This window comes from Bemisia tabaci, chromosome 2 (genome assembly GCF_918797505.1).
Source record: "Bemisia tabaci chromosome 2, PGI_BMITA_v3".
Lineage (NCBI taxonomy): Eukaryota > Metazoa > Arthropoda > Insecta > Hemiptera > Aleyrodidae > Bemisia > Bemisia tabaci.
In genome coordinates this window covers 43,987,410-45,080,501 of record NC_092794.1, presented here as the reverse complement: position 1 = coordinate 45,080,501, position 1,093,092 = coordinate 43,987,410, and the positions used below count along the sequence as shown (strand labels likewise).

The window sequence follows — 1,093,092 nt, the reverse complement described above, 5'->3', positions numbered from 1 at the left end:
TTCGCTAAATCCACAACGAATTAATAATATCTCTTCATCCGCAAATTAATGCGAATTTTTTTCTTTTGCATTTGCCACGGAAAAATTGATGACATTCCCAAATGGTGCGCGGGTTTTTTTTCTTTTTAGAAATAAAGGATGGGAGGAGATACTGAATATTGAAATGTGTTGAGCAGGTTTTAATGGAAGATAGTATGGATTCAATCGATATGAATCGATCGAAAAATAATGACATGAATCCATTGACGCAATTCGATCGACAAATGATTAAAAAAACCGGTGAAAATCAGTGAGCCGATCGACACCGATTCAATCGGAAAAATTTGAGCGATTTACGCTTGTGTTGATCGATCTACGGGTTTGTAGATCGATTCACAAGTTTGTCGATCGAATTGTGGATTTGGTGATCAAAAATTACATACAAGATTCCAAACATTTTTTCTTCCGTATAGCCATTTCACATTTTTGGTAGTGCCAAATGATAGTGATCCCTCGCGGAGATCTATTTTCCAAGTTAATACTGGTAGTTACTTGACGCTTGGAAAAAATTTCCTTTTATGATGCTTCCTTAAATGCGTCTTAGATCACAATAAAAACCATATCGACGGTGAAACTACAAAACCACGTACCTAGTTTGCGGGGTTTAAAAATCTCCGCGCTCATTTTATTCTTTTGCAAGAGAACAAATCAATAGCATTTCTTGAAATTTTCACCGCATTTTCTATGCACAGAGGAGAAAAAAACAAGGAAGTTTTCAAGAATTGACATTGACTAGTTTTTCATTTAAAAAATAAAGTATGACAGGAAGTTTACAACGCCGCAAATCGAGATACGTGGTCTGGTATTTTTTTCTCCGTTGATATATGAGGTATCCTTAGAAAATGAACTGTTTAAGGAACGGCTATAAATATGGCCCTATATGTGTGCAAACATGCATTAAAAATCTCCATACATTTTTGTTTTGCACTCCTCAGGGTTGAACGATGCGGAAATCTTGCATTCTTGAAGTTGGAATCGATAAATTGTCGGATGGAGTTTTTGTAAAAGCTCATCAAGTTTTTCCACTGGGACTACTCTGTTAAGTACATCCAATTCTTACCAATAAGAGTGGAATCAAAGACCTGACAGATCATACCATGATAGATTGAACAACGCATGCTTCTGAAGTCACCGCAAGGAATTGCAGGTTGTGAAAGTTGCATTTATCAGGAGTGAAAAAAATTAATCCACATAAAAATTATTAATCGACTAGCATTTTATTTACAAAAACTACAGACAGAACCTAACTTAGGCTGTACACTTTATCGTTACATGTTGGTATGGAAATCACAACAGAAATATGATTCATTCATACGATTCAGATAAAGAGGTTTTACAAATAATTTCAAACTGGCTCGATTTGTGAGGGAAGAAAGAATGATGAAAAATGTGTAAAATTTTTGCACTGTGGCTGAAAGTAAAATTACAATCACCGGCCTATGGACCTCCTGAAAATAGAATTGACTATGGCATAATCATCATATGATAAAATTTTGATGACTGTAAAAGTGTTGGTAAAATGTAAATAAAAAGAATTTTGGATTTATACATCGAATAAGGGGGAGGGGGCTGTAAGAAAAAAAAGCTATAACGTAAACGCAAACTGGATTTCTCAAGTCAGAGAAATGCGTTTTACTTTTCAAGACATCGTTAATTTCATTGAATTTTTTGTGAGATCATATGGAATTCTAATGAAGCATACTCTTGAATAATGGTTTTTTTTTGTAAAGTTAATGGAATATTTTTCGATTTTCGCTTTTGTTTGAGCAGAATTGTGTTTTGATGGTTTAGGCGCAAAAACAAATAAGACTTCTCTAAACGGCAAATTCCAAATTCTGATATTAAAGAAGATATGCTCATCAAATAACACGGCGTAAGAGGCCATCCACCCTGGTAAAGAATACCATACTTTCTTCCACCTTGGTTTTGTGCGTGTTTCTCAGTGCACATGTGTGTATCACTAATTGATGAAATCAATATGGTAGAAACCATTATGTACACCACCGCAGTTAGTACGTCACTACACCATGCTTTTCGATAAGCAACACCTCCGTTAATATTGGACGTCAAAAATTGACGTTTAAACAGATCTTATTATTTTTTGTTAATGTACAAGCTTAAACCATCAAAATACGATTCTGTGACTAGCGCAACTGCGTCAACTCACGTGACGCACCCTTTCTTTCTGAGCGTACTATGCACTAAAATATAACAGACATATGAGCAGTTGCATGATGAGCCCCTGCAAAGTTCAAGGTATGCAATCCGATGTGCGCGTATTAAACAGGGATAGCGGCAGGAACGGCGCGGACGACAGGGACAGTAGGGACATCCCTCTGAACGATGGCGTTGAATCCGTTGACGGGGTCGGCGAAGTAGTTGACGGTCCTGCGGCTGCCGTCGGGTTCAATGAGGCTGTAGGAGCCCTTGACGACGTTGCCTTCCCTCGATTCTTCCTGGACCTTGGAGTCGCCGGTGATGGCGTCTTGGACGTTGTAGGCGAACTGGTACTGCGGGTAGGCGTCGGCGAACTCCAGCTTGGCAGGGACGGCGGGAATCACGGGGGCTGTCCGCACGACGGGGACCGGGGCGACAGGGGCGACGGGGGCTACGGGGGCGGGGGCGACGGCGAGGGGGGCGGCCGTGCGGAGGGGGAGAGCGGGCCCGGCAGGCGCAAACGGGGCTGAGAAAGCTGCGTACGGGGAGGCGAAAGACACGCCGGAGGGATACACCGGGGCTGCAGGGATCACGGCCGCCAGAGAGCCTCGGGCCAGACAGAGGCAGACACATAATACCTGAAATCAGAGACGGTACAAACATCAATTTTAACTTTTCGAGTCTGGAGTTCTCTTGGGGTCATTCAAGTCTACGTCACCAGCTGAAGACTACATCCCCAGGGCTCAGAGTCAGAGCAAAGGCTGCCCCAGGACGGTTTCAGCATTATTCCAGAGTTTAGTAATGAAATAATTAAAATTGTAAATGCAAGTAACTATATAAAGTATTATTAGAGTCGTATAGTCTTGAGGAATATTTTGGAATAGTAGGACAAAGTCTACGTCAGTCACTTAAACCGAGGGTGTGCAGGGATGCAATTTTTCATGAAAAATAAAAACTTGAAATTTCAGAGAAATATGACAAATATTGGAAAATATTTTTCGAAATTAAATGAAAGGATGCTGTTTCTGCTTTTTGGGGTTTGGGTTGCAATCTCATGAAAAATAAAATCTTGAAATTTTAGACAAATATGACGAATATTGACATTTTTTTTTCGAAATTAAATGAAGGGGAAATTAGTGATTTTTCCTTTTTGGTGCTTTTTAGTGCGTGTTGCATACTCAGCCTGTGAAAATGTGTTTCATATCACTTAAAAATTTTTGAAATTTCATGAAATAATTCAGAGAGATTTCTAATCATTGAAATTTTTCATTTCACTTGTGTAACTCTGCTTCAGGGGGAGGGGATGGCCTAAGCTTGGCTTACCAGCTATTACGAGGCGAAGGGGCAGCCCTACGTAAATCTCCCAACGTAGAAAGAAAAAAAGATACTATCAAATTGAAATAATTTGTCAGCTATATTTCAAGCTTTCTGCGTCATTTTCTGAAATAATAGGGAAGCGAGAAGGGGCTCAAAAGGTAGCTTAAGGTGGGAGAAAGGGGGTGGGGGGTTAAAAAATTGCCCTATGTTGCTTACGAAATACCTGAACGGCCCCCTTTGGTTTATAAAAAATGAAGGGTAACTTTGAATGAAAGGGAGTTGTTGCCACCCTTTAACGGTTGTGCGGATTAGATGGAGGATATATTTAACCACACTCAGAGCTGCTTTTGGTACCTAATAGAAAAAATTGTTAAATCAACTATATTGCTTGTAAAACCTGTCTATTTTCAAGGTATCTCTACTAGAAAGATGGGAAAGCCAACTTCATTTCATGGTTGACACCAAGTCTCCTTTTTCGCACTATTTGATAGGGCTGTATTTTTCATTCAAATTTTAGGGAATTTTAAAGACTGCAAATACTAAATGCTTTAAGGGAAGATGATTCCAGAATTTTGTTATTAAAAAATTTTGATCTTTGCAGCAGTGTAAAATGTTTTAATTTGAAGGAGTGTTTTAATATCCAAGTCTTTAAACTGTATTTGCTTAATGTTGTCCTTGGATAGAATCAAGGGTTACTATGATCGTTGGGTAGAGTTCAAGCTAAATAAGTTTACGCACTTTTAGAGTGCTAAAAAAGATCAGTAGCAGATTTAGTTTCGTATTAAAGGTGAATTTAGGAATGAAGGTAGGAATGAATTTAGGATGGACGCATCTTCCGTTTCACTCCGAAAATAAGTAGACTCGTCAGGGACTCTAGCTTTAGAAATTGGATGAAATTAAAAACTTAAAATTAGATTTGAGTTCTTTGTGAAATAATGAACGTACCCAAATCGACTTGCTTATTATAAAAAGGGAGCTCGCCAAAGAGTTGCTCATGAAAACATTTAGAAAGGATGTGCGAGCAATTTCTTGGCATGGTACGAGCGGATTTTAATTTACATTCGAAGACAGTTCTAGTAAAAGTTTTTCAAACTTCCGAAGATGCAACGGGTACAATATTACACAGCACGGTCGGATGGTTAATATATAGTCAGGATCTCTGATTGCTTTCGAATTGAGAATTTAACAGAAGAAAAGGACAATTTTTACTTTTCCTGCCTTCAAAGTCATTCAGTGATATCTATAGCCATTAAAAGTACAATATTGATTGACTGCTTCCTTAAATCGTCAATCATCATTACAAAATTCCTACTTATTACAATTTACCAAAAAAAAAAAACAAAAACGGAGGAATAGTAAGAGTGCTGATATTTTAAACTCAAGCAAACTTGTGTGATAAAAATCGAGGTACGTGATGGAGGTAATTTCTAGAAAATTTCAAAGCTTATACTTACTGCGAAAGAGCTCATAGTGTTAATCCAAATTTCGTTCCTCGGGCAAAACAATAAGTCCAACGCACAACACGATACAAATGCACACCAACACTAGACTAATATGTTGGTTCTGCAAGGATGGGTCGTTTTATAGTCAAGCCCGATGACCGGGCCCCCCTTTGGAGATGACCGAAACACTTTTGGAATATTGATGATAGATTGCGGTCATGCAATCTAATATTATTCAATCTGCGAATCCTCCGACGCAACTAGAGCCGCTTGGACGGCATGACCTTGAAATAGGTACCACGGCACGGTTAAGTCCGGATTTTTGGAACAGGATGCATTTTTGGCTAACTTGAGAGCATAATTTGCGAGGAGCAAGAGGAAGAGAGAGTATACCATTTGGCGCGGTATTTCCGTCGTCTTACTTAGTATGTGATGGAAAATGCAACGATTGGTTCAAGTCGAAAAAAAATTGACCCATATTGTAGTCTGATTAACAGTCACATAATTTCAACCAAACTAACCAATAGCAAAATAATTGTTCCTTAAAACTTCCAGAACTTCCAAAGAGTCGAAAGTTAGTTTCATTTTAGAAGAAAAACATGGATGAAACTAACGAAGAAGAAATTACGATATGCACTATGCGGTGGATGATGTCATGCATGCATGCATTAAGTTTTCGATGGACGGTATTTCCGGTAATATTGGAAGTTGTTTGGGGTGTAAATGGATCTTACTTCTTTTTGCTAATTTATACGATTAAATTATCAAAACGTGATTGATTCATCTAGCATCATCACTTACGAATAGCAAAATGGGCCCATCTTTGACGTTTTTGATGTACTCAACACTGGAAAAAAAATACATTGGATCTACAGTCCAGACTCTCAAAAACATTGACAAGAAAAAATACTCTTGATTCAATCGGATTTTTGCTTGAATCAAAACGAAATCCGCTTAAAATAAGAGGCTTGGTTCTTGATTTAAGCTAGATTCTGATTGAATCAAGAGTACTTTTTCTTGTCGATGTTTTTAAGAGTCTGGACTCTAGATCCAATGTGGTTTTTTTCAGTGGATAAGATTTGTTTAATACTTTTTTCCATCAAATGTCCACTAGGTCGTCTTTATCTCCTGAGTGCGACAGATCCGTCCAATTGAGCAGGCCTCCCAAGGAAACTTAAATGACAAGGTAGTCGTCAATGGGACCGATGGGAGCTCGCTTAATTTTAATGACCAACGAGAGGCATCTGACCCCTGAGCCTGAATCACTCTCAGGTGACATTTGGCGGATAATAAGCGGGATGGCCGTCACACGTTCAGCCGATGATCGCATCGTTAATAATCAATTTGCCACGATCATGTAAATCCTCAAAAATAGGGGAATCTCTCGGAGTGTCCCAAACTTCTTCGAAATTCAACACGGAAAACAATGAAATCGCTGATTCGACAATTTTGTAGTTAAAAAAGTGTCCGACATGTTTCAATGTAGATTTTACAATAAAAAAAGCTAATTTAATCACCCCAATGGTTAAATTAGCTTTCCGCGATTGTAAAATGTACATTTGAAATATGTCGGACATATTTTTTAGCATTTTACTGAATCGTTAAATCAGCAATCCATTTTTTTCCGTGAAAATGTTTAGGGTTCCCCTATACCCTATCAAGGAATTATCGGGGGTCCATGAGACTTACAGATACAGATTGCTCGGTCCAATTTTCGAAAAACAAGATGGCAACATTGTTTTTCCTTCATTTAAATCCATTAAAAATATCGATTTTAGGTGAGACAGCTGTGTCTCTCTAACAATCGATTGTTTTACATTCCATCAAATGGAAGAAAATCGGTGCTGCCAGCTTTCAAGAATCGCAACTCATCAAACATCTACAACAAAAATTTAGTGATCACATATTTTGAGCAGGAGGTCAGTATTTTGGACAGAGATGGGTTGATTTTGGACTTCTATAGGTGTCGATTTAGGTAACTATTTTCTGCACTTTCTGATTTTGATAGAACGATCTCAAAATTATGCCGAGAGCCTCTCATTTTAAAATCAGGACCAACGCTGCGTTTTCGATTCCTAGAGGTCGATTCTCTATTCGTTCCTGCGATCCCCGACCTTGTCCGACCTGTAATAACCCTGAAAAAAAATCTGATACGTGCGATCTGGATCACCCTGTTAAAACAGTTTTAAAGTGTCTATTTCACATGAAACGCATAAATGTATAAAATAAAGATACCCTGCGTTTTTGGTCATGTTTTGATTCCCAATATTAATGCTGTTACAGCCGACAGAGCATAATACTCGATGGGCCAAGGTCATACAGAGGTACTGAATTTTATTATGATTCTAAATAATACTTTCTCTCCTCAGAATTTAGCCTGTACAGCATGCAGAACTGAGATGAGAAGGTGAGGCTTAACAATCAACATACAAACAAGAATAAATTACAATAAATCATAATGGTTACAGAGCACATTCAGGTTTAATCTCTGATCATTAAGCTGTGACTTTTTCCTCAATTACGGTATTTAGGTTTAGGTTCTTTAGAGGTGCTTAATCGACGAAAGTGAGTCTGAAATAATGTAAATGCAATTTTGCAAAACATTTTGACGATATATGCGAGTAAATAAAAATCATTCAAACGAATGCAACAATTATTATCTTTGCACACCAAGATATTTCGGGAAAGTTTTTATTCTTTCGATGCATTTGATTTTCTTCATGAATTCAGTTGATTAGACGATAAATGAGTGTTCAATGAATAAAGCAAATTGGTGCCTCAGAGCGGAAACTCATACAGCAAACCAAAATAAAAAACATTTTCGTCGCTACTTTTCTATTGCTGCGTTAAAGTCTCCGGATTAGGATCACTCGTACCAATACATTATGATGCTTCACATCGCTTCCTTCCCACCGCTTTATGGTTCCGTTTAGCAGAAATACGTCCAGTTAGCGCTATTTTACCCAAAATGTTTATGCACAGCACTAAGTTGTTTTTTCCATGAAGATACTGATAAAGGGTCTCTTCTCGTGCCTGTACGAGGAAGTTACGAGGAACCAAAGAGCACAAAGCCCCTCACTGAAAAAAAAATCTTGGTGTATTTACTAAGAAAAGGGTAAAATTACCAAGAATTCAGGGTTTTATTTGATCCCAGTTTTTTCTTGGTAAAATTACCATTTATGGAATTGGTAATTTTACCGAGAAATCTCGGTAAAATCATTGAACTTTCTCGATGATTTTACTGGACCTTGGTAAAAACGCCAATATTTTTTATCGACTGTGGTAGAATTACCGAGATAAAATGGCAAAGTTACCGGGAATCGACTACCAATGAAAGTGGTATTCTTACCTGAAAAATACAGTAAAAATACCGGTTTTTAGGTAAGCTTAGGCTTACCAGTCTATCTTGGTAAAATTACCAATAATTGGTAAAAAAAAGTGAGATGGTAAAGGTACCAACGGACCTTGGTAAAAAAGCCGATACTTTTTTTTCAGTGTACGAGGGAGTTACGAGGAACCAAAGAGCACAAAGCCCCTCGCTCCTGGAATGACCTTGAGAGGTCAACCAGAGGGAGCAAGTAAAGTAGGATCCGGTCGCGGATTTGTGGGGCGAAATGTGGGTCACTAAAAAACCCCAAATCGGTAGCCGGGCGCACGTAGACTCAATGGGCAATCGATGAGCGATCGAAAGTTAGCGGGTGTTGCTCAAGCTCCGCGGCTCGCGAACGTGCCAAACACGGGCCCGTCTGGCGCAGCTCACTCACAACACGAACACGCCAGGAGGCGCTTCCTTCCCTTGCATAATGCCAATCATTCGGGCTTCGGCTGGTCACTGCAATTTTTTCAGCCACTCATAACGCGGCGCTGCACCTCCGTATTTCACTCATTCATTATTTTTTAAAATTTTATTTTATTTATTTATTTTTTCTTCAAAAAACACCTCTTAGTGGTGCGGAATTATTTTCGAACAGGTGGAACGTGGATGGACCAGTGGACGAGGTAGGAAATCAAGCATTGCAATTCGTGTTTCTTTAGCAAAAAAAACCTCTTGTGACACGATAGACGTATCGGAATTCTAGGTGAAGGTAGCCATCCCGGCCGAATCCTAAAAAACTCCCCCTAAAAAGTTGAAGACGATGGGTGGCTGCTTTATTTCTCAAGGGACCACTAAGCAAGGTGAGGACACGGCATGAAACTTCTGAATGACATGTATCCTCGTTAAAAATTTACGTAAAACATGTTCAACATATCAAAAAATTCCAAAGTATCTCATAAATGGACGTATTTTTGCCAAACGGAACTACGTGCCTTAAGACGTGTGCCCTATTAGGCATGTATTTTTATGAGTCTCAGGGCTCATGTCTTAATGAGCATAGTTCCGTTTGTCAAAAATACGTGCAAATGAGGTATTAAGTAGTCTTTTTAAATTAATATTTGTAAAAGTTGTGTACACTAGAGAAACTGAACAGTAAATTCAAATTTTCGCTCACAAAAAAACTATGAGGAAAGTAGGTTTAATTAAATTAGCCTATAAAGACAACCTGGGGTCAGACAGACCTTTCCGGAAGAAAGTAAGCGAACAGGAAAATTCTTCCATCGAAAAATATTCAGAAATTAGTTAAGAAATTGATTTGGTTCGGGTGGACTTTGGTTTTTTTTTTTGTGAGTGAAAGTGTGAACTGTGAAATTGCATAAAGACGGGAATGCAAGCTGTTCGATGGAATTTATAGGTTTTCTTCATTTTTTTATTTCTCTTATTACTCTTCATTATTTTGTTTCTGTTATCCTGTCTTAATTTTTTATGCTTTTTTTGTTCAGTAAATTATTTTACTTTTAATTTTATTTTTATCATTTTGAAAAGACAAAAAACTTACAACACAAAAATGACGAAACAAATTTTAGCACATACAATTTTTTCTTTTTATTTTATTTTATTGAAGATTGCTCCTCTGACAAATAGGCATTGATAACAAGTTTTGATTAGATTACAGAATATAGAAGTGCAAAGTAGCAAATCTGAGTCCTTCTTAAGGAATTGAATAACTGAAAAAAGACATGAGAATAAAAAATTCTTTGAATTAAGATGAAGGTATGACTAGGAAGGGTGAGAGTTTGGGGACAGAACTGAGTAACTGAAAAAGGTCAGAATAACGGAGCTATAAGGTACTAAATTTACCTCTTGTTTCTTCCAAAAGGACTCTTTATAGTGCTAAAGTGCTTTAACCTGTTATGTCCTATGAAAAGCCTTTCCAAAAGTTGAAACTTTTTTAAGAAGTAATGGATTTCAAACAGCATGTTGTATCTAAAACGGAACTTTGGGAACAAGAAAATTAGAATTTTGGAAACGTAAAATTTTTGGCTGTAGTATAAAGCTATAGTTTTGGCACCGTAACGATACAAAATGAATATAAAATATGAAATAATGAATTACATACGCTCGTCTAATCCCAAGATTCCATTGTAGTCACATGTGTATGAAATTCCCTTGTTCTTACGAAATGTGCGGTAAAAAACTTTTGGGGGAGGCTTTCGCTCTATACGTGAAATAAATAAATTATTGATAAATTAATATTTTCGGAAAATCTACGAAATCTTTCCGCTTTGTTTCGAGTCAACTCAACCTATTACTGCACGACTCATGATTTATATATGAGATCTAATGAAGTGGTGTATCTTCATCGTTGGTGATGGAATAAATGACAACGGTTTTCTCATCTTACCACTAGATTTTCACCCGGTTAAACTTGCCTTTCACAGAGACGATCGGAGGTCAAAAGTCTAGGACGCAAAAGCAACCACCATTCTACCAGGCTAAGGAGGAACGCCGACGCCGTACGATTATTTGAGAGTTGCCAAATTTCACGATAAAATAAGTATTTTTTAGAAAATATATAATATATTTTTCCTTGAGATTTTCAGACATTTTACATTAAATTACGAGCAAAATTTCCTGTAAAATGAGGGGGGAAATCTTCAAAATTTTCCCGGGACATTCATGTCTTACTAGGAAATATGACAACGTCTAAAGACTTATACGACGTTCTTCCTTAGGATGGGGCTATTGCTGAGGTACCAATGGAGGGTTCCTCCTCGTCCCTACGCGCTGATTGTTGAAATTGGTAGATAAAGCGGTAGGCAAAGATGACAAAAAGGATATGGAGGGATCCAATGAGAGATCCCACGAGAAACCCGACAGCTAGTCCATCATTTTCTCCTTTAGTCTATGAGAACCACATATTTCAACCAATAGGATCGCTCCATATGTCTTCTTTGCCTATAGCTTTGTCTATCAATTTCAACAATGAGCCCGCTGGTGTCTATCATGACCGAAGATTCATCTCGAATAGCATATCCCGCGACAGGTCCTCCTGATCCGGGAGTAGATAACTTCAACCCTTAGTGAAGATGGAAGTATGCAGTGCCATGGTGGCCCTCGTGGTGGTGGTGGACGGGGGCGGGGGCGGGGGCGTGGTAGCCGTGGTGGTACTCCTTCCGGCTGACGTGGGCGTTGAAGCCGTGCTTGTGGTCGGCCTCGTACTTGACGGTCCTCACGTGCCCGTCCGGCTCGACGAGGGAGTAGGAGCCGTGGACGGAGTCGCCGTGCCGGGACTCGTGCTGCGAGTGGATGTCGCCCGTGTGGTGGTCGTTCACCGAGTAGCCGAACGAGTAGTGGGCCGGCTCGTGGTGGTCGTAGTGGTCGTCGTAGCCGCACCACCCTTGGCTCAGCATCGCAGCCAGCGAGACGAATAGCAGGCTCTGCAATCGTGATTGTAAGATTAGCCTTCCCGTAATAGTAAGAGTAATTTTTATCTGTCGTTCCATGGCCGGAAGAAAACTCAAGTAATTTTGGGGTTCTATGCTGCCACGCTGAGGAAAAATGCCGTGTGAGCATTTGGGGTTGCTAAATTTCCTCAGATAAAATGTTTATTTTTAAGGGGAGTTATGAATGTTATCTCTTGAAATTTTCAGATAATTTAGATCTAATGACGAAAGAAATTCTCTGAAAAATTGAACGGAGAATATTTATGAGTACTCCTGAAAATTCGTATTTAATGAATGCAAATGTGGCAACCGATGAAGGCTCATACGGTGTTTTTTTTTTTAGCGAGGCAAGATTGAGCTTTTGCATGAGTGAAGTATTTGCGATTTCAGTACTAAGTACTTTACTACGGAGAATTCCGATAGAAACACGATTCTGCCACTGGTTTTCTTTGAAACGTACTCCAAAGCTCAAAAAAAGCTCTCAAAGTTGAGGCCGTAATGGAGCGGATATTCTACGCTATTTTGAGAGTCCACCTCTATGTAAAGTCAGACTCTCCATGCAAGGATACAACATACATACATTACAAGGGCGAATACATTAGGGGCATTAGGGGGAGCGAATACATTAGCAGGGTTGCTGTGGTTCCAACATTGGAGTTCCCAAACGATGTGGCAACCCTTTTAATGTATTTGTTCCCTATCTTGTAAGGAGTGTTTGACTTGAACTTGACATAAAGGTAGGCTCTCAGGGTGGCGTGGGATACACCCTCCATTACGGCTTCAACTTTGAGAGCTTTTTTGTGCTTTGGAGTTCGTTTCAGGGTAGATCAGTGGCACAATTGCGTATTTCTCGCAAAATTTTACTTTTTTCCCCTCTGGAACATAAAGCATTTCCTGCATTCGGCTATGATTAGAATTGTGGGGCACCCAGGTTTTGAACAGACTGCTCTCTACTAAAATTGGGTCTTATTTGTACCTGCTAATGCTGTGTTGTGTAAATAGATTGGTTAATTTAAACATATCCAAAAAAATCTAAAATGTTCCTCAAAATCCAACTTAACTGACTTAAACGTAAAATTAAAGGTGTTGGAAGGTAAGTCTCGTTTACATTAATTATTCCGATGCTATCAGTCACTTGATAAACATGACCTTTTTCACATTACAATTATCCATTCATCGTGCGTTTTTTTCGCTCTGACTAGAATATCATCATCACATAATGATACGTAAGAGCATGAAATTTTGGGGTAGGTAGTTTGAAAAATAATGGAGGAGATGAAAATGTTCACTCAACTATGACGAGAGAACCAAAGAGTGAATTATTAATCTCGGAAAATGTACTGATAACTTCACATCATCCGAGTGTCTGAGTGAATCGGAAAGCAAACGATACATGAATTCCAATAGGGAAATATATAGAAGTTCAATAGATATTGCAAACTATTTGTTTTTTGTTTACGTGGTCAAAATATATTCTTGATCAATTTATGATTGGAGCAAATTATGAAGAGTAACCAAAATCCAAGAGGATCGAAGAATCAAGATATCAATAGATTCAGACGAAGACTTTCCTCAAAAAATATACATTTTGAATAAGGTAGTCATAGGAGTTCAATAACTATTGCAAAATATTTGTTTGCATTTTACGAATTACGTAAAAAAGTATCCATAATCAGTTTATGCCTGAAGCAAATTGTGCACAGACTAATCTGAATGGAAAATATATCAAAATAAAAGCACGATGAATGAATAAATGATAAAGCTTCCTGTAATTATAATCCACTAGATGTACTGAAGTGAGGTAATCCGTTGGTAGATAGCATAATTCCCCCCCAAAAAACGACGAAAGTCAAATTTTCAAACAAAAAAACAGCATCACATTTAAACTAAACAACACTCACTTGAGAGAAATACATGGTCGAAAGCTAATTAGAAAACAAGGAAGAAACACAGGACACTAAGACACACAGCCCGGCAGGTTGGAAACGTCTGATACCGCGCAAATGAGATGGATCTGTATTTATAATAGACCTTATAATTAAGCTTGCCGAGAAGAGAAAATAATTGAGCCCTATCTCCGGCCTGCAAAATCTGCAACACCGAGTAAAAGCACACCCTCTCCCCTCTCTTTTTCCGCCGACGAGATCAGATGTACGGAGAAAGGTAGGATTTGATCAAAGCAGTTTGATCGGAGAGCCAATCTTGTTCCAGTCCCCTGTGACGTCACGCTGGTGCCGCGCATCGATGACCAATGATTTTTCTTGGTGCATGTGAGTGAATTTGCGTGAACTTGGAGCGGGAGATCTCATCAATCATTGCGTATCACGAGATCGGTGCCTCGTGAGTAGTAACCGGCCTGGAGAGATGCGCACGCTAGTAAGTCGGATGGTTAAACTAGATACAAGCTCTCTGTTCTGACGTAATATTATTCAATATGATGCCTGCTTGAAACTACAATTGCTGGAACGAAAAAAATAAACTGCACTCTGAACTGAAACGATTTTATTAAATTTCCTGACGTCGAAAGTCCTCTAGCGAGTCGATTTTGAAATTGATAGACGAGGCGACAGACAAAGAAGACGTAGGGAGTATGGAGCTATCCTGTTGGTTGAAATAAGTGGTTCCTATGGACTAAGGGAGAAAATGATGGAATAACTATCGAGTCCCTCGTGGGTTGCCATTACTTAGTCTATTATCTACCTCCTTCGTCTATTGCAATCATCCGCTTCCACCAATTGGATCCCTCCATAGCTCTTCTGTCTTCTTTGTCTATAGATTTGTCTATAAATTTCAAAAATCGGCCCGCAGACAAGGTAAGAATTGGATTGTATTTTGCAAAAAGGAACCAAGAGCATTCCAATGTTCCTAGGATTGTGCAACTTGAATTATTTGCAAAACATGAAGGAAATCATGCAAAAACTGTATGTCAAATGGTAATTTTTGTCTTGAATTCATAGTTTATTGAGAGTAAAAATATAACTTGTTTAGATGATCAATTTATGTTTGTAAGGTAAAATAAGTTCCACAATCTTAGCGACATTGGAATGATCTTGGTTCCTTTTTGCAAAATACAAATCCAATTCAAGCAATACACCGCATGTTCCCCCTCAACATTTCACGGAGAAAATAAGCTATACGATAGGAAGAATGGAAATTAACTCCTAGACAAGATATAAGTGTTTACAATTAACACTGATTAGACGTTATACAAATGACGCCATTTGGATCATCTAACATCTATTTGATTTGTGTTAAAAACACCTCTTAATATCTCGTCTGGGAGTTGATTTCCAAACTTTCCGTTGCTTGAATGTTTTCTGTGTAAGATTTTACAGAGACATCATATTATACTTTTTTTGTAGTTCAGAATTTTCCCAGTGGCTTTGAGTTGAGATTTTTTCACAGATGGAAATCGAAACACACCAAACGAAGATCCGGCAAAAGTTAGAAGCTCAATATTTGAATAATTAACACCCAGCAAGTCGAATTTCCCGGAAGAATAAAATTCATAAACAACTCGTTACTTCCGTTTGTTTTTGGGACAAAACACCTAAATCAGCTTAATTAAAATCAGACATTGCCATATTTTTATTTGCGTTTTATTTTTCTGATAAAAACTAAGGTATACCCTGACTTGGAATTTGTGAGTATACTCTTTATAATTTGATAGACATTTTCGTAAAGTTTTAAGGCGATAAGTTGTTAAATTTTCTGTTAAAAGAATGAAAGAAAACGAAAATCAGGCAACCAGTAATAGAGTCAGGCTGATTCTGTATAATTCATTCATTTCATGCTTCACAGTAGAAGCACTACATTGGTACGAGTGATCCATCTACGGAGACTTTAACGCAGCGGTAGAAAAGTATAGCGACGAAAAAGTTATCTATGTTGATTTGCTCGATGAGCATCCTTTGTGAGACACCAATTTGATCGACTTATCGTCGAATCAAAATCATTCATCAAGGAGAATAGGATTCATTGGAGGGATAAAACGCTTCCCTAAACTTGTTGTTCCGAGGAAAATACTTGTTGCGTCAAGGAAAGAATATGCGAAAGAAAAACGAAGCACACAACAGAAAGCCTATAGTGATTTTTCGACTGAAAATGACTCAGTTTTGAGTCGAAACGTTTCAGGTTGTTCATTGTTATATATTGTGCCGTGCTAAGGAAGAACGCCGCATAAGCTTTCAGATATTGCCAAACTTCCTTTGTTAAACTACGAATTTCAAGGGAATCCTGTGTGCGATTTTCCTCCAATTGTCAGAGGATTTTCTTCGCTTTTAGATTTAAATTACCTAGAAGTTGCAAGAGAAAATATTCATAACTCTCCTCGAGAATGAGCATTTTATCACAGGAAATTTGAAAACTCTCGAATATACATACGGCGTTCTTTCTTAAGGCGGCATTATCAGCCTTGTTTCCCGTTTTTCCTCTTGTTTCCAGCCGGTTACCGTTATCTCGGGCTACTTCGTAAAAATCTGTATCTACTTTACCGTCCTATTTGTCTGACTCTTCGCCGATTTCCCGATAAGAATCAAAAATTAAAATCTAGAACCAAAATCGATAGTAATGATAAATAAAAACGAGTGAAACACTGGAAAAAAACACATTGGATCTAGAGTCCAGACTCTTGAAAACATTGACAAGAAAAAATACTCTTGATTCAATCGGATTTTTGCTTGAATCGAAACGAAATCCGCTTAAATTAAGAGGCTTGGTTTTTCATTTAAGCTAGACTCTGATTGAATCAAGAGTACCTTTTCTTGTCGATGTTTTTGAGAGTCTGGACTCTAGATCCAATGTGTTTTTTTCAGTGAATTATTCGCTTTTCTTTCATATTCAGTGCTCCTTTTCGCAGAGCAAAAAAATGAGACGAAGTCATAGGAGAGCAGCGCAGGACAAGAAAAACGCGGAGTAATAAATAGAGTGTAATGAAGGAAAAGGAAGCTTGGCGAAGATTACTCACGTATGAGATAGGATTAATGACAGAATGAAACTGGGTCAGTGTATCACTGTATCAGTAATGACTCCGAGACCCCGGTATGCTTCAATCCTATTTCCGCTCCGGGTTTTGCATCGGGGCAAGAACGCTTAGGAGCCGAGGAGGGTTACACAATTTCTCGGAATGAAGGAGCGGGGGGGTGATCAAGAGGCGGTGCAAGATGCAAAAATTATACAAGAGAGGTAAGTGCAGTGTTGTCTGGCGAGCATACAGAATGGCAACATTCGCCCACTTTTGTTGCTTTCGAGAGGTACGAGACAAAATGGAAAATTTGGAAACTTCGGATTATATTTTAATTTCTATTATTTTATGGTTCGGGGGGAGGGGCTAACACGAATCAATCGGTATGTTCGAAGCTTAAAGAGGGTATATTTTGTCGTTTAGCACGGCTGAAAGTTCGGTCTCCTCTTAATTTTGCATGTAGTTCAATGATTGGACGAATTTATAAGCAACGATTGAATCAGCTGAATTTACATCGGACGTTGCTTCATTTCTTCTTGTGTTTAATTATTTTATCTAAAAATTAACTGGAATTCTGAATTGAGATTTTTTAAGTATACCTTTCATTGTCTGAAGAAAACTCTGGCGAAGTTTCAAGACTGTAGATTTATGAATTTGGCAGGTCCAGAGCTTGGTCCAGTGTCCCATTACCAATGCGTTGGGGGACTTCGAAACCGCCAGATTCGGACTCATGGTGTCGATTACTCCTGAAAACACCCTTTTTGGGGGGCCACTACGTCAAATTAAGTGATCGATTTGGGACAAAATTGACCGTAATTTCTCATTCTGATCAAACAATTGGATAAATTGGGGACCAAGTAAAAGCACCGGGAGGGGGATTCGGGATGATTCTTTAAGGTCAATAATGTATTAGATTCCCAGTTTTCCAACATTGTCCGACCGAAATGACTGAGAAAAATACCATATGTATTTGGGTAGTTTGAGACACCCTGTAGAGACCGGCACTGCTACCTTCCCTTCAGTGTAAAAATGACGTACGCGTCAACGCTCAGAGTCGCCTAAGGATGAATGATGACCTAAGAGTTGAGCCATTGGTTTAGCAACCCTAACCTATTTTGCAAAACTTCACCCATTAAAAAGCTCACCCCGACATTCATTAGTCATCATTTGACTTTCATGCTCAACAAATTGCTTATCAATCATCATTAGGCGAAAAAGATTGTTGACCTCCGAACTTCACTTTTGCTTCGCCCGATTAAATTGCTTAGATTGTTATTAAGAAATCTCTATAATATACTTTCTCTGCTTCAAACGGCCAAAATATTGATTGCGACAGTAAATAATTAATATTAATTAGAATCAAGGTTTCACGGTTAACAACGTCCACGTGTATAGTATTCGAAGCAACTCAACAGGAATGATCAACCAGATGCGGTTCACACTGTAGATGGAAGTGTCCAGCTCAAATGAAGAGTGCGACAAATTGACGACTCTATCGCATAGCTGCCTTTTATGACAAACTGACATTCTTGTCATACTCTTGCGTTTTGCAGCCAGAATATAGATACTCCGGTGATATTATGGCAGAGCTTTTTGGATCATCGTGTAATTCTAAACGGGCTAATTTTTGAATGATCTGGATAGAGGCGTGATTAAATTATTTCATTTTATTTTTTATCATTAGGCTCAGTTTTAGGAGTTGAGTTACCAGGGTAGCACTGGGAAATATTTTAAAACCCATATTCTTAAATTAAAACTAAAATCTCACCGATTAAAAATTATTACGATGAGGTAAAATTTCTTTTACATGTAATGGAAAACTTTCTTGAAGTGAAATAGATTTTTTTTTCATAGTCATGTCAGTATTTTTCAATTCAATGAAAGGTTACTATCTTATCGATGAAAAATTTAATTTTCTTTTAAGATGAAAAAAGGAAAAAACTTAGTTTACTGAAGAAAAGTTGCGTATTTCAATCAAAAAAATTTCATTCAGATTAAAAAATTCTAAACCCCAAAAAAAGTACTTTAAACCGCAGAGCATTTTGTTTTAGTTCAAGAAATGTTATTGAGTCGTTTTTTCAATGTATGCAAAGATGGATCTTTTAAAATCAGACACATAAAAAAATTACACGGAATTTGTTGAAAAAATAATTTAATAATTTAGTTATAAAAACGGACGAGGAACTTCATTTTGGTAACATCATTTAACACCTGATAACAACTTGGATACGGGAATAAATACACAGTGGGTTTGACTGCGAGACGACTTTCTAACCTACATAAGAGACGGACTGGTACCTAGGGTAAGCGGCGTAGGCAACAGGAGGATGAACGGCGGTAACAACCGGAGCATGGACAGTGCTGACGACCGGTGTGCGAACGGCTGCTACAACCGGTGCGGCGGCGACAGTGCTGACAACGGGCGAGCGGACAGCTGTGACAACCGGAGCATGGACCGTGCTGACGACAGGAGCGCGGACTGCAGCGACGACCGGGGCATGGACGGCAGCAGGAACAACAGCCGGTGCGTGGTACGTGGTGAGGGGTGCGTGGTAGGCGGCGACAGCAGGTGCGTGGAGGGTGGTCACTGCAGGTCGGACAGCAACGGCAGGTCGGTAGAAGGTCGGGATGCTGGAGGCGTAGGGTGCATACTTGTAGACGGACGCTGGGGGCAGGTTAGCGGGGAGGTCAGCGTGCTCGTCGTTGAAGACGTTGGTGTAGTCTACGGTTCTGGTGAAGCCATCAGGGCCGACGACGCTGAATCTCTTGTCGCCGAGACCGAGGGGCTTCTGGTTGTAGAATCCACCCCCGAAGGAGAAGGAGTTGGAGTCGAAAGACGGGAAGGAGGGGAAGGAGTTGCTTTGGGGTTGGCTCGGGGAGTTCTGACCGAGGGACTGGCCGCCTTGGGGACTCGAAGACTGATCTTGTTGCTGTGGCGACTGAGTTATCGTCTTGCTTCTCGTCTGACTCACCACCGAAGTTAGGCTGCTCTTGCTGCTGGAATGGCTGTTGCTGCTGTTGGAACTGCGGGAATGAGTTGAATTGCGGTGGTTGGAATTGTTGCGTCTGTTGTGGTTGGAACGATTGTGGCGGCTGGGGCTGGAATGACGCCTGCTGCTGCTGCTGTTGTGGCTGTTGAGGCGGAGGCTGGTATTGCTGTTGCTGATCAAAGTTTTGCTGCTGGCCTTGTTGTTGGAACTGGTTGGCGCCCTGGTTTTGGCAGGCGACCACGGCGCAGAGGGCCAGAGAAAGGACAATCTGCCACAAAAAAAAAAATAATTTGTGAATACACAGTGCGGAAGTGGTGAGGAAGATCTATATTAATGCTCGGAAAAAGTGGTTTTTTGAGGGGATGGGCAAGGAGAGTAGATGCAGAGGGTTTCTGTGCAAAACATGCGCACATTATACGTATGATACCTGTATATCTGTTGGTGAATGAATCATAGAAATTTGAATTGATATTTTGAAGAAATGCATAAGTCATTCTGTAAATACGAAACTTACTTGATTTTTTATGGCCTAATGCGTCTGGCAAATTGAAAAAAAAAAGTTATTTGCATTTAGAGGGACCTGCTTACAAATGGTTCTGATCCAAGCTTCAAATAGAATTTCACATACATTACAGATTTATGAATGTTTTACATTGGGGAGATTGAAAAATAATTACAGATTTTTATATAAAAAAAAGGTAAATTAAATAAAATCGAGATTACTTATTTCTCATTACTCTGAGATATTGATATAGAGCCCGTTTCAGATTACTTGTCCAGTTACTTCTTTTACTTTTCTGGGCTCTACCTAGCCGATTCCATGCCTCCGAAAAATAGACACTCCGACATGAATGGAAGAAAATCCGTCTCTCCTCTGACGCAACGGCATATCTCGACTACCGCATGAGCCCAAGAAAGCACGGATTCATATGCGAAACAGAGCTCACGTGAAAACTGAGATACGCTCTTATGCCAGAGAGTCGACAAATTATACTATGCAAGCCGAGTCGTAACAGATCCGTAACAGGAGCGGAATGAAAAATAACACAAGCGGCAGTTACGGGACGACGGAGGATACTCATTAATAGACACGAGCGACACGGGTAGAAAGTAGTGGAACAGGTTTCGCGATACAGAGCTCGTGTGCGTACCTGTACTAATAATACAATTAAGTAAAATCATAAATATTTCAGTGAAATGAAACCTCGCCACTCCGCGCCGCATAGCACGGCGGCCCTTGCGCGCGCCTTACGCCTTACGGACGCGTCATAACGAGCCGTCGCGCGTCGCGCCGCGTCGGGACGAATGTAATCGGTGCGTTGTCAAATGGCGCGGGACTCTTTGATGATAAAAAAAAAAAAAAAAAAAAAACCCGATAATCGGACGACAAAGTTAATTATGAAAATATGAGAGAAAAATTAAGGATTTTAGAATAAAAGCCTCGAAAAATTAGGGAAACTGGTGTTAAGAATGAAGAGTAAGGGAGTCCAGAAACTGTTCAACAGAAAGTACTTAATGATAGAGGGCCGTCCGTAAATTACGTAATGCTCCTAGGGGGGGGGGGGGGGGGGGGTGTGTCGAGGAGAGCGTTACGCCATTTTGTTTTTAGGTGTTAACGACTAGAGACTGACGTTACAAAAACGTTGCATGGGCGGGGGGGGGGGGTTAAAAATGCCAAAAAAGCGCTATACGTAATTTAGGGATGGCCCCTATCTCGTCAAATTAGGGGTTGAGAGTGTTGCGGGGTTTGGTGTGCGTTGTAATCGTTACTTTCGGCAAATTGGAAAAAAAAATCTGATTTGGCGCTTTTCAATTTTCCCCCGGTTTTAAAGTCTGAAAATTAAACGAAAATTAATCTTGATTTTATCTATGCCTGGTAAGGTCGATATTTGTGATATGTTAATGTGAATTGGGCTATTCTTTTATGTGATATCAGTACGATAGCATATTGGTATCAAAGTATCATACTTGTTTTCTCTGGCACTATGTTATTAGACTTAAAATCGCGTGAGTCAGTGTGATATCATACCAAATTGGCATAACATCATACTGATTCAGCATGAAATCATGCTGATCGCCTTCACCAGGGATGTGAATAAACAGAAATAAGCGGAATAAGTGAACTTTTTAAGAGCGATTACACTTCGTTTGCCTCGGGAAACAAATTTGACACAACTTTGTAACGTCCGATAGTCAGGATATTTTTTCTTGCTAATTTTATTTCTAATGTATTTCCTTTGAGCTCATGACAACTTCATGACGGGGGACCGATCCCAAAAAAAATCGAAAATCGAGTTTTTCAAAAGACTAAACCACACACTTATAGACTCACGTGTACACGGCATTGACATCAAAGCAGTGGATACAACTATTTGAACTCGACGGATGGTCGTGTTGCCTACACATTGATTTGAAGGCGCACCGGCTTCGTTTGTGTTGGCGCACCGCGGCGCGGCACAGCACGCTGCATTCGGTCGCTGATACCCCATAGGTTTGATAATCTGTAATCCTACTGTAATCTAATGTACAATATTTTTATACAATTTTCTTTTATGCTTCTGCTTCACTTGGGATTTCCTCAGTTGGCAACGTTTAAGACGGGAGGTGGGACAACGTTGGTGGGCAAGTTTGAATTTTCTACACTTAACACCCGCTTCGAGTGGACGAGACCGCAGACGTCTTGGAGGTCTCGAACGGCACGAGCTTTCCATTTTCACACGCGAGCAAATTGTCCATGTCCACGTCTCCGCGTACACCCGGTGTCCTCTCTTCCTTTCTATCGATCAATACTTGTCCAAGGCGCCTATCTCAGGGAGCCGCTTCCCTTACAACTCAGTTGACGAACGATTTAAGTTTAAAAATTCTCTTTAAATTAATCAAAGTTGAATGGACCTATTGCAAGTGTGGGGATTTGCAATTCAAGTACTTTCTCTTATGTAAAATTTTGCAAGAAACGTGATGGATTCCACTGAAAACAACTCCGAAACTCAAAAAAAGCTCTCCAAGTTGAGACCGCAGTAGAGAAGACATTCCGCGCTATGTCCTGAGAGTCCACCTCTATGTCAAGTCAAACCCTCCATGCAAATTGATAGGGGTAAACATTTAAAGAGTTGCCAGTTTGTGAAGGGATTCAAAAACTGAAAACACGGCAACCCTGCTAATGTTTTGTTTTTAATCTTTGCATAGAGTGTTTGAATTGATGTAGACTTGGACTCTCAGGGTACCGTAGGTATTTCCTCCATTACAGCCTTAAATTTGAGAGCTTTTTGTGAGTTTTAGAGTTTGTTTCAGATAAAAACAGTTGAATCATCGTGTTTCTCGCAAAATTTTACGTAAGAATCAATACATAAATCGTCGTCATAATTTTATACCTACGAAGACAAGGATTTACGAAAATGATCAACATAAATGATTAGGGCACTAATCACTTTTTAATAAGCACGACAATACAGTTAACCTGCCTTCACGATTGTATTACCGATGACAAGTTGCAAGACTTCATAATAATATAACGTAATGGGGTAGAAAAAGGGAACATAAACTCGATTAAAAAAGTAACGAGTTCTCTACAAACGAGGAAATAAAAGAGGAAAATAAGAAGTAGAAAAAGAAGAATGAAAAAGGTAGAAATCCAATTTGAAATCTTGATGACAAATTATTTATATGCTTCTTTGATAATCGGTGCGCAAATTTAGTTGGCAAAAGTATTTATCAACTGTAACTTATACAACCTTTTCTCAACGTATAATTTCAAACTCTTAATAGCTTTTTCACGCTGTCGAGAGAATGTTTGCTTTGGAAACGGAAAACAATCAAAATTGAGAACTGAGGGAGATAAAGGTTTTTTTTTTTTTTTTTTTCTGTTGTTTTATGGCTTTGTGTGAGATAAAGGTTAATACATGGTAGTTTGCTTATGGAGCCTTCTAAGATGGCGAGGAGATATCCAACCTATATGCTCTCGTCAAAACACGTTCAGAAACTCTTTAAAGTCCACACGCGCAACTACCTACGATTCGAGAAAATAAAAAAAGACCACACGCACCCTCAACGATCACAATAGGAAAAGAATAATCAACAATACGAAAAGACAGTAGGAAAACCAGTAATTTTCATTGAACCGGAAACGAGGGCACGTATCTGAAGGGTCAAACGGGTCAAAACTTTGGGGTCAAACAGGACATACACACCTTAAACGCACACATGATGTCGGACGAGGAGACGGTAATCCCTTGATCAAAACTCACGAATGAAGAGGTTCCGAGAATGATAACAGGCTTATATATGGAGGAGCCTCAAAACAGAAATAAATAAGCCCGCCCGGCGCCCATAAATTACGAGACATAAAAATTTGAATGATCTATGAAGAGAGGCGATAATTAGGAATCGATATTTTGAGCGGGGGATCCGCAGCGCACAGTGGGGCGAGTCGATTGCAGAGGTCAGACATGTTGTCGAAACTGCAAATGCCTATTAAATAATAATTTTTAAAGTTTAAAAGTAGTCCGATTGGTTTTCTTGTAAAATTTCCTCAGAGTAACATCCCTAGAAATATGTTATACGACGGAATAAACATCAAAATTTGCGATTGTGGTCGGAAATGTCAAGTTCGACTTCTTCCGATGACTCGCTCCATTGTGCGCCGAGCGGTTAGTCATTGAATGAGGATGTGGGCATCAGGGGTTCCGAATATTTGCACCGTGACAAACAGCCGGCGATTTTGGCGCCGTTGACAAGTTACAAGCTGAGAAAAATAACGAAGGTGTAAGTTGTTCATCCGGCTTAACATCGTGTACTAACAACCACGTTTCACGATCATGATAGTTTCTTAAATACGAAATCAACAATGTCTAAAAATATTCACGGAGTTATAATTACCAAAATCACGAAACTTCGAGGACTTATTGAGTTCGGACTTTCAGGGATTTACAAAAAAAGGTGGGCATTTAGGCATGCCAAAAAGATGGAAAACGAGTGAAAATTTTTCAAGACCGTATTAGAGGTCCGTAATTTATGTATTTTCGCGTCTTCTGCTGTTGTGAAGAACCGGGGCGGCGCGAAATGGAGCGCAATGCGCAACATGCAATTTTTGGTGCGGGTAAGGAATGCTGAGGCGCCTTCACGTTTTTTTATGCAACACGCGCATCCATCGAGCACGAATAGTTGCATCCAGGTTCTGTGATAAACTCTGCCCCTTTCCGTGCATCCGTTGTCTGTAAAAATGAGGGGAAGAAGAAAAATTCTAAGGTGAAGGCGAGATTACCGAAGTAAATATCTCGGTTTGCGACGTTGCAAAGATCCTGTAACATTTACCTTACTAAAGAAAGCCTGATCAACGTTGCTGCACAAGGTTTCTTTTGAATTTCCTTCATTTTTCTGACAGTATTCTCTAGAAATTTCGCACAAAAAAGTCAAGCCGTATTTTCTTGAAAGAATGAAAAACAAGTGAACATTTTTAAAGATTGCATCGGAGATCTGTGGTTTGGTAGTTTCATCATGGTATTTTTTTTTTTTTTTTTGGCTCTAATTATAACAGAAGTAATGAGGAATTGAGGAGAAAAATGAGTTCCATCGATGTTTCAATGCGCGACCACCTTCAAAAACAGCTCCATGAAATTCAGAACACTTTTAATGACTCAATTCAAAAGTTTTCCTCGCAATGTTCTTTTTGTTCTTTCAATCAGGCTAGTTTTACAAGTAACATCCCCTCATCGTTCGATTGAAAAGAGAAGTTCATCCGATTCTCGTGACTTAGAACTGAACGGTGGGTGGGATTGCGGCGAGAGCCAGGAAGTCAAAACGCCTTCACTGTCGTGCATAGGCAACGCACACAGTCACCGAGCACGTATAGTTGCATCCAGGCGCCGTTTCTTCGATCAGTAATTTACCATCGGTCTGGGTTTACCTTCTAATTTCTAATCAGAACCGGGATTTTGGAACTGCCTTCCACTTTTATCGTCAAAATGGCGAGAAATTTTGTTAACAGAGAAAAAACATTTTGTAAATTTTGCCAGAGCACCCAAAAAGGTTTCTTATTTTTGTGATGCACCATTTTATTTGATACGTCTGCAATTTTCGCCTTTATAGCGCTTCTGTGCGCTCTGCGACATGCAACTGCCAATTGCAACGATATTACCAGAGTTTCTTAGGCAAATCGCTCTTCATTTTCTGTTGGATACAATAAAGTATGGCGGGAAGTCTGCAACTTGCAAACGGAGATACGTGGTTTTGCACTATAAACTTAACTATAACTATTTGGGAACTTTTCTTTATTACGGTGTGAAACTAAAACATTGTTTTCCTTTTCGTTCATGGAATTAGCAGAGAAGTTTGTATCAAACACACATTCAATTTTCGATGAAAAAATACTAGCTGGCTGACAGAAAAGTTATCAAAAGCCGTCTAAAAAATCATTATGGAGGAAAAACTAAAAATGTGTATTTTAAACATCCTAGTCTATGGGATGCAAAAAACACAGAAATAAACAGGATGCCTGGGTCTATTTTCGTGAAAACACTTCCGGAGGCGTGATGACGTCATTATGAGTAAGCAGGATGTTGGAGCTGATGTTTAAAGCGGCACCAGCGCCTGTTACATTAATGGCGAGGAGCAACATTAAAGTTGAAGGTCCCAGGCAAGAGAATCACTTGTTTTTCGGGTCCAAGCTTGGCTTGGATCAGCCTCAAAGATCAGCTGATCAGAGTATTCTGATCTTTTCGTCGACCGGAATTCGGAGTCAGTCTCCAACGCAAGTGTCGTAACAATCATTTTTGAAACGGCGAGCCACCGCAATTGAGGTTCTCCGATTGGTTCATGCGACGATTCGCGTTCGATAATATGCTCGCTTCCGAGGGGCGCAAAAATGCGATGGATTCGTTCAACTGTGCAACTCTCGAACATGCGACACTTCGATTGAGATCAGTTTGAGAGGTGTCGTGAAATATGGGCCCATTCAATCCGCGGTTGCTAAGTCGAGTTATAATGAAACGTTCACATGAGAATAAAATCTTGTTGGGGTCAGTCACGAGGGGTTCAAAAACCATTGCGCCCAGTAGCGTGGCGTGAACTGCGATATATCGATTGTTATGCCATTTAAACCTATGGTAAAGAATCGATTATTAAGGCGTTCGCTGCAAACACCCTGTTTATCGATCCTTTTCCATAGGTTTAAATGGCATTACAATCGATATATAGCAAAGCACGCCACGCCACTGATTGCGCCCCAAGTGGGCGCCACTTGAGACGTCATAGCTCATAGGGGCGCCAAAATGTCTCGCATTTTTTTTTTTTCATTTATTTGACTATGCAAAGACTCTCATGTGCGTTTTTCTCTTCCTTTTTCCTCTTCTTTTCCTTCGCTCAATACTTCGTCTGTCTCCTTTTCTTTTCCCTCTTCTTCTCCTTTTCTCCTTTTATTTATCTTCTTCTTCTCATATATCGTCTCCTCTTCCTCTATGTGAAGGATGCAATTCCATGCTTTACTTAGAATACGAAAGTGAGTTAAAAATCTTTAAACCTACTTAACGGACTACATTTTGCAATTAGGAACTACAATATTTGGCTAAGTTTAAAAATAACGTATGTACCATTAGCTTTCGTAAAAACATATGTTTCTTGACACATGAGTTAGAAATTGCAGCTCCTTCTTGCAGGAAGTAGTCCGGTCCGAATGTCTTTTAGTTTTTCTTCATTTGCTTGAAAATGGATGTAAGTTCACAATTTCCTATTAGCCTAGTAGGGCACTCAAAATTCTTCCACCAACAAAATTACTTCAGAACTTCTATGCAGATAAGACTGACTAGTTAGCTTTGAACACCCAAGATTTTTTTCTTTTTTTGTAAACGATTTTCTTTCCACTTTAGCTCTATTCTTCTTGAAACAGGAAGAAAATTACCCTTCCGCTCTTTTCTTTATGACGTATGATGCGGGTCAACTTTGACCCATATGACCATCGTGAGAAGAATAAATAACATACATACTCTGATGTAACTCATGCTTAATTTTCTTGGAACTTACACTGATAAAAAATCAACAACTTGAGGCACGAAACCAGTGACCGCGGCATTCGGAGTTACGAAAAATAATTAACATGAGCACGATTGATATGTTAATATCGAATGGTACTCCACGCTTATATGCTTCACAGCAAAAGAGGCAACGCTTTTTGGCACACTCCTACGTCTGAGTCCGTGCAAAGATTAAATAAACTACAATCCGCCTTTGTCACTCTTCAAGAACGTCCGATTTAACGTGCGCAGGGCAATTGGTGCATAGAGATCCTCTTGGAGATCTGCCTTTTGGTGGCAAATTCTAAATGTTACCTTCTTTGTATTTCAATAGATTATATTTGATACATCAAACAGGTGAGCTTGTATCGATATCGATTGGTTCAAAACATAAACATAGCCTCAAAAGTCAAGCTAGAAATCGGAGGGAACGGGTCTTTTGTAACAGATATTCTTTTGAGTACCAAATGCCAATGCAAATTGAAATTGTTAGAAATTTTCTCATTTTCAGATTTTCCAACTTAAATAGATTAGTTTGAGGTTATGTTCTATTGTTTTGAACCAAACGATACATCGAACCACTATCGAATACGGTCTATCAAAAAGCGTGCGAGCGAGAAAGGAGAGGGGGGGAGTTCAAGTTGAAAAGGAAACACATTTACCCGCACTGGTCAGATAAAGCTGCTGGTTGGACCGATTAGGTCTCATTAGCATAAGACCTGGTTCGAGGTGTGAAACAAACTAGAAATAAGACAGTGCAGCTATGAAAATAATTAAAGCTGCAATCATGGAGCAGTTGTAGGGTTGTAGCCGTCATCGTTTACATGTCTCATAACACCTAGGTGCATGCACATTAACATGTAATATGGCAGTAGCACCTGAGATAGTGGTCACCCTGCAAGCGCGCTCGTACACACTTACATCAGGAATGAAATTAATAATCTGCCCTGATTATTGCGTCAGGCATACTGTTATTCATACTCCAATGCACAGAGGCTCAGCTGGTGCTTCCTTCGCTGTTCAGCGATGGCGATCGAACTTTTAGTGTTAATTACTTCGACCGTGTTTTCAAAACATTTTAGAATGATATCAAGTTCATGACTACCGCTATGCGGACCAAAAACTACGGGTTTAAAAGTTTAATGGAGAGAAACATTTGTAACTTATATAAGACGCTGACTGATAATTACCAAAGCCTGTTTCAGTAATTCTGGTATTTTTTCTTTTAAAAAAAAAAAAAGTCTCTTTCCTCATACGAACGGGTATTTTTTTTCTTCTTTTTTTCTTTTTTATTTTGACATTTTACTGTCACTTTCCCCATACACTAGTACTGAGTTTGTTCAAGAAGTAACCCCCCGTATCCCCCCCTCCCCACTGTTTCTTGAAAAGGCATTTTTTTTGCTCTTGAATGTACAGACTTGGAATTAGGATGGATTTGTTTCTCGTGTTTCTGTTGTTTATGCTTCTATCGTCGGAACAATATTCCGTGCATTACGCATCTGATTCATTGCTTCCAATGGCTTACTAACGTTGTTTACGATTTGCGCATGACATGTATTCGATAGAAATATCACGAATTTTTCTGAAGCAATTTGAGAAGATTGTGAGACAGTTTTTTTTTTTTATTTCTATCATAGCATGTGGAGACTCTTTTCATATATCATTAATAGCCATCTTCAGCAGGCCTGAGATGAATCTCAAGAGCGTTATGAGCTATACTTGAGCTACATTCCTAGAATAGTTCCTGACCGTTAAAACTAAGCTAGTTGCATTTTCTGAGTTCCTGTAACCGGCATCAAATTTGCCTTTTTGGTGCTCGAGCTTGTGCGGTGAACCAGTGTGACGAATAAATCAACGCTTCTAGTTCCTTGGACCGAATTTTGATATAGGTCAATTCCGGTGTGATGTTGATTTCTCACACCGCGCCGCACAGTGGATCGAGTCAATAAGAGAGTTCGGAAAAAAATTGGAAACTTTAAAAACTTATAACTCCGTTAACACAAAATTTTGAGGTTCTAAAAGTGGTTTCAAAGTGGTTCTCTTCTAGAAACACGCCTTGAAATTTAAAATGTGGCGAAATAAACATTAAAATTTGCGGTTTTGGTCAAAAACTTCATGTCGACCTCTCCAATTGACTCGATCCACCGTGCGCCGCTTACTGAGGAGATTAATGATTGCCAACCCACCGGACGGACAAAAATACCAAACGAAACAAAAATTTAGATGGAAATCAAATTCCAAGGTTGGGCTGCGTATGATAACTAGGTGGATATCAGCATTGCCGATTTTTGCGAAGGTATTTGCAATTTTTCTACGAAAACAGAAAGTTTTTCTCAGCGTTCCTTTAGCTTCCTGAAAACTATTTGAAATCAGTGCCAATTTTTCCATGAGTGTATTTGGCCACATGGAGAGGTTATCGACACCAATTTTTGGACTTGCAAAACATGCAATGATAATGAGATTATCCTGAAATCAAACTTATGTAGTTAGGTATTGAGAGAATTCGAAAAATCTCTTGGATAATTTCAAAGGATATTAACTTACCATTATCAGCTTTTTGATTCTGATAGAAATAAGGATCTAAAATTACTTAATCTTAAATCCTAGACAAAAACTTCATAAAAATAAGTTTTTAGTAATAAATGACAAGAAATTAGTTATGAAAAAATGTTTTTTTAAGAAATGTTCTATTCGTCTAAATGTTTTTGTGGAGCAGATATCTTGTGCGTAGGTTTAAAAAAAAAAAAAAAAAAAAAAAAAAAAAAAAAAAAAAAAACCTTAAACAAAAGCAACAATGCCATAAGAGCAATAACCGCGGTCATCACACACCACAGTCCGCCACTCCCTCGAAATTTTGGCCAGCTTGGTCCGATAAAAAGACATCGAGGCCTTAAATAATACTCATGAGATAAAAGTGAAATTTCATGACTGGCGTGACAATGTTTTACGTAATTTTGAAGAGCAAATACATATTTGAAAACTATCATGTCAAAAATTATGTTCCCCCTATTTATTTCTTAATTGTTTCTGTGAGTGTTTCTTAATAAATATCTGCAAGCTTTTACCAATGTGATGACCAAAACTATATACCTGTTATTTAATCCCAAGTTTTCATAGTTTAATCAAGTCCCATATAATTAACTCAAGCTTGAAGCCCTTCTACCTCGACAAAAAGGAGGTAACAGGAAAGCATTATGCGAATCTCAAAATAATTGAAATAATAAATTCAACTTTATCATAATGGGGCTCTAGATTTTTTTTCCTTTCTTTTTTTTTCTTTTGTAGTATTAAAAGGCTATTTTCTATGGGACAGTTAAAAACATAGAAGTTATGTGAAATGAACAAACATCATTGTGTACCTACAAATAAGACATTTTCCATGCAAATCTCCATTTCTTTTCTGCAAAATCATTAGAAGTACCTTGACCTGTATCCATAAAGTGATGATACTGTTAATTAGTAAAATATATTAAATAATGATAACATTCTTCAATGATTTTACATAAAAGGAGAGTTATGCTTAACTGCTGCTCCTTTCTACAAAAATTCGGGAAAAATTCAGACTTTAAAAATAAATAAACAAATAAATAAATAAAAAAATAAATAAAAATAAATAAATAAATAAATAAATAAATAAAAAAATAAATAAAAAAAATAAATAAAAAAATAAATAAAAAAAATAATAAAAAAATAAATAAAAAAAATAATAAAAAAAATAAATAAAAAAAATAATAAAAAAAATAAATAAAAAAAATAAATAAAAAAATAAATAGATAAATAAATAAATAAATAAATAAATAAATAAATAAATAAATAAATAAATAAATAAATAATAATAACCCGGTAACAACAGCAGAACTATTAATAAAACCCAACGTTCCCTATCACAGTATCTATAGGTAAACGGCTAAACGCAGGTGACTGATACGGCAAGTAAAAATCGCCTTCAAACATAGTGGCTGCAATTTTACGTTCATTAAATTAGTTCGGCTCTACTCTCAACCTTACCGGCGCACGATTAAACGTCTTTGCAAAGACTCTGGCTGATTGTGAGCTCTCCGGGTGGTCAAGTTACATTGTTACCCGGATCCTTAGAGAGATCACAGATTGTAAGATTTATACGAATGTTCGAATTCTCGGAATTGCATGCGGATGCTATTTCGTAGAGAATAGTTGGACTTATTTCTGCCAAACGGAACTATGTGCATTATGACGTGAGCCCTGCTGTGCATATATTCTTATGGGTCTCAGGGCTCATATCTTAATGCACATAGTTCCATTTGGCAGAAGTATGTTCAGTCGTGATTTAGAACTCGCATTTCAGCAAAGACTCGTGAGCTTTGATTACTATGATCTACACTGAATTCCGCGACTCAACCGCTTTCACTGTTCGCCGGGGTTTCTGTTTCAGATTTTCCGATGGGATCAAATTTCCTGGACTTTTTCAATGCTCTTGACCGGAGAGTAACGACTCTTTAGGACCTTTAAATCACAAAAAAAGAAAGGCAGGAATAAAAAATACGCACTGCGCGTTGAAGTTTTGATCTGTTTTTGCCTTTAATTGATCCTTTATTTCTTTAAATCTTCGGTTACGAGAGAAATTGTATACAGAGTAACGATGGGATCAGATAAGTGTTAGATCACATGTTGGAACCAATCCTAAGCCAAAATTAAGATATTATTATGAGCTGAGAAAGCACACATTCTAGAAAATATATGCTCAAATGTGTCAAGTCAAGGGCAATTTTTGGGAAAAGGAGGCACAGGTACGTTAAAAAACACCTAAAAATATATTAGGCCGACTAATTTACTTACCGTTCAAAATAAAACATCCATACTTACCTATAGAGGAAGTCGGAAATTCATTGAGTTGATCTGTAGCAATAAAAATGTGCTAATAACATAAGAAACTTCACAAAACTGTAATAAAAACACTCTTAAAGAGTATTGGTGTCGGCCGAGGAAAATACGTTTTTGTCCATTACATTCAAATGTACGTAAGATTTTCTTAGAATATATTTTGAGTGGGTAAGAAGAGCTATTTAGGTAAAAACCACGAACCCACTATGGTTGAAGGCTGAATTTAAGAGTTTACATGAATTTTTAGCCTCTGTATTTGTACCGTAACTAAATTGCAGTTTAGTAAAAAATTACCATCATTCGTCATCGAAAAAACTAAATTTAGTAGGATTGGTAGGTTTCGATAGGACTTTTCAGGGGCCTAGAAAGTTCTTGGCCTTCCCATTTTTCAAATTGGCCACCCCATTTTAAAAACCTCTTCCTCCTCAGTTTCATGAGGATGACTTTTTTTATGGCTCTGCAATCTGCACGTATAAACTACCGTTATTATGTGAAAAGCACGTGATATTTACCGAGTTTTACGAAAAACAATGACGCACATTTTTGAAAAAATACGCAATTTTGCCGGCTTTCCCATTTCAAAACACCGTTTTCGGAGCTTTCCTATTTTCACACGCGACAGTTTGAAACCCGCCCGGTGGCGTGGTCAAAAATGTTTTGCACCCCTGACTACTTTCTGAAAATATTCTGTTAAATAAACAGTGAGGTGTGAAATGCGCATTCTACAACATACGTCATTCGTCAATTCTAAGGAATAATTAGTATAGTCTTTTACTACTCGTATTAAATACAGTGATATGGTAGAAGTGCTAAATTTAAAAAATACAAAGAACCCGTTGAAGTTTTGTTGAGTGAAGGTCCCAATATACCTAATTATTTTAAGGGGTCAGACTCATAGAGAAAAAAAGGAGGTGTTTGCATTTCGGGCATCTTGGAATTTTTGATGACTTGATGACGTAGGTGGGTATAGCGTGAAGGGGACGTCGCTGTACCCAGCTGTACCCACCTACGTCATCAAGTCATCAAAAAATTCCAAGATGCCCGAAATGCAAACACCTCCTTTTTTTTTCTCTATGGGTCAGACTATCAAGGCTCAAACTGGACGTACTTATGATAAAAGTAATGAAGTACATGCGTGATTATTATTGAAGTTGCAGAACAATGCAGGCTAACTTGCGTATGCAAGGGGTCCACCAGGTTTGAATTTCAGCTGCGCATAATAAAGAGACTGCTTACCTGAAACAAATAAATGAATCAACTGTTACACATCAATTACTGAAAAATATTTGTGAAAAGCAAATCAACCAGTAACTGCCATTCCATTCTTTCCACACACCAAGAATAGTATTAAACAGGTACAATTAGAAGATGAAAATTGACCTGAGTCACTTACGATCAACAGTGGTGCTTTTGAGAAGAGGTCACTAGTACTAATTCTCCAAAAAATGTTGCATGCAATCGCGCATGATGACTTTTATTTTTCAAATGAATGAAAAACAGTTTTCTCGAAAATTCTGCCACAGATTCTAGTAAAGATTTCGTAGAGAACACAAGTCATAAATGGACTATATTTTGCAATTAAAAACTATAAATACCGGCCCGGTTTAAAAACAACGCATAGCCATTAGTTTCCTTATGCACATACGTGTTTTTTCAATTGAGACAGAATTTATAGCTCCAAATTGCAAAATGTAGTCCAAATGATGGTGTGGCCAACTGTATTTGTTTTTGATCTATTACATTATCGAATATACAGCGAATCCCCGATTATCCGTCATCGGGTGGGCGGGGGCGGGTTGTTGGATACCAAAAATGTCGGATAATCTGATGTACTTTCCGACTTTATTTCCGAACCTCGAGTTAGGTCATCTCTAACAAACTATTTTTTTAAAAAAAGGATATAGATGGTGACCCTTTTATTGCTGAAATCACAATTCATGGCTGAGCTTAAGGGTTATATTTTATCGGTAGAATTCTCATTCAAGATGCTTTGTCGCAAAAAAGATACTATGTTGATCACATTATTGAATTTTCTCAGGTATGAAACTGGGAGAGATGAGAAATAGTCAGGACTGTATACAGAGTACTTCCTTAAAAATATATTTTCCTTACCGAGGACCCATATGGCTCACTCTGTAACTAAAGGAAATTTCAAGTAAACCTTGATCATGGCATCAAAAGAATGCCAATTGTTAAGAACCACACGTGATTTAGTGGTGAACCTTAAGAAATTGAGCCTCACAAGGGAACAATGATTTTGCTGTGTAAACAATACAAAATACAAAAGGAAATATATCATGCGTTTTGCAAATTTTGAAGGGAAATCCTAACGTACATCACAACTTATCAACATCGTGTAATTTCTTCTTCTGTATATTTCACGCTTGGGGGGGGGGGGGGCATTTTTGTCCCTGGCAAGAATCCATTTCCAACGTAAAGCTGAATTTTACTTTAAAGCTACAAGTATTGTCTATTTTTTGATAAGATGTTAAATGTACCCTTAAACCTCTCTTCATCACGAGTATTTAAGGTAGATATGAGACCTCCCTAACTCGAAAATAGCTGTTTGAGGAGTGACTATGAATGGGGCCCTTAAAGTAATGTCAACGACTCCAAAATGCCCTACCTCCAAAAGTAATTATCCAAGATTATCCAAAAATCCTTTTTTTTTCATTCAAACTTTAAAAAATTTTGTTCTCAAAAATTCATAATTATTTAAAGGGAGAATTGCAATAATTTCTGCACCGAGATACTGTTATACGTTAATATTTTTTGCAAAATGAAGATCGAATTTGAAAATAGGATGTTTATTCCGGTCTGAAGAGTAAAATTCTCAGATACTCATTTTTTAATATTTGGCAAATCTTTAGAATCAAAAGAAGTTTCCATATCCAGGGGTCTAAAAAATTCAAGAAATACAACTAGGAGTATAGGCACCTTTCTAGTTGCGAAATTTCGTGAGAAAATATTCTCGTTTTTGTCATGGATATTGGGATGGTGGGAAAAGAAAACAAACTATTAAAATTAGTGGTGAAATTTCAATAATTTATAAAATCATATTAATTTCCAGGGGCATAGCACAAATTGTGAACAAGCTTCACAAGTTCACTTCGTAAAACTTATTCAATTAAAGTAAGACAAACATAAAAATCATATCAAATAGGAATCTTACGATAGTGAGCAAACGAAAATCACATTCTTATAAACCTAGTTAAATAAAAGTATATAGAATGAAACGATGAATTTCGACTGTGAATACAACTTTATGGCAGAAATATGTGCTAGTTAGAACTTTAATTCTGAGGCTATACTGTAGGAATTGCCCGAGAAAGATTGAATTTTTTCTTGGTGACAAATCACTTCTGAGTAATACGGACTTCCACATGCCGTAAATTTGAAAATTAGTATTTACATCAGATTTGAGCAAAAGCAAACTAAAGTATAGGTTTGAAAACGAAGATACTCGTATTGTGGGTTAAAATGTACCCCTCGACTTTTTAAATTGATAAATCATATTCTTTGGCTGAAAGTTTAAATTCTTAAGAAAAACACCCACTGTATTGCAATGTTGTATAAAAGAAAGATCTATGTATGAGTTTTCAAAAACCAGTTTTTTCTGGTTCCTTGTTCATTTAACCATTTTAATTACGAAATAATCCTAGGGTAACTTTACTATTTATAAAAGATGGCACGCTAGCTTTTTAAACCATAAAACCCACTGACAGGTATTTACCTTATCAATGGTCACGATCGTAATGAAATTCAAGGTGAGGTTGAGGTAAAAGGCACCCATTCGATGGCTAAAAACGAAAAATGTATAATTTTATTGCAACGCTTTAAAATCTCCGAATAAGTTTCATTTTATTCTTTGAAAGAAATAAACCAAAATGTCACTCGGAAAATTTCTGTGAATATATATGAGTGAGTGAATAAAAATTGACAGAAATTTTTAGAGCAATTTTTCGGTTGGTTTTCTTCAAAAAAACTAAAACATGAGCGGAGATTCGCAAAGTCGCAGTTGGACTACGTTTTGCAACAGAGAACTGCGATTTCTGGTTCATTTCAGAAACAATAGCATTTGTGCAAATAGGTGCGTTTGTGGGTGAGCCAGAAATATTAGTTTTTATCTTAAAACGCAGTCCAACTAAAGATACGCATTTTTCTACTTCAGCCATTGATATGTTAAACCATGTGATGATGTATCCACTTCAAGCTCACTCTGAATCCCAGTTTGGTCGTGCACATAGGATTTTCGATTTCGACTTTCGATCATTGTGAACTTTTAGGACTATCTTAACCGTAGATGGTTTTGACTGGTGCAGGGGCGTAGTGGGACGTGTAAGCGACGGGAGCATGGGCTACGACAGGTGCGTGGGCGACGTAGGCGGGTGCGTGGGCAACGTAGGCGGGAGCGTGGGCTACGTAGGTGGGGGCGTGAGCGACGACGGGTGCGTGAGCTACGACTGGGGCATGGGCTACGACGGGGACCTTGGCGGCGACGGGGTGGCCGACGGTGTCCTTGTGGACTACGGCGTTGAAACCGTTGACGGGGTCGGCGGTGTAGTCCACGGTTCTGCGGCTGCCGTCGGGCTCGGTGAGGCTGTAGCTACCTTGGACTACGTCGCCTTGTCTGGATTCGTGCTGGGACTTGGAGTCTCCGGTGGTGGGGTCGTTGATGTCGTAGGCGTAGTTGTAGGCGGGGTTGGGGTCGTAGTAAGGGTCGGCGACGACGGGAGCGTGGTAGGCCACAGGCTTGACCGGGGCGTAGACGGCGGTGGCGGCGGCCAGCACCATGGAGAACACTGATAGCTGTGGGCAAGAACAGGATATTAGATCTATACAATAAGATATTCGATACAATAAGATATTTGATTCGAGGAATTGTTTAGAGTTAAAAGTATACGAAATGCACTGAGCTCCAAAATTGTTCATGAAGGAGATACGACAACTCTACAATGAAAAAAAAAAAATCAAAAAATTAAAAAAAAAATAAGGCGATTTTCATCAGAAATTATGGTGAGTTAGTCGACTTGAATTTGGACACAGTGGTAAGTAAGGGTGAAGACCACTAGACATCTCGCAGCATTTACCATACGATGGTAAAACTGCAAAAAACGCGTAACTCGGCTGCAGAGTTTCAACACCACCGCTCATACTTTATATTTTCAAAGGTGACCTTACCAACATTACGGCTTGAAATGCTTAGAGAATATTCACCACACGGAGGATAAAAGTCACCGAGGTTTGCAAGAAATGGCGTTTGGTAGTCTTTCACGTAGAAAATAAAGTATGACGGGGAGTCTGCAGCGCCGCGCCGCGTCGCATACCGAGGTATGCATTTCTGCAGTTTCACTATCGCATACTTTTGGTGAATGCGATCAAAGTTAGGGCCTTTGCGACCATAGAGTCCGATATTGATGACCATGTATAGTAAAATTACTGTCACTCAAACTATACTTTTTTTTCTCAGTGTGCGGAAATTTCCATTTCAAAAGTAGTACTGTGATAGATTTGTGGTACTCCGAGAAATATTTGAGACGGAGCTGAGAAATAGTCCTTTAAATGAGAAATTGGAGAAATGAAATGATTAAATTAAAACATCACTAATAGTGAAAATTAGGGTTTGAAACTTTGATTCAACCGGGAGACTTTTGCTTCATCTAAGTGTGCTTGTAATGGGCTGATTTCGCGATCTTTTGCGTAGTGTTTTTCTGCAATGGGAAATTGTAGAAAAATAGATTAAAAAAAAAAGGAAATTTGCGACCGTGTGACGTCATCTGGCGGCATTTACCATTTAAGCACATGTACTTTAGCAGATTAGGTTATTTCGTGATATTTCCTCCAATAATTGTTCAATTTAGAAACCAACGATATCCTCGCACTCAGTTTTCCCAGTACTTAGTTTCATTTTACAAATGGAATTGACAAAGTTTCAGCCACGTGAACATTCACCATTCTCCGAGTCCGAGAAACTTATGAATCAACTTGAGAGGGTTACTCACCTTCTACTCGGCAAACATATAAAACTTTTTTCCTTTTTTCCCGTATAATCTTGGAAAATCCCTGGCATCTCGCGATTTTTCGAAAAAAATTGAAATGTATCGCCTTGGAAAAAATTGGATAATCGCCTAGGACTCAAGCAGAATGTTTTCGTTGACAACATTTTAGAACCGTAATCAAAGGTATTTCTTAAACAGCTTCTCTCTATAGGTAGTGCCCATATGATATATGCATTGTTATTCAGGGTGGTTTAGAGGGGGCCTTTAACTTAGCATCATGAAAAGTTCGATTTCTTACGAGCCAAAATAATATTCAACACAATAGCTTTAAAAGTAAATCCTTTCAAATGATCAAAATAAATTTTTTTACTACAAAAATGCAAGTTAAATACAAAGGAAAAATATTTTGGATGTTGAATACTTTAAAGCAGATACTTACATACCAAGAAGTTGATCAAACTCATAGAATTGGGGGGGGGGGGGGGGGGTCCCCACTTTGTCGGATGTCATCATTACTTGGTGACTTACTTTTTGTTATGGTCCGATCCTTTGTTCATGTTTTTTCTGTGATTACACAATGGCAATTTTGAGTGTTCAATAACTCATCTTCAGGCGTAAAATTTCCCGATTCTTACGCATGCCAAACGATAAAACACGAAAAACTGTTCAGTTGGAACAGAAACTTTTTTAAAAAAAACTTTAAGGGTGATTAACCGGTATATTCACTTGTAATCACCTTGTTGTTGATATGGACTCCAAGTTAGCACTTACATTACAAGTCGCATACAGTCAGCATCAACAACAAAGTGATATCAAGTGAATATACCGGTTAATCACTCTTAAAATTTTATAAAAAAGTCCCGTAACAATGCAAACTGTACAGTTTTTCGTGTTTACATCGTTTTAACGTTTGACGTTCGTAATATTAGCGAAATTTTACACTTGAAGATGAGGCATTGAGCACTTGAAATGGTCATCGTGTATAATCACAGGATAAATGTGAACAAAGGATCGGACCGTTACAAAAAAAGTAAGTCAACATGTAACTCGCAGAATTGTTTTGTTGTAATAATTACTTTTTATTCGCACCAGCAAATCATTTCAATCTCTTGTAGGGATCTGTTTCCGAAGTTGTACTGAATGCTACTGAAGGATCGAGAAAAATTTTTCATTAACATGATGGTACGTTTAAGATCTCCTTAAAATCTACTTTGTTCACTTTGTAAATCGTGAGGCTTTCTCAGGAAGAGGAGTAGATTATACAAACGACTCTCGACACTGTTCTAGCTGGTTAAAGACTAATGCATTTGACGCATCATCGTGAGCTGTTACTCCTAGTGCCATAATCACAACAAAATATTCCAAAAATATCTTTAGGGGAGAGAGTAAACTTTAAATTAACTATTATTCAATGATATCGGACATTTATTTTGTTTAAAAAAATACGAATATGGAACTTGAATTCCTCGATATGAAATTAATATCTTTCGTTAGATCTTTCGTAGAGTCCGTTAGATTCGTTTCGAACAATCGCAAAATGCCAGAGATTTTCCATCATTAATACGGAAAAAAAGAAGAAAAAAAGTTTGATATGGTTTCCGAGTAGAAGGCAAGTAACCCTCTCAAGTTGATTCATAAGCTCATTCGGACTCGGAGAATGGAGAATTTGCATGTGTCTGAAATTTCGTCAATTTGACAAAATGACATTACTGGGAGAACCGAGTAAGAAGATATTCTTGGTTTCTAAATTGGAAGAAATATCACAAAATAACCTAATCTGCTGAAACGCATGTGTTTAAACGGCAAATGCCGCCAGATGACGTTACAAAGCGGCAAATTTTCTCTTTTTCCAATCTATTTTTCTACAATTTCCCATTTAAAACAAATTTACAAAAAATACCGCGAACTCAGCCCCTTAAGCACACTCAGATGAAGCAATAGAAACATTTTTGTGCAAATTCTCCATTGCAGTTTGAGCGAACTCGTTCGGAAAAGCACTCGTGGGAATTTAACACAACCCCAAAAAAGGGTAACTGACCGGTGGGTGGTTGCCCACGCAATGCACTTCCCAGCGTATCCGTTATTTCACAGCACTTGCACTTTCGAAAATGATAAAATTTCTCACGAAATTTGTGATAAAAAAATTAGAAAAACACACACTTGACTGAAAGTTAGAGACTTACAGAGGAGAACATCGCGGGATCCGGCGTAATTACTTGGCTGCTCGATAAAATTTGCTGAACCCACAAAAGACTTTGTGGTGATTGCGACCTGTCGCCCGTATATATAGGTGCATAGGGCGAGCCCGTTTAAATGTAACAGTGTCCGTCAAGTGCGGTTCAGCATCATAACACGGTTGCCAACCTTGATAAGAAATCAATCGTCTGTCTCGCGAACAAAGGCTCCCTCGGGGCTCGACTTTCACAATCGCTTTATCAAAGTTCAAAAGCACCTTGGGCCGTACTCACAGTCGTTCCTGAAAAAGCTCCTTCTCTTGAAAAGCTTCATGTGGTTTTTAGTGTGATTAAGGGAGGTTAAAGTGAATCCTTAACATAGCATCATAAAAAGGACAATTTTTACCGACCTTAGGTAAACACTGACAGCGAATGTCATCAACATGTTGTGGACAATTCGCGATGGGTGGATCTTCCCTTGGCCCCATCCATTAAGGGTTCTGGGGAGTATGGATACCTCTCAGGGGTATATTTACGGGTTTTTTGGGGGGAGGGGAAGAACAAGTCCTTTGGATGCATCTATACGAGTAAAACTCAACAATGTAGTTGCAATCAAAATGTCACTGCTCCGCAACCTTGGGTAGATAGGGGTACTTGATTAAGATACTCTTTTTGTCTGGACTTGAAAATTTGAACGTTTGAAGGGTTTTTCAGTCAGTATTGGTGAGTATTTTAGGTATTTTGGAACTCCTCCAACAGCCTGTTTCCACTCCAAAAAATTGCCTCTTGTACAAAAATGCAGCTGAAAAAGACACCACTTATTTGGCAACTTCGGGTGGACAGGGGTACTTGATTAAGTTACTCTTTTTCTGGACTTGAAAGTTTGATCCTTCGAAGGCTCTTTGGTCGGTATCGGTGCACTATTTGAGGTATTGTTAAACCCTTTTGATAGTTTCTTTCTACTCCAGAAAAAAAACTACTCTTGTACAAAATGTTCGTTGAAAAGACGCCACTGTTCGGCAGCTTCCGGTGGATAGGGATACTTGATTAAGCCACTTTTTTTCTGGACTTGAAAATTTGATCCTTCGAAAGTTTTTTGGTCGGTATTGATGCATCATTTGAGCTATTTTGGAGCTCTATTCGATAGCCTCTTTCCATTCCAAAAAAAAACTGTCCCTTAGACAAATATTTAGCTGAAAAAACACCACTGCTCGGCAACGTCGGGTGGATAGGGATACTTGCTTAGGATACTCTTTTTTCTGAACATGAAAATTTGATCCTTTGAACGGGTTTTGGCGGTGTTGATGTATTATTTGAGGTATTTTAGGCCCTCTCCCCACAAGATCTTTCAACTCCAAAAAAATTGTCTCCTGCACAAAAATGCAGCTGAAAAGACGCCACTGTTTGGCAACTTCGGGTGGATAGGGGTACTTGATTAAGGGCGTGACCGTGCTACGCGGGGGGCGGGGGGGTCGTGGGGGGAGGGGGAGAAGCTGGTGCAGGGCCGGGGCCGCGCGGTCAGGTTCCTGGTAATCAGCGGGTGCGTACTACCGCGCTAAACAGAAACCGCCTATCTGCTCGGGAATTGCGTTGGAGTTGCGTGGTTGTGGCGTGACGCACTGAGCTGACGAGTGCACTCGTTGCCACCGTGCTGACGCTAACGGAGGCAGGGATATTTGGTCAATGGCAACTCCATCAGTCGTTGCCACCGTGCTGACGCTAACGGAGGCAGGGATATTTGGTCAATGGCAACTCCATCAGAGTCAATGAGCCTACGTCCACACGGTTGCCAACTCGTGCGATAAGTCCAAAAGGTACCCTAAAAAGTCATCAGAAAAGTGCTATGGCGGCACTTTTCAGTCGAAGACGAGAAAGCTTTGCGACCAAATTACGCCTTGTTCCAACTGTTCGTGCTCAACGGATTTCCGCATTCGGACTGAGTTTATCAGAGAGGAACCAACCCACATTTTCGAAAAATTGAGTTAAGAATGTTTTTGAGTTCCATTAGCCGTTTATTTTCTTCCTGCCGAAATCTGGAGGTCGAAAAAAAAGAAATTAGTTTGTGAAAAGAGGGGTTGAAGTTTTTTTTCTACATTGAGCCTTAGGCAGAGTAAAACTTCAAACCTCTTTTCCTCAGTTTCAACTTAATGTGGGTTGGTTCCTTCCATGTGTGACCCGAACCCTTCGGTATATATCGAAGCACTTCAGATGTCTGACCCGAACTTCGGCAGGTGGACCTCAAGTTTTTAGATACGTGATCCGAAAACTTCAGAGGTCCATATGACCTCAACTTCGGGTCCCATGCACGAAGTTTTTTTTCTCCGTGTGATGAACTTGGTCCATTTCATATTAGTAGAAATGAAGCCGTCTTGGCCTCGTATATCCTGACAACGATGCACGTGGCACCCTGTTATATGTTAACGATACTCCTTCAAATACTTGCTGTAGCATGTATAATACTCTGCTGGTTATCTGACTTTCAAATGGACGTATTTCAACCAAACAGACCTATGTGGAGGTGAGAAATATGGGGTGTGCTCGTCGAAGCTGCATAGGAAGCAATGTAAAAGTGGGCGTGATTCCTTTTGAAGAATTGGAAAAACGGGATTTTACATTCTATCAAACAGACCTATGTGCCAACTGAATGCGAAACTCATGAGCCGCGGGCATGGCAAGAGAGCGTTGTAGACAGGGCTCATGAGTTAAAGTGCCCGACGACGATGTCCCCGCTCCCGCGTCCTCGGAGCTTATCCTCGTTCGTTGCCACTGACGTCACTGGCGCTTTATTATTCTCATTCACTCTTACGCAAAGAGAACTAACGAGCACACCCCATATTTCTCACCTTCACATAGGTCTGTTGTAGAATACTCCAATGGGACGGATCCTATCCTCGGAGAATAAGAAAACGCAAAGCCCAACCCGGAAGAAATGGAGCAAGTTTAACGAAAACGCACCAAAAGCGCATCAAGTTGTAACCAAGAAATTTTGTTTTGAAATTTTCATACTTCCGTAGGACACAATTTGAAGGTCGACGTTTAACAACCATTTTCACGTTCAAAACGTCGTTCATCGATTTTAAATTTCATGAGAAAAGTTACCACCACTTGAATCATGCATCATACTCATTTTTAAACCCAAAATGCGACTTGGATAGCTATAGCTACTGTGAAACTCGGTCAATTGTTTACTGATGGCAAAAGAGCGAAACCACGTATCTCCGTTTGCGACGTTGAAGACTTCCTGTCATACTTCATTTTTTCTTTAAAAAACTAGTCAACTTGATGCCTTGAAAACTTCCTGGATTTTTCTTTGGTGTCAGCAGAATATTCTTTACAACGTTCCAGCTCCAAAGTTGGTTTTTTTCCGTTGATTAATTAAAATAGTAGCAGACATCGTGAAGCATCGAAATGAAGATACGTGGTTTCTCACTTTGGCCATGGATATTATAGTGAGCTAAACGAGGACATTTATTCGATCATTCGATCATTAAAGCATCATGGCGATCTTTAAAATGCAAACGGGACGCTGGGCCTTCAATCAGTGTCCTGCGATGATTAATTGGCAACGCTGAGCCGAACAATTGGACGTATCTGCCAAACGGAACTAAGTGCATTAAAACATGAGCCCTGAGACCCATAAGAATATATGCATAGCAGGGCTCACGTTATAACGCACATAGTTCCGTTTGGCAGAAATACGTTCGATTGCCGAGTACTAATATCGATGTTATGATTATGAGCGGGCCGGTCTAGGCTAGACGCAGTTACGCGACGGGGCCAGTTAGTTTCGTCACGAGACCAAGCCCTTAAGTCCTCTTGTCACTAGCCGCGGTTCAGAGAGGGGGTGTTTTATTGCTCTACTTTTATCACCATGCGTTCGAGTCTCTCGGAAGGATTGAGAAAGGTCCCGCTCCGACAAATGAATGCAATTAGGAAAGCCGGTGTTTGCAGAAACTTTTTCGGATCGGACATTTTCAGCGACTGCAATTGCACATGGGACATTCCTAAGTGCTGCACCAACGGACCACCAACACTTAGACCTCGATACCACAAAACGTTTCTTTATCGAGAATACTTCATGTGGAACGCACGGTCGTCGTACTGCGAGATATTATTTGAGTTAAAGTTTGTATTCAACCCAAAATGAAATCTAGCTGAAAAAATGGGCCTACTGGAGAGTCATTATAGCGCTATCTCTCTCTTACACATTGAGTGAATGGGCGACGCCCGTTATCGTAGTTTCAGGTATTTCACAATGAATCTTAACAAATTTGATGTCATTCTACTCAGTATCAATGCTGCTACACGTTATGGATCAGTTTCTTGCATTAACTTGTACGTAACGATAATTATTACTTCTCAAGGACATAATCTTAATAATCTAAAAACTGAAGTTATCTTTAATTCCACATATTAATGTTTTTATAAACTATTTAGATTTAAATAATTATCATATCTGGATTGATAGAAATTAAAAGTATTGGATTAATGTGTAGCATGGAGATATACCAGCGCAACGCAGTGGCGAATATCTCGTCCCTAGATCACATAAAATCACCTTAGAGAGACTCAACAGAGAGGCAGAAAAGACCGCGTTGCAAACCAAGCACGACTCAGTGAGAAAAATCGAATGGACTTTTGACGCGGTGAATTCAAGTTCAATCGCCTGCAATTCAAAGAACCCGAAATCGATAACTGCTTGAATGTTGGCGTTGTACGTCTTTTGCTTCAGGGCTGGCGCGAGACTGCTCCTCATCATCCGCACGCGTGCTTCAGTTTTGGCTTTCGGACATTCGGATGCGGAAACGCAGGCCTGTCATATTGATGAAAAATAATTAAAAACATCTTGGAGTGCAGAATTTGCAGGGATGCACGGCGCGATGCGACTCCCGATGGCAATCAAACTCTATCCTGTGGATCAACAAGAAAATGACATCTTCTGATGCCCTCACGCAAAAAATGTTACGGGCTGTATAGATAAACCGTCCGTTCCGGGCTCAAATGCCGAAAGTTCCCGCTGGAGCCGTAGCTTCGAGTACTCCGGGTGCTACGCCCGGAACTTTCGGCCTCTGAGCCCGGAACGCGGACAGTATTATGTCTACCTAGCCAGTAAGTACGGCTTTCAAGGCCGGAGTTTCTTTTCAGTGTTTCTTTCTTCACTCTTTGCCGCCCACCTTTTACTCAACTTCCACTATAGGCGGATCCAGACACATAAAACGGGAGAAGGAGGTGGAGGGGGCTTCACTCAGAAGATTTCGAAATTTTAAAACATCCGATTTGCAGTTTGAGTCAATTCGTCATCAATATCTCCCAAATATAAGCGTCCTTCCTTCTTTCTTTCCTCTCTCTTATTCTTCCTCCTTTTTTTGGGGCGAACGGGGACTTGAATCCTCTTATGGTATCTACGCAGTTTTCTTCCGAGAGAAACAAAATCGAACACTTGCTTGGGCAACCGAATGGCAACTGAGGATTCACGTTCGTTGCAACAAATTCCGCTCCCGGTTTCAATCAAAGGAAAAGATAATAGCTCAAGATTTTTCTCGTGTGCTTCCAGTCAAATACAGGGTAATCCAAAAGTTCCGCACCACGCCCATAACCCTAGGATTTTGCCCCACTGTCAGGATGGTCCCTTCAAAGTTATTTGCCCCATTTCTTGGGTGGCCCCTTCGAAGTTATTATAAGTTCAAAGTTCAAAGTTAGTCCCCCCGAAAGTCGTTTTCCTCGACATAGGAGCACTCCCTAGATTCCAAGTCCCTATCTCGATTTGTTACAAGTTACAGGGGTAATGTCTGGTGCTGGTGGTGCGGGGCTTCCGAATCACCCTGTATAAAACATGGTCATCGCTAGTGTCTGTTCTTTTTTTAACTTCATCTGGAGCTGGTTTTTTACATCGTCCTTTACGCACTTCCTTTCATTTTATCTTTGTGGGGTTCTTCGGGTGAGATGTGGCAAGGGCGGAGGAAGACGAGGAGCCGGACATGTCTGTTCTTTTTGTCAAACAGAAATTGATTCAAGGGCGTTCAACTGATGGCGGGCCGCGAGCCACCGCGAGGGAATAAGAGTAATTTTGTCGCGTGCAACTAACGCGATGAGCGGTGGCGTTGAGCCGGCACAACATCACATCGGTAGCTGAATCAAAGATCCGGCCAAATGGACTCATCTTCTCGACTTGCTCCTGCTCCTTGTAGCTCACCGATACGCGATACACCTTCACTGAAAAAAAATTCTCGGCGTTTTTACCAAGGTCCGTTGGTACCTTTACCATCTCACTTTTTTTTACCAATTATTGGTAATTTTACCAAGACAGACTAGGAAGCTTACCTAAAAACCGGTATTTTTACTGTTTTTTTCAGGTAAGAATACCACTTTTATTGGTAATCAATTCCCGGTAACTTTGCCATTTTATCTCGGTAATTCTACCACAGTCGATAAAAAATATTGGCATTTTTACCAAGGTCCAGTAAAATTACCGAGAAAGTTCAATAATTTTACCGAGATTTCTCGGTAAAATTACCAATTCCATAAATGGTAATTTTACCAAGAAAAAACTGGGATCAAATAGAACCCTGAATTCTTGGTAATTTTACCCTTTTCTTCGTAAATACACCGAGATTTTTTTTTCAGTGTTGGAGCGTTCGACGGGACGGGCAGTAGACAGCAGTTTTTAAACTTAAAGACGACCTTTTCACTAAAAAAATAAACTCCGACCGTAGGAGCCGTACTTACGTGCTATGTAGACAGACCGTCCGCGTTCTGAGCTCAGAGGCTGAATGTTCCGGGTGCAGCACCCGGAGCAATCGAAGCTACGGCTCAAGTACCCGGAATTTTCGTCCTCTAAGCCCGGAACGTACGGTATGTCTGTATATCCCAACTTTTTTTTCAGTGTTTTAGAGCCCCGCACTAACGATCTAATCGATGCAATCTAGAGTGCTTTTGAAGGCCACTGACGGATCTATCGTGATTGGCTCAGCCATTTCAGGCTGTATGAGGCTCCCAGGGCCCCAAAAAAGGTAAACTTTGCGTGTAGATGATTCAAAAGTGCATATAATGTGGTTTTACTTGCTTGTGTTACCGTGATATTTACTCAAAACACTGAAAAACAGTTTTAGAGTTTAGACCTATACAGTAGGTCAAATAGCGCTGACTACAGGCAGTGGGGCTGAGCCCTAGATACAGCCTGTGGGGCTGGACCCGAAAGCTGTGGGGCTGGACCCCACAGATTTATAGGGCTGAACCTTTCAGTAACACCCTGATCCATTACTTGTAAGCAGGTTTATGGTACGCTGCGGCGCGGCGTGCTGCCAGCTCGAAATGCACACTGGCGCCTACAAACCTAGAGGGATACTTCAAGCATTGCGCAATGCGTGAAGTAGCCCCTTGGGTTTGTAGGCGTTGTTGCGCGTTTAGTGCCGGCAGCACGCAGGCCGCGGCGCGGCGCTCCCGACGCGGGGGGGGGGGGGTGAACGATTGCGAGGAGAGCTCCCTGTCCGAGAAAATCGTAGGTCGTGTATTTTTTCTTTTTTTTTCTTTTTTTTTAAATTTTCAACTTTCAAAGTTACACACTGGTTGTGAGCAAAATCGAATGCAAAACTTTGGTTTCATTGCCCCGCACTAAAATTTGAGTTGTATTTCCCCGCGCAAAGCAACAGGCTGAGTTTTACGGGGAAATAATCTGCAGGGCATTGCTGTGATACCTTTGGATTCTAGTTTCATTCAAGTTCATTCCTGGCGAATAGTTAAGGGACTGAACGTACTAGTTGAATACGTAGTATATTCTGACATTCGCCAAGAATAAAACTAATTGATTCATAATTATTGGTACCTCCCTCGTTAATTTTTAATATGCATGTGTGCTTTGAAATAAGATGTCTAATGGCACATTAAGGGCGAAACGTAACTTACCCTGGAGGTAAGTATATGACCAATCGGGACCCTCATATCTCATTTGCGGCATTTACGGCGCAGAACCTATCATTAAATAGAACCGTAAATGGCGTAAGTATACAAAAACAAAACTCAGTTTGCGATATTGCGAATTTCCAAGATTCCATCAGTGCGATGATCGGAAAAATAAGACCACAGTAATTCCTACCTAATATAAAGACTAATAGGTGATCATTTTTTGAAAAGTAGCAGTCAAATCAGGATTTTAGTCGGTAATTTTTTTGAAAATTAGCAGTCAGAATCAGGATTTTAGTCGGGGGGAGAATATTTGCCTCGGCATTTGACAGAGTGCCCGATTGGACTAATTGCCTACGATGGATTTACGCGCTTTTTGCGGTTGCGTAGTCGTTATATTCCCTCTGCGATGGTTTGAATGCAGAAGGTCGCTTGAACTTTCATTGATCGATGCTAAATAAACAGACGCAACCAGCGGAGTCCTCCTGCAACGATATATGCGATTGCTCACCGTTTAGGCCGCATTGAGGCGCGTGGACAGTAATTACAATCCGTTTTGAGAAGAAGCGTTGCCATCCTCCGTGCAGCAAATATGTAATGACTAACGGTTCTTCTCCACGTACTAACTGGGGGTCTTAAACTGGTCAATTCTTAATTTTTCGGACTAGTTCTTAACATTTCGACCGATGTGTACAAAATTCTTTGAAAAACTCAGTTGTAGAGTTCAGACTCTTGAAAACATTGAAAAGAAAAAATACTCTTGATTCAATCGGATTTTTGCTTGAATCAAAAGGAAATCCGCATAAATTAAGAGGCTTGGTTCTTGGTTTAAGCTAGATTCAGATTGAATCAAGAGTACTTTTTCTTGTCGATGTTTTTAAGAGTCTGGATCCCTGTTTCATGGGTCTCAAACTGGTCAATTCTTAATTCTCCTGACTAGTTCTTTGATATTCCGACCGATCCGTACACAATTCTTTGAAAAATTCATGATTTGATCTATGAAGTGTCAGAATTATATCAATTACCTTCAGAGACTGTCGGCCTGACGATCTTTGGAAGGCAACAGTCAACAGTTACATCGATGAGCCTATTTGAAGACTCCAGTTCGTGATTAAAAAAAAAACCTTAAAAGAGAGAGATTTTTTTTTTTTTAATAAAACGAAAAGACAGACCAACTGAAGAATGAGCATATTATAAAAAAGTTGGATGGAGAAATGTTCTACATTTTTGCAGATTCGTGTAGTTTACTGGATTTCCTAGGTTTTCCCGGACTGTTCAAAAACTTGTCACCGTGGACTCATTTTTTCGGTTCTCAACATCATCTCCAAAATCAATGAATTTCTCTTTAAATCCAAAGACAATACTAATTTTAGGAGCCCGCGCTTTAACAATTTCAGGAGTGTAATCGGATGGAACAAAAGTAATGTTCGGATGCCAACGCGATACTTTTGGTCTAATGATGATTGATGAGCGGTTTATTGAAAATAGAACTCACCAAATGATGACGGATAAATGTCGGAATGGACACCTTGCTACGCGAGTTTTTGAAAATTAGTTTGGGATTGTTAAACCAATTACTTATCAGTAATCATTGAACAAATCTAAGCGCGAGTAACTTCTTACACTACGCGAAAAAGATGTACCGGGTCTATCAAATACATTTGCTCTGGCTGCTCATGATGATAAGATTATTTATTTATTTTTTAGATAAAAGTGGCAACTCGGATGAAAAGAGTCGATGCGCGGGTCATAATATTGAGAGTTAATTACGGTCGGTAAAAATATGAAGCAACCCGCAGATTGCTAGTAGCCTCGGCCGCGAATGTGACGGTAGCAGTGGCGTGGCGTGAATTGATATATATCGATTGTTATGCCATTTAAACCTATGGTAAAGAATCGATTATTAAGGTGTTCGCTGCGAACACCCTATTTATCGATCCTTTATCACAGGTTTAAATGGCACAACAATCGATATATCGTAATTCACGCTACGCCACTGGACGGTAGCCGATTGATGACAGAACGAAAAACAATCTTTAGTTAGTTAGTTATTATAATTTTGAGACATTCAGCGACTCAGGCTATTAACGTCTTTACAGGTAATTTTGACAATAGGAGTATAAACGAAAATTTAGATTTAACTACATGATATGCACAACTACTTATACGTACGCTACGCATTGGCCCAGAAGAGTAGTGGGACTCGCTTATGATTTGTTTTTAACAAACTTAGTATTTGAGCAAACAAAACAAATCAATACAGATTCGTTTCATCGAGGGAGAGATGAATAGAAGTAACAAAAAAAACGATAATTCTCGGCGAAAATATCCATTAAATTTTGTTCAGAAATAATTTCAAAAGTCGGAAACCACAAAATCCATGAAACCCTGAAATACGTTGACCAATCAGACAACGGCGCTTTTTTTGTAGTAAAAGGATTGAAATGCAATACCTAGTTTCGATACATAAGCTATCTCTTATTTGGGTGATAAAACTAGTGACGATATCTCTCACGCATTTCTGAGGAGACGCGAGAAGCGAAAGTGCCTTCAATTTTGAACATGCTATACGCACATTCATGGAACACGAATAGTTGCATCAAGGCGCCACAAACAACTCACAAACTACCAGTGTAGTATTCGTAGGTCAAGATAATCAGAAATATTCTCTTCAATTTTTGAAAAATTGAGTCGTTTCTGGAGCAATCTTGAGCTATTCTCGCCGATAAGTTTATCGAATCACAACATGAAAGATGCAAGTATGCCTTGAAATTATTTAGAAAAACCCGTCTAATTTGGAAGGGACTGAAACAGAATATTCTAGGAGGGCCAGCGCTTTCCCGTTGGTTCCAGTCATGTCTTTAGCCCAGAAAAAAAGTCATACAAATATGAAAACTCTGCAAAATTGTCTCAAATTCGAATGATCCTAATTTGTGTCATTTTCTACGCGAATAATATGACAAAAGAGATGGAATCTCATTAGTGTTTAACATTTTTGCACAGTTTCCAGAGACTAACAAAGGAACAGGAACACGTTATGGCCTGCGCCACTTATCAAGGAACACGGGGGCACTGGAGCAACGCGCAGATTTACGGGTCGATCGAAATCAGCACAATCAATTACAATAGGTGCAATTAATTCCCGACCATAAAAAATTATCATAAACAAAACATGGGAGGATATAACAGGAGCACGGGAGTGAGCTAAAACAATAATCAAACTAGCGAGCACATTTGCCATATCGTGAATAAAATCATAATAATAAGCTTATAGACCTTGCTCATCTCATCCGTATCATGCAGAGGTTGGTGACTCTTGGCGCATAAGACATGGCTAGAGGTCTCCTTAACTTGAATTAATCGTTTTCTTTTCCTCTTCTTAAACTTTGGTTTTCGTTCCTAAAATCCCCAGAACATATCCTCCGATTCATGCTTAAGTCCGTAATTCTTAACGCATGAAACATGATGAAAGGTTACCGTAGCTTGGGGCACCGATTCCCTCTTTCTTTTTTAGATTTTTTTTAAGTGCTCGGTTTTTTTCTTTTTCATTTCCAATTTTACACACTTGAGGCAAGTAAGGTACCCGAGTCTTTAGCATTTGACCCGTTTTGGGCACCTAGTACCAGGGTAAATTCTGATAAAAAAATATAGATATATCAATGAAAAATTCGAAACATTAAAGGTTAATGAATAAAATAAAAAAAGAAATTAAATAAATGAAAAATTACAAGATAAAGATGAGATAAAGCATAATTTTTGCATTTTAAGTGTTAAATTCAATTGACGGTCAGATTTAGCTTTGCCCAGTGCCCTCCAGTCAACGCACGTGCCTTAGCAGTCCTTAAAACAGTCATAAAAGGAGGCATCCTACGAAGAGCCCCATGGAAAGGGAGCTTTAAAGGCAAGTAATCGATCGCCACCGTCGAGTTGCGGGGTTGCGGACACATCGATATGAAGGCGATTTTGTGCGCGTCAGGATTCCACAAAACGTCGGCTATAAAGGTACTAATTATTTTTTATCACATTCGATAAATTATTTTAATGAAGCTTAAAACCTGCCAATTTTCTCCTATGAGTCCTGTCCGTCGGCCGCAGGGAAAGTTGTTTCGGCGATAAATATTTATCGCTCAATTTCTTAGTTTTTGCTTTAGCCGCATCCCACTCAAGATGTGAACGAGTCATTTCCGGTCTTACTTCGCGGTGAAAAGTCACCTATTTTGGGTAATTTGACAACGCCCGATAAGAATATTAGTCACGTCTGTCTATCAGCGCAGTGGTCCACCTACCGTCGATCCCACAGATGAATCAGGTGAAATGGTTGTCTTGCGTAACCGGTGCAAAGTAAAGCTGAGTTGCCGATGCATTTGTTTAAAATAATTAAAAACGAATCGATTAACCATTAATCCCGCGTTAATCCGAGTAACTCAAAGAGGTAATGCATGGTTTCAGGGAGCCGTTTTGTATTGAGCAGTGTCGAATCGTTTCATTGGTTCAGGCGGAGTAAGATTGATGGGCGTGCATGGTCATATATCGATGGCTAAAGTGCTAGACCACGTATTTCCGTTTGTGGTGTTGCAGACCTGCGGTCATGTTACACTGTTTTTTTGGAAAATTAGTCGACCTAATTTTTTGAAAATTTCCTGGATTTTTCATTTTTTAGAATAAAAATGATAAGAAAGATTCATTTGCGTCTAATTTGAGGGAAATTGGTATTTTGGCCGATTCTTGCTTTCTAAGAGCCAAAATATAAGAAATCCTGCATTTAAAACATGCAAGACTCGCAGGTTTTTAAAAGTCGACAAAAGTCTGGGCACATGTAATTTTTATTTTATTTATTTTTTTTTTTTTCTCGAGCATTATACAAGCATCAGATATAATACAAAAACATGCACAGACTCCTAGGTGGGTCGGGTCTATAAACAGTTTTTTTAACCTGCACCGGAAAAAAACACAATGGATCTAGAGTCCAGACTCTTAAAAACATTGACAAGAAAAAGTACTCTTGACTCAATCGAAATCTAGCTTTAAATCAAGAACCAAGCCTCTTAATTTAAACGGATTTCGTTTCGATTCAAGCAAAAATCCGATTGAATCCAGAGTATTTTTTTCTTGTCAATGTTTTCAAGAGTCTGGACTCTGGATCCAATGTGTTTTTTTCCAGTGCTGTGATGCATTTACAATTATTAAAACAAAATTTATCTAAAATTTGAGTCTCCGCAAAAAAGGAACAGCAATATTCTTCAGGTAGGAACCAAGACAAAAGTCAAAGTGTAAAGAAACAGGCGCTATTATCGCAGCCGCGAGGGACACAAAGGGGGCGAGCGTAGAAAGAACTTGCTTCAAAGGGCTCGGAAGCTTCTCAAAAGCGGGAGTGGGTGGCAGTGAAAGTTCCACGGAAACTGAGCTTTCCTTAAAAGCTGCAAATAAATTACCATCAAAGTCACAAGGCGACTGCGCGGAGTTCAACTCGTCACAGATGAAAGTCGGGGAAAGCTTTGAGTATCAGGGTGGCAGAGGGCAGTAAGCAGTCCTCGGCCGAGGGTGGAAAGCTTGGGTGTAGTACAGTTTCAACCCCTCGAGACCGGCTCCCCTCCCCTCGCCTTCAGCCGACGAAAACTCCGATCGATGAAACTCATTCAATGGGGACTCCACGTTTCGGCGGCCGAGTCCCCTCCCCTTTCTATTGTCGCCAATTGCAATTGAGGGTTGCTATTATGGGGTGACCAGATCGAGACTACCCCTCCTGACTGCTACGTGGCCCGGCCCCGCAAGGCGCTTCTCGGCCTCAAAGGTGCATTTCTTCAGTAAGTTCCTGAAATTACATGGGAAATTCATGGTCTCAAAGCACTGTTTTTCCGTTTAAATGTTTTTGAAAGATGTTTCGTATAAATAAGTGATTTTTTAAATTATGTTTTTAATTTTTTTTATTTTAGTTTATTTTTTTAACTCAAATAATTCAATTCGATTTCATTCATTTTCATGATTATCAAAATGGAATTTTTTAATTTTTTAACACTATTTTTTTATTTTATTACAACATTTCTGATCCAAGCCTTTTTATACTTTATTAAAGTGTATTATTTATTTTTGAATTTTATTATTTTTTCTTATTATATTTTTGCACTAAATACTTCTTTTTATTTTTTTGCTGCATTATGATTTTTTTCAATTTTTACTTTATTTTTGACTTTCATTAATTTTCTTCGTTGGGAACCGTTCATCAAATGTATATAGCATAGAAAATCAGATTTTTTGACACCCCTTACCTCTTCGTAAAGAATCCATATTACATATGTCTGAACTCCCTAGAAAAATTACTGAACATGCACATTGTTAGACCCCTCTTCCTCCAAATTATATAACGTTTCGCGATGAATTTTGGATGGAAAATTGCCAAATCCCGACAATTTTTCATCTACATTTCGATAAATTGGCGCTACGGGCCCATTCTTGTGCTCCAGAACGTCCCCCTTTTGGGACGATGGTCCCAGGTCCCTATCCTTTGATTAATTCGTATCGACACAATGGCGTAACGCGCTCCTCCCCAGAGCGTTACATATTTTACGAACCAAGGTGGATAAAAAATGGTGGTCGCATCTCGTACCCTCTTGATGTCACACGGCATCAGGTACATCCTGATTGAATGGCGAAGCATGTACCCTAGGGTTTGAAGTATTTGAAGAAAGTCTGAAATGTTATGACGACACAATCATCTTCAATCGGTTCCTTTACATGAAAAAGCATACCTAAACCATACATACATTATACCCTCTACACGTTACAACCTTTAAAATGGCGGCTCAACTCAAAATGCGACCACCTTTCTTTATCCGCCTTATTTATGTCCGGCCCCTTACGACCCTTTTGCTCTAAACTACTACACTATCAGGACTTCAGTCCCACTGACTTATCCTGGTAAAGCTCGGGAAAAGGTGAGAAAATAAGAATTTTGGCGTGGTTACGCGGGCGACAATAATGTCATCGACTGGATTGCTAGGCACTTGAAATGCGAGGCATATGGCTCCGCGACAGCGACAGTACTCGAAGAAGTGATCTGGCTGGAATCTGGATGACCGTTGTGAAGCCGGTGTCGCTACATTGTTGTTCCGCTCTGCCGTGGTAGCGAAGCGAGCAGTAAGTGCATGCTGGGATGAGCCCCGAGACACATAACAGCATGTGCTAATCACGGCTCATACAGAACTGCACTTACAGCTCTCTTCGCTATCCCGGCAGCGCTGGACCCGACGCTGCTCCCGGAGCCTGAAGCGCGGTTCTCGTGCCCGTGCGTTACGGCTCGCTGCGGCCGCGGCTCGGCCGGTGGAATCGTCGCGGGCCGGGCGCCTCGCCGCCGCTCCGCGCCGGTGTCTGATTGGCCTCAAGGTCAGTCTGCTCCATGCTCAAGAGTAATGCCCGATGCCCACTGCCCACCGGACCGGCCTGGAGGTGCTGGACGTAGACGACGCTCCCCGTCTACCGATGCGCAATAATCGCGACGCATGAAAATTGAAAATGGTTCGCGGGATCTTGAAATTCCGTCGAATAGGTTAGTCGTGCTAGGAAGTCGTAGAATCGAGTTTTGATGATTTCAGATCGTAGAACAGCAAAAATATTGAAATCTGTTCGAACTTCAAGATCCTACGTCCACGATATTGACCGCCCTCAAAAAACACGGCCAAAGCCGATTTAGCACTCAAGGGCCCGGTGTGCTCGTGGGTATATGGGCCCGCCCATTGCGGGTTGTATACTTCGTGAATCGCAGGCGGTCCACGTTTCTCAGAAAACAAAGGGTCCCAGATGCTCTCACTTCGGAGCCATAAATCCTAAACTTTCACGGCCCCAGGACCACTGAAATCCTTTTTTCAGGGCCTCTTCCACTCTCCAAAAGCTCCAAGACTTTGAGGACCATCGAAAATTTTTGAGGGGACCACTCGCAGAGAAAATATAAGTGTGTATGTATGTGTACAACAGGGGCGGATTGGCCCTAAATTAAGTATGGGGCGGGCCCCTAGGGGGGTCTGGGGGGCCCCCCCAGTAGAAGGGGGGTCCGGGGGCCCCCCCCAGTAGAAGGGGGGTCCGGGGGCCCCCCCCCGGAAAATTTTGAAAATTAGGCCCTTTTAGAATGAATTTTTCGCTATTTTAGACCCTATTCTTTAATATTATTTTTGAAACATTATCCAAAAAGAGACCAGAAATGCAAAACTTAGTATATTTTCTTAAACTGGATGAAAAAATGAGAATCCGTTGTATACTTGGAATTCAACTTTTATTTTCCTCTTCCAACGAAAAATTGTGCCAAAGCTAAATTAGTATACAGAAGATACATAGAATCAAGTAGAATAGTAATAGTGACAGTCTAAAAAGAACACATTCTGAAAAACACAGTTCGGATTTTTTTGTTCGTTTGTTTTTTTTAAATGTACTTTTTAGCCGCCAAAATTGACAACTGTCTTAATTTTTTTTTGAACGTTTTATTGGATCCTTTCTTCGCTCTGCTCATAGAAAAATCAGTGCCGTTTACTAGTTAAATGACGCGTAATGAATGAATAAATCGATCATGCGTTACGGAGGGGGGATGGGGGTAAAAAAATCGGAAAAACTGCTTTACGTATATTATGGACAGCCCCCATTATGGATTTCGCTAAAGGGGGGAAAAATCGCCGAAGGCCCCTACGAAATCCCTTGAGGAAGGTAGGAAAGGTTCCCTACTAGGGGCCTCCAAAGTTCAAAATTGCATAGAAATGCGCCCTCGAGGCCTCTCTGAATCAGTACCAAAGGGCCCCCGGCAAAAAGGACCCTTTTGTCGAATCGGCGATAAAGAGCCCGGTGCCTTGAAGGTCCTTAGAGGCGGTATAAAACCGCATCAAGGCCTCTTCAAATCGGCAATAAATGGTCCCTTGGAAACGGCAAAAAAGGACTCCTTCGAATCAGATAAAGGGGCTCTTTTAAGGTCCTTAGAAGCGGCAAAAAAAGGCTCCATCGAGTCTTCTTCGAATCGGCAATAAATGAGTCCTTCAGGGCTCTTCCGAAATGACAAAAAAGGACCCCTTTGGACTTATTCGAATCAGAAAAAAGGGCTCTCAAAATGCAACGCCCTTAGATACGGCATAAAAAAGCTCCTTCAGGGCGCTCTCCGAATCAGCAATAAAGTGTCCTGTCCTCTCAGGAGTCTCGGGGCCCTTTCTCGAGGACGAACCGAAAAAGCCCTCGGGCGCTTCTTCGAAACGGCGAAATACGGCCCTTCAAATCGGCCAAAAGGGGCCCCTCTGGGGCCCCTTTTGGCCGATGAAAGTGGGGCGATCGCCCCATCGCCACCCCGGCCAGTCCGTCCCTGGTGTACAAGTCACTTTTACGGCGCACTATGGCGCTCTGCGACGCCTTCCTGTCACACGAATCTGTCATGGAAGAGATCCAAAATTAGAAAATTAGAAAATAGACTTGAATATAACAAAAGAAAAACCTATCTAGGGGTCACGAAGTGCACCTCAGCACCCCGGATCAATACAAACGTGTGGTTGTGGGAAATAACCATGGTACTAGCGCAATGGATGTACGCCGTGGTTTTCGATGAGTGATATGTCCGTTGATATTGGATGTAGAAACTAGGTGTTTGGATGGATCTTTATTATTTGCTAATCTATAAGCTTAAGTCATCGAAACGCCATTTTGTGACCAGAGCTTCAAATTACGGCGAGCTTTTTGACGACATAAGGAATAGTAACTTTCTACCCACGAATGTTGTTACATCCACATCATTAGCTGTACGCAGTTAAATCAAAAGGAACTATTTCCATTAGTGACATTAGCCCTGTCATGTATGTACTCTTATGAATCTCTTGGCTCCGATATCTCCAATCACAGATCTACTCCCCTACAATCAACAGAAATACAAACCCACTTACATGCGATGAACCCAATATTACTACCAAAATTCTGAAACTCTTCACCTCTCTTAATTTAAAAATCTAAATTTTCGTATATACTCCCATTTTCAAAATTATCTGTAAAGACGTTAATAGCCTGAGACGCTGAATGTCTTCAAATTATACTAACTAACTAACTCAGAATGGTTATCGTTCCTTTTGATTCGAATGCGTCCAATTTATGAGACAAATAATTTTTAAGATTCAAAAGGAGAATCGCAAATCGGTGTTGAAAGTGGGAAAACACGAATCCTGATTAGCGACGTTGCAGATTTCTTCCCATAATACAGAAAAATTTACAGAACATTTTTGTTTCTCTTGCTATCACGAATAGGGGTCTGAGGGTCTGGATTTTTATAGTTACATATATATTTTGTTTCCTGGTTGAAGAGGGTGTTGAGACCACCCCAAAACGTACCAGGCTTTGTGCTCATTGATTTTCAGCCGTGGTTACTCGTTTTCTTGTGTTTTTTCCTCGGGATATTTTATCTGCGTTCAATTAAGAAAACTAGATAAATTGTAAGTTTTAAAACGTTCACTATTTTTTTTTTTTTTTTTTTTTTTTTTTTTTCCAACGTAATTCCAATATTAACTGGAAATGTCAAACATGATTAGTTTTTCTTGCAAAAAAAGAAGAAAAAACGAAGCACTACAGCGGAGTTTTTGAGTCGGTACGATTAAGACGCGAGTTTTTCGTTTTTCACCCTGATCATAAGATATCGTAATAATGACACAAGGATTAAGGTCTGCCGAATACAAACAGGACGCCAGGTGAATCCGACCAGCTTCTTTCCTCTTCACGCTCGTTAATTTTCACACGCTTACTTTTGGCCCCCACCGGTCCTTTCTGCTTGACTTCAGCTTGTCTTTCACTCGCCTGAATTTTGGGTATAAAACTCGCTGTAAAGCTCTAGATTTTCAGTCATCTCCTTGCTTCAAACAGACATCAATCTCCAGCACTACTCAAAAATGGCATTCAAGGTAAGCTTCAAATTATTCCTAAATTATTCACTCACTTATGTTTACACTCTAGGGAGAGCACCTGTCATAAAATTCTGTTTTACAGCTAGCTCTGATAGTCTAGCTGAAGCTGATAAAACATACCCACAGCTCCGAATTCCTGCGTAGAATATTCTACACTATAGTCATTTGAAAATTGTGGTACAGGACGTCATCCATCACACAAGTGCACACCGTGGTTTCACTCCTCTCGGTCTCATCGACCAGAGATGATTTTTTTTTACTTATTTCTGGACGTCAATAATTAAATAATTAATTAAAGTTCGGATCCACAATGGTCATTCAAAACCTCAAAATCTAAATTTTCTATTTGAATGTCGCTTTGTATCAGCCTTCGGCCTAGCGATTACAATCTTTGGAAATGTTGCCCGAGTTGATTCCTTGAAAAAAATTGTGTATCATTGCCAGGGCCGGATCTAGGTGGTGGCCACATGGGCCGCGGCCCATGGCGGCAAATTTTGCAATTGCTTCAAATGTAGGTATAAAAAAAACCAGATTCAGAAAAAAAATCACAAACAAGAAAAGGCGACAAAATCTCCCATTTCCTGAGAGGTAAAGTACAGTAATTTCTGATTTGTTCGTCTTTCGGTGATACAAGAGACAGCTTTTTTCATTAGTCTAGTTGAGAGAGAAACCAAACACGCAATTTGGCCTGGAGCGGTACGGCGCAGAGAGCAATGATGACGAGGACTTGAGATGAAAAGGAGAAGCCCTCGGCGAGCCGCGCCGCGCCGGTCAGCATGAAACACATATCAGCGCCTACAAGACTGCATGAATACTTCACGCATTGCGTCAAACGTAGTGCGGTCAGCAGCGGTTGACGTGAAATTCATAGTGCCTACAAGACTGCATGAATACTTCACGCATTGCGTCAAAAACAATGCGGTCAGCGTGAACCGCATAGCGCCTACGAGGCTGTTGGGATACTTCACGCATTGCGCCAAACTCAGTGCGATTGGCGCGGTGGCGGAAATTAAAATTATTAAACCACATTCATGATTATACTTTCACAATTTTTTCGTTCATTTCTTATAAATGAAGGGCCTTGTCCACACAGAGATTGATTTACGGAACTTAACTTTCGCGCTAAGTTCCGTGAACTTTGGCTGGTGTTGACAGAGGGCTTTCACAAAAAATGTGCCCAACACGAGTAAACGCGTCTTATACACCCCTCCTCCTCCGGCACGTTTACTTGATGGTTTGTATCAATGTTTCAACACGAATGAGAATGGGGCGGCAAAATACAGGCGGCCCTAGGGCGGCAAGAAGGTAAATTCGGCCCTGATCATTGCCAAAACTTGAATTTTGAAAAACGCCAAAAGGTCCTTATTTCATAACTGCGCCGAAATATCTCCAATGAGTTTCCACACAAAGTTATGAATTATAGCACTGCGCAGCACGTTTTCAAGTGGAAAACGATTCGCACGACGGAGAGTTTGGAAATTAGTTCCTAGACAATTTATGATTGTTTACAATCAACAACAGTTAAATTTTAAAAAATACTTGTCGTCATTTGTGTAATCCAACTTTAATTTGATCTGTGTTAAAAATACTTTTCAATACCTCATTCAATACTTGATTTCCCAACTTCTAGTTGAGTGAATCGTTTTCTACATAATAGTTTGAGGAGAAACATGCAACGATCCTTTCTATTTAAGACCTTGTTTAGTGGCCGATTAAAGGATTCCGACTTTCCGTTAATCTTCTCAAAATTCGTTTTTACAGCTCTTCATCATATCCGCCCTCATGGCCGTAGCAAGCTGCGAATACAAGGCCAGCTCCTCGTCCTACGTGAAGACAGCCCCCTCATACGGCCACGAAGTAGCGTCTCACGGGAGTTACGGCCACGAGGAAGTGTCCCACGGAAGTTACGGCCACGAGTCGTACCACGACTCGCACCCCGCCTACAAGTTCGCGTACAGCGTGCACGACCCCCACACCCACGACGTGAAGGCCCAGGAAGAGACCCGGGACGGCCACCACGTCAAGGGTTTCTACTCCCTCTACGAGGCTGACGGCAGCAAGCGCGTCGTCCACTATGCCGACAACGGACACGGATTCGAAGCCACCGTCCACAAGGAGGGTGGACACCACCCCGTCTCAGCCCCTGTCCACCACCCTGTCGCTGCCCCGGTCCACCACCCCGTCGCTGCTCACAGCCCCGTGTCCCACACCAGCCCATCGCTGCCTACACCCCCGTCTCCACCCCGGTGTACTTCTCTCCGTCGCCAGCCTACGTCATCGAGCCAGCCCATAAACACCACGAATGATGCCCCCTTGGTCTAGAATAAATTGATTTTATGAGTTACACGAGTGATCCTGGTCATTTTATCCAACGAAAGTTGCGGTAAGAGCTCAGTCTTCCGTTTGATGGAAGTTTAACCTACGCAGATAAAGCCCAGACTTTTTAGATACAATGGGCTAGGGATGAATCGTACATTGAAAAATCCTTAGAAAAAACGAGACTCTTTTTTAATGACCCCCAAATACATAACTATGAGTAGATTTTGCAAGTAGGAACTACAATTTCTGGCTCAGCGAAACAACGTATGTAGCATTTCTTTCCCTACGTATATAAAATGGATGAGCCAGAAATTGTAGTCCCTAATTGCAAAATGAAGTCCAATTGGTCTACAAATTGCCTGTTTGTTTTGGTGTTGGAGCAAAGAGGAAGAGAAAGCGGGATATTAAGAAATACATTTTTAGAGAAACAGGTTTTCAATACATTACCACCGCACATGAAGGAAGAACTAATAATTTTAGTTTTAAAAGAAAAGGAGAGGTAACGTAGAAAAAATATGTGTTCAAATCGCCTTAGTAATAAGGTACTTAGAGTACAGGACATACCTTTTTCATGTCTTCCAAATCCATCCATAAAAGTATAGTGATTGCAAAAATATTAAACTGGCTGAAGCTGTGACCAACATAACCAACATTACCAACATACCAACATGACCAATATGACCAATATGACCAATACGACCAACATGATTCGTCTACGGTCATGAACCGTCTCCGAAGGTAATTATAAGAATTTCAAAATGTTCCTCTCTGTTTTTATCATTTTCTCGTTAATAAATACGGTTCAGCATAATTCTGCCCTTTTTCTTTGAATGTTGTGATTGCCATGTCAAATATCAGTAGGTATTCTTTTTGATTCGAGTGACTATGCATTTTCAAGAGCCTAAGTGGCACGGAAAAAAACGGGGAAAAGATGAGCCTGTCTTTATGCATTATTATTGCTTTAGACTCAACAGGAGAGAGTGAGAAAAATCTGACAACATACCCTTGGGATAGGTAAATCACTCCATTGTTGTTTCGATTAATTTGCTATTAATTCCAATTACCCTCCACACTTACCGCTCACGCCACGGTGCGGCTACTTGCGTTACATTGAGTACAGTTTGGTGTTACAAAGTAAATACCTTTTATAAACGGGTTGAAACGGGGCACATATCGGCCCCCAGATAAGAATCATTGTTTTTGATAAAAGGGAATCTATCGAGCACAATTGGAAATTAGCGCCACCGGCCACCGCACCGGTAGCAATAACCATAAAAAGCCCGGCAGTTTATTGGACTTTTGCATGTTCGCGGCCCTCTCGCAGCTAGCTCAGAATGCAGCCGAACGGAACCGCCAGACTGAGCATGAATTCCCTTATTTTAGTTTTTCGTATCGGCATTCCATTGATTCATTCTTGGATAAAAAGGTTTAAGAGTGTCCACACCTTTTCATTAGAGAATATTTGGAATAAAGCCTTATAATTTCCACTCTTTTTTCATGTGATTACCTTTTGAAATCATCTGAATGTAGAAATACCACGAAAAATTTGATGATGTACGTAAATTTTTTCAGAATCTTTTAATTTTTTCCTGATTTTTCCTTCGTAATTTTGTAGTCTTTATTCCTTTTCCGTCTTCATTTTTTTTATGCCGCAAAATAAAACTGCCAGACTGAGCGTAAATGTTTTTATCGGCAAGAATTCATCTCCGTAAACTTCAAAATAATAATAATATAAGTTAAATAATATAAAAATAAATAAGTTTAAAGTCTAAAAAAGAAAAAGTTATAAAGGTTTAAAAGTTTCAGCAATAGTAAATAAAATATAAAGTTTTATAAGAAGTTTTAAAAGTTTTCACAACTTTTGAAAGAACATTGAAAAATGTTTCCAGGGATCATACATACGTGAATCTAAATTTGGGATTTCCGACACCCCCCCCCCCCCCTATTTGTGACACCTCGGTAACGTAGGTACCTATCCTTCAACACATTGAAACGAAATGGCGTGACACTCTTCTCGAACTTTAAGAAAAATAAATTTACAAAGCAGGCACTTTCATCGATGTCCTTACGAATGATTCAACCCTCAAAATTCGATCCTGCCACACCCGCAACTGATCCATGTATCCGAAAAATTGGTCAATAATTCTAATTCTCTCAGAATAGATTATTTTCTCAACGTGCTCTAACAATGCTCCCTTCCATCCATGGTTCACCTTATTTTTAAATGCCTCTTTTCATCATTCCCTCTCCAGCTTGCACACGTCAAAAAAAAGTATAAAAGACTCGCTTCGTTGCCAAAATTTTATGACAGTTATTGACACAGTTCCGGTAAGAGTGTATACAAATTTTGTTCGAGTATGCCTATTTCGGCAACACCACTTTTTACTACAGTGAATGAATGACTTGTCATGCGTTCGATGAGTCATTCATCAACTGCGCTACTCACCGTGTGTCCACGGCTGAATTCATTCATGAATCCCCTCTTCGGAGCTCTCGTGCGCCTCGGAAGGAGGGGAGGGGGGGCACCCCGTCTTACATGTTTCGGCGTTATTTTTCATAAGAATTACGAGTTACAAATAATTCTTCATGCTCCCCCCCCCCCTTCACATTCGCTCACACGTCTTACATCTTTGTAAATTTTCGCGAGATCAAGTTTTGGACTTGCTGGTTTTTGAACCTCTCTTGAGCAGCAGTAAATCAATTTCGCACGCTTCGGGTGTATAATATCTAACTTTTGTTCGGCCGGCAGTTTATTAACCAGATGTGACGGAGGCATTATAAGTACATGCGCAATTGCAAGCCCGTCTTGAACCAAGATTGCGCAGCAAGCTATTCAGTTTTCTGGACGTTTTCTATGGGTAAATTGAGCAGTTACTACGAAAGTGCAAAGTGTACGACATGTAATTTTGTTTTGTTTTAAAATTTATTCGAAAAAAAATTCAGGTATTTTGCCACGAAAAACTGAGCTACACCTTGATATAACCCTGAAAGTATGCCCAGAAAAGATATCGTAGAATCTTTTTGCGATATTGATCCAATACGTATTTTATATCTTTTTCAAAATGTCTCTAGGGCAAACCTTGTACACATATTCCTGACGTCGCATAGTGGATCGACCAATGAGAAAGGTAGGACAAAATTTTGGAAACTTTAACAGCTTATAACTCCGTTCATACAAAGCTTTGAGATCTTATATGTGGTTTCATGAGTTTCCTCGTGGAATCTCCTTCTAGAAACACCCCTTAAAATTTAAAATTTGTCGAGATAAAAATCAAAATTTACATTTTTAGTCAAAAATGTCATGCCCGACCTCTCTGATTGACTCGAACCACTGTGCGTCGCACCAGGTGATTTGATGCTTGGAGGTTCACAGGAAATGTTCTAAAATCCAGAAATCATCTATTGATCGGTCGACTATCGAACCGTTCTCCAAAGTGCTAAAAAAAACCATTTCAAAATTTCATGCAGACGCTTCAAAATTCGATTTCAATTTTCGACGAGGACTTTGAGTGGTAATTCGATCCTACTCTTTAGTCATGTTGGTGCGAAAGTGAAGGTGAATCTCAGTTCCAGTGGGCTGAGCTTTGAAAGAGCTGAGTAACCTCCTTTTTTATTGGCTCGCTGACAATTCCGATGTGTTGCAGATGAGAGATTGTGTGAATCCCTTTCAACGGTCGGAAGCCTCGCTTCAACGCCTCGACGACAATGGCAAATAAATCATCCCAGCCCGATCGTCCGAGCTCGAGTCCATTGTGAGAAAAAATATGTATTTCAACTGTAAATACCCGCTGACGCATCCAGTTGAGAAATTCGAATTCCCGCTCCAAAACAAACATGGGCAGTAAGGACTGCATAGCTGCGTTCTTCAGGTCTAACATTGCGCTTTTCGTAAATAGAACCAAGGGCTGAATTTTGTCGGTACTTTTACTCGGAAATGCAACACGTGTACTAAACCACACCGATTGAAAGCCGATTGAAAGCGTTAGGACTCATGTGTAGTCGTGACTCATCCTGCATATTGTCGCTCCTGTGGCGAAAAGACGTATCTTTATTGCCACATGAGCCCCGAATAGCGTGGATGTAAATGTAGAATAGGGTTCACGTGGAAATTGAGATGCATCCTTACGTCACAGGAGCGACGATATCTGTGACAGGATCTATGAAAATGGATCTTATTTTCAAAAACTTCAAAATTGAGTTATTGGTAGTATGTCATTGAGGGAAAAAATATGGACAATTTGACGAAGTTCGACCCTGAAATATCAAAAATTAAAGGAAATCATATCGCCTTGAAATTCCGAGACAACATATCTTGAGCTACAGGTTTTTAAGTTAAAAATATTAAACTAAAAACCGCGCGTTGCTTGTTCTCGAGGCTTCTAGAGAGCGTTAAAGTTGAGAAAATTGTTAATTTTGACCTTTCAATCTTAAGTTCGGCGCTCCTGGAAGATTTGCTCCCGGGAGAAAAGGTCCCTTTTTAAAGATCCTGTCACATTTAAGTACCGGTAAAAGGACCGGGAATTTTCACCCGCGGAAAGAGCGGATTTGGCGTCTCCTACTTTCAGACCAATGGATAGAAGGGGCTGGACAGGGACACGTAGGTAAAATGATATTCTTCTACAGATCAAAGGATAGAATTATGATTTTTTTTTTGTTTTCTAATTCAGGGTTAGACATTTTGAAATACAAAAAGGACGCGTATGATTGGTTCACAATGAGAATATGATGTGTTCAAGCAGAAGAAGAAGAAGGAGAAGAAGTGAATGGCGGAGGAGAAGAAGATAAGGGGAGAAGGAGGAGGAAGAGGAGGAGGAGGAGAAAGAGAAGACGTAAGAAAAACTTAAATCGAGGTCCACAGCAATGTTGTCACTGAAAATGATATACAATGAAAGAGAGCGACCGATTTGTATGGCGCATTCTTCCTCCTAAACCTAGAGAATGTAAAAGCTCTAGAGGCAGATGCCAATGGATAATGTCACCAACATGTGCGATGACCCATACACTTTTATGTGCTAATTTTTCACCTTCTCTCAGCCTCCATATATTTTTTTGCAACAATGTATACGCACACCCAGCCCTAAGATAATGGATTGTACTCGCATTGATGATGAATATTCATAAAAAATCCGTGTCCATGAGATAAGAGTTAGGTAATAAAGGAGGTATGTGGACTAATTAAGGCGACGCATCACAAATGTCTCTGCCCATCTCTTCAAAGGACGGAGGGAAAGTCGTGAACTTAATTTTTGATAACGTAAACTCTATTTTCTAGTTTCGATGCTACAAACTTTCTAGCGCTCTCAGGAACATTGAGTCAAGTTATAAGCCTTTATTTGCATGCTTGAAGTTGTTGTGAGCGCGGATTTGCGGTGACTCGTTTTTATGACTCGCAAAAAAGCCTACAAAATTTAACAGCGGTTTTCTCAAATTCCTGTCATCTTTCTTGTCTTCAAACTAGGAATTGCTGCAGATGGCAGCAGGTCTTTTTAGTGTCTATGTTGGTGCAAAAATCCTCGACTCCAAAATTAAGCCGTAGTAGAGTCATCTCTTTTTTTTTACCCACCTTTAGGTGCATTTGGACGTATTTCTGCCAAACGGAACTATGCGCATTATGACGTGAGCCTTGTTATGCATATTCTTACGGTTCTCAGGGCTCATGTCTTTATGCACATAGTTCCGTTTGGCAGAAATACGTTCATTTATCGGACTACTTCTTGCAAACTACAATATTTAGCTCATTTTTGAAAAAACATACTTGCCTTGAATATTCCGGTGCAGATAGGTCTTCGTATGAATGGGCCGGAAAAATGTTTTGTACTTCAAATGGGGCCCATTTGACAATTTTTTTTTCTATGATAGCTTCGTCCCCTCTTAAAGTCATTTTCGATACAGACAGGTGAAAAAGAGGCGATCGAAACCTACGGCATGAAGTCGATCCCTCATTCTGCATGTGGGTAATGCGAATATTGAGCCGTGCAATTAGTCGACGTCAATGCTGCTGTGATAGCGAAAAGAGCAGTAAGTCCATTCTGTATGAGCCATGATTAACACATGATCTTATGTGTCTCGAGGTTCACCTCATCATTCACTTACTGCTGTCTTCGCTATCACGGCAGAATGGTCCGGCGCGGCGCGGACGGGCAGGCCGATACACAATAGCCGTATCCGCCAATTAATAAATTATGCTTTATGATGTTGACGTTGAATTGGTGACCTTACGGTTAACACACAATGCAGTGCATTCATCGATGAACAATAAATGCAGTGTGAGAGTGTCGAACCAACGCAAATATGCCACTCCGGACACCTTATGCTGCAAGAGCTTTTAAAACCAGATCACCTAAATCCAACGAGCCACGCAGGCGTTGCCGAAATTTTTTTTTTTTTCTTTTTCAGTGTAACGCTGCATGCTGGGTATGTTGGTGGTCATTGCGTATTTTTGTAAAATCGCGGTTGTTGGTGAATGCAAAGGACGAAAAGCAAGAAAAACTGAATATTTTTTAAGTTAATAAAAACATGTTAATTCTATATGAGTTTTATCAAATTCATTTCTTTCTACTACTTGACTTTTGAAAGTTTTCATTATTAAAATTTGAATGTATTTAAGTAAAAATTGGATACAAGATAGGTAACTTTGAATACAATTTATTCATCTATGAACAGATAATTAAAAATTGATTTTATCTGAAATCAAAAACGTTGTTTATTTCCATTTTTTCATACTGGAATATTAAATTGTTAAATGATATTTATATATTATAATTTATATTGTGTATAAAGATAAAAAAGAGAGAAAAATAAAGAAATAAATAAAAAGGCAATCATTTGAAGGATCTTATGAAAAAGTTGTTTTTCAAATGGAAAGGCATTTTTTGAAGACTAGCAACTTTGTACACCCGTGAATTTTTTTATTAAGAGCACAAGAATTCCGAGATCTGAATCAAGGTGTAAATTTTAAATAAGTTAAATTTTCATGATATAAATGCTACGCCAAAAATTGCTGAATCAAGAACAACGAACGGAAACACACGGGGAATCAAACTTCATTTTAAAAAACCTATAACTTAGGTTCTCATGCCCCATACCGAACTTCTACGTTTATCAGGTAACATAATGGGCCTGTTGCAAACTTTTGCTAGAGCAAAAATAAGAGTTGTTTCTTATAGATAATGCCTCAAAAATCACGATGAGCGCATCGGCAAAGTCTGAAATGCACTCATAACTTCACAGTCTGCGTAAGAAATTTGCGGTTTTTTGAGCTTCCCGCTTCAAAAGCGATACTACGGCACAGGTGAACATTTTGTAAGAGGAGTCGTTCCATCGTCGGCAATACTCATCATGGCCGACGCCAATCCGCCAAAACACGTGTGATGGGACGAGATAATACCTGAACTGGGTTGGACCAGATAACAATCGGCGTGTTTTAACGTTCATGTTTTCCACGCCCGAATTGATTGACCTTGAACTCTCCTCGAATTACGCGCGGAACTGCGCGCAAGTGTCGGCCATGATGAATATCGCCGACGATGGAGCGACTCCTCTAACAAAATGTTCACCTGTGCCGTAGTATCGTTTTTGAAGCGGGAAGCGTAAAAAAACGCAAATTTCTTACGCAGATTGTGAAGTTATGAGTGCATTTCAGACTTTGCCGATGCGCTCATCGTGATTTTTGAGGCATTATCTATAAGAAACAACTCTTATTTTTGCTCTAGCAAAAGTTTGCAACAGGCCCATTTCTAGGTCGCAGAGATGGAATTTCGGTTCAGATGAAAAAAACCTTCAGAATAAAATATGATTTTGATTAGAATAGATTTGCAGACATTTTCTGGGCAAATCTCAGCATAGCGACTAGAAATATTAGTTACCTGAACCTGAACCGCAGTTTTTACAACTAAAAACTTAGAAAGTAAACCTGAAAGTTTGGTGCGCCACAAGAACCAAAGTTAGATTTTTTTTTACATTTTTTTTCTTCACGTCTATTCACTCCGCAACATCCTTATAGCGATCAATTTAAATCTATTACCGCGAATAAAATGACTAATTTCGACTTAAATGACAACGCGGGGCTTGCCTTGAAAAGAGCGTTTGATGCATTGATAAGACAAAGAGTGTGTTCGATCGGGCCCTCTCTACTGCAGATCGCAGCACTGCATCATTTGCGAATGCAATTAATCAGTTATAATGGTTTCAAATGCTATGCATGGGCCATGTACCCTTTCCTTTGGTGAAATAATCCAGACCGAGGACTTTAATAAACTTGACACACCCGTGATGTGGTTTGTGGAAACAGCCCGGCCGGTAGTGCTAAGCAAAGGAGTCCAAGTAGAACTTTCTGTGATACGTGCTGAGGGCGTGTTCTTAGGTGACGAGCGGCTCAAATCGAAAGTGCGAATAGATGGTTTTGTTAACTCCGTACAACTGCATCGGCCTTATCGATCGATGAACCCTATCAGAGAGTGACATTTTTTACACATCGATAGAAACTTGAGGCTGACCTAGAGCCCCCGGCAAATATTGCGGCAAGCCTTAGAGCTGCATTGAAGCAATGGAGAATTTGCACTCAAAAATTGTATTGCTTCATCTGAAAGTGCCTAATAAGCTGAGTTCGCAGTATTTTTCATAATTTTTTTCTGACATGAGAAATTGGAGAAAAATTGATTTAAAAGTGAGAAAATTCGCCGCCTTGTGACGTCATCTGGCGGCATTTCCCATTTAAACACATGTATTTTAGCAGAATCGGTTATTTTGTCATATCTCCTCTAATAATTATTCAATTTATGAATCAAGGGTAACTTCGTGTTCAGTTCACTCAGTAGATTCCTGTTCAACACGAAATTCATCAAATTTCAGACCCTTGCAAATTCTCCAATCTGATTGAATTTCAGTTTGAAAAAAAATGTATCTCCTTTCATTTAAAAAAAAGATACATTATTAATATGGGTGATATTTCATTGCTCCTGTGACGCAAGGGCGTATCTAAAATTCCACGCGAGACGTATTGTTCATATAACTTCACACTTTCCGCGGCTCATCTGGAAATTGATATGCGCCCTTACGTTACAGAAGCGACGATATGGTTAGGATGATTCATGACAGAGGAACAAAGATATGTGACAATTTAGCGTTTCGTGATGTTGTTTTTTCCGAGGAATCTGATTGTTTATATATTCAATTAATATTCGGAGAATCTTCCAAAATTTTCTTTTGAGCTCAAGATACCAGCAATAAATTAAACAAGATGAAATAGAAAGAAACTATACGTCGAACAAACTGAGGGATCGGGAAAGAAGTTTGAAGATGTATTCCTCCAAAAGAGTGAATATTAAATACCTAAAGTTCAACGCTGATCTTCACATTCACAACATTTTTCCTTGACTTTGAATTCTTGACAGGAGAGAGTGAGTAGCCAGTTGAGCTAAAAACTGCTCCTGACTCATTTTTTTCCGACTAAAGGGACATTTTTTTTCTGTTTGAATGTATTTCACTCAAGGCGCCCTAATTCGCCGCAAAAATCGGCAACCGAAGAAGTTACAACGATTTGTCACAGTAATTCGATCGCATTTCCTTCGACAGATTATTGCACCGTCTTCGGTCACCGACCTGCGCGCTTTAAGTGTAATGCCTTAATAACTGCACGGATTTAAGAAAAATGGGCTTAACTACATTACACCTAGTCTAATTTCCTCTTGCGTTTCATTTTTCAACAGAAAATTAAGGAATATATGGACGGATTTAACTGAAATTAGCCAAATTGTATCTCACGTTTCACATAATTGTCTCTCGTGCTCTGTTTTTTCAACAGAGAACTGAACCACTTAACGCCTTTGAACTTTCTGTGATTTTACCTTAAGTTATGAAATATACACTCACAAAATTTCAAGTTTCTGTGTTGCTTTCTTTTTTGTTTGACAATTAAATATCTGAGAAAATTTGAGCAAAGCTGATGCAGTTAGGTTAATTTTGGTTGAATCCGTCCATATTTACTTGAAATTTTCCTGGTAATCGAAGGGAAATTCACGGAGAGTTGCATTGAGTTATTTAACTTATTGTTGGAAGAATGAAACGAGAAAGAAAAACAGGTTACGTCATCTTAAGTTCACAAAGGAAGCTTAACATTGGTGTGAGTGGTCCTGATACAGAGACTTTAACGCAGATGTAGAAAAGTAGCGACGAAAATTGCATTGATGCTGGTTTGCAAGATCAGCACCTACTGCGAGAGACCAATTTCTTTTTTATTCATTGAATGAATAGAATACCTATCGTCTAGTCAACTGCATTTATCAAGGAGAATCAAATTCAACCCAAGAATAAAACGTTTCCCTGAATTCCTTGTTTTGTTGAAGAAATACCCGTTGCTTCTCGGAAATAATACGCAAAAGGAAAATGAGTCAAACAATTAAGAATCTTGAGATCAACTCCTATAAACAAAATATAAACGTTAGCAATTACTCTGGTGTAATATTGAAAATTAAATCTGAGAAGGATATAGGCATCATAAAATGCTGTTGGGCTGATTTTGTATAAACGTATATAATTCTGTCCGCTCCGTGAGCACTGATTTACAAATCGATTACATTTTGCAAAAAGGAACCATTATTTTTGGCCCATTTTAGAAACAACATACATGCTATTGGTTTCCCAATGCAGATATGTGATTTTATGGGAGAGCCAGAGATAGTGGTTCCTTACTGCAAAATGTAATCCAAATATACCAAATCTATATCGAAGCAACCAGCACGGAGCATATTTCAATAGCACGATGAATATTATGCATTGTCTCACACCTAACTGTCTAAATATTGCGTGTGTCCCTGCTGCTATTTAACGTACCAAGTCCTCATGACACTCCAGTTTTTTTTTAGCAGATCATGAAATTGCAAAAGTCATTGCTCTCTTATGACTTCTCGAGTGCGATGAAATTCACGGCATAAATTACTCACCTAACTGTTGCGGATGCGATCCTAATACGGTACATTACCAACACTTTTCAACGCTACGCTTGCCCGCAATCAATCTCAAATCCTGGGAATAAATCAAAGGAGCAGAATCGGGGACCGCCACAAACACCGAGCGCTCTGCTCAAAGGTATCCGAGATGACTCACAACAATAAGACTGAGTGCGTAATTTACGAGGGCTGAAAAAGTTTTGGTAGCGAATCTTCACATCAAGTTGACTGTTGAAATGTTCACGTTAATCATCGTCCATTTTTGTGCAAACTCGGTGATCGAGAAGGAGGCGTGACATTCTCTGAAAATTTGTGTTTGCGTTCATCGGATCGCACCAAAGAGAAACTAGAAGGAACCGTGGTGAGGAGGAGCTAACTCCTCCCCCCCCCCCCCCGATTCGATTAGACCCTTTCAACAGGACCTTTTAAAGGTGTATTTTGAGCAATAACTGCGTTACGATCTTGTCACGTAGAGATTTTATTTCAACAGATTTAACGGAAAAAATTGTACTTATAACGTCTAAGTTTCATAAATTTTCTCAAGGGAGCCCCATTGGGACTGTTTGAATCAAAGGTCTCCGTGTTTTTGAAGTTCCATCCATTTTTGAAGTTGAATTAAGAATTTAAAATATTAAAACAATTTTCCCTCTTAAGACACTATTTTTAAGGTTCAACTTTGCCTTTCAAGTACTTCTGAAATTATTAAATAAAATAAAACGGGTAATGATATTTCAATTAATTTTCAGCAAACATCTGGGACAGTTCAAAAATGTTTCGTATAACGTATATTATAAGGTGAAAACATTTACGAATTTTACTTCTCCTTTACTTTAGCTAAAGTATAGAAACTTAGCCTCATCTTCCTGTAGCTTGTATCTCTTTACAAGCTCCAAATATACGGTCACAAAGGTGTTAATACTTTGAATTTTTGCCATCAGGTGAGGAACAAATGTCTTTGGCATGGGTAATGAACAGTTTCCTTGGAAACTGCGGAAACATCAATAAAAAACGACAGAATTCTTTTCTTAAAGGGGCATGTATTTTTCCCTTTCGAGAACGATGGTAACAAAAACAGTAGAGATTCGCGGAAAACAAAATCTACATCTAGAAAAGAGACGGAGGTAGGGTGGTGAGGAGGTGTAACTTCAGTCAGACTGCGGACATCACAATAAGCAATAAAACTTGCTTAACACCGGAGAGGATCAGAGGAGTGTTAACTTAATATAAGTCAGAGTTAGGTGGGAGGGGAGAGAATTAGTAGACGTAGTTTGAGTGAGGGGAGGAGAAGGAGGTAGAGGCGATGCCGACAGCGGGGCTGTAGGCGGGGGCGGCGTAGCGGGCTACGGGGGCGGCGGCGTAGGGGTGGGCGTAGCCTCCGTAGGCGACGGGGGCGGCAGCGTAGGCGGCGCGGAAGGCGGGTGCTGCGGCGTAGGCTGGGGCGGCGTAGGCGGGGGCAGCGTAGGCGGGAGCGGCGTAGGCGGGGGCGGCGTAAGCGACGGGGCGAGCGGCGGCGACGGCTACTGGGGCGACGGCGGGGGCGGCGACGGTGCGGGCGGCAACGACGGCAGGGGCGGCGGCAGCTGGGGCTGGTGCGACTGGGGTGCCGCTCTTGGAGACGACTGCGTTGAATCCGTTGACGGAGTCGGCGGTGTAGTCGACGGTCCTGAGGGTGCCGTCAGCTTCGACGAGGCTGTAGGATCCGGTGACGGTGTCTCCGTTGCGGGACTCGCGCTGGCTCTTGGAGTCACCGGTGACGGCGTCGTTGATGGAGTACTCGAAGTTGTACGATGGGTTCGGGTCGTAGGGCTCTGGGTCGGCGGCTCTGGGGATGGCGGCGGGGGCGGCGTAGGCCAGGGGGCGGGCAGCCACGGCTACGGGGGCCACTGGGGCGGCCACGGGGGAGTAGGCGGCGTACGGGGCAGCCGGGTAGGCGGTGTACTGAGGGGCGGCCTGCATGCATCCCAGGGTGGCGAGGAGGGTGACGGCGGAGAGAACCTGTGCAACAAAAATTGAATTATAAATGGGACATCCAAAAAGTATTGGGTAAAATGTCAATTGTGTCAAATTAATTTTAGTTGACACTGCAGAGAAAGACATGTGCATTGAAAGACGTAAATAAGAGCCTGGTTTTATACTTTCTGGGATAAGAACCCTTTAGGAAAGCGTCCGACTTTCTTTAACTAGTGTTAGCAACTTATTAGAGATATAAGACGACGACTATGTCAAGAATAATTTGAACGTATTGATGCTGAAAAGAACTATGTTGCACGCAAACTCTGTGCACATAGTTCTTCTTAGCATAAATATGTCCATTTGTGACCCTACGTTTTAAAATTATGAGAATTATGTTGACGTTGAAGAATATGTCAATTGTTGAAGAGTTGCAAAAACTTTTGAAATTGATACCGCGAAAAAGAAAAACTCAAAGTTACTTTTTGCAGGGCAAAATCTTCTTCAAAATTGGAGAAAATTCACCGACAATAAGGCAACTTTTATCAAAGCTCCCCATTTATCAATGCAATAATAAATCCTTCCCTGAAGTTTTATCTGAAAATTCCTGATGCGAGGGGCTAGGGAGTTAGACACCGATTGAAAATAATTGAAAGGGTTAAGTACTACCCCTGGAATATTTAGCTGGTTCTCACAATCAGGAAAAGATACTCGTTGCCGGCCGACCCGCTAGTTTCATGTTTTGTCGTATTTTCCTACTTGCACTATCTTAGACTGGGATAGAGATGGATTAATGGTTAAGTTCCTGTCAAAGCTCCAACAGCTTGCGTGTCATGAATTACAGCTGAGTGGAAGCTGCGGGAAGCGCAGCCGTGAGTAATGAGCCGTGCGTGTGCGCACAGGTCAGCGGAGATGCCGAAATTATGCTCCTTACTTTGAGTCAAAAGGAAATAACTTCATTTCCCCAGAAGGAACAGAGGAAACGGAAGAGGTGAAACTTTGGCGTGAGATGAAAAAGAGGGGCATGGAATCACAAAATAATATGCGATGAGAAGGCAAACGATTGGGGAAAATTAAATGGACTGCATTTTGCAACGAGGAACCACTTTTTTTGGCTCATCCCTTGAGGAAACAAAATGGTGCATTATGTTGTTTCTGAAATGAGCCGGAAATTAAGGTTCCTTTTTGCAATGTGTAGTCCAAGTTCTCAGCCGTTACATGTTGCTCAACGATCGACCAGTGAGCAATTGCAAGTTTTCGGCTGAGTTCAAACTTCGAAAGTAAAAGCCCCCTTCATTGACATTTAAGATGGAAGGATTTCTATCAGATCAATATCGAACAGCAGGATAGAAACTTCAAAAGCCAATTATAGAGTCAAAAACGCTAGCAGCCATCAACTTTACGAAAATGTTCACTACCAAGTGAACTACAAGAAAAAGCTTTTTGACGTAGGGCGACGTCTTTTTTTAATTTGCGAAACTAGATATGAATTTCATTTTGGGATAAGGAACCACTATCTCTGGCTCCCCATAAGAGCACATACCTGCATAAGGAAACCGATGGCAAGAATGTTGTTTCTAAAATGGGACAGAAATAGTGGGTCCTTATTGCAAGCGGCAGATGATAACTACTAATAGCAGCCGCTGATGACGTCTTTTGAGGATCGAGTACGTCTGGATTCAGGAATTATTCCGATCAATCCGAATTTTGGACGAATTAGCTAAATTTTTTTCCTCTCTTCTTTTTTAAATCAATTAATTAACTGAGTTGCTGTCCGCCCAAGATATGAAATATGTCTTTATCGATTAATGAAAAGTTTAATCCCGACGAAACTACAAGTATTTTTAATTTTTCTCAGTGCACCCACCCACGCCTGCGTTCCAACGATTAGCTGACAACACTGCAAAGGAGGAAAACGCCGGGCAGAGAGTATAGCACCGTTGCAATTCGAATTAGATTTGTGTCCCACAAAATTGTATTATCATCCGACTCATATTTCAGACGATCTGGGATCCTCCTTAACCGGAGTAAAGAGATGTTACATAAGTTGTCATTAACTACCTATGGGCTGCTCTCTACGTTTCATAAGTCAGATTCCGTGCTGATGACGCCTAAACAGCCCCGCGAAGAAAACCGCTGCGAAATGTTTTCAAAGAAACCATCATTGATCGATTGAATTAGTTTTGCATGCATGAGTTAACATTAAATTTTGAAGTTAAAAAAATTGATTAATTTTACTAAATTGATAAACATTTAGTTTAAAAATGGCATTAATTTGTCAAATTGCAATTAACGTCAATGCATTCAATCTGGAAGATAAATAATTAATCTGTGGAACGATTATTCAAAAATCGACTCTAAAAGGACAAGAAAAACTCTCATAGATTATTACACTAAGGCAATTAATTAAACAATTCCAACGAAATCACTTCAGAGTTTTATTGATATGGAGAGAAACGCAATTTATGGAGACTAGAAATTTGGAGATGACCTAGAAAATAAACTATTTTATTTTCCTTTTTTTATTGGACAAATTTGTATCGGGGTAAATGTTTCTTTTTTTTCTTTAATGAAAAGTCTAATCGAATGAAATAATTTTTTAAAACTCGAATTGACTTTTTTTTATTCAAAGAAAATGAAATATGTAAACGATGGCAAAGTATAATTGATTTGAATACAGGAAAAAACTCATTTGAATTAAACATTTATCGCCCTCACAAAATTGCTTAAAAAAAAAAAAAAAAAAAAAAAAAAAAAAAAAAAAAATCCTTAAAAGGTTTTCTTTGAATGAGAGAGAATTTTGTGTTCATGTGAAAAGGCTTCTTAACCATTTATTCAGTGCATCGTCAGCGACACTCAAGGCTGCAAACCGACTTTAGTGACGTCATTTTGGATTGAAAATGTTCCTTGTTCAGTAAGGATGGAAATTTTAAGGTCATTTTTTTAAAAGCATCTCGATTTAAAATACTCTTCAAATTTTAATTTAGAAAAGGGTCCTACATTAGCGTCATAGAAAGGCAATTCCAAGTCTATAGAGTATTAATTGGCTTTGAAGTGTGGACTACTTAACTGGGCGAATGTCACTCACTGAGCAATTGTGACATGCGCGCGGGTGGGTAAAAGCTTGATAAGCTTAAAATTGCAACATTGAGACACGACAATTTTTTGGCAAAGTGTAATGGCCAACAGTTCTTGACAGCCAGCCAGGAAAATAATCAAAGATGAGCACCAGATAGCGCTGGCGTGTGTATGAATAAAAACAACCAGATTGTGAATACAATTGAAACGGCAAAAACCACGGTGCAAAGCTCCATGGGCTGAGAAGAAAAAGAAGGAGGGCATCAAGAAGAAGACACAAAATTATACTAAACTGTTGAGGGATTTAATTTCGATAAAATTGAAGAAAATTTAATGAGTCAAGATTACGACAGTAACTGGTTCGTGTTAAGTGCAGCATAACCGACACTAATAGTCTTATGTATGAGGAATAGAAAATTGATTACAAAAGATACATTTTATGGAGGATTACGAATATTTAGCGGTTTCCAATTTTAGAAATTTTACGGACAGGCGATATCTTAAGGTCAACTGGACATGTGACATTTTTTGAGATGACCCCATGAGGAAAATTTTGACATAATTCATTAAACTTTGGTAGCACTAAATTAAGGCTGGAAAATTTTCTTTGGTATGAGGTTCCGTGAATAAGTTTTAAATTAACCTATTTCACTTTTACATTATTAACATACAAATTATTTAGGATCTGGCTTTTCATAATCGTGTTTTATATTAGCCTGCTTATTTTCCTCGCTCGCCGGATGTCTTGAAGAAAAGACGATGGGTCATCTCGATTATGAGAGATCGATAGAAGAAGGGAGCCCGACTGGCTCATAAAATTGTATTTTATGAGCTTGTCTATGACTAATATTAAGATTTTCCAAAGGACAAATATCTATCTCGAATTTTCAGTTGATCTAGCTTTGATTTACATTGTTAATCTACACAAATCGTCGCTCCTCCAACGTGGGAGCGCTCTCTATTTCGACAAAAGCCCTGTGCTACGTATAACTGATCGTAAGTATTTCGGGGCTACAGTGAATATATAGATGTGCCCCTACTTCTGTAGAGCAACGAAATACTACTAATCTAAGCTGTGGGACAGTAAAGTTTATTTTGTCCTGATTTTTTTCAAAGTATTTTTCCTTATGAAACAGTAAAAAAGATTAGCAGAGACAATATGGAATATTTTTCTTCGAAAGAAAGAAGCAAATGAAAATATATATAATCTTAAATTTATGTACGTAATTCACGGAAAAACAGGTTTACTGGTTTTCCGTGCGTTATTGTCGCGACCCGTTCTTTTTTTGTGCAAAAAAATTGGTATCAACGTTGAGAGATATGTATTTTGTTTTTACAGCTGTTTACGTAATAATTAAATGACGGTGAGCTTGCATTCAATAGCGTCTCTACATTTTCCACGATTTTTGTTTATTCAAATCGGGGCACTCATCAAACAAACAAAAAAGGACATCTGAAAGAACGCACTCATTTTCAGTTTGATGTGCTTTCCGGATAAACATCGAATTTCATTGTCACCTCTCTGAACTTCTGCAAAAAGAACTTCCTGCTATGTTATCGTCGTAGCAAACGAACATTGGCTCGGGGGTCTAAAGGGTTGGCTAAGGTAAAAATACTTCTGTTTTTTACTTTATGTGACACCTCGCGAAGCGCTTCATGCGTTGTGCGTTACGGGGAAAAAGCGTCAGGGTTTGTCCCCTAAAACTGTGTTACTACCCCAATTTGTTGGATGATCTGGAAATTCCCACTTAAATATGGTGGTAATGAAACTCAAGTTAGGGTAGTACCGCAACATTTGGGTTACCATCCTAAGTTATTGGGGTCCTTTAATACTCCGTACATAGGGACAAAAAAGGCTCTCATGGGTCTCCGCCCTTTGAAATCAAGGTGAAGTCCCGATTAAAAACATCGCAACACTGGCTTCGGGGGCCCACTAAAGTTCCGAGTAATCGAAGCTGATGACTGGCGCCCTGCCTCCGTTGCGTTGGGGCCTTTGAAATGGACGCTTTTCTGTCAAACGGAACTATGAGCATCATGACGTGAGCCCTGTTACGAATATATTCTTATGGGTCTCAGGGCTCATGTCTTGATGCACATAGTTCCGTTCGACAGAAATACGTCCAAATGACGCTCAGATCTTGGCGAAGATGGAAGAACCGCCCTGAATTTTAAAAGTGCAGCGCGGGACTGTGGCATGGTAATTACAGCGGAGGCACGTAATGCTGCCGCAATAGCGAAGAGAGCGCTAAGTGGATTTCTATATGAGCCATAGTTAGCACACGCCTTTATGCGTCTCAAGGTCCATCCAAGCACGCACTTACTGCTTTTTTCGCTATCACGGCAGAATGGAACCCGCGTTCGTCGCTACAATGGGCTCGAAAAGAGAGCGCTTTGAGCCGGCTGACAGGGTCCCCGTTTATATAATGGCTGACGCGTGTGATTTTAATTGATACGCCTGGTTCAATATTTGCAATGACATAAGCCCTGCTTAAACCGGGAGACTGCGGGAGACGGATTGTAAAGCTGGCATCGGCTCTGATGGAAATAGGTTGGCTTAAAGGTTAAAGGTTAGAGGTCTGGAATTCTTGATTTTTGTGATCCACTCGTGGAGGAAAATGTTTCTGATTGGCTCAAAATTTCATGAAAAAGAAAATAGTAAGTTGGGATTTTCTGGCCAACGTGCGTTGAAAATCAGCATAAAGCTGAAAATCTCAATACAGAGGGAACAAGCTTATATGTGCACAATTTTCCCTCAAAGAGATACGCTGTTTGGTGCAACAGAGTTTTGGGGGAAAATTGAGCTCATATGAGCTTTTTCCCTCTGAATCGAGATTGTCAGCTTTATGCTGATTTTTAATGCACGTTGGCTAAAAAAATTCAACTTGCAGATCCGTGCGTCTGCCGCAATCAGTTTGTGAAAAATAAAATCTTGAAGTTTCAGGTGAGATATCTCATGAAATTTCAAAAATTCATGTAAGATATTGAAAAATACCGGCTCCTTTTCATGTTTCGCGAAAAGTAAAAATTGCGACTTTCTTCTATTTTTTGTTTGAATGCGGGTAGCATACTCAAGTCCCCGAAATATATGAAACATTTCACAGCCTCGTGAAATTTCATGAAATATTTCACTGAAATTGTCAATCTATCTTTCTTTCTCACGTTCCATGCGACCCTGGTTTACAGCACTTAGAAGAAGGGTTCCAAAAGGTAATCCCGATAAGTTGCAATTTGATCAGAGAACGTATCACAATTTGATCGATGTCGCTTTATTGCAAAATAGTACGTTAAAAAATTGCGATTTCATCGACTAAATTTATAATAAAGTCGTGATTTTATCGATTGCGATTTTTTGCAATGTTATCCAAAAACAAAATGTGATAAATTGGGATAAAATGTCGATTGCATCGAAGGTAATTTCATAGAGACAAGATTGCGACAAAACAGAGGATAATTGCTCAGATATTGATAATGCTAATGATTTTGTTGCCAAAAAATCGTGATTTTTTCGTTGAAAAATGCTTCGTGGGTCGATTCTATATTCAATTGATCAAAAGATGGTTTCTTGATTTTAGAACATTACTTCAGAATTTCCGAGCTTCACATCGCGGTATAGAGCGTCAGGTATTTGTACTCAAACTTTGACAAAGAAACACTTTGAAATAACTTTGCAAGTACGTCCCGACGGAATATCGCAAATCGTTTCCCATTTCGATTTGTTAAAAATTCATTCGAGGCTTAGGTTCAAAACTATTTCAAAATTCTCTCGGTCAAATTTTGAACACGAACACCTGGCATACTACACTTTGATGTGACGCTTGGTAAGTGATCTGTGCTCGCAAGTGCCCGAGAGAGCCACTTTAATAATTTACTTCTCGAACTTCATTCTGACACTACCGCAATTCTCGATCTGTTTCTTTTACATAAATCAGAGTCCAATTGGGACGGCGAGAATTCCGCTTGTCTCAAAAGCAATCCGCCCAGGAAATTATTAGCAGGTCGTTCTTGTAGGTAACTATGGAGAAATTTTTCTTCGAGCTTTTGATACATTAAAGCGCGAACGAGTAATTTTTTGAGGAAAAATAGAAGAAGGAGAGAGTCAAAATACATTCGAAGTTGGTGAACATGTTAATTTAAAAGATACTTTTTGAGGTTTAAAAGAGCCTAGCTCAAAGCAACATCGTAAAAATTTATACTGAATGCACACAGATTATTTCATTGTTTTGGCCGACTTCAAAGTTTGTTAAAAAGGAGAGGAAACGAAAACCACTCAGACACAACATTACTTGGGACGAAAGCGTTCATTTGTTCTAGTTTTTTTAGAGCCAATATATTTATCTAATAAATTTTTGGAGATGGAAAAAATTTGGAACGGTTCTTCATAGTGAAATTTTAAAAAATGATAAAATACATGTATTACAGACACGCGGCACTGGCTTTTTGCCTCATTGAAAAGTGAAAAGTATTAAAAAAGAGTCTTGAACACTGATGCATGACAAAATGCCCTAAATGCATGTAGAATCTCAATTAATTTAGATGAAAACGCACGGATTTCAGTGCCCAAAGCCTCTGGTACCGCAGATAGCGGCCGGTTTTTCTTGCTATCCGAGCGTTAAAGTCACTACTGTAAATCGTGCAGTCGCATAATGCGCTGATAGCTTATTGACCGATGAAGCTAGAAAACCTGTACCTGAATTTGCGATGTTTAAAATTTCTTAGAATATATTTTATTATTATTTTTATCTTAAAAAGAAAACTAATATGACAGCCACTTTCATTTTCCTTTTTTTTTAACGGTGGGATTTTTGTTCTACTTTTTTACACGACTGTGCGTCCGTTAGGACTTATGTGTCCCCAGAAGAAATTTTGATTTACCAAAATCGGGGTATAAATAGCTGAGATCAAGAACAGTTTTTCACTCATTAAAAAATGTTCAAAGGCAAGTCTAAGGGAATACTTCGGTACGTTTTATATTAAAAAGATATAACACATAGTCGGAGTTGTTTAAACGGAGATGTGTCCACTCTTTTTAAGTATTATCAAGTCCGCTCTTTTAAAGTATTATCAAGAAGTTTTATTTTTCGCATCAACGATGGAACTGCAAAAACGCGTCTCTCATTTGCGGCATTTCAAAATCATCGATGTCATTTTATTACGTCAAAGGAAACCGAATCATCAACACCACTGCTTGAAATTTCACCAAGTATTTTTCACACAGAAAACGAAATCAGGGAAGTTTTCAAGATACTATTATCTGTCCATTTGGAACAAACACAGTGAAGACAAAGTCAACAAGGCCGCAAACCAAGATTCGCGTTTTCGCATTTTCACCGTCGACATCATGAAAAGCAAACGTTTCAAGAAATTTGAAGAGAAACTAATCAAAAAACAGGCTTTTCTAGTTTCACGAAGTCGCGATAAAATCGGAACGATTGAAAATAATTGCGTGCACTCAATCGATGGAAAACCTCGGGGAAACGTCAGGAGATCGGAAAACGCGAAGACCGAGCGGTAAATTTTCCGAAAGTGTAAAAAAATTACGAAAAACAACAGGGAAATCTGATAAATAGAGCACCAAGAATCACTGAGAAAAACCACGTGAGATGTGTACTGAGCGGTTACCTTAACGAAAGCCATGGCTGGTTGATTGGGGCGAAGGATGTGCAAAGAGGAAGACACAACGAGCGACTAATGCTCTGTGGGATGAAGACTGTGGCTTATATACTCAAGATGACACCGAGGCATCGGGGGATGAGCAGCTCCAAGACCCCCCCCCCCCTCCCCCGCCTGAACATCCACTAAAAAGCCGGCTAAGCAACCCGCAATGCACGGACCGGATCTAGTTTCGGTGACCTTTGCGTAGCTGAAATTTTTCACGCTCCGCAGGCGAGACTACCCGGGTTCGATCTTGCTCCCATTCTTGTGCAGCCGCCGTTTGATCGCATTTTATGGTGTGCTCGGGGAAAAATGCTGAGGTTAGCCGAAAATAGGTTTTTTCGTTGATTCAGCGTAGTTTTTGTGATAAAATGTTAGACTGCCAAACCTTCCTTATTTATTGAGATCGTGACGGATTAAAAACGAATAACCTTATCAAACACTGGAAAAAAAATAGAGTCCTGACTCTTAAAAACATCGACAAGAAAAAATACTCTTGATTCAATCGGATTTTTGCTTAAATCAAGAACCAAGCCTATTAATTTGAGCGGATTTCCTTTTGATTTAAGCAAAAATCCGATTGAATCGAGAGTATTTTTTCTTGTCAATGTTTCCAAGAGTCTGGACTCAAGATCCAATGTGTGTTTTTTTTCCAGTGAATTTTGACGTGTAATTTTGCGATAATTGTTTATCTTGATAATTGTGGATTCGGTTTCCATTCTAGCACAACCCGCCTTTAATGAAATTTGATTGTGTGCGGGGAAAAAAATTTTGAGCCATAGTGTTAAGCATAAGCGACCAAAATGTTTTGATAGAATTCGTTTGGTCCAAGTAACTAAAAGTTAAATCGTTACACCTTTCTTTTCTGTTAAAAATATGTAAAGAGCGTGTGATAAATTAAAACCGAATAACCGTATTAAAGTTTGATGTATCGTTTCGCGAAAATTTTTAAAGTTGATAATCGTAAGTTCGCTTACTTAAATCTTTCATTTGACGAAGTGACCATCACTGTCCCGAGACGAGAGACGCGTATTTTGTACCTAATTCTCGTCAATTTAATTTTTGCTGAATAATAAATTCAACTTGATCTAGTCCAATTTTTAGGGTGCTTAATCCAACAGCCAACTTCATCTTCTTTAGAGCATTATTGACAGAAACTTCAGCATAAATATTAGAAATATTTTGAATTAGTTTAACTCTCTTTAAACTTTATGAAAAATGAGATCATATTATTATGCAAAGCATCAATCTTAGATTTTTCTTTTTGGAGCATGAGCGTTTAGATTTCTTTTAATTTGCAATTTTTACTTTGAAAAGACAAACGGTCAGCTTATTGAACTTAACCGTCTCATATTTGACTTTTTTATTCAAATTACTGAATGCAGGTGAGATGGTTACATTTCAACACGCAAGATTAGTTAGCGCATTATTAGTTAGCAAATTATTTTTTTACGAATAATACTAAAACAAAAAAGGCCCAAAAACTTATTCTTGTTTGTAGAAAGATGAATCTAATCCAGATAAAAAAAGTTTTATTATCTCTCTCTTTTATCCTTACAAATTTGAACCTTAGCATTATTCCACCAATTTTTTTATATGTATAAAACTGACAGCCTGCAGTGATAGAGATATATCACAAAAAATATTTTTGATTTATTATTGAAACCATGCATACCTATGAATTCATCGATGTTTCTTTAGTTTCAGTAAGAAGTCTCTCAAAAAGGTTTTTTCCTGCTTTTCTTTTTCATTTTCTTCGGTCGTTCCTTGTATGAAAAACAAAGTCTTATCCCATATTTAGGAGAATGTCAACCGACTCAGCGTGCATTCAAGTACACGATTTTGAGTAAGCACATTTCCTATTACTTATACATCTGTCAACATATTCATTCTTAAATCTTTAAAAGTTCCCTGTGAAGTTCAAAATACATCGGGTATTTAAGACTAAGAGAATTTGACACGTTTTTTGTTTTGTTGTACTAAGTATCGGAAATTTTCCAAACATCAAATCAGACACGCTCTAAGATTGATGAGAATACAACCTTTGAGTCCTTCAGTTTTAAACATGGTTTCACATTTGCAATTTCATTTTTTTGGTCTCGGACCAATTCCTAGTATTTCATGGCTTTTAATTAATTTTTAAAAATATGTTTCTGATCAAATTGATTGAATGAAAAATTGTGAGCAATTGCGAGAACCAACCCACGTTAAGTTGAAACTGAGAAAAAGAGGTTTCAAGTTTTTCTCCTCCGTGAGGCTCAATCTAAAAAGTATACTTAAACCCCCCTTTGTACAAAACAATTTTAGTTGTTAGACTTTCAGTTTTGTGCGGAAGAATATGTGCGGGTTGTGGAACTCAAAATTATCTTAGCTCAATTCTTTCGAAAATTTGGGTTTGTTCCTTTCTGATAAACTCGGTCCATTTGAAACTTTGAGTTTAATCAGGGAATGTAATGGTCATTCCAGCGATAAGATTAGAACCTTGGGCTTATTGGCAGTCAATTTAATCCATACCTATTTTCATACTGAAAAAAAAAATCAATAAGGGAGTAAATGAAATACTATACAACACTGAAAAAAAATCTCGGTGTATTTACTATGAAAAGGGTAAAATTACCAAGAATTCAGGGTTCTATTTGATCTCAGTTTTTTCTTGGTAAAATTACCATTTATGGAATTGGTAATTTTACCGAGAAATCTCGTTAAAATATTGACTTTCTCGGTAATTTTACTGGACCCCGGTAAAAACGCCAATATTTTTTATCGATCGTGGTAGAATTACCGTGATAAAATGGCAAAGTTACCGGGAATTGATTACCAATAAAAGTGGTATTCTTACCTGTAAAAACAGTATTAATACCGGTTTTTAGGTAAGCTTACCAGTCTGTCTTGGTAAAATTACCATTAATTGGTAAAAAAAAGTGAGATGGTAACGGTACCAACGGACCTTGGTAAAAACGCCGAGAATTTTTTTTTCAGTGAACGTCCTGAATCGCCAGAATCGAGGTAAACGCTTTTTTTATTGCAACATCAGTAGTCTGCGAGTATTTCAGACTTGACAGTTGCATCGTCACAAAAAGGAGCCATTAAGCATCTTTAGAGTTGCGATCGTAATCAAAATTAATGCGAACGGAAAATCAACTCTTCGAGTGGCCGTGGAGACTAGCCCGGTCCGGCGACCCACGCTAACGCACTCACTGAAAATTAGGGAGAAAAACCTAATGCACGCATAATCAAACGCCCATTATAGTGGGCACCTAAGACTTGGATTTGATTTCGTCCTGAGTCAAAACGCATTCATCGATTTTGATGGCGGCTCCTTGATGAGTCTTTAATTTATTGGGAGTGACCGTTGCCCGTTGCCCGTTGCACCACGCTCCTCTTCAAAGTTCAAAAACTCCGCTCTTAATCACTAACTTAATTCCGCGCGTGGCAAACGAGATCTGGATTTGACCCTGGGTTACGGGTTAAGTTCGGTACGTGGTTATTATGAAGCGGGTTCAGGATCACAGGTCTAAATGTTACATTTGTTCAGCGTTTTATGCAATAACTCTATTTCTGTACACAAATGTCGTGCTATTTTCTGCGAAAGAGAAAAAATCCGGTCCCTATTGGACACAATTTTTTTTGGATTCGTGTAATTTAGGTTCTCGGTCATAGAAATCGCACTTTGGTTCAGGTGACTAAAATTTGGCTACAATGCACCCAAAACTTCGGTAAAAGAATATTTTATCGCCTGGTTTGTATCAGGAGACACGTTAATTACATGAAATAGGCCTGACCTTTTCCTTAGTTTTTCATTAAATAATAGAGAAATCCTGAGAGAGAACATTATTTTTTTCCTAGAGTTGATGGCTTATTGAAGACTAGGCTCGACCCTCCCCACCCGCGTCGTAAATTCCTGTAAGGCAAGTGTTCCTCGTCCTTGAGTGGCTTACCTGATACTTGAACGGCCCCTGAAGTTCAATTTTATTTTAAAACTGAATTTTGTTTGCATGGATGCTTCATTCGGCATAATGACCGAACAGCTTGTAAGGTATGATTATGTCAACAGGATGACGGAGGAAAGATTGCCGAAGAAGTTGCTTGATTTTTGCTCCTTCGATGAAGCGAAGGGGACTCCCAGTGAAAGGCTGCCGATGTGGGGTTATAAATGAAATGAAGAAGTGCAAACTCCAGGGGTTTTACATGAAATGAAGAAGTGCAAACTCCGGGGTTTTAAATGAAATGAAGAAGTGCAAACTCCCTGAAGGACTTCGGGAGAACACGGTGCTGTGGTGGTTAGGTGTCGCAGAGTGTCGGAGAGCTCTAAGAGAGTGGCTGCATGTTATGTATAAACTAGAGGGCTCCGCCCCCTGGCCGCTCCGCGGCCCAACCCCCTCGTAGATTCTGTCAATTCATATTGAGAACATCACATTCATTATCAATTTAGCTGTGTTTGATGTGTTTGGTGTGAAGCCCCCAAAGTGTTTGGTGTATTTGATGTGATTGGTCTGTTCGATGTGTTTAACGTGTTTGATTTGCTTGATATGTTTTGTGTGTTTCATGTGTTTGGTGTGTTTTGTGTTTGGTTTGTGTGTTCATGTGTTTGGTGTGTTTTTTGTGTTTGGTGTGTTTGGTCTGTTCGATGTGTTTAACGTGTTTGATTTGCTTGATATGTTTTGTGTGTTCCATGTGTTTGGTGTGTTTTTTGTGTTTGGTGTGTTTGGTGTGTTTGATGCGTTTAATGTGTTTGATGTGTTTGGTGTGTTTGGTGTGTTTGGTGGCTCTTTCCTCAGAGTTGTTACCGCTGGGGAGGATGATAATAATAAATTACTATAAGCGGCAACTCTGTGAGATAGTGGATTACTCGATGGGTAATTAAATTAGCGGAGCGCATCTGCTCGTGAATGAATGAGAATCGTTGACCGAGCGAATAAGTCACTGCGCACGCAGCTCGCACAGCTCACACCCATGGTGATCATCAACGTTACAATGTGCAAAGATGCGTGCAGCTTGGCATCACACTTGTCACCCGAGGTGGTCATTCATTCATAACGAGCTATCAGGGACTCGCTAAACCCTCCGAACCGGCACACAGTGGATCGAGTCAATTAGAAAGGTCGACATGAAATTTTCGACTAAAACTGCAAATTTTGGTGTTTATTTCGTCACATTTTGCATCTCAATGGATGCTTTAGCTAGAAAATTTTACGAGGAAACCAAAAGAACCACTTTTAGAACCTCAAAGTTTTGTATAAACGAAGTTATATACGCGTTTAAAGTTTTCAATATTTTGTCCGACCGCCCCTATTGACTCGATCTACTGTGCGGCATTAAACGCATCACAGTTGCAACGATCTGCAACGCGAGCCAGTTTAGAGCATTCCGAAGTTATGCAGTGGCGTGGCGTGTATCGATTGTTGTGCCATTTAAAATTACGGTAAAGAATCGATTTTTAAGGTGTTCGCTGCGAAACCCCTGTTTATCGATCCTTTTCCATAGGTTTTAAATGGCATAGCGATCGATATATCGCAAAGTACGCCACGCCACTGCAGCTATACTGACTATCGTGTTGAGGAAAAACGTCGTATGAACTTTCAGGCGTTGCCAAATTTTCTTTGACAAAACGCAAATTTTCTGGTCAACTTATGAATATTTTCTTCCCAGTTTTTCAGATAATTTTGTTCGCAATTTCACCTGAAGATTCTGAGAATGTAAAGAAAGAAAATATTCATAACTTTCCTCTAAAAAATAAACATTTTATGGAAGGAAATTTGGCAACTCTCAAATGTTCATACGGCGTTTTTCCTCACCACAGCAGTATACTTTTGCGGGCTGATTATTAAAATTGACAGATAAAGCGATAGACATAAAATACTGATGGGACGATTCTACTGATGGAAGCGGGTGGTTGCAACGGATAAAGGAGGTAAGAAATAGACTAAATAACGGCAATCAACAAAAGACCCTATAGTTAGTCCATCATTTTCCCCCTTAGTCTGTGAAAACGCCCGTTTCAACCAATAGGATCGCTTCATACTCTCTATGACTTCTTTGTCCATCGCTTTGTCTATCAATTTCATAATCAGTCCACGGGCCACGTATATAAACGCATTTGTCCAATGATGTTTAGGATATGTTTTTAAAACATCCCTGAAATCGATACGAAATTCGGAAACGTTTGTTTAAAACAGGGAACAACTGATGAAGCAGCTCAAAATTAACTTCGAAGCGTTTAAGGAAAAAAGTAAGGGTGGCATTTATGCGTTTAGAGAGGTTTTTCCGTAGAAGAGTAGCTATGATAAGACTCAAAAAAATGCAAAAAATTTAGTTAAAATATCTTGCAACATGAGGAAGATATAACACTACTCAAAAATCGAAAAATCTTTTTAAGGCGGAAATACATACACAAGATTTTGAATGACATTTATTTTCGTATTCTACGCCCGTGATCGGTACTCTTCAGTCTTCACACGGTCTCAGGTCTGGGTCCGACATCATGAAATAATGCAATAGAGTATTTTCTTCGGAAAATACACTATTTGAAGTGAAGAATGAGAATGAGATCCTCTGTCTCCGATCGCACGAGATTCTTGGCACCACGAAACGTGGTACAATCACGGAGGCGCTGACCTACAAGTCGTGATCTTAACCTTCCGGAGGCAAGAAGTGAGTCGTGTACGATATAGACTTGTTTCAGCCCCCCCCCCCCCCCCCCCATCCGTGAACGCCAGGGGTCCTCGTGTCCAGAGTTCAAGTGCAGCTTCATTATGCAAACATTTTCAGAATTCGTACCTGTTGCGTTCACATTACTTTGTGCCAGTGTCAATCTTCCCTTAATATTTAGCATGCCTCTTCATAAGGTCCTGTTCTCTGACACGAGCGATTGATCATCTTTACACTGAAAAAAAATTCTCGGCGTTTTTACCAAGGTCCGTTGGTACCTTCACCATCTCACTTTTTTTACCAAGACAGACTGGTAAGCCTACCTAAAAACCGGTATTTTTACTGTTTTTTCCGGGTAAGAATACCACTTTTATTGGTAATCAATTCCCGGTGACCGGCGACGGGCTAGTCTCCACGGCCACTCGAAGAGTTGATTTTCCGTTCGCATTAATTTTGATTACGATCGCAACTCAAAAGATGCTTAATGGCTCCTTTTTGTGACGATGCAACTGTCAAGTCTGAAATACTCGCAGACTACTGATGTTGCAATAAAAAAAGCGTTTACCTCGATTCTGGCGATTCAGGACGTTCACTGAAAAAAAATTCTCGGCGTTTTTACCAAGGTCCGTTGGTACCTTTACCATCTTACTTTTTTACCAAGACAGACTGGTAAGCTTACCTAAAAACCGGTATTAATACTGTTTTTACAGGTAAGAATACCACTTTTATTGGTAATCAATTCCCGGTAACTTTGCCATTTTATCACGGTAATTCTACCACGATCGATAAAAAATATTGGCGTTTTTACCGGGGTCCAGTAAAATTACCGAGAAAGTCAATATTTTAACGAGATTTCTTGGCAAAATTACCAATTCCATAAACGGCAATTTTACCAAGAAAAAACTGGGATCAAATAGAACCCTGAATTCTTGGTAATTTTACCCTTTTCTTAGTAAATACACCGAACTTTTTTTTTCAGTGTAATATTTGGCTCGATCCCTTCCTCCTGTCGCGAAGGGCGCAAAGGCTACCTGATCGCATGGGGCGCCAACCGTGGCAACACATTTTCTCGCATGTTTTCGGCTACTTAATAATTTCCCATGTTTAATCCTCTTCTTCTTTCCCCCGGGCTTCTCCTCCCTCTTTATTCTCGTCTTCTTTTTCTCCTCCTTCTTTTCTTCTTTTCCTTCTTCAGCCTCTCCTTCTTATTCTTTCCCTCGTTCATCAATTGAGGGAGGGGGGGGGGGGGGTTAATTGTTTGCGTGGGTGACAATTAACCCTCGCGACAGTCCTGCCATTAAGTATTAGGCTCCAATTAATTATCTAAAAGCTATTTAAAAAATCTTGAATTCCGTGCCTCGATCTTGTCAGTTACGTAAATGAGAATATTATCTAGTCATTTGCTTACGAGTGCTGGAAACTTGCTGTTTAACTGCGGTTTTAGAAATCATGGGGATTAAGCTGACGGAAAATTTAATGACGTGAAGTTCAAGTAGCTATGCTTGACATTTCACAGAATTCGGTAAAAGGAAAAATTTAAATGAGAGGCCACCGAGCACCAACATATCGAAGCAATGAATGACGCGATGACAGTGAAGTAGCTTACTTTCGTGGAACTTATTATTTCAGTATTTTTCCTGGCAGCTGGGGAGATGGTGATTAAAGAAGTAGTAATTGTTGGAAAAATAAACTCATGCATTATAGTTCAAGGTCGGAAAATGAGATTCCTGGATCCAGGATACGGCCAGAAATGAAAATTCGAACAATATTCAGTACGGTTGTTTCATGATAGAATAATTATTCTTTGCTTAAAAATAGTCCAAGATAATTTTCAAAAAAATGTCTCTTGTTCGTTCGTCATTTTCTCAGACAACACGACGGAACCTGACGAATTGCAAAGGTGCACAATTTACACGAACCATTTAATTATGTTTTTTTTTTCTTTTTATTGGGTTGCATCATGGTACTCACACTTTTCCTTTTTCGCCCGATGTATTTTCGGATGTCAACTGAAAACGTTGTTTTAAGTTTTAAATTGACGACCGAAAATTCATCGGGCGAAAAAGGAAAAATGTGAGAACCATTTAGTTTCTTCTCTGTGTCAACTATAACTTGTGTCCAAAGTTTTGCCGATTTTCGCATCTGGTACAAAGAAAAATTACTGAAATTTTCAGTTAAAATAGCCCAAGAGTTTTTGGGTAAGACAAGAATTTACGAGTAGAAATTCCGCAACGTTGAAATTGAGTTACGTTCTTTCGTGGGAGGTTGGGGGTGGGGGGAGGGGGGCGAGTTAAGACAGGCGATGCAAGCACTTTAAAACCGAATTGCTTTTGAGATACATATCGATTGATCGATACCAAGATGCAAGAAAAATGAATAATTTCCAATGCAAATAGACATCGCTGCCGAGGATCATTGGTCGCGAGCCGAGATAATGCCATTAAGTTTTCCTTTCAAGTATTCATGTAAAACGATTTGAATTTATTTGTAAAAATCTGTTTAAAAGCCATAATCCACCGTCGAATTCAAATGGGACGGTTGCATGATCCGGGAATTACCTGGAAATTCTTGTGCGCGTTCTGGCGAAAAACGCAGTTCAGAGCTTAAAAAACCCAAAACGGAATTTTAACCCCAAAAAAAGAGGCTTCAAATTACAGTGATGAAAAGTGCATTTCTTATTGACCTGATCTAATGACGTCACATGAAGCGACGACCTCGAGCTTTCAACCAAGTTTCTCCCAAATCAATCCCTTCTCCGTCCTTTATGAACAATGGAGGTCAAATATTTACATTTCTAATTAAGGAACTTTTTACAAATTTAAGGAAACATTTCCGTGAAAAAGAGCCTTATCTTCTGAGAAAAAATTGTCCTTAAGTTTTTCCAAAAACTTAGACCATGTTTTTATACGACCTTAGAATTTTTGTCATGGAACTTTAGGACTATACCCCTCAAAAATTAGAATTTCGAGGTCAAATTTGGGCCAAAATATCCAGTTTTTTTTCCTCCATGCATTACCAAAAAGTTTAGAAAAATTTTCGCTCGAAAGGTAAGGCCCCTTTTAACAGATCCGGTTAATTTTTTTCCGATTTATTTGGCAACCCGTCACGAATTAATTTTACTTTTGGACACTTCAAAAGTACAAAATTTACCTAAATATGCATTTTGCGACTCATCACACAAATTGAAGAGGTAGAGGGAAAATTTTGAAAGTATGGTAATGAGATCAGAGAGAGGAGAGAAAATTTTGGATCTTAGTCGTTGGTAAGTAGGCCCGATCACACAACTTGCATAAAGATGGCAACCTTGCACTAATTGCTTGATCTACTCATCTCACTACCGAGTATGAATTTCAAAGATGCTTGCTGAAAACATTACTAATAGCGTAAAACGATAACTTACCTTCACGTCTTTGAGATTGATTCATGCCGTTGGATGACTGTCTCCTAGGATCCATATCAGCTCCGTGGAAGAAGCTCATCATTGTGTTGAACTGAAAGTCACCTCGCGACGATATTTAAACACGCCGGCACAACAATGAAACATCAATATCGGCGAAAAATCAACGACCGGATTCTACGGATCGTCAGAAAGAAGCACTCATCTGCCGATTTACGATGCACACTGAAAAAAAAATTCTCGGCGTTTTTACCACGGTCCGTTGGTACCTTTACCATCTCACTTTTTTTTACCAATTATTGGTAATTTTACCAAGACAGGCTGGTAAGTTCACCTAAAAACCGGTATTTTTACTGTTTTTTCAGGTAAGAATACCACTTTTATTGGTAATCAATTCCCGGTAACTTTGTCATTTTATCTCGGTAATTCTACCACAGTCGATAAAAAATATTGGCGTTTTTACCAAGGTCCAGTAAAATTACCGAGAAATATCAGTAATTTTACCGAGAAATCTCGGTAAAATTACCAATTCCATAAATGGTAATTTTACCAAGAAAAAACTAGGATCAAATAGAACCCGAAATTCTTGGTAATTTTACCATTTTCTTAGTAAATACACCGAGATTTTTTTTTTTTTTCAGTGCAGGGTGCTCCGAAAAAATGTTTCGTTTTAGTTTAGGAGGAAACATTCTTGAAACTTTTTAGAGATTTAAGAGAGTGATGCAATTGCCAAAAGTCGATTAAAACGTTTCACGTCACGTGTGCGATACTGCGGGATCGCGAGTTGACGCGGAGTGTAGTCAGGTGACTCGCTTGAAATTACAAATCAATCGCTGACACGTAAAACCTCGTATCTCCTATTGCGGTGTTTCAAAACGTTCACTCCTATTTTATTTTTGCAGAGGGACAAGCAAATTTTGCGGCTTGAAATTTATACAGAATATTCTGCGAGAAGAAAAATCTAGGGAGTTTTCAAGAAATTATAGAGGAAATTGTCGGCTTTAAGTATTCTTAATCCGATTGGGACTATTTTCTTTTGGATTTTTTGTCTATTTTATTCAGGCCTTTCCTTCTCCGGTCTGCTGGGTATCGACCCATTTGTCAGAACTAGGTTTGATCAGTCAGCCATTTAGTCAGGCCTAGGTTTGACAAAAGAGACCTGGTCAAACCTAAGTTTGACTGAAAAATGGGGTTTCATCATGGCATATTGCTGGATCACTTTCATTGGAAAATTAAGTTTTGGTTAAGTTGGCTTCATCAACCTACTGAATTAGCATGGACCTGGGAACTTTGAACTATTCCAGATATTAAAACTTAACAGGCGAAGATATGCAAGTTTTAATAATTCTAAATCATTGGGGTTTTTGTAAATCGTATTCGCGGGTAATAAAGAAGAAATGAACTCGAGAAAAATATAAATAAAAAATCCGGAGAACCTAAAAAAAGCCAACCGCGAACGGACGAGACATAAAATATCTCTAAGAATTGGCACAGACAGCGTTAATTAAGAAAATATTTTTAATCAGCGCTGTAAAATCCGGAAAGACGGAAAATGTAGGCGCATATAATTGATGATAAGATTTAAAAATTACTCACGCGTCTAGTCATCTTACGACGCCAAAAATGATCCACACAGTCTTACCTGAAACAAAAAAAGGACAAAATTTTGAGTAAAATTGGCGTGCGTACATCATTAGCATCACAAGATAAAATCCTCTAGAAAACGATACTGACAAAAGACATGAATGAGCTCACAGTGCTTTTTGATAACATATTGAGACGCACTCTTGAGGGTTGGAATTAAAAGTTTTCACCGTTTACGATAACACAGGTAAAACATTTCAAAATCAATTGTTTTTCTAAATGTTTATTATTGCTTAGGAGGCAAACTTTCTTAAAGCTAATCCATTGATGACTTAACTTCTTCTTCATTCAAAATGAGCTGAAAAAAGTAGAGGAAAACAGGCAAAAACCCGTCGCTCCGCCAAAATGGAAATCAGCTCTGCAAGATACGTAACAAGGAGGTAAAATAGTACATAGCCAACAATATTTGACGGGGGAACAAGGCCAAAAAAGAGTTCAAAAATTGTAAGTAGAGTCAACAGTTTTGAGCTCTACTTGAAATTTTTGAAATTTCTGGCCTTTTCCCCTGCAAAATATGGTGGCCGTAGTACTGATTTACCACGTTTTTACATACAGTTCGGGCCATTGAGCCACGTTTCTTATGTTTTTTTCCTGTGCGATAAGATTATTGATATGAGACGGAATAAACATATGATCGAGAATTAATTGCCAAGCTTAAACTGATAAAAGACACCAAAAAAACTTTCAGATGTGATAAACAATAATTTAACAGTAAGCTGCGTCAAGTAAGCCGACTTGGATCTAATTGCAATGGTATATAGCTGGCACCAACAAAGTTTTCTTTTATTTGTGTCTTAAAACTCTGCAACGCTTTAAATCTCTTCAAAAACATCGAATTCCAAAATATCCAGTTGAATTTTAAGGTGAGTATACGTAACAATTTTACATAGTTTTATCTCGTGCAGTGATAGTTTGTCGAAAGATTTTTTCACTCTTAGAAACGGGAGTTTTTCATTTGTTGTTCATTCTAGGATGGATAAACTATGCTCTAAGTGCAGCCCAAGTTCCAATGTGAGTCACCGTCAGTGGCCAGAAAGTCATAATAAGTACTTAAAATTCGATTTTCGATTTAGGCCCTTTTTCCGGAAAGCTCTTCAATTGTTTTGTCGTTTCTAGCGTGACCGAGTATTTTGCATGTCACCGATTTACGCACACTAAGGCACTCCGGGTCTCCTTACGCCACACTGCAAAAAACCTCTGGCCGTGGGAGCCGTACTTACGGGCTACCTGTACAAAACGTCCGCGTTCCGGGCTCCGCGCCCGGAAGTTCCGGGTATAGCACCCGGGGCAGTCGAAGCTACAGTTCCAGCACCCGGAACTTTCAGCCTCTGAGCCTGGAATTTGTCAATGTAGCGCGTAACTTTTTTTCCAGTGCAGTTACATGCAACACCTCAGTAATGTATAAGCGGGATTCCGCACGATAATTATGTAGTTTGTTTTGTTAGCTGTGTTCATTGTTCGATGTTTAAAAAAAGTGCACACATATTAGAATTGGTCGTGCGGATCTAGATGATCTTTCTAAAGAATTCGTCGCTGGGCATTTGTGGAAGTCAAGTATTACGATTTCGATAGTAAAGCAACGAGTATAAAAGAGTGGAAATGATATTTTTGGAAACGTTGAAATTTTTGTTATTTGGCCTGAAACTTGTCTCGGAGAATACTTTGACCTTGAGGAGAAATTAAACGCACTTGCGTCATAAGTTTCTTGGCACTTTGTCGACTAGAGACGCATTCTTTCTCAAATCCCGTGAAATATTAATTTCTCCATATCGTCCATCACGCTCTGGTAACAGTCAAGTGTGGTGTCCCTAGCAATAGCGTAGATTGCCCTTTAAACCTATGGAAAAGGATCGATAAACGAGTTGTTCGCGACGAACACCTTGATAATCGATTCTTTACCACAGCTTTAAATGGGGAAATATTGACAATCGATCATTCACTCCAAGTCACTGGTCCCTAGCAGAGGGCGCTTGCAGGAGTTTCTCAAAACGCGGACTCTGACTGACCTTTACTTCCCCTATACTTATAAGTGGATTGCATTTTTCAAAAAGGAACCAAGAGCATTTCAATGTTGCTACGATTGTGTAACTCTTTTTACCTTGCAAATATAAACTGATGGTCTAAACAAGTTATAACTTTAATCCCAATCAACTATAAATTAAAGACAAATATTACCTATTTTGGTCAATTTAATTTTTTGCGCGACTCCAGTAATTTTATCTCAAAGATTGTAAGTTGCACAATCCTAGCAACACTGGCATGGTCTTGGTTCCTTTTTGCAAAATGCCGTCCGAGTAGAAGTCTTGTCCCCTATAAGTCACGTCACGCAATAACGCGGTCGGTCAAACTTTTATCCATTCAATTTCTAAACAGAGAATTTGCAGGTGTCTGAAATGTTGTGAATTTCATGTTAAAAATGACACTGCTAGGACTACTGAGCACGAGGATATCCTTGGTTCCTAAATTGGACAATTATGAAGAAAATATGACAAAATAACCCAATCTACTAAAGTCCATGTGTTTAAATAGAAAATGCCGGCAGATGACATCACAAGGCGGCAAATTATCTCCCTTTTAAATCAATTTTCTACAATTTCCTATGTCAGAAAAAAATTATGAAAAATACTGCGACCTTAGCTCATTAGGCACTCTCAGATGAAGCAGATGATAAATTTATGTGTGCGAATTCTCCATTGGTTGTGGTGGACGCTTCCTCGAATTTCCCTAAGTTTATTTTGGTGGCAGGTCCGAGGATTACAATGGCCGCCAGGATGGGATTTCACCACGCTCTGGCTTTGATGCTCCTCGTGGCGCTGGTAAGGGATGCAGAAAGCAAGGCTTTGCCCGGAAAGCACCCTTCCTTTGCAGAAGTTGGATCGGAGGACTGCCTTTGCTCCCACACTAAACATTTATCACTAGTATGTGGCACTGATGGCCTCACCTACTCGAGCAAAGGGGAGCTCGAATGTATTAAATTATGCGATCAAAAGCCTGATCTTAAGGTCGCTAAACGTGGTCATTGTTAGCCGTTGCACAACTGGCACCAACGAAGTTTTTTCTTAAACGTGTTTTAAAACTCTCCAACGCTTGTTTATCGCTTCAAAAATCATCGAATTCCAGGATATCCACCTAAATTTCAATGTGAGTGTCTAGACGTGCTAATTTCACACCTCTTTTCCTAATGTAATGATACATTTGTCAAACGCTTTTTTTAGGGTGACTATTTTGGACTCGTAATTCAGCGCAAAAAAAGTGGAGTGGACTCTTCCCTGAATTCTTCTTTAAAAAAATAAAAAAAATCTTCTATAATCAGGATGCTTGATTCGAACACCACACTTCAAATGGACTGCACTTTGCAATTTGGAACTATAAATTCTGGCCCGGTTTAAAAACAACATATGTGCCATTAGTTTCCATGTGCACATAAGTGTTTTTTCAGATGAGCCAGAATTTATAGTTCTAAATTGCAAAATGCAGTCCAAATGGTCACTTCACATATCGATGATCGATCATTCACGCCTCTCCACTGGCATTTGAACTATTTGAACGCAAACGCTATGCACATAATTCTATTTGGCATAAACGATGCAATATCTGTTTTATTTAATTTATGTTTCAGAATTGGTTGTCGCGGGCGCTTTCACAAATTTCCCCGAGTTTATTTTTGAATCGGATCCGATGATCACAATGACCGCCAGGATGGGATTTCACCACGCTCTGGCTTTGATGCTCCTCGTGGCGCTGATAAGGGATGCTGGAAGCGCGGCCCTCCCCGGAGAGCACCCCGAATCCCTTCGAAGAATGACCCGCGCTTTGGTCTCGGAGGCCTGCAAGACTTGCTTCATCAACTACTCGTACTCGTATCAACCGCAATGCGGCAATGATGGCCAAACCTACCCAAACCTATCCATATTAAAATGTGATAAAGTCTGCAAAGACAAGCCTGATCTAATGGTCCTTCATCCCGGTACTTGTTAATATTACTCCTCTCCTCGATAGGTATTAAAAAGACCTATTCAATTTACGATCTATTAGCAAAATAGTATTGCACCCGCAGACACATGTACGAAGTGAAATTAATAATAAAAAAAACACAGTGATTAAAACTTATCAAAAGAAAAGTCTAACATATTCAAAACTGATACATGGAGTTCGTATATTATAAATAGATAGTTACAATACATTTTTAATTTTTAATTTTGCTGTTGTGTATATGAAGAAGAAACCCAGACCGAAGCGATGAGGCTCCGTGAATAAATTACTTTCAAATAAAGAAGCGTGAATCTAAAATTGTTAGATTATTTTTTAGATTTTTATTTTTTCCCTTCTGAAGAATACTTAAACGTTACTTTTTCATTCCTTTTGTTTTTATAGAGCAATACTTCCTATCTAAAGGGTATACTTCAGTGCGGATACGGGTTTTCCATCTCGTTAGGGTTGCGTTGAGAGGAGATACAGAAGATCAAAACTACATCGACATTTCATATCCAAGATTTCTAAATTAAAGAAAGCCTCCTTCTCAATTCTTGGGTTTTTTTTTTTGTTTTCCCTTCCTTTTTATCTATTTTGCTCAGTAAATTATCATGTCTTTTCTCTCTTCCTGTCAACTTTATCTCAATTTGTTTTATTCTTCGTATCTACTTCAAACAAATATACCATTTCCTGAAGGTTTCAATACCTCAAGCTATTCCTAAATTAAGGTATGCGCACCTAAAAACACCGCTACCTTGAATAAAGTATTCAAAATTTCTGTTAGAAATTCCTATCCTTTCATTTCTGCGGCTCAATGATCTTTTCCACTGTGATTTTTATGTAAAAAATGAGGGGGGTGAGGTGCTAAAGAATGTTGTGAACATGAAGGGGAAGGGGGCTGAAGGTGTGACTGCGACACAAAAAGATAACAGAAGACAAAAGCAAAAATAGGTTGATGTGAATGGACAGCCCTCCTGCCATAGAAAAAACAGTGTTGTGATCAAAATCAGCTTTGGTCAATGGCAAAATAATTTAGGCTCCACGGAAACTTTTTGCTGATACTCCCCATTCAAGGCAAAGATGAGAGATTAAAGAAATATAATATTATCGTGGAAGTTTCTTGTTTGCCGACACTAGGGCAATTAGACTGCATGGCAATAATCATTGCACATTCCAGTAGCATTGATTGGGCGCGGACTGAGACGGCCACTGATTAGTTATCATAAGTAATACGGATTCCACGATAACTCGCAGATTAAAAGGGCAACCATCACACATATACAAAATTGCGAGAAAAAATACGACAAACTGCGTCAAAAATCAATCTTCAGAAAAAATGTTTTCTTTCCAGAGCCACCCGGCGCTGCGCTTCCACGATTTATCACGATATGAGTGGGCCGAGATGGGCATTTTTTTGCGCTTCGGTCGTTTTGTAAGCCTGAATGACTTCATGAATGATGAACTTTAATACCGAGCAAAACTCTGGAATAAACTCAAATCCAATAAAATTGACTTTTAATGATCGAGCTTCAATTATGAGTACTTACGGTTCTTTACGCCTGGTTGGACTGAAAACTTGCCCGAAAATGTCAAAAGGCGACAATTTTAGTAGGCCTTAACGTTGTGGATTAATGATACGTTCAGCCATTTTGTGACATAACTTCTATTTGCCTCTGTGCAAGTGCAGAGTAGATGGTATAATTATGTAGATAAACCCCTATTGCAACCTACTTCTCTTTTGCTATGCATAACTAATGACTTCATGTATCGTGTAACATCTCAAGTTGCCAAAATCGCTCAATTATTGAAATACTTCATAGAACTCACATGCACTTTACGCTGACCGTATTCGCAAACCCCTCGTTTCTTTCCTCTATAAAAGATTAAAAAAAGAGAACGCCTAGCATGATATTTTGTCGTACAGAAAAATCAGGATATAAACGGAGAAACCTATTGTTTGTCAGAATAAATAGATACGATCCTTATAGCTTTTGCAAAGGCTTTAACAGTAAACCCTTCACCGTGAATTCAGATTCAGTATTTTATTTATTACTGAAAACGAACACTTTGACTTCTGCATTTTTCAAAATTATCAGCCCTTCCCCCTTGGTTTTTAGTTTCTTTTCTCTTGTCATCCTATTTTCGGGCAATGCAATTTGTGTCTTTAAATGGTTTCAAATTTAAACAAATTTTTACAAAAACATGAAAAGACGGATTGATGGAATGAAATAATCGAAGAAAAAGAGTGTTTGACAAACACGACTCTTGATGATTCCCAGAGTTGCAAGAACAATGACTATTCAAATGACCAGGAAAACAAAGGTCAGAGCTTGAAATGGGTGAGACAAAGTTGGAGGCACAATAACTGATGGGACTGAGACGGATGGGCGAAAAATAAGGATGGACAAGAAATATTGATATCCAATTTATTTCGCGGCGGCGAGGCGAGGATGACGATGAGTTCTTTCACAAGGTTGTAACGAGATTACTCAAATTAGTCGTAAATCATTCAATCTTGTTACTTAATACCCTTATTGTTTACTTTGACGACTTAGGGTCAGATTCAAAGCTGCCAAATTTAACCACCAGCTAAACCTTTGTACAATTCCCTATCATGGGGTTGCGAATTTTTTGCGCACAAAAATCCGTAATATGGAATTTTTAGTTGCGATTATACTGAAACTCAGGTTTTAAAATCCCGTGCTTGGATTCATGTGGTACCCCAATTTGGTGGTGAATCCCTGTCCAAGGGATTTGATAAATATATGTTTCACACAAGAACTAAAGATTGCTCTAGTTTCAATCACAGGTATCCATTTGACTGACAACGTTTTATTTTGTAAGCCATTTGCTAAAGTTTTTAAAAATCGCTGCAGAGCCTTAATAATCAAAATCTTGGATGATTGATTAATTTGAAATAGGATGCAGATGAGTCCATCATGGAGATGAGGTGAGGAGCAATGGATAACATGTGTTTTCACCAGAAAAAAACAAAAAAACATGATTTTCAAAATGATTTGAAGTATAGAGTTTTAAAGCCTCTTTTTTCTTCTTTTCAAATAGGCAATGAGGCAATAAAGAGAGAATTTAGTGATTAAATCAACGACAGGGGAAATCTGTTCGGCTAACAATCACCAAGAGAGGGGTAATAATTCTTGCGTACCTATAATGACCGTTCAATTTTGCAAAAAGTTTTAAAATTCTTCTAAATAAAATAAAAAAATCAATAATTGGAAAAAACGGCAGAAAATAGGCGACATCGCCAATAAAAAGGAGGATTTTTTCTTTTATTCTTTCAGCTTGCAGCGAGCTTGAAACCCAAGAGTCTGCCCTCCCGCGTTTGAGATGTGACAGGCTGTGATTAGTTTTATGCCAGCCACAACTTTAAATGATCTGTAAACTATTCCAAACCCGGCAATTCTTTACTTACTAAAAATAAAATAAAGTAAGAAAAATTTTACATTTACACGTTATTTAATTTTTTTATCCTGATATCTCCAACACACCTTAATTCCAACATGAGAAAGTACGTGTTACAGCGTTTGACATTCGTTCATAAACTTGTTCATATTGTTGATGTTTATCACCCGAACTGAGATGGGCACTATTTACTCAAAGTTTTCAACATGAAAAAAAAAATTGTTAGAGAACCTTTGAAAATATACACAATTGCTACGAGCACACTTGTACTTTCGTGCTCCGAATCTGCCCATATCCAACGTAATTTTGTCGGTTGAGGCCCCGTTCTCTTATGCAGTCATTTAATTGAGCTTTAATGATAAGTTTGGGCGGGCACAGTAAAAACATTCAACATTGAGGCTTTGATATTTTCACTGTCAGTTTTAAATTCAGATTAACGCTTATAATATACTCTATGCAATCGTGTTAGAAATTATTTTTTTTGAAAAAAACCAAAAAGAATGGGGATAAAAGTTAACTGCTAAATTGAGTCCTGATTATTTAAATGATCCCCATAAAATCATGAATCTGGTCACGTGTACCAGCTGCAAATACTGTACTGGCCACTACACTTCTCGGGAGGAATATAATCAGGGATCTTGCCTTTAAGCACCCCAATTTTCTCGTGTATTTAATGACAGAGACAAAATTAATTTCAAGATTACTCGGATCAAGAAATGTTTCAAACATGCGAGGTCTTATCGCGAAAGCATCCGAATTCAATTGCGTAATAGGCATAAAAAAATCAACAGATGTAATTTAAAAAAATCACGTTTTTCTTCTGAATCACTTGTAAGTAATACAGAGATATCACAAACTGCAGTGGCGTGGCGTGAATAATCGATTATCAATATCTCGCCATTTGAAGCTATGGTAAAGAATCGATTACTAAGGTGTTCGCTGCGAACACCCTGTTTATCGATCCTTTTCCATAGGTTTATATGGCATAATAATCGATATATCGCAATTCACGCCACGCCACTGACAAACTGATTACGGTAGACGCACGAGTGGTATGGACAATAAATTGGAATTTTTTTGCCAACCCGCGTTAAAATCAGCCTAAAGCTGAATATCTCAATATAGAGGGGAAAAAGGTCATTCGAGCACAACTTTGATCATGAAAAAATGTCGAAAAATTGTGCTCGAATGAGCTTTTTCCCCTCTATAGTTCCAGCTTTATGCTGATTTTTAACACGCGTTGGCTAAAAAATTCCAACTTACTGTGATACTAAGATAAGTATAGAATTTGAATCTTGTTTGAAAGGTATCAATTTCTTGAGAAAGATGCAAAAATGGGCTTCGTAACACCTGAACATCTGACAAGATTACCAATTGATTTGCACATGAGCGTTAAAACTACATCGTGAGACAGAAGGGCAATTTTTACTTTCAACTGTAGAATGAGAATCGTCAATGCTGCGAGGTCTCAACGCAGTAGATCGACGACATAATTGAATGGAAGGCGGGGCGATCCTAACCTCAAAAATCATGATTAAGGATGAAACTGAGACGACCAAACGGCTAATCCACCGATCATCTGCCATCGGATTCGTTTTCACTTTCAACGTTTCATATTGGCCCAATTTCAACGAGTCCGAACGCTTTTAATCTGACACGTTGCAATAACCTAACTCGAAAATAGCGCGCCAAAATTGATTTTAAACAATCGAATCGGTCAGGACTGAGCTGTGAATGGAAGACTATGATGAGGTATAAAAACCGCGCCGGGATCTACGATGGTATCGCTACCTTGAATTGAAATCGCAACAACGGAGGATGGCTCTGTCCCGGATGTGCATAATTCAGTGGTTTGAAATTTGTATGTGGACCATAAGAGCCCAATTGAAATCGAAAGTAAAGAGAGACGGAGAAAAAAAGGTGTGATTGGATCGAACTCAAGGTGGGATCGCGCGAATCACATTGGCTGATCCAGAAAATTGGCAACATCGTCTTTTCTCCATTTAAACCTATGGATTTGAATCGATTCTTGAAGGAGCCAGGTGCTCCGAAAAGAATCGATTATTTAGCATAGGTTTAAATGGAGACAATCCGGTGTTGCCAAATTGCTACATTTGCGGAACTAGCTGTATTCCACTTTACGATCGCCCAATCAGAGTTTCATTTTGACACTGGATCAGGGTCACTGAAAGGGCACATTTTGAGTTCGCGTGGGCGATACCTGACTGATGATTCAGTTATACCCTGATGCTACTTTATTTTTACGTAACAGCTGCTTTAAACGTGGAACCTCTTCGTGATCTGGCTTGGTTCAAACCAGTAAATTTTGAAAAAGTTGGAGTGAGTGGTTGAAAAACTGGTTATTGCATACGATTAGTTTGCAAATAATTTGTGGGCCGATGGAAAACATGTTCAAGTGTTCTGAGAAATATAATACATCTTCAGAAGAAGATCCCCAAAATTATCATCGTTGTGCATAGACGTAATGACAGAGCATGAACACTAACAGAAGGAATGAGTTTCAGCTCCGATAATCGAATCTTGCGGGTGGAAATTTTTCTTTTCAGCTCAAATAAATCCATCAGCAGAGAAGGTCATGCTATTTACGACTTTTTTCCCAGACCGAAACATGGGGCCTCGAGTCTTCCTCCAGAATAATTTATTTTCTCCCGTATACACCTACGAGACGCGAATGATCGATTATCGATATTTTCCCATATGAAGCTATGGTAAAGAATCGATTAATAAGGCGTTCGTTACGAACACCCTATCTATCGATCATTTTCCATGGGTTTAAATGGCAGATCAATCGATGTATCGCAAAGCACGCCACGCCACTGCTCCTGTGCAGCAAAATCTTCCTGATTCTTTCGTCGTGTTTGTCTGTGTCTCGCATTTATGGATCAGGTCATGTTTACTTATCGTTAATCCTTCTTGACTTTCGTCGTGAAATTTTCCATCGGAGGAGAAAATCGTCAAGATCCACTTTTCAGGATTTTCGCAGAAGAAACGAAACATACATTAGATGACTACTCATACAGGTCAAGAAAGACCTACGTGCAATAATGTTCTTCAAAGCAGAGAATGCTTCATTTTTTCTTAGTTTGAGTCTCTAATAGCATGATAGTTTAACAGTCGTTCAGGGTGAATAAGTACAGATGTTCGCTTAAATTCGTATACAAAACCATTTTGCCGAAGAACAGATTGAAAAAAAAATAGACTTGCTTTTGATGACAGCAAAAACATGTAATAAATAATCGATGAAGCATGAGTCATTCGTGAATCCGTTATCAATAAATTAATGACGAGTGCGCACAATATCTATCATAGCTCAGGAGTAGAACCAGTTGCCAAATCATTCCATATGATAAAAGAGGAGGATATATCTTTGAGAAAACAGTCGACCCCGATGATCAGACTGTAAATTGCAACGATCAACAATTAAACTACAGGAAGAAACTCCACTAAAAGCATAATAACGCTTAAAATATGTTTTACTATACACTGAAAAAAATAATATGCTGTCTTAGCATCTAGGATGTAAAAAATGTGTCTGGTGATCCTAATAAGCTGCCTTGATTGCCCACGCAGTTGAATTTGCATTCACAGGATGTAAAATTAACTGCGAGGGCTGTAAAGGCAGCATCTTGGGACCACTAGACACATTTTTGACATCCTAGGTGCTAAAACAGCATATTATTTATTTCGGTGTAAGTACTATAAAGTATAACTGTAAACAATGAAATGTTTCACCAATATATCCTTAAAGTGAGATAAAACTAAGTCATTTCAAAACGACTTCGAAACTTTATTGAGATAAGTTATCGCAACACATATGAGTTTTTTGTATGTTTAAAGTTATTTTCAAATCATTTCAATAAAATTTTCATAATGTTTTATGACCATGAAAAGACATTAAAAGTTTAATGGTCATTTTTCAATATTTTAGTAGAAAATTCCGAAAAGTTTTATGAAGATATTCTTGAAATGCATTACAAATATTTGTGTTTTTTTACAAGTTTTTTTTTTTTTTTAAAAATGTTTCACCAAATATGCTTCCCCCTTCATAAGGGTTCATGATTTTCAAAATCCTCTCAAAATGTTTATAATCCTTATTTTAAAACAAGTCATAAAAAAAAACTTTTTTTGTTTTAAAATTTCAAACAGTTTTACCGGGATTAAGTATATTCAAGTTGTTTTATTGCATGAACACGTTGTTCAACAATTCCCTAAAAACGTGTTCACTGCCGAGAGCGTGAAATAAAAAAAACAAACGTGTTTTTGAGTGTTCTATAAGGGCCGTGCGATAATTTCATAGACATTTGAGTAAAGCCAGAGAATATATTTTTAGAAAGGGCAACGCGGCGCCAAACGCAGGTGATTATTGATACGAATGGGGCGTTTAGACCCATGACGTTGGCGTGTGGTACCCATCAATCGGCGACGTAATCGATGCTCCTTTGATGCGTCCGGCTGGCCCTCGTGCCGCAATGAACTTACCATTGACCATCATTGACCATCACAATGAACCGTTCGACACTGCAACGGGCTGTCTAATAGCTTTCAATCACGACTGCTCGGCCATTTTCCTCGTATCAATCACCTCACAAGGCGGAAATAATTGGAACCTCCCGCATCATCTTACAGTCCAGTGCACTCCAAAAAAGTCGATTAGTCCCGAACTTTTTAGGAGAAGGGAAGTAGATAGAAAGATGAAATATTTTAATGTTCACTCCAACTTTTCTTTTTTTCGCCACCGAAGCTTATTACGTCATTTGGGCTGAGTTTAATAAGCTAATGTAACACGATCAAACCGCGCCATCAATATATCAAGGTCCGGTGCTGTGATGGGTCCAAGTCATCGGATAAGCCAATCACAACACCTGACCTTGAAGATTTGATGGCTCGGTTTGATGGTGTAACACCAAGTATAGAAATGCACCGAGTCGCATCAAGTTTGAACTGAGAAAATGAGATTTGAAGTTTTATTCCCCCATCAAGCTCCGTTTTCTGGCATTCGGCATCAATTAAGTGATGACTGATTTGAACAAAGACAGAAAAACGATGATCCCGCGGTTATTGAAAATAAAATGGAGACTAATATCAAAATTACCGTGATATAACGGCAACTTTCAGCAGACTCCTTCTCTCTCATTAAAGTTACTAGTTCCTTTATGTTGTAATTACTCTTTGTCTTTTGTGTCCGGTCGATTCTTTCTGATCGTGCCTTCAAAATTGGGAATATGCGACCCATCAACACACTTACGTCGAAAACGTTTAAAATCTAGAAAGAAGTTTCCTACATTTTGTTCCGTTTTCATCTTTCCCAAAATTTCTTATCATAGGTTTGTTGCAAACAGTCAGTAATCGCCGGAAATTCGCGAACGGCATAAAGGTTTCATTGCTAAAGAACTCCAAAAGCACGACCACGACTTGGAGCGCCTTCAAATCCATTGATACTGTCCGCTTCGCTAGAAAGTTAGTTTAGTTGCCTATCTGAACCAAACCCAACTAAGATCACGATTTCACTGCACTCACTCTCAAGTGTACTAGCTGGTATCATGCATTGAGGAAGAAATACACTAAAGTTTGACTTTCAAGTAAAATTATCAGTATTTTTTGTCTTACGTTTCTTCAGTTATTTTGTGTCCTTAACTATTATTGAACATAAATAGATTCCGCTTTGCGGCGATTACTAATTTCCTGCGACTTGTTCATTACTAAAGAATCCACGGTTGAAGACTGGCGAATTGAGAAATTGCTACAGCAGGATGCATTAAAACTGTCTCGGTATACACCTACACATAAGAGGGTCTCATCGTAGCGTCAATCGGTTTAATCTATATGCAGATTTAATGACCTTCTGGTTGCACGAGACGTGATTCACCAGACAAATGATATGTAGAAGATTGATTTTGACCCGTGTCTTCCCATCGGTCACACTTAACTTGATGTTAAATTGAGTTAAAAGTCCTTATTTTTGAACTAGATTAAATTGATGAGTATCATTTGTCAATTTTAAATATACAATTTTCCCTATCTTGGGAGTTGTTTTGTTGCGAAATCACTGTCGCAGGAAACTCGACATTTCAAACTGTCAATAGTTGTGACACTTATAACAAGCATCCATACATTACAGAAGATTCACATTGAATATGATTCATATTTTGAATAATGTCGAATGCTGAATTAATATGAAATCATACGTTCCGATCACCAGTTGCTACGTAGACTAAATGTCACGCTAAAATACCGTGGGTGTTTAAATACCCAATATCGTTGACAGAAGTGGCTGAAGAAGTTACGATTTATTTTTGTTTCAGCGCCCTTCAAATTGATTTTAAATCACCAAATAGCGTTTCTCGGTCTCGCGAAATCCCAAGGTCCAAAGATCTAAAAAAAAGTCAAGAGCAAGTCATGTAGGTACTTAAAGGCCAGAGAGGTAATAGAAAATGTGCAATTGCTCACCCTCGTTTCTTTGTCCCTCTTTTGGCAGATGAATAATTCTGCGTTTTAAATCTGAAAACTGTACAAAATATAAAACAGGAGGTCTAGCGCCCCCAAATTATTTTCGATGCGTTCTCTTTAAATAGTGTTTTTATTTTATGTATTTACTACAGAAACATACTAAAAATGAGATGAAAATAACCCAAGACAAAATTCTAATTAATTTTAAAATCTGGGGAATCAAGGTTAAAAGATAGGCATACATATACGAGATTTTTTGCTGACAAATTCGGACACTTTCAATCGTAAAATTAGCTAATGTTTGAGAGCAGCCATCATTGGCGGATCCAGCAAATCGGCAACATTTGTTTTATCCATTTGAACCTATGGAAATGTATCGATTCTTGGAGGGGTCACGTGCTCCGACATGAATCGATTGCTTGGCATGAGTTAAAATTGAAGAAATCCGCGCATGTTACCAAATTGTTGGATCTGCTTCTGACGGCCATTCTGAACAAAATTGCGTGGCAATCTAAATTGAAAACGCCAGAACTATCTGCGGAAATATATAACGTTTTTCGTGTTCGTCTTTCAATCACGTTTTCCTAGATATCAAAACTAACGCTACAGTAATAAGTTAGGTCACTAAATCATTTCACTTGATCAAAATAGGTTACTTTCCTAAACATGTTCTGAACAGGTAAGTTCCTAATGGAGTATCGGGTTGTTTGAGATTTGCCATCAAAGTTTTTAGTGAAAGCATCGGTTTCGGCTCGTTTGTGTGGCGGGTCCAGTCGAAACACTCCCATGCCATTGTCACGCCTTTTGATCGAAAAATTGATTTTTCGCATTCATAAAAACCTAGACACAATGAAACCAATTATTTAGTCCGGTAACTCATGAAACTGTCCATACGCGAGATTTAGTGGCGTGTCGAACAAACGATCAAGACTGTTCAAGGCTAAAATTCCGAGCAAAATATTATATGGGTATAGGGAAACTCTAAAAAAAGAAAAATTAATTACATCTCTTTCTGACGTAACAAAACCTATTATATTCCTTAATTTTGCAAAGAAAATAACTGATCATCATACAAATTGAGACTGAGAATGATTCTTCCCTCTGATTATCGTTGTAGATGTTGGCTGTGATTTTTTCCTGAAAGCTGGGCTCCTGATATGAACAGAGAATGGACTACACTTTGAGGAACACAGAATAAGGAGCTACTATCCCTAAAAGAAACCTTCAGGAGGTTATTGATTAGGGTTTCCTGGATACATCAATTTGGTTCATCTTCGCTCTTTGCTTTCACGCATATTTTCATAAAAACAAACCCAAAAAAAGAAACGATTAATTACCTATTCCAAGCTACTAAAATGATTAAAACTAGTTAAATTAGATGAAAAACTGGGCCGTTCCGAAATTTTACAATATCATTTTCAACCAGCATAGCAGCACAATTATATATAAAAAACCCCTAGAAATACGTAAAGCGAGTATTGCTGGTGTGCTGCTGATGATCCGCTGTTATTACAAAACCGAGGCAAAAAAATAAACAAACCCATTCCAGCAAAACTTCAGAAAAAATCCATTCCATTTCCTGCAATTCAGAATTGTCAATAAAATTGGCCGATTGACAATCAAATCGTTCCAGAAGGAACTATATGACCAGCTTAAAGGTGAATCATCGATATCAGAACTGTTGCATAATGCTGTCGAAAATTCCCACAAAGGAAAAGTCAAGGCTAGATAGCCGAAACTCATAGTCGCGCGGAAATAGTTCTGTGCCATTTACCACCGTTTCCCAGCGGGAGAAGATACCCGGTCGGGTCGGGTCACCGACCTGAATGCCATCTGGTTCTTTTAGATTTCCACATTTTCCTCGTCGTATCGGAGGAGGATATTTTTTTGCCCGCTGTCGCTGCCGTGGAAAACAGGTGGCGCACAGTGGACCGAGTCAATAGGAGAGGTCGGACACAATTTAGAAACTTTAAACGCTTATAACTTCATTTATACAAAATTTTGAGATTATAAACGTAGTTCTATTGGTTTTCTCGTGAAATTCTCTTCTGAAAGCACCCCTTGAAATTTAAAATGTGACGAAATAAACATCAAAATTTGCAGTATTAGTCAAAAATTTTATGTCCGACCCCTCTAATTGACTCGATCCACTGTGTGGCGGAGAGACGCTCGCTTTAGAGTATCGAAAATAACAAGAGACTTCTTTAGGCTGGAAACAATCGGTACAGAGACCAGTCTGCGTCTAACGTGCGTGCCAAGCTCCCGCGCTGAGGAGAAACGCCGTATGAACCTCCAAGCGTTGCCAAATTTCCCATCATAAAATACGAATTCACTGGGAAAGTCGTGAATATTTTCCTTCCAATTTTTCAGACAATATTGCTCGGAATTTAAGCTAAAATATCTGAAAACCACAAGGAAATATTTGCATAACTTTCTTTCTAAATACATTTTTTATTAGGGGGAATTTGGCAACGTTCGAATGTTCATACGGCGTTCTTCCTTAGCACGGCGGCGAGGCAATGATCTCGAAGCGCCTTGACATTCAATCTACGCGGGATGCTCAGCAAGTTACGTTTCCAGCTATGTGAGTATAGATCACGTCGCTTCGTTTTAGCCGCAGGTGACATCATCGGAGCCGTACCGAGGAAAGACTAATAAGGACAAACAAAATGTAACAGGACTGTCACCGAGATGACAAAACACGAAAATGAAATGAGATAAGCAATCAGGAACACTGGGAGTTAGATCTAAACTGTTAAAACTACAGAAGTAAAAAGATTATTCCACTCTCTGTAACTTAATGTTATGTCTAACTAGACTGGTAGTATGAATGGCACACGACATCACGATTTTGCTATAGGGTAGTGGAAAATCATGATATTGAAAATCGTGGAAAATTTTGCCAGAAATTCCAGACCTTTATGAAAAATTATGAAAATAGGATGTCTGGTATGGTCATGTCAATAGGATGACTGAAGAGAGGCTGCCAAAAAAGATGCTTGATTGGGTTCCTCCTGGGAGGAGACGTAGGGGACGCCCAGTGAGAGGTTGGCGACAGGGGGTGTTGAGTGAGATGAGGGAGTGTCAACTCCCTGATGACCTGTGGGAAGACCGAGCTTTGTGGCGATTGGGCGTCGTAGAGCGCCGAAGATCGCTGTAAAAGCGACTCATATGTATGTATGAAAATAGGATCCAATTAGCCGATTATCAGCCCAATATCAGCTAAATAGTGGATCAGTGGGAAGGAATTTTGCAGGATCGTGGTGTAGTTACTCACAGGTGAAGTCGGGAAACCCATAGAAATTATTAAACCGTTCAAAACAGTATTTCCAAGGGCCGGGAAAGCTAATCAAAATGCAACCAATCAAAGCCAACAGACGAGTGAGTTTATCCAATTAATAATCGCCGATTCTACCGCCAGGCTAAGCCATTATCAGAGCCCGCCAAAAATATCGCTTCAAACCGGTCCCATTTTTGGCAAGTTCAAAATGGATCTTATTTGCCATTTAGGGTAAAAAAAAGGCTGCTAATATTGTTCAGTTTACTCATTTGTTTCCCTTGTGTTTTGCTATCGCGGATGTTGGAAGAAAATCAATCATTAAAAGAAAAAACCGTTTTTTTTTTTAGATATTTGTAGGTATTCCACAGTGCTAGTTGCATACCAGCTCCTGCGAATGAATTTTTCATATTTTTCAAAAATTTCACCACCTTGTAACATTTCATCAACTATTTCACGGTAAATTCCCATAATTTTTAAGTTTCTGGCGTTGCATACCGGCATGGCCTATACAGGATGATCAAGGGTTGAACGGCCAGTCTGCAAGAGCCGAACCACCCCCGAACGCCCTCTTTAAATTGAGATTTCGATTTTTGTTCAGATCATTTATGAATTCAGGGCATAAAAGTACGGGGGATTACAAGTTTTCATGTGATTTGGTCCACAACCGTGGTCAAAATTCAGGCGAAAGTTTTACTTTCCGAAATGGGGGGGGGGGGGGTATTTCTAGGACGGAGGTTTTTTTTGTTAGAAAAAACTTTATACAACAAAGAAGTCCTATTTTGACCCATAGAACAGGCTCCTGGAGTATGGCCGTTTAACCCCGGATTATGAATTTCGGTGTGTCTGACGCGCAGAGCATTTTTTCCGTGGCTGCGATTTAGCATGGCTGAACGTTGGGCGATTGAAAACGAAAGTATTGGCCCATTTGGTCGGAACCATGACACTGACTTGTCGTGGGGCTCTTGAGGAGGGGGGGGGGAGGGGGGCACGGATGCTGGGAGCTGGTTATTAGTTGCGAGGAAGGAAACGTGCGTTTTTCGAACTGTGTCGGTCAAGTGCAGTGGACTCGCGGGTTCCTCCCACCGTCCTTTTCCGCTCCTTTCCCTTTCATTTGACCAGTAACCGCATGGGCGGACGTTTAAACAGCTCCACGGTTGCAAGACTGCAGCTTCACCACAAAGTGGATCGAGTCAATAGGAGAGGTCGGACAAAATTTGGAAACTTTAAACGCTTATAACTCCGTTTCTACAAAACTTTGAGGTTCTAAAAGTGGTTCCATTGGTTTCCTAGTGACTTTACCATTCTGAAGCACCAATTAAAATTTAAAATGTGACGAAATAAGCATCCAAATTTGCAGTTCTTGTCAAAAATTCCATGTCCGACCTCTCCAATTGTCTCGATCCCGTGTGCGACATTCAGGATGCAAGAACAGAAAAGAACTTAGTCCTCAGTAAAAATTGAAGGAAAATAATGGTTTATCCTGTAATGATTCTCAATGTATTGAGATATGTGTCCAATTCGCAATTCATATTTGGACCGCGTTAAACAGAAAGGAACCAAGCCACATCAGCTATGGCCAAATTTAATTGGGCTATTCAATTTTTTACATGAAAACGGTTGTGCGGATTTTCGTGCGAATTTCGGATTTTCCGCATAGTATGAAGAAAATTCCTTGAGCTTTTCAAAGGAATCCGCACAAACGTTCTTCCGTAAAAAAATAAATTGCCCAGTTTTTGGCAGTAGCTGATGTGGCTAGGTTTTTTCTGTTTGGGAAAGAACGTATACCACAAAAACGTCTTTTTTTGACGCAAAGAATCGACTCCTTCAATATTCGTATTTAATCATGGGACACCCTGTATAGTTCCTTTTAGCTTAAATACGTCCATTTCTGATCTCGTCGCTCCTCAAACGTAAGAGCGTATCTCAATGCCCGTGTAAGCCGTGTTTTCCGTATAACTATATGATTTCCAGGGCTCATGTGCAAATAGAGATACGCCTTTACGTCTGTGGGACGACAGTTTTACCATGCCGTCAATGGAGATGTTGCATGTGTGAGGAATATGCGATTTGACTGTTGATCCTTATGTAAAAGTTCGCGAGAAACACGATGGTGCTACTGGGTTCTCTGAAATCAACTCCCAAGCTCAAAAAAAGCTCTCAAGGTGAGGCCAAAATGGAGGGGATATCCCACCCTACCCTGAGAGTCCACCTCTACATCAAGACAAACTCTCCATGCAAAGATAGGGAGCAAATACATTGACAGGGTTGCCGTGTTTTCAGTTTTGGAGTCCCCAAATAAAGGGGCAGCCCTATCAATGTATTTGCTCCCTATCTTTGCATGGAGAGTTTGTTTTGATGTAGAGGTGGTCTCTCAGGATAGCGTGGGATATCCCCTCCATTTTGGCCTCAACTCGAGAGCTTTTTTTGAGCTTGGGAGTTGATTTCAGAGAAAACTAGTGGCACCATTGTGTTCCTCGCGAACTGTTACACTAGAATCAACAGGCAAATCGCAAATTCCTCACACATTCAACATCTCCATTCGAGAGGTAGTAATGAGAAGACGCAAGACAACCATGGCTCCGCGCTTCAATGAAACATATTTACGAGAGGCTGGGACGCATCACGACGGATAATAAGCGTTAGGTTTCACGGTGACGCAGCGTAGCCCGTAGCTATCGGCAAAATTCCGAAATTTTACCGAATCAGGCGACCCTCTCTAATGAGCGGCACCGTGACAAGGCTTTAACATTCAAATCATTGCAACATTGATATCATTATGAGTTGCTGTGGACAGAGAAAATACTATATCGTTACGAAGAGCCAACTTCAGCTCATCAGACTTTTCTGTCGTAAGTTTCAAATTTCTGTTATGTGACCGAGTTATTTAATTACTAATGCAAGTATTAGTTTACCTAAAACTTGGATTACTTGAATCTGAATTTTGTTCTTGGGACCATTGATGTCGGTTATCAGGAGCAAAAAAATTGGAGACCCGAATGAACCGAATCACTGGAAAAAAATAATCTTAAATTTGCCGCCAAGAAATATTTCTTCTTAAATCAAGAATTTTGCTGGTTAATATAAGCTACTTTTTTGCTTAACCCAAGCATTATTTTTCTTGAATCAAGAAAAAGTCAGCTTAAAGCAAGATAAAGAAAATTCTTGGCGGCAAATTCAAGAATTATCATGCTTGATCCAAGCTACTTTTTTTTTCAGTGAGTTTTTCTTCTCTACCTAATATTGTGCCGAATAGAAGAGTCTCCCGAAATACAATACTGCAAAATTCTGACATGTTTTACTGTTTGGGTGTGAAAGAACAAAACCAACAAAGAGGAGAAAAGGGAATAATAAAAAAGAGCAAAAAGAAAAAAAGGGAAGAGAAGAGAACAGAAAAACAAGAGAAGCGAGGAAAAATAAGAAGAAAATAAGAGAATAAAATAAAGAAAAAACAGTAAACCTCCCATGAGAAGACAGATATTTATAGACATTAAAATCGTTCCAAGAACACAAAATGTCGTATTTTGACGCTTCCAATAGAAAAGATTTTTGTATTTGTATATTCCCACCCTCCATATTTTCTGTAAAGTCATTGATAGCGTAAGTTGCAGAATATCTCTTATCAAATGGCTAAAGAGCTGCAGCGAATTTCCTCGAGTATAAATAATTATCACTCAGCAGAATACGTTGACACCTTTAAAAATGAAAATACCATGCGAATTATTTGTTCATCAGAGCTTTTTTTGTCATTTTTGTCCAAAAACGAAGCCTACTGAAATATAAAATCACAATTTGCATCAATTGTAAACACAAACAATAATGAATGCTGTTTAGAAAAATTCAAACAAGAATGTAATTGGATGTCAGCGTTGATCAGAGACGAAAAAATAAAGATAATACCACTTTTCAACAAAAAGACACGTATATTTGTACACGAAGGTGAGTATCAAGACTTAAAAACTAACCTAAAAAATTAACAAACTACGTTATCTAACCATAGTAAGGTGGGGCGTAGGGGGCGTATGGGGCGTAAGGCGCGGGGGCAACGTACCTGGGGGCGTAGGGGTAACCAGGGAGTGCAGGTACGGGAGCGACTACCTTGGGCGCCACAGGGGCGACAGGGGCGCCAACAGGGGCGATGGGGGCGCCGACGGGCGTTTTATGAACTACAGCGTTGAATCCGTTGACCGGGTCAGCCGTGTACTCGACTGTCCTTCTGCTGCCGTCAGGCTCGGTGAGACTGTAGCTTCCAGTGACGACATCTCCTTGCCGCGTTTCCTGTTGGTTCTTCGAATCTCCCGTCGTGACGTCATTCACATCGTAGGCGAAGCTGTACGAGGGGTTCGGGTCGTGGTATGGGTCCACCTTGGCGACTGGGGCGACAGGGGCTACGGGGGCTACTGGCGGGTAGGCGCCGGGAGGGTGGTAGGCGGGCAGCACGCCTGGGTAGCCGGAGTAGCCGGGGTAGACCACTTGGGCGGAGGCGACAGCGACCACGGTTGCAATAAGTAGGAGCTTGAAAGGAAATGATCGAAAAAGGATTAAACAACAGTAGCGATGAAGATAAAGAGCAGGAATTAAGAGATCTAATTTAAATTTCTACGGATTTGTCGACTAAGTTAATGAAAATCAGCCGAACAGTATTCCTGGCTGTCTAGGTTCGTCTAGAGTTTTATTTTTTGAACAACGAACCAATATATCACCTTGAAAAGTTTTGCGGATTTCACAAAGATTATGAATACCTGAAAAGAAAACACATTGGATCTAGAGTCCAGACTCTTGAAAACATTTACAAGAAAAAATACTCTTGATTCAATCAGATTTAAGCTTAAATCAAAAGCTCAAATTAAGAGGCTTGGTTCTTGCTTCAGGCAAAAATCCGATTAAATCGAGAGTATTTTTTCTTGTCGATGTTTTTAAGAGTTTGGACTCTAGATCCAATGAGTTTTTTTTTCCAGTAAAGGATATTCTCGTAAAATTTTAAAGTCAGGATTCTGATTAAATTTCTGTTGAAAAAATAAAACATGAGAGGAACTCAGGCGACGTCTGATACAGTTAGGCTAACTATAGTTATTTAGTTCGATGAACACAAGTTAATTACTTTACTGACACTATCTTCACTGAAGTTATCATATTTTCCAGCATGCTGAACCTCCCGTTTCGAAGGGAAATTGTGGGATTTTGTTTTTGAAAAATAACATTTTTAAAGCAATTTAGAGTCTAAAATAAAATTTCAAAATCAAAGTCCAAAACTTTAATGGGACTTTCAACACGTGAAACCAAGGCTTTTCAAAGACTTCTAAAAGTTGCTCTGAGGCTTTCAAAACGTTGAGAAATTTACGGACATTTACAGGCCACCAAAGATGCCTGAAAAGGCAAAGCTTCCTCTCAAGACACCTTTATGTACTGATTTGTATGTGAGAAAGTAGAGCCAAAGGCGGATGAATCTATTTGATTTCTTGAACATCAGCAGTGCAAAAAGAATGAAAATAGATTTTTCGTACTACTGCAGATGGAAGCACGGATGATGTAAAATTTAAGAGAATTCAAATAAATTCAGCATATTTTCAAAAAAGTCAGAATAACCAAGGGATTCAAAATTGGAAAACAAAATGTATATACGCGGATATTATTCAAAACTTTTCAAGCGAGCGTTACAAACGCAAACCCTGAGAGCGAAAATAAATTTGCAACAATTATATGTTTTAGGGGGGGGGGGGGATAAAAAACGCTTCTTATTCTGAGTCACGGTTTTTTCCCAGCCTAAGTAGAATAGTTTTCAAAGAAATGCATTTTGGATTTCTTTAAAATAAAATAAAAAATAGCTAATGAACTGATACTTTTGATAAGGGCATAACTATCTTCGGGAAATTTCGATGATGATAAAAGTTTGGATTTCTCAAAGTTTTTATACATTAAAACCAACCATATGTGCACGTACAAAAAGGCAAGAAGCAAGATATTCGCATTACACACGTGGTGATCAATGCATTCGACCGATAGTGATTGTGTGAAATGATATCTACACAAATTGAAACAGGAAAAATTAAAGTCATCTCACTGGCAGTTTCAGTTTCATGAAATGACAAATTTACAAAAAAAAATTATCGGTTCTATTTTCAATTGATTCCACAAAAATTCATGAGGCATAGATAGTAGTTCAAAAAATAAGCAATTCGAGGTGACCTAGCTCAACATATAGCGCGTAATGTGATGTTGATATACAAGTCTGAAAATGCCAAAGACCTTTACAGCTCATCTGTTCCATACAGAAATCTAGATAAAAATTTAAAACTCGATCGAGATTTTAACTTAAATGTTCTTTCTGCCACGATACCTTGTATGAAAAAAATAAAACTATGTACTGCCGCTTGAAATTCCCGGGATGCCACAGCCTATAAAGTATTTGCAGTGTCATACATTGTTAAACTAGTGAAGGATCAGTGACTTAAACGCAAGGTTCGAATGGAGGGTCCCCTCTCTTTAAAATAACTCACGAGAATTACTGGTCATAAAGAGCCGAACGACTCACCGAAGAATGCACATCGCGCGCCTCCTGAAGAATTTCCAACGAAAATTAGCTCAGAACTTGTGACAATTTATCTAAAAAATCCGATAAATTTATTTGCCCTACAAATTTCTCACCAAAGTCTCGGCTACTTACAATGAACGTATATTCACTTTAATGACACACCAGCAGCGATCGCATTAGTTGGGTCTAGGTTGAACAAAACGTCATAAGTAAAGACGGGCAAAGAAGAAAAAAGAGCCGTGACAAATACCGATGAGAAGGTCAGAGACGTTGATTCCATAATTTCGAACGATTAATTTCGAGGAATCAATGAAAAAGCGCCGAAAATATCAGCAAGTCCAGCAACTCAATTCAAATGGGAGGCCCAGTGTAAATTTTCCGCATCATATTCGCGTGATATTTTAAATAACAACGTAGATTAAGTGGTATTCGTAAGACAATTAACGCACTCAGATGCATTTTTTAATCGGTTCGATGGGACATTCACTTGAGGCTCACTTGGTCCATGACCTCGCATTAAAGTGTCGAGAACTTTAATCCTTGCGTCTTGAGGAGTGCTTTGAACCGTCCGAGCGTTAGTCACCGTCCACTTAAATCACACTTTCCAGAAATAGCGGAGCACTCCGAAACTCAAAAACTCAGATTCGTGGAAATTACGAAAAGCGGAGGACACAACACAAAAACTCACCGAAAAACCACGATTATTAGGAGAGGGATGAATTGGACTGCCGATTGAAACATGGAAATATCATTTCTGACTCATTCAGAGGAAAACAATCAACAAGAGGAAGAAGAAGAAGAGGATAAAGAGGGAAAATAGGAAATACAAGAGGAGAAAGGAAGCGAACAATAATAAGGAATAAGAAGAAAATGAGAAAAACGAGGAAAAATAAGAGGAGGAAGAAGAGGAGGAAAAAGAAGAGATGGAAAAGGAGAGACACGAAAGACAAGAAGAGGAAAACACAGAACAATGAAGAGGAATAAGAAGAAAATGAAAACAACGAGGAAAACTAAGAGGAGGAAAACGAAGAAAATTAAGAAGAAGAGGAACGAGGAGTAGCGGAAGGAGGCGAAGGCAAGGAAGCACTAAGACCACTTGGGTTTTTTTCTAAAATGAGCCCGAATATTAGTTCCTTATCGCAAAATGTAGTTCAACTGGGAGGAACACACGTTCGAGGCTTACCTTGATGGCCATTTTGTAAGTAAACCTGGGTTCGAGAGCTAAAGTACGAAGAACTTTACAAGTGCGTAAAAATGGACGAACAATAAGGCCGAAGAATGACACGAGTTGGTATATATACTGGGGCGGCACACCCCCACCCTCGGCTGCGTAAATAATAGAAAAAGAAGAATAATGGGCGAAGAAGAAGACCTCGAACGGGAGCAAACGCGGGAGTGAGCCGCGAGGACGTCACCACCAGAGGCCAAGGAGGGTCTTTGAGATAATTGCACGGGAGGCGTCCCCTGCAAATGCATTTCCATTACCATTACGGGCACATCTCCGCCTCATGGTTTTAACCTAATACGTCAATTTTGGCGCTTGGACTTTACACAACAGCGCCTCTCCTGCAATACTTCCCCGCTCTTCGCCCTTTTCCTATAGCGTCTGCCGCACACGCAGACGCGCAGCTCGTCCTCTGGAGACTCGTACACTCCGAAATTACTACGAACATGAAGGCACAATCCCAGCATCCCATCGTATTTTACCATTTCTGTGACAAACGTAACTAATCGAAATGTACTAATCTCTTTCCGAGAAATAGGAGGGTGCAGGGGGTAAATAGGGGGCTATGTAGGTGGTAAATGGGGGATTGCGTAGGGGTGATATCTTTCACGTTTGAAATGAATCGATCAATTAGTTGATAAGAATAGCTCAATTGCTCCTAAGAAGACTCAATTTTTAAAAGTTTCCGGGGAACCACCCAAACCCTTTTATAGCGCTAGGAAAATCTCACCGAGCCCCCTTTAGAGCTGGGGAGTCTACTGTAAAAGTAGGAACACGGGTTACGAAGTGAATTTACTGCCAGGTTAGGAAAAAGTCAGCGGATAGTACACGACGGGATACATGCATCTATTCGAGCTTAATGGACATCCGCATTGCATTTTATAGAAATGAAGGCGTATTGCATGCCAGATTGTGTGAGGGTGAGTAAAGACTTTAACGCCAGGTTAGGAAAAAGTCAGCGGACGGTGCGCGACCAGACAAAGCTCACAGACGTCTGCATTATTGGTAGAAATGGAGGTGTCTATGTTTTAAACGCCATTGTGGCGAAATGAGTGGAGACTTCCACAGTCTCAGTCTTGCACTGATACTTATTAGAGTTCATGATGTGACTCGGATTTTAATTTTTGGTATTCCCCAAATATTGCGAGCTCTGCATGATTTTATCATCTGCTTACTTGAAATGAAAAAATGTTGTATTTCAATTGCGCGTGCGCTAAATTTGATCCACTGTGCGGCAGGAGCGAAACATCCTAGGTTCGGGCCTGCCCGAATTCGGTGCCCCCGCAAAGCTAATAGGTTCATTTTAATTATGCCCACAAAATGAATTGCCGAACGCTCATCGTATATTTCGTAGCCTTAATCACTTAACTCCACCATTGCCGGTTTCCTGCTGATCATGTGCACCTCCCATGAACTATCATCCAAAAACACGCTTTCTTCGGGCGATGTCACAACCATGCAGTGCGATACGGACCACGAGTCGGAATTCGATTCATTTCTTACATCGAATGTGCTTCGTACATACAGAGTCGAAGGATCGAAAAATTTGCGATGAATCTATTCATTTCGATTAGCGATAGGTCGCAAGCCCGAGTTTGCTACGGAGTGAAGAAGTTAGCCCTTTTGCTCTTTACTTGTTAAATTGATCTCACTCTCGAAAGAGACCAAAGAGGGGGGCGTAGAGACCCTCTCTTCCTCTTTGCCACCTCTAATTTGAACCGATCCTGGTGCTATTCGGTGTGAAATTGGGCTTGCTGAATTTTGGAAACCGGAGACGCTCGTATAGTTTACTCAAGCGCGAAAATTTAAAATAGTTCTTAGACTAAATTTTAAAAATTTGATTGGTAAGTACATCATATCACCAGTCGTGGTTTGCTATACTTTGATGTGCTAAGTCTCGTTTGGGGTAAGAACTAAGCAGAAAAAGAAATACGACGGAGAATATCACCTTGAGCTCCATCATATCGCTGTGACAATAGAAATTATACACACTGGAAAAAAAAAGACATTGGATCTAGAGTCCAGACTCTTAAAAACATCAACAAAAAAAAATTCTCTTGATTCGATGAGATTTAAGCTTAAATCAAGAACCAAGCCTCTTAATTTGAGAGGATTTCCTTTTGATTTAAGCTTAAATCTGATTGAATCAAGAGTCCTTTTTCTTGTCAATGTTTTCAAGAGTCTGGACTCTAGATCCAATGAGTTTTTTTTCCAGTGATAAAGAGGCGGAGATTTTCAAACTCCGCAAACGAGATATTATGTGGTTGCGGACGAACGCCGTCAATATAGTTCAATAAGGAACTATATTTTCTGGCTTATTCTACAAACAAAGTAAGTGTCATAGGCTTTTATGTGCAGGTGAGTGCTTCTATTGATGAATCAGAGGCAGTAGTTCCTTCATGCAAAATGTAGTCCAATTAAGTTTTCTCAACAGACGTATCGTTGTCGTAAGTCGCCCAGAAACACATTACGGCTCGCATCCACACGTCTAATTATCACTCCATCAGAGCAAACAGTCGGCTTCAGAAAAATTACCTATGTTAATCGACTTTTCCGATGAAAAATTGGAGTTCCGAGTTGCGAGGTCACTGTATTGGACGTATTTTATGCTAAAAGGAACTATGTTGCACACAAACCCTGTGCACCTTCCTTCCTTTCAGCATAAATATATCCTATTGATCGCGGCGCTATCGCGCTCTGCAAGAGTCGCGCTTTCCAGGCAGTCATCGTGAGTTGCAGAAAAAAAGATCTTTTCCGGGAACGCTGACGCGATGCCCCATGCGTTCTATGACGTAGGAAACTATACTTCAGCGCGCTCCTCTGAAAACGTGGGGGCCGTTCATGACATTCGTAACCCTGGTAATGGGATTTTTACTCCCCTTTTCTCTTTACAACGTTTTTGTAACGCAGGTCTACACCTCCCCCCCCCCAAAAAAAAAAAAAAAAAAAATTACGTGACGCATTACTCGACCCCTTCAACACTCAAATTAGGGTTTTGTGATGAATTTTGGATGAACAGTAATTGCTACCTTTCGTCCATCTTTCAGCATAGGTTTACAAACTTATTGACACTGTACCTGTGCAGCAAACTTATTGGTGTTGTATCATAACTTGTTGGAGCAGTACAAATTAGCAGTGCTCCAGTGGCGTGGCGTGCTTTGCGATATATCGATTGATTCGCCATTCAAACCTATGAAAAAAGATCGATTGTCAGGGCGTTCGCAGCGAACACCTTAGCAATCGATTCTTTACCATAGCTTCAAATGGCGATAAATCGATAATCGATCCTCCACGCCACGCCACTGCAGTGCTCCCATTTCCAGGAACTAATTCCGAATTCTGACACTTTTGAGACTTTCCTGCAGGGCCGGATTAAGGGGGTGGCCACATGGGCCGCGGCCCATGGCGGCATAATGTAGGGGGCGGCAAATTTTGCAATCTTTTTGAATGTAGGTCTCAAAAAAAGAGAGAAACAAGTTGGATTCAGTAAATAAATTACAAACGAGAAAAGGCGACAAAATCTCTCATTTCCTGAGAGTAAAAGTATAGTAACTTCTAATTTTCTCGTCTTTCGGTGATACAAGAGACAACACTTTTCGAGTCGAGTTAAGAGAGAAACCAAAAACGCAATTTGACCGGAGCGGCGCGGCGGTAGGCATGAAACGCAAAGCGCCAACAAGACTGCATGAATACTTCACGCATTGCGTCAAACGCACTGCGGTCAGCAGCAGTCGGCATGAAACGCATAGCGCCTACAAGACTGCATGAATACTTCACTCATTGCGTCAAAAACTCTGCGGTCAGCAGCAGTTGGCTCGAAACTCATAGCGCCTACAAGACTGCATGAATACTTCACGCATTGCGCCAACACAGTGCGGTCGGGCAGCGGAGGAAGTTAAAATTATTAACCACATTTATGTTTGTTCTTTTATAATTTTTTCGTTCGTTTTTTATAAATGGAAGGCCTTGTTTAAACAGGGATGGATTTACGGAACTGAACTTGTGTTACTGTTGACAGGGCTTTCACAAAAAATGTGCCCAACACGAGTAAACGCGTCTCATACACTCCTCCTCCACCGGCACGTTCACTTGATGGTTTTTATAGATCGTATTCGACAGATCACACAGGAGAGATTATATTGATATCGATTTGTTCAATATGTAACCACAGCCTCAAAAGTCAATTTAGAAATCTAAGGTAACGGGTGTTATGTGATCGAATTTTTATTCTCTCGAGTACCAAATGACAATGAAAAGTGAAATTGTTAGGAATTTTATCATTTTCAGCTTTTCCGAATTAGATCCTAAAATTTTTGTTTGAGGTTATGTTGTGTATGTATTGTTTTGAACCAAACGATACATCGAACCACTGTCGAGTACGATCCATTGATGTTTCAAAACGAATGAGAAGGGGACGGAAAAATACAGGCGGCCCATGGGCGGCAAGTAGGTAAATCCGGCCCTGCTTTCCTGAATTTTTCTCGGAACTTTTGAAATTCTTGAGAGGTCCCGGATCTTTGGCAATCTTCGGAACTTTCTCGGGGCTTTTGAAAAAATCTAAACAGAATCCCGGGACGTTTTACGGTCATGGAATGAGAGAAATTGAAAAAAAAAAAGTTCCGAATTCCGGAACTTTTGACGGCCATGGGCTGGGAGCGCTGCAAATTAGTCAGAATACAACTCCAACTCCGTTAGCAGTCAATTATTAAGCGATATTATTGAGTCTAACGATGTGACTCCTTGGAAGATTTAACGAGAAAACTTATCAATCAACTTTATGTGGACGTATCGACCATCAACCATGATGGTCGATACACATTTGTCAAACATCTACTATGCACTTAGAGTTTCCTTAATTACCGCCACTCCTATTTTTTTCAAGGTTTTCACACTGCATACCGTGTCAATATTTGTGCATTTATTTGTTTCCTGAATCCTGAAAGAACCACTTGAGTCTTGGGGGACGAGTTTAAAAGTGCGGTTGTTATAATGTTATAACCGCCCAAATGTCACAGAAGAAATAACGGATTATAATTTCATTTTTCTCCATCGGACTTCCTAAGACAGATATATATTCGGTTAATTGTCACGAGAGTCGGCTAAAAAAATGCATAGGTAATTGATAATTTGGTGAAATTCACAAAAATCCGCATGTTTATGAAACTATCTGCAATAACCAGTGGCTCACGAAAGGCTCTTTTAAATTACTTAAAATTTTGTGCAAATTTTGATTTTCAAAAAATGTTGAGGATTATTAAGTCCCTCCTTATCTTTCGAAAGCATACGTGCTTTTCTCCTCCTTGTGTAATGTCCATCATATTTTAATGACGCGTTCTTTTTACAGAACAGTCATGATAAGTGACGTAATTAAGTGTATTTGTTGAATTTTGAGTGACATAACAACCACTAAATACAAGAGCGTCGATAGGTAGCATACTCACAATATTGCAGGCGATTTTTATTCTTGGACGCAGTAATGCCTACCGTGGAGTTGAATTTGGTTTCTTAGACGAAGCTAAATGTGCATCTTCAACACGCCTCTTTTTTATACTGAAAATTATTATCATTATTTTGGTAGGTTTCAAGTTTTCTCCTTTTTTTTAGTCAGTTTTCTGTGCACAAAGCTATTTATGAGCATGTTCCTTATACTTTTTGTTCCTATGTTCCTTTTGCTTCTTAGTCAGTATCTCAAGAGGAAAAAAGAAGAAATAGATAAAAGATCCAATGGTTGATTAGAAGATACCCCACTTGTTTGTGACGTCAGACTCATTAAGTTCATCGACTGTTAAACAAGTCGAGGGTGATTGAATCAGAAACTGAAGCACTGGTGACATAATGGTGACAAGTTGTGAAACCGGTTCGGATAAGAAAAATGTGCTTAAAAGCTCGGCATGGGGCCTGGACAAACCGAAATTGATGGGCTCGGGTTATATTTGGGCTGGGACGTAAGTGGCGGCTGATTTTCGAGCAAATGTTAAGTTTTGGAGATCGGAAACAATCTCCTGAGGATGACTCGCCAGATTGGCAGAAATGCAACGTTGCCAAGTGTGCAGCACTTGGGGGTTTAGATGGCCAAATTTAAGGAGGAAATGTAATATTAGGCCAGGGTGGCAAAATTTCAAGAAAAATAAAATCTTAAAATTTTTGAAATTTATAAAAGATATTGAAAAATCCCGGTTCCTTGCCATGTTTCACAAAATTTAAAAATTGTGACTTTCTTCTATTGTTATGTGTATGAATGCAGGTTGCATACTCTAGCCCCTGAAAAATATGAAATATTTCACAGCCTCGTGAGATTTCATGAAATATTTCTCTGAAATTTCCTATCTCTCATTTCTCTCTAACGTTTCATGCCACCCTGTATTAGCCTCACAATGACTATCATTAAAACACCGAAAATTCCGTCAAAATTGACTGCAAGCCTTGCTTATCTTCACAAAATTTAATCCTTAAAGATGATACTGTGGTTCAAAGCTGATTCACAGCGAGAGAAAAATTGTAGTGAAATGGAAGATGATGATATGCACTTTTTGTTATTGTCATAAAATAAAATTTTGTTCTTGGGATGAAAGATAAAAAAATTCTTAAAAATGACAAATTAATTCAAGCACACAAAACTCAATACGAACAAAGGCACAGATAGAAATGTCCGTATTCACGCTTCCTGCTTTGAGTTCGTTTTCTTGGGGTAGGTCAGAAAAACTGATTTGGTACGCTGAAAAACATTTTGATTAAACGAGGTTTAAAACCACCCAAACTTGCTTTGCAAATCGAAATTAAACTGTGAATTTTACGAACGGATGAGGTGACTTTGACAGTCATTTTAAACAACGTTTCGATGGAAAAGATGGGATACTCCAATCAAGACAAGTCCATATATTCCGCAAAAAATAAAAGAGGTACATGGAATATTAGGAATAAATAAGTCTGATACCTGCTTGTTCGTGTAACTTGCATCCGAACGCTGTGGACTTGTAAATTCATGTTAATCGCGCCTTGCAAGGAGGATTAGGTGCACATGAGGTCGTCGCTGAAAGAGTCAGCAAAAATATAGACTGGCTTAGTCTGAAATACGAGAGGCCTAAACGGTTGGCGACCAGTAGGGCACCAGACACCAGGCTTTATCCTTGATCTTGAGAGGGTGCAACAAAAGCCACAAATTCTTCGAGCCGACTCTTTTTCTGCCATGCTGAGTAAAAACGCCATGAAAGCCTTCAGGCGTTGCCAAAGTTCCTTCGACAAATCGCGAATTTTCGGGAAAATTTATGACTATTTCTCCTCCGATTTTTCAGTGGATTTCGTGCGTAATTTGATCTTAAAGTCTGAAAATTCCGAGGAAAAATATTCATAACTTTCCTTCGAAAATAAATATTTTCCGAGGGGAAATTTGGCAACACTCGAATGCTCATACGACGTTTTTCCTTAGCACGGCAGCTTTGCCGTCATGTCGGCCGCAATGAAGTAGGAGCGAGGCAGCGCGACATTCCGAGAGGCCATGTCTCCTCGTTCGCATGAAAGATATTCCGAGATAAAAAGATAAATAAAAAGTTGGACGCTAATGTGTTATGGGAGCAATTACCATGAGAATCCTCGCAAGCTGTAACCGATTCCGGTGTCTTTTGGGTAAATTAGTTCCATTCTTTTATCCTGGCTTGGTAAAGGCTCGGTGAGGGAGGGTCGAGAGCTAACTGCAATGTGGTTACAATATGACTACGAAGTAATTTTCCCGCCAGCGGGCTGATTGTTGAAATTGATAGACAAAGCTATAGACAAAGAAAACATAGGGAGTATGGAGCTATCCTATTGGTTGAAATGGTTGGCTCCTCTGAACTGAGGGAGAAAATGATGGACTCACCATACGGTCTCTTGCGGGTTGCCGTTGGTTAGTGTATTATCTACCTTCTTTGTCCATTGCAACCACCCGCTTCCACCTATAGGATCCCTCCATATCTATTTTGTCCTCTTCGTCTATAGCTTTGTCTATCAATTTCAACAATCAGCCCGCACGGCTATATGAAGCTCAAAAATTGCTCTAAGACAATAATATGTCTTACATTTTGCCTTTTTTAATTTTTTTAACTATTTATTATTTATTTATTTTTGGGGGACGGGGGAAACAATTTGCACGATTTGGCTCTTACGCGGAAGCTTTTGAGTGGCTAATATTTGCAATGTCGTGCGTCCATTAAGAAAAATTAAGAATTTTCCACCCTTCTTTACTTTGAATTTCTTCATAATTCAATTTGCAGCTTTTTTGAAGACACAATTACGTAAGCACGAATTTGTACGTATGATTTCAGATTTTCGTCAGTTTGGATCTACTGATGACTGAGAATGTTCACAATACAACAAGGTATTAGCCTCTATATTTCGATTTGATCAAATCAATACACCAGAACCAAAAGATACCTGATTCACATTTTTGAAGAAATCGAGTTGGTGTCGTTTCAGATATCTCCAATAACGGTTACGTGTGTGTGAAAAGTTCGGTAGCCCTATCTTACGCCGGTTACAAGATCGCGGGATTTCATAAATTGCGATTTACATCAATTCAACGGGGCCGACACACGGTTTTTGCCTGATATCTTGAATGACTAAAATGGAGTTAGGTGCCTTTTGACTCTAAAATAATGAAACTAAGCACAGGAGAATGCTTCAGGTGGATTCTAGTGAAACTTTGACTTTTACTAAGTGAATAGAAACTTTCTGACCACCTAGTCTATGTTTTTCCGCTCGCACTTTTAGCTTCTGCCTATATGTCGGTTAAATATGTGCTTCATTTAAGTGTTATAGCCTCTTTCGATCTTAACTCTTCTTCTTGTGAGAGTTATTTATTTGTTACTTTGTATCTAAAAGTAGCAATGCACAAAAAAACCTCCATGTACCGTGGAAAAGCGAAGATTAAAAGATTGAAAATTACGTGCAGCCTTATTTTTTAGATTAGAATTTTTCATTTGACTGGAATTTTTAAGTTTCAGCACGCTCCTGACTTTTTCCTTTTATATCGATATACTTTTTTTTATCTTTGTAAAATGGCTATTTTGAAAAATGAATGCCAGGAGAAGCTCGCAAACTTACGAAAAGGGGCTCTGTGTATTAAAGTTACAACATAATCTAGCTAGTCAAACTGACCGCGATTCTAATTTCAAGTCAAGAACATTTCACTGAAAAGTCCCTCGATAAACTTCACGGGAGACTATAAGCTGAAGTCAAATACTGATCTACGGAACACCAAAAATTAGTCGATGAAATAATATTACCTGCTCCTAATATCACCGTAAACTGATTACCGTTTGAGGGTTTTGAAGACTCTGACTCAGGTCTATCGAACGGTTGATTTTAGATACAAAACCAAGACATAAAAATTAATCACTATCACAAACTGCAGACCGCAAATACAATTTTAGAACTGAGTGAGAAAAGTTAAAAAGAGGAAGAACACGAAAAACAAGCGAAGACATGATGGAAAATATGCAAAGCGCACGATTACATTTCGCCGAAGGAGACAGAAAAGTGTTGGAAACTCGAGAGTGCGAAGTTTGCCTCGAAGGTGTATCCATGAACATCCTGCCAACTGCCATGTTAAGTAAAAAGGCCGTAAAAACATTCGAATTTTGCCAGATTTCCCTCCTGTAAAATAGCTATTTCTGCGGACGAATACGAACATGTTTCCACTTAAGTTTTCCGAAGATTTATAATAAATTGCGAATAAAAACTTTCGAAAAAAATTGGACGAACAACATCCACAAGCTTTCATGAAAATTCTATTTTATCAACTAATTTTTGACAACGCCCGAAGGTTCATACAGTGTTCTTCCTTAGTACGGCGATGCAGTTCTTCATTCGTGTTGTACGGTCACACCGCTACAATAATATCAAATGTTCGATCCACATAAATTAGTGCGGAGCAAAGTGGAAATAGGTACACGAATAACGAAAGGTACAAGAAGAACAATAGGCACATAAAACAATACGAACCATCCTGATAAATCAATTCGATCGTTTGCGACTTAAGAAAACCTCATGGGTTCCATATTTTTCTCGTTGAATGAAGAGTTTAGGGATCTGCGGAGGAGGAACCGTGCTCCTGATCTTGGTGTGGGAGTCTAATGTCTTCATAAACAAATGTACCGGTCGCGCTTTATCGAACTTCACCGCTCATTTTTTAAGTGTATTTTCCGAAGAAAATATTTAAATTAGATCCTAAATCTTCTTATCCTTTATGCCCTTCCCTCCGTAGCATCAGTGCGGCACCAACTAGAAAATAAGGCATTGAATAGCGGTGGTGCGTGACCGCCTGATTTTACCCAATGTAGGTGTTGCCTTCGACATACATACGCACGTTTAATGAATATGAGTATTTGATGCAGATCTTTTATTTTATTTAATAATTTCAAATGCACTGGGAAAAAACACATTGGATCTAGAGTCCAACCTCTTGAAAACATTGACAAGAAAAAGGACTCTTGATTCAATCAGATTTAAGCTTAAATCAAAAGGAAATCCACTCAAATTAAGAGGCTTGGTTCTTGATTGAAGCTTAAATCTGATTTAATCAAGAGTATTTTTTCTTGTCGATGTTTTTAAGAGCCTGGACTCTAGATCCAATGTGTGAGAGGACACTGTATCTAAATATTTCTCGTTTTTCTGTATTTTCATTAGTATTATCCATCATAGTTCCAACTGAAAGTGCACCGATAAATTATAGATATTCCTCAAAGGTCACCAGTGCGTAAAGAGACGAAGGTTGATATGAGTCTTGGGAGGCGTTTCTGGGGAGATCAAGTTCAATTATAGGGTTTGAGTTGTCATGTCTGCGCTGCGAGTGTGAAGAATCGACGCAATCCCGCGGCTCGTTTCATTAATATTGGCTTTGTCTTATTACGAGATCTAGGTCCACTCGCCGGCCGGACTTCTCCAACAGTCGCGATGAATCGAACGATCCACCGTTTACACCTTGGAAAAATATCGATTATCGAGTGATCGCAACGGACGCCTTAATAATCGATTCTTTATCGCAGATTCAAACGGGGAAATATTGTTGGTCGATGCTCCACGCTTTGCCACTGCTCTCCAACGCCATTAGTGATCAGCGCTCCACTCTAGATTTCTATGATTAATACTCGCCGATTAAAACGCGAAGTTCAGACTTTATTTCACTGAAATGTTAAAGCGTGGGCATTTGTTGCGACACCCTCGCTTCGACTGCATTCGTCAGGAAAGAGCCATCTTTTCGGGAAGCTCGGGGTAAGATGTTGGGGAACAACTTCAACAAGACGTCCCCAATAACTTAATTTTGACTCCGATAACTGCTACCGAAAAAGTTTCCGGTCTATTCGGAAGTCAAAGTTAGTGGGTTCTTACTGGACTTGTCCGTTAATTTCTCCTTACATCATAGTTGAATCACTTATTGGACCGCGTTAAGCAGAAAGGAACCAAGCCACATCAGCTATTGCCAACTTTAACTTGGCAATTTAGTTTTTTTTTTTCAAAAGAACATTTGTGCGGATGCCTTTCAAAATTTTGGATAATTTGCTTCGTACTGTGAAAATTCACTGAAATTTGCACAAAAATCTGCATAAACGATATCGTGTAAAAAAATTAATGTGCCCAAAGGAATTTGGCAATAGCTGAAGTTGCTTGGTTTTTTTCTGCTTAAAATGGTCCACTCATAAGTTTCCACGACTGATCTTAAATTAACTGAAGGTTCGGTTCTTAAGGCGCAGTCACACAGCGGATTAATTATTGAAATTGACAGACAAAACTAAAGAAAAATCTATTGACAGAACTAGAGACAAAGAAAACAAAGATAAAATGGAGCTATCCTGTGGGTGGAAGCAAGTAACTGGAATGGACAATGGAGATAAGTAATAGGCTAATAGCAACCCACAGGAGACTCTATAGTTTGTTCATCACTCGCTCATTTACTCTATAGGAACCACCGTTTCAACCAATGGGATCGCTCCATTTTCATTTTGCCTTCTTTGATCGGCCTGCTGGTCTACCGCGAAAGTCAGTGACCTACGTCGGTACGGCGATCCTACAAAGAAACTCGATCGGACCTCCTTTGTCTGATTGTAGTGCTCCCTTCGGTCGCTGACTCAAACGGTGGACTTGCGCACCTTAAGTGCCATTCCTTAAGGCAAAATTTAGTTTTGCTCGAAAAAAGCATAATTTCTCGGGATGGATTTTACTGGTTAAAATTCTTCTAGAAATTCTAGCCTCTGACATAACGATGCCGAATGATACTTCTTCCTTGTTAGTTACAGCAATTAAAAAGACTACGTCAATTATTTAATGAGCTCAAACTCGAGGGAAATGATTCATTCCGCAGTTCTGCAAAATCCGAGGGGCATTGAACTAAACTCATCATGGTTATAATGAATTATGAAGTAAAGATCTTGTTGGGAATAGGAGTTTTTGACACCTAAACATTGAAGAAGCATAAAAAGATGCAGTCTCTACTCAGTCAAGGCAATATAAGATTTAACTTTGAATTGATTAAAAGTAAGGTCTGAACATTGATTCTAAAGTGTTTTGCGTTGCTAAATTCGGATCTGAATTTGAAGTTAAAACTTTCGGCCCGAAGCGTTGCCAAATTTACGAAAATTGGTTGTTAAGTTTCTACAGTTTTTCGAAAATATCTAACTCCTCGTCAATTTTTAGCTAAAAGTGGCTCAGTCCAAAATGAAGGGACAAAAAATTGTCAAGACTTCAATAGATATAATTTTGGTTTGTTAAGTTCGGTTAAAATCTGATGAAATAAAATGCCAGTCAATGCAGTGGCACAAACAAGGACAATATTGTTTGTTACTTAGACTGTAGGTCACCTGTAATTTATCGATTACTGTAATCGATTCTAGATGAGGCATTCTGTAATTGGCGATTATTTTCCATACATTTAAATTGACGAAACTCGATGTCAGCAAATTGTAAGAATCACCACGGTTTTAGATTAGGTACAAGATTGAGCTGTTGTTAAACATTTAAATTCAAATTAGACGAAAATCACCCCCCCCCCCCTAAAAAAATTCTCGGATATTTTTAGAAGGGTGTCACGGATCTTCTATTGCTCAGATTCTAGATTCTATTTTCTAATTGTTTTTTTTCTCACGGATTTTTGCTTAAATCAAGAACCAAGCCTCTTAAGTTGAGCGGATTTCCTTTTGATTTAAGCTTAAATCTGATTGAATCAAGAGTATTTTTTCTTGTCAATGTTTTCAAGAGTCTGGACTCTAGATCCAATGTGGTTTTTTTCCAGTGTTATACAGCTTCAATTTTATGGTGAAAAAATTAAAGCTCGCTCACTCAACTGAAATGGAACATTGCCATAAGGTTTAAAAGTGGAGTGGCTCACTAAACGTTTCGTACTTCCATTTGAAATAACTTTGATCCGCAACGAGAAAAGTCAATCAGGCCGCTTAAGCACCTTCTTATCCGGTAATCTGAGGTCTCAATCGAGACGGGCTGTCAAGATAATAAAGACTGGGCTTCACTGACGCTAATGACTAGTTAGCTCTATCGTTTACTCGTCCGACAGAACACCCTCGCCGTGCCAACAGTTCATGACCGATTGACACTCTATTTGTTATCCGAACCGGTTCAAACAATTGATAAACCGGTCGCTCGGAGTCAAAGTAAGCAGACCGAGAAAACAGTGCAACTACGAACTGCATAGAGAACGGTAGGTTGCACGAGGTGACTTTTTCGCTGTTCCCAGCCAAAATTGGGTGGAGGGGTGCAACCGTCTGAAGGCAAAAATTAGCACCGTCATGGATATCTGTGATGCCTACCAGCTTTATTAGAGAGTATAAGTTCGCCAATTATGAATTATTGCTTTTAACCGGTCGTCAAACACCCCCACCTATAAATGTTGTAATTGGCATGGTTCTGAAAACCAAAAGACGAAGCTGATAAAGTTGGTTGAAGTTTATAACTTACTGCCAAACTCCGTTGCAACAAAACGGAATTCTCTCCGGGCGACAGTGCGTCTGCAACATTTGGTTTTCATGCTGGTGTCAATGACGACCGAATCCAAAATTCTCAACCCATCTCCCATCTCCCGAGATTGTAGTTGTTTGTATGTTTCCTTGTTGTCCTTATGTTGTTTTCTGACCAAAATGCAAGAGTATCAAAGAGATTTTTACGACATCTCTTTTGCCACAAAAAATTATCCAAATTAAAGCCTAATATTAGTTTACCAACGTCCTGCTAAGGTCATTAAACTTCAGAAAACCATGAAACATGCCTAATAAGCCGCTTGACAGTATAATTTAGAACACACCGTTAAAAGCTTCCTATATAAAACGTTTACTTAGAAAGCTAAACAAGAAACAGAGAGTTGTAACTCCCCGAGAAAAAATGGATCATTCAAGCTCATTGAAAAATGAACGATCCGGATCATTCAATTTGAATGAGTTTTTCGTCAGCTCATTCAAATTTGAATGATCCAGATCGTTCACTTGATCGTTGAATTTTAATGCGCCCGAATGAGCTTGAATGGTCCTGATCATTGAATTTCAATGAACTTGAATGATCCTGATCATTGGATTTCAACGAGCTTGAATGATCCGGATCATTGGATTACAACGAGCTTGAATGATCCGGATCATTGGATTTCAACGAGCTTGAATGATCCTGATCATTGGATTCCAACGAGCTTGAATGATCCGGATCATTGGATTTCAACGAGCTTGAATGATCCAGATCATTGGATTTCAACGAGCTTGAATGATCCGGATCATTGGATTTCAACGAGCTTGAATGATCCGGATCATTGGATTCCAACGAGCTTGAATGATCCGGATCATTGGATTCCAACGAGCTTGAATGATCCTAATCATTGGATTCCAACGAGCTTGAATGATCCTGATCATTGAATTCCAACGAGTTTGAATGATCCTGATCGCTGAATCCCAACGAGCTTGAATGATCCTGATCGTTGAATCCCAACCAGCTTGAATGATCCTGATCGTTGAATCCCAACCAGCTTTAATTCTCCTGATCGTTGAATTCCAATGAGTCAAGGCCGCGGTCTGATGAGAATCTATTATAAAAAGATGGTAAAAAGTATAGAAGCAAAAGTACTTGGATGTCCATTCTCACTTTGCAGTTTTTCTTCAACAGAAAAATGAAGGGGAAAAATCAAAAAACAAAAAAACATATGATGATAGAAAAAGTTAAAAAAACACAGACTTACCAGAAGTTTATCCAATTCCTCCTGAAGTAAGCTTATCCTCCGCCCTATTACAGCAACAGTGTGAATGTAGGTAGTATAATAAAAGTAGTTTGAAGGTGAAAATTTTTGCTACAAACCATCTCCCACACGCTGTCAAGAATTCAAACCACAAAACAGTCATGATGGGAGAGGCTCGTAGCTTTGCCGCCGAGTTGCAGAGCTGCTGCGAGGATTCTTTCCATCGACAACTGAAAAATTCAACTAAAATGGAACATGTTAAATTAACAGCATAACCAGAAAAATGTTGAATTGAAGAAGTAACCGCGCGTTCAGAATTGCATAAGCAATGTCGCTGTTGCTGTTACTCTGATTTAAAAGAAAGAAACACGCAAAAATTACATTGGGATAAGGGGTATGAAATTGGCTTTGTCTCTGAAATAATTAATTTATCTTAGATTGTGCTTTGAAGTGAAATAAGGCAATAAGTACTTACAATTTTGTGCTTGCGTGTTTGTTCAAATGAAGCATCATCGATGGAGAAAATATTAAAGTAAAATTGTGTCCTCGGAACACAAAGCAGTGCATTTGATGGCTGGAGCACAACTCACAGGTATAAGGTAAGTTCATACTGATAACTTGTTAAACGGACCAGGTAAAAAACAAGAGATAGAATTTAAAGCAACACAGACGAAAAATCTGAGCGGCGACACGCTAATGATACGCAGGCAGCAAGACTGATCAGACCAAGTGGCGAATACCGCGAGCCCTCGGCCGTTACAGGTTCGGGGGTGGAATTTCCATATCTTCCTTGGCTCAACGGTCATCTTCTTTTGTTTTCCTCACGCAGCAAACGAGTGGCGGGAGGCGGGGAAGTAACGGCGTTGCCACATTGCTGAAATATTTTCCCATCCTCCTGTCTGAAGGATTGCTATGATTATGATTACGTCAATTTCTCGTCTCTTTTTTTTATTATTATCATGTAAGGCTCATTTTTTTTACTGTCATAAGGCTAATCTTAAGAATTTTCGGAAAAGCTAGTGAGAGAGAGGCCCTACTTTCCTCGAAAATTGAAATCCTCTGTTCTGTAATTTCTCTTCAATGTCGCTTTAAATTCTATTTATTGTTTTTTCCCTTGACCATTTAACAAGTTATCAGTATGATGTTACCTTATACCTGTGAGTTGTGCTCCAGTCATCAAATGCACTGCTTTATGTTCCGAAGACACAATTTTACTTCAATAAAATTTTCTCCATCGATGACACTTCATTTGAACAAACACTCAAGCACAAAATTGTAATTACCTACTGCCTTGTATCACTTCAAAGCACAATCTAAGGTAAATTAATTATTTCAGAGACAAAGCCAATTTTATACCCCTGTATCCCAATGTAATTTTTGCTGGTTTCTTTCTTTTAAATCAGAGTAACAGCGACATCGCTCATGCAATTCTAAACGCGCGGTTAATTCTTCAATTCAACATTTTTTTGGTTATGCTGTTACTTTTATATGTTTCTTTCCAGTTAAATTCTTCAGTTGTCGATGGAAAGTATCTCTGCAGCACTGCCGTGCTAAGGAAGAACGCCGGATGAACATCGCGAGAGTTGCCAAATTTCCCTTGATAAAACATGTATTTTTGAAAATATTCATTTATTTTTTTTTTTTCTAGACCAGTTCAGATATTTTAGATTCAATTGCGTACAAAATTGTCTAAAAATTTTGGAAAGTAATATTCGCAATTTTCCCAGTAAATTTGGTTTTTATCGGAGGAAACTTAGCAACGTCTGAAGGCTCATATGGCGTTCTTTCTTAGCACGGCAGAGCAGCTTTGCAACTCGGCGGCAAAGCTACGAGCCTCTCCCATCATGACTGTTTTGTGGTTTGAATTCTTGACAGCATGTGGGAGATAGTTTGTAGCAAAAATTCTCACCTTCAAACTACTTTTATTGAAGGTACATTCACACTGTTACTCTAATAGAGCGGATGATGAGCTTACTTCAAGAGGAATTGGATGAAATTTCTGGCGAGTCAGTGTTTTTGAACTTTTCCCTTATTCCTTCATTTTTCTGTCGAAGAAAAACTGCGAAGTGAAAATGGCTACCCATGTGCATTTGCGTCTATACTTCTTACAATTTCTTTATAATAGATTCTCATCAGACCGATACTTGAATATCCGAATCTGCTGAAGTGATCATATCATTGTGGTAGGTCCCAGAGTTTGACCCGATTGAGTATGTATTAAAGTTACATAGCAATTATATTAATGTAGAATAGTGGGAGGTAAAAATTATCCAAGTGACCCAATCAGACGCTGGCATAGTAGTGGCTTATTCAACTTTAATAATCTGGATCGTTGACCTAATAAGCTTGAATGAGCTAGCATGTTGGGCCGTTCAATTTTAATGCTCTTAATGATTCAGCTACGATAAGCCTGATCATTGGCCCAATGAGTTTGAATAAGCCGATTAATTGAATCATTCAAATTGAATGATCCTGATCATACAAGTTGAACGATCCAACAAGTCGGCACATTCAAATTGAACGATCCAACCAGTTGGCAGATTCAAGTTGAATGATCCAATGGGCCAGCGTATTCAAGCGCATTGGGTCAAAGATCCGGATCGTTCGACTTGAACGATCCGGATCATTCAAGTTGAATGATCCAACGAGTCAGCGCATTCAAGCTCATTCGGGATCATTGATGCTCATTGAAGAATCATTCAAACTCATTCAGGATCATTGAAAATCGAACGATCCTGAATGAGCTTAAATGGTCCATTTTTTTCTCGGGTCCTAACATGTGAAATTAGCGCCAATCGAATGGAACACAAATCATACAGATTACGTCATTTGTATTTTTGACACTTACTCTAGGCCAATTGGACCGATTTCATCAGAAAGGAACGAACCCACATTTTTTAAAAAAATTGAGTTAAGAATGATTTTGAGTTCCACTAGTTGGTTATTTTCTCCTGCCAAAAACTGAAAGTCGAAAAAAAATTAGTTTGTGAAAAAAGGGGTTTAAGTTTATTTTCTACATTGCGTCTTATGCGCGAATAAAACTTCAAACCTCTTTTTCTCAGTTTCAACTTAATGTAGGTTGGTTCCTTTCTGACAAACTTGGTCCAATTATACTAATATCTTCTTAAGGGGCGGACTTTAATCCTTCTCGTTAGTAGAATCAGAATTTACATCCTATTTTGAAGAGAATGCATGTAACGAAGGGCTTTAGTTTGTACCATGTCTAGTGACCCGTTCCATCTTTCGGGTTCATATTAACAGCACGGCAATATATCTTACTGAAGTGATTAGATGATCGGCTGAAAACCAATAATTTTCACCTAATATAGACCTTCTTCTGTCAAAAAACGCTGGAGTCTCAGCGATTCAGAGTGGAACCAATTTTCGCTCTTAGCGGAACCCCCCCCCTTCCAATCTATGTTTTGGTTGTTGTTTTTGTTTTGTTTTTTACTACTGTTTCAAAATCGAACGTGATGCAATTCTACTCTCTTATCCGATGCTACCTACGATGACCCTTTACGATCTAAGGCAAATGGCCATTGTAGCATTGACAATGTTGATAATAATGAAAAATATTCTATAATATGTAGGAATATTTTCAAATTAACTTGGATTTAATTAAATTATTCATCTATATACCGTCGCACAGCTGAATATTAAAGCAAAACATGAGTACATGAAATTAAATGCGTAGATATTTGCAAACCTTTACTTATGAGCCTACGGTGACAAGAAGGAAGCATCGCGTAAGATGTTCACCCTCCAATACCGATAGAGGAAGTTATCGTTAGACATTCATTTGTGAGTCCTTGATGTATTTGTTTCTTACCTCCACTCATCGACTTAAATGTTTTTAATATTTCATTGTTAGTTGTCACACAAAAGAAGGAGCGTGAGAGGAAATTATCAGTTGTAATGTCTTAAATTTTCACATACCACCCCTTCAAATGAACATCCTTCGCTTCGGCACTTCTCACGATTGGAAATGTCAAATCGGCCAGTTTTTCATTCTTCCCTTTAGAAGTGTCGTTGACAAAGGAAGTTCAATTATCCTTTCAATTACTCAACTAATTACAAGATTGCAGAGCTCGAGAAAAATTTTGAGTGAGCAGTAGGCAAAATATTTGGAATGTTGGATTAAGAATATCGGAGACGAGGTAGACTAAAGTGAATAACACGTTTAGGAGCTTTAATATGGCATTGCTTGCAGATTACTGATCGTAATTACAATTGCCGTATCCTGATCAGAAAAGAGATATCTCCGCTTAAGATACATGACAGCAGGGAATTCCTCCATTCTCTAAATAGTCTCATGAGGAAAATCTATGGTTAAAAAAATTGGAGAACATTTTCCCTGACTTGTTTATGAAGATTTTACCGTGACGTGGTGATGCGAAAAGATCTAAACATGTCGATTCTTTGTGACAGCATTTTCAAAATTTGCTCGTCTACGCTTTTTGGATAGTAAAGCTCATGTTAAGCTATTTTAACGAGTAGACATTTTTATGCTAAATTAAGTTAAAAGTAAATGAATTAAATCGAGAGGAAGTACATATGTGTAGCATGTAAATCCTATGCCATAGTACCTTTTGATTTAATTCATTTCCGCATAGTCTTGTTCACCATAAATTCGTCTAATTGAAGTATATCACTTGAATGCTTTTAAAACAATTATTTTTTCTTTGCAAATAAAGCAATAAGTGGAAACTCTGAAAAGGATGGCACCGTTACTTAATAAGAGGGGTTGGGACGAATACACTTTTTTTTTAATTTCCAGGAAATCAAAAAATTCAAGATATCATGAAATATTGGCTGAAATGGACAAAAATGATTATAAAGGGAGTAAATGCTTTTATACGCGATAATGGAGCCTAAGGTTGAATATTTGGATGCATTTCTGCCAAACGGAACTATGTGCATCATGACGTGAGCCCTGATATTCATATGTTCTTATGGGTCTTAAGGCTCATGTCTTAATGCACATAGTTCCATTTGGCAGAAATACGTCCATTTGGGGAAACCCTGCGTGATTTTACGCGGTTGATGGTTGATCAATGAAGTTCTTATCTGCAGACAAATGTCCATCATAGTTGCAGCAAAATTATTGGTTGACAAGGAAAACCAGTCCATTGTCGATAGAAAAAGGAGAGGAGGAGAGTTCATTCCGCAATAATAATTCCTATGATAGGATGCGACCACGTTTCGCCTTCAATCAGACGCTACGCAATAAGCTATACACCCAAGGAATGGAGTACGAAAATGGCATTGAAGGCTAACTGTGAAACGTGCCGATGGGCTTGAAAGAGTCAGATCAGTTAGTACCTATACTTACATCTATTTTAAGACTGGCTGATACTGATATTTACTTAAAACGCAACGTGTACAAAAATTGCATTGTTGGGCTAATCGTAATTTGTAGTACTTCTAAATAAAAACCTCTGAATCATATTAAAGTTAAGGTGACGTATCATTAATTCGAAAGGAAAAGCAACAGTCGTTACCAGTTATTATTCTTTTCTTTAAGGGAACTCCTAATCGGATAATGAGTATTAGGCGTATTACAAACGTAATTTTATCGATCTAGTCGATCTTATTGATGGTTGAGGAGGATAATCATGTATTTGGGTTTAATACAGGGTTGTTTTAATCACTTTGATTTGTGTGCAAAAAATATGAGGGACCTGAATCTAAAATTCAGTTATTTTTTTTTCCTATCATTATACAAAATAATCATGCAGTCTGATCCAAATTTTTTAAAAAATATTTTGCACAATCGTCACACAGTTTCATTTCACTGATATGTCCACTTATGATCATGAGTAAGAGGGATGGTAGTTTTTAAAGCAGCTGAAACACCTTGATCGAGATATTTATTCATTTGCGAGAGAAAATCAGGTGAAGAAAACCTAAGACATCTCACTTGAGCTGTAATTTTTGGAGGTAAATATAGGTACTGGGTACTTTGAAATCACCATTCCACCAAATAAAAAAGAAGAGGATTGCACCACTGACAAGGTTTATAAAACAAATGAGAATTTAGCAACAACATTTAATTAAAAAAATACTTTAATTCAGTACATTCCTAAACAACGAATAAATTAGAAATTGTAACCCTATCCTACCTACAAATTTACAATGAGATTCACATGGCCTAAGAGCTGACTGGGGTGGCCCGTTTCTTCAGATACGAGTAAGGCGAAGCGTAGCTCACAACGGGGGCGTGGGCTACAACTGGTGCGTGGGCTACGACGGGGGCGTGGGCTACGACAGGGGCGTGGACTTGGTAGGACGGCACCACTGGCTTGACGACGGCCACCTTAGCGTGGGTCTTCTCGACGACAGCGTTGAATCCGTTGATCTTGTCGGCTACGTACTTGACAGTCCTCACCGAGCCGTCGGGTTCCGTCAGACTGTAGTGTCCCTCGACGACGCCGTTGACCAAGGACTCGGAGGCGGATTTTTGGTCGCCGGTGTGGGGGTCCGACACGCCGTAGCTGAACGTGTAGGATGGGTTCGGGTCGATCTCCTCGTGGGCTACCGGGACGTAGGTCTTGACTGCGGGGGCGACAGCGGCGTAAGAGACTGCAGGGGCGGCAGCAGCGTAGGAGACTGCGGGGGCGTATGTCTTGACGGCGGGGACGGCGGCGGAGTAGGCGACTGCGGGGGCGTAGGAGTAGGCGGGGGCGGGGGCGACGACCTTGGGTGCGGTGTAGGCGACCGGGTAGGAGTAGCTGGCGGCTACGGGGGCGGCTACGATGGGCGCAGCCGTGGGGCCTACGCCGTAGGCGTAAGGGGAGGCGACGTAGGCAGGCGTGACGGCGTGCGAGACGGCCGCCAGGGCTGAGATCAGGACTATCTGCAAAATAAAGGCGGGTGCGATCAGAGACAACATGTTTTAGAGACCCCACACTAACAATCTAACGGGTGTAATCGAAGGAGGCAAAAGTTATGTCCGAAATTTAACGTAATTATAACTCAAATAAAATTCAGCTAATGATGAATGACAAATGTCGGAATGAGCATTACGCTGGGCGAGTTTTTGCAACTTAGGTTGTGATCACTAGGCAAATTGCTCAACTCATTGGCCATCAATCATCATAAGGTAAATTTGAACGTTGACTTCTGAAACTAACGTTTACACTGTAGAGAAGATAGCAGAGCGGGGTCTCTAAAATGCTTTGTCTCCTGGTGCAATGCAAAGTGAAAGTGGGCCAAATGAAAAGCGTTAACCCTCAGAGAAAATTCACCAACAAGGAGGTTATTGAGGAGTGACTCAAAGTTTTGCACCTTTCGCCAGATTTTAGATAAGCGGTACATCAATTGCTCGATCGATCAATTGGACAAATTAAACCAGAATCAACCCGACTGCATTCCGTGCAATTTTATTTCTTCTTCAGTTTTATTATTTTCAATAAAGAACCAAAACTTTAATCATTTCTTAGAATTTTCCTCGCATTCAGGGATTATACACATGGAATTTCAAGTCAGAATTTTCATCAGTATTAGGTTAAAAGCATGAGATAAAATAATTATAGGCAATGTCTCATGTAGTTGGGTTGATTCTGGATGAATCCATCCGATAATGAATTTCAATGATCGATTGATCAACGAACTGAAGATACAGCATTGGATCGTCATACATAAGTGAAAAGCATTGAGCATAAGAGCGCTAGCTTTACTGAGGGAAGATGCTTCAGGAGAAAAATATAGAAAGAGAAAGGGCAAAAATGCCTTAAATTCTACATTTCTGGTTGAAAGGATAATTTTGATTAAAGGGATGGTTGTACTTTAAAGAATCTGTGACATGCAGTAAATAGAGGGTGTACACTGTACCCTTACTATGAAAAGGTAAACAATCCTATTTTTTTTTCAAAGAGAGAGATTTGAAAGCATACGATACTCTCAAGAGGACAGGAAGTCATTCAAGCTCATTAATCTCGGAATATCAGGGCATTTTTAGTTCTGTTCTCAATGATAGTTCAGTGACGATGCTTCTGGGAATTACTACAAAAAACTAGGCTCATTCGATTTTCCATGGAGGAAAATTAAAAACAACATTATCATAAAAATAAAAAAGCCTCTCTCTTCTGAGATTTTGTCCTACAGTGTTTTTAAAACCAAGCAAAATCAAAATTCATCATGCGATAGTGTATTTTAGGAAAGTTACATCACGGTTTTATTTTATATTCCTTTTTTTTTGGGGGGGGGGGGGAGAGGAAAAGGGTTAACTATTTGCACATAAATGGAAAGATTCATCCTGTGAGGAGGAAAAATTGAATACTAGTGAATCGTCTTTTGGAATTTCTGCGATTTTGGTGTTAGCAAGTAGAAACGAAATAAGACTACTAAATCACGCTGTAGTCAATGGACAAGAGAGGAAATGACAAGGAAGAAAAGGCTTGCTCATTGCGTTGGAAATTTACACTTTCGCCATGGCTCAATCATTTAATATTTCAAAACAGGTAATTAATTTCTATTGATTTTTTGCAATACACCAACTCCTTTTCAATTTCACTTCAAATTCTCATTCATTTGTCACGTCGCAAGTGGGTCCGAAAATAATGTCGGGGAATTTTTCTATAAACTAAGCAAAGCTGATACAACCCTTTTCTATACCGTAAGTGATGATTGAATGTTTTTTTGTATGAAAAGGCACAACAATTAGCTGGGAAACGTGTGACAAGAAGCTTAATTCAAACCCTGTACACAAGAGATTACTCAGGTTATGAAAGTCTAAGATTGTCTTGTGTTAACGTTGCTGTCCATCACATTTTGTCCTCTGAATATTTTTGGTACAAAGTTTTGCATTCCATATTAGAATCCCCGAGTCATTAAATATCGAATTAACAGTGTTTCATATTAGGATTTAGTTAAATAATGGTGTTTAATGTCCATAAAGTCAGCCGCTGAAAGACACCAATCGTAACTTTTTCACCAATTCAACAAATCACGTGGAAGCTTTTCCGTGAACTCTTTTCTCGTATATTATAGCGTAATTTTTGCCTCACTCTATCCTACTTCCAGCATTTGACATGGCTTCCAAGTATGCACCAACCTAGAACATCTGGATTACATTTTGCAATAAGGAGCCACTATCTCTGACTTTCCCATAAAAGTACATATCTTCATGGGGAAATCAATGGCATGTATGTAGTTTCTAAAATAAGCCAGAAATAATGCTTGCTTGTTGCAAAATGTAATGCATCTATAAATCATGTCGAGAATGCGGAGATTATACGAAACTTTCATATATGATTGGATTTGGTCAACGTTCATGAAATTCGATGAGAAGGGTCAGTCAGTCAATGAGTGGCACTTGTAGAGTCGGTATACAGCAAATGAAATCACAGATGCATCCTATAGCGGTATTCCACAGGGCGTGTCAGTAGGTGTGTAGAATTAAAAACACAGGTCCAATCCTCAAAGGGTACACACAGTCACTAAACACAGTTAATCGTTCCGTGGCGTTATCACATCGATCACTGTACACAACACAAGTATCACTCGTTTTCCCAGAGACGTCCATTCGAACTTCCGAACGCTACACTTTCCGAAATCGCAGAAAATCCCAAAGATCGAGAAAACGAGAAAAGTGGAGAAAAGTCCAAGAGTATACCTTCACGAACATGGTCACTCGCGAGCAACGGTCAACGACGAACACTGGTGAGCTACGAAAAATTGCTGAGATTTTGCTTAAGTCGCGCTTATATACTGCAATTTGAAATGGCTGTGAAGCGCTGGAAAAAGGCAAGACGAGTCGGGATTATTGTAACGCGATCTGAATCACGTACGAAGCCTTATCGGCCGGAGCGCGCGCCCTTAGCCCATCCCGGGATGCGTAATGCGTAGCGTCGGGCGGCGCGACGCTGGCTCCGGCGACAATCAACGTGGGAAACTACCAAATAGATTCGATCGTAATTAGACGCTATCAATTAATTGCCACGGCCGTAAACGCCCGCACGCCGTCAAAATTGACAATGATCTTAATTACGGATCGACGGTAGCAATATTGCTCTGTCCGGTGTGTCACTTGTATGTGTGATATGAAACATAAAGTGGCTGTAAAAAGCCACTTTCCAGGTGGTGCCAATGCTTCTATAGCACATTCTGAGGATTTGAGAATGAGGTATGCCTTGAGTTAAAATGAGTGGAGACTTTAACGCCAAGTTAGGAAAAAGTCAGCGGGAGATGAGCGACCACACGGAGAGAAAAACTTCGTGCGTGGGACCCGAAGTTTAGGTCATATGGATCTCTGAAGTTTTCGGATTGAGCATCTGAACAGCTAAGGTCTAGCTGCCGAAGTTCAGGCCAGACATCTGAAACTTCAGTTCTTACAATCTGAAGTACTTCAGATGTGAGAACCGAAGTTTTTCGGATGTGAAAACCGAAGTACTTCGGATGCAAGAACTCAAGTTTCAGATGTCTGACCTGAACTTCGGCAGCTAGACCTTAAGTGTTCAGATGCTCAGAGATCCATATGACCTAAACTTCGGGTCCCACGCACGAGGTTTTTTTCTCCGTGCAAATAACGCCTTGATACATCTATATTTCATATAGTTAGTTAATTTAATTAGAGACATTTAGCATCTCAGGCTAGTAAGGGGATTGATCAAGCTTTCTGACGTGGTCGAACTGCCATGAGATATATCACATCGATTAGATCATAAATCTCGGCATATTTTGAATTTTTAGCCAAAATAAAAAACGATAGCCCCTGCGCTTGAGCCTAGAAAAGCACTCTAAACCAAAACACTGGAAAACTGTGGGGAAATGAAAGCAGAATCCTGTTTGGAAAAAAACCTTGCATTTGATACAGAAATCGATTTCTGTATCGAGGGTTTTTTCCAAACAGGAGCAATATTGCTCTGTCTGGTGTGTCACTTGTATATGTATGACATAACACATAAAGTGACTGTAAAAAACCACCTTCCAGTTGGTGCCAATGCGTCTATAGCACATTCTGAGATTTGAGAATGAGGTTCTTGGTTCTTCAGACTACTGCAAAAATAGTAATCGGTCAATTGCGCTGGTCTCAGAATCGCATTTTGATGGTTTAAGCTCACAGATCATCAAAAATTAATACAACAGTTCGGCCTCAACGGATGTCCGCATTGCATACTGGTGGAAATGAAGGCGTTTTGATTTTGTATGCTTGTGTTGGAATGAGTGGAGACTTCAACGCCAAGTTAGGACAAAATCAACGGACGGTACGCGACCAAATAACGCCTTAGTAAAACTTTATTTCATATAGATAGTTAGTTCGTGTATTTCATTACAGACATTCAGCATCTCAGGTCATTAAGATGATTCGTCAAGCTCTCTGACGTGGTGAGACTGGCATGCGATATATCTCATGCCAGTTCGACCACGTCAGAAAGCTTGACGAACTACCATTATGTATTAACAGAAAATATGAAGGGTGAGTGGTAATACAAAAATTTAGATTAGACAATGAAGGCGTCTTTGCTTCGTATCTCCTACTACGATGCACATGGCGCGCCGTTGAGAGTTGACATTAATCCTTTACAAATAGTTGCTATTGCAACTTTGCATGTATAATATGCTGCTGAATATTTGACTGTTAATTGGAGCAGATTCTTTCTTAAGGGAGAGGAAAAGTCTAGCCAAGGGAATATGGACCGACTTAACAAAATGCCCCAAGTCGCAACAAGTTTTAACCAAGAAAAAGAGGTTTGAAGCTTTTACAGACTGTTTGCATTCAAAATAGGAGTGAAATGTGTCAAAACAGGAGAAAATTAGAAATTAGTTGAATTCAAAACTCCTCTCAACTCATTTTTTTCACCGAAATGCAACTTGGTAACTTGGTGCGTTTCTATGAAACTCGAAACAAGTATGTCTGACCGCGCGACCTTACATGTTAACCTAAACACCACATGTGTGTAAAGAAAAAAAAGAAAGAAATTAAAGAAAAAAAGTGTGTTTTTCATGTGTTTTCTTTGTGAGTGTTACATGTTGACCTTAATGTTATCCTAGTTAAAATACATATAAATTTCTAGTAGAACACGTGGAAATCAAATTCGGTGAAAACGTAGTTTCAACGCTACGGTTATTGCAGAATTCATATAAAAATTGCACAATCTTAACAAAGAAATCAAAAAAGGCCTAGAGAAGATTGATAGCCCAAGATGCTGCATGTCTTATAAAATTAACCAACTAACCGCCCATCTGTAATATAGTTGCATTAATGCGTTATTTGGTCGCGTACCGTCCGCTGACTTATTCCTAACCTGGCGTTAAAGTCTCTAGTTATAAAATAAGACCTCCTCTGCAAAACCATGAATGAAAGTTGAGCTGAGATAATTATTTCGGCTAGTGACTAGTGCACCCTGATGAGGCACTAAACTCCGAACGCTTCTCGCTCGTGCTGAAGAATGACACAGAATATCAATAATAACAATTCGATTGCCAAGTTTCCAGTGAGGTGCAATCATTAGTAATCAGTGGCGAGGCGTGAATGATCGATTATCGATATTTCTCTATTTGAAGCTATGGTAAAGAATCGATTACTAAGGTGTTCGCTGCGAACACCCTGATAATCGATCTTTTTTCATAGGTTTACATGGCATAACAATCGATACATCGCAATTCACGCCACGCCACTGTTAATAATCAGCATGCAGAGTGGCGTTCAGGAGACGAGTCGTAGGCATCAATGGCGGGATGAGCGACAGCTAGCTTGTTAGGATCGTGCTGAGAATCTAGCTACCCGGAGATGAGCAGTTGGAGGTATTTCTGCCAAACGGGACTCTGCGTAACAAGAAATGAGCCCTGAGACCCATAAGAATATAGGCATGACAGGACTCACGTCATAATGCACATAGTTCTGTTTGACAGATATACTTCCGATTGTCAAGAGCTCATGTGATGTCCTGCTGTCGATATTGACCGCTGTTGTCGGAATTTGTGGTGGAGCAAGCCTAAATCACTAACTAGCCGCATTGGTGGAGACTTCAAACGCTGAACCGATTCCTAAATTTTTTACTCAATCGAGGGACATCGACGAGGCCCTCAAAGTACGTCATCTACGCGAAGAGGAACACAAAAGGGACCGAGTTTGTCGGAAAGGAACCAACCCAAATTTTCAAAAAAATTGAGTTAAGAATGTTTTTGAGTTCCAGTATCCGCGTGGATTTTCTCCTGCCAAAAACTGGAAGTCGAAAAACATCAATTAGTTTGTGAAAAGAGGGGTTAAAGTTTATTTTCTACATTGAGCCTTGTGCAGGAATAAAACTTCAAACCTCTTTTTCTCAGTTTCAACCCTAATGTGGGTCGGTTCCTTTGTGATGAACTCGGTCCAAATAACCTAAACCTTTGATTGGCTCTGGGTATTCTAGTCTTTACATTATTTTCTGCGCTGGGAAGAAGGGTATTCATAATTTTACCAAGAATTTCGTGTTTTATCGCAAGACATTTGGCACCCCAGGAGGTTCGTACGGCGTTTTTCCTCAGCACGGCAGTACTGTTGTTGGCTCTCTAAAATGGAACGAACGTAGATAAGTAAAAATTGCATCGCCGGCCAATCAGAAGCGCCAGAGCGGTATTGAATGCAGTCACAACTCATCCTGGGTAAATTACGCCCATTTTCCCGACAAAATTTGGTCCCAGGAGCCGAATTTTGCCGGAACATTCACATGGAAATGCAACATCCATCAATGAGCCCAAACTGCACCACCGGCCAATCAAAAGCGCTAGGCCAGACTTAAGTGCAGTCGAGACTCGTCCTGAGTATATTTAAGCACCAGTGGAAGGACCAACAAAATTCGGCCCCGGGTAGCACCTTGTCAAACGATCGATTATATAGCTGATCGAGATGAATATTAGAGGATTAAACATGCATTTTGATAATCGGCACATGGATCGATGAGAATATTTCCATTATGCGGTTCTGTGGCTCTGATTAGAAGCGCAAGTGGAAACCTGTGCACATTGTTGCGAGCGATGGACGATGCTGTTTACTGTTGATTATCGGGGCCGGGGCAAGGTTATCACTGACCTCCTTGCGGCTGCTCCGTTTGTTGCCTCGTTGGCGTCGCCAGTTACATCACTCTCGCTATCGACGAAGCAACGACGACGCTCAAAGACGTCTTTGCCCCTTGTCTTTGCTCTCCGACCATCAACACTCAACACCCCTCTCCTCTACCACCGCCATCCTCTATTCATCAATGGACCGCTAGACAGAGTAAGAATTGAACCTCTTCAAGACATGTCTCTTTATCAAAAATTTACAAGGAGCAAGCTGAAAACGTCGAATATTTCTTGACTTGATCTCTAAGTGCAAAATTAACTTTCGTTGATTTCTTTAGAGTCAGTGAATTTAAACTTCCTGCTCGGGGAAAAAAAAATCAACGCAGATCAAATCGGCCATTGAATACAATATCATCCATTCAGCAAATGATACGTGTTTAAATTCATAATTCTTGTCTCCTCCTAAGACAAATTTAAGATACAGAAAAAATTGATTATTCCATTATTAATTCGTTGATACAATGATATAATAATGACGATAAAGGATGAATGAAATGAAGTATAATGATGATGAATAAAATGCTATTATAATAAGTTTTTTTTATTTATTTTCTGACTGAAAATGACTAGGTTTGAGTCGTAACGTCTTATGTTTTTAGTGTTCTATTTATAGCCTTGTTTCCCGTTTTCCCCCCATTTTTTTCTCCATTTCATAATAATAAGTTGATACGATATGAAATGAACCTCGGTACTTATTTGACTCGAGTAGACGCGTATTTTTATGTGAGCGGAGCTTTTGAATTGATGTAAAAAAAAATCCATAGTGTATGGAATGGGTGGAATGGGTGGTGTATGGGTGGCATTTGAAAATTATGAAAGTGTCAACCGAGCTCTAAATGAAAATTTAATGAAGAAAAATGTGAAATGTCCTTAATTTCATATACTGACTGCAGATCCATTGTTTTTCTGAACCAATTTCAAGGGATTACAACGTAAACGAGAACACCTTCAACATGGCAAAAACTGTTGGGTATGAAGCAGTCTGGAAAAGTAGTGCAACATTGTCACAATAATTACATATTTTTAACCCCTCTTCTTTTACTAAAAAAAGAAGAAGAAAAAAAGGAGTATCGTCAACGTTTATTTGGGAATAAGAAAATACTAAAAGAACGGATTCACATCTGAGTGGTATCAGAGCTACATAGTTGATAGATAATTGCTGATGCGCGCATACTCAGCCATCTTGAAGTGCAGAGACCTTTGAATCAAGACGGGATCTTACGCACCTGCGCAAGTGTGACCTTGGCTACTTTCTCACGTGACAAGTTCATTAGGTGACACCAGTATGACGCAACTCCAGTCTTCGAGAAAGATGAAGGTCCGGGTGGCCATTGCGGCGACGATATGAAATCTATAAATTGGTGGTCAGGTCATGGCGACTAAACTGTAACAGGTCTAGGTGCGGTAGCTGTCACAAATGGACTGAGCCTCTAACGCGGTAAAATGCGTTGTGAGACTCACGGCGATTGATCCCTGACTGATTCCTGATGGAACTTCGATTGACTTCTTTTCAACGGAATTAAATGTGATAGAGTTTGTGAAGAAGGATCTTACCTTCCGGCAGCGAACTGGCCAGGAGAGGTGTATTTAGGGAAGAAACGTTAGAATTGGCGATTTTTGGTCCTTGACAGAAAATGCTCCATAGAAGCACTGGGAACGGATTAATTTTCTTTCTACAGAGCGCGGTAGATGCTCCCTTTCTTTATGCATGTCTGAATTTCTAACCAAAATTCAACTTAAAACTTTAACCTAAATGTTTAACCTAAAACTTAAGAATCTTTAACTTCGAACTTCAAGACGTGATATCTCCCATAATTTTAAGCTAAATAAGCGTCAAAATGTCCAAGTTCTTTTCCTACATGCAGTGATGCCAATAACTTAATTCTGAATTTTTGGAAGGGCAGGCCCCTTTTCACAGACACTCTCGCAAATATTAATGAGAGACAAGATAGGATCAACTAGAAAGAGCGATCATAGACGACTTATACGTATATTAACACGGGTAAAGAGTTAAAAAATGATAGATACTGCGACTCGTAATTAAGTACACGAAACATGTAGGGCTACTGAATCGAGAGTAACCAAGTCCTACCAAGGCGCATTTTGGGGGGAAAAGAGTTGAAATTAGTTTTAAATTCAAAATATTCGAAATCAAGGAAAAATACCAATCAATCGATTTATCTGCCGTGCCTTCATTTCGTTAGGAAATCAGCAGGCTTTTGGGATCTCACTAAGCGATCTATTAAAAGTCAATTCCTTGACAAACGCTGATCCAGTACAAACGTGACAATGAGATTGAATGATACAAACGATCGATAATATCAGACCCTTTTTCTTTTAAAAACAGAAAAAAAAAAAACAAAAAAAAAAAAACACATTGGATCTAGACCAAGCCTCTTAATTTAAGCGGGTTTCGTTTTGATTCAAGCAAAAATCCGATTGAATCAAGAGTGTTTTTTCTTGTCAATGTTTTCAAGAGTCTGGACTCCAGATCCGATGTGTTTTTTTTCCAGTGAATAAAATAATAATAAAATTTTGCTCATCGCATTCCGCTGATAAATATGGAAATCCCAAAGTAGGCCCGCTGCTTCAATATCAAATTCCACGAAGCGATACGAGTACCATCAGAGGAAAATAAGGTTAGTTCCATCTGGAGTTATAGACTTTAGAAAGAAACTGGCCCAACTGGCGCCTTCAGTTTTGAACGCAAGCAAAATATTATGCATCACTACTAGACGAATGCGGGCGCAGTTGAGGTAACATCCGATCGTTAGGTGCGTCGTAGTCGTAGGAGCTTTCAAACTAATTTGCTAGAACGTCTGTGCGCAGTGCACAAATAATTTTCTCAAGAGGTACCCTTGGAAAAATCCTCGAAAATGTCAAAGAACAAAAAGGAACTTTTAGCTTCAAAATATTTGGAACTGTTTTGAGAGACTCTTCGGACCCTTTTTTGAGAGGCACTGTAGCAAAAGGTTATATCAGCATTCAGCACATCTTAAATGCTCGTCATTGAATAAGTCCAAAATCTTTCCGTGTGCGGTGTGGAGGCGGGAAATAGGAACAGTTAACTAACTGGAGTTCATGACTAAAAATTTTTACAAAAAACATAATTTTTAGAGACGTTTACCTTTGAACCATCGACACCCCCCCCCCCCCCCCATGAGAAATTCCTGGCAACACCACTGCATATACGGCTCATTAATATCAAGTGGCAGGCACATGGCTGGGATTTTGGTTTTTTTTTTTTTTGGAGGGAGGGGGGCTTAGCGGGGTGAGGTGGGTTTGAATACAAAGGGCCTAAGACCTCAGAATACGGAAGGTCTAACCCTTCAGAAGAAGGAGTGTCTACTCCAAAATTGTAGAGAAAAATACCCTGATTTGCTATTAGAGGGGCTTGAGTCCCCCTGGCTACGAGTCCGTTAGATAGCAGGTGATGAGTTCTATAGTCGTCGAGCATTTACACGTTAAGTTTCTTGAGTTTTTGATCGTGTTACGAGTCAAGATCCTCATACTCCGGATTCAAAAAAGTACTGCACGTTATGGGTCATAACCCCAGGTTGACTAACTTCATCGGGTGGGCATGTGCGGGCAGGGCGGATGGTTGCAATGTTGTCGTCTACGCCTTAAAAATAAAGCGTCAGCGTGGGGTAAAGAGAATTTTTTACACAATTTGGCAAGGCTGTCCGCATTTGTGGAGATCAACGTCGTCGGATCAAAAACGTGCTGTACAGACGTGAGTACCAACGTCCAACAAAAGGTGCCTAAATGACCTTTGTAACTCCATCTCCTACTTGACGCGGCCTTTGCGGTGTTGGTAAAAACATTTGCAAGTGCGTTGCTCCATCCAGCATTAAAGGCGTCGATAGAATCATCTTAACTGAAGAAATTTCTAATAAAACGGTATATTCTAGAGGTATACTACAAAGGCGAATCCAAAAACTTCAAACGGGGGGGGGGGCATAAGGGGGTAGGGGGGCTCCCCCAAAAATTTTTCGAAATATGAAAGTCTCCCATGCGCAGTTTTCGTCATTTTCGTCATGTATAATTACCAAAAAAATATTCCCTTCTTCTTTCCTACTTTCGTTCCTTCTTCCTTTCTTCCATTTCTTCCTCTTTTTTGCGGCAAACCGGGGAAGGGGGGACGGGACGGCGTGAAAACCATTCTGCGGTGAAAAATACACAGTTTTTCAATACTCGGTGAAAAATACACAGTTTTTCAATTCTCAGTGAAAAATACACAGTTTTTCAATACTCAGGGAGTAATGGTTCGATCATCCAAAAATTGATCTCCTCGTGGTGAAATAGTACGGAATTAAGTTTCATTTAAAAGGTTCTCTCTCAGCGTTTCATGTTTGATTTCTGTGCCAAAATAGTCTTACTTTGAGGCAATTTAATAAAGTCTCCTTTTGGTCGAATTTAGCACTTATCCTCCAGCAAAATATAACAAACCTAGTAAGGGCACTGTCCGATGCGTATACTTTTCTTTTGGGAACCAAAGGTTCTCCAAATGGAAAGTATTCCAAAATGTTGCCTGAAATCACCTCTTTTTCAGGACGGATTTTTGGTATTGGAGAGGATTTTCCCATGCTAACATTTTTGTGTAGGATATACGTATGCATCAAATATATTTGCAATGTTCGACTAAAGTCAAGGTGCAAATGTATTTTGTGTACACTAGATTTTCAATTTTCTTTTCTCGTAAATGGTCAGTCACTTAACGGTAATCGATAGCCAGTTTGCAGCACCCAATAAAAATGGAAAATCACCCTGACGCGCAATACTGAGTACGTCTTCATCGCCTGATTGCGTATAAGCTTAGAAACAGTTTGCGCCCTGACCTTCACCCTATAAACACTTTCATTTTAACATGTTTCACGGTGTCAAATTTTACTATTTCTAGCTTCGATGCTTTTCCACCCAGGCGAGATTACAACTTATTTCATCGCTTTCATTCGATCTTATTTTTTCAGCGAAAAAGACATATGATAATAATCTAGAGGAGCGGTGAAAATAGACTCGAAATAAAGAAAAGAAGCCACAATACAACTCTCTTCATGTAAATAGCATAAAAATTCCAAAGAGCACGAAATGTGGGGATAGAAATGCCCATTCAGGCAACACGGGTCATCTCCTGTAAGGTTGTCGACGCGATTACGATCTGAATTCGTCGCTCTTCTAACGTAACATCGTACTTCAATTTCCATGTGAGCCCTTTTTTACATTTAAATCCATGCTCTCTAGGGCTCATGCAAAAATCGAGGTACGCCCTTACGTCGGCGAAGACGCGAACTCAGCGACGGCACTTAGTCACTGACCAGACGCCAACAGACACCACTGGTTGTGCGTCTCACTCGTATTTTATGCCGGCACACCATAAGTATAATAATAAAAATGGTCATAAATCATACTCGTACAACAAACAAATATTAGGGCCCGTTCCCCCGAGTAAGTACAGTTATTTTTTCGCGTTGCGCCACTAAAAAGTAACCGCGATGCGAGCTTGGATCTGCACGATGACGGTGAGCTCCGAGAAAATTGCTCACATAAAAGATGCCTCAGAGTGCACCATAATTGGGTCGGGAGATCTCAGGTCCGACGAGAATTCACTTTACTTTGTTTGGCACTTGCAGAGTCGGAGTATATTTGCATGTGAGGTTTTAGGTCATAATGCGAGATAAGTGGAAACCACTCGATGCTGGGGTTACTTTGATGCTACCAGGGACAATATGGATCGCATTAAACAGGAGGAAACTAACGCGATGGCAATGATATTAAAATCGTACATCTTCATCTTTATTTTTTTTTAAAAAAAAATTTAATTTCTTTTTTTGAAATCGCTTATATCCCGGGATATTTGTTCAGCTCAAATGTAATGAACGTCGATGTAAGTTTTGGGTTCTTATTTAATTTTTGATAAGGTTAATAATGAAACTGGATACAGAAATAGAAACGATGATGGCGCTTAACGAATCGCTGGCGGTTCCCAATAGTGAACGTAACAATGTCATACGTATGTTAACTTACCGATGATTTATTCCGTTTATTTTGAATTTAAGTTCCTCTTACCTGAAACAAACATAGAAAAAACGAATTACACTTTGAGTTTTTAAACGAATAAACACTGAGATAAATTATTAAGATACGCTGACGCCCCCCTCCCAACCCCCCCCCCCCCCCCCCGTCGCTACCACCCCTCGCCACGAAACTTTCGCATCCCTAAATGGAGCTGTTTCTTATTGTGGTATGTGTTAGCGGACAAATCCATTTTTAGCCAAATTAGTTTTCGGAAAAATCACTTCAACGTCTTCTTCACAATTAAATATTGAGAATCAATGGATGGTACAGAAGTTGCAGTTGCAGAAGTTGCAGCTCATCCTCACAAAAGCGCAAATTAAGTGTTACACAGGTGGAAGGAATTGGAAGATTCATAATGTGGATGAAAAACGCAGTATTTTGTGTCGAATGAGGTAGACGACAAAGGAATTGACTTGACTGATTTTCTTATCCTTGCGTTTGAGTCTCTATTCTCAATTATACGGACTTCATTTCATGATTAGAAACTACTATTTCTGGCTTATTTTAGAAAAATTTGTACATTTCATTAGTTCCCCATGCAAATAGGTGCCACTGGCTGAGGTAACTTCATGAGAGCTATTCTCATTTAGAACTCAAAACGCCAAATTGAACCTTTCCCCCGAGATTTGGTTCCCCTGGACCTTCGCTCCCGGAAAATAAGGTCTCTCTCCACAGATTCTGTCTCCTATGTAGAGCACCGCACATCGACGGTGAAACTACCAAACCACGTATCTCGTTTACGGTGTTTAAAAATCTCCGCTCACATTTTATTTTTTCGAAGTAGACCAAATCAATATCATTCCTTGAAGTTTTCACAGAATTTTCTCCGCACGAAGAGGAAAAATCACGGAAATTTTCAAGACTGGACGTTAAGGAGCTTTTCATTTAAAAAATAAAGTATGGCAGGAAGTCTGCGACGTCGCAAACCGAGATACGTGGTTTGGTAGTTTCACCGTCGATTATGTATGACCGAACTTTGATTCTCGGTGCCGCTTTATGAGCTGAAGTTTATCTCTCCATGAGTGAGATGGCTTGGGATTTCGGGTGATCGGTGATCTGGGAATTTTCCCCGTCTTGCGACATTGCGTGCGGGCTGCTGAAAGGCAGGGACGTGGGACGGGGTCGGTGGAAGGGTGTGGCGGCCGGTGGCTGCGCCGCGCCGCGGCTGAGGCCCGCGCCGCGCCGCGTAGGAGACTATGTTGTCATAGCGGCCTCTGGCGACCTGCCTCGAATCATTAATACGGTCAGTGTGACGCAACCTCCAATCCTCCGATCCACTCTGCCTCGGACTCCGAGCCCGACTCCTCGCGCGAGCTTCCACTTCGCTTTCACCCAAGCCGAGCCGCTCCGATGCCATGCTCGGCGCTGCCATTTTGCAGAGCCACATCTTACGTCGCACCCAAAAGAGCAGTAAGTGTCAAAATCAAGTCCATAGAAAATGCACCTACCCTCATAACTGACTGAAATACAAGTTCGTTTTCAAAAAGTTTTTTTGTTATATTTTAAGAGCAATTTTTAAAGAGGCACTTTAACTAATTAAAATTAATGAAAAGAAGGCTAAAAAACTTCAACTAATATTTTTAAGCAATTTTGGCAAAAGAACAGTAAGTGTCAAAATCCAGTCAATAGAAAATGCACCTGCCTCCATATCACACCTAAAAACAAGTTCGTTTTCAAAAAGTATATAGTATAAGTATATTTTCATAGTTAGAAACAATTTTGAGAGAAATATACTTCAGTAAATGTTTTTAAGCAATTTTAACAAAAGAACAGTAAGTGTCAAAATCAAGTCAATAAAAAAAGGAGCTGCCCTCGTAGCTAACCAAAAAACAAGTTCCTTTTCAAAAAGGTTTATTTATATGTTTTAGAAACAATATTGGAGAAATACTTTAACTAATGTTTTTAAGCAATTTTAGTAAAATAGCAGTAAGTATCGAAATCAAGTCGATAGAAAATGGACCTGCCCTCATAGTCAACCAAAAAACAAGTTCCGTTTCTAAAAGTTGTATTTTCATACGCAGAAACGCTTGTTTGAGAAGTGCCGAAGTAAATGTTTTAAAGTAATTTTAGAGAACAATTTGGACGTTATTAGTTCTAAAAATCCTCTCTCGAACGTTAGTTTTTTGTAAGTTTGTTTGTTTTTGGTTTTAAAGATGAAAAAAGTAAAGAAACTATAATCATTAATAAACGAAAAGCAGTTCTACCGAAAATTTTGAAACGTGAATAAAATACCTAATTATTGAACTACTTTATGCAAATTTTAAATAGGATATTCTTAAAATTTTCAAACGTATTTTTAGAGCCTAAAAAACAACTTTTTGGCAGTATTTTGTTTTTTAAATACTTTTAACGTCTCAATCTATCGTTAAATTATTTAATTCAATAAGCTGGTTCATCATTCTTACGCAAATCCTAAAATTGAAATTGCTATGAGAAGATAAAAATAATAGAAATATATTTATGACGCTGAAATATTTTAAACAAATTATAAAGAGAAGAAATACAGGTAATCAATTTTAATAAATTCTACATTCAAGATCAAAAATACTGTAGAAAATTGTGAAATAAATGCATAAGAAGTGCATGTAAAGAAGTTTCTTAGAAATGCTACTTCTGGTCGCCAATAAGTTATTTTAAATGCCTTTTAAAAATGTCTCCGAACCACACCTAAATGTGACCACCTTCGTTATTCAATTAGCCTCTTTATCGAGGTTTTGGTCATAAATTGTTTAAAAATGGGAATTTGGTATAATTTAATTTGAGGTTTTTACTATGAATGGTTTCGGTTAGACACGTGACTCGTTTGAATAGAGTGATTGTGATTTTCCTCTTCTCCGTCAAATTCAATGCATAAACCAACCATGATCAATTGAGAGAGCAACACATGCGTTTTGGGATTAGAACAAACACGGGTAAAAAAAACAGACGAGAAACGAGGCTGAGCACAGCGAAAAGAAAATTGAAACGTTTTGAGACGTTCGTAACTTAGAGCGGGGCAATCGGGGCATTGAGAGTTCACGCCTTGCGCCAGCGCGCCTTCAATTTCGCAGACGCAAGACGGACATCCATCGAGTACGTATAGTTGTATCTCTGCGCCGTCATCAACGCGCGCCCTTTCCCTCGCTCTATTTCCACATTGCGTTAGTTTCCGTTTGTTTTATTTACATTGGCACTTCGCGAGCTACGTGAGCAACACAACTGAAGATAAGAGAGACGTAATCGGGCTTTGTTTTTTTAGTTTTCCTCCCGCATTTTCGAAAAATGAAAACGTGAACCGATCGACAGTGACTCAATCAACGCAAGTTCGATGGATGGACGGTGCTGTCGATCGTTTCACGAGTTGTTGATCGATTGACGGATTTTCTGACTGATTCACAGGTTTTGTCGATCGATTCACGGGTTTTGTCGACCGATTCACGGGTTTTGTCGATCGATTGACGGATTTTCCGACTGATATACGGGTTTTATTAATCGATTCACGGGTTTGTATAACGCGAATCGATATATCGAATACCGCGAGACTCACATATTTACTAGATCAGTCTGTGGCATCGATGCATCCATTGGTTACCGTTAAATGCGTAAAAAGACGTTGACCTCGGAAGGTCATGATTATCATTAAACTTGACACAACGGGAGGTTTTTTTTTCATTCCGCGATTTACAGCCGCGAGCATCGGTGACGAAGAGTCTACTCATCATTTTCCCGCGTGATGTATTTGCGGGATCGCGTAGCCGGCGTTTAAATTGACAGCTCCACGGCGCCGCACAGTGAAGCGAGTCACTTGGAGAAGTCGGACAGAATATGGGAAACTTTAAAAGCTTAGGTCTTTGTTAACGCGAAGCGTAGAGGCTTAAAAAGAGTTTGATCTGGTTGTTTACAAAATTTCCAGTCAATATAGCACCTCTGAAATTTTATATTGACACAAAGTAAACATGAAAATTCGCGGTTTTCGTGCAAAATTTCATGTCCAACTTCTTCCAGTGGCTCGATCCACAGTGCGCCGTGCACACCACTTAACAACGACGACCTCATCCATGAACTCTCTGGCATCGGAATAGTGGGCGTTCTGAGAGTGAGCGGCGTTTTGACGGTAAAAATGCTAAAGCGCGTACCTCGATTGCGGTGTTTCAAATCTGTGTCCCTGTTTATTTTTTTAAAAAGAGACCTAATCGTCGTTATGGTTGGAAATTTTCAATGTATTTCAATAATCTTCAACCAGAGAAGAAATAATGGATTTCATTTTCCAATTAGGGACTACAGTTACTGGATCATCCGTAAAAACACTTATGTGCGTAGGAAAACTAATGGTACTTGCGATGTGTCTAAACTGAGCCAGAAATTGTACTTCAAAATGCAAAACGTAGGTTCCGATATATGTATCATCGAGTTATTTTATGAATGAACGTTGAATAGTTTTTTTATTAGCGATTTCACCTGTGCAGAGTATATTTATTTGACTTCTTGCGTGCGACAAACTCATTTTACGATGAACGGAGGAATCTGATCATTTCATAAAATGTTTTGCGTGGGCTGCTAGGTTCATTTTCTTCACGCACCATCATTACACTGCTGCTCTCTTTGGTAGCAAGGCAAAGCTACGTACCACAAGAAGAATTCAATCCGGCATCGAACCATGGGTTGTGTTGGACGGTGAATTTATGGTGGTTCGTTGAAAGCCCGTGGTTCGGTGCGTTGGGGTTTGCCAAGTACTGGCTACAGGTCTGCACTGCCGTGCTAAGGGAAAAAGCTGTATAAAACTTCGTCGGTTGCCAAATTTCCTTTAATTAAATGCGAATTCTCAGAAAAACTCGTGAATATTTTCCGTTCAATTTTTCGGAAGATCTTCTTCGTAATTACATTTATATTATCTGAAAATTTCAAGAGAAAATATTCATAACCATCATTAAAAATAAACAGTTTATTGGAGAAAATTTGGCAACTTTCGAATGTATATACGGTTTTTTTCCTTATCTCGGCAGTGCAAGCGTTACCCCATCGATGACAAAGACGTAGGATCGAACAGTGTTCTGTCTGTGCACAGTGTCCTGGCGGGCATAAATAACCCACTGTCAAAATTCAGGCTCTTCTCGAATCACGCCACAACTTATTTTTCAGCACTCCTATTTACACCTGATAGCGAGTGGCTGGCTACAAGCGGCATCGCATTAGGGTATATGTTTCCACCCCAAGTTTCAAATCGAAAAATGCGAGTGTGAAAGTACGGTCAAGAGGTGAAGAAGAAGTGGAAAGTGCAGGGGGTCAGTTGCGCTGGTCATAGAATCGTATTTTAATGATTTCAGAATATTCATCTGCCAAAAATTTTAAAAGTTGTCCAAATATGAAGTTTCTGGTTCAAATTTTAACGGAAATATATACATCGCCCTTCAAAGACCATAGCGTTCTTACCGCGATGATGCATACTATGTTTTCTTGGTTTCTTGGTCCGCCTTGGTTTCATCCGAGTTTTAAGCCGAGCGACCGGTGCCAACCAAAAAATTTCCCTGACGTTTTCGTCATTTTCCCTGACATTTTCAGGTTTCCCCTGACTTTTAAAATTCCCTAACATTTCCCGGTATTCCCTCGCTGTGGCTACCCTGCGGACGTAATTCGATTCGGCGTGAAATAGGGGCGTTTAAATTTGCGGAAAATTTGCGTTTTTTGAACTGCGTGTTCCTTGAGTCTATGTTGCTTTTTTGCATTTTTAATGTGCCCATTGATCTTTAGAGAAATGTATTCGGAAGTCAAGATACGTAAATATGGTTTGGTGACCCATTCCATGATATGGAGAGGACGTATGAGTCTCGCGGGGGAAGGAGAGAAGTTTCGGGTGATGGCGGGGGCGGGGGCGGCGTCGGAGACGGATGAGCCGAGATAGGTCGTCGCGACGTCGGTGGACGCTCCCGGAGCCAGGGTCACGGCGGGTGGCGGGCGGGTGAAAGGTCCCCGGCCGGTAGAAGGGATACGGGGGCATAAAACCCTAGAATCCCGCTTGGCGAACCTTTTTTCGAGTGAAAAGTCTATAAATGTTACTGGCGCCCGGCGCTCGTCTTCCATTCGTGCGCTTGAGTCTCCGCGGAGTGAACGAGGATTCCCCGAACCCGACGCCGACACCCCCTCCCATCATGATCCAGGTATGTTACCTGTCCTTTGTCCTCCCAACAGCTTTCAAAGCTCCGTGAACTTTCCTCATACGACGCCCTGTGGGGAACAGCCTTACGCAGGCGGACTTTTGAGATTGAGATCATGGTGTCTGTAAACTTAAGGGGGAAAAATTTCCTCGCTTTTCCAGGTTTTCCGTCTCTAGAATCATCCAACTTCCTTGACTTTTTCCATGGACAATTGTATCACAGTTAGCAAAAAGGAACCAGCGCAATCACAGTGCTATCAAAATCTTGCAAGTTCTTTTAAAAGACTCAATATAAGTACAGTATTAAAGTTTGCACGATTGTTTTCCTTTAAAATCAGCAATTTTTGGTAGGAAGTAACATAGTTACTTACTATATTGAGTGTATTTCCCAATAATCATGAAGGAGTAACATTTCTACAACATTATAATTGCGCTGTTTCCTTTCTAAATGCTATCCAATAAAGGGGTTGGGTGCGGAAAGGGCATTTTTTGATTGCGGTGTTTCAGAATCTCGACTGCCAATTTATACTTCATAGGGGAAACTGTTAGGTACATTTTCTGAAATTTTTTCGTTTTCAGCATGTAAAATTATAGAGAAAATTCAGTAAAAGCCTCATCGAATTCCTTAAATTTACTTCACATCTTAGTGAATGCGACATTAACGGAGATTCAGAAGCACCGCAATTAAGAAATGTCCTATCTGCATCCGGCTCTTCACGTTGCACGCGCGGAACTGGAAAAATTCCCTCGCTTTTCCCTCGTCAAAATCACGAACCTTCCCTGATTTTAAGCATGGACAATTTGAATGCGTCGAACAGAAAATGAGCCGATTTTGGCATTCATTTTACGGCGCGTCGCCGTCGTGTGACAGAAATATGTGAAGCCTTTTCCGTTCTGGTCTGGTATTGACCCCTATTCACTTAACTAAATAGACCACTCAATATGGTGAGAGAGTAGGCACTACAACACAAAATCAACGTAGGCCAAATTAGGCATTAAAATCAAGCTACACACTAGACAAATAAAAATTGCTTGATTTCATTAGTTCAGTTTAAATTCCCAATATTTGAATTGACCTCCAAAGCTGAGTTAAAAGTTGTATTGTTGCATGCAATAGATGACCAGGAAGCAGCGATAAGCGCTCAACTCAGTCTTTGACTCCTGCTACCTGTTTTGTTTGCATAGTTAGTATACCGTATAAGTCGAATTTCATTAAAAAAAATTGAATGCTATTTGATCGCAAAAATTTGCCTTATTGAGCCTGGCTTTGAATGGAGGTGTCTACTCACTTCAAAGGAAAAAATTCCTAGACTCTTGATGAATTTTCCCTGGTTATCCATCCCAAGGATAACAAAATTTCTCCAAATTTTTGCTAGTGACGGGCACATAAAATGGCAATTTCATCTGCCTAATTTAAAATATTCCTTTTCGTTGTTAGTTTGCAACTCAAAGTTCTCAGTTTCCCTCTCAAACAGTTCAATTTTTCACTTTAATTGTTGGCAGTTGCCAAAATTTTTATTCTTACAGATATAGAACCTCTACAGTAGAGACAATAACGCAGCAAAAGGAAATAATTGACAATACCATAGACTTTCTTTGCTCTGCTTTCCTTCACATACTTGAGTAAAAAATTTTCCTGAACTTTCCTACCGTTTCCCCATTTTCCAGCTCGCTCTGTAGATTAATATCGTGATTCGGTGCTTGCACCTTTGTGATTATTTTATTTTGATACGAACTGTCCTGAACAATCCGAATCCCTATAGTTTTTACGCCTAAAATCAACGAATGTACAATGCTTTTAAAACATGGAGGATGAAGTAACTGAAGTAATGATGCATATCATGGTCTCTCCCGCCATAGTTTCATTATTGTTACTCTTAATGCGACCATTTGGATTACGATGTGAGTGTGCTAGAGGAAAATATGATATGCACCTACACGACGAATGACATCATATTCAAATGTCGTATAAATCATTTAAAATTTAAATGAAAAATACTTAGCTTCTGCCACAAGTCATAATATTTTTGCCGATTTGATACAGTAAATTCAACAGTATGTGAACGATTACGAACGCGACCAACATCATTGACGACTTTGTTGTATTTACATTTCTCAGTGTCAAATCTTCATGATCAACGATCAGAGATTGTGAACGAGATAACGGCAAATTAAGGACGGTAAATTAGCGGCATTAAGGTGCACCTTTTTGCCAGCTACATATGTCAAATCCAACTACGCCAATTTCTTTCTGATGCCGAAGATAAGTATTTCGAAGATGAGGCAACTAAACTCGTTTAAAAAAAGTAGCTTTGTCTCTCTGTAAATTTTGAGTTTGCGCTTTTCAACGACGATCCTTTACTGAAAACCCGATTACACATAAAACTTAATTTCTTTTTCAAGTCTTGAAAAACACCGTTTCCTATGGCATAAATACTTCAAAGGCATCATCTAATGCAGTAAGAGTTCGAAGAAATATTATTTTTGCAATTTATTAAAAAGTAAAGGGTGGGTGGGTGGGTGCAATACCTGACTACGCAAATCCATGGCTGCCGCGATTACACATCCAATTATTCGGCTCCGTATCCCAGCTTTCTCTTCATTTTATTTTGACTGATCTGGTTCTAACGACCCACTTACATTTTTTCGGCAATCCTCTCTAATTTTTCAAAACGAAAGTTTTAAACGAGCAACCATCATTTGCACGACGTGCCTGCACCCACTTCATTTTAACGAGCCTTTTCGTTCACTGTTGACGTCATTAAGATTGGTCGTCGAGAGCATCTCGCCGCGAGATAAGGATCTGGGCGTCTATCGCTGCAGTCTCGTCTTGAATAATAATATACCATTTCCAATTAGGTACGTACAGTTGGTTTGTAACATGCGTCCCTATCGCTGATGCCACAATGAAATGGCAGCAGTAATTTACATTTTACTTTTTGTCCTGGTCGGGGAAAAATTTCACGAAATTAATGCTTATAGGGATTGCACCAATCGTATCGCCGCCGCCCTTCTGACGTAAAGGCGTACCGAAATTTTAACGTGGACCTTGTTTTATATAAGAATCCATGATTTCTGAGGCTAATTTGGAAATATAGGTGCGCCTACACGCTAGGGGAGCGAGGATATGAGGTTCATAGGATCACAACGAGCAATCTACACTTTTAAAGCGTCACCAATCGAGTCACCCATTGAGTCGTTGGGGAATTCTTGCGCTATTCTGGAATATGAAGTCTGTCCGGATCAAAAAATACAGAAGTCATGCAAAAATTCTCGAATTCAGTTCATTCTTAAATTTTTAATGAATGATATTAATATTTAAAAATTTTAGTCGACAATTAGTAGTTAATTTTTAAGTAAAATAATTTTTTAAAAAATATTTGATTAATTTAACTAACAATGTAAATTATAAAATTTGAAGATTTCGTTTTATTCGTCAATAATGGTTTCAAACAACTTTTAAAGTAAAAAACGACTTGGCAACTAATCAGGGTTGGTGAAATCCAAGAATAAGGATAACATCAGAAAATCTACAATTTGTTTTTTAGTTTTTTTGAAAAACCTAATCATTTTTGGTGCTCCAAATTGTAAAAAGTGAAACTTTTTGGAATCTGTTTCAAAGAGATCGATCAACAATCACCAAAATGACTTTTACACGTGATTTTCCGAAAGTTGAAAATATTGGAGATTGCCCGTATTACTCAAATAGTCTAAGATCACAAAATTAATTGAAAATATGGCCCAACGAAAACAGCAGTCCGTATGAGAAATTAATGGTTGGGGAGTCAAATTTATATCCTAGCAACCATGTTACGAGTTCTGCTGGGATGATAATTGATCGAAGTTCTGAAGAGAACAAGTTCATTACAACAACTTACATCAGCCGTTTGAAGTCAAGACCAGTGGCGAGGCGTGAATGATCGATTACCGATATATCCCCCATTTGAGGCTGTGATAAAGAATCGATTATTAAAGTGTTAGTTGCGAACACCTTGATAATCGATCTTTCTCCATATGTTTAAATGACAGATGAATCGATATATTGCAAAGCACGTCACGCCACTGCACGAGACAAGGGCAGGAACGACCACAAGCGAAATGCGCATTGCGCATGCTCCTCTTCGCCTCCTTCGATACAAAGTAAGTCCATCGAGATCGAGAGTCGAGTCGGATTAGTCATTCGTTCAGGGGCGGATCCAGCAATTTGACAACAACGGATTCCCTCCATATGAACCTATGTTAAAAAATCGATCTTGGTCGGGACCTGGCCCATCCAAGAATTGATACATTTCCATACGTTTACACGGAGAAAAACAGTGTCGCCAATTTGATATGTCCGCCAATGCATTCGTTGTAACCCGAGGTCCAAAATTATTCAGGAGGTGGATGGGGGCAGATATGTGATAATTTATGAAATTTATTCAGGTGCGGTTCTATGATTTATTTTGAAATTTTCAGGGATGCATTAGAATGCATAAGAGGGCCAAGAAACAACACGAAAAACAGTGATGCCTGAATTTGGAAACTTTTGCCCACCCCTTCTCACACTTCTGACGGCTCAATTTTCAAAATATAACACACTATAACATTTTTTCCGTCTGTTCTTTATTTAAACCAAAACGCAGACGTGCCCTTTTCTGCGGCCTTTTCATAGTAAAATATACCATTTAGAAACAAAAAAGCTCTAAAATGTCCAGTGACTTTTAGAAAGTTTAAAAACACTTAAAACTGATTAAAAATTCATTTAGAACATGTTAAAAAGGCATATACGTCACTAAAGTCTCTTTAAACGATCAGCATTTTAGAATATTTTTAAGAGTCATACTGCTATTCTTCTGTCCTAAGGAATAACATTGTATGCTAATTGAGAATTGCCAAATGTCCCCGTTTAAAACATATATTTTTAGGAACGCTATGCATATTTTCCCTTGAATTTTTCAGATATCTCAGGTTAAATTGCGAACAAACTTGTCTGAAAACTTGGAAGAAAAAAATTCACAGCTCCCCAATAGATTCGTCTTATATCAAAGAACATTTGGCAACGCCTGAAGGATCATGCAGCATTTTAGGCGGCGTTGGCACGGCGGTATTAGGAATGTATCGAGAGCCACTTTGACGCCTCTCGCCAATGATGAGTACAACGGGGTCTGATGTTCGATCGTTGAATCGATATCGAATGATCCTGATCGATAAATTCCTATTTTAGCAATGCTTTTTATCGATCAAGGTCGTTCGATATCGATTCAACAACCGAGCCGCTGGTGAAGCTCAACAGCGCAGACTTCAGAATACAGAAGTAGTGGGCGAGGATGTGATGCATTGCTCTCAAGAGTTCCGCATGGGTTGCACTCTGCAATGCTCCCTCTGGCCTCCTGACCTAGTGCGTGGAGCCCACCGACTACCACAATCCCCAGACCAGCCCCTCGCTCTGAATAATTTCGGTCCGATAGACAGTGCAACGGCCGTTGCATAAACGCATTCTGGTCTGAGTTGCATGTAATTACACAGGAATTATGATGATAAACGGTCATAAATCCCAGGGCCAGCCCAATCCGATACTTCCCACCACATCGTGAGTCCCCTAATTTCGTCGTAACCGCCTGGGCATTCGATCGCTGGATCGATAGTCTCCATTCGTTCTTATGGCAATCTTCTGTGGAATGCATCGAATTGCATTATGGATCTCTTTCTTGCAATTACAAGCGAATGAGTTTTATCCATTTGGCACGGATCAATTGAGTAACACTGAGTATGAACTGTTTAATATTCATTTCAGCCGGGGTAGGTGGGCAACAGGAAGAATGTTGTGTGGTTCCGACCTAACCCTTAACGCTGTTGTAGGATCTGGGAGGACAGCTATTGAGAGATATAAGTAGGCATGTTTTACGCTATTTCAGTCATGGACTTAGTTCAGAACTTCTTGGTCGAATAAATGCGATATTTTGCGGGCAAAAAAACAAATCAGGCATTCTATCAAATACTTGATAAAATGATCGAAAATTCTTTCCTCGGTTGAAATTCTGATTATTCTTCTAACTGTAGACAAAATAAGCTCAATACAGATTTTGTATGCGATTTTTAAAAAATAATCTCAATTAGAGATTGCAGGTTTTGATCTGTAGTGCCCTAAGATAAAACTGAGTAAATATACTAAAAAAAAACCAATTGCCCACAGAATTTAAGAGAAAAAATAAGTAAATTATTCCTTCGACCTATTCCATTTAAAGTTGGGAATAATTTTAAGTATACAAATTTGAAAGCTATATTTCATTGTGACGTATGATTTTACAACTGTTTTTCGTAAGATTTTGGGGGTGAACGTGCACAAGCATTCATGCAACACTCGTCGCATTATCAGTAAATATAAGCGCAATAAGAGGGCAGTAACAAAAAGCTGGCAAGATTATTCATTCAATTATAGTGTTTACAAACCTACTCTTATACATTTTTATTGACACATTTTTTCTTGAGTTTGTACATTTTATTTATTCAAAGTCAGTTTTTGACTAAGCAATTTTTAAATGAGTTAAATTTAAAAAATCAAATTAGTTACCCTCAAATTTGATAATGACGTGTGGTTTGGCACCTATTTGCCCTATGATTTTGGGATGGGAGTAAAATAAGTAAAAATATGCATGCAATGCAAATTCTTTGAAAGATCATTGAATATAAGAGAAATTGAAAGGCTGTAAAACACAGTGCCACAATTCCTGTCGATTCACATTGATAAGCATGAGATAGAAACATAAATTCACTAAAAATCACGATACCGTGAATATGTGTAAACACGTGCGTGCAAGTGAGTGTGAAAGAGGAGGCAGTTCTCCCGTGCGAAGAAAAAACGCCGTATGAGCTTTCAGGCGTTGCCAAATTTCTTTTGACAAACCACGAACCATCGGGAAAATTTATGAATATTTTTCTCCCAATTTTTCACAGAATTTCGTGGGTGATTCGATCTAAAATATCCTAAAATTTCAAGGAAAAATATGCATAACTTTCTTCAAAAATACATATTTTCTGAAAGGAAATTGGGCAACATTTGAATGATCATATGGCGTTTTTACATAGTAAGGCAGAGCTCGATGTGCATAGCGAGGGATAAAAAAGAAGAAGAAAGACATAGATGTGTAAGGATACCTGCATTGCAAGAGGCCGATTATTGCAACAGACTCGTTGCAATACTGCAATCGATATGTTGTCAAATTATTCGATAAAAAGAAACATTTCCACTAAAAGGTATGAGCATATCCCCTACTTTTCTAAACACCTTAAAATATTTCTGTACACAATTACGTAGATTCCGTAGTGCATAATTACAGATTTAGAAAGAAGGTGATCTCGTCATGGTGCGTTGAAATTGTATATTCGACTGAAATTAACATGATTAAGTTTGGAGGCAAGAAATTGGGAGGTTCCTTGGCCCTGATGATGGGACCAACATGACTACATTTTGCAATTTGGTACTAAAATTTCTTGCTAAGTTTAAAATTAAAATATACATCATTATTTTCCCTGTGATGTGCGTAGGTGTTTTTACGGATGAGCCAAAAATTTTGGTTCCTAACTGCGAAACGAAGTTCAATTGATGAAATGTAGTTCCAGTTGCCTTCCCAAGTGTCGTTACTAAAATTACGCCAAACATAATATCTCAATGTTGAGAACATTGTGCGTGATAGCTTTTTTTTCGCTATCAGGAAAATTTCAGTTACATGCAGTGGCGTAGGAAGGGGGGGGCCAGGGGGGGCCTGGCCCCCCCCAAAATTGGAAATAGTATCATCTGGCCCCCCCCAGAAATTCTGGATGGTGCACTGATTGAAATTTATCACTCTTAATGCACATAGTTTTTACTTAAAATCTCGCGCTCGAACGGTTAGTTTTTTCTTCTCTGTTCATTATTCAGTTGAATTGCTCTAAAAAATCTGGATGCAATCGATTTTTTTCTAATTCATAATTCATATCTTTATTTTTTGGTACATGACAAATGCTCATTCGTTCATAGTTACGTCTTGCTCATTATATTATATTTTACTTTGCATGGGCTTTTCCTAATACAGAACAATGATTCTGGCATTCACTAAACATTTATTTCGCAATTTTCACACAAATGAGTGGTTAAAAGTGAGAAAATAAATGGAATAATCTGTTGAATGCAACAATTTCAAAGTATTTTAACCTTAAAATGCATAAAACTGGGTGAATTTTATGCAGAAATTGAAGGAAGATTAACGCCACAAGTGCCTCGAGATGCGCTCAAATAGAGTTAAAATTTCAAAAATTTTCCGGGGGAGGCCCCCCGGACCCCCCGCTGACCTGGGGGGTATTCCATACCCCCCAGACCCCCCGGTGGTGGGGGCCAGGCCCCCCCCAGCAAAATGGCCTAGCTACGCCTATGGTTACATGTTGCATTACAGATTTTGAATTATCAGAAAAACAGATAATTTTCATGCATAAAATCAGGTTCAGATCAAAATCAGAGCACAAATATAGTGCCTCAGAGAAAGCACTCATCGAGCGACATAAATAACATAAAAACATAAATCATAAATAACATTTCATAAATAACATTTTTGTCGCTACTTTTCTTTACGCTGCGTTAAAGTCTCCGTATGAGAATCACTTGTACCAACGTAGTGCGCATATTTTAGAGGATAGAATGAAATAGTTTAACCAGAAACAGCTTAACTGAATTTTTAGTTGCCTAATTTTCTTTCTCTTTTCATTCAATAACAGGAAATTATACAACTTACCGCCTTGAAACTCGAGACATTTTGAAGAGAAAATCTGTAGCGTGGTGCTTTAATGCTTACCCTGTCTTATGGTCCATTAAAAAAAGGGACTACGTCCAGGGGAAATTTTAGCGAGTCAACTCGGCAACACTGTGTGGGCTTATCAGGGATAAAAATCTCCGTTCACGACGAGGACGAGTAAATCCTCGACTTTCACAGGTGCCAGACTGCACCGGTGAGGCCAGAAACTACTGATACACACAGCGAATTCACTGTACGAGTTGGCAACAGGGTCTACTAAATTCACGCGATGACTGCTGGTGTCGACAACGGCCGTTTTACATGGCACAAGTTATATGCGTCTTGCGAAACGGGTTAAATTAAGAGTTTCATCCCTTCTGACCTTAGTGGCGCTGCAAGAGCCGTGAATTTAATCTCTCCGCGGGTTGGCGATGAGTCACAGGCAAGCTGGAGGGATATATGTGCGACTAGAAAGCGGTTTGTTGTTCTCGGACTATTCTCTGGGTTCAAAATATTCATGTTTCACCACTACACTCCCAGAAGTCTATACACGTAGAAACCATGATTTTTCGGTTTTCGGCTACTCAAAATGATGGAAACAAAAAATGAGCTATTAGCTAGGCCTAAGTCGCAATCATTGCTTATATTTGTAAAATTGGCTAATAGCTCAACTTTTGTTTTTATACTTAGAAATATACCTGGAATGTTGATCAAATCGCACAAGATGTGTTAAAAACAAAGATTTTCTATTAACAGGTGTACAAAAACAATTTTTGGTGAAAAGTAGATTCATTCCTATTGATGATGCATATTGCACAAGATGAGGATATACAATTTGCCGAAAAAGCTCCAGCAGGATCGCTATCAGTGGCAGTTGAGTGTCGCAAACCGCAAGGAAGCGCCATATGCAGAGAGGATATGAGCATTTGCCTCGAAGAATTCGAAAATCCTTCATTTCGTGACGATACTATTTGCGTGACAAAGGTGGCATTATGTTTGCTGACTGGTCCGGCACTCAGAAATGAGAGATGAGACATGTTCATTCTGAGGAATTAGCAATGCTTCTGTCTTGCAGAATGTTAAGGGTTTACTCTATTTACGATCAGCCGTTGGTGTAGAAAAAACAAGGGAAGTGTAACTTCATCCATTTAAAATTACCGCTCGACCAAGTGTGTCTATTTTTTATTATAGCATGCAGGGCCCTTCTTGGTTAATTGGCCTCAATGTACTTTAATATTACGCTAACAGGGCTGTCCGGGACATCAAAGTAATTCATATTTTATGATTCCCAACTAATATTTTCAGCCACCTTCTGTTATGGGAAATTTTTCTCCGTTCTACAAGCGTCAAAAAAAAAAATCTTGGGCGAATTTGTCGTTACCTTGCTGCATCGAAACAGGTTACGTAATTTGGGCTGTCCAAAAGAGAATGCAGAAAAAAGGTGACACGCGAATTCGCAATATTGATTTAATGGTTCAATTCTTATGAGTGGTAATAAAAGAATGAAACACTGGTTGACATACATTTATTTTACTGCCTTCTCGAGAAACGGCGCGTGTCCCTGATCCAAAGTTAAAGTATGTTTTTCGGTCGTGGAACTTTCTTGCATATTCTGCCAACGCATTTTTGAAAATTGTGTGGGATCAAAACACAACTTAATGAAAAATTGCAGAGTTTTTCAAACTTGTGTCGAAATTAAAGAATCCGACGACAATATTACAGTTTTGAAAGTAACATGTTACTGAACGTGTGTCATACGCTTAAAAACTTTCCAATAATCCGATTACCCATTTTGCAATTCGGAACTAACATTTCTAGCTCCGTTTAAAGACAACGTACCGTCGACCGTCAGTTTCCCCATACACATAATTGATTTTACGAGTGAACCAGTTTATTGCAGTTCCTACTTGCAAACTGCAGTCCAATTAGGGATCTAAATTATTATAATTTTGAACACAGGGACATTAAACTGATTGAGTGCTCAATGTGTCCTTTCAAATCGAGAACAAAATTGTTCGAATCGAGCAAGTTCTTGCTTGATAAATACGACATTCTTCTTCTTGATTCAAGAGGGAATTCTCACAGCCGCAAATTTAAGAATATCGCTGCTTGGTTCACATAAATTCTTTCCGAAGTGGATGTTTTCCAAAAACTGAGTATATACCTAATGAGCATCAATAAACTGATTGTGTTGAGCTATCTTAGATTTATCGATGTATCATTTGATACACCGTGGTCCTGGAAATCGTTTGTATTTTCCCAGAAATTGTCTTTTTTAATGATTTCCACAGACATCACCCTCTCCTAATCCCACCCTTCTTCCTCCTGCATCCTCTCTCTTAATTTTCCTCCCCACTTGGAACCCGTTCAGCAGAAAGGAACCAAGTCACATCGGCGATTGCTAAATTTAACTGTGCAATTTAATTTTTTACACGAAAGCGGTTGTGCGGATTTTCATGCAAATTTTAGTGAATTATTTGCATGGTACGGAGCAAATTCCATAAAATTCCCCCCCCCCCCCCAAAAAAAAAAAAAATCAGCTCAACGTTCTCTTGTAAAAAATTAAAATGCTCAGTTGAATTTGACAATAGCGGATGTGGCTTGGTTCCTTTCTACTAACTGCGGTCTACTTTTCTCGACCTTTTAGTCCTTTTATCCATCCCTCTTCTTTCGTCTCCCTTTTCTCCCTCTTCATCCCTGTGTCTCCCATTTTCTCCATTGACTTCCTTTTTTCCCCCTTCCTTTTGTTTTTACCTCATATTTAAAGAAATTATCACTTTGTAAAATTATGGTAATGTTGACCCATAGAGAAAAAAAGGAGGTGTTTGCATTTCGGGCATCTTGGAATTTTTTGATGACTTGATGACGTAGGTGGGTACAGTTGGGTACAGCGACGTCCCCTTCACGCTGTACCCACCTACGTCATCAAGTCATCAAAAAATTCCAAGATGCCCGAAATGCAAACACCTCCTTTTTTTTCTCTATGAGTTGACCGATATTCCAAATTTATTTGTTCCCAGCTGACGATTCTCGCAGCACTGGCTGCCGTGGCGAAAGCAGGAGTGATCTCGCCGTACGCGGGGCACGGCTACGCGGCCGCTCCGGCCTACCCGGCGCCGGCCCGATACGCCGCTCCCGCCCCTGTCCCGGCTTACGCCCCCGCCTACGCCGCCCCGGTGGCCCACTACGCCCCGGCACCCGCCCCCGCTGCCTACGCCGCACCTGTGGCCAAATATGCTGCACCGGTACTCTCACTTTTATTGCACTTTCATTACCGCCTCATCCAGGAACTCCTGTGATCGTGAATCCATTGGAGAATTTGCACGTGAAACATTTATTGCTGCATCTGAGAGTGCTTACTGAGCTGCCTCCGTAGTCTTCTTCATGTCTTTTACCCGATGGGGAAATTGTAGAAAAATAGGTTTAAAAGTGAATCGCATATAGCGAATAGGAACCAGGGCAATTAAAGAGTTTTCAAGATTGAGCAAGATCGAGTGTTTAAGAAGGGGGGAACCCTTCTCAAAAATACTTCATGTATGTACAAAATGTTTTAATACTCTGGGAAATTTTCTTAGACAATTATGAAGAAGCAAAATTTTTACAATACTGTAATCGCACTGGCTCCTTTTCGCTAAATGCGATTCAAGTGAGGAAATTTGTCGTCTTGTGACGTCATCAGGCGGCATTTACCATTTAACGAATGTATTTTAGAAGATTAGGTAATTTGGTCATATCTCCAAATAATAATTGTTTATTTTAGAAACCTGGGATATGCACATGCTCAGTTCACTCAGTTTTCTCTCAAACCAAATCCTAAAATGTCTGACACCTGCAAATTCTCCCGTGGTCGTTTTTTGGACAAAAAAAATGTAACTACATTTCGAGAGAATAGTTTTCTCTCCCGAGAGAATAGTTTCCTCTCCCGAGGGAATAGTTTTTTTTTTCTCCCGAAAGAATAAATTTCTCTCTCGGGGAAGAAAAGACTGCAAGATTTCCACTCTGATTGATAAGCTGATCTACTGACCATTTTCTTTCCGATTACAAAGTCACCCCCTTTTACTCTGGTGCTTCATTTCACCGGTTATTCCCAAATACTTACATTCTTCATGTTTCCAGGTATACGCCGCCCCGGCTGCCAAATACGCGCCCGCCTACGACGCGGAATACGACCCGCACCCCTCCTACAACTTCGCCTACGACATCCAGGACGCCTATACGGGCGACTCCAAATCCCAGCACGAGTCCCGGCAGGGCGACGTAGTCAAGGGTAGCTACAGCTTCATCGAAGCTGACGGTAGCCGAAGGACCGTCGACTACACGGCCGACCCCCACAACGGCTTCAACGCCGTCGTCCACAAGGAGCCCGCCGGCCACCCCGTAGCGCCCAAGCCCGCTTACAAGGTCGCACCCGCCCCTGTTGCTTATGCAGCCCCCAAAGCCTACGCCTACGCGCCCGTCGCCTACGCACCCAAGGCCTACGCTGCCCCGGCCTACGCCTACGCCCATTGAGGGCACCCGGCACCGACCACACAGATGATCTCTCCTCGATGCTTCGTCCTGAGCATGGTTTCCTCCCTTAGGGGGAAGCGGGTTTAAAAGGGTGCATTTTCCGATAAGGAACTACTTCTGGTTTATCCATAAAAGAGCCATTAGAGAACTGGACCGTATTTTGCAATTAGGGTCTACTTTTTCTGGCTACTTTTAGAAACAACAAAAGCAATTCGTTTCCCTATGTGGAAGAGTGATTTTATAAAGGGGCCAGAAATAGTAGTTCTTTATTGCAAAATGTGGTCCGACTGCTGCATTTTTTGCTTCGAAAATTAGCCAGAAATAGTAGCTCTGAATTACAAAATGTTGCCCAAGATATTTATGCAAATTTGACTTCGGCATTTAAGGCGCCTACCTTCAGAAGAAAACTTTGGTGCTTTAAAATGAACTAGAAATGGCCTGCATTTTGCAATTAGGGACTGCAATTTCTGGCTCATTCGTAAAAACACGCATGTGCATAAGAAAACTAATGGCACGTACGGTGTTTCTAAACAGAGTCAGAAAGTGTAATTCTCAATTGCAAAATTTAATCCAAATAGTAGTTCTACATTGCAAAATGAAGTCTAATTAAAACGGGTCTACTTTGAGGGTGTTAACATTGTCCTACCCCACACAAAAGAACGTAAATTTATTTCAACGTTGCAAAATTTCAAAACGCAATTTATTTTTTCGTAAGAAAACCGTCGGGCATCTCTGACTGAAAATTTCACTACTTTTTTCTGACTGCATGGCAGAATCTTGAACAGTTACTGTACAGTCATATTCCTGTGAAAAAATTAAAGGTTCGTGTCGGTTTTGCAAACTTGGAATAAACGTACCTTCATTCGTCTGGAACTTGACAACATGGTGAACGTGAGAGCGATTTCTTCAGAATGACGAATAGTTCAACTGTTACTCCCATGTCAAAAATTTTTAAATTATCTTATGGTAGCGTTTTTGGCGATGCGTACCAAAGAGGAACTTAATGTTGTGTTGCGGGTTAATTTTTTTTTTTTTTTCTTGGATGAAATCATGCTCATTATTAGATTTAAGTGTCACTGTTCTCTACAAGAATATTGATGTTTTAGATTTTAGTTATAATTTCTTATTTCTTAAGCTGGTTTGTTTATTAGCTTCAATACTTTAAGCGTTTTCGATAAATAAGATTGTTTAGCGTTGAAAGTTGCACAAACATTATGTATTTTCTTATTATATTGTTTGTAAAATAATTTTTGCTGCTGCGTCACGTATGCATGAAATATATTTAAAAAACTGTCCACTTCGTAACCCTCTTAATGAACTCTGGACCGGATTTTATGGAGCTGACCACTCGGTTGGAGTGACCATAGTTTTATTTTTTCCCCTTGGACAAGCTTGAGCTAATTTGCGTGCAAACATGCAAAAAACTTACAGTCATTAACAAGCCATACCAGTCGTTAATCTTATATGACGATAAACCTTCGATACAACATCTGCGTTAAATAAGGTGCTTAGAGAACATGAAATATGATAAGTTTATTTTTCGGCGACACTTAAGCTACCATAACTTCTTACTTTTTGAGTTCGAGAAGAAAACAAAAATAATGGTTCAAAAACGGATATAGAAATGAAACAACTGAAACAGTTACCTTTCAAATATTGGCTTAGGTTGAAATTGTGAGTCCCAATTCCGGTATTCAGTATTCTTCAATCCCTATAAACATCTAAAACTAGAGAAGTACATGCTCTTATAAACACAGCATGTTTCGGAGAAATTTGGTCGTCACCATGTTTACTAAGAAGCTAAAAATGGCATTAAGAATCAATGCAACACCCAATGCGATTGCTTCCATCATAACTCGGGGCCCTTATGCCGAAATCCTGCTGTCCACAGATCTAAATCTAGTCCACATGTTACGTCAATGGTCCAATGTTTTCAACCCAGTGTTAGGTACGTTGTCCCCCTGCACAATAAACTGGTCAATTTTACACGGGTTCTTCATGAAATGTTTGGTTTAAATTGAAGTTTGACATCACTGTCACATTATAATCTATTGCAGTTGAGCTTCCAATCAGCCGTGTAGAATTGATCCGATGTGCTTCAACGAACCAAAGTTTGAGAGTAAACGCCTTCTTTTTCTCTGCTACGGGGAAAAGTTGGAAATGGGGAAGCGAAGGAGCTACTAAAACTCGATTGCATGCACAGTTTTAGACATATTATACATCCGTTCTCACGAGTCACAACCTTTGCCAGGATAAAAACTTTTTAAGGAGAGGCGACGGACCGTATGCTTGGAATTTCCTCATACATCTTATTTCCTTAGGGACGGATTACATTGTGACCAAGGGGACATTTAAAATTGCATCCTAAAAATAGCAATTTTTACGACTCTCCAATTAAAGTCAGCAATATAATTTTGGAAAAAGATCCTTACACGAGATCAAATTGCCATTACAGCAAATTAAAAAAAAAATTCGAATTCTGAAAATCAAAGGCTTTTACATTTCATGCTTTGTGTTTTTAGTATTGTAAAATCATCGTAATCCCTTGCAAAGACTTATTCCCGAGGTTATAGTGTCCAATTTTACTCAAGAGTCATAAAAATTGCCTTTTTCAAAATGCTATACAAACATTCTACAGAAAAGGACGTAACATTTTTAGAAATATCAAGTTATTTGTATTTTCGACATATCTAGTGAAGGGTGTAACATAACGGCTAGTCCTTATATGCAACACCCGGCTCAAACGTATAGGGTTTTTCACATACTTTTATAAAAGTCGCTCCTACAAACGCTCTCGGCGTTCGGCGAAACTCGAACGCCACATATACTTATCTTTTCAAGGGTTAACGGCCATCTAACCACGCAAAAAGGTTTTTAATTTTCAAAATACACTGCAGGCGATGGAGCCGTCACATTGTTTCTCTCTGATTTCTCGGATTAGTAAAAATGCTGGTACGGTTCGGTGGCCCTAAACTAGCTACAGATATGGAGCCTTCTTAAGGACAATTTTGCTAAGGATCGATTATGAATACAGCTCTACGTATACTGTCATGCTAAGAGGAACGCCGTAAGAGCCCTCAGACGTTGCCATATTTCTTTCAAGAAAAACCAAATTTACTGAGAAAATTGTGAATATTTCTTCTCAAGTTTTTCAGTAAATTTTGTTCAAGATTTAACCTAAAATATCTGAAAATGTCAAGGAAAAATATAACAACTTTCCTCAAAATACATGCTTTATTATGGGAAATTTGACAACTCTCGAATGTTCGTACGGCGTTTTTCCTTAGCACGGCAGTATATGATCCTGTTGATGATTCAGTTACGTTTCTTTGTCCATTTTGAGGAATGCATGGCAACGTGGCTTCGAGACTGCACGCGTGAGAGAAAATCCAGGGCGCCTTCAATACGTCTTAATTAACTGCCGGATGGATTAGCTCCAGATTGACTCCCTGAAACGCTCGACAAGCATCAGGCCGGCGTCCGAAAGGGTCTTGCGTACTGCACTGCCGTGTGAGGGAAAAACACCATAGGAGCATTAGAATGCTGCGAAATTTTGTCTTTGAAAATGTTTATTTCTGAAGAAAGTTTTGAATATTTTTCCTTGAAATTTTCAGAAACATTAAATTCAACTTACGAACAAAAATCTCTGAAAATTTGGAAGAAAAACATCTACCGATTTCGCTGAAAATTCCTGATTTGTACGAGGAAATTTGGCAACGTCTGAAGGCTCATACGACTTTTTTTCAGCACGGCAGTTCAGGATTGTGAGGATTCAGGCGGAAAAAATCCTAAATCCTCAGGGTTTCAAGAGAGACGCACGGCCGTTGACCAATAACGCGATGCTGCGCCGCACAGTGAATCGAATCAATTAGAAAGGGCGGACGTGAAATTGTTGACTTAAACTGCAAATTGTGATGTTTATTTCATCATATATTGAATTTTGAGAGAAATTAATGGTTGCAAATTTCACGAGAAAACCAATGGAACGACTTTCTGAACCTCAAAGTCTTGTATAAATGGAGTTATAAGCGTTTAAAGTTTCCAAATTTTGTCCAACCTCTCCTATTGACTCGATCCGCGGTGCGCCGGCGCACAGAGAACGAGTCAATGAGAAAGGTTAAACATCATGTGGAAACATCAAAAGCTTATATCTTTATTAATATTAGACATAGGAAATTAAAAGTGATGGTATCGATAGAAATTTTCGGAAAGTTTTAAGGCGGTAAGTTGTTAAATTCTCTGTTAAAAGAATGAAAGAGAACGAAAATCAGGCAACCAGTAATAGAGTCAGGCTGATTCTGTATAATTTATTCATTTCATGCTTCACAGTAGAAGCACTACATTGGTGCGAGTGATCCATCTACGGAGACTTTAACGCAGCGGTAGAAAAGTAGTGACGAAAAAGTTAGGTTAGGTTGATTTCCTCGATGAGCATCCACTCTGAGACATCAATTTGATCGTTCATTGAATACATACTTATCATCTAATCAAAATCATTCATCGAGGAGAATGCGGATGTCTCTTAAAAAATTCCTTCAAGAAGCATCCTTAAAATTTACAATAAGATGGAATGAACTTGAATATTGGCTGTTTTAGTCAAAAATTCCATGTCCGACCTCTCCAATGAATTTATCCACCGTGCACAGCACTGGCACGAAGTGCGCGGGGACACGATTCGATCCATGAACTCGTTGAGAGGAGGAAGCTGATTATGAGCTGATAGAATGGAGACTGAAATTCCTGGGTTATCTTTTGATACTCAAATCCGTTGGACCGTTCATGGCATATAAATGGCGAAACTAGAGAGGCTTATGTACCAATTGGACGTATTTAAATCAAAGGAACTATATCCATTCTAACATGAGCCCTGAGATCCATGAGACTACATGAATGACAGGGCTTATGTCAAAATGGATATAGTTCCTTTCGATTTAAATGCGTCCAATCGCCCCTCATAAACATATAGCCACCAGGATCCATTCGTGATTGACTTAGCCATTTTAGGCTTTTGTGAAACTATTGCGACACCCCTCCCCCCCTAAATGGCGGAAGATGCATGCGGATGATTCAGATGATTAAAGGTTACTTTGCTTGTATTACCGTGAACTTAATCGAACCACGCACAGGGTGCTTTAAGAGTCCCTTCCACCCCCTCTAACTTTTTACCTAATTTAGGTAAAGATTTAATTGAAACTTGGTCAATGTGCCTGGGTCAGAATGAGCTATTTTTTGGTCCCTCCTAAAATTTTCAGGGAACCCCTTGGGGGGACTTCAATTTTTTTTATATGAAAAAAAAAAAAAAACTAACTCCCAAGATATCTCGTTCGAAAGAACGTAAAAATACAATTTTTCGCGCAAACCCGAAAGCATTATCTCGACCCGTTTTAAAAAGGCGGCTAATTAAAGTTCAGGTTGACCGAAAATGATGCACCGATATCCCTTTGAAGAAACTTTACCAATTACTGTCCCTCAACATATTCGTAGATCTTATTCCTTAAAAACATATCACGGAGTGTTTTTCTTATCAAATTAATCTTTTTTTACCTCCCTTCTGCACCTTCCCTCTAAAAATATTGTTTTACCTTGCAGCGAGAGTAAATCATATCATCTCCGATCGAATTCTCACCTGCAACAAAAAATGATAAATAAATTAGCTATTGAAAATAGTCAAGCTCAAGTTGAAACTAAGCGAGTAAATGTGGATTTATTTTTTACTTAGAGCATTTCCTGACTGTAAAAACAGATTATCAGGTAAAGTGGTAATTGATAAATTATGTAACAAAAAAAACCATATTAAATAGGACCTAAATAAAGATCTCATTTGCATAGCAAACTTTAAATAAACAAGATAAACTGTGTCTATAAGTAAATTGTAAAGTATTAATTTAAAATGGAGTGGTCCAAGGCAGAGAAATATTGTTTTCATGGCACAAGTCATTTAAAACTTTTCAGAGAAGTTTGTCAAAGTCACTGCAAAGTAACAGATCATGTTATATCTTTGTTTTTACCATTTTTTTTTCAAAAATTGAAGCATTCGAACCTATTGCAGAAATCGGCAAGGAGTGAAAACCTGATCACTCCGTTAAAACGAGATCCACATAATATTCCTCTTTTATTAGCAGCTCACCATTTAGGTCAGGGTCATTTTGATGAATGGCACAGTCGCAGGCAGTTATTGAGACAATGACCCGCCTCTCGGAAAAATAAACAAACCTTCCAGTGGCGAGGCGTGAATGATCGATTATCGATATATCTCTACTTGAGGCTATAGAAAAGAATCGATTATTAAGGTGTTCATCGATTCTTCACACACTGTTCATCGATTCTTTCCCATAGGTTTGAATTGCAGGTAAATCGATACATCGCAAAGTACACCACGCCTTTGAAACCTTTCCGATTGATCTGCATTGAGAGCGTGCCGGAGGGAAAATGTGACAAAAAACTTGTGCTTGTTTTCAAACATACACCTGAATGGTCGGCATTAAATCTTCGGCGCCGTTCAATTTCCCTGCTCTAAATACATTGTTTTGATTCCTCCGCAAAAACGATAACAGACGGAGAGAACCTCATTTATGAGTGTTTAATAAAGCGTTAATGAACTCATATGCGAGATCTTAATCGCGAGTGACGGTCTGAAAAATAAACGAAAGGCCTGTCCATAAATATTGCACGAATAGCCTCTGGCTGGGCTGCCATCAGTGGCGTGGCGTGCTTTGTGATATATCGATTGATCTGCCTTTTAAAATAATGTGAAAGGATGATTGTTAACAGGGTGTCCGCAACGAAAACCTGAATAATCGATTCTTTACCACAGCCTCAAATGGGGAAATATCGATAGTTGATCATTGGTGACAAAGAGCCAATTTTCTGGGAAACTTGAAACCTGGAATTTTATTCGTAATTTGATCTAAAAAGTCTAAAAATTCCAAGATAAAATATTAAAAACTTTCTTCACCCATACGTATTTTCCAAGAAGAATTTTGGCAGCGTTTGAATACTTATACGGCGTTTTTCTCATTGGCGTGGCGTACATTACGATATATCGATTGATGTGCCATTTAAACCTATGAAAAAGGATCTATAAACAGAGTGTTTGCAACGAATACCTTATAAATCGATTCTTAGTCAATGGGCAAATATCGAGAATCGATCATTCACGCCACACCACTGGTTTTTCCCAAGCACGGCAGAATGTTCGGCGGATATAATTATTTTTTTAACCATGTTTTGAGTGACTCTAGCAAGATCTCCAACTTCTTCCTCAAAAAAGTAACCAAGGAGTAAGAATTTTATCCAAGATTGAAACGTGAACGTCTTGGAACTCATGCACAAGTAAGTAAGCATTTAGGACACTACATTCAAGCCTAGCTTCTTGAAGAGAGACTAACATAGCGAAGTAGCCTTGAAAATTGCCCGAGCTTTCCAAAGCGGAGGGTAATTACATCGAATCAAACCCAAAATTGCGCACCGAGAGGAACTGTTGTGATTGCACACCTGTGGAGGACCCATAAAAACACACAATTCCTCCGCTGTGCGCCGCAACGGTGCGTCATAAATTCATCAACTAAGAGGCTGCGTCAGACAGTGGTTGCAATGGGTCATTCGATGGCCAAAACATTCGTTGTAGATTGAAATAACCCGCTCGTCAAAACACCAACACTAACGTGCGACAAACCAGTCATTGAAAAAGAACCTACACGTTGGAAAAATAATTGGGAACTGGTTTGGCACAAATTTTTTAAGGCACCTCTTGTGTTGTTAAAAAAACAGAAAAAGAAAAGAAAAACATTAGAAAAGATAAAATCATTCCGTCAAAAAGTATATCAGCTAGAGATCGAGTGATCAAGGTAAAATTGTGTGGTAAAATTGTACATCCACAACAGGTCTCTTCTCCGCTGACTTAGAGACTTTAACGCATGAGTAGAAAAGTGAACTTTGGAAAATATTTAAATGAGACGAACCACGTGATACAACTATTTCAACTTTCAAGTGGGTAAAATTGCCTATCAACAAATATTCAGGAGAACTCTGCCTCTTTTCCGCCGAGGCAGAGACTTTAACGCAAAGTAGAATTTTCCAAAAAGATCGATTTGACTCGAATTTAGTCTATAGTGAGCGGTTGTAAGTTATTGACGTACAGAAAAAATGCAACTGTCTCACTTATGAACCGAAATTTGAAAATTTCAATGAGTCCAATGTCTTGCACGTATTTAGGACAAATATACTGTAAGCCTGCACTTCGTGCCCTGTTCATCGTAGGAATTTCATAATTTAATTTTGATAGTTTAGCTTCCCTTTCTGAGTCTAATATCATTCTTTTACCTTTCCAAGATTAGAGATTTGTACATAAAATCGTTGATAGACGGATGCAAATCTCAAACCGCAATTGCAAATGCAAGTGGCCAAAACCCATACAACATGAAGAGCTTTCCTTTTGAATAATAAGAAACAATAAATATATGAACAATTTTAAGCATGTTTCTGCTCAAATTCGATGTGTGCAGCACCATCTATCGATGTTATATCATTTCATGCTATGGCAAAGAATCGAGTATCAAGATGTTTATTGCAAACACACTGATAATTGCTCCTTTTCATCAGATTTTCTACTCAAAGTTTTGGCCGTCAAAATTGCATAATTTATCCACTAGGCGCTGTACGTGGCTGCGTACACAACTTTCAAACTGATAATTAGTATGCGCTGTCATGAGAAACAGTTCGGCATCCATTCTTGCCATATTGTACAAACACGTCTCATCAATTTCGAGATAGTAACTCCTTTCAAAAGATCTGACAACCCTTTATATGGTGTAGGTGTAAGATTCGATGTCAAAAAGTTCCTAGCAATAAAATGTGACGTAACAAGCCGAAAAGCTCTTATATTTGTGAACTTACGATCCATTTGTTCAGTCCAAAGTACGTCTAATTACGATGTTAATAGATGTCGACGATGAAAATGCAAAACCACTTATCTCGTTTGCGGTGTTTGAAAATTTTCGCCCCTTTTTCATATTTTTGAAGAGGAGTAAATCAACGTTATTCTTTGAAGTTTTCACGTAATTGTCTTCGCACAGAGAGAAAAAATCAAAGATGTTTTAAAGAATTGGTCCATGAAGTCTGCAACGCCGCAAACCGAGATACAAGATTTGAAAGATTCACCGTTGACACGAGGCTTCCGAAGGAAAGGAGCTATTGAACACTGAAAAAAAATCTCGGTGTATTTACTAAGAGAAGGGTAAAATTACCAAGAATTCAGGGTTCTATTTGATCCTAGTTTTTTTCTTGGTAAAATTACCATTTATGGAATTGGTAATTTTATCGAGAAATCTCGGTAAAATTATTGAACCTTCTCGGTAATTTTACTGGACCTTGGTAAACACGCCAATATTTTTTATCGACTGTGGTAAAATTAACGAGATAAAATGGCAAAGTTACCGGGAATTGATTACCAATAAAAGTTTTATTCTTACCTGAAAAAAACAGTAAAAATACCGGTTTTTAGGTAAGCTTACCAGTCCGTCTTGGTTAAATTTCCAAAAATTGGTAAAAAAGTGAGATAGTTAAGGTACCAACGGACCTTGCTAAAAACGCCGATAGTTTTTTCTCAGTGAAGGAATGTACCACTAAGAGTCTAGAACAGAGCTTTCCTGAGAAGAGGAGCTTGCTGAGGAACGACTATGAATGTTGTCCTTACTCTGATTACACGGCAACATTGCGTAGGGGCCGCGTTGTGAAAGAGCAAGCTACAATTATGTTAAAACTTAGTTCGATTGAATACCGGTTAATGGGTATCTGGTGTTTTTGTGTGAAAACCGAGCAGGCTTGATTCTCCTTGTCCCTCGTCATCACAGCAGAGTTGCCACTTCGACCGTGAAGCTACTAAACCACGTATCTCGTTTGCGGTGTTGGGAAATATCCGCTCCCGTTTTATTTTATTTTTGAAGGAGAACAAATCAATATCATATTTTGAAATTTCCACAGAGTTTCCATCGCATAGAGAAGGAAAAACACGGAAGTTTTCAAGAATAATTAACGGCGCACTGTGTTTGCCATTATAAAATAAAGTATGATGGGAAGTTTGCAACATCGCAAACCGATATACGTGGTCTGGCAGTTTCACCATCGATTCGCATCGCGATGGATAAAAACTTTTCGTGAGAAAATTCGAATCCTTCAAACGGCAACAGCCCATGCACGCTGAACATGAACGGGAAGGGGCTATCGTTAAGTATTGGAAATTATATTGAGAAAATCATTCGTGCATTGTGTTACCTCCGACTAATACGGGAAGCGAAACACAGAGGAACCCAACTTTTTCGACGATTTTAGTGCAAATTTAGGCGAATTCTGATCAGAAAACAATGGAAAACCGAAAAAACCAAAATCAACTGAAGATTTATGCACAGGCGAATACAGGCATTTCGAACGAGAGTGGTGGAAAGAGGGTTCAGGGGGCTTTCCCCGAAACATTGTCGACATTTTAAAGTATCTAATAAGCAGTTTAAGTCAATTACGTCATGGATAATTACCAAATATATAATATAAGCGATGAGCGTCCTTCTTTCTTTTTTCTTCCGTTCCTTCCAGCTTTCTTTCTTCCCCTTTTATTCCCTCCTTTTTCCGGTCAAACAGGGGAGGGGGGAGGAGGAAAGCTTACAACGCCTACGCTCCTTTCCTAGGATCCGCCACACTGGGGAAAAAAACCACAAAGGATCTAGAGTCCAGACTCTTGAAAACATTGACAAGAAAACGGACTCTTGATTCAATCAGATTTAAGCTTAAATCAAAAGGAAATCCGCTCAAATTAAGAGGCTTGGTTCTTGATTTAAGCTTAAATCTGATTGAATCAAGAGTATTTTTTCTTGTCGATGTTTTTGAGAGTCTGGACTTTAGATTCAATGTGTTTTTCTTTCCAGTGCAATAAATTTCAGTTCTGTAGGTGCCACTTTTCATATTACCCATACTTCTCCAGTTTTTCCCCTCTGTGTACAAAGCGGTCTCATTCAAGTGCTAGACTGGTTGCATACGTTGGAGGGCGCTCGGATTTCCACGGTTGTGAAATCAGTCGACGGGGTGCAACTGATTTGAAGAGAAATCAGGAAAGATGTGACGGCGAGACAACGATGTTCCTGCGGCTGGTTGATGACTAATTACCATCTGGAAGCGAGTGGCAGACAGAAGCCAGACAAGTAGGCGCGCGGATTATCTAACGCCAGGGATTCGGTATTCAAATACCACACTCCACCACACCGCGACTGCGCCACGCTGGTTGGAGTCCCAAGATCTCAATCAGTTGGCACGGTCTTCCTCGTTCCTTTTAGACACGTCAACGTTTGATCTCATTTGGAGAAAAATGAAATTCATTAGAACCGTAAAACTGTGACTGGCTGTCAATTTTTGCCTTTTCAGCACTAGTCCCACTGATCTCATTGGCGGATCCAGGGAATTGGCAGCATTGTTTTTCTCCGTTTAAACCAATGGGAATGGATCGATTCTTGGATGGGCCAGGTGCCCCGACAAGAATCGATTATTTAACATAGGTTTACATGGAGAAAAACAATGCTGCCAAATTGCTGGATCTGTGACTCCCGCAACTGAATCGCTCGCTCAGTAGTGGTTTCAATTTATAAATGAACGTCATCCGATTTCAGATACCTGTAAATTCTGTATTAAGTAGTCAGCTGTGCTGGTCACAGAATCGTATTTTGATGCTAGGTTCTTGCATTCAAGCAAAAATCAATAGGATCTGCCCTAACAGCAACCTTCTACGTTCAATATTAACCGAGATATCGCCCTTTGAAGAAGTCGGGTTTTTGACGTCATCCACCGCAGTGGTGACACTCTTGGTTTCTCCCACCTTGCTTTCATCAGTTCGTAAGACGCACATTTGCTCTGTTTCAATAACGTGAAACTCGGATGGAAGCAAGGTGTAAGAGACCAAGGGTGCCACTGTCGCGGTGGAGGACATCTAAAACACGACGTTTTACAGGGCGATATCTCAGTTATTAATATTGAACGTAGAAATTTGCTGTTCAGACAAATCTTATTAGTTTTGATCTACAAGAATTAAGCATCAAAACACGATTTTGTGACCAGCGCAATTGACTCATTTGAAAAGTGGACAAATTCCATAACTCATTCCAAATCTTTTCAGAATTGTAAATTTTCCCCCGATAGATTCAAAGCCCTATGGACACTGGCTACACCTGAGGAACACGCAGCACTGCACTTAAAAGCTCCGCATACAAAGTACAAACCGGTCGGGACGGGACCGAATGACGAAATTGGAGACAAGGGACATTAAGCGAGCGACTTAGCGCGGCCCTTGTCGGCGGCTAATTGTAAGGCCGCAGCCGGCGATGAGATTATCAGACCGAAAATGCTGGATAAGTTTAGTGAGCTCGGATTACGCATTTAATTGAGTGCGCTCCGAGTTCACAACTGGAGCATCGCGAACGCGTCCGAGCAGCGCACCGGCGCGCCCGCGCGTGTACGGATGTGTGCGTTGCGGTCCAGCTTCTCCCAGCCGCTCGCTCGGCCACAAACCAAAGGTGTTACGCAGCCGCCACTGGATGAATCGATGCCAAATTGCATCAAATCCATCATTCTGCCGTGCTAAGGAAAAACGCCGGATGAACCTTCAGGCATTGCCAAATTTCGGTTGGTGAATCACGAGTTTTCGGGAAAATTTGAAAATAATTTTCTTTCAATTTTTCGGATAATTTTGTTCGCAATCTTACCTAAAGTTCCGGAAAATTGCAAGGAGGAACATTCATAACTTTCCTGAAATATAAACATTTTATCGAAGGAGATTTGGCAACTCTCGAATGTTCATACGGCGTTCTTCCTTAGCACGGCAGCATTGCTTCCCGTCTCTAATAGCACACGGAAAATCTAGTTCGTTTACGAACGTAACACATTTTTAGGAAATAATTAAAACGTATTTTTAAACAAGTACAGAAAACGATTTGTGCATTATTTGGCCATTGAAATCAGTGACGGTTTACTTCATCGCCACAATTGGCAACTCCGCAGTGGAACGAGCTAACATAAGAGATCAGACAAAAAATTGTGGGCTATAATTCCGAATTTTGATGTATATTTTGTCACGAATTCATTTTAACTGGGTGTTTCTGAAAGGAAACTTTACGAAAAAACTGCTAAAGTCACTCTTAATTTTTTTTTTCATATTTTTGAAAATATGATTATTAAACGTTTTCAGATTTTGTCCGACTTTTCCCACTGACTCAGTCCAGTGTGCGCCAGAATTACTTTAAGGTCCAAGAGAAACAAAATGATCAAATGATCACGTCATTACATTGCCAGCAACGAGAGAGCCTAAACACGTAGGGGTTGCTTCATTTGCATGGTTTTATTTTAAATTATTCATAAAAATATGTAAAAGTAGAAAAGAAAATTAGTTGGGTTTTATGAAATGTTTCATCATTTGAAATGACTATGATTCCAACAAACTTTACAAAAACTACAGAATCGTAAGTCGAAAACCGCAAGTTTGAATAATCCGCATCAAACATAGTACGGCCGCCGCGAGGCTGGTGCGCACGCCGCAAAACACACAGTAGCGCCTTACAAGACCGCAGGATACTCCATGCATTGCGCGTACAGCACGGTGCGCGCGGCGCATAGTACGGCGCCTTACAAGGCACCAAGATACTTCATGCATTGCACGTAAAGTACGGTGTGCGCTCAAGTCGTTTAAAAACTCGTATTTTCCTGGTGTCGAGCCTACCCCGATGTGCACAATTTCCGAACAGTGCACACCGCGAGCTTGCACTCCTAGGATCACATGGATTGTAGAGATTTTTGCAATCCTGTATGTTTCCCGGTGAAAATATACTGTTCCCAGTCTGCTCCTGATTTTATTTGCGGGGATTTAGAAGTTCGGACGAGGTTTAATTTTTTTTTTTTTGGGGGGGGGGGTTAATGAAAATAATAAAGAAAAGACAATGAACGAAAATATAGGGTCGAATTTTTTTTTTTTATTTTGTTTGAGATCAGTTAGGCGCTCCTGATTCTTTGCCCGGTTTTTTCGATGAATTAAAGGGAAAGTATGTATCGTCATTGCAACATTAAGGAAATAGCCGTAACTCAGTTGCGGTAATTTAAAGTGACCGTTCTTTCTTTAATGTTTTGGGAAAACTTGAACGAGCCTGAAAATTCCATGAGATAAAAAAGACGACCGCGGGAGGTTTTTTAAGAAAAATACGTTATGGAAAATAAAATATGACAAGAAAGTAACGCTGGAAATCAAAATGTATGTCTCCCTAGTTTCGTTATTGAAATTTTAGAAGAATTTCATAAGAATAATATCAGCTTTGTTTCCAATACATTTGTGCATTAATCATGAGCATAAAATAAGCTAGAAAAAATATACAAGGAGGGAGGAGGACGGCAAGGGCCAATTGGATTAAATTTTATTGGATAATTAGATTAGATAGAATTAATTGGATCTCTGGCTCTTCCATAAAAGCACCATTCTGTATAGGGAAACCAATTGGCATATATGGTGTTTCTAAAAAATGAGCCAGAATTTAATCAGACAGATTTAATCTGTGATTACATGCAAAAAAATGTTTGCGTGGAGTCACGAGCCTTCGCTTAAGAAAAAAGACTCCCCCCCCCTCCTTTGAGACCCCCTTCCTCGATAAGTCTTTAATCAGGAGAGCGTAATATGACCTGTAGAAAATGAGTCATCACTAGAACAGGGCCGTCTTTAAATCATATTTAACATGTAAATTTCATTTAAATGCAAAATGAAAATGGTAGAACGATAAGAAGATGAAAAAGAGAGAAAAAAATAGAAGAAATAATGTTTTATATCGGAATCAATGGTCATTTTTGTGCTAGTTTTCATTTCAATTAAATGTACCCTAAGATTTACGAATTCCTCAGAATGGGTGAAGCAGTAGGATTGCGAAATTAGAGATAAAATTTAGGGATTCAGATAGGCCTAAAATGGAGGAAATGAGTGAGTTTTCCCCGAAACATGGAAACAATGTAGAGGCGTCGGCAACATTATGGGCGGGCGTGGCGTTTGAAGTTGAGCTTTGAGAGGTCTGCCTGCGGCGGAAGTCCATCTCAAAAGCTCAGAGCATCATCATAATATAATGGGTGCGGGGTGTTACTCCACTTACGCACCAGACTCGACCGATATAAGCCAGGTGTGCACCGTATGTTGCCAGATTAATGATTGTAACTCTTGACCTGTAAAATCGAGATGGACATGCGGCCTCAATAATTATTCACATGGCCTACTAGATAGATCATGTTATTTTGCGAATATTATAAAACTCGTTTGAAACGAGAAATTTTCACATGTTCGATACGCGGTGATTCCCCAATACAACAGGCACAAACAGAAAACAACTCATAATTGGACGTAGTTCTACCAAACAGACCTATGTGCAAGTGAGAAATGTGGGGTGTGCTCGTCGAAGCTGCATAAGAAGCAATGTAAAAGTGGGTGTGGTTCCTTTTGAAGAATTGGAAAAGCGGGATGTTGCATTCTATCAAACAGACCTATGTGCAACTGAATGCGGAACTCATGAGCCGCGGGCATGGGATGAGAGCCTTGTGCACAGGGCTCATGAGTTACAGCGCCCCGACGACGATCTTCCCCTCGCTCGCGGGCGTCATCATTGCCGCTGACGTCACTGGCGCTTTATTATTCCCATTCACTCTTACGGCCAGAGAACTAACGAGCACACCCCACATTTCTCACTTGCACATAGGTCTGTTTGGTAGAAATACGTCCAATTAAAGTTCTGAATTCAAAAGTAGCACTAGCATATTCCGATACTCGAGGAGGACTATTTAGATTCGATACTGTTTCCATAGTTCCTGGAAGAAGAAACCGAAACTTTTCTTCGGTAAACTAATATCAATGACTCAAGTTCAATATTACATAAATCGCAAAACTAAAAGCTTCCATTTCAATTTCCAACACTGCAAATTTTTGTCATACTCTAAGTTGATACATAAAAGCCAACTTTACAAGTAGTGAACTTTCGTGTCAATTTTTATTCCTTGTGTACAAACATTCTCTGCAAAGTTCAAATCGATGTGTTGGTTAGTTTTTTGGGCATAAAATACACTAAGGATGAAAATTTTGAAATATAACTCTTTTAAACCGAAAGGAGGAGTATCTCTTGTAACACATCCGTATGGAAGAGTTATAATAGCCATAGAAAAGGAAAGTTGGTTTTAGAGTTCATAAAGTAGCAGTTTCAATATGTTTTCAAATTTTATTTTAATTTCTAAAGCATTTTTGAAACGTTTTCCCTTATTACCTCGTAACGGAAGCCAATTTTCAATATTAATATTGCCTCTTTTCCCAATAACTATGAAACGGTATCAAAATAACTGAAATGAGAGTTTTGCTTTTTAAATTCAGGCATTAACACACTGGAAAAGTATTTATGGAGTAAGTCGGGCAAAGTAGCCATTTTGGTCTAGCAGCGGAATAGGTGATAAACGGCAAGAGGGAGGAGGGGGGGGGACGGGGGGACTGATCGGGAAATGAACCGGTCCAATTACACATGCATCGCTCCGTGCCGCGTAAATTTATTGAACATTCCAGATTAATGTTGACGGAACCCGGGTGAACTTATTGAACCAAATGCATAAGAACCAGGGCTACTACTAGAGCGACGAGTTTTAAAGATGGACGCAATACACTGTTGCCGGCGATCCGGCCGTCCCCCAATGGCACAGAGGCGCTTCGAAGATATTTTTTAATTTTTTTAGAGCAGTAAAATGTTTCACAGACGTGTCTTTAAAACGAGGGGAAAACTCAAATATTTCAAACACGACTTTAAAACATCTAAAGCAAAAAGTTAAGGTGACAAATATGCGTCTTGGCATGCTTCATAATCATTTAATCATTATTCAAAAGCATTTTCAATTTGATTTCTGTGATTTTTGTTTCTTTGGGAACCGTGACAGTGCTGAAAACGCTTACTGCTGATTCTTCAACTACAAGAAAAATATTTCAAACTTATCGGTTAAAATTGGGAATTTTCATTACGTCCCTCATGTTCCATGTGTAATTATGATGAAACATCACACATGATACATTGCTTCATTTTTGACTCTGTGTATGGTCTAATATGCGAAAACAGGCACATTGATCGTAGAAATCAGTTGGGCATTTGATAAAATGAGATGTCAAAACTACGCACAAAAACGAGATTGAAGTCATCGATCTCCTAAAACTTCGAAAAGAAACTTTGTTAAAATGATTGCTTCATTAGCGAATCATGGAACAGTTTTCAGAAAAAAAATTCTCAGTTTAATTTAAAGATTCGAATTTGCAAACTTACGAACAAAGCAGACTAGGGGTTCACTCGCAATTCCGACTCTGGGAATTCAACATGTTAATTTATAACGTCAAAAGTTGCGCATCTCTAAGTGCTTTAGTCAGATTTTCTTATATTTATTGTTGATTTTTTTTTTTAAAGAAACGGACCGAAGTGTTTTTAAATTTAAAATTAATCCAAAAATGTTCGGATAACATTTGGACTGCTTTCCTGTACCAAAAATGAGACAAAATCAAACATATTTTAACGTAACGTGAGCAAATAACAACAATTTTTTTTTTTTATTTTTTTTATTTTTTATTTTTACATTTAATTTAAAACAAAGTGAATTTAATGCAGTTTTCTTAGGACCAACATTGAATCAACGAGCGAGCCCCCATTTAATCCCCAGAGAGGCATCACTTCTCGTGTGAGGATATTTTATCTGACGTTTGTTTACATCGCTGACGTCGCGAAACCTCGAGCGATGACACCGATCGGCGCATTATCAAGCTCGATGACAAAAAAGTCATTGAGCCGATGAAGGTGAGCTGACCCGACGGTGACAAAGACATTGAAACTGAGCATTGTGTCCCACTGACTCCTCCAATCCCCCCTCTTTCTCCCGGTGCAATGAATTCGGCTGGAGAGCGAGCGGACACAAACAGACGCGCGAGTACCCACAGCAAGTCCCCTTGAAATACATCGTGTTCTATTCTATTTGCTCAGAAAAGAGAGTGAAAGGCAATAGCGTAGCGTGAATGATCGATTATCGATCGATCTGCCATTTAAACCTATAGTAAAGAATCGATAAACAGGGTGTTCGCTGCGAGCACCCTGATAATCGATCCTTCTCCATAGGTTAAATGGCATATCATTCGATATATCGCAAAGCACGCCACGCTACTGGTGAAAGGAACCCACGGACGGGGGAGGCACCGCAGTTACTTAATCTTTATGTAAAGTTATTATCTTCAAAATCATTATTATCCGGGAAGAGGGGGTGCGGTACGAGGGGTGGGGGTGAGGGGGCGCGCGAGAGAGAGAGGAAATGTGAAAATCGCACTCTGTGAAGTAGGGCCGTATAAATGGACCGGCGCATCTCACTCTAGTGCATTCCATCACTCAGTTGGTCATCCACCGCAGCTCTCCTAGAAATCAATTAAAATGTCTCTTCAGGTTAGTTGTAGACGAGTGTTATTCTTTTTTTTCGTTCCCCAGTGCAGTGAATTGTACAGTGCTCCTCCTACGGCCGTTTTTGGATTTCTGTGCACGTGTAGTCTTCTGTGATGTGGATTCGTGTTTGTTCTTTTTATGTTCTTTTTTTTGGTCTTGCTAAAGTCTCTTTTAAAGTTATGTTCCTCACAAGTATAATGACTCAGGCACTAATTTTTGCATGATATAAAGCTTTACGAATGTCTCACTTTTTCAAAAATACGAGGATATTCTCCTCATTCGGACGAGTTACAAAAAATTTAAGAATGCCAGCAAGATTCAAAATAATGGTGGGCCAGTTGCATACGATCAATTCATAATTAATAAAAAAATTCGACTTTCTACTCAACTAATCTGCAACTTTTACCGCTCAAGTTTTGAGATTTTTCACGACGAGCATGCTTGGACATATTTCATTCGACTTGAGATTTCTAAATTACTGGAACTGCGGAAAAAGCTGCGGGGAAAACCATCCGCAATTGTTTTTAAGTACTTTTTAAAAACTAAGGAAAGCCTGATCGGAGCATGCAAACATGTCGAATTGAATGCTGCTGAGATTTTCGCTGCTTTTGCAAATAGTTGAGAGTGATTTTGGAGCATGATCTGTCCTTTTCATAACTAGCAATAACATCGAACAGAAAAAGATAGTCCCGTCCATGTTTGAAACCAAATTGTTGTACAGTCCTAGCAGTATTGCATGAAAAAGTTCTATCCAGGTTCTCAAAAGTAAACTTGGGCCGTTCATAGTCATTCTTGAAAACAACGCCTTGCTTCAGGATGCACCATGTGGTTTTTATTGTAATTAAGAGAAGTTTACAGAGAGCCTTACCATGCGGCGTTACAGTACTTACAATCAATCTCTGGTAAAACTGGACAGCATAACTTTAGAAAAAGATGCATGCAAATCATTAGAATACTTTCCCTCCACAAAAAATTACAAATACGAAAGTAAAAAAAACTTTGAAGGTTTTGGAGATTTTTAGGGGGGTTCGTATCAACCTTAATTTTTTTCAAAATCATAGAATTTTTTCTTCCGATTTTTTAATTTTGCGATGGCAAACCCAGTAAAGATTTATTTCCAAAGTTATATTCTTGAATTTTACTCGAGATTCCTTCAAATCTTCTTCTTCATGGGGCGACATTGAGAATCGATTTCAACTTTCCTTGATTAGAGTGCAAACCATTTAAGGCTTTCTATGGAAATGAACTCTTCAAGGCACGACTATGATTACTGTCCTTTGTCTTGTAAACTTGGAGTCTTACGATGTTTTAAAATACGTCTCGTCTGAGAGAGGGGGTTTCAGTCTCATGGTAATTAACATTGAAGCATCATTAGAGCATGAATTCCTTAACCACCTTCGTTCTCCTTGCTAAGAGGAGGCCAGTTTTTTTTTCCACATTTGCTTGTGTTGACGCAGACTTGGTTTCAGTTTATTGGTGGTTTATTATTCCCTTATTTATTTCCCTTTTAATTTCGTAGTTGTCTGTTATGGTTCTGAATGTAGAAAATTTTCATTTTCCTTGTTAAGCAACGATTATGACTTGGAAGCTAAAAAACATTTTTGTGATATTTCCACCAAAGTCACTCCATTTCTAACGCGACAGAAGTTCTTTTTAATTCTAACTGGTAAAAAAGCAGACTAAAATCTATGTCTAATGTCTATTGCAAATTGCGCGATGCGGAGGATGTTTGCAAAGTCGGGAACGACGAGGAAATTGACTTGACCGATTTTCTTCACCGTGCGTTCGAGTCTCTATACGGAACTCATTTCGCAATGAGGAACTACTATTTGTGGCTCATTTTAGGAACAATATAAGTCCTAAAACTTTCCTCCTGTAGATAGATGTTTTTATTAATAAGTCAGTTATATTAATTCCTTATTGCAAAATGCAGTCCACTTTTTCCATCATATCACAGAATCAATGAAATTTGAGTGTAACTGCATGTCCTATTCATGCTGATGTGCGAGATTCCAATTATTCACACTCATGTAATGTAACGACGATCTCCAGTATGCATTTCCCAAACTTAAACGAGGTTAATTCTGTTAAAAGCCGAAGTTTCGAATAAGTTTTAAACCGCTCGTTAGTAAATTCTCTTCAGCATTCTACCTGCAGATTGAGTTTTTGCTTCAGTCTTCATTTGCCGAAATTTCAGATTAACCCTCAAATTCCTCCGATTCAAACTTTTTCTCATCTTCCGCGTCAATTTGAGTCAGCAATCCTTCCTGCGCTTGCCATATATCGTGTGATTTAAAGCGGAATTCCCGTGATGATGTAACTATAGACACATGTTCACATTTAGCTTCATATTTATGACGAACGCACTAAAGAATATTTTCTTGAGATATTGCTTTGACTTGAAGTGTCATTTCTTGTCGACAAAATTTGTTTTTTTTTTTTTAGTTGAAAAAGCGTTTTTTCACCATGGTTAAGATAAAATTTTAAAAAAAAGATACCAAAACAACGTTTTTTTAACTAAACAAACTGATTTTAGTGAAATCCGCATGGATTTAACTTTCGACAGGAAACGACATTTTCAGTCAAAATGATATCTCACGAAAATTTGTTTTCAATGCGTCATCAATTGAGAGGACTTGTCATATAAGTCACCACACCTAATTTTCCCCTACATTTTCTTTGTTTTTAACAACACTTCTGCATGAAGATTTATTCGATTCCATCACTGGTACTTTTTCACAGAGCGGTAGAACGTCGAGATAGGTTCTTTCGACAACACGATGGCAAATCTTCTCAATCTGCGGGCTGAGTGTTGAAATTGATAGACTAAGCGATAGACATTGAAGACATAAAAGTAGTATGGAGCGATCCTATTGATTGAAATAAGTGATTCTTTTAGACTAAGAGTGAAAATGATGGACTAACTATAGGGTCCCCTGTGGGTTGCCATTAGTCTATTCCCGGCCTCTTGTGTCCATTGCAACCACCCACTTCCACCAATAGGATCTCTCCAACTCCTTTTTGTCTCATTCGTCTATCGCATTGTTTACCAATTTCAAAAATCAGCCCGTTGGTATTTTCCCCTCTCTTGGTCTCAAAGGCTTTATTTTGGGAGTATTTTAGAATGACCACATATCATGATACCGAAAGTTCCGAGGCTTTAAGTGTGGAAACGCGACAACGGCGTTACATACGTGATTGGGTTTCGGTCAAGTCGCGCATGAATGGAGCGCGGCGGCTCACTTTTATAACCCAATAACCGCCCGCGTTACAACATCAAATTGCAGAGAAAAGCTCGCCCATCGACCCAACAACCCAACTTCCAACCGACGCTCCATCCGCGTTGTCTAATTGTCATGGAAATTCCCTCATTTTAGCCTCGCTCATCTCTCCTAACATCGTTCGCAAGGGAAAAGAAGAAAGAACCTTTGATAAAAAATAAACTTTCCTGACGTCGTCTTTCTTGGTAGCGAAAACTGTCAAACCAACCATTAAAAAGATCATATACTTTAAAAAGACAAATCATGAAAAAATAGCAATTTGTGTTTTAAGAACCATCTTCAGACAGTATTTAGTCAAATTTACGTAAAATTTTTTTTTAGAAGAATTCTTTAAAGATGCCTCGCATTTTGACAACTTTTAAATGATAGAAAAAACATAGGTTATTTGGACCAAATATTTAGTTTATAATAACTGATGTTTACCCTCTGTATGTGATTAAACTTACAAATGGGCCAAGCTTAACAGAAACACACTGAGTCTCATCATGTCTAAACCAAGAAAAGTAGATTTGTACGTATTTCTGCCAAACGAAACTATTGTATTATAACGCGAGCCCTGTCATGCATATATTTTTATGGGCCTCACGGCTCATGTCTTAATGCACATGGTTCCATTTGGCAGAAATACGTCCATTTGAAGTTTTACTCCTCTACAAAGCTCGATATCGAGGAAATAATTTGACAACCGTTTTTACGATCAAAATATTTTCCTCGGCTTTAAATTTTTAACAGGCGAAACTTCACTACCGGTTGGATTTTATTCTATTCACAAATCATGTTTTTCAAAAACGGGGCTTCGTGCGTTTCTGTAAAAAACGGGGCTTCGTAAGTTTCTGTCAAAAACGGGGCTTCGTAAGTTTCTGTCAAAAACGGTCAAAATTAGCCTTTTCATTCGTGTTTTTTCCGTGCTTTTCAGTGCTCGCATAAAAATGGATTTGGGGCCTTACGTCAGTACTGTGGCACAGTCTGGCAGCATTGCGGCCGAACCCCGCGGCCGGTCCCGATTTTCGGACTGAAACCGCGAGCGGGGGCGGGGGAGGGGGTGCGGGAGGGGGCGCGGGAGGGGGCGCGGGAGGGGGCGCGGGAGGGGCCGCGGGAGGGGCCGCGGTAATTGTCAGAAAACCACTTGTCGTGAGCGCACCGTCGCGGAGCCCTACAACACGTGATAAACACGCGATCCAAGAGTTATGTAAGGGATCCAACTTTGCTCCCAAGTTGCCGTTCTTTCTGTTCGGCGCTTTGGGAGAGGCCATCACTTGGGGAGAAAAAAGGGGAGGCTTGCATTTTTCAAGCTATAAAAAATAAAAAGTTAACCATTCAATTAACATTGTTTGTAAAGTGAAATTTACGTGTTTCGGACAATTTTAGGTCGTCTTTTAGAGGTCATACTTACGAATTTACCCCCCTAGAGACCTGCGGGCTGATTATTGAAATTTATAGAAAAAGCTATAGACAAAGACACAGGGAAAACGAAGCGATCTAAGTGGTTGCAACGGGTGGTTCTTATAGACTAAGAGAAAAATGAAAGACTAACTATTGGGTCTCTCGTAAGTTGACGTTACCCTATTACTTACTTCTTTGGTCCATTGCATCCACCCGCTTCCACCAATAGGATTGCTCCACTCTCTCTTTGTTTTCTCTTTCCATTATTTTTATCTATCAATTTTAAAAGTCAGTCCACTACCCTCCTCCCCCACAAAAAGTTCCTAGTTTCTACCATTACAGACAATTCTTGTTTTCGAGACAATATCAGTTCCAAAATTCTGGCCTTTTCCGAAGTAACCCCTCATATTTAGAGCCTACCATAAAGTTGTTAGTTCTACATACGAGAACAGAAATCGTGATCTGACTTCTGAGGTCATGGCTAATCTTTTTTTCTAAAAGCTCGGAAACACTAAAAACAGCGCGGAGATGTTGCATGAATGTGATTCTGCAAACGGCCACTGATTATGGGCTCTTGAAATAAGGCCTCAGGCTTTCGTCACTCCGAGACAAGGCCGAAAGGCCCGCAGGCAGGTCATCATAACAATGCGACTCATTGCGGCAAGAAGACACGAAATCTGAGCGGCTATTATTACCGATCCGTAATTTAACAGGCGCGGAGAGGAGATTGCAGGGCAAAAGTCCGCCAAAAGCTAGACCGCTCTCTAGTTTATCGTCCTTTCCCTCTCTCTTATATTTCACGTTACCTCACCTTGGTCGTGCTGTCTTGGCCGGAGGTCTGGCAATGGACTGATTCAGTGACTACGTCATTCATATTCGATAAATTCAATGGTTTAGGCTTTGGTTGGTTGATATAAGAACAGAAAGCCAAAGAATAAGAGAATAAAATAGAAGAAAATTTAAAAAAGGGGGAAGTAGGAGAAAAAAAGGGGCAACGAGTACAAAGTTGATCAAAAAAGGTGGAAATGGAAGAAGAATAAGGAAAAAATGAAAAAGGAGTTAAGGGAAGGTGGAGAAGAATAAACACCCCACAAATCTGCAAAGCAATATTAATAGGGCGTACATCGATCATGAAACTCTCAAACCATCTCCGTTTGCAACATTGCACACTTTCCGTGATACTTTATTTTTCAAATGGGAAACTACTCAACGTCAATTCGTCGTAACTTCCAAGATTTTTCTTCTACTGTGAGTAAAAAATTCTGTGAGTACTTCAAGGAATGCTGTGAAATTGTTCTCCATTAAAAAAATAAAATGGTTGCTGGGATTTTTAAACAACGTAAACGAGATATGTTGTTTGGGCGTTTTACCGTGGATACCTATATGTTGTTTCTAAGATGAGCCGGAAATATAGATTCTTAATCGCAAAATGTAGTCCAATCCATATCGTGTCTAAGGGCCTATATTACATTTTTTATTAAATATTTTTTTATGTATAGTGCCTCCGTAATTGAAGAGGAATGCCGCGGCACTCTCATCATGACAAGATGAACGGACTGCACTTGCGTCTTCACGTCAAGGTGAGATTCCTGGCGGGTAAAAAAGTGATTCGCGGACACTATGAGGCGTCCCGCCAAAGAGCGGATAGCGACAAGTCACTGATCGTGAACTTAGATTCCGCGAGAAGATTAATACCATCACCGCGGTTGGGCTCAAGTTCAATATCAACCTCATCTTTGCGCTTTGAGACATATGCTAATAGGGTCTCGTACACTTCTTTTAAATTCATTTTCGGAAAGCTAGTGCAAAATGAGAATCTCTGCGTTTTTCAGTGTTTTGTATAAATCTTCGTTTAAAAATTTCGATTGTAATCACATTTTAGCCGAGAAAAAGACTTTCCAAGTCGCCAAAAATCTAACCCCCTTTCAAATCGCCACTGCACCCTCCTCCTCTATGTAATAATGTTCATTAAAATTATATCTATCAAACTTGATTCCTTGCGGTTCTGCTTGTTTTGGTAATGGGTATGTTGTGCTAGTAGCTAGTCACAGTTTCGTGTTTTAAAAATTTTAAATTATTCGGTCTATAACTATCAAATTTCCATCTACAATATTAAAGGACTTAGCGTCATTAAAAAAGCACTGCGTATGATGCTATCCACCGCACTGGTGCATGAAATGGTTAGTTTCGTCTTGGTTGTGCTCCACTAATAGATGATTCAAAGGTTTAAAAAAACCATGGCATGCACTACTGCGGTAGAAGACATCATACACCGTGTTCGTCAAAAAACGATGGCTCATCCGTAAATATTGAACTTTGAAACTGGGTCTCTAGACAGATCTTATTATTTTTTGCTTCCAAAAGTACCGCTCCCCCCCCCCCGTGGGGGTCATTATTTGAAAAAAAATCCCCCCCCCCCCTGGAAAGTGGTCCCCTTTGAGTTAAAGACATTCCCAAAATTTCGTTTGCTTACCTCGAACAGTTCAAAAGTTAGAAGGTGGGGTCGGGACTTTTGCAACACCCTGTATAAGCTGAATCCATCAAAACTCGATTCTGCGATTAGTGCAAAACTAAATTATCTACTGTGTGTTTTCTATAGGTGTCTCTTTCTCCATATCGTTCTTCTGAAATTCCACGATTTTCTATTTTCAGATTGCAGTACTGCTGGCCCTCTTCGGCGTGGCCCTCTCATCGCCGATCGCCCAATACGGCCACGGCTACGTCGCCCCGGTGGCCGCCTACCACGGCCACGAGGAACACTACCCGGACGCCCACCCCGCCTACAAGTTCCACTACAACGTCCACGACCCCCACACCGGTGACGTCAAGAGCCAGGAGGAGTCCAGGGACGGCGACGTAGTCCACGGATCCTACTCCCTCGTCGAGCCCGACGGTGGCAAGAGGACCGTTGAGTACACCGCCTCCCACGCCCACGGATTCAACGCCGTAGTCCACAAGGAGCCCGGACACCACGCCGTCCCCGCCTACCACGCACCCGCACCCGCCTACCACGCCCCCGCCTACCATGGTTAAATTCCTGTGATCTCCTCGGGCTCGGAGGCCTCCTACTCAACTCCGGAAAACTCGGTGCCGACACCCGACCTCTCCGGGTAAACATGGAAAACAGCTAATTTTTGAGCTATTGGTTCAGCAAACATAAACTAACTTCCAAAAACTCGTGCAGTGAATTGCTCATCCGGACATTCACCAATCATCTTTTGGCGAATTTCATGGCGTAATGAATGGTGGAGTTCTATGGTTACCTGGAGAGGCCGGTGTCACACCGGTTTAGTTTTATTAAAAAGTGTTTGAGAGATTTTGAGAAAAGCCCCCGGCTTGCCAACTTGACTTGAATATTAATCATTTTTCCATAAAGTCATTTACTAATTAATTTTCATAATCCTTTACGCGACGAATATCACATAATCGCGACGAGATTGGATGACGCTCAGCGATCATTTTGTAAAAAGCAGGGGCTTTACTCAAAATCTTTCAGCCTTTTATCGATTTGATGGAGCTATGAGCAACTGAGTGGGACTTAGAGGTACAACGATATGCGTGAAATTAAGATCTGATGAGGTGCTGTGTTGTATCTCTTCGAGCTCCCAACGACCTTAATTGTGTTCAATTCTCCAATATAAACAGATAGAAAGGCCCACTATATAACTTTAAAAAAATCCTCCATTTTCAGTGCATCTGAAGCGGATCCTCCAAAAATACAGTGATTATTACGGTATACTAAGATTGCTGAGAGCTAGAAAGTTAAACTTGAAAATCTTAAAAAGGAATAAACATTGCGAAAGAGGGAAAAAGTTTTGTTGTTTTGTTAAAATTGAGGGATTTTCTTCTGGACAACGGATTACATTTTGATACTCAAAGAGTTAGGAATCTTTTGAGAGAATGATCAGGTTGAGAATTAATGACTAGCCTCGCGTATTACTCGAATCTAAGACGCGAAAGGGAGTCATGTAATTCAAAATTGACGGTTTATAAGTCTCAAGATGAAAAGTAAATTCACCTATTTATTACAGGTTCCTTAAACACTTCTCTCCTAACTATCCAATCGTAATGAGAATAAAGCTTTTTTTATACTTTATTTTTAATTTGACCGTCATTTTAGTGCTTCTTTTAACTGTGATACATGTATTTAGAACGGTCAGTGCTGAGCAAACATAAATTCCTTCAAGTTTACGCTTGGCTCTATGTTTTGCTTCTTGAATCAAAATTACGCGGGAGTAAGGTATCACACGGTGACAATTGTGTGATTTTTGTAATGTTACCAGCCAATAAGATCGAAGTTACCCTTTTTGCTCAACTTTAAATTGATGTATACAGATAAACTACTTCTATTGTATCCATTGTGTATATATTTTTACAATTTTTTCACTGCAAGCGAAGAAGATTACATTTTTCGTAAAAACTGGTATGTAAAAAATACAATGATTTGCGAAAAAAATTGTTTTTTTTTAAGAATGCTTTTACCCTTTTTTATTATTCTCCTACATTTCCTTGATTGATTCGTGTTTTTAAAGAAATGGAGATATTGAACCTTGTCCTCACTTACATTCTAGGGGTATACAAATTTAAGTTGTCATTTGACCCGGCAGACCAAGCTCTGGAACTTTGATTCGAAAGACCACTCTCTATCTCTTTGTGAGAGAATTTGATCGATTAGAGGAAAATGAAATTTTAAAACTCATGGGGCATTTTTATTATTGTTTTTCTCTGTCTGCATTTATAAATACGAATCGGTCCAAAAAATAAATAATTTTGCAAGACTTAACATGAATATTCAAACTGAGCCTAAACTTTATTGTCAGCTCTGACCAAAGAGTTTCATATGAACGTTACGCCCGTAATACTTTAACTGTCCTTTTAAACACACGCCACAAAACCGACAAATACTCAATATTTCTCCACGTATCTTTTCATCTAAAAATTACTGCTTGAAATTTCCACACATCCGTGCGCTACTAAACGCAATTCTTATCACATAAAAATCATTACACGGATGGTGTCATTAACGTTAATAAGTCAACGGTCACGTAGCGAGTGCCGTTGCGCAAAAGGAATCGCGCTATAAACTGAGAAAACTTTCGTGTCTGGAGTCATAGGCAATCTCCAAATGTGGGACTTATAATGATCTCTGATCCCAACTTGACCGATGCGTCCTTCAACTCTGGCAATTATTACTCTGGGTTGTATAGAGTTGAGCTAACGCTACCACCAATATCAAAACTAGCTGATAATCACTCGAACCCTTAAGGCCAAAAGAGCAAGCTGACGTTACTGATGCTTGCGACCACCATTATTTTTTTTAGCCAATGATAACGCTCTGTTCAACATGACGACACTTTAATTATGTATCACCAATACCCCTCTGTAATATTGGACCTATCAAACGCATTCAGAGACCTGCACATGTGGAGTCTACATACGTCTCCTATTGAATTCTGACAAAAATGATTAATTTTGCGGATTTATTCAATGATAAAATTCCTTTCATATACATTATAAAGGATTATTTATACCATACGCGTGAGAAATAAGACCGTCCCATTATTTAGACTTCTAAAAAGGCATAACTATATGTCACCTAGTCTAAAATTATTTTGGAGATAAATATAGAGCACCATTCGTGATTGCTCGATACAATATTTGGTAAAATTTGGACCTAAGATTTTTTAGTCTCCATTGCAGCCGGTAATAACATGTTATTGATAACTCACCAAACTTGGGAAGGACTACGAAGTTATCAGTAGTATAAATTCCTTACCTGTAACAGAGCAAGCAAGTGAAAGTGAGTACATTTGCAAAATTAAGTTAAGTATTTCTGTTTTTGCAATTTCCGTTTCAGGTGTTTCATTTTTCATTAATCCATTTGATTTGTCCGTGACTTTAAAAATTAAACGGCAAAATTTGAAGCATTCTGATTGTAAACTTCCACTATTAAAAAAAAAATTAAGATATTTTCTTCAAATTATAACACTTCAGGGTCATTCCACGTCAAGTGTACCAGGCTCGGAACCCGACCCCCTCCGATTTGGCTGAAAATTGGTATACGGGGTCTTTACATAATTATAAGAAACTAATTTGAAGGGTTTTCCCATCTGACGCCCCGTTCGCGAGATATCGACCCCCAAAGATGGGGTGAATTTTAGCGATATTCAAAAACGCCCGTTTTAGCGATTCTCATTTTCTCGACTTCCCTCTCTTTGACTCTCCATAGCGAGACTCTGTATCAATCCATCATACTTTGAAAGAGTGTTTCTAGACCAGTTTTTCATGTAGATTCTGAATATGCCATCGAAATTTAGCTAAAAATTATTCTAATGGCCGTAATTTAGGGTTTTTTAAAATTTACGATTTTTTCGCCATTCAATGTTCAAACTGAAAACTCGAAAAAACTGTCTCTCAGATTTTCGATTTTTTATTTTTTACTTCAAGCTTAGGATGTATACTTTCGGTTCATATACTTTTTTCAATGGAACTCGGACGGTTAAGGGCCTAAAAAAATTCAAATAGGCCAAAAAAGGTCAAAAATGGTAAAAAAAGACGAATTTTTACATGTAAATCCAAATCTTTCGATAGTAAACTCTTCAATTATCGATATTTTTTCCCTTTCTACCCTCTAATATGTATAAAATCAGACTAGCAACGCTTCCCATACATTCACCGATCGATTAACGGCCTGAGGGAAACCGGAAACCGACCAAATATCCTCGAAATTTACGCAAAAAGGCGATTTTTCACATCGTAACCGATGCATACCATGGATTGTAACTGCAATTTCTAATTTTCTCTACCTATTTCAACCTTAAGGTATATACTTTCGAGTAATAAACACTTACTAACGTGCATCGATGGGGCACGGGTCTAAACGGAAATTAAAACCGGCCGGAAATGCTCAAAAATGACGGCGAAAAACGATTTATTACACGGGAACCGATGCATCTCCTGAATAGTCACTGAAGTTTTAATTTTTTCTCTTTACTTCAACCTTATGGTGTAATCTTTCGAGTACTTAACACTAATAAAAGTGCATCGATGTGTTACGGAGCTAAACGGAAATGGAAACCGGCCGAAAATGCTCAAAAAGGCGGGGTTTCCCACGGTAATCCGAGCATCTCATGAATAGTCACTGCAATTTTAATTTTTTTTCTCTTCTTCGAACTCAAGGTGTACTTTTGAAAAGCTTACATTACACATTATCCATTTATTGGTAAAATATCTAAAAAAAAAATCGAATTAGAAATAAACCGAAAATTCAAAAAAAAAAAAAAAAAAAAAAAAAAAAAAAGGCGATAAATGACGTTGAATAACTGAAGTTGATTTGAATCGATGATATGATTTAAAGGAGCCGATGCTTGCATCATAAAAATCGCCGATTATAAACTTGACGGTGGAAAAATATGATGCACTTCATCGATCTTTTGGAGGACCTTTCTAAAGGTAAAGGCAGCCTGACACTCCTTTAGATTGATATAATCCACTCCGTAGATTGATATTTCACTTCCTCTAATCTTTTCTCTCCTGAGCTATAAGAAAGAGAAGGTGACTCAGAGTAACTGCCCCAGGGGTCGGCCTCTTCGTTCTCTTTTGATTGAGCTCAGTGGTCAAGTACGGCCTCCAGTGATGCGGTCAGGTCAAGTCAAGACCTTAGGTTCCTCTTTCTTTTCTGAAACTCTGGTTTTTATGGTTTTACTAGCCGTTCTGGACTTGCTTTGCGCGTCCGTCACGGCCAGCCAAGGGGCTGCGCCCCCTTGACCCCCGAGCACTCGCTACGCGAGTGACATTCGGCTCGCTCCGCGAGCTATTTTTCTCAGTGATTGGGCATTTGAGCACTAAGATGTATACATTTTGGAGACTCTGGAGGCAAAGATGATTTCGTCACAGAACCTTGTTGCCGGAGCGTGCCATCGTTTGCACATGAATAGATGTGTGGAGATGAAGCGATGATGGGGATCGATCATTTCTTCACAAACGCGTTTGATTGGGACGTCATCCCATCGGGTGGCGGAAAAAGACAATCCATGCATCTCCTTCCGCGATTTGACTTGCTGAAGTAGCAAAAGTTCATCTTTACCTCTTAAGAAGATTATCGGTGGCGTAGGGGTCTAAAAACTGCTCAACGATACTATAGTTCGAGTTCCTTTTTTCTTATACTTTCATCGCATATAAATTTCTCTGATGTTTTTGTTTTATTCTCTCTGATTGCATATTAGTAATCATATCCTCATTTCATTTCCTTTCCCTTCCCTTTTTCCCTCTCTGTAGCATCTGTGTCCATTTACAATTATTATTTTAAAATAGCTTTCCCCTGGTATACAATTGATGCTTCAAACGGAATCAATTGTTTTAATGACATTTCCGGCTAAATCATGGGTTTTCCCAGGAAGGCAGCCTCTTGTCCCCCCCGGACTCTACTGTTGCCAGATAAGTTGTTTTTTTTTTAAACACTTTTCCCAATTCAAATCCATGTAAAATATTCACATTTATCGCACAATCTGGCAACCTCTCGAGTGAAAAAGTAAAAAAAGGTAGAATCGCTGAAAGTCTGAATACTTCGAAGTTTATATTAATTATGGTTTTGTTCCTTGCTCTATTTCATTTGTATCGTCGCTTTTTCTTTGGTATAAATCCGCTGTTAAAATTTGGGATTCTGAGTTTTCCAGCAAATAAATTATACGGGTGTACGGAAAGGCAGCGTGATGTCTCACCCTTTTTCAAATTTTAGCATTTACTTTTTTGCAATATTATTGTCATATTAATGAACGATATTTTCTTCCTGCCCGTAAATCAGGTCCAAGTCAAACCTCCAGTTCTTATTCGAACTATCTTCCTCATTTTATTGTAACTATTGCTGGAATTCTCAGTCAAGTCGAAGTCTAAGGCACACTTGGTCCCTCATTGGACATCGTCCGCCGACGGATTCCCCTCAACCTCCTCCACGTGAGAAAAAAAAAAAGTTAGGGCTAGCCGTTCTTCATCGCCTCTATTCAGAAGCCGTAGGGGTGTAATTCTTAGCTAGTTATCTTGGCTTCTAACTTTTTTGAAACGAGTGTCGGGCTGCCTTTACCTTTAGAAAGGTCCTCCAAAAGATCGATGAAGTGCATCATATTTTTCCACCGTCAAGTTTATAATCGGCGATTTTTATGATGCAAGCATCGGCTCCTTTAAATCATATCATCGATTCAAATCAACTTCAGTTATTCAACGTCATTTATCGCCTTTTTTTTTTTTTTTTTTTTTTTTTTTTTTTTTTTTTTTTTTTTTTTTTTTTTTGAATTTTCGGTTTATTTCTAATTCGATTTTTTTTTTAGATATTTTACCAATAAATGGATAATGTGTAATGTAAGCTTTTCAAAAGTACACCTTGAGTTCGAAGAAGAGAAAAAAAATTAAAATTGCAGTGACTATTCATGAGATGCTCGGATTACCGTGGGAAACCCCGCCTTTTTGAGCATTTTCGGCCGGTTTCCATTTCCGTTTAGCTCCGTAACACATCGATGCACTTTTATTAGTGTTAAGTACTCGAAAGATTACACCATAAGGTTGAAGTAAAGAGAAAAAATTAAAACTTCAGTGACTATTCAGGAGATGCATCGGTTCCCGTGTAATAAATCGTTTTTTCGCCGTCATTTTTGAGCATTTCCGGCCGGTTTTAATTTCCGTTTAGACCCGTGCCCCATCGATGCACGTTAGTAAGTGTTTATTACTCGAAAGTATATACCTTAAGGTTGAAATAGGTAGAGAAAATTAGAAATTGCAGTTACAATCCATGGTATGCATCGGTTACGATGTGAAAAATCGCCTTTTTGCGTAAATTTCGAGGATATTTGGTCGGTTTCCGGTTTCCCTCAGGCCGTTAATCGATCGGTGAATGTATGGGAAGCGTTGCTAGTCTGATTTTATACATATTAGAGGGTAGAAAGGGAAAAAATATCGATAATTGAAGAGTTTACTATCGAAAGATTTGGATTTACATGTAAAAATTCGTCTTTTTTTACCATTTTTGACCTTTTTTGGCCTATTTGAATTTTTTTAGGCCCTTAACCGTCCGAGTTCCATTGAAAAAAGTATATGAACCGAAAGTATACATCCTAAGCTTGAAGTAAAAAATAAAAAATCGAAAATCTGAGAGACAGTTTTTTCGAGTTTTCAGTTTGAACATTGAATGGCGAAAAAATCGTAAATTTTAAAAAACCCTAAATTACGGCCATTAGAATAATTTTTAGCTAAATTTCGATGGCATATTCAGAATCTACATGAAAAACTGGTCTAGAAACACTCTTTCAAAGTATGATGGATTGATACAGAGTCTCGCTATGGAGAGTCAAAGAGAGGGAAGTCGAGAAAATGAGAATCGCTAAAACGGGCGTTTTTGAATATCGCTAAAATTCACCCCATCTTTGGGGGTCGATATCTCGCGAACGGGGCGTCAGATGGGAAAACCCTTCAAATTAGTTTCTTATAATTATGTAAAGACCCCGTATACCAATTTTCAGCCAAATCGGAGGGGGTCGGGTTCCGAGCCTGGTACACTTGACGTGGAATGACCCACAGCTAACACTCACTGGAAGAAGAATACAGCTCTGGTTTCCGCGGCAAACATTTGTCGTTCCATTTTTAAACTATATCATTTATCAGTTTTATTACTACGATGATACGATGGGTTAACATGCAACATGACATGGATCCAAACAGAGTTCTGCGAAAAGGTGCACCGATGTATTTCACGAGTATAATTATACTTCTATTCAAGTAATAGTGGCAATAAGCTACGAATTTTAAGCCAGGAATACGAAAAACACCCAGACAGGAACGCAACAGCGATATTATGACTCCTGTCAAAACTATAAAAAATCCATTTGTTTGCAGCAATGGATTTACTAGTTGAGTGATAGACGAAGTTGCCAAATATACTGGAATAGTATTGCAGGATCGATCAGCGTAGAAAAATTCGAATTAGATTTCTACATTGGATTGGGTTCACAAATTACGAAATCATGTCGTGTTGACTCAAACTCTTGTAAGTGGATGTGTAAAAAGTAAGCGCTTTCACCAAGGGGCTTGTCAAAAAGGTTCCCCTTTTTAGACAATGCGGAGATTTGCCTTAAATTTGTTTCAAGCGAACGTTACCATGAGACGATCCTCAAATAAAGATTTTAGCTTGAGTTTAAAGCTCGGTTTGGCAACACAGCGCTGCGAAGTTTGTATTTTGCTATAAAAAATGCTATTTCATTGAAGTTGTTCGATTAAAAAAACTATTTTAATCATTTTTCATTCCTATTTTTTTTCTTTCTGGGGCGCCATCTCATCATTTGATATTACTCAGATATTGAGAGCGTTGTTGACACTACGATCTAGTAATCAGTATTTATACAGCGTTGCAAAGTTTATACAAGATAACCCAGAACATCCGCTAGGCTAATCTGCCGCCAAAGAAAGTAAACCGCGGCGGAAGGATATCTTATGAAGATTCAAACGTTCCTAATTTTTTTCTGATAGAATATTATTGTTGAGGAAAGTTAGAAACATAATTTCTTGAAATTCCAAGGATCATTACATTAAATTGCGCAGAAAATTCTCTAACATTTGAGTAATTGTGAGTGTAATTTATTGTAACTGTAAACGGAAATAAGTATTTAATCGGAAGAAATTTAGCAACGCTCGAGTATTCATACGAAGTTTCACTTAATCCTGAAGTAATAATTTACAGCAGAGTAACAATGCTAGCATTGATAACGCATTGATGCAAATATGCGTCAGCCGTAGACATCCGTGTTGCATACACAAATTGAAGGCACTCCGGTCACCATGAAGCAGCGTACTCGGAGTGACACGTTATCACGGCTTCGTGTGCTTGGCGGTGAGATAAAATATTCTGATGCGTAAGAAAATATCCTTTCCTGTCTATTCTCCTTAGTTTTTATCCAAGAATTTCATCTTACCACACATTAGAACCGGCGCCGCGGCGCGTTAGACACTGCTGCGAGCACTGCGTCATGGACTAGAGTGACCAGAGCGCCTTCAATTTTTCAGATACAACACGCGCGTCCACAGAGTACGAATAGTTGTATCAAGGCGATAATACCAACATAATTGAATGCATTGCTTCTGCTTATGTTGACTGAGATAAAGACCTTGTCCACGCGAGCACATTTTGAGGAACTTCGGGCGAAATTGTTCTAGGAACTTGTTATAACTCACCTATAACTTGTTCCTGGAACTCCCAGTTTGCGGAACTAATTCGACCGAACTGCGTTCGTGTTGACAGGGCCTTATTCTACCCGAGTGCCGTTTAAAAAGTGAGTTAAAAAAATGAGCCCTTTTAAATATTCTAATATTTTGAAGTTGTTTGGTTTAAAAAACACTTTTCATCGATCCTTTTTAATTTTCTGGGACACGATTTTTGTTGGTTAATGTTACTTGGGGACTTCTACAGTGCTTGCAAGGGAGTCGGAAGGGTTTTCATCGATTTTTGGCCACTTTTTGAAGGTTTTTGATCGATATTAGATTTATTATAGAAACTAAAAATACCAGTTGAAAGAAAATTTAAAAAATGTGATTTTATGTCTATCACCTATGTCTCAGATGTTTTTTTTTTTATTTACTAACGTACTCCTGAAAAAGTTCTATCTCTCAGTTGGACGGACATTTCTTTATATTGAAAGGTGCTATCAAAAATAAATTATTATTATTATTATAAAGTCGCTTTATAACGCACTCAGGCGTTCTACGACACCCAAACGCCACATATGCCTGTCTTCCCAGAGGTTATCGGGCAACTGACACCGCAACATCTCTTCGTCAACGCCCTGCCGCCAACCCTTTACGGGACGTCCCGCGTCCCCGTCGCCTCTTCCCAGGTGGTACCCAATCCAAAACTTGTTTGGGTAACCTCTCCTCCGACATTCTTTGCACATGTCCATACCAGCATAACTGCCTGGACATGACGTCGTACACGATATCTTTTTCAACCTTCATCACCTGGCGAATTCTCTCATTACGGACACGGTCCCGTCTCGAAATGCCGGCAGATCGCCGCCAAAAATCCATTTCAGTTGCCCTCAACATTTCTTGCGTTCTTTTCGTCAAAGGCCACACTTCACTTCCATAGAGCACGATACTTTTAACGATGGCGTCATATATCCGGTGCTTGTTTGCCTTTGAGATGCTCTGATCCCAGAGCACCCCGTTCAAAAATAAATTGATTTCTCAAATATACATCGATGTCCGAGGTGCGAAACCATGTAGCTCCCTTTCTGACGTTGCAGACTTTCCGCCATGATAGATTTTTTCTTTGGAAAACTATAGCCAACAAAATTTCTAGATAATTTCATTGATTTCTTTCCTTTGTTAGCATAAAATTCTGTACAAATTTTAAATTAAGAAGTTGGCTGGCTCCTCTTCGCAAAAATAAAATAAGAGCGGAAATTTTGAAACATCGTAATGGAGATACGTGGTATCGCACTTTGGTCATCGACATGTTTCGGTTCCAGAGTTGGTTCCTAAAAAACTTCTATTTCTAAAAGAAACACATGGGTTTTGGAGCTGAGAACATCGTTAATGAAACGCAAATGATGAGGAGACTTAGCAACATTCCATCAGCACCCACGACAAAAACCAATATCAAACAAATAAAATTCTATTTTAAGCAACATTCCTGCAAAAAAAAGGTGACAGAACGTTAGAGACACAACTAAGTCAGTAAGTTGCAGCACTCTTATGTCTACAAATCTAGTTTTTGACAGGTCACCGGCCGCCGACCGAATTTGGAGAGAAGTGCGTTTCCTTTGCCTCCGTAATTTTCAGCTGACCGACAATTTTTTTTGCTCCTCCGTTGGCCGCCGGACGTTTCATGACGAGTTTTATTTGCATATTTTTCGGCGCCTTTCCGCTCGTTTGTTATTACAAAATTGGTCCAATTAAAACTGTATAAAAATCGACGGGCGCTAAGTGGCCAGTCACAGTTGTCTTTCAGTGTTCAGTCTTATCACAACCGATACCCACCAATCTATCACCATGTACAAGGTAAGTCACGTGTTTCATTTTGGGGATGTACACGGCTTATTTCGAAAAAACGAAATGAAAATTCTTTGAAAATCATATTATTTTATAACTTTTAAAAGCATGCCGTATTGCCTTTGTCGTAAAATTTCAGTGTATCTAGTCCAATTTCTAAATTTTAAATCTTTTTAAAAATTTTGGAAATTTACTAAAGGACATTTTGGGGGCTGTATACGGCTTAACTTTAAACTAAACTGACATTTTGTTGAGAATCAATTCATTTTATAAAATATAAAATATTGCCTTCGTCGTAAAATTATAGTATTGCTAATCAACTTTCTGAATTTTAGGAAATTTTGAAATTTAATTAAGAATTTGCCTTACATTATTATTTTGCGATTATTTTACAAGCTTGCTGAAAGTTTAATTGAATTTCCCTCTGAAAGAACAGTTGCAACGGATACAAATCCACAAAATATAAATGTGACGTTGATTTTGATTTGATGATGGGGTTGGTGTTTTACAATACGTTGCTCTCAAATTATTTTTTTAAGTAGAACAAACACGTGGGAAAAATGAAAATTAACCTCGAGTTTAAAGCATTTGGATTTCATTTTGCAATTAGGAACTAAAATTTCTGGCTCATCCGTAAAAATGCGTATGCGCATAGGAAAACGTGACTAAAAAGAGCCAGAGATTATAGTTCCTACTTTCAAAATAGAGTCCACATGTGGCTTAGTTTGAAAGGTTGGCTCGATATGCAATTTCCATTGTATTGTGCAGCACTGAGCATCAACCAATCATAATCAACGATGCATTCAATGATTTGAATACATATGTTGCACACATATGAAATAGAAGCAAACTCAATAAAATTTTTGCTAATAGAATTGCACTAAAATCAAGTTACGCACGTTGAAAATTTCTAAAATCCACTCCGCGATGCACAGTATCCATACTTTTTATCACGCATTTTTAAGAAAACGCGCTCAAATAAAGGAACTATACGCACAAGAATTGCAAACTACATAGCTTCTTTGATTTTATTAATTTGCACATAGTTCCTCAGATACGTCCGATTGAACCAAAATCTTGATAAAAAGACACTGAGTATAGTTTGCTGCTTAGACACTTTTTTTGCGCATTCAGCATTATGTTTTAAAGCTAAAATCAACTCTTACGAACATTCTTGTATGATAATTGGACCGCCTTTAACAGAAAGGATTCAAGCCACATCAGCCATTACCAAAATCTGGGCAATTTAATATTTACAAGAGAACGTTCGTGCGGACTTTTTTGAAAATTTTAAGGAATTTGCTTCATGACATAAAGAAAGTTCACTAAAATTTGCACGAAAATCCGCAGAACCGATTTCATGTAAAAAATTGAATTTCCCAATTAAATTTTGGCAAAAGCTGATGTGGCTTGGCGCCTTTCTGTTTCACGCGGTCCAATTGACGAATTTTCCAATTGTCTTGCGAAGGGAAAACGCCGTATGAACATTCGAGGGTTGCCAAAATTTGTCAGTAAGATGTTTATTTTCACAGAGAGCTATGAATATTTTCTCTTAATATTTGGATCTGATTGCGAATATAATTCTCTGAAAAATGAAAGGAAAATATTCACAGATTTGTCTGAAAATTCACATTTTATCACAATAAATTTGACAACGTCTGAAGACTCATGCGACGTTCCTCCTTAGCACGGCTCCATTATTATGCAAATTCCGGAGCGCCATTTTGATTTTGACTGAAAAATTCCATGGTTTTGTTCCAGATCGCCGCTTTATTGGCCCTCGTCGCCGCCGTGAGCTGTATGCCCCAATACGGCCACCAAGAGTCCTACCACCACGAGCCCCACTACCCCTCGGAGCCAATCAAATACGAGTTCAAATACTCCGTCCACGACCCCCACACCCACGATGTCCACAGCCAGGAAGAGAGCGGAGACGGTCACTACGTCAAGGGAGTCTACAAGCTCAACGAACCCTACGGAGGAGAGCGCGTCGTCGAGTACTCCGACAACGGACACGGATTCGTCGCCCACGTACACACCTCCAAGATCTCGCATCCCCAGAACTACGGACATGGTGGCTACGGACATTAAGAACCTAACCTCAAAATCTCCTTCCCATCGCACCCACACACCCGAATCCATACCTCCTCATGAGTTTGACTCGAAAATCACCGGCAGGCACGAGCTAAAATCAAATCCCACAACTTTGCCAGGACTAATATGATGGTCGGCCTTTTCTCATCATTCTCATCATCTTCATAGATCATCCTTTACCTCACATCATTTCTTTCATTCTCATTTTCATTCTTCGTATACATCATATTCATCATTATCATCATACTATTTTCATTGTCATCATCATTCTTCATTTTCACTTCCATTAGTGCCAATTTTGACCGAACGTGCAACTTGTAAAAGATTCTTGTGATAAAAGACTGAATTAGGATCGTCTTATTTACTCATTTTTGTTTGTTTTTTGTTGATTTTGTGAGTACTTGTGACAGCAACTGCATGCACTCGATCGAAAGATCATTTAAATGTTTTCAAACTGATTCTCTTGATATTTTTGTGTAAACTGCAAAGAATCTAATTCATCTCATCGTGAATAAATCATACCATACCAAAAATCAATTTGCCTTGTTGTGCTTCCTTTAAATATGAATCGGTTTACAAAATAGATGCGAATATAATAGTACACGTTGGAATTCACAGTATATTAGTGAAGATCAAATGAAGTATCTATTCGATAACATATTTCAGACATTAACTGGACTACATTTTGCAATTTGGACCTACAGATTCTAGCCCGGTTTAAAAACAACATATGTGCCATTAGGTTCCTAATGCGCAAAAGTTTTTTTTCCAGAAGAGTCAGAATTTATAGTTCCAAACTGCAAAATTATTCAGTCCAACTTGCAATTGCTACACTCATGTAGTATTTTGCGAAAGATACGTACAAAATAAGAAGAAAACCCCAGAACAATTCATTAAATTGACAGAATGAAAGAAGCTTACACAAAATGTCAACAATTTTGCTCATCAGTATTACTTTTAAAGAAAACCCCATCAAAATTACATTCGAAATATTTGAGAAAATGCATCCGATATTCAATAAAAAAAACCTTTTTTTTAATCAATTACAGAATATTCAATTTATAATTGAAACTGATAAACGCGACTCGACATTTTTTCAACTCTAAGAATTGGTTTACTTATAATAATTTCCTATTTGGAAATTCGTGTTGGTCCAGAATATGAAAATAAGGTTTTTTCATTTTTATTTTTATTGACCAGCAAATGAGTTTTATTTTATGTATTTGAAGTATTAAGGGGGAAACACAGTTTAGTGTGCTTTCAAAATACATGTTGAGAATCATGAAGAGTCCAAAAATTACGCAAATAATGGAGGCAAGGAAAAATTAGGGGAGGGAAAGCCTTTCCGAAGCAAGTACTTCAGAAACTTCGACGTTATGAGCGACAAAATATGTGACCATACGGCAAATTTTAAATCAGTTTTGTCAGACAAATTCCCTAGTTTAAAAGGGCTTCTGGATGAATTGACCATCCGTGGAACTAGATAAACAGAATAATGCTTTCAGAACGTATTTGCCTGAAATTTTTGAAACTCTGCCTTTAATCCAAGGGACAGCATCGAGATACTTATTCGTTTATCCGTTGAAATGTTGCAATGAGTATCCTCAGTTACATTAACTGCGGTGCTGTATCTTCAAATACATAAACTTGAGGGAATTCCTGCCCCAAAAGCACCACTCATATTCCGAATTCTTAATCTTTTCCTGATATTTCCTCGCTTAATAGAGTTTATTGTTTTTATAAGATCTCTCCTAAAATGTATTGCCGAAAGAAACAAGAGAGGTCATAAAGTATGGCTGAAATTTCCTCATATTATGATGAAAATTATTGAATCAATGACATTTTAAGTCGGAATGTTACTTCGTTTTCTGATATTAAATAATTCACATGAGCATTGAAACGGACGATATTCAGTGTTACTCATTTGCTGGAGTTGTCATCACTCATTCTGACAAAAAGAGGTTCAGATATTGGAGGGAAAAGTGAGAAATATTAAATTATTTGAGAAATTTTGTAAAATTTTAAATTGAGATTTTTAGCCAAACATTGATATGCGTGCATCAAACATTTTCCTTCCACAAACTTTAAATATGGATTCCACGCAATAAGTCAGTCATATGTTTTTAAATAATAGAGGTGAAAAAACACTTTCCGGCAAAAGAAGTAAACGGACTACTACTTCTAAACTAAACTACTTCTTCGTAATCATGCACGTTGGAGGCATTTTAGCCCCCTCCCTCCCCCAAAAAAGGGCCTCTATTGTGCAGAGTTTTTTGTATAAAACTAAGACCGACTAGGCATCCCTACGACTGAATTTAACCCATATTGAAAGTATTAATCAAGAATTAGACTGACTACATGAACGTTGCCTAGTTCCATTCAGTAACATTACTCTACAGGAAAGCTAAAGAGCGTAACATAACGCCTTGAAAATGATGGGATATTACCCGTTGACTGTGGCAAATATTTTCGCAAAGTTTTAAAATATAATTTTTCTGATTTTGTTGGCAAAAATAATAACAAGTGAGAAAATTGGGCAACGTTTGATGTAATTAGATTTATTTTGGTCAATACCGCCCAATTAATAAACATACCTCAACTTCGGGTCACATAAAGACGGATTGATTCAGGAAGCTCAGACTGGCGCCACAATATTTAAATAAATTATATAACATTTAGGCGAGGGAAACCGGCTGAAACTGTAAAAAATGTTGATAACTGCGTCAAGGGCCCTATTAAAGTAACTCCATGAATATTTTCATTTAAATTACATCGAGTGCAGCTAATAATTGCAAATCTGGCACCGATGCAGACCTTAAAATATGCAGTAAAAGGTTATGGTCCAGGTTCATTTCCTAGGGCAAAGGGACGTGGTCACTGTATGCAAGTTAGATTAGTGCAAACGATTGAAGGCATGTTAAGTCCCCAAATCGAGGGATTGCGGAGGGAGCAATGGCGTCGGGCACGTTCTGTCCAGCGGCGAGGCGTGAATGATCGATTATCGACTTTCCCCCATTTGAAGCTATGGTAGAGAATCGATTATTATGGTGTTCGTTGCGAACACTTTTCTATCGATACTTTTCCATAGGTTTAAATGGCAGATCAATCGATGAATCGCAAAGCACGCCACGCCACCGGCTGTCTGACCGGGTTTTGTAGGTGACCGTCGAACGAAATCAGGTGACAAAAGTAACGGAAGACGACAAAAAATGCCTCAAACCTACACAGCTTTGCACTGGCGCAGCAGTAACAGCGGTGCCAAAATTCAGGAGTTTACTTTAACTCAAGGGTGGCTGTGATGTTCCGCAATAATTCAAAGTACTTATCGTCACCCCTCTAACGTAGAGGCGTATACCTCAACTTCCACGTGAGCCCTGCTTTACAAAAGAATCAATGATTTTTGTAACTCATGCGGAAATCAAGATACTCCTTATACGCCTGAGGAGCGAGTCTATTGAATCGTCGCTCCTCTGACGTAAAGGCGTAACCCGATTTTCACATGAACCCTGGAAAGCATGGACTTATATAGAAAATAGGATTCACGTGGAAATCAAGATACGTCCTTACGTCAAAGGGATGACGAAATGTGAAGACTTTTCCGACGCAACAGCATAGATTCGGGTCAACGTTGCTACTATTAGTTCCTAGATTTTTAACTTGTAGAAAGTATCGAAATCATAAGCGTTCTACTGGGCCGATTTCCATGATTTTGCGGCAATCGGCGGGGAATAGTCAATCAATGAGCCCGCTCCATTCTGATTTTGGATATATGACTTAGGTTTTTGAATATTACGTGATGAAATTGAGATAAATGGAAAAAATACGAATGACGTCATTCGTATGATCCAACTCCCACTTGGACCGCGTTAAGCAGAAAAGAACCAAGCCAAAATAGCTGTTGCCAAGTTAATTTGCTCAGTTTAATTTTCTACCTGAAAACTCTTGTTGGGATTTTTGCACAAATTTCAGTGAATTTTCTGCATAGTACGAAGTAAATTCCTTAAAATTTGCAAAGAAATCTGCACAAATGTTCTCTTGTCAGGAGTTAAATTTTCTGATTAAATTTGGAAATAGCTGATGTGGCTTGCTTACTTTTTGCTATACGATGTCCACTTGATCTGTGTTGAAAACACTTGTTAATATCTTGTTTAGGGAGTGATCTCTGAACCTCCCGTTATTATAGTTTTCTACGTAAGATTTTGAAGAGGAAACATGTGACGCTTTATTTTAGTTAAGCCCTTCTTTGGTCAAACATTCTAATACAATTTTGTGTGTATTAGTTTCCACTCGTTCTAAAAAAAAACTGAGACTTGCTAGGAAATGTTGCATTGTGATTAGTTTTCCTCTTAGGAGGTCGGTACGACGTAATCGAGAATTCTTAAAAGTTCCAATCGATACACGCATTTTTCGCATCAGGCATCGATATTTGCTCTCTGCGGCTATCCTGCCAGAGGGAGCCTCTTCTGGTTATTTTTGAAAGGTCACATTAGGTATGGTTTAGTTAGGTATTATGATGAGCGTATGAAAATTAATAATTATTTGTGTCCTTACAAACATTAAAACCATCACCATCCCCTTAAAAAGTATAAAGCACCCATTGATGGAGGGCATGGATTCGATCAACATGAAACGTGAATCGATCAACGTGGACCAATTGACACCGATTCGATCGGAAAATAGTGAATACTCGGTTTTTGTCGATAGATTCACAGTGTTGACGATCGATTCGCGGTGTTTTCAATCGATTCACGAAGTTGTCGATCGATTCAAGAAGCTGTCGATCGATTCACGAAGTTGTCGATCGATTCGAGAAGTTGTCGATCGATTCAAGAAGTTGTCGATCGATTCACAAGATTTTCGATCTATTCAAGGGTTTGTCGATCGATTCACGGATTTGTCGATCGATTTGCGGATTTGTTGATTGATCCACGGTTGCCGATCGAGTATCGTCGATCGGTTCACGTTTTCATTTTTGGATCGATTCATGTCGATCGAATCGACACTGATTTTTTAAAAATATGTCGATCGAATCGGTGTCGATCAGTTCATGTCGATCGAATCAATACCCTCCCCAATTGATGAGTGATACGGAAATTCGATCAATGGATTTTTCTACGTTAGATTCGTCGATCAGTATAATCAAACTAATTTGATTAAAAGGGGCCTTTGCTGAAATTTCAATGTGACAGCGCTGTGAGCGTTACACTTGTCTCAGTTTCAAAACTGGCGCAAGCTTGGCTGTCGATGACACGTAATAATTGTTGCCCCCGAATCGGTTTGGCCGCCGTAATTTCGTCCAGTTTTTATGCACTTGTTTTCGTAAAGGACCGTGGCCCGTGCAGCGGGGACTTTTTTCGCGCGTCGCGTCGCTTCACTTTCGCGCAGCTGGCGCAAGTATTGCCCAAACACCCCCGAAAATCGCTCGCTCGCTATAAAAGCGCCCGTCCTTTTCCGACAGAGCACAGTCTTCGCTTGTCCTTTGCTCTAGAACATCCCAGAAACTCACAAACACCATCATGTACAAGGTGAGATTCATAATTTCTTATTTTCAGCATCTCGATGGCTAAATAATTCGATAAAATATACCTCAAATTGCGACGTTGCAAGGTTTTGCTTAGGTACGTGTCCTTTTTCCGAAGGAAAACCGACCAACAATTTCTATTGGAATTTTCCATTGATTTTCTTCACTTATTCGAAAAAATTCACATAAAATTTGGTATATTTTGATTGCATTTGAATTCATTTCCTTCAAAGAAAATAAGACATAATTGTAGATTATGCAGTTTGAATTTCCAATTTGAGAAACAAATTTTTCACATTTAACCATCGATCTGTAATAACTAAAACCGCTAGTCCTACATTTTAAACACGTTTGTAGATTTTAACCTTATCATTATAATTTTTATATTCGTAAAATCTCTTGTTCGCCATCTAGAAATATCTAATTAAAAAGAAGAAAAAGAAAGAGCCATAGTAAGTAAGAAATCGATTTTACAAACTTTTCCGCTTGAATTGTAAGAAAAATGTGTGGCAATCTATTCCAGAGACGACATTTTTCACAGACCTCGCACTGCTATCTTCCCAATCATTGTAAAGTTACTTTCTGACGCACCAAGGCTCAAATTCGCTTTACGATGACTGGTGAACGAAGAGTTGAGCAATTGGTCAAGAATTTCGGTTTATATTTAGGATAAACTCACTTAGCATGGTGCTCGCCCCGAAATTCATCAGTCATCATTCAGCGAATTTGACACTCAAGAAATTGCTGATCAATTATCATTGGGTGAAAAGTAACGTTGGCCTCCGAACTTGAGTTTGGCCTCACCTGATGACATTGCTCGGATTGATAATTGGACCACATTTTGCGATGTAACTACAATTCCTGGCTCAGTTTAGAAACAACGTATGTGTCATTAGTTTCCCTACGCAAATACGTGTTTTTACGGATGAGCGGGAAATTGTAGCTCCCAATTGCAAAATGTAGTCAAATTCGAGATGTCTAAATGGACTACATTTTGCAATTTGGAACCATACATTCTAACCCGGTTTAAAAAAACGTATGTGCTATTAGTTTCCCTTTGCACATAAGTGTTTTTCCAGAAAAGCCAGAATCTATAGTTCCAAATTGCAAAATACAGTCCAAATATACTGTCTCTGATCAACCCGATAGTTCAATCGACAACCATCCCCATTTTTACTGTCCTGTCTAACCGAAAATTTCTTTCTCGACAGATCGTAGCAGTATCTTTGGCCCTCATCGCCGCCGTGAGCTGTGCTCCCCAATACGGCCACCAACAACAATCCTACGGCGGCCACGGCTACCACCAGGAGCCCTCCTACCCTTCGCAGCCAATCAAATACGAGTTCAAATACTCCGTCCACGACCCCCACACCCACGATGTTCACAGCCAGGAGGAGAGCGGAGACGGTCACTACGTCAAGGGAGTCTACAAGCTCCAGGAGCCCTACGGTGGAGAGCGCACCGTCCACTACTCTGACGAAGGCCACGGATTCGTCGCCCACGTCCAGACTTCCAAGATCTCGCATCCCCAGAACTACGGCCATGGTGGCTACGGACATCAACAACCCGCCAAATACTAAACTTCTACATTTACTCAGCTCTAGGGTCTGAAGACTGATTTCTGCCCCCGCAGTGCGTCACTAGGGCGTCGCCAGTGACGTCACCATGTTACTAGTCAAAAACGAATTATGGCTCATACGCTTACTCGCTGACAAGAGGTCGACGAATGCCTCCATCCTTGTCCTCCTCCTCCTGTTTTCGTCTTTCAAAAAGTTGTACCCGTCGCTCTTGCAACGATTTTCGATGTAAAGAGGAGGCTCCGAAATTTTTGGAATTATATTAATTCTGTTGTAAATATTGAATAAAAATTTTCAAAAGATCTGCAATATCGTGTTAACTTTGATTTTGGTTTATCCTTGAACGTCATGAGTATACATTTATCTTTGAAATATTGCGCATAAAATACTTGAAAATACATGAAAAAAAAAAAAAAACTCTTTTTGGATGATGGGAATGAATGCTCAGTGAAGTTTTAATAAACAAATACCAATTTTCGAAGAGTGCCAATTTAGTATCGAGACAGATATTTGATGTGCAAAAATTCTATCATTTTTCAATTTGATCAGCAGCAAAGTCACCTGACGTTTCTTCACTTAGATTTAAAAAATTTACTCCACAGAGAAAAAACAGCATGTTAGGTTTTGAGAGACTACATCGATTTGCTAATACTCCAGAACAATTGAGATTTAAAAATCAATAAATTGATGAAATTTTTTAAAGAAAATCATGTTTTGCTTAAAAATTCAGAATATTCTAGGTTCAGATACGTGCTTAATTTCATTAGTAAAGTATCAGTGAACTTCTCACGAATAGTTGATGTACAAGTACATATTGATAACAGAACTCAAGGAAAATATCACACCGAGAATTTGTGCAAAATATATACCTACATATATCAAATTCAAAATATGTATGAAATGATACCTTGTCTTGGTGTAACATTAACCCGCAGGATTCTTGCCAAGTAATTTTATATAAAACTAATTATGAGATTTAAATTAAAGCGATCGATACTTATCGTCGGGTTTATGTGATAAACATGGAATTCAATGAAATCTCCGCATTTCTTGAAATATTGAGTTATTTGAGAGGGACTATGGCTTGAAGAATTCGTTTATTACCTTTCGAGTACAGATAAAAATACAATTTAGCATCGAAGAAAAACGAAAAAAATGAAAAACGAACACACTGATCATTGCATGCGCAAAGTTTTTTCTGATGAATAACAACGATTAAAAATTGAAACGTCGGTGAAAAAAACACTGAATGGTGTACAAAAGAGTTGAGTTTGGAAAATAAAGTTATACTTCACACACTTAAATTGTACATCAACATTGAAATTTAATAAAGAAACCATTAATCAAACTGAGATTTTCCACTTTCTCCTAAATATGTCCACTTCTACCTTGTAAACGGCACGATATGAAAAATCTTGAGGTGTCCAATATTCTTTCGTATGCACACTACCAGCTATTTTCTTCTTTGTGGTTTGATTACCTTGGTATATGCTTCTCCTTAAGTTGACAGTGTCTTAAATAATTAAAAAGTCCACATCTGGGATGTATTACAGCGACAAACCAAAATCATTCCCCAAATTAGCCATGAATGCGTGTATTAGCATCGGTGTGCCTGAGAATTGGGTGCATTTAACCTGAATCAGCTTAAGTCATATTTTATTTGGACGTATTTCTGTCAAACGGAACTAAGCGCCAATTTGAGTTCCTTTTGAGGAATTTAGAATGCCGGGTAGCGCGTTCTGTCAAACGGACTTAAGCGCCATGGAAAAGCATTGCGAGCATAAGACGGAATGAGCCCGACGCCCGGATCCGCCGCCAATCCAAGCCCCCCACTACCCTCCTCTCCCTATGGCGCTTAGTTCCGTTTGACAGAAATACGTCCATTTTATTTTATTCACATGCAGAAAACTGAGCGAGTTTCAGTTTTGCAAAAACAATTTCAAATGTTTGAAATCGACTCCAATGAAGGCGTTTTGACTTTGTATGCTTGTGTTAGAATGAGTGGGACTTTAACGCCAGGTTAGGAAAAAGTCAGCGAACGGTGCACATCCGAATAACGAATGGATACAACTATTCGTGCTTAATGAACATTTGCATTGCATATTGATAGAGGTGAAGGCGTTTAGGTGCCAGATTGGAGACTTTAACGCCAGGTTAAGAAAAAGTCAGCGGGCGGTACGTGACCAAATAAGGCCTGGATACGTCTATTCGTGCTCAGTGGATGCTCACGTGCGTATAGGTGAAAGTGAAGGCGTTGTACGGCAGATTTTCGGATGATCGGACACTTTAACGCCAGGTTAGGATAAGGTTATAGCAGACGATACCTCCAAAAAACGCTTTGATAGGCGACTATGGATGTCCGTATTTCATATCGATGGAAATTAGGGCGTTTTGGCTTCGTATGTCCTCACAGGAGTGCACTTAGCTTGCTATTAAATTTTGATGATACTCTTCTAAAAATCGTTGCTCCTGCATATGTAGTATTTTGCTGATTTTTTGTCTTTCCGATAGGATAGATTCAGTCCTGTAGGGAAAAAAGCCTAGTCCAGGAGAAGTGTACCAAGATTGACAAAAGCTCATTAAGTCGTATGAAGTTTCAAACCATAAAAACAAATTCTGAAGTTTGATACATCCGTAGGACTCAATGTTAAGGAAAAAATTTATCCGCTAAAATCACCATTTTTTCCCCGACTTTGAATTTCTGACAGAAGAAAATTTACGACTAGTGAATTCAAAGCCAATTTAAGTTCTTTTTCCCCCGAAATGCAACTTAAGGCGTTTCTGTTAAACTTGATTTTGATATACAGGGTGTACCAAAAGTCCGTCCCACCCCTGCTAACTTTTGAACGAATTGAGCTAGGGTAATGAAACTTTGGGAATGTTCCTATCTCAAAGGGGACCATCTTTTGGGGGGGTCAAAATTTTGGTCCCCCCTCAGGGGGGGCGCGCGGGCCCCCAACTTTTTTTTTTCAAATGGCAACCCCTATCTTGTGATACATCATTCGAAAGAGCATAAAAAACTAAGAATTTTGGCGCAAACCGCAGATCAATATCTTAATTTTTGACCGAGTTATGATAGGTCAAAGGTCAAATTTGACCTATTTTCCAAAAATCATAACTCCGGTTCAAATTATCGTAAAGAAAAATATAAAACGGGAAAATTTACCAAATTGTGTCCGCTTTTAAGTAAAAATTGCAGAAATCACTTCGCTGTAATTTTAAGGGGGGGCTCGGACCCCCAAATACGTCAATTCAAAGGTCATTCAATTTTCCCGCGAAAAAAGGCAATTTCCCCTAGATTTGCCTCCACATTATCTCAGTAAGGTCAAAATTAGTTCAACATTACGTTGGCAAGTCCCCAAATTTCGGGAAAAGTTTAAAAAAAAAACGAAATTTAAGGTGATTAAATTATATTTGACCGTTTAAATTTCGTTTTTTTTTAACTTTTCCCGAAATTTGGGGACTTGCCAACGTAATGTTGAACTAATTTTGACCTTACTGAGATAATGTGGAGGCAAATCTAGGGGAAATTGCCTTTTTTCGCGGGAAAATTGAATGACCTTTGAATTGACGTATTTGGGGGTCCGAGCCCCCCCTTAAAATTACAGCGAAGTGATTTCTGCAATTTTTACTTAAAAGCGGACACAATTTGGTAAATTTTCCCGTTTTATATTTTTCTTTACGATAATTTGAACCGGAGTTATGATTTTTGGAAAATAGGTCAAATTTGACCTTTGACCTATCATAACTCGGTCAAAAATTAAGATATTGATCTGCGGTTTGCGCCAAAATTCTTAGTTTTTTATGCTCTTTCGAATGATGTATCACAAGATAGGGGTTGCCATTTGAAAAAAAAAAGTTGGGGGCCCCGCGCGCCCCCCTGAGGGGGGACCAAAATTTTGACCCCCCCAAAAGATGGTCCCCTTTGAGATAGGAACATTCCCAAAGTTTCATTACCCTAGCTCAATTCGTTCAAAAGTTAGCAGGGGTGGGACGGACTTTTGGTACACCCTGTATTTCTACCAAACGGAACTACAGACGAGGGCGAAAGATGGGGTGTGCCCAAGAAAGCTGCGAAAGAAACAATGTAAAAGTGAGCGTGATTCTCTTGGAGAAATGGAAAAGCGAGATTTTACATTCTGTCAAACGGAACTATGTGCCAACTGGATGCGGCACTCATGAGCCATGGGCATGCGACAAGATCGTTGTGGACAGGGCTCATGAATTAATGATTCGCGGGAAAACCGGGGCGCTGGTCTCGTTACCACTGACGTCACTGGCGCTTTATAATTCCCATTCATTCTTACGGCTCTCGACTAACGAGCACACCCCTTCTTTTACACATGTCTCTAGTTCCGTATGGCAGAAATACGTCCATTTATGTAATCCGATCGCGAATCCGCCAAAAATTCCGCGAAAAGTTGCATTGAACACGAACCCAGAGGTACCGAAATTACTGATGGCAATGATGCTGCAAGCACCGCGCATGGTGGCCCACAGGATGCATACGACACGCGGAATGAATCCGACTCATCTCCCCTTCACGCTCATTACTTTTCACATGCCGATTGCTCAAATTTGGCCCACTCCACACGTCCTCTCCGCTTGACTTCAGCTCGTCTTTCACTTCTAGGAGTTTTCGGTATAAAATTCGCCGTCTCACTCTATTCTATCATCAGTTACCTCTGTGTTTCAAGACAAAGTTCATCTAATCAAATCTATCAAAATGGTTTTCAAGGTAAGTCCATAAGTACATTTTTGGAATTATTGGAGACTTTGAACTTTAAAATAAAGTTGAGTCCGAATATTTGCGCTTCAATTATCTGTGATGCGGAGTATTCGTGGCTTTACTTTGAAAAAAAAAAAATGTCACTCGCTATTTAACTCTGAGGAAAACTCTTTCACAACTTACGATTACATTTCTGTCTAATATTTGACGAGTTTCACTGGAAAAAAAAAAAAAAAAAAAAAAAAAAAAAAAAAAACATTGGATCTTGAGTCCAGACTCTTGAAAACATTGACAAGAAACAATACTCTTGATTCAATCGGATTTTTGCTTGAATCAAAACGAAATCCACTTAAATTAAGAGGCTTGGTTCTTGATTTAAGCAAGATTCTGATTGAATCAAGAGTACTTTTTCTTGTCGATGTTTATAAGAGTTTGGACTCTTGGAGTTAGGGAAATTTTCATTACTGCCGTCCAAAGTAAAAATGCCATAACTTCATTCAAAACTTTTCCAATTTTTTTCTAACAAAATTTTGTTTTACAAAAAACCTGACAAAGATTCATCCTTCATTTTTTTGATACACCTCCGCCACACCATTCGAAACTAAAAGTGAAAAAATAAAGCCTTTTGGCAATTGAATTTCCTTTTAATAGATCAGTACGTGCTGGAAAAAAATACAACATTTTGAGTGGAGTTACGGCAGTTTTGCTTTGGACGGGTGATAATCCGTTGGATGACTTTACGCGGCAAAATTAAAACTAACGTTGGTTGTAATCTCGTTACAGTTCTGCATCTTGGCCGCCCTCGCGACAGTAGCTAGCTGCGGCTACGCTAGCTCCTCAGCGTACGTGAAGACAGCCCCATCGCACGGTCACGCACCAGCATCCTACGGAGGCTACGGTCACGGAGCCGAGTCTTACGGAAGTTACGGCCACGAATCGTACCACGACTCGCACCCCGCCTACAAGTTCGCGTACAGCGTGCACGACCCTCACACCCACGACGTGAAGGCCCAGGAAGAGACCCGCGACGGCCACCACGTCAAGGGCTTCTACTCCCTCTACGAGGCTGACGGCAGCAAGCGCGTCGTCCACTACGCCGACAACGGACACGGATTCGAAGCCACCGTCCACAAAGAGGGTGGTCACCACCCCGTCTCAGCCCCCGCTCACTACGCTCCGTTACCTGCCTACCACGCCGCTCCGGTGTTCGAAAAGTACTGAAACTTCCTAGTCATCAAATGTGATCATATCCTGTAATATTATGCATTTTTAAGTTCAAATAAAAATTGAAGAAATAAGTTTCATTGTTCTGATTTCTTTGTACATGAAGGTCTAAGAAATCTGTTGGATTTGCGAGAAATCTGCATGCACCGTAAAAATGGTCAAAAAACAGATTTGTTAAAATTAAATTAAAATTAATTAGATTTAAAGGGGCATTTTAAGCACTATTTTTCTAATTTAAGAAGAAATGTTTGGAGCGACATTAAGTTCCTTCAATTTCATTGAGTTTTTTTCTTATTAAATTTAAACAAAATTAACTTCGTCATAGTTGACAAATGACTAGGTGAATTAAAAATTTTTTTCGACCCATTTTCTTTTAAAAATTTCACTTCGTGCGCTCCTGATAAATCAGTCCAAATATAGTGTTATTCGAGTAATTCATTATGGCTAGAATAAATTACAATGACTACAACCCTATCATGATTTAAAATATTGAAAAAATTCCGACACTTCAAGAATAGGAACACGGGACAGAAGTGAACAAGTGCCTTGGCTAAGTTTTTTTCAAAATGCACCTTATATGTTTAGATCAAGTCATTTGTGGCATCTGTTTATTTATTTTCAAGAAGGAGTGATCTTTTGAAAAAATTAATGGGCTATGTTTGGCACTTACGCGGGCTTGTTCATTTAGAGCAAATACTCATGTTTTGACGAGAAGGCGAAAATCTCCTTCAAATATGCAAGTATGCAACCCGACGATCATCGTATTCGGATAGTTATCGCTTGAATTCGCAGCATGTTTCATCATCGAACGCATGAATTGACGGTGAAACTGCAAAAATGCAAATCTCAGTTGCGGTGTTTGAAAATTTCGGCTCTTGTTTTATTTTTCAAAAGGAGACCAAACCACCGTAATGACTTGAAATTTTCACAGAATATTCTTCTCAGAGTGAAGAAAAATGACCTAAGTGTTCAAGGAATGACGCTTACATTTAGTAGTTTTCCGTATGGAAAGTAAAGTATGACATGATGTTCGCAGAGGTAAGCACACCTGCAATTTCAACCTCGATACATGATTAGTTGCACCTTATAAATGAATTTTGATGCCGGGAGAAAGTTACTCATATTATTAGACTGAAAATTATAAATCCAATCAATTATTGAGATACGCGGTACTTGGTTTAATCACACCTAACTGAACGTTTTTGGCACAGGCCAAGAGTTTTAGTGAGAGATTCATTTAACTTTTATTGGAATCCCTCTTTGAGTTAAATATTCTACAAAAAGTAAAGATGTGAGATAAGGGTGAGTATTATATTTCTTCCGTATTGTTGAGCTCGAACAACTCGCGTAAACTTTGCTTTTCTCTACTACCACGAGGTTTCCGTCGGACAATACGTCGCTCCTCTAACGTGAGGGCTTATCTTGATTTCAACATGAGCCCCGGCGAGCATACAGTTATACGGAGCACAGAGCTCACGTGGAAATTGAGACACGCCCTTACGTCAGAAGAGTGACGAATATTGAAGCAATAAGCAAACTAGCTAATATATAGGTGTTAAGCTCATTCATTTGCTCTTCTAAAAATTTGTAGACGGAACCACTCATCCAGATTTACCAAGAACGCACGGGGGAGGACCGGATAACTTACTTAAAAATTTAAAATATGCCTTTGTCCATTGGATTTTAGTTATCGAGTGATTTTTCTACATCCAAAACCCCGTCGTACATCCGAAGAGAGACAAATACACAATCTATATAAACCCCATTTTATTATGATGTGCAGAAGGGAAAATCCAGCTGAATATGAATAAATGAATAGGTTGCAGACGAAAAAACGTTTTCAACTGAGCATCATCGGTATGACATAGCTGCAATGCATGTATTAATACCAGGTTGCCGAAAAATCCTCGCACGAGCCTAAGAATCAGATGCTCATGCGCATGACCCTAACACGTGAAAAAAATCAAACTAAACTGCCAATCAGTTGTAGATAGAAATCTTTCGCTTAATACGCCTGACACAAATGACCACAAAATGTTCTACAGGCTCTTTTGTACTCCAAATTACCTACCGTTCTCGTGCGTGAAAAAGGTTTCATTGAATGTTTACTCATTGTATTTAACTAGTAAAAATCTTGCGATATTATTTAAAAACATAACAATTCTATTGCATTCAATCGCAAAAGTATTTTTATACGGATTTTTGAGTCTTTCAACGCTTATTGCTAAGATTTAGCATGCCAACAGGTCTAGGTATGAATTTAAGTCATAGGCGACATTCAACTTCTCATCACTTAGAAAATAACGATGACACTGAAATTGTACAATCGCATGAGACTCGTCGCAATCTGGACACTCAGCTTATGGGAAAGTGCACCTTTCTTTTTGAGCTCGCCCACTCGGGAGAGCTCTTTGCGATCGATTTCTTTTAGCATTGGTAGTGTCCGTGGCGACGAATGGATGGTTCTCGTTGCCGTCGGAGGAACGGCCAAAATCCCATTGATTTCAAGGTCTAAAAGTTGAATTTTCGCGGGTTACAGTTTTCCTCCGTCGAACATTTCCGTTCCCTCATTCAACTGAGGATTAATTGTTCCTCGTTTGCTACACTAGAGAGCAGCACTTTCCAGTGGCCGAGCATATCATAGCATGTTGCTATGGTTTTATATCAAATAACCTAATTGTATGTTATCATCCTCTTATCTTTTCAATGCAGTTTTTGTGTGCAGTTGTACTTGCAATTGTTATTATTTCTTAAAATAAAAAACATGGTGACCTCGACGTGATTTAATAATTTGTTCAATTAATTTTAAGTTACTAAGACTAAGATTGAGATTTGCGCATAATTAATGGATAATCCTTAAGATTGCCGTTATTGGTACCATAGAAGGTTAATTAACCTCAAAATAATTGCATGCTTGAGAGCTCGGTTGAGACTCGCATTGGGATCCTTTCAGAGTTTGTTTAAACCTCATATTAAGAATGCTTTAGGATTCGTTTGAGCCCCTCGCATCAAGAATGCTTGGGAATTCGTTTGAGCCTCGCATTTAGAATGCTTGAGAATTCGTTTGAGCCTCGCATTGAGTTTCTTTAGAGTTCGTTTTAACCTTAAAATACAGATGCATGAAGTGCTCTTTCGAGCTCCGTGCTATTTATAGTGCGCGAGGTGCTCCATTGAGCCACCCCATACCTACAAAGGCGTGATGTGCTCCATTGAGCCACTCGCATACAAAGGCTTGAAGTGGTCTCTCGAGCTCCACGCTAAAATTCAAGTGAATTCCTTTTCAGCTCTTAGTGTATACCATAAGTATTGTGTAAGAATTATGGCAGAAACGTTCCTCCAAACCGTGCTAAATTATAGTTTCTTTGAACTCTGTGCCGATAAAAATTCAGAATTTCAGACTGCCAGCTTAACAAAGTATAACCTTAATTCAAGTTGGCGACTTGATTTAAAAAAAAAAATTAAAATTAAATCATATGGTTTCATTACATTGGTGACAAGTTAAGAAAAAGCTTATCAACGATGAAAGCCAGAAACAAAAATGCGATGGCAAAAATAGCCATTGCAACATTTGCCGCAAAATCACATTCATAAAAGATAATTCCATTTCTCTCTCTTTATTTCTCTTTATTTATTGTAATGTGAAAAATTTGTCATATGAAATTACGTCATAACATTTTGCATCGGCATGTAACCTCTGATAATTGGGTAAAGATTCATTTAATACATATACAATTTCAGAAAAAATCATTAATAGTTGTTAATAGTTTCCCAAAGGCGAGCTCTCCAACACAGTAGTGTTGGAACCAGCAGCTTGTTTATTTTGAATCGGAAACAATAAGCGGCTTCATACATGTATTTGAAAGCAGCGAGCAGTAGTTCATTTCGCACATTATGCGCCGTAAGCGCCCAAAAACAGTGAAGTATTGGTAAAGACTAACACAATATTTTAGGGAGATTATGATTCGTTAGGTAGCTAGGAACAAGCTTAAAACTAAATATGATAAAAGGGATACATTCTTAAGGCGCGATCTTCCAACACCACGTGCGGAATTTACCTGCTTGTACATACTATTGTTGCAGGTTCGACGATAAAAAAGGATTTTTGATTAACAAGCGATTTTTTTCGTACCCAGTCCATAACTTTTGAGCCAGGCCCCGATGGTCATGATCTCGTTTTCGTGGAAATAATAGAAGACTGGACGCCCACAAGTTATTTGCAAATAAACGGCTTCTTTAAAAGCACTAAATGAAAGGACCAATCGGTATTAAGTAATAACATCTGCATTTGAGTCCACGGTTGTCAAATTAAACAAATTTTGTGTGCGTTCTTAAGCTCTTCGCGAGAATTTTTTTCGTTTTCTGTTCTTGAAACAGCCATGCTTACATATTAATTAAATTCAAATTGTCACATCAGGTTTTCTCCCTATAAAATTCTCCTGAACTTTCAAAGTAATGAATACTTAAGGAAACTGGCAAACCTGCCTGGCGCGTGTGCCGGCCGGACATACTTCACCGCTAGCTTTTTTTACGTCGTCATTAGTTACTGACTTTTTTATGTCACATTGGTTTTTTGGCGATCACGTGAGATAAACACCTCCTTTTTCATTTATGACTTTTTTGCTTCACATTATACGAAAATTATTTCAAAATCGGCCACTGCAGCTATATAATATCTGACGAATGAGCACTAATATCATAGTTGCTCTTGACTTCAATCAGTGTGCAGTGTCACTTATAGCTCCTCAAAAACACCATGTACAAGGTAATAATATATTTTTATACGCTTGGAAAAATTATCTTTATTGTAATTTGAGAATGTGTGAAAAGCGATATTGAAATTAATAATCAAAAAAAGTAATAAAAATGAAAATTTAATTTCAAAACAAATAGAAAAGACTGCGGTGGAAATCGACATTAAAAGTTAGTCTAAGTTAAAGAATAGTCGAATTAAATGAGATAGTTAGAATCAATATTTGTTGAAACGTCGTATAAGTGGTCAGATATAATCTAGTTTGTGTGAATGTGCTAGTTGGATTCATACGAACTAAAAGAATTAAAACACCAAGACGAGTGATAATCAAACAATTTTACGTAAAATGTATTGAATAAACTCATGAGGGAAAAAGTAGATTTTAGGGTCCACATAAGCAAACGTGAATCAAAATTCTTTGATCATAAAATAATTGGAGTCAACATAAGTCAAATCTGCCACTGAAAACTCATGCAGTTCGGCAGATAAGTAGCCACTTTTGAACCGGGGTTCTTGTAAAAGTAGTAAAGTGCCTGATTTGACTCGTTTAGATTGTGGTTTTTGTCAAGCAGAATTTCAGATCACGGAGGGATACGGAACGCTAAATTGTCACTCAAAATTGAATTTGGACATTTTCACTGTTTTAATCGTATCGCGTTGAGTTTTGGTGCGGAAACTTATTCTGTTGTGATGATTTTTTTTCTATAATGTAGTGGCTCATTGTAGGTAATCAATGATTGGTTACTTTTCGTCACTTTTAAAGTTATTTCTTTGCGTAAACCCTTTGAATAGTTACTTTTGTTTAAAAAAAAATTATTATGATTATCACTTCGTTCAGTTTTATTTGATCAAATTAACACGATGCTAGCAAATCCCGTTAAAAATTTTAGAGTGCACCGGCACCCATTCATCATTTCTTACCGCATGGAACATTTCTGCCAGATTCTCATTCGAAAATAATGCGAAGTAACGTTTTTAGGACTAATGACTCCTAACACTTGGGTAATCCTAGTGATCTTCAATGAAAGAATTATCTAACTTTTATCATTAAAAAAGTATGAAATGCAGAATCATTTATGGGTCATCTCTTTGTTCTTTTTCAAAAAATAAAAATTGCATTTATAAATATATGTATTTTATTTTTAATTGCTTATGCATTTTCTTATTCCGCTCACTTTGCTTTCTCTATTACATTGGGTTTTCCAATCTGATTATCTATGCTACTGATATCTTGATTCCACTTCAGTGATAAGTTGTTTACAAATCTAGTTAATTGGTTCCGTGATTGACCTCCATTGAGACCTATACGGAAACATGTAATAGAATTATTAAATTCGCACCTTCTCTAATGGCCCATCATCAAAATACAATTATGGACTTGGCGCGACTTACCAAAATTGTAGTTTCAGTCATATCATAATTTTGACTGAAAAACACATGTTTTTATTTTTCAGTTCATCGCCCTCTTCGCCCTCGTGGCCGCCGTGAGCGCCCAATACGGACACCAGGAATCTTCCTACGGCCACCACGAGCCATCCTACCCCTCTGAGCCAATCAAGTACCAGTACAAATACGAGGTCAACGACCCCCACACCCACGACATCAAGAGCCAGGAAGAGAGTGGTGACGGACACTACGTCAAGGGCTACTACAAGCTCGTCGAACCCTACGGTGGAGAGCGCATCGTCCACTACTCCGACGATGGACACGGATTCGTCGCTCATGTCCAGACCGCCCACATCTCCCATCCCCAGGAATACAAGAAACCCAGCTACGGCCACTCTGCCCCATCTTACCACTGAATAACTTATCTTCATATATGAGTCTACCCTCCGTCCAATATGTGTAATAGCGAAAATGCTAGCTAGTCAACTGGTCGAACGAAATTACGACGTGCAAAGGGAGTCTATCTGCGAGACTTCTGGGTAAAGTCGTTTTCGTTTCGAAGTTAACTTGTATGAGAGCTGGTGTGCTCTGGTGCTCCGATGACAGTATTATGCTAATCAAGCAAACCTATTTAATTTTTTGAAGAGGAGATTTTAAGCGAAAGCCGTACAAGCACTGATGACCAAACTGCCAAATTTAATGTTTCATGTGTAAATATAGTTTTATGAAATACAAGAAATAAAAGTAAAACAACTCAACTGTACTTTTGGTGTTTTTCCATCCTCCTTTCAAATTTTTCTCCTCCTCTATGAAAAACTGTTTCTTTGAAAATTGATTGTGATGATGATGAGAGTCGCTGTTATATGTAACAACTTATTAAACAAGTCAACTTAATTAGAAAAAAATGTAGAAATTGTTTGGAGAGTATATCTGCAAGTATTACGAACTTAAATGCAGAACATTTGCCTCTTAGCTATCAGTCACTTCGTAGAAACAGTGAGACAAAAAATTTGGCCAAAGTTCTGAAGTTCTGAGGATTAGTTCCCGAACCAAAAAGTGTTGAATTTCTTTTTACAACTCAACGTTTTTGCTTCTCTAAGTCGATATCTGACTCTTCCTTTCTTTACTGCACTTAGAAACATATAAACGAATAATCGATTCTACTAAAATACAGGATTATCTATAAATTGTCTTAACTATAAATCAAACAAAAAAGAAGTGAAAGACTAAAATGTTTTAAACACAAACTTCAAATTATTTTGAAATCATCATTTAAAGTTTCTTAACACACTTGAAAATTTATTCACAAATTTTGCGTTCGTTTCAAACTTTTGATCAGCAAAGGAAAATAGTACCTTATTGACAACTACAACTACCTGAAAGCGACATTGTATTCGCAAATGTGGTGTTTCCTTCAGAAACACACATAAAAAAATGCATCAACGAAAATAAAATTGACATTTGATGTTTTATTACAAAAATGAAAAACTGGATCATTCTCTCAAGTAAAGTTAATACCTTTCTAAGACGCTCATCATTTAATAAACACATCTTCCTGGGAAAATGAGCACGAATGTAATGCTTCTATTTGACAATACGAGAAGAAGAGAAGCAAGACACAGAGCTTCAGCTACTTACTCTTTTTTCCTTCTCTCTTTCCTCTGGAAACGCTTTCAAGAAAATAATCAAGTAATAAGCAATTTCCTTCAAGATTCACCCCTCTGATAAGATGAAATATACATTGAAATTTTCAGTTAGAGTAAAAAAATTTGCGTCCATCCTGACTGAAAGTCTGATTTCATTGTGTGCCCTCCCCCCCTCCACCTTCTGATCTTTATACTCGCACAAAATCGTCAGGGTGAAACCTTCCATGAAGACGGTTGGCGATGCTGGTCAGATTTCCAAGATCGCCGAGTCTTGATTGGTCGCGGATGACGGCGAGTGAAGTCTAGCGAGGGCGCATCTCTCTTGCGTCATCGGAAGAAAGAGACATAGTAAGATCATCCGTTCTGCCGTGTTGAGGAAAGACACGGTATTAGCTTTCAAACACTGTCAGATTTCCTTGGACCCAATACGAATTTTAAAATAGAATCATGGGTGTTTTGTTCCAGTTTTTCAGAGAATTTTATCCGTAGTTTAATCTAAGGCATCTGAAAATTCTAGAAAAAATTTTCCTGGCTTTCCTCGAAAATAAATATTTTACCTATCAGGGAGTTTGGGAATGTCCGAAAGTTTATAGGACGTATTTTCCTCGGCACGGCAATGTTAGGTTCAAGATTGAAATCGGGAGCAGCAACTTGAGAAACAAATCTCACATCTCAACTCCTCCCGATGGAGCCTGCACACAAGAGCGAAATTGAGAAAAATGAAAAAGAAAAGAAAAAAAAAAACTTTCCTGGTACCACAGACTGATGAATTTGGACTTACATCCAAAGGAAACCTATTAAAATGTACACATTTTGGAACCTTTTTCGGAATAATCTCACATAAGATGACTGTAAAATGTGCATAAGGACGAAGTGATAAAAATGAAGTTAATCAAAGAGTTCTTCCAATATGCAATGACATCCCTGTCGTATACACAAAAGGTTGAAGGCTCTCTGCTTATTCTAGCCCATGAAGCGATGCTCGCAGCGACGATACGTTGTCACAACTTGGTGTGATGATGAGATGCCATGTCCCGATTTTTGAAAATTTAATAAAGAAATCCATCTTGCATTATACTCAAACTGCCGCGTCACACACGGCTACGAGCACTGCATCATGGACTGGAGTAAGCAGAGTGCCTTCCACTTTTTGGTATGCAACCCGCGCGTCCAAAGAGTACGAATAGTTGTATCAAGGCGCTAATATCAACATCATTGAATGTATTGCTTAGGTTGACTGAGTTTTTTTGCATGATAAGCCCCGCGAGATCTTTTTATGCCCGAGTGTCATTTAGGAAATTGAATTTTAAGGATAAATCCATTTAAAAATGCTAATATTTTAAAGTTTTTCGGAGGAAAAAAGGACTTTAACCCAACTCTATTTAATTTCTGTGGCACAACGTCATCAGTTGATGTTTCTCGAAGAAAACTGTTCTTGACACTACGATCTACCGATCCATCGTGATGATGCGTTGCAATCGTTTTACAGGGTGTCTCAAACCCCGCGGGCCAGGCTCACTAGGCTACTTTAGGTCGAATAATGTTGGGGACGCGGGAGTCCAATAGAAAATGGACCCTGTAAATCGGATTTTCATAAATTCAAAACCCTTTTACCACTATTGGGAGCTATTCGGAATGGATTTTGGACTGATCTTCCCGCGTAGCCACACTGGAAAAAAAGTCGCTTGGATCTGGAGTTCAGACTCTTAAAAACATTGACAAGAAAAAATAATTTTGTTTCAATCCGACTTTTTCTTGAATTGAAGATCCAAGCTTCTTCATTTAGGCGGATTTCCTTTCGATTCAAGCAAAAAGTCAGATTGAATCTAGAGTATTTTTTCTTGTCAATATTATTAAGAGTCTGGATTCTAGATCCAAGCAACTTTTTTTCCAGTGCATGTTACCCGCAAAATGTTTCCCGGAACGATAATGATGAAACTGATGTATTATTATTAATTATGGATGGATCGTCTTGAAAATATTGGCATTATATGGTCCCAGAAAAAAAAATGATCGTAGTTGATTTGGTGATTAAACTTTTTAGTTTACCACAGAGCTGGATTAAGACTATATTTTACACGTGAACAAAAATATGAGCGTAATGCTGTCTAGCCATACATATTATTATAACATAATAAATTGAATTAAATGTTGTGATAAGTAGCAACTATTTCAGACTCATTTTAGGAAAAACATATATGCCTTCAGTTTCTCCAAGGAGACAGGTGTTGTTGACGATGAACCAAAAATAGTGGCTTCTGCTCGCAAAAGGAAGTCTAATTGAAGGTTACGAAATATCTCACTTTTGGGCGTTTGTAAGATAATTTCTCACGGTGCTCTTGAATTATTATTACTTTATGCTGATGAAAAGGTGTGGTAGCTACTTAGCTAGATTCTTTCATATTTTTTACATGTTTAAAGCCTGTAGTTAGCTGAAAAGTACATGAAAAGTGTTATTTTAAATGTTCCTTCTCGCCTTTCTGGTCAGTGTGTAGTTTACTTTTGAGAGCCAGGATATGGCTTTACTACAAACGCACTCCTGACAATGGTCTAGTTTTCTAACGGTATATTTGAGACAAAAGGTGTGAAATTCACAGAAATATAATATAACTGAACGAGAGGAAATACTATTAAATCGGACTCCGATGGAAACAGGCGCATTTTTCCACATTCAAGAGGCTCCTCGTGGGTCTTTTACCAGATTTACTTTAATTCATAACCTACAGTTTGCACTCAGTGCAATGAAGAAGTTAGGACTAATAAAGAAGAACTTGCTCGCAAGGAAAGAAAGAACGCTTATTCACGTGAGCAATATGCGCCTTCATATTGAGCTGATACAATTTTGCATGCATGAAAGACTTTAGGGACTAGACGTAATTCAAGTTGCTTCAATGGCACATTTGCACACAAGAGGCTTTCTTGCTTCATCTGAGAGTGTTTTGTGAACTGAGTTCGCAGTATTTCTTTATAATTTTCTGAAATAGGATATTAGACAAATGGATTTAAAAGTGAGAAAATGTGCCGCCTTGTGACGTCATCCAGCGGTGTTTCCCAATAATTGATAGCACACGTATTTTAGCTAATAAGGTTATTTCGTATTATTTCCTGCACTAATTGTTGAATTTGCAAACTGAAAATATCCTCGTGCTCAGTTCTTTTAGAACTTCATTTTAAACATGAATTGTACGAAATTTGAGACACCTGCGAACTCTCAATTCAGTTGAAGAAAAAATGTTTTTGCTGCTGTCTGAACATTTTAAAGTATTTCTACCTGTCTATTTTACATTTTATTTAGTGATGCTTCTCTGATATTTTTAAATATAATTATTTCTAATATCTTCTAATATTCTAAAATGATTTTTTTAAAAATATTTCGTTGAGAAGAGAAATAGCTATTCGTGAGGATGAGGATGTCATCGTTGAGGATGACATATTTTTAAGACCGGAAAATTTAGTGTTTACCATAAAGTAATAAACCCATGAATGAACGCAACGAATGAACCAAAAGGGCTCAAATTCACGAGGAAATATATTGTATAATTGCATGCAAATTAGAGGAAATCCACTTGTAACAGAAATTATTCGGTATTCTTGGGTAAAATTTGAAATTTCGTACTTGGAAGGGTACTATTCTTTCATCTCGTGACTTGATGAATTACTTTAATTATTCACGATTCTTCAGAAATCTGATGAGGTTCAATTTACGCATTTTTAATTGTTGTATCACTTAAGAGACTTGAAATTTTGTTTTTAAGCATCATGATATCGTACGATTTGATGAAAAACGGTCTAGGTCAATGCTACATCGATTTATTTCACCACATAAGAATGACTGATCGAAAATCGGACCCGATCAAATACGAAATTGCAAAACCATAAACGTATCACCCTCATTAATCGTCGGCTAAGAGCAGTAGCAGCTGAGTGCAGTTCTTCAGATTATCTCACGTGCCGCCTTTTTTTTTGTGAGCGACTAATTTAACTCCTTTCCAAACTTCCACGCAGGGTCGCCGATTTAACCAATAAATCCTCCTGATTTATGTGGATTAGAGGAAAACAGATAATTATTCTGAACCTGGCAAGGAAGCTCCATACATATTCACGAGCTGTGAATGGAACAGCGCTTTTTTCAGCAAGTACCGATTTTTGGTACGTACACTCACGAGGCGCTTTTTTTTTAACGTCGGCATCGTCAACAAATGTGCCGAATTATTACAAAATCTTCCAAATTAAGGATTGAGTATATAAATTCGATATGAATCCTCCAAAATACATCAGTTCTGATCTCTTCGTCTTATAGTGAACAACGTAAACCAAATCAAACCATCATGTACAAGGTAATATTCGATTTTATTCTTTATCATGCGTACTTACTTAATTATTATTATCAACCTCAAATGAGATATAAAGTAAATCGTCAAATCTGAGCTGTGTAAATTTTGAAAATATTTTCTTGACAGTGTATTTGAAAGGACGCATAGCGACCATAGCGTATACAGGGTGTCCCAGGATTAAATTGCCACACTCAAAAAATCTTGTTTTCCGAAAAATAGCGTTGAACTCCGAATTCAATTTTTGCCTCCCTTGTTTACATTGCTCAGGTTCTTAGTGCAGGGTCTCCATACTATATTATATTTTACTCTAAAAAAGGAAGAAAAAAATACCGCTGATATAAGGAGAGTAGCCCTCTTAACTGAGTGAGAGAAAGAAAATTCCATGAAAAATAAGCATTGGAAATTTCACGGTGAAATTACCCGTGAAGTGTCATGTAATTTGCCCATCAATTTCCAAAAAATTAGACCGCATTTAGAAGAAAGGAATCAAGCCACATCAGATATTGCCAAATTTAACAGGGCAATTTAAAGTTTTACAAGAGAACATGTTTGCGGATTTCTGAAATTTACACAAAAATCCGCAGAACCGTTTTCATGTGAAGTATTAAACTTCCCAATTAAATTAGACAATAGGTGATATGACTTGGTTCCTTTCTGCTTAACGCGATCCAATTAAAGTTTTAGGCTATTTTTAATAGAAGTTAATTTTTTTTTTGGAAATTTCATAAAAATTTGACGTGAAATTGCGAAGAAAATCTCAATCCTCTAATACCTCTCTACAGTATCAGTATAGATAACTCATATTTCTGTTCACAGACCATTGCTCTGACCTTAGCCCTCGTGGCTGCCGTTACCGCCCAGTACGGACACCAATCCTACGGCGGCTACCACCACGAGCCATCCTACCCCTCTGAGCCAATCAAGTACCAGTACAAATACGAAGTCCACGACCCCCACACCCACGACATCAAGAGCCAGGAAGAAAGCGGTGACGGACACTACGTCAAGGGCTACTACAAGCTCGTCGAACCCTACGGTGGAGAGCGTATCGTCCACTACTCCGACGAAGGACACGGATTCGTCGCCCATGTCCAGACCTCCCATATCTCCCATCCCCAGGACTACAAGAAGGCTAGCTACGGACACGGATACTCAGCTCCATCTTACCACTAAACCTCAAAATCTCTGGCTTTCCGGATTGGAAGATCCTTCAGCTCCTACCTCAACGATCCTGCAAAGTCGGTTTTCGAGAAATTTTTTGACTGGACACATTATGTTGAGCAACTGATTTCCTCCGAAAAATTGACAGGATACCCAGAAGTAGAAGAAAAAACAATTACGCTTATATACCTACTGGAACCCGTTATGTTACTGACGAGTGTTCGTGTAAAAATATTATTGAAACCAAATATTCCATAGGATTACATTAATTCTATGATACGTTATTTTAAGCAAATATTTCAATATGAAAAATTTGAAAAAAAAATAAAAAATAAAAAATCATAAAATTCAACTCAAATTGTTCCATTTTTTCACTCTTCAAAGATTGAAATCCTCTAACTCATTGTGTTTGATCAAAAATCCCCTTAGTGATCAATCTACCACAATACAGATCTCAATTAGCAGAATTGCTGATATTTTGTGATGTACTTTTTGAATTCGTGGTGTTTACGAGGTACAACTTTTTTCATCAAATCATATTAATATTTATTTACTAATGAAAAGACACACAAACTGTTTACTTTAAACGCAGGCATTAATAAATGTAGCATGGTTTCTTGGTTGCCCAGTTGGGACAGAACATTAAATTTCACGAACATTCACGGCACAAACTTAGTAAAAGGGTACGGGTACGTAGTGCAAGAGACTCGAAATGGTCTTTAGACAGCAAAAAAGCTGCACGCACTAAGTGAATATTAAAATGAAAGTGCAATTACAATTTTCAATTCCTCATAAGCATTAAAAATTGGCATAGCTCAGCACGATCATTAACCCTCATTAACACCCTTTCAGAGTAAGACTAAGGAGTTGGAGTTAGAGTGCATTAATCATGCTTAATCAATGGACATTTGCCCTTTTCCAAATCAACCGAAAATTTGATGGCTTTTTCTACCCCCTGGAAAGAGTGAAGACACAACATTTACAGCATAATATACATTCCGCTAACGCATACCCTCGTATCGTAGAGTTTGTACAAATCAACAACTCAATTTCTACAAAAAGTGGTGCAGGTGCCCTATTCCCAATTATCCACTCAATGATTATTGAAATTACCAGTCTTTCACAGGTTTCCACCGTTTCATGCCACACGAGTTTCACCGGCTGACCTACATTCGATTTCGGTAAGATGACCCCGGCTCGCGCACTGCAAAGGTTCCCATTTGGCGCGCAATTCAATTTAGGCTCTTGCCCGTCCTTAACTTCTCTCAATGACCACACTGCCGTGCTAAGTAAGAACGCCGTATGAGCCATCAGGCGTTGCCAAATTTCCTCCGACAAAGCACGAATTTTCAGGAAAATTTGTGCATTTTTCTCTTCCGATTTTTAAGAGGATTTCGTTCGAATTCGATTTAAAAAGTCAGAAAATTTCAAGAAAAAATATTCATAACTTTCTTTGAGAGGGAATATTTTGATAGAAAACATTTGGCAACATTCGAATGCTTATACGGCGTTTTTACTCAGCGCGGCGGCACACTGGTCCAGCTTGATGCGGGAGGCGTTCTCTCCTGCGGCGATCTGCTTTTTCGGGCCTCCGACTACTTTTGCGAGACGGACTTGGACCTCAACAAGGTCACAGCTGTCAGTCATCCATCGTTGTCAAAACTAAATGTGGAGCATAACTTTGGTGTCAATGAATAATGTGTCAAAATGCCACCAGTGCCAATGTGTATCTTCATGTGTGGAAATAGGGAGACCAGGAGGCCTGCGATTGATTATTGAAATTGACCGACCAAGTGATAGACAAAGAAGACAAAGAGAAAATGGAGCGATCCTATTGGTTAAAAAAAACGGTTTCTATAGACTAAGAGGGAAAAGTATGAACTAGCTATAGGGTCTCTCATGGGTTGCCGTTAGTTAGTCTATGCCCTACCTCCTTCGTCCACTGCAACCTCCTGCTCCTACCAATAGGATCGCTCAATTTTTCCTTTGTGTTCTTTATCTATAGCTTTGTCTATTAATTTTGATAATCACACCGCCCCCGCCCCTCCTCCAGAGATTTACTCGGCCCCTCCCAAGAAATGTGAGGGATTTTGCTCAGTAAATGCGAGGCATATATTTCATTTTGGAAATTGTACTTTGATCCATTTTTCTGTAAGGACAGCTCAGCATTAACCATAAAGACGACCCAATTTTTTAACATTTTCTGGATTGGGCCCCCTTTTGAAGCTAAGGAAGTCCCCTTAAATTTCCTTTAGAGCTAGGGGAGTTCCCCAGACCCTTTTCGAAAAATGCCCCCCCCCCCCCCCCCCGACCCACCCGTTTACCAGAAATACGTCTCATTGCAAGTTCCAAATCTTTCTTCTAATGAACAATGCTGGTAAAATATTTTTATTATGAGGGATGGAAGATTTAGTATTTAAAAATTAGAATAATCCTAAAAAAGGAAAATGTATCACAGAAAAAAAGATGTAGCCCCAACTCGAATATTGCCAATTCATTTTTGTAGTACCCCGATAAATTAGGCTACTAGTCAAAGTGTTGCAGCACTTCCTCAGCTGCGGTACTACCAGGATTAATTAGAATTGTCCATATTATCCAACAAAATGGGGTATCACCACAATGATAACCCCTGGCATTTTTTCCCCGTGATATTCGACAGTTTCAGGTCCTGAAATCAGGGTTCAGTTGAAATTTCAATCTGGCAACTGAGTGGATAATCACTTACATAACACAGTAATGTTATAAAATGCCGCACTTCTGCCCTCACATACGTCTCTCTTCAGCTAATTAGGATCCAATTTTGAGCGGCTGAAGAGTAAAAGAGTCGCTAACAATCCAAGCGTCTACGCGGTTGAAGAACGTTTCTTTCCAACTCCTTGAGCACGTGATATTAGAGACTCGAGAAATCGAGCATGACCCAGGGGTCGTGTCCAAAAAATCTCACTGAACACACTTTTAGAATGTTCACATCTTGGCCGACCAAAATTGTCAAATGGTCTAAGTAAAACGATAAAAAGCCGATTTAACTCTGAAACATTTGGTAGAATACTTAATAGATAAACCCCTCCCTTAAGTTGCTTACGTGATCCTTGAACGAATCCTAGGTCCATTTTCTCAAAACTTAATTGAGGAGCTTTCCGAAAAAAGGGCTCAAAAGGAAAAATCGCATTCGACAAAAATGCATTGGAAAAAAAAAAACACATTGGATCTAGAGTCCAGACTCTTGAAAACATTGAAAAGAAAAAATACTCTCGATTCAATCGGATTTTTGCTTGAATCAGAACGAAATCCGCTCAAATTAAGAGGCTTGGTTCTTGATTTTAGCTAGATTCTGATTGAATCAAGAGTACTTTTTCTTGTCGATGTTTTTAAGAGTCCGGACTCTAGATCCAATGTGTTTTTTTCCAGTGTGCATTCTGGCCACTGACGGTCAGCGCTTGGACTCCTATTTCCGATGTAAGTCACTTTGAATGGCCAAAAAGTAATAATGAAAACTTCAAAAGTATTTTTCTTGAACGCGATTTTTCGATATGGGCCCTTTTTTCCGGAAAGTTCCTCAATTTCTGCACTTGCTCCACCCTTCGGTGAGTCGGCGGGACTGGTTCGATCCCCGTGTGGCAACGTCAAAGGCAAAAGATACCCGAGGCGTTTTGAGTTTCGGACGCAGTGCGGTGAGTTCGCAAGCTCGACCGCGGTCTAAGGCGGTGGTTTGAACTTCGCGAGTTGAGCTGTTGACGGTAACGCAGTTAACTTATGTTTTCAGACGTCTGTGTAACGTTTGACTTACACTCGCCGCGCTGATGCTCGGGAAAAGGTACGCTCGCTGCAAGGTTGCCAGGTTATAAGATAAAATGTGGATATTTCACACGGGTTTAACGGGGATAGGTGCTGACTTTTCAACACACTCTGGCAACAATGGCTCGCCGCTGCTCTGGTTTCAGTCCATGTAGCAGCTTCCATCCTTTGACCGCCGTCTCGGCTTCACCAAAGAATCCACACTATTGCGCTGTAGCTTACTTCAGAGCCACCATAGAACGCAGCACCAATAGAAATGCACCAAGTCACATCGAATTTGAACCGAGAAAAAGAGGTTTGAGGTTTTATAGATCCGTAAGACTTATGTTGAGGGGCCCTTCATATGTTACGTAACGCTCTAGGGGGAGGGGCGAAGAGAGCGTTACAACATTTTATGCTAACGTGTTAGAGGATATGGACCAACGTCAGGTAAGCATTACGGGGGGGGGGGGGGGGGGGAGGAAGGTCAAAACTGCCAAAAAACGTCATTTAAAAGCGCTCCTTAAGAAAAGAGTTCAACCACTATTTTCACGTCCTAAATATTTTTTCTCGTCTTCGAATTTTTGAAAATGGACAATATACAACTGGTTGAATTCTAAACCTCCCCCAAACTCACTTATTTTCCAAAATAGGACTTGTTACGTTTCTGTAAGACTCGGTCCGGATAGGATGTATTTCACCAAAAAAAAGAATTAAACATGCTACGATTAAGGGTTCACTCGTCGAAATTGTTTATCTCTCTTTCGTTACTTTAACATGATCTTATGAGAAGCTTTTTACGATTAATTTGTAAACGATTTTGAGTGTTATTCTCAAGATGATATCAACTTAGAATAAAATCAGTGAAAAATGAATAGAAAGAGAAACTAAAAGGAAGAAGAAAATCACCGGGAAAGAGATGATGAATGAAGGTGAATACAAGTAGAGAGGAGAGAGAGCGAGGAAGTAGGAGTGACGTCAGAAGGAGAGCTCGACTTAAGAAAAAGAAAAACGCCTTCAATTGGGAATGATACTGCGCAACACACCGGAGCTTGAATAGTTGTATCAATCCAATATTTACGATATTAATGGTTAAAGTCGGAAGCCACAAGGAAGGAGAGAGAAGGAGGGGAGAGGAAGGGAGAAGAAAGAAGGGGAGAGAAGAAATAAGAGAAGAAAATAAAAAAGAAGAATCGCTGAGAGACGTTAAATGAAAAAGCAGGTAAATGAAAGTTAAACAAATTGTAATTTACACTTGAAAATAGACCAAAAAAAAAAAAAAAAAAAAAACAGACTGAGTGCTTTTATAGAGAGAGTGTGGCCATTGAATCCCATAAAGATCCGTAGAATGAGAACTGCGGTTGAATGAATGAAAGTAGGACAAAAATCTTGAAAAAGGGTAAAACTACACAATACAAATTAGTTGCAATTTAAATATTTTGAGAATGACCTTGCCTAGAACAGATGATTAATTTGGTTTTGTGGATAGTAATTAGCAAATTGATATAAATTTTTATCCGCTTAACGTTGAGACGTGAAAGAGGTCTGCATTATACTCGATAAATATCGTGAGCCCTCGGTGCAAGAATTGAACGAATTTCAAAATCTGTAGCCGAGGGCCTAATCTGCTGTAATTTGCATACAATCGTCTGACTTTTTCGGCTGCAAAAGTTTGGCCACATTTAAAATCCGATAAGATCCGATGTTTTTGGGGCGCATATGTGACGATCCTCTGACGTGCGTTGCGCGTTTTTATCTGATCCGCCAGAGGGCGCGGGTGGCCGGCGCAGACCGGCGGGAACCCTGCGGAATCTGGATCAGCCGCCTTGCTATACTTTGGCAATGCATGTGCGACCGGCTTCATGCAATCAAAGGCGGGTCTCGACAGCATTGCCACCATTTCTTACGGGTATGCTTTTTTTAAACGTAAGCTGTTTATAAAATTAAGGTTTGCTGAGGACAACGTTTCCGCGCACAACTCCTATCGCCGCCGTTTCCCTAATGCTATCTTAGATTTTAAATGTCGCGCTTTTCTGCTGATACTTTTCCTACAAATTGCAGTCCTTGAGAATGCTGCCGCACGTAAAGGAAATTGTTTGGGTAAGTATTGGCATTGATTTGTGGATGGGTTGGACGCGGGGGACTGGGAACGGAAACCGAGAAATAACATGAATCTAAAACAAATTCTTCTGATGAGAGAATTTTTCAATTAGAATTTTTAGTCCGAATTTAAAGATGTTTTTGGAGAAAAAACTATGCAAAGTTACATTTTTAGTACACATAGAGGTAGTTTGCAGTGTTTACCAAGGTAAATTAGGCACAATCACAGCGATTGGACTAACTTTAAACTGAACAGGAAGGTGTGTCGTTAAGAAAATTAGAGCGCTTTCAATTTGTACGCAACATGGACATCCCTTGGACACGAATAGTTGTGTCCAAGCTCTTTAGAGCTCTGTCTCATCTGAGGGTTTCTACCCTCACGCAGCACTCAATTTTTCAGTGATAACCGCACCCCCTAAAAACTCTGCAACTGCAGCTAAAATTCTCAGCTCTGGCTGCATGAATTTCGGTATGGGGATCTTCTTTGGCAAACTGAGGTGGGAGGGTATAGGTGTACGACTATTAATGGTGGTGTGCCCCTACTTTTTTTGTCACTCTATATAGTGTTTTATAAATGTAAGCCCTTAGTTTTTGTTGCTCTCAGTGTTTTGCATCATGGGGGGGGGAACACGGTAGAAGGGACAAGGGTAATGGGGCATAGCCTCCTAGTATAAAATTGAGACTACAGAACACCGAATCCGCGAACCATACGACCAAACTTCTTTCCAGTGCTCCCATTCCACGTCCGTCAAAAGTTCCGGGATTCGGAACATTTTTTGTTCCAATGTCTCCCACTCCATGACCGTGAAAATTTCCAAAATTCTTTTCCTAGTTTTTCAAAAGTTCCGTGAAAGTTCCAGAAAATGCAGAGGATTCGGAAAATTTCGAGAATTTTAAAAGTTCCGGGAAAAATTTTAAAAAAACTCAAAAGTTCCGGGAAAATTTTTAAAAAAACTCAAAAGTTCCGGGAAAAATTCAAGAAAAATCAAAAGTTCCGGAATTCAGAACTAGCTACAAGAAATGGGAGCACCGATTCTTTTTCAGTGTAACGCCTTCAGAATGTTCCAGGAAACTGCAGAAGATCCGGAAAATGTCGGGATTTCAAAAGTTCCGGGAAAAATTCAGGAAAATCTCAAAAGTTCCGGACTTCCGAACTAATTCTAGGAAATGAGGAGCACTGGTTCTTTCTCAGTGTAACGCCTTCAGGGCGCAAGGACTGAGATCCGCGACCGCGGAAGTCGTCTGTTGTTGTGAATGAATTGCATGAATGAAGAGGATGGCGGCCGTGATGACATTCTGCACGGCTCATAAAGCCGGTTAATTACGAAAGAAGACCCGTGGCACGGGAGGCAGACGAGCCACGAGCGGTGACCTCCGCCGGAGAGTCAAGTGCGGGGTCAGCCCGGGCGCCCAGTCAGCGAGAGATGAATGAAAAGATCAATGAACCGACCCCGGTCATCCTCATCCGTCTAGCAGCCCGAACGCGACCGGTTCTGCATCTCAACGCCGACCATCTTTTTCCTGCTTCCATTCGCACCGCATCCACACCCACCATCAGCGAATGGCTCCGTGCTCCCATTTCTGGAACTAGTTCCGAGTTCCGGAACTTATGAGATTTTCCTGAAATTTTCCTGGAACTTTTGAAATTTCCGAAATGTTCCGGATTCCATCCGCACCACATCGACAAGTGACCTCACCATCATCGGATGCAGTGCTCCCATTTCCCGGAACAATTTCCGGAATTTTTGAGATTTTCCTAAATTTTTCCCGGAACTTTTGAAATTCCCGAAATGTTCCGGATCTTTTGTATTTTCCGGGACTTTTTCGAAACTAGATGTTATGAAACCTTTTCCCTGCCGATTTTTCCAGATTTTTGATGATTTTACTTTTCCACTGCGGCCGTTTCGAGCAACCGCTCATCGTCAGGTGTTTAAAAATTCTAAAAAACTAAAATTATATTACGCAATCGCGATCGCGAGTAGTTACTGTTCGGTTTCCGCGTCTGCGTTCACGATGTGACAGGATCAAAAAAAAAAAATCCCGGAACTTTTGACGGTCATGGAAAGGGAGAAATTGGAACAAAACATATCCGAATCCCGGAACTTTTGAAGGACAGGAATGGAAGCACCGGAATGGCTCATCAACGACTGACCTGAAGAACCGTTTGTGAAATACAGAGCGCTAAAAGTTGGATTTTCCGACCTCCCCTCCCCCCGCCTCAATCTCATAAACCAAGCCTTCGATTGACTATGACGGCAGAATAGAGCTCCCACAAAACCTGCCTCTGGTTCGATCCCCTGCGTCGCGTCGCACACCGGACCAAGTCAATAACAGAAGTCGGACTAAAACTGGAAACTTTGAAAGATTATATTTTCGTAAATACAAAACAAAAATGTTTAAAAGTGGTTTCTTCTATCAGGAACACCCCTTGATATGGAATTTGTGACGAAATGAACATCGAAATTTGAAATTTCATTCAAAAATTTCATAACCGACCTCTTCCATTAGCTCATACTACTGTGCGTCGATTCCCGATCACTGATAATGACATTCGGAGCGCACGCATCACGCGACCTGGAGGAGCGAACGCTGCCGTTTTGCCGTGTTATACGGAAGAGAACCGTAAGTGAATTTCTATATGAGCCTTGATCAGCACATGCTCTTACGTGTCTCGAGGCTCACCCCAGATTGCACTTACAGCTTTCTTCCATAATAGTGCAGCACCGTGATGCCCGTATTATCTACGGCTTCACCGAGTCGACCCGCGACTGCAACACTGCCGTTATGACGAAGTGAGCAGTAACTGCATGCTGGGATGAACCTCGAGACACATGAAATCGTGTGCTAACCACGGCTCATACAGAAATGCACTTACTGCTCTCTTCGATATCGCGGTAGAGCACTGGACACGGATCATATTTATATTGCTCGTATGACGTCTCCGCGCGGTTAATTGGACTGAAAAACGAGAGCCAGACGCAATCCGCAAGAACAATAAAAAAAGACCGGTAGGCTACTTCGGGATCCGTTGTTGCCTACTTTATCGCGTTGAAGGTTGAAGATGAGACTGTTAGTGCAACGGTAGCACGCACTGAAAAATAAAACTCCGGTCGTGAAAGCCGTACTTACGGGCTGTATAGAAATACCGTACGCGTTCCGGGCTCAGGGGCCGAAAGTTCCGGGCGTAGCACCTGGAGCAATCAAAGCTACGACTCCAGTACCCGGAACTTTTGGCCTCTGAGCCCGGACCGGACGGTATGTCTAGAAAGTCCGTAACTTTTTTTCAGTGCGCTGAAAAAAGTTCGGTTTTATGAAGTGAATGTGCGGCGTTCCATATTCCCAACTTTACGGCTTGTGAAACCGAACTTTCGGTTCGTCCATTCGGACGTTCGATTTGGGTAACCGAACTTATGAGTTGACAGTGAACTGCAAGCGGATTTTTGAAATGTATAGACGGATGATAAAGAAGACAAAAGGAAAACGGTTTCGATCCTATTGGTGGAAGCGGTTCGTTACATCGCATAAATGAAGTAAGTAGCGACTAACTATCAACAACACACGAAAGATCCTTTAGTTAGTCTATCATTTTTCCTCTTTGTCTATGACAGCCATACCTGCTTCAACCAATGGGAATGCTCCGTTTTCTCTAGGTCTTCTTTGTCTATCAATTGCATAATTATTACAATGTATGAACCAAACATTCGGTTGCATGAACCAAACATCCGGTTGTATGAGCCGAACATTTGGGGTTGCATGAACTAAAAGTTTGATTAGACAGATCGAAAAGTTGGGATGATATAAAGTACCAAATGTTCGATTCATATAACCAACCCCTTTTTCAATGGATGATGTCCATGTAGGCAATGGAAGTGCTGCTTCCTTTACTTTTCTTTGATAAAAAATGATTGATTTAGTAAGTATTAATACTTTGAAATATTTAATATAGTTTATAGCAATTTTTGAAAAAATTGTAACTAAATGGTATCTCACCAAAAATAAGTTTCGGAGAATACCTTGTGAAAAAATGAAGCACTGAAGCTAATTTTTTCTCTTCAGCGTGTATAGTTTAATGATGTCATCAACTCTCAGGTAATTTTTCATCTTCATCTGCATGTTTCTCAAATTACAAAGAAATCACATCGACTCTTCATATTGAGCAAGTGCTGCAGGAGTGGCAACGCCGGTATTTCATTTGAACCGATTCTGCATGCTACTAACAGCGTAAAAACTACCTGCCAGCTAGAGATTGCCCCAGTCAATATAAAGCAATGAACCAACTCGGCGCTTAATGACAATGATTACACGCCGGTGGTTGCCTGGACCCCTCAGGTGTCTCCATCTGTAATAACTCAATGAGAGATATTGAATCGTGCATTTCAAAAGACAGAGAACTTGGACGACGGAGACCCTCGAGATGTTACACACTTTGCAACGCAAAAAAGTAATGACATAGAAATGAAATTATATGACACCTACTTTCCGTTCAAAATTTAATTTTAAAATTTGAGTCAAAATTTTTTTTTAAAAAAGAACCAGTACTTTTATCGGTAATTATAATAATAGATTTGGAAATAATTATTGAGGATAAAAGAGTCTTTATTAATTTAATAATCAACATTTCGCTCTGTCTGAAACATCCTCGTATTGGTTCTTCGAAATGAGTGTCAGCCCACCTCTTTACTGATTACATATTACACGGTAAAATCAAGCACATTTGATGCGCAGCTTCAGCGATATTCACTTATGGCACCTAATTATAGAGAATATATTTTCACGCATCTAGTTATTGCGAATTCATAATACCAATGGAATGCGCGAAACATGTTTTCCACGTAATGAGGCTTAGTCTAATCCAGACTGAGTGCTAATTGATTCGATTTGTGATATTTATGAAGTGTTATAACTGCGAGGTGAAGTTGAAAAAAAGGTCATTAACACCGTTGGAAGATGTTAAATGTTAGGAAAAAGCATTAATTTGTGACGTATCGAATTTGATTGGTACACAAAACAAACAACGATCATGCAACATACTTGAAGAAGACGCTTGGAAATGACAAACGCTGTCCAGGTGAGGAGAGTCAACGATTATTACCTGAAACAAACAAAACAGAGGAGCGTGATTTATATCATAGTAACGCCATGCAAATTTTTTGTTGATCAAAGACCTATTGTTAACAAGGTTCCCTTGGTACACAAATAATTTCAAATGGACCACTAGACAAGGTACGAATTTAAGCGATCTGATACATGTTTCTTAACCAGAATTTCACGTGGAAAACGATTCACACAACGAAAATTACGGAAACCAACTCCTAACGAAGATATTAACGTTTTTATTTCACATTGATTACGAGGAATTTGAACTGCCCGCTCACAAGAAACTCAAAACTCTACGTGAGTCAAATCGCCCACTACAACGGTTTCAGCAAGCTTCTCAATCGAGCAATGTTCATTTCCCATCATGTGTTGTTCAAACTATTAGCAATTTGCTATAACTGAGCCAAAGCGTCAAGATTAAGGTTGCCAGATTTTTATATCGCAGAGACTGTCATGATAACGTTTAGCGCGCGATGTGAATCACGCAGATCATTGTGTTTTCATGAGCGGGTGGTTTGAATTCACGCATTAAGAATCATTAAATATCTTCGTAAGGAGTTAATTTCGGTAATTTTCGTTGTGTGCATCGTGTTTTACGTAAAATTTTGGTTAAGAAACATGTATCAGAATGCTGAAATTCGTACCTTATCTAGTGGTCCATTGGCGAAAGGCATTAATTACAGCCGGTTCAAATTCAGATAAATGTTGGCGGCAGCTCTTATTTTGAAGGATAGAGTACCTGAGCTACAACATCTAGTATTACTCTTCCAGGTAATTTCCTGGTGAAAATACAGTTAACAAATGGAAGTGTTATAACGTCGAATTGTAGTTACTTTATTTAGTCTTAGAAACGACGACATGTGCTAGATCAATCTTCCAAACCTTGGTCGTTTGGCAAGCTTTGTTCCTCTCAAAACTGACCACTTCATATGAAAAAAAAACAGAACCTGCTTTTACCGCCGACCACGCAAAAAGGGCGAGGAGACATCGAGGTGGCGGGGAAGGGGGTAGACATTAATCCATAAATAAAGCGCAGACAATACATTGCTATCAATTTGTTGTGACACAATTTTTCATAAAACTGAGCCGACCCGGTGAATAAAATATCGCTCTAATGATATCACAAAGGAACAGATCGGCGATTTTGACTTATAAATTAAAATAACAGCTGCGGCGGCAGTGAAAGGATCTATTATATCCTAAGGTTGCTCAAGTTCCACCTAATTAAACAATAGGGCCAAGTGCTCTTGAGCGCGCGAGGGCGGAGGGCAATAATCTGTTCGCGCACAGCCGCGCTAAGGAATAACGTCGTAAGAACAGTCAAACGTTGCCAAATTGCCCCCAACAAAATAATCATTTTTTAGGGTAGTAATGTATATTTTTTCTTGATATTTTTAGATATTTTAGATTAAATTGCGAACAAAATTGCCCAAAAAATTGGAAGAAATATATTCAAAATTTGCTCAAAGAATTCGTATTTTATCGAAGGAAATTTGGCAACGTCTGAGAGCTCATACAGCGTTTTCCCTGATACTATAGTGCACAGTATTGGCTTCGCCTTCATATCACAGGGAACGTGTTCAGGAACATATTTTTTCAAACAAAAGATAAGGCATGGGAGGCATGAAGTTTGCCTCGACGACTTGTGGACTGGACCAAATGCGGGCCCGAAAAGGTAGTTCTTGATAGTTCAAGCCGACAACAATGGTTACCACCTTGACCGGCCTGAAACAATGTACAGTGCGGACAAAGCTGCCCAAAGAGGGATTCCTGCGCCGGGAGATCCAATCCACTTCAGTTTCTCAAGGAGCTGCTTCAGTTACCTTATGGCGGAGTTTGGGTCCGTGGTGTTCATTTTTAGCGAGTAGAATCAAATCCAGCAAATTGGCAACATTGTTTTCTTTCCATTTGATCATATGGTAAAGAATCGATTTTTGAAGAGGCCGGTTCCTCCAACTAGATTCGATTCTTTATCATAGGGTTTTTTAAATGTAGAGAAAACAATGCTGCCAAATGCCTGGACCCGTCCCTGGAAGGCAAGTCTTACTTTTCTACAGTGGCGTTCAAGTCTCCAAAGAGACTAATTCCTAGAATAAGTATGGTTTTACCCTAAAATGCACTATTTTTTCTTGTAAAATAAAAGTTTCTTCGGAAAATTACACTTTTTCGGGGAAATTTGGATTTTTATCGAGCAGAACTTAAACGATGAGGGAGAAAAACCGAAGGCAAAATCCGGAATGAGCGCTACAAATCGACCCAGAATCTATATATTTTAGTAACCCAAAACATTGTTAGTTGACCAGTGTACTCAAACCAAAAAAATATATAAGGCAAGTTTTATATGGGCATGTTAGTCAATTGCAAGCCTCAAAATTTCCGAATATTGAAGTCAAAACGTTTTCTGGTGACACAATTTTTGAAACTAAAAACATATTATATTGGATGGCCATTATTCGACTTGTCTATTCCTATTTCAATGGACTCATTGTAAATAAATATGGATCAGATTTCCAGTGTTCATGACTTTGTGAAATTAAAACAACCTATATGAATGTTTCAGTATACTCAATTAAAATTGAGGATAAGAACAATTCTTGCAAAAAAAAAAAAAAAAAAAAAAAAATTGGAAAAAACTACAAACAGAGATAAGGTAAAAAGCTGTTGGCTCAATCAGAGACCAAAATTTATTTGCTGGCATTGCGTTGGTAAGTGCAAATCCTACTTGCATGCGTCCAAAAGAGCGGAAAAAGAGCAAACATTAGATAACACCGGTAAACATTCCATTTTAGCGTCTATTCTCTTGTGGTTCCTAGATTGAAAGTGCAAGTAATTTTATGCAAAAACTCCTCGGACTATTGAAATACAGGGGCGAGAGGGGAGGGGGAGGCATGCTCTGATCAAACACGCTGATCACGTTGAGTTGGCGTAGCGCCAGAGGCCCGGCGCAAAACAGACTGAAATTACTGCCCGGTGCGGGGTACGCAATGCGAAGCAGGACGTGAGAAAGAGGTGAAAAGTTCAAGGTCACTGTCTGATCTGATTTGGGCATACCCGCGCTCAGGAATTCGTTCGTCTCTCACGCTTTGAATGCGAACGCAAAATGCTATGGGATAAGACAAGGGTTCGTATTTGAGCCTTTTCTTCCATGCACGGAGAAAATAGAACGCTGATTTGATAATAACCGAGGAGAAAAATAGCACAGATTTTTTCAGGGGGGAGGGTTGTGAATTTCCTCATTTTCAACAAATCAAATGAGGGGAGAGAAACAAACTGGATTTAAGAGAAACACACTAACTTTGAACCGAAAGAAGGGATTTGAAGTTTTCTCTTCTCCAAGACTCAATGTCGAAGGCAAAGTTCCGACTATTTTCAGGTTAAAAATATTTTTTCTTGACTTTAATTTTTAACAAGAGAAAATTTGCGAGAAAAAATACCACTCCCGAGTCATTTTTTCCATATAAATGCGATGTTGGGAAATAAAAACCACTAAAAATATGACAAGCGGGGAAAACACACTCAAAGAGTAGAGCAAGGGAAATGACGCGCGCTGATGACGGCGCGGCGCAGAGATACAACTATTCGTGCTTGATGGATGTCCGTGTTGCTTCTGCAAAATTGAAGGCGCGATGGCCTGAAGCGTCAACTCGCGATGCTCCGCTCTATGCTGCCAATGAGGTGTCGCGTCGCTTAGATTCAGGAAGCGCGATAAAAAACGAAGCTTAATTACGTATCTCATGTCTTAGACCATGTTGACACTCGATTTTTCTTTTTCTTTTTTCAAATTCGATGCCTGACTCTTTTTTTTATGATATATTTGTAGACCTACATCTGAAGGTCGTATATACCGGAACTGTCAGTTCCCCAGAAGAGGTAGTCGGGTCACTTTGACCCGGCATGGGGTTTCTAGGAGTATTTGATAACTTTGCAAAGAAGATTTGCACTTTTCCATAGGTTTGAATAGACTGATTTAGTAGCTACATCATTCGACATAATATAATATCCACCTCTTGGTTCGAAAGTAAACAAACGCAGAACCTTGTATCTAATTCGCGCCCTTTGCGCCACAGTGGTAAAATGCGTCCAAGTGTTTCTTACAATCGAAATTTCTCTTGTTTAATGAGTCTTCAATTGATTTACGACCGGTCAATGACTAAATTTTTATAAACTAACACAATTAAGTCTTGAAGAATTAGGACATGAGGTTATGTCAGTTCTTTTTTGTCTCAACCAAGGGTTCCATATTACATAGAATGACGTAGTCACTAAATCAGTCTAAAGCAGATCAATCGATATATTGCAAAGCGCGTCACTCCTCCGATTTGCTGACTCCAGCCATCGAAATACAGGATTCTCGTACAACGAGACCTGACAAATCCTGCGGAAAAATGAATAAAAACTCCGATGAATGAAGCTCCGTATCCGATTGGTAGAATGTAAATTAAGAAAGAGAACGGCACATGCGTGGGAGTGCGAAAAGGGGGCGAGGGAGTGTCAAAAGGCGTGAAAACACGAAAAGCTCGGGCGAATGAACGGGGCTACAAATAGACAAAGCGGCGAGTACCGAGATGTTAATTAATTTACTAGCTCTCCGTATCAGGTGCAACGGGGGACGGGGGAAGCGAGGTAATTTATGGGCAAACCCGGCGGGACAGGTACAACGGCCTAATGGAGTCCCGTGCGCCGGGCGCACCGCTCGCAACCCATCGCAGATGTTCGCATCGCCCCGCGGCCAAGTCTCCTCAAGTTTACCCAATCCGCGTCCAGACGTCGCTCGCTGGGTAACTTTTCTCATTCCACCGGACAAAACCAAAATAGGGTGTGTACTAAAACCGGCTGGCCAAAAATCAATACTTTTACAGTACTTTTTCAGTGCATTCCCAAGAAATTCAGTACCTCCTCAACAGAAAAATTCAGTGCTTTTTCAGTACCTCCAATTGACAAAATTCGGCAAATTTCAGAAATTTGAGTTCCCCGCTCAAATTGCGACAAAAATTACAAAAAAATGAAACAATTCCGGACTTTCTTGCGGAATGCCGCACTTTTTCAGTACTTACGGACCGCTCTTAAAAAAACAGTACTATTTCCGGAATTTTAGACACCCTTCAAAAAAAAGGTCAGATATCATCATTACCAGGGCTAAATTATTGCTCAGGGGCCTGAAGTACTGGTCTTTAACGCCCAAACCCTAGAATTTAAGGGCCGCATGACACTCAAATTTCCAGTCTTACGGCCTCTCTAAATCCGTCTATTATACTTTAAAGAGGATTAAGGATAGAAAAAAACGACCGAGGTGCTACAGTTCCCCGGCACCCCCCCCCCCCCCCCCCTAAAACAATCCAGCCCTGCTTATTACCATAAGCTATCTTGTCTCCCTCTGGGAATTGGGCCGCGTAACAGTCAGGGAATGTGCCCCTAAAAACCCCACATGGGGCTCAGAGACTCATAAGACAAGTCGTCACCTAGGAGGCTGTCCAATAAATACGTAATGCTGTATAGGGGCACGGGGGTTAAGGGGAGCGCTACGCCTTTCTATTTTCACGTGTAAAAGGGTAGGGACCTTCGTCACATAGGCTTTATTGGAAGGGAGGGGGCGTCAAATAACTCAGAATGTTTTGATCATTTTTCTAATTTCATAAATTTAATATATTAGGGTTAGAATAAGGTCATTTGAAATCTGTTCAAAAGAAATCGAATTTTCACGGACGAGAGAGTGTGAGTACATTTCACAGAGAGGGAATTTTCACTGGTAAGAGTCATTTTTCTGGGAAACTAGGGGGCGAATCAAATAAAAAATTTCGCTAAGTTTTCTTCCAATCACACGCAAAAATTAGCACAATTTTGGTTGGAGAATGCACAGCTTTGTAAAAAAATTAAAGTATTTGGGTCTACTCTGCAAGGCCAGAAAGGAGTAACATTCCTCCATCTAGAGGAGGACAGAGAGCTAGGGAGGTTTCGAAATTCTTGAGGCCCACTGCGCGGCGGCGCAGTGGTGCGACGACCGCGGCCCTCTTGGCAAAACTACGAGCTCGACCGATACAATTTAAATAATAAGTACGGATCAATTTTGACATAGATATACTCCAGAAAGCGACCGGCCACCTTTGGTGAAAGGATTTTGTCCAACTAGATCGATTGTTGCATAATGTTCGCAACAAGCGACAACCTTTTTTCTGTAATACAAAATCTAGCCGGTCATTAGCGGGGCGGGGAGCCGCGTACCGGCGGACCGGTTGCCACACCACCGCATGACCGGCCCGGTCCCTGGCGGGATTTTCAACCGGTCCCTCCGGGCGAACCCAACCGGCAGCGAGGGGCGCCACTTCAGGCCTCCCGCGAATATAATATTTTGACTATAAAACGCGGCTCAGCGGCACCGGCTTCACAGTATCCACACCGAGTTTTGCCTAGAAACACCCCGACCCGAACAATGGCGTTTAAGGTACGTTCAAGTGTCTCGCTCCTGTTTTGCCCCTTCAGTGCAGTGACCCATTGGATTAAGTGCAGTGTCTCACCCCCGCCTTCGTCGCTTCGCTCCGACAAAAAGCGGTTCTCTTTGACTCGCTTTCGGTTTCGTCCACGTTGCTCAATCCTCGTTTTCGGTGCAGCTTCGACAAAAAATCCGTCGCCCTCATGAAAGGCTCGTTATTCGCTTTATGGTTTGTGCCTCGAAAAGCGGGCGGTGCATTAAAGGCAGCCGTAAAAGCGAACCGGTTCGCGCTGGGCGTAAAAAAAGTATTCTCGCGAGATAATATTCAAAAGTACACAAAAAATTATCGGCTCTGTTGCCAGGTTTACCCTGAAAACGAGACTTTTGGTTATTCTTTCGGTTGTTTCGTTGGTGCGGTTTTGTGGTGCTTTAGGTCTTGCAAAAGATTACTACGCAAATAATTACTATTTTATCTTTTTTTGACTTTAATTTTATTATGACGTGGGCATTATCGAGGGTGAAGTGTAAAAATGCGTATCTCGGTTGTGGTGATTAAAAATCTCCATTCCTATTTTATTTTGTAAAAGAGGATCGAATCAACATCGTGGCTTGAAATTTTTACAGAATAGTTTTAACACAGAGAAGAATAATCACCAAACTTTTCAAGGAAATTCGATGGGTAGTTTTCCGTTTAGAAGATAAAGTATGACAGGAAGTCTGCAACGCCGCAAATTGACTTACGCATTTTTGCAGTTTCACCATCGATATATAGGGCGGTCGAAGTTTTTCTTCAATACATACGTACTTGTTGTTTTCTTTTCAAAAGCCCCAGGACGTACTCATTGGAGCACGTTGAGGTTGGAAGGGTTAATGGTGTTTTCTTTATTTCAAAGAAAGCTAGTTAAAAGTTGAAAACTTGCATTAGGGCCTTCCAAAACACATAAACTAATGCAAGTTAGCTCGAATTGCGAATTTAAACTTCTGAAGGGGAATGGTTTGAGACTCTTTCAATTTGAAAAAAAAAAAAAAAAAAAAAAAAACCGATACCTCAAATTTCCTTACAAGTTTAAACCAAGTCCGTCAAATAAAACAAGTATACTTAAAAATCATCAAAAATGTTCTTAATCATCAAGGGATAAGTTAATGGCGTTCTTTAACAAAAATAGCAATTGGATCCGAGCAATTATTTTTACGTTCTAATTTATACCTCTCGTAAGATATCTTCAATTTTTTCAGAATTTGATCTTTGTTTCTATTTCTTATTTATTTCGGCCATCATTCTTTCTTCCAAATTATTTTACGTTATCCTCTGAAGTACTGTTTTTAACCTCGGGAAACATACGTAGTGTTTACACTTTGGGATTAATGTCTAGCCTCGCTCCAATGAGTCATTCCTTTTATGAGACCTTACGAGAAGACAACCTATTAGCTTGCTGACAGAAACTGAAATTTAAAACCGCCCTTTTTGATAAGATTTGTAGGGGAAAGAAGTAATTGAACTATAGTGGATTTTAATTGGCCCGAATAGAATAATGATCAGACACTCTCCATCCATTGAGCACCTTCTTCTACAAATTCAATACTTATACATTAATTACAAGGTATTAAAAGCGTTTTAGCAATGAAGGCTTGTCATATCGATGGCTAAAGTAAAAAAAAAAAATAATTCAAAAATCGCGATGGTGTAGGTCACCGCTCAAGTTTGAATTTTTTAAAGGAAAACTAATGAAATTTTCTCAGAATTTTCTTCACTATTTCTAATTCTAAAACGCACACATATATTTTTTATGAAACATTGTAACAAGTTCTTTAAAGAAAATAAAACATAAACGAATACTTTTCAAATTTGGAATTGAGATACGCATTTTTCGCATTTAGCCATCGATTTAAAACAAGCATGAAACAGTGCTTGTATTGACGTATTGTGAGCAATGTGGCAACATTTTTCTGAATGAACTTGTAACTGGCTCCAAAACGTATATAAGCCCTCGCATATAACTGCTCGTGCACACAATACGACATTCAAGAACTGCAATAAACCGCACGGGCTTTTTGAACTAATCAATCATCTACAAGTACTCTCCTTCATTCTTCGTCGAGCAAGGAGCAACGCTCTTTCCTCCTACTGACCAAGTGCGCTATACCCTGCTCAAAGTCATTCGACTCATTAATAACTCGTGTTTTTGTTTCCTCTCACTCCTCAATGAAATTTCGACACTTCAAGATCACGCGTTTAACAAGATTGTCAGAACTCATTGTTTAAAATGAAGGGTTCGACTTCGTGACACATGAAGTTTAGCTCAACCTCTTCCACACCTTACAACCTTATTCCTATCTTGAAGCAGCCTTTGGTGACTATTGGTATTGGTACTATTTGCGCACCATTCATTTAAAAAAAATTGCTGCAGTACTTAAGATGGTTCAAGAGTGCTTTAGAGAACGGTTCCCTATACCAATCTATCAATTGATAATTGCTGAATTTCAGGACATTTCTTAATCATTTCCAAGCATTACACCACGGTGTTTTTTATTTAAAAGTTGACCAATTTTCACACGGACTTTGACCTAGAAACACTTTGAAATAACCATGAATGTACGTTCCAAGTGAACACCGCAAATTGTCTTGCCTTTTGATTCGCGATATTTACTCGTAACGTGCTTTCGAAACAAATTCAAAATGTTTCTAGGTCAACCTTTGGGTGAAAATTGGTCAACTTTTGTACAAAAAATATTGTAATGTGATACTTGGAAATTCTTTAGAAATGTCCTAAAATTCAGAATTTATAAATTGATAGATCGACTACGGATTCGTTCACTAAAAAGCTGAAGATCCACCTCAATGTTAGTTATGATGAGATGTCACCGACTGTGGTCGATAAAATATCCATCAACATTCTTATTTTTCATACTAGGCAGAGTGGAATGTAGAGATGTTCTCTTTTCAGCCCTTAAACGTCAATAACTGGGTACAAGCAAAAATATTTTCAAAATACTATCGCCATTAAATAAATTTTTTCTTTCTCATGGGCGATTTTTTCCCCCGTTTTTGTTAGGAGATAAGGTCGAAGTAAAAATTACTCATAAGTAAATTAAAAAAAACAAGAAAACAGGACTCTTTTTCTTCGACATTTGAAAAGAATCTATGAACAATTCTCAATAAATTTGAAAAAGGTAGTGAAAATTTCAGATCATTTTAAAATATTAGAAATTTCCTAACTTTTTCAGATGTTTCTGCTTTTGTCTTCACCTCCTTCTTTTTGCATCTCTACACTCGTAAAAAAGATTCTACCCACTGAAACTAAAACATTTCCTTGCAGCCCCGCATTAAAAGTACGCCTAAGTTTTTATGTGCTGATAACATGGACGGTGTAAAATAATGTCGCATATTAAGCATTTAAATAAGTACACATAAAACGAATTAAGAAGTCGAGCGAGCTAAGCCCTCGGGGCAAATAGTTGGTCCAAAATTCTTAATTTACATATGAATAATACAACACAAGGGCAAATCGTTGATACATTCTCTAATATTTGGACAATTTTTTTTCAGTTTCCTCAAGTTTTCCTTGAGTGTCATGTATCCAATAAAGAGAATGGAGATACGCTGGCAAAATTTAAAAAAAAAAAAAAAAAAAAAAAAAAAAAAAAAAAAATAATAATATTCTACATGAATTGCTAAAGCACTGACAAAAATTTGTCCCCCTGAATAAATTACAGTTTTTTTGTTTTTGTTCTTTTTAATTGACGAATAATGGCCTCTTTCAAAAATATTCAGGCTGTCTAATTTTTCTCATAATAACATTGCCTCGAGAGGGAGACTCGTCGGAAAATGCACCGTTTGATGGGGTTTTGATCGGCTTGATTCTCGTCCGCAAAGTTATCGTGAATTTTCATTCCAGGTCGTCGAGTTCACGAACTGACCCGGTGAGGGCTCAGAAAGGGTGGTAACTCGAGGGGTAGAAAACTTTCCGCTATTAGAAATTCCGATATTCTACTACCGTAGAAACCCGTTTCTTTGGCTCATGCAACCGCGCATTCAAACCGAACAGAACCAATGAAAAAACTCGGTTGCATGAACCGAGGATACGGTTCCCAGAACCAAGAGAGCGGTCGCATGAACCGAACAATGCGGCCGCAATTGAACACCGTACATTCGGTTCATATGACCGAACTTTTTTACTCAGTGATAATCGAAATCAAAAAGCCTGCGGGCTGATAGTTGAAATTTATAGACAAAGCTATGGACAAAGAAGACATAATGAGTATAGAGCGATCCTATTAGTTGAAATGCGGCTGGTTCTTACAGACTAAGGGGATAAAGGATGAACTAACAATCGGGTCTCTCTCGGATTGCCGTTAGTTCATCGCCTGGCTGACATAAGGGCGTAACTACACATTGAGATGAGCCCAGCAAAGCATTGAGTTGTATGGACGAGAGGGTTCATCGCAGAGTGCAGTTACACCCTCTTGTCAGAAGAGCGACGAATCTACGCTGTCTATTACCTACGTCCTTTGTCCATTGCAACCACCCGCTTCCACCAAGAGGATCCCTCCATCCTTCATGTCTTCTTTGTCTATAGCTTCGTCTATCACTTTCAAAAATCAGTTCGCTGGCCGGCTATTAAGCAGGGAAACATCGTTTGGCAACTTGGGGAATGTGTGACATAAGAGCATAAACGTCGCAGATGTTATGTGTGTCAATAGTCGTGTTTATGAGGAAGTAGGTCTCAGGTAGGCCGGACCGGTGCGGCCCCAAGGTCGTCTTGGACTTTCAGTGTGAGGCTCGAAGAGTGCCCTCCGCCCTGGCACGCAACAACTGGATCATTCACTTTTACTCTCCGTCCAGGGCCGTCACATCGTATGGAAATTTCTAATCGGCTCGTTCGTCTACCCGCACGATTCTCCGTCTTTCCCTCGTCGCCGACAACATTGTTTCGCCGTGATCTCTTTTTGTATTCATGCGTTCAAGTCACCAAGCCGGGTGCGCCGCGCAGACCGCCGCCGTGCTCCGCTGCACTGCGTCATCGGCAATCCGTGCCATCCGTAAGCTCCGCGCTGGGTTAAGATTTCTGGCGGAGGAAAATATCGATGGCTCAAGTCGGAAAATTGATATCTCCATCTGACACCTAAAAACCTCCGGTGAATCCCCCCCCCCCCCCCCCCAAGCGAAATATTTACCACACTGGAAAAAAAACACATTGGATCTAGAGTCCGGACTCTTAAAAATATCGACAAGAAAAAGTACTCTTGATTCAATCAGAAAATAGCTTAAATCAAGAACAAGCCTCTTAATTTGAGCGGATTTCGTTTTGATTCAAGTAAAAATCCGATTGAATCAAAAATATTTTTTCTTGTCAATGTTTTCAAATGTCTAGACTCTAGATCCAATGTGTTTTTTTCCAAGGCAGCAATTTGGTAAAGTTACACGAAAAAAATTAGGTTGCATTTACCATATTCCGGTTAATAAACGACACAACCAGAGAGTATGGTAACGTTCGTCAAAATTATCGTAAAAGCAACACGATTTTTTCTTATTGTGACAATAATTTTGGTGGAAGTTAGCATACTGTCTGGTTCTGCCGTTTTTTAAGCAGAGTATGGTAAATGCTGCCCAATTTTTTTCCGTGATTTTTGAATAAGTAAAGAAAAGTCACGCGAACTTTCAGAATTATGGAAAGGTTGTTTTCATTCTATCAGGGTACATATTATTTGAGGGGCTTGGAGAATGAGGCACATAAGTGCAGTTTTTGATAAAATTGAGATATTCATGACTTCAAATAAAACTAGTCTTAATGCATGTTTCGTGAAAAATTCGCTCCCAAATTTTAATTTTTAAACTTCAAAAAGTTTGAATCTTCTTTCCACCATAAGGATTCATATACATTTGTAATTCGTTTCAACAACCCTTTCTCGTTGTCAATTTTCCTTTGTTGTTTGAAGAAAACAACAAAATAAAACGTGAATCAGGAGGCAAGAAGATTGATAATCTCAAATCAATAAAAAGTTGAAGAAAATTTACTTCTTTTGAAAAAAATAAGACAGGAGTAGAGATTTGCAAGAACGTCAAAATCGAAGCAACGCGTCCTGCACGTTTGGCTATCTATGTACAATGTATGGTGGTGACACGTATAAAATTTTCTTCATTCATTTTCTTCCTTTTTTAAATTTTATTTTTGGTGTTTTAAAGTAAAAATATCAGGATAGAAATCCAGCTGCAGTCAAAACAAAGTTGCACGGTAGTAACATTTTAAAGCATCCCAAATCACTTGAAGAAGAGTTTAAATGTTACTTATCATCAAAAGAGGACTGCAAAAGGAAGGACAAAATAAGCGATAAAGGATAGCTGCGTTTTTTTTTTTATTATATATAAAATTCACAAGTTGGAACCTTCTTAGACAGTAGGTGGGCTCAGAGGCCTACTATTACAGGATGAAGTTATTTTATTTCCTTGGGTTCTAATGAATAGCTTTTTCCCGAAATAAGAGCATAAATGCTAAACTCCTAAAATCAAGTTCATTATCTCGTCTACTAGGGAAAACTTCTGTTTCGTCTACTGTCGTCCGGAGAGTTTCTTTTCGTTTCGTACGCTATTTTTTTAAACATTTATTTTTCTTTATTTATGAGTGGGAACTGGCGACAATGTACGATGAGACGATTCGTGAGGAGACTGCGTGGCGCTCGGAAGCCGGCAGATGCGCAGGTGTGGCGCCTCCGCCTTGCGTTCGATGAACCGTGGACGCTTCCCTGCGCTGCCGCCGTCTTCTTCAAAAACTGCGCGAATCAATTCTAAATTTTAATGATATAATTGATGTCCACATTTCCTTCCTGTGGTCAATTTTCTTAAAAGTAATTGAAAATATTTTCCTGTTGCAGCTTTATATCTTAGCAGCTCTCGTAGCCGTAGCACAGGCTCAATACCCAAGCTACGCCTATGGAGGCGCTACATCCTCCGCCTCATTCTCGCTTGGCCCAGCTAAGGCATACGCTCCCGCCTACGCACCAGCCTACGTCGCCCCCGCCTACAAACCAGCCTACGTCGCCCCCGCTTACAAACCAGCCTACGTAGCCCCGGCCTACAAACCCGCCTACGTCGCGCCCGCCTACCACGCCCCAGCATACGTCGCCCCCGCCTACCACGCACCCGCCTACGTGGCTCCCGCCGCCTACCACGCACCAGCCTACGTCGCCCCCGCTTACCACGCACCCGCCTACAAGGCCCCCGCGTACGCTGCCCCAGTCTACCCTGACGCCCACCCCGCCTACAACTTCGCCTACACCGTCAACGACCCACACACCTACGACGTCAAGAGCCAGGAGGAATCCAGGGACGGAGACTACGTTAAGGGAACTTACTCGTTAGTCGAACCTGACGGTAGCAAGCGAGTGGTGACCTACGCCGACAACGGATACGGTTTCGAAGCCGTTGTCCACAAGGAACCCGGATCTCACCCCGCCTACGCTCCCAAGGCCTACGCCCCCGCCTACGCACCAGCGTACCCCGCCCCCTACCACGGGTAATCAACCCCTGCTCACTCGCTTCGAGTTCCAAGACTTGTCACTCCTCACCTCAGTCACCTCATCCTATTTTGTAAATATATTGTGTAATTATTTGCATTGTATGTATCTCAACGTCGAAAATCGATGAGCTCATCGATTGACGTATTTTGTTGATATTTTATTTATTGATTTTTTTAACCAAATATATTTTTGTGTAAAAATGAGTCTTTTTATTCGTATACGGACTTCGACTAGTGGACCGCGTCATAAACAGAAAGGAACAAAGCCACATCAGCTATTGCCACATTTACTTGGGCAATGTAATTTTTTACATGAAAACAGTTGTGAGTGCTTTTGTGCAAATTTGAGTGAGTTTTCTCCATAGTACGAAGCAAATTCGTCACAAATTTTAAAGGAATCCAGACAAACGTTTTCTCGTAAAAAATTAAATTGCTCAATTAAAGACGAGGCTGATGTGGCTTAGTTCCTTTCTGTTAAACGCTGTCCAAGTAACACAGCATGTTTTAAATTAAAAATGTAAATTAAATGTAAGACCTATACTTAAAGAGCTCGAACCTCAAAAATTTGAATTTTTAGAAATGGGTCAATTGTGCTGGTCAGAGAATCATGTTTTAATGCGAGATTCTTGTGGATTAACTAAAAATAATGAGACCTGTCAAAACAACAACTCTTTACGCAATATTAACCGAGATATCACGCTTTGAAAAATTCGTTTTATGACGTCATCCACCACAGTAGTGGCACTCTAGGTTTCTTCCACCTTCATTTCATCTAAGTTTCACGTTGAGTGCATCACTGCCTGATGAAAGCAAGGTGGAAGAAACCAAGGGTGTCCCTGCCATGGTATATGACGTCATAGGCCGAATTCTCCAAAGCGCGATATCTCGGTCAATATTGAACTAAAACAACTCTGTTTAATTTTACTCGAGGCGCGTAAAATTGTTCCTTAAACTATGTAATTTCAAGCACCTTCTTAATCACAATGTAAACTGTACATGGGCTTTCTCAGGAAAAGAACGGTTGAAGGAACAATTTCGAATACGGCCCTAAAATCAATTTACGTTCCTGTAGCTCATGCATCATTAATACTGACTGCATGCCAATTTTATGATAAAGCAAAAGTAAGAGAATAAGCTTCTAGCCTCATGGCCCTCATATTCTTTGAGGAAGTTATTAAAAATATAGTTTCGGCGCGCCGAACTTTATACGTACATGTGCACTTCACAAACCAAGGGAGACACAAAAAATTCAATTTTTTATCAAAAAACGTAAAGTGTTCCATACAGATTGAGAAGTAATAGCGTAAGATACTTCACAAGGATTAAAGAGCACGAGATATCGGATGTATTATTGGAATTATCTCCGAGATGTGTTCTGAGTTCTGCGTTTTTAGGTGACTTTCAGATATTTTGATACAATCAATGAAGGGCATCTACAGCACCTCATTTCTGCAGCTATCTCAAAACTGCCAAAAATCGAGATACGTGGTTGCGGACTTACACCGTTGATATGTTGTTGAGAATGGCGAAGAGTCGGTCCCATCACCTCCGATTGAGATGAAGCCGCTAATTTAAAACAATACAACAACAACAATGAGTGAATGAATGAAAAAAAAATTAATTAATACTGCCAAAAAAAAAAAAAAAAAAAAAAAAAAGGATAGGGGTTGTTGGTTGATATGAACGTTTCCTATCAATTGTGGTGAAACGCCGATTAATTGAAAATGCTCATATCATCCAACAAATTGGGGTAAGGCCAAAATGTTAGGAGATAAACCCTATCACTTTTTTCCCGATTTTTTTTTCTCTTTTTTCTTAATATGATGGATATTCTGAGTGTTTAGTGCCTGCTAAATGCAGACGTTTTGCAAATTTTCTATTTTAGAGTTCTAAAAAAATGAGTCCAAGAATTGTAAAAATGCCTGTTGTTCGAAAAAAGAAAGGTATGAGGCTATTTCTCAAGGAAAAACTCAAAAATGGAAGTTTTGCTTAACAGAAGAATATACTCATTTAAATCATTAGTGATGTGTTTTCGTTTTAAGATCATTAGAACTTGGGACCAAATTTCCTTGGAATAATTACTCAAAGATTGAGCACCTTTTTCAGTAATAAGCAACAAATTATTGATCGATTTAATTATACTTGACTTCTTGCAAAAAGTAACCAAAGAAAACAGAAGACAAACACAAAAAATCAAGGGGGCACTTTAAATCGACGAATATTTTCAAGTGATGCACCAGTATTGCGACTCACACCACATAATCACCTCGGTGACAATAAGAGGTGAGTTCCATGATCAAACAACACAGAAGATACAAGGACTGCAACGTGTATTAAATACTCTACAATTAAGGAGGAAAGAACAAAAAACAAGCAAAAAACGCATTTACGTGGAAAGGCTTTCACAGGTTACAACGGCTGTCAGCTAAAATGAAGGTTGGAAGCAGTCAATTTTTGGGGTTGCTAGGAATTGCACCACGTTGACCTCGTTCGGTGCCTGTGTGCTGCGGATTGCAGAGTTACCAACGCTCAGGCGAGCCTTTAGCCGATGTCTATATGTAGACATTTCTTTCCATGTAGCGTGGCTGTAAGCGCCTTCGATTATCTCAAATCCACATTTTCGTTATTGTATCATTCAAAATTAAGACACTGAAGTTTTCCAGAAAGCTTTAGAAGTTTGTTTTTCGGACTCAACATTTTAATACAGCACGATAAAGCCAATTTGTCCATGATCATTGAGTACGAAATTTCTATAATCATTCTCCAAATGAGAATATTGTATTTAACTACTAGGTAATGAATTGTGCAGGGTAACAACGTTTTTGGTTTTAGATATGAAATCATTCATTTTAAGTATTAAAGTGCTTTGCATAAACGTATCTGATTACTCGACTCAAAAACCGAACGTATTAGCAATCTGAGTTATTGACAAATAATGTCACTTAATACATTTGACAGTTCTTCTGTTATCATCATCTTTATCAACTCTTACGTAACGTCTAATCCCCATGACTATGACTATCTCGCTGAATGTTATGCGCGTGCTCCCCGTAAAAAAATGTATCCAACTTCAAAGTATTAGAAAATAGTCCCATTAAATATTAAATCATTTTCTTTCACTTTTATACTCCCGGTTCACACCAAATTGAGTTCGAATAAAAAAATATGCTTTGAAAAGTGGGTTCACAAAGTCCATTAATTAAAATTTGATAGTAGATACTTGATTAATAAATTTAAAAAATCCTAGACTTGTGCTCAACGCAAACGAAGATGTATCAGAAATGGGCAAATCTTTCCGTTCTATCGAAAAATTTGATAATGGCACCAAAATCAGTTTCGCAAGGATGTTGTAATAAAATTAAATCAAATATAAACGGAAAAACACCAATCCCTAACACTCAAATCAATCAGTTACAGATTTTAGAGTTTTGCCATAAATGGGTTGATTACAAAGAATGTTTCACGTAATAGCGAGTTTACGGTGAAAAACTAGGGATTACTGTCGGATGATTATATAATCAGAAGAAAAGACTGAAAACAGATGTTTGATGTTATGAAATACTGGAGGGATTTTTGCAGAGGAGACTTGCGAAACGATATAACATGAAGATGAATTTGGTCCACCTTGACGGCCAACAGATCAGAGGCCGCGCTGAGCGATAATTACAGTTTGTTTAAATAATGTAATCAGGCATAAATAAGGTAATCCATTACGTGCATTAAATGATTAAATGCTCGCGAGATGAATAATTACGGCTAAGAACAAAAGATTGACGACTCCCGGTCGAATCTGCAAAGCCGACTGCCCTCCAGCATCGTGCTACGACCGTCGCACAATGGATCGAGTCAATGGGAGAGGTCGGACAAAATTTGGAAACTTTAAAAGCTTAAAACTCTGTTTATACAAAACCTCTAGGTTTTTAAAAGTAGTTTCATTGGTTTTGTCGTGAAATTTTCTTCCAGGAGCACCCTTAAAAGTTCAAAATGTGACGAAGTAAACATCAAAATTTGCAGTTATAATCCAAAATCTCATGTCCGACCTCTCTATTTGACTCGAGCCACTGTGCGTCGCTTGGTGGGCAACTACACATTTTTCCGGGCCAAAAAACATATGTCACGGGCCAATACTACCGTGCTAAGGAAGAACGCCGTAAGAGCCATTAGATGCTGTCGAATTTCCTCTGAAAAATCACGAATTTTCAGAAAAAGTTTTAAAGATTTCTCTTAGGCTTTTTCAGAGGGCTTTGTTTGCAATTTGATCTGAGTCTGAATTTCAAAGAAAACTATTTAAATTTTTTTTTCAAAGATTCATATTTTTCTGCGAGACAATCGGGCATCATACGAATGCTCATACGACGTTTTCCCATTATTTTTCCGCAAGGAAACATGTTTTAACCCCATTTTTTTCCGAATATTTTTCAAACAAAACAAGGTAAAGGGCTGTAGACTTCAAAAAGTTCTTTCTTTTATTCTCTCCAAAACTGACACGACAATCTATAAATTGTGATTTAGGAAGTTGGAAAGATGTCTCTATGAGCTGTAATCATCACTACGGTTCAAAACGGGCTCGATCCAACACTGTTAAAAATCGAGGAGTGAAACTCGGTGCCAGAGTCTATATAGCGCCCGAAACCATCGATTGGCCGGGGGGGCGGGGGGGCTAATCAAGGGGGTTTCGGGGGCTCCTCCCAGAAACATTTCGAAATTTTAAAGCATCTAGTGTGCAGTTTTCAATTTCGAGAGTCAATTTTGTTTTGAATAATGAAGATGTTGCATGTATGAGGAATTTGCGATTTGACTGTTGATTCTTACGTAAAAGTCTATTAGAAACACGATGGTGCCACTGGTTTTCTCTGAAATTAACTCCCAAGCTCAAAAAAAGCTCTCAAGTTGAGGCCAAAATGGAGGGAATATCCCACGCTATCCTGAGAGTCCACATCTACAACAAGACAAACTCTCCATGCAAAGATAGGGAGCAAATACATTAGCAGTGATGCTGTGTTTTCAGTTTTGGAGTCCCCAAATAAAGTGGCAGCCCTGTCAATGTATTTGCTCCCTATCTTTGCATGGAGAGTTTGTCTTGATGTAGAGATGGACTCTCAGGATAGCATGGGATATCCCCTCCATTTTGGCTTCACCTTGAGAGCTTTTTTTGAGCTTGGGAGATAATTTCAGAGAAAACCAGTGGCGCCATCGTGTTTCTCGCGAACTTTTACAGAAGAATCAACAATCAAATCGCAAATTCCTTACAAATGCAACATCTCGATTACCGAATATAAGGCCTCTCCGTCTTCTTTCCTCCATTCCTTCCTCCTTCCTCCTTCCCCTATTCCTTTTTTCTTCCTCCTTTTTTCGAGCGAAAGGGGGGGGGGGGTGCGCCCTCTTCGCTCCATCCCCTGAAACTACCTATGGGTGTAAGTCACTACGTAAGGAGGATAGATTCAGCTTCGCATGCACATAACTCGAAATTTTGGAGCGCTATATAGACTTCGACGTAGAAATTCCTTCCAAAATTTCCAACAGAAAATTTTCACGAGGTTTTTGGCAGATGCCGTGTTACACAAATGACTGGTCGAATCTCATGAAGTTTTGCCTTTTTGCCGATAGAGCAACGATACGCGCAAAGACACGTGCTTCAAAAGTCCGACTGAGCAACCGTTGCGAGAGGGCGACAAGGACTCCTTAAAAGCACCTCCGAAAGAGGCGGAGAGAGCCTTGGCGGCGGACAGAAACATATTTCTGAGCGCTACACCTGTTGGTGTGTCGCCGATGTCTGTTGGCTACAGAAATGCAAATAATTTGCGAGGACATTGGGGTTCGTATGATCGCCGCCCGAGGCGCTAGCGTCGCCCCCGTGTCCCCGACAACTTCCACGAGCCAATTTTCAGGCAAATGCGCTCGAATGGATCGATAATTTCCGTCGGACACGCGCTTGCCACGTCGAAAAAATGGACAAAATTTAACAGAAACGTACAGAGTTACATCGAGTTTGAACAAAGAGAGGTTTGAAGCAGTGGCGTGGCGTGAATTGCGATATATCGATTGTTATGCCCTTTAAACCTATGGTAAAGAATCGATTGTTAAGGTGTTCGCTGCGAACACCCTGTTAATCGATCCTTTTCCATGGGTTTAAATGGCATAACAATTGATATATTGCAATTCACGCCACGCCACTGGTTTGAAGTTTCATTCCTCCGTAAGACTCAGTGTTGGGGACAAAGTTTAACGACTGTTTTTAAGTGCGAAATCTTTATCTCAACTTTTGAATTTTCGACAGGAGGAAATTTACGACCATTTGAGGTGAAAACTACTTGCCGACTCATTTTTTCCAAAATGCAGCTTCTCCGTTTTTTTTTTTTCAAATTTGGTACAAAAGACGCATCCACTCTTCCCTAACCATGTCCGACCTACAGTAGAAAAATATGTGAGATACAGCATGCCCTGCATGCTTTCCAAGGTAGGCACGGAGGTGACAAAAATTCAGAAATTGGATTCTCTGACTTTTCCAGATTTATTTAGACCATTTTCTTAAAAATATCTTTAAAAAAGATTTCGATCCCTGACATTATTAAGACAGTACAGGGAAAAAAATAGTAATTCCAAGATTTCCTGATCTACCTACAATAGACTAGAGGTCGCGTTTAGTAAAACTTTGCCACTTCCGAATATTTAATTCTCCCCTGACTTTTGCACCATTTTTCTCTCTTTCCCACGATTTCCTTGGTTTACCTGACTCACTAATTTTCCCTGATTTCTCGGTTCATACTTGTAGTAGGTAAAAATTTTAGTCGAAGTATTCCGTGCGGAGATGTTCCAATTGCAGTATTTTCCGGTAATTATTTTTCACTCAAATAGTAGTGCTGTAGGCTCTGAGCGGTCGGCTTGAGAGGTCACATTGCTCTCTTAAATTGTAAACTGATGGAAGGCGATGTATTAAGAGGAAAAAAATCTGGCAATTTTGTCGCCACTTACATTGCAAATAATCTCCCGAAGTTGAAATCTTCTCTGAGAGAACTATAAAGAAAGTGGACTGTTAATGTGCAAACTACATGAACCTATTACTGACAGCAGATGACATGTGGTGCGTAAACACAGATAGTGTAGTAGATTGCGAAGGATAAGTCATACACGATGCTCTTTCCAACTATGTGCTTAAGAAATTGTATCAGTGCGAATTGAAGGGGAATTTCTGAGTGGCAATTGAGCGAGCGCAAGCGCAACGCGCGCAGCTCTGGGCAGAAATCATGCGGTTGAGAAAACAAAAGCTTAAGCAACGTACCGTACAAATAGTCTATTTCCTTTTTTATCATGAAAATATATTAAAAACGGCTTATACGTACGTTGACCCATTCACAATCAGTAAAAATGCTCGAGTAATTTACCTGTAACAGAAAGAAAGAAAGGACTGAAATTAGTTTCAGCACTATTAAAAGTCTAAGGAAAAGTTAGAAGAGGAAAATTTTGAAACTAAAAAGATCAATTGACCGAAGATATTTCAGATATAACCTTGGAATGAAGTGAGAGATGAAGAAAATTCATAAATTTATTTAGAGGATGCCTTTGCGACAACGGAATATTTTCACCATAGGTTGAATAAATTTAATTTACTTGACTTAACTTTGAGCTTCTATTTTGAAACTTAATTTTGAGTTTGGTTCCAGACTGCGGGTAGGAGAAAATACCCCAAAATAGTTTTATTGACTTTGATTTCTACGACGAAAGACTGGCATTCTTTGTATTTTCTCTTCAATTCTCATTTGTCTGTTTATATTTGAGACAACTTGCAAAAAGCTTATCGACTTGCTGAAATTGATCGAGCAAGACAAAACATGCAACATTGATAAGTCTAAATGAATAAAATTGCAGGAAACCCCGCAAAGGATCTTTGTTCAAATTTAAAAAAGTTAAAAAACACTCACCTGTACGTTAAACTCTTTAAAATCGGACGCGTTTCGTCCGTGCAGGACGGACATCATCAGCGACTCTTTGAATAGCTCATTATTTAACTCCTTTGAATCTTAAATTAATAAGTCGGATGCAAACAATTTTGCATGCACAGTGATGCATTTTTAAAGTTATTTAATGGTTTTATCTGAAAAACGATCGCCGCGATGAACAAACAATGCTGTTTCCTTGCCCTGATTATTTAATCCAACTCAATTACTCAAGGTAGTCTGAAATATTGTATGAAAGGATCCCTGGAGCAATTCGACGCTGTCGGTATAAAATGATTAACATAAACTCTCGACTAATGACCGTTATTCAGGCAGAAAGGGTTTTGACAGCAAGTCATCAACTCGTTAAATGGGCGGAGCCCCCATTTTAAAAGGCCCGTTTGGTCTAAATTTTAAATTTGGCGGTTTTGCCTCCGGTGAGCGGGTGGTTCCCACCAGGAGCAGAACAGGTGGACTGCCTGTAAAAATAGACACACAGCCAACTTGACCTACAAAAACCGGCGCGGCGGTGCTGTTCGCGGGGAGTTCCCAAGGGGGCCTAATCGAAACGGGCAATTATTTCAGGGCAAATTGGCAAAACTGTTTTACAGCCGTCGGGACGATCAAGCACTTGCCTTTACGCAATTTATACCGGTGCAAGGTTAGCCAAGGTGAACTTTTTGCTTTCGACCGCGTCTTCCTTTTCTGCGCCGTACCGTGAGTGCTGCTCGGTCTTCCATTTTTTGGGGGCTAATTAGTAATCGAGGGCCCGATCTCCGTTTCGCTCCAATTAACGGGTTTTAATTCCGAGGTTGCCAAAATTTTGCAAGGACCATGCTCTTTCTACAATGATGGAACACCGGCGAACAAAAGATATCAAATTTGGAGGCACGTATAGAGATACAAGGGGAATATTCCTGGAAATGTCAAAAACATGACTGATTTTCGAGGAAACTTCATAGATACGTATACACGTCGCCATAAAACCCCTCAATTTTGAAAAGTCACCACCAGTGCGGAGGGACCTGACATTTTTTCAGGGGGTGGGGGCAAAGAGGGGGTTCCAAAATAAACATTTCCTAAAAATCGCGAAAAAAGGCGATTTTTGCGGAAATTTTTGAGTCAGGTGGTCCAGTCCTTCTGTCTTTGCCACTGACAAATTATTAGGAAGAATTACTGTTGCCCCTAATTTGTAGCGCTGAATTCATTCATAGTATCAATAATCTTAAAATCGAACAGGAACTTAGGTAGTTTTGCATCTTTAGGGTAAAAAACTTGACCTCCCTTGGGCTCTTAAAGCGCCACTTTACCTTGAAATTTTTAGTTAAAATTCTATCAATCTAGCGAGTATGGCAGGTGCAACGATTGTATTTGCAATACAGGCTTGGAATGAGGAGGTTCCAATTGAATATTGAGTGTTTCATTACTAATGATGAAGCAATGATAATACAAAAATGTTAATTTGAATCACCCTTCAAGGTTTGATCTTTGCGGCATAAGAACGAATGGGTTTCCGTGCAAAAGTGAACGATTACCTCCAAAAATTTCGATGCAGCAGTTAAATATTCAATTTCTAGGAAAGTTAATTTTCAAGAGAATAGGTTTCTCTCTGGAATCAATATTTTTACTAAGTAAGTAGCATTTCTGGGGGCCTCGCCAGTGGCTTTTCCTTTTGATGGCACTCCGTGCACAACAACAAACGTTGTTAAACGACGACAGTATGATGGTATGCTTTATTTTCACCGCCCTAACTTTCATGAGGCAATGTTGCAATTTTTTTCCGACCAAGGTGTTAGTTCACTTAAAATAAATACAGTGCGGAGCGAAAAAATTTCGGTCCGTGACGTTGCCATTTTTGCCACGTACAGAAAGGCACCGGCAAAAAGACTGCGGAAATGACCGTCTCATTTTTTTAGGCGGAAATGCTAAAAGCAGCAAAAATGGTGCAGAAACGATGTACAGCGTCCTAAATTGCTTATATCCGTGCCCCCCGATGATATCTTCATCTTACGTCACATGATCAATCGAAAGAATTGGGCAACTTCACTAGGAAGGTGCAGTGTGCACTGTGCAGGGACTCAATTTAGTACACATTAGCTCTCACTCTGTTCGACCGATCGAATTGCATTCATTTGCATCGAATTAAAGGGCAGAGCTCGAAGTTCTCAATGAGCCTGACCCTTCATTGATAACGAAACCGGCCCCATTAATTTTATTCACTAAACAAGTCGCACTGAGCCGTTAATCATTTCTGTATAAAGAACGTGCGATCAGTTTTTAAATGACGTTTATGTCCCATTGATAAGCTGAGAAACAATTAATTAATGTTGACAACGTGGACCCTTGCAGTGGGAGGAGATTCGTATGCGGAAGGGGTGGGGAGGGGAGTCTATAGAGATGGAAAAGAACGAAGCGAGGAATGAGAGAAGACAGGCAAACAAAAATAGAGATGATTTTTAAGCGTTTTGTGGATCATAGACACTTTGAACGTGGGGGACGGAGGGAGGGTCCAGGACTCCAGGGGGCTTCCCAAAGTAATTTGCGAAATTTTAAAGCATCCAATATGCAGTTTGAGTCAATTTATCTATGAATAATTACCATATATAAGTGCCTCTCTTCTTCCTTCCTCCATCCCTCCTTTTTTTCTTCCCTCTTTCTTCCTCCTTTTTTCGGGAGAACAGGGGGGGGGGGTATACCCCCTACGCCCCGCCTCTTGGATCCGCGAAAAAATCTCCTTCGTGGATACGTGAAATTGAGATGAAAGAAAGGAAAGCTTTTGATATCAAACGGATTTTTTGGAAATTTCTTATTTTCGGTACACTGGAAAAAAACAACACATTGGATCTAGAGTCCAGACTCTTAAAAACATTGACAAGAAAAAAATACTCTTGATTCAATCAGATTTTTGCTTAAATCAAAAGGAAATCCGCTCAAATTAAGAGGCTTGGTTCTTGATCTAAGCAAAAATCCGATTGAATCAAGAGTATTATTTCTTGTTGATGTTTTTTAAGAGTCTGGACTCTAGGATCCAATGTGTTTTTTTCCAATGTACTGTTGAGAAATTCGTTTAATTCATTCGTAGAAATTTCAGGAAAGAATACAGGATATAAGCCGAGCAGGTAAACAAATACTTAAATTTAAAAGCATACAAAACGTCAACGATACTGAGGTGAAACCAGTGCGTGCCGATCTGTCAATTTTAAATTAATTAGGCACACGTGTGAATTATTTTGCGCAGGATTTGGCGCGTTTAGTTTCTCGTCCGCATGGGACTTGCCACGACGATTTGTGGGTCAGCACGGAGTCTCAACTGAAAATACCGGGCCCAAATCGTGAAATTTTGCGCCAGATCAAGTGTTATCTTGGCAAATAATTTGATTTATGAATTGTGATAATACGTCTGCAAGCGAGCGGGAGAGGTTTAAATCGGGTTCGCTAGGAGGAGGGATTTGCTGCGTAGTAAGTTTAGCGCGCACTGGGTAAAAGATACCATTCGTGGGACTAAAAATTACCAACTTCATGACACTTGGACCGCGTTAAATAGAGAGGAACCACGTGACGTCATCCACTGCCAAATTCAACTCGGCAATTCAATTTTTATAAGAGAACGTTGGTGCGAATTCTTTTGAAAATTTTAAGAGATTATTAAATAAAAAAGATTTTATACTTACTCTCTTAGATTATTAAATTAATTATTATTCTGAATCTTATATTAAAAAATCTCTTTTCATTAAAATGAGATTTCAATAAATAATACATACATGATCGCATTGCAGATTGCGGTTGAAATTACGGCGTCTTGGTTTTGTATGCCACATTGTGTTAGGAGACTTTAATGCAAGGTTAGGAAAAAGTCAACGGACGACGATTCGCGACCAAATTACGCATATTTACAATCCGCCAATTCAAAACCCTCCCTTTAAGTGGTGGCATAGAGCAAAAAAAAGGAGGTGGTTGCATCTTGAGGTTTCTTCACCCCCTGACGTAGTAGGTCCGTGCAAAATGGCGTCAATATTCCAGCAAAATCCGAAATTCAAAGTATGAAAAACGGACCATAACGTCCGTTTTTTTCTTACATCAACTCGAAATATAATTTCAAATTATATTTTGAATTAAACAATTTAATTTACTTTAAATAGAATGACTTCATTCTATAAACTACACCACTGCCAAAAAAGTAATAATAAAAACCGTCCATACCGGCTAACCGACTTACATCATCAACTAAATCCAAAATGCCCGATGTACGACCACCTCCTTTATTTCTCCATGTAGTGGTGGATTCGGAAAAAGCTCAATTGAGGGGAGGAAGGAATATCATGTGATGCGGGGTGAGGTTTCGACCATAGATTTTTTCCAAAGCACAGGAAATGTGTCATTCACCAATTTTTCTAGTTTCACTAAGCTCCTCTATATTTCTTCCAAATTGTTCTTGTGCAGTTTTGTTGTTGGGCAAAATGTTTCTACGGATCTGGGTGTTTCCTTGGAAATTTTAAAACCACGTAGTGCGACACACACACGAGAAAAAAAAATTGTTGGCCAGGAGAATTGAGAGGTTCGCCCACTGTGAACGGTGGTGGGTAACACGCCTCTAAAAATTGAGAGTCAAAAGGCAACTTTTACCGGCCGCGGCCGCGATCATAATGAACACAATCGGGGGTCTAATTAAAATCGCCACGCTCGAAATGCACGTTATGTAAGTTCATAACCAAAGAGGATAAATATTATCGCGGCGCGTACACTGGACGGTGGCGGCGTATTGGTTGCTGTTGGGGAAAAATGGGCCGGCCCACCCCGGCCGTAGCTGTTCCATGGTCCTGTGTCATGATTCAAAGTTATCGGTTGCGCCTTTTGAATCGGCAGAGGCGGATCCAGCAATTTGGCAACACCGGATTTCCTCCATTTAAACCTATGCTCTTGTCGGAGCAGTTGGCCCTTCCAAGAATCGATACATTTCCATGGGTTTAAATGGAGAGAAGGCAATGTTGCCAATTCGCTAGAACCGCGAATGTAGATCGGCTTCTGCTTCCCTGAAAGTGTCCCGCGCTATTTAGCCCCTCGAGCTTCCGATTCGCTAGTGAAGAGGCTTCACCTGAACCTTAGTTCAAGAGGCAGCAGCAATGACCATTGACAAAGAAGCTTCCTACGGCCTGGAAAATGTCGTGGATTTCGTAGATGTCGGAGTTTTCGTAAAAGTAGTAAATGTCGCAGATGTCGGAGATGCCGTAGACGTCGTGGATGTCGTAGATACACGTCTTTGCATCAGAATGTACTTGCAGTATAATTTCTTACGCTACTTTTTATCCTAGGCATGAAATGCAATCCCAAATCAAGCGTATTAGCCAAGTTGTGTACAAAATATACCCACTCTACAAGTAAATGCTGATATTATATAACGTGTCAACCGCGCAGTATACAGTGTAAACACAACGCAAAAACTTCCATATAAATCGGAGCTGCAGGTTGGGGCAAGGCGATACGCCATAATCAAATGACCGATTTTGAATTGTGTGAGAGCTACTTAGCCAACGATGCCTGATTTCATAAAAAAATCGTTTATTATGCACTACTTGAAGAGGAAATCCGGTGGATTTCAATCACGATTCGGCGACTGCGCCAAAACGCTTCGTCAGCCGAGTCATCAGTTTTACGCAAAATTTTACGGATTTCACCTACTTTGCCGTTGTCAAACAGTGATTTTTAACGGAAATCTGGCAACCGACCGGGGCTGATCTATGGCTTTTGCGCGAGTTGGGTTGGAAAGCGGGTGGCGGGAGCGGGGGCGCTATCGGAGCCAATCGATAAGCCAGCACGGCAAAAGATTAAAATAAATCCTTTCTAATTTACACTCGCACTGTTCGCAGCACTCAAATTCCTTCACCACTGATACCAACATTGCAGTTTGCAGCTTGCGGGCTGAAACAGTGCTGCCAAGCTAGACGAATCGTCTGCAAGGATGACGAGTTTTTGGCGATCCCATTTGTTGAAACGGGAGGCTCTTGTATTCTCACTGGAAAAAACACATTGGATCTAGAGTCCAGACTCTTGAAAACATTGACAAGAAAAAATACTCTTGTTTCAATCAGATTTTTGCTTGAATCAAAACGAAATACGCTTAAATTAAGACGCTTAATTAAAAACGCTTAAATTAAGAGGCTTGGTTCTTGGTTTAAGCTAGATTCTGATTGAATGAAGAGTACTTTTTCTTGTCGATGATTTTAAGAGTCTGGACTCTAGATCCAATGTGTTTTTTTCCAGGGCTTGTTTGAATGGTAACTATAGTTCCTTGTCGATTTCACCCGATTTAGAAATAGAGGATTGACGAAGCTATCCAATCACACTCCATTCCTCCTTGTCTTGTCTTGTCCAGCAGGCTATTTATTGAAATTGATAAGTAAAACTTAAGACAATGAAGACAAAAAGGATATGGTGAGATCCTATTGGGGGAAACTGATAATTGCAATGAACAAAAGAGGTGAGTAATATAGGCTAACGAACGGCAACCGACAAGAGACCCGACCGCTAGTCCATCATTTTCCCCCTTAGTCTGTAAGGGCCACCAGTTGCAACCAATGGGATCGCTCCATACTCTCTATGTCATCTTTGTCTGTAGCTTTGTCTATCGATTTCAAAAATCAGTCCGCAGCCGACAGATAGAACAATTCCATATGCAGGAAGTACTCGGGAAGGGTGTGAGCAGTTTTTTCTTCCCACACACACGTGGAAACATGCAAAGGTCCGAGTATTATCGATTGCTGTTTGGCAACCCCTTAAGTTTATCGATCAGTTGCTGGAATGAATGGTCGCCTTGTGATATTAAGAATGACTAATTTGCCCCGACCCAGTTACTGCCGCCGTTGTCGTTACTCCTGAAAACTGGAATTCAACGTCACTCGTCATTCGATCCTGACCACGTGCGTTTTTGGTTTCGGTTCTTAAAACCAGTCTAACTTTAGTAGTTTCGAAGAGCAAAGTATGATTAGCGCATGAAAAATATGACATCGCCTCTCATTTTGCACCATTCAAAAAAGTAATGTCGCTGAACTGCTCGCCAGTGGCACCCGCATTACGTTCGAATGTACTTAGACCGCATTTAGCAGAAAGGAACCAAGTCACATAGCTATTGCCAAATTTAACCGGGTAATGATATTTTTTACAAGAGAACGTTTAAGCGGATTCCTTCGAAAATTTTAAGGAATTTGCCTCGTATTGTGTAGAAAATTCCTTAAAACATTCCAAGGAATCTGCACAACCGTTTTCATGTGGAAAAAAAAATTGTCCGGTCAATTTTGGCAATATCTGATGTGGCTTGGTTCCTTTCTGCTTGACGCAGTCCATTTAATATACGTCAATAGAACTATCAAAAGGAACCTCGTTAATTGTAACATAGGCCCTGTAGTACACGTATTATTATAGGTCTTAGGGCCTTGGTCGTAATGGAGGTAGTTCCTTTTGATTTAAAGGCGTCTGGAGCTTTATGTTTTATTCCAAATGTGAGGTTATCTTCAACTTCCAAACTTCTACTGCGAAAAGGAGCTAGTACATACGTGCAACACTGCCGTGCTAAGGAAAAACGCTGTATGAACATTCGAGCGTTGCCGAATTTTCTTCGATAAAAGGTCTATTTTTGAGGAAAGCCATGAATATTTATCCTTGAAATTTTCCGAAACTTCAGGTGAAATTGCAAACAAAATTGTCTGAAAAATTGGAAGAAGATTATTCGTAAGTTAACTAAAAAAATCATGTTTTATCAAAGGAAATTTGGCGACGCCTGAAGGTTCATACGGCGTATTTCCTTAATGTTAGTACGGCGGAATAATATCAGTAGATATAATTCACTTTATTTACAGAAACACACGCAGTTTAATGACAGAAACTAAAATGACTAATACCAAGAAGCTGGCGCCATTTTATCCTCCACAATAATACATACTGGAAAGATGCTCAAAAACTGCATTTCTACACTTAAAAAAAGGATGGTAACATCTACTATGAGTCTACTTGATTTTTTACACACTGATGCTATTTAGTGAAAATACCCAGAATTAAGGTAGTATTCACCAGAACTCTGGCGATACTTACCATGATACGGCAAATGCTACCAAAGCGTCTGGTGTTCATTACAATACTCATATCACTGTCACTGGGCTAAAGTATGATAAAATCTACCTTATTTTTCTACGGTGTATGGTAACAGTGACGCAACAACAACTGTTTCATTTTATGATGATTCCTGGTGCCCCCAACACGAATGATCCATTAGTCCGTCGGTAGATTTAGTAGATCCTTCAAGTCAAGTTTTAGCCGAGTGGCTCACGCGCCGTCGCAAAGGCTGAATCGTGTGTCTTAACTTCAAAAGGCCGAAGCGAGCGACGGGGAAAAGGCGATAAAACTAAAACGTTTCGGTTTTTCATCGCGCCGAAACGGGTGAACTTGATCTAGATTAAGTCCCGCTCATTGGGCAAGGCTGGGCAAGTGACCAGGTCGAAAGTGAAGATCAAGAGCTTTGGTCCAACGGTCAGCCTCGCGTCCTCGTCCAACCGCTCGTTGCCGTCAACGTCTCGTCTTGTCACAAATGACTCGATATTGCGTCAGATATTTAGTGCAGTCGGACGCCTTTGCACTCTGAAGGCGTTAACTTTAAGCTTCTACTCGCAAAGGGACTCCTAAATTCGTCCGTTTTATGTTTCATATTAATCACAATATCATAGGCGGATCCAAAGAGGGGATATAGAGAACGGTAGCGCCACCCCCTTCCCGGTCGCCGAAAAAAAGAAGGGGGGGCGCGGGAAAAAGAAGAACGTCTTGTCTTGTCACAAATGACTCGATATTGCGTCAGATATTTAGTGCAGTCGGACGCCTTTGCACTCTGAAGGCGTTAACTTTAAGCTTCTACTCGCAAAGGGACTCCTAAATTCGTCCGTTTTATGTTTCATATTAATCACAATATCATAGGCGGATCCAAAGAGGGGATATAGGGGACGTGCGCCCCCCCCCCTTCCCCGATCGCCGGGAAAAAAGGTGAAAAAGAAAGAAAAAAGGAACGAAAGAAGGAAAGAGGGAGGAAGAACGCTTCATACTTGGTAATTATTCATGACAACATTGACTCAAAATTTCGAAACAATTTTGAGGGAAGTCAACCCCCCCCCCCCCCCCGACCCTTTTTTCAGCCCATTCCGTTCGAAGTGTCTTCTGGATCCGCTACTGCACAATATGAACCATTTGGACCTATCAGAAGAACGGAAATAATTAACAGGGTTGCCATACCTTTATCATCTTCAAATTCCCTGACTTTTCCCAGACAATTTTTCCTACTCCCTGACTCCAACATTTTCGGATTCCCTGACTTTTCCTGACATTCGAATAAAACTTTCATTTTCATTTTTTTCCTTCAAGGTACTCCCTTCTGCTAAATGCTAAACACATTAAATTCCCCGACTTTTCCCGATCGCTGCAAAGTCTTTGACTTTCGACCGCCGGCAACCCTGAATTAAGGAATGGTTATGAATACGGCCTTTGGAGTGAGACATAACGATTGTGCGAGTTCAGCCATAGAGAAAAAAAGGAGGTGTTTGCATTTCGGGCATCTTGGAATTTTTTGATGACTTGATGACGTAGGTGGGTACAGCGTGAAGGGGACGTCGCTGTACCGCGCTGTACCCACCTACGTCATCAAGTCATCAAAAAATTCCAAGATGCCCGAAATGCAAACACCTCCTTTTTTTTCTCTATGGAGTTCAGCCACGCACCTGCACCGAATCACCAGCCTCAAATCGCTCAAATTAAACGATCCAATTTTACGGAGTGGATCGACTCAAATGGCCCGCTCCTCATATTGGAATCAATATTGGCAACTTGGGATCAACATAGTTCGCAATACGAACGGGAGACTTGAACGCTGAGTTATAAAGGGAGCGCATAACCGCCGGACGGCACGCGAAACGCAAACACATCACATAAAGCAGTTGATGAGTACTCCGGGCTCCGGGGCTGAGCAGGACCGCGCTTGCATCTTTTAATCTCAATAATCAACCGGACTAGTTCTGATCAGCGCCGTTTGACGTCTTTTTTCTTCTTTCTCCGGACGGCCAAGCGCCTTGACTCGATAATCGATGCCAAGACATTTTAATAACTATACCTCCGATCCGTCCACGCTCCGCGGCAGCCTTTTATTCATGAGTGCACAAAATGATCCGATTAATGATAACCGAAGGTCTGTCGCACTCACACGTGCGAATGCAGCTATTGCAGTTGCCGCAAACAAACACGGTGCAGTCATAGCACTGTATTCGCCGTTCGAATCAAATAGTCCTCAAACGGCTCTCTTTCTCAAAAAGACGGGGTTTCATACGATTTAGATATTATTCACAGCTGTGCTTACGCATGACTCTTGATAAGGACTTGCAACTTTTGAGGAAGACTTTAAACTTTCAAACTTGAACTTTTAAAAACTTGGAACTTGTACAAACTTATGCACGGTGCCAAATTTATTCAATTATTAAAGATAAAATTTTTGTTCGTGGAGTCCACGAACGTGGATAGATTGAACACACTGATTTAAAATTTGTGTTCGTGGTGTCCATGAACTGTGGACAGTATGATGCGTAATCTTGTTGGATGATATGGACATTTCTAATTAATTTTGGTAGTACCCACAACGGTTAGGTTCTACCACAAATGAGACATTTTTCGGTAAGAGGGCGTATGAGACTTCCAATGCTGCTAAGATTGTACGGCGTCGTTCTCTAGTTGTAAGTAACTTATCAAACAGTTCTGCTATGAATGTTTTCCTGAATCTGCTTTGAGTTTTCCCTCATTATACACTGGAAAAAAACACATTGGATCTAGAGTCCAGACTCTTGAAAATATTGACAAGAAAAAATACTCTTGATTCAATTAGACTTAAGCTTAAATTGAAAGGAAATCCGCTCAAATTAAGAGGCTTGGTTCATGATTTAAGCTTAAATCTGATTGAATCAAGAGTATTTTTTCTTGCCGATGTTTTTAAGAGTCTGGACTCTAAATCCAATGTGTTTTTTTTTTCCAGTGTATTCATTGAGATCGAGGGGAAAAAACTGAGGTATTCACCATCGTCGTGAATGACACCTTTCGCCACGTATTTCATAGCACTTGAAAACGTGGAAACAGAGCGTTTGGTCATCTTAATTTACAGCATAATGAGTGAAGACCTCGATTATACGACACACAAAACGGTCCCAATTAAATTAATTTTCCGAAAAATTAGCTCAGTTCATTTTTGTTGAATTCGCTGCGTAGAAACTACGGGAGCCCATTGAGAGACTCGCTACTCCTCTCGAATCGATTGTTGAATCAATATCGATGGACAAATCCCTATCTGATCAATGTTACTTATCGATCACGGCCGTTCAATAACGCGATTTGACAATCCAGGCGCCGCACAGTGTATCAAGTCAATCAGAGAGGTCGGACATGAGATTTATGACTAAAACTGCAAATTTTGATGCTTAATTCGTCTTCTTTTTAAATTTTAAGGGGTGCTACCGGTAGAAAATTTCACGATTAAACCAATGGAACCACTTTTAGAACCACAAAGTTTTGTAGAAATGGAGTTATAAGCGTTTAAAGTTTCCAAAATTTGTCCGATCTCTCCTATCGACTCGATCCACTGAGCGCCGCTCTGCCTCGAGGGTCACTGCGGGCCTGGAAAGAGAACCTTGTCATTGGAGCACCCTAATATCCCCAGCACGCAACCTTTCACCTCTGACGGTCGATTAGCGGCCGGACAATGAGACAATGCAACTCGCGGGGGGCGGGGGGGGGGGGGTCGGGGCACGGGGGCAATAAATCAATACACATGAGTCAAATTTGCGAAAGGGAACCGGGTGAGGCCGGGCTTTGGTTTCGGCCGGATGACCCAATCCTTGTCCGTCGATCTCCCATCGCACTAATCACTCTCTCGAATTCTCGATCACCGACGAGAGCACCCGTGTCACTCCTCGCCCCCGCCCCCCTTCGTCCACCATTCATCCGCATGACGATTCTGACCCCGCTCAAATTACGCTCTTGCGCAATCCGCGACGCTTTTGAGGACCCTAATAGACAGTGCAAAGATATTATACACGGTGATCCAGGGTTAAACGGCCAGACTGCAGGAACCGTAACTCCTCCGAAACCCCTCTTTAAATTGAGATTTCGATTTGTCTCAGATCATTCATGAATTCAAGGCATAAAAGTACACAGGAGTACAAATTTTCATGAGATTCGGTTCACAACCGTGTACAAAATTCAGGAAAAACGATTTACTTTTCGGAATTTATTTTTTGGAGGGGGGGGGAGGGGGCGTAGCTCCGATTGGGAGCACTTTTCTAAAAACTTTATATAACAAAAAAGTCTTATTTTGACCCATAGAACACGCTCGTGCGGTCTGGCCGTTTAACCCTGGATCACCCTGTATTTAGCCGGAGTAGTCTCGTGGAAAATGGTTCCTCACACTCACGGTCAGAATACCGCGCTGGCTGCCCGAGCGAACGGATATCGAAACGAACTTTTCCGTTTCTCGCAAGAACGTTTGATTCTAGGGGCTCTCCTACGAGCTGATTATTAAGTTTCATGGACACAGCGATAGACAGAGGAGACAAGGAGAAAAGGGAGCTATCCAACCGTTGGGGCGGGTGGTTGCAATGGACAGAGGTGGTAAAGTAATATAAAATAATTGGGGAGGGGGGTGTGCCATTTGAAAAGTTCGAGTTTCTACCGCTGGTGAAGCTCTCTTGGGGGCCCCATAAAGAGGCCCCTAAAATGATCAGCCCTTTACCAAGATAAGCCATGGTCCAGACCGGAACCTGCTAGACACTTTTCCATAAGTTCTGGCCCACCCTGTATGTGTAGTCCTTGATAGATTCTTGAAAAACTGAAATCAATGCAAGATATTTTCCCCGCTAAAAGCTAGCCCTGGCGCGAAGTAATCATATCACAGCGATTGAGAGACGGCGAGGCGTTCCAAATTTGGTGCGAAGTGCCCAGCCGCGGCTCTCGTCGGTACTTCGACGCAGGAGCATAACCACCTCTCGAGTTGAGCCCTACTCTCCATATAACTACACACGAATCAGGGCGCACGTGAAAAAGAAAGATACGCCTTTACGTGAGAAGAGCGGAGTTATGACTCGCGGGAATATCACCTGCAGGTCACTGGCAGCGGCGAATGGGTGAATTTTTTCTGCCCGGCCGCGCCGCCTCGCCGCACAATGGGACGCGTCAGTGCGGGAAGTCGGACAAAATTTTGAAATTTTAAAAGCTCAGAACTCCGTTCATACAAAAATTTAGGGTTTTTAAGTGGCTCCGTTGGTTTCTTTGTGAAATTTTCTTCTAAAAACACCCATCGCCATTTAAAATGTAATGAAATTAACATCTAAATTTGCAATTGCAGTCAAAAATTTGGACGCATTTCTACCAAACAGACCTATGTGGAGGTGAGAAATATGGGGTGTGCTCGTTAGTTCTCTGGCCGTAAGAATGAATGAGAATAATAAAGCGCCAGTGACGTCAGCGGCAATGATGGAGCCGCGGCCGCGAGACGGAGATCATCGTCGGGGCGCTTTAACTCATGAGCCCTGTCCACAACGCTCTCTTGCCATGCCCGCGGCTCATGCATCTCGCATACAGTTGGCACATAGGTCTGTTTGATAGAATGTAATATCCCGCTTTTCCAATTCTCCAAAAGGAATCACGCCCTCTTTTACATTGTTTCTTATGCAGCTTTCTAGAGCACACCCCATATTTCTCACCTCCACATAGTTCTGTTTGATAGGAATGCGTCCAATTCATGTCCGACCTTTCTGATTGACTCGATGCGCTGTGCGACGGAACGCAAGAAATTGTCTGGGAACCAGCACCAGTACCAGCGTCGAGGAGTAATATGTTGCACGGTCCCAAACAGGTCCGTTTTGACGGGTGCCACGCCTCGCCCTCGCATTGCATCACGAGACATTGTATGTTTTCGACAACCGCGCAATGTGATACGCCGCCCGCCGCAAGCTCGCCACTTGCTCCAGATGACCTGACGCTCTATGATCTTTGGCAGATTATAAAATATATATAAAGAAACGATATATTCCAGAGACACCATGCTAGGAATTTGAGGATGTACTCGGGTGATGCGAAGGTTCAATTTCCTGAAGCGTAAAGTGGTGATGGCAAATTCTCAACCCCTTACAAAATCTACAAATCCCTAGGAACTACCCTGAAACCATAAATTAAGGAACCAACGAATCCTTACTTTCCGAACAGAAACCCACCAATAATACTCTAAGTCTATAGATGGCTGTAGATTCCGTCAAAATATTCAAGGAATGAAAGCCTTGAATATTACGAATGAAAGCCGAACAAACCACAGGGGAAAAAAGGTCCAATTCGGAAGTCAACGCTATTGTTAGTATTATGATGGCTGATCAGCATTAAGCCACTTATTAAGGTCTTGATAGGCCCCGGACCCGATCAAAGTGAAGTTTCAAAGTGGTGGCTGTTCAGTCAAGTGTTGCCATCATCTCTTGACTAAACAGCCACCACTTTGAAGCTTCACTTTGAACGTGGGTCCTCTGTATAGACGATTAAATTACGGAGCCAATTCCCGGTTGCGTGGTCATCAAATGGTATATTTTGATCAAAATTTGTTCGGATTTTGATTGTATGTCGATGCTTTTCAGCATATTAATTGTCTAATGGTGACTGATGGATGTTGGAGTGAGCAATTTTCTGGGTGAGTCTTTGCAAATTAGGTTATACACTGAAAAAAAGTAGTTAGCGTTGAGAACTAATTTGGTAAGTTCTCGCCAAGTAGAATCAAAATTAGGCTTCAGAACTAATTTATTGTACTGAAGCACCAATCAATTCGCTTCATACGCTGACTTGACTTTACTAGAGCGCGAACCAGAATTGGAAAACAGCACTAGCTGTAAAATTAGCGCTGTGGTAAGACAAATTCACCTTCGGGTCAAACTAATTCGCCCTCAACACTAACTGCCACATTGTCCGTTACATTTATTTAGTTTCGAAAAAGTGGCGTCGGTACAACAGCCTCAATCGCGTCAGCTCGTGAAAATCAATTAAAATGTGAAATTTCGGGCTCGTTTGACAATGTAAATACTCCCGGTATGATTTATAGTGTCCTCTCTTTCTTGAAAACGTTCGAAAGCAACATAAATAAACCTGTTAAGGTTAGAAATCGTCTGTTCGATTCAAAACGTAAACAAGCATGATATTCGTTGGAGTCGTCAATCTTCTGTATTAAATTGCGATTAAAGCGTTCCGCGTTCAGTTTATATTTTACGAAAATCTGTGAACTTACTGCTTACTTCTATAGTTCGTGTTCTCCCGTAATTTCAAAAGAATATCTCAAGTGTTCGGACGAGATATGTTTATTCAGTGTGAACATTCGCTACCGTTTCATGTGTGAGTGTGTGTCTCTCTAAAGGATAATTCTGTCTACTTGCACATACCTATGGGATATTCCTTTCCTCTGTCGTTCATTTGGAACCGGTCAGTTGATTTTTACCTCTCATCTTTTAAGAAATCTTCTTTTCCTGAAAGTATTGTCCAGTTATCATTCGCTAAGCCGTTTTCTCCTCTCTCAGTTTTGAGGTTAGGTTGACCCAACCCTACCGAATGCGAATTAGAGTAGCGGAATTAGTTTCCAGCACTAATAGTGGTTAGTGTACAGAAACCAAAAATCATGTGTGTCCAAATCACACAATTTGAGTTAGTGTATAGAAACCATTTTTAGTCATCTGACGCTAACTCATTTTTTTCAGTGTAGGATTGAAGAATCACTCAATTTTTCAGGCATGATGCATCATCAGGCAAATCTGAATATTTACTTTCGAAAGTAAATTCGACATGAAAGCTTGATTTCCATGATCAATGAGCCCAAAATGGGTCATCGACGCGACTGTTGGCTGTTACCGATCATTATGCGGCGTCGCTACTTCTTGATCAACAAAAATCAACGCTGTGCAGATTAGCAGTTTCAATGGCAATACGTGTCTCACACATCAACTTCATTGATACGTCCACCCAGCCTCCCCTGGACAGGTAACAAGTGCTGCTTAGTCACAAACGACATTAGCTGTCATTCAACATCAACACTTTAGTTGATCAACCAGGTAGTTTTAATTAGTGTAATCAAAAGAAAATCACCCCGAAGGAACCGAAAATCCGGAGATTTTTAACTGAGTGCGGAAATTTTGAAACACAAGAATCAAGACGCCTGTTTTCGAGTTTGAGCAATTGATATGCCTCATTACTTTGATTTCTTGCAGACGTTGAAGGGTGTCGCTGCAACTTGAAAACACACGTGTCGCGGACACCAGCCTCATTGACACCGCTCAGCGGCGAGCCTCCTGCATGCGGACAGGTACAAGTGCTGCCCTGTCACAGACGACAACCTTCCATGTCATTCAGCATCTGCGAGAAACATTACGCACGTCAAATTAAGCGCGAGTATGCTTATTCATTAGGACGAAATAAATTTACCTGACAACGATTAGGGTTGTGGACGGGTCGCCACCGTGTGGCTACATTCGTCTCTGACAAATGAACCCGACGGATTAATTAACGCGAGAGGTGGCTGCGTTAACCTTCGCCGCCATGCGATTTTCCATCGTGAAACATTCAAACAGGAAAAAAAATGGCAGAGATTCTTATTTTCTCCGAAGCGATAGTAAATGAAAGCCGATTCTTATTGGTTGCACACTTCAGAATATCAATGTTCTTGGTTACTTTGGGTTGATTTTCTTGCGGGGGTTGGTTACTTTGTGTTCTACTTCCCATGTCAATACAAAAGGGTGTGCCGAAGTTTAAAAAAGGCTAAAGTTTCTTACGGAAAAAGTATCAGTGCAGCTGATTAATTTTGGAGGTCATTTTAGAAGCTTATTGTTATCAAAACCTATTAATGTTTTAGAAACTCGTAAATCAATGGAGTCGTTTTTTTCTTTGAATGTTGATAATAGGTACGTTGCGCAATGCAAAAATTAAAACAAGTTGATCAGAATATATTCCGAGAACTCTGAGCTCAGTTGAAGAATTCAAAATTGATGAAGCTTGATGAAAGTTGATGAAAGAGAACAAAAGTGAAGCAAAATAGTAGTATGAGGGAGCCCTCTAAACTCGTCTGTAAAGGATGTCCATGTTGCGTGCGAACGTTTCTGTTTTTTCTTAAACACAACGCCTGAATAATGCGACTATTCGTGTTCGACGGATGATCATGTTGCATGCAAAACATTGGAGGCACTCTCCTTTCCATAAGCCCTGGATAGACTTTATATTTTAGAAAATTAAGTGCAAATTGCACTGAAAAAAAAGTAGTTAGCGTTGAGAACTAATTTGGTAAGTTCTCGCCAAGTAGAATCAAAATTAGGCTTCAGAACTAATTTATTGTACTGAAGCACCAATCAATTCGCTTCATACGCTGACTTCACTTTACTAGAGCGCGAACCAGAATTGGAAAACAGCACTAGCTGTAAAATTAGCGCTGTGGTAAGACAAATTCACCTTCGGGTCAAACTAATTCGCCCTCAACGCTAACTGCCACATTGTCCGTTACATTTATTTAGTTTCAAAAAAGTGGCGTCGGTACAACAGCCTCAATCGCGTCAGCTCGTGAAAATCAATTAAAATGTGAAATTTCGGGCTCGTTTGACAATGTAAATACTCCCGGTATGATTTATAGTGTCCTCTCTTTCTTGAAAACGTTCGAAAGCAACATAAATAAACCTGTTAAGGTTAGAAATCGTCTGTTCGATTCAAAACGTAAACAAGCATGATATTCGTTGGAGTCGTCAATCTTCTGTATTAAATTGCGATTAAAGCGTTCCGCGTTCAGTTTATATTTTACGAAAACCTGTGAACTTACTGCTTACTTCTATAGTTCGTGTTCTCCCGTAATTTCAAAAGAATATCTCAAGTGTTCGGACGAGATATGTTTATTCAGTGTGAACATTCGCTACCGTTTCATGTGTGAGTGTGTGTCTCTCTAAAGGATAATTCTGTCTACTTGCACGTACCTATGGGATATTCCTTTCCTCTGTCGTTCATTTGGAACCGGTCAGTTTATTTTTACCTCTCATCTTTTAAGAAATCTTCTTTTCCTGAAAGTATTGTCCAGTTATCATTCGCTAGAGCCGTTTTCCTCCTCTCTCAGTTTTGAGGTTAGGTTGACCCAACCCTACCGAATGCGAATTAGAGTAGCGGAATTAGTTTCCAGCACTAATAGTGGTTAGTGTACAGAAACCAAAAATCATGTGTGTCCAAATCACACAATTTGAGTTAGTGTATAGAAACCATTTTTAGTCATCTGACGCTAACTCATTTTTTTCAGTGTGGTAGTTTTAATTAGCGTAAAAACGTAACAAAACAGGAGTAAGAAGTCTTAAGCAAAAACATTAGTGCAATGTCTTAGCGAAAAGCGTCGAAGTTATCAGAAACAAAAATAATCATCGGTCATGATAGTTTTCTCATCGAGAAAAATGACGTAACAGCAAGATTGAAAAATAATGGAATACTCTCAAACCAGACAGAGCACGTTAAAACAAAAGTAAGGTCAAGAAAATGCGTGACAATGTTTCTGCGCTTATTTTACTTGTTGGGACCAAAGAAAAAACTGTTTAAAGGTACCGTCTACGGCGGTCTACATGAATGAAATGTCAAATTCGCGGAGAAAAAGTTCCTTCAAAGGCAGAAACTATCATAAAGGCTGTAAAGGTGGCATCACTGAATATAAACAGAAGTTATGAATGAAAATGATACTGGAAGCTGTAGAACTACGGGGGAGACGGGGGCAAGACTGAAATTTTCTTAGAGCATACATGCTACGCAGCAAAATTACATGTAACTAGATCAATGTTTAGTTGAATTCCCCTCGCATAACTCAAATACACTGTTGCCAACATCAATAAGAAACACCTCGAGAGCGATAGAGTTCAAAGAGAGAAGGTTACTGCGCTGCTGTAGCTACTAATTGCGGCCCAAGCAAAGGTGAAGAAGGTGCCTTAAAGAAGGTGCCTTAACGCAATAGTAGCCAGTATCACCTTAAAAATTCGAACACTTCTACAATATTTTGAAAATGCTTTAACGGAAGGGTAGAAATGTAGAGATACGTGTATAAATCATACTAAACCTTTCCATCTTTATCTTATCATGCCCCCAAAATCTAACATATTGGATTTCACTGATTCAGAGACTTTAACGAAAAGGTAGAAATGTAGAGATTTACAGGTACATGATTAATTTTGTTAAATTTCTATGATTTAAAAACAACGAAAAATGACTCAGGGATGTAGTGATTTTGTTTCGAGGTTGCCTCATTTTCTGGATGCAAACAATTGAACAGAAATAAATAAATTTGTATTGCAATTTAAATGCTACTTTGCATGCTCCGGTTAAAAGTCACATTTTGCGCCTAAAAATCAACTGCGATTTTTACAAAATTGACGAATAACTTGTCATGCCTGAATTCATTATTTCACGCGATGCAGCACTTTTAATTAGAGCTTCATTAACTTTTATTTTGTTACATTTACTTATTTGCCTCCGCTACGAACTAAAGTTTATGATTACAATTTTATCATTTCATTTTAAAGCCATTTTCAATCTTAAACTGATCTTTAAAAAAATTCGACAATGAACAAAGGTATTTGACCCAAGCGATTTTACAAAGGTAGCCTCCCTACAAACCCTTGTAGTTTTATCATGCCATCATCAAAATTTACGTACTGCAATTCGATTAGTGTTTTCGATTTTCCGACAAGCTGGCATCTATGAGTAAACAGAAGCAAAAGAGCACGTTATCTCGGCAAAACCATAAAGTTCGCATTAATACGTCGCTTGGCTGACAGAAAGGGCATAAAAGCGATTTGAGATGAGCCCGGGAAAGTATCGAGTTGTATGGACGACAGGGCTCATCGTCGAGAATAGTTACGCCCTTATGTCAGGAAGGCGACGGATAGTGCAGCAACGAGCATGCACTCATCAGTGCTTGCAGTATGGCGTAACCTTTCAGTGGGTCTGAAGTTTTCTCTGCAGTCTCCATTTGCCACTCATCTATGATCTGTAACTCAATGTTTTACCATCATCATCATGACTCGACCAGTCGCAAAATTGGTGCGAAAAAAGAAAACAAAACACTCCACAGAGAAAATTACGACCGCGAATGGTTGCGCGTGACTCAAGAGTTCTAAGCTTGAAGGTAGGGTATCGATGGGAGCCCTTTTTGGGCACACCCTGCATTTCCTCAATTATTTGATTATTTACTCATTGAAGGTCTATATTTTACAGCATGCATCCCGATTTGCTTATTGTGTGGTCTCTTTTGGGTGTAATACTGGCCTAAGCATGAATTTGAGGGCCAATCTTGGCCAACAATTTTTTCTGCACTTGATTGCAAAGCCGCGTTTCTTGTCAAAATTTGTTTTTAAACCCATGTTTAAGCCAGTATTATTACGTAGAACCAAAAAGAGACTGAAAGTGATCTAAGTATGACGCAACCCGTACAATATAGACCTTCAATGAGCAAAAATCGTACAATTGAGGAAATGCAAGGTGGGCCCAAAAAACAGTCCTTTGAAAAATAACCGAACATTCATACAGTCAGGGCACATGCAAAATAACCGAATTAATGAGTAAAAAAACGAGCAATTATTATTATACGATGCTACTTTTCTGAAGCGGCGAATTCAATTGCTAAATTAAAAAAGCCCTAGAATCTTGCGAAACAACCGTAATGAACGCGAAAATAATTGAACTGCTCTAAGCCACGACCAACCTATCACATATTATGTATGAACATTAAAACAATAACGCTGAAGTTTCCAGTAGAATATACACCAAAAAAATCATTTTTACTCGCGAACATTCTGGTCAAATGCGATAAATGGAAAACAAAGGCCAGAATTTGAGTAGGTTTTTTTTTTTTTTTTTTTTTTTTTTTTTTTTTTTTTTTAAATATAAAACATAGTATGTGGATTTATTGATCCGAGTACTTTGATGACGATACAACAATCTATTAGCTGCTCAGTGTGTGGAATAGAGATCTAACTGAGTTTTCATTCCAATTAATTTTCTTCAATTTCCAGCGATGACTATTTAGTAGAGCCCCGTAATAAAGTTCCGCTTACTTATTAGACTCATCATCACATGCAAATCATCTGGTCGAGAAATTAATGACACTACACTTCGTGAATGGAGGAAGAGAAATTGAACAGAAAAAACACGGATACGCGCGGTAAAATGTATAATTTCAAATTACGCTCGAGAAATTACCGTATTACTGAAGCTCCAAATCATGCAAACTGATTTCGGTTGAGCTGCTCTTGATTTTTTGCCCCAATTTTTTGTCAAACTGTCTGATCCCCTTGCCCGCGCAGACGTAATCACCTTAATTGACCCCCTTCCCCCGAAATAGTTGTACGTCGACGTTGCAAAATAGTGCATACCTCACTAATAATGATAACTCTTTGAGTTCAAATGATTGGAAGCTGAAAAAGTCAACCGTGAAAATGATCGTTCTAACGGGCTGAGAAAACAACTTTCTGATTGATTTTCTATATTCTGGTGCTATTCCACGCAATTTTATTGATTCTTATACAAATCACCCTCCTGATTTTTAAATTTTTTGATAATCCCGAAAAGGTCCGGTTGTCAAAATTTTAGAAACTTTTTAGAACCGGCCATGCATTATTTTCCTCATTTAGGAGGCACAGAATTCATAAAATAATGTAATGAAAGCGACAGTAAAATAATAAGCATTCACAAAGGGTCTTTTTCTTGTGCCAATATAGTTTCTTCTCCTTTAAAACACTCGAATTTTGAGTCCAAACAATAAAGTTAAACATAACAGGGTTTTAAGAAAAATATTAGACGACTCCTTTCTTAAGACAGAATAAAAATAAATAATTTAACTTAACATAATTTTGCATTACTACGTCGAATGAAAAATTCTGAGCACAAACGCACGTGTCAGAGATGAGTCGCAGCGTCGATACTCAAGCATTGCAATAAGCTCGTCTCAACGTTTCCCAAAGTATTTGGTTCAATTCAAATGAAACAATGAGCATAAATTATGCAATTTTGCAACCTCAATAGGCACATGCGATGTTTTTTTTTTTCCTGCTGAATACGGAATCGGGAGTGCTTTACAGTGAAAGGAGTGAGAGAGATCCGAACAGAATCCATTTCTCTTACACAATTTTTCTCGTCTCATTTCTCTTTCCTCTTCTTATCCTTATGCATGCATCTCTCCACTCTCACCCTCGCTCTTTAATTTTTTTCTTTTTCTTTTTTTTTACTCCCCTGCCTTCTTCACAATTTGGCTGAGGTCATTGACAATTTTGCCTTCATGCTCAGTTGCAAATAGAGAATTTCACCTATAAAATGACCACATCGTCTGGGTTGAAATCACTCTTCTTCTTGACTCTTGCCAGTGTAGTACCAACATCTAACAAAATGGCATTCAAGGTATGTCTCGAAATTGACTTAGTGCTTCCTACAGTATTTTTCATATTACATTCTAAATTGAAAAGCTATTTTTGCGAGTGAATTTCAAGACCTAAAATTTACGGATCCTGTCTAGTAGTGCTCAGTGTACTCATATCGAAGTCTTTGCAGATAGTCAGAGTGTACAAGTGGAAGTTGCCAACTTCATAGAAAATGGCGTTGAATATTGTGAAGATAAATATTGTGTTTTCAACCTGTGTATTTTACGATTATGGAAGAGACATTTTGCACTGTCGTTTGTGGAAGGATTTGTTTCCTAAAAATATTGTAGTGATATCCTCCTTAAAGTATAGACGGCAATATTGCAGTTTTTTCCCCTACCTGAAACATTGTTTGCTCTATCTAAAAAGTGAATGTGCTTTCATTTGAACTTTTGAAGTACAAATTTGCTGATTCTTTGTTATCCAAAAAAAGAAAAAAACTTATAGATCATAGTTTCAAAATCTTGCACAAAGAAAGTATCATAGAGAACAAACTTTTAAAAAAATCAACTAAAACTCTTGATGGAATGTCAATATCTTTGTGAAAAGTTTACTTGACACGTCTTCCGCTAAAATTATGGCTCCCTGCTTTCAATAGAATCACCAGTATTCACGAGGGCCACTATACATTTTTTCCAAGTAGAGGCCATATTATGACCGCCTACTCTTTCATAAGTCTAGTTGCGCTAAGCGGTCATAAAAGTCCTACATTTTTCGCGGGAAGAAGGGAGGGTAGGCGGTTCAAGGGACTCATTTTACTTCGCCTTTGTCAATGTGGTCTTTAATTAGAACAGTTCAGAGGTTTGTTAAATAGAGCTAATGGTTTCCAGTTCTTCATACATGGTGATCTTCAAAACCAATGAAAAGTACCACAAGAACGTAAACCGCAACTTCAAGAGATACCCCTGAGAAGAGCAGCAATTCTTCTGTCTCAAAATAATTCAAAATCCCGAAATTATTTCAAATCCCAGGACTCTGATACTCAAAATAACGACAAAGGTAAATTTTGAATTGACATATTTGTATTTTTTCTTTTTACAGCTCTGCATCGTCGCCGCCCTCGTGGCCATCGTCAACTGCCAGTACGGCGCCCCCGCCTACAAATCCGCCTACGCCGCCCCCGCCTACGTCGCGTCCTCATACGCCGCCCCTGCATACAAACCAGCATATGCTGCTGCCCCTGCTGTAGCCTCCGCCTACGTCTCCAAACCAGTAGCCGCCGCCTACGCCGCCCCAGTCTACGCTGCACCCGCCTACGCTGCACCTGCCTACGCCGCACCCGCCTACGCCGCCCCGGTTTACTCCGCTACCGCCTACAAAGCCCCGTCCTACGGATACGCCCCTTCATACCCTGATGCTCACCCCGCCTACAAATTCGCCTACAACGTACAAGACCCACACACCTACGACGTCAAGAGTCAAGAAGAATCCCGAGACGGTGACAACGTCCAAGGAGTCTACACCGTTAACGAAGCCGACGGTAGCAAACGCGTTGTTCACTACGCCGACAACGGACACGGATTCGAAGCCGTTGTCTCCAAGGAAGGAGGTGCTCCCGCCTACGCTGCACCCGCCTACGCCGCCCCCGCCTACGCTGCCCCAAAATACGCCGCCCCTGCTTACCCAGTTGCCCCCGCCTACAAGAAGTAAACTCTTCTCACTCTAAGACTAATTCATACCATTCTTCATCTATGTCATTTTTTCGTGTAAATATGTGTAAATTATTTCACTTCCATTCATGTGATCATTGCCATACTTAGGTAAATAAATGAAAATAGTCAATTGAATAGTCGTGTCTCCTTTTTTTTTTGCAAATTGATTCGACTTAAATAAAGTTGTATGATCAAGTCAGAATTTGGACTAAATAAAGTGCATTGCTAATGCGTGTCTACGGTCAAATTATGTACTCGCTTCAACAAATAGTATCACTATAAAGTTTCTAGTTGCCATTGGCTAGAACTTTTGCATTGAGTTTTCATAATGGCATAAAATCAGCAGCCAACAAGCTCGGAGGTCCGCAAACTGGGTAATATTTCATTGGACTAGTGAAAAACAGACAAATATGCGTAGAACTCCCATGTAAACTCGACACAAAAAAAAGTATTCCTACGAAATACCTCTAAAAATTTGAAAACAACTTCCATATTTCTCATACTCGAGATTAAATGTACTTCACTTTGAAGAATATCATGCAGTTGAGCGTTAATATAATTTTGACGGAGAAAATTAAAAGAGATAATTTTAAAGATCGAAATAAAAAAAAATGTTTTAGAAACAACTTAAAAAGAGCTTGTAGAATGAAACTTTACAATCTTGAAAGATGACTCAGAAAACTTACGAAGGTCTAAAATATGTGTGTCAAAAATGCTTATGACTGAGTTATATACATGCCAACAGGATAAGATTTTAAAGACTAGCAGGAAATCGTTTTACATTTTGTAAATTATTTAATTTATTCGTTGAGGAAATATTATTTATAGGAATTTCATTTTTGAAGCTAGAGATAAAGGGTGGCTGAAATAAAAAATAAGTGTATTTAAACTAAAAGCAACTACATTTGCATAGGGTTGCATAGTTTCTTTTAGCCTTAGCACGTACACATTGTTTCTTAAACGATAATAAGAGCTCCGTCCTTCCTCCGATTCCCAAATAAGTTGAGAAACCCCAGTCTAAGTTCTCTTGCTTTTCTTTTAAGTTAGGAAAGCACGCAGGACTTTTGGGGCACCACGTGTACTTATATTCTTGCCTATACATGATTATTCACATTTGGAAATCGAGTACTTGGTACTAGATTTTTGTTGGCGTTAGCCATGTGCCTGGTTACTTTTGCCGACTGAGTGATAATCAAATACTCTAGATCATTTATTATCAGGAATCTAGTATCCATTGACATTTTCTTTAACGAGATAATATCATTGGGAATTTCTAAATATTATTGAAAGGCAAGGAAAGATCAGAGTGAATTTTGCCCGATTACTAAGTTCATTTATCAGTCATCCTTTGAAAATGTAAAATATGACACAAATCTGCTATGATGGAAATCAAGATACGTACTTTCGTGATCCACCATCACAATGGACTCTGGTGTACCCTGTACCAGTCACACAGTTTTTTCTTGGTAACACTGCATAGCACGATTCAACTAACTGTAAGAGGCAGGTAAACGTCGGAAACACCCACACCCAACGACATTAGACTATAAAGGCTCGAAAATTCTCGAGGCAAACTCACTTGAAGGATACCTATGTTTTATATCCGGAAACGGACTTCCAAAAGATTCCTTCTGAATTTCAATAAAGTCCAAAAATTGTACAGATCCGTAGGAAACTACGGAGGTCACACGACTTACCGACTATTTTCATCCTCTAGCAATTATTTGAGCTTCCGGTGAAATTTATAGGGTAAATTTTTCGCTTTTCCTTGTGAGGCAAGGGTTGCAAGTGAATTCAAAGTAGTGTCACAGGTGGCTCCGGTCCCGGTACCAGGGACCCAGTCCCCTCTCCCCCTTGTTGTGGGCCTGGTTACAACTCGTCGTTTGTATCTCACGTCTATTTGACTTAAATTACATTTACTCATTTTTGCGGGAGAACGCTCATTTATAAACATTCTTGGCTATCTTGGTTTGATTTTGGAATCTGAAGCTTGGCCCTCACATGTTTTGTGTTGGAGGGTTGGCTGCCCATGTGCTCTAGAGGCTTCATATTTCGATAAGTCTGTCCTCTCCTTACATGGGTAATCAACTTCAGGTGAGGCATGAAAGCTACCGTTGGTGGAGCAAAGGCAGCCGATCTATAATTTGTGTATCGTTGGCGACACCTGGGAAAAAGAAGCTGATAATTTTTTAGCTCGACGACCGTCAGTTTAATTTTCCTTATCTGCCTCATTAATTTTAACTAGAGCATTTTCGAACCCAGGGACGAGCGCCTGGTTTGGGGCTAGTTCGAATCGGCTTCGGCAAAGAGAGGTCGCCTTTACTAACAGGCCGCGGGCGATCCATCCTGGTGCCCCCCCCCCCCCCCCCGCCCCCGGTCCGAGCATACAGCTCGCAGCGCTCGTATACCCATTTCAGCTGCACTTGAAGCAAGGTCACTGTCAGAATACCCATAGAGTGTATTCAGAATTTTAATATTACAGAAAAAAAGACGATAAAAAACGGATGACCCAGTTAATTTTTACCGCATGAAAGGCAGGTACTGATTTACGACACCGTTACCTGTACTTGCTTCGTTAGAGCTGACGATGGGATGATGCAATGCGTTGATGAGAATGACATCATCCAGATTTTCTTGTTCGGGTTTTATTTTGAGTGAATAGAAATTTTGAGGAAATGCTGCCGTGTACCTAGGTAATTGTCTTCCTTTGAAAAATAGCACGTCTATGAGAAAAAATAGAGTTATAATATTTTCATCGAATTGTAAGGGGATGTTTTTCTGGGTTCTATTTGACGACTTTTTGAATCTAGTGATTCCGTCGGGCACATATTTACATATAAATTTGATGAGTCGTATTGTTCAGGAAGATAGCTTGCAGTTGCATAGCCGGAAATTTCTCATGGACGCGGTGTCCATTAGTGAAGAATTCCTGACAATTACCACACGATTAAGAAAGAAATGTGTGTGAAACTAAGCTCTACATGGACTAAATTTTGCAATCAGAAACTACAATTTCTGGCTCAGTTTAGAAACAAAATAGGTACAATCAGTTTCCCCATGCGCTCAAGTTTCTTATGGGTGTGCCAGAAATTATAGTTCCTAATTGCAAAATGTAGTCCATATAGATGATATTGCCTGACGTGAAAGCTCTTTCAATGCCTAATGGATCAGTGGCACCCATTTTTTCAATTCATTTTCTGCAAGTACGTAGAGAAGTTAGCCTCTAAGAATTTTTCAGATTTTTTTCTGACTCAAAATGGCAAAGAAATCCTCTTAGGAAAATGGTATAAATGGGACACGTTTGAAACATTATTTTGGAGAGTGCCAATTAAGTGGCCAGGCGGGGATAAAGGCGTTAGCTGTTTGGCTGAATGCATTTTCGGGAATCGCTCTGCTACGTCAACTCTCCACGAAATAGTTGTTTGGGGTGCCTTTTTTCTTTTTTTTGAAAAAATAAATTTTCCGCACAAAAAATTACATGATAACCTGCGACATTCCTTGCCACTGCTCGATTAGGCCTACGTTGATTATGGTTTTTTCACGGACGCACAGTAGATCAAGCTAATGAGAGAGGTCAGACATCATTTAAAACCTTTAAAAGCGTAAATTTTCATTAATATGAAATGTTGCTGTTTTAATAGTGGTTCACTGGAAAAAAACACATTGGATCTAGAGTCCAGACTCTTGAAAACATCGACAAGAAAAAATACTCTTGATTCAATCGGATTTTAGCTTACATCAAGAACCAAGCCTCTTAATTTGAGCGGATTTCCTTTGATTTAAGTAAAAATCTGATTGAATCAAGAGTATTTTTTCTTGTCAATGTTTTCAAGAGTCTGGACTCGAGATCCAATGTGATTTTTTTTTACAGTGCATGTAAAATTACCCCTTAAAAATTCAAAATTTGACGAAATAATCATTACAGTTTCCACTTTAAGTCCGAAAAGGCATGTCCAAACTCTTCTATTGACTCGCTCCACTGTGGGGCAGGAAGGTTGAATTTACTGTCTCTGATGTAGACTAAGCACGCTTGTTTCTCCCTCCTGAGTTAATCATACACGGAGAAAGAAACCTCGTGCGTGGGACCCAAAGTTTAGGTCATATGGATCTCTGAAGTTTTCGGATTGAGCATCCGAACACTTAAGGTCCAGCTGCTAAGGTTTGGATCACACATCTGAAACTTCAGTTCTTACATCTAAAACTTCAGTTCTTACATCTGAAACTTCAGTTCTTACATCTGAAGTACTTCTGTTTTCACATCCTAAAAACTTCGGTTCTCCAATCCGAAAAACTTCGGTTCTCACATCTGAAGTACTTCAGATGTAAGAACTGAAGTTTCAGATGTGTGATCCGAACCTCGACAGCTAGACCTAAAGTGTTCAGATGCTCAATCCGAAAACTTCAGAGATCCATCCGACCTAAACTTCGGGTCCCACGCACGAGGTTTTTTTTTCTCCGTGTAAGATTTTTCGATATTTTAAACACGTTTTGCGTGAAATCTGAATGGAAAGACATGTGTGCTGTTGTGATTCATTCCAACTATGTCTAGTGGTCGATTAGAGTGAAAGTAGAGCACTTGGATGCAAACTCCAGTACAGAAGAACTAACCGAATATCTACGGGGAAGCGCAGCGAGTGAGAAGACCAGCCGGTCTGACAAAAAAAGTGCAACTTTTCTTACGTAACTTTTCGGCTTTACTACTCACTCTCGATCTCACCCTCACCATGCGGCTTCTGTTTTTTTGGTGCGCTCCGGCCTTTCCCCGCTGGAATTCAGTTAAGGTCAATACCACGTACTGCTCCGATGACGATGGACTTGAGAATCTCATGTATAAAACACCCGGTGCCCGAGTCCAAAATTAACAGTTCTTCTTTGGCTCTTTACCGTGCACATACAACAGACGAAATGGCTTTCAAGGTATATCAGTGCTTCATTTTCCTCAGGATAATTTTTTAAGTGTCATTAATTAAGTGTCTAATACGGCTATCAACGGATCCGTGCAGTGATGTGTTGGCGACTGTTTTTCAGCGTTTGAAAGTTTGTGCTCGTTGCATAGAAATGCTCTTTTGCGTACCTCGAAGTGTGTGATCGCAATTGTGGATTAATGGTGTACTGGAAAATCTTCATGCTATGGTGTGCCGACAACTGATAAAAGAGACATGTGGTGCAATTTTGAAATACTTTGGATAAACTCATTTGAGAAGTGTGGATTTTTAAAATGAAAATTTTTGACACAAGGGAAAGGGACTGGGGAGGGTTCAACTCTTTGATTCAAAATTTGTCACAGCGTTGCTGAAGAGTGTGTTTGATGCCCAGCATAGGCTATACTTAATACCCTATTTGAGCGGCAGAGGTTACACAAATTTGCAACGTTTTCTTGAGGTGAACCATGATATGGGTTACTTTCTATATTGTTGAATACACAAAGTTAGATAAGTTTGCCTTCTACACATACTCCAAAAGGACATTTTTAAACTACATTTTGGATACAACTCCACGAGAACAAATTAAAAGTCTACAGTCAGAATTATCGATTCGATTTCTGACTCAAGATGTTGCGGCAATACACACCGTTGATAAATCGAGATTTCTTGGGCATTTAAAAGATCTCTTCCGTCAATTTTGAGTTACTTGCTGCGGAAAAATCATTAGTCATATTAAGTGACGATTTGTTATGAAGACTTTGATTGTCTAACATCAACATTTTTCTCTGATTTCAGCTTTGCATCATCGCCGCCCTCGTGGCCATCGTCAACTGCCAGTACGGCGCCCCCGCCTACAAATCCGCCTACGCCGCCCCCTCATACTCCGCCCCCGCTTACGCTGCACCCGCCGTGGCCTCCGCCTACGTCTCCAAGCCAGTAGCCCCCGCATACGCCGCCCCCGCCTACTCTGCTCCCGCCTACAAGGCCCCATCATACGGATACGCCGCCGCTCCCGCCTACCACGCTGAGCCCGCTTACCCCGACGCCCACCCCGCCTACAAGTTCGCCTACACCGTAAACGACCCTCACACCTACGACATCAAGAGCCAAGAAGAGACCCGTGACGGAGACTACGTCCAGGGATACTACTCCCTCGTCGAAGCCGACGGCAGCAAACGTACCGTCCACTACTCCGACAAGGGACACGGATTCGAAGCCGTCGTCAGCAAGGAAGGAGGTGCCCCCGCCTACGCCGCCCCAGCATACTCTGCACCCGCCTACGCCGCCCCTGCCTACTCTGCCCCCAAATACGCCGCCCCCGCTTACAAGAAGTAGATTTCATCACTGAAAAATGACCCACAAAAATTCCTAAAGACTAAATCATCTCATTTGCCTTCTAAGTCATTTCCTATCTCATTGTAAATATGTGTAATTTATCCTCTCATATGTTTCATCCTAGGGTGAATAAATGATTTCAGTCAACCAAACATCATTTGAATTACTCTACCCTCCGACAAAAAGTCAAAAACCTCTTCCTTTCGATTTCAGCAAACATTGGTGGTAAGACTGCCATTCCTTCGAAATTTCTTGTGCAAGGGACCAATAGATGAAGTAAAAATTAAACTTCTGCAAGACATGTGTCTGCATCAAAATGTCACGCAAAACACGTTGAACCCATTAAACATTTCCAAAATTCAGTAAAATTCAGTAAAATTTCAAAAAAGTAAAATTGACGTTTGTCGCTTTAATACGAATCGGCGGACGCAAACTTTCCGCTTACAATAAAACAAAAATCAATGAAGATCAATCGGTCATTGAGTTCAATCTTATCCGAGCGGCAAATAATCAGCGTTTGATTCAGTATTTTTCCCATTGTAATTTTCAAAATTGTGAGCCTCACAAGATAATTCAGCATGCACAAAATAGTATTTTATCATGGATCATACATTCGTTAGCTTAGTACCCGATTTGAGTCGAGTTGACGTTGGTTTTCGGGAACTCAACATTGATGCATAAAAAATCCACTATTTTCTTATTTGTGAGTGAAATTTGATAAGTTTTAATGTTTTCACCGTATTGTGCGTGGATTTTCGATGAAAAAACATATAATACGGTTTTCTGAATTGCTTACTTTGTCCACTCTGTTCATAAAGATTGCACCCTGAGGTGGCCCTTCCTGTTCACTAGAATTTGAAAAAAAAAAAAAAAAATACCTAAAAAAAGCGTCTGAAAATGCTGCGCCTTAAAGAGTAGGCGATTTCCCTAAACTTCTGTTGCACTAGAATCATGAATTTTCAAGACAGTAAGTTATGAACCAGGGCTGATGATACGTAAAGCTACCACTTGTAGATTCTAGCGCTAAATTCATCCATGGCTTCAAAATTATTGAAATCTCAATTGAGGGGCTTTGAAGACAAGGCGCATAAGTGCAGTTTTCTATTTAGAGAAATATGTGTTTTAAGTTTCGAATTAACATGGATCCTTATGAAGGAAAAAAGCTCAGACTGACTCTTTGACGTTCAAAAATTGGAATTTGAGAGCGATTTTTTCTCAGAATATGCTTTAAGACTAGTTTTACATGAAATCATAAATAACTCAATTTAATAAAAAATTGCACTTATGCACCTTGTCCTCCCAGCCCCTCACTTTAAGGGAGATTGTTAATCGAACGTTTTAAACAAGTGTCTACAATCTAACCTTTTAAGGCCGAGATACTTTATAGAGAATTATCGTTACCGTCTATTAAAGGGTATACACTGGGGAAAAAAAAAACATTGGATCTCAGAGTCCAGATTCTTAAGAACATCGACAAGAGAAAATACTCTTGATTCAATCAGATTTAAGCTTAAATCAAGAACCAAGTCTCTTAATTTGAGCGGATTTTCTTTGATTTAAGCTTAAAATCTGCTTGAATCAAGAGTCTTTTTTCTTATCCATGTTTTCAAGAGTCTGGAATCTAGATCCAATGTGTTTTTTTTTTTTTTTTTCCAGTGATATGAGAGCACTCCAAGGTAATCTCTTCCAATAAAGAGGACTCTCAGTTTCCCTTGGAAGATATTCATAAGAATACATTTAATTTGTTGAGAATGACTGCCGATCCTTAAGCTAAATACAAATACGCCGTTCAGAATGCGTAAAACGTGAAAAAAAAAAAAACAATCTGAAGAAAATTAGAAGTTCGGGGATCGATAATTGGTACGAGGGACACGAGGATATTGCATCTGAAACCTCAAATGGCATCACCCTGTATAGCCTTCATAAAACATGTTTTCTTGCTACATCTTTTGAAAGATGGGGTGCAATTTTTTAAGAATTATTTTCCGTTCGGTAAAAGACGCTTCCCTTGCACAACTTGCTTGCTTTTAGCAGGTTTGGATTTTCCACTCCTTAACTGGCGCTGACGAAAACGCCGATGAAGCAAAGAGGTCCTGCAATGGACCACTGGACAAGGTACGAATTTCAGCATTCTGATACATATTTATTCACCAAAAGTTCACGTAAAACACGATGCGCACAACGAAAATTACCGAAATCAACTCCTTCCGAAGATATTTAATGATTCTCGGTGCGTGAATTGAAACCACCCGCTCATGAAAACTCAATGCTCTACGTGATTCACATTGCGCGCTAAAGTACGTTATCATGAACGTCTCTGCGATAAAAAAATCTAGCAACCTCAATCTTGACGCTTTAGCTCAGCTATAGCAAATTACTTATAGTTTGAAAAACACATGGTGGGAAATGAACATTGCTCGATTGAGAAGCTTGCTGAAACTGTTGTAGTGCGCGATTTGACTCACGTAGAGCTTTGAGTTTCTTGTGAGCGGGCAGTTCAAATTCCTTGTAACCAATGTGAAATAAAAATGTTAATATCTTCATTAGGAGTTGGTTCCAGTAATTTTCGTTGCGCGAATCGTTTTCTACGTAAAATTCTGGTTAAGAAACATGTATCAGAATGCTTAAATTTGTACCTTGTCTAGTGGTCCATTGATAAATTCAATAATAATCTGACGATGCACGAGACATTTTTGTGAATGGTCTTGTGAGGGGTAATGCGAGTCTATCGATTCTACATATAGTAACCAGCGCAAATCAAATAAAGGGCTGTAATTGAGGAAAAGCTGCACACACTTCACATTTTTATGCACGCATAGTTTTTAGGGGTTACTAGTTTGACTGCAGATTTTGGAAAATTTGAAATCATTATATGGCATGTTCCGTAATTACCAAGGAATCGTACCCTCGCAAACAGTATTCCTTGGGTTGGATTATAAAATTCATGACACTTGTTCTGAAAAGTAACGGCCATCTTAATCACCGCCAACGGCGTTGGCTTGATACGTACAAACTATGACATTGTCAATACTTTTTGGGCATTTTGAGTTCAAACTAGGCTCATATCAATCAATCTGAGATTTTTATAAAAAATATCCATATTTAGGGGTGCGTTAAGGATAAAGTATCTCTGATGAACGGTCCATTGTGATGAAAAGCGGACAAATTACCTACCTAGAACCCTCTGATAAAATTGAGTCCCGCAAATAATTACGCTGCAACCATGCAGCGATTAACTGTTATTGCCTTGTTGTAGGTCTTTCGGGATCAAATTTCCAAATGCAAGTCTTACCTGCAACATACAAGAAAAAACACAGTTAGGAGGCGAAAAAAACACATTTCATAAACCGAAAAACGAAATCAGCAATATATCTCCGAATCTCTTCTTGCCTTTTCCAGCAGTGCCAAATAGTTAGGCATAAAATTTGAATGTAAAACAACAAACAGGGGAAAGAGAGCTAAAAACACACGTATAAACACATGTGCTTTTAGCCTTGTTCTCACTGTTTATTGTTTTGCATTCTGTTGTTCTGTCTTGGACTGCATTCGTTACTTTGTTTTTTACCATTGAAATTGACCGATACGGGAGGCAAATGACTGAAACTTGGTTTCCAATGAAGGGCCTGTCAAGAACGTGCCCCTACCTTAGAGAGATTTTCCTTAAATCTATCCAAGCGAAACTTTATGATGAGAAAACCCTCCAATGAAAGTTTTGGTTTGATTTCAATGTTCGTTTTGGCGATAAAGCGCTGCAAATCTTACATTTTTTACTGTTAAAAGTGTTGTTTTTAAAAATGTTCAGTTAAAAATACATTTTTTCTGATTTTTTTATTGTTAACTTTCTGCATGGAGAACAATTTCATCAGCTGGTGTTACTTGGACTTTAAGAATGTTGTTGGCAATACGAGATCTGGCGATCAGTCATGATATGGCGTTTATACAAGGGGTCCTTTACCACCCCTGGCAAGCTTATCTGCGGTCAGAGTAAGTTTACCGCAACGAAAAACGTCGCATAATATTCAGACGTTGCCATTCTTTTGATGAAATATAATTTTTTAGGATAATTACGACAAAATTTCCTTGGCATTTTTAGTATCATTGGATTGAATTGCGCAGAGAATTCTCTGAAACTTTAAGAAATAAAAGCTCGAAAGTTTTCCCGGAAATCCGTATTTAATCGGAGGATATTCGGAACACTCTAAGGTTCATACGACGTTTCTACTCAACGCTACAATATTGATATCCGAACTATCCGAGCCGACTGATTTAAAGTCGTTTTAAGGTCATTCACCTTTCAGTTTCACTCAGCAGAAAAGTTGAGAATTATTAGCACAGTGTCTACTGGCAATTTTCTTTCGATTAATGGGTCACCTCCCCCCCCCCCACACTGGAAAAAAACACATTGGATCTAGAGTCCAGACTCTTGAAAACATTGACAAGAAAAAATGCTCTTGATTCAATCGGATTTTTACTTGAATCAAAACGAAATCCGCTTAAATTAAGAGGCTTGGTTCTTGATTTAAGCTGGATTCTTATTGAATCAAGAGTACTTTTTCTTGTCGATGTTTTTAAGAGTCTGGACTCTAGATCCAATGTGTTTTTTTCCCAGTGCACTCCTGATCCAGGGTTACCAAGCTGCACTATTTTGATAGGGTGGTCGATATGGGAGCTATTTGAGGGTTCCCGATGACATCACCGATTTGGCTGGGCTATAAATAGCTGCCTTGTGGTGCTAATTGGCTGGTAAACTTCATGCTGTTTAGTAAGACATTAAGATTGGACGCTTGCCGACCACCCGATGTTAGACCTAGGTTTACTAGAAAATTTCTTGACCGAACCTCAGTTTACCAAGAACAAACCGTTGCATCGAGGTTTGCCAAACACCCTCATTCGGGAACAAATTATGTCTAACTTGGTAAACCATCGTCTGGCAATTATGACCCGGAAAACCTAGGTTACCGGTAACATTACAGCACTGGAAAAAAAAAAAAAAAAAAAAAAAAAAAAAAAACACATTGGATCTAAAGTCCAGACTGTCAAAAACATCGGATTTTTGCTTAAATCAAGAACCAAACCTCTTAATTTGAGTGGATTTCCTATTGATTTAAGCAAAAATCTGATTGGATCAAGAGTATTTTTTCTTGTCAATGTTTTCAAGAGTCTGGACTCTAGATCCAATGTGTTTTTTTCCCAGTGAGTGCAATTGCCTTTATTTTACTAGCAAGGAGGAAAATATAGTTAAATGATCGTGATAAAAATAACTTGACTCAATAACTCACTGTCTGGTAAATAAATGCAAGTTTAAAAATAATGAACAAATAGATTTCGGTTAAAATATTTGAAACGATGAGAGAAAATGATAGAGATTATCTTAAGTTACACGTTCGTAACAATTGACCGAAAAAATGTCCTCATGCCTGGGGGGTTAAAATCGAATATCGGAGGTCTGCGATGCCCGCATGTTCCATTACTGACGTAGTAGGTGCCCTCATATTCCAATTTTTACCCTTCTCTCGTGGCTACTACTTTTTTACAGCGCGCCGGCCTTTCCCCGGTTTCAGCCAGTTAAGGTCAAGACCAAGTTCTGCCTTGGTGACTTCACACAGGCGGATTTTGAGTATAAAAGCAACTAGTATTCGTGTTTAAAAATCACTTCTTGTTTGGCTCTTTCCAGTAAACATACAATAACCAACAAAATGGCTTTCAAGGTACGGTGAAAAGATCAATTTATAGTTGTGTTTAATAATTTTTCATCGATTGTTAAAATTAAAGTGGAAAAATTGATTCTGTTTTTTCTAGACGGTTTATTTCAAAGATTGAAAACGTCGGAATACTTCAAATCTTCATGTTCAGTGCCCTTTAAATTTTATTTGGACTTAATAAAGTGCAAAATACATTCCCGAAAATTCGTATTAAAATCGCTGCTGAGTGGAAATGGAGTGTTTTCTGTTGACCTTTTTCGAAAATTAATGGGCATTTTCATCCAATATCTTCACAGACATTTTTTGCACTCATGAAAGTTTCGTTGCGTCTTATTGAACAAAATACGTGAAAAAATACAAAAGTTTGTAGAAATTGAAATTTATTTTTTTTATTTTGATACACTGACGGAATTCAGCTGAGACATGACTGAAATTGCAAACAATAGATGTTTGGTTCAACTTTAAGTCCGAAAACAGCTATTTATGTTCGGACCATCTTCAAGGGAAGAAAACTTAACTGTTTAAAACATTATCGAAAAAAATGAAGTGTAGAACGGGGATAGGGTGAGAGAAAAAAGAGAGAAAAAACCACAATTTTTACATGTCCGAAAAAATATATAACTTCCTATCTTACTTATATTATTTTTGAATGATTTCAGCTCTGCATCATCGCCGCCCTCGTGGCCATCGTCAACTGCCAGTACGGCGCCCCCGCCTACAAAGCCGCCTACGCCGCCTCCTCATACTCCGCCCCCGCTTACGCTGCACCCGCCGTGGCCTCCGCCTACGTCTCCAAACCAGTAGCCCCCGCATACGCCGCCCCCGCCTACTCTGCTCCCGCCTACAAGGCCCCATCATACGGATACGCCGCCGCTCCCGCCTACCACGCTGAGCCCGCTTACCCCGACGCCCACCCCGCCTACAAGTTCGCCTACAACGTACACGACCCCTCCACCTACGACATCAAGAGCCAAGAAGAGACCCGTGACGGAGACTACGTCCAGGGATACTACTCCCTCGTCGAAGCTGACGGCAGCAAACGTACCGTCCACTACTCCGACAAGGGACACGGATTCGAAGCCGTCGTCAGCAAGGAAGGAGGTGCCCCCGCCTACGCCGCCCCAGCATACTCTGCACCCGCCTACGCCGCCCCTGCCTACTCTGCCCCCGCTTACAAGAAGTAAAATGTTCCAAAGACTAAATCATCTCATTTGCCTTTCTAAGTCATTCGCTGTAAAGCGTTCGTTGTAAATATGTATAATTTATTTCTCATGTGATTCCTACTTAGGTAAATAAATGAATTCAGTCAACCAAATACTGTTTCAAATTTTATGAAATCCCTTATCCAATCGTGATGATATTACAAAACAAAATATTGTAAAAATCATCAGCAGGGATTTTTACTTGGTCAAAAAAAGGGTTCGGGTGTTTGAACGTGTATGAGGAAAGGTTATGTGTGCAGGGACCTTTTTGTGCCCCACTTTAGGGTACGGACACGCTTTCTGAAACGATCCGAAAGGCTATCACCATATGCCTATCAAAAGGGTAAAACATGATTAAGAGGAATAATAAAATGAAATAAATTTATTTGAATATTTTTATATGAATAAATAATTAACAATTTAGAGAAAAATCATGTTTTATCTTCATTCGAAGGGCTTCAGATCCAATGATTACAAAAGCTCATGGTTACATTTCTGCTGGGAATATACTGTGATGAGTCATAATACAATATTTTCAGAAATAGATCCATTTTTTGCGCTCCTGTCTTGATTTCAAGTATGCAATATGTTTTCTTGGTAAACAATGTTGGAATGGAAAGAAAATAATTTATTACCCAAGAAATATTTCAAAAATCATTGACAAAATATGTTAAGAACAGGGAGAAGAGTAACGTCTAGCATTACTTATTTACTTATTTGTAAGTATCAAAATAGTGCGAAAATTTGGAGGTCGGCAGGCGACCGAAACATTTTTATCGACAAAGTGACTCAGATATGAATAAAATTACTGGCCGGGTGTTTGATTTTTATATATTGTATTTAAGGACCAAAGAACCGTTTGAGAAATCAAGGAGAAACCATGTGACAACTCACTGCTTGCAGAGTAATTTGTTTTATAACCTATATTAAAAAAGGCCTGGTGCTAGAGATCATAAACGATTTTTGAGAAAGAATACATCCCTTATTAAGCATGTTGCAAGTGCGAATAATTTGATTTTTCCAAAATGGGTCACTAAACCATACACGAAGTCTGACTGGAGATCCCTTTACCAAAGGTAAATGAAACGTAGAATACAATGCGCACATTAAGAAACGTGAAAAAGTAACTCAGAAGCCAAGAAATACACAATTCAAAAGGCACAACTTTTCCTCAGAAAGCGGCTGTCCCATTCTCAATAGGACATGGCCGTAAGAGATTTTACATCAATACTTTCAGGAATCATAACGGATCATCGGAGAGGCCTAAATCCGTTGACCTTTCTCGTCTAGCCCTCCAGGCGGGGAGGGGGGAGGGGGTCAAAGGTCAAACGCACCGACCGCCATAACTTTTGATTGAAACAACGGATCAACTTGATCTTGGTCTCAAATGAAAGCTCTGGACGAGACTTTCCATTCTAGTACATTATAGTCTATTTTTGGTAATCTTTCACTGTGGAGAAAATCATGGTTTGATTTTTCAAGCCCAAAAAATTAAGTTTTTCAAGTTTTTTCGTGATGGGGAACCCAGGAATCATTACAAAAACTATATTAAATGAAAGCTATTAATTTAAGCTTTAAAACGAGCTATCGTTCAATTTGAGGAAACAGATGAACCAAACATTATGACCGTTCAAAGTTGGCGTGGCGTGCTATTTTCGAAGCGCACGGAGTGTATGTTTAATGCCACCCCTCCCTTCCTTTTCCCACGTGCCCGCTTCAGCTGATGACGGGTGCAGAAAGGTCCAAAGCTCCTCCCGCCACTCTGTCACGGAAAAAAGTTGGGTAGCATTTACCATATGGCACAACCAGACAGTATGGTAACTTCCACCGAAATTATTGTCACAATAAGGGGAAACCTTGTTACTTTCACGATAATTTTCATGAAAATTACCACACTCTCTGGTTGTGCCCTTTATTAACCAGAATATGGTAAATGCTACCTAATTTGTTTTTCCAATCATATATGTGTGGATGAAGACTCTAGGCGCGGATTTTTCTGCTCTCGAAGCCCAATAATGCGTGTGGCAAGTCACCCAAAGTCCACCGAAGCAAAAAAGCTGCAAATCCATTCTAGATTTTGCATTTGGATGAAATACATCCGTTTATCCTTTACTCATGCTGCTCTATTACTCAAAAACTTGGTCATTACGATACTTCATTCTTTCAAATTGAATTTCCAATGATATACATTTGTCGCAGAAACTCTAAAACGTTCGTTGGTTTTTTAATACGTGACAGCAGATTGTTTCACGGAAAATTAAAAATATTTAGAATGAAGTTACGGCTTGCTTGCTTCGGACGGCAGTATATTGTGAGTATAATGAGCGGGAGATCTGACGGATAATTAGGTCGTGAAAGAAAGGGTTTCCAGAGAAATCGATTGCGCACCCTCGAAAATAAAGCCAAAACGCTCAAAGCAGAGGAAGGAAAACCATGGTGCCTTCACTTTGATCTATATGCAACCTGGACATCCGTAGGACGATAAAAGTTGCATCAATTCAAGTCATGTCAGTTTCAAGGGGGACTCTCGTTTAACTATCAACATTCATCGATGTGCTACACTGTCGTGCTGAGGAAAAGCGTCGTTTGAACATTCGGATAATGCCATAATATATTCTCTGTGAAAATATTAATTTTTGAGGAAATTTAAGAATAAATTTCGTTGATATTTTCGCATACATTAGAATAATTTGCGATTTAAATTGTTTGGAATATTCAAAGATAATAATGCACGAGCATCTTTGCAAATTCGTACATTATCGAAGGATTTTGGCAACGTCTGAAGGCTCATACGGCGTTCTTCCTTAGCACCGCGGTATAGGATTGGAATATTCAAAATATCGATGGCAGACGTAGAAAAATGCGTCTCTCTAAATACGGAGTTGTCAATCGGCGCTAATTATTTACTTCTGTAAAAGCGAACTGGCCTACATTTTACAATCAGGAACTAAAATTTCTGGCTCATCGACAGAAACACTTAAGTGCATAGGAAAAGTAATGGTGTATACGTTGTTTCTAAACTGAGACAGGAATGGTGTAGTTTTTACTGATTGCAATATGAAGTTTCACTATCCACCAATCTTCCTCTGTCAAATATTCAAGAAACATTCAGAGGTGATAGTTTAATCTTCTTTTCTTTCTTTTCCCCCAGACAAATACAAACTTGGGAGGCTGAGGAGTTTTAAAAATGTTGATGGAGATATGTATTTTTTTACTTTACTCATCGATCACGGAAAAGAAAGGCATGGTCATTTCAGATATATTCCAGGCTGATTTGATCCAGTCAGAAAAGTGGTTGCACCTTACAGAGTTGTGATTGAGTTGGCCAGTAATGTGGTTGAATCGACGAATTTCTGGATGACGAAACCATACCATTTCATTTCTGACTAGGGTCGAAATCATCCAACACTGGAAAAAAAACACATTGGATCTTGAGTCCAGACTCTTGAAAACATTGACAAGAAAAAGGACTCTTGATTCAATCAGATTTAAGCTTAAATCAAAAGGAAATCCGCGCAAATTAAGAGGCTTGGTTCTTGATTTAAGCTTAAATCTGATTGAATCAAGAGTATTTTTTCTTGTCGATGTTTTTAAGAGTCTGGACTCTAGATACAATGTGTTTTTTTCCAGTGAAAAATGTGCTTGAAATTATAATTAATTTTTTTTTTCTGTGATTAAATATTCACCCGCATCAAGGTGGAGTTGTGGAAGGTCCTTAACGCCACTTGTCTTTTGGCAACTTTTCGATCAGAAAATCTAGCCATTCGTCACAAAAAATAGATGACACACTATAATATGTGTGATATGTGTGGTTGAATAACTTCCACACCGGAGGGGACATTGATCGAAGGACTCTAATTTCAACGCCAATAGATACTTAAAATGCGTTTTTGGCATAAAGCACCTGTTCTCTCTAAACGCTGGTCACTTTCACCCTCCCCACGTAGTCACAACTTTTTTTCATGCTGCGGTCTCTGCTTTACGGTTAGGGGCCAAGGCCACGTTCCGCTTTGACAACGATGGACTTGCGAGTTCCAACTATAAAATGATATGTCTGTGAGTTCAAAAATCACTTCTTCTTTGGCTCTTCAACCTAACAAAGCACAAACAACCGACGATATGGCTTTCAAGGTACAGTGAAATAATTTAGTTTGTTAATAATTTTTGTATATGATGTCCTTTTGGCTACATTAAATAAAGCATAAAGAATCGATCCATCTTAGAGTTTGCTAAAATAAACATAGTCACAGAAATATCATAGGTTCACAAAAGGGCTTTATCAACTGAAATGGTTCCATTGAAGTAATAATAACAACGCGTGTACAAATTTTTGTGACGGGGATAGGTTGAAAGATGAAGAGAGAGGGAGAGAGGAGGGGTGTTTGACTGTTTGGAAAAATATATAAATTCCTAATTTGCTCATTTTAATATTCTCTGATTTCAGCTCTGCATCATCGCCGCCCTCGTGGCCATTGTCAACTGCCAGTACGGCGCCCCCGCCTACAAAGCCGCCTACGCCGCCCCCTCATACTCCGCCCCCGCTTACGCTGCACCCGCCGTGGCCTCCGCCTACGTCTCCAAGCCAGTAGCCCCCGCATACGCCGCCCCCGCCTACTCTGCTCCCGCCTACAAGGCCCCATCATACGGATACGCCGCCGCTCCCGCCTACCACGCTGAGCCCGCTTACCCCGACGCCCACCCCGCCTACAAGTTCGCCTACACCGTAAACGACCCTCACACCTACGACATCAAGAGCCAAGAAGAGACCCGTGACGGAGACTACGTCCAGGGATACTACTCCCTCGTCGAAGCTGACGGCAGCAAACGTACCGTCCACTACTCCGACAAGGGACACGGATTCGAAGCCGTCGTCAGCAAGGAAGGAGGTGCCCCCGCCTACGCCGCCCCAGCATACTCTGCACCCGCCTACGCCGCCCCTGCCTACTCTGCCCCCGCTTACAAGAAGTAAAATGTTCCAAAGACTAAATCATCTCATTTGCCTTTCTAAGTCATTCGCTGTATAGCGTTCGTTGTAAATATGTATAATTTATTTCTCATGTGATTCCTACCTAGGTAAATAAATGAATTCAGTCAACCAAATATTGTGAAATCTCTTATTATTTTATCCAATCATAGTGATAGTAAAAAATAAAATACTTTACACACCATCATTAGGAATTTTAAATCGGTCAAAAAATCGAAGCGGATCCTGGTTCGGGTCCCAAAAAGAGCTTGGAAAAGGGTCTAGGCTTATGAACATTTTTAAATCCCGGTTCAGGGGTCAATCACGCGTTATGAACCTATCTAAAAGATCTTCTATTTATAAACCACCGTAAGGAATTCAAAATGGGAAAATTTTATGACTTTTAGAGGGAGAAAAGAGGAGAAAGCTAAACACTTACTAAAGTTCCGAATATTTTCCTGCTGGAGATTATAATTTGATGAGCCATTTTAGATATTACTTTCAAAAATAATTGATTATGTTGCACGCATGTTTTGATTTCGAGAATGAGATACGTTTGCTTGTAAACAAAGTTGGAATAGAAAGAAGCCTGGTTATTTTCTAAGATTTTTCCAACAGAACGGTTAAGATGCAACGATAAACATAATAATCTCTGCTCGAAAAGCTCAAAGGTATGTACCACCCTCTTATTACGGTTTTGATGGAATTTATTCTTGAGCAAGCTAAGATAGTGCACTAATGTGAGCAATTCTTCAATTTTTGAAGTTTTTCAATACATAATAAAAAGCTACGCACATTTCCTTTTTTTCCATCTTTGTGTAATTTTTCCTTCATTTTTTTCCATCATCCGACGAGAGCTTAGTTATGAGTGGTGATTATAAATAATCAAGAACGGGAGGGAGAATAGCGTCTAGTTTTATTTACGTATTTATATATTTTTAACTATTACATTTATGCTGAAATTTAGATGTCAGCATGTGACCGCAACATACTTGTCAACATGAAGCTCACATAAGATTACAAGTCCAAGCCATTATTCGGTTTGTACGTATCTAGAATTAAGGGCAAAAGAACCCTAAGTACATATTCACCGATTCGTGGAATCAGAGAAAAACCACGCGACAGCTCTACTGCCTGCGATGCATTTTGCAAATTTTGAAGACCTGTATCACGGGCCTGCTTCTAGATATCATAAATAGTTTTTAAAGTATTTTGCAAATGCAAATTCAATATTTACTTCGATACTTCGATATATACCGAGGGGTTCGGGTCACACATCTGAAGTGCTCCGGTACATACCGAAGTGCCTCGATGTCTGACTCGAACTTCGGCAGCTGGACCTCAAGTTTTTAGATATGTGATCCGAAAACGTCAGAGATGCATATGACCTCAACTTCGGGTCCCATGCACGAAGTTTTTTTCTCCGTGTACTTCATTTTTTCAAATTGGATTTCCAATGATACATATTTGTCGAAGAAACTCTAAAACGTTCGGTGGTTTTTTAATACGTGACAGCGGATTATTTTACGGAAAATTGAGAATATTTAGAACGAAGTTACGGCGTGTTTGCTTCGAACGGCAGTAGTGTATGTCTGATGGGCCGTATGCCTTGGAAAGGCACCCTCGGTGGCTTACAGTGGCGTGGCGTGAATTGCGATACATCGATTGTTATGCCATTTAAACCTATGAAAAAAGATCGATTATCAGGGTGTTCGCAGCGAACACCTTTATAATCGATTCTTTACCATAGCTTCAAATGGCGAGATATCGATAACCGATTATTCACGCCACGCCACTGGTGGCTTATGATTATGGGGTCTTGAAAGAAAGGGTCTTGAGGGAAACCGTCTGAGTATACCCTCTAAAAAAAGTCATTACGCTGAGAGCAGCGGAAGGAAACTCGAAGTGCCTTCACTTTTATCTGTATGCAACACGGATATCCGCAGAGCGATATTAGTTGCATCCATTCAACTTGTGCCTTTATCGAGTGGGACTTTCAACCAACTATCGATATTCATTCATGTGCTACACTGCCGTGCTCAGGAAAAACGTCGTTTGAACATTTAGATGTTGCCAAATCTCCTCTGCGAAAATATTTTATTTTTAAGGAAATTTGTGAATACTTCTCGATGAAATTTTCGGATACTTTAAATTAATTTATGGATTTAATTCTGTTGAAAATTTGAAGATAAATATTCTGAAGTTTCTCTACACATTCTAATTTTATCGAAGGAAATTTGGCGACGCCTGAATGTTCATAAGACGTCGCAGAGCTCCAAATTTCACTGCAAAACCGGCACTCCATGTATATACAAAAAATGGATGGCTACAGAAGAAAAATGCATTTAAATATGGATTTGCCGATAATTGTTCTAGTTTCATTAAGCTCTTCTAAATTTTTTTTTTCCAATTTTTCTTGTGCAGTTTTGTTTGTTAGGCAAAACTACGGATCTGGGTGTTTCCTTAGAAATTTTAAAACCATCAAGTGCGACACACACACACACAAAAATAAATTGGCGCTCATGCTTTATTTCTTCAAAAGCTAACTGGCTTACATTTTGCAATTTGGAACTAAAATTCCTGGCTCATCGGTAAAAACACTGCGTATAGGAAAACTAATGGTACAAACGTTGTTTCTAAACTGGGACAGAAATGTCTTAGGGACGAAATGTAGTCCAACTGTCCACCAGTCTCATTCTACTACATACATAATTTCGTCCGTCAAATATTCAAGAAACACCTAGAGGAGATATTCTGATAGGTTTTTTTTTAAAAAAAAATATGACACGGGACAGCTAGATAGTTTTGAACATTTAAATGGAAAATACGCATTTATTTCTCTTGCCAATCGATCATGGAATAAATTATAATCATTGCAACTATATTCCAGGCTGATTTGATCCAGTTAGAAAAAGGACTGCACCTTACAGAAATGTGGTTGAGTCGGCCAGAAATGTGGTATGATTAGACTAATTCTGGAAGACTAAACCACTCTTCTAGCCGGTGCAACCTTATTTCTGCCGGGTGCCAAAATCAGCCAGGAATATGATTGGGCTAATATTTTTTTGGTGTTGAAACATGCATCCAAATCACGGTGGCGTTGCGATGGTTCTTAACGCTCCTTGTCTTTTCGACACTTTCCGATCAGAAAAGCTTGTCATTCGTCACAAAAATGTAGCTGTCACACGTTTGACCTTCCACAACCAAAGTAACACTGAGAGAGTAACTCTAATGCCTACACCAATTGATACTTAAAATGAGATTTTGGCATAAAGCACCTGTTCTCGCTAAACGCTGGTCACTTTCACCCTCCCTCCGTGGTCACTACTTTTTTTTCACGGTGCGGCCTTTCCCCTACGCTTAGGGCCAAGGCCACGTTCCGCTTTGACAACGATGGACTTGCGAGTTCCAACTATAAAATGATATGTCTGTGAGTCCAAAAATCACTTCTCCTTTGGCTCTCCAACTTCACAAAGCACTGACAACAACTGACGATATGGCTTTCAAGGTAAAGTACAATCAGTCGTTTGTTGATAGATTTTTCAATTTATACCCCTTTGATAAATAACACACACGGTAACGATCCATTCTGAAGTATGGTAAAATTTATATATTTACAGTAATATCATAGGATCAACAAAGTGTCTCTACCAACTAAAATGGTTTCCATTGAGGTAACCATAACAACGTATGTAAACAATTTTGTGAAAGGGATAGTTCGAGAGATCAAGGAAGAGAGAGAGAGAAAAAAAATTTGCCTCTTCAGAAAAATGCATAATTTCTGATTTGCTCATTTTATTTTCCTCTGATTTCAGCTCTGCATCATCGCCGCCCTCGTGGCCATCGTCAACTGCCAGTACGGCGCCCCCGCCTACAAAGCCGCCTACGCCGCCCCCTCATACTCCGCCCCCGCTTACGCTGCACCCGCCGTGGCCTCCGCCTACGTCTCCAAGCCAGTAGCCCCCGCATACGCCGCCCCCGCCTACTCTGCTCCCGCCTACAAGGCCCCATCATACGGATACGCCGCCGCTCCCGCCTACCACGCTGAGCCCGCTTACCCCGACGCCCACCCCGCCTACAAGTTCGCCTACACCGTAAACGACCCTCACACCTACGACATCAAGAGCCAAGAAGAGACCCGTGACGGAGACTACGTCCAGGGATACTACTCCCTCGTCGAAGCTGACGGCAGCAAACGTACCGTCCACTACTCCGACAAGGGACACGGATTCGAAGCCGTCGTCAGCAAGGAAGGAGGTGCCCCCGCCTACGCCGCCCCAGCATACTCTGCACCCGCCTACGCCGCCCCTGCCTACTCTGCCCCCAAATATGCAGCTATCGCTTACAAAAAGTAAATTATTTCCTAAAAATATCAACACAAAAATCGTTGCCTCACTCAAATCATCTCATCTGCCTTCTAAGTCATTTCCTCTCTCATTGTAAATATGTATAATTTATTTTCCATGTGATACAATCATCCCTGTGTAAATAAATCTCTTCGGTCAAATAATCTTGTTGGTTAATACACCTCATCTTCTGTTCTTTAAATACGGTATATTACCTTTCCACATGACTTTTAGCCAATTGAGAAGAACCGCTAGCTCTCACTGTGTAGAAACATCTAGACGCAATCAGCAAAATACCCCTTGTATAATTAACCCAAATTCGCAACTTGAAAACGATACATTTCGTAAACAAATTTAAAACTGCCAAGTGCCGTTGTGACACCATCATCCTCAGCGAATAGAAATTGAGAAGAACGAGAAAAGGAAGGAAAAAACGCGTGTAAAATAAATGCAAGTAGCTATGCAAAACAATCTTGTTTCGCTTGCTCAGTTCCCGCAGAAAAAATACTAGAAAAAATTAATGGTAGTTTTTTCACTGATTCCTGCGTTGAAGTGGGTGAAGCAACTACATTCAGCAATAAAAATGTTAAACAGAGATAATGCGTATTTTATTGCTTCCTAAACAGTGGCTCGGTCATCAACGCATATTAGTTGCGCAACAAGATTCTACGCGTGCGGGAGATCTGGCGCTATCGTATTGACAGTCCTACTCTCTTTAAAATTACAATTAGCATTCCTATTTTAAGGAGTTCTTCATCCTGAAACAAAGTTGCCATCATTTAATTTGCGTTAGTGGATCTAACGCAGCGATCAGTATCATTAACGACTGTTATCAGGAAGGTACTGACGTTCCAAATTATAATGATCTAAACGTAGTCAAAACATTATCACTATTACTCAACTTGCATAAATAGCGTTAATAAATTAGTTAAAACCACTATGTGAACCAAAAACTTGACCAAATAAATTTTCAAAGATTGCATACTTTTCAGGCTGTTTTAAGGATCACGTTTGGAATAAAGCGAACAATTCCGCACCTTTATGCGGGATTTCCGCGCTTTATCAGCACTTTCGTACCGCCTTCAAAAGATTAGTGCATTCCCAAAAAATTAGAATTTTTCGTACAAGTAAACGTACTGATCTGGTCTATGCATGTCAATTGTGCTAGGGTCCCTTCATAGCGAAGGTATGGACAGGTGTGAGACCGAAAATCCATCAGGTCTTTACCAATGCCTCCGCAAATGCAGTCACTCAGGGCCCGAAAGGGCAATCAACCTATGAATTCAAAATATTCAGAACGATTTATCATTACAATTGTTACGACCCGTCGTTCGTAGAACACGTATTAGACTTAGTTTTTGCATACATTCCCTCATCTTTGTTGAGGAATGCTCATTTATGAAGATTCTTGGCCATATTGGTTGGATATTGGCATCTGAAATTTTGCGTGTTTGACGGTTGGCTGCCCTTTTTGGGCCGTAAGCTCTCTATGAGACGATCCGTCCATACTCTCGTTTAGGGTGGCAAAATTTCATGAAAAAAAAATCTTGAAATTTCACGTAAAATGCATACATTAAATGCAATTTCAGAAATTTATGAAAGAAACGAAATGAAAAATACCAGTTCCTTTTCATGTTTCACAAAATGTAAATATCGTGACTTTCCTCTACTCTTGCGTGTTTAAGTGCGGGTTGCATACTCTAGCCCCTGAAAATATGAAATTTCATAGCCTCGTGAAATTTCGAATCTTTCATTTCTTTCTTACGTTTCATGCCACCTTTCTCTCGCTATACAGGTGCTCTAGACTTTGCCCTTTCTGACTTCTGAAATTCATCTGGGTTGCAACGCTGCGAGGCTGAACTCTCACAACAAAGAGACTTTAGCGTTTACCTGACATTACGCAGCGCACGCCCGACCCAACGGGACGACCGCCTTACTGGACCAGATAATGAATAATAAAATCTATAAACGACCGCGAGGGATTAGTCACACTCAAGACGGTTTTACATAGATTGATTTGAGTGCAGTCACCGACTCAACGCTGGGGCCGAGCGGAATCTAGGCCCCGGGGGCTCGTCAAGGCCGTCTAAAGTTTGCACTAATTACGATTAAGGACGTCCGAAATCCCATGTGGACGTGTCTCTGCCGAACGGAACTATGTGCACTAAGACGTGAGCCCTGAGACCCATAAGAATATATGCGTAACAGGGCTCACGTCATAATGCACTTAGTTCCGTTTGGCAGAAATACGTCCATGTCTCATTAGTATGGTCATTCGATAACTCCCAATGGGGCCTCAGGGGAGCAGCGTTGATACGTAAATATTTCTCCTTTGCAAATGATACACTGGAAAAAAGTCTCTTGCATCCAAAGTTCAGACTCTTGAAAAATTTGACTAGAAAAAATTCTCTTGGTGTTTTGCTTGAATCAATATAAAATCCGCTTAAATTAAGAGGTCTGGCTCTCGATTCAAGCGAAAATCAGATTCAATCACGAGTATTTTTTCTTGTCAATTTTTGTAAAAGTCTGGACACCGGATCCTAGAGACTTTTTTCCGAATTACAATTTAGGTGCAACTTTTCATAAAGTTTCAAGACCATTTCCGAAAAATTAACTTTATTTTTAGGGGGTTAGTATGCAACTCAAACATAAATACATTTTAAGCGCTGGTTGCAGGAGAGGAATCTCTCAGTCGTGACGTCTCAGAATGCCAGTTGACGTTTCATCTATTAGGATCATAAACATTTTTCGCAACGTTTTCTGACATTTTTTATGATTTTACAGTGTTCTGGATTGGAAATTTTGAAAATTCACCCAATAGTTTTCTCTCAAAAATACAAATTAATCATGGAAATTCTGGGACACTACAACCGAGAAGAGCCTCATCTGTGCCCAATCCCCAATTGGCTTTGATATTTTGATATTATTTATTTCTCCATTACAATTAAAAAAAATTGATTCTGTTCTGTTCAATGTGCCTCACTCACCACTCAATATTGATAGAAAGCAAATAGAAGAAGAAAACTTCAATAGACATGATCATCATTTCTATTCGTATTTTTGTTCCTTCTTTTTGCAATTAATACGACCATTCAGGACCTAACTTCAGTAGGAATACAAATTCAAGCGTCGTACATATTATGCTCATTATAAATAATCCACTGTATTGCGTCAGATTATCAGATGCACAAGAGTATTCTTTCAAATCTCCCAAATAATATAGGAAATATTTCACGAGAAATTTCAAGATTTCATTTTTTAGGAAATTTAACAACACTGCGGGGGCACATTGCATCATTTTCCAAAATTTTGCATCAGGTGAGAGATGGCTATCCTGGAGTCATTGATTTGCCGGCGCAGCCTATTGGCTAGTGCCTCAGAGGCTGGCTAATCGGGTTTCAGCATGATTCACCCCTCTCTTCGGTTCTCAGCTACTAAATACCTTGCTCGTACACCTGATAGGGCTTGGCCGTTTTATTTGCAGACCTGGTTGCCGAAATGGCTCCAAAATGCGCGAATAAAGCTTTGCATGGAGGTATTGAAACATATTTCATTCGCGTATATTATCTAGGACTACTATTTTGAAATATGATATCAAAAGCCCACTGGAGTCTTTTTTTCTTCGCACAACAATGAAAGAGGAGGAAGAAAAATATTGAAAGGAGAAAAATCGAAAGGAAATACAATCATTATTTCCGATGGAAATATGATGCACGTGTATTTTTTTTTTACAGCAAGTCAGCAGAGGGGAACTTTAGAACTACAATTATCTGTTTTAACTCATGAAGCAGACCTTGTCTCCTGAACTTAGTCCATTGATTAAGAGTCGGTTCTACCACCTCTGATTAAATTTGGTCAATTGTCAGAGGAAAACTGTAAAGGCTTTTTATGGATTTTAGGGCTTGTAAGATACATATGAAAAAAGGACATCTGTGAAAAGAAACCAATTCTTCCAAAAATATAAATTTTGCATTGTTGGCACCACTGCATTGAATAAAAAAATTGCCAATTTTGACGCAAGTTAGACCTAAGAAGGTTAGAAATAGTGGGAGATATGACGTTCGTAAGTTTCACGATAAAAAGTTTTTAGTTTTAAGTTGAAATTCAGGGTCAAACTTGTTTTTTATTTATTTATTTATTTTTTATTTATTTTTTTTTATTTTTGATTTATTCGTAACTTTGAAAAAAATAACATTTTAACATAATCAGGTACAAAGTTTAGGGAAAGAAAGACGAGTTAGACAATTGAGAAAGACATTAGAAAAACGACATAGAGGAATATTTGGATTTTATTAAAGTTCTTAGAATTCTGACTTACAGAGGGAAAAGGAAAATATAGCGTCCTTCGTAGTGAGAAAATTAAATTAAAGCAGCGCAGATTGTTCCAACTTTCAAAGGCGTCTACGGAGCGCTCCCCGTGGAGAACACAAAATCACCACTTTCAAAATTTTTCCCTGAATTTAGCACTCTAGAAAGTTTTCTCTTGGTAGAAAAGGTCACGCTTAACACAACCATATAGGTCCAAGGACCGCAAATAACTCATGCCCACTTCACACTATCAAACTTTTCATCCGACATAATGGAACGAAAGGTTGGATGGAAAGTTGAACACAAAACAATTTGTTTAAATCACTCTCCGTTTAACTTTCCATCCGATTGGCGGCGCAAATTTTTGCTTCTTGATTCAATTTTGAATTCAATTTTTGAATGAAACTTAGAAAGTTTGATAGTGCACTGAAAGAAATTCTCGGCGTTTTTACCAAGGTCCGTTGGTACCTTTACCATCTCACTTTTTTGACCAATTATTGGTAATTTTACCAAGACAGACTGGTAAGCTTACCTAAAAACCGGTATTTTTACTGTTTTTTTTCCAGGTAAGAATACCACTTTTATTGATAATCAATTCCCGGTAACTGTGCCATTTTATCTCGGTAATACTACCACAGTCGATAAAAAATATTGGCGTTTTTACCGGGGTCCAGTAAAATTACCGGGAAAGTCAATAATTTTACCGAGATTTCTTGGTAAAATTACCAATACCATCAATGGTAGTTTTACCAGGAAAAAACTGGGATCAAATAGTACCCTTAATTCTTAGTAATTTTACCCTTTTCTTAGTAAATACACCCAGATTTTTTTTCAGTGTAGAAAGTTTGATTGTGTGAATTGGGCTTAAAGGTCCGAAGCTTTAACCTTGAAAATAGCCCTAACGTCGGCAACGCTGGCCCGAGATACCGTTTCCGTCGGCCAACAGCAAACACGGTATGAAGGATTCGCAAATTCCGGTACGCAGTAGTCGCTGGCACCGGGCACCACCTTCGAATAGTCCCGCAGGGGTAAGAACTTGGTCCAGTAACTGATCTAGATTATGCAACTCGGCTATCCAGCCCCCTTCCTCCCCCCCGCCACGAGCCCCCCTCGCCACTCATGACCATTGTCTATCCTTCCTCCGAGCTCCCTTTCATATAATTTCCAGATTGGGTCACTGTCAAGGTCTGAATTATTGATAATAGTTAGCTGAACACTACTCTTTTCAGCTATAAAACCGAGCCGACCGGCCGACCGAATTTGCATTTAACGTTTAGGTTTACACTCATAACCACCGATAAAAAAATACCCCGTTCAAAAATGGCTTTTAAGGTAGGTTCGAGTTTTTTTTTCGATCGTGCGTGTTATCAGTGATTGTGTCTACACTAGCTCCTTGTTTTACTATTTTGTGTGCATTTTTTGTATTAACGGATGGACTTTGGACTTAACTTTTTCCCTCGCTGAAGTTTTTTTTTTTTTTTTCGTGAAAAAGTGATTTGTGAAACATACCTACTGGACGCTGAAAATAGTGACTGTGTTGTGTTACCTCTACTACGACAAAACCAAACCTTCTTTTCCTTCGTAGCTGATTAGTTTTTTTTTGTTTTTGTTTGTTTTTTTTTTTTTGTTTTCTACACTGGAAAAAACCACATTGGATCTAGAGTCCAGACTCTTGAAAACATAGACAAGGAAAAATACTCTTGATTCAATCGGATTTTTGCTTGAATCAAAACGAAATCCGCTCAAATTAAGAGGCTCGGTTCTTGATTTAAGCTAGATTCTGATTGAATCAAGAGTACTTTTTCTTGTCGATGTTTTTAAGAGTCTGGACTCTAGATCCAATGTGGTTTTTTTCCAGTGTACTTGTATTACAAATTTGAGCAAAAAGTGAAAAATGGACTTGTTTCACTTATAACGACAAGAACGAGGAAACTGCGATTATTTATCGTAGCAAAACTTCACTCAATGACGACGCAAACAAAATATAAATATTTGGGTGGAATTGGTTATAAAATAATCTAATGAACGAATCCCTTCTGCTTTAATGCTGAAAATTTTTACAGGTTCTCCTGTTCACATTAGAGGTAGAGATTAAACATCCTCAATAATAAAATGGAGTTATATTCAGGTTTTTTTCATAATTTCTTTGATATTATTTCTAATTATTAATTGCCCTATCAATCTTTCATGCATTATAAGTAAACTGTAAGTATACTTGTTTTATCTGCTTAACTGTTCAGAGCCAAGTTTGGTCTAAGTTTATGAATATGTTTGATTAACATTCATAAAATTGAACCTAAAAACTAAAACTACAATGACCACCTTAAAAATAAAAAGTTACTGATTTTTTTTGAAAAATAAATAAATAAATAAAAAATTACTTTCTGAATTGCGTCAATTATAACGCGTGAATCTAAAACAGTCAAGATCAATTCTGTGTTAATTTTTAGCACATTAAAATGATTTAAAAAATAATGAGATGTTTTACATAGCCTGATTGATCAAATTTTCTATCTACGCTATCAGTTCCATCTCAGTTGATAAAAATAAATGCATACATGGTGATATCAATTGAGGTTTTTCAAAACTGACTATCTTTCTTAATGTGCGTTTAAGTCTCCGAGGCTAATTTGATGTCTATGGCCGAAAAGTACTTTGGAGTCATTAAATATTAAATGTTAAATATTATACTACTATTGAACCTTCTTCCGCGCGTTATTTAAGCTTTATGATATACATAATTACATAATACACTTACTGAGCTTCATTTCGGCGTCTTAAAGTCTATGCTTATAAAATTTTCTCTCTCTGCTAAATTCATTTCCTAAGTCAATATTTTTCTCTGCCAGGTAATTGTTCATTTGTTTATCAAATCGATGGTAAATTGGTTCAACAAGTGAACATTTATTAAAAAATAAAAGATTTCTCAATTACAACTTAACTAGTGATAATAGTTTTAAAAAGATGGATTAACGAGCTATGAATCCAAAATAAGATGTTCCACATTTTATTTCACTGCAGACTGACAACATAACAAATTGATTTATTTCAAAGAGGAACCTTATTTAAAATTTTAAAAGAAAGATTGCAAGAAGTTGAATCTAGATTCATAGCAAAAAGATTGCTAAACCTCATGAAAAACCACACTTTAGGTATTAACAAAGTTATCACTTTTAATTATCTTCTCAACATGAGACTCTGCCTAATTTTTGCCAGTACAAACACGATTCCTCAAGCAACGTGGGTTGTTATATTTCGATTAAATTAAATAAAATAATGTGTGATAATTTAACTAGCGAGGTAAAAAGCTACTGAAGAATATGTTAAACCTACTACAATTTCTAGATGCATGGGAAGGGAAAAGTATACAAACTGTATCAGCTACCAACACGTGTCATCTAATCTTCATCAATTCCTCTAAATTTTTCCTCCCATAAAAAGTCTTGGAGCTTATTGCAATACAAATTGTTTTCCATTCTTGAGGATTTAAATTTGACTTTTTACACAACTTTGACTTGTTTCAAGTACACTCCGGAAATAGAGAGGCTCAGACATATCTTAAAGTGAAAGTCCACGGTGTATGCCTTGTACTGACCGACTAAACTTTTCCTAAGCACTACCACTTTTCCTTAAAAACATCACCTCATTTTTCAGTCAACTTGCTCGTTTTCAACAAATATCACGCTTAACCAACTTAAAAGAGGGTCGGTCATAAGAGCCTAATATGCACGAGGGATACATCGGCCACACTTGTCGGCTCACTAAACAGACCTTCCGGTTCCAATAACTTAGAAATTGAACTGAAATGAGATAGCCTTTGGTTAAAAAAACTATGAGTTTATTTTAATGAACCGAGTAGAGCAGCCGATTTAACTGTATGTACGTGCTGCTCATACGATCATCTCTTTTCTCTTTCATTTGAGCGTGCCCGCTAGCAAGCTGGTGCGCTTTTTGCCGCGCGGCGTCCTTTATTTTTTTCGTGTGGTCCAAATATAAAACGTATCTACAATATAGCAGCATGTCATAGGATAATATTTTGTTCTGATGCTTCCATTTTTCAATTTCTGTTGCAGTTATGTATCTTGGCTGCCCTCGTGGCTATTGTCAACTGCCAATACGGCCCAGCATACAAACCAGCCTATGCTGCCCCAGCATACGCCCCCGCCTACAAACCGGCCTACGGAGCCCCCGCATACGCCTCCGCCTACGTCTCTAAGCCCGTAGCCCCAGCATACGCCGCCCCCGCCTACGCTGCCCCAGCCTACCACGCCCCCGCCTACGCCGCCCCCGCTTACCACGCACCCGCCTACGTCGCCCCCGCCTACAAACCAGCCTACGTTGCCCCAGCTGCCTACCACGCACCAGCATACGCTGCCCCCGCCTACAAGGCCCCAGCTTACGGATACTCTGCACCCGCCTACCCTGATGCCCACCCCGCCTACAAATTCGCCTACGAAGTGAACGACCCATCCACCTACGATGTCAAGAGCCAGGAGGAAGAACGTGACGGAGACTACGTCAAGGGATCTTACTCTCTCGTCGAAGCTGACGGTAGCAGACGTGTTGTAACTTACGCCGACAACGGATACGGTTTCGAAGCCGTCGTATCCAAGGAGCCCGCCTACGGCGCGAAACCCGCCTACCCCGTAGCTCCCGCCTACCCAGTTGCCCCCGCCTACAAGAAGTAGATAGTACCAAAAACCCTTAGCTAGCTCATCTCATTTTTCAATTTCTTCATAGCATTTCATCTGTAAATATTCGTTATTTATTTTAAATTCTCATCCAACACACTCGTCAATAGTAGCTCAATAAATGAATTTAGTCCAAGAACTACAAAAAATTAGACTCCGTTTTTATTCTCCTTTCATGTCTCTTTTTCCAATCTTGAATAACTAAAAAATGGCAATTAGCTAAACAAGCAACAAGGAATATGCAACGTCGTAAATCGGGAGAGAAAATCTCGTTTAAAGGCAAGCAAGAAATTAATGTGTAAACATAATTATTAACTAAGTGGAGAAATGGTGATGGATCCGCACCATTTCGCGGGGAAGACAAAGCCATGAAATGCCAAAAATGTTTCAATTAGAGGCAAAACATTTTTTTACTCTAATTGAAAAGTGTTTGGAATTTCTTGGCTTTCTTTTCCGGAATGGTGTGGACCCTGCACCATTTCTCCATCTTCTTACACATATATTCTGGCCATTTCTTATTATATTTTCTCGCAAAATTATTAATGCAGATACTTTAAAGAACATGACTATGGCAGATCTACAGAGTCATTCTTTTATTTTTCGTTTGCGCCCGATCAATACGAAATGGCTCAACTTATCAACTGGGAATTATGCACTTCTACGTTCCCAGAATATTTTTATTTTGAATAAGAAAAAATTAAAAATTTGTAAAACGATTGGTTGCCGCTCTTAAAGAAGTAGTATTTTTCAAAGTTTCCGAAAGCTGGTAAATTGATTCCATGAAAGATGTCAGTTCAGCATTACCACTTTCACCTTAAAGCTGAATTCCTGAAAACAACACAGATTAAGGTATCGAAGAAAAATAATGTGTTTTTAGGAATAAATCGATGAAAGGAGTATCAGAATATACGACCAAAATTGACGAGATATTCCGAAAGGTCGAATATTCATATTAAAAGTTATTGATATGGTAGCAAAAAAATATAAATTTTTGGTAAGTAAGTATTTTTTGGGGGGTGATAAAAATTACATTTTCCGGGGAATAAATTGATGCAGGATTGCGAAGGACTAAGATCTGAATCCTCCGAAAGCTCTTCAGGAGCTGGGGGTCCTGACTGTAAGGGCCCTACTCATGAGGAAATTGCCTTGAAAAAAGGGGGACATTTTCTTCTTACGACCAACTAAATTTTGCACAATTTCCCGGATTCTCTCAATGAATCACTGGACAAGGTCTGATTTAGAAGACAATGCCCCATGCCTCCTCTTCAAAGTCCTACGTAGAAAACGATTCACACATCGAAAATTTCGAAAATCAACACCTTATTGCCCAACATTTTGAACACATAGATCAAATGGAAATTAGATTTTACAAATGACGTCATTTGTATTTTTCCCATTTGACAAATGCTAATTTTAAACCCCAATATCTTATCTAGAAGTTGATTTCCAGACTTCTCGTTGTGTGATTCGTTTTCCTCGTGATATTTTGAAAAGAGAACAGGTAATGTAGTCCTTCAGCTCGTACCTTGTTAAGTGGCGAATTTTTTATACAAGCAAGAAATGGATGATTCGAAAAAAATGTTTGAACTTTTCAATGAACTTACGCCCAAGTGCAATTAATAATTGATTTAGTTCTTAGGAATAATATCGACATCTTTCTGTGTATTTTTACCTGCCGCGCCAAAAAATACCTTGGTTATTTCCCGTTGTGCACCAGAAATTTCTGGAAAACTTCTGACTTTGCACAGGAAACCTCACTTTCTTGAAACAAAATTTCTCATGCATCACTAGTTGCGACACCGCACATACCTTGGTCTCATCTACTAATGATACCATATTTGCTCTGCCTGCTCTACATGCATCGCATGCAATAAAATACTGCAGAAAAAGAAACGATGAGAAGTAGTAACGCGCTCAGTGGATGGTGTCATTCAACATGTTTCATAGCAAAACAGGATTGACATTTATATTGTAAGTAAAAAGTAGCAGTGAGGATTTTTTTCTTTCAACCAGTCGTTTCCTGGACGCAGGAGCGTAATTCCATTTCAAGGTTGCAAAAATGACTTACAAAATTCAGTTTTTCACAAAAAGGCACATGTGCAGGTTTTCTCGAAAACATTAGTCCAGGTTCTTATGTTCAAAAAAAGCTTCCCGTGGAACGGTAAGTGAAGCAAGTGTGGAAAATATCTTAATCTCTTCATTTCGATGCGTAAAAAAAGAATTTCGATGTTGTCAAGCTCAATTTTGCGTCCAACCCCCCAAAATCAAGATGGCGGCCAAAATGGGGGCTCGGGGGGTGAAAATTATGGAATTTGATTTTGATGTCATGATTGGGGTCAATTCTTATGTAATTTTGGTCGTAGAATCCGAATTTGAGGTCCAAAATACTCTCCGACCCAAAGGGATGCCCCAAATCCAAGATGGCCGCCAAAATCTCCAAGATAGGGTCAAAACTGCGATACGTATGTAAAAGTGCCAAGTAGGGTGTCCTTGGTAGGGTTCTTTGGGTCGGAGATTTCACCTATGATGTCAAAAACTTACCACGGATCCATTGAAGCCCAAAAAAATCAAAATGGCGGCCAAAAGGGCTGCCGTTGCGGGGTGAAATATTTTGTTGAGGCAAACATCGTCGAATGAGGTGTCACTGTATAGGTTTTTTGGGTCGTAGATTCCAAAAATGAGGTCCAAATAACAAAATAAGCTGATAGAAGTTCTCCAAAAGCCAAAATGGCGGCCATAATGGCTGCCGCCCAGGCATTGAACGCGTTTGAACAGTAGGGTGTCCCATTTTGGACGTTAAAAAAAAAAAAAAATGCGAAATCCAACAGAGATACCTGCCAAAAAGTTGTCTCATAGTTAGAAAAAAAAGCAAAAAAAATCTCAGGGTCGTAGCTAAAGTTTGAGTGGTCCCGCAAGGTACTTAAGATGTTTCACCGATTTCTCATCTTGGCAATCTTGGCGATCTTGCTGATTTTTTTTCGGTAAATGCAATCGAGGTAAAAAGTCGCAAATGCGGATAATGAGACTTCTGATACTATATTTTAAGAGAAAAATAACGGTTTGGACCCACGAGGATCAGAATCCCTCGTTCTTAGCTCTCAAAATGCAAAAATCAGCGATTTTAGCATTTTGTAGTCAAACCGCTGCTCGACCGTCGCTCGACTTAAATGTCGCGGCATTTGACGCGCTGTTTCACAATGATCCCATTGTAGGAGTGAAAAGTCCTTCAAGTATGTTCATTAGAGGTGTAAGAGAGTCACTTTGACCAATTTTTGTTGCTTTTAAACATTGAGCTCATCGTTTAAAATGTTTTTTATTTTTTGTTTTTTTTTTTTGTTTTGTTAATATAATTTTCCTGTTTTTCATCATTTTTTAAAATGGTTTAAAAAGGCGAACAATATACGTAGATGGTCAAATACTTCCTCTAAAACAGTTTTTGGATTCAAAGCCTCCCAAAAAAGCCGATGTTGCCATATTTTATCCCCGGAAAACACAAAAAACCGAGTACCTATTTCAGTATTTGGAGGCTGTTCCTCACCGAGCTCATTGAGCAAATTTCAGCAAACCTTGAATTTTCATACGTTATGACCAGATTACTAGTGATTATGTACATGTGTTTATCTATACAGCCTCCCACCGCGGCGCGACGTTGCCATATACCATCGATAAAATTCGATAGAAATCCGCGTTTCCTTAGATTTGAGCCATTTTTTCGGATATTGCACATGGAATACATATGGGTCATTCCACGTCAACGCAACCAAGCTCGAAACCCGACCCCCTCCGATTTGGCTGAAAATTGGTGTACGGGGTCTTTATATCATATTAAGAAACCTATTTTGAAGGGTTTTCCCATCTGACGCCCCGTTCGCGAGATATCGACCCCCAAAGATGGGGTGAATTTTAGCGGTATTCAAAACAGCCCGTTTTAGCGATTCTCATTTTCTCGACTCTCCTCTCTTTGACTCTCCATAGCGAGACTCTTTATCAATCCATCATGCTTTGAAAGAGTGTTTCTAGACCACTTTTTCATGTAGATTCTGAATATGCCATTGAAATTGAGCTTAGAATTATTTAAATGGCCGTAATTCAGGCTTTTTTAAAATTTACTATTTCTTTGCCATTCAATGTTCAAACTGAAATATCCAAAATACAGTCTCTCCGATTTTGTGTGAGTTCTTCATAGAACAGTGCATAGAGCGCGCTAAATATGCTCGTACAAGTAGAGTAACATCCTCGAATTCTTTTTTAGGGGGTCCGGCCCTTCCCGCATTGCAGGGTCCAGCCCTACCTTCTTCAGGACCCAGCCCTACCTTCTCCAGGGCCCAGCCCTATGTGGTTAGTGCTCGGCCCCGCCTCAGGTAGGACTAGGCCCTGAGGCAGGTAGGGCTGAACCTTAACTTCAGCATGGGCCTGCCCCTTCGATGTTTAGGTGAAGCAATTTTACCTACCCCGGGTGTAGGGCCGACCCTGCCCCGCAGGTCCTAACCCTAAACTCGTTTTTTCCGTGGAGATAGAAGGGGATCATACCTTGTGCCAATATCTATTATTTTAAGACCCTGCGCTTATAGACGACCCATTTCTTACGATTTCTAGTCATGATGTTTGTGCACGAGGATGCGACTTTCAAACATTGACCGTGATCTGAGGACCATAAAGAAACAGTGCCACATTTAAAAAACACGGGTTCTCAATGCTGAATTTTTGCCCACCCTTAAACCTAGCCCTCCCCCCCACCCCCGTCCTTTTGGAAGGGTACCGATTGCTAAGAATGCTGCCTCGTAATTTCCCCATTTTTTTCTCAAACCGCAAAATGGAAATTCCTCTACCCTCCCAAAGTCCTTCAAGGAGTTTGCACTCCCTCAGATTTGGAGACATCACAAACATCATGCTTAGAATTCGTAAGAAATGGGTCGTCGATAAGCGCAGGATCTTAAAATAATGATTATTGCCACAAGGTATGATCCCCTTCCATCTCTGAATACTGTATTTTAAGTTTTACATAAGTATTCCATGTGCAATATCCGAAAAAATGGCTCAAATCTAAGGAAACGCGGATTTCTATCGAATTTTATCGATGGTATATGGCAACGTCGCGCCGCGGTGGGAGGCTGTATAGATAAACACATGTACATAATCACTAGTAATCTGGTCATAACGTATGAAAATTCAAGGTTTGCTGAAATTTGCTCAATGAGCTCGGTGAGGAACAGCCTCCAAATACTGAAATAGGTACTCGGTTTTTTGTGTTTTCCGGGGATAAAATATGGCAACATCGGCTTTTTTGGGAGGCTTTGAATCCAAAAACTGTTTTAGAGGAAGTATTTGACCATCTACGTATATTGTTCGCCAAAGGAGTTCAATTTTGGTGTAAGATGAGTCGCCCTTTTTAAACCATTTTAAAAAATGATGAAAAACAGGAAAATTATATTAACAAAACAAAAAAAAAAACAAAAAATAAAAAACATTTTAAACGATGAGCTCAATGTTTAAAAGCAACAAAAATTGGTCAAAGTGACTCTCTTACACCTCTAATGAACATACTTGAAGGACTTTTCACTCCTACAATGGGATCATTGTGAAACAGCGCGTCAAATGCCGCGACATTTAAGTCGAGCGACGGTCGAGCAGCGGTTTGACTACAAAATGCTAAAATCGCTGATTTTTGCATTTTGAGAGCTAAGAACGAGGGATTCTGATCCTCGTGGGTCCAAACCGTTATTTTTCTCTTAAAATATAGTATCAGAAGTCTCATTATCCGCATTTGCGACTTTTTACCTCGATTGCATTTACCGAAAAAAAATCAGCAAGATCGCCAAGATTGCCAAGATGAGAAATCGGTGAAACATCTTAAGTACCTTGCGGGACCACTCAAACTTTAGCTACGACCCTGAGATTTTTTTTGCTTTTTTTTCTAACTATGAGACAACTTTTTGGCAGGTATCTCTGTTGGATTTCGCATTTTTTTTTTTTTTTAACGTCCAAAATGGGACACCCTACTGTTCAAACGCGTTCAATGCCTGGGCGGCAGCCATTATGGCCGCCATTTTGGCTTTTGGAGAACTTCTATCAGCTTATTTTGTTATTTGGACCTCATTTTTGGAATCTACGACCCAAAAAACCTATACAGTGACACCTCATTCGACGATGTTTGCCTCAACAAAATATTTCACCCCGCAACGGCAGCCCTTTTGGCCGCCATTTTGATTTTTTTGGGCTTCAATGGATCCGTGGTAAGTTTTTGACATCATAGGTGAAATCTCCGACCCAAAGAACCCTACCAAGGACACCCTACTTGGCACTTTTACATACGTATCGCAGTTTTGACCCTATCTTGGAGATTTTGGCGGCCATCTTGGATTTGGGGCATCCCTTTGGGTCGGAGAGTATTTTGGACCTCAAATTCGGATTCTACGACCAAAATTACATAAGAATTGACCCCAATCATGACATCAAAATCAAATTCCATAATTTTCACCCCCCGAGCCCCCATTTTGGCCGCCATCTTGATTTTGGGGGGTTGGACGCAAAATTGAGCTTGACAACATCGAAATTCTTTTTTTACGCATCGAAATGAAGAGATTAAGATATTTTCCACACTTGCTTCACTTACCGTTCCACGGGAGTACATAAGAACCTGAACTAGAGATTAGAATGAAATTTTCAGTTGAAAATGCCCAAGATTCTTCTGGCAAAAGTGCAATTTGCGGGGGGAAATTTTGCAGCTGTCGGAGTTAGACACTCCCCCCTCCAAAAAAATATATAGGAAATTCATCGGTCTTCCTTAATTTTGGTAATGGCTATGGACCAAACTTGAAACGCCTTACCCCATGATTTCTAGTGTTGAGTTTATCCATGGTCTTAAAATTATCGGCAGTTCTCGAGGGATTTCAAGGCGTCTTACATTCTTCGAGGTAAAAGAACTCAGTTCCCTTTAATACGTGAGCGGAACTAGGGACGTATTCTGGCGGCCAGAAGGGCACTTCATGAAAGGGGGTCTAGGAGCGCACTAAAACACACCTCACCAAAGGAAATCCAAGGGACTTACCCTGCTCTCAAAGAGGGTATTTTTCTAGCATGCTTCAAAAAGAGGTTCGGGGGCCTCCTCGAGAAAATTTAAGTTGCATTCGCACAAACTTTTGAAAGAAAGAACATCTTCAGAGGAAAACTTCTTATTTGAACGTATTTCTGCCAAACGGAACTATGGACGAGTGGAAAGATGGGGTGTGCTCTAGAAAGTTGCATAAGAAACAAAGTTAAAGAGGGCGCGATTCCTTTAGGGGAAATGGAATAGCGGGATTAAACATTCTGTAAAATGCAACTATGCAGCACTCATGAGCCTTAAGCATGTGACAAGAGCCTTATGGACAGGGCTCATGAGTTAAAGACGCCCAAGGGCAACCGCTGCGGCGGCGGCTTTGTCGCTGCTGACGTCACTGGCGCCTAATAATTCCCACTCATTCTTACGACCCTCGACTAACAAGCACACCCCTCCTTTCCAAACTGTCGCTGGTTCCGTTCGGAAAAAATACCAGTGGCGTGGCGTGAATTGCGATGTATCGATTGTTATGCCATTTAAACCTATGGTAAAGAATCGATTATTAATGTGTTCGCTGCTAACACCCTGCTTATCGATACCTTTCAATAGGTTTAAATGACATAACAATCGATACATCGAAAAGCAAGCCCCGCCACTGAGAAATACGTTCATTTGACTCGCAGAACATACACAAACAGCCTGTCCTTTTACCCCGAGGACACCAGTAGCATCAGAAATGTATCACTACTATCATTCTTTAGCCCGTGCAGCTGGAAGACTCGGAGCTTGATCGACAAGCTTGACGCCCGGTTTGACGGGAGGTGACAAAAGTGACCGGTGTGCGACGTTACGTCGTCGGTGGCCAGATGAAAAGGCGGGAAAATTGATCGGGGCGCTAATGGGACTGACAGGGGCAGCGCGCGCGGATTCCGAGGTGGGCGTCTGCGTATTAATTGGCGACTTGGGCCTGGAGGGTGCGGGCGGGCTCGTCAAGGCGCACAGTGGGACGAGCTGTTGATCAAAGTCGGACATGATGTATTAAAAGCTGAAAAGAAAGGCCAAAAGAATTTTTTTTTTTTTTTTTTTTCTTTTTTCAGTGTAGAGTCCCTTTACAGCACTGGAAAAAAATTACGGGCATTATGAACATACCGTCCATTTCGGGCTGAAAAGCCGAAAGTTCCGGGAGCTGGAGCCGTAGCTTTGACTGCTCTAGGTGCACGGAAAAAATTTAGGTAGCATTTACCATACTCTGGTTAAAAAACGGCACGACCAGACAGTATGGTAACTGCCACCAAAATTATTGTCGCAATAAGGAAAAAACTTGTTTTCTTGATAATTTTGATAAAAGTTACCATACTCTCTGGCTGTGCCGTTTTTTAAGCAGAAAATGGTAAATGCTACCTAATTTTAGTTCCATGATGCCACGCCCGGAACTTTTGGCCTCAACGGCCGGAGCTTTTACTTTCTCGCTCTCCTATTTTTTTCATTGAGGGAGAGTTAGGAGAAGGCGGTTCATGAATGTCACAAACCGGGATAAAGATTACAAAGCTTGAACATGTTTTGTAATCTTTGCTCAACTCATTCCCAAATTCCTCTTTTCCGTCCCTTTTCCCATTCCATGCGTTCCTTGTCGTACCCCTAGCTTCCCTATCCATTCTGGTTTATAATCTTCCATCGCACATCGCAGAAAATTCCCTTTTATTTCCTTGCGCTTTAGTCCCGTCCCCCCTCCGTCCCTACAACCAGCCCCAGGCACCCATTGTTTGAGACCATCAAACTCGGGTCGCCTGGCCGGGAATCGAACCCGGGACCTCCCGAGCATAGAGCTAACGCTACAACCCTTACACCATAGGAGGCCGACGATGCCAAGACCGACCGTTGCCTACGAGAATGGAGAGGCCGTAACTACGATTCTGTGACGTCACACTAGTAGATGAAACTCGGCCGCGGTTTAACACGCGTTCTTATGGGAGAACGCTTGCCGCGCGATGATTTCTCGCCGATATCTCTTTCAGGGTTGATCTGATGCAAAATTTCATAAGAACCGTTTAGAAAGAAGATGAAATTTCACTTTAGAAAACTAACTAGTTCATTTGTGACATTGTCTAAATATCGAGGAAATGAATGCGTAATACCGAAAATCGTTACTCCACTCAGATTCAAACGGGCCGCTCGCGCAACTTCGGCCGATCGAGAGCCACTCTGATTGGTCCACGCAGCGACTGCCTCACTCATCGATGCACTGATGACCCGGAGATGCTTGTTGTTTTCGGTAAATATCTACTAGCTTGACGTCACAGAACTGACTAGTTACGGCCTCTCCATTCTCGTAGGCAACGGACCGACTTTTGCCAAGATACTAGTGGATGGTCTCTTCTGGTCTCTACTCCAGCCCTACTGTGCGAGGCGTCGCGGCGCGGGCGCAACAACCGACCTTCACCCACAAGTGCGAACAGGCGAGCGCGTCGAGCGACGGATCAGCGACCATCGCTCCGCCCCGTAATCCGCGACGATAATCGGATCCGATGCGAGAGGTGCGTCAACGTTAACAGGCGAATCGCCCGGGAAAATGGATCGTTTCCAGTCCCCGTCAGCGTCGCGCGTCGCCGTCGCTTTGATCCTCCGAGAACCTGGTGGTTCGCTCATTGTCTTATTTAATTGTTGCACATCATAATACCCGCCGGAGTGGTGTAATCGCGACCGTATTTTCCTCCCAGGGCCGTTCCTCCCGCGACACAAGTCAAAGATGATCGATATCCATCATATATTACACTTTCGTTCTATTATATTTGTTTAGAGCCGCGTTCTGTAGGTCATCTCTGGTAATTGAAAACAAATGCGGACATGTTCGAGTGAACATCTTAGATGGACCGCGTTAAGGAGAAAGGAGCCAAGCCACATCAGCTATTGCCAAATTTGATAGGGCAATTGAATTTTTTACATGAAAACTGGTGTGCGGATTTTTGTGCAAATTTCGGTGGAATTTCTGCATAATGCGAAGCAAATTCCTCAACATTTTCAAAGGAATCCGCACAAATGTGCTCTTGTAAAAAATTAAACTGTCCAGTTAAATTTGGCAATAGCTAATAAGATTTCGTTCCTTTCTGCTAAACGCCATCCAGATGTTCTCACCAAGTCTTAGAGGGCGCGATGCGCCCTTGGTGGCTAGGCCGCGTAGCGGCCAGGAGGCGTGCTCCCTATTATTCTACGTTCAAGCTGTATACACAAGTTGAGCTTTTCTTGCAGCAGGCTAGAGATTTGTTTCACGTTTGTCGCCATCCCAGGATTGCGAGACCGAGCATTGTCTGCATTCCTTGCAATTTTGATGATATTTATGATCTCTGGCTTCTGCGTGGAATGAATGTCGCTAAATGACTGAGGCAGATATAGAGGCGTAAAAAGGTAAAGGGAGAGGAGAAACAATGTAAAAAATGTATTAAGCCGGCAACTGGAATTTTCTTGGGGTGGTGCGACTAAATGTGTGATTGATGGCTAAATCTCATGATAAAACTTCAGTGTGCGAGCCAGATTTGAGATTTTGGCGGCATTCTTAAAAGCAGTCCGGACGCTTTGCGAATATTATGCAAATTCGTCTTTAGCATTAGTTCAAGAGCATTACACATAGATACATTTTAATATTTTTGGAGCTACTGTTTGCAAAGGATAACTGGAGCCTGTAGACGTATTTGGACTTCCATACTTTTTAATAAAAAGGAGTTCGTTGCGCAATTTCAGCAACTTTTCATGCACATGCTTACCAACCGGTATCCTATCTAGGTACACTGGTTAAAAAAAGTAGCTTGGATCTAGAGTCCAGACTCTTAAAACATTGACAAGAAAAAATACAATTGATTCAAATGGAAATCCGCTTGAATCAAGAGGCTTGGCTCTTCGATTGAAGGAAAAATCCGATTGAATCAAGAATATTTTTTCTGGTCGATGTTTTTAAGAGTCTGGACTCTAGATCCAAGCTATTTTTTTTACCAGTGTACTTTTTGGTAAGAAGGATTTTGTTGCACAACTGGAGCAACTTTTCAATGCACTTGCTGACCATCGAGTTGACGATACCTGTTTGAACTTTAGTACCTAAAAGTGTAACTATCTAATCTTTCGACTTGGCACAAGGACTTAATAGTCAAGTTAAGTCTCGGATCAACCGAGAGTATCATTGCAGAGAAAAAGCCAACACCAACAACTTTTTTTTAGCAAATTTAAGCCTTAAATTTGCAGAAACAATGTACGTACGAGTATATCATAGATTTTTCATTTTGCTCATACAATATTTATCAACTCATCAATCCGTTCTACAATATTTCTCACCCTAACTTCCTCCTTTCTACCCATCGCTCAATCTCCGTCTCCGTAGAGCAAAAGTTGAAAAATCGCGTGTGACGTGTAATGTCACCGTCACTCCTTTCAAAGGAACACACCGTGCTCCCACGAGAGATTGCGTCAGCCCGACTCAATTTGAGCTGAAAGGACTTCAACGGTACCCGCCTGAGCGCGGGCGCCAACGTGGTAACGATCGCGAGAAAAGAATGTGCGGTAGAAGGCGTAACCGACATATTTTCGGTGATAGACGATTTTATGTTTTGATTTTTACGAAAGACACCTGTCGAAGCACGGGTAATTAGCCATTGGAACGGGAGTTCTCAATCCGCAGTTGCAAGCTAGGCGTTGAAAATAGCTGGAGCCTCGGCAAACTGTAAAGCTTAACGTTTACAGTGAGGGTTGATCTTTCTCCATAGAAAGGTTTAAGTTGAATTGCGTGCCTAGAGATTACATTTTCTATTGACTAATGAAGAGGGCGTAACACTTTGATGGGTGGTAATTAAGAGGAGGATGCGTTCCCAGCTCGACAAGTAGATCGAGTTTGTCAGAAAGAAACCAATCCACATAAAGTTGAAACTGAGAAAAAAAGGTTTCAAGTTTTATTCCTCCACATTACTCCACAAGGCTCACTGTAAAAAATAAACTTTAACCCCTCTCTTCACCAAAAAAAAAAAAAAAAAAAAAAAAGTTAGACCTATAGTTTTTGGCAGAAGAAAGTATACGGCTGGTGGAACTCAAACACATTCTTACCTCAATTTTTTCGAAAATGTGGATTGGTTCCTTTCTGATAAGCTCGGTCCGATTATTTCAAATTTTCAGAGTGCGCACGATCAATGGAGAAACAAAAATACAAAAATGAAAAGAATGAGCCCTTGCGTTAAATTTTACAGTGCAACATCGTTACACCGATCGTTACAACAATTGTTGCACCCGCAAAATCATAGAGAGAATTGGCCAATCTTTCTACCCATGCGTTTGAGTCTCCGAAATCCGTGCGCGCTATCTCCTCGCTTACTCCTGCGGTAATCACAGATATTTCAGTAAAGGCTGAATTCTCACAAAAAGCGCCACGTCTTCTTAAAAGAAGACCTCGCTTTCTCACTCCTAAGTTTAGAGCGGAAATGGAGGAAAGTAAAATAAGATGCCTCTCTGAGGCTGTCTCATTTGATAGGCGGAAGATGTGGATAGAATAGTTGGCTTCGACGAGATTTTATCTAAATTTCCAGGCAAATGCACAGTATTTTAGCTGAAATCTGCTTTTACATGCATACATAAAAGTCGCTGAAATCTGCTTTTTCTTTGGAAAAATATTCACCTGCAAATTCTTTCCCCATGACCCCATACCCAGCAGGGTCTGCTGGTCTTGCAGCTTCGCACGAGAGATGTGTCCCGGTTTCACAAACTTATCTTATCCATCTCTCTTTTCCGCTTTTTCACGTGCCTCGTTGTGCGGCGAGTTTTAGACTTCGATGGATTGATGGATGTATGAGAGCGAACTCATTTTTTGAACCACCATGGGCAAGAAACACCCCCAAAGAAAAAAAAGGAAAAAAAGATGATTTTTCGCGATGGCGACTGATGGCAGTTGCAATCTTAGAAATTAGCATCGATGTTCAATGCGACCCAACTTGTTTTTTTTTTTTTTAAAAAAAAAAAACCCCATTCCGTCATTCACCAAAGCAATTTCAGTTGTTTATTTGCATCATGGCATTGATATGAATCGATGACACTAACTTACGGTTTCACCATCTTCCAAGAAACGGGCAATAAATTGCTGTCACCAATCGCTTTATTTTCGTGGAGCTTTATTTGCATTCTGCTAATCTCATAGGATTGCTTCGACAAAAACGCCTCGATCGGACTTGGTTTAAAATCCGATCGGACGACTGGACAATAAGCTGATTGTGAGCTTGGCAGCAGCGTTTCGACCATGCACGCATTTCCCGTCATCGCACCAGTGAAAGTACATTCGATGATCTGACGCAACCTAAAGCAGCAACTTTTTTTCCACCGTGCTACCGTCTGGGAGTCTCCACCACCACTCCTCCTTCCCAACCTCAAGTTCATCCTTTTTTTCTGTGGCCGTTTACTTTCGGTAATCATTCGACACCTTACTAGGTCATTATCGAGCTCCAATTTTCGCCCACTGCTGCCGATTCCTCACCATCGCCGATGCATTCCGCTGCAGGATATTCCCATTTTTTCGAGAACCTGGCAAAAATCGCCTCGATGCTGCAAAGAAACAGCATTCACGGTTCGTGTATAAAACGGTAAGGGCTACTACCGAAATTCACAGTTGTGCTCTTATCTTGGACCAGTCAACACCTCAAATCAAACGAACTTAAAATGGCTTTCAAGGTACGCTAATAACATAACCTCAACTTCGTTCTTTCGTGGCTTTTATATTAATTGGATACGCGGCAAGTGTTAGTGACCTGAACTCTTAGACGCGGTTAAAGTGGCATGTGCTATAGTGATGTGATTTCAGCTGCTGTTTTTGAACGTTTATGTCTGAATAGTTTTAAACGAGAGTGAGACATTGAGGGAATAAAAATTACTATTCTGAATCAACGGCAAAATTTTTAATCAAAAGTGTTTAAGCATGGCTAAAAATTACTGATTAGAAACAAGGGAATCTGTTTCTTTTTTTTCATCCCCTTGTTTTCTTATTTCTCAGAGCAAGGGTTATAGATAGATAAAAACCATCAGCTAGCCTTTTCGTAACGGGTGGAAGCTGTTACTCTTGGGATTCCAACACTTATCCTTTGACATCACTTTTCAGATGGTCGTTCAGAAACATGTGGGGGTCTTTTTCTTACACGTGCAAGTAATAATTCGATTCTTTTGCTGAAAAAACTGACTTGTATGACTGAACAGCGACAAAAAACGTAGTTTCAAAGGTTAAGTAATGAAATTCCAAAAGTATGAGCCTCAATCATTGTTATAATCCTTAGACAGGGGTAACTTTGGGACTAAAAACCGCGATACGACAAATTTAAAATTTTCTGTTTCTTTGATTAATATAGCAATAAGTGGGCACACAAGTTTGTGGCTGCCAAAACGATCGTTTTGATTCTTTTGTTATAATTGGAAAGTGCTCCTTCAATGAATTTAGTTTTACCCCATTTTTACCATGGGCCACCGAAAGGTTTTAAAATAGGGCAGCTCTTTCTTCTTGAATTTGGGAAAAATTTTCCGTAATTTTAAGAGTACAATCAGGTGCATGCAAAACAACGAATAATTATTTATATTAAAAGAAGAAAGAATAGGAAAATCGTCGCTGTTTACAAACAAATACTGTTTCACTGACACTTACTGATTCGAATCAAAAAGATTTCAAGCATCTTGGGGGTCGTTTACCTGAAACAGAGAAGAAAGAGGCAAAATTAGACCCTAAAAGAGCAAGTACTTTAATGTTAGGATAAAATGAAAAATGTTAGGATAAAAAAAATAATTTAGAAACCACCACTAGATCCTTTCATGGTAATCTCAGTAATCAGAAAAACGGAAAATCACACAGAATCCCTCCACTCCCCGTCAAAAAAAAAATGGTCAGTTTCGTATTCAAGCTTGAATTTAATGCAAAGCTTGCGTACTGAAGCTAGATTCAATATAATTTGGACGGAGTTAAACAGAAAGGAACAAAGCCACATCGGGATCGAACCGAGAAAAAGAGGTTTAAAGTTTCGCTCCTGCATAAGACTTAATGTAAAAGATAAGCTTCAAGTTCAATTTCTGCATTTGCTCCAACAAAAACTTTGCATTTTCGGCGATAGATAGTAGAGCAGTGGTTGAGTTCAAAACCACTCATAACTCAATTTTTTCCACAATGTGGGTTGGTTCCTTTCTGCTTAACCCAGTCCATTTGATACCTTAGGTCATAGATTTGACCATTTTTGTCAATAATGGATCATATATTAGTTATTGTCATGATCCGTATTTTTATTGATTTCAGCTTTGCATCTTCGCCGCCCTTGTGGCCGTCGCCGCCGCTCAGTACGGTTCCTCCTCCTACGGCCACGCCGCCCCCGCCTACAGCGCTCCCGCCTACCACGCTGAGCCCGCTTACCCCGACGCCCACCCCGCCTACAAGTTCGCCTACAACGTCCACGACCCCCACACCTACGACATCAAGAGCCAAGAAGAGACCCGTGACGGAGACTACGTCCAGGGATACTACTCCCTCGTCGAAGCTGACGGCAGCAAACGCATCGTCCACTACTCCGACAAGGGACACGGATTCGAAGCCGTCGTACAGAAGGAACCCGGAAGCCACCCAGCCCCCGCCCCCGCGTACCACGCCCCCGCCTACTCCGCCCCCTCCTACTCGGCTCCCTCTTACTCTTCCCCCGCCTACAAGAAGTAGATCAAGTTCCTAGTCATGTCATCAACTCATCTCATTCAGTGTCAATTATTCATTCAAGCCATCTAAGTCACTTGTAAATATGTGTACATACGGCAGCGCTAGCTGCATACAGAATAAATAAGAGTGATCATCATCATTTGGATGTTCTCTTCATTTAAATCTCGTCCTTCCAATAACTCGTTCAGAAAATCCTTCACGGAAAAAAATTAAATTGCTGATTCAACAATTCAATTGCTAAAAACAGTAAGTGCAATGTTTCAATGTAGATTTTACAACAACAAAATGCTACTTTAATCATTCCCGTGGTTAAATTAGTTTACAATGTGGTTAAAGTATCATTTTTTTGTTGTACAATCTGCGTTGAAACATTGAACTCACTGTTTCTAGCAATTGAATTGTTGAATCAGCAATTTTTTTTTCCGTGTTGGTAAGAATATCTTGGGTTCATTCTTCATTAGATTTGTGTTGCACCTTTTCCGACCTTTTTTCCCCCTTTGAGCCCTTAATCAAGATTCGATTAGGGTCCAACCAAGGTTTAATTATGAAAGGACTCCAATTACTTTTTACCGAGGGTTATCCTAGATACATACATAAGTTCAGTTTTGGGCAGGAATGCAATTTAACAGGAAAAATCTTGTACAAGGGTATCATCAGGGGTGACTGACAAAGTTACCGCGAAAAAGTTTGAAAAATGTTGATTCTGATATCCGTCAAAAATCCCAGGAGCCAATGCATTTTCTGAATCTTTGAGGTAAATTAACGATGTTTGATAATCATGCTGATTTGAAAATGGAAGTGGGAACAACAAAAACTATCTATTTTTAAACAATTTTTATTGATTTTTATGATTTTTATTGGGTTGAAAATGTGGTAATTACTACACATTTAATTACCATTAATGTAACATTTCAATGACATGAGCATAATATTGATACGTAAATAAGTTATTTTCAAATTAGAGATTCTGAATGGTTGAAAACTCAAACTATTTTCAATTTTTCAATATCTTTATTTTTCCCGCTCTTCAATATTTCCAAGTGTAGTCAACCTAGTAGACAAAACGAACATTGAAAGAGACGATTTGTTGTGTCTATAATCTCTCATGATAGTTTTAGGGAGAAATAACAATAAGCTAGTAATGAAAGAGACGGCTTTTGGGTCATGGAATGTAAAATTGTTTTAAAAACTTCTGACTACAAACACTGAATGCTCTCAAATAACGAACGAGTCAGTTGAATTGAATCACATTTCTTTGTGGATCAATTAGACCAAGTTTAACATTACATTTGAACAAAGCAAGGAGGCCTGTACAGGCCCACTGAGCGGCTGGTCGGCGCTCAGTGGGCCGACCAGCCCGGAGCGCTACGGAGCTGTAATTTTAAAAAAAGTGAATTTTTTGGAAGTATCTGTGATTTCTGAACTTGGTGATCCTCAAGAGTCCCTAAAAATACATTTTGTCCGGTTTGAACATTTAATCTGATTTAACAGGAGTCAAATTCGACTTTTTTGCACGCGAAAATCGGTCGGTGTGCGTTGAAAGGAAACTTCAATCGCTCATAACTCCAGAACCGTTTGGTTCCCCAGCTTAATGGACCACTCGTTGGATGCGAAAAAAGATGAACAATTTAAAAAAACTGGTTTTGGTTCAAATAAAAAATTGAGATCTTTGTAAATTTTTCGTTTAAAAGAAATTTTCTAGACCTAACAACTGGAAAAAAGCACATATGTTAACTTTAAAATGTGATATCAGGATTTCGAGATTTAGAATCTTAAAGTATGCAATTTTAGACGATTTTTCGTCCAAACCGGACCTCGATATCTTTCTCCGTTCGAGAGATATCGAGGATCACAGGTTTTGACTTCCATCCCCCCCTAGCTCTCTCCCAAAATTTTTTGGAGGTCTGAAAATTTGGGAAAAGAAGCGCTCAAGTATGAGTAATCAATAGACAAAGTCTGAAGAAATTCCAGAGGTGGGGGGCGAAAAAAGCCGTTTTTGCATCAAGCTCTTTTCAAAACTTAACTTTCGTGCAAAGGCACGAAAGGTAAGTTTCGCATACCTATCTCTGTGTGGACAAGGTCCTCCAATCATAAGAAATGAACCAAAAAATTATGGAAAAACAAACGTAAATTTGATTTAATAATTTTAACATCCGCCGCCGCTGCGCCGCGCTGATCGCACTGTGTTTGGCGCAATGCGTGAAGTATTCATGCAGTCTTGTAGGCGCTATGCGTTTCACGCCAACCGCTCTTGACCGCACTCTGTTTGGGGCAATGAGTGAAGTATTCATGCAGTCTTGTAGGCGCTATGCGTTTCACGCCAACCGCTCTTGACCGCACTCTGTTTGGGGCAATGAGTGAAGTATTCATGCAGTCTTGTAGGCGCTAACATGTGTTACATGCCGACCGCCGCGCCAAGCCGAGGGCTTGTCCTTTTCATCTCAAGTCCATGTCATCATTTCTCTCTGCACTTAGCTCCAGGCCGTATTGCGAGTTTAGTTCCTCTCTTACCTCGACTAATTAAAGATGCTGTCTCTTGTATCAACGAAAAACGACAAAATTGGAAATTCCTATACACTCAGGAAAGCGAGATTTTGTCCCCTTTTCTCATTGATAATTTTTTTTCTGAATCCGATTTTTTTTATGCCTAAATTTTAAAAAAATTGCAAAATTAGCCGCCATGGGCCGCGGCCTATGTGGCCACCCCCTTAATCCAGCCCTGTTTCCTCGTGAAATTCTCTTTTAAACCCAGCCCTTATCATTTAAAATGAGAGAGAATACACATCTTTGCAGTTTTATTTAAAAACGTCATGTCCTACCTCTCTAATTGACTTGATCCACTTGCGACGTACCGTATGAAGCTAACATAACTCAAATGTTGTTGTGAATGATTTTTGAAGTTATTTGCGTTATTTGTAAGACTAAAAAACTTCTTAGAAACGTAGACGGTATGTGGTGATAATACAAATACATCATGAGGTAATTAAATGGATTTTCTAATTATTAAAAAACTAATTCAGCGGTGCCGTTTTTAGATCACTTTGAATTAAGTGATTCTATTCTTCAAAGATGCGACCGGAGAAAAGAAAAGAAAAGTTAGGAAAAGGCAAAAAAGTCGATTGTAATAAGATATAAAATAACACAAAAAGTATATGAGACAGCCATGGGAAAAGCTAACTGTTACCTCGGTAAAAAAGACAAAAAATAAGTTGAGCGATTTACGTGTAGCTGTGTGCTGAGATGGAAAATTTCATGAAAAATAAGGTATTTGAAATTTCACTTGAAATTTCACTTGAAATTTCATGAAATTTCAATGAAACCGTGAAAAATTAAAATCTAAGCTTGATTTTCAGTAATTTTTTGATTCCAGTAATTTTTTCTGCCCGACTGCTTGCCACAACAAGACGAATATGCATAGGGAGTATTAGGGAGTCGTATCTCGTGCCCTATTGCCGTCACGCAACAAAATGGCGGCTAAAATCGAAATGATTCAACCGTCGTTGTTTGTTTCGTCCGCATTCGTGCCATAGATTTTTGGTACTGTAGATTTTTGCCGGTCAGCTAAGACAAAATGATCATAAAATTCCTACCTTTACTTTTCGTTGTTCGTATTCTTTTGGCTCTAAACTTCATGTATTCACTGCGAAGAAAATGATTTTCAGTAAAAAAAAATAAATAAATAAAATAAAAAAAAAACCAAAAAAATAAAAAACAGCAGAGATATGTACTCCAACGTTACATACAATGCACTGAGTACTGGGTTCTTCATCTATAATTCTTGAAATTTATCATTTAAATGCAAATAAAGTTTAGAGCAATAGAAAAGAAAGGTACTTAGGTACATACTATTTATTCTAATCTTAGAGAAGAATTTTACCTACTGAAAGGAATAGCACAATCATGACTATTTTTTGAGGGACACAATTGTTTTACGATGCCATATTATTTATAGGAGAGTAACAAGACTAGCTACTCGGAAAGAAAGAAAAAACAGGCGTGAGGAACAGTAAGACAATGTATTATTATTAAATTTAGGAACATCAGTGAAGAAAAGGAATTAAGGGGCAAATAAATCAATTTTTCAAAAAAATTGAAATTTATGAGGCCTTTTGAAATTTCACTGAACTGACACCGAAGTTCAGTCCCCATAACCGAATAGCTTTTTCTTATTAACGAGAACAGCAAGGGCAAGGCATTATTTAAATGAATGACTTCACCGTTTTACGAAATTTCAGAAGTCTCAATTGAAGAAATTTGCATGACTTTCAAAATACTTCAAGAGGAAAACGAAGCATGCCTTATGGACCAATCAGCTTTAAATACCTGCAGTAGTTCTCATTACCAACACTTCGGCTCTCGGTCGGCATTTTTGATCAATCCTCTGGGACAGAATTAATTAAAAGCGTTTTTTGTTTCACCGCAGATACCGCGTCGTCCGAAAAGAGATCCAGGTCAGGGTTAGGTAAATATGTAAAGGATATATAATATATATACATAAAAAACCAACGACAACTTCCTTGCTTTTTGCTTTCTAGTGGACACCTCCTTCCTTCTGAAATCACTCCAAATTACGGAAACCAGACGAACATGAAGTGTCATTCAGATGATGGCTAGTGATATGCAAATCAATCTATCTCATAATGCCCGGCTAGGTTCATTCCTTTTAATTTTTTGTTCGATTCTTTTTTTTATATTTCATTGGATTAGATCAGAGCAGCTTTGTATCAAATCATTCGTATACTCATATGATCAGCTCATATGTTTGAAAAACGAAAAATTATTTCAATTAAACAACGAAACTGACAAGAAATCACGACTTACACGTGAAGTTAAATAGACTAACGCGTATTTGCTTATTTTGATGCACTTCTATGAAAGGGTCTATTTGCAAAAAGCACACTCTCTTGAATGACTAAGTAAAATGTAATGGTTTGTTGAGTTGCGTATTCTTTAATTTTCTTTTTTTCATCTCTAGATGACAAAACAATTCCAGTGAAATGAAATGAATGAAATAAGATGATATAATGATTTAACGAAGATGAATTGGACTGAGCTAAGCAGAAAAGAACCAACCCACAATTTGGAAAAAATTGAGTTATGAGTGGTTTTGAACTCAACCACTGCTCTACTATCTATCGTCCAAAATTCAAAGTTTTTGTTGGAGCAAATTTTGCAGAAATTGAACTTGAAGTTTATCTTTTACATTGAGTCTTATGCAGGAGCCAAACTTTAAACCTCTTTTTCTCGGTTCGATCCCGATGTGGCTTGGTTCCTTTCTGTTTAACTCCGTCCAATTAAAGGAAATACTTAAATCAATTGGGAGGATTCAATATCGATACCTTAACTCGGAAAACGTGCAACTCAAATTGCGACATTATAAAAGTTTCTGCTCATTTTTCTTAAAGGAAAACAAACTAATGGTTTTCATTGAACTTTCTGTTGAAAATTCTTCAATCCTCTTAGAAAAATCACACCAATTTCAGGACAAATTACAATCATTAGTTGCTTGAAGAGATCCACATTTTGCGCATTCAACAATGGCGAATCTTCTTAACACAAATTTTCCCCCTTTTTTCAATTTTTTTCTCCTCAAAATTTCTTAAACTGAACGCTCATCTTAAATTTTAATTCGGACAGAAACTTTTTAGTCACTCCATCAAAATATGAATTTTCACACTTACGACTTTGATTTTTGACATTTAACTCAATACAGGATTTGAGTTTGTCTTCAATAATTTACGATCAGATCCAATGAATAGCTTAGATCAGATTTAAAGTAGAATTAAGTGACGATTTTTATCCGAAAATATAGTGCACCGTCAAAACACTGACATTAGAAAAGAATTAAAACCTAGTTATAAGTCACCAATTTGAAAATCAGACTATGAGGTAAAATACATTTATAACAGATGGAAGTTAAGACTCCTCTGTGTAGTGTTACTGAAAATTTAAGTATCATTTTCAATCTCAGAACATGGAACGAAGACAAATATACGATAAGTGATTTTTACATGATTGAAGTTAAATCGGCATGATATATGAAAAATAATGAAAAAACTATTAGAAAACATTTGAAAGAAAGGAGAACACACAGAAAGGTTTGTTACGATTCAACCCACGCATCGCAAAAGTAAAACAGCCATGCTCTCTATTTCGAATTGAAGTGATCAAAAATTAAAGTTTTCATTCGAAAATTTCCATTTAAAGAAATGAATCCTAGTTGCACTGCGATAATAGGTAAATCAGTAATCATTAAATTATATTCAAGCCTAGAGATCATTGTTTCATTTTACTGATGAAAAGTAAGAATAAAAAAGTGAAATCATACAGCTTTTCCAAAAAAAATTATCTACGTGTAAAGTACAACACTTAGAACTTCAGTAATCATTAAATTATATTCAAGCCTAGAGATCATTGTTTCATTTTACTGATGAAAAGTAAGAATAAAAAAGTGAAATCATACAGCTTTTCCAAAAAAAATTATCTACGTGTAAAGTACAACACTTAGAACTTTATGGCTAAACTCAATTTGGCAGAAATTAATAATTGAGAGTTTCTGAGTTCCCTATTGATTTTAATCGTCACAGCTGACATAACAGAAGTAATAATTCACCTTTGTGTACTTCATAATTTAAAAAAACTATGGGCTTACCTCTGTGACACTAAAGAACAAAAATAAATAAAACCAAAAAAACGAATGCTGAAACTACACAACAAAGAAATATATTTTTACATAACCTGTATAGAATAAACTAGAAACATAAATATGATTAAAAGAGAATATTTATTATTGTCATTATGAAAGCTTCTGGAAACCTCCCTCGAAAGTAAGAATGTGTTTAAGAAATTTCATAGATGACTCCTTCACCTGCAGTAATAATTAGAACACTCAGCTCTGACAAAGAATTGGTCATGCGGTAAACTGGGTAATGATGATTTTTCTCCAAATAACGAGAACATTTCCAACAAAAGTAGGTAATCTCATCTCATGGTGACAAGTTCAATGGCTCAGTCACATTTTTTACTTCACCCTTCTTTTTGGATGTGCGTCATCGTTCGCAAAAAAACCAATGATTATGAGCCCCGCAGACACATTGGTGCAAAATAGGTGACATAAAAACTGTCACCAATTCCATCCATCGACTAGAGAGGCCAAATTGAGAGAAATAATTGACCGGTTCCTACGATAAAGTTCGACAAACCTGGATTGTCCTCCTAAGGTGGCAAGAGTGGTTCTGGTGGCATTAATCATTCTGATAAGGCTTAAAAGTTTTTTTTCTCTTTAATTTGCACTTCATATGTTCTTGCCGAAGCTTTGCCTATACTTGAACGAAAAAATCGGAATTAAGTGAGATCAGCATCTTGAACGATTTACTGCTCGCTTGGAACAAAAAATGACAAAAATTTATGTCTCACTGTTGCCAGAGACTGCTGGAGACAAACCTTAATTCAAGCGGCGTTCACATTATTTTGATCTCAATGGAAGATAACACATGGCTTACATTGAAAAAACAGTACCTTGTTAGGCGAGCCGCTCTTGAGTTAGTTCGGAACCCTTCCTTACTTTTTAATTTGGAGCCGTAAAGATTAAAGTTTAAAAAAATTATGCACGAATGAAATAAAAGGAAAAATAACTATTAAAATGATCGCTACAACGAGTCGCTTGATAAATAAAGCGCGATTTGAAGTGAATATTGAAACGTTGCATATTTTTATGGTTAAGCACCCACACTTTCTGATCGAAAGAAATATCGTCGAAGGGTGGAAGAAATACCAAAACAAAAATATAATATAGAAAGAAAACCATTACTTTCATTGAAATTGTGGCTAAATAACCGCAATTTGGTTATTTTCCTCCACTACGTTGTGCATCTTACTGAGAGTTTGGTTATACCATTCACGTGTTAATCAAATAACCAGGAAGTTTAGGGATGCACTATAACAATGATTATGGTAGATCTTCGTCTGACCTGGAATTCTACTCTCTTTTGTGATGTTCACTCTTCCAGTCATGATAACAATGCTGCATAGTTACGGGTACCGAGGACTTGTCAGAGATAATTTTTACCACAGATGTAAAACTATACAGCTATGAGTGAAATTCTAAGTAGAGCCTGAAATTCACCGTAGAAATTTTGAAAGCCACATGATTCATTTTTCGCCGTATTAGTATCTCCTCCTCCTATACCCTGCTTAGAAAGAGCACAATATACCTGGGGGAATAGATACTTATCGTAAGTTGTTTTATTCTATAGTGCTATCCCTAATATTCTACTCGGTTCGATTAACAAAATTATGCGACAAAAATGTCAACAATTGAGATATTAAGGTTTGAAAAACGATGATACACTGGGGTCACCTCAACGTTGAGGTCGATTTCCTCTGAAATTTTTCATTATTCATGCATTTTTCCTATGAATATCCATCTGCAGGCTGATTATTGAAATTTATAGGCAAAAAGATAGACAAAGAATACATAGAGAATATGAACCAATCCAATTAGTTGAAATGGGTGGTTCCCATGGACTAGGGGAGGAAATAATGGACTAAGTAAAGGGTCTCTCATGGGCTGCCGATAGTTAGTCTATCACCTACCTCCTTTGTCCATTGCAACCACCCTCTGCTCCCACCGACAGGATCCCAAGGATCCCTTCATATTGCTGTTTTCTTTGTCTACAGCTTTTTATGTCAATTTCAATAATCGGCCGGCTCTTGGCATGCATGTCTCTAATCGAGCGTGGAAGTTGTCTATTCTTAGCTACTTTTTTCATGAACGGCAACAGTGTGCTAAAAAGCTATCGCCTTTTTCCTTCGAATCTAATTACACCTTAAGCGGATACTTTTTGTATATCCTCCGTTCATACGCGTTCATGTAATGCCATGTATCGATGGTCATTCGTATCACATCGGCTTGTCCTGTGGGGAAACATATTGCGAAGCTGTTTGGACCTTTTTTTATGAACGAATATCGCGCTTGTCGGCTTCTTGTCACTTCCGTTCAACCTCAGATCAATGCCAAGGCTTCCGCTAGTTCGACAATTTTTAGTATAAAACCATCGCAAGACCGAGCAATCTTCACTCATCTCCCATCTTTCAAACCATCACATCCAACACTCCGAAATGGCTTTCAAGGTATGTTCAAAACAATTTTACTCAGCTTCCATACGATTTTGCCTCTGATACCGAATTTAATTTCTTAAAAGTAAAGGATAAAAATATTTATTCAGTCTTCAATTTTCATATACTCATGAAATCTCTTCTCTCGAAGAGCTCAGATCTCAAAATTAAATTATTTCATTTTTGACTTTTTCGTCTTTTTCCAAAACTCGTTTCTACGTATGTTAAATATCAATTGTTGGTAAAGACTGAAATATTTCAGAACTTCTTATAGCGAAGACAACTTCAAAAATGATAGAAATGGTCTACTTCCTCCGGGTCAAAATTAATCCTCTTCCTCACAGAACTTTTAAGAATGACGATAATCTGGAGTTGAAATCTTGAAATTGTGAGGAGAAAATATAACAGCCTTTTTAACTTTTTGTGTTATTTCTGTCAAATTCACTGTTGAAAATCGAAGAGTGGAATTCGGTGTTGGAGTCTATATTGCGCCCTAAACCCCGAGAGATATGAATACGAGGTGAAATTGGCACCAAAAAAGCGTGTGACACTCCGCAAAAAGAATAGATTCCGCTCTGCATTCATACCACTTCGGAGTTTTTGGGCGATATATAGATTCTGGCATAGAATTCACTCCACAATTTTTAACAGTGTAGCAAATTCATTTTTCGAAAAACACTGGATTGAATTTCAGTCAAGAATTAAGGTAATATCGACAAAATCTTGTTAAAGTGTAAAATTTGATTCTATACATTGAACTTGGATTATTTGGACTGCATTTTGCAATTTGGAACTATACATTCTGGCTCATGTGAAAAAATACTTATGTGCATAGGGAAACTAATGGCACATACGTTGTTTTTAAACCCGGCCAGAATTTATAGTTCCAAATTGCAAAATACAGTCTATTTAGGAGTACTTGCTGACCTGCACGATCACTTTCAAATTTGTCAGAATTTGATTTTTATGAGTTATTAACTTTGATATTAGTAACTGACACCAAATTTACGTTGATTTTGTTGACAGCTGTGCATCTTAGCCGCCCTCGTGGCCGTCGCTGCCGCCGGATACGCACCAGTCGCATCCGTCGGTTACGCCGCAGCCCCGTCTTACGGATACGCTGCTCCGTCTTACGGATACGCAGCTCCCTCCTACGGCTACGCCGCCGCCGCCGCCCCGGCCTACGGCTACGCTGCTCCAGCTTACGGTTACGCCAAGGCCGTCCCCGCCTACGGACACGCCGCCCCAGTTTACCCCGACGCCTACCCCGCCTACAAATTCGCCTACAACGTACACGACGCCCACACCGGTGACGTCAAGAGCCAAGAGGAGACCCGCGACGGTGACCACGTCCAGGGATACTACTCCCTCGTCGAAGCTGACGGCAGCAAACGCGTCGTCCACTACGCCGACAACGGACACGGTTTCGAAGCCGTCGTCACCAAGGAAGCCGGTGCCCACCCAGTAGCCGCCTACGCTCCATCTTACGGACACGGTTACGCCGCTCCCGCCTACGGACACGCCGTCGCTGCTCCCGCCGTCTACAAGGCCCCGCTTACGGTTACGCCGCCGCTCCCGCCGTCATTAAGGCCCCAGCTTACGGTTACGCCGCTCCCGCCTACGGACACGCCATCGCTGCCCCCGCCGTCTACAAGGCCCCAGCTTACGGTTACGCCGCCGCCCCCGCCTACGCCTCCACCTACGGACACGGCTACGCCGCTCCCGCCTACGGACACGGTTACGCCGCTGCCCCCGTCGCCGTCTACAAGAAGAAGTAAACACACAACTTCCGACTCATCTAAACTAGTCATGCTCCATTTGTAAATAGTCCTCAGGTATTGTTTTCATTGTTTTTACATTTGCCGCGTTAAATTAATAAATTATTTGAGTCAACCACAAGCTTGAACGTTTTTAATCCTGATCCCATTCCTAAGATCTTCAGAAACAGCACTAAGTTTTTATTTGACAGAAAAAAAGTTCCTTCAATGTGCTGAGAAAAATCATGATTGTAATTACTATATCAGCAGTTTTTCTTACAAGCGATTCATAATATAGACTACAACCAATAATATTAGTATTTTACCTTTGAATGATAAGTTTATGAACGTACTGGTTAAATTACCAGCTTAGTCGTAAAAATACCACAGTTAATTTTGATCGCTACTCTTACTTAAAATTTCATACGGAACACCACTAGTATGGCAATAATAACCATGGTTTTTTTCTCAGTGTGAATTTGAAAATTTTAATTTTGTTGGTTCAGCGACAAGTAATTCTTCAAAACACACAAATTAAACGTGTGGAGGAAACTGTTTCATATTTCGTGAGCTGTAAAAATGGCACGAGTTTTGTCCAACTAAGGAAAAAATAGGAAACTCGGTGCTTACAATGTTATAAATCCACTTTCATAGTTAAATTTTATAAAGGAATAGGAGCGGTATCAAATTCATGATACTTTTCATTTTATTTTTTGGCCTATTTTCGTAATACATGCTTTGAAAATTTGACATAAAATTATTGCAAATTCGTCTTTTGGAAACAGAGAAAAAATATTTTTTGACAAACCGCTATCGTATTACAGGATTCACTATTTTCTGTAGTGTCTCTATTTGTGATTAAATACTAAAAGAAGGATTATTATGGAGCCATTGAGCTAAAACCTTATTCAATTGGGTGACTTTAGCTAGAATTAGCCTAGCTGCATATCACGTTGCCTTCTCGTGTTTCATTTTTGTGACTAGGCACTATGGAACAATTGGAACATTACACTTTTCTGAGATTGCAAGCTTTAATCAAGTCAGCATTTTGCTTACTTTTCTGGTAAAAAATAAAACATTAGAAGAAGTTAGACAACGTATTATTAATTATGCTACTTCTGGTCGAATTCGTCAAATTATTATTAGAGACAAAGATGTGTTATCAAGCACACTAATTAATGATAGGGGACCAGGAGTAATGAGAGTGACTTTAACGCAAAGATAGGAAAAACAACTAAGATTTTCAGTGGAAATTCTGCTCGGTGCTTCAAATAATATTTATTTGAAGAGACTTGGCAATAACACTTCGAACAAAACAAATATATTTAACAAGCTCATACGTTTGTTGTGACTTTAGAAAGACCTAATAAACTCTCAAGAGTCCAAGAAATTAGAGTGAAGATACAGAATATTTGGGGGAAAAAGAAAAAGAAACAAAAGGACGGTAAAACAGGAAAAGGGTTTAAGGATAAAGAGAAGGTTCCAAATGAAGAAGACAAAACGCAAAATATGAGGATGATTTGAAAAGATCCGTGCAAAACGCTAGATAGAAACATACGTTGCTTCTCAATGTCAAAAATGTGTTTTAAGAGTTAGGGATTCTATTAATCTACTTACTCTAACTTTCAATTTTCAATTCTAGGAATCTAAAATTAACCGGGACAGAAACTATAGCTATATCAGTGTTTGTTCCTAATCAGTCATATTGTCAGTATCGAAACCGCTTAGATCATCGTTCTAATTTCCTCGGGGCGGAAATTAAAATCAGACCAAACGTTCAGCAAAAGAGTGTCATTCACATTTTTATAGGAGCCATCGTACATATGCATACAAAAATTGTCTTAATTCTGTCCATTTGTGTTTTTTTAAAATTCAAATTCGATTGAAGTTGAGGAAACCTCTAGTATCTTAATGACAAAACTTGAATCTTTGGTAATCCACATTGACAACGTAATTTACAGTAGAAAGAACAAACACACACTGGAAAAAAACACATTGGATCTAGAGTCCAGACTCTTAAAAACATCGAAAAGAAAAAATACTCTTGATTCAATCAGATTTAAGCTTAAATTAAGAACCAAGCCTCTTAATTTGAGCGGATTTCCTTTTAATTTAAGCTTAAATCTGATTGAATCAAGAGTCCTTTTTCTTATTGTCAATGTTTTCAAGATTCTGGACTCAAGATCCAATGGTTTTTTTTCTAGTGCACTAATTTTCCTCTCTCCTATGAATGCCAATACTGACCCAGTGGCGCGGCGTCGCGTGTGAATGAGCGATTATCGATATTTCCCCATTTGAAGCTGTGGTAAAGAATCGACTACAAATATTAAGGTGTCCGTTGCGAACATCCTCTTTATCGATCCAGGTTTAAATGAAAGATCAATCGATAGATCGAAAAGCACGCCAGGCCACCGTACTGACCGTTACCGCGTGACCCGGCACCGCCGCGTAAACGTACTCCACATATCCACGGGAAAATTTATGTTATTACGCTGTGCGTTATTTATTATTGTTATTAAACTTGGATTAAGCCACGGTGGTACGTTAAAGCCAGCCGCACGGCCCAACGCAAATCGCAAATCGAAATTAATGTTGGTATAATTAACCCGATAATTAATAAATCATGATTGTTCTGGCTTTTTCGCGCTCATTTGAGCCCAACTCCTCGTGCACCCGGCCGTGCCAAGAGTGCGATCGGTCGAAATCGAAGGGATCAATCACACGATTCCACTTTAAAAGAAATCAAAATTTCAGGAATCGAAAATCGATTTTAACAATCGATCGGTCGCTCAGCTTCGATACCCTCGATATACGTCAGGGCCTCTGTGACATTTAAGGTATAGATCTGCGCTACCAGTCGTGTGGTAATGTGCACGGTTAGTGAGAAAAAAGGCTCTGACCTTTTTGAGGTCAGTACTGTACAAGCACTTTTGATACAAGCTATGAAATAATTGCCATAGAAAGGAATGGTTCTTAATTTTTCGCCCGGGAAACATTCTACTTGCTAACTTGAGTCGCAACTTTAGGGCTTATCAAACGTTCACGGAGACTTTTTGCAATTCAGTTTTGGTGCACTTGTTAAGGCATTTTCTATCCTTTCAATGACCTGTGACATTTGTTTAGACCGCTCATGACTGAAAATGACACTGAATGAAGTGCTTCGATAAAGGTCATACACTGTTTCAAGTGCCCTTATGAACGTTACGCGATGAATACACACAAAGCAAATGAATGTAAATATTACCGAACCGTGAAAAATAGAAAATCAAAACGTGTTTTATTTACCAACTGTGAATGAAGATGGAAAAATCGTGTAGGTTGCGCGAATGGCATTCAAGACAGTCTTAAATCAGGCTGCCTTCCTTTGGCAAGAAATTTTTCACATCGATTAAAGTTGGTGTTTAAATCTGGTTTAGTACACCTGTAAGTACATGTGCCAAATGCAAAAATCAGTTGTCTGGTGTAGCGATTTCGGCTTAGCTTATTGATATCGTTTCACCCGCACCTGCGGTCTCAATTTAGAATGGTGTCCCCTGCTCTCCAGGGAAGTTCAGCAGTTCATATTGGAGCTTTGAAAACCCAGAGCACAGAGCTTCTGAATCAGTTCTAAAACTCAGTTTCATTGCATGAAAAACCTGACGCTGAGGTATTTTCCGGGTTTCAGGTTTTTGTAAGATTCTTCCGAATTTCACGTCATTTCTTTAGTTTGCAAATACTCTAACTTGGCATTTAAGTTTTTACCTGGCGAATGTGCACGTGACTTTCTCACGTCGGGTTTATGCAGACCTGCGGGTCTTCGTAATTATTGAAATTTGCATAGACGAAACATTGGTCCTGCTAAACGGAGAGTAGACAGTCGAACATTTCAGTTGTGACCAATAAAGCGATCCTATGATGCAATAGCCGAGTGGTTATCGCATATGGGAACTGCGTTGATAAGCTATTAGACTTAGCATAACAATTACCTCATGCGAGGACGCTACTTGTGAATTAGTCATGTCAATTTTTTGCTCTTGAGTCTATAACATGACCTACATTGTTTCAACCAACGGGATCGCTCCAGGCTCCCTATGTCTCCTTTGTCTATAGCTTTGTCTATACATTTTCAACAATCGGCCCGCTGTAAATACCATGTGTAACTTGAAACATTCTTTCTATTTCTACTGACTGCGCACTTGCATCTGAAAATACGATGGAGAGGTAGACGAGGCTTGGCAGCAAACCAACGAATCTCGAGTAAGCATCGAAACGCGGAGCAATAAAACGCAAAAATGGTGAACAATGAGAGACACCTTGCGACCCTGTCCATGAACTTTCTTCCCGCTGAGATATCACTCGTGACAGTGCTCCAATTTCCTTTGAGGAAATAAATTTCAATAACATGCGGCGTTCCACTTGAGCGATACTGCACACTCCACCTGAGGAGGGAATAATTTATGGTGAGACTCGTCGGCCGTTGCAGGACATTGCGATTGCACCGCGTTCCAGGGACCTTCTATTTCATCGATGCCATAAGTGGTCAAAATCAGTGGGTACATGAAAATCGAATGGACTGAGTTCATCGGAAAGGAACCATCCCACACGAAGTTGAAACTGAGAAAAAGAGGTTTGAAGTGTTACTGATGCATAAGGCTCAATGTAGAAAATAAACTTTAAACCCTCTTTACACAGACTAATTTCGGTTTTTCAACTTTCAGTTTATGGCAGGAAAAAATATACAGCTAGTAGGAACTTAAAAGCATTGTTATCGCAATTTTTTCGAAAATGTGGGTCGATTCCGTTCTGATAAACTCGGTCCAAATGAGAGTATGAAACCCCGCTTGAAGATGGGCCTTGGTTATCCAACCACAAGTTTGGGAAAAAGAAACAAATTCCTATCAGGTTTCGAACTTCACTTGTTGTGTACTAAACCGATTCAATGAACCATTGGGTTCGTTTTTTCTCGTAATACCCTCTCGATGATACCTTGCAGAGATTTCTACCAAATGTATTGCCTTGGAATTTAATCATGTATTTTTCATGTGTTAGTTAGCATTGGGATAAAGTGTTGATGACAATAGATTCTACGATGAAAATCAATTATTGCTTGGAATCGCTGCCTCTCCTGGTATGATCCTATCTTTTACAGATCTTTCCAAATCATTAGCGTCATATTCTGTCGGCCACTCTTCTCAGTAAAATCAAATCAAACTTTACAAAAAGTCGACTGGTGCTGAAATAATCTGATCTAATAGGACAGCTGTTGTTCACATGCTTAACCATATAATTACGTCCAGACAAAATCAATGCAGGTAACATGCTCGGAGCCCGCCATATTTCGATGACAAATTTCAGCCACAGCTTGGACCTGGGGCCGTGGTCCGAGTCCCCCCGAATCTGTTACGATCCAGATCAACCTAAAAACGAGAGTGAACGCCCCCCTAATTAAAATGCGGACAATTTGTTTCCACCGAGGACCGCAGGGCTCGCTAAAGCAACGCCGTACCACACGAAACGGAGCCAAGTTGCTCAAATTTGACGGGGCCTCAAACCCTTCAATCCACTGCTTGAGAAAACGGCTACAAATATTTCCTCAATTTTTAGAAAAAAATGATCTCTAATTACAGTAATTTTTTGGGCTCAATATTTTTTATTTTGCTTTGCTTTCCTTTTTTATAAATTTATTGGTGCACTGGTAAAAAAGTCTCTTAGATCCAGAGTCCAGGCTGTTGAAAAATTTGACAAGGAAAAAATGCTCTTGATTCAACTGGATCAATCTTGAATTGAGAGTCAAGCCTCTTACTTTGAGCGGATTTCCTTTTGATTCAAGCAAAAATCCGATTGAATCGCGAGTATTTTTTCTTGTCAACTTTTGGCTAAATAAGGCACCAGAAAATAAGTTGTGACATAAAATTTTGAGACGTCAGGGAGAGAGTACACGCATTTTCGGAGAAATATAGAACGGATCATTAAATTTTGGAACATCAGGGAGAACAAGTTACATGAAATAAGTGCAAAAATTGAAAAAATGTAAATTTTCAATTTTTTTTTTTTTAAAAAGAAGGATTTTAGCCTGATTATTTGATACAAAGAAGGATGCAGCTCTTTTCATTTGCTGAATGAAATAATTTGATTTGCTTCAAAATAAGTTTTTCTTTTCCCTTTCTTTAAAAAAATGTAACTTTGTTGTCTAGGACAAATTTAATTTTCTTTAAATTACCAAAAGATATTCATTTGATTTGAAACAATATCTTCCACTCGAAAACATCCTACGTTGCGTGATATTTTTCTCTTTAGGTAACTCAGGAAAATAATTTTTGTGCTGAAAAAATTCATTTTGGTTTAAAAATCACTTCTTCACGTCGAATATTTCAAAGATGAAAGCTTCTTCAATCAAATCCTACGATACAGAGGACAGCTATAGCATAAGTATTCTGAGCTATAGGTGTTCTCAGAGAAATCGATCTCCTCTTTAAAATTACTGATGAGTCTAAGATGACCATAGATGACGTATTCAAATTGATTTACCTATGCAGTGTTATCAAATAAGTTCGACAACGACGGGAGGCCGTCATCCGCTGGGGCACCACACGTCAATAGTTATGCAATTATGCTAGCCCCCCTGCCTCCCGCAGGGGGCCCGTTCCCTGGTCTCCAGGTCCCCCTACCACAACCCCCACATACCTGATAAATTCATCTCGAGCTCCCTTTCGAATGAATTGAAGACCGGGCCAGTGTCAAGGCCCGCCATAGATAACTTGACCCTTCGTCTCAACTATAAAACTCCACTAGCCCGTCTCCCGAATTTACAGTTAATCTCCTAGTTCGCAACTACACACGTCGCTCTTCTTTTAGTCGCTTTTTTAGTCTAAAATGGCTTTCAAGGTACGTTCAAGTTCTCAGGTGTGATTCGGTTTTTTGCCGCTGTTCCGATTTTTTGTGCGTTCAGTGATTGATGGACTATTGACTTTTTTTTTTCAAGTGATCGGTTTTGTGGACTCGACTCATGGATAACGTCTTTTTTCTTGCTCGCAGTGATGATAACCTTCCTAAAATCTAATACACTTCGATCAAAGTGAAACATGTTTTTTTTATAACTAAGTGGATGTAAATACGAAAAATGACAGCATGATAAACTTTTGCTTATTCATTCAGTTCTTACAAAAAACATAACTTGCACTGATCTGCATTTTAATACGTAAAAAAATTGGGTGAAGTGTAGTGACAAAGTAGGAAATGAAGTTCAGAGGAAAACCGAGTGGGGAAAAGAATAATTGAATAAATTTTGCATGGGAATAAATCAAATCATCTGAAATTAAAGTTTCGTAAAATTACTTTACCTACATTCTTTATTGTTATTAATTTTCATTATTTACATATTTACCTACACATCCTTATCTTCGTACATCATAACATAGTATCTAACAAAAAAAGGAGGTCAAATTTAGTGTCACAACTCGTAGTATTTAGTTTAAAAAGTCGGAGGTGTGAATTTACTTCCAGATCAAAATATTTTATAAAATAAAATACCAGGGTAAATTTTGAGCATTTCCTTTAGAAATCTCTAGATATTTAGTTTAAAAGAATACAAACTTACTTTCGATGAAAATAAGTTACCACAAATATCACGTAATACTTTCTTGTTAACATTGCAAAGATAGATACATCGATTTGTACGTAAGTAAACAATACAAAAACAAAAATTCAAGTGGTTAACAATTTTGCATGCAGATCAGCCAGACATTAACATTTATTTACCATACCCTCTAAACTCTTATTACTATGTTATTACGAACCGGTCACCTGTAATATTGAAGGACTAATATGAATGTTAGGAATCTCACTGCAAAATACATTACTCCATCTAAGCCACAAAACCATCTAATTTTTTTTCATTTTTTTCTTTTCATTTTACCAATACATATTTTACTAATATACTCCAAGGTTAATTATCATGAGTTCTCAAATAAATGAGGTTCAATCACAACCTCTCAGAAAAAGGAATCCTTTTAGAAACTTGACAAAAAAGAAAATTAAATTATCTCTTTGATAATTTACCGGCGAAGACAAACTTAACCAATAATGAGAAGTCAAAAAGAATTGGTGTACGGTGGGGTTAAATTTCAACGGCATCGAGCGCATTCGTCTGAAACTTTTTAATATTGGTCATGCAGACACATTCTGAGACTAAGTTCAGTCAACCACCTTTACTACAGTTCTGTGATAGGTCACGTCGTGATTTACGCCAATTAAAGTCACTCCAATTTTTTCTTTCTGGTTTCTGCTCTGTTAATTGTTCTACGTGGATGTCTTTTTTCAGGTTCTCTCGCGTTTACTTTTAATATTTACATACTAAGTGTTGGTAAATTTCAAGATCGCGAGATTTAGAGTGGATGGGAATTTCAAAGACGGAGACATTTTGAACTGCAAATATTCTTAGACAAAGATCTCATTACGTTTCATCATCAAACGTTGCAATTCGTTATTTTTTCACTTTCTAAATACAATTTTAACTCGTTCGGTAAACCATGATTCTTCACAAGTACGAGGCAAGATATATCATTGGTGATATGCAGAACACCTTGAATGTCAGTTTGCAACGTTGCAAGTCTTCTTTTTCACATTTCTTGTGATAGTGACAAAATGTACAGAATTTTCCTTTGTCCTTAATTTAAAATAAAATGGACGATTATGAGGTTATGTTTTATTGAAATGTAAATTATGCAATGTAAAATATGCAACAATTTTAAAGCATCGCATTTCGCGTGTTTTCTTTTCTTGTGACTTTATCAGTACACCACTACGACGTATAATTGTGGGAAAATAGAATTCTTTACTTAACTTCAATTGGTGACAGAATTCAAAATTTTGCAAGTGTTTATCAAGACCGACTGACATAATTTTCGATAAGCTAAAATTTAAAGAAACTAAGAATGTGGTTGATTTTTTCTTATCCCTGATCAACTGTTATGTTTTAAGGGGCTCCTTTTCACTGGTGTGCTCAAGTTCCGCGTATTAGTAAAGAATAATGCAATGGTTACAACGTCTTGGCTTTGAAATTTTGAAAAGGATTCAGAGTTAATAGAAAACGAATCCAAACGGTGTCTATGCTCAACATGAATCGTAAAAAAATACAAAAAAATAAACTTTTGACGGCTAGTATTCACTTTCGGAAACGGACGTTAAAAAGGAAAAGTAAATTTTCGCTTCATTCAGCTATGTTGGTCTTTTCTGGTATTTTTTTTACCAAAATATACTCTCTAAAGTTACGGAGCTAATTTTTTCACCGAACCACATGACCAACAACCTCTACCTGCTCAATGTGTTTTTAATTTCATAAGACTTTTGTCAACCTACTTCCCTATTTGACTAAACGCCTAAAAATCTCCGCTAAATTTTACTGACGAAATTAAATGATTCAGTAGCTTATAATTCTGCATTTTCTGATTTCAGCTTTGCATCTTGGCTGCCCTCGTGGCTATCGTCAACTGCCAATACGGCCCAGCATACAAACCCGCCTATGCCGCCCCAGCATACGCCGCCCCCGCCTACAAACCAGCATACTCTCCAGCATACGCCTCCGCCTACGTCTCAAAACCAGTAGCCCCCGCATACGCCGCTCCCGCCTACGCCGCCCCCGCTTACCACGCCCCCGCCTACGTCGCCCCTGCCTACAAACCCGCCTACGTTGCCCCCGCTTACAAACCCGCCTACGCCGCCCCCGCCTACAAGGCCGCTGAGCCCGTCTACCCCGATGCCCACCCCGCCTACAAATTCGCCTACGACATCAACGACCCATCCACCTACGATGTCAAGAGCCAGGAAGAAGAGCGTGACGGAGACTACGTCAAGGGATCCTACACCCTCGTCGAAGCTGACGGTAGCAGGCGAGTAGTAACTTACGCCGACAACGGATACGGATTCGAAGCCGTAGTCCACAAGGAAGGAGGTGCTCACCCCGCTTCATACGCCCCCAAATACGCCGCCCCAGCGTACCCAGTTGCCCCCGCCTACAAGAAATAGGCGCGCAAGCAACACTTTCCTAAAGACTAAATCATCTCATTTTTTACCTTAGTCATGTTAAGTATCATTTGTACATACGTGTAAATTATTTCGCCACATCCATGTCATCTTTGAATCTAAATTTAGGTGAATAAATTTAGTCAATTGAATTTTTAAAACTGAAGTTTGTCATTGTTATTTCGAGGTTCATTCAAAATAATGCACTGCTCCAAATATCATGAAGTTACTCCACAGCCTGATTTCCCCAAAAGCAAACCAATCAGCTCCATGGGGCGCAAATTTTTTGAAGGCCCAATATTTTTTATCTTGGAGAAGAGTGATAAAAAATCCATAATGAAGGAGTAGAATTTTGAGGAATCCTCGTTTATTCACAGGCAGGAAATTCAAGCCTAAAACTTGCGCAAGATCCAAGCGTTTAGTTATAGGCGTTTAAAAGGAACACTGCTATACAAATACGCTAACGCTACCTCACGAGTCAGAGAAGGAAAGTAGAGAGACAACAGTTACATTAGAAACATAACGGCTTGCCTTCTAGTGGGTCTGTTCAAGTGAATTCGTGTAAATGAAAATGTAATTGATACATGTATTGACCACATATTACCTACTTAAAACGAACACATCAATTTTAGTAAAAATTATCTGCATTTTAGCGGCTACGCTGATTAGCCCCACCGAGTGTGGCGCCACACTACAACTCCGACGGAAAATCCGAGATTGTAGCGTGGCATTAACTGGAATCTGAAAAAAATACCAGATAATTCCATGATGTCGAGGTGCTCTGGAAATCTTAACTCTCCTAAAAACGGGCTTTTTCGAGGATAATTTGATTTTTAGAAAAATTGTTAAACCAAAACAAATCAAAATCATATCTGAAATCAGTGGCTGAAACTACATCAAATGCTCCATGGCTTAGCTTAAAAGCATTTTTCTAACTCTCTTTGATGCGAAGGTTTCTTCGGTCGAACGACAAAATCTGCCCATTTACTTGATGGAAATATCATCCATTAACCTTGGGCCTAAAAGAAAGGGTGAGATTTCCGTTTAACAAAAGTTCGAAAGAAGACTAGCTTGTGAAATTGTTGCTGCTGAACCTGAAAATGGTCTTTTAGTTTTTTTTCCACCACCGACCATTTTCTCCTAATGTCAATTTTCTAAAAAGAGCCTTTTCACAGACAAATTCGCGTATTTTCAACTCGCGAAAAATTTGTGGTTGGTAAAAAATCGACGATCATTTTCAATGCTAGTGGCAAAAGATAAATATAGGTTTTACATTATCCCCATTAACATTCAAATGGGCAAACTTCGTCGTTTCACCGAAGAAACATCATCAAAATGGGCAGGAATCGTTCTCAAGCATGTCAAGGGTATGTTGCACTGTGCTTCTGACTGGAAAATGCTACCTTATTGGTTTCCACCCACCATGTACCAGTTTTCCGAAAACTCTAATCTTTCCCGGATAAGCCATTTCTAAGACCGTTGCAATATTTCAAAAGACGTTGACAGAAAAAAAATTTTTCCGAAATTTTCTCCAGAAGTTCCTCTCCTTCACAACTTCTGAAAAATTATCTTGATCCACATGCGAAAAGGCACAATGTTAAATCTTCCGAAGACTTTATTCGTTACGTCAACATTGAAATATATATTGATTTTTGCGAAATTCTCACGCTGTCATTGTAGATTCTTATAACTGGACCGAGTTCATCATAAAGGACCCAACCCACAGTTTCGAAAAAATTGAGTTAAGAATGTTTTTGAGTTCCACTAGTCGTATGTATTCCCCTGCCAAAAACTCAAAGTCGAGAAAAAGAAATTAGTCTGTGTTATGATGGGCTAAAGTTCATTTTCTACATTGAGCCTTATTGAGAAATAAACCTTCAAACCTCTTTTTCTCAATTTCAACTTTATATGAGTTGGTTCCTTTCTATTAAGCTCGGTCCAACGAAGACACAATTCTATGATCACTCTTACGCTCAAACATTTTTTATTTACTTTATCAATAAGAGTCAGAATCCTGCGGTTCGATTTTTGAAATTTTGTGTTTCTCGACTGGACTTGCAAGACTAAGGAGAAGTGGTTTTATGTGTTGGCCGGCTCTTTCATTTGTCTTCTTCACCGTGCCCATGTTTTTAACAATCAACGACAAACTAAACACACATTTTGAGTTTCCGATTGCTTGTCGTCGATTCCACCAAAAATAAACACACAAACACATCAAGGACAACTAACAAGGCAAACCAATCATATAACTCTATTTTACAGTAGTCTTGTCTTCTCCAATCCACGAAAACAAAATTTCAAAAATGTGGTTGCTAAGTCTAGATGAAAAATTTTCGGCAGCGGTCAGACTAGCAGCATTCCAATGAACATAGGAAACGGCACATCTTTTCGCGAACTAAAATTAGACCACATTTTGCGATGAAGCGTCACTATTTCTGGCTCACTTCACAAACAACGTAGTGCTATTAGTATCTCTATGCAGGTAGGTGCGTTTCTGGGAGAGTTAGAAGTAGCAGTCTCCAATCACAAAATGTAGTCCAATAATAAAGGTGCACAACAAAACTGGGTCCAGCGGCGTGGCGTACTTTGCGATGTATCGATTGATCTGTCACTTAAACCTACGTCAAAGGATCGATAAACAGGGTGTTCGAAACAAACACCTAATTACCACACTTCAAATGAAGAGGTATATCGATATCGATCATTCACGCTTCGGCACTTACTTACTGGGCTATCGACTACGCAACACGGAGCGAGCCAGCAACACAACCTTCGGGTCTAAAATAAGGTTGTCAGTAACTTTATAAACCGAAGGTAATGTTGAGGGAATCAATAGGGTGAACTGGAGAAAGGTTTTTTGAAGTGCGTAGTTTTGTTAATACTCAAGAGAGCGGCATTAACTTTGAACAAAAATTAGTTCTTAGTTTGTTTGTTTGTTTCTTTTTTTTTTTTAATTTTTCCTACTTGATCACATGTTTGCACTCATTTTGACGTGCAGACATCGGAAAAACATCAATCAGCTCTGTTTCTCGAAAAGATGAAGAGCCATCGAAATCTGCACCTAACTGAACATCAAACATCGATCTAAAGATCGATAGATATTCGATACATCGGTAGATCCGGGACGTAGATGTAGAGTACCTATATTAAGAGAGTATGGCCACTGGGTCCCATGGAGAGGCTTAGGACCCAAAAATGGCGGTGCTTTGTTTTGGTTTTTGAGGATGGGAGGGGGGTCATTGCCAACTTTTGACGGTTATCACCAACCGCACTTGCTGCCAACCTTACTACATCTAAGATCATTTTTCTCAAAAATTGCACACGATTAGCCTTAAAAATATGTGAGAAAGTCGCAATAGTGCATTTGGGTAAAGTTCTCGTTACGATAAGCAAAGACAACTACATTTTGAATCATTTTGCATTACATTAACTTTACGGCGTCCGCCATTTTTGGGTCCTAAGGGCTTCATTCAGCCTAAGATGGCTGAGCCAATCAGAGGTGGTAACTCCAGTGGCCATACTCTCTTAATATAGGTACTCTAAGTAGATGTTTTTCTTTTCCTCTCTTCATTTCATATGGACAAAAACAGAAACGCATCAATTTCGAACAGAAAGCAGGAGGTTTGGAATTGTTATACTTACATAAGGCTTCATGTCAACGACATAGTTTGACGGTGATTCTAATGTCCAAAATATTTTTTCTCGACTTTGAATTAATTTTTGACAGAAAAAGCTTTACTACTTGAATTCCAAACTACTCGTAACTCCACTCTTTCCGGAAGCCAACTTGGTGGGTTTCTGTTAAACTTTTCCGTATCAAACGATAGCATTTGGAATTTTTCCTTAGCACCGCAGAAAACGACCCGTAATCTTTGGGTTTGAAGTGTAAAACACGCATCGATCGGATCGTCCTTTCTATACCTCTATCCCTGAGCAGGGCGGCATGCGCGAAAGATGTCATTGCGAAAGCGAAAGGAGGAACGGATGATCTACTGGATGCTCGGAGTGAGCTGCGCGATTTACGGCCTCGGATGTGGACCAATGAGACAATGAGCAGAGAGTGTGTCTCTGGAACTATACTGCCGTGCTCAGGAAGAACGCCGTATGAGCCCTCAGACGTTGCCATATCTCCTCCAATAAATAACGAATTTACCGGAATTTTGTTCGACATATTTCTTTATACCTTTCAAACAATTTTGGCCACAATTTAATCTAAAGTATCTGAAAATTTCGAGGAAAAATAAGCATAATATTCCTAAAAAATAAATGTTTTATCCAGAGAAATTTGGCAACTCTCAAATGTTCATACGACGTTTTTCCTTAGCCCGGCAGTTACTCTTTGGAGTTAGCCGGAACGCGGCTGAGACCCACTCGCACTCGTTGACAGGCCATCCTCCCGCACACATCGACATCGTCCCATTGTTGCCGCCAACACAATGATCGATGAATATGAATCTGGACCGACTCATTTGTTCTGCCACTTGGGAGGGGCGGAATGCATAATTGCAGTCGCCTCGTACTTACATCTAGAATGCAGATGATGTTTAATTAGTCAGCCATACCCTCTGCTCCTGTCGGTCTCGCTTCTTCACAGATCCGTTCACTTTCATTCATGGGTTTTTTTTTAATGTATGGAGTAGAGACGAACGTCTATCGGGGTTGTTTTTATAGTTGTGGGGTTTACGTCATGCTTGCGGCAATTGGGCCGCGTTGAGCAGAAAGGAACCAAGCCACATCAGCTATCGCCAATTATCACCGGGCAATTTAATGTTTTACATGAAAACGGTCATACAATGTTTGTAAGCAAATTTCAATAAATTGTCTGCATATTATGAAGCAAATTCCTTAAAATTTTAAAGAAATGTGCACAAACGTTCTCTTGTATAAAATTAAATTGCCCGGTTTTCAGAAATTGGCCCTATTCCCCCTCCTTTTCCTTTTTTCCCACCTTTTCCTCTTCTTTTTTCCCAGCGAGGAAAGATGGGATTCAAATATCGACTAAAATTAATTTCGTTCATTTGTGTTTGAGTTTTTTTCAGTGACAATATAGCTACTAAACTGATTGTGAGAGAAAAAAAATAAAAATTATGCTGGTAATAAAAAGACGACTTGATTTAGGCCTCGTTTTTTAACTTCTCTCCCAAAGCAGAGCAACGCCTCATTAGCAGCATACAGCGGAGAAGTGCGAGTTCACGCCTCGCGCCATTGCGCCTTCAATTAATCAGACGCAACACGGACATCCATCAAGTACGAATAGTTGTATGTCTGCGCCGTCATCAAAGCGCGTCCTTTCCCTAGCATTATGTCCATATTTTGTTGGTTCCGTCCGTCGCATGAGGATGAGAAATCGCCACTATGTTACCAAAATGTAAAAATTAAAAAAAAAAAAAAAAAAAAAAAAAAAAAAAAAAAAAAAAAAAAAAAAAATCTATCCACTAAAACAGAAATAACGGAGATGATATTTCAAAAACTATTTAAAATGATTTACCTCAATTTGACCCGACTAGGAACAATACGTTTAGAAAAAGTTTTAGACCTGAGAGTTGATTAGGAGCGAACCTTCCTTAAAATGTGCAAAATTCGCGGTATATTTGATTCGGGTTTTTTTTTTTTTTTTTTTTTTTGAAAAAGAACAAGCGTCTGATGAAGCGATGATTCGCATGAGCAACTTGTTGAGCATAAAACTGACCAAATGATGGCTCATTAGGCAAATCTGAGTGCGATTATTTTCTATAGTAACTTTATCACTACAAGGCAGTAATGAATCGCTCATTCTCAAAAAGACGTAAGCACCAAAATGAAAAGTACGAGAGGAGAAATTAAAAATGTTTAAATTGGCCCGTTCTAGGTATCAGAGCTCAAGAATATTAAATCATTTAGTGAAATGCGAGTAATTAATTATATGATTCAATTATCTATGATTCAAAATTGGTCAAATCAGGGAGTGCCTGGCAAAAATAAAGTCAATACCTCATAAGCAAAAAACATTCAGTGCATTTTCGGTGCCTTGATAGGTAGTTAGTTGATTCGAGTTCCTTTTATTTAGTTGTATTTCTTACAGCTTGTTTACATTAAATTATTCTATAAAAATTATCAACTCGCTAAATACAATCCTAGATTGGGCACACTTGTAGGTACTGTGCGAAACTGCAGTAGCGGCGAAAGAACACCGACGAGGCTATAGTGTGGAGGCTGATTCAATATTATGCTAAGGCGCAACGATACAACTATACGTACTCTTCGGAATGCGTGAGGTATCACGCCACAATTGAAGGCGTTTTCGAAACTGCCAATTTTCCCTATCGGGATTCTCGTGTCGCATAGGGTGTCTATTAAAATTCGCAGGCAAATATTTAGTACTTTTACAGTACTTATTCAGTACCGTTCCAAGAAATTCAGTACCTCGGGAGAAGAATAACACAATCCTTTTTTGGTACGTTTGAGAGACGAAAATTCGAAAACTGTCGATATTCACGAGCAAATCGCGAGTAAATTGACGTAGCCAGGAAATGCGAGGCTCATTGATGGTCTGAGGATCAAATGGTTTTACAATCTCGATCTAGCGAGAGAAAACTGCACTAAGAATCATTATGCAATGGATTGCATATTTTCCAGGCAACACCCGTGGCATGAAAAAAGAAAATCTAAAGCTTTATAGGGAATTACCGTACTGTTTCAGTACTCCCGGTCCCAGACAACCCTTAAAAAAACAGTAGCATTTCCGGACTTTCCGGATTTTTCGGACCAGTATAGACAGCTTACAAATAATACAGTTTCTACTGTTTTTCTCGTAGTATCATTTTTGGCGCTTAAATCTTTTTGAGAATGCCCAATTCTATTCTGCCGTGTTCAGGAAGGACGCCGTATGAACATTCAAATGTTGCCAAATTTCCTCTCAAAAACTATTTATTTTTGAAGAATATTATGAATAATTGAAGCGTTGGGATGCAGAAAGGGCAGTTCTTGGTTGCGGTGTCTCGGAATCATTACATCTGCTAATTTACATTTTAGGGAGGATATTATCGGGTAAATTTTTGAAATTTTTAGTTTCCAGCATTGTGAAAACATAAAAAAAATACAGTGAAAGTTTTAACGAATTCCATGCATTTACTTTAATCATAATGGATGAAACGTTAACGGAGATCAAGAGACACTACAACCAGGGAGTGGCATTTTTGCACCTAGCGCTTTAATTTCCCTTGAAAATTTCGGACAATATACATCAAATAGACGTATTTATGCCAAAAGGAACTATGTGCATAGGATTTGCGTAAGACATTGTTCCTTTCAGCAAAAACACATCCAAATTATGAAATGAATTCTCTAAAAAAATCGGCAGAAAAATATTAGCAAATTTTCCCAAAAATGTGTGATTGTTCAAGGAAAATTTCGCAACATTAGAAGGCACATCCGTCGTTTTACCTTACCACCAGCAATATTCTTTCCCGCGCTTTCCTCAGGAATGAGCGGGAACGGGGACTCACCCAATGGATCGTATTCGATAGTGGTTCGATGTATCGTTTGGTTCAAAACAATAGAACATAACCTCAATCCAAAATGTTAGGATATTTGTCAGATAAGCTTAAAATGAGATTTCGTAGTAATTTTACTACTTTTGGCCAATTAGTACTCATACGAATGAAAAATCTATCACAAAAACCCGTTCCGTCGGATTACTCAATTGACTTTTGAGGCTATGTTTATGTTTTGAACCAATCGATATCGATGCAATCTCACCCGTTTGATGTATCGAATACGATGTATTGGCCACTAGAGCTACTCTTCATAGTACGCAACGTTCCAGCGCGAAAATCCGTCTGCACAGAATCGCACGGAGCGCGAAGCGTGCTCTGCGGTCAGCTCCCATGGTCACGTCCTGCGTCGTCAAAAGACAACTTTCATGCAAACCTACAATTCATACATTATTAATTACCGTTTGAACCTAATACACGCCGTGCGAGGCGAAATTTTCATAATCCTGCTATTCACGCCTCCCCTTGACCCATCGCCCCCTCCTCCGGGCTGCCAGTCCCCCCGCCCCCCGGTCGCCTGCTTAGGTGGTCGCGTATTCGACAGGGTCGGAAGAGGTGGGCGGAGTGAGGGGCACCTTTCGATATCCCGATCTTTGATCCGTTCCGAGTAGATCGGGAGCTGTGCACTCCGACACGCACCCTCACTTGCATTGTTTCATGCAGTGGCGAAGCGTGAATGATCGATTATCGATATTCCCCCATTTGAAGCGATGGTAAAGGATCGATTATTAAGGCGTTCGTTGCGAACACCCTCTTTATCGATCCTTTACCCTGGGTTTCAATAGCAGATCAATCGGTAAATCGCAAAACACACAACGACACTAGTTCGACGGCGATAGTGAATGATATTACAAGCTGAAAACATTCCTCCCCCTTCCTTTGAACTCCATTATAAGTAATCGATTATTATAGCTCGCTTTGAGATGGATTTCTGGAAGGGATCGGACCTCTATAATGACAGAAGGCGTTGGATCATGGAAGTTAACAAAGATATCGCACTCGACGTCCTGTCCAGCTCCAGTTTTAAGGGGGACAGTGCCGATTTTGCAATTTGTCAATAGTATTTTTTCCGTTTAAATCCATTGAAAATCTCGATTTTATGTGATGCACACTGCCTCCTTCAAAATCGATTCAATTGATCGTATTCGATACATCAAACGGGTGAGATTGTATCGATATCGATTGGTTCAAAATATAAACATAGCCTCAAAAATAAATACAGAAATCTGAAAGAACGGGTCTTTTGTAACAGTTTTTTATTCATTTGAGTACCAAATGCCAATGCAAAGTGAAATCGTCAGGAAATTTCTCATTTTCAGCTTTTCCAACTTAAATCCTTACATTTTGGTTTGAGGTTATGTTCTATTGTTTTGAACCAAACAACACATCGAACCCGTATCGAATACGGTCTATTAAAATGAGGAAAAACACAGTTGCCAACTTTCAAGAATCGCCACTAAGGGGGAAGGGCAAAAAATCCACAAAATTTGAAACTCGATAGCCTTAAAATGCATCATCAATTGAGCCAATTTCCAAAAATTTCTGGGGCGGCCCCTCTGGATCCGCCCAAGAGGGCTGCTGGAGGGTATTCCATGCCCTTCCACTCCCCGGTGTGTGGAGTTAGGGTTGGATATCATTTTCCAATGGGGGCCAGATCCCATAGAATAACATTTGGCTCCGCCTATATTTTGGGAGGGCCCCCATAGTTTTCGGCACTGGTCATGAAAATTAGCTAGCTTTGCCATGCTAGCAGTATGATCGAAAAAGGACTGCCAAAGAAGATGTTTAGTTAGGTTCCTCCTGGGAGGAGACGACGAGGACACCCGAAGGAAGGGAAGCGACGGATGGTTTTTATGTGAAATGAGGAAGTGTCGACTTCCTGGAGGACTTTCGAGGGATAGAGAACTGTAGCGATCAGAAGTTGCAGAGAGAGAGAGGGCTATAAATTAGCACTTTGGAATGCATGCATGATTCATGCATCCAGGGGAGAAAGAGAAGCACGGCGATGACATGTTCGAATGCTATACGGGAGGTCCAAGTACAGTACAGCTGCAGTACTGAATAAAAAAAAAAAATAAAATCTAGATCCCAAGAAGGTCATGCAATCTCCTTTGGAGGTATATTAAAAAGTCATTTTCACTGTATTGTCCATATAGAAATACATAATCCGTGTATGAGATGGGAAATTCAACCTTGGTAAAAAGGACTTCTGGGTAAATTTGATTTTTTTTAAAAAAAAGTGGTAGATTGGGAAAAAAAACATAGACTTTTTGAAATATTTTCGATTTTAGTGGTAAAAAACAACATGATATTAGCCTCAGCAGACACCTAGAAAAGACACTCTACCGTTCCATGCAAACATAGAGTAATCCGATGAGATTTGCATTGGGTAAATCAACAATTTGTGTCGTTTGACGAACAGGACTTACGAGAAACAAGTGATGGCTCCTTCACTGAAAGAAATAAAAAGCTTATGAAGTTTCGGTGGTAAAAATCTCCTTCATTTACTGCAACGAACTGAGAGGCACCGATGCGTGGACTATGGCCTATATGCTGGTTGGAAGGCGCATCCTAAAACTAACAAACATTATTCGACTCAAACGACGGAATGGAGCAACGCAGAGGAGGTTCTTTAACACGGCTAGAAAATTGATAAGATTCTTTTTCTACTTAATGGACAGAAAAAAATTTCACCAAAAATAATGTCAACATTTTTAATATTTTTTTTTTCACATCTTCTAAACGTCACTTTATTAACTTGGTGCTTGCGATAACGCAGCTTTTTAAACAAATTGTAAAATTGAAAATTCATTATAGTCTAAATTTAAAGAAAATAACACATGTGAAAATTAAAGCTTATCATAAGCTAAGGTTGCACAATTGGTTTTGCTGACTAAAATTCTTGAATACTGACTCAAACATTAAAAATAACAGTAATGAATCGGATTCACATGGGAAAAAAGTAATAAATATACATTTTAAAAAAGGAAGAATTTCCACGGCCTTTGGATTAGAAAAAGTCATAAATGCAGAAAGAGCGGGTGAGATACAATCTAGGAATAAGGTAACATTTCTTACGATTTTGCACAAAAGAAAGAGAGGAAAACTGTGATGAAGTCATTTGCTGATGAAGCAGGGATACGTCTAACTGCAGTGTAAAAATTTAATTTAAAAATATTGGAATTTGCTTAAAGTCGTTCAATATTCATTGTGAACTCGCGTGAGCTTTAAAACTTAGAAAGTGAAAGTTCCTGAAATAATGAGACTGCTTTTCCCAATATTAATTCCACTACTGAGGCATGTGAAACGAAGAAATTGGAATCATATACCTTCTTACCAACATTAAACATAGCCTAAAACGAACACGCGCAGCATTTATGGTGTGAACAACAGAAAAAGCTCGATCTGTTCTTTGTATTACATGTAAATCTGGATTTTATCTGTACTTAATTTTAGGTACCCGTAACTCTGGCAATTGGTTTCAAGAAACATGATAATTATTTGTCTGCGATGGAAGCTTGTTTATTAATCTCATCAATACAATTTAAAAGAATAAAAAAAAAGAAAAAAAAAACTGCAACAATGAAAATTTTTCAAGGTTTAACTGATCATGGAAGCCAGTTGTCAACGTAAGGCTTAAATTCAACAAGATATCCTTAATTTTCGAATAAAAATCCTCGAACATAGGACGCAGATAGAGATCAAACACGGCTCTCAATTTGGAGGAAAACAATATTAATTGAGTTACAAGATCTATTTCATCTTGTTTAGGCTCAGAATAATGCTTATAATTAGAGAGACCCATAATAGCAAGTTTTTACAAGAGCATTCATAAATTCATAGACAACGATGCACTCGCCCCGTTTGGCCTCGGTTTAATTTAAACAAACGTTCTCTGAGCGGAATCCCGGTGTTTCGTTGCTTAATTCTTAGAAATTGAATTTATGGAATTTGATCTGCGTTCCGGTGAAAAAGGGTAAAATTAGTCGTTTGTTTTTTCAACGTCGATTGAGAGACTGATCTGATTTATCAAGAATAATGGTCCCGTCGACATTGATACTTGGCCGCACGAGCGACTGTGGACAAAAAAGACTCGTATTTGGGTCACTCAGGCGAGAGACACACGACAAACAAATAATATGTAAATAAATAAACTTGGGCCTTGAGCAGAAAACTCGGCGAATTTGGCAATTTAAAATTGACCTAGGTGGTCCAATAAAACCGCCGCTCATTTAAGAGGGCTTAATTGGTGGCAATGGATGAAAATAAGAGGAAGAAAACTGGTCGTGACTGACACATTATCATAACGCGGGCACCGAATTATTATAATAAAACTCGGACCTGGAAATGATCGAAAAACGTTTACTTGATTTTAGGCAGTTTCGATTCGTCCTTCCTGAACTTTATGGGAAAAGACACGCCCTCCGGTCTCGTTCCCAAAGTGTCCTTTTCCTCTTTTTTTTAGGTTAGGTTTTTAGGTACTTTTTTATGCAAATTGAGCTTGCATTGCACTCTCTCGCAAGTGCAAACATTCACTGGCACATAAATTATGCATTTTGAAGACATACATCATGATGGAATATGTGGGATGCAAAGGGCACCAAATCATTTTTTTTTTTTTTAATTTCTGAGAGCTGCAAAATTCTCACAATAGTAACCATTTTTTTTTGGCCTACTGTTTAATGCTACGTTTGGTCGTTATCATTACAGGTCAAAAGGATGTCTGAACTGACAATAACTGATAACATTGTATCTATGCTCAGAATTTAGTCTCATCCGTATATTGGCAAATGTTGGGAAAGTTACCTGAAAGATGCCTGCAACGGTTATAAAAACGCATACCTGAAACAAAAACCATCAAAGTGATGAGTGAATATCCTAGAAAACGTCAAAATAGAACTGAAATGAGGGATTTAAATGAAAAATAAACAAAATATGGAAGTGACTTCTCGGCCGAGTTATAAATCAAGGAGCCACGCAAATATATGATTCGCAGATCTATTCCTTATGCATTATTAGAGCATGGCTCAGAAAGTCATATTGGGCCGGCGAGTCACTTTTGTTGTAAAACATAGATCTCCGGATCGTATTTCATGGGCCTCAGAGTCATACCGGGTTTTCAGTGATAACTTCGACAAAGCATTCAATGCTTTATTGTGAACTTTACATTTTTTTTTTTTTCAATTAATTGGATTTTACGGTGCGTAACGTCGAAATGCATTGGTTAATAAATGGAAGTTTCCTGCATTTAGAAACATTCACGTTAGTATCATTTAATTACTGGTAGATACAATATGCAAACTAACAAACTACTGAAGGAGAATTCCAGTGCGGGGATTATTAATTGTAAAAAAGGCCCGGAAACAAGGTGCCGAAATAAGCGTGGTTTTTGCTTGTCTTGACGCACGATGCGTAGAAACCAAGATACAAACCTTTTACAGCCCAACCAGTGGAACAAGAATGAGTGCAAAAATGGAATGAATTCCTCGGCGAACAGCATAAGTCATTTCGCTTTCGCACGGTCCATCAATCTGGACTCCAGTCTATCAATCTTTTCGCGGGGAAGACCTTAACTCCACTTAACATATGGCTCTTTCGCACAGAACAGAAGTCACTTCGTTTGACTTCTGAGCGTAATAGCGCCGGGTCTAGCCTTAGTTGTCACGTTAAGCACGAAAACATGCTTCATATTCTGCATTAATCAAGAAATCAAGGGATTGATTCCCTAAACTGAAAAGATACTTCATTTTTTGACGTCTTTACTTTTAACCCATTTAAAAGGGGAATACGGAACAAGGATTGGAGTTAAGCCCTAAGAGCATGAGATAATTTCCTATGGATATTTGGTCGGAACCGCCTAAAATTAAAATTAAAATATATTATTCTTGTATGACAAAGTTAGAGATGTAATGAGCTCCTAGTTATGCGTGACCAACCACGGACTTAGTCGAGTCTACGTTTCTGCCCGAGCGTTTATGTCTCCACGTATTTTAATCAATCTACATAGGGTGTCTCAAATCGAACGGCGAATGAATCGATTCTTCAGACCGAAATAAGACTATTTTGTTTAATTAAATTGTATCATTGCGGCCTTTGATTGGAGGATTTTTAAATTTAAGAACACAACACACAACACAGAAGAAAAAGGGAGACCGATACTTTTAGGAATCATATGGGTATAAGAATAAAAAGCTTGTCGATGGCTAGATTTAGAAAACACGTACATCGATTGGTATAAGATTCCTACCTTTAAATGAACATGGGCGGATCCAAAGGGGGATGTATGAGGCGTGACCCCACCCCCCCCCCCCGTTCTCTCGAAAAAAAAGAAAAAGAAAAGAAAGAGAAAAGAAGATAGAAAGAGAAAGAAGAAATTGAGGATAAAATAAGGAAGGGCGCTTACGTTTGGTAATTATTTATGAAGAAAATTGACTCAAACTGCATGTTGGATGCTTTAAAATTTCGACAATTTTCTGGAGGAAGCCTTTTGAACCCCTCTTCCGCCCATTCTCCCCCGTTCGAAGTGTCTGGATCCGCCTGTTTTAATGACACTATTTCTTTTTCTGGATTGATTGGGGATTCCATCTCAGGCTGCTAAGAGGAAATTCTAGAAAATTCCTGCTCATGATATCAAGTCACTCCTTTTTCATGTGAAGCTCCTCCAAGTTCGAGTTTCACCTCAACCGGGCAACAGCGATTCTGACCTTGCCCGGATGGAGCAGCGCACTTGTGGAGAGCCAACATTGTCATAATTAGCGCGGCGTCACTGCCATTGCCGCAGGTGCTCTAAGATTCCTGACAAGTTCATTGGTGCATCTCACGCCTGCTCCTCAGCTCTGCGCAAGCGCATCGGGCTGACATCTCACTTATGACAGCTCACCGAGAAGCCTATCATAGAAGATTGCCATAAGAAAATTTAATTACTCTCAGTTGTCCATTACTGATAATCGATTTTTGACCCTTCAGATTTTTCAGAAGGGGTTGCCCGAGAAGGGTTGTTGAAAAAGTTTGGGTGCTTGGAAATTGTGTTGAATTTGGATCAAGTCTCAATTTTCTGATGTTATTAATTACGAAAATGCCAGAAAAAAGTTACGAGTTTATTTTCAAAATTATTTGCTGTTTGTATTCCCATCCTCCGTAAATTTTGAAAACGTGCATGCAGCAACACTCATCTCGTTTTCAATGACTTGTGCGTCTTAAAAAATCGCTCTGTGTGAATGGTTGTAAAAAGGAAATAACATATCGACAATGAAACTCTCAAACCAAGTATTTCGTTTGCAATGTTTAAAAAATCTCCCCACCTGCTTCATTTTTTTGAAGGAGAGCAAACAAACATCATTCCTTGAAGTTTTCTCAGAATTAGCTTCGCACAAAGAAGAAACACCATGGAAGCTTTCAAAAATTGAAAGTGAGCGGTTCTCGACTGTAAAAGTAAAGAATGACAGGAGGTCTGCAACGTCGCAAACCGAGATACGTGGTTTGGGGGTTTCATCGTCAATATACGCCATCGATGTACATATAATGATGACTAAGTTGGAAATTAATTATGAACTCATCATACCATATCACCGTGTTTTCTTCTGCCGCTCTGGTTATGCATCATTAAAAAAAGAGCATCAACTTCATGCAGATTTTGTAATTCAAATAATTTTATGAGTTACTAGCTTGACAAGCTAAGCACTTAGGGTTTCTAGTATTAACACCATACATCTAGAGGCAATTTCGTTAAGTAAATGCGCTCCGTATAGATGATTTACTCCACAACTTTCATTAGCTCCACATGTATTCGACCGTAACGATTGATGTACTTCTAACGACTTGGTCATCAAATTCCAGTATCCACTGAACGACCCTTTGCAAGGCTTGAATTTGAAACGCACTTTGCATTAACGACGCACAGTGGATCAAGTCAATTAGAGAGGTCGGACATAAAATTTTTGACTAAAACTGCAAATTTTGATGTTTATTTCGTCATATTTTAAATTTCAAGGGGTGCTCTTGTAAGAAAATTTTACGAGGAAACCAACGAAACCACTTTTAGAATCTCAAATTTGTGTATAAATGTAGGTTTAAGCGTTTAAAGTTTCCAAATTCTGTTCGACCTTTCCTATTGACTCGATCCACTGTGCGATGTGAGTGACTTAATAGTCGTAATCAAAACGTCAGGATATGAAGTAAACCTAGGTCAAAGCTTTTAAAACAGCACAACGAACTAGATCGAGTGTGCTCTTTGTGGACTTTTGCGACGTCAATAAGGCTAAATGATAGTTGGATACGTTTCAGCGCGTTACAATGATGAGATACATTTAATTATTTTTCTACATTATATATAGAGGTGTCAATAAAAACTATCTTGTTCTCTGGCTAAAGAGCAAAGCTGCCGTTAAATGCTACTTCTAGGTTAATTATTTTGTAAATTTGTTTTCTCTCCCTCTCTTTCAAAGACAATATATTTTAAAGACCTCGTAGTAATAATCTAAGCAAAGTCATCGCAGGGTAAAGCTAAAGTTTAGTTCAGAGGTCAACATTAAGGTATCGTCTGATAATAGTTGATGAGCGACTAATTATTGCACAAAAAATCAAATAAAACTCGCGCAGTTTCAATTGATGATGGTCGATGTCGGTGGGAGTACTTAACCAGGCAAGTTTTTGAAAATTAAATTAGAAACCGTTCACTCAGCTGTTAGCAGGTCATCTGTCATCATTGGGCGAATCTGACTTCCCAGGTAAGCGCAAGCATGGAGCGATGACTTTGCCTGGTTTGCCTTCAGTTTTCAGTGTAGGCAACACGAGCTCCCTAATGGTTGAATAGTGATATCACTCTCATGTGTCACAATGTCTCTTATCATCTTAATCATTATCATTAGGGCTCAGGAGCCTGCGGGCTCTGCGACTCTGGTGGCGATCGTTCTCCCTCCTTCCGGGCCAGTCCGGCCCTGGGAATTATCCTCAAGTTTGTTAAAATTACTAAAACGTTTTCCTCCGTCTTTTTTGTCGTGTAAAGTACCTCACAATGATCTATTTCCGAAGTCATTCTGTGAAATTTTACTCGATATTAGGACGTATTTCTAGCAAACGGAACTATGTGCATTATGACGTAAGCCCTGTTATGCACATATTCTTATGGGTCTCAGGGCTCATGTTTTAACGCACATGGTTCCATTCGATAGAAATACGTCCATTTAATCATATTGCCTCTTATATGGTGCTATGTTAACCCCTTGTACCGCTTTTGTGAAGTAGGTCCCTATCCTTTAACACGGGAAAACAAAATTGCGGACACTGGAAAAAAAAACACATTGGATCTAGAGTCCAGACTCTTGAAAACATTCACAAGAAAAAATACTCTTGATTCAATCGGATTTTTGCTTGAATCAAAACGAAATCCGCTTAAATTAAGAGGCTTGGTTCTTGATTCAAGCTAGATTCTGATTGAATCAAGAGTACTTTTTCTTGTCGATGTTTTAAGAATCAGGACTCTAGATCCAATGTGTTTTCTTTTTTCCAGTGTAACGCTCTACTCGACCCCCCTCCCCCTATTGCGTTACGTAATTCAGGGACGGCCGGCCCTTAGCCTCCCTCAATCACAATGTAAATTATATGGGGCCTCCTGACGAAAGGAGCCGTTTAAGGAACGACTATGAATACAGCCTTCAGCGTAAAATCAAAGGCGAAAAATTTACGGACTTAACGTGACTCCAGCGTGTTACGCGTCCACTGACGTCGTATTTTGCTACATCCCTGTAGGTATCAAACTTCGCGCCAATTGATACGAGCGTTACTTGTCCGATGCAATTGCTCAACGGCGTCGGACCGTTGAAACAGTTGCAACAGCAGCGACACTTCAGCAGATATTCCGCCGCCACAAATCACGTCTAAAATATGAACCGATTATTTTAGAGTTCTGAAAACGTTAAACAGTTGTGTGGATCGGATCGAGCGGCTGCGTTTGTAAACTGCGTCACCGGTCGCAGAAATCCTCGCTCCTCTGACGTAAGGGCGTATCTGGATTTCCGCATGAGCCTCAAAAAGCATAGATTTATATGTAGAACAGGGCTCAAGAGGAAATCAATATACTCTTTTACATCATAGGAGCGACGGAATAGGGCCGGTTAATGAGTGGCTTGGACAGGATGCGATGCCAAAACTGTGCTCCAAATAATATTAAACGTGAGCATTTGAGAGGTTATAAAATTCGCCGAGAACCCCCGGAGCATGTGCCCGAATGAGCTATTGCTGGCGACGTTCATCTGCGTGAGCCGAGTGCCGCCCAAGCTGCCGGTGCAGTGGCGTGGCGTGCTTTGCGATACGTCGATTGATTTGCTATTTAAACCCATGAAAAAGGATCGATAAACAGGGTGTCGTAACGAACACCTTGATTATCGATTCTTTACCCCGGCTTCAAATGGGGAAATATCGATAATCGATCGTTCATGCATCGCCACTGTGCCGGATTTGTGGTGGAACTCATCGATTTTTAATTAGTTCGCATCGAAGAGATTTATGTCGATCGCCTGATTAATCTTTTACTTTAATATAAATCACGATTTTTGTCTTATGGTTTTCTTCGATAGAAATCTGAAACGCCCCACCGAGTGCCAGTAAAACGAGACATCGCAGAAAATGTGCATGTGAGCTGGATGCGTTTGAACAGAATCATTAGCCTATCTACATCAGAAGGGCGATTATTGAAATTTGTAGACATTATGTATAGCAATGAATGAAAAAGATGAAGGAAGAAACGAACGATCCATGACTCGGTTATTTATGGTCTCTTTTCGGGTATGATACTGGTCTAAATATGGATCTAAAGGCCGATTTTGGCGACACATGAAAGTTCTGCGGGTTTGCGGTTTCTGCAATTCGGCCTCCAGACCCATATTTCGGCCAGTGTTAGACCCAAAAAGAAACCGTGGACAACTAAATTACTATTCATTTCGTAAAAATAGACCTTCAATGAGCAAAACATCGTAAAATTGAGGAAATTCAGAGTGGGCCAAAAAACAGCCCTCCTTTCAAGGCAAAATATTCATGACTTTTCTCAAAACTATTTTCTAAGGGGAAATTTGACAACAACTAGATGTCCATACGGTAATCTTTTTTAGCGAGACAGCATAGGGAAACAAGGGTTTTCAGATGGTTTTATATTATGGAGTGATTAAAACTGACAGTTCAAATACTTTCAAAGGTTAAATAGTAAGATGTGACAAAAAACCGCAAAGTCTTTCGACAATGAAGCTCAAGGCTCGAGTGTCAATATCGATGACGACTTACAGTCTGCGACCACCGCAAAATCCCGTACTGGCAAGGAGTTGAAAGCCAATTAAAAATGTGATCAAGAGCTGGCCGCTGGCAGGGTTAGCGCTTTAATGGGGCATGCTCCTGCGACTATCGAAACGTTTGGTCGGGCGATAGATAAAGTTGAGTGCAAAATGGTTGAGGTACGAGGATTGGATTGTCTCCTTTTGCGGGTCAACGCATAAACTCATTAATCAGGCCGTAAAACGCGCATGCTTGCGGTTTTGTGGAGGCTCAAATGCGTAGTATCCATCAGGTGTTCGATCTTGAGGTGCCATGCTGAGGAGTGCCCGTCAAATCCATGGCAAAAGACTTGGAATCAAAATCGAAAACAGGGGAGGAACAAGATGGGCAGCAGGGCGTCGATTGCAAAGAGGATATGTGGCATAAGAGATGGGACTAATCCTAATGATCAAAACTGAAATTTTTAAACTTTTCCATATGAATCATTAAATTTGTCGCCCGTCCGACATAAGAGCTTAACTGAATTTCCACATGAGCCCTGTCCCACATATAAATCCATATTACTTGAGGCTCAAGTAGAAATCGAGATACGCCTTGACGTCAGGAGAGCGACGAATTGTGCGAAGAGAAAAATAGTAATTAGGACGCAAACACTGCAAAAAAAATAGATAAATAAATACAAAAGAAAAATAAGTAGAAAAAAAGGAACATGGAAAGTCACAAGCTTGACAAATCGAGATAAATTGCATTGGTCTCTACTGGAGACCCGGAAAGATGGGAGCATTTATATGAGTTAATCCATGTATATCAGTGATAAAACTATGGGGTGAATGGCGTCCCCCACGCACTATGTTTTAAAGAGGACGATTGCTCCATTGATATTGAACGTACTGGCCTTTTGGCAGACCTCATATTTGTCCGCATACCTATAACGTGCAAATGTCAAAACATGATTCTGTATATGTCAGTTGCTGTGCATAAAACAATAACAGAATAAAACTATGGGAATGTCTAACACCATTAAGTCAAGATCTTTACTATCCGCTAGGAGATTGAACGACAAAAGACTTGAAGTTTACCTGCTTTTCTCAGTCTCTCTTGAGGTTAAATTATTAAATAAATTCTATGACACCGAGAGAGATCCTTGATTTTGACATTAGTTCTATGGATGAAATGAATAAGTGGGGAGAAAAAGGCTAGTGGAGACGAAAAGGCGTACATTTGCACCCTCGAAAAATTTGTCTTTCATTGAACAATGACACTTTTGTCTTCTTGGCACTTGGCCGAGAGAGTAAAATCAAACCAACGAGATGTCATAAATCTCAGATTTATGGGATGGAATTTGCCGATGGCGATGGTGCGAAAATTAATAATCGATATGGAGTAGGGATCAGCTGTGTTGAATACGAAATAGTTTATTTGGTCAGTGGCGTGGCGTGAATAATCGACTATCGATATCTCGCCATTTGAAGCTATGGTAAAGAATCGATTACTAAGGTGTTCGCTGCGAACACCCTGATAATCGATCTTTTTTCATAGGTTTAAATGGCATAACAATCGATTTATCGCAATTCACGCCGCGCCACTGATTTGGATCGGTGCAATAGGAGCGGGAGGAGATGCGTGACCTACCACACAGCATCAACTCAGATAGATAAACGTTGCCACTTTCATAAAAATATTAAAAACCACTGCCATTTAACAATCTGTAATAGTAGGTCAAAAATGTTGACTTTCTGCAATAAATGTAATGTTCCAATGATGGTCATAATGGTGAATGTGGTGGAGCGTTACAAAGAATAAATTTTTAAAGAATTAATTGTTTTGATATTTAAAAACGTATAATTCCCTTTGGTAAAATTTTAAAATAATGTCAATTCATGTCATTAAAAAGATTAATACTTAACAATTTACTGGTTTTACGATTCATTGTGAATATGCTAAATAGGTAATGTGTCCTTTTTGAAAATAGACGTGTTTCTATCAAACGGAACAAACTATGTGCATTAAGAAATGAGCCCTAAGACTCATAATAATACATGCATACCAGGGCTCAAGTCATAATGCACATAATTCCGTTTGACAGAAATACGTCCAAATGATCAATGAACACAAGCCAATGAAGAGAAAATTTTTCTATTGCTGGTTGATATGGTCCAGAAAACCATTTTTTAATAAAAATAATGATGATAAATATATTATACTAATTTTTATATCTCATCCTTTAAAATGGTGGAGTTAATGTGGAGATCTGACAGCTGAGCGATGGGTGGCATGGATGTGGGTGAGGTGGGTCACGATTTCCGGGGCTATGTGGTATTCAGCGTCCCAGCCTCTGCAGTGCTGCGCCCTAGCGGCGGCGACGAGAACAGAACGCAACTACGCACTGCGCAGCCGCAAGCCACGATTATGATTGAACTCATTGTCAGGTCAACGTTCACGGATATGCCGATATGATAGAGCCACAAAATTTTCCTGCGGGGATTTCTTCCCTCGCCACCCTCGCTAATTTTATTCAATATCCCATGCCACTCACTATCCGTGATAAGCGTCCAGGCACCTCAAAGCAGTTATTTCAACAAAATTGTATGTAAACTTCATTATTTTTTGTGGGCGGGGGGGGGGGGGTGGGGGACAGGGCTTATATTCCGTCAGGAACCTATGCAAAGATTTGGAGGATACTGGAGGGCATACGGTCATCCATGCTCTGAATTTTTCAGATTTCAGGAAGTGGGACCGAGAGAGCCCTGTTTTAGTAGACCAACTCGGTCGTCTGGGAAAATTTGTCGCCTAACCCGGGACCTATTAATTAACCAATAGTCAGATACACTAGATTTTTGGTCAACCTAGCCAGCTCAGAACATGTTAAAGATGTCGAAAAATTCAAAAATAAACTACCGAATAAGAAAAAACTGTACCGCTTAAGGCAAAACAGGTTAATGTTTACAAAATAAGCTCATTGTCAGATGAGCGAGATACCGTCTTCAAAAGTGGTTATCGGTAAATCCAATATTTTCCTACGAAGACCCACCCCTTCCTCCCCCCTACCCCACCGATCAGCCAATACGTGTGATTAAAATCTTAAATGTACCGTAAAATATCTCAGTGACTTCCTTTACAGCTATAAAATTCTAAAGGATCAACGATGCATATCGATTTAAAGTGATTTTTAAAATTAATGAAAAATACTTTAATACACTCGAAGGATACCAATATTTTAAGACACCATTTTATTTGGATACACCGATATTTTAGGTTTGAAATCATGTTCAGAGACTAATACAAAAATTGCTGGATTTAAATTTTGGCACCTGTATTTTTTAACAAATTTAATGACCTTCCATTTTGTGCATTTATTTGTTTTCAATGGGTATTATTTATTTTTTTAAAACTAATACGTCACTGACGTTTTGGTGACTTTCACTTCCGCATGCGCAGGAAGCCGATGGATTTTGAGCCCTATCAAATTACTACACCATACGAAAACTCTTTGCTCAAAGCTGAGTGGCCTTCGAAATGGAAAGAAACGGTTTTAAGAGTCTCTCATCACTCTACTCGCGGCTCCGTCTCAATCAGTGTTGCCAGTTTTTGCAAATCTATGGTGCCTTTCTAACTGGTTGGCTGCTTAGAAAAATGAGCAAAATCTCGGAATTTTTCGTGATATAGGAATGACACGGCCCTAATTTATTCACTTATTTATTTATTGTTTTCCGTTTCCGTTTTCATTTATTATTAATTATATAAAACAATATATAATAATATAATTAATACATTAAATTTCATTCATTATACCTATTTATTATTTGAAAAGCGATTGCTCACAGCTCACTCTCTTTACAGCTTATTTCCCTAGTAAGGCCTTATATATTGTAGAGTAACATTAAGGATGTCTTTAACGTGATATACAAAGGACAATATTTGGGTACTTCTGATAAAATTCATCAATATAATTTTCAAAATCCTTGGAAAAGATCTGGCATCCCCAGGATCCTTGCAAAGGCCAACAATAATATGCCACTACAAAAACTTTAAAATAACGATGAAAACTTATTGCAAATTTTGATAAGTTCTATAAGGTGACCTATCTTAAAATATGTAAAAATCTTAAACCATCCTTAATTTTGTGGTTTTATGTGCAATGACAAATCATCGAAGTCCCTTGCAAGGATCTAGCTCCGGAGTTATTTTGTTGAATTTTACAAATGGCTCCTAAAAAGTACCCTTTTAATGATGCCATTTTAAAGTCCTCCTTAATCACATCAGATTGTAGCGTTTGGCCTTTGATAGGGCAAGAAGCTGGCTAAAAAAGGACTATGTAAACGATCCTTATTCGTGAAACTTGGACTGAAAAACAAATCTCGGTGTATTTACTAAAAAAAGGGTAAAATTACCTAGAATTCAGGGTTCTATTTGATCCCAGTTTTATCTTGGTAAAATTACCATTTATGGAATTGGTAATTTTACCGAGAAATCTCGGTAAAATTATGGACTTTCTCGGTAATTTTATTGGACCCCGGTAAAAACGCCAATATTTTTTATGGACAGTGGTAGAATTGCCGAGATAAAATGGCAAAGTTACCGGGAATTGATTACGAATAAAAGTGGTATTCTTGCCTGAAAAAAACAATAAAAATACCGGTTTTTAGGCAAGCTTACCAGTCTGTCTTGGTAAAATTACCAATGATTGGTAAAAAAAGTGAGATGGTAAAGGTACCAACGGACCTTGGTAAAAACGCCGAGAATTTTATTTCAGTGTGACTCGATCAGTATGGACAATCGGCAACAACGGACCTGTGATTATAATTAATTTTTTGCCAGTCTATCGAAGGAGGCAGGCCTGAGGGTCACTCTTGGGCCTTTCTCTGAAGATGGAGAAGTAGATCGTCGATCTTTCTTACTTAACAACGAGCAACGTAATCGATTCGAAAATGATCGGGCGATAGACTAAACTGCCCAATTCCGAGTCCGTCCTCCTTCTTGTCATCACCATCGGAAGAGATTAGCTGTTCCGCTCGAAAGCGCGTCAGTTACTGGTAAAAAATTTCGAACGGCGCTTATTTTCAGGAAAGGAGCTCAATATAACTGATAGGCCTGTCAGTATTTGAATTTGCTCGTATTCAAAGTTGTAGGTTGGAGAGCTCCAGGTGAAAAATATTGCTTCTTGGAACCTGCATTTCGATGGCTGGAGATGAAAAATGTGTATCTCTATCGGAAAGTTTCAAACGCTCAAGTTTACAGAATGGAGAATTAGCAGGTGTCTCGAATTTGATGAAATTCGTGTTTAAAGAAAACCGTTGAGTGAACTTCTAAAATTGATTATTAATAGATGAGATATGAAAAAAAATCTATTTTTCTGAGATCTATTTGCTTAAATAGGAAATGCCGCCAAATAACGTCACTAGGCGGTGCTTTTTCTCACTTTTAAATCTATTCTTATACTATTTCCCATATCAGAGAAAAAGGGGGAAAATACTGCAAAATCAGTTATCCAGGCACTCCCAGATGAAGCAAGAAAAAACATGCGTGCAAATTCTTCATTTGTAAACATTAATGTTGAAAAATCCTAACAAGACGGTTGCTTTCAAAACATGAGTATCACCACCAATCTTTCTCCGTAGAGTTGAAAAGACGACGAGAAGTTGAAAGACGAATTTTTGCGGCCTTTTAGTGAAATTCTGACTCTTAGCAATATTGCTAAGTGTTTTAAAACAGATATGCGACAACACTTGGAATTATTATTACACTAAGAATTTAAACACGAGTTCAAGTCCTAAAATATTATTGCGATTTGTGGTGATCTGCCAAATTTACTGCTCCAGAATGAGACTCCGGCTCAATTTTGCTCTTTATGACAATAAGTCACGAAGGAGAGATTTTTCCAAAATACCACTTTTAAAAATTTAACTGCCAAAAATTTACGCAGTTAAAATCTGCTCACTTTTAAATTCGTGCTGAATCAAGTCTCAATATACTTTTACTGGATCCGAAGAGACTCAAACGTGAATTTTTTGGTCATTAAGATCCTCCCTCATAAAATATCCAAGAGTACTAACACGGAGATCAGTAGTAAAAGTGTCGGAAGAGACAGCGAAAATTTTTTTTCAGAATCTTAAAAAGTGCACAAAACAGGAGACTTACTTTCGAACTACTAGCTGCTTTACGATATTATGACGATATAAAACCGGCGCTCAGTGGGACCGAAGTTGAAATCGGAAACCGAAAGCTTTATATTTTGCTCAAACTATCTTTAAACCATCATCAAGGTTGCGTACATCAGGAAAAGGATATAGAGCTAGAGAGGCAACAATAGGATATTATCTGGTTCAAGTAATTTTCTCTTTAGTTATACTTACATTTATTCTATTCTATATATTCAACTTAGGATATATGTGTAGATTCATCCTAATTTTAGGATTAATAGACTCATAAACCTTTAACGCGTTAAAACAAACGAGTTAATCGATTTTGTCGATCGAATCACGTCAATCGATTCACGTTTTTATTTTTCGATCGATTCATGTCGAACAAAACCACACCGGTTTTTAATAATTATGTCGATCGATTCACGTTTTTATTTTTTGATAGATTCATGCCAATTGAATCCATATCCTCCAAAATTTCCTTGCCCCTGGTTGAAATTGTTTGTGTGGTATTAGCACACGACTTAATAAAAAGAGGAAACTCAGAGCGCCCCCCCCCCCCCCAAATAAAAATTGAAGTGCAGGTATTACTGTTTGACGGCCGAGTTTGAAGAAATTACGACACGCGGCGCGATCGCAGCCCGTTCTTAAACGTCCTTCACCTTGAATTTTCGGCGAGAGTAATCAAATTTTAAAAGGTATCATAAATTTTGTAGTTGGGCACGCGCGACTTTTAAATGTATTCAAGACGGAGCTCTTTCTCTTCGCTTCTTGCGGTACGTAACGCTCATACATCCTACGGGTGCTTTTAGTTGTGACGTCACCGCACAATCTTTGAAAGACTCCATAGAGGATGAAACAGTAAATGAATTGCTGTACCTTATAAAGCAAATTTTTGCGACTGGATTTGGATAATTTTTTGGATAGATGACTGTTGTATTGTCGTTGAAATTTGGACCGGTCAGAATCGAGTATTTTTTCAACCAAATCCTGCGGGAAACTAGAGTCCCTTTATACTGAGAGTCAAGACAATTTGAATCCATTTCTGATTGGTTCCCGTATTTTAGGCCTCCACAGTGTCACAAACGGGAATAAAGATTACATTTTCACCAATTGCAAAGATTATAATCTGGAATGGACCAGGGAATTACGGGTTCGGCAAGGAACAAACGGAATGAGAGGAGGAACGGAGAAAGGCATTTGAGAATGGGCCGTTCAAAGATTACAAAAAACGTTCAATTTCTGTAATCTTTATTCCCGTTTGTGACATCCATGAGCCGAATTGTCTTGACTCTCAGTATAAAGGGACTCTACGGGAAACGAGCAAAATCCCGGATTAGATTTAAAAAAAGCGCCCCAATTGGCCAATGCAACATGACTTAATCTACGATATACAATATCATACAATTTATAATATAAATATACAAAAATATATGCACTTTTTACACTATAATTCATTGTCATCACCTCACCGCGGTTGTTGTTGCTCAGTTGTTGTGTTCTGGTTGTGTTTGTCGCGTAAAACACCATCATTACAGAAAAATTGGTCGCTTTACTGGTGGTTTCTGGTGGAACCGTTTACTCTAATCCACTTTTTGAGCTACCTACCTCCGGGGGTGACTCGAGAAATTTTGGATTTGGTTCAGCAGACACCGGTTGCTGATGAGGGTAACAGATTAGTGGAATGGGTTGAAAAAAAAACCGTTTTTCATTGGAGTTACTCGCAAAAATTCTCCAATGGTAACAATAAAAGCGCCTTTTCCACCAGCTTGTTTCTTAGAAACAGTGTACGCGATTTGCACGAGCCTTTGCAATTATAAGATCTTTAAGACAGGCATTTTTGCATTAGTTTGTCAAAAAGGTCTTGCGCCGGTTTTCCATGCCCCAGACACAAGATCCTGCCCAAATCTTGGACTCAATTTTTGGTCGATCCCGTCGCCTCAATGGATTAAATTCCTGCTACAAATGTGCGTGGCACAACATATTAAGCAAAACTTTTCCCGATTATCTGCGTTGAAAGTAGTCTACAAACATTAACTTTTACTCCACATAAAAAAAGAAAAAAGAAAATGAAATTACGTAAGAAAGTGCAGAAAGTGAAATGTGCAAGTAAAAGTACGAAATGATTATTTGTAGGTAATTGGTTAGATTCTAAACACAGATTGTTTAGAATAGCGGAAAAGAAGCACTTTTAACAGGTGAGTGACCTAAAGAGCTCTCAGCTCATTCTCTCTGAGTTCATTGGTGACTGCTGGATCTATCGATGTAATTAAGGTTACGAAACACTCTTAAGATTTTTTGCTCCGTATCCAACTTAATTATCTAATTCCTCTCGCTTTGATTTTTTACACGAGCAAGCTCGTCCGTCATTTCTTTCGGGAAAATAGTGCATAATTAGAGGAAGCTGAAACTTTTTCCATTTTCTAATTGCTGCTCACTGACTCATTCGGAACTTAGGATTTCTTCTTTTTTTTTACTAACTAGGTTTAGGTTATTTAATTCAAAATATAGTAAATATAGTCTCTTAAAAAATCAAATGGTTTTTCGCCATAAGGGTCTCAACTTTCAGAGCTTTACGTGGGCCAAGGAGTTAACTTAAATTAAATTCACTAATTTGCACCATCGTATTCCTTGCGACATTTTTTTTTGAAAAAGATTGATGGATGGATCCCAAATAATCCTAAATCTTAAAGGAGCCCCATTGGCCTTCAGGCATCGTTGACATTTTAAACGAGTACGGTTCAAGGTTTCATTTACAAGTGTATCAAGTTTACCATTGAGATTGAATCTTAAAATGCATTTCCTTTCACCGGATTCTCTCAGAGATTCAGACAATTCAATTGGGACCAACCATGGTATGAGTCATACTTTATGACCTCATAAGTAAGAACACCTGCACGGTAAGTAGGGATTTCAGGTAACACATAATAAATTGTGCGATTGAAGGCTCGTGCGCGAATGAAGCGTTTTCAAGCTTTTTTCAGAAACGAAGGTTTTAGTTTTATTTTTTTTTTTTACTTATTTTACTTGTCCAGGCATTATCAACACAAAGTCGCCAAATTAAAATTAACCCTTTCCTGGCGACATAAGAGTATGCATGACCACTTGGCGCCACGTAACGCGCCCAGTTCAGGTCAGCAGCGCCAAAAATGATGAATTCTTCTGCGAAATGGATAATTTGTTTTTATGCCCAGAACGTCACTATCGCTTCCTTTTTGACCAAGTTGTCTTTTGGTTATCTCCGTAAATATCCCTACTGCGGAATTAATGACAATTAATAGGCACTGAGCAGGTGGTTGGCCCTAATTAGAAGATTTTTACAAAAAAAAAAAGTTAATTTAATTAAGAAGTAGATGCGTGCCTCTGTCTCTATAGTTTAAATCACTCCACTATTACACTGAAAATATTACTCGAGCCAAGAGGGATGACTTGGTTTTTTTTTTAATTTTTTATCTGGAGAAATAACATGTGGCGATTAAATTGGAACGACTAGAACTTTAAGATATTGAAATTTCCGCAAGCTCGGTTCATCTATATATTTTTCAAACGTGTTATCATCAATTGCAGACCTGTTTCAAGCAAAGCTTGTATACCTGATACATCTCTATGGCTGTCAAAATTTACAGTGCTTTGCTCTTGTATGAAAGTCACACTCCAGAAATCATACTCAAGAACGACTTAACCTCGTCAGAAAAATAAATGAAAAAAATAGGTAAATAAATAAATTCAAACATCAATTGAATGAGCACACATGTGTATCGAGCACGGAAATTATAAAAGAATAGGAGGGTAAGGAGGATATACTGCTAATCATGTGTGCAATACAGCGAGGGATAATCGCCTTAAGAGGATTTTGCCGCCGCGCGTTGTCCATATCAAGTGCCAAGACAAGGCATCGTTGACAAGTCATGCTAAACAAATGTTTGACATGACTTCTTGGGACCAACTTTTTAACATGACAATAAACCATCATTAAATGTGCGACAGTAGCCGTGGGAAAATGAGTGAAGACAGGAACAGAGAGAGACGAGAAAAAAAAATAACAAGCAAGATGAATATCTACAATTATGATATTTTTTTTTTAAAAAAAAGAGAGAAAAGATCCATGACAAAATTTCCATATAAAATACCGTAGAATCAATTCGGGGCTAGTCTGTTTACCATGCTAGATGCTCTACCTCCCTATGACGTGTTCTGTTTATCGTCTTTTTTCCCAATTTGTCAAACCTTCTGCAGATGCTATGAGGCATTTAACAACTGGAAAAATTGGTATATGTCGAAACGGCTGTCACATATGAAATGAAAAACACAACAAAAATGAGACTGCATCTCTAAGAAAAAAATATTTTAAAACCTTAAAGAGATATCCCAAGGCTTAGGTCGGATATGTGGTCAAGTTGAAATTTCAGATTATGAGCTATAGCACCTCGTTAAAATGTGTTGATTCGCCGATGCAATGCCGCGTCTTAAGCCAGACCAATTCGCAGACCAAAAACTGGAACACTATGTAGGGCGAGGCTAGAAGGAACATAAAAATATTTACCTTGCCTCCATGATCCCGAAATCCATAAACCTAGCCCCACAAACGGAACAAATCTGCACACAACTATGCGAAAAGAGGAAATAAAATAAATTTCGAGTAAATTAAAGGCAGACAATTTTATTTGAAAAAAACCCTTAAGTTTAGACATAGAGAACTCAATTTTTTTTTTTTTTTTTTTTTTTTTTTTTTTTTTTTTTTTTTTTTTTTTTGCAAATGTATCCAAATCGGATGCTTGAACCGGAACTTTAAGAAGGCAACTCTTTTTGCCCTGATTGAATAAAAATGATTATTTTTTGTTTGATATATGGTTTTAAACAGCGCACAACCATGGAAATATATTTGCATTTTTTGTATTATGACAAAATATAATCCAAGTTTCTTGCAGTTTCGATACATATTAAATGAAAACTATATACAGATAATAAAATAATATAATTCAATGATAATTCCAAACATTACGACTTTTTCAGATCCGTTTGCTTCTTTTGAAGACTGATTAATGCCTCTGTGTAGAGTAAGAAAATAATGAATTGAACACTTGAAAAATGCAAGACAGCGCTGATCATTTTGTAATATCTTATAAACGCTACAAACTGGCGGATGCACGGAAAAAAATGACTTTAAAAGAACGAGGAAAGTAAAGGCAGAGCAAGCTCTAATCGATGATGGTTTTTACGCAACGGGTTTTTCTGCGACGGGGATTCCCAGACGCAGAACGTCCCCTCCATTTAAAAAGAAAAATAATTCAAGCTAGAAAATCTGGGGAAGCCTCTTTCCCGCCAATCAGTTATTTCTCTGGATGAGCACGGTCAGGATCATCTGAGACTTTGGTATAATTTTGAGTTATTTTTTAAAACAAATTACAGCGCTTTCTCCTCCGTAAGTTAGTTCAAGTCACCGATATAAGTGCGGATTCGTGAGTGTTGTGAGTGCGCATGTGTTTGAATTGAAGTGGAGTCGTTGAGTGTGCAGCTCGCCGATTGGACTACATTTTTCAATTGAATCGGGACCGCTAATGTCCATTTTTCCGGTCTTTGGTTTTTTTTGAGTTTATAATACTTTTAAATAGTTGATACAACCATAAAAGTGATGAAAGGAATTTTCTTGGGATTACAGTAACCCGGAGACGAGTATTAACGCCACTTACGTGTTTTCATTCAACTCCGAAAAGTATTATCAACTCAAAAAACGGAAGACTGGAAAAATGGATTTCGCTAGTCCTGATTTAATTAGGAACTACTTTTTCTGGCTCATTTCAGAAATACAAGCCCAAAATTCATTATGAAAACTCATAAGGAACTCATTCAATGAAAAAGCTTTATGGTAGATTTGCTCCTAAAATTACAATCCTCTTACCCATTGTTTGTGTGACATACGGACCGAGCTTAAGAGATACGCACCCAGTCGCATCAAGTTTGAACAGAGAAAAATAGGGAGGAAGTTTTACTCCTGTGTAATACTCAGGGTTAAGGACGAAGTTTAGCGAATATTCCCACATTCAAAATACTTTTTCTCATCTTTAAATATTTGACAGAGGATTTACGACTTTTTAAATTTAAAATGACTCGAAATTTACCTTTTTTCCAAAATGCGGTTTGGTGCGTTTCTTTTAAACTTTATTGTCGGCTCATGACATGGGTTGTCATGTTTCCTGGTCTGTCTATTGAATTTTGTGTTTTTTTAAAGGTTTGTAAAGGATTGGAAACTGGTAAAAACTCAAGAACCTGATAAAATGATTGGAACACAAGCTCTACTTTTAACCGTTTTCGTTGCCGCGACGTTGGCAGCTATTCCTAACCAAATTACTGTTCATAATCATGTTGACCCCTGTCCTGGAGGCAATTACCCCACCATCAAGACTTTCCCAGCCAACGGAGCCCAGCAAAATCTCAACAAAGGTCAGTCACGCAATGAACCAGAATACACAGTATTAATTAAACCATTAAAAAGCATTTTACTTTTTTAAACTTTTACTTGGGAAATACCGATGGGGTGGCCTACAGCGAAAATTTAAATTAACTTAAATACGTGTACTTTGCATTGATGAAAGGATCAATACATCGGTTGCCCTTGAACTGATGCAATCAATTTTTGTACTTAATTCATTAGATTAATGATAATTGTAAACAGTAGTTCAGACCGAGGTTGGATAAGTTTGTTTCGGAGGGAGACAAATTTGCTAAAGGGAGGCTACATTTCAAAGTCACTCAAATTTATGAAAATTGCCTCATAAAGGTTAAAATTTCAAAGAAGGAGGCATCTTTTATGGGGCACCAGCACCACTGCCGTCGACCGATCTTGTATTATTGACAGAATTTTCTGTCAGTTACATATTACAAGAAAAGACGAAAGCGGCGGGGAAGAACTACCCCTTTCGCAATTTGAGTTTAAAATGAGACACGATGAGCTTCATTTCTCATTGAGTCTGTACGAAAAATAATCCAAGATTTTCCATAGGCAAAGCTTAAATGACCTAAAATTTTTGACGGTAGAAAATATGCAGCTGTCAAGTTCTACTGAAAATCCTTGTCGACTCCATTTTTAATGAGTAGGAACTGGTTGCTCTCTGTTTCGCTCAGTCCAAATCATCTTCGGATTTTTCCTTGCATAAATTAGAGTAATTTTCCAATTAATGTCTTGTATACTCTTTCAGGTCAGTCTGCTACTTACAATGGAGGAGCAGTGAGCCCCCACGTGGGTTTTGGAATACAAGAGAACGGGCAGTATTGTCGCAACGGAGCAAATCCTGCCGGCTGCTGGAATCCAGATAATGCTGGTACGCTTCTTCGTTCATTAAACTGCAATAAATGATCAAATTTCAAAATATTCCACCCTCTATCATCCGGAACGTTCATCTACCCCTCTTGAGTTTTCATGAATTGATAATTTCCAATAAAAATGTAGTCAGTAATCGTGACAGAATCTGTGAATAAGACCTTATCTTCCTCAATTTTTCGCAATAACTTAAACCACGTGCTCTATGACCTAAGAATTTTTGTCTACACTGATAAACATGTTTGTGTTCTTGTGTCACTTTTGATTGATAAAAGAGAAAATTTACAACCTTTTGAATTCAAAATGCGACTTGGTGCGTCTCTGTCGAATTCTATCAATTTTGGATCGAATCATTAAACAGAAAGGAACCAAGCCACATCAGCTGTTGCCAAATTGAAATGGACAATTTACTTTTTACAAGTGAAGGTTTGCGCGGAATCTTTTAAACATTTTTAAGAATTTACGCAGCAGAAAATTCACGGAAATTTACACAACAATTCGCGCAACAATTTCTATGTACAAAATGAGATTTCCCAATTAAATTTGACAAAAGCCTACGCGGCTTCGGTTCCTTTCTGCTTGACGCGGTCAAATTTCTTCCATTCAGGCAATTTGATTGAACCTGATTGAGTCGAATGGCAAAATTGTTTACGGTTACTTCTCTTCGACAGGTCTGCAAGTTGTATGGAATAGTAATAACTGCGGGGCCATCTCCACGAATGGTCCATTCTACTGCGGGAACAACGCACCGGACGCTCGGGAAATCGTCAACGTTGCCGCCTCCGGAAACTGGCCAAACTGCGTTCTCACCCTCACCCGCAAGGGAGGGGCCCGCGGATGTCAATACAAATGCTAACTAGATGCTATACATCGGGAATCAATGGATAAAATTGAATAGAACTTCAACGTACACACGGACTACCCTATCACAAAAACCAGGACCAGCAGGGCAAAACCAACACAACTAATTTGGCTTCGGCTTCTCAACTTCCGGAGAGATCATCTGTAAAGCGGTTGATTCCAACAAACAAAAGGATAGAGACTTTTTTTTTTTTTTTTTTTTTTTTTTTTTTTTTTTTAAAGAAGACTTCCGCTCCAGAGGAGAGCCTTTGAAAAAAAAATCTTATACCAAATAAAGTCTTATACTTTGACCCAAAAAAATTGAAATTTAGTCTATTATTGTCCGTTTGGACCTGGGACACTTTGAATACCGTTGAACTACCACCATATAGTTATTGTGAAAGTTTACTTTTGGATGTGTAATTTTTCGGCATACTTAAAATTTACTTTGTTCATTTAAACTCCATTTTCAAAAATTATCAGCATTAAAAACTTATTAAAGAGATAACATGCGGAGCGTATCCTTAAATTATTAGAAATATATTTTCAATGAAGTTGATTGATGAAGTGTAAACATTCTCTTCTCATTATTTTGCTTCTTTTGAAATTCCCTCACGTAAGAAATAATATTCTGTGAACGATAAAATTTGTCTGGTCCTGTTCAAAGCAGAGCATTAGACAGGAAAATTCTATAACTCCGGAATTGCGAAACATGCGTTGAAATTGCATCAGCCCGTGCGGTGAGAATATTGACACATTTACTTTTGTTGACGTGCGTTAAAGTCTCCGAAATTAACAGAGCTTCCTTTAAATTCCTCCAATTTCAACACGCACAATTAGCCCTGCTGCCCGTGCTGTACATTTTACAGAAAGAAAAGAGAGAAAGTAGTAGGAGTGATATTCGTTTATTTCAAAGAAAGAGACAAGCAAAAAAAAAAGGATGGAAGAGAAGCCGGAATAAAATTGATATCATGCGAGCTATATTACAATGATTTGCCACTTCAACAAAGTAAAATACAAGAAGAGAAAAATATTGTTGATTTTGAGTTTTGAGGTTGTAATCCTTACCTCCTTTATATTCATTGGAATCGTGGAATTTTCAATTTCAAGTTTTTTGTTTTTCACGGTGTCAAATCATTGTAATATCTCACAAGGGTCTATTTTGAAGGTTCTTAAATTGAATTTTACTTTAGGTTCGTAAAGATGTTTATTTTGATGATGCTACTTTGAAGGCCTACTCACACATTGTAAATCATATGGGGGCCTCCTGAGGAAAAGAGTTGATCAAGGAGCGATACTGAAAACATCCTCGAAGGTACCACTACCACTGATCTGCCGTGATAGCGAAGAGAGCAGTAAGTGGAAAAACAAAAATTTGAGAAAACGGGCTCGGAAGCGTCTCACCGGAAAATATTGAGAGAGCCCTCCGTTCTTTCACAAATAGCCCTTGATCATCCAGAAGACCCTTAGAAATCATTTGGATGAGTAAAAATCGACCAATTTTATTTCAGTTACATAAAAAGAATATTTTTCATTATCATGTTAGGCTAGTGTCAGGCAAAACAACCGTAAGTGCTATCTTCTGCATGCTTTCGTGGTTGCGTTTTGAACACACAGCAAACACATTTTTTGGTTAGAAATTGACAAAGAAGGGCGGAACTTTACTGTTCCCATTGGCTGTCTGGAAAAATAATGTCACTTACTGCTGTTTTATGTGAAACTACGTCATTTTTTGCGCACTTACGGCTTTCTAGTGTGTCTCATTTTCATAAAATTGCTATGCCAGTGATTTCATCTAAAGGAGATTGGACGAATTTTGAAGGAGACTCGATTTCGAGAATTTGACACTTACTGCTCTCTTCGCTATTACGGGAGACTAGACCAATATGTATATCCATGAAGGTTTTTGCACGCAGAACTACGCGAGGGTCGCAGACGGGACAATCGCCTCGTTGGAAGGAGGCAGTGATAAATTGGTTGATTAAACGATTAATTAAACACCTCGTTGCACTTGAAAAAAACGCTCGCGCCGCATTGTCTCGGGACCGTGAATCAAAACGGCGGATCAAAAGTCTAATCGGCGAGCTGTGCAGAAACCAAGAGGGCTGGCCTAGTTTTTTTTCGTCAGAGGAAGACGGAGACCCAGACACGCCGATATCCTGCAAAAATCGCATACCTACAATCCAGACCCTTTGCGAAAAGGTGTTTTTTACCTAGCGAGCTAGAACGAGGGAGGGGGCCTCGCTTCTTTCCACTCTTCTTCAGGCCCCCCCCCCCCGCCCCCCTCATCATGTTACGCACGGCCGAAAACCCCGCACCGCTGGTTCCTCCTTGCGTCTCTCTCTACTCGGAGGTCCGGCCTTTCTTCATTTCTCCTCCCCCTCCAGATCCCCCCTCCAGAGCGCGTGTCCCCCCGAAGATAAACAATTATCACACATTGTTACGTTCCTCATCTTTATCCAGATATGAGTCATCTTTAACTCGCCTAGCCGAGTATAAATACTATATTGGGGCTCTTGCCGGCTACATTGAGTCACTTGCTTACTTCACAACAACACGTGAACACCTAACCTCAAAATGGCTTACAAAGTGAGTACCGAATACTTATTTTCTATTTCCGTCGTGAATGGTGATTTGTAGGGGTGTGCAAAATACCGCGGGGCCGAATTTTTTGGGCAGTTCGACGATTTTGCTATTTCGGATTTTTTCGAGCGAGAAATGTTTAAAAAATTTTAAATTTAGGCGCCGATACACATAAAAAATAAACACATTTTTTATTCATAAGTTACCGGTCAAGCTTTTTATCCGATGTATTTTGAACGATTTTGATTTCCGGATTAAGTGTCGCGTCAGAGATACCAATGGGTGCCAGCTGTCAACTTAATTGTGTTTTAAATTTGTTTGCTTAATGGAATTTCAACGACTCGTGTACTTAGAAAAAAAGTGACGGCTACGACTTCACCAGGAGTCAAGGTTCGGACGGTTCGCGCCCACGCTTACAAAACGGAAAAAAGGTGAACTTCGATACGTACCGTTGTTTACTGTTGTATTGTCTTGCCGCTCATTTGAACTTGTAAGGGACTTGAAAAAGTTATTGCTGCCAGTGGTGACACAATGAATAGATTCTTCTTCCGATTAAAATAATTAAACGGTCCTTATAATTAATTACTTTTTAAATTTTTACGTTTATAATGCAACGCTTTACTCTTTCGTTACTACGCTTACTTTTGTAAAACTCATTCCTCTGCTCTCCATCAAACTCCAATAATCAATAAGGAATTGCGTTCAAAGTCTAAAAAAGAGTGCAGTCAAAACTTGCTCGAGTCAGGAAAAGGTCAAAAGGAAGGGTCAAAATTTTGCTGGATTGAATGGTTTTTTACTCGTTACATTTTCCTATAATTTTTTAGATTCATTACTGATCTTTCATTCTCTTCTCGGTTATGAGTTACGTTAAAAACTTTGGAATTGAGTGAGGATGAGATCGAATTTTCCAAGGGTTGTTTGGATTGCAACTGCTGATTGGTTAACTTATTTGTAGAGTTACATACCAAACGCGGCTCAACAGTATTAGGTCTCGACAGTTCATAATTCATCCGATTCACCTAACATATGAATGGACTATATTCTGATATTTAGCTCGATAAAAAGAGACTGAAATCTGTGTCTAATGCCTATTGCAAATTCTGTAATGGCAGAGGATGTCTGAAAAGCAAGGAAAGACGAGGGAACCGGCTTTGATTTTTCTTAACCGCGCGTTTGAATCTCTGCTCTCTATCATGCAGACCCTATTTTGTAATACGGAATTCCTTCTTCTAACTCATTCTAGAGGCAACAACATACGTGTCGTTAGTTTCTCTATGCAGAAAGGAGCTTTTATGGATGAGCTAAAAGTCGTAGTCCCTCTCTGCAAAATGTAGCCCGAATAGAAGTACGTATTAAAGCTAAAAGGAAATAGGTATTTGCAAATGAATTGAACCGAAGGAGACCACAAATAACGTAAATGCTACGCTTACTGTTTTCTTTGCTTTTTTGCATTTGTGGATAGTTATTTTTAGCTTCAATACGTCCGTCACGAAGGTGAAACTTCCAAATTGCGTATCTCAGTCTGTGAAGTTATGGATTTTCTGTCATCCTTCATTTTGTAGATAGAGAACGACTCAACATCAATTCTGAAAAACTTCCCTGATTTCCATTCTCTAGGCGCAGCAAATTCGGTCAGAAACTTCAAAAAATCACGTAGATAGCCCTCCTTTGAAATAATAAAATAGCAGAAATTGTAGAACACCGCAAAATAAAAATAAAGTTGGGAGGTTTCACCGTGGATATGTGAGTGCTTCGTTAGCTGGCTTAAAATCTCTGACCGACACATCGTCGTCACCTTCCGACCAAGTGTTACAAGCGCCATGCGACGTTTAAAAATATCCGCCGCCATTTTATTTTCTTACTTAGAAATTGTCCGACGAAGCTGTCCGGAAATTTCACTGTATTTTCTTTGAGCTGCCGATAAATTCAGTGAAATTTTCAAACAGATTCAACCGACAATTTCTCTGTGAAAAAATAAAATGGCGGCGGAAATTCTTAAAACGTTGTATGGCGCTTGTGATATTTTGGCCGGAAGGTGACAACATTCTGAGAAGTAGCACATTTTGAGCTTTGCTTGAGAAACTCAAAATTATGAACATAAAAACAAGTCATGGCTAGCGATGTGGAATGGTTCTCTGCATTTTTGTCAATTCATCTATATCAATAGCTCTCATTTACTAGAAAAAAAAACACATGGGATCCAGAGTCCAGACTCTTAAAAACATCGACACGAAAAAATACTCTTGATTCAATCAGAATCTAGCTTAAATCAAGAACCAAGCCTCTTAATTTAAGCGGATTTCGTTTTGATTCAAGCAAAAATCCGATTGAATCAAGAGTATTTTTTCTTTTCAATGTTTTCAAGAGTCTGGACTCTAGATCCAATGTGTTTTTTTCCAGTGTTGTTATTTTTAGTTTTATGATCCTAGTGAAAATAACAGCCGCATAGTAATACTTTTCGATAATAAGTCGATAACAGTCGATAATAATTTTCAACTCATCACCTCGTTCAAATTTTGGATAGTTTTATGCACCTTTCCTAATAGCCCATAAAACTCATTTAAAAGAAAAAAAATACTACATTCCTGGGCAATTTTGGCAACTAAAGCAAAAATGTAATTGCACTTCGCGAACAAGATTTAAGGAGAGATCATTAATTACCAGCTATCTCCAAATAAAATGAATCGAACCTCAGTGAGCCATTATTCATCTTGCACACGACAGAAAATTAATATAGCTGTCACCTTGCTATGATTTGAGTAGCGCGTTTATCTAATCCAGATCTCCACTCCATGCTGCGCCAAGCTGTCTCCCCTGCGAACTTGCGTGTTACGATTACCGACCTGCCGACTAATTTTTAGCGCTGTTCAAGAATGTCGTGTTCACTGTCAGCGTCTGTCAACCTCATGTTAGCCTAGAATCTTGCGACGGATCTGTGTAAATAAACTAGTAGACATAGCAAGAAATAAAGTCCCACAACACATGTTTTTCATCAAAATGTCACTAACAATATGGACCGCATTTCGCAGAAAAGAACCGAACTACATCAGCGTTTGCCAAATTTAACGGGACAATTTAATTTTTTACAAGAACCGTTTATGCGGATTCCTTGGAAAATTTTCAGGAATTTGCTTCGTAGTATGCAGAAAATTCACTGACATTTGCAAATATATCCGCACAACCGTTTTCATGAAAAAATTAAAATGCTTCGATTTATTTAGCGATAGCTGATGTAGCTTGGTTCCTTTCTGCTTAACGCGGTCCAAATGGTCCGTACACAAAATTATTTTCCAAATTTGACTACTAAGTGAGAAATTACCGTTTTTTGGGTTTGAAAATTTCAACAGTTTGCTTACCCAAAGACCAAAGTCTACTTGAGTAAAATCGGGCAATAAACTGACATGTATCATGCGTAAGTGTGTTAAAATCGAATAGTGAAATTCGGACTGCTGATTATCTTTTTGACAACTTTCTGAGCATAAAATTTCAGCGATAAATTTTAACATATAAAGCCAAACTAACGTTCAGTTCATTCAAAGTTGACTCCTTTTAAGTTTAAACTACATTATCAACGCGGACCCCTGTTTGCTATTTAAGCTGCAAATGTCACTAGTAAACTTTGATGGATTTCAGCATCCGGCTTTCCGAGTTTCCGGGTTGTTCAGCATTCGTTTTTTTTTCTAACATCCGATGGGAAACCAATGGCCAAAGTTTTTTTTCTTTCTTTTCTACGGCTAGAAATTACCGACATTTTTTTTAATTTTGCGTTCTGACAAAACTTCACGTTCCACTTTTAGAAAAAAGGCGAGGTTATATATACGGTGGTATTCTGCCGTGCTAAGGAAAAACGCTGTATGAACCTTCAGGCGTTGCCAAATATCCTTTGATAAAACACGAATTTTCTGGTACACATATGCATATTTTTCTTCCAATTTTTCATATAATTTTGTTTGCAATTTCACCTAAAGTTCCTAAAAATTTCAAGGAAAAATATTCATAACTTGCCTTAAAAATAAACATTTTATCGAAGGAAATTTGGCAACTCTCGAATGTTCATACGGCGTTCTTCCTTGGCACGGTAGTATTCTAAAATGACTAGGCAGCGGAGTATTTTATACTCAAAAACTTCCTCAAAAAAAATGGGAGAAGGGGGGGGGGGTGTGTCTCCTCAACCTGCACAAAAAAACAAACATTTATAGAGAGTTGGACGGTAAAGTTTGAAATAGGGTCTTGAGACAGATAAGACGTAGCCGAATCCGTATTAAGTAATAATTATTACCAAACAAAAGGAACGGCCAAAAATAAAGAAACGATTATATCCCCCTCCGGATATAGCTCGAGCAGTAAAAGTTACAAAATATTAAAATTATTCCGCGCGCTACTTTCACTGTCACACTGTGCCCGAATTTCCGTAAAAGAATATATGAAATAATTCAGTTTAAAACAGCGATTTGGTATCCCTGGATACATTTCGAAAATTTACGGCTTCGAGCCTGGAAGTGAAGCCGGGGGGACACTGGGACCACAGCGCCTAATAAGCAGATCGAAATTACGAGGCTGCGATACCGGCTCCTTCATTTACAGATCTCCGGAATCACAAAAAAACCAGACCCCAGACAAGTTTCGGAGGGACTTGTGTAATGCGCGAAAGATCGATATACTTTCTCCGTCCAGCGCCTCCAATTTATCAACGGCCAAACGTTAAAATTCGATACATTGAAGTAACAAGTCTAGCTTTGGGCGGGGAGGAAATTGGGGCGTTAATTCGTGAACTCGTGCCTTCGGCGGAACCGATCTAATTGGTCGATAACGAGAGGATAAAATGAGTTTTTGATGGTGAAAAAATTGGTGACGCAACCTCATATTTGAGACGGTTCACGTACCAATTTAAAACTACTGCATCGCCTTTTTATGATTTGTCGGGTTCTTGCAAACGGAATAAATTAATGCAGTTTGCCACCTTCTTTTCTGAGCATTCCACGAAAAAAAATGTAATTATTCTGATTATTGGTGTCGATAAACGTGAGGTAGAAACATGACTGTTGCATTAAATCGATTATTATAATTAAACCGAAACATTAACTCTGAAAGAAAAAAACTTCATGAAGGACCTGGTCCTTTCACCGAATTTTTTGTGACCGTGACGCAGACCGGTCTCCTTCTCTTTCATTTTATTGCAGCATTATGGACAGTGTGCAAGGCAATCAATTTTTCGGTAAAAAAAGTGGATGGTTACACTGTACTACAAAAGACAAGCCCGACTTTTAAACCGTCTTATGTTTAGATTTTTTGACAAATTTTTTAACTTTATTAATATTTTATTTCTTTATTTTTTCACTAATTTGCAAATTTACATAACTTAGGAAACACTAAATTGACCAAAATTGTTCATTTTTTTTTTGAGATGAAGGTACATCAATTCAACATTCGATCAGATACAAGTTTAAAATATGAAATTCGAATGTACGCAAAACTATATTTGAAAAAGATAATTATATTCGTAAATACGCACGGCTCATTTAGCCGACGTAATGCCATTGGAGAAATATTAGGTGATTGACTCATTCACCTCGGTAGTGCAAACCGTAGCTCATAAGCAGTTACGCAGAGTAATCCTAGAGGCATGAGTGCATTATTGATTGATTGATAGCACAAATCTGATTATTTTGACCTCGATGGATGACAGTTGACAGTAATCACTGTTTTCGAATGGCAGTACAGTATCTCTATCAATATTTACTTCGAAACTTGGCGCTGGATGTATTCTACAAATATTAAATGATGCTAATCCAGAGGATTCAATCACGAAAACATGATTCTGGAATCAGCACAATTGAGGGGCTTGGAGGACGAGGCGCATAAGTGCAGTTGTTGAAAAAATTAAGATATGAATGATTCTAAGTAAAACTAGTCTTAATGCATATTCTGTGAGAACTTCGCTCCCAAATTCCAATTACTAAGCAACAAAATGTCAGTTTGAACATTATTTTCGCCATAAAGATCCATGTACTTTCGAAACTTCCAACATGCGTCTATCGAAACAACAAAAACTGCACTTATGCGCCTTGTCTTCCGAGCCCCTCAACTGACCTATTCTGACAGAGTTTGGAACTTGTTCCTATCATACTTTTCCGTCCAAAAATGTCAAATCAGATTTCTAATCGGCGCTTTTTTCTGATTGTTGCAGTTCGTCGTTCTCGCCGCTGTATTCGCTGTCGCTACCGCCCAGTACGGTAGCCCGTCTTACAGCTCATCCTCCTACAGCTCTGGCTCATACGGCGCCCCCGCCGCCTACAGCGCTCCTTCCTACAGCGCTCCTTCCTACAGCGCCCCCGCCTACAAGCCGGCCTACAGTGCCCCAGCTTACAGCGCCCCCGCCCCCTCATACAGCTCCTCATACAGCGCCCCAGCTTACTCTGCCCCATCTTACTCTGCCCCCTCATACTCTGCCCCATCCTACAGCGCCCCATCTTACAGCGCCCCAGCTTACAAGCCATCTTACTCTGCCCCCTCATACTCCGCCCCATCTTACAAGGGTGGTGAGGCTTACTCTTCCCAGAGCGTGCAGCTGTTGAACAAGCCTTCCGGATACGCCGCCCCATCTTACTCCGCCCCATCTTACTCTGCCCCCTCATACTCTGCCCCATCTTACTCTGCCCCTTCATACTCTGCCCCATCCTACTCTGCCCCCTCTTACTCCTCCCCATCTTACTCTGCCCCATCCTACTCATCCTCCTCCTACTCCGCCCCCGCAGCCCCCCACTACGGTTAGACGACGCTTCCACCTCGTTCTTTCATGACATCCAAGAGCCATGTTCACGGTTAACTTATTTATTTCAAATCATCATCTTCCATCGAAGTCATTTAACTATTTATTTATGTGATTCATTGTTACCAAATTTTGTTACCATCAATAAATCTGTTAAAACATACAGGTATTTGAATTTTTTTTACTGACTATCACTTGGTTACATAAATCTGGTTCCTTTTCAAAAATTTAAAAGCCTATGAAAACATGCCTGCTAATCAATTAGACGAATTTAAGGTGATTCGATGGACGCCATATTTGGTGTCAGAACAGCATGCGATATATCGCATCAATTGGTTCAATTTTTCAACTACTCGTCATTTTTCTCCAATTTTGAGATCGCAATTCTGTTGTCAGGAGACTAAAGCACTCACTTACCAATTTTAACAAAGATATTCAACGTAATAAAGGCGTGGTTTTTTTTAGAGAGAAAATATCGCATTCGAGTGCAGTTTTGATATCAGTATCGAGTGCGATGTTTTCTCTCTGAAAAAACCACGCCTTTATTACGTTGAATTTCTTTGTTAAAATTGGTAAGTGAGTGCTTTAGTCTCCTGACAACAGAATTGCGATCTCAAAATTGGAGGAAAATGACGAGTAGCTGAAAAAATGGAACCAATTGATGCGATATATTGCAGGCCGTTCTGACACAAAATATGGCGTCCATCGAATCACCTTAATCGGAGTCAGCTTCCAAAAAGTTCCAAGCTGCATGAGATGTTGCCTGATTTTCTCTGAGGTTTCATTTTTATACAGGAATATAAGCAACACTCACACTTAGAATTTGATGAGTGTGTTATTAATGATCTGAGGTTAATACACGGAAAGTTTAACTTTGACGGTGTTAAGGAGTTTAATGCTCTGGTAAAATAATGAAACACGACAGAAAATTAAGCAACGTGACCTGTATTCAGGCTGATTTCAGTTAAATCTGTTCAATGGACAAGTAGATAAGGCACAAATTTAAGAATTCTAATACGTGTTTCTGAACCATAATTTCACGTGAAACACGATTCGCGCCACGGAAATTATAGAAATCAACTCCTAATTGAGATGTAAAAGTTTTCGTTTTACAATGGTTGCGGAAGAAAGTAGTGAACTTGAATCAAATCATACATTACGAGGGCCTCGGCAGGTCTTTTAATCGATTAGTGTTCCCTGTTGCAGGGGAAAGAACACTAATCTATTGTGTTGTTTTATGTGTTCAAAAATTTCAACATCCGAAATGAGGCATCAAGACTGAGGCTGTCATATCTTCATATCACAGAGAATATTATGTTAACAACGCTTAATGCGTGTTTGACTCACTTAGAATTTTGTTTTCTCACGAGCAGAGGTATAAATTAATGCGCCAAGAAGCATAGCATATCTTGGCTAGGAGTTAATTTCAGCGATTTCCGTTCAGGGTGGCAAAATTTCATAAAAAATAAAATTTTAAAATTTCAAGTGAATTATTTGATAAAATTTCAGAAATTTATGAAAGATATTGAAAAATACCGGTTTCTTGTCATGTTTCGCAAAATGTATAAATTGTGTCTTTCTTCTATTTTTGTGTTTTTGGGTGCAGGTTGCATTCTCCAATCCTAAAAAATATGAAATATTTCACAGCCTCGTGAAATTTTATGAAATATTTCACTGAAATTTCCAATCATTCATTTCTATCTTGCGTTTCATGCCACCCTGTTTCCGTTGCTCGAAAAGAAATGTTGGTTCAGAAACAAGTATCCGAATGCTTAAATTTGTATAACTTGTCTACTGGTCCATTGTATGTTGAAAAGATCGTAATTACACCGACTGCAGTTGATCGACTCAACTTCTAAATGATGCATTTCTGCTCCCAAAGGGGCAAAATGAAATTCATTAAAATCTGGAACTTTTTAATGAAAAAAACTTCCTTTCACAGCTATATTACTTGAGTTCCTGAGGAAATGGATTTACTATGAATGGTAGAGAAAAATATTCAATTTTATTTCGAATTTCCGATCAAGCCTTACCTGTCAATTGTAACTGATGACCTTGGAGGATTTCGAACTATCTACGTTAATTGGGTTATTCGAATTATTGGACAACAAAGATGTACTTTATGAAGAATATGACTAGCTTAGATTTTTCCACCTAAAGTTACTCTAAAATCCCTGCTCAGAAATAATTTCATCAGAGATCTCATTTCATAAAATACTGGCTAACAAGGGGAGCTTCCCAAGTGTAACCGGAATTTCGAGTTGAAATTTCGCATGAAGATACTAGAGATGATTTTAGGGATGCCGTATTTTTTCGTTTTTTCGAATGGGGTCGGGAAAGCCCTCAAAAAAAGGGCTAAAGATGCGGAAAAAACGCGCGCGCTAGCGGCACAAGGTAAACGTAGGTGATAGAGGCTCTGTATCCTTATCAGTACCGCATGGCCAAACGGTAGCGCGCTCGCCTCGCAGGCGGGAGGTCCGAGGATCGGTTCCTGATTACCGCTCGTAATTTTATTTTACTTTATGCTTGTTTATTTTTCACTTACTTTATTTTGCACCATTCGCTCAGCAAACCGACTTACGAGGTAGAACACGTAGTGACTGAAGATTTTTTACATATGCTGATAAAAACTCGAAGTTTCTCTTGGATTGAAACGTTATATATAATTGAATGAACAAAACACTCTAAAACTCACCAAATTTCGTTGCCAAGCTGACTTTCCGGAGTATCAGTCGAATACTGATACAGATTCGACTGATACTCCGGAAAGTCAGCTTGGCAACGAAATTTGGTGAGTTTTAGAGTGTTTTGTTCATTCAATTATATATAACGTTTCAATCCAAGAGAAACTTCGAGTTTTTATCAGCATATGTAAAAAATCTTCAGTCACTACGTGTTCTACCTCGTAAGTCGGTTTGCTGAGCGAATGGTGCAAAATAAAGTAAGTGAAAAATAAACAAGCATAAAGTAAAATAAAATTACGAGCGGTAATCAGGAACCGATCCTCGGACCTCCCGCCTGCGAGGCGAGCGCGCTACCGTTTGGCCATGCGGTACTGATAAGGATACAGAGCCTCTATCACCTACGTTTACCTTGTGCCGCTAGCGCGCGCGTTTTTTCCGCATCTTTAGCCCTTTTTTTGAGGGCTTTCCCGACCCCATTCGAAAAAACGAAAAAATACGGCATCCCTAAAATCATCTCTAGTATCTTCATGCGAAATTTCAACTCGAAATTCCGGTTACACTTGGGAAGCTCCCCTTTATGATAAATAGAGCATGCATGACGGTAATTATACGACGCTGCAAATAGAAATACGCGCGTGTTTTCCGATTTCACCCATCAATATTTTTCAAAACACTCACTACGCATGAAATTGCAGCGCGCAAGTTTTTCTTTGTTCCCTTTCCTTTTTTAAGGTTGGGTAAAATGATAAAGTGGACACGCAACTAAGTACAGCTGAACAACTACTCTAATAAACACGGCAGTAGCCGGCCAGGTTGGCCTGGTGGTCAGCGCGTCTGACTCCAGGTCAATAGGTCCCGGGATGGAATCCCGGTGGTGGCGTCTAATTTTCACGGAAGTGACGAGTAGATCTGCTGAAACAGATTCTCCTCGGCCCTAATCAATGAAAATTAGAAAAGCCTGGATCAGGGAGATCCCACGATGTCTACGGACACTAAACATTGTCTAAAGTTGGCTGAAGGTGCTATAGACACGAAGTCATTAAACCAGCAGGAAAAAAAACAAAACACGGCAGTCTAACTCCTACATTTATAAACTTCAATGATTCACGCTCTAAGTTGACAGGTAAAAGGAAGACACAGGTCAACGCACTGATATTTTACATAAGGACACCTATTTTTAGGTGAATCGCCATTGTTAAAATTGCTACCCATTTATCTCATAGAGTGTGACGACTCATGATGTGGCCTGTGGGTTTCTTTCTAAAGTTTTGGACGAGGGGAAGCAAAAAACTAGTTTGATGAATAGACAAATAACAGAATTTATGAATTTGAAACAAATGAAAAACCAAACATTTTCTTCGAGTATCGATACATATCGACGCTGAAACGACCGGACCACGTATCTCGTTTGTCGTGATTAAAAATCTCCGCTCACATTTTATTTTTTTGAAAAAGATCAAATCAACATGATTTCCTAAAATTCTCACAAAGTTTTCTCCGCATACAGAGGAGAGATCACGGAAGTTTTCAAGAATCGACGATGAGTAGTTTTTCATTTGAAAACTAACGTATGGCAGGAAGTCTGCGACGTCACAATCCAAGATATGTGGTTGGAAAGTTTCCAGCGGCGTGGCATGCTTTGCGATACATCGATTGATCTGCCATTTGAAGCCATGAAAAAAGATCGATAAAGAGGGTGTTCGCAGCGAATACCTTAATAATCGATTCTTTACAATAGCTTCAAATGGGGAACTATCGAAAGGCGATCATTCACGCAACGCCACTGGTTTCGCCTTCGATACGTCAATGATGTGTTGTTCTTTGCGATGAGTCGATTAATATGTCAGTCAAATTCATGTTAAAGGATTGATTATGAGGATATCCGAAACGATTAACTTGATAATCGATTCTTTACCAAAGCCTCAAATGGAGAAATATCGATGGCCGATGATTTTAATGGGCCGCAAGAAACCAGTACTGCCATTGCAGAATGATTTCGCTTGAGTCATTCAATTTTTTTCGCAAAAGAGAAGATTTTGCAGCCTTACACGGGATTTCTCTTCTGATAGTTTGAGTAAAACTTTACTCAGATTAATTGATGTGAGTCCAATCGGCGAAAACGTGTGAGAATCTTACTTGATTAAACTTTCCTTAATTACAACGTGAACTACACGACACTTTCTATTTGTGTCAGGTTTCGGAGAATGATTACATGGGAGGGCCTTACATTCCGCGGACATCAAGAGAACCCTCATTATCGAGCTGTTTCTTAAACACCTCCAATTATATTCTGGACGAAAATCATAATTATCGGCGGGCTGATTTCAACCATCAGGATTAATCTGAGGTTTTCAATTATGTAAGTCGAAAAACGCGTAACTCAATTCGAAATATCGCAGATTCCTTGGAACACCATTTCTTCGTTTCTTCACCCTGAACATAATGTGCTTTGAGAAATTTAGTAGATACCCATAATTTGTTTCTTCCGAAATCGACAATCGATTTAGACATTTGCATTGTGCGACGCGACACGCAATTTTCTAAAAAGTCTGCACGCAACAGCATTTCAAGCAAAATTAACAATAATTATATAAATATAACTTCAATATAAAGATGTATTTAAAGAGCTCAAATTGTTACACTGATGGTATTAACACCAGTGGCGTGGCGTGAATGATCGATTATCGATATCTCGCCATTTGAAGCTATGATAAAGAATCGATTACCTGGGTGTTCGCTGCAACACCCTGATAATCGATCTTTTTTCATAGGTTTGAGTGGGGTATCAATCGATACATCGCAAAGCACGCCACGCCACTGATTAACACTCGAATTATAAAGTACCGATACAAGAACGATAATTAGCAAACAACGCAACGAACCACCTCAAGACCAGAAACTTCGAGCTTGTTCCAAAAGCTAGCCTGAGGAGATTCATGTGCGGACTTTTTCGAGACCAGGCTCCCAGAAAAGATAATGCATGGTTTGTTATGGAACTGACCGAATTTGCAATTCAAGCTCTTCTCAGATGCGCAACGCCATTTTTGCATCTTCTTGTAGGGTGTATTTCATGTCTCGACTTGTCTTTCATTACCGCTGACATTATAATTACGTTCCGATACCGCCCGGGGGCGGTTCAGATGTAGGTTAATGGTTGCATCGTATTCTAATTTCAATACGATTTTCCTTACACTTTGCCCTTCTGTGACGGGCCGCCCACTTGAATGAGAACATGAATCGACGGTATGTTTTGCTGTTGATATGAATTTGACGGGTATTAATGACCGTAGAGGTGAGGTTAAGTTCGCTCGTAAAGTTGAACCAATTGAGCCATTGAATCGAAGCGCCGGAGGGTATGGGAATAAAGCAGAGCGTAGGTCACCTGCGTTGCAGTTTTCACGCGAAATGCTCAGATTCAAGGCTCGAGCGATTTGTGGATTAGAAACTAGAAATTAGGTTACGAAAAAATAAACAAAGTATGAAAACCTACGTTAACAATGAGCCGACATCTTTCAGTCTTTAATGAAAATATCATACAAAACTAGTGCGACAGACGGTTTGAGAATGCGTGGGACTGAAGATTTTTTTGCTTCAAAATCATCCGAATTTTTTTCATATTTTTATTTCGGATGCTATCATTACAAGGATACTTCAAATAATAAAATAATTACAATTACACTGGAAAAAACACATTGGATCTAGAGTCCAGGCTTTTGAAAACATTGACAAGAAAAAGGACTCTTGATTCAATCAGATCTAAGCTTAAATCAAAAGGAAATCCGCTCAAATTAAGAGGCTTGGTTCTTGATTTAAGTTTAAATCTGATTGAATCACGAGTATTTTTTTTGTCGATGTTTTTAAGAGTCTGGACTCTAGATCCAATGTGTTGTTTTTCCAGTGTAGGGATACCTCAAAAAATTAGGACATAAAGGTTTAAGGTGTCAATTTTTAATACCAATGTTACAATACGGTGATGGACGCTAGTATAGGAAAGAAATGCGTAATGAAGGTCAATGCCCCCGCCCCCCTCTTCTCTTGCATTTGGAATTCAATCCTCCTGGATGGAATTTCCAGAAATTTTATAGCTTTTTTTGAGATTCCTTAAATTGTGTAATTTTCGTCACTTAAGTATCCCTCCTCCCAACAACTTTTGCCACCCCCACCCCCATTAGCGCTTTTATTGAACTACACTCCTGCACTTAAAAAAAATTGGTCAAATGAGGCGTATAAGTACAGAATTCTGAATTTGCCAAGCTTATCTGCTCATATAACCATATACGGTCGGTTCTACACTCAAATGAACAATAAACTCAAAAACACACTAAGTATATGCAGGAGCACAGCTTTCATCTGGTTTTTTACTTTCTCGCTTCTCTCGCGGGTAGAGGAAGTATTATCATCGTCCAAAAAAAAATAAAGTTGAAATTTAATTATTTTTATTCTATACCAACAGAATACTGCCGTGACAGCGGAGGTAGCAGTAAAAGCATGTGTGTATGAGCCATGGTTAGCACATGCTTTAATGTGTGTCGAGGTTCATCCCAGTGTGCACTTACTGCTCTCTTCGATACCACAGCAGAATAAGAATCTGCGATAGTTGGCTTTTGAGTGAGTGAGTAAGAATGAATAAAGAACACTAAACGAAGTAAGCCTCAGTACTCCGTGAAAGAGAGAACTGAAGTTCTATCTGGAGTTCGTAAGCACAAAGCCTCTTTCGACGCCTCAGACAGGAACTAATTTACATTTGATAATGTAAATAAAGTTACACGAATAATGACACCTCATTAAAGAGGGGGAACAACAACTGAAGTTGCAGAAAGCTGAACCGAGCCCGGCGATAAGATCCGTCGATTGTTCTTCCACCATTACCACCGCAGCAGGAAAGACTCTCCCGAGTGTTTTACATCTGATCAATTTTTTCTCTTCGCCCAAGGTCAAGGCGAATGATCAGAATACGCGGATCGGCCTTCGCTTATTGACCTATTTTCGATTATCGGACGGCAAGCACCCGTGTTTGGGCGGCGACACGAAAAAATTGGGATGCCCGGATCCTAAGAGGTTGCGACCCTCGAAGATAGCGATCCTGATTCCAGCCGACGTGAATGGACCGCGGGACTGATCCTGACTCGGCACTTTTTCAAGAACACATATTCGCCACCATTGTATTCGCAACTACTGGCAAGACGGGTGGAGGTATTCATTCTGTTACATTTCGGAAATGGGTATCGTTGATGGAGAATTTGCATGCAAATTTTTTATTGCTTCATCTGAAAATGCTTAAAGAGCTGATTTCACAGTACTTTTTATAATTTTTTTCTGATATGGGAAATTGTATACAAATGGATTTAAAAGTGCGAAATCGCACCGCCTAATGACGTTATCTGGCGGCATTTCCCATTTAAACACATGTTTTTTAGCAGATTATATTATTTTGTCATATCTTCTCCAATAATTGTTCAATTCATGAATTAAGGGTATCCTTGTGTTCAGTTCACTCAGTAGTTTCCACTTAAACACGAAATTAATTAAATTTCAGACACCTCCAAATTCTCTATTAGACGTATATATGCTAACGGAACTATGTGCCTTAAGACATGAGCCCAGAGACCCATAAGAATATATGCATAATAGAGCTCACGCCATAATACACATAGTTCGAGAAATACGTCTAATTGGCAACATCAGGGATGAATGTGATTTTTTGTACGTTCATTAAGATCTGTTGGCGATTTATTCGCTGGATAGCACGTGGAAGAAAAATTCGGTTCATACTGAACACCAAAGTTTTTTGGTTTAGGTGACCGAAGTTTAAAGTCACAGCCAAGCCGGTCCGAGCTTTGGTTCAGCTATTCGAAATTCGGTTCTTACGACCAAAAACTTATGTTACCTGAACTGAGAAACTTATGTGCTCATTATGAGCCAAAGTTCGATTTGTATGACCCAAAGACGGATCCAGAGAGAAGCTTAAGAGAGGGTCATTTTGAAACTACCAACCCTCTCCTCCAAGGAAAGGGTATGCAAGACCTCTCTATCTCTGAGCATTTTAAAAGAAATCTCGTCGGTTTCACAATTTTGAAAATTCAGCTCGTAAACTCAGTACGTCGGTGAAAATTGACGGATTTGTCAATTTGCTGAATATTTCAAGAACGATCATTTCAGTGCAAATAGTAGAAAAAAAGGCGAATGGAAAAAATTTCAAGGACAAAAATTAGTACATTATTTTGGCTATGTCATTATTTTGGAGCCCGGAACAGACGGTATGTCTATACAGCCCGTGACTTTTTTCCAGTCAACTGAAAATGAACAATTTGTGGTATTGATTTCACTGCAAATGACAGAAATATATGATAAAATGTGTTACTAAGTCCAAGTCTTTTCGGTTGATTTGCTTCCAAGACTTTATGTCCACCTACCTTTCGTCCATTAAATAAATGTCCACCGCTATTAATGTCCACTAAACGTTAAGTCCAGTCTTTATGAGGTCCATATGATTTAATGTCCAACCATGAATATGTCCAAAATTGTCCAAATTGTGGACATGTTATGTCCACATTTTTTTCCTCTCATTTAAATGACAGGAACCACCTCAAAAATAAATGCATACTACTACTACCTTCATTCTTAAAAAAACATTTCGTTCATGAATCAAGTCATGAAAGAGAACAGACTCTAAGAGCAGATAAAAACATATGTTCATGGTACACTGTACGGATATGATAGGATGAAAACCAAAGCGGGAGCCTAGGAAACGCTCCAATGCCAAATTAAACATTTTTCAGTAACAGATGCAGTCAAAATTGAAAGTCCTCTTTAACTGGTTATTTCGTGCGCCTTTAATCTTGTAGGATAACGTGCAACACCTCTGACGCGAAATAGTTGCTTAAAGCGTTGCGGCGCGGCGCGGCAGGCAACCAGCGTGACACGCGCATAGGCGCCTACAAACCTAACGGGATACTTCACGCGTTGCGCAATGCGAGAAGTATCCCGTTAGGTTTGTAGGCGCCATTGCGTGTTCTGCGCTGCTAACACGCCGCTCCGCTCTGTGTTAGGCTCTAATATTTAAACTCGCGGAGTGACTGAGGAAACGCTTCAAACTGACGCTTGTATTTGATTTTAGTGGACTTTACATTTGTGGACTTGACTTAGTGGCCGTTTAAGTAATGGACTTAAAAATAGTGTGGGCTTTAGAACTGTGGACGTAAAAATTGTGGACGAAAAGTCTGCGGACGTAAAAAAAGTGGACATAAAGTCCGTGTACCGTTGATTTGACCGAAAGAAGGAACAGAAAATAACCCAAAGTAACCATGATCACGTGAATTTTTGTGTGAGTGCTGTTGAAAAAAAAATCACGAAGATGCATGTTTTGATCCCATGTATCACATTGGTGCAAAAACGCTATTTTAGGATAAATGTGGCAACACGTCTGGCGCATAAGAATCGGAAGCAGGAGAGGAAACGGGGAGCGGAAAGAACCAAAAGCGAAAGGTGTCTCGGATTTTAAGAACGTGCCCGCCGCGGCGATCTTTTTTTCTGCATGGGCTCCCCAGACTTTACTGGAATCGTCCATCCTTCCCGTCTAGGCCATGCGCGTAATATACGAGCAAAAAACTTAGACCACTGCCCAAATGTCGGCGGCCTGGCAATGCGGAGCGATAACTTTCTACATCGCACAGGTTCCAAAACAGGACTTTTTACGACCAAAAATTCAGCATTCCCAAAAGGAGGAAATCGACGGTGAAACTGCAAAAACGCGTACCTCGTTTGCGGAGTATTCACTGAGAGTAAAAGTGCAAAATTATTCTTAAATTTTTCGCCAAGAAATATTTGTTCTTGAATGAACAATGATGCTGCTTAATTTAAGCAACTCTTTTGTTTAAACATGAGAATTTAGTTCTTGCTTCAAGAGAAAATTAGTTGGGATCAAGATGAGATAAACTCTTGGCGGCTAATGCAAGAATCATCATGTTTCAACCGCACTGGAAAAAAAAAGAAAGAAAAAAACACATTGGATCTCCAGTTCAGACTCTTGAAAACATTGACAAGAAAAAGGACTCTTGATTCAATCAAATTTAAGCTTAAATCAAAAGGAAATCCGCTCAAATTAAGAGGCTTTGTTCTTGATTTAAGCTTAAATCTGATTGAATCAAAAGTATTTTTTTCTTGTCGATGTTTTTAAGAGACTGGACTCTAGATCCAATGTGTTTTTTTCCAGTGCGATCATTTTTTCCAGTGATCCTTCCAGCCTTTTTTAAGGAAGGACAAAAACTGACAAACTAACAGACTCCAACGGAGCTGAGGGAACCTCGAAAATCTGATTCTTGGGGTTCACTCCTTATTTAAACACCCCGTTTCTAACAGCTTACAATCTAAAATAACGGAGAAAAAAACCTGGCATACGTGGTCTGGAGCACCTTGTGTATAATTTGCAACGCTTTATCACGACTGATCGCTAGATTGTAGTATCAATAACAGGCTTAGTGACTTTGTAGCATCAACTGATGAAACTATACCCCATATAATAAGATAACACCGTTTAAAGTTGTCTTTGAACCGATGTATTTCAAAGCACGAGCACGCCATAATGGGCAGGTTTTTTCGATGAATTCTTTCAATGACACGCAGGGAGAATAATACACTTCTTGAACTAATATCACAGCTAACATTGGCATCGCATTCAATGATATTGATATTAACACCTTGATACAACTAATCGTACTCAAGGGACATGCGTGTTGCATATAAAAAAATAGAAGGCGCTCTAGTCCCTCTTGTCCATGAAGCAATGCAGACAGTAGCGTGTGCCGCATCGTTACCAATATTAATGGCAATATGAAATTTTTGATAAAAACTAAGGCAAGAGAAGCAACAGATATTTCCGCAGTACCCTCAGAAATCAGGATAGTATATTCGGCCACCCGCCTTGTGATGGAATCAGCCTGTCGCTGCAAGCATTGCTTCATGATTGAAAAAGTCTAGAATGCCTTCAATTTTTAGCATGCACCGAGGATGTCCATAGAGCACGAATAGTTGCGCATCAAGGCGCTAATACCAAGATCATTGTTCTTTGCTCGGATATCAGTATAAGACGTGAAAGACGAAGTTGAACGACTATTTTCACATTCAAAATAATCTTCCTGGACTTAAAACTTTTGACAGAAGAAAATTCACAAGTAGTTGAATTCAAATTACTTCCACCTGATTTTTTCCCCAAAATGCGACTTCGCTAGTTTTTGCTAAACTAGGTCCATTTGTGGACGGTCCCATGCGGATAAAGTGGAGGATTCATCAATGGCAAATATTTTTTCAACGGTAAAACAGAAGAATGAAGAAATTTTCCACATCAAAAGTTTTTGCAGCGCGTTTTGACAGTCCGTCAACTGTGCGTCGTGTCGTTAGGGTACTCTGCCAATTAAAGGCAATACAAGTTCAGTCAATGTTTTAGTTAACGGAGGACTTTTTTACCGATCATGGTTAATCTGCATTTCCGGTTGATAAATGTTTTTACTTTCCAAAATGCATGTTTTTCTTCATTGTGATATTAAAAAATAAGTTTCCTCTTTTTATTATTGAATAATTATACTGGGACTTTTGAACTATGGGTCAGCTTTGATCTGAAATAATGAGGTAAATTTTGTTCGGTAATATTAAAATTATTGCCACGCAAAGCAGGAGGAAAATGGGTATGACAGTAATCCTCAATTATTTTCCTAACTTAAGGGTTGTTTTCCATGGCTAATCCATCCTTCCTTGATTATGGTGTTTCGTCTCCAGAAAGTTTACACTCAGTGTTTAAAATGTATATATAACAAACGTCAATTTCTCGCTATTGTAAGTTAGTGTTGACTGTATTAAGACAGTAATAAGAGGTTCAATTCTTACCTCATCTTTTGGTCCATTGCAAGCGTGCCAAAACCTCCAGTCTGATTACAGGAAATGTCGTCACGAAAAAAGTACGATGATTTCAGCTATATTCCTGGCTGTCTTTGGCGACAGCCAGAAAGTTTCACCAGCCGGAGGTATGGTTGATTTCATTTCAAGTTGACCTAACCGTACCTCTGCGGGCTGTCTATTGAAATTGGTTAACAAAGCAATAAGAAAAGATGGCAAAGAGGGAATAGAGGGATCATTTTGATGGAAGTGGGTTTCTGCAATAGACAACGGATGTAAGTAATAGACTAACTAACGCGGGAACTCACCGAGGGTCCTTATAATCAGGGCATTATTTTCTGCATTTGTCTACAACAACCACTCGTCTCCACCATAATGATCGCTCCATTTCATCCTTGTCTTCTTTGTCTACAGATTTGCACGGAGAAAAAGTGTTCTGTGGTTTTACCCAGATTTGTTGGATGATACACAGAGAAAAAACTTCGTGCGTGGGACCCGAAGTTGAGGTCATATGGATCTCTGAAATTTTATGATCACGCATCCGAAAACTTGAGGTCCAGCTGCCGAAGTTCGGGTCAGACATCTGAAGTACTTCAACGTATACCGAAGGGTTTCGGGTCGCACATCTGAAGTACTCCGGCACATACCGAAGTGCCTCAATGTCTGACCCGAACTTCGGCACCTCGACCTCAAGTTTTCGGATGCGTGATCAGAAAACTTCAGAGATCCATATGACCTCAACTTCGGGTCCAATGCACAAAGTTTTTTTCTGCGTGTACGAACATTTTCAGTCAAACAAATATTGGTAATGCTGCACCTCAAATTGGGGTAGTACGTCAACATTTGGGTTTAATTATTGGGGGTTGATTGGGGTAGTTCATTGAGGTACTACCACAATTTTATTAATTGGAAATGCCCATCTCATTGAACATTGAACGACTCCTACCTCTTTTTTCCCGTGTGTCTGTCAAGTTCCAGCTCTCTGGCTGGTGCAAGTACTCTGGCTCCCGTTAAAATCAGCTGGGCATGGAGCTGAAATCATCCAACTTTTTTCCCGTGAACGTGGCAACCATCGCGAGCAAAACAAGAGCATCATCTCGTTTTTTGCACTCATTTCCTCAACTGTCTCCAAATGCCCGGGGCTCTCGGGGGGATCCGGCGAGTCAACCGAAAACGGCCGGAGTCCGTTACGTGGGCCTGATTCCTCCTTTCCCCACCCCCTCTTGATCTTCTGCCAGACCGGCCGCTTACTCACCGCATAAATTTCACGTCGGAGGAAACAAAGGACTTGGAAAGGGGGCGTTTGGAGCATCTTGACTCTTTCTTTTTTCAGTTGCATAAACCTCTGGGTCCGCGGAACGTGTATGTCGATATAAATACTTCTTTTTTCTGGGGTCCAGCGGCATATCGACTTTGGGATCCGGGCCGTGGAGTAGTGTTAACAGTGAAATCGAAAGTGTTAATCGGCAGAATGGCGTTCCAAGTAAGTAAACTCACTACCATGTACTTTTTGACTCGAGCGTTTAGTACCCTTGAAAGATAAAAAAGAAGGCGAATAAAAGGAAAACTTGAGGTCCGCGACTTTTCCACGTCACGACATTTCCGAAAACTTTGGAGGGTGGGGAATTTTACCAGTTCTAACCAAAATAGGTTCGTACTTGAATCTTCTTATGGTATACACCATCGAATTCCTGAACCAATTGCTATCAAAATGTAGGGAGTCATCAGTCTTAAAATCATTACTTTGCTTCATTTTAAAATTGAAACTTGGCAGAAATGTTTCGTGCGGCAGGAAATGATGGAGAGCGGCACTCACATTCTGATCAAAATTTGACGGCCCGTCCAATTTTGATCAAAGAGAACTGTTGAATGATGATCATCAGTCATTGACTGGTATGCTTTGATCAGAATTTGTTCGTGTATCTCGACCTTTACCGAAACTTGAAACAATTTTTGGTTCATGAAACGTTTCGTATCCATCGATAAATTCACCTTGAATTGACAAGCTCTTGCATTTATTCGGTATGCCATTTTCAAAGTATAAACGGTATTCACGATCAGTTTCTATTAACGGACCACCCGAAACAAACTGAAAAAATTGTGATCAGTAATTAACATACATTACCAGAATGATTCATTTTCTCAAAATAATTTCATCAATTGGAAGACTCGGCGGAATCAAAATTACCTGAAACAAAAAGGAAAACGCTGTGTCAATGCAACAATTTATAGAGAAAATCATGTATGGACTAAAAATTGGCATAGTCAGTAAAAAGAGGGGAGAAAACTTTAATTTTCATAATGTAGTTTATAAGGTAAGCACTTCATTGTTTGTCGGATGAAGATTGGTGCTGGCAGAATCAAAATTTTAAAGTCGCCAAAAAGTTACACCGACTCGCACTTTAGTTTTTTTCCTGCTTTTTCATTCCTGCTGATTCTTCAATTGGTTCCTAAAAAGTTGCATTCTGTCGATTAAAGATCCTCACTGAGTACAACCCACAGAATGCACACATTTATCGTTTATTAAGGAGTACTTCTACTTTACTCGAAATATTATTGCAAGCCATTTCTTTCTTAGTAACTGATGAGAACAGCACAACTAGAAGACTTTCTTGATTTTGATCGTCAATACATGCGGTGCAAGTGCAGATAACTACAAGAGAGTCAATTTTTACCTTGAAGGCAAATATTTTCAAGAAAAAGATATGAAAAATCTCAAAGACGGAATCCGTTCTTAAGAGGACGATAAAATTGAAAATGCTTGGAGCTAACGTATAATTTTACTGAAGCTTTTGGGAAGGACATTTTTGTGGAGTCAGATGAAAATGACTGATGAGGGAATTTATTTGGAAACAATTTACATACATATGATGAAAATAAGTCCAAATTAAAACAGAAATGGAAATTTTGAAAAATCTCGTTTTCATTTAGCTAAGGCACCAATATTTTCACTTACGAATAAAAGGAGTCCGTGAAAAAATGTTACTGTACATTTTGTATAATCATCATACGTCCGTCGGCCTCCTCTTAGTTCCAGAAAAAGCGGATGGCGCAGCAAAAAATTTAGATGAATCATTGAAACTTCAGAAGAGGGTCCTTAAAAGCTTTTACAAAATCCACCAAGACCGTCTAAAGTACATTTTTTTCTCTTTTTTTTTGAAATTTGTTCTCTTTGTTGCACTCTTTGCTAAATAAATCCCATTTTTTATCAATAGGAGAGAGAAATCATTGAACTTGAAAATGTCCCAATAGCTTGCTTCTTCCAAGAGATAATATAAAAATGAATACATGCGTCAAGAAGCCAATTTTTCTCGTAGAACTTACTCAGAGGCGAGATAAACACAGTCGTACTTATGCTCTTTTAGCTGAAGCAATACGTAATTAGTTTCCATCAAAAAATAAAAAGACGCGGTATGCATGCTGAGCTGACACGGGTAAAAAACTATTTTCGGCAGATCAATTACAGAAGTTAAGGAAAAAACATCAAATCGTATCGTTATCACGTTACTTATGAGTCCTGCATTGTGTAACTGATATTTTTCTGAGATTCCTTCATAATCTAAGCTCCATCTGATTTCCCCGATGTTTCAGATTATCCTCGCAGCAGCACTCATCTCCATGGCAACCGCACAACAATACACCTACAGAGCTCCACAGCCCTCCCAAAAAACCTACTCACAGGGATCCCCAGGTTACTCTCAAAAGGCGGTCACCTACACTCAGCCAGCCGCCCCCTACGCTCCTGCCCCCGCCTACGCTGCCGGACCCGCCGCCGCCTATGGTGCCGCCCCCGCCTACCCAGCTCCAGCTCCCATCTACCCCCAGGAAGCCCCCGCCTACAGCCCAGGCGCAGCCTCATCCTCTCAGTTCATTTCTTTCTTCGGCGGCCACGGACAGCTGTACAATGAGCACTCCCAGGCAGCAGCCCCAGTTTCCCCCTACCAGTCTGAATCCGCCCAGTCTGACGGACAATACGCCTACAACCAAGAATCCGCCTACGGTGGTCAGTCTGCGGGAGAGTCTTACGGAGAACAGAGCGCAGCTGTATTCTCCGCCCCCACCTACTCCGGCGGATCTTTCAAGCCCGCCGCATCTAGCGCCGGATCCGCCTACAAGTCTCAGTCTGGAGGCTCCTCCGCCTACTCAGCACCCACCTACAAGCGGGCATCGCCGAAGACTCCCTCTTACAAAGGATCCGGAGCCTCTTCCGCTGGGGAATCTGGATCTTCTTACGGTACCCAGACTGAGTCTTCTTACGGAGCTTCCGAGGAATCTTACGGAGAGCAATCCAGCGGTGCTTACAAAGGACAGTCTGGAGCTTCTGTTTACAGCAATCAGGCTGCAGGTAATGCGGGTGCCGGATACAGCCCACAGTCCGGCTACTCGTCAGCACAGCAGGCAAAATCAGACCCATCTGCGGTTCATAGCTCCTATGAGTTCACTATCGGATCTGCCCACTAAAAACTTTCTAGTGGATAAACTCTTTAGAAGTTGAATGATGACTTTCTGCGTTCCACTGGTAGTGCTATTTTGGCGAGCATCGAACTTGCCACCACTTCGGGTGTGATACTCGATTTTCTGCCAGTTTTTGTTTGAGGTATTGCACCCTCACGTCTTTCAAGTGTGTCTTTATCACTAGGTCTATGAATTCGTGTATTTTCCGAGGAAAAACACGATATTTTTTTAAGTTTCATTTTGCTGCTGACCAAAGAATTGAAAAAAAAAATTAATAAATAACTCTTTGTTTTCTTGTTTTCCAATTTTTGTAGTTTCATTGTATATTTTTCCTTTTCTACCTGCACTTTAAATATTTCCTTGCTGCAGTTTACCGATTGCAGATGTTCATTTTTTCTTTTAAATCACTTTCTCTAATTGTGAAAATTAACACTGAATTGTGAAAATTTGTTTTAAATGACACATAAAACGTTCAATTTGCGGACACCTAAAGTAAATTTTAATACATTTCTCTTTTGCATTTGCATAAAAAAAAGGTACGATATGCTTATTCGAGAATTGTTGGTATATTTGGTTCTTGAGTTTTTTGTTGGGAATATTACCAAAGCGCAGGATAAAAAATACGAAGCTAAAAACAGTGGTTCCTCCATTCCTAATCATTGTCTTTATTCCTGCATGATTCCCGAAGAATCTGTGAACCAAAACTATATTTCTGTTAATGTCAATCTTGCATTTGGCTACTTTTACCAGTTGCATGATGAGCATCATCAGAAAACTGGTAATGGCTACAAGATTTCCTAGGAATCATGTATAGCCAGGAACTCAGGGCCTTCATTTTCGTGAAAGAGTTCAGATCCGTAAGAGGTAGTTTTGACGCGCGACAAAGATTACTTTCGAAAAGAGAATGGCGACGGAAAAACCCATATTTAATTAAACAGTTTAAGATTAATGTTTCCTTATCCTCTTTGAAGTATTTTTCACTGTAAAAAATTGATGATAGGAACAGAAAAAAGAAATCCCTTCAAAAATATTTCCAACAGAGAGGGTCCCAAGAGGAAATAGTTTCCGCAAATCAAAACTCACTTTCGGCGTTATAAATTGCAGAACGTATATTTTTACAAGGTAAATGTGACTTTAAAAAATTCCGAGTTTCAACTGAAATTTGTCTTCTTTTCATCGTATTCTCAAAAATCATATGCTCAAAAATCAAATGCTCAAAAATAATATAAATGTACTAGAAAAAAATTATCAGTGTCCCTGGAAAAATGATCAGTCCAGTTTTCAAACTGCCTTGACATTGAAATAAGCATTCGCTGATAATATAAGAGATGCATTTGATTCTATAGTCTAGCTTCTGTAGTCTTTCTACTGCTTCTAGTATCCATGTTCTGACCATAGATTTTATCAGTCGCTTAGGCAATTGATCAAATCAGAGGTTAAAAAATTTACGAATTCTTGAAACCTAAAGAATAATTACTGATTTTGCAATAGGTTATAACACTGCAGGGAGGGGGATATTCAGATAGAATTAACTGATTGGCAATTGAAACTCAATATAAACTTGAGTTGATTAAACTAATAGGATTAATATACGTCATGTAAGTTTAATAACTATTACTTGACCACTCAACTATGGTGACAGTGGGAAGCCTTAATGTCGTAATTCCACTAAGTCAGAATTGCCTATAATTGTTACCGCAAGGTTTTCCTGTGTTTCAGACCTGATTTGTGCCTAATCAGATCAAATCTGTCAGTCAACTAAACTTACGAAAACAGAGTTAAGAGGGAAAATACAAAGGCTTACAATTTCTGAGAAACGAAAGAGCACACATAATATTTTGAAACCCAAGAGCGTTCATACACGCAAATAATTCAGATTTATTAAAAACTGACAAAACGTAAAGATCCTACTTAAGTCATTCACCTCAAAGTATTATTACTTAATGACACGAATATTTTTTGTTAATTTTTTTGCCTAGGCCATTAGATCATGATAGAATTTTTTACTCCTACGTGTCGGATCTCATATAGCAGCAAGAAACGCGCCGTTTTTATTTATAATGTTGCCGAACCACGAATTAATTTTGAAGTTAATGACGCACTGAAAGTGTTAAGAACAATTGAGGGTTAAGTTTTAGATCTAAATTAAAAGTCAACGAATTGTCACTATTGAAACAAAATTCATTACAATTAAAAATCCTGTGAGTTGAATTGTTGATTGATCAGAAGGGGAAGATATATATTGATTTGACTGGATATAGATAATGAAAATATGATATATACTTAAAATGATGCATGACGCCTAATTGGAGATCACACTAATTCGATCAACGAAAAAAAATCTGAAATAATCAACGTGCATTCTTCACCATCAACAGTCGCAAAGCGTGACTCATCGGTTATCAACATTTTATCCATTGAGCTTTGGAGAAGAAACGATTATCAGAGTATCCTTAGGAATACCCTCATGATAGTTTATTTACCATAGGTTTAAATTCTCTCTCATGCTGAACCTAGGGTCAGGATTCGGACCCCGACGGATTGGCGTGAGAGCAAACTCATTTTAGGTACCACCTACGGTGAGGGCACATAAGAATCCTTCGGCTTAAATGTCAGATTAACCATATCATTGCAAAATATGACAGATTATTAACCAAAAATTTTAGCAGTGTTCAAATAAATCGGGCAATTTTTTATGATATCCCATAAAGTGTGAAAACTTCAGATGGGAAAATACACTCAGTAAAATTTTCACAGTTAAGTTGAGAAAACAATTTGAACTGCAGGAAAGTAAATTTCAGAAAGATATATATGGTAATCTTTTTGACTTTATGGCAAAACAACTTATTTCGTAGGGTCATGTTCAGAGAATGGCAGGAGACAGGTATTGCCAAAGAAGGTCCTTGATTGTATTCCTCCTGGGAAAAGGCTCAGAGGGCGCCCAATGAGAGGTTGAAGGGATGGGAATGAAACAGAAATGTTAAGGTGATCGATTGTGGTTCGACAGGAGGCAGTGGTGGTCAGGTGTCGTAGAACACCAAGGAGCGCCATAGACCATCTTTTTTTCAAGAGAATCTACAAATATGCCGCTCATTTTTTAATTTTTTTTTTAATTAAAAGCCGAAAATTTTAGTTTTTGTTCCCATTTTCATTACTGGCAAATTATACGAGGAAATTATTATTGTTCGCGGCATTTCTCTTTGGGAATCCTATACGCACATAAAATATTGGTTACCTTACGATCAAAATTCGCATACTTGCGATGTGAATAGAATCCGAGTTTAATTAGATTATGACTGCGAATCGTGATGATATAATAAGAAACGATTCTCCTTACATGAAAACACCAATTAAAGTAAATTCTACTAGAAAACGACCAATGGCCCTATTGAATTTATGAACAAGCTCATATGGAAATACGTGGAAACGTTGAATAACGAAACTTTCATTGGCGAATATATAAACCACGCGTAACATGTGAGAAGGGGACTGACTATCAAAACAAAAAAAGCTCCCATAAAACCGTAAGACCATTAAACCGTGCCCGGTTTTAAAAAATGAGTGTGGTGACTAATTCAGATTAATTTGTTTATTTCTCTGTCCTTCTACTTCCTCTCTGCCTACGTGCTGAGTGTCGAGACCGATTATTGTTTATTGCTTGTCCGTTTCATTTGCTCTCACTCTGAGAAAAAAAAATTACAAAAAAATCCTTCAGCAGTGTTCCCCCGCACGCACTAAATGATATCAGTCATTATGTGATAGATCACCCATTTCTAATGAGCAACCAAGCTCAGAAACACTATGATCAACTCCCGTTATGACAAAATATTGTTGCAATGAATAGAAAATACATAAAAAATTGAACATCATAAAAAAGCTCACCACCTCGAAACACCGCTCTTAATGAGTGGCGATCTCGGTTCATTTGATTTTCGAGGTTATTTTTTATTTTTTTTATTTTTTTTTCTTATACAATTGTTCGCCTTAATTTTTTATCGCTTACCGCAGTATATAACTGGGCTGCATCAAGTATTCAGTTACAGTTGTGTCGTAGCTCTAAAACTCTTTACATCTTTTAAAAAACCAACAAACCCCAAAATATCATCATGAACTTCCAAGTAAGTACTCAGTAAAAATTGTTTCTGTTTCCTACCGGGCGTCTAAAAAATCTGCAATACTTTCAATTCGATCAAAAAAAGATAAAATTACAACTTTCGGATAAGTATCGCACTAGTTTACGATGGATTTTAACTTCTCAAAGTTCATTGATACTAATTTCAATAACCACTCAAATTGTTTGACTAGAACTATCAACAATATGGATATTGAGTATTGATAATGGACCCAAACTGGAGTAAACTTTAGCATAGTCTCCATGTTAAGGATAGCCCAAAACAATTACTTGTCCATTTATCTGGCGAGAAAGTTGGAAAAATAATGAACTTAGAAGCTTTTACACCATTAAAATAATAAGTAAAATAAATTTCAAATCAATATAATAAAATAATATAAATGTATAATATTCTCGCGTGGAATTTTGCCGTGGTATTTGCGCTCCTCCTTTCAAGACCAATTTCATCAATCTCATGTATTTTTCCTGATCTCTAAATTCTTTTCACTAATGAAACTAAAAATAATAGCAATAAATTCAATAGCTAAGACTTCAGAAACGAATCGCGCTCCTTCTCGTGAGAATTCTTACATAAGCATCTGTAATGAAATGTATATTATTTAAAAGCGGTCAGAAATTAAAACTTTTGGTGGATGAAGGATATTAAAGGTTTTTTGGCCCCGACTTTGATCAAAAATTAAAAAAGCTCGTAGTAATGTCTTTTTTCGTATAGTCCCGAATCAACTCTACCTGTTGTGTCGAGATAAGTCTTCGTTTAAAGTATTAGTTAAAAGTTTTCGGCCTGATCGATCGGCACCGAAAGGTGAAGTTTTACACTTAGAAGCGGATTTACCATTGAGTATCATACTACAGTATGGGAATGATCGTCTCTTGTCCTGACACTTAAAATATAACTATTGTAGCGATAAAATCGTAAAAAGTATAATTGACTAATTCGAGTTTCGTCTCGGTGATTTCGATAGGAGAAACATTTCATACTTTCAAACATGTGCGCCCATATTGACTCTTGGTCAACTACTCTCTAAGAAATTTTCCTTTATGAAGGTATTTTAGAAAGGTTAAAGCCTCATCAACCGGCACAAAGCGGTAAAGTTTAGCGGTTTTCTCGAAAAATTCATCTTTTTTAAAGGTATACTTACTCACGCACTGGAAAAAAAAAAAAACACATTGGATCTAGAGTCCAGACTCTCTAGAACATTGGGAAGAAAAAATACTCTTGATTAAATCGGATTTTGCTTAGATCAAAACGAAATCCGCTTAAATTAAGAGGCTCGGTTCTTGATTTAAGCTAGATTCTGATTGAATCAAGAGCGCTTTTTCTTGTCGATGTTTTTAAGCGTCTGGACTCTAGATCCAATGTGTTTTTTTTCCAGTGTGGGGAAAATTGATATTCAGTTTTATATGATCGCCACACTACAGCTTCAATTTAAATCTAAGGAGGCTCTGATCCCTACCAATCCAAAAGTTTCTCAAAATTATAAAACCATTACTTTTTTTTTTTTTTTTTTTTTTTACTGGCAGCAGAACATTGAAATCGTTCTCTCAACGATCTATTTCTTCGGTCAAACTGATTGGTTTTACCTGAATTTCGTAAAACTTGTCCTTTACTCAGTGGCAAGGCGTAATAATGTACTATCGATATTTTCCCATTTGAACCATTGGTAAAGAATCGATTATTATGGTGTTCGTTGCGAACGCCCGGATAATCTATCCTTTTCCACAGTTTTAAATGGCAGATTAATCGATTCATCACAAAGCACGCCTCGCCAATGCTTTACACGCTACTGCGTTGAGAGCTTCCTGAAACTTCCGGTCATTGCAATGTCTTAGGAAATCTTCACCTCTGTCTTAATATATTTTTTAAGCAGAAAGCTTAAAAAAACGTATATTTTTTTAGAAGAATGTAGTTAGAAGTGTATTTCAGACTTTTTCGATGCGTTATCATCATTTTTGAGCTATTTTCTAGAATAAATAACTCCTCGTTTTGCTCTACCTGAAGTTTGCATAGGGCTCATTCTAGACAGATATCGACGGTGAAACTACCAAACCACGTATCTCGGTTTGCGACGTCGCAGACTTCCTGTCATACTTTATTTTTTAAATGAAAAACTACTTAACATCTATTCTTGAAAATTTCTGTGATTTTTCCTCTTTGTGCGGAGATAATTCCGTGAAAATTTCAAGGAATGATATTGATTTGATCTACTTCAAAAAAATAAAATGTGAGCGTAGATTTTTAAACACCGCAAACGAGATACGTGGTTTGGTAGTTTCACCGTCGATATACCACTGCTGCCGTGCTGAGAAAAAACGCCGATGAGCCCTCATATGTTGCCATATTTCCTTCAATAAAAGTTAAATTCACCGGGAAAATTGTGAATGTTTGTTTTTTAAAATTTTCAGTGATTTTTTTTCGCGATATAATCTTAAACATATGTAAATTTCGAGGAAAACTATGCTAAACTTTCCTCACTAATACATGTTTTATTAGAGGAGATTCGACGACTCTCGAATGTTCATACGGCGTTTTTCCAAAACACGGCAAAGTAATAAACTGCACTTCACACACTGCACTGCGGCACTTTCACTGAAATATAAATACACTGGAATAAAAGACACATTGGATCTAGAGTCCAGACTCTTGAAAATATTGCCAAGAAAAAATACTCTTGATTCAATCAGATTTAAGATTAAATCAAAAGGAAATCCGCTGAAATTAAGAGGCTTGGTTCTTGAGTATTCTTTCTTGTCCATGTTTTTAAGAGTCTGGACTCTAGATCCAATGTGTTTGTTTTTCCAGTGTACGACTATACATGCATAAGAGTCGCTCTCATAGCGCTCTCTGACGCTCTGCAACGCCTAACGGCCACAAAACTCGGTCTTCCCACAGGTCATCAGGGAGTAAAATACGACTATAAATTCCGTAATTTCCGTACTGATCGTGATTTTTATCTTGTTTCAGCCAATCCTCGCTCTTTTCTTCGCCCTCATCGCCGTCGCCTTCGCCGCCCCGCAATACGGTCACGAATCATCCGGATACAAATCCTCCGGACACGGCTACGAGAGCAAGTCCTACGAACCCGCTACCTCCTACCAGAACGTCAACCTCTACCCCCAACATGGCTACGAACATAAGGAATCCAGCCACAAATACTGAAGACTGCCTCCCTCTGCCGAACCCACCTCACTCAATTCATCGCGATTAATTTATTTCACGCCTCATCCGAAACGCAATCATCTTTAATTTCCTATCGTCATAATGAACCAAAATAAAATTTAATACAAAAAAGATAATATCAATAAAAACTGCAAAATTCAAAATTAATATTGGACTTTGATTATTTCACCCATTCTACGGATCTTCCTAACATGCGCTCTCTAATACAAGAGTCAGAATGAGGAACGTCACTAATACCGATAGATAATGCGCTAGAAAAATTCATTGCCTCATATTAAAGTGCTTGATGATTCGAATTGAAGTTATTCTTTAAACTTTCTTCCTAAGATGCAAAATTGGATGAAAATAGACTTGAAAAAGAAACTTAACCCGGTCTTGTGATGTCATAGAGTGGAATTTCCTGTTGAGACTCATGCATTTTAGCAGATTAGGTCATTCTGTTGCACATCCTCAAATAATTGTTGAATTTAAAATCGGAGGATACTCTTACCATTAATTCATTCAATAAATTTCCCATATTTAATTTTAAAAATCAATTTTCAGACTCTTGCAAAAAATGTATTAGAGAGCATTGCGTATGAGATGAAATTCTGTGATGTCAATACATATTATTTTAAAGGTAAAATATTATACATAAGAACACACAAAAAATTAAAATTTGAAAGGCGAAAAAAAATGTCTCCTGAATTCAATTTCTTGACGAAAGTTTATTGATACGTTTCACAATCCGAAATTATTGATAACGTTTTTTCTCCTTAAAAAAGGCACACTTAAGTTCTGCAAAAATTGCGTATCGGTACATTTCATGCAGGGTAGGATTAAGGGGGTGGCCACATGGGCCGCGGCCCATGGCGGCAAAATTTAGGGAGCGGCAAATTTTGCAATCTTTTTGAATGTAGGTATCAAAAAATGAGAGAAAACAATCGGATTCAGAAAATAAATTACAAACGAGAAAAGGCGACAAAATCTCTCATTTCCTGAGAGAAAAAGTACAGTAATTTCTAATTTTTGGTCTTTCGGTGATACATAAGACAACACCTTCAATTAGTCGAGTTAAGAGAGAAACCAAACACACAATTTAACCTGGAACGGAGCGACGCGGCGGTCGGCATGAAACACATAGCGCCTACAAGACTGCATGAATACCTCACGCATTGCGCCAACACAGTGCGGTCGGCGCGGCAGTGGAAGTTAAAATTTTTAACCACATTTGTGTGTGTTCTTACATAATTTTTTCGTTCTTTTTTATAAATGGAAGGCCTTGTCCAAACAGGGATGGGTTTACGGAACTGAACTTTTGTTAGTGTTGACAGGGCTTTTACAAAAAATGTGCCCAACACGAGTAAACGCGTCTTATACACCCCTCCCCCACCGGCACGTTCACTTGATGGTTTTTATAGATCGTATTCGGCGGATCACGCAGGTGAGATTATATTGATATCGATTAATTCAATATATAACCAAAGCCTCAAAAGTCAATTTAGAAATCTGACGTAACGGGTCTTATGTGATCGAATTTGTATTCTCTCGAGTACCAAATGGCAATGAAAAGTGAAATTGTTAGGAATTTTCTCATTTTCAGCTTTTCCACATTAAATCCTAAAATTTTTGTTTGAGGTTATGTTCTATTATTTTGAACCGAACGATACATCGAACCACTGTCAAATGCGATCTAATGATGTTTCAAAACAAATGAGAAGGGGGCGGAAAAATACAGGCGGCCCATGGGCGGCATGTAGGTAAATCCGGCCCTGATTTCATGTGTATATCTGTAGAAATGATCCAAACTCTTTTTAAGTGCACTTGAGGAATCATTTTTTTTTTTTTTTTTTTTTTTTTTTTTGTGAACAAATATAAAGTGATTGAACCAAGTAGAGAGTAACTTAGCCATATTGGGATAAAATAAGTCGGAAGCGATTTCCTTCTCGATTACCTTTCTCGACACTGTGCAATTAGACAACACTGCACCGCCGTAGTGCCAATGCACTGACCTTCAAAAGTGATATTTAAGGGGCATCAAATAAAATATTAGCGTCAGAGGAAATATTAGAAGATATTTGTCAAAGCTCTTTAATGGAGTGATAACTCTCGAGCTACAACGTGAAATTGGCCTTTTTCCGATCTTCATTTTTTCAATTTTTATGTCATTTAAAGAGGAGTGTGGAATCATTGCGCGGTGTTTGTTACGATTTTTTTGTGGCCTGCGTCGGTGCTTATTACCTATTGAAAAGATCCGGACAGGCCGAAGGTGAAAATTTGATTTTTATCGACGCAGTCACGGAACAGAGTCGGGTACCATACGACGGTGTACTCAGCGATGACTTAAAATCATCATCAATGTGTTAGAGACCCCAGACTAAATTTTCGAAGCACAAAGCGGGAGAATTTTAAACATAAAAACTGTCAATAACGGTGAAGTTTTCTCAACTGTGGATTACCTTACAATGGCCAGAACTACCTACCCTACTACCATTATCACCGTTCAATGCTACTTTTTTCTGCCTATGGGCTTTGTCTCTGAACCAGGGGGTTTTAAGCTCCTTAGAATAATACTTTCGATTTTGTCAGACATTTTCAGGCGTTTTGTGCCGAAATATTGTCGACAAGTCTATATAAATGGTACTGATAGATTGATTTGGTAGCTACAACATTCGATTTACATCGTTGCTCGATAATTTCATTGTGAGCCGGCACATAAAATCGTCTTATTCATGCCTAAGTGGGGAAAGGCGTCCAATAGTTTCTTGCAATCAAAATTTCAAGTCTAGAGTAAATTCATTTTACGCACTTTTTTGTTGAACCAATACTTTATACTTTTTTTGTGTCATTTTTAAATTTTTGGTAAAGCGCTGCTTTACCAAAAACCGCTGCTTACTTACCGCTGCTTTTGGGCATCTCTGTTGAGGACAATTTGGTGTGGGCAAAAGAGAGTTCTGTCGGCAGTTCTGATTTTTTTACTCACACCGAAGTCTCCTCAGCGGAGATGCCCGAAAATCAAGCAGCGCTGTAACGCAAAAGAAAAAAATGGCATAAAAAAGTTAAATTTAATGGTTAAAATTGCTTACTTTGGATGAGTCATTCATTGAGTCATAATTTGTTGATGAAAAATCGTAATGAACTCACACGAAGAACTTAGATTGACGGTAAAACTGCAAATAGCTAATCTCCATTGCGGTGTTTCAAAATCTCTGCTCCTATTTTACTCACTAAAAAGAGATCGAATCGACATCATGCCTTGTTTTCACAGAGTATTTTTTTCATAGAGAAGAAAAATTACCGGAGTTTTGAAAAAATGTCGTTTCCAGTAGTTTTCCGTGTAGAAAATAAAATGACAGGAAGTCACCGGAAACCGAGATACGAATTTTTGCAATTTTACCATCGACACGTAGCATAGGTCTTCTATATGTAAGAGAGAGAGAGAGAGAGAGATTTCTCACGAAACACAATTCGTTGCAATTCCAGTGACCGTGAACTTCCACAGTCACTCAATCAACTGATTGTATAACTGTACTGTACACTGAAAAAAAATATAGTTTAATCGACAGTGATATGAGTATGGTAAATCATCAGCAGACTCTACAGTAGCAAAGACCGTAACTCTGTGCATTCACCAAAAGTATGGTAAATGCTATACCAGATGTCTGTTTAACAGTACCCAACAGTATCACTGTGTCAAAAAGTAAGTAGAATAATAATACAATTTACCATTCTGGTTAAATTTGTCATATTTTTATCAGTAAACTTACCACCATATCTCTTTTCAACTTTTTTCCCTCTCTACAATTGACATTATCTTTTGGGTACAGAATTTAATGTATAGTGTCTGAAAATCATTTGGCTTAGGTACATTTCGCAGCAGAGAACTGCACTGATTCTGGCTCATGTTAGAAGCAATATATGCTCTATTAGTTTTCCTACGCAGATAATTAATTATTTTATGGTTGAGTCAGATATGGTAGTACCTCATTGCAAGACGTTCATTCCTATGTCATTATTTTGAATATAAAGACTATATTTTGCAAAAAAATTAGGTATTAATATTTCCGGCTCATTTTAGAAAACACATGTGTACCATTGGTTTCCTCGTGCAGATGAAGGCTTTAATGAATAAGGAAGAGATAGTACTTATTTATTGCAAAATTAGGTGGAAAAACGTGTCTTGCGATCTCGATTTCATTTAAAAGAAAAATTAAAAACAGAAAGAACGCATCAAATCAAATTAATTTCATCTAAATGCAAAAAAATGTTAGATTCCTTTTAGCGGAAGATAGAGACCAATATAGGTCTGAACACCTATTGTTTGAAGTTTGAGATGCTTTATTGGAACCGACAAGACTGTGGTAGAATGAAGTTGCTATCGACAATAAGCATCGTTTTACTCTTTTGAGCCATTATCCATCTCGGTGAAGGACAAGCTGAAGGCACTTCCTCCTTGAATGAAAACAAGTCGATTTTCCGGTTCCGGCCCCCAAAAAAACTTGGATAGCCACTGCGGCTTTTAAAATCCGCTAGCCAAATAGCTAAAATCCTGAGCAGTCTTTTCTAGTAGCACTGAGTGTTAAAGGACTACACTAGAAAAAAAACACATTGGATCTAGAGTCCAGACTCTTAAAAACATCGACAAGAAAAAATACTCTTTTCTTGATTCTGATTCAATCATCTACTTCTTGATTCAATCGGATTTTTGCTTCAATCAAGAACCAAGCCTTTTAATTTGAGCGGATTTCCTTTTGATTCAAGCAAAAATCTGATTGAATCAAGAGTATTTTTCTTTGTCAATGTTTTCAAGAGTCTGGACTCTAGATCCACTGTTTTTTTTTTTTTTTTTTTCTTTCTTTTTTTTTTTCGAGTGTACGAAAAAACTTTTAAAAAAATGTTTATATGCATGAGTTAGGAAAGCATTCAATTTTCACTGTAGATAAATTCATGTAAAATGTAAAAGAAGAAGGAAATATTGTAATGAAAGTGCGTTCAATTCTAAAAATCACTTATATTGATACTAAACAAAATAAACTGCAAAACATTCGACGTTAAAAACTTGACAATTTCACTACGATAAAGTTATAAAAACGTGTAAAAAGGTCGGTAAGGTGGAAATCACACACTGAAAACCAAAAAGGTTTCCTAACTCGAATATTTACACAGTTTTTTCAAGAGTTTTCCTCTGTGAAATAAACGAGTTGTTAACTTCTTTTAAACGGCCGATGCTATTATGCCTATGCTACTATCATCTGTCCAACAGAAAAAAATAAAAATTGAGCACTCGGGATCCTGGTTACTGGAAAATCCGCACCTCCTAGAGGAGTGGCCTCTTTTAGCAGTATAAAAATTAATAAAAAATGTGCATTTATTTCCGATCATAAATTGTTTGAGAAAAAGAACATTGTTACACGTGAAAAATGCGCGCGGCACTAAACACCAAAAATACGTATCTCTGTTGCAGTGTTGCAAATCTCCGCTCCTATTTTATGTTTTAAAATAAGATTGAACTAATGATATGGCTTAAAATTTTCATAAAACATTACTCACGTACAGAAAAAAAAATCACCGAAGTTATCAAAAAACGTCGTTCAGTAGTTTTCCGTGCAGAAAATAAAGTATGACTGGAGGTCTTAAACGTCGCAAGCCGAGATACGCATTTCTTTGGATCGATCGTTTCACCGATCAAAAAGGACATAGATAATTTACATTTAAAGGGTCAGGCACTCTTGATTTTTGACAATTAGTTGACCAAGTCTTCAGGATAAATGCGGGAAAAGCTGTTAGTATGCTGCTGATTAGACTATTTCGCATGTTTTATTTATCTTGACTGCTTCCTACGATGTTTCAAACATGTACATACTTTACCATGTGTACCCTTTTTAACACGCACGAGACTCGAGATATGCCGACCCGTAAATTGTTTATTCATATATACGTAAACCAGCAAAACACAGATGTATTAATTTTTTTCAAATTGCACAGCAATGATGTGAAGAATAAAAACATTAAGGACTTGAATTATTGGTGTATTATAAGGAATTAATAATACTTAACGATAGGAAAAAGCACAAGTAAATCATATTAAGGCAGTATAAAATTTTTATTTTCATCAAAATAATCGATGCCAACGCAAATTTTTGACACGGTTAACCGAGATGGAACAATACACCACTTGCAAACTCATGCCTTGTTTACTGGAAGCTCAGAGTAAGATAATCACAGATAGAGGATGCATATGTCGAACGCACCAACCACGAAAAACACACGGATGTCACTGCGATTTCGGGATCAGAGAGAATAAAACTTTTGTCATTAATTCTTGTTCTTTCTCTTGAATTGTTACACGGAACGAGTTTACGAGGATGCAATGACCTTCGTCCTCAAATCCGATGTCAACACACACCCAGTTAAACTCTTCCTACGAAAACGTACGCTAATTCACCAACACATATTCGGATACATGATGAAAAACACTTTCCGACGTACCAATTAACAAACGAATTCAATCAATATCCTCATTATCATCTCCAATCATGACAACTTTTTATCAAGCGTAATGCGCTGTTTTTTTATTGCTCTTTTTTTCACGAGCTTTTTTCATTCAGACTTTTCGCGAAAATGTCCTTCCTAAGTGCTGGTTTTTATGCTTTAGATTAGCCACTCGGAGACATATAAAAGCTGGCCGCTAACAAATCAGCATCATTCACTCCTCACAGTTAATTCTTACAGTTCCCTGTGCAACCAACAACAACACCCAAACTCAAAATGGCCTTCTTCAAAGTAAGTCACAATTTTCCAAAACGCATTAAAACTGTATATGAGCTTCATATTTGAGACTGAGAAATTTTAGAATATATTCACATCAAACTGATTCTTAAAAACGTACTTTCAAAAGTCACCTTTGAAACCCATAACTTTAGCTTGATACTTTACTACAGATCGGATCTTGTTCTTTTAAAAGCTGAGACTTTGTTCCTATTGTATGAATCGACTTCCAAAGCTTTTCAAAATCCAACTTAATGAGAACTTGTTTGAAACGATAATACCGCAGTATAGGTAACAACTAAGTTATTTTTTTCATTTATTTGTTTGTTCATTTCAATAATGGAAAAACTACATTTATATCATCTCTCGTCTCACTAAAGGGGCAGATTTTCTGTTGAGCCTCAAGTTCCCAGGCTTTTATTTAATATTCCTATATTCCCCAAAAATCGAATTTCGAAACTGCTCTTCAAATCGAATATTGGTGCGCCAAACCTCTGAATCCTACATCGCCAGCATCTGGCATCCCCCTCGTAACTTTGGAGCAAATTGACTTGAACAAGTGCTCGTAGGAACGACTTTTGCCCCCCGCCCCCTCACACAAAAATTAAGGGGATCACCCCCAAAAGGGACAAGAACCTAAGGGTTTTAGGGATTGTGCGGAACTTTTGTGATCACTTAGTATGATGTTACCCGATATTTCAACTGTGTAATTTTATTGCTTTCAGTGGTTCATCTTCGCCGCCGTCGTCGTTGTTGCCGCCGCTGAATACGGATCTTCCGGATCTTCCGGATACGGACACGGATCTTCCGGATACGGACACGGATCTTCCGGATACGGACAAGGATCTTCCGGATCCTCATACGGACACGGTTCTTCCGGATCTTCTGGACACGGTGCCTCCGCATACGGAGGTTCTTCCGGATACGGACATGGATCATCCGGATACGGATCTTCTGGATACGGACACGGAGCCGCCACCTCCTACCAGAACGTGAACCTTTACCCAACACAGGAACATTACTCCGCTCCCAGCTACGGTCATGGATCCAGCTACTCAGCTCCCAGCTACTCAGCTCCCAGCTACTCTGCTCCCAGCTACTCTGCTCCCAGCTACTCTCATGGTTCCTACGGATCCAGCCACTCTGCTCCCAGCTACGCTCATGGCTCCTCATCCGGACCCAGCTACTCTCATGGCTCCAGCTACTAAGAGTGCACTTCATCACTACCCATCCATCCCCATCCCTCTTAATTTATTTCACCCCCATCCACTTCAAACATTTTAATTTATTGAACCATTCAAAATTCAAAAATAAAAATCCGAAAGCTCATACAACGTCTTTTTAATTTGTCATGCACGCAGAAAGCATGAAACGCAAGTTTGTGCCTTTGAACTAAAAATGTATGCATGGAAAAACCGAATGTTTTTTACCATACTGAGAACTCATTTTTGAAATTATACACTTTGTTTCTAAATTCAAAATAAATGTGTGAGTACAAACGACCGGGTAGTCTGTAACTTATCTAAATGGTTAGAAATAATTGGTTACTAAAATTAATGGTTCAAACCAAGGGGCTGGCCAGTTCCCACGGTTTCACCCGTTTGAGGCGTCTAAACTCATTTGAGTTGTCAAGTAATAGTAAAGCCTCGGTGTTAGGATGGTGATGGAGCCGTCTCTCATAGTTGGTTGCAACTTTAGTTATAAATTGCGAGACGGTCTCCATCCCCAGGTCTCTATGGATATCAGAGTTACGTTCATACCATCGTGCTCCGACTATCTGTCTCAGAGCACGATTTTGGACTCTTTGTAAAATTTCTATATTGGACCGTGCTGCACACCCCCAGATTTGAGCTCCATATGCCCATGTGGGTCGTACAATTTGTTTATATAATAGAAGCTTATTACTAATACTTAACTTAGATTTTTTACCTATTAACCAATACAATTTTTTAAGTTTGAACAAGCATTCTTCTCTTTTGATTTTTATGTGTTCCTTCCACTTTAACTTAGTATCTAGGTGTATACCTAAATACTTGGCCACTTCTGAAGGTTTTAATAGGACTTTATTGAATATAATGTTAATGTCCTTGATACTACGGTTAGAGAATATCTTATAAATAGTTTTTGCACAATTAAGTTTGATGTCTTTTTCACTCGTCCAGTTATAGAAATTTTGAAGGTTATCTTCAAGTTCAAGTGTAGCTAATTCCTGACTTTTATTGCTAGACAAATACGTAGTATCATCAGCATACTTTCCTAAGAGGGATTTTCTGGTTGGAGCGGGAATATCTGAGGTAAACAGTAAATATAGCAATGGGCCTAGAACTGAGCCTTGCGGGACTCCTGCCAGAATTGGTTTTTCGTCCGACAGTGCCTCACCTACTCTAACTCGGAAAGTTCTGTCAGAGAGATACGATTGGATTAATCTAACATGACAAGCAGGGAGAAGATTTGCTAACATTTTAATAAGGAGTTTATGAGAGACTTTATCAAATGCTTGTGCAACGTCTAAGAATGCAGAGACGCAATATTCTCCTTTTTCAAGGGCTTTTTCAATAAAATTGGTTACTCTATGTATTTGTTCAATGGTAGAGTGTTTAGCTCTAAAACCGAATTGAATATCTGGCAGTATGTTTTTAATATTGATTACTTTTAATAGTCTAGGAAGATAAAGTCTTTCCCATAGTTTTGCTATGGATGAGAGCAAAGATATTGGACGATAAGAAGAGGGATTTCTTTCGGGTTTGCCTTTTTTATGAAAAACTATTATTATTGCTTCTTTAAATTTGCTAGGGACATATTGTAGATTGATTATTGCATTAAAAATTTGGACTAATTTATGAATTGCTTTATCAGGTAATTTTTTAAGGATGAGGCCAGTAAGTTGGTCTTTTCCTGGGGCTTTTTTTGTTTTGCATTTGCTTATTAATTTGGTAACTTCCCCAAAAGAGAAATGGGGTATTTCGTGCTCTGTTTCTATCAGATCTGTTTCATTTAGATGCAGGAGAATATCGCGTTTCGTAGCATTGGGTAGTGAATTGGGTTTAAATACTTTTTCGAGGTGGGTTGCGTGTAAATTTGCTTTATGGAGGTCAGTTTTGGCCCATTTCCTTGTATTATCATTAAATAAAGGGGCATTATGTAGTGGTGGACGTTTTATGTAACTGATCGCTCTCCAAAGGGAGTAGTCGGTTGCAGGTGAGGCATCTAATGTTTTAATAAATTTTTCAAGTTGATTATTTCTAATAGTCCAAAGCTCATTTGTTAGTTCTCTTGAGATGGAGTTAAAATAGGCTTTATCTTCGGGGTCTCTGGAGCGCAGCCATCTTTTCCTAGCTTTTCTTTTTTCCTTTATGATTTTGAGGATGTAGGGGGGGGTTTTATATCCGGCTTTAATGTGTTGAATAGGGGGAGGGGTGGCATTTTTCGCCGCATCCTGTATGATTTTAACAAGATTTTCTAGTTCAGAGTCGATTTTTTGCGGAGTGTCTAATTTAGGGTCTGCATAAAGTTTAATTCTTTCATTAATGTAATCCTTAAAACATTCCCAATCAGTGGCTTTATTTATAAGTCCAGTAGGAGGTGTTGTAAAAATTGGAGAGGCTGCTAAATGAAAGTGGACGGGGATGTGGTCAGACGAAAGTTCATCTTCTATTAATGACGTATGTATATTTTGCTTGAGAAAATATTTGTGTATGTTTTTAAAAAAACAAAAAAGAAGAAGAAAAAACACAATAGAAACCATGCGCATCTTTTACACTCAGAGAAAATATATTTTAGATGACACTAACAATCTAAACAATGCAATGTAGCAAAACACAGGATAAAATTTGGAGATTAACACCATTTTTCGTCTGAAGGTGATTGCTGAACCACTTGCTCAACTCTTGTGTCATCAGTCATCATTAGATGAATCAGAGCGTTGATTTCCGCTAGTAAAATTACACCATTAAAATAATAGTAAAGTGGTCTTTGCAAACAGTCTTTGAAATATATTGTCACTGACTGTGCTCATTCCAAACAGAGGCAAATCCTCATTTAACACAAAACACTCATTGTGGTAAATGACATTTTTAATTAAACCACTTATGGAAAGTCACTATTTCCAACTCATATTGGGAAAAAGAACATAAAATTCAATAATTTCAGAAAGTTCACTGGAAAAAAAACAAAAAACATTGGATCTAGAGTCCAGACTCTTAAAACATCGACAAGAAAAAATACTCTTGATTCAATCAGATTTAAGCTTAAATCAAGAACCCAGCCTCTTAATTTGAGCGGATTTCCTTTTGATTTAAGCTTGGATCTGATTGAATCAAGAGTATTTTTTCTTGTCAATGTTTTCAAGAGTCTGGACTCTAGATCCAATTTGTTTTTTTTCCAGTGTTGCTACAATAGATAATGAGTATTTTTCAGTTAAATGAATTCAAATTACATCATTATTAAATTAAATTCATCATGATATAGCATGTGCAGAGAAAATTCAAACTTTAAGAAATTTGTAAAACCGCTTATCATCACAGCGTCCTCCATTTGATGCATCCATCAAAGACTTACTATTTTAAACATTACTTGATACAAATATATTCAACAATATGTTATTCTCTATACCATTTAAAATAATTTCGGTACCAATTGTTCGTTCAATCCGGCAACATTCATGATACGTGTAAGTTAAACACACCGAACCCTGAATGCAAGTAATATGCGAGTTTTCTGTTTATTTTACGCTAAACCAATATTCATAAAACTTGGAGCTGTCCAGATTTTGAGTCAGTTATACGCACCGCGGGTTGACGTTTAATTTATGTGTCCGCGCGCAAATGGAGACCTTGCCAAGAGTACGCACTGGTGACTAATGTATATCATTAGGTGTCTAGTTATGGGAGCTGCAATTTGTTTTTATGGATATTTTGTGGTTGGTCCCTGCGGTTGACCTGCAGCTCACTGTCCAGTCATGGCCTTTTTCAAATCAGTATCAGATGTATTTTGAACACAGTATAAGGATATGGGAGAAAACACTCAACATTTTTTCCCTGACTCTAATTGACATTTTTGGAACTTCTTAGCTTTGTTTTCCAGGCTTGAAATGGTATGGACTACCATGTTAATTTGTGAGGAAAATTTTTCCCCTCCCTCTCTTTTCCTATGAACTATCTTCAGAGGTAGAACCAGAGATATGGTTGAATCAGCCAAAAATATGGTTAACTCAAACATACCCTAGGCTGCTACAAGTGTCGATTTTAAAATTTGAGAACACTGATTTACCTCCACTTAAATGTATGTTAAACAATCGATTGTTGGTGAGGCAGCTCGATATTTTTGATGTAGGAGAAACAGTGTTGTCAACTCGCAAAATCGGCACTGGAGAAGACATATGAAGAGCACACCATTGTAAAAAAAAAAAAAAAAAAAAAAAAAAAAAAAAAAAAAAAAAACACCAAGCACTGGAAAAAAAAACACATTGGATCTAGAGTCCAGACTCTTGAAAACATTGACAAGAAAAAGGACTCTTGATTCAAGCAGATTTAAGCTTAAATCAAAAGGAAATCCGCTCAAATTAAGAGGCTTGGTTCTTGATTTAAGCTTAAATCTGATTGAATCAAGAGTATTTTTTCTTGTCGATGTTTTTAAGAGTCTGGACTCTAGATCCAATGTGTTTTTTTTTTTTTTTCAGTGAGGTTGTACCAGACAATCGAATCATTTTTAATAGGCCTCAAAGAGGTGATCATCTGGAGAGTCAACCATCGAGCCCTGTTCATCTGCGCCAGATTAAGTCCTGGCGGGGAGCGGCTCATTGTCAGTTTACTGTCGTTTTAGGCAAAAACCGCGTGCTTTCATTGGATTTCTCTTAAAGTTAAGAGGTTCTTGCCTAGCAGGGTAGTTCTGAGGTATCAAGAGAACCGCCGCGTTAGAGTGTCACACTGTCAAAACAATTGAACTACATTTTGCAATTTGGAACTATAAATTCTAGCCCGGTTTAAAAACAACGTGTGTGCCATTAGTTTCTCCATGCACATAAGTGTTTTTCTAGAAAAGCTACAATTTATAATTCCAAATTGCAAAATGCAGTCCAATTCATGGTAATAAAGTGACAGCGCTGAGATTCCCCGGTTGCCAGATCATCACCTTTTCTACATTGGTATATTAATCCGTACCAATAATCTCTCAAATTTATATATTAATTTATACCAACGATCATTGTATGTTTGCAAACTCGTACAGCTTTTCTTGAGGGATGGGATGGTCTATTACTTGAATAATTTAATCCATCGTGGTTTTGTACTATTTATGGAATTGTTTTTCGGCATACAAAAAGTTCAACACCTGTTGTGGGAAGCCGCGATCGCAGTAAGACCAAGTTACGACGGTAGACCACGATGGCAAGAAAAAAAAAGAAAAAAAAGTTGGCCCTTTTAATTATTGGCGGTCATCTTAATGCCGTAAAAAAGTATAAGGGGCGATTGGGAGAGGGAGGAATTTTTGGAGGGGAGTTATGATGTGGAGAGGTACAAATGATGAAACCGTGATCGCCTTCTATTTCCTGAATGGTAGACCACATGATCAGCAAAAGGAACACATGGATTAAATTTTGAAATAAGGAACCACTATCTCTGGCTCTCCCATAAAAGCACCTATCTGCACAGGGAAACCAATGGCACGTTTGTATGTGGTACGTTGTTCCTAAAATTGGCCAGAGATAGTGGTCCCTTATTGCAAAATGTAATCCACGAGTCGAGTCCAGATCAGGAGAAATTTTTATCTAGAGAATTGCTGTCAGAATCATTTTGAGAGGACTTTTCCGGTAATTCCAAGTATTTATGAGAGAGAAGAAGAGAGAACATGCGGATGGAAAGCCAAAGTAGAATAGCCGAATTTAACCGACGAGGTGGCAACGCAAGCGGTCCCATCAATTTCGCTCTGAAACTTACACCTGCGTACGACAGAACTACGGATGCCGCGGGCAATTCGGTGCAGCACGGGCGAGCCTCCAGCCCACGCTTACGTCATCGTCGTTGGAGCCCGCGTCATGAAAGGGGTTACAGATACATTTCCATCCGATCCAATTCCTCCTCCACTCGGCGCACAGTAATGAGCCATCCAAAGAGCTCTGCTGACACGAAATTATTGCCTGAAACTGCCATGCATATTTGGACCACATTAGGTAGAAAGAAACCAAGCCACGTCAGCTAGGTCCCGAAGGAGTGGAAAGAATGTTGGATTACAGCTACCCACAAAAAAGGGAAAAAGGACGATCTCGATAATTATCGTGGATTGTCGGTGACCGGGACGATCAGTAAACTTTATGGCAAGATATTGAAAGCTAAAATCGAAGAAGAATGGATTCATCATGAGGCAGAAGAGCAAGCGGGTTTTAGGGCTGGCAGATCAACCGTCGACCATCTATTTTGCATCACCCAGGTTATTGAGAAGAAGATGACGTCAGCTACTGCCAAACTTAATTGGGGCATTAAAGTTTTTTACTTGAAAATGGTTGTGCGGGTTTCTGTGCGAATTTTGGTAAATTTTCTGCATAGTATGCTAAATTCCTTAAAAATGTCAAAGTAATCCGTACAGACTTTCTCTTAAGATAAGTTAAATCACCAAGTTTTTGGCAATAGTCGATGTGGCTTGATTCCTTTTAGCTAAACTCGGTCCATTTGTGGTAGGATCTGTGAAAAAATACTTTTGCAAAAATTTAGAATTGATCGGGACCTCAGTATAAAAGAGAAAGATCGATACATTTTTTAACGCAAGTTTGACCCTAAAAGTTGTAAAATCGAGGGAAAAGTAACGTCTTGAAGTTTCAAGACAAAAATTCCTGAGTTGTAGGTTGAACTAGGTGAAAATTTAGATTAGGTTCGGAATTCTGACATGAAAAAGAGCAGCCAGCGCCCTCCGTGATGTGAAAATTAAGCTAAAACCGTGCGTAGCTTGTTCCCATAGCTTCTAGAGATCATTTTCCGTTGAGAAATCAAAGTCACCAGTTGTGACCTTTTCCTCTAGATTCGGCTCTCCCGGAGAATTAAATCACCCAGAGCGGAAATGCCCCATCTCGGGAAAATGAAATATTTCAGGAGGCTATAAAAACTGCGCAGATACCAGAAAATGAGTGTTTCTACGCAAAAAAATTAACATCGTTAAAAACCCGGCTGTGTCATTTTCGAACTGAGAGATTCAATTTATTGTTCCCGGGAAATGAGGGCCCTCCTCACAGATCTTGACCATTTCATCACATAACACGTTCCTATGGGTGCTCTTTCAAGATTTTACAAGAGGAACAATGCAACCACATTTAAACTTCTACCTGTAGTATTAAAGAAGATATGAACTTTTAAAGGTTCCAAATGGAGATGTTGCATGTGTGAGGAATTTGCGATTTGATTGTCGATTCATTGTAAAAGTTTGCGAGAAACACGATGGTGCCACTGGTTTTCTCTGAAATCATCTCCCAAGCTCAAAAAAAGCTCTCAAGTTGAGACTTAAATGGAGGGGATATCCCACGCTATCCTGAGAGTCCACCTCTACATCAAGACGAACTCTCCATGCAAAGATAGGGAGCAAATACATTAGCAGGGTTGCCGTGTTTTCAGTTTTGGAGTCTCCAAATAAAGTGGCAGCTTTGTCAATGTATTTGCTCCCTATCTTTGCATGAAGAGTTGTCTTGATGTAGAGGTGGACTCTCAGGATAGCGTGGGATGTCCCCTCCATTTTGGTCTCAACTCGAGAGCTTTTTTTGAGCTTGGGAGTTGATTTCAGAGAAAACCAGTGTCCAGTGTGAAAACCAGTTTCATCGTGTTTCTCGCGAACTTTTACATAAGAATCAACAGTCAAATCGCAAATTCCTCACACATACAACATCGCCATTGTGCACCACTGTGCGGCGTTCGCCTCGTGCGGTAAGTTCATGCACCGCACCGGAGAATCGCTCGGTGAGGAAGACTTCGTCGCTCCTCTGACGTAAGGGCGTATATCTATTTCCGCATGAGCCCTGAACAGCATATGTTTTTATGGAGAACAAGGCTCGTGTGGAAATCAAGTTACGCCCTGCCGTCAGAGGAACAACGAATTGAGGATGTCCATGCGGTCAGGTGCCATACCGTCACGCCTGTGCACATCTCATCATGAAAAAGCGGGTGCAGTGCCGCTTATTTTTTCAATGATCATCTGCAAAGGGGGTGTTACAAATTTTACGTAACGCTTTTTTATCGATTTTTCTGTGTTATTTCTCATCTGTAACGAGATTCATGCTCTTTGCGGGAGCCCAGAATGACACAATTTTCTGGAATTTAAAATCGGGAAATGTCACTTGGAACGTTCACAAAGGGAGACTAATGGGATCAATGCTGCTTCTATAACAAGAGCCAGAAATAGTAGTTCCTAATTTAAAAAAGCAGTTAAATTGTAGATGCATATACTTAACCTAAATTTACGGCTTCTGGTGTGTTTTCCGTATTGGATCAGAGGAGTCATCAAATTGAATTGAAAAGTGTACTGTATTGTACATTCAGAATCAAATATATGGACCAAATCGATAAAAATAAAAATTTTAGCCATTATCTCAGTTTCAATACAAGCCTAACAAGCCTAAGTTCCTAACTTGGTTTGACTAACGAGGTTAACGCGTTCACAAGACTGAGACCCTCTCTTGACGCATTAGCGGATAGCTTCGAGGTTTCCCACTTTTTTCTTAAAAGCAAAGAGTAATGAAGGCAAATGTGGCAAATTTCTTGAGGGTTTCACACTCTTAGCTTCAATTAAGTGTAAAGCTCGACATTTTTGATCAATTAGCAAGTAAAAAAAACGGATTTTTTTAAAGGACCTGCATCGGCAGAGCTTTATCATCTTTAAAGACGACATCAGATTGCATTTGCTGGGTAATTACCTTCTCTTTCGGTAATATTATAATCACAGCCTTCCAAAATCAAAGCAGAATATTTTAATATAGATATTATAATATTCTTCAAAAATTCGACCTGATAGCGATCTCGATTTAAGTCACGTCAAAAGGTGAACACAGACTGCAGGTGCCGATTATTAAAGAAGAAAAAATTCAATTTTCACGCTAACCACTTGATCGAAAATATAAAATCCGTACACGAAGTATCAATATGTAAAGCAATTAAAGTTTACGAAACTGATGAAAGATCGATGCGCATAAGTCGGGCGCTACACCTCAAATTATGTAAATCAAATAATCGCTTCAGTGATAATTGATGAGCCCTTCTGCATAATTGAAATTGCAATTGATGAGCTTACAGACGGGGCGACCACCTAAAAATTGTCTAAAGCTGCATCCTAAGGAAAGGGGTAATAATTTACACACATACTGCAAAATTTATAATATAATAATAAATCTCTCGTACATTATTCCTAGCGGTAGATGAATTTATTAGAGCTTAAATACATAAATAAAATTGTAATGTTTAATAGAGATGGTTCTCAAAACAAATTAAGATAAAGTTCATTAAATGTACGTATTTCATCGGAGTTTCAGTTACGGATCGGTCACACAGGAGCGAAAAACCAATAGGCGAGAACGAGAAACACGCACTGACAGCCGCCTGACCGGCAACTATTTTAACTCTCATGTAAGGCATGGAAGTGTCACACGAGGATGAAGGCGTTTTTGAGGCCGTTCGCTCAGAGTCGTTACGATCAAAAGGCGGTGATGGATTTACACTGCGTTTTATGAACAGCTGCGATATAAACACGGGTTTGCAACTTAACAACTCAACTAAGTGGTTTTGACCAGATATGCAAAATTGCGGTGCATTTACTCAAGGATTTAGTCCTCAGGATACTGTGCGAAGGTTGGTAAAAATTATTCCTACTGCATCTGTTCAACTTTTCGATAATAACAATTTTGAAATCGGTGTTTTTAGAACGAGATAATTTAACCGTTGGCGGTGGGAGGAATATTTTGATTTTTTTTTTTTCATTTCTTTTACTTTAATTAACAGTGGCGAGGCGTGAGTGATCGATTATCAATATTTCCCCATTTGAGGCTATGGTAAAGAATCGATTATTTAGGTGTTCGTTGCGAACGCCCTGTTTATCGATATTTTTCCATAGGTTTAAATAGCAGATCAATCGATAAATCGCAAAGCAAGCCACGCCAATATTCATTAAGTGCTTTGTTTGACCATGATAAGGTAAATAATATTTAAGAACATTTAATGATTACGAAAGATCATTCAGGACTAAAATAAAGTAGACAATGGGCGTTAGACAAGGTCTTAATTAGAAGAAAACGTGGCATGTTATCTCTTTGAAAGTTGAATGGCTTGAAAGTTGTTCTTAAGGATACAAGGAAGTTTTCTTACGGATTTCAAAATCCGATTCTTCAGCCAAAGTCGACAAAAACCGTTTTGCTGAAACTTTTGCCGCCGTATAGAATTTTCTTAGACGGTCAGAATTTAACTTATTTTGACGCAAAAAAGCAAAGTAAACGAGTGATCGTGGCAACGTAGTTCCCGGGCACTGTGCCCGGTTCACTAGAATTCTGATCTTTGGTCGTGTATCGTGGGTGTGAGAAGCAAATTAGCGGCCATTAAAGTTCTGTGCGGCTTTTTTGTTGTCAAACCTTGTTCCAATATCCTATTATACAGAAAGTGCGTGGCAAATCGCTAATGCATGCCTTGCACAAATCTGTGACCGGTATGAACAAGGACTTTGAAATAAGCGTAAAAATCACTCTTTCGAGGATTTCTAAAAGTTAAGCAATCTGAAAGGTTCACGAAAACTCAATCAAAATTGAGCCTGCTGCAAACTTCAGCTAAAACAATAAGAAGGGTTTTATAGGAAATGGATCTGAAATCATGATAAGCACATTGGCAAAGTCTCAAGTATGCACTCCTACCTACACAATCTCCTTGAGAAATATGCGTTTTTTTAAGCTTTCCGCTTCAAAAACATTATTTTGGTAGAGGTGAGCATTTCGTGAGAGGAGTCGTTCCATCCAACCCTTGCGCACTAGGATGCTACGCAATATTCAACATAGCCGACGCCAACCTGCCGAAACACACATGACGAGACGGTATTTTATCAACCGGCATGTTTATAATGAAGATGTTGCATGTGTGAGGAATTTGCGATTTGACTGTTGATTCTTAGTAAAAGTTCGCGAGAAACACGATGGTGCCACTGGTTTTCTCTGAAATCAACTCCCAAGCTCAAAAAAAGCTCTCAAGTTGAGGCCAAAATGGAGGGGATATCCGACGCTATCCTGAGAGTCCACCTCTACATCAAGACGAACTCTCCATGCAAAGATAGGGAGCAAATACATTGACAGGGCTGCCACTTTATTTGGAGACTCTACAACTGAAAACACGGCAACCCTGCTAATGTATTTGCTCCCTATCTTTGCATGGAGAGTTTGTCTTGATGTAGAGGTGGACTCTCAGGATAGCGTGGGATTTCCCCTCCATTTTGGCCTCAACTTGAGAGCTTTTTTTGAGCTTGGGAGATGATTTCAGAGAAAACCAGTGACACCATCGTGTTTCTCGCAAATTTTTACATAGGAATCAATTATCAAGTCGCAAATCCCGCACACCTGCAACATTTCCATTAGGGGTAAATTTTAGACTTTCCCGATGCGCTCATCGTGCTTTGAGAGCCATTTTCAATAAAGAGTAACTTTCTTTTTGCTCTAGCTGAAGTATGCACCAGGCCCATTGAATTCTCGACTGCGCGAGTGAGGAAATCTTTTCCGCGATTTGTATTCATTTCTTCTTTCTTTTAGGTCGATGTTTCCAGCGAAGAATAGCAGACTGATTAGCACCCACGTCAGGGTGCACTGCGCGAGAGAGATATGAATAAACTCGTTATTACAGGTCTGCAACACATGTTTTTAATCGTAATTATGCATCGGTCGACTTCATTCATCGCATGTCGCGTGGCGCACACGCACCCTCGTTTGTCACCGCTCTGCGTCGGTTCATTCATAACCATTAGGCCCGCAATGCGATGCTTATGAGCTGTTTCAGACGGTTTCGCAAGGATGCTATCGCCTCGTTCAATTTGAGGAAATTAGGTCTTGAGCCGAGATCATCCTCATACCCCAACGTATGAAGAGCCAATTTATTTATTATTTTTTTTTTTTAAAAAAAGGAAACTTTATTGAAGCAAAACGTAACTATTACAAGAATATGTCTTGGATCTATCTACATGATGTAAATAAACGAAATTAATTTCATTAAATGGACGTATTTCTGCCAAAAGGAACTATGTGCAATACGGCGTGAGCCCTGTCATGCACAGATCCTTATGGGTCTCAGGGCTCATGTCTTAATGCACATAGTTCCGTTTGGCAGAAATACGTCGAAATATACAAAGTAACGTTAATAATAAAATCAATATTGAAAAACCACTGAAAAAAAATTTCTTGAGATATTATTTTGACTTAAAGCGTCGTTTCTCGTCGACAAAATTATTTGTTTTTTGTTTTTTTTTTTTGTTAGTTTCGAATCTCTTTTTAGTTCAGAATGTTTTTAGTTTAGAATCCGTGGGAAATTAACTTGAAGTCAGTTTTTTTGAGTTTAAGAAACGTGTTTTGCTATTGTTTTATTAACTTAAACTTAACGATAGTAAAACGACGTTTTTTAAACTAAAAGAATTGATGTTGAGTTGAATTTGCGCGGCTTTAACTCACACAAACCAAATTTTGTCGACAAGGAACGACACTTTAAGTCGAAATAATATCTCAAGATTTTTTTCTTTCAGTAGATAAATTAACGCATGAGGTTTAAAATAACAATGTTAAAAGGCTGCTCTGGGTAGGCTGGCATAACAAAGGGAAAAAATTGAAGAAAGTTTAGAATTGTTATTTTTCGGAAAATTTGTAAAGGCTCATAATATAAAGTAGACCCTCCCCTAATATGCACCATTAAGTAAGAGTGACACCCTTTTTGATAAAAAAAAATCATTGAGGACACTGAGCGTAACTCCTACGGCATTGTTTGCAAGAACACCAGTTCTTAATCCAGTTGTTCCATCTGCATGCATTGACGAGAGGAAATTCAACTCGAACGCTACGTCGCGAATGGATGCCTATACTGCCGAGCTAAGGAAAAACGCCGTATGAACATCCGAGAGTTGCCAAATTTCCTTTGATAAAATGTTTATTTATGAGGAAAATTATGAATATTTTTCTTTGAAATTTTCAGGAACTTCAGGTGAAATTGCGAACAAAATTATCTGAAAAATTAGAAGGAAAATATTCATAAGTTTACCAGTAAATTCGTGTTTTATCCAAGGAAATTTGGCAACGCCTGAAGGTTTATACGGCGTTCTTCCTAAGCACGGCAGTATACCCCTTCTTTCTGCGCCTTTAATTTCCAGGAGCCGTAATGTCACGGCGAGCCTACCCGGGGAGGGTGTCGCGACGCGACGGGGACGGCACGTACTGCCGCCGAGATGAAGAGATAAAGAGATAAAGAGCGGCGGCTAATGAAATATCAAGCCGCGGAATCAATGGACGAGTTCGATCAAGCAATTAGGTCACCCGGGCGGGGGGGGCGGGCCCGGAGGGGAGGGGGAGGGCGATGATCGTTTAAAGCTGAAAAGACAAACGCGGGATTTGCATAACGTTGCGGCGGCATAATGATCGGCTCACGGGCATGCGCACAATGCACTTTTAATTGATTAGCCGAGTCATAACCGAGAGCGCGCGGCGGGCGACCTTGAGGATCCGCAGTCCCTCACCCTCACCTCTGCACTTATAATCCGGCGTCGCGACGCTGCTGACCAGCTGCATCGACGCCGCGACGCCGTGCCAAGTCCCGTTCTTCGCTCGGCGCGGCGTCGCGATTCCCAGGAGCCCTGCCCTCGGGACCTTGACTCCCGGCGACTCAAAACTGCCGTGCTGAGGAAAAACGCCGTATGAACCTTCAGGCGTTGCCAAATTTCCTCCGATAAAATTAGAATTTCTTGGGAAAATCGTAAATATTTTTCTTCAGATTTTTCAGACAATTTTGTTCACACTTTAATCTAAAATACCTGAAACTTTCATGGAAAAATATGTATTAATTTCGTCAAAAATACATGTTTTATCCGGAGAAATTTGGCAACTCTCGAATGTTCATACGGCGCTCTTCCTTTGCACGGTAGAAAACTGCGTGGTCATTGGTCAAGTCCTCGCTGCTCGCCCGCACCAAGAGACTCAATTGGCTGATTATTGAAAGTGATAGACAAAGCAATGTATAAAGGGACAAGGGGATTTTGGAGCGAACCCGCGGGCCGATTGTTGAAATTGATACACGAAGCTATACACAAAGAAGACAAAAGGAATATGGAGGGATCTCATTGGTGGAAGCGGGTGGTTTCAATATGGACAAGGAACGCAGGTAATAGACTAGCTAACGATAACCCACGGGAGACCCTGTAGTTAGTCCATCATTTTGTCCCTTAATCAATAAGAACTAACCATTTCAGTTAGTAGGATCGCTCTATACCCCCTACGTCTTCTTTGTCTATCGCTTTGTCTATTAATTTCAACAATCTGCCCGCTGTTGGTTGAAACGAGTGGTTCTTATGGACCAAAGGAAAAATGGCAGACCGAGTTTAGGGTCTCTCATAAGTCGCTGCATGTTGATTAGTATATTACGTACTTTCTTTATACATTACAACCACCTGTCTCCACCGCCAGGATCGTTCTATGTTCGTGTCTTTTTCTGTCCATAGTTTCATCTATTGATTTCAATATGCAGTCCACTGCATAATTATCTTCCCTATGGTGCGGTGTGAAAATTGATTTCGGAAGTCAACGCTCAGATTTGCCTTATGACAAATGAGTCGAGCAAATGCTTTAGTAATCGTGAACTAATTTGAAAAAACTCGCCTGACGCAATTACGCAAATTATATCTTTAACGAGTCAATCAAAATCATTAAGTGAAAAGTGGCGTTGACCTCCGAACTGAACTTTTGCCTCAGCCAATTGCATTGTTTGGATTTGTTAGTGAGGGGTCTCTATCGTTACTATTAGCTCTCTAGACCCCCAATTTTTTATTTTTTGCCACAATTTGTCCTACCGTTCTACTGGGCCAATTTTCATGATTTTTGTCAGTACCGACGATGGTCTCTAAATGAGCCCAGTCTATTCGGATCTAGAGAGTATGTCAGAGGGGTTTTTTACATTACGTAATTAAGTTGTGAATTTTCCCACATAAACGATGTTAATGTTCATTTTTTGCCACAGTTCCCTCTAAAGATCGACCCTCTGATTTTATTGATTTTTGTGAGATAAGGCTCGCTTTGTTCAGATCAACTAGGGCCCACGAAGCGGGTTTTAGAGGGCGAAGAATTGAAAATTGAAAAAAAAGAAGACAAAATGAAGAATATTAGGCAGCTGCGGTTAAGTGTTACTACTAATGACGGTAAGAAGTAATTGATCGAAGAACAGGAGCAGGGCACGCGAATTAGAGCCGTGAATAATGGATAATCCTGGTTGGATTCCGGCCGACACACACTCCTTCCACTCTTGCCGTGCCTTTGCGCCGTAATCTAAACAATATCGAACGATCACTCATACACTGCGCCTTGCAGAATCGGCAGTTAACCTACAAGTAATAGCCTATTAGATCAAAGCTCCTAGGGTAAACCTACTTACACACTTAAATTCATTCTTTCGTGCTTCAAGCGCTGTTGCAACCTTGTCTACAAATCACAACACCGCCTATGCAAATTTTCGGTAAATTACACGAATTGCCTGAGCCATTGCCATTTCTTATGGTATTCATACTAGAGAGAGGTTTCAGAGGTCCGATTAGCAATTGACAACTAGACAAGGTCTGAAGTAGAAAAAAACGTCACATGTGTTCTCTTCAAAATCTCACATAGCAAACAATTCACATGCACAAGGGAAGTTAGGAAATCAACTGCAGAATGAGATATTAACAAGTCTTTTAAACGTAGATCAACTGGAAATTAGATTATACAAATGACGTCATTTGTATTTTTCCCATTAAACCAATTTGTTAAAAAGAACACTCATATCTTGTTCAGAGGTTGATTTTCAGACTTTGCACACTTTCCACAGTGCAATTCGTTTTCCTTGTCGAATTTTAAAGATAAAACACGTAGCGTTCTGCTTTAATTCATACCTTGTCTAGAGGTCCACTAGAGAAAATGAAAAGACCGTCAGGAAACGTTTGATGGACAGACTTTGCTTTTCATACAATACTGGGGGAAACGCGGTCCAATCCCCTAAAGACGCTTCACACATTTTAGGGCTCGCTTCTCGGATCCCCATGAGTTATGAGTTAATCAAAATAGAGATGGCTTATCTAGGGACTGAATCCTATCGGCAGCCGCAAAATCATGAAATACGGTACTGCAGATCTTCAGAACGCACTGTGACAAAAATGAACAATTACATTGTTTAAATAGATTATTCACAACTTGCTCAGATAATATTTAAATATCTGAGCCATGAATCAAAATATTAATAGAGTGGGCTCGTCTGAATGACTATCACTTGTCGATACCTGCAAAAATCATGAAAATCAGCCCGTGACGTAGAGCGAACTGTGACGAAAAATGCAAAAGGGTTTTAAGGAGCGCACAGTACTGATTTCAGATGACGTATATGGTCGCGGTATTTAAGAAAAAAATTTATTAAGTCATCATTGATCTAGATCAAACACTTTTGCTGACTAAAGCCCGAGATTTTGCGAGTATATCATGACTCAATCTTCGCAGAGGAGCAGAATGCAGAAGTCCGGCTATCACAAAACGGCGGTGTATACGTTCAACAACTCCCATCACGCTGTTGCTCATGCAGTCGTCTTACAAAGTAGACGGTCAACAGACAATGTTGTTACATAGGATGAGCTGTCACCGATAAATTTTGTCCCAACCCCGCACAGCATTGCCAACTGAATTATTTACTTCAGAATCGTTCAGGACACTCATGGAAATGAAAATTTAATTGGATTTCAGTAACTGAGTAGTTCTCTCAAATAACCACGGTATACTCTTTCCAATACTGCTGAGATTGTGCAAACCATGTATTTTTACTGGAGAGCAAACTGGAAGTCATAAATAAGTTTCTCCACGAATTTTCTCCGTATTATTTCCAACATTTCTGGTAAAAATATATGTATGCATGAGTCTGCGATGATTTGTTCAAAGCCGAAACTATGTTCTAAGTTTGATAATCAATGGGTAAAGTCAAAAAATGCGTAACTCAGATTACGACGTTGTAACTCTGCGTTCATGTCTTACTTTTTTTAACCATAGATGCCCGAGCTGGATCCAATTGACCGAAGGCTTATAAAAAACATGTGCCGCCCTGCGAGGTGTAAGGGCCGGTACATACAAGTTTTTGGACTTAGGTCTTCCAATGCATCTTAAAAGAAGAATCAGACATCGAATTGAAAAAGAAAAAGAAAAAAAAAAGTGTAAACACAGCCAAAGATAGGAGGAGACGTATTAGGGCCTCGTGTTTTTTAACCTTTCTCCGAAATCTGAGCGACACCTCATCGGCAGCATAAAGCGGAGAATTGAGAGTTCACGTCTCTCGTTATCGCGCCTTCAATTTTACAGATATGCAACACGCACATCCATCAAGCACGAATAGTTGTATCTCTGCGCCGTCATCATAGCGCGCCTTATTTCCTTGCTCTGTTTTCATATTGTGTTCGAATCCATTTGTTTTATTTGTAATAGTGCCTCAATCGCTTCGTGAGCAACACAGCTGAAGTAAGAGAAACGTATACGGGTCTCGTTTTTTCAATTGTCTCCCAAATCTGAGTGACACATCATCGGCAACATAAAACGAAGCATTGAAAGTTTACGCCTCGCGTCAGAACGCCTTCAATTTTGCAGATATGCAACACGGACATCCATCAAGTACGAATAGTTGTATCTCTGCGCCGGCATCAAAGCGTGCCCTTTCCTTTTCTCCAGTCCAATATTGTGTTTGTTTCCGTGTGTCTCATTTGTAGTGGTGCTTTAAAGACTACCTTTAAAGAGCTATTTAATTCAATGAGATTATTTTTGAGTGATCGTTTATGATGAGTGATGAGTTTGAATTGATGAACCAAAAACTGTAATAATTTAGTTAAGACTTACTTCTAATAATTTTTATTGCAGAAATAGTGTTCTGCGAGAAATTTTGTAGAGAAAATATGTATCATAATACTCAAATTCGCGCACCTTGTCTAGTGGTCCATTCTACCGTACTACGAAAAAGCGCCGTATCAACATTCGCAGGTTGCCACACTTCCCCTTGTAACTTTTTTTTAAAAAAATTATGAATACTTCTTAAAATTTTCAGATGCTTTCAATCACATTGAAAGGAACGTTCTCCGAGAAATTACACGGAAAATATTCACAATTTTTCCTGAAAATTCGTGTCCAGTCGAAGAAAAATTGGCAGCATGTAAAGGCCCAAACGGCGTTTTTCCTTGGCACGGTAGCTTTGAGATAGGCACTTTTCGCATTTGGAGTAGTGCTCTTTCTCCGACTTGTTCGTAGCTGGCGAAGGAGCTCTAACCTCACACCTTTGGGCAGGCTCGGAGACAAGCCGTTTATGACGAAATTCGCGGTTTGACAGGGACTTGACGTGTTAAGTGCAGCTGGTATTGTGCATGTTGGCGGGACTCGGGAGCAGAGACGTGTCTTGGCAAATGCCCGCCAAATGTCGATCCCCGATAGCCGACCACGTGGGACATCCAACTCCAACACTCGGACGCATTAGGGAATACAACGGGAGCAACAACCCAGTCCTGCCGGTTTTATTCCCGGTCGCTTGGGCTCGACTTCATCAGCCTTAACAGCAGCGTTCATAGTTGTTTCTAAAACAACTATTTCCCTTGGGAGACCCCGTATAGCTTAAATTTTGATTGAAGTAGGCTGAAAGAGATATTTCTCGAAATGTTTAGATAGGGGCAGATTATTATTTTCACAAGAAGGGTGTCTAGCAATTTTCAAAAAAAAATGTTTCCTGACAAACCTCTGATTTCCCAGACAAAAACGACCAAAATACCGAGAAAAAAATTAGAATTCCCTAACAGACGGAAAAAATAATTCCCTAAAATTTCCCAGGCAAAAAGGGCAAATATTCTTAATTTTTCGACACAGTTGAACTAATTACATGTAAGTAAGGATTGTTTCATGTTTTAGGAATTTAATGTAATAAATGCAGCAAAATTCGCGAAACGTAAAATTCGTGTTTTTCGGTTTTTCTGACGTTTCCCGGACACGAAAATCGCTTGTCAAATAAAATTTCTGGACATGCCGAATTTTTGCAGATTCTCTGGCGTTTTCCCTGATTTCCCTGACATTTCGCGGTTTTCCCAGTAGCTAGATACCCTGCCCCTGACCGCTTCGCGGTCCAACCCCGCGAAGCGCTTCGCGCCTCAAGCATTCTGACTTACGTGTAGTCACTCTTTTTAATTAAATTTCACAGAAAGACTTTTGGCGACTAGAACTGATTATTGCTTTACTTCAATCTGGTTGGCAGGATGTCATTTCGAAGAAATTTTGATTTATGTAAGCGGGGAAAGTACGAATACGTGCTACAGGAGGGATGATGATATTTACCTCTGAGGTCCGGGAAATTATTCAGGAAAAATGACTGCAAAAAATATTACCTGAAACAGAGAGAAAAGATACTAATTAGCAAAATTAGATTTTGGCAATTCAGTCGTCAAAAATTAGGGATCGGCTTGCTGATTCTTGGCGTGTACGCTGCACGACACATTTGACAACCCCCTTGAAAAACGTTCTCCCAATGTACACCGTATTGTTTCTGCATGTTTTGTGAGGTAGATTAAGAAAAACAACCCTTGCGATTTTACCCTCTGATTATGCCTTACAATTCCAAAGGAAAGCACGATCTCATAGACGAATATATGACCGTGGCCCCTCAGAGCAACGCAGCGAGTGACCAAAACCCCTATGCCGCTTCGAGGTGAGAAAATGCTGCTTCTTCAGTTGGAAAATTAATTACTAAGCGCAACCAGCGCGGTCACATCAACGAAGTCACATCTCAGCGCTTCATTGCTCCTGATTGATCATGAACTTGCCTAATCACCACACCATACTGCCGTGTTAAGGTAGAACGCCGTATAAGCCTTCAGACGCTGCCATATTTCCTTCAATAATAACCTAATTTTCCAGGAAATTGATATTTTACTTCAATTTTGTTCGCAATTTCATCTAAAACGTCTGAAAATTTCGAGGCAAAATATGCATTATTTACTTCAAAAATACGTGTATTATCCGAGGTAATTTGGCAACTCTCGAAAGTTCATACGGCGTTCATCCTTAACGCGGCAGCATAGCACCCACACTGCCGTGCTAAGGAAAAACGCCGTATGAACCACCACGCGTTGCCAAATTTCCTTTGATAAAACACGAATTTCATGGTAAAATTTTGAATATTTTTCTTCTAATTTTTCAGATTATTTTTTTCACAATTTCACTTACAGCTCCTGAAAATGTCAAGGAAAGATATTCATAACTTTCCTCGAAAATAAACATTTATTTGAAGGAAATTTGGCGACTCTCGGATGTTCATACGGCGTTCTTCCGTAGCACGGCAGCACAGCGCACACGATGCACCTTTGGAAAGGGTATAAAATTAAGCATTACAGCTCGATCACAACAAAAGTTACCTTAATCCTTTACGGAATCTGTGTTTACTGCAAACAAATTCCATCCACTACGTAGCAACTCTGCAGCTCAAGTTACGATTCCTCAGGCAGTAAACGACGCAAAGCTCATCGCGCTGCAGAGCCGTGCTACCAGATGCAATGATTTTAAACCTGGCTTTTGCTACCGAGGGGGCCTTCGCGTCGCCAGGGTCTTTTTCAAAGGACAGGTTTAGCATCAGTGCAACTTGTCGCGCGGCCAATGCCGCGTCGTACGCTGCTTGTGGAGCCGTAGCTTAAAGTTGGGACGGAATGGAAAGCATGAATCACGACGGTCTGGATCTCACATACACGCGTCGCTGTGTGCTGAGAAAGCAACCCCTCAACACAGTGGGCAAAGCTGGAATTATTCGGGGCAAAACGGTGCACGTCGATGGCCAAAGTATGAAACCACGTATTTCCTTTGCGGTGTTGCAAAATCTTGAATATTAAAACTTACTCCAACAGAGAAGAAAAATCAACGAAGTTTTCAAGAAATTATGTCGACTAGTTTTCCAAAGGAAGAATAACGTTTTCCAGGAAATCCAGGTCGTAAACGGAGATACGTGCTTCCGCACTTGGACCATAGATACATCACACTCGCGCCAATTTAAGGGATGATGTTCAGGGTGTTGAACGTGTTCGGCACACGATCATCCTTGAACAACAATAGAGTTGAGAAAATGTTACCCCTACACAGGTTTTGAACACTCCAAACAAAGAAGGATATCCATGAAATTGATACACGTTGACCATGTGTTTTTCTGTTCAAACAAAAGTTTATTTATGAAATAGGGGAAAATTTGGATGATTCACACCTAAAAAGAAGGGTAACCTTTTTTTACAGATGTATGATAAAGCTTATTTCACCTGTTTCTTCCTACTGAAGCAGAATACTTCTTTTTTTTCCTGAACATATACCGCAGAAATCATTTTTTTTTTTTTTCGAAAAGAGAATTTTTCAAGCTAAAAATTAATGAAAACTAATGGAACCACCTAACTACAAACAAGGGTTAGTACTTTCAAATTTAATTGACATTTGACACCTGGTACTTTTTTATTTAATGGGTCAAGATTAGAGAGTAAAAGTACAGAGAATTCGTACTCCATACGTAGAAAAAAACTTCGTGCGTGGGACCCGAAGTTTAGGTCATATGGATCTCTGAAGTTTTCAGATTGAGCATCTGAACACTTAAGGTCTTGCTGTCGAGGTTCGGATCACACATCTGAAACTTCAGTTCTTATACCTGAAGTACTTCAGATGTGAGAACCGAAGTACTTCGGATGTGAGAACCGAAGTTCTTCGGATGTGAGAACCGAAGTTCTTCGGATGTGAAAACCGAAGTACTTCAGACGTACGAACTGAAGTTTTAGATGTGTGATCCAAACCTCAGCAGCTGGACCTTAAGTGTTCGAATGCTCAATCCGAAAACTTCAGAGATCCATATGACCTAAACTTCGGGTCCCACGCACGAAGTTTTTTTCTCCGTGCACCAAAGTGGGCCACCCTATTGAATCATCTCTGAAGATATGGATTGAATTCGATAGGGGTCTAAACCTGGAGATGGGACAACCTCTTGCTTAGGCTTCGTACCTATGTAAACCCGCTAAAATGTGACAAATGAGATAGCTTCAAATAGATTCCCGGGTTGTTCAACGAGAGTGATTCCTGTCATGGCTTAATTAAGAGGAAAATTTTACTCAGTGCAGATTCGAAAAGCACTGAATATGCGATCGTGTTGAAATCTGTACGCCACTGTGCGCGCCATGACGCGTATTGCGCCTAGACATGCTGTCTCAGTAAATGTGAGAACTGCCACGGATATTATATAAGATCCGATAGAATAATGATGGTCACTCCCATCTCTCACAATGTGCAGCCCAAACCCGCCACCGATCCGCCAGCGGCGGTTAGCCCTACCCCAGGTCTGCTTGCTCAACCCGCTCCCAAAATCCCGGCGAAAAAGAATTAACTTCGCATATCTGCCAAGTCGTGCAATCCAAAAATATCAATAAGTTGATACACAGTCCCCAAGTCAACGATTTCTCAGTAACAATTAAGGTGAAAATGAACGATCAACATCCAGGCGATACGGAACATCCTTAATTGCGATCAATATAAACATGGAATAATTTCGTATGTTTCACTTGCTGAGCATCACTGCAAATGGTTTATAAAACCGATATGTCATAGAACAGGACACCTCAGATGTCATCAGTAAGATGAACTCATCTGAGGCTGATCTGACAAGGTAACGTTGCATGGTGTCAACGATCATGGTGTCAACAAACCCAAAATCTGACCATTAAGTCAACGATTGTTGACGTCGTGCTCACACTGGTAAAAAAAAAACTTCTTGGTTCAAGAGTGCAGTTTCTTGTCGCCGGATTTAAGAGTTTGGACTTTTGTTTCAATGCAAAATCCGCTTGAATCAATGCAAAATCCACTTGAAACAAGAGTTCAAGACTCTTAGATCCGTCATCAAGAAACTGCACTCCTAAGTCAATGCAATGCGGCATTGGTCCAAGAGGTTTTTTTTTACCAGTGCAAGCAGTAAAACGCAAAAATGGGCCCTGAGCATGGTGACAACAAACAGAAAAATATCTTCCTTATGAGTAAAATTAAAAAATTTAGTGTACAGGAGAGGTTTGGGTCACATATAGTTAGATTAGGTTAGTTTAGGTCAGGACATGTCGGTTAGAATAAGTAAAGTTAGGTAGGGTAAGGTCGGGGAAAGTTAAGTTCTGTGAAAATCGGTTAGGTCTTGTAAGGTTAGGTTGGGTTATGTTAGATTAGATTAGGTTAGGTTTGAGTAAATAACAGAAGGAAAACAAGACTTGAAATTTGAAATATGTTTTAAGTGTTGAGTTTTTGAGAACTAAGAGTTCTGAGTTCTGAGTTCTGAGTTCTGAGTTCTGAGTTCTGAGTTTTGAGTTTCGAGTTTCGTTGACGTCGTGATCGTTGAAGCCTAGAGTACCTATATTGAGAGAGTATGGCCACTGGGGTTACCACCTCTGATTGGCTAAGCCATCTTAGGCTAAATGGAGCCCTTAGGACCCAAAAATGGCGGACGCCATAAATTAATGTAATGCAAAATGACTCAAAATGTAGTTTTCTTTGCTTATCGTAACGAGAAATTTACTCAAATGCACTATTGCGACATCTTTACATATTTTTAAGGCTAATCGTGTGCAATTTTTGAGAAAAATTATCTTAGATGTAGTAAGGTTGGCAGCAAGTGCGGTTGGTGATAACCGTCAAAAGTTGGCAATGACCCCCCTCCCATCCACAAAAACCAAAACAAAGCACCGCCATTTTTGGGTCCTAAGCCTCTCCATGTGGCCCAGTGGCCATACTCTCTCAATATAGGTACTCTAGTTGAAGCCGTGATCAGATTTCATAAATATCAGAATTTTTTAATTTTGGATGATCATGGTGTCAACAAAAACTTAGAAGCACTGTTTTTTGACAGCGTAATTGTTGACACCATGCTACGTAATCTCTGACGAGACGATCTAAATCAATGAGCGTTAACTCCTTTTTTGCTTGTCAAATTTGGCAACAACGAGTAACTTTTCACGGTGCAGCACAAATGAATATAAACTCGGCAGCTTTTGGTCCAGAGATGCTAATCATTATTTTTGAACATGTACCCCCCTCCGCCTTAAACCTTTCACTCATCACATGTTTATGAGATCCCCAATTTATTGTGGGTCATTCATTCACATCACGCTCGCAGATTGGTGAGTGAGCGATAGCATGCAGCAATACACAAAGTAAACTGTATCAAGGCCACATTACAGTCAATTGAAGCAGTTGATGCTAAAATCTGACAGGTCAAAAAATCGAAACTAAACTCTTTTTGGCGGTGAACTCCAATCTGAAAGAATCGCCATAATCTACGTAAAGATTACCCAAAAACTCAACGCCAAAACTCTACCGTTTTTCTTTTTTCCTTTTTTTAATTAAATTTTCGGGGCATTCCATATTAGTGCAAAAATTGAATTTGCCCATAAATTCAATTAAAACCAAGCAGGATTGTCAAAATCAGTCATGTTTCACTCACACACCGTTGGGAACATTCAAGAATGATGTTTTCAGTAAAAAAAAGCATCATTTTAGGTCATTCCATCGATTCAAAAATAAATCTGCTCATAAATTCAATTCAAATTAAGAAGAATAGTCACATTTTTAGAGCTTCCCAAGAGGAATTTTAATTTTTCAGACCATTTGGTTACGTCGCTGAGTGTAATGCAGTATAACGCGCTAAGGTGTTCAAGTACACAAGAATCACGTAGAAAAATCGAAAAAGTCGCGTTTTAACGTCATCTATCGTAGGAACCTTCTATTTTTCCGAAGTCGGCCGCTTCAAAGTCACCGATTTAAATTCTCTTCAACTCTATCAATCAAACGCAAAATATTCCGAGACAAAGGAAATTTAATTCACCGCGATACACTATACTGCAGTAGATAAAAGTTGTTCATAAAAGGTGCACAGAATGCCGTAGACGCAGGAGACCAAGAACCAGATCAAATTGTTTTCCTTTTTTTCATTTTTTTTTTGACCGAACAAAAGAATTTTTTGTGATAGAAAGACGTACAAAGATGTAAGGAAACTTGGATATTAAAAGGAAAATAAATATTTGCCCCTGGTGAATACAAAAAAACACCCACAGGACAGTTGCAAAAATTACCAGTTCGCAGTTTAAATTCAACCGGTTACATAAATTTCAGAAAATCTTTCTTTCCGAGGAAGTCATGAGAAACCCAAAGGCCTCACACTGAAAAAAAATCTCAGTGTATTTACTAGGAAAATGGTAAAATTACTAAGAATTCAGGGTTCTATTTGATCCCAGTTTTTTGTTGGTAAAATTACCATTTATGGAATTGGTAATTTTACCGAAAAATCTAGGTAAAATTATTGACTTTCTCGGTAATTTTACTGGACCCCGGTAAAAACGCCAATATTTTTTATCGACTGTGGTAGAATTACCGAGATAAAATGGCAAAGTTACCGGGAATTGATTACCGATAAAAGTGGTATTCTTACCTGAAAAAAAATAAAATACCGGTTTTTAGGTGAGCTTACCAGTCTGTCTTGGTAAAATTACCAATAATTGGTAAAAAAAGTGAGATGGTAAAAGTACCAACGGACCTTGGTAAAAACGCCGAGAATTTTTTTTCAGTGCAGAGTGGCTAAATGCTGCGAATATGGTCGTTAGCAAATCATGTCGACGCGAATGGATGAGGTCGATGAGTTAATCCTGATCGGTGAAGGATTGTAAATAATCGAATTTAGCACTATTCAAACAGGGTCTTGAACGTGGGCGGTGTTGGTGCTATTTCATTATGCCGCAGCGTTGCACACGGTAGAAATGCATTTGATCGCAATACAACGTTGCCGAATTGGACGTATTTCTATCAAACGGAACTATGTGCATTAAGACATGAGCCCTGAGACCCGTAAGTATAAATGCATTACAGGTCTCACGTCACAATGCACATAGTTCCGTTTGATAGAAATACGTCCAATTAAGAGACGTCCTAAAGGATTTGTTCCGTGTAACACACAACAGCTTTTGCCACGTAAGATTGCTTTCTTTGGGTAATATTACAAGAAAATCACCGGTGCCTGCCCGGGATCTAAAGGACGCCCCTCTGGAACTCGTGAGATACAAAAAACGTTCTAAAGTGGAGGGAAATTGAGTCAGAGAAATTACGTCCAAAATTGTTCATACAATCCCTTAAAAAATTGCATAATTCATCTTGCAGCTCATCGTAGCATGGTAAAAACGTTTTGGGTTAATATGGGAAGTAGCGCACGCAGTAACCTAAACGCACGGTTATTAAGTTTTGGCTGATTTTCCTGTGGGTTACATTGACCAAATTTTTGAGTTGAAGTTTGGGAACTCCATAGAAATCCGGCGCGAGGTGCTAGAATCGAACATGAATCGCGTTGATGATAGTTAAATCCTCTAACCACTCGCAAGTCGCCACATCTGAGTCACAAAGAGAGAAACTACAGTGCATAAAGTTCAGCCCCCAATGTCTCAGAGTGACCTACGTTTTTGGTCGATTCAACCAAAAATTGGGTCGATCAATCACGTCCTTTTGGTTAATTTGACGAAAAAAAAGTAACCCAAAGTAACCACGAACACAGACATTTATAATGGAGATGTTGCACGTGTAAGGAATTTGCGATTTGACTACTGATTCTTATGTAAAAGTTCGCGAGAAACACGATGGTACCACTGGTTTTCTCTGAAATCTACTCCCAAGCTCAAAAAAAGCTCTCAAGTTGAGGCCAAAATGGAAGGGATATCCCACCCTATCCTGAGAGTCCACGTCTACATCAAGACAAACTATCCATGCAAAGATAGGGAGCAAATACATTAGCAGGGTTGCTGTGTTTTCAGTTTTAAAGTCCCCAAATAAAATGGCAGCCCTGTCAATGTATTTGCTTAGTATCTTTGCATAGAGAATTCGTCTTGATGTAGTCGTGGACTCTCAGGATAGCTTGGGAAATCCTCTCCATTTTGGCCTCAACTTGAGAGCTTTTTTTGAGCTTGGAAGTTGATTTCAGAGAAAACCAGGGGCACTATCGTGTTTCTCGCGAACTTTTACATAAAAATCAAGAGTCAAATCGCAAATCCCTCACACATGCAACATCTCCATTATGGAGAAGTGTGCCAGCGTCCGGGCACGACTTGGCAACCATGCGCCCAATCCTCCCATGCGCCGAAGAACGCATAATTTAAATGGTCGCGGGCAAAATCACGAATAGTAACTGAGATGCCCGGCGTCGCGGCGCCGCGCGGGGAGGCGTCGGGGCGTCCTTTGCGCTGAAATCCCGGGGCGCCGGGGCGGCAACGGGGCCAACCCGGGGACAAAGGCCCGGCCATTTCGCCGTATAAATACAACGTCATAATTGTTCGGGCTCACATTCACCTTCCACGCTCCGTCCGGACCACTCACCCTCTACATCACACAGAATCATGGCGGCAAAGGTAAGAATTTTCCTTCACCACTCACCACTCGAGACTCACCAATCACCACTCACCGACATTCAACATTCGCCAGAATTTTCAAAAAAAGGCAACAAAATGCTCCCCATCCTTCCTTTCAATACCCGGGAAAACCGTAAAAAAGTTTAGTCGCGTCACGTAAAAGAGCCTTATCGGAAAATTCATTTTTCATAGGGGGTTTTCCCCCTTTTTGGGAAAGTCGTGAAAATTACAGCAGCGTCGCGAGAAGGGGGCTGAAGGGGGGGGGGGGAGTTTCCTCATGAAAGTTTATTCATTCGGGTCAAAATTAAACGCGAGATTCACTGAAAACAGCGTGAATTGGATCGCATTTAGCAGAAAGAAACCGGCGCAATCACAGTGTTGTAAAATCTGTTGCTTACTTATAATTATCTAAAAAATCTCATAGAATAGCAAATAGTTTTGGCTTTCCCCCAGAAAATTGTTCATTTTAAAAGGAAAATTATTGTGTAAATTGTAATACTGTACATATATCAAGTGTTTTCAAAAGGAGAGGAGAAATTGCACGATTTTGAAAACACAGACTTCGCGCTGGATCCTTTCTGCTCAATACGAGCCATAGTCGTCAAGATTTACTAATGAAGAGTAGTAGTCATTCTAACGAAGTAGATTTCAGTTTGATACACTGGAAAAAAAACACATTGGATCTGGAGTCCAGACTCTTGAAAACATTGACAAGAAAAAATACTCTTGATTCAATCAGATTTAAGCTTAAATTAAAAGGAAATCCGCTCAAATTAAGGGGCTTGGTTCTTGATTTAAGCAAAAATCCGATTGAATCAAGAGTATTTTTCCTTGTCGATGTTTTTAAGAGTCTGGACTCTAGATCCAATGTGGTTTTTTTTTTCCAGTGTATCACGACGATGATGCTACCAAACCACGCATCTCGGTTTGCGACGTTGCAGACGTCCCGCCATACTTTAAATTTTAAATAGAAGACTACTCAACGACAATTTTCAAAACTGACTGGAATTTTCCTCTCTGTGCATGAGAACTATATGAAAACTTCAAGGAATGATGATGATGATTAATGCTAAGATTCGTGTATACTTGTGTGCCGTTCTACAGACACGGACGTTCATTTGAGACGACTGGGTTAACTTCCTTAACAACGAGGAAACGTGCATGATATGATTAACTCTTCACTTTTACTTCCGTTGCATATCGAGCCATGGTAAAGATAAAGCACAAAAACATCCTACCTTTTAGTGTTTTAATCACTTTTTAGCCTTGTTTACCCATATTTTAATAAAATCTCCTCTTTAGCCGTGGTAAAGCTATACAGACTATTTTTCGTTGACATGAGAAAAGCCGCAACTATACTTTGACACGATACCATAACATTGAAATCACCAAACTTTCTTTTTCATTACAATTTAAAAAAAAAGGGAGGGGTCGTAAGTTTGTAAAACTTCTATTCACGGTATTAAAGTTTTTGCCTTTCTGACGAGGAACTGTTTACTTCCAAAACGCAAATACTTGCATTAATTGCCATAGCGGTTCGCGTCTTTACTGTTGTTACTTGTTCCGGCTATCTATTTCCAAATCACTATTTTCTGTACTTTTTCTTTCAAAAATGTCCTTCCTCTGCCATGTAAATAAGACAAAATGTCTCGGTCTGAATACCAATGATGCTCACAAAATGGTAAATTTATAGTCACATTCAACCGAAGGCATTACAAAGGGATATAAGTCTCAATTTTTCCACTTTTTAATATTCTCTTTTTATTTGCCTTCCAACTCCTATTTCTAAACCTAAATTTGCCACATGATCACCTCGGCAAACCTAGGTCTATCTAGGAATACGTAGAGTTTGCTGAGCGAACCCAGATTTGCCAGAAAATAGGGATTTTTCGGTAACATATACAGACGCACTCGAATGAACTACATTGAGAGTAATCGCAGGTAACCGACATGCCTACTTTCTTATACGCTCGTTTAAGTCTCTCGATTTGAGGCTTCTTTTGATGATTGGTACGCGGCACAAATTACACTTTTGTCATTCCTTTCTGAAAGTAAACAAGCGATCGGGTTCGATTCATTCGGAACGATTGGTAGTTTTTGTTTGTTTGTTAGTTTGTTGGTTTCATTTATTATTCGGGAGGTAAGGTGCGCACGCTGAGAGATTAATTACGGGTTATGTAGATATGCCATCCGTTCCGGGCTCATAGGCCGAAGGTTCCAGGTGCTGGAGCCGTAGTTTCGATTGCTCCGAGTGCTAGGCCCGGAAATTACGGCCTCTAAGGCCGAAACGCCGACAGTAAGTCTATATAGCCCGTAAGTACGACTTTCAGTGTAGATATTTTCCAGAATATACTATACAAACGGCAAAAGTTGATCATAGACCGCTACAAAAGCTGCAAATTTGAGTATTTTCATACATGAGTCCTGACCGAAATTTCACGTAGAACACGATTTTCGCGATCAAAACTACTGAAATTAACTTTTAGCTACAATATCATCGTTTTTAGTTTACAATGGTGACGGAAAATTCAAATTCCCCACTCACAAGAAAAACAATGGTCAGCTTGAATCAAATTGCGCACTACAATGTATTTGACAGACAGCTTAACTGAGCAGTGTTCATTCCGCGCCGAGCATTGTTCAAAATGTTTACGAATTAATTGTGCTCTACGTAACATTTTGAGTATGAAATATATTTCTGAATGTTCGCAAAATCGCACCTCGTTTAGTGGTCCATAAGGATCATTATACATGGAAATTCTTTCAATTCGTTTCCGATGGACTTCGTCTTGTACATCGAGACGGATCTATATAGATCGCTATTTGTCCTTATGGATCAGTGCTTTGAAAAACGACCAAAAACGTGACCGTTTCTCAACGGGCCGGTCGGAATAGGCCAGGGGCAATCCGAAACGCAGCCTTTATCCTTCGTACCTTGTTCAATTACAAACAAACCAAGATCATAAAAGAGTTATGGGGTCAGTAGTCATAAATTCGGTCCTTCACCTCGGAATGCACAGCAGTCGCTTACGTTTAACTGCTACAATCATTGACTGATTCCAGGGGATTTTAAATCGATCAGCGATTCGACAATATAAACAGATCCTACTTTGAACAGCTTACACTGCGTGAAATGATTGGTTGTAAATAAATTTTAAAAAACCGGTCTCATAATAACAGTAGCAGATTTAATAATTCGTAGGATTTCCTCTTTCGCGGAACAAGTTTCGAAAATTGTCCGAAGATTTTTTTGATTCTATCTACACTCTGCCTTCGATCTCTGCCTTAGCAATAACCCCATGTCCTTATAATACACAACCATTCCAGTGAAGCATTACAATTCAAGAAATGCCAACTAGGACTAATGGTAGTTTTTTAAGAAACTCTCATGAGCACATGCACTAAAGCATTCCTTGACGCCATTAACTCATTAGTTGTGAGCGATTTAGCCCATTCTTCTTACATTTTTAATTATATTTTGCTAAAAAAGGGCGTAACGCGGAAATGTAATCTGTGAATTGTTCACCCTAAATATGAAAGTTTAGGATTGCACATAGTTTTCCTCGAAACTGCGTTTTTCTAACTGCAAACTTGAAATCGCCATTGACGTGGTTTGGCTTTACATTGTTGTCCTAAAATACTCATAAGATGTTCTACTTTTCTCTGATATCGATCCTATCTTGTTTCATTTTCTTCACAAAACACAACAACCAATTTAACAATAATGTTAACCGGGAATGGGCCAGTTGTGCTGGTAACAGAATCGTGTTATGATGCTTGATTCTTGTAGAATAGCTGAAATAAGATCTGTCAGCAACTTTCTACGTTGCATATTAACCGAGATATCGTCCTTTTAAAAGTCGTGTTTTTGACGCCATCCACCAAAGTAGTGCATAACATGGTATGTGCTACTACGGTGGATGACGTCATTCCTTCCGTTTCAAGCTTAAAATAATGACCGTGGTGACGCATAGATTATATGCTGCCTCAATCGCACGTTGCTTAGTATCTTCTTATGTTTACTTCATTTACAAGAAAACAAAACACTGAAAAACATAAACTATATATTAACACAGTTATGCCAGTCAAATATAGCTTTACCCTTGAAATTTTGCTGATATATTTTTCATACTTTGCGGAAAATTCGGAGAAATTTTCAAGGTGTTACTATTTTAGATTCTCTAAAAACAAAATAAAACGAGAGAATAAGTTAAATAATGCAGATAGGCTGTTTCTGGTTGAATTCGCGTTGATGGGCCACTAAACACGGTGTGCATTGGAGTTCATTTTGAAATTAGGAACTAAAATTTCTGACTAATCTGTAAAAACACTTATGTGCATAGGAAAACTAATGGCACATTCGCTGTTTCTACACTGAGTAAGAAATATTTTAGTTACGAATTGCAAAACTGAGTTCAATTAAAGCACTGCGCAGCACATTTTCAATTCAAAATTTCTGGAGGAGAACCAGTTACACAAGAAGTTTGAAAATCGACTCCTGAACAAGAAAGTTAATTAGTTACTTTTAATAGAGACGTTCAGAAACTTCGGCTATTAACGTCTTTCCAGAAAATATGAAGGGCGAGTACAAGTACAAAAATTTAGATTCTTAACTTAATGGAAGAGAAAATTTTCTAAATTTTGGTTGTAACACTCAGATCATCCGAGATTATTGGGTTTAAGTGTGTTCGTTTAAGATTGGTTGAAAGATAATAATTAAAATGACGTGATAATCTCGATTCCATTTGATTTGTGTTAAAGTTACTCGATAATGCCTAGCTCAAAAGTTGACTTCCAAACTTATCGTTGCGGGAATCGTTTTCTAGGTGAAATTTTAAATAGACTACGTGCGAACTTGTTTATACTTAAGACCTTGTATAAGTACCCATTATTCAGTGAATGAACTCATAAAGCGAAGATTCGAATCCTGCGCAGCACGGACAATTGAGTTCCATTCGGATTCAGGGCCGCACCTAGCCCAGTGCGCAGGGTCCGAAGGGTCAAGACTCAAGAGAGCTTTGCACAAGGACAAACCTGAGGGCGTATTACGACAATTCATTTTCTGCCCTCTCTCCGGTATCGTACCATGATGATTTATGAACAGAGCATGCGCAGCTCGAGTTTATTCGTAAGATCTCACTGTTGCAATTTTTTACGTGCAGTGGGATGGTGGTGGCCAAGGTGCTATTCAACCACTACATCATAAGTGGATTATATTTTGCAATGAGGAACCACTATCTCTGCGTTCCCGTAAAAGCACATATCTGCATAGGGAATCCAATGAGCTCTTGATTAGTAAAAGTTATACCTAATGATATTGGTCCTTTTCTCATCGCAAGACAATTATACTACTGCGTTGATAAAATCGTCACCCCTCTGACGTAAGAGCATACCTCAATTCGGACATGAACCCCAGAAAGCGTGTGTTTACATGTGAGAAAGGGCTCATGTGGAAATTGAGTTACGCTTTTACTTCAGAAGGGCGATGAAATATCATACGTAAAAGACACTGGTTGACACTTTTCTTTCGTTGCCGGCAATTAGGTTTAACTGAGATTAGCAGAACATGCTATTTGACATAACGTTTATTCAATAAGACTTTTCTTGAACTTGTGAAAGTGAAATTTGTTGATTTTTAACGATCCAAGTAAATACCAAGAGTCTTTTGGGTTTATATTGACAATTTTACGAAGAGCGATGGATTTGTTAGATCAAATTTTCTGCTCTGACGCTGCCGGATCCATTTTCTCAGCTTTTCCATTTTGCATTAATGCTTTTCTCAGTAAAATGGGAGATTTGGCTGTACCGCCTGGATATATGAAACAGAACAATTTCACTCTCTGCCATACCGGGGTGACATGAACCGCAAGAGAGATATGAACCGTTAGAGATTTCCGGAAATTTCACATGCCTAGGAGACTTTTGAAATTTATGATATTTTGGAAACGTATTTCTCAGGGGCTACGTATGCAACCCGCCGTAAAATGCAAGAAACCTTGATCTTTACTACCTCATCCTCAAATTCTCTGAACAAAAAACTCCGACCGTGGAGGCTGTACATGGTTACCGGCTACATAGACACACCATCCGCGTTCCGGGCTCAGAGGCCGAAAGTTTCGGGTGTAGCACCCGGAGCAATCTAAGCTACGGCTCCAGCACCTGGAACTTAAGGCCTCCGAGTCCGGAACGAACGGTATGTCTGTATAGCCCGTAACTTTTTTTTCAGTGTTGGATTTTTTTTCAACACCATAAGTATCTGAAATTTCCGGATATGTTTCGAGAGAAACTTCGTCACCTTCCGGCCAAAGTATCACAAGCGCCATGCAACGTTTAAAAATTTCCGCCGCGATTTTATTTTTTTCCATAGAAATTTTTGGTTGAATCTATTTGAAAATTTCACTGAATTTTATTGGCAGTGCAAAGAAAATTCAGTGAAATTTTCGGACAGCTTCGTTGAACGATTTCTCTGTAAAAAAATAAAATGACGGTGGAAATTTTAAAACGTCGCATGGCGCTTGTGATACTTTGACCGGAAGGTGACGATTTAATGATTTTAAATTTCATGAAATTTCGCCACTCTGCCGAACTGGCAACAGTGTCGGGGACGTTTTCTGGACGAGCACTCATTCTCTCGGGCGGTTCGCACGGTTCCAGTGAGTTATGTTTGGCGGGCGCCAGGCCGGGCCGGGTGCGGGCCGTTGCATAAGCGCCGAGGCGAGACGCGGTCTGGTCCGGAGCGAGTCGGGAGGGCGTCCCACCACCCCCCACCCCCCTCGTCCATCAAGGCCAAACAGTGACGGTGGCATACTGACTCAGTTTCCAGCCTTTGCCTTTGCCAGAACTAGCCTTTGGGCTGGAGCGTGGGATCCGCCGAGAGACGCAACGCCAACGGATCGCGGTCTAACTCACTATCCCCGCCACACTGAAAAAAAAATCTCGGTGTATTTACTAAGAAAAGGGTAAAATTACCATGAATTCAGGGTTCTATTTGATCCCAGTTTTTTCTTGGTAAAATTACCATTGATAGAGTTGTAGCGTAGATGAGAGCGTATTGCGACAACTCATTTTCTGCCCTCTCTCCGGTATCATACCATGATGATTTATGAACGGAGCATGCGCAGCTCGAGTTTATTCGTAAGATCTCACTGTTGCAATTTCTTACGTGCGGTGGGATGGTGGTGGCCAGACTGAAAAAAAAATCTCGGTGTATTTACTGAGAAAAGGGTAAAATTACCAAGAATTCAGGGTTCTATTTGATCCCAGTTTTTCCTTGGTAAAATTACCATTAATAGAATTGGTAATTTTACCGAGAAGTCTCGGTAAAAATATTGAACTTTCTCGGTAATTTTACTGGACCTTGGTAAAAACGCCAATATTTTTTATCGACTGTGGTAGAATTACCGAGAAAAAATGGCAAAGATACCGGGAATTGATTACCAATCAAAGTGGTATTCTTAGCTTAAAAAAACAGTAAAAATACCGGTTTTTAGGTAAGCTTACCAGTCGGCCTTGGTAAAATTACCAATAATTGGTAAGAAAGTGTGATGGTAAAGGTACCAATGGACCTTGGTAAAAACGCCGAAATGTTTTTTTCAGTGCACGTAGGGTCGTATTCGGTCGCTCCTCAAACACAGAGACCTTCGATTAATATCTTGGCAATGGTGGAAGCTTTTACTTTCGGAACTCAAACATTCAACTGGTGACTTATCTACTAGAAGAGACAAGAGACCCTCCACCAATATCTCGGCAAAGGTGGCAACTTTTCCTTTCGGAACTTCAACGTTCAACTGTTGACCTACCTAGTTGGCTGATGGTTAACGATGTGTTTGGCAGTTCGTATTGCGAACAAACCGAAGTTTAGGAAACTTGTTCGGCTCATGAAGCACCCGAAGCCCATCATCCATCAAGTAGGTAGGTCAATAGCCGAGAAAAGATTGATAACTCTTGCTCCCTTATAATTGTCCATAAGAAAGTGTTGAATCCCCGAAAGTAGAAACTTCCGTCGCCAAGAGGCCAGTGGAGGATCTCTTGTCTCTGACTGGGTGGAAGTTAAACAACGTGCTGGTAACTTCGTTTCGCGAACATAAACTTGTTTGGTTTATTACGTCACCCAAAGCTCATTATCCACCGAGTAGATAGGTCAGCGGTCGGAAAATGGGTGATGACTTTTGCTTCCTTATAACGGTCCATACGGTATCCCGAAAGTAAAAGTTTCCACCTGTCGCCAAGAGGTCGGTGGAGGGTATTTCTTTGTCTCTACCCTAACAGATCCTTTACTTAGAAGGCCCCGATTGGTTGAGAGCGGTGTGGAGTTAAGGAGGCATCATTTGGTTTACAATGTGATTAAGGGAGGTTTAAGGACGCTATCAAAATAGCATCGAATGAACGATAAATTTTGCAAGTTTCGAGTGAAATTCAGCAGCATAGAAATGTGAATTCTGGAGAGGGACTACATTGATTTGCCACTGCAAAAAGTACAAAATTCGAAAGAGAAAATTCTGTGATCTAGACAAATATTAAGGTCCAAACCTACCTTAAAATTTACAAAACTTGTAGTAAATTTTCTTCCGTATTTTGTATTTTTTGCAGTGGTATATCAATGAAATCACTTTCAGGGACCCATTTCCGAAGTCATACAGCTCAATTTTACTCGAGGTTGGCAAAATTCCCCCTTTATCCGATGCTTCACGTTGAAGATCTCTTTAAATTCACTTTTTCTTTGTCTATCCATTTCAATAACAAGCCTGCGCTAACATCCGTGCCATCAATGGGGCGACCGCAACAGACTCATCCATCAGCACGGACCAATCACATAGTAATCCGCCAGATTCACCAAGTCTCCCGTATTTCACGAGGTACAGGGTGAATCCCTACGGTGTGGTGACCACAGTAAGCACAAACTTTCCGTTTGGTGCACCCCAAAAACGAGAATCGGATTCACTGGATCGAATGCACTAATCCATCCGATTCAACGCAAAAATTTGCTTGAAATCAACAGTTCCAAGTTTGGGACAAATTCAATTGTTCTCTACTCGTCGATAAGTTTCAACGATGCAAGTGCAATTCTGTGACCGTTGCAGCTAACCTATACTGTCAAGCTAAAGAGGAGCCGTATGAACTATCAGACGTTGCCAAATTTCCCCTGATAAAATATTTACTTTTGAAGAAAATTATCAATATTTTCCCTTGAAATTTTCATATACTTTAGCTTAAATTGCAAACGATATTCTCGGAAAAATCGACCGAGAAATATTTACAGGTTTTCTAGAAAAATTGTATTTTCAACAAAGGAAACTTGGCACTGTCCGAAAGTTCGTACGTTGTTCTTCCATAGTAGAGCAGCATTGGCCTACGACCCGTTTCATCAGGCTGGATCCCATCTGATAAGCCGTCGGACGAGGCGAATTCTGGCAAGCGCGCCCGCAACTAATCACACAAAACCACTTTTCATTTCTACGGCTCAAACGCGGGCGATTGACCCACTTTCGGACTCGGGATGGATTCGGAGCGCAGGTGGGACGCAGGGCAGGTCCCCCGCCTTGAACCCCCGAGAAACCGCCGATTTACACGGGGTTCGCGGCGGAGTTGCGCGCTTTTAGAGCGGTGCGCCATCTGTCGACGGGAGGCTCAAATAAAGGCTACAATGTTGCGGGATGCGGTTACTCAACAGGTGCCGGAGTGATCTAGATTGCGCCTCCGGATCACCGAACCCTGCTCTGCAAAGGCTCACACGGTTGCCACGCTGTGCTGCTGAAAATTCGAACATGGATATTTCTCCCACGTGATGTACAGTAGAGTACCTATAAAGGGAGAGCACGGTAGAGTTCTTCTGCCGTCTTCGGCAAAAACGCCGTAGTTCCATTTTAGATTTTGTTTGCTTTATAGGAACAAACTGTTTTATTAACGAAAAACCAACGAACATCTATCCTTCTTAATTCTATATTAACTATGGCATACAATTGAGAATTCAATTTTAAGAAATGAAGCATCGTAGGGATCAGGATTTCTCGGAAAAGGGCAGCATGTGTGGAAGAAAAATGCAAGGTTTTGATCGGAATCGCGGCGTTTTTCCTATGGATGGCAGTCTTAGGGTCCGAAGGGCAGTATGTTGTGGCAGCAAAAGTTGATTTTTGGGTTACTCGGGTTTTCTATTGTTTTCTGCGCTAATTCACCTTAAACTGTACAAAAAGTTGATAAAAATATGGGCTGCTTTGTGTTTTACTAACGTCCATTGAATTCCAGCCTCTAGAGTTGAGATCGACTTACTAAAAACAATTACCCCAGTTATGACGAAATATTCAAGGCACAAATTTATTCTTTCATATCTTTCAATATTCATTTAATATTGCGCATAAAATTTCACGAATTTACAATTCATTGAAATTTTGCAACCAGCCTTGGCATCGATGGTTGGAGCCATTATGTTCCTTGGATTTATGTCCAACGTCGCGGTGCATTTACCAGTGTGAGTTGGTAATTGACCGGGCCCTGTACCAGTAATTGATTCTTGATTAAAAAGTATAAAAACGCAATCAGAAACGTGCCGCACTTACAACCGCTGGATCAAACCAGCTTTTAAAGATTGCGCGGGGGGTCAATATGAGGGTTGCTTATGAAATCATTGTCAAAATGCCCAATGAGTGGGTTTTAGCATGCAAGTTTGCGGGCACAGGCTGAACGATAATATACAAAACGCTTTGGTTTGTTCTACACATCTCTGATAGAAGATTTGATAGGCCATCGATAAAAAAATTAACTTTGAATAATTTAATCTTTAGACACTTTTCATGAAAATCTTCGCAAAACAGGTAGAAGATGATTGCTTGCGAGCCTTTACTTGACGTGAAAACCGTGTATCCGAATTCAATACTTCAAATTTCCCTTTAAATATGATTTTCCTCGAGGGAGATAACGATACAATGTTTTCTAAATAATAATAAAAATAAAATAAAAGAACCGATCATATTTAAAAACTTTTTCCTGACAATAATACAAAAAGGATACAACTCCTGTAGAGACGTGTGTTTTTCTACCTCAGTCAACTATAATTATTTTTGTGCAGTTCTCTTTATTCGTGGGTAATAGTATTACAGTAAATAGAAATTTTGAGGCATTTCTTAACATTTCATTGATCTGAAAACTGAAAGAAAAATACCAACCGCATGAGAATCACATTAATGTAAAGGTAACTCTAACCCTAAATGATGTTGGTTATATGCAATGTGACTATTCGAAGTTAACTCTGGGCACTTTCAAGTCAAGGGCCATTTAAGAATTAAGAGGGGAATTTTGACCCCTCCCCCCCCCCCCGCTTTTCCCGTGAGGATGACACCCCCCCCCCCGTCCTCCTACTAATCACCTTCAGGTACGTGTGTGGGGCAACTTTACTTACTCTTCCTCTTCGGAACAGATGAACGGCCCTGGAGGGACGGTTTCATAGGGCATCTTGAAATATCGGTCATGTTCGTTAGCATTATTCATGATTAACATACAAATATTTACTGCCTTCTAACTGCAACTGGCCATTTTTCATCATTCGAAACTTTATTCTTTACATAACATTTTCGCACGCTTGCTTTTTACAATAGTTGAAGTGAACATCAAATCGATTTTTCCGCTAAATGTCAACTCTGATCTAATGTGTGTTTTCTTGTGTTGCAGCTTTTCATTTTGGCAGCCCTCTTCGCAGTGGCCACCTGCCAGTACGTCGCCCCCGTCCCCGCCTACAAACCCGCCTACGCCGCCCCCGCCTACAAGGTCCCCGAGCCCGTCTACCCCGACGCCCACCCCGCCTACAAGTTCGCCTACAACGTCCACGACCCCTCCACCTACGACGTCAAGAGCCAGGAAGAGACCCGTGACGGCGACTACGTCTCCGGAGTCTACACCGTTGCCGAGGCCGACGGAACCAAGCGAGTGGTCACCTACGCCGACAACGGACACGGATTCGAAGCCGTCGTCTCCAAGGAAGGCGCCGCCCCCGCCCCCTACGCCCCCAAATACGCCGCCCCCGCCTACCCCGCCCCAGTAGCGCCCGCCTACCCCGCCCCTTACCACGGTTAAGTCATGCCCTCATCATTCATCATCAGGAGATCTGAACAATCTCCGGTCACGAGCCCCTAAAACGTATACGATACTTGGTATGCCAGTTATATAGATTCCAAGACTCAGGGGTTTGTACCGCGGGTTGTTCAGTTTCTTCGCTCAAACCTCATCAAGGCCGTGGTTTAGAAAGCTCGAAGGGGTTCGATTTATCCTGGAGAGCTTTCGCACCAACATCATCTCATGTCCACGGCTGACCTCATTACCTCATTCCCACCTCGCGTCTTCCTTCCCCACTCCTTTGGTATCCCGGTGGTGGAGAAATCTCTTAATTTCACGTTGTTTTAATGTGAGTTTCGACGAGTTCTCCGAACCATCCGGTGATCGTCAACGAATGTGATCCTGTATACCCCTCCCTGTACACCACCCTCCCTCGTCCACTGTAAATAAACCTCCCCCCCCCCTTCATGCTCATCTCATTATCATGTTATATTTATGTAAAATTGTCGAGGCGATTGATTTTCCAATCGCTGTAAGAATTTAATACTCTTAGTACAAACAATTTTATTGTATATTTTGCTTCGAATAGAGTCAAATTTTTTAAATGTTTTCTGACTTCAGTCCTTTCCACAAATGAAACTTAGGTGACCTCAACAATCGTGATGAAACAATTGCATAAGGTAGCAATATTGAGCAACAATTCAGGCGAGTGTATCAAGAGGTGAGCATGGAGTCTAGTATCTTGGACGCGATGCTATCTATACTATAAGCTCCGAGACCTCCTAATTTTACGAAACTGGTGACGCTTAGTTCCAGCGTTCTACCGGGCCGATTTTCATGATTTTTGCGGCAATCGACGGGCAATTGTCTCTAGATTAGCCAACTCTTTTCAGATTTTCAAAATATGGCCCAGGTTTTTTTATATTACGTGGTAAAGTTGCGAATTCTCTCATAAGAACAATGTAAATTTATACTTTTTGTCATAGTTCGTTTGAGCGTTCTACCGGGCCGATTTCCATGATTTTTGCGTAGATCGTCAGGTAATTGGCCCTAGATGTGCCCGCTCTAATTAGATTTTGGAAATAGGACCCAGGTTTTTTTAAAATCACGTTATTAAAGTGAGTGAATTTACAGAGTGCTCCGGGACTGCTACCGCTATGCGCGGGAGGATGCGCAGTGGTCGAGGAGGTTGCGCAGTAGGTGTGTAGCCTGCGCATCAGCTCTACACTTATCTACACAAGATTTCCGCCGATTACCTCAAGACGAGCGGTGGCCGAGTCGTCTACGACGTCGGAAGTGTCCACATTGATCAAGGTGTGGGTTCGATCCCCGCCTCCAGAGATACTTAATAATTATCCGATTTAAACAGATCGTTGTTTTACTGTAATATTTCATCAAGCAGTCATTCCAAAACGCGTCCTTTTGACTTCAAAAATTTTTTTTTCTTTATTCATCAAAACCAAAAATTATTTCATTCTATTAAGTATACCTCATATCGAATTTTTTTAGGGGAAAAATAAAACAAATACTAATAGGAGGGTAAAAATAGGGCCGCGAAGCGGCCCATTGATGGCGCGGAGCGCCTTCGGGGGGTTGGGCCGCGTAGCGGCCAGGGGGCGTAGCCCCCTAGTAAATACATAATCTTAAAAGCAACATTTGCACCGGATACTTTCCTTTACTGAACATATTAAGGAATAGTAATTTACCTCTTAGTCACGGTGCAACACACGTATGCTCGAGGTAAAACGTAGTGTTGTACTTTGGAAAAGGCATCATTCATTTTTTCAAAAATGAAAAAAATAAAATCATTTTTTTTTCTAATTTTTGCAAAAATGGAAAATTTTTATACCTAAAAGATTTTTTGACACTTGCTTTGGCTGGCTTTCTGCATGAAGTTATAACCAAAAAAAAGTAAAAAAGTGAAAATGTGTCAACAACAGGCTCCCTTATCATTTGCAACTTTAAATGCATTATTTCACTCAGTCATACGAGGAAAATCATCAACACACGGATGCACTGATTCCTCAATTAACTTTTTGGGATTCTATTTACTTACTTTTTTGTAGTGATCGATGCATCCAAACATGCTGATCGCAGGGGAAAACACGTTCATTAAAAGTTGAACTTCATGTCGAAGCGTATTCACACACATGTGAAACGTACTTCATGCTCATTTTATAGGAATTTTTTGCTTTTTTGACGATGTCCACATTCAAACCTAATATTTCCACAAAAAATCACAGAAAAGGTTTCGTGTGGACAACTCTTCTCAAAGAGGACTATTTTGTGAAAAAATACACAAAATCTCCAGACATTTTTAGTATTTTTCTCTCCAAAACAGTAGTGACCTTTTTAATTCATTATACGCAAAAATCAAGCACATCAAATATTTAATTTGTTCATAATTTCAATGCAAGCTAAGCAGGAAGATAAAAAATCAACAACAATATTGAGAACATTAAATAACCTTCTTTCATAAAATAGAAAATAAATAAATCACATTTTGAAGTTATCTCACGCAAAAACCCGACATTTCAGGAATGAAATTTGCTTAATGTAGATCAAGTCGCATTGTAAAATATTAGATGCCTAACTCAACACACTCCTGGGGACATGGAATGTCCTCGCAAACTATCAACTAGCGTCCAGTGCTTCACAAGTAAACGTGTTTTCATTTTCTGTAAACTTTGACTCATCTGATCCTTTTTTTTCTAAGTTCAGAAGAATGCCTATCGTTGGTATGTTTCTATTCATTGATAAGAAGACCGTCAAAATAGTTCAGCAATAAAGATTTAAGCTGATCTAGGACAACGAATAAATTCTCTTAAACTGTATTAATTTGAGAATAATGAGCTAGTCTAAAAAATCACGAACAATAATAATTAGAACAAAACTAGTTTTCATGTTAATCTCACCTGGTGCTATGCATTTCAAAGATAATGCGATTATATTTTTCACACAATACCATTAAATATTTCATACTCTTAATCAGATCTGCTTCGTCTAAACTCCGTCTAAAAGGAAACCACCGATCTAGGAATGGGTAACGAACAAAGATTGGGCAAAATAACAGAAATGTGCCATTTAAGGATACATTTTAGATCAAGGATATGATGATTAATTTGGCTGGTCTGATTTCTGCCGACTGAATTATAGAAATGTAGATAGACTTTACTTTGCAATTTTTAGAAAATAAATCCAAATAAGACGCGCAGCCTTCTTTGGATTTATCTTGGAAAAAGAAGACGCACAGTCTTCTTTTTCTACTCATGCGTTTAAGTCTCTCAATTAAATTTAACAATACTACGTTTTACAATTGAAAACTACCAATTCTGGCTAACAAATAGAGACACTTATCACCCAATAGTTTATATCGCCTCACGAAAGAACATATAACTACAATCCAATGTTGTCAAATCCCCCCCCCTCCGCAAATTGCTTTCATACCAGGAGAATCTTGGGCAATTCTAACTAGAAATTTCACTGATTTATTTCTAATCTCATACAAAAACAAGGGTATTTTGGACAAGAATTGCACCCGTACATTGTCGTAAACAATTGGATTGTTTGAGTCTTAGCAGCCTTGAAATGGAGCTACGTCTATTCGTTTGGGAAAACGACGATATTTTGTTCATAAAATTACCTAGTAATAGGACAAATAGATCCAAATTGCAAAATGTAGCCCAATTATACATTGAATCGTACTTGCGCTTGAATTGTCACACAAGCAAATCGCGACAAAAGAGACAACTGCATTAGCCTGTGAAAAGTTAAAATTTATAAAAAAATTGATGATATTTTTTTAAAAACAAAAACAATTTTTGGGCCGAAGTATCCGACATGATTTCCAGAGTTTCCACGGACTTTCATTTTTCCGTCAAAATACTTCTGTCTTAGAACATAATAAAATAAAATATAAAAATACATGAATATCATAAGAACTCTCAGCTCGTCGATTTCCCATTTTGCACAGCGAGAGACGGCTGTAAAAAATTTGGCGAAAACTTTTATTAACACATTCATAAATCTTCATGAAATCATATGCAAAACAAGTTGAGCGTACCTAAAACTTCCGAATATAACCGATGAGGTAATCTTGAAATTGCTAATTCACATCAGAATCAATAAATTCAAACCATGTTCCACTTTCTTCAATTTTGAAGACTAGTGAACTTTTCAAGAAAAAGGTGGCACGAAAAAAATAAAATATTCCGGCATAAAATACATCAAAATCAGTTTGGTGCTCGCTTTAAGTCAAGTCAAATCAACTCAGTTTTTGGTGTGAGAGAGATGTTTGAATTGCACGAATTTAAAACAAAAGAACTAGTTCCAAATTACGACTTGAACCGTATCATGCATGAAATTTTCTGGGTCTCAAGGCTCGTGTCATGGATGGATTTAGTCCCTTTTGATTTGAATTCGTCCATTTCTCCCAGATGAAGATAAGCGGCAGTTTAAATGTTGCAAAATCGCCTTAAAAAATCCAATGACGGTGAACTTTCGTTTAAACAGTTCCTCACAATTGCGTACGATTAGAGGAAAAATCACTTAAACTTTCCATTAAAAAGTTCGACAATTTTCTGATGAAAAGACTATTTGCGAGGGGATATTTTGCAGGATAGAAGGTAAATTACGTCCATTCATATGAAAAACGACAAACTAGTCGCTTAGCTGACAAAAAGGCGTAACTACACATAGAGATGAGCTAGGTGGGCTGTTATTGTGACTGATAGACAAGGAAGACAAACCAAAAATAAAGCGATTCTATTGGTGGAACAGGATAATTGCAATGAACAAGGGAGGTAAGCAGTGGACTAGCTAACGGCAACCCACGTCCATCATTTTCTCCCTTAGTCTAGTGACAACCCGTGTCAACCAATAGGATCGCTCCAGGTTTCCTATGTCTTCTTAGTCTATCGCTTTGTCTATCAATTTCAATAATCAGCCCGCAGGATAGCATGGAGCTATAAGGACAACGCGAGAACATCGCGAAGTGTAGTGACGTCTTTACACCCGGAGGGCGAAAAATTGACAGATAATAAAAGCTTTATTTTTACATTTTGGGTTGATTTTGAAAAAATTCAATGTGCCCACCGTACTCAACATAAAATTTCGATGGAGGAACGTGTACTGTGGTAATTAATTTCGTACCCTGTCTAAGTGTGGCCCAATGCACTGGAAAAAAAACACATTGAATCTAGAGTCCAGACTCTTAAAAACATCGACAAGAAAAAGTACTCTTGATTCAATCAGAATCTAGCTTAAATCAAGACCCAAGCCTCTTAATTTAAGCGGATTTCGTTTTGATTCAAGCAAAAATCCGATTGAGTCAAGAGTATTTTTTCTTGTCAATGTTTTCAAGAGTCTGGACTCTAGATCCGATGTATTTTTTTTCCAGTATGAAATATGGCCTTTTAAAATCTAGCCGGAGGGCTGATTGTTAAAATTGATGGACAAAACTATAGACAAAGAAGACAAAAAAGATACATGGAGGGATCCTATTGGTAGAAGAGTGGACAAAGGAGCTAGGTAATGGACTAACTAACGGCAACCGACGAGAGATTCTATGGTTAATCCATCATTTATCCCCTTAGTCGATGAGAACCACCCATTTCAGCCAATAGGATCGCTTCATACTCCGTATCTCTTCTTTGTCTATAGCTTTTTCTATCAATTTCAACAAACAGCCCGCTGTAAAACGTCGAGCGTTTAAAACGAATATCGTTGGATACAAATTTTTGTTCATAAAATCTCGCTTGATTCCGATGCCATGAGTGAAGTGCTCAATAAGAGAGACGTCGAATCCGCTAAGGAGACCATCAAAATTCAAGAGGATATTATCGGAATAAAAAGAGTCACGCATTTAGCACGCGCCTCGATAGGCGCGTGCGAACAATCGCAGACACGAGCGCGTCGAGTCATTTGAATATCACGAGTATATCATGCTATATTATGCTATTATGCTAATCAGCTTGTCTACGAAGCCGCGATACGAGACGTTCGACAAGAATATCTTGTTGCCGTCTGCGTCAAGGCATGGCATCACCAGTGCGAAGCGTTGCCGCTTTCCGCCGTGCAGTGCAAGAAGTAAAAGTGCAGGCTGATGCAGCTGGTTATGCTTAAGAAAAAAAAGTTCGGTCATGTGAACCGAGTGTACGGTGTTCAACCGTACATCGACCGTATTGTTCGGTTCATGCGACCTCTCTTGATTCTGGGAACCGTATCCTCGGTTCATGCAACCGAGCTTTTTCGTTGGTTCTGTTCGGTTGCATGAACCGATGATACGGTTCTGGGCACCGAGAGTGCGGTCGCATGAACCGAACAATACGGCCCATACTGAAATCGTACACTCGGTTCATGTGACCGAAGTTTTTTCTCGGTATGTACCTTCTTTTTCGATTTTTTACTTCATCGCTTTCAAGGTATTGACACTGGGTAACCTATAGAATAAAAGCGGATACGCAGTTAGAAAAATTAGCCAAACTCATAGGTTAATATGGAAAATTAAATACGAAGTAACACGAGCTGTTGGTTGATTTTTTGTGTGTTAGTTTTCTCTGTATCAAATCGACCAAATCTTCCTGTTAAAAACCTGCGACCTCGTAAAAAGTAGTCGCCAAGCGCCAGAAGCTAACCCGGATCACATCAGCTAGCGGTAATCCTATGTGCTTGCCTCTTGCAAATCGCAACCTCTTAATGTAGGGAGGAAAACAAGAGTACAGTAGTTCAGAAGGACACTTTTTTCATGATTCGATGTCGCTAAGTAATCTACAATTTGGGTCGATTTAACACAAACTGGTATTGAGAACCAAATCCAGTAGGTTGATCTGACACACAAAAAAGTAACACAGAGTAACACCGAACATGGACATTTTTAACTGTGTGCATTCCCGTCTTACGCAAAGAAGCGATAGACAAATCGAAAACTGAACTTTCCACGAAATGCATTCTAGGATTGTCATATATGAGACCATTGAGGCGGGATGTCCATTCTCTAATTGATCACGCGATTTCAAGAGCTGGAAACACATTCATAAGCGAGACATTAGAAGGATTTCAGAGGTAAATGTATCGAAAACCTACTCCTGTAATTTGGCGAAAATTTAAGACTCTGAAGATCAAAGCGCTGAGATGCTAAAAAAATCGATAAAACTTTGAAAAAATGACTAGAATTCAGGGAAGAGCAGACCGAAAATAACAGTGTTGCACATTTAAATACACGTGATTTTGAACGATCAAGTTCAGGACGAACCTATATTCTATTTTTGGCGAAAGCGAAGCACCCACGTTTGTTATAGGTTACATTGGTGGACATCATTCTCATCAAGAAACCGACGAGTTCTCAGGGAGTCGATTGGGACGATAGAAAACAAGAAAATAAGGGACGGTAAGTAAGCAGATATCGCTGGAAGTAAAATACGTTTATTGTTAGAAAGATTGGGGGAGGGGGGGCACTTCAAATGGTCACCTTCCGGCCAAAGTATTAAAAGCGCTGTGGGACGTTTAAAAATTTCCGCCGCCCTTTTATTTTTTTACAGAGAAATTGTTGGTTGAATCTGTTTCAAAATTTCGCTGAATTTTATCGGCAGCACAAAGAAAATTCAGTTTCTGACAGCCTGGCTAAAGCGAAATGCGTTTGCCATAAATTTCAATAACATAAGAAGCCAGAATGCTCAAAAGTAACTGTATGGTTGGTTGAACAATTTCTCTGTCAAAAAATAAAATGGCGGCGGAAATGTTTAAGCGTCCCATGGCGCTTGTGATACTTCCGTCGGAATTTGACGAAATGCGGTCCGAACACTATAAGTAGAGGTATGTATAATAGCGCAAGATCTACACTATGCAACGGGGAGATCAAAGCCCCGTTTTCTTTCCGATCACGGGCAATCCCTTTAAACTGTGTTTAACCTCAAAAATTAATAAAAAGGTCCCTTCAACTCTGATGCTGTAAACCACTGTCCTAGTGACAAGTTTAAAGTTATTCTGAGAGCGACATTCGCGTATCATCAGTTTCACCGAAGGGCAGAATAATTTACAGCAATCTACAGACCAAATTCCTTTTCTATTAGGGGATCGTTTTGGTGCGTCAAAAAAAAAAATAAATAAATAAAAGCTTGAAATGTCACGGTTTCCAGGCGGCCAGCAAGAAAAAGTATTACGGTAATTTTATTAAGTTTAATTTGATGTTTATTTTGGACGATTTATTTTTCTAAAGCAAAATTTTACGCTTTACAATTTTATTTATTAAGCATTTTCCCTGTAAATACTCAGTTTCGCTTTTAAAACAGGTTTTTTTTGCTACAAAATGGGGGTATAGACTTTGAAACCACCATTTCATCATAGAATTGGCCTTAGGTGCCAGCAAAAGTGGATGAAATTAACGCGGATTTCAAAATTATTATTATTCTCTCTTTTTTTCTTTTTTTATCAAATATCAACGTTCGCCGTCAAGGGACAGGGACATTTCTAACTTTCATTTCTCTTAACACATCTGAATACGTCATTTCAAAACATTACAACACAGAGGAGACGGCGTTTTGGAAAAACTCGTTTGTTTTATGCATCTGCGCGACTCATCTCACGGACTGGAGAACTCGAGACGAATCAACATCCACGGGATTTGGGTTGAGTTACATTGAGAAACGCACATAAAACTCCTTCAACGATTCGACGGACTGAGCACCGGAGACTAGCTTTTTGCTTCTCACTGCAAAAGGCGCATTCAAATGAATTTGCGGGACGCAGCACAGGTCCTCGCGCGCAGCCGATAATAATCAACAAGTAACTTGTTTTGCTCGGCACGTTATTTGAAGGCAAAATGAAGTCGATTACCTTCACGGTGAGTATTCTACAGGAAAAATTTTTTTTGTCATGATAAATGTTTCATATTGTGAATCCTACAGATTCCTGATCAAAGTGAGACTCTTCTCTTCTATGAGAATTTTTCTAACAATTCTGTTTTTTGGGCCTAAGGGTTACACTGTCGATTTTTTCCTTCATTTTTTCATAACTCTTTTTTAAATCGTCAAATGTCAGAAAAAAATGGATTTTCGAACATGGTTATAGTGTTACCTTTCGGAAATCTTGCACGTTATCTGGCAAAACCATTAGTAATATTCATTCAGGACGTACGATTTCGGAATTATTTCAAAGTGTTTCATGGTCAAACTTTGTCGTTCCCTCGCGAAAGAAAGTATCTAGATTCGAATGTTGCCAAATTTCCCCTCGCAAACTGCAAATGTACTATGAGAGTCTTGGGCATTCCTACCTGAAAATTTCTGTGGTTTTTCTTCTAATCTCACGCAAAAATCAAGAAAACTTATGACAAAAACAGACAGGTATGTTCTGATGAAAAATTGAATTGTTGGAGTCAATTTTGCAACATTGTAATGGAGTTACGTCCCTTCGTGCGGAGAACGATGAATTTGTGTACCCATACCAGACATATCGATGGTGAAAGTACCAAACCACGTATCTCGGTTTGCAACGTCGCAGACTTCCTGTCATACTTTATTTTTTAAATGAAAAACTACTTAATGTCCAGTCTCGAGAATTTCTGTGATTTTTTCTCTTCGTGCGAAGAAAATTCTGTGAAAATTTCAAGGAATAATATTGATTTGGTCTATTTCAAAAAAATAAAATGTGAGCGTAGATTTTTAAACACCGCGAACGAGATACGTGGTTTGGTAATTTCACCGTCGATATGTATTACAACACGATGCGATGTGACGCCCGGAAATTTTTGAAAAATATGCTAAAATTGGGAAATTATGAGTTGCTTATTCGACTAGCGAGTCGTCCTCACAAGTGCTGAAGAACCACCCCAAGACCAAAAACCTATCTCCTACAGTTTATTTCTCACTCCATGCACAGTTTCTTGTGTCTCCCAAAAAGAATTCTTTTAAAAAGCTATAACCCCTTCTTGAAATGAGACACTCAATTTACCGACGTCGTTGTTCACCAAGTTCTATATTTTAACAGAGAGGCATAGGTTTAATTGGTAATCAAGATACTTAAGTCAACATTCAACTCTGTGGTGTCGCAACGGTTTGTTTTTATTTGTTGACACGAACGCTCTTGTTGAACTTGGCCCGCAAAATTAACCGGTTCCGTCTGAAATTATTTTTCGCTGCTTTTACGAGCCGCGTCTTGCTTTTCATCTCACTCCTGTGCCGTGCGACGGAAGAACGCCGTAAAAACATTCACACGTTGCTAAACCTCACATTTTACAATACTAATTTTTGGGGAAATTAGTGATTTTTCTTCTTTAATTGTTTGGGTGCTTTAGATCATAATAAGCGGGTAAAAATGCTAATAAATTTGAACGGAAAACATTCACACGTTTCCCTGAAAATTCGCGTTTTATCGAGGGAAGTTTGGCAACGTCTGGAGGCTAATACGACGTTTCTCCTTAGCAAGGTAAAGCTACGTAAAGAACTGTCTTTTGCCACGATCAGGCTCGTCGTAATGGACACAAAAACGCAATTTTCAGGGGCGCCAGAATTTCTCGCAGTTTTTCATTTATTTATTTATTTAATTAATTAACTTCAGAGAAATTCTCATGTTCCCTTTGTTTTGCATTTGCCTCTTTCTCCTCATTTGGATCCTCATATTATTTTTATTCTGCTTCTTCATTCTTTTTTTTGTACCATCTAGTACTACCACACTATGAATGAAGACTTTGCATGTGTCTAAAATGTGTTGGTTTTCACGTTGGAAGTGGAAACTCCTGAGTGAACTGAATACGAGGATACCCGTGGTTCATAAATTGAACACTTATTGGATGAGATACATCCAAATAACCTAATTTGCTCAAAAAAATGTGTTTGAATGGGAAATGTCACCAGATGACGTCACTGGGCAGTGCATTTTTTTCATTTTCGAAATTAACTTTATACCATTTCCTCTCACGGAAAAATCATGAAAAAATACTGCAAAATTAGCTAGTTAAGCACATAATCGGACAAAACAATACACTTTTGCGAGCAAATTCTCCATTCTTACACAAGGGTTCAAAAATTACCTCCGAACACTGGAATGGGAAAATATGCCAGCACATCTCTTCTTCTTTCTCTTTTTCTTTTATCTCTACTTTTTACTCTTTTTCTTTCTCATCTACTTATTTTCTATTCATATTCTAACACAGCCGGTATTTTCAATTCACGATAGGACACTCACTCAGGTAGGTACTCATTTTACCTTGGCCTGACAAGATTGGGTCCCCTTAGGCCTGCCCCCCCCCCCTTCCGCCTCCACCGGCCCTATATTTGAACTAAATTGATTTGTTGGGGCGATAGCGAGTCAGTGGGGCAAGATCCTGTGATTCCAGTTCCCAAAATGAGTCAGCGTCACGTCTATTTTACTGCTCATTTAATGGGTTAATTAATGGACAGCTAATTAAAATATTAGCCGCTTGATGGCACAATTATAAGTTTGGTCATTCAAAACAGAATTGGACATTACTTGGCTTCACTTGAGGTCCTGTCCTGGTGTGTGTGAAAAAACACTTACCTGGAATGCTTCAATGGATATAAACTCCGTATACATATAAGCTCAACAGTGGTGTTGCCACATTGAAACATACTGGGATTTTCTTAGCAGTGTAATCAATAATTAGACAAATTTTCGGAATCCGTATGTTTTTACCTTACAGAAAATTCAAAGAAAAGTTTGAAAATTACCTCGAACATGGTGGTATTTGGTTGCAGTGACTGCCGTATTTCTTGTATAAAAGCCAAGCTGAAAGCGGCTCATCGTGAATTTTTTTTCCTTTCAGCACCCCTTAAACTTCAAATTGTGACGAAATAAACATCAAAATTTGCAGTTTTAGTAAAAAATGTCACGTCTGACCTTTCTGATTGACTCGATCCATCGTGTGTCATAACAAGCATCTCACCGGGACGACGGGAATTCCGGTTGTCTCAAATAGAAATCTGACCAGGAAATTATTAGCAGAAAAGTTCCCTACGTGTGGCTTTAGATCGTCACAGAAGGGTTTTTATGAATTTTTCAAAAAATTAAACGGAACTTTCCTTTGAACTTAAAGTTTCCTTGAGAGATGAGATTCCGATTACATTGGGACTTTAAATTAATTTTGTAAGAGAAATTTGAATTTCTCCGCGCGAAATTTGGCAGATCTGAGCCTAGTCCGAGAAGCTCACCGAAGAAGTGGCGCTGTCATAAATAACGAGCTGCCTAAGGAGGGGCGTCGATCATTTCCGCGAGTAACTGAAAAAGGGGCTGGAAATCGGCGATCATTTCCGCTAGGAAATCATCGATCGTTTCCGCAAGTGCAAAAAATGAATATGCACAACGTGGCAACTCTAAGTTGTTGGAATGATCTAGAAGGAGGTTTGCCGCATCACATGTCGCATCGCGCTGCACTGATAAGAAATGAATGAAAGGTGCGACACCGCTGACGACACCGTTGGCCATATGCGAACAATTAACAGGTAAAACTTTCTGCTTTTCACACTTTTACGCTGACTTTGAGAAAGCTGCTCATAATGCCGTACTAGCAATGTTTCCGGAATGCCTTATATTGTGCTGCACCTTTCATTTAGCTCAGAATTGGTTTAAACATATTCAGCAAAACAAGTTCCTTCTTAGAGAATATAATACGCCAGATTCTGAAGTGGGCAAATATTTGAAATATTTTTTTGGCCTGCCATATTTACCGCCTACTGAAATAGAAGCAGGTTTCGTTGATTTACTATCGATTGCACCCCCCCAAGTGCCATCTGATTTTTCCGATTATGTCTTAGAAACGTACATAGACGAGGCGGCACTGTTTCCTCCTAGCATGTGGGCAGGCCCCCCCTCTGATGGGCCAAGAACGACCAATGGACCTGAATCCTTCCATAGCAATTACAATAAAAATTTTTACCATCGGCCTTCAATTCATAGTGTCACGCAAGTTTTACTAGAAACGCAAGCTCTCACAATGACAAAAATTAACTCAATCAAGAAGCAATCTACAAATGTTATCCGGAAAGAAACCGCCGATCGACTTGCAACATCCATCCAGGCATGGAATACATGCAAAGAAGCATTAGAAGGAGGCTCTGAAACGGCTCGCTTGAGGTACCTGAAGTTTATGGGATACCGATTTCACGGGAAGAAAGTTTAAAGTTTTCGACTTAAAATGTGACGTGATAATTATTTTATCTTAAAAAAAAACTGTGCGCACAGTTTCTTTCTTGTTTTTTTTTAAAGTGGATTTTGAAATGTTGAGATGTGCAAAAATCCTTACCGTGCGGACAGTTTCTTTATTTTTTTTTAAAAAGAAAGAGGTTTTTTGAAATTTTGCGATTTGCATATACGTGATTTAAGGGAGGGGGGGAAAAAGTTCCGAACTTTTACTTTTTACAAAATGAAGTGGAGTTTTGGAACTTTTTGTCAACCGACCTCTTGTATCTTCTTTTGCTACTTCAAATCACAGTCTTCTTCTTGAATCTTCTTGAATCAATGGGTGAGTACATTAATGTTTATTTAGGGGATAGTTTCAGGTTTGCCGACGTTGCCAACTCCTCCAAATGGTAACAAAAATTGTCATGAAATAATTTGCGGAAATGATCGCCGATTTCCAGCCCCTTTTTCAGTTCCTCGCGGAAATGACCGCCGCCCCTAAGGAGGCAAGACATTATCTGGAACATTCCCCGAATTCCTCAAGACTTTATGACCCTCCCGCTTGGCGTTTAATTACTCAGAGGCGTCTTTATTCGGTGTGATTGAGTGGTATGTCTTCATTACCCAGATCTCTTGCGGTATGCTTGCGTCCAACAGTATTTTCCGCAACATATAAATCCATCTAATCAAACAAACGCAAGTATTTTTTTTTATAAAAGCGGCTTTTTGCGCTGATCCTCTTTATCACAGAGAAAAACAATTCAGTCGCGACAAATCGACTTCAGCGGGCTGATTTTTTACATTGATAGACAAAGCTATAGACAAAGAGAACAAAAGGAAAATGGACGATCCTATTGTTTAAATCACACTTTTGCTAAAGCTGTTATTGAGGCTTTAACTCAAAAAAAAATCAGCAAGCCAACAATTTTGAAATTTTTGCAGTTCTCTGAAAATTGTAAAAAGTGACTTTGTGCCCTTCCGATTTAACATGCTTCATTTCTAACTTCTAACTTCGACAGAAAAGACGTATTGAAAGCGTAGAATCATTATTTTATAAGTAGAGGATGGGTGATTGGAAGAGTCAAGCTTTATCGAGAAAGAGCGAGAAGAAAAAACTCTCAAAGAAAGGGGACGAGGTATTTTCGAACTACAAGATTCAATGGACTGCAAAAGACGTGAGATTCTATCAAATTATTATTACTTCAAATACATGCTTTCTGAAAACTGCTGATTGGACTAAAATCGCCTCACTGAAACCAGCATCGTGACGTCGAAAGAAAATATTTGCGAAAAGATGGAGACAAAATAAATACCCCGAAACAGCTCAAAATCAGCCTGTGAGGCCTGACAAGACACATCAACACTGATTACTTCATCTCATAAAAAAGACGCTTTGCAAGTAAATTATAGTGTTAATCGGGAATCTAGCGCATGCGTGTCGGGTTGCACCTAAAATCATCAATTTCGCATCCAACGAAAAGATGTAAACGACGGGCCATCTACTTCGTGGCATCCACGGACTGCCGATATGATAGAACCCCCCGAAGTGTGCGCCGCCGACTTAATTGCATATTTATAAATATGCAGCGCTGAGTATTATCATTACGCGGCAAAATTGCAGTGTCCGTCTCCATGCCAAGATATAAATCTACCGTGTAATTGGCTGTGTTTGATTTTATTGATAAACTTTGGGTGTCGTTTTTCGATAAAACTATGAAATACGCAGGCTTTTGACAGTTCTATCCATTTTGAGGCAGACACGAGAAATATTTTGTTTTTTTATTATTGAGCTGAGTTTGTGCGACACAAGGGAAAATATAAGAGCGACTGTGAAAGAACAACCATTCAGACCAAATTTAAAGACGGGTCGGATGCCTTGAGTTTACTCATTTAAAATATTTAGTTTACCAATAAACTTATAAAAATAAAAATTACAAAAACACTGAAAATTTGACCCGAATAAAACACTCAGAACAATGGTAGAATTAAGCTGAGTCCACACTATTCTACGGGTAACACAAGAAAAAAACAAAAATTAGAATTAGGGTTACAAAATGAACTCCAGTGAATTTCAGAGGCTTGTTTCCCCCACTCCCTCCTCGAGGCTCATTGGAGTTTATTTTGTAATTCAATTCTCAGTTTTGGTTGTTCCTAGCTTTGATTCCCCTGTAAAACAGCGTGTACTCAGTATAATTCTATCATCCTGTAACTTATGAAAATGGTACATGTTTATGATGAACATTAATGGGGAGAAATGTAAACGCTCTAAATGCACCGTCTCGGAAACAGGTATACACTTAAAGTAAGAAGAGCTAAAATCAAACCTGAATACTTGATTAAGGATTCAACAACTTGGGTCCAGGCATTAATTAAAACAGCAACCATACCTGAAACACATAAAAAGCAAAACAATTATTAACATAAATGATACAGTTAAAAGCGTGCATATTTTCAAATATTTTATATTTGGAGTCAGATAGTGTTCTAAGAATGCAAAACTCATCCAAAGAAAGTTTGAATAATGCTTATTGCTGGTCAAATATTATTTACAGTTATATGAAGGTGCAGCTTACATTCATAAAAGAGAATAAAAAATGTCGATTGAATGTATTTTTGCAATTTTACTGTTTTAAGTTCCGATCATTCCGTGAGCCATTCAAAGTCCTATAATACCTTGCTTGACACCAGAAAACATAATCTATTGGTATTTTAGAGAACCACAATTGGACCGAGTTCATCAAAAAGGAACCAACCCACATTAAGTTGAAACTGAGAAAAATAGTTTTGAAGTTTTATTCCTGCCTAAGACTCAATGTAAAAAATAAACTTAAACCCCTCTTTTCACAAACTAGTTTCGATTTTCAGATTCTGGCAGGAGGAAATGAACGACTGGAGGAACTCAAGAACATTCTTGATTCAATTTTTTCAAAAATGTGGGTTGGTTCCTTTCTGATGAACTCGGTCCCATTTAGATGCACTTTTGGAGTAATTGATGCCGATTCAACCAATAAAATGAGTGACAGCAGGCTAAACCAATAATTTGAGCGGGAGGACGTTTGAGAATAATTCTATTAAGCGCTATGTTTAATGCGACTATTAGACGCACTGAAATACATCCAGAGCATTACGATGAGAGCACTTTGACTCCAATGACACGGGTTCTGCAACAATTTAATGTCATTTTGTAGACACCTGATGAAGTGGTATTAACTGCAACGGGTATCACGAACATTTGATTGCTTTGAGCGACAGTGTGGGTGTATTATACGAGGTGTAGTTTTGTTCTTAATGTCTTCGTTGCCAGCTACCTCAGATTTGTAGATTAAAGAATAACCATACGAATTTGGGTCTAATTTGTTATGCTTTGGGCTTGACTCGATTTTGGAGCAGCCTAGCTTGCGCGTCACACTCAGGTTAAAAAAAGCCTTCATTTTTATGGATCTGCAAAACGGACATTCGTTAGACACAAATAGTTGCATCTAGGCGCTAATATGGGAGTGTCTTGATTAGTTGAAATTTATTCTTTAAGGTGATTCGATGGACGCCATATTTTGTGTCAGAACGGTATGCGATATATCGCATCCATTGGTTCCATTTTTTCAGCTACTCGTCATTTTTCTCCAATTTTGAGATCGCAATTCTGTTGTCAGGAGACTAAAGCACTCACTTACCAATTTTAACAAAGAAATTCAACGTAATAAAGGCGTAGTTTTTTCAGAGAGAAAACATCGCATTTGATACCTACTGATATCGAAACTGTCCTCGAATGCGATATTTTCTCTCTAAAAAAACCACGCCTTTATCAAGTTGAATTTCTTTGTTAAAATTGGTGAGTGCTTTAGTCTCCTGACAACAGAATTGCGATCTCAAAATTGAAGAAAAATGACGAGTAGCTGAAAAAATGGAATCAATTGATGCGATACATCGCATGCCGTTCTGACACAAAATATGGCGTCCATCGAATCACTTTAATGGATTATTATTATTATTATTATTATTTATTATATATTATTAAATTAATTAACTTCAATAAAAGTTTTCGGTCAGAAGCTTCTGAGAGCGTTTTCTCGAAACTTCATTTTCGCACCTACCGCTATCTTCGCCATTACGGCAGAACAGGTCAGTCTGTCGATAGCGACGCGACGCGAGCGCTAAATATCATTTGTAAAACCGCAGCTGGGCAGCTATTGTTGCTAATGCGGCTGCAGTTATGAGGTGGGAAATGTGGCAGGATCAATTCCAGGCTGAGAAATATGATAGAACGATAAGTGAGTGCCTAAAGTGATCGCAAATCAGGGCAACAGCGGTTCCAAGGTGAAAATGAAACCGGAGTTAGTCACCACGGAACGTGCGAAGCCTTTAAATGAAGACTGTTACACCCACCTCCTCCGTGAAAAAAATGAGAGAAAAAAACGTTGCAGCCACATCGGTAAAAGGCTGAAAAACTGGGACAGTTGCAGTGCTATGGTATCGTTGTGCGTTCTCATCAATGCAGGAAAACGATACATTACTACCAATACTAATGTCAAATGTAGGGTGTCTAAAAAACAGGCTGGCCAAAAATAAGTACTCATACAGGACTTTTCCAGTGCATTCCCAAGAAATTCGGTGCCTCCTCAACGGAGAAATTCCGTACATTTTCAATACCTTCATTTGATGAAATTCGAAAAATTTCGAGAATTTGAGATTCTTGCTCGAATTGTGATGTTGTTCAATTGTCCCTTTTTGGGGGATCTAATAACCATCACTAGATGCATGATAATGTTACTTGTGAGTTTGGTTACGCAAAAGGTTGTCGATAATACAGAGCTGGAACTGCCAATTAGATTTTCTGACCATGATTACTATACAACGACCAAGAATCTCGTAACTTACAAACACAAGACCAGAACTAATAAGCGCATTTCTTTTTATTTTAAATTATTTAAATAGTTTAGTATCAGTAGTTTCGTGCGGAAATGCAGAGCACACGTTTCTTCTGGCGAAAAAAAAGTAAATAAATAATAGGGTTCTTGCCGTTGTTGGTAAGATGTTCAAATGATCATCCGGTTGCTCCACTGCTGCAGGTAAAAATATTCTACTTTTTTACTGATTTTGATCATCAACCACCCAATGGCTACTCGTGGTCGTCTTTTTTATCCAAACGAATATTCTCAAAACAGAGTTTCGGCCGACATTATAAAAAACCTTCCCACTAACGGAAGTATGCAGACTGGATTTCAGATTCAAGTGTTCCTAAAAAAGCCAACGGCATACATATTCCGGTTTTATCTGCTGCATTATCGGTCCATTTTCCTCGAGGTCCTTGTCGAACCTCAGACTCTCTGGTGATTCGCGAGCCATTTTCGCTTAATCTGAGGTCACTGGAGCAACTAATTGGAGACTAAATTTTGATACCGATTGCATCGATACAAACACGTTACGTAATTTCTAAAATTATTGACAATCGCGGTCGACAAAATAAAATTCAAGCGCGATTAAAGTAATAAAGTGAGAGTTATGATCAGTTTGCCTTGTTACTTGGAAAAAAACAGATCCTGACAAGAGGACTAGGTCAGATAATTTAGGTTGGATAAACACAACAGTCCCTGAGAGAAAGGATCTCCCGCTTCGTATTCTGAAGGTTGGATATACGTTAGAGATACCCAACTGATGAATAATCGCCCATAATCTCAAATCAGATAATATGAGTTAATATTTTTTAGTATTGATTGGATAGATATAGCGAATCGCATGGGTGAAAATTTGGCTGCAGCTGCGTTTAAACAAGAAGGAACCGAGTCACACCAAGACATGACACCAGTGGTGCACACAGGGTGCTGCGGATGGAGGCATGGATTAGAATGGAGACTTGAACGCGTGGATAAGAAAATAAGCTTAGCGTGGATGTTAAGTTTCCTGCGCATTCTGAGAGAGCTGCGAAGTTTGGTTTACAAAACAGTGATTATGTCCCTTGTTTTTAGTTTGGATATTTTAAAATATTCTTCAAATTTTGAGCTGGACAGCAAGACAACATACCGTCACCTTGTGCCAATCTCTATATTTCGGTGGTAGAGGGGTTGTTTTTTCTGGTGTAACCAATCATGTTGTAAATTGTCAGGGTGTCATTGTATCATGTTATGGTATAATCAATTGCCTGATGATCTCTGGGAGGATAGGGGGTAATGGCGATTGGGCGTCGCAGAGCGCGAGGCTGCACTATAAAAGCGGCTTTATGTATGTATCAATCAAGTCTAATTTCAAAATAGCCTTCTAAATGAACAAACATTTCTTGGAATTCGAAGATTGTCAACAAAGCTAATAAAAAGGTTTTTCTCGCATTCGCAATTTTGGCGCTTATATGATTGGGAAACTAATCGGTACAATTAAGAGTTCATTTTGGAAATTTTCGATATTTTTAACGTATTCTTCATGAAATTTTGATAGGAAAACTGCAGTGCTGAATTTCTTACCCTGTCGGGTGGTCTATTAGCGTGAATGAAGAGGTATGAGAGTAACATGCTACATTGCTGCGGTAAGCTTGAGATCTAAAGGCGGCCATCTCAGTGTGTATCTCTTACAGATGGATTCATCATGCACGCGAACTGACAGGCTTACGCAGTGTCGTATAGACTGTTTGTCGTTGCCGCTATTCTAAGTCCGCTTGCCAATTAATTTATGACCCGACGCATGAGCTACCGCGGTAGACCACCCGTTCGCCGTTCGGTGAAACCATTTTGCCACCCGGAAAGTAGCCGTTTTAAGTTTTACCGTCAGCTTTGGGGATCACTGATCATTTGCGTTCAAAATTAGACTTGTAAAACCATTGATTGACCAAAATTATAAAAAAGAAAGGAAAGTGTACCATTAAACAAACTCAACCGTGGAAGCACATTTCGAGCATCGGGTTCATCATCGGCCCAAAATTTAAAACGAAAAGAGAAAAAAACAAGAAGAAAAAAGAAGAAGAATTAGAAGAAAAAAAGGTGTCACATTACACGAGAACGGAATAAGAATGAATCTAAGTATAGGACCCAAAATGCAAAAATAAAGTTTATTAAAAAATATTGTATAAAATGCGTTACATAACAAACACACGAAACATATGATTTAAGATCACCATAACCTAGTTATCGACATGTCTCACGAGTGTTAAAGAACAAACGCATGAAGTTCAAAAAACAACAAACTGAAACTTAGGAAGAAAATAAGTACAATTTGATTTTTTATTTGTACATTGGTTTAGATAAAGTGTCATTGAGAAGAGTTTCAATATTGCATACAGTTCACTATGCAACTAAAAAATTAAATACATGAGTCATTGAGGGACCACACGTAAAATTTTCGGCTAAAACTGCAAATTTTGAAGTTTATTTCGTCAGATTATAAATTTTATGGGGTACTTCTTAAACATTTTTCAACGAGAAAATTAACCGTCCGTCTTCTGCGTATCGTATTATCGAAGAGCAACGCTTTTAAAATATCTACATCATTCTGTACCTTTCTCATTGACTCGCTTTTAGTCGGCACACAGTAGATCGATTTAATGAAGGAGGCCCAAAAGCTTATATTTTCGTTAATACAAAAAGCAGAAGTTAAAACGGGGTCTCATTGATTTTCTCCTAAAATTTACTTCAAGAAACACTCATTACAATGTAAAATGTGATGACATAAACATCAAAATCTGCAGTTTTCTTTAAAAAAAAAAAAATAGCTGCTTCAGCTCGCTTCGCGTGATTATGGCAAGATATTAGCGGACATTGAAAGTTTCGGATTTTTGGTATCATCTGGACATTAACAGCGAGCTTTTGTTTGCAAAAAAAATCAAGGATATCGGTCAGGCGGTGCCTCTAAACTAAGGATCACAAGCTTCAGACCCTTTCTGCTTTATTAATATTGATTTCACATTCAACATCTCCCATTGACTCGAACCACTGCACGGCGATCCACGCGTGTGATGGCAGTTCGGACACCGTTAAACGGTCGTGCGACGAGGCGCGTGCATGCAAACCATCAAAAGACAATAAAAGAGGACATAATTCGTCTACGTGTTATTGTTTTGGGGGCTTTTCCTCCGGGCCGCTCCTCTTTCCCGAGACAAGGACGAGGCTGGGAAAGGGATTGCGAGACCCAGCGACGCGTCGCGAAGCGACCGACGCCCTTTCCAACGGATCCGATCACCACCGCACAGTGGATCGAGTCAATTTGAGAGGTCGGACATGCAAATTTAGACAAAAACGCCAAATTTTGATGTTTATTTCGTCACATGTTAAAGTTCAAGGGGCGCTGAGAGAAGAAAATTTCGCGAGGAAACCAATGGCACCACTTTAAGAACCTCAAAGTTTTGTATGGACGGAGTTATAAGCGTTTAAAGTTTCCGAATTTTTTTACGAACTCTCCTATTGACTCGATCCACTGTGCACCGTTGCCCCTGGCCCCGATCGCTGCCCGCCTGATTATTCATCTGCTTTCTATCGATGATGAGAATCCAGGTTTACTAAGACTCCAAATTGATAGGCAGAGTTGTTTCGACACTGTTCATCGGGTGGCGAACCATTGGCGTTATGGACCAAATTACACTGCGAGTTTTCCCATCAGAGATTAACGCAGAACTCATTGAACTTTATCGAAAAATTTGACTGAGAAATTAACATTGATAGTTTACTTTATAAACACTGCTTTCAAAATTCAAATTCTTAGCAAATGTCAAAACACGAAGAAAAACAAACGATGTGGTACGCTGAAACAGTTATGAGGCCTTCTGCGAATGATGAAATGTGACAGAAGATTACTAACGACGCAAATTAAGATACGTGGTTTGGTAATTTCACAACCACGATCGAATTTTCCTCCGTTACCTCCTTGGCTTGGCAGCCGATGGATGCGCAAAAGGAGGCGAAGTGCATCACGGCGCCTGGATGCAACTATTCGTACTCTACGGATGCGCAGGTTGCGTGAAACAAATTGAAGGCGCCCTGGTTTCTCTTGCTCGCACCGAAATGCGCATGTTGTGCTGCGCGCTGTATCGGTGCTTAATGACCTGAGCGGTGGCAAAAATACTAAATAACGACGGTAACACGGTCAATGTTCCGTTTTGGAGAATTACAGTCGTTTTTCAGTGTCTCGTGCAAATACTTTTTCAAGAATTATGAGAGGAAAAATCAACGCAGGGTGGCAATGTTCCATCCCAAATTCTTTCTACTTTCTTTTCCGTTACATCTTTCTTCTTCTTTTTTAGGTACTTCTTGGGGGCAGACTAGACTTGCGTTACGAAAGCATCACCCGAGGAGGGAGGAAAGATCCGATTTTCAGTGTTACGAATACGACGACACTGACCTCAGTCCAGATAATGCCTCACCACGAGAGCAACCGTTCATAAGACGTAACCATAAACGGAAAATTGTGACAAGGGATCGATATGAAACTTGAAAAGGAAGAAAAGCAATAAACTGCAAACTAGCATAATCAACGCAAAGTCGCTCCTCGTGAATTCGGAAAGTCCTACGCGTGGGCCTAGCAGAAAAAAGGAGTGCGAAAAGGAAACGCGCGGCAATGAGTGATGTCCGAGAGAGACGCAGATAATGGAGTACTGCCGTGCTATGGAGGAACGACGTATGAACATTCGAGAATTGACAAATTTCCCTGAAAAAACATGTATTGTTGACGACATTTATGCATATTTTTCCTTAAATTTTTCATATGCTTTAGATGAAATTGCGTGCAAAATTGTCCGAAATTTTCGGAAAAAAATATTCACGATTTGCCTAATAAATTCGATTTTTATCGAAAGAAACTTGGCAACAACTGAAGGCTCATACGGCGTTCTTCCTTAGCACGGCTGAGTAGGTAGGCGCGGGGGGCATTTTTTGAGAGCAGAGATCAAGCTCGTAAAATTGCTAATAAAATTGTGAATTCCGGAGATTGAGGAGCCCCGTCCAGACGTTACATTTTGTTTCAGACGTGAAAGTATTGCATAATTTACCGTAATATCGGTGCTCTTGATGTTTTTATTTGAGCCGCGGGAAGGGGGGGCGGAACGAAATTGGATCACCGTATCCTTAAACTGTGCGTATCAACACTGCTGCCAGATTGGTTTGCAATAACCTGACATAAACAAGACACGCCTTGTGTTAAATGCAACATTTTGCAACTCAATTATGCTAAATTAGAAAAAATCGAGATTGAAGAGATACAGCTTCTAAGAATCCTTATATCACAGAGATCTGCGGTCCGTGCGCGTCAGCCCGTCAGCGGATGCAAAATTTTGGCCACACTGGCAACCACAAAATTCACGTGCAAATCATAATAAAGTCCTCGCTATTTTTAGCTTAATGGTGTCTGGTCAATGATCATCAACGAAATGAGACTGTCTCAAAATTATGTAACAGCGTAAAATATGGAAAAAAATATTTGTCAGAATCACACAGCAGCGCTGCATAGGAAATTCAATGACGGATTTCAGTATTTCTCTCTTTCGAGCAAAAAATTGCTTCGTCATAGACGGTACTAGACACTTCAAACGGGGGGGGGGGGGGTCCCTTTTCCGGGTAAATTTCGGAATTTCAGAGCATTTAATATGCAGTTTGAGTCGATTTCATGATGAATAATTACTAACTATGAGCGTCCTTCCTTCTTCTTTCCTCTCAATTCCTTTCTCCTTTCTTCCGCCGCCTTTTTCGGGGTAACGTGGAGGGGGGGGGGGCGTGCCCCCTTACGTGCCCCCCGAATTCGCCCATGCGCCCTGTAACTATCATCTTATGATGATAAATAGATATAATTTTGCAACGATATGAGAAAATAATTGACAACTTCTTAATTTAACCTGACAATTTTTTGCGACAGCTGGAACTTTCGATAATACAGCTTTTTGCACAAACAGGAAAGAACAATGACGTCCGCTTGAAGTAATCTATCAATTCAAAACTGATGGCAAAGTTCTAGTGGCAAAAACTGTACAGTTCATTAATTTTCAATTACAGAGCGAGTTTGTATTATTAAGTCAACCAGTGTATAACCTTCCAAGTATATACGAAACAAAAAGAGTTTTGAATTGCTTTAAGTCCCTAAATTTCATTATTTTAAAGCTTTTCCAAAGAATAAAATAAAAAAAAAAAAAAAAACCTTGCCGTCAGTTTTGAGTTAATAGATTACTTCAAGCGGACGTCATTGTTCTTTCCTGTTTGTGCAAAAAGCTGTATTATCGAAAGTTCCAGCTGTCTCAAAAAATTTTCAGGTTAAATTACAAGAAGGTGTCAATTATTTTCTCATATCGTTGCAAAATCATAACTATTTATCATCATAACATACAATAATGCTCCCATCGTTAGACTCCGAATCGCACTTAGAAAAATTAGCACTCTTAACAATCGGACATTAACAGTAAAGAACTAGTACTTTTGGCTCGTGCGCAAAACCACCTATTTGCAAGGGGAAACTAATGGCACATACCTTGTTCCTAAAAATTAGCCGAAAATACCAGATCTTACTTGCAAACTGTAGTCTGGTTTGCAGGTTTTCTAGTCATTTAAGTGTTATTCTGCATATGCGCGCATGAAAGTCATTCCGTAAAATTTTTATGAGTACATGCTTCCAGGGAACAAAAGCACGAATTCTGTTACGATCTGAAAAATTAATAATCGTCACCGGATAATAAATTATGATAAACCTTCAGATCGACATGCTCGAGCGGGATCTATATTTTACCTTAGAGTGGCTTAACGACTAGTTTTTATTGGAATACGAGGTTAAAGCGTGCTCTTATTATTTATTCCTTACACTTCAATGTTTAATGGAGGATTATTCAAACGGTCTCAGACGAGTTCACAATGAGAGTAATACATGATGAGCCAAGAGAAAGTATTGAGCAATTGGCTCAGCAATCCTAATGTAATTTGAAAAAACTCTCGTTAAACATGGTGATCAAATCGAATCAAAGTAGATCAAGAGAGCAAAATTATAGGCATCATTGCAATTCACATTAGAATAAATGAGTTCAAATCCATTCGTGAGGTCGTGAAAAAATGAAAGTAGACCGAATTGGAAACCGGAAACTTACCAACAACACGTTTTCCTCACCCTATCTAATTTTCATCAGCTCTCTAGCTGAACAGCAGGTTGATAGTTAAAATTAATAGACAAAGCTATAGACAAAGAAGATAAGAGGATCCATTTGGTGGATGCGGGTGGTTGCAATGGACAAAGGAGATAGGTAATAGACTAACACTAATGGCAACTCACGAGAGACCCTATAGTTATTCCATCTTTTATCCCCTTAGTCTACAACAGCCACAAAGAGGTTGTTCCATCCCCCATTAGACTTGGCCCCCTATCAAATATGATCCATCTTTTCAGGAGTGATACAGTAGCATGCGAGACGTTCAAATATGGCGGTCATTTTGACTTAGGCCCCCCCAGAGAGGGGGGGCGGGGGGTCAAAGACAAAACCTTCAACTGCCTATAACTTTTGAGCGAAAAATCGGATTGAGTTGAACTTTTTTTTAAATGAAAGATCTCAAAAAGATCTATCTGCTGATACCAGAAAAATTGAAAAAAAATTAAATTTAATGCAAATTTTTAGCAATTTTTCGATTTTTTAGGAGACAAAATTTTCAATTTTGTCGTGTTTCGGCACCGCGCAATGACTCTACTAAAACAAAAACCAGTTTTTTAGATTCTACATTCGATTTCCTATAAGATGCTAAAAACCGAATCTTGGGGAAACGTTTAGATTGCGAGCTATGGCTCGTCAAAGTTATCCCCGCGCTGAGCGCGCGCCCCCTGCGCTGTTCGCATATCCTCCACGCGTCTGCCACCGATCCTGTTGCCCCTCCTCCCCCATCCTAATTGCAAATTAACATTCTACTATACCCAGCTTTCGAATATATCTGCGTTATAGGTACGTGAAAATTTCAGAAAGTTCGTGATTTCCAGTGGAATTGATGCTTTATATCTCCCCCCCCCCCCCCAACCCGGCCACTGTGCTCCAAATATTGTGCGAAAAAGAATTATAAACATTTTCTTGTTACATGTTTTTGCTGATGTAGCACCCTGTGACTACGAGATCGAATTGAGGTAATTTTTTATCCCACCTCCCAACCTCCTTGTGTAACCTGTGTGTATCCTTGTGTAACTGCTTTCAATTCACTTAATAAATTACTTTTTTTATACCTATTCTGTTCATTTTAGCGTGTAATCTAGAAAACAAATACCTCCAGTTAGACACAAGAAAAAACTATTACAACTTGTAGGCAGGGGCAAACTTCAGTGCCAGTGGCCGGGTTGGGGGGGGGGGGGGGGAGATATAAAGCATCAATTCCACTGGAAATCACGAACTTGCTGAAATTTTCACGTACCTATAACGCAGATATATACGAAAGCTGGGTAGTAGAATGTTAATTTGCATTTAGGATGGGGTAGGAGGGGCAACAGGATCGGTGGCAGACGCGTGGAGGATATGCGAACAGCGCAGGGGGCGCGCGCTCAGCGCGGGGTAACTTTGACGAGCCATAGCTCGCGATCTAAACGTTTCCCCAAGATGCGGTTTTTTGCATCTTATAGGAAATTGAGTGTAGAATCTAAAAAACTGGTTTTTGTTTTAGTAGAGTCATTGCGCGGTGCCGAAACACGACAAAATTGAAAATTTTGTCTCCTAAAAAATCGAAAAATTGCTAAAAATTTGCATTAAATTTAACTTTTTTTCAATTTTTCTGGTATCAGCAGATAGATCTTTTTGAGATCTTTCATTTAAAAAAAAGTTCAACTCAATCCGATTTTTCGCTCAAAAGTTATAGGCAGTTGAAGGTTTTGTCTTTGACCCCCCGCCCCCCCTCTCTGGGGGGGCCTAAGTCAAAATGACCGCCATATTTGAACGTCTCGCATGCTACTGTATCACTCCTGAAAAGATGGATCATATTTGATAGGGGGCCAAGTCTAATGGGGGATGGAACAACCTCTTTCAACCAATAGAATCGCTTTATACCCCCTGTCTTCTTTATCCATCGCTTTGTCTGTCAATTTTAATAGTCAGCCCGCAGCCTTCTCAAAACTAATGTGTTGACCCAGTGTTTTACCGCGGACACAAATAAAAAAAGAATAAGTATAGGGAGATTTCTAAAACATCAAGAATCAGAATAATCATACCCGTCGTAAATTCCATACTCCCCACAGATATATACGACCGGTGAGGGTATACGATATGTGAGCAAAGTGGAAGAAAAATGAAACTGCCGACAGACCCTCGGAAACAATAAGGATCACTCGGTTCAAGCGCCAAACGAAAAATATGTCCAAGCAAGAGGTACGAATTACTGCTGCAGAGCTTCTTCACGTGAGATCGTAGATACTATAAAAGTATCAACTTTCATGCGAGCAGACCAGGTCACGACTTTGAATTTTATGCGGACAGAGTCTACAAAAGCTGACAATAGATAAGAGGACTCAACACTGTTTAATGGATTCTTGTGAAATGGGACTCAATGATCTATATAGTTTACTTATTCGTAAATGTACTTGGTTTCAATTAATTTTATGGTTTTTAAAAGTCTTAATGAAGAGTGGACGTATCAGTAGTGTAGGTAGTACCCTATTTCATACCTATTTCCGTCTCTATGGACCAACTCTAGTAGCAAGTTCATTTTAATGTTCGATTAGATGCACATGAAAGGTGACTTTCACTCATGTGATATCGTAACCTTGGGCACGTTTGTGATAAAAGTGATCATACATATAGGATTTACACTGTTTAATAAGTTTCATTAATTAATTTCTCTGGTCTCTTATTTCTTAAAGCACACTGATTTATAAAAGATACAATTTTTATTTCATACTTCCTGTTAATCACCAAGCACTTTTCTAACACTTACGTATTTGAGTTTTTTACATGTTTTTTTATTGAGGTTTTTTCGTGGGTATATTTCAATAATTATTACATTAATATAATTTCTTTCTCGGTAATGTCATAAAGAACTGTGGTTTACCAGCTTTTCGACAAGAAATGTCTCTGTATTCATCATCATACCACTCAAATGTGAAGTTAAAGTAGGCTAAGAGAGCTTTTTAAGACGTGATTCTGAAAATCTAAACATAAAAATAAGTATATAAGAAGGGCTCTGTTCTGACTGAGACACAAGGCAAAACAGAACAGTAAAGAACGGAAGTTTCCGTTTCCCACTCTCCTTGTCATTTCCGGTGTACTATTTAACGTGTTATTCCTTTTTCATTTATTCGTGCATACTGTAAGGTAAAAAACGAGATATCCCCTTGCTGAACGGTCTCCCGGAGTGGCGGTCTCAATGCAGGCAATTTTGAGCCAATTTTTGTTGGGTCAAGTGTGATTTATCTATACCCGCATCCACTCGGAAATTCTGACCCGCGCGACTGGCAGATAACTCATGCATCATCGTATAGCAACCAACGTCACATTAAGCATTCGCGTGCAGGACTCGCTCGTGATACCCCCTGCGTTGCACCCCCTCTCCCCGCACTCTCTTCCACTAATTAACAATGGCCACAGGCGTGAACACGCGGAAAAGAACGGGCACGTCGCATTGCCCTTTAATTATCCAAGAAAGTGACGAAGTTTCAGGTCCCGGGTCAAAATGACAGCTTTGTATCCCCAGATCGCAGCACTCTCGTAGGGAGGTTACCACGCGGTCCAGATCCCGAGAAAGTTGGAAAAAGCAGGAAATAAAACTGCCAATAACAGTAACAGCTCCATGAAGCTAGTTTCAGGAGAATTTGTGTCTGAATTAACACCAGCTTATACACAGAGAAGTGCATCTAAACGAACATTAAGATGAACTTGCCGTCGGTCTGAAGAAACGGAAATAGGTAACTTATACATCCACACGTGCAGTCAATCTACTAAACGTTTAATTAACTTTACCTACCAGAAATCTAGTGCTGGCTACTATAATTTCTGGTGAGCATACACAGTTAGGCAGCATATTAACACTTTACCATTTCGATCATGAGGCTTCTGTTTTATAGGAACCAATTTTTGCACGTCTCTCAGGAGTCATGATGCAAAGGAAACTTAAATTCCAGCTAAGCTCATTTTCCTATACGCGCGTTAAAGTCTCCTGGTGAGATTAAACAAGTTGAGTACCGTACCGACTAACATTCTTTATTTTCGTTCATAATTATGAAACGTCTACGTTGCAGCTCCCCATACTGCCGTGCTGAGGAAAAATGCCGTCTGAACATTCTAGAGTTGCCAAATTTCCCCGGATACAACACTTGTCTTTGAGGAGAGTTATTCATATTTTCCCTTGAAATTTTCAGATGTTCTGGGTCAAATTACGAACAAAATCGCCTGAAAATTTTGAAAATAATTAATCAAAATTTTCCCGGTAGATTCGGCTTTTGTTGAAGAAAATCTGGCAACGTCTAAGAGCTCATACGGCATTTTTCCTTAGCACGGCAGCATAGTGGTATAGATTCGGCTTTTGAAAGGCTTCGTCTCCCGTCAAGTTTTTTATCGGAGGCAAGTAATCGGATCGTGGTCCATTCATCATTTTTCTCACGATCCGCGATCTCCGGCGAATTCCGTTGGCTCTCGAGTTGGAACTGCAAGGAATGCAAGCGGCGGGATGCTTGTGGCGCAGCGGCTTCAGCGGCGGGTGGCGGCGCACAATGGAAAAAAATTCATGAGAAAAATCGGTCATGAAGTGGAAATTTTAAAATCGTACATTATTGTTACCAAAAGTAGAGGTAGAAAAGTGCGCAGTTACATACATAAAGCCGCTTTTATAGCGCCGCCTCGCGCTCTACGACGCCCAATCGCCATTGCCCCCAATCCTCCCAGAGATCATAAGGCAATTGGCACCTTCTGATCTTCTCCTCCACCCCTCGTCGCCAAACTTTCAAAGGACGTCCACGCCGTCGCCTTCCGGGAGGAACCCAATCGAAAACCTGCTTGGGCAACCGATCGTCTGCCATCCTTCGCACATGTCCATACCAGACCAACTGCTTGGACCTGATATCGTGCACGATATCCTTCTCCACACCCATTATCTCGCGTACCTTTTCATTGCAGATACGCTCTCTTCTCGATATCCCAGCAGACCTTCGCCAAAAGTCCATCTCAGTTGCCCTAAGCATGTCTTCAGTTCTTTTCTTCAGTTGCTAGACCTCACTCCCGTATAAGTTACGATACTCTTCACGATGACGTTGTAAATTGCAGTTCTCTTGTGAAATTCCTTCAGGATGCATATCTTAAAGTTGAAAATGTGACGATATAAACTTCAAAATCAACGGTTTCAGTAAAAAAATATTCTGTCCAACTTCTCCTTTTGTTCTGTTCCTTTGTGCGGTGGTTCGGCGTCGCGTCCGCGCCGCGTGACACGTTCGCGATCTCGGTGCAGTAGCACGTTCCGCGCTGGTGTGAACGCTACAAGTCACCGGCACGCGTCACTTCGCTGACCTGCAAAACGCCCGCTTTTCAAGGACTCAACTTCCACCGAAAATCTCACCGTGAATTTAGCATGAAATTAAACGACTTAAATTAGTTTAATTCGAACGGTTAGAAACTCCGAACCAACACAAAGCGATTTTATCGAGTAAAAGGTAAAATCAAGTTTGGAAGATTAGCGCTATTTTTCGCGTATAATTCGCTATAACTTGGACCGCGTTAAACGGAAAGGAACCAAGCCACATCAGCTATTGCCCAAGTAATGTGGGATTTTAATTTTTTACATAAACACGGTTGTGCGGATTTTCGTGCATTTCAGTGAATTTTCTCCGTCGTACGAGGCAAAATCCTTACAATTTTCAAAAGAATCCGCACAAACGTTCCATCGTAAAAAATTAATTTGCCCGGTTAAATTTGGAAATAGCTGATGTGGCTTGGTTCCTTTCTGTTGAACGCGGTCGAATTCGGCTTGTAGTGATGAATGATCGTCCAGCGAAGTGCTCAGCGCGACATTCATCAGTCATCATTAGACGAAATACATGCTCAAAATGTTGCTAATCGATCATCATCCGGTGAAGAATAGCGATGATGTTTCAACGTGACTTTTGCTTCACCCAATTAAATTGATTAGATATATTAATAGTGCGGTGTCTAAATACATATATTAATTTTCTCTGGGTTCTCCACACTATTCATCAAAGAATAGCAACTACTGACCCTATGAGCTTAATTCTTTTCAACCTTTTCCATTTAACTTGGACCCTTTTCCAGTTGATTCTCATAAAATCAAAGACAAAAAGCTGAGGATCCATCTTTAGTCGGGAGAGTGGCTTTGAAATTAAGCCGAATTATTAAACTTGTCGAAAAAATTTTGGTACCCTGGCGAGTACAGTGATGATGAAAACTAATCGGCTCTTTTCACCTGTGGATACAATAATTGGGAATACCACACTTCACGCAAGACCTTGGGCTGCAGGTCGATTGTCAAATGGTTATCGATTGACCTTGATCGATTAATAGAATTGACAAGATAAGAACTTATACATCAAAGTCGTTCGATAATGATTCGACATTTCAAGAATTGACCCGCTGTTTACTTAGTGGGCACTTGGAAGTCCTCCCCTCGGTTTATGAACTTCAGATCAGGTCCTCATGAGTTGGTGAATGACAACGTGAGAGTGAGGTGGATCAGAGTGCACACGCGTACTGAACTTGGTATGATTGCTTAATTACAACATTATCGGTGCGACTAGTAAAAATACTTAACATTCTCAACTTTTAATGAAGCGGGTCGGTGTAGTGCCACCGTGCATGTGGCTACCGGCGATCGATCGAAAGTATCGAAAAGTTTCGACTCGGCGCCTGCAGACAGCGCTGGGAACATCGAAAAGCGAGCGATCGCACGGCGGGGATCGACGCGGGGCTGGTGCGCGAGGTGCCAAATCGGTGCGGTTTCACAATCTCGGATTAATTACAACTTGCAAAATCTCGCCTTACATATAACACCAAATGCTGCGACTTACACCCAGAGCGAACCTGCTTCGTTAGCCTCGAAATGCACTCCTTTCCAGTGTTTTCCTGCCCAAAGATTGGCTACGGATTTCGCCGCGAGAGGGCGCAATTTTTCAAGCCGGTATCGACACTATCCCGCGGTTGTTCTCAGCACGGTGTTGTCGAATCGAGACGATGAGTCTTTTCCAAATTTTTAATAGATAGAAAAGAGGGGTTGTTTCTGTATGTATATCCTCAACTTTGGCGCAATGTATATTCTGAGTGCGATCGACATATATAAAATTTTATCCATTAAGAGCGCCGCTCTTACAATACGTGATGCTCCACGGAGGAGAGAGGGGTTGAAGAGAGCGTTACGTCATTTCATTTTTGCGTGTAGAAGATACGGACCTAAGGTGTCATAAAACGATACAAGAGGGGAGGAGGTCAGGAGGGGTGTGTAAAAATTCGAGATTTTGCATTACGTATCTTATGAACGTCATCTTATTCTATCTAAGGTCTTTGCATAGATCATTATGGAATGTGCCGAAAATTATCTGCCGAAATCTTCAAATTAAGTCCGAAAGAGTGTTTTCAATTTTGAACTAATTTCGATAAATCGATCTCGATGGTTAACTGGAATCAGTTCTATTATATTCGCAATTTCGGAGGCAAATTTTCAGCGAGAAAATTCCTTAATGATTGATACAGAGACTGAAATTTTCAATATCTCAAAATAATCCATCTAATTGTTAAAAGTTAATTTACATATATTTGATACAACTGAGTCACCCCTGTCAAATATATATTATATCAAATATATTACAATCAATATATAATATAGCCGAGTAAATCATAAAAATCGGCCTAGTAGGACATTAGAATAAACTGAGAAAAAAATTGAAAATTCAGGGGCTCGGAAACTTATAGTAATGATGATGATGATGTCTTTCCCGTGGTATATATACTTTTTGAAGAAAAAAAAATCAAATATGCGCAAACTTCTTTCTATTTCAAGACTTCCTGAATATAAACCACTTTCAATAAAAAGCATCTCTTCTTTTGGCTCAAGCAACAGTTTGTAACGGACCCATTCATCGTACAGATACTCCTTTTAAAATATTCGTTTTACTGTGAGGTTAGCGACACTGTATGAGGCGTAGCGGAGCGAATTTTAATTGGTTCGATTCCTAGGTTCTCGTTGAGAGGATGCCCGCGAGACTCAGAAGATTAAATTAATTACTCCCTGCATAGCGATCTGCAGCTTGATTGAGATGTAAGTTGAAAAAGTACCATATTGTTTTCAACGCGGATCATAAAATCCTGGCTTTGGACGATTGTCAGCACATTGGGGTACTTTGCCAGATTTCTACGTGACTGAAAAATCAAACAAATTTTTGAGGCAGCGATGGCTCTCATTTTGCGAGGCAGCAACCATTAATCGTTATTTTGAAGGCAGTAGATAACCTGCAGGCAGACTTCTTCTTCTACTTCAGACTCTCTTGTGCTCACGATTACTTTCGGTTACTTTTAATTACTCTTTCTTGGATCAGACTAACCGAAATGACTTGCTTGTCGACCAAATTTTTGATTAAATCGACCAAAACCGCAGGTTACACTAAGATGTATTGGGATGAGAAGAGTGCAGTGCTGAAATAAAGTGCTCTTGTCTTTCTCTATGTGACTATCAAAGGTAGCGCGTTGGACAAACCAAATTGACTTCATTTTCCAATAAGGAATCACAATTCGAGACTCATCCGTAAAAGCACTCACAGTCGTACCTCGTTATAACGGATGCTTTTCTTGTATTATCGTTTTTTTTTGGGAAACGACGTTCATTTTTTCAAGTACGTCCTGGCCAGTTGTTTTTTTGTCAGAGCGTTTCTCGAAATAACGTTTTACTAGAAACAACGTTCCAGCTCTAAATCCCCTTCGAAAACGTTATAACGAGATACAACTGTATCTGCAGAGGGAAACGAATGGCACATACGTCGTTTCTCAAATAGCCAAAAATAGTAGCTCCTAATTGCTAAATTCAGTCCAAATGTGACACTCAAAGTGCTCAAGTTTTCAACTCAAAGAGCTAGTCAATGTAATCCAAAGAGAACTAACCAAATATTAACAGCACGTTTAGGTTACTTTGTGTTCTACATTCCATGTTAGGCGGTTACTTTTTCTTACTCGCTTCACTGAAACAAAAAGATACGGGCTATAAAGACATATCGTCCGTTCCGGGCTTAGAGACCGAATGTTCGGGGTGCTGGACCCGTAGCTTTGATCGCTCTGGGTGCTAAGCCTGGAACTTTCGGCCTCTGATCCCGGAACGTGGACGGTAAGTCTACATAGCCAGTAAGTACGACTTCCACGGACGGAGTTTTTTTTCAGTTTTCGATTGAAAATAATTGCATACGAGTGCAGGTGATATGACCTCATATTTAAATATAACATCAAAAACTAACGAATCGGTCGTAAATCCTCGTTGTTTAAATTTCAGCGCAAAAAACCGTATTTTTTTCCAAAGCGGCGGTGCTGAGAGATTAAAGTTTTAGTAGCGAATCCTTGGCTCCTCATTAAAAAAAAGCTGCGACAGAACACCGAAAGCCTCGCCGGGAGAAAATCCGCGTGGGGCTGGAATCGCTGCCGTGCTAAGGAAATACGCCGTATAAACCTCCAGGCGTTGCCAGATCTCTTCGGGTAAAATACGAATTTTCACGAAAATGTGTGAATTTTTTTACTTTAAATTTTCAGACTGTTTTGTACGCAATTTGATCTAAGTAATCTGAAAATTACAAGGGAGATTATTCATAACTTCCCTCAAAAATAAATATTTTATGGACCGAAATTTGGCAACGTCTGAAGGTTCATACGACGTTCTTCCTTAGCACGGGAGAATTAATGAGAGCTGACCGATATTTGACGGGGCGGAGGAGCCAGGAGCGGTGGCGGTGGCGGGAGAAATGGGGCGATGATTAGAGCCGCTGAAGGTCGCTCGTGCTGAAAATGAGCCGCGTTTTGAATCGCAGCCTACATTGTTGTTAACTATAAAATAAGTAGCGAGTAAGAGCACTCATGTCTCGAGCCCATGGTGCACGGCCGAGGTGGGGGCGATTATCGATTTATGACCTCTTAAGATTTCGCTTGGGTCAACCGCCGTCGCAGCTCGTTTTTATTCTGTTCTTCGGGCATAATTCCGCGCCTCCTTGCCCGACTTCCGCGCTAATTCCCGCTTATTCGGATCATCATCAAACAGTTTGGAATCCAGAGACAAGAGACCCTCCACACGGAGAAAAAAACCTCGTGCGTGGGGCCCGAAGTTTAGGTCATATGGATCTCTGAAGTTTTCGGATTGAGCATCTGAACACTTTAGGTCTAGCTGTCGAGGTTCGGATCACACATCTGAGACTCCAGTTCTTACATCTGAAGTACTTCAGATGTGAGAACCGAAGTTACTTGGATGTGAAAACCGAAGTACTTCAGATGTAAGAACTGAAGTTTCAGATGTGTGATCTAAACCTCAGCAGCTGGACCTAAAGTGTTCAGATTCTCAATCCGAAAACTTCAGAGATCCATATGACCTAAACTTCGGGTCCCACGCACGAAGTTTTTTTCTCCATGCACTAGTATCTTGGCCATGGTGGAGGCTTTTACTTTCGGGACTTCAGCATTGTACTGTTGACTTACCTACATGGTTGATGGTTAACAACGTGTTGGCAGTTTCGTTTTGCAAACAAGCCGAAGTTTGGGTGAACAAGGGAGCAAGGGTAACAAAAATGTATACATAATCTGTAAGTGTAGCTATTTCACGCAATACGATGCGCTATAAGCTTAGTTCAAGTCACCCGGCCTGAATTGTGAAGGAAAATATGTGAAATTAATCAATGCGAATTAGATCGCGGATGGACGGTGTGCGTCTCGAGAAACGGTATACAATCCGGCAGGCGCAGGGTAGGCAATTTGCACATCGGCACGTATGCGTACAAACGGTGTAGCGTTTGAAGTATTTCCACGATGTTGAAGGCGCTATATTGGGTGCGCGTGAGTGAACCTTTGACTTCCCGCGATGATACCGAGTCGGAAGTGCATCTTTGTTGCTGAAATCTCTGAAACTGCTACGATCTCCATATGAAACGCATGTACTACTTCTCGGACAGCCGCAGCCCGCAGTGGCGTAGCCATACATCTTAAGAGTAGGAGTCCAGAGTAAAAATGTTTTTGCTTGGGAGGGTACCCAAAGGTAATAAAATTCCTGTAAAAAGTTACAGTAAAGTTTTTTTGGGAAGATTTTTCAGTCATTAGAGAGGGTTTATACCCCCCTTTACTTCCCCTGCTGCCATTGGTTACAAAGACAGAATACGTTTCTGCCGAGAACATAAAGCAATCTGCTTCCACCACCGGAATATGCTGTACTGTCGTTATAGCGAAGAGAGCAGCAAGTGCATTTCTGTATGAGCCATGGCTTGGTTAGCACATGCTTTTACGTATCTCGAGGTTCATCCAAGCATGGACTTACTGTTCTCTTCTCTACCACGGCAGAGTAAAGTCAAACTGGATGCAACTTGGTGCGTTTCCGCTTAACTCGGTCCAGATGGCGGTCGTCTCGTCTGCAGTTTGTTCTTTCGCAAGTTTCCCTAAAAAAATCCAATTATTTCCGGCAAGTTGGCAGAAATGCCCAGGAGCCGCGAGCGTCTTTTCTCCCACCTGCACGCGCCGAACCGGGGTGCCAAAGTGACCAGCGCACAGTGGAGCGAGTCAATGAGCACGGCGAGTGGCCAGCTCGGATATAAAGTAGAAACATCGGAAGCTTCGATTTCAGTCAATATGAGGGTGAAAATGGAGATGTTGCATGTGTGAGGAATTTGCGGTTTGACTGTTGATTCTGATGTAAAAGTTCGTGAGAAACACGATGGTGCCACTAGTTTTCTCTGAAATCAACTCCCAAGCTCAAAAAAAGCTCTCAAAGTTGAGGCCAAAATGGAGGGGATGTCCCACCCTACCCTGAGAGTCCACCTCTACATCAAGACAAACTCTCCATGCAAAGATAGGGAGCAAATACATTGACAGGGCTGCCACTTCATTTGGGGACTCCAAAACTGAAAACACGGCATCACTGCTAATGTATTCGCTCCCTATCTTTGCATGGAGAGTTTGTTTTGATGTGGAGGTGGACTCTCAGGGTAGGGTGGGATATCCCCTCCATTTTGGCCTCACTTTGAGAGCTTTTTTTGAGCTTCGGAGATGATTTCAGAGAAAACCACTAGCACCATCGTGTTTCTCGCAAACTTTCACAAAAGAATCAACAGTCAAATTGCAAATTCCTCACACATGCAACATCTCCATTGTGGTTTTCTCGTAAAGAGTTTCCTCAGAAGCGCACTCATCAAAATTAATTTCGTAACGGAATAAACATTAAAATGTTACAATTTCAGTCAAAAGTCTTTCGTCCAACACCTCCAAATAGCTGGATCCACTGTGCGGCGATGCCAGGCAGTCCGACCACTTAGCGGAATATTTAAGGCCGTGTGATTTTCGAGCGGAGATTCGGCGGCCCCGCGAAAGACCAGCCTCCCAGTGTCTCGGTTACTTATGAGCGCCGCGCCACGCGAGTTTCCGTTGGGGCGAATCTTGAAAACCCACGAGCGAGAGAAAAAACGGGCGACAAAAAGTTGGCTCCTTCTCCGGTCGGTCAGAACCGGGCTCCTTGACATCATAACGCGCCCGCGCCGCTCCGGCCGAGTCGGACAAAAAACGGCCGCGCGCCGGGCCGGCCGGCCGACACTCCTTCATAATATATCCCCTCGTCTGGACGAACCGAAAAGTGCGGATACATCCGTTAATTCGCGAGCGATGCTGGCTTTGATTCGTCACCGGAAATCGGAACTTTTATATTACGTCATCCGGTTTGTACTGTCATAATACCCGAGAGAACACGTTCGAAGTGTCCGGATCCGCCTGTATCACATTGGAATCCACAGATTTTTATGGGAATTTTAAAAGATGATGCAGATCAACATGAAAGCCGAGGAAAAACCACGTGATTCCGAGTCATCACTTGGAACTATTGACAAATTTTCTTGCTGGAATTTTGGAAAATGAGCTCCGACAATAAAGTCATTGAATATTTTTTGGAGTTTTTCGATTCTACATTCACTCTTCCGCTCAATCACTACGAAACAATACATTGTTTTAGAAAAAAGTAAGCAGAGAGATAATCTAGTATGGAGCTTATTTCACTCTCCTCTAAGGCTCTGATTGAATATTAAACCTCAAGAAAAGTAGCTCTCCTGCTGAGAAGCAAAACTCATGCGCGGTGGCTAAAACCTGATACACGTATGAGAGAATTTAATTTATGAATGCTATAGGCAGTGTTAATAATGCCTCCATGATGTCATCGACTCTTTAACTGTTCAAAGTTCAAAGTTGGAGAAAAATCGTGCTCTACTGAACCGATAAATAAGAAAAGATCGACGTTCCGATTATTGGGCCGTTTTTCAGGTTAACACCCTCGCAAAGGGCACGTCAAAGCTGACGAACAATGCGACTGTCGGTCGTTTAATTAGCGCAAGATCAAATTTCAATGACGGCTCGAAAGCCACGTTCGTTGTTTTCAGCCAGGTTTCGCAATACTACTGCAAAGGCTCCACTTACCGAAGCCACACACATACACAGAACAGTATCATTTGCCGACTGCAGCAGAGCTTCATACACTGGGTTCTAACGTACGCCACGCCGCCGCTGGGGATGTCGACTTTCGGGGGGGGGGGGGAGGGGGGAATCAATACGAATTTGAATTTGACGGCGAAAATCGACTATCCTGAATATTCATTTCTTCTATTTTAGGATCAAAGTGATGAAAAATCTCCAACATTCTGTTATTGCCGTCGACACTTTCAAAATTCGGATCAAATTGTTGGGTTTAAATTGTTTGCCAATTTTAATAATTCACCGAGTTGAAAAATCGATTCCAATTGAAAATTGACTAAAAATAACATGCGATTTTCGGTGTCCTAAAATCTATGTTTGACAGTTTAATTAATTTAAAATTGCCAACCCTAACCAGCGCCGCCACAGTGCGACTCCGGGAATGGACTTACTAAGTGCGCAGGATGGAAATTAAAGTACCTTAATGTCGACGTATGCACCAAAATTCCACACAATGCACGAATGGCATAATGAGTATTGATGGGTATTCTCTATATGACTTGTGACTCCACATGACATGTCGTGATGAGATGGGTCGTTCGCAATGAGTAACGCCAAAAATTTGATCTTCTGACCCCGTCGCACATTAACTTTCATCTTAAATTTTCGAAAAATCCACGTCAAGCGACAATTTTGACATTACGGAACGTAACCCTGATCTCCCCTTTCCTAGCAGTAATGTACTCGTAAAGGGGGCTCCTTATACATTTGGGCCGCGTTAAGCAAAAAGGAACCAAGCCACATCATTGACTGCCAAATTTAATGGGGCAATTTGATTTCTTACACAATGACGGTTGTGCGGATTTTTGTGCGAATTTCTGTGAATTTTCTGCAAAGTACGAAGCAAAGTCCTTAAAATTTTCAAACGAATCCGCATAAATGTTCACTTGTAAAAATAAATTGCTCAATTAACTTTGGCAATAGCTGATGTGGCTTAGTTCCTTTCTGCTAAACACGGTCCATTCCTCCATCATTCGTATGATCGATCTTGATGCATTTGGCTGGCGCTATGTTGATGGGATGATCTTCAACACACTAGTGCGAAGGGCGAGTTCAGCAAATGAACCTCTTCGCAGCTCCGATGTACATGGTGATTACATTAGAGCGACTAGGATAATGAGTATCTGGTCAGGAAACAACATGACACGCTCGCTCTGCAATGATGAGAATTGGAGTTGACTCTGAGGTGCACCCCACTGCAGCTCTGCAGGGTCCAGCGATCGAGAAAAAAGTTGCGAGGAGCCTCATTTGCATTCGCAGCTGAGCGTTCGTGGCACCTATCTTGTCTCATGGGTTATTTTACTATGTCGAGCAGGTCGCATGTCCTAAGAGCATTCTAATCCCCTGCTTCAGACTTTTAGTGGTCATCTCGGTTGTATAAAAGAACGAATCTAACGTAAAACACAAAAATATTGAACTGTTTTCAAGATTAAGCGATTTCCACGATTTTGGAGGCGACCATATTAAAAGTAGCGCCATGTTTTTGATTTCTGATGTTAGATTCGTCCTTTTCGTGCCAAAAAACCCCTTGAACATCAAGTTTCATCCAAATTGGCTGATAAAATATCAATATATCAATTTTCCGCCATTTTGAAATTAAACAGGTCGCTATTTTGAAACGGTGATACATAGCAACCTGCAGTTAGCGTCAAGAATGATCTATTTTTATGTTCTTTCTAACGAGCAATCATATTGATGGGGGTTGCAATTTAAAGGTCTCCCTTACCCATTCAGAGTGTACGATGCTAAAATCAAACCTTAATACCAGGTTCGGGACTCAAGAACATAGATCCAAGCGTAAATTGAAAAAACGACCGTACCTGAAACATAAAAGGAGAGAAACAATTAATAACATATATCATATATGTATATTTTAAAACATGTACATTGAAACTCACTTGACCTTTACTCACTAAGATTGAGGGGGGAAGGGGGGAGGGTTCCAAGCCGAAACATTTCGACTCAAAACTGAGTCATTTTCAGTCGGAAAATAAATTAAAAATTAAAAAATATCGAAGAATAATTTGAGTTGTTAATTTGTTTTCCGCCTGAGAACGACTGAGATTTTAGTTGAAACGCCTCGGGTTTTCACTGTTGTATTTTTAGCCTTGTTTCCCGTTTTCTACTTGTTTGTTTCTTATTTTTTTTTCATGTTACCATTGTCTCGGGCTGTTTCGTAAAAACTTGCATCAATTTCTAAAACGTCTCGATTCCCCCGAAAAAGCAGCACACGCAAGATTCAAGGTGGGAACGCAAAATAATTGCCCGGAGTCCGGGATTTCGCAACGGTTATCCATTAGCGAATATTCGCACGAGAGTCGGCAGGAATATTCGCGCCCGGATTAAACAAACGAGACAAGGCGACGAGAACGGGCGGCCGGGGCGGCGATTGGATCGGCCAAACTTCCGTCAGAGATTTCGATCGCTGGATCGTGGGCAGCGGGACTAAAGTTCGCTCTCGGCACGGCGAGATGCAATGAGTGCAACAATTGCTTTCATTCCCGATCATAATCCTCTAATAGGTGATGACAGATGCAGCAAATGGACTCGCCCGTTGTTGCCCCTCCTCGCGAAAACCCCGGGAGTCCGATCGGAGACCGCGCTCCGCTGTCCAGGTCTCAATAAAACTTGGCTAATTTGATTTGCCCTCTGGTCGATGTCCACCCACTCCCCCTTAGCTAGGTCCGAGCTCCGTGCGAAAGTTGTCGGTTTACCGCCAAAAATACACATTTCAAGAGAATGAGTGGGAAATGCACATTTTGTCGCTCCTCTGACGTAAGGGCGTATCTCGATTTCCACGTGAGCCCTGCTCTCCGTTTAAGTATATGCTTTCCGGGGCTCATGTGGAATTAGAAATACGCCCTTACGTCAGAGGAGCGACGATTTGTCAGGGGCGGACTGACTCCAGAGACTAATCGACACTTATAAACGGTCCGCGTTTAGCAGAAAGGAGGCACGCCACATCCAACTATAGCCAAATTTAATTGGACACTTCAATTTTTTACATATAAAATTACCGGGGTACGCCCCCAGAGCGCTTCACGGTCCAACCCCCGAAGCGCTTCGCCCCTTGGGAGTTATTCATTACACGTTACTCTTAAACATTGTCCATCACGGAAAAAATTAAATTGCTGATTCAACAATTCAATTGCCAAAAAAAGTGACTGCAACGTTTCAACGTAGATTTAACAACAAAAAAATGCTACTTTAACCACCATTGTAAGCTAATTTAACCACTTAGGTGGTTAAAATAGCATTTTTTTGTTGTAAAATCTACATTGAAACATTGCAGCCACTTATTTCAGCAATTGAATTGTTAAATCAGCAATTTGATTTTTTCCGTGTGCACTTTCAGTTTCAGCAACTGAGCCGATAAAACTATTTTAAGCAGCCAAGAACAGCAATGATAGTCCTTCACCGAGGACTGCGTCTGGATATCGTCACATTCCGGCCGAAGTATCACAAGCGCTATGCGGCGTTTTAAAATTTCCGCAGCTATTTTATTTTTTTACACAGAAATTGTTGGTTGAATCTGTTTGAAAATATCACTGACTTTTATCAGCAGCTAAAAGAAATTCAGTGAAATTTTCGGACACCTTCGTTGAACGATGTTCCTGTAAAGAAATGAGATGAAATTTGAAACGTTGCATAGCGCTTGTGATACTTTGACGATATTCCGGGAAAATATCTAGAGTGCCGCAAATCCGACCTTTTCAGAGATATTCAATGACATCACTGGTATGTAAGGATGCCTTTCCGATCATAAAGTTCACTTCTCCTGCTTTTGCCGAGCATTATGAGCGGTTGTGTGGCAACGCCCTTGATTCCCACAGCGGACGTCAAATGTCAATAAACGAATGCACCGAGTCTAATTGTCCGTTGCGCAACTCAAAAATAAAAAGGCGGGAAAAGGGGAACAAAAGTTTTAAAGCGTCAATAAAAACGAAAGCTAGCCAAGGCTCAAACGGCCTGCCAAAGATATAACGCGCTGCAATTAGCAGCCGGCGAAAAAAAACACCGCGAAGAAAAGGAACGAGGCAGAAGTTTTGCGTACAATTGGACTTTGAGAATCCAGCACGACTTTGCAAAGTAGACGTCACGGTTGGGGGAGGAGAGAGAAAAGTAAACCTTTGCACACATATCGACGGTGAAACTACCAAACCACGCATCTCGTTTGCGGTGTTTAAAAATTTACGCTCGCATTTTATTTTTTTTAAGTAGGCCAAATCAATATCATTCCTTGAAATTTTCACAGAATTTTCTCTGCACGAAAAGGAAAAATCACAGAAATTTTCAAGACTGGACGTTAAGTAGTTTTTCATTTAAAAGATAAAGTATGGCAGGAAGTCTGCGACGTCGCAAACCGAGATACGTGGTTTGGTAGTTTCACCGTCGATATGTAATGGCTGTACCTACTTCAATGATGGGATTTATAAATCACGCTTACGGCGGATTAAGCCGTTGTCTGGCTTTCAGTAATGACGGATCACCGAAACATATGTTTTTTCCAACGGGTGTACACTAAATCCAAATAGTATCTCGCAGCGAACGACGTTTTAGTTGGGCGGTTTTAACCAGAATCCGCGTGACACCCTGTCACGTTGCCAAATTTCCTTTTTTTTTCGACAGAGAACCAAACAACACAACGCCTTGAAACTTTCTGTGAATTTCATCATTATAGATGATGGACTTACAAAATTTCAAGTCAAAGCGTCGTTCTGTTGAGAAATATAAAACAAGGAGGGGTATTCTGTCGTGCTAAGGAAAATTGCCATACGGAAATTCAAGAGTTGCCAAATTTCCTCCCATCAAATGTTTATTTTTGTGGAAAAATATGCATTTTTTCTTTGATATTTTCAGGAAATTTTGAAGAAATTACGAACAAAATTACATGGAAAATTGACAGAAAAATATTGATAGGTTTACCAAGAAATTCGGATATTATCTTAAAAAAACTCAGGTAGTGCAGCGCTGTCTGAGAGGTTATTCAGGAGACGTGAGTGGCGTCGGAAATCGCCTTTTGGCATTAATATTTACAGTAGTAAAGCTCTCTAAAATGCATTGTTTTACTCATTTATTATGAGGGCACGAATATTTAGATCAGAGGGTACATACTGCCGTAGTGTCGTGCTAAGGAAGAACGGTGTATGAACCTTCAAACGTTGCCACATTTCCTTCAATAAAAACCTAATTCACTGGGAAATTTTAAATGTTTTTCTGTAATTTTTTCTGACAATTTTGTTGGCAATTTTGTCTAAAATGTCTGAAAATTCAAGGATAAATATACGCATATTCTTCCTCAAAAACCCATGTTTTATCCGAGGCAATTTGGCAACTCTCGGATGTTCATACGGCGTTCTTCCTTAGCACGGCAGAGGTCATTTAAGGCATTTTCATCAAGTCCCCATTTTAAACAATATTTTAGAACATTAAGAATTTACACCAGGGCATAGCATTCCTGTTGGGCAATATGCACCTGCTCACTGGTTATTACTGTCGGTGATACTGAAATGCGTGCGCGTAGCGTAGTTGACAATGCCTCAGCTCGTTAGGGCATTTTAAGCACCGCTGGCGACGGCCGAGAAAAGTCCCACCTCCAAAGCACGTTTTCTAAAGCACGCGAGCGGCGAAATATTAATTTCTGAGCTTGCCCCTGAACTTTGTTCCACTGACTGAAAGATACATTCGGAGCAGTGTTACCGTTTAGGTCGCTTATTACACACTTCACATAAGTAATGAGCACCGCTTGACATTGCAATCAAAAAAGTTTTGCCTTCGGTCGACTGAACCTAGTTACGCGCATCGATGAATCGATTCGATTCTGATTCGTCGAGCACGGCTAAGATCAAAAATGTCTGGAGTATAATGGCTGAGCTTTGAGAGTGAATTTTTGTGCTGTGCATCAAATACAGTATAGGCGTGTTTCAGGTGTTTGGTGCTGTCTGGTTAGATGGAAGTGAGACGGAGGAGGCAGAAATGGTTACGCGTCAATCAGACTTGATTTGCGGGCTGTGAGCTGATTTGCAAAGTCCGCTCGTGATCTTTGATGCCAAGTTCTCAAACTAAAGTTTTGAGAAAAGTTCATGTTTTGTTTGTTTGTTTGTTTGTTTGCTTGCTTGATTGATTTTTTGTCTGCTTCTTTGTATGAATAGTCACATTTACGTGAAGAATGTTCCATGTGGATTACCAAATGTATCACTTGCAGTTTTCATTTTGTAAATGTCAAAATTAGGCCTTCATCAAATGTTATCATAAATTAATATTCAAATAGTCAGGGGAGGAGGGGGCCTCTGAACCAACCGCAGGCTGATGTGCACTTCTAAATAGAATTTTGTTTATCTCTTCCACGAAAACGATCATGTTGCAATCAGTGCTGTATATCGATATATCGTAAAATGTGAATAACTCTGGTGCTTCAGTTAAAGATCGCGAGCTAGCAATGTGCTGAACATGATCCGTAGAGCAACCATTCGTACCTAAAAGATATCTTTGTAGCATAAACGAAGAGTTGAAAACGTTCTGTCTTTTTGGACCCTTGCAGTATTGCCTACGGCGACGCCGCGACTGAAGTGGTGGGTGTCAAAACGCCTTCGCTTCCGGGTATATGCAACACGGACATCCGTGGAGGTCGAATAGTTGCATCCAGGCTTTATAATGAAATCCTCTCAGTTTTGATCGCATCGCATGCTATACTAATCGAGGGCGCTTGGCTTGTTTTTTCAACCTTACCTTAATGAGAGCCGCGCCTAATTTGTTAAAGAAGTAAGCAATCACTGACTTTCATTGCGACATTGGCAATATTCCGAAAAATGCATTGTTTGGATTTTTTTCTTATGGTAAGATACTTTTAACATTTAAGCGGATGACAAAATGCGCCTGGGTCGTTTTATGGACACTTAAGGAAAAACTTACTTAGATGTTCCGTATAAAATTTTACTTTATTTAGACCGTTGCGCTTATGGAGTGAGTCTTGACATTTTTCGTTTGTGCTTCGGGGCTATGTATTTCTAACTTTTGAAGTTAGCTCTCTTCCACATTTGACACGGTCCCTTACGTGAACTTGACGATGAGTGAATGGGGAGGGGGGGGGGGGGAAAGGCGAAGTGAACGGGGATGACGTTAGGTTAGTATCGATGCAAAGTTCCCATTACTGTAAAAATCTCGATTTTTCTTGAGAAAAATGGAAGGGGAGGGTGAAAATCACCCAAACCGAACGTAATTTTTCTGAAAGGGGGCGTTCAACGTTGCCTGTCATGTACCTCTCATGGCAGGAAGAGGGGAATACCAGAATAAAAGCCTAACGTCACTTAAAGGCGGCCGTCAAGCGGCACGCAGCGGATCGAATCAATTTATAAAGAAGTCGGACATGAATTTTTTGTGTAAAACTGCAAATTTTTATGTTTATTTTGTCACATTTTATTTCAAGGGGTGCATTCGGAAGAAAATTTTACGAGGAAACGAATGAAACCGCTTTTAGAACCTTAAAGTTTTGTATAAGTGGAGTTATAAGCGTTTAAAGTTTCCAAATTTGGTCCGAACTCTCCTATTTACTCGATCCACTGTGCGGCAACGCGTTTGAGATACGAATCCGTCGGATTTGTAATACAAATATCAAGTTGGGCGCTGTTATCACAACCGGCGATTATTCATTCAGTTGCGGGATAACAATTAGACATGTTGCGGACAAGGCGCCGTGGGGAGGGAAGGGGGGGCAACCCCCCCTCTCCGCCCCCCGTGATGGCCTGTCCCCGTGAATGTCGACTAATGAGACGCGACTGCCGCTGAGGGGCTTGGATCCAGCCAAAAAGGACCCAGAGCTGCCTATTCAAAATTCGGGTTCGGAGCCCACATCGGCCGAAATCGAGCGGGCGTTCGGCGAACATACTCCTGGCTCGCGCAAAGGCCGACACATAATAAGATACTGCGGGTAGCTGCGAATCTTTCATGGCTTTTTCTCGAAACTGCATTCTTAGAATTACTAATTTCAAACGAATCACTGGGGGAAAAAAAAAACATTGGATCTAGATTCCAGACTCATAAAAACATCGACAAGAAACAGTACTCTTGATTCAATCAGAATCTAGCTTAAATCAAGAACGAAGCCTCTTAATTTAAGCGGATTTCGTTTTGATCCAAGCAAAAATCCGATTGAATCAAGAGTATTTTTTCTTGTCAATGTTTTCAAGAGTCTGAACTCTAGATCCAGTGAACATGATACACTACCATTACCAACAATCTATAATCTAATTACCATTTTGATAACAAGTTAAATTAATTTTGTTTATATGATAATCAGAATGAAATCTAACAACGCTCGAGAAAAATATTCAATAGTATGTATTATCATTATTCGAAAAAAATTGAACCGATTATTTTCTAAATCACATAAGCGCCCAAATTGCGAATGCGAGAAAAACAAAAAAACCACTCTTATTCGCTATGTTGACAATCTTCAAATTCCAAAAAATGTGTGTTCTTTTAGAAGGCTATTTTGAAATCAGACATGATTGATTCTACCAGAGGAAACAAAGAAAATACAACCCCTCTACCACCAAAATAGAGTTTGGCGCTTACGTAATTTGGAAAATAATCTTAAAATTGTATTTCACGCTCTGGAGCCAATACCAATGACTCGATGGGCCAGTTGCAAACTTCAGGTAGAGCATTAGAAGAGTGCTTCTTGTCGAAAATGACTCAAAAACCACTATGAACGCACCGAATAGGTCTGATATAGACTCCCAATTTGATAATCTTCGCGGGAAATATGTGTTTTTTTGAGATCTCCGCTTCAAAAACGATACTACGACACAGGTGAAAATGTCGTAAGGGAAGTCGTTCCATCCAACCCTTGCGCACTAGGATGTTACGCAATATTCAGTGGAAAATAGAGAGTGGTTTTTGTACATTCAATAAAGTAAATAATTTGGTAAGTTGAATATAGGGGAGGGCGAAAACAAACAAAGTTATTTCAACAACACTTAGCAGAATCCTCGATTCAAAGCAACAGGGCAATTTATATCAATCATCTGAAATACGTAGCCCTATTATTTGCCAAAATATTGTCTACTCCCTCTCATAAGCAGCCGAATGTTTTGATAAATTATGCGGGTGGACCATTTCATCTTACTGCAATGCGATACCTCAGTCGATAATCATTTCAAAGCGGGACGGAGACTATTGCTTCGATAAAGAATTCGGCCTGAATATTGGTGAACTAGTTCAGGTGAAAAAATGAGTATTATGCATATGCCGAGGCGCCAGACGATTTCGCTGGAGGAAAAAAGAACCGGTTGGGTCGCTGAGTAGCCCATACTTCCTCTCAAATCTTCGAATTACAGGTATACTTTCAGTATAAAACAGAGTTTACGAAATTTAAAAGAAGCAATATTAATTGGTGTGACGCCCATGTATGTTCGAGGTACATCACTTCTAGTCTTGGGCAAATCATGGACCACCTGCATAGGGGCGCTCTGCCAGATTTCGTGGCGACTTCCTTCGGTTATTAACATTTCAAGCCCTCATTGTTTTATAATTAGAGCTTATTAAAATTTCAAGGGGTAAAAACCGGTCATCAAAATTCGCGTGCCGTTTCATAAACGAGAAAAAAGATTGGGCAATCTGCTATTTAATGATGTTATCACTGGTTGAGGCAGTACAGATTTAAATTGAAATATGTCGAGGCAAACGGGATGAATCATGTGTAAGTGTATTGACTGCTGATAAAATTATTCCAATAAAGTTTCTGCTGGGATACTAATTTCGGAGGGAACTACACAGTTAAAAAAAAATGGACTTGTGTATTATTGTGTAGTTGTTTTTAGAAATTTCAGTGTACTTCTTCTGAAGATCTTGGAGTAAAAATACTCGAGGTGGAGAAAAAGTGCACAATCTCGATGAATAAACACAAATAACGAAAAAATGCTTACAAAAATTACTCAAGGGCTCTTCTGACTGAGTGAAATCGTAGAACTTTGTGTTTTCAAAATAAAAACACAACACTTGCAACATATTCTGAGCTCTTAAGAAAAGATGCACAATAATATCACGACTCTGTGTTTCTTTTCATTAACGAGAGAGAATGTTTTTACGGTCCTAAGAAAATATTCTTACGTCGGTGTTGTTTTGCACACTCGTAGACTAAAACATCATGGTGCAAAGAGAAATAAAACACAGGCAATCTCGAGAAAAAAACTCAAAACGGTTGGGCACCAGAACCTCTGTGTGTTAAAATAAATTAACCAATTGGGAGAAAAAATACTCTACTAGTATGATTAAGTTCTGAAATGATGTAAAGAAACACACTACAAATATATGAAAGTGCACGAGTTTGTGAACAAATTAACAGCTCTGTGTGTTAATGCTCATTGTTCGTGTGTAAAAACACAGTGGTTGTGTATATATTTTGGTTCACGCATGCGCAGTAAGTCCCCGTCTCGCAACGCAGATACCCATAATCCTCAGTTAGAGCGTGCGCGATCCGCGAGACCCATGTCCAAGTGAATTGTGCAACCCAGGTCGAGTGTTCTTCCGTTGTATATTTTTAACGTATTAAGCATTCCATTGCGTGATATACTTATTGTGTTTGAACGATAGCATCGTTACGAAAAGGCTCCGCTGCCATATACTTAGTGATTTATAGTGATTACGAATGGAAAGACGAATGAACAACTAGCATACACTGTTAAAAATCTTTCGGGAAACCCGCAGTGAAATGCGGAGTGGCCTGAGATGCGCAGTGAAAATCACTCCGTCGAGGAGTTCGGAACTCTCCATGAAAGTGAATTGCCGCGATAGCGAGACAATGTCGCTGCAGCGAATCAGTTGTTTACTCCCCACTTTTACCTGGAGTGATTTTCACCCCGAGCAGAGAGTGCGCCATTGCGCGCACTACTGCACAAACGCGACCCATGAGAATAAGAGGCGTGATTTCAGCCTTATCAACCATCCGACCCTCGAGGCTCAGCCCACACGCAAAATCCACACGGCAATCCAGGCAAATCCACACGGGAGCGCTCGGAATTTTACGCTACAAATCGTCGCAGGATCTAAGGTAAATGGTTAATGTTGTCATTACTAAGGTAATCCGAATTTCAATTGTGATAAACTTGTAGAAACCCGTAACTAATGTTCATGGCAAGAACTTCCATGTCTATTTGACAGCGTGCGCTGAGTATGTCGTAGAAAGTAGTTCAGTCATTAATTGACAGATAGCGCTATCGGCGTGATTTCGTGAAATTTTGAAACCCTGCGCGGTAGCGTCGCGTGAATTCTTGTAGCAGCATATTGCCCCTTCCTCGAGCCTCCCCTCACCACTCCTGAAATCACTCCTTTGTGTGGTGATTAGCACCCTGTGGTCGGGGTGCATTACACGCCGAGTTCAGGAGTGTTGTTCCCTCCGCGCCGTCGGTCACTCGTTCGTATTTTCACTCGATTTTTCCATGGGCAAAATAGAGGCGAAGTAAGAGTGATACTCACCCCGGAATCTTCTAAAATTTCTAACAGTGTAGCCACATGGCAACACTGTCGAGTTTGGAGAAGCGTACATCCGGACGGAACCTAGAAATTTTTCGGACACGTTTTATCTGTGTACAGATGTATAATTCTCTTCCTAATGATTTTAAGGATCTACCTCGTGAAGGTAACTTAGTAGCAATTTTCTATCAATTGAAAACGTTCTGTTTAGTAGGAAATGCATGATTCAAAAGAGTTCTTATAGGTGATTGTTCTTCTTAATCTTTTTACACAGCCTGCTTTTTGACATCCGTCATTTGGCGGCATCTATGTATGCACTGTTGAATAAATAAATCTCAAGATTATGGTGAATATTTATTTAATTGCTTCCTGAACACTTGAACATTCGATAGATATAGAACGCCTTTACTATTGTAGTGCTATCTTCTATCCAAAGATTTGTTTCTATAGTCTAACTTGTTTGATTTTTTTATGAGTATGATACGAATTTGTGATGTTTGAAATTCTTTGATAACTGTTGGAGGGACACTAACTTCTTCCATTGTGCTCAGTGGAATTTGCACAACGATGTGAAAAAAAAACTAAAGTTTAAGTTTATATGGGAACTGGGTCAAATATTTTCACAAGCCTTGCATATTTCTGAAAAAAAACTCGCTTGAATTTACACAAATGATCAGCGTTTATACTCAAATTTTGTATTTTTTTCCTCTTGAGTTTAGGAATAAATCGACAACTTCCGAGTTTATTCAAACTCAATGACTATTTCTAAAAACACAATACTAGGAATAAACTTCGGTGTTTTTGTGTGTTTATTCACAGGGTTGGGTTTTTTTTTCTGGAACACGAGTAAAAATTGTGGGAAAAATTGTTTAAAAAACATTTACAATGATGTGTATGAATATCAAAGTATGGACTATTTTAACACAAATCTGTTCAAGTATATACTCGGGGATGTGTGCGAGTTTTTACGCTGACACAAGGCTTGTGAAATCATTTGACCCAGTTCCCGTATAAACTTAAGCTTGTGTATTTTTTTTTTAACTGTGTACAAAAGAAAGCTCCTTAACTTCATATTCCCACAAGGAGGCAACGCTTTGAGTTCATTTTTTTAGAAACAAATATGATTAAATTAAAAATTTAGTACGAAGTAAAATAAAAATTCCATAGCTTGGCTCAATTTTTCTTCAAAGTCGATCTTTCTATAGTGAAAATTGGTGCTCAGTAGTTTATTCTTACGTATACGCTACTTGATAGGGTGATTGAAGTTGTCTCATGAGGGGGGATAGGGAGTCGGAGTCGGGCCTAGTTTAAAGTAAGCCTTTCACTTTGAATAAAAAATAATATTTAAAAAAAAAGGTTTATTACAGATAAATTTCAGGCGTTCTCGTTTATTTTTTGAAAAATTGGGTGGGGAAGGGAGGGGTCAGGGTAGCCTTACGTAATTTGGAAGGGAAAGTGATAGGTTGTCTCAAAGGTGCTTCACGAGGGGGAGGGGTGGTGTCGAAAAGTCGCCAAAAATGCCCTTAAAAATATTTGAACGGATCCCATAAAAATGAATATTCATATAAAAATTGGAGAGGTTTGTCGCTCGGAAAAAGAAGGGATAAAAATAATGGGGTGGTCACCCTCGGAAACGTTCCATCTGGCCAGAGTTACCAACCGATTGAGGGTAAATGTAGGTCTTGGTTTATTCTTAATTAAAACTGCTCTCGATTTAAATTAATATAGAACTAGGCATGAAAATAAAAGCAACTCTAGATCTTTTATCCTCACCCATGCCTAAGACAAAAGCATTATTCTCAAATAGGTGAAAGAAAGGGTCCCGTTACTACGGTTAAAGCGTGACTGAATCTGCTACATTGATAAAGAGAATAGGTTAGTTTTAGAGTAAACGTATAAAAAACGGGCATGAGAGTAATTACACTCATAAACTCGGTGTCACTCAAGAAAACAATGGAATTAATTGAATTAAAGAGGTAATTAAACATGTAAGACTTACTGAAGTTTGATAAAGCAAGTAAAGGCGTTAAATTTATGAGCCTACTTGCGAGTTGCAATTCTCATTCATCTTCCACGTTACTTCACTTTTAACGGCAGAACCTACGAATTGACAAAGTCGAGCTACAATCGAAAGTGATATTTTCAGTTTCCTACGCTTGACCTTTCCCATGTATGGAACACATCAGTTTACTCTCGGGTACTACTTGAATATTGGAGCATTATTCTTATCCTCGTGCGTCACTTGATTCCAGAAGTTGCTGAGTTGAAATAAACTACATTCTGCAAAAAGTAAAAGCTATCAATGGCTCATTTCAGAAACAACGTAAATGCCATACGTTTCCATTTTTAGATAAGTGTTCCCGTAAATAATCCGGAGACAGCAGTTCCTTATTGCGAGATGAAATCTAATTGTATGGATCTGAGGAGAAAGGGATCAAATGGGCACGAATTTCTGCGGTATTACTTTCATTCACAAAAAGTACTTCCAATTCGGAGCTTTAATGGACGGATCGAAGGCCTTGGGCAATTGCATTTGACATTTTTCGCAAAATTGAATTCTACTTGGAATAGTGTAAGCAAACTTCACTGCCAAATTCTGGGTAATAAATGAGGCGTAATCGACGAATACTTTCCTTGAAATTAGGACAAAGAGGTTTTTTGGTGAACTTGCCGTGCTAGGAAAAAGAAAAATGCCGTATTAACCTTCAGGCGTTGCCAAACTTTCTTTGATAAAAGACGGATGTGAAGAAAAATTGTAAATATAATTTTTACCAACTTTCAGATAATTTTTATTGCAATTTAATCTAAAATATCTGAAAATTTCAAGAAAAAATATGCATATACTAACATTTGAATGTTCATACGAGGTTTTTCATTAGCACGGCAGTTTTGGCTTTGTCCTATGAGAGGCTTTTCCGTGGAATTGATTGCTGTAACAAATTGCTCTTACGCATTTTATTGTCAAATTTTAGAAAAATATGAACACAGTGCTGACATGCGTTCTCCTCAAGGCAGAAAGCAAGCGTCAAATTCGAATTCAGAAGTTCTAATGAGAACCACGGGAATTAGCATCGCTCATTGGCGTCTTTGTCGAGAATTTTAGAGCTGGCAGTTTAGAATCTTAAAAATCTCGATAATCTCCCCATTCGTCGCGGAAACTTGAACTGTTGGAATACACGTAAAATATTAAGATGAAATGATGCCACTTTCACGGTCATCGGTGCGTCTCAAAAATTCTCTCTAAACGCAACTCAGCGCTGAATTTTGTAAATATTTCAACACAACGGGTTATAAAATTGCTATTTAAATTTCACAGTAGCGCAGCTAATTGTAAGATTAGCCCAATTTCACAGTGTGCACGACGATTTTTACGACGGTAGGGGAGAGAGAAGCATCCTCTTAGGAAACAACACCATGAAAATTGAATTACTAAATGAAGTCGTGAGAAACAAGAAACAGAAGCTGGTGGAATAGTGTCACAAACGTAGATATGAGCTGAAAAAAATCAAGACCCTGACAAACTTACTTCGTGTGTCACTCAGATAATGAACAAAGTAAAGAAAAAGTAAATGATGATGATGTTGATACACGAATTCCAAATTCTTCAAAATGCGACGAAAGGACTGCATGTTCTTCTTTTGCTTTAGAGATATGTCCAACGGCATATCAATTTTGAAACATTGATGCATCGAAAATATTTCATTTTGATTCACATGCAACTAAAAGGATCAACCACACAATCCAACTATACCCTCAAGCGAAGAATGAAGTTAAAAATCGGCGGCTAAAACCAAAATACATAGCATCTGTAGGGGAACTGCTGAAAAAGAGGGGTTTTTGAAATTAAAATTACTTGTAAAAATGTCTCACAGTTTTAATGAAAGACGCTTACTTGAAAATGAAAGACTTAAGGACATTATGATTGCGTAAAATAATTTTAAAATTTCAGTCGAAGTGAACAAGTCTGACTTCGACTTGGACTTGGCAAGAAGCTTACTTAAATTTGCTTCAAGACTCTCATTGCGGACAACCATTTACTAAAAAAACACTAAACTCAACACGCGGACCACGTATTTCGAGGAAAATACCTGGATTTTGTGTCGGCTTGGCTTTGAACATAAGATGATAAGCCGTTGGTATTACTACCGAAACCTAACCCCTTAGCTTATTTTTTAGCGGTGAAAGGTACGATTAGATCGTGTTAGATGATCGTATTACCATACCAAACGAAAGACAGAGTTTATCAGGCAAAAAATGTCCTCTTATTATGCTGTGACCTAATTACTGTCTGATTTACAAAGTAAAGAGATCAAATCACTCAGAACAGAAGCTGGGGAAACCACCCACCCGCCAGAAGCTACCGATCGTTATTACCACTCGTAGATATCCTAGCAATGATATAGGACCCGACTGCCAGTCCCTTAGTGACTGCGAGGCTCATATTAATCGCGACTTAGGGGGAGTTAGGGAGTTAGAGAGAAATAGGAGCTCATAAGGATAGACTTACGATACAGAGGCATCCCAAGCCGTAAACTGGGATAGAGGAAACTTCGTTTGTAAATAGAAGTCCTACGGCGAATGCATGCGATGGAGAGAGTACTCTGTTACAAATATCGATAGCGAAGTCGAAAAACACATATCCCCATAGCAACGTTTACTTTTCCATTATATTTAATATTAGAAGGAGTAAATCGGCTGAAACAACTCTTGATTTGTCTGAGGATACTTTCGATGCGCGAAAAACAATCACAGAAATTTTCGGGAAAATTCGGCTAGTTTTTCCCCCCTTTTTTTAAAAAAATTAAACTTTAGCAGACACACACAACGTCCTGTCATCATTGGAGATACTGTGGTGGCTTTGTGTGGTTTAAAAGTGTGTACGTTACGCCATGTAAGTTTTTGCACAACAATCATACGATTCAAAAATTATGTTTCTCGCTGATTATTAAAAGCCTCGAAATAATCCATTATGGAGACATATGACCTCATCATCTGACTAAAATCAGACCACATCGAACATATGTCTCAAATCTTCCTTAGTAAACATCCAAAGCTCGTTTTGGTTAGACAATGCGCTCGGTAAGAAAAAGGCTTGGTATGAGGAAAAACACGCAATTTTGGCTAAAACCACGTCGTCACACTTGGGTTTTGGCTACCTTTTAGTACGTAACAAAAATTGTTTTGCCAAAATCATTATTTTTTTCGTACATTACATAGGTTCATATTGTGATCTATGCAGAAATTGCCAATTTTCAGAGGGGGGCTAAAACGACCCTAATCGGGGTCCAAAATGGCTCTTATCGCTATCCATCCGATAAGTTGATTTATCTTCCTGCGTCAAAAGTCGGTGGGACCTGTGGGCTGATTGTTGAACTTAATGGACAAAGCTATGGATAAAGGTGACAAAAGGGAAAATGGAGCGATCCTATTGGTGGAGAGTGGATGGATAAAGGAGGAAAGTAAAAGACTAACTAACGGCAACCCAAGAGAGACTCCGTAGTTAGTTTTCCCCTTAGTCTATTACAACCATCAGCCGTTCCAACTAATAGGATCCTTCGATTCCTCCGTCTTTTTTATCTACCGCTTAGTCTATCAATGTCAGCAAACAGCCACTGCACTGTGCCCGCTGTGCCACTGGATCCGCTGTGGGCATTGCAATCGCATCTATTATTTCCTTCCGTGCCTGTATTTCATGTCTCAAATACCAATAAATGACTGCATTCGATATAGCGCTCATGTATTTCACTCCTGGGATCCATTTCTCAATGACGAAGAGCATGCTATTAACCATAACTAGGGTTTTTTGCGAGATTTGGCAGATGCTCGGGGTAACTCCGGGGGGTTGCTGGATTTAATTGCGGGGCTGACGGTCTTTGTTTGAGCTCGCAACCGGCGCAACGTCCACACTCCGCAATCGACCGGAGACTAGTTTATGATACTCAACGCAGCTTTTGCATCCAACATATTCCACGCTGCCGGCTCCACAGGAAAAAAAATCACTCGATACGACAATAGTGTTCATTATTAAGTCTGGAACCAGTTATTTCATTAAGATGTCCCCTTAAAAGATTTTTAATCCCCTCTGTTGACATGACCCACTGGCTTGTGCAATTCCTGCTTGAATGAGGTTCAGCATTGCATCTGCAAAACTGAGGAGGAAAAAACAAACTGAGACTATTTTTCGATCTTAATCTCCTGATAAAGCAGGACTTGATGTGCAACGCTCGTTGTACATGATTCCTGCAAACCAATGTCTGTACAATTAAATTCTACCCTAATTCTTCCGCTGACCAGATTACACGGATTTCTATTGGATCAATATAAATTGGACTGCATTTCGTACTTTGAAACTATGAATTCTGGCTCTTCTGGAAAAAAGCTTATGTGCATAGGGAAAATGGCACATACGTTGTTTTTACACAGGGCTAGAATTTATAGTTCCAAATTGCAAAATGTAGTCCAATTCCAATTCATAATTCCTGCGTGGACGGGGACGAAATTTATTTCTGCCAAACGGAACTATATGCGCGTGGAAAAGATGGGATGTGCTCTAGAAAGCTGCGTGAGAAACAATGTTTAAGAGGGCGTGATTCCCTTTCGAAGAAACGGAACAGCGGGATTTTACATTCTGTCAAACGGAACTATGTGCCAACTAAATGCGGCACTCATGAGCCATGGACATGTGACAAGAGTGTCGTGGACAGGGCTCATGAGTAAAAGACCAGGATGAATCGGATCGTCGTCTCCGTCGTTGCCGCTGACGTCACTGGCGCTTTTTAGTTCCCATTCATTCTTACGGCCTTCGACTGACGAACCACCCAATTAAAAAATAAAAATATTTCCTTCCTAAAAGTTATTTCCGTAACCTTCCCCACCTGTCTCTGGTTCGCCGTTCGGCAGATATACGCCCAACTCTCGTCAAGCCAACAAGAAATCTCCTTGTTTCAAACGTTATGCCTTTCCAAACAGAGGTCCTGTCATTTCAAAGAATTTTCGGTGGAAGCAACGAGAATTATTTTTGGCCGGGCGTTATTACCTAGACATTTTTTTTCAGTGTAGCTATTTTTAAAAGGTATTCGCTATAGACTTGACTGGTTTTCTGAACGGTGATCACTCACTGGAAAAAAACACATTGGATCTAGAGTCCAAGACTCTTGAAAACATTGACAGGAAAAAGGACTCTTGATTCAATCTGATTTAAGCTTTCATCAAAAGGAAATCCGCTCAAATTGAGAGGCTTGGTTCTTGATTTAAGCTTAAATCTGATTGAATCAAGAGTATTTTTTCTTGTCGATGTTTTTAAGAGTTGGACTCTAGATCCAATGTGTTTTTTTTTCCCCGTGCTTTTTCTGAAAATTTTGATTCGTTTGCTGTTACTGAAATAAGGCATCCAATAATTTTCGTTTGAGGTCCGATGAGAAAAAACTTTTCGACTAATTGTAAAATTGACAGCAGTGTTTTATATCGACGATGGAGTTGAGTTGTGCGCTACTTTATCGCGCGGCGATCGATTCGCGAGCGGCAAGCGGCGACACCTGCCGCGATTCGATCTTGGCCTATCTTCCTCGTTCAGCTTCCCACCCCCGCTCCCTCCTAAACCCCCACCTACGCGAACAAATCTCTATATCCGTTATTGCGAGACTCCGTTTTACACCTTTAGGTTCCTCCCGAGGTGGCTTGTGAATAGGAACCTTACATACTCAGCGGGTTAAGAGGGAGCTACGTCCGGCCCAAAAGACCAGCGTAGTTTTTGCATGCGACGGGGTTTTGAGATTTAAAAGCATCATTCTGAGTCAAATTGCAAAGGAAAGACGAACTTTTAAACTCAAAAAAGCTCTCCAATCTGAGGCCTTGTTTACACGAGCAGCGGTTTCCGGAACTTTGCCGAAACAACTTCGAGAAACTTTCAGCTGCGCATCGTTTTTCGCCCATTTTCTGTGTGCGGACAAAGTGAGTCATAACTCAGATATTATTCCGCTAAAGTTCTGATAACTCTGTTCGAGTGGACAAGGTCTCACGTGCTAAGAGAAAATCCACCTCCACATCCAGTCAAACTCTCTAAGCACAGACAGAAAGAAAATGCGTAAGCAGGCTGACCGTGGTCATAGCATTTGAGTCCCTAGATGAAGTGGCAACGGCTCTGCTATACGTAGATGTATTTGCACTATATCTGTGCAAGGAGAGATGACTGTATACAGAAGTGGGCTCCTCTCATAACGTAAGCGAACCTCTCAATTCCGGCCTTTACTTTGAGTTTGGGAATTCAATTCTGAGAAGAGAAATGGCGCCAGCCCATTTCTCGCAACATTTTACAAAAAATGAAGTAGTACTTATACAGCTCATCTGTTCGGGGAATGTGAGAGCCTTTATTTAACTTCTGCTGGCGTTAACTAGAGCCCATTTTACTTGAGAATGCACTTTTCATTTGCTCGTGCGGAAACCAATTTCATTGAACGGAGGTGTTAAGGTTCTTTTACGAGAAAAGGTACCTGAAACATGATCTTATACATCTCCCTTCTACATCCACTTTATCTTACTCTTCTTTCTTCTTTGTCCTCATACTTTTTTCTTGTATTCATCTAACACCTCTTTTTCCACGTCTTTATTCTTGCCTTCCTCTTCATCATCCTCTTTTCTTCTCTCTCATTTTTCTTTTTTCTCTCCTGATGTCTCCCTCTTTCTCCTTCTTCTAACATGTATCCTTTTCTCACTCCTTTTCCAGTTATTCTCCCCATCCCAACTTTGACTTTTCTGATGCAGATAGGTACTTCAACGGATGAGCGAGAAAACAGCAGTTTCATACTGCAAAATCCAGTCCATTTGGCAATGTGTAAAAGTTGATAGTGGGTTTATTTTTAGGACAGTGGGATGGCTCCCGGGGCCTGGGCGATGGGTTGGCTCGGGGCCGGTCGGGCTGGGAGCGATGTGCAATGTGCAATGAGCAATGTGCAGCGGCGGCTGAGCATCGCATGGGCATCGGGTCGTGTGTCGCCTCATCGGTGATTCGCCGATCTGATTTATGCGCGCGAGGTGATACACATTACGCGTTACACGTTACACGGCTCACAATCAGGATCGGCGCCCAGTAGCCGGGCCGGGCGTCGGGCGTCGGGCGTCGGTCAATTAGCATGGACAGACGCCGGACAGGGAGCATTGACACGCACCCAAGGGGACGCGAGGGGACGGGGCCGGGGCGCAGGGGCAGGGACAGGGGCACACGCCGGGATGCCGGGCCCATCTCAACATCATTGTACTAAATGCACTCGCTCCGAGTGGCCAGCCAGCAAAGCAAGTCTAAACACTCAATAAATTAGACTTACACCCCGCGATGCCACATCTGACAATTAAAACTTCTTTCCTGACGAGTGGGTCTGCAGAAACAGATTCAACGCGGTCTTAACCCTCTATGGCATAGACTAATTTTGGATCTAGATTCTAGGGGACACTAATCTATTTTGTAGCTTGCATAAAGAACATAGAGTACCGAATTTTTTTCTTAAAATTTTTAATTTTGGGAGTCAGTTATTCAAAAAGAGAAGAAGTTAATAAAAATTTGCAAAATCATGCCACAGAGGAAAGATTCAATGTTTAAAAACCCAAAAATTCGTTGTTACGAATTGTTAACGCTATGCCATTGAGAGTTAATGCCTGAAAATTTGAAAGCTTGGAGCATGGATGTGCACTAATCCTAACCCGATGCTCATTCAAGGCTGCAGAATCTTTTCCAATGGGTTAAAGACCTTAAATAACTAAAGAAAGAAAAAAATAAAGTAAAAAATAAATTAAAAAAAAATCCCGCAATCCTTTTGACAAGGTGACAATTTTCCTATCCACAGTAAAAACTTCGTATCTCCATCCTAGATTTGGCCCATTTTTCTCCAAAAATATGTTCCACTGCAAGGAAAGCTGTAACATCAAGCTGCATAGCTGCTTCGTCTTTTGTATATGTACTTTTAGAATGACTGTGTTATACCATTGAGAAGTTGTAATAAAAATATGGAGTATGAAGGCGGTGACTGGACTTTCAGGCAACAGAGGATTTTGTCTGAAAATTGTTTTCAAAATCTGGAATGGAGTTACGGTGCTTTTACTGTTGACGGCAGAATTTGTTTCCGGTGGAAAACGGGAAGCTGGAAAATGCAATCACAAACGAGATTTTGAGAAAAACGAGAAAAGCTGTTTGATTCGATCGTAACCGGTCGGTAAAAACCGTAAACTCAAGCGCCCTCTTACGGTCTGGTTAAATCTCTTTATTCCACAGTCAGATAAATTCTAGTGTAGGAATTATAATATATCTCTAAATTTTGGCGTTGTAAGGTCACTTGAAGAAGTAATTATTTCAATTTTCCCTTGTCAAGTTTTCAAAGCTGAGAAAAAATGCTCAGAACGTTAAAATGGTCTTTATGTTTTGATCTTAACATTGAAAACGTTGAAATATATCAGAGAGTGTTGCTCAGAGACTTTAACGCTGAAGTATAAAAGTAAATTTTCTTGAACATAGATGGACGCTAGTGGCGGACAATAAAATGATTTTTACTTTCTTGTCCTCCCTACAAGCATCACGAACATACATACTAAACAATTTTGATTGTGCGTAAAATAAGGCTTGATTTTAGTTCGTAGCTGTCCGTCATCTTATCGTATAGTATCTCTAACCGAGTCAGCTATGTGGAACTTTCCGAGTCCATGATGGGGGATTTCTCGACCGGAGAGGACGGAGGGTGAAACAAGATCTTCGGATAGAAAATTTAATTCGCGATGTTGACACTGAGGCACAGAACCCGAGGATCCTTTCCCGGCCCTGAAAACAATGATGATTTCAGCTCGGGTGGATTTGCAAAGGGACGGACACGCCTTTTCGATGGATCGGCTCTCCGCGGTAATCTGCGATCCGCTCAAAGTCTCATCTAGGTGAAGGCACTATTGCCTAATTAAAAATGCATTCGGATCCGATTTCAGTGTCCTCCAAGGCCTTTTCACGCGAACCGGTGAGAAAAAAATGGTGCATCAACCGCGAACGGGTAAGTTTAACGGTTGAACCGCCCGGTCGAAAATAAGCTTCGATGTGACGTAACGTGAATAAAAATGAAATGAATCAATCAGAGTGACTCGTAAAATTAACCCGTTTTGAGGCTGGAGTTGAAACAATTTAAACTTGCACTAAAATGCCTTAATATTAGGATGTACTACAGTCACCGAGGAAGGAGGAAACCTGAACATTCTGATTTTCGGGTTGAAACCACTAACATTTAGTTGTTTTGGACAAAGGCCCGTTAACTGCAAAATGTATAGGAAAATAACCAACATAAGTTTATTAAAATTAAGAATAATGGGGAAAAAAATAATTTAATGACTTATTATAGTTTACGAATTTTCATATAAATGTCTTTCCTACCAAAAAATGTAAACGTCTCTCTAATTTATCTAATACGTATACACAGACTTTTATGTTTATTTGATGTCTAGGAAAGTTTGTACGTAGATAAAACTAAATAAAAATGCTTTGCAGAAATGTATTACAAGCTTTTACAACTTGGACAGATGAATCCGTAAACGACATCAATGTTGTGTGCAAATTCAAAAGTGGTTAGCTTTTCTATCTTAGCGTTAAAGTCTCTGAGCGATACTCTCTAAATCCCCGCTTTTAGATAGGTCTAGGACCTATCGAATCCCTTCTCTTAGTACCCTCTCTTCTACCGTAAGTAAACAAACATTCATATTGATCCATAGAATTCAGGAAGTTTATGCATGCAAACCGTCACTGGAGAAAATATCAGGGCATTTAATGTTCAGTGCTTTACGAACCCTTTCTGTTTTGATCAATTGAGGGTTGCCATGATTTCTTCATCTTCAATTCCCTGACTTTCCCTGACTTATTTCGCTCTTCTCCGACTCCGAAGTGTTTGGATTCCCTAACTTCCCCTGACATTCAAAAACAACATACAATTTGGCCATTTCCTTTAAATTACACTCTCTTCTGCTTAACGTTAAACACATTGAATTCCCTGCCTTTCCCTAACTTTTCCCGGTCGCCTCAAATTCCTTGACTTTCTTGGTTTTCTATACCTCCGGCAACCCAGAATGTAATTGAAGCGCTGGGTGCAGAACGGGTATTTCTGGGTTGCTGTGTCGCAGGATCTACGTTATTAGCGTTTCATCCACTATAATTAAAGCAAATACAGGGAAAATTTTACTGTTTTTTTTTTCTTTTTTAAACAATGCTGAAAACTAAAAATTTCAGTAAATTCACCCAATAGTTTCTACCCTGAAATATAAATTAGTAGTGGATATTCTGAAACACCGCAACGAAGAAATGTTCTTTCTGCACCCACCGCCTCAATTTCTTACTTTTTTCGAATTATAATGCTATCAAGTCTTAAAATTAACTATAAAGCGGTTTTTTCTTAGATTATTATCTTTCTCATCAGATGCTTCTTGCAGATGGTGCGGAAATGCGCGGTGGAAGCGGCAGGACTGGAGCAGCGGGAGTGAGTAAGACAGTGACCTCTTCAAGGCTGACAATGAGACGAGCTCAACGGACTTGATCTTCTTCAATGGAAGAAGCGCAATGAACCGGACTGAGAGACGAGTTCAGCGGCGCCGCGACGCTACGCTACGCGACGCGACGATACACTGGAGATGTTCGCGCACTCTTCTCCACCCGCACCCGCGACCACTTGATGACAGTTGACACTTTCGCGGTTACGCACGCACACACCTACCCGATACACTGTTGCCACCTCCGTTTCACCGATACTAAAAAAAAAAACTCTGGCCGCTGGAAACCGTAGTTACGGGCTGTATGGACATGCCGTCCGGCTTCCGAGCATGAGACCGAAAGTTCCGGGCGTAGCATCCGGAGCAGATGAAACTACGGCTTCAACATCCGGAAATTTCGGCCCGGAACGGACGGTATGTCTATATAGCCCGTAACTTTTATTTTCAGTGGATGAGAAATAGATAAAAAAACAGAGATGCCGCGTCCCAAGATCCCAAGCGTAAATAAAAAACCAAGCCTCTTAATTTGAGCGGATTTCCTTTTGATTTAACCTTAAATCTGATTGAATCAAGAGTATTTTTTCTTGTCAATGTTTTCAAGAGTCTGGACTCTAGATCCAATGTTTTTTTTTTTCCAGTAAACGGTAAAAGTGCGCCGTTCTCTGATTCGTCGGTAAGTCATGGGTAATTATAGGCACCAGTTGATGACGTCATGGTAGCATCCTTTGATAACGTCATAGAATAATTGATGATTTCACGAGAAAATGCCTAGTTACATCACTGTGGTACCCCACTCATTGATAACGAGACACCCGTTGCGAAGGGTCCGTCCCTAAATTACATAACGTTCTAGGGGGAAGGGGGTGTCGAGGAGAGGGTTACGCCATTTTGTTTTTAAGTATTAAAGGATAGGAGCCTCCGTCACATAAGCGTTACAATGGGAAGGGGGGGCTCAAAAATGCTGAAAAAGTGCCATCAAAGTACCTGTCTCCATACATTAAATGGACGTACTTATGCTGAAAGGAACTTTGTGCATAAATGTTGCCTGTAGCATAGTTTATTTTGGCGTGCGTGCTTCGAATATCATAATCGTCAGTCTTTAAGTCGGTAGGTTATCAGGTTCACATTTAACTGGAATGAGCGTATTAATGCTAAAAGAAATCATAAGCATAGGGTTTGCGCGCAACATCCTTCTTTTTGGCACAAACACGTCCTAATATAAAGGGTGCTGCAGCAGGTAAAGCGTCGATTCCTTCGCTATATCGATGTCAGATGATTATTTGATTTACCCTTATTTAAAGTCAAAGGAACAGACAAACGGAACATGTCTAATTTCAGATCGAAATATGTTTACATCTTCTTCTTTTTAGTGTCTTCGAACTATCAAACCGATCGAACGAAGAAACCAATGGGTCGGCACAAACCAATGAAATCATTTTCCATCATCCAATTTTTGGTTGAGAGGTGATTTCTAATTCAACGTGGAGGAAAACTGTCGACACAAGAATCGCCTCGACCAAAAAGAACGGGCATGCAGTGAGAAAAATTCAAATTTCGCAAAAATTTATCAGCATTTTTGGCACAAAAAAAAGTTTCCATCAAGTCTCAAATTGAAACTGTGACCATTTATGAATGGCCCAGATACTTTTACCGAAAATCTGACAGCGAAGACTCATCCTGCTAGTCGGAGCGCGTATATTCCCAAGCAATGAAAAGATTTAAAGCGTATACTTGCAAAATACTTGTCAAAAGTGCTACCTTTTGTAATGACACACAGAGGGGTCTCTACTTACAACACGGCGAGGTGGGTCTCACAAAATTATTCTAGAGCGAAGATGATTGCGCACTCCTCGCATCACAAAATGCTGGTCAGTAGACAGGATAAATTTTGGGGCTATGGCTCCGGACAGTTCCAACGTGACAAATGAACTTGTGGAAATAATCACAAAGAAAATATTTGGATTGTGTGGATGCACATTCTGACCTCGTATTACATACAGTTCAATTAAATATTATGTACGCATATACGAGTCGCCTATGTTTTGTTAAAATGCCTCTACAAATAACCAACGTGAAAAATTAAGTTTTTAGCAAAAAGTAGGAATATTTAAAACATTGATAGAGAAAAATACCACACAGTGTGCGATATGTAGAGGTTCAATTCCGTCATATACTGCTTGGAGTCCCCTCCTTTTTTTCTTTATTTTCTTTGTTTTTCATTCTTTACTCATAGTGGTCAAAAGAAGGACCACTTTTTAACTGCGCGCGGATTTAGAAATTTCACAAAAACCGAATTACTGCTAGATACAGTACAGTTTACTGACTTAAATTCGATACCAGGAAAGTTTTTACGAGCCAGAGTGTGGTCGCTTCTTTTCTATGATCTTCATTTGGCTGCATTTTGCAATTCGGAATTACAATATCTGGCCCATACATAAAAACACCTACCTACACAGCTGCCGTGATAGCGAAGAGAGCCGTAAGTGCAAAATTTTCGAAATCGAGTTTTCTTCAAAATTCGTCTAAACTCTTTTAGATGAAATTACTGAGACAGCGAAAACAGCAAAATTCATCCTAATTTAATGAAAACGAGACGTATGAGAAAGCCGTAAGTGCACAAAAAATTACTATAGTTTTTTTCAAGATAGCCGTAGGTGCATGAGAGCCAATGAAAACAGTGCTTTCCAGTAAAGTGCCGCCCTCTTCTACCAATTTCTAACCTGAAAATGTGTTTGTTGTGCGTCCAAAACGCAACCACGAAAGCATGCAGAAGATAGCACTTACGGCTGTCTTGCCTAACAATAACCTAACACGAAACTGAATTTTACCTTTTTCATGTACTTGAAAATAAAATCGGTCGAGTTTTAATCCCCCAAATGATTTCTAGGAGTCTTCCGGACGAATAGTGGCAATTTGACAAAGAACGGAGGCTTCTTTCGATAAAATGTTCCGGTCACAAGCTTCTGAGCCCGTTTTCTCAGAACTTCATTTTTGCAGTTACGGCTCTCTTCGCTATCACGGCAGACAGGGAAACTTATTGCATATACGCTGTATCTATAATGAGCTAAACATCGTATTTCCTAATTGTAAAAAATGATCGATTCTTCTCTCCATCCTCTTCTTCCCTTTTCCCTTTTTCTGTGATGTACTGATTTTATGCTATCAACTTGTTTTTATCTGACCCTGTAGAAAAGTTGGACAGAAACATTCGATCGGAAGATCGGGTTGGAACCTGGATTAGCACCTGTTCTCTGGTCGAAGTAATAACACTTGACTTTGCTTGCAAGGAATTTCAAATCCATCACCCCATTCACCTCAACTTTGACCGCATTACTCGACGAGGGAAGAAAAAAAAAACAACTCTTGTCAACGTGCAATGTCTTCGATCGACGTGACATTTAAAAGTTCGCCGAAAAAAGTGTCATCAAACACTGAAAAAACTAGATTATGCAAATGCCGACCTCAATGATTTGGACAAGAAAGTTATGCGACCTGTTGTATAATCGTAAAGGTACAAGAGAGGAACAGACAAGGAAGAAAAAAATCAGATGGACCATTACCATGCACACTTGAGAAGATAAGAAATTTTGAAAGTTAGATAGCGTCAAAAAACACGCTTGCATGCGTTAAAAAAGATGATTTTAACATTTTACCAATTTGTTGGTACAATATTCACAATTATTTCCTGATCGTCTTCAGGAATTATCAATAATCAACGATCCAAACAGCAGTCTAGTAAATAAATAAGGATAGAAATGAATGGTGAGACTAGAGAAAGTGGTTGGCAAGATCGCACATTGATGCCTTTGTAATTGTACATTGATGCAGGAGTAGTAACTATTTTTTGTTGAGGATGTTTTTCAGGCCAATCCGTGTATGATCTAGGGCCGCTCATTAAATGAGTAATGCTCTAGAGAGGGAAATGGGTCTGAGTCTACGTTACGGTTGCGTTACAGGAGGAGAAGAGCATTCACGTAACGCTAGAATGGGCTCGTGGCGCCGATTTTTCTTTCAAAAATCAAACATGAATTATGAACGCAAGGTACTATATTCCATCAAAAATCATCACATAAAGCGGGGAGTTCGAATTACGCTTTGTGGCGGCTTATTACCCAGCTTGATTTCTTCTTGGAAGAAAGAGTCAGAAGCGTACGAAGGGGGGCGACCAGGGGGGGGGGCTGCCCCCCAGAATTGGAAACAGTATCATCTGCCCTCTCAAAAATTCTGGATGGTGCAGCAACGCCTTCTTTGATGGACATAGTTTTTACTTAAAATCCCGCGCTCGAACGGTTAGTTTTTTCTTCTCTGTTCATTATTCAGTCGAATTGCTGTAAAAAATCTGGATGCAATGGATGTTTGCAAATTCATACCTCTATTTTTTAGCATATGAAAAATGTTTAATCATTCATAGTTACGTCTTGCCTATTACATTACATTTTACTTTGCATGGACGTTTCCTAACAAAAAACAATGATTCTGCCATTTTTTAAAACATTTTTTCACACAAAAGAGTGGTTATCGGTGAGGAAATAAACAGAATAACCTGTTTAATGCAACAATTTGAAAGTATTTTAACCTTCAAATGCATAAAACTGGGTAATTTTTGTGCCAAAATTGAAGGAAGATTAGCGCCACGGGTGCCTCGAGTTATGCGCTCAAAGAGTTAAAATTTCATACATTTTCCGGGGGAGGCCCCCCGGACCCCCCTCTGAGCTGGAAGCCATTTCAGACCCCCCAGATCCCCCGATGGTGGGGCGGCCAGCCCCCCTCCCCCCAGAAAAATGACCAAGGTACGCAAATGAATAGAGTAGCAGCGGAAAAGTCTTTTCCAACACAATGGAGTTTTTTTTAATAGTATATTAGTCGATTTGCTGATTATGACACAGTAAGACAAGCAAACTATGAACTTTCCTGGTGTATAAGTACCATTTGAGTTTGTTAAGTGAAATAATGATCACATGCCCGATTCACAGTTCCGGATTAACCGTAGCTGTACAGCAAAACAGCTGACCGTTCCGATCTTTGCTCTTAATGAACGGCGATCATCGTACACAATTATCCAAAAAAACAAAAATATGATTTTTGTACAAAATTTCGGCCCAATCCAAAAAATGTCACTAATTACCAAAAACAAAAAAAAAAAACAACAAAAAAAACCAGGCACCCAAAAAATATGATGGCAGTACCGTTTGGATTCATCATATAAAAGGAAATGATATCAAAATGGCCCAATTTTTCTTTCATGCCCATGCAATATACCAAACACCCCAACTTTTTTCACAAAAAAAAAAAAAAAAATAAATAAATACCTATAAGGTATGATGACCTGAACACGTTTATTGGATCCATCGCTTTAAAGGAGTATGATATCAAATCGGCCCAACTTCTCTGAAATATGCCCATCTCGGATCAATAATTTTTTGAGACCTTCCGACTCATCGCTGAGGAGACACTGATCATTACTTGACCCTTAGTATATGTCCTTGTTTAGATGTCAAAGAGTTCCTTATGAGAACTGTAATGAATTTTTTTTTCTTTGAAGAGATAAAATCAAAAAATCGTCATAAAATTGAAAAAAAAATTCGAAAAAAAAAAAGGAATGGGCCGGCCGGCCGTACATACAAGTGGTAGATAATATAGGGTGATTATCGTCTCTCTTTCACATATACATGAACAAGTATCATCGTCAAAAGGAGGATCAGTCCTTCTTGAAATCGTCATTGAAAGATAGACTGAAAGATATTCACACATGAGTGAACAACTTAACAACTTTCAAGCAATGCCATATTCTTTGTTTGTTTCTGATAGAAGGCCTTACAAACTACTGAACCTTGGCGTATTATTGCGAATATTATGTGCCTCCTACTTACAATGCTTCTTTCTTAGCAACTTCATGGATGTTGGCAAGACCGGGTCGGTCACCCATGCCAAAATGTTGGGGCATACCAATGTATCTACATTTCCCCCCTTTTTTTTTGTACGTGCCGGCCGGCCCATTCCTTTTTTTTTCTTCGAATTTTTTTTTCAATTTTATGACGATTTTTTTATTTTATCTCTTCAAAGAAAAAAAATTCATTACAGTTCTCATAAGGAACTCTTTGACATCTAAACAAGGACATATACTAAGGGTCAAGTAATGATCAGTGTCTCCTCAGCGATGAGTCGGAAGGTCTCAAAAAAATTATTGATCCGAGATGGGCATATTTCAGAGAAGTTGGGCCGATTTGATATCATACTCCTTTAAAGCGATGGATCCAATAAACGTGTTCAGGTCATCATACCTTATAGGTATTTATTTATTTTTTTTTTTTTTTTTTGTGAAAAAAGTTGGGGTGTTTGGTATATTGCATGGGCATGAAAGAGAAAATTGGGCCATTTTGATATCATTTCCTTTTATATGATGAATCCAAACGGTACTGCCATCATATTTTTTGGGTGCCTGGTTTTTTTTGTTGTTTTTTTTTTTTGTTTTTGGTAATTAGTGACATTTTTTGGATTGGGCCGAAATTTTGTACAAAAATCATATTTTTGTTTTTTTGGAAGGATATCACGTATTTTTGGTATGACTTCTGCGAAGTATCAGGCAAAGAGAGTTCCCATTTTAAATTTAAAAGTTGTTCCCGCGGGCGCGAGGCAGAGAAGAAACGACCCCCCCCCCCCCCTCGAAAGCGGCCCACCTTTTTTTAAGGAATTTCGTTCAAACCGCATGTCAATAATCTGTAATCGTTCTCGAGACATCAGTAAGGAAGGATCCATATTTTTGGCACACCCTGTACGTCACAGAAAAAAAACCGCAGGTCAGTATTGAAATCGTGACAAAGTTGGGTCACTTGACGTAATGCCTAATTCTCATTGGCTACGAACGATAGAAACTACAGTAAAGCGCATTGACTTATAACGCAATCTAGGTCGCGCGGTAGGTAAGACAGCTAGCGGGGTAAATCAGAGTAAAGACGCGCCTTCCGCTTGGTGGATACATCCGGATATACGAACGAAAAGTACCCGTATCAGGCAACGGCACTGGCATGACAGGCATTTCCATTGTCTCGGTCTCGGACTTGTTGGGTGTTTGCTGAGTTGCCTATCGTCCCGCCTGAAGGGACTCTAGTCTCGCCGAAATTTCCTAATGCGCAGTCTAAGCCTTAGATAGTGCATAGAGAGGTTATGATACTTATGTTATTGTTTCGTTTGGAAATTTTGAATCGGGCTTGAGCAAAATAGCATCGCAATTTCAATTTCTCCTGGCTCCTGTCTCTTTTTCTATGTCATATTATTTCTGAAATTAATAACAGCATAACTTCTTGAATGGTTTTCTCATTGTACGCACGAAACATTTTCAATTTTATGCTGCCCCGAGGAATAATACTTCCAAATGTGACCATTCTTGATTTTGCATGATTCCTTCTCTCTCTAGGTACCTTTTTCGTTGTGAGTGAGTTTTCTTTTATGATTCTCTGATTACTGAGGGCACAATGCTTGGGCACAATGTGCCTGAAACGAAAAGTTGCTACTTACTTGTTTACTATGTGCATTCCTATCCAGACATCATATGAAATCATCTTGGTACTTGCGTTAAATCTTTCCGTTCATAAGGAGATGGTATACAATAAACTTTAGTTGTGATGACATAAATTTTCTCAACTGCATGCTGATTATTGAAACTATGTCAGTACGACAAGGCAAGACAGCCCTATCTTAACCGTGCAATATATCGCATTTCGATCCCTTATCAGACTGCTTCAAACTTTCAATAATCGGCCTGCTGCAATGAAATCCTTTTATAGCTTTCATCATTATGATTCTCCATTTGGCCATTCTGGTCAACTAGAGTCCACAAAGACACATTGACTTTAAAACGCGCAACAGGGTGAAAGGGAGAGTGCCAGTTTAACTAATAATGGGTTTATTTTCAATGATAAAATTAACCAGTCTATTTACTGTCACACCTTCAAAGTGGGTGAATGTGTCAGGCAAGAACCATGATAATCAACAACTTCAGAGCTGCTCTTAATATAGGACTTCTATGTAATGTTCCATCTCCTGTGTACAGTAGGCACAAAACCAGGATTTACATTAGAGGCATCACCTGTGTTAAGGGATACCTTTTATGTCTTATATTATCCGACATTTTTTTTTTTGGATTCTTGGAACTAATGATAGAATGCAAGCTAAATTCTGCCGCTCAGTGCAGGACCTCTATCATTTACGCTGCTTATACCTAGTTATGCCTGCCAGGTCCTTTGACCATTCGAATCGCAATTTCTCCGAGCTCCAATTTCATCATCAGTAATAACATTGCAAACGCGTGATACCGTCTCATAAAGACAGTAAGCAAAGTAAGTATTTATCAATATTTTTAGTTTTATGAGAGATGTCTCTAAAGCTATGGCATTCTGTATCTTGAGAAATGTGACCAGTTCACTCGTCATTGGAAAAGATAAACAGTAAAAGTTGATGCTTCCGCAAGCAAAAATTACAGATACCACAACTGAAATTTCGATCTCAATAGCATGAATCTTCTGAACTGTAATGAAACAGTTTGATAACATTTCATTTTCAGGAGCCTTTATCTGCCAATGCTGGTCATACAGAGTCAACAGCGATTGAGTTTCAGTGCGTTATCAGGGTACAACAGAGAATACCACTTTAATTTTTGGTTTTCCTTTCAATAACATTTCATTTTTATGAGTCTGTATCGCCAATTCTGGTCATGCAGAGTCGGCTGCGATTGAGTTTAAACGCGTTATCAGGGTAAAACGGAGAGTACAATTTTGATTCTTTGTTTTACTTTCAAGGATGGAAAAAAACAGTTCATTTTCTGTCACACCTTCAGGCATGAACTTTTCAGCTAAGGACTCAAATAAATGACAATTTAGGAGCCACTTGTCATGTATGGTTCTTCTGTATTAGTCCGTCCCTTTCATACCGTAGACCGAGAACCAAAGGTTAAAGTATAAATATCACCTATATTCAAGGCTTAATTTTATATCCTATGCTATGTGATCCCTCTCATACGATTCTATCGAACGGATGATTCGGTAAGTTAATTATGTGGAGCACCATCATATCTATGCTGGGAATTGCCAGGGAGATTCTGCAACCATCCGATTAAGGTAACTCTCACATCAATACAGTGGCAGGTAAAGTAAGCGGGTATTTATGAGAGATTTCTCAACTCGGGCATTCAATGCCCACTTTCCGTCAAAGAGGATGCTCTGTTGATATGCTGTTGCAGCCAAAAATATTTATCACAACTAATATTTTTAGTCGCCTCAGTCTCAATCGATAGCTTTCATTAATCTGCCAGTTCTGGCTATCCGAAGTCCACATCTAATGAGTTTTAACTCACTTTCAGGGTGTGCCAGAGAATTAATTCCTGTATCCATTTTCTGTTCTAAATGAACCAGCTAATTTTCTGTCGCACTCTCATAGTGGGTAAATTTGTCAGGCGAGGACTCAGATAATCTAGAGGTCAGGCGGCACTGATGTATTATGTCGAACAGCTGCTCTGTATTATCTCCTATATGTGGTAAGCAGTGACGGCAAGTTTACGTCTCTAGGTACTGCAAATTTTAGCCGATGTATAGAGAGGTTATCACCAAGGATATCCTGCATTAGTTATAGCATCTCTATTTTATCAAACCAATGAAATAGTAGCATATAGATACATACCTTCTGCACAGGTCAAAATGAAAGACCTTGATTTGATTAAAGTAGTATGAACCAAATTAAACATTAGGTTGAAGACAGGAAAACTAAAAATATAATATTTTCAATGAGCAGAACTGTGATTTCTTGAATTGATCACCTACACATGAAAAGTGGGTGATGGAATTCTTGAACACTAAAAGTTAATGCTGTGGCTGGTTTAAACTTCTCTCACCAAAATAGGGTAGGTGGATAATGTCTCAAGAAGAGATGGTTTAGGATTTAATTGTCATAATGTTGGGCACTTAGAATGAACTTCATGTAATGTATAGGATATGATGGCTTTCTTTTGATTCTGTTAAGCTGAAGATGAAATGACACCTAAATTCTACAGCTGTACGCAGGTAAGTTAATCATATCTCATTCGAATGGTATGCAGTAACAGGAAAACATTGAGGCTTTATGCACCAGTAGCAGACACATCTACTCCAGAGGAGGTAGGCCGCCAGCAAAATTGTATTAGTAAGTGGAAAACGCGGCTTCATCCCACAAATTGAGACGCTGACAGACATTAAGTCTATCAAATCAATGAAATAATAGTATAAATACATACCTTCTGCAGAGGTCAATATGAAAGACCTTGATTTGAAGAATTTTATCCAAACACAGGCAAATAAGTCGATTCAATCAACTTTTGACACAGAATCAAAGAGACTTGCCAATAATCAAATTAACAGTAATGTCTGAAGTCAAGTATCTTTGATTTTGTGGCATTGAGTTGGTTTCATTATACCAGTTTAGCTGAAGCAATTATAGAGTGAAGCGTAGCTGCTTTGCGTAGACATATAACCACCGCTGATGGGTGAATGCGTTTACCAGTTTCGAATATGAGGCATTGCAAGTCTATGAAAACATTGAGGCTTTACGCACCAGTAGCATGATACACTGAAAAAAGGCACATCAACTCTAGAGAATGTTGGCTGCTAGCAAAATTTTAGGAGAAAGTGGAAACGCAGCTTCAACCCCGCAGGTTGAGACCCCGACACACATCATCAGATGGATGATTTTCTAGCGGAAAGTTGCTGAATCTCTAACGAGAAATAATATCTAGGACTCACTATAGTGAGCTATCATCGATCATTCATGAACAATTACTTGAAAAGATCACTAGATCCGGCGGATGGGAAGAAATCACAGGTTGCGATCTGAGTACTTACTGTGACAACTAAATTTATCTAGGGTCCGAGAATCATAAAATGATTATATAGAAATGGATCCAGTTATCTTCGGCTTTGATAAAATAGAAACACGCATCGATTAATCTATCTCATTCTTATTATTTAAATATTTAAAGCCATAATAACTGATAATAGCAGAAATATAACCTAAAATTTGGTTTCTGGAGTCGGCGCTCACCATCCATCGCGCGGTTCTACAAGTTGTTTTCAAATTCAAATTTTCTGTGAAGAATTGACACACTCTCCTTCTTTCAATAAATTCTCCTTTCGAAGTCCATATAAGTCTGCAAACTTTTCAAAAGTTCCATCTATGGAGTCTAAAGATTCTAACTAGCTCTAGTTCAATGGGTTTTATCCTCCCATAACTTCCACAGCCGTGTCCTTAGGTACGCTTCAAAAATGACGTTTTTATCGATTTTCTCCCTTATGCCTCATTCATTCAAAAATTCCTTGATTTGGGACCTGTATTATAATTAGTAGTTTCAAAATATCTATAGTTTTATAGGGTTTTTCTCTACGGTTATAGCTGTAGGTTTAGATAAATGAACACGCCCGCCTTCCGCGGCCGGGCGTTTCGCGGGCCTCGAATCTGCCCCGAATCTGCTCAACAATTCCATCAGGGTCAGCTTTTGTTGGGGTCCATGTCGTCAAAAACGATCGTCAAGTTTTGGGTCCAAAATTTGTCGTTAAAGCTTAATAACTTTTTTAATATTTAACTAAACTTAAAAAGGGTGGGCATTACGAGTAGAGCTGAGCATATTCTACCCAAATATTATAGGGTTTTCGGGCTTTACTTTACGACTTAATTAGCAGGAGTGCTAAATGGACCGCAAACCGTGCAGAAAAGCCCGGTCGCGTTGTTTCGTGTAAAACTAGTTAGGCAGCAGCCACCCGTCTTTTTTTTTTTTTTTTTTTTTTTTTTTTTTTTTTTTTTTGGGGTCGTCATTTTTTAGGGGGAGTTTTTAGGATTGGGCCGGGTGGCTACCGCCACCTAGAATTGCTGGTACTCGAGTGAGACGTATGACATCCAAAAATATTAAAAAAGAAAACTTAATATGGAGCCATGTACGCTTTGATGCACTATTAAGAGAATAAGTTTCGCCCCCAAAATATTGAAAACTAAAGGAAGAACAGGTTTTGTTTGTCTGTTTGGTTTTTGTTTGTTTGTTCGTTTTTTTCTTTTTTTGTTTTTTAGAAGACAAAAAAATGGAAGGTAGAAACGGGAGGCGTTATTTTTTTTACAGAAACCAAGAAAATTGTTCATTTTAAGAAAATCGTATAAGTATTCAAAGAAGGACTCCACGGGTACACAAAGACTAGCTTCGTCAAATTGAAAAGCTTTGAGTTCAAACCGCTAAAAAACTTTGTATTAAAAAGGTCCAACGTCGACTTTACATAGGAACCAGATCGTAAATCGTACCCGGCAATATTTACATAAATATAATTTATGGCTATCTTCAAATCAATTATAAATGAGACGTTTATATCGTGCCTTTGACGTACTATCGGCATAAGAACCTTTTCATCTTTGAGCTCTCAGTTCAGATTTATAGAGACTTTGTGTCATTGTAAAGTATTCAAAAAGGAGACGAAAAAAACAGTAGAAAAGAAAACTAATTAAAAATGCATCTGAAAGACACTTCAAAATTGCATATTGGCGGCAAGTTCTTCAATTATCGTGTAAAGAGTAAAGACCATTGGAAAAAAAAATATGTTAAAACACTATATAAAAAAATCACATGGTCATTTCAGACCATGGTCAGTAATTTATGACCATAAGTTACTGATAAAACCAATAACCGTAAATTAAAAAGAAATCAATACAATTGGCGATGGACTAAAAAAGTGGGCCGAACCAGAGGGCGAAAAGGGGTAAAAAAAGAGCCGATCCATAAAACGCCGAGAAAACAAGATGCAATTTTAAAATTGTAAAACTTGGTCAAAGTTGACTAATCGATCCGTTTGCCACGGAATTCGCAGAAAAGCATTAAACGAACACCTTGTCCGCCTTGGGTCAACAAATAAACTGTCCCAAATTCAGGGCTTCCACGCGGTCAATTACGATGCACCGCCGCGTCGGGTCACGAAAAAAAAGTTTTAAACCGTCAAAAAAAGGAACAAATAAATAAAATAGGATAATATTAATACATCAAAAAAACCGCCGCAAAAAAACGGGGAAACATCAGGCGGGCCGTCAAAAAAGGAGGCGCGGTGGCAAAAAAAGACGCGAAAGGAGGGGAAAAAAACCCCGTCACACGAGACACAAAATTTGTCAATCGCCGGACCCAAGGGGCCGAGGTCCGAATAGACGAGGCGGCCGGAGTGACGTCACCAAAGCTGACCCCTTCTCCCTCCCCCACAGCGACCGACGGGGATTACTTATGGAAATGTATCAGAGCAACTTTTACGAGCAAGCAAATTAAGTAATATAACATATCGTATATAAACGCGCCGCGTCGAACCTCGCTATTATTTCCACCTTAGTGCTCGGATAACAACAACCATGTCGTACAATGTGAGTAGCTCAGCATCTTTTCACCGTAGTTTTCCCATCACCTCTCTCCGGTTTTCCCTGTCAGCCCTAGCTTTTCCTGCCGTGTGCAAGTGACCAGGTTTATCGCTAATGGATTATCAGTGCGTCGATCGTTCGTGCGTTTTCGGAAGTGACTATAGTTTTCCGAGTTCTTCGGTTGATAAAATTTTGATCAGTGTTTGGATTGCCTTGAGTGTTTGATAAAAATCTCTCAAAGTTTTGGTGAAAAATTAAAGGCGATTAAAAGATGAATGGCTCGTAGGATGGGACGGAGTTTTGAATCGGTGATATTTACTGTGGTGTTGTCATCAACCTTGGATACTTTTTAGTGCTGTGCGTCTTTTCATAAGACGAAAAAGTTTTCGAAAGGATTGTTATGCACTTTGTTTGAGTGTCTGCGCGTTTTACATGCTTACAATTAGTGATTTCATTCTAATATAAAAGGGGGAAAAAATGATAGTCTAAAAGCAACTTTACTTTCAACCGGGTGTCTTTTTTGAAAATTCCAAAATGGAAACAAATCCAAACTATATGTAATCTAACTTTAAAAGTTTTTTAGAAATATCAACTCTTTTCTTCAGCAAAATATTCCCAATGAGTAGAGATTTGTTTTCATATTAACGAAAAAATAATTTTAAAAATGAGTAAGGTTTCAAAAATACACTTCAAACAAAAAGCAATACCAGTAAATTAAACCAAATTATAGCCGACTTTCAAGATCTCTAAAAAGTATGCGTAACTTTTCACGATTAAAAGCTCTTATACAACTACTCATCAATAAAAGCATGTGAAAACGAAAAATTGATGTCCAGTTCCGGTAAATCATGACTAAAATTACCAAGCAACTTTGATATAGATTGTATGGATAAAAATTACATTTAGGCACGTGCTCATGAAAATCCTTAGAAATGAAAGCATGATTTATAAAAGTTCACAATGACAACAAATACGTGACAAACCACGTGGTGGATAATCAAATCTTTGAGCCAAATAAAAATTAATCTTTGTAAGATAATAAGCTTGTTATAAAAAGGGTAAGTGTTAAGGTAAAAAAGTAAATTTTGTAACCTCGCAAATACTGCTTCTACTACTTATTTTGTTCGGTCATTAAACCAGTCATAGTAAAAGTAGCAAATTTGCAAATTGTGGCATAACTTTAGATTTTCCTGTCCGATAAATGACGCATTTATTCATTTTTCATGCGCAGTTGACATAGCACCACAGTAAATCACACGATTTTAAAAGTCTACTGTACCCACCGCGATAAGTTTAAAACCCGCTGACTCTTGCAGCTACAATTTTTGTTTGGAAACTTATGGAATTTGTAAAGATAAACCTGGGAACGCGGAAAGTTTCAAAGGCTCAGCACACGTGTGCGGGCACGCAGTTGACATTCTAAAAGAACACTTTCTTGAGAGGAAAGAGTAATCTTTTCTTTCTTTAATCATCGTCTTTGGCAGTACAAACTAGGGCTTGCTTGCATTCTGAGTTGTAGTTTGCTGAGAATAGCTGAAAAAAGCGTTACAGAGCCAGCAAAAAACCACCATTTTTGTAAGCCTTTAAATGTTTTGACTGGGGGTTGTTTCATGATTCAGAATTGGAAAAACTTCACCTCACACGTCAATTTAAACAAATAAACGGGGCTGTCATGACTTTCATGATACTTAAAAGCTATCAATAATTTGTCCGCACTACTGAGACAATTAAACGCTAAAAGATGTGAATGCTTCGCCAAAATTTCTCTCAAGCGCGACATTTTTCTTTGACAACATGCCATGCCAACTGATATTGAAATTGATATTGATAATTTCGTGATATCGTTAAATTCTTATTTGCTGAAACTCTTTCTAAGCCCTTTAATCTTAACTTCACGATGAAAACCCCTTTCCTCTCTCAGAAAAGTAATTTTGGGCTATTCCTCCCAGAAGGTAAACTAACTAACATCGATATATCAAAAAAATGTTGCTAAAATACGAGTGTTGCTTTTCACGCTTTGTAAAAACAGAGATGCAACAGTAAAGAAGCATACTTCTACAGTCTAATGATGAGAAATCTCTTCCGAAAACATTAAATTAAAGCCAAATGAGACTAAATGCGATCGTATTCGATTAGTCGAATCTAACTAGAATTTTTGCTAAAGTCTCATTTGGCTTTAATTTAGGATTTTTGGAAGAGATTTCTCACCAAAAGACTGCAGAAGTGTGCTTTTACACCGTTGCATCTCTGCTTTTAAAAAGAAGGAAAAGCCAACTAGTATTTTAACGAACTTTGTTCGATATGTCGAATGTCGATGTTTGTTTACTACCTGGGAGGAATAACCTCAAAACATTCTTATATACCAGCTGTAATACGACAGAAAATAGGACAGTAGTTTTTCTTTGTGTTGATGTCTTGCTGTTCGAGCAAACGGCAAGTTCCGTGCTAAGGAAGAACGCCGTATGAACATTCGAGAGTTGCCAAATTTCCTCCGATAAAATTTTTATTTTTGAGGAAAATTATCAATATTTTCCCTTGAATTTGCAGACTTTTAAGATCAAATTGCAAGCCAAATTACCCGAGAAATTGGAAGAAAAGAATTCACTAATTTTCCTGATAATTAGTAATTTGTCAAAGGAAATTCGGCAACGCCTGAAGGCTCATACAGCGTTTTTCCTTAGCACGGTAGAGTTGCTAAGGTGCATGCATGAGAAGATGTAAGTTACGAAAACGCGAAGGGTATTAATGTGGGCCCAGAGCAGCTCTAATTCCCCAGAGCGACTATAATTTTCGACCTGGTTTGACTGAAAAGAAGTCTGTATTATTTGCTCCTCCTCTGAAAACACGTCAACACTCGTGCCAGGTACTTGTACCTTAGGTATATCATTATGGATACAAGTGCCCTGGCTCCAGTGGCGAGGTGTGAATGATCGATTATCGATATTTCCGCATTTGAAGGTATGGTAAAGGATCGATTTTTAAGGTGTTCGATGCGAGCACCCGTTTATCGATCCTTTTTCGAAGCTGTAAATGAGAGATCGATCGATATATCGCAAAGCACGCCATGCCACTGCTTGGCTCAACCGAATGGGTGCTCTGGCGCACGCTACTGCATTTCTGCAACGGACCAAAGATTGAACCAGTTCTTTAGCCCGAGCGGACACTTGGCTACCGCCATGCGGACGCCTTGCGATGAAGTCTTGATTCATAGTTCATTACTAGAAATTGATTTAGGGAAGTTTGTTCATGAGACTGTCATTGGAATCTAATAAAGGTTTGAAGCTTAGGCTATAAAAACAAACGAGAAAGATTGATGATGGGACCTGCGGGGACTTTGAATTATTTTTATAACAAAACGAAAAAATTGGAACAAAATTGAAACACAAAAACAGGAGACAAGATTAATTTAGCTTAAAAAGTGTTAGGTTCATAGTTCTCCGACAGAATGATAAATGAAAATATCGGTAATTCACGCTAAAAGCTCGAGAAACGCTAAAAAGGAAGGACGTTTTGAACTGCCACGGGTTTATTTTTAGCTGCAAAAAACGATGAAAATTGATAAAAAAAAATGAGTAGCAACCTGATCCTGGTTGATTTCACGCAACCACTGAACCAACCGGTGACAAGGACTGAAATCAGGTTTAATTTTTAATGTGTTTGCAGCTAAAAATAAGCTTGCTACGACTCGACAACGCGACACGTCCTGCCTTTTCAGTTCCTTATGAAATTTTGGTGTTGCTCATGTTTTCAGTTTTTATTCAGTCGCGGGCCTATTTACGGTTTTTTTTTTATTTAATTGTGCATTATCGTTGATAGTTTCTTATTTCCTAACTTTAATTTCTTTCCGATGACAAATCATTGGTTCGGGCGCGAGATTTCCTTCGCGATGTACATAGCGTACTTTTTACATGACAGTTATTAACTCATGAGTGCACACACTTTAAATATGGGTTCGATAGATCATTTTAGACGGAATTACGGCCTTGTCCCATTAAGTGTTTTTTCGGAATTGATGGTAGCAGCGAATGAACATTATGGCCGAATCCTGGAAAAAATACGTTTGCTGAATCTTCAAAAAGACACAAAAACTAAAAGGGCCATTCACTTTGTAACCGTGTAGATAAAAATAACTTCGTATCGAGTCGATTTTTCGATATATTTTTCGGTGCTCGATTCATCAATGCCCTCGGTGGGATTTTGATAATGACATTTGGAGGAATAATACCTCCGTTATTTCAAGCTTCCTTGAACCGGTTCAGCTTGATTAAATACTTTCCTTTGGCTAAAAAGTAATCTATCTGGCAACATCGGCAGTCTTGATTACTTGGCAAAGCTTTTTTTTCTTTGAGCAAGTATGATGAAGAGCCGTTCATAAAAGAATTACTACTGAGAAACATTACGGATCGGCTCTGAGAAGGTTCCATTAGAAGTTTTGTCGATCAGTTTTAAAAATATGGATTAGAACATTACTGCCGTGCTGAGGAGAACGCCGTATGAACATTCAAGAGTTGCCAAATTCCCTTCGATAAAATGATTGTTTTTCAGGAAAGCTATAAATATTTCTCCTCGAAATTTTAAGGAACTTCAGGTGAAATTGCAAACAACATTATCTGAAAAATTGGAAGAAAAATATTCAAAAATTTATCAGGAAATTTGTGTTTTATCAAAGGAAATTTGGCAACGCCTGACGGTTCATATGGCGATTTTCCTTAGCACGGCAGATCAGCACTATGAATTAGCGAGAGGTACATCAGTGTCACACCGATGAAAATTCAACATTTGACTTTTTGCCAAGGCGTTTAATAAAACGCATAGTTTGCCTAGTTTTAGCATCACATACATGATCGTACATGTACACAATTATACATGTTTAATTAGTTCTCTTCAGGACATCATTCCATGATGGTCATTGAACCCAAAACGCAATATTCTGCCGCTTGTACGACTCTAAAACAGGGTGAGGCGTAACAATCAAACGAAAACAAGCGGTAAATTAAGACAAACTTTTAATCTCGAATCAACATCTAATTTGACAGGCGCCTTCGACTCCCTTCACTCACTGCCAAATTTGCGATAATGACATTGACATGATAGTTGTAGAGAGAAGGGAGGGGGGGGGCTCGTGACCAAAACGGGTTCGAGGGGGGTCGCAAGGTCTCCCAAACTGCCCCCCAGACGGCCAGGTTGTTTTTGACTGGGTCACCGATAAGTCAAAAGAGATGAGATGGATATCGCTAACCTATCCATCAGTTTGAGAAGCCGTTCCAAACGGCTGGTCGTCGACATTCAATTTAGGAGATGGTGCCAATTTGGTCGTAAAGTACGGATTTTTATTTTTTAATGCGGAAAATTCAATGAATTTTTAATCTCCAATTACTGCATTTCATTAATTTTGTTTCAATTTAATATTTTTTTATGTAACGGACTTCAAGCGGAATCATTTCTCCAATCAATTACTGGAAAAAAAAAAAACAAGCAGTGAACTCCAACACAATGTGTTGATAAGGCGCGTCATTAACTCGCACATATCAACCCCTTTAGTTTTCATTTACAGAGATTTCAAAAAAGGCAAGCAGCATAACAAGAGAATTCACGATCCAACAGTGCAAGGTCAACGACGCACCTTGACGAGACCCTGTATTGTGAATCTAGAAAGCTATTCGAAAAAATTTAAGTTTTTTGATCTGCCTCAAGCAAAATCTTATCAGATTCTTGAAGAAAAGTGCTACGGAAAAATTTAAGCGAAGAAAGGAAAAATTCTGTCGAACTCCTAGAAGATAAAGTCGATTTAAAGGTATTTTGGGGCTAAAATACCCAAATCACCGGTATTATTAATCCCGTTATATTATTGAAAAGAGATTTACTCGATATAAATGCAATTGTATTAAATATGTCTTGATTTTTTTATTTTAAACGTCTTTTCATGCAAAGAAGCTTAACCATGTCCATGCTTTATTCATTCATGAATTGAAAGTAAGCAATCCACATCCCGAAAATCTACCGATTTGCCGTAAAAAATCGCAGAAACTTTATATACCAGGTCGATGTACCCACTCTTAAAAAAGATAAAAAAAAAAAAAATAAAAAAAATAAAAATAAAAAAAATAAAAAAAAAATAAAATATAATTCTGTAAAATTCGTGAATAAATACCAAGACAACTATTCAGGATGTCAAAGACTGCCTGAAAACTTTTTATTAACCTCATATGATAAAAATATTATTATCAGCTGACACTGACATTGTTGTCAGATGAACAGCACTATCAGAGCACGGGTACCAACTTTTGAAAAGTATAACAGAGGTGTGGAGATCTGTCAAAGCAACGTTTTGAACAAAACGGAGGAGTTAAATTCTCATTCCGAGAGTGCCGACCTGCTCAGCCATCCTCGAATCAGTTCGCTTGATTCTGCTTATATATGCATATTTTAAATCAGCGCGTCGTACTCTTAGGCTTTTTTTAAGAAAACCAAGTAACGTAGACTCTTGGTATTCACTGCACATAAACTAGAGAGCCCCAGAATGAGAAACAACTTTAAATCATAATTATTGACGATAAATAAACTTTTCACACGCTTTGGAAAATCTCAGAAGTTCGCGGTAGTCACTTTTCGGTAAGGAACTAAGGGACTCGGTTATTGTATCGAGCAGGGTTCGAAACGATCGCAAAGGCGGTATACTACGTATACGCGCCAAAAAAAACACATTGGATCTAGAGTTCAGACTCTTAAAAACATCGACGAGAAAAAATACTCTTGATTCAATCGGATTTTTGCTTAAATCAAGAAGCAAGCCTCTTAATTTGAGCGGATTTCCTTTTGATGTAAGCTTAAATCTGATTGAATCAAGAGTACTTTTTCTTGTTAATGTTTTCAAGAGTCTGGACTCTAGATCCAATGTGTTTTTTTTCCCAGTGATCATTGTTTTGACTAGAGAGAAAATATCAAAATAATAACATCATTTACGTCTCTTCTTTGAAATCCTCAATTATAAAGAAGTTGCGAATTTTTTTGACGGGTCAAAAATGACTAACACAACAAGCGCATAGTTTATTATTTGCTTAAATAATGCGCTGTGTGAAGTGGGAATCAAAGTTTCTACCGAAAATCAAGTGCCGCGAACGGGAAAATTCAGCAAAGATAAAACTTTGTTGCGTTTTTCGTCTGTAAAACCATACGACGTGAGTGTAATGATCGAGCGTTTTCCTCCAAAATTTCCAATATCACTGATTGCAACAGTGAACAAATTTGAATTCGCCTTCAATTTTTGCTCATGGCAACATTGCAACCGCTGACTGAAACTTTATCCGACTTGAACGACCGCTATAAAAACGGAGGAGGAGGATCGATAGTCATCCTCTTGACTTCTTTCAGCTTCTGGTCTTGAGTGATGAGGCACCAAGAACCGCCCATGAAACTGTAGATTGAGGTGGCTATGCTTAATACACTAACAGTGCCATATCCTGTAAGTTTGGACTTACTCAAGATTACCTATCGTCAAAGAAATTAAATGTTGATTTAGCATTTATACTGTTAAAAAGATGTCCGACAAGTTCCAAATGCTGATTTTACATTTTAACAAATGCTAACGTAACTACGCCCACTGCAAAACGTACAAATTAAAATGTTATGTTAGCATTTTTGTATTGTAAAATCAGCATTTGAAACTTGTCGGACATCTTTTTAACAGTATAAATGCTATATCAACATTTAATTTTTTTCCGTGTACGATATAATTCCCTCCACTCAATCCTAGGAAAAAGTAAAAAAAGGGCAGTTCCTTCTTCTTCTTTGTGCCCATAGCTTTCTGTACAAAACCTAAATTTCTATTTAAACGGTGAAACGCACATTTCTTTACTTCGAAAACGAAGGAATGTAACTTCATTCTAAGATTGCAAAATTATGAAAAAAGTCAATTTTTAACGTATTAAGACCTTCAAGTTCCTGTCGAAGCATTTGGGTATTTTTGCGTCCAATTTAAGGAAATTCTTCCACGTAGAGATTTGTGACAACTTTCTAGTAAAAGTATGATTTCCGAACGAAAATATTCAACGTTAAAATAGAATACATTCTGCTATTCTGATCTACGATTTCTAATTTATTTTATAAACAACATATAATATACCATTGCTTTCACTATGCAGATAGGTGTTTTCTTTTATGAGCCTAAAATCGTAGTTCCTTATTGCAGTATGTAGTCCAAATGCAGTTATCTTTCTCCGTCTAAGAAAATACGATTTCACTGAAAAAAGTACTACATTGTTTTAATATGGTATATTTTTCATTGCCACGAAAGATGCAATACGAAATAATCTTTGAGAAACTCTGTAATCAACTATTGTCGACATGATAAACTATTAGTAACATTATTTCTCTCCAGCTCTGAAGCATTCTCTATTTTTTGCACGAATTTGTCTGAAGGAGCAGAAAGCATTCGATCATTATGAAAAGGCATTAATCAGTGGCATCCATGCTTTGCGATATATCCATCGACCTCTCATTTAATGCTATGGAAAAGGATCGATGAACAGGGTGTTCTCATCGAACACCTTAAAAATCGATTCTTTACCATAGCTTCAAATGGGCAAATATCAATAATCGATCATTGTCGCCTCGCCATTGGCCTTAATATACACTAAATGGCGTTCGGAAACACACAGAGAGAAGAGAGAAAAGACATCTATCAATAATGAAATTTTACTCACGAACTGTAGTTTACCTGCCGTCCGTTAGGCGGCGCTCGCGTCAGGTTGCAGAACCGCTTACGTACGCAGATAATTACCGGCAACTCAATTTTAACTCATTATTTTCCAATTTGAACCCTTTACCCTCTTGTTGGCCGCTGCGGCCTTCAACCTTGCTATCATTTTCGACACCTTTCAGCGTGGCACTGCCGTAATAGCGAAGAGAGCATAAGTGCATGATGGGATGAACCTCGAGACCCATAAAAGCATGTGCTAACCATGGCTCGTACAAGTAAGCACTTACTGTTCTCTTCGCTATCACGTCAGAGCAGCTGTCGTTGGACGATCGAGCGACTTTTCGCACACTTTATGACCACCTAATGACAATAGCCGGCCGCTTGCACGCGCTCTTACATTGATGCCGGCTCGAAGGAAATTGTTTGCTTTGGGATGTGTAATTATTTTAAGAGTTGTATGCTTAGAAACATTTTTAATACCTATAGCCTCCGGTAAATACAAAATTGCTCTCACTCACATTTTTTTTTATGATTTACTAGCCTATTCAACGAAAGCGTGACAGTAAAAGCTACAATGTATCGTATAAAACTTTGGTCTTACGAATAGGCACTTTCACATCGAGGAGAGGTATACTTTACCGCAAATTAATTTTGAAAAAGGCACAAAGTCGAAATTTGCATAAGCCCTTTTTCTTAAATAAACTGGTTTTAATTTCAATCACTGATAACGAGAGAGTTGAAGAAAAAACTCGCCTGACATTTATCAGTCAGTATATTTGGCAAATTTATTGCTCAAATTGTTGCTTATCTATTACCACTAGGAGAAAAATAGCGTTGATCTCCGAACTTAAATTTTGCCCCATCCAATTAAATTGCTTAGATTGATAGTGGGGGGGGGGGGAGAGCACTCATTATATTGTCTCTAATAGAACTCTTCACTTACATTATGATATTCAGAGCATAAAGCTTGTAAAAGTGACGAATTTCCAAACCGATTTGACACGAATGCAAGTTTCGCAGCGTTTCGCGAGTGACCCTACATTTGTGAAGGCCCCCGGACATTTATTACGGTTACGAGACTCGTCTTGTGCACTTCCAGTCGATGATTTACAGGAGCAATCCTTGCCTGATTGTCGTTAAATAAGACAAAAACTAGACGGATTTTCCTTGATAAAAGCTGAGCGAAATCTAGCGTTCGTTCAAGATTTGGCAACGACGCGAATGGAGCTCATTCGAGAAGCCGGTGCAGTAAATCTTGTAATTTTTCTGTTGCATTAGATGTCATAAAAATTGTTGTAACTTTTAAATTTCAACATTAAATGAAACTTGTCTCTATTCGTAGCATGGATGGGGCCTAGACCCTGAAGAGTGCACGTTGGTGGGTTTTTTTTTTCCTTAAAAAAAAAAAATCAGAATTACTTCCACCATAGACACGAATTTTTCTCTTCAATTTACAACGATTCTGCAAAAATTCGAGGCCCTAACTTGTTTTAAAATTAGAATGATTCCCACATGATGATATAAAACAAATCTCCAAGATGGACAGTTGGTCAGAACGCTGCACAACGGCGAAAGAGCCTCGCCAAGTTTCGCCCCTTTTTTTTTATACCCGAGTTGGTCAACCGGACAGTGCTCAAATGAAAGCCTATGGCAAGGCATACTTCCATGCAAAGTTTCAACTTGAAGTGACCCCTGGTTTAGGCTGTACAGCGTTGCCAATTTTCCAGTTTCATGTGCTAAAATCAAGGATATTGGACTATTAGTCCGGTGCATAAGTAGACTAGTACACCCAAGTTGGTCAACGGGACAGGGCTCAAACGAAAGCTTATGGTAAGGCAAACTTCTGGGAAAAGTTTCAACTTGAAGTGAAACCTCCTTTAGGCTGTACAGCGCTGTCAATTTTCCATTTTTATGCGCTAAACTCACGAAATACTGAATCGTCATGGTTCAACAGACTATTATACCCGAGTTGGTCAACGAGATAAGGCTCAAACGAAAGCTTATGGTAAGGCAAACTTCTGGGAAAAGTTTCAACTTGAAGTGAAACCTCGTTTAGGCTGTACAGCGTTGCCAATTTTCCATTTTTATGCGCTAAACTCACGAAATACTGAATCGTCATGGTTCAACAGACTATTATACCCGAGTTGGTCAACGAGACAAGGCTCAAACGAAAGCTTATGGTAAGGCAAACTTCTGGGAAAAGTTTCAACTTGAAGTGAAAACTCGTTTAGGCTGTGCAGCGTTGCCAATTTTCCATTTTTATGCGCTAAACTCACGAAATACTGAATCATCATGGTTCAACAGACTAGTATACCCGAGTTGGTCAACGAGACAAGGCTCAAACGAAAGCTTATGGTAAGGCAAACTTCCGGGAAAAGTTTCAACTTGAGGTGAAACCTCGTTTAGGCTGTACAGCGTCGCCAATTTTCCATTTTTATGCGCTAAACTCACGAAATACTGAATCATTGCGTTCGGAATTCAATTTTCTCCGTCTGTAGCGTTCATTTACTATCGAGTCGTAATGTTTAGCCCATACTCATCAAAGTTATAGCCCATGAAGGTACGTTTTCCCCCAAAAAATCTCGGAAAAACCCTAATTGTATGTTAAAAAAATTAATAATAAATTGGCAACACTGCTTCGAAAAGTTTACGATGGCCTTTAGTTGCGCTTCTTAACGATCTCAGGGTAGTATTCAGCTCGTAGACCGATGAACTAGTTTGTTTAATTATGATGCATTGGACTATTAGTCCCGAATTTCTTCATTTTGGCACATAAAAATGGAAAATTGGCAACGCTGTACAGCCTAAACGAGGTTTCACTTCAAGTTGAAACTTTTCCCGGAAGTTTGCCTTACCATAAGCTTTCGTTTGAGCCTTGTCTCGTTGACCAACTCGGGTATACTAGTCTGTTGAACCATGATGATTCAGTATTTCGTGAGTTTAGCGCATAAAAATGGAAAATTGGCAACGCTGTACAGCCTAAACGAGGTTTCACTTCAAGTTGAAACTTTTCCCAGAAGTTTGCCTTACCATAAGCTTTCGTTTGAGCCCTGTCCCGTTGACCAACTCGGGTATAATAGTCTGTTGAACCATGATGATTCAGTATTTCGTGAGTTTAGCGCATAAAAATGGAAAATTGGCAACGCTGCACAGCCTAAACGAGTTTTCACTTCAAGTTGAAACTTTTCCCAGAAGTTTGCCTTACCATAAGCTTTCGTTTGAGCCTTATCTCGTTGACCAACTCGGGTATAATAGTCTGTTGAACCATGACGATTCAGTATTTCGTGAGTTTAGCGCATAAAAATGGAAAATTGGCAACGCTGTACAGCCTAAACGAGGTTTCACTTCAAGTTGAAACTTTTCCCAGAAGTTTGCCTTACCATAAGCTTTCGTTTGAGCCCTGTCCCGTTGACCAACTTGGGTGTACTAGTCTACTTATGCACCGGACTAATAGTCCAATATCCTTGATTTTAGCACATGAAACTGGAAAATTGGCAACGCTGTACAGCCTAAACCAGGGGTCACTTCAAGTTGAAACTTTGCATGGAAGTATGCCTTACCATAGGCTTTCATTTGAGCACTGTCCGGTTGACCAACTCGGGTATAAAAAAAGGGGCGAAAAAACACCACTTTTTGGCGAGGCTCTTTCCAAAGTTGGTAAAATTGCGTATCCCGAAAATGGAAGAGAGCTCGGTGCCTCTTCTCTGACTTGGAGACTTTAACGCAGAGAGAGAAAAGTTGGACGGGGCGGATCGAGTAATACAACTATTTCGACTTCAAAGTAGGTAAAATTGCGTATCCCAAAAATGAAGGAGAGCACGGACCCTTTCCTGTGACTTAGAGACTTTAACGCAAGTTTAGAAAAGTTGGAACGGGATAAACGCGTAATACAATTATTTCGACTTCCAAGTAGGAGTAATCGCATAAGATATGTCGTCTGAGCCTTTGGTCGTTGCCAAATTCCCTTTGATAGAGTACTTTTTAGCGAGACTTCTGAATATTTTTCTTCCAATTTTTCCATTTGCTATTCAATCGATATCTGAAAATTTTGGGGAAAAATATTCGTAATATTCGTAAAAAGTAAGTATTGTACAAGAAGAAATTTGGCTACATTCGAATATCCTTGCAGCGTTTTTCCTTAGCATGACAGAATTAGCCTATTAGGAAATGCGGCCCGGGTGAGAGAGATTGATTTTCGGCCAGTTGACTGATCTTCTCATCAATCAAGACCTCGTTTCAACAAAGAATACGAGTTCATTCAGGGTTGCCATGTTCACCGATTATTTGCCTTGAGTATGTTTCATACCTTTGCGTGCGATGAAATTAATTGGAGCCAAATGAAAGAGTGCCACTTTATGAATTGTGACTTTCGTATGTTTCCGAATGGACGCGTTAGAATCACTTTTAAACCTACTTATTAAAAAATGCCTCCAAAATTAACGATCCAGGAAATTTTTAATTTAAGTAACGGAATAAACAACTTCTTTGGATGACCTTTTATTAATGCTTGGTACTCGCTGACAGGGTGCGTACATTATCGTCGAATAATTTTATTGATGAAAATACTAAAATGTGGAGGTTTTAGGAAAAAGGAGCCTTTTTAAATGTTCCTCAGAATGAATAGTTGTTTACGGTTAACTTCAGCAGACCTAATAATGCTGAGTAGGAAGTCCATCCTATTAGATACGCAATTTGTAGAATATTTGGTTAACGGGTATTTTGAAGCTGATAACAGGGTAATCGCATTATTGAAAAAATGTTGCTCAATCTCCGGAGCATTGCATGGCAAGCAGACCCTCGCGGTAAAAAATTTCTTCGTAATTGGTAAAAAACATTACTTACGAATTCTAATGAGAAGCGATGTGATTATTGTCTTTCTTACCTGTAACAAAAACCAATAAGAAAAATTAGGCTAGGTATATTCGCTACTTAAGACCAAAGAGTGAGTAATTGTGAAGTCAAAAATGTCCGCGTCTATGACTTCCTTTGAGATACTTTTTTCGGGAAAGTTTTTTAACGCCTCTTCGCTGCCTACCCACCAGGCGCATGTACCCCCTAACAGGTCCATATTACCCCGCTCTAACCGCACATCTAACTGTCACAATATCTTTGCCCCAGAGGGACCCGATGCAGAAAATGGACCACTAGACAAGGTACGAATTTCAGCACTCTGATATATGATCCGTGACCAAAATTTCACGTAGAGCACGATGCGCACAATGAAAATTATCGAAATCAACTCCTCACAACGATATTTAATGATTCTTGATGCGTGAATTCAAACCACCCGCTCATGAAAACTCAATGCTCTACGCGATTCACATCGCGCGCTAAACGTTATCATGACAGTCTCTGCGCGATGTAAAAATGTGGCAACCTCAATCTTGACGCTTTGGCTCAGCTATAGCAAATTGCCTATAGTTCGAACAACACATGGTGGGAAATGAATATTGCTCGATTAAGAAACTTGCTGAGACCGTTGTCGTGCGCGATTTGACTCACGTAGAGCTTTGAGTTTCTTGTGAGCGGGCAGTTCAAATTCCTCGTAACCAATGTGAAATGAAAAGGTTAATATCTTCGTTAGGAGTTGGTTTCAGTAATTTTCGTTGCGCGAATCGTGTTCTACGTGAAATTTTGGTTAAGAAACATGTACCGGAATGCTTAAATTCGTACCTTGTCTAGTGATCCATTGTTCAGCGGCCTGGTATCAGCATTTCTCTGTATGTGCCGCACCTTACGAACTGCTCGGTCATGACTTCGTGTACAGTATCCTTCGCACCGGAAAATTTCGCCCAGATAAGTCACAAATAGCTTAAAGCTAACAGGATGGGAGCCGTCAAACACGCCCCTGCCTGCCCCCGCATTTCGCGTGAAACATGGGACGGTTTTATTTTGAGTCAAAGCCCTGGCCTCGACTCAAAATCGATTCTCATTCAAATTGAGTCGCATTAGCGCGGTTGGGCCGCCGCGCAGTGGATCGAGTCAATGGAAGAGGTCGGACATAATTTGGAAACTTTAAAAGCTTATAACTCCGCTTATACACAACGTTGAGGTTTTGAAAGTGGTTCCATTGGTTTTCTCGTGAAATTTTCTTCTCGAAGCACCCCTAAACATTTAAAATATGACGAAAAAAACGTCAAAATTTGCAGTTTTAGTCAAACATTTCATGTCCGACCTCGCCAATTGACTCGATCCACTGTGCGCCGAAGTCGTAGCAATGCGAAGCCTATTTTATTGAGCGTCCCAATAACGGCCTGTCGTTTTGCAGTGCTTTCGAGCTCGGCCGCAGTCCATTTCTCGCGGCCAAGGGAAAGACCCGGCGAACAGCTTGCATTTAAATGAGCTTTTAAGTCGATATGTGTGCGCGGCTTTTGAAACTCCGCCCGCATTAAAAATAAAATCGGACTCAAAGGCCGGGACTTCTAGGTCGGAGCGCCCTCGCAATTAAACGCCGGCCTCAGGTTTCAAAGTTACGGCCGTTTTAATTACTTCGTCACAACTTAATTTCATTATTTCAGTTTTTCAACCTGACTCTGTGAAACTTCAAGGTTGATGCATACATAGATATCACTCTGTATGTAGATACACGATGTCTAAGGGACAACCGCTTACCTGCAAACTGACGATTTTACAGGCCGAAGAGAAAACTCAGCCATTTTTGTAATTTTGAAGTTAAAAATCTACACTTTTTTATACATTCTAGCGTATTTATGGAATTGAAAAAAAGGGAATGAACCGAAATCAGCAGAGTTGCTGACTCATGCCCTGCCATTCCCCGGTATTTCCTGACTGTGGCAGCCCTGCTGTTTTTCTAGCCTCTGAATTAAGTATTACTGTGCTTATAACTTGTACTTGTGATAGTGCCTATGAGTGTTGACTTCCAAAAGTAAGGTTTACACTGTAGAAAAGGTAACAGTGCTGAGTAACTTAGTTTTCACTCCTCTGACGTGAGGGCGTACCTCAATTTCCTCATGAGCCCTTTTGTTCATAAACTGGAAAAAAAACACTGGATCTAGAGTCCAGACTCTTGAAAACATTGACAAGAAAAAATACTCTTGATTCAATCGAATTTTTGCTTGAATCAAAACGAAATCCGCTTAAATTAAGAAGCTTGGTTCTTGATTTAAGCTAGATTCTGATTGAATCAGGAGTACTTTTTCTTGTCGATGTTTTTAAGAGTCTGGACTCTAGATCCAATGCGTTTTTTTTTTTTCCGGTGTACATTTTCGTGCTTTTCGGAGCTCCTGCGGAAATAGAGATACGCGCTTAAGTCGGAAGAGCGACGAAATGTACTGTCTTTGGGTCAACGCAAGTTTTTAATTGAGATAAAACTGTCGGCTCGGCTGAGGCTGAGAGGTTGGAGACCCAAACGGGACACAGCGAGGGTTCCCGGGGGGGGGGGGGGGGGGGGGGGGCGCAGGATCCAGATGCTCGGGAACTCGGGACCGCGGAGTAATTCGATAGACACGAACCCGCGACCAACGAACGCCACGACACCTCGACACTTCGGCTGATAATCATAATTAATACCGCACCAACTCGACGCTGCATGATCTCCACCCGATGATGTTAGACGATTCGCTAAAAATAAAAATAAAAATAAAAATAAAAAAATAAAAATAAAAATAAAAACAAATTAATTTTTTTTTTCAAATAAAAGAAATTTTTTTGTTGATTTATACAAAATATTTGGCGGTTGAAGGTCTTTGTTTAATTTTATTATTTTTCTTACTTAATCCCATCGTTAGAGTTCAAGTCGTCTGAACTTCTGGAGGTTATATACTGATTTCATGATCGAGTTGACAACTGCGGCTACACTTAAAAGTAACACAACTGTGAGTCACTCGGCGTCATGATCACGCTGATTTTACAGAGCTCGCAGCTTCGCTCTTTCTCTGGACCAAACCCCCCCCCCCCATCCATCGGTGCATCTCTCGGCGAAAACGGCGAGCCTAACTTTCAACAACCGTCGAAGTTCAGTCATATCGTAGATGAGATTCAAATATCTCATTTTTTTGACGGATCTAAATGTGTTTTACTATTAATTGTGGAAACTTTTTTATGTGCATGAAATGCACTCGCCCTACAAAGCCCGTCTGTCCCGGCAGTATTACTTCCTCGACGTTTTTTGGCCAGAAATCTAGAACGAAAAATTATGCCTTTTCAAACTATCGGTCATAAAAAAATAAATCACTATAAGCTGAAGCTCTACGGGGTGTCCCAAAGCGAAGGGCGGAAACTTAAGCGATCGATTCTTGTACGGAAATAGGACTCTTTTTTTCGGTGACATTTTTTCGTTTGGGCCATCTTCTGAGGGGATATGTCTCCCTATATAATCCGTATCCCCCTTATAAGATAGTTTGAACCCTCCCCCGCCCCCATAAGTTACTTATGTGATACTTAAACTGCTAGTAAGTTAATATATTTAAGTATTCTTTCGTATTCAATTCTAATGAGATCGTTCCTTTCTGTTCCAGAGACTGTTGAGCTTCATTTGCCTGCTGGTCAGCTCGCAGCAGCTGAGCCTAGTCAGCGCATCCGGCACCTACTCGCACAGTGGCCCTCACTACTCCGTCACCAAATACTCCGAACAACACCCGTCCCCGGCCTACGAATACAAACCAGCCCCAGGGTTCCCAGCTGGCCACGGCCAATCTGCCTCCTACCACGCACCAGCCCCTAGCCCAGCTCCGGCATACCATGCCCCAGCTCCGGCATACCATGCTCCGGCCCCGGCATACCATGCCCCTGCCCCAGCATACCATGCCCCAGCTCCGGTATACCACGCCCCCGCTCCCGTATACCATGCCCCAGCTCCGGCATACCATGCCCCAGCTCCAGCATACCACGCCCCCGCTCCCGTATACCATGCCCCTGCTCCGGTATACCACGCCCCAGCTCCATCATACTCAGCTCCCAGCTACAAGCCTTCCTACTCCCCAGCCCCATCCTACTCCCAGGTAGCCTCCAGCTACGGATCCTACGACAGTGGAAAGGATAACGCTTACAACCTCCACTCCGCCACCAAGTCCTACGCCCCCGCCTACCAAGCCGGTGGCTACAAGCAATCCTACGGCGGCAACTCCTACCAATCCGGCTACTCCTCCGGCTACAAAGTAAGCCAGCCCTCATACGAGTCTTACAGCGCACCCAAGATCCAATACGGTTTCAAGCCAGTCTCCTCCGGCTACGGACAATCTTACGGCGCCGCCCAGTCTAGCTACAGCGGCTCATACGGCCAGGCCCAACAATCCTACGGCAGCTCCGGCTCCTCTTACTCCGCCCCGTCTTACGGCTCCAGCTACGGTTACAGCCAACAAGCCGCCGCCCCCAGCTACGGTGGCTCCTACGGAAGCTCCTACAGCAGCCAATCTGTGAGCGCCCCAGCCTCATACGGCAGCAGCTACGGTGGTAGCAGCTACGGAAAGGAAGCCGCCTACAGCAGCAGCAGCTACGGAAAGGAAGCCGCCTCCTACGGACACGGTAGCTCCTACGGAAGTGGATCTTCCTACGGAAGCGGATCGTCCTCCGGACACGGATCTTCCTACTCATCTGTCTCCTCCTCTCCTTCATACTCCTCTCACGGATCTTCTTACGGATCTGCCTCCTACTCGGCACCCGCCTACCCTGTTGCCACCTACGCTCCATCCTACTCTGCCCCTAGCCACTCTTCTAGCTCATACTCATCCGGCGCCTCCTACTCTGCCCCGTCCAGCGGCTACTCATCCGGCGCCTCCTACTCCGCCCCCGCCAGCGGCTACTCATCTGGCGCCTCCTACTCCGCTCCATCCAGCGGCTACTCATCCGGCTCCTCTTCCTCTAGCTACTCTTCCGGTGCCTCTTACGGAGGTTCCTACGGAGGCTCAAGCTACAAGGAGTCGTCCTACCAGGAGGTCTACCCCGACTCCCACCCATCCTACAAGTTCGTCTACCACGTGAACGACCCCCACACGTACGACATCAAGAGCCAGGAGGAATCCAGGGACGGCGACCACGTTCAGGGATACTACAGTCTAGTCGAGCCCGACGGCAGCAAGAGGACCGTCGAGTACTCCGTCCAGGGCAAGAGCGGGTTCGTCGCCCACGTCAAGAAGGAGGGCCACAACAGCCATCCCGCAGGAAAGTCCTCTTACTAAGTTACCATTTTAGAATCCTCTCTCACCATGCGCTTACCAACTATTGTCTAGTCTTAAGATTTGTAAATATTGAACCGACCAATGAAAATTTAGAAAGAAACAAATTAAAAAAGAGAAAAAATTGAAAACTCGAATCCTGTGTTCTCTTTATACTTATTCATCTCCTCCCTAGAAAATTGACGACAGAGAAACTTAATTGATTCCAATAAAAAACGAAAGAGATAACTCAACAGCCAACTATCATGATGTCTATGAAGGTGATATATCGAACTTTCCACCATTGAAATATCACCCACCGTGCACATCAATTTCAAAATACAGCATTACCCGTATACGCTTACCTCTCACAAGAATCTGATATCAAAGGTGATAAAGTTAAATATCCCGAGTAGTTTATGGCGCAAATGTTCTCTGTTGGTCTTAGATTAATTGGAATAAGATTACTTGCACAGAAAAGAAGAAAAGTAAAAAAGTAAGGTAAAAAAATAGTGTCTTTCAAAATTTTCCGGTAACGACACAGATCGTGACACACAAAATTGTGCGAAACAATTTAATTGTTTTAAAAATTACTAAACATGAAACATCTTCCATTTCAATTCCTCTCCAAAAAGTGCCTAACTGTAATTCTGCGAAAAATTATGGAACAGTAACAGTCAGTGCTAAGTGGTGTTATACTCGATGACTTAGATGTTGCAGACTTTCACTTTATGATTTGTGTACATCAATGATAATACAAGGTATTAATTGTTGACCGACAAAAAGCATATGTCATAAACGAAATCTAACATTTCTGATATTTTTAGCATTTATTACAAGGTCAATTTTAACTCAATTTTTTCACTCACAGAGAATGTTCATAAAAAAAGAGAAATAGATAAAGAAACCAAAACCAAATAGTTGCGGAAAAGAGCTGCTAAAGATATATCATTTCATAAGACAAGACAGAGTAAAAAATTCCCCATTATATTTTGGAGCGAATGATCTCTGTTGATCTTAATGAAAATTTCATTTCTCCTTCAGTTGAGAGGAAATTCATTGCACGTACAGAAATTCTTATCTTTACATTGATTCTCATTGTTTTTGAGAACAAAATTATCTTATAACTAACGGCAGTCAGGTAACTTAGGTAATCTCTATAATGCGGTGAGAAATCCTTCCTTTCAAACGTAAAACCAAACATGATTATAAGACGGCTAAATACTCGAGTTTTAAAAAATATGCCCCCCCCCCCAAAAAAAAAGAATTAGAAGTAGCTTACCAATACTTCCCAGCGTCAAAGCAAGGGTCCATTAAGATGGGGAGGACTATCCGTTTTTTAATTTGATGTTTATACACCTGCCCATTTTCTTACGCAGACGCTCTCTGAACGGACGTATTTCTGTCAAACGGAACTATGTGCAATGAGACATGAGCCCTGAGACCCCTAAGAATATATGCATAACAAGGCTCACGTCATAATACACATAGTTTCGTTTGACAGAAATACGTCCAACTTTAACTCATAATACTTTAAACTTCCGAGAAGATGAAAGAATAACTATAAGACACTAATAAGAATGCAGAATCAAGCAGCATTCGTTCAGAATATCCAAGAAATATGAGATGTGCTTATTCAACCGCATGTTACACTAAACGTGAGGGGAAGGGTACCAATCACAGCAACATTAATGTCGCTTCGTAAGAAATTCAATAAAAATTGATCTCAAACAATAAACAACGAAAAATGCATTCTGTCCTAAATCATGCACGATAATTGGCGCCCATCGATTGGAGGACGAGTTGAGCAACAGATAAACACACTCGTAAACAAAAGAGCTAGGCCGACTATTATTGACACCTAGAGATAGTCAGAATCTTTAAAAAAAAAACACCTAAAACTAACTCCTTATAAGAGTATTATTACTATCGTACATAAAAAAGTCCGGATAAAAAGTTAATCAAATCAAATAATAACTCACAAAACGGGAATCTGGGTCACTGGACCTCCAAATTGACCGTTAAACAAGCATAATTCTATTCTAAAACATTCATTCTTGACGGATTTGTTTTTTCTTACATATAATACTACTTCACACCGCCAACGCATTCCCTGCATAAAAAAGCGGGAAAAATATTCCGCGGCTGTGAGGAATATAGTTACATAACGGACGAAGCAAAAAAACATGGATAGCCTACATCTATCTCGATGTTTACCAGCATTACCATAATGTAATTGTCATTGATGAGGTCAAAGGCCCATTTTATAATAAGGAGAGAAGGAGACACATTAGTGCGGTATGAAGCAAAATTTATGTTTTAAAAAGTTTTTTTACAGTTATATACTACTTACTTGACCGCCCACGTGTGTAGTAATTTGTTTGCCAAAGAAATTAAAGGAATTGAATCCTTAAACAAGATGAAAATTCTCAAGACAAAAACAATTTTACGTAAAAATAGTCAAAATGCACACTGTCCTCCATTGATTTATCTTTCATTTTAAGCAACAAAAAACGTGGTTTTTATAAACAAGCGGATGAATTTTTTTCAATTATTGATCAAAGAAGCGATTAAGGTTTTTTTCGAACGAAAACATTACCTACATAATTTTCAATCCACCGAAATTCCTTGAAAATAGAATTTATTGACCGGCTTCATATGTTTTTTAGTTTTTTTTAAAAAAAAAAAAAAAAAAGGAACGAGCGTTTTGTAGAATTTTTTTTTTTTTTGAAAAAATACACACATACTTTGATAGATTTTAAAAAAATTTTATATCAGGAAAAACAATCTCCCCAAGGTTCAAACTGTACATATGCAATATAGAATTTTCAAGAGTTTCTAAAAAGAAAGTATTAAGCATGATCTTTTCTAGAATTTTGAGTTTAAAAGAAACACCTCGGAAACCACTAGTTCCAACAGATGGTACCATAAATTGAATTGAATTAAGCAGGAAGGAAGCAAGCTAAAAATACGGGGTTATGACGGACTTACAAAAATCCACTTGGAGGATACTTTCTCCTGCCAAAAAAAACAGCGTGCAAAAAATCATTACAACTTGACGCATACATGAACTTGATTGTAGTTTTATACTGATCCTAGAGAAAGTGGAAAACCTTAAATCCTTTCTTCTCTGTTTTAACAAGATTGACACTTCGTTTCTTTAAGCAAAGCTCAGTCCAATTTCACGACGCAATCTCTGTTTCCACTAAAACTCGACTTCGATCGATCCACCGATACTGTCTAAACCTCACTCACAATCACAGAAGTGTCAATGTGTCAAAACAAGTGACAAGATGATGATTTAGAAGGAAAAAATGGACTCATTAAAATGAAGCTAATTCAATTAGCAGTAGACTTGAGCCAGATGACTAACTTTTGATATCATTATTACTTGTTTATTCAATTCGGTTTCGCAATGACCGGGCTCAACGGAGGGGCTTTTAGCAGTTTCATAACTCGCTGCTCCCGGCGCCGGATTTATTTGCGCAAGTAGGGAGCACATCGACCGGGGGCGGGGGGGGGGGGCACTAGGGGAAAACACGGTCAGAAGGCTCTTGTTTTTGCGCTGAATCTTGTAACAAATATCGCGGCGACATGCGATCGCACGTGAACGCTAAAAAAAAGGACATGTGTACGAGGTGAGCGGAGGAGGTGCCTCGAGGCGCTTACCCAAAGCATGAGCTTTTGAAACGGAGGGATCACGTTAGATGGCGAACGAGCAGGTTGCGGAGCGAATATCCCCTGACAGCACGCCGGAACACGCGATTTTGTTGAAACGAAAACGATGCACTATAATCTTCAGAAAATATATTTTAGGGAGTAAGCTCTGGAAAAAAAGTGTCTTGGATCTGGAGTCCCGTAACATGAATCCGGGAGAGTATTATCTCTGTGCCACTCTCTGATTGGTTCATCAGTTTTAGGCTATCATGCAGTTCCAAAGTTGTCTCAATATAAACAAACCCGACCTAGAGGGACACGTATTATCGGCTAAGAAATGAATGATAATCACATTCAAAGGTTGATTTTTGGCAAAAATATCCATCAAAGTTCGATCTGAACTCAATTCAGAAGTTGGATATAAAAAAATTCTATCACATCCAAAATCTCGTCTAGAGCTTTGTAGAACTTTGGCAATATCTTGTTTGTTTACATTTGGCTAAACTAGGAGCGGAGGCGCTAGGGTTTGTTTACATTTGGCCAACTTTGGGGCTCCATTATAGCCGTCCAAGCAGAGACCGGCACACTTTTTCTATGGTAAAATGATTGAGATGACATTCCTCTCTCGTATACAGGTAAGTACTCTAGATCCAGAGAAGGAGGCGTAGGAGGCTTATGCTCCCCCCTCCCTCCTCCTGATCGCCCGAAAAAGGGAACGAAGAAAGAGGAAGGAACGGAAGATAGAAGAGGGGAGGACGCGTATACATATACTTGATAATTTTTTATGATGCAATTGACTCAAACTGCATATGCTTTAAAATGTCTGAATTTTTCGGGGGAAGCCCTCCAAACTCCCTGACGCCCTCATCCTTCCAGTACAAAGTGTCTGGATTCGCCTATGAATAATCCAGACTCTTAAAAAATTTGACAAGAAAAAATGCTAATGATTCAATCGGATTTTTGCTAAAAACAGAAGGGAATCCGCATAAATTACGAGGCTCTCGAAGCAAAAATGCGATTGAATCTGGAGTATTTTTTCTTATCAAATCTTTTAAGTCTGCACTCTGGATCCAAGATACTTTTATTCAGTGAGGGGTGTTTTTAAGTAATCTCGGAGAAAAAACTTGCGCATTTTCAGTTCTAGAAAACTGTTTTAAAATGTTAAAAAAGCGAATGGTTTAAGCTTGATTTTAATACATAGGAAGTACACATATTTTGAAAAGAGAATTGAAAACCCTATTTTTGACAAACACTTCTAAGCGAGTAAAAAAGAATAACGATGGCTAAAGTGCTAATCTCCATTGCAGTGTTTCAAAATAAGTGCTTTTATTTCATTTTTTCAAAGAGAAACGAGTCGACTACGTACATAGCTTAATATCCCTACAAAATATTCTGCTCATAGAAAAGATAAATCGAGGAAATTTTCAAGAAATGAAGTTGACTAGTTTTCCGAGAAAAAAGTAAAGCATGAGCGGAAGTCTGCGATATTGCAAACGGAGACACGCGGTTCCGCACTTTAGCCATCGATAATTCGTCGTCTCTCGGACGAAGAAACGTAACTCTATTTAAAGGTTTAACTTCGAACTAACTTTGTTTGTGAAAATAAACTGAATAAGGAAAGCATCGAATACGCTATTTCTCGGGGCGCTATCGCACTATCCACAGAAAAAATGGCCTTACTGCGTGGGGACAACATTTTTGGGGGCACTGGGTTTTTTCAGTTGGGTTGAAACGTTTGAATTCGATATTTCAACGGAAAATCTCTGATATTTCTGAGGGTAAGTCGCCAGTGTCATAGTTTATTTTTCGTCAACAGAGAACGCCAAATTGTATTTAAATCCGACGATTGTGAGCCCTGAAATGGTCAATGGGTTCAGTTCCCATGTGTCTAAAATTCGATGCTATCCAAAGAACCTAATCAAAAGCCCATAATAACAATAATACGATTCTAAGTCTACCAATGCGTCAAAAAGGCCAAAATCCAACGCCAGGTCGATACAGCTCGTACGGTGACATTTTATCGAGCTCCATACAAGATGAAAACTTCTGAAAGGGTTAATTTTAAGGTTCTTCATAAGGTTCTATGGTTGTTACCGAGAAGCATTTTGTACCGACACTTCTAACTGAATCGCGAGGACTGTTAAGTTGATTCCAAAAGAATTCAGCATCGATGCGGAACAGGTTAACCCACGGTTGTGACCTGTAAAGTCATTCACTTAACTTTCCGACGTACCATGATTCAAAACATCCTCTGCACTGGAAAAGAAAAACACATTGGATCTAGATTCCAGACTCTTGAAAACATTGACAAGGAAAAATACTCTTGATTCAATCGGATTTTCGCTTGAATCAAAACGAAATCCGCTTAAATTAAGAGGCTTGGTTCTTGATTTAAGCTAGATTCTGATTGAATCAAGAGTACTTTTCCTTGTCGATGTTTTTAAGAGTCTGGGACTCTAGATCCAATGTGTTTTTTTTCCAGTGTGGGATGCAGGAATGACATTTTCAATGAGGTAACGACCACAATACTTTGATGCTCTGACCCTATTAAATAGTTAAAAAGCAAATAACGAGACAGAATACTCATACGTAAAAGAACAACCATAAGAATGCCTCCCATTTTGGGGAAAAATATAAGTACTAAAAGGTTAAAATTTTGTTGCGAATCACAATCAACAACATAATAATCATTATATTTTGTTCCGAAAAATGCATGTTTTGCGTAATGGATCTCTCAGTTTAGATAGGACAGAGTTGAAAAAAAAAATGAGGTCACGATTAAATCGATCAATTGATCGTGAATATTGAAAAAGCATCTAGAAAAGGACAGAATACCTCTTAAAAAGAGGCGCGAAACCACTATCACGGTAGAGATAAAAGCATATTGAGGCCTCTTAAAAGTGCCTTCAATTAACAAGGTGACAATACGCACCAGTATGATTCACTCGTTGCAGATACATCAGGAGCTTGTGAGCAATGTCATTACTGTTCTGCTCTATTAGACAACATTTTAATTTTATGAACACCTAGAGCAGAAAATAGAAAAGAAGCTTATTGCGTTTCTTCGTGACGGCATCCAATGTGTACGAAACATACAACATTTTATTAATCGACAGTCGATTAAAAATTCACATTTTATTTGTTCAATTACTTGACCGTAGAATTGGTGAACAGAGTGATAGATAATCATCCAGCGGTCAAGTAATATCGTGTAAGGAAATGACTTCGACAGTAATTTCTCAGGCACATGACGAGTCCAAAAATTCTTTTTAAACTCATATTTTACGGACTTCTGTATGGACGAAAATAAGTTAAAAAATTAATTATGAAGAATAAACATTAGTGAGAGCTAGAGTTTAAAATATCAGAGTTTAAAATACTACGATGAACTAAGTTGCGAACTTAAAATAATCAAAATTGAAAACCTAATAGTATACAGTTGACAAATATGTTTTTTCCTCTCTCCTTGAAATATGGTCTATAATGAACACCATATAGGCGCTTCTTGAGTGGATTAACTTTAAAACCGGAGAGCATACATATTGTGAGACTCTGGAAATAATGTGCTCTGAAACGCGGCAGAGTTTAGATTATGAATGGAAAAGAATGATTTATGAGAAGAAACACAAACAAATATTTGCGCTGGCAGCGACTGGACCAGCTGCTGTAGTATTTCTAGTGAAAATGACATTGACTATCCAACTTCTCGGCGCGCTCCGAGGGACTGAGGGGGCTAAAACTCTAAATGTCACAAGAAACAATAAGGCACTTACATTCTTTTGTCGTATTTGACATTTCGATTCCCCGTGTCCTGATTGCACCTCAAAAGGAGAGACTTAACACTCCTCAGTATATGAGCACGGTGGCATTGAGGGAAAACACTTGATTGCTCATGATAAGTAGGCGAGGAGCGTGTGAACTTAAAAAAAGGTCAATTCGGCAGCATTTTGCGTTTCAATGAGCCTTTGATTTCACTTAGGTCTTGACCCAACTGAAGTCGGCCTTGAAAATAAAACTGCGGAGCTGGTGGTTGTTTTCACTTGATCGAGGTTGTTGATTTTTGATAACGCTAAGGTTACGAAATAAAACAGCTTTGAAAACTAGAGCTCGTGCTTTGAAGAGCTTCCCGCTTGATTTAATTAATTATTAAATGTAAGTGTTCAATTGTCTTCGTCTTCGTTATTTTTTTGAGGGAAATTGTTATTTCCTCTTCTCTTAGAAAGAGAGTGTTACAACTCGCCGTAGAAATCAAGTCAGGTTTTTTTAGGTGAAAAATAACTAAGATATTCCAGCTTTCCCGCTTGAAGTTGGTTAAATTCTAAATGGATATATTTTGAGACAGAATACAGGAACGAAACAGTTATAAAGATGATGAAAGCAAATTCTGGGCAAGAATTAAGTATACAAGCGCCTTATTTTTGCAGAATTTTACTGACGGAGCATGGTACAGTAACTGTCCCAAAAATTTTCGAATAGTTACAGCTATTTAGAATAAAAAAAAATAGCAATGACGACCAGATAAACATGATAAAGTCACTCAGCACACAGTAATGCTAGGCTGAGAAGAAACGCTGTTTAGACATTCAGAATTCTCAAAATTACCTCTAAAAATGAAATTTCTCAGTATAGTTGTGAACGTTTCCATTTTAGATTCAGTAGTGAATAAAATTCTGTGAAAATTTGGAATTAAAGTAGACATGAGCCATTGAGAAAGTTTGAGACTTGTGAGAAGAAATATAGCAACGTCCCGAGGATCATCCACCTCCTTCAAGGCACGAAGAGTAGACGGATGGATAAAAGAAATGCTTGAAAGGCCAGCCGGTGAGAGCAATGAACGCCGTAATGTCGTTATACTACCTTTCGTGTATACAAATTTGAGGGGCAGCTCGATTGAAGGAGTAAGTTCGTCAGCAAACATACAAAATAATACGGTAGAGAAAGCACGATGACTAAAATGTCAGCTCTCGAACTCCACAGTAATGGGAGCATGCGACCGAGGTATCCCGTTCAAAAGTCTTGAGGATACAAAAAGTCATTCTGGCAGAATACAGTTTTTTCGGCGAAAATATAAAATATTCTACGAAAACACACTACACATTAAAAATAGTATAACCAAAATCTTGCACTAGAAAAAAAAAACACATTGGATCTAGAGTCCAGACTCTTAAAAACATCCACAAGAAAAAATACTCTTGACTCAATCAGATTTTAGCTTAAATCAAGAACCAAGCCTCTTAATTTTAGCGGATTTCCTTTTGATTTAAGCTTGAATCTGATTGAATCAAGAGTCCTTTTTCTTGTCAGTGTTTTCAAGAGTCTGGACTCTGGATCCAATGTGTTTTTTTCCAATGTGTGTTAATATGAGAGGTAAAACGCGAAGTAACACAAGTTGTTGGTTGATTTTGTTTTGGTGTTAGTTTTTCCTGTGTCAAATCGACTGAATTTACGGGTTGAAAACCGACGATCTCGTTAAAAATGTATCGCCGGTCTCCAGGATTGGACCTGGATCACATCGGTGGAAGTCTGATGTGCTGGCCCAGAGGCGGATCCAGCAATTTGGCAGCGCTGGATTTCCTCCATTTAAACCTATGCTAAAAAATCGATTATTGTCGGGGCAACTGGCCCCTCTAAGAATCGATACATTTCCATAGGTTCAAATGGAGCAAAGACAATGTTGCCAGTTTGCTGGATCCGCCAATGCGCTGGCCGCGCTCGCAAGTCGCCACCTCTGAATAGGAAGAAAACAAAAGTACATAAGTTCATCTGGACACTCTCTTTATGATCCCATATCTCAGAGCCACCTACGGTTTGAGTCAATTTAACACAAAATTGTGTTGAGCAACTAGGTCCTTGACGTTGATCAGAAAAAAAAAAAACCTGACATAAAAGACGGAAATTTTTAACTAAGCAGGAGCGTGTACACTGTTGAAAATTTACGAGTTCGTTCCACTTTTATCTGGGAGTTCATTTCACGTTACATTTTAGGTGGCCACAAGTTGGGGCACCATACAATAAAAAGTGTTGCATTCAGTCATGCGAATTGCTGAGATTATGGGTGCTGAGTGGTGGCGTAAGAAAAAGGACTCTTGATTTAATCAGATTTAAGCTTAAATCAAGAGGAAATCCGCTCAAATTAAGAGGCTGGGTTCTTGATTTAAGCTTAAATCTGATTGAATCAAGAGTATTTTTTCTTGTCGATGTTTTTAGGAGTCTGGACTCTAGATCCAATGTGTTTATTTTTCCAGTGTAGCTAGATAAAATAACTGGAAGTAGGAGGCGCCAAAATGAAATAAAAAAAAATTGGCTGCGTGCCGCATCGTAACAGAAGTTTTGAGGCTGGCTATAGCTTGTGAAATAATGGCCTTCGATTCAGCTTTAGCGATTAAAATTTGTCTTTTTTCCTCCCAAATTTATTTTACCTCGGCGCAAGGGATTTTCTGAGAGTTTGATGAGACGAAAAAATGTACACCCCCGTGCATTTTTATTAATATTTGGTAACTTTAATGTCCTCCGAAACTGGCCGACTCCGCAGCAATATACGCTGATTGAAATGAAATTCAGTCACGGCAGAAATTTCATGCAAACAGAAATTATAGACACCACAATTACTCATCACATGCATCAAGTTTTCTATTCTGAGGTGGGATATTCAAAATTTACTAATTAAATCCATTGTTTTTCCATTTACTGATTTGTATGACTTTTTTTCCCGGTATAAGGCGGTAATCCAGAATTGCGCGAAAGGTCTAAGAACATATTTAAGGATTATGCGAAAAAGGCACAAGGATTGCGCGAATAGAAACCTTAACATCTGCCACGGAAATGCGCGAGTTTTAGAATGAAGTTAATTTAAGGTAGAAGTTTGGCAAAGCAGGAGACATTTGGAAAATAAACGCATTGTGATATGTTACGCTAGTTTATTTAGGTTAGTTTGTTGACAAATCATCGATGTCTTACCCTCTGACGATAAATGAAGTGATATGATTGAATATTGGTCAAGGGTATAAAGAACTTACCTAACTTTTCTAGGAAAAAAATATTTATTTGGGAGAAATGAGGCAACGTTGAAATGCTTATGCGGCGTCAAAATACAACATGGGCCTTTTAAGTTCTATTATTCGATGCCGCGATTACTGAGACGGGAGTTCGGATAATCGCGCCAAACAGTGCAGCTGGCGTTAAACGTACGTTAGCGCCTACAAGACTGTAGGAATACTTCGCGCATTGCGCCAAACAGTGCGGTTGGCGTACAGCCCATATCAGCGCCTACAAGACTGCATGAATACTTCTCGCATAGCACCAAACGCAGTTCAGTCGGTCAGTTGCCCTGAAACGCATATCAGCGCCTACAAGAATATATAGGAATGCTGTTGGACTGCGAGTCATCATGTTTGACTTTCTGCTCAAGTTTTTACCATAATTAAAGGGGAAATATGTATCCTTATTGTAACGATTCATAAACTCAGATGAGATTTAATTTTGTTTTGGTTACATTAAAAGAAAATAAACGAACGAAAACATTGAATCGAAATTTTCGATACTTTTATTTGAGATAATTTAGGTAAATTCGCGGAAACTTTTCAGAAAAACTGTGTGTAGCTTTTTAGAAGCATGTATTAGAGATAAAACATAAAAGTGGTGCATAACGTTGCAATCAGAGATAAATATACGCATTCTTTCGGGTGTACCCGTCGTGTTTTGATTCCATCCATCTCTTACAAAACTTGAACATGGTTGTTCTACGATTTTTTACGTGTGGTTTTTTTTCAGTGGTTAGTAGCCAGAGGCCCCTAGTTCACTTTTTAAAAGTCTATGAAAGCTCTCTGGGCCATCCGTGCTGCGAGGGCTATTCATCGAAGAGAGACATGCCTGTAAATGAATAGGGAACGAACGGTCTTCCGCGATGTAGCTATCTACCACAAACTACCATGGTTGCCAGATAAACGTTTCCTCTTTGAATATTGAATGTCGCGCAAATATGTGAGTTTTTAGTACCAGAAAAATTCTCGCAATCCTATGCATATCAAAAAAGGTAAAATAAGGGGCATTCGCGCAATTCTATCGCAGGAGTTTGAGGCCCATGCGTTCTCTGCGTGTATTACGCTAAATGCGTTTCATGAGGTAGTTATTTGTTGGATTCCTTACAAAAAGATTTTGTTTTTTTTCAGATGCTTACAATTCCTCGAAGATAAATCGAGGAAAAGGATAACATACCATAAAAAGTATCAAAGTTTATGAAAACCCTGTAAGAGCAGAGAACCTGTCACTTGTGGCGAATTCATTTGTTCTTGCGGGGAAGGGGGGGGGGGGGTTGGAACAAATTTTGGAGGATTACTCAACAGACGAAATCTCCATTAATATTGGACGTAGAAACTTGGCATTTGACAAATCTTCTTAATTGTTGCTCATCTAAAAGTTTCTTTCGTCAAAAAAACATTAAACACGAATAATTAAATCGAGTCAAAAGTTTTGACAAGCCTTTGACTCAAAACCTTTCCAACCTCTAAGCTGCGGGGCGATTATTGAAACTGATAGACAAAGCGATAGACAAAGATGACATAGGGGGTATAAAGCAATTCTATTGGTTGAAATGGGTAGTTCTCATCGACTAAGGGGGAAAATGATAGACTAACTGTCGGGTTTCTCGTGGGTTGCCGTTACTTAGTCGATTACCTACCTCCTTTGTCCATTGCAACAACCCGTTTCCACCAATAGGATCCCTCCAAATCCCTTTTGTCGTCTTTGTCTATCGCTTTATCTATCAGTTTCAATAATCGGACCGCTGGGACTTCGCCAAAATAGTAGGAACTGCGAACTGCACTGGCCACTGGACCATATCAAGGTCTAATGACAGATAACCGAATCGAGGCGTCTCAAACGTCGGTGGCAGAAAATCACCCTGCGCCATCAGATCGGACGGAAAACCAACGATAGACAAGGTATAATCGAGGAAACCTGCGAGGAAAAATACAGCGCTGCACTGCTCTACTTCTCCGCCGCGTCGTCATATTTCCTTCGGATTTTTAGGGTTAAGTGTACTCGATGAGGGGAAAATTTGGACGAGACGACAACGGTGGATTTTGTGACCGATGTTTGCGCCACCATCCTCATGCTTTTCTATGGCGGGTCACAGTGACCCACCAGCCGAGTGGGCGAGAAAACTTCGCCGCATCGAGGCAGTTTCCCGAGTTCATTGTCAGTAGTGCGAATCTCACTCAGTGATGCATTTGAAGGTAAGAAATTATCCTGTTTTCTTTGTAACGTTTAATGGACCTTCATACCTTTATTTGGCCTTTATTTATGCACTTAAACATTTCTTCATAGAAATGTTTAACATGTTTAAAATGTTTAACATTGTTAAACATTTCTAGATAGAAATGTTTAAGTACATGTTCAGTAACCTTAAACATATGTTCAGGGTTACCTAGGATGTCTGATTTACTCTTTTTTCGATCAGATTAACCAAAAGGACTTGTTTGATCGACCACATTCAACGATCAAAATTATGCAACGCTGGAAAGTAGTCATTTTTTTTTAAAGTGAAAAACGAAGAATTCAGCAACTGCTTAAGATTTCCGATATAAAGCCCATTGAAGCGGTTGAGTGCAATTTTTAGGAGAGCATAGAGGGAAAAAAAGAATAATAGATAATTCAGGGAATAGGGCAAACTTCTTAAAATACTTAGGGGTGGACTTCAAAATCTATCAATTAAGTAATGTTTAAGTGATGCGGTTTTTAGATCTTGCAGGTATCCTCCGTTTTATTGAATCCAAAAAGTTATACAGAGAAAGAGAGGAAGGAGATACTTACACGCAGTCACCGCGTCAATTTAGCTTCTATATTTACAGCTGTGTGTGAACCACAATTATCAAAAATAGCAATTTACCTGCAACAAAAAGAAAAATATGAAATATTAGTAAAAAATGTGTGAAACTTTCAAGTAAATCAACAGTTTTAAGTGTTACAGTCAATTCAAGGATATTTAAGAATTAACATCAAAATTTTCTAGAAAAACCGGAATTATACAGCCAAAGAATGTTCAACACTGGTTCTCTTTATACTGTATTTTTTGAGGGTTTTATGCTCAAAATTTGATGTTCACTACCATTATCAGAATTGTGATACTCACTATGACAAATATTTTAACTGAAACCTCCGTAAAACATAAGTCATATCGATAGATTAGCTTCAGAAGGACAATTCAAATTTGCTCCATAAGCGGTTATTTTCTTGAAAGGCCCTTCTGTGAGGAGGGGAAGGGGGGGGGGAGTAGTGGCGCTGGCTCGGGGTTCATCGGGAAAAAACCTTCATAGAGGATAAAATTATTGTTTTGACCCACAGAACATACTCCTATAGTCCGGCCGTTGAACCATTGGACACCCTGCATGGAGAATAAAGAGGTCTCCTACCTCTCTCTTCTCCGTCCTAACTTGGACTTCGCTAATTAATTGTGGTAGAACCCAAGGTATCTGTTCATTTAGCCACGGCTCGTGGCGCCACGCAACAAAAATTGTTGCGTTTAGCCACAAGTTATAGGTGCTGTGTGGCTAAATGAAACATTCAAAATGAGTGTGGCTAAATGCAACAAATTTTGTTGCGTGGCGCCACGCAACAAAAAATGTTGCATTTAGCCACAGAAGTTATGTGTGATCTGAGTTATCTGTGGCTCATTGCACCGCAGCCAACAGGGCTACGGTGCAATGAGCCACAGATCTTGGCGCCACGTTCGGATCTCGGCTAAAATTCGGGCACAGCGCCACAGAGTGTGGCGCCACACTCCTGCAAAATCCTCAAATTTCCCTTATGTTTAAAACCGCTTAAGTGCTGGTGCAACCTGCCACAAAGTTCTGCTTACAGTTGACTTTCCGCTCATCTTTGACTTTCGTAAAAAACTGTCCAACCAACTTTGATAAACTTTCGAGCGTGGCACTACGCACCAGCGCATGAAAAAATCCGGGCCCAGCGCCACAGGGCCGAGCGCCACAACTCACGATTGCCTATCGCCTGAATTACGGGCGCGCATCGGGTAGCGAGGCCCGCGTCGCTCAGTAGCGCATGAAAAAATCCGGGCCCAGCGCCACAGGGCCTAATCCACCTGAGGTTAGGTTAGGTTAGGTTAGGTTAGGTTATGTTAGGTTAAGTTAGGTTAGGTTAAGTTAGGTTAGGTTAGGTTAGGTTAGGTTGGGTTAGGTCAGGTCCGATGCGACGCGACGTGGGCCTCGCTAACAATATGTTGAATTGTGGCTGTCTAAATTTACCTAATCTAATATGCTTCGCCTAGAAGATTACCCTCAGTATTCATGAGTCAACTCAAATCTATCTCACTTATCTGTGGCTAAATGCAACAATTTTTGTTGCGTGGCGCCACGCAACAAAATTTGTTGCATTTAGCCACACTCATTTTGAATGTTTCATTTAGCCACACAGCACCTATAACTTGTGGCTAAACGCAACAATTTTTGTTGCGTGGCGCCACGAGCCGTGGCTAAATGAAATGTAATCGAACCCAAGTTAATTGTGGTGGTACCCCAATAAATTAGGTTACTACCCCAAATGTCGCGATACTTTACCCCAACTCGAATTACAGTAATACCGAAATTAATCGGTAATGCCCATAATAACCAACACATTAGGGTAGTACCAAAATTTTAAACCCCTAAAACTTTTTCTTCCGTACGTTCATTAAATATTTGTCTTAACTATTCTATTTGTCTTCGACTTATATGGAGACTTAAACGCAAGGGCAGGACGATGATCAAATGTTTCTATGTTCGCAGGTCCTTTTCGCGTTGGTGATTTTATTTGTCTTAACTATTCTGTTTGTCTCCGACGTATATGGAGACTTAAACGCAAGGGCAGGACGATGATCCACTGTTTTTATGTTCGCAGGTCCTTTTCGCATTGGTGATTTTATGTGTCTTAACTATTCTGTTTGTCTCCGACTTATATGGAGACTTAAACGCAAGGGCAGAACGATGATCCAATGTTTCCATGTTCACAGGTCCTTTTCGCGTTGGTGATTTTGTTTGCCATTAGGTTCCGGGCGGCGGCGACCTCTTCAAGCGACGAGCGGACAAGAGAGCGGCAGAACGGATTTAAAGGGAAGAACTACCCTCTGGGGGCGCCCAATTCCAACTCGCGGAAGCTCCAACGCGAAGAATCGACCAGCGGGGAGAGCGAGGAGAACGAGAAAGACACCCGTGATCGGGCCCAACTCCCGGCCCCTGCTCACTCTCACAGAGGTCATAGACATCCCCTTGGGGCCCCCGGCGCCGGGGGAGGTGTAGGAGGAGGCGGAGGGGGTGGCGCCCCTTTCTCCCAGTATAGCTACGGATACTCGATCCCCGATCATGAGTTCGACCACAACCAGAATCAAGTAAGAACTCACATTTTGTTTGAGGGAGAAGTGGAGACATTCTCTGAACATGGCAGAGAATGGCAAGAGACAGGTTGCCGAAGAAGGTCCTTCAAAGGGGTCCTCCTGGGAGAGGGCGCAAAGGGCGTCAAATGAGAGGTTGGAGGGAGGGAATTGAAGCAGAAATGTTCAGGTGCTCAATACCCAAACGTTGAGGTTCAGCAGAGGGCAGTGGAGGTTAAGTGTCGTGGAGCGCGAGGGAGTGCTACGAAGCGACCTAAACCTAAATGGACTGCATTTTGCAATTTGGACCTATAAATTCTGGCTCACTTGAAAAAACACTTATGTGCATAGGGAAACTAATGGCACATACGTTGTTTTTAAACCGGGCCGGAATTTACAGTTCCTAATTGCAAAATGTAGACCAAATGTATGTATGTAGAAGCGGAGACATGTTTCAGAAAAGTGGCACGGAAAAAAATGAAATTTCTGCTTTAACGATTTTGAAGTGAAAAAAAGTGTCCGAGATGTTTCAATGTAGATTTTACAGATAAAAAAAGGTTAATTCAACCACCCCCCCTGGTTAAGTTAGCTTTCCACTATTTTAAAATGTACATTTGGACGTATTTCTGCCAAACGGAACTATGTGCATTATGGCGTGAGCTCTGTTATGCATATATTCTTATGGGTCTCAGGGCTCATGTCTTAATGCACATAGTTCCGTTTGACAGAAATATGTTCATTTGAAACATGTCGGACATATTTTTTAACTATTTAATTGTTTAATCAGCAATCCATTCTTTTCCGTGTGCATCAGTTGCGCTAGTTACAGAATTGTGTTCTGATGGTTTCAGTTTATAGATCAGTAAAATACGAGTGGATCTGTTCAAACGCCAAGTTTCTACGTTCAATATTGGCGGATATACCAATCATTCACAGACACGGCGTAAGACAATATCCACAGCGGTAGCGCGTCTGTGAAACACACATTTTTACTAGTTACTAGACCTAATACACATATGAAACCGAGGTGGAAAAGACGATGCTACTACGGGGGACGATGCACCATATGCCGAGTATTTCGATAAATGAAATTTCTATTCATCTTGAAATTATGCAGTTTTTTCGGACAAATTTATTTAATTTTGGCTAACTTATCAGAAATATTCAAAATACGACTATTGGTTTCCTTTTTTATTATCCATTAGTCCATTATTATTATACGTATGTGCTGATTATTAGCACAGGAAAAATTATCCACCATGGCTATAATACTGCCTTGCTAAGATAAAACGCCGCATGAATATTCGAGAATTGCCAAATTTCTCCCAAAAAAACATGCATTTTGAAGGAGTTATGCATATTTTTCCTTGAAATTTCCAGATATATTAGATAAAATCATGGACAAAATTGAACGAAAAAAATGAGGGAAAATATTCATAATTTTCTCAGTAAATTCGTATTTCTTGAAGGAAATATGGCAACGCCTGAAGGCTCATACGGCGTTCTTCGTTGAGAGGGCAGAATAGCCTATTGTACTGGACTATAATACTGAGTTGTCCAATCATGAAATGGCGTGCTTTCTTACACATGCGTTAAAGTCTCCAAGCTTTCCTGTCTGTTTCTCGACTCATAAAAGTGTGCATACACGAAAATTTCTCAGCATCGGACGGATTGGCCCATTGGACTGGACGAATAGGAAATTGTCTGGCATAGTCCTGAAATAGTGTTTTTTCCTGCGCATGGGTTTAAGTTTCCACGCTTTCCTTTGTGTTCCCAGACTTATTAATAATGCTTCAGTGCTGATTTAAAAGCAGCACTTGAATATTATTAAATAGAGAAACAAACAACCTTCCTTAAAATAATAATTAATATTATTTGAATGCTTGATAAGACGATTGTTATGATAAAAAAGAAACAATGGAACTTGATACCTGATACTAGGACTGAAGCTAGACTTGAATAATTATTGGACTCAAATTTCGAATAGTTACTACATATCCTAGTTAATAAATGACACCCTGTTATTTAAAGTACTTTCAGTATTCAGTGACTAACTCAATAAATACAATAGATCATTCCTGATTTTGGCCAGTGGCCCATTAGTTTTCACCGGGAGTGCTCCCTTTCCCGAGATCATGATCGACTAATTCAATTCCCTGATCTCTGTTGACAGGGCCGGTACCACAACGAGGGTGGGCAGAACTACCAGCGGCCGACCCCGCCTCAGCATTTCTTCCACCACAGCCCTTACGACCGGTTCCAGCAGTACGACTACGACGCGGAGCGAGAACGGGCAGCCAAGTCGGGACCAGGGCCCGGACATGAAGGACCGCCACCCCCGCGGGCCCACCACCCTCATCCGGGGCCCCAGGGACACCAGGGCGTCTCTGCCTTGCGGCACGTGATCCCGGTGGCGCGGCTGGCATCGCCGTTCCCATACCCGCTGGGCTACTCGCCGCCGGTGACGCCCTTCGGGTTCCTCCCCCACTTGGCGCCCCCCATCACGTACCTGGCCCAGCCGACGCCCGTCATCTCCCAGTCCGTCCCGACCGTCGTCGCCTCCGCCACGCACGGCGCCCAGATCGCCCTCCCCGTCGCCCACGCCGGCGTCGCTGACGTCCCCTACCACGTCACCACCGCCGGGGACGAGACCCAGCTACAGGCCCACCAACAGTGAGCGTCGTGCGAGGGTCAAACTTTCGGCACACATTGAGAAAAATGAGGCTTTTCGATGTAACGGGAGAAGCTATATTGATACAGCTTTCCTGGGACTTCAAGGGGAAAAATTGCTGGTACTCCGATATTTACCTGACTTACATCTGGAAAAACTCGTGGCAACAAGAAATCTGCTAGCATGAAATGAAAACGCTACACTGGGAAAAAAACACATTGGATCTAGAGTCCAGACTCTTAAAAACATCGACAAGAACAAATAATCTTGATTCAATCGGATATGTGCTTAAATTAAGAACCAAGCCTCTTAGTTTGAGCGAATTTCCCTTTAATTTAAGCAAAAATCTGATTGAATCAAGAGTATTTTTCTTGTCAATGTTTTCAAGAGTCTGGACTCTAGATCCAATATGTTGTTTTTTTCCAGTGTATCCATAGTCCAAACTTTCTGATTACCTCAGCCATTATTCGAGTTATATAAATACGAAAACCAATTAAATGAATTCTTGTGAGGAAATCATTAAAAGTTACGACTAATCCTCTTTATCGGTGTTTAGCTTGAGGGTCAAGAAAATTTGCCTCATTGTCAGTGCAAGGAACGATTCATCTTCGGTAGTCCGTAAGGACACCCAAGTTATTAGTCCATACAGCCAACGTTTCAGTCGTAAAACCAAGCCGACAGGTTCAGGAAAAATGAGTCTCCGATGAAAGACGAGCCTCGAAAAGACGAGCAGAAACTCGAGTTACAGGTGCTAAAACCCAGACCCTTCGACCGAAAAGTTTGGCTACCTGGACTGAAAATTCTGGTATTTCATACAGATCAAAGTATTTTTCTTCTTCTTTTTTAAACAAAAATAAAACGAAGAATGTGTCACTACTGCAACAAATCACAAAAAGTCGTGCAAAATCCATGCATCCAATGTATAATCAACTCTGGCTTTTGGGAGGTTTCAATACTTTAGGGGAGGGAGCTGTAGACAAATCTCTTAAGCTAGTGGTGTCCAACTTTCAAGGTTGATTCAACTCTTGTTATAGGCTGATGGATATACGGTTTGAAATATTTTAAATGAATGTTGCTTTATACGAACCGTATCTTTCTTTCTGGGAGATAAGATGCTTTTCAAATAAGAAAAAGAACTTAATTTTACGTTAATTAAACAATAAATAATGGGGCATAATGGGGCAAGCTATGTGGGGCTTCCTTATTAATCCATACAAACAGAGCAGATTCTTCCTTCGTTTAAAAAAAACAAACGAACATATACTGAAAAATGCGATAAAACTTGACTACAAAAGTTTCAAAGGATTTATATAAACATATTTGCACTTAAAAGCACTACGTTATCCTTTAAAGGCCAAAACAGAATCCCAATCGATTCACCAGCCGCGTCTAGGGTGTAGATAAAAGGATAAAAACATTCATCTCGCTCTGTTAACTCCAAACTCAGCTTGAACCGGAGGGCACGAGGTCATGCATCGATAAGCTAAAATGACTGATTGTTCTCAACTTGAACCAGCATCGCAGAACATTGTAGCGATTTCCAATAGAGGAAGCAAGAAGCCGTGAGAACGGCCGGCGTTCCTAAAACAGCGTTCCGGAGCGGAATTTCTTCGATGAAATTTCATATTTTGCAAGGCGCGTTTCAGGGCGGCGAAGTGTGAGAGTGAACTGTAACGAAACGAGGAACCGCTGCTGCGTATATCATTAGTTTTTATTGGCGCGGTTACGCGCGGTCGCCGAACATCCGCCGAACTCCCCGTCGCACAGTGCAATGAACCATCATCGGGAAGAGGGGTTTCTTTTCCCCCATAAATTTTTTTCCAAAAACGCTTTCCCTGTGAACCACGGCCCCCAAAGTCGGAGAAAAAATTGTATTTTGTACACTCTAACAAAGTTGATCAACCGATATTAATGAAAATTGGTAACTGGAGTAATTTTTAGCGTTCTTTTCAGTTTTGACCTCCAAAAACGAGAAGAATCATTTTGAGGGGGGGGGAGGGGGTTTGGGAGGTATCGACCCTAAATGAGGCCAAAATTAATGATTTTAGCGACAAAAATTGATTTTTGACGGCACCACTTCATTCGGCGTTAAAAAATATTGAGAAAATATATAAAAATATTGAGAAATTGCATTTTTTCGCTATGACTCATGTTTTCGAGATAATGGAGACTGAAAGGGAATAAAAGGGGATAACAGGGAGATAATGGAGCCCCCAGAGAAAGCTTCTTTGGAAAAAAAAAAAGTTATACTACAAAAACGTCATTTTTTAACCCAAAGAATCGCCTCCATCGATATTCGTACTTAATCCTGGGACACCCTGTATTTTTTTTCCTCACTTATTAATCCTCTGAATTGTTTGTAAGGATCCATTATACTACTGAATTTTACGTTCGGGGTTTCCTTAGAACTCACTTAATCCCGATGCAAACCATGCATGGTCTTTATAAAAAAAGGATCCGTTTAAGGATACATCTAGTTTCGTATTAACGAAGATCTGAGCTTATAAAGTTTCCAAATCATGTCCGATCTCTTCGATTGCCTTTTCACTGTGCGACGGCCCGCGCCTCGTGCGCCATTCGGCCGCGAGGTGGCGCCCGCGTCGCGTCGTGGCGTCGCGCGGCCAACGATCCAAAGGTAAAAGCACTTATCTTTCGCCACGCTGAGATATGATATTCGGTAATGGGTCTTACTCAAACCCCGGCCGGGCGCCGAATCGCAAATCCCTCGATTAGATAATCGCAATTAGAGTCGCCCTCATGAGAAAATTGCGGCCCGTTGCACTGCGTTGCCCCCCGGCGACGCTCTCGCCACGTCAAAGTATCGCTGCAGTTTCGGCATTCCATCATACTGACGTCAGACTGGGGAGAACCGTGAGTGTAAATAAGAGGTCAAGAAACTTAGGGCCGTAATTCAAGTCCCTTCTTGAGCAATTTCTTCATTTAGGAAGCCCCATTGGGCACGACCGATCATTTATCGACATTCGATAATCGATAATCAGTAATCGAAACATGCAGCTAATCGATTAAGCGCTTAATTGGTAGCGATATAATCGATTAATTGATAATCGGTGGTTAATTGAATTTTTTCGAAATGTGCTAAAAAGGCCGGTTTGAAAACTAAAATCGCTTGAACTTTGGATTAATTCGCGCGAGAAAACGTTTCGTAGCAGAACGTATTACCTATCTGATTAATTAAAAACTAAGAATTGATTAGACTCAAACAGATACTTGGATTACACTTTGCAATTCGTGGCCCATTTTAGAAATAGCATACATGCCATTCGTTTCCCGATGCAGATATGTGCTTTTATGGGAGAGCCACAGATTCATTATTGCAGAATGTGATCCAACTGTTAATCAGTTACTTTAAACGATTATTAAGGGCTCGATTAATAAATTGATCGATTATTAATCGATAATTGGAACGTGCCTCCTACATGGTCTTACGTTGTGATTGAGGGAAGTTTGAGGATACCATTAACAAAACAACGAACAACAATTTTAACGAATCCTGTGGAAAATGTGCTACATCTCATTAAAGATAGGTGTAAAAAGTGGGTACTTGCCAGATGTACTCAATTTAGGTACTTCAGTACAAAAATAAACTAATGGCGTGGAGGTTGTTCCAGAAATGAGCCAGAAATAGTACAATTACACATCGCAAAGTGAAGTTCGCACTTAACCGTCATTGGCGGGTAATTGTATACGAAGCTTCATCTTCGATTTGTGCGGAGGATTTTTTAATAAAGTATATTTGTAGTTTAGAAGAAATTTTGATCATATTATAATTTTTAAGCGCAATATGCCTGTGCGCTTACAGTTAGACTAATGTGTTGTGAGGTTGTTTTGATTTGTAACGGAACATTATTTCATTGAATGTAGTTTAAGTGTATTTTTAAGTTAAAATTCCTGTGATAAATAAATTTTCGAATACTTAAGTCCAATTTTACCATCAGTTTTTTCCTTCATTTGATGTAAACATAAAGTGCCTGGCCGCTCCGAGGTGATATGACCTGGGTGATTGATATGAACCTTTGGAGTAATCTTTCCTCTTATTTAAGGGCAACAAAGGATTCTGGTTTATATTTTCATTTTTTTGGTAATTTTGCTTTTATACTCTTTTGTTCTATGTATAACAGAGAACCCTCGAGACGCTTTAGGCACTTTGATGGGGTTTTTTTTTATACTCGTCTATCCTTTTTCTTATGTTCGTTTTCCTTGAAAACTATTGTGGCATGATTGACCTGAAACATGCCCAATTTTATTCCATGAAGTGTACCGTTTCAATATCGGATCGGACATTCAATCTTGCGATTTTCTATTGAGTTTTGTAAGTGGACAAAACATGTTTTTTCCAAAGCAGACAATGTACTTGATAATCTTACCTTGATAAGAATTTCTGGGTCGTATAATAAAAATATCCCTCGGACAAGTGCGCAAAAAGGTAATAGAAACGCGTCTGATCGTGCATCCTAAGTAATAAAAAATATACATAACTCTATCATGACTGTCCATAAAATCTGAGAATGAAAGGGCTTGAGAACCAGGCATTTTAAACGTACGAAGAGAGTACTTGCTGTGGGGCCTCGCGCATTTTTCTGTAGTAGCCTTCCAGTGGAACACCTACTGTGCTCTGACCCGAACGCCCCGTGATCAAAGGTTAGCAAAGGTTACCACTGCTGCCATAACAATGGATGATTGTCGGAAAATCTTTAAAACATGCATTTGAATCGAGTTCTAGTAGCTCCAAAAAATCCACAAAATTAAATTATACAGGAGAGGAAAAACACCGATTTTCTTGTCAATCAAGTTGCCTAAAAATTTTCTGGAGCGTCCAAAAGATTGGTCAACATCTATTTGGAAGGTATAAGATAATTTTTTGGGTGGGAAATTTTTTTAAAACCATTTAAGGCTAATTTAGACTTTTGAACATGGGATGTTTCTCAAGGAAATGAAGGAAAACCGAGGCCTTATGTAAAAAAAGTGCGTTTGAAGTGGTGTTAACAGTTCATGCATTATCCACTTTAAATTAGCAAAAAGTTCCTTTAAAATGACTAGGAACTAATATAAATCAAAAAATAATCTTAAAGACTGCATCCGTTAAAAATCAGGATGACTTTTCTCAGTGAATATGGTGGAATTAGCTTATTTCCTCAGGGGCCTGTCTACTATAACTGAATTATTTACAGATTCTAAATTAAGATGCAATATGAAGTAAGTATGTCAAAGAGGGAAAATAATGAGGTCATAGATCTTATTTGTGAGAATGAGGGGAAGAAAATCGAAGGATAAGAACAACCATACGAAGGATAGAACACGGATAAAGGATATTGCATATCCTTGTTTCCGTTTCCTTCTATTTCTTTGTTTCGAATTTGATGAGGAGTCTTGTTTCATTACTTTGAAGCAGCGTATAGAGCATTTCTTTTGCAGGGGCAACAGTGTTCAAATTGGTGAAATATAAAATTCCAATATGACTCAATATATGCAGCGATGATAGGTTTGGAGCTCCCCTGCACGCACTTCAATGCAGGCCCGCCTTCTCCTCTTGTCCACCTTTGCCAAGTTTACGAGCAATTTCAATTGAAATAAACTTTTAAACTTTCATCCCTCCCAATGACTATACTCTCTACTCTCCGCCTCGGCGGGTATCTACTTCGTTCTTAATAAATATACAAATTGCTTATTTTAAAAAAAAAAATCTGCAAAGTACAGAAATAAAGTGACTTCATCAGTGAGATACTTCATTTTTTCCGTCGCAGATTTCCTCGGGCTTCGGCCAAAATCAGTTAGAATCAAACATTACAGGTGGAAATGTTGTCATGTCTCATAGTTAAATCCGAATAAAGTATCTCTATAAAACTTGAAACGATTTTTGAGTTCTTGAAAGTGAAGCAAAGTCATGGTACTCGAGCATATTTTTCTTTGACAAGTATGTACATTATGTACAGTATTTGTTTACAAGGACTGCTCACTAAGAGGAGAAAAATATACAAAATACAGATGAAATTAAGATTGATTGAGATTAAATCGAGAAGGAAAGAAAAGAGAAAATACACATTTTTACGAAACAGCCCGAGATAATGGAAACAGGAGAAAAACTGGGGGAGGGGGGGGGGGGGGGGCAAGGCTACTATACAACACAAAAAACGCGAGCCGTTCCGACTCACAACAGGGTCATTTTCAGTCGGAAAATATATACAAAATTAAAGCCGGATCCATAGCCAACATGTAGGTTTCAGGTTTTTTCATCGATATGTTTTTAATTCTTTTTCCGACTGAAAATGACTCAGTTGTGAGTCAAAACGTCTGAGGTTTATGGTGTTGTATTTTGACCTTGTTTTCCGTTTCCTCTCTTGTTTTTCTCCGCAAGAAAAGAAACCTGTTGAAATTGTAAGGTCCAGCTTATATCAAGAGAAAGAAAACCTTTATGACCCATGGAGAGCGCCATTCCACCATGACCCGTCCCCCAAACCCCTCACGGCGCCCGGGGGCTGGATCCACATCCAGCCACCACCATCCGGAAAATGCATCAAAGTGACGTCATCAGCGAGACGCGTAAAAGCGGCAACAGCGGCGGGTAATTTTATTTGTTTTAAATAAGTATAAGTTGAAACGGGAGCGACTTAAATTATTTGATTTATGTCGGTGGTGAGCCGGTGACCGTGCTCCTGTGGCCGGGCGGGTTGGCGGTTGTTTGGTTTCTAATAAAGTAGGTTAATGATTGTCAAACTGCCAGTCTGTTTATGAATGTCGCCGTGGCATTTTCTGCCCGGCTCCGAGCTCCCATGCCGGCGATGGGGCTCCGATAATCTCTCAAAGGGCGTTAACGCGCAAGCTCGCCACCCGCTTGCCGGATCGGCCCCCAAATCCCGGAAATATCCCCGCTTTTCCCAAGCAACGCTCACCGCGGTTGCCTCTTCTAATCTCTCCTCGCATCGAACAGTGGAGAACACAAGAACGCAAGTTGGTTGATTTTAGGATCAGCTCAATGTGACGTCATTTTACGGCATCAAGAGCGTAACTGGTGTGGTGCAAAACAGCTCAACTCCGTCTGAGAAATTGGGCCAAGCTCATTAGATAGAAACCAACTCACGTTAAGTTGAAAATTAGAAAATGGGGGTTGACGTTTTATTCCTGCGTAAGGCTCAATGTAAAAAATAAACTTTACACACACACAACACAAACTAATTTCTTGGTTTCAGTTTTCAGATTTTGGCAAGAGGAAATAAACGAGTGGAGGAGCTCAGAAAAATTCGTAACTCAATTCTTTCGAAAAAGTGGGTTGATTCCTTTCTGATAAACTCGGTCCAATTGTACTCTATGCAAGATTGTCCCTCAATAGTGAAAAAAATGACGTCGCTTTGGGGGCCGTCCCTAAATTACGTAACACTATAATGGGTGGGAGCCTGGGAGGTTGAGGAGAGCGTTACGCCATTTCGTTTTTTCGTGTTAAAGGAAAGGGACCTACGTCACAATAGCGTTACAAGGAGGAAGGGGGAGGGGATAAAAATTCCGAAAAAGTAACGTAAAGTACGTAATTTAGGAACGGCTCCTTGAGCTGATCAACTGACTTGTGTCTACTTGATTGGTGCCTGTATACCTTACATCTTAAGGTGAGCCTGCCATCTTTTAGGTTAGACTTTAAGGCACCACAAGATGCTGAACTGAAGAAAATACTTGACAACAGCTCTTCGTTCGTAACTTTTTAACCTGAGATCCACATCGGCAACATCGCTGTAAGCTCATGCAAAAGAAGGAACGCACAACTGCCCAACCGAGCGAGAACAACATAATTCCCGATGAAAATATGATACGCGTCGAGAGGGAATCGATGTGACAACCAAGTGAGAAAGACAAAGGTTATACGGCGGTGCGGATATGGCCTTGTCATAAATCGCGGATTTTTCTAATTGGCGGCGGGGAAATTGTGATCAGTGCTGCGTGAATGATCTGCAAAACTTTGAATTTGTTTTAATTAAAACCCCATACCTCAAGGCAATTTGTCTGACGTCATACGACGACTGGCACGTGAGCTTTTGATCGCACGCTTTTCAGCGCGGGCGGTTGGGTTCTGAGGGAATTATCGACGCTTGATTGTATCAGGCTGACGTCATTGTTATGCGATTCGCTTTTAAGAAGGGCGGGTTTCCTCTGTATTTTGAATGGTTGAATGCATTATGAGGTAAATCCGACGCAAATTTTCATGAAAAAAGTTGTGAATTTTGTGATTTTATTAAACCATTTTCTTCTTTTCTTCTTGTTGCATTGTATTGCAAGGAATTCAATGGTTATATTAAGGGGGCGGGGGGTATAGGTTTATGCACAGAATGGGAGCTAAAAAAACATAGCTAATTAAAAAGTCTAAATTAATTGATAATGATATGAAATATTGGTCCACGGCGAAGGATGAATGACAAATTGATACCAATGTAATCACACACATAAAGGAGACGAAAGGAAAAGCTTTTTCGGTTGTTGCAAATCAACAATTTTGACGGAGCTGATAATGTTACTTGGACCTCTGAACTATATTAACAACTTCTTCATTAACTATTCTTACTAAACTGCCTCTGGGGAACCTTTGAACAGCTTTAATAATAAACATCTACTTTCATACGACTTAAGTGAGCTTTTTTAACATCCACTGGACAAGACTGTGTAGCAGTTGCGCTAGCAGTAAATTTACGCATTGATTCAGCCTTATGAGCCATTCATAAGACGATATATTTATAAAAGGTTTGTTTTTTCGGCACCTTTGCGGATATTTTTATCTCAGGTGTACGTAGGGTTGGGTTGTTATATACAGTGCATAAATACGCGAGGATCTCTTTTTTACAGGGCTGCCACCGACATACTAAACTACACGAGGCAGCGAGTCAATAATTGTTGATAAGGAGTCCAAAATATAGGCACAGGTCGGCATGAGTGAGGCAGGTTAGGGCAGATTCTCGTTTTGGCGAACGGAAGAAAACGATCATAAATATATTGCAGAACTTGCGATGAAAAAACAGCCCGCCGACCTCAATGCAGCAATAGGTATACTCGGAAGGCGGGGCTCAGATTAATGTTTGCATTCAGAGGAGACATTATTCACTTTATACTTTTTTTTAAAATGCGGGATGCAATCGACATTTTGCAATAGTGTGCGACGATTGAACAATTAATTTCAGCACAAATTAAAAGCGAATACGCTTCATTTTACACTTGAGCCACTTACGTTGTCCTCGTTCTAAGTTGGATCACAGCTGCTGATGAGAGAACTCGTTTTTATTTTGAAGCGATCAAAAGAAAGCGAAAAAAAGAATCAAAAGTAGAAAATTTTCAATGGAGGAGTAGAGAAAAAGACATAAATTGCAGTCTTAGTTTCATTTCACACATTTGAAGGGTTAAACGCGTTTTTTTGAGTTTGTCGTTATTGTGTGATTCAAAATTTAGAAACTAATCTTTGGAATAAAACGCTCTGATGGTGGTGCTGATATTTCAATTTACAAATTTGCATGAAGACCCCCTATGACAAAACCATTGGTTTTTAAAAAAAAAAACATAAAAATAAAATGATGTTTTTTCCTTGAGTTTGCCCCTTGGCATTCAGCAAACGGAAACTAATATCACGCACAAATTTCCACCGTACGGTTTTTACTAATGAAAAAGATAAGAATTAGGTGTGGTGGATGTAAATATAGTGCGGTAATACTGATCCGTGAATTAGCGAACGGAACGCGACGAACGTTTCAATGAATGGTAATGTCAAAGCCAGGATGCGACTATTACTGCTCTTCGGATGTCCGTATTGCCTACACGTACAATTGAAGGCGTTTTGGCTTTTGCACTTGCGGCACAATAACCAGTGCATCAAGGGTCGCTCCACTCGCTTCACGGTGGCATAAGACTGCATGAGGCGACTATTTAGAAAGAATTTGTGCCGATGGCGAGCAAATGTCGGAGAGTCAAACACATTTTGCGAAAATACTGGTTTCACTTCAAGTATTTTTTTTTAAAAAAAAGGAGCTGATAAGTCTAGAAACATTTGGACTGCGTTAAGCAGAAAAGGACTCAGCCATTGCCATTTGATTAGGAATTTAATGTTTAACATGAAGACGGTTTTCCAGATTTGTGTGCAAATTTCAGCGAATGTTCTGCATGGTAGGAAGCCAATTCCTTAAAACTTTCAAAGGAATCCGCACAAACGTGCTCTTGGAAAAATATTACATTGCCCTGTGAAATTTTGCAATTCCTGATATGATTTGGTTCCATTTATCTTTCGAAAATTTTCTGTTAGGTAATATTGAATGCGAAATATTGCACACATTCAGTCAATCAAGCAGTAAATGTATTTGAATACGAAAAGCTTTAGTTCAGTGAATCAAAAATACACTTTTAATAAGTAATAGCTTACTAAAATATGCCTATAAATGTAGACGACTAGGCGTATAGACGTTTTACATAGGTTTAAACCGAGTCACTGAGGAACCACTGTCACTGAGGAAAAACAGTGTTGCCAGCTTTCAAGAATCGTCACTTGCGTTCCGATAGCTCAACCGATAATGCACATTTGGTTCTAAATGGCAACGCCGATTTCGAATAATAATGGGCCTGTTGCAAACTTTTGCTAGAGCAAAAATAAGAGTTGTTTCTTATAGATAATGCCTCAAAAATCACGATGAGCGCATCGGCAAAGTCTGTAATGCACTCATAACTTCACAGTCTGCGTAAGAAATTTGCGGTTTTTTGAGCTTCCTGCTTCAAAAACGATACTACGGCACAGGTGAACATTTTGTAAGAGGAGTCGTTCAATCGTCGGCAATAATCATCATGGCCGACGCCAATCCGTCAAAACACGTTTGATGGGACGAGATAACACCTGAACTGGATTAGACCAGATAACAATCGGTGTGTTAACGTTCATATTTTCCACGCCCGAATTGATTGACCTTGAACTCTCTTCGAACTAAGCGCGGAACTGCGCGCAAGCGTCGGCCATGATGAATATCGCCGACGATGGAGCGACTCCTCTAACAAAATGTTCACCTGTGCCGTAGTATCGTTTTTGAAGCGGGAAGCTTAAAAAAACGCAAATTTCTTACGCAGATTGTGAAGTTATGAGTGCATTTCAGACTTTGCCGATGCGCTCATCGTGATTTTTGAGGCATTATCTACAAGAAACAACTCTTATTTTTGCTCTAGCAAAAGTTTGCAACAGGCCCATTGAGACGCATCGATGAGGTGCTCCAGATCTGCACTGTCAGTCCTGATCGCATCTCACACAATAGAATCGAGGGAAGGTCTCAATTCCTGTCACCACACCGGGACGCGGAAGAGACCCGTTCGACTGTCATTGTTCAGACTTAAAGCTGCGAAGAATCGATTAATCGATCGAGTTGAACGATTTCGATCATCTGACTTCGACAGCTGCTCACGCGATCTTCAAGCGACGCGACGACTGGTCGATTTCATCTCGATGCATCTATGTGTACGGGATGTCCCAGGATTAAATGACCAAACAGCAAGTGAGTCTGTGAGTCAAAGTATAAGTTTTTTCTTTTATAAAGTTTTCCTGAAAAATGCCCTCAGTCGGAGCTTTCTTAAAGGCTCTCCATATAAGGGGAAAAAGCGGAAAAACGTTAGAAGGAGTCTGAAAAACGCGCGTTTGCCGTTTCCATGGTAAAAGGCTGAACAAAAAAAAGAAGAAGAAAAAAATGAACCTTGTTACCTTTTTGCCGGGCCCTGCAACAACCTGAAACGGCGTCCCTGGTGAATTAAGCGCTAAAAGTATAGTTAGCAGTCATATTTCATGAGTTTTGGTGCAGAATCGTTGCAACATTTAAGAAAAAACCGAAGATTTTTCCAAAACATTGGGGAGCCGTACCTCCAACTGGCACTTATGAAAAAACCTGCATAGGAGGAAAATGTCCTATTTTGGCCTGGCGGTCTGGCCATATAACCTACGGGCACCCTGTATTTACACTTCTCAGCGTGCTACTATAAGTACACAGTTATGCGATCGAAAATCGATTGATCGAGTAAACAAATATCCGAATAACTTTCATCGGTATCAATATGCGATTATCGATTGATCGAAAGGCTCATGCGCTGAATAGATGATATGTTCCGAACCCACCGTCGACAACTCACCGACTGCGACAAGCATCGATTGATCGTGAATTGACCCGATCCGTCATATTACGAATGGTAATAATTTTTTTCATACCCTGGCGCTTTGCTCATGTCGACGGGTTAATAGTCGTTTCATATTCAGTGAAAGATCATCGGGCGAAAAGGAATTTTGATGTAACGTCTCTTCGTCGTTCTCCGCACGCAGGGACGTAACTCCATTCCAAGGTTGCAAAATTTATACAAATAACTCAATTTTTAATGCGTGAGATTTAAGATAAATCGGAATGCCCGACTGTTTTCTAGTGAGAATAAAATGAAGTGACAAATAATTGTAAGAATAGAATAAGAGTAAGATAGAATGTGAGTGAAAAGTTTGCCAGGTTGAATAGCTTTTATGTTCTATATGAAAGACAAAATCCTGAGTTTATTTGACCTGAAGTCGGGAACAAATGCACGCAATTTTTTGTACAATGTCTGCAAGAAAAATGTAAAAATTGAGATTTTACCAATAATCAAAGTTGCGCTTACCATCGAAGCTGAGCTTCACCCTGATACCTCGAAATGGCTGAAATTGACATAGGGACCATTCACGTAAAGCGTAACGCTGAATATTAGGTTTCTTAATATCCTCCCTCCCTATTGTAACACACATAGATCTTTACCTCCTTAAATAAATCACCCAATGCTTGGATTGACACCCCCCCCCCCATCAAATTAGCGTTTTGAGATACATTTTCAAAGGAAATTCTTACCTCGCGCGTTGATATTTCATCTTAGATACTCAAAAATTCGTCAATGTGCAACGATTCTAGCGTGACATACTACAGTTTTGAAGACAAAATTCGACCGATTCACGAGTTTGTCGATCGATTAACAGGTTTGTCGATCGATTCATGGAATTGTCGACTGATTAACAGGTTTGTCGATGGAGTCACGTTTTCATGTTTCGATATACTCATGTCGATCGAATCGACACCAGTTTTTAATAATTTGTCTATAGATTAACGTTTTTATTTTTCTACATCGATCGAATCCATATCCTCCACCCTGACCCAGCCTGTAACGTGGAATGTGCCACCCCCCCCACTCCCCCCAACCAAGCGTTACGTTTTTTCATAAACGGCCACTTGGGTACCTTTCTGCTTTGGTGTTTTGATACAAATAACTAGGCAGTCTACAACACACTACCATTCTATTGCAAACAAAATTTATTGCGTAATGGCCTCTGGATGGAGCACCGATGCACTCATCGCTCAGCGTAATTACATCCCGAGATCGACCCAATAATCCAACGGGATCCATCCGTCACCCATCCGTCAACCTGAAATGAGGGGTTAGGTGCGCGCTGAGACATTACGTCGTCCCCCGGACAAAAGACCGTATCTCGATTTCCACATGAGCCCTGTTCCTCGTATAACGCTATGCTTTCCGGGGTTCATGTGGGAATCGAGATACGCCTTTTCGTCGGAGGAACGACGATTATCGAGCACTTACACACTCGCCGGCTCGACGATGCATATTAGCCCTGTTGTTTTTGTTAAAACAACAACCCAGAATCTGATTGTTTATTGTTTTGCAAAGGGGGTTCAACGCGACGGCGACGACGCAACGCTGCGCCAGGCAATCAAATTTAAATTAGGAACAATCGCGCGTAACGTGAGCGAATAAAAGACGTAACGTAGTCGGCGCACAGTGGCACAGTAGATCGAGTCAATCAGAGAGGCCGGATAAGACATTTTTTACTAAAACTGCAAATTCTGATATTTATTTCGATACATTTTGAATTTTAAGGAGTGTTTCCAGAACGGGGACACCAATCGAACCACTTTCAGAACCTCAAATGTTCGTATGAACGAAATTATGAGCGTTTAAAGTTTCCAAATTTTCTCTGACCTCTCCTATTGACTCGATCCACTGTGCGGAGGTGGGTGGGGCGCCAGGGGCGAGGGGAAGGTGCTTGAGTGCTCTGCTCTTTTCACTTCGACTCGACTCGATTGTCTTATTACTCATGGCGGTTGTGGCGTAAGGGATAAGGGTAACGTCAATCCCATTGACTGATGATCCCAACAGCACTATCCACTTGTTTTTTCTTGCCGCGTTTTTTTCATTTTAATTTTTTTTTTTTTTTTTTTTTTTTTTTTTTTTTTTTTTTTTTGTGACAAAATGCAATTTACTTTATTACGGTGCCCTTAAACATGAAAGTTTTACCAGGCGAATTAGGAAAATTTTGGGTTTGTCGATTGGAGACAGATGGCATAGTTTGAATGGCGTAGTGTGATTGGTTGGCTGTGTTTCAGCGCTGCTCGTCGTGTCTACGTCGGGTAGAATTGACGACAAAGCTAAAAGCATCTCTTGAGTTCCCGATTATAGTATGTCGTCAAATTTACCCGATATAGGCACGGCAAAGCAGCGATAAGACATAAACGACCAATCACGCTGCGCCATTTAACCCATGTCATCTATGTCCGATTGTCCACCAGAAAAAACAAAACTTAAAAATTAAACCGTGTATTTTCAGTACAGGAACAAACCAAGTTTTAATTTTTAACATGAGATTACTTAGATGAACCATTGTACGACACTGTAACCGAGTTTGTTTTCCTTCTATTAAATGATCTCAGCGTTCTAAATAGGTTTGAGCCTAAGTTTCGCTTTATTACAGTTTTAATGAATCAAAAACAGTTGAAAAAGCCAACATAGCATTTTCAGCCAAGTCAACCCTCTTAAATTTTGGAATTTTAATAATTTGACTAAAAATCAAGTTTTCCATCAATGAATGCCCTCAGCTATCGAATTTCACAAAAAGCGATCGTTATGTGGTCACGTGCCATCCGTTGACTTTTTCCTAACCTGACGTTAAAGTCTCTAGTCAGAGTAAAACAATCCGATCTGCAAAACTAAAACGCCTGCATTTCGATGAATATGCAATGCGGACATCCATTGAGCACGAATAGTTGTATCCAGAAAACATTCGGTCGTGCATGGTTCGTTGATTTTTCCCTGACTTGGCTTTTAAGTCTCTGTTTCAGTTTTTTAACACATTTGAGTGTTTTTGAATGGGAAAAACTGTAAAAGAAGCCGCTGAAATGAATCAGTCAAATGTTTCAGAACATTTCTCAACTTAATGGAATTTTGTGAAATTCCTCGTGTGAAATTCCAATCTTCGTAATACTCGTTTCGTTTACTACCTCTCTGGTCAATCATTTCAAGCGCGCGATTTTGAGAATAGTCTTTTTAAGGACAGACATCGCTTTTATTAATTATTACCATTTAAGACCTGAACGAACACTGACGCCTCGATAATTTTGTTCTTTTGTGAGCAAGGCTCCGAGACCATATCTTGTTGGCCTGTTCACGCACGGCTAAAAGTTACTGCAAGAATCTTGACTTCGTTATTCGATTGCTGATTAATGGTTTACACCGTTGAAGAATTAATAACGGCTTGTGCCTGCTGTTAAAAAGCTCAACTTGCGTTCTGCTTGAGTTTAGAATAAGATTTTTCCGTTTCATTGTCGATTTTAGAGGTTAGTTTTGCGGTCGACCGTAAGTCTGAATGATCGAATATTGATATTTTCCCATTTTGAGCTACGATAAAGAATCGATTATTGAGATGTTCATTGCGAACACCCTGTTTATCGATCATTTTAAGTGGGATAAAATGGCAGATAGGCTTTATCGCAAAGCATGCCACGCCACTGCCGCACAGTGGATCAAGTCAATTAGAGAGGTCCGACATGAAATTTTTGAATGAAACTTCAAATTTTGATGTTTCTTTCGTCACATTTTAAATTTTGAGGGGTGCTTGTAGCAGAGAATTTCACGAGGAAACCAATGGAACCACTTTTAGAACCTCAAAGTTTTGTGTAAACGGAGTTACAAGCGTTTAAAGTTCCGAATTTTGTCCGACCTTTCCTATTGACTCGATCCACTGTGTACCATAAACCAACAAGACTTGGGCTCCGAAACCTTTGAAAAGGTAGAGAGCACTTGACTTTGGGTAGAGCGATAAAACTGAACTATGAAGGTTAGGTTGGATTTCTTTTGCGGACCTATTTCACCAACTTACAAAGCTGCGATATTCTGTTTCCGAGCTCTTTGTTGGGTATTGAATAATACACGACAATGTCCTTTTTCGGGCTAATTATTTGGGCAGGAGCCTCTGTTGGGCAACGTCTCTCGGTGCTTACATGATTGATACCAAATTGGATTCTCGTGATACGCGCGTGGATTCTGCGCCTCTATTTACGCTTCCAGCGCCGAGTTCGCTATTCGCCAATCCGTCCTCTAATTAGACTTCATTAATGATTGACCTGATAACATTTTCAGAGAAATGCTGCGACGGATCGCACGGACCGGGACAAGACTCGGCTGCAGCACGCCGTTGCCATGACGACTAGAAATTTTCCCCTTTGAAAATATATCGTGGGTCGCTATTCTTTGGAAAAAGCAGGCCAGCCGTGAAGAGCACTGGAAAAAAAAACACATTGAATCTAGAGTCCAGACTCTTGAAAACATTGAAAAGAAAAAATACTCTTGATTCAATCGGATTTTTGCTTGAATCAAAACGAAATCCGCTTAAATTAAGAGGCTTGGTTCTTGATTTGAGCTAGATTCTGATTGAATCAAGAGTACTTTTTCTTGTCGATGTTTTTAAGAGTCTGGACTCTAGATCCAATGTGTTTTTTTTTTTCCAGTGAGCAAAATAAAGTAAGCGTTCCCATGGAGAGGCGGCAAAATTTATCTTATTTGCTTTATTGGTATGATTTCACCGATATTTCCATGTTTATTTCTCTTCGTCGTCCTTTTCTCATTCATCTCCTTACTCTTCATCTTATTCTTCCGCTGTCTGCTTTCCTCCTAACTCTCCTTGCCTCTTCCTCCTCCTTTTCTTTTAGCCTCTAATTCTTCAGCACTGCTTGATCGTGCGCCTACCCGGGTGTTTGAAAATGTGGGAAGGTATTTAAAAATGTGGAGAGAGGGAAACTTTTTGAGGGTCAAAAGTTTAAGATAAAAGGAAATTGGGAGAGAAAGGTGTTTTTTCAAAAAGTTAGAGGGAACCTTTGTAGAAAGTCAATGAGAAACATGTAAAAAGGCGGAAGGTGGGCGCATGAAAATTTGAAAGATTCTGCAACCCTGTTTGTTCTTAATCTTCCTCATGTTATTCTTTCCCTCCCTCAGTCCCTGTTCTTCTTCTTTCTCTTCGTTTCCTATCACTTCTTCCTCTCCTCCTTGTTTTCTTCACTATCACTAAGGAGAAGAAGAAAACGAAGAAAGAAAAAGGGAGAGAAAGAGAATAAGTAAACTAAGAAAGAAAAAAGGAAGAGAAGGAGAAGAGGAAAACGCAAAAAGAAAAGGAAGAGAAGGAGAAGAAAGGTAACTCGGACAGATGCAAGCGCTCGGTACTTGCGGGCGCATATTTCTCCTGGCGGCATCGCATGCGATTCAGATCTGATATGGCATGTCGGTGTTGGCCAGATCAAAAGACAATAGGTGAAAATGTCCAGGAGCCGGGGGGTGGCCAGGACGGGGGAGGTGCAGCTCTGTGCCACGGTCAAGGCGATCCCGGTGAAAGGGAACCTGCGTTCATAGTTCACCTTATATAAGGCCCAGATAGGCAAAGGCGCTCAACTTAACGCGTGCTTCTAGCCCCCTCGTACACAGTTACCAATTGCACTTCCTCAGGACCTCGCGGCAGAAACTATGGCTGCCAAGGTAGGTTTTCAAACCACAACTCCTGCGTGATGTGTTAATTCGCTTAATTTACGTGTTTACAATTAGAAAATTTCTCATGTGATAAGGCGTATGACGTCAGTTAGTGGGTGTGAAAATTTCGGTTACTTTTACGTTGCGTGGAAAGTGAAGTGTGTGTTATGTGTGCGCGGTGGACTTTCTCCTCTTAGTTAAAGTGACCTCATCGAGCATCATCTGGATATCTTAATATGTTGAGGAAAATTTTATTTCCAAACGGTCAGGCGGTCAGGATTTTCCACGGTTAAAAATAATGTGAGACCGCAGGCGCGTGGTCTATGATACTCAACTCTTTTTTCTCTGTTTTTTCTAAGTGTGTTTTCTAAAAAAGCTCCAAGTGGGGGCTGCAGCCCCACAAGTTTTTGGATGTACCTTTTTATTTCTTAATTTTGGCGATAGTTATGAAGAGGAACTCATGCACAGTGGCAACTTTTCATGCTTTTTACGGCTAAATATGTCTATGATCTCAATAATATGAAAATCGTAAGTTAATGGGGGGATTTTAGATCCTCCTGAGAGTATAAAAAAAACACATTTTTCAGGGGATCATAGTTGTTTCTAAGATTTTACTACGACAATAAGAGAAAAATCATGAGAATTAGCTTAAGCGTTGAATGCACCCTTGGTTTCAAGAATACTGACGTCTCAAGTTAAAGGACATGTCAGGAAGTCCAAGGGGATGGACCAAGTTTTTTTTTTCACTCAGAAGTATCCAATACCCACTGAAATTCCCCAATAAACTTAGGAGTTTTATATTCTGGGAGCTATACATACAAGTACATGCATGCATATATAAACACATATGTACAGCAATACACATTTTAGAGAGTCGCCATTTTTTATGAGTTTGGGTTCATGACCATCGCCAATTTTAAGAAAAAACTATGATATTTCTGAACACCTGCTTGGACAGAAGCCGCAGTTCCGGCTGGGGGTAAAAACTATACTTAGAAGAAAAAAAAAAAGAAAAAGAAAAAAAACCAACTATGCAGAGGAAAAACGCCGTACATCCCATAGAACGCAGTCCTGCAGTCTAATAAATTTGATTTCGGGATATCCTGTAGAGAGCTTGAGGTAGCTCATGATTGATATGCATTGAAGAGAAACAAACCATATGATTTTAAAAGAGATCAAATTACTTGAGTGCTTCTTCAATCGTTTGCCCCAGAAAATATTTCGAAACGTTCATGGTTATTACTGATAGGTTCAATTCAGAAGCTCCATATCAGTGCTTCACCGATTTCCTCTGATTTTCCGCTCAAGGAAACAATTCATTTGACAGAGCTTTTCAAACGACTGAAAGCAGAATAGATTGGCCTTGTGGCCAGTGCATCTGATTTCAGGTCAATAGGTCCCCGGTTTGGAATCCCGGTGGCGATTGGAATGGCGATTGTCCATGAAACTACTGAAACAGATTCCACTCGGCTTAAATCGCCGAAAATCTGAAAAACCCAACGCATGGATATGTCCGTTCAGTCGGTGATTCCGTTCAGTAAACAGCGTCTTTAGTTAATTGGAGGCTCCAAAAACCACACAAGAAGAAAAAAAAAATCATACATTGCAAAAAAAAAAATTTCAAAAATGAGCAGTATACATTAAATTGTATGAAAAGAATGCGTAAAAATGATTTCGTCAATATAAATGGAGACCTTATCTGCCGGGAGATAGTTTTCTTAATGAATATAGATGGCTAAGGAACAATACCGCCTATATGCAAACTAACAATTTTGTAGGACAAAGAAGAAAGTTTGCAACTTTTTTAAATTTTGAGGTTAGATTTGCGATTTTTTGTATATATTTCTGCGTCTTTACACCGTTCCCACGCGGAATTGGAAAAAAACTAAAAATATTCTTGCGTTTTCAATACTGGATGCGGCAAAATCGGAAAATCATTTTCGCCAAAATTTTCAGGTAGGCGGTATTGCTACTTAGCTTTCGATATCTAGAAATTGGTACTGGTTTTTCACTGACATCGACGTGATTTCTGATTTCAGCTCATCGCTTTCTTCACTGTGATCGCCACAGCGGCGGCGGCCGCCGTCGTGCCCGGCTACCCAGCCCCAGCCCCCGTCGTCAAATACGCCCCCGCAGCTCCCGCCTACGCACCCGCCTACGCTCCACACGCACCCGTCTACGCCCCACACGCACCCGCCTACGTCGCACACGCACCCGCCTACGCCCCACACGCGCCCGCCTACGCTCCACACGCCGCCCCCGCAGTCCACGTCCCTGTGGCTGGATACGCCAAAGCCCCCGCCTACGATGCCGACTACGACGCTAACCCATCTTACAGCTACGCCTACGATGTCCAGGACGCTGTCACCGGCGACTCAAAATCCCAGCACGAATCTAGACAAGGTAACAATTATTTTGAACCAGTGGCGTGGCTAGCTTTCCGATAAATTGATCGATCTGCCGTTTAAACCTATGGAAAAGGATCGATAAACAGGGTGTTCGCAACAAGCACGGTAATAATCGATTCTTTACTACAGATTCAAATGGGGAGATCGGTAATCGATCACTCACGCCTTGCCGCTGTCTTGAGCCACCATTGGAATCGTCCGTTTCTGACAAATAAATTTTAAAAATCTTTGAAAAAGTCAGACTACAATTACACCTGGATGCATTTAAATAAGAAGGAACCATTGTCATTTTAACCTGAGCCCTGCCATGCACGTACTCTTACGGATCTCTAGGCTAATGTCCGAATGAATGTAGTTTCTTTTGATTTGAATACGTCCATTTGAATGAATGACTCCTAGAGCAAGAAGAAAGTACTTGTCTCATAGACTGGTTGAGTGCATGACTACGTCTTTCATGCGATAAATGCCGTCATTAGATTTGCAATGGTTCCTATGTTCCGGCGATATTTGACTTTTAATTTGCAATGGCTCAGGCCATTATTCGACGGACAAGTTTGTAAAGTTGAATTAAGTTAATTTATTACAATTTGGACCGCCTTAAGCAGAGAGTAACCAAGCTACATTAGCTGTTACCTAGTTTAATTGGGCAATTCGAATTTTCACATGAAAACGTTTGTGCGGATTATTGTTCAAATTTCAGTGAATTTTCTGCATAGCACGAAGCAAATTCCTTAAAATTTCCTAAGGAATCCGCACAAACGTTCTCTTATAAAAAAGTTAATAGACCAGTTAAATTTGGCAATAGCTGGTGTGGCTTGGTTCCTTTCTGCTCAAGGCGGTCCATTTATTCATTGAAAAATTAAATTATAATATCTCAAGTCCAAATTTGAGAGACACGTGTGTAAAGTTGAATTGTGTTTATCCATTAAAATGCAGTTATTGACAAGTCCAAAATCAATAAATACTACTTTAAAGTGACTGCCCCTCACATTTGTAGCGCAGTAATTGTTTTTCTCGTGAACGATATGATATCGTGCCGATCACAAAAGGGACGAAATGTGCTCAAAACAAGAGCTGTGTGGACTGCATTAAAACTGAATTATGTTAGAAATTAAGTTGTCAGATTTCAGTCTTAAAGGAGGGTTCAAGAGGTCATCAGCATGGCATTATAAAAAGAACTTAAAGAACCGTGAGTAAGATCCAACCGTATGATTTCGTAAATAGATTCTTGAAATGGAAGGGAATGATTAGCTTTCATACACAATTATAAATACGAAAGTCGTAAACCTCCCTTAATCACAAAGCACATACAGATTTGCCACCGAATCTAGAAAATGAACTGACATTTCCCAGTTTATCCTGACAAATTATGGTGAACATTTCTTACAATTGAAGATATGTGCGGGATTAGAAATAATTTTCAGACAAAATTTGTTTGAAACGTTAAACCCGTTTTAGAAAACAGATAAAGGTGACAAGAGAGCGAGAGACACAATAGCCCGAATGCAGACAACAATAAAAACACACTAAAATACAAAAAACAAATGGGTATACAAGGCTAGAGGAGACATAAAACAAACAGGACGTTTCGGGCCAATTACATGCCCATTCTCAACTGTAACAGAAGCTAAATAATGTAAAAATTAAAACGAGAAAATGAGCATGCAACTGACCGAGGTAGGAATCAGCGCAAACTCTGTTTGCACTCTGTTTTCTCAGTTTGCACTGATTCCTACCTCGGTCAGTTGCATGCTCATTTTCTCGTTTTAATTTTCACATTTTTTTGCTTCTGTTCCAGTTGAGAATGGGCATGTAATTGGCCCGAAACGTCCGTGTTGTTTTATGTCTCCTCTAGCCTTGTATACCCATTTGTTTTTTGTATTTTAGTGTGTTTTTATTGATAAGGGTGACTAAACAATTTTTCCCTGACATTTTCGCTAATTTTCCTGAGGTTTCCAGGTTTTCCCTGACTTTTCAAAATTCCCCGACGTTTCCCGATTTTTCCGATATTCCCTGACTGTGGTAACCCTGCACATAATGTAAACCAAGTAGACGCTATTAGTGCCACGCCACAGAAAAGCGATATATATCGATTTTTTCGCATTGGTAGCATTGAAAGAGGTTATGTCAATGTTATTGTTTGGATCCAATTCGATATAATGGAGAATCCTTATGATGACGTCGCCACTAATAGCGTCTATACGACCTTAAGGGGCGACTATGATAACATCTCTGACAAGTAGTAGAGCGGCGCAATGCAATTGACTGATAAAACCTCATTCCTCTGTTCTCAGGTGACTCCGTTTCCGGAAGCTACAGTTTGACCGAGCCCGACGGCAGCCGCAGGACCGTCGACTACACGGCCGACCCCGTCAACGGCTTCAACGCCGTCGTCCACAAGGACGTCGACGCCCACCCCGTCGCCAAGCCCGCACCCTACGCAGCCCCCGTCGCCGTCGCCCCCAAGGTCGTCGCCCCCGCCCCCTACGCCCCCGCACCACGCTACGTCACCCCCTACGCCAGGCCGGCCGCCTACCACGCCCCAGCCCCCGTCGCCTACCACGCACCTGCGCCAGTCGCCTACCATGCGCCTGCACCAGTTGCCTACCATGCACCTGCACCAGTTGCCTACCACGCGCCTGCACCTGTAGCGCCGGTTGCCTACCACGCCCCTGCGCCGGTCGCATACCACGCGCCCGCACCTGCGTACGCTGCCCCAGTCTATGCTCATCACTAAACTTCTGTTACCTATCTTTAGTTGTATTATTTTTAATGAAGAGGTTACCTGTTTCTATTCTAAGTGCCATTTTAGATAATAAATTATTAATTTATTTAGTTACTTTGGGTTTTCATTCTTCCACCTGTTGCTTATGGGATATGGTTTCCAACTTGGAGAAAAATATTACCTCCAACACTGGAAAAAAAAACCACATTGGATCTAGAGTCCAGATTCTTGAGAACAATGACAAGAAAAAATAATCTTGATTCAATCGGATTTTTGCTTGAATCAAAACGAAATCCGCTCAAATTAAGTGGCTTGGTTCTTGATTTAAGCTAGATTCTGATTGAATAAAGAGAACTTTTTCTTGTCGATGTTTGTAAGAGTCTGGACTTTAGATACAATGTGTTTTTTTCCCAGTGAAGAGGACACTCGAGGAAAGAAAATCGTTGCTCTTGTTAGCGTATGGCAGATTTCAGGTCTTACTTACTTTTCTGATGGCAATTACGATGTTACTTTGAAAGTAATGAATATTGCAGTCCTTAGATCAGTGCAGAAGTGTTACCCCAAGGGTAAAACTGTAATTACGACTAGATAAAGAAGGTAGGACCTATATTATCTGCTTTGGTCATTGTAAGAGCTACGTGTCCTGTTTCTCTGTGCACAAGGTGCCGAGTACAATCAACTCTAAAAAAAATTCAACGTGGCTATTTTCAGTCCACAATTTGAGTCAATTTGAAGAGTTGTATTGCAGAATATCCACATGTGTATCAAATTCTGCTCTACGCCTCGGTAACATCATAGCGCTGATTTGATGGTATCAGTAAAGTACAGTGGTGATTCTTGAAAGATGACAATCCAGGGCTTCACTTATTTAAATGTGATAATATCCATACCTATCGATTCAAGATGAGGCAGGCTACCCTACAAAGAATCGATTATTTGTACATAAGATATATAAAAATAAATAGTATTGCCATTAAAAGAAGCCACTAAATGGCCATCAGAAAAGTGAGTGCGCCAAGAACCCTTATTGATGCTATCGTGTCATATTTTAAATTCATAAAATACAGCTTCATCAAGACTTTTGGTAAGTTCTTTGGAACAAAACCTGCGTATTTTGACAATTTTAGAAAGTTAAGATACTACCATATCTGAATAGGAAACCTTATTACAAATTCTTCTCCCAGTTTAAATCATTTTGAAGGGTTTATTTCATCCATATTACATTAAAAGGCAAAACCAAATGCTTCATACCGATTGAGATCATAAAAGTGATGACAATTTGCGAGATTATTTGTTTAATTGAGCGACGTTAAATTTCTCTCTAGCCAAGCCTTGTTATAGGCAACTAGCAAAAGGTTGCCCATATACATGATTTGAAAATATGAAATACAAAGTGCGCAAACTGTGCGTTACTAATTGCATTTTAGAAGTTCATAAAAGTAACTTCAACACGATTTTCGTGCATTTTCATCTTATGAAACCCTAGCTTTATTTCGTAAGTGCAACAAACCTCTGTCCTTACGGAAAAGAGAATTGGGATAAAAGTATTTTTTGAGTTTGAAATTGACAAAACAATAACATAAGTTGATTTTTTAAGTAAACTGACAGGCTGAAAGGGAGAAAACGTTGACCTAATAGGCAAAAAAATCAAATAATGGAAACCATTGATTTTTTGCCATTAACAAAAATTCAACAACACTACTTCCGTGCTATTAGTATCTAAAATATACACTAACTGAAAATATACAGAAAGGTCCTTTAGTTTTAGTCTGTAATTTTAGCAGTATTTGAGACGACACATCAAAAATAGGGGGCATGTCCTCCATAATGCTACATAATTTTTTTTCAAAAGCTGGAAAAACCTTTGCGTGATAACGTTGGTGAACTCTAAGGTTGTCAACTTTATCCTCCCAAAAATAATAAAATAATGCTACATTCGAAGGTACGAGATACAAGGACATTTAAAGCTGTGTTTGATAGTAATAACTGATATAAACTCCGTGAACAAATAAACGGAGCATTGGAGATTTCATGGGCTGCAGTATTGTAGTTTAACGCATGTAAACTAGGGATGTTTCTCGACGAAAAAAAATTTCGATGGTCTAATTGCAATACTGTGTCGTCATGTGAATGGTTCGTTAATTGCATAGTAATGCGTGTAAAAAGAGCGAGTAAAGAGGTAAAATGACAAATACGGTGAAATACAAGTGCTATGGATTATTGGGGATGAAGAATTACCTTTGCATACCTGTTTGATACGCGTATTAACATTTTCTCTCCTTTCAAAGAAATATATTTTTTAACTCTTGAAAAAAGTTAACTGTTGAAACACAAAAATTAGCCTCACTTTCTGTTGAGTTAATTCCATGCAATTAAAGAATAAAAAAATTTTTTACGTTCAATATTGACTGATTTTAGTTTCCTGTCAGAAGGCCACGAAAGCTTTTAGCGTGGCTTTTAGTGGGCCACGAAATTCATCATTCATTGGACGTGATTGATACAGGAGCGGTTTCCTTAATACACACTAAGCGATTGATACTTCTCAGCTTGCGCCTGGAAGGTGGGTAGCAAGCAGGAACGTATGTGCTATAAAAGTTGTAGCATACACGTTTGAAGGAGATTTTTACTTATCAAAGTTTCAAAGAGCGCGTTGATGCACAAAACATGAGCATCATACTTCACAAGCCCAACGTGAATTCACCAGCCCAACGTGAATTCAAGTTGATAGATATCCCAACGAAAAAAATTACACATTAAGAGCTACAATTCCAGATTCAATAGCTCAGTTTCGCAGCAAAAATTACAGCCTGATCTCGAGCGCCAAAATTTAATCTCGAAGTTCATCACTTTGTCATACTTTAACACAGCGTAGTGTGCTTCGTTTTTGACTCACAGAACTCCAGCTACTCTGTCAAATTTTTACGATATTTATTTATTCATTCACCTGTTTAATTCCTTACTTTTGCGCGAGATTACATATCCTTTAGAGTAAAAATATAATATGTTTTGATCATGTTCCTCCGGGAATGCCAGTTCAAACAAAAGGAAAAAAGGCTCACCAGTGTGGATGCAATTGTGGCAAAGATGTAAACAGACTTTTATACCTGCAACAAAAAAAAAAACAAAAAAAATTGAATTAGAAATATTCTTAGAAAAAATGTAAATCATGCGTTATGCTGCACAAGTCGTTGCTAATTTAAAAAATACAGAAAACTGATGAGATGAGCGCGAAACGGAATGACAATCAACCCTCGTAATGGCTTTGCCCCGCAGAGAGAGAGACAGAGAGAGTATGATAGGTGGAAAGGAGACAGCCACCTTTAGATTCAGTTGTGACGCAGAAATTTATTGCACATCAGCCAATCGGCCGATAAAAATGAGGCTCGAAGAAGGAGTGAACTCTGCTTCACACCTTGATGTGACCCAAAATTGTTACGATTTTCATTAGATTTTCGTTAGGTCGTTGTGACGTAGAAACGGACATTCCTCCGCTCGGCACCACTTTCTTCATCATTATTATGAGCTCTCTAACACCGTATACTTCTATTTTTCCCCCAAGTTAGTTCTACTGTTCTGCTGGGTCAATTTCTATGATTCTTACGGCTATCAACGGGTGATAGTCCTTGAATGTGTCCGCTTTATTCAGATTTTGGAAAAAAGATCCAGGTTTTTGTTTGAATATTACGTGATAAAATTGTAATTTTCCTATTTAAACAATGTAAATGTTCATTCTTCGTCACAGATCGTTCTGAAGATCTGCCGCATCGAATTTTATAATTTTTGTGGTTGGGGATGGGGGAAGGGAACATGGTCCCTAAGTTTTCTCTACAGTCCTGCCCTACCCACGCCAGTATTACCAGGGGTACCATTTTTCAGTAACATCTGAGTAACGCAGGAGGTCGGGGCGTGTTTTTCCACCTAATGGCCTAGCGCTGACACGCCCGGAGTTGCCAAATTTCCTCTAATAAACCATTAGTTTCTTTAGGAAAGTGATGAATATTTCTCTTTCAAAATTTTACATACTCAAGATCAAATTTAAAACGCAATTCTCTGAAACATTAAAAGAAAAAAATACAAAAGCCTCCTTTGAAATTAGTATTTTATAGAATGAAATTTGGCAACACTGGAGGGCAGTTATGGCGTTCCTCCTTATAGCAGGGCAGGCATGATCTCCGCGTCGCGTGGTAGGAAAGCCGGCTTGGTCGCGGTCAGTGGCGTGACGTGCTCTGCGATAAATCGATAGATCTGCCATTTAGACTTACAGAAAAGGATCGATAAATAGGGTGTTCGCCGGCGAACACCTTAATAATCGATTCTTTGGCATAGTTTCAAACGGAGGAAATATCGAAAATCGATCATTCACGCCTCGCCACGTCATTTACTTTAAATGTAAAACTGACATCAGACGATGTAAACACGGTATTCGTTACGAACGCTTTAATAATCGATTCTTTAGCATAGCTTCAAATGGGGGACTATCGATTATCGATCGTTCACGCTGTCGCCAGTGGTTGCGGTGACCGGAGCGGTCTCTGGAGGGCGACCCGGGGTCAGAGTCGGAGGGTGTGATTTACGAGGGAGCACTTATCACCCAAGGGTCAGCGCCTCGACGCCTCAGCGCCGCCGACGACTTAATCAGCTTTGACAGCCGGCGTCCCACCGCGTCGTCGCCGTCGCCTTTGTCGCGCTTTATTTATTCCTCGCCCGCTCCGAGAAATAATTACCGGAATACCGACGATATTACAACAATCCTCCGGTTGTAAGCTCGACGTACAGTGGTTTTTCGCGGGGAAACCCCCATTCTTAAAAAAAAAAATTTCACTCGTAAAAAAATACACTGGAAAAAAAACACATTAGATCTAGAGTCCAGACTCTTGAAAACATTAACAAGAAAAGCTAAAAGAGCACTTCAGGCCGTATTTGCCATCATAGATTTGAGAATTTTGAAAATCTGATTAAAAATCCGTGTTCCCTATCAGAAAATACCCCCTGTTACCGAGTTCCACAAAAATCGATCGAACAGGAGCTGAGATAGTATTTTACGCTACTTCCGCCATTTTGGATTTTGGAATTTTTAAATTTGACTAAAAATTCGAGTTTTCCGTCAAATAATACCCCTCGATTCCGAGCTCCTTAGAAATCGCGTTCGTATCGTCCACTGACTTTTTCCTAACTTTGCGTTAAAGTCTCCGATCATCCTCGAACAATCTGACACACAAAATTGAAACGCCTTCATTCCCATCAATATGCAATACAGACATCTGATGAGCACGAATAGTTGTATCCAATCGTTAGATGGTCGCGTATCGTTCGTTGTCTTTTTTCTAACTTGGCGTTAAAGTCCCTGCTCCAATATGTCTCCGAACTTTACATGGCTGATATTATAACCCACTTTACGGCATCTCACGAAATTCCGCAGCGCATGTGTTTCTGGTCAGAGGTACAAAGAAGTTTAAGATCACAGCCATTCCTCCTCCTTTGTACTCACTGTTGCCAGAAAGTGCATCCCCGGGCATTTAAACCTATATGTAAAACATCTAAATTTAATTTAAAAATCCGACAATCTTGTTTGCACTTCGACCACGACTCATGACTCAGTTTCGGTCAAGAAATGACAAAGCTCGATGGTTGACCACAGCTTTTTGAGTAATACCTCGCAGTTAGACCGAATTTTCCGTACAGTATGGTTAACACCCACGATGTTTGCTGTCCGTTTCAGCCACCTCAGATCAACGAGTTTATTCTCTACCACTGTTTGCTGTGCCGTATGAAGTTGAAACCGCACCATAACTACATTGAAACGCCCACGCGTTTGGGAACAAAAATACTATCAAGACTTCACACGAATAAGTTGAAAAATATGTAGACTCTGCGGACTTAATGTAAATGCATAGAGAAAATGCAGAAGGAAGTGTCTTGCGGAATAATGTACATTTCTAATTCATTGCAAACAAAGGTTGGATGATAAATGGTTTATGCTGTGGTGTTAGTAGACTCCCAATATGATCATTTTAAAATTTTAGGTGAAAAACAAGATTTCAGGTTGATGATTATAGTGGCAGCTAGAATTCTCCCTTTATTGAGCTGATCCTATGAAATGTCTAACACCATTTTTTCCCCAGATTTTTTGGTGAAGTTACTATGATGCGTTAACGTTTTTCATAAAAAAAAAAAACCTCACAATCGCGTTTGGCGTTCTAAGGATCAGCTAAATGATTGGGAAATACCTTCATGATTGGTTAACCAGAGATCTCGTTTTTATCCTAAAATTTAAGAGTGTCCGTTAAGAATCCACGTCACTCTATTTTTACTAAAACTCGGTCAGATGAGTAGATATTAGCGGTTTGAAAGGTAACTTGACAGCGGTGGGGCCGAACTGCAGTCCTTAACAGGAGCAGCCCTGTGGATGCACAAAAGCACTCTAACCGGTGCTTATCTTTTGAGGACTAGCTGTTCATGTCATTTTGCGGTTTAGCAATTCCTCATAGCAGAGACCACCAGGTGACTGCCTCTCTAGGCGATTCTAGTTTAAAGTGTAGAGTCTTGTCAGATAGGATGGTAATTTTGACTTTAATGCAAATCAGACCATTATTACAGGTTACCCCTTGTTAATTATTTTCGACGACCATCCTGAAAACTAATCGAAGAATTGAAAGTTTTTAATAAGAACCAATCGCCTTACATTACGATGAAGTACGTCAGGTACTTGTTCTTAAAATTTTACTCAAAGACATTTTGAAAAAGCTTTAAGAGCTAAATATCGCATATCATTTTGCCTTTCAATTTGCGATTCCAGTCGGGACGTCCTTTGGGATATATTTTAAAATATTTTTTATTCATTTTTGTGTACAAATGTTTGGCGTACTAAAGCGTAATGTGATCTCAGAAGTTCTTGAGAATGGTTTAAAATCCAGAAATTATCGATGGAGAATTTGCAGGTGTCTGAACTTCGTAAATTTCATGTTAAAGAAATAACTTCTAAGGGGACAAAGCACGAAGGTATCCTTGGTTTCTAAATTGAGTAATTATTGGAAGGAACATGACAGAAAAACCACGTACTTAAATGGGAGATGCCGGCAGATGACGTCATAAGGCGGCAAATTTTCTCTCTTTTAAACCTAATTGTCTACAATTTCCCAACTCAGAAGAAAATTATGAAAAGTACTACGAACTCAGCTCATTGAGTGCTCTCAGATTGTCGTTTCCTCCTCGAAAGAACGTAACTAAATTCCAACGTTGTCAAATTTCTTCGCGCCTGTTGCATTCTTAGAAGGAGAATCTCGGGCACATAGTACTGGATTTTTTTTCCTCTCTCTGATCTCATGAAAAAATCAGAAAAATTTTGAAAAAGATTTTTACTGGTACATTAAAGTAAAAATTTAATTGTTTGGGTCAATTTGGCAACCTTGGAATTGATTTACGTTCCTTCGTGCGGAAACGACGAGATGAAGCAAAAAAAAAAACTTCGAGCAAATTCTTTTGCTGGTACGACCATCAAATCGTTCCTCGAAGAGCAGAATATCGCTCCTTTAAGAAACAATTATTTTTTTGTACCAACAACACTGGGGGAAAAAACCACATTGGATCTAGAGTCCAGACTCTGAAAAACATCGACAAGAAAAAATACTCTTGATGCAATCAGATTTAAGCTTAAATCAAGAACCAAGCCTCTTAATTTGAGCGGATTTCCTTTTGATTTAAGCTTAAATCTGATTGAATCATGAGTCCTCTTTCTTGTCAATGTTTTCAAGAGTCTGGACTCTAAATCCAATGTGTTTTTTTTTCCAGTGAACAATTTGCACCGGACCCGTTCTTTAAAATACTTTTACTCCAACTTTTACCGTCCGCTCGACTTCGAGTGTAAAACTGTGACGTCCGAAATTTGGCCTTTGACACTCCTGCTACCTTATGCAAGACAGCTCCTCCGGTGAGGCCGGTGCGTAACTGTTGACACTGAGAGATCAAAGTGTTTTCGATCGAGTGAGACAAATCAACTGGGGTATTCAGACGAAATGCCAAGGTCCGTGCAAGAGATGCGACGGACGCGTCGGGACGCCTCGCGAGACGGCCGCCGTTTCATCACACGAGGCACGGGCCACGCTTGTCGACGCATGAATCAACGTTAACATGTTGTGCAGAAATACTTCGTTGTTCGGTGGTTCTCCAGGCTCTCGCTCAAGGTGTCGAAGATGCATTATAGTACAAATGGCGGGTACAATCATTGGCTTGGTATAATGGGTCAGTTGCGCTGGCCGCAGGATCGTGTTTTGAAGCTTGATTTTTGTAGATTAACTAAAAATAATAATATCCATCCAAACAGCAACTTCCTACGTTCGGAATTAAGCTACACGGAGAAAAAATCTTCGTGCGTGGGACCCGAAGTTTGGGTCATATGGATCCCTGAAGTTTTCGGATTGAGCATCTGAACACTTTAGGTCCAGCTGCTGAGGTTTGGATCACACATCTGAAACTTCAGTTCTTACATCTGAAGTACTTCAGATGTAAGAACTGGAGTTTCAGATGTGTGATCCGAACCTCGACAGCTATAGACCTAAAGTGTTCAAATGCTCAATCCGAAAACTTCAGAGATCCATATGACCTAAACTTCAGGTCCCACGCACGAGGTTTTTTTCTCCGTGTAGATATCACGCTTGAAAAACTCGGATTTCGACGTCATCACAGTGACACCCTTGGTTTTTTCCACCTTGGATCCATCAATCAGTAATACACACATGTGCACTGGTTGCTATACTTAAAACAAGGATAAAACCAAGGTGGATGAACCAAGGGTGTCTTCACCGCGGTGGAAGATATCATTCGACTGAAAGATGAAACAAAGTCGGCAGCTTTTCCCGAGAGAACCCGAAGGAAATAGAAAAAAATTTCGATGTTTCATCAGGAAATGAGCTCCTGAAATCAGGGAAAATCAGAGAATAGGCAGGATCACGAAATCTAGACATAATCAGTGGCGAAGTATGAATGATCGATAATTGATTTTCCCCCATTTGAAGCTATGGTAAAGAATCGATTATGAAGGTGTTCGTCGCGAACATACTGCTTATCAATCCTTTCCCATAGGTTTAATCGGCAGATCAATCGATATATCGCAAAGAATGCCACGCCACTGGATATCATGTTCAAATAGGTCAGTTGCGCTGGGCACAGAATCGTGTTTTGATGCTTGAGCCATGTAGATTAGCTAAAAAATATCCGTCTAATCAGCAACTTCCTACGTTCAATATTAGCCGAGTTATCGCCCTTTGAAAAGTCGGGTTTTTTATGTCATTCACCGCAGTAAAGACACCCTTGGTTTCACCCTTGTTCTAAGAATAACAACCAGTGCATATGTGTGTAATTTCGTGTAATTTTCAAAGGGGGCCCTTGAGGAGAAGCAGGAACCCAAACTTTTTTTCATAAATGGCAACATTTACGTTGCGATACATCGTGAAGCATGTTTTTACCTAGGAATTCTGAAATTGCTGAAAAATGTAGAGAACTAGTAAAAAAAAAGTCGGCACAAGTGGACACGCGAACCGCACATATTCGAACTATTTCAAACAAATTAATTTGACCAACGAGCTGAATCTGAAACTCGCCGTTGAAAATTTAGTGATACATATCAGTGTTCACATATGACTTAAAAAAGTTCATTTTTGAAATTTGGCAGAGGCGTGGATCCCTAAAACATCATTTACTGCGAGACCAGCGTGCCTTGCTAAGGAAGAACGCCATATGAACATTCGAGAGTAGCCACATTTCCGTCGATAAAATGTTCATTCTCGAGGAAACTTATAAATTTTTTCCCTTGAAATTTTCAGGACTTTCCGATGGAATTGCGAGCAAAATTATCCGAAAAATTGGAAGAAAAATATTCATCAGTTGACCAGCGTTTAATCAAGGAAAATTTTGCAACGCCTGAAGGTTCATACGGTGTTTTTCCTTAAAGCGGGAGCAGAGGGGTGTGGGCCTCGGTATCCTTGAAGGATCCATCTACTTATTAGGTAGCGGCAACTATGGCAATGACCGACCGCGGAATTTTGGGACGGATCGATTTGTAACGGATCCGAATGCAATCTCTATCAAAAATTTCGAGTGAGCCACCGTCCAAATACGGGTCTGTTTCTCTATTCGGACAAAAAAGAGGAGTTCATCAATGCAGTTCGGAGGTCAAGTATCTGAGTCGAGGGTTCAGATCTCGGACACTCGATAGCTCAAGAATGCGATCGAACTCGCCTAGAACCTCATACAATTCTCTAATGATCTAAGTATAGAAACGTAAGACGCTGAACATCCCAATTATTTATTTCTTTTACTTTGGTATTCAAATATTTCTGGGCTTGGTTTCTATTGATAAAGGCCGCAATTGATACGTCAAAAGAGGAAACAAATTAAAAAACGGCTAAACATAAAGGAGGGTGGTCTTGTGTCATGATGGGTCTTTTGCAACAGATTTTCTGGTGCCCGGCAATCAAGTTTTCCCAGCCTATATGACGCAAAAAAACTTAGCATAAATAAACGAGCAATCTCGCAAACTGTTACTAATATCCCTGAAGTACGAATGCCATTGATTTAAAACTTCTGCTTTTTCAAAAAAAAAAAAAAAAAAAAATGCAGTTGAGTTAAGTTTAGTGCGGTATGCAAATAAAACCACATTCACAGTAATTTTTTCTCTAAACAGCTTTCAGCGTCAGCCATTTTTGGGTCCTAAGAGCTCCAGGAAGCTCGAGATGGAAGGGATGGAGAGCAGCTGGCTCATCTTGCTCAATCCTCAACACTCACCAAAATTGTTCGACTAAAGGCCTGCATAGACGATCAAATTCCCGAACCAATTCCGATCAAAGTAGCATCAAAGTGTCGGGAGTCATCAATCTGAAACTCATTAATTTGCAACATTTTAAAATGAAAACTTGGCAGACATGTTTCCTGTGGCAGGAAATGTTGAATGGTGTTACTCCGGCCTGATCTTACTTTGAACAAAAAAGTACGGCCCGTCAAAATTTGATAGTAGATGGTGACTACCAGTCATCAGCATGTCTACTTTGATCGGAATCGGTTCGGAATTTGATCGTCTATGCAGGGCTTAGAAGAATATTGACTTAAAATACACGCAGAATGGGGAAATGGAGGTCTCCCCAAATGACGCTCCCACATTATAGCAGTGTCCATTTTTAACTTCATCTTATCACATTTCTCTCTTTAAAATGCCTCTTCGAGAGGTATTTCAAACGAGAACAAGGCAGGATTCTGGCTACGAGCCCTCTATTCCTGCTCCCTCATAACATCAGGGTCCGATGAATAAAGGGAGCAATTTGATCGGAACAACGGACAATCAGATTAATCATTCATGACCCGAAGAGAGGTGCCAAGATTCCATCATGCTGAACAGTAGCGAAATAAATGAGCTCCGGTGTGGTCGCCTCGATTCTGGTATCCATCCGGCGCACAGTCGAAAACGCCTCCGAGAGAAGTTGGACATGAAAATAATTACCAAAACTGCAAAATTTGACCGTCACATTAAACATTTCAAGGAGTGCTTCTTGAAGAAAATTGTATGAAAAAACCAATGGAACCACTTACAAACCTTCAGGTATTGTATTGACGAAGCTTTCGAAGTTTTCACATTATGTTCCACTTCTCTAATTTGCGCGCCCCTTGTGCGGCGCGGTGCGCCACACAGCTGCACCGCACGCGGCGAGAATTATTCATCGATTCCGGTGCGGAGTTGACTGCAGAGTAGCGCGGGTTGCATTTCAATCTCCAGAAAGGAGTAACGATTCCTTTTACTAGTCATAATCCGTAGTCTCCTGTCGATGTTGAATTTCCTTTTTCGTAGATCCTTCGACACTTCGCACGGCGAAAATGACGCGCACGGTTCATAGAAGAATCTGCTCGTTGCGCTTGTAATTATTAGGGCGTTTTTTTCTCACATTCACGTGAGTGTGGCTCAAAGGACGCGCGGTGTAATTTACGCGGAGTTATGTGAACATTTTGCTTGACTTTTCATAAGTACTTATTGAGGTTTGAGTGCTCGTATTTTTATCAATTGAATTATAGCAATTTTTTTGTATTTTAACAAAGAAAGAGAGCAAATGAGGGGATGGCAATTTCCGATCTGTTCACACCGTGACGTTAATGGATATGGTGGGCGTAAATATTTCTAAAAAATCCCAAAGTCGAAGTACGGAAAATGGACTATAACGTCCAAAGGTTTTAGGGTAAGACAACAAAAAATATAATTTCAGACAATTTTTAAAGTATGACTCTTTTCCCATCTTCATAATAACAACAGTAATGATAAATATAATTGAATTGGGTCCTAGCAGAAGACCGCAAGTCCACAAAACTTTTACAACAGAGGTAAAAAAAAATGTTTTCTCGTCAAACCCACTGAAAATTTTCTAGAGTGCACAAAAGATGGGTCTGCATCCTTCTAAAAATACTGAAATAATTTTGTCGAAAGGAAAATGTTAAGTGCCTTTGTCGGCTACTTTAAAATTTGAGACTGGCGCCCTTTTTCAAGAAAACGAGGAGCAATAATTCAGACATTTTTAGGTAAAAATAGAAACAGTTTAGAATAAGTTTTGAAATAGTGTAATTACTCATTCTCATGATTTATGTGGATCACACAGCTACAACTTTTGGATTACGACGAACATTTAGAGGCATTGCTCTTTTTTTCTAAAATGAATAATTAGATGAACGAAGAATTCTCAGAAAATGTGTAATACCCATGGAGCCAAAAATGAAAAAAAGGAATTGAAAATTTTGGACTTACATCCCTCTTCCAAAAACCGATTCAATTACAATTGAATCAGTGAGTTCGAAAACACACCAACTCGGGTTTTTTTCACTTTTTTGCGGTTTAGTAACACTTACGGATAGAAGCATCTGCACGCAAAAGGAAATTTCGAAATTGCAATCGGAAGTGCTCGAAACAGCGACGGGAAAAGGGAAAAATCGAAGTATTTCATTGGATATATCAATTTTTGGCCATTTCAAGAGAAACGGGTGACCATCCGATCTTGCGGTTTTCTTTTTTCGGTTCAGTATACCTTGTACCGACAAGTTAAATAAATATTCAAGCTTTATTCAGGTCAAAAAATATACATTTTTCAGGGCAGACAACGAAAAATCGGTACCTGAAAGTCGGTGAGAACGAAAACACATGCACCAACTCGGAAATTTTTAAACGCTTAATTCTCTGTCATCAAACATGGTGTATCGATTTCAACTTGGTGCTTTACAAAGTCTCTAAGTACTTGTCCTTTGGCACCAAAAAGGTTTTTCTTAAACTAACTTCTTCGCTCGCTGCGCAGCTTTAGGTGTTTCCTGAACGATTTTTTTTCCCAAGTTGGTGTGTTTTCGAACTCACTGGTTCAATTGAAGTCAAATGACGGACGAGATAAAGTGCCGTTTGCACGTCGCCGTCCCGTCGTAACGTCGCGTAAGTTGTCATCGTGAGCAAGAGCGAGCGAATGTGACAGCAAATCTGATTCACGAGAATTCAGCTGTAATCATCGCTCACTACTCCACTGACACCTTTTCAGGCGATGTTAATTCAAGGTGACGCGTTCTAGTTCATTAAGAGTCAACATCTCCCTCGAGCAAATCAAATTAGGAACTAATAAAACATCAAACAAACGACAGTCGATAGCGGAACGTGCTTTTCTGCTACGGAAAATCCGACGTATCGATGGCAGAGTTCTGAAAACACCTAACTCAATTGAAGCGTTTCAAAGTCTCCACTCCTGTTTGATTTTTTTCGAGAAAAACTATCGAGTTGTAGGGCTCGAAATTTTTTTCCCGAATAATCAAAACCGGAGGGTGATGAAGAATTAAAGAAATTATAACGAGCGGTATTTTCTTTCAAAAAAAAAAAAAAAAAAAAAACGAAGCATTTTCAGCAACATGTTTCAGAGGTAAGTTATCGACAATGTAGACGCAGGTTTTTCGATAAATTTCGCGATGGATTGAATGATTTTATATTTTCAGAGTCCAGTATACAAAAGACATGTTACTGTCATGGGTGAAATTGGACAGAGTTAAGCAAAACAGTTACTTTTAGATTCCTGTGTTCCATGATCTCATCTTTGATTTTAATTTTTTTGAAGGAAACCAATCACTATTCCCACTTGAAAATTGTTGAAATGTGTTTTCCTCATATGAAGATTATTTCCACAAAATGTATAAGCAAACATTTTGGTTGGTTTCCTTCCAAAAAATAAAAATAGAATGTGACATTTTGAAACGCTGGAATGTAGATATGACTGTTTTAATTAACTCTAAACAAATTGGACTACACTTTGCAATAAGGAGCTACTCTTTCCAACTCATTCATAAAAGCACTTATTTACATTAGGACACTAATGGCACATACTTTGTTTTTAAAATGAGCCGTAAATGGAATTTGGAATTTGTGTTCGATTTGAATGCATTAACTTAATACACAAAAATCGCGAAGTATTGTTTTCAGGTTCAATTAAAAGGGACTTATGAATCCATACAGGGTGATCCACGGTTAAACGGCCAGTGTGTTCTTTGGGTCAAAATAAGACCGTTTGTTGTATAAAGTTTTACCCAAAAGTGCCCCCAGTCGGAGCTACTCCCCCCCCCCCCCCCAATTTCGGAAAGTAAATAGTTTTTATAAAATTTTGATCACGGTTGTGAACCAAATCTCATGAAAAATTTTACTCCTCTGTACTACTATGCCCTGAATTCATAAATGATATAACAAAAATCGAAATCTCAATGGGCCTGTTGCATGCAAGAGATACAGCCGTGCGAATAGACTTTTTGGAGGTTAAATCACACGAAAATTACGATGGTCACATTAAAAAAGTCTGAAATACACTCCTTACTGCGCAATTTGTGTTGTTAGGAACGCGCTTTTTCAAATTTCCCGCGTCTGGGGGCAGTTTTCTAACGGAAACAATTAACGGCAACTCGCGGCTATTTCCGGTCAACTAAAACTGACAACATAACCTAAAAATCGGAGCTCGTGACATCGTGAAAGGAAATGTAGAAGGATTGCGTTGGATACTTAAAAGTTGATCGATTTGGTTACCGCATAAAGCGTATATGGACCACTATAGGAGATCACGTTGGGTTTGTAAACAAACTGAAGGAAAAAATAACAACAACAATAACGACTCGGCATCTTCCGGAAATCACCGAGCCCGCCGTTTGCTCGTTTCCGGTGATTAGAAAACTGCCCCCAGACGCGGGAAATTTGAAAAAGCGCGTTCCTAACAACGCAAATTGCGCAGTAAGGAGTGTATTTCAGACTTTTTTAATGTGACCATCGTAATTTTCGTGTCATTTAACCTCTAAAAAGTCTATTCGCGCGGCTGTATCTCTTGCATGCAACAGGCCCATTTTTAAAGAGAGGGTTTGGGGGTGTTTCGGCTCCTGCAGTCTAGCCGTTTAACCCTGAATCACCCTGTATAACTCTCGACTAGAGTATCGTATCGAGCTTTTCAACATTTTGCCGATCACGTGACCTCATCGTTGAGATGAATTAATTTTATTGGTGATGAGGCAACGAGGCGCCCGGGAGTTGTTGCCGGGACTGATTGGCGGCCCGGATTACGACACGGCAACCGAAGCATCTGGCAGATTAATCAGGATATTCGACAATCCACAATCGACGGCTAATCAAACTTGATATAAAACTATTAAAATATTACTATGCAAGGTCGCTCATCGGCACCGGGCATCGTCGCAGAGGCCTGCACCGGTGTTTTCGGAAAAGGTCGAGGTGATCATCAACCTGGACGGAGCAGGGTGCGCCACCGTGCATCCCCGCCCATCCGACCGAAAAATCTCAAATTCGGTCGCATTTGATGATTTCGAGGTCGATAGAGATAAGACTGTAATTGAATGGATGTTTTTTTGAAAATGATCAACTCTAAACTGAAATAAAAATATAAAGAATACTTTAAACAAATCCGGAAATTGAAATAAAACTGAATTTAGCAAAACGGACGCTAAGAGAAATTGTTTGAAGCGCACGGTAGTCGGTCCACGGTGGCATGAAACGTAAAAAAGAAATTAAAAAAATATTTTATTAAAATTATCATGAAATTTCACGAGGCTGTGAAATATGTCTTATTTTTCAAAGGCTAGAGTATGCATCACGCACTCAAACACACAAGAATAGGGGAGAGTCACAATTTTTACATTTTAGAAAACATGAAAAGGAACCGCGAATTTTTTTTAATATCTGTTATAAATTTCTGGAATTTCATGAAATAGTTCACGTGAAATTTCGAAATTTTATTTTTCATGAAATTTTGCCACCCTGAGTCGGTCCCAAAAAATAGCCCCGTGCAAAATGCATCTTCATCGAGGAAAAACGCATTAAAAGTCAGCTCGATGGTCAAAATAACATTCATTGAAAAACGAAAAATCAGGAGCAATCATTTTTTAGTCGTTAACTTTCTTCTTCGAATTGAAGAAATAGTTCAGTGTTTCAATGACGATGATTTTAAAAATAACTGACGGATGAAAGTAATTTTAGGGAAAATTCTTTGGGGTTATTTAAAAGGTTTAATTATATTCCTCTTCATGAAAAAAATGGCACTTCAAATATTTTCGTTTCTGGAAGGAGGAAAAGTCTGCCAATGCATAAAACTATTTGTTCTCTTATCCCAAAGATTTCCATAAAACCTTTAATTAAACGTTCAGCTTAAATACTACTTGAATTGAGCGATCAAACTTGCCCAGAATTAGATTCAAAACAAACTAAATAAAATTATTCAAATGAATCGCTCGTTTAAAATGCGAAGGCGGACATGAATTCGCAATTGCCAAATTACCCGATCATCGAAAAGATGTAGGCATATCGTCACCTTCCAGGCAAAGTATCACAAGCGCCATGCGACGTTTAAAAATTTCCGCCGCCATTTTATTTTTTTACTAAGAAATTGTTGGTTGAATCTGTTTGGAAATTTCACTAAATTTTATCGGCAGCACAAAGAAAATTCGGTGAAATTTTCGGACAGCTTCGTTGAACAATTTCTCTGTAAAAAAATAAAATGGCGGCGGAAATTTTTAAACGTTGCATGGCGCTTGTGATACTTTGCCCGGAAGGTGACGATATGATGCTCGTGAGTTCGGAAACGAGTTAAGCCCTCAAAATACCGCACACATTTTCAACGGTCGGTTCGATCGAATAATTTAGACATGAGGATAGTAGGAGCAGGAGGAGTCAGGCCAAGGCGTACTTGTGCCCTCGAATACAAATTTCAGAGCGGCTCCCATAAAACGGGTGGACATAAGTTTGAAAACTGCTGATCTTTAGAAGCTAGAGATAATAAGTCATTTCAACCAGACGGACTTTCGGCCAATTGCAAGTAGCCGCCACTTCGGCTGACCACCTCATCGTTGCCATGTTGAAAACATTCGAAATGACGGATGAGTTAAAGTGATGTTTGAATGTGAACTGCAAAATTAATTTCTTCTCAGATGGAGGTATGGATAAACACGCGTCTGCAAAATAGGACTTATGATATTTAATTATAATGAACCACTATCAGTTTTTCCCTTTTTGATAACTTACCCTGATTGTTGGATTTCAGTATCAATAAAACTCCAAACTAGGCCCTTACAAATTGTTCCGTGCCCTCAAGTTTTTATTGCACATCAAGTGTTAAGTTAAGCTGAATTTCTCATGACCGATATTACATTTTATTTTAATGATTCTCAGAATATGTCAGGCATTTGTTCGTCAACTATGCCACGAGGACACTCGTGTGAATGATTAGACCCTTCACTGAGGTATGCAACTGTCAGTCACCATTAAATGTCATCGATCTTACAGTCTAAAAAGGTCATAAATACATTTTTTCAAACTCAATAAAACTAATCCACGTTTTATTTTATTACGAGTTTCCTTCTTTAAATCCTACCCAGGAGCCCGCATCTAAGAATAGGGTAAAGGGTTCCCTAAGGAGACATAGTTGAATGCACTGGTAGAATATATTTTTCACCGAGAAGGATAGAGAAATGGATGACAATAGAGGGCCTTTTGACAGGGTCATACCTAGATAAAAGTCACATGTTTCCTCTTTTGAATATTCATAAAAAACCAATTGCACACAATTACTGAGAATTCTACTCTGAAATTCCCGACAGTTATCTGGTGAAAATGCAATTTACAAGTGAAAGTTTTGCAACGTTAGAATGTAATTGCGTTCTTTCGTTTGTAAAATGACCAACTGGAACAGAGAGGAGTGCCATTCAACCCCTCGGCATTACCATCAGCATCCGCGGGGACTTCGCCCGGAGGGGGGGAGGGGGCCCTAACAGTAGAATGCAGTATGATATAATAAGCAGCTGCACTCAGAATCTATGAGCCAATGATTAATTTGCATCTGCAAGAGATAACTTGAAGAGTGATTGAGGCGATGTCACTGGGTTGTTTCGACACTACTCCTACTTTAGGACCAGGGCATGTGCTCTGTATGTGCTCACAGGAAGGCTGTGTCATGGGTTGCAGCTCCTCTATGGTGCGTCTTTCGAAAGGATACTACTCGCTTCGTTATTGGTCGAACGCTTGCTGTTCAGAAACAATTGCAGAATGTTTTGCAGAAATGTTCATTTTCTGGGAAAAATTTAATGGTAAAGTCTACCATCCACCCTCGACGAGCAAATCCATAAACTGTCTGTCCATGAACTGGGCCAGTAGACAAGGTCTGAAGGAGAGAAAAACGCCACGTTTTCTCTTCAAATTCTTACAGAAAACAATGTACGCAACGTGAAGTTTTGAAATCAACTCTTGAACGAGAGATTAACAAGTCGTTTCAACACAGATCAAATGGATGTTCGATTATACACGGAGAAAAAAGCTTCGTGCGTGGGACCCGAAGTTTAGGTCATATGGATCTCTGAAGTTTTCGGATTGAACATCTGAACACTTTAGGTCTAGCTGTCGAGGTTCGAATCACATATCTGAAACTTCAGTTCTAACATCTGAAACTTCAGTTCTTACATCTGAAGTACTTCAGATGTGAGAACCAAAGTTTTTTGGATGTGATAACCGAAGTACTTCAGACGTGAGAACTGAAGTTTCAGATGTGTGATCCAAACCTCAGCAGCTGGATCCAAAGTGTTCAGATGCTCAATCCGAAAACTTCAGAGATCCATATGACCTAAACTTCGGGTCCCACACACGAAGTTTTTTTCTCCGTGTATAAATGACGTCATTCGTATTTTTGCCATTCCACCAATGTTGACAGAAAACACTTGTATCTTGTTCAAAAGTCGAATTTCAGACCTCTCGTTGCGTGATTCGTTTTCCTTGTGGAATTTTGAAGGGAAAACACGTAGCATTGTTTTTTCATTCATACCTTGTCTAGATACCTATTGGGCTCCCTTTTTATTTTAAATCAGCCTACATAAATTTATATATGGGGGGGAGAGGATTTTTTTTTATTATCATTATTTATTATCATAAAAAATCATCCACAAGACTTGACGGAATCAAATTGACGAACTAAGCGTATTTCTAAGAAAAAAGAAAAAGAAAAATCCGATGATCCAGGCACACGCAAATCGAAGAAAATATTCGAATTTGCAAAAAGGATTTGACTCAAGGTATCGGAGGTTTTACTTCCTGTTTATCAAAGCCGGATATTTTTCGAGATCCGATAAACGCTTTTAATTGCAAAGAAGTGGGATTTGATATTCAAAGCACCTGGAAATGATTATTTGGCTTAACATTTTTGCGCGGTATTAAAGGGGGGAGCCGCCCCCTTACCCGCACCCGATGCAACAACTTGATTACACCTGACAAAAATGACGATCAGGATCGCAAAGACGCCATAAAATCAGGGCTAATAGGGACACTGATGAAGTTCACTGTGGCATCTATCAATCATCGACATTCCGACAGGCGTCGGACGATCCCAGCACTGCGAGTCTTTTCCTCGTTCGACGTTGAAAAATTGTGCGAGAAAAAAGGTGACGGCCGTTGGTCTTGGAGGCAAAAATTATCTTAATGTTCGGCAACGGATTAGACAAATAATACAGAAAGGAGAAGGTTGATATATTAAGTGTTTCTTCTCCTTTGCTGTGCGTAGTTATGAAGAGGAAAGTAACACATTCGCTGAAAAAGGAGGTTCCTAACATTGAAAATGGTTTTTTCAGGTGCCTATTGTGGAAGCTACCAAAAAATAAAAATATAAATGAAAAGCAGTCCCCATACGTTGGAGAGTTTTATAAAAATACCTATTTGAACTAGATAGCAATCGGTTACAAGTTTTTTAAGACGATGAAAATTTTGAAAAAGAAAACATCGGGCAGTTTTGCAGAAAAATGTGCACAAGTGAAACTACTAAACTCTATACGTTTGGCCGACGTTCTTGCTTTCTTCGCATATTCCTCGCTAAAAATTATGGGGACTGGCCATTTTATTGAGATTTGGTATAAAAGGCTAAACCTCTCCGTGAGACACCACATGTGATGTGGTGAATACACTACATTTGCGTTTTTCCGTAAGGTAGAAGGGAGCTGTTTTCGTAGATTAAAAAGTCCTAAAATCCAAGAAAAATCATGTTTTTTGGAACGTTCGTAATTCCTGAGGGGTTCAGATCCCGGAAAAGTCACCCAGACGTGCAGAATGTGCTCGATTAAATCGCCGGTGGACGATGTACATCTCGAAATACAGTGCACACTTCGGCAGGCGCAGTGAAGGCAATTCGCACTACGGCACGTATGCGTGCCAATGGTGTAGCGTTTGAAGTATTTCCACGATGTTGAAGGCGCTATATTGGGTTCGAGCGGGTTCACCTTTGATAATACCGAGTTGGAAGTGCATTTTTGTTGCTAAAAGCTCTGAAAAGGCTGCAATCTGCAATCTTCATTAAAGATGCACACACTACTGCTTGCACACTGATTTTTTTTGTAAACAACTGCAGCTGCTCCTATTATCGTGCCGTATCGTAAGTTACATCAGAAATTTTTCTACCGAAATCACTCTGACCGTGCTTTGTAATGGTACATAAGGAAAATTTGTGAATCTGATGAAATTTCTCACTGAGTAAAGCGGAGAAAAATTTTCATTTGGAGGACAAGGCGCATAAGTGCAGTTTTTGCTATTCCGTGAGCCAAAATTCAGCGATACGATTATTTTCCCGAAAAAATGGGGGGGGGGGGCATGGAGCTCCTCCAGAAGACATTCCCGAGGAAAACAATTTTATACAAGAGAAATGTCTCATTTTTAATTTTTTACTCGTAGAACACGCTCCTGTAGTGCGGCCGTTTAACCTTGGGACACCCTATATATTAATTCTCAAAGTAGATATAGTTCTCCCATGATAACGCGTCAGAATATGAATCAAGCGCATTTCTACAACTCCCTGACAACTACGCCCAGGAACAAAGAACCGCTGCACCCTGGGAGACCCAGTTGGAGATCGGCGATCTGCGATCCGCAATCGGCGATCGGTGCAGTCTGTGCACCGCCCTGGCTGGCCGCTTTCCCGCGGACAAAGCCCGCCGCACAAGAGACAGACTCAATGACGAGGTATAAACCAAATATAATAACTTTAAAAGCTAATCTTTCCGCTGATACAAAACATATAACTTAACAAATAGCCCCATTGGTATTCTCGTGAGACTTCCTAAATGCGGTACCCCTTAAAATTAAAAAAAAAAAAATACCAAAATGAGCAATTTTCGTCACGAATTTTATGATCCACCTCTCCGAATAGCTCTTTCTACTGTGCGCCAAGGCAAGGCGCAAGGGTACGCTGCAGTGCGGTGCAGGTGACACCTCTGCGGCTCCACTCGCACTTTTTGAGCCTCGCCATAAATCAGCCGTTATGTAACGTGACGTCAAGCGTTACCGCGCCGACGCACTGTGGATCGAAGGATAGGGCGGCGCGGACATAGGGTTATCGTGTGACTGTCAACCGCCATATGATACACAAATATATGTTTTCTACGGTAATTTTTCACGAGAAAGCTGAATATCATATTGAAAAGGCGTTAAAGTCAGCGGTTTGTAGGAAAAATTGATTTTTTTTTTCCTCTTTGAAACCCTTCAAAAAATAGTAAATGCTCTAATAATTATTGCGATTAATTATTCTTTTATTTGTTTCTGCTGAGCTACAAATATTTTGTTTTCTTCTTTTATTTTGCTGTAAACTCAATGTGAATATTTCTAAACAAGCAATGCCCCCCCCCCCCTCCCCCCCTTCCAAAATTTACTAGCTGGATACGATGCGCGGTTAAGTGAGCTGTTCAGGTACAAAGCAAAACTTAATTAAAATAAAAAAGAGAGTTTATGACTCACAATGAAAACTGAGGGGGCAGAAATATTCCACTTATACAGGGTGCTCCAAGCACTGTTCCTTGACGAGCAGATCCAGAGCTTCCGGTAAAAGGAATTTTGACTTTTTCTTCACCGTAATTTGGGGTCGGAGGCTCGAAATAATAGGATCTGAGGAGACCAACAAAAAATGCATGATGCCTTCATTTGCAGTTTCGAGCAGCTTGCAGCTTTGAGACGTACTATCATCTTGATTCAGTTATCAGTATCGCTGATTGATCGCTTATCGTAGCGAAGTAGGAACAAACGCAAATCTGAGGATATGGTGACCGCTCAAATCGTCGCTCCTCTGACGTAAAGGCGTATCTCAATTTCAACGTGAACCCCGTTTTAGACATAAGTTCATCTTTCTGGGGCTCATGCGGAAATAGAGATACGCCCTCACGTTAGAAGAGCGACGAATTGTAAAAAACTCAAACCAACAATCAAGTCGAACGATTTTTCATGAAAACCAGAGACATCATTTCTGCAGAATTGTAGGAGGTTGAGAGTAACATTTGTTTAAAAGAATAAAAATTACTGAAAGGGAGGGGAGAGTAAAATTTTATAAAGTCACAAATCCCTAAAATTGATGCATATATTGACCAAAATAGAAATCAAATTGCGCTACGATCAATTGACTTAGTGTTCCCTCCTTTTTTTCGATATAGAAAGAACAAGATTGTGGTGCAAGCTGATATTATTGTCGTTGGAAGGGAGAGGGGGGGAGGTCATGACTAATTTATTCCGAAAGCCAATTCGAAACGGTGGTAAGTTATACTAACCCAATGGGAGCCTTCCAGCCTTCCTAGATGCAAAAAACTAGGACTTTTCATTTAAAATTCAAATATTGGTTTTTTCGAGGGGCGAGTTGTCATCACATTTATAGGCCTAACTTCTAAAAAGGCAAAAAAAGGCAAAACTTCTCAATTGATATTGGTTCCTAGGGATATAAGGAACATTCCTCTAGGTCGGTTTTCTTTGAAATGTTCTGAAACAATGTCGAAATCATTCACTGAATTTGGAAAATCGGGTTTTTTAGGGTACCATGTCTGTGCACTGATATTAGTATTAAAAATAAGGATGAAAAATATGGCAACGGGTGTTTCTCTCTCCCCATTGCATCAATAATAGAGGACAACCCCCAAAATTTGATACAAAAATGCAGGATAATTAAAATATAGGAGTAACGTCTAGGCTAAAAATGTACCCGAAATACACCTCAATGTGGACACGGTGTATCACACGTCCGTTACATCGCTTTAAATTTTTTTTCAGATGTAATATTGGTATTTTATGTTCGGCTAAAGAGTCTACTTTAAGAAAATGCCAAGAAACATTATGTTCCTTCACTTTCATTTTTGGGCCTATGTCCGACCTTTACCATTGGCTCGATCCACTGTGCGACGCCGGACCGCTGACGAATCCCCCCCGGAGGGGGGGGGGGGGGGGTTTCTCCGTCATACTGTCAACGATCGATTTTGAGAGTGACGTACAAGTAAAGACTCGTTAACACATGTAGGCGGGCTCGTAATTGAAATGGATCGAGAAAGCTATAGACAAAGAAGACAAAGGGAAACTTAAGCGATCTTATAAATGATAATTGACTATACGAATACTTAACATTTCCCAAAAATGTTCTTAATTATTCGGTTTAAGGTGATAAATTTTTAGTCTAAAGTAATCATTTCAATTTTGAAATTGTCGCTTACTTTTCTTACCCTGCGTAAGTCTCCAAAGATGCCACTGGTGTGCGCATTGGTAGACAAAGAGGAACCTATGCAAGGAACGCAGCTAGTGAGTGACATTGGTAATCTAGACGTGTGAATTTGCAAAGCAGCGAGCTGATTATTAAAATTGATAGGCAAAGCAATATACCAACAAGCAGGTAAATCCAACACGTGTTGTTGGAAGAGCGCGCCTTAAGAATATATGTCTACAAATATTATCATATTCAGTTTTTCGCTTATTCCTAACTATCTAACGAATTATAATCGCCCTAAAATCTTGAGTTAGAAAAAATGGAAATGATTTTTTTTTTTGAACACGCGTCTAAGACACACAAAACTTTGAAAAATCATTCCGAGGCAAAAAACCAAGAAATTGACAACAGCGCGCTGCACGGATGAAACATGAACTTGCCGACAAAACTGCCGGTTCCATTCACGGACGCATCTTTCTCCTGGCTCCACTTACTTTACGCGACTCGCACGCGTAATGCAACGTTGCCAAAACTGTCAACTTAATTCATTTTCACCGATAGCGATACGACCAAAATCACATTCCTCTCTCCACGAACCGGCATCCTGAGCGTAACACTAACTCTATTGCATAACACGAAACAAAAGGTACACGGAATCTGGAGGGGGCCTTAAAAAATAATTCTTACGACCAGATGGAGGTTATTAACTCAACCACTGTTCCCAGATTCTGACCAGTATTCACAAAATTTCCTATTTCCCTCAACGCTAAGAAAATTACATTGATATCTGATCTGACAATCTTATTAAACTTGGTGTATTAGTTCCGAGATGAGACAATAAAAACGACAAAAAATCCTGGTCCCTACTTCAAGGGCACACGTTACGATGCGGACATTCATAGGTTTCAATCTCTCCGACTTTTGGTGGAATCTTCGAGATTCTTCGTCTGCAGTCATTTCTCGAGTCTAATTTTGACTGTCTGCGGTCATTCTTCGAGTTTAATTTCGACTATGAACGAGGAAAGTCAAGGCCAAGGGGGCTGAGGCTGACTTATATTCGAGACCTTGACTCAGTGCGCGCATACAGTGACAAAAGAGAGAGTCTTTCGTTATACATAGAAAAATACGCTTGGCGCCTGACACACCACGGTGCATTAAATCATTCTGGTCAAGTATACCTAAGTACATAGCTAGTTCATGTATCTATGCTGTTTGTATAAGCGACTGTGCTACTCGCATAGCTGAAAAGAGTTTGTTCACACCTCTGTCCGATTTCGGTAGCACTATGCCAGAACGGCTCATCAGTTACAGTCCAGTCTTTGCCGTGGCAGAGTTTCAGAGGCGGGAAACTAAGAAATGCGCAATTTATTTCAAGTAGATATTGTGACGTTACAAGTAAATTTCAGACCGTCTTGAAGCGGCCAACGTGATTTACTAGTAAACTTTGAAAAAAAATTCTGCTTTTCGCTTTGGCAAAAGTTTGCAACAGACCTACTTAATCGAATTTTAAGAATTCAAAAACAATTTCTGAGTTAATGGGTACTTTGGGCTTTTGGCCAGATCAACAAAAAGGACTTGGTTGATCGACCAACGTTTTGGTTAAATTAACCGAAACTGTTTTTAACGAGGTTGCGAATTTTGAACCCTAAGATTTGGTCGGTATAACCCAAAAAAAAAAACTTATCAACATGTAAACCGCACTATTAGGTTGCTTGGTATCCTACTTCCCATATTAATACAAAATATCGGTTATTTTTTCTTACTGTGTTGTCATGATATTATCGGAGTTATTGGATCTCTTGTGACTTATAAGGTATCAAATGATGCGGACAAAATAGGCGCAAGCGCTCAACCCCAACGGGCTAATTATTGAAATTGGTAGACAAAGCTACAGACAAAGAGGATAAAAGAGAAACGGAGAGATCCTATTGGTGGAAGCGGGTGGTTGCGATGGACAAAGGAGGTAAGTCATAGATTAAGTAACGGCAATCCACGAAATACCCTATAGTTAGCCCATCACTTTCTCCTTTAGTCGATAGGTACCACTCATTATAATCAAAAGGATCGCTCCATGCTCCCATATCTTCTTCGTCTATAGCTTTTTCTATCAATTTCAATAATCAGTCCGCTGATACACTTAACCACTCGTCGAAGAATGGCGATGCTCATGCAGGCTGGGCCGGAGCAAGGGCGCGAGGTTGACAAAAAAAACAGCGAGGTCTGAAGCGAGGCGGCGAAGAATGCGTCTATGGGTGTTGCAAGTCGGCGTGGATAGAATAACCCGCGGCTCAGTAGGTCATCCGTCATCATCATCATCATCATCATCATCGCCACCATCGCGCCGTGGATATGGAGCTGATACAGTTTTAGCGGTCGCCGGTCGCGCGCCTCCGACCCGGTGTCATCTCACCCGGGACCCGACCACTTAACCTTTCAAGGCCGCGCGCCGCCTCGGCTACCGCACGCCACACCTTTAGAAGAGCAAAGACGCGATTAAAGGTGACGTCATCGTAGGGATTCTCCATTCTGTCGAATTGGATTCGAACAATAACAATGGCATGACCTCTTACGATGCTACCTATGCAGAGACAAGAGACTCTCCACTGGCCTAATGGTGACAGGTGGAAGCTTTTACTTTACGGGATTCAGCATTTCCTTATGAACAATAATTGGACTGCATTTTGCAATACGGAACTATAAATCTGAAAAACTCATCTGAAAAAACACTTATGTGCGCAGGGAAACTAATGGCGCATACGTTGTTTTGAAACCGGGCCAGAAATCATAGTTCTTAATTGCAAAATGTAGTCCAATTGGACTGAGTTAAGCAGAAAGGAACCAACCCACATTTTCGAAAGAGTTGAGTTATGAGTGGTTCTGAACTCAACCACTGCTCTACTATCTATCGCCAAAAATTCAAAGTTTTTGTTGGGGCAAATTTTGCAGAAATTGAACTTGAAGTTTATCTTTTACATTGAGTCCTATGCAGGAACCAAACTTTAAACCTCTTTTTCTCGGTTCGATCCCGATGTGCCTTGGTTCCTTTCTGTTTAACTCCGTCCAATTAAGGGACTTGGAGGACAAAGCGCAAAAGTGCAGTTTTTGCAAAAATCGAGATATTCATCAACTCAACTAAAACTAGTTTGAAAGTTTATTCTGTGAAAAATTCACTACTAAAATCCAACAATCAAGCATCAAAAAGTGAGTTTAAACTTCCTTTCCGCCATAAGACTCCGTGTAATTTTAAAACTTTCAACTCATATTTCCTCGGATAGCAAAAACTGCACTTATGCGCCTTGTCCTCCAAATGAAAATTTTTCTCCGTTTCACTCAGTAAGAGATTTCACCAGCAATCCACAAATTTCCCCTATGTGCCATTACACAGCGCGGTCAAAGTGATTCCGGTAGAAAAATTTCTGATGTAACTTACGATACGGCAAGATAATAGGAGCAGCTGCAGTTGTTTACAAAAAAATCAGTGTGCAAGCAGTAGTGTGTGCATCTGAAATAAAGATTGCAGCCTTTTCAGAGCTTTCAGCAACAAAATCGCACTTCCAACTCGGTATTATCAAAGGAAATCAAAGGTGAACCCGCGCAAACCCAATATAGCGCCTTCAACATCGTGGAAATACTTCAAACGCTACACCATTTGTACGCATACGTGCCGTAGTGCGAATTGCCTACACTGCGCCTGCCGAAGTGTGCAGCGTATTTCGAGATGTACATCGTCCACCGGCGATCTAATCGAGCACATTCTGCACGTCTGGATGGCTATTCCGGGGTCTGAACCCCTCAGGAATGAGAAACGTTCCAAAAAACATAATTTTCCTTCGATTTTAGGACTTTTATTTACGAACAGCTCCCTTCTACCTTACGGAAAAACGCAAATGTAGTATATTCAATATGTGTTGTCTCATGGAGAAGTTTAAATTAATACAATACATTTTTCTATAGGGTTCAGGCCGTGAGACTTGACCTAGGCTTATGGTGTATCGTATTGCGAGAAATAGCTACACCTACAAATTATGTGTAGATCTTTGTTACTCTTGTAAGTGCCTCTTCGATGAAGTGTTTACACGTAAGATTGACTTAACTGCAACTATACGTTAGTTACTTACGATTAGTATGATGAATAAGTAACACAGATACCTGGCTAAATACCAAAGGTAACAGAGACTGTGTAGTATAAATTTTGCGCGTTGCAAAAAACAAGTAGCGCGGCTCATTTTTTGTTTCTTCTTCTTTATTGAGGACAAATAAATTTGTGAAATTATTTAATCATCAGTTATTAAAGTTTAACTTCTAGAGACTGCAAAATGGTACAAATAAGTGGAGTCTTATGGAGAGGCTGTTGAATGGCAAGAAGGATGATGGGTAGCATTCGAATACAATACGCTCCAAGTCAAAGCGTTGTCTTTTATGAGCTAATGCATTTTTTCGTAAAGAATAATCAAGAAAATTAACATATTAGTTCCTAAATCTTAGCGAACTAACCTGCATGGTGCAATGTAATGATAATCGGAAATTCGAAAGGATGCAAAGCTCAGAAATTTTTTTATACCATTTGACAACATTGGGAGGAGTCTTTGACGGCTCTTTTTATGGATTTCTCCGGGAGCAAGGCAGCGTCTTCGCGTTATTTATCGCTCATAAAAATGTAAGCGCATCTCGGACGCGACTCTTGGACGACGCGTTATGAAAATGTCACCTTTGGAAGAGCTGACACGTGTCTTATGTTTTTCGTCGGAATGTGGTATTTTTCACTGCCAAAAATTAACCTTTTTAAAAGTTTTGGCGAGACGAGTATCCGGGAACTGAGGGTCTTTTCCCAGAAAATCGACTAATTTATTAATCCTCTCTGTATCCTTAAATGATACGCATCTCTCAAAAATTCATCGATCACGATGAAGTAGTCGCGCCTTGGGAGTTTCAGAAATAATACCATTCTGACAACTATACGCTTTTTTCCAAAATTGTTTCCCTTGAAAAATGGCCCCTAAATTTTTTTGGAATTTGTACCATACATTGTCTACGTCGGCGCAAGCAACCTGAAAAAGCATCCAAAATCCAACTCTAAAAAAAGAGAAATTAAATTCAATAATACCTGACTTTACAAGCAATTTTCTGACTTTACAGTATTTTGAGGTGAAAAAAATCTCGTTTAGTTGCAATAAAACTATAAAACTAAGTGTATTTTTTCCGATACCTATCTTATTTTTTCAAGGGAATACATTTTGAGACACACTGTCAAATTTTATTTTCTCATTCTTCGTCGATGTAAAAAAGGTTTCATCCCACCAAATGAAAACTTATTCTAAATACACATTTGTTTTTGGTCCAACGACCTGTTTTCCTCTCAGCGTGAAGGTTTCCTCCGGGTAACCGTAGCGTAGCTCTTACACAAAAGACTCGTCTACTTGTTGTCGCAGTGGTTCGTCCCTTGATGGGCTAGTCAACTAGATGAAAGGCGGTTGCACGGTTGCCAAACTGACGGTATACGAGCCGAACATTAGGGTGAAAGTTATGAATTGTGCTATCCATTTTACAACTGCCGATCAATCTGACCCTGTATCATCTTTCATTTGATACTAGCCTATTACGCAACAGAGCGTCTTTATGGCATGTACTGCATTGTTATGTTCCTGTATATTCTTACTCGTGTGTACCTATGTTTTATCCGAGGGATTTGCATTTGTGCTCACAAGTATGTGATGCTCTCTGCGTTTTGAGTGTCTCAGATTTCAGCTCGAGACTTGTGAAGTCCTTGTTTTTTGTAATCATTGGGATGGTTCATCAGAAAATTGATCAATGCGTAGATTTTAAGGATAAACAAAAAAATTTAAAAAAATGAGGATAAGAATACAAATATGCACGTTTCGGACTGACATTTGACCCAAGAATATGATGCTTAGTTGCAAATCAATGGTCAAACTAGAAAAACACTTATCTCTTTCCCATGTTTCAAAATTTCCTCACACCTTATTCCTAAGGGGGTGGTGATGACTGTCATTCAAAACAGGAAAATGTGACAGTTAATTTGCAATTACGGGGCATTTATCCGGAGCTTCATGACATCCTGAGATTACTAATCATAAAATACAGCGTTTAATAGTTTAATTTACACATTAGTATTGGTAATTTATCTCTTTCGTTCAATATTCACAATTATTTTGGATTTAAAGTTTAATGGTCTTCTTAATAAAATTAGAAGAAAAAAAAATGATTCAACTCAAAAGATAAAATTCAAGTGAAATATACCCAGCTGTAACATCATTTGCTAGAAAATGTTCATTACCATTGATTATAGAACGCTTAAAAAGTAACTTACGATGAAATCGTGTTTGAATAACTCAAAATTAGGCCCATGAGTATCATGATACGCACGTGAATTTCAATCTAAGCTCTCTTCAGTGTTTTTGGTTAAGGGTGGGCAATTGGGCATTGAAGCTAATGAGGAACAGGTATTTGAAATATTTATTCAATAATATTTGTTATTATATTTTATTTCATGGTATTTTAGATTGACCACTAGACAAGATGCTTTAGGGATCAGAATAAGACTACATTTTGCAATTAACTGCAATTTCTGGCTCAGTTTAAAAATAAAGTATATACCGTCACTTTCCCTATGCGTTTAAGTGTTCTTACAGATGAGCTAGAAATTGTAACTGCTAATTGCATAATGCAGTCCAATGTTTCCATAGCAAAACTTTACGTAGAATACGTTGAATGTATTGAGCCATTCCGAATCCACCGCCAAAAAGACAGAATGACGTTTTTTGTTCACGTCAACTTACACTAACCACTCTCAAAACACTGGAGTCCACTCAAGTCAAATCTAGCTTGCACTAAACTAATTCTGCCATGCTAAGGAAGAACGCCGTATTAATATTCAAGAGTTGCCAAAATTCCTTCGATAAAATGTTTATTTTTGAGGCAAGTTATGAACATTTTCCTTGAAATTTTAAGGAACTTTATGTAAAATTGCGGACAAAATTGTCTGAAAAATTGGAAGAAAAATATTCATATGTTTACCAGGAAATTTGGGTTTTATCAAAGCAAATTTGGCAACGGCTGAAGGTTCATACGGCGTTTTTCCTTGACACGGCAGAATTTCGGTGCATTTTACGGTGGAAGAATTTTCCCGTGCGGGGGCTTTATTTAACACAAAATTAGAGCCACAATGTGGCAGAGAAAAAGAACGTATATAAAACTAAGCTTCAGTTTTTTTTTTTTTTTTTTTTTTTTTTTTTTTTTTTTTTTCCGAAAATTGAAATTCAGTGTTTATAATGCAAACTGCAAATCTCAATTTCTTACTTTTTAGTTAATTTTGGAAGTTTTCAACATTCAACGTGAAATTTTGATGAGGAAACAAGTATTCTGTGGCTTAATTCTTACCTTGTCTTGTGGTCCATTGAAATGCACACGTTTTTAAACCAAAACCCTCCTCTTGCGTTTACGCGAATAAGGCCTACATGAAATTAGCAGATAGTCATTGTGCCCGTGCATGTCTCTGCGCGTCGAGAGACTGACCTACAATTTACAGGGAAGTTCTCACCGAGGCGCATAGAGGAGAGAGTGATTGGCTGAAAATCATCCGCGGATCAACGAATCGGCAGCTTGAAGTTCAAAAGAACCGCACAGTTTACAAAAGCTTCATTTTGCTGGGACCACTTAGCGCTGCTATCAAAACCAGATCACAAATATTTATCATGATCCCATCATAATTGATTATATCCTATCATCTTCTCTAGAGCATCGTCGGGCACAAGGCACAGTTTTACAAGGAAAAAAACGACGCATTGAAAATGAAAAAAATAAGTTTTCTAGAATCTCTGAGTACGACGGATGTTTATCAATGATTATTTACGGAGAGAAAAATTGAAATAATTTCCAGGAAATGGGACTATCTGACAAATTAATTCGAGACTTTTTAGTTTTTCTGGGGGAAATTTTAAAATTTTTGTTTGGGAAGTTATAGAAAGCGTTGTTTCATATTTCGGAAGTTTTTAACGGAGAGAACTCGAGTTTTCAAGGCTTGAAAGTGAAAATTCATTAGAGTTTTTAGCTTTCCTTACATTTTCTTTCCAAACGAACCTCACATATTTTACGGTCAACATTTTAAGAATTCTGTGTTCCGAGACACTTTTTGAATTTCGTCAAAAATGCTCGTTTACGGACTATAATTAATTTATTTGCTGCATGATACTAGCATTTATAGAGTATTATTTCCTCCATAAGCAAAGATTTATTTTATCAAAAAATGACAAAATTATCAGGAATTAAATCTGAGTAAGACTCTTTGCCTATTTGCCAAGCAATTTGACCCCTGCTTCAACTATAATTTGCTTGCGACTTATGGATGCATTTAAGCTGAAAAAATGGATCGAAGATTTTGAAAGGCAAGTGGGATAAGTGCGGTTCCTAAAAAAAAGTGAAATATTAACGATCTAATCTAATTGTAAAACTTGTATGAAAATATATTGCGTAAAAAATTCACTGCTAGGATCCGATTTTTAAGCATCAAAAAGTGAGTTTAAACTTCCTTTTCGCCATAAGGCTAAATTTAATTAAGGCACTTGTATCACGTACTTTTAGAAATACCATAAACTGCGCTTATTCATCTAGGCCTTCTGGCCCTTTAATTCTATGTCAGTACACCACGATAAAAAGGCATCGGGTCCACTGTGCGAGGCTCCACCACCATCTCGCTTTACCGGGCGGCGCGGCGCGGTGTAGCACGTAAGGGAACAGGGTAAGGTTGCACCACAAAACTAGCATCTTCAACAGGTTCACTATAAATACCGCGCATCCACCGGTATCGTTACCATTCCGTTTTTTACTTTGACAACTCCACCGGACACCACCATGGCTTTTAAGGTACGTACGTGTCAGTGTTTGTGAATGTGAAGTGCTCGCAAATTGGATTTCAGTGACGACCACCGGACGATTCAGGACTTTTTTGGAAATTAGTGCAGTGAAATTTTGACGCGTATTGGGATTCCCCCTACTGACTGTTTAACTTACCGCTACAACATGCAAGGCGTTTTCAAGTTTGAGCTTTTCGAAAGCTCGAGGTTCACCTTGTTATACCTCTTTTAGAAAATTTAAATGCTCGGTTATTGATAATTTGGTTGGTGTGTAGTGATGTTTTTCTATGGCACCAGTGTTCCGTTTAAATAAAGTTAAAATATTAGAGTAAAAATCGCAAATAAGTAAGGTAAAATGGACGAGTTGTATGACTGACTTTAATTGTGACTTTCTCGAGTTGTATACATTCGCGCGACTACATTTCTAGAGAGAAACCAGAGCTTTTTTTCTGACAGTAGGGAGTAATACTCGTGAGTTGGTGCTGGACGAAATTAGTGGTAATTTGTGTGGAATTTTTTGTCAGTTACTCACTAACATGTAGATCCCACTTTCAAAAATAAAAAGGTGCCGCGCAGTTACTTCTCAATGCAAAAACTTTTTTTTACGAAATTCTCATTTTATTTTGGTAGGAAAGTTAAGGAGGAGTTGAGGGGGAATGAATGAAGTTGGGCAGGGAACTTTGAAAGTTCAATCATAGAAATGAAAAAGAACATTTGCGTTTTACTTACACCTTTGGATTGAAGTACGCAATCTGACTGTAACTTACCTGAAACGAAAGAAAAGCACGGCAAAGTTAGTTTTGATTGGATGTAAGTACATGGGTACAAAAGAGCAAAAACAGTTTAAAATAATGAGCTAGAGGTTGTTTCATACTTAAAATTTAACGAAACTAATGTATGGACTACATTTTGCAAATTCGGAACTATAATTTCTGGCTCATCTGTAAAAACACTTGTGTGCTTATGGAAACTAATGGTACATACGTTGTTTCTCAACTGAGCCAAAAATTATAGTTCCTAATTGTAAAATGTAGTCCATATGTATCTCCTTCGGCTTCTTCCCGTTTTTCACACCACAGTAGAAAAAAAGCCCATGAATTCTTTTAACCTAAAAAGACTTGAACGCCAAGTAGAAAAATGTGCGAAAACAGATGAAGATCATACTGAGCTGCAAAATATGAAACTGGACTAAAATGTATGCTCATTATTTGTTATTAATCGCAAGATTAAAAATTTTCGAATGATTTTTTTTAAAAGGGAAATTTTTTTTACAAAATTAAGAAATAAATTGTAGCACCAGATTTACCTAAAAAATTAAAAAATTCACCGATTCGCGTACAAGTCGGTATTGGCAAAGTTGAAATTCATTTAACAAACACTAATACACAACTAAAAAACGCCAAAGATTCGTTCCAGTCCTGTATGCAATCTACAATCACACATCCGCATACATCATTCGAAAATGTGAGAAAGTTTAAATTTTCCATCCATCCTCACAACGCAGTAACAAAAATTTACTTTCAAACGGACAAATCTAATCTATGTTTCGTTGATCTAATCGAATCTGAATTGCCCGTTACTAAAGCTGCGTAATACGCTCCTGAAAATTATTAATTTTAGGAAAATAGGGACTCCAACTATGGTGAAGAACGTTTTTCTTTCTTTTCTTGAGACTATAATACTTCCCTCCTTCTATGGAAACCCGAAACCAGTTGGAACTTTTTGGGCGGCTCTTTAAAATTCAAATAATTTTAAAAGATATTTGTTGATTAAATAGATACCTTAAGTTGATTTTAAATATTCAGCGTGAACTGTTAGAGCTGAAGATTGAAAACATCTTCAATCCAACCATTCATATAAAGGAAATATCACAAACTACAGGCAAAGGTGTGTCATTTCAAAAAAGGCGGGGAAAATTGAATTTTTCAGCATTTTCACAAATGTTTTCTTGTAGAAATATTTATTTATTTATTTATTATATACGTTGACCCGATAACGCGCCGCATGTTATTGTCACCAAAGAGAATATTATTGTTAAACGGAGGAATGTGCGGGCGCGTCTCTGTCTCACCTTCCCGGCCAAAGTCAAAGACCGAAAAGCTTTCCCCAACTGCTGATCTACAGTTACAGAATTTCAGTAGAAAATGCGTGTAAAAATGTTGCAAAATTAAAATTACAGCCCCCTTTTTTTTAACGTTGGCTTGTAGAAAGTACAATTTTTGTGAAGGATGTGGTGCTCAGGAAGACGTTCAATCAAACGGAACTATGTGCATTAAGACACGAGCCCTGTTGTGCGTGTATTCTTGTGGGTCTCAGGGCTCATGTCTTAATGCACATAGTTTTTTTTTTTTGATAGAAATACGTCCAATTGGAGCCCAGAATAACAAAAAACCAGTACGGCGCTGTACTGTACATTCCTTCGTAATCTGTGCGATTCCCTTTTCCCAGCAAAACCCTTTACCCTATCGTTCCCTTAAAATCTAGCAAAGATCAAGCTGAGTAATTTTACATCAGGATTCTTTTTGGTGATTTGGGATTAGCTTTTGCGAAAAATGTCATTGAATATCCTCCTTTAGTTCATAACTTTATTTCGCCTTAATTATTAACACATGAACCAAGTTTCAAAAAAACGCACTGAGTTGCATCATTTGATTCGGGGAAAGGAGGTCTGAAGTTTTACACCTCCATTATCCTCAACTTTCAAGACTGTTTTCCTGTTCATAATAATCTTTCTCTACTTTAAATTGTTGACATCACGTAACTATATAAGATAATGTAATTCTGAGCTCCAATATTGAGTTCTAACCCATTTCTGTGACCCCAACTTCGACTTGGCGCGTTTTTGCTACAGACTTAGCCCACATGATATTGTGTTTCTAGATAAATAATTCAAGAAATTAAGCCTCTTCCTAGCGGCATTTCATATAAAATCGTTTTTATCATTTCATCTAACGTCATTTCTCATCTGATTTCAGATTGCTCTTTTCGCTGCCGTTTTGGCGATAGCTTCTGCTAAGCCTGCCCCGCAGGTCTACCAGACAGTAGCCCACGCTCCGGTCGCCTACCACGCCCCAGTCGCCACCTCCTACGTCTCACCCTCCGTTGCCACCTACCACGCACCCGCTGTCGCCACCGCCTACCACGCTCCTGCAGTGGCCGCCTACCATGCACCCGCAGTCGCCACCGCCTACCACGCTCCTGCAGTGACCGCCTACCACGCACCTGCAGTCGCCACCGCCTACCACGCTCCCGCCGCCGTTGCGACCTCCTACCACGCCCCCGCTGCCGTGGCCACCTACCACGCACCAGCCGTCGCCACCGCCTACCACGCACCCGCCGCCGTCGCCACCTACCACGCTCCCAGCGTGTCCGTTGCCACTCACGCCGTAGCTGCCCCAGTCGCCAAGGTGGCCGCCGTCGACACTGACTACGACCCCAACCCCCACTACAGCTTCTCCTACGACGTCAAGGACACCATCACCGGTGACGACAAGAGCCAAACAGAAACCAGACAAGGAGACACCGTTCAGGGTAGCTACAGTCTCACTGAACCCGACGGCAGCAGGAGGACCGTTGAATACACTGCTGACCCAGTCAACGGTTTCAACGCTGTAGTCCACAAGGATGCCGCTGTCGCTTCAGTCGGTACCGCCTCAGTTCTTTCACATGCCCCTGCCACTGTTGTCCATCATTAAAAATTGGTCTCCTTTAAATCTAAGTCATTTTCCTACCTGTAAAATAGTTACTAAATAAATTTAATGTTACCAGTATTTTCAATTCGAATTCATTGAACCTTTTAGTATCTGTTGAGTTGCGCCACGGTGCTTCCGAAGAAGATTTTATAAATTCAATTGATACCAGCTAAAATTGTAGAAAATAAGAGGGCAAAAATAGACGTATATGTGCCATAATGAACTGTCTGCAAATGCATTAAATCAAAGGAACTACGCACATGGGGTTTACGTGCTACATTGTTCCTTTTAATTATATTCATTCGTGATTTTTTCTGGCACAAATACATCAAAACGTCAAACAGCTGAACATAGCTGTTACAACAACAGTACTGAACTAATATTGTAAGTATATATTCGAACTGGGTCAAATATCTTCTTAATCTTTGAGTTTGGGTTAAATTGCATTCTGATAGTTGAGTGAACTCACGTGCAAATAGGGAAAATCACTCGAATATAATTCCACAAAACACAGATAGCTATTTTTTAACATATTTCTAATAAGGAGTATGATGATTCGATTTCTTCAAAGAAGAAAGGTTGCTCATCATTATATGAATGATGATGAATCCATGGTATTCGTAATATAGAGGAAATTCTAGGGGCACTCTTGAAGTGTCAAAGATATTGGCGTTTTCTGCGGTGACATTGGTGAAATTGGGGCCAAACATGATGAATAATTTTAAAACTTGAAAAGTTCCTTAGAAACGTGCTAGGAGGCCTAGGAACGAGGTAGATTGGTTGGTTAAGCCATGGTCAGTTCTGCCCCCTTAGACACTTCGATAATTTGTGAATATCCACCCAAATAAGAAGTAACTGATTCCCACGCTTTGGCACAATAAAGGCTAAAGAGATAAAGCTCAGTGACATTAAAATTAATTTGACTTCTGCATATACAACCAATTTTGACAACTCGAGATAAATTAATGCTGGAGCTACAGAGGTTCGCGTAGAAAAAACAGATTTGTCAGCAATGTTTAAAAACTCGCGTGTTTACCTACTGGATAATTATACTGGATATTATTATATATTTTAGAACTCACTTTGAATTTAAATCCCAATTAGGTACTAATATTCAATTATCGGTCTAAGTTGTTTAAACCAGCGCCAGAAGAATATATCTATTTCATCATCCTTTGGGAAAAATTAAAATACCGATTAACGCAACCTTAATGTAATTATACTTTATGAATTTGGGACTTTCGGTGAAATGGACAGTACGCTAGCGCTACGGGTGTTGCGCAGAAAACTTAAGCCATTACGGGAGGAGGAGGAGCGTATTAAATATAATGGGCGGGCTATCTAAGTAATTTAGTGAGGTCGTTAGCGAAGAGTCCCATTAAGCAAACGATCACGAATGAACCATGCGAATATTCACTCATATTAATTTGCGACCAGTTAAAAATCTTCAATTCTTATTCGATTCACGAAGATATGAGATCGTTCCACCCAGAAGAATCTATGTCGATTCGTTACTCTGTAAGAGGATGGGGTAAATGCTCTAAAAAGACAAAAATCCTTCGTTTTCTACGCAAAAGAGCGCAACTCCGTTCCAAAATTTGCGAAATTAGATCAAATATTTCAATCCTTGAGAGGAATATGACCAGAAAATTTCTGCACAAGCTTTTGCTGGTTTTTGTGCGAAATTAGGATGGAATCGGTGAAAATATTAGGTAGAAACGCCTACCAGTTTTCTGATATAAAAATATGATTCCCTGGTGAAAATTTTGGAATGTTGAAATTAAGCTAAATTCTTATATCTAGAACGAAAAATTAGATGAAAATCTAATATACACGCGACTTGATGAGTTTGTTTTCGAAATTCCCTCTCTTACATCTGTTCGAAGAAGGATGCGCAAATCAACTTTAAAACAATTGATCCGATTTTTTTGCGCATAGGATCAAGTTTCATCTAGTTGCGGTCACTTGAAAAATAGTAAACGTCCTCCAAATTTTTCTACATTATTTTAAATCATTTATTACGAACTTTTAAAATTAAATCTAATTTAAATTATTTCTCTATGGATGATCAATTTCTCTTGCCTTCGTCATTAAGTCACTTTAATCCCTTTATTTGATTATTCATTTCATCATCTTTTAAATTTCATGGACTTTTTATCAGGACTCCGAATCTAAGCAGGCCTGCTTTCGTCCCGACTGTTAAGTTTTAAACCGAAACCATACTTCGAGAACCAAACAAACCAAATATAATAAAAATATGAAATAAATCTAACTTATTCAACCGGAGCCGATTCTTTTCTTACAAGTCACATCATCCTGATAAATTTGTTCGGATCTCTCCACTTGGAAGTTACGAGCGCAGAATTTATTCTTGACATGAACATCAGGGTCCCGAGTTCGATATTCTTTATTACGTCGCACAGTGGAGCGCTTTTGGCAGAATCAAGACATGAAATTTTTCCGTAAAGTTTATACAATTTTGATTATATTTCAGTTATATACATTTGAGATTTCAGAGGGAGCTCCTAGTGGATGATTTTACGAGAAAACTAAGTAAACCACTTTTACATCTGTAGGTTTCACGTTACCGAAGTTAAAAGACTTTAAAGTTTCTAAATCGTGACCGACCTTTCACATTCACCACAATAGACCAAATCAATGAAAGAGGTCGGACTTGAATTTTTTTACTATAACCACATATTGAGCGGTTTATTTCGTCAAATTTTAGATTTTGAGGAGTGATTCTTGAAGAAAATTTTACGAGAAAACCAATGGGGCCATTTTTGAGACCTCAAAATTTTTTAAAAATGGAGGTATGAGGTTTTAAAGTTTTCAAATGTTGTCCGAACTCTCACATTGACCAGCTCCACTGTGCGCCGGTGTAAAGATAGTTTCGGATTTCAAATAATTCACCTGCTCGAATAAACTAATTACTGCTCTCCGGACAGAATGGGCTAACCTTATTCGGGCACATCAGCCCAAATGTCACCAATTCTGATTCATCGGATTTGAATAGGCGGATGAAAGGGTAAACCGATAATGGCTTTTGATTCGCCGTGAAGGATCTTCGCGCCTCTCCAGTCTCATCTCCGCTCTCTTCTCTCTCTTATTTTCTCCGTCGAAAATTCAACTAATTTAATTCATTCCGACCTTGACACGTAACCGAGACACGGCGGAGTGATCGGACGCAGAAATGTAAACCGATGAACTTCGAGAAATTTGATATGATGAGAGAAGAATAATAAAAAAAAATTGCTTACTCAAAAAGTCCGGGGAAAAGAATTCTATATGGTCCATTTGGTTGCTACGCAGCCGAACTCGAAAAGTCAGCGGCAAATCTTAAAAGTTAAAGTCACTGTCTTTCCTTCTTTTGAAATAATTATGAAATTCTGTTCTAGGCGAAGCAGGAATAATACACGAAAATGTTGTTTTGCGAAAACATGAACTAAAATGTTATTTTAAGAGACGAACATTTTGTTTGTTCTGAATGCCATTATTTAAAATCTGTACGGAATATTACGATTCATATTTGTAACTTTTAGTAGAGAGAAAGAGAGAGAAAAAGAAATAATGGAGCAAACATCTACATATCACGCTTAGATACCTCATTTTTTGGCGATTACGAGGGCCGGCTACATTGTAATACATTAGAGTAACGCATTTTCCGGAAAATTGACAATGTCAAGATAAAAGTCAGAAGTGATTTACTTCATCAGCTTAAAAGGCAACGCTGGCATTAAGATAAGGTTTAAGATAAACAATCAAAGCTTTAGTTAGTGCTGCATGCGACGGGCTTTGAACGAATTCAATTATAACGCCTAAATGCAACTATTCGGGCTCAATGGATGTCGGTGTTCCATATACGCACGAAATTGAAGGCGTTTTGACTTAAGACACTAACCGCCTCATCAGCGGCGCGGCGCTCTATGAAGCGAGTCGATTAGTATTGTCTGAGTGTACTATAAATTAAGTATACTATAAATTGATTAATTGATATATATAATTGATTAATATGGTATTGATAACCACGGATTTTGCGCAGCGCTCTACAAAAGTGAATCGTTTGGTGATCCTAGATTCTCGTGATGAACAAGTTCCAATCTCTTTCATCGGAAATTTGTCGAACAAAAATCACTAAAATTACTTGATCTGCCACAGTTTTATCGAAAAAAGATTATCATTTGAAACTTTGCTTGTTTACAGCTTTGAATACATATAATCCTAGAAACAAATTAAATGGCTGCCGTGACATGTTTGGCAATGCTAGGATACACTTTTAAGGAAATATACTTCGATAGATGGGAGGATGAATCTCTCACATAACTGATTAATGCAATTTTAAATGCAGTATCGGATGATCCAGAGAGGTTTTAAACCCAATTTCAGGACTAGTTGCATGCAGTCATAGAGAAACAAAAGAGGGGGTCACATTTCAGGAATCTTGGATTCTGTCGATGACGAAGGTCACTACGAACGGTTTACATCATCGATTTTGTTGTAAATGGTGTTGTTTATGAAAAAAAATCATTCAATACAAAGTGTTTGAAATTATCTTTTTAGTTGATCTAACCAGAAAAAAAACGGACGTTCTGATCCGTTTTTCATACTTTGAATTCCGGATTTTGCTGGAATATCGACTTCGTATCATACCGACCTACGCACGGGGTAAAGAATCTTCAAGATGCGGCCACCTCCTTTATTTCTTTTTGCTTATCAGTGGCTTTCAATCCGATGATCATAAAACAAAGTATGATGATAAAAACGTAAGTTAGTTCCGTTCAGGGATACTTGATCCAGTTCACACCTTGACTCCGTTAGAATAAACCAGGGTGGGTAGAATAAACAGAGTGGGTGCCGATCTCATTGAAGACGCCATGCACTACTAGCCCGGTGACCGGTGAAAAATTTCGGGTATGCCTCCCTCGCCGACCGAGAAATTAAATAGAAAGAGAGAGGCGCGGCGAGGCACGTGGGCGAGCGAGAGAGATGATCCACGAGTGCATTTGCGATAAAATATAAGCCATAACAACCTTGACAATATTTGTGGATAATGAACTTAAACATTTGCGAATTCTGGCTCGCCATGAGGAACAATTGCGCCACGCGTTGATTATAAAAGAGTCGTCTCATCTTCGAAATTATCACTCCCACTCCGGTCAGCAGTCCACTTACACCTCAGCATCATGGCAATTAAGGTAAGAAGAGTGGTCAAGTGTTGTGCCTGTGTGTCCATTGTGTCTCCGACTTGTGCCCCATCATCGTCGATAAAATGACCCGGGTCAGTACCGTTTCCCCCGAATTTCGGAGCGACGTCTCAGCTCTCGGCAAATGTGTGTTCTTGTGCGCTCTGTGGTGATGCGGTCCATTAGCGTGGGGCTGAGGATATTTTACGTAAGAAAATCCCACGTTCAGTTTACACAGAGTGTCCCAGGATTAAGTACGAATATTGAAGGAGTCGATTCTTTGAGTCAAAAAAAGACGTTTTCTTGGTATAACTGTTTTTCCCAAGACGCTTTCCCTAAGGGCCACCCTCACCCCCTTAGCGCCCACCCACGCTCCATTCTTTCCCTATCATCTCGAAAACGATGAGTCCTTGCGAAAAATGGAAGTCACGTGTTTGCAATATTTTTCAACGCTAAATCTAATGGTGCCGTCAAAAATCAATTTTTGTCACTAGAAACATTAATTTTGGCCTTTTTTCAGGTTCGATACCCCCCTGAACCCCCTCAAAATGAGACTTCCCTTTCACGGTGATCAAAAATGAAAAGAACGCCAAAAGTTACTCCCAGTAACCAATTTCCATTAACATTGGTTGACAAACATTGTCACACTGTTTAAAAGACGATTTTTTTTCTCCAACTTCGTGGCCTCCAAGGAAAGCGATTTGGAAAAAAAGTTATCCCACAAAAACGTCTTTTTTTTTGACCCAAAGAATCGAATCCTTCAATATTCGTACTTAATCCGGGAACACCCTGTATAGGCCCGACGAAACGCGTTGAGAAAACCAATTGAGTAGATCTTTTCAACAGCCAGTAACACGACAGACTTAAGTTCTTGCGATTGTAGCAAAGTTTTTGGCAGTGGTGACAGTTGTGTTCAAAGTCGAGTGTTAGTTTGGAAATGACTAAAATCCGAGGGTTACCTTAAAGAGTTTCTTTTACATATTTACGTATTATTGAGGACTAAGATAGGACCAGGAAGAAAATGAGAGGCCCACTTGCCTGTATAATGATTAATGGGTCTGTTGCACACAAGAGATGCAGCCAAGTGGATAGACTTTTGACGGGTAAAATCACATAAAAATAATGGTTGGCACATGAAGAAAGTCGCAATTCAACTTCTTAGCGCGGACTAGAAACCTCGTAAGCTTAATTTTTTGTCAAATGCATTAAAGATATCAAGTGTAAAGTTCAATTATGCACTTAAGTGCAATTTTAAGTTTTGCAACACTTCTTCTGAGCTAATGAACGAATGCTCGTTTTCCAATTTTCAATTCCTGCATTTTTGAAAATTAGTTCACAGGATTTTTTTAAAAATTTTAAACGCAAATGATAAGTTCAAAATTACATATTTCGAGTTCCTCTTTAAAAACACGTTGCCAAGGAACCATGGTGGCTTCAGAGGATACACAAAGTAACCTTCGGGAGTCTAGCACATCCGCAATACTGATACAATCAATTGTCAATCATGCTTCATGCACCTTAGGCGCCCTCTGCCCTTTCTCCTAAAATGAGCTGAATGGGTCGGTTGCGTTGGACACAAAATCGTGTTTTGATGCTTGATTCTTGTAGATTAGCTAAAAATAATAAGATCTGCCCTAACAGCAATTCTCTACGTTCAATATTCACCGAGATATCGCCCTTTGTCAAGTCGGGTTATCGACGTCATCCACCGCGATAGAGACATTCTTGGTTTCTTCCACCTTGCTTTCATCAGTCAATGTGATGCACATTAGCACTAGTTATTTAGAGTGAAACTTGGATGAAAGCAGGGTAAAAGAAACCAAGGGTGTCACTATCGCGGTGGATGACGTCAAAAACCCGACTTTTCAAAGGGCTTTATCTCAGTTTATATTGATCGTAGGAAGTTACTGTTTGGACAGACGTTATCATTTTTCGCTAATCCACAAGAATTGAGCATTTAAACACAATTTTGTGACCAGCGCAACTGACCCATTTCGGGCCTTCTTCGGTGACCTGTCGTACGCCATCCCCTGCGTAAGACCACACTATTTAAGTTGCTCCGTCATGCACAGCGCCCTGCATGCTCTACTCGCTAGACTTCTCAAAAATGCAAGAGTTCTAAATTCTGGCACAGGCTTATTGCAAAATAATCAATATCAAACTAAATTCCTCTTCTTTTCATTGCAGGCTTTATTCTTCGCCGCCGCTTTGGCTCTCGCCTCAGCCAAGCCAGCACCAGTCACCTACACGACCGTGTCTCACGGACCGGTCGCTTACAGTGCTCCTGTTGCCACCGTAGCCCACGCACCCGTTGCCACCTCCTACGTTTCACCCTCCGTTGCCACCTACCACGCCCCAGCCGTCGCCTCCTACGTCTCACCCTCCGTAGCCACGTACCACGCTCCAGCCGTCGCCACCGCGTACCACGCACCGGCTGCCGTTGCCACGTACCACGCGCCCGCTGCCGTTGCCACCTACCGCGCCCCCAGCGTGGCCGTTGCCACCCACGCCGTCGCCGCCCCCGCTCAAGCCGTTGACACCGACTACGACCCCAACCCCCACTACAGCTTCTCCTACGACGTCAAGGACGCCATCTCCGGCGACGACAAGAGCCAAACCGAGACCAGGGACGGCGACAACGTTCAGGGCAGCTACAGTCTCACCGAGCCCGACGGCAGCAGGAGGACCGTTGAGTACACCGCTGACCCAGTCAACGGTTTCAACGCTGTAGTCCACAAGGATGCCGCTGTCGCCTCAGTCGGTGCCGCTTCCGTCTACTCCCAAGCCCCCGCAATCGTTCATCATTAAAAATCCGTCTCCGCCTAATCTAAGTCATTTTCCTACTGTGTTATAGTCTTAATAAATTATTAAGCTTATTACAAAATTTTCATTGAAAAATTATTTAATCATTCCGATTGATAAATACATAAAAATATGATCCTTCGGTTTGTGGGTTTTCAGCCAACAAGAACACGGCAATATTTCTAAGTACCTCAAAGAACTATTATAAGGACGGGTGTGGATAAGTGCCGTTTTTGGGCCCATCGCAACTGAATTTCCTTTACTATATGATTTTTTGCTTATTGAAGGTCTGCATTTTACGGTTACATATAATTTTGTCATTTTTGTCTCTTTTCCGGTCTAATACTGGCTTGAGCATTAGCCTGACGGCCGATTTTGGTGAAAAATGCATATTTTTCGGTATTCCACTACGAATCCGCGAATCTGGCATCAGTCGCCAGATTCGACCTTCAGACGCATGTTTAGATCAGTATTAACCCCAAAAAGAACCGAAAAATGGCCAGATCATGGCCTCAAAATTAGGCATTCTCAGCAATGGTGGATTCGGCAAATTGGCAACATTGCTTTTTCTCCATTAAAACCTATGATAATGTATCGATTCTTAAAAGGGCCAGGTGCTCCGAAAATTCGATTATTTAACATAGGTTCAAATTGAGGAAATCCTGTGCTGTCAAATTGCTGGATCCGCCCCTGATTCTCAGACAAAATTTAAGATTTTTTCAAAACGATCGAAATGTTACAGCAAGAACGCAAAGTGACTTGCTTTGTCTAAAATTAAATTTGAATTTGTGGAACACAATGCCTGCTCATTTCCATGTATGACACAGTTTCTAAGTTGGAGGTGCTGATAAAAAATTGAACAAGACAAGCAATCGATGAAGTATGTACTGAGGAGAGAAGATTAGGCTCAAGTTCAAACTGATTATATTCATAAGCGGCAATGCACCTTGGTCCGATGGTGTAATCCCAAATCAGGTTTCAAGACGCACCGAAAATAAAACTCACTGACAACAGTCGGGACCGTCCCTTAGAATCGCAAATGCCACGGACACTCTTCCATCGTCTGAAATATTGATACATTCACTTAAGCTGATTTGATTAGAAAAGGAATAAATTATGAGCCCAATGACATTAAATACTGTGGCTTCAAAAACTACTTACATCAACAATAATAAACTGACAAAAGGCGTTGCTCTTTAATGTCTTCATGATAAGAGTTAAAACCTGCTTACCTCGAAGTAATTACAAGTGAATGTAAAAAATATTTTATAATTTATCGATGATAATCTTAGAACAATCACTGAGCAGCTTTGCACACAGTTCATTTTAGACCAGGACTCAAAATATATTCAGTGATCGTAATTTTAAATTGTTTTTATAAAAAAGCTCCCCTTCAGAAGATAAACCTAAATCATTGATTTCAAAAGGTCCAAGAATTATTCAGGTCTTGGAGTTATTCTATCTGTATTGGTAATTCAAAGTTTATGAGATTCCAACAGATGGTTCTTTGAGGGAACCTCTCGTGTCAGCCTAACAAAATCAAACGATGTCTAATTTTCTCTGATATTTCATTTACAAAAAAAAAGCAACTCAAGCAATATTAAAACTTGAAATTTCGTGAGTATTCTTTTTCATAGTTTGGGGTAAATTCACAGAAAGTCTAAATATATTAAGTAGTGGAGTTCTCTGTTTACAAAAATTAACTTGAGAAAATTCGGCAACATTACAAACAATTAGGTTGAGTCCGGTTAAATCCGCTCGAGTTAAAAAAAAGAAATGAAGTTCACGAATAAAATGAAAGGTACATGCTTCAAAATTGTATTGATATAGTGATAAATATTTCAATGTAGGGATCAAAGCCACAAAGGTGGCTTTATAGACTCCTGCACTTATGCAGGGATGGGAGAGGCCGATATATACCGGCCATGAAGTTCGGATAGCCAATTGAATAAAGGACCGGTTTGAATTCCTTAATATCGGTATCACACTTCGGCTGATATTTCGTAATGGCCGAAAACAGAAGATAGGATCAGAGATGACCGACTTTGGGTTTTGATGAAAGCAGACGCAGCGCCCATCAAATCGATGCGCTGAGATCGTCAATGCGTTTGACATTAACGCAGTGATTCTCTACCGCTCGGTTGCATCTCTTCGAGTCTACAATCTGACCAGAGCAATGACCTGCCTGCGGTGCCAAATAGTGCCATTAATTAAAAATTATTTGAACCTTCTCAAAAAAGAATCGGGTTGGGACGAAGACGGCGAAACCCCTGGGGAGGGGGGAAAATGATTTTCTTCTTTCTTTTTAACTGCTAGTAACATTTTTTTTGAAAATGCAAAAATTGAATGATACCACTATTGAAGCGACGGGTGTAGTCAAAAATTCATTTTATAGATTTTTATTATTATTTCAAGACAGATGAAAAATCCATGCAATTCAACGCGTTTGCAGGTATTTAAAAATTCAAAAATTGTGTAGGTGTTGGATACTATTTTGTCATCAGCACTGAGGAACGTTCTTACCTATGAGGATCATTCCTTGCGCTAAAAGAGTATTTGGACTACAATTTGCAATGCAGGATTACAATTTCTGGCTCAGTTTAGAAACATCGTATCGTCATCTTCGGCCAAAGTATCACAAGCGCCATGCGCCGCTATTTTATTTTTTTACAGAGAAATGGTTGGTTGAATATGTTTGAAAGTTTCACTAAATTTTATCGATAGCACAAAGAAAATTCAGTGAAATTTTCAGACAGCTTACTTTGAAAAATTTCATAGTAAAAAAATGAAATTTTGAAACGTCGCATGGCGCTTGCGATACTTTGGCTGAAAGGTGACTGTATATGCCATTATTTTCCTTATGCACGTAAGTGTCCTCACAGATGAGCCAGAAATTGTAGTTCCTAATTCCAAAATGTTGTCCAATTAAGGATTTTTAATTTAAGTCCGAACAGAGGAGTAGATGTTGCCTCTGGTTGATCACTAACCTCCAATAATTGCAGGTTGCATCACGAGGGGACCACACAGCTGAGGAGAGGACGCATTTGAAAAGCCGCTCCTAAAACGGCGTAAGGAGATTCTTCCAAGGCCACCGGTCCACCAGGGCTACCGCTCTTCAAAGTCGTTAAAATACTCATTTCAGAGAGTATCTTCGAAGAGAAGGTCGATTACCCATGACAGACTAAGCCCAAATGCATCTGGTTATACAGGGTGTCCAGAAAGTTCTTGACCCCAGAACTAATTTTTGATTAAAATGGATTGGATACTTGAAATTTTGGGAGTGCTCATCGGTCGAAGGAAATTTTGAGACCCGCAAGTGTTTTGGAGGAACTACCTTAAGAGAAGAAAGTACCTCAACTTTTTGTTCCGAATGACATTCATTACTCAATGAAGTTTGTAGATGAGAAGAATTGTACCGAGGCGGGTGTTAGGGTGTGTGTTAGGGTGATGCTATATTTTCGACTGTTCTAGGAAAACCGACCTTTGATGTCTATCATTCATCAAAAACAACGGCTTCATGATTTTTACGCATGTAAAATTTAATTAACGAGCTGCCATTTTAAAATGGCTGTAAATGGATATTTGCGGTTTGGACCAAATGCCCGCATTTTTAACGCTTTTTTTCAAGACACCCTGTAAAGTTAAGATCAATGATGGTACGGTTAACTCGATCTACCTCGAAGACTTTTACGCAGAATAGAGATAGAAACTGTGGTATGTACCGGTGCAGAACGATGAGCAAAATAAAATATATCTCATTTAAACTCGTGGTCGGTGGACCATGCATCTCGATGTGCAACGTTGCAAATTTCTCGTCAAATTACACTTTTTAAACAAAAAACCCATCAAAGTAATTTTTTTCTTGCTCAACAAAAAATGACCGTTTCCCTAAATAGTCTTTGAAGAATATTCTGTAAAACTTTGGAGCCATAAAATTAGCTCGTTCTCTTTAAAAAATAAAATGGGTATGTAAAATTTGGAATCGGGATACGTTTCAATGTTCAGGTATCGATTATATGATGAAATAATTTCGTCTTATATTAGAATTTTTGCAGTGTATCTCAAGTTAAGTTCAATAATACCCGGAGACTTTAACGCACAGTTAAAAAACTTGCAATAATGTTTTAGAAGTACAGACTTAGCATCCCATTTATCGAAAGATGAGTCTCAAGGTAAGAAACTGAGAAAAGAAAACTTACTGTTCTCATCAAGGTCTCTTTGGGTCCCGAATAACATTCGACAGGCCTCATGCACGATGCAGGTGAATAAACGTGACTTTTGAATTTGATTTTTTTGGCCGAAACCGAAATATTTTACGTCTCCGATACAGTTGACTCTTTCTCCCCTCTACTGCCTCAATCACGATTTCTTCTTGAATTTGTATTGTTTTTTGCTGAACTGAAGTTTGATCTTAAATAAGTGGCACAAAATTAATGCATTTCATTTTCATTTGTGCCTCTCGTGCTGTCAAGTTCGGATTGATAATGCTTTCTTACCAGGTGAGTGAATATTATATTTTAAAGAACGGGAAAATCCTTTGTGTCTATTTTAGAGAATGCGTTTTATTAGCTGTTCATACAAGTTCGGGATAAAGATTTTTAAAAATTGTAAAGAAAGGAAATCAAGAAACTGCCCTTCTAACGAATATGCCACTGGCGAGGTTTGAACTAGAAATCACATGTACTCTCTATGAAGTCTTACGTAGAAAACTATTCAAACAAAAGGAAGTTTGAAAATCAACTCCCGGCGGAGAGTAAGTATTTTAAAATAGATTAAATAGAAGTCAGATTTAACCAAATGACGTAATCAGTATTTTGACTATTTGCCCAATGTTAATTGTGTAAACATTTATATTTTGTTTAAGAGTTCATTTCATGCCTTCCACAACTAAAGACTTCTTCAGTAAACGGTATATAGGGCTTCCCAATGTTGCAAAAATTGTGCAGCTTCGTTCTCAATCTAGACTAACCTATCCAAATTGTCAAAAGCTCTTTGACAGATTTTTTTCTTGAATATGCTCTGAATTTTTCTCACATTTGAAGGAACTATGACTATGAATGAATTACATTTGCTGTAAATGTTATGAAAAACTATATACTTTTAATACCAGTACGCCTTATACTGCCGTGCTGAGGAAAAACGCCGTATAAACCTTCAGCCTTTGCCAAATTTCCAGGGAAATCTAAGAATACTTTTCCTGGAATTTTTCGGATAATTTTATTCGCAAGTGGATCTAAATTATCTGAAAATTTCATGAGATAATATTCATAAATTACCTTAAAAATGCACTTGCACTTGCTCGTTTATTTTGGCTGCACTATCAGTCTCACAATGACAACGGTGAGGCTCATAGTATGTCCTTCTTTTATTTTTCTTGTTTTGCCGGTTGAAAATGCGGATGTAATCCCTGCAAAACGTCCCGGGTTTTTTATTTTACTTTATGTGTTTCTTTTTATTATTTGCGGCCTTAGTCCCGTTTTAAGTTGTTTCTTTGTAAGTGTTTCGGGCCGATTAAGTTGTTTTTTCTTAAAAATAAACATTTCACTTGAGGAAGTTTGGCAACTATTGAACAATCATACGACGTTTTTCCTTAGCACGACAGGACACACCCTTTTACCAAAGAAGTCTTCCCTCTTCTCAAATGTTTCTAAGTCGTATTTTGGTTGATTTGGTCTTTTCCCCTTTATGAAGCATCTCTGAACCATTCCAATGTTTTTAGAGGTATCGTATTTGTAAACATGTTTTAAGTATCATTTTGCTAGTAGGGAGACTACATGAGAGTATAAATTCGCAACGTGGTGTCTCGAGATATAGATTTCTGCGATTGCACCATGCATTTGTCACCCGAGGTTAAATCTCTGCATTACGGAGGATGCAACTCCCTAATCACGAGGGAACGCGGGTCGTTAGCGGAGGGTGACGCGATGCGACGACGCGCTGCATTCGTCTCCGTCCGTTTGTTTGCTGATTGAATGATTTAGCGAAAGATAAAGATGAATGGGAAACTCGGGTGATTAGCACCGTTACATTTATGAGCCGATCTCATTCATTCGCCATTCATTCATAAATTATAATTACGCTGCATCGGTGAGTGTGCACTGAGGAGTTGTGAGAGGCGTTTGTTTGCCAGTGGTATGGTGTTGTCATGTTGTGCCGAGGGCAGTCTTCTGAATTTGATTTTTGACGACTTAGTGGGAGCTTCAATATTCAATTCTGAATGAATATGATCCGAATTCTTGTGCAGAAAAATAAACTCCACTAAAAAACTGTTGTAATTTTTTCAAATTAAAAAAAAAAAAATCTCTGTTTTAAGGATAGTTTTTTGGAGGCAAAGAAAATTGCTTTGTACTTGCAAGCAATTTTTTAAGACAAGTTTTTTTTTTTCAAAAAATGCATAAGATTGACATACATGACAAATTCAAGTGTCCTTGAATCATTAAAATCAAATTTGAATTAATATAAAATACAGTAATTTCATGCAATATTTTTTATTTAAAATTGGAATTTTTTTAATTAAAACAACGAATCTTCCAAAAATCATGAATGATTCAAAGAAAATGTTGATTGATTTGAAAAAAAAAAAAACAAAAAAATGTTTTTCAACTATTTTGTCGGTGGTATTATCAGACTTGATGTGCGCAAAAAAACTTAGGAGTTTGCCGTTTTCTCGTCAGATAATAGCGCTGACAAAGGGTTTCGTCTGATTTTAGAACAAAAAGTATAACTAAATAGTGTAATAACTGGATATTTTTCAGCATTTAATAGTATATTTGAAAACCATTACAACTAATAAACAGATGGTTAAAATTCTGAAACACTGCATAGTCATACAGTTATACAGATACCTTTCCTGAGCCATGCAAATCAATTACCATTATTGATTGTGAATCTTCTCTCATTATTACATTGTTCTTTATGTTGTCTACCTCTGAAAGAGTCAGGACCCCTCCCCCCCTTCTTTTATTTTCTTGAAAAAAATATTGTGTCTGTGCACTCAATTATTTCTTCTGATAAAATAAAAACAAACTAAATTTAAGACACGCATTGAGTGCCATGTTACGTATTGTAAATGACAGTTGACGTACTGAATACTGAATACATTACGGTAATCCAAGGTTAAATCTGCACATCTCAATGTGTTTCAATGTTAGATTCTAACTAATTCCTGATGTTGATAATAACTAAAGCCGAGTTCCACAAATGCAAAATATCAAATTTTGATAGGTCCCCATTTGATACGTCGCACAACACTGCCGTGCTGAGGAAGAACGCCGTATGAGCCACTAGGCGTTGCCAAATTTCTTTTGGTAAATCACAAATTCTAGAGAAAATGTGTAAATATTTTTCCTCCGATTTTTTCGGTTAATTTTGTTCGCAATTTTACCTAAACTTGCTGAAAATTTCAGGGGAAAATGTACGTAGCTTTCCTGAAAAATTAACATTTTATCGAAGGGAATTTGGCAACTCTCGAATGTTCATACGGGGTTCTTCCTTAGCACGACAGAACATGACTCAGACTCGCAAATCCGCGCTCCTTAAATTCTTTTCCGATTCTTTTTCCGCTGTTTGCCCGTTGCAGACAGTGATAGATGGGTTCTGTCAGCTTACGACGCTCTCTTTAAGCAGTGTTGTCATTTTTTAAAAAAAAGCTCATGTTTCATTTTCAGATTAGAGCATTTTTCAGATTCGTTTCAAAGGCATTATGTATAGAAATACCTTGTCAACATAATATGAGGAGTCATTAAAAACAAGAAATTAATCAGAAGTGCCAGCGTCGGGTAAACAAGACCTTGGTTTCAGCGAATTAAAGACTAATGTGCCGGTAAAAATTCCTGGAGATTTGTGAATGCGAGAGACACCTCGAAATGTCAAATTGAATTAAAGTTACCTTGATTAAGCATGAACAATGGACATGAAGATGGTAAGGTTGGTGCATTCGAAATTTGTAGAAATGTAAATAGTTTATTTTCGAAGAAAATAAATTTTAAATTTAGTTCAGGACTAGGAATAAAACTATTTATATTATATGAAGAGGTAAATTATTTGCTGTGAAGTATGTTTTATCATAGATTCAATTAAACTTGTATAAGTTCTATAGAGTTTCAACCAGTATCATGAAGGGAATTAAAATTAAGAATTCCTCTAGAAACCAAATGAATACACATTATACAAAATACTTAATTGTTTTCCACCGACAAATTATTATTAATAAAATAAGGAATCCTAATTTAAGTAAAATGATTGCATACAATGATGAATAAATGGCCTGAATAATATTACGATTATGGGAATGATGATTGTGAGATAATATTAGATAAACATCAGGATCCCGCGGGATAGTAAAAAAAACAATGACGAAAAATGTTAGTTGCGTTCAGGGGTGTTCTAATATCATGTTACACAAGCCACAGGAATGTTAGATACTTTTTTTTTGGCGACTTCACCTCTTTTCTGATGAAGTTCATAAAAACTTCAGACCTTTCGAGAGAGTTTCCATTTAATGGGCGATAAAAATTAATTGTCTTGGGATATAGAATATCGAACGAGACTTTCTCAATCTGAAGACGGAGAGCAAGAATTAGACCAGGCGTTCACTTTGGATAAATCAGAATTGCTCTTAAAAATGACAACTCTGCATACGAGAGCAGGCGCGGAGGCAGAGAAAAATTGATGGGGCCGTTTTTATTTTGACGGAGACTAACAAATAGTTCAATGGGTCACCGTACCGCAGAGGTACTTGAAGGACTGAAAAATTGACCATCCGTCATTTGCATGAAAAACATTTGCACACCTTGATTTAGTTTTGCACATTCATGGAACTGAGCGTGCCAAGCAGAGTTCAGAACGAACCACTGACGAAGTGTGGTTATGATCATAATCGTTATTTTTAATGAAACTACAAATCATAAATAGACACGAGACCACGGAAAAGGCTGAGGTTTTTGGATGATATTATTATGGGCATTTCCAAATAACTATGGGAGTACCCCACTAAATTAGGTTACTAACCCAAATGTTGTGGTACTTCCCCAACTTGAGTTGCGACACTACCACAATTAATTGGAAATTTTCATATCATACGACAAATTGGGGTAGTGCCACAATTTTAAGGGATAACCCTATGTACACCACTTTTTCTGTGATTACGACGCAAACGGACTTTTTTGGACGATGCGATCAAGCCGCATAGCAAGACTCGAGATTTTTTCATTCATTTTTAATTTTGGTTTTAACGTCTTATTATTCAGCGTTACTTGATTCCCTCCAAGGATCCAAATTAATTTTCGAGAGTTGAGTGTTCTTTCTGAGCGTTTAATAACAGTTTGAAAAGAAATAAAAACTTAATTACGGTAAGCAGGACCAAATATCGATTTCTATGACCGAAAACTTTGGTTGACTGAACCCAAAAACTTCGATGTTCAACATGGACGTTGTGTTGTTTCTTAAGAGGCTCCAAAATCGACTTAAATGCGTTAACATGGAAGTAAGTTCTTCTTGCACCGATACCGATACGCTCTGTGAATAAACACATCAAAAAGTTACGTAGCGTTCCACGCACGGTATGCATTATACTTCCATTTACACAAATGCCACATTGTGAGTAAAATTTAAACCATCCAACCTATGTAAAGAAATGTTTAGGAGAGAGTTGACTGTAATTTCAACCCCGCTGAAGACAACTGAACCAAAATTAGACGCGACTTGGCAAAACCTTTAATGAACTTATTGACGAAATGTTGGTATGCTTCATCAGAGCTTTTCAAAACCTAGGGAACCCGATCGGCTTAAAGGAGCCCATGCGATCGATGGAGGTTGCCAGTTGGTAGGGAAGTGTGTTTTGGCAGTCAACATAATATAGAACTCAAGCGTGGGCTTTAAAGTGATAATGCTTTTACAACGTAGAGCTTTTAAGAGGTTTAAATTTTTTTAACAAATTTAGGGTCTTATCATAGTCGTTTCCGAAACGGCTCCTTTCCTAAAAGGTCCCTTTATAGTTTACATTGTGATTAGCGGAGGTGCATGGAGATCATCGACATAACATCATGAACAGGATCATTTTTGCGAATCTGCAGTAATATTTAGTACTTTAACTCTGCAATACATATTTACGAAAGATTAAAATGAATCGCCATTGCAAAAACTACAAAATATGGAGGAAAAAATATTTCGAGTTTAGTAAATTTTAAGGTAAGTTCGAGCCTATCTTAAATTTTGTCAAAATCAAATTACTTTCTCTTCCTTACTCCGTAGTTTTTTGCAATGACAAATCATTGTAATCCCTCGTAAGGATCCATTTCTAGAGTTTCAGGACTAGAATCATACGATTCCTTTGAAAATTTTAAGGAATTCGCTTAATCATGTGCAGAAAATTGACTGAAATTCGCACATAAATCCGCAGAACCGTTCTCATGTAAAAAAATACCATTGCCCAATTAAATTCAGCGATAACTGATGTGGCTTGATTCATTTCTTCTTAACGCGGTCCAAATGAGAACTTTCAAATGGTCAATTGGGGAATCCTGAGGTTAAGAGGCACCTGTTCCCCTTATCCTTTCGTTTCGGTGGTCCGAAAACAGCGAGAAGAGGCGTGGCAATGTTGCTGGAATCATAATCGAATAAATCACCGCGACGCGTATAAATTAAATTACGGACACTCGAATGAGCTGGTATTTTGAGGCGACTCCTCTCATTGCATCCTTTCGCGGTCCGACGAGCGACGAGCGGACGCCGTGGATCCGAAATCGATCCAGCGCACGCGGTTCATCAGTCAGACGGGTCAGTGCTGACTCTCATTCAATCCCCATTATTTCATAAGTCCAAAAAAGCTGCTACAACCATCAGCACTACCGTAATGAGGAAAAACACCTTAAGAGCTTTCAGGCGTTGCCGAATTTCCTTCAATGAAACACGAATTTGTTCATAAAATTCTGAATATGTTTATTCAAATTTTTCAGATAATTTTGTTCACAATTTCACCTAAAGTTCCTGAAAATTTCGCGGAAAAATGTTCATAACCTTCTTTGAAAATAAACATTTCAGCGAAGAAAATTTGGCAACTTTCGAATGTTCATGCGGCGTTCTTCCTTAGCATGGCAGAACGGCCCAATCGGATCAGAGTTAAAAATAAACATATTCCTGTTTGCGTGACTTCGAGTTTGGTCCTTGCGAGCCTCTTCGATTTGGATTAAAACAAAAATACGTCCCCCCCCCCCACTTTGGAAATAAGCGGGACTGGCTTGACCTTCCTCCCTCCAATTTTTCAGAATACTACAGAGAGAGCTTGAAAAATTATTTGAATTGGAAAATGTAATTTTGTTTTAATATGAGATGCTTACGTGGCAAGGTTGGACTACCCTTCCTCCAGAAGAGACAAGCTTGAACCCTTACAGCCTCTTACAGACTTTGTAACATACTTTGACTGAGAGGTTACTGCATTCCATTTTTATAGTCTATATCAGTACCCCAGAGTCAAAAAGTACCTGACTGAATTTTACTTTTTTCGAGATATCAGGAGAAAACCGCGCGTCGGTCCCATGGATTCCGAAGTAGGTCGAACATTTTGAAACCCCGTATCTTACAACCGGCGTAAGATAGGGCCACCAAAGTTTCCACACACATGGAACCGTTAATGGAGGTTTCGAAAACGCCACTAAATCGATTAGTTCTAAAAAGTTGAGTTAGGTACCCTTTGACTCTAGATATTCCTTGACGTGTTGCAGGTTCTCATCGTGACGATATGCCTCACTGTCTCGGAGGCAAGTAACATAGCTTATTCACATCAAGTACCCGCTCCTCCGGTGGCACCAACAGCATTCTACACCTTTCAGCCGTACTCGACTCTGGGTCTGGTGCCAACTACCTACACCTACGCTCAGAAGCTAGCGGCTCCTCTACCCCTGGCGATCCCTTTCACAAGGGGCGTCTCTTTCTACCCCCAACGTGCGGGGTTTCAGCGTCTGGCCGCCCGACTTCCCCAACAACCCCTTTTCGTGGTGCCACTCCAAGGGCAGTCCCGGTCTCCACTACCAGCATCTCCCTTGCTGACACTGGCTCAGAGGCCGATAGTGGTGCCTCAGCTGTACACTGCAGCCAGCATTAGGCAAGGACACACACAACACGGGTAAGGTTATAATTATGTGAGGTTCAAAATTTCCGTGTCTTTGGTTGATGAGGTTCAATTTTCTTTCTAAGATCAATTATAAAGAATTGGTTGATCAACCAAATGTTCGGTTGAATCAATCGAAACCTTAGGTTATTCCGAGGCATCTTAGGATTGGGTGAAGGTTTCTGCTGATTTAGTGTACTCACGTTTTACGGATTTCTGTTTATTGGTTGCAATTTGCGTCAGAATTCTGAACCTGAATTTTGCTTAAAAATCAACCTAAAACTGAAGACATTTTGTCTCGGAACTTCAGGACATCCCTCAATTTCCCTAAATTTTTGAGCTTTAAGGGTCAAACTTACGTCAAAATGTCCACATTTTCGTTCTGTATGCAGTGGTACTAATAACTCAATTTTGAATTTTTTGAGAATAAGGACACTTTTCACGGATTCTATCACATACACGGATATCCACATAAATCCTTAAATCGTCATTTTTCGGCCAAAGTATCACAAGCGCTATGCGACGTTTAAAAATGTCCATCAATTCATTTTTTTACAGAGAAATTGTTCAACAAACCTGTACTGTTCAAAGTTTCACTGAGTTTTATTTTTGCTGCCGATGAATTCAGTGAAATTTCCAAACCAATTCAACGGAAATTTCTCTGTATAAAATAAAATGGCGGCGGAAATTTTAAAACGTCGCATGGCGCTTGTGCTACTTAAGCTGGAAGGTGACGATATCACATTCACAATCATAATCACAACATCAATAAAAACCATTAATTCGATCATTTTATTTCACGCATGGATCAGGGTCCAAGGTCAAAAACCGCTTCAGGAGGCCTACTCAGCGATCCCACTGACACCCCTGCCGATCGAGTCACCGACGGATACCGTGGAGGTGGGCGCAGACGCAGGATCCGGACACGGCCATGGTCACAACGGCCACGGACACGATAAAGGCCACGGATACGATAAAAGCCATGGATATAGTAAAGGCCACGGATACGATAAAGGCCATGGACACGACAAAGGTCACAGCGACACGAAGGAGGCCTACGAATTCGGCTACGAGGTGAACGATGCCTCGACGGGGGACTCGAAGCGCCACGTGGAGAAGCTGGAGAACGGGGTCGTCGAGGGGAGCTACAGCCTGGTGGACCCGGACGGAACGGTGCGGACCGTGGACTACAGGGCCGACGACGTCCACGGTTTCAACGCCGTAGTTCGGAAGGAGCCCCTGGTTCCGCCCATCGCCGCCCAGCCCGTCCCGGTCGGCCCGAGCCCAAACCCGGATCTGGACGTCCCTGCCAACGACTACGAGGAGCTCGCGTTCGGAGACGAAGATGTCGTCATTGAAGCCAACTGATAGTCGACAAAAAGTGTTTGACAAGAAGTTCCCGAGGACTTCATCGCTGCTCTGTCGTAAGGACGTACTGCGATCCCTACAAGGGCTCCAGTAAGCATAGAGTTAAATGTGTAACTGCAGACCGACTATTGAAATTGATAGACAAAGCTATAGACAAAGAAGACAAAAAAGGCACGGAAGCATCCTATTGGTGGAAGCCAATGGTTGCGATGGACAATGGAGGTAAGTAATAGACTAACTAATGATAATCCACCAGTGACCCTATAGTTAGTCTCCCTTAGTCTATCGGAACCACCCATTTCAACCAATAAGATCGCTCCATACTCCTTATGTCTTCTTTGCTTATAGCTTTGTGGGTCGATTTCAATAATCAGCCCGCAGGGCTTACGTAGAAATTGAGATATGCTCATACATCAGAGAGGCGACGAAATAAACGGCGAACTTTCGTGGTCGATATGATGGACAAGAGGGCTCCCACTTACTTGAGGTACTTGCGATATAAGCGTTCTACTTATTTGAAGGAACAATTTCGCAAAAAAACAAGAAAGAGCCAATGGTTTTTCCTTAAATAAACTTCCAAGCTTCAAAAAGAGTTCTTGAAGTTGAGGCCGTAACGGCGGGGATCGCTTACGTTATGGTGAGAGTCCACCCCTATATCCAATCAAACTCTCCTTGCACAGATGGACTAGAAGAGTTGTCGTAAAAAATTGAGGATTTCTCATCTAGTATAAAAAATATATTTATGTCTCTTCTTTTTATTAACATAATTTTTCACTAAATTATAATGCTCTGGTTCTGGTTGGTTCTGGTTCGAGCCTAGAGTCCAGAGAGTGGCACTGTAATGTCTTAATTTTCTATCCGTGCGTGGAGAGACGGACTAGAATCATACCATAACGTGGGCGATTAACATCTGTGACGGCCTCAACTTTGAAAATAAGATGAGTGTTGCTACGAATTAAAAATCATTGAGCCCTCGAGAGCGTAAGTTTCCAGTATTGCCGGTGAATCCAGACTGGCTCTACTGCACGTCTTGTAAATACTATATTCCTATACTTTTTGTCTCTGGCGTGAACTTGCTCGTTAATTCACTTAACATCATGCGATGAGTGAGCCAAATTTCTTAAAAGCCCGGCACAAAACCGAAAAGACGGAGGATGTTAAAGGGCTAAAATGTCCATAATTTGCATGATTAGACTTTCGTCATTAATTCTTAATAACTCTATGTACTTCATGGTCTCTAACGAACAAACGATAGCCGAAAATTGTGGCACAAATTTTTTCCACATGAAATATGTATAATAATTGTAAATAGGAGCATGGCCTTACATGGTCAACTTTAAGACTTACTTTTGTAATGTTAACACAACATTATTTGAAATTGTAATAAGATTACATAAAATAAAAATGAATGTTAAATTTAAACTTTGTGTGAATATTTCTGGCGCCAAATCATCCGATGAGGAAAATTTTTTACAGATTTAAAGCGGAATTAAACTGAAGGAACTAATGTTACTGGCTCATTTTAAAAAAAAAAAAAATGTGCATGTCACTAGCTTTCCTATGCAGATTGCAACTTCTACGGATGACCCAGTAACAGCAGTTCCCAAGTGAACAATGTAGTCCGATTAGCCTATCAGCATTTCACGTTGCCTGATTTCACATCAAGTTTTACTTCTATGGACAAAACTAAACGATATAACACCTTAAAATTTTCTATAAAAGTCCCTTAAATTAAAAAAAAATATGCTGACGACATATCAAGTCGATGTGTTGATCACTTTTCTATTCAATAGATACAACACAAACAGAACATGCAATTGGGAAAAGTCTGATGTAGTTAGCTAGATTTCAATCGCAAGCTTCAAAATTTATTGACAGAGTGGTTTGTGTTAAACATATGCTCGGGAAAGCTCGTGAACAGAGCTGGGACAAAAAACGCCTTCAAACAAGGCATACAGCACACACCGTGACACAACAAGATTTTGGATTATCTAACTAGCAAGGCGATCTGAAGTCCCAACAACTTGTTTTGCGGCATCGCAGCAGCTCGGTGCTGGAATAGACTGATTACTTTTGTGACTTTCAATGGTTTCACCCAAGGAGACGCCACTATATACTTTGTCGCAATATCAAGAATGACACAAGTTCATAACCATTTATCGAATGGCGTAGCCATTGAATCAGTCAAATATATTTGCATAGCGGTCGATAAGGATCGATTGCATTCCAAACTATTTGTAAGTTTGGTGCCACTGACTTATTACTAAAAAAGTGACCAGTGCAGTGCAGAGTAGTGCTTTCGCACTACTCTTACGAATAAACTCATCTCGTGAGGACACGTAGAGAAGGGGATTAACAGTAAAAGCTACATAAGGCAGAGGGTGATATCCTTCTGATATGAAACAAAGTACTTCTGCAACAATTTTTAGATAAAATTATACTTTAATATTCGATTCCTATTTCCAAAAAAGCTGAAAAAGAAAAAATGCGTAAAATGTTAAAGTTTTGAAAAGATAGAATTTGGAGTTGACATTGCGCTTGAAGAAAGAACGCCGGATAAAAGACACATAATGAAGCTGAGCTGTAGATATTTGCGTTCAACTTTTTTGCATAATATGGATTGAATCTATTTCTGTGACCCAAGCATTTGCCTATACAGCGTATAAAAACAGCAAAACAATAGACATTTGTGACGGTGAGGTTACAATAATTTTCTTTCGGGCGAAAATCAGCACACACTTTAAGCGGTGAGATGTCACGTATTTCCTATGCCACACAGTGGAACGAGAAAATAGAAGAGGTCGGACAAGAAATTTTGGGCTAAAATTTCAAATTTTTATGTTTATTTCGTCAGAAATTCGATTTCAAAGGGTGTTTCTGCAAGGAAATTTCTCGAAAAAGCCAATGGAACCAATGGAATAAACTTTTTCATTTATATTTTTGAAAATAGCTTTCAAAATTTCCAAATTGTGCCTGACTCCTCCTATTGACCCGGTCCGGGTTAAGTGTGCTCCGAACAGAAACGGCTTAACCATCTTCGAAAAATCTATGACATGACATTTACACTCGCGGTACTTTAACAGATGATGAAGAAAATGCAAAGAATGGATTATGGGTATGGCTTCATTTTTTCTGCGCGGAAGCGACAGACTGATTTCCACGCGTAGGTCGTTGCCTCGTTGAGCGGCAGTTTCCGGAGGTTTATGGCCGGTTAATCGTCTCGAAACCGGTTTAATAGGCAAAAACGACGAGTGTAAAAAACTCGACAACGAGCGAACAATCGGTCGCTTATCATGCTGGCTACTGTCCATTGTTCATGTATCTATCCTAAAAAATGTCATGAAAAAGGGTATAATAAAAAAACAAAGACTGCTAAAAATAACCATACAGCTTCCTCTTTAGTTCGTGAGCCCACTGTCATTGCGAAAAGGGAATCATAGGCGTTATTATCATCATCATCCAAATATTTATGACGCTAAATGAAATCCGAAAAATGGTTTACATAGGAAGATAATTTTGATACTTCCTACTTCCGACAGAAAAAAAAAAGAAATAAATTGATCACGGCCGAAACTACGTGCCTCCATTTGCAACCTTGCAGATTTCCTATCATATTATTTTTGTCTTTGGAAAGCTAATCAGCGGAATTTCTTGAAAACAACCTTACTTTTTTTTCTCCCCTGATAGCGGAATATTTTGGATGAATTGCAAGCTCAAAAGTTGGCTCGTTTTTCTTAGAAAAAGTAAAATAGCGGAAGTTTTGAAACATCCCAATCGAGATACGTAATTTCACACTTTGACCATCAAAATCAGCATTTTGCAGACATTTGCTAATGCAAAAAAAGACTTGTTTTTTATGGAAAATGGCTCAAAAATTACAAAAAAATATGATGACTGAACAAAATTACTTTGAAGCAGTATCAAGCCTCTTTTGATTCATTTAAATGAGAGAAGGACAACTGAAGAGGGTTTAAGTTTAAAGTTTCCTGTGGATCCGTACCTAGTACTTGGCTACTGGACAATTGAACCGCGTTAAAAGGGAAGAAACCAAACCACATCAACTATTACCAAATTAATTGGGCAATTTTAGTTTTTCCATGAAAACGGTTGTGCGGATTTTTTGTGCAAATTTCAGTGAATTTTCTGCATGTTACAAAGCAAATTCCTTAAAATTTTCAAAGGAATCCGCATAAATGCTCTCTTGTAGAGAGGTAACTGCCCAGTTAAAGTTGGCGATAGCTGATTAGGCTTAGTTCCTTTCTGCTAAACGCGGTCCTTTATCAATGGTTTCAATGGTATCCGTCAAGCGATTTTAACGTCCACTCCTCTCAGCCGAACAGATTCAGTCATGCTGACGCAAAAGAAGGAGGGTAAGGTTGACAATCTATTTGCGCTACTTCTCACGCTAACATTTCAATCTCATGTCATTTTCAGAACCAATTTCTTATTCGGTGGGTTAGAGTTGCTTCAGCACGGTTATAATGTCCACCTGATCGGTTACAGTCAGAACGTCAAACCAGTGCAATTTCACTCAGTTCTGCTACTTTGTCTAGCTTTTCTGCCGTGCTAAGGAAGAACGCCGTATAAAAATTCGACAGCTGCCAAATTTCCCTTGATAAAACATGTATTTTTGACAACATTCATGCATATTTTCTCTTGAAATTTTCAGATATTTTAGATTAAATTGCATACAAAATTGTCTGAAAATTTTGGAAAATAATATTTACAATTTTCCGAGTAAATTCGATTTTTATCGAAGGAAACTTGGCAACGACTGGAGGCTCATACGGCGTTCTTCCTCTCGCACCCCGCCTGCCTATCCCTTCGGAGGCAGGCGTCAGTTACACCTGGAGAAATAATTGCTCCATTCCCATTTTAGGTGGAACATAAATGGATAATCATAGATACTGGAGGTTGGAATGTAAAAAATCACCTGCATCATCTAACGATGCGTCAAAGCGGCGAGCAGCGATTAATGTCACTTGGCATGCAGTCGTCCGGTCCGGTGCAGACGGACACACGGACACTGGACAGTGACAAGAGGTTGATCTTAGAGTTGACAGCTCGTCGGGCGTTTCGCAGAAAAGCGCTCCAGTTTACGGCGAACTGGTCGCGAAACCGCGCGACCAGAAAATTCAATGTTAGTCCAACCTTGCGACCGCGAGTTCAATGTGTTCCTTGCCATTTGCCCCGTGTTATTCGTAAAATTTAAGTTCCCAAGCTGGTATTAAAGTTCCAAGGGGCAACTTAGTGTCATTTCTATTATGTGAGAAAAACACTAGCAGCTTAGCGAAACATTCTTATAGCAGTATTGGCGACCGGATCCGAGTAAAGGAGCTTTATTTTTCCATAAATTATCATTTTCTCACCATTGAGGATGCTCATATCAGAATTCTTAACCTGAATTTAAAGAAACAACCTAACAGTTGAGAATTTTTATCTTGAAACTAATAGGCGTTGTTTTTCCATGTTTTATTCCAAAAAGATGAGGTTACCTCCAACCTCCCATCTTATGCTAAGAACATGAGCTTTGGTGCACTAATACCATTTCTATGGTGACGGTGACGCGACAGACGTCATGTTTTCCTCAATTTCTGAGCCTTCAGAGACAAACAGGAGAAAGTTTTCAAATTTTCTCATTCTCTCCAATGGTACAAATGACCTAAACAGGGGCGCCACTTCAGGATATTACAGAGTCTGGGCAAAATAGTTCCCGCTTTTTCCCCCTTCCCGTCGTCGTGCAGGTTTTCTCCGAAATGCAGGGCCGATGCCCCTCCTAATGGGTGTCCCTGAACCCAAAATTGAATTTTTGGAGGATAGGGTCCATTTTAACAAACCCAGCCTCATTTGAGGAATTGGCCCATGGACCTGCCCATAGAAAACTATTCAAAGAGTTATTCTTCCTTCCCCTCAATGGTAAATACGCCAGAGGGTTTCTCATCTTGAGTTCTTATATAGATGACTTTCTACTTTAAATGTTTGTTAAAAATATACACATTATCAAATCATTATCATTATCATTATGCATAAATTCCTGAAAAGGTGTGTACGAAGATTTACTGAAAAAGGACGAATAATGATGGTGTAGAATGCATACGATTAAAAACGAAACACATACCGCAGTCTCTCCGTATGCATTGGTATCGTTATATAACATAGGTATGTATACAGTTGCACAATTTTACCAACAAAGGCACGGAGATTACAGGCTTGAACCTAAGGCTTCATTGAATAGCACACGAGCAACTATAAGAGCCATAGATCTGCGCGCAAGACGCAAAATCGCCTTCCGCAGTTCTTCCGCGCTGAGGAAAAAACGTCACATCAACCTTCGGGCATTGCCAAATTTCCCCTAATAAAACCTTAATTTTTGAGGCAATCACTGAATATTTCTCATTTACATTTTCACGTATTGTACATCGAGTAGTGAATACATTTTTTTAAGGAACTTTGAGGAAAAGTTTACTTCCAGGGTTGCCAAAAAATTTAGAAAATAAAATTCCCTGATTTCCCTCACAAATTTAAGCAAAATTCCCGAACAATTGAAGATACGCAAGATGATTCAAAAGACATATTTTAAAATAGTCTTCAGGCAGAATTTATTTTTCAAAAAGACAAACTTATTCTAAAGAGGATATTAAGGTAAATCGACAATTTTCCTCTAGCGCTTTCATCATTTTTCCTGACATTTCCAGGTTTCCCTGACTTCTTAACATTTCTTGAAATTTTCCGGTATTTCCTGACAGTGGCAACCCTGCTACACAAGTTTTCCAGAAAATGCGCGTTTTATCGAAGGAAATTTGGCAACGTATGATGGTTCATACGGCGTTTTTCGCGACGGCGCGATGCGACGCGCAGAAGAAGAGTCAATAAAAGCGGGGATGGGCAGCATTGACCACTATAATCAGGGCTGAGGAACAATCCGCCATCCGCCATCCTCCATCGTCGAGGCAACAATAGACAACGACGATCGAGACGGCGAGAGACTCGGGCGCAATTAGCGTTGTAGGAGCGTTGCGCCGGGCTCGGGCTCGGGGCGACCTAGATATTGACACGGAGGTCAGCGATCAGAGCAGGTGTAACGGAGGAGTAAAGGCCTCCTCCTCCGTAGGTGCCGCAGCCGGCTCCCCGAGTATCGTATGATCTACTTGTCCCGGGTAAACATGACGTTGCGATATGATATTTTGACGCAACGCCGCGCCACGCACAATTCACGCACATGAGTCTCCCAACCGTGGAAAACGATCATTTTTTTAGAGATGGTCTACTTCGCCGAAGAACCTCCCGATAGGTTGCCTCGTTTTTCGGGAGCCAAACAAAAAGAGGGGTATCTGTAAGGGCCATTTTGGGCCTCTCCTGCGGGCTGATTGTAGAAATTGATAGACAAAGCTATGGACATAGAAGACATAGGGAGTATGGAGCAATCTTAATGGTTGGAATGGGTGCGGTTCCTATGGACTAAGGGACGAAGTGAAGGACAAACTATAGGGTCCCTCGTGGGTTGCCTTTAGTTAACTATTAACTACCTTCTTAAGTGTAATCACCCACTTCCAGAAAGTATTTCACTCCAGAACCAATTTTCCCGCCGAAAAGGCGAGTGGTGCAAAATAGGAGTGAATTCCATTCCGTAAACGTGTAGGCTACCGAGTCGATTTTTGATATGAACAGACAAAATGATAGACTGAAAGGAGAAATGGAAAATAGAGCGATCCTAATGATGGAGGCGGGTGGTTGGAATGGACAAGGGAGATAAGCAATAAACTAACCAACGGCAACCCACGAGAGACCCTTCGGTTAGTCCATCATATCCCCTCTTAATCTATAATAAGCTCCTTTCAACCAATATCGCTCCATTCTTCCTCTTCTATATCTATCGCTTTGTCTATCAATGTCAATAATCAGCCCGCAAAACGACGTGCACTTCACTGAATTCACTCCGTTGTTGAGTCTGATATGTCGCGTCAAAAAACTCCCCATTCGTCGCATGGCTGACAAAAGAGAAAAAGGGCACACATTGGGATGAGCCCGGAAAATCATTAAAGTGTATGGACAACAGGGCTTAATGCAGAGTGTAGTTACGCCCTTTTGACAGCCGGGCGATGGATTGGCCCACCGTGCGCGGTTTCGACCGGTGGTGTAACAACGGATCAAGTTGGCGGCGACCTTACCCGTGGTCCATGGTCGGCGTGCAGGAAGCCCTCTGGCCACTGGTCGTACTGTGATTGGCTGAACAGGGCCGGACGGACAGAAAGGTTACAGCGCGACGGAACATGATACACCGAGAATAGGATGTTGCCCCCTTATTTATTTCAGGGATCCAGGAAAAATCAAGAATTAGTACGCGGGTTATAGAGGGGAATCATCGAAAACTGAGGGCCGTGTTCATGGTCACTAATAAAACTGATCGTGATCTTAAGAGGGACCCGTGGGTTTTCAAAATGACTGAGGGATGATTAAGGTGACTATCACCCTAACTTCATAAACAGGACTATTTCAGGGTTGCCACCAAATCTAGAAAATGAAATTCTCTGAAATTTCTCTGATTTCGCTGACACATTTTGGTGAAATTATCTGACGCGATGGTATGCCAGATGGTCAAAAAGACATATTTAGAGATATTTTTTCGGGCATTTGTTGTTTGAAACGTCAAACCTGTTCTAGAAAGCAAATAAAGGTGCTAATCAATTTTTCCCCGACATTTTCGTCATTTTTCCTGACATTTCTAGGTTTTCCTTGATTTTTTAAAATGGGCCTGTTGCATGCAAGAGATACAGCCGCGCGAATAGACTTTTTAGATGTTGAATGACACGAAAATTACGATGGTCACATTAAAAAAGTCTGAAATACACTCCTTACTGCGCAATTTGCGTTGTTAGGAACGCGCTTTTTCAAATTTCCCGCGTCTGGGGGCAGTTTTCAAATCACCGGAAACGAGCAAACGGCGGGCTCGGTGATTTCCGGAAGATGCCGAGTCGTTGTTGTTGTTGTCATTTTTTCCTTCAGTTTGTTTACAAACCCAACGTGATCTCCTAAGTAGTGGTCCATATACGCTTTATGCGGTAACCAAATCGATCAACTTTTAAATATCCAACGCAATCCTTCTACATTTCATTTCACGATGTCACGAGCTCCGATTTTTAGGTTATGTTGTCAGTTTTAGTTGACCGGAAATAGCCGCGAGTTGCCGTTAATTGTTTCCGTTAGAAAACTGCCCCCAGACGCGGGAAATTTGAAAAAGCGCGTTCCTAACAACACAAATTGCGCAGTAAGGAGTGTATTTCAGACTTTTTAATGTGACCATCGTAATTTTCGTGTCATTTAACCTCTAAAAAGTCTATTCGCACGGCTGTATCTCTTGCATGCAACAGGCCCATTCTACCGCAAAAATTACGAAGTTATACCCTTGGTAGTATCTACATACCCCATTTTACTCTTAAACTTTCCTTTAGGTTCAGAAAAAGTGTCCTTTAAAAGGAGCTTAGGTCGGAGGCTCCATTAAACTTTCTTAATAGCAATATAAACCATTTGGGGCCTTCCTAAGGAAAAGAGCTGTTTCAGGAGCAACCATAAATACAGACGGCCTTTGATCCATTGGGATACCAAGAGTCATGTGGTCTAGTCAGCAAACGAGCAAGTCTTAATAGGGTGCTTCTTTAATGCCGACTTCACACGCCGCAATTGAGACCCGGAATTACGCGAGCACTCACCTCATCAATGATGCTAAAACTTGCTCTTATCGCGCAATTTTCAGCTCCTATGACATCATCGATGAGGAGGCTAAAAAGGCTCATCATCCCAACGGTCATTTGTGATATATCCGACCGGCAAAATGCCGTGATGGTATCTTTCTGGAGAGTTATTTTGGTCGTGCTGCGAGTAAAATCATCCGCGACAACAAATGGACCGCGTTTAACAAAACGCATTACATCTTGTTTCGAAGACAGAAGAGTTGGGAGTAGTTCTCTGCTCAAATGGTATGACATTTTCTTCATTGGAATCTTTTTTCAAGAAATCTTCTTTCAAAGCCGAGAAAACTATTTTGAACGTACAATAGGTTGTTAAACGAAATAGTTGCCGGTCGAAATACTTAGTTGCATCACGTGTTTGGCCCTATCTAACTTTTCTACTTCTGCGTTAAAGTCTCTGAGCCAACGGAAAAGAGGCCAGGTACTCCTTGATTCGTGTGGGTATACAATTTTACCTACTTTGAAGTTGAAATAGTTGTATCACGTGCTGTGCTTCATCTTAATGTGTATTGTGCACCCTATCTAACTAAATTATGTGTCAGGACAAGGGGGTGGCCGAGCTTTATGTAATTTACTTATGGATCAAAAGGTGCATCAAAGGTGTCTTATGGGAGGAGGGGAAGGGTCTAAAATATGGGGGAAAAATGCGATTTATGTAATTTGTTGACGACCCCAAACTGGATTCATTTCTGCCCCACCGGGAACTGCAAAAACTGAATTTTTGTGTAGTGTTTTTGTGCATACATACATACATACATATAGGTCGCTTTACAGCACTCCCTCACGCTCTACGACCCCTAACCTCCACTGCTCTCTTTCAAACCACAAATCTTGGGGGATTGAGCACCTTAACATTTCCGCTTCAATCCCTTCCCTCCAACCTTTCATTGGGCGCCCTCTGCGTCTTCTCCCAGGAGGAACCCAGTCAAGGACCTTCTTCGGCAACCTGTCTCCTGCCATTCTCTGGACATGACCATACCAAATGAGTTGTTTTGTCATAATGTCATGCACGATGGTCTGCTTGGCATCCATGATCTCCCGTACCGTCTCATTTCTGACGCGATCCTTTCTGGAAATACCAGCGGATCTACGCCAGAAGTCCATCTCTGTTGCCTCTAAAACCTCCCGGGTCCGCTGTTTCATCGGCCATACTTCACACCCGTAGGTTACTATGCTCTTGACAATCGCGTTGTAGATCCTTCTTTTGTTCTCTTTGGAGATCCTTTGGTCCCAAAGGACTCCATTTAACATCGCGATTGCCCTCCTACCCTGCATATTCCTGTTCTTGATGGCCTGGTCCAATCTTCCATCCTGGGTTAGAAAAACTCCTAAATATTTGTAAATATCGCAGCTTCCAATTTGCCGCCCATCCTCTAATTCTATACTTTGCTGATTCCCGCCAACGGTCAACTTCTCGGTTTTGCTGACATTCACCTCGAGGCTCCATTTCCGATACTCAGCCACCAACTTTCGAGTCATGTACTCAGCATCATCCTGATCTTGGGCGATAAGTACTTGGTCATCAGCAAAGCATAACGTGTACAGAGTTTCTTCATCATTCAGAGGGACACCCATTCCGGAAAATTTTTTCTTCCATTCACGCAGTACATGTTCTAAGTATATTTTAAACAAGGTGGGGGAGAGGCAACACCCTTGTTTTAGCCCCTTTGTTACATAAAAACCCCCCGACAAGCCCCCTTTACATTTCGACGGTGAAACTACCAAACCACATATCTCGTTTGCGGTGTTTAAAAATCTACGCTCACATTTTATTTCTTTGAAGTAGACCAAATCAATATCATTCCTTGAAATTTTCACGGAATTTTCTCCGCACAAAGAGGAAAAATCACAGAAATTTTCAAGACTGGATGTTAAGTAGTTTTTCATTTAAAAAATAAAGTATGACAGGAAGTCTGCGACGTCGCAAACCGAGATACGTGGTTTGGTAGTTTCACCGTCGATTTAATTCTTGCGAAAGTCCCTTGATAAAAAAGCTTAATTGCATTAATTAGTCCACGAGTAAAATCAGATTTTTCCAAGGCCTCCCAGAGTTTCACTAAAGGCACGCTATCATGGGCTTTTCGCAAATCCACGAACACCAAGTGCAATTCTTGACCAACCGCCATCTTCTTCTCAATGACCTGGGTGATGCAAAATAAATGGTCGACGGTTGATCTGCCAGCCCTGAAACCCGCTTGCTCTTCTGCCTCATGATGAATCCATTCTTCTTCGATTTTAGCTTTCAATATCTTACCATAAATTTTACTGATCGTCCCGGTCACCGACAATCCACGATAATTATCGAGATCGTCCTTTTTCCCTTTTTTGTGGGTAGCTGTAATCCAACATTCTTTCCACTCCTTCGGGACTTCATCACCCTTCGCACATTTATCCATTAAGTCCCTTAAGCAATGGAACAGCCTGTTGGACCCACATTTAATTAATTCTGAGGGAATATCTCCGGGTCCATAAGCTTTCACATTCTTCAACTCCCTGACGGCTTTAACCACATCAAAGAGCTGAACTGATACAGTGGATGCCTCATCGGTGTTTATCTGCGTGCCTCCCTGAAACTCTGGTCGCCTTTCGGTCAATAATTGTTTAAAATGTTCCTCCAACTGGCGGATCGATATCGGAGATAAAATATCACGCTTCATATCCCTTCGTAGGCCTTTTAATAATTTCCAACTTTCCGCACTCTTTCTGCCCCCGAGGTAGGTGTTAATTTTGGAGCAATTCTGCTCCCAAGTCTCGTTTTTCTTCCTTGTGATTAGACTCCATTACTGATTAGACTTTGTTTTTGTGCATTTGATATAAATTAAATTATTGTGAATTTAACTCACTGTAAAACTGATTTCGTGTATGAAAAGTACTTAGACTGGACTAGCAGATATAGTTTTCGTGTAATTTACTTGAACCGCATGCACGCTACTACAATGCTCCTGTGTATTTTTTTAAAGAAGAAAACTTACGAATGTGCTTAGCTTGTACTTAGCAGTATATCTGCAATTCAACCGGAAATCAGCGAATAGTAGTACATACCTGAAACACACAAAGAAACATGTCGTTCAAATCATTGATCTAAATCTTATTTGGAATCAGAAACATGTTGAAAATTCCTTATTTTACAAAAATCCAAATTTGACATAATATTCTGGAAGGCTCTTTCAGTCGTAACCGCACGGCTGATCATTTTGAAGAATAAACATACGCTACAGAGCTTAATTTTCTACCCTACCTATGGTCCATTTGGACGGATTGAAATGAAAAAGGAACTACATCCATTATTCTGGCATGGGCCCTGAGATCCAAAAGAATACATGCACGACAGAGCTCATGTCACAATGCATATAATTCCTTCTAATTTAAATGCGTCAATTTAGAAAACCAAGCAGATGCCTTTCTCTCGATTCTCAACACTTAAATGGCAATGCTGCCCACAGTTCGATTGGAACCGAACACACAGCTCCCGAAGAGGTAGGCACCGAGGAGAATCTAATTTAATTAACGTACATCTGAACACGGCTTCTGCAAATGGATACACGTAAGGAGGATTCGAAAATTGGTTCAGGCTCCAGGATTATAGGCAGGCGATCTAATCTCGGCGCTGCGGACCCTCAGCTGGCGGTTATGCAACACGTAAGATGCCTGTGTATCGCTTAGCAATTGATTCATCCGGCACAATAAGGATTCGTTGACACGACATGAATTGATTCTTCTCCTCGCCCACACTTTGTCGTCCCTCTGACATAACGGCATATCTCGATTCCACTTGAGCCTTTTGCTCTATATGGCTCTGTGCTTTCTGAAGCTCATGTGAAAATAGAGATACGCCCTTCAGTCGGAAGAGCGATGACATGTCACAGTTGCGAAGTTGTAAAATGACCCGCGATTTAATCCAGGTTTTTAACTATGAAAGTAAAAAAATCGAAAAACATAAGAGATTCCCGATTTTTGGAGCAAAATTTCCGATGCTTCTTTGATTTACCCTGAAATTTTTCATTCCCTGCTGAATCCCTGTTTTTCTTGGTCCTTCCCTCCATGGTAGAAGCTTCGTGTAGCACATTTCCTCTTCAAAATTTCGAGAGGAAAAAATGCATACAACGGAAATTCTGGAAATAAACTTTTTAACAATAAATCGGTGTTCACAAACGTTAGGCGCAATGCCTAAAGATCTAAATCTTCTTAAAAGACCCAATACGTTACAGATCTCTCGGCGTGACCCCAGTTATTAAGCTGGAGGGATATTGGGGGAATACTAATTCCAATGGATATGCCTGAGCTGAACGAACCCCCCCCCCCCCCCCCTTCTTGATTTTCCCACAGAATATTCTACCCAGCACTATTCTGCCACCTTGATACCCAAAAAGGTAATCGACAACTGAAGACTAAACGTATTGAAACGTTTCTCAAAATTATGAACCTCCATACAAAATTAAAGACGATTTTGTCAATTTTTTTCGACAAGATTGGCAGATCCATTGATTTCGAAGTGGTTAAGCGACCTGCCGCTGGTTACAGTTTGGGCTTTGTAAAACATGAGGGTTATGTTATAAAACCCTCATAAAGCCCAGCATCAGCGTGTCAAACCTGCAGCGTAAAAACCTTGTAAGTCTAATAGGTTGTATTCTCCGGCACTGATTCCGGATATAAGAACTGCAAGTGACATTTTTGACGATTTTTTATCTTACACGACACGCCACGCGAGCATCGATTCCTCTCGTGAGTTTATCGCTTGAATTTATAGCGTAAATTTATAGCCTAAACTATCCGCAAAACCGATCCGATTCCGTGAGCAAAGAAACGCACCGCGGAGGAGGAGGAAACGAGACATATCAGGAATCAGGAGGCGGAATTTTGATCGAGTATCGGCCGGAAGTTGGATCGCTTGCCGGGTGGTGAGAGGTGACACTGTTGCTCGATCAGCCTTTGCAGGACGACGACTTTTCCATTAATCTTTTGACTGAGTATATTTTTCCGTCAAGACAAAGGGTTAACAAAAAAATGAAGTTCTTTGGGCAGAGAGCGAGGTAAAAAATTATTGGCTCGATTGATTCCATTCCGAGACAATACACGGAAAAAGAGGTAGGCAGAGTGTCTATTAATACAGGCTGGTCAAAAATCAGTACTATTACCGTAATTTTTCAGTACATTCCCAAGAAATTTCGTACTTCTTTAGAACCTCCATTTGACGAAATTCGAAAACTTTCAAAAATTTGAATTTCTCGCTCAAGTTGCGACAAAAATGACAAAAAAAAATTAAAACAAGTTCTTGAGGAATTTCCGGACTTTTTCAGTACTCCCGGACCGTCCTTAAAAAATCAGTACTACTTCCGGACTTTCCAGAAATTCCGGACTTGTAGGCACTCTGGGAGGGGTTAAGTCTCAACTTGGACATTTCCAATTAACTGTAATAGTATCCCAATGAATTAGGTTACTGACCCAAATGTTGAAGTAATACCCCAACTTGAGTTGCTATGCTACCAAAATGTATTGAAAAAGTCCATTTCATCCAACTAATTGGGGTAAGACCATAAATTTAGGGAAAACCCCCTAACAATTTTTTCCGTGTATCCGAGAACAGACAATTGAAATTCCGTTGATTTTTCTTCTTTTTTCAGCGTATAGCACTGAGATAAACTATTTTAGAGGCCTCGCACTACAATTGACGCAGTGTGATCAAGTGAGGTAAAATTTCTAGAGGGTCGACGCTATTTTTCGCCCAGGTACGGTTGTTGAACAACTTGTCGAGCATAAAATTCGCCTGATATTCACTGGAAAAAAACACATCGGATCTAGAGTCCAGACTCTTGAAAACATTGAAAAGAAAAAATACTTTTGATTCAATCAGATTTAAGCTTAAATCAAAAGGAAATCCGCTCAAATTAAGAGCCTTGGTTCTTGATTTAAGCTTAAATCTGATGGAATCAAGAGTATTTTTTCTTGTGGATGTTTTTAAGAGTCTAGACTCTAGTTCCAATGTGTTTTTCTTTCCAGTGTTTGATAAAAAGAGCAAGTTCCGTCCCTAGATTAAACTTAGATTTACGTTAAAATTGGAAAATTCAGTCGAGCTACCAACGGCTAGGCAACGGCGCGACGGCGTGCCGCCCGGCGCGGCGCCGCGACGCCGAAAGCGGAAGTGGTCGCAGGGCGCGATCGAGCAGCCGTGGTTACATAAAAAAGAAAAAGGGAAAAAATCGAACTGGTTCACATCATCTCATGTCTGCATTGTGTGTCAAGGTCGGTCTCGTTTCAGCCACCGTGGCCCAACCTCGGCATTTGCGCCGGCTCGGTCGCTGCCCATTACCGCTAGAAAACGCCAAGCCTCCCCCCCCCCCCCCCATTTCTTCAAACAGTAGCGTTCGATGTACTGACATCACTGCTCGGATCGTTAAAAACTGTCTCAAATCATTTTTCAATCCAGGCTGAGTCACCGGTAATTTTGCTCGGCGAAAGCTCTGTCACGTTAGGATAACCGGCGATGTGTATTACGTCACACGTCACGCACATTCTGAAAAATGGGTGCGACCCAGTGATAGACCTAGAATTTTTCATTGGGATGATAATGGAGGGACTTCTACGATAAATAAGGCACACTGGAAAAAAAAAACATTTTGTATCTAGAGTCCAGACTCTTGAAAACATTGACAAGAAAAAATACTCTTGATTCAATCAGATTTAAGCTTAAATCAAAAGGAAATCCGCTCAAATTAAGAGGCTTGGTTCTTGATTTAAGCAAAAATCCGATTGAATCAAGAGTATTTTTTCTTGTCGATGTTTTAAAGAGTCTAGACTCTAGATCCAATGTGTTTTCTCTTCCAGTGCAAACAATTTTTCTTGGGGGTACAGGTAAAGGATCTCTTGACACAGGTAAAACATGACGAAAAATCTCATCCAGAGCACAATTCCCTCTTAGAGTAATGCTGTTTGGTGCAACACCAATGAGCCTCTAGACAGGGTAAGAACTGGAGGTTCTAAGCACATGAATCTGCATCAGAATTTCGCGTAGAATTCAATGGTACAAACGGGAATTCATGAAACCAACTAATAAGCGAGATATTTGCGTAAATAGACTGCGCATTTTTGTAAATCCCGCTCGCCTAATATACGAATGACGTCACATTTGTAGCCAATAGGATTGTCGCAGCGCTGCGCAGCGCCGACTGAGCATCGGCCATCGAAAACGTCCAACGCTCCCAACGCCGGGACCGTAAACAAACGAAAATTGATAACAGGAAGGACCCAAGCACCCAAGCAACTCGAAATCTTTTAATTTTCATTGATTACAGTCCATGTTCGACTTCAAGAAAGCATTTGACAGCCATTTTCCTCGTATTTTATTACCTGGAGCCACAGCCTATCGGCTCATTGTAATGTGCACTCTGAGAATCAGTTCCACAAGTCCAAACCCTGACATTCTTTTCTTTGACCATTCTCTTTTCATTCTCGCCACAATTTAAGTGTTATGCAGTTTCTTTACCTAAAATATGTGGTCTTGAATTCATTCAGGAGTCAGAAGTTTACCTTTCTTTTAGTATTACAGCCCTTTGACCCCTCAAACTTCACCGATATGACCTCATGTAGTTCAAGGTTTCTCTGGCCCGAACCGAGTGATTACACATCTGAGGTGTGTATCATGGTTCTTCAAATTAGCAGTTTAGAACTAAATTAGGGACTACAGTGACTCAATCCAGTTCTGCTTTCTTGTTCAATGTTTGTTATCAGTGTCTGTTCTTTTACGTGACCAATCTAGTGCATGCACTGTTACGCTATAAGTACAGGTATTATTGCTTTTTTCCTGCTGTCAGACCTTTTTCTTAAGCCTGCTGATTCACCACAGAATCTGCCCTAGTTGTGTAAATAATTTGGTGTGTAGTTATGGAGTTAATACCTCCTTGCGGTGATGCAAACTTTCTCAGATCCGTCATAAGTGGGTATTGCATTTAGACGATCACTTGGACCAGATGAAATCACTGCTCTAGCAGCTCTAAATTTATACTTTGATCTCTGATTCACTAATAAATAACACTTTATGGTGTCATTTATATTTAATCAGTTCAAAGCTAATTCGACAATGAATCATCAATGGTCCGATCGAAAAAGGAATTTTCTGGTGCGTGCTACGGCTGAATCGACATTACCTACAACTCAACTTTCAAAAGCATGAACCTTAAAAAAATTCATCAGGAACTGGTACCTAGTAAGTAATAATTATATTAGCACTCTCCTATTTCTGAAGAGATGTGTGTCCTGTAAATTTCAGAATATACTCTCCTGCCATATATCTAAAGAGGAATACAACATCTCAAGTGGGTAAAGTTATAAAATTGTGGAAATTGGTCATTTAAAGGGCTTTTCTGCTCGAAGACATGACTGAACCAATCTGAAAGCTGTGAGTTACGAATGATGGAGGGTCCAAGGTGTCTTCCCTGCTTTAAAAGATAAGGAATTGTGCCTCAGGCCTTAAATGCTATTGGAAATTCCAAACATTTTGAATTCAAATGCACGCTACACTTCATCAATGAATATGGAAATTTGTCTCAGAGAAAATCTGATAAGACCATTCTGGTAGTTATTTATTCCTGGTTTCTTAATTTCAGAATTTTTGTATTCTAGTTATCATCAAATGCTAATCAACAGATATTGCACAAAACAGTTGCTAATTATTTGAAGATTCATTTCTTAATCAGTATGTTTTATGTGTTTCATGCAGCGACGAGCCTTACTGAATTTCATGAAATTAAGTGATCACACCTACTTACCTGCAACATAGGTAGTTAGATCATCCTCCAAGCGTTAAGAAAATATTTTTCCTCTCTTTTAAGAATTCAGGGCGAGTAAAACCTGCTCAACAAAAGTTTGTGTAAGATTGTTCCATTCAAAATCACCTAAGAATCATTTCAATGGTAAAGTTGCCAACAATTCCTATTGAAAGTCGTTTGGTTCACTGAATTTTTCAGGTACCGATAGATGAAAGGATCTTGAAAAGTCATAGAATTACATCCCACCATGAAAACAAGTTGGGAAAAACAGTTTAGATTGACCAGGGATGACATTTGTAACATTTACTTCTCAAACCAATCTAATGGCCAAACATAGGTATCATTTGCAAAACGTGTAAATTACATATCCTGAATTCGTTGCTCAAACTTTCTACATCCAGTTTAGATTTTCAAAGGGAAGCAAATCAGCATATTGTTAGAATTAATTACTGAATTTTCTGCCCATGTAGAGGAAAAATATCACATTTCAGAGATTTTGTTGAATGATTTTTTAATTGAGAAATTAAGAGGAACAGGAAGTCTGAAACTTTGTGAATTTAGGTAAGTGGTTTCCCAGTTTAGCCTTGTCATTGACGTCCTCTTTTTGCCATGAATGATTATCCACAAACGTAAGCATACTCACACTAACTGTCCAACAACAGATCCGTATGTACCCTGGTGATACCATAGTAACTTCAGATATCTTACCTTTTGAACTACTTGAATGGTTGAAAAATATTTTCACTTCAAGACGGATGGTCATGTCCTGATTGAAGCTTTCGAAAATTGAATGTAGTGTCGATTCAGCCGTAGCACGCACCAGAAAATTCCTTTTTCGATCGGACCATTGATGATTCATTGTCGAATTAGCTTTGAACTGATTAAATATAAATGACACCATAAAGTGTTATTTATTAGTGAATCAGAGATCAAAGTATAAATTTAGAGCTGCTAGAGCAGTGATTTCATCTGGTCCAAGTGATCGTCTAAATGCAATACCCACTTATGACGGATCTGAGAAAGTTTGCATCACCGCAAGGAGGTATTAACTCCATAACTACACACCAAATTATTTACACAACTAGGGCAGATTCTGTGGTGAATCAGCAGGCTTAAGAAAAAGGTCTGACAGCAGGAAAAAAGCAATAATACCTGTACTTATAGCGTAACAGTGCATGCACTAGATTGGTCACGTAAAAGAACAGACACTGATAACAAACATTGAACAAGAAAGCAGAACTGGATTGAGTCACTGTAGTCCCTAATTTAGTTCTAAACTGCTAATTTGAAGAACCATGATACACACCTCAGATGTGTAATCACTCGGTTCGGGCCAGAGAAACCTTGAACTACATGAGGTCATATCGGTGAAGTTTGAGGGGTCAAAGGGCTGTAATACTAAAAGAAAGGTAAACTTCTGACTCCTGAATGAATTCAAGACCACATATTTTAGGTAAAGAAACTGCATAACACTTAAATTGTGGCGAGAATGAAAAGAGAATGGTCAAAGAAAAGAATGTCAGGGTTTGGACTTGTGGAACTGATTCTCAGAGTGCACATTACAATGAGCCGATAGGCTGTGGCTCCAGGTAATAAAATACGAGGAAAATGGCTGTCAAATGCTTTCTTGAAGTCGAACATGGACTGTAATCAATGAAAATTAAAAGATTTCGAGTTGCTTGGGTGCTTGGGTCCTTCCTGTTATCAATTTTCGTTTGTTTACGGTCCCGGCGTTGGGAGCGTTGGACGTTTTCGATGGCCGATGCTCAGTCGGCGCTGCGCAGCGCTGCGACAATCCTATTGGCTACAAATGTGACGTCATTCGTATATTAGGCGAGCGGGATTTACAAAAATGCGCAGTCTATTTACGCAAATATCTCGCTTATTAGTTGGTTTCATGAATTCCCGTTTGTACCATTGAATTCTACGCGAAATTCTGATGCAGATTCATGTGCTTAGAGCCTCCAGTTCTTACCCTGTCTAGAGGCTCATTACATCAATATAACAGCAAGAGGAAAACTGCGCTGCACTTTCTCTATACTGCCGTGCTAAGGAAAAAGCCGCATGAGCCTTCAGGCGTTGCCAAATTTCCTTTGACAAATCACTAATTTTCAAGAAAATTTGTCAATATTTTTCTTCCAATTTCTCGGGTAATTTTGCTTGTAATTTAATCAAAAAAGTCTGGAAATTACAAGGAAAAATAACGACAATTTTCCTCAAAAATAAACATTTTATCCGAGAAAATTTGGCAACTATCGAATGTTCATACGGCGTTCTTCCTTAGCACGGCAGTATAGTAAGAATATACTCTGCGTAATATAGAGTCATGACCTTACCATGGCAACGGTCGTATGATCACACTTCAGTACTTCAGATGTGAGAACCGAAGTTTTTTGGATGTGAAAACCGAAGTACTTCAGATGTAAGAACTGAAGTTTTAGATGTCTGACCTGAACTTCGGCAGCTAGACCTTAAGTGTTCAGATGCTCAATCTGAAAACTCTTTTTTTTTTTTTTTTTTTTTTTTTTTTTTAATTTTTTTTTTTTAAAACGACCTTTATTATTAAATGATACAAGACAATGAAAAGTGAACTGCGACAGATGCAGTGTATATAGATACAATTGAATAGTAGAAAGAAATATAAAAAGGAGAACAAAGAAGTAGCGAAGTAAGAGATAAAATAAAGAAATTGATTGGAGATTAAGTGACTCCTAGAGTCAAGGTCGCTCCGGAATTACAACTATGTATACCATCGGCGGGGGGGGGGGGGGGGGGGTCCTTCGGGGAGAGGGACATGTGGTTGCTTTTACACTTAATTATTTTTTCGACGAAAGATGATATGTAATTCCAATTTGCTTGGGAAGATAATAGGAGGTCTTGAGTAGTCAGTAAAGTGAATTTTGAGCCAAGCTTGGCCTCAAGGAGATCTCGATCAGTATTGAAAAAAGGGCAGTGGAAAAAGGTGTGCTCAGGCGAATCAGGTGAATTACAACCTGGGAATGGGCAGAGATTATTAGGGAGAATTTTAAATCTATATAAGTAATCGCAGAAGTTGCCATGGCCACTAAAAAATTGAGACATATAAAAGTTAGTGCCTCCAAAAGGTCTATGTAGAAAGCTTCTCAAATCAGGGATCAATGACTTGAACCAAATGTCGGATTCAGATTCACTATCGAGTCTTGAAGCCCATTTCTCAATAATGTCCGCTCTAATTTGGGGTTTGGGTTCACCATTAAATTGTCTACGTTTAGATTCAATATAAAGATCTGTTGGGGGAATGCCACTAAGTATGTCCAATAAGTTGTTAGAGACCGTGCGGTATGCAGCGCAAATACTGCGCTTAAGCGGTCTACAAGTTTTAGTTATCAACGCACGATATTTGGATATATTAGTGACATCGGCCCAAACAGGAAGACCATAAAAAAGGGAGGAGTACGCTGCATTTAGAATAAGTTTCCTTTTTTTAAAGGAAGGACCCCGGATGTTGGGTAGTAGGGGAATTAGTGATACGTGTACCTTGAGAGCCTTCTCACATGCCTTAACTACATGATTTTTAAAACTAAGTTTTTTGTCTAGCCATATTCCAAGATATTTTATAGAGGGAGAGGGTCTGATAAGGGGTCTGAAAACTTCAGAGATCCATACGACCTAAACTTCAGGTCCCGCGCACGAGGTTTTTTTTTTTCTCCGTGCAAACCTATGTCTATGGTTGTAAGTTATTTTGTTCCGTAGACTGTCACTTTCAATCAAATTCATTTCATTTACATACTTCCTCCGATAGGAAGTTATGATTATCCATCGCCAATTCCGTCATTAATCGGAACTAACCAGTGCGATGAGTGAAAAGGAAAAGGAAAGAAAAAGGGAAAAAATGATTAATCCTTCGGCGAGTGGAAAGAGGCATGTGCCGCCGTGGAAGCGTACTCGGTCGCTGAAGGCGCGGGAAGGAGCGACTGCCTGCACATGCGATTCCGAATTCCTGAGAGCGGCAAGGTCGCGCCATTAAGTCCGAGCAGCGGTTGTCATTAATCGTCTCTCATTTTCGTAAGTCCATCAGCTCGCCAACTCGGGCGTGATTAAGAGGAACTTGCGCCGCTCGTAATTACAGCATTACTGCTCCGAGTCCACCTCTATTTCAAATATGTGTATCAGAAAGGGGATATTCTGATACACATCATTTTGATTATTGTCCATCAATTATGTAATTTCGCTCCTTTTTTCAGCTACTAGGTTCTACTACTAGGTACTACAGAAACTAGGTTCGTATTGAAATCAAAGCTTTTTTTATTTAGGCTGACTCCTGTGCAAGGTATAAGAAACCCCCCCCCCCCTTGGTTTAAGGCACAGCCCCGATGAGGCTGAGCTTCCCATATGATTGAGATGATGAGATTTATGCGGCTTGTCCCGGTGTCCCCCTCCCTCGACGAAACTCTATATGAGGACTTATATGTAACAATGGCGGATGTGAAAAATTACCTTTTCGAAACACATTAAAAAAACTGTTTTGGCATCGAGAAAATTTTGAGAAAATACTTGAGATGGGATCTTCGAGATCTGTACATTATGCCAGGGCCAAACATATTAAATTTTTGTGTGAACAAAACAGTTTTTTTAGCGTGTTTTGAAAAGGTAATTTTCCACATCCGCCATTGTTACATATAAGGCCTCATATAAGGCTTTTATAAATCCTGCAAAGACATTAATTGTCTAAGTTGCTGAATGTCTCAAAAAATAGTAACTAACTAACTAAAAAGCGCAAAGGCAGCGGCATTGCAACTTGCAAAATGCGGGGAAAAGTAAAAATAATACAACTAATCTTGCAAAACCTCCACCACCGAGTGTCATAAATTCCACTTATTGCAAAGTAGGAAGATTCCCGATAATGACCATGTGCTTCAGAGAGGTCTATTTCTCAAGAATTGGCATTTATGCAAACTACAGCAAATCGACGAAAGGTAACTTTCTCTTTCGTGTGCATGCATGCATCCAATTATTGTTTTAAAAAAAAAATAAGAATGACACCAGATAATTCCAAGTTTAAAGTTAAACCACTTGAGATGGTGCGAATTCGTGAGTTTTTGTGAGACAAATTCCTGCAAAACTGCACAGGTCAATTAGCTCTCAAAAACGGGCTGTCGAAGGCCTTGTTTCACGCAAAGCGCGTTCACGGAGATGACAATCAAACGATAAATTATTGGCTGGAATGCTGTGCTTCAAGTTCATCTTCGTCATGTACCGAAAACTGTTTTAAATGGAGCATGAGAAAGGACTGTTGATTGGATTCTTACGCAACTGTTTGCTCGAGTCGAATAACGATGGATTTAAAAGATGATATGGAAGAAATGATTCGAGTCTTCTCATAGCAGATAAGTAACAGATTCTAGGAGACGAATATTTGAAATTTAATTTACCATTTACATTGGTTTGATTCAGCATGTTTAAAAAACTACACCAGGAATGCACCCCAAAAGAACACGATTTACTGTGCTTGGTACTAGATGGCCTGACAGAGCTTTGCCCTAGTCGCTCGAAAAAGTAGAAAACGAAAAAAAAAATTGGTGCTCTTACAATGCTATAATGATGGATTCCACGTCCAACCTACTTTTTAAGCGTCGTTACAATGCAATTTTACTGTTTTGGTAAAAATCGTTCCGGTCTTTGTAAAGATGTTGCATTGTTACCAGGACCGAAATAATTTCTGTTTTAATGGTAAGATTGTATCTAAGACTAGAGAAGCAGGTTGGGTTGGGCCTGGAATCCTCGATGATCATCGTGAGAGCAACGAAACGTTGTTCTCTGTGAAAAATGACTGAAGTTAAGCTGAAATATGAAATATTTTTCGGGCGATTTTTGTTTGAGATAAAGTTCAAATATTTTCAACTTGTTTAAGGTTCAAATTCGGAGAGATAATGAGCTACGCATTGTTCTTACATAATGAGATAAAGTGAACGACAACAGAAGTCTACGTTTCTACTGTAGTGTTTGAGTCTCCGCGTGTTTTGCACGGTTTACACGGTGTTCCATATTGGATGATAGGAACTCCCGCGGTTGAATAATACCATTATTTCCGGTAAAATTATTCCGTTTTAGCCATTTGACTGATCCAGACTGATGCATAATAGTTACGTGCACATACATTTAAGGCAAAGCGGAGCGAAATTCTTTACAGGAAGGTCTGAATGAAGATCTTGATGATCAATGCAAGCTTCAATGAGCATCGTTGCTCTCTTTTGGTCCGAGGATGTAAACTTGATCGATTAATCTTGATCATGATGCAAAAACTAGGAAACATCTCGTCAATTTGTTCCGACCTCCGCATATAACTACCCCATACACGCTCTCAATAAAGTGCAAAAGTCACTTGATTGCACCCGAAAATGGTCCGAGATTGGTTCATGCAGCAAGAACACTTTCATTGCGCTGTAATGAGTGTGGCCCTAAAAATGAGGCCGTTCAACTGAAAGAAGTCACGGAAACAGAATTGTCAAATTGGACACCAGTTTCACGATAGATCAAAATAAGAGGCAAGAGAAATGAAAGTTTGAAAAATTTAGTGATTGATTTGGACTAAAACCTTGTGACATCGAGGATATGAGACTTAATAATCAAAATGATTACGGAGGTCAATTGAAATATACAATTTGTGGGGAATGGAATCAAATGCTTATGTGTCGGTATTACTTTTAATTTCTGATGGAAAGAATACTTCCACCTGGAAAAAGAAAAGCAGACAAAATCCCGATTTTAACTTGCTATGTGATTAGATCCGGGGAAAATCAAAGAGAAAATGGGTTGCCTCAGTATTACTTGCTAGTAAAGTCCAAGTATTCCTGCTTGATGACGAAAAAAGGAAAAAATACCGAGAAATGTGGCTTAAACTACATGTAACAATGTCGTAAAATAGTGGTGGGTCCACACTTTTTTGCGGGGAAAACAAGGCCAAAAAAGTTCAGCGGAAAACAAGACCAAAATTAGAGCTCAAAATTTTTGATTCTAATTGAAATTGTTGGGCCTTCTTTTCCCCGCACAATTGTGTGAGCCTAGCACTTTTTTACCATCTTATGACGAAATTTCAGGTTTCCCAGAAACTTGAAAACTTGCCCTCGCTGAATAAGCGACAAAAATAATAAAGAAGGGAGACAAGTCAATGATTTTTCCTCGAGGAACGTAAGAAACTAAAAAAAGGGAAAGAACATGATCATTTCAACTATTTTTTTTTTTACTAATGTTGGTGCCAGTCAGAAATTAAGTTGACTCAACTAAACTCCTGACTAGTGCATCCCCACTTTTGGATAGTGCCAAAATCAGTCAGGAATAAATGGTTATAATAGTTAGTACAGTTAGTATAGTACAGAAATAGTGGTTCACATTATCAGACTTTTTTCCGTAGGAATGGATGGGAATTTCACCACTCTAAAACAGCCCCGTTTGTCTTGAGATGCACCAAATCTTGCGAATTTCGGCAACGCCTCAGAGCGGCTCCAATCACGCGCTCGCTCATGTAATCCGCGGGTTCAGGGCGTCATTTTCGGGGGCTCTGCCAAGTCACGGTGACATCGAGGGAACTACACATGCAACGTTGCCAATATGACTCCGTAAAATTTAAGGGGAAAGCTATTATCCCTCGGCCTTCTAAAGACCATAGGGCAATTCATTCATAATCCCATAAATTATAACTATAGAAGATTTCAGTTGGAAAAAACGAATATAAAAAATAAACACTTTAATCTCTTCGTAAAGGGGGATTTCCCTACCGAGGAGGGGCTTTGTTTTCGTTGCAAATCAATACCAACCAGATAAATACTAAATAAAGATCCCTAATTCTGCCGTGCAATCCCAAAAACCCGTAGCCGTTTTACATTTTTTGGAAACAATTTATCATGGCAGAAAAACTTGTGAATCACGAGACAATGTTTTTACAGAATTCTTTTGCAAATACTAATAAAAACTTAACCTGAAAATTTGAAGTGCATGGGTAAAACGGTTTTTATTTTATAAAAAATTAAGTTCCCAAAAACGAGGGAAAATCTTGATGGATTTACGACGTTCTTGCATAGCACGGCAGAGTTGTCTTCAAAAAAAGAGGTCTTCATTTCTAGCCAAAGTTCATTTCCAACAGGCGCCATTGATGATTTTATCATTTCTCAGGTGTAAAATCGATAGTTTTGAAGCAGCGAGGAATTGGAGCCAGGGCGGGGTAACCAATTTTGAATTTCGTCACAACTTACAGGTAACTGCTCTACGCCGCTCATCCAAGATCGAACGTAGACTGACGTTTTATTGTGAAATAGAGATTTCGATGGCCACGCTTGTGACCGATAATCGGTGGAGGGAATCCATACGAAGATGACCTGACACGTCCGAAATGAACGGCCAAGTGGCCATGAACCTGAGTTTATGAATGAAGCTTTAGCGCACCGTACAGTTTTGCGATTCATCCATGAGCGATCAACTAAAATAACAGAGTTCTTTGACAAACTGTTTGCTCCGATTTGAAGTTTAAGAACTGATGAAAAATGATAAATTTTGCTCGATTGAGCAACTAGAACATGTAATAGCGTAGTTACGTGAGGATTCTTTTTCCAATCTTGAACCGTTACTAACTTCTGCTTCACCTAACTGAACTTTGTGCTTGTTGTGCTCAAAAATAGTTTATTACACACACAATCTACAAAAAGAGCGAAATTTACAAAATTGCAAATATTATTTTTGCTATCCTTGTAATAAATCGATGAAACTTTCGACTAAAATTATGATATTTCAATCGGAACGGTAAAACCCAACCGCTAAGAGGAGTACTACATCAAAGGATAATTCACTACGACTGACGAGCTTGGCAAAGAGAAGACATCAGAATCAGACGTTTTTCCTCTAATGGATTGGAATTTCGGAAGACCTGCATGCGACCAAAAAACAAGGAATAAAAAAAGTACAAAAGCTATTTAAATGTGTCATTGTACAATGTACATAGAGATTAGTCCTTTCAGATTAAAACTACGTAAACAAGTGTGCGATAAGGTCACTCTCATTTAAAACGACCAGCTAACTCAGCTTAGCTATGAGAGTCTACAGGATAAAACAAAGACATTTTGACCTAATTCGGGTTGAACCAGTTTTGGTAAAATTTTTCTTTGGACGAAAAAAACTTCTAGACACTCATTATATAAAATCCAGACAAAGGTCGATCATTTGCTTAAGTGTTGATCAAATCCGCGAAGAATGCGCGCGAATTGCTGAAAGTAGACCGCAAACCGGTGATCGGAGAAGTTATGCCAAGGTGGGAGACGTTTAACCGCAAACATCTTTAATTCGATGAACAAACATCGACACTTTGGGAGAAAATGATAAGAGACCAAAGAGACTTAACTCAAGGGCGCTGATCAAGGAAAATAGTATTCAAACCTCTTTTAGATCATCGTGTTTTGGATTTTTTTTTTTTTTTTTTTTTTTTTTAATATCCCTGCTATATTTCAATATTTTTATTATTAACGAAATGTAAGTTGTTCTATTACTGGCACTAGAAACTTTTAAGGGACACTTCGATGTATATTCCGGAGGAAAGGCTCAAATATGGGTCAAAACAGTAATCAAGCAAATCCCACACATTATTTCACAGAATATTTTCATCTGAATATAGAAAATGCTCATGGCATTCGGCATTAGAATACAAATCTACCGTACTACACTGCCAAGCTAAGGAAAAACGCCGTATAAACCTTCAGATGTTGCTACATTTCCTTTACTAAAACACGACTTTCCCGGATAACTTATAAATATTTTTCTTCCAAATTTTTAGCTAATTTTGTTTACAATATCACACCAAAATCCTGAAAATTTAAGGGGAAAAAATTCATACATTTCCTTAAAAATAAAAATTTTAATGAAGGAAATTTGGCAACTCTCGAATATCCATACGGCGTTTTTCCTTAGCTTGGCAGTGCGAAGTCATGATTCTCTGGCCTGAGGATCGATATTAGATAAAAAAATGGTTATACCTTTAACAATAAATTTCCAAACCCGTGAATCCAATTTTTTCTAGGTGTCTGTGATTACAGTCATAATAAGGCAGTGAAGACGTGGTTCTTCACGCTATTATACGAACACGACCATCAAATATTTTTCCAGGAATTCGGTTACGCAAGTTCAGCGGCTATTCTCTGATCTGGACTCATGGTTTCGGATGCACAAAACAACGCATGGCAACGAGCCTTTCCTAGGGGGATCGGTGCTTTTACCGACCGATTGGCGTCGGCGTGGCCGTGTTCGTACGAAGAGGTGCACGTGTTGAGCGCGCATCCTTGAAGCCGGCCCAAAATGATTAACGAATAATCATCAGCTGGCCTCTATCATTTCTGATAGCCATCTCGATCGGCACTCGATTATCGATCTGGCGGCTCCTATCGGAGGCGTGGAAATTAAACGTCATGTCAAATGGACGTATTTAAAATAAATTTTAAAAAACCTATCCATATCATAACGTGGGCCCTTTTGTGCATGTATTTCTATGGGTACAAGATCCAGGTCAGAATTTATTTAGTTCATATTACTGTAAATACGTCCAAACTAGAGGCGAAAAATACGCTAATGAGCGGTGGGTTGTGCGTTGCGTTGAGACAATCGCAATCCGAAAAATTCCGCTTTTAAGCCAAACGCCTCGTTCCGGTCAACTCATAAATTGCTGAACGTAGAGGAGATATTGCATCTATTTTATCTGACACCTCATCAAAGCTATCTCGACGACCCAGAGTCGGTCACTACAAAACTGACTCCTGAAAAAGCTCATCGCACTTCAGGAGAGTTCATGATTTTTCAATGCGTGATATTGCGGCTGGATTGCTTCTCGTCACATATTTTTTTATGAAAAATTCCAACACTTTCCCCAATTTTCACAAAAATTTCAGCCCGTCAAAAAAGTGCTCTTACATTGCTCACTCGGGGATTTCGATCAAATGTGGTCTAAATGAATCTTATGATGAAAAAATTCCTCCATGAAAAGTCTCAGCTTGAGTTCGAGACTCGTTGCGACGATGCAGCGTTGCAAAGATTACGTTTAACCACTGAAAAACGCTATAGTATTTTGAAAGTTCTTCGGTTGAAAAAACAGCTCTATAGTTAGTCTCTGTTTTTGCTTTGCGACACGGTACCATCAACTGATAATACTGGCCTCAGAAAATAAAAAAATTACCAACGAGCGTTGTTTTTTCAACCGAGAAACTCCAAATTATTAGCATTTTTCAAAGGTAGAAAATGTAAACTTTGTGACGCTAAACTGCTAAAACGAACTTCGAACCCAAGCTAAAACTCTTACTTAGGAACTATCTCATCATTAAGATTCGTTTAGGTCACATTTCAGTAAAATCTCTGAGTTCCCCAAAAAGGGGACACTTTTTTGACAGACTCTTTACTGGGCCGACATCGGAAACTTTAAAGTTTTCAAGTATGACACGGGAAGCGTTCTCTGGGGGTTTGGCGGCTTGCCAGCCAAGAGGCGTACCCCCAAATAGCATTTTAACTCCAAGTTGATTCTGAAAAATTTCCGTAGGTGCATCAAACATGATTTGCATTGAGTCTTGAAGAGCGCGTTTGATTATTCTGAAATCCCTACCCCGACTTGTATTCAAATACAACTCCTCCTTTTGGATGAGAACCGTCTAGACCCGCGATGAACCAGTGGTAAAATCAGCAAGGTTGCAAAAGGTCTAATTAGAGGTTGAAGCAAGGCCGTTGGAGGAGGCAGCCAGGAAGCAGGCACGCCGCCGCCGCAGGTGATGGAGACCAGGGGTGCAGGAAGTGCCCGGTTGTGACTGCCCGTCGTGAAACCATCGATAACCGATCGTCGAATTCTGGAGCAGCGCATTTCAGCCGCGGTGGAAGACCCGATTCCCATTGTTGACAATAGTCGGAGCGAAATTGCTATTTTCCGCGAGGAAAGTTCAGGCTCCCCATCGGTGACTGTCCTGCGGGTCGATTATTGAAATTGATAGACAAAGCTATAGACAAAGAAGACAAAAGGGATTTGGAGGGATCCTATTTGTGGAAGCGGGTGGTTGCAATGGACAAACGACGTGGGTGATAGACTAACTAACGGCAACCCACGAGAGACCCGATAATTAGTCCATCATTTTCTCCCTTAGTCTATAAGAGCCACCCGTTTCCACCTATAGGATCGCTTCTTACTCTCAATGTCTTCTTTGTCTATAGCTTTGTCTATCAATTTCAATAATCAGTCCGCTGATGTGTTACTAAAACAACAGAGGAGATTTTCTACGTTGGTAACACTGTCCATTTAAATCCGTATACAATATCGATTTTAGGTGAGGCAATCTAATAAGTTGCCTCACCAATTATCGATTGTTTTACATGCATTTAAATGGAGGAAAAACACTGCCAACTTTCAAGAATCGCCATTACTGTGAAGTCTGAGCGGGAAAATTTGTTAAATGAATCCCCCGATCTTCGTAAACACTTTCCAAAATCCATGGTTTTTCATGAAGCTTGAGCTTTTCTCGTACGATGGGCACCCAAATGAATGTTTTTTGCCTTAATGGGAAAACTATTTCGGGTGCTAAATTACTGATTACTTTAAACGGAAAAATTATATCAATTTTTAGAAAAATTAAGTACACTGGAAATAAAAACACATTGGATCTAGAGTCCAGACTCTTGAAAACATTGACAAGAAAAGAACTCTTGATTCAATCAGATTTAAGCTTAAATCAAAAGGAAATCCGCTCAAATTAAGAGGCTTGGTTCTTGATTTAAGCTTAAATCTGATTGAATCAAGAGTCCTTTTTTTGTCGATGTTTTTAAGAGTCTGGACTCTAGATCCAATGTGTTTTTTTCCAGTGTATGTAAAGCAAGCTATTATTAACAGGACAGCTCCATGATCCATTTGTTTTCTTTGTCTATAGCTTTGTCTATCAATCTCCATAATCATACAGCTGCTCAACAAAGTTATAAGTCTAAATTACCAATGTCACTCGTTCAGGTAGCTGCATTATTGACATAGGTTACCTATTGTCCACTGATGCGTATAGTATAGCAAACCGGTGCCATTATGCGTATCTCTGGAGACTTAAACGCTGAGTAAAGAAAGTAAGCGAAAATTGTACAGTTCCTCGTGCTCTGTATCAGCCATTCTTTTCGGTCACTGTAGATGTGTTCTCGGTTCTAGGACCCGTATCTTCGGTTCATGTATACAAGTATTTTTGTAAAATTCGATTTGGCTTGAAATCTCGGTTGCATGAACCGAGGCTACAGTTCTTGGAACCGGAAGCACAGTTACGAATACCAAGTAGTACGACCAACATAGAGGACCGTGCTTATGGTTTAAGAGTCCGATTTTTTTTCTCGAAGCGGAAAGATCGAGTGAAAAGTTGGAGGTTGGGTTGTCCCCCGAAAAATTGCCCAGGGAGGTCTAATACTGTGGTTCCGGTCGATTTTACCAATGATTTGGGTGATTAACCAAAATTCTTTGGTTGATCCGACGGGGAAAAAAGTAACTCAAAGTAACCATAAACACCATTGATAGTTGAAATTTTGGTGTGTTTTCTTAATCTCAACGGTGCTCATTTTTTTGGGGGAACTTAAATACGTGCATACATAGCGAACAGCTGATCACTTCTCTAATACGAACGTTTCAGAGATTTACCGCTTGTTTCTACGGTCTTGATTGTCATCTCATTTTAGAGTTTTTGAACTTTAACCAGGGTTGTCACAGAATTTGGTAAATTAAATTCCCTGGAATTTCCCTGATTTCCCCGACACATTTTGGTGAAATTCCTTGACCATTGAGGATATGGTAGATGGTTAAGAAGACATTATTGAAAATCGTTTTCAGGCAAAATTTGTTGTTCGAAACCTCAAACCCAATCTAGAAAGCAATTAAATGTGATGTTACAAATTTTTCCTGACATTTTCGTCATTTTCTCTGATTTTTTTCAAATTTCCTTAACTTTTTATAATTCTCTGACATTTCCCGGTTTTCCCTAACTTTTCAAAATTCCCTGACATTTCTCAGTTTCCCCTAACTTTTTAAAATTCCTGGACATTCCCCGGTTTTCCATAAATTTATAAATTCCCTGACATATTCTGGTTTTCCCTAACTTTTTACAATTCCCTGACATTTCCTGGTTTTCCCTATCTTTTTAAAAGCCCTGAAATTTCTCGGCTTCCCCCTTATTGTGGCAACCCTGACTTCGACCCTTTCTGGGTGTGAAATTTTCACGAGAAAACATCAGTAATGTTTTTCTTTGCTAATTTTCACCCTGTCAAGTGGTCCATTCAGCATCCCGGAAAGCAAGAGCCGTGATCGAAATGTGAATGCTCGAAAAACGGACGGAATGAACTAGCCGCGACGGGCCGACGGTCAGCGCAGGGTCACAAGGGCGTGACGCGGGCGACGGGCGTCCAGATACATTCCTCTTTTGCACCCATCGTCATCGTCATCGTCCGATTCCTCCTTTTTTTTCCTCACCTCGGCCGGCGCCTCGTCCGAGCGCCGTTTCATATAAAAGCTCGCCCCGATCTGATTCCCATTACATTCGATACCATTCGTCAAGTCAGTACAATGGCATTCAAGGTAAGCTCCCGCTAGTGTCTTCCACTTGGTGTACTTGTGCTACGTTCATGTGTGCTTCGATGTGCGGCCAGTGTTCTCATGTTCCATGGAGGATTATACGTCGAAACTCCGCGAATTGATTTGTGTTAACAGTGTACGTGGTGGTGATAAAGCCGATGGTTGTCAAAGTGCTAGTCGGATTTTCGGGAAACTGGACTTACGAATCTTTTCAATTCCTTCGCCTCCCCCGACTTATACTCTTTCTAGTCTTCCAAACTAAGTCTAAACTAGTCTTTTAATCTTCGTTCAAAATTTTGGGTTCGGGTTTATTTTAGAATAAAAGTAAATGTCTGTGTAAGGAAAATGATCCATAAGTTCTAAGGCAACATTTCAAATTTGAAAAGACACATTTCAAAATAAATTTGAGATTTAATAAATGAATCTAATAAACATTTGCATTAACATTTTTTAAAAATTTCCGGTGGTTTAGGAGAAAAGTTATGGTGGGAAAAAAAAAGAAAAAAAAGCTCGTTAGATTTTCTATTTGCTCCTTCTCGATCATTCAAAACGACTTTTAAAATTAATCTGTCAATTCATTAGGTATTGATTCAAACTTATATGGGGCAACTTACTCATCTCGTAAACATTGAAAATTCCAAAAAAATCAATCATCAAACGAAGAAATTAAACAAGTTTGAAAAATTTAAAAAAATAAAATTTTCAAATTTTGAATTTATGTTTCTCTTTTGTGAGACTGTGATTCATGTAAAACATTAGAAAAACAATAATAGCTTCAGTAAAAATACATTGAAAAATTAAAACTTATTGCGGGAAAATCATACTGAACAGTAAAGTATCAAAGTGGCAATTCAATACCAAAACTTTAGAAAATCGGTAAATCGTTAATATAAATTTCAAAAATTGTATTCGGTGCCTGAATAAACGAATTCTCCTAGAAAACGCGCGCTACGTGTGAAAAGAGAGATCTAAAACACACTTAAAAAGAGCAAAAAGCGGCCTTTTGTTACTACAATACTCCGTGTAACAGAGCTATACTTCAATTAAAGCTGTAAGACACAAAACAGATCAAGTTAAAGTATAGAACAAAGTCATTTTAAGCCTTAATCAGATCCTTTCATTGTATAAAAACAAAGAGCAGTTTTGAAAAATTTTTATAAAAAAGAGAGGTTCTTTCAAACGATTTCCAAAAAACAGTCCACTTGCAGTGATTTTACATGTTTTGAATCTACTTTTTTGCAGGCATTTTCCATTAGAAATGACACACAGTATGTGCAAAAATAACCGAAAATAACCGAAAATAACCTTCCTTTCCCAATACTAAGGGGGGAGCTACCCTTGGTTACGCGGCATTTCAAATTAAATCATTAAACTGAATGGGCAAGGGTGGCGTTTGGGGCTATCCGATTTTGTACAGATCATTTTCCCGATTCAAAATTGATTTTCCATCCTCTTTCCCCTTTGGCCTATGCCAAATTTTGTTGTTTAAAATGCAGATATTCTGTGTCTCACTGCTTTATTTTCTAGTTTTCTCCTCTAACAAACTAGGGGACTTCTTGAGAGGAGGATAAAAGAAATGTAGTTCTCAGCTTCATATATTGTATGCTCTGTTATTTAAAAAGTTCAACATTTATAAAAGAATACTTAGTTTGCGATAAATTTAGTATCAGAGAGAAACGAGACTTCAAAACTTTTTTCTTGGGGTTTTGACAAAAGTTAGTTCCTTTCTACTGAAGCGAGTCAAAAATAGACCTCTATGCTTATGATAACACCATAAGTTACTTTTCGACGGTTTCACCTTCTATATTAATATTTTTGGATAAAAATAAAGTTCGTTCAAATTTTAAGTTTCCAAGTTACTACACATATATAAAAAGTTTTGACGAATGTAAATGAGAAATTTTACCAAGGTCCGTTTTTCAATAGAATACAAATCTTGCTCAATTTACTTGATTTTTTTCAATCACACCGAAGTTTCTGAAAATTGGTAAAAAATAAATATTGTACCTTAATAAGAAATACGATGACGATACTTTCTTAACCAGCAAGAGAAGCGAGAGACTAAAACGTCTACACCACCGTGGGCAAATCCAATTTTAAACCATCATCTTTTCTTATACGACCCTCTCAGACTTTAAAAACATCTTATTCTCCTCGATTTCCTTTTCAAAACCATCGACTATCTCACCACGCGCACTATGCTTACAGTAATGTTCACATGCTCTTTTTCGCGATTTCACAGTGTCGTTAGTTCGACAACCAAAATACGGACGTTTATCGTGAAAAAACAAGGATAAACAAGAACGCTCGTTTTACATCAATTTGACTAATTTTTGAAAAGTATACAAAAGGGATTATGTATTTAAATTTTAATTTCAAACATTTTGTTTGGACAAAAATTTGATTTTCAATCACACTAGCACACTAGAGATAAGTGTTAGAGTGCGACTAACTGTTAGTGTCATGGCTGACAGTTTAAATTTTCCAATCAATGAAGCATGTTTGCTCCATCATGTCAAAAATTAAAATCGAGTAGAAACCAGTCCGCAAAGAATGTTTCTTATCTTATATTCCATCGAAAGTTAAGGGATATTAGCGATGAAACAGCGTTAGATGTATACAATTTCTACTACTACATTATTCGCCAAATGAATGAAATGGGAACTAAAAGTTTGTGAAATTCGTAGGATTCACCTATCTTTTAATTTTTTACCGCGTAATTTGGATGATCACGAATCATGATTCACAATTTCCTTTCGAAACTAATTTTCATTTACTGGTAGCAGCAATTTCATTGCAATTTACTAAGCAAAAGTATTATCCTTGTTTGAAATTGACTTCTAAACACATTTTGCCTCTTTTCTCCAGGTTATCATCTTCGCTGCTTGCTTGGCTGCCGCCAATGCCGGTGTTATCGCGCCAGCATACAGCGCGTACGCCGCCCCCGCCTACGCAGCCCCCTACGCCGCCCCGGCTTACTCCGCCTACGCTGCCGCCCCCGTGGTCGCTAAGGTAGCCGCCCCAGTTGCCTACTCCTCATACGCCGCTCCCGCCTACGCTGCCCCCGCCTACTCCACCTACGCCGCCCACGCTCCCGTCGTCGCTAAGGTAAGATAAACATTCTATGAAGCCTACAGTATGCCGATCAGTGGGTATATCGTAAAAGCTCGGGGTAGTTTGGACAAAGAATTTTCAAAAATGGTCGTACGTTGAATAAATTTAAAGGGGCATTTGCACATAGTGATTTTGCAAGCTTCAGATGCATTTTTCTACAGTGAACAAATACGGGTGGTCTGCTTTTATTCTGGAGGTAAAAATTCTATCATTTGTGATCAGTTTTATATTAATTTTGATCCATCGTAATGTCAATGACTAAAAAGCGCAAATATTCCATACATCCGTGTGCGATGTTGCAGACATCCCTTATTTTTTAATTATTTACTTATTTATTCTTCTTTGGGAAACTAGTCACCGTATTTTCTTGAAAACTTCTGTAATTTTTCTTCTTTGTAAGCGAAGCATTCTATGAAAGTTTCCAACAATAAACTTGGCTTGCTTATCTTCGAAAAATTAAAACGGGAACGGAAATTTTGAAACATCGCAATCAGATTAAAAACGCAACGAAACGGAAGTCTCCATTTAAAAAACACAAAATCTATATTAATGCTGACAACCCTTTGTTCCAGGTTGCTGCCCCAGTCGCCTACGCCGCTCCCGCTTACTCCGCCTACGCCGCCCCCGCCTACGCCCACGCCCCCGTGGTCGCCAAGGTCGCCGCCCCTGTAGCCTACGCCGCCCCCGCCTACTCCACCTACGCCGCCGCCGCCCCCGTGGTCGCCAAGGTCGCCGCCCCAGTCTACGCCAAGGCCGCCGTCGTCGACGAATACGACGCCAACCCCCAGTACAGCTTCGCCTACGACGTCAACGACTCTCTGACCGGTGACTCCAAGTCCCAGCACGAGACCCGATCCGGCGATGTCGTTCAGGGTAGCTACAGTTTGACCGAGCCCGACGGCAGCAGAAGGACCGTTGACTACACCGCTGACCCACACAACGGTTTCAACGCCGTCGTCCACAAGGACACGCCCGCCGTCCACGCTGCCCCCGCCGTCGTAGCCGCCAAGGTCGCCCCCGTCGCCTACGCCGCCCCCCACTACTGATAACCTTGGAGTTCGGGCCACCCCTGAACTTGAAACGAATCTGGTCAAATCATCTCTCATTGTGTAAATTATTATTAATTTATTCACTGCCATTTCATCGAATAAAAGTTACCAAACCCGAAGTTACTCTTCTTTTTTCAACGTGCTCACAAAAATTGAATAGGTCTCTGTTAGAAGAGCTTATCGACGGTGTAAGTCGACAAACACATAACTCGGTTTGCGACGTCGCAGACTTCCTGTCATACTTTATTCTTTAAACGGAAAACTACTCAACGGCAATTCTTTAAAACTGCCGTGATTTTTCTTGTCTGTGCGAAGAAAATTCTGCATTAACTTCAAGGAATGATGTCAATTCGTTCTCTTTTGAAAAAATAACATAGACGTGGAGATTTTCAGACACTGCAAACGAGTTATGTGATTGCTAACTTACACCGTCGTTATGTCTGTCTGTCTGACCAATTTTTACAGGAAATGTAAACAACTGAAAAACTGCTCGTCGAACGAAATTTCTTGACATTCTTTGAGTGTTCAAAGGATGGATCAACATCCGTTTGAAAGTTCTCAAAAATGTTTTATTTCGGTACCTTTTAAGGCTAATTTGAAATGACAGGTCTATGTCTTTTCGAAGGAAATACCGGCACATTTTCAAGCAAAAAGAGTAGATTCAAAGTGAGTTTTGAAAGTCTTATCATTCATTTTAGTTATTCAAGTAGGACGTGATGGTAGACCCTATAGATAAGGGCAAAATTTTAAGACATTGCAGTTTTTTCCCGAATAAAAAACGAAAAGATTCTCAGAAAAATTGCAGGTACCCTTTAAAATGCCAAAAATGAATAAAATTGAAAATTTTGGATTTTCGCTTTCCTACTAGAAATCTATTAAATTCCTAACCACGCAGAAAAAACGGCTCAAGCAGGAACTGACACTCAGCGGTGAGAGCGCATCGTTGACTTTTGAGGATTAATGTACTTCTTCGCTATCACACGTCTTTCCATTTCACATTCCCCCAGAACTAGACCACCTGTATTTAGGGTACAAATAAATGCCCATTGGATGAAGTTTGAGAAATTTAAATATTTCTTAATGATCTCATATTTTCTTTTTCATGCCGACTTAGCCGTCTTAAATGACATTAATAACCTCGTTTAGATTTATCAAGATAAGATGTTGATTTACATCTGAGTGTCTGGCATCAGTCTCTTTTTCTAATGCGCTTATATCAGTGCTCATTGCTTGGCAATAAACACACGTGTGCTTTGTTTTTCTCCATGCGTTCAGTTTCAGCAAATTATAGTTTCGGCAGGATAAAAAGGCTTTAGTAGCAAAACTGCAGTATAAAGGTTCGTTACGGTGTAAAATTTCATTTGCCATTCTTTGATGTGACAAAGCTCCCCTCAAAAGAACTGAACACATAAAAAGAAGAGCGCAGGGTTGTTGGATGATGTGAACATTTGAAATTAATTGTGGTGGTGCCCCAATTAGTTGTGGTGCGACCCCAATAATTACGTTCCTAATCTAAATGTCACGATACTACTCAATCTTGAGTTGCGGTGCTACCATAATGGATGGAAAATGTCCATGTCCATATCATTCAGCAAACTGGGGCGGCAATATCAAATTTTAGGGAATAACCCCTAACACTTTTTTTCCGACGAAAGTTTCTATTTTTAAAAAAAAGCTTTATATGCCTGCAGAAAAGAGACATGCAATAACGTGATGCTGAGTCACTAGTTCCGAGTTGCAATATACGGATATTGTTTGTTTTATTTCCTGGGTTAAAGTTCAATCCAACGCGTTTGATTCGACTTCAAAAAGGTGATTCTTACTTTAATGGTTTGTTGGTTTTTTAGCTAAGTTCAAAGTGATCTTACGACACTGTCAATCATACTAACATGCTGCATGTAGCATGTAACTGCATGTGAATGTATGAGAATTGAAGGACAGAATCTTCATAAAAAATGAAAATTATGCTCATATGCCTTTAGGTATGAGCACAAATCGATCACAAATGTAATGCATAGGAAAAGGAAAGCTGGTTTTCAGCTCATGAGAAAAAACAGAAATATTATTACCCTAATTTTATACCATTTCTAGGAGGAACACATCTATATCCTTCATAGTCAAAGCTAAACAGGAAACATATAACATGAGTATTGAAATAGTGCTTTTAACCGTGCCAGTAGAAAAAAACATATTTTCTCCAGGGGTTGGAGTGCAATATTATGTAACAAACGATGCAATTTCTAATTAGGAGGTAAGGCAGGTATCATTGTAATAGTTCTATAAGAGATTTCGCTTTTATTTGTTAATTAATACTACAATATTTTCCAGGCGTTATTTAATTTGATCAGTATCCAGTTGACTGATTTTCATGTATGTATATCTACAATGGTTTTCAAACATTTGACCTTTTACCTGTTAGGCCATGTATGCACATTTGGAATTCAGAAATCGGTAAGCATCTTTAGTCTAGGTCATTTTAAATCAGATATCTCGGGCATCTTTAGTCAGGTTTAATAGTGTGTGCTTCTCTCCTCCGTCCCCATAAACTGCTTGCAATGCGTGAAATTTTGAGTCAGAAGCCTAGATGCGATATAAAATTGAAAAACTATTACAAATAAAACATTTTTCCTCTTTAAAAGTAAGGAAAAACAGAGGCTCAAAATTTAATTGTGATTCATTGCAACTTTTCCGGACTGACTAAATCCTCTCTACCACATTTCATTACAACTTCAATTTGGCCTGGATTGTTTGTAAAAATAATCAACTAATTCGGATAAGTCTATTGAAAGTAAAACACAAAGTAATGGAAGACTTTGGTTGATTCTGGGGTTTTTTTTTTCTAGTTAGTTCATCAAATGTTTGGTTGGTGTTTTATTTCCTTTGTTAATCGAAATGAACTCCACGACACAGATATTTTTATCCGTTTAGTGCACTTAGAATTTATAAATTACTATTGCTCAAAAAATTGCATGGACGACCCCCTCACCAGAGGATTTGGAATCTGCGCTCATGTCATTAGCGGGGGGGGGGGGGATACGATCAATATTGTCCGTTTTTATTTCATTTGTGGCAAACTTCGAATGAATTACAGAGTATTATGACTTGAAAATGCAATGGCACTCCTCCGACTTTCATAGGCAATACTAATCTATTGAAATTTCATTTCCACATTTTGGCGCTATAGGCTTTAGAAACAAAGTTTGTTTATTTAAAACTGAGAATAAATTTTCTCGATTTTTTAGGAACAACGTATCATGCTCAAGAGCGAGGCTTATGAAGAGATCGTCAAATCGACAGCTTACATCGATAAAACCTGGTTTATTCGAGATTTATTTAACCTGCCGCAATATCTTGTGATCACAGGCCCTCAGGGTTTCTCCAAAACGACGAACCTGAACATGCTGAAATCATTCTTTGAACACGAGCTGGATGGAACCCATACTGCAAAGGACCCAAAAACCTCAAAAAAACTACAGACATTCAAAGATAAAAAAATATTCACCGATGAGAAAATTTTTTGGCAGTACTTCGCTAAGTACCCCGTCATCCACTTAGACCAAAGCGCTGTAACGACAAAAAACTTTGACGAGTTTTTGAAAAGCTTCGTTAAGCACTGTATTGACCCTCTAACGGAGAAATTTGGTTACTTATGGAACAGTACCGACATCAAGATGAATGAAAAAGCCAAAAAAGGTTATCCATGGACGAAAGACGACCTCCAAGACTTCGGTGCAGAACTTGCAAGTCTTCTACATCATCATCACGGAACCAAACCCATACTTTTGATTGATGAGTACGATTCTCCTTCAGTCGCCGCCCTTCTGGACGCGGGTGTCTCTGAAAAAGACACCGAGGCTATCGTACAATTCTTGAGTAGTTTTGTTGCCGAAATAATACAACATAATCACAACACTTTTCGTGCCGTTTTGACAGGGCGTTTGGCCCTGTCACTGATCCCAAAACTGAAATATCGTAATATTTTCGAGTCCGAAAAATTGTCCTCTGCGTACGGCTTTCTAGAGGCCGACCTCAACGAGCTTGAAAAGCGATTTGCAATGGCGTCTCCTGATATGGAACATACCAGAGCTTACTATAGAGGATACTGCGTGTATGAAAAACCAACAGAACGAATATACAGTTCTCAGTCAATCATTCATTCACTGCTCAGTAGAACAGTAATTGAATATTGGTCAGGGGATATCGTCGATAAACTAAGGCCTCTCCTAGGGGCTGAACAGTGGGGGCCAGCGCTGGAAATGTGCATCCTGAAACGCTGTAAGATTACAGTGACAGGTCCTATGAAAAAAATCGATGTAATGCAGCTCAAAAAATCTCTGCTTTTCTCTAAAAAAGCAGACCCTGGCGGACAATTCTTGTTTCAGATTTTGGTGGAAACCGGTTATTTCACGGTGGAGGAAAAACAAGGGGTGTTGCACACTATCTCGGTGCCGAACGTTGAGGTGCAAACGGTTATGATGGACGAGTTCTACCGCGGTAGGTACCTGCACGAGCGGTATGGATTCACCGAGGAAGACGAAAAGCACTATTTGACGTCACTCGATAAGTTGAGCTCGGACGTAACCACATTGCATACCCTCGTGCGGTCTGTCCAGACGTTATTTCGGAATTTGGCACCCAAAGATGAGGTTTTCATGCAGGTTGTATTACTCCACCCACTTTTGAACTGCTCGGAATTCTCGACTTATCCCTTTGATAGGGACGATAGTTCTATCTCAAGTTATGCTATTTTCGCCAAACGGTGGCGCGATCATGCAGGGATCCTTTTCGAAGCGAGGGCTGGGCCCAATCTTGATCAAGAAACGAAAAGGGATGTCTCAAATGTATTCGAACAATTTCCTGACTTGAAGGATACGGTTGATTTACGTTTGGTTGTGAGCGGAAGAAAGGAGGTCTATGGTTTTTACAACTATACAACTTTTGGTGGGAGCTCCGCATGTGAACTTTGGCCACCGCAGAAGAAAGTCACTTGAGGTGATAGTACTGTGTATCCAGTTGAGGGCGTTGTGTCAAACTTGTGGGAAATTTGGAGTTTAGTCTTTTAGGATAAAATGTATCTCTAGAAGCAATATGACGCTTAAAAGATGTTTTAAAATATATCTAAAAACGTTAAAAATGTTTCAGGCACGTCTCTTTAAAACAGGGAACAAATTTAGGCATCTAAAAATGACTTCGAAACGTCTAACCTTGTAAGTTATCGTGACCCTTATGTGTTTTAAGAATGTTTTGAAGTAATTTTTTTATGCTTTTAAAAACATCTTCAAAAAATTGGACTTTCTTTCTATACCTATCAAAATAATTATAAGGTATTTTGTTATGCTTGAAAATTGTTAAAAATGGGGGTTTTCAAAAACATATCTCTAAAATTCACAAAAGGACTTCCAGAACTGAGAATGCCTAAAAAGTTTCCTTAAATTTCTTAAAACAAGTTCCGAGTATTTCTTCCAAAGTTCGCTTAAACATGGACAAGACTTTGTGCGCTTTTATTAAACTCGGTCTATTTGACGTCTCTTTACGACAGCACTAATAAAACTATCCTCGATCGTTTGCTTTTGATTGATCATTGATCGAAGATAGGGAGACACTGGTGGAGGTAAATCAAGATGTAATAGTCTGCCATGCTAAGGAAAACCGCCGTATGAACATTCGAGAGTTGCCATATTTTCTCCCATAAAATGTTTATTTTTAACGAGAATTGTGAATATTTTCTCTTGAAATTTTCAAATAATTTAGATCAGATCGCAAGTAAAATTCTCTGAAAAATTGGAGGAAAATTATTCATAGATACCCTGAAAAATCTGTATTTAATCAGAGAGAATTGTGCAACGCCTAGAGGCTTATACGGCGTTTTTCCTTGCACTGGAAAAAAACACATTGGATCTAGAGTCCAGACTATTAAAAACATCGACAAGAAAAAGTACTCTTGATTCAATCAGAATCTAGCTTAAATCAAGAACCAAGCCTCTTAATTTAAGCGGAAATCGTTTTGATTCAAGCAAAAATCCGATTGAATCAAGAGTATTTTTTCTTGACAATGTTTTCAAGAGTCTGGAATCTAGATCCAATGTATTTTTTTTCCAGTGTGGCAATAGTATATCGGTTACGCATTTTTAACTGCAGAGATCGTAAGAATGCACGAAAGTCAAGATCGCAGTCCATTCAGTCCATCGGCATAAAATGAAATATTTAATGGATACGTTTCAGGAGCTGGACATTCTCTTCGTAGGTTACGGGCAAGGTTCATGTTAAAATACTCCCAAGGTGAATGTTGCGTTCTCGGGAGGCAACGCCTGTCAATTATGTACATTCCGGAAGAAAGGAGCCACTGCAGCAACGACCGGGACAAGTTCAAATCGTCGTCCCTCTGACGTAAGGGCGTACCTCAATTCCCGCATGAGCCCCAGAAAGCATGAATTTATATTTAACACAGGCTCACGTGGACATCCAGATATGCCCTTACGTCAGAGGGGCTACGAAATGTTAGGGCACAAACTAGTCCGTTTGCACTTTGCAGCGAGCAAGGTTGCGAGTTTGAAACCATACACTCGGCTCATGATAATGAATGAAAACGATTGAGTAAGCATTAACGTTTTTCCTGATCGTTGCACGATCATAAACCTATCGCTAAATGGCAGACCAGTTGGACCGCGATAGGCAGAAAGGAACCAAGCCACGTCAGCAATTACCAAACTTAATTTTTTACATGAAAAAGGTTGTGCGGATTTGAGCAAATTTCAGTTAATTTTCTGCACAGTAAGAAGCAAATTCCTTAACATTTTCGAAGGAATCCGCCCAAATGTTCTCTTGTAAAAAGTTAAATTGCCCGCTAAATTTGGCAACAGCATTTGACTTTGTTTCTCTCTGCTAAATGCAGTTCAGTTTTCGGTTCAGATTAGTGGAATATGTGATTGTGTTGTACCTTGTACTTTCCAACTTGAGATTTGATAAACTTAGTGCATATAATGTACTTTACGTGTCGTTAAACCCGAGTTTATTGGGATATCATGACGCAGTAGTATGTAAAAAGGAGCCGACTTTTTGGCTCATTCTACTGTTCAATTTTTTTCCATCCGAATATGCTCTAATACATGCTATACACATTGAATTTTAAAAAAGACGTTAAGTCTCTTTCCGGAGATTATGGACACTGATTGGCCTTTGCACAGATTTGGCGACTGAGGTGTCGAGCTTTCCTCCATATTGATTGATCTGTAATTTTAATCTATAGAAAAACGATTATCAGAATGATTGCAACATACACCTTGACAATCGATTCTCTAACATGGCTTCAAATGTAAAAATATTGATAGCCAATGCTGCTCCTTTCGTTTCTGGCTGATTTAACGATAACGCGTCAATGTTCAGGCCCTTGTATTAGAGTTTTAGGATTTTCAGATGTGGAACATACTAGGCACTCCAGATTTACTTGAAAATCTTTGGGTTAACTTACAATTAATTTTTTCTTCTCTACTAAATAGACTACATTTTGCAATTTGGAACTATAAATTCTAGCCCGGTTTAAAAACAACGCATATGCCATTTATTTCCCTATGTACATAAGAGTCTCTCCGAAAGAGCTAGAATTTATAGTTCCAAGTTGCAAAATGCAGTCCAAATGTTAACTTAGCTTTAATCGACAATGTCTAACTTTTCCTGGCTGAACTGCTTTAAAGGTCTTGAAAAAACCTCAGAGGGGAATCTTCAATAAATTTAAGAAATCAAACGATTTTTAGGAGACTCAATAAAACCTTCTTTATTACCCGTTTCCTCCAATTTTATCCCAAAAATCAATACGCGTCTTCAGCACAAGCCAATGAGATATCTTCGAGGACTCTCAAGAACATGTTACATGACATTATACAACCGTTCGAATGAATAGACGCAATAGCGAGAGAAGACCTGTGGGACTCTATGTGGATTGGCGTTGCCATGGTGAACGACAATTTCTTATTTGCAGGGCAACATGTATAGTGTGCCGATGAACCTACTTTATCTGCTAATGGGAGTGAGAAAACCGCATCAATAACAATTCCTCGAAGTATTTGATCTAAATTGAGACTTTTACTGAATATGAAATAAATTCAGTAAAATATATATTATTTTATTGAATGACACATATATCCTGTGTTGTTTCGCTAATCTGCAAAAATACTTTCATTTCTCCAAAGCTCTGTTAAGCTGATGGCTACAAAAAATTTAATACCCCCCCCCCCCCCCCCCAAACGTTTCTTCACTGGAAAAAAAACACATTGGATCTAGAGTCCAGACTCTTGAAAACATTGAAAAGAAAAAGGACTCTTGATTCAATCAGATTTAAGCTTAAATCAAAAAGAAATCCCCTCAAATTAAGAGGCTTGGTTCTTGATTTAAGTTTAAATCTGATTGAATCAAGAGTATTTTTTCTTGTAGATGTTTTTAAGAGTCTGGACTCTAGATACGATGTGTTTCTTTCCAGTATTTCTAAGAGTGTGAGAGAGAGAGAGAAAATACCAAAAAACTATTTTAGATTGGTCTCCTGCATGGTGATATTTTTAGACTGAGGAAGTTCTATATCCACAGAATAAAATGGATCAGATAATAATCATTATCAGCCCGAGCTGCAAACCGCGGATCAGTGGTGGCAGGCTGGAGAAGTAGCCAATATAAATGGTTTACAGCTCTTGACCTAGAAACTATAATGCAAGGTGTGCCTCTGGATAATTATCTCGTGTACATATACGCTACGCGTAAAGGTCAGTTTTTAGAGCTACCATTAAATTGCTGCGTCCAGCTTTGTCCGTGCATCTCAAAATTTCTGGACGAACCGAGTCCAAAAACACTGCCAAGAATTCATCAAAATTCGCTGGCGTTATTGATTCACTGTAAGGAGGGAACAAAAGAATGGCAGGTGCATTCGAGTTACGTGACCACCTGATCAGTGAAGGTGCGGCGATCTCTTTTCAATGGTTTCTTTGAAAACTCATACATTTAAGAAATGTAACATGAGCGATTTGAAGTTTAAAATTAGCAAAAAAGAAGAACAGACGACACTGTAAGAGAAAAATTACAGTATCCTGTGCCTACTGGAAAAATTAATGCACGTCAACGTAGCAGTATTTGAATGATGTATCCGTCTCTAAAATATAACTATTGTTAGTATTATTCATAAGAGAAATTGTAATTTTATTAGCTTATATAAGTATATAGTACAATTGTTATAGAAAAGATTATAAGGCTCTACTGGCTTTACTTGAATTTTCATGTCAAAGTTGAGAATTTCATTTGCAATACAAGAAAAATAATCTGAAAATTTCAAGGAGAAATATTCATAGCCACATTCTTTCCTCAAAAATAAATATCTCATCGGAGGTAACATCCAAATGTTCATACTTCGTTTTTCTTTGGTACTGCTGACCGGTGCTCCTTTTGCGGTGGCAGATCCTCGATTATAATCTAAATTATTTTCTCTCAGAATGAATGTGCTTTTGCGAAAATCTCTGCATAAATAGTAATGCAGCAGCCCGAGGGTGAAACGAGAGACAAAGTTCTGGACACCCCTTCCCCAATAACAAAAAATCCCCCCCCCCCACAACGTTATTTTTTGTAATTTCCGACCGAGATTTTGTGTCTAGAGGGATCCATCGAAATTGAATCATTGGTCCAGATTTCAGAGATGTTTACAGAAGAGATGGCGTGATGCTTGACCTTTCCAGCGATCCAATTCAAATTCAATTATTTTTCGAGGATAAATCAGGATACGAAAGAGTGCGGCGCGGGCGTTCCTTGTCATTCAAAGTGGTGGGACAATAGGTGCAAATGCACACTAGCACACAGCCATCATGGAGGCGCAGTCGATTCGATTCTATGGGGAGACTCACAATCAGAGTTGCCACTTTACCCGGCACACATGGTGCTCGCACACTTCCTACTCTTCTGTATCCGTAAGGACATACTGTTGGAGAACCGTTGGAGTAAGTTGCTGCCGTGCTAAAAAAAAACGCCGTATGAACCGTCGAACGTTGCCAAATTTCCTTCGGCAAATTGCGAATTATCCGGTAGATTTGAAAATATTTTTCGTCCAATTTTTTTAGAGTATTGTGTTTGTAATTTGATGTAAAGTGTCTGAAAATTTCCAGGAATGATACTTATAGTGTTCTAAACAGATAAATTTTTTTCTTAGAGGCAATTTGGCAATATTTGAAAGCTCATACGGCGTTCTCCCTCAGCACGGGAGTAAGGCACAGCGGACGTTTGGCTCATGTGACAAAACTTCTTTTTTCCAGTGATTGTGATTTTGACCATATTCATTCCTTGGGACATGCTTGTTGGAAGCACATGTGCTGTTGCATGAAGATATGGTGATTCGATTGGACACGCCGGGTGCCAATCATTAAATGGACCGCGTTAAACAGAATGGAACCAAGCCGCATCAGCTATTGCCAAATTTAACAGGGAAATTTGATTTTTTACGAGAGAACTTTTGTGCGGATTCCTTTGAAATTTTTAAGGAATTTGCTTTGTATTATGGAGAAAATTCATTGAAATTTGCACAAAAATCCACACAACCGTTTTCATGTAAAAAATTAAACTGCCCGATGGAATTTGGCGATAGCTGATGTGGCTTGATCCCTTTCTGTTTAACGCGGTCCAAATGGATGTTTCAAAGATAATTTTTTTCGGAGAGGCAAATTGGCAACAATTGAATGCTCATACAGCTTTCTTCCTCCCGGCATTATGCGCTGGTTACACGCTCAAATGTCCACCAATTTCCGATCAAATGGTGACTGGTGCGCACCATCTGCCATCAAATTTCTGCGGCCTGCAAAAATTTGATGGTAGATGATGGAGCTGTGGGGCCATCCTTCATCTGATTTCCACACAACCGTGCTTATTTCAATCAACACGCTGTTTTAATTAATTTTACTCATCAATCTAGATAACTATCGACCGCCATCTTCGTCATCATTTTGATCGGAATTTGACCTGAATTTGATCGTATAACCAGGCCAGTATGGCACAGCGAACGCTTGGTTCATAGGACCCAACCTTTCTTTTCGGTGATCGTGATTTTAACCATATTTGCTTATTGGAAGCGCAGGTACTGTTGCGTGAGGATGCGGTGATTCCATCGGACACGCCGGATGCCAGTCACTAAATGGATGTTTCGGAGAGAAACGAGATGAACTTGCAGACGGCGGCACGCGCTGCTCGGGAGCTGATGCACCGGTGCAAGGTCATGAACCCATTGTGATGAGCCGATCCGCGGAGTATCCAAAAGACACCGGATCCATAATTGACGCGCATTTTTTAACAGACCTATATCCACGCCCACCGGTTGAGCAACGCTCACGATCCACGCAAACGCAGTCGCATATCGACGGTAGTCCGCAACCACTTATCCGAGGTGTCTACTTAAACAGGCTGGTCAAAAATAAGTACTTTTACAGTATTTTTTCAGTACATTCTCAAGAAATTCAGTACCTCCTCCAACAGAAATATTCCGTATTTTTTCAGTACCTCCATTTGTGCTTTTTCAGTACCTCCATTTGACGAAATTCGAAAGATTTCAAAAATTTAAAATTGCGACAAAAATGACAAAAAATTTAAAAAATTCCGACCTTTCGGCGGAATTTCCGCACTTTTTCAGTATTTCCGGACTGCCCTTAAAAAATCAGTACTATTTCCGGACTTGTAGACACCCTACTTATCTCGGTTTGCGACGTCGAAGATTTCCTTTCATTTTTTAATGAAAAACCGCTTGACGGCAATTTTTGAAAACTGCCGTGATTTTTCTTCTTAGTGCCGAGAAAATTCTGCGAGATCTTAAAGGAATGATGTCGATTTGTTCTCCTTTAAAAAAGTAAAATAGGAGCGGAGATTTTCAAACACCGTAAACGAGATGCGTGGTTGCGGACTTACGCCGTCGATATGCTAAGGTTCAGTTACACGATCAAATTGAGCCATCAAACTGAAGCTCTGATTGGTGGAAAAAGACCTGAGGTGAGGATGCGACCAATAAGAGGCCCAATTTGATGGCTCAATTTGATCGTGTAACTGGACCTCTACATCTAATGCAAACGGAAAAATTAGACTACATTTTGCAATAGGAATTACAATATCTGGCTCATCCGTGAAAACACTTATGTGCATGGAAAAAAGCCAATATTTGATTTTCAGGACTTGCTTACGTATCGAGTATGACTGTAACAGTTGAGTCACACGTTCAGATTCTGACATGTGGAAATTACAAATCGCAAGCATTATCTGAGACATACTTCTTTCGTTTTCGCCGCACAAAGATTATTGCTTAAATGTTCAATCGTAAATGAGTCATTACTATTGTCAGAGAGTTCAGGGATAATCGAGTAATTTTAGCAAACTAGGTTACTGCTAATTTTAGGCGAATTACTAAAAGAATCATACTTTTCAGAATTAGTACATAAAAATTCAAATAAATGTCAATGCTCAGTATTAAAATGATTAAAAAAGTCGAATATGTTTGCCCTCGTGTGTCGTGTCTTATTCCATATTTTACCCCGTATTGGGCTTTCTAACCATCAAAATTTTTCTTCACACCTCTATACCTTGGACTCTTATTAACAAATACTTCGTTCCAATTTTAAGAATTGCATACGCTGCATTTTTAAGTACATTTGTAGGCTGTCATATCGGTAAGAAAATTTGCGTGAATCCGAATGATGTCGTGAAGCCGATGATAAACCTTGGTAAAAACTTCAACGCAAAGAAAACACTCTATAAAACCCGCATCGCAGACTGGTCTGGCGGCGAACTGCTGCGCCTTCAGTTGCACTGTAGGCAACATGCTTGACGCCTCAATAATACGGGACCTGTGATCGTAAGGTGCGATATTTCCATCTTTGTTACCCAAAAAGAAAATCAAGATGACCAACTATGACGGTGCTTTAATCAATCATTTAAAATTTGATTCATCTACGATGGCAGGCGCACAGAAATTTAAGATGATTGAAAAAGAGTGATTTTCCAATAATTTGCGATACAGCATTTCGTTCAGAGCAGATCAAGACGTCTACTAGTTAGTACTTTTCTCCTGCGTGTCAGACGCAGGAAAAGATACAATAACCTAATCTAGCCCGTAAGAGAAAAGACAAAAAAAAACAAAAAAAAAACCCTAAACTAAGTTTTGAGTCAATTGAGACTTAGCATTACGAAAAACAATGGCGTAGGCCCTTGAAAAGTCCCCGTGTGCCACCAAAATAATCTTGAAGATTTTGAATCTATACTATAAGCTCCAAGACCTCCTAATTTTGCGAAACTGGTAACGCTTAGTTCCAGCGTTCCACCGGGCCGATTTTCATGATTTTTGCGGCTATCGACGGGCAATTGTCTCTAAATAAGCCAACTCTTTTCAGATTTTCAAAATATGGCCCAGGTTTTTTTATATTACGTGGTGAAGTTGCGAATTCTCCCATTTAAACAATGTAAATTTATACTTTTTGTCATAGTTCGTTTGGGCGTTCTACCGGGCCGATTTCCATGATTTTTGCGTAAATCGACAGGTAATAGGCCCTAGATGAGCCCGCTGTAATCAGATTTTGGAAAAAGGACCCAGGTTTTTTTAAAATCACGTTATAAAAGTGAGTGAGTTTACAGAATGCTCCGGTACTGTTACCGCTATGCGCGGGAGGATGCGCAGTGGTAGAGGAGGTTGCGCAGTTGCTGTGTAGCCTGCGCATCAGCACTACAACACTTATGTACACAAGATTCGCACCGGCGACATCACTTCAAGCGGTGGCCGAGTCGTCTAAGTCGTCGAATGCGTTCACTTTGAACTCGGTGTGGGTTCGATCCCCGTCTCATGGAATCTTAATTAGTACCTGACTATCATTGTTCATTGTTTTACTGCAATATTTCATCAAGCACTCATTCCAAAACGCGTCCTTTTAATTTTAAAGTAATTTTAAGTACAGTTTAAAATTAAAGTATACCTCATATCGTAATTTTTTGGGGGAAAAATAAAACTAACACTGATAGGAGGGTAAAAATAGGGCCGCGAAGCGGCCCATTGATGGCGCGGAGCGCCTTCAGGGGGTTGGGCCGCGTAGCGGCCAGGGGGCGTAGCCCCCTAGTAATTTTATAAGTAAGAATAGAACTTTCAAAAATTACACGTGAGAGCTATATATCTTTATCATATAATTTTTTTTTTTTTTTTTTTTTTTTTTTTTTTTTTTTTTTTGAAACAGGTAACCGAATTACCTGACTCAACCCAAGGAAACCCCATGTAAACACATACAATGTTTCACTACAGTGGCAGAGGAAGATACGAAAGTTATTCGATAATTGTAATACTACTGTTCGAACATTATATTTTTGGCGGCTTATCTTATAAATCCGGGAGCATTCATTCGGATTGAAGAGCTTCAATTCTATTTGGACATAATTAAGCACTAGAGGTTCGGTAATTAAAGCACAATTTTGATTGTTCGTCACATTTTAATATTATTTATTGAAGTTCACATCAACATCTGCTTCATCCACTCTAACTTTTCAATAACTTTGATCGAACTTTAATCACTGAAATGATTGCGGATTCGAGGTAAATTCCAGAGCAAGAATCCGAAAAAGTAAGAAGAAAAAATGAATAAATAGAAACTAGAATATATGAAACCAATAAAAAGACTCGAACGGAGTAAAGAATCACTTCCGAACAGTGACACTGACACGATAAAAATGAAGACGAACAAAACTGCATCCAGTAGCTGCCCGACATTCGACGGTAAATCGCGACCTCCACCTTAAACTTTCAACTCTTGGGCTGAATTGATCATCCTGTCCGACCTAAAGACCCGGTTTTTGCGGTTTTTTACTCTCCCCACCAAAATACGAAATTGACATTTTGGTCTAAGCTCAACTGTCTTAGTCATCCGATATTGCCAAAACAGCTCGTGAGACAAATCCTCGTTGTCCTCTCAAGCCTGCATTTGATTATTTTTAAATCAACCCATTTGGCGACCATCTTGGGATTAGGGGGGGCAGCATCTTAGAGTCGCTCAATATAAAAGACTAGGTGGAAGAGTTTCTCGAACAAGATAGCGAAACACGTGTATTCCGTTCGTATCAGTGATTTACAATACAGTGCACTGCCATGGATTTTAAGGTGAGTCTACATTTATTACCTTGCGTTAAAGTCCCTCATCCAACATGCTGTGTAAGGAATCACCGAATCTGGGAGAGCTTAAAAGCAAAAGTTAGTTACTAAAAAAGTGATATTTCCGAAAAAGGAGTTTTCATAAATTAGTGGAAATGTACTCGAGATCATGTTTTTGCACGAGATTTTCTTGATAATTATTTTTCTTGAATTCAATCGATATTGTATTATAATTTCTTTCTCTTATCATCTCTTTTAGAGAAAAGGAAGCTAAATTTAGTGCGTTAACTAACTAGTCGTTTAGAGAGAACATTTTTCTCAGGTCGTCGAGGAGCTTTTCAGCAAACTCAAGGGGGTTAAATCCTAGCATTAGAGTCCACGGCAACTTTGGGTCTCATTTAAATTGACGAGACCAAATTTTAGAAATTTTGTACATACTCGCAGTGATGATAAAATAATAACAAAATGTTGAATGCAACAAATTCATGATAAGTGCACGGAAAATGGATTAGTGATGGGTGGGAATCGGGCTCACTTCTGTTACAATACATTTTGGGAGTAATTAACAATCAGGATGCACACAAGTCACGAAAAGGATGAATTCAGAAGTTAGCCAGTAGCAACGCATTGAAAAACGTTAATAACTCTTACGCTTGGCGGCTCAAGGTAACAGGTTTTCATTGAAAAAAATAAAAAATAAAACTTACAAATAAAATAAAATAAACTTACCATTGAAGAAATAGGAGAAAACACGTGCATCTTAATTTTTCGGCATTGCTTTTCCGCCACATTTCGTTCCAATGGAAAAACCCCGACCGTTACGTTACAGAACACGAAGTGTTACATCTTTCCAATAAGTTTCGGTGTGTAAAAAATATATACAATGATGATTTTGTTTTTTCTCGGAAAAAATTAAAATGTAAACTTGAGAAAACTACAAACAAAATAGTGTATAGTCCTGGTTTTACAAACCTTTGTGTGGATGGCAGTATAACAGAGACTTGACTTACATACCTGCAACAAAAGATCAAAGGCACAAATTACCACGATGATTTTATGATATCATGTCACAGAAGTGAGGTGAAAACATGTTGTTGAATAAAAAATTTCCACGGGAACTATTTCCAACTATTGTACCGCAAACCTCCTGTTCAGCCCATTTACAATGCTCATGTAGTTTTTTGTCAAGTTGATGATTTGAACGGACGCGAGACTTCCAGTCAAGGCTTACCTTATAACTGATCATCCACCTCCACTGAATAAGTGAATACTACTCGTATGTCAATTTGAGACAATGAGACCTAGTGTTGCAAAAAATTTTATTACATCTTCAATAAAATAAGCTGCGACTATTGAAATTCGATTCTGTCATTCAGAAAATGGAGAATCCGCACGTTTCTAAAGTTTTGTGAATTTCATTTTTAAGAAGAAACAACTGAGTAATGAGCATGAGAATATCCTTGGTTTCTAAAATGAACAATTGTTAGAGAAGATATAACAAAAAGAATAATCTACTATGATACATGTGTTCAAATGGGAAATACTGCCTGATGAAGTCACACCAAGACGGCAGATTTCTCACTTTTACACTGAGAAAAAAACTTAGATCATAAAAACCGTATTCACGGGCTATATATACATAACGTCCGCGTTCTGCCCTTAAAGCTCCAATCTATACAGCCCGAAACTTTTTTAAAGTGTAAATATATTTTTCTACAATTTCCCAATTCAGAAAAAAATATTATGAAAAATGCTGCAAACGCAGCTCATTAAGCACTCTTCGATGCAGAAATAAAATTTCTTCGTGCTAATTCTCCATTGATTCAGTAATACTGACTTTTTACCTAATTCCAGCCAATTTTCGTGTTGAGCGCCATGATGGCGGCAGCATCAGCTCAGTACTACGCAGCGGCCCCGGCAGTTTACCACGCGCCGGCTCCGATCAGGTATGCCGCCCCCGCAGTCTACGCCGCCCCCGCGCCCGTCAGGGTGGCCTACGCCCCAGCCCCCGTCGTGGCCAAAGTCGCCCCCGTGGCCAAGGTCGTCGCCCCTGCCGCACCCGCCGTCGACACCGACTACGACCCCAACCCCTCCTACAGCTATTCTTACGATGTCAAGGACACCATCACAGGTAACAATTTATTCATTTCAAAAAACCTTTATTCTCATCTTACGGAAGCACATTTTTTAGAAATAAGGAGAGTACGTCCGCAAATCATTTTAGAATACATCTTGAGAATTTTCAACTATGGAAACAGCTTTAAAGGTTAATTGTAGGTAAATAAAAAATGTAGGTAAATAAGAAACGTAGTTTAAGACTTCCTGAGTGTAATTTGGAAAGTCTTCGTGTGTCTAGCGCGCTTTATGAGAAATTTTAACGCATGGACAAGATAAGTGTAACGTAGGTCAGTGGCGTGGCGTGCTTTGCGATATATCGATTGTTATGCCACTTAAACCCATGGTAAAGAATCGATTATTAAGGTGTTCGCTGCGAACACCCTGTTTATCGATCCTTTTCCATAGCGTTAAATGGCATAACAATCGATCAATAGGAAAGCACGCCACGCCACTGACGTAGGTATGTTATTCCCGACCCTTTTGGCCAGAATTCAGCTTTCGGCTCCCGCCGCTAGAGCTATGTGGGGCAACATTTGAATTTCAAAAACTGTGGAGTCTTGGCCGAGGACAAATATGAACGTCTTCTGTTTATAAAAACGAACGAACTCAGTGCAAGTAAATTCTTTAAAAGCGAAAATTCTTTTGCTTTTAGTGAGGTGGGTTCATTTTTATCAACAGCAAACGGTCATATTTGTTTTCGGCTAAGACAGCGATTGAGCACAGGGTAGAAATTCATGAGCGCCACCGCCCGCGGCGCGGCGCGGCGTGCTGCCGCTGCCAGCTCAAAACGCGCACTGGCCCCTGCAAACCTAAAGAGATACTTCAAGCATTGCGCAAAACTTGCACTGACGCCTACAAACCTAACGGGATACTTCAAGCATTACGCAATGCGTGAGGTAGCCCTTCAGGGTTGTAGGCGTCAGTGCGCGTTTCGCGCTGGTAACAAGCCGGTCCGCCCCCGACCGCCCGACGGCCGAGTGGTGAACGATTTCTTGCGGGGAGAGCTCCCCGGCCGAAAAACTCGTATATCGTGTAATTTTTTTTTTTTTTACTTTATTTTATTTTTTAATTTTCGATTTTTAAAATTTCACACTGGTCGTGTGAAGTAATAAGTGAACTTTCAACGCTCGATGAAGTGTAATAACGAAAGGCACATCGTGCGCCATGCGCGCTACGGACGGCTCATGAAATTCTCCCCTGTGCTCTGTCGCTAAGACAGTAAAGTTGTTCAAATTCAAATCCCACGCCGCAGCAGCTCTAGCGGCAGGAACCGGAAGCCAAGATCTGGCCTAGAGAATCAGGAAGCGCAAACTTACTTTTCACGTACCTTGATGCAAAGACATGTGCTGTAGTCTTTAATTTCAGACCCTGTCCAGATATTAAAGCTAAAAAATCGGTGCTTTTCTATACGTTCATCGGGCTGATTCTTGATAGACAAAGCAATGGACACAGAAGACAAAAAGAAAATAAAGCGATCTTCTTTTGGCGGGTGCACTGAAATTAAAACTCCAGCCGTGGAAGCCGTGCTTACGGGCTACATAGACACACCGTCCGCGTTCCAAGCTCAGGGGCCAACAGTTCCGGGCGTAGCACCCGGCGGAATCTAAGCTACGGCTTTAGCACCCGGAACTTCCAGCCTCTACGCCCGGAACGGACGGTATGTCTTTACAGCCCGTAACTTTTTTCCTCAGTGTGGTTGGAATGGATAAAGGAGGTAAGCAATAGACTAACTAACGGCAACCCACGAGAGACCATATAGTTAGTCCATCATTTCCCCCTTATTATATAACAACCACCCGTTCCAACTTAGAGTACCTTTATAGACAGAGTATGGCCATTCGTATCTTTTTACTACGGGAAAACTGTTCCGCTTTTTGATTGGTCAACGAGTTTTTAGGCTTCATGATGCTCTTACGGCCGTAAATAAACAAACAAAATGGCGGCTCACCGCAACATTGATAAGAAGCTAAATTTGACAAAAATTTCAATTATGTGGCAGTAACAATTCAAACTAGCATATCTACGAATAACACACGAAAAACACATGAAAACATTGTTAAATCGCCTTTCACCTTTATCACAGGAGGATGTAAGATGTGCATAACCTCAATCTTGCTTGCTGATAACAGCCATCTTGTTTGTTTATTTACGGCCGTAAGAACATCGTTTCAGCCTATTTTCACGCGACCAATGAAAAACCGGAACAGAAATCGCCATACTCTGTCTATAGGGGTACTCTATTTCAACTAAGGATCGCTCCATTTTCCCTTTGTCTTCTTTCTCCACCGCTTTGTCTTTCAATTTAAAAAAGTAGCTCGCTGACAAGCTCGAAGCTGACCTGATTCTCTGATTCTCTGATTGCAGGTGACGACAAGAGCCAGCAGGAGTCCCGGCAAGGCGACGTAGTGCAGGGAAGCTACAGCTTGACCGAGCCGGACGGCAGCCGGAGGACGGTCGAGTACACGGCCGACCCGGTCAACGGATTCAACGCCGTCGTCCACAAGGACGCGCCCGCCGTCGCCCCCGCCGTCGTCAAAGCCGCCCCCGCCGCCGTCTACGCCCCTCCCGTAGTCAAGTACGCCGCCCCCGTCGCCTACTACCACTAACTCAACGCCACCCGAACCAATGATTCGCGGCCATGGCCCACCAACTATGGATATTACTGTCGTACTGAGGGAAAACGCCGTATGAACATTCCAGAGTTGCCAAGTTTCTTCGATAAAACATTCATTTCAGAGGAAAGTTGCGGATATTTTTCCTTCACAGAAAAAAAAATGGTAGATTTTACCATACTCTGACACAGTGATATGAGTACGGTAATAAACACCAGACTCTATGGTAGCATTTACCATATAATGGTAAGTATCAGCAGAATTCTGGTGAATACTACTATAATTCTGGTCACTTTCACTAAATGGTGTCACTGTGTAAAAAATCAAGTAGACTTATAGTACATGTTACCATACTTTTTTTTTCAGTGTTGACTTTTTTAGGAACTTCGGGTGAAATTGCGAACGAAATTTTCCGAAAATTGGAAGAAAAATATTCACAATCTACCGGGAAATTCTTATTTTATCAAAGGAAATTTAGCAACGTCTAAAGGTTCTTACGGCGTTTTTCTTTGGATCAGGTAACATCCTCGAGACGTTGAATGACCAGCAGGGGCAGTTGAGGCATTTTGATCCAAAGTTACCAATTACCATTTGACTGATGTGTTCGACGGATCACAAAATGCGCTCATCTTGTGATACATGTCTATCTTTTTAAGTTATATTTTTCTGTTGAAATAAAAAACTGCTATTTTGTTGCCAACATACATGTTAATGAATAATTTCATTTGATAAACCCTTCTAAAATCAGTTGAGATATGTTGAAGAGAGTGCCTCCAACAATTTAAAATCTCCTCTCAATGGTATTCATGATTCAAAAGAATTTATCGCGGTGCCCAGTCAGGCCATTCCCAAGATCTAAGGTCTGTGCACAATTTCACGCGACTATTACGTAAACGATTTCATTTAGTTTTTAAATTGGGTTAGGCAAGCCCCGACAGCAATAGGCAAGAGAGAGAATATCAGAAATGCATGCCATGCAGTCAGATTCGTGGTAACCCACTAAACTTCAAATCCAAGCGATGATGTAGGGTACAGAGTTAGTCAGCATTAGCACAAACCCTAGGTCATTAATGTCCAATCATAGATGGTCCGAATGAGTGAGGATTGGAATATACATTTTGAGACTGCGCTGTGGTCGTTAGTGCCATTTTCCCCAAGCCGATCTGAATGAGTGGAAGGTATCTTTGCCATACTTAGACGAAATTAAAGTAGAATAAAATGTATTTGGTGCACCTTTGATACTGTTCTTCAAATGGTCGTACGTATGAAATTGAAACGATCAGACCAAATCCTACTTCAAAAGAGAGAAAGGGAGTAAAGGGGGTTTGAAGTGTGCATTCAAAGAAGAGGGCAACTGCTAACACTAACTTTAAATATTAAATTAACACATTTTAATAAAAAGAAATGTAATTTAAATTATTTTCGTAGTATCTAGATATTTAAATATGAGAAGCATTTATAAGTTTAATAAATGACACAAGTAAATTCCAGTTATACCCTAAGTACACTCTCCTTCTTGTGTGCGTTTAGATATGACTGAAAACCAAAAACAACATAGTTTATCTAGTTATATTTCCCGTTAACCAAATGTATATGCTGGAATAAAAAAGAAGAAGTGAAACATTTCTACCATTCTTCTACCAACTTCTTCTACCATTTCTTTCAAAGTTATGACACGCTACAGTTTAAGGATCATTCCTTGTCTGCGCCATTGAACAGGAACTATAGATATTATCCCATTTGAAGCTATGGTAAAGAATCGATTATTAAGGCGTTCCTAGCGTACACCCTGAGAATCGATCCTTTTCCATATGTATAAACGGGTAATCAATCGATTCATCGCAAAGCCACTGATCGTGTTATCACACAACACGGCAACAACGCATGAGCTTGTGAGATTACGATGAGGTTGAATCGGTGGATGAACCTGCTAAATGTCACAGGAGACCAGAGGATAGAATGACCGTTCAAAAAGAGCGTTAATTACTCATTTAAGTCATTAAAGGAACCTTGGTCTCTCGGTGTAAGGTAAACCGAACGCAAGGACATTAATCGCTAATTATTGTACAATCGAACATTTATACTGAGCTTGAGCCAAATCGATTAAATGCACAGCTCTCAATTGCACGCCAGGAGTTCTTACAGTGGCGTGGCGTAAATTGCGATGTATTGATTGTTATATCATTTAAACCCATGATAAAGAATCGATTTTTAAGGTGTTCGCTGCGAACACCCTGTTTATCGATCCTTTTCCATAGGTTTAAATGGCCGATCAGTCGATATATCGCAAAGCACGCCACGCCACTGTTCTTAGATCGAATTAAACCGATCGATCCGTGAGAAATTCGAACACTTGCATGTAGTCAATACGGGTCAAATTAACTGATAAGTCGCTTGGATATGCCACAGATACTGAGCTATCCTTGAAGACAGGAATGACTCTTACGTGACTCAACGACCCGGCAAAAGCATGATTTCAAAAAATCGTAAATAATTAGGTGATTGTACTCTGAACGAATCCGCTGTATAATAGCTCGTGAGCCGTAAAATATCTGGATATTCAGTTTTACGGGAGGCTCATGATCTTATTTGCCTCGGACTAGTTCAATGCTAGTTCTTTTTTATGGAATTATTGGGCCACGAAAAGTCCACTTCGATCTTCCATAATGGTGCATCAATATAAACACCTGAAACACGATGCCTCTGGAGGATAATTTGACCGAGCTTTACAGAAACCGGCCAGTTTTTTTCAGGTAACAAAAAGTTTGCTCGGTACAGAGTTATTTGGCGGAATTTCACGAAAAATATTTGTAATCTTTGTAATGTTTTCGTTGTATAATTATTACATGTGTACGCCTTAACAATTCATACTGCAAACTAATGTTAGCGAATCCGACTACTTGAATGTCACAGCACTGATATGGATCAGTTTTCCTGATAAAATCGATGAGTAGGTATTTTGAGGACACAGAGTTTGGAAAAAAGTGTTACTCGAAAATGAAGGCGTTTTAAACCTCTGATCGATGTAAATACTTCCAATAAACTTTTTAACTGGAAGGTTCATTATTCATGGAGAAGTTTTAAAATGTTGTTGTTTTATACATTTATTTACAGGTTCTTTGGCAAAGCTGGGCCATTAACACCTAGAACAGAGATCGAGAGGAGTACAAAAAATTGAAAGAAAGGACAAAGAAAAAATAAATTAAATTTGGAGATCAAGTCGTTTGAAAAAGGGAGGAATTTGATGAGAAAATAGGCAGACAGTGCACACTTCATGCGGCTGGCATTCTTAAAGTTTTGCAGTGGCACTAATACTCAATTTTTACTTTTTGGAGAATAAGATTGCTTTCCGCAGGTTTGGTCACGTACGTGTTCTTAAATTACATCGATCAGCGGAGCAAAAAACCTACTAGGTTAAAGGTAATTATCTTAAAATAATAAAAAGAAGTGGACCCACATCTCATGAAGAGCGAACTCGGAATCACGCGTCGCAGGCTCGAGCGTGATACATGAGCGCTTGAGGTGTCACAAGCTTTTGAACAATAGCTCGTATTTTTCAGGAGTAATCGGCCGGGGCAACGGGCAGTCAACTACATTTTTACGAGTAAAGCCTCCAAAGCTTGTGCATAGTGGACTAGCAGCGAATATCGAGGGGCTAACCACGATGTCGACCTAGCGTTATTGGAAACAGGGCGAAAGAGTTCCTTGTTGTCAAATCGATTTTCGAGACCATGGACCATCATATAGTATACATTGGTATTAAGGGAGATTTCGGGAGATAAAGGATCATGAAAAAAACAATTTTATCAAATCTCGGGTAAAATTCAACAAAATATTTTCTGTAATAAATCATTGCTTGGGATAATAATGATTTGCCACTGAAAAAATAAAAGGTTACAGAGGAAGAAAATGTGATTTCAACAAATTTTAAAGGAGGTAATCTGCAAATCTGGAAGGTAATCCTAAGGGTGCAAATCTACTTCAAAATTTTCAAAATGTACCAAAATTGTTTCTTTGGTAATTAGGTTGTATTTTGTTCGGTGGTAAATTATTGTAATCCCTTATGCAAGGGTCTATTTCCGAGGTTGTAATGTTGAATTCCACGCAAGATTTGTTAAAGTTGCCCTTTTAATGAACTAAAGATCTAAGAATGAGGAGGGATAGAGAGTACACAGAGTAGTGTTGCCATGGTACAATCTTGGAGTCCCCATACACAGTGGCAACCCTGCTGATGTATTAGCTCCCTATCCATGGATGTCGAATAAGACTCAATACAAAATTGGGCTTTTTAAGAACGCTGGGGATGCGATATCCCCTCGATTATGCCTCCGACTTCCGGAGCTTTTGTTGAGCTTGAGACTTCGTTTCGGACAAAACTGGCAGCATCATCGTGTTTCTTCCAAAAATTAGAATGGGATGATCTACTAAGCTAAGGAAAAACGCCATAAGAGCATTTAAGAGTTGCCAAATTTCCTCCGATAAAATGTTAATTTTTGAGGAAAGCTATGAATATTTTTCTTTGACATTGTCAGAAACTTTAGGTAACATTGTGAACAAAATCATCTGAAAAATTGACAATGTTTACAAACTTTCTGGAAAATTCGTGATTTCTAAAATAAATTTGGCAACGCCTGAAGGTCCATACGGCATTCTTCCTCAGCACGGCTGCTGAGTGCCTGAGCCCCAAATCCCCGTGGCTTGCGAGAGGTGGGCGAATCGGCAACATGGCTAGGGTGACATCGCTCGCGAAACGACAGAAAGTGAAAGGATCTGATTCGGTATCCGAATAAATGTTCCCGGAGCGGATTTTCATAGCTCCTCATTCAGTTTCAGCTTCAGCGCCGAGCTCTTTTTCCAACCCCCCTCCCCCCCGGCCCCCTTCGAGGGTCCTTGCACAAGCGTGCAGGAGGAGACCCAGTGACCATCGTGCAGGGACCTGAGACCATTGACCACGAGTATGGAGGAGGGGGAGGGACGGGGGGGCTCCGAGAACACTTTGAACCATTTTACCCGTTTAACGCTCCACTTGTAAATGCTTACTCGTATATAAGTAGCTCCCTTCGCTGCACCCAGCGCAGTGCTCACACAGCAATGATTACTCAGGTAAGCCCTCACTTTTGTTTTTTTGAGACCTAAATGCATGTTTAATTAAGTGTGATAAAAATTAAGCATCGAATTAACAATGATATTAAATCTTATAAAACAAAAAAAAAACAAAAAAAATAAAAAAAACCATGTTCCTCTTTTTTGACTACTTAGAATTCACTCACTTTTCCACACAAAAAATCCTATTCTTGCGAGCCAAAGTTACTAAATTTCTTACTTAAGAAAAAAAAAACAAAAAAAACTGACTTTCCTTAAACATCTCTTTCTGATTTTGACGAAATTCCATGACCCTCCTGAAGAATTGACGACTATTTTGGCAAAATTCTCCGACTTTATCCTGCCTTTACTAACGGGAAATTCACGGCCGAACAACGTGACTGACCGCCTGGTGCCGCGGTCCTCTGTGATAGTGAAAAAATTCCCGGATCTCCAACACAATTCCCTGACTTCAGTCTCTCTGACACCAACTATTGATTATAGGACATTTCGTCAACGATTTTTTGTTCGCGCGCCAGTTTTTCCAGTTGGCTTACGTTTACGCGTTTTTCCTGCACGGGAGTTTTGGTCCACACACCAGTTGAGACCCAAAGTTAATTGGTCCACATGTAAATACAAACGACAATTTATTGCTCACGACGTTTTTGGATGAAAATGTAAAATATTTTGGATGAATGAGGGTTTGCTTGTTTTTTCCACGTTTTGTTTTCCTTTGGTCCAACGGAGAGTAATATGTAATTGAGATATTAGGTAATAATTGGGGAGTGTCAATTCTATGAGACAAAATTCACTAAAACTCTCGACACCTCTTTGGTGCAAGAGGACTTAATTATATTTCAAGAAATTACTACCTCGTTATGCCTAACCGGGTAAACCTTTTGATTTGCCTCAGCTGAAGGATCTTAGATTTTTCCTGTGTACGATAAATATCTTGATTGATTTTGCGAGGAAAGATCTGTACTTTCAAAGGATGCATGTCATTCTTAATACGTTCAATTTCGTATAATATTGTGCAACACCTCTGTTGTGAAATAGTTCCTTAAGGCACCGCCGCACGACGGGCGGGCAGCCAGAGCAAAACACGCACTGGCGCCTACAAACCTAAGTGGATACTTCAAGCATTCCGCAATGCGTGAAGTATCCACTTAGGTTTGTAGGCGCCAGTGAGCCTCTCACGCTGGCAGCACGCCACTCCGCTCTGTTTGGCTCTAATATTTATACTCGTGGAGTCAGCGTTTTTTAACTCATGATTTTGAAATGTTTGCACACTCTGCATGCATGAATTATTCTCTTAAAAATTGATGGAAAAAAAAAAATCTGTATCAAAGGAGAATATAATGTGTGTTCTTTAAATATTGGTGGTTCCGTGTCAAATTTAATGATTTCCAAAGCATTTAATTTTTTCTTTTACATTTTGTGCTTTTACTGTTTTACTGTGCTGCAGCGAGGTGTACGCGCAACCAAACGCTCAAAATTTGACGTTTTTTCTCTAAAAGATCGATGTACAAATGGGTTAAAACCAAAGATTGCGTGCTTCTTGGTTTTTTTCCTCCTTTATTCATTTTTACAGTTTCTTTTAACACAACTGCGGCTCATTGAGATTAATATCGATGCCATCGCTTGGAAAAGGTTTTACAAATATTTGTCACGTTTAAAAAATGTAAATGTTTTCAAAATGAAGTAATAATTTCGTTAAAAAAATGAATAAAAAGAAGTACCTATACATATATAAGGTATATTGCACATCGACAATTTTAAGGATAGAAAGAAGACCAAATATTCACCAATGACAATTTATAAAGATGAATCAAAAGAAGAAAGTAACATTTTATTTAAAAAATGAGTTACCATAACAACACCTCCTTCTCTCTCAATTTCTCATTATGATATTGTCAATATAATTTTACATACGGACTAAAATATAACGCTTCGACCAAGTCACTGTTGCTTATTTTACGCGTGGTCGTAAACTACTGGACAAAACAGGTTCGAAGACGAAAATGTGTTGACGAAAGGTCCTGAAACCCAACTATTAATAATAGCAAATACTTCACAACGGGATGTGTAGGAAACGCTGACTACTATGTGAAATCAATGAACTTAAATAACCTTGAATACCGGAAGCTGGCAAAATCCTCGCGACTATATGTGTCAAAAACCTCCTTTCAAATTCGGCTATACAACGTTCACACGTGTTGAATAATAATAAATTTGAAAGAATTTATGAAAAATGTCAAGACGTTTTCATCTGTGAGAATATGCTAAAAAAACAGCTTACTAGCAATGACCTCTTTAAGAAAATTATTGCACTCCTTATTCCTATCAAATGATATTGGATTTTATGCACTCAGCTCAATTATTGTACGAGGGTCGTCCAGAAAGTAAGTTTACCAGTTTACCAGTAAACACAGTACCAAGTTTACGAACTCTCCATGCAAAGATGGGGAGCAAGTACATTAGCAGTGATGCCGTGTTTTCAATTTTAGAGTCCCCAAATGAAGAGGCAGCCCTGTCAATGTATTTGCTCCCTATCTTTGCATGGAGAGTTTGTCTTGATGTAGAGGTGGACTCTCAGGATAGCGTGGGATATCCCCTCCATTTTGGCCTCAACTTGAGAGCTTTTTTTGAGCTTGGAAGTTGATTTCAGAGAAAACCACTGGTACCATCGTGTTTCTCGCGAACTTTTACATAAGAACCAATAGTCAAATCGCAAATACCTCACACATGCAACATCTCCATTACGGCCTCACCTTTGAGAGCTTTTTCTAGGCTTAGGAGTCTAAGAAACATTGACGGAACGGTTGGTAAAATTATACAAATAAGATCATTCGATTTAGTGAGGACACCTATGTAAGAGGAAGGGTTCTCACTTAAGGGGATAAAGATGTTCGTTGGAATTTTGGTAGAAGTAACCCATGCGGGTAGTAAATTTATTTGAAAATGTGAAAAGTTAGGGATGATTTAATAATCGCAGCGGAGCAAAATTTTGGAAAATATTACTGACACTCTTTGATTAATTAAGAGTGCGTTTTTAATGAGTGACACGTATATAACAGGTATCCTAATATTATCTAATTTTTTTTTTGTTTACTCTTGGGCCGTTTCCGATATTTAGAACACATGATTAAGATTTTAAAATAGGAGAGAAAACAGGAAAAAAGTACTTCACTCGAGGTACAGTTTTTCCATTATTTTTTACCTCACGGCAATTTTTCTGAGGGTGAAAATGTCCATTAAGAATTCTGAACACATAAGTTTTCAAATTTAATTACTTGCTTGTGATGCATTCAGACCAACCAAAGTTACAGTTTTTGGGGTATTTTGAGGGGGTGGGTGCTGGCTTATGAAATTTTGTCCTGTTAGGAACCTAGAGCCATCTATAGACTAAATTTATCGTCCGTACGCATCAAGGCTTTGGGGATAGCTATGCTCCAGGCTTTTCAAATTTTCACGGATTAAGGCCGAGTAGAATCTGTTTCGGCAGATCCACTCGTTAGTACCGTAAAAATGTGACGCCAGTACTCAGATTCAAACCCGGGATCTATATTGGCTTACAAAGAGTCAAACGCGCTGACCTCTAGGCCAACCTGGCCAGCCGAAGTTACGGTTTGTGTAATGGAAAGATCAGTTCATAAAACCGAACTCATGTGGTAAAGTGAATTGATGAAAGAAGGTAGGTTACATGAACCTACCGTTCAGTTACACGAACTGAATGTTCGGCTTGACAAATCGAATAGTTGAGGTCTAAACTTGTTTTCCGGTGTGCTTGGAACGGACCCGAAACCTATCGATTCACAGGGATACCACAGAATTTAAAATATGAAATTCCCTGACATTTCCCTGATTTTCCTGACACATGTTTGTGGAATTCCCTGACAATTGAAGATATGATAGGAAGTCAAGAAGACATAATTGGACCGCGTTAAACAGAAGGGAACCAAGCCACATCAGCAGCCCAATTTAACAGGGGAATTTGATTTTTTACGAGAGAACGTTTGTGCGGACTCCTTTGAAAATTTTAAGGAATTTGCTTTGTATTATGGCGAAAATTCATAGTTTGCACAAAACTCCGCACAATCGTTTTCTAGTAAAAAATTAAATTGCCCGATTAAATTTGGCAATAGCTGATGTGGCTTGGTTCCTTTCCGTTAAACGCGGTCAAATTGAAAGTATTTTTCAGGCAAAATTTGCTCTCCGTACAATAAAGATGATAGAACAAATTTTCTCGGACATTTCCCGGTTTTCCCGGCATTCTCCGACTGTGGCAACCCCGATTCACCCAATCCACCGAATCACCAGGTTAAAAATTGCTCAAAAGCTCTCGAGGCAGGGCCAGAACTATTTCAAAAGAGCAGAGACAACCGCACCCCGCATGCATTCCAAAAACGACAAGATGTAAATGGTGACCGCACGAACACAACATCGGAGTTGCGATCCCGCCGCTTCGACGGCGGAGTCCTGTGGGACAGACCTGGCCCGTCCTCGAGCGCGCGGCAACGGTGGGCGATTCCCGACGGAACGTATTTCTACGTCCCCGGTCGGACGGACGATCGGGGCGAAACAAAGCGTCGATTCTTCGACTAATGAAATTTTGCAAGTCCCCGTAGTCGTGACACTCCACCGGGTTGCAACTGCCCGTTGGCAAATCTCGAAGCTTGCACTCCGTGCCCGGCGGCGCCGTACAGTGGATCGAGTCAATTAGGATAACTATAATCATTATAGAAATAAGTAATTATACAGTTATTACTTTTATATACTCTTATGTACATACATTACGATAATTGTATATATTTCCTCCTAGGAAGGTTAATATAAATAAACCCTTAAAGAAAAGAAAAAAAGGAAAAGCACCAACAATTACGGAGGTCGGACATGAAAGTCTGCAAATTTTAATGTTCATTTCGTAACCAGTGTTCGAAACTCACAGGCGCCAAAATGCGCTTTAAAAATCGATCATGATGCCTAAAAAATGAAGGCTCTGCACCATAGTGGCCCCTAAAATCCCCCCTCCCCCCCAAAAAAAATCCTAGTTTTCCTGTTGGGTGATTCTTCGAAATTTCCTCTAAGTAACAGCTACTAGTTCTTTAACTAAAACATCTTGCGTCTAACTTGTAACTTAATGCGCTATGATACATAGGCAAAAAGTCAATTTGGCCCCTAAATAATCTTCAATGACCCCTAAAAATCGAGCTTGATGCGCGACATGACTCCTGAAACTCCAAAGTGAGTTCCGAGCACTGTTCATCACATTTTAAATTTCGAGGGGTGCTTTAAGAGGAAAATTTAACAAGGAAACGAATGGAGCCACTTTTAGAACCTTAACGTTTTGTATGAACGGAGTTATAAGCGTTTAAAGTTTCCAAATTTTGTCCGCCTTTCCTATTGACTCGATCCGCTGTGCGCCGTATCGCCTCCGAAAGAGCTCGGGAAACCCTCATTTGAATTCGAACCCGGAGAGACAACACTGCCGCAGATGTTTCCATTTGGACGTATTTCTGCCAAACAAAACTATGTGCATTAAGAAATAAGCCCTGAGACCCATTAGATAATATGCACAACAGGGCTCACGTCATAAAGCACATAGTTCCGTTTGGCAGAAATACGTCCATTTGTTGTTTAGTGAGGATACGAACCGGGAACCCGATCGAATCAGTGGCGTAGCAAGCTTTGCGATACATCGATTGATCTGTCACTTAAACCTATTGAAAAGGATCGATAACCAGGTTGCTTCGCAACGAACACTTTAGTAATCGATTCTTTACCTCAACTCCAAATGGAGAAATATCAATAATCGATTTTTAACGCCTCAGCACTGCGAGTCGATTGCTTAATCGTTATCGAATAAACTCGTTCGATAACTCCCTATCTTCACAATGCTATATATCGATCACGGTCATTCGATAACGATTCAACAATCGACCCGCTGGATCGCATGAGCGTTGTTCGGCAACGGTGGAACCGTGGTCACGTTCCCCATCTTCTGGGCTCGAAGATATTGACTCCGAGATACGGGATTTAGCCCGGCTACCGCGTGTGGGTCAGAGCAGTGGGTCTCCTAGATTTCGATCTACATTAATTTATTAATTTAAATTTAGGATCGCTTACCAATAACGTTTCGACAGAAGGCGGTAACATTGTTGGATAACAGTTCCTGAATAATCACCAGCGGCGTGGCGTGCTTTGCGATGCATCAATAGATCTGCCATTTTAAACTTATGGAAACGGATCGATAAACAGGGTTTTCGCGACTAACACCTTAATGATCGATTTTATACCATGGCTTCAAATGGGGAAATATCGATAGTCGATTATTCACGGTTCGCCACTGATAGCCACTGATTCGAGGGTAAGGTGACAAATTTTCTTGGATTTCGGAATGGATCAGCTGCGCTGGATTTTCGCACAGGCTAAACATTTAGGTTCAAAAATTGTTTCTGACAGGATTACCACAGAATTTAGAAAATGGAATTCCCTGAAATTTCCCTAATTTCCCTGACATATGCAAATATAGGCGATTAACAAATTTTCCCTGACATTTTTGTCATTTTCCCTCACTTTGTAAAATTCCCTGAAATTTCCTGCTTTCTCGGTATTCCCTCGACTGTGGCAATCCTGTTCTGCTATTTATATCCTTTGGTCGACGAGAGCTGTTCTTCCACACAAAAAATTAAATTGCTAATTTAACAATCCAATTGCTAAAAAAAGTGACTGCAACGTCTCAACGCAGATTTTACTACAAAAAAATGCTACTTTAACCACTATTGTCAGCTAATTCAACCACGGGGGTGGTTAAAGTAGCATATTTTTGTAGTAAAATCTACATTGAAACATTGCAATCACTTTTTTTAGAAATTATATTGTTAGATCAGCAATTTAATTTTTTCCGTGATATATTAATCTGTTGGTTTGAACATTCCAAAATGCTATTCAAGCGGTAAAGGTGGAGCTCCCCGGTTTCTGGGATGGCTTCTCTGATCATTCCCCAATTTTTCCTGGAATTTTTCATTCCCAGACGAATGAGGGTATTCTCCAGTTTTCCAAGTCTTAAGCACGATGCTAATTATTGTGTTTTCTGATGTGTTGCAGCTCATATCTGTGGCCACGCTGATGGCGGTGGCTCGGGCCGGGTACCTCGGGGACCCGGGGCCGGGCCCCCTGGCGCACGCGTACGCCCCGTTTCTGGCCGGGCACGCGTACCCTGGATTTCGATACGCGGCCGCCGCACCCGCCCCCGCTCCTCCACCGCCGAAACCATCATTTCCAATATATAAGCCAGCTCCTGCACCAATTGCCTACAGTGCTCCCCTGGTACACGCCCCCAAAGCATACGCACCCGCATACCCTGACGCCTATCCGAAATACAATTTCGACTACAGCGTCCACGACGGGTTAGTATCCCTTCATCTCATTCCCACAACTATAGGACGGTGGTACAAAAATATAACCGGCTAAGAGTTAAAAATTCGAAAATTGAGTTGAACATGCCATTATTGCCATCCGTTCTATGCAATAAGGACGCACGACGTTGCATAATGGGCTATTCGTCAACATACTTCAAACAGAGCCTTCAATATGTTTGAGATCATGGATTTCATAGAAGATAGCCATTTTTCATGCGTTCATGTTTAGGTCTATCACTGTCGTCAAAAGTCACACAAATTCCCCCAAAAAATTTGAGAGATCGAACTCCTATTCTGTCGTGGTAAAGAAAAACGTCGTGCGAGCGTTGAAAAGTTGTCACATTTTCTCCGGTAACGTGTTCATTTAAGGAGAGTTATGCATACTTTCTCTTGAAATTTTTAGCTAATTTAGAGATGATTGCGAATCAAAGTCTCTAAAAGATAGGAGGAAAAATACTTGCAGCTTTCTCGGAAAATTGGTTCCTTAACGAATTAAATTTAGCAACGTCTGAAAACTCGTGGTAAGTTTTTCCTTGGCACGGCAGTATAGTCTGTCGATTTAACGCTGCGAGCTGATTGTTGAAATTGATAGACTAAGCGGTAGAAGAGAAAAGGGATGAAGAGGGATCATATTGGTTGCAATATGCAGCGGATGTTGCAATGGATAAAGGAGGTAGGTAATAGACAGAGACAAAAGACCCTCCACTAGTATCTTGGCCATGGTGGAAGCTTTTACTTTCGGGACTTCAGCAATCTACTGTTGACTTACCTACATGGTTGATGTTCAACAGCGTGTTGGCAGTTTCGTTTTGCAAACAAGCCGAAGATGGCCGACGTTTGGGAAAGTTGTTAGGCTCATGATGACGTCACCCGAAGCTCATCATCGACCATGTAGGTAGGTCAACAGCCGAAATTAGGGTGATGACCGTTGCTCCCTTATAATTGTCCATAAGGAAGTGTTGAATCCCCGAAAGTAAAAGCTTCCACCTGTCGCCAAGAGGCCAGTGGAGGGTCTCTTGTCTCTGGTAATAGACTAACTAACGGCAACCCACGAGAGACCCTTTAGTTGGCCCATCATTTTCTCCTATGGTCTAAAAGAACCACCCATTTCAATCAATAGGATCGCTCCATACTCATGATGTCTTGTTTGTCTATCGCTCTGTCTATCAATTTCAACAATCAGCCTGCAGGTGTCCCTGACATCGTATTCGAAGCCCATGACCATGAGGTATTTTTTCTACTCTTTTGTTAAAAATTGTGATTTTTATGTATTGTATTTTCTTTGACAGGTATACTGGGGATACGAAAAGCCAGCACGAGACTCGGGACGGGGATGTGGTGCAAGGGTCGTACAGCCTAGTGGAGCCGGACGGGACCCTGCGGACGGTGAACTACGCGGCCGACCCGGTGAACGGGTTCAACGCCGTGGTGGAGCGCTCCCCGCCGCACGGGCACGCGCACGCCCCCAAGCTCTACGCCCCCGCCCCGCCCCGGGCCCGGGCCCCCACCTCCCCTACCACGGATGACCCCCGTCCCCGCGACCCACCTCAGCGACCACGTTGATCCTCAGCACGATGCCAAGTGTGATACATGACTAGCATGGCTTTGTACATAACTGCTAGGTTAAGGAGTTTCTCACTGCAATAAACGGAAAGCGTTCACTTAAAATCCAAACAATCGAATTTTTATTTTACCGTAGAGGAGAAAAAGAGGTGTTTGCATCTTGAGGACTGTTTACCCTGTAACGTAGGTCGGTACAATCTAGTCAGCATAATCCGGAATTCGCACTGAAAAAAAATTCTCGGCGTTTTTACCAAGGTCCGTTGGTACCTTTACCATGTCACTTTTTTTACCAATTATTGGTAATTTTACCAAGACAGACTGGTAAGCTTACATAAAAACCGGCATTTTTAAGGTGAGAAAACCACTTTTATTGGTAATCAATTCCCGGTAACTTTGCCATTTTATCTCGGTAATTCTACCACAGTCGATAAAAAATATTGGCGTTTTTACCAAGGTCCAGTAAAATTACCGAGAAAGTTCAATTATTTTACAGAGATTTTTCGGTAAAATTACTAATTCCATAAATGGTTATTTTACCAACAAAAAACTGGAATCAAATAGAACCCTGAATTCTTGGTTATTTTGCCCTTTTCTTAGTAAATACACCGAGATTTTTTTTTTTCAGTGCGAAGTATGAAAAACTGACCATAACGTCCGATTTATTTTTGCTTAAATCAACTCATGATATAATTTCAAACACTATGTGTAGAATGACTTTTTCCCATAAACTACACCATTTCCAGGGAAATCGATGATAAAAGTCGCCGTCCCGATCTACGTCATCAAAAAAGTCCAAGATGCCCGAAATGCAAACACCTCCTTTTTTCTCTCTATTTTATTTCCCTTTTACCCGATTACGCGTTTCTACTTAACTGTGCTAAAGTTTTGCCGGTGAAACTAGAAAATCATAGACGTGTGGCGCAGATTATCTGATGAAATGTGGCGCACGGTGGAACAAGCCGACAGAAGAAGTCGGGCCATCCAAGGGAAAAATCCAAGCAAAAGACTCGTTCAAGTCAGTTAAAGGGAACTTTACAAATTATGCTCAGATACCTTATTATTGTGCAATTTTGAGGATGTGTAACGTCGTGATATATTTAAACAATCAACTCAAAATTGACAATGTCACAACATAAACCCGCAGTAGTTTACTTCACTGGTGCAAAGTCCACGCTAGAATTACACTGGAAAAAAAACACATTGTATCTTGAGTCCAGACTCTTGAAAACATTGACAAGAGAAAGGACTCTTGATTCAATCAGACTTAGGCTTAAATCAAAAGGAAATGCGCTCAAATTAAGGGGCTTGGTTCTTGATTTAAACTTAAATCTGATTGAATTAAGAGTATTTTATCTTCCCTGGTAAAACTGATCGCCAAAAAAATAGGCGACATCGCCAAAAAAATAGGCGACATCGCCAAAAAAATAGGCGACATCGCCAAAAAAATTGGCGACATCGCCTAGAAGGTTGGCGACATCGCCTAGAAGGTAGGCGACATCGCCTAGAAGGTAGGCGACATCGCCAAGAAGGTAGGCGACATCGCCTAGAAGGTTGGCGACATCGCCTAGAAGGTAGGTGACGTCGCCTAGACGGTAGGTGACGTCGCCTAGAAGGTAGGTGGCATCACCTAGAAGGAATAAGGACCTAAAATAATAAGGACATCTAAGTGGGTCAAAGAGCTTTGGTTCTCCGCCAATACTTAGAGGACGTATCTAGAAGACTCTATTGCATAGAGTGTAAAAAGTGCTAAAGAAATGGTCCACCAATACTAGAGCTAGAAAAGTTTTTATTCTTCTTTTTTTTATACCTAATGCAATGGTGCTCTTAAATTTGTGGACGGAAAAACTGCTTTGCGCCTGACCAACCTTCCTGCACTCTTATAAAAGCCCTCAGAAAATCCCTCTTAAAATGAAATCATTTTATAAATATGATATTTATATGGTCAAGAATGAAATCAAAATTATGGGGCACAGCAAATTTGCATGTACATTCCAGCAGCTGATTTACACGGCAAGTTTTTATCATTGAGCGAATTCAGGTTTGGTTCCACCACCTTTTGTCACTTTACGGCCTCTGGTTTAAATTTTTTAAAGCTACATAGTATTTTACCAGAGTCAACAATTTGTTTTTTAAGTAACGAAATGTAATTTTAAGTCACATTAGGATAGGAACTAGGCTGTACTAAAATGGAAGGGGGCAAGTCGTAACCCACCGGGCATTTTTGGATTTTTTTGTAGCTTTTATATCCCGCTAAAAATTTTTCATGGAATTCCATGGTATTCCGTGCTGTTTCTCATGGAATCCCATGGTGAAGACACGGAACTCCATGGAGACTCCATGAAGACTCCATGGAGGAGGCACGGAACTCCATGGTGACTCCTTGGGTTTCCGTGGAGACTGCATGGGATTCCATGGTGGCAGCAGGAGATTCCGTGGTGGCTACATGGAATTTCAAGGGAGTGTAACGGAATAGCAGAGGACATCGACGGTGAAACTACCAAACCACGTATCTCGTTTGCGGTGTTTAAAAATCTACGCTCACATTTTATTTTTTTGAAGTAGACCAAATCAATATCATTCCTTGAAATTTTCACGGAATTTTCTCCGCACAAAGAGGAAATATCACAGAAATTTTCAAGACTGGATGTTGAGTAGTTTTTCATTTAAAAAATAAAGTATGACAGGAAGTCTGCGACGTCGCAAACCGAGATACGTGGTTTGGTAGTTTCACCGTCGACATGCATTGGAACACCGTGAAACACTGGAGACCACCACAAGAATAAACATGGTAATCTGTAAGCCTTTGATCATTGACAATCAGCAACTATTTGCTGTTTCGTTATGCATCATAGAATTAAGTTGAATTACTCACCGAAGTTCACAAGTGAGGGCCACTAAAATGTTTCATGTCATCAGTTATCACAGAATAAGTCTTCATTAGTGCACTGAAATTTCTACAACCATGGCATTTCCAAGACAATGCCCACTATTTAACGATAATTTAATAATTGTACCAGTAGGTAGCAATTACTTTTTGTACGGAGAATGTTTTCATTTAAAATATGATTAACTCAGAGATTTGCTATGGTTGACAGAGATGTATTAATAATTTGCTGCTTATACTCTGTTTACGACAACTGAAATAACCCCAATAGTTTGTCAAAAAACAGAAAACACGCAGCTTCTTCGAACCTGTAGGTACAGCTTTAAAGTCTGTCAATTAGAGACCAAACGTCTATGTTTTGCAAGATTAGTTTAGACACTGACTATTCAATAGGATCGCCTTTACTGAAGCTCAACCGTCATACTTGCACATGTCCTGTGTGAAACCAACATTGAATTGTAGAAAGAACCGAATAGCGGTAATAGCAAAACCAATGAGAATTGAGTTGTATCTATCAGAATTTTTTTGTTCTATTTCTACGCATGGCCAAAATAAAAATTTGAAGATCGATTACCAAGAGTCCATCGCGATACACTGCTGGCTCGCTTTCAGTTTAATCAAAATTCACCAACTTCGAGGTAACATTACTTTCGTAACGAAGAAGACTCGAATTCGAGCTGATACTAATTAATAAATCACATAAAAAAATTTTTGCATTACTGGCAGTGATAACCAACAACTCATCTTGTGTTGTGTTTACAAAGTGATTCAGCTCCGACTCCAAAACAAAACCTGCGTTGCAATCCTGCCGGCCTGCCCTGTTTCATGTTGAAATTGTATAAAAATACAAATAAAAGCAAGTATAGATCGCAAAAGTTAAAGCGTGTGAAGTATGAAACATTATCGGCGTTACGCATTTCAGTAATAAATAAGCGAATGAGTTTTTATAGATCATGCAGATTTAAATAAAAAATCCTCAATTCAATTCGGCAAGTCAGGAGATGTGCCGCCCCGCCCTGCCCCGCCCTGCCTTGTCGGTATTTTGAGGTTAGGTTTTCAACGAGGCGTGAATCGTCAGGCTCAATGAAGCTCTCGCAAATCATACAGTAATTCTCAGAAATTTATATATTTCTTGACTTCCTGCTTTCGCTATATTACGCCAAATCCAAGTTGAATGCAAGGGCCTTGAACTGAATCTAGGTAAGTCATGAATAACAATGATTAGCAATTCCTATTACTGAATGTAGGCATAGGCACCAATAGTGATCCATCAGCCATTGCTCCGTAACCTCACCATAGAATCATAGCATTACATTTATTTCTGTATCTTCATAAACTATTCTAACATTCTTTGTTGAATAGTAGATTCGTATATGCTCATCATTTTCTTTATCTTCCCCTTGGTCATTCCTCCGAGTCTGCACCCCGAACATGAACCGTGATCGAATATTGGTTACAGTCTCCCTGATTGTGTTTTCAGCACACGGTTAACATTCTAACTGCATTCCATTCCTAGCTGCTCATCAGCTCATGTCATCGTCCTCCTCAGGGATAATATCAGATATCTGTCAGATCATATGAGATCGCTATTTCCTATCGATTGCTGAAATACTGACTGTGAATAAAATTCACAGGTGAGAACTACTTAGGACTGAAAAAGAAACCATAATTACAGGCCCTTCTAGATTTTTTTGCTGTGTGATGGAAACTAAAGCCCACCTCAGACAGTCCAGCTTTCCTCCACTTAAACCGAGTGAAAAGTTGGATCGTTTGATACAGACATGAGAACATAGAGCTCGCTCATCGTATGTTGAGACAAATGTTTCTCTCCGATTAGCTCTGAATTCGCACCACTCAACAGGTAAATTCATGTAGTCAGGTGGCACCACTGGTGAATGGTGACTGAAACAATACTTTTGACGTTTGTCTCAACGTATGATGCGTGAGCTCTAACATTTGTTTGAGAAGTTGAACGGAATTTTTGGTGTGACCTGACTTTCAAATTTTTGTTCAACCTCTCAAATGATCGTTGTGTTCTCGTGTTGTATTACACGATCCAACTTTTCATTTGACATTAGTGGAGGAAAAGTGACGTCTGAATTGAGCCTAAGCTATTACTTGGTATTTTTATTCATAAATGTAAGTAAAGTGAGAGATATATCTGAAGTTACAGATGAGGCCTTAAACTCCTAACTCTAGAGGGCTAAAACATCACATCCTTATCAACGATGTTTCAGTGAATTATCAGATGTCCAATCATTTACTTCCTATTTTTATGGCTACCAATGCAATAATTGCTTTTACACAAAATTTTACCAATGCTTTTTCACAAGTATTTTATCCTATTACTAAAAATTATTTGGCTATCCTCAGAACTTATTTTAACTTCTCAAGAAATGTTGGTTGGCTTCACCTTGAGATTGTTTTAATTTAGTGCTGATCATTGGTTGCACTCATGGTTTTGATGCACTGTACATTATTCATTTTTCAGAGCTTTCATAAAAACACTCCAAGACATTTACCTGCCTTGTTCAGCTGCAGCAATCGCCATTTGTTTCCTATCATCTGGCAGTTCCTTTGATCTTATCGAACAGCCATTCGCAGGGAATTAGTGGCAACCTTTAAACCATCTAGATGCAAATAAGCTTCCCAGACAGAAACCAAAATCTACAGTTCATATTTCACTCTCTTGGCCTCTAATTTGGATAGTGAAGTGATTATTTTTGGTGCTATTTTCCGTGCTTATTGTGAAATAATTTAAATATGTTTTCACATTGTCAACTGAATGAAATCTTATTTTAAACGTTGAGCGTGCAGTATGTGATGCGAAGGTACAGTGCGGTAGTTTCTCAATTGTTAAAAGAATTATTACATCTCTGTCAAGTATAGTTGGTACCAAGCGTCTTCAAGTTGGTGAGTGTATCATTTTCATTTATTTTGATTACAAGGAAAACTTGTAAATTATTTAATTAAATACTAAAAAAACCAGCAACATTGAGTAGAGCAGTTCTATGATGACTTAAAGAAACAACACCATGGTAAATTGATGGTGGAAACCTGCATGAGACACAATGAGTGCTGTGGCAGGTTTCCACGGTGAGAATTTTCCGTGGAGAAATTTTCCATGGTGACAATTTCCGTGGTGCTTTCCGTGGAGAAATTTTCCATGGAAAAATTTTCCGTGCCCAATTTTACGTGGAGAAATTTTCCATGGAAAACACCACGGAATTCCATGAAAAATTTTTAGCAGGGGCGAATTTTTGCCAGTTTTGATTTATCCAGTATTGTTTTAAATTTCCACATTTTTTTTATTTTTTTCTCTTTATATTTTGTTTGACAAATTGTATGCATATTACGTATTAATGATCGAGGTTGCAATAAAATTAAAATTTTTTCCTCTTTAATTTGATTGATGATATTCTGTATTTTCATAATTTATCATGAGCCATCCAGAAATTAAGAGATGCACATAAGGGCGGGGAAGAAGGGGTTGGGGTTTAGAGCTGCAAGAAGTCATGCATAAACCCGATGACTTCACCCAGAATTCCAGGTGATGTCACCTAGTTTTTTAAGTGAGATCACCTTAAATTCTAGGTTACGTCACCTTAAATTCTAGGTGACGTCACCTTAAATTCTCGGTGACGTCACCTTAAATTCTAGGTGACGTCACCCTAAATTCTCGGTGACGTCACCTTAAATTCTAGGTGACGTCACCTTAAATTCTAGGTGACGTCACCTTAAATTCTAGGTGACGTAACTTTAAATTCTAGGTGACGTCGCCTGTAATTATAGGCGACGTCGCCTACCCATTTTTGGCGACGTCGCCTACCCGTTTTTGGCGACATCGCCTACCCGTTTTTGGCGACATCGCCTACCCATTTTTGGCGACATCGCCTACCCATTTTTGGCGACATCGCCTGTTCCAAAAATCGCCTCACCTAAGTTGGTGAGGCGATGTCGCCTATTTTTTTTGGCGATCAGTTTTACCAGGGTTGTCGATGTTTTTAAGAGTCTGGACTCTAAGAGATACAATGTGTTTTTTTTCCAGTGTAGGCTAAGGTGTGAGAAAATCAAACAAAGCACACTCAGTTTGTTTTGCATGCGAGGAACACCGAACGAACTTCACTGTAACGCCTGGATGCAGGTGATGCAACTATTTGGACTCCATGGATGTCTGTGTTGCATACACAAGACAGTGAAGGCGTTTTGAATCTCTGAACAATCTCTGCTTCACTCGCGGTGCTGCCTGCATGGTATCGGCGGACAGCACTGCAACGTCCCACGTGCCTCGTGATACCGCACAGTGGATCGAGTCAACAGGAAAGGTCGGACGAAATTTGGAAACTTTAAACGATTATAATTCCGTTTGTACAAAACTTTGAGGTTTCAAAAGTGGTTCCGTTGGTCTCCTAGTGAAATTTTCCTCCTGAGGAACCCCTCGAAATTTAAAATATAACGAAATAAACGGCAAAATTTGCAGTTTCAGTCAACAATTTCATGTCCGACTTCTTTAATTAAATCGATCCACTGTGTACCGATCCAAATATTTGGGGGATCGCTACACCGCTGATTCTCCGGAATTAAGGTTAGTCCGCTCCTTTATCTCGTCCGGATTCGTGAATTTTTTGCAATCGAATTGAGCGGCGTGGCGGCGGCGGGTGCACAGTGGAGTATTATACTCGAAAAGCTGGCGGAAAGTCCAAAACAAAAACATGTGGTAAAAGCTTGGTAAAACAGTAAAAAAAATAATTATTCTCTGATATCTACTGCATGCCATTGTGACAACGACAACAGAATCCGCTTATCACTACTGGATGGTCGAGGAAAAAAGGGTAAACCCAGCGGTTTCGCGCGCATCTTAGCTCTAGTTCAGTATTGCTTACGTTCAGCTTTTCAATCAAAGTGTGTATGCAGTGACAGGTACAAGCTACATCTGCAGGCTTATTGGCAGCCATTATTTATGGTAAGCAGTCTCTTTTTACATATATATTACTGTAATTAGAAATTTGATTGTCTGGCATGTATATGCTGTTGTCAAATCGTTCAGTAAAATGGGCATTTTCCATGAAGAAGCTTAAATAAGATAGTTTCTGAATATGTGCCGGGCTGTGTCGGGCTGAAAATGAAGGATTTTCGTAAACTAGAACCCAACCGCAAGATTCTCCCGGAAAAATTTTTTACCCATAATTCACCCTTTGAATTTCTGCGAATTTTTGAAATTGAGCTTTGTTTTCAAGCAAAAATCACGTACTTCCGAATTTTGGATCCTATATATTTTTCAGGTCAATAATGTGAGCCTCAGCATTAAATGGAAGTTTCATGACACTCCTGGAGTTCTTTGTATGTGATTCACACAGATTTGATATGCGACGTTGCCACATTTACGTCAATTTTTATAGAGTGTGCCACTATATTACGCTGGAAAATTCCTAAACGAAGTAGTTTCTGAATATGTGCCGGGCTGTGTCGGGCTAAAAATGAAGGATTTTCGTAAACTAAAACCCAACCGCAAGAGTCTCCAGCAAAATTTTTTTACCCAAATTCACCCTTTGAAATTCTGCGAATTTTTGAAATTGAGCTTTGTTTTCAAGCAAAAATCACGTACTTCCGAATTTTGGATCCTATATATTTTTCAGGTCAATAATGTGAGCCTCAGCATTAAATGGAAGTCTTATGACACTTCTGGAGTGGGGGAGGGTTTCTGAAGGGTTCATAGTGTCAGTAAGGATCCATATTTAGTCCGAAAAGAGCCAAAATTACGGACAAATTTTTCAATGTAGTACAGTGGCACACTCTAAAAATTTACGTAGAATTGGCAACGTCGCAAATCAAATCTGTATGAAACACATACAAAGAACTCCAGAAGTGTCATAAGACTTTCATTTAATGCTGAGGCTCACATTATTGACCTGAAAAATATATAGGATCCAAAATTCGGAAGTACGTGATTTTTGCTTGAAAACAAAGCTCATTTTCAAAAATTCGCAGAAATTCAAAGGGTGAATTTGGGTAAAAAATTTTTGCGGGAAAATCTTGCGGTTGGGTTTTAGTTTACGAAAATCCTTCATTTTTAGCCCGACACAGCCCGGCACATATTCAGAAACTACTTCGTTTAGGAATTTTCCAGCGTAATATAGTGGCACCCCCTATAAATTTGACGTAAATTTGGCAACGTCGCATAGCAAATCTGTGTGAATCACATACAAAGAACTCCAGGAGTGTCATAAGACTTCCATTTAATGCTGAGGCTCACATTATTGACCTGAAAAATATATAGGATCCAAAATTCGGAAGTACGTGATTTTTGCTTGAAAACATAGCTCAATTTCAAAAATTCGCAGAAATTCAAAGGGTGAATTTGGGTAAAAAATTTTTGCTGGAGACTCTTGCGGTTGGGTTTTCGTTTCCGAAAATCCTTCATTTTTAGCCCGACACAGCCCTGCACATATTCAGAAACTATCTTATTTAAGCATCTTCATGGAAAATGCCCATTTTACTGAACGATTTGACAACAGCATATACATGCCAGACAAAAACGTACCTAGCGCGTGTCCGTCTTCTTATCTGTACCTGCCGACTCTAGGGCTATCCCCCTCCTCCCGCTCTCGATGCGTCCGTTTGACGCTCATTTTCCTGTTCATATGCTCCTCACAATGGGTGGTCGAGGAAAACGGCGTGCGGAATCCGAGATAAGACTGCCGGTCGGTGCGGGAGTTCCCCTGATTTGTTCACTCGAGTACTGAAATGAGGAATCTTTCTGGCTTTTTATCGCCAAATAATTGAATCTTCACTTAGCTTTTTTGCGAAAACGGTGCATCGTAGAAAGTTGGCGCAATTATAACTTTTGATCAGCATCTTGAGGAGAATCGATGTACATAAGTCAGAAGGCAATCGGTCGTGGTGCAGCTTCCCATAAGAGGTGTGCGGGGTCCTTTCTAATTACAGTAATATATATGTAAAAAGGGACTACTTACCATAAATAATTAAATAATGGCTGCCAAGAAGCCTGCAGATGTAGCTGGTACCTGTCACTGCATACGCACTTTGATTGAAAAGCTGAACGTAAACAATACTGAACTAGAGCTAAGATGCGCGCGAAACCGCTGGGTTTACCCTGTTTTCCTCGACCCTCCAGTAGTGATAAGCGGATTCTGTTGTCACAATGTCATGCAGTAGATATCAGAGAATCATTATTTACCCGTTTTACCAGGCTTTTACCACATTTTTTTTTGGACTTTCCGCCAGCTTTTCGGGTATAATACTCCACTGTGAGGCGTATCTCCCTCAACTTTGACTATTCCAATTCTTTACGAACGCCCGATAACGGGGAGGGCGAGCCTTCATAAAGGCCTAGAGGACGCCGGCTCGGCACACGTTCGTCTTTTAGCCCGGTAGCCCCTTCGTCCCGCAGCGCGATCCAACCGTCTACGATGAAATCCGCAATTCTGTGTTTGTTCTTGGTCGCGGCTTTGGCCAGCATGACAGCCGCCGAGCCCGGCTACGTCTCCGTCTACAACTCCGGCAGCTACGTCATCTGGATCGTGGCCTCGTACAAGGAGGCCAACGGACAGACCAAATCGATCTCGACGGACAGCTACCCGATCGGACAGACCAAGACCATCACGTTCCCAGATGGCGCCACCAACATCGTCGTGACGAGCAAGGTTGGGGTCTCCTTCGGTGTCGACTCGGACATCTTCACCAAAACCTACAGCACACCCCCCAAGGACTGCTTCAAGGTCTGGGGAATCACCCTCTCCACCAACTGGGCCAAAATCGAATGTTGATCTTCTGCTCTCCACACTCTTCCCGCTCATCCTCGTCAGTTTCACAACAGGTCAACCTCAACTCAAGCCTCTATTCTCTTCAAGTCTAACTTACCCTTTGAATCTAATAGTGCATTTGTTCTGTTTAAAAAGTTACCGGTTTGTATCATAAATCAAATATACCTACTGCCTCCCCGTAACTGTGCATCTTTTAATTTACTCACTTTTGAATTTATGGTAATTTTAAGACGTTATCATAGTACATCATCTTTTTTGTGTGTGTTACGTGTCTTATATGGATTGCATTTTGCAAAAAGGAACCACTAGCATTGCAATGTTGCTAAGATTGTGCAACTTCTTTTGTCTTGGAGGAAAAACCCGATTATCCATTAATAGTTTCTATTTTACTCGCTAAAAACTGTGAATTTAAGACAAAAATTACCATCTAAATTTTATAGTTTTTCACGATTTCCGCAATTTTAGATTAAGCTTTTTTAGCCAGATTAAGCCAGATTCCAGATTAAGCTTGCGCAGAATTCTTCATAACGAATACAAGTTGATGGTTCTACTATTAAGTATATAGAGATCAAATTACCCATGTGACCGTTTAAAGGAGAAAATACCACTGTCAGCGAAGAGCAAATTTTAGGGTGGTCGCAATTTATGGAAAAAATGGAAAATTCTCTCATGTTTCGCGAAAAATATAAGTTGGAACCAGTTTGCTGTATCTGTGCCAATAGTGATAGTATAGTCACGTTTTTATCCGACAATTTGAAGCCTCAAACCAGGCCAATCATTACTAAACAATTTTTCTCCGAAATATAATTTTTGAATGAAAGGCTTCGAATAGTCATGACTCCGGCCCATTTTGACATTATAGAGAGTTTTTGGTACTGAAATGTTCAAAAAACATTGCTCAATGCAATGCCACCAATATTTCGAGTTTTAAATATTCGTTACGGAAGCCAATTTTCCTAAGGAAGGTCACAAACATGTGCATCAAAATTGTACATAAAAAATGGTGATTTTTGCGCGGAAACTCTTGCAAAAATTTCAACTCACACAATACATTTAATTAGAATTTCTTAACTTGATTCTATTGATGAATTGATGAATATACTATGATGGTGTGTTAATTTTATCATAAGCACCCAAAGATTACTGGAATCTCTTACGCCTTTTCATCTCTTTATAATACCACGCAACTTTCAGTCAAATTATCATAAACTGAAACACCAAGACTCGAGGTACAGAAAATTATTTTTTTTTTAAATTTTATAATTTATTTTATTTTTTTACCGAGAGGAAAATTTGCTCTAGATTGATTGCAATCACTCTCAAATGTAATCGGAATCATACTTCAATTTTTTCTACGCAAAATTTTCATTACAAAATAAGAACCAAAAATGTTGGATAAATCTCTTAATGGTCGTATTCACGCTGTAAAGATATACGTATTCTCTTATTAACTCAAGTAAAAGAAACCATGTACATACGATTTGCGTGCTTCGTAGTTAATTCTGATTCAGTTCATTTTTACGAAATTACTTTCAATGACACAAATTATTTAAATATATATTTAATTTAATTTTTATTTAAATATATATTCAAATACCAAAATAAATAAAACTTTAAGGCTCTGATGATTCCAAAGTAACTACCGAAATTTTAGAGCTCTTTAAACAAAAGACTATAAAAAAAGAAAAAAAAGTAAAATAAAATAAAAGTTAAAGTAAATTAGAGGTGAATTACTGTTCTCCGAGTAAATAGCCTGGTTGCTAATCGTCGTAATTAATTGTCTAACTGACTAAAAACAATATTAGAGGGAAAGAAGGTAAACATTATACAATTCGGGACGTTTCGGCCTGGTTTCTCAGGACGGGGAACTTTTATTCTTGATAATGACCTAGGGAACTAGGTCGAAACGCCCCGAGTTTGTTCATGTAATTTTAGCATTGTTCCCCACTAATCTTACTTTTTTTTTTTTTGTGTGTTAAATTATGAATTTATACATTCGTATTTAAATTTAAATCCACTTCCGAGTCGGTTTCCGTTCCATTTTTTTACCGATCTCCATTAAACTTCAATATGTTTTTCAGTTCACTTTATTTTTACTGAATTTTAAGCAAACGCGATCGCAACACTGTCTGAAAATATTCAGTTCTTGACACGCTGCGATTAAGAATGAACCGCTCAATGGAAGTCACGATAACAATATTTAACCGAATTGGTTCATAGCTTCAAAAAAGTTTGTTTGCAGTTCTGCACTCATGATATGACGCCCTTAAACGTCGGAATAGTAAAGGTACCCTGCTAAAAATGTTCCATGTGGATTCACGTGGAAATGACCCGATTTCCATGTGATTTCATGGAAATCGTCTGACTTCCATGTCCTTCGACATGGAAATCATAACGTTTCCATGAAACTCACATGGAAACCAAGTCATTTCCATCAAGCCGTCATGGAAATGAAAACATTTCCTTGTGAGCTCGACATGGAAATCATAACGTTTCCATGCAACTCACACGGAAACCAAGTCATTTCCATCAAGTCTTCATGGAAATGAAAATATTTCCTTGTGAGCTCGACATGGAACTCATAGCACTTCCATGCAACTCACACGGAAACCAAGTCATTTCCATCAAGCCTTCATGGAATTGAAAATCCCCTTCTCAGTTCGGCATGGAAATAAAAATTGCGGATTTAAACATGAATTTCGCGGCTTTAAAATCTTTCAATTTTTGGGCAATTCTAAATTGGACATACGCTCCGACATGCGCAACATGCGAAAATTACACATCGGAGCGTGAGTGTCGCGTTTGAAGCATAACTACGATGTTGAAGGCGCTCCGCAAGGTGCGCGCCAAGGAATTATACTCGGTATACGGTTCAAACCAGAGATGCAAGATTTTATATGTAACTTCATAAAATGAAATTTCGTGAATTCCAATCATTTTTGAAAACTTCTGTGCTATGGGCTCATTATGACATGAAAAGGAAAAATCTCAAGTTTTGGAAGGGGGGGGGGGGAATGAAGGGAAAAAGGAAAAAACCGAAAGAAGAGCTATACGATCATTGTTGCGGGTTGCATTAGCAGTCAAATTTTTTCTTCTCAGGCGTATGTTTAGAAAGGAGGTGAAGAAGATCCCCATATCAGGGTGATCGAAAAAAGTCTCAATTTTGGTCATCACTTAAGTACTTTTTCATCAGAAGGTAGTGTTTAGCATGTTATGTTTTTATCTTCAGTTATTAAATCCTCTAAATTTTTTTGTAAAGAATTTGAAAAGAATTGCTGGAACCAATTTTTTTTAATGATATGATTTCGATCTCAGCCCCTGAAAATCAAGTACCTGAAATTTTATGAAGCTCAATAATTAAAGAAATGTGCCAAAATGTATGATGGATAAAAGCTTAGTATGTACTTACATCTACACTCAAGTGAAAGCAATAATAAGCACAATAATCTTAAAAAGTACATGGTGTACTCAAAGCTCCCTGATGAAAATTAGGGCCACCCTTTCAGACATACTTTGTGGGCAGGCCATCTATGACAGCCATGGGAACTTGTTTGACGGGTATATGTCAGTATGTAATTGATATCAGCGCATAGACCTTCTTGGACTTGTAGGATTTTCTATATCATAGCAGCGTAGTTTTTCAAAGTTCGCATGTTAGCAGTTCCAAACCCACATGTATCTTCCACTAGGCATGTGTAAAGAGAATCTTTCAGCTAAATATGCATCATGCAAAGTAATAATGGATGACATCTGTCATGCAGACATACTCAATAAAATAGAAAATGAACAAACAACACTCACCAACTCGCTCAAGTCTGTAATCCACTGGGTCAGAAAAATCCACTTGAAGACAATGAATCCAAATTTCCGATTAGAACTGGTGCAGGTACGAAGGAACTTTTGAAAACACGATGAGTGCATTGTAAAAATATCTAAAGCACTCTTTAACGTAAGAGAAAAATTAGCACCATGATTTAATAGCTGATCAATACAGAACACCACTCTCAGAAAAGCACTGACACAACACGATTTTTCAGTTCAGTTTTAGAGGAGAAAGCATTTTTCAAAAGATGCGACATCATAGATTCACAGCTTAAATAATTTCACGATTTACTACGATCATTGATGATATTAAGGTAGCCATCGATTCTCTACCCGACGTTCCTTCCACACATGACAGGAAACATCTACAGGCATAGAGCAAATGGCACTGAGCAGCAATGTACATCTGATAAGGCAAGCTCCTGGAAGTGTCGATCTGCAAAAATACAAAGCGGGAGACAGATCATCAAATTGATCTACCTATGGTTAATGGCCGTCCTTGGAGACAGACAATAAACTACGTAACAATATATCAACCACCTTTTGATAACAGAACGAATTTAAAATGAGAGCAAGACCCTTCCTTATGGAGGGAGGGCCAAGAAACATTTAAAAACGGAACATTTTACAACTTACAGGTCTGAGCCACTGAATATAATACATTCCACCAGTCAATAAAATTTTAAATTTTGAATGTTGATGGATAACCTGATTGCCAGTATACATTGAGTTGAAACCAGTTGAAACATCTGATACGTAGAGCGGTTCATTCTTATAGAGGCTTCCGAAGTAGTTCCAGATAGGTACTTTAAAATTAGACACCGGTCAAATGTAGTACAAGAGAGGAAATGGGTGCAACAAAACTTTAATTGTCCTTGATTCTTTTGTGAAAGGTGTGAAAGTGAAAAATTATTCATTAAATTACTTACTTGAGGTGATGTGGTGATGTGAGTGAGAGGTAAATTGATAAATATAACCTAACTTTTGTGAAGATGTTCCTAGTTCCTGGAATAATCGTTCCTTGCCGATACTTCCAGGGTTGTATTTATTATCTAAATAATTATCAGGCAAATGTTTTCAAAAGGATTAAAATACAAAAACTGGCTTTCTATAATCATTATAGCGGCTGATTTTCACTCATTTTCATACGCAACCTCGATAAAAAGGCAAAAGGCGGAACCGCGGAATGGTCCCTCGTCCAACTGTTCGATGTCCAACTCGCACTCGGAACTCCGGATCCGGACCATTGTTCAATTCAATCCACCCAGCCAGCCTAGCCATGCCATGCCGTGAATTTCAAAATGAAAACTTAATTTGATCTACTTTTCATGATTCTTAACGAAGAATCGATTGTATTATCGGCGTCTACTTGACTATACTCAGTTTCATCGAACACAGGTAAATTATCTCTCACTTCTCACTTCTTGACGACGGACACACCTAAGTATGAGCCTGTCACCTTGTACTTACATTACACATTTGTCATGTCAAGCTATACTGATCAAGTAACTCGAGTTTAATTTTCTTTGCCGATTTACGATTCAGTCGATATGTTCTAACGAGCGAGGTAATTGTGAATTCTATTCTCTTGGTTTGCGAATGCATTTACTACCATGTGCTATTCCTAACCGTGGTTACGAAGTTGATCGAAGAGTCTACGTCTAATAAATCTATCCACTCCTTCCGTGGGAAGGGAGATAATCTTTCATCTATTTAGCATTGAAGGGAAAGACCAGAATCAAGATGGTGGATCTTCTGTTGCACTCTCTAAGTGCAAATCTTATTATCCGCGGACTTCATCACAAGTAGAAACTTCCCAACTCTTGCAGGCGAGTGCTATTATAGGTAGTCTGTTGGAACATCCTCATACTGCCTGCATTTTCCTTGTGTCTTCAAAAGAATCAAGGACAATTAAAGTTTTGTTGCACCCATTTCCTCTCTTGTACTACATTTGACCGGTGTCTAATTTTAAAGTACCTATCTGGAACTACTTCGGAAGCCTCTATAAGAATGAACCGCTCTACGTATCAGATGTTTCAACTGGTTTCAACTCAATGTATACTGGCAATCAGGTTATCCATCAACATTCAAAATTTAAAATTTTATTGACTGGTGGAATGTATTATATTCAGTGGCTCAGACCTGTAAGTTGTAAAATGTTCCGTTTTTAAATGTTTCTTGGCCCTCCCTCCATAAGGAAGGGTCTTGCTCTCATTTTAAATTCGTTCTGTTATCAAAAGGTGGTTGATATATTGTTACGTAGTTTATTGTCTGTCTCCAAGGACGGCCATTAACCATAGGTAGATCAATTTGATGATCTGTCTCCCGCTTTGTATTTTTGCAGATCGACACTTCCAGGAGCTTGCCTTATCAGATGTACATTGCTGCTCAGTGCCATTTGCTCTATGCCTGTAGATGTTTCCTGTCATGTGTGGAAGGAACGTCGGGTAGAGAATCGATGGCTACCTTAATATCATCAATGATCGTAGTAAATCGTGAAATTATTTAAGCTGTGGATCTATGATGTCGCATCTTTTGAAAAATGCTTTCTCCTCTAAAACTAAACTGAAAAATCGTGTTGTGTCAGTGCTTTTCTGAGAGTGGTGTTCTGTATCGATCAGCTATTAAATCATGGTGCTAATTTTTCTCTTACGTTAAAGAGTGCTTTAGATATTTTTACAATGCACTCATCGTGTTTTCAAAAGTTCCTTCGTACCTGCACCAGTTCTAATCGGAAATTTGGATTCATTGTCTTCAAGTGGATTTTTCTGACCCAGTGGATTACAGACTTGAGCGAGTTGGTGAGTGTTGTTTGTTCATTTTCTATTTTACTGAGCATGTCTGCATGGTCCAAATATCATGTGCTCCCATTGGGACGCTTGTCTCCTTTGTCTTGATTCTAAGATTTATTTAATTTCCGTGAGCAATTTGGATGGTACTGAAACCTTCTTGTGATCATTTTTATGCAAATGGTTTTCTTTCCATGAAAAATTGTCACGGAAATGATTTCGTTTCCATGAAAAATTTTCACGGAAATGATTTCGTTTCCATGAAAAATTTTCATGGAAATAAGCCACATGGAAATCAGTCACACGGAAATCAGCCACATGGAAATATTTCCTGTTCCATTTTTCCGTGTCATTTTTTCATGGAAATCAACTTCATGGAAATCATCCACACGGAACATTTTTAGCAGGGTACAAGTAACTGATAGCATTTGTTGCTCACAGAATTAACAGTTTATTTTACTATAATTTGGTAAGGTTGAAAAATTAATGTTTTTTTTAAAAAACAAACAAACAAAACAGTTTGACGAATAACATGATGTGAAAACTTTTAAACAGTCAAGTTTAGAAAGAACTGATACTTTCATTAATTTTTCCTTAAATGCTAGAGGAGTCACACATCTCTATTAAAAAGTACGTACAACTGGTAGGTTTTCAAAATTTGATTATTTTGTTAAGCATCTCACAAAATGCCTGATCTCTTGAATGCGAAAAATAACTTGAATATGTGGATAAAAATACCCCTCGGAACATTCGATCATCTCATAAAATGTTCCAGAATTTTCAACTCTGAGTGAACATCTACACCATGATCGCTTTATTTTCCAAACAATTTTGAAACCATCTTAAAGTCTCAATTTTTTTAAAAGTTAACGAATAAAATGACGTAGAAAATTTGGAATAACTTGTCAACTTTTAAGAAAACTTATATTTTATCAATTTTCCCTTTTCATATTCCTTAAAAATCCAGATATCTCTTTTCAGGCATACAAAACTTCATAGTGATCTTCCGAATGTCTTGTTAAGTTTAATTATTTAACTTTGCATTAGAAAAATACGTGATTTGACTATTCGATCGACCTTTTTGTCGTATCTTCGCGTTATCGAACAGAACTATGAAACGGGCGAATTTTCGGTCAACAGCCTTTGATAACGACTTTACACTTGCCTTTATTCTAGGTGGCGGTAGCCACCCCGGCCCAATCCTAAAAAACTCCCTCTAAAAAATGACGACCCAAAAAAAAAAAAAAAAAAAAAAAAAAAAAAAAAAAAAAAAAAAAAAAAAGACGGGTGGCTGCTGCCTAACTAGTTTTACACGAAACAACGCGACCGGGCTTTTCTGCACGGTTTGCGGTCCATTAAGCTCTCCTACTAATTAAGTCGGAGAGTAAACCCCAAAAACCCTATAATATTTGGGTAGAGTATGCTCAGCTCTACTCGTAATGCCCACCCTTTTTAAGTTTAGTTAAATATTAAAAAAGTTATTAAACTTTAACGACAAATTTTGGACCCCAAAACTTGACGATCGTTTTTGACGACATGGACCCCAAAAGCTGACACTGATGGAATTGTTGATGAGCAGAGAGCAGATACGGGGCCCGCGAAACGGTCGGCCGCGGGATTGACCATCGTGTTTAGTTCACTGACATTACAGCTATACCGTAGAAAAAAACCCCATACAAGTATAGATATTTTGAATCAGCGTCACATAAACTAAATATGATTTTTTGGAAATTTGAAATAGATGGCGTATAAAGAAGAACAATTTAATAATTAACCCGTTTTCTGACGATTTGAATGTCGATCGGTCCCTAGGGCTGTGGAGGTAAGGGTAGCATAAAATCCATTAAACTAGGTATGATTCAAATCTGTAGACTCCCAGGATGTGCCTTTCGGAAAGTTTGCGGACTTATATGGGCGTCGAAAGGAGAATTTATTGAAAGAAGGAGCGGGTCCTTCAATTCTTCAAGCACATTTGAATTTGCCCTGCTAAAAATTTTTCATGGAATCCCATGGTATTCCGTGCTGTTTCTCATGGAATCCCATGGTGAAGACACGGAACTCCATGGAGACTCCATGAAGACTCCATGGAGGAGGCACGGAACTCCATGGTGACTCCTTGGGTTTCCGTGGAGACTGCATGGGATTCCATGGTGGCAGCAGGAGATTCCGTGGTGGCTACATGGAATTTCAAGGGAGCGTAACGGAATAGCAGAGAACATGCATTGGAACACCGCGAAACACTAGAGACCACCACAAGAATAAACATGGTAATCTGTAAGCCTTTGATCATTGACAATCAGCAACTATTTGCTGTTTCGTTATGCATCATAGAATTAAGTTGAATTACTCACCGAAGTTCACAAGTGAGGGCCACTAAAATGTTTCATGTCATCAGTTATCACAGAATAAGTCTTCATTAGTGCACTGAAATTTCTACAACCATGGCATTCCCAAGACAATGCCCACTATTTAACGATAATTTAATAATTGTACCAGTAGGTAGCAATTACTTTCTGTACGGAGAATGTTTTCATTTAAAATATGATTAACTCAGAGATTTACTATGGTTGACAGAGATGTAATAATAATTTGCTGCTTATACTCTGTTTAAGACAACTGAAATAACCGCAATAGTTTGTCAAAAAACAGAAAACACGCAGCTTCTTCGAACCTGTAGGTACAGCTTTAAAGTCTGTCAATTAGAGACCAAACGTCTGTGTTTTGCAAGATTAGTTTAGACACTAACTATTCAATAGGATCGCCTTTACTGAAGCTCAACCGTCATACTTCCAAATCTCCTGTGTGAAACCAACATTGAATTGTAGAAAGAACCGAATAGCGGTAATAGCAAAACCAATGAGAATTGAGTTGTATCTATCAGAATTTTTTCATTCTATTTCTACGCATGGCCAAAATAAAAATTTGAAGATCGATTACCAAGAGTCCATCGCGATACACTGCTGGCTTACTTTCAGGTTAATCAAAATTCACCAACTTCGAGGTAACATTACTTTCGTAACGAAGAAGACTCGAATTCGAGCTGATACTAATTAAATCACATAAAAAAATTAAAATTTGCATTACTGGCAGTGATAACCAACAACTCATCTTGTGTTTACAAAGTGATTCAGTTCCGACTCCAAAACAAAACCTGCGTTGCAATCCTGCCGGCCTGCCCTGTTTCATGTTGAAATTGTATAAAAATAAAAATAAAAGCAAGAATAGAACGCAAATGTTAAAGCGTGTGAAGTATGAAACATTATCGGCGTTACGCATTTCAGTAATAAATAAGCGAATGAGTTTTTATAGATCATGCAGATTTAAATAAAAAATCCTCAATTCAATTCGGCAAGTCAGGAGATGTGCCGCCCCGCCCTGCCTTGCCCTGCCCTGTCGGTATTTTGAGGTTAGGTTATCAACGAGGCGGAGGCGTGAATCGTCAGGCTCAATGAAGCTCTCGCAAACCATACAGTAATTCTCAGAAATTTATATATTTCTTGACTTCCTGCTTTCGCTACATCACGCCAAATCCGAGTTGAATGCAAGGGCCTTGAACTGAATCTAGGTAAGTCATGAATAACAATGATTAGCAATTCCTATTACTGAATGTAGGCATAGGCACCAATAGTGATCCATCAGCCACTGATCTGTAACCTCTCCATAGAATCATAGCATTACATTTATTTCTGTATCTTGATAAACTATTCTAACATTCTTTGTTGAATAGTAGATTCGTATGTGCTCATCATTTTCTCTATCTTCTCCTTGGTCACTCCTCCGAGTCTGCACCCCAAACATGAACCGTGATCGAATATTGGTTACAGTCTCCCTTATCGTGTTTTCAGCACACGGTTAACATTCTAACTGCATTCCATTCCTAGCTGCTCATCAGCTCATGTCATCGTCCTCCTCAGGGATAATATCAGATATCTGTCAGATCATACGAGATCGCCATTTCCTATCGTTTGCCGAAACCCATATAGACTGTGAATAAAATTCACAGGTGAGAACTACTTAGGACTGAAAAAGAAACCTTAAATACAGGCCCTTCTAGATTTTTTTGCTGTGTGATGGAAACTAAAGCCCACCTCAGACAGTCTAGCTTTCCTCCACTTATACCGAGTGAAAAGTTGGATCGTTTGATACGGACATGAGAACATAGAGCTCGCTCATCGTATGTTGAAACAAATGTTTCTCTCCGATTAGCTCTGAATTCGCACCACTCAACAGGTAAATTCATGTAGTCAGGTGGCACCACTGGTGAATGGTGACTTAAACAATACTTTTGACGTTTGTCTCAACGTATGATGCGTGAGCTCTAACATTTGTTTGAGAAGTTGAACGGAAACCTTGGTGTGACCTGACTTTCAAATTTTTGTTCAACCTCTCAAATGATCGTTGTGTTCTCGTGTTGTATTACACGATCCAACTTTTCATTTGACATGAGTGAAGGAAAAGTGACGTCTGAATTGAGCCTTAGCTATTACTTGGTATTTTTATTCAGAAATGTAAGTAGTGTGAGAGATATATCTGAAGTTACAGATGAGGCCTTAAACTTTTAACTCTAGAGGGCTAAAACATCACATCCTTATCAACGATGTTTCAGTGAATTATCAGATGTCCAATAATTTACTTCCTATTTTTATGGCTACCAATGCAATAATTGCTTTTACACACAATTTTACCAATGCTTTTTCACAAGTATTTTGTCCTATTACTAAAAATTATTTGGCTATCCTCAGAACTTATTTTAACTTCTCAAGAAATGTTGGTTGGCTTCACCTTGATATTGTTTTAATTTAGTGCTGATCATTGGTTGTACTCATGGTTTTGATGCGCTGTACATTATTCATTTTTCAGAGCTTTCATAAAAACACACCGAGACATTTACCTGCCTTGTTCAGCTGCAGCAATCGCCATTTGTTTCCTATCATCTGGCAGTTCCTTTGATCTTATTGAACAGCCATTCGCAGGGAATTAGTGGCAACCTTTAAACCATCTAGATGCAATTAAGCTTCCCAGACAGAAACCAAAATCTACAGTTCATATTTCACTCTCTTGGCCTCTAATTTGGATAGTGTTGTGATAATTTTTGGTGCTGTTTTCCGTGCTTATTGTGAAATAATTTGAATATGTTTTCACATTGTCAACTGAATGAAATCTTATTTGAAACGTTGAGCGTGCAGTATGTGACGCGAAGGTACAGTGCGGTAGTTTCTCAATTGTTAAAAGAATTATTACATCTCTGTCAAGTATAGTTGGTACTATGTGTCTTCAAGTTGGTGAGTGTATCATTTTCATTTATTTTGATTACAAGGAAAACTTGTAAATTATCTAATTAAATACTAAAAAAACCAGCAACATTGAGTAGAACAGTTCTATGATGACTTAAAGAAACAACACCATGGTAACTTGATGGTGGAAACCTGCATGAGACACAGTGAGTGCTGTGGCAGGTTTCCACGGTGAGAATTTGCCGTGGAGAAATTTTCCATGGAGAAATTTTCCATGGTGACATTTTCCGTGGTGCTTTCCGTGGAGAAATTTTCCATGGAAAAATTTTCCGTGCCCAATTTTACGTGGAGAAATTTTCCATGGAAAACCAGCACGGAATTCCATGAAAAATTTTTAGCAGGGTGAAAATAACTTGTAGAACCGCGCGATGGATGGTGAGCGCCGACTCCAGAGGTTAAATTTCAGGTTATGCTACTGTTATTATGGCTTTAAATATTTAATTAATACGAAGAAGATAGATTAATTGAAATAATAAGATGAAGATAGATTAATTGATGCGTGTTTCCATTTTATCGTAGCCGAAGATAACTGGATCCATTTCTATATAATCCTTTTATGATTCCCACACCCTTACTATGAGCTGTTACCATGTGTGCTGTTACAGTAAGTACCTACTCAGATCGCAACCTGCCATTTCTTCCCAGCGGCCCGGATCTAGTGATCTTTACAAGTAATTGTTTATGAATAATTGATGATATTAGTGAGTCCTAGATACTATTTCTCGTTAATCAGATTCAACAACTATCCACCAGAAAATCATCCTTTCCCTCAATACGATGATGTCTGTCGGGGTCTCAATTTGTGGGGATGAAGTTGTGTTTCCACTTTCTCCTAAAATTTTGCTAGCAGCCGAACTCCTCTGGAGTTGATGTGTCTCTTCTCAGTGTATCATGCTATCGGTGCATAAAGCCTCAATGTTTTCATAGACTTGTAATGCTCTATATTGGAAACGCGGTTTACGCATTCACCAATCAGTCGTGCGTATGTGTCTACTCAAAGAAGCTACGCAGCGCTCCGTTAATGAAATCAACTCAATGTCACAACATCCAAGATACTTGACTTTAAACATTACCGTTAATTTGATTATTAGCAAGTCTCTTGGATTCTGTGTCAGAAGTTGATTGAATCGACTAATTTGCCTGTGTTGGGATAAAATTCTTCTAATAAAGACCTTTCATATTGACCTCTGCAGAAGGTATGTATTCTATACTACTTTAATTCATTGGTTTAATAAAATTGATCTGCTAACTAATGCAGGCTATCCTTTATGATAACCTCTCTACCCATTGGCTAAAATTTGCAGTACCTGGAGACGTAAACTTGCCGTCACTGCTTACTACATATAGGAGATAATACAGAGCAGCTGTTCGACATAATACATCAGTGCCGCCTGACCTCTAGATTATCTGAGTCCTCGCCTGACAAATTTACCCACTATGAGAGTGCGACAGAAAATTAGCTGGTTCATTTAGCACGGAAAATGGATACAGGAATTAATTCTCTGGCACACCCTGAAAGTGAGTTAAAACTCATTAGATGTGGACTTTGGATAGCCAGAACTGGCAGAATAATGAAAGCTATCGATTGAGACTGAGGCGACTAAAAATATTAGTTGTGATAAATATTTTTGGCTGCAACAGCATATCAACAGAGCATCTTCTTTGACGGAAAGTGGGCATTGAATGCCCAAGTTGAGAAATCTCTCATAAATACCTGCTTACTTTACCTGTCACTGTATTGATGTGAGAGTTACCTTAATCAGATGGTTGCAGAATCTCCCTGGCAATTCCCAGCATAGATATGATGGTGCTCCACATAATTAACTTACCGGCAGATTCATTCGTTCGATAGAATCGTATGAGAGGGATCACATAGCATAGGATATAAAATTAAGCCTTGAATATAGGTGATATTTATACTTTAACCTTTGGTTCTCGGTCTACGGTATAAAAGGGACGGACTAATACAGAAGAACCATACATGACAAGTGGCTCCTAAATTGTCATTTATTTGAGTCCTTAGCTGAAAAGTTCATGCCTGAAGGTGTGACAGAAAATGGACTGTTTTTTTCCATCCTTGAAAGTAAAACAAAGAATCAAAATTGTACTCTCCGTTTTACCCTGATAACGCGTTTAAACTCAATCGCAGCCGACTCTGCATGACCAGAATTGGCAGATACAGACTCATAAAAATTAAATGTTATTGAAAGGAAAACCAAAAATTAAAGTGGTATTCTCTGTTGTACCCTGATAACGCACTGAAACTCAATCGCTGTTGACTCTGTATGACCAGCATTGGCAGCTAAAGGCTCCTGAAAATGAAATGTTATCAAACTGTTTCATTACAGTTCAGAAGATTCATGCTATTGAGATCGAAATTTCAGTTGTGGTAACTGTAATTTTTGCTTGCAGAAGCATCAACTTTTACTGTTTATCTTTTCCAATGACGAGTGAACTGGTCACATTTCTTAAGATACAGAATGCCATAGCTTTAGAGACATCTCTCATAAAACTAAAAATATTGATAAATACTTACTTTGCTTACTGTCTTTATGAGACGGTATCACGCGTTTGCAATGTTATTACCGATGAGGAAATTGGAGCTTGGAGAAATTGCGATTCGAATGGTCAAAGGACCTGGCAGGCATAACTAGGTATAAGCAGCGTAAATGATAGAGGTCCTGCACTGAGCTGCAGAATTTAGCTTGCATTCTATCATTAGTTCCAAGAATCCAAAAAAAAAATGTTGAATAATGTAAGACATAAAAGGTATCCCTTAACACAGGTGATGCCTCTAATGTAAATCCTGGTTTTGTGCCTACTGTACACAGGAGATGGAACATTACATAGAAGTCCTATATTAAGAGCAGCTCTGAAGTTGTTGATTATCAGGGTTCTTGCCTGACACATTCACCCACTTTGAAGGTGTGACAGTAAATAGACTGGTTAATTTTATCATTGAAAATAAACCCATTATTAGTTAAACTGGCACTCTCCCTTTCACCCTGTTGCGCGTTTAAAGTCAATGTGTCTTTGTGGACTCTAGTTGACCAGAATGGCCAAATGGAGAATCATAATGATGAAAGCTATAAAAGGATTTCATTGCAGCAGGCCGATTATTGAAAGTTTGAAGCAGTCTGATAAGAGATCGAAATGCGATATATTGCACGGTTAAGATAGGGCTGTCTTGCCTTGTCGTACTGACATAGTTTCAATAATCAGCATGCAGTTGAGAAAATTTATGCCATCACAACTAAAGTTTAATGTATACCATCTCCTTATGAACGGAAACATTTAACGCAAGTACCAAGATGATTTCATATGATGTCTGGATAGGAATGCACATAGTAAACAAGTAAGTAGCAACTTTTCGTTTCAGGCACATTGTGCCCAAGCATTGTGCCCTCAGTAATCAGAGAATCATAAAAGAAAACTCACTCACAACGAAAAAGGTACCTAGAGAGAGAAGTTTCATGCAAAATCAAGAATGGTCACATTTGGAAGTATTATTCCTCGGGGCAGCATAAAATTGAAAATGTTTCGTGTGTACAATGAGAAAACCATTCAAGAAGTTATATTGTTATTAATTTCAGAAATAATATGACATAGAAAAAGAGACAGGGGCCAGGAGAAATTGAAATTGCAATGCTATTATGCTCAAACCCGATTCAAAATTTCCAATCGAAACAATAACATTATCATAACCTCTCTATGCACTATCTATGGCTTAGACTGCGCATTAGGAAATTTCGGCGAGACTAGAGTCCCTTCAGGCGGGACGATAGGCAACTCAGCAACACCCAGCAAGTCCGAGACCGAGACAATGGAAATGCCTGTCATGCCAGTGCCGTTGCCTGATACGGGTACTTTTCGTTCGTATATCCGGATGTATCCACTAAGCGGAAGGCGCGTCTTCACCCTGATTTACCCCGCTAGCTGTCTTACCTACCGCGCGACCTAGATTGCATTATAAGTCAATGCGCTTTACTGTAGTTTCTATCGTTCGTAGCCAATGAGAATTAGGCATTACGTCAAGTGACCCAACTTTGTCACGATTTCAATACTGACCTGCGGTTTTTTTTCTGTGACGTACAGGGTGTGCCAAAAATATGGATCCTTCCTTACTGATGTCTCGAGAACGATTACAGATTATTGACATGCGGTTTGAACGAAATTCCTTAAAAAAAGGTGGGCCGCTTTCGAGGGGGGGGGGGGGGGGGTCGTTTCCTCTCTGCCTCGCGCCCGCGGGAACAACTTTTAAATTTAAAATGGGAACTCTCTTTGCCTGATACTTCGTAGAAGTCATACCAAAAATACGTGATATCCTTCCAAAAAAACAAAAATGTGATTTTTGTACAAAATTTCGGCCCAATCCAAAAAATGTCACTAATTACCAAAAACAAAAAAAAACAAAAAAAAAAAACCAGGCACCCAAAAATATGATGGCAGTACCGTTTGGATTCATCATATAAAAGGAAATGATATCAAAACGGCCCAATTTTCTCTTTCATGCCCATGCAATATACCAAACACCCCAACTTTTTTCACAAAAAAAAAAATAAATAAATACCTATAAGGTATGATGACCTGAACACGTTTATTGGATCCATCGCTTTAAAGGAGTATGATATTAAATCGGCCCAACTTCTCTGAAATATGCCCATCTCGGATCAATAATTTTTTTGAGACCTTCCGACTCATCGCTGAGGAGACACTGATCATTACTTGACCCTTAGTATATGTCCTTGTTTAGATGTCAAAGAGTTCCTTATGAGAACTGTAATGAATTTTTTTTCTTTGAAGAGATAAAATCAAAAAATCGTCATAAAATTGAAAAAAAAATTCGAAGAAAAAAAAAGGAATGGGCCGGCCGGCACGTACAAAAAAAAGGGGGGAAATGTAGATACATTGGTATGCCCCAACATTTTGGCATGGGTGACCGACCCGGTCTTGCCAACATCCATGAAGTTGCTAAGAAAGAAGCATTGTAAGTAGGAGGCACATAATATTCGCAATAATACGCCAAGGTTCAGTAGTTTGTAAGGCCTTCTATCAGAAACAAACAAAGAATATGGCATTGCTTGAAAGTTGTTAAGTTGTTCACTCATGTGTGAATATCTTTCAGTCTATCTTTCAATGACGATTTCAAGAAGGACTGATCCTCCTTTTGACGATGATACTTGTTCATGTATATGTGAAAGAGAGACGATAATCACCCTATATTATCTACCACTTGTATGTACGGCCGGCCGGCCCATTCCTTTTTTTTTCTTCGAATTTTTTTTTCAATTTTATGACGATTTTTTGATTTTATCTCTTCAAAGAAAAAAAATTCATTACAGTTCTCATAAGGAACTCTTTGACATCTAAACAAGGACATATACTAAGGGTCAAGTAATGATCAGTGTCTCCTCAGCGATGAGTCGGAAGGTCTCAAAAAAATTATTGATCCGAGATGGGCATATTTCAGAGAAGTTGGGCCGATTTAATATCATACTCCTTTAAAGCGATGGATCCAATAAACGTGTTCAGGTCATCATACCTTATAGGTATTTATTTATTTTTTTTTTTGTGAAAAAAGTTGGGGTGTTTGGTATATTGCATGGGCATGAAAGAGAAAATTGGGCCGTTTTGATATCATTTCCTTTTATATGATGAATCCAAACGGTACTGCCATCATATTTTTGGGTGCCTGGTTTTTTTTTTTTTGTTTTTTTTTGTTTTTGGTAATTAGTGACATTTTTTGGATTGGGCCGAAATTTTGTACAAAAATCACATTTTTGTTTTTTTGGAATAACACGTTACAAAGGCCCGCGACGAACCAGTCCCTTTTAACCGTGCTCTACTACTACATCGTTCAGCGATGAACTCTTCGATTCTGTGCCTGCTCATGGCTGCTACCGTCCTGGCCAACCATATCGAAGTGGACAACGAGAGCCCTCTTGTTGCTTGGCTGGAGCTCGACTATAAGGAAGCCGGAAAACCCGCAAAGATCACCACTGAGTCTCTTTTAATGGGCACAACAGCGTCCCTCACCGTTCCCTCTGCGGCTAGTGACGTCACACTCACCACCAAGTATTACAAGCTCCCGTTTGTCGAGGAAGTTCTTTCCAAAGAGCCCCTCACCGGAACCTTCGCCAACAAGTGCTGGAAGATCTCTGGAATTATCAACCCTGTGTCCGCGCCCGTCACCTGCCAGTGATTTCGACCCCTCACGTCTCTACGTTTGACCCCCGGAAATCTCCATCTAATTTCTCTTCGATTTTTACCCCCCCCCCCTTCCGCTACCTAACTACCCCACTGTTCATGGACCACTAGAAGGGGTAAGAAATTTTATACTGATTTCTCATAAAAATTTCACGGGAAAAAACGAGTTGTTTCTAAAAGGAAAAATATCCATATTTAGATGGGTCCCAAAACACTCGAACTACTATGTAGCCCGAGGCTCTTTTGAAGATGGACTGGTTCCCTTTTAGAAGCAATTCCTTCGCAGACGCTTGCCATATGGACGATTTCCAAATTTAAGTCATAAAAGAGCGTCTACTTAAGTGGTTTATTCAAACTTTCTGTACGATTAAAATCATCTTGAGTCAAGTTTGTCACAAATTAATTCCATTGTGCTGTACAATTGTATATATTTAAAAAGAAAAAAAAAAAAATAGATATTTTTGGGCAAAATCAGAAGAATCTTGAATTTTAGAAGGGAGGGAATTTTTAGGAATAGAAATTTTAGTTATTTTCTGAACGTTTCAGTTTGTTTTCTATGGCCACTGTGGCCTGCACTCATTTTGGTTTTATCGCAAACGGAAGGTTTGAATTCACCGATTTTGATGTAAAATAATAACACTGGTTCCTCGCTTAAAATATAATTTGAACCCTCAGGACCTGTTCAAAGCATTTGTTACGAAATCTTGCGGTGCTTTTTCTTGCGCTGTCAAGTTGTCCATTAATTTGTAGCATCACCTATCTAGGCCCCTCTCCCTCTTGTGCTTGCCATCATTTCTAGACGGGCTCAAACAGGTACACTAAATTTCGTTCAATACGTTCGTGACTTAGGAACCGGCCAAAGTTACTGACTCGCTATCCCACGTTTCAAAATCCTTTATTCGAAGCTGAGTTTTCACCGAAAATTTTGGTTAATCAAGCGAGGAAAATCGTGAAAAATTTCAATACGGATGGCAAGACACGGATAAAGTTTTTAAAAATATGCACAGTTTACAGCGATATTACAACATTCCCTCTGAAACTTTTCCTGATTAGGTGCGCCTCTTTAGGTATTGCTGTTTTTCTTTATAATTTTCTAATAAAGTATAAGAAGAAGAAGTATTGCTTTTCTTTGACTGTCTTTATTTTTCTGGCTTGTATTGACACTGATTCTTTACCCAATCCTTCAACATTTAATACATCTAGCGGCGCCGATTGTTGAAATTATTATGAGTTATGTCAGCGAGATGAAACACGACATGGGTTGCTCTAACTGTATCATGTCATATGTATCAATTCTCGATAGGTATCTTCTCGTGCTGAAATAAGTTTCGACAATCATCCCGCAGTATTTTTTTAGGTTATATCATATGTAAATCACTATAGAACTTAGTCCAGGCAATAGGGAAGTTCTTGGGGAAAATTTCCCGGAAAACTTTTTGATGAGTGATTCCTATGTATTTTTAGACGCTGAATCCGAATTTCGCATTTGTGTAAAGATCTTTTCGCCGCTAAAGCCGCCATTTTGAAAAAATGGCCTAAAAATGGCCTAAAATCCCAATTTTTGAAAATATCTCGCTTATTTTTGATTTTTTGACCAAAGTAGTTATTTTCAAAAATAAACTACATAAAATTCTAAAGAAAACAAGTTCTTATCAATTTTTTGATATGACTGAAATTTAAGCCGCCAGAGCGCGCTGAAAAAACCGCCGAAATTCGAATTTCGCCAAACTTGCGCTTTTCTCGTGAATAACTTTTCTCGGGGTGACTCTACGTGAAAAATCTTAACTATTAAACTTATAGAGCAACAAATGTAATACTAGGAGTTGCTTTTTTTATTTTTCTTAATCCTGGACGCCACTGACAAGTTTTTGAAGTTGGACTGAAAAAAGCTGAACCGAGCATGGACAGGGCTCGCCAGTATCTGCGTAATTACTCTTCTGTGGACTTTTCTAGGGGACTTATTTACGAGTCAGATTGTAAAATTTCATTGGAAGGTGACCCCCCCCCCCCCCCGAAGACCCCCTAATAATTAAATGTCACAAATTACCCCCCCCCCCCTCACTCTCGCAATTTCCGCTGTTGGCGCAATTCATTTTAGTGAAAGAAACGTGAATTCAATGATTTCATCGGTGATATTTCGAGTAACATTAATAATCCATCAGGTAATTTCTATAAGTTTTCATGAATAATTGCTCATTTTTGGACGGGAAGAGGGAAAATGGACGGAAAAAAGCTTACTTTAAAGTAGACGGAATGTATGTACATTTGCATAGTTTTTTCAAGTTGCAATAAAAACATTTCAGAGTTCTCTTAATTTTCACAAATCAAGCAAGTTTTGAAAATAAACAGAATCTTGGGTCTTTGCCACCAACTGAGAAGGCTGCAGCAGAGCATGCATTCCGAACTCATTTGCAGGTTCAGGAGTGGCAGGGTGAGAAAAACGATCCTTGCAATTGGGACTGGAAAGCCACCAAAAATGGGCTAACGCCTATAACAACTTTGGATTCACCAGCTCCCGAAAATATTTTAAAGCTAATTGCCTGCAAATGCAAGAAAGGTTGCCGCAAGACTTGTGGGTGCCGTAAAAATGGCTTACGATGCACCATTCTCTGTCAGATGTGCAATCAATCCTCCGATAATTTTCAAATGGAACATACCCTACAAGGAGAGGAAGAGGAAGGAGACTTCGATGAACCGGAAATTATGACATTCTAAGATGATAATCAAGATTGTGAATCTGGCTCATCTACGTCATCAACAGATCAAAAATCTGAAGCAGACAGTGAATATGACGAAAGAGACCTGGAAATTGAAAAACCAGCAACAAGGGTACTACGCTCAAGCAAAGCAGTGCAACGTATTGATCCGGAAACATCCAATCAAAAAAACAAGAACTCAGATGTGCCACAAACTGATCTAACGAAAATTCCAAGACCATCTACAATGCGCTGTAGAGAATAATTCGGTAGATACTTGATTTGCATTTTTTAACTTTGTATATGCACAGTACAATTTCTTCAAAACTTGCTTGATTTGTGAAAATTAAGAGAACTCTGAAATGTTTTTATTGCAACTTGAAAAAACTATGCAAATGTACATACATTCCGTCTACTTTAAAGTAAGCTTTTTTCCGTCCATTTTCCCTCTTCCCGTCCAAAAATGAGCAATTATTCATGAAAACTTATAGAAATTACCTGATGGATTATTAATGTTACTCGAAATATCACCGATGAAATCATTGAATTCACGTTTCTTTCACTAAAATGAATTGCGCCAACAGCGGAAATTGCGAGAGTGAGGGGGGGGGGGGGTAATTTGTGACATTTAATTATTAGGGGGTCTTCGGGGGGGGGGGGGGGTCACCTTCCAATGAAATTTTACAATCTGACTCGTAAATAAGTCCCCTAGAAAAGTCCACAGAAGAGTAATTACGCAGATACTGGCGAGCCCTGTCCATGCTCGGTTCAGCTTTTTTCAGTCCAACTTCAAAAACTTGTCAGTGGCGTCCAGGATTAAGAAAAATAAAAAAAGCAACTCCTAGTATTACATTTGTTGCTCTATAAGTTTAATAGTTAAGATTTTTCACGTAGAGTCACCCCGAGAAAAGTTATTCACGAGAAAAGCGCAAGTTTGGCGAAATTCGAATTTCGGCGGTTTTTTCAGCGCGCTCTGGCGGCTTAAATTTCAGTCATATCAAAAAATTGATAAGAACTTGTTTTCTTTAGAATTTTATGTAGTTTATTTTTGAAAATAACTACTTTGGTCAAAAAATCAAAAATAAGCGAGATATTTTCAAAAATTGGGATTTTAGGCCATTTTTAGGCCATTTTTTCAAAATGGCGGCTTTAGCGGCGAAAAGATCTTTACACAAATGCGAAATTCGGATTCAGCGTCTAAAAATACATAGGAATCACTCATCAAAAAGTTTTCCGGGAAATTTTCCCCAAGAGCCCCTATTTGATGCCCAATTGCCTGGACTAACTGCGCTTTATTTGAACTGACGAAACCTGGCGATTTTAACATTCATTTCACAGAATAAAGAAAATCGTCTAAAAAAAAGTGGTCAAAACCTATCTCTAATTTCACGTGAGCTTCCCCTGAAAAAGACCGGCACTAAAGAAATTCGCATACCTTCGTCTCATGCTAATCAAAAACTAAAATCAGCAGAAAGTAAGTAGAAAAAAAATTAGGAAATGTAATTTTTTCAAATAATTTGCTTTTATGAATATTCATGAAGTGGAAGATAATGTATTTTTGGCCCGATAAATTAAGGTATCTACGGTATCTCATACTACATCTCATCAAGATTCTTCGCTCTAAGCTTGCATCGCATGACGGGAAAACTCTCGCTGGGAAATCGAGGAATTTTCCAAGATATTTAAAATGTGTTGTTTCATTGACCTTTAATAGTTTGTTCTCTTTTTGTTTGTGAGTTTCTCGATCCTATGTTTTGATTTCATTTAAATCTCTTGAGAAGACAACGTTATTCTGATATTTTCTGTGAGTCTCTAAATCGAGAAAAAAGTTAAAAAGATGAAGAAGGTCTTGTGGTAAACACAGGGAGGTCAGATTTTATCATGGGGGGAGCAAAAATTGGAGATGAATTATCACGCTTATTTTGAGGTAAGTTGCTAATAAGAGATAAAAAGAGACACAATGAGGAAAAAGGTTGAGAAATTAAAATTTACGAATAAACGACCATAACGTTAACACTGATACAGCACGTTCATACGGGGATAAAATGATTCGCAAATGGTGATTGCTTTCTGAGACATTTTCTTCGATGATTGAATATAGAAGAAGTGAAATTTGTGAGGAGGAATATTGTGTTTTGAGACCTTATACCTGTTAGCTGGCTTAATGTAACAAAGTTAAAACAGGAGTAAAAAAGCAATTTTTCATGTAGTCACAAAGTTTTAAATGTAATAATTAAATTCTCCAAGTAACATCTATACGCATGAAAACAATTTTGTTAATACGCGAGACGTAAGACTAACAGTCGGACTGCAAGGATCCGAAATGACAGAGCGCCGATAATACTTCGTTCATACTACAAAAGCATATCTTGGAAATGAATAGTTGCTCTACCAATCATGCTCAGCACATTAAATCCTTGCTTAAACTCACGCTCAGCAATATCAAAACAGAAGCACAAAAAATACTGACAGCCTACGACTGAGTACAACAATTCGTGCCCAAGAAATGTTTCTGTAGTACAGTATTTAGAGTACTACAGTTTTGTAGTGATTTTTTAAAGGTATGACAACGTTGAAAATGTGAAATGTGGGCTGAGGTCCCTACACTCATTGTTCTGAGAACGACGAATAAGGTAGAGTCATTTTACGGACACAGCAAGAACATTTTTTTGAAAAGAAAAAAGACCCACAAATTGTGGCAAAATGTCCTGCGTTACTGTTTGTTTCAGGTTCATCAGTACCCGTCGATCGGTTTTATCAGGAAGGAATGTGGAAAATATAATAAAAAATGTCATTAAAAAGTTTTGCAGCTTGGAAAAGGAAGAAAATTGTGTTAACCCAAACACTGCTTCATTGCCGAATCGACATACTTTGATTGAAGGGCCGAACTGAATTGCGTTGGTAACGATTTTTGGCGAGAGGGGAATGTGTAACTCACTGATTTTTTTTTTGTACATAACTTTACAATAAATTGAACTTGCTTAGCTTAAAATTTTAATAATGAAACATGTCTAGAAGCTGTTCAATTTATTCTTATCGTCGGCGGTGGTCCGGTAGGATAGGTTCTCCGATGGGCAAGAAGGGATCCCTCTGAATTTCTGTGTTCAGATATTTCTATTGCAACCCTTTAAGGTTTGAAACGTCAGGTGGAGACTTACCTTGATTTCCAGGCGCCTCGTGGTCCGCACAGGAACTCCTTCAGCACCCGCCATTTCCGACGCACGGCCAACTCGGCGTTACGTTGCTGCGTTAACACATTCGCGAACCGAAGCGATTCTTCACTCGCGCGCGACCGACACGGAGACACGACGTTCATCTGAAACAAACCATTCTCGAAGTCAGAGAAATACTTGAATAATTTCTGAAAAAAACCATAGGAACTGAGAAATACCCTGATAGCGCACTGAGAAAAAGGTTATTTCTTCCGTTCTATACTTTGAGAAACAACTTTTTAGGAGATGATTAAACAATGTTTTTAAGCAATTTTGGAGAACAACTCCAGCATTCTTCGTTCAGGTAATTTGTTTTCGATATCAGACATTTTTGCTTCGTGGTTGCCTTAAAAAATAAAAAAATATTTTAGAAATGTTCAGGGAAAACCCATTTTTCGGGTCTTTTGAAAGCGTTAAAACTATTTACTTATTAATTATTATTACATAAATTAGAAAAATTATAAGTCTTTATGGAAATGTTTATAAAATGATTGAAAAATGACCTTAAAACTTTGAAAGTCTTTCAGTGACTTTTAAACATTTTAAACCTGTTTTTAACATAATTAAAAAGACATTAAAACGTAAACAACGCAAATGCGTCACGATAACTTATATCCTAAAATATTTTAGTCACTTTTTACATATTTAAGTTTTCGTCCGATTAAAGAGACATCAGAGGAATATTATCAGCAAAAAATGAGTATTTATCGTAATATATTAAGGAGGACCGGGATCCTCAATGTCTTCATTGCCTCCAAAAAGTGCTAGAAGCTAGAGTTCAATTATTCATCTGGCACGAGCATCGAGCAAGAGCAATCATGTTGAAACCAAAGTGCGCCTTCAAAATTAGAGGTAGGTAACTATTCGTGCTTCACTGTTGTCCGGATTGTACCGGCATGGTTTCTCAGGGATCTTTCATTATGCATTTGCTTGTGGACTCTCAATCATGGTCCACTGACTAATAGCTCTTTTCATACAATAGAGGTCTTTTTCAGACGCTAGGCCTTAATTTTTTAACATTCCCGATCTATGTAAAAGCATATAGGTTGATGAGAAGAACATTAAAAATCTGGGAATTTTTGTAGCAATTTTCGGGCGACCAGTGAGATGAAAAATATTTTAATCCGACAATCTCCGACGGTATCTAACGTAATTATTCACAGCACGAGCAACATCCTCGCTGGTTAAGATGAGAAGGTATCTGAGTATCTCTCATGTTCATCAACTGCGCCTTACCTTTTAGTGTAAGGAGCGAGGGCTTACCTGAAACCGTAATTTGCTCTCGCCAACCTCGCGATTTCTTTTATGACTGGACAACTTTGAGCTTTCGTAGCATTCAGCCCAAAAAGTGTTCATGGCTTCGGTCAAGTGAGCAGTTAGTGCGGCCTGATACGCTTCGTGTAAAGGCCGGACCTGCAACAGATGATAAAAATTCCAAGTAAGTACAGTGGTGCAGTAGGATATAATATATTCCTTTAGTCCGAGTAATACCCAAGATTCAACGGTTAGAACTTGGTACTGGATTTAAAAAGTAGCTTGTAGCTTAAAACACACAGTTTTAAAAGATTATTTGCTACACGCCTTTCATTCCGCAAATCAGAGATGGCTAAGTAGCACGAAAATCAAACCTGAAATATTTTTGAAAAAAATAAACTAAAAGAAATTCACATTTCTTCATTTTTGTATCACACATACCGGATTAGTCCACTGATAAACGCCGGACACACGCAGATTTCAAGGGAAAATTCATTATTTCAGTAAGTAAATTATTTACCTCGTAGGCGCAAACATCATAATAATAGATAAAAGCCCGGAAAGACAGGATAATCGCTTATTAGGTGTCTTTCATAATATACGTAACCCTCCAAGAGAGAGAGAAGGCGTCAAAGAGATCGTCACGCCTTTTTGTTTTTTTTTTTTTCCTCTGCTGAAGGATAAGGACCTACGTCTCAAAAGCGTCACGAGAGAAGGATGGTGGTTGGTAAAATCTGAGATTTAGTGTTACGTATTTTATCAAAGTATACCAGTAACATCAATACTGAAAATTATTAAGAGACAGAAGCGTGGGGTTAAAACTCTGAGGATGAATCCAAGATTCCTCTTTCTCCACAACCTGACTTCCTCAAGATATAATATTATGGACTCTGCGTAAAAGTTTCTAATCCTCGAAGTATGCAACCTATTGAAATTTGTCTTATAATCCTCGATTGAAAGAATCGTGTGTCAGGAAACAATAATCTTACGAGTCGGGATGACCGCCTCAGTCCGAAATAGAGCCTCTAATTCGTTTTTTACGTCTACGTGACTTCTGTTCTTGGTCCATACTTATTTTTGACAGAACCAAAGTGAGTACACGTCGTGATGTCACGCGTTCAATTGACTAACTTAGAGAAACATGCTAGGTTGCCACTTGAAGACTAGTGAGACTATTCATTTTGCAATGTAGAATTACTTTTAATGGCTCATTTTAGGAACAACGTATAGGCTCCATTAGTTTTCCTATACAAATACGTGCTTTTATGGATGAGCCGGTAATAGTAAGTTCTCATCGCAAAATCTTGGTCAAATTCTCCGCATCGTCCTGGATGGAATAACCTTTCTCACTCAGCCAAAAAATGAAAAATTAATTCTGATCACGGAAAAAATCTATGGGTTTGTTGGATGATGGGAGCATTTCCAATTAATTTTGGTAGTACCCCAATAGATTAGATGATCCGAATGTTGCGGTACCGACACAATTAATTGGAAATGCCCATATCATCCAATAAATTGGAAGTTGGGGTTAACCACAATTTTAGGGGAAAGCCCCTAAAACTTTTTTCCGTGATTGATAAAGTTTAGTGATACTGCTCCAACTTTAGGAGGTTTCTTTTTTCAGTAACAGCGGAGCTTAAAAATATATATATATTTTTTTTTAGAGTTTCAGCGAAGATCTCATTTCACCTTGCATTTTCCAGTCATAGACACTTTGATCACAACGAATGATGTGCGTTCGCAGTTGCACTTATGGAAAAAAAAACACCCCACAGCTGGGCCCTACGGATCGTATTCGATACATCAAACACGTGAGATTGTATCAATAATGATTGGTTCAACATGTAACATAGCCTCAAAAGTCAATTGAATAATTTGAGGCAGCGAGTTTCTTGTGATTAAGTTTTGATTTTCATGAATGTAAAATAGCAATGAAAAGTGAAATTGTTATAGAAATTTTCTCATTTTTAGTTTTTCCAACTTTCAGCCTAAAAATTTGTTTGAGGTTAAGTTCTATTATTTTGAACCAAATGATCCATCGAACATCCATAACAACATCATCTAAATTTTGTGTAGGTACCAGTGCCACCATTGGTCAGAGGCTAGGAGGAAAAATGTCAAATGAAAAGTTTCCTGAAAACTGTGTGACCAAGCGCTCCCTTCCCGTGGGAAAAGCTATGGGAGGAAAATTCGGCAACATTGGACGGTCAAGAGTCAGCGCCAGTGACAGTGGCCGAAAAGTCAGAGGCGAAGAAATGACCGAAAGAGATTTCAATCGAGGCTGATTCTCTTTTCTCTCTTCCGCCGCCGCGCCGCGCCGTGGCGTGAAGATGAGCTCGACGACGAAAATCCAAGATCCGGTAGATGCGATGCGATACGCGACGCGTGTCTTTGATTTCCGCGCCGCGCAGCGCCGGGGGAGAGGGGGGAAGGGTCGGCAAGGGGGGGGGGGGCAAAGAGACAAACGCGTCGCGTGAGTTCGATTCCCAGCATCACTTTCTCCGGATTATTTCCAATAGCGAGCGGCCTCGGCCTCCTCGGCTCGTCCGTCGCACGGGAGCACGTCAACGTCACCGTGTGACGTCATGACGTCATGTGACACCGCGCGGGACGGGAGCCTCCCGTTTGGCCCAGCGGTGGCCCGAATCAATCAGCGCTCCGATCCAAAAGGTGGCAAAAGTCATGATGTAACCCTCTAAACTCGAGAGTCGAAAGGCTCTTGTTGGCTCTAATGTTCACGGTTTTTCGACTACATCGGTTTTTTTTTTGTTTTTTTTTTTTTTGTTTTTTTTTTTTCACTTTTTTTTTCATTATTTTTTTATTTTGTGCTTCTGGTGATTCAGTTTTCTATTTGAAAGATGACGTTATATGAGGGTCCGGGTGCTGGAGGTGTAGGACTTATGAGTCACCCTGCAGTTCCTTTGCCGGACCATCGCGTCGTCGCGTCGAGCCGAAGACTAAGGGAATATGGAGGGATTCTATTGGAGGAGTGAGTGGTTGCAATTTACATACAAAGGAGGTAATAAATAGACTAACCAACGGCAACCCACGAGAGACTCCATACTCTGTCCATCATTAACCCTCTTAGTCTATAAGAACCATCCATATCAACCAATAGAATCACTCCATACTCCCTACGTCTTCCTTGTCTATAGCTTTGTCTATCAATTTCAACAATCAGCCCACTGGCCACCGCAGAAACTCCCTGATTTTCCTTGACTCCCAAGTTCCATGGTTGTTTGTACCACCGAAAACCCCGAAATGCGTTCGAAAACCTGCGGCTGAATCTAAAATAGGCCAGATAGGGATTGTCGAATGCAGAGACTGTTGATGCGATGATAAGAATCATAACTTCTCATGGAGGCAAAGAATTCACCAAAAAGCCGGATATACTAATTAAATTCATAGAATGGTAGAGCACTGGTGGTCTAGGATTAGCTTTCTTGTCAGTTGATGATTCAATGGGCCATTTTCTACTACCGAAAATCTTAGGACTCTCGCTTTTATTGGAGAGCCTGACACGACTTCCACATTTACTTTGAGTGCCACGCACTTAAAAAAGCATTGGACGGATTCTATCACGGTTTGGTGAGGCAAAATAATTTCACTTTCATTGCACCCTAACATGCGTTGTCGAAGAAAGGATTTAAAAAATTTCTTACAGCAGTTGGGGACTCTACGCAAATGAACAACTTCTGCTTTCATACTGATTTGACAGTCATGCAAAAATAAAACAACAGCCATGCATTAGCATAGCTATTACATATGAAAGCCTGGCATTTGAACTTTCTGGCACGTCATGATAATAAAAGGATTTTAGGAGATATTACTGCTATTGCACAGTGACGAAGAATGATCAGGCGTGATGTGGACGGCCACAGGTAATGAATGCCTTCTTACGTCTCCTTCTTGCCTCGCGATTGATCAGCTCACTCGATAAATTAATAATTAATACCATTAATTGGAGTCAATATGAAAGCCAATTGGTACCGAGGGGACTCACTCGGATACTAGTTGACCAAAAACAAAAGCACAACCCAAAATTAATTCATTTTTCCAGTTGGGAAGTTTCAGTTTTAATCCACTTTGGTGTTCCTTTTTTTATATCATTAATCTCCATAGTCTTAAAATAGGTGCGCAGTATACTAATTCTTTTCACATTTCAAACTTTTGAGGGCTTAAAAAGGAAGAATTTGCTCATTAAAAAAGAAACTTTACATATTGAACAGATCAGTCAATTTTTAGAGTAATTCTTGGTGAAGGTTTTTTTAAGAAACCGTGTTTTAGCTAGGAAAAAGTTAGGGCGGTTAGACCGTGTCACATCATTGAATTTAACCGACGTACCGGTTATCGTTGATTTAGCGACGTACTATTAAACATTATCGACCGAACTTTCGGGGCGATATACTTCAGCGTTCAGTGTGAAAACTATCACCATACCATTACACTGTTAGAAGACTTAGAGTGCTTGCCCCCGTCGAAAAACCCCCGAAAGAGTTGATTCTGTTCCGTACGAGCGGGGTTAACTACGCAAAAGGAGTGACTTCCACTCCTTACTCAGATCATTCAAGTTTTCTGGGGACAAGTGAAATTGCACTCCGGATTTTCTGAGACAGAGGGGGTACGCCCCCTGACTGCCTCGCGGTCAACCTCTCGAGGCGCTTCGCGCATGGGGGCTGATAGTTGACAGAGCCATAGACAAAGAATGCATAGAGAGTATGGAATGATCCCATTGGTTGAAATGGGTGGTTCTTATAGACCAAGGGATGGACTAACTATGGGGTCTCTCGTGGGTTGCCGTTAGTTAGTCTGTTAATTACATCTTGTGTCCATTGCAACCAACCGCTTCCTCCAATAGGATCCCTGCATATCCCTTTTGTCTTCTTTGTCTATAGCTTTGTCCATCAATTTCAATAATCAGCCCGCTGAGGCGTTTTACGTTACGCACGACGCGTTACTCTCATGACTTCATATTACAGATTATGATTTATAACATTTTATTTTGAGCGTCTCGTCGATATGGGTTTCATCTCTTTCGAGGTTTGTCTATTTTTGGGGCTGAAAGCGAGTTTAGTAATTTATTCCCCTCGTAGACCAAAGCTGTCGCGTTACGTCATTCCGTCTATTAAGTCTTTTATTATGATGAGAGGACTCACGGAAGAGAGGTGCATGTACTCATCTCTAAAACTGTTCACGCCGGTCGTTATGGGCTTGCAGGTAATGAGGATACACCGAACTTACCAAAAATGACGCCCCCGATAACGACTCAGTGCGACAAACAAGAATACTTTGCAGCGTCCAGGTTACACAACGAGCCCACAAAATCAGCGTTTTACTACCTTCAGCGACAAACGATCCGGCTGAATCTTCGTCTATGATGCAAGATGATTTGATTGCAACTCCGCCCATTGCTTTCGATGTGCGACACTAAAGTCATTTTAAAATTTGGCGAATGCGTAACCAGGAAGAAACAGAGCTTAGATTATTATTGGTTTTCTAATTTTTTTGCAACTGCCATTATGATTGTATTTGATAGGCCGTCGAGAAGAATTGTTCTCTACGGATAAGCGCACTGTGCAGTCTGACATTGCAAAACAAAATGGGCTCCTATTCAAGGTATGAAAGAAAGCATGACGCACATGTTTCGTCCTCAAATTTTGACGAGGAAAACAAATCTCACAACGGAAAGTCTGGAATTCTACTCTTAAACGATACATACACCGTTGCGATACACTGGGAAAAAAACACATTGGATCTAGAGTCTAGACTCTTGAAAACATTGACAAGAAAAAGAACTCTTGATTCAATCAGGTTTAAGCTTAAATCAAAAGGAAATCCGCTCAAATTAAGATGCTTGGTTCTTGATTTAAGCTTAAATCTGATTGAATCAAGAGTATTTTTTCTTGTCGATGTTTTTAAGAGTCTGAACTCAAGATCCAATGTGTTTTTTTTCTAGTGTAGCAAAAATTAACAGAGGTCATTTGTACAATCCAAATTCCTTTGGATTTCTGTTAAAATCCTTGTTTGTGTCTCTCGTCCAGGAGTTGATTTTTTAACTTTCATTGTGTGGATCTTTTTCTACCTAAGATTTTTAGGAAAAAACATTTGATGTTTGTTTCAAAACTTGTTAAGTGGCCCATTCAGATTGTTTGCCTCACGGCTAATTATCCGCGACACTTTCCGCCGCGGACATTTTCCTCATAAATAAACCGCAATGCTCTTATTGCAGTTCCCGTAAAATTTTGCGACAGTCCCGATGCTAATGTCGCCATCTTCGTCTTACGCAGTTCGCGCGTCTACGACACGGGTCAATTTGCGGTTCAAAGTACATTGTTTTTAGCGCGGGCCGTTTAGCGAGCGGAGCGTTACGTAAAATTCAAATATTATAACGCGGAAAGAAATGTCAAAATGAGCCGGGAGGCGCGTGACTAAAACATATAATAATAATGGCTGCAAATGAGTTGTCTCGTTGGCGGCAATTGCCACTGCACGTTTTTCCTTTCTTCCGTCGCGTCACCCGCACCTCTCCTCGCAAGCTTCACTGCCCTCCAGTTCGTTCGCAGTTCGCACTATCATTTAAATTAGGATTTTGCGCTCAGATGGATGATATCACGACCGGTGGGAACATGAGAGAATGAGAGAAGGAGAGAATCGGTAAATTATTGACCGTTACGAGGGTGGACGGTGCTTCCGTTTGAAGAAAAAAGACTGCACTGAGAAAAAGTCATGGCTTATGAACCAATTAATGGTTCATATGGAACACCACTAATAGTAGTAAGACAACATATAGTAATAGCACATATACTTTGGTGATGGTATATATACCTCAGTATGGTTCAAAGACCGAGAATCATTAGTTCATTTACGACTACTGCCGTGCTAAAGAAGAACACTGTATGAACATTCGAGAGTTGCCAAATTTCCCTAGATAAAACATGTATTTTCGAAAACACTCATGCACATTTTCCCTTGCAATTTTCAGACATTTTAAATTAAATTGCGTACAAAACTGTCTGAAATTTTTGGAAAATAATATTCACAATTTTCCCTGTAATTTTGGTTTTTATCGGAGGAAATTTGGCAACGACTGAAGGCTCATACGGTGTTCTTCCTACGGCAGACTATGAGTGGTGTTCCATATAAACCACTAATTGGTTTATAAAGCCATAGATTTTTCTCCGTGGAGCTTTTATGGTATCCTTTCTTTTCCTCCCTTTTTCGGCTCAAACTGAGAAATTTAACGCGTGCCGATTACTGCGCTTTACCGGGATGTGCAACGGACACACTCAATACGCCATAATTTTTTCAATCATTGAATTAAAAGTACTCCAAATTTGACTGATGTCCTTATCGTCGAAGAGAAAAGCTTTTGTGGCCATCGCAATATCCCGACATAGTCGGGGATCTTTGGGATAGAGTCCCAGTGCTATAATTGCTCGACAATAATTGTATGCAGTGCAAGTTAAATGTACTGAAAATTTCCAAAATCAACTCGTGAAATAGTACCTATCACAGATATTGGCAGATTGTTGGCGTTTACTGGAAGGCTGGGATTGAGGGTATTATTGAAAGGTCTCTAGGCCAACCTAAACTTTCTAAACTCAAACTCTTCATTTCATTTGTTGGAAAGACTTCCGCTCAGTTTCCATTTATTCGCAACCTTTGAAGGATAATAGCAAGTTTCTCTATTTTTGTCAAACAACGAACAGTGACGCAATAATGAGCGTTTCTTCCTAATTTTCATCGGGCCTGAACATTCACTTGCGGCTATTTAACACAGCGCATCTCTCAAAACCGAGTTCGGATTCAATTCTTTGTTTGCGCTAATGTAGCAGTTACATACACACAACACGTTTTCATCCGCGGATGTTCGCGGATGTTAAAAGCAGTGCTTTTATGAATGTTTCAGAACAAAGGGGTTTAATAACGCGACTTTCTCCCGGCGGACTGAGTGGCATATGGCTTATGAGAGGAGATTTAGAGTGTAAAGACTCGTCCGGCAATAGCTCATTCGTTCGCCGTCATTTGCAAAATCCATAAAGTCTCGTGTGCCCTTACGAGACAAAAGCTTAGGGCTCGGCTATCGGAATAAACAATTACTCCTTCCTAGTAATCGAGAGATCGAATAAGGATCCTAAAATCGAACAGTGGAAACATCGCGGTATCAGATAGCGAAAAACACAGGTGCGGTGCCGTTTTAAGGATAAGCTGTGAGGACGGAGATTACACAAGCGAAGCTCTCAAGAAAAATAATTTTGAAAAGCTTCAGCTCTTCATTAACGGGAATAAATATACGGAAACAAAATGGGACTTAAATGAATATTTTTAAAAATTGGAAAAATGGGAACACTTTGGTCCTTATGTAATCAGAAAAACAAAAAAAAAAAATTGATGGGCCATTTATTTACTCAATTTCAGGCATATTAATGTTGGTTAAATGTTTAAAATTGCATGTCGATGGTGAAACTGCAGAATTTCGGATCTCGGTTTGCAGCAGTGCAGACTTCTTGTCATAATTCATTTTCTACATATAAAACTGTGGAACGTCATTTTTTTTAAAATTTCAGTGATTTTTCTTCTCTTCATACAGAATATTCTGTGGAAATTTCAAGCCATGGTGTTGGTTCGGTTTCCTTTTAAAAAATAAAATGGAAACACCGCAACCTAGATACGCATATTGGTAGTTTCACCATCGATGGAGATCAAATGTAGACAGCTATGGACAAGGTCAAAATTTTAACAGAATTAAACCTGGTCCTCAAGGAAGAGGATGTTGTAAATATTGAAAAGATCAAAATATCGGGTCTACAAAAAAAAAATGGAAATTTGTATTCTATAAATGAGAAAATGCAAAATTTTGTCAAATAATATTAAAGAGTCTGCGTCAAACTTGAAAAATTAGAGGACAGCGAGCTAATTTGAGGGTTTCATGGATGTCGATAGCCACAAAAAACATTAAAATCGACCCGATAGATATACCTTAAACATACTTAGGCATAAAATGTAAGTCATGGATTAATTCTTCAACTTCATTCCGCGAGCATTGTGCGTATCTTGCGTAAAAAAGGATGTTAGCTAAATTGTGCTAGTGCAAAAATTCACAACTACGGCTCACTTCGTTTCCTGTAAATGGTTAGAATCACAAGCTCAATCGAAAGCTCAAGCACAATGAATCTGGTGAAGAAACACAACGCTGCATCACGTTCAACAATTCAAAGTATTTCCGCCGAGACAAATCACCATTAAAAACCAATACGATGGGACAAAAGCCATAAAGTAATTTAACAGTGCTGTAAATGAGCGAACTTCATCCAAAATGAGTGAATCTCAAAGAAGATTACTCACAAAATGACAACACGAAGCAGGGATTAAGTTCGGAGAGCGAATATCCAGGCTCGTCGGCCTGCGTCCTTCCGCGAGTCAATTGCAATTAACCCTTGCGCTGAGATTATCACTTTTATACAACCCCTTCCTCTGAAATTTCTCTTCTGTCATCCTCGAGCATTACCCACAGATCCCGGGCGTGCACGGCCGTTACACAATTTGTGGTCTGTCTAAAAATCACATTAGCCTCTAGATCATTGGGGGAACAATACAGTCGTTTCACAGCTCGCTATGGCCGCGCGATTATTTCCTGTGGACGAGGCGCTCCGTAAATGACAGTAAGAAGTCTTAAAGTTTGGTTGAGAGGTCGACAATCAACACCTGTCCTAATTGCAGAAAATCAATGAGTAAAACGATATTAGACCGCTGATCTCTTCCGGGTTTCTTCCCAATGAATGGTTGACTTACTTTTGCAGTGCAAAAATGCAGCCGTGTGCAGCCCGTTAGGCTGAGGAAAAAACGTGTCACATCAACAGGGTGTCTAATTAAATTTAATTTTGGATTTTCCTGGTTGTTCCTGATATTTTGAACGAAATGTTCTTAATCGTGCAAAAAAATTGACACTCGTTAGGTTTTAAAATCAACATATCTAATGAATAATGCATAGTAATGCATGAATAAATGATTGATACAAATTTCAAATGCTTGAAAAACGAATGAAGTATTCAGAATTTCCCGATCGATGACCAATTTTCCGGATTGTTTCCCGATTTTTCCAGATAACGTCGAATTTTCTGATATTTCCCGGTTTTAACTGACGGCAAACACCCCGATACATGGAACGTCGCATTAGTGAAATTTTAAATGTGTCAACGCAAATTTTCTAATCCCAACTTGACTTTTATTGTGAGAGGAAAACTTTTGTCACAACAAGGTGGATTTTGTTGTCATAGCCCGTGAACGTCATCAGTGCATTTCAGCTTTCAAAGAAAAAGTGCTCTGAAGTCGTTGGAAAGATCGCGCACTTTCTTTGCGACACCCATCGGGTTCTCTGCGCTCGTCGAAAGATGAGCTATCGAATGTCTCCTATCTACATGGAGTTTTGCGGTGCCACTAGGTGAACGGATAAGAGAAAATGTGCCAAGACTTGCTTTCGATCGGTCCATCGCGAAACATCATCTGTCTTATTGCACCCTCAGTGACCAGTGATCATCCGTTGCCTTAGTGCCAGAACATCTCCAGTTTCTGGTGTCTCATGACAACTCGCACAGGGAGAAAATGCAGCGGTTTTTTTTTCATAGCAATTCAACGTTACAGTGGCTTTGGTAAGATGTGAAATTGAAAATTCTAAATATGAGTCAAACTCATGTTTTGTAGTCCTTGATTTCATACCCTGTCTAGTTGTCATTGGTAAAAATCAATGCTTTTCTAGGGTTCAGGCGGTTGATTTTTAAAGTTGAAAGACGAAGCCATAGACAAAGAAGACAAAGTGAACATGAAGCTATATGTTATAATTGGAGGGAGGTGAATGGAATAGATAAAGGAGGTAAGTAATGAACTAACCAACGGCACGCCACTAGGGATCCTATAGTTAACCAATAATTTTTCCACTTAGTCTTTAACAATCACCTATTTTAACCAATAGGATCGCTCCTTTGCCTTTTTTGTCTACAGCTTTGTCCATCAATTTCAACAATCAGCCGGCTCCTCCGCAAAGTCACACGTTTAGATTACCAGCGTCACTTGTCCAAGTGGCTGCATTTTCCGTATAGCTTCACGTATGTCCACCTACGCGTGTAGTACACCAGTGGATCTCTCCGGTGACTTTAACGCTGAGTAAGGAAAGTAAAAGAAAATATCAAAATTGAAGTGATCACTTTAGACTGAAATTGATCACTTAAACCCCGAAAAACTAAATCAATTCAAGAAAATGATAAGTATGTACAGTCAGTTGATATCAATAGAATTGCTCCATTTTTCTAATCGATGGCTAAGAAACGAAATCGCCTATCTGCAAACTGACGATCTTGTAGGACAGTGAAAAAATGTTGCCATTTTTGTAATTTTGAGGTTGGATCTGCATTTTTTTAAACATTTCAGCGTCATTTGAGCGCTTCCTAGCGGGATTAGAAAAAACTAAAAGCATCAGCTTGCGCATTTTCTACTGTCGATTGCGGCACAGTCCTTGGCTCATTTTCGCCAAAAGTGTCAGTTCGTCATCTCCCGGACGAAGGAACGTAACTCAATTCCAAAGTTGTCAAATCGACTCAAACAATTGATAAACTTTACAAGAATGCACCTGTGCGATTTCTATCCAAAAATATTGTTGTTTTGCATGAAATCTGAGGAGAAATCAATGAAATTTTCAATTAGAAACGCCCAAGATTCTCCTCGTGAAAATGCAATTTTCGAGGGAAAATTTGGCATAGCATTAAGATGAAGTTACGTTCTTTCGTGAGGGAAACGACGCGTTATAGACAGTATTGTTCCTCAGTCCACGTTTTGTCTTCTTTGTCCTGTGCTTTGTCTATCAATTACAATAATCAGCCCGCAGGCGGTCGTCACAGGGCATACTCCGTCAGGCATGTTTCATGGAAACAGATAAAAGAATAAGCAGAGAAAAAAATAATAAAGAAATAAAATCAAACTTGGTGGAAAATGTTCTGGCGGTCTCATTAACGGGAAATGAAAGTGACACCGACAGAAGCAAAATAGGATTCACTTTTGTCGTTGCTGTCTCCTGGGACCGGTTGGGGCATTGAAGCGGACGACTCACTCGGAACATTTAGCGCTGTCGGTCAAACAAACTCACGACACGGAGCGGATCCTGTGCAGCGGGCTTTGCGATATATCGATTGATCTGTCATTTAAACCTATGGGAAAAGATCGATATACAGGTTGTCCGCAACGAGCACCTTCATAATCGATTCTTTACCACAGTTTCAAATGGGGAAATATCGATAATCGATCGTCCGTGCCTCGCCACTGATCCCGCGGCAATTCCGCGGAGGACGGAAAAAAGCCTCGTCGCTCAACTTGCTGCACGGCAGGTTGCCCGCGCTGCGGAGCGCACACCAGGGTCAAACGGAGCTTCAATGGGTCACCTGCACCGGTCACACAATCGTGTATTGATGGTTTTAGCTGACGGATTAGCAAAAAAAAAGGATGTATTCAAACGCGCGATAATGGGTCAGTTGTGCTGGTCATAGAATCGTGTTTGATGCTTGATTCTTGTAGATTTGCCAAGAATAATAAGTACACTGTCTAATCAGCAACTGTAGCGAATGGAGCATGCCAATGGACCACTAGACAAGGTACGAATTTCAGCATTCTGATACAGGTTTCTTAACCGAAATTTCACGTAGAACACGATGCGCACAACAAAAACTACCGAAATCAACTCCTCACGAAGAAATTAAATGATTCTTGATGCGTGAATTCAAACCACCCGCTCATGAAAACTCAATGCTATACGTGATTAACATCGCGCGCTAAACGTCATCATGACAGTCTCTGCTATATAAAAATCTGGCAACCTCAATCTTGACGCTTTGGCTCAGTTATAGCAAATTGCTTATAGTTTGAACAACACATGGTGGGAAATGAACGTTTGCTCGATTAAGAGGCTCGCTGAAACCGTTGTGGTGCGCGATTTGACTTACGTAGAGCTTCGAGTTTCTTGTGAGCGGGCCTTTCAAATTCCTCATAACCAATGTGAAATAAAAACGTTAATATCTTCCTTAGGAGTTGATTTCAGTAATTTTCGTTGCGCAAATCGTGTTTCGCGTGAAATTCTGGTTTGGAAACATGTATTAGAATGCTTAAATTCGTACCTTGTCTAGTGGTCCATTAGCTGAGGGAATCAATTACACATACACCCTCATAAAAGAATACGGGAAACAATATTCGTGCGTATGGCCATCGCTTCCACTTTTATAGCCGTTCGTTCAAGTCTATACACTGGAAAAAAAAGAATCTTGAATTTGCCGCCAAGAAGTATTTCTTCTTAAATCAAGAATTTTTCTGGTTAATATAAGCTACTTTTTGGCTTAACCCAAGCATTATTTTGCTTGTATCAAGAAAAAGTCAGCTTAAAGCAAGAAAAAAAAATTTCTTGGCGGCAAATTCAAGAATCATCATGCTTGATCCAAGCTAATTTTTTTTTCAGTGTAGCAGTGGATATTTGAGTCACTTGTGCCAATGGGTCATCATAAAAAGAAAACAGATTCGAACCCGGGACACTTATTAATGTATCGTCAAACGCACTGACCACTACGCCAAACTGCTCGGCTAGGGTAAAATATTATTTCCATTCACGATTCATTGCATACAGAAAAGATAGTAATCCTTGATCGAAAAAATCGAGCTTTCATCACTGTGCGCTGAAATTGCACTGATTCTATTTATAAAAAATTGCTGTTCTCGACCCCTCAATTTTAAATTTATGATCTGTTGCGACTGCTCGAGGGTAAACCGTATCTTGAAGCTGACGCCGGCTTTAATTATTATTATTGTTGGATGATAATGTTTGGCTCATTTACGGCTTGATTATCTCACCTGAGAAGGAGGTGATTCGCGTAAGTAAGTTAAGTTCCGAAACGGGAGTTTCCTGAACTACTTTCCCTTATCCGCACGGATCAGGACGGACGCATCTCCTATCTGCGGTTCGGAAGGCAATAGAGTAACGGTTCAGCCACCCAGGTTGATCCGGATGTATGGATATTTAAATGAAGCCAAGACTTTTGAAAGATGTTCAAATTTCATTGAATTTACGGAAAATAAAATCATTTTATGTAAACAGTTCATTTAAGATGATTCTTCCGCAGTGCGATATATTGCATCGATCAAGCCATAAATAACTGTATTTCTTCCATCCGTATTATTAGACAAGATAATTTGATTAACAAATATGAACAGAACAGTTGTCTATGCATAAATGATGGAAAAATGATATCAGAATGATAATGATAGTTATTAATGTGATAGTAGTGATTAATGATAAAGCCAGGACTGGAACAAAAAATACTAAAGAAGTATGTCTGTTTATCTTAGCAGCTTTCGACTTTTCAGTCAAAAATAAGAAGATAGCCCCTCCACATTAGCCTAAAATCATTTTTAGAAAAAAAAAAAAAAAAAAATTCCGTTGACAGAAATATTCATGAATTAAAGGCAGTGACAGACTTTGACTTCTTCACCTTTATCTCTTCCTTGCGTTCCTTCGATTTCCCCTATTTCTTCTCTTCGTTGCCTCTTTTTCCCTCTTCTTCTCCTTACATTTTCTTTTCTTCTTTTTCCTATTCCAGTTCTTCCTCCTCCTTTCCCCGTTGAATTTTCCCTTTTGCAGATATGTTCTTTTACTGCTGAGCCAGAAACAATTTTTTTTTTTTTTTTTTTTTTTTTTTTTTTTTTTTTTTTTTTTTTTTTTTTTTTAATATATAGCAAAATGTAGTCTAAATGTTGATAAACCTCCTTCGTCTAACGTCGCTGCGCCGCACGCTGTCGAGTTAGGATGAAAATTACGCACTTTTCACGCAATGACAATTATTCCCCTTCTTTGTGTATCTCCGAGTTTTTTTCCTTCTTTTTTTAAAGCGTGCCCTTGCCCTCCGATCGACAGTGCCGTAGATAATCGTCACCCAAATCAATCACACCAAGACTGGAATAGGGTATGATAACTCGTCGATCATCTTACAAAATGACGTATCTCAATTTCTACGTGAGCCCTGCGCTGCAAATAACTTCATGCTTTTCGGGGCTCATATAGAAAAAGAGATGAAAAAAGCGACGAACTCTTGAGTGAAACTCTCGACCAGATTGGGAATGACTGAGAAAAGCCGTTTTTATCGTGAACCAGAGCCCTGCACTCAAGTTCGATTACAGTGACGATTTAACCGAGTGGAAGAAGGTGACGTATCGTTAGACAGTGAAAGCAAGGCCGCCGTCGGTGGAAGTCATCAAAACGGCCCGTCTTTATGACGAAAAGTGGTTTAATAAACGGCGCAGCAAATTACTTCCTCCGTATCTATCTCTCCCATCTGCCAATTACGATGAGTAAAACAAACAGACCTAGTTCGGGCATTTTCTTTTGAATTATATTTTCTAGGAGCCTCAGCGACAAATCAATGCAACTTCGAAAAGAGGAGAGATGTCACAGCTCTAGGAGACTAGATCCAACTCCATTCTCCAAAGATTTTAGTGGTCTGGCACGTTGAGATTTCAAGAGAATCACGAAATCTACCGTTTAGGCTAAAATAAATTCCGAGGTTGGGAAGTTTCCTAAATTTCTGAAGTTACGTTCTAATATGATGAATTGGTAGAATAAAATCATAATATTTATAAATTCAAGCTTTTAAAAGAGGGTCACGATAAGAAAAGAGGAAAGGTTCCGAGATTCGTTTTAAGAATAAATTGAACCACAACCGTTGGAAATCTCGTAGGGAGGGCCACAATTAATTGTAAGGGCGCCTTGAATTTGTGTGTTTTTTGTTTGTTTGTTTTTGAAAATGCACAAAACTCCTTCAAAATGACAAAATTATCCGAGAATCATCCATGGAATTATATGAATAGAAAAACTGATTCGGTTTGCGACGTAAGAAACCTCAGTTCATATTTAATTTTAACAGAAGAAAACCGTATACAGTTTACACACACATTGTTCACATTTATTTGAAATTTGTCCTAATTTTCTAACTAACTGATATTTACTTGGGGCAAATGGTTCTAAGCCAAATAATTTCTTAATTAATATAACTATGCGATGGAGTTAAATGTTAAGTCTTAAAAATGTGCACGCTTTTCCTTCGCTCATCTAAGAATGTTGTTTGATTCGTGCCAAAATATGAGTGTATATGCAAAAAATACAGATTAAAAGCTTACATTTAGTAACATCGCGACGGAACAAATTTTCAGGATTTTCAGTTTCATCAGCTTTGATCAGTTCAACCCATACGGAACCTGAAGCTGCCTAGTCTTCCTAACTACCCTCATCTGGGACGCGGCGCTTCTGCGATCTTAATTGATCTTCTGTTCCGAGCAGCACACGAGGTAAGTGCCCTATAAAGCACCGAAAAACTTATAAGTTCAAAGAGGGAAAAGGAAAGCAAAAGCCATTCGTATACTCTGTACCACCGGAAAGAGGAAGGGTGGGAGGATGCAATCTTGCACAAACATTGAGAATTTAATGGACGAATGATATCGGTAACGAGGATGTAATGAAGTAGTGGTCGAACAAAAGTGAGATTTTGCGGAGAAAGTAATTACCCGGTGCTGGAGCGCCTCGCGGCATGACGCCACATGAGGACGGAAAATGGACATGTTTTCATGATCTGGGTCGGAAACTGCCAAATTTCGGTGAAAAACGGCAATGCGTAACATACAGGATGGCTACTCTAACCCACCCAACTTCATGAGATGACAATCAGCCCTGTTGTCATCTATGGTTGAAAAAAGTACGATATCGAGGGGCTAACCATCTTGCGCATTGTATGTATGTGTAATGAGGATACACTTAGTGAAATACATGTGAAACAGTGAAAGCGAGAATGATTGATACTCGATATTTCCTAATTTGAAGATATGGCAAAACATTGATTATTAAGATGTTCGTTGCGAGCAATCTTTTTATTGATCCTTTTTCATAAGTTTAAATAGCAGATCGGTCGATATATTGCAAAGAACGCCACGCCACTGATGTGAAAATACTGATATTACACGAGTAGAAGAAAATTTGAGGATTTGAAAATTTCGATGGGCAAAATATTACACACGTAAGATTATAGTTTTGAACAACGTTGCTCAGTAGATACGTGTTTTATTTAAAACTCTCAAGATGAGAGTGAAGAGAATGCATTTGCGAGGAGACTTCAACGCACGAGTATGAAAATAGGAAGTACGAATATCGTCTTTGAATTCCCACTTCACGAACCGGCAGGTTTCGTAAATGTATGAGTTTGGTGTGAAATAAACGTCTTAAACCAAAATTAGACGACGCAGAATAATTAGGTGGACTACATTATCTCTTTCCGATTCCGTTCCATGTTATAATTTATTAGAATTTTGACAGGAAACTAAGCGACATTCTGATTCGAATTTTTTTGACTGAACTTTCAACAATCGAGGAAAAATTCGTCAGACATTACGTTACTTACTGTTTGGTTAAAAATAAAACGTTAGACTAAGTTCTGCTAAAAGAATTATTAATTTCGCTGATTCTGATTCACGCCGTCGACCACAAACTTTGATTCCTCGCTTTGAAGTCGATTTGGGAAAATCCCATTCTATTTTTCGTAATCTGCGTGGAATTTGAACGAAGAATTTTGTTTTAAGATGCCTCAGTTAAATATCGAATGCAAAGGTGCGAAACCACGTACCTCCGTTTGCAACGTCGCAGACTTCCCGTCATACTTGTTGTTTTCCTTTAAAACCAGTCAACTTAATTTCTTGAAATCTTCCTTGGATTTCTTCTCTATGAGCAGAATATTCTGCAGAAATTTTAAACTATAAAGTTAACTTGTTCTTTTCGAAAAAATCAAGAAGGAGCAGTGGTTTTGTACTTAAGCTATTGGTATAATAACTCTCACACGAGCAAAATTTTGGATACTTTTTTCCCCAATTTAGCAACACCGATACGAACTTGGCCTGCACTCGCTTGCTGCCTGGCAGATGCGGGGGTTTACTGGGCTACGGCACAGTCTGGGAGAGTGCGAACTACAACTCGGCCACAATGCCTCGGACTTTGCAGAACAAGTTTCTGTGAATCAAATTCCACCGACAGCTCCCACGGCCGGCAGATCGCGTGCTAAAGTCCCCCGACTTGGAAAGTTCCGCGCCATGCAAATCGAAATTTTACACCACTGACAGGCAATAGTGCAGCCGTGCATTCTCAACTTTTTCCTTGGGCTCCTCCTTCCTTTCGCCTGCACTATGCACGCTCAAGTTCCTGGCACCAGTCACTGGGTGCGGATCCTCAAAGACGACATTACTTCTAACGAGTCGCCCCGGGAGATGCATGAGCCTATGAATACTTACAGGAAAAAGTATGTGAGTCATAACTTCTTCCATTTCCTACCCCAAATATGTTTGACCTTCATATCGATTAGAGTGCTGTTGCCGATTCGACGGATGAGGAAGAAGTTGAAACGGCAGTAAACTATTTATCCTAGGTTAGCAGAGTGGATCAGATGTAGCAAGGTGAAATATTGAATGATTTGAGATGCTACTTTGCTTAAAACGCGAAAAAACTGTTTAAGAACCATTCATGAAATAGATGGTACTAAATTTTGGATTTTTGTACCTCTCTTCCCTCCTCGTAACGCACTTACGACGTTTGTTCCTTTTCTTTAACATGCACTGAAAAATAAAAAAACATTTGATCTAGAGTCCAGACTCTTAAAAACATCGACAAGAAAAAGTACTCTTGATTCAATCAGAATCAAGAATCAAGCCTCTTAATTTAAGCGTATTTCGTTATGATTCAAGCAAAAATCCGATTGAATCAAGAGTATTTTTTCTTGTCAATGTTTTCAAGAGTCTGGACTCTAGATCCAATGTGTTTTTTTTTTCTAGCGTGTAAAAATAAAATGGCGTGACGCTCTCCTCCACTCCGTTAAAGCGTTACGCATTTTACGAAACAAAATATCCCCTCTAAAGGCGATTTTTTGCTGGTGGATTTGGTCGACATTTTCAACCAGACCATTAGGGTTGAAAACCGAAGAAAAAAATGGCCTGCTTAAGTCAAGAACTAAACTTAGTTCCTTCGTATATTTTAGCCAACGTCTGCATCTAGCCATTTTTTGATCATTTGAAAATTTTGATCATTGCTGCCAGGATGAACTGGAGGTCAGTTCTGTCATCGGAACCTTTTTTTTTTGGGCCGAGGGTTCAGTCCTCAGGACCGTAAAGTGCCTAGTGAACATCTCAGTCCGTCTTGGTCCAACCAAGTTTTTCCATCCGTGCTATAGAACCCGAAAATACACTTCATGTCTAAGCTTTCTTCATCGCTGTTTCATCCGCATGGCTCCTTAAATTTTTGTTGACGAAAGCGAGAGTGATGCCGGTTCTCATCGTAACACGGTTCCGAAGCAATGGCTCCGGCCCGTTTCGGCCCATAAAGTCTCGTCGGCCACTTTGCACTTTTCCACTTTCGATCTCTAGTAATTACGGCCATTAGCGGGGGCCGACGTATTTTTAAACGCCGCTCGAAGGTCAAACATTAATGGTTTTCGTGGGGCTTTTCTGGACGCACCGCGTCGCCCGCTATTCGCCTCGGCCGAGGAATCGCCCGAGATGAAGCAATTTCAAATCCGGAGAGACAAATGTAAAGGCTCCGCGCAAGTCTGCAGATCAATTGCCGAATCCTTTGTGCACTGAACGGTGGCAGCGATCGCAGGGTTGCCGAATTCACTGCATGGATTTTTCGGTTTGACGTTGCTTGATGCGGGAAAAATCGGGGGTTTTCCCGCGATACGGCGACGTGCTGCGTCGGACGCGTCGATAATTACGATGATCAGACATTAATCCTCAAATACGCAGCTTCAATTGCTCAACTGTTTGACACAGTGTTGCCAAATTTGATGCAATGCAATTTCCTTTTTCTTTTTTAATTTTATTGAGGGAAGCTTCCTACAGAGGCACTATTCCTAAAAGTGAATGTACAAAAGTGTAACGTACTTGAGACAACAAAGAACAAAGCGTTTAGACGATAGACGCACCGGTCAAATTGATTGTACGATTAGCCCAAGGTGTCGTCATTTCTTTCACCATATGGAGGGAAAAGCACGTATAGAGTATAATGTCTCTCCAGGAGTTGAGTTGTTTGTCGCCGGAGAAAGTTTGCAAGAGACCAATTCTGCCGTGTTTTAGTAGAGAACTGTAAGTACATTTCTGTGTGAGCTGTAGTTAGCACACGCATTTAAGTCTCTCAAGGCTAGCGGGCTGATTACTGAAATTGTTAGACAAAGCGATAGACAAGGAAGACAAAAGGAAAACAGAGCGGTCTAATTGGTTGAAACAGGTGGCTTCGGTGGACTAAAAGGGGGAAAATGAAGGGCTAACCATGGGGTCTTTCGCGGATTGCTTTAGTTAGTCTATTGCTTACCTCCTTTGTCTATTGCAAGAAGCCGGCCGCTTCCACCAATAATATCGCTTCCTTTTCCCGCTGTCTGCTTTGTCTATAGCTTTGTCTGTCAATACCAATAATCAGCCCCAGAGTGAACTTACTGCTCTTTTCCGTAACACGGCAGAATTCTTGTCACAGGAGCAACTGCCGGTTCCTACGGAAGAACTTATTTATGGTTTTCCCGAAATCTAAGACACCCGACAACCTGGGCCCAAAACACTCACTCACACACGGCCGGCTTTATTGGATTTGTCTTTCTACTAATTGCAGTTTTGCACCGGGCACGTTCGTGTCTCTGCGATATCAATTACTGTCTTTTTGTGCGCGCAGATGAGGATAAGGCCAAGGTTGCCTGGTCGCTTTAAAGAAGACACCATCGCTGCCTTGCCCGGGAAAAGCGTCGTGCAAACATTCCAACGCTGCCAAACGTCACCCGAAGAAATGCTTAATTATAAGGAAAATTATGAAAAATTCCCCTTGAAATTTTCCGATAATATAGATTAGATTGCGAATAAAATTTTTGAAAAAATTGGTGGAAAAATATCTACAAATTTTCCGAGAAATTCGAAGTTTTTTCGGAGGAAATCTGGCGACGTTGGAAAGCTCATCCTGGGTTCTTCTTGAGCACGGAGGCGATCTCGAAGAAATAAACAACGAGGAGGGGTTTTCGGTCGAGGTCTAGCAAGTTGGCTCGAGGAGCGTCCGGCTCGCGAGTGTCAATTTCGCGCGTCACTGGTTTATGAATGGGTGAATGGAGCTTCGCGGCAACTTTCTTCGACGCGTATGATATGAGCTATGAGTGCTTTGTGCGGTTCGGCGGTGTCTTTGTGCGTCAGTCCCTCGGGACAGATGCAGCGGTCGTAACTCTCCACAGAGGGATTTCAGCTGAGCCGAGACACCGCAACTCTACGGCATACTCTTCCCGACGAAATTAAAAGTGACTCTATAGCCTCCATACCGAGGGTGAGCTTAGAAATAATTGAGTACTTCTGTCAGGGCTCTAGCGAAATTCCAGTCCGGTTTGACTTAAATCAGGAATACGTAACTGTTAATACAGAACTGCCGCGCGAAGGAGAAACACCGTATGAACATTCGTACGTTGCCAAATTCTCCGGATATTGTATGATTCCCAAATTAAGGGACTTTTCAGATTTAGTCTGGAGCTCGGACGATATCAAACATGTTTAGCGAAAAGGTAACGGGTTTAGGGATTGACCCAAAAATGTGATTCCCTCGAAGTGTTTATGTTTTAACATGCTCTTGTACCGACGACTAAGGTCAAAAACACGTTAATTTCCGATTGCAACGTCACACATCTTCGCGCATCACGGAAAAAAGAGGGAAGGATTGAGTCCAAACTTGGACATTTCCAATTAATCGTGGAGGCACCCCAATTAGTTGTGGTAGCACCCCAATAAATTAGGGTACTAGCCCGAACGTTGCGGTCATGCGGTATCATCCAATAAATTGTGATACCGCAATTTAAGAGATAGCTCCTAACACTTTTTCCCGTAATGTTTCATACATAAAGTCGCTTTTATAGCGCCGCCTCGCGCTCTGCGACGCCCAATCGCCATTGCCCCCTATCCTCCCAGAGATCCTCAGGCAATTGGCACCTTCTGATCTCCTCCTCCACCCCTTGTCGCCAACCTTTCACAGGACGTCCACGCCGTCGCCTTCCGGGAGGAACCCAATCGAAGACCTGCTTGGGCAACCGGTCGTCTGCCATCCTTCGCACATGTCCATACCAGACCAACTGCTTGGACCTGATATCGTGCACGATGTCCTTCTCTACACCCATGATCTCGCGTACTTTTACATTGCGGATACGCTCTCTTCTTGAGATGCCAGCAGACCTCCGCCAAAAGTCCATCTCAGTTGCCCTAAGCATGTCTTCAGCTCTTTTCTTGAGTTGCCAGACCTCACTCCCGTAAGTTACGATACTCTTCACGATGACGTTGTAAATTTTCCTTTTGGTCTCCTTGGAGATACTCTGGTCCCAGAGAACCCCATTTAGCATCGCGATAGCTTTCCTGCCTTGCACATTCCGATCTTTAATAGCCCGATCCAAATTTCCGTCCTTAGTTAACCAAACTCCTAGATATTTATACTCTTCACAGTCCTGAATTTTCCGACCATCCTCCAGTTCAATGCTTTGCTGATCACCACCGATAACCAACTTCTCCGTCTTAACCACATTTACTTCCATTCCCCACTTTCGGTATACTTCCACTAGCTTCCGCGTCATGTAATTCGCATCTTCTTCGCCGTAATTTTTCATAATTCAACAATTTTTCTTTAAAAAAATGTCTGATTTTTCCCCTTACGTTCAAAAATATTGACCGAACATTCCAAGGAGATATAATGGGTGATTTTTCATTATAGGGAAATATAACATACTCTAAGGTTATTCAACGCTGCGATTAAAATGCACATTTTTCGACGGTTGCCATCGATATTTTAAAATCTCTCACACTTTAGAACATTCATCAGAGATCATATAGACTCTGTTCTGCAGGCACAGACTGAAACTTTCCAGCGCATTCATGAAGCTCTAAAGACGTCGCTAAGCCGCAATCGCATTCCAATATCAACCCAGACGACTTAAATTAATTGAACTCGGTGCCGTAGCGATTCAATTTCCTAGTGTTTTCTTTCCCGTCATTCATGCGACATTAGTTGTGATAAACAAGGCACTAAAGCGCGGCGACGGGACTATAGCGAACTAATGAGCTTAGCACATGCTCAATTGGTCGCCAGAAGCTGGTCACTGGTCAGTGCCTCTGTGAGCCGTATAACGCGCCGGCTAAGCCACTTAAGTCGCTTAATCAACCGCTGACCAGCGTTGTCAAGTTATTGCAGATTTTCAATTGGCCATCATGAAAATACCCTCCTTATGAAGGTCCCTTGGACGAGTGCAGACGAGGTAATCGTTGGTGAGCACGGTCGAGATGAAGTTATTACAAACATGTACTTGGTCCTGTCAGTTTTGATGGTCGGGGCTTGATCAGTCCCGAATCAGGGGGGTTATTCTCCACGGTTGTGTGCCCGCTAATTATGAATCAATCTAGTCAAGATCTGAATGCATCGTACTGACCAAGGTGATCTGAAATGTGAGAGGTCGAAAGACGTTGAATTACCGCTGCCATGGACGGTCATTCAATCAGTGCGCTCGAAAACACAATAACTCAGATTATTTTTCTTTCCTTCGACTTTCATTTTTATATTGAGAAATAGTGTCCTAAAATAAATGCAAGTACATAAAGACAAACAGTGTAAAAATACTGTCAGGGAAGCAAAAAATATCCATTCTGAAAAGAAGCCTATGTCTGCACAATACTTGGACCGAGTTCATCAGAAAGGAGTCAACCCATCCCGGTATCTTACTCTGCAATATAAAATCATAAGGGTACACTGGAAAAAAAAACACATTGGATCTAGAGTCCAGACTCTTAAAAACATCGACAAGAAAAATACTCTTGATTCAATCGGATTTTTGCTTAAATCAAGAACTAAGCCTCTTAATTTGAGCGGATTTCCTTTTGCTTTAAGCTTAAATCTGATTGAATCAAGAGTATTTTTTCTTGTCAATGTGAGTCTGGACTCTAGATCCAATGTGTTTTTTTTCCAGTGTAATGCGTAAAGCATAACGCCCGAGGCGCAAAGAGCTTAAGGGGCTTAGACCGCAAAGCGGTTAGGGGGCACACCCCCTGGAGCACCTGAGCTCTGAAAATTAGAGTGTCCAACACGTAGATAAGTTTTTCCTACTCACTCATTTTTTGGCGATTGGTGTTCAAAATCCCAAATAAAATTCAGCAACTTACCTGTGAACAGATAAAATAGACAAATTAATACGATTAAAGGAATTAACTTTCTTCGGGTAGATAAAATAAAAAATGTAATTCATTCAAGTTTTACACAAATTAAAATTAATCAATTTAATTAATTTAACCTTAATTTAATTAAATACTGTTTTATTATTTCATAATTTAAATTAAAAATCTAAACATTAAAAAACTTTAAAAGTTAAGTGTTAAAGTAAGATAAATTAAAGATAAAATTAAGTACTATATCTAAATAGAATTGATAGTTTAAATATTCAAAAATTTTTAAACATTTTATTAAAGTAATTGTTGGGAGGCCTCGAGGAATCAGTAATAATCTATCAATAATTCGACGTGTGCTTACAATGATTTAGACAGCGAAGAGACGTTGGAAAAAGTGAGAGCTACTATGTTGAATTTATGGCCTAAATGTGTAGCCTCGACGAAACCAAAACGGTTTGATGGCCTATTAGTCTCAACGAGCCGAAATTTGGAGACACCCGCAAAGATACGGTATCTTGTTAAAGCCCATATCTTTGTGCTGGTACAATTTTTGCAAATGAGCCGATTTTGAGAGTCGTCCGGTGATGTATCTTGTAGCCTCATTCTGCATAATTATTGGTCACGAGTAGTTGGCCGGATCGTGGTCGTCCAACTTCCAACAATGGCGTCTTATTTTAACCGCAATGGTTTACGGCTTATGGGTTAAGCCCAGACTTTCCCCGAAAAACAGCCGAAAACCACCAGACAGGAATAAGCTCTCTTTTCCCTCCAGTTCCAGTTCTACATTTCCAGTCCTAAATCAACGAACTGTGTCTCCGAGTGGACATTCGTCAGAGTAAGGCAGCTCAAATCTTTTCCACTGTTGTACCGAGCTAAGGAAGAACGCCGTATGTACATTCGAGCGTTGCCGAATTTCATTGAATAAAAAATATATATTGGAGGAAATAGTTTTTCTTGAAATTTTCAGAAGTTTTGGATTAAATTAGTGAAAAACAGTCTGAAAAATTTGGACATAAATATTCACATATTTTTAAGATAAATTCGTTTTATAGCGAAAGAGATATGGCAACGCCTGATGGATCATGCGGCGTTCTTCCTCAGCACGGTAGTATTGTCTCACACAATTGAAAAGTGTAGAGGGAAAAGGGTTCAGTTACACTTTTTAAGTTTTTTTATCTTTTCAATGATTTTAAGACACGATCAAGTACCGCACACATACAGAAAAAAGTGGTCATGAATGTTGACGTTCAATAATTCTGCGAATCACTACTGAACATGACAGCTTATTCATAACATGAAATCTCCATCGATCTTTAGTGAAAATTAAAACGATACAGGAAACTTTGTTCGTTTTTGTTTCTCTTTCTTCCAAAGTTCAACTTTTCGATAAAAGGAGAGGGACTAAACCCATCTGATTTTCAACATCATGTAAGTAAGTAACCCACCTAGTAAACTTGATCCTACCTAACGTTTCAGCATTTCCTTTTCGTTTTCATTTCACTTTCGTCACTCTTTCTCCTCAAGCTTGATTTGATAGTGAAAGCAAGAGCATCGATTTTGCAACCTGTTGCCAAAGAGACCAATTCGAATCATCTTCAGAGCGCATGAAGAGTTTTAAACACCTCGGAAAAAATATAATACAGCCCTGATATGCGAATCAGTTGTTTTCTCCTTATGTACCATATTACAACCATAGTGGACGAAGGGTTCCAACTACTTACTACTGATTCATTCCATACCGACGAGTCTTTTTCAGAAACATGCTTGTGAAAGCCATGCTGTGAAGCTCATTCTGGTAAGGAAATTGATGATCGACTGAAACATTTTCGTTTTTTGTCCAAGAGAGTACGTCTTTACAGATAGATTCGATTATTTCTGCTAAAACTGCCGGCTAATTTTCTCACTTCATAAATTTCTTAAACCCACCGATGTGCAAAATTAAATCTTGCAACGTCGAGCGGTTCACCTACAAGCTCAGCACCAACCGAGTTGATTCACGGATATTGTCTTACAAACGAAAAGTGAACGCCGTTTGAAAGCGATCTCAGAGGATCCGGATCAAATGATAGAAAGAGAAATGACTGAAACTGAAAGCTTAACTTTTGCGGCACCTGTCACGTGTTCACGTGCACACGTGAAGCCGCTGCTAACTATAAGCTTACTATAAGATTGTAGTGAAATTAAAAATTAAAAAGTAAAAATAAAATGAGTTCGATACAGTATATTCCACACGCTGAATGAAATATGAAGAAATACATAACTTGTTCACCGGTGAGATTCCTGTGACGATATCACTCGATGGCGCCGTGGCATCGTTTCGAATCAAAATCCAAAAAATTTGTCAAAGGCATACAATAAAAAATTATCGTTGATTTTTAAGATGAATTGAACATGTACTTAAAAATGTTACGTATTAGTAATTCACGAAAATTTCTGATCAGATATTATGCATAGTGAGGCAGTAGTGACAAGAAATGACCGTCTCTCAATTTTGCTCTTTTCTTTTCAACAATGGAGAATTTGCACGAAAAAATTTTATTGCTCACCTTAGAGTGCTTAATGAGTGATGTTTGCAGTACTTTTTATGATTTTTCCTGATATGGAAAATTGTAGAAAAATAGATTTAAAATTGAAAAAATATACCGCGTTGAGACGTCATTAGGCAACATTTTTTGTTTGAGCACATGTATTTTAGCAGATCCGATCATTATTTTGCTCATATCTCCTCCAATAATTTCTCAATTTAGAAACCAAGAATACTTTCGTGCTTAGTTCACTTGGTAGTTTCAGTTTCCAATTGAATGTGAAATTCATCAAATTTCAGACAGCGGTAAATAATCCATTATTTCTTTCGTTTCTTTGATACAAATAAGTCGTCACTCGTTTAAGTTTTATGGTTGGAATCGTTATTTTTGTGCTGGCTTGACTGTTCCGGGTGTCAAATATTTATGAAGGAATACGCAAACCTCACTCTTGATGCTGCAGTTAGTCATACATTTTTGGTGTGCTAATTTCTAAGACACTGTGCGATGTCTCGAGAACGAGATTCGAGAGGACAAAATTGGATAATGCAATAGCGACCGAAGTCGTTTGTTCGGACCGCAGCCGAAATGAGCGGATAATGATGACAGATTAGTATTTGCCATTCTCAACTACAGCTTAACACCACCTCGTAACTACGGCGACCAGAGCGTCGCCCAAGTTAGATAATCCTGTTTGTTGACATCGCAGCGTGATACCTGCTCCTAGGAAGTATCTCCCTTAAACCCCGCTTGCTGACAATAAGACAAGCAATAATTTCGAGGGGCTCATGAAAATACTTGTTCGCAACGATAATTTCGCCGCAAAAATAAAGAGAATAATATACAGAAATTGCTAAAGTGCGATACCTAAACGGCGTTTACCGTCAATTCGCCTTAGCACTGTTAATAATTGATGCGCTGGATGCAGAAACGGCAATTTTTAGTTACAGTATCTCAGACTCTTCCCTTGAGTTTAATCCATTGTAATTAAAGTAAATGAATGGAGTTCGTTGAATCTTTTACTTTACGATTTTACGATAGTAAGTTGTCTCATTTGGCTTTAATTTAGGGTTTTTGGAAGGAATTTTTCACCAGTAGACTGCTGGAGTATGCCTCTGCACTGTTACATCTTTGTATTCACAAATCGCGAAAAGTAAAACTCTTGTTTTAGCAAAAAAGAATTCGCTTCATCGATATTTGTTTACTTTCTGGGAGGAATTACAGTGGAGATATTGCATGTGTGAAGAATTTGCGATTTAACTACTGATTCTTATGTAAAAGTTTGCGAAAAACACGATGGTGCCACTGGTTTTCTCTGAAATCAACTCCCAAGCTCAAAAAAGCTCTCAAGTTGAACTATATTGTTGCATATTGCAGCTTTTGTAAAATTTTATCGGCACTACACACAATTATATAGACTTAAAACTTTTTTTGGCAAAACCGATTACTTACTTATTTACTATTCACGATGGCCATTTCGGGTGGTCAGGCCGCCCATCTTCAGGTGAAGATGGGCGGTGTCAGGTGTCACCTGAAGATGGGCGGCCTGACCACCCGAAATGGCCATCGTGAATAGTAAATAAGTAAGTAATCGGTTTTGCCAAAAAAAGTTTTAAGTCTATATAATTCTCAAGTTGAAGCCAAAATGGAAGGGATACACCACGCTATCCTGAGAGTCTACATCTACATCAAGACAAACTCTTCATGCGAAGATAGGGAGCAAATACATTAGCAGTGATGCCGTGTTTTCAGTTTTAGAGTCCCCAAATAAAGTGGCAGCCCTGTCAATGTATTCGCTCCCTATCTTTGCATGGAGAGTTTGTCTTGATGTAGAGGTGGACTCTCAGGATAGCGTGGGATATCCCCTCCATTTTGGGCCTCAACTTGAGAGCTTTTTTTTGAGCTTGGAAGTTGATTTCAGAGAAAACCAGTGGCACCATCGTGTTTCTCGCGAAATTTTACATAAGAATCAACAGTCAAATCGCAAATTCCTCACATATGCAACATCTCCATTTGTTTGACGCAATGCATGAAGTATTCCTACAGTCTTGTAGGCGCTGATGCGTTCCACAGCGATCGCCGACCGCACTGAGTTTGTCGCAATGCGTGAAGTATTCATGCAGTCTTGTAGGCGCTGATATGCGATCCACGATGGTCCATCGTGTTTCTCGCGAACTTTTACATAAGAACCAACAGTTAAATCGCAAATTCCTCACACATGCAACATCTCCAATTCGTACCCTATCGTGCGGTCCATTTGACGATTCAATGCTCCCAGCAGACCATTATTCGACGCCCCAAATAAATTCTCTACGAAGGTGGGGCAAGGACAGGCCCTGGACGAGATAACCCTTCCGGGAATGGGAAACCGATCATTACGCAGACCAGCGCTGGTCAGCTGCGGCGGCCTAAATTGCGGCCGCGGATTGCGATATGGAGCCCCGTTCGGCTGGAAAAATATTGATTTATGGGAATACTCGCACACTTTTCGGAGCGGAGGACAATGCGGGCGCCCGTCTCCCGACAGCCGTGTTTCCTCCTCGGATGATCCGGGCCCGGGGGGGGGGGGGGGGGGGGCTGCGGGCCTAAAGACCCGATTACGAAACGGACGGATAAACCGCGATGGAAATCCGTCTCGAGGAATGCGGTCCGCGACCGAAAGGGAAAATTCGGAGCGAAACAGAGAACATGAAGAGGGCCGACTGACCGGCGGGGCGCAGCGACAGTTTACGGATTCAGCGGCGATTTGGTCCGGTCGGAGTCCGACCCGGGGCCCGCGGAGCCAGGGCTCCTGGAGATCGCTGTCGCCGTTTCATCAACGCGGATGACATACCGCACTCGGGGTCTACTATACGGAGAGACGAAAGAAGGTGGTGAGACGAGGATTTGTACGCAAGAACGTTTTTTGATACGCGAGGATATTGGCTAAGGTTTTGGTTCCGGTCACTTTCTTCAATTTATTGGGTGAACAAATCCTCTCTATCCTAATAAAATCATTTTTAAGACGCTTGATGGACGGGGTGAGGAAGGGAAGTTCAAAGGTCAGAGTTTTAATAGAGTGGGTCTTTACTTTCAGAGACCTTTATTTAGTTATGGACAGCTATCTGTGGCCCTGTGAAGGTCGACTTCCAAAAAAGGAATAAAAATTCAGAGTTAAGAATATTTTTTGGTGGGAAATTTTTCTTTCAAAAATCGTTTCGTTATTCAATAAAACTTATTTGCTCATTAACCGCCAACGGGTGATTCGACTATTTTTCTGTCCGCGAAGCGGCTTTTGGGGGTTGCGGAGCCCCCTAGTCAATTTTAAAAGTTTTTTGTGGTGAAATACAAAGTTCGGTCATACGATAAACAGAACGTTACGTGCTCCATATCATCCAAACCATTCAGTTTGTCAAACCCAACTTCCTGTTTTCGTAACCAAACGGTCGGCCACAGGCGGATCCAAGACGAGATCCACTCGAGTATCCTGGGAGCTCCATGTAATCCAGTATCCATACTCTCCCTTTGAAAGTACTCCGAGTTAGAACTGCTAACTCAGTCACTAACTCACCAGCAGGCAGGTCATCAGACATCATTGGGCAAATCTGAGCGTTGTCTTCCAAACGTAACTTTTACATGGTAGGGAGGAGAGCAGAGCAGGGTCTCCAAAAAATATCGTCTCTGGGCACAATACGTGATGGTGATGCGTAACACCGACAAGGATCATCGTCAACCTGGACGAGCTCTTAATCCGCACGAGTGCTGTCGGATATCGGATAGGGAAGCTCCCGGGATGACGCAACGGGCCCTCCTCCTCGTTGCAGGAGTTTGTAAAGGAATGACGGAAGTCACGAGGATATTTGGGAGGCGACGCGACGGCTCGCGGCTTGCGGCGTGCGGCACTGTGACAGCATCCAAAAGATGTAACAGGCAGAGGCACGCCACCCGAACACCCGACTTCTAGCGGGAGGTGCCTATTGTTTCACCGCTGCGCAGTCTAAAGTACAACTGACGGCCCGTCATTGCGCAGCCGTGTGATATGGACAGGAAATATCGATAATGTTTCGACAGATTATCAACCCAAAGAGAACATTCTTTGAGGTATAAAAATTCATATACTCTTAAAAAAAAGAAGAAATAGAAGAAGAAAAGAAGAAGAAAAAGAAGAAGAAAAAGAAGAAGAATAAGAAAAAGAAGAAGAGGAGGAAGAAGAAGAAGAATAAGAAGGAGAGGAGGAGGAAGAAGAAGAACAAGAAGAACAGGAAGAAAAAGAAGACTAGGAAGAGAAACAAGAAGAACAGGAAGAAGAACAAGGAGAACAGGAAGAAGAACAAGAAGACCAGGAAGAACAAGAAGAACAGGAAGAAGGACCAGAAGAAGAATAAGAAGAAGGAGAAGAAGAAGAGGTGGAGGAAGAAGAAGAAGGAGAATAAGAAGAAGAGGAGGAGGAGGAAGAAGAAGAACAAGAAGAACAGGCAGAAGGACAAGAATAAGAAGAAGAAGAACAAGAAGAAGCATTGGCTTAGTGAGGGGTAGGTGTGTTTGGACCGCCTACATTACTGGACGATTTTTGAAGACGGCATACTTCGTAATTTTCAAGAATTTTGACCATTCTGGTCAACTATTTGTGACGACGCCACGGCAAAAAAGTACTACTGCTCAATTGGAACTTACTAAATTTTTTTCGACCAGAAAAACCTCAATATTAGACAAAACATAGGAAAGCAATTAAAGGCACGCAGTACATTTCCCGTGCGTATACTGCGTTCTTCTGAATGGGTGGAGATCCGAAAGCGAAACATAGGACCGCATTCCACCGGTTTTCTGTCGTGTAACGCAGGACCACATTATAGCGGTCTTGCGTACCTCTGGATGGGTGTTCATAGGGAGATCCAAAAATGTAACGTTGCACTGCACTCCAGCGGTTTTGCGTTATAGAACGCAGTGCCGCTAGGATAAGGTCCTACGTTACCTCTTCGGATCTTCACGTGAACACCCCTCGAGCATTGAAACGCCAAGGGCTACTTAGTATCCGGAGGACCTTTGAGCTTAAAAGTACCGCACCTAGCACGTACCACCAAGTTTCTTACGTGCGGACCTGCAGAACATAAGGTCAACTGAAAACGGAAATGCAGAACGGGATATCGGCGGTCTTGCGTTTCTCTGAATGGCTGTTCACATGGAGATCCAAGAGAGTAATGTGGTACCGCACTCCAGTGGTTCAAGGTAACGAAGGAAGGCTATAATGCGGTCCTGGTTTTATTGACCGAAGACTGCCAATATGCGATTCTGCGTTTCCGTTTTCAGTTGACCCTATGCTCTGTAAGTCCACCCTTAAGGCGCTTGGTAGGGCGTACTGCTTGCAGTACCTTCCAGGTAATAAAAGTAAGATTAAAATTGATTTTGTAATGATTCAGAGATACTTTTTCACTTATTTCTGTCTGTCTTTCAAGGTAAGTGCCGAAATAATTATAGATAATACTTTTTAAAAAAAAAGAAAGAAAAAAAAAGGGATTGGTTTCCTCATGCTGGACCAGATCATCCCTAGACATTCACTGTTAAATTTGGACATTGAAACAACGTGAAAAATTGTATTTTACAAGATGGAAAACCCTTTTTATCCTCTTATAAATTAATTTGTTGCAAATGTTCGTTCAAAAAAAGAAAAAGAAATGACTCAAAATTTTGTGTTAAACTCATGGTGATACTTAAAACAGACAAATTGTACAATATGCAAAAAAAACCAAAATTGTATGCCAAATTAACAAAACGTCGAATTTATGTTAAAATTTACCAAAATGAAACGATGAAAAACTTGAAGAGGTAGAATGTGGCGTTAGTACGCAAAAAAGAACAGAAATTGTTTCCTAGCTCGGATATTTTGACCGTTTTTCGAAAAGTTTTCCGGTAAATTTCATGTTCTTGTTTTTTTCCCCACTACTACCTTCCAAATTTAATCTTTTTTCGTAACCAACCCAGTGACTTAACTACAGAGGTGTTCATGGGCATAGTTGCCGAGGTACCGCTTTAAAAGTAGCAAATATACCACTTTCTTAAAATTCCAGAGTTTTTTTTTTTTTTTTTTTTTTTAAAAAAAAAAAAAAAATTAATAGCCGATGCTACGGGGGTACTCCCGACGGTGTCTGAAGAAGCGTCAAAGTCCAGTACCACAAAGGCACCTGGCGCGCGTCGAGAGGGGCGGCGAAGAAAGCGGTGGGGAGAGGACGGAGAGAGCAGGAGGGAAGAACTTGGGAGAAATGATGACGGTAAGTACGGGAGTAAGTGGCGACGGTTTCCAGTAGTAAGTCAGGTCGGACGAGCGAGTGAACGATGCGCGAGTTGGTGGGCAAGACGCGACCGGATCCCAGTTGCATTTCGCGCCCCCAGAACCAGCCAAACACGCAGACAACCCCCGCTCGAAGCTCATGAGATCGCCGACGGAATTCAAAAGATCAGTGCATGAAAAGTGATATTCATCACCGAGATCCCAAGAAGCTTTTACGAGTGTGTTTCCGTGTACTTAGTTCTGTTCTGTGTCGCGCCGGGATGTGCAAGTGAACTGCTTGACCGAGGGAATACGGATTCGGTGTACTAGTTCTAAATGAAAGCAGTTAAGTTCAAAAGGTGAAAAAAAAGTGAACAAGTGCAGTGAGAACGACCCCGAAGGATTACGGATTAACTAAGAATGGATATACTGAAAATAGTAAGTCTCTCGTTATTCTCGATGGACTAATTGATGTGCTTGGAGGACAAGTCAAGGCGCATAAGTGCAGTTTTTACTTTTTCGAGAAACACGTGTTTAAAGCTTCGAAATTACATGGATCATTGTGGCGGAAAGAAAGTTCAAACGCTCTTTTTGATGCTTAAAAATTGAAATTTGGGAACGAGTTTTTCACAAAATATGCATTAAGACTAATTCTACTTGAAATCATCCATATCTCTATTTTTCAAAAACTGCACGAATGCGCTTTGTCCTCCAAGCCCCTCAATTAATTTTGGCTTACGGTCTTCAGTGAAGATTAGACGAGCAGGCTTGGAGGAACCCAAGTTGCTTAAAATAAGTGTTTAGTTTTATCTGCGTTTTTATCTCTTGTCAAGCTATTTGTATGGGAACTTTGGGCTTTCATGTCCACAATAATCTCTTTCAAAAAGTTTCAAGCCTTTTTTTGCACTCATGGAAATTCCTAGCGATAAATCTTATCGTTAGTCGTCTGCTCGGTGTTCACATTGAAAATAGAACTTTTCAATTAGAAATTATCGATCTCTTCAATAAAGTAAAAAATTAAAATAAAAAATGAAAAATAACCCGTAAAATTCGGGGGCTGGAGTCATTCAACTTCAGTATCAGGGAGAAAAGAAGTTCGGTTGTTTGAACAAGGTGTTCTACCTGCCGCACTATCCGGTTCATGTATAACTGCACTTCGGTTCAAATCACTGCGATTTTAAACCAAACTGCATAAAGAGTTTCTCTACGAGGAATGAAGATGCGAATTTAAGAACCGATTCGAACCAAGAGAACAGTTTTATAAACTGAATAGTGCGACCAATACAGAACACCATACTCCCGCTAAAAAACTGAACTTTTTTCTGAGTGATGATGATTTTTTTTTTTTCGAATATTTTACAGACTACTGCGAGGGACTCTTTCGATGTAACCTTTTTTTTCAAGAAAATTATAATATGTAGCAAGATAATTCGCGATCCGTCATGCAAACGACGACACAACCCAGCATCGTATTGCAAGAGAGGCTACAGAGTGGGTTCAAGTTAGAGGTGCGCGTCCGCTGGCTAGAGGCTCAGACTTTCCAACTCGTTAAAATGGAGCCCGTAGGGTATAATCGTCTAGTCAACGTACTCGTAAAACATGCTTAACTTTTCAGCCGAACATTCAAGTTCGGAGGAATATTAAGGAAAGAGCGACGAATACTCGACGCCTCGGAGGCATTCGCCGTGCACTGAAATGGTCTGAGCAAAACTTGCCCTCTTATTCATCATATTGATAGAGATATTGCAAAGTTTTACTGGAGCTTGGAGAAACGTTTGTAATCTCATTGATCATATTAATAGAGCTGCTGCAAAGTTTTGCAGTGGCAAGTCATTTTTCCTGAAACATTGTTTTCTACTACAAGTTTACCTAATACTTTTCTATGTATTACTTTGTGTCTCATTGCAGTTAGTCCTGCGAATGGGATGTACTACTGACTATTTTTTCTACCAAAATTTGTCCCAATTTCAATTTTATAAAATAACATACCCCACAAGTTCAATTAATAAGTCAAAATAATTGGGTTGTCTCCTAGAAACCAATATAAGCTGCGAGGTTTGAAAGAAATTTTTTCTCTCTCGTCTACTCATGTTCAAGTTTCAATTACAATTAGGAGCATTACTCTTAGGAAAAAGGCAGTAGGACATCTCATTCGTAGGACTTACTGTGATGGGACAAAAAATAAGTGGAAAAAAAGTATTAGAGAAATGTGTGGTAGGAAAAATTTTTGTAGGAAAAATGACCTGGCACCAGTTTTGCTAAGCTTGGAGAAACGTTATTTATTTCCAATGTAAAAACGGATTTATATTCATGCTGACATTGGTGAAGCACAGAAAGCACTCCATATCTCACAGTGAAGAATTTGCAGGTGTCTAAAATTTGATGAATTTCATGTTCAAGATGCATCTCCTAGGAGAACTTAGCACGAGAAAATCCTTGGTTTCAGAATTGAGCAATTATTGGCGGAGATACAATGACAAAACAACCAAATGTGTTAAAGTACATGTGTTAAGATAGGGAAATGCCGCCAGATGACGTCATAGGCGGCAAATTTTCTCACTTTTAAATCTATCTTTCTGAAATTCCCCTTATCAGAAAAATTAGGAAAATTACTTCGTGCTCAGCTCATTAAGCACTCTTAGATAAAGCAACAACATTTTCATGTACATTCCCCATTCGTATACTGGATTCACAAACGCACGTTGCACTGGAAAAAAACACATTGGATCTAGAGTCCAGACTCTTGAAATCATTGACAAGAAAAAATACTCTTGATTCAATCGGATTTTTGCTTGAATCAAAACGAAATCCGCTTAAATTAAGAGGCTTGGTTCTTGATTTAAGCTAGATTCTGATTGAATCAAGAGTACTTTTTCTTGTCGATGTTTTAAGAGTCTGGACTCTAGATCTAATGTCTTTTTTTCCGGTTTGTGTGTTTCGACGCACCGACGCAAAGTGACGCATTCGATTCCGAAATCGACTCTTCAGCTAGAGAGAAGGGCTGCATTCATGGTAATTTTTGAAACAGATCCATTCCTCAAGGAGGTCTGTCAGTGGATATTGTGTTTAAGGAAGGTTCAGAACAGTTTACGAAAAAATTGAGTTTCCCGCTCAAAGGAAAAACTAGATTCTGCGTGAATCAACTTGCACACTACAAAGGTTTTGGCAAGTTTCTTAATCGAGCAATATTCCTTCCCCGATCTGTGTTTTTCAAAGGGTTAACAACGTGCGACAGCTGAACAGAAGTGCCGGAAGGGGCCATATTTTCAATTCGCACAGGCTGTAACGATAACCTTTGTGTGCGATTTAACTCAAGTAGATGAAGTTTTCTTTAATAAGCAGGGAGTTTGAATTAATGCATCGAAAAAAATGTATATCTTAGTTGCACGGAAAGAAAGAGGTAGGGGTGAAGTCCCAACTGTTGGATAATATAGACATTTCCAATTATCGTAGTAGTATCCCAATTAATTGTGGTAGCACCCCCATATATTAGGCTACTAACCCAAATGTTGCGGTACTAATCCGACTTGCCTTGCGGTACTACCAAAATTGATTGGGAAAGTCAATCCATGTCATCCAAATAATTGGGATAGTACCACAATTTTAGGGGATAACTCCTGACACTTTTTTTCGTGTGCGAGTTACTTTCAATAAATTTTGTTGCACACATAGGTCAGTTGCGCTGGTAATAGAATCGTGTTTCGGTAAATTAAGGTTACACGAATTCGCAAAGTTCAATAAAAGGAATCTGTTCAAACACCAAAGTTCTCCGTCCAATAAAAAAAAAAAAAAAAAAAATATCGGCCATCAAAAAACACGGCGTATAACATCATCTACCACGGTAATGCACATTGAAGTCTCTTCTACTTTGGTTTTACGCATGTTTTACGACGAGCAACCACTACGAATGTGCGTATCCTTGCTTGATGAAGCCAAAGTGGTAGAAACCATACTTGGCGTTAGGACAGATCTTATTATTTTTGTTAATCGCAAAGTTTTGTAATCCAACTACTATACTGTGATCAGCATCACTGACCCATTGTGATGAGACTTCAAGTGCTATTCAGCTGGTTCTCTTCTTATGATGATTCGTTTGTACATGTGACTCAAATATGCAACGCGAGAGACTTGAACGAACGGGTAAGAAAGTGGAAGCGATGGCCGTACATACGAATATTGTATACTATATTCTTATCAGGGTGTAATTACGATTATCCAAGCTAAATGGCATGCTCTATTTCCTACGATAAGTAAGGGTGCGTTTTTATGGATAGAATTCTCTTTCGAGCCTTGTGTCTTTTTCATACACAGTAGAAAAAAGTCATCGATTTTTTGTGTTGATGTGGGATGTAAAACACACATAGTAACCTACGCGTGCGGTCAATATTTTTGATTGAGTATTTCTTTCGGCTAAAGCTACAAAATCTTAGGGTTACATTGGCCGAATTTTTGGGTTGAAAATTTCCAACCTCGTTAAAAATCAGTTGTTGATAATCTATAATCTAGAGCATTCAACACACGATCCTGTGATTAGCGCTACTGCCTCGTTGTGTTCTGAGTAAAATTATGACATACAAATTATAATGCACATATTACCCTGTATATATACCCTGTTTTGTGATCCATTATCGTTCAGGAAACCGCTAATAAGTCAGTTGCGCTGATTACAGGTGTTTTGATGCTTGATTCTTGGAGATTAGCTTAAAATATTAAGATCCGTCTAAACAGCAACTAACGTTCAGTATTAACCGAGAAATCGCGCTTTGAAAAATTTGGTTTATGACGTCATCCAACGCGGTAAGGACACCTTTTGTTTCTTTCACCTTGCGTTCATCAGTCATCGTGACGCACATTTTCATGGGTTACTCAACCGAAAACTCGGCTAAAAGCGGGAAGAAAGAAACCAAGGGTGTCACTAACGTGGCGGATGACGTCAAAAACCCAACTCTTCAGAGTGCGATACCTCGCATATTATTTAACGTAGAAAGTTGCTATTTAAACAGATTTTATTATTTTTAGCCAATCAAGAATTAAACATCAAAAAACGTCAGCGCGACTGACCCATTGCTCATTTGAATTGGAAATATTCACAGTGTTTACCTTATTCAACATAAAACATCGATCAGAAAACATGATTTATTGGAGTGCTAATTTTTTAACTCTGTCTAATTATCCATTGAGACAGAGTTACTTCCTAAACGTACGGGCAAAAAACTGGAATCGGTGGTTACTTATGGAACACGCTGTACAAAGACAGTGGCGGCGGCGGCGTGGCGACGAGCAGTGGTCGCTGCGTCGGATGTCATACGGAGTGTAAATAAAGCACGCGGCCAGATGAGGCGTGAAGGAGAAACATTGAGTGATGCGAATGATGCGGCTAAAAATGAAAATGGAAACGAAAACAAAAGTGAAATGTAGTCGCGTCTGAGGCTGGACCGGTACTCTAATTTTCTCGGGTCGGCTGCTGCGGGCATCGAAAGAGCGGAATGCACAACGGTCGAGGACAGCCCTCGCCGTTCGTAGTCGCTGGTGCCGCCGCTGTAATTTTGGCGAGTGGAAAACAAATTAAATAATCAATTCATAGCGCGTCCATTCATACGTCTCGGGACCTTCTACTCACAACTCCAGATGCCTCCCCGCAGTTGCCGGGAAAAAATCCACCTCCGACTGACTGTGAGTCGACAGAATTTCTGCCGTCCTAAGAAGAAATGCCGTATGAGCCTTCAGGCGTTGCCGTATTTTCTTTAATAACCAACGAGTTCACTGGGAAAATTCACGAGATAAGAGACCAGAGACAAGAGACCCTCCACTTGTATCTTGGCCATGGTGGAAGCTTTTTACTTTCGGGACTTCAGCATTCTACTGTTGACTTACTTGCATTAGAAAACCAATATTTTTAATAAACTACTAAAATTATGAAAATAGAAGAAATAATTACACCCATTTTATTAATATTAATAATTTATCTAGTTTCAAAGATAAATATTATTAATAGTTTATTTGTTCTGTAATTATCATTACAGTAATTAAAATTATAATTATGTTAATTTCATATGAAATCAGTTGGGAAATTGTTCGAATCATTCCAATAAAGGAATAGTTCGAGTTCGACGATCATCTTATTATTATGATCAACAACGTCAACGTCTTGATGGTCAACAACGTGGTGGCAATTTCGTTTTGCAAACAAGCCGAAAATGGCCGAAGTTTGGGAAACTTGTTCGGCCCATGACGTCACCCGAAGCTGTACGAACAATCCACCATGTAGGTAGCTCAACAGCCGAAATTAGGGTGATGACTGTTGGTCCCTTATAATTGCCCATAAGGAATTCTTGAATCCCCGAAAATAAAAGCTTCTACCTGCCGCCAAGAGGCCAGTGGAGGGTCACCTGTCTCTGCAAGAGACCCTCCACTGGCCTCTTGGCGATAGGTGGAAGCTTTTACTTTCGAGGATTCAGCAGTTTCTTATTTATAAGGGAGCAACAGTCATCACTCTTTTTTCGGCTGTTTACCTACCTACATAGTGGATTTAAGCACTAGAAGCTTCGGGTGACGTCATGAGCCAAACAAGTTTCCCAAACTTTGGCTTGCTTGCAAAACGGAACTGCCGACAAGTTGTTGAACATCAACCATGTAGGTAAGTCAACAGTTTAATTTGAAGTCCCAAAAATAAAAGCTTCCACCATAGCCGAGATACGAGTGGGGGGTCTCAAAATTCTCAATATTTTTCTTCCAATTTTTCAGACAATTTTGTTCCTAATTTAATTTGAAATATCGGAAAATTTTAAGGAAAGATACGCATAACTTGCTTCAAAAATACAATTATGTTTTATTCGGGGGAATTTGGCAACTCTCGGATGTTCATACGGCGTTCTTCCTTAGCACGGCAGAATTGTTCTATTCTGCGTGAGGGGCGGAAAGCCATTGGATCCGGTAATATTCGTTGTCATAATCATGAGCGGGATTACGTGAATCGCTGTCGGCAATGACAAACTACACAGGGTGATCCACGGTTCAACAGCAAAACTCCAGGAGCAAGTTCTACTGGTCAAAATTCAAAATTAAAGTTTTTTCTTTGAAAAAAATTTATCCAAAATTGTATTTAAGGAGGGCTAAAGCCCCGGAAACAAGTCTTATTTTGACCGAGAAAAGACGGGGGCTATTAGACCGTGCCATTTAACTACTTTAGCCCCCGAATAATTCAAATAGTTTTGCCATAAAATTGTTCAGACGTTCTACACACACAATAGTTGTCATGCATCAAGGAGACGACTTGAATCCGTGACGGAGTGCCGAAAAAAGTAGAAAATTTGAGAAAAGTGTTGAGCATTTTGGGAAAGAAAATGTTAAAACGACAATGAATTTCGTGCTCTCGGATTTTGTTGACTCACCCGCGGAATTCTGAGTCAGTGACCGTGCGAAACCGTTCGCCAATTGTCTCGTCCGGGCAGTCGGTTATCTGGGCACACAGTACGGAACAGGATCGGGCTATTCAATCGAAACCGCTCTAATTAAGGGGACAGCCGTCATTAGCTGCCGCAGTTGCATACTTGCATGCATAATCTCTCACAATCCCCTTCGGTAAAAGTGTCTATCTGACCGGATTTATTTGTAAGTGTCTAAATGCGGAGCAATTGTCTCCGACTGTTCCCCCCACCCCACCCTTCTTATCCGACAAACAATCCACGATCAGTCCTGGATAAATCAGCGCTGACCGGAGGACCGGACACGCTCTATCTCCGTCTTACACGGAGAGAAAAAGATTGGTGGTATTTGGTTGATTCCTAGCTACATTTAGTGCCCAAGAAATTTCGTAGTCAGTACTATCACTAGTAAAAAAGTAGCTTGGATCCAGAGTCCAGACTCCTAAAAACATTGAAAAGAAAAAGTACTCTTGATTCAATCGGACTTTCGGCTTGAATCAAAAGGAAATCCGCCTAAATTAATGAGAGGCTCGGCTCCTCGATTCAAGAAAAAATCGGATTGAATCGAGAGTATTTTTTCTTGTCAATATTATTAAGAGTTTGGACTCTAGATCCAAGCGACTTTTTTTCTGCAGTGATGAATGGATATCTATTAGTGCTAGACCTTGCTTTTCAGATAATTTTACCCCCTTCAGCTGCTTTAGCATCAGTCAATGTGTTTGTAAAGGAACCAGGGTCATGCTTTGTAATTTTTGTATACATTGAATGGATCGAATTCCAGTCGCGGGACTGACCAGATCGCACCTTCTTATGACCAACATCGACGGTTCAGGAAGAATACTACCTAACTAACAATTTTTGTCAATATGAGTTCGCGATTTTGCCGCATTCTCCAGTGTCAAAAATGCAAGATGATGTTTTTAATTTTTTTCAATTCCGCATAGGAGCGCTGTAAAGATGCTGTGTTTAAAACTGAAATTGTAAATATAATATAACCACATATGAAATTAAAAAAATGGAAGTTTCTTCTTCGTCCTACAAAATCGTCAGTTGGCAGATGTGCGGTACCTATTGTTCCTTAGCCATCGATACGTCGTTATGAGCGACTCCATAATATTCGAAACCCGCTGCAGTTAGGATTTTGTCTTGTGGCATTTCTTCTAAAAAATATAGGAGCTTTTCAAAAACATTTTCCAATGGATCACTAAGAAATCTCGTTTCGTCGGAAAAACGACAGATAAGTTCATCCTTGCCAAAAAATTGACTAATGAGAAAATCCTTTTCGGGAGAAGCTTAGGTCACACGCACGGTCGCAAACAGACATGAGTAACTTTTGATAGGCCGCTACATATTTTCGGAGCATGTAAAGCGTAAACAGACTGAGCTAATTTCACTTTGATGAGCGAGAGTTTTCCTCGATGCTACGGGCAGAAACGTTGCCATACTTCAACCGTCATAATAGAATTTTCCAGGTGCGTAAGCACGGTCAAGATAAGCACGGACTAGTAGACAAGAGCGGCGAACATGATCACCTGTTGTTATGCTTGTTCTGGCAAAAATAGACTAATGTAGAGGTAACGTCACTCTCGCGACGTTCGATATACTGATGTTTGATGGTTCGAACCATAACAATAGACATAACGTGTAAGCCATGATTCTGTGTAGATTTTATTACGGTTTTGTTGCAGCGTAGCACATAAAAGTAAGGCAAATGAGGGTATTTCAGAGGAAAAAAAAAAATTTCGGACTGTATTCGAAGCCGTATCTTAAGTAGCTCCTTGAGAGGCCACATATACTAATTATTGTGATTAAGAGAGGTTTACATAAATCATCAACTAACATCAAGAAAAGGGTAATTTTAACGAGTCTTGGGTAAAATTGGACAGGATTAACTCAGAAACAGATGCCAATGCTATAAAACTAGGTGCATTACCAAATTCTTTATGGTTAGAAATATGTTGGCAGGCCCTCAACCCTCGGGCTGGGACGCTGTCTGCCCCAGTTCCAAGTTGTCAATTTTGGTAAATAAGGAATTTTAAAGTTTAAAAAAAAAATCAGAAATATGACATTATAAGAAATGACAGCTTCCGGAGGATCTCCACCATGACAGATTTCTGTGGCAAGCAGGCGTCGCAGAGCGCCCTCGCGCACTGTAAAAGCGAATTATACATACACATACGAAATGACGATGATTTGCTACCGTAAAAACTTTCTGTCATTTTGAAAAACTTCACAGTGGGTGCGAATCTACCATAAAATTTGCAAAATTTTTTCCTTTGTATTTTCAATTTTTGGAGATGCAAATTTTGGTGATTTCATGCAAGGCTTCATTTAAAATGTAACGCCTACTGACGATTCGTTAAAGTCAGTTCATCATATGCTACCATGTTGAGAATCTCCTTAAACCTCTCTTAATCACATTTAAACCACCTAAGAAAGGTAGGTAAATGAGGAACGACTAATACTACAGCCCTAAACAGTGTTTAGTAAACACTGCTCGTTCAAGAAATCAGATGGGTATCCAAGCAGTCCAAGGCCAACAGACGCATTTGATTGTTCAGGCGACTGCGGATAACTCGTTGCAAAGTATGAAAGACTTGAGGCTTGAAGGAGAATTCTACCCGTGAAAACACGCGCACACACATTGTAGCAAATGTAGCATGCCATTTAGCTGTGGTGATCAATCATACCCTGATATAAGAATACAATAAAGAATATTTGCGCGTGCGGCCATCGCTCCTACTTTCATACTCGTTCGTTCAAGTCTCTAGCATTTCATATTTGATGCATCAGTACTTAAGAGTCATCATGCAAACAGAATAGGCTGAATAACATTTGAAGTCTCATCTAAATGGGTCAGAGGAGTGCTTAAATGATTTAACCTCTAAATTAGCAAAAATAATTAGATCTGTCCAGACGCTATATTACTACGCCCGTTATTGACGGAGATATCGTTTATCAAGAAACTTGGCGTATGGCATCATACATCGCGGTAGTGTGCGGGTTTTTGTTTTTTGGAAATTAATTTTTTTTTTGGAAACAACCACGCAATATGCAACTTCCTACATATGTATGTAGTTTCCTAATGGAAAAAAAAACTTCGTGCATGGGACCTGAAGTTAAGATCAAGTCAATCTCTGAAGTTTTCGTATTGCCCATTCGAATACTTGAGGTCCATCTATCGAAGTTCGGGTCCAACAACTGGAGAACTTAGGTATAAACCGAGGTATTTCAAATGTGTGACCCGAACCCTTCGGTATGTACCGGATCACTTTAGATGTTGGACCCGAACTTCGGCAGCTGGACCTCAAGTTTTCAGATGCTGAAAACTTCAGAGATCCATATGACCTCAACTTTGGGTCCCACGCGCGAAATTTATTTTCTCCGTGCTTTACTTTTGTTTCATTCGTCTTTTACGTAAAATAACCAGTTCAAACGTGTGTATTATGGATTAATGATTCTAAGGTGGAAGAAACCATGGTATGTGCTACAGCCGTGGATGATGACATACACCATGTTTTTCGACTAGCGTCTTCGTTAAAAATGGACGTGGTTTGGCGTTTGAACACAATCAGTTCGGTTTTAAACCGTCGAACACTATCAATGACTAACGCAATGGACCAGTCCGCTCTTGGTTCACCCGAATACTTTCTTTGATTAAAAATGCGGGGCTCCTACAATACAGGGTGATCCACGGTTAAACGGCCAGACTGAAGGAGCTGAAACACCCCCAAACCCCACTCTTTAAATTGAGATTTCGATTTTTATAAAATCATTATGAATTCAGGGCATAATAGTGCAGAAGAGTACAAATTTTCATGAGATTTGATTCACAACCGTTGCCAAGATCCAGGAAAAACTATATACTTTCCGAAATCGGGGGGTGTAGTTCCGACTCGGGGCACATTTGGAAACAACTATTTACAACAAAAAAGTCTTATTTTGACCCATAGAGCATGTTCCTGCAGTCTGGCCGTTTAAGCCTGGATCACCCTGTAAATCGTTACCGTATTAAACCTGTGTGCTTCAGCTGTTCGGGTTTGAAGATGACTAAAAGCCACCGTTTTGCCACCGTTCTTCCACCAAAATTGGCAACATCGCACGTCATTGAAACTGACATCAAATTAATAAAACTCACATGGTATGTTAGAACATTATCCAAATGTGGCAGCGTTTGCGGTTACCGAGTAAGGTATCTAACTTACAGCTAGACAACTGTTCCGTATCCAATCACACACAAGTAAGCCCCCTCTCTCCTCCCCCAGCTCATAAACACGACCCACTCGGCCAACTTGAACTTCAAAGAAACTGAATGGTGGGCACTTGGAGAGTTCGAGAGGCAGAACAGCCCACTATCAGTCTCATCAATCTCGAACGCTTTTTCACCCGGTGAATGCGATGTGACCTTGAAAAGAAAGTCTTAAACTGATTCGCGACTATCTACGCGTGACTGACCTCGAGGAAAGATCGAGTGCCTCTACAGGGAAACCATGGTCACTGAACATCATGGAGATCCAGAGACACAGAGAAACCCTCCGCTATAACCACTTAACGAAGGGTGGAAACTTTTACTTTCGTTGATCCATCACTTCCTTGCTGACAATGATAAGGCAGCGGCGGTCATCGACCATTTCTCGGCTGTTGACCTACCCTACCTCCTGGGTGGATGCAGGGACAAGAGACTCTCCACTGGCCTCTTGGCGACAGGTGGAAGCTTTTACTTTCGAGGACTCAACAATTCCTTATGGACAATTATAAGGGAGCAACTGTAGCAAGTAACAAGTAGCAAAGTAAGCAAGTAGTGACAACTACTCTTATTTTGGTCGTTGACCTACCTACATGGTGGATGATTACAGCTTCGGGTGACGTCATGAGCTAAGCAAGTTCCCCAAACTTCGGCTTCATTTCCCGATATTCCCTGACTGTGGCAACCCTGTGTTTTCATTGGCTCTCTGGAGGAATTATCCTCCTAGCTGCTGTTTCGCCTGAAACTACGTCATTTTTTGCGCACTTACGGCTTCCTCAAATAAGACGAATTTTACTATTTTAGCTTTTTCAGTGATTTCAACCAGAGATTAGACGAATTTTGAAGGAAACTTGAATTCGAAAATTTGAGCGTTTTGTCTCCTTTTGCTATCATGGGAGAAATGGAAAGAGAACCGATCGATTTCGTTCATTAGAAGCTGGGACGATTCCTCGATCCACGGAGCGAGCCGGGTGCGGGCACGGAGGTCTGCGTCAAGTGCAGGGCGGTTATTACCGGAGCGAATGCAAATGACAGGCATCAATTTTTGACATGTATAAGAGTCGGGCAACGGAGAAACGAAGCAAAAATCGCCGGAACCGGTCGAGGAAACAACTTTTAACCGCTGTTGCCGATAATTGGATGCCAGCGGGCGCCAAGGATCATTAAAAGGAGATTCGGCCATCTTTGATTTTGGCACCACTCAGGTGGCGCACTGATGAGTGGTTTAGTTGATTTAAGAATTGAGTCAAAAAGGTTGGATTGCTGACATACTCCGCCGTACTAAGGAAAAACGTCGTATGAGCATTCAAATGTTGCCAGGTTTCCTTCGATAAAAATCGAAATGGAGATGTTGCTGTTGCATGTGCGAGGGATTTGCGATTTGACCATTGTTTCTTCTGTAAAAGTTCGCGAGAAACACGATGGTTCCACTGGTTTTCTCTGAAATCAACTCCCAAGCTCAAAAAAAGCTCTCAAAGTGAGGCCAAAATGGAGGGGATATCCCTCCCTACGCTGAGAGTCCACCTCTACATGAAAACAATCTCTCCATGCAAAGATAGGGAGCAAATACATTGACAGGGCTGCCACTTTATTTGGGGACTCCAAACCTGAAAATACGGCAACCCTGCTAATGTATTTGCTCCCTATCTTTGCATGGAGAGATTGTCTTCATGTAGAGGTGGACTCTCAGGGTAGGGTGGGATATCCCCTCCATTTTGGCCTCACTTTGAGAGTTTTTTTTTTGAGCTTGGGAGTCGATTTCAGAGAAAACCAGTGGCACCATCGTGTTTCTCGCGAACTTTTACATAAGAAACAATGGTCAAATCGCAAATCCCTCACACATGCAACATCTCCATTACTGGGAAATTGGTGAATAATTTCTTCCAAACTTTTCAGACAATTTTGTATGCAATTTAATCTAAAATAGCGGAAAATTTCAAGGAAAAATATGCATGAATGTGCAAAATGCAATGAATGAATGCAAAAATACACATTTTATCAAGGGAAATTTGGCAACTCTTGAGTATTCATACGGCATTTTTACTTAGCACAGCAGTACTGTAAGCGAAATAAACGAAACGCATCGCAACGCTGAGACTAGTTTGCGCGATTAATCACAACGGCACACAGTGGAATGAGCTAATAGAAGAGGTCGGACATGAAATTTTTGGCTAAAATTTCAAATTTGGATGTTTATTTTGCCACAGTTTAAATTTCAAGGGGTGTTTCCGAGAGGAAATTTTACTAAAAAGCCAGTGATGGGACCACTCATAAACTTTTTTGTTATAAATTTTCAAAGCTATTGGCCTTAAAAGTTTCCAGATTTTGTCCGACTTTTCTTATTGACTCGGTCCAGTGTGCGGCATTAAAACTCGTGCGGATATTCTTGGATGATCAGAATAAAAAGGGGTGAAGAGTTCTACTTCACTTCTGCTTTTTAACTTTTTTAACTGTATTAGGTTTTACTCCTAAGAATGGAGCATGATCGAGCAAATGATGACAAAAAAAAATGAGCTACATTTTGCAATAAGGAACTACAATTTTTGGCTCACCTGTTTAAAGCTTATATGCATAGGGGAAGTAATAGTACATGAGTTACTGAATTGAGCCGGAAATTATGGTGCCGAATCCCAAAATGTAGTAAATGATAATCATTTCGGCGCTCAACCCTAGGATGCATTCTGACTGCACCCTAACATCCACCCCATGAGTAGACTAGGTTTCCATAATTTCTTTATTTCCTGAATCCTTGGCTTTCTTTGACCTTTGAACGAAACTTTATTTTACGTTTTTCCTCTCTCTAATATTACGCTAACTTTCACTAAACTTTGGCGGCAAAATCCACTTTTAAAGATTCAAATCATGTTAATAATACTCAGAAGTATTCTCTCGAATAGCACCGACTGAAATCACCGAGGTGATACCACTCGTAAAGTTCCCCAGATTAGCCTCTGCTTCCTGACAGTTCGGCTTCCCAGACCGCCGAAGACCCGACATTACAATGGTGGACTTAAAATAAATAATGTCTTTACATTACAGATAGAGTGCGTAAAAGACTGAGGTCCGCGGCTTCTCTATTAGAGCACCTGTATACTGGAGAGTATTGCCATCTGAATCCTTTTACTACAGAAAAAGTGTGCCGCTCTCAGATTGGTCGGCTAACGTGAAGCCCCAAAGTTGGACCATTGTAAACAAACCCCAGCCCCTCCGCTCCTAGTTTGGCCTGATGTAAACAAATAAGATGGCGACAAAGTTCTACAAAGTTCTAGACGTGATTTTGGATGTGATAGAAATTTTTCATGATCAACTTCTGCATTGCATTCGGATCGAACTTTGATGGATATTTTTGCCGAAAATTAACCTTTCAGTACGATTATCACTCATTTCTCAGCCGATAATACCTGTCCCTCTAGCTGGGTCGGGTTTGCTTACATTGGTCCAACTCTGGAGCTCCATGATAGCCTAAAACTGATGAACCAATCAGAGAGCGGCACAGAGATGGCAATACTCTCCCGTATACAGGTACTCTATTCTCTGTGCGGTCACGGTTTTATCACGTTGATACCAAGGCTCCTGCGTTACAGTGCCTTGGTTGCCTAGCGCCTAGCTGAGCGCGGAAACCCGAGCCACCTACATTGCGGCGGGGAACTTTCTTCCTTCACTTTTACCCGGGCCCGGGACCCGGGCGGGTTTCCGCGGCGGAAAGTGAATGAGAGGAGGTCCGAGCGCCGTGCGTATTTGGCGCGCATCGGAGCGCACATCACGCTCTCTGGCAGCGAGATGGAGCGCCGTGCGCCGCCGCGCCGCCGCGGGAGGGGTGGGGGCACCGCGCTCTTGACCCAGTCATGGGAACCGGTTGACCGGATTCCGGAAACACGTGTTGCCACCGCACGACCGGACGCCGGACGCATGGACCGACGAGCTGCCAGCACGTGGGGCGCTAGGCAAATATCCGCGCCGACGCCTGCAGTTCGCAAAAACACACAGGGAAAAAAAGTTCGGGTCAAAAAGCGAATTTTATTTGGAGGTATTTCTGTCAAACGGAACGAAGCGCCATACGGGGAGAAAGGTAGAGGGGGGCTTGGATTGGCGGCGGAAATGGGCGTCGGGCTCGTTCCGTCCTATACTCGCAATGCTTTTCCGTGGCGCTTAGGTCCGTTTGACAGAACGCGCTATCTGGCATTCTAAATTCCTCACAAGGTACTCAAATTGGCGCTTAGTTCCATTTGACAGAAATACGTCCATTTAGAGGTCCGGCACTACTTTTGTGCCCGAAGCTCCGAGCCACTAAGTTAGAGTTCGGAACTTCCAATTCGGTGACTAGCGAATCGGAGCGTTATTGCGTGATTTGGGTACTACCTAGCTAGGTGGTTCTAAAAAAGGTTCGACCTATCGGAAACCAACAGATCTGATTGGCCGAATCTGGTAACAACGGTGTCCACTGGTGTCGGTGATTGATGAGACAAACCGGGACAGAAATTCTAGAAGAGGTTCGGAACTTTGAATAAAATTCGCTTCGGGAAGAACGCCGTATCATCATTCAAGAGTTGCCAAATTTCCTTCGATAAAATTTTTATTTTTGAGGAAAGTGATGAATACTTTTCCTTGAAATTTTCAGGAACTTTAAATTTCGACGCATGCATAGAAAGGAACCAACATACATTTTCGAAAAAATTGAGTTAAGAATGTTTTGAGATTCACTAGTTGGTTATTTTCTTCTACCAAAATCTGAAAGTCGAAGAAGAGAAATTAGTTTGTGAAAAGAGGGGTTAAATTTTATTTTCTGCGTCGACCCTTATGCAGGGATAAAACTTCAAACCTTGTTTTCTCAGTTTCACCTTAATGTGGGTTGGTTCCTTTCTGATGAACTTGGTCAATTTATCATCGTATCTGACTCTCAATCATACCTTTCCATTAGGAGATCCGATACGTATCGCCGGTGAAACTACTAAACCACGAATCTCGGTTTGCGCAACGTTGCAAACTTCCTGTTATACTTAATTGCAGTTATAGTTCGAAATAGTTATAATAGTCGTCGAAAGGCGATTAATTTTTGCGATTTTTGACCGTGTGCTCAGTAAAAATGTGAACAGTTAAAATGTACTCAGGACTGAAGCACGGTACAATTTTCGAAATCTCCGGGTCTTCGTTCAATCAATTATTTTTCTTCAGGAGGCCCCAGATGGTGCACATTACGGTGGAGCATACAGATATCTCAAGCGGGACCTTTACATAGCATCATGAAACGGTCAATTTTTGCCAAAATATAGTGAGAATCAGCAGTAAGTCTAACTTTGGAAATGCATCCTCGAAAGACCAAATTGCCACAACAAATACGAAATACAAAATATGAAATTATATGATTTTTACAGATTTTAAGGTAAATACGGACACATTTCAAGTAGAAATCTTGTATTTTTGCAGCTCGTTTCCCTCACAAAGCGCAACTATTAAACCTGGATTAAGTTTCGTCAAAAACTAACAGTACTCTCGCGTAAGCGATTCATTGATCCATAAAAATCATGCTTTAACCGAATCTCTATCTCTCTTTGATTTGTGTGCAAAAACTTTTTCCGACGACCTTGTCAAGGAGGATCTATCTGAAAAGAAGCTCCTGCTGCGCCAAAAGTTTCAAACGAACGGAAAAAACCGCTGTCGTGACTAACTAATTTTCTCCGCCAGGGGGCAGTCGGGTACGGCGTTTTATGGCGACCAAGTGAGAATCCGGCGTCGCGTCGGCGGCGACACGCAAACTAGTGCTTACGACTATGACGTCATTGACTGTGCTACGTTGAATGGCTGCAGGTGCCTAAGCTGGAACTGTTAGCTATATTATAACCGTGAATTAAACTGAACGTAGTGGAGGTCGTTGCCGTGGTAACCAGTGTCAAGGGCTCGGTGGTCATCGCACCTCTGCCCAGCGAAACGCTGGATGCATCATTATGATCGAGAACTTTGGGAAAAGCTTATTTCTGAAAGGGCCTATATGCGTCTCGCAAAAAAACAATCGTACTGAAAAAATTGTTCGTTTGTTCTACACAGCGTTTAAGTCTTTCGATCGCTAAGTCTCGTTATGCGCATTATCACGAAGAAGAAGAAAAAAATGGTTGCTAATTACAGTTGTGGTACGTAGAAGTGCAGGAGATACCTGAAGGCTAGATGTAGAAAAACATTAAAAAAAAAAAAAAATTGGAAAAAATAAAACGAAAAAAATTATTAGCCCTTCAAACGATAATGTAATATGCCGTGCTAAAGAAGGACGTCGTAAGAGCATTTCACTGTTGCCACATTTCCCCCAACAAATTACTTATTTTAGCAAAAAGTGATGCATATTTATCCTTGAAATTTTCACATATTCCGGATTAGATTGCGAACAAAATAGTCTGAAAAATTGGAGCAAAAATTTTCAATTTTTCACCAGTAAAATATAGTTTTATTGAATAAAATATGGCAACGTCTGAAGGCTCAAGGGTTGGAAAAGATCGCCGATATACGCGAAAAGTTAGATTCTTGAAGGACGATCACAATATACGTGTTAAGAAAATTGTTCGATTGTTCTATCTTTGCGTTTAAGTCTCTCGATCGATATCCGTAGAGTTCATTACTCCGAACTAAAAAAAAAGCTGGTGGCTGATTACAGATGTGGTATATAAAATGCAGAAGGTAACCAGAGGCTACGTGACTCCAGGCTTGCTAAATACGGGTGGCATGCGGGTTGTATGGGGATGGTACATAAGATTTTCAGCTATAGGTCTACAAATACATCTAAAAAAGAAACAGACATCGTTTTGAAAAGAAAGGGAAAAATTCAGTATCATCCTAGCCAACGATCGGAGAAAAATAATCGGGCCTCGTTTTTCAACTTTCCTCTCGAATATGAGAGACATCTAATTCGAAGCACAGAGCACCGCATTGCGAGTTCGCGCCTCGCGCCATCGCGCCTTCAATTTTGCAGACGCAATACGGACATCCATCAAGCACGAATAGTCGTATCTCTGCGCCGTTATCAACGCGCATCTTTTCCCTCGCTCCATTTCCATATTCTATTTGTTTTCGTTTGTCTACTTTGTTGTGGTGCTTCGAGGGCTACTTGAGCAACCCAGCCATAAAAATTAAAGAGTCTTGTTTTTTACTTCTCTCCCAAATCACAGCGTTACCTCATTGGCGGCATTAAGCGTCACACTATGAGTTCACGCTTCTTGCCAATCGCGATTCAATTTTGCAAATTGGACACGTTCCTTTGTATGAATGGTGCCAGTGCTCAAATTTTCCTTTGAAAGATATTCTGTATAAATCAAAATTACAGCGGACTGATTACTGAAATTGCCAGACAAAACGATAGATAGAGAAGATGAGGAGAAAATTGAGTGATCCCGTTGGTGGAAGCGGGTGGTTGCAATGGATAATGGAGGTAAGTATAATGGACTAATTAACGGTAACCCACGAGAGAACCTATTTTTTTTGGAAAAGGTGTGGTTTAGGGGAAAAAGTCATTCTATCTAAAGTGTTTGAAATTATGACATGAGTTGATTTTAGCAAAAAAATCGGACGTTATCGTCCGCTTTTCACACTTCGAATTCCGAATTTTGGTGGGCATGTTGTACCGACCTTCATCACGACGCGACGTCACGTGGTAAACAATCCTCAAGATGCAAAAACCTCCTTTTCTTTCTCTATGCTTCGCAACTGACTGCTTCCACCAATCGGAATAGCATCATTTTCTCTCAGTCCTCTTCGTCTAGGAATTTCAATAATCAACCCTCTGTTTCATTCAGCATGGCTAGACCAGTGCCATCGATCAAAAATCAATATAGGGTGATCCACGATTAAACAGTCAGATTGCGGGAGCCAAAACACTCCTAGATCCCCTCTTAAAATTGAGATATCGATATTTTTAGATCATTTATAAATTCAGAGAATAAAAGTACAGGGAAGTACACATTTTCATGAGATTTGGTTCACAACTGTTGTCAAAATTCAGAAAAAACGATATATTTTCTGAAATTATCGGGGGCCGTAGCTCCGACACGGAGAAAAAAACTTCGTGCGTGGGACCCGAAGTTGAGGTCATATAGGCCTCTGAAGTTTTCGGATCACGTATCTAAAAACTTGAGGTCGAGCTGCCGAAGTTCGGGTCACACGTCTGAAGTACTCCGGTACATAGCGAAGTGCCTCGATGTCTGGCCCGAACTTTGGCAGCTCGACCTCAAGTTTTCGGATGCGTGATCAGAAAACTTCAGAGATCCATATGACCTCAACTTCGGGTCCCATGCACGAAGTTTTTTCTCCGAGGAGAGGGGGGACTTTTGGAAAAAAAAACTTTAAACAACAAAAAAGTCTTATTTTGATCCATAGAGCACGCTCCTGCAGTCTGACCGTTTAACCCTGGATCACGCTGTATAATCAGATCAAGATATTCGATCTAGGGATCAACCGCTGTAAAAACGAATGGAAATCGAACCAGAATACGGGGCGCGGATTGGGTATTTGTGGCTGCCGCGATTAATTTAGAAAAGAGAAAATGGTGGCGGGAGGGGAGGGGGAGGAGAAAAATGAGGAAGAGAGAGATAGACTGATGGTGATGCTGCGACGCAAGCGCGACGGTCGGCGAGTATTAATTACCGTTCTAGAAAGGGCAAGCTCGTAAAGTGGTTATTTGCCACAATTGTACACACACGAAAAGCACGGCGCGCAACGCGGCGCGGCCGGCGTGCCTCGAGAGCCTCATGACGGCCCGCAAACGGAACTGGTCACTCCGATCTCCACTGTTGCCTAACGAGAAGATTTGGCAAAAAGGCACAACAGGAATTTCTAAAATTCCTTCATTTTAAAATTCTTCGACTTTTCCTGACCTTTTTTGCACATTTTTCTTCTTAACTTCGATGAAAGCTCATGGAGCAACACAGAGTGGCATGAAACGTAATACAGAAATGAAAGGTGGGAAATTTCACAGGGTTGCCACAAAATTTGGAAGATGAAATTCCCTCATTTTCCGGATAGATTTTGGAGAAATTCCCTGACAATTGCGCATGCGCATATGCCAGATGGTGAAAAAGACATAATTAGAAATAGTTTTCAGGCTTTGTTGTTAGAAACGTCAAACCTTTTCTAGTAAGCAAATAAAGAGGACTTCAGGATTTTTCTCTGACAATGTCATCATGTTCCTTGACATTTACAAGTTTTCCCTGACTATGAAACACACACATTGACATTTCTCGGTTTTTCCGGTGTTCCCGGGCTGTGGCAGCCCTGAATTCAGTGAAATATTTCATGAAATTTCACGAGGCCGTGAAATCCCTGACTATGAAACGCACACATTGACATTTCTCGGTTTTTCCGGTGTTCCCGGGCTGTGGCAGCCCTGAATTCAGTGAAATACATTATGAAATTTCACGAGGCCGTGAAATATTTCATATTTTTCAGGATCTAGAGTATGCAACCCGCACTCAAACACACAAAAATACAGGAAAGTCACAATTTATACATTTTTGCGAAACATGAAAAGGAACCGGTATTTTTCAAAATATTTTATAAATTGCTGAAATTTCATTTAATACTTGACGTGAAATTTCAAGATTTTATTATTCATGAAATTTTGCCACCCTGGACTCCTAGAGCGATGTGATTGAATATTTTCCGAATAGATACCTATTCGCGCTCTCCGGTATGTTTATTTCCCTATGCGGAGAAATTGAAGGCGAACCTCAAGGCGGCTACATGAGCCAATGTATCTTTACGCATTGTCTATTAATCTACCGAAGTTTTTAGAAGGAAATTAACATACATTTTTCAATAGGTAAAGACGGAATCATACATCATTTATAGGTTCAATCAAAGCAATAAGCAGGACATTTTTGAACGAATAAGGTCAACAAGGTCTCGTTAGAAAGCTGATGAAATGCGTGAAGCTCGTAACATCGCTATAGATTTATTTTTCCGCTCATACGAGGGTCGGTAACTTTCGGGACACTCCTTTTACATGAGACTTTCAAAGTTCCCTTATTACGTCATCATCACCCGGCTTAAATGCGGTCATTGCAATAGGTCGTAGATTATTTCCGCTTGGAGAGCTGGAATAATAAGATTTCTGGCCAATGAGAGGGCTCGGAAAGACGCGGATCACCCTCTTGAACGATGTACAACATTACGTACGATGACTCATCAAAGACCGCCACGCTTCTTGCGATTTAACATGCACAAAACCAATTCTCTTTCTGCAGAAGATTTCTATGAAGACTTGCACTTATTGACTCAACAGTTCAACGTAACTAAAATTGCACGGAGCATATGGACTTCATTTTGCAAGAAGGAAATACGGTTTCTGGATTGTTCTAGAAACAACGTATGTGTCGTTAGTTTTCCTCCGCAAAAAAGCAGAGGTGTAGAAATTTCTCGATTGCTCGATCATGATCGTGCAGCCGCTCGCGTGAGAAATGAGGAAGGCCGCAGAATGTTTTTTTGGAAGGGGGAACGATGCGCATTCAGTGCACCATTATATTAAATTATATCAAGATTATTGCATCATGTACGAACATCATGCATCTCGTATACTGCTTCTTAGGGAGAAAATTGTGGTACGCGTAGTTTCATGTACTGGCAGCCTTTCAATCGTGCTGTTTTTGAGGAAGAAAACTATTTAGCGCGTTGCCTTTGGGGGGAGAAAAATTGTTTAACGCGTCATTTTAAGTAAGAGCGCAACTATAGCAACTGTTGACTTACCTACATGGTTGATGTTTAACAACTTGTTGGCAGTTTCGTTTTGTAAACAAGCCAAAGTTTGAGAAATTTGTTTGTCTCATAACGTCACCCGAAGCTCATCATCATCCACCATGTAGATAGGACAACAACCGAAAAAAGACTGATGATTGTTGTTCCATTTTAATTTTCCATAAGGAATTGTAGAATCTCCGAAAGTAAAAGTTTCCATCTGTCGCCAAGAAACCAGCGGAGGGTCTCTTGATTAACACTAAATGAGGGTTAATTTTTCTAATTTTATACTATTTTATGGAAGACAGTAGTGCAGGGTCTCTAGAATAGATTGTCTCTGTGTTCAGCTGACAACATCTATTCCGTCTCCCGGTGAATCTTCGTTGACCACCATGACGGATTGTGCTTATATGCGTCAAACGTCATCCTCACGTCTGTCGCGAACCAAATTTGGAGGGTTGCTCGACTAGATCTCGATCAAAGCTGTGCACGGACATTCATTAACGTAGCACGTTTGTCAGTGGGATTACTTCGTCAATTAAAGTTATTGAGGTAGTGATTCATTGAGTTTAGTGGCATCCTCGTTCACTGGAACTTGAGACGAGTATCCAACTGTTGGATCACGCTTCGGTTGATTACGGTCTCGATATCGCAAAATCGGTTCGTCAGGAAGGGGTCGGTTGCGCTTGGCACAGGATCGTATTTTGATGGTTTATGCTTTCGACTGGCAAATAATAAAATGATACAGCCGAACGCCAAGTTTCTGCGACCAATACTGGTGGCTACCGAAACTAATCCGAATAATTTAATTAAAAAACACAAGGGAATGGGTGACCAAAGGCTACAAAAAACGATCCAGGTTTTTATTTCTGTTTCCGCTCTGATTACCCATGGTCTTGCGTCTTTTAGTGAATGGCTACTTTCGATTCATCAGGTGGCGATACACACATTTGGCCCTCGAAAAACCCGAGTAAGCTTCTTTCTGTCGAGTATCCCGAATCTTACTTCACTTCGCTCGTGTTTTCAGCGAGCTGATTATTGAAATTGATAAACGAAGCTATAGACAAAGAATAGACGAAGAATAGACGATTCTGGGGGAGGCGGATGGTTGGAACGGACAGAGGAGGTAAGTTATGGGCTAACTAACGGTAACCCACGAGAGACCCTTTAGTTAGTCCATCATGTTTCCTCCTTTGCCTTCAACAACCATCCATTAAGAAATGGGATCACTCCTTTGCCTTCTTTGTCTATCAATTTCAATAATCTGCTCGCTGCTCCGCAAAGTCACACGTGTAGATTATCAATGTCACTCGTCCAGGTAGCTGCGTTACTCGCATAGGTTCGCTGATGTCCATCTATGTGTGTAACACACCAGTGTCCTCATGCACAGTTTTAGAGACTTAAACGCAGAGTAAGGAAAGTAAGCGCGAGTCTTCTTACATTGACTCTGCATGTACTAAACACTAAATTCGGACATGGGGATGAGGTTTTTTTTTTTTTTTTTTTTTTTTGGTCGCTGAGATCATCGCCAACGGACAAGTCAAATATAACAAGAATCTTAAACCGAGAAAATGATTATTGCAAAAATGACGTTCACGTTACTTTGTGTTCTACTTCCCATATAAACACAAAATGCCTGTTACTTTTCCTTACAGTGTAAAGCCGATCATCATTGGCCGGTTGCAAAGGGCATACTTAGGTTCGGGGGGGGGGGGGGGGGCACGAGTAAGCGACCTGCATCAGGTGGACGGCAACGCACGCCTGGCTGGGGGCCACGACGCCGCACAGTGGATCGAGTCAACTACACAGGTCGGACATGAAATTGTTGACTAAATTTTAATGTTCATTGCGTCACATTTTGAATTTCAAGGGGTTCTTGATGAAGAAAATTTCACGAAAAGACCAATGGAACCACCTTTAGAACCTCAAACGTTTGTATAATCGGAGTTATAAGCGTTTAAAGTTTTCAAATTTTCTCCGACCTCTCCTATTGACTCGAACCAGTGTGCGCCGCTCAAGCACCCCTCCCCATTATCCTCCGTCGGAGGCGCTGGAAATTTTTATCACTGTGAGGGAAAGCAAGAGCAAGTTGTGTTGCCACGCTGTTGCCACTTGATAACCTCCACGTATGCCCGTCCCACGAGAGTACTGAGGCATTAAGAAGCTGCATTTATCTGTTCCATTACTGTTCTAATTATTGGATAATGCACGGCGCCTTGGTGCGGGAAGACGCTTGTCGTTACGCATCATAAAAATTCTTGAAGACCGATGTGTACGAACACTTTAATTGAATTTGATGGTTTGCTGCCCATCTTCCTGCAAGCTCAGCTAATGGGTCTGAATCCCTTGCTGACTTGATTCTGCGACAAACTTTTGAAGAACGCTGTGCTGAGAGAAAAAGTTTGGTTACATAAACCGGAGCACAGTGTCCTATACGGGCCGCACTAATTGGTTCATGTCAGTGGCGTGGCGCGCTTTGCGATAAATCGATTGATCTGCCATTTAAACCTATGAAAAAGGATTGATAAATAGGGTGTTCGATATGAAACCTTAATAATCGATTCTTTACCACAGCTCCAAATAGGGAAATATCGATAATCGACCGTTCACGCCTCGCCACTTGTTCATGTAACCACACTATTTGGTTCATGTACCGCACTATCGGTTAAAAGAATTGTGTCTTCAGTTCATGCTACCAAGCTTATAGACCAAATCGGACGATAGAAAAGCTTGGTTACATTAACCGAGGACCCGGTTCCTAGGACCAAGAAAACGGTTACATGAACGATTTAGAGCAGATTTCTAGTTTATATAATATAACTTTTTCCTTAGTTTACGATGAGTAAAGACGTTTGATTACACAAGTACGGCCATCTATAATTATGGGCCGCTTTATTCGGTAAATGAAACCGTATTTTTTGGTTTCTGGAACAGTGGGCCAGTTCATATAACCGAACTTTCAAACCAAACTGAACTGTAAAAATGGTTCAGTAACATGGACCGAACAAAAAAGAGCTCGGTTGGATGAACTGAGAATACGGTTACCAGAATCAAGAGTAGGGTCATGAGCTGAATAGCGCTGCCTGATTACAACCGCACTCCCATAGAGAAAAAAAAGAGGTGTTCGAGTTTCGGGCATCGTGGATTTTTTTGATGACTCAGGTCGGTACGGACTATATTTAAAGTGTTTGAAAGTGAGTATATCATGAGTTGATTGAAGCAAAAAATAATCGGACGTTATGATCTATTTTTCATACTTCGAATTCCGGATTGTGCTTGAGTGCCTGTATCGACCTACGTCACGGGGTAAACTATCCTCAAGATGCAAACACCTCCTTTTTTCCTCTATACCGCACTCAAATTTGTATAACCGATTTTTTTTCTCCGTCGCATTATCTCCTCTCTGACGTCTCCCCCTTTTCTCCCGCGAAAAAAAAAGAAAACATCATACACGCGTCGAAAAGCCCGTTTGGACTTGAGCTAATTATTCGCTAATGTGAAACAACTTTTGTTCGAGGAAAAATGGGCGGTTTGACTTGCTGTTTCAAAAAATCTTCAGTGGCCTTCAATGTGGGAACACTCAAAGATTGCACTCGTCTTTCCTTCTTTTTTGATAAAAGGTCTCTATGAAAAGAGAGAGGTTTTGGGGCCTATCCAATCCAAACTAACTAAAAACGAGTTTCACGAGAAGCGAAAAGCGTGATTTAGTCAGTAAAACCATACATACAAAACTGCCGAGCAAGAAGCATTACTTCGCAGCTTGTTTATTGAAGTTCGGGAGTTAGACACTAACCGCGATTTCCTAAATGAACAAGAAATCCAGAGCAATTGAGGCCAAGCGATGAGCTAAATAAAAAAAGATCGGATGCCAGTATCAGAGGCCTCAATGACTGGTAGAAGTACAGATTTGACGGACTGTAACAAGAATCTGCCCTGAGATGATTTTATTACGATGAAGTTTTGAAAAAGAAAGTAGCAGTGGATTATTCGAAGGTATTCAGAATTTAAAAAATAATCTGATGACTAAAGAGAGGGGATGAAAGGCTTGATCTCTGCCTTTAAAAACGGACCCAATTTAAGGGCATTAACCTACCAGAGGTTTTCGTTTCAATGACTACCTTGTTTCAGTAGCGTGGCGTGCTTTGCGATTTATCGATTGTTATTCCATTTAAACCCATAGAAAAAGATCGATTATTGGGGTGTTCGCAGCGGACACCTTGATAATCGATTCTTTACCGTAGGTTTAAATGGCAGAACAATCGATACATCGCATTTCACACCACGCCACTGCCTTGTTTATACTACTACGCACATTCCACCTGAGTATTTCGCGTTTTTGATTCTCAAGAAGAGCAGCATCTAATTACAAGAGAATACGGGGTGATATTTTAAACAAGTAGTTTAATGTGACGGTGTTCTTTGTTCCTTTCTCTTCAAATTTACTTTAATTTACTTAAAGTCGAGAATGTGGAACATACTCATATTCCAGAATATATTCTGGGATTTCTATTTTTTATAGAAATAAGAGGCTGATGAAGTTTGCAAAAGTAAGCAAATGAGAGGCAGGAATTGCTACTTGTGTAGGTATCTCCTTTCTTTGTAATGTTTGTTTGTTCTACTACTGTCTATTTTCCTTTCTATATCCTTTCCTCAGCTTTAAAATACATGTTGTGGTTCGACTAAAACACGCGGGAAATGCTGAATAGACGAATTCTCGGGTTTTTGCTATTAAAAACACCAAAAACCCATGGAAGTCAAACTCTTTACTTCTGAAATTATCTAACTTTTGAGAGGCTGAAACTGCAGTTAAATTCGATGCATCTACTTTTTTCGCTGTACAATTTGGCGGCGATGTGCGGCAAAATAATGTGATTTAATGCTAGGTTGACTGCAGAATCCAGCCACACTGGACACGCTCTGACGATAGCTCACGGAGATGCCACATTAGGCCGTCTTCATAGTTGTTCCTTGAACAACTTCTTCCCTTAGGAGGCCCCAAACGGATTACATTGTACTTGTGGGGGGGGGGGGGGGGGGTTTGAATGAAACCCTTAACGTCGCATCACTAAAAGAACAGTATTAACGAACTCGAGTGAAATTCAATAGTATGACTTTGGATATGAACCCTTGCGGGTGATTACAATGGTTTGCCTCTACAAGAAAGCAAACATACAAAAGGAATAATTTTCCAGGTTTTGAAAATTAAGATAGGTTTGTACTCATCTTAAAGTTTGTCAAAGTCTCAGAATTCATATTTTGTACTTGGCAATCACATACCGGCAAGGATTGATTTCTGAACGTCTACTGTTGAACTTGCTAGATGTGAGTTAAAAGTGTTGATTTTGTAATGCTGAGTTAAAAAGCTCCTTATATTTAATCAGAAAATATATCATAAGGAGTCTCCTAAGAAAGTAGCTGTTGATGGAACTAGAGTCCCTTTATGGAGAGAGTTGAGACAACGCGGCTTAGGGATGTCACAAACGGGAATAAAGATTGCACAAGTCGGACGTTTTTTGTGATCTTTGATCAACCAATGGGCCTGTTGCAAACTTTTGCTAGAGCAAAACTAAGAGTTGTTTCTTATAGATAATGCCTCAAAAATCACGATGAGCGCATCGGCAAACTCTGAAATGCACTCATAACTTCACAAACTGCATAAGAAATTTGCGGTTTTTTGAGCTTCCCGCTTCAAAAACGATACTACGGCACAGGTGAACATTTTGTAAGAGGAGTCGTTCCATTGTCGGCAATAATCATCATAGCCGACGCCAATCCGCCAAAACACGTTTGATGGGACGAGATAACACCTGAACTGGATTAGACCAGATAACAATCGGTGTGTTAACGTTCATATTTTCCACGCCCGAATTGATTGACCTTGAACTCTCCTTGAATTACGCGCGGAACTGCGTGCAAGCGTCGGCCATGATGAATATCGCCGACGATGGAGCGACTCCTCTAACAAAATGTTCACCTATGCCGTAGTATCGTTTTTGAAGCGGGAAGCTTAAAAAAACGCAAATTTCTTACGCAGATTGTGAAGTTATGAGTGCATTTCAGACTTTGCCGATGCGCTCATCGTGATTTTTGAGGCATTATCTATAAGAAACAACTCTTATTTTTGCTCTAGCAAAAGTTTGCAACAGGCCCATTCCTGCATTCCTGTTTCCATTCCCTCTCTCATTCCAATTGTTCCTTGCCGTACTCCATATTCCCCGGTCCAGTCCAGTTTATAATCTTTGCAGTTGGTGAAAATGTAATCTTTATTCCCGTATTTGTCACTGTGAAGGCCTCAAAACGGATTCGCATTGTCTTTACTCTCAGTATAAAGGGTCTCTAGAAGGAACGACCATAAAAACGGTCCAAGAAAGAGCGGCTGTATTATTTGTCAGCTATGTGGCAACGGCGCTCTTGGCTCATGCATGCAGCGCCGGATCAAATAAAAAACATATAAAACATATCAAGACCATTCCGTTTCCACTCCTTGCCCATTTCTCTCGTGTGTTTGGTCGAGCACATCCGTTTTATTTGCGCAGGTCGTTGTGAATACGCTCGCTTTCAAGAAATTCCCGCGACTATGAATACACAAATTGAAAGCAAAAGTGATAGCGTTTGCACGATGCCCGCGAAGAGGGAAAGATCCCGAAATTACAGCGAACGACTCTCCGTCTCTGTCAGTGCTTTGCAGAATGATAGCTTAAGTGCGTACACTGCACACTGATAACATAAGAAACCTCTTACATGAACATGTTTAAATGATCCTCAGAAATAGCTCGAAACAACAGTCTGACCCAGACTGATTAACTATATTGCCGTGCTAGGGAAAAACGCCGTATGAGCCGAATGGTCTGCAAGTGACGTTCAACATTTTCTTTGGTTCCTAAGAGCTCCATAATAGGCTTGAGCCAAGGAAACGGCCTGAGATGGCTGACAATGAGGCAATCACGAGTGGAACCTTCAGTGGCCCTACTGTGTCTAGTGTCTCTGAAGATACTCAAAGGTTGACAAGGGGTCGATCACTTCATACAACTGGTACTTCAAAGAATGGGTCACAACGTTGAATACCATGTACGTTGTATGTGGTGTGTTAGTACGAAAAAATGAAAAAAGACAAATGGTGCGAAGGGGAAAACTTGACACTTACCATAAATTTAGCGAACGATTGCAAAGACAACGAATTCTTACCTGAAACAATCCAAAAGAAGAAATAAATTTTTAAACCAATATTACTAAGAACTAACATAAAAAGTGAACGCGCAATTAATACATTTAGACATTACAAAAAATCGCATTCAAGAACACGAGCGCGATTTATACCTACTTGTCGCCCACGAACCGCCTGTATTTTGCCGCCCCTTTCTCATTCGTTTTGAAACGTCAATAAAAACCATCAAGTGAACGTGCCGGAGGAGGAGGGGTGCATAAGACGCGTTTACTCGTGTTGAACACATTTTTTGCAAAAGCCCTGTGTCAACAATACTAGTAAAGGTTCACGAAACTTTGCGCGAAAGTTAAGTTCCATAAACTTATTTCGGTGTGGACAAGGACTTCCATTTATAAGATATGAACGAAAAAGTTATGAAAGATTATCTTAGATTAGATGAAATGTGGTTTAATAATTTCAACTTCCGATGCCGCGCCAAGCCTCGCTGACCGCACTGCGTTTGGTGCAATATGTGAAGTATTCCTACTGTATTGTAAGCGCCGTGCGTTTCACGCCGACCGCCGCGCGCCGCTGAACGCACTGCATTAGACGCAATGCATGAAGTATTCATGCAGTCTTGTAGGCGCTAATATGTGTTACTTGCCGACCGCCGCGCGCCGCGCCGAGGGCTTCTCCTTTTCATCTCAAGTCCTCGTCATCATCGCTCTCTACGCCGCGCCACTCAAGTCCAAATTAGATGTTTGGTTTCTCTCTTAACTCGACTAATTAAAGGTGATGTCTCTTGTATCACCGAAAAACGACAAAATTAGAAATTACTATACTCTCAGGAAATGAGATATTTTGTCGCCTTTTCTCATTTGAAATTGTTTTTCTGAATCCGATTTTTTTTAATACCTACATTTAAAAAACATTACAAAATTTGCCGCCCCCTAAATCCGGCCGTGAACACGAGCAAGCTATTCCTTTGATAATTTGTCTCTGCGCTGAGAAAAATACCACCAGTGTCAACAACTAATCGTGAAATACTCATTTTCCCTAGTAAAAAATTACCTGTAACAAGTGTTTTCTGTCCTTAATGAAATTCCTCTAGATATAATAGACTCGCTTCCATGCATTATGCGGCTGCTTGGCGCCAGAAGAAAATGATGTTCCCTGATTTCCCTGTCGCATTTTGGTAAAAATTTCCTCACAATTGAAGATATGGCAGATGGTTAGAGGACATAATTCTAAAAATTTAGTGTTTGAAACATCAAACCTTGTCTAGAAAACAAATAATAAGGTGACTTGACGATTTTTCCCTGAAATTGTCGACATTTTTTTTTCATAATCCCTGACAATTCCAAGTTTTCCCAGACTTTTTAAAATTCCTCAACATTTCCCGGTTTTCCCTGATAGTCCGAGAGCCAGACGACTTTGAGTGACAAACTCGGGATACATGTTTTGACCCCCTAAATCGATAGCCTTGCATGCACTGAAACGGAAAATTTTTGTCTGCCGCCCTCTAGCCTGTGCCATCACCCTCATCTAGGCCCTCAAAGTGGTCCAAAAAACACCATCTGGTGACAAACTCCTGACGCTCGGCAGACAAGTCTATTATTAAAGATCATACCCAGGGTGACTAGAAAAACTTTGTCTGCCGCCTTCTAGCCTGTGCCATCACCCTCATCTAGGCCCTCAAAGTGGTCCAAAAAACACCATCTGGTGACAAACTCCTGACGCTCGGCAGACAAGTCTATTATTAAAGATCATACCCAGGGTGACTAGAAAAACTTTGTCTGCCGCCTTCTAGCCTGTGCCATCACCCTCATCTAGGCCCTCAAAGTGGTCCAAAAAACACCATCTGGTGACAAACTCCTGACGCCTAGTGCGGTTGCAGATGTACTCCTGTGAGCAGCTTGTGTAATAAAGTTTGAATGATACATCATTCTCTTCGTTTTTTCGTGTAGAATCCGATTTTCGATGTTGTCAAGTCCAAAAATGATGCTGGTGCCCCCAATTCAAGATGGCGCCCAAAATGGCCGCCCCGGGGGTCAAAATTCCAAAATTTGAGAATATTGTCGAGTTTGGTATCCATTTATATGTAATTTTGGTCGTAGAATTCATATCTGGTGTCAAAAAATAATTTCAACCCCTTAGGGTCCGTCAAATCCAAGATGGCGGCCAAAATTTCAACTTTAATGATAATTACCCAAGATGCACCTTTCACTGTCGAATGACGTGTCTTCATTTATGTTAATTAGGTCAGAAAACCTACAAGGGAGGTCTACAATGCCACTGCACCCTATGGAGGGCCAGGGTTCACCCCCTCCTACCCCCAATATGGCCGCCGCGGAGGGCATAAATAGTGACATTCTCTCAGAACGTCATAGTAGGTGTCCATTCCTATGTAATTTGAGGCGTAAATTCCAAATTTCAAGTCGTAAATCGCAAATGTGAGACTTGCAATGGCTTATACCCTATATGGGGCCAGGGGAACCCCCTCAACCCCCTCTTCTTTCTAATATGGCTGCCATGGGGGGCATATATAGTGAAATTCTCTCAGGACGTCATGTGAGGTGTCGATTCTTATGTAAGTAGAGGCTTATATTCCGAATTCCAAGTTGAAAATCGCAAATTAGAGGTCTGGAATGCCATTTCACCCTACGCGGGGCCAGGAGCAGCCCCCTACCCTCTTCAAAACGGTCGCCGGGGGGGGGCATAGTTGCAGTGAAATTCTCTCAAAGCGGCATGTGAGGTGTCGATTCTAATGTAAATAGAGGTGTAGATTCGGAATTCCAAGTCGGAAATCGCAAATTATAGGTCTGGAATGCCATTACCCCTATGGGGGGCCAGGAGCAACCCCGTACCCTCTTCAAAACGGCCGCCGGGGGGACATAGTTGCAGGGACATTCTCTCAAAGCGGCAAGTGAGGTGTCGATTCTCATGTAAGTTGAGGCGTAGAATCCGAATTTTAAGTCAGAAATCGTCAATATCTCAAAGTGACAAAAACACTTAAGCATGGCAATCGCTCTGGTCTTCATCTTGGAATAAAGAATGCATCTTGGGTTGGGTTCAGTTATGTCGAAAGAGCTGGAAATGAATCGGATAATTTAATGGTGATTGACATATTTCACCGGTGTTCTTTTTCAAATGTACACAGAGGATTCATATTGGTTTCTGGTTCTTTCATTATTAGATAACTGGATAATAGATGGTTCTTTTTGTAATCGATTTTCTTCTAGCAGGAGCGTGCATTTTGTTGTAGATAACGCAGAAAACTGTAGGTGTCGCTTCTACTAGGAGACGAAACCCTGCGCTACAAAAAGCACTCAATTATCCAGTTGTTTTAATTGCAATTAAACTGAGTGCGTTCATAAACAATAACATAGGAACTCTGAATGCAGATACATACTTCGTCGGCAAAAAAATTATATTTTTGTGGGAATTTTTAAAAATGAAAAAAAACAGACGCCCATCTGAGTCCTTTGCGTACATAGAAAAAGAATACGCGTGAAATTTGTCAATTACCATTAAAATCACCAATTCATTTCCAGCTCTTTCGACAAAAATGAACCCAAGCAGCATTTTTAGTCGAAAATGTAGGCCAAAGCGGTTGCCATATATAAGTATTTTCGTCACTATGGGATATTTACATGTTTTGACTTGTGATTTGAAATCCACGCCTCAGATTAAAAACAAATCGACACCTACTATGCCGCTTTGAGAGAATTTTACTGTTCCTATGTGGGCGAATATTGGAATAGCGGACATTTCAGGGTGAAAAAAGTCGATAAATCAAGTTCATAATTTCCCTTGGAAGTTATGTGTTTTCTTAATTCTGGACGATTTCTGGGATCTGAAAACGTATATGGTCCCAATGTTATGAATCGACACCTCACATGACGTCCTGAGAGAATTTCACTCTTTATGCCCCCCATGGCAGCCATATTAGAAAGAAGAGGGGGTTGAGGGGGTTCCCCTGGCCCCATATAGGGTATAAGCCATTGCAAGTCTCACATTTGCGATTTATGACTTGAAATTTGGAATTTACGCCTCAAATTACATAGGAATGGACACCTACTATGACGTTCTGAGAGAATGTCACTATTTATGCCCTCCGCGGCGGCCATATTGGGGGTAGGAGGGGGTGAACCCTGGCCCTCCATAGGGTGCAGTGGCATTGTAGACCTCCCTTGTAGGTTTTCTGACCTAATTAACATAAATGAAGACACGTCATTCGACAGTGAAAGGTGCATCTTGGGTAATTATCATTAAAGTTGAAATTTTGGCCGCCATCTTGGATTTGACGGACCCTGAGGGGTTGAAATTATTTTTTGACACCAGATATGAATTCTACGACCAAAATTACATATAAATGGATACCAAACTCGACAATATTCTCAAATTTTGGAATTTTGACCCCCGGGGCGGCCATTTTGGGCGCCATCTTGAATTGGGGGCACCGGCATCATTTTTGGACTTGACAACATCGAAAATCGGATTCTACACGAAAAAACGAAGAGAATGATGTATCATTCAAACTTTATTACACAAGCTGCTCACAGGAGTACATCTGCAACCACACTAGGCGTCAGGAGTTTGTCACCAGATGGTGTTTTTTGGACCACTTTGAGGGCCTAGATGAGGGTGATGGCACAGGCTAGAAGGCGGCAGACAAAGTTTTTCTAGTCACCCTGGGTATGATCTTTAATAATAGACTTGTCTGCCGAGCGTCAGGAGTTTGTCACCAGATGGTGTTTTTTGGACCACTTTGAGGGCCTAGATGAGGGTGATGGCACAGGCTAGAAGGCGGCAGACAAAGTTTTTCTAGTCACCCTGGGTATGATCTTTAATAATAGACTTGTCTGCCGAGCGTCAGGAGTTTGTCACCAGATGGTGTTTTTTGGACCACTTTGAGGGCCTAGATGAGGGTGATGGCACAGGCTAGAGGGCGGCAGACAAAAATTTTCCGTTTCAGTGCATGCAAGGCTATCGATTTAGGGGGTCAAAACATGTATCCCGAGTTTGTCACTCAAAGTCGTCTGGCTCTCGGACTATGACTGTGGCAACCCTGATCTGCAGTATTCTCTACCCGTCTCTGCTCGTCATTTCCAGCAGGGTGAGAAGAGCAGGAGGCAGCTGTGACAGCTTTGAGGGGGTGCAAACTGACTGAAAAGAAATAACAAACAAAAGCATGGAAGGACAGGATCGTGAAGCAAAAAGAAGTGAGCAGTCAACGCTCGTCGGCCTGTGGAAAATGACCAATCAATCAATCAAAAAGCGACCAAAGCGTGAACACGAGTGCACTTCGGTGTCTTCGTCGCGCTAAATCGCGCCGCTCGGTGGACGTCTTAAAAAAAAATTTAAAAGAAGTGATCATTTTGACGTCAGACTTGTAAAGACATTTTAATAGTCCTGTCATAAGCAGCTCCTTTTCATAGGAAGCTCCGTATGTGTACTTATTCCGTATTGTGACTAAAAAAGGTTTAAAGAGTCCTTTAAAAAGGACAATTTTTAGGATTCTCAAGTAAAATTCAACAGTATAACTTTGGAAATAGACCTTTGCGGAAGACTGCAATGATTTGCATCTACGGAAAATTTAAAACAGAGAGGAAAAAATTTAGGGAGGATAAAAATTGAAGTAGGTTCGTAGTGACCTTAAAGTTAGTCAAAATCATAGAATTGTTTCTTCCGTATTTTGTACTTTTTGCGGTGGCAAATCATTGTTATTCCTTGCAAAAGTCTATTCTTAAAGTCATACTACTGAAATTCGTAAAATGTGTCCTCATGGTGCAATGTCAAAGATGCATTTGACTCCGGAGTCTATTTTGTTCCCGAAAAATTCGAATGATATAAATGAGGAATGGGGTCTGCTCTGATGTGCAGCGGCGTGCACTTCACAAAAAAAAGAGTTTGTTCTGCTCTTTAAGGATGCGGTTTACTCCTTATTCCTCAGTTTTCTGCACGGATAAAAATATTTGTGTTTTTGTGTTACTTCTCATTAATATAGGATGTGAAACACAAACCAACACAAATTTTTTGTTGATTTTGGTACAGTTCGCGATGAAATTAGTGAAATTTGAATTGAATAGTGTTAAAGAGTTAATGTTAATCTGTCTTGGATACTCTGGTACAGAGCCACGGCAGTGTGAGGTAAATAAATGGATAAATTTTCGAATGTCTCCCACTGAGCGACGTTTTATGACTCCATGGACGCGTAAATCACAGCTAATCAAATCAATGTCCAAATTATCCGCTCAAACTGAGCGAAACTTCTTCGCGGTCGACTGCTGTACCGCGATCTTTGCATCGCACACAGGTCAAGAAAACAGCAGGATTTTGGAATTCGATATCTGAGACATGATCAAAAAGAAAAAAAACCGCTCAATTTTTATTGGAATACTTGCAAACTAAAGACATACTTTTTAAGTTTCCTATTGAGGTAATAAATAGTTTCTCAGAATTTTCAATCGACAACCTGTAAGACGACTTTACTTGCAAATAATACACGGAGAACATGACAGTAGCAGTACATAATTTATTTTATTGTGGACGTATTATGGAGACACAAAGCAACGGGCGCATGTGCTTGTCCGGTTTTTTTCAGGGTTCATTCTCGCTTTTCGCGGTCCGGTACAGATATGCGTCAGAGTTGACTGCGCCAAAAGCGGGATTTGTATCAAGCCACTGTGCGCCGTAACATCTTGAACTCCGACTCGGTTTCGAGGTAATAATAATCCGACCAGTCACGCTTGTGCAGTTTACTTTGGTGCAATGATACATACTTGCAGACCATTTTGTAACTGAGCAATGTCTCTTTTTGGAACTATTTTTTCCACGTTATGTAAATGAAGGCAAAGGATCCTTTTTGAAATTCAAATGGGTAGAAAAACTAGAATCCTTGAACTAAAAATAGCTTTCTTTGTTATGTTGCAGGTAGCGGTGGTTGCCTTACTAGTGATCGACACTGACGTCACTGCAGAGAAAAACAATATTTCTGTGCGGATCAAGCGTGAGCCACCTTCACATCACCACTTCAACGTCGGCTCCAGACAACGGCCGTCCAAGAGGCCTTCCAAACCCAAAGGCCCTCCCAAAGGATCCTACGGTCCGCCACGACCATCCTACGGACCACCGCCAAAACCTTCTTACGGACCACCACCAAAACCTTCTTACGGACCACCACCGAAACCCTCCTACGGGCCGCCTCAGAAACCAAAACCTTCTTACGGCCCACCCAAACCCGTCTATGGTCCGCCACCAAAGAGCCCACCTCGTCCCTCTTACGGACCGCCGGCCAAACCAAAGCCGGTGTACGGGCCGCCGAAGCCCGTCTACGGGCCACCGCAAAACACTTACGGTGCGCCTCCGCCGCCAACATACGGCGCTCCGCCACCTCCGCCGTCTTCGTCTTACGGCGCGCCTGCTCTGCCCACAAGTTACGGGGCTCCACCTCCGCAACCATCAAGTTCATACGGTGCTCCTCCAGCTGCTTACGGCCCACCCCCAGCGCCGACCTACGGTGCTCCCCCCGCTCCTGCTTACGGACCACCACCATCGACGTCTTACGGCGTACCGAAAGCACCGTCTAGTAGCTACGGAGCTCCGCCTCCACCTGCACCCCCTGCAACTTACGGGGCACCGCCTTCATCCTCTTACGGCGCGCCACCGGCGCCATCTTACGGAGCTCCGCCTGCACCGACGTACGGCGCCCCGCCAGCGCCCTCTTACGGTGCACCACCGGCACCTACTTACGGAGCCCCACCTGCACCGACATACGGGGCCCCACCAGCGCCCTCTTATGGTGCACCGCCGGCACCTTCTTACGGAGCCCCACCGGCACCTACGTACGGAGCTCCGCCGGCACCACCGGCAACTTCTTACGGAGCGCCCCCGGCGACCTCGTACGGCGCTCCTCCTGCCACCTCTTACGGGGCTCCACCTGCCACCTCGTACGGAGCTCCCCCAGCGACTTCTTACGGGGCACCCGCTAAACCAACGTTTACAGCACCTAAACCTTCGTTCACTCCATCTTCTTCTTACGGTGCGCCACCCGCTCCGCCTGCAACGTCATACGGAGTCCCAAAAGCTCCGTCAAATTCGTACAACAAAGGACCAGCGTCCTCGTATACTCCACCTGCAACTTCTTACGGAGTCCCTGTCGCTCCGTCTAGTTCTTACGGAGCTCCCGCAGCGCCTTCGAGTTCGTATGGAGCACCAGCAGCGCCCTCTAGTTCATACGGAGCTCCTGCAGCGCCCTCTAGCTCGTACGGAGCTCCCGCAGCACCTTCAAGCTCTTACGGAGCTCCCGCAGCACCATCAAGCTCTTACGGAGCTCCAGCAGCGCCCTCTAGCTCGTATGGAGCTCCAGCAGCACCCTCAAGCTCTTACGGAGCACCTGCAGCACCATCTAGTTCATACGGTGCCCCAGCAGCACCTTCAAATTCTTATGGAGCCCCTGCAGCCCCCTCTAGTTCTTACGGAGCTCCTGCTGCACCCTCGAGCTCTTACGGAGCTCCTGCGGCACCCTCTAACTCTTACGGAGCTCCTGCTGCACCCTCTAACTCTTACGGAGCTCCTGCTGCACCCTCTAACTCTTACGGTGCTCCTGCGGCACCCTCTAACTCTTACGGAGCTCCTGCCGCACCCTCTAACTCTTACGGGGCCCCAACAGCTCCTTCAAATTCATATGGGGCACCCCCTGCTGTTCCTTCAAACTCATACGGAGCACCAGTAGTTCCATCAAATTCTTATGGAGCGCCACTTCCTGCCAATACTTATGGTGCTCCTTCGAGCTCATACACAAACAACAATCAAGATGCATATGAGCCTCCGCCCTTACCAAGCTCATATGACGTTCCACTCTACAGCTCCAGTGAGCCTAGGCCTTCGATATCTTTCTCAATCCCAGCTTCAACCTACAATCCGAGTGGATTTAAGATAAATACACCTACACTTCAACAATACAGCACCATTTCATCACCAGCTAAGAATAAAGATTTTACAGTCGACGGTCTCCTAAGTAATAACAATGGCAATAATTTTAACGGAAATAATTACAACAATAATTACAACGGGAATAATTTTAATGCTAATAGCTTGGGTGTGAATAATGGCAACAACTACAATGGAAATAATTTCAATGTAGCCAATTATAATGATAATAATTACAGTGGAGATAATTTGAATGGGAATACTTACAATGATTACAGTTCTGGCTTTAATCAATTTGGTAGTAATGAGCCTCAAAATATCGAGACTGTACATGGAGACACTTTTTACGCAGCAAAACATCAATTGAATCTAAACCACAGCAATCACTTACAAGACAGTGAATTGCAGAGTTCTCAACATGAATCTGTGTATGAAACAATTTCAGAGGAAAACCCCTTTGAACAACGGAAAGGGGAAGTAACTCAGCGTACTGTGTTGGACAGGAAAGCATCAAAAACACCTTTGGATGATACCCGCGATACAGAAAATACAACACCTGAATCTTCAAACAGCAACAGAAACATTCTGATGACGAATCCGAAGCACAAACTAGTTGCTTATTTGAAACATCATATGAAAGCTCAAACTGCGGAAGTTCCCTCAGTTACACCTGCAGCATATAATTTCAGTCCCAAGGTTGAAACAACCGGTTTTGTACCCTATGATGGGGGTTACAATAGGAATATAAAGCGAAAGGGCCAGGAAAATCATTCATCAAAGAGGGTTCAGCATCAAACTAGTAGAGTTAAGTCAAATAGAGATAGTAGCGACAACAATAGAGATGAAACACTTTCATTTCAGCCAAATTACTTCAAAACAAGCATAGACCAACAAATGATACAAAAAAGACAAGATGCAATATCAACTACACCAAAGTCGAGACACAAGCAAGGGGACGGCTTCAGACAGAATTCTGAAAGCGCAGCGATATCTAAGTCTATAAATGGCTGGAAGCAATCTGAGGATGCTAGTTTATCAATCTCACAGGAGACTAGAAGATGAAGGAATGCCATAAACTAAGATACTGTGATGAACTCAGAAACAAAATTTGACTGACAATTTGCTAAGCTTACACCTTGCCACACGCATTTCATGCAACTTGTCATGGACTTTCTCAGCAGATACAGGTTACAAATATGAGTTTTCTACTTCAATTTCTTATAAAGAATATTCCTGATAGCTCTTGTATAAGAGGAGATCAGTTTTCTGCCTGGCTATTTTTTTGCATTCTTTAAAAGAGTGTTTTCACCTAAACTTGAAACCAAAAAATTTTTACAGAAGAGGGGCTTGGAGGATAAGGCGCATAAGTGCAGTTCTTTATAAAATTGAAATATAAATTATTTCAATTAAAACTAGTCTTAATGCATCTTCTGTGAATAATTTGCTCCCAAATTCCAATTTTTATGCATCAAAAAGTCAGTTTGAGCTTTCTTTCCGGCATTTGGATCCATGCAATTTCGAAACTTCGAACACATATTTCTTAGAATGACAAAAACTGCACTTATACGCCTTGTCCTCCAAGCCCCCCAAAAGATCTTATTTTTCATTTAATATACAAGGGCACTATGATTACAGTGAAAAAATCGCACCAGTACTGCTTCCTTCACACCCGAAATAAAACAAGAACTCTCTTGAATTCCAAAAATATTCATCAAGAAAGTAAGTACACAAACAAAAATTCTCAAAAGATTTGAGAAAATTATACGTCAGACTAGTTTGTGTTGTGGTTTCTCCATTGAATATATGATTAGTTTGCCTAGTCGGTTATTTTCATCTTCATCATGGATAAAAAAATGTTTCTAAAATTCTAATTATTGTGCAAAAGTAATGACTCTTCGGCCTAAACTCTGAGTGACAGTTCATGCCATGTTGGTATTTTACCCATTGATTTTACTCAGTTATGGCAGAACTTATATGATTAGAAAATTACCAATTATTCATAGAAAAAAGAGATTTCTGGGTGAAATTAAAGGGTATAAAACCTTTTTTTTCTGTATAGCAGACAAAACTGGACGTAGATAAATAAGTAGATAGATAGATAAGGAAAAACTGTAATATAGCATTGTACAAAGTTAAGTAGATATGTAAAATAGCTCTAGGAAGGTACCTACTTAAGTTTAAGTTTAATTCAAAATGATTATGTAATTTTCAGCCATAATATTTGACTTTGTAAAAAACCTTGACTATTAGATTAAAAAAGTTACCAAAAAAATTGTATTGAAAGATCAAATTAACCCTCTGTGCATCAAATGCTAGGTAAGCCGTTGCCAGATCCACAATCTGAGTTTTCCAAACGAAAGTAAAGTTTAAGGCACCTGCAGATAGCCCACGATCTGATTTTTGTTTGCCGAAGAAACAACTTATGCATGTAATCTGTGGTGAAAAATTCCTACATACAACCCGCGCCCCTATTTTCAGTCGTGATAATAGGCAAACCAGTGATAGGTCATCTACAGGTGCTTATGATAAGAACAAACCTTCAGTAGAGAGATAAAGAATACTGATGCAAATGTATAAAAAGAAGGGGGCTAAACAATACATGCAATAAAATTTTGATCGGACAAGGTAAATAAAGTGCAATCCCTTAGTTACATTTCTTGACTAATAAAATCTTTGTAGTTCTCTTGACTTGGAAGTTGATTGTTTTCATTAAATGATATACTAAAGTCCAAAATCAAGTTAATTCACATTTCAAAGACTTTAAAATCGGAATATTTGAGGGATATTGGTCAAGAATGACAACTGACTAATTTAAATTATCTATTTACCTTGAGTGAATTTAGTTGCATGGTATTATTTCAATTACGTGAAAGTCGACTGTTGACTTACTTTTGAAATGATGTCAGAGGAACTTGATTTTGACAGAGCTGAGGGAGGGTTTTTCAAACTTGAAAAACGATCTATCATTCAGTCTTATTGTCATATTTTGAAGTTATCATTCATCATTTTTTTCGATAACAATGGATGTCTCGTAATAATTTAGGTACTTGCATTAATGCAGCGTACACATAATTTTCTGTTATGCAATGGACTTGGAAGAATTTAGAGAATCCTTCTGCGAGGGGATTTTACTCTGGAATACTGGATCCAAGCAGATAGGCTATTCAAAAGTTACATATTTTGCTTCATCGAATTGTTCAACGCCCCCCTCACTTTTTTAACTCACCCATAGTACAAACCTAGATTTGCCACGGTAAGTTCGTCTATACTGGATGGAATCTCCCTCCATTAAATTTTTGACAAAATTCACTCCACACATTTTTTTCAAAAAATTGCTCAATTTTTTAGGATTTTGATTGATGTATAATACTAAGCTCCAGCTCTCAGAATATACCTCTACACTTCCTCCCCCTTCAAGTAAGTATAGTAACTTCATGAACAGCCACTAAGTGCAATACTTTTATTAACAGTAAGATAGCTAGATTAAATAATTTCACTTAAAAAATGTTAATAATTGTTCATACAACTTTGTGTCCCAGTCTATTTGGTACATACTGGAAATATCAACTCTTTTGTGAAAGGAAGTGCCTTCACACGACTCGGCAAGTTATTCTGGTTTTTCATTGGACTCGACAAATAATTAAATTGTTTCCAATTGCAAATCTGGGAGAACTTGCGCTATTTGTGCCAAAAATTGACCCAATATTATTTAATTTGGATACTGTAGCTCAAAAAATGGTTGACATTTAATAAGGTTTAGAGCCACTGACCCTAAGGGTGATTTTTGTGAATACTAAATTAGAGAACAGTTCCTAGATATCATATATTAGAAAGTAAGAAAAATGTTCTTAAAATGATAAAATATTGATGAGAGAGAAAGAAAAAAAAGTACCCATTCAAGTGATCAGATTTAATGAAATAAATAATACCAATTTAAATCATGTTGCTTGTTCTTACTAACAGTTCAAAAAATATACTATAAGCTGATCACTCCAGCAGACTGCGTTGTATTTTTCATTTCTGCCTAATAACTTCCATCCCATCTTTAACCTCAGACCTACTTCCTTCCCAAACATCAAAAGTGGAATGGATCAGAGTAAGAGTTTAAAGTACTACGCGTATTAGTTAGATAATATAGATTTTTAATAAAGTGTCAAGAAGTAAAAATTTAGCAGAGTATTAAAGCTACTTTTTTCTCCTGGTAAGATACCTTTAACAAATAGTTGTCACAATGTCAAAGTTATCCGATAGAACTAGATGTTGATTGAAAGAATCTTACCTCATTTGTGATGAACTGCTGCCATTCTTCAGTTAGGCAAAATTCTTGAAAGGAGTCAAAAAACAGTGGTCCAGACTGTGTGCTGGGAAGATCGGGTAATTTCTCAGTAATATCAAGGATGGTTGATAGCTTTTCCAGAAGAGCTTTCATAACAGGGATCAAGAATGAGTAGTGCTCTTGATCATTTTCTGAAAATTATTAAAAAACTATTGGAGAACTAGTCAAAAATTTGGAAAAAGGAACTGCAATATTACTTGCTCAAACTGCTAATAAGTTGATATGATTTAGTGAAATAATCCATACAGAAAAAAATAAAAAATGCCTTGGTGCCAATGATGAGTTTTATTAGTAATGTTTAGTTCTTGCATTTTTCAACCCAGAAAGTTCACTTTGATCACAAGAATTTTCCCAGATACTTTTGAAAAGTCTTAACCCATAAAAAACAAGTTCAAAATTGCTTATTATAAGCTCCCATTCAAACGCCCATCTTCAAGAGAGACAAAATAGCATCCAAAAACATCCTGACCGCCGAAGCTATGATTTTGACGACAAAACGGCGATAGTATACAGCTCTTGTAAGAAAAATAATATACAAACCATTAAGGGTGCGTTGAATAATAGAGCTGATTGTGAACAGAAGATAGCTGCCCTCCTCAGCATCATTCATGACGCGAGTCATGATGAGTGAATTCAATTTTGCTGTTGCCATTGCGCAAATTTCCAACTGTGTAAAACCAGCACAGCTTAGGAGAATTCCTGAAATGTTGCATGGGTGTTTGAGTAAAGTAAGTAACAGGCGAAATTAGAGGAGCATTATTAGACATGCCACTATGGACTGGAATTTTGTAAAAAGGGCTTCCAGTCTTTTAGTTGATGTAAGTATTGAGTCAACATGATGATGTTGGCTGCTACTCACACTGTAAAATTAATTTAAGACTGTTTTCTAAACTATGGTACACAAAAGACTGTGGACGTCCAGAATATAAGGGAATATTTCCAAAGTTTACATTCCAAATTTTTAAAGCTTGTTTTCCTCCAACCATTTTTGAATTTTTCATGAACCAAAGCTCCAGTCCTTGATTTAAAAGTTTATATCCTGAACAGCACTCAGGATTCTACCACACTACTTAGTGAAAAATGGTATTACTTCATTATACATGTTTAGTTGCTATCACAGTAGCAGTCTGATTGTACGACCAATGACATTTGCCAGCTAGATAGACAGTCAATGCAGTCTCTGCTCATGTGCTTACTGTCTGTTCAGTTGGGACTGCTAATGTACTAGCAGCTATACAGTTCTACCTTCAGTACAATGTTAAATTATAAAAAAAAAAAAAAAACACTTAAACAGTCTCAATATTTCTTATTTTCAGGTTAGTCTCAATTAAGATGAAGAATATCTTTAATAAACAGAATGGATTAGTTTCCTTAAAATTTTGCAGAACCTGCAGAAAACTAAAAATGTGGAATGGAGTTGAATACATGGTTCTCGTTGAGCATGGTAGCATTTTGTGACATAGTATACTTCTTAAAATGTAAGATTTATTACACTTTAGCCATGATGTATTTATAAAAACTGCAGTTTTACTTCACTTACCAAACGCTAGCTGAGCCATTTCCCGCCACTCTTTGCTGCGATTTTCTTGAAACACTAATAGTACATCCAAAAGACCAAAAACACCATCTAGCAGCTAAAATAAAAAGATTGTGAAAGAGATTTAATAAAAAGGGAATTTAAATGGCTTTGCAGAATTGTTTTGATTTTGATTCCTTGCGATATTCACACAAAGCTTGAAAAGAACATAAATTTTAAGAAAATGTGCTGGCGAATTCTACTTTTCCTCCTCTTTTATTGCGCACTTATAAAAAAATTAATGTCCGTCATATTTTTAATGTTTCCTGTAATTTCACAGCTTACAAGAGAAACATTGAGTTCATCTACCTATGATGGAAAAGTCTCTCAATAGTATATGAAATTAGAGACTGAAATTTACACGGCTCTATACTTTTCACTCCAACTGCAACGTCAGATAGATATTATTTATGCTTCAGTAAACAAAAAATAATGTTATGATCAAAAAGAGTTGGATTTCTTACTTTTGTTGAGGCTTTCTTTGAGTTGTCACTGTTGGGATCAAGGACAGTAAGGTCGTAGACCCATTTGATGAGTTGGGCAGAATTTTCAGAATAGACACCAACATTGTCAGGGGTTGCGTTTTCACGGTGATCACTTAAAGCTGCTTGAACGAGCATTTCCAAAATTCGAAGTTTCAACTCCAGATGTGAGCAATACAGGGCATTATTCAAAGCCAGAAGATTGATGCAGGCCATGACCTGACCTCGCTCCTAAAAATTATACCAAGAAAAGATACAAAAATCAAGAGAGAAGTCTTGATATTGAAATATTACTGAAATTAACATTGATAAAACAGGATTAGTCTTGGCTCTAAATTGATTAAACTATTTGTCTTTCTAGTTGGAAAAAGAAAATTATTTTACGACTAGATTTTCCCTGGAAGTAATGGGAAAATCTATTTTCAGATTTTCAAAATTAGAGAAGCCTTGATTGACAAAGCTAATTCTAGGAGGGAAAGAAATGACTTCATTGCCCCAATAAAACGATAATTTCATGCTTTGTACCTCATAAAATACTATAATTGGCAAATACTTATGCTTGGGCGCCGATTTGTTAAGATTAATTTCTTCCAATGCCATTTGAAAGAGTTTGTCTGACTTAAAAGTAAAGCTACAGAACAGTTTGAAAGGACCACGACGGTAATACTGCCTATCTCTGCAGTATATTTCACTAATATAAGTTAAACGCCAACAAGATATTGGCTACTTGTGAAACAAATACAAATACTTAGAGGTACAAATTTTACTGAAAAAAAAAAAAAAAAAAAAAAAAATTGTTGCTTTTGTTTTAATTCCGAAGCAATCTAAATGAAGACTGAAATATACATACCTTCCAACAATTTTTACTATTCCCATCAATACCACGCCACATAATGGTGAATAAAATGTAAACAACAAGATAGCACAGCTCATTTTCACGATTACCTTCGTTTTCAGCATCTAATGTTTTCCACTGTCTGTGGGGAAAAAAGGAGGTACAGGATTACTTTGTGAGGAAGATCAAGAGAAACCATAAAATTGAAAGAAAGCTAAAGACACCGGCAGTGCACAAGGTGGACCTCTGAACTTTCACCAATCATTTCCAGCACCTTTGCCATCCTTTCCTGGTCTGTGCACTTATTGAAACTGTAATGCTATATTGAAAGGGTTGTCTAGTTCCTTAAAAGGAAAGGAGAATCTAGGTAAAGAGGTTTTAAGTTTTACTCCTCCATGAGACTCACTTTTACACATGAAGTTTAACGACAAATTTAGGGTTCAAAACATTTTTCCTCAACATTGAATTTTTGACAAGCGTGAATTTACAATTAGTTGGATCGAAACTACTACCAACTTATTTTTTTTTTTCAAGATAAAGACTAAGTGCATTTTTGTTCAATTTTATCCAACTGGTACTATAATTGTCTGATGGTAAAAGCAAAATACCAATACGCTTTCTATTGTAATTTTTCTACGCGATTCTATTGTGTAATTTTATGCAATAGTATTTTACAGACTTTTAAAAGAGTTCAATGCAACCCGTTTCAAGTTTCATACTTTTCCCCCTTTTGGTTTTAAATGTATTTACTAATTGGCTAATTTTTTCTCTTCTTGAAATAAAATTGATAAATGCAAAATGTTTAAACTTACTGCAAAACATCGAATATGACTTTCTCTTCATCATCCTCGTCATCAGAATGTATGACAGCGCTACTACTACGACTCTGCATCGAAGCTATACTGATGGAATCTTTGGCCGAACTAGCATCTGTTGTTTGATTTACTGAGGATAAATCCTCATTACTGCTCATGGATGGCGATCGATTGACAAATGTTGAGTCAAGCTCAAAACCTAAGGGTGCATTCAAACTACTCTCAGTTTCTGTGGTAGATTCAGTGGAAAGAGTTGCATCTCTAGCTCTAGCTCTCATTCGAGCTGTTTCTCCCAGCTGCTCGATACTTTCTTGCACTTCCACTGTTTTCTGACGGATAGCAGAGTAAGCGGATGCTACTGCTGAAGTAATATTACTCCCAGCATGACAGATATTATCAGCAACTGCGTGTCCAACTGTACCGGCAACTTCTTTAAATTCGAAAGATAACGCTTCTTCGAGTGGAGCAGATAAGGCTGCCAAAGATGGACTTAATCTCCCTGGATCAGTCTCTGAGGTGTTGTCATTTTCATCAAAAACCATCAAATCAGGAGTGGATGAGGACTGCTGAACTGTAATCGGACACCGGACTAAAAGTCTTGTGATGCAATCTTGCCAACCAGCTTGTACAGCAAACATATGGGGAGCATTTGGCTTCATAAAAGCAACCGCAAGTATCTTTCGTGCGACCTCAATCTTGATGTCCAAGTCTGCGAACTGAAGGAAATGTAATAGTGACAGAGCACCTGCATATCCACCGCTGGTTTCTAGAAGAAGTATCTGGTCCAGTAGCATCACAGCAACTTCCATGGAAACAGGAAGGTTGGGAAGCATTGAAATGAAACCTGGATACATTCCGTAAGAGGATAAATCTTGTAAACGAAGCTGGCCCTTATTCCGTTCGTAAACGCGACTTGTTCGTAGCAAAATTGATAAAACTTTGAGTACTTTCTGCTTTAAATCCATGGAAAAATTTTTCTCCAATAAAAGGCAGTAGAGGCTGGTTGCATTGTGGGATTCATACAGAAGGAGATAGATTTGGTCTCGACAGTGTTTTCCTTCTAGCTGGATGATGATCATTTCGAGTAATTCAATGACAAGATGTTCCTCTTTGCACACTACGAGGAAGCCAACGATAGCAGAGATTTCTTTTGAGTTCACCTCTTTTTGAATGTAAAATTTGACAAGGCCCAGAATGGATACTCTGATTGCTTTAGAATCCTCTGCATTAAGTACTCCTGTCTGTGAGTAATATATTCGGATGATATCCAAAAAGAATTGTACTCCAAATTTTTTTCGAAAAAATTTCCGGTCCTCTTTGATTAAGGTTGATATGAATTGTAGATGAGATGCACGAACCATAAAATTGCCAGCAGTCCAAATGTTGAAATTGAAAATCAAATGTTGATAGATTGTTTTGACGAGTAATGGGTTTGGTGTGTCACGAGCTGTATCTAGCAATAAATGTAAACTCTTTAACACAGACGCGCTGATGACTTCTAGGGATACTTTCGATAGGATGTCTCCGAGAACAGCTACACCATTGTTCTTCAAAAACTTCTCCTGATTGTTCAGGTTGTTCTTCAAGGTATTTTTGAGGAGTATGATGAATTTTGAAACAGGATTCGATTCTAGTTTTTTTTCTATCAAGGAGCTTTTAGAGAGTAAAATCCATTCTTCCGTCTCATCCATTTGAGAGTCAGCAGAGGGATCTTTGGTCGATGGAGAAACTAAAGACAGATCGAACTCGTCGGACTTGCCAATGCTTTCAAGAATTGGAAAGGTTACATAAATATTGCCGATGGAGTTTATCACATTTTTTACACCAAAAGTGCGGCATACGAAAGCTGTGATCTTGACTTCATGGTTGTTTCCAGATAAGTCCAAGCACTCGCCACAGCTTGCAGCGTATGGTGAGAAAGCCCAGATTAAATTAGTATGGATACTCTGAAGCTCTTGAGGCCCATTTGGTGCGAATAAATGCAGATTATTTGGTCCTGAAAATATTGAAAAATATCTTTAGTAAAAGTTTGAACTTTAAGGGAAAACATTTAAAAAAGAAATAATGCAAATTTTGAACATTAAAATTTAAGACCATTGACCTTCCCCCCCCCCCCCCATTTAAGACTATTCAACACTGATTAAGAATATTAATGCTTCTACTCACCCTGGTACTTTATGCTATAACAATTAATAATACAGTAATAGCCCCATATTGATATGATATTTTGTTGATATGGAGATATTTGAATAATATTAATAATTACCTGCTTCATACATGCACTTGATTAAACTTGATGATAATGGCTCTTGCAGCAGACAGAATGAGCCAAGTTGTCCATGCAGAGGGATACCTCCACCGAAAAGTGTATCTTGCATTCCTGGAGGAAAATTTTTTACATGCGGGTCCAGGGGTATCGATGAACGAAGAGGCAAAGTAAAGTAGCTTGGGACCTGTTAGAACAATTTTAATTTATTGCTTTTAAAATTCGACATAAAAATATTGTAGATGAAAAGCTTAACTGAACATAGTAATCAATGTATTCAATTAGTGTTACACAGGGTATCCCCAGCGGAGGGTGGAAAGTTTAGAGATCGATTCTTTGGAAAAAAATAAGACTTTTTTTTAGAAATTTTTGAGACTTGAGACGTTTTCTTTCTTAATTATGATGCAAAAATTTGTTCAGAAACAACTTTATTCATTGATGCTTGTGCAGTTTCATTTATGGGTGGAATATTATACGGCATGAACTGTCAGTTATATTTTAGAAACTTATGTTCAAGTAACACCACTTAAAAGAAGCGAGAGCTCATGACACACTTGCAAACCAATTATTTTGGTAACAATGCCGGTCTTATAAATATTTGAGAGAAGAAGGTAGATTTCACAATTATTACAACAATAGATTACAATCTGGTAGATAGGTTATAGATTGTTTAATATTATTATTTGACAAATTATTGAGATATTGCCGGAAAATTTCTCAGTAATGTCTACTTAGGAACATAAAGTGTATATATTAAGACGTACCTGCTGTATAAAAGACGGCAGAAAACTCACATCTTGTCCTAAAACACTTCTTTGGTCAATTTTAAGCTCACGATTTAGCATAACAGTTTTCTCAGGAACACATCCAATTTTGCAAACAGAGAAAGGCTGAAACGAGGGAGATTAAATGAATATAGTAAAATTATAACATTAAATTATCACACACCTTTGGCAAGAAAGAGACCTGAACAGGGAAGGCATCTGGTTCCTTCATCCAGGAATGCAACATCAAATTAGAGCTAGTTACTAGTGTGAACTGATGACATTGTTCTTTTTACATCCCAGCATAAAATTGAGTGTCAGGATCTGCTACATAATTTCATTGGATAGGTATCCATAGGTGTAGTAATGTATGATTATCCTATGAGATCCGACTATCAATTTTTTGCCAGGATACAGATAAGAAGAAAACAAATCAAGAAAGGGGCCTTTAAATATTACCTTGCACCCGACTTGAACTGAGACTGGGTGCCAATCTTTACAATGATTACAAGGTAATCTTCAAAATTATGTACTTCAAATTAATTTCTAATCGGTTAGTGAACCATCTCAATGATATGGTCTCAACTAAATGAGAGAACAAAAATTGAAGAATAAATAAGAATTGCAATGAAATCAGTAAACTAATTCTCTTCACGCAAAAATTTGATTATATCAAATTAATTTGTTTCATACTGACTTATGCCCAGAACAGACGAATTGAAGCTACAAGAAAACAAATTGACATTATAATTGTTAAAACATAAATAAATAAAAAGGAAATGTTATAAGGTCCCTACTTTTGTAAATCTGATGAGATGCCTTGGGTTTTAATTTACATTTTTCTCTCAATAATTCAAATTTTTAAAACATTTTGAAACACTTTGACTATTCATTAAATACAACTTCATCATGGATTTCTAAACATATTGACTTACATCTGTCATCAATGAACATTTCAATGCAGCTGAGAGCGCCTGCGATCCATCAATGAAAACAGATAAATGGTTGTGCCCGAAAGGTCTCCTGTTCAGAACAAAACAAGGGACACAAAATAAAAAGGGTTCATGACAAAACCTGACTATTTAAGATGCAGTAAGACGTCAGTCATCCAAACTTCTTTCATTTGTGAGAGAAGTTACACATTCACACTGGTTCTTGCAAGACCAAAACAAGAGGTCTATTCCAGCCAGTTTAGAAAAAAAAGGAGAGGCAAACTCTAGTCTAAAGGACTACATGTTCTTGACAAAGTCTAAGAGTCTAAGCACTGCTGGTAAAAACTTTGATTATCTGAGACAAATATTGGTATTTATGACCAAATACTTTGGTGCTTCATATGAATCTAAGTTTTTTTCTCAGTGTACAATAGTGTGTAAAGAGAAAAATACAGATTTGAATACGTACCTATAGCTGCAATAAGAAATCACACCTAAAATGCTCCTTTAGAGAAATTTTGAAAACTTACTTACCTACCTAAGACTTGAATGCCTTCATTAAAAGGGTTAAGAAAAAGATTCCTACTGACATAATGTCTAAAAAACCAAGGATGATGTGTTTTGGGGTAGTTTTTGACATTTTTTCAGAACAAATCCAAAGAGAAATGAGAAACTCTAGAACTACAACAGTAGAAAAAGAAAAGGCATTTATGATACATACCTTGCACTGGTAAAGATTACATGTAGACAGTGCCACTGGCCATCAGACCATGTAAAAACAGGGACAGTAGCAGCTAAAAACTCTTTCCTTGTATGCACGCCGATTATAAGTCTTCCATCATTGCAGAAAAATGCCTCCATTCCAGTATTATTATCCGTTAATAAACTAAAAAAAAGAAAAAACAAAAAAAAAAATAGAAATCTAACGACAAGTAACCAAGTAAAATAGTCAGAAACTAAAAATAGGGATACAGATGCGTGAGGAGGTAGAGGCTCATTTCACACAAAGAGACTGCATTCATTGTTGAATTTTAGACCAAAAGGAAAGACGAAACACTGAGGCATTGAGACTAGTTTGTCTTTGGTTCTCTGAAAAAGAAATATTTCTAGAGAACTCGACCCCAGGAAAATTCAAAATTGTCTTTCACACATTCTGTAAGATTCTTACTCATTTTCTTGGATTATTGATAGTGTTGTCTTTTTCCTTATTCTCTTCCTTCCTCACTTTTGAAAAATATTCACATATTTCAACTTTATAGCAATCAGGGATGCTTCTGACCAGTCAATAGATCGTCACGGCATACGGCAAAGTATCACAAGCGCCATGCGACGTTTAAAAATTTCCGCCGCCATTTTATTTCTTTACAGAGAAATTGTTCAACGAAGCTGTCCGAAAATTTAACTGAATTTTCTTTGTGCTGCAGATGATATTCAGTGAAATTCTGAAACTGACTCAACTAAGAATTTCTCTGTAAAAAAATAAAATGCCGACGGAAATTTTTAAACGTCGCATGGCGCTTGTGATACTTTGCCCGGAAGGTGACGAGATCATCAAACTTTGTAGCCAAAATTTGCTCGGGCAACAATTTCCTCACCGATTTCTGGCAACCCATCCTACTAAACAACTTAAATTGAATGAAATTTAGCAGAGAATAGTTAATGTTTTTCACATATATCTGACAAGATACATCTACCATTGATTTTGTGGTATTGATAGCTACTTTTCTGAACACGCCCGTGAACTTGATCCTTTTTGCTTTGTTCTGCTGAACTGTTTCATCATGAGCTTAAATGAAATTTTACCTAAAAAGTTGTCTCCTATACAATGGAGAGTTGCGTTGTGCAGGTCCGTCTTCATCTTCAAGCACATCAAGCCTCAACCAACAATGGAAACTCAGACCAGTTCCAGGGTTTGACCATTTCTTTGAGTCAGGAATGATGATGCAGTCTAAAAAAAGAGAAAGAGACAAAAAACAAACAAAAATGTGATTAAAGTCGTTTTAAAAATACAAAAAAGAACTGATACTAGTTCATATAATTTTTTTCTACAGTATTCCCTTGTTCACAGATTTGTTACTGCCGTTTTGCCAGTTGGCGATTGCTACCTTGCTATTCAGGAGGCCAGGTTTCAGCTTATTCGCATATTATTATTCAGCTTATTCAGCATTAAAAGCTGGCAAAAACAAATAAAATTTTTTAACATGTTTCGTTTAAGTGATGCTTTGTTGCTAGGGAGTTTTGAATGAATAATAATATGTGGATATCAAATTTTCAAGTTTCAAAATTTTGATTGGTAAATTTTCTGGTAAGAGTATTTTCTAATTTAAGGTGCATACATAAAATTACGTAAATATGAGCCAGGCTAACCAGTTGAGGCACTCTCTAGGGGCCCGGGCAACGAGCATCTGCTGTCATGTACCTTGAAGTTAAACCCCGATGGTGTTGAACTGGCTCCTCATGTTTATGAAATTGTCACCTTCCAGCCAAAGTATCACAAGCGCTATGCGAAGTTCAAAAATTTCCGCCGCCGTTTTATTTTTCTACAGAGAAATTGTTAAACAAAGCTGTCCTAAAATTTCACTGAATTTTCTTAGCGCTGCCGATAAAATTCAGTGCGATTTTCAAACAGATTAAACCAATAATTGCTCTGTAAACAAATGAGATGGGGGCAGAAATTTTTAAACATCGCATGGTACTTGTGATCCCTTGGCCAGGAAGTGACAAAATGATTGAGAACTTTAAACAAGTTATGAAAGATTGCATGCTTTACCTGAGGCAGTCTGAATGTCAAAATAATTATGACAAGTTTGCTGCTGGCAACTGTTCCGTGCTATGTTACACAGAGCATGATACAGTCTTTCCCAATATGGACACTACAAAAAGAAAAACGAGGATAGATTATAGACCACCAAAAATTCTATGTTAAAGAACAAAATATAGACCAAATTAGCAGATAGACTAGGAAGTGCTGAAGGTAATGGTACATTTTACACTTCTTAATCAGTGGTCGAAAACTTGATAATTACATTATATTAGTTCAAGATGTATTTGAGACTCCTTTACACAGCTGTCTTTATTGACCATTGATACGTTGAATTATTGAAACCCTCAAAAACTTTAACATTAAACTTTTATAATACCTGTTAACTTTAAGAATGCACGGAACTTTTGTTTTGATGCAAGTCCTCCAATTTTTTGTCTTAAGCAATTGTTTTTCTTATTCATCCAATATTAGCTCTGTTGTTTGCTATTCACTTACAGCTTCCCCATGACCACCAATTTTTTACCTTAAAATCTGATGCATAGGCGGATTCATGGGAATTTCAGCTAAAAATTAGGAAGACAAAAGGAAGAAACGGAGGGAAGAGGATGGGAGGCCGCTTATATTCGGTGATTTGGTCATGCCAAAATTAATCAAACTGCATGTTAGATGATTAAAATTTCGAAAATTTTCTGGGGGAAGGCCTCCAAACCCATCTTCTCCCGCCCTGCTCGTTTGCAATGTCTGGATCCGCCTCTGTTCTGATAGAACCAACTGATCTTCCATTCCACCCAACTACTTGCCCTCCTTTTGGAAGATAATGGACAAACGCAATGAAAAATAGTGAGAATAATTTTTATACATGTAAAAATTAATTGAAAATTACCTTTGTGTTACCATCATCCCTCAGAAGTAGAAAAATATGTTTTAACTCAGCAACAGTGACAGAATGTGATACAAGGGCTTCTAAGAATGCTATAAGGTCATTTGCAGCAGTTTCCGTTAAAGAATCATGTTCAGTCAAACAGTCCAAAATTGCCAAGACAGCGCCACTACTGGTTGCTTTGCTTTTGCTAGAAAATTAAACACCTGACATTGCACTAACAGATTGTGCATAAGAGATAACACCACAATTTATGAAAAAATAACCTTTCCAAAGGCAATTAATTTGAAGGAAGTTGAAGTGACGCTCAGAAAAATGAAAAAAACCCCGGTAATTGAAGTTGCTGCTGAGCTTTGACAGTTCCATTTGGGCTATGAGCCCTCTTGTAGTTTGGTTATCATCATTGTTTAATTCCATTAGATCCTAAAAACACACCGCTAACTCACACATTTATTACTCACTTTCAAAGATTATTTTAAATAATTCTTTAACTGGATTAATAACTAAACTGAAAAAGAAGCTTGGGTGTGAAATACAGTCTTCAAATAGACTTAAAGAGAGAAATTTCTACTAAATTTACCGGTATTAAATTCTTGGGTTTAAAGTGGAAGATGGAAACTGATAGTTATGGCTCCAAAAAAGGATAATAAATGAAGCAGACTAAGATTAAAAGGGAATGAAACAAATGTAAACCTTTGTAAATTTTTTGTACACAGCTGGCAGAGAATTCGAGACAACCATATCTGATCTGGCTCACTGAATTTGATTATCCACTTAATGATAAATATAAGCACTTCGCAGTTCTGAAACAAAGGTAATTTCAAGGTATGAGGAGACACAGAGACACATTTGGAAGAGGAAAATCGATGATGTAAAAGGTAATATTGACAAAATGACTCGACTATCACTATACATAGGTCAATCTTATAGTTGGGCTTCATCAAAAACCCAAAAAAGAAGAAAAACACTGGTGAATGTCTCAAATACATAATCAAAGCTCGCAGAATGCAGTGTCCTCAATAATGTTGAATAAATTGAGAGAAAATTTACACTCTGACAAATGAAATTCTGTCAGTTTCAAAATATGCATACATGAAAAGGAAACTATGGAGATAAAATGAGAATTGAATGTAAAACAGAAAAATTCCGTTTGCAAGTTCCATTTTGCAAAAGAAAGTCACAATGGATTCGCCTACAATTTCCACTTTGACTCGAATAAGAATGTAATTATTCTTTTAAATAAACCTTGGATTTTTGCCCATGAACTTGTTGAAAACCTACCCTGAAAAGTCCCCAAAAAGTTCCATTTTTCGAACAAAATTATTAAGTAATGCATTTTGCCCTTCTTAGGTCTCAATAGCGATCATTTCCCCCCATTAACTGTTAGATTAGTAACTGATGCAGCATGCTAGCCAAAAGTTTCAGTGCTTTTGAAAAATGAAGTTATGAGTTTGATTCAAATCTCGGACTTTAACCAGAAAATAAAAACTCCTACCTTCAAACAACTGGATTCTTCAAGTGAGTAATTTTCAATGGCAATTGATAACACAGCTTCCAGGAGACTTCGACCAGGTTTCCCAATTTTGTAAAGAGATGAGAAAAGCATGCTGTAACCATCGATTCGTTGCATCTTTTCCTGTCAAAAACATTCTCTATTAAGTTTTTAAATTAGCTAAAGAATACTTTACAGACAAACATTTTACGACCACATTTGAGGAAAATTAACAGATACTACCAAATTTCTAATGCAGCTCTTAGATAAGAATCCATCCTGTCATTGTAATCTCCTGATAAAGGAATTGAAAACTGAACAAGATAGGACAAGGACAAGATCGAGCTGGATAGTTCGAACAAGGATTGATTGAGCCACACAATCTTTTGACATTATCTGACTAATTTTCCTTTGACCTGCTTTTGTACCCCCCGCCCTTCCTCCCCAAAAAATTACTGACAACTAGTTCAATTGAGGGCTTAAAATGATCCGAATAAAAATTTGGATGGAGCATTTCGTTCGAGCCGATTATTTTCCAAATGATGTGAGGGCAAAAGTTTCAAAAATGGAGTTTCAATGAATTATTATTGCCTATACCAAGATACATCTGACACTAGGGCGATGCTTAAGAAAATCAAATTTCGAGTCCTCAAAAAAGCTATTGCATCTATGGGTTTCGGCAAACATAGAAAAGAAGAGATGTATTTACGTTCACAGAATTTGTTGAAAAATGGAAAATTCCAATATTTGGTCTCACTGTCGTTCTGCTGCATCTGCCAAATTACCACTCTCAGAGTTGCAGTAGGTTCTTCATCCTCAGCTTGTAAATTAACTTCAAAATCAACAACTATTAAACCTGAAAACTGTTCAGTAGACTTTAAAAAAAATTCTGTCACACTAACCTTTCCCAATGAGGCACCGACTAATATGGCAGATATTGTTGCAACACATTCTACTACTAATGGCTCACTTAATGGCGACTCCTGCTCAAAAAATTCAAGAAAAATGTTATTAATAATTTACTACAAATTCAGGAAAAAACAAAAGAGAGTAAGGTTTTTCTTAGTTAAAGTCTGAGCACCTCGTCAACGGCTGAAGTCGTAAAATATGCATCTCTATGAAAATTTGTGAAAATCTCCAATAATGTTTCATTTCCTTAAAAGAACAGTATCTCCTTCAAATTTTTTGTGAATATTTTAGGATGAGTGAGGAGAATTCACAGAAAATTTCAAGAAAAACTGTTGATCTCTTCTCGTTTAAAGAAATATTACAAGAGCAGTGATTTATGCCAACTAGGAGATAAGCATTCGTTGACTTTTGCCATTCTTATACACTTTATACTTCAAACTGTAAAATTAGTTAATTAAAATGGTGCCTCGAAATAAATATTCACTTTATTCTACCCTGCTGGTCAAGATTTTCTGAAGAGAATGCTCTGTTCTATACAACACAATGAATTAGAGACAGCACTGCTGATTTTAGAACTAGCCACACACTCTAGTATAAGGATTTAGATACAAATATTGCATTTTCTCTTTTGAGCTACCTGATTAAAGACAGAGACAGAAGAATTCAATGAAAAAATCAAGTGACCTCAGATACCCTGACTCCAATGAAACAGCAAAATTAAGAGGAAAACTAAAGATGCTACTTCTGGCTGGGAAACATAGGTAAAATATAGAAACACTTATAATTTGACTAAAATTACTTAAGATACAATGATCTTTAATAATTAACCAAAATTAATCGGATCTGTTTGTTTAAAAGTGCAACATACCAATATCACCTCCAAAAAATCACAAAAATGCTGTTCGTCGACTTCAACTTAGCATATCCATGTAAATATAATTCATGATTATTTGAGAATTATAAAAATACTTACACAGCATTTGTCAACAATATTGAGCAAGTTTTCGAGCATATGAACGTTAACCATGACACCCTGTATGCTCAAAGCATATTGCGCAGAACCAATTACTGCTTTTTTCAGCGTTTTTACGATACTATGCACCTTCAAAATTTGATTTTCCGTCCAGACTTCATCAATCATACCATTTAAAGCATCTCGGTACAGTTCTATCAAGGTGCCAACTTCAATTTGCCTCTGAAAGTAAAATGTGCGATTATTGATTTCAGTAATAATTCTTGCCAGAGAAAAACCTTAAAAATGTTTTTTTTCTTTCTTTTGTTGCAAAATGATTATTAAATTATATCTTATTGGTTTTATGTTGCTATGTATATGCTTTCTCACTCTGATCGCTCATAACTGATGATGCTCATGAGGTTTACTTCCAGAGATCCACTAATCGAAACGGTATGATGTCAAAGCAACATTTACAAAAAAGGAGATTTATCACTTTGTAAGTTTTTGTTTGTGGCGACTTGTTGAGTATTTGATGAGCTCTTAAATATCCTTTTTTTTAAATAGCAAGAGGGATGCAAACACTTATTGACAGACCCTTGAAATTCATCATTTAACAGGAAAAAACCCAACTTTGCCACCATGACTTTTGACAGAATTTTTCAAATGAAGATGAAGAATCAGAGAAGTTATACATAGAGATATTAACTTCTAACAGAATTTTTCAAATAGAGATGGGCAATTTCGTTTGCATAATTTCGAAAGTACTTTTACCTGATGCGGAGGTGAGCGGATCAGTACATGAACCATAATGGTGAAACACTGAGCAGCAGTTACTCGCACTGACAAATCAGCTTTATTGTTCGAGATGACCATGACAACAAGGCTAGCTGTCGCAGGGCATATGCTCCGTAAAGCATTGTGCTACAAAAAAACAAAAAACAAATTATTTTCACATAAAATACAATACAGACAAGTAGAAAATTACTTAGATTCCATAATAAGTTGAAAAAATGTTTGATTTAGAATAGCAAATCAATAGTAAATAGGATCATGTATGTTAAAAATTAATCTCATGAATTTCATGCATATTTTAAATAATTGAATACTTGTTTGGGGGGGGGGGGAGGGGGGCCTATGCTGAGAATCGTAGTTTTGAAGAAGAGAAAATTCATTTTAAATATTAAAAAGCATGCACTTTCACTAAAGTTTTAAATTATAAAAACTCTAAGACTGAAACCAAGTATTATTACCTAGACGGGTAAGAGAGTTAAGACAACGATACATAGATGATAAGATGTTTAAAGTGTAAGGCAACGACAAACAGGTAAAGACAAACCGTATGTTACTGCTTCATGACTAGCACATACTCGGATTCTATAGTGAGGATAAGGCAATACTTAACACATGCATGAAATACTTTCACACAGAGTCAAACCACCAGATTTGGCATGAAATTCTTGTTAAAATAATGGACACCATAAATGGCAAAGGAAAGCGACAAGCTTTGGAGGTAAATTTGGTTTTGATAAAAAAATAACCTGCAACTCACATGGATTTCGGGGAATTTTTAAAGTTGAGCAGAGAAGCCACCACTTAATGGAATGGATGAATTTCGAAATTAATCTCGAAAACATAAACAGATACATACGTAGGAAACTTACATAAAACACAAATCCAATACATAAACATATACATAGCAGTGACGCATATTGTTTGTAGGAATTAGTACGGACGTTTGTACGTATCTTTCGAGCTGTGTAGTGAAAAATTTTGCTGGGTCACTTTTTGAGACCTAAATTTATTTGATTTCATGCCTTGAGATATGTATTGCAACGATTTGATTAAGTGGGAATTATTCAGCAAATAAGAGGCTTCATGCAAACAATGGGAAAAAGTAGAGCAAGAGAAGACGAGCAAACTGACATGAGGTTAGACAAACTCACCGCCCTCCCAATGTTATGCGATTCAATTATACCATGTTGTGGTAAAAGGCAAAGCGTGCTCTGTAAACATGGACCAAAGACCCATTATGGTTAAATGCAGTGAGTCCCAAATGGAAACAACATTTAGAAATGATGCACATAGGTAAATTTCAAGTTTTGAAGGTAAATAAAAAAAGCACTGATGAAAAATCTAGAGCTGAACAAAAAGAAAATGATGGAATCATCACTGATTACGACTGAAAGAACAACGAGGTCTCCTATTTTAAGCTCTTCAAAACAATTTGTTTGACAACTGTCAATCAACAATGACTTGGGGCAAACACATTTATGGCAGATGAGCACAAGAACAATGATGTCTCGTTGGAGACTGTATTTAAGAAATCAGTTGGAGGTATTAAAGAAAAAAGGGAAACACAAATTCATTTAAATAGACAACAGAATTTTTACCTTTTTAAAATTCAATGCTGTTCATCGTTCCACTTCTAGAGACAATTTAAACTCTAAAAATTTGAGTAGCCGCATCAAAATACAAAATCTCAAAAAAACCTTCAGAGAAACCTTGTGTCTTTATACCTGATTGAAATTATAAAATTATACCTCATGGAAATAGTATAGAGCCTCCTGTTCCTGAATACCTTTAAAGCCTTCATGTTGAAGGAAAAAAAAGTTAAAGAGCCATGCACAAATTCGCCCGTTTTTGGGCCCTCGAAATTGGGGTCGGTGTGAGGTTTTTTTTCATCTATAGGGTGACCCTTTACACATAATAAAATTTCAGATTGAGTATACGCACCGTTTTTGAGATATGGGGGGCAAAGCCCCCGATTTTTACTCATATTTGCAGGTATTTTATAGTCGAACTTCGGCTGCTACAAGGTACCGGATGTAGATATTGAAGCGCGGTTTGCGGTGATTTGTCAAGCTATTTCTGGATTATTTTTTCACATCTTTTACAAACCCGCAAATGGTTTTTCGGGGGGGGGGGAGCTTTATTCATATTATCATGACCGTTCGTATACGTCTTACTGGCATTAATTGCTTCGTTCTCGACTCCTCTCCACGCCGTAATCATGATGGTATTTTCTGTTAGGAATCTTTCTTCTTCTTTATATTTGACCAATTCTAATGTTGTCTCCCCCTTTCTCCCTTTTTAACCTCCCCCCCCCCCCCCAATTCTAAACACTCCCTCTCAAGTGTATATTCCTGTGCGGCAGATATGAAGGTGTTATTTGTGGGGAATTATTTTTCTGTCTTTATGGTTGATAAACTTTGACCCCACCTATTTCCTCCTTCCCCCCTTTACCCCTGTTTCACCCCCCCCCCCAATTTCCACCGTACCTTACTCGAAGTTGTCTGCTCCCTCCGCAGCAGAAATGAGGATGTTTCCAGCGAAGAATTTTTTACTTTTTTAAACTCAATACAAGGGAGACACCCCCCACCCTTTTTTCTCTTTCCCATCCCCCCTCACTAGTTCATATTTCCTACCTTATTCCCTCTTTCCACTGCCCCCCCCCTCTTTTCTCTTTTTTACATGCTTGAATACTTTTTTTTGTGAGAGTATAATAGTTATCGGATAGTGTAATAGTTACCGGAAACATCCTCATTTCTGCTGCAGAGGGAGCAGACAACTTCGAGTAAGGTACGGTGGAAATGGGGGGGGGGGTGAAACAGGGGTAAAGGGGGGAAGGAGGAAATAGGTGGGGTCAAAGTTATCAACCATAAAGACAGAAAATAATTCCCCACAAATAACACCTTCATATCTGCCGCACAGGAATATACACTTGAGAGGGAGTGTTTAGAATTGGGGGGGGGGGGGGGGGTTTAAAAAGGGAGCAAGGGGGAGACAACATTAGAATTGGTCAAATATAAAGAAGAAGAAAGATTCCTAACAGAAAATACCATCATGATTACGGCGTGGAGAGGAGTCGAGAACGAAGCAATTAATGCCAGTAAGACGTATACGAACGGTCATGATAATATGAATAAAGCTCCCCCCCCCCCCCCCCCCGAAAAACCATTTGCGGGTTTGTAAAAGATGTGAAAAAATAATCCAGAAATAGCTTGACAAATCACCGCAAACCGCGCTTCAATATCTACATCCGGTACCTTGTAGCAGCCGAAGTTCGACTATAAAATACCTGCAAATATGAGTAAAAATCGGGGACTTTGCCCCCCCATATCTCAAAAACGGTGCGTATACTCAATCTGAAATTTTATTATGTGTAAAGGGTCACCCTATAGATGAAAAAATACCTCACACCGACCCCAATTTCGAGGGCCCGAAAACGGGCGAATTTTAGCCCTTTTTGTGCAAGGCTCTTTTACAGTAAGTGTAAGTATCCGATAAATTCTGATTTCTTCTCAATAGCATTTGGTTCCTTAGATCTTTTTGTAAAACTATGAGTATTTCAGCTACATTACGACCACCATTAGATCGAATGAAAAACAAAGAGAGACCAAAGCAAAAACTAGAACTGAAGAGGGCTGAAATAACTTTCCAATCTAATGCACCTATAATTTTAATAACAGTCAGTGCCAGAGGACTTTGTGATTTAAAGCTTGTTCAGTTTGAGTCTCCGGTCTCCCTGTAAATTTTTCTTCCCTTTTTGTTTGACCTGCTGATGAATATGGTTTGACTGAAAGAGCTACAATTGCATACAAGCATTTGATGGACCAAAAGCAGTTGTGGATTGATCTGAAGTTATTAGGTACATTCACTCACAATTAAGCCACAGCACCCAATTAAGGAACCAATTCCAACATTGAAAAGATGAGTCTCCTAAACTCACCAATGAGTATGCAGCATAATTATGTGGAAAAAATGTGCACCAAAAAAAAAAAAAAAAAAAAAAGTTGACAGAGAGAGTGCAAAGCAACAGTGTGTGCCCAACCCCTTCTTTTGTTAGTATGACTGTGCCCTTAAGCTTCAATTTCAATATATTTGATTCCAAGATTGTGTCTAGTCTAATCGAAACATGACAAAAAACTCTTTCCTTGTTTTTTCAGGGAAGCTTCAATTCAAATTTGATTTCAAAAATTGTTCAGGATATTTCAACAGGACCTTGTAAACTGATTGCTGAGCAGGAGGAATTTACAGTTTTACTTGAACGAATGATCACCGACTCCTGGACAAAGCTTATGAGGTACTTCAGCTGTATACCTTGAGACGTTGTTTTGCAACATTTTTGGAACAGAACATAAGAATAGACAATAACTTACTTGTGAACCCGATACACTTGAACCAAGGACGTTTAAAAGTTCATTGCTCAGGTTTGATTCCAGCTCAACCAAACAAGTTTCAAAACAGTCTGGAAAAAAATAACAGAAAATATCCTTTGAATATCGGCTAAAAAATTTAGATAAAGTATTAAGCTCAGCAACATCGCTTTACTATTGATTTGAAAAGTTAAACTTTAATGCCTACATTGGATTTCATATCACAACCTCGTTGAAGGTTTGGTTTTTTTCATAAAATGTAAATAAGGCCAAATTTTTCATGTAAGATAATACCTATCAGATTGAAAGTACAAGTTTTGGATACCTGCAGTCAATAAACTAAATATTTATTGGTCACAGTTAGAAATCAGGTAACAGTTGGATTCAGAATAAAAAGCATATCCCTGAGATGTTTTGTGAGGATTTAAGGCTCATACCTTGAGAATGAGAAGAATTATCATTTTACTGTGCAATACTCACCTATCAGTTACAAGGGCCTGACGTGTTCCTAAAATTAAGAGCCCTCTCAGGCGCAGGCATCTGAGATGGCCACCAAAGTGGTGGCTGACAGCAAAAAAGAATCTTAATTTCATTCAAATCAGCATTTAAGCAACAAAAAATATAAAATAGATGCCTTTATATAAATCATTATACTTGTTTTAACATAAACTATCAAAAAAATTTTAATTACCATAAATAAAAGGAATTATTTCAACATGTAACGCTGCTGGATGATGGATCAGCATTTCAATGTCAGGAATTCGATCTAGTTTGAAGTGTCGCCATGTGAAATAGGGATCGTACAAACACTCTAGCATATGGCACAGATAAGTACAATATGACACAGTTGAATCTTTCATGTGATCTTTCCCATTGACAAGCTAAAACAAATTAATCATAACATTATCAAGCAAAAAACCATAAACAAAAAAAAAAACATTAAAAACAGTGAAAATTTTCTCTTGACAAAGTAACAGGTGTGGTATTACAAAATACAAATTACCACAGACCTTGAGGTTAAAACGAAGAACTTAAATCAATTGCCTCCGTTCGGCATTTTTTTTACTGCATTAAATAACATTCTTAAAATGTTCGATATCTTAGGTCCTAGCAAGAATGAAAGTGATGATTATGACGAGAAGGATGGATAATATAATGTGTTTCCAGCTAGAGTTCTTCTTGCATTAAATAAAATTTGACTGCCCATTTAGTTTCCAACCCAGGATTTAAAAAAGGAAAAGGCTTTAAATTTCTACCTTATGAAGTTTCATTACGATGAGTTTTCCAGTTTGCAATAAAGTCTTCTGGAGAAACATTAACCTTGTAAATAATTTTAATGGATGATTATGCATGCTCAAAAAAGTGGACTATGCTCATTACATAGCTTTTACTTGCATTTGAGGGAATCGGACTTGCAAGTACCTCATTTCTAATAATACTAGAAGAAAGATACTTTAGAGCTTACATTGATTCACCGGATGATTGATAATTGAATGCAAAAAAAAAAATGAAGGCCTCACTATTTCAGGAACATGCTTTGTAGTGGATAATATTGAAAAGGAACTAAGAATAAAAAATCTTCCATTATCTTTGTGTACCTTTTTTCAATGCAATCCAACCAAACAGTGGATCCTTAACCAGCTATGGTGCTTTCTATTCACACTATAAAACTCAAGAGACTAAGTTACCTGATGTATCAAAGAGGTTGCAATAGCAATGGTATGACTTATATAATCACAAGATGCCAGGACAGGAATGTTGTCAAAATTGCGACTGATCATGATCAGACATCGCAGAAGGAGTTGAACTTCATTGGTCTCTTCTGTTGTTATGGCATTCTAAATCGATAAAAGAGAAAAAATGAAACAATAGATAAGGATGTGCATTTGAAAGAAAACCAAGACACTGCTGAAAAATCTATTGCACATTGGATAGAACATATTAAAAAATAATCAGCAGCAACATTTGAGATTTTTCTAATATCTAAAACTCAGATGAAAAATTGGATTACACTCTTCTGGATTCTCTGATTTTTCACTAGGCACCATCCAACCCCAATCATTTAGAAACTTCAAGCTATAAATTATAATGTTAATTTGTTTTTTCTCTGCGGAGAATTAAATAGTGCGCAGAAATTTAAACGCAACTAAGATAGGTGGTTTTGAAGTTTGTCCTCTGACAAGATGAATTTAAAAAAATTATTTCGGCTCCAAATGTATGGACTGATGTAATAATGGCAAGAGGAAGTAAAAAAAAACTTCAAGGGTAATTAATAAATAAATTTGAACAAATTTAACCAGGATTACCCAAACTGCATCAGCCGTTGCCTGATTTTCTCTTGTGTTTTATTTTTTTGACAGGAAACTAAAAAACACTGAGACTTGACATTTTGTGAGTGTGCTTTTTCTTCATAATCTAGGGTAATTCACCAAAAGTTCAAAGGATCACAGAAAGTTTACTTCCCTCCTCAAAACAGGAAGACATACTTACTCATGTTATGGGTCATTTAATCTATAGGTCTTACCTTCTCAGCGTTATCTTTGGCTATGAAAAGAAACTTTCCAATCGCCGGAAGCAACTCTTCAGGCAATCGTGACAGGTGAGGTCCAGCATCAGGTTTTACTTCTGTCCAATTAGGTAGATTCTGAGGATTATCCCAATCTAATGGTAGTTGCGTTTCCCAAATATTCACAAAACCTTGAATGAAGTGACGGAAATATTTTTCTTCATTCTGTGAAAAAGAAGATGGGATTAGCAATTTTTTATTAGCAAAACAACATTATTATGGGGATCATAAATGCGGGTGGGGGGAGGGGCTACCCAAATTTTCTTTGCACTTGAAAGAAGGAGAGTCCTTTTCATGATCATTATTACTGATCGGTTGTCATTAAAAGTCAGCACACTTATGAAATAGTATATGCTTTATTCAAATAAATTATTTTAGACCTAAGACAAATAAGGATATCTGGGTGAAAGTATCAATCAGCACTGAAGAATGCAACTAAAAATAAAATAATGGATCCACATTGAAAGGTTCTATGATGTTGGTAGTACTAATAAAGATGAACTTTCACATTACGTAGAATGAATGTTCATCTGCTTCAAGCTTTTTGAAAGAGGTATCTCCTTGAGTTAACTTTTTGAAGCACGAACAGAACATGACATGATAATTTACTTAATGATGATTTAAGATTGTACTAGATTTCTCCAGCAAGAGGCCGGTTAATTGCCATTCTTACATCATACTTCAGCTCTGAGTTATGATTGTCAAGAGTATTAACAGCGATAATAGCAGCAATAATTGGTGCAATATTAGTACCAATTCTGGTCATTAGCCAGCATTTCACTCGGCCTCTAAGCCATGACATTTGGTCTTTTCAATTGAAATAAGAAAGAAAATCCTTTTAATGTAGGGTAAATTGGGAATCAACTTACTCTGAATGACTACCTTATTACTGAAAAGATATTATGCTGAAAAGTAAACCTCCTTGGTACAATAAGTCCCTCAAAAACACACTGAATCACCCAATACAGCGAATGTGGCATGTCAGCAAAGGGAAAAAATTGTAACATCATCAAAGATGCCGACAAGAAAATATCAAGTACCTACTCTGCGTGAAAACAGGAGAAATGGCTGAATGCTCCTTAATACGGCGCACACAGTTACGCCAAGGAGAGCAATCGCAAATTTGATACAGACTCAGTTGGAGTTGCTCATTCTCGTAATGCGGTGTGCAAGTATGAAGTATAACTGTGAGGCTGCTTAATTTTCTGAGAGTAATCTACATCACAGATTAGGCTGGTAAAGGCTTGAAACTGCTGTCATTGTAACGAATCGTGCATCTAACACTCATTTCCAAAGATGAAATAAATGGAGTTCGGTTGACAAAGCTAAGGTTTATTGAGTGATAATTGAATTATCATAGTATTGTCATTGTTTTACAACGCAAATATGAAGTAAAGGCGGTTTTGTTGTATTTAAAACGTAGCAAAAACAATTGTAAACAAAACGTACCTTGGTTGTGTACTGCACCCATGAAGAGTAAATATCTTTTTTTGACTCCATTTTTGCTCAAATATGACCATGTCTCAGGAAGATAAGACCCTCTCAAGTCCTGCCATGAACACAAGGCTCAGGAATTCGCGAAAAAACGTAGAAATTCGATAAATTAGAACGTTAAAACACAAACACACACGCACAGCTCACGCACTTGCACTTGAAATTGATAACAACCCAGTTAGGTTATGTTATGTACCGCAACTCAGTGTTGTCAAACTGCTCAATATTTTGAAAATTACAATCAAGAAGTGATCTGATCATCCAGAGCCAGGACTCACAATAATATAAAAGTAAAGGATTTCTTTAGGCTATCATTTTGATTCTAAGATTTTTTTAAAAATCGTCAAAACTCTCTGATCTCAAAACTTGCATGTTGTCGGTCGAATCGGAGCTACATGGGGCGTTCTACGGTCTACCGCAGTTCGGCACTAATAAAGGTGGCGAAAATGCCAAATTATCTGAACTGAAATAAATCAAACTTTCCTTGCAACACCGTGATCAGTTGATCACTGATCAATCTGCTAAAATTTCTTGGTGCCTAAATAACACCAAATTATAGTTTCGCGCGTAATCAGGGTTACTATTTTTCATGAAAAATAGAATCTTGAAATTCCATTTGAAATATTTTATGAAATTTCGGGAACCTAAGAAAAATACGTATTGAAACATATTTTTCGAAGTTAAATGCAAAATTAAATGAAAGGCGACTGGATTTTGCTTTTCGGTTTTCGGGGTGCGTATAGCATACCCAGCCCCTGAAAATATGTTTCATATTTTTACATTTTTCACGACTTCGTGAAATTTCATGAAATATTTCTCGGAAATTTTCAATATTTCATATTTTTCATTTCACCCGTGCAACCGTGCGCGTTATCAAAGAGTGTTTCCGGTAATCAGCAGGGCCGGATTTACGTACTTGCCGCCCATGGGCCACCTGTATTTTGCCGCTCCCTTCTCATTCGTTTTGAAACATCAATAAAAACCATCAAGTGAAGTACCGGAGGGGGAGGGGAGGGGTGCATAAAACGCGTTCACTCGTGTTGGACACGTTTCTTGCGAAAACCCTGTCAACACTATTAGCAAAAGTTCACGGAACTTGGCGCGAAAGTTAAGTTCCGTAAACCTATCTCTGTGTGAACAAGGCCTTCCATTTGTAAGAAATGAACGTAAAAATTATGCAAGAACAAACATAAATGTAGTTTAATAATTTTAACCTCCGCCGCCGCGCCGCGCTGACTACACTGTTTTTGGCGCAATGCGTGAAGTATTCCTACAGTCTTGTAGGTGCTATGCGTTTCACGCCGACCGCTGCTGAACGCAATGTGTTCGACGCAATGCGTGAAGTATTCATGAAGTCTAGTAGGCGCTATGCGTTTCACGCTGACCGCGATGTTTTTGACGCAATGCGTGAAGTATTCATGCAGTCTTGCAGGTGCTAATATGTGTTACGTGCCGACCGCCGCGCTGAAAGCTTCTCCTTTTCATTTCAAGTCCTATTTCATCATCAAGTCCTATTCATCATCATTACTCTGTGCGCCGCGTCGCTCCATACCTGAATTGTGTGTTTGGTTTTTCTCTTCACTCGACTAATTAAAGGTCGACTCTTGTGTCACCGGAAGACGCTTTTCAAGTTTGTGATTTTTTTTCTGAATCCGATTTTTTTTTATACCTATATTTAAAAAAATTGCAAAATTTGCCACCCCCTAAATTTGCTGCCATTTGCCGCGGCCCATGTGGCCACCCCCATAATCCGGCCCTGGTGATCAGCTAATTTAACCGGAAATTATACTGCCCGCACATTTTCGGTGTGTGTTTCCATTTCTAACCACTTGTTTATTTCTAATCCTCGGAGAAAAACCACCCATTTGCTAAGCACAATTCTAGCTGAAGCGCACTTAAGCGGATTCATAACTGCAAAAACGTTAACGGAAATCGAAAAGGCCAGCGTGCATGAAGGCTATTTGAATTGCAATCTTCCGTCGCATTTCCAAGGCGCAATGATACAACTATTTGAACTCTCCGGGATGCGTGAGGTATCACGCCGCATTTGAAGGCGTTTTCAAAACAGCCAAGTTCCGATACCCGGATTATCGTTTTGCATAGTTCATATGCTTTTGTTATATTCCCTACCACTCGTTTATTTTTAATCCTCGTAGAAAAACCACCCATTTGTAAATACAATTCTAGCTGGAGCGCACTTCAGCTGTGCATTCACCACTGCAAAAATGTCAAAGGAAATCGACACGCCCAGCGTGCATGGAGGCTATCCCCATTTAAATCTTCCGTCACATTCTTACGGCGCAATGATACAACTATTTGAACTCTCCGGAATGCGTGAGGTATCACGCCGCATTTGAAGGCGTTTTCAAAACAGTTAAGTTCCGTTATCGGAATAATCGTTTTGCATAGTTCATATTATTTTGTTTCCATTTCTAACCACTTGTTTATTTATAATCCTCCTATAAAAACCACCCATTTGCTAAATACAATTCTAGCTGAAGTGCACTTCAGCTATGAATTCACCACTGCAAAAATGTCAAAGGAAATTGACAAGCCCAGCGTGCGTGAAGGCAGTCCCGCCACAAGGGAGGGATACTGGGTCCCTGGTACCGGGGCCCGGGCCCCGGAGGGGGCCCATGTTATCCGTGAAGAACCACTACGAATTCACATTCAGCCCTTGTTTCATAAGAAAAAGTGAAAAATTTACCCTAAAAATTTCGCAAAAGGTGAATAGATTTTCAGAAACACGCTGGGGCACAGTAGAATTCTTCTTAAATTTTCAAAGAAGTTTACTTCCTGGAAAATTTCTATCTATTTTCAAGATTTTCAGTATAGAGGATATTTTTAGTAACTCTGTTTCATTTTCTTCCGTCGTCAGATGCTAAGAGTCTCCAGTCTGGGCATCCTCGACTTCAATGGCTCATGGCTTAACTCCCTTGCCATAGACAAACGAAGGAGGAGTCCAGGGGGGCCTGGCCCTCTTAGAACTGAAAATAGTATCATATGCCCCCCCCCCCTCCAAAAAACAAAAATAAAAATTTTCCAGATGTGTTGAATGCAAAAATTCGCAAGTATTTTGTGCTGAAAGTAGAAAAAAAACATAATTATTCCGCAGAAATTAATGGAAAAATTCTTTATGGAAGGTTCAAAATGCGTCCGATTTGTCGTATAGATTCTAAAATTTCTCGGGGGATGCCCCTCGGACCCCCTCCCCCTCCTCCGTGCTTGGGGCCCGGACCTTAAAACTGGTACCAGGGCCCGAGATGGGCTGTGGCGGGCCTGGCGGTAGGACGCCCCGGCTCCGATTAGGCTGGTTCCAGTTTGAGAACAGGGAGGAAAGTTCTGTCAATTTTCAAAAATGTGACCATTTTGCGGTAACGGCGACCTCCCGAACTTACGACTTCCTGCCATACTTTATATTTCCTTTCGGAAAGCGAGTCAACGTAATTTATTGAAAACTTCCTTGTTTATTCTTCTTTGTGAGTATAATATTACGTATAAATTTCAAGCTATATAGTTTACTTGTTTTTCTTCATAAAAATAAAATAGGAGTGTAACTTTTTAAACACCTATATAGAGATACGTGGTTTCGTCCTTTGGCTATCGATATGTCTATCCTACGTTTGTCAATCCAAAGAACCAACCGTTTGTTGTGTGTAACTAGAAGCAATCATTTGAACTACTTTCTGCCATTGAACTGCGTCTTTTAATTAATTCATCAATGTGGAATCGATAGGCAAAAGGTCTTTCATTACCACTTTCTATTCTTGAAAATACAACTTGTGCGTAAACGTTATGCAGTTAGTCACTTACACAATTATTTTTCGCAACGGATTCATCACAAAAGTTTCAGAGATTAGTTTTGATTTCTTCCCACAATTTTTACCTAAAGTGTTAAATTCCTGCATCTTAGTGATGCTGGAATTTCTTGATGCTTATCGGTTTTCTATTTCTGGCTTTTCTCACCGGCTCCGATAAAAGTCAAAATATGTGAGTAGCTCTCGGAAATGATCTCGAATTGAAATCTCACAGGAAATTACTTGATATACCAGTGGATTTCAATCAGCATAAAGAGCACCTAAGAGATCTGAAATCAAGTTTCGTGAAATCTTTGCGCTGGAAGTTTTCATTGAGCTAACAAGAGCGGAGTTTAAAACGCCTTCAATTCTAGTCCGCGCAATTTGCCGTACGGACTACGATTGCCGGTGCTCGCTTGTGATGATTTTGTAGTTATGTTCTAGGGTGTTCCGTTTTAAGGCGACCACCTCAAAACCTTGGTCCCGGGTTTTTCCCCATTCCTTTAGGTCTCCAAAGGATAATTCTGAAGTTTCAGCATCATAGTTGAAGTCTACGCTTTTCCCCGAAGCGATTAAAATTTTGGGGATTACATTGGTTTAAATGGGGGAGGAAATAGGCCGATCCGCGGAACTGGATTTTTTGTCTATAAATTGTGCCCAAATGATTTCAAACCAAACAAGCTCTTAGTCTCTTAGGCAGACATTTAGAAGCCTATTTTTAACAAGAAAATTTAATTTTGGTAAAGGATGGGGATAGGGTAGGTCACGGCGCGGTAACTTTTGAAGCGCTGCGCGCAGCAAAAGTATCGTATTTGACAGTTTTTCATCAATCTCAAAACAGGTCTTCCGAAGTTGAAGAGGCCGAAATATGTCACAACTTTAGAAAAACATGTCAAATAGTTTTTTCTGTCCCTTCAGAACTATTTTTGACCATTTACGCTGCTGCCAAAATTACTCGAGTCTGGAAGCAAATTAGTGTATATTTTATTCTATAATCGACCCGTTTGAAATAATGAAACTCTGAGGCATTGAAGCAATAATTTATTAATCACACGATGATAAATTCTACGATTAAAACAGTTCTATTATTAAATTTTAATGTTTCTATCGTGTTTTAATTTCTGGCGCTTACGTTCTTTAAAGAATGACCGATTGAATGATTGGCCTCAGATACTCTGGCCTCGTGTAACGATCTAGTAAAACTCAGGTACTCCCTTTAGAGTACAACTGCCGAGTCCCGTGCATCTCTGAAAAAGTGAGAAAAGCGAGAATGCCTTCAATTTTTAACACGCAACACGCACATCCGTGGAACACGAATAGTTGCATTAAGGCGCTACAGGCAACTCAGTGCAGTCTTTTGTAAAGCGGGGAAGCGCCACCGAATGTTTGAATAACGTGATAAGTAAACGTTGTTTCGAGTCAGGTTTTTGTGTTTTCTTGGATTGATAAGCCGCCGTTGCTTTGATAGGAGAATAAACAGCTCCTCGGAAATGAAATTATCATAGTGTTGTCCTCATTCAGAACAAGAAGTTTTGTTAAAGACAATGGCGGAGCTTCCGTTTCGGAAAAAATTAGTGGCTTCAATCACACGTTTGCATGATTATCCTGTTTCGGGACACTTCGAGGAGTTGAGTGATGTTCATCACTTCGTTTAAAAATAAATTGACTACATTTTGCAATTAGGAACTATAAATTCCGACTCTGTTTAAAAACAACGTATGTGCCATTAGTTTCCTTATGCACATAAGTGTTTTTTCAGATGAGCCAGAATTTATAGCTCCAAATTGCAAAATGCAGTCCAAATCATCCCTCGGCTAAAAAGTCTAAGACGGCAGCACGCACCGAAGGAGCTCTTGCATACTACAGGGATTCACGGTTTAAGTTTTTTCCTCCTTATACTTCGTCAGAAACACAATGCCACTAGTTTCCCCTGAAACCAATTCTCCACCTCAGCACTCCTGTCTTAATCACGAGGCTATCTCCCCCATCACGGTCTCAACTTTGAGCGCTTGTTTTCGAGTTCAGGAGTTTATTTCAGAGAAAACCGGTGGCACCATCAAGTTTTTTACAAACTTTTTACTTCTAAAAAATTGCCTAAATCACACATTCTCGTGGTACGCAAGAGCTCCATTTGTGTGCATACACTATTAGACTGGTTTCATACTTAATTACGTACGTGCATTACTGCCGTGCTAAGGAAGAACGCCGTATGAGCCTTCAGACGTTGCCAAATTTCCTTCGATAAAAACCGAAATTACAGGAAAAATTGTGAATATTTAATTCCAAAATTTTCATACAATTTCGTACGCACTTTAATCTAAAATATCTAAAAATTTCAAAGAAAAATGTGCATGAATGTCGTCAAAAATACATGTTTTATCCGGGGAAATTTGGCTACTCTTGAATGTTCATACGGCTTTTTTCCTTAGCACGGCAGATTACCACTGATGCAGGATCTACCAACAGTGGATAGGTATCGTGTATGTGTAGCTTGTATACTTAGACGTACTGCACTCAGTGGTAATGTGCCTATGCATGTAGCCTAGAACTTCATGCACGTTGTTGGCCATTCTGGGAAAATTCGGACTTATATAGAGAATAAAATCTCTAGCTCCAGGTAATATACCTACACAACATCCCGATGCAGTTGGGGAAATTAAAAAAAAAATCATAACATGAAATCGCAATTTATAATCTACGAATGTTCATGAACGGAATATTTTTTTACATTTAATGAACCATTTCAAAATATTCTACTCACGGATATTCCCGGCAGATAATTCTGTGCATGAGTGTTCAGTATTTTGATTTTTTTTTTCAGGGATGATGAACAATAATCACAAAATGAAAATTGTGTTTACGGATTTTTTTTTTTATTTTGTTGAAGTCTATGGGTAAAAAATTGAAGAGTCATTGTTACATGCGTAAAAATTACGTTAAATTTATTAGTTTGATTTATACACAGTGCAAGAAATGTTGACTTATTTGACATTTTTCTCATTTCATAATTCTCAAAAGCAAATATTTAAAGAATTTGACCAAAATATGTTACAAAATATAAGTTAAACTAACCAAAAATGGTATAAAAATTACCAAATACTTTACACAAGACTCAAGAACATCATAGAGGACTACGATGATCTTCTGCCGGAATGATCATTCTTTCCGGAGCGGACACATAGTTACTACAGCTCCTTAGGTTTTTATTTTTATTATTATTTTTTTATTTTTCTTTACAGCACTAAAGCAACAGATATATTAAAATTTGACAACAGTGTTTGCTTTCTTAAGTACGAAAATATTTGAAACAATATATTGACAGTGAAACTACCGGACCACATATCTCGGTTTGCGGCGTTGTAGACTTCCTGTCATACTTTAATTTTTAGATGAAATACTACACAAGGTAAATTCTTGAAAACTTCTACTCTGTGCAAAGAAAACTTTGTGAAAATTTGAAGAAATGATATTGATTTGTTCTCCTTCGAAAAAAAAATGGGAGCGGAGATTTTTAAACAGCGAAAACGAGATACGTGGTCTGGTAGTTACACTGTCGATATGCACTAATCAATAGTAAAATATGGCACCATACAAATACGAAGATAAGGCTGTAAAATTACGGATACGTACACTAAATATGATCGGTATGAGAAAAATTAATCGTTGCCGCGAGAGAATTCATTTTGTCGTAGAGAGTTCGCATGGTAAAGATATAAGCCCATTTAACTATTTAGCGACGGAGAATCTCTTCATACTTCATCAACAAGTCAATATGGCGTGTCAAATCGTCTTCTTGGCGCAGCAAGTACACGTATGCCACATAGGGTGACGAATGACTGCCATGAAAATTTCGCGCCGAACAGCCGAATCAATTACGTAAACTTCTATCATATTGGTTGTGGATACGCACTTTCGTGGAGCGATTTGTGATAATTCACCAAAATAAGTTGAGGTGCATAGTTCGAAAATATTTCATCATTGCGGTCTGTGGACTTAAACAATTTACGATTCATCTCATTTCCATGCCAGTGTATTCCAAACAATATTTTCGTATGTCACTTATTAATTTTATAATGTTTTCGTGAAAGAGGGTCAGAAAATGGCATATGTACTTAAAAATTCAGGTAACCAGTAACGCAAATATTGGCTCCCGGGTCGCCACAGAGAAATAGTTATGAATGTATGGCACGTGTATGACTGGAAAATCCTCCCTTTTGCGCCATTATGTACACATTATTTGATACATTTAGGTAAACATCTCCTAAACCTCCTTATAATGAGTCACAACAAGGGCGTAAAATACTGTACTTCCGAACAGGGGCCGCTGTATAGCATCCCTATTAAAAGTTTGGGGGACGGGAACGCATTTTAATTTCATCAATATTAAATAATAAAATAAAAGTCAGAAGTCCTTTCATGAAATAATGTTTTCCTTTCTTTTTTCGGACAAAGTTCTTGAAGTGAGCGACACACAGATATTTTTGGGTTGAAACATTTGGAATGTCAAGCGCTTATAAATCTCATTCGACCCGAGGGCATTTAGACCCAAAAATTATATGCATACGATTTATCTGTGGGGGCCAATAGGCAAATTTTTGCGATCGAATAGGACAAGTTTTCGGATTTCTTCTGAAATCATTATATTTCAACCATTGAAAATTTTAAATTGACCTGCTGGAGGTACAGTCGAATTGATGCAACCGATGGCAACGAGCTTCATCAATTCTCTGCCGCACCTCGAAAACCCGTTTTTTCATTCATTAATCGTTCACAATACCCTCGATTGAAGTTTCTAGGATTAAAAATTAAGTGCATATTTCCAAATGAATATGGACCCAATCAGTAGAAATATCTCAGATGCAGGTAAGATAAGCGCTATTTTCAATTCCGCCTGTTCTCCGAGGGTTGAGTTATCCAATTTTTCATCTCCTTGCAAATTTCGTTGATTCGTCCCTCTCATTGGTTGAAATGCTCACCAAACATTGGCACCAATTATTGGACCGCATTCTGCAATAAAGGACTACCATTTCTGGCTCATCCAGTAATGTCCTCATCTGCACAGGGAATCTAATTGCACGTAAGTTGCTTCAAAAATGAACCAAAAATAGCAGTTCCTCCCCCAGAGCTCTAGTGAATACTACCATAACTCGGGTTATTTTCACTAACAGTATCACTGTATAAAAAATCAAGTAGACTAATAGTAAATGTCACCATAATTTTTTTTCAGTAGGGGAAAAATTCCTCAAGTGTCATTCCTGCGATCCGAACTTGGGACGAATCCCATTCGAACGTCCGGTGGAGACAAGACCTATGATTCGTCGTTATTCCTAAGGACTAAATCGGCGCACAGTGGCTCGAGTCAAATAGAGCGGTCGAACATGAAATTTTTGACAAAAACTGCAAATTTTGATGTTCATTACGTCACATTTCAAATTTCAAGGGGTGCAATTAGTAGAAAATTTCACGAGGAAACCAAGCGAACTACTTTTAGAACCTCAAAGTTTTGTGTAAACCGAGTTATCGTCGATCCTCTGACGTAAGGGCATATCTCGATTTACGTGTGAGCCTCAGAAAGCATGGATTCTAATGTAAAACAGGTTCCACGTGGAAAGTGAGATACGCGCTTACGCCAGAAGAGCGACGTTGTGAGCGTTTGAAGTTTCCAAATTTGGTCCGACCTCTCCTATTGCCCTGAAAAAAAGTTCTCGGCGTTTTTAACAAGGTCCGTTGGCACCTTTACCATCTCGCATTTTTTACCAATTATTGGTAATTTTACCAAGACAGACTGGTAAGCTTACCTAAAAACCGGTATTTTTACTGTTTTTGTCAGGTAAGAATACCACTTTTATTGGTAATCAATTCCCGGTAACTTTGCCATTTTATCTCGGTAATTCTACCACAGTCGATAAAAAATATTGGCGTTTTTACCAAGGTCCAGTAAAATTACCGAGAAAGTTCAATAATTTTACCGAGGAATCTCGGTAAAATTATTGAACCAATTCCATAAATGGTAATTTTACCAAGAAAAAACTAGGATCAAATGGAACCCTGAATTCTTGGTAATTTTACCCTTTTCTTAGTAAATACACCGAGATTTTTTTTTTCAGTGTTACTCGATCCACTGTGCGGCGGTGCGTTCGTTGACTGAAACCAAGACGGCGCAAGTCCACCCCAACTCATTGGAGTCGTAAGCCTGGATTTGCGAGCCGAGAGGACGGGGTAGCATAACGCTGTCGCGTCCGGTCATTCGTCTCTCGTGGCCGGGGTCTCGGGTTCGATCCCCGAGACGCCGGTGGTGGGCGCGTCCTCCGGGTCCTGCTCGGTGGTCGGCGCGGGCGGTTCGCTCGGTCGTCGGTGACTCGGCATCGGCACCGTGTGCAAGTGCTCCAGCAGCGATTTCCTCCTCACGTTCAGCTCCTCCGTCTTCTGCTTCTTCGTCTTCGCCTTCTCGACGCACTTCTCGTCCCTCTCGTCACACTTCTTCCGCTCCTCTAACCTATTTGTACACCCGTCTTCCTCCTCCTGTTCGCCCTCCTTGCATTTCCGTCGTTTCCGTTTCTTCTTCTTCTTTTTCTTGTTCCTACTCTCGCTCTCCGAGGGCGTCGGCGGTGAGGAGGGTTGCTCCAGTTGCGACCTTGACACCTGCGGAACAATCAGAAAAAAGGTATGTTAGATAATGAAAAGTCTAATAGGAAAACTGGCAAGATCCATAGATAGGGAGACGATTGTCATATCAATGCACAGTAGAACCAATTTCACAGTCTTCTCTGGCGGTCTGCGATACCTAGCTGCTACAGTATACTATCCTCCCTTAGTCCTTCTGGGAGTTGGTATTTTTTTTTTTTTTTTTTAACTCCCTCGCGCCAAATCCAGGAATCCAATCAGGCATCGTCTTTATCATCTCAATCCTTTTACTTCAGATGAGAAAAAATTGCCAAACTCTGATTGGTTTCAACTCTCATTGTACATGAAAAGTGAAGTTTGGGAAACTTGTTTGGCTCATGACGTCACCCGAAGCTCATCATCCACCATGTAGGTAGGCCAACAGCCGAAAAGAGAGTGATGACCGTTGCTCCCTTATAATTGGACGCATTTCTGCCAAACGGAACTATGTGCATTTTGACATGAGCCCTGTTATGCTGATATTCTTATGGGTCTCAAGGCTCATGTCTTAATGCAAATAGTTCCGTTTGGTAGAAATACGTCCAATTGTCCATAAAGAATTGTTCAATCCCTGAAATTAAAAGCTCCCATCTGTCGCCAAGAGGCAGAGACAAGAGCCCCTCCACTAGTATCTTGGCCATTGTGGAAGCTTTTACTTCCGAGACTCAGCACTCCACTGTTGACTTACCTACATGGTTGATGTTCAACAACGTGTTGGCAGTTTCATTTTTCAAACAAGCCGAAAATGGCCGACGTTTCGGAAACTTGTTTGGCTCATGACGTCATCCGAAGCTCATCATGGACCATGTAGGTAAGTCAACAGCCGAAACTATGGTGATGACTGTTGCTCCCTAGTAATTGTCCATAAGGAATTGTTGAAACCCCGAAAGTAAAAGATTCCACCTGTCGCTAGGAGGCCAGTAGAGGGTCTCTTGTCTCTGACCTGTCGCCAAGAGGCCATGTGGAGGGTATCTTGTCTCAGGTTCTATTGGTGGGTACCTACCTGTTGGAGTTGTTGCTGGGCTGAGCTAGGTGGGCAGAGCTGATGGTGCCGGAGTCCGTGATGATCGGGCGAGGCCCTGATCATGTTGCGGATGAGTTGTTCGACCTCCTCCGCGGCGACCGGCTGCGTGAGGGTCTGCGTATACGAGGACAGCTTCCCCAGCGGCGTGCCCGTTTTGAGCTGCGTTTTCCGCGGAGCCCCGAACTTGTTCAGGGCCAGGTAGAGCGTCCTCTTCTCGTTCGAGTGCTTCGTCGACGAGTACGTCATGTAGTGGTGCTGCTCCAGCATCTCGTTGAACACACAGCTCTCGCTGAATTCTTTCTGCAACACACCCAGAATCCGCAAATGTAATTATTGCAAAGCACCGAGAAAAGAAGCAACAAAGGAAGAGGAGGGGTGAGATAGTTCTATAGAGTACATAGAGTATAATGCGAATGGGAGAGCTGGTGCCATGTTCTGCTCCACGAGTTCCGAGCCCGGTGTGCGCCGAGCTTTGGTTACTTGGTTACAAATGTTTGATCCACATGGTCAAGTACACAGGGTCGGCCTCCGGCCTGCGATGTAGTGGTTGTAGCGCTGCTGCTGCGCGTCATCAGCGTGGCGCCGAGAACATAAATGAAATGACTGATATGTGGACTATGCTGCACTGTAATCAAAATTGCAGCCAATGGAATTGAAGGCGTTTTTTTGCCTGGGTTACGTTGGAGAGATAGAGAATTAGAGAGACTGGGAGACAGATAAAATAAGCTCGGAGGAAAAAATACCGTAAAAATGCCCGATATTCCATAGTTTTAAACCAGTTGGCTCTCTGTTTTCTTAAGACTAATTGTTAAGAGTAATTAGGGACTATGTGGAAATGCTTCTAATTTAACAGCTTAAAAACGGCTCCAAACCTCATTTTACGAAGGAAAAAAAATTGCTCATTGTGCCTTAAATGCTATATGCATGTATTATACACATATTACACTTGTATTTGTGTATTTACTACAAATGTGAATTATTGTGAAGTATATGAATGTGAAGTATTGCAGTGGATTTTTTGTGCAGTTAAAGCTGTTTTTGTAATAAAGGAGATTACGAAGGGAGCAAAAGAACAAGCAAATTGGATACTTATAAACCGTAATTTTTAGTGCCTGGTTTGATTTTACACACATTTTCTTCGCCATGCTCGATTGATCGGCACAGTTAGACAGCCACAGTATTTATCTTTTGATCTTTACAGTACGTCAATATTAACCACTTAAGTATTTTATTTTAAGCTGGATTTATTTCATGACATTAAAATTTGACACGGAATGCACCTGATGTCAGGAATTACGAACGACATCCTTCATGTAATGAGCTCAAAGAGCACTTTTTCAAGAACTGAAATTATTTTTGAAGCAGAAATACGTCTCAAGATTTGAAGAGAAAGTAAAATCTCTAAAATACAAGAAAAATTCTTGCCGATAATTTTTCCTCATTTTAACTCATGCCTATAATTGACAAGTGACGTACAGCGGAATTTTTTAAATTTGACGATTCTTTGGGTGTCTCAAAATTATAGAATTATCAATTTATATGACAGTGAAAAACATTGAACAAAAGTCTGTCCTTACTCAACTTTTTTTCCCTTGTGAAATTACGTTCGATATGAAACAAAGTAGGCATTAGGGTAAAATACGCGGCGGGAGATTCTTTATACACACAGCATGAAAAAACAAATCTAGCACACAGCTAAATTATTGCGTCCACCTCTCGCTCTCCGATCCTCTCTTTTTGCATATCCTCTCATTGTAAATCTTTCTCAGGTTGATCACAACATCACTGTAATATGAAAATCACTTCGGAATCCTTCACTTTTCCCTGAAATTTATTTCATTATTTGCGCTTATGGTTAATGATTCACGCGCTTTTATTTTCTCTTGACTGATTTTATTGATGTTCGCATAATTTGTAGTCAAGTCAAACCTTATCATGTCTGATATCTTCATCCATGTCAAGAATTATTCTAACTTCTGCAGTTCTGCACTCGTCTCGTAGGGTTTGATCTACCAGCCTTATGCATACTTGCATTAATAAAGCACTGCGCATTCTCGTTAGCCGAAAAGTGAGCAAGTATGACATTCGCAGTGCGAGACAATGCATGGTTGCCGCATCTTGATTCACGCTCATCAGAGTCTCCAACATCAATGGGGAATCAGCGATGCATTTCGAAAAGTTTACTTGTATATTACGAATAGATGCGAAAAATTTTATAACTAATCGGGATTAGAAACTATTTTAAACTCCTCAGAAAAAAGAGTTTTTTGGTTGATGGTTGAATGCTCTACTTTAGCAAAAAAAGTAAAATTCATCAAAAATCTCGCGTTCAATATAGTATCAGAGTTATCGTCAAATTAGATACGATGATTTACGGCATTCTCCCACAGCATTGCATTATTGAGTAAAAATGCCGTGTGAGCCTTCAGGTGTTGCTAAAATTCCTTTGGTAAAACGCAAATTTTTGGGGAAACTTATGAGTATTTTCCCTCCAATTTTTCAGATAATTTTATTCGCATTTCACCTAGGGCTCCTGAAAATATCCTGAAGGAAAACCATGAATTACTTCATTCTAAAAATACAGTTTTAGCGGTAGAAATTTGACAACATTCGAATGTTCATACGGCGTTTTTCTTAGCACGGCAGGGTTGTGCAATTGTGCATACTGCGGCTTCTTCCACTTCAGGTTCATCAACAAGTGATACACAGTGGTGATTTACACTGGACGATTTGACTTACATTACTGATAAGACAAAAGCAGATGGAGCCCAAATGAAACCATGATGAACTGCACGTATCGCAGTGGATTCATTTGCACGTGACGTCACTAAATCTGTTCAACAGATTCTTTTGGCACGGTATTTGTTTAATACAAAGCAATTATGTAGTTTAAAAGAATGATGGAAAATGCATGTAGGTATCATTTTTTACGTATATTTCGTGAATAGTTTAAAAAAAAAAAAAATAAATAAATAATTGTGCAACAGTCCCATTCTGATACATCTTATTACTTGGTGAGTTTTAACCATCGAAATATGATTCTGAAAAAGTGCAGCAATGATTTACTTTATTACCAATTTAATACCTACACGTTTTTCTGAGATGAAATTAAAACGGATCCCATTGATGAGACGGTTTTTGGGAAAGGAGCTATTAAAAAAGAACAGGAAAAACGAGTATTTTGAGGATTTTAAATATATAGATGGAATTACAGATAGATCACGTACAGGTGAAGACTGCGGTCATTGAAACCTAAGGCTTCAAAGATGACGCCTGGGATCGGGCTGAGGGAGCTGATAGAAAAAGGCAGCTCATGGAGCCAGGTAATACGTCTATTTATTTAACGTTGACACGGGGTTTAAATAACTCACAACGACTCAATCAGGGCCGGTCCTAAGGAGCATTCACAGGATGCCAAATAAACATCAAGCAGGACCTAAGTCTCAATTAATTAGGTCGGAATTCCACCTGACGCCGTGCCGCGCGCTGCGGTGAGATGTAATCGCATTGGGATCGGAACGACATTACCCGCGCAGTGTGACGCTTCATAAAACGTCTCCCAAGTCAAACATAGGTTGTTTTATGACTCGTCAACACTTGTAAGCTTCTCAGATCGTAAAATCACCATTCATAGGCGCACTTCGTGACATTGTTGCCACAATGGGTGAGTATCACCATGCACAATCCTCCTTTTAAAACATCAGTAAAAAGAGGATTATTTCAATCACCGAAGAAAAAGGGATGCTGATTTAACATTCTGGATGTAAAAAAGTGTGCGACAACTCACACAACGCTGAATTAAGCGCTACAGCAGTTACTTTAGCAATGTCAAGATGTAAAACTAACTGCTACGGCTGCTAAATCAGCGTTTTTGAGTTGTCGCACACTTCTTCACAGCCAGATAATGTTAAATCAGCATCCTTTTTTTTCCGGTATAATTTCGAAAATTAGTATTTTCGTGGTTTTATAATATTTACTGATTGAAGTGTCTGCATTTCCTGATTGTTTCTAGATTGTTTAATCCTCTAATTCGCCGAATTCTCATTTTTCGCCATATTCTATCCCTGTAGTATCATAAGTAAAATATTAGGCGAAGGAGATTTTTTTTATAATCAATATTGATTTCTTCCTTTTACTTTAACAGCTGTTTCCATCATTTTTTCTAATGAACAGACGTTCTTAATATTATGAGGCTTTCATGGTTTCTTTAGCAATCCGTCATGGCAGAGGAAGACTGACTCTTCCTCTGCCACTTACACTAAGGCTCTTATGGTTCACCCGAATCCTTGCTTTCTCTACATTACTTATAGCAAATAATTGTTTGCATGTGACGGCAGTTATCACAAATGACAGCTTTGGATTATTCTCCAGCAGCTGTGATGATGGAACGAAGATTCCTAACCGAGAAAGTGCTCCCTGAACTTTTATAGACATAAAAAACAGAAAAATCCGAGAAATCTAGCAACATAGCCCAGCACCACACATGACTTGTTTATGACCCGAAAATCACTGGAAAATCAAAGCCGATGGACGCCGTTTGATTACCCAATCATTTGAATGTCCACCGACCACTCACTGTGGATAACTAATTTTATAATCGCTTAATTATTGGGGTCGTGGTTGAAAAATACGTCTCGAGCACAGTGTAAGTTGATTGAAACAGTCACTGTTTTGAACCACTCCGATATTTTTGGTGAAAAACTAAGATATTTTAAGCGAAAAAACAGCTAGTTTGTGCCATCAAAGTGAGCCTCTATCGAGCCGTGATTATGGTAATTTGATGGACGCTATATTTTGTACCAGAACTACATGCGATATATCGCATCGATTAGTTCCGTTTTCTCAGCTACTTTTCCTTTTTTTCGAATTTTGAGATCACAATTCTGTTGATAGGAGACTAAAGAATTCACTTACCAATTTTGACAAACAAATTCAACTCAATAAAGGCGTGGTTTTTTTAGAGGAAAAATACCATGCGTATATTACGTTGAATTTGTTTCTCAAAATTGGTGAGTGAATTCTTCAGTCTCCTGACGACATAATTGCAAACTCAAAATTCGAGAAAAATGACGAGTAGCTGAAAAAATGGAACCAATCGATGCGATATATCGTATATCGTTTGGCACAAAATATTGCGTCCATCGAATCACTTTAAACGAAATTCAGACAAGAAGCTGCAGCTCCTTGGTCAGTATGACAGTTTACTTAACTTATTTCAGGAGGAAATAAAAGTACTTACGCAGCATTAAAGAATATGTTCATTGGGTCGAGCTTTTTTCTTTCTTTTTTTTTAATTTTTTTTCTTTGGGAAAATAATATTTTGTCTTGTTGAAATAATTACTTCGTAAAACCAACCTGTGTTAAAACAGAATCTCTATTCACCTTACCTACTGCTAATTTAAGTACATTATTTCTCATTCAATTTATCGTGATACTTTTTACATTACTAAACGAATTTGAAGCTTACCGTTGCGTAGAGAGTCCCCGCTGCGTCCATGCAGAGGAACATGCAGGTGGCTACTCCTTGAATCTTCACTTGGCCCACGCTCACCGAGGATCGCTGAAGGATGCCTGTCAACAAAAAACCATCTTTAAGACTTTCATAACTTGTCTACGTTTCAACAAACTTTCTCCACACACTTATATTGGTCGTGAATTTCCATTAACAGAAAATGTGGTCAAAATAACACTATGCTCTTTTGAGGTAAAAAGCTATGTTTAAGTGTTTCACGATTGAAATTGCCATTTCACAGTGATACAACTATTCGACCACGTGCGGGAGCTCTCTTTGCCTACTCTAAAAATTGAAGGCAAACTGACACGGCGTTAATGTAATCTCTTCTCTCTTAGTAAAAGCTATTTTTGGAATGTGCTACGATTGATAGGGCCATTTAACGATGATACCACTATTTGACCACGTAGGAGCTTGTGTTGCCTACATTAAAAATTGAAGGCGAACTGACATGCCGTTAAAGTATAGTAAAAAGCTATTCCAATGTGTATGGAGTGAACGCGCCATTCCACGACAATATAACTATTTAACCACGTGGGAACTTGTGTTGCCTCTCTACTAGACATTGAAGGCTAACTGACACGGCGTGAATGTAATATTTTCCGACTAATTTTAATACGTGATTCATACGACTGACTCTACATAGGCAATGGTTTTAATAGGAGCATCGTCAATTGCTGCGAATGCAGCTAAATCACTCGCTGAGCTTTCAAGCAATAAAACTTAAGATTGAGAACGGGGAGAGAGAAAGGAGGAGGAGGAGGAGGAGGAGGAGGAGAGAGATGAGGAGGGAGAGAAAAAGGAAGAGGCGGCGGCGGTGGTATGATCTCTTAGAACTTAAACTAAAGGCGTGCGGCGATTGAATATGACGTTTGCGATATATATATGTGGTCGTCAAGTTAAAAGAGATGAATTGTTTTCCGAGAACGATTGAGGCGGGCGAAAGGGTCACGCTTGCGCAAGGCGGGATTGGCGGGTGTCCCCTGATCTTGACATTCAAACAAGTTTTATTGTTTCAGCGTAACCATTGATGACAAGTCGTGCGGACTAGTTTTTTTCTTTTTTTGGTGCAAATAATGGCATACCTATCATGAAAAATAATTTTCCAGCATAAGAGCGTCGTCGTTATGAGTTGTGACCATTTGGATTACGTGGTAAATGGAGCGGAGGCCACGCTCAAATAATAAAGGCTGAAAAGCAGAAAAAGTGAAATCGAATGGGATTCTAATAACTTGTTTTAGTTTTTGAGAATCAGTTATTCAAAAAGAGCACAAAGTAATGAAAATTTGCAAAATCTAAAAAAAATGCAGAATTTTAAAAAAACGTTAAGTATGCTGAAATTAGGAAAATAAAACGATGATTTTATTTCTTATTGAGGCAGAATCTGAGAACCGAATTCATAGTTGTTCCTTCTTTTTTTTCGAAAAACCCCGTATTCGTTAGATTGTGATCAATGATGCCTTTCACCCTCTGTGGCATAGCGTTACAAATTCGTAACAACGTAATTTTGGGTTTTTAAAAATTGAATCTTTCCTCTGTGGCATGATTTTTCAAATTTTCATTAATTTTTTCTCTTTTTGAATAACTGATGCTCAAATATTTAAAATTTAGAGAAAAATTATGTACCCCATGTGCTTTATGCAAGGTACGAAATAGATTAGTGTCCCTCAGAAGCTGGAATCCAAAATTAATTCATGTCATAGAGGGTTCATACCTCATACCTTCATAAAAAGGACGATTTATGCAAGCATCGAGTAAAATAAATAGGTATAACTTTGGAACTAGATCCTTGCGAGGGATTACAAAGATTTTCAAAAAATATAAAATATAAAAAAGAAATATTGCGCACTTTAAAGTTTTTAAGGTAGGGGAATTTTTTAGGTCGGGTTTCTTCAGGTGGGTATTATTCGAGGATCGCATGCATTATACTTTTGATAATACAATTCTGAGGGCCTCCAATATAACATTGTAAACCATATGGGGCCCTCCTAAGGAAGAGAGCTGTTTACGGAACAACTATAAATACGGGCCTCAGGCTTCACATCGATATCGGGCAAGAACTATCACGGCTCTTGGCAGTCTTAACCGCGTTAAGATGCGAATAATGAGCCCAGTCACAATGATTAAATAGTCTTTCTTTCTCGTGCCACCCCAATTAATGTCTCGGAAGTCGGATAAACAGTACTTGCTCTTACACATGTAAGTGAAATTTGAAATTTTACTGAAAGATCTGTCAGCACCCGTCATGAATCTAGGGAATTATGGGCTTGCTTATGCGTCGTGTTACAATTCATGAGTAAGACAACTCTGAATAGCTTTCTAACGCGCGGACGTCCGGGATATTTTCGGCTGTATGGTAGGTGTTGGTTTCTGCGGGAATAAGTTTCCACAGGAGAATAACCATCAATCAACGAAATTAGGTTATGTTTAGACGTCCCGCTTGAGAGTTTACAGCTCGGCCATTGTGGCGAAGCAGAGGGTCATGGTTTTGGCGAATTAAGCAGTCGACATCGGCTGTCGTGGCTCAGGAGCTTGTGGTGGTTTCAGCACTTGGGAGAACGATTCGATAGTCGAACTATGATCTGAGGGGCTTGAAGGACACGGTGCATAAGTACAGGAATTGCGATTTCGTGAGATACGTGTTTAAAGTTTCGAAATCACATGGATCCTTACGACGGAAAGAAGGTTCAAACTGACTTTTTTATGCTTAAAAATTGGAATGTGTGAGAAAATTTTTCACAGAATATTCATTATTCAGACTAGTTTTTACTTGAAATCATTAATACCTCAATTTTTGCAACGATTACACTTATTCGCCTTGTCTTCCAAGCCCCTCATTAGTAGTTTCTGGATTATGGGATATTTCTTCAGAATTTTCCAGCATTTTATTACATCACGATATAATATGTCAGGGACTAGAATCATTGAAATAACTCCGAAAGTACTCCTGAGTGAAGTATCGCAGATAATTTGCCTTTCGCTTCGCTATATTCACCCAAGACGCGATCGAATAGTTAAATTGAGCAAATCGAAATACGGTTGAGCGTACCGAACTAAATTAGGTTCCATATCACCCAAAATGTCCGGTTCTACCGACTTTTTTTCAGTTACTCTCGACTTATTTAGGATATAACCGTATCCTCAGTTCATGCAGGTTCTGTTTGGTTGAGAAGCTCGGTCGCATAAATCGAGGATTCGGTTTCTAGACTCGAGAGCACGATCATATGAACTAAGTAATATGGCCAATATCGAACACCGTAGTTTTCACCGTGCTTTTAGACGCCGATTCATATGACCGGGCTTTTTCCCTCAGCGTATGGTTGAAAATCAACTTTCCAGATCGATAAGCAACGCTCGAAACCACGTACGTCCGTTTGTAACATTATTGCATACTTCATGCTTTCTCAGGAAAACTAGTCAACGTAATTTTTTGAAAACGTCATCCATTTTTCTCATCTGATGGCAGAATATTCTGTGTCAATTTCAAGTTATGAAGTTGCCTTGTTTTTTTTTTTTCGTAAATAAAATAATATACGAGCGGAAATTTTGGAACACCGCAATGGAGATACGTGGTTCCGCATACTGTGGCCATCGAAATGCTGTTAAAAAAAATATGCCTAGTCAGTTGTTCACAGTGGAAAAATGCACTGTAATTACTCTCATAACTCTTCAAAAATGGCGGAATAGGGGAAATCAGTCTGCCAAAACACAGGGAAGGAGATTCGGATGAGAATATTAGTGGATAAATGGACAGTGGTCAGATTGTGCACTGACTTGATGATAATATGCAAGTGCCGCACAGTGGATCGAGTCAATTAGAGAGGTCGGACATGAAATTGTATACTAAATCTGCAAATTTTGATGCTTAATTCATCACATTTTAAATGTTATAGAGTGGTCCTGGAAGAGAAATCCCCGAGGAAACCAATGGAACCTCATTTGGAACCTCAACTTTTTGCATAAAAGGAGTTATAAGTGTTCAAAATTTCCAAATTTTGTCCGACCTCTTCTATTGATTCGCTCCACTGTGTGCCGAGTGGGAACGCACAAGACGGCCAAGCCGACGGGCATAACGTCGCTATTCTGGCGACTTAAGGGCACATATCTATCTCCACATGAGCCCCGAAAAGCATAGAGTTAAACGGAACACAGAGTTCACGTGGAAATTGAGATACGTCCTTACGTGAGAGAGGCGACGATAATGGCAGGGATTACCGAGGCAGGGGCGGAGCAATAATTAGGCTCGGTAAACAATTTGCAAATTACCGGCATCGCAATTGATTGACGGCGTTTCTTGTTCCTAGAGGATCAGCTTGGCTCTATGCCTTCGTAGCCACTGCAATTCTCAATACTTCCAATGAGTATCGAAGTTAAAACCGTAAAAACGCGTAACTCCATTCGCGCTGTTGCAGACTTCCTGTCATAATTCGACGCTTTTTTAACGTAAGGGCATATCTGTATTTTCTGATAAGCCCCCACTGAAAAAATAGCATGCTACTATCTACTAAAAGTCTACTTGATATTTTACACAGTGATACTATTTAGTGAAAATAACCAGAATTATAATAGTATTTACTAGAACTCTGCTGATACTGACCACTGATACAGCATGACTGCTGATACAACATGGTAAATGCTACCATATAGTCTGGTGTTTATTACCATACTCAGATCACTGTGCCAAGGTATGGTAAAATTTACCATTTTTTCTTTTCAGTGCCGAAAAGTATAGAGTTATACGAAGAAAACAGCTCACGTTGAAATCGAGCTTCACTTTTTCGTTAAAATAGCGACGAAATTGAGTGGCTAGAGGACAAGGCGCATGAGTGCAGTTTTTGGAAAACTGAGATATTAGAGTTGGGTGGTCTTGGAAAATATTCTGAGAAAAATTCACTGCTAAAATCTATTTTTTGGGCATCAAAAAGTGAGTTAGAAGTTATTTTTACCGCCATAAGGTTACATGTAATTTTGAACTCTGAAACGCGTGTTTCTTGAAATAACAAAAACTCTACTTAAACGCCTTGTTCTCCAAGCTCTTCGATTTATTTTTCAAACTATCTATTCTTTTTCATACTTTGACAGTGGTTTTAAAGATGAATTATTCAGAAAGAATTTAAAATATTTTAATGCTCTTATTTTTAAAATCAAACATACAAAAAAACACACGTTTAAAAAAGCTTTACAGAAATTGAAAATTTCCGAGTTGTTTAATAAAGTTATTGAAAATTAATTTTTTTCCTAAACATTTTTTTCTTGAAAATTAAAACAGAACGTTTGTAAAACAAACTTGTTTTTTGGTGTAATATTAGAAAGTATCTGCAATAGTTCTCCTCCAAGGAAATAAAATGAGGACGGAGGATTTGCATCATCGCAAACGGTATACGCGTTTTTGCCGTTTAACCGTCAAACTGTGTGTATTACCAGTGCTGCAGCGACTTGTAGAGCTATTTTCACTTCAGTTCAGTTTAGAACCGTATTGATTTATAGCACTATGCGGATCCGCAATTCGCGGCCAGTCAGTCTCCTTTTGCATGATTAATTCGACGGGGTACCCAGCACTGTACCGTGGGGCATATTGTTATGCTTGTTACCGGGCTCCCAAAGGACTTTATTTCATCCATTGGCGGATCCAGCAAATTGGCAACATTGTTTTTCTCCATTTAAACCTATGGAAATGTCTCGATTCTTAGAGGAGCCAGGTGCTCCCACAAGAATCGATTATTTAACATAGGTTTAAATGGAGGAAACTCGATGTTGCCGAATTGCTGGATCCGCGTCTGATTTCATTCAGACTCTGCAATGTTATGGATTCCAGACGTTACACCTAAAGGCAAGGAAATTCAATAAATTGTGAGAATTTAACCTTCCTAGTAGCATTGACTGATACATTAGGACTTCAAACAACCTAAAAAAATTTAGACAGAAAGTTGGAAATGTAGCCAACGTGCGTTAAAATTCTGGAGAACTGAAAATGTCAATAAAAAGGAAAAAAGCTTATTCCAGTAAAATTTTCCCTCAAAGAGATACGCTGTTTGGTGAAACCTTAGTTACGATTATTCAAGAAGTATGTAAAAAATGTTATTAAAATGTACGAGTCAGGTGACTTTTTTTCTGTTTTGAGTGAAATGTACCTACATGAAATTTTCCCTGACTAAGCTATACAAAAAAATTAAATCGAAATTTGTACAAATCTGTCATTAATTTGATGCTGAACACGAAATAAACAGCAAACTGTGTGATACGAAAAATTAAAAATTATGTTGATCCCCTGTAATTTTTTTTTTTTTTTTTTTTTTACAAAATTGATAGGTTTTTTTTAGAAATTTCTCAGGTATTGGATGTGCCTTTTCCTTTCTCATCCAAAAATATGCATACGCAATTTGAGTAAATATATTAAAAAAAAAAAAAAAAAAAAAAAAAAAAAAAAAAAAAAAAAAAAATTAAATTGAGAATATTGAAACGCTGCAGCGAAAATACCCATTTCGCGCCTAAGCAATCGGCATAGTATAAGAAGTCTAACTAATGAAACAGTCAAGGTTGACACGACACGACGGTTGGGTATTCGCTGTACCTGCATAATCCCGAACTATACTTCGCGGAGGCACCAAACCAAGTCCTCCATTCACACGTGAAAAATTGCAGTGTCAATATGCGTCGAGCCTCTCTTTTAAAACTGTGTATGGAATGTAGTAGAGAATATCTTAAGAAATGAAAAGTGATGAAGCCCTCTGAGCTTTGAAAAAGCAGAGTCGGTTGATTTTAGGCCCCTGAGCCTTTCGAATTGTTGCGCTTTATTGACGTGTTCAATGCATTTATAATTACACATATCTTCGCTCCTCTAACGTAAAGGCGTATCCCAATTTCCTCTTGAGGTCTCTTTTACGTATAAATCCATGTTCTCTGGGGCTCATGCCGAAATCTAGATACGCCTTTACGCCAGAGAGGCAACGATTTCCAAGGTGTGCAGGATCGTGGTCTTGCCACAAGCCCCCTGATACTTCCTTTTCACCAGTGGCGTGGCGTGAATTGCGATATATCGATTGTTATGCCATTTAAACCTATGGTAAAGAATCGATTATTAAGGTATTCGCTGCAACACCCTATTTATCGATCCTTTTCCATAGGTTTAAATGGCATATAAAAATCGAACAATCGATATATCGTAATTCACGCCACGCCACTGCTTTTCACACTTTATTACTTACTTTATACCGTCTATTAAATTAGTTCTAAACGAATTATTAATTTTGCTCCCACAGTTGCTGCGGGCGTTTTATTTCATCTTGAATGGAGCCGAACTTGCTGCACGGGTAGTTTTTATAACGAATTTATGAGCGAGGCCTGTTGCAAAATCTGCGCGGGAATACCAATTAACAAGGCGAGATATACTCCGCAGCTACCTAGCATTATCCAAAGGCTTGAGTCCGTATATTCAAATTGGATAATTGAATAGGGGAAATTAATATTTTCGGTAAGTAAACTGACAAATAAATCTGGCTGTATATAAATCTGCTGCCGACCAGACTCCTCGAGTGTGAATTTTAAAAGAGTCGGAAATCAATAATTGAATCCCCACCGAAAAATTTCCCTTTTTTCCCTGATGTTATCTTAACATCATATGATTGTGAGAGGCTTTGGCTGAGATGAACCCTTTCGAGCATGTGAAATAAACTTAAAACCGTGATACCGATTGGAAATAATCAATATCGAAAGAATCACAGCCCATTTGAAATCAATTCGTTTATTTAAAAAAATAATTTATTGCACTTGATATAATACTTTTTTTTTAAAAAAAAGAGAATCAATAGCCAGTTGAAGCCTTTTTACCATTCTCGGTATAATAATGCAGTCATTTATTCGCCAGGTAGAACTCCCTTTTACACACACCATGACTAATTGAATGTGAGAAAAATACATTAAAAAAGAAAAAAAATAATGATTTATTAGAAGAAAATAATAATTTCTTATTGCGTTTCAACACTTCCACACGTGAGTAATTAAAATTTTCAGGAGAGGTTTCGCCGATACCATTGTGGATTTTTCTCTTCTGCAACATAACAGGGATAACTTTTGATTAATAAAAAAATTACTTGAAGTTCCAAGTGCTGTTGGATATTAGATTCCTCCCTGTGAAAGTTTTTAGGTACTTTATGTATCAATATGGGGAAAATTAAGCGGTTATAGAGCAACAGATAATCGAGGCCCTTTTTACAAGGAAGGAATTGCCCGATCAAAAAACAATGTCCTAATTCGAGGGGTCTACGAGTATTAAAAAAAATAACACGAAAAAAAAGGCTCTGATGCTTATACCGGAAGAATTATTGTCTAATTAATTAAATTTAATTAATGATTGATTTAATTTAATTAAATATCTTCCCGTGAAAAAATTTACAACCACAACGTCACCACGCACAGCTTATACTCAAATTCTTGAGAGTATGATTACACTGAAATGAGAAATAAAAAATTACGGACTTTTTAAGTTTTATTTCCAACTAGATCTCCGTTATTACCATATTACCTGTAGTGTAACATAGGTGAAAGCGAGCATATCGCGGTTCACTCATGCGCACAGGTGGCACATGAATCTCAAGCATTTTAGCACTTTTATATTCGTCACAAATATTTGACGCGTGACAAATAGTTGAATTATGCAGGAATGCGACCGCATTTTGAAAGAATTACGAAAAAATTTCGATTTCTGATTTAAGTGATATTTATTCTAATTAAAGTAGAGATGCTAAATTGTAATCTCACGAGAAAGTCCGCGAGCAGCCGACTGGTGTTCATTTTCCTTGGATTTTGAGTATTTCTCTTGAGTATACCTACTGGGAGCTCATTCATCATTGCTAAAAAGTATTCGCTATGTGACCCTCCGTATCGTCGCGTTTAATTTGTTGTTTTCCAAACACTTCCAGAAAAAGACAAACAGAAATTTCCCAAATTTTTGTCGAATAAAAGTTTTTTTTCCTTCGAAGAAATGTTAATTCTCTTCTCTTTCCGTTCTTTTCTTTCTTCCGCCCCCCCCCCCCCCAATCCTCTACCTTTCCCCGTCTCGATATAGCGGCGTCAGCCACCACTTGCACTTGCTTCCGGAATTCATTCGGAAATTTCCGGCTAATTCCGGCCGATGACGTCATCAGACCATTGGAGCATCCATTGATGACGTCATATTGGAACTTACACTTTGGATCAACCTTTTCCCCAAATTTAAAAATACCTTATTAGCAAATTTAATAGCAGCAACCATAGGACATGTGTACCAACCTCTACAACTCGGTTACTGCAACTTTTACTGCTTTTTGCAGATACCGCGTAAAGGCAAGAAGAATTTTGCAAAAACTCATATTTCATTCAGTAAATTGAATTTTTGTGTATAGAATGTAGAGAGCGGGGGTTGGGGCCTTATATAAGGATTTTGAAAGAATGAATAAGGGAGGAGAATTTTTTAGAGTAAAGATGGACTTTGTGGGTTTTTTGAAAAAAGGCTCAATATCGATGGTGAAACTGCCACACCACATACCTCAGTTTGTGACTCACAATCAGTATATTTCTAATCTCCATTTCACTCTTTTATTTAGAGAGGCCTCGGCATCAAAATTTCGTTTGACTTTTCACCGTTCTTTCCAGAATATTGTTTGAAAATGTCTTAAAAACTGTGTCTAAAAGTATTTGTCAGGATAAATTAAAATATGAGTGGGAATTTTCAAACACCGCAGTTAAGATCCATGGTTTGATAGTTTCACCATCGATACGCCATATGGAAGGCGTCAGAATGCTACAAATAGAAGGTGTGAAATCGATAGTTTAGGCTATTGTGGGGCGCCAAGAATTGGGACGACTCTAAATTGAGACTTGTTTTTCCTAATGACAAGGCCGTCAATTGGACGTAATAACGCTAGACGGAACTATGTGCAAAATGAACAAAATCAAAAAGAACTATGTGTATAGGATTTGCTAGACCCATAGTATTTTTTAGTTCAGTTCATTTCCACATGCTCCCTTTCAGCATTAATAAGCCCAATTGTCATATTTATACTAAACAATCTCAGCCAATCGTCGAACATTTGAAATCGCCACGACTGGTCATCAAAGTTTTTTTATCTTTATTTTATTATGTGTTGCAATCAGCAGGACATAAAAATTTGGTTTTTCAGTTTTTATTCGTGTAGTTTAGCGTTCCACTCAACTTCTGCATTAAGAATCCTCTCAGTTTTACGACTTGTCGTTGAACAGGTTAAAATTTCTGTCATTTTATTACTTTCATTTTGTGTGGGATTCCTCACCTTCCGATCAGAGGATATGTTAACAACTTATAAGAAATGTATTAATTATTGCGTATTCTGGAGTCTCTTCACCCAAAACACTATGTTCATCGATCTTAGAACCGATTGAGACGCATGGACACATTAGAAAAGTCATACCCTCTTGGTTTTGTTAATAATCTCTTCACAAGACCAGAGGAGAGGATTGTCAATTGGAAACAGTTTTTGTGCTTTACCGACTCATTACTAATTGTTCAAGAGAGAATGAGAATAAAAAAGAGTTGCTCCGAGATTTGAGATAACAGCTATTGACTCGTTTTTCCGCGAATGTTACACATTTTTGGGCTCATGGCACTATGTAGAGATCGTCTGAGAAATTTTCCCTCTTTTCTCGCATTAAAGTGGTTATCTTTTATTCTTGATCAACGGTTGATGGATTCGGCTCTCATTGACCTGTCAAAACAAGAGGACCGCGTTTTATGACGATCGAGAGGGGCCCCAGCAGGGCCATTCCAACAATCGTGTATGTTAATATTTCCATTGAATTTCTCACGAAAACTATGCTTTTACGATGATACGAACCTCCAAGCTAGATACGTAAAAACTAACGAAAAGTCCGTGAAGAAACTATACTGATATTATGGGTCTAAATGCTTCGCGTAAATTATATGATTTTAATACTTGAGCACTTTCCTCTCCTTTGGTTCTTCTTACTTCCCACTTTCTATTTTCTACTTCTTCTTAATGATATCATCCTCTTTTCACTTTTTATTCTTTCTCTTTTCTTTATCTTCTCAATACTATCTTTTCTTCTTCCTCTCTCTTATCTACAATTTCTTTCCCTCCTATTATCTTCATCCTTCTTCTTATTCTCTCTATTTTTCTTCTTCTTATTTATCGTATCTTCTTATCTTTCTCTTTGCTTCTTCTCGTATTTAATATTCTCCTTTCTCTTCTCTTCTTCCTTTCCTCTCTTTTCTAAATATGATTATCTTCTTCTCATGTCATCGTTTTTATAATTATGTTATCGTGTCTAGAGCGTAATCGCTACCAGAGATTCTCTGACTATCAGATGGACGTGCTCATGGCAAAAAAAAACTAGGTATGTTGCACGCAAACCCTATGTACAGTGCACATGGTTCCTTTTGGCATATACGACCCTATGTACACATGGGAGAAGATACCACTATTTGACCACGAAGGAGCTTGTCTTGCCTACACCCAAAATTGAAGGCAAACTGACATGCAGGGCCGGATTAAGGGGGAGGCCACATGGGCCGTGGCCCACGGCGGCAAAATTAGGGGGCGGCAAATTTTGCAATTTTTGTAAATGCAGGTACAAAAAAATCGGATTCAGAAAAAAATTACAAACACGAAAAGGTGACAAAATCTCTCATTTCCTGCGAGTTCATTAATTTCTAATTTTGTCGTATTTCGGTGATACAAAATACTGCACACCTTTAATTAGTTGAGTTAAGAGAGAAACCAAACACGTAATTTGGAGCGGCGCGGCGCAAAGAGAAATGATGACAAGGACTTGAGATGAAAAGGAGAAGCCCTCAGTGCGGCGCGGCGGTCGGCATGTAACGCATATTATCGCCTACAAGACTGCATGAATACTTCACGCATTGCGTCGAACACAGTACGGTCTACAGCGGTCGGCGCGGCGTGAAACGCACAGTGCCTACAAGACTACATGAATACTTCACGCTTTGCGCCAAATACAGTGTGGTCAGCGCGGCACGGCGGCGGAAGTTAAAATTATTATTAAACCACATTTATGTTAGTTCTTTCATAATTATTTCGTTCAATACTAATAATTGGAAGGCCTTGTCCACACAGACATAGGTTTACGGAACTTAACTTTCGCGCAAAGTTCCGTGCACTTTTCTAGTAGTGTTGACGGGGCTTTCGCAAAAATGTGTCCAAGACGAGTGAACGCGTCTTATGCACTCTTCTCCCTCCGGCACGTTCACTTGATGGTTTTTATTGATGTTTCAAAATGAGTGAGAAGATGGCGGCAAAATACAGGCGGCCAATGGGCGGCAAGTAGGTAAATCCGGCCATGCTGACATGATACCTAAGTAACCTCTTCCTGTTTGGTAAAAAGCTCTTATTTGTGTGTGTCCCTAGTACTCGTTCCATTTCGTGATGATACCACTATTCAACCACGTCGGAGCTTGTGTTGCCTATTCTAAAAATTGAAGGCAAACTGACAAAACTTTAAAGTAACCTCATCCCACCACCCATCATGTATTATATTTGCCATACTGTTTTCTAAGGTGTCTTAAATTCGATTCCTCAATTCATATCGATTCTTTTTCATAGCTTTAAATGGGGAAATATCGAATCGATCATACCCGCCTCGCCGCTGCTCAGATACCCACTGAGAGCCAATAGGGACACTCTTTGCCCTTCTTGATGACACTGCCGCTGCCCGCACAATAGTTGCTTCGAGCCATACTGTTTTCTGAGGCGTCTTCCATTCGTCGTCTGTCGAGGATGTCGATTGGACATTGGTGCGCGGCGAAGCGAATCATTCAAGGCGTCTCCTTCCGTGTGGTCGACCGTGAAATTCCTTTCATGGCATCCCGTCAACTCCCTGCTTTGACCAACCTTTGCAATGGCACTAACCACACAACTACCAAATCTACGACGTAGACATCGATGCGGGTCGTAGACGAACTGTATCAGAGATAGTATATTTCGAAGACCCCGTGCTAACAATTGTTGGGAGTGGCGTGGCGTGTTTCGAGATATATCGCTGTAGCCGTCATTTAAACCCATGGAAAATGATCGATATCAAGAGAGTGTTCGCAACGGACATTTTAATAATCGATCGTTTACCATAGCTTCAAATGTGGAAATGCCGATAATCGATTTAGGTAATCTAATTGTAAGTAATCTAATCGAGTGTGAGGCAAAAGCAAAGTACCCAAATTGGGATATTTTTAGAAAAAATGGGAGGAATAGTTTTAAATCTGGTCAACTTTTCGTGGGTCTCATAGTATCTTTCTACGGTTAAAAAGTTCCGAGTGTTCTTATCTCCAAGAATTTTTTATCTCTCTTAAAATAAATTAACCTGAAAATCCTCCTAAAATTGTCTATGAATTACCTTGAGTCCGCGGGGAAAACTGTAAGAAAAACTGCTGGTCGATTTCCTTATAGAGAGGAAAAAAAAATAATATAAAAATAACCATAGACTCTCAACGTTGCAATCGGAGATACGCATTTTTCAACTTTTAGCCATCAAGGGTTTCCTTTGAGTTTTCGGTAGCAAGAAGTTTGAACTGACGGGAGCTTGGTAACACCCGAAGAAACTGCATAATTTTCGGGAGAGATTACAAAATAAGGCTCCCAAACGGAGGTATCGTTGAGCGTATACTTCTCACTCTGTCATTTTCTCTTCCACCTCCTTGAACCTGTCCACACTTTGTCTTGATCATCGTGTAAAACTCTTTTATCGTTCAATAATTCAGATTTAAAGCGTCCACAATTCGGGGATTGTCCGGTCTCTGATATTTATTTCTGCTCGCGAGAGGAGACGCATTGTAGCATCAAATAATCGGGATTTTGGTTAGTAGTCACTTCGAACTGCGTCTCAACCGATGAGTGTTGCAGCTTTCTCCAAAATCGTTGCCTGAATATTCCAAGGCATTTTTTCTCCATTCTGTAAATTTTTCCACTTTACACTGAAAAAAATAAAATTCTAAACTTGCCGCCAAGAAATTTTCATTATTAAAATCAAGACTGATTCTACTTAATTTAAGCCACTTTTTTGCTTAGCCGAAACATGTTTTCGTCTTGAAAAATGCATTGGCTTTTAACGATGTATCAATCGAGTTTCTATGGTTAATTATTATTTCATTGTATATTATTATAGAGAGACTTTTTTCTACCTCATTATAGCCTGTTCTTTACATATTAAAACATTAGAAAACTGAGTCTTTTTTTCCGAAGGTGAAGGATCATAAAATTAAATACCTAATTTGATTTTTGACTCAGCATCCCTGTTAGCCCCCCCCCCCCCCCCCCAAAAAAAAAATTACAATCAAAATTTATTGTTCAAAGTAAAAACTTTTATTTTTAAGGAAGAGAATAATTTCAAATTTTACTGAATTTGAAAGACCTTTTAAACGCGTTTGAAACACTAATCGTTGAGGGCACTACAGTTTCGGCAGCTATAGACAGAATGTCAAAAATAATGCCACGGCTTCATATTGATGTAACTGTGACTAGACCCTTAGCGAAACATGGAGCTGATAGATGAGTTGAGAAGTCATTCATGCAGCAGTCGGAGAATCTTTTCAGCATGCTTATATGCATGTCTGCATGTCTTCTATGAAGACGAAGTGCATATAAAAATAATAATATCCTCATCTAGGGACGATTGAGCCCCTCTTCTCGCGACCGAGGCATCGCCGAGACGGAACAGTATATTCGGCACATCATTTATGTGGTCCAAAACACTCGAAACTTTAACGGTAATCGGAGGCCCAATTGCACTGTGGTTCGATTGTTGAATCGATATCGAACGACCTTGATCGATAAAAAGCATTGCGAAGATAAGGATTTATCGAGCAGGATAATTCGATGTATGAAAATTTAACAATCGACTCGCTCATCGATATCAACGTTGCCGTACTGGACAATCAAAGCTCGAGAGAAAAAATAAAAATTGATTCGTATCATTACTGTTATTTTGTCGTTATCTGACAAGATTAAGTGCTCAGACCCCAATAGCAAATCGAAAAACAAATCCGTTTGGGAAAAACGTTTTATTTTGATCGTTTACTTCTTTAAAATTTTAAAAAATGCCTTTTTAGTTTTGGGTTGAAAGATAAACAAGAAGAATTTAAATCAGACTTAACTATGTTAATATTTCTTGAGAAATTCCTTGATTTTCTTCTCTGTGTGAAGCATGTTCAGTCGCGAACCGAGGTTTCTCGGGGTTACCGCGTCATCCATCCAGGCGGGGCACCCTTTCCAACCCCCGCGCTCCTGGACACGGGCTATGACCTACTTTCCCCAGCGGGCCCCATCCACTTTCACCTATCACAAAGGCTCTGGAAACTCTTTCCTTTGCAGCCAAGAGTCAGTCGAAAAATACATCCTCGACACCTCACACGCGACCGAGCGGTTTCCTTCCGTCAGACTGTTACGGCTCAATACAGTTCATTTCCGTACATCTTCTCTTGTTATTTCAACCTCCTTGGACCGCTTAAGTGCCGTTCCAGGCTTCCTCCGCAGCACTTGCTGTTCGGGGAAAAACATTGGTCCCTCGGGCCGGATACTGCCGCGTACCTGTGGAACGAAAATCGCGAAGATTCGGAAATCAGTGAAACCATCGCTGCGTTCGGACTCCGAACTTTGTGCCAATTCGTCCAACGCTTGTAGCCGGAAAACTTGATCGTGCGTTACACTTCCACAAGAGTTCGTACACAACTCGCGCCTTTAAGTGCCTTTCCATGGTGTTACGTCGTGTGTCTTTGAGCAACTAGCTCTTCACGCGGCAACGTGTGCGAACATGCCCCCAACTAGGCGGGCTTTCACGTGAAATTACGCCAACTAGCATTCGGAAATAGTGCGATTTCCTGAAGGAAACAAAACAAAGGTGAACTCAACGGTTATCAATACCTGGACAAAATCGTGTGAAATGCATTCGGACAAGAACTGGGCCTACTAGCCAAGCTGTGGTCACGTGTCAGGTCTGTTGCGATCGTAATGCATGCGCATAACTATCCTCTTTGATTTAGTAAGCTCGTTAGCTTTTTTCACCTTTGTTTGCAAAACGTCACCAATCAGGCATCAGTTCCTTGAACCCGACGAGATTTTTTGTTTTGTTTTCTTTGTCGTCAACCATTTTTCTTACTGATTTGCTTCTACGTGCTTTAAATCATATTTTTCTAATTATCGTCATTTTAATCTTTACTCCTTAAGCAAAATGGCGGAAAACGCTGACAAAATCAAAGCCCTCCACCGCAAAAGAGGTGTCATTTTGGGGGGAATTACATCATTCTCGAAAAAGCTAGATGAGTGGAGAGATAAAGAGGTGGATCGGGACAAGTATGTACTACAGCAATATCTCGATTCCTTTGTAAAAGGCTTTGACAAATTTGACCCAATTCAAGAGGAACTCGAAGACCTCGACGAAAGAGAGATAGACCAACGGCAAGTCATACAGGATCGCTTTGATGTAGCTGTTGCTCGAGCTAAAGGGTTGCTGAGTGAATATGCTGTCTCTGATGACGGTGAATCCACGAGGTCGAACAACAGCGCATCATTTCAATCCGCTGCTTCCTCCCAAAATTCTGATCGCCATGTAAAATTACCGAAGATAGATTTACCAAAGTTTGACGGAACTCTCGAAAATTGGGCCTCCTTTTATGACCTTTTTTCTACATTAATTGACGAAGACACGGCTCTTTCTGCATCGGCCAAACTTCATTTTTTGCGCAGCTCTTGTACGGGCAAAGCTGCACGTTTAATCGAATCTCTAACTACTAAACCAGAAAATTATGAAAGCGCGCTCAAACTCCTTAAGAAAAAGTTTGACTCTCCACGTCGTGCTCTTAGGGCCCACTGGACGAAATTGCGGGAATACCCCAAATCGCCCAAGGACACGCCCACTTCTTTGGGTGAGCTAGTTGACTTATTCAATCAAAATCTGAAAGCAATGGAAAATTTAGGTGCACCGGTGGATCAGTGGAGTGTACCTTTAATTGACCTCATTTTAACCAAAATCAGTCCCTACACTGCCTGGCAGTGGGAATTAACCTTAGATGAGACTGACAATAAGATGCCTTGTTACACGCATTTGCTGAGCTTTTTAGAAAGGAGAGCTAGCTCAGTGGAGCTGTCTAACTTCGATTCTGCCTGTAAGAATGTAGCTAAAGTGTCATATCGCTCAAATTATAACAACAACAGTTCGCCGGTCCCATCAGTAAAAAAACCCGCGCAAAATTTCAGTGCGACTAGCGCACCTGCCAAGTCTGACAAAAAAAAAACATGCCCCCTTTGCTCGGAGCCGCATCCTTTGTATTGGTGTGATCAATTTAAGAGTATGTCCACAGAAGACAGAAAAATTACTGCGCAACGTGAATCCCTGTGCATGAACTGTCTCGGAAATCACACCGGCTTGTGCAAGTCTAAGCACCGTTGTAAAATTTGTAAAAACAATACGCATCACACATTACTTTGTTGTCAAAATTCCGAGAAACCACAGCCAGAATCCCCGAAATTTGCTGGTGTTATTAACACTCCAACTAGTGAGTTAATTACGACCGCCTTGGTTAACGTTAGCAATTATGACGGTAAAAGTGTCCTTGCTCGGGCGCTTGTTGACACGTGTTCCTCAATGCATTTTATGACTATAAATTTAGCGCAACGGCTAGGTTTGAAGGTAAGGAAGGACCCCTCTCCCATTTCTGTCTTAAACTCAATAACGACAATTTCGGGGGGCACCGTGTCCGCCATTATTAGGTCTCGTTACAATGGATACGAACGGGAGCTGACTTTTCGCACAGTTGATCAAATTACGGGCCTGGTTCCCGATCAACCAATTGATAGGCGTTTGATGAAAATACCTTCAAATATACGGCTTGCTGACCCAGAATTTCACCGCCCTGCCCCAGCTGAAATTCTCATCGCCTCAGGTACAGCGCTCTCTATGTTGTGCCAAGGGCAAATTAATCTCTCCCAGCCTGGTGGTCTGGATCTTTACTTGCAAAAAACCATGCTCGGGTGGGTCATCGGGGGGAGCGTTCCCTCGGAAAGCGCCCAATCTATGGCCTCCTGCCATCTCGTAACTCTTAATTTCGACCTCAAACAATTTTGGGAAAGGGAGGAAGTTCCTCAAATGGAAGTATTAACCAAATGCAAAAATGAGGAAGAAGCACTTTGCGAAGAGCACTTTCGCAGCAACATAACCAGAAATTCAGAGGGGCGCTATGTTGTTGCTCTACCTTTCAACGAAAGGGTAACAGAATTGAGGGAGTCCAGGTCAATGGCCGAAAAAAGGTTAGCCGGCCTCAAAAGAAGGCTCCAATTAAACCCTGAATTAAAAGAAAAATATTGCTCTGTGATGAAAGAATACCTCACGCTCGGTCACATGTCGCCAGTGGAGGTAAGGGGAGGGGAAAAAGGATACTATCTTCCCCACCATGCAGTGACGAAGGATTCGCTAACGACCGCAGTCCGCGTGGTTTACGACGGCTCAGCCAAAACCTTCCCCGACGGCCCATCCCTCAATGAAACCCTCCGTGTGGGGCCAACCATACAACCTGACCTATTCAGTCAACTCCTTAAGTTCCGCATACATAACACGGTACTAACTGGTGACATTGAAAAAATGTACCGGCAATTTTTGGTTCGTAAGCAGGATCGTAAGTATCAGCGTATTCTTTGGCCCGACGCTGAAGGTCGCACTCAAACTTATGAACTCAACACGGTAACATTCGGCTTGGCACCGGCCTCATTTTTGGCAATCAGGTGCTTGCATCAATTAGCTGAAGATGAAGGGAAGAATTTTCCGCTCGCCGCTGAGGTGCTAAAGAATGAATTTTACGTTGACAATGCGCTAACCGGGGCGCCAACAGTTACCGCCGCAGTTCTATTGCGACAGCAACTGACTGAAATTTTAAGCAGGGCGGGTATTAACATTTACCAATGGGCATCAAATGTACCTGAAGTTTTACACGATCTACCGCCGGAGAAAATCAATAAACAGTTGGTTTTAAGCAACTCGACAATTAGCACCCTTGGACTGAAATGGGATGCTAATAGCGATTCGATCACGTACACTGTTGCCAACTTACCTTTGAATCATATTGTTACAAAACGATCCATTCTTTCCGAAATCTCAAAAATATTTGACCCCTTGGGCCTCTTAGGTCCAGTCATAATATATGCCAAAATATTAATCCAAGAGTTGTGGAAATTAAAGTTACACTGGGACGAGTCATTAACATCGAGTTTGCGCCAGGTGTGGCTTAAATATCGGCATCAACTATCCCTTTTAGATCATTTAAGTTTTGGTCGCAAAATTTTAATTGAGCACCCCGTTCGCGTTGAATTACACAGTTTTGGAGACGCAGGGACAAAAGCGTACGGATGCTGCCTATACGTTCGATCTATCGATGTTCATGGTAATATTCTAACAACGTTACTGTGTGCTAAATCACGGGTAGCACCCATAAAAACTGTGTCGATACCCAGGCTGGAACTTTGCGCCGCGCGCCTCCTGGCGGACGTAAGCACAAGCGTAAAGGAGCAAATACCTATAAACTTTGATCAAATATTTTACTGGACCGATTCTACTGTTGTGCTAAACTGGTTGCATACCTATCCGGCATCCTTGCAAGTTTTTGTGGCCAACAGGGTTGCCGAAATTCAAACAAAAACGGATATAAAAAATTGGGGTTTTGTCCGCACGTTTGACAACCCAGCTGACCTGATGACGCGTGGTCAGCTGCCGAAAAATTTTCTCAAGGAATCAATCTGGCAACATGGCCCTCCTTGGCTCAGCCACCCTGAAAGTGAATGGCCCGTTTCAAACTTCTTGGCCGAACCCAATAATGTTCTTGAAAAGAAAAAGGTTCAATGTTTTGCCGTAACAACATTTGACCCCTCATTGTTTCAGAAATTTTCATGCATTTTCAAACTTCAAAAAATCATTGCCCTTTGTAAACGCATGAAAAACAAAAATAAACACGGTCACGTTCTACTCGACGCAGCGCGAGAGGTAGCCATAAAAAATTCCGGCACTACGGTTACCGAACTCAACTTAGCCTTAAAAACTATAATGAATACAGTTCAAAACTCCAATTTCAATGAAGAAATGCACTATCTCAAAAAGGGGGAACCGGTCCCATCACACAGCCGTCTACAGCCCCTAAACCCTTTCTTAGACAAGGATGGACTCATTCGGGTAGGGGGACGGTTGAAAAACGCAGCGTTGCCATTTGAACAACGTCACCCCTTAATTCTTCCAAAGGATAACCATGTGACTCGTTTGCTCATCGAGGCCGAGCACACGATACATGGGCACGCAGGGATTCAGGCAACACTGTACGCTCTCCGCAGACGGTTTTGGGTGCTGGACGGACGCAATACGATTCGGAAGATCCTAAGGCAATGCGTTCATTGTGCCAAGCTCAAGCCTGTCTCGGTCGACTACCTGATGGGGGATCTGCCCGCCGCGCGTGTGACTCCAGCTCGCCCATTCAGCCGAGTGGGGATCGACCTCTGCGGCTATTTCTTCTTAAAAGAGAAAAAATATCGCAACAGAAATCAAGTGAAAGCGTATGTTGTTGTTTTCGTGTGTTTCGTCACAAAGGCGGTTCATTTAGAATTGGTAACGGACCTTTCCAGTGACTCATTCATAGCCGCTCTTCGGCGATTTATAGCCCGCCGCGGACTATGTTCCGACATTTACTCAGATAACGCAACCAATTTTTTAGGAACGAATAACCAAATGAAAGAGCTAGAAACCCTATTTTCTGACTCTAAACATCAAAACTCTGTACATGCCTTTGCAGCCAAAAACTGCATACGCTGGCATTTCATACCAGCAAAATCGCCTCATTTTGGTGGGCTCTGGGAATCCGCTGTAAAATCCTTCAAACATCATCTTTTGCGGGTGGTAAAGGGAGCACTTTTTACTTATGAAGAATTTTATACTTTTTGCACAGAAATAGAAGCTATCCTAAACTCAAGACCTATTTCCCCAATGTCATCTGATCCCAATGATCTCCTTGCCCTTACCCCTGGTCATTTTCTGATTGGTGATTCTTTAACGAGCTTGCCTGATCTTGAGCTTAGGGATACGCCTGTCAATCGTCTTTCGCAATGGCAGCACATTCAACAGGTTAAGCAGCATTTCTGGTCTCGTTGGCAGCAAGAATACTTGAACGAGCTGACGGTACGTCACAAATGGACCAAAGACATGCCCGGCATTCAAACCGGCGCCCTGGTACTCCTGCAAGATGAAAAATTACCGCCGCTTCAATGGAACATGGGTCGGGTAGTCCAATGTCATCCTGGACCTGACAACGTCACTAGGGTAGTGACCGTCAAAACTGCTAATGGCACGTTTCGCCGCAGCACAAAGAAAGTCTCTCCTCTGCCTATCGAAAATAGCATTGTTGGGCGCAATTAACTTTCCAATAAATTAACATTTTAATTTTCTCGTTTTGCGCAGGTGCAAAATAATGAAAATACCTCTTCAACTGCCCAAGTTTTCATTTTAAACCGTTTTACTTTTGGATTACAAAGAAAAGAGTTAATCGAATATTTTCTTAATTTTTACATTTAACTTAAATTTAAGACCACTTTTGTTAATTTTAAATATACAATCTCAAATCCTATACTCTTATGCCTATTTAGGATCTAACAATAACTGAAGTTGTTCATTATCTTTTAGATTACTTTCTATTTGTCAGTACCTCCTTGTTATACATTACTTCTATTATGTATTTCGAACGGCTATTGCCGTTCAACGGGGGGAGTCTGTTCAGTCGCGAACCGAGGTTTCTCGGGGTTACCGCGTCATCCATCCAGGCGGGGCACCCTTTCCAACCCCCGCGCTCCTGGACACGGGCTATGACCTACTTTCCCCAGCGGGCCCCATCCACTTTCACCTATCACAAAGGCTCTGGAAACTCTTTCCTTTGCAGCCAAGAGTCAGTCGAAAAATACATCCTCGACACCTCACACGCGACCGAGCGGTTTCCTTCCGTCAGACTGTTACGGCTCAATACAGTTCATTTCCGTACATCTTCTCTTGTTATTTCAACCTCCTTGGACCGCTTAAGTGCCGTTCCAGGCTTCCTCCGCAGCACTTGCTGTTCGGGGAAAAACAAAGCATATCTTATGGAAATTTAAAGCAAAAAAATTAAGTTTTTCTCTTTTCCTAAAATAAAACGGGAGTAGAGATTTTGAAACATCGCCATCCAAAATGCCGTATTCCCTGCCTTCTTTACCGCATCTTTCGCAGCTCTCAATTTTCGTAGCACATTTTTCAAAGATCCGCGATAGGCTTGTGTTGTCATTTGGCTTGCAAATCATGAGTGAGGTAAGGGACCTGTTGCAGACAGCAGCAAGAATAAAAATATGAGATGCTGTGTGTGATGTTGAAGTGCCTGCAAGGGCAGTTTGCACAAACCGTTTGAGGACGGCGTACATTTTTTAACAATTTTTGGTCTGTCAATTCAGCGTCCTAATTTTTGGAATGAGTATCTTTGCCGGGATGTGATTTTTGAAACGATGCTTATAAATAAGCAGATTTTGGGCACTGTCACTGTCTGTTAAGAAAGGCTTTGGTTATTGCGCTCACCGAGATTTTTGAAAAATATCGCATCAAGAAAATGTTCCTCTCTTTGCTCAAACTGCTTGTATACGTAACAGACCCATACAGGTTTCAAAGAGATGTCTGAGCACTGAGCCTATAAGTCATCGGATTTTTTGGGCACTGATTGTGCTCCACAGGTGAGAGGAACACGAATTATGCATAATGTTGCGCATTTTTGAAAGTATGATTTAGTAGACCGATAATGCCGATGTACAGTTTATTATTACAGGAAAAAGTATATACACCGATGATGAAAGTCGAAAACACTTACCTGCATTGAGATGTTTCAAAATTTTTGCTGTTTTATATATAATTTTTGAAGAACTAATTGTAATTTTTAGCAATGAATCTGAAAACGACCGCAGTTTATTCCCTGTATGTACCCACCAATATTCCAGAAAATGTAAGATTTCTCTCCAAAAAAAAGGTTCTCCAAGGAAAATAAATTTTCCGGGAAGTTGGAGAACGAAAGAGAAAACCAAAGACGTTTTTCAAATTCAGCGGCTAAATTCAACGGAATACATGAATCGTATTTGCCTATGAACAATTCTTTCCAGTGGTCACGTAAAAAAGCTCTTTCTCTCTCTGTCATTTTTTTTTTTTTTTTTTTTTTTTTTTTTTTTTTTCTTTTATGGAAAAATTAAGATTTTTGGAACTTTGGTGGATATACGGCAAAACCTGACGTGATATTCGGACTTGCGGAGCGCCAAAAATAAAATAGGGATTTTCTGTCAAACCATCAGCGTTTATTAGTATTTTTTGTGTGTAAATGTGTCCGCAGAATTGTCACGAGATATTCTATGTAGGATAAAGAAAGTTTATCGAAAATTCCAAGAAAGTTAGCTTTCCAATGAAATAATATAATGTGTTTTGAAATCTGCAACGTCACAAATCGACTTACGTGTTTTGGGGCACTCGCCATTGATATACTGACCTAACATTCTCTCGCTCTGTAAATAATTGAGTATAAATTTTCACGGAAAAGGATGGTCCTCCCATTCCCTGTCGAATTCAGTAAGAAATAAAGTAATATTCTCCATAAAGAGCGCACATTCAAGGGTTTCATACGAAATGTTTTCAATTACTTTCACAAAAAACGTCAAGACTTGTCAACATACGTAGAGAGTGATCACTGGAAAAACAGCAGGAAGCCCTTGTTGCATGTTGCGGAATCAAATATTTTCATCAAACCATAACTGGTTGATCCGCGGAAGTCATAAGGCTTCAAGCTCCTTTTCACGGTTTTCGGGATAAAAGGACGCATTTTACCAGAGATCAATAATGTTCATTCATCCAAAACATTCGCATTCCTAAATATCTTTATTGCGTACTGCTATGGTGGGTGCCGCTTATTAAATGTATCATTCCACTTATAACTTATTTCTACGCTCTCTTACGGAGAACTTAAACCCCTGCGGATTGGCAACACTTCCGGCGCGTATCATCAATCAGCGTGGCGCGCTAACCACGGGCACGGCTTTATTAGACGCTATTACTGCGGTTTAGCTCCCTGCTGAGGTCCTCCACCCCCTACCCTCCCCCCGCCCCTTGCGCCGGGCACATCTTCGAGCGTGGAAGCCCTCGAAACTAGACCTAGCTCGGCTCAGATTTGTCTGATTTATCTGATCTACTGATTTATTTTCAAAGCTTCCTTAGCACCGTCTGATCGAACTCTCGATCCGTCGCGTCGAGTCGTCGTCTACCACCACAGCGCATCGCCATGTATATTCCTCGTCCACTCTAAATACCCACAGTCTATCCCAGAAGTCCTTCGTCACCCGAATATTTTCAAAGCTGCCTAGGATATAGGATTCCGGTTGAGACTGTTTCCAGTATCGAGGGGTGAAATAGAGAATATTTATTTAGGGGTCGCGTCTTACGCCGCACAGTGGATCGAGTTTTAGGAGAGGTCCGACGAAACAAGGAAATTTTAAACGCTTACAACTCCATTTAAACCAAATTTTGAGGTTTTGAAGGCGGTTCCATTGGTTTTCTCGTGAAATTGTCTTCTAGGAGCACCCCTGGAAATTCAAAGTATGACGAAATTAACATCAAAATTTGCAATTTTAGTCAAAAATTTAATGTCCGACCTCTCTAACTGACTCGATCCACTGTGCGCCGCGCGTTGTCCCTCCCAGAGGGACTAGGACTGCCCGACTACCCGCCCTGAGTCTTTTCATCAAAAGCATCGCACTATTCACCTACACTTCTTCATACGAAACCTTTTAATCCACGCGTGGATATTCTTCCACAGCCTTTTTTACCGTCATGTCTTTTTACCTACAAGCATTTTTGTAAAATAAATGTCACCTGAATTACAAAATGTTATGTTGTAATGTGTTGTCCTACGCACTAATATTGACTCAACCATTCTAAACTTTCAGAAGTATTGAGATACTAATTTTGGGTCTCCAATTTGAACCTTAAAGTTCCTCTTCGCCAAAAATTAGGTACTTTCTTGCTGATTCAATACCAACTTTTAATTTTGACTTCACATGAATTTAGATTAGACTTTGGGTTGGGTCAACCCCACGAAAACTATTACATCTCCCTTAAATTGCATCAGATGTTACCTATCGCAATGACACTATGAAATGGTTAATACAGCGGCGCCTCGCCCACGACTTCCACAGGGAGACGGTGAAAGTACATAGATGAAACTACCTCTTAGCAAAAAGGTCGCGTTTCGATAAAAAAGAAGAGAATAGACAAACTAGATGGGGTCTAAATGCTCTGGGTCGAGAAGTTTGGGTGAAACGAGTGATACCACAGGCCCGCACAAAGAGCTACAACTTGGAAACTGGATTTCACATCTTACTTGGGGCTCGCGAAAATGCATCCAGGAATCCCTTAGGCCGATAACAGTTTACCCCCCCCCCCCCCCCTAGATTCCAGAACTGAAAAAAATGATAAATAAACTGGATTCCACATCTTACTTGGGGCTCGCGAAAATGCGTCCAGGAATCCCTTGGGCCGACAACAGTTTACCACCCCTAGATTCCAGAACTGAAAAAAATTATAAATAAACTGGATTCCACATCTTACTTGGGGTTCGTGAAAATGCGTCCAGGAATCCCTTGGGCCGACAACAGTTTACCACCCCTAGATTCAAGAAATGAAAAAAAAATGCTGGCATGGGACACGATCCATGTGTCCCCGCCCCTTTTATCCAGCCCTGGGATTCGAAAAATTCGGCAACGCGCTTCCTGCAATTTGTCTGTGACCCTAGAGGAAACTTCGCCGGGTGCTCGACTGTGCCCGCCTCCGAATGTCCTCGGGACTCAATCTTTGTCAAACTTTTTTTATCCGTTTTTTCCCTCCGAATTTGTCTCTCGAGAGTGACAAGGTGCGTCTCTACTGTTTTTATATTCTTCTTTTTTTCGCGATGTATTTAAATGACCTCAGTTACATATAAACACCCAATAATGGTTACGATGACTGCATGTGGTCCAAAATTCAATCACTTTTACTGGCCGGTTTCGGCAAGGACACATTCTCCCATTGGTCTGGCACCCACATTACGTGGCTTCTGAGACGGAAGATCTTATCAACCTGTCATGCCTTCTTTAACGTCAAATCACACCGCGAAATCTGAGGATGGATTCGAGTCTAAATGGGTAGTTTACAAATTGATGGAATATTTTCAGAGGCACTAGAAACAAATTTGAATGACTAAAAATAGAGCACGGTTGTCAAATGTACACTTGTATTAATTTTACTTGACTGAAGCGGGATGAAACTATTTTTAATTATCAATTCAACCAATATTTTTGAGAATTATTTTGCAGAAACAAATTTCTTATAATGCTCAAGGAAGCTTGTACATTCGGGATTTTTCATCACTCAACTCTTGATATCACATACTAGGCGACTGCATGTCAACCGATAAATCTCTATAAATTTCATTCAATTTCAAGATTCTCTGTTCTATCTCCAATTTTTAGATCTTTACGGACCCCATCTCTCGAAAAGGTATACCATTGGTGATTCTCGGAATTCAGTTAGACTTTTTTCCAGCGTAAAACTCTTTAATAAAAAATCGATCTTTTACATGCATTGAAATGGGCGAAGCCCATTATTGCCAACTCTACAGAATTACCACTTTTTGCCATCGATGATCTTCGCATTTCATTATTTCAAAGGCTAAATCTAAAGTTGATGATTGATAAGACGGAACCGGATCGAACTTTTAAAGAGGTTCAAAACTTGATTTTTGCTTACTGAAACGCAGAATTTACCCAAAATTTGAGACGGATAATATCATGAGCATGTTCTTGAGCAAGTATGGTAGCGAGATCATGGTGCTACAATCAGATAACAATTTAAATGATTCCGACTCAGTCCAGTCGCCTGCAAAGCCGATGCAAATCCAGCCAAAATATTTGGAGAATTTCGGCGCTCTGTTCGTCATAGAGCGATCCGTCGGCCAAGACGCGAAAGCAAGAAAAGAAGCGGCAAATTCTAAGGATACTTGTTTTTCCACAGTTGCCAAATCGTAAAATTAAGCATGAAATTTCATCACGAGCGGCTGAGGCGTGTATTCAAATTTGACCCAGCGCCGACACTCACTTCACAACCCAGGAGCGCTTCCTTTAATCCTCTGTACCCGGTGCGGAATTTTTTCTTCGTTTCTGGTTCCGCGTTCATTCTAACGCATGCGCTGCACAAAAATTATCCAGTTTTCCCCCATAAATCTACATTTTCCGGACAGAGGAGCTTCCTTAGCTAACGGTCAAGGATTGTTGCTTCTTGGACTAAGATACGGATGAAGATCCAATTCTAAACAGTTTAAAATTTCCGTTTCTACGGCTACTTTTGGTTACTTTAGGTTACTTAGTTGGAGTTACTTCTTTCGGTCAGATCGATCAAGAAGACTTGGTCGATCGACCAAATTTTGGGTTAACTCTGAAAAACTCGAGGATGAAGAAAAAGTCCTGGTGAACTAATTTACTCTTGTCCCTCATTAAGTCAGAGAGGTTGCAACATGCAAGTGGCTAGCGCATAACTACCACCAATACAAACCAGAATCAATCCTGGCGGCTCAGGCCCGATTTTTGACAAGATGCAAATATTCAACCCCAAGGTTTTGGCCGATGTAACCAAAAGAAAAACTAATCAACACATATAACCACACCTTTAGGTTACTTTGTGTTGTCTCCTGCTTTTTCATATTATGTATAGCCTCCTGGTGCCAAGTGGAAAATTTTATTCGCCTGAATTTGCCATCCATTCCTTAAAATTGCCACCCTCGATTTCTTCCAAATCCAATGGGTGGGGGTTGAAATAATAGAGTGAAGCGACTTTTTCGCTTCTTTCTCCTGTTCACCGTGATACCTCCGACATCTTTTGATTCTCTGGCGAGGGTTCAACGCTCCCTTCGTATTTATACTCGGAAAGGAAATATGTTTCACTGAGTTATCAGTAGCCCCAAACAGCCGGGCCTGAAGCGTCTGAAGAAACGCCCGCATTATTCCTGCGCACAGATAAATGAGCCATTCACAACGTTGATCACTTTTCCGAACAAATCGTGTTAGTTCAACATCGTTCCCGGCGGCCCACGTTCTGGCTATTGTCATCCACGGATCATTTCCATACAGACTAGAATATGCAGTGGACGCTTATGAGTTAATTTTCTTGCTCAGCATTGTTTCGGCGTCTGTCTAGACAAGAGCATGTTCGAGACACGCCACGAGCACTAGCAAACTAGCCCGCCGTGGAATGCGAGGAGGAAATGGGAAGCGCGGTGGAATCCAATTGTCAAGGCTTTCGTCCTTGAAAGGGTCGTTCATAAATTACGTGACGTCAAAAGTCGAAGTTTCAGAGCCCGTCACGCAGGCCTGCTCTCCCCTGGAAAATTGCGTCCCGCTTTGCTGTGCCCGCTTTTTAGTGACAAATCGGAAATTCTTGTTGATATAGTCACAAATACTATCGAAATTTTTATCGAAAATCGGTGCCTAGCATAAAATTTTGTACAGCGTTTCACAGTGTTGAAGCTCCTCAGCTCACACGGAGATAAAAACTTCGTGCATAGGACCCGAAGGAGAGGTCATATGGATCTCTGAAGTTTTTGGATCACGCATCCGAAAACTTGAGGTCCAACTGCCGAAGTTCGGGTCAGACTTCTGAAGTTCTTCGGTATATACCGAAGGGTTCAGGTCACACATCTGAAGTACTCCGGTATAAACCGAGAGCTTCAGATGTCTGACCCAAACTTCGGCATTTCTGGAGGACTCTGTGATGTTTCCTTGATTTACACACGGAGAAAAAAACTTCGTGCATGGGACCCGAAGTTGAGGTCATATGGATCTCTGAAGTTTTCTGATCATGCATAACTTGAGGTCGAGCTGCCGAAGTTCGGGTCAGACATCGAGGCACTTCGGTATGTACCGGAGTACTTCAGATGTGTGACCCGAACCCCTCGGTATACATCGAAGTACTTCAGATGTCTGACTCGAACTTCGGCAGCTGTACCTCAAGTTTTCGGATGCGTGATCCGAAAACTTCAGAGATCCATATGACCTCAACTTCGGGTCCCATGTACAAAGTTTTTTTCTCTGTGGACGAAGAGCGAAAATGATGGACTAACTAAAAGGTCTCTCCTGAGTTGCCGTTAGTTAGTCTGTTATTTACCTCTTTTAGTCATTATTGTCCTCTGCGACCGGCTGCACGACACTTGCGCACACTTTTCGTACCGATAACGGTTGCGCACAAAATTCCGAATTTTCATTTGCGCACAGTTTTACCGATAACGTTTGCGCACACTGCACTATGTGGCAACGCTGCACCTACGCAACGCGAATCACCCGGACACCGGGCCCGGGTTTGTTATTGTCGGCGAGGTGCATTATCGTGTTGTGATAAGGAAGGTCCACGACAAAAGGAGGAAGAGGTGTGTCTGGAAAGGAGTAACTCAGTAACCTGCGGACCGTTGCTGTCAACACAGTGCCGAATTTTAAATTGTTTTAATGTGCAACTTTTTAACGTGTTTTAGCTCGAGTTTTAAACAGTTTTAATGATAATAATCGTTTTTAATAATCGTGAGTTGTTTGACAGCATATTTTAAACCGTTTTTATTCCTTTATTCGCAAGTGTGTGTGAGTGTATTTCAGTTAAAATTTAATAAAATGAGTTCTGATACGGGCTTTCAGATAATGAGAAGCAATAAAGGCAAACCAATGATACTAGTCGAAGGCTATAAATTCCGACAATTTCGCGTTAAAAAAAAAAATATACATTGGCGGTGTTCGAAAAAAGAGTGCCGGGCTACGATCAAAACAGATGTACCGATGACTACTTTGCTTGAAACGACCAACAAGGAACACAGACCGCAACATGCTCCACCAAGTGATAAAGAAATCGAGCTGCAGCTTATAAGAACCAGTCTGAAGAGAAAAGCAACCGAAAATCTAAATGAACCACCATTGAAATTGATACGCCATGAGGTTGAGAATTCAAAAAAGGTAACATTTTCTGACCTACCGTCCCTTTCACAGTCCAGTTATCGCGCTAGAAAAAAATTGAAGAAACCCGTACCAAAGAACATTGATGGGGCTTTGGACGGGATGGCCAGTACGGTAACCTCTTCCGATGAAAAGATTATTAGAGTTGATAAAAAACATCAGATTGTCGCCGTAACATGTAAAGAAAACCTGCAATTTTTGGTCGACTTCGATGATGTTATTTTGGGAGACGGAACATTCACTTATGCTCCCAAGCATTTCAAACAAACTTATACAATCCACGTGTTCCATCGTGGCTTTTATTTGCATGTTGCCACGTTCTTCCTCCCCTCAAAAGCGGCAGAAACTTACTCAGCTATGTGGGATTTATTGAAACAAATGTGTGTTAAACACACTGGTAAAGAATTGAACGTTAAACTTCTCCTACTTGACTTCGAATCCTCCGCTCACAAAGCCGCTAAAGTAGCTTTCCCTAATGCAACGATTAGGGGCTGCAGATTTCATCTGGGGCAAAGCTGGTGGCGGCGGATACAGAAATATCCAGTGCTACGATATGCATTCACTCGGTCAGAAAAAAAAGGAGAGCAGTTAGAGATTCAATCATGGTTACAGCTATTCTTCTCTTTGTCTTATCTGCCCGCCAATGATGTCCCTGCTGCATTTGAGCAGTTGGCCAGTGCTACTCCTCATGTAAGTGGCGCCTCTGCATTTGTTGCTTACATTCGAAAAAATTACATAAACTCGAAGATGTTCCCCCCTCATCTGTGGGCCAGCCCTCTTACACAAGATTCTTGCACAACGACTAATGGGGTTGAGGGCTTCAATAGTAAACTTCAAGGCGAGTTTTATTACCACCATCCAAGTGTGTACGAAGCAACTGACCAAGTTTTTAAGGCCCAGACTATTGTTTCTTTAAAAATAAAATCCGTACGGAATGGCGAGTTGTTCAATAAACGCAAGGCTCAACAAACGAAAGATGATGAAGTTATTGTGCTGACCAGTGCTTTTCAAAGTAAAGACCTCGATATAATGGAGTTCCTTGAAATGATCCGTGATGTGAAATATGCGAAGCAAGATGCATCAGACTCAAAAAATGACTCGGGAGCTGAAAATGACTCCTTCAATGAAGACGATCTGGACGAAGAAATTTCCTTTCATGAACCACCCACCAGCCATCCTGAGAATACTATTGGCTCCAGTTCAGACTCCTTCAATGAAGACGATCTGGACGAAGAAATTTCCTTTCATGAACCACCCACCAGCCATCCTGAGAATACTATTGGCTCCAGTTCAGACGACTCTGACGATGGCATTTTCTTCCGGCGAGAGTATTTCCTTTCATGAACCACCCACCAGCCATCCTGAGAATACTATTGGCTCCAGTTCAGACGACTCTGACGATGGCATTTTCTTCCGGCGAAAGTAAAACCAAAAATCTGTAAGTATAGCCAATACTATTTATTCAATTAATTTAACTATTTTTTACATAATTCATGTGGAAATAAGCACCTCACACACACTCTCAAACTCACTCACTTCTGTTTCATCACTCGTTTACTCGCCCCCTCTGTTCGGTTTTAAACAATGCGTGCGTATAAATATGCTCCGTATAATGCAGCGTTGCCACATAGTGCAGTGTGCGCAAACGTTATCGGTAAAACTGTGCGCAAATGAAAATTCGGAATTTTGTGCGCAAACGTTATCGGTACGAAAAGTGTGCGCAAACGTCGTGCACCGCTGCGACCACCCGCTTCCACCTATAATATCGCTCCCGTTCCTCTTGTCCTCAATGTCTATAGCTTTGTCTATTAATTTCAATAATCAGCCCGCACGTAAGATCCCCGGGAACTTGAAACAAAGATAACCCGACCCAAATCATTGAATGAACCAGTGCAGACAAAGCGGACTAAAATTACGAGTGCTGCACGGTACTCGGTGAATTTTTTGGGGATTTTTTTTTCGGCGGTATTACTTACTTATTCGGCGGCGACAGCAGCGTCTGTCAGACCAATCGGCGGTTGGGCGTGTGACGCCCCTTGCGGCGACCGCGATTCTGCAGGTATCAATATTTGTCAATCTTGATCCTATCTGATTCCACCGAAGTGCAAAAAAAATCGCTCGGTTCTCCGTCCGAGTGAACTGTTTAGAAATCGAAACGAACACTTGTTTGCCGTGTTTATGTCAAGGAAAATGATCGGTTTCAAGAGTAGAGCTCATTAATCCTCGAGTCAAAACAAAGTGGAGGAGTCACCGCAGCCCCCTCCAACTCCCGGGGTCTTCGTTTCGAGACCGCGGCGACAGACTCCTCCCCCTCACCGCTCGCCTCTACCGTTTACAGTGTGACAGATCTTGCCAAAAAATTTCCAGAACGCGGGAATCCGCAAATGATCAATAATTCCCTCTCAACGCGACATGAATTTCCGCGGGGTTAAGCAAAATTTGCTTCTGTAATTGGGGTATTTAAAAAGCGATTTGGGCATTGAAGTGGATATCGCCATTCTCATTCCGCGAGTTTGCTGGAAAAATGTCGAGAGTCTCGAAACTTTGACGGGCCGTAAAGTCTGTGACGATCACTGACAGCGGAACGAGAAAATTAATTCAAGCAGCATCCATGCATGGAGGAAATTGAACATTCGAACAACCGTATTTTCTGACTTTGCGGTGCGCGGTCAGCTTGTAATTATTCTTCAAAGCGCGCGAAGAATTTAACGCCAAAATGGGGTATGTACCTATCAAAGGCCGTAAAAATGCGTGGACTAAACTAGCTTCCGATCGCTCCTCAATTTTCTCAACTTGAAAGGTCGAAAACACCCTACTTTTCTCGAGGAATACAAGCTCAAGTAAGTGACTTTAACATAAAACAGCACATTGGAAAATTAAGTATTGACTTGATGATCTGCATAGATTTGTCACTGTCATTCGCCTTTTTGACGAAGATTTGGTCCCTCAAAAAATTGAGCCTCCAGACTCCATCTTCTATCCAACGATGTGATATGAGGTTCTCATTACGGTTTACGACTTGAGTCTTGTTTGAAAAAACCCTGGTAAAAATTGGTGATAGGAGCTGCGTTTCAAAATACCATAGGAGTTCTTAAAGCCGACTAAAGAAGGCTATTGAAAATCATATAGCTGGCTGTAGAAAGCGGAGCAAACCATATAGCCGGGCTATACGAAGCTATAAAAAAGTATACAGTCGGGCTATAGTTCCTATCGCCGGGCTTTACACTTTTTCGCCATTGGCTATAAAAGGCTATAAGAAATTGTGTAGAAATTCGTGTGCTTTGGAAATCATTAAGTTTGATACGGAACTACCTTAATATTTACAAAACACACATATTTTCCTTTAAAACATTTTTTGTCATCAAGTAAAATGAGAATAGTCCATACGGAGTGTGCAAACATTTTAAAATCATGAGTTGAAAAACGCTGACTCCGCGAGATTAAATATTAGAGCCTAACACAAATCGGAGCGGCGACGCATTGGCGCCTACAAACCTAACAGGGATACTTCACGCATTGCGCAATGCGTGAAGTATCCCTGTTAGGTTTGTAGGCGCCAATGCGCGTTTCGCACTCTCTACCGGCCCGCCGCGCCGCGCCGCAGCGTTCCACGGCGTCTGAAGCAACTATTTCACACCAGAGGTATTGCACACTATCATAAGGAATTGAAGGCGAATCAACATGTTAAGAATGACAGGCATCCTTCAAAAGCACGGAGCTTTCCTCGCAAAATAAATCAAGATACTACGGCACAAAAAGAGAGCGGTAGTCCAAAAACTAGCTAAGTCCTGGTATCCGTATTTAGTAACGTTTAGCATAAACTTTATCGTCTGGCTGTAGCTTAATCGCCATCGGCTATAAAAGGCTATGAGAAATTGTACAGCCGGCAACAGAAGCTATTGGAAATCTTACAGCCGGCATTAGGTCCATGGTATTTTGGAACACAGATTCTACTGCTAATTTTTACCAGGGAAGCACTTCATAAAGTGCATACCAGGTATTTTACTCTTATTGTTATTTTCAATTCTCTACTCATGACGTAGATCCATCAACCCATCATCCATGGGTACGATTCAAAAATAATTTGTTCAACCCTAAGCCTTTTGATTAGAGTGCTCAGTGAGCTAAAGATCAAAAATCGTGCGGATAGCACGAGGGAATAATTGAGATATTTTAAGTGAAACAGGCATTTAATGCAAGTATTTTACTTAAGCTATAAATTTATCAAAAATAATCGAGTGAATGCTACTATTCGTGTATATGACGATATACACATAATGGCGATATAGTCGTGAAATAAATATTTGTAATAAGCCCATGCAGAATCAATATCGGTAAACTTAGGAACACTATCAGTTCCTCGGTTCACAATTTTTTTGAAAATGACAAATGTCTGAAAATTTTATGCATATTTCTCTCTATCTAAAATAAACTATAAGTGGAAATCTTGAAACACCGTGATAGAGATAAACGTTTACTTAAAATTATCCCAAATCAGCATTCTGGGATCTAAAATTTAATGTAGAGCAACCTTAGCAGCCAAGTGCCCGAGGAAAGAACTAAAGAGAAGGATGTTATCGTTTTGTATTGGGCGTAAATAATTCAAATTACGCGAAATACAAAAATGAAGAAAATCAGAAACGGCAAGAATTTTGAAACATCTTAAAGATCCGTATCGTATACAGCGCTCCGGTGAACTATACGATTTATGTTACCTTTACAACATTAGGGAGGTCGTTTTGCAATGACCGCTATTAAGAATGCCAGTAAACCCCAGTAATTCAAGACATTAACGCTACTGGAGTATGGAGGTGTTAGGTAAATTTAGAGAATAGCCTTCCGAGAAAGACGGGTTCAAAGCTGAATGACGTCCATCTCTCAAAGTTATTTAGCTGAGAGAAATATGAATTTTTTAGGCAGTTCAGCGATGGAATTTTGAGCTGGAACTTTACGCATTCCAATTCACATGATCAAACTTTTGAGTGACTGCTTCCTACAAGCGTTGAGCGATTGAGTTATGCTCCTTCGATTTCCTTGCTCAGCAACTATGATGATCCTAAGTTATTATGTTGTCGCGAGCATAAACTACAAGATCACCTTACATTTTTAACTAATGCACGAAAACAGTCCGTAATCTCTCAAAAGACGAAGTTGCCAAGTTATTTTGAGAACAGTGGCGTGGCTTGCTCGCGATATATCGATTGTTATGCCATTTAAACCTACGGAAAAGGATCGATGAACAGGGTGTTCGCAGCGAACACCTCAATAATCGATTCTTTACCATAGGTTTAAATGGCTTAACAATCGATATATCCCAATTCACGCCACGCCACTGTTTGAGAGGGGGTAGATTATTTAAATTTTGAACTTACACAAACTACCATAAGATGATCAATAATGAATTGTCATACAACACCGATTACCCAAAACTTTCAGTGCCTATTGGAACAGCAAGCCTGATTTCCACACACCATCTTTATATTTTAGGGGCCATTTGATAATACGACAGGAAATTCTGTGAGAGGCCAGGGCAGCGGCGAATTTGGAAGTTGGCAACATTGTTTTTCTTCCATTTGAATCCATTGTAATTATCGATTCTAGGTGAGGCAAGGTGCCTCAACAAGAATCGATTCTTTTCCATACATTTAAATGGAGGAAAAACAGTGTTGCCATTTTTCAAGAATCGCCATTGGACCAGGGTGCAGCAGAAATTGAGGAGTTCTTTTGAAGGACCACGCAAAACAGACACGATATTTTTGAGAAAAACGCAAACGAAATATTCAAAATCGTACAGTGTTGACGAAAATCAATAGATTCATAAAATTTCAAGTTGGTTTTGAAGAGCACACGCTACCAAGACCGATCTACCGAAAGGGATAACATTTTAAAGTTACTTGGCACTACATTGAAGAAAGCTGTAAGTTTAGTTATACGTGATTCTTCCGGAGAATCATTTTTGCACCGGACATATCTTGCAAAAAGCCCCCTTGCTCAAAAAATGAAACTTTAATGGATATTTTGGAACAAAGCAAATAAGATTTTGTTTTTTCAACCTCGAATTTCATATATATGTAGATACGACTATATACTAGTGACAATAGAACTGCATAAGAGTGCATACCATGGCAAACATATACATGTAGAGGGTCCCGAGGGAAAACTTGGCAAGTAAAAGGATGAGGAGGAAAAAAGACCGATTGTGAGATTAAAAAGCGATTTAGTACGACGCACAATCTGCAATTGCACACCTGGTCATTTTATATTGTGCGATAATCACATTATGGTCGATCTGCCGTCTAGGAAGCGGCTACTCTTTATATGCAGATGAGCGATGATCCCACGTCTCTGGACCACAACGTTGTCGTTGTTATTTTATTTGTTGTTTTGATCTTTCCACTCATCAATCGTCGAGATCAGCCCCTTTCCATAATCTTCTACGTTCCTTTTATCGATTCCTCTCTCTTTCATTCGCCTCACCTTTTTCTAGTATGTGTAAGTGTATGTGTCAGTGCTCTCAATTCGCATGTCTGTCAAAAGTTCCGAGTTTCGGAACTTTTTTGTTCCAATTTCTCCCACTCCGTGACCGTCAAAAGTTCCGGAATCCTTTTTATGTTTTTTTTTTCGAAAGTTCCGGAAAATTTCGGGAATTTCATAAGTTCCGGGACAGATTCAAGAAAATCTCAAAAGTTCCGAAATTCGGTATTAGTTCCGGGAAATGAGAGTACGGGTATGTCTGAAACATGGAATGCAAAATGTTTGATTCAAATATCGATTCGAAGATACGGGTTCAATAGCCGAAGTATACGGGACATATTTTAAAAGTAACTGATCACCCCCCCCCCCCCTCCTCAAAGAAAAAAAAAACTTGTTTTGAAACCTTTTGACGTTTTCCTAGATTACGAATTCTAATCTTATTGCATTAAAATAATGTTTCTATCGGGATGATTCTGGATGATTGCAAAATAATTCCAAGCATAATGTTCACTCTCTTATTGGGGACAACTTGTCTTTTAAACGATGCTCGATTTCATGCGCCCCCAAAACGGCCAAAGACAAATGCGGATCCAAGGATCATCATCATTTAGCTCGAAAATTAGTACCGGCGATCACCGCATTCACCGCTGATCTTCGCTTGATGCTGAGTGATGAGTGACACATTGAGCGATGCGTTTGGCGAATTAAAAATCCACCGGGGATCGATCAAGGAGCTACTTAACGCGACATTCATCTTTCACCGAGCAAGCATGAATGCTGCAGCCCATAAAACAAGATTAATCCCTGAAGACGAATTTCGTTCGCCTTGCTCAACCAGTTAAAACGCGATTTTGAGGGCCGTTTATGAAACCCGCAATGCGCTGGGTACCTATGCTATGAATTTAGGACTGTGTTACATAATGCTGACGAAGAGCGCGTAGACACGTAATGCTGTTTTTTCCCGAAAATTTAAGATCAAAAATCGACGCGAGGTGGTAATTTTTAGATAAAAATGTATCACAAAACGATAATGGGTCGAACAGAGCGTTACGTTCTTTTTCTTGTTTTTTGTTTTTCTCTTTGAGGGGGAGAGGATGCAGACATATATGCCGGGTACGTCAAGGGCCCAAGTAGCATTTTTCAACAGGAAAATTGCTATACTTTGAAATTGAATTGCGATTTTTTTAACGATTTTTAGCGATAAGATCGCTAGAATCATCAACATCTGAGCGATAATCCTCAATCTTGTCCCAATTTTACCGCTATATAGGCGCGTTTGATAAAATTGAAATTTTACCTTAATATATCATGATTTCTCGCTCAATAATTGCGATAAAAATCCGTTGATAAAATCGCAATTGTATTGCAAATTTTTACGATGAAATCGCAATATATCGCAATTTTTTCTTTATTACATTGCAACAAATCGACGTCGAGAAAATCGCGATACATCCTCCGATCAAATCGCAACCAATCGCGAGCACTGCTACTTGGGGAAGGGTGAGCTGGAGTGAAAATCCGATTTTTAGCGTTGCGTATTTTATGAACGGAATGGTATATTTGGACGTATTTCTATCAAACGGAACTATGTGCATTTATACATGAGCCCTGAGACCCATAAGAATATGTGCATAACAGGGTTCACGTCATGATGCACATAGTTCCGTTTGACAGAAATACGTCCATTTAAGCCGGCTCCAGACTACGCGGCATTCGCCGAATATTACTCGCCGAATACCGAATATTTGGCAAGTCCCGCGTAGTCTGGATGGAACATTCGCGTCGACTCGGCTCGGTATTCGCCCCAACCCGCTAAAAGTCGGTTTTTGTGACACGAGTCAAAGGGATCGCGAGCGCGAAGCCGAGCGTCCATCGCGACATCGGGGTGTCATCCAGACTACTCGTCCTCACTCGCCGAATGTTCGCTATAGGTTTGTAGGAAGGGGGCGAAGGGGTGCAGCGTTTTCCAGTATTTTTTCTTCACTTGGCGAACATTCGTTATTTGCCAAATGACGAGCCAAGTACGACTTTCACGAGTAGTGTGGCGCTGTACACTCGTGGAAAAACTCGAATCTGCCCGTCGCTTCCCGAACCCCGAATATTCGTTACTCGGCTCGGCAATCGGCGAATGCCGCGTAGTCTGGAGCCGGCTTTTAGACTAGTCGAGTGGACAGCCTCAAGTCTCGTGCGGGCGGCTCGTGTCACACCTTTCGCAGAGGGCTGGTCGGCGCGGCGCGCGCAGTGGGCAGCCCGTGGCTAAGTTGATACGACAGGAAAGCTGCCGAAGAATAGATGCACGGAACATTGGATTAAGTCATTTATTTTTAATTCGGACAAAAGCCGGGAGGACGGAGCTCCCAGCGTAATCGTAATAGATGCAGAGATGAGATGCACCACCAGATTGAGACGATGCACTTCCAGGCTGAGCGGTAGCAAACTGCCATTGTGATAAATCGTGCCAAGCCCGCTCCCCTGAGACCTAGGAGCCTAATTCACGATGTTGTCATAGGTATATTTATTCCGGGTTCACGTATTGCGTAATGCAGCGGTCCTCAACCGGTGATCCGTGGGTGGTCCGCGAAGGACCGTCGAATTTTTGTCCGGAAAAGGGCAAAGTTAATTTTCTGCCGTAAGAGATAAGTTTTACCGTCATTGAGGAATCTCTGTGGTTAAATATTAGGTTTTTGACTAACTTTTCAAACGTTTTTGAATTAATAGGAGTGACATTAAAATTTGAGGAAGGAAAAGAGGGAAAATTGAAAAAGAAAGAAGAATTAAGAAGGATCGTTAATTTTTTAAATGGCTTGTAGTTTCTTTGCTTGGCATGACAGTGGTCTACCATTGAAAAAGATTAATAGCCGCTTTCGAAATACATTCAGGAAAGTGAAAGGGATCATTTCCTGTTTCAGTTTTGGTGTCTGGTGATAATCCTTTCTCCTACCACGCGACGCAAACTTGCGGACACAGAGAAGCGACGTTATTTCGACGGTAGCGCCTGGATGGTGGATACAACTATTTGACCTCGGCAGTAGGCCTCGTTGCATAAACAAAACAATGCAGGCGCACTAAACCGAGCAGAGGCGGCGCGCGTTGTCCTGGACTCCTGGTTGGCCCGGGCCTTTGTGTATCAAAGCACGTTGGGCGGTACGACAAAAATTATCATCCCCATCAGTACAATGGAATGTAGATGCTTGTTTTCGTCGGCCCGTCTGATAAACCTCCCCTTACGAGACTCTAAAATACAACTCAGCATCACGGCACTCGGCTGATCGAGTCGATTGGAGAGGTCGGACGAAAATTTGGAAACTTTAAACGCTTATAACTTGGCATACAACTTTGATGTTCTGGAAGTGGTTCCATTGGTTTTCTCGTGAAATTGTCTTCTTGAAGTGTCCCTAGAACGTCAAAATTTGACGAAATAAACATCCAAATTCGCAGTTTTTGTCAAAATTTTCATGTCCGAGCTCTCTAATTTACTCGATCCACTGTGCAGCGTTGCGGAGCGGCAAAATGCCTGCATTCACTGTATCTAGTGGAAGAACCAATAGTCGATCCTTTTAAGTTGGCAACTCTGTTTTTTCCTCAATTTAAACTCATTACAAATATCGACTCTGGGTGAGGCAGCCTGCCTCCCCTGGTAAAAATTGGCAGTAGAATGTGTGTTCCAAAATACTATAGACCTAAAGCCGGCTGTAAGATTTCCAATAGCTTCTGTAGCCGGCTGTACAATTTCTTATGGCTTTTTATAGCCGATGGCGATTAAGCAACAGCCAGACGATAAAGTTTATGCTAAACGTTACTAAATACGGATACTTGGACTTAGTTAGTTTTTGGACTACCGCTCTTTTTCTGTGTCGTAGTATCTTGATTTATTTTGCGGGGAAAGCTCCGTACTTTTGAAGGATGCCTGTCATTCTTAATATGTTGGAGCGCCTTCAATTTCTTATGATACTATGCAATACCTCTGGTGTGAAATAGCTGCTTCAGACGCCGTGGCACGCTGCGGCGCGGCGGGCGGGCAGAGAGCGCGAAGCGCGCATTGGCGCCTACAAACCTAACAGTGATACTTCACGCATTGCGCAATGCGTGAAGTATCCCTGTTAGGTTTGTAGGCGCTAGTGCGTCGCCGCGCAATGCGTGAAGTATCCCTGTAAGGTTTGTAGGCGCCAATGCGTCGCCGCTCAGCTTTGTGTTAGGCTCTAATATTTAATCTCGCGGAGTCAGCGTTTTTCAACTCATGATTGTGAAATGTTTGCACACTCTGTATGGACCATCTCATTTTAATTGATGAAAAAAAAATATGTTTTAAAGGAAAATATAATGTGTGTTTTGTAAATATTAAGGTAGTTCCGTATCAAACTTAATGATTTCCAAAGCACGCGAATTTCTACGCAATTTCTTATAGCTTTTTATAGCCAATGGCGATAAAGTGTAAAGCCCGGCGATATAGGAACCAAAGCCCGACGGTATACTTTTTTATACCTTCGTATAGCCCGGCCATATGATTTGCTCCGCTTTCTACAGCCAGTTATATGATTTTCAATAGCCTTCTTTAGTCGGCTATAAGAACTTCTATGGTATTTTGAAACGCGGCTCGTATCGCCAATTTTTACCAGGGTCACCTAGAATCAATTGCTTTACATGCACTTAAATAAAGGAATAGCCGTGTTGCAAACTTGCAAGAATCGCTACTGCAAGCACCACGAATCGAGACCTTGCAGTTTGCGAGGGGAAATCTGGCAACATAAAAATGCAGTTACGTTCTTTTGCGAGGGAAACGACGCATTTTGCAACCTTGGAATGGGGTTACGTTCCTCGGTCCAAAGGTTCAGTTACACGATCAAATTGAGCCATCAAACTGAAGCTCTGATTGGTGGAAAAACACCTGAGGTGAGGATGCGACCAATGAGAGGCCCAATTTGATGGCTCAATTTGATCGTGTAACTGTACCTTAAGGAACAACCATATGTAAGCGTAACGTAGATGGGCACTTTTCGCAGTCTCATCGTACTCTTGGCCTCTGTAAACATTCACTGACATGTTGTAAGACTGTGCGTCTGCGCTCGCCGCCGAGGATACACTTTGGAGAGCCAAAGCCACGGCACGGAGTCGTCAAGTCAACGTCACGTCACGACGCGTCCGCGGCCGTTTCACGTCACTCATCATAACGGTGTTAAACGTTCCCGTCGTCGGGATCTCGTTCGACTCCTCCTATCCGTCACGCGGCCCTCACTCCTCTCGGTCATAGAACTTAAGAGCGTATCTCAATCTCCACATGAGCCCTCGGAAGGATGAATTTATATGTGAAACAGGGCTCACCTGGATATCGAGATACGCCCTAACGTCAGAGGAGCGACGACGATGCTGGAGGGCTATGTTTTATTTTGTCCGGTGGTCCAGGTCCACCCACCGGAGCGTACTATCTTACACTTTATGACTTAACAATGGGCCAGCAGGCGGATTATTTAAATTGATAGACAAGGCTATAGACAAAGAAGACAATAAGATGATGGCGTGATTCTGTTGGTTGGAACGGGTGGTTCTTAAGGGCTGAGGGGGAAAATGATAAACTAATTGAAGGAAATCTCAAGGGTAACTAACGTGAGTCTATTACTTGCTCTCTTTGTCCATTGAAACTACCCGCTTCCGCTAATAGGATCGCTCCATGTTCCCTTTGTCTTCAGCTTTGCCTATCAATGTCAATAGACAGCCCGCAGTGGTATTTCAGAGGGAACTTAGACACTTAATGAACGATTCGATTTAGTCGTTATGATTATGACGTCCCTGCCAATAGGAAAATAATTGCCCTGGGGTGCTTGAAAGGCGATGACAGCGGCCATACGCATAGCTGTATGGTCAATCATGTGTCTAGAGTCTCTGCACAGGGAATTTGTTGCAAAGACATAAAAAAACCTCTCAATGGCCAAAAAGGACTATTTTCCATTAACCATTCAATCCAGCTCCAGCCAGTAGGAAGACACTTTATTTTTCCGTCCTAAATTGCTGCAAAATTCATTCAATTTTGAAGGAAATTCGACTTACACTGGAAAAAAAACACTTTAGATCTAGAGTCCAGACTCTTAAAAACATCGACAAGAAAAATACTCTTGATTCAATCAGATTTAAGCTAAAAGCAAGATCCAAGCCTCTTAATTTGAGCGGATTTCCTTTGATTTAAGCTTAATTCTGATTGAATCAAGAGTCCTTTTTCTCGTCAATGCTTTTAAGAGTCTGGACTCTAGATCCAATGTGTTTTTTTCCCCAGTGTATTCTTTCACAAACGTACCGATCGACTAATCAAATACTCTTTTTGAAGAAATTTTCCGGAACTTAGGGGAGGTGGCTGCACCAGCGAGCGTCCGTAGTTATTTATTTTTTTAAAGACCCACCGCAGCGCAATGCATTCATCATCAAAGCGAGGGGGCGGGTTCGCCGGAAAATCAGCGAATTTATCGTTACGTAATTTACGGACGGCTTTCGAGAGAAATTTTTGATCGAAGACCTCCTCCCCCCCTCCCATCCTCCTCCCACAAAGAAAAATTTTAGGCTGCGTCCCTAAGAGAAGGTATTTTTCGTGTAGATAAGTATATTATAACACGTTTCAGAAATAACTTAATCCGAGTCGAGGCTGTGGAATTAATACGGAATCACTCTTAAGGAGCACGAACTTTCGGACCTATGCAAATAAGAGTTGAGCGGTCGCGGATTTATAATGCCTCGTCGGTCAGGTAATATCAGATCAATCCCAACGACTCGAATATTTCATTGATGATTCCGCTTCCCTCTTAGGTGGGACCCGAGTAAGTGCGACAGTAAATCCGGAGCGAGTGGAGGGAACAGTAAAGATCCGATCCTTTGATTCAGGCGGACAGGTTCAGCGAAGATGCGCGGATGGTGAGAGTAAATTGGATATTCGCCTTAATGCCCGCAAAAGCGAGAGTTTTCAATTTGGAGGCCGTAAAAAGGACGCGGACACGACGAGACGCCCACCTGCGATTCGCCTTTTAAGTCACCGGACCCCCCCCCCCCCACTGAGCCCCCCTCCACTCTATGAGCAGAGGGGGCACGCGAACGAGAACTCTGCGGTCGCGCCGCCCGATACATTGACACGACCCCCACAAGTGTATATACGCTGCATACTGATTTCGGTTGGGCATGGTTCAAATCCACGCTTCGATGTCAAACTCGCAACACCAAAGATTGGTATCAAACAAGGGAGGTGTACCTGTACCCCCAGCAGACTGATTATTGAAATTGATTTGCAAAGCTATAGACAAAGAAGACATAGGGAGTATGGAGCGATCCTATTGGTTGAAACGGGTGGTTGTTATGGACTTAGGCGGAAATAATTGATGGACTAACTAGAGGGTCTCTCATGAGTTGTCGTTAGTTAGTCTTTATTTACCACTGTTGTCCATTGCAATCAACCGCTTCCCCCAATAGGATCGCTTTATTTCGGTTATGGTTCTTTCTGCCTATACGTTTGTCTATCAATTTCAATAATCAGTCCACAGAGAAATGAATGAACAGCTTTCGTCGCCAGTGACCTTTGCCACTTGGTAACTTTTTCCTGGCATTTAAAACTGTTGACCAATTTAGGACCAAAAATTGCCTAAACCATTCAATCCGGTGATGATTTAATATTTTTAACCGCTTTTGAAGCTAAGGAGGTCTAAAAAATGCGGAAGCCAATCAGAAATGGATTCCTTGTAATTTGATTCTAAGTAGAAAAACACTCTACAGGCACCACTGCAGCTGTGCGTCGATTTTAGTGAGATGGCCAGTAAAGGAGCGGTAACACCCTTTCATTAACCACCGTGTAGAGACACGCACCTCTGCATTTCTGTCAATTAAGGGTGCATGAGCGGACTGGCAGGCGGGGAAATTTTTGGAAAAATCCTGGTGGGCCGGGCGATGTCCAGGATGATTTTGGACCAGATCGTCTCCTAACGCGGCCAAAAACAACGAAAATTGGCCGGTCAAAGCATTGAGGGCCAATATGCCCGGTCAATTTTTCGGTTCTAATCCGCCCCTTGAAGGGTCGGCCTTTTTTTCGATGTAAGCATTACGATGTTGCAGGAAAGGACGAATTACACCGTCTAGCCGTTAACATTTACGTCATCTAGCGGACCGTGCTCTTGTAACAGTAAAAAGTAATTATCAAAATCATTTTGGAAAACCTTTTTGCATTTAAAGTGAAGTGAAGTGAGGTAAAGTGGAGTAAAGTATATAAAGTTAGACAAAATGTAAAAATACGAGGGAAAAAACCGTTTGGATCCATACAATTTGATTCAAAGCTTTCGTATGGGAGGAGTGAAAGAGCTATGAAGTTCATAGTCGTCATACGTGGGAAATGGATAAATGACTTCATTCAATAGTGAAGTTTTTACAACAAAAGGAGCATTGGTATTCAAGAATAACGAACAGGTGCGAACTAGAAAAAACCACAGAAACTACCTCCGAGAAACCTTTCCAATTGGTGAACCTTGAGTAGTCGGCTCTACACCGCAGCGTGGTAGGTGCGTGGGCGTGGAGTGAGGTAAAATAAGAAATCAATGAATCTGCTGATAGAGCAAGTTAGCAATAATGGATCACTCGTCGGAAACAAATTCGCAGCGGATCCTTAATCGATTTAGACCCATAAAATTATCCCTGTCTGCTCGGGCTGAAACGCCGCGCCGCGCCGCCTGAGAAATTAAGATGTCCATCGTCCATGTTAATACGGCTCTATCTTGTTTATTTGTGGATGTGGGTGTCACTCTGTGTTTCTTTACGTGCATGTTTGGACAATCTTCCCGACATTGTTGCAAATCCACGCATTAAACTATGAAATTTTTGTCAGAGAAACAAAGAATCACAAAGAGAAAACTTCGCGCATGAAAGGAGAAAAAAACCTCATCCGTGGGACCCGAAGTTTAGGTCATATGGATCTCTGAAGTTTTCAGATTGAGCATCTGAACACTTAAGGTCTAGCTGTCGAGGTTAAGATCACACATCTGAAACTTCAGTTCTTACATCTGAAGTACTTCGGTTTTCACATCTTAAAAACTTCAGTTCTCACATTTGAAGTACTTCAGATGTAAGAACTGAAGTTTCAGACGTCAGACCTGAACTTCGGCAGCTAGACCTTTAGTGTTCAGATGCTCAATCCGAAAACTTTAGAGATCCATATGACCTAGACTTCGGGTCCCACGCACGAAGTTTTTTTCTCCGTGTGGGACCCAAAGTTAAAGTTATATGGATCTTTGAAGTTCCCAGATCAAGCATTCGAAAACTTGAGTTGCCGAAGTTTGGGTTACACATTTGCAGTACCTCGGTAGTCGGTAGTTTGGCTGAAACTTCTACAGAGTCAACCGAGGCATCGAAGTACCTCAGATGTGCGATCCTAACTTCGGAAGCTGGACCTTAAGTTTTCGGATGCACGATCTAAATAACCTGAACTTCGGGTTCTACGCACAAATTATTTTTTTTGGGCTGGAGGTTATTAATCTGACCGAATTAAAACAGAGGCCCACCGAATGTGAACCGAAAAAAAGAGGTTTGAAGCTTTACTCTTCCAAGAGACTCAATGTTAAGGACAATTTTTTTCAATGACTGTTTTCATGTTCAAAATATTGGCCTCGACTTTGAATTTTTGACGGCAGAAAGTTAACGACTATTTGAATTCAAAACTATTTTCATGGAGAAATTCCAAAATTCCACGAAGAAAAAAAAGGCCAAAATATATTGTTACTAGTTATGTCGATATTGTTTCCATTGTGGGTGAATATGTGGAATTCGAGCTGGCAACAGGTCTATTTCCTCGCTTTTTATCCAGAGCAGGCCCCCTTTTTCACTACTGTACTTTATTGCTGGTCGAAAAAAATTGTTCTGGTATAAGATAACTCACGATAGAAGTGTATTTTTCTGTGTAGCCATAATTTTGGGTTGTTTGATTCTCCCCGATGGAGCGACGCGGGGCCGAGCGGCGGCTGTGGTCACGTTATACCGGCGCTTTACAAATTTATTCGATACTAGGGAAACCTCCTCCCAGCCCATAAACTCTGAGTTCGGTCTTACTTAGGTAATTTCAATTGCAGGTATGGAATCTCACGGTCTGCCCATCCCAGAGCAACTACCTCCTCGAAAGAGAGGGAAATCGTATCTCACAAAATGATACCTCCAATTCGATTACTACAATCTGAGTTATAAATACTTTTAATTTATGGTTTAATAAAATTATTACCAAGCGAGTATAAAATTGGTGAGCAAAGTGGCAAATCTTACCGAAAAAGTTATTCGCTTAATTTTACTTGATGGATTGAACTTCATGCTGAGGAAAAGTTGATGGGGGCAAAGACTTAATGCATGAATGAAACATGGTGTGGTAATTAATAACGGTATACATTTTAGGGATTCAATTATTGTGCCTGCTTTAGTCATTAACTCCGGTAAATTTCGACCTGGAATCGAAATTTGATTATGATTATTTCATGTGGCATTTTGTGTGTATGTGTTTCATGTGGCCCACCTGGGAGAGAGCACAGAGGACCAATGAGTGGGTAAAGGGATAGGATTGAATCAGAAATGCTAATGTGTTCAATTTCCGAAGGAAAAACGTTCCAAAACGTCACGGCTTTTTTTTTTAAATGTGTTTTTTGTATAATTTGCGGCCTTAGGTACTCCCGAGTTAAGTTGTTTTTTTGTCAATGTTTCGGACCGATTAAGTTGTTTCTTCTATTTCCGAAGGAATGTGGTTCAATACGAAACAGTGGCGGATGAATGTCGTGGGGCACCAAGTAGTTTTGTAGAACAATTTGTCCATGGGTAAAAACATACACTCATGCAATAATTGAAGCTTATTTTATATAATAATAAAATACTTTTTCTTTGAAGGAACTAAGTAAAATAATAAAATACTTTTTTTTGAAGGAACTAAATAAAATAATGAATACAAAATAATAGGAAGGAGAAAAAAATAAATACAAAAAATATATCGTCAACAAACGAACTTTTTGATCGTTGTTTGAAAAAAATGACCTTTGTTTCACCATGAACATTTGAGGGGGCTAGAAATGAAGGGGATATTTTGTTATTTGAAAGCTCTAGTGAAGAGACCCATAATGATCGATCAAGTCTTTCTGCACGTCTCGAATAATATTTTATGGGTTAGTAGAGTTCGCCCCGTCTGAAACGGCATCGTTCGGTATGTTCCGCAGTGGTTTACTCGCAGCAACATTCGTAGATGCGTTTTTTTCAGCGTTTTACGACTTCCTCATAATAGTAATTTGCAGGAAAATGATCGGCTATCCCCTTCAAAGGGTGATAAAACGTTAACTGGGAAATAAGTAAACGGAAACGATTGGAGGGCCTCATATAATATTGGCATGGATAGAAGGCCCCGCTATTTGGCGCCTCGCTAAAGGTCAACTAATTGCAACGTCTCATGCGCTCACCGCTCAATAATTGTTTTTTAAAAGATTCAACCGTGTCTCGGTGCATCGGTGTTTCCAACGCTATTGAGCCTTAATACGTGCGAAAGGAAAACATTAAAATGAAATTAACTGTTCATTGGGTCACTGGAAAACGTATACATTAAAAAGCACTACATTTATTGTTTCCCCTCTAAAGTTTTATGTGGACAGCGATTTATGTAACGGGAATTTCAGAAATCAGCTCCTTTAAGAAAGATATTAACGTCTAAACTTATTAACATTGAGTAGAGAAACACAAGTCATGCATCCACCGTCATTCTGTATTTTTGTCGTGAAAACTTTTAATCGGGCGCATCTACGGTAAAATCGATTATGCGTAATTCTAATTTCTATGCACAGAGGGTGAATGATTCAAAGAAAAAAGTATGCGCAATGAAATGATCAAAATAGACTCTGAATTATGTAAATCCTGTGAACACAGCTCGTTTTGATTAAATTCCACTGCACTTGGTTGAGTAAAGTTGCGTATAGCTGGAGTGTGTCCCCTTTGAGGAGCTTTAAGTCCCGAAAAAGGTGATGAAACGTGGTCGCTCAGTGGTCAAAATTTCATTGTTACACCATGTTTCTTTCTTTTTCCTCGTTTATCTTTTCACAAGGAAAACGGCTCGAAAACGTAGACAGCAGATATTATATAGTCTCTATTTTAGTTCCCGATCAACAGGAGGAGAGAGTTCTTGCTCATTTAAATTATGCTTCATGTAACTTTGATATCACTGAAATCTGGCAGTGAGATAATACGGGCGCCACTTGCTCAAAAGAAGATATCGAGGGTCGAGCAGTTTGTCTCATTAGAGTCGGACGAGACATAATTAATTTATTATGAACCTTAACGAGAGTCTGATTGTCAAGCACACGCTCCAGCAGCAAGCATAATTTATTGTGTTGGGCACGGACGACCAGTGGTACACCTACTGAGGCGTGGAATTATAAACATTTACACAAGTTTGCAACGCCAATTGAAAGTAAATAAATCTTCTAGCGGCTGATCAACCGATAAAAGAAACAAGATTGCGGCTTGAAATTAGCACCCATTAAGTTGCGACTCCATCTTTTTAGAGTGGTAGCCGATCCAGGGCGGATAACTTACCAGTCAACTTCAGTTTTTTGTTCGGACCTGATAATGAGGCTCTATGGACGATAAAATTAGACATCTTTTTTTTATTTGCTCATTCTAAAACTGTGTCAAAAGTGAAACTAGGAAAACACGTAACTCGACGGTTTGCGTCTTTGACGCGACTGCCTACCATGATATATTCGTTTGCAAGTTGTTGCAAAGTAATGGTTTTGTCCGAAATTTCGTAAAATTTTCCTTTGCCCTCTCAAAATTCTTCTTTGAGAAAGCATTTGAAAAAAATAAATCACAGACTGACGTAGAGGTAATAAAACACCGCAATCAAGATGAGGGTTCTTCCATGGAGTTTTGCCATCGGAATGTTACTCTCCGTAACAGTATTCGGACGTATTTATGCTAATAGTCCAGGCGCCTGGTAAGTCTACCTGGAATTTTGGGTACACAGCGATTTTTTTGGCCTACTTTATGTTTTTTGGGTCGCTGAATCCGAATCTGAAGTTTCCGCACGCGTATCTGGTGAGCATTTTCCGCTATTTTGAAAAAATGGCCTAAAAAGGCCTTTTTTTGCGGTTTTTTTGATATAGCGGCTACGGATGAGGAAAAGTCCCGGATTTAGCTAATGTTTTGAATAGCTGACATAATTTGGAAGAAAATGGTGTATACATATGTTAGGTTTGCTTAAAAATTGAGGAAGATACAGCATCGTGAACATCGCGCCTATTCACGTTTTCGCGGCGCACCCGTCAACGCGCGATCCGGCTCGCCGCGGTCAGCCAAGTTCCGAAGCGTTCTAAAGTTCCGAAATCCGAGGTTCCTCAATTTTTGAGCAAACCTAGCATATTCATATACCATTTTCTTCCAAATTTTGTCAGCTATTCAAAACATTAGCTAAATCCGGGACTTTTCCTCATCCGTAGCCGCTATATCAAAAAAAACCGCAAAAAAAGGCCTTTTTAGGCCATTTTTTCAAAATAGCGGAAAATGCTCACCAGATACGCGTGCGGAAACTTCAGATTCGGATTCAGCGACCCAAAAAACATAAAGTAAGCCAAAAAAATCGCTGTGTACCCAAAATTCCAGGTAGCCTCATTTTTAGCTACCAGGCGCCTGGACTATAAAAAGAACTACGTTGTGCGCAAAATCTATGCGCCTAGTTCCTTTTAGCAGAAATACGTCCTGGAAGTTTCTGAATCAAATGGAACTATATCCATCCCGACATGAGTCCTGAGATCCATAAGAGAGCATGTATGACACGGCTCTTATCAAAAGGAACTATGTATGCGTTCTGACACTTCAAGACCGCTCACTCACCAGGGCTCAAGTCACAATGGAAACAGTTCCTTTTGATTTAAATGCATCAATTTGTGGAGAGCGACACTATACCATTTCGGTTGAAACACTGGTAGGGTGTTATTTTTCTACGTGCTTAATGAGCATAAAGAGCTTTGAAGAAGTCTGGCAAATATATTTAAAAGATTAATTGCAGTGGTGTGGCGTTATTTGCGATAAATCGATTGATCTGCCGTTCAAGCATACGGATAGGGATCGATAAACTGTGTGTTTGCAACGAACACCTTTATCATCGATAAGCTTCAAACGGAGAAATATCGATAATCGATCAGCCACACCTCGCCGTACTGAAGATTAAGTGTTTAGTTTTGCAGAGTTTAAGGGTTCCTCCTTCCCTTTGACTGAATTGCTTCCTTTGGAAAGTACCCGGTTTTGGAAAAAATGTTGTACAATTCAACAAACTCGATTCAGCCGAAAATTTTCGATAAATGTAAAATGTCAGTAGAGCATGCTATTTGGTTTTCACAAGAATATGTGGAGCAAATAAATAAACCAATGAATCAATAATGATAATCATCGGGCCTCGAATGGTGTAATATGAGTGTTTCGATACACACAAAATTTGTGCCTACAATGCATAAAATGTTTAATTAATCCAAGTGAACTTGGTTATATCACTGCAAGCAAATATTACTGCTCCTAAGCCGCTCACATTGCTAACTTTAGTATTGAAGGCGAACTGATTAGTGTGAGTGTGTAATTATGTATTGTTAGTGAGCAGTAGTCCACCGATACAACGTTAACTGCGATTGAACGTGGCTACACCTACACCATTGCAAGCAACCATTACTGCTCCCAATAAGCCACGGCCGGATTTAGGGGGTGGCCACATGGGCCGCGGCCCATGGCGACAAAAGGGGGCGGCAAATGTTGTAATTTTTTCAAATGTAGGTATCCAGAAAAAAATCTGATTCAGAAAAAACCATTACAAACGAGAAAAGGCGAAAAAATCTATCATTTCCTGAGAGTTAAAGTATAGTCATTTCTAATTTATTCGTCTTCCGGTGATACAAGAGACAGTGCCTTTCATTAGTCTAGTTGAGAGAGAAACCAAACACGCAATTTGGCCTGGAGCGGCGCGGCGCAGAGAGCAATGATGATGAGGAATTGAGATGAAAAGGAGAAGCCTTCGGCGCGCCGGTCCGCATTAAACACACATTAGCGCCTACAAGACTCCATGAATACTTCACGCATTGCGTCAAACGTAGTGCGGTCAGCGTCAGCAGCGGTTGGCGTGAAACTCATAGTGCCTACAAGACTGCATGGATACTTCACGCATTGCGTCAAAAACAGTGCGGCCAGCAGCGGTCGGCGTGAAACGCATAGCGCCTACAAGACTGTAGGAATACTTCACTCATTGCGCCAAACACGGTGCGGTTGGCGCGGTGGCGGAAATTAAAATCATTAAACCACATTCATGTTTAATCATTCATAATTTGTTCGTTCTTTTCTTAAAAATGAAAGGTCTCGTCCACACAGAGATATTTTTACGGAACTTAATTTTCGCGTTCCGTGAATTTTTGCTAGTGTTGACAGGGCTTTCACAAAAAATGTGCCCAACAACGATTAAACGCGTGTTATGCACCCCTCCTCCTCCGGCACATTCACTTGATGGTTTGTATCGATGTTTCGAAACGAATGAGAAAGGGCGGCAAAATACAGGCGGCCCATGAGCGGCAAGTAGGTAAATCCGGTCCTGTCCCAAGCCGCTCACATTGTTTACTTTAGAATTGAAGGCGAAGAGGTTAGAGTCAATGTAAAACGATGCTTAGCCTCAAAGCCAAAAAATGAAGAAAAAACCGAAAAATTGGCTCTTTGATGGTGCATTATGAGCGTTCTTAAACCTAGAAATTGAATTCCGAGACGGGAAAATTTCGCAACTTTATTTTAAGAATATAAAGAAGAAAAAATTGAAAAAAAAATTGAAAAACCATTTAAGCATACGCACACCCCCCAATAATCACTTTTCGCGATAAAACGGAATTTTCATTCCTCCCAAGATCATTGGGCAGTTTTGAGAAGAAACATGAAACCCCAGCAGCCTCCATGTCTAAGGTTTATTTTTCACCACCCTCGGACAACATATTGTTGCCGTTGAGTACAAAATGAACGACATTCAGTCTGCCAGATTCTTATCATTGCGTGTTCACGTTTCCATCCATCGCAAACTAGACTCTCGTTCGGAAAAATGTCTAGTTTACTGAACTGCAAAAGTACAGCCAAGGCGTGCACTGGAGCAGTGGCGAAGCATGAATCATAGGCTATCGATATTGTCCCATTCAAAACTATGTTAAAGAATCGATTATTAAGGTACACTCTGATAATCGATCCTTTTCCATAGGTTTATATGGAAGATCGATCGATACCTCGCATAATACATCACGCCACTGCACTGGAGGGCGGAGACAAAAGGCCTAATAAATTACTCCGACCAGAACGCGAGATGAACAGTTCAAGAGGCAGCCATAGCATCGCCGGCCGCTCGGACGGCCTGCCTGAGAGGATGTCTCGTTAATTAATATGTATTTATGCTAAACACGGCGGTCAACACATATTGTGGAGGGTAAATAACTACTCCACCGGGGCACGTGGTGGAGGAGACGGGGGAGGGGGCTGCCCTTCGAAACTGAACGCTAAGGATATATATACAAATATATATATATAAGGAAATAAATCCGGAGGGGAGAGCTCTATTTGCTCGAAGAACGGGATCTATGAGTTTGTATTAAGCGTGTAAAGTAATTAGTCTAGATTCCGTCATTATTCAGGACCCGGAGTCAAACAGCGGCCGCTATAATCACCTTATTAAATCATTCCCGTGTCGATGTCTGTGCGCTCGGATGCATACTGCCGTGCTAAGGAAGAACGCCGTATGAACCTTCAGGCGTTGCCAAATTTCCTTCGATAAAATACAAATTCCCTGGTAAAATTATGAATATTTTTCTTCTAATTTTTCAGAGAATATTCTTTGTATTTTGGTCTAAAGCCCCTGCAAATTTCAAGGAAAAATATTCATAATTTTCATCATAAATATAAGCATTTATCGAAGGAAATCTGGCAACTCTCGAATGTTCATACGTCGTTCTTCCTAAGCACGGCAGCATAGACCGTCGTATCTTAGATGGAAGAAACGTAACTGCATCTCAACATCGCAACGATTTCACTCGCTAATTGAATTATTACTAGGAAAATATTGGGCGTTTCTTACGTAAAATTTTGCTAAGTTTCTCTGTAGTTACTCGCGAAAATTGGCTGTATTTTGAACACAGAATGCACAGTCATATTTCTTGTAAAAAATTGACTTTCTTGATCTGATGTGGCAACCTGGTATAATAAAGTTACGTTCATTTGTCTAGGAAACGACGTGACCAGGGTCTATCCTGATTTAGACTTACCTCAGTATAAAGAAAGAGGAAAAATATGTTATCTCCTTGGTGACCAGAAATCCTGGCGTTGTCGCTTTATGAAGATGTCCTCCAGTTCAATATTACAAATTTTTTTCTCCTTGATTTTTTTTTTCAAATGCTTTTTGAAAATCGTCCCATTAGTGGTGTTCCATATGAGCTCTTCATTAATAGTATTCATAACCAATACAAGTGGTGTTTTTACCAATAAGCGATACTTCCCCCATGCTATGGTAATTTTACTGCTACTTCAGTGAAAATTTCTCTAACGGGGAAACAATACTATATTAAATATTTGTTGCTATCATTAATCGCAAGCTCACATGGAACACCACAATTATGTAATTTCAATGATAACGATTTTTTTTCTCAGTTCTACTGCCTACTAACAACATTTTAATTTAAGGCTATACAATTTTCGCCCTCAAATTTCATTTTTACTATGAACCTAGCGAGCGTTTCCGACCGAAACTCACTAGATAAGTATTTTTCAGGTTGCACGAAAAAATCAGCAACATTTTAAACACAATTAGCACAGTCGTATTTTTGTACACAATTCGAGTCAATCGGGTCAATTTTGGAACCTTGGAAATGGGCTACTTTCCTTCATCTAGGAATAACGTTGATATAGACAATTATCACTCGCACTTTGAATAGCCATCGGAGACTTTTTCCCTCTCGTTATTGGCATTTGACATTCCCGAAAAAAATTGATCCCTTCGCACCCCCTCCCCCCCGGCGTTCCTTCAATATTTTCGCAGATAGTGTCGCAGACAGATAGTTTTTTAATTAATTGTTTCGGCGAGGATCATTTGTTACATTGCCGATTGCGTTTGATTTTGTCTAATGAAAAGTGCGGACGGGGAGTCTTCCCGAGTCACGTTTCTGGACTAGACCCTCCCCCCCCCCTCCCCTCCCCTCCCCTCAGGGGTCCACAGCTGAAAAATCAGCTTTGCCGGGCGCCAAACAGTGCCGTCTCCCAGTGAAGACTGATCATGCTGCTCTTCTACGTGCTATCATTTATCAAAAATCCAATGTAAATTACGTCCAACATGAGTATATCTTTCTTTTACACTTTTCCTTTCAAGCCATTTCCTGATTGATCGCTTCGAGGACTTCCCCGCAAAAAAAAGGGGAAAAAATTGACTTCGATCGGTTAAGGTTCTCTTTGAGCGCACTGCATTACGTGACATTATGACTAATTTTCTCGTAAGGCTCAATTTACTTACTTATGGCTGTGAGTGTAAAAAGGTGTTTCCCTAATGCATCTATCAATTACATCGCTGCTCAATTTAGCCTTGCTTCAGTTCTATTGACTCGGCTCAGAAATCTCCAAAAAATTGGAAGTAATACGAGGATGGAAAAAAATTGCACAGCAGGGAGAAAGCATGTCGTGGAGGAAAAAAATCCTTATTAGGAAAAAAACCAATGCTAAGAGGTAATTTTTATGTACTTCTGATAAATATAAGCTGTCCCTGTTGTCAGATTTGAAGGTCGAAATATGAGAATTAGATGCAAAAACTATGAAGAGGTTTGTATGAATTGTAGGTTTTGTCATTTACGCTCTCGAATAAAATGTAAAGGCTGCTAAAAGTTCAAGCTGCTGAGTAAAGATATAATCTCTCGTAAAATTAGGTTCTAGAGGCGGATCCAGAAGTTTAGCAAAAGCGGATTCCCTCCATTCAAACCTATGTTAAATAATCGATTCTTGTCGGAGCACCCGGCCCCTCCAAAAATCGATTCATTTCCATAGGTTTAAATGAAGAAAAACAGTGTTGCCAGTTCGCTGGATCCGCCAATAGTTACGTCTCATAATCTAGATGCACAGAAAGCTCAGATATTGCGTTAAAAATTGGGAGGAAAAGAAAACTTCAGCCTCAGTGCCCGGAACGGAAGGTGAGATTACAATTTTTTTTATAAATTGAGTTTTTCTACAGTTAAAAAAGTGGTAGAGGGTATTAAACTTTAGCAATATAGGATGTATAGAGGCCAGCACTTGATTCTTGGCATTTTTAACAAAAATTCATAGTTATATTGCAATGCTACTTGTGTGGTAGCATTTATTTCGGTAACGGTATCAATGCAGCAAGGTGCGGTCTGAAATCAGATATTAGCTCCTTAAGACCTGCGATTCCCTTCTTTTCGTGTATACCTAACTTTATGCATATTATTAAAGGTTCGCCCTTGGAATGTTAACGCTGCAAGCGAAGAAGTGGTCTATAAAACCACGACACAGGAGTAAGAGTGGTCGCTATTCACGTGAATGGACTAATTTAATTAGTATTTTCGGAAACAGCCGTGAAACAACATAAATAAATTAATTGAATTCTTTCGCGGTCCATCTGACGCTAAAACACGTTGACATGTCTCACGCTAGTTTAACGGGAGAGCATCCTCTAGCTGAAGTTTAATTTGATCAAGCAAAAAGGTGACAAAAAACCTCGATGAATGACCTGTCGTGTTAAGGAAGAATGCCGCATAAGAATTCCAATGTTCTAATACGTCTCAGAAAATATTGATTTTTGTGACAAGTTATGAATGTTTCTCAGTGAAATTTTTAGACACTTCAGATCAAATTACGAAAAAAATTCGATGAAAAATTAGGGAGTAATATCTACCGATGTTTCCAAGAATTTGTCATTTGTCTTAGGAAATTTGGCAACGTCTGAAAGCTCATACGGCGTTTTTCCTTAGCACAGCAGTAACACGCTCGATAGTTCGATCTCTCTCCGCGCTGGCGATCGAAACATATGAAAGAACAAAGGAGGCTGTTTTCAAGATTTGATCATAATTATTTTTGTCCTTGCTTGGTTTAGCTATAGTTGAATGACGGAAGATGAGAACTTCCAAGGCTTGTCCTTAAGCGCTCCTGGAAATATCTCCCTCTCGTTTTGTCGTTTCTTAAGCAAAAGGACGCAACTAAATTTGAACGTAGCGGAATTTCTAGTCGTAGATTGAAAAACTACGAGGCAACCGTTAGGTTTTTCTTGCCGGAAATTCCTTTGAATTTTTTTCGGATTTCACACTCAAAATTCATAAAAATTTTGGACAGTAGCTGCACGATCATTTCTTGCATAAAGTCGGATTATTTTTGTTAATTTCGCAACATTGGAATGGAGTTACGTTCCTTCGTCTGAGGAACGACGATTTACATGGCGAAGACCGGGCGCTACGCATCGGCAAGGAATGTTAACTTCTTAGCTAGCCTTTTTCGTAGCGTGGGCTAAAGTTCCAATCAATCCGAGATTTTCGGCTGTGGTTCAGGTTCGCGGACGATAGGAAAGAGCAATGAACCTCTGCGGAAAAAAACTAACTGTACGAAACACAATTCTCCTCTTCAAAATCATGAAAAGTCAGGCGTTTTCAGCTAAATCTGAAAAATATATCGTTTCTAAACCCCATGTCATTGTCCATAAGAAATAAAAAAGTTGTCGTCGAGTGTCTGATTGGCTGAAAAGAAGCCCAAAAAGATCACGTGGTCACGGGAGAGTATGGATTCGATCGACGCATGAATCGATCGACAAACCCGTGAATCAACCGACGAATCGATTCACGGAGCTGTCGGTCGATTCACGGGTTTGTCGATCGATTTACGATTGCCGATCGAATCGGTGTCGATCAAATCACGTCGATGAGTTCACGTTTTTACCTTTCGATCGGTTCATGTCGATCGAATCCATACCCTCCGTGATCGCGCACTTCCACTACCTAATCAATGCGAGGTCTTAATGGACGTTATTCTATCAAACGGAACTATGTAACATTATGACGTGAGCCCTGTTGCGTAAGTGCTTATTCTTATGGGTTTCAGGGGTCATGTCGCAATGCACATAGTTCACTTTGATAGAAATGCGTCCAATTTCTCTTTGAGTCTCTTCCGACTGCATCATGTCAATAATGGAAGCGTACCGAATCGGCACGGAAACCGCATGAAGATGCGTGGCGCCATGTCGGCTGGTCAACTTTTTATCCCCTGTCTTCCCGGAGTGGGTGTTGTTGTTGGCACGTGCGGCTCGGGGCGCAAGGGTGCGCAATCCGTGGCGGGAGAGAAGCTGCTCGGAGTCAAACAGCGCTATTTTCACAGGGCGGCCACGGAAATCGCGGAATGCGGGCGTTGACGGACGAATGCCTTCTCGCGTCTCATTCCCCGTCGCTCCTTTGACGTAAGGACGTATCTCAAGTTCCTCATGGTCCCTGGTTTCCTTATAACACCATGGTGTTTAGGGCTCATGCGGACATAGAGGTACGCCCTTACGTCAGAGCAGCGACGTCCTGACGGCCGCGGCCGGCGCGGTGCGGTGCCGGGCCATTTAAAATCCGAACGGCTCAATGCGTTGAGCGAGCGGGCAGTACCGTGCGAATTCCGAACAGAATCTAAAGAGCCGACAGGACTACAACTGCATCCTCCTGCTCCACAACTGCCACTGGATTAACCTGCTACCTGATTCCTCCCTTCAGTTCTCTTTGACACATCTCTAACATATTTTTCTCTTTTTTTTTTGTAGGCGTTATGCCCCGTTGGCAAAATTGTCCAGTCCGCGAACTGACCGATGTTTTTGCTCAGTCTATGAACTGAGCAGCCAGCTCGCGGAGTGGCCGGTGAGGAAAGCGAGAGTGACTTCAATTTTGAACATGCAACACGCACATCCGTGGAACACGAATAGTTGCATCAAGGCGCCGCAGTCAACTCAACCTAGTCTTTGAAAAACAGAAGTACCTCCAATCTTTGAATATGCGACTCGCACATCCAAGATACTGAAAATATAGGCATAATATAAGAAACTCGTAAATTTAGTATTCAAAACTTTTGAGGAAAATAGAAAAAAAAAGTTGTAAATTGTATTTACTTAACTTGTATAAATTATTATGATCCGTTTAGGTTTTGTTCAAAATCCCTAAAGCGGTTTTTGATATCCTTTAAGGATTCTGCAATCTTTCTGCAACCTTGAGTTAGGAGGCGAGCACTCATCCATACTTTGAACTTTTAAATTTTCAGTGATTAGGGCCGAGTGGAATCTGTTTCTGAGGACAATTTTCGCGAAAATGTGTAGTCACTTTCGGGATTCGAACCCGAAACCGATTACCCCAGATTAAGAGCGCTTATCACTGAGCCATCGGCAATTCTATCTCATTGTGGAGATAGATCTCAAACTTGGCAACGTTTCGCTCTGAAACACGGTGTATGCTAGAGGAAATAAATAAAAACACAGGGTTGAATGATCTGATTCGCAAAAAACGGAAGACGCATTGCCTTCCGGTATGCGTGTGTGCGAGTGTGTGTGTGGAATTTTTTTTGTTTTGGTCTACAAGTGGAGACGGAGGAAGGGGGTGAGTTGTGACTAAACCTCTTAATGAAGCGAAACGGAAATTTTTCCACAAGTTGTGCTTACGAAGAGTGAGGAGGCTGGCAGTGGCGAAGCGTGAATTAGCGCCATCGATAATCGATATTTTTCCATTTGAAACTGTGGTGAAGAATCGATTATCACAGAATAACCTGATAATCGATCTTTTGCCACGGGTTTAAGTGGTGATCGATCGATGCAATGCAAAGCACTGTACACGCTACCGGGGGAGATGGGGCTCTGACTCTATGTCTGGAAATAAAATATGTTCTCGATGATTGAGCTCAATGCAGTCCTGAGGCTGAGGAGCGTTGAGCTATTCTTAGATAAACGGAAAACAAAAGAGATTTAAATCTTAAAACGCAAATGCGTTAAATCAATACAGCATGAGCAACTTATTTTTAAGAATGATGTTTGGGTCGTTTGTTAAGTATAGGATGCGGGGGGTCTCAGAGAGCGTCACGTCAATTTGCTTTAAGTGTTAAAGGATAGGGACCTACCTCAAAACAGCGATACAATGAGGAGGGGATGGAAAAAGCTGAAAGTTGGCGTTTTGTTTGTATGGGCATAGTCCTTTATTCAATTGGTATATAGGTAAAATATTCATTATATTTAATTTAAAGTAAGACTGAAGTGAAATATTCGCGAGCATTTTGCAAAGCTTCTTCAAATACAAATTACACATATTTTTAAACTTCAAATGTTACAATGCAAGCAATAAATTAATGTTTATTTCAAGGTAGATACCTAGTTAAATTACAAAGAGGTAAGAAATATTAAAAGAAATTTAATTTTAAAATGTATTTACTTTTAGATTTATTAATATTAACACAGTGCTCTTAAAATCTGAGTTTTTAATGTCGGTGCATTATTTAGATACCCGATCAAACAAGCAAACAAGTGAGAGTGCTTCGTACCCATCTCTTCTAAGATGTGACATAAACGTCACAAAAGTGTTGAAATGAAGACCAGGCGTGTCTTGGAAATGACTTGTGTTAACTTCAAAGAAGAAATATATATAAAAGTCAAATTCCTACGCAGTTAGACACGGGTTGTTCTTGTAAAGTACTTTGTAAACTCAATGCACGTCTCCTGAGCTTGACTTTAAATGAAGATTCATCAACAGGAAAAAAAAAACTAAGCGTTCGTTATAAGGCACCACTACTAAGGGATACTTAAAATTACATTTGACTCAACATCTGTTAATAAATCCTAGGTAATCAAGATAGGTATTGTCCCGTATATTTTTTCTTCCTTCTTCTTTTTTCGGAGATTTAAGGCTTTAATATCGACAGCAAAAAAACTAAATTACTTGTTCCTACTCTATTGAAATTCTCTAGCATCACCTATCAGTTGCTGAATGTGCTAGAGAATACACAATTAATCTTTTTATCTGCGCATGAAATTCTAAATAAATGTGATTCAATCTTGCATCCCTGCATACGTGTGTAAACAGTGAACCACTTTGCGCGTAAATTTGGGAGGATTAAATTTAGTTTGTTTGCAATAAAAATAAAACGACCTCTGCATCTAATCTGAGCCAATCGATAACTGTTCTCGGAATCACAGAATTAACCGATTAGAGCAGTTAAAGGCTGGCAAAGAATTCTCTGTTTATGGCCTATCCGTTTTATGGGACATTAATTGCTAGGTCCCGACAGCAGCATAGACAACTTGCAAGATGTGGCTAGACAAACATTTTAGTGCTTTTATATGAATGAGCTATTATGTCTTTTTTATAGTTCCATCCATCTTAATTTGATTAGACGACACAATTCTTGATGATCAGGATCAGCTTGTCTGGGGCTAATACTTCCTCCTAAATCTGTGAGCCTCCGTGGTTCCGCCCTTGGTTGAATGAAGAATCGGGATTACATATTCGCGTAAAGGATGCTCGCTGCTTTTGCAAACAAAAAGAACAGTACCCAAGTTGAGGGCATTAGATGTACCACTAATGATCCTAAAACTACCGTGGCCTGGGCCCGGGTTTCAGTTTCCATATTGTAAAAAAAAAAAAAAAAAAAAAAAAAAAAAAAAAAAAAAAAAAAAACGTAAATAAATTAACAATTTCGCCAATTTTTGTCAATTTCTTTCTTGTCAGATTTTAATCGGTGGTCGGTCCTTAATGGTCGTTTCTTAATTTAAAGGAAGAGGCAAAAATTAACGCTTTAAATATATTTGACTCATAACCGAGAAAAATCAATCGATTACAGTTTTTCAATCCACTTCATCAAGATTTTCTTAAACTTCTCTCGTGGGAAATCTAGTTGCCTGCTTCTATAAGAAAATATGCGTAAAACACGAGTTAAAATATAAAGGGAATACAGTGAAACATGAAATACGAGATTTGGAGTATGCAGATTGTGTGCGTTCGTGAGTAACTCTAAAAAATTCTGAAAATTACTCTAAATTTTGCTGAAATATGCAATGCAATTTTTATGAGATTTGACCTCCTTAAGATCTTGTGTGCAATAATATCATATGCTGATGTTCGCTCTCCCTGCGAATTCTTAGAAAAAAGAGCAAAATTTTATCACGCAATTAATAAACCGAGTTGGTGTGGGAAAAATGCCGACATTCTTTCTAATTGAATTCATGGTGAGGGCGTGAAGGTATAATGAGAATGGAGTGAGCGCGCGCAACATACCACTGGTTTTACGACTATTTATCCACTCATTCATTCTTCCTTCATTCATTGGGACCCTCTGCGGTGGCCACTCATTGAGAAAATAAAATCTCATTGAGCTCGTTTTCACCCGTACGCGAACTATGCAGGAATTCACCATCCACGAATCTATACCATTCATTCAAACCTCCTTTCGATTTTACACCGTCTAAATATGTATATTGTTAAATAAACATTTTTTTGGGTAATTTTTTCGCTTTTCTGTTTCGTGTCTGTGTGTTCGTGTCGCATTAGGTGGTTTTACTTCACGCATTGCGCCAAACACAGTGCGGTCAGCGTGAAACGCATAGCGCCTACAAGACTGCGTGAATACGAAAAAATCGGATTCAGAAAAGAAATTACAAATGAGAAAAGGCGATAAAATCTCTCATTTCCTGAGAGAATAGTAATTTTTAATTTTGTCGTTTTTCGGTGATACAAGAGACAGTACCCTTAATTAGCCGAGTTAAGAGAGAAACCAAACACGCCATTTGGACCGGAGCGGCGCGCGCGTCGTGGAGAGCAATGATGAAGAGGACTTGAGATGGAAAGGAGAAGCCCTCGGCGCGGCGGTCGGCAAGTAACACATATTAGCGCCTACAAGACTGCATGCATACTTCACGCATTGCATCAAACACAGGGCGGTCACTGCGGTCAGCGTGAAACAGATAGCGCGTACGAGAATGCATGAATACTTCACGCATTGCGCCAAACAGTCAGCGTGAAACGCATAGCGCCTACAAGACTGCGTGAATACTTCACGCATTGCGTCAAACACGGTGCGGTCTGCGCGGCGCGGCGGCGGAAGTTAAAATCATTAAACCACATTTATGTTTGTTCTTTCATAATTTTTTCGCTCATTTCTTATGAATGGAAGACCTTGTCCACGCAGAGATAGGTTTACGAAACTTAACGTTCGCGCAAAGCTCCGTGAATTTTTGCTAGTAGTGTTGACAGGGCTTTCCCAAAAAATGTTGCCAACACGAGTAAACGCGTCTTATGCATCCCATCCCCGCTGGCACGTTCACTTGATGGTTTTTATTGATGTTTCAAAACGAATGAGAAGGGGACGGCAAAATACAGACGGCCCATGGGCGGCAAGTAGGTAAATCCAGCCCTGAAAATAATGAGAAATTTTCATCACAAAGACTTTTAGACCGTTAAATAAGATGTCTGTTACGTAAACGACAGAACATTTTACGGTTTAAAAGTCTCAGTAACGATAATTTCTCACATTTTTTTGCACGAATCAATGCAGGGTCAAAACTTTAAAACAATTTCAACAACAGTTGTATTCTTTTTCAATTAAATTGTTGTTCGCTGAGAAAAACCTTTGGCTTATGAACCAATTAGTCGTTCAAATGGAACACCACTAATAGTAGTAAAGGCAACATGAAATAATAGCACATATGCCTTAGTATGGTACGAGATACCTTAGTATGGTTCACAGACGAGAATCATTAGTTCATCTACGACTGTTATTGGTGCTCCACATGAACCACTAATTAGTTTATAAAGCCAAAGATTTTCCTCCGTATGTATCATTAAAAACCTTAAAAACTAAACTGGCGACACTTTTTACTATTCTCGTTATCATGAAATCACCCAAACACATCAAGTATAATAAGTGGAGAGTGAAATTCATTCATTACTTCACAGGATTTTTCCTTGGCGTGAACATCGGGATGTTGCAAACAACATTTAAATCTTGATCATCGAGAGAAAGAGCACCTCCTTCTCACGCAATCCTGCTAAACGCTTTGCTAGTGGCGTCGATGAATGAAACAAGATAATGAGTATGAGTACTCCAGCAAGCTCGTGCACTCAGAGTAAACTGAAGATCAAGCCACTCTCTTGATCTTCTAAATTTTTACAACGTTGGCACGTCGTGCTGTACTGATAATTTCACGACAATGCTCTCAGGCTCCTCTGAGTCAAGGACATCCATAAAGTTATTACATCCATGACATACATTTGAGGACCTTTCCGACCAAAGAGCTTATACCCATGTCAACGTCGCTAAAGTTGTGCAACTTTCCTTTTTTTTCGAAGTATCCGAAATCGCCCACATTATGAATTTCTCTACCGAAATATTTAGAAAATAGAGAGAAAATTTGAGGCAAATTTGAGAACAAAGCTTCCAACCTAACAACTGGACAGTTGTATGTATGTGCAATCTCAATAACGTTGACATAGGTGTAAGCTGTTCGGTCGGAAAGGTCCTCATTTGCAGTTATCCTAAAAAGATCTCCGATTGGAACAACGATTTACAATGTCTGTTCTCGCCGTGCCCGCTCAGGGCACGCAACCCACAACGCATGCAGCATCCTCCATGAGGATCCATCCAGCATGAGGTCTCTTAAACGCACATGTCGGTGGTGAAACTACCAAACCACGTATCTCGACAGTTGTTCCAGTTGTCGAAGTTTGCGACCGCGCAGACTTCCTGTCATACTCAATGTTTTAAATGGAAAACTACTCAGCGTTCATTCTAAAAAACTTCAGCTATTTTTCCTCTGTGCGAGGCAAATCCTGAGAAAACTTGAAGATGTAATTTTAATTTTTTTCTCCTATACAAAAATAAAACAGGAGCGAAGGCTTTTAAAACTGCAAACGAGATACGTGGTTTGGGAGTTTCATCGTCGATATTCATATCGAAGCTGCCATCGCAGTTTATTATCCCGTGCTGAATAGTTCCAATTTATAGGTCAACTACCTTCTTGGACCCTAAGAGCTCCGTGTAACCAAACCTCCTAAACCATAGATTGTTCATATACTTTCCCTGTCGATATACTCTAAATAACACCTCCCGCGGAGAGCACATCTGAGGGGCTTGGAGGACGAGACGCATGAGTGCAGTTTTTGAAAAAATTGAGATATCCATGATTTCAAGTAAAACTGGTCTTAATGGATAGTATGTGAAAAATTCGCTCCCAAATTCAATATTTTCGGCATCAAATAGTCAGTTTGAACTTTCTTTCCGCCATGAGGATCCATGTGATTTCGAAATTCCTGACACAATATTTCTAGAAATGAAAAACTGCACTTATGCGCCTTGTCCTCCAGGCTCCTTATCTTATAATCTGCACCTTATTCGTTAAAAATAATTTAAAATTTACAGCGGAATCGCTCGAATCAATTTTTCGAGGGAGGATTCTTGATTGGGCCCATTGTGCGGCGCGGTCGAAACATCCACATTTGCATTCATATTCACATGGACATTCTTGTGCGTTTCTGGGCACATTGCTGTGTGAACGGAAGGAACACGAAAAATAAGGGAAAAGATGAGAGCTCTCGATTGCCGGGACTTGGAAGAGGATTTCGCCGACCGACGGAATGTTTATTGAGCCCTGGGCATCATTAGGCGGACGGTGTAAATAAATCGCGGCGGAGCAGGGCTTGTAAATCAGGGGACACATCGACTCCTCGAAGTGGGATCGCCGGTTGAGATTGAGACGGCCGACCGACCGACCGACCGACTATGTCAATGCCGCCGCTCCGCACAGTAGAGCAGGTCGGTGAGAGAGGTCGGATATGGGATTCTTAAAAGCTCAAATCCTCATTGATTTGAGATGTAGAACGGGGCGTCTAGTTTTTTTTTTTTTTTTTTTTTTCATTTTGGAAAATCCTGATGAAATCCTGATTTTTCCTAATTTTCGACCGCTAAATCCTGATTTTATAATTTTTCCAAATCCTGATTTTTTGCGGAGAGGTAATCAAATTTCTGGATAGGCGTATGCGAAAGCATAAAAAAAATCCGATCGGACAGCCGACTTCCCTCAAATCCTGATTTTACGGCCGATTTTTCCTCAAATCCTGATAGAATCGGGAAAATCGGGAAAATCCTGATGCTAAACACCCTGTAGAAGTTAGAGAGAAGTCCCAGTAGTTTTTTCGGGGAATCCCTTTCAAAAAACACGCACTGAACTTTATAATAAAACCAAAATTGACATCAAAATTTGCAGTTTTCGATAAAAATTTCATGTCCGGCCTCTCCCCGCGACTATTCACTGTGCGCCGAACGGTCTCAGCTGCCGACAGCGATGGGTACCCGGATCGACCACCGCATCGGTCACACGAAATTGTCACTGTGACAGAAGCAGAAGCCAACTGTATGGTTCACTTTAGAGCATCTCGTCCAGTCTATAATGTCACTTCAGGGAAAAAAAGTAACTATCGCTTTCAACTAGAGTTTTCGACTGTTCAATGTTTTCCCACATAGTATGAGGGATTATCCGATGAAAGCGAGAGGAAAACTCATCGGAAAAATACGTAATTTGGATCCAGAGTCCAGACTCTTGAAAAATTTGACAAGAAAAAATAATTTATTTAATCGGATTTTTGCTTGAATCAAAGGGATATCCGCTTAAATTAAGGTGCTCTCGAGTCAAGCAAAAATCCGACTGAATCAAGAGTATTTTTTCTTGTCAAATTTTTTAAGGGTCTGGGGACTCTAGATCAGTGTGAATTTTTTCCAGTGATGATATTTGGTATATTCATTAAAAACAATCAGTGGATACTCTGCATGGAATATTAGGTTGAAATCAAGGTTCCAGGTCAAGCAATTGTATAAGTGAAATTTTCCCATAATTCAGCTGGTTTTATGAGAACTTACGGAAATATTCGCCCGGGGAATTGTCAAACTTCCCCATTTTTTTATGTTGGCGACATATGTGCCTTCATGTGTTATAGCTACTTACATGTGGTAGCTAACTAATTCCACCTCTCTTATTGTTTCCCTCTATTCCATCTGAAGGTCCATTCGCCTGGTCCATCATATTTGAATGTTAGTGACATTCTCTCTGAATAAAATCACTAATCGGTTTTCTCCTCATTTTGGATGTATATTTTCTGTAAACTTTGTAATGGTAATATTTCATTTTGGAAACGAGTTTTTTTTTTATGAATCTTCACACATATACTTAATTTTATGAAAGTAACAAATTCTGGTTATGATAGCTGGCGTGAAGGTTCCGCTGCTGGCACCACTGTCTGCGGTGGCTCTTCAAGTAAGTTTCCAGTGGTTCTCCACCGAAAATATGACCAAGAAGGTAAGCAGCCACCAGCACAAATGACCTGGACATTTCTATGATTTATAATATTATTATTGGTATGCACCTGGCACCGATTAATATTCGTATCCGTGTTGAGATTTCTATCAGTAACGAGCTTCCTCCGTCATCAGTTTTCATAATGGGTGTACCATGTTGCCAGCATGTGCGATCAATTACACCAGTTCAGTTACAATTACAATTAAATGTATTTATGCTAGAAGGAATCGCGTGAAAAAATTTAAAGGAAAAAAAAATTATATACGTTCAAATTCATTTTAATATTATTAGTTGTTTTTTTTTCTTCACACAAGTACGCCCATGTATCCTAAAACTTCTCAAACTTTTGTCAGTAACAACACAAAATGCACCTGTATGGTTGGTATACCTTATCATGAACAATATCTCATCATATACACTCAGTAATACGTATATACGTTGCGTGCTTTTAATTCTTCATACTTAGTGCATGAAGACCATTTTTTTCAAACCGATTATGGAATTTTGTCGAGACGCTTAAAAATCAAATCAGTTGACCAACCGGCAACGAGGGAAAGTTTTCTCTTCCATTCAGCCTAATAAATCATTGGTTTAACATTACTCTGGTCAAGTAACGAACCAGGGCAGTGTTAGAAATAAAAAAGTACAACATTTCTGTCTTTGAAATTTTAGCACCCGGAGTACCCGGAGCAGTCGAAGGTACGGCTAGCACCAGTAGCGTGGCTTGCTTTGAGATATCGATTGATCTGCTGTTTAAACCTATGGAAAAGGATCGATAAACAGGGTGTCCGCAAGGCACACTCTAATAATCGATTCTTTACCATAGCTTCAAATGAGGAAATATCGATAATCGATCATTCACGCCTCAAACTCTCAGCCGAAACTCTCAGCCTTTAAACCCGGAACGGACGGTATATCTATACCAGCCGTAACTTTTTTTCAATAAGTTAAGGTTCCTTTTGAATTGAACGAGTTGGAAAGCTCTAAATAAAAACCTCCACTAATCAATTTAAATTTTCTTTCAGAAAAAGAAGAAACTTACTGTTGACCCTTAACGGTGATTTCGATTTATTGATAAATAAATAATTATTGTAAGGTGTGTGCCACTCTACATTGTATTTTAACATAGAGCGAAATCCCACTAACTCCAACGAATGTTCCCTCAGAGGTTATACAAACCTTCAGCTCCCGCAGATTTTAGTGAGGCCTGTAACCATAAAATTATCATAATCTACAGTTTACGATTGGTCGAAAAAGTTATATCTTTTTTGCGAGCATGTTGGCAAAGCTGTCTTCGACTCACACCACGGCTGTCCCGGGGAATTCGGAAGCAAACTCTTATTGATAAAGTATGCCTCCCGAAGACAGGGGGCCTGCAGGTCGATTTTGGAACCTTGATCGATAGTTAGCATTACTAAGATAGGGCTTTATCGATCAAAGTCAATCGATAGATCGATCCGCTGCCTCAGTCCCGACTCACAGTCGCTTTGGCACATACAAAAAGATCTTCGGAGAGTGAGGCATGCGACCGCGGCGCGGTAGTCTCACAAAACAGAGTAAAGAATAGATTCATCATGTAATTTGACGCCAGCTGATCGAGAGGTCGTAGAACGCCCCCTAACAAATAACAAAAAAACATTACTATATGGAATCATTCTTAAAAGTGAAAGGTGAATTCGCCTAGTTTGCCTGCGCCTCCGAATACGCAGTTTGCATCATCGATTATTCGGCTAAAATCGTCGCCTTCTAACGTAAAGGCGTATCTCGATATCCTGGTGAGCCCTGAACATATGGTGTTAAATGGGGAACAGGGCTCACGTGGAAATTAAGATACGTCCTTATGTCAGAGAAGCGACGAAATATGACATGTACTTGCGGCTAAGAAGGTTATGAACATTGGCGGAGCCAGCAAATTGGCAACATTATTATTCTCCTTTTAACCTATGGAACTGTATCGATTCTTGGAGAGGCCAGGTGCTCCGACAAGAATCGATTATTTAACATAGGTGTAAATGAAGGGAATCCGATGTTGCCAAATTGCTGGATCCACCTCTGGTTATAAAATTCATTTCCCGCTAGGTATTTACGACAGTGCAGATAGATGCTGCTGAAGAATAAATATTTTTTTATGCATTAACTTTTTCATTTATTTATGCAAAATTCTACACGTAATTTTGTGCGCTTGGTGATGGGTTTGAGAGCATGCTTCAGCATAGGATTGTACCAATGGAGGAAATAGGAACAAAAGAGGAGTAGCTAGCTACTGTAAGGGTGTAAAAATTACCTAACAACGCGGTGCATCTATCAGACCACGTATCGCGTTTAACTACTGTGTTTAAAAATCTCCGCTTCCGTTTCACTTTTTTGAAGAAGAACGAATCAATATCATTCCTCAAAGTTTTCACCGAGTTTTCTTGCATAAAGGAAAAATCTTTTGAGTTTTCAAGAATTGACGTTGAGTAGTTTTCCATTCAAAAAATAAAGCATGCTAGGAAGTCTAGGAGGACTTATAATTGCATTGCTAAGTTCCAATCAGTAGCGTGGCGATATTTCTAAATACGTAAATGATAGGTACACATCACTGAATCATTAAAAGCGAAATCTATTTGTGTTGGTGTTTGCGGTGTATAATTGAACAGATCTATGACAGTATTCGACAAATTTTGGTATTTTGACCTTCCACCGCGGACTTTTTTCAGTCCATTCCGGTTCCAGTTGTCCGAGGAGTGACAAGAAGATGCTCTGAATCTGGTGTTAGTTCTTTTTGACCGTAAGAGTTTTTTCTTCTGCGCACCAGTTTCAGTTGGAATACATGTGTGGAAGGAATGGAGAAAACGTTTGGTTGAATAAAAAAATGTATCTCGGTGACTAAACTTTGAAAACACGTCGTCAATAAATTACAGGGTTGAAATTTTCTGTTCGGGCTATATTTTTGATAGAAAAACGAACCATTTTAGTTCTGACTTTTGCACTAAGTACGGGAGAAAAACTCACATTTAAAACGGCATTAACGTCATGTCCGACGGGTAATGCAACATCCTAGAGTGAGGTATCATATCCACGGTTGGTTGAACTATAAAAACGCGTAACTCGTTTGCGGCGTTTCAAAACCTCCGATCTAATTTTATTTAATCAATGAAAATGAACAAAAGAACACTATTGCTTGACATTCGTAAATAATATTCCTAACGCAGAGGAGAAAAGCCATTGAAGTTTCCAAGAAAAGACGTTAAGGTTTTTTTTTTATTTTATTTTTATTTTTAAATAGATTGCGATTGCGGCATCGCGAAGCGAGCTACGCGATAATGCAGTTTCCCGGTCGATAACGGGATGCACACAACACTCTCTTCAAGAATGATTCAACTCATACATTTAGAATTTAAGGCTAAATTGTGGATATAATCTATTCGTGACATCAGTTCAAGTGATTGCATCAATAATAATATGAGTCACAACCGCAATTCTGAATGGTAAAAAAATTTGCTCGATTGAGATTTCCACTTTAATTGAGATGAGCACTGTTCCGGGGACACTTCTCAAACCAAACCTGTCAGATTTCCATACATTTGAGGGCTTTCCCCAGATCTTCATTTCCAGACGAAAAAACGTAACTGCATCTCGACGCTGCAAAATTTCCTTTAGAAAACTATAATCTTACTAGGAAACTTTTGGACATTCCTCCCCAAGAATTCTACGGATTTTTTCAATAATTATGTCAAAAAATCAGCTCAATTTGCGAAACAAATTTCGAAGTCATATTTTTGTAAAAATTGGACTGCTTGAGTCAACTCAAAAACCCTGGATCGGTGTTACGTTCCTTTGTTTGGAGAAAAACGAGGTGCGACAAGCTGTGAAATCTATGCTTAGCTTGAGAAAAGTCCACTGTTAAACAGTGCATAGCTTTGAGTGTTATTAACTTGTAGATGGATTTTCTGGACATTACGTCAAAGTTTCGAATAAACTCAACATTTTTACATTCGCAAGGTTTTTTACTCTTGACACCCTTTTATGTCAAGTATCAGAGTTTACAATGTATGGGATCAATCAGCACACGGCGGCGGCAACTGCGATTCAAACGGAATAGAGTGCATCTTCCGATCCAAGTCGTTTGGACGAGGATTATGCCATCAATCAAACGATGATAATGTGTTGCATTCAACGGAAAGCCAGTCGACCCGCGACACGGTATGTAAATAGTATTCGCCTTGTTGAACATTTCTTTTTGGTCCGGAGGTCGATTCTATCGTAGAGCAATTTCAATCGGAAGATTATTCACTTTGACAAAGAATTTAGCGTGACAAATGACCTAGCGTGGAAATCGCACAATGGCCACATGGATCGATAAAGGAACGTCTGCTTACGTACTATGAGAGATTTTTGCGTGAAAAAAAAGAAAAAAAATGAAAAAAATACGTTGAATTCTGAATTTGCATTTTTTTCGGTTGATTAACTAGGTAGTCGTAAGATGATAGAGACAACATCTGCTTTGAATAATTTTATATTTATTTAAAAAAAAGGGCATGGAACTTACAGAATACTGGGTATACGTAACGTACTTTCTCAGCTTTCTCACATCTTTTTCGTCCCTTTTAACGAGCTATAGTTAGTTAGTTATTTTATTTATAGACATTTAGCATCCTAGGCTATTAACGTCTTTACAAAGAATTTGGCAGATGGGTGTATATACGTAACGTTGACTCAGACCCTCCTGTATATACGCAAGTACGCAATTTTACGAGGGCGTACAAGAACAGGAAGGTCCGGTGTTCACCCTATCGTTTGTTTTTCTTGGTTTTTTGACGATATTCTGTAAATATTTTGCGCAAAAGTGACGAGTATTTTCACGAAAAATAAAAAGCTAGTGAAAATTTCGAACCAAAAGTTTTACGGTATTAGATGTACGGGATTTGGTATTTTCGCCACAGCTTTGTGTGGTTATAAGCACTGGCGCGGTGTTCAGCGCAACATGCGTATTGAGCGCATTTCGATACGAAACGGCGAGCAGGAAAGACCGGGGCGCCTTCAGTTTTTTTCATGCAACACACGCAACCTTGGAGTTCGAATAGTTGCATCCAGGCGCTGTAATGAACTTTGCATCCCTTGCGCATTACCAAGGGCTCCTCTCCCTTGGCTGCATAACCAAGTAAAAAAAAATGGAGAGATGGTGAAAGTGAAATTACCAAACCACGTAATTCGATTTGCGACGTTACAAATCTTCTGTCACATTTCAAAATCCAATAAAAGCCTCACTGTCGTTTTCGCTCTACATAGAATTTGAAATAGTGCCATTATATGAGTAACGATCCCCCGCCCCTCCGTCTCCTAGAATATCTGCATACTAGAAATATGCCTAGAGCCAGGACGTTTACTCGTTTCACTGTATAATGTTATTGACAAAAAGGATAAAGTTTGGTGTGTTGTTCAGGCATTACTTGTATGATTGAACTTTCAGTTTCCTTACGGCCTAATTTTGCGTGAGAGTAGCTTCAAAATTCATCTAAGAGATGTCAGTTATTCAAAATCCTCCATGGACCCCCCCCCCTCCCCAAACCCCTTTCCGTGCTAGAAAGACCCAGACTCCACCTAGAAAATTGGGAACGAGGGCAGTCGCATAGCCAGAAAAGTTTCATGGCAGGGTGTACGATCAAAATGTATCATGGCGAGAGGAAGGTTCAAAGGTAAAAAATTTCTAAAAATCTTGAAAAATTCCGTTTATAGGGGAGGGAAATTTTGGGGGAGGCGAAACGGCAGAAACTCAGATACCTTGGACCTCGTTCTCTGGCTGCGTCACTGGTAAGGTCCCGTCCCCCCCTCCCTCAGAAAATTTCAATAGCTGCGACTGTGCACTATCAGTTAATATTTGTCTCTAATTCTGCATGTGCTGCGTTCGAAGGAAGTTGCCTCAGGACCCCCTCCCCCTCTCCCCGGTGAATGGCGAGTAAATTGTGAATACAGCGCGGCGTCATGTTTACATTGATTGATGATGTGGCGGAGCATATAATCATGTTCACTTGAGGTATGAAGAAGAATGCAGTGGGTGAATAATCATCGATTCACGGCGGACAACGACTCAACATCCAACAAGGAAACACTCTCCGAGCAGAGTTCCAGGAGTACTTAAGAAGAGCATGCGAACGACCTTAAGCACTCGAGTTCAAAGACTGGGTCAATTGGAAGCAATTACTTTCTCCATTTACTCCGCGAGAAATTGCAATTGAAGAGGTCGTACCGAGATTTACGTATTTTGACAGCTCTTTAACTTGTCAATGCAGCAATCGTGAATGCGTTTGCTAGTACTATACGATTTTATAACAAACGCTGTAATAGCTACTCCAATGGAGAATGTAACCCTATTTCAGGGACATTTTACGCATTGGGTTTTTCCAAAAAGTGTTGAGGACCCATCTTATTATCTTGCATTGTTTATAAAACTTTCAAGGTGAGTCCTGCAGCTGTTACACAATGTTCCTGCAGTCGATGATGGGTTCTATTTTATACAAAACCACTAGGAGCGTATGAGGAAAGTGCATCAGTTTTATTCTATAATCACACAGAATTTTTGATCTCGAAAATATACCACGGAAAAAATCTAACTCGATTTAAGTCGACGTAGAGTACTCGTATAGCGAAAGTATAGACAAATGTGAAACTCGAAAAATCCATCAGTTTTTCACCGATGCCTCCGCGAATAAAGTTAGGGCCCATCAAAAGGGCGGCCATCCCACGAATTCAAATTATGCGGAACGATTTCTTACAATACATAATTGTTACAATTTAAACATTTGTCGTTTTTAAAATTGGACTTAGTTTTTGCACAAATTTGCTCATTTTGCCGAAGAACGCTCATTCATGAGCATTCTTCGTCATCTTAATTCAATTTTGGAATATGACGATTGGCATTGAAATTTTGTGGGTTAGAAGGTTGGCTTACCCTTCTGGGCTCTAAGCCCTCCATGAAATGATCATTCCATACTCTTGGAATACAGGTACTCTAAGTCGACTTATTTTTATAACTTTGGATCACAAATGCCCACCATCTGATGCAATAACCCAAGTTAAAAAAAAAAGAAAGAAAATAGCAAAAATATTGTAACAACAAAAACAAATTGTGTTTTAAGAGACGAAGAGACTCCTTAAAGTGAAGTTTCAAGGCAAGAGTTTGATGAGTAAAAAACACGATTTCGAACGATCTTTATCTAATGAAAAACAAAGTGAGCAAGGCTCGAATGCCGTCTTCCCATTGGCATCGAGAATGCGGATGAGAGGATGCAGTACGATAATTAATAGAAGAGGTAAGGGGGCGTGAGGACTAGTGAGGAGTAAAAAATATGACTATAATGAGCGTGGGTTTCATGTCCGGAAGCATAAGCGGCAAAACTGATCACCCGATGAGCAAAACAGCGCAAGTTACCGAGCCCAGCCACCTCTGTATAGCCAAATGTCTGGGCAAATGGTTAAGCGACTACTAAGCATTAACTCTTTTTGAGGTAATTAATTAATCCAGCAAAAAAGTCGCGGTGAAACTACAAAAACACGTATCTCCCTTACGGTGTTTGAAAATCTCCCTTGCTCATTTTATTTTATCGTAGGAGGAGAACGAACTGGCACTATTTCCTTTAATTTTCGCAGGATATTTTTCACACGGAGGAGAAAGGCCAGAGAAGTTTTCAAGAAATTGTGGTACGTATTTTTCCATTTAGGTATAAAGTAAATTACAACAGATCTGCAGCGCAGTGGAGTCGCGTGCTTTGCGATGTATCGGTTGATTTTCCATTTGGATCAAATTTTGCAATAAGGAACCACTATTTCTGGCCCATTTTAAAAACAACATATGTGCCGTTGGTTTCCCTATGCAGAAAGGTGTTTTTTATGGAAGAGCCAGGGATAGTGCACTGAGAAAAAAAGTTCGGTAAATCCGAACTAGTTTGGATCATATGGAACCACGATTTTGTTCGGTACACACAACCGAATTATTCGGTCTGTTCAACCGAATTGTTCGGTTTGTGCAACCGAACCATAATAAATTCTTACGGTTCGGTTCAGTGGACCGAAAAGTTCGGCTGAGCAGACCAAATAATTCGGTCGTGTGTACCGAACAAAATCTTGGTTCCATATGAACCAAACTAGTTCGGATTTACCGAACTTTTTTTCTCAGTGTGGTTCCTTGTTGCAAAATGTAATCCATTTAAACCTACGGAAAAGGATCTATAAACAGGGTGTTCGCAACGAACACTTTATTAATCAATTCTTCACCATAGTTTCAATGAGATAATATCGATATTCGATTATCACACCCCGCCACTGCTGCAGCGTCACTAACTGAGTTGCACGTTTTTGCGGTTTCGACGTAGAAATGTCGTTAAAATGCGATACCCAAACGATACAAACCTATTCTTTAATTGGATTTTGACACAGCAGAAATGTACAAGCAAAAGAAACGTTTTAAGATATGCAGCCACTTGTTCGTGCGTCCCATGGAATTCCTCATGATAACGTTTTACAGGGATTTTGTTTTTGAGGAAAGTCGATTTCGGTTACAAAATTCATTCTTTTTAGCAATTTAAACTACGCTCTTTAATTTTCTGACTCAAAGCAAATAGTCTCATTCACAATCAGTGACCATATTGGTCCCTGAAAGTCCTGACGCAAGCTTAAAATGCAGAGCAAATCAGCGTCGAGAAACACATGGCAACCCTCCACCTGTATAAAGATATTCTAATGAAGAGGGTGAATTTTGCAACGATGATGTAACTAAGTGAGACATCTTAATCAAAACATGAAGCAACATTATCGACCAATCAAAATCTGTCGATATTCCTGCCCGGGACGAGACACAAAGGATCAGAATACTTTCCAGATCGGGAAAGCTAGTTGTGTGCAAGAATATTAAGTTGAACCGCACGTGCCTCAGGGCCGTTCCTGATCGATATTGATAAATCTGTCCCTCTGCGGAGGTATGGTTCGCCCACTTACACACACGCCAGCCAGAAAGCAGCATTGCCGTGTAAAATTTACCCATTTTTCTATGATTTAAAAAGGGAAACCGGGTGATTTTTCTCTACATCTCTGTCAACCGAGCAGGTGCACTTTGTCGTCCTGCAGCTTTGAGGACGCGTTCGCAACAAGGCACATAGCGATTGAAAAAGGGGAAGATAGAAAAAATATATAGGAATAGAAATTATGAGAGAGGAAAAAATGGATAGGATTAGAAATAAGGTGGAGGGGGAAGGATTGAGTGGACTGCAACTTTGCACCTAAAGGATTTTTCTGTGGAGAGAAGAGGACGCGATTATGAGTTACATGCTTGTGCCCACCGATGTCACACACGAAAATCAGCTTAGAATTAGTTGTCGTACCAAACCACTTTTTACAGCGTCTTCAGCAGTAAATTAAATTTTAGGCAATGTTTTGTGTTATAAATGTTGATAAACTGTTACTGGGAATTGACGATCAAAGCTATATACGGTGGCCGTAAAAATTAATTCGCCTTTATAAACCCCTTACGCCTTTTAATATTTTATATGAGTCGCAATCACGAAGAACTGTATCCACAGCCATTCGTATGATTTTAAGGACCCCACAAGTTTTAGAAATGTATTTGTTCGAAGTATCTAGAGAGAGATTATGCATATAGCTGTCAGGGTATAGGTAAAGCATGAGTTTTATCAGTCAAGTAAATTAAAGTTTAAAATATGTTACTATGTATTTTTTTCATTTCAATTTTCTAACTTTTCATCAGGGCCGGATTTAGGGGGTGGCCACATGGGCCGCGGCTCTTGGCGGCAAATTTAGGGGGCGGCAAATGTTGAATTTTTTTTAAATGTAGGTAAATAAAAAAATCGGATTCAGAAAAAAAAATTACAAACGAGGAAAGGCGACAAAATTTCTCATTTCCTGAGGGTATAGTAATTTGTAATTTTGACGTCTTTCGGTGAAATAAGAGGCAGCACCTTTAATTAGTCGACTTAAGAAAGAAACCAAACACTCAATTTGGCCTGGAACGGCGCGGCGTAGAGAGCAATGATGACGAGGACTTGGGATGGAAAGGAGAGGCCCTCAGCGCGGCGATCGGCATGTAACACATATTAGCGCCTACAAGACTGCATGAATACTTCACGCATTGCGTCAAACACAGTGCGGTCGGTGCGGCGCGGCGCGGCGGCGGAAGTTAAAATTATTAAACCACATTTATTTGCCACGTTTGAATTGAAGTGGATGTGCTTTTGATTCAAGCAAAAATCCGATTTAATCAAGTGCATTTCTTCTTGTCCAACTTTTTAAGAGTCTGGACTCTGAATCCAAGAGGCTTTTTGTTCCAGTGAACATTTTTATGGAAACATACAACTGTAAGTTTTGAATATATAATTATTCCCGCTCCCCGGTATGTTTGCTGTCTATGCAGCGAAATTGAAGGCGAACTGTAGATAGACGATACTTACCAATTAGTTAACTACAGCGCTCATCGGTTTAATCAAAGATTATGGAGTGTGTTTATTTTTCGAGTCGATAACTATTCACGCTCTCCAGTGTGTTTGTTGCCTACTCCGCGAAAGTGAAGGCGGACCTTAAGTGAACGATATTTTCCTATAGGTTTACGCACTTTCTCTTGGTTCCAGCAAAAAGTCAATGGAGAGAGACACATCACACACATCTGATCTCCTCTTTTACTTATCAGATCTTTTACCTCTCGATTCAAGCAAAAATCTTACAAAATAAAGAGGGTTTTTTTTTCGTTTCAATTTGTTAGGAGTCTGGACTCTAGATCTGAGTAACTTTTCTCTTCAGTGTTCGCTAAAACAATGAAAGTGCGTCAACCTATTGCCTAATGGCAGACGTCGTTCACATGAGTTATGTTCTCAATTTTGCCGCAATTAACGCAACATGGTTCGTTTTTATGATAAAAATAAAACATGAAAAAATATCAGTGTAAAACTTTTGATAGAATGTTCAAGCATAAATATGAATGTGAAAATAAGCCGTCCCGTAACTTTTAGTGGTGCGAATTTATCACGATCTTAAGCTACCTCGACAGTAAAAATACCGATTAAAAAGAGGAAAAAGTCGAATACAGTCGTGTAATAAACAGAGCCAACAACAGAATCTTGCTGATCATTGCATTCGAAGCTTCGAGTACATAAGTTATTAATTACATCCCTTTTGTCGCCTCACGTGCCGTCACTTCGATAAGACATTCCCGAAAAAGAAGAAGAAGATGAAAATAAGATGCCACCCACGAGGAGAATCGTGACTTTCGGTCATTGCTCGCGAAAATTGTTCGATCTGGACGAGGAGGAGCACCCGAAACCTGTTGATAATCTCCGAACGGTACCCTGATCCCCCCTCTTAAGTCCGTGCAAATTTTGATGCTTAAATCCTGTCGAGATTTGAATCCGCCGACTCATTCAAGCGTCATTACTGTTGAATTACGATTTACGGTGTCTGTGTCTGCGATAGCGTCTAGAACTGTTGAGAGGCGGTGACGTAGCTTGTCGGAAATGTGTTCCCTCTTCTTGCGCCGGCTCGCCTTTTTTTGCGTCTCTTGCCCTTGAATGACAGGTGGGAGAGCACGATATTCTCAACGGGCGGTTTAGGGAGCTTTACCCTAAGAGTTCGCGAATTCCGTGCCATCGTCCTGCAAATTTGAGCATATTCAAGTTCAAGTTCAAGTTCAATTTCAATTTCAATTTCAATTCAAATTGAGAGTTTTCCTCTTATTAAAATAATGGACAATTTGCATGGCATTTCTATTTCTCGTGTTCTTAGGGAGGTAAGTTCGCAGTATGTTTCACAATTTTATTGTGGTTTTTTTTTTTTTTTTTTTTTTTTTTTTTTTTTTTTGTGTTGCACTATGTGGCTGTGGGCAATATTTTTTTACGATTGGAGTGAAGCAAATTTAATAGAGAGAAACTGCACCGTCCTGTAATGTCATAAGACGGTTCTCCCATTTAACCACATGCATAGCAGTAGATCATTATTTCATAAATCCTGCAATAATTGTTCACCATAGAGCCATAGGATGTCCTCAGTTAATTATCGCATTTATGTTTTTTGAATTGATATCTATTAGCACTTCCTCGCATATTTGTTGAACGTATGTGACGAAATTGAGTCAATCCAAATTTGCACGAGAGTGTCTCGGGCATTCAATACCTAACTACATGTCTTCGCACAAGTTAGTGCACATGCGACCAAGAAGTCCCGTTTGGCAACACTTCTCAAATGAAGTTCGTCGGTGAATTGCAAGAATCCATCGGATTATTTTTGGGGAAAAGCGCACCCAATATTTTCCACTCTTCAAGCTGTCACGCTGTCCCAAAAAGTCACCTGATAGTAAAAGAGGAGATCAGACACCGCGAGATTTATGGGAATTGGCCAAAAAGATTAAAATGCGGATCTTCAGCCACACGCCCGAATATAGGAAGACGATGCGGCGGGTGCGAAGCGACAACGACCACCGTCTCACAAGGGGCTAAATTTTAAGTTCCCATTGGGGTCTTTCTTAAATACGTAATGCTAGGATTTTTGGACCCCCCTTTCCCCTTTCTACCACTTTTGCGATGTAGGTCCTAAATCCTTTAACACGTTAAAGCAAAATGACTCACGCTCTCCTAAACCCTCCGGAGTCTTCTGTATTTTATGAATGCCAAATTGAAGAATGCACTGTTCTGGTATTCACTCATGCTTCGAAATGGATACTTACAGTATTCAAGAATGGAGAAATTGCATACCCTGGTGACAGTGACTGATGAAAAGCGATTTTCAAAAAACTCTTTAGATTTAAGCGAAGAGAAACCCCTTTTTCAGTGTTTTTAATCAACATTTTCCTGTGGCGAATTTTTTGTAAAAAACGCTTTAAAAGACCACTGAGTGAATTCTCTTGAGAGGACACTTTTTCTTTAAACATTTAATGCGTTGAAAAACTACAATATATCTTTTAAGAGATGCTTCATATTTTGTTAGTTATATTTAGCCTCGCCCAATTAAATCTAATCGAGAGAAGGAGCAATATAAGTAGGTGATAGGTCCACGGTATTAGAGGTCCAGAATACCCTCCTAGGATACACGCTTCGCGCCACACGCGTTATGCGATACGCAGCGTTTCTCTTAAAATTATATATCATGAAATAAGATGGGAGAAGGCCTGAGGTTAAAAAAAGCTCCCCCAAAAAAAGCTAATGTTTACCTGTTAAATGAAGCGCCAATTTTTTATAATGTATGATAGTAAGAATCGATTCTTAACTGGTGTGCGCCCAGGAGTACCAAGAGCGATGCGACGCGACGAGCCGCCACCCACAGTCGGATTACAGCCACCACCAGTTCTTTATTACCCGTCCGAATGGTAAACCCCTCATAACTATCCACCTGCTCACCAAGGGAAGGAGAGCGACTTCAAGAGCATCATCAAAAGCCGGGAAGCAGCACAAATTTATGATCAAAAATGTGCTCACATACTACAAATCACCGCTGATCGATGATGGACCTCTTAATCCGCGCCAGTAAATTTGCTCGGATTTAAAAATATAGCTCACTTGGCGAATTTTGTTGCTTATTTTTCAGTCCATGCGGTGTCATTACCATGACTCAAATACACCAAATAAACAGCACTAGCGAGGATCGCGTTATTAAATTTGACTAGAATCAGCCTACCTACATCTGTAGCTTGATTGTTAAAATCTGTAGACAAAGTGATAGATAAAGAAGACAAGAGGGACATGGAAGGATCCTATTGGTGGAAGTGGATGGTTGCACTGGACGAAGGAGGAAGGTAATAGACTATCTAACGCGACCCATAAGAAACCCTCTGGTTAGTTCATTTTCTCCCTCAGTCGATAAGAACCACCCGCTTCAGCCAATAGGAATGCTCCGTACTCCCTATGTCTTCTTTGTCTATAGCTTTGTCTATTAATTTCAACAATCATCCCTCAGGTTGCGATACGAGAGTGGCTCGCGTATCGACCTATCACCAACGCGATCCCCGTTGTTTGCGTCTGATTTTTAACGAGGCTGCAAATTTTGCAATTTTTTTAAATGTAGGTATAAAAAAAATCGGATTTAGAAAAAAATTGCAAACAAAATCTCTTATTTCCTGAGAGTATAGTAATTTCTAATTTTGTCGTCTTTCGGTGATACAAGAGACAGCACCTTTAATTAATCGAGTTAAGAGGGAGACCAAACACGCAATTTGGCCAGGAACGGCGCGACTGAGAGAGAAATGATGACGAGGACTTGAGATGAAAAGGAAAAGCCCTCGGCGCGGCGGTCGGCATGTAATACATATTAGCGCCTACAAGACTGCATGAATACTTCACGCATTGCATCAAACACAGTGCTGTCACTGCGGTCAGCGTGAAACGGATAGCGCCTACAAGACTGCGTGAATACTTCACGCACTGCGTCAAACTCAGTGCGTTCAACAGCGGTCGTCGGCGTGAAACTCATAGCGCCTACAAAACTGTGGGAATACTTCACGCATTGCTCCAAACACGGTGCGGTCGGGTCTGCGCGGCGCGGCGGCGGAAGTTAAAATCATTCAACCACATTTATGTTTGTTCTTTCATAATTTTTTCGTACATTTCTTATGAATGGAATGCCTTGTCCAAGCAGAGATAGGTTTACGAAACTTAACGTTCTTAACGTGGATTTTGCAAAAAGGAACCACTAGCATTGCAATGTTGCTAAGATTGTGCAACTTCTTTTGTCTTGGAGGAAAAACCCGATTATCCATTACTAGTTTCTATTTTACTCGCTAAAAAATTTAAATTTAAGACAAAAATTACCATCTAAATTTCATAGTTTTTCACGATTTCCGCAATTTTATTGCAAAAGATGAAGTTGCACAATCTTAGCATCATTGCAATGCTAGTGGTTCCTTTTTGCCAAATGCAATCCAAATATCGGTTAGTTTTTCTTACTGTGCACAGGACACTGTTGTGCAGGCGCGGCGTGCGCGGCCCGGAGACAGGGAGCCGGATCGTTGAATGTCGAGCAGCCTTGCGGAATGTATCGAGTGGGCTTTATTTGCTGTTAAAAGTCGAGAACGAGAGGCTTTTATTGTTGTTTCTATGTAAGTGCTCACACTTCTTGTCCTAGAAGCGAGTGATTAAAGGCTAACTAACTGCAACCACTGCCTACAACTTACAATGTTCGCCTCGGAGCATCGACTCCGGCCTCATTGCCACGCGTCCCGTGAAACTAGAGTACCTATACAGGGTGATCCAAAAATCTTGCACCGACCCCTAGTCTTCTCGCCCCTTTTAAGGGTGGTTCTCTTACAATTTTGATCGGTTCTTTGGACATAGGAGTGCTCACAAAATTACAAGTATTTATTTCATGGTACGTAAGTTACCGGGGTGATGTCAAATGCTAATGGTGCGGGAGTATGGATTACGACCTCCCCCCCCCCCTCCCCCTGGAAATCATGGGAGCAGCTGGCACACTCGCAACTGCGTGTAGCGTAACTATTCCAGTGACCTCAGTAAGGTTGGGGTCGGATAGACAACTAGACCAATTGCGTGGAAATGCGTGGAGGATCTCCAGAGTTGTGAAGGCGCTCAAATCCGCTATCGTACTTTTGACTTCCATCCTTAATGAACCCTTCATTATCGAGCCGATATAAAATCATGTGATTTGCCGAATAGCTTGCAAATTCTTGAGCATTGCTGATTAAATGACGCGGAAAAAAGTGTCAGCAGTTATCCCCTAAAATTGTGGTACTACCCCAATTTTTTAGATGATATGGGCATTTTCAATTAATTGTAGTCATACCGCAACTTAAGATAGGGTAGTACCGCAAAATTGGGGTCAGTAACCGAATTTATTGCGGTGCTACCTTCATTTGACCAAATGAGCATGACCAAGCTAACTGTGGAAACGATCAAGACGCTGTCTTGACAGCACCAGGTAAGCTGATTATTGAAATTGATAGACAAAGCTATAGACAAAGAGGACAAAGGGATATGGAGGGATCCTACTGGTGGAAGTGAGTAGTTGCAATGGACAAAGAAGGTAGATAATATTAACTAACGGCAACCCACGAGAGACCCTAAACTTAGTCCATCATTTTCCCCCTTAGTCTATAAGAACCACCCACTTCAACCAATAGGATCGCTCCATACTCCCTTAACGCTTTGTCTATCGATTTCAATAATCCGCCCGCTGTTCTAATTATTATGACTTGGAATCATGAGACGAGCTTGGTGGACAGAAATCGAAGTGGGGATTTTCTGAGGTTAGAGGAGGAGAAAACGGGAGTCATGTCACCTCAATGATCATTTGGGCTCCAATTTGTTAGGCGAGGCCAGAAGAGTAATGTTCTCTGCTTGACCCCCGTGGTCACCTGTCTCTGCGGGGTAAACATAAATTGTACCTACTTTTCATATATTTTCTCTCACATTTTGTGATCCTACGCTCAAGCGACTCGTTATCGATGTGTTTCTTTCATTTTCTGTGCATTATAAATATTCACAGAGGTTTACCTACACTGTATCGTGGTTAAATGGATCGATTTCAGCAATAAAGGACCATCCTGTATCTGCCTCAGCCAAATTTCTTTACATTCATACTTTTTTTTCTCACATCGCCGAAAAAAAAGGATGCTGATTTAACTTTCTGGATGTAAAAAAGTGTGCGACAACTCACAAAACGCTGATTTAACCGCTACAGCAGTTACTTTAGAGCAATTTCAAGATGTAAAACTAACTGCTAAGGCGGTTAATACAGCGTTTTGTGAGTTGTCGCACACTTTTTTGCATCCAAAATGCAGCATCCTTTTCTTTCGATGTATGAAATTCAGAAGTGAGGACAGCGTAAAGAGTGAGGGAAGGTGGAGATGTGATAAGATGGTACACTTTCAAAATATTTTAATATCTTCTGCTCTCTCTTTGAAAAGTACAGCACGATGGCTTCAACCATCAGGGCTTTTTGACACTTGTGGTTAGTATAGTATGGACCATATCTTTTCAGAGGTCTGAACGCAATACATTTTATGGGATCGCCGTTTATAATTTTTTGGTGCTAGCCTTCAAACCAAGTTATGGCTGGATGGCAACTAGTCGTGGCTAGACTTTAGCTTCGTCATTTCTGATTCTAAGTAAATTGAAGCCCAGCTACAGTTAAGAGGGAATGGTCAGTTGAGGAGCTTGGCGGGCAAGACGCATTGGTACAGTTTTTGAAAAATTAAAATATTAATAATTTCAAGTATTCTTTGAAAAATTCGTTCCACAATTCCAATTACTAAGCATCGACAAGCCAGTTTGAAGTTTCTTTCCGCCATAAGTATCCATGTAATTTCGAAGCTTCAAACACGTATTTCTCGAAATAGCAAAAACTGCACTTATGCGCCTTGTCCTCCAAGCCCCTAATTTCATCCACCACAAATTCAACCAGGATCAACATTTTTTTTTCACGCAAAAAGTATTTTGATCCGGCGAATATTTTGCAACTGAGCGGCGAATCCTGCAGATTCGACGAATCAGAGGTGGTGGTCTTGTCGTTAGTGTCAGTCCCACACTCAACTGGAAACTGAAAGAAAGCAAGAAACGGATGATTTGAGCTCCAAACGACAGCATCCGTGACGGAACTTTTGACGTGAATGTCGGCGCTGCAAAGTTATAGAGTCATCGACCGGGTGTGAAGTGTGAAGGAAACTCAATGCTTGAACCGTGGGTTGTAATTGATGTGCTTTTTGGGCTGTAATTGGTCCGGCTGGAAGTCGACGACACGGTCGGCCGTGATAGCGTGACACCAAGTGGAATTTTCCGCCGTGCAAAATCGTGTCGGAAGCGCCAAAATTTTACTGGGGCACCGACGCGACGACGCCTTGGGCACCGAATATCGGTTCCCAGACAAAAAGACATAACTCCATTTCAGCGTTGCCAAATTTTAATTCGAAATTTGTATTTTTACGAAGAAATTATCAGACATATTCTATTGAATATTGCATAGATTTTTCCACGGGTCAATGTCAAAAATTGGTGAAATTTTTGAAAAAAATTGCGCTGGCATTTGAGTGCGGGAAAAAATGGTTATGTGAGTAGATTTTGCAGCCTTGGAATGAAGATACGTTCTTTCGTTTGGAAATCAACGCAATGTGTTCCTGCAGAAGAGAGGCGGGCGCGATGCGACGCCAAGTCTGAGTGCTGAGGAAAAACATCGTATGAGCCGTCGGACGTTGTCAAATTTCGTTTGATAAGACACGAGTTTTCTAGGAGACTTATGAATATTTTTCCTTGGATTTTTTAAGACATTTCACTCGCAACAAGACGCAAATTGTATGAAAATTTCAAGTGAGAATATTCGTAACTTTCCTCAAAAATAACGATTTTATCGCGGAAAATTCGGCAACACTGGAATGTTCTTACGACGTTTTTCCTCAGCTCGGTAGAAGTTAGAGTCGAAGGCGTCGCGTCACAACCAGCGGGAGTGCGGCCTTAGGATCGAGACATATCTGTCACTCAATTCGGTTATTTATCGTCGCTGATCTCCGTTCGTGTCCGCTCCCGTGCTGGACAGAAACGACTCAAGTGCAGTGGATTTTCAATAGGAGTAATGCGGTTCTTACTTAGCACGTTGAAGCGAAACTGTGCTAGGAGCAACTGCCGACGCGCCGACGAACTTTGTAACAGATTTATAAAACCGGTTGACAGTCGGGAGCATCCGAGACCCCGTTGCAACATCCCGCCGAATCGCGCAACATTTTCGGGATTTTAAAACATGTTCAAGCAGTAGCATGAAGGTGTCGAAGTCGAGGCAATTCTCCCTGGTGGGAATTCGGAATTAAAAATTGGCTTCGTTAATTTTTTTTTTTAAATTTACTTGAAATTTGAGTATCTCACTGGGAAAAAAAAACACATTGGATCTAGAGTCCTGACTCTTGAAAACATTGACAAGAAAAAGGACTCTTGATTCAATCAGATTTAAGCTTAAATCAAAAGAAAATCCGCTCAAATTAAGAGGCTTGGTTCTTGATTAAAGCTTAAATCTGATTGAATCAAGAGTATTTTTTCTCGTCGATGTTTTTAAGAGTCTGGACTCTAGATCCAATGTGCTTTTTTTCCAGTGCTGTTACTTGTGCAGTAGGGACGATTTTTCCCAGATATAGCTATATTTTTTGCAAGCAACGCGGAAAAATTTTTTTGTTGACGTTCGATTCATTATGAATACGCCAGCATCTATTTTTCTTGCAAAAAAAAAAAAATATAAAAAAATAATAATAATTAAAAAATGCGAATATCATTTGAGCAGGATTTTCACTCAACTACTTTTCAATCTTTTTTCTCTCCCTGAAATTTCACGGTTTTTTAAACAAATTTTCACTTTTCTTTGAGAATAAAACCATCGCAAAATGGTAGCAGCATATTCTATATTGTAACATTAGCTAATACGGCCCATGGCCAAATAGAGGCTATGATGCTAAGCCTAGAATGTCAGTGATTCTTGGCGCAACTTGGCAAACAGAAATTACGAATTATATAAATAAGTTAGCAACGTTGGTAGCAGGGTCTTCAGGAAATGTTCAAAGTTGAATCTGGCTTTCAACTGGCAGAAAAATTTAAATACTAACGCAAAACGCAGGACTGATTCACCAACATATCAGTAATGCACGTGAGTGCTAGGCTAGTGAGGACTGAGAGGAAGAAGAAGAGAGGGGAAAAAAGCATCACAGAAATGATACTTCAGCTTATATTTCTCACTGGGGTGGTAGCAAGCCGTTAAAAAGCGATTACAAGGACCCCCTGCCCACCTTCAAATTCAATTGATTTAATACGGCAACCACATGGAAAATTATGAGCTTTTTCAATATTGCTTGAAGTAACGGAATGAGGTAAGTCGCCTCGATGTTTAGCCCACGGAAAATTCTCCAAAATTTTCACTTAAAAGTTAACAAATGTCCCAGAAATGGATTTCAGAAAGTAAAATTTTAGAAAAATACTCAAGAATATGTATACGACGGAATGCATGTAGGTGTAGGCACATTATCTTGGAGTCGCAGGCTGAGAATGACACCGAAGCTGTAAAAACATGTCTCCAAAAAAAAATTTTTTTCTATGAGATGGTTTCAAGGAGAGTATTTTAGTGCAAGGATAAATTTTTCTTATAGTAATTCTGATATGCGCTAAATACTTCGATCATACCTTAAATCCAACATTAAGTCCCACAGAAAAGCATGCATCTTTCAAAGATTTCTGCTCAAGGGTTATTGTGCAAAACTACCTTCATGGACTTTAGTAGGAACGTTAGTGCCTGCATTACGTAACCACGGAGAACTTCCATTGAACTTACCTGTGAACAAAAGAACAGAACTTGTATTAGCAAGAAGTAATTCCATGTTGGGTACTTTATTTTGCGTGAGATTTTTTGAGAAAAACAGCTGTCATTGTTTTTTTCCCAGGGAAGAAAAGACAGGATGTAGAAAAATTTGTAAAGGGGAATCAACTCAAAGAAAAGGAATGAACGACTGTTCGCGCTATGTCATACTCATTTGCTTGCCCACTAATTCGAAGGCACATTTTACAATAAAGAAAAATTAAAATCTGCAGTTGCACTCTGACGCATTCTAGGGACAAGCTTAACATCAGCGCTTTATCGAGGCTAGGATTTTGGTTCAGACAAGTATGGAAGAGAGCACTTTTTATACCCCTTTCGCCATTTTTTGACTGCCTTTTTCTTCCTTATTTCAACGAAATTTCGTATACATTCCAACGTAAAAGTGGAAGAAATTCCTCACTCTTTTATGTCTGTACATTTATCCAAACGATCCCGACGTTTTATAGTCCTCAGGGCTGCAAGCCCGAACAAATTTTAGCTCCAGTTCTGGTTCCAAAGATCCAGTAATTTATTTTCTGGTTCCGAGGATCCAGGAATTTAGTTTCTAGTTTCAAGGATCAGAAATTTAGTTTCGCTTCCGGTAATTCTCTTAAGGTTTTAGTGCCGGTTCAGACAGGTCACGGACCAACATGGACAATTAATTGGACATGTCTGCAATCTTTCCACGAAATGGTTCTTTCGGCTCTGCGGCTTTAAATTTTATTTTCCACACCGATACATAGGGCCGGATTTACCTACTTGGCGCCCATGGGCCGCCTGTATTTTGCCGTCCCCTTCTCATTCGTTTTGAAACATCAATAAAAACCATCAAGTGAACGTGCCGGAGGGGGAGGGGTGCATTAGACGCGTTTACCTACTCGTGTTTGATACATTTTTTTGCGAAAGCCCTGTTAACACTACTAGCAAAATTTCACGGAACTTGACGCGAAAGTTAAGTTCCGTGTACCTATCTCTGTGTGGACAACGCCTTCTATTTATAAGAAATGAACCAAAAAGTTATGAAAGAACAAACATAAATGTGGTTTAATAATTTTAATTTCCGCCGCTGCGCCGCGCCGCGCTGATCGCACTGTGTTTGGCGCAATGCGTGAAGTATTCCTGCAGTCTTGTAGGCGCTATGCGTTTCACGCCAACCGCTCCTAGCCGCACTGTGTTTGGAGCAATGGGTGAAGTATTCATGCAGTCTTGTAGGCGCTAATATGTGTTACATGCTGACCGCCGCGCGGAGGGCTTGCTTTTCATCTCAAGTCCTCGTCATCATTCCTCTCTGCGCTGAGTTCCATGCAAAATTGCGTGTTTAGTTCCTCTCTTAACTCGACTAATTTAAAGATGCTGTCTCTTGAATCACCGAAAAACGACAAAATTAGAAATTACTATACTCTCAGGAAAAAGAGATTTTGTTTCCTTTTCTTATTGATAATTTTTTTCTGAATCCGATTTTTTTTATACCTACCTACATTTAAAAAAATTGAAAAATTTGCCGCCATGGGCCGCGGCCCATGTGGCAACCCCCTTAATCCGGCCCTGCACCAATATTTACAGAGTAATGTAAGATGTTAGCCTTTGAAATTCTTGATGATGTTTATTCCTCTATTTCGCGACGGCTGGGAGCCACTGCTTTTTCAGATTTTTTTTAGAATGGCCTTTATTAAGGGGAGGGGGCATGAGGTAATTCCAACACCGCCGTAATGAGAGGAAGTGGTATATCAATTAACATGCTATAAAAATAAGAAGCGGCAACGCAGATTCAAGACTGATCAAACACAAGAGACCTATTTTTTCGGTGGGATAACGCACAGCTAAAAGCAATGATGCAATTGAATTAAATTAAGAGATAATCAAATTAGGCCGGCGCTGATCGATTAGCGGTATGTCACTACTCTTGATTTGACTAATTGAAGTTGGGCCTCCTGCCGCCTGTCATGCCAAGGCTCAACCTTTCGGCCGTCAACACTTTCGATTTTAACAGCTTGTGATGCTTCGATGGCCCATAAAGACATCCGGCAGCATCCCTCTTCTACCTACTGCTCCTATCCTTCTCCTCATCCTCTCTTGCCCCTGTTTACCATGCTCTCCTGTTGATAGTTGATGTCAAAGCATTTGATCACTTTATTGAGGGAGCTCGTTTCTGAATTAGATCTATGATCAGCAACAGTGAAATACTTTCACAGCTCGTATGAAACGCTGTAAGCGCATAATAAGATCTTTTTGCACTCTCTCTCTCACTCCTTCGCCCACTATTAATATTATTTCATATAAGGCTCTGCATTTGATGAGAATACCAACATTTCGGTAAAGGTGTCCTGAATATTGTATCAACAAAAAATGAAGGCGCTTTTGAGTTTCGATGTATTTATACCTTTTTCAATTGACGTTGGGCGAGTCTAAAATTTTGGTAGAGTACGTTCGCGCAATAATGAGTCAACATTATTTTTCAACGAAAGAATTTTAAAATATTAGCATTTTTCAATAGCAAAAAATGTAGACTTTTTTTTTTTTTACCACTTTAAGGAGCCCACAAGGGCTAATCCCGCGCTTTTTAGCTGTACTACCAAACTGTACTTTGAAAAACTGTACTACCAAAACGAGCTTTGAACTTAACCTGAAGCTTTCATTGGGAGACTGTCACATCATGAGGTATCGTTTAGGCCACGAGTTCTCCAAAAGAGGTCACAAAAATGCCCTTTTTTGAAAAACTCTATTTCGCTTGAACAACACAGCCGTGCTAATGAAAAACGCCTTACGAGCATCCAAAAGTTGCCAAAATTCCTCTTAGAATATATTTATTTTTGAAAAAAGTTATGAATATTTTTCCTTGGAGTTTTTAGACACTTTAGATGTAATTGCCAAGAAAATTCTCTAAAAAACCGGAGTGCAAATATTAAAAAATGGTCCCAGAAATTCGTAATTTGCCTAAGGAAATTTGGCAACGTCTGAGGGACCACACAGCGTTCCTCCGTAGCGGCAGAATATTAGAGCTCATCTCTGAAAAAGCCTGTCAATATGAGTTGAAGTTGTACAGTTGAGCACCTCGAAGCTCAACGACTAAACCGTGTGCCGAGCATGCAATCGCAAATTGGATGGGTTGCAAACAGACTTGCCAGGTGAGTGCGCAATTTTCGGAATCGGACCGGGCGGCGGGCGGAAATTAGGAATTTCGAGCGGGGAATTTGGCAAGAGCCGCCGCAAGGCGAATGCGAATTTGTCAAGAGTAAGTGCGAGCGTGAGTGTGATGAAGATGCACCTCTATTTTTGTCGGTCGCTTCACTCGCGAAGTCTATTCTGCCGTGCCAAGGAAGAACGCCGTATGAACATTCAAGAGTTGCCAAATTTCCTTTAATAAATTATGTATTTTTGCCGAAATGTATGCATATTTTTCCTTAAAATTCTCAGATATTTTAGATTAAATAGCGTACAATATTGCCTGAACATTTTGGGGAAAAATATTCAAAATTTTACCAGTAAATTCGATTTTTAGTGAAGGAAATCTGACAACGCCTGAAGGCTCATACGGGGTTTTTCCTTAGCACGGGAGTATTGCCGCTCTATTTTTAAAGCTAAAGGACGTGACATCAGATGAATAATCTTCGCTGATTCCCGTTCAACGGTCAAGTCTCGTCGAGCAGTGAACCTTACTGCCATTGAAATGCTGCCCTTCGACTTGATTCTCTTCCGCACCATTTACATCCGCACTAAGAGATGAACTACGCGAAGACAGTATATTTCAGAAACCCCGCACTGCTCTTCTCTACAGCGTAAAAGTTACTTTCAGGAGTCCAGTGGGCTGATTGTTGAAATTAATAGACAAAGCGATAGACAAAGAAGACATAGAGAGTCTGGAGCATTCCTATAGGTTGATATGGGTGGTTCTTATAGAATAAGGGAGAAAATGGCGGACTAAGTCGGTCTCTCGCGGAACTAACCAAATACTTTGGTTGAAAAATTTGAAGCTCGTAAAAACTAACCATGGGCGGCCAGAATCGAACTCGAATCGCTTAGTAGATAATCTGATGCACTAGTCACTCGTGCGTCGCATTCTATGAACGAAAGGATAGGAATGCGAGCATTGCAGTCGTCAGCTCAAAGGACTTTTTCTAGGAAATTTTTTTGGCACGCACATGAAACAGGATGAATATACGAGGAGTTGAGTTGAATGATGGAAATTATTAGTATACAAAAGTATTTTGGCCTGCGTTCTGCAACGAGCAACCATTTAAGACCGACCTGACAAATTACTGAAGACAATTTAATCAAAATAAGCTAGGAACACTGTGTTCTGTGATAGTAGTGCAAAGCCAGCAAGCTTATCATTGATGAACGTAACACCCAGCTGCAGGCAATTATAACCTCTTCTGAGCCACTCAAATTGCCTCTTGAAATCTTGAAGGCGGACTAGCCAGAATTAGCGCGAAATATTGTAAGGCTAGTCATTTTACTCTGATATTTCATGCCGAGATTGATATTTATGACGGATGCTGTCCGTTCAGAACCAACAAATAAGGGGAAAAATTAGTACTTTCTTGATCTTATTAAAGAGGGCTCAGTTCGTTTCGGTGATTCCTAAACCCAGACTGTCGTGTGAAAGAAGAGAGTAGTAACGCTTAGGATCAAAATCTAGTTTCCTTCAAAAATATACTGTGGTCAACTTTAGACAAACCGACCGATATCCCGGCTGAAACAGCAGAATTTGTCGCCAACTGTAATAGACGTGATTTATGACAAAACAGTAATTGTACAAAAATTGGCGTCGTTTCAGACGAAACATCAGCAGGTTCTAATTATTCAGCTAGAGAGCTGTTACTGCTGTCTGATGTAAAATGGTACCATTTTCTGCCAATTTTTAGCTTTATGGTTTGTTTGTTGGTTGTCCAAAATGTAACCTCGCAAGCACATGGAACATAGCACATAATTTCTTACACATTAAGACATGAAAAATATCCTTTCTACATAGAGTTGATGATAAAATTCTTCAAAATCTAATCATCTGCATAATTTTTGCGAATCTTTTGGATTTTTATTGGCAATTGTACAAATCACAAAGACGATGTTGTCGCGAGGTTAAACTGTCACCCACGCAAACAACAAAGTTTTGCGACCTCCCTTTATTAATGAGTAAAGTAAAAAGGAAGAGGAAAAAAAGGAAAATGTGGAAGGAGATTAAGAAAAATAGGCAGAAGAAGAAGAAGAAGATGAAGAAAAACAGGAGGAAGAGGAGAGAGAAAGAGAGATGGAGAAAAAAGAAGCTAAAGAAGATGAAGACTTGGAAAAAAAAGTAAGGGGTTAACCCCTCAAGTCGTGATACCACCCCATAGACATTTTCAACAGTACCACAACTCAAGTTTGGATACCGTAAAATTTGGGTTATTAAACTAATTTATTCGAGTAAGTCGTCTTAGTCCCGGAGGGGGGGGGGGAGAGGAGAACCTCGCTCATTCAACCAAGCCCCCCTCGAAACAAAATCCTGGCTACGTGGCTGGGGTAAATAATCCTCAAGATGCAAACACCTCCTTTTTTTCTCAATAGCCAGTATACCCATTTTCTGAGAACTTAATTTCTATATATGTATATACTATTCTCTTGTATAAGACGAGAGAATAGGCGGGAAAAAGCCGGGAGTCATTAAACGCGCGGCATGACATGATGAGCGAAATGACGGCGGTGAGTGGCACGCTAGCGCGGGGGGAGGAGCCTGGAGTCCGGCCGGGCGTTGACGCGGCGGCGGCGACGACGGCAGCGGGGATTTATGAATGAACGCGAACAAGTTGTGTGCACATGAATGACTTCCGAAATACGATACGGCATACGGCCTACAACGAGGAACGGTGATTTGTATGTTCCATTGCAACATGAGTCCGTGACGGTGCAATACCGGAGGACGCCGCGACGAGCCGCGGCGACAGCGCCACTATTTATTATTCTATTAGTAAGCCGCATATCGCTAATGGATTTACGCACGCGCTTACGCGCTCTTCCGGCGCGTTGCCGAATTTGCCTATCCTTCTCGTAAGCTAACTATTGCCACTTCCGTGTGTCTCCGCTTGGCTTGAGACCAGCCGGCCAGCGACCCGATCATTGAAATTGATAGACAAAGCTATAGACAAAGAAGACAATAGGGATATGGAGGGATCCTATTGGTGAAAGCGGGTGGTTGAAATAGACAAAGGAGGTAAGTACTAGACTAATTAACGGCAACCCAGAAGACACGTCCTTTAGTTAGTTCATTTTCTCCCTCAGTCGATAAGAACCATCCATCAGGACCAGGAGAGGGGACAATACCAGCGGGCTGATTGTTGAAATTGGTAGACAAAGCGATAGACGAAGAAGACAAAAGGGATATGGAGGGATCCTATTGGTGGAAGTGGGTGGTTGAAATAGACAAATGAGGTAGGTAATAGACTAACTAACGGCAATTCACGAGATACCCTTGGGTTAGTCCATCATTTACCCCCTTAATCTGTAAGAACCACCCAAATTAACCAATAGGATCGCTCTATACTCATTACGTCCTCTTTGTCTGTAGCTTTGTCTATAAATTTCAACAATCGGCCCGCAGTGGGCTAATTATTAAAATCGCTAGACAAAGCGATAGACAAAGAAGACAGCGGCTGTTTCACGTCACTCATAACGGTGCTAAACGTTCATGTCGTCAGGATCTCGTTCGACTCCTCCTACCCGTCACGCAGCCTGTGCTCCTCTAACTTAAAGACGAATTTCTATTCCCAGATGAGCCTCGAAAGGCAAAGAGTTTTACGGAGCTCAGGGCTCACTTAGAAATTGAGATATGCCGTTTTTGAGATTTTGATGAGACAGGACGTTTTGCAAGAAGCAAGGTCGCGATGGAATTGAAGAACTATGCCGACATTTTAGGCGCCACTTTGGCGCAACGCCTCTTATTTTAAAAGCTCTTTTGGCGCGACACCCCGAATGCATGGCAGTCGGGCGCCGGGTGCTTTTATAGAGAACTGCGCGGGATAGGTCAGTTGTTGCAGTCACAAAGTAACCAATGTTGGGTCTTTCATCCATCTTAAATGAGATACTCGGAGCGATACTCTCGAGAAGTTCAGCTGGCAGATTGATTATTGAAATCGATAGACAAAGAAAATAAAGAGGAAAGCGGGCGCACCTACTGGTGGAAGTGGGTGGTTGCAATGGATAAATAAGGTAAAGCATAGACTAACTAACGGCATTGCGACCATTGCAACCCACGAGGGACCCTAGAGTTAGTCTATCATTTTCATGAAATATGAAAAATTTTACAAAAAAAAAAAAAAAAAAAAAAAAAAAAAATACAAGAACTCCTTTTTCGTGATTTTCAGGAATACTCTACCTATGGATGCCCCTCTCTCATGAGAAATGTTAACCGTTGACTCATTCTCTATGAAAAATCTCTGACTACGCTGCTGGGTGCTAGAACCGCTTTCTCTTGTTTCTTCCTGAAAGATGTACTTTGAAAACCTTTCCACGACGCAAATGCTGCAGCTGGGCCGCGGCCCATGGCGGCAGATTTTGCGATTTTTTTCAATGTAGTTTTAAAGAAAGATCGGATTCCGAGAAAAAATTACTAACGAGAAAAAGTGGCAAAATCTCTCATTTGCCGGGAGTATATCTCTAATTTTGTCGTCTTCCTGTGCTGGAATAGACAGCACCTTTAATTAGTCGAATTAAGACGAAGAGAGAAACCAAACACAGAATTTGGCCTGGAGCGGTGCGGCGCAGAGAGCAATGATGACGAGAACTTAAGATGAACAGGAGAAACCGTCAGTGCGGCGCGGCGGTCGGCATGTAACACATATTAGCGCCTACAAGACTGCACGATTACTTCACGCATTGCTTCAAGGACAGTGCAGTCGCTGCGGTCAGCAGCGGGCGGCGTGAAGCGCATAGCGCCTACAAGACTGCATGAATACTTCACGCATTACGTCAAACTTACAAACGGTCAGCGCGGCGCGGCGGCGGAAGTTAAAATTATTAAAGCACATTTAAGTTTGTTCTCTCATAATATTTTCGTTCATTTCATGTAAATGGAAGGCCTTGTCCTCACAGAGATAGGTTTACGGAACTTAACTTTCGAGCCAAGTTGCGTGAATTTTTACTAATAGTGTTGACAGGTTTTTCGCAAAAAATGTGTCCAACACGAGTAAACGCGTCTTATGCACCCCTTCCCCTCCGGCACGTGTTCACTAGATGGTTTTTATTGATGTTTCAAAACGATTGAGAAGGGGGCGGCAAAATACAGGCGGCTCACGGGCGGCAAGCAAGTAAATCCGGTCCTGGTGACTGCACAAGTTAAGACGTTCCTCCATTAGTTCGAAATGTGAGTTCTGCATTGCACTCTTCAAACACGGGAGCAAGGGTCGCTTGGCGCGATCGTGTACGAGGAAAGCTCTCGCAGCCGCGGAGTTCCCGCACTGTGCGCGGTTCCTTCACTTCCCGCTCCAGTATTTGAACTTTAGTTCTGTGATTTCGGTTAAATTTAACTCTGCTTGGTAGACCAATGCCCGACAATATTACTAACCAAGTAACACGACGCACGGTGGTTCTTGGACTGAAAATGCTCCTAACTAAAAAGCCCCATTTATGTTTTAAAAAATCAGTTCTACAAATCGACTTTTCCCAGACGAAAGAACGTAACTTCATTCCGAGATTGCGAATAATTTATTCAAACACTTCAAATTCTTAAGAATACACTGAAAAAAAAACACATTGGATCTAGAGTCCAGACTCTTAAAAACATCGACAAGAAAAAGTCCTCTTGATTCAATCAGAATCTCGCTTAAATCAAGAACCAAGCCTCTTAATTTAAGCGGATTTTGTTTTGATTCAAGCAAAAATCCGATTGAATCAAGAGTATTTTTTCTTGTCAATGTTTTCAAGAGTCTGGACTCAAGATCCAATGTGTTTTTTTTTCCAGTGTGCAGCGAGAATCCCACTGTGCAGCGACCGGTGGACAAGAAGGAAAACATGCATAGAATCAAACAGACCGTGCAATAAACGTCGCGGTGACTTCCATTTACATTCGCAGGGCAAATCGACCGATGGGTGTAATACATATAATAATGCATGTATGCGGTGCCAGTTTTACGCCCTAGCAGTATGGGCAACACATTCACTTGTAGACCCTTCTGTTTTACCTTTGATCAGTATTGGTTTTTATCAGATTTTCAATAGTTTTCTCATTACATGAAGCCAATGGAGAGTCTGAAATTTGATGAATTTTGTGTTTAAGCGGTAGCTACTGAGTGAGCTGAACACGAGGATACCCTTGGGTAGTAAATCGAATAATCATATTAGAGGATATAATGACAAAATGATCTAATCTACTGAAATACATGTGGTGAAATGAGGAATATGCCACCAGATGACGTCATCAGGCGGTGCATTTTCTCATTTTTTAAGTCTATTTTCATTCTATTTCCCATCTCAGAAAAAAAGGATAAAAAAATACCGCGGAATCAGCTCTTTACGCACCCTCAGATGAAGCAATATAAAATTTACGTGTAAATTCTCCATTCAGAAACATTCAAAAAGAATCGAACTGAGAAACGAGAACGCTGAAAAAGAAGTTTATGGTCATATGAACCAAACGGTAGGCGTTCCTTATTACCCGTAAGAATTCATTCAACAAACCAAACTTTCGAATCAAATAACCGAACGTTCGGTTCATAAGGTCCAGTTACACGATCAAATTGAGCCATCAAACTGAAGCTCTGATTGGTAGAAAAAGACCTGAGGTGAGAATGCGACCAATGAGAGGCCCAATTTGATGGCTCAATTTGATCGTGTAACTGAACCTAATCAAAGACCGAACCTCGTTGGACAGTTCCCTTGCAGCCGAAGCTCATTTACACAAATCTAGAGGTAAGTATTGGACAAACCGAATGGTTGGGATGATATGGAACATTTGACCGTTAAAATGGACGTATTTTTACTAGAGGGAATATGTGCATAGGTTTTGCGTGCAAAATAGTTCCCTCTGAAATAAAACGACAAAATGATTGGAATAATATTTGAAAGGAGGAGATTTCTAGAAGTTACAACGAGAAATTTCTGTTGCATCGATGGCCAAAGTTTGAAACCATTCGTACCTCCTTTTGCAATGCTGCATGCAGACCCCCTATCATCATACTCTATATTTTCTCTATAAAAAATTAGTCAACTTGATTTCTCGAAAACTTCCTTGAGTTTTATTTTCTATTGACAGAATATTCTATATTAATTTCGAGAAATTAAGTGGACTTGTTTCTCTTCGAAAAAAAAAAAATAGGGGCGGAAGTTTTGATAAACATCGCAGTGGAGATACTTAGTCTCGCACTTTGACCATCGATATTAAGCAGGAATCCTTACTGATCTTACGGGATCGCACTGAAAAAAAATTATCGGCGTTTTTACCAAGGTCCGTTGGTACCTTTACCATCTCACTTTTTTTTACCAATTATTGGTAATTTTACCAAGACAGACTGGTAAACTTACCTAAAAACCGGTATTTTTACTGTTTTTTTCAGGTAAGAATACCACTTTTATTGGTGATCAATTCCCGGTAACGTTGCCATTTCATCTCGGTAATTCTACCACAGTCGATAAAAAAATATTGGCGTTTTTACAAAGGTCCAGTAAAATTACCGAGAAAGTTCAATAATTTTACCGAGATTTCTCGGTGAAATTACCAATTTCATAAATGGTAATTTTACGAAGAAAAAACTGGAATCAAATAGAACCCTGAATTCTTGGTAATTTTACCCTTTTCTTAGTAAATACACCGAGATTTTTTTTTTCAGTGCGGTGTGTGACACCACGCGCGAGGGAAATTGGGCAAAATTCGAAAGATCTCTCAGAAGCACCAGTGGAATCCACGAGCTGTGACTCAAGTATTTAGAGTAAAAATGCGTTTCTAGTCGATTTGACTAAAGATGGAAGTTACGGCGGAATTCTCAAGGAGGCGACAACCGAGACGGGGAGAGCAACGACCAGGGGGAGACATAGCAGCTGTCAATTTTGGACGTCTACCTCTTGTTGTAGCGGCGCGGCGCGATGCCCTTGCGGCCAGCGCGGGACGGCGCGGCGCGACGCGACCCGCGCCCTACGCGGCCCACAAAATAGTGGGACAAAAACCGCGCCAGATATAGATAAACTATTCAACTCAGCCTGCACAGGAATCGCTTTATTTAGACGGATAGCACGCGGATTGCCATTCGGGCGCTCGGGATGCATCTCCACCGCCGCACAGTGGATCGAGGCAATAGGATAGGTCGGACAAAATTTGGAAACTTTAAACGCTTTTAACTCCGTTTAAATGAAACTTTGAAATTCTAAATGTGGTTTCATCGGTTTCCTAGTAAAATTTTCTTTCCAAAGCACACCTTGAAATGTAAAATGTGACGAAAAAAACATCAAAATTCCCAGTTTTTGTCAAAAATTTAATGTCTGACCTCTCCTGGTGACTCGATCCACTGTGCGCCGCCGCCGCCCCGTGCTATGGGAAAACGCCGTATGAACCTTCAGGCGTTGCCAAATTTCCCTTGATAAAACATGAATTTCTTGGTCAACTTGTGAATATTTTTCTTCCAATTTTTCAGATAATTTTGCTCGCAATTTCACCGACAAGTCCTGAAAATTTCTAGGAAAAATATTCATAAGTTTCCCCGAAAATTCGTATTTTACCGTAAGAAATTTGGCAACGCAAGAAGGTTTATACGGCATCTTCCTCAGCACGGCAGAGTGGATCGAGTCAATAGGAGAGGTCGGATAGAATTTAGAAACTTTAAACGCCTATAACTCCGTTTATACACAACTTTGAGAAACTAAAATTGGCTCCTATGGTTTCCTCGTGAAATTTGCTTCTAGATGCACCCTTTTGAAGTTTAAATGTGACGAAATAAACATCAAAATGCGCAGTTGTAGTAAAAAATTTCATGTCCGACCTCTCTGATTGATTCGATCCACTGTGCGTCGCCACGTCGTACGGTGGAGCGAGTCGCTAGGGCACGTAAACGGATCGTGACGCCTAGAACTGGGGAGGGGGGGGGGTCCGAAGGGCTTCTCTTAGAAAATTTTCGAAAATTGTGGCATCGTGTATGCAGTTTGAGTCTAGAGACGGATCCAGAATTTGGCAACACCGGATTTTCTCCGTTTAAGAGTTAATAATAAAGTTTGGCGGGAAGTCTGCAATGTCGCAAACGGAGATACGTGGTTTCACACTCAGTCATCGATATGGTTTCTTGTTTGAAAAATCTTTTCAGTACTTCTAGGTTGCTTTTTCATCGTGAAATTGATTCAGAGACTAAGTATGTTATAGAGACTCCGCACCGACTTTGAAACTGCTTTAACGCTTTATTGAAGACAACTTAATCAAAATGAGTGCGGACCACTATACTTTGTATTAGCAGACCGCTAACGCCGTGCCTTCCATGGATGAACGTTGAACGTGGCCAAAAAGCTTCAAGCAACTACTACCGCTCCCAAGCCACTCACATTGCCTCTCAAGTTATTGAAGGAGAACCGGCCAGAGTCAACAGGAAGTATTAAGGAACAATACAATATTTCGCGCTCAATCAGGCCAGCAGGGCCCGATTTAGGGGGTGCCCACATGGGCCGCGGCCCATGGCGGCAAAAGGGAGCGGCAAATACTGTATTTTTTCAAATGTAGGTATCAAGAAACAAAATTAAAAACGAGAAAAGGCGAAAAAATCTCATTTCCTGATAGTTAAAGTGTAATTTCTAATTTGTTCGTAATACAAGAGACAGCGCCTTTCATTAGTCTAGTTGAGGGAGAAACCAAACACGCAATTTGGCCTGGGGCGGCGCGGCGCAGAGAGCAATGATGACGCGTACATGAGATGGAAAGGAGGAGCCCTCGGCACGCCGGTCAGCATGAAACACATAGTAGCGCCTACAAGACTCCATGAATACTTCACGCATTGCGTCAAACGTAGTGCGATCAGCAGCGGGCGGCGTGAAACGCATAGCGCCTACGAGAATGTAGGGATACGCCACGCATTGTGCCAAACACAGTGCGGTTGGCGCGGTGGCGGAAATTAAAATCATTAAACCATATTCATGTTTATTCTTTCATAATTTTTTCGTTCATTTCATATAAATGGAAGGCCTCGTCCATACAGAGATAGGATTACGGAGCTTAATTTTCGCGCAAAGTGCCGTGAACTTTTGCTAGTGTTGACAAGGCTCTCACAAAAAATGTGCCCAACACGAGTAAACGCGTCTTATGCACCGCTCCTCTTCCGGTACGTTCACTTGATGATTTGTATCAATGTTTCAAAACGAATGATACGGGGCGGCAAAATATAGGCGGCTCATGGGCGGCAAGTAGTTAAATCCGGCCCTGCTGGCCAGTTCGCCTTCAATAATTTAAGAGGCAATGTTAGTGGCTTGGGAGCGGTAATAGTTGCTTGCGTGCAGCTGTGTGGCCACATTCATTCATGATACGTATCGTTAGCGGTCTAATATCACGAACAATTTGGGGGCTCGTTAGTTTATTCGTTTGATATTTTTTCTCTATTTCTTTTATAAAATCACATTGACACTGGTGTCATGGCTCACTAAGCAAAGCTCAATAAAGGCGTATAAAATTTAAACTGCAGCGACGACTTACGATTCAGGAAGAGTGCTGCTTCGACCAACCATTTCCTTGGGGGTCCATGTGGAGTAAAGTCAAACAAATGATACGATACAGGGTTGCCAGACTCTGAGCTGAGTATTTTTCATTATCACTTTGACTTGCATCAAACTTCAACTCAATGTAGACTTCCACTCCACAGATACTTATACTCTTAAAATTAAATACGTGCATAGGCAAAAAAAAGACAGTCGCAAAAAAGGATCAGAAATGAGTGAAAAAAGCATGAATTCTTCAGCGAAACATTGACAATTTTCGTGTGGTAATATAATCCCAGACGCCCACGTAATCGAATGCCAAATTTATCGTGACTGGAGATGCGAGACTTTTAACACAAAATTTTATTTTGCTTTTATTTTCCATGAGATTTCAACGATTTCTCAGGGGCTGCAACCCGCAAAAAGTATCCGAGAATTGGATAAGAAACCTCGAAATTCGACGAATGATCTTTTTTTCAAGACTTCAAAATTAAGATTTTAGTGTTTATATTCGTTTTACAGCACCCTAAGTCCATTCTAGAAGTTTCATGAAAATTTCATGAAATTTCATTCCAAGAAGTTTCATGAAAGTCTCCGTCCCCGATCGTAACTCCAGTTACAAATTCAACCGGTTCTTCTATTCTTTCTTTGCCTCCCTATTTTCTTCTTCTTTTTTCTTTTTCTATTTCCTCTTTTCCTCCTTCTTTTGTGTGGGGAAAAAAACGTTGTATGAATTCATTAATATCATCTAAATATAACATATTTCAACGTTAGGAATGCACAGGCGAGGCGAATCAGTTTTTTATATGAAAACCACTCCGCTATCGTGCCTGGTAAACTGAGCGCATTTTAACCACTGAGGAGTCTAATTGATTATATTCTACATACATCAACTTTTCTGTATTTTAATTACACGCTTGAATAAATTTTAAAATTTCCGTCGACCTCTTGCTACGGGAAATTTGGATTCGGAATCAACTTATGTGTTGATTTAAGTAGCACCTGCTTCATCATTTATCCCATTCTAAAAATTGTAGACTTGGCAGAAGCCCCAATTTTCGGGCAAATTCATTCAGAAGCCCACTGAGCGACGGAGAGCGTCTCATCAGATCTTGATTGCCTCGCACTTTGCCTCATTAAACTTACTTAATTTGTTTGACTTCCGAGTCGCCCTAATCTCATCCGGATTAATTGCAACACATTTTCAATTTCGAGCAGTGATTTTTTTCATCGGGCGACCGTTCGGATACAGATAAGGAGATAATAAAATGTATCCGAAACGTCTTTATTACGTTACGATTCGTGCGCTCGCTTTTCAGCCGAAAGTCGTTGTATGATAATTGATAATGTTCGACCGAATAAATAAATATGACCGCATGAGGCGCATTTGCAGGGATTAATTGGACCTCGTTCAGTAGAGAGGAACCAAACCGCAATGGAGAATTCGCATGCAAATTTTTTATTGCTTCGTCTGAAAGTGTTTAAAGAGCTGATTGCACAGTATTTTTTATAATTTTTTTCTGAGACAGGTAATTGTATAAAAATAGATTTATAAGTGAGAAAATTCACCGCCTTGCCAGGCCGGATTCATCTACTTGCCGCCCATGGGCCGCCTGCATTTTGCCGCCCCCTTCTCATTCGTTTTGAAACTCGATAAAAACCATCAAATGAACGAGTCAGCGGGGGAGGGGTGCATAAGACGCGTTTACTCGTGTTGAACACATTTTTTGGGAAAGCCCTGTCAACACTACAAGCAAAAGTTCACGGAACTTTGCGCGAAAGTTAAGTTCCGTAAACCTATCTCTGTGTGGACAAAGTCTTCCCTTCATAAGAAATAAACGAAAAAATTATGAAAGTACAAACATAGATGTGGATCAATGATTTTAACTTCCGGCGCGCCGCGCCGCGCAGACCGCACCGTGTTGGACGCAATGTGTGAAGTATTCCGACAGTCTTGTAGGCACTATGCGTTTGACGCCGACCGCTGCTGAACGCACTGTGTTGGACGCAACGCGTGAAGTATTCACGCAGTCTTGTAGGCGCTATGCGTTTCACGCTAACCGCACTGAATTTTGCGCAATGCGTTAAGTATTCGTGCAGTCTTGTAGGCGCTAATATGTGTTACATGCCGAACGCCGCGCCGAGGGCTCCTCCTTTTCATCTCAAGTCCTCGTTATCATTTCTCTCTAAGTCGCGCCGTTCCAGGCCAAATTGCGTGTTTGGTCTCTCTCTTAACTCGACTTATTGAAGGTGCTGTCTCTTGTATCACTAAGAGACGACAAAATTAGAAATTACTATACTCTCAGGAAATGAGAGATTTTGTCGCCGTTTCTCGTTTGTAATTTTGTTTTTATAAATCCGATTTTTTTATACCTACACTTTAAAAAATTGCAAATTTTTGCCGCCCCTTAAATTTGCCGCCATGGGCCGCAGCCCATGTGGCTACCCCGTTAATCCGGCCCTGCCGCCTAGTGACGATATCTGGCGGCATTTCCCAATTGAACGCATGTATTTTAGCAGATTAATCATTTTGTCATATCTTACCTAGGGTCGATTACCTAGGGTACCATCTATTTCCGTAGAATTCACGTCTATTTTGCGACCTAAGAAAAATTTGTGGATGGGGCACTGTCCCCCTCTTTAGGGGGTCGTGTTTCGGTCAGGAACCCAAATGCGCATTATGCATCCGCCAATTATAGGAACACTGCCGCACTAAGAAAGAACGTCGTATCAGCCTACAGACGGTGCCAAATTTCCTTTGATAATATACGAATTTTCCGGGATGTGATTATCTTTTCTCAAATTTTTCAGAGAATTTTAATCGTAATCAGATCTAAATTATCAAAGGTTCTCAAGAGGGAATATTCATGATTTTCCCTAAAAAATGAAAATTTTATTGGGGAATATTAGACAACTTTCAAATGTTCATACGGCTTTTTTTCTTCGTAAGGCAGTGCAGGGAGCGTGCGGTTATTAAGGGAAATTAAAGGAGCCTTAGAAAAAAAGAAATTATTGATGAATGATGGTGCACCAATAAGTCACCATTCATATGCGAGGAGGAGGTCCAAAACCATCAGAAAATCATAATTCTCAACAAAGTAACCGGTATGTGGTGCATTACGGTAATTTCAATGTTAGAGCAAGTGAAGATTTGCAGGTCATCCTAGTTCTACCGCATGCACTAATTTATACCTGAGTCGGAAGAAACGTTGTTCTTCGACATGCAAAAGATCGATCGAGCAAGGAGCGCTCTTTCTCTTGCGGCGAATAAATGGGTGATTTGTCTCTAATGGCCAATTATGCGGAAAAAATTATAATAATAAAATATGATAAACATGTCGGGTCGTAAAACCAATAGCTGAGGGCATATTAGGGTGAAGAGGAAGTTATAAATGCTCTCGAAAATGCCGAAGGGTTAGCCTAATGGATTTTGAGAGCTCTTACAAGCGATTCAATTAAGCATGCTTGATCCTGCCAACGATGGAGGGCTCGGGAAATCTATAGGATATTTACGTCCGATGTCGCCAGATTGCTACGGCACTCCGTGATTCTTCCCGTGCTTTCATTTAAATTGAACGACATGAATGACAACGGTGGAGATGAGGGGGATGGGGTTGTATGAAATACGCTGGAAAACAAGTGCGAATTAGTAAGTCGGATCGATTTCAGTCTATATTGAAATTATGATTGATTTTTTGGCCTCTATTTTCATATATATATGTACTTACCGTGAAATATTGCATTTTGCTTTGGCTGAAACACCTGACATGTGCAATATTGTGCATTTCTTTATGCAACTGTTTCGCGAGGATTGTATCAAAAAGTTAACCAATTGAGTTCATTAGATCCACGTGATGCACAGATTCATTTTGCCGCTAAATCAGAAACTGAAACTCTCTTTAATAAGCAATGAGAACCTATCCTTCGCCTCTAGTTGGTGATCTTTTTATAAGTAAGATCTCGATCCAAGAATGTACTCAAGTTTATATCTTTAAATGATACTATAGGCAAAGAGTTTACGAGGGAAAGTTATTTCTATGCTTTAACCCCAGGCCATGTTTCTCCCCGCGGCCTTCTTTCTCGTGAGGAGATGCAGTGATTGGACTGCGCTAAGCAGAAAGAAACCAAGCCATCTAAATTCAATTTGGCAATTTGATGTTTTACATGGAAACGGTTGTGCGAATTTTTCGTGCAAATTTCAGTAAATTTTCTGCGTCCTTAAAATGTTCAAATGGATCCGTGCTGATGCATTCTCTTGTAAAAAATTAAATTGCCCAGGTTAATTTGGCAAAAATTTAAATTTAAATTCAATAGAAAATTTGCAGGTGTCTGAAATTTAATACATTTCGTGTTTAAGTGAAAACTACTGTGTGGACTAAACACGAGGATACCCTTCGTTCATGAAATGGACCATTATTGGAGAAGAAGAAGAATAAAGTTTCTTCCGACTCAGGTATAAATTAGTGCATGCGGTAGAACTAGGATGACCTGCAAATCTTCACTTGCTCTAACATTGAAATTACCGTAATGTACCACATACCGGTTACTTTGTTGAGAATTATGATTTTCTGATGGTTTTGGACCTCCTCCTCGCATATGAATGGTGACTTATTGGTGCACCATCATTCATCAATAATTTCTTTTTTTCTAAGGCTCCTTTAATTTCCCTTAATAACCGCACGCTCCCTGCACTGCCTTACGAAGAAAAAAAGCCGTATGAACATTTGAAAGTTGTCTAATATTCCCCAATAAAATTTTCATTTTTTAGGGAAAATCATGAATATTCCCTCTTGAGAACCTTTGATAATTTAGATCTGATTACGATTAAAATTCTCTGAAAAATTTGAGAAAAGATATTCACATCCCGGAAAATTCGTATATTATCAAAGGAAATTTGGCACCGTCTGTAGGCTGATACGACGTTCTTTCTTAGTGCGGCAGTGTTCCTATAATTGGCGGATGCATAATGCGCATTTGGGTTCCTGACCGAAACACGACCCCCTAAAGAGGGGGACAGTGCCCCATCCACAAATTTTTCTTAGGTCGCAAAATAGACGTGAATTCTACGGAAATAGATGGTACCCTAGGTAATCGACCCCGAAGAATCCGAATTTTACTGTCCCAAAGCTCCCCTCGTCACCCTGGTAGATTATTAACAGGAGGGGGCTTAATTTCAAAAGTTGGGGCTCCCTCCCGAATCGCGAATTGATTGCATCCAAATTAAAGAGTACGCCCAATTGGTTCCCCGGAGTTCAAATTGACCCATTCAACGCCCAAAAGTACCCCCCCCCCCCCCCAATAGTTGGCGGTGACCCATTCAAAAATTGCTCCTTCCTGACTCTTTGCGATCTAAAACAACCGAGAAAAAAGCCTGATAAGGATGGTTTGAAACACCCTGCAGGACACCCACTGAATTTTCTTTATTTCTTTAAACTGAGATCAATTTTTGTGATTATGGCACAAACCACATAGCTATTGAAAAAATAACGAAAAAACCCGATTCCAAAGCTTAAAAAGTCTGCTATAAATGTGAGTGAAATCAATTAGGAGGATCTCGTTGTGAGAAGGGAACGAGAACGCACAACACACCTCGTAGTGCGCTCGTTAAAATAAATGCATGGGAGAAGTGAGAAAATAAACAGATCCTGCACGCTCGCGCGGTCTCTACCGGAGGAAGCCGCGGATAATGGGACGCACTTGACTCCTATTATTCCTTTATTATGACGTCATTAACCTCATCGACCACCGAATTAACCAGTGTTTTCTCCTCTCCTCCTTTACTGATGAATCTTCTTGTTTCTATATGTATGCTGGCAGTGCCCTGACTCTTTCAAAAGGGATTTCACGATGTCCTGATAGTTACTTTAAGTTAGGATAGGGAGAGAACGGCCACTGGAGGATCCACCTCTGATTGGCTGAGCCATGTTGGATTTCTTAAAGCTCTTACTCTTACGTGGGCAGAACTAGGAACTTTTTATGGAAAGGGGGGGGGGACAGAAAGGAAGACAAAGGGAGTTTGGGGCCTTAGGGGACACCCCGTCGGGGGAGATTTCTTTGGGCCCCCCGACTCTAAATAGAGTTCAGGGGATTTTTCTGGCCTCGAAGGGGGGGTCTAGAGGGCCTCTTCTAGAAAGTCAAACAAATTAAGTCGTTTCAGAAACACTTCAGAGCTTTTCTTACAAACTAATAGATCGAATTAAACCCTGGGAGGTGAAAAATATATTACATATTTATTTAGCAGAAACTGTTACATTCTTGAGAGACACAAAGTAATATCACTGTTCGGTTCCATACTAGTTCTTAACTTACTAGGATCCTAGCACGGGATTACCTACAACGATCATTTGGCGCCACAAAAAATCAAAATATACAAAAAAACTATCGCATGCATGAGGGTACACTCAAAAAAAGGTATGACTCTGAGACCCATAAAAAATGGCTCGGAGATCCATAATTTCTAACCAAAGTGACTCATCATCTACAGTATGCCTTTCTGCCATACTTTATTGGTCGTGAACCTATAAGCATGGCCCCACGAACAATAATTTATGGCTCCATGATCCATAACTCGGCCGGTAAGTCACTCTTCCCATACTTGTTTTTTGAGTGTAGACTGTAGACCTACCTAAAGTTTGTAAAAATCATCGATTATTTTCTTTCATATTTTGTAAAAAAAATTCAGGATTAGACTCTTGCTCTCAAAATTCGTCCCCTTTCCAAAATGATTGATCCATGCACCTGGTCTACTCATTTTACGGAGTCACAGTAACGGTTGTACCACTTCGTGAAGATGTGACAATTAGCATACCACTTGGGGGGGGGGGGGGGTGAAAGTTATGAGCTGCAAAGCGAAGTTGCGCCTGACCTCATTCAATGACAGATGACGAGTTGCTGGAGCAAGCGCTGTCTTGGTCGGAGCAGGAAGAAAAATGGAAAAAAAAATTTAGTCAATCAAAGATCAGATCCTATCTGTAACGATCTGCAGTCAGGTTTTCTTGTTGGCAGCCTCAGTTCGACACATGCGACGCGACATGAAAGCAGCTTGAAAAATTAATATTCATTTCCTTCGAGGTGCAGTCACTTCGTGCATTAATGCGAGCTCAATTGAGGTCCCTTAAATACATTCCAGGAGGCGTTAAATTCTATTTAGTGCATATTCAAAAATCGCCCGACATCGATTTGTTTCCCTCGATGCGATGAAGCAGGACTTCCTCCGTTATATTTTCAAGTAGGTATGTACAGCGATATTCAAAGCTGTCATCATCTGAACACTTTTGGATTAAACTTATATGTTACTCTCTTTGTAACATCATAAGATCCTTTAAAAAAAAAAAAAACATCGCTGCTCTCTTAGACAAGATACATCTTTGAAAATGAGAATGAGAGGCGTGGAAGACAAGTGGGATAAGCGCAGTTTTTGAAAAATTGATGTATCAATGTTTAATTAAACATAGTCTTACTAATATTCTGTGAAAAATTCATAATTGAAATCCGATTTTTAAACATCAAAAAGTGAATTTGAACTATCTTTTCGCCATAAGGCTGCTTTAGCAAAAACTGCACTTATCGTGTCCTCCAGACCTCTCAAATGTCCTCATTTTTTTAAATATAAACTCACACTAAGAAATGATGAGCACGCACATGCTAAACTTGCAGAAGAGAATGGCAATGACTGAGAAGAGGAGAGGTTGTAAATTATTAAAGTAAATTATTCCCACTCGATAATGTCAGGGAATGTTATTGGTTGCACTCGTGAATTCATGTGTTTCTCTGGGAAAAAGCTCTGGCATGTTATATTATTCCTTTATCTATTTTATCATGGAACAATTTTATACAAAGAACCAGGATTCTGCCGTGCTATAGGACAAACGTCATATGAACATTCGAGAGTTGCCAAATTTCCCCTGATAAAACATGTGTTTTTGACGAAATTCATCCATATTTTTCCTTGAAATATTTCGGATATTTTAGATTGAGCTGCGGACAAAATAGTAAGAAAAATGTGAAGGAAAATATGTACAACTTCCTCCATAAATTTGTGTTTTATCAAAGGAATTATGGCAACGCTTAAAGATTCATACGACGTTTTTCCTTAGCACGGCAGTATTTGCATTACATCGGCTTTCCTATCTCAAAGAGAATACGAGCAAGAAGAAAATCGCCGGTTTTCCACGCGGCGCCAGGGGTCAATTGGCTGAATGGGAGGAGTATTTCCCTATAATGACTCTATCCAGCGGAGGTATCTAGCTATTTGATCTACTAGTTCCGGAGGCTTCATTGCAACGCTAGTGCCTCTACTGCTCTTCTTCCACTCCTCCTTTTGTCATAATACAAACTATCAAGCAGGCAAAGTAAGTGAAGATATGTATCTGGAAGTGTCGTGCGTTTGTAGCGCAGGTGATTAGTGGTCTGAAGAGGTTTTTTTCCTTCTTTCTTCCCTTAACTGTACATTTTTAACCTCCACCCAAGATGCGCTGCAAGTTCACTTCTTCGTCCAGGAAGTTCGAATCTCTATGTACAGGCACATGGCTCCTTTTTGACCGCAGCACATTAGAACGCATTTCTGCCAAACGGAACTATGTGCATTATGACGTGAGCCCTGTTACGCATACATATTCCTATGGGTCGCAGGGCTCATGTGTTAATGCACATAGTTCCGTTTGACAGAAATAAGTCCGATTGTTGTGACCAAGGTACCTGCTTTTAGGATTTCACCACCATCGCGCTCAATGAAGAACACAGTCAAAACTCAAAAATTAGGTAGCATTTACCATATTCTGGTTTATAAACGGCAAAATTGGACCGCGTTAAACAGAAAGGAACCAAGCCACATCAGCTATGGCCAAATTTAACCGGGCAATTTAATTTTTTACGTGAAAGCGGTTATGCGGATTTTAGTGCATACAGTGAATTTTCTCCATGATACAAAGCATATATAGTCCTCAAAATTTTCAAAGGAATCCGCACAAACGTTCGCTCGTAAAAAATAAAATGCCATTGTTAAATTTGGCAACAGCTGATGTGGTTTGGTTCCTTTCTGTTTAACGCGGTCCAATTGGAGAGTACGGTAACTTTCATCAAAATTATCGTGAAAGTGATAAGATTTTTCCTTAGCGTGACAATAATTTTGGTGGAAGTTACCATACTGTCTGGCTGGGCAGTTTTTTAACCAGAGTACAGTAAATGCTACCAACTTTTTCCATCTTTTTTTCGGATGACTCGTGAGTCATCCAGATCCTATCGAGCACGAGCAACCGAAGCCGAGGAGCACGACACATGCGAACGTTCTCGAAGGTCGCGCACTTGAGCCGCGAAGAATGATTGACGTGCTCTCAGAAGCGTACGCATGGATCTTTTTGCATAAAATGACGTAACGCAATGGAGATACTGGGCGGCCGGCCGGGTCCGGCGAGGTCGGGTGCGAAACGCAACCGTAATAACGGGTTCGTGTGTCCCACGTTGCGCCCCAGACGCACGTCCTCACGTCCTCCTGCCACTGTGAATGGGCCATTCTCATTGGCGGAGGTAGAGGAACGCTCTGCCGCATTATGGAGAAGAGCCGTAAGTGCGGAGTCTGGGATGAGCCTCGAGAGACATGAAAGCATGTGTTAACCATGGTTCTTTACAGAATTTCCTTACGGCTTGCTTCCGTAACACGGCAGCGTTGGTGGCGGCACGTTGCTCGCGAGCCCCGCTGCCTGCTGTCCATTCTGCCGTGCTAAGGAAGAACGCCGTATGAGTCTTCATACGTTCTCCTCCGATAGAAACCGAATTTACTCGGAAAATTGAGAATATTATTTTCCACAATTTTCAGACAATTTTGTACGCAATTTAACCTAAAATATCTGAAACTTTTAAGGAAAAATATGCATGAATGTCGCCAGATATACATTTTTTATCAAGGGGAAAGCAACTCTTGAATGTTCATACGGCGTTCTTCCTTAGCATGGCAGCATTCCTGTACGTGCCATGAGCTTTGAGCTTCACCTTTACGGAAAGTGGACTCCCCTGTGAGGCGTGTGATACAATAGTTACAACTTCTAAGTAGCTAAAATTGCATACTCGTGAAGTTGAAGGAGCGAGGGAATGCGCGCGCGTGCTGAGGGTAATTCATTGATTTGAGTGCATGTAGGTAACGTTCGTGTCACGCATTTACGTTCGTGCTTCGTGTTCGTGCTTGCGTTCGACTGTCTCACAATGAAGAAATAATTAAAGGAAAATTGAAATATGTGGAAGGAAGGGAGACGGATAGTAAAATATTCATGAGTACGTTGAAAATAAAAGGGAAGATAAGAAATATGTCAGTCTTTTTGTAAGTAATTAAGGCTTGAGTAAGTAACGCATGCTATTTCCTTATGATATCACTGCTAACTCAATTATTAACTATAACAATAAAAATAATTCAGAGCTCAGTCGATTTTTTTTGATAATGGAGAATACGCAGGTGTCTGAAATTTGGCGAATTTCATGTTTAAGATGAAACTACTAAGACACTTGAGCAATAGGATACCCTTAGATTCAAAATTGAACAATTATTGGAGGAATTGTGACGGAGAACCTAATCTGCAAAATTCAGGTTTTGAAAAAAAAAAAAAATTATGGGCTACATAGACATAACGTCCGTTCTGGGCTCAGAGGCTGAAAGTACCGGGTGCTGGAGCCGTAGCTTCGATCGCTCCGGATGCTACGCCAGAAACGTTCGACCTGTGAGCCCGGAACGCGGACGGTATGTCTAGATAGCCTGTAGCCCGTAAGTACGGCTTCCACGGCTGGATTTTTTTTTTTCAGTGTGTTTAAATAAGAGATACCGCCAGATAACGTCACAAGGCGGCAAATTATCCCACTTTTAATCTATTTTTCTACAATTTCCCATCTCAGAAAAAAATTATGAAAAATATACTGAAAACTCATCTCACTGTGCAGTGTGCACTCTTGCATGAAACAATAAAAAAATGTCGAGCAAATTCTCTATTATAGTCATTTTTACTTTAGGGAAAGTTATTGTGAACCATCAAAAGTGGAACGGACAAGCTTTTTGTTTCATAGTTAAGGATTTAAAGAAAAGTGCTCGCAATTTTCTTAATCTTGTTCCAGCAAGTGACCATCTCTATTGAGACAGCTTAGAGCATGTGCGTTTTAAAAACGATCAAGAGCCGGTGACGATCTGTGCTGGCTGCGAGATCTATTAAAATGACATAGGGCTCGTGTCTCGCCTTCGTCCGGCGCCGATGCAATAAAAATAATGAACAGGAAGGAGAAAGAGCGAAGAGAATGAGGGGAGGAGCGAGAGAGAAAGAGAGATCTGAAAATTGAAGGAAATCGATACCGCAAAGACGTTCCTTCCATTGGCATTAGCTTTTCTATTCGTAATAGATTTGTCATTGGGAAAAGACAGCAAGCGGAGCCGTGCTTAATGTTACTAAGCTCGCACTGAAAAAACATTCTCGGCGCTTTTACCAAGGTCCGTTGGTACCTTTACCATCTCACTTTTTTACCACTTATTGGTAATTTTACCAAGACAGACTGGTAAGCTTACCTAAAAACCGGTATTTTTACTGGTTTTTTTTAGGTAAGAATACCACTTTTATGGGTAATCAATCCCTGGTAACTTTGCCATTTTATCTCGGTAATTCTACCACAGTCGATAAGAAATATTGGTGTTTTTAGCAAGGTCCAGTAAAATTACCAAGAAAGTTCAATAATTTTACCGAGATTTCTCGGTAAAACTACCAATTCCATAAATGGTAATTTTACCAAGAAAAAACTGGGAGCAAATAGAACCTTGAATTCTTGGTAATTTTACCCTTTTCTTAGTAAATACACCGAGATTTTTTTTTCAGCGCGCACTTGGTCATATTATTCTTTTTTTTCCCCCAGGCCCCCACACCGTATTAGGAGCGTTCGGAACACGACTCCTTCTATATTTTATTAAATATTAATAATTAACACGAGTGCCGCCTGAAGAAAACTCACGGGCCGTTTAGATCATAGTTTAGATGTTATGAACACAAGATATTAAGTCATAATAACTCAGCTGTGACGACTGTTGCGAGTCGCAGTCTCTTTCGGAATGAAGAAAATATCAAGATAAGTAACCAGAATGAAAACGCCACCGATTTCGCCTCGTCTGAAATGTTTCCCTCTCCCCGAAGACTGCCTAGTCTGAATCGGAAAAGAGACTCCACCGCACAGAACCGAATTCCTCACATTCCGCTGCCATAAGTCATAAATATCAACAAAGGCCGATGCCCATTAATAATTATCACTGCGGTCATTATTTGTCTAATTATGAGAATAGATGAACATGTTTGGTGCAAGCTTTGTCCCTCCTTGCCCGTCTCTCGGTTGAGTTTGATGGTCTCTTCGATTTGATGGATGCGGCTGTTGAACTAAGTGGTCGAAATTTTCCGAATTTTCGACGACTTAATTTTAGTAGGATCCCGGCGGACACCTGAGAGCGGTGTGGTTAAAAGAAAACGGAAAGGATTCTGACGCATTGAAATAAACGTATTCAAAAGGAAGAATCCACGTCCTTCTAGAACGCGAAAGTGCTTATGAGCTACGGTCACTAATTTGCCTTCTGATCGAGTTATTGCATTAGACCGGCGCGATGGGAGGGTGAGGCTGCAAGGTCATTGACCGACCGAAACATGTATGAATTTCACGCGCCCAGCCAAATCAAATACATTCCTTCCTACTTGAATCCATGAACCAATGTACGATTCTGCACGTAGCACATTGCAGCGAAGAGAGAGGGAGAGAGGAAGGCGGAAAGAGGGAGAGAGATAGGGAGGAGCAGGGGGAGGCGGAAAGAGGCCCATGTTACTTACGAGTATATTCGGGGTGTCCCTGGATTAAATGATTAGACTGCGGGAAAATATTCAATGGGTAAAAATAAAACCCCCTCCTCCTATCAATGTTTTTTCAAAAAAAGCCGCCAGTCGGCGCTGCCCCCCCCCCCCAAAAAAAAAATTATTGGAAAAATAGTTTTTTTTTTTAAATTTTGGCAGTGGTAATGGATTGAATTCAATCATGAGAAATCTCCAGCATTTTTGGCGCTTATAAATCCATCAATGGCCTCAGAGAATATTAAAGTCTCGAAGTTGAGCGGGGTTTCCAGGAGGCCCTGGATCCTCTAGGGTAAAAAAACTTCATCATTGATGAGCTTAGCCCAAAAATTATGAGTAAATATTAAAAGTTTTGGTTCATAACCGTTGCTAAATTCAGAAAAAATTATGCATTGCCCCAAAAAATTGGGGGACAACAGTACCTGCGACTGAAGGCAATTCCTAGAGCAAACATTAAAGAAGAAATAAGTCTTCTCTTGACCCATACAACACGCTCGTACAGTCCGATCCTTTAACCCTCAGACACTCTGTTTACACGGACAACAGTAAAATTCATCAAGGTAACATCAAACACTCTCATTATGTAATGATGTGTGGGTATGATGATAGCAATATTGCGTCAATTGTATTTCGGGAACAGTTTTAAGGATTATCAAAATGAAAATTTTAACAATATTCTAGTTGACGGTCTCCGTTCAAGTTATCCCTATATTCTCGGGTACGCATTCAAATTCACACTCACACACTCTAAAACAATAACTCTTCAAAATCAATTCGAAACGGAACGCGAAACCTTTCCATCGCTCATAGCATGCTTCAAAGAATACGAGCCCTTTATGAGAGCTCAAGAATAGCATTAATGCCTTCATTGAGAGCAACGGCGAGGCGAGAATAATCGATTATCGATTCCCCCATTTAAAGCTATGGTGAAGAATCGATTATTAAGGTGTTCGTAGCGAACGCCCAGTTTATCGATCCTTTCCCATAGGTTTAAATGACAGAGCAATCGATACATCGCATAGCACGCCACGGATTGAGAGCGGTAAGTTCATGGATATCAGGACTAAATAAATAATTTTACGACGCTCTACATGAAAGGGAGACAGATCCACCCTCTAGAAGACGCGCTTTGTGACATTACAAGAGTCGGTAACATTCCGGGTTTACGACTTTTTAATTGGCTGATCTACATTGGCTGCAGGAAATATCGTCAGGAGAGTGTTTTTCGAAACTTAACGGGGAGACTTGGAGCTTGAACAAAAATACTCTGTCTTCAGCACATAAATTAGAGGGGGTAGGTATACGCGGTTGGCAAAATCAGGTGGACCGACCCTTGGAACTACCTCATTAAATGCTCGACTCGAGGTTAGAGTTTTTGATGGTTTCACCATGGAACAATCGTTAAGAGGATTAAAAGTAAAATTTGAATCGTGCAACGGCGAAGTCGTTAATCGTTTTGATTCGTTGGATTTCCGGTTTCCCTCTCATGACCAATAAAACCAGTCCACCCCCTTTGAAATATATTTCGTGAGGATCTCTAGCCTCCCTTATATCCTTGCTTATTTTTAACAACCAGAGTCATATTGTATGAGGAAACTCTGAGCCTTTCCTATAGGTAGAAAGTGGGATTTTATACATGCACTTTGCAAAATTTCAGGAAGCACACCGCAGTGCTGAGGGAAAGCCCTGTATGAATCTTTGAACTTGCCAAATTTCCCTTAATAAAATATGGATTTTCAGGGAATCTTACAAATATTTGGACGTATTTCTGCCAAACGGAACTATGTGCATTAAGACATGAGCCCTGAGACCCATGAGAATATATGCATAACAGGGCTCACGTCATAATGCACAGAAATGTCAGTTTTGTTTGCCAGAAATACGTCCATTTTTCCCTCCAATTTTTCAGAGAATTTCAGACACAATTTTGCCTGAAATATCTGAAAGTTTTGAAGAATAAACATTACTTTTTTCGCGGTGAAATGGAAATGGAATGAAACGTTCTTCCTTAGCGCGGGATTCCTCCCGGGAGTTGGTAGGAGGCTTTCGAAGGGTGGATTTAAGTGGTAAATATAATGATCTCAAATGAGCCATGATTCCTTGACGAGGGTCAATTTTTTGCTGTTCTAGCCGATAACGAGGGAAAATAAATTCAGGAAAATTACGCCAGCTGAATAGCCTGTAAATTAGACTTTTCGGTTATTTTAGTGGATAACAGTCAAACTTTATCCGGAATAAATCTTATTATTTACCTCTAATAATTCTACGTATATAAACCGACGACACTTAAACGGATGACTGTTGGGCCGCGGAGCCTAGTAAAGAAATTGCTCGATTTTCTTTTTCGTGGTTTTTCACATCAGGTATGCCCTCCCCACTTTATGACGACGTCGAATTTCATTTGTGGACCACGATCTACGCTGGCAAGGTGGCCCGCGGTCAAAAGAGGTTGGAACTCCATGCTGTGTACTTTAGCGGAAGGCTTATAACCATATGAAATTTTTCAGAAAATTCTTGACACCATGATCGTTTCATCTACATCCGGTGATATGCAAATTTTGACCGTGGATCAATTAGAAATAATGCTGAATTAAAATGGCAAATCGCAAAGCAAAATGGACCTCCAACCAATTAAAAAAAAAAAAAATAGAGAGAGAGAGAAAAAAAAGCGGAATTTTCCCCGACGAGGTAATTCATCCTCAACCCCTGACTGAAAAATTATAAGAATTTAATCGGATTAAGCAAGATCAAAAAAGAAAACAAAAATTATCTTAACACGAAATTTAGCCTGGAAGTGTAGCTTCACGCATCCACAGCCATTGGTCATAGGTGGAACTGGGGAGAGGGGCCCTCTCTTCCCCAAAATTTGCTTGGCCTCCTCCGGAAAATAAAGGAAATCTCCTGTTGCAATGTATAAAGTGAAATTGTATTTCAGACAATTTTTCGGGGAATAGATACCGCGCAAAATTGCGCCCGAGACTGATATTTCAAAATTGTCCCAGCGAGACACAATAAAGCTCCGAGACGAGGTTCCCTCGGCTCCCTTTTGAAGTTAGAGGAGTTCCCCCCATTTCCCTGTGGCAGAGTGTCTTTCTGCACTATTCAGATCGTTCCTGGTGAGGTGCCGCTACTACCCCCCCAACCTCCAACCCCCAACCCCCAACCTGCACAACTGTTCCAATTCCTCCAACTCCCCCAACTCCCCACACAGCCACCCACAGCCCCCCCCCCCCCAATGTCTTAGATCCACGTTATAAAGTGATGATTTCAATTTCCATGGGTCAAATAGGAGGAAACTTGAAGTAACTCACGAACAAACCCCTTGCATATAATCGCTCCGAGTATTTTGAAAATAAAAACAAGTAAGATTTTATTATTGACTCACTGTATTGAGTTTCCTCGGTCGTGCCGTTCACGGTGGCGTCGGGCAGGATCTGGAGAAATTTGTTCTTGACGTAGAGTCTAATCTTGCGTGCTGTTCCGGTGAGGTGCGACAAACCCCCGAAACTACTAATCGGCGCAGAGAGCACTAGCCAATCGGTGGCGAGGAGAGTGAGAAGAAGAAGCACAACCACCAACCTCCCCTTTACCATGACTCTATCCGCCCCCCGCCCCACATCATGCTATCCCTTCAGGCAACTTTTCCGCACCCCGCAAAACACATCCATCGCCGCATCGGACCCAAAAACTTGAACTTTCAAAAATTGCACCCGTGTTTCTTATCCTCTCCCGCGCGCATTCACATTTCCGCACACTCGATAAATCGATAGATCGAATCTCGAACTGCTCGAGTAAGATCGGCACTGTATCGGATTCCGCACCAGGAGATTTCACATTTCACGAATCGCCGCCCGGCGGCCGCGTGGAAAGTTCGACTAACTTCCAGAGGCAGAGGACGTGTTCCGATATTTCGAAAAAACCACCACAAGGCCGGCGAGACTGTCGGGCCATTTTTAAAATATCGATCCTTGGATTTTTCACAAGCTCGTTCTCACCAAACTGTCCACTGATACCACTGTCAGGGTTGGTAAACTTTTCAGAAGAAAAACCATCATGAAATATCGAATTTCAAAGGTCTGAAACCCGAAGCATAACCGCGCGTCGCGATATGCGAGAGCCTACGATGTTGGTCTCAGGTTTGCATTAACACGTGAAAAATAAATCAAAATAGAAAAAATATTCACGGGCCGAAAACCCGATAAAATTACCGGTGAAAAATCGAACCGAACAGATCCAATATAGATGTCCACATCCGGAAAAGCGAGATGTCAGTTTTTTCTGAACATTAAAATTTCATACACCGATACAAACGTTGAAAAACAGCAGCTCCCGAGTATTCCGTCTCGAACAAATCAACCGGAAAATTCGAATGTAGCCGAAGGAAAATCGGGTCACCGTGTGAACTCCGATTGCGAAAACTTGAATCCAGCGAAGAAAGTGCAGGTGAAAATTCGAAAAAAAATTTTGGGGGGTCCCGAGTCTTCCGTCTCGAACAAATTAACAGAAAAATTCGAATGTAGCCGAGGGAAAATCGGTCGACGTGTGAACTCCGATTGCGAAAACTTGAATCCAGCGAAGAAAGTGCAGGTGAAAATTCGAAAAAAATTGTGGGGGGTGAAATTTTTAATTTTGGGGTTATGGAATTGGGGATTCAGTCGAGAAGTTAGAACGTCGGCGGAGCGGAGTTGGGGACATGCGTGGATGTTTGGAGATAGATTCAACTACTAAGCCGGGCCGGTTGGGTCCGGCGCGGACGGGCTGCTGTAAGGAGCAGCGCGCCTGGTGCTCGCGCCCAGTTTGTCGGCTCCGAATTCGGCCGCTTGAGCGAGCTCCGATCGCTCTCGTCACACGTCGATCTCGTCTCATGTCGATCTTTAATCGAATTAATTTTTGAGCCGCCTCATCACGACACTCTCGCACACTCGTCACTCGAGCGAGCTCAGAGATGCGAAATGAAACTTTACATTATTGGACTAGGGTGGCAAAATTTCATGAAAAATTAAATAAATTTCCCGTTAAATATTTAATGAAATTTCACGAATTTACTACTTTGAAAAAATTACTCCGGCCGTGGAAGTCGTACTTTCGGGCTATATAGACATACCGTCCGCGTTCCGGGCTCAAAGGCCGAAAGTTCCGGGTGTAGCACCCGGAGTAATGGAAGCTACGACTCCAGCACCCGGTAGTTTCGGCCTCTGGGCCCTGAACGGACGGCATGTCCATATAGCCCGTAGCTTTTTTTCTCAGTGTAAAGATATTGAAAAATATTGGTTCCTTTTCATGTCTCGCAAAGTGAAGTATGTTTGAGTGCGGGTTGCATACTCTAGCCCATGGAAAATATGAAATCTTTCACAGCTTCGAAATATTTCACTGAAATTTCTATTCTTCATTTCTTTCTTACGTTTCATGCCACCCTATACTGGACAGTGAAAATTCATTTTTCATGATATATCGTCACCCTCCGGTCTAAGTGTCAAAATTTCCGTCGCCTTTTTTATTTTTTTACGGAGAAATTTTTGTTTGATTGTCTTTGAAAATTTCATCGAATTTCATGGGCAGCACAAAAAAAAGTCGGTGAAATTTTCGGACAGCTTCGTTGAATGATTTCTCTACAAAGAAATTTATCAGTGGCGGAAATTTTCAACCGTCGCATGGCGCTTGTGATATTTTGGCTGGAAGGTATTTCGGCGCCGATATATCCGCTTTTGCCGACTTCACAAAATGCAGGCGAAGCAATAAAACATCGTTCTCGATCTCGGCTGACAATCATTTTGAAAATAATGCTCAAACTTGCTTGGTTTCATCTAAACTATCGCCAAAAAAATTATTCATGTAAGAAGGAGGGAAAAGAGTTTGAAACGTGGCCTTGGAAATTTTAATATGTATCGCTAATTTTGTTCGCTTTCTTTACTATGAAAATGTTCGACTACCATCCATGCAAATAGGTTTCATTTTGTTTTCTACTAATGAAAATATTTGGAGATTTTTATAAATGTGGAATGACTCAAATGTAGGCGGAATCGTTTAAACAAATAGTGACGTGCTGCATAAAAATTGGTTTATCGAGAATGCATGTCACATGTTTGCCTTCAATTTATGAACTAGGCAAAACTGGGCTGACAGGAGCAGCAATAGTGGTATTTCAATATTGAAACTACACTGCCGCGACATACTGCGGACTGTAACATGACAGATATCGTTACTGCGCAAAATTTTGTTTGATTTTCCTTTTAAATTTCAAGAATATTTTCTAAACATTTTGCCAAAAAATGTTAAGTAACATGGGGGAGGTGGATCTTGTGAAGTAGTGGGATCTATCTGCAATTCCTGCATTCAAGACAAATTTGCGCAATAATTTAAGTTTTGCAACGATACAGCTTGAAGGAAACAAGAACAAAAATAACTCACCGGACGCAGTGCATTGTCATCATACACTTCCAAGTTCTTTCATTAGAAGTGTCACCTCTATTTAAAATCTCTAGCTAACTTCAAAGGGACACGAACACATGTTTAATGCAATTACCAATGTGTCCTGGCGTGTGAACTTAGAACGAGTGTATACATACTCACCTTTTACTTGGGTATGAGGCATCAATACACGATCAAATTCCCGAACCAATTACCATTAAAGTGTCTGGATTCATCAGTCTTAAAACCGTTACTTCGCCTGATTTTCAAATAAAAACCTGGCAGAAATGTTTCGTGTGGCAAGAAATGATGAACGGCGGCACTCCATTCTTATCAAAATTTAACAGCCCGTCCAATTTTGATCAAAGAGGACCGTTGCATGGTGACCATCAGTCATCAACTGGTCTACTTTGATCGGAGTTGGTTCGGAATTTGATCGTGTATCGAGACCTGTAGATGAACAAGCTGTCCGGCAACATTGGATTCGGTGAAGTCGTTTCAAATATCAAATACGAGTAAGATGGCTCACCCAATGGAAATCCAAGAATCTCAACAATCCTCGTTGGAGACGGCGATCACAAATTAGACCTGCCTCCACTTAGATGCGTCTAACGCAACGTTAAGCATAACAATAACAGAGCCCGAACAAGTGTGAACGTGGTTTAATTAATTGTAACATAATTGAGACGATAAATTATCTCCCGGGTCCCTGCGCCGCTTGCACTCACCCCCTGCGCCTGCACTCCGGCACGACCCGAATTCTTCCCGGCAACCCTTTCAATTAGGGCGTTCTTTCAACATCCTCGCTAGTTCCGATCCGATCTTGGGCATTTTCGGCCTTCCACAAGGAGCATTGTAAATCAAGACACGCATTAAAGTTGTATGCATTCTCTGTAAATGATGATTTGTCGATATTACGCGGACCGTTGAATCACGATTTACCTCACGTTTCTCATGTTTACGTTTTTCGGTGGCTTGGCGTGATTAGCGATGAATTGATCAATCTTCCATTTAATCCTATGGAAAAGGATCGATTGTCTGCGTGTTCTTGACGAAAACTTAATAATCGATTCTTTATCGTAGCTTCAAATGGAAAATTATCGATGGTCGACGTTTCACGCCATTTAAACCTATGAAAAAGGATCGATTGTCTGCATGTTCTTGACGAACACTGTAATAATCGATTCTTTATCGTAGATGATTCACGCCTCTCCACTGACGTTTTTGCCCGCTTTTAATGGAACGGCATTAACATCAATAGACATAACGCCATTAGGATCAGTCTATGAGTCTTATACGCGTCGCGATTTTTTATCTCTATTCGATCGACACTGATTCGATCGACAAAATTCGATCAATTCTCGAAGTTGTCCGTCGATTCACGGGTTTTTCGATCGATTCACAGCTTTGTCGATCAATTTACGGCTTTTGCGATCCATATTCACAGGGTTCGACCATTTCACGGGATCGTTTTACATGTTTATCGATCGATTCACGATTTAGTCGATCGACTCACTGGTTTTTTGATCGATCCACGGACAGCAAGCTGAACAAAACATAAAGTAACCTTTTAATTCTTCACAAGAGTAAAAAAGTCAGATCATAATTTCTAGTTCTCCTGACAAACGATCTGAAATATTAGCGGATCGGTATATGAGAATTGTCAATTGGGTAAAATGATGTTTTTTTCTTCTTAAGTGTTACTGATCCTGCATAGCTTCGTCGATTTCTATAAACAGTCTAAATTTTGTCGTGTAGAAATCACAAAATCCGTAAGAAATGGAGCTAGAAATGCAGCTAACACTGCGTTTAGAGTACATCCTCTGTGACAGCGGTGGGAAGGAAAGTGGCAAAAGTCGGTCAAATGTTAGTCAGCAACAGGATGAAATCCGGTTCCTTTTCGGTAACTGGGTAGCCATCGTATTATCACAAAGGAGGAAATCTCGGATTTCGTAACCGCAGGCTGTGAATCAGGAGCAGAGCCCTTCTCCTTGCTAAGTATGCGTTTGTGTCAAAACTGGGAACAACAATTCTGAATGGGACTGCGAATAATTGAAACATAAGAAGACAGAGAGAGGCTGCTCAAGGGATGGTTTTTATTTTTGGGGTTGTCGCCTGCCCTCGCCCACTCGGCGGGGGACCGAGCAGGATCTTTGATATTGCCGCCCAAGTTTGATCATTGTGTCTGCCCCCGATGACTCACGCCCCTTCCCCGGAGCATCTCTGCCGGGCTAAGCAAAAACGCCTTATGATTATTCGAGAGCTGCCAAATGGACGTATTTCTGCTAAACAGAACTTTATGCATTAAGACATGAGCCCGGAGACCTATAAGAATCACAGAGTACATAGAGTCGTAATGTAAATGGGAGAGCTGGCGCCATGTTCTGCTCGACGAATTCTGAGCCCCGGTGTTCGGGTCGCTTTTTCGATACATTTTCGATCCAAAATGGCGGTGTGGAATACGTGGTAATTCCTATCTTCTTTGTTTACATCGGATGGCCGGGTACCCGTGTATCGCAAACAATCGATTATGTATCGAAAAAGTGACCTGGCGTCACACAGGAGTCTCGGAATTCAGGACATGGAAAATGCTTAAAAGTGGCGCCAGCTCTCCCACTTACATTACGACTCTATGTACTCTATGATAAGAATATATGCTTAATAGGACTTACGTTATAATGCACATAGTTCTGTTTGGCAGAAATAAAGACGTCCAAATATCCTCTCATAAAATGTGTATTTTCAAGAAAAGTCATAAATATTTTCTTCTGAAATTTCCAGGTCTTATTTCAAAATCTGATTGAGAATGAGACCATTAGAAAAATTGGAGAAAAAATAATCTCATGTTTTCTCTGAAAATTTGTATTTTATCAAAAGAAATTTGGCAACGTCTGAAGGCTCGCATGATGTTTTTCCTTAGTAAGGTAAATTATCCTGCGCACCTACCTCTGCGTGTACCCAGCAATAGTGCTACGCCGCCGCGTAGTTGAATCTTTAGCGTTGGGTTAAGAAAAAAACCACCACAAAAGCTGACTCCAAAATCAGTAACAGTGAAAAAAATTCGTTCAATGTTGAATTTTAAGTTGGATTTTTCAGCTATCGCGTAATGCACTCTAACTAAGATTAATATATTTAATTTTAACCATTATATTGAGTATCTATGTATAGTGAAAATCGACATTTCAGTCTGTAGATCAATCATTAAAGAATGTTTGCGCTGAAAAGTATCTTCCAAAATCAGTACTGTTTCCATTTTCAGCCGTTCTTAATTTATCAATATCGATGTTTAATTGGAAAGAGCACTGTTGACTTAATATTAAGATTTCGGAAGATGATTTTTGGCACAAACATTCCTTAAGAACAGGCTAAAATTTTGATTTTACCAAACCAATTTACCTATTAGTTAAAATTTGAATTATAAAGATCGTGCACAAAAAGCATCATACGAAGAAGCTAAAGATCCACCTTAAAATATACCAGCAAGCCTCTAGCAAGTACGGAAAATCCTTAGGCACAATCGTTGGATTTTCGCCCCATAACTAAAGGTGAGTCACCAGAAGCGATGCGCCTTCAATTTGACTGCATAGGCCAGAATCCTACTCAGGGGTTTAAAATAGTTGCATGCCAAAGAAGTATGCTCAATCAATAAATACGGCGCGGCTACATAAATTGTGTAGTTTTATCACTGAAGGAAATGTATTCAACATCCAATCAGAAGGATTATTAAACAATTTTTTGTCAACATTTTATTGCTTTATCTTAATTGGTTTGTGATAAATTTGTTAGCAGTATAGTTTTGTTGCACGAGTAATTCTCCCCGAGGTCCGTTTGCGCGGTCAATATGGCTTGAGATATTTAGGATCTACTATGTAGGTCCTAAGTTTCGGTAAATTACGCCGCCAATATGCAGGAATAAACCCTGCTTATGAGTATGAAATTCGGTTCGAGACAAGGAAAATATTTAAATGCGAAGAAATACAAACAAGATTTGGCTACTAAAAAAATGTCGAATCATAGGGAGCTAGCGTCAAAAGATGTACTTCTTGACAAACTGCACTATCCTATGGCATTCATTTTAACATTAACACCTTGAGGGTTAAATACGTGCTTGAAAAAAGCTTTAAAAAAATACGTCTAAAATTAAGGAAATCAAAGATTTTGGCCGGCAAACCCAACTTAGTTTTCTTTCATGACCACCTGTTCAAGTCTCCAGATCAAACGGACATAACTGGATTACATTTTGTAATTAGGAGCTACGAATTCTAGCTCCCCCGTAAAATCACGTAAATGCATAGGGAAAATAATGGTATATACGTTGTTTCTAAACCGAGCCAGAAATTGCAGTCCTTCATTGCAAAATGTAGTGCAATCATTACTCATGTCTCCGAGAAAATTTCGAAACCTAGGAGAAGAGAGTTTTTCTGTAGTTTTATCATCGATATGCACCCGGACCAGACGCCGTTTTTAGTTCATTTTATTTTTCGTTATTTTCGTGTTTGTCTTTTTTATTTTTAGTTCATATATGCCACGTCGAAACTATTATCATTTCAATTGCTTCTATGTCTTCCCTCCGGCCTCGAGTAAACAAATTGTCTTTGGGTCGCTAATTATGAATTGTCAGTCATGTAATTGATACTTTCCATATTTTATTTTTTAAAAAATGTTACGTAGGTTAAACATTTTTCACGTGTTGGTACGAAACACGTTTGTATCAGAAATATTTTCTTACATACCTACACCTGCTTTTTTTTTCTCTTTTTGTTTTCTTCGGGCGCTTTGCTACCATTACACATGCTCCTCAAAAATTCAAATGTTTCCTTACTTTAGAAACACGCCGTGTAGGTAACTCAAACATTTAAAAAAGAGAAATGCAAATGAAATCAATTCGTAAAATTAATTTTTATTCGTGCACAACTACACACGCATATGAGTGAAGTTTGCCTTTATGTGTCATCTGCCTACATCGAGCTTGCTCGGACAGAACGCTTAAAAGAAATAGAACGCAAGAAGTGGGCTTAACTCGTCGTCCCTCTTAAGAAGGAACGTAACTCCAATTTAATGTTGCCAAATTTCCCCTCACATATTCCATTTTTACAAGAGAAATTTTGGACATTTCTCATTGAAAATTTTACTGATTTTTCCTTTGCTCTCACTCAAAAATCAGAAAAATTTTGGACAAAAATTACACAGGTACATTTTTGGATTAAAACCTGAATCGTTTGAGCCAATGTTGCAACCTTGGATTGGAGTTACGTTCCAATGGCGTGGCGTGAATTGCGATGTATCGATTGTTATGCCATTTAAACCTATGATAAAGAATCGATTATAAAGGTGTTCGCTGTTTATCGATCCTTTTCCATAGGTTTAAATGGCATGACAATCGATACATCGCAATTCACGCCACGCCACTATTACGTTCCCTCGTTCAGGAAACGACGAACTGGAATCTAAGGCAAGCAACAACACGAGGGGAGCGCCTTAACTCAAAGAGAATTACCTACTTGAGTTAGGGTATCCAAATTTATGACCCCTCTCGTCCCTTCGAGTTAAAAGGATATCTCCATAAAGTTGCATTTTCTTTCTTAAAATACAAGCGTCTATTAATATCGTCAACGTGACGCTTAGATGAAACGTTTAAGCCACAAGACTCCTCCATACCTCCCGACTCCGCGCTGTGAAGAAAGATACTTAATTCCTTCGTACCCTAACTTGTCTCAAACTAGATGCTTCACATACATGGTATCTCCAAGTCTCAAATGAATTGCTGAAGAGTGAAAATTTCAGTTTCTATGAAATTTCAATTATTTTTTGGGAGTTGCCGTTGCGTGTGCAACCCGCAACAATCATCCGAGAATCAGTAGCGGGACTTCAGAATTTGACTCTTGGTATTTTTTTTTTTTTCTTTTTTCAAAATTAAGATTTTACGGTTTCTTTGCGTTTGGTGGTGCAGAAGTTGTGAAAAAAAAATCAGTAAACCAACGAAATTCCATGAAATCTCAGCTAGTTTCATGAAAGTTTGCATCTCTGGTTTGGGAGTGAGCTCACCATTTCACGATCGTTCCACGTTTTGACCACTTGAAAGCTCATGTTGCTTACACTACATATTGAAGGCACACTAGCGTTAATGTATAATCTTCTCACATTCCATCAAAGGCTAGTTTTTCAGTGTATTCCGATTGGGCGTTCACAATGATACCACTTCTCGACCACGTATAGGAGCTCGTGTTGCCTATACTAAATATTGAAGGAGAGCATACGGTTAAGTCTTAGATGCCCAAGGTGGATTAACCCTAGTAAAATGGTCCTATGGGAACCCATAGAGAAATTCTCATTGGAACCCGTGCAGGCCAACGGGCCCCCATTGGCAATTCCTGATGATTCCCATAGTATAGGACCCATTGGAATTTCATGGATCACAATGGCTCCCCATAGGAAAAATCCTAAGCCGGGTCAAATCGACTTGACCATCTCTTCTGGGAGAATTACGGTGCCGTTACATATGAACTTTGGATATAGGTCTGCAAACACATATGCTAAAAAAAGAAATAGACACCGCAATTTAAAAAAAAAAAAATAGAGTGTTAACACAGCCGATGATGGGAGAGACGTATTCGGGCCTCGATTTTTAACATGAGCGACACCCCATTGGCAACGTATATAGAATAGAGCATTGCGAATCGCGCCATCGCGCCTTCAATTTTTGAGATGCAGCACGGACATCCATCGAGTACGAATAGTTAAATCTCTGCGCCGTCATCAATGCGCGTCCTTCTCCTTACTGTGCTTATTTCTGTTTGTCTTATATGTAGTGTCACTTCAAAGGCTACGTGAGACCTTTGTCTCAACGGGACGTTTTCATGGGATTTTTCCTAAGTTCGAATGGCAGGGATAAGCCCTCCGGGATTTTTTCCAGTTACCGCGTTTCCACGGAACGAGGCTCTCACGCCCCTGCGAAAAGTTTGCGCGGGAAGATAAATTAGTAAAAATCGAGTATTTAACCTGGATTAAGATAATAATGAACACGATCAACAATATAACAATTTAAATAAACAAACGCGAACAAATTGCTTTCACTTCTTCCTCCTATTTCAGTTGGTTTCAGATATCTCTACAAAGGGTTCAAGGACCGTATTTGGTGCTCACTGAGAAAAATACTGACAGACTCAATATTTTTCCGACTTCGCAGGTGGAATTTTTCCCCGGGATGAATCCCGTGAAAATGTCCCGTGGAGACAAGGCCTGAGCAATACAACCGATGATGGGAGAGACCAAATCAGGTTTCGTTTTAAACTTTCCCCCGAATCTGATTGGCAGCATAGAGCGGAGCAATGCGAGTTCACACCTCGCGCCATCGCGCCTTCAATTTTTCAGATGCAACACTGACACCCATCAGGCACGAATAGTTGTATCTCTGCGCCGTCATCAACGCGCGTATTGCGTTGGTTCCGTTCCGTTTGTCTTTATTTTTTTGTAATAATGCTTCAAGGCAAGGGCAATGTTGTGTTGTGAGCAAAATGCAACACAGCCGAAGATAGGGAACACGTAAACCGCTACAGAAATACGACACAAATCTTAATTTTCATAATATATCCGCATTATCCTCAGAAAATCCGGATTTTTCCAAGATCCGTAAAGTAGTTAAAATGCGTAATAGTTCGGCAACACTGACCGATCATCTGTTTGTTTTGATTTTGACTGTTTAATTTTTTCTGATAACAGCGAGCTAGTTCATTTGTTTTTCTGTAATTTTTGTACTGATTGCATTAATAACAAGAAATCGCGATTTGGTACCTTTGCGTAGAGTTTAATTTACTAACATTGTTTCCCTCAGTACATTCAAGATTTCTAACAGTATTTCCTCTCTAAGCGATTAGCCATGCAAGTGAAATCCTCCATGGAGGTCCCCATAGTTCAGAATGCATAAGTAGAATCATTTTCTTTCTTGATGGTCAATTAATTCCTCCATGATACAGAATTGTTACTTGTGAAAGTGAGAATGTCATCTATCATCTTCAGAAATTCGTTACGGTGTTGTACCATAGCTACCAGACACATCATACCCACGAGAACCTTGACATCTACGAGTGCCAGAAAGCAGTTTTCATTATTATCCAAAGGTGTAGCGTGTGTTTTCAGTGCTAGTGTGGCATGGCTTTTGATTTCAACATTTCAGTCACGAGCAGCAGTACATGCTTACAAATCTAAGAAGGTCAGTAATTTTCTTAGATTTATGGTCCGTTCAGTTTCAATGAACGAAACCAGGTCAATTAGGAACTCTAACGGTTATCAGCAGTCCCAGTGCAATATAACCCACTGACTGTATCGACTGAGTGTTATATGGTATCTGCATACCAAGGCAAAGCCCAATCTGTTGCTCATGCTGCCAGGCATCAATGCCAAGTAAGCACTAGAATTTCTGAGGGTCTCAAGTTGTAGTCACGTAACTTCCAGATTGGCACCGAAAAACGCATCCAGTAAAAGAATTAAGTAGACTAAAAGGAAGTTAATGTCAAATTACCTAATGGATTTAGTTTCTGTAACAAAAGTAAAGGTCTTGGAGTTCTCGGTCTCGCAAAGGATCTGACTTCCCTGAAATTGACCGTATTCAGCGCATTGTTCTTTGCAAAGTATGTAGAATGTACGAGAGAACACGGACATTTCTACCAGATGGTATCTTCAAAGTCTGTCATGCTGTCTTGGTTGAGTCCAAGCCAAGTAATTTTATACTTGCCATCTTGATTTTTCCATTTACCTCACATGTAAAAGAGACATCAGACGATCTTCTGTTGCAATCTGGAAGTGCGTAAACTTATTTGGTGTGAATTTTATTGGATAATACTCATCTTCAATTGAAGTGCAGATGGAAATATGCAGCCCCAAATTCATCAAGGAAAAATAAAATGAAATAGTGGTATTTTCTTCTAATCCACCGTCTGCGTTACCAGTTAACCTTCTTAATGTAAGGAATGAAGTAACTTTATCACACCTTAATTTACAGTCTTCTGTCTTTTTTCAGAAAGAAGAAGACCCTATCGCCAAAACTGTAAAGTTGACATCACGCGAGCGTCGTTTTATAAAGTTTGCATCTGTAGAGTATGATGGCCAGCTGTACATGACACCGCAGGACTTTTTGGAGTCTTTTGTTGAAGAGGAGCCACGTCGTGAGTTTTTTATAAATCCTCCCCCCCCCCTCTTTAATACTCGATTACCAGATTCACAACTCTGTAAGGGTACCTGCCTCTATGTTCTTCGTCGATCTGAAATCTTCTATTTCCATCTGGAAATTGACTTACTACTTATCTGTAAATCAAGAAAATGTCTGCCCTCCTGTCTGGTGTGCGTAGAAGCATCTTTGAATTGAAGTCCTAACCTTTCTTCAATCTGGAATAAACATTGTACTTCGCAAGAAAAAAAAGAAAATAATTCTTTCATTAATTTCGAGTTTGTCCTCACTAGTAATAGGAAATATACACAGGCTATAAAAACTTAAAACGTTTCATTCATATTTCATCTCAAAAATACCATTCATTTCATTATCAAGCTCTACTAGCTGCATCTCTAGGTGCTGTATCTTTGTTTTCTGTACCTATGTTTTGGTGTGTAATAATGTCAAGAGACTCTGTTGAAGACCTCTCAATTTTTCTCCAAGGCATAACTCAGTTCATTTGTTATCAATCATTCAGGATCTCCATCCTCTCATAATATGTTTTTCTCTTTACTTTTCTAATTTATATTAATCTTACAACATCTTTTCATTTTTAGCTCGCCTGAAGAGAAGGGTAATAACATCTAAGGAACTTGAGGGAATTAAGGACTCCACTCCACCTTTAAATAAAGGATCTACACATCTCTTCAGAAATCTAAGAGACGGAGGTATTTTAAAACTCTTATTACTCCTACACACATTATTCTTTGATCAAAGTTCCCTTTTTTATAATTTTTCTTTCACTCTTTATATTCCTATATTTTAGAGAAAGTAAATTTTGAGCCCTTAGTATTGCAGAAGAACAAAACACACCAGCTCATCAGTTTTGCTCTGTAATTTGCTGTGTTAATTCAAAACAGTATTCATATGGACATCACAGTTCAGCTCAAAAAGCCGTTACCCGTCAGAGGAGCGATGATATGTAGAACTGGTAAGTTGATTCAAACCCCCAAGTAGAAAAAAGAGTAATAAAAAAATTTGATTTGGAAATTTTGAAAGTGAAAAATTTTGTGTCAGCATCCTACCCAAGTTTTAGTTTAGCTGAGTTTAGCATTCTTATTAGCTTTTGTTATCATTCTAATTTGTCAGATCCTTAATTTTTTTCTCTCCTCTTTTCTTTTGCTTCCAGGAATTGTGTCGTACACTGAGTACTTGTTCTTATTATCCATCCTCACAAGTGAGTGTTTCTTTTTGTTCATTATAGAAATGGTTCTAGGAACTTTTGTTTCCTTTACTTTTCATTGACTCAAAATCCATTAAAGACAATCCACTTAAGGCGTGCGATTCGGTGACCAAAGACGGAATAACAATCAGTCAAAGTAAATCCAATTAGAGTTCTGATGATGGAATGTCATGTTGCACTTGACAATACAACGTTTTTTTCATGTCATGTTGAAAACTTGCACGGTGGGCTTGTGCACCTATAGTCCTACACCTTTAGTCCACTTAGACAGTCACAACCTCAAAGATATAACTTTGATTCCAAATCAAGCAACGTTAATATTTCGTTGATTAATCTACACAATCACAAAAGATTAATCTACTCTCTTAAAATTGATAGTTTGTTGTAAACTCAATTATCAAATGCAAATTAATCTTTTCAGAAAAATAGCTTCAGTGTTTTGTTTAAAAATTCAGAGCATAAAACCTTATCAGAGTTTCATAAAAACTGCAGGTTTTTAGAGTCAGTGCCGACTAAGTTTACACACCTTCAGACTGTGACAGAAGATCTACCATCTTGATTCTTGCATTTACTTTCCATGCAAAAGTAACGTCAGACGATCTTTTTTTGCAGTCTAAAAGTATGTAAACTTAGTTGGTGCCGACTCTACACAATATATTTCATAGTCTGGCACTTTCTCAGCGAGAAGAGGATTTGAATTTGGAAGTATACATGGGGTCAACCAGTGTGTGATTGCGGACTTACGCTGTCAATATGGTAAAAAATCGAAGGAAGTCCACTGACCTTCCTCCGTTCACAATCAGAATTCATGATAGCTTCCCTGTAAAGACTGAAATAAGAATTAAACATTTTTTACCCAACAATTTGGCCTTTTTCATTGCTGAAATGCCGCATTTGGCATAGGGTTCTTCTGTTTTGTCCTGTTTCATTCGGGGTGTCCTCATTTCACGCAACAGGCACCTGACTGAGCCTGTCGCAAAGTCAGGAAGCTTCTGCTTTCCTGGAAAATCAGACACTCAATTTTTCCTCATGGGACACGCCAATTAATTATCTGTTTTTTTTTCCCGCAGAACCACAATCAGGATTTCGAATAGCATTCAATATGTTTGACACAGATGGGAATGAACGTGTGGACAAGACGGAATTCCTTGTGGTAAGAGCAGCATTGCATTTTCTGTTCTACCTGTAGTGTTGCAAAATGGAGAATGCTGATTTTGAACTTTACTCCTCTGTATTGCAGAAGCTTATCCTGTTTCTAGGAAGTTCTTTTGATCTCCTAAACAGTGGCAGTATTCTCATTAAGAGAGGATCCTTGATGTTTTGCTGTCTAAGCTCTATTCTCACCGCTGAAAAACAAGGTTGCTGTCATGACTATTTCCCAGAGTGAGGTTTAACGCATAAAACTGAAAATCATACTGAAAATGGTTTAAGTTTCACCAAAAAATATTCTTCCTTGGCATAAACCAAATTATGGGAGCTGTGAAAACAAGAAGTTTGTCTCAGTTTACCCAATTCGATAAATTTTACATGGAGCATGTCAACTTGCCTCTTATCTGATGGTGTACAGCCAATCTCGTTAGCTTGCCATACGGTATTACAAATTTTTGTAGGGCAGGGGGCTTAAGGGATTTGTTTTAAGTCAAGCTGTACTCTTCACTGTGGCATCGCTGCAACCTTGTCAACTCTAATATTCACGCCCTGTATCTCACACAAGTCAGTGTAAGAACTGAAGAACTTTTGCATTTGCTGTTTGTCTGTGAAAGCACAAATGTTTGCGTCTACCTGTCAGAAAAAAATAATTTGCTTGTGTGTCAGAGTTTTTTGCTTTCATGAATGATATAATTTTGTCTTAAAGGTACCTGCAAAAATGTTAAAGAGTTGAAAGAATAATTTGTTTACCAGTCAGGGCTAGTGTGTCATTCTGTAATTATCTACTCCTGAATTTTTTGCTGCTGGCTGTCAAGAATAATCCAGCAACTTCGTTATCTCAAGATGAAGGGGGAGAGGGTGCTTACAGGTTTTACTTTGACCTGCCTTTTCAGTTCTACCTCATCACTCTACTTGCTATTAGCATCCTTGTATCTTTTTCCTCTTTTTATTTGGAGAAGATTTTAATTGGAGTTTTTGTTCGTACAAATAATTTTAATTTCTCTTATTTTCTTTTCTTTTTTTTCAGTATGAATTTTGATTTGATCATCCAATTTTTTTAATTCTTTAGTTTTATGGTGAACTGCATCAGTGACAAAAGAAGAGCAAATGTATTTAATTTTTAAAATCAAGATGAAGTTATATAAGTTCAATAATCTTATTTATGAAGCACTGAGTTTGTGCATCCTTCAGCTCAGAACCCTCAAACTCGAGCTGTCATTGAAAGTGAATTTTTTTCAAACTTGGTCCACTTTTTAATTTTTTAATCCTCCAGTCAGTGAAAGAAACCGAGGAAGAGTTCTATGGTAAAATCATTTTTTATTATATAAAACTAAAGTATAATAGAAGAAAAACAAATTCCACTTTAATTACACACTTAAAAGATAGGCACTTTAAAATAATCAGTAAAATTACTATACTGTACAGGGAAATTATTTCAATCATAATTCCTTGCGGCATGTAAGAGCTCCATTCCATCAGTGAGACTTTCCAAAAGGAGACTATTTTCTTTCAATCTAATCATGGACTTTGTTGCTTTTGTTTGCATTTTCTCTCTTTTATCCTGCATTGTTCATCACAAGCTTTTTACCACATCATGTAGTGTTTTCATTTTTTGTTTTGTTTCAAAACCTGCATTTTTTTCGAATGACACGATCCGTGAACTGTGTTCTGAACAGATTTTAAGATTACTGGGAACTTCAACTCACCGACAGAAAGAGCTGCGTAAATGGCTGGAAGATGAATCTGTGAGTTGTTGGAATATTGCTCTTTGTTGGCTGCAGCTTTAAGGTGGAGGGTCTCAACTTCTATGTTAATACTGTCTATTTTTCCTAACCATATTTTGGAGAGTTCTGTTCCATTCATTCGGCGCTATTTGTTTTCTGCACTCATAAACTCATAAAACATTTTAGAGTGGTGTGCAAGTGGCAAGTGCTGCGTAAGTAATGCTGGAATCACACGCTGATTCTGGCAGCTGAATATGGAAGTCAAAGGTCATCTCTCAACAGCTGAAATTTCGCAAATTCGAGCTATTTTCATCCAGATGTGTATCAAATCCATTTGAATAGTTCAGACAAATCCGACATTATCCGATGATCGCTGAGAATCGATGCTGAATTTTGCGCAACACGCACAAAATTCAGGCATTGGGCTGATGTCTTCCACATTCAGCTCCCACATTCAGCATGTGATTGCGGCATAAGTGATTGAAAACCTTGAAAAGTCAAAAACTTTTGCCCAACCACAGGTCAGGGATTTTTGAAATCCAATAAAAATTTTCACCCCAGAGTTGCTTCGAAATTAAATGTTCCATTTGTGTCTCAAAGTGTTTAAAAACTTACATGAATGAGAATGAAGCAGTAGGCAAGGTCTAAAGTAGAAAAAACTCGTGCAAGTTTCTTTTTAAAATTGTTTGCAAAAAACGATTCACGCAACACAAAATTTGGAAATTAACTCCTGAACAAAATACTAGCAAGTATTTTAATAATAATGAAATGAAAGTCAAACGATACTAAACACCCCATTTGTATTTTTGTCATTTAACTAGTGTTAATTTTGAATGCTTATATCTTGTTTAAGAGTTGACTTCCTGACTTTGCGTTGTTTTATTCGTTTTCTTCGCGAAATTTTGAAAAGACCACATTATGTTAAGCAGTGCTTCAATTTCTACATTGGCTAGAGACCTATTTTGAAATGGATCGTTTCAGAGTCAGACCATCCCACTTATATTTGTTTGTAATTGTGACTCTATTCAGCGTTTTGCTCAGAACATTGAATCAGAGCTCTCCAAAGAACTAATTCTTTTTCTTTTCAGTATTATTTTGACTCTACATCAGATAAAATCTAATTTGGATGGTAGGCTTCAAAATTAACCAATGCAAACATCAGAATTACCACAAAAGCATATAATTCAAAAATCATCTTTCTTTCAATTTTTCGTTCTCTTTTAATCATTCCCTTTTACACCCTGCGAGTTTTGGTATAAAAGTGTTCATTTTTCAAGTCACTTTTTCATTTTTACTGGTTTTAGCTGGAAAAAAAGGTAATCATTTCGATTACTTTTGACTCTCTAAAATCTCAATTTCTATATTGTATGTATTTGAAGCCTCTTCTTCTTAATGCTTCCTAAAAAATTATTTCTTTATTGTGCTTTCCTTGTTTCATTGTTATTCCTCTTCTCTCATAATTAACTTCTTTTTTTAAGTTAATGTATTGCACCCCTGTATCTTCTCATAACTGATCAAATAAGCGATAAGCCCGTGCCTGGAACCAACAAATAGCAAAAGAAAGTGTTTTCTGGCTTTTGCCATTACCTTTACCCTGCTGTCTTGTGTGCGTGTGGTTTTTTTTATTCTTGTTTCATTGCTATGGGCCTCTGTATAATAGCTTTTATCGATAAAAATCAACCAAGAAAATAAACTTCTGAGCCCTCACAATATACAGGAAACCAAGCAGTTAATCTTGTCTTCCCCCCAGCTGACTAAAACACCTGAAGGCCAATGTGTACCCGGATCTTGAAGGGCATCAAACAGGCATCGGTTCCATCCTTCATTCTAAAAACGTTCAAAAGCTCTTATCTTTCTAGTAGAACTCTCAATTGAGTTCATTTCAGTTCTGTACAATCATTTATATTCATATTTTTTATTTATTGAGTCCATAAAGATATATTTACATCGATACATTAGGAAGTTTGTGAGCTCAACCTTGAACCTGAAGTCATTTTTTAAGACAAAAAAGAGAGAAAGAAGAAGAGGATTAAAGGCACATGACACCCAAACATTCAGTACCCTAGTAGCATCGACTGTTGAAGTTCGACTTTAAAGAAAAATGCTGAAAAAATGTTAAAGCCTACAAGTTGGGAAACCCTTTTTCTTAGTTTTGAAGTAACGTTGAAAAAAAGTCCCAAAAAAATGACAGCAAAAATTTTGTTTTATTAACTTCTAAGAATCACTCGTATTATCCTCTGAATCAAACATGGCTGAATTACATTTGAGGGGCTTGGAGGACAAGGTGCATAAGTGCAGTTTTTGAAAAAATTGAAATATTCCTGAACTCAGCTAAAACTAGTTTGAAAGTATATGTATACTGTAAAAAATCCACAACTAAAATCCGACTTTAAAGCATCAAAAAGTGAGTTTAAACTTCCTTTGAAATTTCCATGTAATTTTGAAACTTCAAACTCGTATTTCTTGAAATAGCAAAAACGGCACTTATGCGTTTTGTCCTCCAAGCCCCTCATTTAAACCTAAAAGCACACTTTCTTTCTATTCTGATGTGTAATCAATTTGTTTAATATGAAATGTGCGACAGTTGAAGAAAGTTCAACACTATCATAAACACCTGGAATGTCTGAGATTTCAGCACCTTCTCACTCTGTTGTTCAGTAACTTCGAGAGCATCAGTATTTAAGATCACAATGTCAATGTCAGTCACTATTTTTTTTTTTTTTTTTTAATTTTAATCGTATTGTCATTTTTTTGGCCCAGATGGAAAAAATTTTCAGTCATGCTTGGCGAGACAAAAGAGGACTATCAGAAGCCACCACCACAGAAAGTGGCGAGAAGAAACCCAATGAGGAATTCGTAGATGATGAGCAAGGCCTGCAGAGACGCCATAAAGTAGACACCACATTGATCGTCCACTTTTTCGGGAAAAAAGGAAACAGAGACCTACACTACGAAGGATTTCGAAGGTTCGAATTAAAAATGATATCTCTTATAATAATTATTACTAACCATATTTATGTGACTAACTTTTTATGCTGTATCTTCCATTTCTGACGCTCCGTCTCAGATATTTTGAATCATATTTTTTCTCAATATTCTACCCTTTATGCAAACATCTGGATATCTTCTGACCTATTACTGATGATTGATTCCAAACTTTGAATTCATCATAACATTCACTGAAAATGCATGATAGATCAATAGCCAAAATACAGCACTATGTATCTCAATTTGCAAAGTTGCAGACTTCCTGTCATACTTTATTTTTCCTTTCGAAAAACTATTCAACATAATTTCTTGAAAAATTCTGTGATTTTTCTTCTCGGTTAGCAGATAATTCTCTATAAATTTCAAAGTATGAAGCTTGCTCGTTTCTTTTTGAAAAATAAAAGTAAGAGCGGAAATTTTGAAATATCGCAATCAAGATATGTTGTTTCGCACTTCGGTCGAGATAATGATTTTCATTCTCGCTTTTAACCTCGATCTCCAAAAGCAGATTACCAAAAGTAGATTTCTCTATATTTTTACCATCATTAAGTTCTTTCTGGGACAGTTGACCCCATGTTACATGTTACTGTTACTGTTGCTTAATACTGCTGCTGAGTAATTTCAGTTTTTTCCTATTTTTTTTTTTTACTTTTTGGGTTATATGTATAATTAGTTTTACCAGTTGATGACCATTTGTTTGCAGGTTCATGGAAAATTTACAAACAGAAGTTCTAGAAATGGAATTTCATGAATTTGCTAAAGGGTCTCCTACAATTAGTGAAATGGATTTTGCCAGGATTTTGCTGCGCTACACATATCTGGACACTAATGCGTCAGTATAATTCCTTCTTTTCAGATCATCTCACGATAATAATTATTAATTACTCTTCTCCTTTTTTTTGGCGTATGGTTTGAAAAATTGAAGAAGCAATCACAACTAACTACTATTAAGATCTAATGGTTTTAGAAAATCTCAATGATGAGATGTAATGAAACTTCTATACTCATTAACAAAAGTCAAAGGATCCTCATTCCTATATATTCAGTTCCCGTAAAGTTTTTTTTTTCCCTTTCTCTCCTTTTTTATTAAGTCTAAATGTTAGAAATATTCCTAATAATTAGTTGACTTTCATCCAACGGAGAATTTATCCTCTTCAAAACAAAGCTTCCATAAGTTCACAATACTTCAACTTTTTTTCCCGAAAGCATGTACTCTTTTTATTTGCTCAACAGAAGATAACTTATCGACTAAAACACTATGAAGAAAAATCAAATATGCTTTCAAAATCAATACCCTTGTAAGTGCTTCTACTCTATATTTTTCTTCGCTGAGAGTTAGAGCTACGGGGATAAACTGTAATATGAAAAATTATAAAAACGGGTGCAAATGATAATGCAATTAGAAGTTGGAGCAGACTAACCAAGATTCACAAATCTCCAATCGGTCACACATTTTACGTCACAAATAACAATTGAAGATGCAGCTTCTATCTATAAATTCAAGCATAAGCTATTTTTTACCCCTCTCTAAAACAATAATTTGTTCAAACATATTAATACCAAGAAAGTTATTCAATATTCAAGAAACATATCCAATATTTTTTGCAGATATGATGAATATTTGGATCGATTGCTCGAAAGACTGAAAACAGAAAAGGGGATGCCACCTGGCATTTCTTTTGAAGAGTTTAAAGTATTTTTCCAGTTCCTGAATAATTTAGAAGACTTTACAATTGCAATGCGAATGTACACACTAGCAGACCATCCAATCTCCCAGGGTAAGAAAACCATTTATACTGTATTGTACACTGAATAATGCACTGAGGAAAGTTTCCCTCTTCAACATTTAATTCAACTTCATGTAGCATGGCTGTTGCAAGATCGAGAAATTGCCTGGAGAATTGGTCCTTCTGAAGTAAGTTCTGGAGAGTAATGCATTTCTGAGCTTTTAAAAGTTTAAAACTATTTTTCGATCAACAAACGGAAGACTGAAGTGAACATTCTGATTGGTCTGATGGGTATGACGTCATGTCAGGTAACGAAACGTGGTTTTCACCATTTTGAATCCAACACAACGTGGCCACTGTACAAATCAAATCACGATTTTATTTAAAGAAAATGGCAAAACTGTTCACTTCAAGCAACAATAATATAACAAGCATGGTCAAGAGACATAATGTCCCCTCACAATTGCCAGCTAAAAGTAAATAAACAAATGGTTGTTAAGGGATACACCGCAGTTATTTGTTCTTCTGATCGATGTAACAAAATAAACAAAAATGCAATTCTAAAAAAAATTCAATCGAAGTCAGTCAATCCAGTGCTTCCAAATATGCATTAAAAGTAATATGCCAAGCTGACTAAGGATAAATCCTTACAAAAATGAGCATAATATTTTATCTGAGTTTCCCGCAGTTTCTACTTCAATGGGGGTTCGACAATTCTCTTGATGGCAGCAGATTACACTTTATTCTGACTCTTTTTCTCCATCTTCTCGTAATTCTATGCAATTTTTTTTACTTCCAGAGGAATTCCACAGAGCTGTAAAAATTTGTACAGGAACAAGTTTAAGCAAACATCTAGTCAGCACTGTTTTTGCAATTTTTGATGATGATGGTGACGGCCAGCTGAGCTATCGAGAATTCATCGCCATTATGAAGGATAGACTACACCGCGGTTTTAAAGTAAGTTTTTTCTCCCAGATCTTTCTCATTACATTTATTATAACACTGTCTTATCTCACATAACACCATTGTATATCTTATCTTAAGTGCTTTGATCTTTCATTTTTCACCATACTTCAAATGATTATGGTCTGGTGAAAATTTAAGTGTCCAGGAATAATTTTTTTTTAAAGAACTCTTCTCATTAATACTTCTAGTTTTGTTTTTTATAGTGTTCGAAACAGAAGTGCTTCTTGGCCACCAATTTGCCAACTGGTTGAAAGTGTATCTCAGGAAAATTACTCAAATCATGTCTTTCGTTTTGTTACAGTCATATGCTAAAAATGAAGGATGGGATGCTTTTAAGTCATGCCTCAAGCAAGAGATCAAGACACCCACTTAATTATTCATCATCCTGCTAAGTATTTCTGAATGGTCTATTTTCTAGTCATGAAGTTTTGCCGAAATGTTGGGTAAAAATCTGTACTTTAAGTTGACACCTAATTTTAAGCCCAAAAAGATCTTGTACTTACACTTATTTTTTCATTCTTGATATGCTAATCTTAAGATTATTAAATTATTCAGACTTAAAAATGAGCTAAACCTTAGATAATCCTGAAATAATATTTGCTTTGATGAAGAAATCCATCGGATTCAAGCTTTCGTAAAAAATGATTCTATTATGCCTCAAAGTGATGTGTAATATGTTTTTAACTATCTTATTATTCATACTTCATAAATAGATAATGTTGAGCATAAGGGATGTTCAAACACACCATACCTAGTAGGTTTAAGTGGTCAAAACCGTGAGGTATTTCTTTAAATTCTAATATTCTGTAGTCACCCTTCCTCCCTTCCTCAATCCATTGTCAAAAGCAAGATACCCTCCTAATCTCTCTTCACATTGATACTTAAGCTTTCGTTCTAACAATTTTCAGGAGCTCAGAAAGTTCCAAAATACTCATCATTTCTTGCGATCTGTTTAGGCGTATTTGCCTCACAGCCATATTTCTGCTTTGCCTCATGGTCAAATATTCGCTTTCACAGTCAAATGTGCGGTTTGCCCAATTTTCCGAGGTTTCAAGCATAAATTGTCTGTTTTGAAAATTTTAATCGGGCATTTTCTGCACCCGTGACAATTTTTACTCCAATCTTAACTTCGTAAGTTTTTTCTCGCACACTAAATATAATTTATATAGTGTCCACAATGACACGACTTTACATATAATTAAAGAGACTGCATTCTTATTTAAAAGACATATTATTGTGCAATGGTTTGTTAATTCTATAATAGCTCCTTTATCTTATAAGAATTTTTGATTTTTGTTAAAACCTTTTGTTCTGTTGAAATTTTGTCTTCATGTTTCTAAAGAGTTAATTAAAACATGTTAATGCTTTATACACAACTCCACTAGTTTTATTGACGATTTAATTATCTCCTGTCTTAGCTTTGCTCCTTGTTTTCAGCCATTTGTATTGTCGCTAACTAACAAGACTCCTCCTTTCATTCTTAATTCATGTTTTGTTTTAATGACAAAATTGTATTACCGGATCAGTTATAAGTGTATCTGTTAAAAATATCTTTAAATATCGTTGTGAGTTTAAACAGGGACAGGAAATAAAGGCTTGGAAAGAGAAGAAAGGAGGAAGAGGCTGAAAAAAGTCTCTCTGATGAATAAAACTCCTATCCTAACGACATGATCTAAATGGGTCTATCAGTCTCAGGATGTTTTAATCAATTCCTGTGTAATTTTTACCGTTGCCGGGGGAAAGATGAATCACTGTTACCTTGGATTCTTGTAGGGAGAAATATGAATATTTTTGTCAATTGAAAGCTTCTTTTGCCAACTTTTGGTTCCATCATTCCTAATAGGAATTTCAACAACCGAAATCGGTAAGCTTTTAAATTTAAGCAAAAAAATTTGTTGGATCTTTACAAAGCTGTCTCTTCGAAGGAACCAAAATTTTAAATTTGCCAAAAAACCTTATGTAACTATCAGAATTTTTGTTACATTTTTCCAAACTTAGCAATGAAAAATATGAAAAAATCAAGCAAGTCGCTTACCCTTAATGTTCAAAGTTATCTCATCAGATCTGAAGTGTTGGGCTGAAATTTTGAAACACTATTGTCTAGTTGCTTACAGGTTTCATTAGTTTCATCATTGATAACTGTAGGTATCACAAATTTAAACAACCACTAACATGGAGAGTAACTATCAATTTAGCATTTATTTTTTTCCACTACATTGTTGCAAATATAATAAGGAAATAAACTGAAATACTTAATGCAAAATTACTAAAATCTTTGAGCCACAGAAAACATAATGCAAAATTGATGGATATTGAACTTGAGATCATCTTATCATATTCTTGAGAAAATGGATATTAACTCAGAAAAACTCCTACTATTATTTTGTATAGAGGAGTATATTTTAAACATTTTGTTGAGGTATAAACAATCAAACCAAAGCCAATGTGGTTTGAAATTCGCAGTCTAAAAAATCTATATAATTTCGAGAAAAAGCTTTTAAATCTCCTCCTCTCCTGTATTTGGACATATTTAGGCTATAAGAAACTATGTTCTACGTAAAACCTATGAACCTAGTTCTTTTTAGCATAAGTACGTCCATTTTAGGCTCAAAAAATACCAATCGTTCAAGCCAATGAGTGGTAAGTATCTAAAGCAACTAAATCAATATCCTAGAGGGTGAATCCATCAAAAATCAGGTAGCCAACTTTTTCACTAATTTCGACAAAGCGTACCTAATGTCCTTAAAATTTTTCCTTTAAGTTGGACGGTACTTTTTCCTGTGAAGGACCAAATATTATTTTAGTGAGGATAAAGCGTACAGTTTATCATCATTCTCTTGACCCTCCTCCCTAAGCTATCAAGGGTCTTTTGAGGTTTGCTAAAGAGCCTTGCCCACCTCCCTTTGGCAGTAAAAATATATAAATCAATGCTTTTTAGAGAGACCTGTAATTAAAAAAATAACAGCGATTGAACTATTCTTACTTAGTTCAATTTCTTCCCTAGAATATTATGCACAGATTCTTATTTTCCCCGCTCATTTAAATTGACTGAATTTGCCGCCACAACCGAAACAAGTTTGATGGATGGGGGCGAGGGGAAGAAAGGGAGGAAATCTGGTTCGAGTTTCTTCCGCTTTCACGGCCACAGGCGCTACTGTCGCTTGAACTTGTTTTGTTTTCTGTATCATCATTATCATATCTGTACTTTTTTGAGATTTCGATTCTAACCCAGAATTTCGTGCTTTTATAAAACTAAAGTGAACTCAGTTGAAGCAATCATGACCTAAAAAGTTTTTCAATTCTCTAATAGTAACTGTGAAGTTGAAAATGAATCATCCACTGAATATGCCAATCAGTAATGAAACGCAGGAATTCAGCTTGTTAGATAAGAAGCCTCTTGTCACCTGTAAGTCACTTTTGATGATTATAACATTATATTTTCAGTGGAGATTTCCCCCGAAGTTTGCTTTTACCATAATCTACTGGTATTTGCATTAGAGCAAGTTTGTTTCGTTCTACATTTTGACCGCTTCCTTCTCTCGGACCTATCTCTATATGCAGATGCGTGGCCGAAGATTGAGGCGATACATTTTGGAGCAAAGGCATCGTGGAAGGAACGTGTTTTAAACACAGTATAGAATACGACCTGCTATAGGTATCAGATTGAATCCAACTTAAGCTGACGAGAAGGAATTGTTCATGTACTGATTAGTAATTAATTTATTGCAATGGCGATGTTAAGTTTAAGAACTGCTGTAAGCCAAGTTGTTGACTGGATTAGTAACCACTGATTTTTGTGTTTTTTGCTTTACCAACATTTATTGGTCCTGAAACAAGCTAAGAACTAACACCAAGTCCAAAATTTGTTGAGTGTGCGTTGTGTAAGTTCCTCATGAACTGTCATCGAGAAACAAACTCTTAGATAATCAATATTTGTCTTATCAAACGTACCTAGAAAATATTCAGAATATTGGACTGAAACACTAGGGTGTATTGAGATACCGGAAAATTCACTTTTCAGCCGTGTTGTTCTGAGGATTGGCACGTCGAAAGTTTTATTTTAAAAGCTCATTGTGCTCAGGAGATTGTAAGGAGCCTCATATCAAGTAACATCGGAATTCACCTGCCGCAACATTTCCTGGTACTCCAGGCGAAAGTCCTTTGATTTTTGCTCTTGTTAGCTTCTAGTTTGATCCATATAACAAAATGGAATTTTTATAAAATCAATTCTCAATTTTTATAGATGCTGGAGATGTAGATTTATTCAAAAGCTTGGAGGCCACTTTAGCAAATTCTCTTTCATCTGAACCAGCAGAATGGTGCAGGTCGTACAATCGAGGCAGTAAATCGGTGAAAGTGACAGCAGAATTCACACCATTCCAAAATGATTGCCTGCCCAAAGAAGGTGACTGGCGGCTTCTCCAACAACCTGTTTTTCACACTTTTTGGACCCAATGCTCGGTAAGGTCTCCTTCAAGTATTTTTTTATTACCTATATTTTCAGTGCTAGCTAAAATAGGTAGCAACGAAGCTTTTTAATCTATCCGACCCATGCAAGCCATGTGCAATGTGATTTACTGTAATCTGTTTTATACAGACCCAGATTTTCATTCTACGCAAATGGCACTGCTTCATTTTTTGAGCTTCTATCCATCTCTCCTCAGTCTGGTGTATCTCTTGCCCTCCTATCTCTATGGAAATTTTTATTTCCCTCACTGTAATGGCTTGATCTCTTGTACCACCTTGCCAGCATCATTTTCTTACCCATAAGGTCTTCTCTAGGTTTTTTTTTTAATCTATTCATTCTCCTTTTTTCTGATTTCCTTTAACAGTAACAAATAAAATAGAGAAAAAGCACCTACCAAAGCAAAGCCTTGTGATGATGAAATCTTTCAATTCAGAGCTATATTACCATTTAACACAAAAAATGAATAAAATTAAACAATTGAAATTAAAATACATCAAGACTAGATTGAAAGGAGGGGATGAGGAAATAGAGGGAAGAAAAAAATGTAATAGCAATTTTTTTTACGTAATGAAATAGTGTGATAGTTGTGTCAAGTAAATTCTTCTAAATCTCTGCTAAAATTTTCAGGATATGGAAATGTACAAGGCCAGCCTACGAGAAGAAATAGAGTCTTGGCTAAAAGTCCTTAGTCATCATAATGTCTTGGACTGGATGATAGTTCTCGTGGAAACTTATGATTTTCGAAAGCACAATAAATTGCTCCCACGCACCACTGTCCTAGATAAAATCAAGAATGATTTTGGAGCTAAGCATGCAGATAGGTAAGTAATGCTTTTCATACTCTACTTAGCCTACCTCTGTCAAGTTTCATTTTTTATTTTGTTTATTAAAGTGTATCCTAGTTAGGAATAAGAAATAAATTGAATTTGCTGATGATATCATGCTAGATAGTATGGCCTTTTGTAATGAGACTTTTGTGATTCTCTTTTTTCTCTGTGTTTTTTTGCTGATTATTTTGAATTGTAGTTACGGAGTATCGTTAGGTTACCACCAAGACATATTAAGGATACATTTCACATGTTCACTAAAGTCTTGTTTTCACAGATTTTGTGTCATCGGTAAAAAAAAATTGAAACAGAAACTATTTGAATCACTCAATTTGAGCCCAAAATAAATTCAGTATGATACCTGTAAAAAAGTATGAATTTAAATACAGTTTAATAAGAAAAATAGCCATTATTTTTAAATAATACCCCCCTTTAATACTCCTGCAAAGCATTTAAGACATATGTTTTTTATATATGTATTTATTCATTTCCAGATGTTTGTCTGTGATAAATCCACTTAGATCAGAGATGAGATCTGGTGGCTCATGGCGTAGACTTGTAGTCAATTTCAGGTTGCTTCTCTTGTCTGCTTATGATAGACTTCTTTGGAATTTTGAAGAAAAAGTGAGGTCACAACGAGAACGGAGAACAGAACCTGATTGGAATTTTTGTAAATACTTTCTTCTTCAGGTAAGTGAAGTTCCAGCCATCAATTCCTTCATTATACAATCCCTTTGTTTCAACACAAAAAGCAGGAGATGAAGAAAGATGTCTAAATGATGTCAGGAAAACAGGAATGATATACTGTTGTGCCAAAGAAGGACAACGTATAAACATTCGTATGACCGTCATCAACGTATGACCATTACCAACTTTCCCGCAGTAAAAAGTTCATTTTTAAGGAAAGTTACAAATATTTTTCCTTGACATTTTCAAATGTTGTAGATTAAGTTGTGTGCAAAATTTTCTGAAAAATTGGATTGAATATATTCTCTTATTTCTCAGAAAATTTGTGTTTCACAAAAAGAGATTTGGCAACTTCTGATTGTTCATGTGGGTTCTTCTTTAGCATGACAGTATAAGTGGAAGAGCTAGAGCCAGATGTCATCTTGTTGTCCTCTTGCTGAAAAAAAGACTACATTACGGTTCTCTCTATGCAGAAGAAGGGAGATTTGCCAGATGCAGGACTGGATTTCATGGATAAGGGTCTAGAAGGGATTCATAGACCTTCATAGACCTCTCATCATAAGATTCAAAGAGTTTGAATTTATGAAAATAAGCTAAAAAACGTATCTTTAAAATTCACAGCATTATTCCCTGTTATTCCCTTCAATATTAGCAAAAAAAATGCCCTTTTGAAGAAATAGTCTGTGCTTTCATCCAGCATAGCATTCTATACTGTGGCCTTTTCATCGTTGTTTTTTTTTTTTTATCAGTGAAGTACTTGGAGTATTCAATGAAAAAATATGCATCACTGACTGATGAAACTGTGGCAGCAGAAACCACAGTGTGCCTTTCATGATGGATGACAGCATCTACCATGGTTTCGGAAACGTTGTATCTCCATCATCATAGGACGTTCAAATCAATTATATTTTATTTCTTCGTTCCTTTCTACACAGCGCACATACATAATTTGGTGACTAGCATAACAACCCCATTCTTTGCATAAGCCCAATGGACTAAGTTATTCAATACTAATGATCTTCTTATCTATCTTGTATGTTTACAGGAAGAGCTTGCATTTGTTTTAGCAATGTTGGGTGTTTATGATGAAGCGTTAGTCCAGTATGATGAGCTGGATGCTCTTTTTACCCAGTTTGTCTTAAATTATGCAGTAGGAGGTTTGTATGTTTTGAATTATATCTGTGTGGAAGCTTTATTTTCCATTGAAAAATGAATGTTGGTTAACCAGCAACCTGTGCCCATTCTTTATCAGCCTTGAAATGATGCCTATAGCAATTCAAGGTATCCTAATTTCAGGGAAGTGTAATTTTTCAACCTTATACATTGAATCACACCAATAAATAAATTACATGCATGAATATTGAATTAAGAGGAACCAAAAATGTAGGAAATCACTCTCAAATTTTACTCAATAATTAATTCTCCTCCATTTTTTCATAAAAGCATAATTACTTTCCCCCAAAAATTTCTCATAAAAACAAAAAAAAAAATATACCAAAAACATTTGACAGTTGTCCCCAATTTTCGCGGTCATTGTTTGTGGTCAAGATGGTCGCATTGTCGGGGAGTTTCTACACCACTGCTGCATTTTGTTTTGTGACCCTTTTATTTTCTGTGTTTACTTATTTATTATTTATTTTTCAGAGGTTCCATCATGGTTAAATAAGTTTCAAGGGCCCCTTGACAGGTGGCATGGAGTTTCTCTGACTCAATCGGTAGATTTGAACCTTCGATCTGCCATCCGAAATTGTTCCATTTCGTTGCTTGACTTTCGCTGTTATCTGTATTCCAGACAAGCTGCCATGCTTCTCCTTTCTGGTAAACCATGGGAGGTTGGTAAATTTACTTTTTTTCTTGTTTAAGAAGTCAAAATATTTGTTGAATTTTGTACTGATTTCTTTCTTAGCTTGGAAGAGATGAAATAGGAAAATACACTTCTTGAGTGATTCTCGTAAAGTTTAATGTATTAGCCATTGTTTTTATTATAAAAATCTTACCTTGTGTTGCTAAAAAAACCAATTTCAGAATAATCTAAATTAGAGTTGCTCATTTCAACTCTTGCATTTCTTTAACTTTTATACAGAATGTTTATTTTTGGCATTTTTGTAATTAAGATTTAATTTTGATTTTGTATTCAGGTCGCATCAAGGTGCATCAGTTTCTGCAACAACTGCATTAATGAATTAGACATATTAGAGGTATCCTGCCCTCCAGGTGCTGTTGCATGTTGGGTTTGGCTATGCTGCATTGAGGTCCTCAACACGTGCCAAAAATACACTGATTCCAAAGTTGTTTCAGCATGCTCGCTGTACACTGCCAGACTCTGGGATTGTGCCACGAAAAAGGTTTGTCAATTTTAGCTCTCTTTTTTACTTCCTAGTCTTGGCGATTTGTTCCAACTCTTATTTGTGAAATAACTAGTCTTACAAGTACAGGTTGTTTTTGTAGAGGATATCTCAATTGTCCAATTACGTGGAATTTCTGTATTTTATATTTATCGAGTCCTAATTACAAAAGAGTTTGCCACTAACGTTTAAATGGCAGTAGGATAGAACTTTTATGAAATTGACCCTGTGCACTTTTCACTGGGGCTGCAATATCACCTCCAATACTTATTTTACACAATTTTCCATTTTTTTTTTTTTTAAGAGAAACTCGATCCATCAATTTCAATCCTAACTCTACGATAAATTTCTTTATGACGTTTTTACAGTTGTTGGAATTGGGAGAATTATGCGGGCTACTCCCTGATCAAGAGAAGTCCAGCGCAAACTTACACGCTGTTGTGATGCTGTCTGCTGGTATAGCTGATTCTGATCCCAGTGAGAAACTGAAACACGCCTTATCATCGAAAGATGCATTTACCAAAGAATACTTAGTAAGTCGTATAAATGGAGTTGATAGATCCTGTATTTCAGTTCCTATTCCATTTTGAATTTATGTCAGGTCAGCAAAAAGGAACAAACTTGAATGTTTTTCTAGAAAGGGTCTTAACCCTCTATGGCATGATGTTACTTATTTGTAATAATGCATTTTTGGTTTGTTAAAAATTAAACTATTTCTTTGTGGAATGATGTTGCAAATATTAATCATTGTTTACTTCATTGAAAAAGTGACGACCAGAATTTTAAAATTCTGAGGAAAAATTTTGGGACTCAATGTTTTTACAAAAAGATACAGCGTAGATTTGCGTCATCCAAAATCCGAGACCCGAAGTTAACTCATAGCAAAGAGAGTTGAATGGTTTTCAGCTCATGCTAACTTACTCTTGCTATTTTTTTGAAGCTCAGAAAAATTCGTAACTTTCACTACCTGCATTTTTCTGATACAAGTAGTATGTGTACAACAAAGTCAACAAGATAATCTCAAGAATGATACAGAAAGGACTTTCCTTCTCCAACTTTGAAAGTTCAAATCATAGGAGTTACTTCCCCATCAATTCTTCAGAATTGTTGAATAAGTTTGATGAAGCATTGAATAACTAGTTCCGCACAAGTTTTTTCTTCATTCTGTACGAATTTCGTCATGACCGAAATTAATTTGTTCTTCAATAAGTATTTTTCCTATTTTCTGCTACATCTACTCACCATCTGTGAAATGCAAAACTCTAAACCATAATTCTACATTTCAGGAATTAGCAGAGCTTGCAATGGGAACGTACAAACATATCGGAAGAATTCGGTCAGCCCGAATGATCGGCCTAGATCTCGCTTCATTTTATATTTCAATGAAAGATCTCACAAAAGCAGTCAGTTTCCTCTCAAGTGCCTTACGAACCTACGAAGAAGATAATTGGCCTCTCTTGGCCCTTCAGTGTCAGCTAAAACTTGCAAAATGTTACAAAGAAATGGATGACCTAGAGAAGTAAGTTTTGACCGCCATAATTCTTTAAAGTAATTCATAATTTCATCAAACTGGAATACACCAATGACAGTGATATTTTACACTAAAGTTTTTTGGCCGGCCATGCCCCTACTAACATGATCAGAATGGGCAATGTGACGGTATCTGAGCAAGCTCAAATGAGCAGTTACACCCTGTCCACTCCTTAAAGTGTCTCTTCGACCAGTTGCGGGCTGATTGTTGAAATTGATAGACAAAGCAATAGACAAAGAAGACATAGGGAGTATGGAGCGATCCTATTGGTTGAAACGGGTGGTTCTTATGGACCAAGGGGGTAAATGATGGACTGATTATGGGGTCTTTCATGGGTTGCTGTTAGTCTATTATCTACCTCCTTTGTCGATTGCAACCACCCGCTTCCAACAGTTGGATCCTCCACATACCCTGTTGTCTTCTTTATCTATAGCTTTGTGTATCAATTTCAACAATCAGCCCGCTGTGGCCCCTGCTCACTTTCACAAGCCCAATCAGCATGCGCAGGCAAGCCTCTTTGAAATTCTCGCTTCATCAACAAGTCAATGAGGTTTTTTGTCACTTGATACGTAAAGCAGCCTGCAATATTCATAAACTGTTCCCATTCTTTTAAAGTGATTTTAACTGATTAAAGTACGAGAAAAATGTGTGCTTCTGTTCTAGGTTTGCCCGAATGTGTGCCTCTATTGCCAGCTCACCGTGCTTGGATCTGACTACGAGGACTCACTATTTCGATCAAATGACTAGTTTAATTTATAATACAACAGGTAATTTTGTGTTCCAATCATTGAAAAAAAGCTGTCATTAAGCATCTTCACATGATTTTTTTATTTATAGAAAATGTATTTAGATTCCTGCATCTCGTTAGTACAACAGATTCATATTTTTAGTCTTACTCCCAACATCCTTGTATCTTTGAAAGGAGGGATAATTAATGCACACAAACGCTGTAGTGCCAGCATATCAAGAAATTGATTTTAGTCGATTTCTTAAAGTCTAATATATGAATATAAGTCAATAAATATTTTATTGAGGGAATATTGGTAACACTCAAATCTTTAATGTTACTATCTAAGTACACTGTATGTTTCTTCAGCGCCACAGTATGTGTGCGTTCTCAACATTTTAATAAAGCTAAATCAACTTGTCACTCATTCCATATCATGGCTCTCATAGAATAGTTTGATTATTTCAGCCCAGTGAATCTTGACACATATTTTCTCTGAGCTCACAATTAAATTAAATTTTTTCTATTTTTTTATTTTCAGATGCACCATGGCGATTTCCGCTATCAGACTGCATTCAAATTATCAGTGCAGAGGTTGTCACTCTGGAAGAAAATCTAGCAGTTGAAGCAATTTTAGAACTAGATTGTCGTTTGCCAAGTCAGTTTATCGTCAAAAGTATAGCTGTCTCTGTTGAACAACTTAAAACTCAGCCAGATAACCGTGGGAAACGAAACAGTCTCATTCCACAAGAAAATCATGCCCGCTCCTGTTGTGAGGAAAATGCATTCCTTATGAAATTACCGATTCAAGAAAGTTTTGAATATCAACAAGATGGTAGTTTAGGCAGTGTTTCCGTAGTCTGTAAAAATCAGAAGCACCATTTGAAACGCCAAGACTCTCAAGGTGGACGAAACAAAAGGCTAGTTAGCGTGCCAAAAGGTGATTTCTCTCAGTCGCTCATTTTAAAAGATCCAGAATTGAAACCAGGCAGGAACAGACTAGTCTTAAAGTCCAAAATAAATTGTTCAGGTACATTCCGACTTGGTCAGGTGTGCGTTGAAGTTAATAATAGACTTGAATTATTATCCACGACAATAAGTCCTCGTTTATATTTTACTGCCATTTGGAAATCGCCATCTGTAAATCTAGAAAAAAGCTCTGAAGGCTCACTTCTTGTTGGAGTTGAAGAGAGAGTGAAACTAGTTGTGTCAACTAATAGTCAAATATTGCCAGAAAATTCACATGTCCAAGTGATTTGCTCAGGTGGGCTATTAATCAAAGCTGATGACGACAGCAAAAGTGACTTCCAAAAAGAAATCACTTTACCAGTAAAAAGTTGCAAACCTCATGAAAATCTTACAATTCCAGTCACACTTCTTTCACAGATGGTTCAGCAAAAAGATGCATCTCTCACTGCTGACCACACAATTTGTGTGATATTACCCTCCTGTGATAAGCCCATTGAAATTCCAACCTCTTTTCACTATCCATTCATTCATAGCATATCCTTACAATCGGCAGCTCTACGCAAATTCATCAATGTTCTCATCACTTCATACACAACTTTCCCAATTAAGTTCAGCAACCCACAATTAAAAATAACGAATGACATCTCATCAACATACCAGGTCAGCCTCACATCATTAAACCCCAGTTCAGAGCAGACCCTGTGCAATCGCACAAATGGCCGCAAAATTATCACATTTGTATGGGAGTTAAAAGTAGTTGCGTCAGAACCATTAAGTGAAGCTCTGGCCCCTAGTCTTCAAACACAATTCAGCATTGATTATTGTGTGCAAAATGAAGAAAATGCAGAAAGCACTAAGAAACCGCTGAACTTAAACTTTGAAGTATCTAACTACCGGACTCTGTTTGAAGTTGAATTGAAAGTTGAGCCAAAACCACTAAAAGCAAATGAGTCAAGCGAAAGCCGTGCCAGTGAGTTTTGTCGAGCTAAAACTGTTTGTCAACTAACAGTTAGCGTCATGCGCGCTGCCTCATGTACCTGTTCATCCCTCCACTACGAGGTTCTGGCTGATCAAGCATTTTGGGCAGTCTGTGGTGAAAGGCGAGCTGGCTATTTGTCATTGGAATCAAGTGATAAGTTTTCTGTCACAGTAGATGTAATGCCATTAACCAGTGGGTTCCTTCCGCTCCCAATAGTTAGGTTATCAAAATATGTCGGAGATAATGCTGCCAGGGATCCAAGGTGGCGAGTGGAACCATTTAGCCGTGGAGAGGTTTATTATAGAAACAAAGCATCTCAAGTTCATGTTCTGGTGCCCATCAGCTGACATCAAACTTCTACCAACTCACCAGGTAAGCATATTTTTTTATGTAGGGCTGCGTCTTTCTCTACTCGTGGAGAGGGGGAGGCAAAGTTGCAGGGGGGCTACTCTAAATTTATCGGGAGATAACACTGATGGATCACAATATCTTCATTTTGCTCTAAATGATTACATTTTTGACCCATACATTTTTTATCTTGTGGCTAATTTAGGAATACCTAAAATTTAAGATCATTAAATGGGGGCAAATCGGGATGAACAGAAATAATAGGATGAATCGAAAATAGTGCGATGAACAGGAACGAACTGCTATGAATCAGGATAGACAAAATTATGATTATTGTGTCAGGTGCTTGTTGTGTTTTATGCAGGCATTGATTGATGTTGTTTGTTTGTGATAGGAATCTGAAGGATGATGGGTAGTTTTCACCAAAAACTCTTCCATTTATAGTTTGCCCCGTAAAAAGTTAAATTTAGCATAGAAACCAATTCAAGCATTGAAAATTTCTTAGATCAACCCTTAGGCAAGACATAACTGAATTTCTTATTTCTTACTTCAAACTTTCCCTGATTAAAAAACCTAATATTAATGTAAAAGCATGACCCAAAAACTGCGCTCCGCCAAGGATGAAAAGCCCTCAAGCAATTGCACCTCCGACATCTTAGCAAGAGTTCGGTGACATACATCAGTACCGACATTTTTGTCTCTAATTTTTCGAAAAATAGCATGGTTGATGATAAAAAGTCTTTGGTCAATAAGTGTATAAAATTATATTTTGTGCAGAATTACAACAAGTTACGGTTAAGAAACAACAGGCGTCATTGTCCATTATGTCCATTTTTCATTCTTTGAATTTCGGATTTTGCATGAACACTGTCGCTGTATTTTACTCACCTTCCTCATGGTGTGAGGAAATCAAAAACTACAATCGCCCTTTTTTTTTGATGGCTCTTAGCTTAAAGTAATTCATCAGATGCCCTTTTGGAAGTCGCTCCAATTTTCAGAAATAAATTTACAAAAGAACAGCGCAAAAACCTAGCAAAGCATTGAACGGCCCAGAGTGCTTGGATAATTTTTTTTCATCTCTGCCCATGCTCTGAGGTGTACGGATATTCTAAGGACAATAGCTAATACCTACACTACCCAGTACCCCTCCACCTCCAGTAGTCTTTGTCATTGAAAGGTAGAGATGCTTATCTGCAGGCTGACTGTTGAAATTGGACGTATCTCTGCCAAACGGAACTATGTGCATTAAGACATGAGCCCTAAGATTCATGAGAATATATGCAAAACAGGGCTCACATCATAATGCACTTAGTTCCGTTTGGCAGAAATACGTCCAATTGATAGACAAAGAGCCGCAGAGTTGAACTTTGTCCACACTATTGATTAGGGAATGGAGACGTAGTGGGGGGGAACTTTGTCTGAATACTATCAAGCGGCCCATTCAGAGGCGTTCAATTTTTTGCTAGGAAATCACAATGAATAAAAGAAGGAACATGAATTGTTAAGAAAGTCCTTGAAAATCTCTTTTGTGTGTTTGATCCCTTCAAAGGAGACACGCCAATTTTTTGCAAACATTGTTAATCAATGCATACTAAAAACGTAGTATAATATTTAAAAGTTGTATGAAATTTCCACTGCCAAATCATTTTCCAACTGTAGTTTTAATGGGGAATAATATAATTCCGTGTCTCAATTCCAGCATTGTTTATTTTTCCTTTGAAGGTAGTCCTTTGTTTAATTCCTTGTAAATTTCATGTATCTTATTTTTTTTTTCCTTCTTTACAGTGTCATGATAGGAGACATAGGCCGTGTAGCATCAATTCGAACAACGCCACGGAAGGACAAAACCATCGAGCCTGTCGAAACTGCTGATGTTGAAAATTCTCAAAGTAGAATAAAAGACTATTAAAATTCTAACTACACAACGTAATTATCATATTTCTCCAATTTTCTCTCATTACATCTATTTTAAAATATATATTTTCGCTCTTGTCACTTGTTACAATTCAAATAATTTATTGAAATATTCAAGATACTCATCTCGATTAGAAAAGAAAAAACGAATCAACTTACTGTCACCTCTATGTGAAAAACCTGCTAACCTCTAGTTAGACAGGATATCTTTGAGCAAGTTTGTGATTATACCAAGTAGTATTAGTGTATGTAATTGTTACTAAATTCATTCTGAATGATGCTCAATTTTTACATTTCATGTGTATTACGCTTATATAGTCATGTTCCTGTATACATATATGTATATACATGTGTAAATATTGTAAGAATTGTTTAAAGATTGCAATTTCTTCTCAAACTAGCAGGTCTTGTTTAAATGGGATTCTCTAGGTATAGAGAAGGAGTTCCTGTAGGAAGATACCTTCTCAGATCTGCTGTAAAGCAGATCTTCAGCATCTTTCAGTTGTTCAGCTTACCTCCATTTATCCGACTCCTATCTCTATAAAATTCTTATCAACTGAGGGTACGACCTGAGTTCTCTTCAGAGTGCAATTTCTTTCAAATTATCATTGATTTTCCCCTCAGAAGACTCAAGCTTTGGATGTATCTAAATCAAATGAAACCATCTCCATCATGAGTTAAGTTCTGAGACTTGTAAGAATACGTGCGTGACAGGGCGCATGTCGAAATGAAGGTAGCTTTTTTTGATTGATATAAATCCGTTTAATGTACAGGAAATTTTTCTCCAGAGCATAACCAGACTTGAAAAACACCGATGTACTTTACTTGTTTGTTTTTTTTTCGCCTTACTTCATTCTGATACGATCATCATTAATCCATTTACTGTCTCACTGGTATGAAAAAATTGAACAATCCAATAATGAAGAATTTTCGTCAGAGTACCTTTGGAACTGTAAGTTATCCCAATTTATGCCTTCTGTCAGTAAAATATTTGGTTTGCGCTGGAAAGAATCCTATAATCAGATTTAACGTGGTGTTTAAGAATTACAGAATTAAGATTCAATGATTATTCATTACAACCTTCTCTTCTTCCCCTGTTGCTCCACCTTGGAGGCTTCTTTCAGGTTTCCCTCTCAACAAGACTTATTCAGTTTCTGAAGATTATTGGGTCATCGCAAGTATCACGTCCGGAGATTTCCCTTTTTAACAACTCTCATAAACCACGTTTAATCTGAAAGTCTAAAAAGGGCAGGATGATATGATGTCCAGTCTCCTGTTTTGTGAGGGCTCTTTCATCAAGCGGTGCCTCTCAGAGAGTTTGAGAAAAAGTTGCTCATCTTACAAAATGTTCCAGTACTCTTTTGAAAGTTATTGTGTCAAACTTATTATCATTTTTACTGTCATTATCACTCTCTTTTATCTTAGTTATTTTATTGTTATCTATTTTAGTTATATTTTTTTCTTTGGATCTATCATTTGATTCATTTGTGTTGAGTTTTTTTTTTTAATTTTTTGTTGAGCTTTTTTGAAAGGAGACTGTAAGATTCAATGTAGGTTTAATGTCATGCACGGTGAAACTGTACCTATGATGGCTTCAGTTTTTCCACCTTCCACTCTTCTCAGAAGTTGAGTTATATCCTCAACTTGATAGAGAGTACCATTTTTTAGTAATGACCTCTTGCTTGCAGATGCGGCAGTTGGTCTAATTTTTTTCTTTAGTTGGACTATCTGGTGGGTTGTTTATCGACAAGCCTGTCATTTTACTGAAGGGAGCAATACCTAATTTTCAAATTTTCTTAATCAAGTTTCCTTCAAAAGTCATCTAATCTAATTTAGATAAATTCACTGCAGCTAAAACAACAGAATTGGTCTTGTTCGTATAAAAGCAACATCCATGAGAAAGCTGTAAATGTACAAAAATTGACTTCGTTTCACACTGAACAGCACTAACAGCCGTAAAGAACAGCATTCTTCTAGAGAGCTGCACTTATTGAGTGAAATGGTGCCCTTCTCTGCCAATTTCTATCCTTAAAATTTGTTTGTGGTTTGTCCAAAACGCAACCATGAAAGCATGCAGAAGATTGCACTTATGGACATCTTACTAGACATGGAAATGAAATAGGTCCATTTAATACCATTGAAAATGCATTTCGCCAATTTCTAAACATCCAAATAATTTCTGAGAGTTTTTCGAATGATTGATGGCACTTTTATAATGAACGGAAACCTATTTCGATAAACTTTTCTACTCAGACGGTACGAGGTCCATTTTCTCACTTACTGCTCCCTTCAGTAACATGACAGAAGTGTCCCAATTGTATTTTTAAAGTATTCATCAGTGCATGTACATTTACTCTTGCAAAGGCCAATGTAATTTTTCCATAGCTACAAACAACAGCCATACGTTGCATTATCTTTTAAGATCTTATTAAAGCTAGGTATACCTTATCTAATGGACTAAAGGGGCTGGAATATTTATACTCTGGTTTCTTTAATTGTGCACTCAATTTTCATTGCCATCTACTCCTTGAAGGAATAGGCTTCACTTATTAGCTGAAGGCAAGAGTATTTCCTCTTCACTAAACCTTCACTATGTTGTCTAAAGGTTTACATCACAAGGGATTCTCTGAGGGTGTGAAAATTTCACCAACTCAACCAAATGACAGAATATGTAGGATAACGCCAACAGAAGACTCACTGCCATTCACTCCAATGTTTCGCTCCGTGTACTATCTGCACCGTTGCTAAACGAGTGCAATATTGCAAGATTGTAAGAGTGCAGGAATGCATTCTCAAACACAAACTGGGATTGGACTCTGGATAAAAGATCTTTCTAGCTTTGTTTTTCTTCTGTGTCGGAAAAGTGCTGTGAGTAAACCCTCTGTTGGTGTTTGCTTGCATATTCTGTGACCAAATAACCCCACCATAGACATATGCTACGGTGCACAATCAGCATGTGGCTTCCCAAATGAGGCAATGGGTAATAGTACTAGAAACTTTGAGAATCGAGTAGCACCACTTGGCTACTTGTATACGAAATATGTGCACTACTCTTTGCACTTGGTACAACATGTGGGTACACTAGTTTGTAGTATTTTTCAAGAAGGCGCGTTCTTAACCCACACGCTGTCTCATCTCTCCATCAAGTCAAGCCTCATGTACAGTCTAGAATGTATTATATGTCTATGGACCTACCTCCCCCTTCAAAGAGAAAATTCAAAGTGGCCAAATTAAATATGATTAAAGTTAATTGTAAATTTCGGATGGATATCAACATCTGACCATGGAAAAGACTTCGTAGATAGGTGCATACTAAGGCCAGATATTTTAGGTTTTTTAGCTGCCAATTGAGTCAGTCATAATGAACAATCTGCCTTAACTTTGAAAGTGCCAGAATGTCTCTCCTTTTAGTGTTTTTTAGTAATTTTTTTTTGTTCAGAATGCACTGTGGGGGAATGTGTTGTCACTTGTCCTCAATGAAAACTACAACAAAAGCTGGTTATCAAAGTAATCTGATAGTCCTTTAAGCCAAGCCAAGCCCAAGGGCTTAGAGCCAAGGTCTAAGGGGGGAAAAAGAACATGTTTTTTGAGTCAGATGGCTTAAAAACATTTGATGTCCACAGGTTTTTATGGCTTATTTGTTCCACTTCTGTAAGTAACTTCTTTACTCATGTCGTGGTTGTTGTTTTGGACTCTTTTAAAATCGATCGGTAGGCAACAATTGAGCTTTTTTCAGTGTAAAGTTTCTTATCATAATTGGACACATGTAGATCATGATCAAGAGGTCATCTCTATTGTAACATGGGCCTTGAGACCCATAAAAACACAAGAATAACAAGGCCGGTGCCACCATGGAGATGGTTCTTTCTTATTTAATTAGGCTCAAATCTCTGTTACTACTATCTTTCTTAAGACATTTGTCTAATTTAAGTTAACAAAAGGGTAGAAAAGGGAAGTAAATACTTCACTAAAAGCTGTTATACCACACATTGCTGTCACTCTTTACTGGAAATGCACACTGTATTGTATAGTTTTCTTGATGATACTTAAACATTTTGGACTTTGGTTTTATCATTAGAACTAACTCAATTAAAATGGTGCATAATTAAATTTCATGAAATTATTTTTGAAAGTAAATTTTACAATGTTTTTATTTAGTTGTACAATTCCACCCTGAGATAAGGATATGTATCCAGCTATATCCACCAAGATTATTAAGACTGTCAAAGACAGACATTTAGTCAAAATATCAAGAATTGCACACCTAAGGTGTATCCAACACTTTAAAAATAAAAGCAAGTGAACAATTTAAATTGTAGGGTAGCTTACAATTATTAAAATGCACTGACTCCCTCTTTGACTTGTACATAAGGATAATGTACTTCATGAAATATATCAGTGCCAATCCTAAACCTCTGTTTTTTTGTATTATAGATAAAATTCTGTTGTTGATGAATGAAATAGAAAATTTAATTCTTATACAATTTTGTTGGCAAAATTTATTCGAAGAATTTTTCGTACCATCACGCCATGTTCTCAAATAGTCTGGCTCTTTTTGCTCTCATTTGAACAATTCAGTTGAGAATGGAGCTTTTTCATTACTGCACAAATAATGCCCACTTTTCCTTTTCACCAAAACTTTTTGGCAATGCTTACCCATTGCTTTAGGACGGATTCCAACTCGAGAATTTCAAAAAAGGGAACTCAGTGTAGCAGGGCACCTACAAATTTTTTATTTTCGGTTACCTGGTTTTATTGATTTTACTTGATACTGGAAATAATCAATCCGATTTTTCGGAGGTTTTTTCCAAATGAAATGACATCTCTCTTAATATCGAAACAAAAACTTTTGTTGGAGTTTGAACTGTTATAGAGGTAGCTATAGTAAACCAATTTTACAACAAAAAATCAAAAATTTTATGAGAAGATCGCACAGGCGGTTGATTTCGGAGATGTATTGACAGATGAACATGAATAATGCTCGTATTATATTCCTGCTTAGTAATTTTCGCGTCAGAAGACGGGGACGTCTCAAAACAGCACTTAACAAAAGGTAAAGAACGTAGGAGAGTTTGGAAATGATAAAAGGCCGAATCAAAAGGGCCGAAAGATACGGACCAGAATTATAGATTTTTCATAATTTACAGGGTATCACAAAAATGAAAGTCACATGTAGGGGAAGCGGAAGAGCTACAATGGCTTCACGGAGCTCTGAGAGTTGTAGGTGGAAAAAGACTCAGAAAAACATGCAGTCTACTTTTTATAGACTTGTTGACGTCAAGCCGCCGGTGGTGAGACAGTAAGGCTTAACGTGATTGGTTCGCTATAATTAGTAGAGCTAGGTATCAGTTGCAAGACTGGTCATTAGTTTTATGGGTGATGGCCGGATGATAACCGAAAAAGTTGAAGCTTAAGTTGAAAATAAACAAATCCAGCCACTACCAATGACCAGATGGAAAATGTATATAATTTGAGAAAATGAAAGAAAAATTAGTTGCGGTGCTTAAAGCGCACGCAACTGTAATATTGCAGTAACTCCGAGGTTTCATCGACTAAAACCATCAGAGAATTTGCTCAAAGGAAATTTCAGTTTTTTTTTCTGATTGGAAAAAAAATAAAAATTCTGTGTTACCTATCAGCACTCGGACAGTCGGACACCTCAAATGAGTTTTCACCCCAGTTAATTTATGCTTCCGCGTCGCGCAATTTGTCGAAATACCTCACTTCAAAGTTTAAAGCTTCCCTAAAATAAGATTCGTGAGCCCGTGATCGTATCGCTCCGGATCAGCAAAGATCGAATGATGTGATTTTTTCTACTCAGGAGTAATGCGGTATTGCCTGCTCGAAAATTTGAAGGCGCTCATTTTCTTATCCCGAGCGCCCGAGCCGCCACTCTCAATTGGCGACCGCATGGTAAAATGATCGCCACTGAATCAGAGTGCTATGTATGTTGCCTGTCTACCAATTGAAGGGGCTCCTATCATTGAAATTTAGTGCCATGAAATTGAAAGAAGTTGTAATTTTTCTTTGCATTGCAAATCGCCTCCAAATAGCTTGCTCGTTTAAAACCGGCATTCATCGATCCGTTGATGTAGGACTTCGAAGGTAAAAAAATTGCAAGCAATTGCTAAAATTACAACTTTATTTCAACATTTTGGTCACAAAAGGCTACCTAGACCAGCAGATCGATTGTTGAATCGTTATCGAATGATTCGGATCGATAACTCCCTATCTTCACAATGCTATATGTCGATCAAGGTCATTCGATAACGATTCAACAATCGACCCGCAGAGACATTTTAAATTAATGAGTTCAAGTGCAGCCAAGGACAAAAAGGGAATTTCGAAAAAAGTCGAGAGACACGAACAATTTTTTGGAATTTTACAGTAACTGATCACACATCAGACTTGTTGGGTGCTGATATGAGTGCATCACACGCACATTAAGTGACAACATGCATAACGACGGTGAAACTACCAAACCACGTATCTCGTTTGCGGTGTTTAAAAATCTACGCTCACATTTTATTTTTTGGAAGTAGACCGAATCAATATCATTCCTTGAAATTTTCACAGAATTTTCTCCGCGCGAAGAGGAAAAATCACAGAAATTTTCAAGACTGGACGTTAAATATTTTTTCATTTAAAAAATAAAGTATGACAGGAAGTCTGCGACGTCGCAAACCGAGATACGTGGTTTGGTAGTTTCACCGTCGATAAGTCTACGCTGCGGCCCCTGCATACAATTTAAGGACTTAACATAATCCAGTATAAAACTGCATGAAAAAGTCCAGGAAGCTACGAAAGTCTGCATGTGGAGTATTTTTCCCGGTAACGAGTTTAGTGAAATTTCCCCAGGATGTACAAGTGGGGCTATATTCATAAAGATCATTAGTGTCAAAAATTACCCTCTCTGACGCTCATTGGTTGCAGTGTCAAAACACAGGTGTGTTTGTCCTCAACTACTAATTGAAAAGAGGGCAGTCAACAATATTCGGAAACGATACGTCTGATACATTCGGGAACATTGATACCTAATTCGATCAAGCCTACTTTGCGCTCGCGGCAACCAGTCTCATACACTAAGCTCTAAAAATTTGAAGACCCGCATAATCCAGTTTTCCAGCCTGGGTAGTCGAAAATGCAGCGAGTACCGTATGGAATTTGGCTTGTCTTGTTGGTGAGTCAAATTTCTACAGTTTTTCTACCTAAGTATAATATACAAATCAAAATGCATTTTCTAGACAGATATTGTTTTTTCACTGTCCTTTAATGGGTGTACAAGAATTCTAAATTGGGATTTCGAAAATATTAATTATATATAGGACTAAACCTAACCTGGAGAGGAGATGAGGTTGTAAACTCTGTCTTTGCCGATAAATATTTATCACTTAACTGGTCTCTAGTTAAGAACTAGTGTAACGAATCACCCCCAGGCACCAAACCAGGGGCCGAGCCGGCCTACGAGGTTCAATCCTTGCCCCCCCCCCCCCCCTCCGAAAGAAAAAAAGGGGGAACAAAGAAGGAAGAACAGATGAGATAGAGAATAAGGAAGGGCAAGAAAGGAGGAAAAATGAAAATTTAGGAGGAAATTTTTACTGTCATAGATGACAATAAAATTTCTTTTCTCGTGTGAAGAAAAGAGTTAAAAAAGTATTATTGCAAAATAAATAGACAATCAACGGTGGAAATCCCAAACCATGTATCTCGAGTTGCGACGTTGCAGACTTCCAGGGGCGGACTGGCCATGGGGGCGGGGAGGCGATCGCCCCCTAACAATTTGCAGCGGAGGTCGCGAAGGGGGGCCCCAGCGGCGAATTTTTTTCGAGTCATCGTTTTTTTCCCGTAATGTTGTAATTTTCTTATCCTTTTCAATCACTAAAAGGCCCCGATACCTGAGCCTTAGCAAGGCGATGGAAGTTTAATATTGAAGTAGCGTCCCCGTTTGGTTTTTCGGCTTTCCTGTGCCGCTACTGCAGTTTCGACCGTTAAGGCCGGAGTTTAAGGGCGCTAAAGCCAGGATTGTATTTCGCAAAAAGATAATTTTGCCAGAATAATTAAAAATTAAGAAGCAGGAGTAATTTAACTAAATAATAAGAGGAACTCAAATCTACAGTATAATGCAAAACAAAATTGGAAAATCTCGTCATGTAAATACAGAAGATTCGAAAACGCCTTCAATTGAAGCGTGATACCTCACGCGTTCCGGAGAGTTCAAATAGTTGTATCCCTGCGCCTTAGCAAGGCGATGGAAGCTTAATATTGAAGTAGCGTCCCCGCGTTGTTTTTCGGTTTTCCTGTGCCGCTACTGTAGTTTCGACCGTTAAGGCCGTAGTTTAAGGGCGCTAAAGCCAGGGTTGTATTTCGCAAATGGATAGTTTTTGCAGAAAAATTAAAAATTAAGCAGTAGGAGTAATTTAACTAAATAATAAAAGGAACTCAAATCCACATTATAATGCAAACAAATTTGGAAAATCTCGTCATGTAAATACAGAAGATTCGAAAAAGCCTTTAATAGAGGCGTGATACCTCACGCTTTCCGGAGAGTTCAAATAGTTGTATCCCTGCGCCTTAGCAAGGCGATGGAAGTTTAATATTGAAGTAGCGTCCCCGCTTGGTTTTCCGGTTTTCCTGTGCCGCTACTGTAGTTTCGACCGTTAAGGCCGTAATTTAAGGGCGCTAAAGCCAGGGTTGTATTTCGCAGTTGGATAGTTTTTGCAGAAAAATTAAAAATTAAGCAGTAGGAGTAATGTAACTAAATAATAGAAAGAATCTAAAACTACGATATAATGCAAAAAATGTTGGCTAATCTCGTCATGTAAATACAGAAGATTCGTAACGCCTTCAGTTGAAGTGTGATACCTCACGCGTTCCGGGGAGTTCAAATAGTTGTATCCCTGCGCCTTAGCAAGGCGATAGAAGTTTAATATTGGAGTAGCGTCCCCGCGTTGTTTTTCGGTTTTCCAGTGCCGCTAGTACAGTTTCGACCGTTCAGGCCGTAGTTTAAGGGCGCTAAAGCCAGGATTGTATTTCGCAAAAAAATAATTGTTGCGGAATAATTAAAAATTAAGAAGCAGGAATAATATTAATAAATAATAAAAGGAACTCAAATCTACAATATAATGCAAAAAATTTGGAAAACCTCGTCATGAAAATACAGAAGATTCGAAAACGCCTTCAATTGAAGCGTGATACCTCACGCGTTCCGGAGAGTTCAAATAGTTGTATCCCTGCGCTTTAGAAAGGACATAAAAGCAAAATATTGAAGTAGCGTCCCCGCGTTGTTTTTCGGTTTCCTGTGCCGCTACTGCAGTTTCGACCGTTAAGGCCGTAGTTTAAGGGCGCTAAAGCCAGGGATGTATTTCGCAAATGGATAGTTTTTGCAGAATAATTAAAAATTAAGCAGTAGGAGTAATTTAACTAAATAATAAAAGGAACTCAAATCCACAATATAATGCAAACAAATTTGGAAAATCTCGTCATGTAAATACAGAAGATTCGAAAACGCCTTCAATAGAGGCGTGATACCTCACGCTTTCCGGAGAGTTCAAATAGTTGTATCCCTGCGCCTTAGCAAGGCGATGGAAGTTTAATATTGAAGTAGCGTCCCCGCTTGGTTTTTCGGCTTTCCTGTGCCGCTGAGACTTCCTCGTCATACTTTATTATTTAGGTAAATGGAGAACTTCTCGACGTCAATTCTTCAAAATTTCCGTGATTTTACTTCTCCGCGAAGCGAATTCTGAAGAAATTCCAAAGAATGATGTTGATTTGTTCTCATTTAGAAAAGTAAAATATGAGCGAAGATTGTTCAAGATTCACCGCAAACAAGATACGTGGTTTGGGAGTCTTACCGTTTACTATAAATTTTCTTTTTTCGAGCAGTTTGTTGTTTCACCCAATGCAAATTCTGTCCTTTAATCCCAGTGAGGAGTCGTGGTTATGTCATGAATATCTACGTTTAAAATCATCATGAAAGGCAAGCATTCATTACTAACTTTAAAGTCGGCGTGAAATAGTGAACTTTTTCTAAAAAATTCCGGAGGAGGATCCTCGGACCCCGATCTTCTAAGGGGGGGGGGGGGGGGTTCCCCCCCCTCCCCCTACCCAACCAAGCCCACCCTCCGAGAAAAATCCTGGCGATCTCTCATCCATCTCACTCTTCCAGTATTCTTATGAGCCTTTTTGAGTTGGCAGATACGTGCTTTTTCCGTTGACAGATAGGCGGGTGCTTGTCAGAGCAGATTGGAGATGCTGAGACGGTGGATGAGCAGGGGCAAATGATGAACAACAGGATCCGCGATCAGGTCGTGCAGGTTCAGGTGCCGGCTGACGGGAGTCTCGACCAGGGGGGGCAAATGGGGAACGTGGCCCCGATGTCGGGACAAAAAACTGGAGAAGCCCCCGTTTACGGTCTCATGAAGTACTTCTCCTACCTGACGCGCTCCTCCACTCATAACACTCAAATGATGCAGGTTTGTACCAATATGATGTCAGATCCTCATCTGAAAAGAAGCACGGAGGAAAAAACTTCGTGCAACGAGACCTGAAGTTCAGGTCATATGGATCTCTGAAGTTTTCGGATCGCGCGGATCGAAAACTTGAAGTCCTGCTGCCGAAGTTCGAGTCACTTATCTAAAGTACTTCGGTGCTTCGATTGAAACTTTTCAAGAGCCAAGTACGTACTTCGCATTTCTGACTTGAACTTCGGCAAGTTGACCTCATAGTTTTCGGATGCGAAAACTCTGAGTTAATCATGAGTATTTTTCTGTCGAGTTTTTAAGTCTGACTCTAGACAGTGTTTTTTTTTTTCTCGAAGGTTTTTTTCTCCTTTGTTTTACCTAACCAAGTAGCATAATGGAAGGAACATATTGAAATAATTTTGCAACTCAATTCAATAAAATTGTGAATTTTTTTTTCACCGATAAATTGCAATATTTTTTCATCATTTGGTCGGTGAATACTGAGTTTGAACAATCAATAAAATGAGTTCAATGCGCGTGAGGAAGGTGAGCAATTCGCGATGCCAAAAGAATTGCAACTTATTTCGATTTTATTGCAGGAAATTTCAGCAATAGACTTTTAGACGTAATAGACGTAAATAAAGCGAGGCGCGCTTTTGGTAAAGTGCCTCCTCGACGAAAGTCACGCAGCGTTGATGATAGCGCCTGAATGCAACTATTCGTGTTCAGTTGCTGTTTATGTTGCCTACACGTAAAAGTGAAGGCGTTCTGAATATCGTTGCTCCTGTCATAACGCAAAGCCTCGCCGGAGCATACTGGAGCGAGACAATGGGATAGGCGATCATAATACGGAATTAAGCTCATTCCTTGTTATTACAAAACGCAGAATTTGTCGTAAATTTTACCATACTTAAAATAATGAGTAGTGAGACAAAATATAAATCAAAGTATGAAATTTTTGTCCAACATTTTATGCCGGATCAATCCCGTCGGCTCGTTCTACTGTACGGCGCTACTTTTAAGTCCATTGTAGACTTTGCCTCGATAACTAAGGACGGCAACGGCCATTTTTTCGTTTCTCTCACGGAAGAACGTAACTACATTTCAATGTTGCCAGATTTTTCCGCAAAAATGACATTTTCACCAGGAGGATTTTGAGGATTTTTCACTGAAAATTTCACCAGTTTTAAATTCCATGCAAAAATCAGACAAATTTTCGACGAAAATTATGCAGGTTAATTATCGTAAAAAAATTGAATTGCCGATGTCAATTTTGCAACCTTGGAATAGGGTTACGTTCCTTCGTGCAAGAAACGACGATTTTTGGCTTTCTTTGTATCATGCCGTCCTGCTACAAAGTTGCGCGGTCGATAATCCCAAGTAGCATTTTTCATTGGAAAAATCGCTATTTGTTGCGATTTAATCTCGATTTTATCGACGAAAATTGATCGCAATTTTATTGAACAAAAAATGCGATGCATAGCGATTTCATCGTCATAAATCGCAAATTTGTATTCCATAATATTGCGATAAATTGCCACCGATATAATCGCGATAATCAATCGATAAAATCGCTATTTATAGCGATCACTGCTACTTGGGATTCAGCGCTGAACTTTAAGAGGAGATAAAAAACTATAATATGGCTACTCATGGAGAGGAAATAGGAGAGGAAAGAATGTATAACAAGTAGAACCGTAGAACGCCCTCCTAACCGTGGTTTCAATCAAATTTGTAGATGAATGAAAATCCTTCTATGGCATCATGTTCCAGGTTTTGAAAAGTATAGTGTCCGAGGTGACGGACACGAGAATAAAAGTGGATCAGATCAACGACAAGTTGGACATGGTGCTCACTCGAGTTACCGTCGTCGAACCACAGCAGGCGCAGGAGCAGAAACGAACCGCATTCAGCGGATTTAAGCTATTCAAATGAATTTCCAGATCTTCAATCGACTTATGGAAACTTCTGGCATTACTTCATCGTATTCCTCCTTTGTGCACTTCTTGTGGGTGTAGTAAAATTGTAAAGATATCAGAGGAAAAGTTTTTTTTTATTTTATTTAATTTTTTTATGTGATTTTACTTAGTTATTTCTGCCCGCAATAGTGGAAACATACAAGTTTGTCGGTCACATAAAGTACATAGAGTCTTAATGTGAGTGGAAGAGCAGGAACCACTTTTAAGCTTTTTCCAAGTCCCGAAACCTTGTGTGGATATGAAGTTATGAGGTATGAGCGAATGAGGTAAAAGTATGAAATATTTATTTTGGAAAAAAGACACATTTTTACTGTAAAATAAAATCTATTCAACGGTAATAAAAATCAGTTCACTTTGAACAAGTCGAGATTCGCTTTTGATTAACTCATTACTTATCAAATAAAAAAGTATCACAATTTTAGAGTATGCATTTTCTTGAACACTCGGGTCACCATTAAAAGTATTTTAAAGATTGTTAACATACCTATCTGTACTACCTCATGAATTTGAAGTGAATTCGTAAGGTATCTATGAGTTTCCTTGGATTGAGTGAATTTATAGTACTCATTACGGAATCAATAGAAATTACTGACCACTGTACTGCCGTGCTAAGGAAGAACGCCGTATGAACATTCGAGAGTTGCCAAAATTCCCCGAGTAAAACATGTATTTTTGAAGAAAGTTATGCATATTTCTCCATGTAATTTTCAGACTTTTTAGATAAGATTGTAAACAAAATCCTCCCAAAACTTGTAGAAAAAATATTCACAAATTTTCTTGAAAACTCGTGATTTGTCGAAGGAAATTTGACAGCGCTTGAAGTCTCATGTGGCGTTCTTCTTGGCGTTATAAGTCGTCATAGAAAAGGTGACCACAAGGCAAGATTCCCACAGGATAGGTCGTATGTTTGAAGGAATCAAAGATTCATCCTTTCCGTTTGTAATCTGAAAGGTATTAATAAAGCACGCCTCATGCAATAATGCATGGATGTTACTTTTCTTCACGACGCAACACGCACCGGGTGACTCAATCACAGGATCCTTTTGTCAGACCTCCGCCCGCAGAAGTAGAACAAACTACCCTTCTTTGTTTCATCATTTCTTGTCCATGTTTTTAGCATCTTCCACAGTGTCCGGCAATTTTTGGTTCAGGGTTTCCGGGAAGAGCATTGCCAGGGCGCCTGATGTTAGCGAGACTGCGCCAAATAGTAGAACAGGCACGTACGTTCCAAAATATGTTGCCTAGAATCAACCATAGTGTCCAATTAAGATTAAGAATATAAATTCTCGGTGGAAATCCACCCTTACCGTTCAACATGTTAGATAGGTCTACAAATGCATCTTAAAAAGAGGACCATACATCAAATGGACCGCGTTTAACAGAAAGGAACCAAGCCAAATCAGCTATTGCCAAATTTAACTGGACAATTTAATTTTTTACGAGAAAACGTTTGTGTGGATTTCTTTGACAATTTTAAGGAATTTTCTTCGTAGGTACTACGGAAAAAATCTACTGAAATTTGCACGAAAATCCGCACAGCCGTTTTAATGTAAAAAATTAAACTGCTCAATTTGGCAACAGCTGATGTGGCTTGGTTCCTTTCTGTTTAACGCGGTCCAAATTGGGAAAATACAGAAAAGACATAATCCAGCCTCGAAGCTAACTTTGCTCCCGAATCCGAGCAACACCTCAACGGCAGCACAAAGCGGAGCATTGCGACTTCACGCCTCGCGCCATCGCGCCTTCAATTCTGCAGATGCAACATGGACATCCATCAAGCACGAAGAGTTGTATCTCCGCGCCGTGCAACGCGCGTTGAGGTGTCTCTTGTTCCTGCAATTTGATGCTAATGCTTTAGAATCTCGTTGAGGAAATCCATTTTTTCGCTGCCAAAGCTTTCACTAGACGAGAGGAAAGACCACTTAGGTGGTTAATCTGGATGAAAATAATATAACTTACAAGGAGCGGTGTTTGAGGAGCAATCATGGATCCAAATCTGCCGAGCATGGAACAGGTGCCGAGCAAAGAATGTCGCAGTTCCGTTGGAAACATCTCTATCGTGAAAACGTAGATTATAGTGAACGACATGGTTATCATGAGCTTCCCAATCAGGAATAAACTCATACGAACAATTACCATCTCTGCAGAAATACAAAAAACAAAACAAAAAACATTTCAGTTGATTTACTAATGAACACAGATGTTTATGCCCATTATGGTGCATTATTCGACATAAATTTGTATAATTTATCTGAAATATCTCAACCACGGATAAAATTCTCCAATTATTTCCCCATCGACTCCTTTCATTATTGCGAGAACAGGACAAATCTCTAAAATCCTAAAGGTTTCTAGGTAGCGGAAAAATATTGAAACGTGGGAAGCATACCTGTAAAGATCACATTTCCATACTTACATGCACTCGTTAAAGAAAGGGGCGAGAGTCAGCGGCGCTTACCAACATTACAAGGTGCGTTGCAAAATTGTATTTAACAATTTATTGATTTACTTAATTAAACTGTTAGTAAAGTACCTTTGTGATTTGACAAAATATTCCGTAAAATTTTCAATGTGAAAAACACACCCGCCATTAATGAATAAAAAATAAAAAAAAAATTTCAGATGATGTATACGTCATTACGTCGCGAGCAAGTAATCGCCGGCGATTCGCAAGCGGCTTACGTGTTGGGTTACGTCGAGGAATCGCAATTGCAAATCGGCATAAAGAAGGTTTATTTGTTAATGACCTCTAAAAAGACGATCTCAGCTTGGGCCGCTTTCATTTCTTCGCAATACTTCACGCTTTGTCACTAAGTTAGTATAGTTGCCTACCCGACCTAAACCTAACTAAAGTCACGGGTTTCTCAACATGCTCTTCCGAGTGACCCAGAGTTACTGCCACGTTCTAACGAAGGAAATCGCGTCTGTTAAATTAAATGAAAACTTAACACTACTTTCGTCTTGTTCCTCTATCTCTGCATTATATGATTTTCCTTTTATCAATAGTAGCTTGCAAATCGCCGGCGACTGTTAATTGCCCTCAACATTTTCTGAAGTTGATAGAGGAGACGAAATATGAGATTGCAAGGTAAGAATGGATTTTAGAGTGAATGAGGAAAATACCTGCTGGGACGAAAGCAAATGCAATGCAGACGAGACCACAGACAGAAAGACTTAGACTCTGGGCAGGCCTTCTGCCCACCCTATCCATGAGAAAATAAGTGCCTATGAAAGCAGGAAGCTCAGCACAGCTCACGGCGATGTAGTTCAGGTATTTGTTCCCGGCAATGTCCGTAGCATTTAGAGAGAGACCATAAAAAACGAAAGTATTGGTCATCCTGAAACAATATCCAAAGATAATTTAGTATTATTATTTCATCAATTGTATCTATAGGTACTGCATGCTGCCTGCCTATGCTTTGGAAAATTCTCTAACCAGTGGCGTGGCGTGCTTTGCGATATATCGATTGATCAGCTATTTAAACCTATAGAAAAGTATCGATAAATAGAGTGTCCGCAACGAACACCTTAATAATCGATTCTTTATCACAGCTTCAAATGGGGAAATATCGATGGATCGCAAAGCACGCCACGCCACTGTCTATAACATAAGAGTCTAAAAATTACTGATGAGAAAGTAATTTATCTCGATAATCTGTAAGCACCGTATTTTCTGTAGGTTAAAAATGGTCCGATCATTTCAGTTTCAGCGCGCCTTCATTTTTGCAAGATGCTCCACGCTTTGTCGAAGAGTTAGTTTAGGTGCTTCTCAAATTTTCGGCCTCCGTTTGTGTAGTGGTTGTGGCGCTGGCTCCATAACCAGGATGTCTCGGGTTCGATTCCCGGCTATAGGCGACCCGAGTTTGATGATCTCAAACAAACGGTTGTCTTGAGCTGGTCCTACAGTGGGGACCGAGGGGCGTGAAGCTCCAACTGAAAGCGCAGAATTACGTTTCGTGATGTATTTGAAGTTGGAAAAAATGGAGCTCATGCACTCTTTAGGAGTTGCGATTTGAATACTTTTCATCATGTAAAATTACGGGAAATGCGATGGTGTTGCTGGTTTTCTCCTAAACGAACTCCTAGACTCGAAAAAAGCTCTCAAAGTTGAGGTCGTAACGGAGGGAAATCGCCTATGATAAAGTCAACCTTTACATCCTGCAGTCAAACTCTAAATGCACAGATAGGGAGCGAAAACATTAGCAGGGTTGCCGTGGTTTAAAATTTAAGTCCCCAATGAAGAAGTGGAACACTCCTGAAGTATTTGCTCCCTGACTGTGCTAAAGATTTTGACTGAAAACAGGGGTGATGCCTCTATTCGCAGGTTTTTTTTTTTTTTTTTTTGTTTTAGCCAGGAAGATCGTCTGAGGAGAAAAGCAGTCACATGATCGTGTTTTTCGCTCGATTTTAACGATTTTTAGCTCGGAGCACTCAAAAGCTCCACTGAAGTCAGGTAGAGTCCTTTTATACTGAGAGTCAAGACAACACCCCTCATGGAGTCACAAACGGGAATAAAGATTACAGAAATTGAACGTTCTTTGTAATCTTTGATCGGCCCATTCTTAAATTCCTTTCTCCGTTCCTTCTCTCATTCCGTTTGTTCCTTGCCGAACCCGTAATTCCCTGGTCCATTTCAGATTATAATCTTTGCAATCGGTGGAAATGTAATCTTTATTCCCGTTTGTGACACTGTGAAGGCCTAAAATACGGGAACCAATCAGAAATGAATCCACATTGTCTTAACTCTCAGTATAAAGGGACTCTAAAGTCAGGTAGACTTCTGCAATAAAGTGGCATTGAGTGTTAACAGATACAGGACTTGGATAAAATTGATTCTCAAAATTTACTGATGTAATAATAAACATACCAGCAGAAGGAACAGTTCAGCACTCTGAGCATGATGGCTCTGGACTGGAAGATTTTGCTGAATGCAGAGCTGGAGCTAGATGAGCTAGTGCTGTCTACTTCCTTTTTCGATTCTAGTCCACTTTCTTGTTTCTTCTCCACGATTTTCTCATCTATAATTTTCTGTAGACAACAAAATTTGTTTAAAAAAATGGGTTACAATTTAGAACACCTCAAAATTTACACTGAAGATTGCATTATCGAGATTTTTATGATGACTTCGACAGGTCATGGAGGGCCTGGTCCCTAGAATGGAAGATAGTTTCAGCAGCCCTCCCCCCATAAATTCTGGATGGTGGGAAACATTCCTCGTCGAGGATGGCTTCTTTTTTAATGTAGAGTCTTACATAAAAACACCACGCTCATTGAGTTAGTATTTTCTGTTATTTTTACCATGGATGCCTCAAAATGCGTCCGAATAGATTTAAAATTTCAAAAATTTTAACATTGAGCCCCTTTCTGAACGAACGGAGGGTACTCTACACCCCCCAACCTCCCTGACGGTAGGATGGCCAGCCCCCCCTCCCCCCGGTAGCAAAACGACTTACGTGCGGCCGATATGTTGAGGCCAAGTTGATAGGTACCATTTTGGGGCGTCAATGTCGGCGTTAACATGGTGCAATGTTTCACTCACCAACATGGTATCTATCAGCAAAGTGTCAACGTGTTAGTACTATGTTGATACCAAGACGGTCCGAAACGGCCTATGCTGGTAGTGACATTGCAATCTCAACATAGCACCAACATGATCGTTTTTAGTAGGATAGTTTCTCTTTAAGGTGATTCGATGGACGCCATATTTTGTGTCAGAACGGCATGCGATATATCGCATCAATTGGCTCTATCAGCTACTCGTCATTTTTCTCGAATTTTGAGATCGCAATTCTGTTGTCAGGAGACTAAAGCACTCACTTACCAATTTTGACAAAGAAATTCGACGTAATAAAGGCGTGGTTTTTTAGAGAGAAAACATCGCATTCGATACTGATATCGAAACTGTACTCGAATACAATGTTTTCTCTCTAAAAAAACCACGCCTTTATTACGTTGAATTTCTTTGTTAAAATTGGTAAGTGAGTGCTTTAGTCTCCTGATAACAGAATTGCGATCTCAAAATTCGAGAAAAATGACGAGTAGCTGAACAAATAGAACCAATTGATGCGATATATCGCATGCCGTTCTGACATAAAATATGGCGTCCATCGAATCACCTTAAAGAGCAAAAAATGACAAGCAACGTCGTGATCTGAGGTAGGCACTTTCCTATTGAGTCGTTGGTGTATTACCAACTTACTCATAATTTGATTGATATTAATATTGATCGCCAAAGGTAGAACTTCACATCCAACGATATTGAAAGCTATTAATGTAGGTATAATCACCAAAGAGTGTATTGCCGTTGATTTTTTCCCCCATCCCTTTTTCAGTAAATATAGCCCTAAATATTATAGGATCAAACTACTTAATTTTGTAAGAGCTTTCTTATAGGAGCATTTATAACTGAAGAAAAGAATAAGAACGGAACATTTTAGCGAGAATACTCACAATTTCAGTGATGTCAGGAATAGTGCGATTATCTAGTGGTAGTAAGTCCAACTTATTTTCTAAGTTTTCCGACAATTTTTTATCATTAGCTATTTCAATGCTTCGAATAATAGATACAACTTCTTTATAGCGATTTTTCATCGCTAACCATCGAATAGACTCCGGTGTAATCCTAGAAAAATTAGAATGTAAAATTCATTATTTCATACCTATAAAAGCGAATTATTTAAAAAAATTATTGATTTTGGAAAATAACTACATGTGTGAATTTTACGTTCATGAAAGATATGTCACAAGTCTTCCTCATGGAGAGCCTGTAGAACCATTGCCAGGAAAATTCTCAGAATATCCCTCAGCGATCTCGCATCAGGGAGAACGTACGGGGCTCGGTAGGTATTAATTGAATTTTTGGTTAAAAGTGTTCCACGCCGGCACCTCAAATGAACCCATGCTACTTATAATTTTTGGAATGAAAAGTCCATGAAAAGTAACATTATCAATGAGAGGAAATATCCTTATTCCTTTCGAAGATTTCACGGACAATATTTAAGATGCTTGGAGGACAAGGCGCATAAGTGCAGTTTTTGCTCTTTCGATAAATACGTGTTTGAAGTTCCGAAATTAAGTACATGGATCCGTGTGGCGGAAAGAAAGTTCAAATTGACTTTTGGATGCTTAAAAATTGGAATTTGGGAGCGAATTGTTCACAGAACATACCTACACTGAGACTAGTTTTATTTGAGATAATCATTAATATTTCATTTCTTTTTAAAAAAGACTGTACTTATGCGCCTTGTCCTCGAAGCCCCTTATTTGATCATTTACTTGAGACATGTTAACATGTTTCGGTCAAATCACCGACGCTTCCGTTTACATGAATATGTCATGCGTCGCAGTCAAGTTGAAATGTAAATACTGAAAGAAATAAATTAAAAAGAATTGGAATCGACTGAAATGATGAAATTGAAATTTGGATATTAACCATTACCAAAAATATGATACGAAGAACAGTCCTGGCAAGTAGACTGCCAACAAAAATGATCGCCAGTCTTGTAGCCACCACATCACCAAACCCATAAGCACCTCGCCGATAGGGAAAAAACAGCTCAGAATGGTTGAACTTAGGACGCGTTTACTCGGACCAACCAACTCCAAGCCTGTGAAAAAAGTAAAAATTGCTGTCAATAATTATAACAATGACCTACTTTTCACAATCAAATTGAAAATGGTCAAAAATTCGAATCCGAAAAATGAGAAAAAAAATCTGTAATAGATTTCGACGAAAAAAACGAGACCATAATTCGATTTGTGATATTGTAGATCATCTTCTCACGTGTTTCTGGTTTTAAGAGATATTCCTTCGTCCTCCAAGAATGGTTTTCGGAAATAACATTCTAAAATTTCGACATACGAAAAATTCTCGGACAGAACAATCAATATAAGCGAAAATTTTAAATCGAAGTAGGGGTTTTCGTTTCTTTACCTTTGATATGAAATATGTGTGTTTGCAAATGCGCTCGCCCACAAATTTCTTTTTTAGCTTTTGTGTTCATTTTGCTCAATGCTTGGCAATACTGTCCTAACTTTGATGTCTTCCAAAAACTACGCGTCGATGCTCTCTGGTGCTTAAATTTTAAGGTCAGAGGTTATGCATGGACCTAAAAAATTGGCCACACTTACCCTTCGTTGCTTCTTTCTTAACTCATAGATGCCTAAGCTGGGTCAAACTGACCCAAGGCTTGCTAGAAAAGAGCGCCCCGCGAGTTGAATGAGGACTGGTATAATATGTATACGAGCTTTAGATATAAGTCTACAAATACATCATAAAAAAAGAATCAGGCATCGGAATGAAAAAAAGGAAAAAATCGAGTATCAACGCATCTGAAAATAAGAGAGACCGACTCGTTTCTTAAAACTTTTCTCCCGTATCTGAGTGACACATTGTTGGCACTTTAAAGCGAAGCATTCCAGTTCAAGCCTCGCGCCAAAGCGCCTTCAATTTGGCAGACGCAACACGGACATCCATCAGGTACGAATAGTTGTATCTCTGCGCCGTCATCAACGCGCGTCCTTTCCCCTGCTCTATTTCCGTGTTGTGTTGGTTTCGTGTGTCTTATTTGTAGCAGTGCTTACCAATTATAAATACTGCCCCGAAGACGCCTGTTGAAGCCACAGCGTCTAGGAATTCAAAGACTAGAAACATTATGTAGTTCGTTGAAAAAGCGCGCATAATTCCAAACATGGCCGATAAAAGAGTTCCCGTCACCATAAGGAATCTCCTACCGTACCTGTGACATAAAAGCAAGAATAGAAAACCATTATCGTACCAAAAAAAAAAAAAAAAACGCCAAAAACCAAAGAAAAGTATAGACTTGCACTAATTGATTTTAACTATCCGACGTCTTACGATAAAATGTGACAATCCGACAATAGGTATGTGATTGCTTCAGGATTACAATTTAGTAAAGTAAAAGTATTGTTGGTGGTTGGTTCCACCATAACTCCGGTTCATCCTGTATGCTATCGACTTGAACACGGAAAACTTGCATGGGATCTTGGATCCCATGCAGGAAGTCCAGTTCGTATGGATCTCTGAAGTTTTCGGATCGTGCGTCAATAAACTCGAGGTACAGCTGCCCAAAGTTCATGTTTCGGTCATACATCTGTAGTACCTCGGCACTCGGTACCTGTTGAATCTCTTATGGCGTCAACCGGAGTACCAAATTCCTTCTGATGTCCATTGGCTGAAATAAGGGGGGTCCGGAGGGGACCTGCTTACCCCCCCCCCCCATCTACTTGGCCCCCTCTAAAAAATGGGAGGAATTTTGCTAAGTAAGTGCATGACACATCTCGTCACCTTCTAGGCAAAGTATCACAAGCGCCATGCGACGTTAAAAAATTTCCGCCGCCATTTTATTTTTTTACTGAGAAATTGTTGGTTGAATCTGTTCGAAAATTTCACTAAATTTTATCGGCAGCACAAAGAAAATTCGGTGTAATTTTCGGACAGCTTCGTTGAACAATTTCTCTGTAAAAAAATATAATGGCGGCGGAAATTTTTAAACGTCGCATGGCGCTTGTGATACTTTGCCGGGAAGGTGATGATCTATCATCATGGAAATTTGAATTGGATCAATTTTTCGCCGTGGACAGCTCAAAATCGCCGCAGACTATTCAATTTTACAAAATTTTGCGGGGGAATTTTTCGAACTCTTTTCTGGAGCTATGGGGAAGACCGGCAGACGTAGATAGCAAGTGGATAAATTGGACGTATTTCTGCTTAATAGAGCTAAGCGGCATGGGGGGAAGAGGGGAGGGGGTGGGCGGTTGGTGCCACGAGCTCATTCCGTTCCAAGCTCACAATGCTTTTCTATGGCACTCATTGTTAGTTCCGTTTGACGGAGCTCGTTATCCGGGATTCTGAAATCCTCAAAAGGAACTGAAATTGGCGCTTAGTTCTGTTTAGCAAAAATACGTCCAATTGGTGACTTCGAGAGCTACAAATTCGTTCAACGGAAAATTATGTTAGGCTCGTAAATTGCCGAAAAACGGAATCGGTAGGGCGCATCATTATTTGCTAATGTGCGGATGATAGGTGAGGTTTAGAGACGTTGCGACAATTTAATTGAGTTGACTTACGCGTCCGATATCATTCCGCCTATTGGGAGACCGACAAACTGCCCAATGTTGTTCACTGTTCCTACGAGTGTCAGTTTCCATCTGTTGTTGTCGCACATCAGATCAAACTGAAAAAAAGCAGCACATAGATGTTAGCATCAGTGACATAGCGGTCGGTGTCATACGTTTCATTGTCAGCTCAACGCAATAATGTTGAGGAAGGGATAATTTTTTATAATTTTTTTTTCTTTTTTTTCCTACACTATACCTCGGATTATCCGAACTAATGTGGCGGTCGGCCGGTTCGGATAACGAAAATTTCGGATAATCCGGAGGCCATTAATATTCATTGATTTTATGCAACATATTTAATGGACGAAAGTGGCGAAAGTGATCTTCCATGATCTCTCTCTATCTGTAGGGTGCCTTTCTACCCCCACGAAAAGTTTCTAGTTCCACCCATGGTGTTCGGTAGAATATCTTCATTGGGAGAGTATAGACGATGGACATCGACGGTGTAAGTCGGCAATCACATAACTCGGTTTGCGACACGCAGACTTCCCGTCATACTCTATTTTTAAAACGAAAAACTACTCAACGGCAATTCTTTAAAACTGCCGTGATTTTCCTTCTCTGTGCGAAGAAAATTCTGCATAAACTTCAAGGAATGATGTCAATTTGTTCTTCTTTTAAAAAATAACATAGAGGCGGTTATTTTCAGACACCGCAAAGGAGATATGTGATTGCGGATTTTCGCCGTCGACATGCGTGGAAGTCTTCACGCATACAGATATTTAAGGCTGGAGGGATCGTGGAGACGCTAACCTCTTTTAATATGGTGTTCTCTGTGTCTTTGAAGACCCAGTGGGAGCAGCGCTCAGTCTCGTTGGTTCTGAATCGAGCCGATGGGCAAGCGTCGATGACGTTGAGATCGTCCTGGAAGTCGGGCGCAGTCATGAATCGGTCGCATTTGGACGGCACCTCCTCCGCCTCCGATTTGAACGGTACCGCGAATCGTAGCCACTGCGGTAGGAATTCCAGCCTCCCTTCAACATTGTCGCAGTCCGGAATCCGGCACCTGATCTCCGACAAAACGTCGTACATTTAGTTATAGACCGCTTTACAGGCTCAAATAGTTCACTTGTAAAAAACACACGATGATTGAAAAAATAATCGAGCCACAAGCCAAAAATAAATTAAACAAATAATATTTCAAACTACATAGAGATGAGAAATAATAAAAAACTAACGGGAAATAAAACAAACGTTTCGACCGCCAACAAACTGCGGTCTTCTTCAGTGCAACAAGTGGAAACATTTTACCAAAAAAATTAGGAAAAATTTATAAAAAAGCTACAAAACTATTAGCAAAGTATTTAAAGGGATAATACAAATCTGTTGCAACTACATCTTGGAATAAAATCAAAATAAGGCAAAATTCAAGAGGAAAGAAGAGTGATAGCAGCGATAAGCTATGTAGTTTGAAATATTATTTGTTTAATTTATTTTTGGCCTGTAGCTCGATTATTTTTTCAATCATTTTACCATGTGCTTTGAAGCTTAGCCAGCCGAATTTGGCATTAAAATGTAAAACACATAATCTTTTCTCTGATTCGCGCCCTTCGCACCATGGTGGTAAAATGCGTCTAAGTGTATCTATTTCTTAGCATTTGCATAAAAAAAAAAAACCATCCGATTACCAAAAATCATTTTTTTTAGTGTAACGTACTGTTAACCGGGGTATAATTGTTATTGAAAAATTGACAGAGATACACCTCCAGCAGGAATGAGAGATTTGTGAATTAGTTTACCATCCTTCATAAAATTGTTTGCAGCATGTGCGCCGTGACGCAAAAAAGAGCGGCGCAATAAGTAAAAGCCTTCCATGTCCCGGGTATGCAACACGGATGGTCACTGAGAAAGGAGTCCTCTGCCTGGATATAAGTTGTAACCATTAACGCTATGTAGCGTTCATTGGTCGCGCCAGTTCCCGTTTCAGCGCATTACTGATAATGCGCACGTTACTAGGATTAGCAGAAATAAGAAAAATTAAATGGATTGCATTTTGCAAAAAGGAACTACTAGCATTGCAATGTTGCTAAGATTGGGCAACTTCTTTTGTCTCGGAGGAAAATCCGATTATCCATAAATGGTTTCTATTTTACTCGCTAAAAACTGTAAATTTAAGACAAAAATACCATCTAAATTTCATAGTTTTTCACGATTTCCGCAATTTCATTGCAAAAGATGAAGTTGCACAATCTTAGCATCATTGCAATGCTAGTGGTTCCTTTTTGCAAAATGCAATCCAAATAAGATAGTTTCATACTCGCCAGTAATCTTCAAAAACGAATATTAAGGGTATTAACGCACCTGTAGTCGAGATCTCCGGCGGTAAAAACGTAGCTCATAGAGGAGGTGGCCGAAAAGCAGATGGCGAGTCCGAGTAAGATGTTGTTGATGAATTGGTATTTGCCATATTGGCCCAAATCATGCCAAATGCTGTCCAAATCCATTCCTTATTTTTCGGCCTGTGACACATAACGAATAGATATCATTGCAAAAATATAATTGCATGGATGGCGCATGGTAGTTTCGCTGATTACAAATTTTCGGAGCGGTGCTTCTGAAACCCACATCCTTAGGCAGGTCAGATTAAAGCAGTAATAAGCTCCAAAGTTGGGGCAGAGCCGTAATTTACCAAGCTCAGGCCCCGCGCAGACTGTATTTCTTGGCACTCCTCAATACGCTCCCTGGTAAAAATTGGCGATAGGAGCTGCGTTTCAAAATACCATAGGAATTCTTATAGCCGGCTAAAGAAGGCAATAGAAAATCATATAGCTGGCTGTAGAAAGCGGAGCAAATCATATAGCCGGGCTATACGAAGCGATAAAAAAGTATGCAGCTGGGCTATAGTTCCTATCGCCGGGCTTTACACTTTATCGCCATCGGCTATAAAAGGCTATAAGAAATTGTGTAGAAATTCGTGTGCTTTGGAAATCATTAAGTTTGATACGGAGCCAACATAATATTCACAAAACACACATTATATTTTCCTTTAATACATATTTTTTTTCATCAATTAAAATGAGAATAATCCATACAGGATGTGCAAACATTTCAAAATCATGAGTTGAAAAACGCTGACTCCGCAAGATTATATTGGAGCATAACACAGAGCGGAGCGGCGTGCTGCCAGCGATAAGCGCGCACCAGCGCCTACAAACCTAACTGGGATACTTCACGCATGGCGCAATGCGTGAAGTATCCCTGTTAGGTTTGTAGGCGCTAAGGCGCTTTTCGCGCTGGCTGCCCGCCCGCCGCGCCGCAGCGTGCCACGGCGCTTGAAGCAACTATTTCACACCAGAGGTATTGCACAGTATCATACGAAATTGAAGGCGCTCCAACATATTAGGAATGGCAGGCATCCTTCAAAAGTACGGAGCTTTCCGCGCAAAATAAATCAAGATACTACGGCCCAAAAATAGAGCGGTAGTCCAAAAACTCACTAAGTCCTAGCATCCGTAATTAGTAACATGTAGCATACACTTTATCGCCTGGCTGTTGCTCAATCGCCATCGGCTATAAAAGGCTATAAGAAATTGTGCAGCCGGCTATAGAAGCTATTGAAAATCTTACAGCCGGCTTTAGGTCTATGGTATTTTGGAACACAGATTCTACTGCCAATTTTTACCAGGGTCCCCCATAAAGTCTCAATTAAGTAATTAAATCTTAATAAAAAACTTTAAAATTCTGACGGGCCTTTGGGTGGCCCCCAGGGAAAGCGTTTTTGGAAAAATAGTTATACCACAAAAATTCCTTCTTTTGACCCAAAGAATCGACTCCTTCAATATATTCGTACTTAATCCTGGGACACCCTGTATGCGATGAGCCGCGTTGTCACATCATTGCACATCCTGCACCTGTTTTGCTCACGGTTGAGGCGAGGCATTTTCGATGCGGTGCATTGATGACCCAGTGTGCAAATCTAATGTCCATCGGCGGAACATGTGGATTCGACTGAATGACTGACCTTGACATTGGCCTTCACTAAGGGCCGTGGTACAGTTTCTCCGCGACGCGACGCGACGCGCCGCCGCCGCGCGCCTATCGCTTGCTAATCGCGCCGAAGCTATGTAACGCCCCCTTTGGCTTTGGTTCTTGCATGGGTCATGACGACAACATATGACTAATTACATATGCAGCCACCGTGCAAAATACAAAAAAAAAAAAAAAAAAAAAAAAAAATTAGCACAGTACTTTTTAGTTTTTCCGCGTGCAGCATTCCTTTCCATGAATAATTACATATGTAGAAATATAAGCATTGCTGATTTAAATACCTACAATTTTTTTTTTAAAATATGGTGTAAAAAGGACGGAAAACGGAAAAAAGACTGTCAATAAAAATGTTTGGTTGAGATCCTCCCAGGGAGCGACGAAGGGGATGTCCAGTAAAAGGATGTCAAAGAGGGGCTTTTTCAAGCCATCGGGGTGTGCCAACTTCCTTAGGGGCTATTCAAGTATTACGTGACGCTTTTCCCTCGATTTTTTACCCCTCCCCTCTTGTAACGGACCCGTAATGCAGCCCTACACTTCCCTTTTGAATTACGTAACTCAAGCCTAATCCCCCCCCCCCCCTACATTCAAAAAATGAAGAAAACGCTGAGAAAATAGCTGGAAAAAAATTCGGGTGTTTCGTTGGAGATACTTCGCTTAAACACGACGGGAAGAGATCAACAAAGGTGCGAAAAGATTCATTTGGGAAGGGCGGGAGATCCATTATTTGGTATCGCCGCAATCGACATATTTTCTAGTATACAGGGTATCCCAGAGCATGCGTGCTAGGATTTGATTTTAGGACTAAATTGCCCAGTTAAATTTCGCAATAGCTGATGTGGCCTGGTTCCTTTCTGCTAAACGCGGTCCGAGTAATAAATATTTATTAATTTTTATTAATTTTTCTTCGCTACAGTTAGTTCAACAGTTTTTGGAAGTCTAATAGGGTTAAATAACGGTATCATCCAAAAAATGATAGGATATAGTTCTATAATTAACATCTGCTGATTTATCTATAGACTAAGGATTAGATTAAATCTGTTTTTATTTTTATTTTATAAGCTATATGTGTATACTCTGGTGATTAATTAATATATTATCTGAACATGGTATTTTTTATATCAGCCAATTTATGTTTAATTTAGGATGATAATGCTCAGTATGTGAGTATTTATCGTTACTGGTGCGTTCTTAATAATATTTTCGTATGCGAAACAGACGAGCCCCATGGTCATCACGTTTCAAAACGTGTTGCAATTTTGCCTTGTGTCAGGCCGTCTCAACTTCCTTGTACATACGACATCGTCAGTTTTCGGTTCCGAAAGCCTTTCTGATTGTGCCTCGCCGGAGGTGAAGCGAGGGTGAACAATATTCTTGGCAGACATTGTTTTCGTTCAGGTTACGCCACATCGACCGGCGCGTGCTATGCTAGGTTCATTAGCATTGCTGCAATGTCGTTGCACCGCGTCACTCTATCAATTTTTAGTAATCCACGGATAGTTGAAAGTGGCCGGACACTTGACTAAGAGGGTCATGAATTCTAGATTCCTAAATAATTCAAGTTTTTTCATCTAGGGCGATTCGATGGACGCAATATTTTGTGTCAAAACGACGTGCGATATATCCCATAGATTCGTTCCATTTTTTCAGCTACTAGTCATTTCTCTCGAATTTTGAGATAGCAATTCTGTCGTCAGGAGACTAAATAATTCACTTACCAATTTTGACAAACAAATTCAACGTAATACAGGCGTATCATTCCTCTAAAAAAACCACGCCTTTATTATGTTGAATTTGTCTGTCAAAATTGGACGTACTTCTATCAAACGGAACTAAGCGCCAATTTGAGTTCCTTTTGAGGAATTTAGAATCCCGGATAGCGCGTTCTGTCAAACGGACCTAAGCACCATGGAAAAGCATTGCAAGTATAGGACGGAATAATTCCGCCGCCAATCCAAGCCCCCCTCTACCTTCTTCACCCTATGGCTCTTAGGTCCGTTTGATAGAAATACGTCCAATTGGTAAGTGAATTTGTTAGTCTCTTGACAACAGAATTGCGATCTCAAAATTCGAAAAAATTGACAAGTGGCTGAGAAAACGGAACTGTTCGATGCGTTACGTCGCATGCACAAAATGTAGCGTCCATCGAATCACTTTAAAAACTAAACAAAAATGAATGAATAACATCATGTTTTGAGGGAGTGTTTTACTTCTGGACCTCTAACCTTATAATTAAGAATTTCTGGCTACGCCTTCGATGTAGACCACAGACTACTTCTCTGTACTTATGTTACTTAACAGCCGCATTTTTTTCAAAACCCTTCCTTGATAGAAATTTATGAAATCTACGGGAAACCGGGCAATTTGACGGGCACAATAAACGAGAAATTTTCTGACTGCTATCCATTATTTCAGTTAAGCAGAAATCACCAACAATAAGTAGGTAATCGACTAGACTTGCAACCACTTCCACATTTCGCACTCTGACCGGATTTTCCGCAAGCGCTGAAATAACGTCGAAGTTCAAGATAACCCCCCCTCAAGGAAATCCGTATTTACGTTCCTAGACTCAACAGAGTCTTGATAACAGAATGAGAGTAAGTTTCCGGATTTTCCGACTTCCGGAAAACTACTCGCGGGCAGAATGTTGACCTCCGGACAACAGCGCGACACCCTAGTTGAGTGGGTGTGAAGTGTGAAGCCAGTGAAACTCCTGAACCACGTAGGTATCTCCGTTTGCGACGTTGCAGACTTCCTGTCATACTTCGTTTTTTGCATGGGAGACTACTCAACGGCTACTTTCAAAATCAGTCATAATTTTTCCTCTCTGAGCAAAGGAAATTCTATGAAAATTTCAAGAAATGATATTAATTTTTTCTTCTGTAAAAGAAGTAAAATAGGTAGGAGTGAGGCGAGGTTTTAAAAACACCGCAAACGAAATACGTGGTTTGGGACTTTCACCGTCGATTTGATGTGGAACCGACCTTAAACATTGACTTCAGTAAATGGAGGCACTGAGACTAAAATTTTTGCTGAAAATTCAGTCTCTAAGCACATGGTTGATTGACTAGTCAAATTCTACAAGTAATTTAGATAGACTGAGAAAGACTTGAGACTTCCTGATTAATTTTACGAAAAAATTTAAAAGCAATCGCGTTAAAGTTTTAATTTTGTAAAATCAATATAAAATGTAGGCAACGGCTCCTGTAATAATACTGCATTTCGAAGGTGCAACCACGAATCGCAAAACAACGTACCTCGTTGGCGGTGTTTTAAAATCTCTGATTCTTTTTTAAGGGCGAACAAATCAAAATCGTTTTTTGAAGTTTCCAGAGAATTCTCGCCTCACGGAGAAAAAAAATCAGGGAAGTTTATAATAAACTGACTTTGCGTCATTTTCTATTTAAATAATAAAGTATGACGAAAAGTCAGCAACGTCGCAAACCGAAATACGTGGTTCGGAAATTCGTTGTCGATCCCCGTGCTTATGTTAATAAGTACCTAACGGAAAGGTGTTGGAAAGAAAAATGCAGCATTTGATAAGAGACAGCGCCTTCACCCTCCTCCTCCTCTAGGCACACATTGTAAATAGACATAGCAAAGGTGATGAAATAAAAGTGAACGCCGCATTTCTTAGCAAAAGCTTTTATCTCATATTTAATGAGACGTATAAAAAATTAAATCGAGATAAAGACTGAAAAGAGGAGTCCGCTGATGCAACGATTAAGTATTTTTTCGCGACTCCCGAGATCCCGTCAAACTCCCACTCTTAATATAAAGATAAAAATATTAATAAGACGTAATGAGCATTTCCTGCAACAAATCGGAACTTCCGGCATGAAAACTATGCAACTATTATCTACCGCAGTAGCTGGAAGAGTTGAGAACATACTTTTTACTGACGTAAAAAGTGAATGGAATTGTAGTGTGGTTTCGTCTCGCAAATATTTTCGAAGTTTGTAATGCGAACCAAACTCACGAAAAGTTCACGGTTATGCGTTGCAAATGAGATCGGTTCAAGGAGTCACTATCACCAAATAAACAAATCTTCGTGAAATAGATCGTAGACATCACGATAATTTCAATGAATTAGTGGGTACAGTCCAACTTTAACATGTGTATCTTTACTCACTACAGCTGCGTCACCGGCAAAATAATGATATGCGCTTTTATTGTCAATGGGTGGAGTATGGACAGTGAAACTGCGAAAATGCGTATCTCGTTTTCGGTGTTTCAAAATCTCCGCTCCTGTTTTATTTGTTAAAAGAATACCAAGCCAACATCATGGTTTTCAATTTTCACAGAATATTCTTCACGCGGAGAAGAAAAATCACCGAAGTTTTCAAGAAATGACGTAAAGTAGTTCGAGTGAAGCTCTTATTGGTAGATTGAGGGGGAAGCTCGTGCTGCCTACACCAAAAATTTTAGGCGAACTGCCAATGAGCTGAAATCACCTCGTCACGTTCAGTGAAATGATATTTTTTGTGCTTTTTGAATAGGCAAGACATTGACGGTGATACCGCTATTCGACCATGTGGGAGCTCGTGTTGCCTACGCTAAAAGTTGAAGGCGGACTAACATGGCATTGAAGTAACCTCAACTCGTTCGGTAAAAAGCTATTTGTGATACCACTATTCAACCGCGGGAAAGCTCGTGTTGCCTACACCGAAAATTGTAGGCGAACTGCAAATGCGTTAGTTCACCTCTCCACGCTCGATAAAAGGAAATGTTTTGAGTGTTCCGGAAACGCGTGACAATTGAGGTGACCACATGGGCGCTAACGTTGCCTACACATACATTTTGCAGATTACCATTGACTGTACTCAATATACATTTTTTTACCTGTTTTTTTCACTGCATTTCTATCCGACTGTTTTTTTCTTCAACACACGGATTTTTTTAAGTCAATAGGCTTCAAATATTCATTTCTTTAGTCATTATTAAATTTAATTCATTACCCCTGCTAATTTATGGAGGTTACACAAACGTCCATTTTGAATTCGATAGTCCCGAGTTTCGAGTGAAAAAGGGGGAGGGTGTTGAGGAAAATGTTGCGTGATTCCAGACCATGCAGCGTTACGGCTGCATTGCAAGGGGTAAGTGGAAGTCTACAATTGGGACAAATCGCGTTACGTATAATTTATGGACAGCCCCAGCCCTGTCTTTAAATTTTCTTAAAAATGGGATTTTCATCTGCTGTGTTCTTCATTAGCACGGCAGAACAGCGGACCTCGCCTAGCTGATTCCGGACTCCAGCAAGTCGGCGCCGCGCCGCACAGTGGATCGAGTCAATCAGAGAGGCCGGACATGAAATTTTTGACTAAAACTGCAAATTTAGGTGTTTATCTCGTCAAATTTTACATTTCAAGGGGTGTTTCAAGTAGAGAATTTCACGAGAAAACCAATGGAACCACTTTTAGAACCTCAAAATTTTGTATAAACGGAGTTATACGCGTTTAAAGTTTTCAAATTTTGTCCGACCTCTCCTATTGACTCGATCCACTGTGCGCCGTAACATTATGCTGTTCCGCGGTTTCTCAGACCTGGAAAATTTTCAACGCGGATTGGAACCCTGCCCAAACGCCCGCATTCATAAGAAGCAAAATAGCAATTATTAAGTTGCCCTGTGATAAAGTAACTGATTTTATTACTTTGTGCTTTGTCAGCAATGCCGATCCTTCACATTTTCTATGAATCAACCAGGTTCATCAGTGAAGATGGCTTAACTTTGAGCCTTGCCAAGTTTCATACCTAATGCTCATCTTCGGATAGAGGTTTCCGGATCCTTGTAAAAGTACTTGATAGAAAAAATCTCGCGGGAAACTCAGCCCTTTAAATATCTACTGACCAATGTCAAGTCGTTCTTGGCTCTGAAAGCCGGAATTTATTTTTATTAAATTTATACCACACCAAAAACGTATCATGAATTTTTTGGTTCCTTCGGATTTAGGAACATCATTTGGAGAGGCTTTTAAGAGTCTCTGCACTGGTAAAAATTTTGGTGTGAAATTCTGTGTCGCAGTCCATACAGAGCTCAAAACCCCGAGTGATATGAATTCGGAGCAGAGGATATTCTCCAAACGGAGTGATTTTCACTATTACCGAGCCGAATTTACTCTTTTTACGGAGTTTCATGCACTTTATGATGCTAATTTCACTTCGCATTCATATCACTCAAGGTTTTTGGGGCGCTTTGGGCCCTCAAAAGCCATCTAGAAGCAAAAAAACAAGACTGGGTTAAAGTTTGGGACTTGAAGGATAGCAGATTTATCTAGCTAGAGATTCTTGGCTCCGCGTTGCCCAAGACGTTTTGAAAATCAGTTCTGTGGATCTCTCAAAATGACTCGATCAATAAGAAATGAAACTTTGAGGGGCTAATTGGAACTTACCAATTGCTTAGTGAAATATTGAGAATGAAGAAAAACAGATCCAGATGCACTCGTCGGCTAGGAGGTATCCTTTCGAGGAGGGAAAAAAAAAAAAAAAAAAAAAAAAAAAAAAAAAAAAAAAAACCCACTAGATGCGGACGATGAGACACCGACGTCCAAAGGATGGATAGTGTTCTTGGTGGTGAGGACAGTCGTGAAAGGCGTTTACACTGTTGATTGACCGGTGCTGGGTCACTTCTTCAACTTTGTGTGTTTTCACATTCATTATTTTATTTTATTTTTTTAAAGGAAGCCGGACGAATGATTTGGAGAGCAATGAAGAGTCAAAGTGATTACTGATAATCATGATACGCTTCAGCCGTTAAAACAGCGAGGATGCCCACGATGAGCTTCAACGTAAAATTTCACTATAAAAATGTCATGAAAATGATTTTTCTTTCGGAGAATAAGAATATGTTGAACAATAGGGAAAGAGCTATGAAAAAAAACAAAAAACATGGAAACTTACTTATACTCTCCCCGTTTCTTTTTCTACCGGAACACGAATTGAATATGGGAAACGTGATTTTACTGGTGAAAAAATATTAAAACATTTTCCCTGAAATATTTGTGATGTTTTCTTAAATTTTACGATGCAGTTATTTAACAAAAACTTTGTGAGGTGGAAGTTTAGGTGTGAATGATTAAGATCTCCTTTTGGCACACACCTTCGCGCAAAATTTGACACTGCTCTCTTTCTACCCCATTCTTGTTTCAATCTTTAATTCACGTTAGGACGAATTCACTATTTTTAAAATTGCACCACTCGTATCACAAATAACACGACACTAATTTCCCAATCGATGTCTTCTAGAAGCGGTCATTTTCATTAAAAAAATCACAACACAGGATGCATGCACTTTTCACCGCGGATTTGAAAGCATCCCGCCAAACAGGCGCTAGAAGATGAGCGAAACTCAGCACGCGGAAATCAAGCACTGATCGAAAGCGAAAACTCTTCTTGATAGCGGCCGGATCGCGCGTTGCTAAGCTATCACACAATCAGCCACAAGGCATGGAGGAGATTCTAAGCCGCCAAGGCAATAGACACGGCTATCATTCTGCCAATAATGGGACGTTAGTACTTAGCTTGCAACATTTCGATGGCGAAAGTCAAAATGTACGTTTTTAACCAGAATCAGCCTAACTGTACTTCACGTCGCCTAGCTTTCTCTCAAGTTCCACGTTTTAACTGAGAGACCAACAACACGACACCTTAAAACTTTCTGTACATGCACTCTGGCTTTTGAAAAATGCATTCACAAAATTTCAAGTCAAAATTTTGATTATTTGTAAGTTGAAAAAATACAATTTGTAAGGAAATTCTCCAACGTCTGATGTAGTTACGCTCATTCCAGTTGAATCTGTCTAACTTTAGTACCTCGATTTACAACGTTGTAGATTTCTTTTCACATTTAACCTTTATTTAAAGGATACAAGTACCCAAGTAGCACAGTGCAATATGAAAAATGAACGAAAAATTGCGATTTAATAATAAAAAAAAAAAATTTTATCATGTAATTGCGGTTTTTTTTACGTCATGTGGTCCACGATTACCGATTTTAAATAATCTACAAAATGAGTTCCATGTGTCAGAAAGAAAGGCAATTTGCGATGCAATGGAAAATTTCAATTTTATCGCGATAAATTTCAATGAAAATTGTTCCTTCAAATGGTAAATAGGCAACATACACAGCACTCCGGTGAGTTAGCAATGTGATGTAGTTGCAATTTATTGCAATCTATGCTGCTCAATTAATGCATAGTTCCTGAAATTTTCGCCGAATTCTGTGCAGAATATCGAAATGGTTGAAGTTGGAAAATGCCGATCTCTATCGTAAAACTTAAAAACCTCTGATTTATGTTCCGTTGTTTTAAAGGAAAAAAGGTAAGTTTAGAATCAATCAATTTTATCGTAAATGCACCAAATCGAAACAAGTTTGGACCGAGGAAAAAAATGTTAGATGTTGTTCACTGCAGTAAGACTCAATGTTAGGGACAAAGTTTATCAACTACCTACTTCCACGTTAAAAATACGTGTACTGTTTCTCGAGTTTAAATATTTGAGAAGGGATAATTCACGACTAGCTGAATTTGGGGGGCTTGACGGACAAGTTGGATCAGTGCAGTTTTTACAATTTCGAGAAATAAATGTTTTAAAGTTCCAAAGTTACACGAGACCTTATGGCGGGAAAAAGGTTCAAACTCACTTATTGATGCTGAAATATTGAATTTTAATCATGAATTTTTCGCAGAAAATGGTTTAAGAGAAGTTCTAATTGAAAAAATGAATGTATCATTTCCCCCAAATTTAACTTATGCACCTCATTGTTCGTTATGAGCCCTTCAGTTCAAGACTGAACTACTGGCTCGGCTCCCCTCGCCAAAAAGCGACCTGGGGTAGTTGTTAAACACGTTCCAAATGGTGCACGGTGCGTCTTTAAACTCCTTTTTCTCATTTCCATTCTTATACTTTTTCTCTATTCTTCCTCTCTTTTTTGAGCACTTAAGGGACCATGTCTAGCTATTTGCTTGTTAATCAATTGGTTTTTGAGTTGCCTGACTTCGATATGCGATCGTCCCAGAAATAGAAATAATGAGGGATAAATTTTGATGCAAAAAAGCTACTCCTCCGAAATTTGAGGTTTTGTGGGCATTAGCGGTCTTTCGCGGGCGATGCCAAATTTTTCACGAGTGGGCACTTAGACTTGTCCCTCTCATAGGTATGCCACTTGGACGACATGCGACACCGTGGGATGCGAAGATCCCTGTGGCCCGAGGCGCGCTGCATGTCCTTCAAGATGTAAATCTTCACTAATGACGTTGTTCCTTTTTCGATCCCCTGCCCCAGCTCTAATCGTCGCACCTCTGACGTAAGGGCGTATCTAAATTCCTACATGAGCCCCGGAAATCATAGAGTTACATTGAGAACAGGGCATACGAGAAAATCGAGATACGCTCTTTTGTCAGAGGAGCGACGTAATGCTCCGAGTTCAGGCTGCTGGTTGCCGAATTGGAAATTTTTAGCTCGCCAGAAACCTCATCCAGTGCCAGCTTTGTGATTTTTTTTTACGTAGGGCACGATTATTGAACCGCCACGTTGAGGAGGCCTGGGTGACACCCTAAATCTAAGGGAGAACCCTCAAAAAGTTATAGTAATTTGCAGCCTTTCGTAAAGACATTTTTTTTCATCATATTTAGTTTTTTCCGTCCTTTCGTGTAATGAAAATTAAGTGAATAATCAAAGGTAAAAAAATTCGCACCACCTCTCATGGTCTCAGGACAGCATTGATTCTTTTTATACATTTTTTTAAATTTTAATATTTGAAGTGCATCAACTTAACAAGGTTTTAACTTAAAGTTATATGCATTGTATTTGCTACCTAATAAATACGATTGAACCAAGTAGTTCATTGGAACGACCCAAGACAAAAAGTAGGACATATATATAAAAACCACGGACTGCGATAACTTTAAAAATTTACGCAAAGAGAAGGCTTTCAAAATTGCGATTTTGATGATAAACGGACGACTCCTACCAGTGGGTTCAATCAAAGCTCATGGAGCAGTAGCATTGGGTGATTTCCAAATAGATGCGTGCTATGCGGCACGATTGTTGCCTATCCGATGAAATTGAAGGCGAACTTCAAATGGACGATGTAAACCTCTGTTAGTTACAGCATCGTTTATCCATCTTAGCGTAAAAAGCGATAAAAATGTGACGTTCGAGTAGACATTCAATTTGGGCTCACAGGTAAAGATTTGTTGACTTCGCGCTGATATTGAAGCCCACTTTCAATTGGACGAAATCCACTAACAGAATTGAACATCAGTGCAGTGGGATAACTGTGCGATTACGAATGGCTTACTACTTTTTTATTTGTGATAAGTAGCTCAAGAAGGAATTTCATTTTTTGTTCATTAAAACATTAAAATTGGAACTCAGGACTCCCCTAATACTATTTCATATCAAAAATTAAAAATGAACGGCAATTAAATGCCAGCTGCCAAGCGCGAGATAAAATCAAATCCAGCACCTCCTCTCATCTAATCACTTATCAAAGCTAGTTAGTTTCGAAAAAATATTAAGACAGTATGGCAACACTGCAACGTGGCATCTCTCTTGTCGGCGACTCTGGGTCAACGTCATAGTGGGACCGGTGACGAGAGTAACGAGCCATACGACTGTGAATGTTGGACAAACTCAACGCTGCAGATTAATCTGGTACCCGAGCCGGGTCCCAATTCTGATTTTCAACCAGCTCAAAAGACCAAACGACGCTACAGATCAGTCAGATCACCCCATGTCTGAGGTGGATCCACGATAATTGTGTGTGCGATTCGATACTCGATCCAGTAATCGATACAGAGACATACGGACACGGGCGGAACGGGGAGGGGTAAGCCCCCCCCCCCCCCACCTCACCGTCAGAGGCGTGAATGATTGATTATCGATATATTCCTATTTGAAGCTATAGCACAGAATCGATTAAGGTGTTCATTGCGAAAACCCTAAGTATCGATCATTGTATCCACATGTTTAAACGGTAGATCAATCGATTTATCGAAAAGTATGCCACCCCACTGGAGTAAACCTATTGATTTTTTATCGAAATACTGTGGGGTAGGGAAGAACCCCGTGGGCCGTGCTAGGGAAGAACGCCGTATGAGCATTCGAGAGTTGCCAAATTTTCCTTGATAACACATGTATTTTTTACGACATTCGTGCACATTTTTCTTTGAAATTTTCTAATATTTTAGATTAAACTGCGTACAAAATTGACTGAAAATTTTGGAAAAAGATAATTACAATTTTTCCAGTAAATTCGGTTTTTATGGAAGGAAACTTGGCAACGTCTGAAGGCTCATACGGCGTTGTTCCTTAGCACGGCGGTACGGAACGATGTTACCTATAACTGACAATTTTGACGGAAATGAGTTAGCGATTTTGATGCATTCTCCACTATAAAATACACGAGCTGATGTTTTTAGTTTTTTCCAATTTTGCATTAAAGCGCAGTAATGACGCTGTAATGTATTAAAAAAATTTAAACCCAAACTCAACATTACAAAAATGGCAAAATTGTATCTCCTTCCGGCAAAATCGCCAGTTTGCAGGTATGCGGTATTGTTTCTCAGGCATCGAATACGAAATAATATTGCGACAGCGCAGTTACTGAACGCTATCAATCCAAATGTGCTCCTCGAAACACTTTCCGATCATCATTAATGAAGTTTTCAAGTAATATCATCATTATCACACCTCATCAGTCGCTTTAGAGTTCAGACGACAAACCGCGCGTACTTACCATTACCCAGTTGCGTGCTGAAACTGAGCACTACAGAAATAAAAGCGCCTTCAAGTTCAACAATATGCAACAGGGATAACCGTAGAGAAGTATGAGTAATACTAATAATTAACATCAAAATAGTGGCCACTGCGCTGGATCCTTTGAATCGCATTTAGCAGAAGGAAACTCTGCGATAACAGTGTTGTAAAAATCGTGCATCTTCATCTTTATTTCTAAAAGTAAACCGAGCGTAGGAAATACTTTTAGTTTCTCTATCAAAAAAGGGTTATTTTTAAATGCAAACGATCGCGCAAATTTTATTTCTGCAAGTACATATGTTTCGCATTTTTTAAATTAAATAAAAGGAACACAATTTTGATGACACTGTATAATCGTATCGGTTCCTTGCTGCTAAGTGTGACCCATTCAGCGCCCACCCCCCTCCCTCCAAAGAATATGTAAACATTTCAAACCTTTGATAAAAATTCAAAGTTCAAGTGTGAAAACGGAGAAGTTGAGAAAAAGGCCGTTATAAGGTTCGCTGGTACTGTGCGTTGCAGGCTTGGTAAAAAAATTGTTTTTAACGCTGAGGCACAATATCATTACTGATGAAAATAGCTTAAAATTTTGCCTCAATGTTTTTCAGAACATAAGAAAATGTTTAGCATCAAAAACTAAAAGCCTGTTTTGTTTTACCATATTATACGGTTTTTCCACTGCACTGCAAGAACAATTGGGTCGAATCTATACCATAAACGCTTTAAGTCACTTCAAGTTCGAACCGAGAAAAACAGGTTTGGAATTTTATCCTTTCACGAAAATAATTTTGGGGGCAAAATTTTGACGACAATTTTCACGTTAATAATATTTTTTCCTTGACTTTTTCTTTTCAAAATGGATACGTTTCCGTTAAACTCGGTCGAATTTGAGTTTCCTCTTTAAGACTCATTTGGCCTGACTCCATATCGTACACAGTAACACATTGTGAAAATACCATACCCAAGTACCACAGGTTGTAATAAAGTGCAATAATTACATAGTAAAACGATTGCTGTTCCATTGGAGTGCTGTGTATGCTATTTTGCCTATTCACTAATTGAAGGAGCTCCTCTTATTGAAAATTGCAATGAAAGTCAAATAAGTTGCAATTTATTTGGCATAGCAAATTGCCTACACATCAGATTCATATTGTGGATTTTTCAAAACCGATGCATTTGCTAGCCAAATAATGTAAAAAATTGCGATTTTATTGTCGTGAATTGCAATATCATTCAATATTTTCATTGCATTGTGCTAGAGTTGTGATAAATTGCCGGAAGATGAGATCGCGATAAGATGGAGGATACTTAATCGCTCATATCGATCGTCAAAGTGCGAAACCACGTACCTTAATTGCGATTTTTTAAAATTTTCCGTTCCTATCTTAGTTTTTCGAAAAGAGACGAGTCAACTTTATGACTTGCAATAAATTTAAACAGAAAATATCCAGGTAATCGAAAATGAAAATTAACGAAGTTTTCAAGAAATTACATTGGATTTTTTTCCAAAGAAAAAATACAGTATGACAGTAAGTCTGCATCGTCGCAAACGAAAGTACGTGGTTTCGCACTTTGGCCATCGATGTGTTGATAATCCCAGCGATTTTAACGCCGATAAAATCAGTCAGGATGTCTACTAAAACAGGCTGACCGGAAATCAGTACTTACAGTACTTTTTCAGTACATTCCGAAGAAATTCAGTATCTTCTCAAAAGAAAAATTCAGTACTTTTTCAGTACCTACCATTGATAAAATCCGGCAAATTTCAAAACTTTGAAATTCCCGCTCAAATTGCGACAAAAATTACCAAAGAATGAAAAAATTCCGGACCTTCTTGCGGAATTCCGCACTTTTTCAGTACGTCCGGACCGCCCTTAAAAAATCAGTACTACTTCCGTACTTTCCGGAAATTCCGGACTTGCAGTCCTCTGTCCATACTTAATTTCAATATAATATCGCGATTTTCCCGTTTAAAAATGCCACTTTGAATATTGGGTATTCGGAGTCAAACTTTGGCCATCATCGATATAAAAATCATGCAATGACTCACCTTGCCAGTTAAGCCGAGAAGATGTTGTTAACGACGAGATGCGAGGGGTTGGTGATGTGGTGGTGAGGCTCCTACTGTGATTTACCTCTCTTGCAGCGGGATCTGCTGCTCTTGATGCACTTGATGCGGATTACATTGGTGACGAAGAGGTACGAACAGTTCTTGTACGAGATGTAGAGGTTGGGGTAGGTCAAGCTGGAGCAAGCCGTGCTTTTTGTCAAAAGAATCCCGTCTACGACGCGTGTTTGCGCCGGAAAAGCGGCTCACGTTAAGTTTTTAATTTTTCTTACGTTTTTCAATAACGCTACTACCTATGCTGAAACCATAAATACCTGGGAGAACTTAATTCACGCATTATCACAGAGCCACTGATTTTAAAATAGTACCTTTTATCTCGTGAATAGCCTCGCCGTTTTTAAAATGAAGCTTAAGTTCGGGAGAGGTAAAAAACAAGCTTAGCACTGAAATAACACAAGGAAAAAACGAATATAGAAGCATCTCTGCGTGCAATAAGAGTTTTATACATCCAGCAGCCAGCCTTATCGACAACATCTTTTTCAGCCATAGGTACTCATTTCCAAACAGGCCGTAAAATTTAATGTGAAATGGCGATTGCAGACGAGGTTTAAAGACAAGTGTATTATTCCACTGCCAACAATTTGATAAAACTTTTATGGGGGCAAAGGCTCGTCTTTTGAAAAATTACTGCAAAACGCGCAACACTTTGTCATGTAAACAACCACAAACAGACTTGATAAGAATTGAGTTATGGTTAGGACAATCAAGATGATTATAATTGAATTATTATTGGCTCATGCAAAAATGTCCAAATTCAATTTTTCCCCCTCGATCAATTACTGCAAATGACAC

The 1,093,092-nt window shown here is 39.5% G+C and overlaps 45 protein-coding genes and 1 long non-coding RNA gene across 57 annotated transcripts; 36 read left to right on the top strand and 10 right to left on the bottom strand.

Moving 5' to 3' along the window:
* Positions 1-2,068: 2,068 nt before the first annotated feature.
* Positions 2,069-5,753, bottom strand: LOC109040103 (uncharacterized). Its single transcript, XM_019055906.2, has 2 exons — positions 4,968-5,753; positions 2,069-2,834 (listed from the first exon to the last, which is right to left on the bottom strand). The coding sequence occupies exons 1-2, from the start codon at positions 4,980-4,982 to the stop codon at positions 2,319-2,321; spliced, it is 531 nt and encodes a 176-aa protein (XP_018911451.1). The 5' UTR covers positions 4,983-5,753; the 3' UTR covers positions 2,069-2,318.
* Positions 5,754-11,228: 5,475 nt separating this feature from the next.
* LOC109040105 (cuticle protein 7) lies at positions 11,229-11,786 on the bottom strand. Its single transcript, XM_019055908.2, has one exon. The coding sequence runs from the start codon at positions 11,775-11,777 to the stop codon at positions 11,352-11,354; it is 426 nt and encodes a 141-aa protein (XP_018911453.2). The 5' UTR covers positions 11,778-11,786; the 3' UTR covers positions 11,229-11,351.
* Positions 11,787-19,207: 7,421 nt separating this feature from the next.
* Positions 19,208-23,951, bottom strand: LOC109040100 (uncharacterized). Its single transcript, XM_019055902.2, has 2 exons — positions 23,858-23,951; positions 19,208-19,938 (listed from the first exon to the last, which is right to left on the bottom strand). Exons 1-2 carry the CDS (start codon positions 23,870-23,872, stop codon positions 19,423-19,425), a joined length of 531 nt encoding a protein of 176 aa, XP_018911447.2. The 5' UTR covers positions 23,873-23,951; the 3' UTR covers positions 19,208-19,422.
* Positions 23,952-35,557: 11,606 nt separating this feature from the next.
* LOC109041764 (larval cuticle protein A3A) lies at positions 35,558-40,953 on the bottom strand. The gene is made up of 2 exons (XM_072297390.1): positions 40,716-40,953; positions 35,558-37,342 (listed from the first exon to the last, which is right to left on the bottom strand). The coding sequence occupies exons 1-2, from the start codon at positions 40,725-40,727 to the stop codon at positions 36,827-36,829; spliced, it is 528 nt and encodes a 175-aa protein (XP_072153491.1). The 5' UTR covers positions 40,728-40,953; the 3' UTR covers positions 35,558-36,826.
* A 19,064-nt stretch (positions 40,954-60,017) lies between these two features.
* On the top strand, positions 60,018-61,927 carry LOC109040102 (uncharacterized). Its single transcript, XM_072297388.1, has one exon. It carries the CDS (start codon positions 61,292-61,294, stop codon positions 61,829-61,831), a length of 540 nt encoding a protein of 179 aa, XP_072153489.1. The 5' UTR covers positions 60,018-61,291; the 3' UTR covers positions 61,832-61,927.
* An 11,864-nt stretch (positions 61,928-73,791) lies between these two features.
* LOC109040101 (uncharacterized) lies at positions 73,792-93,697 on the bottom strand. 2 transcript variants are annotated; one of them, XM_072297387.1, is made up of 2 exons: positions 93,503-93,697; positions 73,792-74,769 (listed from the first exon to the last, which is right to left on the bottom strand). In XM_072297387.1, exon 2 carries the CDS (start codon positions 74,728-74,730, stop codon positions 74,029-74,031), a length of 702 nt encoding a protein of 233 aa, XP_072153488.1. In that variant the 5' UTR covers positions 74,731-74,769; positions 93,503-93,697; the 3' UTR covers positions 73,792-74,028. The 2 variants fall into 2 exon arrangements, with proteins under 2 accessions (XP_072153488.1, XP_018911448.2); XM_019055903.2 differs by lacking the exon at positions 93,503-93,697 and adding an exon at positions 83,422-83,511.
* A 22,486-nt stretch (positions 93,698-116,183) lies between these two features.
* Positions 116,184-120,153, bottom strand: LOC109040136 (cuticle protein 19). The gene is made up of 2 exons (XM_019055950.2): positions 119,996-120,153; positions 116,184-116,795 (listed from the first exon to the last, which is right to left on the bottom strand). Exons 1-2 carry the CDS (start codon positions 120,005-120,007, stop codon positions 116,271-116,273), a joined length of 537 nt encoding a protein of 178 aa, XP_018911495.2. The 5' UTR covers positions 120,008-120,153; the 3' UTR covers positions 116,184-116,270.
* Positions 120,154-141,281: 21,128 nt separating this feature from the next.
* On the bottom strand, positions 141,282-145,396 carry LOC109039994 (uncharacterized). The gene is made up of 2 exons (XM_019055742.2): positions 144,850-145,396; positions 141,282-142,089 (listed from the first exon to the last, which is right to left on the bottom strand). Exons 1-2 carry the CDS (start codon positions 144,859-144,861, stop codon positions 141,385-141,387), a joined length of 717 nt encoding a protein of 238 aa, XP_018911287.2. The 5' UTR covers positions 144,862-145,396; the 3' UTR covers positions 141,282-141,384.
* Positions 145,397-161,285: 15,889 nt separating this feature from the next.
* On the top strand, positions 161,286-176,045 carry LOC109040124 (uncharacterized). The gene is made up of 3 exons (XM_019055935.2): positions 161,286-161,488; positions 173,252-173,476; positions 174,348-176,045. Exons 1-3 carry the CDS (start codon positions 161,381-161,383, stop codon positions 174,738-174,740), a joined length of 726 nt encoding a protein of 241 aa, XP_018911480.2. The 5' UTR covers positions 161,286-161,380; the 3' UTR covers positions 174,741-176,045.
* Positions 176,046-193,078: 17,033 nt separating this feature from the next.
* On the top strand, positions 193,079-202,290 carry LOC140224107 (larval cuticle protein A2B-like). Its single transcript, XM_072297386.1, has 2 exons — positions 193,079-193,237; positions 200,551-202,290. The coding sequence occupies exons 1-2, from the start codon at positions 193,226-193,228 to the stop codon at positions 200,929-200,931; spliced, it is 393 nt and encodes a 130-aa protein (XP_072153487.1). The 5' UTR covers positions 193,079-193,225; the 3' UTR covers positions 200,932-202,290.
* Positions 202,291-211,745: 9,455 nt separating this feature from the next.
* Positions 211,746-214,557, top strand: LOC109040003 (cuticle protein 8). Its single transcript, XM_072296474.1, has 2 exons — positions 211,746-211,935; positions 213,688-214,557. The coding sequence occupies exons 1-2, from the start codon at positions 211,927-211,929 to the stop codon at positions 214,015-214,017; spliced, it is 339 nt and encodes a 112-aa protein (XP_072152575.1). The 5' UTR covers positions 211,746-211,926; the 3' UTR covers positions 214,018-214,557.
* A 4,722-nt stretch (positions 214,558-219,279) lies between these two features.
* On the top strand, positions 219,280-221,427 carry LOC109040008 (cuticle protein 8). The gene is made up of 2 exons (XM_019055756.2): positions 219,280-219,545; positions 220,753-221,427. Exons 1-2 carry the CDS (start codon positions 219,537-219,539, stop codon positions 221,119-221,121), a joined length of 378 nt encoding a protein of 125 aa, XP_018911301.1. The 5' UTR covers positions 219,280-219,536; the 3' UTR covers positions 221,122-221,427.
* A 4,417-nt stretch (positions 221,428-225,844) lies between these two features.
* LOC109040129 (cuticle protein 7-like) lies at positions 225,845-227,069 on the top strand. The gene is made up of 2 exons (XM_019055943.2): positions 225,845-225,856; positions 226,631-227,069. Exons 1-2 carry the CDS (start codon positions 225,845-225,847, stop codon positions 227,066-227,068), a joined length of 450 nt encoding a protein of 149 aa, XP_018911488.1. The 3' UTR covers position 227,069.
* A 4,639-nt stretch (positions 227,070-231,708) lies between these two features.
* On the top strand, positions 231,709-233,970 carry LOC109040133 (cuticle protein 8). Its single transcript, XM_019055948.2, has 2 exons — positions 231,709-231,833; positions 233,276-233,970. The coding sequence occupies exons 1-2, from the start codon at positions 231,825-231,827 to the stop codon at positions 233,621-233,623; spliced, it is 357 nt and encodes a 118-aa protein (XP_018911493.1). The 5' UTR covers positions 231,709-231,824; the 3' UTR covers positions 233,624-233,970.
* A 4,628-nt stretch (positions 233,971-238,598) lies between these two features.
* On the top strand, positions 238,599-240,613 carry LOC109040131 (cuticle protein 8-like). Its single transcript, XM_072297385.1, has 2 exons — positions 238,599-239,190; positions 240,004-240,613. Exons 1-2 carry the CDS (start codon positions 239,182-239,184, stop codon positions 240,358-240,360), a joined length of 366 nt encoding a protein of 121 aa, XP_072153486.1. The 5' UTR covers positions 238,599-239,181; the 3' UTR covers positions 240,361-240,613.
* A 16,619-nt stretch (positions 240,614-257,232) lies between these two features.
* Positions 257,233-265,461, top strand: LOC109040128 (uncharacterized). Its single transcript, XM_019055942.2, has 2 exons — positions 257,233-257,758; positions 264,617-265,461. The coding sequence occupies exons 1-2, from the start codon at positions 257,747-257,749 to the stop codon at positions 265,259-265,261; spliced, it is 657 nt and encodes a 218-aa protein (XP_018911487.1). The 5' UTR covers positions 257,233-257,746; the 3' UTR covers positions 265,262-265,461.
* A 29,647-nt stretch (positions 265,462-295,108) lies between these two features.
* LOC109040007 (uncharacterized) lies at positions 295,109-298,851 on the top strand. The gene is made up of 2 exons (XM_019055755.2): positions 295,109-295,679; positions 296,741-298,851. The coding sequence occupies exons 1-2, from the start codon at positions 295,596-295,598 to the stop codon at positions 297,347-297,349; spliced, it is 693 nt and encodes a 230-aa protein (XP_018911300.2). The 5' UTR covers positions 295,109-295,595; the 3' UTR covers positions 297,350-298,851.
* A 2,856-nt stretch (positions 298,852-301,707) lies between these two features.
* LOC109039992 (uncharacterized) lies at positions 301,708-303,763 on the top strand. The gene is made up of 2 exons (XM_019055740.2): positions 301,708-302,268; positions 303,072-303,763. Exons 1-2 carry the CDS (start codon positions 302,155-302,157, stop codon positions 303,609-303,611), a joined length of 654 nt encoding a protein of 217 aa, XP_018911285.2. The 5' UTR covers positions 301,708-302,154; the 3' UTR covers positions 303,612-303,763.
* A 5,544-nt stretch (positions 303,764-309,307) lies between these two features.
* On the top strand, positions 309,308-310,628 carry LOC109039993 (uncharacterized). The gene is made up of 2 exons (XM_019055741.2): positions 309,308-309,319; positions 309,973-310,628. The coding sequence occupies exons 1-2, from the start codon at positions 309,308-309,310 to the stop codon at positions 310,495-310,497; spliced, it is 537 nt and encodes a 178-aa protein (XP_018911286.2). The 3' UTR covers positions 310,498-310,628.
* Positions 310,629-314,307: 3,679 nt separating this feature from the next.
* On the top strand, positions 314,308-320,195 carry LOC109040080 (uncharacterized). Its single transcript, XM_072296421.1, has 4 exons — positions 314,308-314,646; positions 314,960-315,480; positions 317,903-317,906; positions 319,294-320,195. The coding sequence occupies exons 1-4, from the start codon at positions 314,566-314,568 to the stop codon at positions 319,831-319,833; spliced, it is 1,146 nt and encodes a 381-aa protein (XP_072152522.1). The 5' UTR covers positions 314,308-314,565; the 3' UTR covers positions 319,834-320,195.
* A 5,097-nt stretch (positions 320,196-325,292) lies between these two features.
* LOC109040078 (uncharacterized) lies at positions 325,293-328,972 on the top strand. Its single transcript, XM_019055872.2, has 2 exons — positions 325,293-325,464; positions 328,206-328,972. The coding sequence occupies exons 1-2, from the start codon at positions 325,453-325,455 to the stop codon at positions 328,818-328,820; spliced, it is 627 nt and encodes a 208-aa protein (XP_018911417.1). The 5' UTR covers positions 325,293-325,452; the 3' UTR covers positions 328,821-328,972.
* Positions 328,973-341,907: 12,935 nt separating this feature from the next.
* LOC109040082 (cuticle protein 7) lies at positions 341,908-344,696 on the top strand. Its single transcript, XM_019055877.2, has 2 exons — positions 341,908-342,552; positions 344,150-344,696. Exons 1-2 carry the CDS (start codon positions 342,541-342,543, stop codon positions 344,558-344,560), a joined length of 423 nt encoding a protein of 140 aa, XP_018911422.2. The 5' UTR covers positions 341,908-342,540; the 3' UTR covers positions 344,561-344,696.
* Positions 344,697-353,289: 8,593 nt separating this feature from the next.
* Positions 353,290-355,573, top strand: LOC109040002 (uncharacterized). Its single transcript, XM_019055751.2, has 2 exons — positions 353,290-353,689; positions 354,701-355,573. Exons 1-2 carry the CDS (start codon positions 353,678-353,680, stop codon positions 355,496-355,498), a joined length of 810 nt encoding a protein of 269 aa, XP_018911296.2. The 5' UTR covers positions 353,290-353,677; the 3' UTR covers positions 355,499-355,573.
* Positions 355,574-362,089: 6,516 nt separating this feature from the next.
* On the top strand, positions 362,090-365,591 carry LOC140224104 (uncharacterized). Its single transcript, XM_072297381.1, has 2 exons — positions 362,090-362,295; positions 364,864-365,591. The coding sequence occupies exons 1-2, from the start codon at positions 362,284-362,286 to the stop codon at positions 365,431-365,433; spliced, it is 582 nt and encodes a 193-aa protein (XP_072153482.1). The 5' UTR covers positions 362,090-362,283; the 3' UTR covers positions 365,434-365,591.
* An 11,045-nt stretch (positions 365,592-376,636) lies between these two features.
* Positions 376,637-881,218, bottom strand: LOC109039997 (neurobeachin-like protein 1). 5 transcript variants are annotated; one of them, XM_072297375.1, is made up of 27 exons: positions 880,980-881,218; positions 879,489-879,695; positions 878,653-878,802; positions 877,656-877,845; positions 876,968-877,056; positions 873,752-873,811; positions 872,580-872,729; positions 871,827-872,048; positions 870,847-870,927; positions 869,948-870,088; positions 869,146-869,255; positions 868,456-868,642; positions 867,579-867,681; positions 866,612-866,756; positions 865,530-865,694; positions 864,812-864,899; positions 863,877-864,002; positions 863,113-863,299; positions 860,844-862,842; positions 860,047-860,173; positions 859,179-859,427; positions 858,679-858,772; positions 857,679-857,837; positions 857,082-857,269; positions 781,324-781,473; positions 780,007-780,164; positions 376,637-377,804 (listed from the first exon to the last, which is right to left on the bottom strand). In XM_072297375.1, the coding sequence occupies exons 1-27, from the start codon at positions 881,028-881,030 to the stop codon at positions 377,789-377,791; spliced, it is 5,592 nt and encodes a 1,863-aa protein (XP_072153476.1). In that variant the 5' UTR covers positions 881,031-881,218; the 3' UTR covers positions 376,637-377,788. The 5 variants fall into 5 exon arrangements, with proteins under 5 accessions (XP_072153476.1, XP_072153477.1, XP_072153475.1 ...); XM_072297376.1 differs by lacking the exon at positions 376,637-377,804 and adding an exon at positions 422,490-422,634; XM_072297374.1 differs by lacking the exon at positions 376,637-377,804 and adding an exon at positions 494,915-495,162.
* LOC109040081 (uncharacterized) lies at positions 395,585-398,688 on the top strand. Of its 3 annotated transcripts, none has more exons than XM_019055876.2 (4): positions 395,585-395,737; positions 396,594-396,805; positions 397,561-397,683; positions 398,354-398,688. In XM_019055876.2, the coding sequence occupies exons 2-4, from the start codon at positions 396,640-396,642 to the stop codon at positions 398,536-398,538; spliced, it is 474 nt and encodes a 157-aa protein (XP_018911421.2). In that variant the 5' UTR covers positions 395,585-395,737; positions 396,594-396,639; the 3' UTR covers positions 398,539-398,688. The 3 variants fall into 3 exon arrangements, with proteins under 3 accessions (XP_018911421.2, XP_072153484.1, XP_072153485.1); XM_072297383.1 differs by having other exon boundaries at positions 395,664-395,786; XM_072297384.1 differs by having other exon boundaries at positions 395,710-395,832.
* On the top strand, positions 400,876-408,037 carry LOC109040001 (uncharacterized). Of its 2 annotated transcripts, XM_072297380.1 has the most exons (3): positions 400,876-401,111; positions 407,293-407,405; positions 407,436-408,037. In XM_072297380.1, exons 1-3 carry the CDS (start codon positions 401,100-401,102, stop codon positions 407,875-407,877), a joined length of 567 nt encoding a protein of 188 aa, XP_072153481.1. In that variant the 5' UTR covers positions 400,876-401,099; the 3' UTR covers positions 407,878-408,037. The 2 variants fall into 2 exon arrangements, with proteins under 2 accessions (XP_072153481.1, XP_072153480.1); XM_072297379.1 differs by having other exon boundaries at positions 400,935-401,111; positions 407,293-408,037.
* On the top strand, positions 419,696-425,206 carry LOC109040077 (uncharacterized). The gene is made up of 2 exons (XM_019055871.2): positions 419,696-421,929; positions 424,038-425,206. The coding sequence occupies exons 1-2, from the start codon at positions 421,918-421,920 to the stop codon at positions 424,905-424,907; spliced, it is 882 nt and encodes a 293-aa protein (XP_018911416.2). The 5' UTR covers positions 419,696-421,917; the 3' UTR covers positions 424,908-425,206.
* LOC140224105 (uncharacterized) lies at positions 437,099-440,411 on the top strand. Its single transcript, XM_072297382.1, has 2 exons — positions 437,099-438,973; positions 439,684-440,411. Exons 1-2 carry the CDS (start codon positions 438,959-438,961, stop codon positions 440,164-440,166), a joined length of 498 nt encoding a protein of 165 aa, XP_072153483.1. The 5' UTR covers positions 437,099-438,958; the 3' UTR covers positions 440,167-440,411.
* LOC109039991 (cuticle protein 21) lies at positions 467,434-480,256 on the top strand. The gene is made up of 2 exons (XM_019055738.2): positions 467,434-467,605; positions 479,267-480,256. Exons 1-2 carry the CDS (start codon positions 467,594-467,596, stop codon positions 479,666-479,668), a joined length of 414 nt encoding a protein of 137 aa, XP_018911283.2. The 5' UTR covers positions 467,434-467,593; the 3' UTR covers positions 479,669-480,256.
* Positions 554,250-616,282, top strand: LOC109040000 (uncharacterized). The gene is made up of 4 exons (XM_072296640.1): positions 554,250-555,725; positions 572,895-574,550; positions 613,075-613,438; positions 615,738-616,282. The coding sequence occupies exons 1-4, from the start codon at positions 555,714-555,716 to the stop codon at positions 616,178-616,180; spliced, it is 2,475 nt and encodes an 824-aa protein (XP_072152741.1). The 5' UTR covers positions 554,250-555,713; the 3' UTR covers positions 616,181-616,282.
* LOC109040092 (uncharacterized) lies at positions 587,260-597,262 on the top strand. The gene is made up of 3 exons (XM_019055893.2): positions 587,260-587,419; positions 590,188-590,562; positions 592,718-597,262. Exons 1-3 carry the CDS (start codon positions 587,408-587,410, stop codon positions 593,219-593,221), a joined length of 891 nt encoding a protein of 296 aa, XP_018911438.2. The 5' UTR covers positions 587,260-587,407; the 3' UTR covers positions 593,222-597,262.
* Positions 648,843-660,811, top strand: LOC109039999 (uncharacterized). Its single transcript, XM_072296632.1, has 3 exons — positions 648,843-649,062; positions 652,028-652,744; positions 660,115-660,811. The coding sequence occupies exons 1-3, from the start codon at positions 649,051-649,053 to the stop codon at positions 660,733-660,735; spliced, it is 1,350 nt and encodes a 449-aa protein (XP_072152733.1). The 5' UTR covers positions 648,843-649,050; the 3' UTR covers positions 660,736-660,811.
* On the top strand, positions 673,538-678,844 carry LOC109039998 (uncharacterized). Its single transcript, XM_072296630.1, has one exon. It carries the CDS (start codon positions 673,538-673,540, stop codon positions 674,201-674,203), a length of 666 nt encoding a protein of 221 aa, XP_072152731.1. The 3' UTR covers positions 674,204-678,844.
* LOC109040096 (uncharacterized) lies at positions 707,044-711,567 on the top strand. Its single transcript, XM_019055898.2, has 3 exons — positions 707,044-707,292; positions 710,158-710,397; positions 710,976-711,567. The coding sequence occupies exons 1-3, from the start codon at positions 707,281-707,283 to the stop codon at positions 711,447-711,449; spliced, it is 726 nt and encodes a 241-aa protein (XP_018911443.1). The 5' UTR covers positions 707,044-707,280; the 3' UTR covers positions 711,450-711,567.
* LOC109040095 (uncharacterized) lies at positions 712,465-717,345 on the top strand. Of its 3 annotated transcripts, none has more exons than XM_072297377.1 (4): positions 712,465-712,789; positions 713,144-713,282; positions 713,781-713,903; positions 714,695-717,345. In XM_072297377.1, exons 2-4 carry the CDS (start codon positions 713,280-713,282, stop codon positions 716,441-716,443), a joined length of 1,875 nt encoding a protein of 624 aa, XP_072153478.1. In that variant the 5' UTR covers positions 712,465-712,789; positions 713,144-713,279; the 3' UTR covers positions 716,444-717,345. The 3 variants fall into 3 exon arrangements, with proteins under 3 accessions (XP_072153478.1, XP_072153479.1, XP_018911442.2); XM_072297378.1 differs by having other exon boundaries at positions 712,466-712,789; positions 713,144-713,264; XM_019055897.2 differs by lacking the exon at positions 713,144-713,282 and having other exon boundaries at positions 712,466-712,789.
* LOC109039398 (larval cuticle protein A3A-like) lies at positions 725,689-732,542 on the top strand. The gene is made up of 3 exons (XM_019054866.2): positions 725,689-726,585; positions 728,431-728,707; positions 731,059-732,542. The coding sequence occupies exons 1-3, from the start codon at positions 726,574-726,576 to the stop codon at positions 731,298-731,300; spliced, it is 531 nt and encodes a 176-aa protein (XP_018910411.2). The 5' UTR covers positions 725,689-726,573; the 3' UTR covers positions 731,301-732,542.
* Positions 735,305-745,387, top strand: LOC109039397 (uncharacterized). The gene is made up of 3 exons (XM_019054865.2): positions 735,305-736,409; positions 743,496-743,797; positions 745,099-745,387. The coding sequence occupies exons 1-3, from the start codon at positions 736,398-736,400 to the stop codon at positions 745,370-745,372; spliced, it is 588 nt and encodes a 195-aa protein (XP_018910410.2). The 5' UTR covers positions 735,305-736,397; the 3' UTR covers positions 745,373-745,387.
* LOC140223949 (uncharacterized) lies at positions 752,841-756,222 on the top strand. The gene is made up of 2 exons (XM_072296473.1): positions 752,841-752,973; positions 755,502-756,222. Exon 2 carries the CDS (start codon positions 755,687-755,689, stop codon positions 756,041-756,043), a length of 357 nt encoding a protein of 118 aa, XP_072152574.1. The 5' UTR covers positions 752,841-752,973; positions 755,502-755,686; the 3' UTR covers positions 756,044-756,222.
* LOC140224106 (uncharacterized) lies at positions 758,054-768,039 on the top strand. Its single transcript, XR_011899377.1, has 2 exons — positions 758,054-761,260; positions 762,207-768,039. It is a non-coding gene; the product is annotated as an uncharacterized lncRNA (long non-coding RNA).
* LOC109040106 (uncharacterized) lies at positions 814,221-856,802 on the top strand. Its single transcript, XM_019055910.2, has 2 exons — positions 814,221-814,785; positions 850,805-856,802. Exons 1-2 carry the CDS (start codon positions 814,768-814,770, stop codon positions 853,862-853,864), a joined length of 3,078 nt encoding a protein of 1,025 aa, XP_018911455.2. The 5' UTR covers positions 814,221-814,767; the 3' UTR covers positions 853,865-856,802.
* A 6,516-nt stretch (positions 881,219-887,734) lies between the features above and the next one.
* bnl (fibroblast growth factor branchless) lies at positions 887,735-1,016,485 on the bottom strand. The gene is made up of 4 exons (XM_072297366.1): positions 1,015,093-1,016,485; positions 897,976-898,079; positions 892,488-892,808; positions 887,735-891,463 (listed from the first exon to the last, which is right to left on the bottom strand). The coding sequence occupies exons 1-4, from the start codon at positions 1,015,298-1,015,300 to the stop codon at positions 891,065-891,067; spliced, it is 1,032 nt and encodes a 343-aa protein (XP_072153467.1). The 5' UTR covers positions 1,015,301-1,016,485; the 3' UTR covers positions 887,735-891,064.
* A 9,302-nt stretch (positions 1,016,486-1,025,787) lies between these two features.
* On the top strand, positions 1,025,788-1,038,433 carry MICU3 (Mitochondrial calcium uptake 3). Of its 2 annotated transcripts, XM_019055784.2 has the most exons (11): positions 1,025,790-1,026,324; positions 1,027,132-1,027,276; positions 1,027,878-1,027,988; positions 1,028,450-1,028,497; positions 1,029,574-1,029,656; positions 1,031,329-1,031,397; positions 1,034,137-1,034,342; positions 1,035,068-1,035,196; positions 1,035,973-1,036,142; positions 1,036,891-1,037,048; positions 1,037,359-1,038,433. In XM_019055784.2, the coding sequence occupies exons 1-11, from the start codon at positions 1,026,112-1,026,114 to the stop codon at positions 1,037,428-1,037,430; spliced, it is 1,404 nt and encodes a 467-aa protein (XP_018911329.1). In that variant the 5' UTR covers positions 1,025,790-1,026,111; the 3' UTR covers positions 1,037,431-1,038,433. The 2 variants fall into 2 exon arrangements, with proteins under 2 accessions (XP_018911330.1, XP_018911329.1); XM_019055785.2 differs by lacking the exon at positions 1,031,329-1,031,397 and having other exon boundaries at positions 1,025,788-1,026,324.
* A 1,783-nt stretch (positions 1,038,434-1,040,216) lies between these two features.
* Positions 1,040,217-1,056,264, top strand: SIDL (SIDL trafficking protein particle complex subunit 10). Its single transcript, XM_019055783.2, has 12 exons — positions 1,040,217-1,040,463; positions 1,041,301-1,041,518; positions 1,042,153-1,042,346; positions 1,042,847-1,043,042; positions 1,044,085-1,044,196; positions 1,044,684-1,044,871; positions 1,045,178-1,045,384; positions 1,045,753-1,045,917; positions 1,046,671-1,046,903; positions 1,047,579-1,047,682; positions 1,048,184-1,049,962; positions 1,051,724-1,056,264. Exons 1-11 carry the CDS (start codon positions 1,040,385-1,040,387, stop codon positions 1,049,935-1,049,937), a joined length of 3,450 nt encoding a protein of 1,149 aa, XP_018911328.2. The 5' UTR covers positions 1,040,217-1,040,384; the 3' UTR covers positions 1,049,938-1,049,962; positions 1,051,724-1,056,264.
* A 2,513-nt stretch (positions 1,056,265-1,058,777) lies between these two features.
* Positions 1,058,778-1,064,712, top strand: LOC109040025 (uncharacterized). The gene is made up of 3 exons (XM_019055782.2): positions 1,058,778-1,059,032; positions 1,062,070-1,062,324; positions 1,064,086-1,064,712. Exons 1-3 carry the CDS (start codon positions 1,058,994-1,058,996, stop codon positions 1,064,245-1,064,247), a joined length of 456 nt encoding a protein of 151 aa, XP_018911327.2. The 5' UTR covers positions 1,058,778-1,058,993; the 3' UTR covers positions 1,064,248-1,064,712.
* Positions 1,064,596-1,092,659, bottom strand: LOC109040023 (organic cation transporter protein). The gene is made up of 11 exons (XM_072297363.1): positions 1,092,223-1,092,659; positions 1,076,733-1,076,890; positions 1,075,185-1,075,437; positions 1,074,381-1,074,487; positions 1,072,875-1,073,029; positions 1,071,730-1,071,898; positions 1,070,742-1,070,913; positions 1,069,159-1,069,319; positions 1,067,415-1,067,629; positions 1,066,251-1,066,432; positions 1,064,596-1,065,532 (listed from the first exon to the last, which is right to left on the bottom strand). The coding sequence occupies exons 2-11, from the start codon at positions 1,076,873-1,076,875 to the stop codon at positions 1,065,386-1,065,388; spliced, it is 1,704 nt and encodes a 567-aa protein (XP_072153464.1). The 5' UTR covers positions 1,076,876-1,076,890; positions 1,092,223-1,092,659; the 3' UTR covers positions 1,064,596-1,065,385.
* Positions 1,092,660-1,093,092: the final 433 nt, after the last annotated feature.

Bases quoted from the DNA above. Each gene is read 5' to 3' on its own strand.
- LOC109040105 (XM_019055908.2), bottom strand. From the start codon at position 11,777: ATGGAACGACAGATAAAAATTACTCTTACTATTACGGGAAGGCTAATC.
- LOC109040102 (XM_072297388.1), top strand. From the start codon at position 61,292: ATGGCCGTAGCAAGCTGCGAATACAAGGCCAGCTCCTCGTCCTACGTG.
- LOC109040124 (XM_019055935.2), top strand. From the start codon at position 161,381: ATGTTACTGGCGCCCGGCGCTCGTCTTCCATTCGTGCGCTTGAGTCTC. The intron at 161,489-173,251 runs GTATGTTACCTG...ATTTGTTCCCAG, and splicing joins CCCCTCCCATCATGATCCAG to CTGACGATTCTCGCAGCACT. The intron at 173,477-174,347 runs GTACTCTCACTT...TCATGTTTCCAG, and splicing joins TGGCCAAATATGCTGCACCG to GTATACGCCGCCCCGGCTGC.
- LOC109040007 (XM_019055755.2), top strand. From the start codon at position 295,596: ATGACCACATCGTCTGGGTTGAAATCACTCTTCTTCTTGACTCTTGCC. The intron at 295,680-296,740 runs GTATGTCTCGAA...TTCTTTTTACAG, and splicing joins CTAACAAAATGGCATTCAAG to CTCTGCATCGTCGCCGCCCT.
- LOC109039992 (XM_019055740.2), top strand. From the start codon at position 302,155: ATGACGATGGACTTGAGAATCTCATGTATAAAACACCCGGTGCCCGAG. The intron at 302,269-303,071 runs GTATATCAGTGC...CTCTGATTTCAG, and splicing joins CAGACGAAATGGCTTTCAAG to CTTTGCATCATCGCCGCCCT.
- LOC109040080 (XM_072296421.1), top strand. From the start codon at position 314,566: ATGTCTGTGAGTTCAAAAATCACTTCTTCTTTGGCTCTTCAACCTAAC. The intron at 314,647-314,959 runs GTACAGTGAAAT...CTCTGATTTCAG, and splicing joins CCGACGATATGGCTTTCAAG to CTCTGCATCATCGCCGCCCT.
- LOC109040081 (XM_019055876.2), top strand. From the start codon at position 396,640: ATGATTGGAACACAAGCTCTACTTTTAACCGTTTTCGTTGCCGCGACG. The intron at 396,806-397,560 runs GTCAGTCACGCA...ATACTCTTTCAG, and splicing joins CCAGCAAAATCTCAACAAAG to GTCAGTCTGCTACTTACAAT. The intron at 397,684-398,353 runs GTACGCTTCTTC...TCTCTTCGACAG, and splicing joins CTGGAATCCAGATAATGCTG to GTCTGCAAGTTGTATGGAAT.
- LOC109040000 (XM_072296640.1), top strand. The intron at 574,551-613,074 runs TAAGTTACCATT...TTCTGATTTCAG, and splicing joins CCGCAGGAAAGTCCTCTTAC to CTCATCGCTTTCTTCACTGT. The intron at 613,439-615,737 runs GTAACAATTATT...CTCTGTTCTCAG, and splicing joins CCAGCACGAATCTAGACAAG to GTGACTCCGTTTCCGGAAGC.
- LOC109040092 (XM_019055893.2), top strand. The intron at 590,563-592,717 runs GTAAGAACTCAC...CTCTGTTGACAG, and splicing joins TCGACCACAACCAGAATCAA to GGCCGGTACCACAACGAGGG.
- LOC109039999 (XM_072296632.1), top strand. The intron at 652,745-660,114 runs TAAAAATTGGTC...TTTTCATTGCAG, and splicing joins CTGCCACTGTTGTCCATCAT to GCTTTATTCTTCGCCGCCGC.
- LOC109039998 (XM_072296630.1), top strand. From the start codon at position 673,538: ATGGCGCTTGTGCTACTTAAGCTGGAAGGTGACGATATCACATTCACA.
- LOC109040096 (XM_019055898.2), top strand. The intron at 710,398-710,975 runs GTAAGATAAACA...CCTTTGTTCCAG, and splicing joins ACGCTCCCGTCGTCGCTAAG to GTTGCTGCCCCAGTCGCCTA.
- LOC109040095 (XM_072297377.1), top strand. The intron at 713,904-714,694 runs GTAAGCATCTTT...TCGATTTTTTAG, and splicing joins CATTTGGAATTCAGAAATCG to GAACAACGTATCATGCTCAA.
- LOC109039398 (XM_019054866.2), top strand. The intron at 728,708-731,058 runs GTAACAATTTAT...CTCTGATTGCAG, and splicing joins TGTCAAGGACACCATCACAG to GTGACGACAAGAGCCAGCAG.
- LOC109039397 (XM_019054865.2), top strand. The intron at 743,798-745,098 runs GTTAGTATCCCT...TTTCTTTGACAG, and splicing joins GACTACAGCGTCCACGACGG to GTATACTGGGGATACGAAAA.
- LOC140223949 (XM_072296473.1), top strand. From the start codon at position 755,687: ATGAAATCCGCAATTCTGTGTTTGTTCTTGGTCGCGGCTTTGGCCAGC.
- LOC109039997 (XM_072297372.1), bottom strand. From the start codon at position 881,030: ATGGAGTCAAAAAAAGATATTTACTCTTCATGGGTGCAGTACACAACC. The intron at 877,057-877,655 runs GTAATTAAAATT...ATTTTTTTCCAG, and splicing joins AATAATTCCTTTTATTTATG to ACTGTTTTGAAACTTGTTTG. The intron at 873,812-876,967 runs GTAAGTTATTGT...CCATGTTTACAG, and splicing joins CAAGTGTATCGGGTTCACAA to AGCACGCTTTGCCTTTTACC.
- bnl (XM_072297366.1), bottom strand. From the start codon at position 1,015,300: ATGGTAAAGGGGAGGTTGGTGGTTGTGCTTCTTCTTCTCACTCTCCTC. The intron at 898,080-1,015,092 runs GTGAGTCAATAA...TTTTGTTGACAG, and splicing joins GACCGAGGAAACTCAATACA to GCATCCTTCAGCGATCCTCG. The intron at 891,464-892,487 runs GTAGGTACCCAC...ATTGTTCCGCAG, and splicing joins CCCAGCAACAACTCCAACAG to GTGTCAAGGTCGCAACTGGA.
- MICU3 (XM_019055784.2), top strand. From the start codon at position 1,026,112: ATGTCATCTATCATCTTCAGAAATTCGTTACGGTGTTGTACCATAGCT. The intron at 1,028,498-1,029,573 runs GTGAGTGTTTCT...TTTTTCCCGCAG, and splicing joins CTTATTATCCATCCTCACAA to AACCACAATCAGGATTTCGA. The intron at 1,035,197-1,035,972 runs GTCAGTATAATT...TATTTTTTGCAG, and splicing joins ACATATCTGGACACTAATGC to ATATGATGAATATTTGGATC.
- SIDL (XM_019055783.2), top strand. From the start codon at position 1,040,385: ATGAATCATCCACTGAATATGCCAATCAGTAATGAAACGCAGGAATTC. The intron at 1,043,043-1,044,084 runs GTAAGTGAAGTT...GTATGTTTACAG, and splicing joins GTAAATACTTTCTTCTTCAG to GAAGAGCTTGCATTTGTTTT. The intron at 1,046,904-1,047,578 runs GTAAGTTTTGAC...CTTCTGTTCTAG, and splicing joins GAAATGGATGACCTAGAGAA to GTTTGCCCGAATGTGTGCCT.
- LOC109040025 (XM_019055782.2), top strand. From the start codon at position 1,058,994: ATGCAGCGAGTACCGTATGGAATTTGGCTTGTCTTGTTG. The intron at 1,059,033-1,062,069 runs GTGAGTCAAATT...TTCCGTTGACAG, and splicing joins GAATTTGGCTTGTCTTGTTG to ATAGGCGGGTGCTTGTCAGA. The intron at 1,062,325-1,064,085 runs GTTTGTACCAAT...ATCATGTTCCAG, and splicing joins ATAACACTCAAATGATGCAG to GTTTTGAAAAGTATAGTGTC.
- LOC109040023 (XM_072297363.1), bottom strand. From the start codon at position 1,076,875: ATGGATTTGGACAGCATTTGGCATGATTTGGGCCAATATGGCAAATAC. The intron at 1,075,438-1,076,732 runs GTGCGTTAATAC...GTCGGAGATCAG, and splicing joins GCCGGAGATCTCGACTACAG to GTGCCGGATTCCGGACTGCG. The intron at 1,070,914-1,071,729 runs GTAATGGTTAAT...TAATTTTTCTAG, and splicing joins TTCTTCGTATCATATTTTTG to GATTACACCGGAGTCTATTC.